General features: G+C 40.7%; 26 protein-coding genes across 87 annotated transcripts; 13 read left to right on the top strand and 13 right to left on the bottom strand.

Annotated features, from left to right (window-relative positions):
* Positions 1-88,273: 88,273 nt before the first annotated feature.
* On the bottom strand, positions 88,274-100,895 carry LOC143221955 (uncharacterized). The gene is made up of 3 exons (XM_076447687.1): positions 99,095-100,895; positions 90,209-91,537; positions 88,274-89,069 (listed from the first exon to the last, which is right to left on the bottom strand). Coding segments are annotated over exons 1-3 (1,587 nt in total). The 5' UTR covers positions 99,097-100,895; the 3' UTR covers positions 88,274-88,813.
* LOC143221951 (uncharacterized) lies at positions 92,415-99,274 on the top strand. Its single transcript, XM_076447680.1, has 8 exons — positions 92,415-92,967; positions 95,103-95,346; positions 95,929-96,216; positions 96,764-97,083; positions 97,162-97,405; positions 97,734-97,941; positions 98,024-98,315; positions 98,397-99,274. The coding sequence occupies exons 1-8, from the start codon at positions 92,800-92,802 to the stop codon at positions 98,556-98,558; spliced, it is 1,926 nt and encodes a 641-aa protein (XP_076303795.1). The 5' UTR covers positions 92,415-92,799; the 3' UTR covers positions 98,559-99,274.
* A 153-nt stretch (positions 100,896-101,048) lies between the features above and the next one.
* On the bottom strand, positions 101,049-104,737 carry LOC143221950 (jmjC domain-containing histone demethylation protein 1). 2 transcript variants are annotated; one of them, XM_076447679.1, is made up of 7 exons: positions 104,451-104,737; positions 104,062-104,341; positions 103,295-103,982; positions 102,895-103,219; positions 102,517-102,778; positions 102,141-102,436; positions 101,049-102,067 (listed from the first exon to the last, which is right to left on the bottom strand). In XM_076447679.1, the coding sequence occupies exons 1-7, from the start codon at positions 104,490-104,492 to the stop codon at positions 101,054-101,056; spliced, it is 2,907 nt and encodes a 968-aa protein (XP_076303794.1). In that variant the 5' UTR covers positions 104,493-104,737; the 3' UTR covers positions 101,049-101,053. The 2 variants fall into 2 exon arrangements, with proteins under 2 accessions (XP_076303794.1, XP_076303793.1); XM_076447678.1 differs by having other exon boundaries at positions 102,517-102,814; positions 104,451-104,736.
* A 441-nt stretch (positions 104,738-105,178) lies between these two features.
* Slh (sec1 family domain containing Slh) lies at positions 105,179-107,747 on the top strand. Its single transcript, XM_076447681.1, has one exon. The coding sequence runs from the start codon at positions 105,724-105,726 to the stop codon at positions 107,608-107,610; it is 1,887 nt and encodes a 628-aa protein (XP_076303796.1). The 5' UTR covers positions 105,179-105,723; the 3' UTR covers positions 107,611-107,747.
* On the bottom strand, positions 106,987-125,836 carry LOC143221960 (coiled-coil domain-containing protein 63). Of its 3 annotated transcripts, none has more exons than XM_076447698.1 (7): positions 112,890-114,779; positions 112,088-112,468; positions 111,464-111,798; positions 110,889-111,112; positions 110,551-110,813; positions 110,134-110,423; positions 106,987-109,953 (listed from the first exon to the last, which is right to left on the bottom strand). In XM_076447698.1, the coding sequence occupies exons 2-7, from the start codon at positions 112,436-112,438 to the stop codon at positions 109,773-109,775; spliced, it is 1,644 nt and encodes a 547-aa protein (XP_076303813.1). In that variant the 5' UTR covers positions 112,439-112,468; positions 112,890-114,779; the 3' UTR covers positions 106,987-109,772. The 3 variants fall into 3 exon arrangements, with proteins under 3 accessions (XP_076303813.1, XP_076303811.1, XP_076303812.1); XM_076447696.1 differs by lacking the exon at positions 106,987-109,953 and having other exon boundaries at positions 109,974-110,423; positions 112,890-113,200; positions 113,465-114,779; XM_076447697.1 differs by lacking the exons at positions 106,987-109,953; positions 112,890-114,779 and adding an exon at positions 124,092-125,836 and having other exon boundaries at positions 109,974-110,423.
* Positions 107,894-109,467, top strand: LOC143221964 (coiled-coil domain-containing protein 42 homolog). Its single transcript, XM_076447704.1, has 4 exons — positions 107,894-108,199; positions 108,416-108,704; positions 108,795-109,034; positions 109,123-109,467. Exons 1-4 carry the CDS (start codon positions 108,084-108,086, stop codon positions 109,465-109,467), a joined length of 990 nt encoding a protein of 329 aa, XP_076303819.1. The 5' UTR covers positions 107,894-108,083.
* Positions 116,219-158,573, top strand: LOC143221953 (bicaudal D-related protein homolog). Of its 2 annotated transcripts, none has more exons than XM_076447683.1 (5): positions 116,219-116,584; positions 148,288-148,620; positions 151,562-151,731; positions 153,582-153,888; positions 154,603-158,573. In XM_076447683.1, the coding sequence occupies exons 1-5, from the start codon at positions 116,219-116,221 to the stop codon at positions 155,221-155,223; spliced, it is 1,797 nt and encodes a 598-aa protein (XP_076303798.1). In that variant the 3' UTR covers positions 155,224-158,573. The 2 variants fall into 2 exon arrangements, with proteins under 2 accessions (XP_076303798.1, XP_076303797.1); XM_076447682.1 differs by having other exon boundaries at positions 151,541-151,731.
* Positions 156,838-423,211, bottom strand: LOC143221967 (amyloid beta precursor protein binding family B member 1). Its single transcript, XM_076447713.1, has 16 exons — positions 422,874-423,211; positions 385,343-385,400; positions 358,658-359,010; positions 264,212-264,539; positions 172,405-172,563; positions 169,501-169,730; positions 166,517-166,635; positions 166,317-166,426; positions 165,783-165,981; positions 165,418-165,545; positions 165,310-165,315; positions 164,972-165,222; positions 163,732-163,934; positions 163,474-163,647; positions 162,835-162,973; positions 156,838-161,993 (listed from the first exon to the last, which is right to left on the bottom strand). The coding sequence occupies exons 3-16, from the start codon at positions 358,947-358,949 to the stop codon at positions 161,971-161,973; spliced, it is 2,361 nt and encodes a 786-aa protein (XP_076303828.1). The 5' UTR covers positions 358,950-359,010; positions 385,343-385,400; positions 422,874-423,211; the 3' UTR covers positions 156,838-161,970.
* On the top strand, positions 386,820-388,474 carry LOC143221957 (cytochrome P450 9e2-like). The gene has a single exon (XM_076447690.1). It carries the CDS (start codon positions 386,897-386,899, stop codon positions 388,406-388,408), a length of 1,512 nt encoding a protein of 503 aa, XP_076303805.1. The 5' UTR covers positions 386,820-386,896; the 3' UTR covers positions 388,409-388,474.
* Positions 388,790-391,269, top strand: LOC143221956 (cytochrome P450 9e2-like). 2 transcript variants are annotated; one of them, XM_076447689.1, is made up of 2 exons: positions 388,790-389,925; positions 389,998-391,269. In XM_076447689.1, exons 1-2 carry the CDS (start codon positions 389,677-389,679, stop codon positions 391,186-391,188), a joined length of 1,440 nt encoding a protein of 479 aa, XP_076303804.1. In that variant the 5' UTR covers positions 388,790-389,676; the 3' UTR covers positions 391,189-391,269. The 2 variants fall into 2 exon arrangements, with proteins under 2 accessions (XP_076303804.1, XP_076303803.1); XM_076447688.1 differs by having other exon boundaries at positions 388,790-391,269.
* LOC143207240 (uncharacterized) lies at positions 391,424-397,951 on the top strand. Its single transcript, XM_076420454.1, has 2 exons — positions 391,424-394,067; positions 396,259-397,951. Exons 1-2 carry the CDS (start codon positions 392,563-392,565, stop codon positions 397,838-397,840), a joined length of 3,087 nt encoding a protein of 1,028 aa, XP_076276569.1. The 5' UTR covers positions 391,424-392,562; the 3' UTR covers positions 397,841-397,951.
* LOC143221958 (cytochrome P450 9e2-like) lies at positions 400,769-402,692 on the top strand. Its single transcript, XM_076447691.1, has one exon. It carries the CDS (start codon positions 401,116-401,118, stop codon positions 402,625-402,627), a length of 1,512 nt encoding a protein of 503 aa, XP_076303806.1. The 5' UTR covers positions 400,769-401,115; the 3' UTR covers positions 402,628-402,692.
* A 23,339-nt stretch (positions 423,212-446,550) lies between the features above and the next one.
* Positions 446,551-738,337, bottom strand: LOC143221949 (uncharacterized). Of its 35 annotated transcripts, none has more exons than XM_076447661.1 (19): positions 738,156-738,337; positions 737,386-737,458; positions 563,227-563,286; positions 482,105-482,173; positions 471,621-471,680; positions 470,411-470,479; positions 469,541-469,730; positions 467,395-467,741; positions 464,373-464,555; positions 460,428-460,862; positions 456,294-456,473; positions 455,478-455,785; positions 455,159-455,402; positions 454,963-455,084; positions 454,641-454,882; positions 454,440-454,563; positions 453,845-454,179; positions 449,630-449,886; positions 446,551-449,207 (listed from the first exon to the last, which is right to left on the bottom strand). In XM_076447661.1, exons 2-19 carry the CDS (start codon positions 737,426-737,428, stop codon positions 449,194-449,196), a joined length of 3,282 nt encoding a protein of 1,093 aa, XP_076303776.1. In that variant the 5' UTR covers positions 737,429-737,458; positions 738,156-738,337; the 3' UTR covers positions 446,551-449,193. The 35 variants fall into 35 exon arrangements, with proteins under 35 accessions (XP_076303776.1, XP_076303757.1, XP_076303775.1 ...); XM_076447642.1 differs by lacking the exons at positions 563,227-563,286; positions 737,386-737,458; positions 738,156-738,337 and adding exons at positions 526,713-526,981; positions 528,199-528,738; positions 536,804-540,595; XM_076447660.1 differs by having other exon boundaries at positions 737,386-738,337.
* Nt5a (5' nucleotidase A) lies at positions 629,368-757,830 on the bottom strand. 3 transcript variants are annotated; one of them, XM_076447695.1, is made up of 4 exons: positions 757,373-757,830; positions 757,183-757,255; positions 749,824-755,065; positions 629,368-632,452 (listed from the first exon to the last, which is right to left on the bottom strand). In XM_076447695.1, the coding sequence occupies exons 1-3, from the start codon at positions 757,510-757,512 to the stop codon at positions 754,865-754,867; spliced, it is 414 nt and encodes a 137-aa protein (XP_076303810.1). In that variant the 5' UTR covers positions 757,513-757,830; the 3' UTR covers positions 629,368-632,452; positions 749,824-754,864. The 3 variants fall into 3 exon arrangements, with proteins under 3 accessions (XP_076303810.1, XP_076303809.1, XP_076303808.1); XM_076447694.1 differs by having other exon boundaries at positions 757,183-757,300; positions 757,373-757,734; XM_076447693.1 differs by lacking the exons at positions 629,368-632,452; positions 757,183-757,255; positions 757,373-757,830 and adding an exon at positions 755,145-757,176 and having other exon boundaries at positions 754,926-755,065.
* On the top strand, positions 749,471-754,489 carry Acat2 (Acetyl-CoA acetyltransferase 2). Its single transcript, XM_076447703.1, has 9 exons — positions 749,471-749,940; positions 750,582-750,835; positions 751,319-751,440; positions 751,679-751,791; positions 751,994-752,193; positions 752,274-752,503; positions 753,182-753,370; positions 753,460-753,622; positions 754,350-754,489. Exons 2-9 carry the CDS (start codon positions 750,787-750,789, stop codon positions 754,466-754,468), a joined length of 1,185 nt encoding a protein of 394 aa, XP_076303818.1. The 5' UTR covers positions 749,471-749,940; positions 750,582-750,786; the 3' UTR covers positions 754,469-754,489.
* Positions 757,831-758,240: 410 nt separating the features above from the next.
* Positions 758,241-917,760, top strand: Sap47 (Synapse-associated protein 47kD). Of its 4 annotated transcripts, none has more exons than XM_076447699.1 (10): positions 758,258-758,545; positions 763,458-763,673; positions 766,916-767,001; positions 792,080-792,201; positions 821,700-821,729; positions 890,556-890,693; positions 893,651-893,790; positions 894,499-894,629; positions 900,848-901,018; positions 909,446-917,760. In XM_076447699.1, the coding sequence occupies exons 1-10, from the start codon at positions 758,409-758,411 to the stop codon at positions 909,625-909,627; spliced, it is 1,353 nt and encodes a 450-aa protein (XP_076303814.1). In that variant the 5' UTR covers positions 758,258-758,408; the 3' UTR covers positions 909,628-917,760. The 4 variants fall into 4 exon arrangements, with proteins under 4 accessions (XP_076303817.1, XP_076303814.1, XP_076303816.1 ...); XM_076447701.1 differs by lacking the exon at positions 909,446-917,760 and adding an exon at positions 905,030-908,622 and having other exon boundaries at positions 758,259-758,545; XM_076447702.1 differs by lacking the exon at positions 763,458-763,673 and having other exon boundaries at positions 758,241-758,545.
* Positions 917,761-924,791: 7,031 nt separating this feature from the next.
* Positions 924,792-929,882, bottom strand: LOC143221954 (protein DENND6A). Of its 3 annotated transcripts, XM_076447686.1 has the most exons (10): positions 928,775-929,882; positions 928,671-928,693; positions 928,397-928,573; positions 928,050-928,322; positions 927,792-927,977; positions 927,471-927,718; positions 926,982-927,172; positions 926,648-926,916; positions 926,372-926,584; positions 924,792-925,707 (listed from the first exon to the last, which is right to left on the bottom strand). In XM_076447686.1, exons 3-10 carry the CDS (start codon positions 928,544-928,546, stop codon positions 925,507-925,509), a joined length of 1,731 nt encoding a protein of 576 aa, XP_076303801.1. In that variant the 5' UTR covers positions 928,547-928,573; positions 928,671-928,693; positions 928,775-929,882; the 3' UTR covers positions 924,792-925,506. The 3 variants fall into 3 exon arrangements, with proteins under 3 accessions (XP_076303801.1, XP_076303800.1, XP_076303799.1); XM_076447685.1 differs by having other exon boundaries at positions 924,793-925,707; positions 928,397-928,693; positions 928,775-929,881; XM_076447684.1 differs by lacking the exon at positions 928,671-928,693 and having other exon boundaries at positions 924,794-925,707; positions 928,712-929,879.
* A 154-nt stretch (positions 929,883-930,036) lies between these two features.
* Ric (Ras-related protein interacting with calmodulin) lies at positions 930,037-935,742 on the top strand. The gene is made up of 6 exons (XM_076447712.1): positions 930,037-930,184; positions 930,694-931,205; positions 931,280-931,336; positions 931,745-931,818; positions 932,105-932,296; positions 932,358-935,742. Exons 2-6 carry the CDS (start codon positions 931,064-931,066, stop codon positions 932,604-932,606), a joined length of 714 nt encoding a protein of 237 aa, XP_076303827.1. The 5' UTR covers positions 930,037-930,184; positions 930,694-931,063; the 3' UTR covers positions 932,607-935,742.
* On the bottom strand, positions 935,044-938,647 carry LOC143221965 (uncharacterized). Of its 7 annotated transcripts, none has more exons than XM_076447709.1 (7): positions 938,630-938,647; positions 937,910-938,093; positions 937,270-937,573; positions 937,126-937,198; positions 936,571-936,741; positions 935,611-935,688; positions 935,044-935,459 (listed from the first exon to the last, which is right to left on the bottom strand). In XM_076447709.1, exons 2-7 carry the CDS (start codon positions 938,074-938,076, stop codon positions 935,359-935,361), a joined length of 894 nt encoding a protein of 297 aa, XP_076303824.1. In that variant the 5' UTR covers positions 938,077-938,093; positions 938,630-938,647; the 3' UTR covers positions 935,044-935,358. The 7 variants fall into 7 exon arrangements, with proteins under 7 accessions (XP_076303824.1, XP_076303821.1, XP_076303823.1 ...); XM_076447706.1 differs by lacking the exon at positions 938,630-938,647 and adding an exon at positions 938,397-938,623; XM_076447708.1 differs by lacking the exon at positions 938,630-938,647 and adding an exon at positions 938,589-938,606.
* A 5,422-nt stretch (positions 938,648-944,069) lies between these two features.
* On the bottom strand, positions 944,070-956,597 carry Hcf (Host cell factor). 4 transcript variants are annotated; one of them, XM_076447639.1, is made up of 8 exons: positions 956,516-956,597; positions 954,096-954,409; positions 952,530-953,234; positions 952,222-952,373; positions 949,277-952,150; positions 948,157-948,393; positions 947,704-948,088; positions 944,070-947,125 (listed from the first exon to the last, which is right to left on the bottom strand). In XM_076447639.1, exons 2-8 carry the CDS (start codon positions 954,253-954,255, stop codon positions 947,019-947,021), a joined length of 4,620 nt encoding a protein of 1,539 aa, XP_076303754.1. In that variant the 5' UTR covers positions 954,256-954,409; positions 956,516-956,597; the 3' UTR covers positions 944,070-947,018. The 4 variants fall into 4 exon arrangements, with proteins under 4 accessions (XP_076303754.1, XP_076303753.1, XP_076303752.1 ...); XM_076447638.1 differs by having other exon boundaries at positions 954,096-954,642; positions 956,516-956,534; XM_076447637.1 differs by lacking the exon at positions 956,516-956,597 and having other exon boundaries at positions 954,096-956,499.
* An 823-nt stretch (positions 956,598-957,420) lies between these two features.
* Alphacop (coatomer subunit alpha) lies at positions 957,421-962,089 on the bottom strand. The gene is made up of 5 exons (XM_076447535.1): positions 961,782-962,089; positions 960,421-961,645; positions 959,397-960,344; positions 958,159-959,313; positions 957,421-958,079 (listed from the first exon to the last, which is right to left on the bottom strand). Exons 1-5 carry the CDS (start codon positions 961,859-961,861, stop codon positions 957,843-957,845), a joined length of 3,645 nt encoding a protein of 1,214 aa, XP_076303650.1. The 5' UTR covers positions 961,862-962,089; the 3' UTR covers positions 957,421-957,842.
* Positions 961,926-964,536, top strand: Creld (Cysteine rich with EGF like domains). 2 transcript variants are annotated; one of them, XM_076447537.1, is made up of 5 exons: positions 961,926-962,057; positions 962,660-962,854; positions 963,046-963,703; positions 963,766-963,861; positions 963,968-964,536. In XM_076447537.1, exons 2-5 carry the CDS (start codon positions 962,687-962,689, stop codon positions 964,186-964,188), a joined length of 1,143 nt encoding a protein of 380 aa, XP_076303652.1. In that variant the 5' UTR covers positions 961,926-962,057; positions 962,660-962,686; the 3' UTR covers positions 964,189-964,536. The 2 variants fall into 2 exon arrangements, with proteins under 2 accessions (XP_076303652.1, XP_076303651.1); XM_076447536.1 differs by lacking the exon at positions 961,926-962,057 and having other exon boundaries at positions 962,412-962,854.
* Positions 964,537-1,014,275: 49,739 nt separating this feature from the next.
* On the top strand, positions 1,014,276-1,016,925 carry LOC143207514 (tRNA (guanine(6)-N(2))-methyltransferase THUMP3). Its single transcript, XM_076421085.1, has 7 exons — positions 1,014,276-1,014,452; positions 1,014,536-1,014,648; positions 1,015,409-1,015,871; positions 1,015,937-1,016,115; positions 1,016,199-1,016,378; positions 1,016,449-1,016,586; positions 1,016,652-1,016,925. Exons 1-7 carry the CDS (start codon positions 1,014,359-1,014,361, stop codon positions 1,016,808-1,016,810), a joined length of 1,326 nt encoding a protein of 441 aa, XP_076277200.1. The 5' UTR covers positions 1,014,276-1,014,358; the 3' UTR covers positions 1,016,811-1,016,925.
* On the bottom strand, positions 1,016,906-1,019,184 carry LOC143207515 (putative ribosome production factor 1). The gene is made up of 3 exons (XM_076421086.1): positions 1,018,185-1,019,184; positions 1,017,237-1,017,501; positions 1,016,906-1,017,158 (listed from the first exon to the last, which is right to left on the bottom strand). The coding sequence occupies exons 1-3, from the start codon at positions 1,018,648-1,018,650 to the stop codon at positions 1,016,981-1,016,983; spliced, it is 909 nt and encodes a 302-aa protein (XP_076277201.1). The 5' UTR covers positions 1,018,651-1,019,184; the 3' UTR covers positions 1,016,906-1,016,980.
* Positions 1,019,185-1,019,790: 606 nt separating this feature from the next.
* Bet1 (blocked early in transport 1) lies at positions 1,019,791-1,021,170 on the bottom strand. Of its 2 annotated transcripts, none has more exons than XM_076421088.1 (4): positions 1,021,069-1,021,098; positions 1,020,648-1,020,709; positions 1,020,403-1,020,572; positions 1,019,791-1,020,327 (listed from the first exon to the last, which is right to left on the bottom strand). In XM_076421088.1, the coding sequence occupies exons 2-4, from the start codon at positions 1,020,664-1,020,666 to the stop codon at positions 1,020,169-1,020,171; spliced, it is 348 nt and encodes a 115-aa protein (XP_076277203.1). In that variant the 5' UTR covers positions 1,020,667-1,020,709; positions 1,021,069-1,021,098; the 3' UTR covers positions 1,019,791-1,020,168. The 2 variants fall into 2 exon arrangements, with proteins under 2 accessions (XP_076277203.1, XP_076277202.1); XM_076421087.1 differs by having other exon boundaries at positions 1,019,815-1,020,327; positions 1,020,648-1,020,701; positions 1,021,067-1,021,170.
* A 7,753-nt stretch (positions 1,021,171-1,028,923) lies between these two features.
* On the bottom strand, positions 1,028,924-1,111,888 carry Kank (KN motif and ankyrin repeat domain-containing protein 2 kank). 5 transcript variants are annotated; one of them, XM_076421082.1, is made up of 10 exons: positions 1,111,636-1,111,888; positions 1,070,220-1,070,315; positions 1,067,123-1,067,322; positions 1,066,032-1,066,257; positions 1,038,713-1,038,831; positions 1,038,537-1,038,617; positions 1,034,335-1,034,565; positions 1,032,419-1,033,662; positions 1,030,937-1,031,534; positions 1,028,924-1,030,862 (listed from the first exon to the last, which is right to left on the bottom strand). In XM_076421082.1, exons 2-10 carry the CDS (start codon positions 1,070,263-1,070,265, stop codon positions 1,030,416-1,030,418), a joined length of 3,192 nt encoding a protein of 1,063 aa, XP_076277197.1. In that variant the 5' UTR covers positions 1,070,266-1,070,315; positions 1,111,636-1,111,888; the 3' UTR covers positions 1,028,924-1,030,415. The 5 variants fall into 5 exon arrangements, with proteins under 5 accessions (XP_076277197.1, XP_076277194.1, XP_076277198.1 ...); XM_076421079.1 differs by having other exon boundaries at positions 1,111,640-1,111,888; XM_076421083.1 differs by lacking the exon at positions 1,111,636-1,111,888 and adding an exon at positions 1,110,710-1,111,594.
* Between the last annotated feature and the right edge of the window lie 2,530 nt (positions 1,111,889-1,114,418).

The following is a 1,114,418-nucleotide window of genomic DNA, read 5'->3' as shown; positions in this document are numbered from 1 at the left end:
ATTATTTGTTTGAGGTAATCCAATTTCCAGTTAATCCAATTTACGATACAAATAAGTAAGTTAATTTTTTCTGGTAAATACCTACATGCTACATTTGTTACTTTACAATACAAATAAGTAAGTTAAACTTTTTTCTGGTAAATACCTAAACTTGAAATTGTGGCGTGCGGTGTTTTTCCTTTCAACGACAGATAAATCTGTGTTTTAATGGTCGGACGTTGTTGAAAGAGAAAAATCTGCGAGTTCGAAGGTCGATAATTGTCAGTGTTTCTCGAATTTGGTGGTGTATTTTCAGCGAAGCCAACACGGGCAAGGGATGACTTGTGGAAGAATGTTCTCGCCCCAGTTGGCCATCGAATTACTAAATACTTTCAACGCGATCGTCACTCGGAAGGGGGTAACTCGCGGAAGGATTTCCTCCCCCTTGACAAGAGGGTAACAAAAACGATACTACAGGGTGTACGCGGACCCGCTGGGACGGTTTGTCTCTGCAAGACTCCCGCGGGACCCCCGTGGTAGTTCCTGGGGCGCGGAGGCGGGCACGCATCTGTCGAATCTCCCGATGGATCTTCTGCAAGAGATCCGCCAGGACACGCATTACACGCTACGCTGACGCTGCTCGCCCTCCGAATCGCTGTTACAATGTACACACGGTGTACACCGGCCGCCACTCGATCTAGTTAAATTCCACGTTAAACTCCCGCGAGGACCGGCAACGATCGGGGGAGATGATGAAGAGGTTTAGAGGACGTTTTCAAGAAACACGCGCTCTCGTCCAGCCACTCGTCAACTTGCTAACGTCTGTTCGATTTTACAATATGCGCGCTCCCGTTGCGAACTTGTAGCGCGCGACGCTGCACTTTAAAATTGCAACTGCACTCCCTACAATGCGAGAGTTACGTTTCCTGTTATATTATACATATTATACGGTAAGGTTGCTCAAGTCGTACCAGTGCTTAAGTCGTACCACTTGAATTATGAACGAACTACGGCGACAACGGCAACCAAATATGTATACATGTGAGTCAACCTAGTTGCTTTACGTATTATTGTCTGCCATAAACCAGCCTCATTATAAATCCTGTCATCAACTAAAAGTGTATTTCAATTTTCTTATAATTTTCTGCATATGTTTGGTAGTTAATATTGCAAGTAAAGTATTGATAAAATTGTGTTCCCTATTAAATATACATTCAGTAGAATTTACATAATCGTTTGGTCGAAACGAAACCGTATTAATTTTATTCAATTAGGTTATGTTTACTTTTTAAATTTAACTTGTGCCGTGTCTTAAGTCGTACCCATATGAGATTCCTAGAAACGCAGTAATTGATAAAAAGGAATTGTGGCATTAAAAATTAAAAAGAAGTAAAGCTATTGGTTTTGTTTTATTTGTGGAGAAGATCGGGAGGAAAACATGATTCAATGCTTGAAATGCAGATCATGGGTGCACGATGTATGCGCTGGAGTTGACAAAAGAACAAACAAAATTTGTATGTGATGTTTGTACTAACTGAATACCTACGTTGTCATGTAAACAGATTAATGAAAAATACGTTTTAATTATTATTGTTGTTTAATTGAATTCTTAGGTACGACTTAGGCTATGGGTGGTACGACTTAAGAAACCGGTTTTCCTTAAGTCGTACCGATGTAAGTTTTTAAAGATTTAGTTTATTTTACGCGAAAGCATATAGATTTTCTAATTTCGTTATAATAAATGACAACAATATTAACACAAGTTTTGAATAACACATTTAATTTCTATTTATTTGATAAATCCCAAGTTTTATTCTTAAGGGGTACGACTTGAGCAACCTTACCCTAAGTAAACTCCAGATTCTCACTACATTAAAATTATTAGTGAAAAATATGAATTTTTATTTTGCTCCTGTATCTTGCAATTGATTCATTCACTTATCATTTGGATTTCATCCGGACTTATAGGTCCGGAGTGTACATCCGTCCCTCAGTTTACGCGAATATCCGTTCCACGTGGATTTGATTTACGCGAATAAAAATCTTGTAAATTGAATCTGTCAGTGCTCCGAGCACTACGGCCGCCGTAGTAGAGCTAGTTCTGGCCATGCCTGAATTCTTACATCCTTACATATCTGACCGGGTAAAATAAGATCGCGTAAATCAATTCCGCGTAAATTGAGGTAAATTTGCCGCGTAAAACAAATACTCGTAAATTGAGGGACAGGTGTAATTACAAGCGACTATTTTACTAGAACAATTAATGTGTAAAGATAGAAGAAGAATTAGATATTTTAACCACATTAAAATTATTAGTGGAAAATATAAATTTATGTTTAGCTCCTGTATCTTGCAATTGATGCATTCACCTTTTATTTTGCTTAAAAGGTCCGGAGTATTTTACGAGAATAATTAATGTGTAAAGATAGACGAAGAATTAGACATTTTAACCACATTAAAATTATTAGTGGAAAATATAAATTTATAATTAGCTCCTGTATCTTGCAATCGATGCATTTACTTTCTACTTTGCTTGAAGATCCGGATGCTAACTACAAGCGACTATTTTACGAGAACAATGAATGCAAAATACAATGTATGAATGAATGTCTCCTGCGTTTTCTTCACTTAAAACATTGATTTAATGGTTTTACTGAATAATTTTCAGTGTTATCACTGGGACACTGTCAATAAATATTTTTCTTGCGAACTACTGTATTGTAAAAGTACATGGCCATAAATTTTTCGTGAACGAAGGTGCGGACTACCGACAGCCGTGTTTAACGTAGTATTTCGTAAACCGAAGACTCCCGTTAGGTCGCGGAGAAACTAGAAGGGATCAATTATTCATGAGCATTAAATTTTTGGGAAGGACGAGACTCGCTCGGCGGCATGGTGTGTCGAGAAGGGCTCGCAAGACGCAGGGGCTGATATGCGTGTCACAGTCGAAAGCGTTCGGAGCGCTCACGTGTCCGAGCACGTGTCAGGGAACAAGCCCCTGTCGCGCAAAACCCTTCGTCCTTCTTCTGTCATTATGCAAGGAGCCCGTACAAATCACAGCCTGCTTACAGTACACGCTCCAACCCCGCCAATCGTCACCGGCTCGAATTAACCTGCCAAACCTTGCCAACTAATTGGAATTAATTAATTAACTGTAGCCGTTTGATCCCTTTCACTTTCACGACTTCGATTTGTCCTTTAAACCAGAGATTCAAAGAGTTATGGAACTTTTTAATACGTTCTATTCGGAACATCGACTACAGAACTTTTTTAAAAATCGCTTTCATGGCTCCAGCTCCGATGCGAACGGATAAAGAGTTCTTGAAAGCGGAAGTTTTAATTTGAATGGAAGTTGTGAAATGTAAAAATCGTATTACAGGGGGACAGATATATTTTTTATAGATAGCAACAAACTTCTCAATCGTTGCCACATATGAATACTATTCAATGAGTATGCAACGTGTTGAAATAAGTTTTGAGAAACAAAATTAATCTATTATACCACACAAGGAACGATCGATTCAATATCAGTTTATTTATGAAACCGTTGGTTGTTTGTTTCTAGTATCGTTCAATTTTCTAGCCCGAATGACACCTTCCTTGGCGTGTTACATTCAAATTGTACAGACGTGGTTTGCTTGTGCTTTTCTCGTTATTGAATAAACTCCGTTGAGTCAATTAATACAAAGTATGCGGTTTATTTAATTACATAATCTATAATACAACGTTTATACCTCCGAGTCAACATATCTATTCCATGAGAATATAATTTTAACACTATAATATCTTTATATTTTAATTATTGAAATTATAAAGAGATGTGTCCTTCCAGTAGAAATTATTCAAAAAAACTTTATTCGAGCATGTATCATTATAAAATTTGTGAGAAATCTAAATAAATTCAGTCTTGTAATTTTTATAAAAGATACATTTTGTATGGTTAGTGTTAACAAACTTTTAAGAGTGACAATGATTCTCATAAGAATCACATAGGTCCAGATATGTTCTTAAACAACACTAGCTCGAACAGAATCTTTAAAAAAAGGAATATATTCGTTTAAACTTTGCTATCAAATTGTTGACTCCAAAAGAACACACAGTAGAGAGTAACTCAAATTATTTAACAGGTAAATCTTTGATACACTGCGACAGGTGAACAGCAAAGCTGAATGGTAGCGAACAACAATTTAGGAAATCAGGACCGGCAGTCTGCAACAAACTTTTGATGACAAAGGATCGATAAAAAATCCTGCCTCACACAATGGTATTTTTCATGCATGAATTTCATGCATGAAAAGCGGCTAGAAAGATTTAAATAAGCAATCACCTGGGGTTGAGGAACGGAAAGTGAAACAGCTTTTACGAACGATTTATGTTCGAGATTCGATGTATTACTATACATGTATCTAATCCGGACCTACCTGCACATTGAAAATAACATATTTAAATTGAAATAAAAAGTCTTACTGATCAAAAGATTACGTCTTTCCGTGGTGAATTCTAAAAACGTGATGTCCGCACGGTTTCGTGAAGCGTGGCGATTCTAGGAACCGGTATGAATTCATCGAGCAAGATCGGGACACAATGGGAACGTCGAGTGGTCGTTGTCACCAATCGAGAACGGAGCCGAATGAAACGTGTCTTTTCGCTGGCTAGAGTAGACCGATTTATTTTCGTCTCGGTCCGAGTCGAACAGACAGACAGCAAGCCAGCAAGCCAGCGAGCCGATGGTATACAGACACGGGACAGAAGTGTCCAGAACGACCTCCTGGTGTTCAGGCTGGCTTAGGCTAATCCGAAATCCGGATTACTTATGCCTCAGCTGGTCCAGTCTTACCGGGCGACGCGTCGCGTCGTCGTAACACCGATAGCCGTTCTCTTTTTCTGGGCCGTTAGTCGTGGATCTCGCGGTGGTGCGGTGTCGTGCGACAATTTCGTCGAGGCGAAACCCCGTCCGCTTTTCCGAACTTATTCTCGAAACCGATCTGCATAAATATACTTATGCTAATTGCACCGGATTGTCCGCGGCGATCCCCGGATCTGCTGAATCACGCGAGCACACACGGCAACACCACCGCGCGCTACCGGGTCGCCACAATGCACGGTATAGCATGGTGACTCTTACAGTGGGTCTGTCCGAAAAGTAATGCGACCACATTTTTTCAAAAAAATTTATTGAACATATGAGTACAAACGTTTAAAATTGTTCAAAGTATGTCCCTTGGGCGTCGACACATTTTTTCCAGCGCGATTTCCATGCTTCGTATGCTTCCTGGAAGACGTTCTCTGGAACCTCTCGTAGTACCTTCGTCACAGCCTCTTTGACGCGTTCCACGCTTTCAAAATGACATCCTTTTGCAGGAAAGTCGCGTTTACTGTCCGGGGTCGGGTATGTGATCACTGTCCAGTGCCTACCCACTTTGGTATTTGTGGCCAAAATTCAATTTTTCCACTTCCAAATTACATTTTTTTCTGAAATAAGAACCCTTTGAAACCTCGAAATTCAAAATATTAGATAATTCGGATAACTTGCCGGAAAGTGGTGTGAGTCAAATAATATCTTGTTGCGAAATATTTAAAGGAAAAGGATATTAACATTAAATGAATTCCATATAATGTTGAAATAACAAGCACTAGATAATGTTTAGATAACGGTTCATTTTTGACAATACCGTACAAACTACATTGCATGAATTTAGTTTAAAATAATGTGATCTGAAATAACTGATAAACACATCTTCTTTAAATTTTGACTTTGAAGCCTTTGCGCTTGAAGTGCAAAACTATGAAATCCGAGTTACAATTAAATAGTCTAATTATTCCTTACGCAATTTATAAAATGTTGATTTTTAAATGCTTGTACAATTTTGAATAAATCTTATTAGTTTCATGGTTTCTGAAGATGGTGGACATTTAGAAAGTAATACATATACATACATTCGATAAGACGAAGAAGGACGAAGGTGGAAATGATTCTTACGGCATCGTACAAAAAGGAAAGTACATACATATACTGAAAATATTCCAATTTGAAAACATGCGGAACTATGTAGAACTCAAAATATATTCCATGTCAAAGGGAAATAACTTAGACAACTTTCAATATAGTCCATTCAGAATCACTTATTTAATAAATGACGAACTGTAATTCTAAATTTGAGGTATGCATTTTCAAGGTAAAAGAAGGGTACGCGAAAGGGGTACATGAAAGACACGACTCATTTTTAAATGCTTGCTCTAATTATAATTTTCGACATTGCTAATCATTTAGCAAGTAGTATATGGGACAAGTTATTTTTTACCATATTAATTGCTAGATTGGCCATCCGGACTATTGTAGGCCGGTGCGGCCGGCCCGGTTGCGGTTGCGGCCAGTGACGGAAGTTCTTACGGCGTTCGGCGTGGGGCGGCGCGGCGTTCGTATTAATGAGAACACACAGCGACGTATTGAAATAATCGCGTCGTACATAGATCGTTTTATTCCGCGTGTAAATTATACGCAGTTTATTTTATATACGCACCGCGTGGCTGGGGACGAGGGCCCCCGAGGCGCGTGTAAATTTTAAGCGTGCGAGGAATCTTCCTTGAGCTGATTGCCTCCCTCGAGCTCTTGCTACGCGGATCCCGCCGCTGACTTTTATTAACATAGAACGTCATCGGGTCTCTGATTTACATCGACTCGCCGTGATTCATGTCGATTTGCTCGAATTACTCAATAAAAACGTAATCAATTTGTTGGGAAGCGATTGGAGTACCACGAGACAGATGTATACACTGCAGCACTCGAAAATATGTGGACACTTGTTCAATCTCTTGTGTCTGTCTGAAGATGTAGAATCTCCGATGGATTTCGCGAAGTTTTATGCGATCTAGCTTGTACAGTGCTCGAGAATATGTAATATCCATTCAGAAGATACCTCGCCACAATAATAATAAATAGTAATCTTCTTCCCATTTACATATCCACCGTGTGATTTTATAATTGCTTTTACCAGTCGTAGCATCTTGTCTATTAATTGTTTCACTCTAAATCATTATATTCGCCCTTTGTACACCTCTTTGTCGAGTGTGTCTCTCACCTCTTTGTCGAAACGTGTTTTCATTTGTATTTGCTTCCTCCTATATTTATTTCAGTCGTATCTTTTAGTTAAAAACAAACATAAAGTTTCAGTGCTATATTTAATATAATTAGTAAACAGAATTGTTCAAAATAAGTAGCAGTCGAGGAACTGTTCTTTGAAGTAAATTTCAAATGGAACGCTTAAAATAGCAGGGAGTTGTTGGCAACAAAATTAAAAAATAATCCGGAGTGCAAAAGGTTAGTCTTGAGAATGCAGCAGACCACGCTAAACCCATGACTTATAAACCGCCTGATGATTTTAAGAACGCGATTATATTACCTGTAGATTATTCAAATTACTAGAATACATGTCTACGCAGGTTCTTGCAGTTAGAAACTTTTTATTTCGCCCGAAGATCCGCAGTCTAAGACTCTGAAACGATCGAAGCACTATCTCGAAAGTCGAAACTGGCTCCGGCAACTTGTACGAGCCCGATTCGTCGCATTGTTTCGACGCATTTCGCGGCGCAAGTTCCATCCCCCCATATTCGCGGCCGCCTTCATCGTTCCGTGCACCGTTTCGTGCGAGTGGCACGCCTCAAGAAGCATCTCCGTGGTTGTTGTAGTTCTTCGCCTTAAATTTCCCGCCCTTGTCGCGCGTGAATACATATCTACCCTCTCGACCTGCTTATCGGTGCGCTCCCCCTTCCCTGAGATAAGTATTTGCTATTTAAAATACCGGTCCCGGTCGCGCGGGCCCCAAGATAAACTGTTCATGCGTCGGTCGAGGGTCGAAGCTGTGAACAAGAAAGAAAGAGGGAGAACGCGTGCGGAAGAGAGAGAGAGAGAGGGCGAGAGAAAAGAGGGGTTGATTATAAACCGAAGGCAGAGCGCGGGGTGAAGGATGGGGGTGGAGGGTGGCGGAGTGTGCAGCAACAGCAACAGCAGCCACGGCGGTCCACCGTGAGGGTGGTTTATGGGGGGTTGTACCGGGTATTGTTGTATAAATAGGTTTGGCGAGTTAGGGGTTGCTACCCCCGAGGGAACTGCACATGTCCGCATCGATTATACCACCCCTTCCTGACCCCCCAGCGTGTTTGCGTCTCGCTTCGCCGTTCGTTTCTCTCTCTCCTTACGGGCCTCTTCTCGATTCTCCGCCACCGGTGGGTGGTTTCGACCACCCACCCCGCACCCCATCCCCCTGTCGTATAACCCGTCTCTATCTCTCTCGGTTACTATGTATGTCTCTGTCCCTTGACCACCCTCGTATGCCCATCGAAAGCTTTCTCCCTGCGGAGCCCACGGGGCACACCGCTCGGTTATTTTCAAGCCATTTGCTTTGTAAACGCACGCAATCTCGACCAGTCACCCGCTCCCCCGGCATTCTTCTTCGCCGCTAGACTTTCGGCTCCCCCTACACTCGCGCCCGAACTGCGAATATTCGGCTTGTCTAGCTGCCACCGATTTCAAATGGAGCGAGCGAACAGGTGGCAAAGGTTCCTCGCGAACCGACGCTGTGCAACCTCTTTTTCTACCGAATAAACCATCGGGGACCGCGAGGGCACCGCGAGGGCATCGCGAATAAGAACGCAATGAGAAAGGAAGATAGAAATTCTTTTGTCCCTCGCCTTTTAAGTGGTCACAAATTCAGGCTATTACTTGATAGCAGTTTTTAACGCGTTCACTGCTGAGTACGAACTCTAAGAAGTGACACAAGCTCAAAGTAATTTCATTGATCAAGTCGAAACTGAAAAGTGAAAATTGATCATAGCTATTAACCCCTTGCCTTACGATTTATTTTACGGTTTTTACACCTATTTATACATTAATAAAACCAAAATATAATTTCATCTGGGTTTAAAGGAAATGAATAAGTTGTTAATAATAACATTCATATTTATTAGACTCTGTTCTGAATCTTCATCACGAGTCTGGCACGATATTGTAGGGCAAGGGGTTAAAAATCTGAATAGAATGGTACTCTATTCAAATATATATTTTTCGGCCATTGTGACGAATATACTGTTCATAAAAAATCTATTTTCTTCGTAAAAATCCTAATGAACTGTACTAATAATATCGCAATTTTAACTTCTATAATTTCTTTCACGCCTTTGCACCAGCGTTGGGCAAAAATTTCTATTTCAATAAAATGTTTGCCCAACTCTCCTCGACACATACGTATAAAGGTTACAAAATAGAAATATAAAAGTTTTACCCTTTGCACTCGGAGCTATTTTAACTCGAAATTTAAACATTTCTTCCTCGCTAGAATATTTCCATTCCCTATAATTTAAAAATGTTATTGATATTAAATTGGTATAATACCTCATACAATACCTAAATGTTTAGTTTAGATTAGATACCGATATATTTAAGCGAGAAAAAGTACAGCAATTGTTAGTGGCGCATCAGAGTCATCATTCGAGTGCTAAGGGTTAAATATTCTTTCTCTGAAATTGTTTAGATTCGAAGATCGTCAAAATTATGAACAGTTTCGTCATCACGAACTGTCCTCGTCGTTCAAATCGCATCGCAATACATCACACAGAACGAAACTACGCCGCTGTCTTCAAGTTCGCAAGTGAGGTCGTCGATTACCGAAACTTTCCAGTAGCTTCTGTCTTGGTTCCCTAGGACCGGAGCCTGGAAACTCCGTTTGCAGCCGGAATTATTTATTCGAGGCACCCGGTTGTACACAGCCGTGTTTACATACCGGCTCGTATTAATATTACATTCGCGCGTCCCCGCTAAACCGTACATGGGGGTTGCTCCGTTCTCCTCTCTCTTTTTCTTTATCGTCTCTGCGCATTCATAAAATATCTCCGTTCATATTTCTTCTTAAGTCCACCCTGGCAGGCTGCTGGTTCCGATCCGGGTCGACGCCGGGCCACCAGTCGAATCCACGGGGCAAAGGGTCGTAAACGGGATGAGGGAGAAAAAGAGAGAGAGATAGAGTTTTAACCCTCTGCACTGCCAAAGTCTTTCGCAACCTGTGACCCCAGAGAAGGATAATCGAATTAAACATTTTGTGAAAAATGTCTACACTCAAAAATTTCTTTCGTCACAATTTATTTATTACTCTACAGCTAAATGTCTCTGGCAACTTAAAAATTATATTCAAGTGCAGGGGTTATTGTGTTACAGTTAACAAACGTAATTAAAACGTAATTAACGCATCACCCCTGCACTGCCAAAGTCTTTCGCAACCTGTGATCCCAGAGAAGGATAATCAAATTAAACATTTTGTGAAAAATGTCTACACTCAAAAATTTCTTTCGTCACAATTTATTTATCACTCTACAGTTAAATGTCTCTGGCAACTTGAAAATTATGTCCAAGTGCAGGGATTAATGTGTTACAATTATAAATAAATAAAAGATTATTAAAAAACTGTACAAAAGTCACTAAATCCGTACTTGAAAAATCATGTAAAAACAAATAAATCGTGGAGGAAACCCGTGGGAGCATTACTTATGAAAAATCATGCTGTGTAAAAAGAAAATCAGGTAGATTCCGCAACAGTGTAGTGAATTGAAACTTTTGCATTTGATCAGAATCCTATGGAAACTGTCCCATTGTTTTGTCACCATTGCAGCCGGCTTCATTAGAATCTACCGACGCACTGTGATGATCGTCTATTTGGAGCACTACGGCCATATCACGGATCACTGACTGCCAAACACATGCTTTTTAATTGATCTGTCCTTTCGATCTCAATTGCGTTTACATAGACGAATGACCTTGTACCTCCTTTAATGGGATATTCAACCGTTACTAAATCTATGCGACAAGGTCTCGCTTCAAATTGAAGAGGACAAATAATATTAAACTCTCCTACGCTCCTCGGGATCAGTTGCACAACAGATCCTGCCACAGTTTCCACCCATTTTCGTTTTATAATGTATGTTTATGTTTATGTAAATGTCGTAAATCTCTACCTATAATTTAGTGTCTCCGACGGCTGTACCTGGGTCTATTTTGACCGAGAACATCCAAATCGTTATTTAACTACTCAATTTGTGGCAATTAAACTAGATGAATAGTTGTTGCATTGAAGATATCGGAAAGACTATCGTGTTTACACGAAATATTACCGAAAGTAGGTTTTTTAAAATTATTAATTAGAGCTGTGAAAAAATCGTCCTTTATCCACCATTAATAATTCTTATACCACCATTCAAAATATTTGTTGTATCATTAAATTTACATTCAATAAATTACTAAACGTATTCAATATTTTAATAACCTATTCAAAATATTGTGTGAGGTATTATATCAGTTTTATGTTGATAAAATTAAGAGAACCAGATAAAATAGAAACATTTCAGGTCGGAAGACAAATTCGGTTTTCGAATTTGCAGGTTAAAGGATATAAAATTGACTAAAAATTATTTGCGTATAGATGGGGAGTATCTGATCTTGGTGTATCACAAGACCGCGGAAGTTTATGCAATTTGCAATTTCTCGAGACGATTTTCAGGTGGTAGTAGCCTTTGTAGATCTGAAATATATCAAAATTTGACTAAATCCTGTCGAAGGATATATTCTGGCACTTTTTGAAAATTTTCAGAAGCCATGAGGATCCGCAGCCTATGTATCACGATTTTCCTATTGACATCGCGCAGTTTACGAGGGATGAACGGGGCTCGAAAATAACCAAGTAGCACACCTCTAGCTACAAGTGGCGCAACCCCCTAACGAAAGCCCCACTTGACTCCTCGCGATCCACCGTGAACCTCGGCAACACCCGTTAGAAGTTCTAGCGTCGCGATCAGCACCGCCCTCGGCGTTCCACCCCATGGACACGAGAATCCTCCGGCACCTGGCGCATGACAGAGTACACTCCAGTGAAATCGCACTTCGCTCCCATCCGTGTGCCCCTCCTCCCCCCCTCCCAACCCCTGGACCGGGATCCTACCCTCGCCGCTGATGTTACGGCACGTTTGACCTCGTGTTTTTATTAACAACAGGTACTATTACGGTCCATCGGCGATGACGACGCGATTCCGCGCGACGAACGACGCCCCAAGGCTCCCGATAGCCGGCCCGAAAATCACCGACCTCCAATGCAGATTTTGCAACGGGACAATGATTTCCCGTTTGACGGACGGTAGCCACACTTTCCATTTTTCAAAATGTTTCGTTTCCATCTTGCAACTGATGAATTCCTTTGTGTTTCATACGGTACATGTAATTACTATGGACAGTGTTGGGCATTAATCGATTAAAATTTTAATCATGATTAATGTATACGATTAAAAAAAGAAGTCGTCGAATAATCGGCGATTGATTCAATCGATTGATGAAGTTAATCGTCAATCGTTGATTAAATGAAGAAATCGTCGAATAAACCGGCGATTGATTCAATCGATTGATGAAGTTAATCGTCAATCGTTGATTAAAAAAAGGAATCATCGAAAAAAAACATAAAAGCACGTAAACAGAATTTGTATTATGGACTAAATGACAATACACCTAAACTCAGTTTACATTTTTTTCAGTATTCATACAGTTCTGATTACGTATTTCATTTCGAAATTTCAGCAATAATCATTAATCAATTATCCGATTGACGATTAATAATCGTTAATCGCAATTAACTACTAAAGTAGAAATTTAATCGTTAACCGCGATTAACGATTAATAGTATTTAATCGTTAACCGCAATTTTTTAACGACTAAACTAGGAGATTAATTGTTAGTTGCGATTAACGATTGAAGTAGAAATTTAGTTGTCAATCGTTGATTAATTTTTTGCCCAACACTGACTATGGATACGTAGAACCTCACAGTCTAATTAATCGTAGCGACAGGTTTTATTCTATCCACAGGTCTTCTTTAATTTTTCATGAACTCGATCCAAGAACCAGTCACTTAATTCTTCAGGAGAAATTTTACCTACCGAAGCTTCAAATTAGCAGTCTCCAATTTCATTCCGGATTTTCCAAAATTTGTTATTTGTTTTTTAATTAACTTTTTGATTAACTGCCGAAATTTACTGTATGCATACTGAAAAAGTTGCAAACTGAATTTTTGTTGAGATATATTTTTGTCAATTCTCCATCTCCGCTCTCTGTCTCTCTCTCCCTGCTTATCACAATTTATGGATAGACCGTGTGGCGATTAACTTCAACAATTGATTAAATTAGTCTCCGGTTTTTCGATGATTTCTTTTTTTAATCAACGATTGACTTCATAAATCGATTGAATCAATCGTCCATTTTTCAATGACTACCTTTTTTAATCGTACACATTAATCAATCTTGGTTAAAATTTTAATTGATTAATGCCCAACTCTGCTATCAAGCTCTGCTAATTAATCATAGCGACATATCTTATTTTATCTAGAGGTCTTTTTTAAATTTCATGAACTCGTTCGAAGAACTCTTCAAATCAGCAACCTCCGCAATTTTTCAATCCAGATTTTTGAAATGATTTAGTTCCCAATGGTCCATCAGCATTTCGAAATGTTTGATTAATTTCGTCGTTTCTTTCTGTCGAAGCTTGATTGAATTCTCATCGGAGCAAAATCAAATTGTGTTCTAATTCTAGCCTTCGTGAATTATTCTAGAACTGTCTGTACGCTAATGATGAATCGCAACGAACGGAACATATTCTGATTTGTGTCTATGATTTACCATTCCTGCGCAATTTATAATTTCCCCGAGGGATTGGAGCATCAACTGTCAACTAATTTTCTAAAATTTCAACGAAAAATAACTGTTGATGAGAATTTGACGTGACCCGAACCGCGAGCGTTTCTAGAGCGTGGTGTTTCGATATCCGATGGATATCAATGAAATCAGTGAAATATCCACAGGTCTCGGGGCACTGTCTTAGAGCGTGTTTACCCGACAATCCTCTTCCTCCCCCCCCCCCCGATTCTCTCTTTCACCCGCGTTCCGTCGATTCGTAATTCCAGGATGCTTGCGCCACAGGGTGACTCCGGCTAGGATAATTGTGTTCCGTGCTGTCCTAATTGTGTTAGCGGGTCTTACAGGGGGATTAACATAGTTAGTCGGAGTTTGGTATGCAATTTTACGGTAGCTGCGGCAAAAATATTCAATCAACCGTGACCCGAGGACAACAGAAATTGAAATTCGATTCGCGCGCAGTTTTCACTCTTACGAAATCATATTTCGAGTATTGCTACGAATTCTGTGCTGTGCAGCATGTACAAATTTGTTTTACGCTTTATGGAAGCAACAGTATCTCTAACACTAACCCTACCACCACCAAATGACCAGTATTAGATTCTTTATTCTACAATTATTGAAATAACAATGGTGTTCTCATGGGAATTGATTGATTCATAATTTTCATTCCAGTTTTATTCCAGATTTTAGAATCAAATTCAATGGTTAAATTTTAAAGAATACAACTTTATTAATCCATTATATAGTGACCATTGTTTTCTATAATTAGAAAAGAACGGTGGCTGTACAATTTATTTTTGCACTCCGCCGTGCGGTACAGTTTGCGACATCTATGAAAATCGGGCACGAACTTATGCAATCATCTAATATTGTAATAAAAATCGCACAAAATATAAATAATAAAATTGATCTCATTATCTTTATAATACAATACACATCAGTCACTTTCGATTGAAAAAGTGATTCGCAGAATGCGAGGGCCACGAATTAATTCGTTCACCTAACACTTTAATTTCTATCTGTTTCTATATATTTCTATTGTAAACGAATTGTTTCAGATACGGTCGAAGCCCACATGGCGTACCGCAAAACGAGTGACGCGCATTCATCTTCTGCTCCATCGACAGATTACTGATGACCGCTGATCGTCCCTAAAAAGGATGTTAAAGCGGCAGTAACATTGGCTGGCATACGATAAACCAATTTTTACGGGCAGAACGTTGGTCGCGGCGCAATAACAGCCAATACATCAGTAGCCCCCGCCCCCTGAAATCGGCAACATTGACTCCGCGACAATTACCTACCCCGCGCTTTACGGGGCACCAGTTTATTACAATAATTTTTCCCTTAGACGGCTCCCCCTCTCGATGGGGTGTGTACCGCGGCACGCAGAATGAATCGTCGCATAAGGAAGACACCGACGGTCATAGAGGCACTTACCAGGCTCACGGGGGCGGAAAACCGTTGCACAGATATGTAGACGCGTCCATCGAGATACACGCCCCCCATCTGTCCACCCTCCGCGACCCCGGTTCATCCCTCTGTCGATTGTAACACTCCTCCCTTCCCTGCAACCCCAGGACGGGCGGAGGCACGCGTTTTCGAGGAGGGTGAACGGGGTCACGCTGTACGGGGTGTCTCTCTGCGGGGGGGCTACGGTTCTTTCAGAATTCTAACTCGTTTAATGTGACACGCCGACGGGTTTGTCGTTGCGCGTCGTTTCGTCCGGCCAAAAAATAAAGGAGAAAGAAGAAACAGGTGTCCGGTGAAAAGTGGGTGGTCCGACGCGAATGTCGAAGGGTGAATATCATATCGCCACTTTACGTCGCGTTATGGCAGCGTCGCGTCGTCACCGGGGGATGAAACGTGTCGGGGCTTGACATGGCGCCATGGTCTAATCGCGTTTCCGCGTGGCAATTAAGAGGAGGCTGGCTGCCGCTACGAAAACGTGATGGGGATCCTTTAAACTGATAGGGTTAGAGTTAGGGTTTCTTGGTTGGCGGAAGAATATTGGTAGTCGTTTGTGCGGCATTCCATCCCTGTCAATTTCTGCAATCTTCCCGAAACAGTATTTTCTATTTGGATTATACTGGATAGTTGTTCTCCTTTACACGAGACCTAGTGGAAGTTCAACTTGAACACTAATTTTAAAGCAATAGAAATTAAGTAGTTGGTCCAATAATCAATAGAGGTGTGCGGGATCCGGACGGGACGGGAACGGGAGCGATCTTCGGAATCGGGACGGGATCATGAATCTTTTGGGTATTCCCGAAGATGTTCGGGTATTCCCGAAAATGTTCGGGATTTCTTGAAATGCTGTGATCCAGAAACGTGTCTTGTTTTCTTGATTTATCTAAATAAAACATAAAGTTTTATTTAACTTGATAATTGATAACTAGACAGCGGATGTTTATGCATATGCATATTTTTATAGAAAGTAGGTAAAGTTATGGGACCTAGACAGAAATTTACGTTTTCTGTAGAGGATTTTGAAAGTATAGTTTGCAATAAATAACCATTAACATTATGTTTACTGTTTTTGCGATGGCAACTGTACGCGTGACTTCTCTTTACACGATATTTCGAAGAACGAAATTATATAATAGAAAACTCTTGTAGCATAGATAAAGACTAGAAAATAATATTAAAAGATTCCGTAAAGTATCAGAAATCCCGAGAAAATTCACGGGAAACCCGAACACACCCGGAAATCCCGAATATTCTCGGGAAAAACACGGGATTTTCGGGATCCCGTCCCGACATAATACAAGGCTTCCAACCATTTTAAGCGTTCTTATTATTGACATACTATTATCTAAACGTTTTGTACTGGACCATGAAGCTACACAGTCAGAATGAGAAATAGGCTGGCCATCGTGTAACTGATAGGGTTAGAGTTAGGGTTCCTTGGTTGGCGGGAGAATTTTGGTAGTCGTTTGTGGAGCAAATCGTCTCAAAACAGTATTTTCTATTCGTATTATACAGCATAGTTGTTCTTGTCTACACGAGGCCAAGTGGAAGTCCAATCTTCCATCCCAAACTAACATACATAGTAGCAACTTGAACACTAATTTCAAAGCAATAGAAATTAAGTATTTAGTCCAGTGATCAACCATTTTAAGCGCGTTCTTATTATTAACATACTATTGTCGAAACGTTTTGTACTGGAACATGAAGCTGCACAGTCAGAATGAGAAATAGGCTGGCCGGTTAATTTTTAACTAATTTATTTTCAGGAAGGTAATGGTCCGACATAAGACAGATTCACATTAATATGTTTTAATATAAAATCTTGGAATGAAATTGTAAGGCAAGGAAGTAATACGAATGATGCAATGTCGTTTGCGAAGTTAACAGGACAATGCAATTGGAGGGAGAGGAATGTGGAAGAAAAGCGAAGAGCCAATTTCGATTCGTAGTACCCATTAAAAGAACTTTTCACCGCAATTCGAATCAAGCGGTAGCGAAGGGTTCGCGGTGCCCATTATCAATGTCCGCCGTGGTCCTCTATCGGCGAGCGGCAGCAGAAACTCGTGAAAAGGTTATTGATATGTCTCTTTCGAAGGGATTTCACCGGAACAGACATTCCAGCGCGCCTCGTGACCGGACGAAACTTTTCAAACTGGAAACTCGTATATCCACGGAGAGCGAGAGAAGGAAGAGGAACGAGCGTGGAAGGGGGTGGAGTGGCCGGGAAAACAAAAGAAAGAGAAGAAAGAATGGGACGGAGTCTCTGAAGGGAGTATGTTATGCGATATCCCGCGTTGCAGTCGGAAAGGTGGGGTCGCGAAAGGTGTACGGAGCGAAACGAAGAAAAAGTCGACATGAAAGGGTGCAGAGAGGGGGAGGGGTGGGGTGGGGCTGGGAAACGGGGGTCCTGGATGACCCCATGGCCCGGCACGTATGGGGCCCCCAGACTGCTGGGCCCGACTCCTGACTCCCAGCTTCTACCAGAAGGCTAACCCTGAAGAAGCGAAGTCTCGGGTCCCCCTTTCTTCTCATTTCTCCTCCGTCCACCTCAACCCACTTGGCTTCTCACAGCCTATACTTATCCTCCTACTAATACCACCACCACCAGCACCACCACCTCCACCACCACCACTACCGCCAGCTCACCTCCCCTCCTACTCCTTCGTTGCTTCTCCTTCGGGTTACCTTATACTTATTGCCTCTGGTGGGCTCCGGGGCCTGCCCCTACAGGGTGTGTTATTATTATCTGACATTATCTATAATTCTGAAACGGGCAGGAAGCCCACTTAGGGATTGTGATAGCCCCCGTGATTAAACCACCCTCCCCCGACCTTTACCCCCCCAACCCCCCCACCTCTTCCGATTCGAGCGTACACCTACACGGCTAACCGTCGGTAGATGCGGTTAGAAGCCGGTACAGGGCCTTTCAAAGCGGTCGCCAATTTTTCTTCCTAGCGGCAACAATGTCGTCGAATGTAACTACGAGCTGTTGCCGGATCGTAGCCGCTCGGAGACCTGGGAACGACTTTACAGCATCAAATTACCGTCTACAACGAAGAGGTAAAATTAAATTACTATTGAATTTGATTAAAACTCATTTATCTCTTCCCGTTCTCTGGAATCATCGGTTAACAGAAAACACTAGGATTCCTAACAAGAATACCTAGAACGATGTTTCTTTTTGTTTCGATGTGTCCCCAATAAGCAATAGCAAATTTTAGGGGGCACACCTTCCCAATATTTCTCCCTGATCGTGACCGATTTATCAGGGCCGAGCTGTCGGAAGTGTGTCGCTGTTCCCGAATGAAGATAAAGAATCAGGTGGGTGTCCAGGCACGCTCGTATCTGATCATCGTTGAAGGAACCTGTATAGGAAAGCTACGCCTCTAATCGTACACCCCCGTCGGGCCTGACCGCGGGGAAAGAGGATGAGGAGTCCAACAGTAGGCACCCAGGGACCGGCCCCAGGACGCTACTTCGGTAATCGCTGGTCGATTATAAACCGAAAAAGCCGGAAACCACTTACGCCAGAACCGCGTGGCGTTTATATGGCAGTTATGTCGGTGAAACCACACCTTGCCGACGTCGGAGGAATTGTCTTGTCCGGGGGAGAGCGCCGCGAAATGTATGTGTGTCAATAATCTCCTCGATTGAATACGCGCATCGCGTTCTTTCGCAATATTCCTTTCCATTTCTTTCGGTTAAACGATCCTCGCGTTTCCCGATCAAGGAAAGGCTACAGTCGCCAGAGTTAATAATAAACATTGAGGCATGCTCCATCACGTGTACAGTTCATCTTAAACGTTTGAATTACCATTGCGTTCTCTATATTTTCGTTCGTTTGCGTTTTATCATACTGTCTTGGTTTCAAACCTTTGAAGTCGGAACTATTTTAACTTGACAATTAAAGATTTCTTCCAACCTAGAATATTATTGTATATTATATATGATGTATATTGTATGATATACATATTGTATGTATTGAAAATTGTATATATGATTTTTTTATTTTATGGATATGTGAAATTGATATAATACCTCATACAATTATGGGTAAAATTAGGATATTTATACACAGATTTGTACAATAACATTCTTTCCATTCTCTTCTATTACTTTTTATCATTTTTAGGCGACTTATCATGTTATTCAATAAACCTATGAATAAATATCTTAATTTTACCTTTGAATTTTGATTTAGAAACTCTACGAACTCTCGTTCTAACATAATTTGATTATCAGAATGCGGATCTTTATGCAAAACAAAAATTGTCTGCATCGAGTGCAAGAAATAGAAACTAAATTGATTTTCATTTCTTCCCTTTACGATTTTAATAGAGAGAGATTGACATTATCAAGTTTTAAAATTTCTCAACAATTTTGAATTTCATCTACTCAATTTTGCTACAAATGCATAAAGATGCGCAGTCTATTGATTAGACACCAACATATTCAATAATGTAAACCATATTGTGAATAATGTGTGGCACCACTCGACTGCTACGGTTTAAATTGTATCAATTCGTTTTTAGAAACGTTATCAGCGGAAAAAATGGCAGATCAAGTTTTCCGTGTCGTTTTTGAGCGAACATTCACGAAAAAAATATTTTTTCCACCGTTTTCGCTGGACAATGCGCGAGCGTGCAGAAGAAACGAAATCCCTGAGATTCCAGCAACGGACTTCCTGGATACGGGGTATCCTCTATTTTTGCCTCGTCTGTCCTTGACTCATAAAAGGTGCTAATTTAGCAGACGATGTCTGATCCATAAAGATCGCGGCCGGACTGTAGGCCCGCGGAGGGCAGAGAGGAAGAGGTAATAATCGAACATCCCCTCGGGCCGAAAGGCTCAACAGTAGGCGGCCAGGGGTCCAGCCCCAGAACGCTACCTCGGGTAATCGTTGACCGATTATAAATCGAAAAAAGCCGGAAACCACTTAAAGGCCGAGGTGGTTTGCGGCGGGGCGGCCGTTTCTGTCGGGCAGGTTGCGTCCCTGGAACCACACCTTGTCGCCACCGCGGGGACAAGTATCCCGGTGCTCGCTGGAAATTCGACTTGGTGTCGAAGGAGTGGGTGTCGATGCGTATCTTGTGTCGTGGACCCCCGCGGCGTAGGAGGCCCCTGAATGTCTCGTCGAGGACCACTTATGGTGATCCTCCGAAGCCCGAGGTGGTGCTACCGTGCACGTGTGTATCGGCCGGGAATCTACCGGGACATAATCGATCGGCCCGATACAGAAAACGTCAGGCTTGGCGTGGCCGCCGCGCCGATTGACATACTTCCCCGCGACGGATCGACGTTTCGCGAGAAACCAGCCCTTTCTCGGTAAACCGTCCGCTCGTCTACCTGGAAGGAGACGTTCCTTCGAGAACGCCGGTGATAAATCGCGTGAAATTAGTCTTCAGAATTCGACGCGAGATCGACGACCTATCTTGATTGCTGCTTGTGTGGCATCCGCAACAAAAACGAACGGTAGGCGCGAGAGAGCCTGTTCTCGGAGACTTCTATCGCGCGGGGTACGGAGAAAGGAGTGCAAGGACGCGAAGGGAATAGGGGATGGCGAAGCAGGGTGGCTCGGTGCGCGGATACATCTCCGAAATCATCGAGGTAACGTCGAAAACACGCGAGCCTCACGGGTACCCGTGTGGAAACATCATCGGCAGCTGGGATCGCGAGGGCCCTTTCAGGGTGTATTTTTGGCGCAGTTAGACGGGGGGGACGGAAGGAAAGGGAGTATAACGGCAGTCAGTCGTTCCAGGCGAGTGTGTAGGCGCCCCTAAGCCGCCCCAAAGCGCGACCACCAAAACCCTGCGGAGCTTATTTCACGAACGACCGGCCACCCTACTCGACTCTCTGTGTCTCTGCACACACTTTCTCCGCTTTCTCTCTTTCCCCCGTCTACGATCAGCCCCCTCTCGCAGCAGCGCGAGAAAAAGAGACGGAGCGGGTGGCTTATCTTGGCCCTGCCAGTGCCGAAGACCCGGTACACAAGTGAAACTCGATCATTCTATACTGGGTGCGTCTTGGCGAACCGTACCGACCGTACTCGCGAACATTCGAGGATCCGCGAGAGCTCTTGCCTATGAAGAGCGATTCAGCGAGCGAACACCGATTTCACGGTGACCGGGTCCGTCGAAATCTCGCAACAATGGCGGGTCTGATGCGACGGCGCGGCACTGCACTGGCGCGTCGTCGTCTATCGTTCTTTCCATCGAGGCTCCTATCGTTTCGATGTTTCCCGGCAGACGCGCGCGCCGGTCACCAGCCGTCGCGTCGCGCCGTATTATATGAATGGGCCTCCATATTATAGTCCGCGGCAAGAAAAGAGAAAATCGGTGACGGCGATTCACTTCGGATTTTTCCTTGTTGTTCTTTTTATCTGTGCGGAGCAGCGCGAAAGCGCGCAGCCGATTCGACGACTTCGACACCCAGTATAGGGGCGGGGGTGTAGCACGGGACGGGGAAACGTTATCTGCTGGGTCCCAGGCTGACGGGGTTCGCCCTTCGGGAATAACGCGGAGATAAGCACCCCCGTAGCCCACTCGCCACCCCCTTCCCGTAGCCTGCCTAGCCAGAGATGCAAAGAGATCTTGATACGGGCTACATCGAGGCCCTCTCTTGCTCTTCTCCTCTCTTTTCCTCTCTTGCTCGGCATTACCGTAGATAGGGTCACCCCTGGCCTACGGGAGCTACCCCGGTAACTTATGAGTCAGATTTATCTCGCCGACTGGTGACTGATCGCCCCCACGAATTTCCAAAGTTCGAGCTTCGACTAGCCCACGCGAGGGTCAGGGACGTGGATCGAGGGAACACGGTCTGCGACAGTCAACAAAAAGAAGAAGAGAACGTCTCCATCCAAGACGACGCGCCGATGGATCCTGTGTCCTGAACTGCTGCCTCCTGGCTGCTGTCGCTGCCTTTCGAATCAGACACCGCCTGCTCGCGTTCCCGTGGACGCGATCGTTCTTCGCGTTTACGAGGGCAGCGCCTGGCTGCGGCTAATGGCACAGAACGAAGTAATGGGTTCGTTTCGACAGATCCAGAGCCGGTCGCGTTCAATCATGCACCAATGACGTCTCAGTGACTCGAGCGGTTCAGCTTTCGATGGGAGGAACCCCGGCTACGAGAGACAGCAGAGTTATTTAGACACTGGAAAATGCTAACGCGAGAGTTAATCACCGGTGAGGAACGAGCGTTCACCGCACCGAACTAGGAATGCATATCGTTTCATTGAAAATGACACCTCGAACGCGACCTAAGACGTAACCGCGGAAAGAGATTTCGCACTACCCCACGTGCTCGACGATTTTCTAGCCTGTTTTTCAACGATAGCCGTAATTACCGGTCGCCCCGCCTAATTCACTCCGAAAAAATCGTACGAGGTTTCGTGCTGCGACGTGTTAGCCTGATGGATTCGATGCTTTTTGCAACCAGTTGCAGTCACTGTTCACTCTTGATCACCTGGATCTAACGCGAACTTAATTAACACTAAACCTACCATCACCGGTCAGAATGACCGGTTCCAGATTTGTTATTTTACGATTATTGATATAATAAAAATAATTTCATAAGAAATTATTGTATAGATATCTTTAGTGGAGCAGATATTACAATAGGAGCTGCACAAAGTCTACATAAAATCAATATTGTCATTTTTATAAGGGAATATGTACCAGTTACTTTTTAAGACTCGGTAGGTTTAGTGTTAAGAGCAAAAATAATTGTTGAGATTTCGTACTGCGGATCTCTATGCAAAATAAAAGCTTTTTACCGGAATTGCAACGAGCTGGGGTGAAATAAATATTGAATTTCTTGCTGAATATGTTTAATAGGTTGGAAATATAATGTAGTAGTTCATTTAAATTCTTCAAATTTTTTACTGTCAATACTTAAAGCTACCTATGCATATAATCCGCAGGGCATTGATTTTGCTTGTAAATCAAAAACACATGTTGCAAACACATGGCAAACAAGTTGTTACAAATAATGGAAATCATATCATTGAATAATAATAAACGATCGAACGAACTTACCTGTACGTGAAGTGCGATCGTAATTATATGAATAGCCTCGCTCGAAGAGATTGTGGATGTTAATTTACTTTCTTGGATATAAGCTCGCCTTTTCCAAGAACAGTACACTACATCCATAATCTCGAGAACGAGATTAGGTGAGTGAAATAGAATTAAAGATATATTTCTATAAAGTGATACAAATGTTTTCTTTAAAATACGACAGAACTTCTCCTCCAATCTAATAGTTATGAGAACTGTTCTCCCTATTCCCGTTATACATGCATTTTGTAAAGTATGTTTATGATAGTCATTATTCGACTTAATTGCTAGAACAATTATTAGAATTAATTGCAATCTATAGGAGTTAAGTAAAAATTGATTTTCCTCATTAATCATTTTTATATGTTAAAACTAGACATTTAATCTTTTCAATATTTCGAATTGGACCTAGTCATTTTTGTCATAAATGCATAAAGTTTGTACAAAATATTCGACATTTGTTAACATTGAGACCGCCTGTTATTTTAATGGATCGTATTGTACCCAGAGATTGAAATCAGAAGGCAATATTCTTCTCAAAGAGAAAACGGATAAAACGCACTCACACAAGCTTCGATCTCGATTTCACGGTTTAAAAAAAAAATCAGTAAAATCCAGTCTATTGAGTGCACAAAAACGATATCGTAAAAGAAAGTTGGGTTTCCCGATGGGAAAACATATTGGAAGAAAAACGATGTATCAATGACGTCTCCGTGACTCGGATGTTTCACTTTTCGAAGGGAGAAATCGTGGCTTGCATAGACAGGAGTGTAATTTAGACACGGGCGGGCACAGGCTAGACGCGAGGATTAACGAGGCGAATACTATAAAAGTGATTTCGACGATATAAATAATAAGTTCTGTGTTTCACAGGGGACGCGGTTTCCGCAGTCGCGGTCCCGAGGTAATTTCTCGTTGAGATGCAACACCGGTCGCGGAGTTAGTGATGCAGAGCAGTGAAACGGGCTAAGGTATGCACTGCATATAAGAGACAGTAAGGATTTCCATCGATTTCGCGAAAGAAGAATGCACTTTGTTCACGACTTTCCCGCAGGATCATTTAGGGAAACGCTGTTCGTAATAAAGCGATCTCACCACGTTTCGAATAAACAGATCGTGTTTGAAATGAGTAAAATTTAGTTGCACACAGTTAGTCGCAGTCTGTTCAATTTGTTTTGTAAATGAACGCTCCTAAATTGTATTTACGTGGCCTCGCTATTTTGATGCTCTACGGAGCGATTTTTGAAAATTTCTCGAAAGAGCTGTATGGGATACGAAAATTCGAAACTTGGCGCGCTTGTTAACCCATGTTTGAAAAGTTTACCCACATTTTTTGAAGTACATTTCAGAAGTTATTGTTTCTCGACCAATTGTCGACTAATATGTTATAAGTAGACTGCGGATCTTGATGCAAAATAAAAATATTTTGCATTGATTGTGACAAGCAGGAATAATATAAAAATTTTGTTACATTAAGAGCAACATTAGAATATTCTTGAATTTTTAAAATCTTTTACTGTTTTATACTATTTATTATACCATTTAGGTGATTGGCTTTCGAGCTTACATTAGCCGAGGAAAGAAACCGTTCTACGAAGATACATTTAAAGTTTCAAACACTGTTTCAGAGTGCATATCGAGTAATTACGATTAATCGACTATTCCAAGGCCATAAAGGATGATATATTCCGTGTAATGCATCTAAAGACGTATAACAGGAAGGCACCATGTGGTATTATGATACAATGGCCGGCCTTTACCAGCACTCCGATTTAATTAATAGGCACCAGCCATAAAACTGGTGGCAAATTCGAAAACCAGTCAGTTGTTTATTTATTAAACTTGATCTGAATTCCTCGTCACTAGCAGTTTACTACAAGACAAGGGGTTAACACGTTGCGGGCCGCCATTTAAGCGACAGTTCCCGGCGATTTCTGTGCACACAGAGCGTTAAATGACACGTAGGTGTAAAACGCGCATTCGCGTTTCCGGTCTTTCATGTTCCGCGACTCTTTACGCAAATCTGCGTCTCCTGTCGGCTAAGTGTTAATGTTCTTCAACCCTTTCACGATCGTCAACGAGATATCTCGCGACCCGGAGCTGCAGAAGAGATGTGCTGCGTATATGTTTACGTTTCGCACTGGATTACCAGTTACTTCGAGAATAATCTACGTAATAACGTGAGCGCTTTAAATGTTTTATGTAAATGCCAGAATTTCATTGCGGTACAATAACGGGATCAAAAATTGTTTCCAAAAGGTTGTGTACATGCATCTTCTGTGACGGTATTTTTAACGTTAAACCTACCACTGCCGGTCAACCGACCGGTTTTATATCTTTCATTTTACAGTCATTGAAACAATGAAGTCGCTTACATGGAAATTGATTCGATAAATATTCAAGCACATATTGTAATGAAAATTTCACGAACTATAAATAAATAGAACCCTGTCGTTTTTACAAGCTAAAGCATTTCAATCGGTTTTAGTGCTCGGTAGGTTTAGTGTTAAACGATCTTCTGTACATTCACTATATATTTATTAGGATTATTATTATTATTACTATTTATGTATTGCTTTAAACCATAGAAGGTTTATATAGCATATTGTGGCTTAGTGTCTAACTTACAATTAGTCTACATTGATTTTGTTAGATTACAAGTACCTCGTTGAAATTAGATTTTAATTGAGCATATCTTAATGAAATGAAAAATAATTTTCAGGCCTCTAACATCGGGTGTTAGGATTATTGTTAGGATTTTAAAATGTTAACAATTAAAGCTGTAAACGATCGCACGTATCGTCGATTATACAGTTACGAAATAGGTCCGCCATTCGAGGGTTGAAACGAGCTCGGAATAATTTAATGGTTGTTTGATCCATCGCGCCGGTGTACAACGATAAAACAGCTCTCCTTCGCGAACACAGATTCTGCCGGAGAGATAAGATTCTCCTTGAAGAGAACACGGCCGAAGCGTACGGATTTCAGGAAATCCGACGTCACGGTAAGACAGTGCATAATTCGTAGTACACGGGACACAGTGTTCGAAATGGGAAGCAGGTTGCCCGGTGGGAAAACAAATTGGAAGAAGAGGTTCGTGGATCCGGCGTGGTGCGACGGCTCGATTTCAACGAGAGGCGGATCATGTACGGCCGTAGGATCCCTTTTGTTTTCGTAACACCCGGTGCGTGTCGGTGGTCGGTCACCGGCAAACGAGCGTAAAACTCGTGCGGGACAATGCGGTCCGGTGCCGTGCTGTATTTTGGCGGCACCGCCTCGTCGCGCACCCGTGTATATATAAGTGCACATCATTTGTGCGCAACAGTGGTCTTGATCGTGCATCATAGGGCGTAGAAGGTAGGCCTGCGCCGCTCCGCGCCGGTGTCTGCGTCGGCCCCGTTGCACGCATGAATCGGGTTAATCAAGTGGAACTGTCTGTCGGCTATTGCGAAGGGTGCGGAAGACAGACTGGCTGCGTGACCGACGCCCGACACCACCTCCTCCGATGCCAGGCAGGTGCCATCGTACCTTGTCTTCGGTTATTTCGGCTTTCGACTGAAAACTTTAGCTGCGACCATCACCATTTTTCCGGGAGGCTATGTCCTCTCGAGAACGAGTCACAAAATTTGACGGAAGGCGGACTTCACTCCATGCGTTCTAGGGCTTACAGGGTCCTCAATGAGCCAAGAACAGGAGTGGGCAGAGCCCGAATTACAGGACAGTCGGTAGAAATACGAAAAGAGGGGCCCTGACTGATCTTAAGGTCATAAGAGGGAGAGAAAAGGGCTTGAGCAGTCTTACTGCGGTTTTTTTAGTGGGTATTGGGGACACCGAACACCTGTGTCCTCCGAGTCCCATACTACCCCCTTCTGGGCTGTACGTAGAAGTATTTCTTCCGCACGTCTTTAAAAAACAGAAAAATAATAGTTACAGAGCCCTCAAGATTCGAGACACATCTGGAATATTTCGAGCAGTCCCACAAATGAGATGTCCAATAGGTGATTCATTTTGTAAAACTTTAGCTGCGACCATCACCATTTTTCCGGAAGGCCCTGTCCTCTCGAGAACGAGTCACAAAATTTGACGGAAGGCGGACTTCACTCCATGCGTTCTAGGGCTTACAGGGTCCTCAATGAGCCAAGAACAGGAGTGGGCAGAGCCCGAATTACAGGACAGTCGGTAGAAATACGAAAAGTGGGGCCCTGACTGATCTTAAGGTCATAAGAGGGAGAGAAAAGGGCTTGAGCAGTCTTACTGCGGTTTTTTTTAGTGGGTATTGGGGACACCGAACACCTGTGTCCTCCGAGTCCCATACAACCCCCTTCTGGGCTGTACGTAGAAGTATTTCTTCCGCACGTCTTTAAGAAATAAAAAAATAATACTAACAGGGCCCTCAAGATTCGAGACACATCTGGAATATTTCGAGCAGTCCCACAAATAAGATGTCCAATAGGTGATTCATTTTTTAAAACTTTAGCTGCGATCATCACAATTTTTTCCAGGAGGCTCTACTCTTCCAAGAACAAGTCACCAAATTTGACGAGGTGAAGCAGGTAGACGGTGAACTAGCCTAACATGTGAGACTGATTTTTTTAAAAACCTCGCAACTCTCCGCTAAGAACACTTATATTGAATAACATGTTTCAAAGATGCACCCACGAGCAATTCATAGTTCATAGTAACCGTTCTGATAGTAAGAGAAAAAATTAAACTGACTTTACGAAAATTTCTGTTATGACTGATCTCCCAATTTGGATTACGGGTCCGTCGAGATACATCTGGAATTTTTCAGGCAGTCCCACAAATGAGCTGTAGGTGCAGCAAGTAGACGAAAAAGTAGCCTGAGATGAAACTAATTTTTTGAAAAAATCACAACTCTCGACTAAGAACACTTTCAGGTTCATCCTGAAAAAATTAAACAGGTTTTACGAAAACCTCTGTTATGACTGTTCTCTCGACTCGTGGCCTCCCTGTAGCCCCGTCTGCAATCCCTTTGACCATTACATATGGGGCGTAGTCGAGGCAAAGGTAAATGTAAAGCATCGCTACATCAAAGGTACACCAAAGCCCGCCATCACGGAGGTGATGACAAAAATGGACAAGGAGGTCGTGAAGCGAATTCGCGGAGTTCGTAGGTGGAGACTGCATCGAGGAATCCCAATCTTTGTACCTTTCATTACTTTTGTACAAACTGATGAAAGAATATATTGACGTTTTTCGAATTTATATGTATAGACCTTGATGACCTGTTCCAGTCACACTAGATAGATCCATTTGTTTCTATTGCGAAGTACTTGTAACGCGAATTAGAGACATCAGATAATGGGGCGTAGATACCTTCAAGTTCCTGTGTACCTTCTCCTCGTGAAACGATACATAATCCTACGCCCCTGCTCTCGAAGCGATTCTCGAATACTTGATCGCTGTAGGGGATGCTTGATCCAAATTCTCGACCCTCCGATATGAGTCGAGTGTTTACCTTCGGAATTGTACGGGTAGCTCCTCGCCACGAGGTTACACCCCCGAATTAAATGATTTGTAAACGATTGAGTCTCTCTCGACTGCTGGATAAGTTCTCTCTCTTCCGCGGCTGCAAGCCTGGGAGGGTAGAGATCGATCATGGAACCGTCACCGGTGAATGCATTATGCCATGAACTTGGGGAATGCTCGAAGTCTCGGGCCAAGTTTCGATCTTCGACGGACGACGTCATATGCTTCGCCTGCCCTTCGACGAACTTCCCGAACGAGATCTCTCTGTTAGTCTCGGAGCGCGAAGACCTTCGCCATCCGGGAAGGAGGAAAATTACCGCAGACTGTCGATACTCGCGAATGAAGACAGATGGTGGAGCGAGAGGGTGTGCCGGGAAGGGCTGTTCGGCGTGTGCCGGGTTGGAAACCGGCACGGAAGGGTCTGGTCGGCCAGAAGAAAGAAGCAGCGGCGCGTCGGCCACCAGATGACAGAGCCATGACCTAGGAAATCCCACGAAAAAGAAGGAGGAGGAGGAGGAGGCTAGAAGAGGAGAGAGGGCGTGCGTCGGACGAGGCACTGAAAAATTGATGTTCGTTCGAGAGGGGTGGAACCGGCACGGCGAAGGGAGAGGAAGAAAAAAAAGAAGGGAGGAAGCCACGAAGGGGTGGTGGAAAGCAATGGGCAGCTCTCCTCGAGAGGGAAGAGAAGTACGAAGGTGATGGTGAAACACGATGACTGGCGATCTGTTTTTTCGAGATCAGGGCGGCGAAACTTCAAGGACCATCACGAAGGCCAGAAACACTCGCTTGGCCCCCTAATTATCACTACGGGGGTTCCCCTTTCGGTCGCAGGGCCTCTTCTGGTACAAAACTGCGCAGCAGGGGTCCCGCGCGAAGCCCCCCTCTTCCCCACACCGTTCCTGTTGCCCTCCTTTAACATCCTCGCGCACCTCTTGTCCCCCCCTGCGAGCCTCGTCGATCGACCCACAAAATATCTTCTTCCCTTTCCCAACCATCCGTCTCGATCTCCGCCGGTTTACTAATATTTTCGTTGCAGCGTCGAGCAGCAAGTGTAGCCTCCGGGACATAAAAGGGGGGGAGCTGCTCCGTCTTGATAATTGAGAACGCGTCGCTCTGGCCGATACGCAAGCTGAATCGAGAGGGCGAGTCAATCGATTGCTCGGTTCACTGTGGGTCTCTGTTTCGGGATCGAGAGCCCACTTGTTGGCGCGAACTACTTCATTAAGGATCCGAGCCCCGGCAAGAGTCCCCGGGCAAGATCGTTGAAAATCGAATTCTGATTCTTCGTCGAACACGTTCCGATACCGAACGACGAACATCTTCGATTGTACCCCGGGATAGGGAACCGCTCTAATTGGTGGCACATCGAGGATACATCCACTCGATCCCGATGAAACACCTCTCGGTCGCAATCATCGCGCGCTTCCTTCCGGTGAACATCCCCGGAACGCACTCCACGTCACGATTACGGGGGTCAGGCCGAAGAGCCATCGACAAACACCGTAAGACCATTCCTGCGGCCCGGGGAGAACAACCCCAACGCAAACCGAGGAATGCGTCCTGTCCCGTACATGCATCCACCACTACCACCGAGCTACTCCCCAATCCGACACTTGGCCGGCTCGCACAAGCAGTTACACGCTTCTGGCCGTTCCTAGTGGCGAGGGGTGGCTCCGTGTTCGCTTTAGGGTGGTTAGCTTGATCGTTGATGTTTCGACCCCCGCGGAAGGCGTCGAACACGGAGGAGAACCGAAGACGAGGAAGACGCGTACAGCCCGATAGACGAATGGCCCGGAGCACGGTGATGCGAGCTGGTGGGAGCAGGACGGAAAATAGAGGAGAAGACTTTACTGGGGCGGCTGGTTCGAAGTGCGAAAGGGAAGAAAGAAAGCAAGCAAGCAGCACGGAGAGAGAGAAGGAGGAAAGAAGGGGGGACTCGGCCGCACACTTCGTGTTTCCCACGTGCTGCTCGGTGCAAACGTCGTGCATCGCGTGCTCACCTATACGTGCAACCGTCACTCTCAAAAGGGAATGGGATTAGTCAGGGGGTTGGCTACAATGGGGAGGACGAGAAGAGGGCGATAGAATCGGGGGTGGTGGATCCGTGGATGATTGCTGGGACGACCGCGTGACGGTAACTACTGGGGCTTGCCGTGACGGACAGCCCCCGACGGCACACGGCTGCACACACGACGGTCACGCGGCCGTCTCTTTCGCAAAACTTTTGCACACCCTCCCCCCCATCCACCACCTCACCCTCCGTCTTCCATCAGCGGGATAACCACCCACTGTCTCGCGCGATCGTTTTGTGACGTGACACCTTACACGCTCGATGCTATTTGTTTGCATGTCGTTAGGGCGGGCCCGCCCCGTCGTCGGCAACTCGGATTTATAGCTCGCGAGGATCGCCAAGTTCATTTTTACCATTCACGGAAACACGCCAGCTTATCTGCCACGTCGCGATTTTTCCAACACGACATCGCACGCCGAAATCTTTTGGGAATCACGATCAACGAGCGCTGCAACCATTCCGGCTCGTTCCGGGTCCCGTGGGATACGGAAATGCAAGGGATGATTTAATCGCGGTGAACTGTGTGTGCGTGTGTACCGTTCGAAAGGTAGTCATTACGTAGTTAACGCGAATTCGTAAGAACTTTCGCTTGAGTTACGAAAACTTCAAAGATTGATCCTCTCGAGGCGAAGATGATTTTCGCGAAACACTCACGCTTGTACAGGGTGTATACATACTATTACATTCTTGAGAAATGTACGATTTTTAACAGGAACGTTGAACAAACACAATTTTCGAAGAAAATAAGACTTTTTGAAAGGAACCACTTTAATCAGCGAATTATAATTTTCATGACTGTGTTAGGGTGGAAATTTAATTTTTTTGTCGTTGACGTTCATTTTTCTAAGACTGTCGCCTCCATTCATTAGTTTTTTTCTAGCTTTGATAAGTAGAAATATATTTACAATACCTCGGTAAATTTAATCTTTCGAATATGTTCATAATTATATAAAATTCCATAGAATTCTGGTTGAATTAGTTTCAGGAGTGTACAAATGTTCGATTTTTAACAGGAACGGTGAACAAACAAAATTTTCGAAAAATAGAACCACTTTAAACAGCGAATTATAATTTTCATGATTGTGTTATGGTGGAAATTAAATCTTTATTTGGTCGTTGACGTTCATTATTTCTAAGACTATTGTTTCCATTCTTCAGTTTTTCTAACTACAACGATTAATTGTATGAAATTCCATAGAACTTTGACTGAATTAGTTACAGGTCTAAATGTATCAAGAAATTTTAAAAAGCTTCTGCCGCATGCCTTTAACAAACGTTCACGCTTCGATTCAATCAACCTAACTCAGTTTCGTACATATTCTTATTGTTCTAGCTTACTTTTCAAAAGAGAACGCCCGAGGAATTTCGTCGATTACAATAGATATCCACTACACTCCTGCTATAACGCATATTATGAACCTGAGATAACTCGAGTGGAATAGACAGTTTGCATGACAATTGGTGTGCCTCAGCATTTATGCTCTGTAAAACAGGTTGTAGTTTCGTACAATGGAGCAATTTTTAAGAATTTAACCACCGTCTTATATGGAAATTACGCTTCTGGTAAAAAGCATTCAATTGAACAAATGAAGCGGCCACTGTTATGATTGTTCGTATAAGTACTTGGTGCAGAACATTTCTTCTACAACGATAAAGACAAATGTAGCCGTCGATGCTAATTTGCATTATAATCTATATGTATATCATTATAGCGATTATACATATAATAGAACTTTACTACTTTTTACCTCGTACTTTGATAATAAAATTGTGTCATAGATTCAGTCAGTTCTTAATGTTAAAACATTCACAACAGGGAGAATATTTATAAGTAGACAGCGGATCATTATGCAAAATAAAAATTTTCTAGCTGGAATTTATTTTCTTTCTTAATATGTGTGTTCAATAGGTTGATAAAACATAAGAGACTTCTCTAATTCCTCCAATGAATTTACTCTTTCAAATTACACCTAATTATTTTCTGTCTGTTTATAAGATAATATATTTTCACACAAAGCCGCGGCTATATTTTTTTGGTTCGACTCGGAAGGAAATGGTTGCGATCGGTTCAGTTATAAATCGTGCTTTTTCAAATTGACGTACGCAGACAGGTGGATAGCGAACACGAAACGAACCCGTTAACGTCCGTACACCAGGAATCGATGAATAAATCGTCAATTATTATCAATTATCGCGTCCGCATCGACGTTATACCTTGCTCTAGCCGATCCTATCGGCTCGTTTTACGAAACAGATATTTCATGGAACAATAATGATGGCCGTGGGTCGTGATGCATGATTCTCGTGCGATTTCCGAACGAACTATAGATAATAGATTTACCCCCCGCCAAGATTTCATCATCGGCGTCGCGATCATCGTCGTGATCGTCGTCTGCCGACCGGTGCGGCGGCGGCTGCGACGGGACCGATCGCTTCTAACACCTTCCACGCATTGCGATAAATTGAATTTCCCGTAATACGATAATGTTTATCGCTACTTGGATGTAAGGATGACGAATGATACCATTAATCAGGGGAATCGGGGTCCAGTCGCTTCTTCAGCGACCGCTAACGTAATTTTGTTCACGTATTAACATAAGCGTGGTGATCTTTTTCGGTGCCACACACCTGGCTGATAGTTGCGTGATTTATATGGGATGGCGCGTGAACTTTATCTTTTTATATCTCGACACACGCGAGGATGCAATTCTTCTATTCTTCCGCTCGATCTCGACGTGTTGCGATTATGCTACGTCGAAAGGAGATACTGGAGAGCAGTAATATTCTATTTCGGAGAACCAGCTGGGGAATCTGCTTTATTATACTTCTGTAATTGATCCAGAAAATAGATATTAAAATATGAGAAGTGATTGGAAAATTTGTTTAAGCTGCTCGAAGGCAGAAGGTTGATGAAAAAGATGCAATTATAAAACTATAAGAGTGGCTAAGATAAATTGTTATTTCAATATATGCTTCTGTGTTATAAATCTTAACTTTTCGGTTTTCGTTTTGTGAAATAGATCCCTCCGATCTTTTTCGTTCAATTTTTGTGATTAATGGTAATGGTACGTGTCGCCTTATAAAAATAACAAAATTGAATTTGTTTGAACTTTGTGCGGTTCATATCGTAATGTGTGCGCTGTTAAATATATGTATTTATTGAATCATTTACCCACGAAAGCATCTTTATAATTTCAATAATTGCAAGATAAAAAATCTGGAACCGGTCGTTTGACCGGTCATGGTAGGTTTGGCGTTATTAAATGTAAATAATGTCAATGCGATCCTTATGAGCAAGCAATTCTAAAATAAAAAGATGACAGATTAATACGAATTATATTAATTCTGTAATGGTAAAATTCATTTGTAATGGTACATGTTGCATTATAAGCATCATTATAATCTTAGTAAATGTAGATAATGTCAATGCGATCCTTATGAAAAAGATGACAGATTAATACGAATTATGTTCATTCACCGAGAGGTGTTCGTCCACTGAACAGGTCACCCCATTCTGAATTGTTTTTTCGGTGCAAGACGTCGGAGGACAACGATACCGATCGCAAAAGTAATAATTAGACAATTTGTTGGTTGGTTGGCGAGTTGTTAACGGTGCAGGGAACACGGCGAGTGAATATATCTGGTGTATCGCGACGCGACTGCACACGACGATGTTCGCGAGCGCGCTCGTTGCACGCGCAAAAACAGTACAAGACTTTAGACACATCCCCTTGTCGGTCAACGATTGCCTGGGCGCAATTTGTTAAAGGCGGTTAAGGATGAGCGTTCTTGTACGTCCCAGCCTCCAGCACCGTTCGCTGCTTCCCCATTAAGATTCCACGGGGATCGACGGAACTTCGGCTTCGGCCTTCTTGTATACGCACTCCCGGGTGCACACATACACATGACGAAGGTCTAGGTGCTCCTTCGAAACCGATTACACCCGAATTGAGCCTTCGATCCGGCCAAGGTCGGACATAATAATTCGAGTAAATTAGCATCGACCCGTTCGATCGGTCTCCGGGAACAGGATCAGCCACCATGTATCATGGCCGTTGACATTTTCGTTGCTGAAAACCACTTGACGTACGCGCTTCCAGTGAAAATTAAAAATAATGCCTGTTATCGATAGCCAAAACGCCACAAGCCAGAATTATTGCTTTCTCGATTCGCGGTGCTTGTTGCTCGTGATTTGTAGTGCAAAATTCGGAGCAGCCTGGCAAAACGTTTTTTAACACCGTTGATGTTAATCTAACTACACGATAATTTATTGTATGTGAAACATTACTGTGAATATAAAACCCATGGTATCATTACGTTAAATACGAATATTAGTATCCTGTAGAGTAGACGACAATGGACAAAGAAAGCGTTGAGGATTTGTCATTGTTTTGCAAAGAGGAGTATAATAATTTGTATATATACATTGAATATATATAATACATATATTGAAAATTCGTGTACAATTATTAAATAATTTTTAAACGATATTTTACATACTGCAATACACTCAGCCACATAATAACACATTACCTTTAAACCAATAATTTCAATGCATACATTTTATCGATAAAATGATAATGAGAAGAAATGATTTGCCAGCGATGTTTTATTGTCGTCGCGGATAACGTATTATCGAAGGTCACGATCGGTAGTCCGTTAGAAGGGATTGATTGAGCGCAGGAAATTCGTTAGGAAAATTAAGACCGCGGCGAAGAAGCACGCCGGGTAATTTACGACAGTATATTGCATATTGCAGCTTAAGATTGATAGGGATAAATATCAGTGTTCGACTTCCCTCTTCGTTCATCGTGCGCCGGCCACGCGAAACAAGAAAGAAGAAACCTCTACGCCTCTTCATCGGAGTTCATTCCGTCGGAATAACCCTTCTGATCAAGTCAAGGTCGTGCGTAATTCGCTTGTATATTAGTCTCGAATTCGGCGATCGATGACCGGGATCGGGTTACGAAGTGTGTTGACGTGGCATAGATTTCCCACAGCCGACGAACTCCCAATTTATGCGGACAGTTCACTATTTAAGGGATGATGCACTATTCCATAGTTCCTCGTTTAGGCTTGCCAAGCAGCTAACAACGAAGGCAATGCTATGTTCATCTTAAGCTTTTTCTACAGTCGCTTTTTTACTTTGCTAATATTTTTACAGTCATTCAGTTGTTCTTACATGTAAATGTTCAACATGAATTGTGCAGCAAACGGAAGGCAAATTGAAGCTTCTTACTTTTTAAGTAAGTAAAACAACACATACTTATCGTCATAAGATTTTTCCAAAAATGATTCCTTCTTAATTATATTGTTCGTATGAATAACTTTTCATTCTAACTAACAAAGACAACTCGTGTACAATAAAATCTAATAAGTAGACAGCGGATCTTTGTGCAAAATAAACATTTTCCACCTGATCTGCAACAAACTGGAATGAAATGGAAATTTATTTTCTTTCTTAATAACTTAATATAATAACGGTATTTTTAAATTCTTCTAATCTTGTTACTGTTTTAAATTATACCTACTCATTGTTGTTATAAATGCATAAAATCCGTTGTCTGCTAATTAAGGGCTACATTGTGACTTTGGTTACGTTTAATTCTCTTCGTTTCTGGTGCGAACTTCTGGTCGACCATTCATAACGCACAACAGACTCCCCTACGGGCAGATTTGATTTCCAATTAAAGTTGAAAAGAGGCGCAGAAGGATTAAGAAAGAGGATCCCTTGAAACCGACGCCGAGATTACGCGAAACGATAGGATCAGGCACGCCAGGATTCCCCCGAAATCGAAGGTATCGACTGGCGATTCTTGAATCAAGCCGAACCAATGGGCCACTAAAAAATTTACCAGCGGGGCGCACGTGTGCGCGCTTGTGCACACGCGTGGAAAACGCACGTGCTGGTCGTGATGCCTGCACGCACAATTCCAGTAAGTAATCAGACGTGCAGCAGGGGTGCGTTAACCTTTCGATCGCAGATTGCTAGATTGCAAACACGCGAAAACAAATCTGGCCATAGAATTGTTGGATCATCGCGGTTCTGGCCTGATACCGACGTTAGAGAGCTGAGTGGCAGGAAAAACTTCTCTAATAGAATCGGAGCACCACAAAGATACTCCGCAGAAACTTTCAACCCCTCGCCATCTTTTGTCATTGTATACGTCTGCTAAATTTATTTCTAATAAATTGACTACAGTGATTACTAGACTGCGGATTTTATGCATTTATGACAAAAACGGGTACGTACAATTTAAAGCAGTGGACATGTAAAAGGTATTTAAGCACATCAATATGTCAGTTTCGGCTTAATAGGATAATTAAACGAAGAATACAATTTCTATTTGACTCCTGTGTCCTGCAATCAATGCAAACGCATAAAGATGCGCATGATTACAACTTCTTTGTCTTTAATAATTCCCTAAAAGAAAATGTACATACTAGGTAGATGGAGGGTAGTTTTTTCAAAAACTTCATCATGAGTCTACTTCGATATCATGTGGCAATGGGATCAAAATGTGTTTTGCTTTCGATGACGTGAAACTATCATTATCCTTATATTTTGTACAAAGGTTTATAGTCGTAAATTACTTGTTCTGGAAATTAAACAGTGATAATACTAATACATGTACATTATCCTAATATTTTATACAAAGGATCAGAGAGTATAGTCGTAAATTACTTGTACTGGAAATTAAACAGTAATATTAATATTGTATATGTACTTACTAGGTAGACTTTGTTTAAAATCTTCATGAAGAGTCTGATTCGAAAAATGTGTTTCGCTTTCGATAACGTCAATTGCTTGTTCTGGAAATTAAACAGTAATATCAACAAAATGATGTTCCACGTGATCTTTGCCTGTGATCAACACAGCGATTCGTGTCGCAATAAACGCAATATAGTTTACACCAACACAAATATGTATCCGCGTAGAAATCGCAAAAGACAGAGAAAGGTGAGATCGAATGTAAATGACGAGTTAACCCGTCTGCGATTCGCGGGTCAAGCGAAATGAATGGTGTATTCGTATTTATTAAATTCCATGTCAAGCGCACGTCGCAGGTCTGTCTGGATCTTCTAAAACGAGGTGTTAAATAGCTACAAGGTATTGAATTTTTGCCGAAATAAAAGAAACGCAAAGCTAATCCGACGGCATTATAAAATTTGTCTATGGTAAATTGTCTAACAAATCCGTGTTTTCTTCTCGTGACATCAATGATTCTCTTCGAATTGATCGTACGAGCGTGCAAGCGAGCGTCGCGTCGCGTCGCGTCGCGAGAAAGTCCGCAAAATGGTGGAACACGATTGTCTTGTACTTCTTACGAGGAACATCGTGGGATTAGGTACTCGGAGGACGACCGCGGTGGTCGTAATTGCGCCGACGATTTACCGTGTACCACGGAACATCTTTTCTGGTGCCGACGTATCAGGCGGGGCATCGAACATCCTTTCGAGAGATTCTGAAACGGCGGAACCGCTTCGGAGGAGAAATGGACGAGCGAGGCAAGTCGAAAATATACAATGGAAACGAACGGAAACCGCGACAAATCGTGTGAAAAGCAACCCTGCTCGGGGATAATCGTAGCCCGAATAAGAACCGTTGCTGAATCATTTTTCAAGTACAATAGAAAAGAAGAAAAACTTTCGGAATTTGGTATACGAAGTGTATTTCAATAAAATCTCAGCTTTAACAATAATTAATCAACCAGTTTCGAACAACGAATTTATAGCATATTTAACTCTACCAAACGCGCGATAGGTAGTAATTCTATTGAACATTCGACTTACGGTGGAGTGGGGTAAGTCCGCCCTAGTTTTTGCAAAGTTAGACTTTAAACTGATATATTTTCAGTCTGGTAAAAACTTAACGTTCTTGGTATCAAACTCTTGTCACAGTTACTACTGATGAATTAGTATTATGTAGGATTCTAATTTTGCTTGAAAATTATAATTTTAATAGGATATTGTGTCAACTAAGACGCACTTGCCCCGAAAATGGGGCAAGTCCGTCTCTGAAAGTTAAAAATGCTTTCGAACCTTGTTTCAAGTGCTACGGGGCAAGAAAAGAATTATTATATTGTTTAGTTTTATAGTTACCCATACAGTACGGACTTACCCCACCGTGATAGTACGGACTTGCCTCGTGTAGTAATATTTACGGAGCAAGATCATCTTAGTGTTCTTCTCAACAAATTAAAAAAAATACAATAAAAACGGTTTATTTAATGTAAACCTACATCAATATCTGTTGTACTTACCTAAAATAATAACACAGAATATATAATATTAATAACTTATATAATTCCACGTTCAGGGTAACCTGGGGTAACCTCAAAGTTGTACGTGTACCTCGCACGTGACTGTTTGATATTATAATAAAAATAACTAATTAACGGACTTGGCCCGTATACAGACTTACCCCACTCCACCTTACGTAATTTTTGACAAATTATGGAATGCTACTAACGCTATGGATGTCGCAGAAAATTGGATGACAGAAGTAATAGTACAGTGTGCTAGACGAAGAAGCAAGAGGTTCACTTACAAACTGTCACCAACTCGGCTTCCATAAGTCTGTACCCAGAATTTCTAACCGCCGTCTAACCCGAATCGCGATCCGGGTTTCCCGAGAGAGCGAATTAACCCGGTTACGCTGCGCTATCAGCGATATAATACAAACCTACAATCACGCGATACCGAACGAGACTTCTCTAGCTGATCAAGGTGTGAGATGAGTGAAAATTTCGGGAAATTTTCGAGAACCCGTCCCGACCCGACATTTTGGGATTCTGGTACACCTTTAGATGTCTATAATTGCCTGTTCCTCGGCTTCGGCAAGGCTAATTTTACCGGGATAAACGAATTTCGGCGTATCTCTAGACTCCGGTGTCGTGGTGCGGTGGTGCGGCGTGCGCAGAAGTTCTGAAAATCTAAGTGGCCAGGGAAAAGAGTGCGAGAGGACGCCGGAGCGACTGTAATTGCATCGACGATTTAACACGTACACGGCGAGGAACATCTCGTCCGGTGTCGGCGTGATAAGTAGGATGCTGCAGTTCGGTGGTTGCAGCCGGCGCGGTGGACGCGTAGCGTTGCGCCCGGGTACGGGTACGGGTACAGATACGGGTACACACGTGTACGGGTACGGATACACGGGTACGCAAAGAGAGGAGAGCGTGTATTGCGGGTTTCCATAGGGTCGTCCGGTGGCGGGTCGGAGGCTGGCCGTCACGAGGGAACGACCGGGCCACCGAGGAGGGGGTTACTCGGCCAGAAGAGGGGGTGAGAGGGGTGGACCGTGGGGCTTTAATGAACCAATTTAAATGCATGCGATGATCAGTTGGCCTCTGAGCCCTCTTCTTCTTCTTCTGCGGGCTCTTTCGACGACGACCGGCTACCTTTACACACGATAGGCCACGCCACACGACACACGCTGCCTCCTAGGACTCACTCCCACCCACCCTCTCTACCGTCGCGCGTTTTCGCTCCTCTATTGCCTACGGATCGCTCTGTTTCACCTTTCCCTCCTTTCTCTCTCTCTCTCCTTCCTCCGCGTTGCTCTCTTTGTTTCTCCACAATCCGTTTCTCCACCTGGAAGCTCCATCTCCATTTTTTAATGAAATCGGAATTGCGGCTCGAAAGCAGCACGCCGCGGTTCCCTCGAGGAAGAAAGACGGCGGCGTCTGGCTCGCGCGGCCTCCTCTTCGTCTTCTTCTTCTTCTCCTTCTTCTTCCGATCCCTCTGCCCTGGTGGACACCCAACGTCGACGGAGAGCAAATCTCCGTGGTTCGCGGCCGCACCGCGTGGCCCGCAGCGACAAACCGAGGAATCGCGTTCGCTGATAAAGCGAGACGATCGCGCCGCGAGAACCTTTTGAGAATCGAGTCTCGGGATTTGCTCAACGACCACGGTTTCCTTCGCACTTCGACGATCAACGACTGACGAGATTTGCTTGACCTTCTGGCGCGTTCGTTTCGAGGACATATTCGGACGACAGTCCTCGACCGCTTTCCGTTCTAATTCAATTAGGCGCACGGTCGTTTTATGAGAATGATAATCGCGTTCGTTTCAGAGCATCAAGACGGACCGCGGAACCTCGCAGTCCCCGATCGCGCTCGCAAACGTCGCCGGAGAGTTTATGCGCGATATTTAAGAATGAACGGGAACGGGAGAAGTATAAAACGAAGAAGTGGATAAACGAGCGAAGATGTGGCGGGAAGGGATCCCTGTGCACCTGCCCAGGTCCCATACGAGGCAACGATTGCAACGACAAGACGTCTTGACACCCCATAAAAAGAACGATACGCGTCACCGTCTGTCGACCCCCTACGTCGCATCCGCACCCACGTTCGCGTTTGTCATCGTCACTGCCTTCGGATTGACGCGTTTTATTGGTGATTAATGTCGGCCGACCGCGTAATAATAATTTTATGGTATACCTCGGGGGGCTTTCGCTCCGGTCCAACGCGATGAAGGGGTTCGACGGCACTTCCTGTGGAAAGGATTCCGCCAACTTCTTCGTAATTCTTTTGTTTTCGGAGATTATGCGAGAATGAAGTAACAGAGGGGGAAATCCGTATCGTTGTCGAAAGTGGTATAACTTTAGTAATTAGTAAAAAATTAAGACACCGTTGTTCCTGATTTCCGCAAATCCTGTGGGAAGGACTCCGCCAACTTTTTCGTTGATTTTCTGTTTTCGGAGATTATGGGAGAATGAAGAAACAGAGGGCGGAATCTGTATCGTTGTCGAAAATGGTCTAATTAAGACACCGTTGTTCCTGATTTCCGAACAAACGTCAAGAGTGTCTAACTCACTCGTAGACATATCGAATTGAATTGCCCATGAAAAAAACCTACCCTTATTTAAATTTCTGTTCACTAATTTATGCAAATTCGAGACATCTTCGCGAGGTAGCCTCCGTCGACAACTACCTCAACCGTGCTGCCTCGAGTGTCTTCTTACAATTAGTATACGCGAGGCAAGAACACGAGAAGCCATCTGTTATTGCGAGGCAAATATCGCACTTGGATCTATTGCTTGTGCTGCTGTGTACGCAAAACATGTCCGAACGTAGCGAACAATTAACTGGGTAAAATATAAAACAGTGAAAGATTAGAAAAATCTAAGAATATGATTATACAGCCAAACCTGTTTTTCTGCGGTAGATAGGGACCGTAGAAAAAAAACCGCACCAAAAAATATTCACAAACTTAATAAATAGCTATAACAAATAATTTTTCACAACATATTAAAGAAAATTTTTTTATACGGTGGGGAGGGACCGCATAAAAAGGTCTGACTTAGAAAATATGTCGAAGCTTTACGAAACAGCGAGAAAGTGTTTTCCAAACAAAATAAATAATTAAATTACACATGGAAACATTTTTAAAAATGTTAATTTCTCATTTTAATAAATATGGAGAAATTTTCACAATGTATTATACATAATTCAATACTACTAGTCATAGTCCAAAACGCGCATATTCTTGTGATAAATTGGTTCGAAATCGCTTTTGTCACTTTAAGATATTAGAGTTGATTTATTTTTTGTTACCATGTAGTCGGTACACCGTTGAGATTGACCTAACCTCGCGGCGAACTTACATATGGCGAACAGGATCTCGATATTCATATACCGCATAAAAAAATCGCACAAAAAAACCGCACAAAATAAAAATCGCGTAAAAGAAGACCGCACAAAAACAGGTTTAACTGTATTGTTTTAAATGTAAGAGTTATGTAGATACTTAGTATACTTGGATAGTGGAAGAAAAAGAGGTGACAAACAATGGGAAGCAAAATGATGAGTAGTAGACAGCGTATTTTATGCATTTATGACAAAAATTAGAAGGTGTAATTTAAAACAGTGAAAACATTAGAAGAATTTAGAAATACCGTTATATTATTTTTTACCTATCAAACATATGAAAGAAAGAAAATAAACTTCCTCACTTCAGTTTGTTCCAATTCAGGTATAAAATTTTTATTTTGCATAAAGATCCGCTGTCTAGTGATGAGTAAACGAATCAGCGAATGGATGAATGGAAGGTTAAGATAGATTTTTATTGGTTAGGTTTATGTAAACCAAGTCCAATTTCTTAGGCGTAAGGCTGAAATGAAGTATACATTATTATTATTGTTTTCAATGTGAAAGAAACTTTTGAAACGATAAAATTAATTTCTATCAATTTTTCACTTTTATTCATTTATAATCCCTGCTTCTCACGATTGAAGGTAAAACATTTTTATGTTGCAGGAATATCCGCAGTCGAGTGATCATCGACAGAAACGAAAGGTGAAATACCTCGCAATATTCCAGATGAATCGTTTGATTTCGGTCTTGTACGAAGAAGAAACGGTGGTTACATCGATGGTAAATTTCCATGCATTTTCCAAGGGACGTAGAACGCATTGACCCGAGGGCCGACCTCAAAACACAGGCAAAGGTGACGTTTCTTTGGACAACATTTCACCGGAGATTAAAATAGCCGGTGGTACGGGCGGTCGGGCGCGCGCAACTTCATTTATCGTGAAGTCGCGCGACGCGTCGGCACCCACGGAAATACGTAAACACACGTATAGTGCCGCTCGTCATCGTCAGGGGCTGTCGAATCGACGTGTTTTGTCGATAATCAACGTCTATCGAACGCGTAATCGAGTGCAAACGCGATCGCCCACGCTCCTTCTCCACCTCCGGCCTCCGCCGCGCCACTTTCATTTCAAGCGAACGAAAACGCTTCCATGAAAATTCGTTCCCCGTCGTCGGCTGTGTCGTCGAGTCGTCGAGTCGTCGTACTCGTCGTTTCCGCGACGCTGTCCTTTCACTCTTCGGCCGTTGATTAACTTTCGTTCCTTCTCTCCTCCCTCTGCGTTTTCCTATTTTCCTTCGGCCCTCTCCCCCCGTCTAAAAATTGTGACGAGAGTATATCAACGAAAAAATGTCGATGTAAAAGATTCTTTTATCCCTCTATATTCCGAGATCCTCGCCAAATATCTTTGGCAATACCCGGAGATATCGTCGGGAATTCTTTCCATTTCTAAGGGTGGCGCAGATGCTTGCGCCTCCCTCCAGAAGTTAACCTCCTTGGTTAATCGCGTATGTAATAAAGCTTTCCCAACGTTCTATTAATAACCCCATTATAGAAGAACGGATTACTTACGTTTTCCCCGTTGGTATTAAAAGATAATAACATGCTTCCTCGGCAACTAATAAGGAGTAATGAACGTTTCTTACATTCATTCAACAGATTTATCGTAAGCGCCTGATTACTATCCGTCTCAGCCGGTTTTTCATTAATACTACGATTTCTCATTAAATAGTAAAAAACCGAGAATATTTTTCTCGGCTATTAAGTGAATATAATGACGACGTGCTAATGTCTTACTGTATTCCTATCGACAAACTAAATTATTATTTGCTGGTAAGTAGAATGCAACAATAACACACGGTAAGCCTTACAGAAATACTGTAAATCCTCGACTTATGCGGTTAATTCGTTTCAACGCTTTCCGCGTAAGTCGAATAGTGTCCGAGCGCCACCGCTGAAAGGTTACTAATACGATCTACTTTGCACATATGTACTATATATATGTACTCATTTGAAAGGAAAATTCAAATAAAGAATCTATGTTTACGGAAAATTTATCACTCATAAATTGCTGAATGCAATTGCTTATCTTCGCTTCTGTCACATGTCGCACCTCCGCAAGAAAAATGACACAACTCAAAAATGCACATTTGAGAAAACTCAACTTGAAGAATACTATAAAACTTATATTGAAATAGTTTAAGCTTCTTTTCAGGTAAGTATGATTAATTGCGAGATGGAGATGTGACGCTTTTCGTGCATGTTGGGGCACTTCATACATATTTTTCAATGACATAAACTCAAAATTGCCATTTTTTTACTTGTGTCACTTTTCTGGCAGAGGTGCGCGATATGTACCGACAAAACTCCTATTCTGGGAATTTACATTAGTTTAAAAGTGTAATGTTTAGACCTACCGTGCCTCAAAAGTAACCGGTACATGTTCCTTTATAAATATGACAAGATTGATTTTATGTAGACTTCGTGCGGCTCCTATTGTAATGCGTGCACTACTAAAGATATCTGTATATACAATCGTTTCTTATGAAATCAATTTTGTTACTTTTCTAATTGTAAAATAAAAAACCAGGAACCGGTGATTTTGACCGGTGTTGGTAGGTTTAGTGTTAAAACAACGAATTCCACAGTTCGGAATTGGTTTTCCAATTTTCTGTAGTGAGAACATTAAAAGAATTCAAAGATACATTATTGTCAACAGATCAAAGTTATTGAGAAAAGAAATAAATACGTAGCTCCTATATCTTACAACTACTACAGACAATTTTACAATCCAACCCAGACCTCCGACGCGGAAAGAAGTCGCAGAGGTAATTCAAAAGTTGTCTACGCGGAACCATAACACGGATTTCCCGTCCTATGCTCGCAACAGTTAATAAATTCCATAAAATCCTCCGCTGTCCTTAGTCGGCCTCTCATAAATGTATATCACACAGGCGTGAAAAATTCCGCGACATCTTCAGCCACTGAATGAATATCTTTCTTAGGAAGAAGTTCATGCGAACTTCCAGTTCCCGCGGCGCGGCGGTAGCAGAAGGAGGAGGAGGAGGAGGAGGAGGAAAGCGAGAGACGAAGAGAGGAGGGGAGAACGAGAGTTTAAGAGTAGAAACTAGAAAAATCGTATAAACTGGCGATGATTTATGTCATCGGGTTGCCTTTCATTTACCGGCCCGTAGACCGTAAACTATGTAATTAGTCAAAAAATGTGCAAGTCTCTCGCATAGATCGTTGGCGGAGACCCTCCGCGGTCTAGAAGGCCGCCGATAGGGGAACGAGTGGATAGGGGAAAGGGGGACAAAGGGGGGGAGGGGATTTTTCGCCCGGTGGCTCTCGCCCTGCAGCGAGCATCGCCTCCTGCAAAGTCACGGCAGTGAAATTTAGTGGCGGGGCACTAAATTTCTCAGGTATTCCAATATATTCCGCGGTGCGTATCTACCTGTTCCGCGCCTCCTCTCTCTCTTACCGTTTTCTTCTTCTTTTCTTTTACCTTGCGTCTCTCGCATCGTCCCTTCCTCGTCCCCTCCCCGCTCTGTCCCTCTTGTACGCATACAACGCACACCTACCCCTTGTGTGCTCCCAGTGCTTCCCTTTCTCTTTTTCTCTCTTTCTGGAGCTCGCAAGCAGCCGAACGAGCGAGCAGGCAAGCGAGCAAACGATCGAGCGAGCGAGGCGCGTTCACGTGAGACGAGCGTTTGTTGCACACGCTCGACTTTAAAAGAAAAGGCACGAGATGAGGATGGGCGTTCCCACCGGAGTTATTAATGGCTTTGACTTCGTTGCTATGGATATCCATAAGTCTTTGGCCAGCAAGAAAACCAGAGAGAGAGAGAGAGAGAGAGAGAACGGTTGCCGGCTGGTCGAGAGTGAGAAAAAGAGATGGATAGAGAGGAGAGAAAGACGAGACCGCCGCCACGGTCTTCTTCTTCTTCGCTTGGACCTCGGACCGCTGCCGGACCGAAGGACGTGAAACACGAGAAAAAGGCAGAAAGACGAGAAAGGACACGGACGGGGTAGGTGGTGCACGCGTATCGTGGATTCGTCAATTTCTCGGGAACCTGGGACACCGGCAACGATCAAAGATGACCGACATTTCCATCGAAATCACCCGGTTCGATCTTGATAGCTACCATTCTGTCGGGAGCAGAAGATTACTGCATTAATCCGTTTTGCTGGTTAATGAAATGCCAACGAGCGACGACTTTATTTTGGAAGTTACATCAATACACCGCACCTGTCATCTGTCGATTTCCTGATGTCCTCTGTCCCCACTGTGGACACTACAAGAAATAATTAATGCTCATGTACAGGGCGTTTCATAAATGCGTGTCAATAGCTCAGGGGGTAACTCTGCACACCAAAGCCGGTAAAAACTATCATATATCCGATGTACGTTAGTTTGCCACAACTTAAAAATCCTAGAATAGAAATTGTCGTCTTGAAAAGTCCTTTTAAACTTACAAGATCCGGTGTACTCTAAGTGCAATAAAATTATTATTTCATCAAATACTAACCATCCAACGATAATCGAAAGACCACCAATCCATAAAATTGCACACCGATATCCAAAAAGAAGATCGACGAATTAACCCGTAGCAGTCGAGAGGTGACTCAGAGTCACCACTAAAAATTGCTGTACTACACGTATGTATTGTATAAGGTATTATATCAATTTCATATAAATGAAACGAAAAAGATAATACATGATTAATTTTGAAGTCGAAATAGCTCCGCGACTGCAAACGGTTAAAATATCGACTCGAACAAGGTATTGGGGTTGATAATTGATAAAAATGAAAGTACACCCGTCCCTCAATTTACGCGGCACTTTTTTACGCGAGTATTAGTTTTACGCGGCAAATTTACCTAAATTTGCGCGGAACTTTTACATAAATTTACGTAATTTTACCTAAACTTACCTTTCACGCGGAAAGGAAGGAAAACATTAGGAGTATCCTCCGGAACCTCATCAAGTTTACAGATTAGTTTACAAATCCACGTGGAACGGATATTCGCGACGGATTTTGACGGAAATTGAGAGACGGATGTAGATATTTCCCTGTAGATATTATTTGTATCGGCACAGGGAACCGATCGCCGGACGACCGGCCACGGCTAGACCTTCCCGGTAAGTATGTAAGCATGATTTAGGAGGGGTGAAGAGCTAGAGCAGCTTGAAATCGAAGAAATCGATAAGAGTTGCGTGGACGAAGCCGCGGCGTTAGATATATATTGGATGGAAAGGATCTTTACGAACCGAGGAGAATCGAGAACCCGTTCCGAAGATGATCGAGACGAGTTTCCTGGTCGCGCGGGTCTCGGCGCGGCTCGGCGTGCGGCGCGGCGCGGTGTGTATCCGAGAAAACGGGATTGCTCGTAACGCCTCCATCGCGGCGCGGCCACGTGAACAGAGCCCAACGCGCGGAGAGAAGAATAAGTGTGAGTAAACATAATGGCAGAAATAACGTCCGCGAGAGGCGATGCCTCGGGGTACGCGGTGTGCTCTCTCCGCTCCTTTTTATTGCGGCTGTGGACGCACAGGTATTGGTGGGCTTGGACGGTGCGCGAGCGATTTCACGTGTGAGTAGTCGCGTTGATCGCGCGAAAAAAGAAAGCAAAACGTGGGCGAAACGTAATAGCAGAAACGCCGCGCTGCTGCCGAAAGACCCGGATCAACCGTTCCACCGTATCCGCCGCGATAAACGCGACCGAGACGCGCCGACGATATAAACAGCGCGGAGTTTATCGCGAATACACGCCGCGAGCTCGACAAAGGCGTATCATCGATTCAAACGTCCCACATTGTGTTTGTGAACAACATTCTTGTTGGTGCTCCTCAATTGGAACCGAAACTAACGGCTATCCGATACATCTTTCTGAAAGAGATCGGTCGCAGAAATTTGTTTGTTCTGCAACCCTTGTGTCGATACCCAACGTGTGGGTATCGCGTAAGGGAGACCGGGGCCGAAAGTAACAATTTGACTATTAAACTATGGAGCAACAATCTTTTATCGGCTCTTATCACGACGGAAAGTTGCTTGACATTGCTTCAATGTGGACACAGCTTTGCATTTATAACGGAAGTTTTTATCCTCAAATGTTGGATCGAAAAAGCTACGAAATTATCGGAGAGAAAAATAAAGTAGCGCAATTGGAAGCAATGAAAAGTCGAAAATTTATGCGTATCTTGCTGGCCAGTGTCGTATCTTCCGATTGTAAACATAATAAACACAGCCGCACGTTCAATATTCCATATTTTCGTTTCGTTCTTCCATGTTGTACCCAAAGGACAAAGGGAACACGGCTTCCAGGTTCACTCTTTGTATATGTCGAACGCAGCATTCTCTGTATTCGCAATTTTTGCAATAAAGTTGTACAAAGCATGTTATAATTAAAATGTCCGGTTACACTCGCCATATAATAAGACCACTCAAAAACCTTTGACGCTTTTCTCTAGAGAAGTACACATTCACGTTGTACAATATTGCTTGTCAAACTTGCGTAAATAGAACATTTTTGTACTAACAATAAGAAGCAATTCATAGCTGTGGCAAATTGCTTAGCCGAACAAGCAACACGGTGATTGACACGCAAATTCAGTGTCCTACGCCCCAGGCGCCATGATTGCAATTTCATCTCAAATTTATTTAAGATAAAATTATTTTGATGTAAAATGATTGTTCGAAATTAATCATACATTTAAAAAGTGACAGCAATAAGTCCTTCATAGTTTTATGTCCTTCTGTTGAGTGAATTATTACAAACGTTCGGTACCATAAACGTGGAATTTTTTCGGTACCATTATTGGAAGACATATATTATTTACTTCTTCTCTGTGTCCCATAATAATAGTAGCCAGTGGATACTTAATCGGGAATTATTGGCGAATGCATCTGTAAGTTATGTTGCAGCGCAAAATTGCGAAGCCTTCAATCAAAATCAATGTTTCATGACCTCTGTCAATTATTTTCACACATTTAGGTTAACCTAATTATTACGAATTATAACTACTTTTCTAATTTCATCCGCTGATCGAAATCAATTGTTTTATTTCAGTTGAATATCAACCCATTGTAAAAGTAAGATGAAAAGAAACAAGTTATGCTGGAAGCTCACGCATATAGGGAAAGCAAAGCTTCGCAGCCAAGGGATCCTTACCTACAAGTTCAACACTAAACCTACCGAGCCTTAAAAGTAACTGGTACATGTTCTCTTATAAAAATGACAAGATTGATTTTATTTAGACTTTGTGCAGCTCCTATTGTAATATCTGCTCTACAAAAGATATCTGTACAACCACTTCTTATGAAATTATTTTTATTGTGTCAATAATCGTAAAATAAAAAATCTGGAGCCGGTCATTTTGACCGGTGATGGTAGGTTTAGTGTTAAAACGCACTAACGAAATTTTTGAAAAATCCAGAAACTATCTGAACACTCAAAATAAAAATTAGGAGTAATAGTTTTAATTTATTGTTTAATGTAATCTAGTTTTTTGATAATAAATTTTGCTCTATATTTTGTTTTATATTTATATTTATTGTTTAATGGAATCTAGTTTTTTGATAATAAATGTTGCTCTACATTTTGTCTTATATTTATATTTATTGTTTAATGTAATCTAGTTTTTTGATAATAAATGTTGCTCTATATTTTGTTCTATATTTATTTTCATCTGCTACTATGATTATGGGACAAATCAAATTCATCAACTGCTACTATTATTATGGGACAGAGAGAGTAGAACATTTTACATTGGACGGTTTTTGGAATCGTTAGTCGTTGAGATAAAAGTGATTTACTAGTAAAGTTGGACAACTAAATTAAAATAGGGTATTCTCATGCATTCTAAAATCGGGTATATATATATATATATATATATATATATATATATATTTCATAGGCAACAATCTAATACATATAAATAAATGGGCTATTGTGACAATGATCGTATTTCAGGCGTGGCGTCTCGCCGTCTTCCGAAAAACTGACCGTAGCAAGTCGAGCAGCAGCAGTCTCGCGATTGTCGAAGGAACGATTTTTCCATCTTGGAATTCCGCGAGATTTCCGTTCTCGGCGTGAGACCGGTGGAAAGGAAACTTCCGGCGCCAGGCGAATGGTGCCGGGGTGTTATCGGCGAGACGGGACGCTATTAAGGAATCCTTTGAAAAGGTGGCGATAATAAAAAGAGCCGTTCCTTCCGGCGTATTGTAATAATGAGGATGAAGTTCGAGCGTGTCGCTCGGCGTGGTAGAAAAGAAAATTCAAGGGCGAAGCAAATGACTCGCAGCGGGATAGCAACGGCGGGGATGGAAACGGGAGAAACTGCAAGGGAAGAGCGTGCTCTTCCCGCGCTCGGGATTAACGGCATTATAGTCGACGGGACTTTTTTTAAAAAGCGGCAGAAGTTTCATAGCTTATCGGCCAGTTAGGATCTCGTTCCACGCGTCGCTACGATTCTTTTTCATCCGTGGTGCACGAGCGACGCGTTGCTGCTTTTCTTCTAGTTCGAGATTGAGCGCTCGACGAAGGGTTTTTGCGCGTTTCGCGTCGAACAAATTTATTTCCAATCGACTCGGAAGAGCACGGGGAGTATCCCCCACGGGAAAATCGAGGCGGAGGACGATCGGGCCGGGCCGGGCCGGGCCGGTGCGGCGTGGCGCGCGCTCTATCATCGACGAAACTCAATCATCTCGCGCGGGATCTGGAACGCTGCGAGAGGAATTCATTTCTAGCAACCGCGAGTCCGTCGGTTGCAATCACTATACTACATGTGGTCGGGGATTGTACCGCGTGTTTCCGCGCGCTTGAAAAAAATCCTGGGAAAATCGACGTGTCGCAACGAAGTGGGGACGGAGAGTTACGAGATCTTTAATTTCTCGAAAAGTATTAGGTGTTCCGGTCAATTTCGAGAGATTTATTGCGAGGAAGAAAGAAAGAGGGATTTTGTTTTTTCAAATGATCTTGACTAAATAAATAACACGGTCCGAAAAGAAAGGTAGGTACGTATGCATACATATAGTTAATGTCAGAATTTATCCTTCGCCGGCAGCATCTAGGACTTTTCATTGGTACTGCAAAAATTTTCCAGATGTTTCAAAAGCCCAATACAACAAGAATCTGATTGCAACATTTTCCGTAATAAAGACATTCGCGGTGACCCTATGGTTTTCGTGTACCTGAAGACAGTGCGCTATCATTTTGTCGAGGAGTGTAACTACGAGATAGAACCGAGGGATAAAAAGAGCGAGATGGAGGAGAGAGAAGCCGAAAAAAGATGGGGCGGTAGGGAAAGAAAGAGAGAAGAGTCCCGCGGTCGAGAGTTTGGCGTAATGAAAGAAAAAGAGGGAGAAAAAAGGAGCAGCAAATTGACCGGTGCCAGCGGGAAGTCGAACGCGACGGGGAGTCCTCTTTGCCCGAAAAATCCTCCGTCCTTCTCGGCCCAGGTTCCTCGCTCCGAGCGCCGTCTATCCTCATCCCTTTCGCACGGACCGCGAACCGTATACATCTTTCCTCTCCCTCTCCCTCCTCCACGGCGTGGTTCTTCTCGTCGCTCATCTCGAAGCGAGACAAATGAGCGGCATCCGTCTGCGTCACCTGTCCGTCAGCCCGTTCGTAACTTTTGACTCGAGGCAAATCGTCGAGAGGGAGAAAGGAACGAAAACCAACTTTTTATCGTAGTACGTCGCCGGTGACCCGCGGACGTAACAACGTGCCCGGCCAGAGCCAAGCCTCCTTTTGCCCCGCTCTCTGTACCTCTCTCTCTCTCCTTTTCTTTTTCTTTCTTTCTCTCTCTCTCTTTTTTTCGAACCCGTCGGCCTTTCCCGATCGCGTCTACTCCCCTTCGGGACTTGATAACGTAATAAATGAGCCGGGAGAATAATATCGTTGAAAGTCAGCCGTCGATGTATTTTGCGCGAGATAGCAGCGAGCCGTGAGCCGTTGCGAAATTTGCCGAGGCTCGCCAGTGCAGTTCCGGTACGGAAAACGCGTGTTTTCGCCAACGGGCTCGGAAAGGATTTACAGTGGCTCCGGAAAGTAGTTGGAAGTGAAATTTTCAATTTTTGAATTGAAATTGGTGGGTGACACCAAGTTTCGACCAGGTTAACCCTTTGCACTCCTTTGTCGAGTGTGGCTCGACATCAGAGTCACATATGCAGAGCATTTATATGTACCTGGTTCTTCAACAAATATAAATTACAACAAAGTTTGAGTAATATTTAATATAAGTAGTAAACAAAATTGTTTAAAATAAGTAGTAGTCAAGGAACTGTCCTTTGAAGTAAATGAAACACTTAAAATAGTAGGGAGTAGTTGGCAAGAAAATTGAAATATAATTCAGAGTGCAAAGGGTTAATATTAGAACTATGAAGCATACATTGAACACAACTGATAGACGAGAGGGTAGGAATATGTCACACATTTTATTCCTCAACATAATCCGATCGTCGTTTTCCAAGGAGACAAGGTTCGCAATCGCCGATTCAACGTAGCTGTGTCGGACGTAAGCGTCGGAGAGTGCTCGGATTATATTATTATTATACCTTTGTATAAATACGATATTGGATATCAGATGGAGACTGGGTAGGTGAAACAGTGTACATAGAACGCACGCAATAAAACCGCGAATTGGGCCGGGCCGAGTCTGGGCCGAGTCCGGGCCCGTCACTCAAACGAGTCGATTACAGGCCGGCGATCGCGATCGAGTCGATTTTTCCGTACAATGGGAAAAAGTTGCATCGGTGCGAACGAACGTGGCCCCCTTATCTGCCAGTTGTATCTTTCAATATACGCGCGAACAGCTTTGTAATATATTTTACAAGTGTTACTTCCTCGAAGCGTTCCGATAAGAAACAAAGTGGCGCGCGTTTATCAGGTTTTATCTTTACGCCGGCGGACTATAAGCGTAATGAGAAATTATTTACACGAAACGGTTGGAACGACTCGATAATCCTTTAACCGGTGGTGCGGGCTCGCCCGCGGAGCTCGGAGATCTCGGGTACGCCGAGAGAGAACACCGTGGGCATCTCTACCGGTGGAAGTTTATCTGCGCTGTCGCCGCTTAATGTTAAATTAATTAAATCGAATCCGGCGATGGCGCCAATAAAGAACGGTAATCTTATCGGGCGACGCGGGGCGGCTCGCGCAAGCCCCGCGTTCCTGAGATTGCTTCGAGCGCTACCGGCCACGGACGACCACGTTCCGTTTCACACGGATTCATTAAGATAACGAAACATTTCTCCCTTTCTGGCGAAGCCCGCGAAACGGCCGCGCGTTTTCCTGGCCGCCACGCATCAACGGTATCTATCGCGAGGCCCGACTCGTCCCGCTCGTCCCGGCTCAATGGAATGCGAAGTGACGATTCGTCGTCGTAGTCGTCGCTACGCGAAATTATACTGGGTGGCCGACGCGGACAGCCTCGCCGTTTGAAAGGATATAATTTCGGTGCCATTACCCGCCGCGGAGGAGGAATCGCTCGGCCCTGGAATGAATGGTAGCCAGAGATTCGTTCAGGAAGCGCGGATTACAGTGTCCCAGGGTGCCCCACGGCCACTCGCCACGACCACTTCCTAGTCCGATCCGATGTCCACAGGTGCACACATTTTTCACGCTGTTTCTGCACGCGATGTTTGCTCTCCTCTGACTAACCGTGGTTAAAAGCTGTGGACCTTTTTCGGGACAGTGGAACTCCGTTTGTATCAATTGATTTAGTGATTTATACATATGTACATAACTATGATTGAAAGGAGCCCCTTACAGTTACGAATGATGCATACATGTACATTGAATGCAATACTGAATATTAATATTGAATTCAGAAAATTGAAGAACAGTGCAATTCATATTTCACTTTTCGTAAGTCCATTTCGATTATTCTAATAATATACATATTTACAGTTTTTCGCTCATAGATTTTCGAAATTAAATGACAATGCAATTCATCTTTCAATTTCAATAAATCGAGAACAATAAAATAACATGTTTAGATTCTTTTAATAATATACTTACAGTTTTTCACTCATTCATTTTCGAAATTAAATGACAATGCAGTTCATCTTTCAATTTCAATAAATCGAGAACAATAAAATAACATGTTTAGATTCTTTTAATAATATACTTACAGTTTTTCACTCATTCATTTTCGAAATTAAATGACAATGCAGTTCATCTTTCAATTTTAATAAGTCGAGAATGGTAAAGTAACATGTTCAGATTCTTCTAATAATATATTTACAATTTTCCACTCGTACATTTTAGAAATTAAACGACAATGCAATACATCTTTCAATTTTAATAGAATTAAATGGCAGAGAGAATTAATCGAAATTAAATGACAGTGTATTTGTCACTTTTTATTTTGCATAAAAATCCGTAGTCTACCTGCAATCCTTTCTACGGTTCCTACAGTGTTAATACAGTTGTACCGCCCTGGGTCCCAAATATGGCAGTAATTGATAGCCATTTTAATAAGATCTTTAGGTTTATTTAATTGTGTTTATATCGATGTTTGCATACCGAGGACACGTGAATAAGCTTTAGGTTGCCTTAAATCGTCGGCGATGGCAATTTGGTAGTTGAACGGCGCGTCATAATTCATCGACACGGTGAAACCCATGCCTAAGGTAACACGCATAAATCCAGCCCACGTGATCACCGAACCAGGATAGCATTCAATGTGGCCGAATAAGACGAGTGGTTCACGATGGTTCTCTAGATTAGAATCAGAACGACTGTTAGGTGTGTCTCCTCGCTCGTTTTGAAACGCATCCGGAATTCGTAGCAGCTTCTGTCCACGTGTAGCAAAATCTGGACGAAATAGTTGTACGACAGCGAACGAGATTGTTCGGCTATCTCTTTCCACGGATATTAGTTACATAAATGTCCTTTCTTTATCGCGAACATACAAGGATGGAAAGCAACGACCACGAGAAAACACGCGAGCAACTCTGCCGCGACAGTCTCTTTCGAATTTTAAACACTAATGAACTTACTTCTTTACGATAGTAAATTTTATTCTAACAGCCGGACTGCGAAAATGTTGCATATACGAAGATAATATTAATGTAGCAACAGCTGTCGCGTAAAAAGACAAAGAATAAGGAGCAAAAGAAAAATATTTGAAGGCCGACTTCGTTTTTCTTTTGTGTTTCGATACCAGAGAAAGTTTGCTATGTGTCGCGATCGTTCTCTTAATCGCCGAGCAACAAATTCCTATGTATTTAAAAAATTTTACTGTTTTCGTTTCTCTCATTTCTAAAATCTTGTTCTTCATTATCTAATGAAATTTTATGATTTTTTAGTAACTCAATGTCTGATGCAGATACAAAGCTGTTCATTCTAGCGCGGAACATCAAAGAACTTGGATATGTACGTGGAAAGCAATATGTCGTCGGATCTGAGTGGCTCGGGAGCAGCTTTTGAAAAACGTATCAAACGGATCTCACTAAACATAAAAAAGTTGATGCGGTTAGCGAGTCACAGGAGCTGTATCAGGAATCGATACACGTGTCAAGTATACTTATCGCAATACCATAAACAGACAATAAATCACCGGGAACGTATTTCAGAGCGAGAACCTCGCGGTTGTAGCGACCTCGTAACGATCGTGGCACAGAAACTGAGAGCGACGAGCGAACGAGGGCGCGCAAAATACGCGAAGAAATATCGAGATTTATTCGCGAATGCTTGGCATTATCCAGTCCAGGCGTTCGTAACGAGCAAGGGAAGCGATCTCGAGTGCAGGATGTCCTTTTTCGGGCAGCCACGAAGTTCGCTTGGAAAAACATCTGGGGAATAGAAGAGAACGATCGTGTTTCGCCTTGCCAGGAGAAGTGGAAATGCAGTTGTATTGCAGCCGACTTTTTACTGCAATTATCTTTATTTAATCTTGTCTCTGTGTACTGCTATTCTAATGTTAACCGTGTGCAGAGGGGTAGTTGGACCCCATACATTTTTGGAGCGAAGTGAGAGAAAAAACTAGTGAAATTTTATTCAGTTTTGAAAGATAAGTATACAACTGTTAATAAATTTGTAACATATCACAGATAGCAGTCGCCGAAAATTTTTGGACATTTTCCATTCGTCAACTTTTCTCGTCAACTCAAATTCCCTCTCTTTTATTAGGAAAATAATATTAACATATTCTAGCGATCTTTTTTCTCTTTAACAATAGGCCTTACAATTATAACATTTTATCAACTGTGATTTTTAAACAACGTGGAATATAAAAAATACTGTCACAGAAAAGTTGTCAGTTCTCTGGATATCATAGTGTGCGTTATAAATAACGACGCGCTGGGAATTAATTTGTTTTTCTGTGCGTGAAATATAAAATCGTGCTCGTCACGCGTGTTTGACACTGCCAGCGAACATGTTAAACTACAAAAATTGAATAGCTCTACAAACGCGATGATTTCTTCGTTTTTAGAGTGTTCAGCAAAAACAGTTTCGTTTAAGCTCCGATAACTGTCTAAATGTACCGATAATATTTTTAGAGAAACTACCTGAAAATTGGCGTCGTCGCGCGAAGTGCCAGTATTAGCAGAAATTTAAGCAACACTCTAGAATTCGATGTTTTTCGTTTAAAAATGCCTGTGTATTTCACATGCGTGAGAGCTGATATAAAAAGTCGTAATCAAAATGATTGATAGCTAATTAAATCAGCAGAACTGAAAGCTCGCATTTCGCTATAAATAAGGATTTGACGGGGCAAACGATGCTGCCATAATTTAATAATGTCAGTCACTATGACCCAGATACACGTACCGAATTTCAAACATTTTATACAAAGCGCAAGAGCTTTCAACGTTTCATTGACATTCACTGATTTAATACTTGAAATTAGTTGGATTTTGTAGAAATAAAAACGTGTAATAATTATAATCATTATGATAACAAAGTTTACATATATGTAGCTTAATCTTCCCAGAATTCCTCCAATTTCTAATAAATTCATTTAATCTCCACGAAACATCCGAATCTTTTTTTAACCTAATTTAGTAGACATAACTTGTTGAATGTTATGAATAGACAAAAATAGGCAAAATTTATTAGGTGTAATTTAAAACAGTGAAACATTTAAAAAATTTAAAGATAATTTTATATTATTTTCAACATTAACTTCTTTTTTATTTCAAAAATTCATTAATTTTCACATTAAAAAAATTGTATTTTGCATAAAGATCCGTTGTCAAGTTATGAAGTGTTTTCAAGAAGAAATACTATTATAACCTGCAGGTTTATTAGGCTGTTTCGCTTAAAACGATTTCAGACTTTCAAAAGACGAATCTGATGGAACAATCCTTTTTTATAAATTTGTTTTATCAGGGCCACTCGTGTTTTTACGTGCATACACACATTTTTTGTTATCGTTGTATGTTATAGCAGACATTATTGTGCATTCATCCATGTTGAATAGTACGAACTTGAGATGACCTCGACTATGAAATTTGCTAATTAACACAGAAGTTACTTTCGATCGATTTCTGAAAGAGGCAGAAATTGGAAAAATTGGCGTTCACGAATCAGGGAATGATTAGGATACATCTGGAATTGGTAACCGGGTATGGAGGGGGAGGGACGGTTAATAATGCATCAGGAACGCGAGGCGTGTTCGTTGTTTGCGTTTGCGCGACGTTAGCTGGTTGCGCAGGAGGCCCGGCCGGAGGGATCGCGAACCCGGAACAATGCGTCGCAACGGGAGAAACAAAAATTTCCGTCGAGGCCGGCGGAGTCGCCGCGGGAAAGCGTTTCGTGCAGAAAACAAATTGGTCACGATCATTAACGCCCTCTCCGCGTTCCGTGCGCCGCGCCGCGCCGGACCTATGGCGGTTACAAAACGATATTTCACGTGGCACCGCGTACGCCGGGTTTTCGGACGAATTAAATAACGTTCGGTACACTTGTTGCCAGTGTCGTCGAAATCTGTTAGAGACTCCGGGAACTTTGACACTTTCGCTGCTGTGTCACACCCCCGCGCGTTTGACGACTCTCTTTGTCCTTCCCGATTTTTATTTCATTCGGAGCTCGAAATCGATTTTTATGGAAGAATGTTTTTAAATGAAACACGAAACAGCTGTAGGAATAACTATCGTAGTTAGGATTGCTACTTATGACGATGATTCTCAAAAGATATTTTACACTATCCCGAAATTCTTGAAAAGGTTGACTCGTTAGCCAAAGAAACTACAGAATTAGGAACCCTATTGAATGTTAAAATACCGTTTACCGACTTTTTTAGCGATTTCAGATATCTTATAAAGATAGACTTAAGAATGAAGCCTTCTTCATTGTTTTCCAACACTTCTTCAACGATGCAAGAATACCTTGGTTTTTGGGTCTCGAACTATCTAGAGATTTCGTTACATTCGTCAACAAAAGCCTTTCGAATCATTATTATTTAAATGCTTCCCTGGCGAGAGTATACGCTTCATTTCGATGGTTCCTGTGAATGCGGAGCAGAGGCTCAAAACCTTAATCATATTATCTGGCAATGTCCAGAATATGATTCAGAAAGAGGACATTTGTTTGAACTACTCCTTAATCGTAAACACTCTTCTCCCTACACTATTAATTTTTTTCTAATTTTTCTAATGTTTATTTTTAACTTCCTCAAAAAATGTAAGATTACGATTTAGCGTCTAACGTTTATATTAATTTCACTTTATATTATGTTACATACATACTTCATTATTTTTTGTGAAATGTTATAAGGTGAACTGGAGTAAGTGCAGAGTGGTTTTTGTAAAGTTGGATTTTAAACTAATGTATTTTCAGTCTGGTATGTAAATACTTAACGCTGTCGTTATCAAACGCTTTGCACGGTTATTACTGGTGAATTAATATTACGTAGGATTCTAATTTTTCTTGAAAATTTTAATTTTGAAAGAACATTGTACAAAATGTCAAACTTTCCCCCGAAAATGGGACTAGAGCGTAACTTAGAGTTAAAAATGCTTTCGAACCTTGTTTCATGTGCAACGGGGCAAGAGCAGAATTATTAACAAGCCTGCCATAAAATGCTTTTTATTGCATTAAATTATATTGTTTAGTTTCACAGTTATCCATTTTTAAACAAACAAGTACTTTTACAACGTGACTGTTTAGCACTGGTTGGTTTAAGCGAGAAAGACATCTTTATTCTTGGGCGACATTTATGTCGAAGAATTCATATTAACTTATAGTACATTAATAAATACAAGCTAGAGACATTTCGCTCATATTATAATAAAAATAACCAGTTAATGCACTTTCCCCGTTTTTACGAACTTACCCCACCTTACCTTATTAATATATGCTATATGTATAAGCCAAATATGGTTTACGGCATCAATAAATAAATAAATAAATATTCCGAAATTCTTCTAGACATATTTTATATTAATTCCACTGGCACATAAATCAGTTTCACGTTAATCAACAGATTTTTAATTCGAAAACAGTGATGCAACGATTAACATACTAATTAAGACCTGCAATTCGGTAGCCGTTTTATTTTTTATCCCTGTGTATGATTGCATTTACTTTGATTCGCAGAATAGCCGCGATATATCAAATATGGATTCAAATATATTCGTACGCGCCGTATCGAATCCTGTACGAACACACAAGTCAATGTTTGACGAATGGATGAATATGAACCAAAACGTTTAATTCCGCGTTAAACAGAAGTACGACATACATATATTATTGTCATGATTAAGTGCATTAATTCTTGAACACATTAATAAAAATTATTATAATTACGTTATCCACACCATCTCCATAGATAGCCCGGTTGATGTTTAGATGCGTTTACTATTTAAAACATGGCTTCGACCGGTACAGATGATTTCCCAACGCGAATAAAAATAATAGTTATTCTCTCAGATAAACGGTACGTAATTTCTTCATACAAATTCTGTTTCGAATGCTGCAGAACGCATCGAGCGATGCATCGTTCCGAGTAAACAAGGGGTTGATAACTTGCGCGATATAAGAGAAACAACACCGTTTGTATTGTTTTTTTTTCGGTGGGAATATGAATTCCCTTTACAAGTGTACCAATCAATTACGTTTCTTCCGAGTGGATATTTATCGACTAACCACGGATATTTGTGGCGAGCCGAAACGCGGCGTGCAACGGCCGTTACACAGCCGTATCTATTTCACGTACGGAACTATTGAAAACTGTAACCAGGCATTTCGGATACGGCATTAACCGTACAGGAATATTAATAACCTTTTCCCTTCCCCTGCCGCAAGCCACCCCGTCTGTGTTGCGTAACAGATTCGGAAGCTTTTGGCAGGTACAAAGCCGGCTCTCGTTTTATGCGGTTACACACGAGCACGCTTCGTATGTATTAAATATCATTTAACGCGCCCGCTGTAATATCGTTGAAATAATTAAAATGGTAAACCAGCCGCGGCCGGTTTCACCGGAAAAATACATAGGCGGGCGCGTTCAAACAAATCCCGGGATCCGGAAGTAACGCGGCCATGTGTCGCGTCCCGTCGTGCATCGCCTTCCCGTCTCATTTCGCCTCGTTTCGGTTTGTTTGACAGGGTTTCCTACGATACGCGGCCAGCGACAGCGCCCGCGAATTGATTCTAATTATTGAATAAATTAATGTAACCAAGGATCGATCGGCAGGACCGAAACGAGCCGGTTGCGTTTCATTGGACGTTACGCGGCTGATTATATTCGCCGGAGGAAAAAGTTCCTGCTGACGCCGTGGCCGTGCCGTGTCCCGATTGATCATCGATGTTGACAAGTGGCGACGGGGAGCAGCGTTGATACCACGGACATACATTATCGTCCTTTTTGATTGATCGATGAAATCTCGACGGTGTCGATGCGGTTCTACGGCTTCGTTCTGTGTCTGTTGTATATATTTCATTTCTACCTGGTTTAATGAACGCCACTCGGGCAGAAGCTCGCAATTAATGCCCGCGGTCCCTGATGTTTCAATTACGTGTAACCCTTCGAAGAAGTCGCTCACGAAGTCCTCGTCCGGAAAATCATCCTCGTAACCGGGCATATCTCGTGAAAAATCATCCGACAACCGCCACCGCCGCCGCACACCGAATACGGCACTCTCCTTTCTGTCTATCTCGCGTTTGTCTTTCCTTCCCTGCGCGGCGACGTCATTATCATAATTACGGCAACGGTGTGTCCGGAGGCGTTCCATACAGAAAACAAATTGACCACGATCATTATCGCCCCTTCTCGATCACTGAGAGAGCGGAGCCCTCGTGCCCTCTCGCTGGCTATGTGTGTACATTACTACTACACTATGTGCTCGTAGCGACTCGAAGCATATTCAGCTACGAGAATATGTAAAAGAAATACAGCAAAGTGAAGCAATTATCGTCGTGACACGTCTCCCTCGACACTTTACAACTTTCATTCGAAACATTTTTTTTTACATTTTTACTAATTTGGACATTCATCAATAGACAGCGGATTTGATGCGTTTACCTATTAAGGATGTTCTGGAGGTATACAGGGTGTCCCAAAATTCGTGAAAATCCCGAAAGGAGGTGGTTCCTGAGACCATATCAAGCGACATTTTCCTTTGCACCAAAGTCAACTGCGGCTTTGTTTAGGAGTTATTAACGAAAAACACGGACCAATCAGAGCGCGCCCTGGGCCGCAGCGCCGTCACGATGCGATGTCACGGCGTACCGCGACACTCGCTTGCCGACGCGGCTTGGCGCGCCGGACCAGGGCGCGCTCTGATTGGTCCGTGTTTTTCGTTAATAACTCCTAAACAAAGCCGCAGTTGACATTGGTGCAAAGGAAAATGTCTCTTAGAATGGTCTCAGGAACCACCCCCTTTCGGGATTTTCTCGAATTTTGGGACACCCTGTATAAAAACGCAACAAAACTTTTGAAAATTTGACAAGATATAATTCTTACTACATTAATGCAATTACCAAAGTTTGGGTTCGATTCACTGCACCGTTTAAGAATTATAGCAACTTAAAGTTTGCACATTTTAACACGTCTTCTTATGGAGAATTCATAAGATTCCACTTCAAACCCTGTTTAAACCTTGATAAAACGCAACTAGAAACTCCAGTTTTTTTTTCATACGTAGTAAAAATTATGTAATTAATTATGTTCAAAATTTATTAGGATTCACTAAACAGTTACAGAGCAAAAAAATTATAAACTGTTACAAAACGTCAAATTTATCGTGTTGTCTCTCACTAGCATGGAAACGCGACAAGCGTAGACCACTGAATATGTATAGCTACAGAGGGTACAGTATTCGCAAAAGTTTAATGCAAAATATACTCGTGAATAGCTTTCATTGCCAGTATATTGATGGATTTCGAATTTCTTGTACTTTTGTCTCCCATTGTACCTCCAGAACATCCTTAAAAAATTGAGTAGATGTAATTCGATACAGTGAAAACATTAGAAGAATTGAAAAATACTATTGTATAATTTTCGACCTATTGAACATATTAAGAATGAAAATAAATTTCTATTTCTTTCTAGTTTGTTGTGTTGATGTGTTGTGTGTTTACACGTGCTGTCCTTCTCTACAGAAAAACACCACACGATCTAAGAGACAGCGTGGACCCGAGTATTTGCCGTACTTTGACGTGCCATTACATATTTTATTAATTCTTCGTATTTTTCACACCCCTTTTCCACACAAGAATCGTTTTCGGCGCATGTCACTTCAAAATCATACAGTTTTTTAAAAGAATTAAACGCGCAATGCAACTACCAGCCTTTCAAGTTTCACTTGAACAGCCCCGACAGTTTTCTTGCAAAAAATTCAAATGTTTTGGTACAGCTAAAAATGCTGGTTTTCTCAAGTTTCGCCATGCTACCGCGATTCATGTGCCGGGAAGTTTTCTACGTGCAGCGAAGTTATGTCACCAAATTATGTTAAGCAAGTATCGTGCCTCGCGGCCGTCGATCTTTCACCTAGGAGATAGACTGTGCTACATGCAAATCAATTTCACCGATCAACGCGTTCGCGGGTAATTAGCAGTAATAAGATCACCTGTCGCGGTCGGAACTCGTTAGGAGTTCAGCTGCAAGCTCGGAGAAGTTGTTACTGTGTGATACATTTTAAATTGCCAAGCAACGGTGACCAGATACATTCGAGCCGCAGTCGTTGATTGAATTTAATTGAACGGGGATGAGTTATAATGTACAGGGACACAGTGGGATCACGGAGCTTAACACTGTGTCACCTGCAACTGGACCTGCTCTGTCATGGTCCTTTGAGAAATGGCAGCCAGTTTTCAATGTAACAAAAGTAAAACCAAAATTACAAATTAAATTCTCGCGACTATATGCATCCTAATGCGTACCTACTAATTCTTATTAGGGAATGAATTTGTTAGTATTTTCAAAGTAAACAGTTTTAATAGAAACCTTCTTCATCGGACTGCGGATTTTATGCGTGTGTAACAAAAATGGATATATGAAAGAGAAAATAAATTTTCATTTCACTTCTTTTTCTTACAACTTATTTTGCATAAAAATGAGTTTATATTTCAGTTTCATATTCCGGATTCGATACGGAAATTGAGAAATTCTGAAAATGCGTTATCGAGAAACATTTTATTTCATTTAATTTTCATTTCAAATTCGCGAACATTTTAAGCTGTTGGAGGACTGCGCATTTTTATGGACTAATATGTAAAGATTCAGGCTTACTACGATTTTGCTCTTGTAATAATAATATGAGAACTATTTCACATTTCAATAAAATTATTTACCTTATTACCTCGCGAATGCCATAACTGCGTAAAGTCCGCAGTCTAATGTTCATAAACTGCGAGGCGCTATAGTGCAAACCCAAATAGTGGGAGTCTCATTATAATCAGAATCGTGCCTTCTCCTCTGGCGCGTTGCTGATCTGCCTTCTTCCTCTTCCGAAACGATTTTCTAATTTTCCTCGATCCCGTATGCGGAAAATCCGGGAAATACATTTCACGTGTAATCTCGCGGCGAGAGTATTTCACGGTATCGTTAAAAAATCAACGATACTTGCCCCGGTCGAATGGAAAAACCAGTGACGATTTTCCCGGAGCTCCTGAAAAATCAACATCGCCCTCAGCGAAAAGAATTAATCGCGAGCGGGGCCCGGGGTTTTTATGATAATTTCGTGAAATTTTAAATTAAGCTGCTCGCGTTCCTTTCAATCAAAGGTAAGTTCGGTAAATATATTCCGAGTCCGAGTTTCTTCTTTTTTTGCCACGGACAGCTATGCTGCTCTTCATCCTCCCACCACCTCACTCTTCCTGTTGCTCCTGAACGTTCTAGCCGCGTTACAAATCGACACGGTGGTCTGACCAGGGGATAATATTTAACATTATTACCTTGCCGCGCCTTTCAGCCTCAAACAACCGTCTCGGCTTTATGCAATACCGGAAATCGACCCTCCGCGAACAGGAAGCGGCGGTTATCCGTTGCATAAATATCATGCCTTTGTAAACCTCCACTCTTCCCGAAGCAATCACTGTTCGCAGAAAACACTCCGATTATTATGTATAGAGTGGTCCGAAAAGAACTGTAGGCGAACTTTACAGCCGTAAACTGGTTTAATTAATGTATTATTATTAGACTATGGATTTTATGAATTTTTTTATGACAAAAATCGGCACGTACAATTACGAATATCTAAGGGCATCAATGTATCATCAATGTATCAGTTTCAGCTTAATAGGATCATTAAAAGAAGAATACAATTTTTATTTGGCTCAATGTATCAGTTTCAGCTTAATAGGATAATTAACCTCCGCAAGGTAATGTGGGGTCTCAGAGACCCCAGCTTCAGATTTTTGAAAAGAATTTTTATATGAATAAAATTATATCTGTTTGTTTACTTTTTATCCTGTGTTATTCTTTACCCAAATTTATTAACACTAAACCTACCGAGCCTCAGAAGTAACTGGTACAGGGTGTATAAAAAGTAATGGTCATCCGCGTAGGGGTGAATCTACACCTCTCGATAAAGTTTGTTTTGTAACCGACTTCGAGATTTTTTCTATGTATGTTCACCGATTACGCCGAGATGGATGGACCAATCGGAACGAAACCTTTTGCATCTTGTAGAGTATGTCCCCGGAGTGGTCCCGTGAAAACAAATTTTGCATTTTTTCGTTCTTTGCGGTTTTTATTGGTGTTCTACAAATTCTACTCGTTCCACTAAAAAGTGTGAAATAAAAGGATTTTATAAAAAAAAAGTTAAACCATCTTCGAAACACACTAAAAAATGGCACTAAGAAGTATGAAACTTTTTTAAAAAAATTTTTTCACGATTGATTCTAACTTTTTCTCTAACCTCTCGAAAAAGTTCAAATCGTATAGTACATTAAAAAAATAATTTGAGTCTCTGTATGTCTTATACTTTTGTCGCGGGGTGGAACAGTTTTTGCTATGTAACAGCTGCGTTCAGTGACCGCGTCCCTATCCTTCATTAAAATTTTCAGAATATCCCGGCCAGTCGATTCCAGCGAATTCGGTCGCAAAATCGAGCCGCGGCCAATTAGCAGGAGTGAAACAGTCGGCAACGCTTTCCCAGTTCCTAATTCTAATCAAATCAGCCGTGGAATCTTACGATCGCAACTCGATGCCGTCGATACCGATGATTTTTCGGCAATTAGCGAATACCGAATATAACCGTGCGGACAACACGGGATTCCATCGGGTCATTGCGGCGAGTCGCAAGGGGTTCGCGATATCTCGTGGCATCCTCCACGGGTCGCGTCGCGTCGGTTTTACCGTTTGGTGCCACGGTGGTCCGACCTGCTGCTAACGATTATCATTATCGCCTCGCCGCCTTTAACTTTCCGAACGACCGTCTTACGCAATGCTTAAAATTGGTGCCGTGGGCAACACGGGGGCTGGGCTTCGGCAGGAACAACCACAAAGACGACGCGGAGGATGCTTCGCCGCGACGAGCTTTACGATTTTCATCGGCGACCTCCGTCACCTCCGAACCCTGTCGCCATTCGAAAACGAACCTTTCGATTTCTCGAAACGATGCCGTAAACCTCGTACCATTGTTGCATCGAGGAACGTACATTTTTCTATCGGATTAACACTCGCTGCCAGGACTTTAGCTTAACCCTTCAATGCACGGATTGGGTCCGTGAGATTGTTTAAATTATCTTGGAATTCCTGAATGAATTATTGTCTTGCTGGGAGTAGTTTTATGCAAGACAAACTCTCAGTTTCTAGAAGAAATGTCCTGTAGCGATGGTCTTGAACAACTTGAACAGCACAAGTGACAAGTCGTTCTCCTTTTTAACACCTTCGTCACCACCGTCAAAAATATATCTCCTCAACAACCTCACAGTTTACTCAAAGACGTCGTTTCGAGTCTACAAATTGTTTTAATATTTCATGAAGATAGTACACGTTGCATTTAATAAAACGTTTTAACAAAATAGATAAGCTGCGAGACAAGCTGCTAATAAACGTATTAATGACCGAGTCGGAGGATTCTGACCTCGTTTGAGCAAAACGGACAATAATTTCTGTCATTCATGCCTAGACTGCGGATCCTTATGCCAAATCAATAGATTAATGTAGTCCTCCTCTCAATCATTTCAACGTGCTGAAAATAATACGAAAACATTCTCAAATTGTTTTATGCCATAAATGCATAAAGATCGGCAAACAAGCTGCTAGTAAACGTGTTAATGACCGAGCCGCAGGATTCAGATCTCGCTTGAGCAAAGCGGACAATAATTTCTGTAAAATAAATGAGTATTTTCTAGGTTAATATATCATTTCAACATGCCGAATATAAAGGGTCTTTCAACAAGAGGTGTCATTTTAAATCTAACAGAAAAAACGCAACATTTTTGTGAAAAGTGGTGATATTTTTATCTTAATCAAATGTACAAACTCCGAGATTAATAATGGAACTTAATATCTGACAAATGTCCGCTTCGGCTCTTCTTACAAATTTTTCATTCTTTTGATGAAATTTTTCATCACGTTTTCGCATAATTGCGGCTGTATTTCGCGAGTAACAGCTCTAATATTGTTTTTGAGTTCTTGAGTTGTTGCTGGAGCATTGGCGTAGACTTTATCTTTAACATAGCCCCAAAGAAAAAAGTCTAATGGTGTTAAATCACACGATCTCGGCGGCCGTTTGAAGTCTCCATTTCGAGAAATCACACGTCCAGGAAATTTTTCACGCAATAGAGCCATTGTTTCGCCAGCTGTGTGGCATGTGGCGCCATCCTGCTGAAAATAAAAATCGTCCACGTCCATAGCATCCATTTCAGGACAAAATGATCAGTGAACATCGTTCGTTAACGCAACCCATTCACTGACACGGCCGAACCAGCATCATTTTCGAAAAAATTGTCTCGATATGGACAAACCTGAGTTCTCAGCCATGTTCTCAGCTACAGCGGCGATATTTTCTTCTTGTCCGAGACACTCGAATTCATGGATGAAATTAGCGCCGTACGAACTTTACGAACTTTGTCCGCGATATTTTCACCATTTTTGTAGTGAATTTTTACTATTTGAATTTGTTGTGCGAGTGTGTACCGATCCATATCTAATAACCTCCTGGTTTTTACTCGCCAATGACATCACAATAACAGTTAAATGTTGACAATTCAAAAATGGCGTGAAATTGAGAATGACACCTCTGTTGAAGGACCCTTTAATACAAGAACATTCTTAAATCTTTTTTGCCATAAATGCATAAAGATCGGCAAACAAACTGGCAGCGAACGTGTCAATGAACGAGCCGCAGGATTTCTATTCTGTTTGGCTAGAAGCGGCAAAAATGATTCGGCGCGTGGTTCGAGGACAGGGTCGATCGCGGCGAAAGACAAATACCGCGGGGTCCCCCGTCGAACGTGAACTTTTTTAGGTCAGAGGCGATGAATTTTTCAGGAACAAATCATCGGAGGAACGAGATGCTGGTTTCTATAGAGTTCGATAAGAGCGACGTTATTTGCTTTCCTCGGCGGCAGCCGCCTCGTCATCGTGGCAACCGACGATCTCGCGTCTCGGGCCCGCGTGATCGGTACGACGAGACGAGACGCGACGTATCGGCCGGAGGATCGAGGGCGTTTTGATCGTTCGAGGCTTCGTTCCTGGTGCTCGTTTTTATTTCTCGTTCCCCCGGGTCCCGACGGTGCGGTTCGTTCCTCGCGTTCCTGCGTGTCGTACGTGCGTACGAATTCGATTTCACGCGATTTCGTTCGATCGGTTGCCACGTATAAACTATTCTCAGCCGTCGATCCCCGCCTTCCATGTTCCTTTTTTTTCGTCGGCCGCCTCCTACGTCGCGTTCACAAAACAAAACAGAGAAAAAAAAGGAACGAGCGAAGACAATTAACGTTCCCCCACCCTTCGGATTGTCCGAGTTTCAGCGCCCGGCGTACGTAAGATCGATTCGATCAGACGTCTCGTTTCCAACGGCGCTCGATCCGATCAACCGTTTAGAGGACGCCGGACTCCGTTTAGAACGAATGCTGTCGGATCCTCGGGGCACGATTCAGTTTCAATTCGTTCGTCGAATAGCCTCGAGAGGAGATCGACCCCCTAATGTTAACGAACTTGTATCTAATTCGAAACTTAAATTGTATAGTTCGAACAAGCGGGAGACACTGCTGCTCGATTAACAGCGAGGAGAAACAACCGGCGAACTTCCCGGTGGATCGCGCGATCGAAAAAATTCTAAGATCCGACGGAGAAGAGCTGGAACGAGAAGTTTGCTGGGACTTGGCTGGTTGGAGGAACTTCCTCCACGGGATTTCTTGAATAACATCGACACCCAATGAACGAGAATTGAAAATAGGAAATACGAGAAGAAGGAGCAAAGATGGAGATTCCGTGAGAAAACAGCCCTTCCTGATTGTCTTCCCTATACAATGTTGTTTCAACACTAGAATTATCGGGTAAGTCGAACGACCTGTTTCGCTTCTCTTGTTTCAACCTATGTCAACACACAGGTGCTTTACGATTCATAAATTGCATTGTTGATAAATGTACTCTTATGTTTATTTTATGTTATATCACGGTGCTTTCGGTGTTTGATGAGTTAATAGTGTCCGATTATATTCAACCCTCTGCGAACGAGGATTTTTGAAAATATTACGAACATAAAACGAACAATATTTACTGATCTTTTATTATGTACACAATATACATGTTTATAAGTTTAGTAGACTTCGTTTTGGTACACCATTTCATGCGAATTCCGGTATTTCTGTGATTGAATTTTTTAGAAGAGACACTTGATACATTATTTTCTTTCTGAATTTAACTGAGTTCCGAACTCAGAGTTTTCGGGGAAGTATAATTTACAGTGCCATTGAAACCTACCAAAGATACTGTCATTTCCACCACGGATAATAATCGTAGGACTTCGCGGCGGTAAGAGCAAAAAGTGAACTTCACGATTACTGGTTTATAAAAATAAGATAGTAGTAGCGGTAGTCTTTTAGTAGTCGCTACTTCAATTGCGATATTATTTCAACCACTAAGTACTTCGCAATTCTCGCACTAACAACGTTCGAACGTGACTTGATACTATCCCGTGACCTTTGATTCGCACTTCTTAACTTCGTTCCATCACGTTTTTACGGGCGCTTTTTATCTGGCTATTATATAAGAACCGAACTTCGCGAAAGATAATCACGAGAAAATAGAGGCTTCTCGTAATCAAAGAAACCGGAGGCGAAGCGTGCGGGTCGAACGATGATAAAGATAAAAAAGATCGCCGCGAGCAGATCGTTGGGATTTAAGTGGATGCGGAATGTCTGACAGCGAGTAAAATTCCGAGCCAGGTGCAAGTAGAATCAACCGCAGCGCGCGGCCAAAAAAGGAGGCCGTAATAAAGTTCGCGCGCGTTTGAATCGCGTTGTCCTCGATATCGTGACGGACGAGATTAGAGTATCGATAAAAACGACAGCTTGGCACCGGCCGGGCATACGAATGAAGTCGAGGAAGGGACAGGGTCGCTTGAAATCGGGAAGAAAATACACGTTCCCTCGAACGGAAAATCGTTCACCGGCTGCCATGCCGCAACCATTTCTCGCCGCCGCGCAGCGTAGTCGTGCAAAGCAACAATCCTTTATTAACCAAATCATTCGTTAAACAGATAATTATATTCTTCTTGTCTTAGATACTTAAACGATTTTCCAGTAACCTGGATTGTTTCTACACAAAATGGAGCGAGTAAGTTGCATTTTCGTTTTGAAATTTCACAATTTCAGGCAACTCTACATAGTAAGGTGGAAATATAATAAATAAAATATTACTATTACAATAACAGAATTAGTTCTCATCGCAACCATCGCTTTAGAGTCCCCGCGGAGATTTTTCATTTTTGGCCGACCTTATCGAGCACTTCGGCTGTGCAGGGTCGTCTGGCGGGATTATTCTGGGGGGTGGATCTTAGGCGTTGTTTTCTCGGCGAAGAATTCGACGGGGCGCGGAAGAGGGGGTGAATCGCAGCGAACGAGATTTTAAAGGGCGGGGTATACGAAGGAAGCGGCGAAAAAGCGACGCAAAGCCAGCTAAAAACGGGAAGGAGATGAGGCAGGAAGCCCGGGGAACGCGAATTCAATCTCGAAAGAACGGATATCCCAGTTCCACGGGTGGAATTTAAAAGCTTTGAAGCTGCGGAACTGGAGGACGGAGGCGCGAAAAAAGGAACGGGAGCGAAAGAGAAACGAAAGAGAGCGGTGAGGAAGGGGTGGGTGGTGTGGCGGCTGTGGCGCGGGCGCCGGCCGCGAAACTTCCGCGGGAGAATCTTCCCGCGAAGTGAATTGAATTTTCCGAAGCAGGGCTATTCAAATTCTGTTCGGGGAATTTGAAAGTTTCGGCTACGAACGCGGCGGAGGCAAATTGAGAGAAGAAGAGGGGTAGAAGGACGCGCAAGGGCCCGACCCGGCCGGCACGATATAAAGACGCGAAAGTCCGTCGCGAACGATGAATAAACCGCGAGAAACAGGAAGAAAAGAAGAGAGGGGTAGAGACGACGAAGAAGGAGAAGAACGAGAAGTAGATTGTTCGTGGCGAAGAAGGAAGAAGCGCGTCAGGAAGGAAGGAAGGAAGGAAGGAAGGGATCCTGGAAGGCGGATTCACTGTAGGATCGCAGGTAGTAGCAGGGTACGGTAGGACGATTTCTACGTGGCCCATCCCTCCGTTCGTTTTCTTCTCTTTCCTCGAGCGGCCGTACACACCACCTCATCCTCTCTCCACCCTTCGTTGGGTTTCGTGCCGAGCGAAAGCCGAGGTAAAGCCGGAGCCGAACGAAACGAAACACGGTTCTCTCTTATTCGCTCCACCTCCTGCTTCTCTTGCATATACACGTGCAGGCTGATACACCTACACACACACGGTCCGACACACGCTCGACTGCCACTCTTTCTCGCGGCCTCTCTCCCTCGCGCAAGAGAGAGAGATACTACTCTTACTCCGACGCTGTTTCCTCTGCGTCTCTCTCCTGCGTTCACCTTTTTCCTTCGCCGCTAACACCCTCTCTTTCCAATCCTCGAATCACCGGTGAGGCGAAGATCCCTCCGTCTCTTTCTAATTCTATCTCGTTGCTCGACCGCCTATCTCGCTCCACTCACTCTCTCTCAGTCTCTCCTGATGGGCCCGGCTCCGCTCGCCGGTCTCTCGCCCTCTGCGATCATCTCGCTCACCCCCGCGGCATCCACGCTCGCCTTTCTCCCTCTATCGCGAGCCACCCTTCGTCTCGCTCGATCCTTCACTCGTTCTTCCTCTCTCGCTCGAACAACCTATCAACTCGGTGGGTAGACGCGAGGTCCGGACGACGATTCTCTCTCTCTCATCCCATCGACCGACCGTTCTTACACCGATATAGTCCGCGGCCTGGCGAGGCTGTGTTCGTGGACGGGAACACGGGTCGGTCTATACCGGGTGGCTACCAGACAACCGCGTGCCGATCACCGATCCGTGCCATTAAGGGGGTGTTCCCGCTCGGAACCCTCGATTTTCGATGATTTAGGGGACTAACTGTTTTTCGCTTGTCGGCGATAAGACGTTTCCGAATTCTATACAGATGCGCTCGGTCTCGTTTCGAGATATTGTTGTTTATCGGTACCGTGTTTGTTCCTTTCGGATCTTGTGGGGGTTGGTTTCTGCACTTTTTATACTAGATCCACAAATCATTAAATATTGCAGACCCGTGTATAGCGTGATCAAAGAAGCCTTTAAACGATTATACATATATGTGTGCAGTCTTTTTAAACAGTTTCTTGTACATTCACTACTGCATAAAATATTGTATAGAATACAGTCTTTTCAAAATAGGTTTTTAATCGTGTTTGGTCACATTTTCGTTAGAATACATGTCTAAAGAAATAAATTTGTCGAATAGATTCCCTATGAACGTGACTCTGCAGAGTCTTAATAATCTATTTTATCATATCTATTTCGTTTTATCCAATATTATTTACTGCAATGTTACGCCAATATAAACTCCAATCTTTCCAATAATATAAACAAAGTTTATCTGGTGTTTCGAGATAATTCAATGTAATTTTTGTGTAATCAGCCTTGTTGTTCGATAAATTCTGATATGTTTGTTACAGTATATAACTTTTAATCGTGGCCACAATCAATGTTGTTTGGATGTAGTAATTTGGGATCTGGGATCAAGCAGCACAACATTTTTTAACAAAATATCAGGTGCATACAAAAAAAAGTTCATCAAATTTGACATGATTCTAGTTTGTCATAAGGAAAAATAAGAATGAAGGATCGTTTCGTTTTGCCCAATATTCGAAAGGTGGTTCACCATTTCACCTCATATACGTGTCTGAATAAATGCACTCGTTCGACAATTTCTAAAGTAAAAAGCTGAAGGGCAATTTGACGGTAGTTGTTACGGCGGAAAAAATGTGAACTCTGTCGTGTGATCCTCGGTTTCCGTGGATCCTCTGTGGCGAGGTCAGCCTAATCGATTTGCGAGCCAGCGCGACAAACGAATGGGGAAAATAGGAGTTTGGTTAATTGGTTTCTTCGATGGTAGAGTAATCGGCTAGACGATTATTTACGCGGATCTATAATGCACGAGCTGGATTTTTATTTATAGGGTGCGGGGGAAACCGCGCGTTACCCGCTCTCGAGCTCTGTTTACGGAAGCACGATGCTCCCTTTTCTATTTCAGCATGGTTTTTTCTGTACCGCGGAGAGTCTGCTCGACCAACTCGGGTAAAACGAGCGGGACAATAACGCGACGGTTAGGAGAACAATAAACTGCTTTTCGGTGTAATATCTTCAGACGGACAGCCGTCGGTCCCGTCTTCGGGCCGAGATTTCGAATTACCACGACCCTCTGTATTTCCGTTTCGGATTTAAAATACCACATTCCGCGGTCATACGCCTCTGGTTACCAGCGGTAGTTGATAACCGGACCCGTGTAATGTCGAATAGTGCGGAACCACTGATAACAGGTGTTTAGCTGGTGGCCTTCGGCGGAAACGCAAGCCGCGATCCATGGAATATTAGATTTCGCATAAATCACGTATCATAATAATGGGAGGGCAGACCCACGCGCCATGGGACGGCCATAAATTTTTAATGCATTTTCTAATTTACGCGAGCGGAATTCTGGCTGCCGGGCCCGCTAATAAATTGGAGCTCTATATAAAAATGCTAACGAGGCTACGCGCGTGTTGTAATCCTGTAAACGGGAGTCATTTTCGCCTGCGTACCTATTGTTCCGGCAATTTTTATCTCTCTTCACTCAATTATTTTATTTGTATCAATATCTTTTGTTTAGACATTCATACAAAAAATTGCGTTCTTTACTTTAATATTTCTTCTTCTCTAAGCGAGATCGCAAGTCGCTAGCTTGTAAAAGTTAATTCCGAATCAAACAAACACATTAAAAAATCATCTTGTCAAATGTATAGAATAAGAAGCCTAATGCAATATTCCTAAATCATGAGCAGAAGCAAACCTTCAACTGCATACATTTCCTAAAGTTTGGGATACGGTTATTTTCTAAATAATAACACATTAATGCATCACGGATTTTATGCATTTATAGGAAAAATGAGAGGGTGAAATTTAAAAGGATGAAGTCATTGCAAGAATTCAAGGATGTAGATACATTATTTTCAACTGTATACAATTTTTTAAGGACGAAAAGGATTAAAGTAACTAATATTAGTGCAAATTAAAAATTGTCTACCAGAATCGCAACAAGCTGGAGTAAAATAGAAAATTATATTCGTTCTTAATATGTTTAATAGATTGGAAATAATATAAGAATATGTTTAAATTCTTCTAATGCTTTTACTGTTTCAAATTACACCTAGTCATTTTTGTCATTAATGCGTAAAATCCGCTGTCTAATAGTGACATTAGAAATACAGGAAGAGAAAAGTACTAGAACACACATTCCATTAATTTGAACATTTTTAATCTGTTATACGAAGTATCGCTATATGTATTACGTGTGCAAATGAGTTCTTACCCTTTTTTTTCCAAATTCAAGATTTTATTATTATAAATATATTATTATTATTATAATATATAAAATATATATAAAATGTAATAAAATCTTGTCTGGTGTGACCCCCAATCTTTCTGCCGATTCTCGTTGAGCAGTTCCTCTAACTCACCGTCATCAAACTTTCTCGATGCACCTGAACGATCGTCGTCTTCCAAATTAAAATTATCGGCTTTAAATCTTTGGTAGCACTTTTTGCATGTTCCGTCAGATACATCGTTCTTTCCCTGTGCCGCACAAACCATTTCAGTAGCTTCAACAGCTGATTTTCTAAGCTGGAATGCAAAAAGAAGCAGTGACGCAAATGATGCTTCTCGCACGCCATATTGCTTGAAATTGTTGCGTAGGACTGGATACTTTTAGAGCGCTCATCATGACTCTTCATAAAACTAAAACAACGCTCTTTCAGATGGCACCAAAATCGGGAAGTAATTCGAATTCGGTCAGAAGTTATGATCGTAGATAAAAAAGGGAAGGGAACTTATTTGCACACCTAATGTTTCTATATATGTAATACTTTTAAAAGAAGAATGTTGTTACTCCAAGCTTCATGTACTCTTTCTCTGTATGTTCCAAAGAAGATGCAAGGTTTGTAGGTACAATAATGTTCGTACTCGATAAAAAGTGGTCAGAGTTACGTACGAAAGTGAATAATAAGGAAAGGTTCGGCAATAGAAGTTCGCGATTCGAATTGCGGCGTGTAAATGAAACGTGGTGGTTGTTTCCTTGCCTAGCGGAGGCAAGCCCGTAGTTCGTTGTTCGAGATAATTGTTTCGAATTCTGGAACGCCGAAGGGTGAAGTCAGCATCGCGGGAATAACCGAGAATGCAAAATCGAGGTGCACGCGCGGCCAGGTCGGCGATGAGTTTCTACTAATCACCGTCGAGTTCTCGGCTTGGGGAAAGAGAAAAGGATTCTCGGCGTCCTGACGTTGCGGTGGTCGGATCAGATGCGAAGGACTCGATACATCGCGTTGGATGACTCGGAATGTCGTCACCGCGATACGCACGTGTCTGACTCATGATAAAAGGAAAAGGATCCAGCGGGTATTGTGCAAGCATTTAATTGTTCGTCGATGCGGCTGCGGCTGCACAAGAAGATTCTACTGGCTAATTGAAACGGTCTTATTCTGCTAGCTGGCACCCAGAGGCACATTCTCGTTCAAACTCTGACCTTTTTCGACTATTGATTTTCACTTTGTTATACTTTTAGTGAGGTTAACAAACTTTTTCAGTGCCCTGTTTCTCCTAAAAATGGCAAATGTACTTTCCACGTCTAATTACGTTATATATTTCATTTTGTTTAGATTCTGGCATTAACCCTTGCAATCACAGAATGGTTACCATGCGTTATAAGTAGACTGCGGATATTTATGCAAAATAAAAATTGTCTCCATTAATTGCAAGATGCAGAAATTACATAGACATTAACTTCTTTGTGAAATCATTTTAATGAGTTGAAAATAGTAACACAGTATTTATAATTTCTTCGAATGTTTCAACTGTTTTTCATTTGATGTATTCATTTTTGTCATTAATGCATAAAATCAGCAGTCTAGTTATAAGCTACTGAAATCGTATCAAATTAAAGTAATCCGTAATAAAATGACAGAAGGAATTATGAGATTCCAGAGATAGGGACTGACTATTTTGCTTCTCTTTATACATCACATGTCCAGAATAATATCCAGAAGTCACCTATTGTTCGCTGGAAAATAGATTTCGCCATAGGTTACGTATGTCAGGTTTTGTGTGTGTGATTACAATTTTCCAAAATATGTTTGCACAAATCTTTGCGTACCAACCTCAAGCAGAATCTCATTTCTCATGCATACGCGATACAAATCATTTTTCAAGAATTATGACAATGGTTTGCTATCGGGCTTAAACAAATGAGGAAATGTCTTTTTAAATTCAAACAAAATATCGGGAATGAAAGGTATACCGCACGCTTTAATTAAAAATGAAAATTGCATGGAAGCATAAACTCGTAACAGCTTGAAATTGAAACTGTCAAGCAAGGAATATTTTTATAAATAGATTTTCACCTTAAAAATGATGTATTCCAAAGAAACAAGAAATCTTGAACATAATAAAGAAGAAATTTGTTGTCTCTCACCTTTCTTCTTCGCGTTCTCAAAACCGTTAAACAAAACAATAATTATCAAAGGAAAGGTAATCCCGATCGATTCGAATCACTAAAGCGATCCTGCTACGTGTAGATCGGTCGACCAGATTAATCCAACTTCGACTTCGTCTCCTCGGTTTGCTGCGAGAAAACCCTGCATGACTGGCACGTGCGTAAAGAATGGCGACAACGCCGGTTCCGCCAAAGGTTTTCTGGGGCTTCGCGCGGAATGTACGACTTCGCAAATATCGCGAACGAATTATCGACGTCCGACGCGGCCCGCAAATCGGTTCGAGGAACTTGAAACGTTCGATACATCGACTCGCGAGATCTTTCACGCCGAAAGTTCTTTGTGCTTTCACTGGCAAACTGCAGATGTTTGTGCAAACACAGGTAACTATGATTTATGACTAGATGGCGGATTTTATGCATTTATGACACAAAGGGATAGGTGTAATTTAAAACAGTAAAAACATTGGAACAATTTGAATATACTGTTATATGTATTATCTTAAGCCTGTTAAACGCATTAAGAAAGAAAATAAATTTACATTTCACTCCAGTTTGTTGGAATTCAGGGAGAACATTTTTGTTTTGCATAAAGATCCGCTGTCTATTTATGACTACTAGAGAGAAAACAGACGTTTTATTCTGTTAAAAGTTTCATCAGGCTTCGAACATAATAAAAACACTTTTTACAACTTGGTGTCATTTTATTTTCTTGTGTGGTATTAATAGTATCGATGTTGTTTAAAACACTGATGTTTATTGGTACATTGTTATATGATTAGCGAATCTATATGCAAAATGAAAATTGTCTGCATCGATTGCAGGAAACAATAGCTATGTTAAAGTTTCTTTCTTTCTTTAACGATCTTAATAAGTTCAAAATAATATGTCGCTATGCGTAGAGAGTAGATTTTTATTATAATATGTACTTGAACGAACGGGTTTTTTAAAAAATGTATGCTTTTAATAATTCCAAAAAGAAATCGGCGACAAGTTATTCCGACCAGTCCTGCAGCGTTGAATTTTCATGCGAACGTACACACGCTGCGATATTTATTTGTCTCAGCAGCACAATCCAATTTAGAGATAATTTTCATCCACCCAGTAGATGACTTTTTTGAAATGCTCCTCCTACTCCATTTTCGTCGAGTTATCGCGTCCGCGTTATCACGCGATGCGCCTCTCGGTCTGCTTCTGAATTATCGCCAATCGTACGGCGGGAAAATATGAAATTTCGTGCAACCGTAGCAATTTTTCCAGCCGCCCTCTACCCTCTCGGCCCCTCCCCTTCGCCACCGTCGCTCGATTTCGATTTGCGAACAAAATGCACTCAACAGCCGGCGGCGCGATTGAAAAAGCGCGGCGAGTGAATACGGTTAAAGCAACGATAATAGTCCGCGATACAGAAAATTTTTCATCTGTGACCGCGATGTACACCGAAACGACTTTACAACATTTTGTAACACTCTATCCCTCTCTCTTTCTCCCCACTCCCTGTTCTCCCTACCCCAATCGTGCTTTTGTATCCCCTTGAAAAATGTTTCAACGTCCATCGATAAACTATCAATTTTAACGGCTTTACAAATTCGGCCTGGAAATATTTTTCCGGCCCCTATTTGAGCTTCTAAAGCGAATTTCCAGCAGCGGATACGCTGTTTCGCAAAAAAAATTACGTTTTCACGAGCCAGTCGGACGCGAAATTTCATTCGAAATCTCGTTTGAAAGAAACGCAGCGCGGCCGCTGTCGCGCGGAACCACCCGGAGGTTTTCGGGCTGCGCTTTGAAGGCAATTTGAAATGTCACAATGTCCCACATTTAAACTGCTCCCGGTAGTCTCTCGAAATTTTGATCGTTCGAACAGTTTGGTCCCGTGGAAACGGAAGCCTAACAATATCCTGCTGAACAACCTGCAAATGCTGCCTTCGCGGCGACCAGTCCATCTCGTTCGCAGAGAAACTCCGCGAAAAAAATCAGGCCTCCTAATTTTCCAGACGTTCTTGATTTCATTTTACCAGCGAATTTAACGCGTGTCCAGCGTTCGGATCGGTTCGCCAATGGTTGCGGTTCTTCCTCGCGGTGCGATCGTGCGATCGGGATGTAAAAAAATGTGCGGGTTTCAAGATCACCCGGTATGTGCGGTGGCACATACAGCCCCGCGGTAGACGAAGCTTTGGGTCGCCGCTAGCTGCAGGCGTCCGGACCTCGCGTCTACCCTCTCATTTACCATTTGGTACCTATAGATAGGTACCTATATATACGTGCAGGTACCTAATGTACGTGCACGCAGACAGAGGTGCGAGCTGGGCGACGAAGACGAGCGTACGGAGCCACTAACATGAAACACGTAGGTATACACGTGGCGAGCGAAACGCACACGTACACGGCCGACGGCAGAGAGGACACACGGAAAATAAGTGAGGGAAAGGGAATGAGAAAAACGGAGAAACAGAAAGAAAGAAAGAGAGAGAGAGAGAGAAAAGGAGAACGGTGGTGAACGGGCCGAGAGTGCAGGACTCGCGTTCGTGTCTCGTTCTTTCGCGTTCCCTTCGCGGCCGTGTCCCTTTTTCTCTGTTTTCTCCCTCTGTTCATCGCGCTGGGTGCCTAGGTGGCTCCGTGTACTTATTTTTCTACATAACAGGCTCGCGGGAGATAGAGAAGAAGAGAGGAGAGGGAGGCAAAAGAGAAACTTGTGTACGCGTACGTGCGCGTTCTGTCCGCTGCATCCGTATTTACGGTCTAGCGTTACCGCCGCGTCGTGATGCGAGCAGAGCAAGCGAGAAAGAGGTCTACGTAGCTGCGGCACCGTCTTCGTTTCACCGAGTGACATGTGTGCATACACGCGAGCCGATACTGCTCCCCGTGTGCACAGAGGCAAGAGAGGAAGAGAAAGAGAGAGAGAGAGAGAGAGAGAGAGAGAGAGAGAGAGAGAGAAAGAGAGAGAGAGAGAGAGTAGTTGTAACAGCTCCTCGTAGTTTTGCACACGAGCATAGAATCGCTCATTCGCTCGCTAGCTAGCTCGCTTGCTTACTAGCTCGCCTGCTCGCTCGTTCTCCTCGCGTGTCTTCGACAGAAAAGGCTGAGCCGAGAGAAAAGGTTGGAGGTGGCGGCATTGACGCAGGGGATCGGGGCCGAAGCGGAGGCGGGAACGCAGCGAGCATCTCGGAACGACGGAAGCTACCAGAGAAAGAGAGAGAGTTAGTTCTGCCCGAAGGGGTATTTTTTTTTGGCAACTCGAAAAAGGAGGGACGAAGAGATAGACGCGAGATGGGAGTCGTAGCCACCAGGGAGAGAAGGAAAGAAGGGGTGGGCCAGCCAGGGGGAGGACAGTGGCGGTGATGAAGAGGGTGAAGGTGGAATAGGGAGGTTTCGGAGGGCGCATCGCTCCTCTCTCTAGGCGAAATTGATCAACGTCCTCGGGAAACCGATTAACCGAGGCAGACGTCTGCTATGAATTTTATAAATATATTTTCTTTTGAGCCACGGTGGTCGCTAGCTCACTCGCTTACTCGCTCGCTCGCTCGTTCGTTCGTTCGTTCGTTCGTTCGTTCGTTCGTTCGTTCGTTGGATCGTTCGTTCTGGCGTTCTCTCGAACGCTGCGAGCTCCTGTCGCACCCGACTTTTTCGACGATTTTCTGTTGATGAGATTGCATGCGCCGCGGTTTTCGCTACGTATTGGGGTGGAACACGTACTGGCTGACCGCACGGAGATAGTTCCGCCGCTGCTGTTTGTGTGCACTTTGCTACCTTTCACCACACTTGCGCTACCTTTCTCTTCGTACTCTATATATGCAGATGAAATATAGGTAGAAATTTTCGGAATTGATGGAACCCGCCGGAGGAAATACCGGCGTCCGAATATAGACACAGCCTGGACCTAATAATTTTAGAACTCTTCATTTGATTGCTCGCGTCCGCGGATTTACATTTTTATGGACGGGTTTGGGGGTACTGATGTTCGACGAAATTCGATTTCCTTTATTAGTGCGACCGTCGTGCAAAATGTAGAATGCATTTGGTTTAATTCGGTCAATGTTGCATTGTGTTCACTCATTGGGTTCCTGATTCCGTGAATTCGCATTGTGATACGTGTAACGCGGAGTAATTGTTGCGTGAAAACTGTTTCGCTCCTTTCAATGGTTAATATCAACCCTGAAAACACGACGAAAAACCTCAAACGCTGGTTTGCGAAATGGGTTCATCGATATTAGTTTAATCCGTTGGTTCCTTAACATTAGAATTACTGGGCACCAAATGCAACCCCACACACACACACACACACACACACACACACAAAATGTAAGGCAAAATTATAAAACCTTTATAATTATACATTTCGTATAAATTTTAACATAACACGACCTTTAATTTATGTAAATATTATGAGCCTAGTAATAATATGATAATTTATGTGACCGAATATCGAGAATATCTGGTACGAACGTGTTGAAACCGATAAAACTAATATCGATGCTCTCACGCAAAATTCTCATTACGACGTTTTTTTATAAGCTTGTGATCGAAAGGACTGAATATGGGGACGAAATAAAATGGCGGAATGCTGGATATGCTAGGTACCGTTTAGCCCAGTGTCTATTTTAATTAATCTCCGTCCACCTTCTGGGATTACATTCGAATCTACGATCGCTCGTTCCAGATACAACCACTTTCCGATTTATGTTATTACAAAATTATGTAACCGGCACGCGCGGTTTAATCGAACGCGCCTTTTGGCTGGCGAAATAACTCAGCCGGCGCGTCGCGTTGCATCGGTGACCGGCGGCCGGGCCTTTATCTGAAAATTGAAAAAGAGTTTCAAAAACACGGCTAACCGTCCTTCACCCGTAATTACACAGCGCGTCGCCGAGGAAGATGTTACCGGTGAAGTATCGTTAGATGCGACAATGAATCATTATCGACGCGGTAATTAATCATAATCCACGGCCTGCAATTAATGTCCCTTATGCTCGCAAGCTGTAATTATGATCTCCGCTCGAAAATACCGGATTTTCTTTCGTCCATTAGCCGTTATTTTTTCCGAGGACCGTGGACAGAATGGGGGAAAAAATATAAAACAAAGACAAAAATCGACGAAAAAACTGTCTTCGGGTAGGAGGGTATGAACGAGATGGCCTTCGTTTGAAATGTCATCAAATAATATTCAAAACTCGTTGGCCGTAAAATAATAACGATCTCCGCGGCGAGCAATATGGCCGGCCAACAATTTTCTAAATAATAACGAACGGACAGAAAAAAAAGAACAAGTTCCCGGCTCATTTGAGTTTAAAAGAGCGCACCGACCGTGCCCGACCACAAACTGTTTCGCGAAAATCACGTTGCGTGCATTTCCATTCCGTTCCGTTCCGTCCTCAAAGACACGCTTTAATTATCTCGGCATGAACATCGTGAGAAAATTGTTTTCAGCCTGCAAGAGAGAAAATATCGTGACTTTTTCCTTTTCTCCGTTTCTCCGCTTCTCTTTCCGCGCCTTTCTCCCCCTCTTTATCCTTGTTTTAGGTCCGCCGAACAAGAGATCGAAGCGCTAATCTGTTTTAATCGCTCGGAACCAACGGACTGTTCTTTTCCGTCGAGAAATCAACGAATTCAAACGAACTCGGCGACACGCCCAACTTTAAGTTCGTCGATATTCGTGCGATCATGGTTTTTGAAATCTAGGGGACTCGATATCTAAAATTTTCTACGACCTTCAATAACAGCGCACTTCATAGTTTTAACACCTATTTTTACGACCCAGCGTAAATAAATTTATAATTACCTCAGGAAATATATAGAAAACTCTAGCAATTTTGCTTTTTCTCAACAAGAACATGATACTATTTTATTCAGTTTAGATAGATCAGAATGAAATAAAATGAAAATTAATGAAAACAACTATAAACTAACAACTAATGTGCAGTATAAGGATATTCAAATTGAATGTGGAACTAAAATTAAATTAACACGTGTGCCGTAGCATCCTTGAAGAGATTGAGCAAAAAGTGATACGTGTCAACGTCTATTTTTATAATTGGATAAAAATCCAGTACTATTCAACATAGTAATCAATCTTGCACTGACAATTTACACAATTTTGTACTTTCATAATTGCACAAGTTGGTGAATGTGCGACCACGAATGTATTCATGACCGGTCAATAATGTATCGACACAGGACAGTGGAAATGAAGAAACGAAGGTATCGATAATGGATTTCTTCTACAATGACAAAGGTTTTGAAACAGGACGGTAAACGTTCCGAAAGATACAATAAAGATTGTACAAGGAAATGTCACTTAACAATGTTTCGTATTGACAGTAGGGAGTGTGAACCAGAAAATTAATAAGAATATATTAGGTTGGAGGGAAGTTCTTCTTTAAATAAGCAGGTAATTTTGCTTGTAAATCAAAAACATATTTTTGGAGTAATATTAAACATTTCGTTAAAATACGAAAGAGATTTCCCTCCAATCTAATATTCAATATAAAATTCACTCGGAGAGAAAAACTCATGCAAGCTTCGGTGAATAATATGTAGTAGTCACGAAAAGTTGCCAGCAACGTTACTGCCATAAACTGTGAAATTGCATAACTTATAAGATTTTTGCAATGCTTAAGTCCGCGTGAAGACTACGAAAAACTTGACGATGTTTCTGTGCTTGTTTCTGCTTACACACTATTGCGAAGGGGATGCACGATCAACGTTCAAGGCCGACGCGAAACTTCGCGATAACGAAGGGAATAAATTTTCGGCGGGCTCGGCGCACGCGAAGTTTCCCTACGAAGATTTATCGTCTTGCTTCGGTCTCGGGCAACGATTCGAGCAACTTCCGAACGAAACTGCTTGGTCGGTCACGTTGCGTGAACGAAAAAAAGCCAGAAAACGAAGGAAATCCCATATCGCGTTTCTTCCGGAATCAAGCGTCGAAATCGGTATTGCGAGGTACCCGGGGCAGCCTGCCGCGCGGTTTTCGCTTTGTTTTCTATTAATTTCGCCGGATTCGTCGGGCGCATTCAATTATCGAGCCGATAACGCGATTAAAATTTCCTGCCACTGTGACACCGTAAAATACTAATTATAATACATTATTTTATTTAACGGTTATTTAATACCGCGCGCACAATAATCACGACTCACCGCACCCGCTCGCATTTCCCCGGAGCTTCATAGAGCGTATAATGAACTCTCACTGGGCAGAAACACGAGACGCACAAGAATTTACATAATACCGATGTTTACTTCGGTTTCGACGAGAATAATTGAATCAATTTAGCCCCCCATCACCCGGCGACCGATCCTACACCGGCAATAAGAAAAAATTAAGTTGATGTATCAATGATGGTCGACGTTGTACAGGACCCGTTTCGAGTCTTGAACTCGTTACCGCGGACCAGTAAGTTGGGCTTAAAAATGATCGAAATTACTGGTATACGAAATTTCCATTTAAACATTCGCCGATCCGCTGGGCCCCGTATAATTTGCATTTTAATTCTGTTTCGTGAGTTTATGCTTGATTGCGAGCCGTGTTCGTCGTCCAGTTTCTCGGAAATGTTCGATGAGAAGTTTGAAACGACTACGATGCGACGGACGAGGATGGGTCCGAAACGAACGGTATCAGAACCCCGGAAGCGTTGAAAACGGGGGTGTGAAACGCATCGCGTTAGATTCGAACGCGGCTAATCTGCCCGGCGCGGTGCGGCGCGCGGCGACAGAGAATTTTCCCCGATGATTAAGCGCTTGTCAGACATATGCCGTCTCCATTGGCTCCCTTCGTAGGCAGCCACGTGGTTCGGCCCGCGTTTCCATGAAACACAGTCCTGCCCCTCGAACGCGACGCGCACCCGCCGTAGCCCCGGCTAATTTGTCGGCAAGTAACTTCAGCCCGGTCCTCTAAAGCATCCATTCCTCTTTTTTTTTACACCGGCTTTTTTTCCCGGGCCACGTTTTTTGTGGTAGCGTCAAGCCGGAACGCGCGTAATTTCCGCGTAAAGTGGTCTTCATAATTACCGGTGCTACACAGAAATCTCCGCGAGCACACGATCCCGCCGACGGAGAGTGAAATTTTCCGTCACGAGCTCGTCGGCACTTCTTTCTCGAATATTTAGCACGATCGACGCAGTATTTATTACGAGATTTTATAAAAACAACCCTTATGTTTGTTTTAAAGTTGCGCGTTCTCGCTGATAAACAGAAAAGATGGTATAAATGTGGTTTATTACAAAGTCGTTTTTTCCACTGATTTTATTATAGTATATCTTACCTGTCGATCCCGATTTTATTTCGAAATTTGCGAAATTTTATAAAAAGTACCCATTGCTTGAAATTTGTCGCGCGTTCTTGCTTACAAACAACGAAGTTGTTGCCAATTTTGTGGATAATTACAAATCCATTGTTTCCATTGATTATATTATAGTATACATATATTAGGTACCTATCGACGCAGTTTTTATTACAAAGTTTACGAAATTCGTCTTCATAAAAACAACCCTTACGTTTGTTTGAAATTTGTTGTACATTCTGGCTGACGAACAGTTGTTACAAATTTTGTGGATAATTAGTAATTATTAATTACAAATTCATGTTTTCCACTGACTTTATTATAGTCCATCTGACCTATCGCCGCAAATGAAATGATACTATAAACATTTTCTAAATTACTATCGTATTTCATGGCTCCGCATAAAAAGAATTGTATAGAGAATTTCCAGCAGGATTGATGAAACTCCTCGCTACCTGGAAGCCTCGAAGAACACAAAATTCCTTAGTAGTTTCGGTACAGTGGATTCCACGGAGATATAAGAGTCGGACAAACAATTTTCCAATTTCCCTTCTAAATCCCGCTAATCATTTCCTCCGATACTTTCTGGATCCGGAAAGTTTTCCAGAGGAGCGTGCGGACGGCGAAAAAGGTGACCGATGTCTATCCAGAAATCCAGAAGACAGTTCGCTCGAACTCTTACGACATTCTTCAAGCGCCGAGAAGACAAGTGAGGGGTCGAGGACAAAAAAGAATTGCGCCGGGAGAAGAAGAAATGGTGGAGGGAGGAGCACGGTGGTGGACTCGGTGAAGAGGAAGAGGAGAAAGAGAGGAGGAAGCGAGGAGGAAGAAGAAGAAGAAGAAGAAGACGGGCGTGTGGCGTGCGTTCGTCGTACGGGACGTGTTATTAGCCGGCACCCTCTTTCACGTTGCCCCATTCCTGCTCGAGCACCGCTCGTCTCGTCTCCTTTTTTCTCTGATTTCCTATGCGGGGGCTAGAAACGCGTTTAATTAACATAGCTGGCGTGGCTGCATCCCTCTTCTCCTGGGTGTCGAGCAGCCAGTCAGCTTTCACGGGCCATCGCACGCACGATACACATATTACAAACTATATTTCTCTTCCTCTTCCTCCCACGACTGCTCTCGGCCACTGTCTCCGTTCCACGGCCCGGATGTACCGAGTGGGTGTGATTTAAATGTTAACACGAAATTCCGAGATCGATGGCCCACTGAAATATACGATTCGACTCCTCCTTGTCGGATCGTTAGGGATATACCGTGGACGCCGGCATGCAGTTGCGTGTGCTACGGACTTTTGATCTACAAATCGGCCGTAGTTCGACTCCAGATGTTCTCGCATGTTTCATAACTTTATTTATGAATTTTTTTAAATTTATTTTTCACGGCACTTTTCTTGCGGAACATTCGTTCTTCCGTTGTGTCTAACGTAGCAGCCATTCGCTCAATTCGATAGCCAGGAATTGGCTAATTAAATAACGATTTTTATATTCCGGGTCAAAATAGACATTTACACTTCTTCCCTTACCAACGTCAGCAAATTACGAACAATATAATCGTACTTCTAATATTGCCTAACATTTTCACCTATACATCTTCGTCATAAATGCATAAAATCCGCATTCTACTTATGTATTTGCCAATATAAAGATTGAGAATAATAATTTCTTAATTTCCACGGGGCCAGAGCTTTCATTCGCAAAGGATTAGTTCATGTTTTTTGTTAAAAGCTGAAGAGTATATATCACGAGAAATTATCTCCAGTGTTAATTGCTCAAATAATTACAGAACTAGCCGAGCACGGTGTTGTAAAATCGGCAAAACCATGAAACTTTGTAAGTAGGTCTACAACGTTTATTTAACTGGGAAACTTTTTGTTTAATGTTTCTGCAGCAGATAAAAAAGAACTGATATTTACACTCTAGCGCTTCAAATCACGCTGTGTGCACATGCATACATGTAGTTATACGTGGAGGGTGACTGGATGACGCGACTGCGCGCGGAGTAGCATGTGGCGAATATAATGCACGTCTACTACGGAAATGCTCTTTTTGACGGATCGCCCGACTAATTTGGTCGTTGTCACCCGGTATGCCTGAGGATTAATGGCGACCACCTAGCCTACCCCTCTGCGGATTCCTTGGAAAATTCTTTCGCGACCCAACGCGCACAAACGGCGAACCCCTTAATTAACAGTTCCGAATGGGAACAATAATATACTGCCAACGTTCGCTACCCTCGATTTGTCCTCCAGACTTCTGACTACTCATGTGTGAAACAAGCAGATCTATTCTGATCTATTTCACGGATTCATGTTAACATCGCAAGCTTCGCGTTATTTGGGAAACCGATACATCTCAAGTTAACGACCAGTGATAATAAATTAACATTCAATTTATGTTACAATTAGTACGTTCATTGTTAAATGTAGCGCCTTGTACAGGCGTCTCCCATTTAAAGATTCGAGTACAACTATTTCCCTAAATAAAGTTCATTTTTAAAAAAATGTTTCTATGTGCTTTTATTTAGGTATGCGTGGATTCCATTACAAGACTCCAGTTCGTTTCATTGATTTATAATATGTTGATCTTTGAAGGTCATTCAAAGCCATTCATTGCATTGCATTGGTCCTTATACGAATTGTAATGTTTGATCAAGTAATTTTCGAAAATGTAATTTATAATCCGGTAACTTCCAATTTTTTTATTGACAGTGTTATTAGTTTGAATTAAATAGCGTCAATATTTATCGGGAAACATATACTTTGAAATACTGTCACCACGCGCCGTTAACCGCCGATCTATTGTCAACCCTGTTGCGCCATCTAGAAGACTGTAAAGAAACTGTTGCATGTTATCGGCTGGGAACAACATCTGCCGGGAATTTCGAATATATGAATTAACTACTGGGAAGCAACAGTAAAAAAGAAACCAAATCAGATTACCAAAGATCTGTACAAACAAATTTTTGGGGAGTCAATGAAAACTGCACATTAAACGTGAATAATTTATTTCCGAAATCAGTAATACAACTAAAAGTGGTCTTTTAATTAAAAAATACTCATGACGTTAATTAAATAAAGTTTGCAAACATGAAAGTGAAAGTAATAGCATTAAAACAGTACGATAGTTGATATGGAAACGACTAGAATAACGAAGTACCCAATAAATTCAGTCGAATACGAACATAGCATGCAACCAGCATGCTTGTCTCTGGCACAGAATTCCTTAATCATACGCTTAAAACATGGCAATAATCAATTGTATGAATTAATCTGGAACGGCATCTGTATCACATTCGATTAAGCAGTCTAGGTTGTAGTATCTATTTTGATTGGATTGTATTATTTGCTTCAACGTGACTTTCCGTTTATATATGCGGCTGCCACGTATCGACAAATTTGCTTGGAATACATTCAACAATAGGAACTACTGCTGGCCAAAGTGCTGTTCAAACGTTTAAATACAAAATTGCTATTTCGCTTGGCCTAGTATAAACAAGCTTCGTAAATTTTTTAATACTAGTCCATTGCTTATTTCATGGAACTTGGATAGGATTTCATTCGTGACTGGTTGATGGCCGCAGACACTTTGTGCTCTTCTTGCAGAGCCGAGTCCATCATCACGTTTTGATAGGTTCGGCTGATCCTGTCCTTGTCACGGATAGCCAGATCCTGCCATTCCTTTTCGAGATTGTTCATCATCGTCTCTCGCTGCATCCGAGCGTCCTTGATCACGGACCTATCGTCTTCGTGCACCCACTTCTTCCACATGTCCTTCGCGTCCTGACTACAAACATTATAAATAAATTATTGGAACCACTTTAATACTGAACAAACAGATTTGATTGAGATAATATAATTCGGTAATAGTTTTCTCCCTCGAACCCTGACCTGTTACACCTATCTATAAATCATGCAGATGTGGATATGACCACACGAAACTTGACGAGCTCCCAAATTTTCTAGAATCGGAGGGTCTAACTGATGATTAATCAATGAAAGTAATCGGCACGTTGTTTGCCATCGACATAAATCGTATTGAGCTGAACTTGCTCTCTATCTCTTTGCTCTTTAGGCAAACGCTATAAACGCTAAGTGTAATCGAACTTGTAAGACAAGTTATAATGAAAGATCAATTTTCGCGAATACGTCGAAGGCTGATCCAATTGCGGATCGTCATCCTACTTGAGATCAGTCAAGGAACGAATGTAGGGCGTATAGAATGACGAACGTCTTGGCAAGCATTTACGAAATGCGCGTAGCGAGTAGCATGTATCGTGAGGCGTGAATGACTCACGGTATACGGTTGCAACATCAACGGACTTCGACTAATTTGAGAATCAAGAGGTGCCATTCGTCGTCCTAGACCCTTACCATCGCTCACGGTCACGTGCCACAATTGCAACAAATCAAATCGCTGGTTCGACATCGAAAAGAACCAACATAGCTGACGACTGATATCTATCGATTTGATTGAATCATATTTAATATTATATCACGATCTAAATATTTTTGTACAGTAGATCGCGACGCTGACATGATCGAACGTGGCAGAATGTTCTCAGAACGGAAGTAAGATACTTCACTGGTGAACACTGGTAAGCGATCAGATCAATGTTACTGGCAATAGTTTAAATTATTCGGCTGCTGCACACGAAATTACTGATCCTACTGATAGACATATTTAATTCTAACGAAAACTATAGTTCAAGTTGTTCTCGAATGCTCTACCGTTTTGTATCCCTGACTGCCAAAACTGAAAAACAAATTTCGAGTGCAACAACTTAATAAAATAATATCTTGATATATGTGAATACTTTTTCAGTTGCTTACATCGTGTATGAACGTGTATGGCCCCTCAAAGGGCACACATCTCTTTCACATGCATCAAGACATTATTGTAGCAATATTAGAGTTCCAGTTTACCTGTACATCGTCGAATCGCTGCAGACACTCTCGCGCTCGGCCAGTTCCTCTTCCCTCTTCTTAATATTAAGCAATGCCATCTTCCTCACTTCTTCATCCAAGTCTAAATTATCAATATTGTAAAGCTGTTTTTCGCGAATCAATTCCAGCCTGTTTCTCATATCCCGAAGTCTCAGGGCCTCGTCCCAGCTCTGCTTGTTGCAAGCGTGCGCCTCGCGCCTCGAGAGGTCCTCGATCTTAGTCTTTAGTTCGTTGTGAGTTAAGTAGAGGAACATCTGCTTCGAAAGGTTCTTGTCGCCGGGGTCCATTCGTAGCCAAGGCATGCTTTTCTCGACCTCGAATTGTCGGGTGTCCAACCTCTTCCCATCTTCCCTGCCTAGATCCTCTTTCTTGGTATATCTTTCTGCGCTTTCTTTTTCGCGACGTGCTGAACCTTCCGAAGACGTTTCTTCCGTTTGACCCGCGTTCTCATTTGGTCTCTCAAGTTCCCGGAAATCTGGCATGTCTCTCGAGATGACTTGACCATCCTCCGTTGAATTCGGAGAACGATTTTCGGCAATTCTGCCATCTTCCCGATAGCTATTCAATTTATTTTCTTTATTGTCTATGTCTACAAGACCCTCTCCTCCTCCATCAGGAAGGCCTGCAGCCATGGAACTCCCTTGAACGTATTCCTCGGGATCGTCGTTCCTCACATTCGTGTTCTCCAAAGTCTTATGGAAATATCGAGCTGAAAATTTTGGATTAGGATATATAGGAGTGTCGTCATCTCTAAAACTTTTGTTCTCGTTCTCGCTCATTTTGTTGTTCCTGCGATAAGAATTGTCACCGATCTGAACGAAGTTCGTCGAATCTCTGCAGACGCGAGTATACCCGAGATTCGTGTCTCTCAGAGTGCTGCAACGGGAACCTGACGAATTTGTGGGGCAAACAAAGTAAGATTGGTATCTTCGACAGGTTCTAGGCAAATAGAGACTCTGTTCCGCTCGTTTCTCTTTCAATTTTTGCGCCAAAGCTTCCAACGAATGCTCATCGGGTCTCAATCGCAACCTCTTCCGTTCTTCCAGCTCTCTTTTGTACGTTTCGTCCTCCTCTTTGAACAAACGTCTCAATTTATTTCTTCTGCATAAAAGTCGTTCGGTTTTCTTCGCTTTCTCGAGTTCACCTTTCGGGTCTATAGGCCTGTAATTCCACGAGTCGTAGTGTCTGGCGATTCTACACTCTCGTTCGAAGTATCTCGCGGTCTGCTGATAATAGTTGTACTTCTGGTACGCCTCGTTGTGTTTCTGCGCGGCCAATTGGTACTGCTTCTCGCGATATCGTCCTACCCTTTAACAGAACAACCCTCGTTGGTCTCCGGAAAATGAATCATATTAAAGCTAATAATTTTATGGAGTTATAAGAATAATTGGTAGGAGAAATTGAAGACAGTAGAGAGTTAGGAGAGTTAGGAAACGAATTAGAAGATATCGATACGAAATTTTCAATCTATTCAAATTGTTGAAGAGAGATAAGAATTTCTAAGCGACTCCTATGCCTCTCAATTGATGTGGACAATTTTCAATTTTCGAAAGGACAAACTCTTTGTATTTGAATCATATTAATTTATACATTGAAAGAAAGAACATCTTGACAAGGTGTTCGAGAGTATCAAGATGTGAAGACATTCTTCGCCGCTGACGTAATATTACGTCTCCGAATGAAATAGCTGGACAGCATTGACGTACTAGTACGTCTTTTTATAATCACTAGTCGACGGCTCGTCAATCTTCTCTTCAAATTTATAGTGCCCATCATTTACAAATTGTACTTCCTCCAAATCATCGTTATATTACTGACGATAACATTCCGGTATAGATCTCCGAAAGAGAGACAAAGTACCGGCCGCGAAGGCGGTACTAGGCCGAAGAGATTCGCTGAATCGATCTTCAGTTGACGACCCTGAAGATCGATCGACCTTCGTGTCGATCGGCACCCGGTGCATCGTAAACAGACGTGGGGTACGTGGTAGGATCAAGAGAAGAGGCGTTTCAACCGAGAGAGTCACCGAAAGCATCCTAGAAGAAGAGGACTGTCTTCTATTTCGAGCTTGCGTCTTTCTGTGACGTCACGTCGACGAAAATATCGCGCGGTTAGGGAGGTGCAGTCGTGGCCCTGATGTGTGGTCCAGGTCTCAATCTTTCCCAGACTCCCAAAAATTCTCAGCCGCTGCGCTCTCCGAGATTTTCTGCTGGCGATCGGCAGACGTTCGCGAGCCACCTATCCTCCCTTTGATTCACCGGTAAATTGTTGTTTGCGTATGACGGGATCAGTGAACCGCGAGAAAGATCCGGAAGATTTCCCCGATCGCGAAACACGTCTCGAGATAAGTGGGTCGTAATTCTCCCACGTAAAACCACGATCCCCACTTTGCCGTCCCCGACGTCCAGGAGTCCGTCAGTGGCGCATCGTACACGTCCTACAGAGGATCCTCGACGTCTACCGCAGCTCTCGCGATCCTCGAGAGTTGAAACCCCGAGTGCCGTCAGGTGGACCGATCGAGAACGAAAGGCGAACGTGATCAGAAGAACCCTGTGACAGGCTAAAGAAGAATGCCCGGCGCCGGTGGCCAACCACCGCAAAGGACCACCTTCCGACCGCCCTGGGTCAAGGATGGTCCCAACCCTCTGCCCATGCCGACTGCACCATGGACCCTCAACAGGAGAGACTCGAAAGCCAAAACCGACGAACCACCGCCGTTCGCGCAAGTCACCCTCAAAGTGAGTTTCAATTTTTCTATCGTTCTCTCTATAATCTCTATCTCGTTCTAACTACAAATTAGCTACAGTTCAGATTCCCCTAAAAATGTAATAAACCTGTTTACGCCGTTCGTCAGTTTGGTATTAGACAATGCTAGACCTACATAGACATTAAAACGGTATTGTCTGACCTCGCATCCGCTTATTCTACTAGAAACATGAACGGCCGGAGGATCGCCACCGTTTTCTGCACTCTTTTTCCATTCAGATATTAGGTTTCAAAGTCACCGGACTTGGGCTATTAATAGTCCGCGTGGGAGTCAAGTGGCAAGTTTGCGTTATAAACATTTTGACGGATGAAAATTTACAAGGGTGGTGCATCGCAACCGTTTCCACCCAATCATTTAACAAAAATATTATAATGTACTGGATCGCGAAGAAACATAATCCACTGTATTATCCACTCTGTTTATAATTACGGTTCGTTTACTTGAAATACAATCGTTTCGAACATTAATCGATGAAAATTCGATTACTCTGTTTATGTGTACTATTTTTTATCATCGGATACGAATCTCAGAACGCATATTTCCGATAATTTGGCGTCGAGCCACGCGAGATCGTTGGAGGTGAACGGATCCCCGATCAATCAAGAGAAAACGCGAAAAACGTGGATACCCGTTGTTTCGTGATGACACGTGGCCAAGCCGTAGACATTAACGTCATACTATTGTTTACAACTGTCTTGGCTACTTAGATCATCGACAAGTCCGATCGGGTTTCGGCGATGATATGCAACGCTCACCGAAATCACTGTACCGTGGAGATCACGGTTGAAAGTTTTCCAACATACGCGGGATTCATGAGAAATCCAAAAATATCGATTTATTCATTTCCCACACATTTGCGGGTTCACATATCCGCAAATGCTACATGTTATTATCATAAGGCTAGTCATCGTCTTTTTCATTCGAATAGGTAAAAATGTAGATTTTTAATTACGGGATTAATTTGAACCATCGGAATGAAATGACGTAGCGAGAGTTCGATGGGGGAGATGTTTGAATGTTATGAATTAGAATTGACGGTGATTCATACGCGAATTCCGTGCATCAAAGAGTCTAATCAATTCCCTTTCACGATACGAGAGAGATCGGAGAGAAGGCTAGCCCCACGGGTTCTCGCGTATAAGCCTCTGGGTCACGATTATTTAAAGAACACGCGTTTCTATTTCAAATGTCTTGCCAGCTACGTCTTCCGCCAGTTTCTTAACGAGTTTATATCACGCTTTCGCGCAAATGTCTCGATCAGTTAAGGAAATTTCCGGAATTTTACTATGAATGGATCTTTTCTTTCATTGACCGCTGTCGATGGACTCGGCTCGCCGCAATTATCATTCAGACAATGCTGAACTGGAAGATGCGACAAACGAGAGATTTTCTCCAGGGAAAACACCACGTTCGAGATCACGATTAAATCCTCTAGCGTAGAAACGGTAGAGCAGGAAACGCGATTCGGATTATTTAAAGACGAGCGAACAAACTTCGATACTTGCCAAGAGAATTTTCGAGACTTTCTTTCTTTAGGATAGAAGAGCGGTAAATAGGGGTGGGCGCATTTTCTTCTATTTTTTTCGGCACAACTACCTCTCACGTTTTACCGGGAGTTTTCCTTTTGTTCTAAATCGTTGAGACTTGCAAGTAGTCGTGTAACGGGTTGATCGGAGATAGAAGACGGAAGCAAACGTTCAGCCGTGAACAATGGGCCGATTGTGTTCGACAAATTAAGTACGCGATGACTAACAACTGGCGTGTAAATGTTGCTGGTACAGAAGAAAAGGATATCTAGGTCCATCGGCGTCGATAGTTTCAACAAAGCAAGCAGCAACTACTAAACGAACATAATAAATAATATTTCCAATATTGCTCATACTGCTATTCAAGTTTCAGTAATTGTAAGCTAAATAAAATAAATGGATAAAGCAAACTATTGATATTGGGTGTCGTTTTTAAATTTCCAAAAAAAAGAATCTGGACACTTCACGTAAAGCGTAAACGATCAGTAAAATATGAAATATTGTAGCGGGCATCGCAAAATATTATGTTTAAGCAAAAATATGCAATGCGTGTATCAGCTTGATTGTTTTGGGTTTCCAGAGTGTGCCGAAACCGGAAGCAAAGCCTACGGCGGAACCGCAGCCCCGTAAACAGAGCAAAATCACAATAATCCCGTCACAGCCAAAAAGTGAGAAGAACACGACAAGCAAACCGGCGCCGAAGCTACGCGAGAATGGACGACAAGAGCCAAATTCGAGGCCACAGCTCGAACGACAGGTTCGAATCGAGAAGTCTCGATCTCGTGGTGACACTATACCTCTTTCCAAGAGTGAGAGCACCACAGGTAACAGCACTACATAGATTTCCCTTTCCCTCAGTCTTGTTTTCACGTGTTCTCCAGATTCACCCTAGAAAGGAGAAACAATGAGATCGTATTCAAAACCTTGGAAACACTGTGTTGATCAAATAATTACAACTAGCTCTAATTACATTACAATCAACTGCAATTTCTACATCAATTTTCGCTACTTACAATCGACATTCTAAATCGCCCACTTTGCTTCACATTTATTCCGATCGAAACACAACTTGTGCCACAAAATTTCAATAATAGAGGCTCGGACACCATTTATGAAGATCTTTCTGTCGGCCACAAAATTGTCGTGGATTTTGCGGTCTATGCGTATAAGACAGAAATCTTGGCACACATCGGGAGTACAATTCGACACAATTCGAAAGTAGAAATTCCTTTTCAACGGGTATGAAATTGTGGCTGGAGTTTGCGAGACGATCAACTGTTTCCAAATGGTTCCAGTAACTTATTGTCCCCCTACCCCTCGGGAAAGATACTATGCTATCGGACATGCGGCACGAAATGTTCACGGCACAGTTTGCCACGGTAAAAATAAGATTTCCTTATAAATAGGCGCACCGACGCTGTCGAAGAGCTCTTCGAGGGCAGCGATCCCGCCACCACCGCCGCCGCGACCACCGCCACCGCCTCCCAGCAGAATAGTCCTAAAGGACCTTGCACCGCTCAGCGAGTCGCAGCAAGAGAAACTGGAGATGTTGAAGTCGAGACCTCGGAAACGTCCTGACTGGGCGAGCATGATGAAGGAGGTGGAGAGCGGAAAGCGATTGAGACATGTCAAGTGCAACGACAGGAGCGCGCCCCTGATCGAGAGGGTGAACAAGGTCATGGCTGATCCAGCAGGTGATCGTCAATCGAACTTCGATCCTACTCAGATCCCTCTTGGTCGATTTTCCTAGGAGGAACCGATTTCACCGTGTTCGTTCATTAGTCACGTCTAGACCCCCCACCCCCTTGTGCTGTTACCCCGGCAAACACCCTTTTGAACACCACTCCACCCGCCCATGTAAGCGGCGACTCAGAGGGTTGTTATTAATTAAACTGTTAATAAAACGGTTCAATCAGCTTTTGTCCCTGGGCTACGTTTGTAATACAACCTAGCCGTTATTGTCCCCGTTCTCCTGCACGGGAGCCCTTTCGTTTTGTTGAATAATATTGTATTATTATCGTTAAATTAACTGATGTTTTCATGTTCTGTGGGTTTCACCACCTTCTCCTGTTATCCTAAATGAATCTCTGGATGCATTGCAATTATTGGGACTGTCCCGTTGTCCAGAGCGATGCTTCAAATTGATACGATCATCGCGAAGAGATTCGTTCAGACATCGTCTTCCTCTGATTTGAGTATGTTATTCGGTGTCTGTTGTACTGACTCGGTGTTTCTGATTAGGGAAGACACAATTTGTGTTCGAATCCGAAAAATCGAACATGCATAACGAATTGCTGAAGCAGATTCAGGAGGGTGTGAAGCTGAAGAGCGTGAAGACGAACGACCGATCGAGACCCATACTGGAGGGCCTGAGAAAATTCAGGAGGCAACTGACGATAGAGGAGCAAATGCAAAAGGCTGACGAACCTACGGACGACTCTGTCTCAGACGATATGGATGACATCGACGCGGTCAGAGACGACTTGCAGAGCACGAAGCAAATGCTCGCGTTCGAGCTTAGGAACAAAGAGGCTTTGGAAAGGGAGAACAAAAGATTGCAAGTAAGCTAGTCTTTGATACAGAGATGCTCGAAGACGCGTCTATGTGTCTTCTAATTTTGCCGTTCGCATCATTCCCAGGCAAGGATCTTGAATCTCGAATCTGAGGTCGACAGAGAAAAGTCTACAAAGAACGTGCAAGAACACAGGAAACAGGACGAGAAACTCACGGAATCCTTGAAACGCGAAGCTCAGCAGGCCAGAAAAGATGCCGACAGGTTTGAAAAGGAATATATCACTGTCGCTGAGGAAAGGGATAAGATGAAAAACGAGTTGGAGGAGATGAAGAGAATGTATGCTGCTTTGGAGAGGCGCATGAAAGCTGGTACTGATGATTTAAATTTGTTGGTACTGAACAATCGGTATCATTTATCCGTACCGTACCGTTAACTGTAACTCACTTATTGTAACATATATTTCAGCTAGCAGCAGCTACTAATTTATTAACAATGCAATTAATGAACACAAAAACAACTTCAAATGTAATATTACCTAATGTTTGTCCCGTTCCATTAATTCTACTGAATCGCTTTCGCTTATTCTAATATTGCTCTTTTATTTTACGCTTTTGGGATCAGAGCTAGAGCTTGATGCTGAGCCAGTAATAGATCTAGCAGACGATAGCGACGACGCAGCATGGTACAATGTTTCAGGAATGGCACTGGCCGGTTGTCCAAGTGCAAAAGATGTAGCAAAAATTGCTTCTCAGAAGAGCATAGATAAGAAAGAGCCAAGCGAGAGCGAAGAAGAGGAAGACGAGAGCTCGGAAGAAGAAGAGGAAGACGAAGATCCAAAGGCCGCAGCTGAAAAAAGATTGCAGAGAGAGATTAAGCTTCTGACAACAAAAATCAGAAATTCCAAGTGAGTATTATGGCAGTAACACTTGCAAGTATTAACGCAAGGGTATGTAAATGCGACGAAAAATGATGTTTTGTTTAAACAGAGACAAAGCTGGCAATGCAAGAAAAGAGCGACACGCATTAAAAGATCAGATCAAACAGCAGCATAAGCTGTTGAAAGAAGAGAATAAGAAATTCAAGCACCTTCAAAAAGAAGTTGACAAAATGGCAAAGTTAATGTCAGAAACAGATGACGAGAAAGATGAAGAAGAAGAAGAGGAGGAGGAGGAAACAGAGTCTGAAGAAGAATCTGAATCAGAGGAATCTGAGGAAGATGAAGAGTCCGAGTCAGAAGATGAAGATGACACGCTGGAAGGTCAAAAAGATTCGTTGCAGGTAACTGTAAAATATTATACTGTATCAATTGAAACACGCTAACAATGAGTATTAATATTTCTAACACAAATATTTTTACAGAAACAAGCTAAAAAGCACGACGGACGCTTAGCTGCATTAAAGAAGGGTAACTACTTACTCAAAGCACAAGTTGATAGACTTAAAGATGATTTAGCAAAACAACGAGAACAAAGTCTCTCCCTACAAGAAGATCTAGACTCTGTCTTGGCAGAATTAGGTTAAGTTTAATTTAAGGAACAGTGAAAACTTACTATGAACAATTGTATACATACACATATAAGTATTACATATGAAAATATAGAAAATTTTCTGTCTGAGAAAACCAGACAACGCAAACTAATACACACACTCACCAAAATGTTTTTCACAGGAAATCCTACACTCAAATCAAATGTTCTCTCGAATTTATCCGCAGATTATGAAAGCACTTTCTTTTACTATCGATTGACAAACGAAATATAATTTGTTTTCTTTAGTATCTATGGAAAATGTATTAGAAACGTAACGAATCAAAAGAGAAACATTTATGAGCACCAATCGATCAAAACAAAAGACAGGAGACGATATGCGAATTTTCTGTACTTCGCATGGCTCAATGTATTTTGCAAACAAAATACGCAGTTATCTATATTGAAATATTGAAACTACTTTTACTTTTTTTGTTATCACGTTGTAAAATATTTTATAATAAAGATAATCGTTAGTCGGCGATGAAACTATTTGATAGGTTATGACAAACAAAAATCAGCAACACTCACATGCTTATGTGTATAACTGAAATACGACGAGCAGGTTTTCTAGAATTTAAAAACTTTATTTTCGTTTAACGACAACTTCTTTTTTATTTAGAATAGATGAGGACATAAATGTGCTTATCATATACTTTACTAACTACAAAAAGGAAGCCTACAACCACACCTTAGAGAGTAGTTTCAAAAGACGCACACACCGGTACTGGTACATACACATATGACGTAAGACAAAATCCCTAGCATACTCTTCGAATGCATTGGCGTCGTAAAGTAAACATTTGATCGACTTATTTATACGTAAATATATTTACATGTTTGGTTGTTTTCATCCGGTAAATCTACAGACTCCTCTTTTTATAATCTTGTGTGATAGGACAATTCTTGACCTTCATTATTATTCTAGTAATATAATCGTTGACGATAGAAAAATAATCACAGAATAAGCGATAGTTAGTAAACGAACAGGTAGAGATGATGTCATTGTTTTTAAAATTCAAAATTATATTTGAAAATCAGAATATTGCTATAGTTCTCTGTAGGTTACATATTCCATACAATGGTGTTGTAGTTTTAGAACATTAGCCGTACCTTAAGTATTTTTAAGCATTATTTGAATTATAAAAATGTATTCGCATTTGAACAGTTTCTTGTCAACAAGTGTGATGACAACATTGCACTTGGAGCTAATCGTAAGATGAAAAAATAAGCAGAACTTTTAGTGCGAACAGTTCGTACCTTTTTTCTGGTGACACATTTTTAAGATATTTTTGACAAATGCACATAGCACTTTGATCGTAGAGATCAAATTCGTAAAGCAGCAATAGTGTCAAAATGTAAGTATTTAAATTCTTATTGCTCTGTATCATTATTATCACTCTCGAATTACGGGCTTAACATGCACAACAAAAAGTAAAACTGAAAATTAAATAAAAATTATAAAAAATTGAGTTGTATGTACATTTGATTACATAAAAACATTTAAGTTCAATACAACATCTAGGTCGAAAATTAAAATATTCTTGTAATGTACATGTTTCCTTTTCAACGTAATACTAATCGCCTATCTAATATAAAATGGTATAGATGAATATGTTTCATTGCGCGCATTCGTTTCTCTATAGTATGAGTTTTTATGGTCAGTAAGTTGTTCTAGTTTCGTGACTTTCATATCACATAGTGACCTTTGCGTTCGAAATTCATTCAAACAGACATACAAATAAATATACCTCTTTCTTTCTGTTTTTATTTATGTAAGTATCGGCGATTAGTAGCGTCGATATGATAATCTGCCGAGTATTTGTCACAAGAGTATAGGCATAAACGTTTGTTTTCGTATTAGTCACAGTCGTACTTTTTTTTTTTACATCCACATAGAATTGTAAACAAATACTGACCGCTCACCCTTTAGACAGCGACAGTCAAATATTCTATATCGATGAAAACATCTCATTTCGATTTAGTAGAATACTGAATGTTAAGCGAGTAATGATTGTAACTTTCGTTACATAATCAATGTAAATCAATGTCCATTGATTTGTTTTTAATTTGAGCAGCTAAAAAAACTAGAAATCGTCAGGTTCCAACACATTCCGGATGAAATTAATATTATTTTTTGTAACCATTATCGTTTAGTATTCGCATTACTTATTTTAATATCCTGTAGTTGTGAAGCCATTTGAGTATACGCACAAACTATTCAGGCATAAAGGAAGACAACGTCTACATGAATAAAAGTAAATCAAATAAAACATTCCTTAGTTATGTCAAATCATTTACACATGTAGCTTCTAATTAGACTGCACGATAGTGATAGAGAAACTGAACGTAATAGTAATCCTATGCTAGTCAGGTCCATCATTTTGCGTTATGAAGATAGAATACGGTGCTGATGAATGTTGATTAATAAATTATTGCCAGCCAACATTCTAGTTTTCGTTATCAATGTAGCAAAACAAATATAGTCTTTCATGTAGCTTTAACTTCTGTCTTAATTTTCTTCTCTTCCACTAACTTAACGTCTGTTACGTGCAGATTATGAATACTTTTCGCAGCAAACTTAATTACAGACTGTGTCGAAACTTGAGTCGTATGTCTGAGATCCAAACGTTTAAGCACTTTACATCTTGTTAAGTGATCTAATGTTGCTTCTGTGAGTAATCTACAGTTCGACAAGTTAAGCGACGCTAGATTTGATACTGATTGCGCTGGCGGAGTCGCTAACTGCGCTACGCCAGCGTCAGTAACTCTGCCACAAGACGACAGATCTAACGTTTCGACGTAAGGTAAGTGTTGAACAATATACCTCAAAGCTACATCAGTGATATCACACCCAGCCAAAGATAAATTTTTAAGATGTTTCAATCTCGATGTCTTATCAATTAAACCAGGTCTCGAATCTGTAGGTGGACTGAGAACTTCTCTCAAACTCGAGTCATTCAATCCAGACACATGACTCAAATTTAAGGTAACAAGCGGCGGACATGTACAAGTTCTTAAAGCACAAAGCCCAGCCCACGTACATCCTTGTACAGATAACGTTCTCAGTTGCGGTAATCTACTTAGCAACCACGCTAATTGTCTCTTAGTGACACTTGTCCAGTCAAGGGACAGATGTTCCGGTTGGCGGCGTATAATACCAGTTAAATGTAAAGCTGTTAGATGAGAATGTGACATGTCCAATTTTCTCCACAAACTAGGATCTATGCTATATCTAGCCCATGTACGGCAAACCAAGGCACAATTCGCTAGATCCTTTGTATTTAAAAATCTAAAAATCGCAAGTAATGCTGTCTTGTCATACGCTAAAGATTGTCCATTAAAATCGGGCCCTGGTCTTTGAACAGGCGGAAATGGAACAGGTCTAACAACCACATGGGGCCTCTTCATTGACTTACTACTTGAACCTGTTAATTGTACTGCTAATTGTGTACGCAAAGCTGTTCGCTGTTCACCCTCAGCCGGTTCTCTGTCATTCCATGCCTGGAATTTTTTGTATAGAAACCATGTATATTTCGTATTCTTAGACCATGTCAGATTCCATGTGGGGACTTACATCGCTGGGATCGGGTCTTGAACGTTTACTTGGTGTAGTAGCACGTTCAGAATCTGTTGTCGGTGCTGATGAAGCAGCACTAGATACCGACAGTTTTCGAGTACGAGCCTTAGGTTGGCGTGGCCTGCAGTCAAGATTTCGACCGCTTTCACAACACGACGGACATTCCCAGCTGTTTGGTAAATCTTCGCTGACAATGATACTTTGTTGATCCATTCCTATACATTCTGGATGAACAATATCAAAGCATATTGAACATTCTACTAAACTTGACGATGCTGTTGGCGTTTGTTTGCCTGTATTAAATATTGAAAATCAAAAATTACTTCAATTCATTATTTTAATCGAACAAAATCGAATAATGAAAAGTATATACCTGTTAAAGGTGCAGGTGGCTGTCCCCAACCATCTAATCTACAAACTTTACAAGCTGCCGTAACTGGGAGCATAGGCCTCAGACATTGTCTCATTAAACATGTTTGCTTAGCACGACCACTTCCACCAAACTTCACCATGTCTTGACAATACATGCACTCCCCACAATCAGTCCTCGTACACGCTTCACATTTTTTACACCTAGTACGTCTTCGTCGCGGGAAAGCTCTTTCAGACTTTTCCTGTGAGTGATGCCTCTGAATCTTTGCAAAACTTTTCTTAGTTACTCTCAAGCGCTCCTGTTACGTAATGCAACAAGATATTTGTGAATATTGAAAAAGCAATAGACACTTTTAATGTACACATTACTTTTACTTACCCTTTCTGCAATTGTTAACGGTGGTGGAGGTGGTAACACTGGATTTCCTGTTACAGCTGCCTCTGGAGTATCACTCCTGTGCTGTTCTACTAAACATCGTACATCATGAATTAAGGCAACAGGATCGCGGATCAGATCAGGCACATTCTTCTTAGTAGAAGGTAGCGAATGTAAATACATAACTATTGCTTTTAAACCATGTAATTCAAACGGTGTCAAATGAATATGTTGATGGGGTTGTGGAATTGCATGTTGACGATGCGATTCAGAAATATCCAAGTGACCTCTGCCTAACAGTACATGTACATATCGTTCCAAGACATACCTATGATAAATAAATAGAAATTAATATACATGGTGCTTTGAGAGTCTATCATGATTTAAGCAGTTTTAATCATACCATAACATCTCAGTGAAAAATGGATATCTGAATTTTTGTGGAACTTTTGTATGTTCTTCTACTTGTGCAACTTTTAATTGTTTTTCGATACCAAAACTGTGTAAAAAGTTGCCACCAAAAACTAATGAATCTTGAGGTGTATAGACAGCATGAATCCACCCAGTCGGGATAAATAATGTCATACCAGCGGTTAAACTTATTCTACCACATCTGTCCACCATATCCCCAAAGAATACATCTGATTGTTTGCCACTCAATACCCACTCTTGGTAAAGAACTAAGTTCTTTTCCGTGGGGGGAATAAGCCAAAATATTTTTCCACCTTGTAAGATATGATACCAAACACTAGTTCCACCAAAATCAACATGAAAGTCTGTATAACAACCTTTCACAGACATTAAACAATACTTTTGCACTTTTGGATACATCATGTCTTCCAACAAATTTGTCGATTCCACTTGAGCTTCTTTTAAATGCCTTGGCCAGACAACGTCTACCCAATCGACTTGTCGTACTAACGCCGGCGATTGTACATAATTCTCTAACTTAGTATGGCTAAATTCTAAAGAGATGACATTTAATAAACGTTCCTTGTTGGCATCTTCGTAATACTTTTGCCACTCTTTCATTGTCATATCTTCATTTTTCTGAGTGTTGACATCCATCACATCTAACACTCTTTTCGAACCTGATAAATGTACATAACACATTTTAATATACACAAATACTGACTATTCATTTTTTACATAATTGTACACGAAACATACCAACACATGTTCTGACATCATTGACAGAAAAATTTGAACTGGGTACTCGTAATCCCAGTCCAGATTTGTCTCTGAAGAGCAACGGTATGCTAAGACCATGTTTTTGCAGATATGCTAGAGTTAATTCTGAACCATTCATCTCACGGAACAATCCAGAAAAATTACCAAGGTTGTATCTTTCACATTCAATCTTTTCATCGAGTTGAAAGGTCCTGCGACCCTCGATTTCCTCGTCGCCAATGGCCCAGTCATCTGTATACAACTTTCTCGTCCTTTCTCGCTACAATAATATTTACGAAGAATGTCACATTTACAGAATAATTTCGATAAACATCACAAAAAATGAAGCAACACGTGTTAAACAGCAAGATTATGTTTAGTTTGTTTACCAATTGACGCCTTTTAGGCAGCGGAGTAGAGTCATCGGCCATTGCGAACACGCTGTCAGAAACGTATCACCGAAAACTCATCGGATATTCAAAGTATTGTGTTTAACAATGATCGAAGTGGTTCCTTCAATATTAAATAAACGAAATTTCGATTATTATTTACATGTCACGTACGATAGCCTGATATTAACATCGAGCTTTTCTTGAATTTTACTTTTCCAGTAAAACGAGGTCGCCATTTTGCTGCCGGTCAATGTTACCAATAAGTACCATAAAAACTTAAATTCATTCCGAGCACGTAGCGTGTCGCATAACGCATAACATATACAGTATCATTTTTAATTGAAAAAGTTCGGTGTTGCCATTATATATCAATATAAAAGCATGTACATTTTCATGGTATACGAAATATACAATTTCGAATTGTACAGATACTTGATAGTGAAAACCTAGTGATTTTACGTGACTTCATCGGCTACACAGGCTATAGTTGGTTATAGTGTACGTATTGATGTGGCCTATATTTATATTGCACACAGGCAGCGTTGAAAAAAAGTCTGTACGCTTCCCTCTCCACCATCAGATTCCCCTCTAACGCACTGATCTATACAGGGCAACCCAAAAATGTTGTACTTCATTGAAATGGGTGATTCCTGAGGTCGTTTGAAGTCACTTTTTTCTTTGCGGAAATGTTCTCTGCGGAATTATTAACGAGAACACGGACCAATCGGAGTGCGAGCTACAGCGGACGAGCGGGACCTGTTGCCGAACTGGAAACTGTCCGCTGTAACTGCGCTCTGATTGGTCCCTGTTTTTCGTAGACTCGTTTCCTCGTTTCATTTTTGGGACACCCTGTAGAGACCAGTGCTCTAACAACTCTCGGCACGAGGAGAATATGCGATAGCGGTTGGCTAGCAGAGAGTCGCTAGAGGAGAACTGAGCCATATTTAGTGGTAGTGGGGGAAGCGTTTCGCGGAGAATACACATTGATACACATACACGTCGTCTAGTAACCACTAGTAACCCTGCACATAGCGAATATGACGTTCAGTGTTTTATGCTTCGTGGGTACGTTTTTATAATTCATAAAAGTCGAATGTTGACATATTGTGGGTTATGGTGTTTTCCACGTAGTATTGCTGTTGTATGTAGCTGTATGTAGCCGTGGAATTATATATATAACATTTCTTAAAACTTTTTATATCGATAAAAATCAAAACCTTCACGACAGCAAAGAAATACATTTGACAAGGCCTAGGCAAACGAGTTAATTATGATGAGCCTACGTGACAGACAAATAACTGCCTTAAAACAAATGTTAAATTTAAATCAACCCGAACAAAAATCGGAAGAAGCTGTACCAACGTGGAAGGTTTTAATTTATGACCGTCTTGGACAGGATATTATTTCACCGTTGATCTCTGTGAAGGAACTTAGGGAGCTTGGTATCACGCTCCATATGCAGTTGCATTCCGACAGAGATTCTATTCCTGAGGTACCAGCAATTTACTTTTGCGCTCCAACAGACGAAAATCTTGATAGAATTGGCCATGATTTACAAAATGGTTTATACGACATATATCATTTAAATTTTATATCGCCAATATCTCGGCAAAAAATGGAAGATCTCGCAGCAGCGGCGTTACTCGGCGGTGTGGTATCGAATATACACAAAGTCTTTGATCAATATTTAAATTTTATATCATTGGAGGACGATCTGTTTATTCTTAGGCATCAAAACAGCGATATTATATCGTACCATGCGATTAATAGAGGAGAGGTGAAAGACACTGAAATGGAATCAGTGATGGGAATTGTAGTTGACTGTCTATTTTCTGTTTTTGTTACATTGGGAACTGTTCCAATTATACGATGTCCAAGGGGAAATGCTGCGGAAATGGTGGCCAAAATGATAGATAAAAAGTTGAGGGAGAATGTCTGGGACACAAGGAATAATTTATTTGAAAGCGAAACAACTGGTCACTATAGTTTCCAGAGACCGCTTCTTATAATCTTGGATCGTAATGTCGATATGGCTACACCGTTGCATCATACATGGACATATCAAGCATTGGCGCATGATGTATTGGAGATGGCATTAAATAGACTTGTAGTTGAAGAAAACGTGGGAAGATCTCCTGCAGGCGGGACACGTTCAAAGACTAGAGCATATGAATTAGACAATAAAGACAGATTTTGGTGTCAACACAAGGGTAGTCCATTTCCAAGAGTGGCTGAAGCTATACAGGAAGAGTTAGAACAATATCGTGGTTTTGAAGAAGATGTAAAAAAGCTTAAATCTTCTATGGGAATTGATAACGACAGTGAAGTAGCAGTATCAATGGTTTCCAATAATACAACACGTTTGACAAATGCTGTAAATTCTCTACCGCAACTCTTAGAAATGAAACGATTGATAGACATGCATACATCAATTGCAACTGGTATTTTAAATTCCATAAAATCTAGACGACTGGACACATTCTTTGAGTTGGAAGAGAAAATAATGAGCAAGCAAACATTGGATAGAAGTGTGTACGATACGATAAGCGATCCAGATTGCGGTACACCAGAGGATAAGCTACGTCTTGCTATTATATATTATATTTGTACAAATGTTTCTGATGCTGACTACAACAAGCTAGAGGCAGCATTAACTGCTGCTGGATGTGAATTAAGTCCCTTACTTTATATTAAAAGATTGAGAAGCTACACTAGAATAGCTGAGATTCAAAATACCTATGAAGGTGGCGGAACCAAGACAGTTAGTATGTTCTCCAAGCTCATGAATCAGGGATCATCTTTTGTAATGGAAGGAGTAAAGAATTTAGTTGTTAAGAAGCACAATTTGCCTGTAACAAAAATAGTCGATGAATTAATGGAATCTAGGCAGTCTTCTCAAACAGATGATTATTGTTATCTCGACCCGAAGCAGTTGAAACACACAGAACAAATGCCAAAGAATCGGCCAACATTCCAAGATGTAATCGTTTTCATTGTCGGCGGCGGTAATTATATAGAGTATCAAAATCTAGTGGATTATGTCAAACAGAAAAGTGGGGCAGGTGTTAATAAACGCATCACATATGGTTCAACGACATTTATTAATGCGAAACAGTTGCTTAAACAACTTTCACTTCTAGGACAAGAAGTACACTGATAATTCCGAAAAATTATATGCAATTGATATTGGAAAAACTGTATATTTATTTCCTTTTTTCTTATAGCGTACATTGAATTTTCCTATTGCTGTTATTGCCTTCTTGTAAAAATGTAAAATAAATAAAATATTATTAATTATTTTAGATACAATTTTTCCAGATATATTTACCTAATCCCTATCCGCAGTCAGTGATCAGATATGGGACGTGTTTTCTCTCGCGCATGCGCGGCGAATTTATCACTGCCCTTCTCCAATTGTCCTAAAACTGCCTAAAACATATAGTTACGAATTTTGAAATCTCTAGCGTTCCCATCAGATTTGGGGAATTTTCAATGGTAAGAAAGCAAGCCTGCATTTTGAATTGTTTAATCAATAGATCATTCACGCATAAACAGTGCGTTGGGTTCTACTAAAAATTAATTACACATTACTTGGAGAAGAATTCATTTTCGTAAAGTGCCGACATAAATATGCCGTTGACAGAGGAAGAGACTAAGAACTTTGTGAAACGTGCTGTTCTTACAACAGATACGCAAAAAGCTGTAACAGAGTATTTTTTGTCCAAGCAAGAGGAACGTAATATTAAGTAATGTTTAAAAAACTGGAATTAATTCTTATAATCGATATATGGCAAGCTTCAAATTTGTCTTGAGTATTCTTTTATTTTCAGCACTGTTGCAGGTAGAGGTAGAAAAAAAATTATAGAATTTTATACATTAGAAATTCATAGATTTTTTCGTTTTCGTTTATTACGTTCCCTTTATTGACACCCAAGATGCATGTTTTCAAAATTTGATGTTAGAAAGTATCCAGAATGGGATAAACCAAGGAATTTCCCAGCGTCGGAAGTGGTGAGAGCACGATGTGACTTAGCAAAAGTAAATGAGAAATTACGGGCGAAATGGGTCGAGCAAGAGAACACGCGAGAAATGATGGACAAGAAGTGGAAGGAGATGCGACAGGATGAATTAATCCTTCGCGAGTCATTCATAAAATTCAATCGATTCGTTCGAGAGAATCAGGAGAAGCGGGAACGCGCGGAAACCAAAATCAAAGAAGAACAAGAGCGTCAAGCGGTTCGGCGCGAAGAAGTAAACAATTAACAAGATATTTAATTTTTCAACGACTTTACTCAAAAAAGAAGATTAATGCCTTCGGCTAATGAAAAATATATTTTTCAGATCGAAGATTTAACTAATAAGTTAGAACGCATAAAAAACATTCGAGACAAGATGCAGAAATACGTGCAAGACTATAAGAAATATCAAAATTATTTAGAAAGAGTGATCAACGAGACTGGGGAGTTTCTTTCGATTTCTGAGGTCTTTAATCGTTACGAAACTTTGATCGAAGCGAGGTCGATGTTGTCCGTGCATCAAGACAAAAATCTTCAAACGTTGGAGGAGACGGGAACGGAAATAGTAAACGCTTTTCTATTTGATTAAAAAATTCCATGAAGTTTATTGGTCGTTTCGTTGCACGATGAGATGAATTTTTGTTTGATTGCAGTATTATATGACGGAGACAAGGACGCAGAAATTTATGGGATTGAACAATAAGTTGGCACAGCTACACGCAGGACGTGATAAGGCGGAAGCGAAAGCCCTAAAATGGGAGAATATCGTATCGAGGATAAAGGCGAGCGCCGCGGAGAAGAATTTGAAGCACATACAGGTAAAAACGAGTTGCTGGAATTTGTACCAGCGAACCTGTAAGAGAAAGGGTGTTCCCATCACCGTGAGCAAGGATGACACGGAGCAGCAGCTCGAACACATCAAACGCACTATTCTGGAATTGAAGCGAATAATCAAGGTCGCGAAGAAACGAGCAGCGAAGCTGGACGATCATTTTTGAAACATGTGAACTGTTTGTAAATAAATATATATTTCTCTCGCAAATAAAATAAATCTTAACAAATACAATCCTACAGTTTTAAGAGTAAAGTAAAAGATAGGTTGCAGACGGGTTACACTTTCGTATTCGGCAGAAAATGTAATAATATTAAAGATCTACTATTGTCTATGAGAATCCGCGATGATTATTATCGGTTTTATTGGTTGTGTCGTAGTTCGGGGGCAGTTAGAGAGGGAATGAAAACACTTTTTTTCGCAAATCGGAACGATCCTACATTCAACCGGAGGACATATTCTTTCGTTACGTCATTGGTATCTTTTTTGTATGACTTTTCTAGCTGCCGGTAAGTGACAACCAGATATGTTATGCAGCAAGTCAGAGTAGTCTTCTTCGAGTCTTTGCTTCAACTTTTTAATGGCTTCGTCGCGTGTTAATGGCTGCTCCATGCCTTCAGATACAATTTGTAATTCTTCCTTTTCAACGCATCTGTGCCATTTAATCATGGGTTATATTCAGTAGAAGATTGAGGGTTAAAGAACGTTTCAAGAAGAAGTGAAATGAAACGTGAAAAAATTTCTCGAACTATATGATGTATGAATGAAGGAAGAAGAAAGAATAGAAATATAGGAGCAAGGAATGATAATAATGATGGAATCAAGGACTTACAGGGCGCAAGGTTGAGTGGGAGCAATGTACTTAATGGTGGGGACTTTCAATCGAGGACGTTTGTCTTCATCGAGTCGGAGCTGTTGAGATTTCGTAGCTCTGTCCACCCAATAAACCTTGTGGAACATTTGTGTGATACGTTTCTCAATGATTCCCAGGTACAGCATGATGTTGCTAATCGTTATTTGTTCATTGTCGCCTAATAATTCCAAAATCGGCGAGTTGTCGCACCGTATCGCTTTGAACAGGGAATCTATTCCTTTCAATAGTTTCTCTAGTATGTCGTCGCACTGAAACAGTCAATGCGCACGCATTTGTGTAAAGAAAGATAAATGATTCCCGAGCAAACTATCCACTTAATCGTAGTGTTCGACGTTCTAGGTTTTCAATGTTCGATAGGATTACTGGGGGTATCACCTGCTTCACTCTTTCCTCAGCCTCGTCGGCGAGAGCCGTCTGCTCTTCAAGTTCCTCCTTGAGCTTCTCCAATGTCTCGGTCTGCTCTTTGCTTCGGTGTTCGTTCAAAACATTTTCCTGTTGTGTCGCCGCTGTCAGCTGAACCATCCTTGACTGTAGGCACTCCAACTCGTCGTTTAATTCGTTCACGTAGCTGAAAAGAGCAAAATTTTCTTCTTCTTGCTTGATGAAGTGCGCGGTCAGCTTATCGATCTCCTGTTGACCTAAAAGATTAGAATAATTTCACATAAAAATCGCCTACTGTTAAAGATTCGAAGTAATTGGACGAGCTTAAGCACCAGTGAATTCTTTGATCGTTTGCAGAATATGTTTGTAATGTGCAATCATTGTTTGTTTCTCTTCTGTCCTCGCCTTCTTCTCGGCTGCACGTTTCGCATTTAAATCTGTCATTTCACGGTGCTGCCCCTTTATACCGAGGAACTCCTGCAGTTTCAATTCATTGTCCAGCGTTCTCCGAAGTTCACACATCTCTGACACGTGGGTCTTCAGGTCTCTCATTCCCCTGGAAATAAACGAAACTTCGATACACATATAGTTTACCGGAAGCAACGAAAGTGTGATTGGTCAATGACTTATCTAACAAAACTATAAACTAATTGATCGAAAGCCGAGATTACTGGATGTGACTACGCGCCATTGATCCCGGATCGTTGCTCTCAGTTCCGAGTTTCTAATTCGACGGCGGATAAGTCATTGTGCGCGAAGTACGAGGAACTTTCGGTCGTTAATGCGACTCTCAGAATTATGGTTGCAATGATCCAATCTTTTCCAGCTTTCGCAAGGAATGTCGCGAAATTCGTCACGGGAACCGAACGACGATAATAAATATGGTTTATTGTTGTTTCGCGCATACCTTTCTCGAAGAGCTTGAATAGTGTTCAACTCATCGTCCCTCTGATTAAACGCGATAGTAGACTGCTCGATTAAATCGTTGATTATCTGCTTCCCTGTGTTCAATTGCCCGATCGATTTTTTCCAAAGCGCTGTGAACTGTGCCCTCTCCTTTAGCGCCGATTCGATTTCGTCCCGTATCACCATGTTTGTAGCAATTATGGAGTTGAACCTCTTCGTCGTTACATCTAAGCGGTTTTCTAGCAGCGTAATCGTCTTCTGTCGCTTCTCAGCAATGTCTCTTAGCTGGGTGTCCGTTTGGACTTTCATTTTCAAGCTTGTGACTTCTTTCGTGAGCTAAAGAAAAATGATTTCAAGTTCTTAACTCCGTTTGCAACTTTTCGGTCTTTTAATTCGATAACAATTTCCATCTTTTCAATCCTATTACGGTCTTCCAGTTGGTCTATCTGCGATTTAATTATGTTTCTATGTTCTTCGAAAATGTCTTTCGCAATAAGAAAAATATATGAAATCGTTACTAACATGTACTGTTTTTGTTCTTCAACATTATATTACACGTACAGCTGAATCGAAGACCGTAGCAGAGTTGAATCACGATTAAGACAAGCCCAAGCGATTCGCAAACCTTGTCAATCTGTACATCAAGTTCCGTTATTTCTTCTTTCTCGTTTTTTATCATGTCGTTGTATTTTGACTGCATTTCTAAGAGGCATTTCAGCTTATCCTCCATCTCCTGATCCTCGCGCAGGAACGTTTTCGAGTTCGCAGTCTTAATGTGAAGCACAAGCTCCGCCTTTTCGTACTCCAAATGTTTGATCATGTTCGTGTGACTGCGAAGCTGCAGTCTCGCGTCTTCGGCACAAGCGGCTCGGTCATTCTCCATGATTCGGTATTGCCTCTTCAGCCTTGAAAGTTCAGTTCGAGCCAAAATCTCGAGCTCCCGTTCGTCCGGCGTGTGGTGTGTTCTGTACGCCATTGTTATGCTCTAACTTCCGCTAATTATAATCTTGAAAAAAAACCGTAAGAATACATAATTAGTGAGATACTCCATTACGGTACAGAAGGATTTAACTACTTTGCAGAATGATGAAGATTTCGAACGGAGTCTACTAAATATGTATATTATTAATTTACATTGTTCTTGTCGATATATAGTCATCGGAGAATACATAGACTTGCAATAAATATCGACTTCTTGCTTTCTCTAAAAAATTATGAACGACAAAAAAGTTCTAATCACTGTAACCGTTGAATTATAGCGCGAGGGGTTAGAGATGTTTAGAATGCATTGAACAGGACACAGGTATATTTAGAAAACTGGTTTATTGAACAGTTAGTTACTATAAAATATTGTGAGTGGCATGTGCTGCTTGCTGTGTAAGGTTGTTTTTATTGATTGACTACGGCCAAAGGTTATTGCGACTCACTATTTATTTAACATTCGTAGAAAGTTAAACGCGCTGCGTCAGAGATCACTGCAGATATTCCGGTCGTGTTCCTCCGTATCCGCACCGCCTTCCACGTCGATGATCCCGAGGATCCACGGTGGAGAGGAAAACACTTTCCAGACGTGATCCTCGATGACGTTCAACGGCGACATTTGAGAAAGACATCTGCCACCCTGTATAGCTCCGCCAGCTGTACGTGCGCCACTGTTGTTCTTGTTAGTGCTTCCGGTTGCCAAGCACCCTCTCAGGAGTGTATTGTGACGGGGGTCTCGATTTCGCGAACGAATTTTCTACAGAATATAAATCGTGAAACGTGAACAAACCTATCCGAGTGACGATAGATATGCAACACATTGACTTTTGCGAATGTTGATATCAATGTACCAAGTTGAAAACAATTTTATCCCTATTCTGGTAACACTTGTTAATTCGCAGAATCACGAATTGGCGCAGATAGCTTGATGATAACTACTGTTTTTGCGCATCTACAATTACTCTGCTAAGTAGAGCGCTCAATGACCAACACCTACCACTGACATTGTATATGTACATACATTGATGATCAACGAATGGTGTCATGCTCAGCAGTCACACGAAAGATGATGTTTTCATCATGTGCTTTTTCTTCGTTTACTGCTACGTCATTTGTAAAGCACAATATGATTGGGCAAATGTTTCTCTTTCATGAGAACTCTTTGTTTTATAAATTCGTCACGGCGGAATTGCAGTGAAATTGTCCGAGTCATCTCGTGCGAACTGCATTTTCTAACACCTAGATTGACTTGGGCAGTCTGAAGAAACGTTGCGTTGGCAAAATTCTATTCAAATCGTGGCAATCTGCTCTGTTCATAAAACGGAGAATTTATTGTTCGTAAACGCGCTGTAGAAGGTGTTTTCGATGAGAACAAGACGATAATGATAAGGAGCCTGCTGATATAGAATCGCGATGCCATTGGTTCTGTGACTATTTCAAATTTACTGTTATCACACCTGTGTCAATATCGGTGACCATTTAGAGATGCAAATTTCTATTTAAATTTCCCACAGAAAATGGCCTACCTTAGTAAAATTCAATTGGAATCTTTCCAAACATTTATTTTACATTATTTTCTTCTGCATAATTTGTTCAATTATTGAAGAAATATTCGTTTTTTAAAGGACACTAAAAAGTATATTTCCTTATATCTTCATAAACTCATACATTTTTATATTAGTACTTAGTTTATCAGACTGTTATCTCTTATCGCAATCTTGTTTTATCGAACAGAAAGTGAATTCTTTTTCAAAGTATATGTACTTTTCCATTTTCTATGAGGAAAGACAGCAGGGTTAAAGAAGTAGGAGAATTCCTGTGAATAAAATTCTCGAGTCTCAGCACAGAAGTACCAAGAGAAACCTTGATCTTCCGTATTTCGAAAATGGTCTCGCATCGAATGGGAGCATCTGTGAAGTGTACAAAAGAATACCGAAAGATTTTCGACCGGTGACACAGGTAAAACGTAGGAGGATCCTGCATTAAACACGATCCATAGATTTCGTGAGATCGAGTCAGGTGGCGGTTCGACCAGGTGGGTGAAGTAGTGGGGGTAGGATTGGTGGCGGGTATGGGCGAGGGAGAGGTTAGTATGCCTCCGGAGGGGAAGGTCGACAGGTCGATTGTCTTGTGCATGGAACGTTAGCCTTCCACGCAACGTTCACCCGAGTCGCTGGTACACGTCCTTCTACGATTAATCGAGTTACTGCTAAGAGAAGAAGAAAAGTATCGGTGTTACGTGTGATCGAGGAGGACACGGTGTAACCGGAAGTTATTCGGCGGTTAAAACGAACTCGAGGAACCTGTTCGGGACGGAGCGGCGGCAGCGGGGCAGCGTGCGGCGCGGCGGCTGCTGCTCGAAAACAAAATTACGATAGCTGCATTCGATCGAATTTCGCGGCGCAAGTGAACGTTTTCGCGGCGGAACCGAGACCGAGTGGAACGAATTACTTTCAGTCGGGGCCTCGGAAAGAGGTGGGAGGATCTCTACCTGGCCGAGGAGCACCGCGCGCACAATTCCGTAATATTTATTTTCCACTGGCGGCTAGTGAGTCACTACCTGGCCGGCCACGGTACGGCGAGCTAGTCGCCTCGCGTGTCCGCGTACTTCTGCGCGTGTTTCCTCGCCAACAGTGAGTTCACAGTGACGCTGCCAGTCCTTCGAAGAGGTCACCTGTCATCCATACAAAAATCTTCATCTTCAGTGTGTTCAGAGTTTCATCGTTCGCCTTTGTCTTCGATTCAGGATGCCTCGAACGATCCTGTCAAACAGATTACATCGATATCCGTAGAAACGAGAGACACAACAACAGTGTAACGGTACAGTGTCCAACGAAGAATTTGACTGACGTTCCAACAAAGATTCGTGTGTGATTTGCATGCTTCAGTTTTATTGTGCTTCTTGGAATATACATATATAGGGAACCATGGTAGGGGTTGGTTCTCGCACACCGTGCCGTTGTGTTTTGAAACGCGGTAACATTGTTGACTTTCTATCGGGGCAGCAGAAATATAGTTGCTGTTTCGTGGCTCGCGTGTGGTAACGGGGAAACGGAGCAGAACCATAGTATTAACCCCGTAACAGTTTACTACATTTCTCGTACGCGAACCCGCCGACAAGTTTCATGGTATTCGCAGTGGAATATCGATCGAATTGTTGCGATAATATTTCGACCGATTATCTTGTGCACGATCGATCGACAGTGCGGTGTGCCAATCTATGGAAACGATCGAAAAAATGTGACATTCCTAACGGAGAATTGTGTCTCGGCGAGTATGATCACAGCTGATCGTTTCCGGTAGTGAAAGACTCGCAAGCATCGATCCGAGAACCTGTTCGGCATCCGATGTTACGTGGTGGCCCGAGGAAAAAGTGAACTTCAGCTCGCTCGTTACTATCGCTCGTGTCGCGCGATTTATTGACAACGCTCGAAGGTGAACGTCGCGTCGTGAGTCACGAGTCGATTATCGATCACTTCGTTATTCCGTAACATTGTTTTTTTTTACACGACTGTTAGAGTCACTGCTGTGTTACACGTATACCGTGCAGGTACAAGGGACACTAAGCCAGTCCAGCTATTCGATTGCCGAAAGTAATCGATTTTGCACCAGATTCAGGACTGCGCGGGAAAATACGAAGGGGGTTTCAGACATGTTTTTGTTTTTGAGTGTCAATCGATCGCGATACGAGTACCGACCGCCGCGAACTAGAACGATTGTATTGACTGGCGTCGTTTATTGTTAATTAGTCGAACGTTATAAATGTTTCTGACGTATGACCGGCCGGCCACCTGATCTCGTGTCTGCCGTTATTGCCAACGACATTAAAAGGTCACGGTTTCGCCGGGCACGCAACATTCGAGTGACAGTCGCGAGTGCGCGAGGACAATCAGCTAACGAAATGCTGCCAAAAAAGGAAGGGCAACCGGAGCCCTACGCGCTCGAGGACATGATCTCCGACATACAGGCGCGACGGAATTCCTTGGACCACGAGGATCTTGAAGATCCCGTGGAACTTTTGAAGAAACGTGACAAGGATTTAGTTCTGGCTGCAGAGCTCGGTAAAGCACTGCTCGAGAGGAACCAGGAACTGACCAAGCAGAGCGAAGCCCTCATGGAAGAGTACTCGTCCAAGTTAGAGGTGAGCAGGTTTATTCAACATTTATTCCGTCGATGCTATAGACTATAGACGCCCACAGTGGTTTTCAAACTTTGTCCACTCACGGTTAACATTGTACATTTGTTTTAGATGTTTTTATTACACGATTAACCCTCCGTAGGAGTTGAGTCCATTTAAATACACAGCCCGCTCCATCTAAATCCGAATCTTTCAGCCAACAGCTATATTAACATATTCAAGTCTTTTGCATGACCGTTAACCAATGGCAAAGTATGTAAATATGTATTTTACTTCAATAAAATATGTATTTCAAATTGTAGGCAACAATGAAAAAAAGGTTTAATCAAGCAATTATTTGGTTTGGTGTGAAAAATATTTTCTGATAATTATAAGAGATTCTTATAAGCCATTTTCTTGTACATTAATAATCATATGGAATAAAAATTGAATATGTTAATATTTCACTGTACATTTTGATACACATATAGTACACAGCATAATTTGAATTTTGAGTTTCGATTTTAAAGCCTGGAACGGTTGCGTGGGACGTAGTTTGAAGACCACTGGCCTAGATCGATGGAGGTGATTCCATACTTTGGAGTCCCAAGGGTGTAGTTTAGTGCTCTAAAAATACAAATGTTAAAACTGTACCAAATATTTGGAATCGTTCGAACATTTTTCTTATCAAGAACTCTCAGGCCGCTATTCTTCACTTATCGGCACGGACATAATATTTTATACAATTTTATGTTTGGAACAATTTCATTTTAATAATCTAGTCTTTATGCTATGGAAATTATGCGGGTACCAACCTTTCTCGCGCGAGTACTTTGAACTTCTTCTTATCAAAAGTTCAGGGCTTTTGGTTAACTTGATAATTTTAGTGTACATCTGTCGTTTACGGTGAGCAGCTCGTTGGTTTAACGTAGTATTGATCAGGAGATTTTTGCTGGAAATAACGCTTATGTCCCGCTATTTTGCATATAATGGAAGTAATTAACACTTTATCAATTTTCAGATTTAATGACTCTACTCACGGTGATTTTAATTGTATCACTTTCTAAAATGGTCTGAATGTATTCCCGGATCAATAATGCGTTAATTAGTGTCGTGAGATAATGATGTTGTGGCGCATCTGAACGGTAGGGTACCAAGGTGTACCGGAAATTCTCCTGGTTTCCTTTCTCTACTTTAACAATTTTAATACAATATTTGTTATTCTTCAGAAAAGTCAAATATTTTCACTTTTATTTTAACGTAGGACCAGTTAATTCAAATACAACGTTGCTACAATATTAATTTGGTTTTCAGACAATTTCCATTCATAAATATGCTTCAGGAGTAGCTCTTATCAGTGTCCCCCACATTTTGACTGCGCTTTTGTTTGAGAAGCGGGTAACACAGGTTATAACCTTTATTGTTTGCAAATACGGGTAATAGATAATGTAGTATTAGTTCTTTAGACAGCCGCACACCTGCATTGATTGTTAAATAATTTGGAATATCATAAAACGCGCGCGGCATTAGATTTCCGCGCGATCGAATACAATGCTGTATAGCAACGTTGATAATCTTTCAAAGACTGTAACGTCGATTGATTTCACAGAATTCATCTATAACAATGGTAATAGCAAATCACAGGGTACCTTCATAAGAATTGATCCAAGTTTTTACACAATTCCCGAAATGTTCTTGCGCACTTATCAGATACGCTCACAAGCACCACGTACACGAAGTTCTATCTTTTGTTTATCTTACACGACTTCATATAATGGAGAAAGTGGGTATTTTTGGTGTGCATAAAATTGCTCTAGAAAAACACGAATTTACATAAGCATCAGCTGTCTAATCACGAATCGTTTGAATCTTTCACTTTATAATTACGAATCAAATCTAACGTATAGGTTCCAATCCGAGCTTAATAAACATAATTATATAGTTGTTCCACGTATCACAAGCCGCAACCCTGTTTTACTGTAATCAACATTCAATCTTCGCAATATGCATGCATTCGAAAAATGCACGCAGATTATGCTTGCGGAAAAATATTCATAACAAATTAATTTCCGTGCACATAATCGCGAAAAATTTTTTAAATGCGGCATCGATAACACAATTCATTAGGGAACGTTCTACGAAGTTTCCTTCAAAGATACAACATCATTTCCCCGACTCTCATTTCCTGCAGAATATTAACGTCGTTCTTTTTCTTCATTTCGTTTCGCAAACGTAAGTCGCACAAATCGAGCGACGCACTAATTTAGATTCGTCAATCTGCGCTCGTATCGCTAGATAAGAGAAAATACCTGATAACAGAGATAAGCTGAAGGTAGTCTGTTTAGTAACGTCGGAGTGGAGGAAACACAAATACGTTGATTTATTTATTTTCTTATTCGCCGTATTCACTAATTGCAGGGATCATAATTGTTTCAGGTAGAACACGGATTTTCATGCAAAATCTAGCGAACGAGGTGGAAGGGATATTAGATTTTCTTAGATCATCTTTACTGTATCCTTCAACAGAAAAACTTAATTATAAACCAACAACTCACCCCCATAATGTAATCTAATAATGAATTCAGTAATTCTCCGAAAATTTTCTATACATTTTTTTATCGATATCCCCAACTCCAATAATGGGCAGATGCTGATTATTTCTGTAAAAATGTTTTGGATAACTGTTGCTTGTGGCTCGTGATTAATTGAAACCGGCGACGTTCGAAAGAGAAGCGCGCGAATAATCGATGCTGGACACCGACGCGACAGCGAACACCATTGCGTAAAGGAAAGGTTTTATTAGATTAATCGGGAAGGCGTGGTTTGCTTATAGAGTTCCCACGCGGAACGATATGTGCTGTTTCATTACACTGAAAGCTCGCATTAAGGCAGCTGGATCGAACGTATTAATAGATTCGAAGACTTCCGAGGGATCCATAATAGCGCCCAGCTACTTGGCTATCGGTCCCATGTAAATCCGTTGGAGAACCTCGTATTCTCCGTGTGAAAACTAAAATACGTAGACGTTCGAACCCGACCGCTTGAATTCTGTATATGTACTTACCGCGAGCTAGAGGTTCTTCGGTGGTAGGTAAATACATTATTTAGTGGTTAGTTTTACGAGGAGAGTTTCTTTCCAGAATTATATTAGATGTTGCGCGACCGAAGCGGGTGAAGGTAAACATAAATTAACGTAAAATAACGGCGTTCGTGTTATCGGACGTTCTAAGTATCGGTAAATGGAGTATTGTGAAACAGAAACAATCGATATACATTTTAGTGCGGTTTCTAAATTTTGGATTATTTTAAGTACCACTTCCGATTTTTTAAATAAAGGGTTATAGAAATATGAGGATTTTTAACGTCACGTGTACATTTTCAACTTATTGTTTTAATGTAGGATCACCTTCTTTTCGGTAGCACCACCCTGTATAATTCGTATCACTTTCAACTCCTGTTTCTCTATAACCGGAGCTGCGATTCCGCCGAGACGAAGCTATCGCGTTTAGTATCGGAGAATTGGAGCCGTAAACGCGAGGATTTTACAACCCGACACAATAACCACAACAGCTCGATCGTCGTTTCTTACTTTTAGGAAACACTTCCAAGTATCGTCCGAGCGGAACAGTCACGATTACGCTCGTGTATCCGTTCAGAAAGGCAGGCTATTCATTACCAACCCGTACGATTCGTATTGCGTGTGCGAATCTTCCTGGCCGAACGGGAATTTGTATGTTACGCATCCGGAGAGTGAATACGATTCTGAAAAATGAATGAAAGTCAGGCGAACTCTTGAACACAAAACAATTTCTCCGTGGATTTCGCCGGAATCGGGCCACGGAGCGCCGTTGTGAATTTCCAATGCACTTTTACGAGTGTTGCAACCCGAAGAATCGCGATCGCGACACCGATACACATTCTTTTTATCTACAAAACGCAATGCGGCCGCGACGACATTGAAGTATGTAGTGTGTTAAAGAACACGTTTCTTCGGCGTCATCACTGATAACGCTATTGACGTCTTGTTGTCTTTCATCATTTTTCGTTCGCGCTTGACAACTTCTGCTTGTTACCATGCGAATCTTCCTGAACATAAAGTTATCTTATCTTCCGTACAACGTGGTGCTTAGAATAACGCCCCGATGAAAGGAGTTATTCAAAATTTTTCATTTCGAAAATTAAGTTACGAATAATTTTGCTTTTTCATGGAATATGGAGATATTTATTCTTCGTATACGTTAGGATAATGCATTTCGAGCAGCCAGACGTGTGTCTCCACAACAGCCTACACGGGCGCATTACGTTGCAATACAATTGTTGAGGAGCATTACAAAAGCATGTGCATTCAATAAGAAATCTGTAGGAAGCGTTAATTAAAGGTGCAACTAAGTTACCAGTACCGATTGCTTAATCCTATCAGCACTCCTTCCGCCAAGGCAACTAATGATGGCTTTCCTTAGAAACATAGATGTTGAAGGCGCATTACCTTGCTAAGTAGAGAGATAGTTTCTTATGCAATTTCGTTCTGTTTTGCACTGTGCATTGTTTTCATATGCACAAGTGCGGTCTATTTTTTGAGAGAAAGAACCTGACATAGACCGATATGAACAATAGATGTCCATCACACTCCTGTAACCTACATATCAAGAGCATGTAGTGCGACGGACAGCTGTTATGATCATTAGTATATGTATTTCAGTTCTCTTCGTGGACTATTGTAAAAACAAAAACTACGGAAGAGTGCATCCTAAATTCTGAGTACATACTAAGGTTGGAAAAAGAAGCGTAAAGGGTCTTTCAACAAGAGATGGCATTTTCAATTTCGCGCCATTTTTGAACTGTCAACATTCAACTGTTACTGTGATGTCATTGGACAAGTAAAAAACCAGGAGGTTGTTAGAGATATGGATCGATACACACTCGCACAACGAATTCAAATAGTAAAAATTCACTACAAAAATGGTGAAAATATTGCGGACACAGTTCGTAAAGTTCGTACGGGTTTTGATCGTCGTGAAGCGCCTTCTCGCACAGCTGTAATGAATTTAATCCATAAATTCGAGCGTCTCGGACAAGATAGTAATGTAAAGACTGCAACTCGTGTTCGTCCGGTCAGGTCTACTCAAAATATCGCCGCTGTAGCTGAGAATGTGGCTGAGAACTCAGGTTTGTCCATATCGAGACAATTTTTTCGAAAATGATGCTGGATGTTTACTGATTCTTTTGGCCTGAAATTGATGCTATGGACGTGGACGATTTTTATTTTCAGCGGGATGGCGTCGCATACCACACATCTGGCGAAACAATGGCTCTACTGCGTGAAAAATTTCCTGGATGTGTGATTTCTCGAAATGGAGACTTCAAATGGACGCCGAGATCGTGTGATTTAACACCATTAGACTTTTTTCTTTGGGGCTATGTTAAAGATAAAGTCTACGCCAATGCTCCAGCAACAACTCAAGAACTCGAAAACAATATTAGATCTGTTATTCGCGAAATACAACCGCAATTATGCGTAAACGTGATGAAAAATTTCATCAAAAGAATGATCATTCGTAAGAAGAGCCGAGGCGGACATTTGGTAGATATTGTGTTTAATTATGAATCTCAGAGTTTGTACTTTGGATTAAAATAAAAATATCACCACTTTTCACGAAAATATTGCGTCTTTCTGTTGATTTGAAAAGACAGCTCTTGTTGAAAGACCCTTTACAAATTCTAACATGAAGAGGGTATACAAATGGTATTTTTTTTCACTTGACACGAATTATGCTCATTCTCTGGACGGGTCACCCTATATTGAAACATCCCTACGAAGACCCACAGTCTAGAAATGAGAATGCAAAACTTCGATACGCAAAAAAGGAATGATCAGAATCGATTCGAGGAGCTGACCAGGGCTGACCACTATTGTAATCGAAGACAAAGGGAGAGCATAAGCGCGCGTGGAGCCGGTTCCTCTCGCCGAGGTCAAAAATAAGGCGACAGGCATAACGCGGAAAGATAGGAGACGAAGAACCGGGTACGGCGGCTAGGCAGAGCGTGGTGCCGGGTATTGTCTTTGACGTTAGGTTGCCTAAGTGACTTGTTTCCACGCTTTCGTGGGTTTCTGTCCGTCGTCGAGGATTCGAGAACCCGTTGCAAACCGTCGCGTCGCGTCGCCGATGTTTACTCGGACCGTGCACGAGCTCGTCGAGAGAGAATACGAATTTCTCTGGAGCACGCGAGTCCGGAAAAATTGATGTCGTTACGCAGCCCAGACGATTTGCTTTTATGCTTTCCTACCGATCCGGTGTTGTTGCTCTCGCGTATCGATTCCATGTAGCATCCAGCTGTCGCGTGTGAGTCTCTTCTGCGGAAAGTATCTGTCGAAAGTTATCTAAACAGAGTCGAATCCTTTTAGAAAACTGCGGTTTCCGAGCGTGCCGCGCTGAAATCATAATTATGCAAATACAGGATGTTCACTTCACTTTTTTCATCAGCCGAAGAAACGTCCAGATGTAGGCTAATGCTAAGAATAAAACATTTTGTCGTTTCGCCGAAGTCGAGGACGGATATTGTGGCTCGACTGGAAGTTGGACACTTTCATTTCATTTCGAATGTATTATTGCATTCCTTCAGCCTGACTTCAGATTATTCACAGATTTTTATTACATCGGTCTGTTCTAGTGTTTTCTCTTCGTACTTGCTAATGATTTAGTAACGGATTTTTATGCAGCTACGATATTGTGTAATTTTGTAAAATACGGGGAAACGTTCGCAGCAATAAACACTGTGGTAATATAATGTTATTCGTATCGGGAACGATCTTTTTGCTTGTGAAATAAATCTTTTCCTCATTCTGGTTTCTAGAAAATAATTTATGAGAACGGAATTTGCATGAAGATACAAGTTTAGTAATAGTTTTTGTAATGTACTAGATACATACATCGTTAGTAGAAGTACAAGCTCTAGTTAGGGGAACGAACAATGTACAGTACTTGAGCCCTTGGCCTCCTGAAATTCCCAAGAAAAGAAACAATTGATGTTTTCCGTTGCTCAACGGATCTGAACTTAGATAACAAAGTTCACAATCGAATCCAGAGGCTAAATTAATAACATTAAATCCGCAGAAAGTGGCGGAGATTATTTTGGAGAATGCATTATTTGTAAATGACCACTTGATATAATAGTCATAAAAAGATGGAAACAAATTTTGTTGGATTTGGATGTACCTAATAGTTTTCTAGGAAGAAAAGGTAAAATGTTAGTTGATTTTCTTGCTTTACATGAGAATCCCTCCTTGAAGCACCGAACGTATTCAAGAATGTAAAAATTGCAGACCTGTAATGAGTGGACTTGTTTATGCAATTTTATGGAAATAGAATCTTATTTTCAGTGGCAATGGCCTTTGTAGATACAATACAAAATTAATAAAAATCGTACCAAATCCTATTGAATGTTGTATTGAATGTTGTTTGCTTAGTCACAGCAGAAGGGGATTCCGTGAAATAGTCGTTCACGCGCGAAAGGCAGAGAAGCACGTACATACCTACTAATCATCGGTAGCGTTCGGTCTCTGCAATCTTTATTTCTACGGTGCAGCATGGTTCATTCCGGAAACAACCGTGCTTTCTTCGCAGTAGGTCTTCCACTTCGTATCCGGATATAATTATCGGTTACGTGAGACAATTCCGTGAAAACGCGTCGAACGCCTCGAGCAGGCAGAAGCGTGCAAATTGAGCGATAATTGACTTGTCACCGGCCATTCTTCACACTCGATTACGCGATTTGCGGCGTCATGAACCGACGACGAGAGATGCCGTCGCTGCTGAACGATCGATTGTCTCGATAAGCGTCGATGTTCGCTGTTCCCTCCATTATGCGCACGTGCAATCTACAGCGAGGAGCACAATTGGACCCATTTTTTCAAAAATCTCAAGAAGCACACGAATTTACTTTTATTTTAGTTTGAGAGACGATTAACCCTTCAGGCATGACACCATGCCAGTGCACCATGCTGACTTTAAAACCCCTCCGCCCCTTGAGCTTTTTTTGATCCAGTTTTAATACTGTGCAGCTGGAGCTGTTTTAACTTGAAAATTAAACATTTCTTACGATCGAATAGAATAATTCCATTGTATATGATATTTTTCATTTTATGGATATGAAATTGATATAATACCTCGTACAATACTTAAATGTGTAGTAATTGATTAGATACCAACATATTTAATCATGTAAACAATATCGACTGCTAAGGGTTAATGAAAAGACTGGATTTTTATGCGAAATAAAAATTGTAATTGGCAAACGAGAACCTTCCATCACTGAACCTTTATTGTTCTTTGAATTATTGATTACATTTATAAATTGCGAATATATCGGGTCATTTCCAGACTGCGGATGTTTACGGAACACGTAAATAATCTTGCGTAACACGTAAATAATGATTTCATTGTTTCAATTCCGCTCCTATACGCAAAAGGTAATGGTTGCCGAACCGACAGAACTGCGCTCCCGGTATTCGCGATCTGTGAGAAAAACCGCTAATTTGTTTTTCACCTCTGCTCGCTTTTCTTTTTGGCTTCTGTTCCGTTTTTTTGTTCGCTCGTTTCCTGACGATTTCACTTTCACGCTGCGAATCCGCCTTCTACCGTCCCCGGTTCATACTCTGTTCGCGCGCGGATTATGCGCGGGCCTCTCGTGTGAACACGTGTAGATGGAAGGCGCGTGCACTAACTGCAAACGAGATGCAAGCGTAATGTCTACCACTTGCTGTGTGTGGCTTTGATTCGACGGACGGGCAGGGCGATGCGTTTCCGGATGTTTTAATTAGACCCTACCGTGCAGTTTTTACGGGTTGCGGATCCGGCGGTGTAATGCACGTGCCGTGTATCATTAAAAAATTGGTTACGTAAACGATGCCTGGTAGAAAGCATTTCGAGCTAGGAATCGGTCGTTTCCTCGACATCGATTCGCCCGAAATTATGGGACAGTTTTTACGATCCGGAACTGCGACGTAATGGAGCCCGGTTATGTCTAATTACCAGGTTTCGGAATTTATACGTTTAACGCTGTTACAGTGGATGATCGAACAGTTAGAGTCACTTGCATTGGTTAATGAGCAATCTGCAGATTTTTATACACAAGAAAAATTGTAATTGTCAAATCAGGATCTCCCTCCACTGAATTTTTATTGTTCTTTCATTGTTGATGGTTATAAACTGCGAATATATCAGGTGATTCCCAGACTGTAGATTTTTATGCATTTATGGCATCTACCAGTTCTTAAAATAAGAAATATGGTTCTTGTTTTGTGGTTCTGAGATATTATACAAGTAACATATAAAAATATTATGATAACTCGGACTCGTGAATATACACGCTGGTCTCAAGGATCCGAGACTTGGCTCATCTAGCCGAAAGAACCTTTTCTTCTCTCCATTTCTCCGCAGAATCGGTTCATCGTAAATTATCAGCGGATCTACCCACACTTTCAGTTTCACTAGGAACGTGTTATGCGGTTTGGGTCAGAAGATTTTCGAACAGCGTGGTTTTCTCCAGCAGCTTTTCAAACCGCAGGCTTCTGGCAAGGCCAAGCCGGCACGAATACGGCTTCACGAATGGCCCGGGTTAATGGTACCGCGAACAAATGCTCTAATCGGCGAGCCGATTATCTACGACACGTTTCTCTTTCAATGTTCGGTCGACGGCATCGATGCGTTGCGGAGTATGCATTTATTTGAATAATAACGTTCCTGAAATGCCGGGGGAATCCTTCCGTGGTAAAGCTATGAAGAATAGTGCGTTTCAGCCGTAAAAAAAGAATCTAAAGAGCTGCAGGCAGTAATCGGTGTTTATATGCGAAGATTGCTATTTTATAAGTAGTTTGTTAATAAATTAATTGATAATATATTACCAACATATTTCTGTTCACCCTTAAATATTCAGTGGTCTGTTCCTTTGCTGCATATCAATGGCAAGTAAATTAAACCTCAGATTCTATGCACAACTGCCGATTGAAATCTTCGTATAATGCTGAATGTGTTGTGGCTTTTCCTAGAGTCAAAGTTCACCGGCACGCATGAAAAGAAAAGTCACAATAGCTTTTTTAAGTCTGCCGAGTATATGCCAGAAAGTGTGGTGCATTCGAAACTCAGATTCATTACATTGTGAGAACTCTAATACGCAAGATAGTGGCTGATGTATAAAATGAGTTGTTAGAGAAGAAAGTGTATAAAGGTATTCAATATTTTCTAGGCCATTCCTAACAGAATATTAGATCTTCATTTATTTAGATACTTTCTCGATTATCTACACGCACTTCCGAGTTTCTACCATGGCAACAATAGCTAAACAGTCTTTCCGATTCACGGAGGGACTAATCCTGCGGCAAAATTCTGCAGACTCTCTCAAATATGACGATTCATTTTTTTTAATAACATTATAAACATTTAAACATAAGCAAAAGATCGTTTTGAGATTACTGTAGATTATTTGCATGTACAGTGGGTGTACAAAGTATTCATACACCTTTTAAAAACTAATAACTTTTTTATAATTGTACCAATTGACCTGATTTTTTATAATCAATTAGAAGCATTGGTTTACGAAATGACAGGCAAAAAACATTTTCCAAACATGTTGTGTATGTACAAGGTTACATGCAAAAATAAAAAAGGCATATTTTAAAACATCTCTATTTGGGTCCTTAATGAAAATTTAAAATATATGTTTTGTAGATCTATGTTAGTTATACACATGCTGAAAACTTCATTGAAATCAATTAACATACACGCGAGCTACAAGCGGTTAAAAATGGCGAAAATCGTAGTTTTACACGACTTCTGATCAGTTTCTGCTTAAAATCCACAGAATCGTACATCTTTCGATTTGTATCGTTCTTTCCTGCGTCAATCGATTTCGATGAAATTTTCAGCATGTGTATAACTAACATAGACAAAACATATGTATATTTTACATCTTCTTTAAGAACCCGAAAAGAAGTTTTAAAAAATGCCTTTTTTATTTTTGCATGTAATCTTGTACATACACAACATGTTTGGAAAATCTTTTTTGCATATCATTCCGTAAACCAATGCTTCTAATTGATTATAAAAAACCAGGTCGTTTGGTACAATTATAAAAAAGTTATTCTGTTTTGAAAGGTGTACGAATGCTTTCTACACCCACTGTATATTCGGGAATAGGAGGACAAGAATTGTCGTTCATTTTGGACAAAATAAAAATGTCGACGTTTGGTCAGCTTTTCGAGGCAAACGCCCCACTGTGCGGCGGTCACGAAAGGGGTTGAAAGAAAGAAGCGGGTCATAGTCGGCAATGAAATCGAGCCGCGCTGCGTTTGCTTCTCGTTATTGTATAATTGGCCGTCTGAAAGCGGCAGCACAATAATCGTGGTACCGTGTCGGCAATAAAAAGCGGCACTTACACGGCTAGCAAGGCGGAGATCTAGAAAGCCGAGATTCCACGGGCTCCTCGCAGCCGGCGACCTGGGAATCTCCAGCGCGCGAATTACGCGATTCGCTTGTACGCTTCTCCAGTGCGAACCTATTCAGCCCATTACAAATTAAGATCAGCCATTAACCCTGCCATAATGCGTCGTATATGCGATAATTACCGGCAAAAACCGTATAGAATCAAACCCCGCATTGCTGTACTTCTCGTGACTCTCGGTAACGCAACGGTGCCCTGGAATCGATCATCTTATGCTACGCGATAGAGTCTTCAATATTTATACCACTCTTGCTCTGTGACTCCGTTTCCTCGACCTCTTTATACTCTTCCGGTCAAACGTTGGAAATCAAATGATGAAATCAAATAAAAATGTTCATGCGGGCCAAAAGTGGAAGAAAGCGAATCTTTATGCCGAATAAAAATGTTCTGTGTCATTTGTGAGAAATAGAAACCAAATGTAAAGTTCTTTCTTCCTTAATAATTTTAATATATTGACATTCTTAAATTGTTTCTATTTTCCTGCTATTTTCAATTTTGTCATAAATGCATAAAATTCCCAGTCCAATGATTACCGAGTTATTCATGGCCAATTACATTAATCATGATCATTATTTCACATATAAAAGTGTATTGTTAACCAGATTACACTAAAGATGATTTGAACTGTATTTAGTGGTTTAATTCTGGCCCGGGCAACTGGTGCTACGAGAGTCGATGACGTAGTCGGCTACCCAAGTAAAAACAAATAGCAGAACTACACGATCTAAGAACCAGCACGGACACGAGGAATTTTATTAGATCTTCTCGCTGGGTTTCTCAGTTTTTAACGAAATATTAATTCTCATGGCTTCCAGAGCAGTATATGCTTTGTTGAGCTTCAGCGCAATTAGAGCAGGCCGTATCTCAATGAATAGCCTAATGCGTATCGTTGGTACTTGTAAATTGTCTGGTAGCAAACTTGTAAATAAATAGAGATGTATAAGAATTCTCTTAAAAAGGCTTCTCAAAGAATATATTATGCGTCTCATTTCTACCGTCTCGTTGCGACCATTTGCCCACGAACATTTACTTTCACAGTTATTATCGACGTTTGCATGGAACATTCACCCCTCCCGCCTCCGTTGTCCGTGTTCTCATTAAAAAAAAGTAATTTCTCGTATCGTAACTCAGTAGTTTTTAGTACGTAAGCCTCATTATATAAAGATCCTTTCCCCATAAGAATTCTTACGCAATAATTGGTTCCTATCATTAAATAATTAATGGGTATCTGTGGTCTTTCATCATTTTAGTGAATGACAGCCTTTCACTGATAGGTGCTAATATTCATATAATATGGTAAGGTTAGAACACAGCGATGAAGAAAGGTGTAGTAACGTAATTAATTTTTGTTCTTGTATGGTAATCAAATTATTAGAGCTATCTACATAAATCAACTATTTTATAGTGCATTTTTTATGTCTGTTTCCTTTTTATTAACCAATTTACAATATCCAGTTATACACCGATATTTTATTAACCCACAATTTACTACTGGTATAGTACAATGCCCTTATCTTCCAATCTTGTAATTAATGCAGCCAATTTTTATTTCGCATAAAAGCCCGCAGTCTCCTGATACACGTAGAATATTTATTGCTGGAAAAATCGATATCAGTATCAACATCGGCGCGAGTTTACATGCAGATTGAATTCTATAAATAGTTGCATATCATGTCGGATCTAGTTCGTTCCATTCGATGAGAGAAGTTTCATGCGGTCGCTGATGATTCTGTGAGAAAGTGCGGATTCGTGAAGTCATCGTCGGAGTCTGAGGTGCAGAGGGTTCTTTTGAGGGCCGTGGCGCGAATCTTTCGTGCTGATATTATTATGTGGCCAGAACAGAACGCTCATAGGAAAGTGCCTCGTGAGATCGCGGTTAAGCGATTATGGGAGAATCCGGTGCATTACGCCTTTCCCTTTAAATATTTATCGCATTTCCTACGAGAGCTTGACTGGCTCTCCTTTGTCGAATGCGCCCGACTCGAAACGACTCGCCTGCTTTTCACAATCGTACGCTCAGGTAGATTTACACGGCTCGCTGGCTCTCCTGTGTTTGGTCTCCCGGGGGTCTGGCTGTGTTTCTTTCCCCAAAATGGCCTGCAAGAATTTCGCTTCGACAAAGGGACCACTCGATCGCTTAAACAAACACAGGCCGCGCGACGAGCTTTTCGAGATCGAGTGGTTCTCGCCCCCCCCCTCTCTCATCACAAAACTGTCTTTTGTGTCAGAACCGGCCAGAGTAATTAAAGAGGAAAGATAAAGGGATGTGAAGACTCGAGGCCACTGTTTGCTGTTCAGGCGAATTGCACCCCTCCAAATACGTTGCGTATATTTATAGTTTATTTCACAGCACTAAACCTTTTTTTTAGTTTAAGGACGTGAGGAAAAAATACATTTGCATACCCCCCTCCCCCCCGAAGAGGGGTAAAGTAGGACTCGGGGGAAACAGGTCTTCGGTTTCCCAAATACCCCGCTAAAGAAACCACACGTCCAGGACTTATGCCCTTCCTTCCCTCAACTTCTGGCTCGCTGGAGGGCCAGAGGGGGCCCCGCTTTTCGCATTTCTCACGTCTGGTTTATTATGCGAGCTGGCTCAACACAGCACTAAACCTATCGAGCATTAAACGGGACGTATTGTCTAATAAAAATGACAATTTATGTTTCCGCGGGTTTATGTCTACAACCTAATCTAATTTGGCACATAGCAACGTAACGGCACATGCAGATTGAGGAAGAAGCGCATCCTCCTCCTTGAAACTGTTAGATTTTGAACAAAGTTTATTCACATACGCCACTTACAATTAGATGCGACCCGAGATACCAATGACGAAACAATGCGAACGGCAAGAATCCACAGTTATTTAGTTTCACGAAGGGGGTACGTTCCAAGAATAATGTCTTTTTGACAATGATCTTACGAAGTGTTTAGCTTATCAAGCCGGCCTAATGATCTGTTCAATTAATTAAACGGAAAAAAGTGAATCCCGTTGGAGATAAGAAGAAAGCTGCGCTATATCATTGGGCTATCTGAAACGGTCTGGATGTAACAGACCTGATTCCCCACGAACAGGGAAACGAGTACAATAATCGTTCCCAGTCGCAGCAGGGCTAATTGCGTTAGAAACAAGGAGATGGCAGAGATATAGCAATCTGAAGTCTAGATAGACAGCGAAACAGACCGGAAGTTCTCGAAAAAGTGAACCGTTAGCTCGGAATCTCGGAGGAGCGTTCTACCCTCTTTCCTCGGCTTGTTTGCCCGCTTCTGCATCAAAATTAACCGCTTACCGTTCGCGAATCGACAAACCTCTCAGCTGTACAATTCCATTAATTCCATCCCATTGACCTACAAATTACATCGCGCCAATGCGAATCAATCTGCAAACTTGTGCTTGCTTGAGCAGTAATCAAAACTTGCCAGTGTTTTCTGGTTTTCCACCAGAGCCGGCGTCAACAGTTGCGATTTTCAGAAGTGGAGGAAACTCGAGTCGCAAGAGTACTCTAGTTCTCGACATCGTGTTCTATGTAACAAGTCTGCGCTTCGCCTGACAGGTCTTACCCGTAGAATAGTCTGCTTGCTATTACAGAACTGTTACAGACTCGCGTGCTCCAAATGGTTTTCATTTGACGAAGTGGCAAACAAAAATAAAACTTCAGTGCATGCCTTTTACATTTTATTTCATTTGGCTACTGGAATAAAAGTATTGTGGAAATCGTACTGTAAATATCTCTTTTAACATGGTGACGCCATGTCACCCATATTTGTACACAAAACTACAGAAAGAATACTATATAAATGTATGTGACATCAAACATATAATAATACAGTGAATGTTCGATATAAGAAACGGGAACTGTACGATCTAAGAGAAACGAATATCCTTTCCACTGGTTTTTCCTAGATCTAACCTTTACTGCAAATAATAATCCTCTGTGCTCTAGAATCTTTTCTAAACTTTGATTTTCTTTGGTCTCTTTGCTTCACCTTCTACATTCCCTTTTCTTTTTCACGATTGAGAAAGCAATTAACACCACGAATCTTCTCGGTTTTCGTTCCTTTAAATAAATTGCTTTTATGGCGTTCAACGTGTTAAAGCGTTAGACACTTGATTCGATAGCGACGACAAAAAATACTTTCGTGCTTCATTGTAGACTACTTCTTCGAGCAGTTCAGCGCATTTGAAACAGCATTTGTCGTACATCTGTAACCAGCCCGGACATTTAAGTGTTCCTGTTCACGTGCTCCACCATGTATACACATTAACTTCGCGGAATCGTGACCGTTGCGAGCCACGCCACTGGTTCCGATGCTCCATCTCCATACCCGGAAGAGATTTCGTGGAAGACAAGCGGATCTCACGCGATCGGTAGCGATTAAAATTTCTCGAAGAGCTGGACACCGTTAGCGGCTAACTCTCCTCGACGCTTTTTGCCCCGTTCTTTTCGCTCGCCGGTAAATCCAGAGGATGGCGTCGAAAAGCGTTTATTCGTTTTGGATCATAAAACAGACGGCGCTGTACCTTGTTAGAGGCTCTTCGGGGCAGATATCTCGGCGGATCGGAGGTGCAGAAGAAGCGAAACCGCTTTCGAGGAGACACCCTCGAGCTGCACGGAATTAAAAGAGCGGAAAGAACAACGTCGATGGCAGAAGAAGTTCAACGCGGTTTGTCACGAAAACCGGCTAGTTACAGCAGCCTGGTACCGTTACACGGAAATGTCCTAGCGTTTGTTTTCAATCTTGTTGCACCTCGTTCGTTATCGTCGCCCATTGTTTCACCTGTTTCTTGCGTCCTCGTTTGCCCCGTTTCGCTCGTAGAGTTTTGTCCTCGGCAAAATGAATGAGCGGTCATTAGCGAGGTGTGATTGGAATCTTCATTTATTCGGCTACACTGTAAAAACTCGCGGAATTATATTTTATTATTAGACTGCGGATTTTTATGCATTTATGAAGAAATTAACTGGGCGAAATATAAAACAGTTTATTGTAATGTTAATTTTTAATGTAATCAAGTTATTAAGGGATGAAATCAATTTTTATTTCACTCCCGCTCCCACAATCAATGGAGAACATTTTGTATGCATTGATGCATTTGTAAAAAAAGTGAGTGAGGGAAATTTAAAATCAATTTTTATCTAATTCCAGTTGTCTATTATACATATATCTATTTATTGTATACTCTCATTTTAAGTTTGAATATACGGATCCGCGATAATACTGATGTTGTTGCTGTAGCCTTCACGTGTAAGCCGATGCGAGCCGATCCTGAAGAAAATTCTTGACTGCGCCCTACCTGATAAATAGTTTCGAGTTGTGCATCTCTGGCAACCGAACGAGTAATTTATCGGCGAATGCACGAGGATCCAGTGAAATTGAATCGACGATGAACGCGCTTACGGTGGTCCACAACGTACCGTGACGTTTTAACAAGGTTCTCGAGCACAGGAATTGTTGCGAAGCAACTTGGACACGCGGTGTTGAGCGTTTACGAGCTCGCGCGGCGGCCGCTTTTGATGGTTTGAGCCCGTTGATAGCTAATTGGAGTAGTTGGAGCTGTTCCGAGAGGAGATAAAACTTGACGAAGTCGTCATAATCTGTCTTCACGGTACACCATAAGGAAATTAGTTGGTAATTTCGCGGACTAATCTAGAAACTGTTATAAATTGCTAATTAAACGCTGTTCATTTCGCTCGTGTAACATTCCGAAGACAATATTTCAGTTTTCTCCATTTCCGTAAAAATTCGTATTTGTCTTATCTGCTTCGTGATTTCTTTCTATCTCGGTTCACAATCTTATTACTGCGTTAAGTGTACGAGACAGATTTATGAGCATGGTGGACAGAAGTTAAATGTGGAACAGTCTGATTCAGCGAACAAAGAAGCTAGCCTGAATGGAATGGGCCAATTCTTTTTCTCGCTACTGTGACTACTGGTGACTCGCATACATATCTTGTCCACTCGCTTTCTCGATTTTATTCTCGTCGATGTTTTGATGTCTGCACAATATGGATGATCGAGATATATTCGTAAAAGTTGGTCACTATGTGGGCGATGGACGTCATGAACGTCGATGTTAGAAAGAAAAAGTCTATCGACGACCTAGATAGTTCGGATGGTTACTGTAATCTGCGATTGGAAACGCTAGATTTATGGTTTTAATAGTGATAGACTCGAATCCGTAGTTGCGGTACGATTTCACTCGAGATTAACACCAGCTAAGTCATTCTGCTCATTTTGTTTGCTTTTTCTTCTTGAACGACCGACTTTCCGCTTCCTTCGATTGTATCTCTACAAGAAAAATGGATTTTGTCAACGATTCGATGGGCTTCAGATTATTTTGATAATATTTCAGACATTCTATCTAACATCCGGCTTCTGGAGATAACGTTGGTGAACAGCCTACGTATACAGCCCAAGTTTATCAAAAATCAGAAAAATGTTCAAATATTGTTCGGATTTACTGTGTATCTAAAGTATTATGCATAACGATCCACGGTTTCACAACGTTTGTTAAAACCGTTCGCTTTGTCTTCATAGTCAAGCTCCTCCAGTTGTAAGAAAGAAGGAATTTCTGGATGACCTGGATGACTTAATTCAGATTCTCAGTTGGTTCCCATGTAGGGTAAATGGTCGGTCCTTTATCCGGTCTCACAGAGACAAAAATTGCCTTGGAAAGGGTCCCGGAAGCGTCTCGCGTGCGAGTCACGCCTAATTATCGTGGGTCGCGTTTTCCTTCGCTGACATATTAATTCAATTGTGCCGACGGATCTTGCGCCAAGGAAAATTCCGTGGCAGCGAACGTGCGCCGGGAGTTTTTCCATCGTTCTCATAAGAGCCGTACGCACATGGTCGTGTTGTGTGAGTGCACAGAGTGCGCGTACTCTCACCCGACGGTGTCGAATGACAATCTGAAATGGGAGATCGGTACGCTTGTTTCCCCGAGACGTGGTTTACCGCTTAAGGGAGCATTGTAAAATAAGAAGAAATATTTTTTCCCTCCACGATTTGATCCCTCCCGTTTGCTCCGCGGCCATTTCCTTATTTCCCACGACTCTGCGCCGCAAGACCGTCGGGTAATAAGGTAATCTTATTTCACTAAATCATCGATCGCTCTGTGGCTTCGAAGATATCCGTGGAAAAGGAAATGGAAAAGACGGAATGTAAATTATTGTACGATTGGAAATGTTCGCGCCCGATTTTCCGACTTTCAAGACCTTCGGTGAAGAAGATTATTATCCACCAGCTTGTAAAGTATTGGCAGACAATTGTACATGACACACAGCTAAGGATTTCTTCACAAGTTTTTTTATAGCAATCAAGAAAGCGCTCTCAGTAAGATAATCGAACAATTTCCTCTGCGATTTATAATTTAAAAGACTATATTTGAGCTTCTTGTTGTTCAAAATACAGTTATTGAAAATCACAGAGTACTTATGGGAATAATATTCATTTATCTTCGCAATTGGGTCGGCAGAGGGCAGTTATGCCACTCTTCCAGAATAATGTGACACGTGGCCTACAAATGCGTGTTATTATTAGTTGTGAACTGACTCTCGTTGCGGATACGTGTATATACTCGAATCTGTTTTACGAGCAATATTCTTATTATTCATGAAGATGGAGGTATGTTTAATTGCATTCACAATCCGTTTTCCGCTTATCCTGGAGAACATACTTTTTAGTTATATTCAGGGTTTGAAAACTACTAATTTTTGTCGTAAATAAAAAATCCGCAGTAAATAATTACATACAATAATGAAGATTATAACAGTATAAAATGCTTGAAAATGGCGGCTCAAGTCTTCCCACACCCGAGATTTCATTTTCTATCTTCAATTTCTTTATGTGCCGTGACTAATGCACGGATTTGCAAGCGATTTTAATTAATTCAGTTTATTTCTCGATTGAAATCACGCACATAGTATTACGGAAAGTTTCTCATGCGAAATGGCGAGTGTACGCATTGTCATCCGGACGAACTGGTCGATTCGATAAGATAAAAGCTTCATGGAATATCCACGCAGCCGTTGCTCGTGCAGCCTTGATACATTTCGAAAGGTTTTGAAGCCGCGAACTCGTTACGCAATCCAGGTTTAATTGCCGGGCTGAGTCACATAAGTTTTGTAAACAATAATAGTCGCCGCGAAATCGCGCGGCAGCCTAGCCGCCGACCTGTCGCTGACGGTATTGCGACAGACGCCTTTAGTTTGCCGTAATCAGCCTGTAATCTTGTTAATCGTGTACTTGGCCACTTTCGCGGAGATTCTGCAGATAGCATGGCCGCCTTGTTTTCCAGCTGCAACCGCGATTTTACCGTGCCGACGCACCTTGTTGTGTACTCGAGCGAGTTCTGATTCTTCAACGAACGTTCAACTCTTTGGACAGAGCTTAGCGACTTCTCGCATTTGCATTCACTGTATTGTCATCGTGTGTTTACATCGAAGACTTGCCAAATGAGAATGAAGTCCTGATAAATGAATTTTCAGTGCAGATTTAATTTTTGTTCTGATTCTTCAACGAACGTTCAACTCTTGGACAGAGCTTAGCGACTTCTCGCATTTGCATTCACTGTATTGTCATCGTGTGTTTACATCGAAGACTTGCCAAATGAGAATGAAGTCCTGATAAATGAATTTTCAGTGCAAATTTAATTTTTGTTCTGATTCTTCAACGAACGTTCAACTCGTTGGACAGAGCTTAGCGACTTCTCGCATTTGCATTCACTGTATTGTGAATCATCGTGTGTTTACATCAAAGACTTACGAAATGAGAATCACACCGTGATAAATGAATTTATAATGAAAATTTAATTTTTGTGCAAGCACTGAAGTTTTACAACTAAACCCGAATGGTTGCTAGTGTATTCATAGTAGAATCTCGCTTTCGAGGAAGCAAGTGAAATTCTATGGTTTGATGAGTTCGTTAATAGATTCGATACTCTTTCCGACGATTAATCTAGAGTATTCTAGAGGGTATCGACAGCCGCGATTTTCGAGTGTATCCAGTCCGTTTTCTCTTTCAAGCGGTTGATTTATCGGTGCAAAACGATTGCGGTCCGATTAGGTTCACCTTTCCGGCAAGTTCCGGCTGCGCCATTTCCACGCAAACGAAATTACGCAATATACGGAGCTCGGAGAGTTGCGGGATTTTACTACGGTTCGTCACAGCAGATTGAATACCCGACCACGTAAATGGCTACGTTCGGAGGCAGGCACCTTTCCAGCCACCGTGAACCAGGCGGTGGGATCGAATTTGGCTGTACCGCTTACGTAAAACGATAACGGGATATCGGAGTTGGTAACTACATTATTCGCCATGTGCTAAAGGCAATTAAATGCCTGGCCGGGTACTTTCGAGAGTGGATCATCGAATATCTATGAGGTAATCGGGACAGCTACGTCTCAATGGTGCCGCGGTTGTGCAAACTTTCGTCTTCTCTGTTCGCATCGCCACGTGCTCCTTATGCGAACACGTTCCCTTAGCGGCTCGTAGAACCAGGGCAAAAAGATCCTTACAACTGTTCGACTTAACAGTGCCAGATGCAATCGTAGACGAGTGGAGATCCGATCCAATTAGCTGATCTTTCCCCTGATGAAGCGATATTTCGAGGCATAAGTGGTCTACAGAAATTACACAACGCTTTACGCCGATTGCTACGGGCTTCCTCTAACTCTCGTTCGCGTTAATGTTCACCGACGTATCCGGCTTTGCTATTATCCCGCTGCTATTGCAACGTAACTGCAATAAACAGCCCGACGTTCAACTTATACGAGGTACACTCCTGCGTGGTTTAATATCGATGCATTAAAAGTTACGTTTTATTGCAGCCCTTCGGACCGAGTAGCGTTCTCTCATGCGTGATAATATTCCTACTTATTTCCCTACATTATTTTTAACGTAATAAAAGTCTTTAAGGGGGGAACCTTGTGTAAAATAAAATTTTTGAGCATTCTTTTTTGCTTAAATCGATAGGAAATTTCCCGAGGAATACGATAAAAAAAAGTTAGAAAGTGATCAGAGATATTCTTGTGTTATTTTCGAAACGCATTTTTCTCGAAACGCAAAATTTCGCATGCGGTGCAACGTAGCTCAAAAACCGATTACTCGATCTTTATGAAACTTGGTATAAATATTCTATAAATAATTGGCCTCAGCATGACGAGCTCCGATTTTTTTTAAGCGTTATTAGCAATTGTTTGTAACAGAAAATCCGTTTTTCTTTCTAAACTTCGCCATTTTTGCGATTCCGCAAATTTTAATAAAAGAAGACCGTCATGCTGAGCGTTTTTGCATGAACTAACGATTCCATTTTGATTTTTTTGTTTCACATCATTTTTGTGCATTGTACGCTGCACGGCGCATTTACGGAATTACATTTTCATGCCGCCATTGCACCATTGATATTAAGAATTAAAATTTATAAAAAATATTTGTTGTTACATTATAACATTGATAAATGATTCCTCAAATTCTAAATCAGTCTACGCATTACATTTTTGAAGAACAGGCCATTTACACAAGGTTCCCCCCTTAAGAGACGGCATACATGGTTGTTCAATAATTCCAGATTGATAGCCTGGATTGTCGTGAAGTATAACTTGTAAATCAGGAGACCTGGGTTAACATTTGCATTTCAAATGTTATTAATAAATATCGGTAAAAACAGTCGTTCTTGCAGAGCAACAATCAAGTGTAACCGGTCATACGAGCATGCAAGTTGTACAGACTGTGACGGCAGACAATTTTTCTGTTCGATGAATAATTTTCGCTACCGTAAGTTGCGTTTTCTACATGCTGCACGCTACATTAACGCAGCGAAATTTTCTACGATGGAACAACAGATATTTTGCGGGATTCCCGAGACGAAAAAATAAATATTATCCTGGCGAAAAATGTTGCTCCTTTAAGAAGATATTCATCGAAGAATTTATCTGCATTCCATAACCGTGACGTTTCACATAAGAAACAAGAATGCTTCTACAAAAATATTCTTGTGATGTATAAACTCTTTTCAAACAACTTTTGTTGTATATTCATCATATGTTTTCAAAATCGTCTTCATAATTCCTACAATTAATTATAAAACACAAAATGTACATACATTTAAGAAAATTGATGTTTTGGTTTCCCGAGTTTCGCGGTGCTTAATCAACAAAATGTGGATCTCTATGTAAATGGAATTTGAAAAGATCTCGTTCCGCATTGATGGCTCAAGCCCACGATCTCTCTGTCGGTGGATACTCCGAGATCAATCAGCCTGACAAACAAAGGAATCGTTTAACGCCTTAGAACTCTGTTTGAAGCGAACTGTGCAATAAATGGATGGACCGAGTTGCGCTACTATGGCGATCGACGGGCTCGTCACGGGCCATTGCGGTCCGATTACAAGCTGCCTTCTCTTTCCTCCTTGTTCAACTCCTTCCTCAACGAAGGTTCGCCTCGCATTACCGTTTTCTTCTGAGGGAAAGTGAACAGCGCAACGCTCGCGCACCGAAAGCCGAGCAGTGCTGCGTCACCGGCGAAGTGCAATGCCAATTAAATCGCATTTCCCATAAATATTCTTTTCGCTGTTCCTGACTCGACTAATGCCGAGAGGCTTTTTCGGCAAATATGTCAAAAATGTGCCGAGTTGCGTAATTTTACAGCATTCTTGCTGTAATCCTGATCTTTATTGCGAAGCAATTGCCCGTACGAAACGAATCTTTAAGTTTCTACAAGTTTCTTTTTTTAAACGTGTTTTACATTTCTGCAGCATGCGGGGAAGAACGGATAATAGTCCGCTGTTTATTCGTGAATTAGGAAGACAGATAACTGTGGGAAAGTTAGTCCAGGAAATATCGTAATTAATGGACGCCGTTTGGAGCACATTTAACGACGAAGAAGTTGGAACCAAATACCCGGCATGGCCCGACAAAAGGATCGGAAAAACTGAATGATCGTTAACGTTTCTTATAAGGAAGTAGTAGTTAGGAAGTCGTTCGAGGAGGCGCTTGAAGTGTCGTTTAATTATTTCAACGTTCGTAAGTTTCTTTATTACCCTTTTCTCCACCGTTATAAAGAACGTTTAGTATTCTTTTCCTGTAGCCTGGCAATCTTCCTAATTGTGTCGTCATCTGTACCATTCGTTGTTGTTTGCTATATACAGGGTATCCCGCACACCGGAAATAAATATTATTAAATTAAATATAGCTATAGGATAAATACAAATTTCCTATTTCTCTTAGAAAATTGTAGAAGACAATTATAATGAAGAACTGAAAGTAAACTGGAGATTAGAAGATATATATTTAACAAATTCATGCCTAATGAAAAACGAGAGTGCTACGCGTTTCGTGAAATACATTATCTCCCATTCGCGACACAGTTTCTTCAGCTACCACTGAATTTCCCAAGCCCGAAGAAACATCGAGCAGATCTTTCATTAGAGGAAATAGATCTGCGGGAAGGTCTTATCCACCGTACCGTGTAATTACATTAGATTCGGTACGAAAACCGTTGCGCTTTGCGACCAAAGGAAACGCGATCGCGTTGCCTCGTGTCGAAACCGGGGTTACCTTCGTTCAGTCTTGCAATGGAAATCGCCGAAAGCTCTCGCAAGCCTAGTGGCAGCTGAAACGCGAATTCATAGAAAAAGAGCGAGCGTTTGAACAGTATCTCGCCAAGTTTTTTTCTGCGAGCAGGAGATTTAAACGCTGCGAGAGTAGTTAATAATGAACAAACAGCGTTACCAGGACGATTCGAATCGGAATTCGAGCTGTGTGGTCGAGTCGAGGCATGCCAAATCGAAGATCCGCGGCGATTCGTACCAGTCGCAGCTTATTCTGCTTCCTTGTTTCGGTTGTTTCTCTTTCTATCGAGCGGATGTCTGCCTCTTCGAGCAGAAAGCGACAGGAGCTCAGCCATTAAATTAGGAGTCCGATAAAGTGTGTCGGAAGATGGATTGCAGGCTCGCCGTTTAATTAGAATCATTTTTGTTCGCCGGGAACGGTTTTCCTTTCGAAACCTTATTATTTCGCGTCTTTATTGTACAGTTGTTTTTACCGTGTTTGAAGCATCTCCCGTTAGAAATGCATGAGCTCAACAAAATCTTTCGGATAATGGTGTAATGGTAGTATTTATTTATTTCGGCCTCGCGGCCAAGAAAAATTGGACTTGATTTACAATTCTTCTATGTGACCCATCCCTCCATCTATTCTATCTATTCTTTCCTTTTTTCTCGATACTCCTGAGCCAGTCTACTATTTCCTCCACTCTTTTATCTTGTACTATCTTTTGTAAAGGTATAATGGTTTCCATTGGTTATCTTTGTGAGAGGGAGAAACAAATTGATCATCTACTGTACTTCTGTTACCTGTTCCAATGCCATTTCTTTTCTGATCGTTCTGACGTCGTCGACCGCGACCTCTCCCACATCCCGGCGATCACTTTGATCGTTTAATGAGACTATTTCGTCATCCGTGTAACATTAACGGCGACATTGATACCTACGTAGAAAGATCAGCCGGAGCTGATCGAGGATCAAGCGTCGAACAGGACTCGTGACTCACCGGTAACGAGGACCTTGTCGCGCTAGCTACTTTTCAAAGTAATACTAGATAGCCGTCTGCAATTATCCCCATCGATCGGCCAGGTCAATGTATGGGTGGCTTGCAATCGAACGCTTGGATTAACCGGCAGTAACAGATGCTTGAGTTTGCTGAGAGGATGAGTGGTTGTAATAGCCGCGTACCTGTGATTCATCCCTCGCGGTATTAATAACGACAGATAACGATGCAAGCCCGAGCAGGTGTAGACAGCGTCGTTATCGAAACTCGGCATTGTTCACGACTCGGGATCGTGCGCCATTTTCCCCATTAAAGCGGATGCAGAAGGGAAATAGTTCTTCCTCGGCTTTTAGCAACGCGATGGACTTTCGTAATCCCCCGAGAGAAAGAGCTTGATAAGAATTAACGTGTTCTCGCCACGTGTATCGCTGTTGCCGAGCGGCAAACTCGATTTTCACGCTAACTGAATGCTGTATCGCTCAGAGACGATGTAATGTTAAATTTAACATTTTACTTACCGGCAGATTTCTACTGGTATTTTTAATATTGTAGATCACAACAGTTGAGAATTCTTTAATAAATTGTTTAACGGAGACGAAACGCGTCACGTGACCGGGCCGTGACGGAAGCGTGAGGGAATAGTTTCATAGAAGGGGAAGGGTAGAGTGGGAGACGTCTTGTGAATTTGACACACTTTGATTGCAACCGTACGATACGTTGCATTCCTCGAATAAATTAAACCCTGTAGCGGAAAATTATAAGTATATTTTATGTTCTTCGAATCATATGTTCAACTTTATAAATAATTAGGTTTTCAAACTGTGAGAGTTCCAACGTTATTAACGGTTGAACCAGTTCTATGTTGAACGAGTATGCGAGATCCGTGGTTTACGATAGGAAACGTGTTAATGAGGAAAAATAGATAATGAAGAAGATAGTGTTCAATGAAATTACACAAAAGTGATTTTAGAAACTCCGAGACGCGACCGAGGATCTCTTCGGTTGGGGAACCTTTATTGTGTGTGAAAAATTGAATCGCTCGGCGAGCGTCTGTATACATTTCTGTAATGAGATTCTCGAGTGCAACGTGCAATTACACTCTCCTGAAAAGTGGAACCGCGGGGTATGAATTTATACTGTGCACACCTCTGAACAGGTTTGTTTGTTACATAAAAAAGAAAAAAAGAAAAGCGACCAGCGTTGTACTTGATTGTTGCGGTCAAGAATTAAATCTTCTATTAGGCTGGTGTTCTCTGCTTTGTTCGTAGACAACTCGCTCGAGTATTTATAACACTTTCTACGTTATGAATCAACGTCACGATGAATACGTTCACAGAAATGGACTTTATAAATAATGGAAAGGCTATGCTTATCGCCTAGCACAATTGAACATCACCTCTTTAATTTATTAAGCTTTTCATTAAAAGCTCCATTAGCTTTTTAACGAGGTTTCGGTGGGTAATTTTTCTTCCCATCAAAATTCCTCGGAATCGTATGTTTTCTTAAATGAGGGAATAAATTCGAACAGAACGTCCTTAAAAACAAAATGTACTGTTCAACTGTTCATTTCGATCCCTGATCAAATGTAAAAATTGATGCACAATACAGTAAAGTCGCGATTCTTGTTAAACAGCCTGTGTTCTGCACGGACTACTATCGCATACCGACATTATTTTTATATGACCGCGTCTACCGCGCCGACCGCGCTGAGAATTCAAACGAAAGCCGAACGTAGAGAAGGACAGCATGAAATACGGATCGCGTGGCCGAAGCGTATCGGTGTGAACTACACAGTCGAATGTACAAGAACTTCTTTATTTTTCATTACTTTTTTATGGGACTTTTACCAACCTATTTCTGGCATTTCTGATTAAAACAACACGAAACACGATATAATTTCAACTGTATTTAGTGATTTTTGACATTTTTGTGAATTTAGGACATCGAACACGCGGGTCTTTGAACTGTGCCGGCGACTGTCCGCGTCTCTTTCTTTCCCATACGCTGTTCTTCCTTGAGCCCGAAACTTTCGTCGTCGATTGAACCACTAAATACAGTTGAAATTATACCGCGTTTGGTGTTATTTTAGTCAGAAAAATACCAGAAATAAGTTGGCGAGAGTCCCATAAAAAAATAATGAAAAATAAAGAAGTTTTATCCGAGATATACCCGAGCCGAGATCAATCATCGCCGCCCTGCGGCATGACCGGCAGTGGAGTGGGTAGGCACCTGACAACTATCGCGTACGCGGTCGTTGACAAATATCGCGACTTTACTGTATTACCATAACTGATATTGTGCTACACGATTACTGAACTACCGAACCCTTGGAATTCAAATTGTAAGGTAAGGGATGAAAATACACAAAAAAAATACACAAATACACACAAAAAATAAACTAGGAGTTTCCGATGGGGGCTAATGCAAACTGCAGGAATCAATAGAGCATAGCGTACGCGTCGCTCGAATGATTCTTTCCGGTCGGACCGCATAATGTCCATCTATTACCGGCAAGACACATTTGAGCAGGATGTATTATAGAATGCATCCAAACTAAGCACACCAACAGAAAAGGCAACGGTCACCGTTTCCTGGAGCAGTTTAGCGTGGGAGTATTATGTTCACAGCGTCATCGGCAGTAAAACCACTACAATCGGAGCAACAGTCGTGCCCGGAGAACGGGATGGAGACCCGTGACTCACGGATCACCGCTGGTTACCTTATGGAAAAGCGTGCACCTTGTCTCTCACATGAATTACACAAGCCGTCGCTTTTTCCTGCGCTCTGTCTACAATTCTGTGTACCTTTCTCCGTATCTTTCTCTGCACACTTCGTTTTTCCCATAGCCGCTCACGTTTCTATGTACATACAGATCCGCCTGGAAAACTTTTCCTCACTTCAGATCGCAACGTTTCTATCCATTAGACTGCGGATTTTTATGCAAAATAGGAATTGTCCACGTTAATTGCAAGACACAGGCGCTACGTAGACATTTAATTCTTTTCTTTTCCTGCCATCTAGCTCAAAGCCATAACTGTTTGAATACGCGAAATTCGCATGTCAATCATTGCGATTAAAATAATTTGCAATTAAATTAATGCTGCAGTGAAAGTAAGAATCGCATTGTGAAATGTTAACGTAGTAAGTATGTAGTAAGCAAATACACGTCTTTAGTATATTCACAAAATACTTTAACCGATGTGCTCTCCAGCATTTTTCTTGTAAGTGGGTAAAATCTGCAGTCTAATATTCAGCAATATCCGTAAGCAGGGCTTACATTTGACACATAGTGTTACCTGATCACTTGTAATGAAAAAACACTTAATTGTATCGCCAGCTGTACGACGCTGATCAAACTCGCTGATGCAACAGATGTTCTTCGAATAATTGATAAAGAGCAAGTGTTCAATGATAAAACACGATAACGATCGGCTCTTATTCAATACGCTTTAAATGCAGGTCGACCTTCGATTGTTCCACGAATTGGATTATTGTTTAGCGCCGAGGAGCGGTGAACGGTAAAACTCGTGAGTCATCTATCTGTTTTTAAAGAATCGATCGGATGAAAATCTAATTTTTTATCGATGAATTTCAATAGAATATTTTTATAAACAAAGCCTTAGTAAAGTCTGGAATTAAAAGTGGAAAGATTAATGCAGTTTCGAACAACAATTAGGTGTGTTCTTCATTTCGCTTCTGCCACGTCAGTCATATAGGGTGACGAAAAAAGATTTAGTATTCATCTATTAAAATTAAGTTTTATTTGTGGGATCTAAAAGGATATATGGAATAATCAGTCTCAGTAAATCAATTCCTTTGATTTTGTCATACTTTTTAGGATGTGGGCTTGACAGTCAATTATATATACTCAATTATATATACTATATAATAAATATTTATACTCGTATTTGTACTGTTACGTTACGATATGAAGTTTATTTATTTGTAGATATTATGGTATGAAGATTAATTTTTTATTAAAAATTTAGGCGCCTCCCCTGGCAATAGTCCGCGCCTGCCAGGTTGGAAACCGCTGTGTTAAGAAGTGACAGTAGTGTTAAATTGTGCGCCATCCCAATTTTCCTGGGAATGCTGCTCCATCCCCGTTTTTCGAATTCCCCGACTTCCAAACTAGGTCACTCTGCGCGCGACCAATTATAGTAATTCGTCGGATTTCGGACAATTCCGTAATTCATTGGCCACCAGTGAACTTTGGGGGATCAGCGAACTATAAGCCTTTAGTTTCGCCGGCAATCGGTCGATGAGTAACCATGGGAGACCAAGGCCGTATTACCTTCTAGCTCGATAAACTGAGCTGACATCAAACAACGCTATTGTTTGTTTGTGTGTGCAGACCCGCATTATAGTCGCATGTTCATTTGCGCATGCATCCAGATTGATGTTACCAAATCGTATCCATTGATTACGCAATTTATCGCGGACTTAATCACAACTTCCTGTGAAAGTAGAACCTTTCTTTGCAAGTACTTTCCGAATAAATCGTTTTTCGATTGGTCCAAGTTTTCGATTTGCCCAATTAATTTTTATTTCAAGGTATCCGTGCGGCAAACATTAGTTTATTTCATTAATTCGTTGATATTGTTTCTAAATATTCCATAACAATGAATTGTTACTACAGGTACATGAGTGATTCACGGAACTGGGAATGATGTTGCTGTTTATTGGAAACAGCTATTAAGCCCAACCTGGCCCATAAGCCGATAACTAAGAATGATATGTTGTTTCTATCTGATTAGATAATGCAATTCATCATTAATTTGTTCGTTATTTCCTATTCTTTGCCAACAAGACAGCACGAGGTTACGAAATATAATTTCAGGTGTTAGTTTATTCCCATTTTCTTCAAAGCAATATAGACTCGAAGAATTCACTCCTAAGTAGCTTTAGCATAATCACGTTACAAACTCTAAAAATCGTTGTTTGCAAGTTATCTCACAGAAACTATTCCACCAACATACTCGTAAATAATGATGAAAATGTAGTGACATATGGCAAATCTTCATATCTAATCGTTATCTAATAACGGCAGTGCATTTTTCGAAAAATGATAGATAACCAATCTACAATAAGTCACTACAATATATGGTGTTCGAACATTGTTTGAATCGCACAGACACCGTTATAACTTAGAGAATCGGCCGCCCCGTTCCTTTCTCTTCCTCAATTAATTAAAATGAAACCGTAGTACTGCGAAATCTTCTAAACAGTCGACGATAATTGAATCTCGCGTTCGAATAACTGTTACATGTATCGGGTAACATTGAGCTCTAATTAAAATTAATTACGGAAATACACCGTCTTATATCTGGATGTATTAACTCGCGCGTACAGGTGCATAGATTATTCGTCTTTCGGTAAACGAATTATGCTAAACATGAATAGTGTTGAAACGTAAAAAAGTGGAGCAAACAGGAAAGAATTCCGGTGACCTGGAACAAAACTAGGGTTCCAGCCCGAAAAAGCCAATTTCCAGTTCGTTCTCATTTCCCGCAGTCAGAGGCAAGATTTGTGTGCTTGGCCGAGGCCCAAAGCGATCCAACCTCGGCGATGATGAAAGTTGCCGAGCGAGAAGCTTTTGTTTCGATCCCTGCACATACCACCGCCGCGCCGGGTTACGAAATCGTCAAATCGTTGTCCTTTCACCGGATTCACGTGGGTCCCGGCCGTTGTCAGTTGTAAATCGTCGGCACCGACGAGACCCGTCTTCGCTCGTGACTCACCCGGATCTCTTTAAAATTCGTCGGGTCACATCCGCGGAGAAACGAGCTAGCAGTTTCGTAAAAAAAGATCCACGGAATCCTGTTTGCCTCTGTTTCGATTGATATTCCGCCCATGGACGCCCGCGTTTGACTTCCCAGCTCGGACAATGCCGCTCCAAGGCTGGAAGCAATCAAGCGATTTATTCCGGCAGTGATTTCACGAACGGCGTTCAGGTCTAACGTTGAAAATCAGCTCGCTTATCGACTAGAACTCTTTTTCACCGAATCGCTCCGCTATGTCAAGCACGGTGCTCGCTGGGTCGTGTCTTTAATTAAGTAAATGGGCAACACCGATAGGATTTCATCACCTCTTCGCAGTTGCCTGCGTATCTTTCCCGTTCCATCGATGAGATCATTTCCAAAAGATCGAGCTATACGAAAGAGCTGCTCGAGCCACATTAGCTGCACCTTGTTCTACGCGTGAAACTCCCCATGAATCATGCCGCATACATTTCGCGAGGAGTGTTGCAAACGAACGCGGAAATTCTTGGAATTATGAGAATTAGTGGAAACTGGAGAGTAAATGCGAGACACTTCTGGAATTTAGGTTCAGGTTCAGACTGGTATGTATTCGGTGTTATCCATAGATCATTTCTATTATCGAAAGTATAACGAACGATTTAATCTAGTATCGCAGTTGGAAAACTGTTCTAACATGAATTTGCCAAGTAAATACGTCGTGTCATATTTGGTGTCGTTTCAACCAGAAAAAATGCCGCCAACATGTTGGCAAAACTTCAATGAAAAAAATCATTAGTCCCATTTGTAATCCTATTTACGGTGAATCAAGTTTCGTTCCGTAGTGCGCCGCCGCTGAAAGGTTAAAGGCATCGGGTACACGCATGTTGCCGGTCAAATCGGCTTCCATTGATTTTCTAATAGTCTTAACATTCCTCTCGTTTGTTCCAACAGAGTCTAGAACAAGAGAGGCATCTGCTCCGCAGAAGGCTCGAGGAAGTCAAGGGCGAGAGCGAAGCCAGAGTGTTGGAGCTACAGGCCGATGTGGAGACGTTGAGGAGTCAGCTGGAGGAGCAGAATGAACGTGCCAGGCGAGCCGAACGAGATCAAGCGACACTCGTCACCGAGCTCACAGCTCAGAATACGAGGCTGGCCGATCAGCTGAGAGAAGCCGCCAAACAGGAAGAACAGTTACTCATCGAGGTCAAGGTGCTCAGGGAAAAGTGTACCCTCCGAAGTACCACGCTCCAGGATCACGTCAGCAGCTTGGAGGTTCTCAGAGACGAGGTAAATGAACAGTTTCCGTCTACTATGTGTTGCTCAAACTTTCCGCAAAACTCGGCCTCGTGGGGTACATCATGTTGCAAATCGTTTGGTACCTATACAGGCTGGACCACGAAGCGTGGTCAGAATAGATTATTCTGCTGTTAGTGGTTCGATCGGAAATTCTCGATCAAGATCACCTCCAGTTTTTATAGGTTAATATACAATTTTCCTGCTCCCAGCTTTTAGATGATACTGAGACGAATTGTTCTTCATCTAAACCAAAGAAACATTTAAAAAATATCATCTATTTGAAAAGCTTGCCGAATTCGTCTCAGTATCCCCTAAAAGATGGGTGTAAATGTGGTAGGTTTACCTACAAAAAACTGAAGGTGACCTTGATAACTCTGGAAAGAAAGGGTTGACAAAAAAATTGGTACTAGCGTTACTCGAATCATGTTATTTTAGCTAAGAAAATATCCGATCGGACCACTAACAGCAGAATAATCTAAGCTGATCACGCTTCGTGGTCCACCCTGTATATTCCTCCGCGATGAACGAATGCTGTTTGATTGGCAATGATTCTGAGAATTATGAATCATTCCTTTTTTCCTAATGGACGCAGTAGCATAGCTGTATCGTCAGTTAATTACTATAAAATGGTGGTCGTGTTAATTTGTCTCTTGACACAGAGTTTTATTCGAGTACTATAAAACTTCTCATATTGTAAGAGTCCTGTTTTTGAGATGAAATGAATCAGGATACTAGATACTGCATTCGTTCTGCAACTCCTCGTTAATGAATACCAATTTTCAGCAATACGTCAGATACTTTCCTGAATATTATTAGTAGACTGAGGATCTTCATACAAAATAAAAATCGTCTGCATCGATTAGAAACCGCAGTAGCCAAATAAAAAATTCTTTTTTCTGTTAATTATTTTATTCAGCTGAATGTCCTTAATTTAATATGTCCTCTGCTTTAACACGTTCGCTACCAGCATTTGTTCGGATGCTCATCTTCCTTGTTCGAAAGTTTGATTAAAGTTTTATTAAAACAGTTTAGCAGAAGAAAGTTACAGATTCTCTGAAAATGATGCATTCTACTATGACTTTAAACAACGAAGAGCATAACATTAATTTGACTGTTTTTAAGTGAACTGTCAGATTATGGATGTCACAGATTTGTGACGATGTTAGCGAACATGTTAAACCGTACGTGTCTATTTCTATCATAAATGCATAGAATCCGCAGTCTAATCATTAGTTCTCAAAAATTTGCAAACAAAGATCCTCATTTGATACGAGTCGAGTCTGAGATACCTCTAATTCCGCGAGTACTCGAAATACTCTCACGCATCTTATCATGTAATCGTCTCGACGAGTTGCAAAGAATTCGTGTTTCCAGTAGTGACCCCGTTCCTCTATGTCCGATCGTAGATTAGTCGAGAAATGATACTACGAGTCGCATGTACCGTTGCATCGCGGACATCGTTGGGAATAGTTGAATATTTATGATCTCGCGTGGGTATCGAGTGGTCCCGCGTTTAATGAAGACACGGGAGAAACCTAACCGTGAGAAGCATTCGGGTGGAGCAAACGGCATCGTGACCCCCGGCGATCGACTTAAACTCGGCGTCCTTCGGCTCCGCGCCCTTTGTTCTCTCCTTACAAGGGGCGACGCGACGCGTTCTCTAGTTTCAGGAAATGCTCTTCACGCATGAATCAAGTCTGCGAATCCACGTTACGCCGTCTGCTCGTTACGTCGATGTTATTGATTATGCCGCGGAACGATGGAAACGACAGAGGTTGCCGTGTCGTTTTTTAGAGACTGAGTCAGCGGATTCATTGCACACGAGGAAAATGTTTTAATAATGAATTGATCCACGTTACACACGTTTACACTTGATTTGCATGTTGGTAGTATTCGAGTCCTTGCGTAGGCTGTAGGTTAAAAGGATTATCGCTTACATCGTCGCTTTTACTAAAACTTTTGTTCCATTTTTGGTTATCGAAGTCTGCAATCGCGTCCCTTTTTCATCGAGTTCACGTAGATTGAGCTTGTAGAATACTTTATACAAGGTCGTTTCAGCTTATTCAATCGTACACGCATACGTTAGTTTTATTTACGCATGACTTGCTAATTATTCAGTTAATATCGTCCTTATTCTTACACTCGTCATGGGATAGTGAGCATGTTAACTGTCTTCTATATCTACGAGCAGGCTACGAGTAATTAGCGCTTTTCCTAACGGGTACAATCCGTGGATATAACGCGCAACCTCATTAGTGGACTGTAGATCATTAATGCGTCTGTAGCTCGTCAAAGCCCTTTATAGTAAAATTGAAAGTCTAATGGGATTTTTTGTACAGCTTTCATATGTCTTTTAAGCGAAATTCCACTTAAACCTTTTTCATGCAAGTAGACATTTGTTCCATCACACTCGGGGAATTAAGTGACCAAATGATAGTATTAACCAACATGCAGCTTCATTCGCTGCACAGGTGTACCTCAGAAAATATTGTGTTGGCATGAAAGTAATTTCGGTATTATAAGGGGGCAGTCTCGTTTCCAAAGATGGGGTTTTTCAGTAGTCAAAAGTGCTAGATAAAAGATCAATCTAGGCCGCAGTCGCCCTCAAAGGTCCTATTTTTACGGTTTACAAGGCGTAATTTGTATTATTCGGAAGTATAAAGCTGCAGATGTGGTTATTTTGGGTTGTGGGTTTTTTATTTCACCTTAAAATAACGAAATTACTTTCTTGCCAACCCAATACATGCGCATTTTCTCCACCAACAACCGCAATCACGCATACGTGTCGTCGAAAGGGTTACCGAACACGTGTTCACGTACGAGGCCGTATCCAATAGTGTAAACAGCGGTTCGTAAGCGGATTGTTAGAGGCCAACAAAGTCGAGTCGAATAAAACGGGAGTCTGTTAAAGTCGGGCTTGCCGGCGTTCCAGGTGCAGCTGGTGTCCGCGCAGAGAACAGAATTAGAGAGGAGGTCCTTGGAGCTACGGGAAGAGAGGGCGAGGGCGATGGCGGCCCTCGAAGAAGCCGAAGAGAGAGCAGCGGCCTTGGAGCGGCTCGGCCACGAGGCTGAACACCGGGCTCAACTCGCCGAACGAGAGAGGTGAGTTCTCGCGATTCGACGCCAGCTTCCTTAATATTCTCAGATAACGCGCACTTACTCCCTGATAATTTACCTGTCTCACATTTCATCACCTCGGATCACGAAACCGGCTCGAACGTTTACGAGCAATCGATGTAAATGCTTTCTCTTCGGGAACACTGACGAATGAAGAAATTCCAAGTTTTTTTGCAGAATTGTCGAAATATACATTCCAATTTTTACATATTTTCATTCGTAAAGAAATGAATAATATTCCCGCTAGAAAATGCTCACAATGATGAACGACTACGAAGGTAGGGAGTGAGTTGGTGAGGCCATTTTTTATTATAGGGTAATAAACAAAGGGCTAGAACCTCTCTCGATTACCGTAGCGGAAATTTTTCTGCGAACATTATCAATTTTTCGGTTTTGTCCAGCTAGCAAGCCCGTTCTGACTACTGTGCCGTCCACCAGAAATAGGAGACGGAATTATTCGTCTATATTTGTAAGTGAATTCTTGCGTTAACATGTCCGTCGGCCCTGTCAGTCCCTGGGCCCCGATGGTACCGAATTACAAAATAATGTATAATATACGTACAATTCCAATATATGTTCACATGATTACATGGGTAATTAATATACACATAATTTTTATAGTTACGTACTGCTTAAATCGATTCCCGTCCTCACTTATCAATCTTTCTAGAGATATTTTCGTACCTATCTCTACAAACTGCATCGTCGTTCTTATTAGAACCATATTATATAAATAGCTGACAAGTTACGTTAGCTATTAGAAGCTTTGAGGTTTGATGAAGCCTTTCAAAACCCAGATCAAAGTGGATATAAGAGCCGCGCTGTCTGAAGGCTAATCGTGGTCTAATGAAAAGATAGACGTCGCCACTCATTTACTAAAATTACTTCCGTTAACAAGCGTTTGATGTTCCTTGAAGGAAGGGTGAATTTTAAATGGACCAAATGTAAGATCTTTACTGTCACGGCAGTCATATATGTCTGATACAATTTATTCATCGAACTCCTGGCGTTATGAATAAATTCATAAACATCCGCATTGTACCAATTGAATGCAGACCGGAATGTTAAGGAGTTTAAATGTCTACGTGTCAGACGCCACGCGTATTTAACGCGTGGTTCAGTTTTCACGATCTCGAACAACAATCGTTAAACATTCTCTTCGTCGCAGTCGTCGATCTCAACACCTACGCATTCGTTCGGAAAGTCGATCTGGCGCAAGGCGATCAGGCCGAACAGGGAAACGGAATAGGATTCGAGTCACATGGCATTCAACCACGATCGACTTCTCCTATGGCTCAGTAATCTCTGATCAGTTGTTTACTCGAGTCCATCGAGAATTATCGCGTTCTAAATTCGGTAGCCAAGACCGTTGTTCGACCTGTTGCGCTAACAACCATTGTTTGTCTGCTGAACGATGGTAATCGTTGCCCAATATCGGTTAGGCTAACAACACCATTATTGCCGTACCTTTGCGCCAGCACGGTTTATCTTGTCTTGTACACTATTTCAACTCTCGGTGCTCCAAAATCATCAACTCTATTACAAAATACCAATATTCAATTATAAACTACATACATACACTTTCATAAATGTTTCATGTTGGAATTATCGAACAAAATTACCAATTTCAGATTTTTGACTTCATTAGAAAATTATTAAATAGATTCACGCATTCGCTTGTGGGCACACATTGCAATAAAAATTAATCTTTCTTTACTTGTAATTGCTGATGTACGATTAAAAGGGACGTGGATTTTGTGCAGCTGTTGATTCTGGCCCACAGTGAGACGATTTGATAGAACGGAGTCTCACCGCATTTATTATTCGGTTTGCAGAGACGAGTTGGCTGCAACGTTGGCGGTCATCGAGGCGGAAAGGAGAGGTCGATCGGACTCGATACAGAAGCCGCCGAGGTCTTTGCAGGCTGAAATGGAGTGCGAGGAGAGCGGAAGTTCGCTGGGGGAGCAGGAGGACCTTCGCAGCGAAGTGGCGAGGGCGGCGAAACGGTTGAAGGAGCTCTGCGTCCATCTAAGGCGAGGGGAGGACGATTCCGGTCTGCAAAGCGACTGCGACGAGTCCATGCTCGTGATCAACACCGCAGAGGAGGTGACCACCAACGGTCAAGAGACTCTATCGAACTCGGTAAGAGACTCGGCGAATCTGCCCTCTTTGTCCATCAACTTCCGGTTTCCGGTTTCGAAGCACCGGGACACTTGACCGCCCACGAAAAACTCGAGGAACGTGCTCCGCTCGTTGATCCGAGCCAGGAGATCGTAGATAGCGAATCGAGCGTGGCCGATGCCATGGACAATCGTCTGCGGCTTTGCTATTTTAGAGTGTTGATAAGATTGGTAGCACCTCGATAGATACAGACACCGCCGCAATCTACTGTTGAACGCTGTTCGATCAGATTAGATTTTATATCTAAACTCATCGTTTTCATCGATTGGAACACTGGTCGACGTGTTTATCAACGAAAGAGTTCCACGCTGTATTTGTTTGTTGTTTTAGTCCTTAAACATTCAGAAATATTTTCCTTGAGAAGCCGAGTCTGTGGTTGCAGGAAAAACGCCGCACGTCACAATCGTGACGTATTTACCAGAAAAAAAGTCATGAAAACACCCATGTCCTATGTCAAAGCATGAGTGATCAGAACTTTAAACAGCTATATTTCGATAGTGAAAGTTTTCCTGACAACCACAGGAGTCTGTAACAAAGTCTGCAGGTCTGGGAAAAAATAGAAATGTGGAGCTTTTGCTCTACTACAATAATTAAATTATGTAGATACTAATCTATGTAAATTCATTGAGTGAACGTCGTGTCCACAGTCCTCAATTTCCCTGGTCTTTCTTTCAGTCGAGCTGTCCCGGCGCTCTCTTGGACATCGTCGAGGAGGTGTACAACTTGGCACTGTCCGGAAGAGGCGCACCCGGCGAGCTGGGTCTAGCAGTGGAGCTGCACAGGGTACGAGAAGAGTTGGAGCACACGAAGGACCAGCTGAAGCAGACGCAGGATGAGCTGAAGCGACGCGGTGAGGCTCTGTTGGATACGACCAGCAAGCTGAGCGTGTCGGAAGCGGAATTGCGCGGAGTGAAGGAGGAACGTGATAGGGCTAGGGGCGACATGGAGCACTCGCAGCTGACAAAGGACGAAGTCCTAGCTCAGGCTTACAGCGTCAGGGATCAGGCGGTGGCCAGGAAGAACAGGGCGGAAGTTGAGCTGGCGAAAACGAGGATAGACGTTCTGCAGGCGAACAGTCAGCTGATGGAGGCTATTCAGCAGAAGATCGAACTGAGTCAACAGCTGGAGCAGTGGCAGATGGACGTGCAGTCTCTCCTCGACGAGCATGTCCGTAGTAAGATGATGCCTGTCGCGCATGCTCTCACTGCTGGAAATGGCGACAACGGGGAGATCGTTGCGCCGGCGAGGAAGAAGAGGAGCACGGGCTCGTCGAAAAAGATGTTCGGCTTCTTTTGACGAAAGTGAACCCTCGTGGGACATGAAAACCAGGGACGCCGGTGCACACGATGAAACGAAAAGACTGTGCTCGAAGGGAGGTTCTTTCTCGCATCGCAAGGAGTATCAGGGACCATTCGACCGCTCGTCGCTCGATTCAGGGATAGACTGGCGATTCGAATTTACGGCGGCGAATCAGCCGACAAAGAAACGCTACTTTCTACGGACAATTTCTAAAACATAGTCATCGGGAACAGTTCGTTTCTTTCACCTTTTTACACGAGCATACCTTTAAGCGACGATAAACCAAGCATGTTCTATCTTCCGCCGTAAGAGAATCGCGACTGCGACCATGGACTCTTTTCTCAGGAGTTTTCAATTCTCCTTGTCGGTTGCAACTGGATGGAGAATCTGAGACAACGACCGATGTTCCTTCCTTATGGCGAGAACTGCTCATCGGGGAAAGAAAGTGACAGTAACTCGGCCAGCGCGAGCCAGTTAGCCGATCGCTACGGTGAAGCGTGAACGCGTTTCATTTCCGTTTGTGCGGATCGTTTCGAGAGCGTGTGGTCACTTCGGCTATCGCGGCACGGTTCGTTACCGCGGCTAGAACGATCTCTAATGGCGTGTTCTCCTAAGGATCTGCTACGGTTCGCGGGTTCAATTTTATTATTATTCCGGGAGTATGAAAGAAAGAGAGAGAGAGAGAGAGAGAGACCAAAGAACTTCCTAGTTCTTCTGTCGCTGGACTAGACTTGGAGCGGCCTAAGAAAGTCGACCATCAGTTTCGTGTTTGTAGATAAGCGATTTTCAAAGAATCTTGTCCCGTGTCGGGAGCGGAATTTCTTTATCGTTGATTGTGATACATTTTATCGCTGTTACGATAAACTTCAGAATTGACCATTGAAGAATCAATCGAATTGAATTTTAGCCATCGTTATCGCGATTTTTTTATTTTCAAATTGATCTATAAAAGTGTTTTAGATAGAACTATTGACGCTCGCCGCTCACGCGCGTGCAGCTTGTAAGAAAATACGAGTTCGATCGATTCAGCCGCGACTTCATGCCGTTTTACGCAACGACATGGCAGTGCAATAACACTGAGGAACATTCGTGGCGAACCTATCCGGTCGAACGGGCACGATGTTTCTCGACATGCTATTTTCATTCGACTCCGAACGGTTAGCTTTAATTAAACGAACGGTGTTAAACAACAACGAAGCGGCTGTATGCGGATCACGAATGTGCGACTCCGTCCTTTGTAAATTAGTAGTCGGCGAGTTGCGTGTCTCGCCGCAATTGTACGATAGCTGTATGATTCCTGATCTGAGCAATTGTGACAACTTATTTATTTAATAAAAGTCTGTTTTACGGATGCGTTGTTCAGAGACACCCAGTAACGAATCCCTTCAGCTATTGATTCACGATTTTAGAGGTAATATCAACAATTTTCAGCGGATACTCAACCTAACTTCGGCATGAACAACGTTTTGAGCTAATGCAGATTTTATGCAGATTTACTTTCTAAAATTTTGCACGTTGCAGTTCCTGTTTCTCGATTTTTCTGCGTGAGTGTATCCTGATAACGGGTCTCGCTTTCGCTTGGTACTGCAGAGTAATCAATAACACACAGAGTTTGAAAAGAAACAAATAGGCATTTATTCACAAGAGGCAGGTGTAGTTACAGTAGTTTCATTCTGTCGCTTTTATATATATATTTATATATATAATATGTATATATACGTATATATATATAATAGTATCTCACGTTCGTTTATAATTATCGATCGGTCCAACTACGCAATATAAATGGGCATGAACAATGGGGGAGGGGGCGGGTGCATACAAAGTGTTTTTTTTTGTCCTTTCGTACGCTCTAAAAACGACGTCGCTACGAAAACGCGTCGCTCGGATATTAGTCTCCTCGCTGGTTAGAATTTAATCTTCTTTCTCGTCTCGCGAGAACCAAGACGCCTCTATTCTAATGAAACAAAACGAAATTGTTCGTCGTGAATCGAATCTCGTCGGCCACCACCCGGCAACCACACGACGTCGACCGAGAAAATCGATCGCACTCGTTCGTCGTTTCTCCGCAAAGTGTTTTTCTCATCATCGTCATCATCTTCTTTCGTTTCATTTTCCTTTTCTTCAGAAATTAGTCGTGGACCGCGCGCGCGACACTATCGAAGGCGATCGTCACACGCGAGCATCTCTTTTTGTTTTCCTCTCCGTCTCCTCTTATCCTCGTAAATCGGCGTGTGAGTCGATGGTAAGAATGATTTATCTCGAAATGCTTCGATCGATACGCTACATAGATTGGGCGAAAATTTACCCCGTGCATATCTTCCCGTTTGCTCGGCATCGTATTAACACGCGAACCGGCGATGATCGTGACAACAATAGAATATAACAATGATCGATGACAGCGCGATGATCCGATGACGAATCGAGTCCGAATAATTGAACGAGATGACACGGAAACGTTTTTTTTTTATACTTTTTCCTCCTCCTCCTCTTCTTCTTTTTCTTCACTCCTCTTCTAGAGGTCGTCGAAACAATCGAGTCCGAGTATCGTTTCTTAATTGCCATAAAAGGTATAGAGAGGTACGTTACTCTTTTTTTTTTGTTGCTGAAGACAGAGAGTGAGAGATAGAGAAAGAGAGAGAGAGAGAGAGACACTATAATTATCAATGAAGCATCGTGTTTGTGCAGAACAACTCTTCTATCGCAGTAGATCGCATTTTTTTTTTTCGTTAAGGATATTACATGTCACAGTAAATATAGTTAGGTTTGCTCTATTCTATGTCAGTTACAAGTGGCTTCCCTTCTCCTTTACCCTCCTCCACCTCCTTTCACCTCTTTCCGGCCACCAGTGCTCGGTAGTGTTTGCTTTTATCGATATTCTCGTGTCCCTCCCATGGCGACAAGTCAACACCTATTATTTAAGGAGACAGTTAAGCTACGCCCAATTCGTGATCGTGTGTCTGTGTGTAATATCTCTGTTTGTATGCACGTGTGTGTGTGTGTGTGTCTGTGTGTATATATGTTTGCTCTCTCTTCAGTGTCCTCCTTCTGTTGCACGTGTGTGGTATGGTGTGGTGGGTATTCATGGTGTTACGCACATTGTCGCTCCGACGACCGGTGCAACGTTGTGTCCTTTAACATCCCTCAAACTCCACGATTCACCACGTTCTAACAGTTCTCGCACTTCGTTTCTTTTCTTTTCCTCTCTACACATGTGTATATTAATATATTTACATCCACACACCACCGGCGTTTAATCTCCGCGCTCGTCGAGGCTGTCGCATGCCACCCCCGATTACTCGATCGACCTTCTAACATTAATATAAATTCAACAACTGATATACATATATATATATATCGATTTGTGTATATGTATATATATTCTGTATATCAAAGCAAGGAGAGTCGTATCAACGATATATCAATGCAGCAGGAGAAACGTCGCCCCGGTGTTTCCCTGTAAAACTGGATTCACCTGATTCCGGAACGTGGGTGCGCACGGGAGGCCTCGTACGCGCGACGTTTCCATCAATGATTACTTATTTATTGTTCGGGCTCGTCGAGTCCGCTCTCCGCGTTAAGGGTTGAGACTGACCAGATCGGAACGGAAGGAACGCAAAAAGATACAGGTGAAAGGAAATCCGAAGCGGCGGCAGGTCGAAAGGAAAAGTCCAACGGGTACCATCGCGTTGTCGGTACTCCCGAGGGATCTTCCCTTCCAAGGCAACACTCTCAGCCATGGGACGAGGCGATATCCTTCCTCTTTGTTTCTCTCTCCTAATGTCGCTACGTACTCGTTTCATTCTCGTAAAAGGCGGGTGATCCTCGCTACGTGTATTTTATGTACAAATAATGATCCATCTATCGCCGCCTCTATCTCCGTTACGCATCCTCCTCGTCTAGATACAATTGCTCTTGCAACCCTCCAACCAACCAGCCAAACCCCACGCATACAAACTTCCCTCTCGCACACACGCTCGTTCTCTCTCCGCTCAAGCTCGCCTATTCTCTCGCCACCACATTCCTATTTAAACGCTACATAGAAATATTTTTCTCTCTTCGTTCTGGGTCCCGCTCAACTTTGTATCTTTCGCAATGACGACGGATCCCGCGACGTGACCGTCCTCGGTCGGCACGGGAGGATTTGCCGCGAGCATCACAAACCGTTCACCCACGGGGAATCTTCGCTGAGTGCAAAAGCAGAGATGGGCTATGATCGTTCATTGGTAAAGCAGGGTTTAGAAGAATTCGAAACTGTTGCAAAGCTCTCTGTATCGAAATCGTCGTGTTTGTACCGTTAATCCCTTTGTCGCATCATTTTCTTCGTAGCTACAGTAATTAGAACTTCTCTGTTCTCAATCATCTCGTGGAAGAGATTTTCTAGAAATTTCAACACGAAAATCTTTAGCAGCAACGATTTAATTCGGACAAGGAAAAATTGGAAATGTTTCTGAATCGCTTCATTTCGATTCCCTTCATTGGTTTACTTTATTCAGGAACAACAGCTTAAGACTGTCTGATAACAGAAAAATGAAATCTTTTATTCTTACGCTTTCGTCTTCCAGTATCAACCCCAAAAGTTCCAACAAAGTAAGAGAGTGCATTCTAAAAATCCTAATCAAATTCGGTTTATCCGAATGTGTCACGATAAAGACAAAATTTCTGAACCTGGTCAAAAATTAGTGTTATCCATATGTGACTAATGTGGCACTCGGTTTAATTCGGATACAAGAGGCTGTAAGAATATTTTATTGCTTTCGCAGCTAAAGATTCTTTGAACTCCAGTTCAGAGAGTAACAAGTGAAAAAACTGAACTTCTAACTTAGAGGGTTCATTTCATTCAGCAGAAATGATCTAACGAACTTGCAGGTAGACCTGCAAATTATGCTACCACAAGAAGTCGTGCCCATCTCTGTGTTCGAGAACGTTTTCCCTTCGTTTTCCCGGAGTGATGAAAGTGTGGACGTTGTCTCGTCGCTGGAGCCGGAAGAGCACACGTGTTCGGTGTATCGTCGGTGTCGTCGGTACGAAAATAATCGAGGCTCGGACGAAGTGGCTTCGTTCATCTGTACATAGAGTTCTGCTAGAGTTCAGCGTGGAAAAAGTGTCTAGGGTCTAACCGGTAGAAAACCAACTGAAGGGAAAACGGCGCACGGTGTTGATTCACGGTTCTTAAGCTATTGATTGATATTAGGCGTGTCGGCACTGGTTCGTCGATTCCATTCCGAATAGTCGTGTTTCCGTTTTCGACGTGATCGAAGAGATGAGTCCGCGAACTCTCTAACTCTCTGGAACGTATTCGAAGCTGTCTGTGAATCGCGATCGCTGCTGTGCACGTGCGAGGCTTCGGGGTACGTTTACGTGCGCTATCGTGAATGAAATAAGCTCTGTGGACGAGTGCCGGCGGTGTTAGTATATCGCGGGTCTGGATAATCGTGAATAGTTGACGACGCTGCGGCTTTTCGGCGTTGACGGGTGTAGTCAGCGTTATAATGATCGTCCGACGTTTACGATAACAGCAGCTCGTTTCACCGTGAAACGACGGGTTGTTCGTATGATCGCTCGATTCTGCATTCGTGTCAGCGTTGATCGTCGGCGTTCATTGCACAGAGATTGTGCGTGTACGATAATAGCGCGCTTATGGCGTGGCAAGATCGCTCTAGGCTAGCCTCTTCCTCTCCGTGGATTCGAAGGACGGTCGCGCTTACGTCTCGTCATATCGCCTTCCTTCCGCTAGGTGCAAGCTCTTCTATATTGTTTTGCCATAAAAAATAAACTCCCTATTACCTGTCTGTTTCGCGTGTACGTGAGACGTGTGTTACGCGTGTATGTGTGCCTGTTCGCGTGTTGATTCGCGTGGGTGTCCCTATACGTGTCCATCGCAGTACGTGTCAGGTGTGTGATGTTCGTGTAGCCTGGTCGTCCTCGTCTCGCTTCTCTAATCTGTACACCCGCGAATACACGTGTTTAAGTTATACATTTAAGCTCTCTATAGCTTCCGATTTCATCTTCTTCTGTATCTTTTACCTTCTCCTTTTACTTCTTCGTACTCTTCTTCTTTCGGTAAATCAACATCGATGCGGTTACGCTAGAACGCTACTGTTCAGTCATTCCGTAACACTCGCACACCGTTCCCCGTTCACTCCTTCTGGACTTCCCCCTTGAATCCAGCAAATTTACTAAATTTAGCGCGATAGTTACCACCCCGTATATATATACAGATTACTCGGGCTCTCGACTAGCGTTGTCCCTTTTCCTCGCGGAGATAGATTCTCCGTTTGTTTGATCGGCCACGTTCCTCGTGGCGCGATCAGCGAGTTCCACGCCCGGCCACAGTGGATCTCTTTCGTTTTTATTATTATTCTTCGATTCTCAGTGACTACCAAGGGTGGAACGAGCACACGAACGCCCCCCATCAGGAGACGCTCCCGGCCCCGAAGAGAGTCCAGCATCCCAACGACCGTGGCCCAATCGATCCACGGCGCTGGTCGCCGTCATCTTGACATCATTATTTTTTAATTCTTTTCATTTTTGTCGGACACTGCGTTTAACATACATAACATCATATCGACACACGTAAGCGTAGTCCACTATAGCTGTGGTAATTAGTATATGTAGTATTAGTAGTATATGCTGTCCGGAGAGGGCGAAAGGAGTGACCTCGGTGACGCGCTCGGCGGCGATTCGCTAAAGTATTTCAAGGTCAGGGGAGACTGCAGATGTCTGTGTCTGATCACCTCTCGCTCAGCAGGCAGCGGCCACAGTTCCTGCGCAACCAGTGGATTTATCTACTAACATTTTGTTCACCCTTTGCACTACGGGAGGAGAGCATCGCGAATGAAAGACGCGAAACGAATCGTTAATTGTTGATGATCATAGCGTGCAATCAAGCAGTGATTTAGAGCTACTGAACTACCCCGTGAATTAAGGGGTTGGACTGCTGTGCAATCACCAAAATTATTAACATCTTCTTTCTCGTGTCAATAATCGATCAAAGTCTCTAGAATGGGAGAAGAAGTTAGCCTCGAAGTTATGATCACGAATATCAAATCAAAAGAAAAATAGTCTAACCCTTTAATCCTTGATTGGTACACTCAGACTACGAAGTATCATATTGGAGCCTTCCTCTGAAATTTCGTAAACATTTTCTCGTACACACTTTCAAGTGCTTAATTTCAGATTAAATAATGCAGATGTTGTGAAGTAATTCAAGAAACTTGATATTTGAAATTATCATGCAGTACAGAGATTTTGTGGGGCTGATGGCAGACCCCAGGACACCATTGTAGGGTTACTATTCTGGGCTCTTCAGGATTATGCGATCTACAAAGCGAGTCAAATCAGACGGTTCATTTACATACGTGTACTAGTTTATCATTGAGTGCTTTCAGATAGTAAAGGAAGTGAAAACTGTGTAGTTTGAAATGGAGACAGGATGCATGAATGGATTCACTTTGACCCCACAGAGTTCACTAGACGTCTTTCATTCGCAATACGTAGGACACGAGAATGTATTCAGATAGTTCTCTTCGTGCTGCCGATTTGTATACTTTGGCGGCTGAGCGTGATCATTTACCTGCAGCGAGAGAGCCTCGTCTCAGGACTCACCCTGCTTATTTCTACGTCCAGTCAGAGAGCCAACCAGGGACTGCAGGGTGGTTCCCAGTCTTCTCTCCTTCGGATTGTTCAGTTTGGTGGCGTGTTTAAAGCCCAGCGGGTGTGCGTCTAAGCATTTCTGGTACCTCAGCTGCACAGAAAATATCTTGCTTTACTATACGGTTCGAAGAACAAATATCTTTCTTCAGATCTCGACTACTTCAACCCTGGAAACACTAAGGTGCTGGTTCTTGTGCTAATCGGAAGTAGACCGCAAATTTTTCTACTTTTTTACTCAGTTGTCCGAGACAATTGTAATAATTAAATAGTAAATAATACATTAAATAATAAACAATTCAATAGTTATTGTGATAATAGCTACCATATGATTGCATAAGTTCGTGCTCGATTTGGAAGTAACATTCAATGGTTAAATTTTAAAGAATACAGCTTTAGAAAAGCGTAGAAAAGAATAGAGACTATATAATTTTTTTCACGGAAAAAACAGTACAGTTTGCAACATCTATAAAAATCGGGCACGAACTTATGCAATCATTTGATACTACTCGGAATACATTGTTGAGCCTTGGTGCTTAGTCTTCCAAGGGTTAACGAGAGCAAGACGAAGATACAAAGTGTATTATAAATTACCTTGCAAGCGGCTTCGATGGTTTTGCAGAGGGCCCCGCTGCTGGGCTCGCAATTGAAGACGTGTGCGAAGAAGAGATTTTGCGCGGTGTGCATTATGAAAGCGCACTGTTTCACGTTCCGGCCGATGCCGAGGAATGACAAGTAGCGTACTCGACACTCGGTGATACTCTCGTCCTAAGTCAGCAAAACACACAGTGGATATTAATATAGAATCTAGAATTGTTACTTTGAATTCGTGCAGTCTCTTGGTTGACTTACGTTCGGTGAAAGAATAGAAATCATGCTAGGCGCGACAGCTACTTTGACGTTTCGCCACTCGTTGAGAGGTGTCATGGTTACAGTTTGATCTATCGCGTCGTTCAGAACCTTCATGCCTGTGGCCTGAGAAACCCTTACGGATCCCAGATATTGCGCTTGCAGTACCTTCTTCGGCTCCTCCATCGGCGTCGGAAAGGATTGTGCTAGGAAATATCAATTTTCAATCAATCTTCCCATACATAAACTCGTCAAAATTTCTAATGTATTATGATCGAGTAAATTGTGTTAGCCAGAAAATCTTTCTTTTTTTTAAATTGTGTTTTGCAAATACAGGATGTCCCAAAAATGTTGTACTTCCTTGAAAGGGAAGATACAATGAATCTCTCCATACATGAACTCAATGGTTTTCTGCTTGACATACATTTCTAGTTTATTATTGTCTAGTAACTTAGGAAATATTGTGTTAGAGCCAGAAAATCTTTCTTTTTTTTTGCAATTACAGTGTCCCAAAAATGTGGACTTCCTTGAAAAGGGTGATTACCAAGGAACTTTTTCCTCTGCAAAAATACTTTCCGCGGCTTTGGTAAGGAGATATTAACGAAAAACCCGAACCAATCAGAGCGCGGCTACAGCAGGCGGATTTCCGCTTGATCAATGCCAACGCTATGCTAAGTGGGATCTGTCGCCGAACCAGGATTAGTCTGCTGTAGTCGCGCTCTGATTGGTCCGTGTTTTACGTTAGTAACTCTTTAACAAAGCCGCGGAGAACATTTTCGCAAAGGAAAAAGTTCTTTCACATGACCTTGTCACTTCTCCGTAATCGGACACCACTTTGAGACCTCCAAGAGTGAACACAATCGACACGGCGATCTTAGAAAAATAAACACTTAGTTTCTCATATCTTTCCACCAAAGAGCACCCCTACCCCGCCGATCAAAACGCACCACCCACTCACCAATTCTAAATCATTTCGTCACCCAATAGAGTTTTATAACTTACCAATAGGAAAAGATCCGAGCTGACCTAATGCGCGAAATTCTACATACGGATTTGAGGTATTCGGATGCTTTAACCCGTTTCAAGGACGTACAACATTTTTGGACTAGCCTGTAGAATCACCAAATCGTTACAAATGAATGACGCTGGCAGCAAACGTGTATGTTCGATTGCGGTCTGGTCCGTCGGGACCACCTAATCACCTAATGAGAATTCAGTAATTACGGCGTCATTGATTACTTACTGACTAGCGCTTGGCCATTTCTATGGAAACGTCGATGCTCTGTGGGTAGATTGGTGGGTCTCGTGGCCAGGCTCGTTCGTCCGTTGATGTCGACGGGCTTCGCGAGATTCTGATGTTGCGACCGCTCGATCATGATCTTCTTGCAGATATCGCGTAGCGTGTTGGCAATCGTGCGCGCCTGTATGTCGCAGCGGAACACGTGACACATGTGCTTCCGGGTCGATCGGTCTCTTGCCACGTAAGCGAAGTCCCTAAAGAGCAATTTCATTTCGACAGTTTAATACCTCGCGGTCAAAGATCGGATATCATTCTACGAAATGTTTGATGAATGTAATTACCTTTCACTGCGGTGGCCGTCCACGAAGACATGAAAAGAATTAGGGTCACATTATTAAGACTGCTCAATTCACTGCGTCAAGTATTTTCGAAATTGGAGAACCACTTACCGGCAGTGATCTCTGCCAACACCCCACACCCTCACTGTGTGAATTGGCTGAGTGTTGAGTACGGTCAGATTTTCAGGGTCTATCAGTTTCAAAGCGCCCTCGTCCAGGTCCATGAACAGATCTTTGCCCTATAATAATTTCAATATGTTTAGGCATTTACCTTGACATTTAAGCTGTTCGCAAATCAGTTAACTTTTCCAGTTTTTGGAGATTTTAGTACCAAACAACTTGATTGATTATTAACTTTGTATCACTGTGAGCTAAGAAAATTATAAGAATTTATTCTTTATTTTGTGGAGCTAATCGATTTGACAAACGAACGGCTCGTTTATGTCGATGTAACACAGGGTTTAGGTAATACTAACATCGCCCCATCGACCAACCACGTCTAGGAGATCGTTTCTACCGAGGGACAGGTCCACGATGCATTTATTGACAGCCTTGCTGCTTCTTTCGGGTGTGAGATCCTCTTCGGCGATCTCAGTCCATCCTAGAGAACGCACGGCGAATCTGATTGGCTTGTCTTTGCCCTCGGAATCTGCTCTTGCCGGGTAACTCCTTCGCCTGGAAGACAAGGAAATCATGAAAATCATTTAGAATCTTTTTCTCTATTCAGACATTTTTTCGAAGTGTCATAACTGGACTGCGGATGTCCATGCAGTTCTCAATTTTTGTGGACAAATCTTAAGAAAGTGGGATCATGTAAAATCTTATTTTCAATGGTAGTGGTCTTTGCAGTCCTGAAATAAATAAAAATCGTACTAAATTCTGTGGAATATTACATTCTACCATTTTTTCAAAATTTTCAGAAGCCATAAATGCATGAACTTCCGCCGTCTAGCGATAACGCTTTCGGTCTCTGTTGTATCTACACAAAGAGTTGCTGGAGAAATGTTTACTTGAGAAGCAATTCTTTTCTCTTAGTCTCGAGCTCTTGGCACAAACATGAACTCGTGTTGCTGCGGGTCACTGTGTTCACCATGCCGCTTGAAGTATGGAAATTGTTTATCTGTCGAAATAATCCAATAACATTTAGCTTTCTAGTATAATAGAATAAATCTATCATAAATCATACTGTTGTGATTATTATTTTACTCACGCTGTCGTTGTCCTTGATGAGATTCTTCCGGGACTCCCTCTTGGCGTTTAGTGGCACTTCTGGTGGCTCTCTTTGTATGTTGCCACTTTTGACGTGCCAATAATAAGGACCATTTTCGTCTGGAAGGACATCCGATCGTTTATTAGCCTCGCAGTGTGTCAACATTTCCTTGTTGACCACTTCTGCTATATTTACGCAAAGCTTATTGATTTTGACTGTACAAATTAAATCCCCACAATTGACGTAGCACATTTACTCCCACACACATGCTCGTTACGCGTTCATCTCCATACTGACAATGAGTGTTACATTCCACTTTACTGCTTGAATATTTGATACATCAGTTTCGATTTAAATTAGCAACAATGTGTATTATATATTATCTTCGAATGAAAAGTGAAATTGATAACAGAATTAAATGCATAAACATGTATGCATCAAGAAATGTTTGAACTTCATCAAATATGAAATTAAAAAACTTTTATTATAAAGATATGGACGATGACGAATATATCGTTGAAAAGCAGAGTTGTGCTAATTGAAATACATTGTAATTGAATTACGTAATTGTAATTGCATTACATAATTCGAACCTTTCAATTTTTTTAATTGCTAATTACGCGGATCATGGGTGTAATCGAAATATAATGTAATTGAAATAAAATACAATTGATAATATAATGCAAATTGCTCAATGTGTACATTATTCGCTTAATGTGAAAAAAATATCTTTCATTTTTATCCGTGTTTCTTCCGTTTCGCATTCACAGACTACTCAATTTTATATTTGTGTTTATGTTTACGAGGATGAGACGAACGGAATAGAAACAAGTTTAATTTTGATCACATGATACGCATGTACGAAAAATACTATGTTCATAATTGCCAATAATCTTTTTCTTTTTTCACCTGTTATTCTTCTTTTGTATAATTCATAATTACACGGTACATTGCAATTGTGTTTCAAGTTTCAATTGTAAAGTCGAATTACATCGTAATTTAATCGAATATAAGAAACCGGAATACATATTACGTCGTAATTTAATTGAATAAGAGACCAGAATTACAAATTACGTTGTAATTTAATTGAATAAGAGACCAGAATTACAATTACGTTGTAATTTAATTGAATAAGAGACCAGAATTACAAGCTACGTTGTACTTTAATGAATGGAGCTACTGAATTTCGAATTGTGAAATAATTGAATACAATGTAATTGAATTACTTTGCAATTATAATTCCTGAAGTAATTCAATTGTAAGTCAACATGACTCTGTTCTGTGAATTATATATTTTCTTCGAATGAAAAGTGAAATTGATAACAGAATAAAAAAATGTATACCTCAAGAAATGTTTTAACTTCATAAAGTATTTTTAAAATGAAATAAAAAAACTTGTATTCGCAAAGATATGGACGATGAGGAATACATCGTTTTCGAATTGTTGCATCGATGACATAATGCAAACCTACTAAATAAGAGTGTTAAAAGCACCGTTTAGACCGGATGGTTTAAATGAAGTTTAGAGTGGTATCATGTAGAATATGGCTTGATGACTATAATCGCGTTAGCATCTTCATCATGACGTGGAGTTAACTGACACCAGCAGCTAACAGAGCGATCCCTGGATTGTGTCCATTGATCTTTGTAATTGCGTTACATGTCCCGAGAGACACGACTATACAGTTGGACTGCCATCGCTCGTAACTATTACATTTATAATGCAGAATGTTTGAAACTAACGCTACGTCAATTACAAGAGCAATAAAGTACCAAGGTAAACAGAACATGTCCGATAGAATAATTAAGCTGTTTATGTTTCACTTTCTTAGTTGCGAAGGTCTTCGATTCGAATAGAAAGGATTACGCGTAATGTGAGGCCATCGTGTCGACTGACTCACCCTATGTATAATATATGTATATGTCCGATTAAATTCCTTATTATATAATTATTGAAATGAATAATCCATATTTATGCATATATTACAATGAATATGATGCAGTATCTCAATTAATGCACTTGATATTGTAATTTGTAGTAAAAAAAAAAACATTTTTTGGTCAAAGTATTAGAGCGGCTGAACTTCATCTAAGGAACTCAGCAATTTTTAACTACTTTTTGTATAATCCTATAGATTTAATCTTAGGAATCCACTGGTTCAAGAGTTATGCGCTTTTTACATTATCGATATCAGAGTGCTTGTGTCGCCACGGTCAAAAACGGTGAAAATTGCTGAGCTACGAGCACGCCTAACTTTTGAACCAGTGGATACCTAACATTAAAACTTGGATTTCCGGCATTTGCTCGTCAAAATTTACAGGATTACATAACGAAAAGTTAAAAATTTCTGGTTCCCTCGGATGAAGTTTAGCTAGAAGTGCTTTAACAGTAGAACAACCGAGTGACTAGTTCGAATCAGCTTTCAAAAATAACAAGACCACGTTGATAGATGTTGAAATATGTTTTGAGAAACAAAATTAATCTATTATTCCACGCAAGGAACGATCGATTAAATATCAGTTTATTTCAGTTTGTTTATGAAACCGTTGGTTGATTGTTCATAGTATCGTTCAATTTTCTAGCCCGAGTGACACCTCACTTGACGTGTTACATTCAAATCGTAAAGACGTGGTTCGCTTGTGCTTTTCTCGTTATTGAATAAACTCCGTTGTGTCAATTCATACAAAGTGTGCGGTTTATTTAATTACATAATCTAATAATGGAGATATTGCACTTTTCTGTTCACAAAATACATGCGAATAAGCAAGTGTATGAATAATTATAAACAGTTATTAATTTCCTTGAAGTCCAAACAAATCTTGTTGTTATCCAAAATATAGCAACATTGGAGGCATACAATAACCATCAACTTCCTTGTTTCTCTAAGAGATTATAAACGACAAAGAAGTTCTAACCGAGAAAAATCGTGAGAACTAATTTCTAGGATCCAGTGGTTAGTAACGATAATGATGTCGATACTCACCCTCGTGTTTCTGCCATCCAGGCGGCAGGTTCTCATCTTTGTCCTCGGAATCAGTGTTGTCCACCTCGGAGGGTTTCTCCTGCTCATTGTTCTGTTGAATGACGTTGTTCTTTTGATCCTTGGGCTGTCTTCGTTTCACGGGGACCGCGTACAGTTCGCTGTTCAAAGCGCCCTCGACGTGCGGAACGCCGCCCATCTCTGTCGTTTCGTTGTCGGGTTTCTCGCAATAACTGCAATACCAACGCCGCCGAATTACCATTTTGTAACCCCCGAATGGTTTTCCCTCGTTACGCCGACAATTGCTCTCATCGCACGCGCAAGCGGATTCGAAACTTCGTGCGTAATCGCGTTGCAAAAGCGGGGGGTGCAAGAGAGAGAGAGAGAGAGAGAGAGAGAGAGAGAAACATGGATGCAACAGGGATTTGCTGTAGAGACAAACAACTCGCCGGTAAATCTCCGCGCAGTCTCTAATTAAGTAGAATAGTCGTCAAGAAGGGTAACAACGGTTAGTCGCGGTCGGAACGACAGGTTCGAGATCGTGCAGGATGGATCGCGTCGTCGTTAACATTTACTTATCATCGGGCGACGACGATGCGTCCAGTATGACAAATCGGTCTCCGTGTAATTGGCCATCAGACGGCTCGTAAAGTTTTATCGATCGCGAGACGGCCAGCTTCGACAGAGACGAATCGCATTCGCTTCTGATCCTGCATCATCGATACTGCTTACTGCCGCGCCGCGGTGTTTGTGCATGCATGTTCGCCGTTTCGCTATGGAAACAGAGAATGGAACCGCAGAGTACGGTAATGGAATCAGCCCTTGTTAAACAGCACGAAGATCGAGTTAACGACAACCCCGTAACTGTTCGATGCTGAACTTGCTACCAATCTCTAGAGAAGATCATGCTGTGCGTTATGCTGAGAGAGCTGCATTGTTTCGCCGAATCTCTGTTGAAACTGTAGTGTTTAGCTATCATTTTAGCGAACGTATTGCGTATTGCATCGACCATACGAAAATGCATGAGACCTCTTCATTCGGTGATAACTGTGGGTAAAGGAGCACGGTGACAAAAACGTTTATAGTCCTACAAAGTCTTTTCTTCTCTCGAAAATTAGATTTTCAAAAATGGGTTGGGTGTATTGTAGACTGCGGATTTTTATGTATTCACGACGAAATTAACTGGGTGAAATATAAAACAGTGAGACATGTAGAAAGTCTATTGTGTGAAATGAATCTTTTGTAGAATATTTTTATTTTGCATAAAGTCTCCGCAGTCTACTTGTAACTACAGTGCAAGTATGGTGCGTAATGAGTAAAATGAAATCTTCAGTTTGTAATGTTGTGCACGAGAATGATTTTTACGAATATTCGAGTAACAATTGACAATCTAATGTTCTACATCCATTCACGTTTTCAACGTTCGAATTTCTCGTTTCTACGTTCTATCACGATCACAACGAGAGGCAAAATGCATGGTCTACGGAAATCTACGTACGGGGAAAAGTTCTACATGGAAATGGTAAAAGCGACGGGCGGAACATTTCCATCTGCGATTCTACTTTCCAGGGAGTTTGATTTCCATCGTCGTGTCTCGCGCACCGGAACAAAGTCTACTCTTCCGAGCGCGGGCCAATTCAAACGCGACTACATTTTAGCAAGGCTGCAGGATCGACGCGTGAAATGCAGGAAAAGTTACTATAAGTTTTTTACTTTCTAATGCGACCGCCACGCCGCGCAGAAGCAGTCTAGTTTACGGGAGAAATTTTTACTTTATCTCTTCCGCAGAACGAATGCATCCTCACTCTCCCGGGGGGAAACGTAATCTTCCGACTCGGAAGAAATGGGGGTCGTGTTCGTTTCCGTTAATTCATGTAGGCATGTAATTCATCTATTCAAACTTCATGAAATTTTTAGTGTACCACGTGTTCCAATAAAGAAGTTCATTAAAAAAAATTCTGATGAAAATATTGTTATAATTTCAGTACATAATTGTGAAAGAAAAAATTAATCATTTTGACTGGTTCGTTTTTGAAGTCCGTTAAAAAAATTTTGTCGATCATATGTATATAACTATACAGCGAATTTTATGTATTTATGACAAAACGGAGTAGGTGTAATCTAAAACAGTAAAAACATTAGAGGAATTTAAAAATACTGTTACATTATTTTCAACCCGACAACTGAGAAAGAGACTGAATTTTGATTTCACTCCAGTTCGTTGCAATTTAGGTAGAAAATGTTTATTTTGCATAAAGATCGGCTGTCCATATATGACACTGAAGGTGTTTAATATAAAAGAAAAACATTAGCCTCTTCCGATTATATATGAACTATTAAAGTTAGTTACAAGTCGTGGACAGGTTAAGTTTGAAGAGAACGTGGGATGAACGAAGTTATTAATTTATCGTCAACTGAAAGTTGGAAGACCCGTCAATTAGGTCGACAACAATGGGCGACGACACGCGGGTAAATTCTCGCTCATAGGGGACGCAAAGAACGTTCGCAACAGGCGCATGCAACGCGCGTCTGTATCCGCAAAATTATCAGCGCCGCAGCGTGGATGGGAGATGGGGAACAAAGATAAGCAACAACAACAACAACAAGAACTCGGAGTTCCCTACGAAGCAGGTTTCGAAGCGAGGAGGAATGATTACCTACAAAAGCTCATGATTTTAGATGGGATCGCGCACGTCGCGTTGTTTGGTGAATTAGTTCGCGACGATAACGCGACGCAGCACAGTTAGTTACGATAATACAGAGGTAGCAGCGTCGTCGACGGCGGCGGAGGCGACAACGGTAACAACAACAACAACAACAACAAAACAGTGAAGCGACAACTGTTCGATAAACGGTGTGCAGTAATCTAGGAGGAGGGAGGCAACCAAATGACTCTATCGTACGTACTTTCTCGACCCGGACAGATTCGCAGCGCCAACCGAGTCCGCGGTTCCCGACTGAAGGGGAGGCAGAATCGAAGAGGAAGACCCCGACGACGATGATCGAAGATTTCCGTTGAGGGTGTCGTCGACCAGAGCGGATTCCGCTACACCCTCGCTGCCGTACCTGAATCAGCACGTTGCCGAGTGCATTACAAAAGGGAATCGATCGACGATGAACACGGTGATTTCTGTGCGTCCCCGTCGACACGTTTTGTCCGTCTTGTCCAGTCTAGTCAAGGGACTCGTCATCAAAGGACAGTCCCCGTTTGCTTGCAAGGGACGCCACTCAGTTCGAAAAATATTCGATTCGTGTTTCATCGTAGGTTACCGTTTTCATGCTCAGGGGGTGAAAATAGCCCCCAAGATTGGGGATGGGATACTTATTTTGTAGAATACATAATGTGTCTCTGTAAAGCTTTCACAAAGAAATAACTGCAAAGAGTTGTGTCATTGCAAGGGACGCCACCCAGTTCGAAAAATATTCTATACGTGTTTCATCGTAGGTTACCGTTCTCATGCTCAGGGGGTGAAAATAGCCCCCAAGATTGGGGATGGGATACTTATTTTGTAGAATACAGTAATGTGTTTCTGTAAAGCTTTCATAAAGATATAACTGGAAAGAGTTGTGTCATTGCAAGGGACGCCACTCAGTTCGAAAAATATTCGATTCGTGTTTCATCGTAGGTTACCGTTTTCATGCTCAGGGGGTGAAAATAGCCCCCAAGATTGGGGATGGGATACTTATTTTGTAGAATACAGTAATGTGTCTCTGTAAAGCTTTCATAAAGATATAACTGGAAAGAGTTGTGTCATTGCAAGGGACGCCACCCAGTTCGAAAAATATTCTATACGTGTTTCATCGTAGGTGACCGTTTTCATGCTCAGGGGGTGAAAACAGCCCTCAAGATTGGGGATGGGATACTTATTTTGTAGAATACAGTAATGTGTCTCTGTAAAGCTTTCATAAAGATATAACTGGAAAGAGTTTTGTCATAGAATTAGGGTTTTACACTTTTCCGCAATCTTCCGAGCCCTTTGCTTTGCAACAGGTACAGCCTTCAAAAAATTAATACATAAAGTATTGAATATTCGTTAACATAGGTTTAGATGGTCTTGCTAATAATGTGTGTAGAATAACGTCGCAGAAGTCGAAAGCAGAGAATGCTTTAAAATCTTGACGCGACGAAGACGTAATTGAATAATCATACGTTAATTTTTGGAGGAGCAAAACAGGGAATCAAGTACGCAGAAATGTGTTCTTTTTGTATTCCGATGCAGTTCGGAACGCCGAAAGCGAGGAACAGATGTTGTCGATAGTATTTGTGCCGTATCGGCCCTGTCGTGCCGTTAGCTATGCCAGTATTTACATTATCATATTGATGCCTCTATTACAAAGTCATGAATCTGGGGTAATTATGATCCGAACGGATAACTGTCCACCGGCTGCGTTTTGCATAATTAAACCTCGATTTATGCTCGATCGCCGTGCGCCCGACATTTATATCTACATATCGAATTTCCTGATTATTTTTAGCGGCCTCGGAGTTTATCCACTGAATTTCTTTCATACCGTTTCAATAACAATCCTGTTGTTCACCGCGAAAATATGTTTCCATCTTCTCCGAGAGGGGAAACAATTTCGAAATGAAAATAATGCGTGCAGATGGTATAACTGTTCGATTCGATGTATTGCTCCGAGAAAGTTAAAGGAAACGAGGCCGTTCCTAGAAATTGAAAAATATTGTAACACGAGATATCGCCAGCAGAAGAATTCAATCCCCCGGAGACATTCTCGAAAATACGGTGAAAGTTTTCCCGGAAGAAATCCTGGGAATCGATGTTATTTCCCCGGAATCGGTGCTCGCTGTATTCTTCCATTCCCCCGATCCAAAAAAACTCAATCTCCGCCAAAAGCTGTCGTTCAAAGTTCTACGATTTCGAGGAATTCCGTGAAAACGACACGTCGGCGAACACGCGGGATTCGCTCGTCGACTCTGTTAATTTCAAGCTCCGGGGAGCGTCCCAGCGAAACTTCGAACTTTTTTAATTGGACGATTTTGCGGAAAGTGTCGCGGCGCGATGGCTCTAGAAATCAACGAAGATCCGCGCGGCGATCTTCGTAGATTGTAATGCGAGTCGGGAACTTCGGGGAAACTCTTTGCAGAAAACTTGGGAAATCTTTGGATCCCTAAGATCTCCCGGGAATGACTTCACGGTTCCGGGGACTTGCATTACAAAACCGTGATTGCGTCTGACGGTTCCGTTTCTGGTTGCGCAAGTTACCTGGATGTGACGTTGCTTTCAATCGGACGGCTACTTTGGTTTGCAATATCAGAACGGCGAATTAGGTATAGATTGAATAGACAGCGGATTTTATGCGTTTATGACAAAAATGAGTAGGTGTCATTTGAAACAGTAAAAATATTAGAAGAATTTAAAAATACTGTTACATCATTTTCAACCCAATAAACATATTGAGAAAGAAAATAAATTTCTATTTCACTCCAGTTTCTTGTAATTCATTCTTATTTTGCATAAAGATCCGCTGTTTAATAATGCATCTGCAAAAACTAGACTACAGATTTTAGGCATTCGCGACAGAATTGCGTGGGTTCAATGTAAAATGGTAGCAAGATGATTTAACTCTTCAGTGGGCCTTCAGAATGTACAATAAAAATAAAATAATGCAATAATAAAATGCAACAAAGTAAAATTTTATTTGAATCCACACATACTTAGCATACATTTCACTCAACAGTTAAAAATGTCAATACTTGATTTAATTTTACTTATTGAAGAAGTTTTGTTTAAATATGTACTTCAATAGAGAAGTGGATTAAAAAAATTTCTCAGGAAAACGTATTTATAATTTTAATATTTCTAAGAGAACAAATTAGGAGCAAGTCATTTTGACTCATCCCGTGGTTCTAGTGTTAAAGAAGCTTACAATAGCATGTCGTGCCTGAGGTGTTCAATTCTATGAATGATCTGTAAGGCACAAACTTACCCTATTCTACGCTATTCCGGATCAAGTTCGCCACTTTCACTGTTTCGAGAATGAAACGGAGTGATCGATGAGACGCGGCTAACAGCCCCGAAACGGGTTAACAGTGAAAACGATACCGTCATTAGAAATTTTCCGTCGACCGAGTAGAACGCTTAAAGACAAACTTAACTGACCGTCACGGGCGTTGCACGCAGCACCACAGAAATTACGCGGCTGCAAGGAAGTGCCATTTTAATTAACGATCGGGGAACGGAGCCAGGCACCGACGTGGTTAGTACAGGGTCGCTAACCATGTCGAAGTAATTAAGGGATTAGCCGAGCGGTTTGCTGACTAACGTCGGCTCGCCTCTCCTGAGCGACGCTCGGCCCAACCTTCAAACGATTCCTTCAAAGGCCGACAAACTTTCGATTGCCGATAAACTCTCCAGCTCTGTTTATAACATTACTGACAGCAAGTACTCCTCCGTGGACTCGTCGAGGCCCTCGGTTAGCCCCGTCGAACAGAATTTAAATTTCCTGTTCGGGAAAAGTAGCATCGCAAATCTGATTTCTGCTCCCGGCTCTGCGAAGACGTTCCTCTAGCTTGGCTTCGCTGGATATAGTTGAAATCTGGTATATAGTTACCGCGGGGCGGACTTGAAAGCGTCTTAAATGCACAGCACTCATTGCATAAAATTACGATGGGGAAACTCGAACTCAACGCTTTAGACTTCGAGTGTTAATCAGCTTGCATTCCGAGGCTTTTGCCGATTTACTTAGCTCCGAGCAGCGACGAAGGTGTGTCAAGCTGGATGGAGTTATGGTTTATCATAAATTGATATAAGCTGCTTTTTCTTTGAAGTTTCCCTCTACGAACTTAAATGGAGCTGCGGAAAGAGTTTATACAGTCAAGCTTCCTCTGAAATTTTTAGATCCTGATGTGCAATCTGATGAGCAATTTCTGAAGATCTGCACTAGTTTGTTCAATAATCTCTCTTCCGCCTTTTTTACCAGCCTGAGAGTTTCACAGAGATCTTCCTCAAGTTCGTTCGACACAATTCACGCTTCCAGAAATATCCCAGTATATTCAGTCAGCCAAAGCAAGGCCTCGACGGACCGTATCAATCGTTGAAGGTCCCCAATCTTTAACCACCCTCTATCCTGGCCAGCCTTTCAACTTTGATGAACTCTGGTGACCTCTATAGAGCCGTGGCCTGCCCCTACTATATAGCGGCGCCTCATCATTTCTCGTATCAAGTATGTGAGAGGAAGGAGATGGATTATTCGGAGAATTTCCGATTGCTTCTGACAGGTTGAAACGCGATCCTTTACCCAGCCAGTCGTCTCGAGCCTGGTGACATGTATCCTTCTTTTCCCTCGAGCTGAACCATATTTTAAGATGACCGGAGGACTGTCAGGCTCTTCGACGATATTAAATTTCTGAGACGGTGGGATCACGATATATCACAATGACCGTCAACCCTTCGAAATGTATCTGTGTGTACAGGGTGAAAATTGTGATACGATGTATCACGTAAATTATCCTTTCAGAATGGATGATGGTTTTCAGGTTCTCTTTGCGTTGCTCAACCAATAGTGGCGTCCATTATTGATATAAACAAATTTTAGCATGTACCATGTCATGCTTTTTGTGTACGCTTTTCCCTTCCGGACAGTTCGGGAGCACATGAAAGAAATCCGATGCTATTCCGATGCTACTAACATGCCGAAAAGGCAAACACTTCTTTTTCTCCTGAGTTTAGAGTCGCACGAGCGTCTCAGATTATTAGCGACTACTTGGCGGTGATTGAATTCTTTACAACATAGAGTTTATCCTTCAAATACGGTTACGAAGGTGTATGCTGTTAACACTTTACCGGAAGCCTATTAATAGGCCTTTCAAAAATTGTGCTGTACCAGGAAGAAGCTTAAAAATCTTCTATTACGAAATAATTTCAAACAGAATTATTAGATTACGTTGAGGGTAAATTGTGTTGGTTCACGATTGAGGGGTAACTGACTTTCAAAAATTGTGCTGTACCAGGAAGAAGCTTAAAAATCTTCTATTACGAAATAATTTCAAACAGAATTATTAGATTACGTTGAAGGTGAATTGTGTTGGTTCACGATTGAGGGGTAACTGACTTTCAAAAATTATGCATTGACAGTTTATAAACATCATGCAAAATGACAAGAATCGACTATTTCAATGCATATTCGCCATCTTACGCAACTGGTTCTAACACTTCGATCGTCAACAGCAGTAACAATTCCATCGAGACCGGTTGAAACACCTTTTGTCACTGCCGCAGTAACTACATTGCATCACCGCGAATAAGCTCCGCCGGGTGGTGTCGGCGTAATCTGGTGTTTTCATTTACTGGCAAAGGGCTTCTTTCGCTCGCGGCGACGACGGCAAAGCCACGCGAAGAAAGAGGCGGAAACGCGAGACGAATAAGTGAAGCAAGTTCTTGGTGTGACAAGGGGAAAGCGCGAGGAAGAGGGAGACGTCGAGTCGTAGAAGAAGAACGCGAGGTTTCGCGCGGTCCGGCGACCACAGTTTAATAACACCGTTTTCAGCAAGTATGTGGGTTAGCGGAGGCACGAGTAGCAGCTTGGAAATTCGCCAGTAGTCAGGGGGTGTGAGGCAGAGGGGATTGGCGTCGCGCATAAATGCGGTAGAACCGCAGCCGCGAATCGATTGGTTCGGAATACCGTCGCTGGAATTCGCCATCGATTATTCCCGATGCGACAACTTCCGGCTGGTTCGAATGTTCCTTTGTCCGATTGCACCTGGATCCACCACCCCGTTTATCCACGCTCGCGGAAATCGCTCCAAGATTCCGCGCGTTCCGGCCCCGCAATCCTCCCGCGAAGTTGGCGCAACTTGCGCGGTTTCGCGCGTTTAGATTCAGCTCCCCGAGTCTCTTATTATGTTCTCGAGCGGTGGGGCCGCGGTATGCGAGTCGTGGAAACACAGCTCGCGGGTTCAAGGGCCAACTGAGAACATTCTGCCGACCACGAGTGTCAATATTTAGTTTCTTTCCCTTTCCGGGGAATTGTTCCCGCGGCGGTTCTGTTCCGGCCGTGCTGCGCCGGTTGTTTCACAGGCGTCGGAAACTTGTACTTTGAGCCCGGTTACTCGCCGTATTCGTGGAACCGGATGCTGCTATCGTTGCCAGAACGTTATCGCCATTGGTTTCAAAGGGGAAACTTTTGATTGATCGAATGATTTTCGTCCGCGCCTCCGGCTTTCTTCTTTGTAGACGCGCTATGCTTTGCCTGCGCCGCTGTTTGCTCAGTATGGTTCATGAAAGGAACCGAAACGTATTTGCCCACGGCCGCAATTACTGTTCACCACGCCATTATTTCTCGTGTTTTCGAAACGAGGTCCATTGCTACTGAACACTTATGTATTTGGTTCTCCTGTTCCGCGAAGCAGACTGTAATTCACTTTTTCATTTTAATATTACGTGGCTCATTTACTTTGTGCTTCTGATATGTCGTTACGTTATACGCCATAGAAAGGAATGTTTGCTTCATTATAGCGACAGAAGTTTTGCGAGAAATTGTGTACTCAACTTTGTATTCGAAATATTTATCTGATTCTGGGAAACTGATTTTTATTTGACGAAGTTTCATCTTTTATCGAAAAGCAACTTCGATACAGTTTCATTTACAAAGTTCAAATGCAGCGGTTTCTTCAACAAAACGTGGGGTTTGAATAGATGCCAAGTGCACGATTATAATTACAATACTAATGACAACATGTAATGTAGATACAATAGAATACTGCGCGAAGCTGAGGTACTGTGACAGCTACAATAGCTGTCCACTCTGCTTACTATTCTCTTATTATTTGCATGTGACGAGCATGAAGTAACAAGAGTGCGGTGGACAGCTGTTATAATCATTGGTGTATTTCAAGTATCTTCGTTCGAAGATTACATTGTAAGTTGTGTGTATTTACAAATACATGTACATATACAAGATATATTAGATGATTGCACAAGTTCGTGCCCGATTTTCACAGATAACGAAACTGTACTGCACAGCGAAGTGTAAAAACGAAAATTATATAGTCCATCATTCTTTTCTAATTCTAGGAAAAAGAATCGTGACTATATAATTGATTAATAAAGCTGTATTCTGTATTCTTTAAAATTGAACCATTGAATTTTATTTTTAAATCGGGCACGAACTTATGCAATCATCTGATACATACAGGGTTTATCATCTCAAATATCTTTGTTGTTTTGATACATTAAATGTCTTGAGGACAAAGTTGAATGGTAAAATGGGGTTCTTAACCCCACGGACTTTAGCTTTAACTTTACGGACTTTTAAGAAGTCTTAAACTACTAGTCTAAACGGAGCGAAGTGTAAAAATAGATTTCGACAAAAACGAGTTTAAAGTTGAACCAATAAATATTGGGTTGGCAAGAAAGTAATTTCGGTATTTTAAGGTGAAATACAACCGAATTTCTTTATTCAAGCAATGAGAGAGAGAGAGAGAGCTTTAATCAACAAAATATATTCTTATTTATTCTTTTTGGCAAAAGATCATCGAATGGAGAATATCTTATTCATTAAAATTCATTGCTTGGATAAAACAATTGGGCTCTATTTCACCTTGAAATACCGAAATTACTTTTTTGCCAACCCAACAGCTTTATCAGAAGAATGCATGTGGAATTGGCATAAAAAGTGTAATAAAAATAATAATTGCAATTAAAATCACAATAAAAATAATATAAATTAAAATTACATTTAAAATCACAATAAAAATTGAAATTGAAATTGAAATTGAAATTGAAATTGATATTGATATTGATATTGAAATTGGAATTGAAACAAAAATACTAACTCGAACAAATAATACCAATGCTAATACTTACTGCTAGATTATGGGTATATAAAAACCACGCGATTTATGGTCTTAAAGATATCTTTTTAGGAGACTTTCAGACCTAAAATAGACGTAAAATGGACGTCTTGAAGACGTCGTGTGCTATCTGGGCATGTGTGTGCTACATTTCAAGTATTTGATACCGAAACGGACAACTACTGTGAACATTGTGGATATGTACATGTATTCAGAGCACTACTAATCCCACCGTTGCAATAGTTAGAGTCCGCAGTACTTGTTAGAGCAATTGTCCTGTTTAAACTAAACCGTCGGATCTCCTTTTAGAGATTCGCCGAACGCGTATCATTCTCTGCCTCGAAGTCCTGTTTCGATAGCCGGTGAATTTTGGAATCGAGAATGCGGGACGATCAAAGTGAGAAAACCCGATTGGCTTGCTGATCGATTAGCCGAGCTATTTGCTCTGTTTGCGTCTGGCTCGGGCGACTCGCCCCCAAACGGCACGAGGGTGTCGACGCAGAACAGAGAGACAGGTGAGAATCTGCATACGGTTCATCGCGGCCGAGTCGACTCGACGCGACGGCTACCTTCCTAGGGAACGTCTGAACCCGAACACGACGCGACGCGACGGGAATGAGAGGGAAATTATAAGCAGTAGCCGCCAGACGGTAATAAGCTCGAGATCGCGGCAACTGAAATCGGGTGTCGGCGGCTCGTAATTGTAACCCACCCGATATATGTACGGACGCACGCCGCCGCCGTAACTTTCAGTCGAGGTGTAATTAAATCCAATTAGGTCGTAAGGTGAGCAACTTCTGACGCACCTGGCAGAACCGTAAATTACACCGGCAAGTTCTCTGTCTACCGCAAACCATGATTACGGTGTACGCAATTTCGCAATTTCTGGTCGCGACCCCCTGCCCGGATATCGATGGAAATTAACGAGCAGTATCGTCAATCTTTTCCACGGAATCCCAAGCGAAAATAATCTGCCTGTGGGTGGAAGGTGACTCGGACTTTCATGAAAATGTCACGAGAGCTATATTTGCAAAGAGTTGTTTAACAAACACTGGACAAGCTGCAGCGAACGTGAATATCAGACACGTGCCGGATCAAGTGATCAAGAAAATGTTGACCATTCCATTCGTGGTGTTTGCTAGCACGTATTTTATTAATGACATTAATAGACTACGTAAGGATTAATCGAATTGATTCAAATTATTATGCAGGGAATTAAATTCCCCTATTTGATTTTTGTATCTTGTGATCGCTGCAAACTATTTTTATTTTACTCGAATATTCGCCGTTTAATTATCTGTATGTTGTATTATAATCCATTGAATAGGTACCTCGAATAAGGTGAACAATAAATTAAAGTTATTAATAGAAGATATACATTTTTTTATTCAACTTCTGCTATTTATAATTGATTTAGCATATTTTTATTTTGAACAGTATTTTTCACACTATTTTTATTTTACGCGAATATTCGCTGTTTAATTATTTGTATTGTATAATAATCCATTGAATGGGAACCTCAAATAACGGTGAACAATTAATTAAGATTATTAACAGAAGATGCACATTTTTATTTAACTTCTGCTACTTATACTTGATTTAGAATATTTTGATTTTGAGCAGTATCTCATACAGTACGAATTCTTTGAATTTTACTGGTAACAATTTGGACTATAATTTTGACTATTCGGTATTTTTGTATTTTTTCGAGGCAAGGAATAAGAAGAACTCGTAAGCTGATGCGCAAGGAGGATGCTAGGGGTCATTGATCGGCGCTGTTGCCGAGGGAAGCACGACTCGAAAGATAACGCTTTCGATACCGAGCTTGGGGAGGAATCTGCTGACAATACGATACAATCGAAATAATAGGGGAAGCTAATTGGACCGTTTGATTTGGAATTGAGGAACTTACCGTCGGACTGAATGTCCATTTACGGCTCGGGACACGGGAAGCAAAATGTACTGACAATTTGAATTGCCATTCGGAGAATTAGGTTCAAGATGCGGTAATCTGGCGGTATGTGTATCTAGTTGCTGGTTGTATTAGGCTTTGAGACGTCGATATGTACTAAACCGAGTGACGAGATACTAGAATCAATATAATCAAGTAATTAGGACGCTACGTCGAGTACGAGGATGCCCGCTGATAGAATTAGTAACAAGGGTTTGTCAAAGTCTGCTATTTTAGGTGAATATCTGTAGCATTCATTCCCGAGATATTTGCAAAAATATATTCGTTAAACACATTTCGTTATCTATACGCTTTCACTTTATAATACCCGATTTATAGTTATGAAAAATTAGATTTATTCATAATGTTCGCAAATATTCCATTCTGAAAATATTCAGAGCTATCCATTTTTTTGCTAAACCGGTTGAAAAAACTAACCGGTTATTATCACAAAATATTCTGGTAACTCGGAGGAAAGATTAGTGATGAAATCATTATTATCACAAAATATTCTGGTAACTCGGAGGAAAGATTAGTGATGAAATCATTAGTAAAAAGTTATGTACTTTGTCGCATCCATTAAAATGGCGAATATAATGGGTATTATACTGGTTTTTAATAATATTTAATAATTTATGGTATGAGTGTACCAGCTGACGGTAGTATACTATAGTTCACAGTTAAACTGTGGAAGTATAATTACTATAATCTGTTGTGTTCGAGCAATTTCACTAATGTTTCGCCACTGTTACGTCGTCTTTGAAAGTCAGTTTTCATACAATCAATCCGAACTCATAATCAAAATCGCTTTACGACACGCCTCAAACTTTTAACACCCACCCTAAACACGCCAGCGAAAGCTATCACATTTCCATATATTACATCGTAAACGTGTTAGAGCCAAACTACAAATTTGATACCCCACTTTTAATCTAATAGAGCTTCTATTCTCTCGTAAATGGTCGAGTTTAATCTACACTTTTTATGCTGGCATGCGAAATTAGATTTCTGTACAATGATCCGCGCTGTACATGTATATTGCGTTCGCGCAACAGTTTCTCTGACCATTTCGCGCTCGGAAATACTCATGATATTAAATTCATTGTGGTATCATAAAGTACAAAACCGGGAGGACATTAGAAGAATTTAATCACCAGCATACGGAACATTATTCGGGGGAAATATTCATTTTCATTTCTGTTTCTCACGAGTCATTCCGAAAAGTTTCATTCAATATACAAATCCGCAATCTACTTATTATTCGCAAGATCGAGCACTAAAAACTATTAAAATGTTTTCGCTTACAAAAGTGACAAGGCTCTATTTATTTAGATTTTGTGCAATTTTCATTATAGTACGTGCTTGGAGAAAGAAATTCATTAAATTTAGTAAAATAGTTTAGTGTTAACGTGCTGTTAAGAAATATTTCACAAATTCTTTTTTACATCTCCAAGTGTAAATGTTGATGGGCTATTGAGATATATTTTAACAGTAAACCTACCGAGCCTTAAAAGTAACTGGTACATGTTCCCTTATAAAAATGACAAAATTGATTTTATCTCTCCTATTGTTATATGTATTGCTACATCGAGTGTTTCAAAATAATAAATTCAATACAATAACAATATTGTATAAATACAATATAAATAATGTATTCTATTTCCTTACAAGCTGAAATGTTTTTGCTGTTAAATAAAAAGATTTCCTGTAGTTAATTGTGAAGCAGACCAACACCTTCATTCTTTACATCTCGCAGTTGAATAACTAAGCTCTTCGAACGATCACAAATCCAAATAAACACGTGTCGACCATTTAATCGAAATACTATATAACCTATAAAAGCATTAACAACCCCCAGTGGCTTGTGTATACAAACTCTTATTGTCACAGGCCGCAAGCAAACAAAGATTACATGAAAAATATCCCAACCAAATACACGACCGAAAAATCTACATAAACCTATGTACAGAATACCCCTTTCACAGATCCGGCCAATCCTGGAGCACTAAGCAAGCTGCAAAAACCGACACCCCATCATTCGAGGGAAACGAAAAAAGAGTAACCCAGTATTTCACGTCGTTTCTCCCTTCCCCTCCACTAGCTCACGCTGTAGAGTCACCTCTGCAGTAAGCAATGATTGTTCCCGCGACCGATCGACCCAGAATCCGTGAGATCGAGAAATCTCGGTCATCAATTCCACTCTCGAAGACGCGAAAATACGAGCGAGAGAATTACAGCCCGGTACGGCAGGGCAGGGGTGGTCGCGTGGGCGCGTAATTTGTAGCGGTTCTAGGTGACATTCGCAGGTGGAAAAGAAGCGTCGAGGTCCGTTGCGCAGATGTGTGTGTGTGTAGGTGTGCGGGGCACGCCGACAACCCGGGGGGTAGCAGGGGGCAGACAGGGGTGAGTGGAAATGGAAAAAAGCGATATAAGAAGAAAGAATCGTATACGAGCGAAACACCGCGTACGTGGGCGTTCGTACGAAGTACAGTAGAGTCGGGGGTGCTCCTCTCCCTAGCTCGATCAATACACACTGCCAGCAAACCCTCTGCGTCCCACGGCGTCCCTCGTCCATTTCACCCCTGACACTCTATCCTCCTCACCCTCCTGCACCCTCGTTCTACACCTCGCCAGCCCCGACCGTCGTTCCATTTCGAACGACCCCTACCACTCACGGTTTAGATGGTCGAGACCGCTGTCGTTTAGCCGCAGCTCCGTAGCAAGCGCGTCTTATCGCGCGGCCGTCCCCGTAGCTCTCGCGGCCTCCCAGCAAAAGGAAAAACCGATTAGCCAAGCGCGTCCACTTCCTTTCTTTTGTTCTCAGGATGCTCCGCTCTCCTTCTCTCTCTTCTTTCTATACACCCCGGCCTGTCCGTCACAAACCACGTGCTTTATTTATGTCGGTTAATTTTTGCCCGGTTGACTTTTAGATTGTTTTATCTCCTCCGATCTAGGAGCTGTAGTCCGGGTTAGGTAGGGGATGTTGGGCGAGGTCTGGAATATTTGTACATGTGGGAGGATTGTAGAAATTGTCCCCAATAAACATTTATCTGAAATAATTATCTGAAGGATTCTTTCCGTTCTTGTTCTTATTCGAATAAATTCAGATTTCATTGAATATTTATCCGATAGCGACGAATCTAACTTTGCCGAACACTGGCTCAGTGGTTGAGGGTTCGCAATAAAAGAGGGTTCCCAGACTCTCGCATAGCGCGACCAAAAAATCGTTTCAAAAAGACTGTAGATGTGTATATGTTGTACTATATACCATTTTATTAAATTGTGAAATTAAAAATTTGTGATTCGTTACTTGATAGGCGTATTAAAATATGTAGCAACAGTGAATTTGTTAAATATTTATGTTTGTCGTTTACTACAATTTTTTCCTGAATGCAGGTTCAACATTTTTTTGCATATTAAAATTTTTACGTTTCATGAATTGCATATAGGTGGCCATTAGCTGCGATGAACGTATTATAAACAATTCGATTTTGTTACAAACCTTCCGAGTCTGATAATACCGTATTCCATAGAGTTTCGTAAATAACTTTGATTTAATATCGAATTTGAATTAAGGTTCGTTAATGGATTGTAATCAATATGTTTTCTGTCGAAATCAATACAGTTTTACATTTCAATTAGAATTTGAACATAATTTCGCAAGAATTATAGTATGAACAGTAGCACGAGGGTTAAATTTCTGTTCCGAAATAAATTGTAAATTTTTAGGAAGATTGTCTGCGGTAGTTGCAAGATACACCAGCTACGTAGACAATTATTTCTTTTCATAATTGGATGGATGTCTGGAAGAGAAGGGTCAAAGTCAGGTTTTTAAAAATTTTATAGCAGCTCAATTATGAACTTATTTGACTTTATACAAATACATTTAACACTAAACCTACCACCAACGGTCTAAATGACCGGTTCCAGATTTTTTATTTTACAATTATTGAAATAATGAAAATAATTTCATAAGGAATTTTATTATTGTATTACAATAGGGAGCGCACAAAGTCTAAATAAAATCAATCTTGTCATTTTTATAAGGGAACACGTACCAGTTACTTTTAAGGCTCGGCAGGTTTAGTGTTAATAAAGTAAATTTAATAAAGCAAACCGTAAAAAAAGTCTTTCAGCTTTCAGCCTTTTTTCAATGGAAGAAGAGCCAAATGCAAAATGGCGATCCTATAAAATTCTCATTCAATTATCTTGCAGAGTTGAAAATAATATAAAAGTTTTGCCGTCGATCCACTGTTCTCTGTGAGAAATGTATAAATTCCGCGTGATAAATATCAACAAGGGAACTACACGAAACAGTCGACCAACCTGAAGCCGCCTGCTAGTGGTTGGCGGTTTATGTGCGCGCAAGGAAGACAACGCTGCGCCAAGTATTATCCTCAGCCCAGCTAGCTGGTACTAGAAGGGCGGCTAGTTAGATCTTGTCGAACCGACAGTGTTATTCCCTCCGGCCTTTACGCCCTTCGGTGAGGGTTCCAAGGCAGTACACAGTCAGCTGGGGTAATTAAGTTTAGGGCGATGGAAGGAACTCTCCAGAGTTCGGGAACACGCTCTCGGTTTCGCAGAAGATGCCGGGGCTGCTTTCAGATTAAATTCTATAAATATCGGGTTGTGGCGCAAGCTGCGCATTGAATTTAGATTCGAAAGGGGAGCCCGTTCGCAGAGAACGATTCTTCATCTTTGCACGGAATTAATTAACTTAACGGTATCCAGCTGGGATGGTCTAATCACATTTACATTTCGAGCTAATAACGATGTCTGTGACGCTGCGCCGTAATGAGAGACAACCGAGTGAGCGGCTCCACCAGTAGAAATTATATCGAATATGCGGATTGCAATTCTCTCGGATGTGACCAAACTGTCGCGAATTTTTCCTCGTTACATTCTAATTTACGTGAAAGCTGTCTTTATCGAACTGTATTTATTCGCAACTGTCCAGCGGATGAACATGGTTGATATTAAACGAAAAAATAATTATTGATCTTGTAGAAAAATACGTATATAATGTAGAGCGTACAAAAATATTTGACATCCTTTTAGCAGCGATCCATCATACTCAGAGAGTCGAAGTACCCTTCAAAGTTTCGCCCGTGTGTATTTTATTTTTGAAAAATCAATATGGACCAAATATGGCTTGCAGCCCCAATAGTAATGGTGGCTTTCACCCCCTGGAAATGAGTGATAGCCGTAAAAAACGCACCTGTAGAGTAGGTTTCCATAAAAATTATAGGAGGCCCTGGGTAATAACCTATGTTAACTTATATCTTATTTTAGGCATTGTGTTTTGAATAATGTAGCAATATAGTGGGGGCGGGGGGTATAGAAAAAAGCAATATTCCGGACGGTAAATTACGTTTTGCGGTGCAACTACCAGCATCGCTGGCATAACAACTAAAAGGCGTTCCTCTCCAGCTTCTAACGCCAAGAGCAAGGGTCTAATACATAGTACTTCGCGCATGTAAAGCGCGGTAGATATCTATGACGCTGAACTAAACGTAACATCTATATCAAAGCCAGGTCTAATAACTGTGTAGCAACCGTACTCTGCCCTTATGCATTCTATCATATATTACGAGCCGTTATTTATCATGGACTCGTTACTTTTATGCAAATGCTTTCGTACACATACTCATTTTAGAGTATGCAATATAGTCTACGCGAAAGCAATGTTCAATTTGTTACGTTCAAGTGAACTTAATATTTTTATTTGACTTTGTTGAAAAAAATTATTATAAAAATTATTATAAAAATAATTATCAAAGTATAATTATTATAGAGTTGAAGTAGGAATGATGTATGTATATAGGTATATGTATATGTATATATAGCTAAATCTGTAAAAATAGAGAATCAGAAATGACAGAAGAATTGCGACAAACACGTCGGTCGTTAATATTTGGTTATCCGTGTGCCCAAGCACGTTAACAAACCCGCTTTTTCCTTACGGCTTTTCCTTACATTATTTTATTGCTGCATCGCATTGTATTCGTCACGAAGAACAAAGTTTCAGAGAACAATGGCTCGTAACTGAACTTGTAACTCTTGAAAAATAATACAGAAGTTTCATTGTCATCTATATTATGTCATTAGTATATATTATAGGTCAGAAATCGTAGTGGATGCACAAAGACGACAAAAGAACGAAAAACAAAGTTCCTCGTGACAAGCAGAAAGTGAGACAACAGTATAAAAAATTTGACCTTGAAAATTACCTCAAGGTCAATTGTGGAAAGCTTTATAGTAAACCTCTTCGGAAGCCAGCTATCGTAACGAGAAACATTTGTTGACACCCGGTACACAGAATTCTACATTGATCGCATGATCCACGCATCGCGAAGCGCCTTGCGCAAACGATCTTCTAATCACGAAAGTTACATCTCCTTGACTGACAGTTTCACCTTCGTATGGGCGAAGTTAACGTGGGCAATTGCTCGCGAACTATCGATAAACGTAGTTTCCCAAGGCTCGCGCGGCAAAGAACAAGGTAACGAGAACGTTCATCCACGTCACTTTCGTAATCAGAAGGTTCCAATAAACGATCCCGCCTCGATAAGTCCGCGTCGGCAGGTGAGTCACATCCGTGAGAACGCCGAAGCGTGTCCTGGCACCGTCAACCTTAACAAACCGTGTAACTTTCGGCCCCGAACCCTCTCATTTTCCATCGTCAACTAATCTTATCGCGCCCCACAAATCTATAATTTGGCTCTTCATGCTGGAAACTGTTCCGCCCGCATTTACAGTGAACCCCAGTAATATTTGGACACTTTTAATAGGGCGATGACTCTTTTATTATCAGATTATACGACTTGGATTTTTTTGAGAAGTTAGGACAATTAATTCGTAAAAATAATAGTTGTTGTTTACAACATTTTTATGTGGACCTTAAATAAACTACAGGCATTGAGAGATGCAAAAATCCTTAGATTTATTTCAGTTTTTAGGTTGAAAATCGTGAAAAGAACTGCAATTTTTAACATTTTTAAACGTTTCTTATTGCAATGTTGACCGATTTTGATGAAATAGTCAGCGTATGTATAATTGACACAGATGTGAAAGTAAAGACACGCATCTGATAGAAAACGTATTTTTTAAATTTTCAGTATAGGCTCCTATAAAAAACTTGTAAACAGCAACGTCTTGTAGTAAACTAATTGCCATAATTTCTTAAGAAATATCCAAGTTGCACGATCTGAGATTAAAAACGTTATCGTCCTTTTAAAAGTGTCCTACTATTACTGTATCATGTGTGATTCACTGTATCATACACGACTATATTTTGCCACATCTGCGAAAGGCATGGTTCTTCGCGTAATTAATACTTCAATCGAGCAATTTGCAACACCTACTGTGTCCTTGGAGCTGATAGCGATGAATAAACGTTACCTCGCGTGAGGGGATAACAGATCTTGCTACGTGTTGTTCAACTGATTTCACTGTGATCATAGATTACCTCGAAAGTATGCTTATCGGCTTGCCAATAGTCTTTCAAATCCCAGAAAATAATAAGGAATAGAGTTTATATTCGAAGCTAAAACCGACGACTCATTCTCCCTCGATTTCCTTCGTGTAGTAATACTGTTACGGAAGATTTATCGATTCTGGTGTAATGCTTCGTCATACTGAAAATTTAGCTTTTATGAATAAGAACCGCGAGGGTTGTTAATAGATATTAATAGATATATAATTATACAATCCCCAAAAAACAAAATTGTCCACTGAATGAAAGTGGGTTATGTCAAAAATGAATAATCGAAATATAAAAAATATGAATTATTATTTTCAACGAACGCGAACGATTACAAAAAGGAACAAATTCCCATCTGGCTTCTGTTTCTCGCTTTCTATACGCGATTGCAACTCCTCGATTCACACAGAACGCTCTTGTAGCACGTTTAATTTCACGATGCAATAAAAATCGTCAGCATTTTATACAACTTCGTATTGAAATTGTTCGCAAAGAGAGTAACCTGCTGATTGGCAGAGTCTGCGGAAGTTGCGTTTCAAGCCACAAGGAAATTACATGAACATCTGCAGTCTTACAGAGGCCTGCTATCATTCTTTTCCGGGAGAATGAAGACTTCCGGCAAAGAAACTTCTGTACACAGTCCGAGCTGCGGATAGAACAAGTAGAACAAGTTCCATTGAAATCCGAGGGCGCGATTTAACTTCGACGGTCGTGTAAAATCGAGCGTGTCAGATCGTGAGGAGCCGAGTATGGTGGAAAGTGGGGGAAGAGGGAGAGAGATGGAGAGAGAGAGAATAAACGAAAGAATTTGTTCTTCCCGGCCGCAGACTATAAACTTTTATTACCGGTGCCGCTAAATTGCACATTTTTTTCGTCACGGAATCTACACGTAGCGGGTGGTTAATAAACTTTTGAGTCTGTGAGCCCGGGCCGGCGCGGCGTCGCTCCCGAGAGCTTTTCCCCGGTGTACCGGTTTACGAGCTTTTTTTTACGAGACTCGGAAACTCCCCTAACTCCCCTGCCGCAAACCCCATGGCTTCCTGACCCGAACACCTTCTCCTGTCTTTACGCCGCGTTGCCCTTGTGCTCCTCGCGCGAGATTTTAATCTAACTCCCGCCAAAAAGTCCTGATCAAAGGGGAATCAACCGCGCACGGCTGCCGGCAGAAGTTGGGTACGTGCTGCAGAAGGGATTTCATCGATTTCATCGTTCTCTCCATTCCCATTCCCTCTTCTCATCCTTCCTTCGCCGTTTTTTATGTCTCTGCGTAGCCTGTCGTTGCAAACCGATCGCTTTGCATCACGATGGAAATTTCAGAGGCTGCCGGGACATTCGGAGCTCTCGCTGTCTGGATCCATTTGTCCTGTACCGCTTTTTATTACCCGCAGATGCGATCGAACGTGCTCAACAATGGCTTCGAGGGAATGTAACGCGAGTGAGATGTGGACGTCCTCAATGGTGTTTGCATTCGTATCGGTGTTATAGGGTTACGGTGCTTCTCTTTTTATTCGAGGTTTAACGACACGTATCTAGGCGATTACCAACACGACCTGTTGATTAGTGGTGTTTAGATTGAATTGTTCGCCTGAGTATTACCAGACTGCGGATTTTATGCGTTTATCACAAAAATGGGCACGTATAATTTAAAGCAGCGGACATGTTCAAAATATTTAAGGACATCAATTTATTAGTTTCAGCTTAGTAGGATAATTAACCCTTCGATGGCTGTGCCTGGGTTTATTTTGACCCGGAACATCAAAATTGTCATCTAAGTACTCAATTTTTGGTAATCAAACAAAATGAATAGCTGTTGTTGCTACAGGAAATATCATCAAAAGCAAATTTTTAAAAATTCGTAATAAGAGCTGTGAACGCGGTCAATTATATAGCTATAAAAATTGTAGCCCAAGGGTTAACAGAAGAATACAATTTTGATTTGTATATGTGCGAACATTTTTTATTTTGCATATAAAGATCCGCAGTCTACTTATTACTTTCGATGCATTTTGGGAGATTGTCAACCTTGTTCGGGGGTCTTCAGAATACTTGAGAGTTTGACCTGATTTCGAGCGGCATATAAAAACAAAATAAAAATTTTTGTGGCCGGTCGTAAAAAAAACAGAAGGGGTACTCCTTCTTTTATTAATTTTAGTAAACCACAGATAAGATAGCAACGTTCGGAAATTCTATTATATATTCTTACAGAAAATTTTATGTATCGATCAAGTAATTCGGCAGTCAATCTCTTTGGCGTGTGATCAACTAAAACAGGAAGATAACAAAGCGCGAGTCACTTTGAAATCATCTCTTCCGTACACATTGGAGCCCACTAAACCCCTAGGTTTATAAAAGGCGAACCTAGCAAACCGTGCAGAAAGTGCATAAGAAATTACGTTGCACAAAGCGTCGCGTCGTTCCTGAAAGAATCGATCCTCGAACCTTTTCGTGTCACCAAAGGAGACTAGGTTAACACGTCCGCCTACGTCTGGCTCATTCTACTTACACGTTCGCGTCGCGTCGCGTCGACTCACACAACCTGGCAGCAGCATAGGGTCTGTCCTTCATCGATCCCGCGCTACAACATCCGACTACCGGTTCGTTTTACGTAATCACTGACCGAAATTCGTTTGGTACGACGGTGTTTAACCGAGTCCGGGGGCACTGCATCGTCCGCCGAAAATGGCTTGGCGGAGCGTGAATAGTCGGAGCATTGTCTCCGGAGGATTCGGCCGTGAGATAAGCTCGGTGGACAAACAGCGTGAGAACCGGAAGAACAAACGGGGACACCCAGCGTCTCGTCCGTTTTCGCGTGTCCCCTTTCCGGGTTTCAGTTTAGCCCGATAATCTCGGCCCAGCTGGGCGTCCCGTACCTTTCGAGACATTACTCTTCGTCCTCGTTTTTTATCGGCGAGGCCGCTCCACAATGAGCTTCCAAAATGTTGCCGAAATTCTAGATTTTATTAGACGGGTTTTCGGAGTCGCTGAATACGAATCCGATGCATTGTATGAATTTATGGCAGAAATAAATAGGTCAAATATCAATCTGAACATACATTATATATAGAATCTAAGGATATTTTCATATTATTTCCGGCTTTTTAAAGATGATTTAAAAAGAATATACATTTTCGATTAACACTTCAGTTTCCTACAATTAACTTGGACAATTTTTATTTTGCATAAAGCTGGAGACATTACTCTTCGTCCTCGTTTTTTTATTTTTCCAGGCCGCTCCACGATGAGCTTCCAAAACGTGGCCGAAATTCTAGATTTTATTAGACAGCTTTTCGGAGTGTCGCTGAATACGAATTCAACGAGTACCAGTGCACCATGATTAATCATTCATTCCGCGCTTACAGATTACTGATCAGTAGACTGCGGATTTTATGCATTTATGGTAAAAATAAATAGGTTAAATACAAAACTGAACACGTAGTAGAAGATATTATTATATTAATCCCGACTTTTTAAGATGATCTAAAAAGGATATACATTTTCATTTAACTTCGGTTTCATACAATTGATTTGCAGTCCACTGAAAAATCACTCAAGTGTGAACATGATTACAGATTGATTCTAGTAGCAATTGGTTGATTAATGTAAGAAAAAAATGATCAGAAGACAATCGATTACTGGCTCCGGACCCACCGTGCAGTCCAGGATCCCGGGAAGAAATAGAGCTTTCCGAAAAGCTTCGAAGCGGCGTACGACTGATCAACCTCGCTAGTCTCATCCTCAGCCTCCTTCGTTCCATCCCCGCATCGGATCACCGATTACGTCGCGGCGGCATTACCGGGAGAGAAAGGAGCACGCCCGGAAAAGAAAAAGGACCCGGCCTCGCGGAAAGGAACGCCCGTTACGACAGGGGATTCCATCTCCAGGATTTATGGCCGGCCACGACCGAGTGCATGCATGCATGCACGTCCGCGCCATGCAGCGCTGTTCTCTGAATTTCTCAACGTTCCGCGGGACGAACGAGTCGCATCCGTGCCGGTGCATCTGGATCAACGCCGCGGCCTGACCTCTCTCGCGAGCCTCGTCGATGGATATTCAGACCCCGGGAACACTGTCCGGACTAGCAAGATGGATTCACTGGGAAATTGTCGGGGATCCTGGCGTCCGATGGCACAGCCAGCCGCCTGCAATCTTTCTTCCGTTATTCTTATTTCCCCGCCAGATGGCTGGCTTTTGTTGGAATTTTTCTGGCTGCCCGAGGTAATAAGACCGATGCTCTGCCATTGTTTGCGGATTTCACCGGTGCTCTATGGTTTCTCGGATAGCTGGCTTTACGGACGTTATACACCGGATTTTGGACTACTTAAAAATGTTTGACCATTTGTGGTAATTGCATACGACTGAATGATTATTGAATTCACTGTAATGTTCACGATGTTTGTGGTTTCACGCGGATTCTCATTAATCCATCGCCGTATTTTAACGAGTCGGACTCGTTTTAAATGAAGTAAAATTGGATTCGTTTTTCATGAATATTTAAGCATTCAAATAAATGTAGCCACACATTCAGTGTTTTTGTTCATCTATTTTAATTTATCGAGCTCCACGCCATGCCCACAAAAGTCACGTTAAATCAAGACAACTTATTTCATGATACAAGAATCGAAAAGAGAAAATTTGTCATAACAATGGTTTTTGTAACAGCTCGTTGATCCTAATGAATTTTAATTCACTTAATAGATCGTAGCAAAAATTGATTTTCTGTGTCGGTCATATACGACCTTATTTCAAATTTATTAAAGTGATTCGGGAAAGAAATGATGTTGACAATTTTTAGACAATTTTTATTTTACAAATAAATTTTCCTGTCTGACAATGAAAAAATTAATTTTTCAGCTTCGTTGAAGTAAAAGATCCTCTCAAGAGTGTTCCAGATTTTTTATTTTACATTTATTGAAATAATAAAATTGATTTCATACGAAATGGTTGTATAGATATCTTTGGTAGAGCACGTATTACAAAAGGAGCCGCACAAAGTCTAAATAAAATCAATCTTGTTATTTTCAAAAGGGAACACGTATCAATTACTTTTAAGGCTCGGTAGGTTTAGTGTTGATTCAACTTTCAATGATCAGTGTGTAAAATCCTTTGGAAATATCGATCCGTGTCGATCAATTTGTGAATAGATACGTGTCGCAGGGTGTATTAGGACGAGCCGAAGGTCCACTAGGAAAATAGGTATCTCAACATCGCCGATACGATCGTGTAACCTCGGTAGATCGGTTTACGACGCGTTTCGTAGATCACGGGCAGCTTGTTCAAGGCCTGGGTCCGGCTCGTAAACGGATCGGCGACGGCGGATTTCGTTTATCGTCGACGAAAATATTTCGGACACGAACGACCGAACGGCGTGTACAACGACGGCCCCTGGGTAATATCGCGAATTTTACGAAGCTATCGCGTTGTTACATCGGCAGATTACGCGATCGTCCATCTGCTCGGCCTGGAGAAATATTTCCATCGTTAAAAACGCACGACGTATTATAGTATCCGCGAGACCAATGTTCCTCGATATCGGCGCATTAAGCGTTCCGTAGAACCGATACGATGGTAACGACAGGGCCGAGCGGCGCTCTAAAATTATTGACAGCACGGTTTCAGTTCTCCTCCTGATAATCCTCGCGAAATAAACTCTTTTCCTTCAATGAAGCGTGACGTGATTCCACTGGGAAACTGTATCCGGGTAGATTTAATAACAATTCTTGTTCACTGAACCTGCTTCCATTATTTCAGACTGCTTTATTCGTTTCGCGTATTACCTCTTGTTCCTCGAGAGAACAGGATTCGAATAAATATACGAATATCTTCTGTATATATTAAATGAATCGATCGAGAATTATCTCTGTTAAATATCTTTGTTATTGATGAAGCAGTAACAGCTCGATAACGTCAGAAAATTTAATAACCGAGGTACGGTGATCGAAAGCAGTAACTCAGATCGACGATTTTGTTGTTTATGTTCATTAGGTTCACACGAGGTAATAATTGTGTATAATAATGAATTGTATTTTAGACAGCTCCACAAAACAGATATTTTCTTTAAAAAAAAAACGGAAGACAAGTATTTATTCGGAAAACAGAGGAGTCTTAGGAAAACAATGGATGTGCATCGAGATTCGCGTCAATGACCGTGAAAATTGTCCGCTCCTTGATGATCCAGACGCTAACCTAAATATCTCTCGAAGCGGAGGCGGAGATCGTCGCGGAATTTCGCGGGGCAACGTGCTCTTAGAGATTTCTGCGCGAGGTCGAACGCCACGGAGGCCTCCAGCGAACCATTAAAAGCTCGTCTGCGGTAGACAGACGAAAATACTTGGTGCTTTAAAGTCAAGGAGCCGTCGATTACGTGTCTTAAAAGGATATATTTTTAGCGAGCCAGACGCCTTGAAACATTTTGATGGAGTAACGAACTCTGTTTTCCCACGACCTCCGCGGGGGGAAAAAAAGTGGTCTCGCCCCGAGTGAAATCTCCGAGTCTCGTCGAACGTCTGACAAAGACCGTTCTATTCCAATTACACGGAAATTAAGGTCAGCGTAGGTTTTGTCTATGGACCCGGTTCGGCAGACTTTTGTCATTTTCATTTTATCGCGCATTTAGCAAAAACTTCATTGAAGCAGAAACTGCAATGAAGTGGAATTTTTTTGAAAACGTTTACATTGTTTCTGGCAGGTGAATTCGTTTAAAACAAATTACGATTGCGCCGTTACTTCTTCGGATGAATTTATTGACTTGATTGAATCCGTTGAGTTGCAATTTTCTCTTAACCACGATTGGGAAACTTGTTGTTGGTAACTTGCGAGTGAAAAATACTCTATATCCGGTAATTGTAGTTTATATAACAATAACGTGAAAATAAGGTAATAATATTTTTATCTGTTCAGATTTAACTATTCGGTACGAGTATGATCGAATGTCTTGATCTAAGGTATAAACGGAGATTTAAATATTTGATATTTAGCATTAGGAATAAGCAATTTTGAATAAGGAAGCCGGAAACGGAACTATGTCTACCGCTATAGTCGTAAGCCGTATCTATAGACATAATGCAGCATGCTAAACGGAAGGATGAACAACTATCTCCTCTGATGATGCTAATGAAAATTTGTCTTTACCGAGATAATGAAAAGGAGATGACTTGGGCAGAATCTCCGGCCGCGCTAATCGTTTCATTACCGTCAAAGCCGACGGTGATTAATGTCTGCTAAACGATCGTGCTTCATCGAACGCGAACCCGGCCGTCCTAGTTGCTAAAAGTCAACGCGTTGCAAAAGATCATTTATCGCGTCAGAGACAATCCAAATCGTAGCGAAAAGTCATAAACGCTAATTATCGAGCATGTGTCAAAGTAATAGATGCTACATTGTTTTCGATAGCGCAATATTCTCACTTTAAGGGACAACTTTTAAATAAGACGCCATTGATGCCATATGCTGATATCTAAAATATTCTTCGAGTTACAATTTTAACTTTAACTTTAAGTTTAACCCTTGTGTAGCTTCATTCAGCAACTTGTTAATGTTCCTCTAAAAACATTACAAAATTTCTCTGAATGTCCACTGTTTCCTCGCTAATTTAAAATGAGAATTTGTTCAAATATGTTAAACACAAAAGGTTTTAAATGATCTACACATTCTGGTTGGCCACATAAGGGTTAAACGACACCTTTGTAACCGAGACATCGAGTTCTGCAACTCTAACTTCTAGTGATCTGATGTGTACAAAATGTGGCCACTTATGGCGAAACGGCCAGTGCCTCGCGATGGCACAGTCCCGCCAAGAGAATTGATTTCTTGCGCCGAGTGGGACTGTGCTCATTAGCGTTGCACAAAAACAAGATTGCTTGCGCATCGGCTCAATAATTAACTGTCCGTGAGCATCGTCGTGATTAAGCTCGGTTTAACATAACTCGGTTATTGTGCGGGTCGTGGCGGCGTCGTTGGCGAGCAGTGCGAGAACTCTCGCCCGGGGGACAGGACGATTCGGCGAATGTCCTGCGAAGAGACTCCTTAACCAAGGACAGCCACGCCTGCTGTTATCTGGCTTGGCGAGAGCCTCTATTACCATTAGGACACCCAACGCTTTCCGGATGTTAATGGAAAGCGGAGGTGTTCGAGGCGGGCCGAGTGACCTGGGCAAAATCGTCGCCAGGGCCGTTACGCAGGCTATAAAGTCGGGGACCTTAAGCGATTCTTGCCTTCCACCGTCGAACGCTGATTCTCTCAACACACGTGTTGGCAATACAGAGTCTCGGTCTAGCTGTCCTCGACAATGAACAGAACAGTCAGGGATGATGGCGGATGAACGCACTGCGTGATGAGCAGACTGCGGATTTTATGCTCGTGTAACAAAATTGAATAGTTACGGTTTCGAACAGTGAAAAGATGAAAAGAATCGTAGAGTGGGAATGCACGGAGTTAGTCGCGAAAAATAGAACACTTGAGTTTCTCTGTTGGTATGGAGGATACACGAAAGTTTCAAAAGTGAAATGAAAAGAAGAACATCATTGAATTCGTCTTGACATCAACTTCAAAACACTGTGAAGTTAAAAATATCCCAACAAAAACATCCTGTAAACAGGAGCCAAGTTCCTATGGTCGTAAAAAGTTGTGAGATCAAACAGAATACGGCCAAGTTCGTTAGCTTAGATATACCTCTTGCAATACTGACAGAAGCGTTTGTAAAAATGAGTTTAAAAGAACGCTATTTAATTTTTAAAGAGTTACATGGAGGGCTAAATTATTCAAACTTGGCCGCTACTTAACACATTTTATGGTCATTGGTTTAGAAAGTAACGGCCAAGTTTGAATAATTTAGCGCTCCATATAACTCTTTACAAATTAAATAGCGTTCTTTTAAACTAATTTTTACAAACGCTTTTTTCAGTATTGCAGGAGATATTTCTAGGCTACCGAACTTGGCCGTATTTTGTTTGATCTCACAACTTTTTACGGCCATAGGAACTTGGCTCCTGTTTACAGGATGTCTTTTTGGGATTTCATCAATTTATGTTGAAATTTTATCAATTATCAAGTAGGTATCAAAGAAAAAAAATCCTTTTCTAATCTGCAAGGCAAAATCCAAATTCAATGTATCGAAGAGTTTGCCCCCGCCGCGCCGCTATAGACGATGCTCGGTGCAAGAGCGATTGTTTTTTCATCAGTATTTGTTGCGACTTCGAAGCTAATAAAACGTATACTTATGTATGTTATGCTGCTATGTTCTATCCTACGTACCTATTTCGTAATGTTTTTTTTTCAATACAACCCCTTTAAGGTATAAAATTTAAATTTTGATAATTATTCCTTTGAGTGTTTGTTATGGTGGACCTATGTATCAAATTTCAAGCTTGTAGGTCAATGGGAAGTACCGAAAAGGTTTTGATGATCTGTCAGTCAGTCAGTGACAAATTTAACGAGTTTTGAGGTCCTATATCTCGGAACCTACTAATATTAGAAGATTAATGTTTTGTCAATATTGAGACATGATAGCATTTAACAAGTATATACGAAATTACATCTCTCCATCTGCCTCCAGTGCCTAGTTATAAGCCTCTAAAAAACGGCTAAGTTGTTTCGTGTAAAAGGAGGTAGTGCGAAAAGATATGGTACCATTTTAAAAAAAAACGCCGCTGACCTTGCAATTACGAAAAAAAAAGAACGTTAATCATAAGATCTGTTGATATCATTATATTGCCTCCTTTGAACGGTTTCATTTCGTTTTTGAAACTTTCGTTTATCTTTCATACCAACGCAACGGAGAACACCCTGTATTACTTTTCTTCTCTGTTCAAATAGTTTAAGAGAAAAAGCAATTTCGAAGTGGCTCCTATGTTCTGCAATTGATGCAGACAATTGTCATTTTGCTATCCACTTTGTACGTACATCCCGGATGATTCACCCACGAACATAATTATTAATGAATAAAGTAGGATCAGTTTCTACTCGAGTGACCTCTCTAGCTCAGAACCAAAGAAGGATGAAGTACCTCTCGTTAGATATGTACAATTAGGTATGATTCGGATCTCGGATTCGCGAAACGAGACGCGACGATCCGTCGCGTCGAACGCGTTAGACCTGCTAACGAGGCTTAGCTCCGTGCAGAAATACGGAGCTGTTCTGACGAATTCGCACCGGCGACTATGTATGTGTGCGCAGAATAATGCGTTATAATTGATTCGACGGATTAACGCGGCGGTGTTTCGGCCGGGGCTGTCCAATTAACGAAACAACTTCACCGGATTGTCTCCGTTTAACGAGGTTTCCCGCGCCGGCTGTGTATCATCCAGTTTGAGTTTCGACAGATCGATCGACCGACTCCGCTTTTGCTTTCTTTCTGTCTGCTGTAGAGGTATTACCGCTAATGGGTTTCTCAACAAACAGAGGCAGAAATTACACCGCAGAAAACATACTCGCGGCTCAAGAAAATAGAGAGTGCAGATAATCACTCAGGGGTCTGGCTGTTGCTGGAGAAGATCAAATCTGACGTCTGACCGGGAAGTCGTTGGGAAAATGATGGAACTGTTACCTCATCGGAAGGACTCAGTTTTTGTTAAAACATTCTTTTTGTTGCAATACTTAAGGATTTGACGAAGGAAGAAAAATGGACACTGGCTTTTAACCATTATTACTAGATTCTGCGGATCTGTATGCAAAATAAAAATTGTCAAGTAACATTATAATGTATTTCTTCCTGTAACGGGTTTGACAGATGAAAATAATAAAACAATATGTTCTAAAATTCATTTTCTCATTTTTGTTACCGATGTATAAGTAATGTATATTGTGGTTCCATATTTGTTTGATGTGGGTTATTATAATTTTCATTGAAATTCTGATATGGTATTAATGTAATACGTTTTGATCAGGTGCTCAATGCCTTTTTGGTTCTCAGGTCAGCAGCTTCATTACCAGGTATTCCTTGACGAGATGGAATTCATACCAATGTAATTTGTGCTCTATTGCTGTATAGTTCAGTGTATGTCCTAGTATGCCTCTAATTAGAAGGTTATTAGCAGATGATTCTCCTGTATCGCTAATGTCGCGGCTGTTGAAACTGTCCAATTGCTATTTTATACTGTTTCGCAAGTGCTGAGTAAATATATATTACATATTTCTCGAATATTGTATTTAAAAATGGTATTTGGAGTAACCATAGAAAAAAAAGCTGATGTTTCTTGCTTTTTTGAAGCGTCAACATACACAGGACATCTTTGAAGTTATAAAAAATGGTCTTTTCGACTTCTTTCTGCACGTGGAGCTACTACTCGACTGTTTATTATTTCTGAGACACCTCGTGTATACTTGGGTTTCCTGGGCACAGTCTGTATCGGGATTGTGCAAGGCAGAACACCGTATCCGACAGAGTTGTTTTTGTGTTTTTATTTTATCTGTGAAGTCTTTATTGATTTTCGGATATTTCACAGCCCAAGGACGTATCGTGCAGCATCTCTCTGCTGTAATAGTGAGAGACTACACATACATTTCTTCATAGTGTTTGGCCATTCTGTGATAGAATAGTATCGGATATTTTGGTTTCGTGGAGTATGCTGTAGTTATGTGTTATTGTCACAGGATTATTGGGTGTGGCTGCAATTGTGTGGCAGCATATCTGAGACTGAGTAGCTTCACTTGGAACTCAAGGGGTATTCCTTTGTGACATAGACGGTGCTACGTTGTGTATCGAACTGGTATGAAACCCCGATTTTATAATGTGTATTAGAATCCTATTTCTATACTATTAGAATCCTTATTCAAAATATTGCATGCTCAATTGGCATACATTACCTTATAATAATGACAAACTCGTATTTGTTTAGATTTTGTACCAGTTTTGTTTAAATATGTACTTCAATAGAGAAGTTGGCTAAACAAATTTCTCAGGAAAACATATTTATAATTTTAATATTTCTAATAGAAGAAATCAGGAGCAAGCCATTTTGATTCATCCGGTAGTTCTAGTGCTAATCAATTACGAAATGTTTAATTTTCGAGTTAAACTAGCTCCGACTGAAATGGGTTAAAGTTTCGATACTTTTGACAATTTTCGAACGACTATCGAACGTCGTGACAATAATGGTTTATTTGCAGGCGAAATCTAATTAGTTCAATTGGGAAATTATGTCAGCGCCGCCTTTGAAACCTCTATTGTTCTACATTGATAACAAGAGACAGCCGTAAATGATTGAGAAGTTATCGATTCTCGCGCGTTCGAGTCTTTCCGCTCGGGAGGAAAGTACGTTATCGTTGGCGTCTAGTTTCCTAGACAATAGTGGAAAGCAAAGCAAACCCAATTAGTTAGCGAGCAAAGCTTGAGCAGCTTCGGATTGAATCGCGTGGGATCGTTTATCGCGAAAAGTTCGGGGAACTATGTGTTTTCAATAGAGAAATTATCGAAGATTCGTATTCAATTGAAAGTTTCTTGTCGAATTATCACTTCTTCGAGAACTGGATTTCTTGGGACATGGAAATGCGATTCAAGGAAGTTTCTGAGTAATATAATCCACGAATATTTGAGGAAGAATACCGAAGAATTACAATACCATGCGTAAGAAAGAATCACTAAAAAATTACTACAGCACTCTTAAATTGTTTTGGAGCTTTTAGTGGTTTGTGCTTCACCTCATTTTTGTTGAAAATTCTTAAAACCCTTATCCTAATTATTACTTACGGGGGAGACTAAAATATTCAAGGGCGAGCTCTCTCTCTCTCTCTCTCTCTCTCTCTGGCGAGAATTTTGAGCGCATTGATATTAATGACGCTTACTTCTACCGCGAAGAAAGATTATTAAAAATGAAAAAAGATTCACTTACACGGATTAAGGTTACTCCGAGAACTCTACAGATTTAGATATTCTGCGGAGCGAAAAATGTAATTTGAGAAAGCTTTTAATACATAGCGAAATCCAAGGAGTTTTACAAAAGGGTGGTAAAGCAGTTTAATTACAAGCGTGAGGGAGTGTAGAATTGTAAAAGGCAAATGTGAACCGGTAATGAAAGAATTATTGCTTGCTTAGCGCACGTATTGGAGGCACTCCATTACTTATTAGGGGATCTAACGTTCCTAGGTGAGATTTCTAGTGGAGCCGGTGGCTGTATTAAAGTTGTTTCGCGAGGGGTTCGTTGAAATTCCAGAGATGCGACTGTGAAACAGCAGTGTTGTTCCTTCGAGGTGTTTTTTGCGTGACATTAGATCGAGTAGGGACGCTGAGTGAATGGAAATGGGGGTGGTAACGGTGAAAGGGGGAATGGAAGCAGTAGGATTAGACGAGCAAAGTGGATTCCAAGACTACCAAATAGCATTATTCCGCAGTGTCGGTAATTGCTTGCTTTCTTTGTATCAGATTAAGAGGGTGTGACTCGATCGCATTATGAATACCTTTCTTAGACTGTCTGCGCCACTGTCTACGTAACACACAAAAATGTCTGAAAACCAACATCTACAATGAAACACAGGGTGGCCCGTTTAAGTAAGGCCACCTCTAAATATCTCTTCAGGTTATTGTGATACAAAAAAATATTTGTTACGTAATGTGCATGGTGTCAACGGACCAAATATCTGGCAAGAATATTATTTTCCGAGGGTCATTTTTTTCGGCGTTATCAAGGTCATCGATGATTTTTGATACGTAACTACATATTTTTTTAATTGCGTCGTGTAACTGATCGAAAAATACATTCAGATATGTATAATAACATGACATTGACCTTGATCTGAATGTGAAACTTTAATTTTCGAAGATCAAGGTCATGTCATTATACGTATCTGAATGTATTATATTTTTCGATCAGTTACATGATGCAATTAAAAAAATATGTAGTTATGTATCAAAACACATCGATGAAAATTCGAAAAAAATATTCTTGCCAGATATTTGGTCCGTTGACACCATGCAGATTATGTAACAAATATTTTTTTGTATCACAACAACCTGAAGAGACATTTAGGTGGCCTTACTTAAACGGACCACTGTGTATAGACCAAGCCGGCGCCGATGACCAAACAGCGAATAACCCTGCCATTTTTTAATATTTTCTTTTCAACAAAACAGAGATTAAAGTTAAGAGTTCTGTTAATATAGTATCTTTGTTAAAATCTTTCCAGATATTTTCACTCCGTAATTACCCTTAGAAAAATCCTCGGAGAGAGCAGATTTTCAGGCAGTTAAGTTGGTCGCCTATCCCCTTTATTTGTGAACTAGAAGTACAAAATAAGAAATTCTCAGAAGCGTGTGCGGGTTTGCGGAAAGAGGAAACGGGGTTGTGCACACGCGTCTCGCAACAAGAATTGGAGCGGCTCCGCAGAAAATTCCCGACGGAGAATATACGGTGGCGAAAACAATTTCGCGAAGCGTCCAGCTCTTTGAAGCTCTCAGGAACGCGTTCTCCTGCACGTGAATTTTCCCCGGTCGCCAGATTCCCCGGCAAGCTTGGAGCGTGTGCGCGTGCCAACACCGGCGCATAGTGGAAAAGAGAGGACGATCAAAAGGGAGCGAGGGAGAGATGATTAGGCAGAGCGAGGGCTGCGGAAGGGAAGAAGAACGGGAAGGATCAAACGGGCGAAGTGGATTCTAATTTTAGCGGAGGCTCGATCTCTTCCTCTCCTTCATGTGTATCGAGCCTGTCTCACTCGATGATCACAGACTCTGCCTAGCTGACATGCAAGTACGTTCAAGTGCGGCCTGTCAATGAAATATGATCGCAACCTTCGTACGTCGCGCTCGCCGGAGCACTTCGTAAACATCAACAGGGAAATCTTGTTCAAGCTCGCGCGGAGATCGCTACTTTTCGAGACGATCGATTTGGAATTTTATCTCGTGGTTGCTTTGGGGATGAAAGGTTGCGAAGCTACTTGTTGACTTCCCGCACAGTCCTTCTTTCCGTTGTATCTCCGTAAGAAAAATGTCAGCTTCGATAACTTTCTGTAAAATGAAACTGTCCGACGCACGTTGTGATTCTTGCATTTTGTAGCAGAAAAAGGAATCAAACTTGGAGTTTAATGGGATCTGAAGTCTGCTTTATCGGATCCCTCTGTCAATTTAAGGCACCGCGGAATGCATTTGAAATGAATGTTTGAGAATCCTCCTATCGTTTGATAAATCTAATTCTCGTGGCTGTCCACGGTTGCGGAAAAATGCCCTGGGATTGGATGGATGAGATTCCTTTGTGGAGTTCACGGATTTTTATACACTTACACGTAAAAGAAGGATTTGTGAAACAAGAAATTTTACACGTTGTAATGTTATCCCGAACGGATTAAATCTTGAATTTTCTGAAGTTCATCGAAACTGTGAATATTGTAAGTGATGTTAATCAATGAAGTGTCCCTAAATCACAGTTACGAAGAATTACAATTGCATTACTTCATGAATTATAATTACAACGTAATCTAATTTCATCGTATTCAATCACATTATCATTTGTAATTCAGATCTCTCAGCGCAGCAAATTACAGCGGCATTTGTAATTGCAATTGCAGAGCACAATGTAATTGAATCGGAGTTGTGAATTAAGAAATATATAAATAAATTGAGAGGAGAATAAAAAGTAGTAGAATATTCCTTGAAGATTTTAAATAGAATTCGTCTAATAAATAAAAATATCTTTATTGTGTCGCTATTAATTCGAGCAATAGAGGTTTTATCGCTATCACAACAGCAAGAACAAAATCCAGAAGAGCGCGCTTGACTAGATATCGAGAAAGTATCAGTAGCCCATTCGTTACATCTTCGAGCCTCATCGACGTGTGGTATCTGAACCGATCGTTAATATTTTTCGTTCTGCAGAATTGCAGCGACCCGATTCCTCGAGTCATAAATCTCAGATCTGGAGGAGTTCGACCACCATTAAATATCCATTCGTGGTCAATAAAGGTCGGAGATTAATTAATCCAGTAGAACCATCGCGTAGTGACCGAAATGAAGGGACAGAAACGACTCGGAAACCATCGAAAATTCAGGCTCGATCGGAACGCGTTGAAAATTTAGTCGCACGCACGCGGAACGCCACGCGCCCTCTATTATTAGATCCCCTTCAAAGCGATTATACTGCATTCGCGAGGCGCGGGGGCAGGACGACGCCATAAAATCCATTTTACCAGCGGCAAGCCGCGATTAACGAGGCATTGAACGTTTTCTCCCGAAGAGGTTCATCGGGCCGGGGGTGGAGAGGAACAACGCAGGGTGGCGATCGGGTGGTTTCGATCCCAAGTGCAAGTGCAAGTACCCTGGAGGACGTTCAGGGCTTTAATTAACGATTGTCGCCAAAGCGAAATGGCAAAGTGGCACGGCTGAGTGTGCCTGGATCACGACGAGTTTCCAGCTGAAAAAACTCCGTGTCCTTCGGATCCCCGCCTACAATTTTCCCTGCCATCTACCGGCTATCCCGCGCCCTCGAAAAACGGATTAATGAAACTCTCGTTCCAACGACGGGTGACATTACTGCCTCGCGACACAATTGTTCTGCTCTCTCAAATTCTGTTCAATCGATTGCCATCGAGGGCCACCAGCCAATCGAGGGAATCTCGGTGTAATTCACAGACACCGTTTATAGAGACCTGCTTGGGGATGAAGAGCCGCTGCCGATTACGGTATGATTGCAGGCTATAGATTCAATATAATCGCTTAACTACTGGTTTTATGCGGTACGACCTTCTCAAGTTGTCTAGAAATGAAAATAGAATTTATTGTAGCGGTGTTTTTCTAAAAGATTTATCTTATTTCCCCACGAGGAATTTCTGACAATTTTTCGTGATATTAATTTTTGCTAAAATTTTGTTCATTTCAGGACGAATTTACTGATATCCGGGACTATTAACAATATGACAGCGGTAACACATGAATTAATTGTTACGTCCAACCTTCAGCTCGAAGATGTTTAGTATAAACGCAAGTCGGTGAATGTAAATCAAGAACCAAGGGAAAAGGGTGACCCACAGTCAGCCACCAAGCTAGTTGCACGTTTACCAGCGACCGGTTCCGAAGCAATTCTCATTCTACTCGAACCGGGCTAGGAATAGAGCGGTGAAGTAGTGCGGCGGAAGAAACACAAACTTATTTCGCAATTGAATCACCGGGGAGAATTTCTTAAGCCAACACGACCCGAGTGCGGCCCCGGACTGCTCCGAAGAAGGCAGCTGGTGCGGCGCTGCGAGGACTGCGCCAGAAGAAAATCAGCAACGGAGATCGCGGGCTCTGGGCAGCTCTCGGGGATCGATATTCGCATAACACCGGCGCAGCGCGAAATTTCCTCGAGCCGATCAGCCGGCAAGATTACGGACGGGGCTTAATCGTTCGATCGTCGTTATCGAGCTTTCGAGCGAGAGAGTCGCGTATGCTTTTACCTGGTTGCTTACTCGCTCGCTCATTCGCTCGCTCGCGTGCGACGCGTGCAGCGAGAAAAACGGAGTGCAGTCATCGGGCGCGCAATCCCCGCTTTATACGTAATAACGCAGCCACGCGAGGGTGGCTTTTATCGACCAACCCTTCGTCTACTCCTAGCACGCCTCCCACCTTCGTCCTTCCTATCCATCCGTGGAATCCTCCCACCAGACTCTTTTCGCCAGCCCAGGCTGCTTCCGGGGAAGACCTGCCGCAACTTTGACAACCACCCACGCGACTGGAGTTTCCGATTTTGGACGTGTAAGCAATACTTGTGACAACGTGAAAATATGAGGTGAAATATTGATTTAAAGATACAGTGGGTGTACGAAGTATTCATTAGGGGTGTGCGCGTACTCGAAATTTCGGGTTCAGGTCGGGTCGGGAAATTTGTTCGGGATCGAGTCGGGATCCCGAAAGTTTATAAAGTTCGGGTACCCGAAATGGTAATCGGGTCGAGTTGGGGTCCCGAAAGTTTGCTATATTGGAAATGGTAGAAATGCAATTGTAAACGACTACCTATATTTGCAGAAACAGCAAGACAATATCTTGACATTCCTGCCACTCAAGTATCCAGAGAATGATTGTTTTCTGACGCTGGAAATATATTGTTACAGACACGAGAATAAAACTCGTATCGGAAAAAGGAGAACAATTATGCTTCCTGCTCACGAATTTAGAATAAAATACTATTATTTCACGTGATGTATCCGAAGATTGATAAGCGATTACACTAAAAATACAAAAATCATTCTGAACCTGCCGGTGAAAAAGATTGAACTGAAAAATCATAAAACAGCATTATACTTGTATAAATACAACTTTGACTTCGAGTACCCGAATATTGCAAAGTTTCGGGACCGGAAATTTCGGGTATCAGCGCACCCCTAGTATTCATACGTTATTTGAAAACGAATAACTTTTTCAAAATTGGACCCAACAGCTTCCGTATTTTTGAGACGTTAGATGGGTCAGTTTACTAGCTAATGTGTAAATAATTTTTTTTTGTTAATTGTCATTGGTCGCAATTGCGAAGGAAAAAGTAAAGGTCACGATTTTAAACATTTTTATCTGTGCCTGTAATAAAGATTACAGCATGTATTTTATAAATTTACACAGTTTCATTGAAATCGGTTGACACATAAAAAAACTATGGGAATTGTAAGATATATAAATCTTTGAATTTAGTATTTAAGATTCATTTAAATCGCAGATTCTTACAATTTGTACTATTTTGAATAAATTATATCTCAAAACAATGTTGATCGATTTCCATGAAACATCGTACGTGTATACACATAACTAGACTGTGGATCTTTATGCAAAATAAAAATTGTCTGCATCGATTGCAAGAAGTAGAAATTAAATTGAATGTTATTCCTTCCCTTAATGATTTTAATAGAGGAAAAATTATATATTGACTTCTTCAATATTTCAAATTTTCCAACAATTTGGATTTCATCTAACTCAATTTTGCTATAAATGCATAAAGATCTGCAGTATACATATAATTTACTTAGATTTACAAAACTCATGTTTTAAATTTTCATTACAGGCACAGAAAAAATATTTAAAAATCGTGACCTTCACATTTTCAACTTCAATCCTCGAGACTCGTTCTTTAACCTAAGATCCCTCGCCCCACTTTTTCATCGATGACTGCAACCCCCGTGCCTAACTTCCTGCACCCTGATCCACTATTTATTGTTCCCAGTCGTGGAAAGGATTTCCCGAATTGTAGGCAAATCGCTTCCGAGGCTCGCTGAATTTATTGTTGTACTGTACCGCGTATTTCTACGCACACCAGCCCCAAGGAATATGTGAATGTTGGCTCGGTGTTCAATGAAATCGGACTATTTCAGTGACGAATATATGAATGGCTGTTTTAGTTGCGCATGCATTTTTCAGCCAGCCTCAGCTATGAATAGAAAAATAAATGAACGAATCTGTTTTTATTTGGTCGGGCAGCTGTGCGAATATCATTTCGTTCTACAAAAATTTCGAATATAAATTCCGTGGTGGTGGAATATATTGTGTTTCCCGATACGGCTAGGATAATGTTCATCCTATTAATCATTCTTTTAACTAAAATTTCCGATAATGCTATAAAATAGTGAAACCAATCATTAGTCCCCGAGTATAAGAATCGAGATAATTCAATTCTTAAACCTTAGTCGTAAAAAATGTATATAAACGTTTCCAAGAGTATATTTATTAACAGATTAACTTAAGTAAAATAAAATTAACCGAGTTTTTCATTTAATTAAAATTATCTATGTACCTAATAAAATTGTAGAATAATAGGATAATATTTTATATTGGTTCACTAGATTTGATATCTTATGTTATTGTATTTTCAATGTACGTTTGAAAGTAGAGAAAAGAGCAGTTCGATTGTACATGAAAAATAACTAAAGAAGTGACGAATTGGTTGAGCGAACTCCATAGCTCCCATTCCTCTAAAGGTAACGCCTCCTGGCGAGTGGCAGCCCATTCTTCCTTTAAGTACTGTTTCAAGATCCTCGGGAAGATACTTGTTTCACGACTGACCCGGTTTCTTTTCATTCATCCATTACTACACTGCTCTGTAGGAAACCGCGGAACGTGTTTTGTCCATTAACGCTTTCAGATCTGATAGTTTCGCTATCATCTAACCTAACAAGAAAATATGGATACATCTTTGATGACTCAATAGTAACTAATAGCACACGAATGTTATGGACACGTTTTATTCGTTCACGAATATAAAATGGGATACATGTATAATAAGTACATAAAATAGAAACATGATTTTTGTAGTCTTATATAGTAATGGACTCCACCATTCTTTAACCTTCTACCTACGATTCAGTCACATTTTTCCAAATATTGTATGTATTTCGCACACATTTCCTCAGATTTGCTCCCATGATTAACGTCTTATTACAAGTCCAATCGATAAAGAGTTACACCGTGTACTTAACTGCAATTGTTACATTGTGCAAACCCCCGGGCGAAAGCGTATGGCAAACAAAGGGTTCGCAATTTTTAAATTTACTCTCCTGGAAAAATGTATTAATTTCCGCGGTGTTTTTCGGTGGATATGTTTGCTTTCCCTGTGTGAACCATTGGAACAGCATCCTGCCACGAGAAAATGTTTCATCCGACAGAACGAAATTCGTACAATAAAAAAATACGGGGAAGCGCGCGAGGAGGTGGGCGTGGAGGGGCGGGAGAGAAATAAAACGTTTCAGCGTGAAAACAGTCGCAGGTCGGCGCGGGTCCGATGCCTATTTTCCGCTATCCGATCCATTTCACGTGATGCTCAGCAAAACACGCGATGCGAATTTGCGCGCGGTGCGTCGGAGAGACACGCACTCGCAGCTAGCGAAGCGTGTGCGTCCGTAGAACACGTTGTTTGCCGACGATTGCACCGTCCCGTTAACGAGCCGGCGAATCGATCGTGTTGTAAACTAACGCCGGTTCATCTGCAACGCGTCGCGTCGCGTCCGACCGATCGAATCTTCATAAACTTTCACGCGCCAGTTTGAGAACCGCTGATAATCGCGACGTTCCACGCTCTCATCCGCTAGCCGACAACCAGACGAACCGTATTTTGCCAGACATTGATCACTGCTACATGTCGAACGCTTTCAAATGGTACAGCCGACTCTTTTGATGTCTACCAGCTTCCCTTTCAAAACTAAACCCGAAATGTATCATCGGAATTGAACAGGGTCTGGAAGGATAAGTATCCTGTGCAAAACAATGCTTTTTGCTTGAAAGATAATCCCCCAAAATTTTAGGTCGATATCCCCTCATTTAAGGGTAGTATTAGGGTAAACACCCTAAAATTTATCTCTTTTCTCTCTGTTGTTAATTAAGATATTGAGATGAAAGAAATCGAAAATACTCGAACCTTGCATTTCATATACATATCATTTTTTACAATTGTGAGCAAATTGTGAAAGGCAGGAAAGAAATTTATTTTTTTAGGGGTGAGAGTTGCAAGTAGCCCTTTGAGTGACAACTACTGAAAAATTCCTACGAAAGGATTGATGGAATATAGTTAAATTATTGAAAAAACAAATGGAATTCCGCCATTATAATATTGTAATATATAGTGCAGTTATTATTTGTTCATAGATGGTTTTATAGTTATTAATATCTCTCGTGTGGACTCACTGTTTAAAATTGTTAACAGAGTTCAAAGAACAACAGGTATAAAAGAGCACCACAAAATAATGTTCTATTTTCAAAAAAAATGTGTCATCCTTATACGAGAACTATTTCCAATATTTCTCCATTGCCTTTGGCCCTCTTTCTAAAACCAGCCTCACGTACTCAGTGGCGAGCAAGTGCTCGAAGCACTAAAAAACAATTTACAACGTTTTATACATTCCCTGCAGCCTTTGATCCTTCTTCTATAACTAGTCTCGCGCACCTTGTAATTGATGAAGCCTGAAAATCAATTGTCACTTTCCACAAACGAGAATCGAGTCTATCTACTTTGTGGACTATATTGTGTATAAAATATTAACCCCTTCCACTCGGAGCTATTTTAATATCTCCATTCCCTATGATTTTTGAAATTTTATGGATATGAAATTGGTATAATACCTCATACAATACCTAAGTGTTTAGTAATTGATTGGATACCGATATATTTAATAATGTAAACAATATTTTGAATAATGGTACAGCAATTTTTACTGGTGCCACAGAGGGGGCAACCGAGTGCAAAGGGTAAAATAAAGTTAGACGTTTACTTGAATCTCTACTAATAACGAATTTCACGTCAAAAATACTAAATTCGTAATGGCGGGTTCGAAACTCTATTATTGGTAGTCTTCAATCATAATAATAATCTTCAAACGTCGGACTTAAAATAACTAAATAAACCATTACACATGGTTCAATGAACTTTCAGATACATCATAAATGTTTTAAAAGTTAGATATACGAATTAATTACAAAATTACAAATAACGTAACATTGCGAAGTATTGCGATTTCGCCCAGCCAGTGTCAGAAATGACTCGGTGGGAATTTGTGACCAATCACGTAATTGAACAGTGTAGACGTACAGTAAATATAAATTTTCTTCACCTTCTAACCAAAAACGTTAGAGATAAAGAAATTCCAATCGCTGTAACCACGAAGAAAATTCTACGACAAGGGTCAATTATTCGATCAATCATCTCACATTTCGTAAATTAACAGTCTATTTATCTAGAAAAATAATTCGAAATATGGGCGTGAAGACGGTGAGCGTGCCAAAGCAGAAGAATAGAGTTTCACGAACAACAGTTCGCTATCGAGAGCACGGTGCACTCTTCAGAGGATCTAGGAAGATCTGAAGACGGGAGGAACGAGTGTGCAGGGGTGCAGAACGATACGCAGTGAGCGTAAGCGGATCCAGTAGCATCGCAAGTGGAGCGAATCAATATTTCTTCCGAGGACTTTTAAAGTTCGATTACAGAGGCCGGCGTTCGCTCGTTTCCAGACGCTTCGGCGTCGACGACTCGCACCGTTTCGCGGATAAAAGGCTATCTGACGGACGGTGGGTGGATCATGAGGCGTCGGGGTGTCGGTGGGGTTGCGCGGAGAAGGGCTCGGCGAGAGAGGTAGTTCGGGCGATGGATGGGGAAAAAGGGAGCGGGGGTAGGAGGGGACGGACGGACGGATGGATGGATAAGGAGTGAGGTCGGTGCGGAAATCCAGGGGGGCAACGAACTTTAAAACGGCCGTAGAAACCACTTACAGTCAGCTGCCACGAAGATCAGCGTGCAACGGTAGTCGCGGCACTAGCTCGACCTCCACCGCGCTGGGATTGTTATTCATTTAGAAGCGTGCAATCAATACTCCCCGACTTCTAATTCGGCCAGAGAGACCGCCGTCGTCGTCGCCGCCGCCGTCGTCGTTGAATAAACGGTTTCCAGGTCTGGCGAAGGGCGACGCAGCTCCGTTCTAGACCGCGCGAACGATTCTGCGTCCTCTGTTTGTACCGTCGTAGTCGTCGTCGTCGTCGCACCGGATCACAAGCGGCGCGAATCAATAGGCCCGCGCCTCGCAGCTCCACGGAGCGCGGCGACGCGAATAATCGTGCCGGTGGTGATTGATAACGCGATTGGAAAAGCGGGCCGAAAACGGCGGCCCGGATATCTGTGCGCCACAAAGAGTGGGGGAGGGAGAAAAGGGCGAAAGAGCGCGCGGAGTGCGACGAACGTCACGACCACGCGACGCTCGACGACAGACTGAGCGCTGCTCAGCGCTGCTCGAGAACCAGGCGGCACATTTCGAGCAACTTCGTGTCTGCTCGCCGGCGCTCGCCGGCACTCGCCGCGGACCGTGACGTCATCCTGCCGTACCATCGCGTGCCCATACTACTGGCGCCTTGCGGTCGCCGCAGGTGGATCGCGATGTATTTTTCAGCCGGTTAGAAAATGTTACGAGACTTCTTTCTTCTTCTTATTCTGTCGCTTGTTCTTATTCGGTTTATTTCGCCCCGTCACGTCACGCCGGCTTTCTTTTTAGCCAGAATTAAGTGAGGGGAATCCGTTTTTCAGACAACGGAAGCAAGCCGAATTCGGGAGGAATTTGGAACAGGGAGTTTTGTTCCTCCTTCTCGTGTTTGTCGAGCTTCGATTACACGGAAATTGCTAGCCACTCCGGGTTATTAGCATTCTGACAAGACTGTTGGGAATGTTCTCGATGACTGTGTTGTGCTGGGAAAGGATCCCGTTGTTCTTCTGTGACTTGTCTTTTTTTTAAATTGATCTTTTCACTCTGGAAAATTTGACTTTTTCAGTACGGTGAACGACAGCTCTATAGTTTTAGAATAAGAAGAATTATATTTCTGGCCATGCATACATACTTGTGTAACATTAACATCGTTGGTAGCATCGACAATCTAATTAATTGATGCCGGAGGAAAGACTTGAAACGATCGCTAAGCTAAATGTAAAGCTAATAAGCTTCATTATTTTTAGAAAATGTTGAACTCTTGACACACTTGGAAGACTAATCGTTAAATTGAAAGTTTTTCGCGTCATTTATAGAAGTAGAACGGTTAACCTCTTTTCGCTTCTTCGGGGAACACATTTAACGCGATACCGTTTTACTTGCATAAATGATACAAGAAGATTTCATTCGTATTTAATAAAATATTTTACCTGATGATATAGTTTAAAAGACCATTAAACAATCGCTGATACGTAAAACGTATAGTCTCGAATGTACAGATGTAAATTAATCACCACTAGTGTACTTGTCAGCGAGTCAGCCAGTCGCGGCAATCGTCCTTGACGATGTTATGAGCAATTTGTCGTTCGAAGACACCAAGGCCTTTACAAGTAATCGCACAACTTTGTTTAAGGTTGCAACGCGTCGCTGTACATATCCCCAGAACTTCGTACATCTAATTGCAAATTATCCACACTAATTAAAGCCACGCTCCACAGCAAAACTGTTTATGCATGTGCTTGTATAAATTACAGTAGTCGCACAATTTTCTTGAGTTTGCAGCATAATACCAACATACTTCTCCGTACAATAGAAAATTCAATTTTATCGATGTCGGGGAGACTAAGGACTTTGAACGAAGCCATTGAAGCACTTACGAAACAGGCGTAAGTAGTGCAATGCTTGCACGAACATCTTGATCAGTTTATGCAACCAAGGATTTTACGAAGCAGTATATGTATTAAGCCTAAGACATTTTCGTTTGTTTGAAACACTCAGTTTATTGTACATGTAACTATCCTGAACATATAATAAATGATTCGAAATGTAACTGCGGCAATGAGGTTCAAGTTCTTAACTATATCATTTGGCAATGTACCTTGTTGGAATCACAAAGAGTTGATCTTATGAAAGGATTCAGCAAGCTCTATTTGTTCCCACCCTTAAATATCAGATCGTTACTTTATAAACCGAATATTGCAGGCATGTAATCTTCTTTTAAATTTTTTCAAGCAGTGTAATTTAAAAATTTCAAGTTATGTACTAAACGCGTTATATTCTGCTGTACCTACACTACTAATGTATAACTGTAAGATGTCATATAAACCAAATGTATATCAGACTTTATGTTAATCCTAATGTATAGCTTTATAACCCCCTATGGGGAGTTCTACTTAAGCTCTCAATAAAAAAAAAAATATGTGAATGAAAGTATATTATATTTAGAAGCTCAATTTGTTCAAGCTACATTTACGACGTGAAGAAAATTGGAAATGGGGAAAACGAGTAACGGGCGAGGGTTAACAACAAGCACATTCCTGAAGAAGCAGCATTTTCGGAATCCCGGTACGCAGTGGGCTGCTGCCACTTCTCTCAATCAAGCAAGTTTTGCATCAGCTCGATCTCGATAGAGCAATCTGCGGTTAGGGACCATCGAACGATGAGATCGTGCGCTATTAAGTACACGTCCGTGACACGGGAACAAGACGAAGTCCACTCATCGGGGCTATTAATCTCTGTTCCCGCCGGAACGCTATAACGATACCGAATAGCCATCGAAGAGTAGTGAAGAGGTCGTAAAGACTCGCGGAGATATAGGACGACGACAGGGTTGTTGGCTGGGATCGCCCGAGTAGAATAAAAGAAATTCCGGCGAGAAGGGGAAGGGATGATCTGAGGGTTAGGGGACGCGCGAGTGCCCCCGCTATCGCGAGAGTGGAAGCAGCGATTTCGCGGGTTCCCTTTCCGCACTGGGTTCCGCGAAACTTTTCACCCTCCTCTTAATAAACGCTGGGAGGAAGAAGCTGCTGCTGCTGCCTTCAGGGAGGGTCGGAAAAGTAAATTCGAAAGTTTCGTCTGCATGCGCGCTAACGGGGGTGGGTACGGGGGACCGAACAAAAGCGCGGAGGGATGAGGAAACGGCGGCGCTCCCGCGACGATGTCTGCCGACGAACAAGCAGTTTGTCTAATTGAGTAGATAAGGCGGAAGTTGCCGACAGTGGAAACGACTTGTTTACTCAAGAAACGAGACTGCCGACTGTTATAGCTACCCCATGATCAGCGGGGGACAGGGGACAGCAGAATGCACTCGGCTTCGGGAATGCGACGGGTTCGTTGATCGGGGAACGTGACTCGTGATCTTCCGCTAATCACAAACAATTCCGAATACCGCGTCGGTTAATCGCACGTGCCAGTTGTGGTGATGCGGCTGATACGAATTTGCGGCCTGTGGCTCACTAAGTGCAAGCTGCGTTTAAAACCTTTGGAAATTTCGTTCACCGAAATGTTCGAGTTTTACTTTCGTCGAAATAAATCTTATTCAGAAAAAACAAACACCATTGTGACTGTACTATAAATAAATATATAATTGTAAATAGAATTTAGTTCTCGTTCCGAGCCGTTTTTTTTTTGGTGAATTAAAACTAAAACAGAACAGTGGAAAATATTATTAAAACTTGTGCTTCATCGAGTTCTTGCAAGGCTCAGAAGTTTAGAACTGTCGATTGCTTAACATAATACTTTATTCTACTTCACGAAGTATTGAATAAACTTCTCCGCTTTGGGAACTTAATAAAGCCCAGAATGTGGCAAATAAATTCATGTTTCATTTTAATCTCTGAAAGTTTCGAAGATTTAACTCCAACGTAGCAGACGCACATTTATAACGCTTTCAGGGATAATATTTTACGCATTTTCCAGCTTCTAAAAGGGTGGTTCGCATTTGAATCCTGTTGAGACTAATTAGAGGCGCAGTGAAGAGGAATCTGTGATATTTCTAGCAACATACTAAATTTCATAAAAATGAATAACGGAAGACAGCTCGGCCGATTGGACACTGTTCATAGTATCGTTAACAATAAATATTAATTGGCGATGAAGGCGACAATCAACGCGAAAAGCATAATCAAAAATATTGCAGACACGTTATTTATTCATCCTGTCCTCCTGTCCAATTGGCTCACGAGAAACCAGATTAAATATTTCCCGACACAAAACAATAAAAATCATGCACGTGAAACGGGCTACCCAGCTCTCGGCCTCGACACCGCAAAATTCCATCAAATGCTGGCATTCATATGACATTATTTATACCGTTTTCTAACGAAAAATAAATAAACTCTTTTCCTCTCTGTACGAGGAATAGAGAACACGTCGTCCCAAATACCCATAAAATAATTCTGTCGTGCATATGACATCGTCCTCGCTGGATTCGAACAGAAAATAAAATAAAAATTTGTATACACTACGACGCGACGTAGAGAGCTAGAAAAGTCATATGTGGATTCGTAAGAACTCGTTAAATAATTCTACTGTTTGCACAAGTTTCTCTAGGTGGTGTTATAACGAAAAATGGAAAAGAAGTCATTTTTAATTTGGCACAAAGTTGAAAGAGGACACTTCATTACTAGACTGCGGTTTCCGTGCATTTATGAAAAACATGCAGATAATTTTAGAGAGAATCATTCTAAAGTTTGCATGATATATTATTGCGTAATTCCAACCAGAAGCGATATGAGAAATTGTTTCAATCTCAAACGTGGAGTATCAAAAACTCGTAAAACAATTCAACCGTTTCTAAAACTGCTGCAGGAAGTAATAAAGAAGACACTGTTGCTGAATGATTCTGTCGCTCGTTATTGTTTAAACCGGCAAGTAATGGGCCATAAAAAAAGAGAACGCAAAGAAATGGAAAGAACTATGCAGGGACGAATCAGATCCGTTGGGTCCTTCTCTGTTGTTCGGCTATATTCGAGTGATTTATTAAATTAACGGTGATGGAGCGGTCCTTTTGAATACGGGTACGCGTGTGTGCAGGTCGCACGGAGATTACGGAACGGAATTCAACACACAGAATGCCGCAGACCAATCAATAGAGTACAGTGGCCCCCCCAGCTTTATCGAGTGCATTCTCCCGATGCCAGATATATTCCCGCTTCTCTGAAACGAGCTGCATTCTCGTCCACGTGACCGAAGTGCCGCGTCACCGATGCTTCCGCACGGAGGGGTTGTTCCACCCGCATCCAGTCTCGTCGAATGGCTGAAAAGACAGCCCAGGATGGGAGCCGGAGGGTCGTAGCCAACGACTGAGACAAAGATGACGAACTGATAATAACGCGAGGAGGGGCACCCAGCCGCCCCATGCCAACGGGTACCTGTCGTTCCACGCCGATACTCGCCGGCAAAATTGTTATTGCGCTGCTTGTAAAATTGCATCTCACAAACCACCCTTATCAGACCAATCTTGAATATCGCCTTCGCTTATTGCTGGGCCGCAGCCGATTCGTTGCATATTGAACTAGCTTCTGCATCTGCTCATTATTTATTGTCTGAATATTCAGCTTCTAAGGTCTTTTTCTACGAACAAATTAACTCTCTACAGCACAAATGTGTGTAATGAATGTGACGCATTTAATAGATTTTCTTCAGAATTTTCGCTGTATTATTATTGCATGTCGGAACAATGGTCAACCAGATATAAGTAAGATTTTGTATTTTGAAAATCGTAAATATGTTCTTGTAAAAAGTTATTAAACTCACGTCTCATTAAACGTATTATTTTCATTTGTATGCAAGATTTTAAAGTGGCTAATTCTAAGAGGTATTCTAATTCTCGATATCCGACGCGACTTCCATCGCAATACGTGCACAAACGAATGAATTCAGTATTTTTCCTCAAAAGCATCATCACAATATTAGTACCGGTGGAACGAAAAATCTGGAATGTGTCATTCCGACCTGTCCGACAGTTCCTGTTAAATGAAACTTGACGTCTGACCAGCCCCGTGCGTTTCTACTTCAAAGCGACGATGAAACATGCAAATTCACACCGGATTCGGATTTATTTGATATACGCGAGTCCGCGCGGCTCTCCCGGAATTATCAATTCAGCTGCCATAACTTTCTCTCTTTCCATTTCGATATTCTTTCATAAGAGAACCGTTATTACACATTATTGCGCCCGTTTGCGAAACGGCCGACGATATAGCCGTTGGAGAGTCACTCTCACAACACAGCAACAACATTACCGTCGCTACAATACGTACAAAGGAAAAATATCGATGGGAACGCGCACCGCGCGGTTCGTTTTTAATAATATCCCGCCGCGTCGGGCCCGGAGTCGTTTCTTTGCCGCCGCGGTCGCAATTATTGCCCGGAATAGAGTTATTTCGTTACCCGGAGTCGATTACACGGGCAACCTCGTTCCCCGAATAAAACGGGTAACAGCCTGGGAGAAGGTTATTGCATACGAAATCGTAGTCGCTTCGAAGTACAGCGGATGTGTCCCGCAGCCAACGAGACACCGCGTTTTATCGCCGATATTTTTTCTCTACGCGTGACACTCCTGCTGAAGAAAGAAGCCAAAAGGATAACTCCAGACGATTCCAGCCCCCGAACCATCGGGCCTTGAACTACCGTAAAATAGTCGGGACGTTTCGTAAGCATAATTGCAGATTCTATCGGAGCCAGCATGGTGGTATCGTGCTCCGGGGTGGAGTTTTATGGGTTCATTCGTCACCACCCTCTCCCACTCGTGCGTAATAGCGTTTCAGCGTGATATTCACCTTAATTTCTGGCGCCTCCGTAATCGATGGCCACTCTCTTTAATTTCTACCGCTGTTTTAGTTCGTATTATACCGGGCCCCGTAAATTATCAAAGTCATCGCTGTGTGAGGTGCGTTTTTACGCGTTTCAACCGTGTCGGAATTTTTCCGGAAGTTTTACGTTCAAAGAGCGTGCTATGCGATTTCGAAATCCTTTCTTTTTTAAAAATTTACTAGTTTATATATTTGGGTTTTCTCTACTCTAATAAATAAATATAATTATAATAGATATTCGTAATTAGTAGATTTTGTTTAAAGTGTTCGTCACGAGTCCGGCTCGTTATTATACGGCTCGGAGTGAAACTTGTGATTACCACCTAAGTTTAATGATTTCAGCACTGACTTTAATCGTAGCCGATGGAATTTTTATTTTGTTACCGACGTGTTGAGAACTCTTGCGGGGAAAATTACATTTTAATTAGTTTTTGCATTTTGCAGTTTGAAAAGCTGTGCGCCCTGCATGCAAACACGTATTTCCACGTCATACTAAATTTATATAAGATGAAACTTTTTTACGTCAAAATTTCTATCCAAGCATGTATGTATTTTAATTTAGCATAGATTTTAGTGTAAAAAATAGGTTACAAAACACGGGCCAATCACAGATCGGTTTTAGCGAACGTGTTGCGGTTCGGCGACAGATCCTTCGAATGTGACACCGCGTATATCAAAAATATCGCGGCATTTCGGGAAGCAATATTTTGAAAGTGGATTCGGGGCGGTGCGGAGCCACGTGTGATCCGTTTACATGGATGGGGCATCGTTTGCACGGAAACTGGGTCGCACGCAGCTGATCGTCAAGCTCGCGAGTGGCACTCGTCATCCATTCCGACGAACGCGCCCACGGAAAGTTTCGTTCGCGGTCTGGTTGCGGATGGGATCGGTCGTCGATGCGTTTACACGGCCGACTATTGCACACAAAACCCGTCGGGGTCGACAGAGGGGTGGGAATGGGTACTCGTTTGCAAACTGTGTACCGCGCGTATTAAACGCGCGTCTCGTAATTCCCAATCGCATCGGTTAATTATTCGACGCGGTGCCAGGGAACTCGTGGTAAACTCGATAAGGATGCGCAATACCCAGGAGTCTTCTGGCACGGTCTCGCGACAGAATTTCTAATCACCCGGTGCCGAGATTATCGACGCCTTTGGAACCGGCTTACCAACCAGTGCAAGTTTCACAGTTCTAAGGGGCACTCGAGGAGGCGTTCGGAACGGACTACCGAAATTTCTCTCGCCCCTTGAGATCGCCGGCTGAAAACATTTCCGCCGGAAACACCTTCGTCCCGACAATCCACAACACTGTTCGTAGATGAACAATATGTATCGCGGATACGCTGTAATTTTATCACAGTTGTTAAATATCTATGAGTGTCACTGTTCCACAAATTTGAACTTCCTTTCGGATTTGTTACTTCGGAGATCTGATAGATCTCCGTCAGCTAAATACGAATCTGGAATTTCTTTTTAATTTTCATATTCAGGTTTCGAGAAATTCGATTTTCTAGATGTTTTTAATGTACTTCGTAATGGGCAGACTATATATTATATAGATATATATTTTAATATCACTTTATTAGAACAACAACATGTTTAAATAGTTGTTGCGGTTAAAGGGAACTGGATACTGAAAATATGTCAATTTCCGTGACTATTTTTCAATCAACTCCAAATTGTTAAAGTGATACGTTGTTTCTAACTTTTACCAATATTGTTCGTAAGTTGAACGATCGCTTTTTCACGCAGAATAATTAAATTTCCTCTGGCGCGTTCAGTTTTGAAATAAATTATGGTATTTTAAATATCCTTTAGCACATTTTAGATAATCAATTTATCGAATGTTATTTCTATTAAACCGTAATTGTTTAATATATACATATATATATATATACAGGGTGTCCCAAAATTCGTGAAAATCCCGAAAGGGGGTGGTTCCTGAGACCATTCTAAGAGACATTTTCCTTTGCACCAAAGTCAACTGCGGCTTTGTTTAGGAGTTATTAACGAAAAACACGGACCAATCAGAGCGCCCCCTGGGCCGCCGCGCCGTCACGATGCGATGTCACGGCGTACCGCGACACTCGCTTGCCGGCGCGGCTTGGCGCGCCGGGCCAGGGCGCGCTCTGATTGGTCCGTGTTTTTCGTTAATAACTCCTAAACAAAGCCGCGGATAACATTTTTGCAAAGGAAAATGTCGCTTGAAATGGTCTCAGGAACCACCCCCTTTCGGGATTTTCACGAATTTTGGGACACCCTGTATAGAATGAGTCACTTAACGTTATCACCTCAAATATCTTTGTTGTTTTCAAAGATACATTACATGTCTTGAGGACTAAGTTGAATGGTAAAATGGGGCTCAAATAATACCAAAAAACTTTTCGTTTTTATATAATTTTTTTAGAGATGTCAAGGTCACCTTAATTTTTTAAATGGAGCTACCCTTTTTTAAACGCCTACAATGATAGTTTCATTACAAATTCAGTGACTATAATTACTCAATAATGAAAGGGACTATCATTGAAGATGCTTAAAAAAGGGTGGTTCTATTTAAAAAAATGAAGATGACCTTCATATCTTCAAAAACAATTACATAAAAACAATAATTGTTTTTGTGTCGTATGAGCCCCATTTTACCATTCAACTTTGTCCTGAAGACATTTAATGTATCTTTGAAAACAACAAAGATATTTTAGGTGATAACGTTAGGTGACTCATCCTGTATGTCTGTATATGTATGTATACATATGTCTATATATACAATACAGTGTTTTACAATACGGAACAAGTATGAGAATCGATTTTTACACATTCGAGCAAGTAGCATACGTATCAGACCAATTTTTGATGTCAATTTTCTCAGTGCAGTTATCGTGTATAATAAAATTTTATTTTCTGCTTTCAACTTCGTTTTCATATAGAATCACCCCCTTCCCGATTGCATTATCCCGTATATGAAATTTTCCAAGAGCGATTTAGTTCGAACTTCGTACATTAGCAACCTTATGTGTCTGACATCGATTCCACACAATAACGGTTCTGCAGGGCTCGAAGGTCAAAAGTGGGATGGGGGTCAAAGTTCGTGTTTTATGTAATTTATCATGGCTCGTAACTTCCAGTCGAAAAACTTTATCAATTTACAAGCTGTACGAAGAAATCACGATGACAAGCTTCCCAACAGTTTATCTTCATCATTTTTTGTGTAATCGCGTCTCCATCTTCTTTAGGGAAATTAATATCTCGTTGATGTAACTGTAAACGCTAATATAGAAATTACCAATTTATCGTGCAGATATAAATAGTATTTCATGTAAGAATCCCTCTGAAAATAATTGGCAAACGATGCAAAATCTGTTCCAGGTTGAATAAATGATATGACAATAAGACTGTGTCCAATTATTGACATTTCAAGGCAGTTGTAAAAATGTGAAGCTTCAATTTCATCCGACCAAGCGACTATCCTCATCCTGTAGGTCAGGTCAATGTGTCAGAGCGTACCTAAATGTGTTAAATGTGTATTGACTAAATAAGACACCATCAGTTACAATTAAATGGCACACTGCCGTCCTCTTTTACAAGTCGCAAAAATAAAATTCGTTTCAGCAATTCATTTCAGAATTCATTTCAGGAGTGGTTTGTACCGACGAATCGGAGAAGGTTACGTTAAATTTAGACGATTGCCGACAGTCATAGATATTTATGGTCGGGTCAAGAAGGTACATCGAACTGATAACTGTTTCCGCGGAGGCGACGAATGTGGCGCTGATCCATAATGGCGAAGAGAAATTACGGGAAAAGGGCCGACGGGATCGGAATGCAGCTCCGGCGAAGATGATAAATTAAATCCGGGGCGGTAAGCTCTCGGGCAATGAAACTGCCGAACCGGAAGTAATCGGGGGCTCAAAAGCAGCGCGGACCGTCGACGATCGGGCGCCTGCAATTTCGTTATCGGAATGTCCGCGGGACGTGGACAAACCGACGGAGACAGCAGCTCGCAAAACGGGATGACGGTGAGGACGACGTGCCGAATCGTTTAACGTCGCGTTTTCGAACCGTTCGATCTTCGTGCAGGTTCGTTAAGCGCCGCGCGGGGATTAAAAATATTCGCGTCGCGAGTTGCCGACCTCGATTTCCATCGGGCTGCATCGACCGATTGATTAATATATCTTGCACTGGAAAATTCTGCTCACTCCAGTTCCAGCACGCTCGATGTGCCTCAGTTCGCCGACATAACGACGCGTAACGCGTTTCATTGATTGCGAACGATGGAACAACGAACGTACAAATCGACCAAAGGAACGCACAAAAGTTGGCAGGCTTTCATCAAACTTTTCTTGTCGACTGAATATGTTACCTGCCTCTAACTTTGAAAATTGTCTTCGACTGTTTAGCTCTGAAGGTACGTGTTCACCTGAGAGTGAGATTGTCGTGAGGTACTTTCGAGATTCAAATTCGTCAGTGTACACGGTATTGAGAGTGCTAGCGGAGAGCTGCACGAAAAACTCCGGGAAAGCGACCAGTAAGTTGAAACTCGCAAATGGACACGTTCAATTTTTTCCTCGGCGAGTCTTCTAGTTAGTTTTCTCTGCCATTACATACATGCATTTATACATACACATCAATCGAACAATGGGCGGGAAAATATGATGTGACGCAGAAGTCAAAAATATTTAAAATTAATTATTTAACCAAATTATTATTATTGCAGTAGTAGTATTGTTTGTACTACATACTCATTAGTTAGATCCGACCGCAAGCGCTATCCATGGTTTAGTCCAGCATTTTCTCTTTTTGGTATATTTCTTTTTCCTTATTGATTTATTATGTATTGGGTTGGAACGAAAGTTCCTAGCATTTTTAAATTAAAACTCAAAGATAAAATTAGGATATTTATACATAGATTTGTTCAATAACATATTTTCCATTCTCTTCTATTACTTATTGCCATTTTTTATGTGATTAACATGTTATTCAATAAACCTATGAATAAATATCTGAATTTTATCTTTCAATTTTGATTTATTAGGTGGGAAAGAAAGTTCTTACGGTTTTTGTTATTTTGATTTTATAATGAAAACCGCAAGAACTTTCTTTCCAGCCTAATAAAAACGCTACGAACTTTCATTCTATCTTAAGGATGTTCTGGAGGTACAATGGGAGACAAAAGTACAAGAAATTCGAAATCCATCAATACATGGCAATGAAAGCTATTCACGAGTATATTTTGCATTAAACTTTTGCGAATACTGTACCCTCTGTAGCTATACATATTCAGTGGTCTGAGCTTGTCGCGTTTCCATGCTAGTGAGAGACAACACGATAAATTTGCCGTTTTGTGACAGTTTATAATTTTTTTGCTCTGTAACTGTTTAGTGAATCCTAATAAATTTTGAACATAATTAATTACATAATTTTTACTACATATAAAAAAAAACTGGAGTTTCTAGTTGCGTTTTTTCAAGATTTAAATAGCGTTTGAAGTGGAATTTTATGAATTCTCCATAAGAAGACGTGTTAAATGTGCAAACTTTAAGTTGCTATAATTCTTAAACGGTGCAGTGAATCGAACCCAAACTTTGGTAATTGCATTAATTTAGCAAGAATTATATCTTGTCAAATTTTCAAAAATTTTGTTGCGTTTTTATATACCTCCAGAACATCCTTAATACATTGCAACAATTGCAGCAACCTTTGGCGCATCCATTCTGTTCACGAGTATTCTTCTAACTATCGAAATTCATCTGAGAGCTACACGCATGAAAGAACTTCTCAAGTACTCTCAAATGGACCCGCAAATTGAGCGTACTCTCGAGAGTCACTCTCGATAGAAACTCTCGCATGGACATGTACCTTAACAAAAATAAAAGAAAATTAAAGAAATAGATAAAGATCAACACGAATCCTACTTCGACATGTTCATCGCTAAGAGGAAGAAAGAGCGAGGAGCACTGAAAATTAGAGCATCACCGCAATTCAATTTGCATTCGTATACCCGCGATCCCCGGCGAAGGTAATGTGGTTTTCGGGAAGTGCTCGGCCTTCATTTCCGGTGTTTCCGTTTTATGTGCTTTATTTTGTGCACGGGTGCTTACTTGTTGAGACAGGTGTTGGATAAAAAGAGGACAACGGTCGCGTTCGAGACGAAGACGCAGGATGAAGTCGAGGATAAGACAGCGTTACGATTCTCGCGGGATACCCGGAACGACTTGCCGAGCAAGGAAAAGAAACGTTCCTTCTGTCGAGGGTCCACTCGAACGCGGTTTCCTCTCCCGAAGAAAACGAGGAAAAAGTGGACGAGCCTTGAATATTTATTCACAGTTTTCCGGCTGCGTTTCGCGTTTACTTGATTCTTTCTCTAGTCAGACGTCCAGGGATTGTCCGTGGAGACAATCTTCATTTCGAATATCGTGCTCGCGGAACGTTGAGTAATCTGCGTCTGATCGGTAGTTTGAATAATTTCTTTAGATGCACGCGGTGGATATTGGGAAAATTGGTGCACGAACGTTCTAGGTGATCGTACGCAATTTGCATATTCTACGCTCAACGGTACTCGAACTGCCCGTAGGCAACACGCCTGCGAGAGCGTTCGCATTCAATTTCGACATCAGCGAGCAACTTGGATGTCCGTGAGCCAGTCCTCGAGGACATTTTGAATTTCTACACAGAATGTTAGAACAGCTAAGTTTTTCCGTAACTTGCCGTAATAATAACAGACATATTTGTTAAATTAAAGAATTCATATTTCAAACTGTAAGGCTAGCAACAGCGGTATGTCATATTGTGGTAATAATATTTATTAATTATTTTATTTGTATAGATGAGACACAGGAGCTACCTACATAGACATTTATTTCTTTTCTGAATAATTTCATGAAGACAGTATTTTTAAGTTTCTGTTTTACATTTGATCTACTCATTTGTCTAATTATTTTATAAATATATTCTGTGGAGTCGCGGTGTTCCGACCTCGTTCCTGTGGATTGATAACGTGGAACTTTTCTGGCTAACCGAATGTTCACTCTAAAAAGCAGTTTCGGGGCTGGTGAATTGGTATCAAGTTAAACTGAAACGGCGTGCGCGAAGTGTCGCGTAACTCGCGAGGGAACGGGCTTGCCATCGAATAAATAACGCGGCTATCTTCTGTACCGTAGCATCTTAACGCCGACGGAAAAATTGGATAATCGTTCGAGACACGCGAGAAAGATAAGGTCGCGTTGTCGCGAGTACACACAGCGTGGTTGAAGGTAGATCGCGAGAGCATGCACGTAGACAGGAGAACAAACACGTTGAAAGAGAACGCCATGACTTCCGGCAGCGTTGTAATCGTCGATCGTCTGGCCGACGCGCGACGGTTTCGCCCGCGAAGGGGGTAGGAGAATAAAGTGGCGACTGAAAGTGATGGCAGAAAAGGGGGCGAAGGGCGTGACAAGGGGAAGAGGCTTCGGAACCGCAAGTAAATGCATACAGACAGAATAGGTTGATAGTAAGTGACCTGTGCGAACGCGAGGTATAGGGAGTTGATCGAGGACCAACGAACCCTTCTTACCCTTTGACCCTTTCGTACACCCCCCTAAGGGAGTCACGACGAGGAGGATCCTCTCGACCGGAAGTGCTTTGCAATGCAAGTCGCTGGGACGAGTGCGCCGAGGTCTTTGTAGCGAGGTGCACCGCGGTGCCTGCGACCAAGTGCATCGAGGAATCGATCGCCGTCGCCAGGGGCGAAAATCGAGGGCCGACTGAGCAGCTACGACAACAACAGCACGTGAAACAAGTCTCCTTCATCCGACCCGTTATATTTTCACAGTGGGACCAAACGATCTGACACGATCACCGAAAATTCATTTTTGTGTTAGGTTGGCAAGAAAGTAATTTCGGTATTTTAATGGTGAAATAAAAACCCAATCTTTTTTGTTCGATGTTCTTTTCTTCATGATTCCGCGCTCATAAAACTTCTGGTTCTTAACGGCAAAAAACTGATCCAAGTGCGATTGAGAGGGTGATGGGTCACCAATGTAGAGGTGAATGGAATATCTACCGTCTCTCCGCACGTCGGTGTACCAAGCATCAAACACAGGGTCACCAGTGTAGGAAAATTATCATGAGCTTACACACTCATGCAATACGTCTCTCTCTAAGAGGAATGACTCTGGGAGGTAAATAATGGTTCACTGAATTCACCGAACATCAAAGTTCATTGCTTGAATAAAAAAATTGGGTTTTATTTCACCTCAAAATACCGAAATTACTTTCTTGTCAGCCCAATAATATTGTAAATTAGAGAGAAATCGACGTTGCTAGGATTAATTGTATTATAATATCGTAACCGATGCTTAAACTCAGAAAATCACAAGATCGACAATTTTTCAAGAATCGAATATTAAGTGTTCCGATACTTTTGGATCCACCGCGCGTGACAGTACTGCTGTTCTCCTCGATTGTTTTAGTGATTCTTGTTTCGATTTCTATTACCACTATTATTTGCGAACCACGACAGCGAAAGTTTCATTTCGGATCATACGGGCACGAGGACGGCAGGTCGAGCAGAAGTAATTTTTCCATCAGAGGCCACTTGAATTTTCTTGGAATTTGTATTCCAGAGTATACTGTTACGATTCAATCTCCGTGCGCCCTACGATTTTCCATTTGCGCACAGACTTTTCTCGATCCTGAGTTTCGTTCAACCACCACAATGTACTCTTCGTATGCATACGGGGAACGGATTTCGAAAGAACGACGGCCGAAATTTTGTTTTCACAGCCGAAATTTCCTGCCGTAAACCGGCGATGAATCGAGCATGTACCTAGAAGCACCTCCGTTCCAAAATTGCCTAATATCCTCGTGATGCTTATGGTTCTTATTTGTCGCTCCCTCTGCAGAGAACCTCGCAAACGCTTAACCGTTCACGGTCGTGAGCTTTTTGCAACCCGCCGTTTTTTTTTCGAGTATTTCTTGCGGATCGTTCGTCCCAGTAACGATGCAGCGCGCACTTTGTTTACGTAGTTCACCGAGAATGTTTCAATAAACGCCAATAAACAACGTGGCTGTGAAATGTTGCGGAACGAAGAGACCGCATTTCATTTTGCATACGTCGGCGACACCAGTAAAACGCGGCCTGCGTCGACCGGTAGGACTTTATGACGTTGCACACGTTTGAGTGACTTTTATGACTGGAAACTGCCAAGTTTTTTCAGCACCCGTCGATTTTCTCGCGAAAAATGTTTACGGTAGTCCTGAAGCCTTTGTCGATTATATCCACGCCATAGTCTCTCCGCCTCGTGCACCACTTTTCTTACTCTTTTTCGGTCTTTGAAGTTGCCGTTCACATTATAAAGTCGTTCCAGAAAGTCAAATTGATGGCTCCTCTTGTAACAAGTTTCGAGACATTTTCTGTTTACTTGTTAATATCGATGGATATAATATTAGTTATTGCTATATGTAAACATTAGTCAAGAAACTATAAGGAAGGCCGGGCAATCGAAGTTAATAAATTAGCGACAATTTAGTGAACGTCATTATGAGCATTTGCCAAGACAAATTATTTTTATCAATTTCTCCATCGCAATTATTTTTCAATGATCTGCGCTGGCATTTTGCAAGATTCCGATTCTTATATGGAAATCACACACGATATTGTAGGCCGTCAAATAATTACAAACAGAAATTTAATAAAAAAAGAAGTTGAGCAGTATTTTGTAACGATGTTGTACTTTATTTGAGGGCTGTTCCGTAAAGAAAGCACAGTGTTTGATTTTTAAAAAATGGAGCTACCTTTTTTGGCCGAGTTCTTCGAATTCCCCATTGAGCTCGGTGCCCCCGGCAGAGTGAAGAGCGACATAACGGTGCCCCTCGAGGGATTCGTTCACCTAACACGCGTCGACACGGTGCCCGGAGGAGAACTTTTTTCGCCACCTATCTTCCCCGAGTACTTTGCGAAGATGAGGAGAACGATTCGGTGACGAAGGAGAGGAAGTGACGGGGAAGAAAACTTTACGACGTGACGCGTGTCGCACACGATAAACCGGCGTCATTCATTTCGCGTTTCTTATTCCACCGCAGCATCCTCTCGGCACTACCGGGTCTCGCATTGGCCCGTGCAATAATACGCTTGTTGACAAAAACCGTATCAACACGGTAAATATAAATGCTCTTGAAATTGGGTCGACCGTACACCGGCGCGACGGCTCTATACATACAATAATACTTGAGATTAATTTTTTTTTTGAAATGTTCATTTCGGGCTTCCGGAGTTGAAATTCTCTCTCGACTCTTGTTGCGTCATGACTAGAATGCGGATTTTTATGCATTTATGTTGAAATCAGAATTGGGCAAATATTTTATTTAAATAAAAATATCGAATAAAGTGGGTTTAAACCCCACTCGGAAAAAATCCATTTTATTCGAAATTTTTATTTGAATAAAATTTTTGCCCAACTCTAGCGGAAATTGATTGGGTGAAATATAAGACAGTAAAAGATTTTAAAAATTCAAACATGTTGTATTGCTGTTGATATAACAAAGTCGTTAAGGGATGAAATCAATTTTTATGTTATTCCTGCTTTCCACAATTAATGCAAAACATTGTTATTTTGCATAAAGATCCGCAGTCTATTTGTGACTTATTTCAATCCTTGTGAATTTTTCTAGATACGTTTCCAAACATATTTCTCGACGTATGATCGAAATTGTGACATACTAGTTTATCATAACCCAGGTTAGAATAAAATCAAATATATATTGCGTAGTTATCACGACAGAAAACGAGATATTCTAACAATTAGTTGCTAATATTACCTTTCCCAACAATTTTAAATGGGAGCGATGCATACAGTCCACGGTTTCGTGACATTAACAGGACACGTTTGTCACGGATTTGTTTTATCACCACGTTGCATCGCTTTTACATTGAAACGTTCTCTAGAACTGTCGTTTCGCAAAAATGTCGATAACGACCGTAGAATATATTGCCTCCCAGAGAACTTCTACAAAAATTCCGTACTGTCGAAGCAACGCTACATCGATCATGAAACATTAAAAACAAATTTTTTCTTCTCCTTTCGGAAGGCGTGCCAGATTCAAATCCCAACAATGAGGTTATACCTCTTTCTTCATAACAATAATTTTATGCAGGTTTAATTAAGTGCGTGCTTGACATTATGAACATTCGCAATGCGATGAATAATGCTGGAATAATTGGATGCCCCCAGCTACCGAATGAAATGGCAGTATGAAAATATTAATTAACGCATTCCATTTCTTCGTTTCATTGCTTTGACGAATTCCCTCGCGGCGCGTCACCCGTAAACACCCGAAAGAACAGATGTTTAGCTTTCAATTAGCGAGACATCCTCTAACGAACCGTGCCGAAACCGACGTTCACTCGTTATGTGGCCCTCCTAAGGATTGAAACATACGTCAGGACGAATTATCACGCTTAAGGAACAACCGAGGGAGGAGAAGGGGACGCGACGCTCGCGTCTCGCTTCTATAATGACACCCTCCCACAGCTGTGGTAGCTTAATTATCACACGACGTTAATTATACCGCGATTAAACCGGCCAATCTACCGACCACGGCCGCAGAATCCCGCGTGGGAATTCGAAATTCCCGCTCACAGCACGGGACTGGTACCGGACTTGTTCTTCTTAATCGACCGTACAACTACCCTCCGCAGGGGTCCGTTCTACTTCACCGACAGTTCCGCGTTTACGTCGACTCTATTTTCCAAATGTTATACATTTGTTTTCATCGACATTCCGTTCTCGGATCGAGAATCTTTTTGGGAAGAATATTCCCGAGAATATTCGAGAATTCGAATATACTCAGGAATTATGAATATTCTGGGAAATCCCGTATATTCTAGAGAACCCGAATATGATCGGGAATCCCGATATATTCGAGAATCTTAAATTTTTTCAGGAACTCGTCCCGACTCGACATTTTCGGATTCTCACACGCCCCTGCTAAATATTCTGGGTCCTGCGAAACACGAAAATTGAGGGGTTTCTATTCTATCGCGGGGTGTACATGCCATAATAAGGAAGCAGAAGGACAGTGGCAGCATCGCACAAGCGAGAAAAATTTGGCTGAAACAGGTCCAGACAGATCTCGCGCTGGCTAGTCGGGTGAGGGTAGACGATTGCCCAGCACCAGTTGCCCAGATCTGAATTAAACATTAACAGTCGACACTATTTTCAAAATATACATATTAATATATGTTACGGTAAATGTGATTAATCCGGTGATTATGCCTAATAACCGGTTATTATACATAATCACCAATGTATTACATTTACCGTAACATATACACATGATTTCATCGACATTCTGTTCTCGGACCGACAATTTTTTTTGGTATCGGGACGGGCCTCAAAGACACACAGGAAATGCCGATATATTCTAGAATCCTGAAAGTTTGCGGGAACCCGTTCCGACCCAACATTTTCGGACGAAACACGAAATTTGAGAGTGTTCCTATTATACTGTCGCGGGGTGTACATGTTGTAATAAGGAAGCAGAAGGTCGGCATCGTCGCGCAAGCGAGAAAAATTTGGGTAATTCGGCGGGGTCGAAAGGGTGAGAGTGTGAACGCTCGTCGCCACGAACAAAGAATTCCGCAAGATGTAACCATTCGGAGGCCGGGTGCGTCTCGAGCGGAACGTTTCAGGCTGCGCGCGTACTTGCACACACGTGCACCGTCGCCGAAACCCTCGGTCGTCCATTGGCATTCACCGGGCCACGGCGAATTTCATTTATATGCTAACTCGAAGCGAGGCGCGCGGGCGCGTCCCTGTTTCCATCTTGAGATCCCGTCGAAACGTGTCGGCCGCACCCTGACGCGCTTTCCAACGGACCGCTTACCAGTGTACACGATGTCCCGACCAAGTTCCCAGCAATAATTGATCCAAACCCTGTCCTCCCTCAGAACCCCGGCCCGACCCGTCCCATCGAGACGCTCGCCAACCAAGTGATCAACGCAAACAGTTGGACGAGACGATCAGGAATATATTTGTCTGCCGTCAACAGCTCTAATCACAATGCATTCGCTTTTCACCGATACACGCCGCGACAATGCTACAAGACACTACGGTTGTGTCCTGATGGATGTCTTAACTTCGGGAACAGAATCTACTACATTTACTGTGGATCCAAAAAATGTTCCAACACTAAATTTGTTGATACTTGAACTGTGATAATTTTGATACAAAAATAATACAATACACCTGGACTCATCATAAAGTGCTTCTACTTTTGGCCATCATACTATTGGGTTGGCAAGAAAGCAATTTCGGTGTTTTAAGGTGAAATATAGCCAAATTTTTTAATCCAAGCAATGAACTTGAATGAATAAGATATTTTCCCTTTTGTTCGATGATCTTTTGCAAAATAGAATAAATAAGAAAATATTTTATCGATTAAAGTTTATCGTTTGAATAACGGAAGTAGGTTTTATTTCACCTTAAAATACCGAAATTACTTTCTTGCCAATTTAATATAAAAATACGTTTAAAGTTAAAACAGTTGAACATTGTGCTTAATATAACAACTTGATGGATGTGGAAACTTCGGGAACAGAATCTCCTACATTTACAGTAGATGTAAAATATTCCAACACTAAATTACCTATTCTCGAGAAATTGTTGATACTTGAACTGTTCGATCATTTTGATAAAAAAGACAATACAACAATACACCTGGACCGGGAACAGAATCTCCTACATTTACAGTGGATCCAAAAAAATGTTACAATACAACACAAACAATATTACGAAACACAAAAAATAACACAATACACCTGGACTCATCTTAAGATGCTTCTACTTTTGGCCATATAATATATTTATGATACGATAAAAATACATTTAGAATTATAAAACAGTTAAATTAATTTTTATCGGGTTTTTTCTTTATTTGTGCATACCTGCCACATCTCTGCCAGTTGCACCGTGAATTTAGACAACATTATGCATTTTAGAGGCGTTAGATTTCGCACACACACATACACCGGGATCGCTTACCTCGGCGTAAATGAGCCGCGCGTGCATTAATATATTCACAGCGAGATTTGTCTTCATCCTGGCTCCTCCTTCCGTTTATATTATAAATCACAAGTTTACTCGCGTGGTGGATACTTTTGCGTAAGTTGCGCCGTATATCTTGGAAATGACGCTCGACCCACGCATCTCGAGTATCAAATTTGCATCGTAGAAACTCCGGTTAGTTCGCGGAGCAACAACAAATTGCCAGTTAGAACTCCGAAGATAAAGAATTAAATTTATCGCGAGCGGACGTTTTCACGGTTCGCCGATCGAACATTTTTCGATAAGAGCAATTCCAGAGGAATCGGGGAGCGAAAAGGAAATGATGCAGGTAATACGGAGGTCGTAGGAAATGATGGGACATCCACACGACTTGGTAGCAGGATCGCGGCCATTAATTGAAACACTCTTGCCAATCTATGTGATCGAGGCGGGGAGGAGATTCAGCCCCGGAGAATTTCCATCTCGTGTAATATATCGATATGAATCATTTATGGTGTTGTTAATTGAGTCGATACAATGCGACGGTCGATACTGGGACCGCGAGGGGCAGAGGCGCAGGCAATGGTACAATCCGACGGCGTTGGCAGAATGTCAATGAACCGACGCTTGTGTCGACGAAATAACGTGTCCGGGGAAATGCACTCGTGTTGGAAGGATCACCGCGTCGCCGTCCATTGTGCGCGGAAAACGATGCCAACGTGTGACCAAAGCCGATTGGCCCGACCCTTCTTTCTTTCGGCCCGGAATCGCAACATTTCCGATGAAATCTCACTCTGCCTCCGATCCCGTTCGCAGGTCCGAGCGACAGGCATTCACTGTCAGACCGATGATCGATACCAAGTGTCTGCGTTTGACTGCGGACCGTCCGCGCAAGAAAACAAACACGCGAAATCGAATGAAACATTCGGAAAACCTGTCGGACGCTGCTCGGAACAGATCCGAATATTTCGATCGTTGTTTGCACTGACGGACGTGGCATGTTACTTTTAATACGGAATCGAGGGGTGATTTTCCATGGAATATTAGCTTCGGTGGTACCTGAAAAATCTGCTTTTAGGTGTGACACGGTTTGGTTGGCAATTCTAATTGTTTTTACTGGACATTTTGGGTACGAAGTTTTCTGGTATAGTGGTAACTAGATTCCGGATAAATCTGTGGTTGTAAGGAGTAACGTCGCATGTCACAATGTCAAAAAATTTGAGTTTATGCATTAATTGAGCTGTAGAGTATAGGGTTTACGTGTTTACCAGAGAAAAGTCATGCAAACAAATTCGGAAGGCTCGAAAAAATAATGCAATTAAATATTAAACACATATTAAAAAGATTCGAACACATCAGCGTACTGGTGTCTGCTTAATCAGATAATTAAAAGAAGAACGAAATTTTTATTTCGCTACAGGTCTTGCAATCAATGGAAACATTTTTTATTTCGTGTCAAGATCCGCAGTCTAGTAATAATTGAACTGCGGATGCAGTCGCGCGAGATGAGTTTCTTGGATCGATTCTTCAAAGACAAGAGCTTCGGGATCGGTGTGTGGGCACGTGCAAATTACTCCGACGTCCGGGCGCCCTTGACGTTTCAATTTGACCGTGTATTGGCAACGACAAACACAGTAAGTTCGCGTCGGTGGGTAGAGGAGGATCAACAAGGTGGTGTTCGGATTAAACAATGAACCTTTCGCCAATTAAAAGTTTAGCAGGAGGGCCGTCCACGGAGTGAGCGGGAGAGAGAGAGAGGGAGGCTTGAGGAGAGGGAAACTTCTCGTGGCCGGACATTAAACGCCAGCCCGGAAAATAATTATTCGGATCGGCCGTTATCTCGCGGCGTTTACACGGTGCCAGGGGCGGCGATAAGATGCGCCGCGCATTCAGTTCCCGCAAGTTCGCCTAGCGTCGGCGTGGCCATTATCGGCATTAACGGGCAAATTCGACGATAGCCCCCGGAGCCGAGTGCAAGTGCAATTAAGGCCGCCGGAGGGAAACCGATTCGTGCCAAGTGCATCCTCCGTCCTTGCTCTCGCCCTTTACCAACCTGCAACTTTTCCCAGCGGGTCGCTCGATCATCGCCACGGAAACCGGACTGTATATTTGAACAGGAAATACGTTTTATGGGAGAACGATAGCTCATGCGCTAGAAGTCTCTAGTATAATATACTGGCTCTAAACTTCTCATCCATGGCTCTCTGCGTTCGCTTTTCCCTCAAATTCCATCCATAGTTTCAAAACATCCCAATTTTCAACCACTATCCTCTTATCTAACAAATCTCGCCTCTACTCGTTACAACATAGTTCTGCCGGATAGTAGATCTCTGGACCAGACTAGTCATTTTAAATTGTTTCCTGTAATGGATTGCAACCACAAAGTAGCTTTTACACACACACACAAACCGTGTACTATTTTTATACATATATCGCACCCCGGCAAGAACAGTGACACAACTCAAAAAATAACGATTTTGATGTTGGTGAAATTGATAGATGCGTTTAGTTGGTCTCTACATGTTAGCAAAACGTCATGTTTTTAACTCCTAATTGAACCGCAAGACGGAAATTACGTCCGCCTTTCTTTTTGAGCTAGTTCATATCTGTAGTGGCAGGAACAGTGTCTTTGTAGGGTTGATGGAGGCATCTGTAATATCATTTTATAGAGCCTAGTCGAATTTACTTCCAAAAATATTTTTCTGAAAGATTAAAGATCGTTATTGTGAGAATAGCTCTACATTTGTTCTATTATATAATATCCACTATTCTTGCCGGGGTGAGACATATTAAATAACCGTATATTAACTGACAATGAGACAATTGACAGAGTGCAGGGGCTGCCTGGAAGATGAGACTACAATAAAAGAGACTACAAAAAATTTGTGGATCTATGAAAAGGTTACGGGGCTTTTCGGAGGAAGCTGTGGAGTTCAGGAAAAAACTTGTTTAACCTGCAATACCAGGATTAAACTGAAAAATTTACACGGACAGTTTGGTGTTATGTACAAGGGTTGAAAAGGGGAGAGGATGGACGAATACGAAATGCAAGCAGCGTGTTCGACGTGGAAAAGATTGAACGGGGAATCTCTCGGCTTCTTCTTAGAGGAACGCCTTTCGATCACCGGGTCTGCATCGTTCGATTTACGACGGGTTCGGCGAGCGTTCGCGATGCGCCTGTTATCGGCCGAATTCGACGAGAGCTCTCGAGAGCGCTGCGAGTGCAATTGCAATTAAGGCGCATCGATGGAAACCGATTCGTGCCAAACGCTACGGTTGCAACTCCGTCCAAGCGGGGGTGCTCTTTTTCTATCGCGGCTCAGCGGAAAAAAGAAGAAGGGGCGGTAATTCGATGGACGAGGGCGGAATCTACCATCGCCGTCGGTCTTAAAGTTGCCTCGTTCTTGCGCGCCCGAGCTTCTAATTTTCGTTTACAGCGCGCCCAGTTTATTACAGGAAACTTCGTTCGGGGGACATGGACGGGATCTAATCCTGTGTCAGAATTCTCCTCTTGGGCTTGTGCGTTTCTTCTCGTATCTCAGTCGACGGTATAAAGCATGCGCAATAACATAAAAACTTGCAGAAAGTGCAGAGACAACCGGTTACTGCTCCTGTAAGGCGTTTCCTAGATAAAGAATCTGAGGAACACTTTCAAACTATTGGCGTGCATTTATGGCGTAATTTTCATAGTATTGTGATTTATTGAATTACATTTTTCGTTTTTTTAATCCTACATTGAATCTATTAATATGGAGGCTTATAATTTTGAAAGATATTTCGTAGCCAGAGACCTCGTTTGAAACGTCATTAATTAACAATTTTAAATCTCTGTGACGATTTGCCACATTACTGTAGAACTCATTGAAGTGGGCAGAATTAATCCACCACTAATTAATTTAGCCACGAATTACGCTAATGCCGGTTATTAATTAAATTCACGTTTAATACAAACGGATTATTTTCGTAATTATAACAAGTAGAATTTGCCAGTGATTCGACCGAGTCTAACTGGATGACGCGATTTCCACGGGATCCTGTTTATAGAACGAAGGTTTCAGCCATTGTGTCAGCATAGTCCCGTTGCTTTTACGTCGCCATGTAAAAATGCAGTTTACCCTAAAACCTACAGAATTCTCCGGCTAGTTGGTGAATTATTCAGAGCGAGGGCTAGAAAGCGTGTCGGCCGAGTCACTTACGCGTCCGATTTCTTTTTACTGCGCGGACTACGACGCGGCGTTTACTTCGGCATTCGTGATTCTCCTTTACGATCCTTCCGGCAGACTTATTGACGCGTTGATGGCGACTCGTTAAAATTTAATAAACAGGTTCGAAACTCGCCGCGCAGCAAAACAACCGGTTCTAACGGGAATTTAAACGTGGCCGAATAAGCTGCCGGTTGCAGATCGTACACCACCGCCAACCACCCCCCGGGATAATGCGATTTAACAGCGTTTTGCGCACTGCAGCGAAAATTCCCGACGAATATGAGAGATAGGAAGACGCGGCCGATCATACGCGGCCACCGGGAATATTTCAGCTTCATTTCGCCAGCCGGTTATACCAATCAGAACACCGCTTGTTTCGCTGCTTCATCCCCCTGATATAAATTTGTACTCATCCTAAACAAACTGGAATTTTAAATGTGCCGTATTTTTGACGAATTTCAGTGTTAAAATATTTAGATACTGGAGCTGAAAAGCGACGCGGCGCGCGGCCCATGTTCCCGCTGTGATTACTGTCTGATAACACGCTGAAAAATATTTCGAACCACCCTTGCATTTGACGCACAATCCCGCGACTTTTGCGGAGTACCGTCTCCCGACGTTCCAGGATATTTTGTACCACAATTTACTGCGCGATTATAAATGTATGGAATGTAAATGGAGAGACGTTCGCGGCGGTCCGTTTAAAATTCCTACTTTTCCCCCTTATTTCGGGCTGTTATGACTGCCATCCCTTCTCCCCGTGGTGCCCGGGTTCAGCCCAGGCACTCGGGATGCTTCTTTTTGGCGGAACTGCGCCACGCTATAAGCGCTTTAATAACGGGCGTCGGAAGCGCGTTTATACGGGCCTGAAGGGAGGCAGTCAGTTTCGCGCCTGTAACCAGTAATTTGCATAAAATAGGTCGGTATTTATTGCCAGCACGGCGGAACGAAACACAATCCCCCCACCCCCAGTAATTTCTTCCTTCTAATACTACAACGAAATTATGAGATTGGAATCAACCCCTGTATACAATTCTCGTCCCACCCCTCGAATCTGCTGCCGTAAGTGTAAAATATTAGGTCGTTCGGGGGGAAAGTATTTTCCGTTCCAGTACTTCCATTTGTTATTATTTAACCTTATTTTAAATTCGCAAAATCGCGGTATGTCTTGACAGCTGACATTTCGGACACCATTTCTTGCCTTCTGGTGCGTTATAACCTTTCAAGCATTTTTTTTGTCATCGCATCAAATATGCAAAATCAAAGTACGCATTTCCATCACCTTTTGCTTCTCGAAGAAAAAATTGTGTGCTGTTTACAAAGACTTTAAAAATTGGCTTTCGTTTTCCCTTGACAAAACGAAATGACTTTCCGAATACGACCTAATAGATAGATTATGAAATTATGAAAATGAACGAATTAGATTCTTATACTTTCTCAAGGTGAATCTCGGCAACATTTTCAGAGTGAAAACTCGAAAGTTTCGTTTCGGAGCCGAGTCACTTTCGCGGAGCGCGAAACATAGTCTCGTGAGCGAGTGGTCAAAAATTACAGAACAATCGTGTTCAACGAATAAGTTTGCCTATCTCTCTAGACAATTCTACACAGAGCTTAAAATTAATTTACACCGGCGCATCTCACGCAAATCCCACAAACTGATTATGCAAATCGTCGAAACCCTGCACCAAACTATTTACAATGCTCTCGCAGTTCTGTAATTCATGCCATTTCTATCTCGAACGGTAATTCCTTGCCCTCGATGCTCGGCGAAACTGGTGGGGCCGAGATCAAGCCGGTTTACAGTTTCGACTGGCGGAGAACGGGGGGGGGGGGGTGGAATCATGGGATCGTGGGGCCTGGAAATTCGCGAAAATCGGGAACAACGAAGGCGAGTCGCGTACGACCGTTTCCCTTTATCGGGGAAGCGGAAAACGGTCCGGTTAGTTTTATAAGACGGAAAAAGGAGCAACGTTCGGAGACAGAAATTTCCGTGAATGGCGAGCGTCCCCGGGTCTCGAAAAATCCGCAATATCCGGTATATCCCGGCGACCCACGGCCGGTGTAAGCATTTTAATAACAACCGACCACCCCACGTCCCTCCCCTGCCCCTCCTCCCGGCGAGCCTGGCTTCCAACCCGGTTGGCATGGTCCGTGTGTTTGTGAGGCTCTCGCAGCGATGCCCAGCGATTTGCATGAAATTGAAAGCCTCTTGGCGGCGCAGCGCGATCGGCGTCGGCGGCCTCTCGTTAGAATGGAAATCGCGGATTGAAATTTTCAGCAAGCAAGCGAGAGAGTTTTCCCTCGGCGCGGCGCGCCGTGCGTGAACATGAACACGCCAGGAGGCTACGGTGGCCCTTAACTATGGGGCTCATCCATTTTTTTTAAAGGTTTTTCTCGTCATATCTCCCTAAATTGTGACCCTGGAACGGCCAGAAACAATCTTTATTGCGTAAATACGAATAAATGATTATTAATCAGTCTTACAGAAAAAAAAAACAGACCAATACTCTACTCTATACCCCGTAGCGTTTCACCTTGGAGCGTGACGGATCAGACTGATTCACGCGGTGCGCCTAAAGAAGTTTTCACTTCAAAACTGATTGTGTTTGTGACACGAAGTCTTCGAGAGAACTTCGAAATGTGGCACAAAAAAGTTTTCTCACCAAGTGTCACAATTCAGGGGGTTGAAAAATAAAGTTGAAAAATAAAAGCCACCGTGCAGGAGGCGCGCGACGAACGAGCCAGTTCGAGACGGGATCGATATATGCGACGCGTATTCTTGGCCTGACCACGTACACCGAAGAATATCGGATTTGCAGCTGCTGTCTTGCGAAGTTTGTTGAATTTCCCCGTGAATTCTTCAGCGGCGCAAGCGCTCCCCCCGTTGGATCTCGTTACGTTTGCCCGCGCGATCTTCCGCCCGTGTGAAATTTCAAGATCCCACTTCTTCTGCTCGCGTGGCTCACTGCCACGATAGCGATTCCAGCAACGATAGGATCTTGAATGCACGATGCGTCGAATCGAGCAGTCCTCCCAGCCTGAGGACCCTCCGCTGCGAAAGATGCGCCGCGCGCCGGGTCAAAGAAATGCAGGAAGTTTCGCGAGTGGCTCGTAAAGTCGTTTTAACAGGAAAAATTAAATCGACGGGAGTTGCGCAGTTACCACGGGAACGTAATGAACTTGGAGCAGAGTAAAATTTCTGAAGTTAGCTCCCCGGAACCGGGTAATGCTGTTTCGAAGGTGGTGGAGATTGAGCCACTCTTTTAATAGCATATTCCTTTCTATATGTGTTAAGGGGTTATGTTTAGTTAGAAAGTTCATAAACTGCTAATGTTTGACATTTTCTGCGGGCTCGTCAGCCCGGGAATATTTCCCGTCAGCTCCCGGTTAATCCGGTTTAAAATCTCCGGTAACTGGATGGAACATGAAACTTCGGATCGTAACTTCAGAATCAGCGCCTTAAAAATTACTGCAAGGTGCTAGTTCAAATTTCATGGGCTTATCGTGGTAATAAAAATCAAGCCACTTCTTCAACGAACAAATGATGTTTTGACACCCAGTCTTCCATTAATGGCAATCAACGGTGACGTTATGTTTCACATTGAATCGCTATCATTTTGTCGTGAATCAATTTTTAAGACATTCTCGACAAGCTCTTATGACTAGAAAATGTTGTGGTAAAACTTTATGGTTCAAATTTTTGAATCCAATTTCGAACTGCAAATATACGAGAATATTCGTTGATGATATAAATTCTTATAAAAGAATTCTTTTCAGGGAAATAAACTCTTCATTAACATAATATGAACACGACCAACGCTGCAACACAAATCCATTAGCATTTATGCTTTCCATTATTACTAAGGGTGGATTTATAGTGGAGCAGCGAGGTGAGCTGTGCGGTGAAAAAAAAAGAAAAACAAAGACTTTATCATTAGTATGTGTCGAAATGTTGTCACGAATGTTGGTTTCTTTTTTCTCGAAGCTCCAATATAAATCCACTAAGAGTTTGGAGTACGTACATATACTGGATTATCGATTTCCCTATGATATTATTAGACAGTGGACTGTATGCATTAATGCTAAAAAGTATCAATACATTATGTTTGCCCTGCTAACAGCATTAAAAGGGGAAACATATTTTTATGTCCTACCGGTACTGTGTTATTAATGAAGAAAATTTTTATGCAGATCCGCAGACTAGATATTATACAATTTTTATTTTCTCTCAGTTTAAACAAACATATCCCGAACGTGCTACACGTCCTCTATTATTCGGTGCGAGTTTGTATTCCGAAATAACGATTTTATTCGGCAAATCGGGTAAATTCTTAACGCCACCGGATTGTAACAGCATGAGGCATTCGTTATTGATTCTTAAGTTCGTCGTACTCGGCCGTTTACTTTTTCGTTTTGCGCGCTGGCTGCACGGAACCGGAGAGATTAAATCTCGTTGGAGGGAAAAAAAAAGAAAAACGCGGCACGGAGTGCATAGACGCTGAGCTCGTTTTGAGGAGCACGTATCGGGAGTTGGAGTGTATGCACCCGGTGGACCGTGACGTCGTATTTATCTCCGTAGGTGCGGAATCAATATACATGCATTTCGACTTCGCAACACTGCGACGCGCCTAGCTATGACGTATGAATCGAACGCAACGAAAGCCGGAGGAGAAAATCTGCGGTGGCGTCGCTGCTGGCGGCGGCCACGAACCGCACTGCACCGTGGTCATAATGTTACAATGCTCCGCATAGAAAATCAGGAAAGAGCGCCAGGTTGCATTTCACAGGGGCATATCGCGATACAGTTGCACGCGGATTAAACTCGCGCTCGGCACGCTACGGAAACAAAGTTACAATATGCGAGCTATACGCTAGCTATAGGAAAACCCACACGATGCACAGCCTGTAGGCTGCATAGTGTAGACCATCTAGTTTTACATCCACACATTTAAGATAGTACGTGTAACACACATTCATGAATATGGATTGTAGAACACAAACACTGAACTGTCGAACAAGTGTTATGGTACATCTCGAAACATACTGTGCGTACATGTAATACAATTACATTACACATGGTGGGCTCGGATCCCAATCAGCACGAGTCCCCGAGTACGAACAACGAAATGAGTAAGAAATTTAAATTCATATTTGCTATATTATAGTCTCTTTTTTATTCACTCATTTAATCGTAGAAAAAGTTACGTGCACCTTTGACACTAAACCTACCGAGCCTTAAAAGTAACTGGTACATGCTCCCTTATAAAAAAATATTAATATAAAAAAACTTTGTAAAAACCACGCTTATATATTAAAATGCACTAAAAAGGACAAACTATTTTTTTTAGACATTAGTGACTATAAATAAAAGCAATGTCTAAAAAAATTATTTTCTCCTTTTTAGTGCATTTTAATATAAGCGTGGTTTTTAAAAAGTTTTTTTTATATATTTTTTTATTTTCTACTTTTTAGTCTTTTTTAAATGGAACGCAAAATATAGTAATGCTGGTATGAAACAGTAAGATATATATAGAAACGCAAGATATATATGGAAATACGCGAGATAGAATGAGGGGATGACTCCGAGAGACGACGTCTCTTGATGGAGTCCGAAATTGTCCGAAATGGAACTGAATGAACGGAACACCACAACCACACTGAGCTCCTTCGGTGCGGAGTGGGCCAGTGGAGTGAGGATGAGTCGGAGTGGGAACACGTAGTGGAGTAGGGAGCGCTGGCGCGCGGAGTGGGGATCCCTGAACGCGACGACGTATTACCGAGCGTCGCGCGGCGAGGTGTGACGGTTAATATTAAAAATTTTTTTCTCCTAGACGCACAGTTTTTTCAAAAATTTGTTTTTGAATATTGCATTGTCATACAGTTCTGAGCTATGTTTAAAGTTTCTCTAGCTCATCGGGAAGTGGTTTAAAATTCGATTAGAAGATTTGACGCATACAACAACTCGGCAAGCTAATATAAGCGTGGTAATAAAAATGACAAGAATGATTTTATTAAAAAAAATCATATTTAAAAAGAAATCATACTTATTATTTCAATAATTGTATAATAAAAAATCTGGAACCCGTCATTTTGACCGTTGTTGGTAGTGTTAGTTGGTTGTTAGTGTTAAAAAATGGTAAGTGACGTTTACAAAAGTTCAATATCAACCTCACGAAGATGCAAAGATTTAAAATAATTTTTTTCATCCAAATCGAACATATTTGTTTAGTCGAATCGAAAAATGTCTTATTCAGAATTATTTAGAACTGCCTAAAATAATTAAGAGGATCATATGAAATGTAGTTACATTCTTTCACTAGACTAAATTTCAACTAACTCCCGAAAAACGCAACGGCTAAATACACGCTTTTAAAAACTATTTCGAATGGTATGAAAAGTCACGCTTCAAGAGAATTTTAACGCCTAGGGAATGAATGGGATTCATTCGCTTCGGAGATGTAGCAAATTATGCTAGTGTCCGTACTATGGATCCCATTCATTAACATACAGTGTAGTATTCATTTCTTTACTTAGTTAACTCCTACTCTGAAACTTGATAACGTTAAAAATGGTTCATAGATATAAAATGAAGTCGATATTAAAAAGTCGAGCTAAAATTTTTTCGTTATTATGTTAAAAATGTTATGAATAGACTGCGGATCTTTGTGCAAAATCAAAATTATCTGCGCCGATTGCTAGAAATAGAAACCAAATAGAATATTTTTTCTTACCTTAATAATTTTATAGAAATTATATATTGACGTCTTCAATTTTCAAAATTTTCTTACAATTTTCAATTCATCTACTCAATAATGCCTATAAATGCATAAAGATCCGCAGTCTAGTTGTGGATTAAGCGGATTGTTAATATTTGCAAGTCACGTTTCAATCAATAATGAATCATTCTTACATCTTTTAACGACTGTCGTTGTTTGTTATTTTTTATTATAAAAATTTTCAATATAGATTCAGATAAAAAGGTTATAAAAATTCCTTTTCCACGTTATCCAGTAAACTAATATTTCGTCCAATATAGAAAAGGTTATTGTGTCAAACTTCTCAATCCATCATGCCTCATTACTACAATTCCATTCATCTGTCGATATTAATTTCCTATTAGGAATCAGTTTCATTTCCGGGTCATCGTACGATCATACTTCATGCGCGCTACATTCACGTATCGATCATACTCGTAAAAGCTGTCGATGTGCTGAGATACGCCGTATATAAATTTACCTTCGCGTTCCATAAAACTGAAACCGATACAACAGAATGGGAACGCAGTCGAGAAGAATGTCGGCCAGATTTGATATAGGAGCATTAAGGGGTACTTTATTCGAAAAAGTTGAAAAAATCGCTGTCTCTCCCCATTTTATTACCAAATAAGATATCAAAAATACGTTCCGGAATGCGAACTCACAAATCTCATAAATTAATAAAGTTATAGTTGAAATTGGAATGGCGTGCTCCACGAATATGTATAACTTTGGACAATTTTAATCGTGTTTGTTAAAAACTGGAGGATTTTCTTTCAATGTATCCGTTGCTCTAATTAAAATCACAGGTTCCTTTTTTATTAAATTTTTTCTAGAGAACTTCTGTATTGACACTGTTACTCCAAAGTAGACCGCGGCTGTTTATGCAAATTTTTAATTTCTCTAGGCAGATTTTAAGAAAGCGGAAATAAATATAATCTGATTTCCAGTGGTAGTAACCATTATAGATCTGGAATAAATAAAAATCGTTTTAAATTCGGTGAAATTTTATATTCCAGCATGTTTTGAAAAATCGTTCTCCTACAATCGTTATATAACTTCGTCATTTCAATCAATTCCAGGATAAAAGTTTGGGGAGTCATTTTTAAGGTTCTACACTTTTAAAAAATGCAATAAAGAACGTATTTTTATCCCTCCTTAAATCAGCACGTCTGCAGACGATCTCCGTGTCTGGGCGAATTAGTTCTCGCTTTTCGAGGAGGGTGTAATTGAAAAAATGATTTCGCGGCGGGGTTCAATTTGAACGGGAATAAAGCGTACGGGCATAGACGTCCTCGGCAGAGGAATCATGCAATTATAGAAATGGCAGGTAATCGATAAGCGGCGATAAAAGTTCGGTCCACGGGCGCTCGTGAAAGTTTTATCGGCGGCGAACGCGGTCGAACGCGGCGCGACTGCGGCGTAAATGCAGCCATGGTGCACGCGGTCTATCGATGTATTCGTTGCATTATTTAAGCGTTCGACATTACCGTCGCGCTGGCTCGACCCGCTCGCGGTGGTCTAGCTACCCGCGAACATACGGGAACAATGTGTCGTTTACCTTCGACTACACTTTGCCGGCTCGCGTTTACGTTGTTTCCGGTCCCCTTCCTTCACTCCCGTGTCCTTTGGTCACCCATGCTGGCCCAGGCCACTTCCGATGTTAATGTGAAACACGCGTGTTTGCGTTAACAAAGTTTCATGCGCGTTCCTCTCAATTCGTGAACTACTTCTGCGTCCGACTATTTACAGACCTCTACCACTGTCGCCGTCTTTTCGAGGGATCGTTACAGAGCATTAAATGGAAACACAGCAATCCCTTTGATGGACCGAAATGTTCTGCCGGTAAATCTTCCGTCGTCGATCACGTTAGTCTATCTTTCTCTCTTTCTCTGACTTCACCGGGATTTCGATTTCTTTCACGAAAGAGAGCAGGCCCGAGATCAAAAGGATGCTGTAATAAAACACCCGATTCCCGGCGAGATAGGTTTCACCGACCGGCTTTGATCTCTTTAGAGGATTAATATTGTTGAACTGACGCGAATGAACAGAGGCCACGGATTTCGGTAATAATTGGACCGGGGATCTTCGGGCGAATTCACGATTTCATGGGTCGTTTTGGGTCTAATAACGAGAGAAATCATTTGGTCGATTATATGATCCTTTGCAGTGAATGAAACATTGAAATACCATTTGCAGATTGTGTTTCTTTGTTCGAGTATTGAGATATTCAACAATTTTTTTACACTTAAAATTATATTTTTCATCTTAAAATTACTGAAATTATGAAGCAGCTCACATGGAAATTGATGCGATACATTTCTTTATCCAAGCACATATTGTAATAAGTTCAGTGTTAAAAAATCAATAATCTGATCAAATGATATTTAAGTAGTACTTGCTGAAAAATTGAGTTGAGTATTGTAAACCAGTAATTTTTACCTCCAAAGTGATCTTTACCCCGAATGAAATAACCGAAGACCTGTTGACAGTATCCGCGCGACAAAATTAAAAGGAAACCAGGACCGGAATGTGAATTCGTGGGGAGATTGAGCTCGAGCGATAATGCGACGAACACGACGGCAGAATTATTCGCTGGTATCAATTGTAAATCTTTGGGGGGCGTTCGAGTTTATTTTGGCCGTGTGCTCGGGCGCTCCTTTTTTATTCAGACCGGGTCGTCGTCGACGTGCGACCGTCAACGATAATGTCACAGGACGAAATTTTCAGGGGTCTATCGGCAGAGAAATAACGAAATCGTGGAGAAAGGAGGCGGGTTGCAGGTAACAGCATAAAGGGATTATAGGTACGCGAGAACGCCTGGCAGCCTATCATAAATTTCGACGCCGTATAACGTCGGGGACGACGGAACGTGACGAGCTTGAAGATACAGTGACGAACAGCCGGAATGCATACGACGTAATGCGTCGACCATCGATTGGGTTTTATTTCAAGGTCGGCATGGCGCCCCGGATGTTCGACTGCGAACAGGAGTGAAAGAGAATGGTGGAGAGAGTTTGACTGCGGGTTAATGAATTCCTATAGTCGCACCTGGTCCTTTTTCAGTTGGCTTTCTCACCTTTGAACCACTCGGTTTTACGTTTTGTTAGGCGCAACATGTATCTCGCATTGTATGCTGCCACTATTTTACATGTCGCGGCCTATCTCCATCGTTCCAATGTCTTATTAAGAGGTGGAGATCCACGCTGCACGCTTTTAAAATTTCTGGAATTTTTGTGAGACATTCTAGACCAGAGAAATGTCAAACACGCGGCCCGCGAGCCGCATGCGGCTCGTCGATAAGTACTCTGCGGCCCGACCAAAAACTTTGAAACTGTTACTGACAATTTACAATTGGGATTAGTCGAATCGCAGTGTGATTCCGTGTTGACACTAAAATATATGGATGTTGGGATTCCTAATTTCTACAATTATTTATCTGTCGATAATTTCCCAATATGTTATGTGCAATTAGGCGTATTTCAGCTGTATGCGACCCACTATTTTCAACGTTAAAAAATAATAAAACTGAGGAAAGGTGAAGATTAACAAAGCAGCGTGTGCACTCAATTTAAAAAATAATTACAGCTCAATAAATTCAACCGAATTTTTAAAATTTGGTTACTAAAAACCGTTGCCAAGTTTCTTCGAAATAAAAAAATTAAATAGTTTTATTCAAATAAAGTAAACTTGAAGAAGAACAACTTTTATACTTCATATGTATCTTTGTAATATTGTTGTGTTTGCACTATGTTATTTTGTATGTGTAACTGCGATGTTATAATAATTTAAAAAATGTGTTTCTTCTTTATTTCGCGTTTGCTTTTTTTTATTGCGGCCCTCGAATTAATTTATAATACTTAATAAGGCCCTTGGTGATAAATGAGTTTGACATGCCTGTTCTAGACCATGTATAGACTAACTAATTAATTGTTAAGCTGTAAGAATAAGCAGAAACAGTGAAGCTGTAAGAATAATAAGAATTATAAGTGTTTGTATTATATTATATAATTAGAGATAACGTCGAGATAATTTTATCTCAGCTATTATAGTGTCGATATTATATAACGTTTTGTTGATTATTATTCGACCGTGTACTAAGAGATAATCAATGCAATAGCATCTCATTATCTCCATTGAATGTTTTTGTTAACTGAAAAATAGTGCTCGTACGTTTGTACGTATTCACGTTTTTAATTACCAGTTAATCATTGAAAACCAGAATGAAATACCACCTCATTATGTCCACCGAATGTTTTTGTTTGCCGACGACTGATGCTCGTACGTTTGTGCGTAATCACATTTTTAACTAAAGGTTAATCAATGAATACCAGAATGAAATAGCATCTCATTATCCCAATGAATGTTTTTGTTAGGTGACAAATGGTGCTCGTACGTTCGCGCGAATTCGTATTTTTAGATGTTGGTCAATGAAAACCGGAATTAAATACTATCCCATTATTCCAATGAATGTTTTTGTTGGGTAACAAATAGCGCGCTCGCGTACGCTCGTGCGAATTTATATTTTTAGAGTTAATGAAAACTGCAATTAAAAAGCGTCTCATTATCTCAATGAATGTTTTTATTAGGTAACGAAGAGTCCGTTACGTTTAATTGAAACGTTCGTTTTATAGGATTTTAATTACTAAGAGTTACGGAGAAAAAATCTGCAATCTAGCAATGGCTGTTACGTATAAGGTGATGGGAAATTCATACCCATTTCTGCATCAGTTATGTATGAATTATAAATGAAAGCAAACAACAACAATAACGAAATTCATTACAAAAAAATTCAGTTTTGTACAGCTTGTATTTATTGCCTTCGCAGTGATGCTGAACGAAGGAAGCAAACAATGAAATGGCGTGCACGGAAAATAAACGATGGTGTTGTTTCGGGTGCTACAATGAATATCGATGAGTGCAGAGAACGTAATTGTAAGCATTTTTACGCGTGAAGGAGTTATATCCCTTTTTTCGACATATTTTTGAATCACTACAGTGTCGTTAGTACCGTTAAACGTATCTGGTAAATGTTGCCTTATAAAAATGGCAAGCCTAAGTGTATTGAGTTTGTCCGGAATTTTCAATATAAAAGATGTTTGGATAAAAAAATTTATTCCGTTATTTTCCACAAATGAATTTTTATAATTTCGATAATTGTAAAAATATAAAGCCGGTCATTGGTAGGACTAGTGTTAAATTAGTTAAATATTTTCCTATTAATATATAAAATACGCGGTCTGCATATTATTTTGTCAAGTACCGTATAATAACATCGTGCAGAAACCCTATACACATCTTGGCGATCATAGAGTGCACCGAATGGGCCAATTACACAATGAATATTGCAGCCCGTCTCCTGCAAAGGCTCGCCTAATGCCGCTATTAGCATGTGAAGCGTGTAGTGGAAATTCAGATAACAGCGTCGCCGACAAATATCGGTCCCCTCTTAGCGAGGATCCGCAAGCAGGAGTGCGCTGTCCCCCGATGGCAAACACTAAAACTGTTAACCCGTCGGTTTCGACGACCACGACCGTCGAGCGAGTACGTCGTTGCAGGCGGCTTGTCGCCGAGGCAGTTTTCGCGGGTCCTTTTCCATCTTGTTCCGCGAAACGAGCCTGTCGGAACCATGGGAGCGTCAGACAGTGTGGCACGGACCCTCTTCGTTGATCCTGACGGAGTTTGTGGTTTGCGAGGGGTGGAAACTGAGGAAACTGAAGGCGTATGCTGGTCCGGGTCTGAGGGAATGAGTTGCAGGGGTTAGAGAGGAGGGCTTGAAGAGCAGCAGCCTCCAAAGAAAAGCTGCCCTAACAAAGGCGCCTTATTTCACGCCCAATGTATCCCACCTCAGACACGATCGTTAAGATACCTATCCTAGCGAGGTGCGAGTTCCGCCACCCTTGTCCGACACCCTCCTCGCCCCCAACCCCTACACTTTTTCCTCCCACTCGAATCCCTCGAAAATGGTTCCCAGGCTCCTGGGGGTGTGTTCGCAGGTGACTTACCGCGGCTCACGCCGTGAATCGCTCGGGAAGGCCATTTTATCCTGCTCTCTTTATGTTTTTATTAACTAGGAAAGATACGAGGCACTTACGGAAGCACGGGCATCAAATATAATATGGATAATATCGGATCGCTCGGAGGCTCTTAATATCCCAGGGACGCATTGTCGACGCCGATGCCACAGGACAAAGGGTCAAAGAGGGGTGCTCCTGCTGCCGATGGAGGGAGAAAGAACGATAGAGGGAATTTACAAGGATCCTGTCTCTCTCTCTCTCTCTCTCTCTCTCTCTATTTTACCAGCGGCTGGGCCGATATTATACAAGATGACCCGCAATTCGCACCCAGCCCCGAATGGGGTTGCTGTCCTCGTTTCTTATGGGTTTACACTTCCTGAATGGGTCGGGGCCCCGAGTGTGAGACCTTATCGGGACACAGGGACATACCCGTTACCGGGGCGCCGCTTTTGTGAGCAACAGCGCTCGATTATGCGCGTGTTTCGACGCCACAGAGCCGCGCCGGTGCGTCTGTCGTTGAAAAGCGCTCTCGTCCTGGCCCCCGGTATCATGGCCCGTACACGCCGCTGCACAATAACGACCCGATAATAAAAATGAAAAGCCGCTCTCTCGCGACGCGGGGATATCCCCGTTCGCACGCTCTACAACTGTTATCTTGTCGAGAAGCACGACACCGGCGACGGATAAACGCGGCAAGATCTTTTGAAGCTTGATACGTCACCGGTGATCATCTCTACAGTAGCGAGAAATAAAGGGGCACGAACGCCGCATATCGCGTGTTACGTCATAAAACTCGGGTTGACAAAAAAATATAACTCTTTTCCAGTTAACATTCGTGCACGCTTGATGCTTTAGATCCTTCCGAGAGATTCTCTTCGACGACTTGCGTAATGGGAATGGAATGACCGAGTGGATGCAGTTCCTTGATGTTTCATTATGGCGATTGTATACGTTGGCAGCAGTGCTTGGTAGTACTTCGTAAAATAAATATGTCAGCTGTATTAGACGTCCGTATAACGTGATCGAAGAACTGTTTAACACTAAACCTACCATCACCGGGCAAAATGACCGGTTCCAGATTTTTTATTTTACGATTATTGGTATAATAAAATATAAGAAATTATTGTATAGATATCTTTAGTGGAGCGCATATTACAATAGGAGCTGCACCAAGTCTAAATAAAATCAATCTTGTCATTTTTATAAGGGAACATGTATCAGTTACTTTTGAGGCTCGGTAGGTTTAGTATTAAAGAGACGGAACACTTAAATATCTCTGTTATTAACGATTTTACGGAAAAAGTGCCGAGGACAAAGTTGTAATATTTTGGGGGACGCACGTACCGGTAATGGTATTTTTCAAGGTCATTTTTCAGAGATTCATGGTCATCGGTATTTTTTTTTAACGGAATGACATTTTTCTCGCATATACTTTTAGAGCATGACAAAACGATAGATCACCGACCTGATTTCGAAACTCTCGGAAATCGAAGCCGATTTCATTCGTCCACGACGCCCAGGAGTCTGAAAGTCGCGCGATTGCACAAGTTACCCTGGAAACTTTGTCACCGTGTCCGATACTGCGGAAGCTGGCGTGGTCTTCGGGTAAAAATGTGTCGGGGGTGGTGGGTGGCAGTTGCCTGCAATTTCGAGGTTCGACCACTTTGTCAGCGGCGCGAGAAGAAGGAACGCCAGATGATCCCACGTCGAGAGGAGAGAGAACACGGATAGGAGGAGATGGGTCTGAGCACGGAATGCCTTGATATTTCGTCCCTCCACCCTCTCTAGGATATTAAACGATAAGCCTGTGCGGAAGATGGGGGTAAAGGTCGGAGGGAGACCCGTCCTGAAACTAGGGGAGCAACGATCGCGTGGCTCGGAGATTGAACTCAATCTAAACTTGCGACAAACTTCGGCCGGTACTTCGCGCTATCTCTCATACTTCTGACGAATCTCTGGTCGCGATCCTTAACCTTGTTCCGCTTTGACGGGACACTGGTGTCGGATAGGCTGTTTAGGCGGCGAATTACGTAGAACCGTGCGACAGTAGACGATCGATCGATCGATCGGTGAACATCGAGGTGGATGTTTCTGTTGCTTCTCGAAATCGGCGCACGGTGGGTCAGAATCGTAAAAAGCTGGACAAAATCCATATCTCTATTGATTATATTAGATGGCTGAGTAAAATATGTATACTGTCGTTTTTACTGCAATAAAGTCATTAAGGGATGGAACCAATTTTAAATTACTGCTGGTTACTGCAATCAAGAACATTTTAAGAATATTACAAAACCATTTCAAGAATATCGTAATGTCGTTTTTACTGCAATAAAGTCATTAAGGGATGGAACCACTTTTAAATTACTGCTGCTTACTGCAATCAATGGAGAACATTTTTGTTTTGAACTTGACTATCATTTGTTTAACAGTTTAATCTGCGTGCTTTCCAGTCTATCTCAATGAAGTATTAGCTTAATTCCATCCATCTTGTAGAAACGGCTCAGTGTGCGGCGTGGCGCCTGTAAGGAATAGCTCAAAGGATCGCGATCACAAAAAAGAAGCTGATTCGACTTCCCAGAAACGTCTTCGCCGGACGAGGAACAAGGGAAAAAGAACGGTAGAGTCGCCTCGGTGGATGGTGGAGGAGGATCTGAAACGATCGGAGCACGAGATGAAAGGCGCAATGGTATCAATTAACGGTCGCTTGCCTTTGGCATCCGACGTGGGTCTTTAACGAGCCGGGCCGGTCCTGCCCGTTTTCTCTCGTTTCCTTCTGGGTGAAAAAGAACCAGCGATGTCGATAAATTCCAGCGAGTCATGGAGGACATCCGTTCACGCGGAAACCGTAGGAAATCGCATTCCGCGGCTGACGAGCCGTAGAAACGCGGAAATATCCGACCGAACGGAAGGAAGGAACGATAACACGGTACGCCGGGAACAGATCTGCTGGACTGGACCCCCGGCGCGCTCCTGGATTATATATTTTCGGGAGAAACGGGCACACGACGGATGCTCGGGGCTTAATATATCCGCATTATTCTTCGTACAGTGAAAAGCTAGGCTATGGTGCGAGCCGTCGCGTCGCGTCGCGTCGCGTTGCCGGCACGGCGCAGTGGTAGTGGTAAGGACAAGCCAGACAGAGGTAGATTAATGCAATCCGCATCAATCTCCATCGGGGTTGAAGCCTCGTCTTCCCTCCGGGAAACCATCAGCCGCCGCCGCGCCGCTTCGTATTCACTTACGGCCATTCGCCGTTATTATGCGTCATTTTGCTCTCGCTTTTGGCCAATCATCTCGTCGCACCGGCCGTCCCGCGGTGAGCGCCCGCAAATGGACCGATTACTTTCAAGTGGCCGCCGATATAAAACATTCTTGCCGCGGTAATTGAATTTTTATTACTAGCCCCCCTTCCACTATCTACAGTAGCGTGGGATGCTCCAGGTGAAAAGCTTGTTATCATGGCGTTCCTTTTACTCGGCGATTTTCATCGCCACGGTAGTCGATAACGTCGAGGAGATTGTGCTCGACTGGCCGTCGCGGTCAACCGCGGAATTATTGTCTGTCGGACGCGTCTGGTCAATTTCAAAAATCATGTTTAACACCGCCGAATGCCGCGCGAATTTTGTGCGCATCACACAACTTATATTTATTTCCTAAGTTCCAGTAATAAATTTAATTTAAATATTAAAACTTATTGGGGTAACTTTTTGCAGGCACCATCGTCGATTTTGTTCTACATGTAAGATTGGTTACTAATATTGTACTCGAGGTATAAATAGGGTTATTTAGTCGTATACAGTCTGCTGGTATTTTCTCGAGACCAACGGTATAGACGACGGACCATACTGGCGGTAGCTCATTGTGACGCCAATTTTCAAATCACGTATCCTTTTCAAGGGCTCATTTTAAAGGGGAAACTTCAAGGAATGTAACCATATTTTTTTCGAAATTAAGATCACTCCGGCCGCGCATCGAAAAAAATGTAAAAAAAGAATTTGTTTAAATTCTTCGACATTATAAAGTTGATTATCGAGGTTGAAAAAATTATTTTGTAATAGCCCAAACCTTTCCGAATAAAACAAATAAAAAGTGTAGTTCAATCGGACAAACAGATGAAGATGAAAATTCGTAAGTGGGGATTCGAAAATTGGGAATTTCAAAGGTCTGTCATTCCTAAAAAAAATCGTAACCGGCTAAATGATGACTTAAGCCTCCCCTAATTTCACATGGACTACAACATATTTCATTTAGAACAAAATCGATGATGGTACCTGCAAAAAGTGATCGATTTGGCATGGAATGATCTATAATATTTAAATTTGTGGCAATCTTGTACTATTAGCTACAGGTAAATAAAATTTTTGTGTAAATTAAATGAAGATATACGCATCTATGAATGTGCATCTACTCATTATTATAATATGTTATTTAACCTTTCCGCAGTAGTGACGAAATATCTTGTCGCGCATTGCGGTTTATGAAATGCTCTGGGTAAGATGCATGCCATGTAGCACAATGTCTTTTGTGTGCTGCTGTGTGTGAAATATCATCGTAAATGCAGTGTTTGTATTCGGTAACGTCCTTAGCTTCCTAACTACCTATTCAGTTCGAAGAGAAACTGAAACAAGCTTTAAGCTCAGAATTATTTTCGTACATGTTGCAAATAAACAACGTCTTCAGAATATCAATTTAAAATTAAACTAGAATAATCATTCAATATTGTTGTAATTCTATATATCAAATAGTATTCGATATTTCTTATAATGTTCGAGAACTTTTGTAATATTTTATTAATTTTGTCCAAATTAAAACTGTTATTTTCAAGAGTATTTCTTTATCTGTTCTCACCGGAAGTTATAATGAGAATTTTGTTAAAAAGGTTCCACGTGCAATAAATCGTAATACGGTTTATTAAAAAGTTCGAGAACTCTCCCGAGCTCTGATTTATTCTGTTTGGACCGAAGAGAAAGCACGACGTAGGAAATGCATTATACTTGTTGCGGTAAATATCTTTAGAAGTTAAAATGAAACAATTCTAACTCCATTAAGACAGACAAAAATTTCTCAATACGCTATATTTATCGCTATGTTGAACAGTATTGAACGCATTGTACGCGCAACAATGGAACAAATAACCGAGTATTGAGAACTGTTTCCATATTTACCTGTTCCCATCGCCTAATAAACTCTTAATTTCATTGCCGCTATAATCGCGTAGTAAAATATCTCAGCTGACCGCAGGATCGTTGGTGGGATCATTAACGTGTTTTAGAGTTTGTGGTTTTGTCTACAAGCTATGGTTACCCTTATTACTCAGGATTCTACACTTTAATACAGTGTAAACCGCCGATGTTATCGAGTAGAGATTATTCCGAAAATTAGAACATTACACTTCTACCAACTATTAGTTATAGAAAAATATACATATGAATTATTTATGCCCTTAAAAGCAAATATACTTTCCGTGTATTGAATGTATATTGCTTTTTAAATGTCCATTAAAAATTGTGCAAGCATCTAAAAATCAACATTTTATGAATACCATTAAGGATTACTCTTTATTTCCAAACTGCACATGGTTCTTCAGTCAGTTCCGATAATCAGACAAAAAAAGTTTTAAAGAAAAGTTAATCAATATTTAGCGGTCTAAAAATTTCAGTACAAAAAATTGGTTAAAAAATGTTTATTCTACAAGAAATCAAGGACTTCGTAATATTGTAGCTGATGTCAACACGAATCCAACGACCTAAAATACTGGTAAAATCTTAATGAACAGCTAGATCGGCCGCCCGGACCACTGTGCGAGCGGTCCTTTCATCAGCAGTTCTAACAGAGCCATTTAAATCAGCAGCAGGCCCTTGTACAGCAAACTAGCGTCGCATCCGTTCAGTTCGGGCAACGAAGTTATCGATCAATTAGCCGAGAAAAGATTTTGCAGAATTGAAACGCGCGCGCGAATCGCGGCAGCGCAGCGGGTCGCCGAATAATGAGGTACCTTATTAGATCATCGATTTTCTGGGGGTAGATGTCGGTGCCGCGGCAATCCCCCGGCAAAGCAGAGAGTTACCCGGTGCACATCAAGTGCCTAACAACGTAACGTTGTGTAATTTCAGATGCATCGTCGCAAACGAAGTTAACGTAGCGCCCACGTTGAAAGCGGTCGGCCCGGTCTGCAGGAAAATTCGCTTTTCCCGCCCTAACTCGGCCGGATTATTCGATCAGTCACGACGGATTGTCATCCCCTGATGGCTTCGTTACCTTACCATGCCAATGAACGACGACCCCGGGAAAATGGGACACTGCAACGAACAAAAACAGGGAAAACGGCACGACGCCCGTCGTAATGGACGGTCCAAACCGGACCGCGGACACTTTAAACTTCGCTCCTCGCGCAGACCGTGTGGCCAACGAATCGGAACAAACATTACTTGAGAAACGAGGTGTGCTGCGAACGACTTTCCGAGTTTTAAGTGGAACACGAGCTCAATGAATCGCGCAAGCACGGGCTTTCTCGTAAATTCTTTGCCGGCTTCGTTTCAGATGGTATATTCGAATGATATATAGAAGAGTCCGGTGTTTTCGGAGAACTGTTTGCCACTTCTTTTATTAAACGCAGTCGCTTTCGATAACACAATGTCGACTGGACTAGATTTGATGCGTTTCTGACAAAAATAAGTTTTAAAACATAAATAAGTGTCAGATTCTGATTCTTGCGGAACCACCTGCGGTGCTAAAATTTTTATTTTGCATAATTTAAAGATCCGCCATCCGAACATGTCAAAATTTCAATAAAAGCTGTCATTGGATCTTTATGTAAAATAAAAAATGAGATTGCCACAGTTGCAACAAATTCCATTCCTACTAGGATTAATAGGTTGAGAATAATATGCAATCTAGCTATTAGAAATTGAATCATGCCGGTTTCCTGTCAACGATAAATTTCAAACTGGTTTTCTCCTGCATTAACTTGCAGATCTACCGGACAAAATTGGCATCGACAGAAGGTTTTATGTATTTATTCGGTATACATTTTGTATAGCTTCTATTATTTGCTGCCGTATTTTATCGTCACGTAAGATTAAATGTGACGGGCGCTGGATGAAAGATTCATGAATTTAAACAAATGTAGTAAAGCACATTTGTAGCGTTCTTGGGCAGGCTATGTTAGCGAAAGAACAGTGTCAAAATGGTTGAAACAACTTGTGGGAAACACGAATCATGTTTAAAGCGTCCATCTGTAACCACAGTCGAGAAATCGCGTGAATACGTGTATTCAAGTCAGCGCAGAAAATTGTTGGATGTTGCTGGAGTATTTCAATGTGATGTAGCCAAGATAAGAAAACGACTTCCGTCGTCGTTATTATACTTGTCAGCAAGAAAGGTGTATTTTATGTGCACGACAACGTGTGTAGACTTGCGTTTCCGACTTCTGAAGAAACACAAGATGTCGGATAGCAGGGTTTTCCACATTTACTTCATAGTCGAGGCCCCGTTCCTTGCGACATTTACTTATTTTTATCGATGTAAAACTTTATTGAAGACAAGCGTTTTTTACAACTAAACATACTTCTAGGATTACTCTTATCTTTTCCAACAGAACAAATAAGATTATCTTGTTTGTTTTCCTCAAGGAACGTCATACTATGTACAGACAATTCCGGTAATAGAACAGTGCGAGATTTCAATAGGTGCATTATCGGCGGCGATATTGGCAGCCATTTTGAAAGTTTCAGAACTACCGAACAATGGACAGCACTAAAGCTGTTCACACATCCGTAAGTTTCATATTATTTCGACTCGATTTCACTGCTGGCACGATACTAAAGTTAGTCAAAAAGTTTACATACATATTACACATACCGAGTTACGAATATCTGGAACAAACGTTTCGAACGTGTTGCGTCTGTAAATCCCAAGTTGATCGTCGGGGAAGTTGACTTAGTGGTTCACCAAAATATGTATGTTACGAATAAATAAATAATGTAACTCTATGAACCGCATACATATTTAAATAAACATTTCACACCATGTTTTCATTCGATCATAATTATCGCTTAAGCCATTAGCCCATTCTTCCGAACATTCCGAGTTGATTTATTCGTCTGATTGAATCCGTGGTCCACCTAACAAAAGAATTCGGGGATTATTTTTGCACGAGCTCCATCGAATCGGTAGAACCTCGAACCGTGTAGCGTATCAATCGAAGTAGACGGACCGCCAGTGAATTCCTGCCGGAAACTTTGCGATTGAGAGGATCGAGCGGCGGAAATCTATTTACAGAATAGAACAATGGGAAAATAGTCTCTCGCTCGAGCTAAAGATCGCGTTTCACCGATCGTTCATTGGATCCTTTCAGCGGCAGCCATTCGCTAATTGTCGAATGTTTCAGGCTCTGCGAGTCCTGGGCATCACGGAGCGGCGCGGTGCGCGTCGCAGCGTTTCATCCATTCTATGTCTGCGGGCATTTAACCAGCCGGAACGGCGGCGGACTGAATTTGGGCAAGTCCAAAGGGAGTACCGAAGAGGCAGACGTGAAAGGAGTTAACGAAGGGTGAGAGGACGATGGGATTGAAGAACGAGGAAGTGGAAGAAGAAGCCACCTTTCAGGAGACAGGAATGCAGTACCCTGCCAGACGCCTGACGTTTCCTTAATTGCATTTTTATGCTCGCCCGGATTTCCGGTCGGAGAAAAAAGGACGAAGCCGAAAAGGCATCGCCCGAGAGAACGGTTGCCGAGGGTTGACGGGAAAACCGGCGCGGCGGAGACGAAGGGATTGCCAGGGAGGAGAACAGAAAGATAGGACGGATGAAATGGGACGGGCGAGAAGAGAGGAGTTTATTATCCCGCTGCTGGAAGAGGCTCCACCGGTGTCCATTAACGTATCTCGATTCAACGCGGACCGAGACAAATGAGACGCGCAATCGATGCTCTTTCGCCGCTGCCACCATTCTCTTCCACTTCGTTAAATTCCTGCCGTGGATAATTACATGATAAACATGAATTAATGGCCACGCTGAATGCCGTTTAAACCGAACACTACTGGACCTGGCTTAAGCAGACGCGGCTCCTTCTGCACTTCTACAGGGTTCATACAAGGTTCTTGTATTACGGTGGAAATTGAATTTCTTGGTCGTTCTCGTTCTTCATTTTGTAGTATTCTTTACTATCGACGGGAAGTGCGTTGATCCATGAATATACAGGATAGACCACGAAGCGTGATGAGCTTAAATTATTCTGCTGTTAGTGGTTCGATCGGAAATTTTGTTGGTTCAATAACATGGTTTAGGGGAAGTTTTAACCCCTTCTTCCAGAGCGATCAAGGTCACCTTCAGTGTTTTATAGGTAAACCTACAATTTTTCTACACCCAAGTTTTAGGAGATACCGAGATGAATTCGGCAAGCACCATAAAATGTATTTATTCTTCATCTAAACTAAGGAAACATTAAAAAATTATGTTAAAAAAAAAATATTTGTTATTATGCTTGCCGAATTTGTCACAGTATCCCCTAAAAGATGGATGTAATGACTCAGGAAAAAAAGGGTTGACAAAGTTCTCTTTGAACCATGTTATTTATTCGTTATTCCACTCGTATGAAAGGGATACTCGACCACCATATTGGATCGACAAGGAAATTAAGTACGTTTGAAGCGCTAAAAAGTGCGAGAGTTCTCAATAGATTTGAAGTCGGAACAATTCGAATCTGAAGTAGCCGACATCAAAGCGCTTTTATAATTGCCATTGCCGGCGAAACAATTTCGGCCATTTGCTAACACCGACTAACAAGAGGCCGGGGCAGCGGAAACTAATTACAGGAGTGTTCCGAGAATCTAATTTCGATATTAACGGAAAGTGGACTGGAGCGAGTGGCAATCGACGAAAGCGGATCGGTTCGACCTTTCGAAAATCTCGTTTGCAAGATTAACGTGCCGGGACGGGACTGTCGGCAATTCCAAACATTGCTGCTGAAAGATCCTCAGGACGAAGGAACTGGACGCGCGAACAAGAAAGAGAGTCGAGGAATTCCGGACCGTTGAACAATCGCACCGGAGCCCCTGTAACTATTCCGAGAAGCTTCGAATCGTCTATCCAAGTTGTTCCTTCTTGTTCGATTACGTTTGCCCCCTTGCTGCAAGTCTTAATTTACTAAGAACGGAATGCTCAGTCCAAGTATCGTTCCGCTTAAGAAATATAATTACTTCTTCCTACGACTCTACTCTATTCAATTGATCGATAATTTTCGGAATTCTATAATGTCTGCCTGCGATTGCAGGCAATGCAATTTCAGTCAACAACTATTACAAAATGAGGTCTGACAAAATAAAAATTTCAACAATATTAAACTCAGATTTCATCTGCTCTGCGCACAGGAATGCAGCTTTCATGAACAGTAGAGGTCAGCGAAATTCCACGTTTCCTGCAAAATGGTTTTTTAAATATGTACGCGCACTGCATACGTGGTAACCACGTGAAATCCTTTTAGCAGGGTTTTTTTAATAGTTCTAGTATGATATAACAACGTTATCATAACGCAGCAATTGTATCACCTGAAACTGTAGCTGTCATAACTAGGATTTTATGCAATCATAACAAAAATTAGTAGACTCAGTGCAAAACAGGAAAACATTTTTTTAAATGTATATATACTGTTGTAATTATTTTCAACTTGTGACAATGATCATTGCTTTCGTAGAATGCGAAACAATGTTATACGTTGTTATGAACGACCAAAATGAATTTTCTTATTAATAACTGCTGTGTTCAATTAAAACAAATTTTCGGTCACTTATAATTGTTATTTCTTTTAGCCAAAATAATTAATTTTTCAATCACATAGTTTTCGTGTTTGTTGAATGATGTTCTCAACTTAAATGAATGAGTGCATAAAAATTGTTGACTGTCCCGTTGGGTTCTTAACCCCTTGCACAACTATTTATTTTATGGCTGTAGTGATTCAACATTCTTCATCATTCAGAAATTCACAGAAAAAAGGAATTTCATATTTATTGTATGTGTATGTTTTTTCCAATGGTTATAATATCGACTATAACAAAATTGAATTTTATTTCGGTTTAAAGGAAATTAATAATATACAGATTTAGTAGACCCTGTTCACAGAATCTTCATCACGAGTCTGACTCGATATTATAGGGCAAGGGGTTAAACGTCACTATAAAAACGCTGACGTTATCAAAGCGATGTAATCGTCGTCGACAACAATTACTGCCATTTCGATCAGCCAGCTCCCGAAAGACGTGGATTCACAGAAAAATCCAGTCGATCGATCACCGTTCGAAAAAAGTAACGACTCACGACGCGACAACTATTCGACGACTTCATTCCGTCGTTCCATCATAATCGGAAGATGAATGGGTCGTGATTCTCTTTAAGGCTGCTCGATAGCTCGCCGGAGCTCGATAACAGGTTCAAAAGACAAAGGGGGTCGACGAGGGTCTAGGAACTAAAAGACGAGAATTTCGACCGGTCGGACAAATATACCAGCGGACGGTAAAACGTGAGCAGGGGCAGGGGGAGGGGGAGCGTGTAACTGCCGGAAATAAGTTCGAACTGGCTTGTAGCATCGGCCATTCGTTCCTTCTGTCCAAGCCCCTTTTCACGGGTCCGGATTTATTGAAATTTTATGCGGTATCCCAATGAGGTCCGACTCGGAAGTTTTATCAACGGCTCTAGGTGGCTGGACCTTATATTACTACGTGCAGAATCGTGGCACGGGGCGAGAGGAGGACAGAGGAGAGAGGATCGTTCGATTTCGCTTCACGAAGACGATCTCTCTCGCTTATTCCACTTCCCCGCGATTCTGAAGGGTCTCCTCGATGGAATATCTCAGTTGGTCGGGGATAAAAGAAATTCCGTAGTGGAAGGGCGCCGAAAGATCGGCTCATGTTTAAAAGCAAAAGCATAAAAATATCGACGGGAAAATGCCGGACAGTTACGGGGACGAATATAAATCGCGGATATTTTCATCTTCGTCCGGTGGATATTAGATTTGCCGTCGCAATTCGACACCGGGATATCGCTTCTTTTTATTCGAGGCTCGTTCTGGACGGTTTCGGCCGGGGCGACGATCTGTTCTACCACTTCTCTGAACGTGTCTTGCGTTACAGGGTGTTTCATGAAACGTGGTCTTCCACGTGCCGCAGGAAATTTTATTTTCGACTAAATTTTTCTATTAAATGTATCCAGAATTCGGTATTTATATTTCTTACGAATAAACAGATTTTAGTTTTTACTCCTCGTATAATAATAAAGTGGAGGGTTTCTCTTTTACGCGCTATCACATGTAATATTTAATTTGAAGATCAATATTGATTTTGAAGAAACAGAATTAAGAATATGTAAGAATCGATGCGTGAGGATTCGAGCGCATGTAGCTATGACAGATATGAACTGTATCCTGTGTTACAGGGTGTTTCATGAAACGTGGTCTTGCACGTGGCGCGGAAAGCTTTAATATTTTCTACGAAATGTTTTCTTCTACGTTAATGTCTTACAAATTAACAGATTTTATTTTTTATTCAATTGATGTATAATAATAAAGTGCGGATTATATAAAAATTTAATTTCAAGATCGATACCGATTTTGAAGAAGTAGAATTAAGAATATATACGACTTGATGACGATTCGAGTGTACGTAGCCATGGTAGATATGAAATGGTTAAAAGCATCCGCCTCGCGAATGTATAAATAAACGTTGCATTGACATTGTATGTGTTCCCGCTAGCGGAGTTGCCTCCAACTTTTTCTATAAGAATCCTACATCTCTCGATATTTAAGAAAATGTATGTCTCTTGACAGTTCTCTTGACACTTAACGCCTTACACCCTGCCAAAAGAAGTTTCACTTCAAAAATAGTTCGAAATTTCTGTTTATTGTCAAAATCCGTTCAAAGTGACCATTGCAGTCTCGCGGCACACAACAGCAACGATCTTCATCGATCGAAAATCAGTCGAGGTAGTCCCGTCCTTGGGTTGGCACGCGTCCGACGTAACAAACTGCCCCGGTGTTTCCCTGACCAGCGTCGTTTTGTGTATTAGGTTTGTCGTGGTGTTCCATCGTCGTCTGATCGACTTGTCGCAACATTAATCCGTCACGTGAAGACTATTAATTCGCGGTGCGCGTGTATCGTGTTCCCGACAATTTGTCACCGTCTCTCGTATAAGACTTCTTTCGGTGGTGTCATTAAAGCATCGATCGTGAAACGACGACGGAACCTTCCGAGAAACCTGATAACTCCATCACGGTATCAGGGACACCTGGTACATCGTTATTCCGGGCATCGCACGGACCACGTATAGCGGGCTACGGACACACAAGGTCCCAATCCCGTGAAAACACGAGCTGAACAGAGTAATCCCGCGTCTCGATCCCGGATGCACCCGGCGTTCATAAGCCGAAAGTTTCCCGGGAAGATTACCGGTGACCGTCGCCGGAAGAATCGAACGCCGCGGTCACGTCGGTCGTTCGGTTTGACGACGAACGTGATCCGTTTAATGCCCGCTCTTCGAAATGACGGCTACTCACCCTAGGTTATGGTTGTCCGAATTGTCCGGCGCGTCCTCCGTCACAGAATCTTGGGTGAGGGGACCTTGAGTGACGTCAACCCCCATGCTGCCTAGATCCAACGTGGCGTATGTTCTGCGTGCCTGCACTCTCGTGCCACCACCGCCGCCGGTCACCTCGCCGCCTCTGTCACCGCCAGTGACCTCGCCACTTCTGCCACCGTTGCCGACTAATTCCTGATAGAGCTCATCGTACAACGAGCTGCCGTTCCCGTTGCTATTCAACGCGTCGTCCAGCCGGGCCGGGTCTAAGTGGTAGTTTGGGTTCTCGAACGAGAGCAGACCGTTCTCTGAAAAATTCAAGACATGTCTCTTGCAGGTTCGCTCGTGCCTCCGAGTGTTCTGGGTAGCATTGGGTTGTTGATAGGTAGCATACGTACAGTGGCGAGCATATAAATAGGGAAATTGATCCGCAATTATTAGGTGTACAGAATGTATAGAAAGTAATGGTCACATCCATTCTAGTGGTGAATCTACACCTCTGGATCGGTGGACATTTGTAAGAGGAACTTGCCGCAAAATGTTTATAACAAAGAAAATTGTTGGTGAAGTTGCTTTTTACACCAACACCTTCCACTCATCCAGTAGAGAAAATGTTTGGAAGAAGCCATACGTCGCAAACAAATAGTTACTGAGATATAAGTTGTTACAGTTTTTGCAACATTTGATTGTATGGAGTTATACGTATAGACAAAAGCCTACTCAAAAAGCTACAGTCCACACGACCGCGTCGATGAGACATAAGTAAACGAAATTTAAAGGAACATTCGTCGCTAGGCCCGTACCAAGTGATCGTCTCCCTGACCATTCGGATTATAAATTTGAAGTTGCAAAATATGAAAGAATACCTTATATCCATTGTTATAAGAATATTAATCCTGTATTATACGAATTTAAACAATTTATACGAAATAATCGAAGATGCATGGAATACATAATATTTCAATCGATCGCTGCATTCGACTTATTGATTTTATGCCTCGTCGTTGTGCTGAAATCATCAAAATGAAAGGTGGCCCAACAAAGTATTAGTTATTATATTATATAGTATTATTAAATATATTATTTATATTGATCACATTGTGTTCAAGATGCGCGCGTCAAGTGACGTAAGACACTAGCCGCCGCGCGCATACCGTTAGCGAGCGCTGCGTCGCCTTACGTTCGACAACCAATCGTAACGCCCGAGGAAAGAGCATCCGGTTGATCGACCGAATTATTGGCTGACAGAATATCCAGATCCTTCGAGAAGGATCTAGTCGTTCGAAAAGGAAGTCGGTTTTTATGTCCTGTCAGTCAATAAATAGAGCAACCGCATGCTCGTTCTTGTCTTCTTCGCAATCGCTTCTTCAAACGCGATCGAATTCGGCTTTATTCAAACGGCCACGCGGAGATCACCTTCTATTCGCAACTCTGCTCGAATAGAACAGCCTTATTCAAACGGCAACGATAAAGAGAGAGATTCCTTCGCAACTCTGCGCGAACAGAATCGTTACTTGTAAACACTCTCGCGTTCTTAATTGTAAAGTGACGACTCTTAAAGGAGAAACAAGTAATTGTAACGTGAAAGTTCTTTATTAAAGTGAACGTACAAAACACGTGCGCGTTACGTAATCCTAATCATCTCCTAAATCCTTTACAAGTTAACGCGAACTCGTTCATCTAGCAACGAGTAATTCGAACTCGCTTTTGTTCCAATCGCGAACACATTGTAAAATAAAATACATTCAGTACATAAATTTGTATTTCCATATTTATATTCTCCCCAAAAATTTTCTTATTTTAAGTTTCGTATTTAGTTTACTAACAATTAACACGTTCGCTACCAGCATTTGTTTCGTTGCTTACCTTCCTTGTTCGAAAGTTTTATTAAATTGCAACGTTCCCAATTTTGAATTATTAAAACAGTTTAGCAGAAGAAAGTCACAGATTCTCTGAAAATTATGCATTCTACTATGACTTTAGACAACGAAGTGCATAAAATGAGTTTCACTGTTTTTAAGTGAACTGTCAGATGATGGATGTCACAGATTTGTGACGGTGGTAGCGAACATGTCAAGCTGAGTTAATTATCAAAACTTTGTGCAAGAGTTAGCTTAAGGAGTATACTCGTAATATGTGCAAAGAGAAAAAGAGACATAATAACTACAACTTCAGAAGAATGTGGTGTACATTGACGATTTCCCTATTTATATGCTCGCCACTGTATCTTATTGAGAAACAATCAACACAAAGCACATATTATTTGTCACGATATTGCGTCATATTCTTCGAAGAAGTCACGAGTGTCAAAATACTTATATGCAGCCATATACAGGGTGTCCCAAAATTCCTTTAACAGTCGAAAATGGGAGTTTCCTGAGATCATTTGAAGCATCATTTTCCTTTGCAAAAATGTCATCCGCGGCTTTGTTTAGGAGTTATTAACGAAAATCAGAGCGCGACCTAGACGTGAGTTGGCACAGTCGGCCAATCGACAGTTAGCGCGCCGGGCGGACTGTGCCAACTCACGTCTAGGTCGCGCTCTGATTGGTCCGTACTTTTCGTTAATAACTCCTAAGCAAAGCCGCGGATAAGATTTTTTCAAAAGAAAATGTTGCTTCAAATGATCGTAGGAAGCTCCCATTTCCGGCTGTTGAAGGAATTTTGGGACACCCTGTAGTTGTGATTGAATGCATGTCAGCTTGAAAGTGCAAGTGTTCGAGAAAGGTGTTCAATCGATACGATTGCAGTGGGATTTTACGTATTTATCTAAACTACTAATTATAATACGCAGAATGAAATACAAGTATGAATCTACTTTATAGTGTGTGCATAGTCTACTGTTTCATTATTACCTTAATGAAATACAAAATAGAAATACGCAGAGGGAGTATGGAATTTCATGAAAATGAAAATGTATGAAAAAGTGTACTGGATCAATCTTTTAAGTGTACTGGATAATCTTTTTCTTTTAAGTTTAGTTCTGATTCGTAACCCCCACATAGATCATACTAATTATGCAAAATCGCATCAACTATCCCCAGTCTCCCCATCCATTCCAATATGCCTCGTTGCACAATCCATCATCCCACCCATCAAAAGTAACAGAAAATATTTCTCGAGGCGTTACTACTTTGTTCCCGGGTAATATCCGCTATTCAATATCCGGGGTCCCACTGTTTTATCCTCGATAGCCATAAAAATATCATGAACCGTCGTCGGAGCATTCGTTCGAGACCTTTCCGGCCACGGAGTTTGGTGTCCGCTCTGCGACGACGACGGGCGGTTCTACTTCGGGGTTGGATCTACTCGGTGCAACATGCGGTCCCGTTGCGTTGCGTCGTGACGGTGCATCGGGTAAAACATATTCCGTAAGAAGAGAACGCGTAGGAAGTGGAGAGGGTCAAGGTTCACGACTCATAACAGGCTTGGATAGGTGTAGTCAACGTCGACGGAGGGAAAGCGTGAGACGCCGCGCCGGCACCGGGGGCTCTTTAGTCGTTTTACGAGCGGCTGTAGAGAGGCTACGTACGAAAAAGCGACAAGAACGCGGCGCGAAATAACCTGGCCGATCGATAGCCTTGCCGCCTAGTGCCGTTCGTGGAAAGGTGTGCTCGAGTTTTACGATAACGAAAAACGTCATAGCATTGGTCCTCGACGTATCAAGATAAAGCTGCTGGACGGAAATAAATGAACGGGAACGAGAATAAGGGAGGCCTGTGGGACTGTAAATACGGAGTAAGGCTGGACGAGAGAGACTGTTGGCGGATCAATCGCGCCGAGGTCTTTCGCGAAGCTGGAAGCTCGAGAAGTTCTTGGATCAAATTGTCGCATCGCGTCGCGCGTCGTCGGCCGATCGATCAGTGGAGATTGAAAGTTGCTGGAGAAAGCAGATGCAGCGCGTGACAGACAGCAACACCCAGCAGATTGTTTGTGATCTTGATTGTCTACTCACTGATGCTCCTGAATAAGACGGCTGTCGCTAGAAGCACGTTGCACAGAAACCGACAGAACGCGTCCATGCCGACGCGTCACCGGTCATATTGTTACAAGAGATCGGCTTGCCCCGATAATCGTGAAATCACGCCAACAGCACTTATCGACAAGCTATTGGCACATATACACCCGGAAAATACACGGTCAAATAGAGAAAGGGAGAAAGAGAGAGAGAAAGAGGGACAGGATCGAAGAAAGAGCGTGTATGTGCGAGTCCGGGTGCCTAAGTTGAATCTCCTTGGCCTCCTTTGTCCCTTCCTTTCTTCCTTCCTTCCTTCCTTTCGCTTATCCTTGACACTCCTATCTCTTCTCGGTCTATCTATCTCGTTCCTACTCTCTGTATTGATTCAACCGTAAGCTTTAAAGCTCTCGGATTCGAGAAGTCGCCGGCTCTCGCGGCCAAAGGGACAGGCCGCGTCCCATACAATCTCCTTCACGACAAATATTTTACTGTACGCGTATCTGCTTCTCGGTCCGACCTGCGTGGATTAGATTCGTTCGATTGAAAGCGATTGCTCTTCGCGAGATTGTCAAACGATAAGAAATTACGGTTCTTTAATATCTGCACTATACTCCCAACTCGGTTGTTATTAGTCATTATTAGATTGCGGATTTATGTGCAATGTAAAAATTGTCTGTGTGTTCATTTCAAGTTGTAGGAGCCACACAGACATTTATTCATTTTATTGATAACTTTGAGTTCAAAGTAATACAATTCAATCCAATCTTTTCGTAAATGCATAACATCCACAGTCCAATTATTAACAATATATATGACATTATATCAAAATAATGTTTATATTCGTTTCTACAAAAGTACTCCACCACAACCAACATTCAACTACCGATACAAAACAGAATAAGTAGACTGCGGATGTTTATGTAAAATAAAGAATCACAATAACAAGAGCGAAATAAAAATTTCTTTCTTCTTTTAATTATCTGATTTAGCTGAAACCAATACGTTGATGTCTTTAAATCTTTTTAATATGTCCACTGCTTTAAATTGTGCTCATCCAATTTTGTCATAAACGCATATAAAATCCGTATTCTAATGATAAGCAATATATTTTGAGAGGTAGAGTATAGCTTCTAGTATGGTATAGATAGAATCAGACGAATGATAGCATTCCTGCTTTGTCAGAGCTCATTCGGTGGACAAAGACTGGTAAGAGGATCGGGGAAATGACCAGTTGATTAAAACTCTTGTTCCCAGTCATGGATCATAATTCGATGCGATTTTTACGTGACTCCGGGAAACAAGGGACCCAGTGTCGATAGCAAGGTCCATTAGCCGATCGAATCAGCTCAATGAAACCTGTTTCCACGTTCCTTTGACGCCACTTCTTTCTCGTAATTCGGTATTTGTTGCGACCCTCGCCACGTTTACCGCCCATCGAACCCCGTGATTCGAGTCATATTTCCGTAAAGCGCAAGAGGGTAATCGGCTTTCCTCCGACTTTCTTTGACGTTGCAGCGCGATCGAGACCGATAATTCCACCATTGTTTTGGAGTTTCTACAAAGTTTTTACTCGTCGCACAGTGGGGTCGTGGACCCGAAAACTTTGCTGAAACTCGAAATATGAAAATTCAAGGATTCATGATTGTCCGTCAGTAAATTATTATTAAGAATCTACGTTCCAGTACGTCCCGCACAATTTTGTTTTTGCGAACTGTCGAGAATTTATCTAACTTTATTGCTAAAAAAGAAAAAGTAAAAACTTTTCTGCATTTTTTCAGAAATTCAATTTTTTTAACGAGCGGTACCATCGCGATGCAGCGTGTCTCCCGATGAAAATTAATATTTATATTAATATTTACTTATTAAAAAGTTTCGTGATGTTTAGTATTAAAATAATAAATTACAGTATTTCTCGAACGAAATTTGAACAGTATTTAAGCATCTACAAACTGCTATACATAAAATTTTGAGAGAAGATTTTTTTCGACAGAAAATAACAATCATTTTGATTTTTTAAATATTAAAATGCATTTTTGATTTCATTTCTCCAGCAAGTTAAACGAAAAAGAAAAGAAATTGGAAACTGAAGACGTGTCATTTTGTGATAATAAAACCGACCCTCATTTCCCGCTGACCGCGATCATCTTATTCTCCTTTAATATCGGGAGTGATATTTTATGCAACACCGGGAAGCAATCTAATATTTCGTTTCACAGAACACGGCTCCTAATTATCCCGGAAGTGGAAGAAAGTTTGCCAATTCGGGGGAAATATTCAAGGGGATGAATCACCGACAGGGGACTCCGGTGGCGACAAAATTGGCTCGTGTCGTTGTCCAGTTGCGTTATATGTGTGTCCAAGAGTCGATAAAGTTAGCTCTCCGCTCGTCGGGGACGGCTCGTCGAATGCATCTCGTTATTTCGACCGGAAGCAGCCCGAAGGGACAGCTGAAACTTGGAAGTTCGACGCCGGAGGAACGGGCTGAAACCTCGGCGAGAAGTTTACCCGCTGTCTCCGAGAACCAGAGGGAAAGTTGCGTCGGAAAGAAGAGGCTCCGAGCACCCTTTAAAACCGTGGCACGACGCTTGTCGATAATGCATTAGCCGGCTTCCGTGTCGGTCTAATGATTCCAAGAAAAGATGTCGAATGAATCCGAGGAACTGAGGAATAACGGATATCGGGAAACTCCTCCCCGATCCGGCTATGAATAACAAATGCGTTCAATGTTCCATTATGCGGTTTTTACGGCGGATATGTGTTCAGAATGATCGATAAACTCGAGGATCGATAAGAAGCTTAAACAACTAAGGATGAATTAAAGGATAAAGAGTCTACAATTTAGTTTGCCGAATCGGAGATACTGGAATAATTGAAACGACTTCTCGTTTCACGGATCAATAGTAGCCCCGAAGCTGGAAAAGTCATAGGCGACTACTCATTTTATGATTCAATAACAGACACGGGCACTTCGGAATTGAAAAATAAGGTAAAGTCTAGACTTTCGAGTGATAAATTATAGATACAGGAATAATTGAACGATGCTCTCGTTTCAAATGTCAATAACTGGTGTGGAGCTTATCGGGTTGAGGTAGAGAGTATAGAATTTGCTATAACGAATTGCAGAGAGATTGTGAAAGAGTTACTGTTCAACGTTAAGAAATTGGATAAAGTGTCCATTATTGGGTGGAACGAGCTAAAGGTTCTAAAGCCGTGGATTATGGGATTAGGATAACGTGGGAAAGTGGGGAATATCGGTCAGTCGGAGTTAAAGAATTTCTAAAGGATTCCGGAATTGTATTTCGAAATAACCCAGCGTGTATTATTTATATATTTTGACACTTTCTCGTTATTTTTATAAAGTCATGTAAAACAATTACTTTTAGTGCTGCGTAAGTGTTAAATGGAACCAATTGAAAAGTTCGGCGAATCTTTCGGTCTCTGATTCGAAAAGTAACATTGAATTAATGGTTTATCGAGGAGCACCGTAAGCTGGCGGGAAGGGTCCGAAAGATTTCGTTAATTCCGAAGGGAGGCCACCGGGATGACTCAGCGCGAGGGTGGAGCGCCTGTGTGCGACAAATTGGCTGGCGACGTCGTCTTGCCGCATGCTCGTTATAGGTATGACCGACCGGAGTGCAGTTGCAGTCGCAGTTGCAGCTGCTGCGGCCTGTTGGAATGAATCTTGTTACCTCGCCCTCGTGGGAAGGGGATGTGGGAGATCAGTAAGAAAGTGGGTGGAGGTACTTAAACGGCGGGCTTTACACTTTTAGCTTGCCTTTCGCGTTAGTTCCGCTGGATAAGGAAAAGAAAAACGAGGATATAAGGCACAGGAAAGTTATTCAAACGTGGCTGAGCTCACGGCGCGGGGCTGCTGGCTTGATCGAGATCTTCTTGACATAGTTAAACGTGCCGCTGCCTACGCGAAGTGATATAAGAATTTACCATTTTGTTAATTACCGTCGTTTCTCAATGTATACTCTTTTCATATTACGAATTCCCGACGAAAAGATTGATAAAGTTTAATCACATTTTTGCTTCGTTTGAAACGGATTTATTAGTAAATTCGCTTCAGTTTAATTTCAGACGTTGCATGACCTCTGCATATTTCACAAATAGCAATAGTCTTTAAAAATATAGTCATTTTAAAAGAAGACATTTTAGCACGGCATTCTAATATCTTTTTGTAATTCGATGCAACAATATCGATATAACATAACCCCATGCAAAACAGTTAGAAAATATGGCCGACCAATTCAAGGGTTAGTCTACATCTGGAGCACTAGAAGCAAATTGTAAGGTAAGGGGTTGAATCCAATGTCAAATTTGCCCGAAGCAGCGGTATAGCCATTATGTAAGTCAGCCTCCTAGTGCTCACATCGGAAATCCATACAGAGTCCCTTCGAAAATCCGCATTGCAGGATGCGGAACAACGAAAAAGTATCGTTAGCAGGGGCAACCCTTTTTTTCGTTGAGGGGTTGCAAAGAATCGAGTCGTGGGCCGAGTCAGCAAATTCCGCGGGTAGGAAGCGCGACGGGTCTTCTTCGCGAGTGCATTTCGTTATTTCTCCGGGAAGAGAGGTCTTCGAGGAGAACCGGAATGGAGGTTGAACAGCGGAGTTTGAAAGTTTGGACACGCTTTCGGCGTTAGAACCGGAAGCACGAGAACTGGAGGAGGTTGAGGAGAAGAAGGAGAAGGGCGTGGGATGAGTGAACAAGGAGGACAGGGTGTAAGAGAGGGAGAGAGCTCCGTCACCGCCCCTCGATGAGTCACCCTATCGATTCCTCGACCGAGTCTAGGTGACGTCTAAGGGGGTGAAGGGGTCTCCCAGCACCGGCGATCGTCTTTCTCTTTCCTTCCTCGTCTTCTACCCTCTTTCACCCCTTCTCTCTCTCTCTCTTTTTCTCCTGGTTTTTTCTCCATCGACGTCCTTACGTAAGTCCTTTCCACGGAATATTAACTTTCATGGGCGCGGAGCAACCTCTTCTGCCACGTTTCTCAGTTATTCGCAATTGCGAGGGTCACGTATCTCATAAGTACCAAACGCGATTGGCCGAGACAGTCGAGTATTCCCAGAGCCCGGAAATGGTTCGCAGTCATTTTTTAGCTGGCTGACGCAATACAAATCAATTTGCCCGGACCTGGGACCCGTAATTTAACCCCCTTTGACGCCTTCGAACTACGGAATCGCAGTCTTCTGTTACTTGCTTCTTTGACGCTCGTTTCCCTTTTATTGTCGTAATCTACTGTGTCGTGAGATCAGATTCTTAATACTTTGAGCACCACGTCGGCATATGTGATCGACACAATTTTTTTTAAAGTGCTTAAACAATTTTGCATAAGATCTATTCATCACGATGCTAACATAGAAAAATGTTTTTGGACTTTTTGTCTTTTTTACTCGGTACAATGGGTCCTACGTGCCATATAAATATTGAAAGTTTTCTTTTACTTTTGCTCGACGACAACATTGATTTGCGTACATTTCGTGTACAAATTGAAAGTAGTTTATGTTATGAATCAGATTTTATGAAGAAATATCAAACTGGGGAGGCAACGTTACTACCCTTGCCGTCATGTATATTGAGGTTCCACGGAGAGCAATGAATAGAAGGCGGTTCCCCGCGAGCTGTCATATTTCACGGTACATAATCCAAGATAATAGTAGCGGAATACTTTCGGCCCGTGGCATCGTGCTCCATTCTTTCCGTTCACGGTCCACCGCGATAAGGTTCTCCACGGGCCGGGAAATAAAGTGATTCTGGCACCCCCGCGGTCACCCTTTCGCGGAATTCAACGTTTATTCGAACCCGGTCTTGCGATTACGCTCGAGACGGCTGTCGAAGCTGGCCTCGACGTCCCCTTCATCCCCCCGTGGCTTCCCTCCACCGCCATAACAATGGAGTTACGGTCTTAAATGTCCCTCGCACGGCGTACCGTAGAGAATGGGGTGCGAAGAATCAAGCACCGTGTCTCGTTACGGGGAAAAAAGGCCGGAGCAATTTCAAAAGCGGTCGTTAAGTTTTACGACGACCCGAAAATGCGTCGACCCCTTCCGAAAAGGTCAAGATTTCTCCAGGTAATGGTGTCTGACGGCACGTCCTTTACCCTGACGCCGTCGACGTATCCTCGTCGACGTTCGTCCCGACCGAGGATCTTTGATGGCGGGTCATTGCTTCTTCGAGTAATTGGGTCGAGCAAAGTCTTGTCAGCGATTCATTTAACGTTTTACATTGTGCAATACGCGAAAATTACTCTGGAATTCTTTTGTATCGTCGATTTCTGGTTTTATCTCTGATACAGGAGGATTACTGTTCAAGCAGTGGATGGAATTGTCAATGTTTATACACAAATCATGTATTTAACAAAACATCTCACGTGTAACACAAACGAAGTTCAATTAACGACTGACAAATTTTCCAAACAAAACATTCCCTCACGCACACTCATTTCATTCTTTCGTTCAACCAAATTCACTTCATACATTTCGCCTCTCACTCATCGTTATGCTTCCTTCTCATTCTCGCCACACATATCCACACAACTACAATGTTTTCACTCAATCGAGCCTCAATTTAGTGGACTTGATGGTAAACCTATGGTCGGCACTATAAACCCACAGTCTCAAAAACAACAAGTTCACAAACATAAATATTTTATCGGTTTACTATGTTGTTTTACATTTTTATGGAAAAACAAGCGATAAGTATTAATAGAATATTGATGAAATTCTTGTAGCGAAAGTTAAGCGAGCAATGCTTATAGAGATGGTGTGGAACGATCCAATTTTAGACCTATTGTACTCTACGGTGACACACCTTTCGATTACCATTAATTTCGACAGACTATACTTCTACATAACTACCGTGACGTTATTTATTATCAGATGTGTACCTAGGCTTGCCAGGTGCACGGATACTTGCGAACGGTGCTGTACTTTGAGAATCCTAAATAAATAAATAAATGAATAAAATTCAGTTATGTCGTTGTTTGCCAGTTGACTGAACGGTGAACAACACCGTCGAACGCCGCGCAAGAATGCACAGTATCGATTATGGCGTGGAGAATTTATAGCGGCGAAAGCTAAGGAGCGTGTGAGTGTTTAAAAATGGCAAGACGTATGTGGCGTGTGTCGTGCGCGTAGTACAAGAACCTCGGCGAGCAACAAATCTCGTGCAACAGGGTTCGAGGAGCATTTCAACTCTCTGTCATTCGAGAACATACGGATATTTCGAATGGCTGACAAGGGTGCGCAAACAAAAGTTCCATTTAAATAATGAGGACAATCGTACGTCACAGGCGTACCAGTCAATCAAGAACGCACTCGATCGGCAATGATCGACGAGGGATGTCACAGATCAACGAGCAATGATAACAGGGGGAAAATCGGAGAACAAGAGCTTCCGCTTTTTTTCCCAGCCACTTCTCTTTCCGTTCGTTTTCGTCGAGCAAGCCTCGAACAGCGCCGTTCGAAGGCAATTGCCCTTTTCGTTCCTCCTCGCGAGCGAGCCCTCACTATACCGCCCTTTCCCGAGGTGTAACAGCCGGCGATTACGCGGATCCACTTCGTTGAGACCAACTGGGTAGACAATAATGGCGGAGGCCACTCCAGGCTCCATCAAACGCGGTCAAACGGCCATTTTTTCCTGTATTCTTACAACAAAGCTTCACTGTTCGCCTATATTTCTTTCATAGACTCGATTAGCGTTATTAATAAGTAAAAATGTGTTCTGCATTGATTGTGGGCAGCAGGAATGAAATAAAAATTGATTTCATCGCTTAATGATTTTTTTTACTGTAAAAACAACATTACAATATTCTCAAATGTTTGTACTGTTTTATATGTCGCCCAACCAATTTCTTCCTAAATGCATAAAAATTCACCTTGCACCATTATCTAGTTGATAAACTGATATTCAGTAGCATTCATTTTATGGCAATCGTTTCTAACACGTTGATTGCCAACTATGATCCTTAATCAATTTCACAAAAGCAAACTAACTTACTGAAACCAGAACTGGAAAATTGAAATTTCTCATATTGATTATGTTAACCTTTGTGCAACCTAAAAATCGAAATTTATTTCATTCGAATGCATCACTATAGAATTTTATTTTTATACCTTGTCAAAGAATAGTGTTACGGATATATGTCTAATGTGGTGTTTTCGCGTTTTCGTCGCCGGCAACAAATATCGTCGCTTGTTGCTTGCATCCATTCGAAGCGGTAAAGATCAAAGGAAAATAGGAAACACGCGAGAACTCACAGCAGCAGAAACAAATGCTCTTCAGTGGATACCCTTTGTCACCCGATACATGTACGCAGTATCACCGTCGACATCAACGTTGTCTACTGTACAATAAAATGCCTCGAATAGAAAAATGAGATAGTGATCTTTTTATCAAGCGAATTATAGAGAGCACACGAATGTGTAAAATGTTCATCAAGAATTCATTTAATAGGAGTCATATTCTCATTCAATATTCATTTTCAAGTATAATAGAAAAATCGTGTCATCCATGACTAACGCCCCGGCCAAAATGTTGATAGGAGGAACTGTTATCAGTGGAGTGCGGGTCTTTATGCAAAATAAAAATTTTCTGCATCAATTTTAAGAAGCAGGATCCAAGGCAAAATTTCTTTCCTTCTTTAATAATATTAGTGGGTTGAAAATAATCCGTTGCTGTTTCCAAATTCTCTTAACCTCCAAACTTTTTTAAATTGGACAAATGCATAAAATCCGCAGTCTACAAAACACACAGTACACAATAAGAAAAAATTCTTATTTCCAACATAGATCTGTGTGATTTTCTACACATACGTTTCATAGCAACACGTTACGAAGTGAAATTCCGTTCTCGGTTGCATGGGCAGGTTCCACATTTACAATAAGCAGAACAATAAAACATTTTACGATTTCACAGTAAAAAGAATTTCAAAGTTAATCCAAGATACGGCGCGTTCGTCTAGAACAACCGTTTCATTTATCAAGGAGCGTGTAGCTGTAGCGAACAAGGGCCTGCGAGATAGTGATCTCGATCGTGATCTGTGCCATAACAAAGTTCGTGGAAGGAAGCTTGTAACTATTTTTTCCTCGAGCAGCGCGGCCATCAGAATGACGCATACCTTGGAAACGCTCGTCCCGTTGGCGCTTAGACATCCTGGCGCCATTCACCTGCGGCGCCGCACGCAACCCTTAAACACTATTAGGCGCGCCACGCCACCCCCAGCCGGCGTCGACGTCGACGTCGACGTCGACATCGACCGCTTCCGCGGCATGTTATCTGGCTTCCCGATTCCGTCGAACCGATGTAGACCAACATAGCCTTTCGCCCGATTAGAAACAAGGCGTCGCGACGCACACTGAGCCTGAACCGCAAAAAAGAAGATAAAATTCATGTGTCTCAAGTAATTATAAATTATTAATTACAACTATAGAACGATGCTAAGGGGTTTTGGGGTCGGAGAATCTAATTCTGATATTACTTGTTTGCTAGAGTGAGAAACTGTCTTCATAAAACTACCCTTATAGTGGGTGTTTCAATGTTGATTTCGAATGCGATTAAAAGCAATTAATGTCTCATAACATAGCCTCGGAAGTGAATAGTTGAAAAGCTAATGTTAACGAAAGTTATGATTTTTACTGATTGCGAATCAGCACTGACATACGTTTTGTTATCAATTTAGCTTAGACATCGATATCGATCGCTTTCGCGGCGTGCTATATGGCTTCCTGCTTCCGTCGAACCGACGTGGACCAGCACAGCCCTCCGTCCGATTAGAAACGAGGCGACGCGTGCACGTTCCTCCTTATCACCCCCTTATCGAACGCGAGGTCCCGTGGAAAATTGCGCGCGGTGCATGCGTATTATTACCGGATAATTGCAACCCTGTCGCGTGACAGCGTCGTCTATCGATGATTTACGTAGAACCGACGCGTCGGTTCGCGACGCCACCGATTCTTTGGCGATTTATCATTCTTTTTTCGACTTTTTTTTCTCCGGTTGGCAAGGGAATCGGGTGTAACGTTGAAACGGGTAAGTGCAATTTGATGGAACCGACGCCTGTCAATGACGAGCCTTCGTTTGTTTTTTGAAAAATTGAAACCGGCTCGAATGATATTCGCCCGATTCTTTTGTGATGGGTTCCATTGGCAATTTTGATTCCCGGATCCTTGCGCGGGTAATTGAAACACTGCAGAACCGTGATTGGATCCTATGTTTTTTTTTTCATTTTATTCCCGGCGATTTCGACGAAGTGTCCGCGATCATCCGTTCGAAGATACGCGTTTAGCGAAGCATTCTTTCGAATTTGCTGGTGAAATATAAATTTAGTAGCAACTATGAGTGATATATTTCCGACAAATATTATACATTGTCTCCAGAAGAAACCAGCCTTAATAATTGTACAGATGCATAACTGATAAGACAACAGGTTTAAAAAGATCATTGGATATTCGCTTTGACGATCTTCCCACCCTTTGATCTCGTATTCCTTCTATGAAAGTACTGCAAAGAAGTTGAGTATACGATTCGTAAAATCTCTGAATAAATTGTCAGTAAGGATAGAATTTATTACAGAATTGCAGAAAGCGTAACAATTCGTGCCTCTTGCACGGCTATGAATTGTAGATAAATGGCGCACGGGATCTCTGACCGACTATCATGATCATTGTGAGCTGGAGTGGTATTCTTGAAACAAACTGGACTGCGAGCTATCCGATCAAAACAGTGAATGTACATTGTCAGCGACTTAACAACGGAATTTACGGAGGTGACAACGGACGATTCAGGTGACCTTGTAGCACCGCAGCCCATGAACCTTTGCAGTGGTTCCTGTCAAAACAGCTCCGCCGACAGTGAGCAGCGACAGCGTCTGACCACGCGCTGACCATTTTCCCTTAAACACACGCTCCGGGTAGAACACATACATATATAGCAACATACGGCGACAGTTACAGCCGCCGCCTTTGGTTTATGGATCGTGTAAAGCAGAAACGCTCAATGAATATGAATAAGTGGTAACGCGATCCGTGAACTCCATTCCGGATATGACCGTCAGGTATTTTTCCGTCGTTCTCTCCATCGTCCCTCTTAGTTTCTTTTTATTCGACCGGCTACTTTTCCCGATTGCTATTTGCTGATGCGTTAGCGCGCGATTTAATGAAGAGTAAAAGGCTCTCTCTGTCTTTTCCCGGGGACACTTCCGGGGAATTCGTTCCGGCACACGATTTATTCGCCTCTCGCAGTGACACGCGACTAAGAGACTAAGAGAGCTTTTAAACTGTGCCGACTGCCCCATGAAATGTGGCTGGAATCGTGAAGACAAATTAGGTATGTAAAATTCAGGAAGAAAATTCATGGAATGTTCGTTTTATTTTCGTAGAACTCTACTTCATTATCATTGCGCTGCCACGCAACAAAATAAGTTAAGTACCATTGCATTTTTGATGGGGCTGGTTGCCATTTCCCTAAACAATGCAATTGAAAATTCTATGGAGAGTTGTCTCCCTTTTACGCTATTATTCGAAATATTATTCCCTCCCATGATGCAACATTTAAAGCATCACTTTCGTGTATTAATGATTAGATGTTCCTAATTTCCATGTACAGTAGGACCTCGATTAACCGGCTTGATCGGGAGACAAACAGCCCGGATAAATTAAGGCTCGATGGATAATCGAGACCCGAGGGACATCATTAAAATGTACATTATACTCCAAAATAAATTGTTTATTTGTAAAAATTTATTTCCCTTCATAATATAATCATATTTATCGATATATTTAATCGAGGTCCTACTGTATCGTATGATAAAATTAATTATCCTGTAGGAATTAATACGAATCTGAGAAGAATACAGCACAATTCAATTGAATAATACTTTTACTTTGACATTTCTATATTAAAGTTAATAATAAAGCGAGACCTCTGCTGGACTTTGATCTTTGTGAATTACGCGTGGAAATTTCATTTTGTGTAATATCTAGAATCTCGTAATAAGGTTCATCCAGTTTGTCGCTGGAAACGCTGCGCAGCAAGAAATAAATCCGGTTTTGCAAGATTTACTTTACTGCAGACAATTTCCAACAGGGTTGTACTTATTTTATTAGGACTATTCTATGAAACAAAAAATAAAATTAAATAATTCATACGCAATGGTAGATGATGTATGCTACCATGATTCCTTTTTTATCGACAAAAATTGTTCACCGCAGCATGCCTTCGTTTATTACATCCCCAATCGCGCTGCACCCCAATCACACTACCACGAACCGGAGCACCGATCACCATACGGTAAACGAAGTTTATTTCTCGATTCAGTGAAATAAGAGGGTGGCGATCGCGTCGGGGAAGTTGCGAGGCAATCGGTCAACGGAAGAGACACCGAAAATATCTTTCTGTCCATCGGAGCAGATCGTGCGGCGTTTCGGCCGGGGCCCTCGGGGAAGGAATTTCGGATGGCGGGGAATTCAATGGAAGGGCTCTGACAAAACGGGTTTCTTCGTGAGGACGACAGGTGCTTCGTCAACCGTTCGATTCAGGGGCAGACCCGTAAAAATAGTCGCGGCCGCTCGCACACATTGCTCAAAGGACCGGACGGTCCACGAAGGGGGCGGGGGTGGTCGAGGAAAAAGGTCGTGGGCAGTGTGGTGCGCGAAAGCAGCGTTAAAAACTGCAACAAAACAACCGCGACCGTGTCTGGCACAAAGCCATCCGTAGCGGCACCGTCGGCCAGAGGGCTATCGATCTGAACGACTACCTCTCTCTCTCTCTTTCTTCCTCTCCATTCTCTACCTCTTTCTCTATCTCTCGCGGCCGTGTTTCGCGTGGGTTCCGCGTGACAGATAATTCCGATCCGCGAGCCTGAAGCTTGACAGCGAATTAAGATCGCTCGATGCAACCGCACTGGCTGACAGACAACGACCGTTCGGCTTTGCGACGGGTCAAGGAAGAGCTGGCGAGCCGTTTTTCTGACGTGTTCCCCACGCTCCGTAAAAATAGCGCGCTTCACCATTTATACTATCTCGATATGTCGGCGTGTTCGCAATGAACACGATCGACCACGTACTCGTGGAAAATGATGTTGCTGTTCACGGCGTGGGCAGGGACGACCAGTTTTCTACCCATTGTCTTCTACGACGTCTTTATGGCAGCGAAAGTGTGCTTAAAAATGGTGTACATCGCCGCCCAGAGGCCGAAGGGTGACGCTTTACTGCGTGTTAAAACCGACATCCCCAGGGCGCCAGGGAGACGCGGCTTTAAGTACCGGTTCGTAAAGGTTGCCAGTGTGTTAATAACCACTAAAGTGAGCTGATCTAGGACGTTGAAGTCATACTAAGGGTGTTGCGTTTCTTTATAATTCGATTAGAGCTTCTTTATGGACCGCGGGTTTTAGCCTGATGGCTACGCCGTTTATTCGTCCTGTACGCATTAGCTGGGGGTAGTAAACTGTATTGTGCTCGGCACTGGAACTCATTCACTCGTATATATATATATATATTGATCAAACAATATTTTTTGGTCATCCATTTCTGATCGAATTCATTATCCCCTAAGTCAGGGGAACACGCGTAAAAGGTTTCATATCCATCAGGATTATAAACCTCTCGGAATTTTATAATTCTGATGAGTATCGCGATTTTGCGTATGTTGATTTCTCTCAGAGGATCAAACATGCACACTAAAAGATATATCTACGGTGCGTCGCTTTAGCCTTGTACTATCACATCGAATCAGACTCGCGATGAAGATTTCCAACAGAATCTACTAAATATGTGTGTTATTAATTCCCTTCGAACCGACATCAAACTCCATCCTCTTGAAGCTAATATACATGCAGTAATATTTTCTGGTAACGATAAAAATAGTAATTTTCTAAGTACTACGAAATAAAAATGTTCATCGTCGATTGCAAAACAGTAACAACGTAAAAATGTCTTTGTTTCGTTAATAGTATTAGTGTGTTAAAAATAACATAGATGTGTTCACAAATTCTTTTAATTTTGCTACTGTTTGAACGAATCAAATTCGCAGTTTACTTTATGACAAATTCTTAATAACGAAGCAACTCGGCAGGCTTGCAAACAAATTATAAGGGATGACCGAAACGCAATAACAACTTGCGGAGCTCTGACAGGAACCATACAAAATTTAAAGATCCCGCGAATTATTCAATTTCGCAAACTTCCATCCAGGCGAGCAATAGCCGAATAACTCGCAATTTTTCATGGCCTGTGTGACGAGGTACATCGAAACGTTGTTAAAGCAAACTATGCAGATTAATTCGCCGCAGGGTAAATATCTTTGGGTGGAGAGGGGATGGGAGACGGCTAGAGAAAAACGAGAGGAAAGGGTATGCTTCTCATTCCGGGACGGAGATAATCCAATTTGGCCGCGTCTTCTGGCCTGCTTCGTCCGTCACCGCCATCTTGAAACCGTTCGAAGTGCCGGCGGGATGCGAATCGATATTTCAAGGACGGCCCGCCGTACGCAAAATAATTAACGACGGCCTGCTATAGTAAACGGTGACGGATCGAAGATCGCACGCCCCTCCTCGTGGCGCGCCGCGCCGCGCCGATTCGCGTTCGAGTCGCGAGGAAATGGCTCGGGAAGACACGGGACGGTAACCGGGAAAATTACACGGACGTTTCCCGTCTTGGGTTTTTCCTTGCCGTGACTTTATGGCCGTCCGTGAATAATTTACGCTGTAGCTATTTCACTCAGAGACTACGCTCCGGAGGATAACTATCCGGGGTTACCTCCGACGATAAAATGCGAGCTACAATTAGAGGTTATTCGGTAAAAGCATCCAAAAGATCGCCACCCTCTCGATTCCACGGTACAGACGACCACTCGAAAATGTTTCAAACAAAAGTTTTGACGGGGATATAATGGAGGAGTGGAAGGCATGTGAAGGTCACTGTCAGTTTTAGTAATGGAACCATGTATTTTGAATTCATATTTACCGTGAGCTAATATTAAGTAGGACCTCTTATCAAAAATATTTTCCATCAAATTTTAGGAAATCTCTAACCGGCAGGTTTCAGAAATGTCTAGTCAAATCTTGTTGTTCGTCCACTTTTTGAAAATTCCAGGTTCACCGTGTACAGGAACGATTTCGCTGAAAAAGGATCGATTCGACCGCTTATGAAAATGATATATGCTTTTTGCGACCGCTGAGCAAATAATGGCCAAGGTATCGCGCAGGTGTGATACATTGGGCACGATTTTGCATATTTGCACGCGGTGCTGTTTATACAAGAAGGACTAAATATTGAGTACGTGAAATCTCAATGTATGTTGTGTTCGACCGGTCGAGTTCGGCTCTTATCCGAATGAATTTGCTGTGGCGAATCTATCCTGATCGATCGAAAGTTTTTATTCGATATTTTCCGCGGGAGAGAAGTTATTCGGATCACCAGGTTGTTTAAAATCTTTTAGGTTATTCGTGTTTGGGTAGGTAAAATGTTTTCAGGATGTAAAGGCGAAGTTCACTTTGTTGAATTGGTTTTAACGGAAAACATGTTATTCGGAACCTCTCTCTACGATCTTTCCGTTGCATTTGTCTTTCTCAGAACCAGTAAACGAAAAATACGGAGAAAGACTTTATAGAATACCATAATAATTAAGAATGGGTAAAAATGAATTGAACTTTTTATTTAAGAAGCGAAAACATTTTAATTGTCGGAATACCAACTTCTGAATTACACGATATATTGTGCAGTCATTATTAGACAGCGTGTTTTATGACAAAAATGAGTAGGTGAAATACGAAAGAATAAATGTATTAAAAGACTTTTTCTATTTCTAGTAATTGATACATAACATTTTTATTTTGCATAATGACTCGTAGTTTGAGTATTACAAATGAATAATGTTTGAAATAAAACCCATTAAAAAGTTCTAGAACGATCCCCGGAACATACCAATATTTTTTGTACCCACCATATACTGTTTATATAACTGGTTCCAGATTCAGCCGGCGGACTATGTGAAAGTTCGGAAAATTCATCCAATTTAACGACGGTCGGCAAAGTTCGAAGGGTCACGTAATTATCAGAAATGATTATACACGTTTTAACAAGGGGCACGTCTCGCAGGAAAATAGTGCCTTGGCCCCTCTCCGTGCGAAAATTAAAATTGCGAGGACTTCAGACGGAGAACCCCGGCGTAGCAAGAAGAGGTCTCCCGTTCTCGTTAGATTCGTATTTAGATTAAACTCAGTGCCGTGGTAATAACCCAAGTTTGGTTATCATTTTTTTCCAAGCGTGCTAGCTAGCTAGTCGATCCCTCTCGGCTGGTTGGCTTCTCTTTGGTAATTCGAGGCTCGATCTCGGGCAACGAGTCTCTCGCCAACTTTTGGGAATTCGTTTAGAAACTGTGTCGAAGATTTTCTGTGGGGAATAGCGGCCGGGACGCAGAGGATCCTGGGAAATACGAGGATTTAGGAGACTCGTATTTTCGTAAACCAGCGAAATTTCGACGAGGCGAAAAACTTTTCGTCAGAACCACCTAGTTCCGCTGAGATGCTGCGGCACTGTCTTATACGGAAGTCATCAGCTTCGCGATTAGCCTCGCCGGATTTGCTTTTATAATAATTAGATATTTCAAAATTTAAAGAATGTTATGAAGACCAAGGTTTCAGATCGAATTAGTTCGTAACAGGATAGTCCACTGTGTTTCTTAAAAAATATTCAGTGTAGCTGGCGTCTTATTTAAAAATTGATCATCGTAATATAAACAAGTTAATTTGTGCAAGTATTTAACACTCTAAAAATTGACTTTGTGTACTTTTCGTTACACTTCGGTTGTCCTCAAGGGAAGTAGCTAATTGTGGTGCTGTTGCGATTTTAATTCCCGGTTTAATTTCGAACTGGAACGACGATGGAGAGAGTTCGAGGAAGTCGTGAGGTTTGCGAGTATCCTCGCCGGATTTGCGGTACTGCTTTTATAATAATTAGATATTTGAAAATTTGAAGAATGCTTTGAAGAACACGGTTTCAGAACGAATTAGTTCGTTGCAGGATAATCGACTGTGTTTTATAAAAAATATTCGATGTACCGGATATCATATTTAAAAGTTGATCGTCGCAGTGTAAACCTGTTAGTTTGTGCAAGTATTTAACACTCTAAAAATTGACTTTGTGTACTTTTCGTTACACTTCGGTTGTCCTCAAGGGAAGTAGCTAATTGTGGCGCTGTTGCGATTTTAATTCCCGGTTTAATTTCGAATTGGAACAACGATGAAGAGGGAGAAAGAGGAAGAAGGGTGGTGGGAAGGCTTCGTGCCTGCAACCCGATCTGGAGGCTTTATCGTGTTCCGTGGTCACGGCCCTCCATTTTCGAATCGTGCTCGACTCGCGGCGGATCGTGTTGGCACATGTACTTAAGCGGCATGAGACCGAGCCATTTTGTACGGACGGTAAAGCCAGCGTGGATGTTTCCGCCCGTACTTTCGATCGCCGTTTTTCACCTAAGACCCCCACGCCCCATAAATCAACTTGCCTTTAACTTTTCGTGTACTGAAATCCCATAGTACTTTGCCCGTGTCGCTCGTATTAAGCTCCGCGCTCGGTGCCTCGCTCGCTGCCTTCTCGCGTTATAATTCCCTTAAATGACAGACGTATTAACCGTGTACCGTTACCCTCCCGTCTTCCTGTACCACTTCCGTTCGTATTTTACGCACAGACAGTGTATTCCATGGATTTGGACGCTGAACACGCGTCAGAGTTTACTGCTTCCGTTTCGAAGTAGTAATGACCTGTCTGTAGTCCGACGAACTTCGCTTTGACATGACAGACAATGTTTCCCGCATTTCTAACATTGCAACTTCCCGGCACAACGGTGTGTCTCAGTGATCAACAGGATAAACACGATCCTAATTTACAAGCCTTCATTATTAAGTGGTGCTACCCGACCTGTAGCCAGACACGGTGCATTTACAACGTAAGAAAAGTAACATTACTCTTCGTAAAAGCGATACTATTAATAATTTGTAACTTTAGTCGTGTTTAGGAGCTTGAAATTTAATCCTATGAATAAAACAGAAATTTTCAATTATCTCTCGAATCAAGAAATAGTCTTATTCTCGCTATGTTACACTTCACATTCTGGTTATGTATTATACAATATTTCTCATATACAAACGTACAGAGAAATGGACCAACGGTAGAGTAGAAAAATCAACAAAGTTGTGCAACGTATTTATTGTAATAAATCGTCTCGTTCAGTGTTTGTTCGCTCCGCTGAATACTTCGTTAAAAAGTATACAATTTTACGTCTTGCAACAATCGGAATAAACGAATTCCCGTTTTTTAGCGTTATTTTCATCCCTTCAATATCTCTCATGTATATACAGCACAGTTTTTCGTATTTAATGTACACCGAAATAATTCGTACAACAATCGCGTTCGCGATTTTTATCGAATATATCCCGATGGCGGCGGCGCGGTAGTAGTCGTTAAATATTTCGGCGTTGGACAATTTTCTACGGCAGTTTCCCGCGTGATAAAAGTATACGGCTTACTCGTTCGACTCTTCAAGATTCTATCCGACGAATTTTCAGGAACGATCGGAACAACTACCGGCCTCGAAATATATTGCTATAAAATTTACCGTCGCCGATACACCTCGTCCCTGTAATCCTTTCATCACAGACCGACGTGCTTGATGAAATGAGCAGCGATATTCCCGAGGGAAACCAGGTGTTTTTGACCCCGGTCCCGTCTGGTTTCTCACGTGCCTTAACCCCTTTACGCCCATCGAGCAGCACGTACGCCCGGTACGAGGGGCTTAGAAACATCTTTCGGTTTTACCGTGGAACCGTAAAACCGATATTGCACCGGTTCCTGGTGAAATTTTTACCAGGAATCGTCGTCCACCGGCATCTCACGGTGGCCGGTCGCAATAGTATCTCTCGACTAATCCTTTTAACTACGGGATAGCAAGTTTTCCCGCGGCATTACATTTACGACATGCCGGTTTTACTGACTTTAAGTCTCGCCGGGACGACGTACGTACACGCGCGTACAGATCCCTCCCAGGAATGTTCTATGGCGAACGAAACGTGGCCAAGATCAATTCTGCGAAATAATTCGTGTCGCGACACTATGAGGCCAACTTCGACCACCTCGGAATCGGTCGTAAACCTTCCAATAATGCACTTTATGCGGTGTCCGAGAGGGGGGAAAGGGGCGTACACCGATACCGACACGAACAAACTAATCCTCGATCGTATAGATTATGTAAAGAGAGTGTAATAGACTCCGGAGCCGGTGGATTACAGGATTATAGCGAAACCGTACGGCGTCCGCGCCGCGCAGGAGTAAGAAATTACCCCCGGATTACGCCGCGGGAACGAGACGACTCTGATTATCTCGTACACGATGCTTCGACGACGCTTCGTTGCGTATTAAAAGTTCGGCCCCATGGTTACCCGAGGAAAAACCGATATCCGATCGGTTCGAGTAATTTGATCGCGGGTTTTGAAACAGTGCCTTCACGCCATAATATGTCTCGACTATACTCCTTGAAACTAGAGTTCGTCACATTTATATTTTATTCCTTAGGTTCAAGTGGGATAAAAAGAGGTGACGTTATTGATTTTATGACTGCAAGGATGGGCATTCAATCAGGATGTGTTTCACTGAACTGTACGCCCTTTAAAATAGAATAACTTTTTCATAATTGCACCAAAGGACCTGATTCTTTATAATCAATTAGAAGCATTGGTTTACGAAATGATATGCAAAAAAAGATTTTCCAAAAATTATAATTTACAAGGTACATGCAAAAATAAAAAAAAAGCATTTTTTAAAACTTTTTTATTTGGGCTCTTAAAGAAAATTTAAAATATATTTTTTGTAGATCTATGTTAGTTATACACATACTGAAAATTTCATCAATTACAGGTATATAGCGTAGTCTTACTTACGAAAAATTTAAAAAAAAACTGCAATTTTCACCACTGTTGACATCAAAGCAACATTAATTACTTTCGATGAAATTTTTCGTATTGCAGTGTCTTCAACTATTCATTAATCGTCTGCTATTAAAGTAATCCTTTTAGCATCGCAGAAACGCCAAGTCGTTTGCCCCACTTTGGAAAAGTCATTTTGATTTAAAGCACGTTTGAACGATTGCGTTATTCGATGTATGTTTTCGAAAATGTCCCGAAACGTCGCGTCGTATCTAGCTGAGTGGATTGTAACTCGTGCTGACATGAAATGTACGGTTCGCTGTCGATTTTAAGTGGTTCCCGCGGAACGCGCATTTGTTGTAAGCTGTACAGTTTATCGCGGCTCGAGTTCGCCGGCGCGGCGCATCGTGTTGCCAAACTTGGACGCTGGAAGCCTTTCCGCGAAAGAAACTTCTCGATTAAGCGAACGAGGAACCGTGTAGACGGCTAACGGCGAAAATTGAAACACTCCGCCCGGCTTATTTGACTGTTGTTTGCCGAGTTTACTTTACGGTCTACGTCGCGGTCGCAATTTAATGCAACCGAGGAACCTGATGTCTTTGGAACGCTGTGCCTTCACTCCTGAAATTCATAATTCCGTGACACCGTTCGTTAAGGCGCGCTCGATATACGCTTATTCGATGAAGATGGCTTCATAACATACTTGGGTATGTTTCAAACTTTGATGGACAAGCAACATGCAGCTGCCGGAAAATTAACTTTCGAGCAAAATAAGATTAGTGCCATTTCTAGATGCATCACGTTTTATTCTTAGCTTACAAGAATTTAAATAAATTACGTATGACTTTCTTTTAAGTATAATTCATGTTAACCCTTAGCAGTCGAAAGGTATCATCACTCACAATATTGTTTACATTATTAAGTATGTTGTTATCTAATCAATTACTACACATTTAAGAATAAAATGAAAAAAAATCATATACAATGGGATTATTCTTGGTCGGAAGAAATATTTAATTCTCGAGTGAAAATAGGTCCGACTGCAAATGGTGAATATGTTATATGATGCCGAATATAATGATTCCATTTGAAAGAAAAAATAAGTGTTAATTATCATGTACGTCTTTCACATCTGTCTTCTTATAAATCTATTATAATGTTTCTATATAAAACACGCTCTATCTCAAAAAACTGTCTGCAGACATGACATAAAGTTTCACTCGCGAGGTAATAATAAATTACCACAAAAATATTTAGTTCGCAGTTTACGCGTTCCCTCAGCACCATGAAATTCGCGGTCGAGCTTCGCAAGAAAGGTTGACGTAAATTACGTGAGAAACGGACAGAACGAGAACAGGTATCGCTTGGAATCCTTCCGGCCGGCGGAACCAGTTATAAGGAGATTTCCCGAGGCGAGCAGACTTCGTTGGTGAAACAGCTTGCGAAATATTAGCGGCAGTAACGGCATTTTCCACTGTATTAATTGACCAAGCGGAAAGCTCGGCGATAAAGCGAGACGAAGTAATGACGCAAGGTTCCGCGAGCTTGAAAACTTCGATAAGTTGATGGTAGTTAATGTTGCCGACGTCAACATCGTTTCAATTATTTCAATTTGTTGCTCAACAGATTCTTTTCGAATCACATGAACATACCAGATTACTTGCAAAGTTTTAGTGAAATCAATAGAAAAATGTTTGACCGTGTAAATATGAATTAAAAAAGGGATTTGGTTGTGAAATAGATTGTAGATTTCTATGCGAACACGATTTAAGTAAAAATCTCTTACTTGACCACCGTTGATAAATTGAAAGAAAGGTGAGATTTGTATTGCATGCTATTAAAACATTCTTTTCCCGAATATCGACCAGTAAAATCGTACAGTCACAAAGACAGTTAATGTCCACTGTCGACTGTGAATGTTCTGCACAATTCTATTATATCCGTTGTTCGCGTGTGAGAAGATTAGTCTCCCGATTATACAGCTAATTGCGAGAGGTTCTGCGCGGCGGTCTATAAAGTCCTCATATTGTACGAAAATGTTCTACCGGTATCAAAAGCAGCCCAAATTGCTGAAGAGAAATTTACTCGGTTTACGCGCGTTTCGTGCTGTTTAATTTACCAAGGTATTGTGTGTTCCCATTGTGAAACGAGAAGCACGAGTTAGAGGTGAAACGAGGTGCGAGGCGAACGGTATCGTTTGCAATCCTTTCATGGTGGTTACTCATGGGAGTTCAGGGGTTGCGCAAAGAGAGGGGGCAGCAAGCATAAGGAGATTTTCCGTTGGAACTTTTCGAGAAATATTATCCGCAATAACAGTATTTCTCGCCATATTAGCCGCCAGTTCTTCAGTTTCCAGCAGCATAGAACCGTTTCAGACGCTTTCTCACGCCGCGCCGGTCCATTTTCTCTGGCAGCTTCCTCTCATTTCTCCGCAAAATCCACTCCTCCGCGGTTTTTAATTGATCCATCGCCGTTGCCTTTTACCTTTAATAGGCGCCAAGGCTTTTCGACCAGTTCGAACGGTCCTGGAAAGCGTCGAAACGTATCGCTGGCGGATCGCCAGTCCGTTCTCAAACGCCTCGGGCTCCGACGATTCTCGCACCGGGCCAAGAACAGCTTTCTGATATTCCGCTCTGGAAGCTTTTACTAGGTCGAAACCAATAGGGACGAGGCTCCATCATTTTTATGTACTTTTCCCATTTGTTCTCTATATTGGATTATTACGCTTATTCTTCCGAGACTTTCAGGGATCGAGGAAATACAGGGCCCCTCTAAATGAAATATATAAACTGCAAAACTTTCATATGCATCGAACTAATAGCGTTAAATATGCTTTTATCATAATGTTAACACTAAACCTACCAGGCTCTAAAATCGATTCAAATGTTGTACCTTACAAAAATGAAAAAGCTGTATTCGTGAATGTGTGCTGGAATAAAGAAATTTATTGAATCATTTGCCATGGAATTAGCTGTATAGTTTTAACAGTCATAAAATAAAAATATGAAACGGGTTATTTGACCGGCAGTGATAATTATTTAGACTTCCTCATACTTTTGTGTTCGAATTCTAGTATGTAAGCGAGAAGGGATGAAAGTGCGTAATGAATGACGTGAATAATATACATCAGTATAAATTCAGTTCGTGGATCTCATAGTTCGAATCCGTGTACTGGAGGGTCATGTTGCGGAAACAAAGGGCGCAGGAGATAGTTGTTCCGAAAAATTCGCTGGGTGCAGTTAACTGTTATAAGAGAAAGGTTCGCGCGGCGTGTAAATGCGGCAGAGGCGCATAACGAGAATCGAGCATAAAGCCATCGAAGTCCGTTCAGCGCGACATCGTCGTCCCAAGGTTTCATAAAGCTGTCTACTCGCTGAAATTCCTCGAGAAAGGTCGTGTCGAAGACAATAGAGCTTCCATTGCTTTCAGAGCAGCCGAGGACTGACTTCAATAGCTATACCGAGAAGCTGCAGGCCCTTTTATATCGTTCTCGCGTTATTGCGAGCCCCCTTTCCCACCTTATAATTGACTTACGGACTTTTGTGTCTTCGGTTCGGTCCCGGGAAGAAATAGCGGAGAAGATTTGCTGGCTGTCCGCCAGCCGGCCAATAAGAGGCAACGAAAGCACAGCGTTTCCCGCGGCCAGTCACGAAACGGCTTTCCATTCCGATCGATCGACGGTTATGCGGTGTTCGAGCTCCTTGCGGGCCTGTGCCCGTCGATAAACACCCTTCCCAAAAACGTTTCACGTGTAGAACATGTTATTTTCTTTTTCTCACTCACGAAAGACAAAAATTTCTGACGGAGAACCAACGGTTCTAACGTGTAACCTAAAGTAGCCACATTATGGCTGGACAGTGCTTTCTGGCTAGTTTAGCCCTTTAGGACAACAGCTGTGCATCGTACTCACTTCGACGAGTGTTTCAAAATTTATTATATATTATCAATCATTGCTTACACCCGAGGAACTGAAATTGATTTCAATCTCCATTCGAATTAATCTAACAACGTAATTTTCATTCCTTCAAAATGAATAGCAATTAACTGTTCTTCCAAGCTGACAACTACAGAATTTAAATATAAATTTGAAGTCGATAAGTGTCACTCAAATATTGTCAAGTGCGGCACCGCTCTAAATTCAGTCGTTAACAGCTCTATAAAATTTATATATAAATTTGAAGTCATTGAGACGATAAGTGCTACTCGAACATTGTCAAGTATGGTGTTAAATGACATTACAGTTATACAAGCAATTTGAAGAGGAAATTTGATAGTTCCGCGCCACACCGTTCTAGAGCGAGGATTAAATATAGGTAAAAAAGATTGATTTCGTCGTGCACGAAACCGGCTTAATTAATCCACGGCTGAAGCGTCAGCCAGGGTTGCTGAAAAATATAAATCAAAAGGGGGAAGTGGTCGGTGTGAAACGCGTGATTTCTTTCATCAGCCTTTAAAGCGCGGAGACTCGTCGAACGACCCTGCATCGTTTCGCAAATTATCCGAGTCTCGGATTGCAGTTCTCGCGGTCGTTTCTGCCGTCGCGCGTTCATAAATTGCATCATGATACTAATCACGCCGGAATGCATAAATACCTCGCCGGTAATCAGCGTGCACGCGTATCCTATGGCCTGCAACGTGTTCCGAGTACCGGGCGCGTAAGTCTCTCTTAACGTTGCTCGCACCCCCGCCCCGAACCCGAGAAAAACGAACTTCGCACATTATGGAGAATTATGCGCGCTCCTTTAATTACGGTGTATCGTGAGAGCCGGCCGGTTGGACGGGGGTGCGAGAAAAGGAGGGAGAGGGGGCAGGAAGAACGGAGGGGTCGGTTGTTCGCGGTCATAAATAAAATATGAGCGATATGCAAATGCGATGCAGCGTACTCGTTAATTAATAGACTGACCTGGAATTTGCGACGGGATCGCGTCGCCTTGCAAGGGTTGTTTTCCTGTCCCCTTAGCACGCTATTAATCCTCGGGCGACGATACTTCGCTTTTCTCGATTTTTATTTAACCGGGCTGTCTCGTGTGAACGGATCAAAAAATCAATTTCTTGTCATTGCATTTTTTTTTTTTAAGTATAGGACCTTAAGAAAACACTTCTGCCAAATTTTCTGCTGGGATTCATTGAAATCACAAATTTATGACATTTCCAGAAGTACCAGAATTATATTTTTATATTGAATTTATCATATTTCTGTTTATTAAAAGATTACACCACTTTAAGCATTCGCCAGTTTTCGAATTTTCTAGAGAAATTATTTCTTTTAACAATGGCGACGACGGCAACCATGCTAATTCAGGATAACCACGAATTTTTTGTTTCAGACTGCGGAACCCTCTATCGTAAATCCATAAGCGTTTATTCGCACGGTACTCTTTGCGGTTGGCTCAAGTAGTTCACAATTAAATTATAGCTGCTAACTACTCCATTTGCTCAAAAATGCTTGAAATCCGCAGTCACATCTAACAATTTGGCCTCGCGTAATGCATGTTGAAATATTCGTTAAAGTCAGCATAATGTACGGACGGCGTTCCTGAAGGATGAAAAGCATTATCTAAACTTTCAGCTTCCGGATAATTTAGTCCAGTATTTATGTTGGGATGAAAAAAGAGATCGACGCACATTGAAAACATATCGTATCCGCGCTGCAGAAGCAATTTTCGAGTAATCACTGTGAAAATGTTGCACAGACACCCCTTGATCTATTATGTGCAAATCCCATTCATTTGTGTTCATAATTTAAATGATAGGGGGAAAGTTATGGCGCTGTTCTTGAATTATGTGGCACTGTACTGTATCCTACAAATGCGAATAATTCTCCGCGGACTAATTATATTTTTAAATAGTTTTTCCTTTTTTCCAAAAGATATATTTTTCCCCGTTGTGTCATCTTTGCAGCAAGGCTGAGTGAGATAGTTAGAGTTTAAATCTCTTTTTGGAGGTTTTCAGGTGTGTACTGTGCGGTCTAACACAGTCCTCTTAGCTGAAGGTATATTTGTCTTCCAGACTATGCGGCTGAGGCTTTTTAGACTTTAGGATATTCTCCGTGCCTTTATGTCGAACGCAACGTTGGAGCTGCTCGTAATTTCCAACTTTTACTCATCTCTCACTCTCTCTCATGGTCATCTGTGTGTACCTAAAACCCGAATAACTCCATGTGCTCATCCGTCAAAATTAGGAGATAGTTCTAATTAGACTCGTTCATCCTTATTAAAGACCGAGTGTTGGTACGACTATGTCATTAACATTTTTGTTAAATGAATAATGACTTGCCATCCTCTTTTAGTTCAACTACAAGTACAATCAGTCAAAAATGTCTTCATACGTCCTTTAAAAAGATACTTCCTCTGTCCCATAATAATAGTAGCAGTTGATGAATTTAATTTGTCCCATAATAATCGTAGCAAAAGAAAATAAATATAGAACGCAACATTTATTATCAAATTACTCGTCATTTTTATTTTGAGTGTTGAGATAGTTTCTGGACTTTTCAATAATTACGTTACTGTTACAATGGACTGATATTCAACTGAAATAAAACAATTGATTTCGATCGGCGGATGAAATTACAAAGATGGTTTTAATTCGTAATAATTAGGTTAACCTAAAAATTGAAAGATGTGTCAAAACAAATGACAGATGTCATGAAACATTGATTTTAATCGAAGGCTTCGCAATTTTGCGCTGCAACATAACTTACAGCCGCATTCGCCAATAATTCCCGTTTAAATATTCACTTGCTACCATTATTATGGGACAGAGGGAGTATAAATTTTCTAAAATGACTTTTCCATTAGAATCTCTATATTCATTATCTATGTAAATACGTCCATTTTTCCACCTCCAATTGCAGCTCACGTTTCGAAGAAGATAAAACCCGAGGTCACAATCAAATGGAAAACATCTTTTTGTTCATCCGCGGATCAGATAGCTGACAAAGCAGTACATCAGAGCGTATAACACCAGCGTAATCTACACCGAAGAAGTCGTTTGTTCATTCCAGACGAAAAATTTCAAACGCGTTTCGGGGTCTCGGGTTAGCGTCGAAAGGGTGAAAAATCGTGGCCGTTCAATCGGAGAAGGAACGAGCGTTACAGATACAAAAGGAGTGGCGATGGTGAAAACGAGGAAAAAAATCGTGCCGGTTAACACGATCAGTACGTGGATCACGGCGGTGTAGAAGCGTGGACCCGCTGCATACAGTTGCATACGCACCTGTTCGAGGGTGAAAAAGCACAGTGGCGATGGGAGCGCGGCGTTAACGTAACTACGAGGGTGGAATTACAAGGGGGTTAATCAACGTGCACACAGACCGGCTTTGACTTTCGAGTCCAAGGGTTGTAAATGCTTCCCCGCTAGTCCATGGACTTTATGCACCTCGAAAATAGAGAGAACTTCGGCAGAGTGACGGGAACAGTGGAAAAAGGTTAAGGGGGTGGGGAGTGAGGTTGGGGAATGGGCAGAGAAGTGGTGAGAAAGGGGTAGGAGGGCATAGATTTTACGAGGTGGACGCGCCACTTGTCTACGAGCTTGCGGCGTTCCTCGTAAATTTATCCCGAGATCTTTCTTTTTACCGCCGCCCCCCCCTCTTGGCTCCCGTTACCCCTACCCGACTCTCGTACGCTTCTATCCCCTTTTTTTCCCCATAATTTACTGCTAGCCGGTCGTGGCAGCAGGAATACTTATGTCTCATATTTCCTTATAACGCTGACGGTAACGCGGCGCCGCGCGGTGCAGGGACGGCCACGCGTAATTAAAAATGTAATCGTAGCTGAAACGCGACCTGACGAATTTACTATCACAAGAATTCCCGCCCTACTGTCGCGAACCGGAGCCGAGCACGTCGTTCCGGGCAATTAAAAACGAATTCCCGAAATTGAATGGGTCGCGAGAGAAGTCCGGGCTGGTCTCTCGCAGACTCGCCGAACGTGTCGGTTCCCTAGCCCCATAGACTCCCACCGTGCTGCGAGTCGGGCAAATAACAATCAGTTATGTTAACGTGCCGGTAATTAATTATCGAAAATTTTATACGATGGCCCGGCTACGACCCGGCCATCGGGCGAATAGTTACATCGCGGCTTGATATTACCGGTGAGGCAATTAATTACTTCCGATAAGTACAGTGGCGCGCACTAAGAGCCGGAGAGAACTGCGCCGCTGCCAGCCGGTAATTAATTAGCTCGAATTAATGTAGTTCAACGTTCTCGTGGTCCGCCCCGGTGATATTTCAATATTTCAGCCCCGACGACGGGGAAACGTTTTTCCTTCTCGATTAACCCGGTCCGCTTCGCCACTTCTATCAACGCCGAACACCGCAGCCGTCGCCGGGAACAAGAATTTAAGAGCCGGTAAATAGTTGAACAGCTCAGACGGTCGTTCAGGTGAATCTAACTAATTCGAAGGCAACGTTCGATTCTCCAGCTCGAACGAATTACAAGACCGGCGAGATTGGATACGGAATCGTGCCCCGCTCGGAAAGCCTTTCCCCTTTTTTGAATAACTTATCGCCGCCCGCGCGAGGAATCTCAGGTGTCTCGGTGTCTCGAGATTTCCCCGCGAATTTATCGAGCAATTTCCGGGCGTTAAGGAAACAGGTGGGATCGATATAAATCGTGCGATAACGGATATACTTCCGGACAGGATTCGAATCAAGGCCGAATTTATCTCGGAATGTGCGTTTCTTCTGTGTTGTCATGATCTCGAATTGGCAATGAAATTAGCACATCGAATGTGGGCCATTTAATTAAGCAATTTTTGTAGACTTTGTAGAATACAAATTTGTTTCCAGTGACGGTAGCGTTTGTAGATCCGAAATAAACAAAAATCGTACTAAATCCTGTTGAATTTTATATTCTTGCATTTTTTGTGACAATTTTCAGTCTATTCACTATAAATTATAACTACACTACGGAATGTTATGGAAAATATAAATTCTCTGCATTAATTGCAAGACGCAGGAGCTACAGAGACGTTTATTTTCTCTGCAACGGACACACCGAAATTATCATTTGACGTTTAAGAATTCCGCGGAAGCTGCAACTGCGACAGCAGCGGGTCAGAGTTCTTAAAAAATTCTGTCATGTTCGCTCGCTTTGGTGGAACAACTCTACCGGCAACTCCGAAAGTTCGTGGAAGCCCGTTAAAAAACATTTCCAAACAAATTAGAGAAAGAAGTTCTCGGGACTAATTAAGACGACGGGCGAAACACGCCCGCTGCAAGATAAGGAACAAGATCCGCGTGTTGACCCGCTTAAAAAGTAGCGACCGGCCACGATCGCGTTCAGGGGACGCGGAAGTTGGAAGCTGTGTAAGAGCGAAAGCTCTCGAGAGGCAAGAAAAATAACCGTGGCCACCACGGTGTAATAACCGGGCGAAGAAACGCGTATTGAGAATCAACACGGTCCCGCTAACGAGGTCTCCTGGACAGGGAACGGTGGCGAACGCACGGTCGACTGTCGCGGAAATTCACAAAGTTCCTAGCGACACGTACGGACAAAAGGTTAGAGCTGCGACAGGCTGCCACGCGACTGCTCGCTGATATTAAACTACGGAGGAAAGAAACGCGAAAAAATGGCAAGGGCTCGGCAGACGCGAGACTTCCGTCATATTTCAGGCGGCGCGTTTCACGGATCAGAACTTCTCAACGCGAAACGTAAATAACCTGCTCCACGGTGGTGTGGCTGCGCACCTCCTAACGTTTAGGTCGGCCATTCGTTTCCCTGTTTTACTGGCGCGTCTTGCAACCCCGCGAAGCACGAACTAGAAATTTGTGACAGTTTATTCTTGCGATAAATACGATTTTTAACACATTGATCGCCGCGGTTGCTCGTTTGCCAATTAAGGCTCGCGTAACCAACATTAAGACGAAATAAAATTTTATTCTATAACCAATATTGAAGTGAATGTAGCCATAAAAAAGTATAAATTTTTGCTTAAATCTTACGTGACATTTTTGGGGATGAAAACATTCGAATCCCTCTAGCCGGCTAGAAAACCACACGTGCCAGGTATTTTTTGAAACGCGAACTATTAGCATGTTGCAAGAGAAATTTTCGATTATTAGAATGGAAAGGCTGTATACACTTTGAGTTAATTTTACTTGTAAATAAATTGATCGGCGCGCGTAAATTGATCGAAGCGAGCGAGCAATCGCTTTCAATATGGCTGGCCTGTCTGACACGGCGCAGCGCGGCGTTCCAAGCGTTAAATCTATTTACGGAAATTGTTAAAAGATACTTGGTAGGCGGCGGGTTAGTCCCTGTTACGCGTAACAGGCGGATCGTAAGCCGGCGGATCTCGTAAGTTCCAGTTGCGAGGAGGGTTTAACGACGTCGCAGGATATCGCGAAGGGAAAAGTAACGTCTCGAAGCTGAAAGTATAAAGACGTAAAGTGATACCGGGATGATAGAGATATTCACCGGCGAGAGAATACACGGGTGAGAGCTCGTGAAACCCTTGTCCGGATGGAATTTAAGAAGCGCGCGCGCGCGAGCGTTGTTCCAACGAGTAATAACGTTGTCAAGGGAGAATCACGTCGACGACGCGTTTAACGTATATCCGACGAGAAACGAGAAAGAATTCCGTCAAACTGCAACGCGGCGAAACGGTGAAAATGTTTAAGCAAGCAGGGCGCAGCGGCCGGAACTTCTCGCGGATCGATAGTTCGGCAAACTTGTCTTCGATTCGCGCCACTTTCTCATCGAAGCCGGTCGTCGCGGCGGCGCGGCGCTCCGATACGGGAAAAATAACTTCTCAGCCACTTAGGACGGTCGGATCCAAGTGGTCAGGTCCGAGTTATTCAAGTTCAGTCGGATTATCATACCTTTAATTCCTAGCTATTCGGTCCCCGGGCTATTAGACGAAGAAGAAAGAAATAATTGCCAGGATATCGTCGTCTGCCGATGCCGAGGAAGACGACAGATAGTAAGGTGGAAGATTAAAAAAGACCGGAGAGAGTGAGAGAGAGAGAGAGAGAAGAGGGAGAGGGAAAAGAGAAAAGAAAAACAGGGAGAAGACGAGAGGCTCTCGAGGAATTCGTGACTAATTAGAACAATGGCGGAGCACTCGGCGAGTAAGCAGGATTTTAATGGGCGGGCCTTCCAATCATTAAGGGAAAGTGCTCTTTTATTTTAGCCTCCCCTGGCAAGCTGCTGTGCCCGTTTCCTCGGCGTCTTTCGATCTTCTCGAGATTCGATCGCTGTCGATCGAAGGACCGCGTCTTCGGAGATTCGACCGAGATAACCATCCTCGAGTGTCCATCAAACCCTTCCCCGGGTCCATCGACCCGCGTGTATCGCACGGCCATGCTCGTTACGTAAGTGAATGATAAGTATCGAGCGGGGGCACAGTGGACCAGGAAGTCCCAAAAAGCGGTTAAATTCAAGATGTTATTAGAAATTATTTAAGCGTAATCCAATATATTAGTAACATCCACATTTTCTCAAACAAAGTCATTTATATATATTTTTTAAGCACGAGTTTTTTATATCAAATTAATCGCAAAATTCAGAGCTTTTTAATGATATACAGTTCAAGAGGAATGGCCACTGAATGAGGTTATAATGATGCAATAAAAGAACTACGAAACAAAAGATCGCGAATTTAGTTACCAACCTAATAATTTCCTATTCTTTTCTCTGTCCGAGTGCACTACACGGTTTTACCGAATACTGGGACACTAGATATATGGAATAAAATACTTTACGTTCTTTTAAGACTTCTATTCCTCCTTACGAGTACCATACGAAGCAATGGAAAACATTTTTCACCGTGAAAATCACAGTCGAGGACATTCTCGCACGGACTCTTTTTTACAAATGTCGACTGGCTTACTAGGCGAACCGACTTGCTCTGAGCGGTCTATTTTGCAAATGGTCCAACAGTGATATTCGTCGGAGCGCGCGAACAGTCGTGCTAATGGCGGTTACACGCTCGGATAAATTTGTTAAAGATACCGGCGCATTAAACGTCGCGTTCCCGTAAAGGGGGGCGCGAGCAAAGTACTCCAGCCTCGCCGGTATCGTTCCCCGGCATGAATAATTCAATAAAACGATAACTGTGTTGCGTGCTAATTTACCGTCAAGTTTCTCCGCTAATAATTCACGAGGTTTATGATATATCGCCGACGTCTCGCGGCCAACAATTATGCGCCGAGCGGCACACGGCCGGCTGTAATTCGCGCCCAGAGAAGCACAACGTTTCTTCCGTAACGTCGCGTTGTTTGGAGAACGCGCTGTGTCAAGGAACAGTGGCAGTTATTTCTACTTCGCTCTGATTGGATCGCGTCTGGCTGCTGTGCCGCGATTGGCTGCGCCTTGTGATGTTGGGGAGCAGTGCTTCGATTGTGCCCAACATTTTTCGTACGATGGATGGCCGCTAGAGGCGCTGCGCGGAAAAACAGTAACGTATCTACTATTGGGTAGCAGAGCGGCCAGAGCCCTGAGGCAGTTATATTGCCGGGAATGTATCGAAATAATCTTACCGGACAAAAAGACTCCAGGACGTGTCCTACGAGTTACAAAATATACACAAATACACTTGTTATACATTCATTTTTCAGAATCAAATCATATAAATTTTGTTTAAAACTCTGCGGGGTGCTCAAGGAATCCCATTTCATCTACCCAATAGTAGATACGTTACTGTTTTTCCGCGCAACGCCTCTAGCGGCCATCCATCGTACGAAAAATGTTGGGCACAATCGAAGCACTGTTGGGGAGTCGTGTAGCGCCAAGGGGTCACCGAAATGGATCCAAACAGTATTTAAACACTAAATGTCGAAAAAGAGGTATAACATGTTTCCCAGCAGTTTATTGCTTTCTAAATCCGTTTAAACCACGTCAGTTTGCCTTTCCGTTCTGCAACATATTTGATAACATCCAGTTTGAATGAATCTCTAATTGGAAAGCTGTATGTATTTTCCGATATTGTTTTTCGTTGTTGTCGTTCGGTTTTGATCGCCACCGTTTCAATGCGCATTCTATAGTGTTCGTTTCCGGTCACGATACGTTATCGAAAGCAAATGACGTCTACTACGAGAGAAAATGTATATTATATTCGCGGATCTGTCGCGAGAAGCACGATTGGCATTTTTTTGCGACAAATGCGTCGCCATTTTTCAGTGCAGTCGTGGTTAGAGGAGGGATGGGAGGAGAGAAACGATCGAATTACGATAATACGTTCCGGTATATGATTCACGGACTCGCTCGAACGCGATAATCCTACCGTATCGTTTCCCGAGACTGGCAAACTGCAGGGGTCGATCGAAAAGTCAAACACACCGGAAATAATGAAACGACGAACGCCATAGCGTCGCGTCGGTTGCGAGCAAAATTTATTCGGCCACGGGAAAAGTAGGAACGGTGATATTTCTGGAAAATGAACTAGTTTGTCAGAAACGTATTCGTGCCGCGGAAAGGTAGAATTCTTTCTACAAGCTGACTCGATCATGTTTGCTTATTCTAATGCATCGTTTAACGATACTACTAGTCATAAAATGCTGATGTACCGGTTATTAACCCTTAGCAGTCGTGTTGTGACTAGACACCATATCATTAAATATGTTGGTGTCTAATCAATTACTACACATTTAAGTATCGCATGAGGTATTATATCTATTTCATACGTTGCGACATAATCTCTGTTCCTTGCAATTAACTTAGAAAATTTTCATTTTGCATAACGATCAGCAGTCTACTGATGACGTTCGAACAATGGAAAAGTACTGTGTTATTAGTATAGACAGCGGATCTTCATGCAAAATAAAAATTTTCTGCCTGAATTGCAACAAACTGGAGTGAGACAGAAATTGATTTTCTTTCTTAATGCGTTTAATGGGTTGAAAATAATATAGTAATATTTTTAAATTCTTCTAATATTTTTACTGACTTAAATTTCGCCTCTTCATTTCTGTCATAAATGCACAAAATCCGCTGTCTAGTTATTAGTTGATTTTTCTCAGAGTATTTTATGTTATTTAGAATTAAAGTGGGTGTACAAAATATTCGTACACCTTTTAAAAATTAATAACTTTTTTATACATGTACCAAACGACCTGATTTTCTATAATCAATTAGAAGCATTGGTTTACGAAATGACATGCAAAAAAGATTTTCCAAAAATTGTAATTTACAAGGTATAATACATACAAAAATAAAACGGTATTTTTTAAAACTTGTATTTCGATGAAATTTTCAACATGTGTATAAATAACATAGATCTACAAAACATATTTTATACTTTCATTAAGGGCCCAAATAAAAAAGTTGTAAAAAATGCCTTTTTTATTTTTGCATGTAACCTTGTAAATTATAATCTTAGGAAAATCGTTTTTGTATATAATTTCGTAAACCAATGCTTCTAATTAATTATAAGAAATCAGGTCGTTTCGTACAATTATAGAAAAGTTATTCTGTTTTAAAGGGCGTACGATTATTGTTTACACCCACCGTACATATCTGTTCAACTGCATCATTTAGGAGTTTATCCTTAGAAATTTATCTAAATAAACCGGTTAAGCATAAACGTTAGCGCAGGTAAATGTTTGTAAAGAAGCTCCAAAATTCGCCAAAGTGGCACCGTAATAGAGGAGACAATTAACAAAAACACATTCCCATCTACTAACCGTCTATCAAACAACATTATACACTTTCCGTTAATTTCAGCAGCGCGGACAAGGCTCCACCCACTATTACGGCAGTCGCCTGCCTAATTTCGTGTCCCCGTGTACGAAGCGGCGATCCCGCCGCATTAATTGTACGTTTCGCAGAGAGTATTATAGGCCCGCGTCGTAACACGTTTTACCGTCAATATTTGTCGGTGGTGGAGGGTTGTAGAACAGCCCCGTTACTTACCCGGTCCACCTTTACGATGTTACGTCTAAAGCCGGTATCGTAATTACGGACGGGTTATGGAGGCGTAAAGCGAAAAAGTAGGGACGAAGTAATACTTCCGATCTCGCGTATAAATCGCTGAAGGCCGCCGCCGCCGCCGCCGCTTTTCCTATTTGAACGTACAACCCGTAGTGTGACAGATCACCGATCTAACTGGGCGAAAATCAATTTGGTGACCATAGTGAAATCTTTAAACTTTTATCGCAATTTTCCAAGGTCTAGATCGATTGAACAACACATATAAGGGATTATACAATAATTGTGCTGTTGGATAAAAGAAGAGTCTACGGGAAAATCGTCAGTTTCGACAACAATGTCTATAAGCATATGTTTATAAAAAAATATAAACATTTTTTAAATTACAGACATAGTGTGACAGACCGCCAACCTAACTGGGCGAAAGTCATTTTGATGATCATAGTAAAATCTTTGAACTTTTATCGCAATTTTCCAAGGTCTAGAACCTTTGAACAACACATTTAAGTAGACTGCGGATCCTTACGCAAAATAAAAATTGTCCAAGTCAATCGTAAGAAATTAAAGTTAAATGAAAATGTATATTCTTTTTATAAATCATCTTAAACAGACGCCAATAATATCAGATGTCCATAGATTCTTCTAACGGGCGTCCAATTTTGTATTTGATCTATTCATTTTTATAATAAATGCATAAAATTCGCAGTCTAGATAATTGTGCTATAATCATATCTCAATGCTATATCAAAATGTTTATATGAGAATTTTTTTAAATTACTGAGACAGGCTTGAAACAACAACTTCATCACATATGAGAAACGTTTAATTTTCAAACGTTCACAGACGTCTTCGCGAAACCTGACATTTCTCATTTGAGGCTATCCTGGCATCCAACAGTATAATTAATCTTGTTCTCAAGCAATCGAGGGCCAATCGCTGGCAACACATGCATGTCTCCACACATCCCCAGACATCATGTGCTGCCATATTGTATAGATACAGGGGCAACGCGACGTACGCAGCAATGTTTACCAACACAGTTGAACACTGTCCAACGTGCCGTTCCGTAATCCATGGAACTGAAAACCGGGCAAATTAGCTATTCCGCTGTTAACGCTAGAATTAAAGGGTCAAAACGAGCAATTCCCGCGTTTCTTGCTTCATAATTACCGAAATCATACAGGTGCTCCCCGCCGAACGTTATTAAATAAATGAATTTATTCGGGCACGTACGGGGCAATAAACGTCACGTGAAATCTCGAAAAATGCTCTTGCATGGCTGTTACAGAGAATTCTGGTTGCTCGCCGGCTTTAGTGCCACTTAATTGCGTTCGCCATTGTCGTTCAGAGGAAATTGTGTGCCGAATAAAGTGCAATCGTACAAGAGTTTATGTTTGGTCCGACAATAAGCTCTGTCATTAAACGTAATTTTATCTTCGTAAGAAATTTTGATTTTGTGTCAAGTCTGCTTTTACTGTGGATTAAAAGATATACGTTATTAAAATTATATGGAATAGTAAATTAAGTTTGCAAATCAACTTTTAAATTCATTGTGATTCATTTAATTGTTGCGCGGAATGGTTTCCAATCTACGGATTAGAAAAATGAGAAAGAGTCGAGATGAATAGAGAGCTTAATACGATATTAAGATTATGAAGGAAGCTTATAAAAGTCATAAGTAGATTACGAATATTTTATACAAATTAGTACGGGAAATTGTATGCCGGTACTTTTCATTTCACGCCCGCTTCGGCGTTAATTAATTCCGTTCCTAGTTGTCTCACCTCCGGTCCTGGAACGAAGCAGTGCGCGAGTGTTTTATCGTCTGCTCATTGCAGATCGGTTGGAAAATATGAAAAGACTAGCTACATGTTCCCATAAGCGACCCGGGTTGTAGTAATTATCGTTTCATGGTGGACCGTGGTCGGCCACTAGCTGGTTACAACATGGAATTGCAATTCAATTTGTGGACACGTTTCCACAGGAGCTAAGTTGTTTAAGGGACGATGATTAATCATGTTGATTGATTGGGAATACGCTGTTCGTAGAATTTCGACGGCAAGAGATTTATGGGCCAGAGGATCTCCAGTTGTAACTCGAAATTGGCATGGACAGTTTGTCCAAACGTCTCGTCTGCATTTCCTTTGGCATTTTCGTGTGATCCTTCCTCGTGGAAAAAATAATACTATTTATGGAAAAATGAGACTGCACGATCGCATGACCTTTTTTACCCTCGAAATTAATTTTCTATGTTCCCGAAAGTTTCGTCCCTGATTCAGGGATCACCACGCGCGCCATAATGAAACTAAAATTGCCGTGAACTGACATTTCGAAATATTTTTCTCGAAAAGTGATCCGCTGTGGTGATATATGAATTTTTAAAAAAATATAAATCCAACGTAGAAAGTCGAGCGTAACGTTTTTCGACAGAACTCCGGCGGAAAGTTAATTCAGCTTGTCGCTTCTGCGAATCAGAAACGTTCTTATCCGCGGCTGAAGTGAACAATAAAGGAGAGAATATTTTCCGGCACCTTTGTGCCTACTTCGTGCTTGTTTATAGTAAGTGGCCGTACAGGAGGAAATTTCGTGATAGTGGAAACTTTTCTCCGGCGCGTTTCTTCGTGTACTTTTAGTTGAGCGGTTGCTGGCGATGGCTGTGGAAGGGAGGCAGCAGCGAGGGGTTTCAGCAAAATTATTCCACCGGTGGACGGAGTAACAGGGATATTAAGGAAACAAGGCCAGGCGAAGTGTGCTAACGCCTCGAATTTCCTTTGAAAGGGGGAACGTGTTTCCGGTGCGGAAAATCTTCCCGTACTTTTGAATCGGACGCTAAATATTTTTCTAGCAAGCGTTTCTAAAATTCCGACTATCCAAATTAATTCCGCCATTTTTTTACCGTACGAAAGTTTCTCTGTTCAGAATTTTATCTGCCCTTTTGTCTGTATTTCAGTGAAATTCGTGAATCTCGAGATACACGAGTCCGTTGCATACGACCAAATGCCATTATTGGAGATATTGTTTCAAATACCATGTATAGGAAAAGTTGTACAGTATTATTTTGAAAAATGAATGTGTGTGATTTTGAGTTTTCGCAGAAAAAAGTTATATTTCTACAATTTTTATATTTCCAATCTGTTGGATATCGAGAACTGAATTTGAAAAAGTGTCGGAACTACTACAGTGCCTCACACTAATATTCGGACACTCTTAAAAACAGCATAAGTTTTTTAATATTGGAATATACGACTTGAAATTTTTGGAGAATCTAAAACAATTGGTTTGCTACACAACGTGACGCATATAGGGAAAGCAAAGCTTCGCAGCCAAGGGATGCTACCTACAAGTTTAAAATGCAGTAACGAAATTATTGAAAAATCCAGAAACTATCTGAACACTCAATATAAAAATTACGAGTAATATTTTTAATTTATTGTTTAATGTACTCGAGTTTTTTGATAATAAATGTTGCGTTCTATATTTATTTTCTTTTGCTACGATAATTATGGGACAAATTAAATTCATTAACTGCTATTATTATTATGGGACAGAGGGAGTAAATATTTTCCGTTCCAAATGGAACGGAGTTGTACACATGGATCGAGGTGAAAAGATCCGACTAGTTTCGTGGTGGAGGGTGTACAGTTCTCGTAATCAAAGAATCCCCGTCGCCATTGCCCTGGCAAAATCATTAGCTTGGCTAATGAAGCAACTTTGCCCGAGTAATGAAACCGTGCGGGTTGGTTTTCTGGATTTCTGCGTGAAAGATAGTCGGGTTGGTTCGGTGAACGATTAGGTACTCGTTCGTAGACAAGCTCCTACGGATTAAGAGGGTAGCTATCGCCGGTAACAAGATTATCCCGGAGAAGAAGCACGAAAGAGAGCGCGAGGGTTGTGGGGTGTGAGGGGCATAGTCGAGCGTAGTGGACTGCCACGAACGGATGTTGCTGGTAGGGTGGAACCCGCGTGCTCTAGTTGAAGCCCTATACGTATAGGTGTCTGCTGTAGGAACGAACGCTGATCTCGTTACCGTCTAAAAAATACACAGGAAAATCCCGGAGTCTTGGAAGAGAAACAGCGGAAGGCAGATAGAAAAGGGTAGCGAGAAAAAGAAACGAGTCGGGGGAAATAAGTCAAAGCCAACTACTTCATCCGGTTGCAGAGGATCGATCCCGTGGAATTTATCCGGCGGCTCTATCCTCTTCGCAGACATCCTCAGTCTAGCCGCTTCGTAAACTGAAAAGCTCTCCTGGCCGGATTGTTAGGCGATGCGTCGCGACGCCGCAATAAACCGGTGGCTGCGGGGATCCAGTTTAGGAGGCATAAAAATGCAGTTCCAAAGGGTGTGTGAATTATTTTCGCGGGACTTATCGCCCGGATTCAACGGCCTCGAAGAAAATTACGAGCGGAAGTTTGAGTAGGAGAGGAAGTTTCCCTAGCGAGGAGTCCTCCCTCCGGTTGCATCGCGACTAGCAGAATTTATGGTATTTTTAAGCTCCGGAAATTCCGAATAAAGGCACGCGCCGCTATTATTCTCGATGTTCCCGTCGCGGTTCGTGCAACCTTCGGGCCTTGTTCTGCGCCGCCGATGCTCGCTGCACACTTTTTACTCTTTTAACTATACGACCGCCTTGTTAGCCGTTTCCAGGAACGGTCCGTGACGTTCAGAAAGCTCGAAGAACTTTCCACCGATGCGCGTACCGAAACATTCGTCCCGCTGACGAGCAACTTCCGTCGCAAATACCAACTTTCCCCCGGGGCCGTCTGAGAAAGTTCATATTAGAGGCCTCCCGCTGACCCTGAATCGTTCCCGACTAAAACTTCCAATCGAGTTCCTACCTGTCGACGAAGAATTTGAATCTATATTCTTCTGGCCGATTCTATCTACGCAGACAGACGAATGCCGATCCCCCTTTGTGATTTTACGATCCTGCAGTGAAAACGTAAAATACAACCAGTTTACGTTCTCAATTTTCATGTGAAAATATACTTAGACGCCGTATTTTTAATTAAACCCGCTATCCAACGGACGACGAGTGCGCGGATTAAAGCCGCAGAGTACGTCGAATCACGGCGCATTCAATTTTCCCCGGGCACGCATATTGAAAACTTGAACTTCCACGAACATTTCTTGTTTTTTCAACCAGCGTGCGATTCATTTCACGGATCCCCGAGCCCGACGATGATTCGCTTTCCATTATTTCTTCACGAACCCGATACCGTTATTACGACCAAATTGAACGCGAAAAGAACGAGCAAGCATAATCGATTGCGGGCGGGCCGTATCAGCGCCGTTTAATTTATTCACAAAGTAGCCGGACGGATATCCCGTGGCCGGGGAAGTTGATTTCTGGGTTATTGGAGGATCGATTGACGCCGGCGAGACAAGTAGGCTCGTTAAACCCGAGAAGCGGAATGATTATCGATAAGAATGTTATTAAAGGTCCGTTTCGTTCGGAGCTGAGCGTGTCTCTGTGCGTACATCGGGATGAGACCGTTTCCGATCCATTATCGTCGATTGGGGCGGCCGAATGGGAGCAGTCGGATGAAAGCTCCCCGGAGAAGCAACTGTAATTCGCGATTCCTGGTATTCCGCGGCGGTTTAATCGCAGGCTCGGGTCTGAAGCCTGCTAAGGGATCGGCCGTCGTCCTATTTTGATTCTTTGATTCCGCAGCTTCTTGCAAATGGAACCGAGCGTCCTGGTTTCCTTTCACTTAACAAATTGTCTTCTACCACCGTCATTCTCGACGAGAAAAGAATCGACTTCAAAGAATACTCATTTCCATACCGCCTCATCCTGCGCTGGGCTAGAAGTACCCATAAACTGGCCGAAATGCAAGATTTTAGTAGACTACTCCGAAATTTGCTAGTTACAGGTCTAAGCTAACGATAAAAATGTTCAGTAAGATGGGTATAAAATTTTCTAATAGAGACGCATGCAGTTTGCCTATAATATCTACAATGTACAACGAGGATGATTACATTTTTGGTAATTCGAGGTGCTTTATTAGAGTGAATGCTTTTTTTCAATGCAATTTTCAACTAGCGTGAACAGGAGAGACCTGTTTCACATGCTTTGCATTACTTCGAATCTCGTTACAATAGGCCTGATGGTGATGTTAAGAGGTCACGCCACACTGAGATTTTTAAAAAATCGATTTTTTAATATTCCTTTAATGTAGAGTTCAGGGAACAATTTGAGCCATGGTAGATGCAACAACTCCCAAAAATAGCGAAGTTACAGTGCTTAGAAGTTCGTGCGGCAGTCGCCATTTCCGAGCAGGTAGGTCGCGTTTCCAAGTCGCACTTTTCCTTCTTTTGCGTTTTTCTCGAAACTACATTTTTACAACTGGTATAAGTAAAATCTCGGAAACTATACGTCCGATTTACTTCAAATTTGATACACATAATTTGAATAACATTCTCTAGCGATTTTTTTGATACGATATCCCAATTGTCTATAATAGTTGTTTAAAGTTCGATTTTTGTGGTAAAAATTGAATTTTCATTTTCACTTTCCTCGCATTTCTACAAAAATGATTTTTTCTTAAAACCGCTACGCTACAAGATAGACAATTTATCAAGGAACAATAACATCATTACGTTTTTCGTTTCGGATAATCCTGAGCATCACAATCCGTTACACCGTCTGCGCGCGTCCTGACGGAGGAGTATTGCAGGACAACGGATAACTCGGCCATTTTTTAATATTTTTTTTGTAAAATTTACATCATATGTCCTTTAATGTATGCCCTAGCCATATATAATAATAAAATAACTATCACATTCATGGATTCGTAGAAAATAATTCGTAAACTTTGATGTCATTTCGGCGGCCTCAGGGTGGCGTAATCCCTTAAGTCATTACTTGTAGACAGTGGATCTTTATGCAAGATAAAAATTTTCTACCTGATTTCTAACAAACTGGAGTGCAATAGAAATTTACTTTCTTTCTTAATGTGTTCACTAGGTTAAAAATAATATAACAGTATTTTTAAATTCTTCTAATGCTTTTGCTGTTTTAAATTGCATCTTTCTCATTTTTGTCATAAATCCGTAAAGTCCGCTGTCTAGCCATTACATTAAGATTTGAATGAAATATTCAAGTGATACTGATTTCGACCCACTTTTTAGAGAAGTTGACAAGAATGCGTCAAAGACGACCAACGTATTGCGATAATGTTCCTCGGCAGAAAGTCTCAAGATTGGTGGAAGAGCAACCTTATTCGCACAATTTGGCGCTACATCGTAATCGTAAAGAGAGTCGGTCGGTCCGGCCCCATTCGAGGCTCGATATCCGCGTTTTGATCTGCTGACAAGGTCCGCAGGACTGTCCGGTTTTAATAGAGACGGCGACCCTTGAGGCAACTTGCGCCATTCCGGCTGGACAGAATGAACGTTAGCAGACGCCCCCGCCACCATCCCCGTTTCTTCCCCGACCTACGATAAAGGAAACAATGGCCCCGATCCCGGCCGTCTCGAATTAACGCTGAAACGCGACGCGATACTTTGCTGAGACCCTGGGGAGCCCGCGGGATACCTTCGCCGCCGTTAACTGGAATCTCCCGCTGCCAACCGGTTGGTCTCTTTGACAACGCAATGGTAATTACCGGACAACAAAGGGATTGGCTCGGTCCCACTGTTTTTTGAGCAGACTCAGCTGTAATTGTGATGCCTAGTTCAGATAACGCAGATTATTAAGATATCACGCTAGCCCCGGATTAACGTGTTGAGACTGTTTTAATTAGGGAACGAGCGTCTTGGTACTGTCAGATATAGGATTATGAAACAAAGTTAGCATTTCAAGTATTGTCCGAAATGATTATCACGAATCTGGCTCGATGCTACAGTGCAAGGAGTTAATCTGTTTGTTATTGTCCGCTTGTTTCATTAGCAGATTTCCCAGTTATGATGTTTCATTAACGCTTAAATGCACTGTTGGGACGCTGCTGCCCTGTGCAATTTTAATCTGATCGTTAAACGATGTGCGCTAATGGCACTGTTTGAAGATTCGCGTGGTCCCCTATAAACTCATTAATTTCTTAATGCTGCGAAGCAAAATTATATGTTCATTAACCGAAATACGATCAAGTATGATACTAACAGAAAATAGGTTTGTGTAACGGATCAGTTAGTCTGCACGGAAAGTTCCATAATTTTCTGAGCTTCCGGTTGCCCGAACTTCCGTGGTAACGACCTCGCATCGCCAGCCACTAGCCGATGTAAATATTTCTCCTCTAATTGGGCGAACTTCGAGTTCTAGTCCAAGCGCATTCAGAATGAAGATGATGCCAGCCTAAACTCCCCGGAGTCTAATCAGACATCCAAGCGAGGGATCATGGTTGACGCGGCGCAGTCGTCTTATCAGAAAGCCCAGTAATTCCCAGATTTCAGTGTTTCATCAGGTCGTCCTTCATCAAGGGTTAATCAGTTCACGTTTTCGAAGGACAGACGAGAGACGAAGGTCCACCGGGAAGCTGCGAGGCGATTGCCAGGATGTTCGAGTCGGAAGCAATGAAGAGAGAGAGAGAGAGAGAGAGAGAGAGAGGGAGAGAGAAAGTGTTAGAGAAAACGAGGAATACGAGCGAGAGACAGAGAATCAAAGAGGACCGACAGAGAGATAGCATGGAGATCGCGGCAAATCGTTCGTGAGCGTATTACGGGCACGTTCACGCGTGGCTGTTTGTACGCGACAGGCGGAGAGCAAATACGTGTTTCCATTTGATGTGTTAAGCTTTAGCCCGTTTGTGTGAGTTCGTCGTGCTCGACTCGTCGACGATCTCCGCGAATTTCTCGTGCGTATCATTTCTGTTTGCTGCATGTGCGCGTGCACGTGGTGTCGAAAAAGTCATGGTCATCCGTACCGGACGGGATTCCCCCAAAACATATCGAATACACATATGTAAAAAAATCTTCTTGCAAGCCTACAATGATACATTGAAAAAATGCGTATTTTTCCTTAGACATCCTAAATTAAAAAAATTAGTTTCTACAACCCCAAAACCCCTAAAACCGTTCTGTTTATAATTGACGATATATAATTAACATAGGCATGAATTTTATCCAAGTTTCGCGATTCTGGCCCGCTGTGCACCGTACTGATTTTTCCGATAACTGCATGCAAATCCGCGGTTCGACGATTACTTTCGAGACACCCGGTGAGCAAACTACGCGCGTCATCTCGTTCACGTGCAGGCCTGCATACCGGTACGTGCGTGACGTGCTCTCCTCGTCAGGGACGAAACGAAAGAGAGAGAGAGAGGACACCGGGCGACGAGCAACCAGGCCGATGATCTCCGAGCGGCTCGGAAAAGTGGAGCGGTAATTTCATTTGCATGGGGTTGCGTCGACTACGCGAGGGTGAAACCGACGAGGGAACGGAGACAATAGGGAGATAGGCAAAGCGAGCGAGAGGAACAGAAGCGCGGCGAACGAGTCCGCGTTGCGAGAACGGGGCCGTGGAAGAACAACGGGACTCGATGAGGGAGAATAGTAGTGAATACGTGGGCTGGGGTGAGGGGATAGCCTGACGACAGCCGAAGAAACGGGAACGTCGGCGTCGGCGTGGACGATGAAGAATCCTATCGGAATGTCATTCCCGTCACGGGGCGTTTTCCCGTTTTACCCAGACTTTATTGCATATTCCAAGTTCCCGTTTCTTTCGACGCCGTTTATCGCGTGAACGCGAGAAAAAGAGTAGAAGGAGATCGAGCGCCTCGAAGAAGATAATAAACGCCCGTGTTACGTATACATGGAAGCGCGTACAGCTCCATGCCGGTTTTCCTCGGCGAAGATGCGGAGGATCGTCGTCGCCGAGTTTCTTTCTGTTCGAGATAACTGAACACGATACCGATACCTTGGAACGCTCCACAAGTACTTTGAAACGCTACAACACCGTGACAAGAACGTTCGAAATTCCCTTTTCGGAGGAGGTCCTGCTTTCACCAGCGTCAGCCCTTTTCCGCCCTCCTTATTCCGGAGGAAATGCGAATCCGAGATTCCGGACCGCTTGCCAGATCGTTATTCCGCCGTTCCTTTTATCGTTAACTGCGTCACAGAGAACGACGTATACATAAATTTCAGGAATGGACCGGCGCGGCGGGGCGCGACGAGGGGCTTGCGACTGCTCAGGACTGGAAAAAGCTTGAGCGACTTCCAAGAGGCTCCGAGACGCTCATCACAAGAGCGTATTAATATTCTGCGGTCGGACTGCGCCCACGAAGGGTACCAGTCTCGACAGACTTGCGAGCTAGGGCTTCCATTTCCTCCCTCTAATCCACCAAATTCTAGGGGTAATATGTACACGTACGTCTACGCGTCTACACGCGACCAGGTGTACATGGTGTCTGTGCAATCCTCGCGTAGTCCGTTTGAAACGTTGCTTTGAGATGCTTTTGAAGCCTTCGTCACGAAATTTTATCGTAGTCTGTATTGCTTCCCTAAGTGTTAAGGTGTCATTATTATTATTATTTCAAGTAATTACTCCAAGGCTGATCTCTTATTTCTCAAGTTGAAGAGGATTATGCTAGATTCAGTTATGATAAAGATTTCTTTAATGCATTAAGTGTTTATTATTCCAATCAATCGATTATATTATTCACTCCAATCGAATTTATATGATTGTTACTCGATAGATCTTACAATAAAAATAAAAAGTTCGAAGGAAGAGATCAAGGGAAGAAATTTTCGCCTGGCTCTAAAAGATTCATATCGCGGGCAGAGGACTAAATGTCAAATATTTTATGAAAATTTTGGAAATTTAGTGTGCAAATACTTCTTGGAACCGTCATATATTTAAAGCGTACGTCCATCGGAGAGGTAGGTTCGCAGATGCGTGCCCGAGTATCTCGAAATACGATACTCGGACGTCTTTCCAGAGGAGGATTACCCTCTCGTCCATGACCCGACCGCATAATCGTCCTCTGGCTTGCATTCCCCACATAATCCTGTCGTCGACGAGGACAACGGGGATCGCGAGGGTTCCGGTCCCAGGCTTTCATTACACAGTTTGTAGAACGCCGTCCGAAAACACGCGTTCCGTTCACGACGTGCCACGAGGCTAATGGACCAACCCCATTCCCTTACTGCATCCATGGAACAGCCACCCCCTCGCCCAATCCGCCATCTCGCCGTTTCGCGAAACCATTTTTCATTCTTGTTAGTAGTCGTACACGGCCTCTCTCCCGGTCTCCCCGTGTTTTCTTATCCTCTTAAGTGTTATAAATCAACCTTTAATGTCGGTTTAGTCGGCCGAATAAATTCCCGCGTATCGTAGAGTGTTGCGCGAATTCTTGGAAATATTCCGAGCGTATCGTGCACCCCCACATCTAGTAACGACCCAGTCGTTTATGCTTGCGACGCACAATGGCCCAAATAATAACACTGCCGTATAAAAAATCGAATTAGTCGCGAGCAGATTTCTAGTTCAAAGAGCGATGCTTTGGCACTGCGGAAGAAGCACATATTATTATAATTTAATTAATGAACTGAATGTTAACATATTTCATTTCTTAATTCCGGAAACGAGCAATAACAAGATAAATGTATTTCTACCAGTTTTTACCAGAAAACACCACAGTGTGCGTTCTCGTGCTTTATCTCTTAAAAATATGAAAACAAAATCCCGTTACTATCCCTCCGCACTGCTCCCTCTTCTCCTTTCAAAGACGTCGCTTGGCTATCCCTTGCAATTTAAGTGAATGCCTCAATAATGATAAGAACATCACCCAAGTTATCCTATTTCTAAGAACCACAAATATTTACCTCACTCTGTAATTATGATGATAGTAACAACTGCGAACTGATTTCCCTATAATGTACTTATAACGATGTCTATGTATAAGGATTCGGCTTTGTATTCGTATGTATAAATTCTTGTGGTCGTTCACAACCTAGATGTTGATACGACCTGTATAGAGAAATAAATTTTTATAAAATCCCATTACTTATGGGATGACCTAATATTTGGCAGAGTGCGGATAGTAGGTTTCGGCGCGGGGCAAGGGGAAACAGTTTTTCCCGGGTAGGTTCCAGGCCAAACATCGCCCTCCGCCCGCACCTTAATCTCGGCCGTCACTTTCTGCTCCAATTTCTTCGAGAATCTTTGTCATCCGTGGACCTCGGAGCGTTTCAATTTTCTCCGTTCGGCGTGCCAGTCGCAGAGCTTTACATTCCGCAGTCTCTCGAGGAATCTTCCTTTTTGTCTTAATAATTGAAACGCGCGATGCTCTAGCCGACGGGCGCCGCTCACAATACCGCAGAGCGAACGCGAACGGTTCGTCGGCCGACGCGCCGCGCCGCAACGGCCCCGTCGACGATGAAGTTTCGCGTTCGTTCCGGAAATAATAAGCGGCCGCGTTGTAAACTCTAGCGGGCCGCGTTTAAAGCGCGTTTCAACGTAATTAAAAATACCGGGTTGCGGAAGACGAGTTTCGAAGCTGTTCGTTGTCCATCCCCCGACTTCCCGTCCCACTTCGCTCTCTCGCTCTTGTTCGAAGCCACACCGCCATAGAATTGCAAATGTTCACGCGCGCGACGCGACGTTTATTCCTCGAATGTTTCGCGAATTACAATTATTATTCGTCCGAAGCGGCGATATCGCGTAACAACGCGCCCTCGTTGTTCCCCATCGCCGTCGGAGAACGAAATTGCAAAATAACGCTCTCTTGGTTTTTTCGCACACTGTTCCCAGGTAAACTCCTATTTTTCCATTTTTATTACAACTACCCTTGGTCCTCACGGTCTCAAGACGCGCGGTGCTAGAGTAAAGTTGAAGCCGGATGCAGGCTCTCTTTCGTCTTTTCATCCCTTCCACCCGCCCCGCTGCCACCGAAGTTAATAGGTAGGGAACACCGGCGTAAGCCTCGTAATAAAGTGGCGAAACGTACGGTCCTTTCTACTCCCACAAGATAGAAAATATTTGTCCTCGTCGCGAACCGCCGGGTTTTTCTTCATTTCTCCACGGGTTTCTCCGTCCTCGAATGACTCTCTCGGACTGTGGGACAACGTTCGTACACAGGCTTCGCGGCCGATCATAATTCTGCGGGGCCCCTTTTTAATTGCATTCCCGGGTACCCGCTGCGTGTATCGGCCGTGGGCCATAACGAAATTTAATGGATGGAAAATAGCAAGTGTATGTCGCTTAATAAAGGAAGCCTGTCCCGGGCACAGTCTTCTTCACGGCAGGGGGTGCAAAAAAGGAGACACGAGACTCCGCGCGCGCCTTCGCAAAATCTGCTACAGCGACCACGCCTGCTTCCTTCGACCTCGTCGTTCCTCGGGTATATTTCGTGCACCAGGTGCTGCCACGCCAACGGTTAAAACAATTTGCCGTAAATTTTCTCCGGCTAGAAACCAGCCGGGCCAGGGAGGGCCGAGTCAGAGAGCGCGAACGGACCCGAAGATACGGGTGGCAAGAAATCCCGCTCGCGGTCCGCCGAGTTTGTTGTTCCTCCTTTTCGCGTTCGAAATTTTCCTGGCCATTTCTTCGACGCTACGCAGGGAACGCGACGCGGCAATTGTAGCTCCCTGTGTGCTCCACTTGTTCGGCTAGCAACTCGGTTTCTACTCCACCCCGCGTCCTCAACGAATTGTTCTCCGACCGACGCGACGCAACCGGAGGATTAGCATTTCTCTGGATCTCTCCCTTCGCGTGCACCGAGATTTCTACTCCAGCCTCAGCTTTTAAACGACGAGGACAATCCAGCAAGCCATTGAAAATAATTCTGAAGGAGGACGAGTGTTTCGGGTTAGTGGACCTAGAGTATCGTGCTCCTGGGAAGACCGGGGACGACGCGTATCTCGTTCCCTAGCTCCGGGCGCTGAAAAACTGCGGCGGGGCTCTGAGCTAGTCAAGATAGCCGGTCTGAAGGGACAAGAAGGATTCATAAAACAAGGGAGTCAGGCGGAGGGCGACATATTGCTGCGCGTGGCATGTATTATGCATGAATAGCCGAGGCCTGGTCTACATCGCCTCCGTCAGGTTCTCGGCTTTTGTTCGCCTCCTCGGCTCGAGTCTATTAAGCGGGTATTACCGTTCGACTGGCTAAAAATCTCCAATTTTTTCCTCTTCGACCTTCTTCTACCCGAAAATCTGCTTAACCCCTTGTCGTAAAATTACGTCGCGGGGACGTCATACATTTCTGATGCTGAACTTTCCTTTTTCCGACTTTCCGTCATGAATACGTAACAACAACTTAACCATTTCATATTGATTTTAAAACAAACATACTACTCCCTCTATCCCATAATAATAGTAGCAAGTGAATATTTAAACAGGAATTATTGGCGAATGCAGCTGTAAGTTATGTTGCAGCGCAACATTGCGAAGCCTTCGATCAAAATCAATGTTTCATGACATTTGTCATTTGTTTTGACACATCTTTCAATTTTTAGGTGAACCTAATTATTACGAATTATAACTATTTTTCTAATTTCATCCGCCGATCAAAATCAATTGTTTTATTTCAGTTGAATATCAACCCATTGTAAAAGTAAGATGAAAAAAAACAAGTTATGCTGGAAACAATGAAGAACGATGGCTCCAATAATCTTAAGCTCACGCTTACAGTGTTAAGCAAAGCTTCGCAGCCAAGGGATCCTACCTACAAGTTTAAAATGCAGTAACAAGATTATTGATAAATCCAGAAACTATCTGAACACTCAATATAAAAATTACGAGTAATATTTTTAATTTATTGTTTAATCCAATCTAGTTTTTCGATAACAAATGTTGCGTTCTATATTTATTTATTTTTTTTATACTATTATGGGTCAAATTAAATTCATCAACTGCTACTATTATTATGGGACAGAGGGAGTATTTCACTTTTCACTTTAATATTACATGTTCCCTTATAAAAATGACAAGATTGATTTTATTTAGACTTTGTGTGGCACCTGTTGTGATACGTGCTCTACTAACGATATCTGTACAATAATTTCTATGAAATCATTTTTATTATTTCAATAATTGCGAACGTGTTAAATCGAAAAGGATTAAAACAATCCGTGGATCTCAGGAAAAGACGAAATCATAACATTAGAAAATATAAGGAAGCGCGGAGAAATAAACAAAGAAAAAATGTCAGTTGGATATACGGATCTGTTAAAAAAATAAGGGTAAACAAATGAAAAGAGTAGGATCGCGAAGAGATTCGGTAAAGAACACGGATGACTGGTTCGTTGCGCTATCACGCTCGTCTCCTTTTAATTTGAAAACTCGCGTCTTTGTAATGATCCTGCGCTGACATCGACGACCCTTTGACGCGGAGGAGCGTTAGGTGCCTCCTCGCTCGGAAACCTTACGATTCCTTTAGCTCTTGCGAACTCAAATTCCTCGGAAACGAGCGAGCAAAGCGTCGCAAACTTTACCGTCACTCGTTACGAACAAAGCTCTTTCATTTGGCCAATTTGTCTCGTTAATTGAAGAACTTCGGTGAAACGGGGACCTCTGTGAACTACGTTTCCCCGCGGATCCGTGCAATCTGCCGAGGACTGTGTTCACATCCCTCTGTATCCGTGACACATTTGAAAATAACATCAAACCGGGACACTCGACATCGTCCGTCGAGCCTTGCCTCGTCCTTTTCGAATTCCCGACCGAGTCAAGAGTCCTGGCTGGCTGGCTGTTGCGCCGGCAACGACAGAATTATACCACTTTTATGTCAAATATTACGACGGTCTCGCGGCTTGCCGGAAAATTTTCCGGAGAGCCCGACAGGATTTACGGGGACGGCTCACCGAGAAGTCGACTGAATCACCTCTCAGACGTGTTCGGAATGTTCGTTAAAAAATACCGGAAGGCAAAAAGAACGGAAGAATTTGAAAGATGGAACCGGGGGCGGAGACTGCACCGCTCCGTGAAATAATAAGCTGCGTGGAGTGAGGTGGAGATTCCGCTGCTTTCTGATGGATCGGGCGACGGATGACTCCTGACACAAAGACGAGCACTTCAACGGAAACTCGTTGCGCGGGCTCGGTTTGAATAAAACGAGGATCAATTTGGAGAGCAGGTGCTACCTATTTTTGCAACAAATGATTCACGATATGCACCGAAGCTTCGTGGATATTGATAAAGCCAACGCTTGCCGTTGCATCACGGTTTATTTCGCGCGAATGACTAGACTGCGAATTTTTATGCGTTTCCGAATGTCGAATGCACAGAACATTTTTACAGTATTTCCTTGGTTCACCAAACACAGCGAAATACAAATTTTCATCGTTACTATAGCGATATGTATGTCAAAGTAACATGATAAAATTCTACTACTTTTGTTAAAATATTTTTTATACTGGCAAAGAATGGTCCAATTTATTGATGTTTTACCACTTAATTGTGCACTGCTAGGGCACACGAAAAATAATTGGTCGTATTGATGGAACGGTTCGTTAACGTTATGAAGCGGTGATTTTAGCGGTTGCCATCGAAGATGCTTAGGGTTGAAAGCCGCCTTTTATCGATGTATAGGCTCGCCAGCCGTGGCCCGGCACACGTGGGATGGTTGGTACAGAAGGGCTGAGCCCCGAGGAGAGGGCGAAAAGCAAAGGACCGACACATGCAGCCGGAGTAAACTAGGGTTGATGCGAAACCGATAATGTCGTCGCGCTGGCTCATACGGGGCTGCGTGTTCGACTGGTGGTTCCAGAAGCGGAGAACGAACCCCTCCTCACGTTCGCCCCGACACGACACTCTTCCTCTCCCTAGTGCCCTTCTATTTCTGTCCTTCATGGCCGTAGCCAGTTATGCGGGTCGCAGCCGCGGCGAGCAAATATGTATTAGATTTTTGTTTGCCTCGGCGGATATTGCAAATGGAAAATACCAATGCGGGTGTGCCGGCCGTTCGGCGAGGTATCGTTTCCCGTATATCACGATACGATGGTGTCGTTCCATCCTTTCTGCACCTCTCCCTCTGTATACCTCGTTCGAGGAACCATCCCCTTCTCCTTCGCGCTTCGATCTTTCCTCGGTCTCTCGACCGATCGCTGGAACTGTGTCACGTCTCTCTATTTTTACTGGCACTATGTGTACGCGATACTCTTTATCCATCTCTCTCTTTCTTTCGATCCCGCCTCCCTATGGCCCAGAAGAGAGAAGAAGAAGAAGAGCCACTTCGCGAGCGAAGCCGCTTTGAAAGATTGCGCAGCCTAAATTTAGCCCGGCGTTGATCCTCCGCATTATGTATCGGTAGGAAGAGGTCGGGTTTTGTATAGACGGGCCGGATCCAACCGTGGTTTATCTCGCGAAATGCCGGGAGTATTATTAATCCTGATTCGGGGGCGGCGAAGTAACAGGGGACGGGAGGGAAACCAGATCTCTCCCCCTCATACCGGATGCACCTCAAGAAACTCATTCGTTTCGCGTTACGCGATGCAACCTGCATACACGCGCGATCCAACCGTGCCGGTACGTGCACAATACGCCGCAGAGCCGTTCAATCATGCGTGACGGTTGCTCGCATTCGCGCCACGTAATCCCCGTGTTTTAGCCGAATTTAATGCGGATTAATCCATCCGACGTACTCGCATCAACGCAAATATCGTTAACTCCTGTAAACATGAACGACGCCGTCTCCGCCAACACGAATCCAACGATTCTGGGTAATTGGATGATCGTGGAGCACCGACGATTCGATTCGGTAAAATTAGACCTCTGGAGAATTTTATCTGAAGCTACTGCCGAATAAGATTTGCATTTTAAAATCCGACATTTCATGTGCAACTACCATTACTATTTCTTTCATAAGTTCATGTGAAAGCATATGCACATTATATCAGTTCTGCATCAACCCCTGTTTACTGCGGCTGCATATGTCGGCCGTTTGCTCTTTACCCTCTCCTCTGGGTTTATCCCTCTATACCAACCCTCCCACGCGTATATATCGATAAAGGGCGACTTTCGATCCTGAACACCTTCGATAGCAACCCCTGAAATCACCGCGTCGTTACGTTTGCAAGCTATTTTACCAAAAGAGTAGATTTTCTTCGCGTTTTACGCGTGCGGAAACGACGAACGACTCGTTTTTGTGGAAAAAGGAAAGCTCACACTTAATCGGAGCGGAAACGTTGTCGCGTTACACCTTTACGAGCTTACCCCGGTGCAACCCCCTACTTTCCGTCCGTTGATACCCGAGAGCTAGTCCGCTAAAGCCAAGGGGGCTACTTATTCAATATTGTATACTACCTGGCTCGTGTTTGCGCTCGCGAATTATATTCCGGTTTTCATTGCGCGATAAAACATGGATAGGGGAACGCGGCCGCGCACTCTCGCTCCAGAGAATTGCCACCTTGTCGGAAGGAAGGAAGACCATGCGCGCACACCCGGACAGGATGAAGAGGATGTCTTTATCCGATACCGGCGGCTTATCTCGGTCCCCCGTGATTCTGCGTGGGCGAACAAGGTGAGGGTTACACGGCTCCAACCTTCGTTGACGTCAGACGTAAATAAAGCCGACTATTATCCTTAAATTGTGCCGCGATAATGGAAGCTTATTATTAGGACTCGGAGAATCGCTGCGTTCCGAATGGAAGCACTTACTCTCGCTCTCTCTCTCTCTCTCTTTCGCGTGTTCTATCGACTACTTGACGTACACTCGCTGTCTTGGAAATACGTGCATACAGAATTTCAGAGGTTATTGCAACGGCTACTTTGGTAATGTCAGATTCTCTTGCCTGGAATATGCAATGCAATTCACGAAATGTTATGCTATTCAGATTTGCTACTTTACTATTCTGTACTATACTATTAACACATTGTGTGTAACTAACGTAGATCTCTGAAACAAATATTTTATATAAGGTGAGGTGGGGTAAGTTCGTACTCGGGGCAAGTGCATATACTGGTTATTTTTATTATAATATGAGCGAAATTCCTCTAGCTTTGTATTTATTAATGTACTATAAGTTAATATGAACTATTCGACATGCATGTCGCCCAAGAATAAAGGTGTTTTCCTCGCTTAAATCAACCAGTGCTAAACAGTCACGTGAGAAGTACATATGTATATACAACTTCGAGGTTACCCTGAATGTGCAATAGTTCATAAGTTAATTATATATTTTGTGTTGTTATTTTAGGTAAGTACAAGAGATATTGATGTAAGTTTACATTAAATAAACAGTTTTTGTTGTATCTTTTAAAATTTATTGAGAAAAACACTAGTCCGATGTTGCCCCGTAAATATTGGGTTGGCAAATAAGTTCGTTCGGTTTTTGTGATTTATTCCACTCTAAAACACCGAACGAATATATTTGTCAACCCAATATTATTACATGAGGCATATGCAGACCATCACGGTGGGGTAAATGCGTACTTGGCAGTTCATGTTCACTATTTCAATCTATATTTTTTTGTACTATAATCCTTAATGAAGGGTAAGTAGATAATTTGCTTTTTTTACTTTTATAGCCATAACATGGTTCGCAACTACGTAAGAAAAAACTAAAACTTTGTTTTATATCACTGTATCGCATTTCATATCTCAGCAGAAAGTACTTGTTTGTTTAAAAATGGATAACTATAAAACTAAACGATATAATATAATGCAATAAAAAGCATTTTATGGCACGCTCGTTAACAATTCTGCTCGTGCCCCGTTGCGCATCAAACAAGGTTTGGAAGCACATTGTTAACTTTAAGTTACGCCCTTGCTCCATTTTCGGAGGAAACTGCAAGAGTAGTTGACATTTTGTCCAATATCCTATCAAAATGAAAATTTCCAGAAGAAAAATAGGAATCCTACGTAATATTAATTCACCAGTAATAACTGTGCAAAGCGTTTGATACCGACAGCGTTAAGTAATTACATATCAGACTAAAAATACATCAGTGTAAAATCCAACTTTACAAAAATCAGTCTGCACTTCACCTTATCATTGCGGACTGAAATAAAAAGGTATTTGAAAGTGCCTGTTTTATTTTCCAATGCTTCCAATTGCTCAACACAAGTCAGGTGGGTTCGTTCCAATTTTAAAGAATTCGAATACTTCCGTGAGCAGGTGCACGCGTGAATATCCGCAACGCGTCGAGCGCGATTCGATATCAATTAAACTCGCGTAGCGTGGGATCGACCAACCATCAACTTCTCCAAGACAACCGAGGGGCGGAATCGATAACTCGTAGCGGGCCGCTCGCTCGCGGTATCGCGTCAGCTCATCGCGAATGCATCTCGAGGACCCTGTACAGCTCCCATTAAGGAATGCAGGCTGCATGCGCCCTAGCGACGCATAGAACAAACCGTCGAGGCGCTACGTCGTGCCTGATGCATGCATGCCCGTGCCCGTATTTTAGATGGCTCGGGGCTCTCCGCGTCAGACGATTTACGGGAACCGTGGAAATTTAGGGTCGACGGCTCCGAAGGTCGTACCCGAAGAAGACGTTCTTGACGAGTAGGGAATAAGGAGGAGGAGGCGAGGTGGTCGTACACGGGACAGGTAAAGGGATTGTGCTCGAGGCTATCCGGCTCTCTCATATCTGCTTCTGGCCGATGAGAAATTTCGGGTTGGTGGTCGACGCCGAGAGGTTCGCAGTTCGCGCGCGCCGCCAACCAAACCGCAAAGTCTCGGTTTCAACGATGTTGGTTCAACGGGAGATTTAGATGTCGGGTTTCCTGGGCTCGCAGGATTAATGATATTTGCGGAAAAACAATGGCGGCCCGTGTAACCGTGCGAAACGCAACGCGTCGCGCGCCTATCGAATCGTTTCGACGTGGCTCGGCGTCGGCCGCGCGTGAGGGATAAATCTTCGGCCTGGCTGCTGGAATTAACGTTCATCCCCGGAAATTGGAAAGCGGATAAACGGGCAAAGCTTGTAACGAGACTTTTCGCAGCTTCTCCCCGGGGCTCGGAGCTAATTACCGTGCCGGTCGTTGCCGTGAATATTCTTAACGACACGTTCCGAGGGTCTGAAACTTTCGCAAATATTATTAATACCCGGTGACTCGCTCACGCTTTCTCTCTCTCTCGCACTCTGTTCGTCTCTTCGCGCAGGCTCCTCGACAGCATTTTCGGTGCCCTGTCGCCTCTCCTCGTTGATAGGCGTAGTTCATGCGAGCGTACGTCACCGTGCCTCATTATTATAGTCTGTGTCGCGACTGAAAAGCCCCAGCCCAACGACGGAACGGCGACGTCACGGAGGATGGAGGGAACGTGAGGAGCTACGCGGAGCAGAAACAGGGTACCCATCCTAACTTTCAAGTAATTAAGTGCGTCGAAACTTGGATGAGACTCGTAATTGTGTTTTATAAGGAGCACCCGGGATAGCTTTTCAAGACAGTCGCTCTTTCTAGGAGCTTTTTAACAAAGAGGCCAATCGAGGCGACGTGACTCGACTCCGGCTGATCAAATTTACGACAAATAACCGGAATACATCTCGTTTCGAACGCGAACGCACTCCGTTCTTCGCCGTATAGCAGTGATTTTATTAACGCGATCTTCATTTTTCATCTGTTTGAACATTTGTACAATACATATATTTACATCTACATTATTTGCTGGATTCTGAACGGAATTGCTGTCGCTTTTTGACGATTCATTGAAAAATGCTCCTCCATCGATAATCGATTTCAAAAGAACTGTTAAAAAATCGACGGTAAATAAAGTGTTAAAATATCATAAAAAACGTACTCGAAGGTCGGATAATCAAAACTGTATTTTCACGGTAAAAAAATCTCAAGCTAATAGAATGCTAATAGAATAGTCTAAGCTAGAATACCGTCTAAAACAAGAGGCTGCACGAGAGAGGTAACCTTGTTACAATACACGAGTTGCGAAACCTTTTATCCTATAGATTGCATTATTTCGTAACGTGCGGTCTTGCCCGGGGACCAAGATAATGCAGCAGTCACGTTACACGGCTGCGTTTCGGATGGAACACAATTTGGCACGCACGCGACCGTAAATGAAATCTCTCGCGAGAACGTCTACCCAGCTTGGTAAACATTGTTCGGTTCTTTTAACGATTTCGCCGATAATGCCCGTACGTATGCGTATTGACTACTTCGGTAATTGCATTTCCGATAGCTAAGTGGTCGGACTCGATACAGAAGCGCCAATTACTCGATATCCACCGAGGCAAATTTATTTGCGCCAATTTCCGGTCACGGAGTCGCTCCTGTAAAGTCTTACGTCGGATGGAAATGATAAACGGATTGGATGTGCCGGTAATAAGTAGCTGATGAGCTCGTTATGTTCCCGGTCGAACTATTCACAGAAAAATTCCTCTTCGAATCAATTTCCTGATTTTTTTTCTGTGCGAATCGCGCACAAGCCAATAATGGAAATAAAAAGAGACAATTGTTTTGGTCGGTCAGATTCGTACTGTTCACCGCACAATACTTCCATCGCCAGTTCCGGCCGGTATACTGAATACTATCGCGATTGCACGGAACTGCAACTAACTGCAATATCGATACGTGTCGCGTCGAATTACTATGGTGAAAAATTTCGAGCGAGAGCCCGACGCCGAAAGCCGGAGGGGAGCACGATACCAAAGGGTCGGAAGTGACGAGCGAATCGACTCGATATCGACGCGACAATTAGCTAATGCGTCGCGGCGCGGCGCGGCTCCGCTCGGCTCGGCTCGTTGCAACCCTCTGCATCGCCGATTCAATGCACGCTGGTTTTGCAGGTCGAGGAAATTCGTTTTTCCATATGCTCGCAGGACCAACCCTGTCGGTGATCACGGATTTTTAACTGCGGCCTAACCTTTAACACTATCTCTGCCGCGGTTTTATGTGTACACCTGTCTCGACTTGTGTCTTTCCATGTAGAATCACCCCCTGCTCGGTTGTACCCCTAGTTACCGATGATCCTGTATATTCGAAGAAATAGATTTATTGAATAACTAGCTTTTTCCCGCGGCTTCGCTCGCACAGAAAACTGTTTAATGCCCTCGGAAATTGATATTGTTTCTCCATAAAACCTTTTAACCCCCCCAGTCAGCCCTATAGAGTTTTAATTTTATGTCATGCCGCCATCTTAGATTTCAAAACCCTTTTCACCCCCTTAGGGGTTGAATTTTTTAAAATACCGAAACAGGTGTTTGATTCATTATATCAAAGAGCAATAAGACCAAGTTTCAAGCAAATCCGACCACGAACAAAATATTCCTCATACAAACGTTGCAACCCCTTTTCACCTCTTCGGGGGTTGAATTTCGAAATATCCTTTCTTATTCCTTGTATAGATCATAAAGGAAACCTCTGTGCACAATTTCAGCTTTCTATAGGTCCAAGGGTTTACCCTGGGTGTTGATCAGTGAGTGAGTGAATGAGTCAGGACTGCATTTTTATATATAGAGATTTCCCTTCAACACATCTTAGCAGTCTCAATCAACTTTTATCTAAAATTTTTAAAGATGTCAACTGGAATATACAAGAGCTTAATACTTTCGTTCATGCTTTAATAACGTTCTTAATTTAATAATCCTTTTGAATTTTTTAATACTGTCCACTATTTAAAATTGCATCTGGTACTCATTTTTCTTAATCATAATACACGACCACCGTCACAGATCTGTGACGTCCACAATCTCACAATTTATTTAATGATGGTCAAATGAATTGTATACACTTTGCTATTTAAAGCCACACGCACATGATACAACATTGGTTGTAAAAAAGAAACTGCTCGTTCCTGAAGGATTAATATAATCGATGTAATGCATTCAAAGCCATGATTTTTACTATTACGTCCGACTAACGGGGTAGAGTAAGTCAGGCTCCATTCCGGCAATTAGGGGTTAATTTATTACCGGCGTTAGTGAACACATGCACTTCTAGCGATCTGGCTCTCAGCTCAGTAGCGGTTCACGTGTCATAAACCTTCAGACGCGACATGGTGGTCAATGGACCTGCTAAGCACCCCTTTCCATGTCGTGGGTGCAGCTCACTCTCGCACAAATGCGATGGGCGGTCGCCTTAGTGCCGCGAGTAACAGCCCTCAATTGAAAATCTACAGTGAATCGCAAAAGTTTTCGTACTTCGTGAATTGGTCGCTAAGCATTTAGTTTTTCAAGGAAAAATGTTCTAACTACTATTCACCCTTAGCAGTCGAGCGATGACTCAGAGTCAGAGTTGGGCAAAAATTTAAGACCCATTTGGAAAAAACCCACTATATCCGAAATTTTTATTTAAATAAAATTTTTTCCCAGCTCTGCTCAGAGTCGCCACTAAAAGTTGTACCATTATTCACAATATCGTTTACGTTATTAAATATGTTGGTATCTAATCATTTACTACACATTGAAGTATTAATTATTAAATTTATTAAAATAACTCCGACTGCGAAGGATTAAACTATTATTCACCCCTTGCCGTATTTTGACGAGCCAGACCCGAGCCAAGGTTTTTAACAGAGTCTGACAAATATGAATGTTACGCGTTTCATTTTAGATGAAATAAAATTTGATTCGTTTGTGATAGATATTTAAGCATTAAAAGAAATGTAGCCATACAAAAAACATAAATTTTCTTTTCTCTTCTACGACATTTTTCGGGATAAAGACGTTCTAATCGCTGTAACTGTATAAGAAAAGGTACGGCAAGGGGTTAAGGAATGCTACACGAGATTCAGAATAATGCAATATACATGCCACTATACTACTGTTTTATTATTTTCATTTTCACACCAAGACGAGATATTTTGTAGGAATTGTTGGCACGCAGGGAAATTTTTATGACATCCTCCTGGCGTTTTGTATGACGTCGAAAAATCGTGATAGAGGAAGAAAACTGCCTAATTGTGGGTCACTGGATTAACGAAATTATCTGGCTGTAGAAATTTTATTGACAAGTAACAATACAAGACGTAACTAAAGTGTTTGTATTCATGCAGCTATTTATTCTCCAATTACTCGCACAGCGTAGATTCGCTAAATATTATCGGGAATTGTTAGAATACAATAGCCTTAGTGAAGGAGCCTGTAGGAACCGCACATCGTCCGGGACAAAGATAGTCATGAAAAAGAAACGAACGGCTGTAGGATCGCGTGCTGGACAGGTTCAACGACGGCACGTAAATTCTTAGTAGAAGTTACCCGTTAATCGATCGCTGGCCGGGAAGCCTGTCGAGTATTTTTAACGTTGTCTTTGAAATCCAACGAACCGGACGCGAGTCGGAGAAGAGGAATTCCTACGATCCCGCCTGAAATATATTCTTACCACGGAGATACATAGGGTGTGCTGGTGGTTCGACTGTGCGAGTCAATGATTGTACGCGAAAAACTAACGCGAAACCGCAGAACAAGAATTTTTCGAAACATTATTCTCGAGGGCATATCGCGGCTGAATATTGGCCGAGCACATGTCCCGAATCAAAGTAAAAAACGCGGAACAAACTTTTGTTAGGGACCTGAAAAATTCGAGTATGCTTTGGCTCCAAAATGAAATTTCGAAAGCAAATTTCAGTGGGGTTTTAACGAAAAAATTTTTATTCTGCGGTTTCAGCTGACCTTTGTGGAACGACCGTGCGCGCTTTCAATAGGCATTGAAATTCGGTTTCCTCGTCAATGTGCATATCTAAAATAGCAAGATTTATTCTATTGTTTCATATATTATTAGCTTTGGTGCTAACAGTTATGGGACACCCTGTATAAACACGTCATCGATCGGAGGTTATGCCGAGCATGCATTTTTAACGGAATCCTCGAGTCACGTACGCGATACGGATCTAACAGGTCGTGATTTCGCCGTTTTCGCCATTGGTCAGTGCCGTATCTAACCGGGTGGCACGTCCCGATCTCGCATGATCAACTGTGAGCGATGAGTAATAAGGCGCGCCTCGAGTTTTCCTCGGTCGCGCGGCGAACTGTCCACGAACTCGACTGGTCAGGGTCGGCACACATGCAAATATACGTGGCAAAGACTTCAAGGACCTGGTAGAGTCCCCGAAGCGTCGCAACGATCGAATTCGTGGAAACTAGAGAGCTATTAGCGCGACGACAGGACAGAGTATATGGCAGGATAATTATCGGATCGATGAGCGTCGAAGAATTGCGAATTGCGATCGTGTTCGTGAGGGAAAAACGAAACATGTGTAGCTGGTCGAGCTGATCGTGACTAGGTGGATGGTCGCACGATGCACATACAACAGTGACAGAATTGCTTTTTAATGGGAGCTAGCTAATTGGCTGGGACTCTACACGCTACTAATCGTTCGTGAGTACATAAACGGGTCGAAGGAAGGAACAAGAAGCGTACTCGATGACTGCTAACACCACATTAGCTCTGCGTGGAGAATGTTCCGGGAGTCATGGAATAATAGTCGCACGCTTGCGAACGCGAACAGATGGTCGGGAGCAGTCACGGAGTAGGCTCGCTAGGAGGGTGATAGGAGACACATAACTTACGATTCACTCCGTGGAGAACCATCGTGGTCGTTTCTACACAACAACTAAAATTGTCTCGAATAGCTCCACTGGTTTCCGAAGCGAAACTCGGCGTATACGCGAACGATTTGTTCTCTCCACCCTCTCACGAGGTTAGCTCATTGTTCGCGCGGCGTCACGGACTCCTCGTGAGAAGAAGACGACGACGACAGGACTTGCTTCAGTTAAGTTCGGTTCGGCTCGGGACCGGGCAAATAAATGAAAAAAAAAGCGGACTCGACGGCGCTTTCTAACACATCTCCGCGAACATCCGTTCGACCGACGAGGAGGCAACAAACCGGCGTGTGGAGAACAAGCTTTAATAACTCGGCACTTTCCGTACGCGCACGCCTACAGCGATCCCGAGCGGATCATTTTTACTTCACGCGAGACGCGCTCGAAACGGAGAGGACTTTCCTCGGCTCGTGCGTCGAGATTGATAGCATCGGCGTGTACAGAGAGAATTACGACGATTGTTGAGGTCAGTAGCGGACAAATGGCACCCCGAGACGTTGGGGCGTCGCGGTCGTCGCAGTGACTGGCGAGACTCGCGGCTACCCCCACCAGTTACAACCCCCTTCCACCTATTCTCTTTCACCCCCTTTCATCCCCCACGCTTCGCCCCCACCACGCGCTACCCGTCAACCTCTATATCCATACATCTATATGTTTTCCTCTCGCTCTTTTTCTCGCGACGGATATCATCCCCCACCAGGCCACGCTTCTTCAACCCTCTCTTTTTCTTTTCAACTCTTTCTGTCTCGTTCGTTTCCTTTCTCCACCGTCTCCGTTGTTCCTGCATCGGAGAGAACCGAGAGAGTAGTCTCTCCACCTTTTTTTTCCACCTGACTCGCTTCCCTTTCGCCCCATCTCGTTCTCTCCCTTTCGTTCTCTTTCTCTCTCTTTCCTGTACTTTACATCCCACGATCTCTCCCTCATGTTTCTCCACCCTCTCTCCCTTAGTCACTCTCTCTACAACCCCCCAGACACTGGGCAAGCGAGTGGTCACGTGACCGCTAGTTCGGCCAATCATGCGCCGGATGACGTCATTCGCAGGGGTTCTCTTCGGTTCAGAACGCGGGCAGCAAGTTGCATTTACAGACTTCGGGGAACGGTTCCGTGGAAGGGATGGACGGTCATGCGGTCGGTTCGATCTCGTGAACGACGTGTGACGCAACGGCAGAACTCTCGATCCTTCGGATCCTCCGGGAAGGATTAGAATGCTCTGACCGCCGCGCCGCGCTGCCCCGCCGGATAAAAGAACCTTCCACGCTTTGAACCGAACGCCGCGCGCGCACGTTCTCTCTTTTTCTTGACTGCGCCGCGCGCAGCCCCTCGTTATATTGCAATATTTAGGAGCCATCGCACCGTGAAAAATGTCGCCGCGCAAAAACAGGGAAAATGATCCTCGAATTACAGGGCTACACCGGGCGATGCCCGCTGGATGTCTGCTGCAATGGGTGCAGTTGATTATTCTGGAAAAAATATTTTTCATGTAACGTTTCACGTAACATTACAGAAAATGAAAGTTGTCTGCGTTAGTTGCTAGACACAGCAGTCAATAACAAACTTGTTTCCTTCTTTCATTATTTCAATAGGCTGATAAAAAAAAGCAATTTTTACTGTCTTTGAACGGTTGTAGCTCATTGCAACGTTGATCGATGTCGACGAAATTTTCTGAATATGCATAATTGCTACAGATCTACAAAACGTACTATCTACATTTTCAATATTAGCCCAATTACAAAGTTGCAAACTACAACTTTTAGCATAATCTCTACAATCCCGATCAATAGCAATTTTTGAACAAAATTTTTCCACATCATGCAGTTAATTAATCGCTCTACCTTCTGAAAAAAGTTCCACCCACAGTTAAATAACAAATTTGTCCTTGAGAAAAGGGTCAAGGACGCATAGAAAAACCTCAAGTATCTTTTCGTCTCTGATTGTAACTGAAGAAAACGACGCGGCGCGGCGGATAGAAACATTCGATATACAGGGTGAGTCACCTAACGTTATCACCTCAAATAACTTTGTTGTTTTCAAAGATACATTAAATGTCTTCAGGACAAAGTTGAATGGTAAAATGGGGCTCATACTGTATCAAAAAAATTTTTGTTTTTATGTAAGTGTTTTTAGAGATATCAAGGTCTCCTCCACTTTTTTAAATGGACCCACCCTTCTTTAAACATCTACAATGATAGTTCCTTTCATTACGAATTCAGTGACTATAATTACTCAAGATCATTCAAGGTCACTGACAGAAGAAAACGTGTAAAACTAAAATATGGCAGCAGAATACGTTTATCACCAGTGATACTTGTAGTAAACATGCTAAGACCCTTCAATGCTATGGAATGTTTTCAAACATGCTCTAGCTGATTACGCTGCTATTTATTTACTAACAATATGTTTTCAAAAGCGATTCCGCTATGTCTAGCTCAATGATTGAAAGGTGTGACATGATAACGGTTTACTGTGAATGTAGACAAAATGCATTGCAGGCCCCATTGCTTTATGAAGAAAGGTACCCTGAGCGAAACACTCCTTCTAGGCTGACTTTTACTAATATCTACAAGTTATTTAGAAATACTGGAAGTGTAGATGTGTAAGAAAGCGTAAACGAAAGAATCCCATGACTACTGAAGACAATGAAATTAATATTTTAGCAGCTATAGCTGTCAATCCACATGTGAGTACGAGAGATATTGCCCGAGAAGCAAGCATGAGTCAAAGTAGCGTAATACGAGTTCTGGCCCGACATAAATTTCATCCATTTCACATATCGCTACATTAGGAATTCATCAGGTTTTTCTGTCCGTGACCTTGAATGACCTTGAGTAATTATAGTTACTGAATTCGAGATGCAAGGGACTACCATTGTAGATTTTTAAAAAAGGGTGGTTCCATTAAAAATAACGAAGGTGACATTGATGTCTCTAAAAAAAAATGACATAAAAACAAAAATTTTTTTGGTGACGTAGAGTCCAATTATACCATTCAACATTGTCCTGAAGACATTTAATGTATCTTTGAAGACAACAAAGATATTTGAGGTGATAACGTTAGGCGACTCACCCTGTATATTCCAGGAGATGCGAAGATGCGGGCGAGAAAGCGACCCTTGCTTAATTGCGAGGGGGATGCATCGCGTGCGGAGCAGCACATTTCTCCCGTGACCCGAGAAATAGGTTAGCGCCGAAAACTTTCCTGCTTGTGTTCCGCGCCGGGCGGAAGGTTTTTCCAGCGTGGCGTTACAGGCTCGTCGCCGTAGAAATGAAATTCCGCGCGCGAACGAGACGAGGCTCGAGCGGAGCGAAGCAATGCGAAGCAGAGCGTAGAACCGGAACCGAGCGGCGGCGCGGCAGATGACCGCGCGAAAGCTGGTGGTAAATCAACGCTGGGTGTTTTTCGGCGAAAAATTTCCGCGGAAAATCGCCTTAACTGCGGGACGGAGGGATCCGGCGCGGCGCGGCGCGATTCAGCCGTCACTGCGATCGGTACCGCTGCCAGATGTGGATTTACTGGGAAACTTTTATTCGCCGAAAAACTTCCCCGTAAATCTTGCGCCGCGTCGTAAAGATTTTCCATTCCTCCCCTTTATTTGCATTTTTCCGAGCAACTCGTCGGCGGAACACGCGCGTAACTCATCCCCCTATCCCCTCCCCACCCATCCTCTCCAACCTCGCACCGTGCGAAATAATGCGAGTTAATCCGCGCCGTAAACAGTTCATGAATAAACGAGCTACGCGGCCGCGAACAGCCGACGCGAGCATTTTCCCACCCGTCCCCGCTGAAAATTGTTTGCTCGCTGCGCCATGAAAACTGTCGATCGTGAAATTCGGACGGCGGCATGATTTCCTTGTCTCTCTCCCTCTCTTTCGTTCGCTCTCTCGATCCCTGAACGAGGTAATCCTTCCGGAAAGTATCGAGGCAAAGGGACGGAAAAAAAGGAACGGTCGATCAGTTATCTCGGCGCGGGGCCCTCCGACTCGAATGTGTCATCCGAGGATCGATGACTCTATTAACGGAGGATATATCGCGTGAACAGAGATCATCGGGATTATTTAAAAGGCATTAGCGGCGATAGGATCGGAAAAACTGTATAATCTGACGATATATCGCGACGTCCGCCTATACGGTCTCCGTGTTTACGAGCCCGAATAAAAACGCGCGGCTGGAACAACGGCCGGCAACAGACAGTTAAATCTTCGATCGTATTGTTCGGCCATAGACTATTTCTGTTACATACGTTCGGTTTGCGAGGCAGACGCGTCCCTGAGCCGCGGTTTGCTCGCCGTTTATACGCAGAAACGTAATTATTGGTTATTAACCGAGCACGACACGCCGCTGCATCCCCGTAATTCGCGCGTTAATGAAATTGATTCATCGAATCCATAAACCGAATTAAATTCCACTGGCTGGCCGACCGGCGCGTAATCAACGTTTGCGGAAACGTAGAGCGGACTTCGGAGATGGCCGACGTCGACACCCCAGGGACATTACGGATTTAATTTGCGAGCACTCGGTCAGCGGACGCCTTTTTCCGAAAAATCAGGGAACAGCGACCGGCCAGACCGGTCCACGGCGATGCCTTTGATTCCCCGGGCGAATGAGGTAGAAGCGAGCAGCGGCGTGGTGGCGGCACCGGGAAAGACGCGTAATTAAAGGCGTGTACCAGCACTTAATAATCGCGCGCCGCAATTCAATTTCAAATCCATTTTGCACGCCACTGTGCGCGCCCCGGCCTCTCGCCGCACACGCTCGAACGATGGAAACGTATCGGTTTTTTTTTGCCCAACCGGTCGGATCCACTCTTCACGATATTCAGAGTAGGCGGTCGCGGATCGTGAGGGCAAAAAAACAACCGTGCAGAGTTACGAGATTCATTTTTCTGTTCGATGGGCGCCGTTCATTTTCGTCCTGTCTTCAAGAGCGATCGTGACGTTCCGCCGAGCAGATGGATCCGTAAATGGTCTGTCATTTAGATTTCCGCGAGTCATGACTGCTGCGATGGTACGGGAAGCGCGCATCGCAAATCGTTGACTGAACTGCTTCTGCAGCCCGCGATTTTTACATTCAATTGCTGTATGTATTATTTCTTTTTAGGAAATGATCACAATTTAAATGCGGACTATTTTAATTACTTTTTGCGTATACTTTTTAAATCAAACACATCCCACAGGGGAAAATTTATGGTTCGATGCTCTAATGGCAGGATCAAAATCCTAAAGTTGTGCCATGATGCCTTTAATGCGATCTGCTACTCTTTTTTGACATATTAATGTCAAACTCGTAGAAAATTTTATGTTATTTAACCACTTTGAAAATATGTCATTAAGGTAAATACTATTACTGTTAAGAACGGTATTGCAAAGTGGAGAGGACTAAATCCTCTTGATTGTCCAATTTGTGATCGAGTAACCCCAACTATGGATTAGGAAACGGTAGAAAAGGCAAGAAGTCAGGTTTTGCATTGAGCTCAAAGTTAGAAATGTAGGGAAAATGTCGAAATTTTTGAAAATACCCTATTGTGAATACATTAATGGTAATAATAATTTGGAATAAGGTGGTATCGTATGAATTCTGCAGAAGGGGAAGAGAACACATCACGCTGTGATACAACAGGAAGATCAAAATAATAAGACCAGCTGTAATTAATCACTAGACTGTGGATTTTATGCATTTATGACAAAAGTGAGTAGGTGTGAACTGAAACAGCAAAAACATTAGACGAATTGAATGCTACTGTTATATTATTTTCAATCAATTAATCGCAGTAGTTCTGATTGGACAGTAGTAAGTAATCTTGAAAAGAACATTCTTTTATCCTCATCCTTAAATAGAAATATATAAAAAAAACTTTTTAAAAACCTCGCTTATATTAAAATGCACTAAAAAGGAGAAAATAATTTTTTTAGACATTAGTGGCTATAAATAAAAGGGCGGAGCGCTAAACTATATTGACGTAATGTTCGTAATATATAAATTTTAATATCAAAAAGTTTTTTTTATATATTTTTTATTTTCTATTTTTTAGTCTTTTTTAAATGGAACGCAAGGTATATTGATACTGATATAAAATAGTAAGATATAGAAACGCAAGATATGGAACTACACGTACGCGAAATAGAATCAGGGATGTCTCCGAGAGACAACGTCTCTTGATGGAGTCCGAAATTGTCCGAAATAGAACAGAATGAACGGAACATCACAACCACACTGAGCTCCTTCGGTGCGGAGTGGGGATGAGTCGTAGTGGGAACACGTAGTGGAGTAGGGAGCGTTGGCGTGCGGAGTGGGGTACGCTGAACGCAATGACGGAACGTGTGACGGTTAATATAAAAATCTTTTTTTTATCCTAGACGCACAGTTTTTTTTTAAATTTGTTTTTTAATATTGCATTGTCATCCGTTCTGTGCGCTATGTTTGAAGTTTCAAGTCTGTAGCTCACCGGGAAGTGGTTTAAAATTCGATTATAAGATTTGACGCATACAACAACAACTCGGCAAGCTAATATAAGCTGGTGGTAAAAAGAAAGATGAACGTTTCTGTATGAGAAGAGTGAAATCCTTTTTATAGAACAGTGGAATATGACGAGCCGGTGGTTTCCTACGGTCTGTTGCTCTATATTTTTATTTTGTTCGGCATCGATGCTTCTGACACGAGATATTCAACCAGAAACTAGAAATCCATTCGTGACTTATTAAAGGGGGTTGCGAGCCGGAACGGCGCGGCGCAGCGGACAGTTATAAATTCATGATCCCTGCGGAATAGTCAATAGAGTACCGCGATCAAAAAAGTAAAGGAGGAAGAAAGGAGGTATAATCGGATTTCATCGGTAATAATACGATATGTGGTAACAAAGGCGAAACGCAACGATGCTGATGGAAATGGCCCCCCTTTAAACAGTTTAGAACAGAAATATGAAGTTACGAGGGTTCGTTAAAACGAAGGAAACGGTTTTAATGGCCTCGCGACGCGTCTACTCGTTATGCACGGCGATACGTTGCACTCCCCGCTCTCTCGGTGGTTAACCCTTAATTTGTAGGATGAGGGGTGAGAGACTGCGTTGCTCTTTTAAAGCCGAGTACCTGATTGGTTATGGCAGCGGGTTTTAATACTTCGCTGCGGGCCCTTTCATCAAATGGATGGAATCTCGAGAGCTGGGTTACGAGAATAATCAACACTGTTCGCGCAAGCTTTCGTTGAATGGAATCTTTGCTGTTATTTCCCATTCTTTTCCTACGTTTTTATTGTTCACCGCGACAATGCGGTCGTTACCGCGGTTTGTAAGTTCCTGCAGAAACGTACCGAGTCTGTGTCACTGGACTGAAAATATTTCTTACGCTACAGGTAAGATATATGTTAGGGCAAATGTTTCACAAAGCGAATGTTATAAATGTATAGCGATCCTCTACCCTTTTCAAGTGGGTAACTAGTGGGTAAATCGAATCTCGATGCCTGCGCGAGCTTAATAAAAGGCGAGCAATAACAATACGATGTATCGAAAAATCAATGATAGCTGGCAACAATACAATCGCTATTGGATAAAATATTTTATAGAAAAGATTCCAGTTTCTTAAATATTTCATGAGATATTTTGGTTTCCCACATTTTTTACGCACAGTTAATTCAATCAATATTCGTAATATAAAATAATTGTAGAAGTTAATAATTATAATGTAAAATGTATGCGGAAACTCATGCCGCCAGTACATAAAATGTGTATGCTGAAGTGTTTCAAAGAATAAGGTATTCGCATTGAAGGAGAAGTCCCGGGATTATGTCAATAAAATATGGATGCACTGCATCGGTAAATCAATACAGTATCCAAGCGTTGGATATTAAACTTTATACGATCTTTGAGAGAGAATTCACCCACTTTCTGTTTCAGATACCGTAAAATTGTATTCGTCTACGCGTCAGCTATAATTTGACACATTTGTTTGAAATATGAGAGTACAAATAAAATATACTATAATATACATATATAAATACGAATGGAACATTGGCGGCGCCTTTACCTGTTGAGAACGCTTAAAATCGCTCAGCTTTACGTACGCATAACTTTTGCACCAGTGAATTCCTATCATTACAATTTGGATTTTCGACATTTACGCGTCAAAATCTACAGGATCGCATTAAAAAAACTTGGAAATTTTTGGTTTCCTGAGATGAAGCTCAGCCAAATGTAAAAATAATAAGTTATAGTACATACTCTGAAATAATTTTATGAGCTACTGGTGGCGAATATTTACGTTAAACTCTTCCAAATATGCTATACAGCCCTCAATGAATTTTCGATTTCATTAACACAATCACGAACCCCCTAATCTTGTTATACGCGTCAGATTTAAATAACCTCATTTTAAGCGAAATATTCCACTCGTTAAATATCGCTAATGACGAGGGGATGAATATTTTCATGGACGAACATATCTGGTGGTTCATAGTTGAAAATAGCAGGGAAACGAAATTATCATGCGGCAAATGAGAAGTTGCTGGCAATTTAAATTTCATAATAGGTTATTTTGATACGCGGACGAAAATAGATACCACCCATGCTTTTTAATGAAAGTCAATTCCACCTCGACTCCACCGGTTACGTAACAATCGATCGACATAGCTGCTTGTAATCAGAGTTCGCTGTACAAGCTCCCGTCTGTTGTTCATCCAGTAGCAACCAAAACAGCTGCCGGATAGTCAACACAAACCATGTTTGGAACACTATCGAGTATCTGAAGGATGTGCTCGCGTGCGTCTGCAGGTGACAGTCGCGAAAAACCGGGTGCACACAACTGTCACGAAGCAATTAAGAAAACCCGGGGGCAAACATTCGAGCATTGATCCGTTCCGGTAAATACTCCTGACAAAATGAAATAATAAAATGTTTTCAGCTCACATGGTATATCTAGTGAATATTAGTTATACATATATGGGTCAAATAATTCCTTTTTTAATGTTTCACCGGCAAATCATTTAACCCTTTGCAGTCGGAGCTATTTTAACTTGAAAATTAAACATTTCTTCGGACCTCGAATAACTTAATCTACATGATTTTTTTCATTTTATCGATATGAAAGTGATATAATACCTCACACAATATTAAAATGTTTAGTAATGGTTGGATACCAACATATCTAATAATGTAAACAGTATTTTGAATATTGGTACACCAATTTTTGGTGATACCTGTTACACTAACATCCGAAATATTAATTAAATAATAATAGAATGTAACGAAAGGAGACTGTAATATGAATTTTGTCCACGTTTTTCAGCAAATTGAGCACAGTGAAACGTTACAAACAAGACGAAAAGAACGTAAATGGGGGTAGTATCAATTAGTCTCGCAGCGGACGCCATTCTTAAGCTTGTCGTCGACGCAGATTATTCGGGATAAAGGTGTGTCTCGGAATGAAACAATCAGGGGGTATCGCAACGCACCGCGGCACCCTGGATTTTGCTCGGGACAAGCAGAGGAATCACGGGCGAGATGGCCATCATATTTTACGACACGCGCGCGGCACGTCGCGTCGTCCGCTGACTCTGGCATGCACACATACAGACTGTTTTTTATCGTCGTCCTTTTCACCGGTCTCGCAACCCCGGGCTCGCATGTAGGTTACACGGATTAATACTCTCGAGAGGAAGTATAGCGGCGATGAAGTAGTAGCAACAGGAACAGAGGAGGGGGCGGTAGTAAACTGCTGATGGGGAGAAAAAGACGAAAACTCGGCGGATGAAGAGGCGCCGGGGTTGCAAAACAGGAACGAAAACTAAGGACAGAAAAGGAACGGAGCGCGGATTCGATTGGATTTATTCCCGGTGTAAGGACTGCGGAAGAATCGTGGCGGAGGGAAATCGCGAGCGATAAAAGAGGAAATATGTGGAATAGCGAGAGGGAGAGAGAGAGAGAGAGGGTGATGGGGAAGGAGAAGAGAGAAGTACTGGATGAGAACGACGAAAGAGTGAGTGGAAGAAGAAAAAACGAAGGGTGCCTCGAGGGTCTGCATATTTTTTTTCATCCATTTAACGATCACCCACCGGTCGTACTCCCTGCAGACAGCCGTGAGAGAGCGGCAGGCTAGAGAAGGGCGGGGGGCAGGTGTGGATTGCGCGGATGTGGCACTTTTTAGCGATGAAAAAAAGTATGTCGCATTAATTAAAAACACGACGCCGACGGTGAACGCAATTACGGGTGGTGCGCGACGCTCCGGGTTCATTCGGGGGCCTCGTGTTTTCACCGAGCAACCTGTTTTTCGCTTATTTTTGTTCCGTTTTCCCGCCGTTTCCTTGCCCCCATCATCTCGTCGACCCTGCTTTCTCCTTACTCCCCCCCCCCCTACAACGCTCGTTCCTATTTGCCGGTTGGCGTGCCGCGACTTCGGCAAAATCGTGACACGATTTTCTTTGCGAGTTATTCCAACGGTCGCCGCGGCACCGCTGTAATTAATGTTCGACTTAACGGGACGTAAAATTCCTTCCGCGGCAAAGCGAGAACGAGTACGGGCTGCCCGCCCTACGGCGAAATATCGATCCGTTTCGGCGAAGGAAACGTGTCGACGAGGATTCGTTGTGAAACTGGAAGGTCGGTCGGGATGTGACGCGAATCGATCAGTTTTTAATGTGTCGAATTTCGTTCGAAGTCGGACACGAGCCTCTAATTCGCCAAATCGATTGATTCGACAGTACAGGGTTCTGCAAAAGTCCCGGAACGGTCGATTACCTCGGTAAATATGTTTTAGACAAAAGTTTTCAGTATTACAAATTTTATTAAACTAAAATGTAAAAGTCAACATGGTTTTTTTTCAAAACCTTACTTGCTCATCTGTTTTCCGCGAACATTACAATTGATTATCTTATTATCTGAGTCGACCCTGGAACGATTATCCTGTTAAGAAATTGAACACCAGAAACATGATTTTTTTTTCGCATGTCCGCCATATCGGATTTTGATCGAGACCCTCGACGTCGACCGTTGAAACTGATGGACCGTGGAGAAATGACCTGTCGATATTTTCCAATTAGGCCTTTAACCCGGCCCATCTAGCAATTGTAGTTACATACCATCATCTTGTGGAACGGTCGCAAAACTAATATTGGAACCGTCTGTGTCTGTTCCCCGCATCGCGCCGTCGCAAAGATTTCGTCGTGAACAGCGAAGATGAGACTGGACGGAAGGGTGAAGAACGCGAGGTAGTATGGTCACCCCCTAACTGCGAGGGACGTGCTGCTGTGCCCTCTGGCAATTTCCGTCCTCGAATTGAAATGTTATTACGTTAGCGACACGTTCAGGTTACTCGGTCCACCCGCCCCCACTTTATCCACCCGCTGGCATACTCTTTCCCTCTGTCCGGCTCTCTCTCTCTCTCTCTCTCTCTCTCTCTCTCTTTTTATTTTTCGTTTCCTGTTGTCCGTGCGTAAATGCGATTTCGAGTCGTTGCTTGGCGGAATGGACGAAAGAAGGGGCACTGCCGGGCGAAATCGAGAGAAGAACCAGGCTACGAAGGTCCGTCGTAGATCCAATTCGTCCGGTAAAGGGACAGAAACGAGAAAAACCAACGAAACGTCGAATCGCTAATCCCACGGCCGCGCCATGTTGCCGGCGTCGAATGGCTCCTTTTATCCGTGCCTGGTTTCGCAGCCACACTTTTCTAAAATCGAATTAAATCCGTTACCAACCAACCATCCACCCACCGTACCGTTTCCCCCGTGTCGACGTCTCGCAGTTTCTGTGTCCGAATTTGATGGTGGATCCGGAAGTTGAAAGAGCTCCGCGGGACTCCATTTCGTGTTCTCGCAAAGTGACAGACCGATACGGAGAGACACGCGGTCTCGATATTCCGGCATGCATCGGTATTTCCGGCTTCCCGAAGCCAGGCCAGATAAAACGTTCCCGGGTAGACTCGCACAGCCAGGGAATGAGGTAACCAGAATGCAAGCTCGTCGCTCGGAAATCGTTGATTCGAATGTCTCCGACGTATACTTGCGTCTACGTGAACGGCTTTAACGGCGGAACAGCACGCCGCGCCGCTTAGAAAACGAAAGAAACGATGGGAATGTACGAGCGAGTGGAACGAGCACCTCGTCTATGTATATACACAGTGTGTCTGTGTGTGTGTGTTTGCCGCTGACTGACGATGCTCATCTGGCGTCGTCGTTAACGAAACCGAATTTATTGGAAGAATCATATTTACCAATTGGAAACGTAATTAGTAAAGTTGATTCCTGATCGTGGTATCTGGATCACGGTTCCGGAATATCAAGCTTTTGTTCTCTCTCTCTCTCTCTCTTTCTGGGACAACTGATCTCTGCTTCTTAATTAGAACTCGATATACCGATTGATTACATACTATGGATTTTATGTATATGCGTTATGTATCTATATTTACACGCGATTCGAGACTATTGGCGATGTAGTCGAGATAAACGTGTCAGTCAGCTTGAAGTCAAACGTTGCGCGAATTATGCCAGAAATGCTGTGTGATAACCTCAATCAACGAAATGGATAGCTCATTAATAGAAAGATAATTTGTTCCGTATCCTGGCCGTACAACGAACTCGAATTATGTTGTTATTCGTGTCACTTTTGTCATTATCTGTGACTCCGTAAACGAACTGCAAGTCTTTTTAGCTCATTATTAAAAAAATACATAGTGTATAACCTTTAAAACATGTAGTAATTTTTAATATAGGTGTTCTTAATCTAGAATTGCGATTGTAAATTGCGATTGTTTTACAGTCTTCGAGAAATTAAAGATAGCACACACGGGCTATCATTTTGTCGAGGCGTGTACGAGCGACGCCGCCGTAAATTACGATACACTCATCCTCGGTGCCGTCGCGTTCGTTAATCATCCCTCTTGTCTGATTCTTTCTCTTTTGTCGCGTTAAATGCTCGGATTCCCAAGGCTGCGCGAAACCAAATCCGAAGACAACGACGCATTGTATCGTTCCGGGAGGCTTTTTACACCGATGCGTTAAGAAGAAAGTGCTAGAGTCAGGGGCAAGTCGAGGGGGGTCGGATAAGGGGAAGAAGAGATTCGCCGAGCTGCCAGCTCGGAGTGTCTCGAAAACAGGGACATTCCGGTGGTTTAATGCCGACGGTGTCGTCTCTAGCCCTCCCCTCTCCTCGAGAGGCTCCGGATGGGGTAGTATTTCTCGCTCTTGTTCCTTTTTTTTCTCCATTTACTCTGCCACGAGATCGAGGGGATCAGGGGAGGACAAAGAAACCGAGAAATAAGGGAGAAACCCATTTTAGACACCGAAACTTCTGTGAAGTTTGGCGAGGAGATGAAGGCGGCGGATGACAGAGACTCCCGCTTGCCAGGGTGAAAGAATGAAAAAAGAAGGAGGCTGGAGAGGACGTACAGGACAAGGAGCAAACGGGTAGAAGACGCTCCAGCTGACCAGAGATCCCGATTTTTATTGCAGTCCGGCCCTGTTAATCCCGGGCGACCATCAATTCATCCAAAAGGGAATTGCTCCTTAACCGACGCAGTCCCTTTGGGGTCTAGTAACCTGTCGAACACTTAACTGTGGTCTGTTTTTGAAGAGAGGGATCCGAAATTAACTGACACAATGGAAGGAGGGATGTTCATCTCCTCCTGCAGCCTATATATTACCAGGCTGGAATAATTGGAGTGGAATGAATAGCTACTTTGATTATTGGTGAAATTGGGTTTCTAATTTTGGAGAGCTGGTTATAGAATGTACGTGACCCATATCTGGCTAGCGAACATTTTGTGGAATGTGAATGTTCCTGAGAACGTAAGGGCTGTGTGATTGGGCACATGGCTGTGCGTTGGTTTCGATTAGGCGAGTCCATTCCTCAGTCGTAGTTCTGGATTCTAGTTCTGGGAGAAGCATTGTGGGTCGCAGTAGTATTAAAAAGAAATCAACTTTTCGTATGCATCGGGAGCACAGTGTTTGTCACAGACGAACTCGCAAAAATAATCAAATTGTAAATTATGTGAACTATGTATCGCCTGTAAGTAAAGCGTCGATAAAGAAATTGTCCTTAGAAGAACTGAAGGAAATTCTGGACCAGGATAGAGCGAGTTAGAGATGACGGGCGAGGTCACTAGAAAAGTGCCTAACTTCTGGATATAGGATTAGTGTTTTCACCGGATATCTACAGTACTGGTCCAACGTTGACCGCTTCGTCAAAGTAACTTCGGGAAATCACCACGTAAAATCACCGTGACCAGTGAAGAATGTAAACATCGACTGGTTCCGTGAATACGACAAATATTTAATTACGGTAGGAAGACGATAGTTTGCTTGGAATGAGTCGTGGATGTAGAGCGCCGAGGTACAGACCCGGAACCAGCGGCGGCTGGTAGGGAGATGAAAAAAGGATAAAGGGAAAACGGAGGCTTTCAATCTCCCATTCCTCCCATTATCCGTGCAGCCATTTCGATTCTTCAAGGCCTCTCCCCGAGCCCGGCTAACAGTTAGCACACCGCACCGGCCGAATTACAACGGAGGTAATTTCTTTTGGAGGCATTAATTAGCTTCTGTTTTCCGCCGCCATCAATTTGCGACTCCCGCCGCAATTCAAGTTCCACGCGAGATGTAGCGCCACGGAGTTACCTACGCACTCCCCCTCCGTTCCTCCTGCCGGCGATCGATAGTTCGCGAAATTGAAAGAAACTCGAGCGCCGCCAGGATTCTGCATTAAATATTTCAGGGAAATTAAAGCGATCGGGAGGGAATAACTTTCCGAAATATTTTCATCGACGGTAAAACCGATGGGGAAGTGGAGAGAGTTCGAAAACCGAGATTGTGAAAAGGTACTTGTAACTTCTACGTTGAATATTTTCCTGATACTCTGAAATTTAATGAGAATCTCCTTTCTCTTTTTTTTAACTACAACATAGAGATTGTTTATTCTTTTGTAGATAAACACAAATGGAGTTAATTAATGTGAAAGTTTCTGCTGTCGTGCGCATAAGCGTTTGTCCACTCGTCGGAAGAGAATAACTTTTTATCCAAATAGAAAAGTTTTTTGTGGAGTGATGGAACTCTCAACGAAGACTACAATTTTTATTAAACCTCGATTCAAATAACAATGCATTTGCATAAACATTCGCAGTTTATCGAATCGCGGTTTATCAACCAAAAACGTCACGAGAAATGGAAATAATGTTATCGAAACTACCTAAGAGCAACATTCAGCGGCGATAATTAATCAAATTGTATACTAGTTAAGGAGGCACAGGCAGCTTAATAAGCAGCTGTTTAAACATCAACTAGGATATTCTGGTTTCATGGGAAGAAATCAGCAAGATCTCTGCAGTAAGGTAGCGCAGCAAGCCGGGTGGTGCGGCACGGGGTACGGGGTTAATGTTTCTCGGTGCCTAACGAAGCACCGCGGGCTTTCGGACAAAAAGCGTTAATTAAGGCGGATTTTTCGGTGAGAAAAACCGATACGGAAATAAAATTAGATGGAAGTCGTTAGGGGGTGGTGCGGGTAGAGAAAGGGGGTAGGCGAAGCCGAGCGACAACAGCGAAGCAGACGAAAACCGGTGAATGGCCGCGCGGGCCCCTCTTCACACTTTGAAAATCCGGCTTCGAGGGACTGTAGCTTGGCTCTTTCCGGATCTCTCGTCACGGTCGTTTGATATTCACGTACCGTGAGTTTTGAGGGAAACCTTATACGCCACTTCGATCCCCAGACAGGACTTTTGCGACGCGTATCCAAAGCCCCGCGGCAAAACTGGCACGGAACGAGTCTCTTCGGCCTGGGTACATACGCCTATGTACGGTACATACCTATCCACGAGGTGCAATTTGCATGCCCGTCCTCGTTTTAAAGCCTACCGGTGATTTCTGGCGTCATAGTTTCTATACCCGGCTACGAAAACTCGACCCGATTCCGTTCCGTTCCAGCCGCCTTCTGCGGCCGTTTCATTGGAAATGACTTTCGTGGAATTAATAGGGTACCGACACCAGATGCGTCCCCTACGATACGCAACCCCCTCGGCATCGCATTCTATTTTTGTCGAATAAATAAAATACGAGCGGTGCAAGTAGTGATGAAAAGTTCATCGACGATTCAATAATTATTGAATGTACCGACAATGTAGAACAGAAGCGATTCGTTTGCATTTGGCTCGCGGATGTCTTCATTAATCAGCACTTCTATTTGTAGAAATGACTGTATGTATGCCATGGATGGAAACGAGACATCACTGTGGCGTTGTTGACACCCGCGCGTCCCCAACTGATCCTGAGAATAATGTACAGACACGTTCACCTATATATTAGGTTGTTCCAAAAGTTTCTTCCGGAATGTGATCCTTTAATATTGCTAAATAAATATTAGGTTGTCCGAAAAGTTGGTTTTCGATGCATGCACATAATGCAAATTCATATTAAGAAGTACTAAAATATTAACATAAAGATTACCGTATTGTTGGTATTTATTTAGCGACATTAAAGGAACACATTCCGGAAGAAACTTTTGGGACAACCTAATATTTTGGTATTCTTGGACACTTCTGTGTGCATAAGACAGCACGTCCAAAGTGAACATTTCTATGGCGATTGCACACCTGTCAGTTTCTCGTTCGCTCCGCTAAACTCGGCTCCCCCGAGTTTACTCGAATAGCGTTTCACCTCGGAGCGTGACTGATAAGACGCATTCACTACCCAACAATTATGTACCCGGTGAAGAAGTTTTCACTTCAAAAAGAACTGGTTCCACGTTGTTGACAGGCTTTTGTATGAAAAATTTATTTGTTGTCTCATATATATTACAACCAGAGTTGGGCAAAATGTAATTTCAATTACAATTACAATTACTTACCAATTACTGTAATTTGGAATTGCAGAAATACAATTACAATTACATGTAATTGTACTTGGAATGGCAATTACTTTCGCTTAATCAGTAATTGTGAAAGAAGTAATTGCAATTACTTAACACAATTACAGTAATTGTAATTGAGTCTAACAATTACTTCAGTGTAATTGTTCTTTTAAACCACTAATTTTTATGTTTTGGACCATTTCACCGTTTTCTTATTGTAATTATAGTCCACTTTTGCACATGTAATTGAAGATGTAATTAATTACTCATGTAATTAATTCCTGCCCAACTCTGATTACAACCGTACATGGTTATACAATTTAAGAGAAAAGTGAAACTGAATATTGTGAAACTCGTGAGTTCAAATTGAAAAACAAAACTGCCAAAAGAACAAATGGTTTTTTTTTATATTAAGCATTTCAGATCTCAACCGAGATCTATTTCTGCTGCACTGAGGTAAATTACATATACATATTCATACATACACAGTCTACACGAAATCAAATTAAATTCGTAGTTTACAGTTCTTTAAGAAATAACAAATATTTTTACGTATCTTTTAATGCTATGCATTTATAATAATATGTAGTATAGTAAATCGTCTTTGTCTACTAAAGGCACATTTCAAATGTTCATTATAGCCAGAGATACTAAAGTTAAAAATCACGACAATTCCAGAAACATTGTTTTACTAAAATTTAAGAGAAACTCGAGTCGTTTGGTCCAATTTCATTTTGTCCCCGACGGTAGACAACGTCCCTGTACAATACGTTGTATACATATAAACAGCATTAGTCGAGAACGCAAGAGGGCGTCGGTATTTGGGGGAATGTTTAGGAATTAGTCTGCAAAATGTGTCGATGTCAAAGTGGAGGTATGCGACGTAGAAAGACGTCGGTCTCCTTCGAGTCATTGACTATGGTGAAGGGCAGAAGGGGGAAGAATTAGCCGCGAAACGAGCAATGCCGGAAGCACGTGTACCAGAGACCTCCGCAGGAAGCGGGGGGGTCTTTCCTTTGAATGCGCTTAATTGCGAGAACAGTTTCGTTTCCAGGAGAGACCAGACGGTCTGACGAGGAGCACGGAAATGATTAACGACAAAAGCCAGCTCCTCCGTCGGATCTCGGTGCGCGGAACGAGATGAGGGAGGGCGGGGGCGAAGGAGGGGGCGAGAGAAAGAAGAAATAAATCTCGAACGTGAACAAAATGAACGGGAACTGTGCAATTACTCGGCGGCTTCGGAACTATCGGTGGATCCCCACGATCAACGGAAACATTTTAATTATTGGTCGTCGAATCGTTATTTTAATTTGCATCATTGTTACGGCGAACAATGCCCTAGCGAGATCCCGCTGTTTCGATGAAACACCGAATCGCCGTGCGCGATCCAATTAGTATATGTATAGGGAAAAGATCAGGATCGATGACGACGCGACGCGACGGTGGGACTAATTCCGCCGTGCACGTAATTCGGGCAAGTTTGCCGATCGAATTGAGTAGTTTGTGCGTCGTCTCATCTCGACGTATTAGACCCGGCCGAGGCACAAGGGGATTTATCGTTTGTTTATTTGGCAAACATCGCGACCGTTATCTGTAATCTTGGCCGGATCGATGAACCTCGGAAAAATATGATGCCTGAGAGCCCCGGTAGCTATTCGATGGTCCCAATTGAGAAACGAGGAACAAGATTCCGTTCGATATTTCCACCGATGTATGGTCAAGGGGCCGAGTATAATTAAGCGTTACGGGAAATAATCTCGGTGGAATGTCTCGCGAGAATGCGCGTCATCGATGGATGACAGTCGTACGCGGGGACAATTGGTGTCCTATTAAAGTCGGCGCTATTTCCGTTGACGGGTTTGTTGTTCTCGAGAGACGGACGAAAACTTTAGGCACGAGCAGCAAGCGAGGCAAATATTTCCTTTAATTAAGCGGACAGAATCCCGCAACAGGATCGAGGAAATTCGATAACGAAGCGGATTCTCCTTGCCCTGAGATCGGACCGAACACGCCGGGGGTAAATTAAACATCGGGCGATTTATTCGGTCGGCAAATGAAACAGTACCGACAGACGCCAGAGGAGGAACTTATTCGTTTATTTGGCAAATATCGAGCCCGTAATCTTGGTTCCTCGCCGGGAATAGCGTTGCAACGGCTGGAAGGAGCGAACGCGAGATACAGAAGGGACCGAGGGAGCCAAGAGAGAAAGAGAGAGAGCGAGAGATGGAGAGAGAGTGAAATGCGAACAGGCGGGGGTGGACGAACACCGACTAACTGAAGGGTGGGTGGTTGGTCTGACGCAGCAAACAGAAAATAATACCGCGGCCATTGTTCCCGTTTCGCTTTTCTGTCTCGCCTCATCCAGTCTCCGCCAACATCGGCCCTCTTTTCCTAGGAACCCTTCTCCATTGTCGAGTTTCACCGGGTTCCTTTGCCTCTCTCATCATTTCCCTCCGCCTTCTTCCTTTCTCTTCTGCATTCTACCGTCAGTCTCACGCTCGCCATCCCTTCTTCATCCCTTTTTTCGCTGCCCTACCATGCCGTCGACCGTGCAGCACACGTATCCCCATATTTTAGCCGGCACTGAAGAGCAACGGAGAGAGAAATCCGCGACAGATTGGAGCATTTATTCGGCTCGGGAAAAGACGAACAATACGCCCTTGTGTCTCGACACTTTCGCGTGGAATAAATCAATTTTTTCGTTCGCTCCTTGGCCGGTCGAAAGCTCTCGGGTTTTTCGTCCCGTTCTCTCTTTCTCTCGTTTCCACGTTTTCTCACCACATTCCCAAGCCCCCTGTGCAGCGTTAAATGAAATTTTCTCGCGGGCGGAACGCACCAAAAATTAATACAACTAACGTATTTATTTTTCTTTCATCTAGCGCGGCCGCGACACCCTTGGCAAAATCAGTTTTATTAACCCCCAGCTGCGTGCAAGAGGTCGCGCGTCGTCTTCTATTTTTCCGCCGCGTCAGCCCGAACGGAACGTGGCTTATTTCGTTGTCCCTTTGATCGGTCTTCTGTAGTAAAACCCGCAACCTCATTCGCGGGCTCGCTCTCAATCCCCATCGCGGACTCTGATTCCACGTTATTCTCCGATTTCACAATTCGCCGGATCGACACTTTGCCCCGCTTGCGATTCTTTAATCCTCTCAAGAGTATATTTTCTTTCTTTTTTTCTAGTTTATAGTTGCATCAATGGCGCGATTTATGTACTCAATTTGAGACCGAGATTCAGCCATTTTATAAAAGTAGACTGCGGATGTTTATGCAATTTTCAATTTGTATAGACAAATTTTAAGAAAGTGGAATTAAATAAAATCCTATTTTTCTTGCATTTAAAACAAAACATAGTAAAATGTGCCATAGATAAGGGAGATAGGTTTTCACGTATCGGTAATTGGGAATAGGAGATACATGTATGAGGAGAGAGAAAGATTTTAGTGAAAACACTGAGAAATATGTTGGTTTACATTATTTATCAACTAACTTTTTATCTATGTTTTTCTTCTGGAGTGCAACCAATATTCGAGATAGTACATAGTCGGTAATTGCTGAATCATGTACATTAATTTTCTGCTTAGTCTTGTCGTTAATATTACTTAAAAACGTTTCAAATGCAAAATTGAACAAACAATACACGAAGAGTACAAGGATACAGTTTCCGTGAATTGGCGTAGACAGTTCTTAGTTTGCGTAAAAGTCCGCAGTGTACTCATAATTGTAAGACTACAGACAACCCTGCGAAAACACTTTTTACTCGTTGCATGTTACACAAGAAGAGAAATCTTCAAGTTCCTGCGCGAGGAATAATTTTCCTCAGAAATGCTGAAAAGAACACTGCGGAAACCGTGGAATTCAAGCGCCGTGTTATTCGAAGGCTTCTATTTAATTTTGAAATTACTGTTTCCTGGCAGCGGTGCTTGCTCCCCTGTGATTCGTCGACTGTTCCATTTTCCCTCTTCTTTTTCCGTCGATGTTGTTTTCTTGTTTCAGTTTGTCGAAGTTTACATACGTATATTCGATAGTTTCCCCTCGTAGGCGAAACGGGGCGGACGGAGCACAAAGAGATAGATGGAAACGTTCATTCGATCGATACAAAGAGAACAATTTGTCCTGCGAACGGTCCCTCACCCCTCTATCGAACGAGTTAATTTACCGAGTAATTTTCAATATGTACTGAAAACATCGATTCAACCCTGTCTGTCTCGACCGGGCCGGGCCGGGCCGGCGGCAGCGGCCGCGTGTTTTTGCGTTCCCTGCCCGGCACCCGTCGTATTTACCATTTAATTTCCAGTCTCGAAGATAATCAAGAAATATGTTCTCGTGTCATCGTGAATTTTTATCGGCGAACTGTTACGACCTCTGGCCCCCTCCGATGCAGCAGACCATATTCAGGCTGCGGGAGTAGGACCAGTGACCGATAAGGCTAACAATCCCGTGGCTCCGATTCAATCTTCTCGGCAGCGTTCCGTTTCGTATTGGACCGTTTTAATTGAAAAATTCGACGCGCGCTATCCCGCCTTAATGAGATTTTCCTTGCCGTGAATTATCACTGGCACTATCAATCGCGACACCGGCTGACATCTACTAATAAACGGTCGTTACGCTGGTTTTCCCGGACTCGTTAGCCGAAATCGAGTTACCCTGATTGTGACGGCCGTAATGTATGAATGAAAGAACGAGGAAAAGGAGACCGTTTCGTCCTGAGTACCTCGCAAGATTTACCAATGAACGAAGCTGATAGACCTAGCGGTATTTTAGATTGAACAGTTTTCTCCATTTATGTTCTTTCTTACATTTCCTTATAAATAGACTGCGGATCTTTATGCATGTATGCTTTATAAAAATTTTGATGAAATGCTTGGAGTATTCAATTCAACAGAATTTCATACGATTTTTATTTATTTTGGATCTACGAATGCTATTACGACTAAAAACAGAATTTGATTTGGTATCACTTTTCTAAAATTTGTCTTGAAAAATTGAAAATTGCATAAACATTCGCAGTCTACTTATAAATTATAATTTCAACCTTTGTCGATTTAAAGGAAGTAGAGTTACTTAGTTTCTAATTAGCAGTGAAGCGAATAATTTCAGTCATAACCCATGATATTATTTAATCGTGTGCTATGGTAATCTTTTTATTTTTTAAGGGAATCATTTTTTTTATTTAGGTACATGTAGCTCATACCACGTCGTGTTCATCAACCTATAATAAGCTACTCTTGGTGTTAGCGAGTGTTTCTTGGGAGTTAGGCGCCCTTTTGCTTCCTTGTGCCACCGTTTGACAATTTTGTTCCGAGCAAACGTAATATTGCGGGAAGGACTCGGGGCGAAAATTATTTTTCGCCGGGCACCTTTTCTCGCCCGTTTGGACGACAAACCCCGTCGAAGGGAGAGACGAAGCACAATGACCGATAAAAGTAGCTCGCCCGCCACCCCAAGTTCGATTCAATTTCACGAAGTTTCAGACGACGCGAGACGTCGTCGTCTTCGTCGTCGTCGACGACGGTACGGCGACAGCGGCGGTGGTGGCAGTGGCGCGCCAAGTGCTGTCATCAAACTCGCATCCACTTTGCACTGGGAGGACGAGTGGCTCTGCAGCACGGCCCGCGAAAATCCACTTTCAGCTTTGAGCCTCTGCTATCCAGCGATGCATTATTCCGTCGAATAAGACGGATGGGAATAATATTCCAATTAGGGCCGTCCGACGCAGCGCGCACCCTTCGATCGTCCGCCATAATGGGCCACGATCTTAGCGTTCGTGAATTATGCGACGCCGCCGTGCCGCACCATCCCCGTGGCTCGCCGTGCCGTTTAGGAGCCGGGGCAAAATTTCCCTGGATATTTCCTGGAAATTAACCGGAAACTTGCATCTTACGCTCGCGCTCGATCAAACACCACGCGCGAGCACAGGATAACGTACCGTCGCGATGAATTTTTCACGCGGTGCTTCCCGAAGGAGCTTCTTTCTATCTGTTCGAGAGCTATTAGTGTATGCGATGCCAGAGAACATGTGGCATACAGTTCTGGAAGTGATCCACATACTTGTCTCAAGAGACATCTTTAACAATCTTGACCTTGACATGTATTGTCATAATCTCCTCCTAAGTGAGTGTAATCACTAGACTGTGGATTTTATGCATTTATGACAATAATGAGGAGGTGTAATTTAAAATCGCAAAAATATTAGGAAAATTTAAACATATTATTATATTATTTTCTACCTACTAAAACATGATAGGGAAGACTATAATTTTCTATTTCAATCCAGTTTGTTGGAATTCAGGTAAGAAATTTTTATTTTGCATAAAACTTTGCAGTCTAGTAATGACAAAAGTTGCTCTTATTGTATCTCGTATTCGGACTTGATACAAACACGCAAACTTTATTAATTCAGGATAGAAATAGAGTGATGAAAACATACGATACAGATAAATCTTCGATAACGAATCTGTTTGGATCCCGTTACAAATAGTTCTTTCTCGAGTGTCCTCCCGCGTAAAATTAGTTGGTCGAGTACAGGTGTTTTAACTCCGTCCGATGGTAATCTTCCTTCCCAGAAGCCCCCGGACGGAAGTAAAGTCGATTTGTGTGTGGGGCGATACGATAAAATTCTTCTTCCCTGGAAACGTTCTTTCTCTTCCAATCGCTGGAAAAATTGCCGTAATCGCCGGCCATTACACCGATGGTGCGACGATAAGAGTAAATTATCCTTGGATTAAAAGTGTCCCAGCCGACGGAGACCGGTGTCCGACAATTTCTAAGGGATCTCGAAGGATTCACGGCGATACTCCATTTTTCTCGGTGGGCCGCCACGAAATAGGATAGAGTCACGAAACGATTTATTAAGATCCTGGCAAAGTTCGAAACGGAAGTAAAACCGAAGGAACGCGGAGCAACGGTACGCCCAGCCCAGGAAAAGAATGGGATAGGGATAAGGAAAAGCAGCTGACATTCCTCGAGAAAGCTTAATGGGTTTAGAGAGTCTGGCTGGACAGGTTATCAGCCTGAAGCCTAGCTCAGTGGCATAAATCCTACTACAGAAAACGAACAGTTTGTTTACTGCTACGGACTTGTTGCTCTTAGCGAAAAACCAACTAAATCCATAACGGTCACGTATTCCTTCCTGTGTATTCAACAAATAACTAATCTAATGGCTTCTCAGTATCTTTCTAGTCTGATCAGAGTACCGGCTCCAGTGGTTTCATTCTCGTCCGTCCTTTCTATCAATTTCACCGACTCTAAATGACTTTCTTGTAGGTACGTTACATTACATAAAACATTTCGATAATACAGGTGACCAACGAAACAAAGGTAGCGCACCTGTTCAGTTAGAAAAATGGAGAGACAGTCCACCCCACCAAGATTCTAGATCTCCTATTTATTCGACGCAGAAGACATTAACCTGGTATTCTCATATTTCTTTCGCTACCGTTTTGTAATACAATGTAGCTTCTTAAAAGCCGATACCGCTTGTACTGATGTAATAAAAACATTAAAAAGAATACGGATGCGTTCGAAAGCACAGATGACTGGTCTGATATGTATTTAATACTGTCATTTTAACAGAGACATCATAAATAAATGTTACAATAAACATAAAACATTAAGTACAAATAACACTTTGCACTGAGGGTCGTTCACGTGGGCGTGGGCATTGCCGGGTTAAGTATCGATGACCTTGGAAGCGTCAAAGGAGCTTCATCAGAGGGCGACGAAAAAGGATCGGAGGAATTAAAAGTTGCGGGGTGGCGACAGTCGTAACGAAGCGGAAACAGCGGCAAGAATCACGGTCTGTCTGGGCCTGGTGAGCTTCCTTTTAATATAGGACACTCTTAAATTTCCGTCGTCGGCGTCCGGGAAATAGAGAACGCGCGAGGGCGGCGGGGTGCAGCAGGTTCGCGTAACGACCAGTTGGGGGTCTAAATCTTGATAAACAGCTGCAAAGATTGTTAACGTTCTCCCATTATTTAGTGGAGAGGCTGAGTTTCTCGCGACTCCGGAAGACCGGAGGAAAGGAAAGAATTAGAGGGGAGACAGCCGGAAAAGAAGAAAGAGGTTGGACATCGGCCAGGCGTTCGGTGCACGGCACGGGTCTGAATGCTCGATCGCCGAAAAGGGGATCGTTTAGGGCTGCGAGAGGAGAGCATTCGCGGGCCTTTTTGTCGCGAGAATGATGGAAGCGGACGCGTCTCTAGATTTGCGACTGGCCGTCCGCACCACGCCACATTGGTTTGTCGATTCGAATGGACGACGGGACCATACCGCTGTAGCGTCGTAGTCGTAGGCTGTACAGTTCACGAGCGAGCAAATTCTTTCTTCTTGGCGCGGTTTAATATGCGACTGCTCCGATCCCGGAATTTGTCAAGCGTGCGCCCGTTGTTTGCTCGTCTACGAATCGTGCCAAAACTCGGCTACGCCCACCGAGAGGAGCATTGCAGATTTCCAGCACTCGGCCAAACATATTCGCCCGTCAACGTAATCGCACGATGCCCGTGCCACTCACCACTGCCAACGCGAGCCAGCTACTTTCACGATGTCGTCACGACACCGTATTGCCCATCAACGCGAAATACGACGACTCGCGTCGCTACGGAATGCTCCGTTTCGAAATAAACCCATTAGAGGACAGCACGCCCCATAGTGCGTCGGAAAGCTCGTTTTCTCGACAAAATTCCATTATCCGAAAATTGTAAGTGATGTGCGAAAATGTTTCAGGCAAAAGTTGTACGATACAAAAGACATACATATAGAATGCCCACTTAGGGTAATTTCGGGATAGATGCACTAGTTTTTATTGTGGCACTACTGGACGATTTTAAACTGTATTTAGCGTGTCAGTTACATCGTTTTAACCTATGCAAATAACCTCGTTTCGGGTTTTAACAAAATTTTTCGTACTGGCTCTTGTTTTTGTATAGGTGCGTCTCTCCCTCAATTTAGGGATAAACGCACCAGTAATTTATGTAAGTGTACTAGGCACTCGTTTTCGTCAGGAGCATCCCTTTTTCAATTAATTACAAAGCGATAAATTAAAACTGAGATCGTAAACAGTCTCGAAGATTCTGATAATCAATTTGAAAACAAAGAATAAAAGTAGGGAGAAGAGTGTTAGAGTTAGGAGGAGTGCATCTAACCCCAGGCCCTAGGGAGAGATGCACTTTTTCGACCTTTTTTAAACTGTATATTAATATATTAATATGAAAGTTTTACTCATTTAACGGTATATTTCATTAAAGAGATCTGAATAAACTTTTAATAAACATTTTTATAAACAGAAAACAAAATGTGGTGTACATCTATCCCGAAATTGCTCTAATATGTTTTATTGAAAACAGTCGTATTCTCGTAGTATAATTTCGTTCACTGTACACGGCTCAGCTAAGGTGGTCGCCACAAAATTTCATTAACCGAAAATTGTAAGTGATCAGAGAAAATGTTCCAGACAAAAATTGTAGGTTATAGACGAGATATAGAATACCCACATAATACGATTTATTGAGAATATTCGTATTCTCGTAGTATAATTTCGTTCGCTATACACGGCTCGGCTAAGGCGGTCGCTGGTCCGAGCCAGCACCGGATCCGATATGCTATTCATACCCGGAACGAGTAGTAGTGTTCTCGTTAAAAAGTATTACAAAGAGAATCAGCGTTGCTCTCGGGATCAATACAGCGGCGCATCGTATCCCAAGTATCCGTGTTTCGATATTCAAAGTGCACGATTAAAATGCATGCTGCTAAACGGTCCCCGGTGAATGAAAGAGACGTCTCTCCTTGACCCGAAAGTGTTAATTACGCGAAGACTTGTCTTTGGTACATAAACCCCGATCTGCCAGTTGCAGAAAAGTTTATGCACTCGCAGTGCACATACTTGTTCTCGTCGACTGCAGTTTCTTGCGAAGGTACTATTCTTAGTGGATGTGCACTTGAGATTTGATTCAGCTGTGCAAGTAATGGAGAAATAAATCGTATCGTTAGGTTATCGTGTGATGTTTGCTTGATGTATCTGTTAATTGGAGAGGTAGAAAATCGAGTGTGTTTGTTAATCATGATATCAGTGTAATCGTTCTGATCGTGTGGAGTGGCGTTTAAAGGGTTGCGCAACCTATGTAAGCATGATGCGATCTGTTTGCCAATGCACGTCGTCAAACAGGATATATAACACATAACAGATATGATTGATTTAGGTACGTGTTCATCTGCGACGAGGCACGTTCTAGTTTACAATTAGTCACGGAAGTCTGTATGAACCTGCCGAATTCTGTTTTATATGTATTTACAAGTAATATTCCGCAAACAGGACAAAATATAAAAATCTGTGGACGGTCAGCATGAGTAGAATTTGTTGTAATAGTAATTGTGCACACATCGGTGCGATGTTTTTGCAAATGTCATTCATTGTTAGTGAAATGTATGACACGACGCCACACTGGTCCACGCGCTCGATCTAGCTGTTCACTTGGTAAAAAAGCAACTTGCCCAAATCGGTGTTTATTGAATGTATATTGCTTCCTAAATGTCCATGACATTCAAAAACGATGAAATTAATGAGATTTATTAAAAATTGTGATTAGAACAAGCCTTTATAATCAACATTTTATGAATCCTATTTGCCACCCAAAAAAATTACCTCTTTTCTTATTGATACCCTGGAGAATCTATTTAATATTATGTGTCCATTTTTGTTGCAAATGAATAGTATTTGTCTATATTTAGAGTATGTATATCTTTTGTACTATGATTTCATATTTATTGAGATCTAAAGAGAATCTTAAATGTTTTCAATCTTTGGTAAAGGATATCTTTCGAGTTCCACATCGTTCCCGATTGTATCAAAGTGCATTACATATTATCAGCGTACTTTTCTCTATGAAATCATGCAAGAATCACATCCCATTCGGCCCCGGTACACAAGTCATTATTGTTTAAAGAGTATGTTCCGCCTGAATTGCGGCCGAACATTCAATTCTTTTAAAATATGAGTGTCGAATGTTATAAATGGTATAACATGCCAACGAGTATGCATAAAATATTAATTCACGCAGCGGACATAATAAAATATGCTACACTACCAATCGGAATGTTTTCCGCGGAGGCCATGGAATAACAACTTTCGAAGTACATATTAGGGAATATCATACAAGAAAATTGACAAGGCGGGAAACCATAACAGATCTCTTCCACACTTTGTTATATACGTCTGACATTATAATTTCTTCGATATCTTTAAATAATATATAAGTTTTTAAGAAGCAAACGCATTTTGATGATGCAGTCGAACAATTAATATTGCAACATGTTGAAGAAGAAAGTGATGACAATAATGATTTAATGTCAATTGTTATTGTTGTTTATAAAAATTACATTTTTGTTTTTTATAATTAATATTATGTTTTTTGCACAGTTTTAAATAAAATATTTTCAATTATGTTTATAAAATCCATTACTTCAAAAATGATTGATTATTGTGTTGATTTAAAAATGAACCTGATTTATCAGACACTTCTGATAATCTGAGAAAATTTTCGACTTCATAATATTGTAGCTGATATTAAAACGAGTCCAACGACCTAAATGACTAAACCTTTAAACTTTCAAATAGTGCTAAAATATTAATGAACAGCTAGATCGAGCGCGTGGACCAGTGTGCGACGAGCTGAAATCCGCTATTTTTCCGCGATGTATACAAGCGGTATTTTTGTCTGTCCTAATTAGTTTTAGAGCGAGACTACTAAAAATTGATCTATCACTGGACACGTACAAATGTAAACACGTACGTTTTAGCTCCAGTGCTGGATAAAATAGTATTGGAAATAAAACAATATTTTCAGCGGCTATATTGCAAATATTGTGAGATGCAAATATTGCATTGCATGGGTAATACGATTGACTTGAACTAACTACATTCTCGTGGAGTTTATGTAGAACACCTTTCAATTTTATCCCAGGCTTGAGTTGATAACCGCTCTTGAATTACACCTCGCCTTTACACTCCACTCCCACTATCATTTGATTTGTTCTATTTGTGATTCTATGGTTACTGTACTCTGTTTCACAATACCACGTTTCGAAGTTTCTTTATGTCATCATACGTGTGATAAGATTATCGCTATGAATACAGTACGATAAATGTATGTTATAGCTGTAATTATTTACATTGTTGTTATATCTGCAATGACTATCTTTTATAAACAGGAGTGTGTACAGCTATGCCGAACGACTCTAAACGTTCCTCCGATATTTATCGTTTGTCACACTATTTCGGTCCTTCACAACTGCTTCAATCAGTCCCGATATATGACAGTTCGAAACAGTTATTTTCAGAACCTTTTCAGTGGCGAAAAGAGCTCATTTCTACACGAAATAAAAATAGAAATTCCATACGGCCCCTGTTAGACGTCTTGTCTCCGACAATGCGCCAGCTAACAAAGAGGATCCTTGGACAGGTGAAAAGAAGAGTGGAGAAAAAAAAACGAGGAAACGAGCACTTACCTAGGAAGACGCTCTCGTCGATGTCGTCGGCGTACAGGTCGAGGGCAAGGTCGACTGCACCGTCGGTGCCAGCCTGTTCGGTCTTCTTGGTGAGGTCCATCAGCTCGTTTCGTATCGCCGGGTGGCCCTTGGTCAGAAGCTCGGCCAACAGGGTTAGGTAAGATGAGTTGAGGGAAGTAGGGCTGGTAGCACGTAGGCAGCCTGGCAGCCAGAATCCTAAGAGACCGTAGGGAACCACCGGTACCGCTCCGGTACTGACGAAGCCACCGTTCAGAAGTTCGCCGCACAACATAGGTGCAGCGATGACCTCAGCTCCTGCCTCGTGACCTTGGCAACGCCTCGATGTCGACTACCTGCGTAAACAGATCCGGAGACGCGGGATTAATCGAAGCTGCCGGATTACTCGCTTCGACGGAATCGAATTACGAGACGAGGCGTTCAATTGTTTCAAATTGTCAAGTAGCTCGACCGACTCTTTCCATGGTGTTTGAGATCCCCTACGACATTTCTACTTTCTCAGCGTAGAACGTGAAACGGTACACCTTGATCAGTACAATACTAGCTCACCTTTAGTATTGCTGAGAGTAAAGTAATACGATAGTATGTGTAAGTCTCAGTGGACAACTAGGTGAACCCAAACATTGCTTTCAATTCCACCGATGTTATCTCTTCAGATTATGCGAGATCGCAAGATAGAACGAATGATTTGAAGTTCCAAGCACTAGATAGCCGAACGTAAACCATAGCTATGAGTCTCGAACAAGATAAGATGGTACGTTTCTGATTATAGATAGCACGGGCACAACACGGTACAGGCGTGCAACCCACTATCATATCAAATAGTTCCGCCCACGTGTAACATCAGCAGGCCATAAGTTCGCACGTGGAAGTATCCAGAGTACTTTTTATGATGTATGAGATTTTTCGTATTAATATTTCAAGTCACTGAAGTCGTAAAAATGTATACTGCAGGTCTTGGTGAAACACTTCAACAGCATACTGATGTTTTCAACGTAACTTGAAGAATTTTTACAGAAATATACACCTTCTTGCTAGGTAGAAATTCATTTTTTTTTATTTAACATATATGTATGTGTGTGTGTGTGCTCGAAACTAAATATTTTCTTATGTTCTTATGTTACTTTTAAACATTAATTCTTCTGTATTGATATAGGGTAAACTGTACTATTGCTGGCACTGCAGTAGTTATTGGCACTGTTGATTTAAGAATTCCTGGTATAGAAAATCATTTTATATTGCTTCTTATTTATATTTCAAAGCAACGTTGTAAGTTGTCATAACAGAGTTCTACATATGACTGTCAACAACGCTGGTACATCCAGTAAGACCGACGGATGACCACAGTGCAGTGTAAATAGAGTTTTATTAAAATTTTCGTTACGAGTAAGTAAATACTTCATCGCTTTATAACTTCATTTCGGACTGTACTACAGATGTAATAAGTGCGTATATGTTTAGTTATAAAACAAATAGCCTGTTTAACGTTTACTTATTATTGTGACAATGACTGTACTATTTGTCTTACGATTGTTATGCACTGAATATATTTCATAATGAAAGATTTATAACTCGTAAAACTGTTTGATTTTGCTGAAATATCGCGATTAGCTTAATAATAGCAAGTTAAGCTCGTTTAAACATTTCAAAAAAAGATTAAAAAATTTTTACTACGATTTCGGCTTAGGGCGCCAATCATTGTACAGTTTACCTTATTAATTGTTTTGATAAAACTTTATCTTTACTTTACAACCTGAAAAGGTTGTTATAGCAGACAAAAAACGCGCACGGATCAGCTCCGAACCGGCCGATTATTTACAACCACCGCGCTCCGATAATTTCAACCCCCGACAGATGGTTAACACGTGCGGCAGACGCACCGAATCAGATCGATGGGATCATATATACATACACACATCCTTTTCTATTTTATATATATAGATAATAGATAATAAATAAATACTTATACGTATACTTTAATGACATGGAAATCCAATTACAGAGCACAGGCATTTCAACGCCGGTGTTTTTTGCGCGAGCCGCTAATAGAGCGCGTGCATTATTACACCGTTCCGGATGCACAAGGTTTTCGGTGTTGTCCTGCATCAAACGGGGACAAAAAGCGCGGACGATACCCAGCATCCAAAGAGAAACATCGCGGACGTGCGCTACGTTAAATTATCCCGATCCCGGTTGTGGAACGTAAGGTTGTTACTCTTTCGTAATCCGGTCGCGCAACCGAATAATATGCCGCTACGAAAGGCGGTATGCGCCGTTGAGAACAAAACTTCGGGACCATCTGCATGACAAAAGAGTTAGCACAACGCTGGACAACGGAGAAGCCGGTGGAACAATGCGATCCACGGTTCGCATGGTTCCTGCACAATTATCGTGAAACGCTCGCAAATTAATACCGCGCACACACTGTCACGCGTGCACGAATAAACACACGACGAGGCTCACATGATTCGGAAACGGTGTGCACAGTAGATCGGATCGAAAAAACATTTTTTTCGAAATCGGAAACGCTCCATACGGAAAAAGTTGTGGTTCGACGACTCAATGAAAATGTTTGGTTCCAGCATTCGCGCACGTTGTCTCCGAGGTGCGTGAACTAGTCATACGCGTAAAATATGTGTTTAACACTAGAACTACCGAGGTTAGGACGAAGCTATAGTTCTACCAAAACCAGTCACAATGACTGGTCTTTAAAGAATATGTAATAATAGATTATTTTTATACTTATTGGTTTATTACTATTTTACAAAAGGAATATGGGGCAGAGAATATGTCTTTGAAAATATTATGTAGTGGTAATCTTCCAGCTTTAGACCCTCCTTTTATTTCTCCCAACTGGATCTTGTATACTGTATACTTTCATTTTCGTCTTCAGGACTTGAAGGCACACAAACACGTATTCTTTTACGTAAATTCAAAATAAATGTAACTATGTTACATTACATCGCAGCTAAGTTTATGCTTATGTTGCGGCGCCAAAAGAAGACGTTGCGCAAAACATCAATAAATCTATCTAAATATCTAATAAACGATTTCGGGTTCGGTAAACAAATTATTGAATACTTTTCCACTTAGAGAATTACCAGTCAAAATGACTGGTATTGGTATAAGTAGCCATTAATTAAATTAAACATAAATAAAATTCATTATATCACTTCTTTAATTATCGCTGTAAGAGTCATTACATCATTGCGGAAAAAAATGTAACATGAAGTAGTAATTATAAAATGAAATTGTAAAACCAGTCATTCTGACTGGTCTGGTAGTTTTACTGTTAATCATGTTTAATTTAATCATACTTTCTGGTTACCATTACGCCGTCTATAACAGAATATACATTGCTGTTGATATTCTTAAAAATATTTGGCTCAATACGCAACCTGCAGGCATCATCGCACATCTTTCGGATTTTGATCCTGTCATTAGAGCGTGGAACCACAACTTTTCCCGTGTGAAGCGTTTTTGATTTCGAAAAAGAACATTTTTTCGATCCGGTCTGCTGCACAGGACACGCAGAGGCGGTGTACGCGATGGATTCACTCGTAAAAATCGATTACGTCGACTAGGGGGCCCGGCATGCCGCGATCTCGCCTCGCAAAAAATTTGACGGTTCGCAACACGTGCTCCGATCGTAAAGTTTCGGGGGCGAAACGTGCGAAATTGAACCCACCCGTCATCTTTCCGTGTACACCGGCCTAGTTCGATAGTTGTACGAAGAAACTTCCCGGGAAGTGGAGAATCACTGTTCGGCGCGGAATTCGCCGATATCCTCGCGAAAACACGCCGAGCGCTGCCCGTTCCCGGAGAGTAACGCGACAACAGGCTGGAGCAAATGGACTGCGACCAGAAGAGAAAACCAGATGCTGACCCAATGGACGCTGGGACATTCCTCTGGAGCCATGGTGCACGGGTGACGTCACCGGTCGCTTGCGTGGGCGTGGACACAGCGTGTTGGATGATCTCACGTTCGTCGCGTTACATCGGGAACTCAATGCAACCCACTGCGAGCGTGATCGATTCTTCGATCGTGCATTGTTTCGAACGCAGCCTTCTCGAATGAGTTAACACGTTCTCTACTGGCAGCACAGTACATATTGCGATTCAAGGTACTGGCTGGACAAAACTCTGTTTTTATGTTTGTCCCGTGTCTTTATAAATACTATTGTTAGTAACCTAGAACATATTGTAGAATATGCAGGGCGTGGCGGTCTAAACAGGTCACCTGAATAACTCGCTTGCTTTTGAAGATACAAGAAAATGCATCAAACCAAACTTATTTGGTATCGAGGCGCTCATAATCTGATGTTATTAATTTTTTTGTAGGTAGGAACGTCAAAGAGATATAAAGGTCAACTCAAGTTTTTCTAACGGAACGGTATGGTTTTTTATTTACATTCTGGTACAGTGTGTCAAGACGAATACAATGACCTATTATAGAGGTCATTTAAAAAAACAGAGTTGACCCACATCTCCTTAACGTCTCCACCTATAACAAAGTTAGTAACATCAGATTATGAGCGCCTCGATACCGAGTAAGTTTGGTCTGATGCATTTTCTTCTATCTACAAAAGCAGGCGAGTTATTCAGATGAAAAGTTGCGGAATAAGAGAAATCAAAAATACATAAAATGGAAACGACATGTAACCCGAGAGAATCGGAATTATAATATCATCTGTGTATATATCGAACATCGTTATAATAATACTCGATCGATGGAATATTATAATAATAATGTATTGTAATAATTGGAATATGCGAAAAATGTCGATAACGTAATATCGAGAGAAGGAAATTTGATGCATTAATAACGTGTAAAGGCCGCGGAAAATGATGAAACACAAAATTTAGTAGAATTTAATATACTTTCATGTCGTTATCGATTTATTGGAACCATCGATACAGAAAGAAGCAGTTCACTTAACTTTAACTTTTTAATGATGAAAACATTGATACATATTCCCAATGCAGTAGAATCGCATACTTCGTGGAAATAAAGCAGTTTAATGTTTTGACTCATGCAATCGTGTTTAGAAGAGAAAGGATTGCAATGAATCACTGCTTATAATTCACAGACCTGCTTGATCAATGTAAATAGCGATGACAAGTGCAGTATGAATGTGATTTGTGAAGTTTAAAATTTATTATGTTATTGTCCACTATAAATTTTATGAAATCGGGTGTCTAAAAATGTTTACAAAGCATACCATCACGAAGATCTGCAATGTCTAATTACTAGTCTGCGGCTGTTTATGCAATTCGTAATTTTTGTAGGAAATTTTCAAGAAAGTGGGGACAAATGAAATCTGATTTTCAGTGGTAGTAGCCGTAGCCTTTATAGATCCGACATAAATAAAACTCGTATATTAAATTCTGTGGAATTTTATATTCTTGCAGTTTTAAAAAATTTTTTAATTCGATAAAGGCATGAAGATCCGCAGTCTAAGAATTACGCACCGTTAAGGAAATGGTGGCTACGAAAAGATTACTGAATTTTCACATCGTTACCGTGACGAACTAGCCACGGATTTTTTTCGCAGATGGCCACGGTAAACCTTGGCAGATCAGAAACGAGAAATACCATGGGAAATGATCTCCCGTTAATTCGATCGTCTATGCACGAGCTGTCTGCGACATACATATTTCATGGGTATCCCGATTACACCGCGAGAAATCGCTGTGCAGTTCAAGTTCCAGAAATTCCTGATCGGAATTTCGAGCGCGTTCAGTTATCATTGGCGTAGAGCGTCTCGGCGACGACGTAATCAAATTGATAATTTTACACAGCACCATTCCGGGGAAACGACATTCCCAATCGGCCCTTATTTCAATCTCATTTTTCTTTAGACACGTCTCCGATCGATCTTGTTTCTCAACTAACAATTTCCTTCGGACTACCCAGAAATTTTCTCGCGAAGATTTATAGAAGTACGAGGATCCCATCTGCAATACTCGCTGCCGCGAAAATTACAGGATGTGGAGCAGACGTGTAATACAGTTTGCACGGTACACGACCGGAATATATAGTCGATATTACGACTACAATAGACAACCGCAATTTCTCGGCCGTCTTTCGTTAAGTCTGCATCAGACCTGAAACGATTATTCGGCTCGTAAAATTGACGGTACGTTCGTCGTAGACGAGTCGAGTGTTAGGGATGGTCGAGTATTATCAGAGTGACTTAATTTTCGAAAAACACGCGCGCTCCTACGCCAATGTAAGACGACGAGTTCCAGCCGGGAGAACGACGTTTTACTGTGTACTATTTTCGCGAAAAAGCATACTGTGCATAGTGTACACGTGCACCGAATATCTTATCAAGACAACGTTGCAAAATCTTGGGCATTGACGTGCACCGCTCCACGCAGAACATTTTCAAAATTCTCTCCACCGAACCAAACAAACGTTATTCCGGGTGATGTATTCCGCGCAATATGATGCATTCCACGCAATCAATTCATTTAATCATTACGTTATCGAAACCGTAATGCATCTTGGCACGTCACTGAGCCATGAAATTCGTATAATGTAGAAACATTCGTCCGCGAGCGTTCCAATGAATAAAAATGATTGCTGGATGCATATATAATGTGTATTGTGGTCAACGCGATTGTTTCAAGTTATAACGTTGTTATCGGTGCGCAAAAATGTGAAAAGTGAAAAATGAATGATTCAAACAGTCATCTGTGGAACCACGCTTTTTAAAAAGTGCAACGGTGCGTGTGCAATCATGAATTGCATTGTTTTCTTGTTTTTATGCGGATAGATTCTTCTTGCCATTTCACGTGGAAAGGTGAAAAAGTTGTAAAAATGTTTTTAGAAATGTCGTTACGTTTTTATGGTTCGTGCCGAGTTTAGATCGAAACAATTGAAAAATGAGCAGACATCCATCAAAATAATAATTCGGAAAGTATCGACACCATAATTAATATCAATCGGAGTTAATAACAGCTTGCGTCAGATTATACTCGACCAAAATTTGACGAGTGATAATGAATTGAACACATACTTAAATTATTATTGAAGTCTGAAAATGGATTATGTACATAATATAATAAATACTATGTCATTATGTATACAAGCATAAATGTAAGAGATCAATAATTCATCAAGTGGAGAATTGTAATGAATCAATTATAAAATCGTTGACTGTAAGTAGTTTTTATTTAATCACAGTTATCTGCATTTACAATGAATCACAACCAAATCGTTAAAATCAGAACATATGTATATTTGCATCCGAATTTATGTTACAATCGAATATATTTAGAATCATATAGATAGAATACGCAATGAAAATTCGAAATATTACAAGTCTCCATGTATTATGGGTGCACAGCGGATTTGATACATTTATGGCAAAAATGGGTAGATGCAAGTTGAAAGAGTACAAAAAAATCTGAGAAAATGTGTGAAAAAGAACGAAAGAAATTTGCAACTGATGTAGACAATTATCATTTTGCACAAAGATCCGCAGTCTAAATATCGGTTATGGTCCCTGATCACCGAGACTGTTTGTGCATGTGTTCCTCCAGGCCTACCGTCTCAAAAGTCCTTCAGGTAGTTCTTTCCCCAGATCAAGAGTAATCCCTCAGCGAACTCTCTCTCTTTTTTGAGGCTTTAAGAGTTCATTGTAGAAGTTTTTACGTTAAGTCTCAAGGGTTGCATGCGAGATCTTTACTTAAAGTTTCAAAGGTACCCTCCTAGGTCTGTCATACTAAAGGGGCTCATAGAAAGATTCCCAACTGCATCCATAGGGGTTTCCTTGAAGAGCTTCACCTGGCCACTCCTCTTTCTGATATCTAAATATCCATTAAATTGATCTTCACCTGAAGATTCGGAAAGTCTTCCCCTAAAGTCTCAGAAGTCTCTTGCGAGAACTCGATCGGAAGCCTCAGAAGTCCCTTGGGCGATCTCCCCTTGAGTTCTTAGAGGTTCCTTCAGAAATTCTTTATGTGAGACCTCGGGAGTTCCCCTGAAGAGGTTCCTGAGTCTTTTTCTAGAGGCTTGGAAGTACTCTTAGAGTTTCCTTCCGTAGACTCAAATTCTGTGAATGTCTCTTCCTCAGTATCATAAGGGTTTCCAGTTAGAGAGTCAGGGCTTCTTCGAGGTCTCATTTTGGGATTTCAAGTATCCCGGAAAGGAATTTAGAACTTAAAAGTTCCTTGGGGTAGATTTGCTCGGAAAATGCAGAAAGGATTCGCGGGAGATTTCCACCCAGGTTTTTAAGGTCTCTCTTAGAAAACATCCCCCGAGAGATTTAAAAGTTGCCTGGATTGAGGACGTTGTTTCTGGGGCATTTTTCTCAAGGTGTATTACTTTATTTAAACTTTATTTAAGGAAGTATGACCGCAATCATCCGACAGATCCATTTGCTTAAGCAAGTAGAAAAACAAGCCGCTGCGAAACAAATAGTCCGAGTTCATAGACCGATTGAAAGTTACAAGCTTTTCAGTGCGGACTCTTTTTAAAGAGGATTGTTATATAAGAGTAATTGTTATTTCAAGAGTATCGTGTTGAGCAACCGTAGCCTCTGAACGTTTGGATCAGGTTTGCTAAAAAGTAGCAGTGCAGAGAACTCTGGGAGGCAGCGAGTGGCAGGATCGCGATCGAGGTGTGCAAAATTGATAAGCTGGCAGCGGTTTAAGTTGAATCGATATAACGGGGGTTAAAACTTACGCAGTCGAAATTACCGTATTCAGTCTCAGATTCCTTTTTCCCCTGATTGCACGCGATTCAAGTAACATTCATGATCGTCGAATTACACCATTACCGGGTCGAATGAATCATGACTGACTACGAATACTGCTATACCGGTACTGAGAAGTTTGCAGATAACACCGGGGAATTGGAGGGGTTGGAAGAAGCCATCGACCAGAAGCGGCAGACGAACGGGCGCCGTGACCACCCCACCCTGAACCCACACTACCGTCCTTTTATTCACCGGCTTATCCAAAACTGGAACAGCCCCTTGCTCAGCCAGAGAGCACGAAACGTATGAGCACGGAGCACGAGATATTCGTTCCACCTTCGCGGCCATTCATAAAACAACCTTAAACGCCGCTTTTAACCGCTAAATACAGCCTGATTTACGACGGTATCTACCCGCCCCGCCAAAAATTTCACGGTCCGTTTAATCTATGGTAAAAAGAAATCATTGCTGCGCAACATTATCCGACCCGCAGTTCTACGCAATTATTGTCGCCGTTGTACAGGCCGAGTCACTTAACCGTAACATCTGAATTTACTCGTAAACTACCCATTCTGGGAAAAAATGTTTCGGACGAGAATTGTTTGATATCCAGCGGGACATATAATGTAGTAATTTGTTTTTTCATGTCTCGTTCATTTCACTATTTTAACAAGTTCTCAGCTGCGAATGATAAAGTTTAGCAACGTGTTCGTTATCAAACAACTACTGTATGAAACATTTCTTTGTGGAACAAGTAGTTTATGAACAAGTTTCAACGATACAGTCAATTGTCTCTTTGTATTTTACTCTTGACGAAAAATCAGTGAACTCCCGTATGTGTAACAGGATACGTTTCATTACCGATGCAAAGGTAACCGAACTCCCAACAAATTTACACAGTTCGGTAGCCGGTAACGCGAAACGATGAGGGATCACGAATTTTCAAACTCGCCGAGCGTTGTTTGCGGCCACGAATTTCTCTATTCTGGCGCCGTTCGATTCCCGAGGGCCGTTGAACTCTTGGTGCATTCACAAAGTAGCTGAAGTTCGCGCGGGTCGATAGATATATAAACGAGTCGTAAGTTTCTCGGGTGCAGGACTCCGTGAGCGCTTCCGCGAGCACGTACACACGAATCATGGAGGATCGTTTCCACCCTCGTGTCTGGGTAAACATCGTCGACGCGTCGTTACCAGCTCCAATCTCGGTTGTGCCCCGCGAAAATCCGACGGGACTCGATATCACCTGCCGGAAAATCGTGACGTCGTCGAACCAACCGGCGACGGCGACGCGACGCGACGGTGCGGTGGGCTTATACACGGCAAACTCGGTCGGGGGCTCGATATCGCAATGTTGCTCGTTCCTGCAATCATGCTAGCCCTCGCCGTCTATCCACCATCGATAGAGAGCGGAGCCGGAGTCTTCGTTTGATGGCCCGTTCCAAGGTGGGCCCAGATATGTACACGGATATATCAATCGAAGTGGAGTCGGCAACATCAAAGCGTAGACGGCGAAATATATCTGCGCAAACAGACCCCGATAAAATCGATGCGTCTCCCGTCGTCGTGCAGAGCCCGAGGAGCCATGCATCGTTTAAAATTACGTGTAATATCTGGGCTCGATCTGGGCGGTAGGGTAGGCGTCGCGTCGTCGGCGGGAGTCGAAGTCGAGAACAGGAATTCCGACTGATGAGAAAGTTGAACGAATTTTTTATCTGAGCACACGCCGCGTCTAAGAGCAGCTAGCCGACTCGATAAGAGGCGAAAGTCATTTGCTCCCCCTAACTCGCCCGGCAAAACGAAATCTTCTAAATCGAAGATGAGTCTCCCCCGACAAGAATCTCGTCATTAAGATTTTTGATTTGAATGCAAATAGGCTGCTAGTTCTCGGTATCTCCTGCTTCCCTCTACCCCGCCCCCGAGGGGTATTTCGCACCGTAAATGGAAATAGACCTTATTTTCCAGAGCGGGACAGAGAAGTTCGAACGACGCGGACACGGTTCGCGAGGGTCGGCGCAGAATCCACAGAGCAACTTTTGCAATCAGTTCCCCGTGGAACAATCGTTTGGACACGACTACATTAGGAGCTCGATTATCCGAACTAAGCTGGGAAACATGGCTGTTCGAATAATGGAACAGTTACGTAGTTTGCAGGACGCACCGACGATATCTCAAGGTCCAATATAATTGTCATCATGATATCCCTCATGACACCATACAACTTTCATCTGAAACCTTCTTCTATACCTCTGACGCTCATAGGAATAGTTACTGCAGAAAATAATAATTTTGCCACACCCTTCTATATAATGTAGATACTGCTTCTTCAAAGCAGCATCGTTAATTTTGTGTATAAGAGAAATCGTTGAACATCTCTTATTTTTTTCAGCGGTTCAAAGGTAAGTAACCTCTCAAGGCAAAACGAATTATTTTCCAGGGCGCAGGTAGGTCAGGTAAGACATAATCTACCGGTTTCTGCTTGTTACACAGACCGCGTGGCTCCCTGTCGCCGCGGCTCGGCGTCGCTCGTAAAGACAACAAACTCGACGTAATTTTATCCCGTCTAGGTGCGTCTATATACACACGTGCTGGCGCGGCATCGTCCTTCGGCCAAATGAGATTTTACTTCGCAGCGGGTCGCGCGCGCGTATCCCTGCGACCCGCGTTAACAACGGCTCGCCGCGCCGATGAGAATGAAACGGTTTACGCGAGCTAACACCCTGGCCCCCTGTCGCTCCACCGTATTGCACCCTCTCCAACCCCCTTCCACCACTGTAACCGTTCTCTCGTTACCGTCTGAAACGCCGTTGCCATAATTTAACGTTACATCCTCTTACGGTGAAATTTTTGTTAACGAGAAGGAAAAGGTGGCGGAAAGTCAAAGTCGGTGCCGCACGAAGAAACACGAACCCGAATATGGCGGCGTGGCGCGACTTAGGTTGGCGTGGCTCGTTGTGCCGGCAACGGTGAAAATAATTCACAATTACGGCTCGCGTATCTCTTTTAGGTAGGTACCACGACCCGATGAATCACGCAACCCGACTCCGTTTCCCGTCACAGCGTAATGCCCGCAGAAAATAATATGCACCGACATTGATCTGAAATTAATATAAACAATAACGGCGCGAATGCGTACGCTGACCCGATATCGCGTTTCGATCGTCGACTAACAACCGGGCAGATTACACGGAAATGGGTTTTGATGCCGCGATAGCTCGACGATAGGATTTCCGAGTGACTCGGAGGTTATCCCTTTAGAAGGCGAATTTACATGAGGATTTACACAGTTTGCTGGAGACCGGGTGAATTGCGACGACGTACACGCCCGTTGCCCGTCGGATACACCCGATGCAAATTCAAATATATTTGACGCGTGATTCGGCAGCATCGTTGCACCGGACACTTAACGAAACGCTGCTGGGGCCTCCGGACGGAAAATTTGCTCCCCGGTTTCACAGGGTTTTCAACGTCTCTCCCGCCGGTTCTTCGTGGATCACAAGGATCCGGCTTTGCACCCTTGTTGTACACTCGTTATAGCTGTATAATTACGTTCGTTAAATTCCCGGTGCCTTCTGGACGAGCAAACTGCTCGCTATTTTAATTAAAAGTTTCTGTTTGGCTCCCTTCCGCGGCCGGGAATTATGCAGCGCATTTAGAGCGCGAATTCAAACTCGAGCGATGAGGTAAACCAGCAGGTAAACCCGGCCTGGTGGACAGGGCAGCGAGTTGATTGATCGCGTGTCAGGTTCCAGCCAACCTGGCGCCAGCTCAGGGTCTCTCAACCTGGCGCCACGCGGCTCGCCTATGCTGCAAACTGTCCTTGTCGAGACGCAATATGTATTTCAGGTAGCGGAAAGGCGTGTAGCCCCGGACATTTTAATATCTTTGTTCAATTTATTCTGCATTTGGTCTACATACGTATTGTTTCATACTGTACTCATTCTAGTGTTATATATATTTGCTTGTATGTATATAATAATGTTCAATACATCGAAAAACATTAAATGCGACTTTCAAAATTTTGAAAACATTTTGTTATTGTGATCCCTCATTAATTCATACAAAAATATATAGAAATATATAGCATTCAATTGAAAAAACCAACACAAAAAATTACATATGCCATTGCGTTGCTTGCAAAGAACAGCATTCTCTAATATTTATTTTCACGAAAAACGCTGGCTGGTAATAGCGCGAACACCGTGTACATGAAGAATATCATATTTTCACCAATACATTTTTATTTTTAAATCATGACTAATATGGACAATTATTACTTCATTATTATATAGGGTGGGCTATTTGAAGCAGGTCACCTGAACAACTCGCTTGTTTATGCAGATAGAAGGAAATGTATCAGACCAATTTTTTTATGTTATTAATTTTCTGTAGGTGGAGGCGTCAAAGAGACATAAAGGTCAACTCTGCTTTTTGAACGGAACGTATGGTGTTATTTATTCGCATGCTGATGGTGTGTTTCAAGGCGAATACAATGACTTGTTACAAAGGTCATTTAAGGTCACTGATGCAAGTAGAATGCACACGTGTCACCAGCAAGAACAAGACAATAAAATGGGCGCCGCTAGCGAGTTCAAGAGATCGTCCGTTTCCCTTATCCCATTCTCGCGATTCGACGACCAAGAAAATCGTTTGATAAGAAAATGCGGCGGGGTTTTCGCTGTAGTAGCCGCTGCAAATCACAGTGTCCGCACCTAACTGTTATTCGCGTTTTTGCCTGTCAGTTATTCAGTCGATCTCGTTCCCTAGAACTGGCTCTCTTTCCCTCGCTCGAGCATGCCTTTCATTTGATCGACGACTGACGTTATCGCGAGTAATATCGGAACGGGAGGCGACTCCGCCACTTCCGAGCGATCAGCTTCGCTCCATCAAACATTCATGCTGTCGGCCGCGAGCTCGCGTTGCCGCTCCGTGAAAATGTGCTCGATAAAATGCACTGGTCTGGTCCCCGTCTCCTGCCCCCTTACGGTCGTGCCCGCGGTACTCTTTTGTGGGGGATATAGCGCCGACTGCCACCGTTAATATTCTGCCACGGTTAACTTTCGCTTCCGCGGAGCTACTTTTCGAAAATTGCTCGGCTCTTTCGATTCCAATAATCGTAACTCACCGGCGAATATACGAGCCTCGGCCAATATAAGTAAGTTACCCACCGCCCTTCCCTAACTTTTGTTTTGAAAGAGATGTATCGCGCAGTTTCGTGGCTGCGTAGAAGCAATAGCAGCCTTGATGTACTCTTAAGTTTTGACGCGATCGCATCGGCCGGTCTTACATTACGGGATTGTAAACATCTCGACGTTCACAGAGCGCCGTATAAGGTACCTATACCTCGAAAAATTGTTTACATTCTCTCAAATATGTTGGTATCTAATCAATTACCATACACGTAAGTATTGTATAAAGTATTATATCAATTCCGTATCCATAACATGAAAAAAATCGAATACAACAATGGAATTACTATTCTAAGTCGGAAGAAATGTTTAATTTTCAAGTTAACCTCTTGCCGTATTATTTTCTTTACAGTTGTAGGGACTAAAACGTCTTCATCCCCAAAAATGTCGTAGAAGAGATAAGAAAATTTATATTTTTTGTGTATGGCCATTTATTTTAATGTTTGGGATTGGCTGAGCGTGTCGACAGCGTGAACGCGCTGATTTACTGCGCCGCCCCGCTATTGGCGGACCCGCACGTAACCGCGAGATCGAGAGTCGATAAGCAGCTCGCAGTAGCTTAGACCAGCACCGTCGGACTTCGATTAGGATCGATTACCGACCCCAAAAAGGGGATTCCTATTGGCTGATCGCTGTATCGATCTGCCAATCACTAGTTCGACGGTGACGGTAAACTGCCAGCTGTTCGACTCCGATCTCAACGTTCTTCAATCGTTCTCGCTCTCTCTAAACGAAAACGTCGCGCGTCACTTGACCGGTTTTCGCGAGTAAGTTCGATTCGCTCTATCTGGATTCACGGCGCTATACGTGAATATCACTATCTACCTAACGAAATTAAACTCATCTTGTTAACATCTCATCAAACTCTTTATTATACTTCTCGAGCCAAAACGAGCTGTGTTTTGGCTTGTTACATCTCTTGTGTTGTACATAGTTCGTTGACAATTCGAACGAACCCAAGTTGGGGTGAATAAAGTGTATTTCGACGTGAAGTGACTCGTTCTACCCCTCCTAATCCGTAACGTTAACTATTGATTAATAAGCTGCGGTTCTGTATTGATTGTGGGAAGCAGAAGTAAAATAAAAATGGATTTTATTCCCTACCTTAAAACTTTGCTACATTAAAAACAATATTACAATGTTCTGAAATTTTTCGAATCCTTTACTGTTTCATATATCACCCAACCAACTTTCTCATAACTTTTAATAACATAAATTATATTTCATTTAAAAAGAAAGGCGTAACATTCACATTTGGCTAGAGTTTGTGTAAAATCTTCATCACACCAGTGGGACTCGTTCAACCTGCAAAGGGTTGAACTAAAAATTCTTGTACAATTTTTGTACAAGGTGTGGTAAGTTGCTTATTAGCCGAGCCTTGCATTTCCGGTTCTGTGATTCGTGGCCAGCCGAGTCGAATCGCGTTCGATAGGGAGAATTAACGTTATCGACCTCTAAGCGAGCGGAACTTGTTGCGAGGAAGTCGCTCCGTCTTTCTCGCTCTCTCTCGAAGGAGGCCAGGCCTCGGTGCAATTTCAAATACCGTGAACGATGGACAGAGGGGTGGCGGTCGGCCGGCATGGCAGCGAAGAGGGTGGACAGGAAGAGGGACTCTGAATGTAAAGAGAGGAGAGTGAACTCTAGACCACTTCGTCACACTCGAGGGAAGACAGAGAGGGCGGCCGCGTGCGGCAGCTTGTTCTAGTTTACGGTTCTCAGAACGGGCGCGCAGAGAAAACTCCCGCACCGTGCGTCCCACGTGGTTAAGAGGCCAACCCGAAATTGTCGCGGAACTCCACCGGATTTCGCGTTGAAATAACTCCCAAAGGCTGCTGCTCCCGCGAATCGTTGCCCAACGAATTACTTTTATTTTTCGCCCGTCTGCTCCTCGGTACACTGTATCTCCTACGAGCTCATTGCGTCACAGTTTCGACATTATCTTCCATTTTTATAACGCTGTATCTACGGATCTTTAACCTCTAAGAGGACGGAATGTTGGCTTCAGGCTTAGTCTTAACCAGAGTTGGGCAAACTCTAGTCACAATTATGATTATTGACTAATAACTTCATTAGCTCTACAAAACTGACTAAGTAAATTACTTGAGCGTAATGACTAATGAATAATGACTAACTTTTTATTATGGATGAATATTGAATACTGACTATAATGGCATAACTAATGACTCAATACGCAATCACAATTTCACTATGACTAATGACTAAAAATGGTTATAAGTTAAAATGAGGCATAATAATAACAGAAAAATATCCTATTAGTTTATCAACATATAGTTTAAGCGTACATATTAATGTATGTTAATCGCACAATAGTGCCTGATGACTAAAGATTGATGACTGATCATTTAAACTAACTAATGATTAATCATAACTAATAAGCAATAACTATAACGATTACTTATAGCTGTTACTAACTAGTGCCATGTAGTTATGACTAACTAATCAAAAAGTTTTAACTAATGACTATTTTGCTACGACTAACAATCAATCAGACTATTAGTAATTTTTAATTGTTAGTTGATTTGTGCCCTACTTTGATCTTAACTACAGTCGCTCTCATAATTGAAGGTACACACTTGAAATCAGAATAGCTTCGTCATACATACAGTGAGCCACGAAAGTATTTGAACGCACTTTAAAACAATATAACTTTTTTATGGTCAGACCAAAAGACCTGACTTTTTTTGAAGAATTAAAAGAATTGATTTACTAAATGACATGCAAAAATGATTTTTAGAAAATTGCAATTGCTAAGAATTACATGAGAAAGTAAAAGATGCACCATTTATAACTTTTTTATTAGAGCCCGTAAAGGAAATTTAAAATATGCGTTTCGTAGATGTATGTTAGTTATAGACATGCTGAAAATTTCATCGAAATCGGTTGACGCAGAAAAAAACGACACGCATATTAAGCATAAACAGGACAAAAGTCGCGAAAAACTATAATTTTCATCACATTTAACCGCTTGCAGTTCTTGGGTATGTTAATCGATTTTGATGAAATATTCAGCATGTGTATAACTAACATAGATCTACAAAAGATATATTTTAAATTTTCATGGAGGGCACAAATAAAAAAGATTTAAAAACGCTTTCTTATATTTTTGATTGCGTCCTTGTAAATTGTAATTTTTGGAAAATCTTTTTTTGCAGATCATTTAGTAAACCAATGCCTCTATTGCTTATAAACATCGGGTCGTTCGGAACCATTATAAAAAAGTTATACTGTTTTAAAGTGCGTTCAAATACTTTCGTGGTTCACTGTAGATGGACCAAACGACTATGCTAGCTGGATTTGTTTAATAGATGATATGAATTCCTTTTTTATTTGGACTTGTAACGATAATGTAAACAGTGTGCTTTGTAAGTTACATACATGCTGAAAATTGCAGAGAAATTGGTTAATTGGTTTACGGGTTATAAGTAGACTGCGAATCATTATGCAAAATAAAAACTTTCTACCCGAATTGAATAGCAACAAACTGGACTGAAATGAAAATGTAATTTCTTTCTTAAAATGTTGAATAGCAGTAGCATTAAATAGTCTAATGTTTATGCTGTTTCAGATTGCACCTACTCATTTTTGTCATAAATGCATAAAATCCGCAGTCTGGTTATAAACGATTTAAAAAAGCAGAATATATAATTCCCAATCCACGGTAGAAATTATTCAGTTGATATGCTAATAAATGTCAATATCCGAAATGCAATATCCCAAAACGTCGAATACGAGAGTTATTAAAATATACATCTATTTCAGTAATCACTTTGAGTGACTCCGTCCATTAATGCAGCATAACGTTCGGGTGTTTAAAATCTCTGGCATTAGGTAATCGCACTAATGGAAGAGATACATCGATGTGTGTAGATATAACTCGTCAATTTCTGTTGGATATTCCTTATTTTATATAGAAGCAATTAATTGGAAACCGACTCGGAACGTGCCACTTTTCCTTGATGACTCGATTAATGCACATCATCGGTGCATATCTATAGGAAAACGCTCGGTCCACGAGCATTCCTCTCTAGAATGCAAATGATTTCGACGCGAGTAGTAATATGTAGATTATATTAATCCCCAGCTGGGGTCCAAAACTCTGCTAAAACTAATCTCGTTTGAAATGTACATTGGAATTTTCAGACAGACTTCCTCTGGGTTATTAAAAAATTTCACTTGATTATTATTCCCATCATTTTTACAGTGTGCGTTTGTGATACCGGATGCAAAGGAAACGTCAAGAATACTTGGTTGAATGAACACACTATTACAATTTTCATTTCAACTTTTGAAATGCTGCTGTCAAAACAGATATTATAATTTAGTGTATATCAAGAACAACTTCTTTGTGTGTCTTCTGAAAGTCTGTTATTTTGTGGCTGAATATCTGCTAGGCATTGCATTACTACAACGCCGATAATGTACGATAATAATAGTGAATAGTCAAGTCACGAAGTTACATTGCAAACAGCATTGATAAAATGCATACTATGTTGTATTGTATACTGTCAAGTCACGAAGTTACTTGATAGTGAGTAGCAAAATTCATATAGAAAAATAGTATTACATAATGTGAACTGTTGTTGCGTTATTAAAATAGATAAGCGAACTGGTAATTTCAAACATTGGTGTGAAAAATATGAAACACTACTGTTTACGTCGCTCATTGATAGATAGTACTCAGCGTTATCATCGGTAAAAGGACTCTCCATTAATATCTGTGCTATTTTTATCGCGAGTATTGCGCAGAACAATTCAGTGTATCAGAACGTTCAGATAATAACAAAAACAATCCGTTTTAATAAAACCGATATCGCGGCATTAATATTATTTTATCGGAGAGCCGAGTTGAAGAGAATAATAATATGTAACATTAATCATTCAAGATCCACTTTTTGTTGCTAACCGGATTGCAACTTCGCAGTTGTGCAGCCAAGGCTGCAGCACATAGCAACTCTTCCAACTTCGTCGTCATAAACGTGACACTGCATTATTATGACCTTCAATGTTGACTTCATTCGCGATTGACAATCATGTGTTCGGCTCTCATCCTCATTTGTATAAAGAATTGTGGGATTCAATACTTTGACCGTCACACGTCGATCATATTAATCAACATATTTTAAACTTGAAAATCAACTTTTATTGATCATTAAAATTGTTTCGATTTTGACGAGTATCTTGTGACGAATATATCATTTAGTGTGAAAATCTATCGTTAAAATGAAAAGGTTATTTGACCGACAAATAAAAATGACAAATAAATAAAATCACAATATGTAGTTTTCTTCATTCTCTGACAGAATATTTGTAATTTTTGGAACGCTGTTACTTTTTACCAGAAATATTCTCCGCGGAGTTCGCTTTATAGACGGACAGAAATGTATCAAGTAGAAGTTAACCGTCATCGCTTGTGTAGCAGCGATCGATTGCCAACTTAGCAAACATCCGTCGAAGTTATGGGTCAACCCAATACTCCCATCAATATCAATTCAAAGGTTGCTGGTACTTCGAGAATTAAGAGGTACCCATCCTAGCTTATTATTCTCCGCTGTTCAACGATCCCATCGAAGGAACATCCGCAGTTCAATCTCAATTCCCCACAAATTATCAACAATCTATCATCGCGATTTAACGAAGGGCCGCTGCTCTATCATCGTTATCCGAATCGTATACTGATGAAGGGGGGGCAACGGAAAAAGAAATACAATTAATCGCGTCCGAGTTTCGGGGCCAATTCGCCGGTGCTGGCAAATTTGCAACGTTGAAACGGTGTTTCGTCAGCTGATTTATTGCCCTAAGAATTCGTGACAAGGTTCCGGAGTTCGGGAAGCCATTATTCACCGGCGAATCGGTGCATCTGCGGTGAACACGGTGTAATTCCCCGGGAACGAGGCAGATTCCCGAAGCGGCAGGTGGTTCCCGAGCCAGGTCAGATCGATGGAAACGAGGTTTAATGACAAAAGCGTCATCGACGGCCGTTCGATATCCGTTCACAAAGGGATGGAACACACGTGGCGTCATCGTCGTTGGATCCCGGATGCTTTTTCCCCGAACCCAGCCCCGACCTGGTCGATTGGCGCATTCTTGCCACGTACGTAAAGTATTCGCGACGCGACGTGTTGCGAAAGTTCAGCCAAGTTTCGCGCGAAACTGGATTCGTTCGACGTTCACGAGTTATTGTGTGTGTCTGCTTCTTATATTTCTCGGGGACACAACGGTGTCTCGAAGTTCGCGGCTGACAGCAAACGTCGCGACGGACTAATCCGAGGCGGGAGTTCTACGAGCGCGCGTTTTCAAACGAAAGCCCACCCGCCATTTCTTAATCCGAGCGAGCCGAAAATCCTCGGGTCTCGCGAATTCCGGGCGACGACGTCGCGACGGCGATAAATATTTATGAAAAGAAATCACAATGTAAATTAAGACCCGAAAAGGGACCGAACACGCTGCGGATAGTAATTTCCCGTCTACGGGGACAAGAAAGGACATCCATCGCGGGCAAGTTGTTATCGCTAAAGTGACGTACTTTATGTATTCCTTGCACGTTTTTAAAGTGTCCCGTGTCAAAGAGTTCCCGGTTAGAGAAAGAACGAGGGAGAATCTCCTCCGACGTAGCAACAGCGGCAGCACGAGTCGTCGTCCACTCCCCAGAGAGGATTTTCCTGAATTCGTTTCAACTGGATTTCCTATCCGCCAGTCAGGTACACTTCAGCCTGAGTACATATACACACACACGCGCACACATATATATACATATACATATAGAGAAACACGCACACATAAGATAGTTCCCGTGTCACGCAGCCAACGCCAACGCGAACGAAACGTATCTTCGTGGAACAATATTTTCGCTTCCCTCCCTCCCGTGATCTCTGCCCGGACTGTTTGCCGGGATACACTTCACACAGGTAGGGTAAACGTACACCATGTATTATCACCGTCGAATCGGGTTTCATTCGGCCAGATTCGAGTCGAACTGGAAACTCGTTCCCTCGCAAATCCTCTGCCGTATGTTTCTAAGGTTTCATGGGGAGCGCTGTTGTACATACGAGTTTTTGTCAACGGGACGACGACGACGGGGGATCTCTTTCCTCTTCGGCCGCGATCGTCGCGATACACAAGACTTGTTCGGGTTACTTCTTTCGCCGTTTGTTTGCTATAACACGCTACTTTCCCATGCTGATCTCCGTTCAACGCGTGCACCTAACTCTGTTCTCGTACGAACGCCCTCTATACGATTCTGATTTATCAATCAGACAGAGAAATTTTATTCTCTTTTTACAGAATTTTGCAGTATAACATCTTATCAAACTCGCGATGAAGAATTTGAATCAGAGACCATAACTGTTATATAACCACAAAGAAAAAAGTGTTGGTTACAAATAAGGATTATAAGTAACCGAAAATCTTCTCTCTTGTTGGTAAATGTTATTGTTGAGAGAAATTCATTTCGATCACTTATAACAGCTGTCGATGAGAGAAATTTATTTCGATCGCTCATAACAGTTATTGTTGAAGGAAATTTGTAATAGTTATTATTAAATAGTACAACTTTTAGATGGTAGACAATCAATTATTTCATAAATTTTTTATTCGTAAAATTAATTGCTACAATCAAAATTTAATGTGACAAACAGATTTTGTGTTGTTCTAACGGTCTGTTGATTCGTCCTCTTGTACGAAACCTTCTCAATGAATTTCACAGGCTTGCTCCATCCGAAAAAGAGAAGACAACTCAATAATTAAATAAGCAACCAAAATGAATTTTCTCATCAATAACTATTATGGACAAGTGAAAAGAAATTCAATTTTTTGGACAGTAACAACTGCTATTTGCAACCAAAAAGTATAAAAATCGATATTTTTTAATCGTTTTATTCTTAGAATTTTTTTCTTTATATTTCGTGTACATTATCTTAAATTTCAATAATAATCAACTTTCTACTCTAATGATTTTTATCGTAGAAAATTTTAATAAATAATAAATGTTATTTTTGGTCCCTGTTTTGAATAGAATCAACCAAATGTGTGTGATTTTCAGTAGAATATTACTGTATAAGTTAGAACCGTGTTGCAACTGTGTGTGTTCGTAAAATTTTGTTATACAGTGTTCTATTGTTTAAGTCCGTGGAGGTCACAGCAGATCTGAAACACGCAAAATCTTTTTATAAATTGTAAACAAGCCAGCCTCGTATAGATATGCAGGTTGTTTACTGGACAAGTGCGGCTATCAAAGGGTCGGTAGTTTGAATGACTATATGTAAAATCAAATTTAACACTCTACTGCACGAGTTAAGCTCGTGAATCCGTGAAAATCTTTGAAAAGTAAATAAGATACATATTTCATAAATAATGACTGTAGCAATTCTTGAAATGAGAGAACTGAAACAGCCTAACGACGTTAATCATCACTAGACAGCGGATCTTTATGCCAAATAAACATTTTCCACCTGAATTGCAAGAAACTGGAGTGAAATAGAAATTTATTTTCTATCTTAATATGTTTAGTGGGTTGAAGAGAATGTGTAACAGACTTTTAAAATTCTTCTAATCTGTACACTGTTTTAAATTACACATACTCATTTTTGCTATAAATGTATAAAATCCGCTGTCCAATCATCACATTCAAGAGCTAATACTGTTACAGATATTTTATATTTCCGTGTCTCCTAAATATTTCACGAATGAGAGTGGACTTTTAGAACGGTGATCTCTACGGGGTCACTATAAAATTTTGATGACTCTAAAGATTGGTGACCCGAGACGATTCCGAAGCCGCAGAGGTTAAGTCGATGAGCCGAAAGAGATCGAGAGTTTGCGAGAGAGGGTGGAGGGTGCGAATAAGGGAGGGCTGGTGATCGATTGCGTCGGTACATGCACAATAATAGGGGGATGGAGTCATGTATCCGGGCTAAACAGCCCATTTGCCCTGTACAATGGAAGCGACGTCGCTGTGGGCTCGACTTAATTACTAGAGGCTGCCTTTGGCGGAGATCAGAGAGGCGAAGTGAGGCGAGAGGATCTCCAATCGGGAACAGTCTACACGTAAGCCTCATTTAACAGACTTCCAAGAATGCAAAATTCACGGGCAAGTCGATGCTCTCCAATGATAAATTTAATTAACGTGTTGGCGGAACTGAACTTAATTGCCGAAACAATCGTTCGAGAACACGAACAAATAGACGACGCGATTAACCCGCATCTGTCCCATATTTCTACAGCTCAATCTGTCTCTAGATGACAAACTGACATAATGCTGAACCATTCATACGGTCAAAACGGGAATACAGTAAATCCTTTATAATCGCAAAAGCCTCGGGAAGGTTCGTTTGTGAAGTTTGTAGACGGTCACTATTTTACTACGTTTTTATTAGCTTGCTTTCTTGTCTGTCTATCTGTCTGTCTGTTTGTTCGGTACAAATGTTGCAATTAATTTTAAACTAAATTCCCGAGAGAGACTTCCCGCTAGAGACTCGACATTTTAAACATAGCTCAGAACTGGATGACAATGCAATATTAAAAAAAAATTTTAAACGCCTATGCGTTTAGGAGATATAAATTATTAACAATTTAACCGTTACACAATTATCTGTTGCATGCGCCCACGTTTTTCGTTTTAAATCTTACAAGTACATATTTTCATAGCTATTCAAAATTCACAATCACAAATTTTCAGGACTATCTGTACGAGGGTAGGGATCTGTATGGGGCTAGGAAAAATTATTTTATACTTTTTAGTCCGCTTTAAAAACGTGGTATTTTTAAAAAATTTATTTTTTCAGCTTCAAAGACCGAGCCGAACGTAGATAAGGACAGCGCGTGTAAAGGGAGACCGCGCGCGGCCGACTCCCCCCGTCTCTTTCTTTCCCATACGCTGTCCTTCCTTGCGCCCGAAAAGTTCATCGTCAATTAAACCACTAAATACACTTCAAATTATATCGTGTTTGGTCTTATTTTAATCAGAAAAATGCCATAAATATATTGGTGAAAGTTTCACAAAAAAATAAGTAATAATAGAAAAATTTTTATATTCGTATTATTGCGAGGACGCACGGGCCTATGAACTGTGCCGGGGCGGCGACTGCGACTCTCCTCGTCGCATTAGTACTGGTTCACACCGATACACCCGAGCCGAGATCAGATTACAGTGGAGGGGACATGTTTTTTGCGTTTATCATGTACGGCTTTTTTGTGACTATAGAGGATGTACTGTAATTAACTTGGTAAATTTATTCTGTTACAACTATTAAAATGGTGTGCAGAGTATACTATCTCGTGCGTCCCCTCTAGAACCGTGACAAATTGAAGCGATTGACTGTTGAGCATTAATGTAAATAGAGATAATAAACGGAACGTATCATTTCACTATAGATACTGAACTCATCCCACTGTGACCGGTCTCGTGTAGGATCGCTACGTTGGAATGAATCAATTCGCATAAAAGGTGATGGTCACGTCCGCAACTATGTCGCCTATGGCCTTGTACAGTGATTGAACCAATTTAGTTTCACACGAGCGATCATGTACAATTTTTGCAACGCCTTCAATTTGCAATGTGTGTATAAACGAGATGTGCCACTTTGTCTTCGAATTGCTACATATGTATTGGGTTGGCAAGAAAGTAATTCGGGTATTTTAAGGTGAAATAGAGAGAGCCCAATTTTTTATTTAAGCAATGAACTTTAATGAATAAGATATTTTCCCTTTTGAATAAGATTTTTTGCCAAAATGAATAAATAAGAAAATACCTTACCGATTAAAGTTCGTCGCTTGAATAAAAAAAATTCGGTTTTATTTTACCTTGAAAAACCGAAATTACTTTCTTGCCAACCCAATAGAACTTAATAATTTGCCTCCACTGTGAAATTATTCTCGAAATGGAAATCCGTTATCGGGAACAACGTCGTCGAGTTTTCATTACACTTGATAATCATCATACTCGATGGCAAAAAGACACAATAACTGCATTGGTAGCATTTTCATTGTACAATTCAGCGGTATTTGTTAAACACAGAATGCCAAACACACTTGTCAAATTGCCAAACCTGTCGCTTACAGAGCCTGGAAACTATACTACCGTGCCCCGAGGTTAAACACTTCGGTCTACTGGGCTAGTATACTCGGAGGTAACAATATAGCGAGGCAGTAAACCCAGTGGGACTGTAAGTAGAAGCTCGTTTTGCGGATTCGGGCCAGCTGAGATTCCTGAGCCCAAGAGTGCCTACAGCATTTCAGAAATATCCAGAAGTTAGGGACATTTCATTTAAAAGAAATCTGCTTTACGCAACTAGCTCGGAGATCCACTAGACACTAAACGAATAACGCTCGATCCCGAAGATCCATTACACTTGTCCGGTTAGCTATCTAAATTCTTATCGATAATTCGAAGGTAAACTGCACGCGAAGTTCGAGCATTCTTACTTCCGCTCCTCCGTTACTTATATCTGATATAGCGCACGGCAGAGTGTACCTCGAGACGGAGCAGGAAGAGTTCCTCAGGAAACAAAACAGTTTTCCGATAGTTCCGCCTGGTGTGAAAACGAACAGAGTTAGTGGAGCCCAGCCATTAGTCTGGCAGCGGCAGTTCCCGGTATGTATCATTGCGGAAGGAGGATAAATTACGAACCTACTCCTGCTATTAGGTCATACCACATGAAGTTCCCGATTTCAGAACAAATCACAATACACTCCCCCACAAATGACAACTTAACTTTCCACGATCTAAATTCGTTTTTCGACAGTTTCGTTCGGTTCTCCTGTGCCTGGTTTTCTCCACTGTCGTTGAACTGTTATAAAAACAATAATAATTTTGTTAGACTGTACTATAATGCTGTGTGAATTTTGTTAATAACAATTGTCAGCTACTTGATAACGAAGCTTTTACCTTGCTTTATAATCTAGTTAATTTCAGTAGCGATCAATTAATATTCGTTGGCAGTTAGTTTATGTCAATCACTCTTAAAAAAATCAATAGCGCGACATTTAACGTATTAAAGTGTCTTTTTTTACACTGTTCAATGTATAACGAATGCTCATCCATTTGCTGCTTGCATAACTCGTACAAATGTCATAATATAAGCTTTTTTAAGAAATGCCAATCACGATGATACGTTCCGAAGCGATTGCAACGCACCAGCAACATGTTTGTAAACTCAAGGTTTTGTAGTGAAGTAAATATTAGCGTAAGTTTGTCTCAGTATACGATGGAGATCATTTTGGAAATGCACGAAAGGATCTTGGGAGATTTAAGTACCATAGGTCGATGAATTCGTTTCCGAGTGGACTATTTATCCAAATAAATGCGGACAGTTCCATATAACAAATGAAGTCATCCCTCTTCGAATCTCATAGGTCAGCGCTCGGATTTACTTACTCGCAACGGCCGAGTTTCGAAGGCTACGCCCCCTCGACTCGGCCGCGCGTCTCGCTCCCCGTAGCGGTCCTAGTCAGTCCTAGTTCGGAGCTTCTCAGGTGCGTTCCATACTCGCTATTCGTGGTGCCTAGGAGAACTAGGGCCGCGGGGAGCGAGACTCGCGGCCGGGTCGAGGGGGCCGTAGTCTTCAAAACTCGGCCGTCGCGAGTAAGTAAATCCGAGCGTAATAGACTATGTCACATAATCATCGATTTCTACAAAATTGTAGGGTTCGCTATACATCTTAAGAAATTGAGTTTTGTAAAATTTTAGCCTAATCCATACCTTTTATTTTCAACCACAACATTTTACACAGTACGGTCTGACAGAAAAAGAAACTTACCAAAGTTCTCATAAAAGTCATCGGATCGTGGTGGCCACTGTACTAAACGGGAGGATATCTGTAACAGACGGCGCAGTTTTCATTAAACGTGACATGCAAATAAGAGAACGTATCAATTCAGTATGAAATGGCGTAGCATCCCGTTATCATTGTTGTTACGAAACGCATCAACCGTGTTTCGGTCTTCATTTATTTACATGTTAATATTAGACGAAAACTCGCTATTGAACCGTGGTTTTGATAGATTCATGGAAAAAGTGAGGGTAGGTGGGGCACAAAACAGTAAACGCATTAAAAAATTGTCAAAATTACTAACCCTGGTAAAAATAACAATCAAAACGATAATGATAATCAAATGATTCACCGAATATTTTGATTATTAAATCGGATATCAAAGGTAATCAATACCTATTGCTAATACTGTATTGAATATTCCGTACTCTTGCACGCTCCGTGTCAATGGAAGCCTGTCCCGGCGCGGCATTTGTTCACTTTTTGTTTCTAAACACGCTATGGAAATGATAGAGAAAACAGGGTCTCACTCTGGGTCCAGGCTTGCCATATTCCGCGCGTGCCAGGCCCCTTACCGCTGCGCCCCTCGAATATGGCAAGCCTGCTCTGGTCATACATTGGGGGAGCTTTCAATTTTGAAAGACTATTCCTGGACCTCCGTATGCGTGGTCGGGGCCGGCCCTCTTCGCCCCTCCCCCCACCTAACCCTAACTAATTCTAATCGCACGATTTTTCATTACTAGTTCAAATTCTGTATGACGGCTATATAGGATGCAAAAATCATGCGATCAGAATTAGTTAGGAGTAGGTAGTAGGGGGGGGTGGAGAGGTCCGCCCGTCAGGACGGCCGGACCACGCATACGAAAATCCAGAAGTAGTCTTTCAAAAGTGAAAGCTCACCCTATATATGTATGACCAGAGTGAGACCCAGTATTCTCTCTCATCTCCGCAGCGTGTTTAGAAGCAAGATGTAAACAAACGCCGCGCCGGGACAGGCTTACGGTGCAGGAATACGAAAAATTCAATACAGTATTAGCGATAGTTTTTTGCGAATATTTCGAAAACTAAAATCGAGCGGCGGTAACATGTATAGGAAAAAATTGTTCAAAATAGTAGAAATCTATAACATATTTCAATTTCATCAAAATGAGGAGGCCCTTCTTCTAAATAATTACCTTTTCACAACAATAAAGTAAAGAGTCTGAATCCGTTCGTTTCGACCTGTCTCGAGGATTACGGTATAGTTAGCCTATACATGCCGAACAAACACACGGTAAACAGGAAATTTAGGGGATACCGTTTGCGAGAGGTAATGCAACACGGTTTCGTATTATGGCATTATGCAATGTGTCCGATTTATCTCGATTCGATAGTGTTTCAATTTTCAGCGTCGGCGCCCATGTCCCTTGTTTAAATGGATCACGTTTATCGTCTCTAGACTTCGTGTATGGAACATAAATACAAGAGTCCAGCTTTCATCCCCGGTTCAGTAGTCGATTGGTAACTGGCGCAATCGCTTGCATCGCGCATAGAGAATCCGCTATGGCGTCTGCGACGTTAACGTTGCTCGTTGGAGCACTGGTGTTATTCGCGCTCTACTGTGTTAAAACGTACACCCATTGGAAGAGACACAAGATTCCGACACCGGGCGGGTCCATACCTTTTCTGGGTCACATGTGGCCGGTGTACACCGTCATGAAAAGCACCACGGACCACTTTGAGTCGTTGTACAACCAGTCGAAGAACTACAGCATGTTTGGTATATACGACATGTTTACTCCAGCGTTGGTGGTACGCGAACCGCAACTAATCAAGACGATTTTGCAAAGCAACTTCAGCAATTTCCACAAAAACGGATTCGAGATATCGCCGAAGAAGGACCGGCTACTGACGTATAATCCGTTCTTCGCCCAGGGCGAAGCATGGTCGACCGGAAGGAGGCGATTGACCCTTGGGTTCTCCACTGCTAAGCTGAAGACGCTGTTTCTCGGTGTGATGGGAGTGGCTACGAAGCAAGAAGCATTCTTGGATAAACATCTGAAGTCGAAGAACAAGTACGAGTGCGAGCTGAAACACTTTTTCGGTCGGTTCACGGCCGAGACCGTGGCGAACGCTGGGTTAGGCGTCGAAGGGTATAGTTACGAAGACAATCCGCCGCCGAACGCATTCCATACGATCGGCCAGAATATGTTCAACGCAAGCTTGTTCACGGCGTTTCTAACCAACCTCGCATTTTTGAAATCCAATTTGACGATCTTCTTAGGGATCCCGTTCGTGCCAAAAGAAATGGAGATGTTCTTCAGGGGTGTGGTTCACGAGAATTTGAACATTAGGCTGAAGGATCCGACAGCGAGGAACGATTTCTTCCAACTGATGATCGAAATGGAAAAGTCGGAGGGCAAAGGTGATATAAACGAGGAAGCGATCGTGGCACACACGCTCTCGCTTTTCATCGATGGGTTCGAATCGAGCAGATTGACCCTCGCCTATGTCGCGTACCAGTTGGCGGTTCATCCTGACGTCCAGGAGAAGCTGAGGTACGAGATCAAGTCAATTATCGCTAAGAACAACGGCGAGTTAACCTTCGAGTGTCTGAAAGACCTGAAATACATGGAGCAAGTGATCAGCGAGTCGCAACGTCATCATTCTGCTTTGGTCTTCATGAAGAAAGTGTGCACAGAAGCATATGAATTGACTGGCTCGGACGGACTATCTGTAAAGATGACTCCTGGCATGCAAGTTCTCATACCTGTAACCGCTTTGCACCACGATCCCCAATACTGGAGCGATCCAAATGTATTCGATCCGGACCGGTTCAGCGATGAGAGGAAGCAAAATATCGAGAAGATGAGCTTCATCCCGTTCGGAGAGGGGCCACGCATGTGCGTCGGAATGAGAATGGCTATGCTGATGATGAAATGTTGCTTGGTTAGTTTACTGAATAATTATAAGATAGAGTTATCCCCGAAAACTACGGTACCGTTGAAGTTTTCGAAATATCATTTCATGCCCGAGCCCATCACCGGTTTTTGGGCATACATTTCGAAGCTGTAAAATATCCTTTAATTCTGTTTGTACGTGTTTACCATCAATTCTGAATAAAAAAGACATGGACTTTGTCGGAATGCATTCCATCACTGAACAAATGAAGAATTGTTTACACTCCGATCGCTGTTCTCTATTCTTCTTAATCACCTGTAAATGTATTCATCCTTTTCGAAATCCACAGCAGAGCTCTATAACTCTTTATGCTGAACAGAATAAAATTAAACTGCGAGATTCGTTAAATGTTGTTGTTCACTCTCACAGTTGCCAAGTTCCATCGAGTTACCAAGTGATAATATTCGAGCGATAAACTCGTTTTATTTTGTAGTGCGTGTTACGAAGATGACTTCATCGTAGCCTAATCAAACAGTAATATTCTTGAGTTAAATTTAAGAACCGCTTCCATGCGGCAGAAGGCTCCAATTGAGGCATGATAAGAATATAAACGAGTGTAATTGAAACCGTTATACTGTTCGCGACATTGAGAATAATGAACATTTCTGTCGAACTATTTCTGGAGCATCCCGTTATCATTGTTGTCACGAAACGCACCGACCGTGTTTCTGTTTTCATTTATTTACAGGTTAATTTTAGACGAAGACTCGCTATTAGACCGTGGTTTTGATATAATCATGGTAAAAGTGAGGGTAAGTGGGGCACAAAACAGTAATCGGATAAAGAAATTCAAGATACCATGCTCCATTTGTCAAAATGACTAACCCTGGTAAAAATAAAATAACAATCAGAAGAATCGCTCAATATTTTAATTAATAATAACAAAGCTAACGTTCCTTCGTGTATCCTACTTCTTTATGAGCTAACAATAACACATTTTCATTGGTTAACAAAACCTTGTAAAGTCCTTAATTACCCTCGCCATTTCTGTGAGCAACGGTTAAGGAAACAAAAGAAATTTCGCGATCTATTCTAACAATTTTCACAACACTGAAGTGTAGAGTTTCTCGAGGCTCTACGCTATAGTCAGCCTGTGCCGAACAAACACAAGGTAGACAGGAAATTTAGGGGATACCGGTTACGAGAGGTAATGCAACACGATTCCGTGTTGCGCGATGTGTCCGATCAATCTCGATTTCGCTAGTGTTTCAATTTTCAGCGTCGGCGCCCATGTCCCTCGTTTAAATGGATAATGCTTATCACGTTTATCGTCTCTAGACTTCGTGTATGGAACATAAATACAAGAGTCCAGCTTTCATCCCCGGTTCAGTAGTCGATTGGTAACTGGCGCGATCGCTTGCATCACGCATAGTCAATCCGCTATGGCATCTGCGACGTTAACGTTTCTCGTTGGAGCGCTGGTGTTATTCGTGCTATACTGTCTCAAAACATACACTCATTGGAAGAGACACAAGATTCCGACACCGGGCGGGTCCATACCTTTTCTGGGGCATATGTGGCCGGTGTACACCGTCACGAAAAACGCCACGGACCACTTTGAGTCGTTGTACAACCAGTCGAAGAACTACAGCATGTTCGGTATATACGACCTGTTTACTCCAGCGTTGGTGGTACGCGAACCGCAATTAATCAAGACAGTGTTGCAAAGCAACTTCAGCAATTTCCACAAAAACGGATTCCAGGTATCGCCGAAAAAGGACCGACTATTGGCGTTGAACCCGTTCTTCGCCCAGGGCGAAACATGGTCGACCGGAAGGAAGCGATTGACCCTTGCGTTCTCCAATGCCAAGCTGAAGACGCTGTTCCTCGGTGTGATGGGAGTGGCTAAGAAGCAAGAAGCGTTCTTGGTTAAGCACCTGAAGTCCAAGAACAAGTACGAGTGCGAGCTGAAACACTTTTTCGGACGGTTCACGGCCGAGTCCGTGGCGAACGCTGGGTTAGGCGTCGAAGGGTATAGTTACGAAGACAATCCGCCGCCGAACGCTTTCCATACGATCGGCCAGAATATGTTCAACCCGAGCTGGATCACCTCGTTCCTGACCACCCTCGCATTTGTGAATTCGAACTTGACGAACTTCTTAGGGATCCCGTTCCTGCCGAAAGAAATGGATAGGTTCTTCAGGGGTGTCGTGCACGAGAACTTGGCCATTCGACTGAAGGACCCGACAGCGAGGAACGATTTCTTCCAACTGATGATCGAAATGGAAACGTCGGAGGGCAAGAGTGGCATAAACGAGGAGGCGATAGCGGCACACACGCTATCGCTTTTCTTCGATGGGTTCGAGACGAGCAGGCTGACTCTCTCCTTCGTCGCGTACCAGTTGGCGGTACATCCTGAAATCCAGGAGAAGCTGAGGGACGAGATCAAGTCAATTATCGCAGAAAACAACGGCGAGATGACCTTCGAGGGTCTGAAAGACCTGAAATACATGGAGCAAGTTATCAGCGAGTCGCAGCGTCATAATTCAGCTTTGATCTACTTGAAGAAAGAGTGCACAGAAGCATACGAACTGACTGGTTCGGATGGACTAACTGTAAAGATGAGACCTGGCATGCAAGTTCTCGTACCGATAACCGCTTTGCACCATGATCCCCAGTACTGGAGCGATCCAAAAGTATTCGATCCGGACCGGTTCAGCGATGAGAGGAAGCAAAATATCGAGAAGATGAGCTTTATCCCGTTCGGAGAGGGGCCACGCATGTGCGTCGGAATGAGAATGGCCATGCTGATGATGAAATGTTGCTTGGTTAGTTTATTGAATAATTATAAGATAGAATTATCCCCGAAAACTACGGTACCTTTGAAATTTTCCAAATATCATTTCTTCTCCGAACCTATCGACGGTTTTTGGGCATACATTTCAAAGCTGTAAATTCTCTCTGTACGCGTTTACCAACAATTCTGAATAAAAATGACATGCACTTTGTTGGAATGCATTCTATCACTGAACAAATGCAGAATTGTTTACACTGCGATCGCTATTCTCTACACATTATTACCACCTGTAAATATTTTCTTCCTTTTCGTATTTCACAGCAGAGATCTATAATTCTTTATGATGAACTGAATGAAACTGAACTGCGGAAATCGTTAAATGTTGTTGTTCGCTCTCACAGCTTCCAGGTTCACTCGGGTTATCAACTGATAATATTCGCGCGATAAACTGGTTTGTGTTTGTCATGTTCAGACGATATAGTTTATTTTGTAGTGCGTATTGTGCAGGTAACTTCATCGCAGCCTTAGCAAATAGTAATAATCTTGAGTTAAATTTGGAGGATCGCTTGCATGCGGAAGAAGGCTCAAATTCAGGCATGACAAGAATATAATCGAGTGTAATTGTAACAGTAATTCTAGTCCTGACATTGAGAAAAATGATCAATTTTATCGAGCTATTTCTGTAGCATCCCGTTATCATTGTTGTCACGAAATGCACCGACCGTGTTTACATCTTCATTCATTTACATGTTAATTTTAGACTAAGACTCGCCATTAGACCGTGGACTTCATACAGTTATGGAAAAAGTGGGTAGGTGAAATACAAAACAGTAAACAGATAAAGAAATTCAAGATACTATTCTCCACTTGTAAATAAAAAGTATTAAACTTGGTAAAAATAAAATAATAATCAAATGATACACCGAAAGTTAAATTAATAAAACAGTTATTTACTTTCTTCTTGTATTCTACTTCTTTATGAGCTAAGACATTTTCACTGTTAAATAAATCGTGTTCAACTATATTCCTTAATTAGCGTCGCCATTTCCAGGAACAAACGTTAAGGAAAAGAAGAAATTCCTGTGGGACCTTTTGGTTCCAGCTAACCCAGGTAAAATTGATTTTATGAAAATTTCTCGATCCATTCTAACAGTGTTCCAGGCCAAAGTCTACAATTTCCACAACAATGAAGTAAAAAGTTCGAATGCGCTCGTTTTGACCTGTCTCGAGGGTTACGGTATAGTCAGCCTGCGCAAAACAAACACACAGTAAACAGAAAATTTACAGGTTGGGAAAGGTAATGCAACACGGTTCAGCGTTTCCAGATGTGTCCAATCAACCTTGATATCGCTAGTGTTTCAATTTGCAGCATCGGCGCCTGCGTATCTAGCCTAAATTGATAACACTTATCACGTTTAATGCCTCTGGACGCATGTATGGAGCATAAATACAAAGGTCCAGTCTCCTTCTCTAGTGCAGTAGTCGGTGACTAACTCGCGCGATCGCTTGCATCGCGCATAGAGAATCCGCCATGGCGTCTGCGACGTTAACGTTGTTCGTTGGTGCACTGGTGTTATTTGTGCTCTACTGTGTCAAAACGTACACCTATTGGAGGAGACACAAGATTCCGACCCCGGGAGGGTCCATACCTTTTCTGGGGCATATGTGGCCGGTGTACACCGTCACGAAAAACGCCACGGACCACTTTGAGTCGTTGTACAACCAATCGAAGAACTACAGCATGTTCGGTATATACGACATGTTTACTCCAGCGTTGGTGATACGCGAACCGCAATTAATCAAAACAGTGTTGCAAAGCAACTTTAGCAATTTCCACAAAAACGGAGTCGATATATCGCCGAAAAAGGATCGGCTATTGGCGTTGAACCCGTTCTTCGCCCAGGGAGAAGCATGGTCGACCGGAAGGAAGCGATTGACCTTTGCGTTCTCCAATGCCAAGCTAAAGACGTTGTTCCTCGGTGTGATGGAAGTGGCTAAGAAACAAGAAGCATTCTTGGATAAGCACCTAAAGTCCAAGAACAAGTACGAGTGCGAGCTGAAACACTTTTTCGGTCGGTTCACGGCCGAGTCCGTGGCGAACGCTGGTTTAGGCGTCGAAGGGTATAGTTACGAAGACAATCCGCCGCCGAACGCTTTCCATACGATCGGCCAGAATATGTTCACTACGAGTTTCATCAACGCGTTTGTGACCACCATCGCATTTTTGAAATCGAATTTGATAATCTTTTTAGGGATTCCGTTCTTGCCGAAAGAAATAGAGATGTTCTTCAGGGATGTCGTGCACGAGAATTTGGACATTAGGCTGAAAGACCCGACAGGGAGGAACGATTTCTTCCAACTGATGATCGAAATGGAAAAGTCGGAGGGCAAGGGTGTCATAAACGAGGAGGCGATCGTGGCGCACTCGCTTTCGCTTTTCATGGATGGGTTCGAGACGAGCAGGCTGACTCTCTCCTTCGTCGTATACCAGTTGGCGATTCATCCTGAAGTCCAGGAGAAGCTGAGGGACGAGATCAAGTCAATTATTGCTAAAAACAACGGCGAGATGACCTTCGAGGGACTGAAAGACCTGAAATACATGGAGCAAGTGATCAGCGAGTCGCAGCGTCATAATGCAGCTGTGGCCTTCTTGAAGAAAGTGTGCATGGAAGCATACGAACTGATTGGTTCGGATGGACTAACTGTAAAGATGAAACCTGGCATGCAAGTTCTCGTACCAATGACCGCTTTGCACAACGATCCTCAGTATTGGAGCGATCCAAAAGTATTCGACCCGGACCGGTTCAGCGATGAGAGGAAGCAAGATATCGAGAAGATGAGCTTCATCCCGTTCGGAGAGGGGCCACGCATGTGCGTCGGAATGAGAATGGCCATGTTGATGATGAAATGTTGCTTGGTCAGTTTACTCAATAATTATAGGATAGAGTTATCCCCGAAAACTACGGTACCGTTGAAGTTCTCGAAATATCATTTCTTGTCTCAGCCCACCGGTTTTTGGGCATACATTTCGAAGCTGTAAAATATTTTCTAATTCTCTTCGGACGCGTTTACCAACAATTCTGAATAAAAATGATATGGACTTTGTTGGAATGCATTTTATCAGTGAAAGAATGCCGAATTGTTTATACTGCGATTGCTATTCTCTACTCAGTATTACCACCTGTAAACATTTCCTTCCTTTCCGCAATTCACAGCAAAGCTGAATGTATAACTCTTTATAATGCATTGAATAAAATTGAATCGTTAAATGTTGTTGTTCCCTCTCCCTGGTCCCAGGTTCCATCGAGATACCAACATATAATATTCGCGCGATGAACTCGTTCGCGTTTGTCAATTTCTTATTTTATTTTGTACTGCGTGTTGCTCAGAGAACTTGATCGTATCGCGAAATGAAACAGTAATAATCTTGAATTAAATTTGGAGAAACGCTTGGTCTGACAATGAGTTTCTGAGATATTTGCAAAGAAACTTTACATAAATCGATATTACGAGTACAGTTCTCACTGGAGAAATGCAGAACATTGTAAGCGTCTGCGATAGGTGAAGCCGGTCCTCCCCCCTCCCACCCGACCCAACCACCAACCAAGTAATTATTACGTGTTTGTGAAGGGGCGACATCACACACTCACCCATCCAGTGTATCTGAGAAGAAGGTTCTCACATTAAACAATGTGACATTATACTATAGAATTTACTACTAACAATAAGTGTAAGTACTAAGAGACTCTGACGATTCTGACAGTCAACAATAGTAAATAATATAATATAATTTTATAGTGTTTAACACGAGAATTTTCTTCTCAGAAACACTAAGTGGGTGTGTGTGATGTCGCCGCTTCACAAGTACGCAATCTGATATAATTAGTTGCTTGGTTGATAGGCCGGGGGGGGGGGGGGGAATTGAGGGCCGGCTCGAGACTTGATGTCGAATCACTCCATAGCAACATAACGGCGCTCTTACCTGTCAAAAATACTGTATATACCACAACTTTAAACGCTCATAACTTTTAAACCATACATTGATCCTGCAGGATTGAAACTTGGAGTTCTGGAATTAACTCGTCCAAATCTACCCGTTTATTTTTGCAAATTTCTCGGATACTAAGACCGGGCGATGGGTAAGGATATATATAAGAAAAAGGGGTTCGGAATGTTGACCTTGACAACATATTTCAAGGTCAAAGTTTTGGTTTTTGGGAAGCAAGTTAATTTTGTAATAAAAAGGCAGATATCTTTTGAACGATATTTATAGGATGCTATCTCTTCCAAAGCTAGGCTTCGACTGGCTTTTATTAGTTCGGTAAGTCGTCGATAAATTTGAAACCGAAACATTTAAACGTGAGTCGTGTTAGCATGCGGACTCAAAGGTCCGCGACCACAGTGGACCAAACGAGTCATTTAGCTGGACAAAAACCCAAAAAATAGAAATCTCACAGAAAACTTCCCGCTACGGTAAATGAGAGGTAAGGTACCAGATAAAAAGAATGACTGCTGTTTTATCCCTTGTTATCACCCCATAATAGAGTATGCCCCCACAAACAACGCATTTTTTAACTTCGTATTTCTTCATCGTCGTTCGACACCTCAGTATTCGTTAGTGTTTCTCGTTGTGAACATCTAGTAGTGGAAATATTTGGGGAATATTTCAATCTGTCATGGATACCAGCATGAATCGTTAGTACAAAAACGAAATAAAACTTAAATACATTGTTTATTTGTTTAAAAATGGAAGTATACTTAAAACGTATATAACATTTATACGTTCACAGCCCCGCAAAAAAGAACTTCAAAAACCTTCACTTCGAAACGTGTTGGAACTTCTTTATAGAAATCCACAGTGTCCGAAAAAATAAATTTCATTTACTTTGGCTCGCGACGGCGAATTTGAGATAGTTTTTAGTAATCCAATTTCGATATATTCGAATCATTTCTATGATTCTCTTCTACGTAAACCACAATTGCACAATCGTAAGGCACAAACTGTGCCGTCCGAACACACGGTAAATAGAAAATTTAGGGGATATCGGTTCGGAGAGGTAATGTAACACGGTTACGTGTTGCGGAATGTGTCCGATCAATCTCGATAACGCTAGATATCAATTTTCTACGTTGTGTCAGGGCGCCTGTGTCTCTCGCTTAAATTGATAACACCAGCGACGTTATCGTCTGTAGACTACATGTACGGAGCATAAATACAAGAGTTCAGTCTACTTCTCCAGTGCATCAGTCGGTGGCTAAGCAGCGCGATCGCGTGCATCGCGCATACAGAATCCGCCATGGCGTCTGCAACGTTGACGTTGCTCGTTGGAGCACTGGTGTTATTCGTGCTCTACTGTGTCAAAACGTACACCTATTGGAAGAGACGCAAGATTCCGATTCCGGCCGGCTCCATACCTTTTCTGGGTCATATGTGGCCAGTGTACACGGTTACGAGAAACTTCACGGACTATTTTCATTCGCTGTACAACCAGTCGAAAAAGTACAGCATGTTCGGTATATACGACATGTTTACTCCGACATTAGTGATACGCGAACCGCAACTAATCAAGACGGTGTTGCAAAGCAACTTCAGCAATTTCCACAAAAACGGATTCGAGGTATCGCCGAAAAAGGACCGGCTATTGGCGTTGAACCCGTTCTTCGCCTCGGGCGAAACATGGTCGACCGGAAGGAAGCGATTGACCCTTGCGTTCTCCAATGCCAAGCTGAAGACGCTGTTCCTTGGTGTGATGGGAGTGGCTAAGAAGCAAGAAGCGTTCTTGGATAAGCACCTAAAGTCCGAGAACAAGTACGAGTGCGAGCTGAAACACTTTTTCGGACGGTTCACGGCCGAGTCAGTAGCGAACGCTGGTTTAGGTGTCGAGGGGTATAGTTACGAAGACAATCCGCCGCCGAACGCTTTCCATACGATCGGCCAGAATGTGTTCAACGCGAGCTTGATCAACGCGTTTCTGACGACCCTCGCATTTTTGAAATCGAACTTGATGAACTTCTTAGGGATCCCGATATTGTCGAAAGAAATGGAGATGTTCTTCAGGGGTGTCGTGCACGAAAATTTGGACATTAGGCTGAAAGACCCGACAGCGAGGAACGATTTCTTCCAACTGATGATCGAAATGGAACAGTCGGAGGACAAGAGTGGCATAAACGAGGAGGCGATCGTGGCACATACGCTATCGCTTTTCTTCGATGGATTCGAGACGAGTAGGCTGACCCTCGCCTTCGTAGCGTACCAGTTGGCGGTTCATCCTGACGTCCAGGACAAGCTGAGGGACGAGATCAAGTCAATTATCGCTAAAAACAATGGCGAGTTGACCTTCGAGGGTCTGAAAGACCTGAAATACATGGAGCAAGTGATCAGCGAGTCGCAACGTCATAATTCTGCTTTGGTCTTCATGAAGAAAGTATGCACAGAAGCATATGAATTGACTGGCTCGGACGGACTATCTGTGAAGATGACACCTGGCATGCAAGTTATTGTACCTATATCCGCTTTGCACCACGATCCCCAATACTTTAGCGATCCAAATGTATTCGATCCGGACCGGTTCAGCGATGAGAGGAAGCAAGATATCGAAAAGATGAGCTTCATCCCGTTCGGAGAGGGGCCACGCATGTGCGTCGGAATGAGAATGGCCATGTTGATGATGAAATGTTGCTTGGTTAGTTTACTGAATAATTATAAGATAGAGTTATCCCCGAAAACTACGGTACCGTTGAAGTTTTCGAAATATCATTTCTTGTCCGAGCCCGTCAACGGTGTTTGGGCATACCTTTCGAAGCTGTAAAATACTTTTTAATTCTCTTCGTACGTGTTTACCGACAATTTTGAATAAAAAACTCATGGACTTTGTTGGAATGCATTCCATCTCTGAACAAATGCAGAATTGTTTACACTGCGATTGCTATTCTCTACTCATTATTACTACCTGTAAATATTTCCTTCCATTTCCCAATTCACAACAGAGCTCTATAACTCTTTATGATGAACTGAATAAAATTGTACTGCAGAAATCGTTAAATGTTGTTTACTGTCACAGCGCCCAGGTTCCCTCGGGTTACCAACTGATAATATTCGCGCGATAAACTCGTTTGTGCTTGTCATGTTCTGACGAGATATACTTTATTTTGTAGTGCCTGTTACACAGATAACTTTATCGTAGCCTAATCAAACAGTAACAATCTTGAATTAAATTTGAGAACAGCTTGTCTGTGAAATAGTTGTACTAGTTGCAACATTGAGAATAATGAATATTTTTGTCGGACTATTTCTGTAGCATCCCGTTAACATTGTTGTCACGAAGTGCACCGACCGTGTTTTCATCTTCATTTATTTACATGTGAATTTTCGACTAAGCTTGCTATTAGACCGTGGATTTTATACAATTATGGGAAGAGTGGGTTCGTGGAATACAAAACAGTAAACAAATAAAAAAATTCAGGATACTATTGTCGACTTGTCAAAATGATTAAGCCTGGTAAATATAAAATAATAATCAAATGATTCACCGAATATTTTAATTAATAAATCTGATATCAAAGGTAACTTTCCTTTTTGAATCCTGCTTCTTTACGAGCTACGACATTTTCACTGGTTAACAGAACGTTGTATATTCCTTTATTACCGTCGCTATTTTCGTGAACAAGGGTTAGGGAAAGAAAGAAATTTTTCTTGGACTCTTTTGCTTGCAGCTAACGCAGATAAAATTGATTTTGCCAAAATTTCGCGGTCTATTCTAACAATTTTTCAGGAGAAAGTACAATGAAGTAAAGAGTTTGGATCCGCTCGTTTCGTTCTGTCTCGTGGCTCTACGGTAAAAATTTAATGACATTTCACGAAAAAGTCGACTTTCTCATATCGATTCCTAATTTTGTATTGCTTCCTAAATGTCCATCAACATCGAAGCTTAAAAAATTAATGTTTGTTGACACAGAAACTGTAGTTAATATAAATTCACAAAGATATAGACATTTGGGATGCAGTATTTTTCAGCCAAAAATTGCTTCTTTTCATCGAGATGTCCTGGTTACCCTATTTAATATTTCTTCTGGCTCTTTTATGTAAATGAGAAACAATCCTTTGGGGTAATAATTACCCCTGTTAGTTGAGGATGGTTGTTCGCAATGTATTAAAAATTAATATTTAATGAAATGAATAAAATCTATATACTTTCTTAGAATTTATAAGGTGTATCTTTTAATGGACCTAATTGGACCTAATCGGACAAATCAGATCGTTTTCATTAGACCCTCCTCTACATATCCCCACAAAAATCATATCCGACCCGATCCGACCGTAGAAATTATGATTGTTTAATGTTATCGGGACGTGTCACCTGACGCATAGCAACTCACATATAGTACTTAAATACCATCCAAATATGAATATTTATGCAATTGCATTAACAGTTCATACCTACCTAAAACAAGTATGTAATTTTTAACAATAATATAAGTAATCTATTAATTTCATTGTTAAAAATATAATAAACGGTAATAATATAACTAAGAGTTTCTTAGTTTTTCTTAGTGAGTATCACTGTTTTTGGGTAAGTATATCTGTCGTTGAATCATAGTTAACAATTAAGAGACTTTTCTAGCGAACTGATTAGATTATCGAGGCGCGATATGTTTATCTATGTTATCTATGCAGATAAAGTAGTATTTTAACTAGATTACATTTTATATCTGACAATATTTGTTGAATGTAATAATTTTAGTATCAGTTTTTATTCCTGCTGATATCAAGAAGCTTCAGATTTAATAATTAATTAAACTAAACAAATTGACCAAAAGTTTACCTGTTAACATCAATTTAAAAACGTTTTGGTAAGATTTATTGGCTTATCTTTTATATTTGTTATATGTTTGTTGATATTTTTATCTTTCATAAACACATTACACGTACATGAAATAATACAAAATAACAAAGGTCGTAATATATAGAATAGACATGATTTTAAAACAATTACATTGAAAATATTATTTATAATTATTATAAATTATTATAAAAAATATCATTTGACACGCTTGTGAGGCGTTAATACCTCCTCGGTACATTTTGTATGCTTTGATTATAAAAAGATTTCTCGAATTTATATTTTATGTATTCCATAAAACATTACGTGTATGAAATGTAAATATAAAATACATATTTAGTAAGTAAAAAATGGTTTGGAAGATTATACTTAAACAATTTTTCTTTAATAAAAAAAATCAATGAAAATTAATTAACAATTATTGTTTAACAAAACAGAGAAAGTTTTATTTGTTTACAGTTAAAATTGACTATGTTTTAAATGAATTTTAGTGCAAATTTCATCCCGATATCTCTTATGGTTCAAGAGCTATAACAAAATGTCATTTCTCGACCCAGCCCACTGTGTGCCGGGGCAAGGGCACCCGTCGATGACGTCGATGACTGTGGCACAGCCGACAGCTACGAACAAAGCTACTGCAAATGACTTAGAGGAGTGGGGCTAGGCCGTAGCACAGCCGTTGCTGTGCTGTCACTCGCCCACATTGCCGCTATACATATGCCGATCGTCACTCGTCAAATGCTCATTCTATGTCACGCTGTCCCAACGTAACTTGAAGTCGGTCTCTGTCTCCGTCATCAGCCAGTAACGACAATGTGTATGACCAATACATGCAGCGTTGCACGTGGAAACGTGACTTCATTACCGCCGTTCTGTGTATGCCCAAGGCAAGAAAATCGCTGTCCGTACGGGTAGATGCTGAGCAGCTAAGCTCAGCTCTACGGTATGGTCAGCCTGTGCCGAACAAACACACGGTCAACAGGAAATGTAGGGGAAACCGGTTCAAAGAGGTAATGCCACAAGGTTCCGTGATGCGCAGTATGTCCGATCAATCTCGATAACGCTAGTGTTTCATTAGTCAACATCGGCGCATCTGTCCCTTATTGAATTAATGACAACTATGACGTCTATCGTCCCTACTCAACACGTATGGAGCATAAATACAAGAGTCCAGTCTCCTTCTCCAGTGCAGTAGTCGGTGACTAACTCGCGCGATCGCGTGCATCGCGCATACAGAATCCGCCATGGCGTCTGCGACGTTGACGTTGCTCGTTGGAGCACTGGTGTTATTCGTGCTTTACTGTGTTAAAACGTACACCTATTGGAAGAGACACAAGATTCCGACTCCGGGTGGGTCCATACCTTTTCTGGGCCATATGTGGCCAGTGTACACCATCACGAGAAACTTCACGGACCACTTTGAATCGTTGTACAACCAGTCGAAGAACTACAGCATGTTCGGTATATACGACATGTTCACTCCGGCGTTAGTGATACGCGAACCGCAACTAATCAAGACGGTGTTGCAAAGCAACTTCAGCAATTTCCACAAAAACGGAGTCGATATATCGCCGAAAAAGGACCGGCTATTGACGTATAATCCGTTTTTCGCCCAGGGCGAAGCATGGTCGACCGGAAGGAAGCGAATCACCTTTGCCTTTTCCAATGCCAAGCTGAAGACGCTGTTTCTCGGTGTGATGGGAGTGGCTAAGAAGCAAGAATCATTCTTGGATAAGCATCTGAAGTCGCAGAACAAGTACGAGTGCGAGCTGAAACACTTTTTCGGACGGTTCACGGCCGAGTCCGTGGCAAACGCTGGTTTAGGCGTCGAGGGGTATAGTTACGAAGACAATCCGCCGCCGAACGCTTTCCATACGATCGGCCAGAATATGTTCAACCCGAGCTGGATCAACGCGTTTATGACCACCCTCGCATTTTTGAAATCGAACTTGATGAACTTCTTAGGGATCCCGGTACTGCCTAAAGAAATGGAGATGTTCTTCAGGAGTGTTGTGCACGAAAATTTGGACATTAGGCTGAAGGACCCGACAGCGAGGAACGATTTCTTCCAACTGATGATCGAAATGGAAAAGTTGGAGGGCAAGAATGGCATAAACGAGGAGGCGATCACGGCACACACGCTCTCGCTTTTCTTCGATGGGTTCGAGACGAGCAGACTGACTCTCTCCTTCGTCGTATATCAGTTGGCGGTTCATCCTGACGTCCAGGAGAAGCTGAGAAACGAGATCAAGTCAATTATCGCTAAAAATAACGGCCAGATGACCTTCGAAGGTCTGAAAGATCTAAAATACATGGAGCAAGTAATCAGCGAGTCGCAGCGTCATCATGCAAGTGTGGTCTACTTGAAGAAAGTGTGCATGGAAGCATACGAACTGACTGGCTCGGACGGGCTTTCTGTAAAGATGACACCTGGCATGCAAGTTTTCATACCTATGACCGCTTTGCACCACGATCCTCAATACTGGAGCGATCCAAATGTATTCGATCCGGACCGGTTCAGCGATGAGAGAAAGCAAGATATCGAAAAGATGAGCTTCATCCCGTTCGGAGAAGGGCCACGCATGTGCGTCGGAATGAGAATGGCCATGCTGATGATAAAATGTTGCTTGGTTAGTTTATTAAATAATTATAAGGTGGAGTTATCCCCGAAAACTACGGTACCGTTGAAGTTCTCGAAATATCATTTCTTGTCTCAGCCCAGCACCGGTTTTTGGGCATACATTTCGAAGCTGTAAAATACTTTTTAATACTCTTTGTACGTGTTTACCGACAATTTTGAATAAAAAACTCATGGACTTTATTGGAATGCATTCTACCACTGAACAAATGCAGAATTGTTTAAACTGCGATGGATGTGCTCTATTCTTCTTTGCGACCTGTAAACATTTCCTTCCTTTTCGTAATTCACAGCAGAGATCTATAACTCTTTATGATAAACTGATTGAAATTGGACTGCGGAAATCGTTAAATGTTGTTGTTCACTCTCACAGGTCCCAGGTTCCCTCGGGTTACCAATTGATAATACTCGCGCGATAAACTCGTTTGTGCTTGTCATGTTCAGACGATATACTTTATTTTGTAGTGCGTATTGTGCAGGTAACTTCATCACAGCCTTAGCAAATAGTAATAATCTTGAGATAAATTTGGAGGATCGCTTGCATGCGGAAGAAGGCTCCAATTGAGGCATGACAGGAATATAATCGAGTGTAATTGTAACAGTAATTCTAGTCCTGACATTGAGAATAATGAACATTTCTGTTGAACTTTTCCTGCAAATGTATACGTTGACACCTGGCAACTGGAAAATTCGTAAAAATATTTCAAACTTAAATTATAATAATATTTTATCCCTGGATAACGGTACTCATCTCATGAATATTTAGGGACCTATACATACAGGAGAAAAAGGCGCAATTTCAAATTTTTTTCTCGTCCTTCATACTGATTGAAACCAATCTAATAATCTGAAAAGCGACTATAACGGCACTACAATTTCGTACACGTCGAGTCCCAGTTCTCCATCAGGCTATTTTTGTTGTATAATGGAAGAAGATAGAGAAACAGAAAAACAAGAGATACATAAACTTTGCAATCGCGAGTCCGTGTGTCGACTGTAAGTCTGTCTCTTCCTCGTCTCAAGGCGTAGCGATTTGAACAGGTCCTCTGAGTGGTTTCTCGTGTTCTCTATCGCCATGTACACATAACTGTGTTCGGTGTATAGGTGCACGTATTCTATATTTTATACGTATATCGTCTGGTCCGTCGACGGAAGAACCGAGGTTTTCGGAACAGTTCCAACGGAAGGTAATGCTTATTTTCGCTCATACAATTTTAAATGCGGGAATAATTATCGTCGCAGACTATATCTGTCAAGGTGACTTGCGTGCTTAGCATTTGTAAGGCGTAGAATCGTTAGATAATAAACAGACACGTCGGACGATTACCATTCAACAGCACTACAATTACGGGTTCGCCGAAGGTTTAAAATTGATTGTGTGAATAACAAAGCCTCGTATGAAAAACATTTTTTCTACATTCTCGATCTATTTATATACATCAGTTACCGATTAGCCTGCATACATATACACTGTGTCCTATTTGAAATTCCGCGTGTTTATTTACTTTAGCGATTTCTCATCGAATTCAATGACCTTGAGATACTATCTCACCAGATTATGTTGTCAAGGTCGTCTAAACAATCTCTCTCTTCACCGCCGCTCAGATTTAGCTTTTCAGTTATAAACAGAGTACTTTTCATTTGAAACATTTTTTTACAAGAAACTATAGTTTGTGAAACAATCGTATTCGACGCCACTGGAGCCTGACACAATGCGTTCTCGTCCACAGCGAGTACCTCTCTCCTGTTTTTCTCTCTTTTCCTTCTCCATTCGATTCTTCTGTAGGAGCGATCGGTTCTGTAGCTCGGCCGCCGAGAAACAAGAATGCGTACAGGAGAATACAAGCTTGTGTATGTATTCTGAAAATGTGTGGAGTCTTTCTAGAGGGAAGAGGGGGGCACGAGAGGCACACGACGATTAAAGGGGGAGAGAGAAAGAGAGATAAGGGTGGCTCGGGGGATGAGGAAAAGTGCCTGCGCGTCGTAGTGCATCTTTCTTTGATTTCCCGCGGGACAAGTCACCTCGGTAGCTTTCTCCTCGGCATCGGGGCTCGAGCAGGAAGGACAGAAGAAGAAGAAGAAGCTGGTGGTTCGTGGCCACGATGCCGCGCCGCAACGTGTGTCCTCGCGTAGCATGATTTATTTTATTGCTTTTCAAGAACCTCGCATAATTTCACCCTCGTCCTACCAGCAGTTATTTACCTCTGCCCCCTCTCTCCCTCTTCCATCCTCGATTCCATATGGAGGACCAATAGAACGGATCGAGGATTCCGACAAGGATCAACAGGTACAGAGGACTGCCAGTAACCCTCGACCATGTCAGCACACCACCACTGTTTGTCGTGTGCGAAAAAAGTGACTGGTGTTACACTTGGCCCACCAGTTTCTATGGGATTTAGAATATTCCCGCTCTACATTCATTCTACGTACATATATTCTCATGTTAACCGTAATTGGAGTATAATTACACCCCATACATGCTTTCAGTGCAGGACGTAAAGAAAAACCCTCGACTGCATAAGTAGTTGTGAAATTTTATTGATTTTCATAACGGTATAGGCGTGAGAATATTAAAAAAATTAATTGAATTTGATTTGCTTGAAAATAAATATAATAGGAATAAATGAATAAAAATAATATTATACATGTCACAGATAGCATGCTTAGGAGAATTTTGGAAATTTTCCATTCGGCAACTTTTCATGTACGTTTTTATTAGTCTGGGATGTGTTTACACCCTCTCTCTTAGATACGCTACGTAGGTAAGTTCTTCTATCATCTATGTAGTAGGAATGCGCACAATTTCGCAATGGATTTATAGAATTTTTATAAAAAATATTTTCTGAAATTTTCCGATACAAATAATTTTCCGTTAGAAGCAAAAGTATGATGTGGTAGAGAGTTGCTATATTTTAAAACCGGCAATGAAATAAATACGCTGTAGAGAAAGTAAACAAGCAAGCTGCAAACAGTGAACGCGCGTTGGCTTCTCCATAAATACCCGTTTCCTGTAAGCGCCCGGCTTCAGATCTCTTAATACAGCCAGGCTATTGACTTATTACTAAATTAACAAAGATCTTGGTGGAAATATTCTCATCCGGAAAATGAATCGGTACGCCCGGAGGTTCGTTCGAACGGTATGCGCGAAACAGAAGTTGAGCTCGATTTAATTAAAGCGAACACTGGTAACGGCAGCGCAGTAAATTGAAAATTACCGAGTGAACTAATCCTCTTAAATGGAATATTGCTACCAGAGTGATACTGAAAGGACACCGCCATCAGTTCGATTGTTTTTGACTAAAGCTACCACAATAAATTGATCCTCTCTAACGAACATTTCAGGTACGTTCGAATATTATCGTGAACATCCTCCTCCTCGGCAATGGCTTTCTCATATTAGTTCAATCGGTCAGCAGTCCTCTCGAATTAACCGGCAAGCACAAACAGTGAAGTCGATCAAACGTTATTGTTTTTACTATTGTTTATTATCCATGGCTGATATCTCTATAACGCGTCATAATTATCTGTACCTCGTCGTCTTTCAAATTTTGGAACACAAAGTGAAGTGATTGAAGATTTTACTATTGGATGAAAGAATTTTTTACGTGGCCCCTCCTTAAAATTAATGCACAAAATTTGTATTTCGTTTCAACGCGCAACGATGTCTTTAAACGCTGTAAATATTCCCACTGTTTTGTATTTGATGTATCCATTTTTATCATAAACGCATGAAGTCCGCAGTCTAATTATCACTGATTAATGATCAGATACAGTTTGTTAATAAACTGCGTCAATACTGTTAGTACGAACGGAGAAAGCAAATTGGATACAGAGACCGAGAGAAATAAATGTTTAGTTTATACAGGGCGACTTTATGTCGTCCTTAATTGTAGGTATCCGCAATGCTCGGCAACGTTCACGTTGATAAGTATCGGTAACAGCGACGTTTAATTGCCACTCGACTTGCCGCCACTTTACGCTCGTTTCGCGGAAGCTGTGCATTCAAGCCGTTTAATTCGCGTTGCAATAGCGCGCAGATCAACACTGTTGCGTCAACAAACAAGAGAAAACGAAGCCTCCACGCAATAAAAGCTGCACGCGCGCTAGACGAAATATATAAATATGAAAATTCGAAACGATCATGACTCGCATTCGCGCGAGAAATCACCTGTTTTCCGGTCGCGGCACGATTCCGGAAACACCGGGAATAGCAGATAAATTCCTTGACAACCATGAAACGACACTCGCCCGTTTTCATTCCCGTTTTCCCGGTGTTGTATTTCTTTCTTGCGCCCGTGTTCGACGATATTAGCGTCCCGGTTGAAAAGGATACCGGAAGAACGTCAACCCCGGTAGCGTAATTTACTTGCTTGCCGCCTTTTCCGAATGTACGTCGCCAAGGGTGAGAGACCCATGGCAGAGAGGGTGTGCAAGGACGAGGAAGAAAGGGTAGTGGAATGGAGAAAGGGGATAGCAGCAGGGTCGTACCAGGAAATTTCACGGAGTGGCGCAATAACGTTTCTTATGCCACGTTTCCGGAGTGGCGTGCTGTTCGGGGTTGGGGAGGGGGCAGCTTGCAAATACTCACCGCGCGCGCGGCGCGAAGAATGAGAGTGCAATGGAGAAGGTGAAAATAGCAGGGAAAAGGGAGGAGATGCAGTCACTCTCTGGCATGCAATTAGGAGCCAGGCATCGCCTTGGAAAGGATCCCTCTCTCTTTCGGCGTTCTTCCTAGGATCTCACCTTCTCTTTCCATTTCGCGACTCACCCTCTACCTTTCTCTCTACCCCTCCTCGACAACCATATCGTTCTCCAGCTTTCTTTAGCCTTCTCCTTCCAACCGTCGTTCGATTATATACGTACACAGATTTCTACCCTCGGGCGGCTTCCTGTAATCCGCGTCAGCGTCTACAGACACGCACGCGGCGTATAACGACCATAGAAAATGTCGGCTCGAAAATTGAACGTCCCTACCCCGCGGAAATCGAAAACCCTGATTCCAAGCGATGAGATGTGGATAGCAAACGCGGATCACGACTGTGTCGGCATCTACTGTATAGTCGATTCCAAGGGACTTCCGATATCTTGAACCAAGCTACTCGTTCTACCAGTTTTCTTATTCATCAGTGAGCACTGTAGCGGCACCGTGTATTTTTCCACATTTATGGCCACATTTATGAACCGTATCGTTTTCTTAACACTAAACCTACCACGAGGGGTCAAATGACCCATTTTACATTTTTTATTTCATAATTATTGAAATTGTAGAGGCGTTTTCATGGGAATTTATTGAATATATATATTTTTTTTAATCTTATTATTTTGATACACTACTATATACACATTAGCATAGTTGGGCAAAAATTTTATCTAAATAAACATTTTTGCTAACTCAGTGTATGAGTTTTGAATTTACTGTAAGAAAATCTTTTAATTCACTTTCGAAGAACTCGCTCCTTCATGAAAACGGGACGAAATATGAAAAATTATTTCACGAAGTGTAAACGCGAAAAACATCGGTCGTAGTTAAAAACAAGATAACAACTCTCGGGATCCCATCCATATCTCCGGTACAAAAATGAAGGGTGAAAGCATTATTAAAGCTGAGCAGATAAACTTGCCCCGTTGCCCTTTAATCAGTTGTTTCAGATAGGGTATTATAAAGTTCACTCAACTTTTCTGATCCGCGAGGAAGTTTTCTTCTGGACATTTTTCAGCTAAATGGGTTACGAGATCCCATTAACGGGATTCGCCAGCGAACCCGGGTAACTGGCGCGATACCCATTAATACTACACTTACTCATCAATCTGAGGCCCTTGCTTGATGCTGCAAGTTACAGAAATCATAAATATTCCTTTCTAATATTATTCGTGTTCTCTTTGATTGATACAACGTCATGAAAATGAGTATCCCAATTTATTTCTTCTGTAACTTTCAACATTTGTGTGCACTATATATATCTTTTCGCATAGCGTATTCTATATGTACATAATTCGATTATTAACATGCAGATGTTAATTATGCGAATATTATACACAATTTTCTATGATTATTTATTTTGTATGAAATTCGAGTAAAGTTCAGCGATCTTCAACGGCATTTTACACAAATTTTCGCAACCCAATCACAAAGCCTAAACAATCGCTCTGTGTTCCCCGCTTCCACCATTTTCACACATTCATCAGGACTACCGTACGACTAATAAAGGATTGCATGCGGAGACAATGTCGATCTCGGGTTAATTCAACGGAAAACAATAAGAGATTTGGGTCGCCAGATCAACAAAGAGGTCGAGGGATACAACGCTGATTTTGAAAAATTTCATCTCCGCGTATAACCGGATTTATAACGGAAATGTTTGAGATTGAACTGCCACCGGTGAAACGGAGATGCGGAGAATGAAAGGGACCGGGAGAGTAGAGTGTGCAAAAATAAAAAAAGAAAAAACAAGAAAAGGTTTGAAACATTGCTGCTGCGTACGAGCGAAGGGGGTTGAAGCAGATAGTGCCATTCAGTGCTACCAACGGATGATTCCCGCGGGAACGGGAGGGTAAACACTAACGCCAATCCTGTTTCCCCTCTTTCTCTCCTCCTCTCCCACCCTTCATCTCTTGCTCTCTCTCCCTCTCTGTAGGTCCCTCCTGCCGACTATCTGTTTCTCGTTTTTTATTCGCTTTTCTGGTTCTGGCAGCCTCCCACCACGCGACGACGCGTAATAACGATAATAAATCGTGTCTGAGTGATTTAGGGGTTCATTTAGTAGGCAAAAGTTACGCGGGAACGCGGGAATCGTCGCCCGGTTAGAGAGAATAAGTCATTTCCGTTCTTGTCAATCCATGAATTAGTGACACCGACATCCGCACCGTGACGAGTTCTCGGAAATTACCGGGCTCGTTGTTCCGCGAAATTTTCCTCTCTGCTTGGGACGGTGAAAAATTGCGCCCACCCGCCATAAACAGGGCTCGACCAGAAATCGTTCTCTATATTAGACAGTTATACACGCACGGCCACGCTATGGAAAGTGAGCTGTTTCATTCGTTTTCTGTGATTCACTCCACAATATCCACGGACAAAACCGATCCCAACAAAAGACCCAACGGATGGCGTCGGTTTATAAAGTATCGACCACTCGACGTCGGCGCTATTATCTCCCGGCGAGAGTGAAACGAATTTTCCTAACAATCATCATGCAAAACACCGTACACCTATCAGCGTATCGCTTTTATTATTTGGTCGGCAAAAAATAATTGCGGTTTTGAAGCAATAACGCGGTTTAGCTTACGAAATTTTTCCATTTTTGACAGAAATGAGTAGGCGCAATTTAAAACAGTTAAAGCATTAGAACAGACATGTCAAACTCTTTTACCACCAAGGGCCTCGTTAAGTATTGTAAATTAATTCGAGGGCCGCAATAGAAAACAGCAGACTCGAAATAAAAAGGGGAACACATTTTTTTATTAACATTGCTGTTGCACATACAAAACAACATACGTACAAAAGTTTTTTTTAAAGTTTATTTGAATAAAACTATTTCATTTTTGTTTCGAAGAAACTTGGCAACGTTTTTCAGTAATCAAATTTTCAAAATTTGATTGAATTTGTTGAACTGTAATTATATTTTTGAAATTGATTGTACACGCTGGTCTGTTCATTTTGACCTTTCCGCAGTTTTATTACTTTTTAACGTTGAAAATAGTGGTTCGCAGATACATATATATGCTACCACTGCCACCGAACATAGCTGAAATACGCCTAATTGCACATAACATATTGGGAAATCGGTAGACACAGATAAATGATTGTAAATAGAAATGTGGAATCACAACATCCATATATTTTTGTTTCAATACGGAATCACACTGCATTTCGATTAATTCTAGTTTTGCAGGTTTTGCACTCCAAATTCACCCTTCTGCAAATCGACAATTAATTTACATTTGATCTGATTTTTTTACGAAACCTTACTTAAAAATTTGTAAAAAATTCAATTTGATTTGCAAAAGGGTAAAATTACTTTGCAGAAGGGTGAAATTGATTTGAAAAAGAGTGAAATTGATTTACAGAAAGGTGAGATTGACTTGCAAAAGGGTGAATTTGGAGTGTAAAACCTATAAATAGTTTTTGGTCGGGCCGTAGACTGTTTGTCGACGGGCCGCGTGTTTGACATGCCAGCATCAGGAGAATTTGAAAATACTTTTATATGTATGGTTTAAAACTAATTGAACATGAGTTTGTTGCAATTCGAGTGGAAAATGTTTGTTTTTTTTTTGTTCGCATAAAGATCCGCAGTCCACTTATCACGGCGAACAAAGAAAAGTGGGAGGTTGATATAAGACACTCGGCTCTATTGCCGGAAATTAACAAACCAGGACGGCGTATGTGGTGCGGAACAGAAGCTACTTCGAGAACGAGTTTCTATTTCTCGACCCCCCGTCTCCCCCGGCCGCCGGTTGAATCATTCGGCTCGAGCAAGCGCGAAAACAATGGCTTTAATCTCGACCAGTCACAATGCACAGGCTGCCGGTATTTCGTAGCCGATAAAACGCGACCGGGCGGCTGCTCGACGTCCAGTATTGAGAAAGACCCCGGCAATAGAATGTTCCGTGCCCGCGGAGAACCGAATTCAACGGCGGCGATTATCATCTACCCTAAATAATTCCGATTAATCGCGGCAGCTTAACGTAGCGAACTTTTAAGTTCAATTCACCGCCGCCCCGTGGAAATTGTTTCTCCCCTGGACCTGGCGCGGCGCGGACGCTCACCTGAAAACGCTGCATAAGAGTTGAAAAAAAAATTGTTTTAGAAAATGAAAATTGTGTAACTTGTTCCATACTTGTTAATACTGTAGTAGTATAGCCCGTAATGGTATTAATAATTAATAGACTGTGGATCTTTATGCAACATACAAATTTTCTAGTAGTATTTTCGAGTATTTTCTTTTTTAACATGTTTAATAGGTTGAAAATGATACAACAGAACTTTAAAATTCTTTTAATGGTTTTGCTGTTTTAGATTACACCTACTCATTTTTGTTATAGATGCATAAAATCCACAGTCTAATAATTAATAGGGTAAAGTGCCCAAATATCTTTGTCAGTAGCTAGTATTATCAGTCCACGTGGAATTCCCAATATGGCACTACCAAGGGTTCCCTAATATGGGTATAGCTATATACATATATATTGACATTCTTGGTGTGGGTGCCGAATATGGCACTAGGTGTCATATTAGGGACTCAAGGTATACCATATTAAGAACCCCTTCCGCTGTAACCTGCAAATGACACACCACAAAAAAAATATTTTTTCCAAGCTGTATTAATTTTTTAACAAACTTGACCCCCGAATCTTATAGGGAGGAAATGCATCTACAACTGGTAATTTTTTGGTCAAAAAAGAGCACTGTAAAATAATCAAAAAATGACATCAGCAAAAGTGGTTCATATTTGGGCACTTTACCCTAACCTTCGACGAGAATGGCACCTTTATCTACGAGGATAAACGGATGCATTCAATCCTCTAATTCGCGAATGAATGAAATGTTCAAATGACACTGATTTTTGCCCTACTTTTCAGAAAAATCGACCACTGTGCGCCGTGCACACAGACCGGAGTTTATCAGCACCCTCCTTATTTACCCTGTCCCCGAACTAGCTGGCCCGGGACCGGCTAATAAATGAATCGATCGATCTTCGGCGTACGTGCGAGAAGGAGTGGGTGGGGTGGAGGAAGGGGGGAGACACGCTCGTGAGGTAATTTTGTTTCGCCTGATTTTCTGTTCCGCACGATGGTTTCGCCGTTCGCGAAACTCGTGTGCGAGAGCCGTCGGGTTTCACGCTGGCCCTAGACGAGCGGGAGAGGAAAGGGACGACGTAGAAGGCGGAGGAGGCACGTCTCCTGGTATCTTTACGACCTCCCGGAGACATAAAGTGGTGTTATCCCTCTGTAGCTTGGTTCTCTAGCGAAGACGGTGTGTGCACACGCGCGCTCGACAGGGTCCAACACCTACGAGCGACAGACGGAACACGTAGTCAGAAGCACACGGACGGGACCCACGACCCCTTCTGCCAGTTAGCCTCGCCGAGATACTAGGATAGTGATAGGACATCAGCCTTTAAGCATCACCCTTGAACCGGCGCGGCGGACGGTACAAACCCCAATACATATTGTCGGAAGAAAGGCGGATAAGCCGGTTCCCCGTGACAATGGGAACCCCTCGGCGAATGGAGGTGTCGAAATTGTTGAATCTATGGAGCGCAGCTTTTAGCGGGTACAGGTCGTTTAAGACACGATGAAAATTCAACAGGATCGCGGCCGCGGAATAGAAGGCTGGTGGGGTATCGGTCGCGGAATAAATGACGGGGAATTGTTTCGCGAACAATGTTACCCGATATGCATATTCATACGCGTGTCTACGTATGCGAGAAACCGTGCATTCAACGGAGTAACAGGTGCACGCTCCTTCCCCACCGCCATCGCCAGATGCCATCCGCATTTCCACACCGGTCGAGCGAGGATATTAGAAGCTGGACTCTCGAGCACTGTCCTTCAATACGCTCACGCTAGTTGAAGTACTGTTGGATAACCGATGGGAATGGTCTTTTCTGACGAGGAACTTTGTTAACCTGAAAATTCCGATTTTGTTTAAACTTTGCGAGCTTACAGGAGACTGTAAGAGTAATATACTAAAATATACTAGAATATACCAAAACATATCAGAATATGCTTAAATATACAAGAATATACAAGAATATACTAGAATAAACCAGAAAAAACCAGAATATACTTGAATATACTTGAATAAACCAGAATATACCAGAATGTACCAAAACAGGCTAGACCTCGAGTTTGATGTTCAAATAATATGTTTGCATATACAGCTAGGAGCAGGACTGATCACACACACTTTAAATCAGAATAACTTTTTTATGAATGTACCAAACGACTTCAATTTCTCTGCAAGGTTAGAAGAATTAGTTAAAAATATGTTAGTTAAAATATGTTGAAAAAATGCATTTGAAAAATAGAAAATTTAAAAAATTTGTTTGGTCAACTCGTATAAATTATATACGCGCTCCGAAAATTTCATTGAAATTTGTTAATTGGTTTACGAGTTATAAACGATCAAAAGTGGTAAAAAGGCCAAAAATCTTGAAAAACTGCAATTTTTACCACTTTTGATCGTTTATAACTCGTAAACCAAATAACTAATTTCAATGAAATTTTCGGAGCGTATATAATTTATACGAGTTGACCAAACACATCTTTTAAATTTTCGTTATTGGCCCAGCAAAGAAAGTTGTAAAAATCAATTTTTACTATTGTCTTTCACTATTCCGACCAAACGCATTTTCTCGACATATTTTTTAGACGTCATTTACTAAACTAATTCCTGTAACCTTACAGACAAATTGAAATTCTTTCATCCATTCATAAAAAAGGTATTCAGATTTAAAGTGTGTGTTTTCACACATCAGTTTTGCTCCCAACTATATGCATGTACTTGACAAGTGCTGTTGATGTATGATATGAACATTGAACGTACGTATTATTTTTAAACTAGAAAATCTTGAGGTTTCGATCTCTTAAAGGCAAAGGAAGAGCGGTATCGGGAGATAGAAGAAGCACTAAAGAGGTACACGTACCGATACGACAAGACATTTCCTGACCTTAAAACTTTTACTGGTCCCACGCAGAATGCAACAGTCGGGGGTATTTTATACGTCTGTCGGCTGTCGGTGGCAACGTTCCTATTCTCCGACGCGTATTACCCCCGACCATAAACTTACAGTCAGAAACCGATCTCGTTTTTACCATCGCGTCGGAACCAATCGTAAAATAAAATCCAGAACGAGCCAATGTTTCGGAATTTTCGAGACGACGCGGGGCGGCCGACGCCCGCAGAATGTCACACGTGAAAGTAGAATGCTTTTGTCGTTCGCGTAATCATCCTCGCGCATTTTCACCCCTCCCCCGTATACATACGTGTGTTTCTCTTGTTCGTTTCGCGTTGTCCCCCCAACGTTTGGCATGCAAGGGGGAAGAAGGTAAAAATCGTCCGTCTGGATATTCCGCGTCTCCGGGGTGAGATAAGATCCGTGAAAAGGAGACGAACAGCCGACGAAGAGAAGGAAGGAAAAAAGGTCGCGAGACATTGCTGCGAAGCTCGCGAATGGAAATTGAATTTCCAGGTCGAAAGTTCTCGGGAGACACCCTCTGTTACTTGGCCCGCTGTAACAAAACGCGCGGAGCTAAAGCGCCGCAGACGCGGCGAAACGTGGCCCGGATAGATTGATAGACTCCGTCGAGGATCCGAGTAGCACGCTCGCAACAGATTAGTATCGTTTGCGAATGCGTAAAAAAGAGGAGAGGTCCCGTCGAATCCAAAGCAAATTACAGCACGAAAAACAAGTTTAATTTCAAGAATTTTTTTACAGAAATGTAACGTGAAGAATGGAAAATCTATTTACAGCTCTTCCTTATACAGACTCTCAAGCGTGAACAAAATTTTCCAACAATAAAATTAAAGGTCTAGGACGAAACACTCCACCTTTGTTTTCCTCCAATAAAATAGCACCTGGCATTTTACAGATTCAAATCCGAATCGGAAACGTTATTTGTTTCAAACCCGAATCATAACGTTTCATGCCTCACTCAGCTATATTTATTTAATGTAGAAATTGATCGAAACTGTGCGCCGCGAAAAATTAATTAACATTTTCAATAAAATTAAATTTGATTTTCTCGGAAGCAATTTTTCATTCAAGTTCATCGCCTTTCTAGTTACGCCACCAAAACATTAACATAATAATTGAGATAAGTAGAATAGAACAGCGTGTAGCCAGACCAGAGGAATGAAAATGATATATGGTCGAACAAGTGGAATTGCATGATCTATGGTCGGACAAGTAGAATGGATACGATCTGGTCAGACAAGTAGAATGGAGATAACCTAAGAGTAGAAAAGTAGAGTGGGGGTAGAGTAATGGTGACTTAGAATGAAACGAATGGAATAGGGACGACTTGTCCTCGGACTAGTAGAATAATGACGACATACAGAAAAGTTTTATGATCAGACAACTGAGATCTTTCTTTGAGTGCGCAAGTAGAAACACGATTCTCAACTCCATTCTACTGGTCTGACCACAAATCAAATATGTTCCACTTCTCTGACGCTAGGTTATCTTTATTCTACTTGCCAGATATTACCCTATATATCCTCATTCTACTTGTTTGATCACATAATGACCCTATTCCACTTGATTGATTATAGAGGTTGCCCCTACTCCATTTGTTTGATCATTGTTGTCCATATTCCACTTAATAATTCATAGATCATCCAATATGATTATAGGATTACAATTATTCCGACATGTTGCACTTGGTAATATCAATTTCCATGTCGCTGCCAATACAGCGTGTTACATTTCCCTAAATCATTTTAATAACCTCCAAAATCCTACATACGAGAAATTAACAAATCTGCTACAAAATTAACTGCACTATAAGCTAAATGAAAGTACATTATTGCATCAGAAAAAAGGAGAACTATCAATGCCTACCCCTCTCAAGTGTCTACCTCAAGATGTCTCTCTCAAAACAAAATAAGTCCTGTTCGAAATATTTTGTCGAGTGGCAAATGTTACATAAGACAATTGTTTGAACTGATTAAAACGAGTCCGACCACTGCGCTGAGAGGATATTACCGCCGGATAATACTACAGACAATGAAAAATAGTGTCGGTCAAAACGTTGTCGTTTTGCCTTTCAACCCTGCCTCGTCGACTTCCGCGTAACCCACCGGATTAATTCCGTCACGATTACAAGTCACCGCGGTACCGCGAGCCGGTGGGTTAATTCTTTCCCTCGTCCTTCCCATTTTTCCGGAACGACTGCGATATTTCACGTTTCTGCATTGCTCGGTCGGATCTTCTAGGTTCGGTGCTCGACGCCGTTACTTTAAACAGTCTTTTCGCTACAATTTGCTCGTGCGAGAGACTCGCAAATCTCTTCTTGTGACGTATGTGCGTACATGGGTGTATCCGCGGGCTAAATTACACAGTGCCGACCGCGCAATACGCGATTACAGCCGCGTGGAAATAAATATTTCGCTTTCCAGTCGTCTTGGCCGGCAATAATCTTGCCAGCCACGTTTATTTCCAAGTCCGCGTTCATTTCCAGGTCCGGTTCCACGGAAACGGAAAACGAGCTTTTTTCGCCGCATTTTTCCGTGTCCTATCGTCGAGCACCGGTGAATATTTAAATCGCGGCCGTCCGGCACGCGATCGACGTTGTCATGCGTCATCGGGCTTCGTAAATCATCGCCGCGTTATTGAATCCGATGGGGGCGCAGGCGAGTTCATAAATCGAGCGTCACGGGCCAGTTACTATAACGGGACGGGAGCTCTGTCCCATAGTAGCCCGGCGTAGTATCAGAATTAAGTGTAAACCCATAGGTTCGAAGGATCCCTTTCGGAATCCTTATGGGGTCGTTATCGAAGGAAACGACTGGCTGGAGGCGAGCGGGTTTCTGGTCAATAGCAGTTAGCGTAGCGGCCACGCGTGAAAGACCAGCACACGCAAATATTGATTACGGATAGTCCTTGGCGAAGGCCTCGCGAATAAGCTCGAATATGCATCACCGCGGCATTTGCCTGGGCGAACAAGCGTATAACAACGAGACTGGAAAGTGCAGCATGAATATGTAAACGGGTGAATGCGCGGTAATTTCGTTCCAAAGGAGACGTTCTCCTCTGGCGCCATTGAAAAACGTTCTCGCGAGTGTTCTCGTCAAAGCCGTGGCCCAGGCGCAAATTGGAAAATCGTAACAGGGTGTAAAACACGGAGGAGAGAGGAAAGCGTGGCGATCAAAGGAGGCAGAGCAAGGATAAACGTTCGGATTATGAAAATTGAACGAATCGAACACAGCTGCGCCCCCCCCCCACTCCCCTCCGCGATTCATTAAATATTATTTGTGTGTTAATATACGAGATGGTCGGATTCGATTAGGAAGAAAGAGCACCAACATTTCTTTCTCTTCTTCTTCTTCTTCTTCCCTCCTAACTGATCTTCTCGAGCATCCAGACACGCCCTTCATCGACCGTTCCTTTCGCGAATTAAGCTCGGGATAAGGTGGTATCCGAAGGCGAATAAGGGTGAGAGAGTCAAGGGCAAGGGCGTGGGCGTACAACCGGGTAGAAAAAAAAACGGATGTACTCGGAGGGACCGAACTGAAACACATTCGGCAGGCGCGTCAGAATAAGGAAGAAATAGGCGAGCGTATATCTTCAGTGTTCGGTGCCCTCCTATCGGCCGTTTTGTTTGGCAGTAAACATATCCCTTTTACGCGGCGGATAAACATTTTGCAAATTGTCCGGGAAACGGTCGAAACATTTTCCGAATACAATTTCGCCTCGGGATGGGATCCCGGGCCGTTCCCCCCGCGAATGTAAAGAGACTTAGCCCCGGATTAAATTTCGGATCAAGCGATATTCGAGAATGACTGACAACGCCAAGCCGTGCCGAAGAGGGTGTAAAGTAAGGTCGAACAGAGGGTGTTACCGTTTTACCTGCTGCTTCAACCCTTTTCCACGAGGGGAACGGCTTCCCCGTGCAGCGTCTCGCTAAAGAAACAAGCCCTTAAATTTTACGAATTCCGAGAAGCTGAGCCTCGTAACGGTCACCATAAATTCAGCCCGCTCTCCGGGCCCTTAACCGTGCCAGAACCCCGCGTTGCATAATCAGCTTTAAAACCTTACTTGGCTATCAGCAAATGAAAAACCGGCGGCTCCTGTGCTCGGCTCCCGATGCCCTTTTAATCGATCAAAACGAGAACAATTTAATCGTTTGTACTGTTCGGTTGAATTCCACCCCCGGCAATGGAATATGTAATATCGAGAAAGCATTTACTAATTAACACCTAAAACTCGCCATTATCCGCATCCGATGGAATGCATTCGATATGAGTCATGCGCCAAGCTAATTTTGTGGTGATTTTATGAGGCTAACAAACAATTCATTATCGTTAGTGCAGGAGCGACGTCGGGGACAGAATCGGGATAACTTCGTTCCACAGCGACGAGACCCGACCGTCGAGCGGCAAATAAACATCTTGAAAGAAAATCCCCGATGCAAATCTAGTATGAAACTTTGCTTGTCCGCGATTCGTCGCCGGTTGGCCCCGCGACCCGTGCTCGACAGAAACTTTAGCAATTACGGTGTCGAAAACCCAATTAACATTGCCGCAACGTCGCGTATTTTCAATAGAGCATACGAGAAACTTGGCACAAAGGAGTTCTATTCTTACGGTGGGCGAACTTAAACAGCACCGAGAAATTGGTCCTCCGATATTCGAGAAGTTAAAAACACTCGGCTACGAATCGAAACCGATCGGTAATTGTACTGAAAAATTTCTGTGTAACTCTGTGCAAAATACACATTTTCTCCATCGATTTTAAGGGACAGAAACTCAATGGAACATTATTTTAATAGATTGAATTAAATTATATGCGATGACATTCCTATATTCTTTTAATCTTCCTAATATTGGATCGCAATAGAAATACGCTTCAGTATGTTCAATATTCTTTTTAGTATTTTTTACAGGCTAAAAAAATTACTCTCGCAGGTTATACACTTCTTTGAAGCGGAAAAAGAATAAAAACACATAACGCACACAAATGAGTGCAGAACTGCAATTTAATAAAACAAGTAACAATATATGAGAGATGCGGTTGAACGGTTTCAGATATTGCAGATGAAATGGCAAGGAGCAATTTAACTGAAACAGGGCAAAGGAGGTCAAACAAAATGACGAACTTTTTCTGGGATCTATAACTTTTTATAGAATTCCTAAAATGGGTAATATCGGTCGAATGAACTATACACCCTGTCTCATTTAACTCTACCATTCTGAATAACTTTATTATTTACACAGATGTAGAAAAATATTTTCGGAGAAAATAGGGGGACATAAATCTGTGTGAGTGAAGATCATCTCAAGGTTATATTTTCTGAGATCTTGAGAACGGTTTTGTTTTTTCAAATGCAATTGACTACCTTTCATGAATTACGCAATATCGCTTCGTTTGACGGTGAATAATAAATTCGCAAATACTCTTCGGGAGCCGTGGTGCCATCATCAGTTATGAAGAGCCTTGTTCAACAGGGGCATAATATTTTTTCCCCGGTTGACATCTCCGAGTTACTCGGCGGAGTACAAAGAAGACAGCGCAGTAGGGGCTGATAAACTTTATAGTTTCCTCTTAATTAGAACACGGTACCAAGATCTACAGCACGAGGATCTTCTTCTCCGTGACCCGCATACACCGTTTGAAAATTTCCCCGTGGACTTGGCGGCGCGGCTCGCGGCGTGGCGTGAAACGTGAGATCACGTGTGATCGAACGACAAAGGTGACTCGAGCCGAGGGCAAAAAGGAAACGGACAGTGGATAGAATCGAATCAGCCCCCTAAGATTTCTTGTTCTGTTAACAGAATTCCCAAAAATCGAATGTCGATGCCGGGACGTCGTGGCTCGCTCCATTTTCTCTGGGCCGACGTCTTAATTGGATTATAGGCAGTCCATTTACCGAGGATGCGTGCCCCGGGACAGAGGAAACAAGAGGAATAAAGGCGAACGGGAGGGAAAAAGAGGAATTCCGGCTGTCGAACTTATAAATGATCGTCCCTCGTCCCGGATTTCATTTCACGAGCCGTCGCACATCTAGACGGTTCTACCCCTCTTCCCCCCACCCTCATAATTGTCATAACTTCCTGCATTTTCCTCTGCCCTTTATGTCACCGTCCGTTTCCGTTTCCCCTTCCGTTCTCATTTTCGTATCCACGGAAGGGAGAGAGAAGGCAATAGAGCGAACCTTCACGAATCCGCAGACAGACGAAGACATCGCGAATAAATTGGCGAGGCTCGTCGGCATCTGATAAAGTATCTCCGAAGAGGCAATATTAGCAAAGAGAACCGGGACGGTAATAACTCTCGACGGCCCCCGGTGATCGAAAATCTCGAGCTCGCGCGACGAATCGTCGCGAACCTTCTTACTTCGCAAAATATCCCGTTCCGTGACGTAAACACCGTAACCGTAACCCCCTCTCTTCCGCCCCTGGCCCGTTCGATTTCCTCTCAAAGGGCCGGTCAATGAGATTTCCGTAGAACGGCCGGGATCCGAAAGTTAAACGGAGAAATTTCCGCGGAGGGACGAAAGTAACGAATTTCAGGAAACGTTAGGCTCCCTTCGTCACGGAGGGAAAGGTCGTCCCAACATGGGGAGCTGTTGGGTTAAGGTCAGAGCGAGCGTCCGATTCAAGATCGCCCTGGCCTGTAACCGATCGGGGATCGCGAAGGATGTCGCGGAGGACCGGCCGATAGCGCGAAAGAGGCGGAGGATGTGGAAAAAGAGAGAACGAGAGAGAAAGGGAGGGAGAGAGACAGTGGGCAAAAGGTGAAAGAGTGAGAGCGAGAGAGAGAGAGAGTGGAGTATTGACGTTGTGCCGCTTTTAAATATTGCATCCAAGTCACGTTCAGGACCGTATCCTCTCCACCCCGAAGCCTGAGCCCAATGCCCCCACCGTCAACCTCGAGTCAACCCCCTTCCCCTTTTTCCGACCCTACCAGCCAAGCGGCTGGGCCGAACGTCGCATAACTACCGCAAGGTTTCCAGGGAGACAAAGGAAAAGCCTGGAGGAAAGAAGACAGGACCTAGCGTGGCAGCGTGGAACGCCAGCCGCGGCAGCAGGGAAGAAAGAAACAAGGGGAGATCGAGGGAAGAAAAAACATTCCTGGCCAGTCTCTTTCTCCCCGTGGTACAGCGTAAAGAAGGTAACGAGAAAAAACACACGTAGAGAAGGGAGAAGGAGAGAACGAAGGGAGGAAGCAAAAAGATAATGCACGTAGAGGCGGCTCGGACGGTTTGTGCGGGAGATACGTTCGACGCTTCGAGAGAATAGAAGAACGGAGAATGGAAGAGAAGAGAGAGAGATAGAAAGAGAAAAAAAGAGGTCTCTACCGAGCTTGGACGTGAAACCCGTGGTGCTTCACCCTTTGTCGTCCCGTAGCCCTTTGTCGGCACCGCGATCGTCATTAGGATTATTTTCTAAACGATTTATTTAGCGTACGCGAGTGGCCCAACGAGATAGAGGATTCACAAGCGGTGATCGATCCGAGGATGCACGCCGATCCATTCAGTAGAAGTCGCCGCAGATCGGGTTCACCAAGTTGTACTGCACTGCGTAAAAACTTCCGGACGGGAAAAGAAGGTAAGGAAATCGAACGCTCGAGTTGGCTGACCTTTATCCGGATCCCCTTCCGCGATCCTCGAACATCGCTCCTGCCTATCGATCGCGGCCTGATCGACGCGTCCAACAATTTATTTCCCCCCCCGTTTCGGAGTAGGACTCGACCCTACTCGCGAGAGAACAACTGCAGCCACTTCCGAGTATCGACCTGCCGCAACGAAAATATATAAAATTCTAGGCTCTCCTCGGCCGAGACCCGTGTTTCGACGTTCCGCGCGTCGAGCATGTCCTCGCGGTACCAGTCGACTTATCTTATCGACTATCGGGGCCAAATTAACCGTGTCAAGGACGGAAATTAAGGTATTGACCTCCGCGGAGGGTGAGGCGGAAAGTGTGTCACTGCACGGGCTGACGTCCAAAATTTTCAAACCGGATTCAAACTATTTCTCAGACTTTGTCAACGGTTATCTAAACTGTTAACCAGGACTTGTTCGTATTTAAGATATTCAGAAACCGTGAGCGGAAAATATTCAAACCGACCAGCAATGACGGTATAACAATGGGGGAACAGTCAGAGCACCTGCTTATGACCGCAGAAAATCGCACGATTAGTCTGACGATACCACCCTCCAACATCAAAGTGAAAATAAGGTTTTATTTTTGCAGTCCATAAAAATAGTGCCCGACCCCGAAGCAAGTTAATGTCGACCCGGACAGGAAACTCGTATCACCTTTCCGCTGGCGAGTCGAGCGAGAAGACAACCTGGTCGCGCGTTTCACACACACACAGTGTTTCGCGCGCAATTAGAAATTAATATCTCCGTCGGCGGCGCGTGGGACACGGCGTTGGGGAATTGAATAACTGGATCGGCACTCGTGTAAACGAGGGATACATAGATGGCTGTTTGCCCTTAAAAATTTCGCGCGAAACTATCAGTGGTCACGCTAGGCGGCCCTATAGAGCGAGCCAGTTCAAAGGAAAGGTTCGAGCGCCCCGGGAACGCGGTGCGTCGCGACGAGCAATTTGAAACGGCCGCGGTACGCGGTTGCGTTTCGTTTGATAGCGGATTTTCGTGAACGAGAGAAAAAGAAGGCGGAGGAGAGTGAGCACTTACCCTATTCCGGGAGCGTTTTCTTCGGCTGGCGATTCAAAGGGAATCGGCCGCGCGTGTCAGCTGACTTCTATCTGTCCTCTGTGTTCGAAAACACGGTTCACCGTGTCCGGGACACTAGAAACGAGGAGGAACGGGAGCGCGCGCCGGGAGAAACGGTGCGAATACGTGCGACACTAACGTAACACACGGTGCGATATCGGAGGGAGCGACACGCAGCGCCAGGACAAGGTTAGAAACGCAGAAATGCCTCGGTAACGAGCGCAGAGCGGAACGTCTAGTTCGCCTCGAGGGCGTCGCGGCGCTGCCAGGCGACGATGCGACCGCGTTCCTACGATCCCCCCACGAATCTGTCCCCAGCGCGCGCGCGTCGCGTTTCGTAGCTTTCTCCCGCGCAAACGCTATTGGCCACCCCCTACGATCCTCCCACCAACCGACGGACTCTCGAGGTACGTCGGTATTTCGACCAACCTGCTGTTCGCTAATTTCCACGATTACCCCCCTACCGTCAACCCCCTCAACCTCCACACCCACTCCTCCCCTCGTAACAACTATCGAAACGATCTCCCAAAATTTTCTACCACCGTTCGACTACCACCTCTACCCGTTAACCTATACCCAGCCGCGCCGCACCCGTTCACCTTTCGCACGACAATGACCGCTCGTTAATTACCACTGTCTTTAACGCCCGTTTAAGTAACTGCGCTCCAACTTTCGAATTGCCGCCAGTTCGAACTGCACGCCCCGTTAGCCGCGCGCGCTATCGGTCCTTCCTTTCGGTTTTATTAAACTGGAGTTAGGCCTCTAGTTTTTCTCGACCTACAGTGCCGGACAAAATGATAGATCACGTTGAGATTTACTGGTTTTCTATCTATTTTTGCATTGCAACTGAAATTTGTTTCTATGACACTAATTCAGGATATGTTTAATAACATATACGGCGTGCGGGGTGTACAAGCGGACACAGGGTGATTCTACATAGAAGAATAAATCGAAGGAAAGGAATAACATTTTTCTCGGTTTGTCGCCTCGTTTTCGAGAACATTAAGTTTAAAGGTCCGTCGGATTCGCGTGCTTGAATACATATACATACAGTGGGTGTACAAAGTATACGTACACCATTTGAAAACTAATAACTTTTTTATAATTGTACCAAACGACCTGATTTTATTACAAAAATTATAATTTACAACGTTACATGCAAAAATAAAAAAGGCATTTTTTAAAACATTTTTATTTGGGTCCTTAGTGAAAATTTGGAATATATGTTTTGTAGATCTATGTTATTTATACACATGTTGAAAGATGTACGATTCTGTGGATTTTCCAGCAGAAACTGATCAAAAGTCGTGTGAAACTACGATTTTCACCATCTTAATCGATTTCAATGAAATTTTCAGCATATGTATAACTAATATATAGATCTACAACACATATATATTAAATTTTCATTAAGGACCCAAATAAAAAAGTTTTAGAAAATGCCTTTTTATTTTTGCATGTAACCTTCTAAATTGTAATTTTTGGAAAATCTTTTTTGCATATCATTTCGTAAACCAATGCTTCGAATTGATTATAAAGAATCAGGTCATTTGGCACAATTATAAAAAAGTTATTAGTTTTTAAAAGGTGTACGAATACTTTGTACAGCCACTGTAGTATATGCGGGAAGTAGAATTGGTTGGTCACGGACGCGTCAGACCGTTCCTATCTAACAGCACGCGTATTCGTTGCATTTTCAAACTAAATTTACTAGAAAACGAAGCTACGGATGAATAAAATTTATCTCTATATTTTTTTGTTATTCTTTCGTGAGAAATCACCTCATGCGCGTTTGTCAAGTAAAATTATGTTACTCGTTCAAATACGAATTATTCTGCAATTTTCTTCTTACAAATAATAAGTACGTTATTCTGCAATTTTCTTCTTACAAATATAATAAGTGCGTTATTATGCAATTTACAAAAGTGAATTCTGCGATTAGAAATTCTCCTTACACAAAAGAAAGCAATATTGTATGGGAAACTATTAAAGTTCACATTTTCATAATTTTTGGAGGTTTATAAACACTGTAGAGCAGAAAGTTCCATAGTCTATCTACGGCATCACAGTATTCCAACCTTTTGACGTTATCGGTGAACCGTGTGCACTAATGAACCATAAGGAGGCAAATTCATCATATTATTGGGTTAAATGCAACGTTCTTGCGTTTTCTGCAGGATGGCACTATAATGGGTCTCTCACGTAATTCGCTAGTAATTTCGTTCCCGTAACTTCGTTTCGTATGAAAGTGTATAATCAGAAATTAATGGAAATTTCGTTACCGATTAAATAATTAATTACTGAATCGTAATGGAAATTTGTTCGATAATCTTCAACGTTATATTTTCATTTATTCGCGAAGTACAGAATTACAACCAATTAATTATAACATCGTTGACTATATGAAGCTTTTATTTAATTACAGTTATCTGCATTTGCAACGAGTCACAACCAAATTATTAAAATTAAAACATAATTATCGATTATACTTATCAAAAGTGATGATACTACCAATATACTGTGTAAAACTTAATATTATATAACATTATCGACTCCATTTCCATACCGCTTGTAATTGTCACATCAGTATATATCTGCCGGATTATTTTTTATAGAAGTCTCAAAGAGAAGATCGCATTTTTGGGATTTCGGAGAAGATTAATAGTCATTCAACGAAGGGTAAGCCTGCAATGAAATTTTCCAATATCAAAACTGTCTATACATTCTTGATGGACAGAAATCAACAGCACTGATTACGAAATATATCAATTTCAGTAAAACGGTGATCACCGTACCAGATGCTTTTTGCAACAGCAAATTGGGCAACTGAACGGTTGAATGCATGAAGGACCGCAACATTAAATATTTAGGACCGTTCCCGGAATCACTGTGAACGAAACATCAATCCTGTAGGCAGCGTGCGTGGACGTGGACGTCGATTGGTGAGTGCCTTGAAATAATTTCATATTAATTATTTGACCGCATTTTGCGCGCAACGGTGGTCATATAACGGATCCAGATGTCGTTGTTATGGAATTACAATTGAAACGCGCCGCCCGGCGTAACGCGGGACTGCGACAATGAGCGTGCAAGCAAAATACGATAAAATCAGCAACACTATGAAAACTGAAGAGCTTACGTGTGCAACGGCCAGGCGTACCCCCGGATAATCGGAATCCCATTAGTGATTATAATAGACAATGGGTTTAGGAAGCGAGGCACGAGCCGTATTTGTGTACTCGCCAGGAAGAGGGTTGAACCGTGCAAAAGTGAATCGCGGCCTCGTGGCCCGCGCGCTTCTCTACGACAGAACTGTGCAAAAATCAATACCAGTTGCTACCCCGTGCGCAATTTACTGTTTATCTTATGATTTTTTTCAATGTATCAATTCCACTACTGTTTTCGTTGAAACGCGTCCGCCACTTGTCGGGGTGTTGTCCGTGATAACTCGTATCGCCCGGCTCGCTAAGCAAACTCAATCACGAATGAACCGCCGCGTGGTTAAATAACGACACATTCGAATTTCATCGTAAAGCGAGATAAACGAGCGATGTGTATCGAACACTTGGAATTGACCGATTCCTTTTTATAGAGACCGATCCGCGAAATCGTTTGTGAAACGCTCCGCTTAGAAATAGTCGAAGGTCAGCGCAGAAGGGGTGGGAGGAGGGCGGATCTCTTACAAATACGCTCTTCCTGTTTATTTTAGAATATTTCCAAGGCAACGAAATTCAATATGAATCGCAATTTCGTTTGTAAACAATTTTTTAGTTCTCGGCAACAATGGCACGATTGAAAACATTGGGATTATTTTGCTTTCAGTTTTGATGTGCAACTTTTTACGGTTCACTCGAGATTAAAACAATGATCCATGTCTTTATCTGGTTCTTATTTATTTGATTAATACCAGTTGGTATTAATCGATCAAAATTTTAATCAAGATTGATTGATTAATATGTACGATTAAAAAAGTAATCATTGAAAAATGAACGATTGATTCAATCGATTAATAAAGGTAATTGACAACCGTTGATTAAATTTTTACTTATCAGACGACTTCAAGATTAGTTCCAGCCGCTTAATACAACAAATGAGGATCCGCAAGGCTTCAAGTAGCTTTGAAAATATTATAATTTATTGTTAACAGAAGAAGAGATATGTGCTACGTCCTAGCTATACAATGAAATTTGATCTCGGGAGGAAATAGAATATTTTTCATAATACGAGTAACATCCGTACAGTTGGAAAAGCATTGCATAATTTATTTCACGCCATTTCTGTATGGCGGCGCAAAAAAAGCAAAAATGGACAGGACGGAACAATTGAAACGCGTTTTTCCTTGCTTGCTGACGTTTTCGCTATTTCGAATTAAATACGACGACGTGTCCGTGGCATTTACAGATACTCCGCGATCTCGGACTTGTTAATTATTCCGGCCGGTAAGTCAGACAGAAACGATTACTCGTCGAGTCGTAAAAAAAGTACAATTTCCCAAGTAATTTTGCGTATTGCGGCCTCTGGCGGCCGTTTATTTATTAAAACAGTCAGTGGCATGAACCTCTTTAAATCACGCGTATCCCTCGAGTGCCCCTGTCTCTCTAATATTTATTAATCTCATTCGAGCTGACCGCCCTCGCCATGAGCAAGCACTCGGCAATGGACGTTCGTTCGTCTGCTATCATTCGGTACAATTTCAAACGCGCTCTTCTTCGTCGATGAAGAAACATAGAATCATGTACTTCTTGAGATTTCTGCGAAGCTGTTTTAATAAATACACGAATAATGATTTTCTGAAGAAGTGGTTTCATTTGTTAAATTTTGCTGATTACCGTGCAGCGCCAACGTGCTACGTAAAATTCCCAAGTGTGTCCCTGACCACTATAGCGGCCACCCCGACCCTCTCAAGGTTAAACTTGTAAGTGATATTTCGCTCTGGAAATTGTCTTAAATATCCAGTAACTTCTTGAATCGTTCCGGCCGCGAAATAATCGCTTCATCTTCATTCGCAATGTAATTACAATAAAAAAATAACGCAGGGGTGTACATAAGCGGCGCACGCCCCTAACACGATCCTCATCCAGCGTCACAATAGCCATGTTTGTCGCGAGCAATTTGCGTTCTTCTTCGTCGATGAATGAACATAGAATCATGTTCTTCTTCAGATTTTTGGGACGCTGCCTTAATAAATACACGAATTTTCTAAAGAAGAGTGGTTTCATTGGTTCCATTTTGGCGGTCACCGTGCAGCCAACGTGTTAAGCAGAATTCCCAGTTGTGCCCGTGGCTACTATAGTATAGTCACCCCGGCTCTCTAAAGGACAATCTTATATGAATGAATTGTAAATTGTCGCAAACATGCAGTAGTTTCTGGAATCGTTCCGGCCGCGAAAGAATCGCTTCGTCTTCGTTCGCAATGTAATTACAATAAAAAAAGAACCCAGGGGTGTACATAAGCGGCGCACGCCCCTAACACGATCCTCATCCAGCGTCACAATAGCCATGTTTGTCGCGAGCAATTTGCGTTCTTCTTCGTCGATGAATGAACATAGAATCATGTTCTTCTTCAGATTTTTGGGACGCTGCCTTAATAAATACACGAATAATGATTTTCTAAAGAAGTGGTTTCATTTGTTCAATTTTGCTGATCACCGTGCAGCCAACGTGTTACGCAAAATTCCCAGATGTGCCCGTGGCTACTATAGTATAGTCACCCCGGCTCTCTAAAGGACAAATTTATATGAATGAATTGTAAATTTTGTCGCAAACATGCAGTAGTTTCTGGAATCGTTCCGGCCGCGAAAGAATCGCTTCGTCTTCGTTCGCAATGTAATTACAATAAAAAAAGAACCCAGGGGTGTACATAAGCGGCGCACGCTCCTAACACGATCCTCATCCAGCGTCACAATAGCCTTGTTTGTCGCGGGCAATTTGCGGAGCATTAGCCCCGGCGCGGCGCGGCTATAAAACGGCTAAGAATTCCTCGCGCGTCGAAAACACGGCGTTATATAAACTCGACACGCGGGTACATTAAAGTTGCATAAAATTAATTAACGTGCCGCTGCGCTTGACAGGAAATTAACAACCATTGTGTCGTATGGTATATCAATTTATTAGGTTCAGCCGGGCACGGTTCACAGCCTGAAAGCGTGCACGGACATTAAACGATTATATTTTCGAGCCGGCCGGCTCATGCAAGCGAGCCGCGCGCTGATCGGGGTCGCCTCGACCGGTTTACACGTCAAAGTTTACCAAAGGTTCTTCAGGGCCGCTGCACCGAACCTTCCCATCGTCCGGTGAACATTACCATCCTGGACACTGTGCTCATTATCGCTAGCACGGTTATAAAGCTCCTAGCACACCCGGAATACCAAACAACCAAGCGATCCTTATCTATGTGCTCCGTAATGTGTGTGTACACCCCCGACCAGAAGTAGCCGGACACTTACCTACAACTTGTTTGCGGATATCGCATACCGCCACTCCGAAAGCTATTAACACAATAAAGCTCCTAAAAAGTTAGAACTTCGTGAACAGACGTCATAGAATATTCGTTCTGGCCTCATTTTGAAGCTTGAACCTCCTACTTTCGACATCTGTTACTCGTTTTTCTCAACAAAGTAGTGTACACTATTTAAGAGGTGAAGAAAATGAACATACTTTTTATCTCGCCCTTAAAACGACCCCTCGAGTGTCAATGTACGACTTTTCTAGTCAAGTTATTGAACATTGAAAGATTTTTCAATATTGTATAATTCTTTACGAGAAGAATCGTTCCACTATACGTTTTTCTAACGAATCCACCGCGTTCCATAGACCAGTCGAATACCTGTAGCCGCGGGTGTAGGGTAGCACGTTAACATCTCGCCGTTATAATAACACGTACTTATAGAAATAGTTGTAACGGAACGGCGCATACGTGCGCTTGCGAATACCGGCTAGTCCGGACAGAATGGGGCGAACCAAGGCGAGCGCATTAGGGGTGGGTGATTGTAATTTCACACATGACGTAACGCACACTCCCCACCCCGATTTTCTGCTGCAACCATCCCTCCGCGTCACCTCTCCTCCCGCCGCTGTATTTTCGTTTCGTACGTACAACATATGCGTATCCACACATACCGGCGAGAGGGTAATCCGCTCCTCGTACGGCGCCCTCTCTCACCCCTCTCTCACGGTTCTTCGCTTTGTCCCGGCGCGGCGTATCTTCTCTCGTCTCTCCTACTCTATCCTCTATCCAGCCGACGGATCTCGGATCCGCACGCTCTTTCCTCGTGCCGGTAGTACCACCGCGGAACCGCAACCGTGTCGGTAGCGACAGCCAAACTGATGGTTCCGTGCTGATTAGAATTTTCGGTCGAAAGCATGACACCGATAGTCGCCGGGACACACAGGACCCGCGATCTCTCTCATCTTCTAAATCGAACCGCGCGCGGGCCTACAACGCGACAGTACCGAAATTCTGTTAACCGTTAGACACGCGTCGTACCCTGACGCTCGCTCGCTTTATCAAGAGCTGTTCATTACGCGTAAGTGAATGAAGGAACACATTGGAGCATAATTGAAATATACGTCGACGCTCATCGCCATCAGAACACCCTGTCCGCTCGTCTATCTCGTGTTCGCCGTGTCTTTGATTGGAATTCATTTTTTACACACCCCCGCGATATTTGTTTTGGGTGAGGACTTGGTCGTTATTGGAGACAAAACAAAAACATTGTCGAAGAAGAACTTTCTGCAATTTGTAAAAAATTCACATTTACTCTTCCATAACGAAAGTAGAATTTTATATGGTCTAGTGACGTGTGTGCCACACTCTGTAGCTGTAACAATTTCATTGCCCACTGTCCTCTGTCCTACAAACACGTAACTTCTTTGTTTGTTGTCGGAGGGGCATGCAAAAAGGCAGAGAACATTGGTCGAACGATTATTTCGAACAGTCTGGTACTTCGTTACCCGGGAAAAATGTTATGCAAATCTTGATAGTTGTAGCAGCTCGACGGTACACGCCAAGAAGTTTGTTCATTAAAAGTACTAGTCGCCCGAGGGATTGTTGATCATGCCCTTAATTAAATGCAGTTTATCTTCGCATAGCTTTGGCAATTAATTCCTGCAGAAACTTTGCATAGCTTTGCGCCACATTCGTGCCCCGGCGCGGCTCGGCGTTCCCATTCGTTCGCCATTCGGGCAAGATCTCGGAGGACGGGTAGAGCGGGGTGAGACGTTACAGGGGGGTGGGGGCAGGTTTCTTTCTGCATAACGGCAGGAGTCGATGCACTTCGGCCTACGGGCCGTCGTTAAGAATTCATGAGGGTTGTCGGTACATCTCTGGTCTGCCAAATATCTCTTTCCCCACCCCTTGTACGCCTCTTTCAGTGATATTTAATATCTTCAAACTGGCGTTAGAGCCGGTGAGAGGGGAGACGCGAGAGACAGAGAGGCAACGATGTAACTAGAAGAAACGGAGGAAGAGCGAGAGAGAGATATATAGAAGGGAATGGAGAACGAAGGGATGAGGTTTAGATGGGAGCGCCTTATCAAAAATTAAAATTTCATTCGGCCAGACCGAGCATCTCTATCTACATCCTCGAGGCGGTTTAGAGCCACCGGAAGCGAAAGTACTGGCACAGGGTAGGCGAGCGAATCTCTAATCGTGAGAAACTAACTTTCTCTTCGCAAAAGTTTCGCGGAGCCATCGTTCGGTTCCTTCATCCACCCCGTCCCGCCGTGCCGTTTTTGTTCGAATTTATTTCCTCGCCCCTAGCTCTGGATTTGAGCGTACATTTGAATTTATGACCCGCCCAACCAATCGATGCCTCGTTACTTCACCTGAGATTCGCGGTAAGCCGGTTATCTGTGCCTCGACTCTGCCTTGCTCTCGCGATCTCCGGCTTCGATTAATCGAGTAACAACCACGCCGGTCCTTCCAACGCGGCGCGGTGCAGCGCTTTATAATCGCTCTCATTGTGTCTTCCAGCCGACCCGGGATTTAATTGCTCATCCCCTTTATCAACGATGTAAATAAGCGCGCGCGAGCGGCAGATGGAATATGAATTCAACGTCCCAGGCCGACAGACTTCTGTTTCCTATGTCGGTCACGATAAAAATGCAAAAAAATGTAATTCCAAGACGAGCACAGGCTCCGGCTCGCTTTTAATTCCGGCACCGACCACGCCGAGCAAGCTTTATCACCGCGTTACAAAGGTTATTAACATCTGCCGGAGTAGAGAGAGAGAGAGAGAGAGAGAGAGAGAGAGAGAGAGAGAGAAGGATTTAGACGCGCAATTACGCGGTCCGATCTCCAGCAAATATTCATCCCATTCGGTCGGACGAGGAAAAATGGACGCGGAGTTTCTTTTACCCCCGGAGAACCTGGTAATGCGGAATTAATTGGAACGCCTATCGCAAACAGCCAGTGTACATATTTCAATGTTGAAGCACGGGCAGTGCCTCGCGAGCCACGTTTGATTAATTCCGAGGACAATTCACTCGATCTTCGGCTGCGCTTCCATCCCCGTAGCTCCGAGAAGTGTCTGCGAGTGGTCATGGCCTGTCCCGATGAACACGCAAACAGCACCGGGCCGAAAAAAAAATATCTCTTCAGAGAGTTTCGCGAGCAAAACCCGCGAACATAACAGCCGAGCGGAGGCGGACAGAGAGGGCTGCGGGCTACGAGAAGTGAGACAAACGAGGGTTGAATGGCCGTTTGCAAAATTATTGGGTAGAAAGAGGGAAATCGGGTGCAATCCGTGCGCGGCTAACCGCAAATGCCGAACGAATATATTCGTCCCTTTCTCGTTCCCTATCGTACGTTTATTCGCGTGTCCTCCTCTTTCTGTCTCTCTCTCTCTCCTCTGGCCTTCCCCGCGACCTCCCTTGATACCGACGTTGCTTCCACCCTCTCGAATTTCCGCGTCACCACGGCTCTCTCTCTCTCTCTCTCTCGCTCTCCTATTTCTCTCTCGGGTTGCTCATCGGAAATCATTGCCACGCCGCCAATTGTCAGCTGGTGGTACGGCGGATTGGCTCAGGCGCAAACGCGTTACCTCTGTTGTTCGACCAGCAGATCGTTAGGGACGCTTTAATACGCTCGGTATGAACAATTTAACGTTGATATCGTTAGGCGATCGAATCACGCGCAAGCTATCCCACGGATGCTTAGCTTCGTCCCATGGATGCTCCGGTGTCTCACATGTTCAGGCTCGTTCGGTGTTTTTATTGTTAACTTTACTATCAGACTTTCATGTAAAGAGTGACCCAAAAAAATTTCCGCTGCTTGGTTTATCGAAACTGTTTATTTAACTCATTCGCAACAAACTGAATAATTGAGTTGGCAATTTTATTATTCTGGGTCAAAATAGACCCGGACTCCGCCGTTGGAGAATCAACTTCTGTTACCACGTACATCTTTTTTTTTATTTTACACGCTTTTATATATGATGTACCTACGTAAAGTTGCTTGAACTATAAAGTTAGTACGCACTTCTTTTTATTTCTACATGACGCAAGTAAGTACTACGTAAACGTATTTTAACTGTGTAGTTATTAATACAATTGTTATAATATTACATGATGTTGAAAGGTTAAAGTTTAGATTACCTTTGTAAAGGAGGAAGTTGGTTTCTCTAATTAGAATATTCCCAGTGGTGACGATAGGATAAAAGTTTTTTCAAATTTTATTAGTATGCATGGATTATTGTACTTTGCACACTTACACGTGACGGAAGTCTACCTACGTAGAGTTATATTTACTGTGTATCGCTTAAGTAATGGACAATGCAGGGACTTTTTAATACCTAAAAAATGTTATGAAAAATGTAATAAATGACATTCATATATTTTGTACGCCACTTTTTACTTGTTTGAAATAAAAAGCTACTATTTACCAGTATTGACTGTTTGACACTAGAATGATACACCATATGTTGCTGTATAAAAATAACGAAACTATATTTAAAATTCACAATGCTATGCAAAATTCATTCTTATAGTATTAACTGAAACCTTCCCTTGCCAGACTCGTAACAGTTCTCAACGTCAAGTATTTCAAGTAATGACTGACTAGGATATTCAGTATTCAATTAATTTTTATTTTATCACCGTATTCGTGTCATTGCAGGTGGAGGTACCGGAACTCTTGACCTTATTCGTGGAGTGCCTCATTCTTTTTCATAATAATGACACATTACCTACCCTCTGTTATTTTTTCATCCATCCTGCACTGCTACGTCTACAATCCCTTCAAAATGAATATTATCACCTCGTAGAAAAGACGAGTAATGTGTGATATCTCAATCATTTATGAAGTTATAATTAGAGCAGTCAAACTTTCATATGTGTGTGTCCACCGACAAGAAATCTTAAAAATCTTCCGCAAACAACGTGTTAATTTTTTAAATGCCACTATGTACTACTCCCTCTGTCCCATAATAATAGTAGCAAAAGGAAATAAATATTACACATTAAACGATAAATTAAAAATATTACTCCTAATTTTTATTTCGAGTGTTCAGATAGTTTCTCTCTCTCTGGATTTGTCAATAATTTCGTTACTGCATTTTAAACTTGTAGGTAGGATCCCTTGGCTGCGAAGCTCTGCTTTCCCTATATGCATGAGCTTAAATTAGAAAAACAGTTATAATTCGTAATAATTAGGTTAACCTAAAAATTGAAAGATGTGTCAAAACAAATGACAGATGTCATGAAACATTGATTTTGATTGAAGGCTTTGCAATTTTGCGCTACAACATAACCCACAGCCGCATTCGCCAATAATTCCCATTTAAATATTCACTTGCTACTATTATTCTGGGACGGAGGGAGTATAAAATAATACTAAAATAGTTTTGACCAACTTTTCGGGGCGAATACATTACATTGACATGTCGAAATTAAGAATACCGAAATCAAGGGGGATACCGTATTCCGTTTAAGTTTTATTTAGCTGGAAAGTGTCGCGTGCAAATCGTCGCGCCTCGTTTTTTTTTTATGTTTAATTCTCCACCGCACCGTTCGGTTTTACATGTTTGTCCGCGGCAGTGTACGGCCGGCTGTTTTACACGAAAACTTTTCCCGCCGGTGCGGTGTAACGCATCGTTTGCGGAAAAAAGAAACAGGATCTCCTGTTTGCGGAGGGCAAACTCCGAACGCTATTCATATTTCCCCTTTAATATCTCGGCCGTTCCGCGTCATTGTTCTCTTCCGTCCTCGACCTGCCTTCGATCGGCCACCCTTCTCTCTTGTCTGCTCATCGGAAATCATTCCCACACCGCCAATTGTCAATCGCCGGTAGCCCGGATTGGCTTCGATCCAATACAACTAAGTTCTCCGCCCTCGCCTCCCTCTCTCTCACTCTCTCTCTCTCTCCCTCTCGCTCGGCCATTCCGCCGATTCTGCGCGAGCACGATCGTGTTATCCGGATTGTCCGGAAATCCGTCAGATCGAGACAATCGATGGAACCTGTGGACCTGACTGCCGGAGACGCGAAAACGCCGAAATGGGGCGTGATTCGTGAACCGGAGGCGGCGGAGATTAATTTACCCGGAAAATTCGGGGATTAAAACATATACTCGCGGCGCCAATTGAATTTGTACGTTCGCCTGTTTTCGCACTGATTTAACGACGATCGATGGAACACCAACGGACCCCCCGCGCAAGAGAGACCCGACCCTGATAATTTTCGCATTACAAGTTACAAGATTCAGCCGGCAATCACGGCATCGCAAAACCGTTTATGCCCCGACCCATGGACGATGAAATCATTATTCGGCAGAGGAAATGTTTGATAAATTGCTATCGATCATTAACTCGCCGAGTGTCTCGCGAAATTTACTAATTTAGGCAAATTAAAATTATTGAAAGCATGCTCGAGAGAACTGGAATTATGAAATTCCATTTTTCTGGTTAATAGCTTGGAGTAAGTAAAATTTGATTGTAGAGTACCTACTTCATTATAATTTTTAATGTTTGGAAGGTTTTGGTATTCTTAGAAATTATTTTAGAAGTCACAGCGGAATTGTCACATACGGTGTTGAAACAATGTAAAAAATAGTGAAACATTTTCAACCTGTAACCATTTTAAAGCTTAACACGGTCGTTGCCAACATTGGTTTCGCTGCTTCCTCATTAAAATGTTTTAATAAATGCAACGTACCTCCATCATGAAATGTTCAAGCAATTTTCTAGGCGATAGCCTTAAACAAGAAAATGTATAAAATTTATTTGATCGGTAGTTCGTTTGTTATCTCAAGCAAAAAGTTCTATTGGTTTTTAGACAATATCTTATTCCACTACAATATACATATATCGTCTATTTTGTACATTATAACGGGATTCCATGTATTATTCTAGCGTTAATATAGAGTTTGTGTTAAATCATTTCCCCGCGAATAAATTAAATTTGATTAAACTCGAATTCAAATTAAGTTTGTTTAATAATATCTCGCTAAAGTATCTTGCTGTTCCGTATAATTGCGAAATGGTAGATTCAAATTGGGTCATTTCAAACCATCTGAAATTTATGTTATTATTGCGTTGAGATTTCTACCCTGTTTGAAGAGTTTTACTACCCCATCAATTCTTTAAAATAGGTTACTGGAAATTCGGGTTTTCGTAAAATAACATGTTTGCTTTCAAAATACGCACGGTCGCGTTTTCTCTCGGCTAGCTCGGATATTTCACTCACACTTGAATACTCGGAAATCGTTGTTTCCGCTCACTCGAAATCTCGGAAAATCTACCCACTCAGATATTGCGCATTTTTATTCTACACGTACGTTCATTCGCACGTTCTGCAGATCCGGAGGAAATGATAACAACCGTGTGTTAGTTTTAATTTATCAGAGATCACTTCTACAATTTTGAATTACAATGAATACAACATAAATATCATCACGTAGAAAATCTCTCTGATTTTCGTGCCAAGCAAAGTAAATAGATAAATATCCGGAACGAAATGATAAACAAACTTTAGTCGAAAAATGTAATAACGCCGCCTTTATTTTCACTTCGATCTTTCGCTGTAACAATGGTTCAAACAATGCTGGAATTATGTTTCGTGATAATTTATTTCGTTGCAACAAAACGGATTATTTTCATTGTGGAAAATTGTCAGATTGCTTCTCATTCCTATGTACTGAACGTGTGTTTTTCATTGTAGTTTGATATTATGTTTCAATCTCGTGTGCTTGCAGGCTATGCTAGAATAGATATGTTTTCTATTGCAAAACATGTTCGAATAATTTTTATTTGCTAAACCGAGGAATTAACGTGTTGGCCTCCGTTCTCCGCTCTACGTTTTTATCTATATGTATTTTTAGAAAATAAAAGCTCTCATTCCTATTCGTTCTCCTGAAATAAACTGTATATTCGTTCCGCCATTATAACCAAATATGGCCGAAATTATCAAGCTGTCACCATGAATTTATCTAAAATTAAATATTTTCGTCGGTAAAGGAAACTTCCTCTGAATTTTCTATCCCCCCCCCCCCCAGTACCGCGTTCTTTGTTCTACTTCCTTAGTTAAGACCATTGCTTAATTTGCAATTATTTAATATATGCACGTGTTTGAAGAATATGACGACAAAAAATGGCATTATTGTAAGAATGTTTATACCATCGTGTGGATGACTGATCGTGAGTGTGAGTGTGCATGCGATGTTTTATAACATATGTTTAACTATTATACATATATGTATGTTTTTAACGTTAACGTTTTGTTAACAAATGTGCGGTACGTTGTGGTTTTGTTATAAACACCACCGACAGTTCCTCGCGAGGGAGCAACGGATGAACAACCATCATGCCGCGCCGCACAGTGTGTCAGATGGCTATTTTAGCTGAACAAAATTCACTTGCAAATAAAGAAAAACTAACTGTGCCTATATAATCTAAAATAGCCATGTATTAAAACCCTTGAATATTAAAACTCAAAATTATTTTTTTGAATGTTTACAGAACGCGTAAACTTCACCTTAAAGACGGACGGTTAGTCTATGTATAAGATCGATATCGAACGACCTTTTCCATGCCACTACATACTACTCTCTCTAACTTTTTTGTGCAATGTGATGTCTTTCCGCGGCTTCGGTAAACGACGCCGCTTAGCTTCATGATGGAAGAATAAATAAGTAGGGTTCTTCAAACTCAGTTACATCGAACCATCGAATTATAAGGCGAAATTGATGAAATTATTTATGAGCAGCGAAATAACAGTCACGCGATGATCAACCCTTGAGGACGGTCGCGTGCGGCAAATATGCATCGACGTTTCAGATATAAATCGTTGGGGAAGGGCTAGTTGGTGAACGAAACCTTTTAGAAAATATAGGTTTCCCTGCGAATTCGCGGCAGGAAATGCCCCGGCGAAAATTCCTGGTGGTCGATGAGGAGGATAACTCGTCCCTGAAGTGCAGTAACCTCGGCAGAAGAGTCTCTAGTCCGCTCTAGCATCGCAAGAAGGTCTTATGACCCGTGCAAAATGAATGCATGCTTGCATCCTTCGCATGCTTGCATCCTTTTCATTCCCGCCCGGGCTTTCCACCGTTGAGCTATCCGCTAAATCGAGCGTGTTCGTAAAACGAAATACGGAATTTCATTTGAATCTTTCGCTCCCTCCCAGCCGTCCGGCCACCCTATCTTTCTTATTCATTCTTTATCTTTGCCAAAGCACAGGGAAACAGCTCGATAAAAATATTTACATAGAGATTGCACTCGAAAACGGGGACAACAATTTCGCCGCGTGACACCGTTCTCCTTTCTCATGGAATTATCGAATGCAACGAAATCCCTGCGAATAAAATTTCTCTCACGGCGAGGCGCAAAAAAAAAGTATTAAGTGCAACGTAGAATTGTTGCGTTTTTATACCGTTATGCTAAATACCGCTGTTCTCGACCATACCCTCCTTTACCAACTAATTTTCTGCTCGTGCTTTTTGGGAGACATCCAAATAAACGCGTGTGATAACAATATTTTGGTTTTTCATTCATTAACACGTTGAATGCGGGTCAGTTCTGGAACTGACAAACGGACCCAGCGATTTGCGTTCAAAATTTTTGAGAAGAAAATGTATTTATTTCATAAAAGTGATTTCCAGAGAGACTATTTAGACTTCACAAAAAAAATTTTGAAATTCGCTTTGGGGCGAGTTCTAGATGGTCAAGAAAGCATTGGAAGTGTTAAATCGTTGGAGAAATTAATTTGCTATAAATTGCAATAATAAAAAATTTCACGCAGCAATATATTTACAGAAAGGTCTTGTACAGGGTGTATAAAAAGTAATGGTCATCCGTCCTAGGGATGAAACTACACCTCTAGATCGGTGGATATTTGTAGGAGAAACTTGCCGTAAAATTGTTTAGAACAAAGAAAATTGTTGTTAAAATTGTTTTTCACATCAACACCTTCCACTCATCCAGAAAAGAAAAGTTTGAAAGAAGCCACATGTCGCAAACAAATAGTTATTGACGGACCTAACGATGAATGTCCCTTTTTTAATTTGTCTCGAAGCACACACATGATTATGTTCCGTCTCATCAACAAAGTTAGGTGGACTGTAGTAGTACGCTTTTCTCTATACGTATAATTCTACACAATCAAATTTTGCAAGACTTTAACAGCTTATATCTCAATAACTATTTGTTTGCGACATGTGGCTCCTTCTAAACTTTTCCTCTTCTCGATGAGTAGAACGTATTGATTTAAAAACTACCTTTGACAACAATTTGCTTTGTTATAAACAATTTTGAGGCAAGTTTCTCTCACAAATGTCCACCGATCCAGAGATGTAGATTCTCCTCTAGGACGGATGACCATTACTTTTTATACACCCTGTACAAAAGGTATAAATGAATATCAAATTTGTTTCGTGCTATCTACGAATTACACAGCAGAACAGTCTAATATCATCATCTAGAAAATGCAGAGACTTCCAACAAAATAAGACATACATAATCAAATTAAACATATTCTCTCGAGAGGTAAACGGAGGGAAATTATTTAACCCATTTAGACCTACCCTACCATACACGGCACAGTTCATTAAATAAAAAGAGAAACTGCCATATTTGAACTTATGAATATGCATGAGTCCGCTGTATCATATATGGGAAGGGTAGTTCCCAGCAACCCTTACATGAATTTATCATTTTTGTAGATCGCTGATTATTTTTAAACGCCCTTGCCACGTTGAACGTCCACTCGACGACTACAAAATTGGATAAAATCAAAGCAATTTATTTCATGAAACAAAAATCGTAGCGCCTCTTTATTCTTCCTACAAATGTTGATTATATTATTGTCAGTATATCTCTACGAACAGTATAAATATTGTTACGTCCTAAGATGGACGCTTTTAGAGATTATATCGATTGGAGATTTAGATCGAGGATCGGTTCGGGTTATTGAGGATTTTTCTATACTAATTATTCTTAACGATAGGATTTGGATCGTAGAAGTCGAAGTTGGGTATTCTCAAATGACTTATGAATTGATTTGGAGTAAATAAACAAGAATATATTTTGAGCCACAAGTGTCGGATACACAGAGTTTGGGGGTGTTTTTGTTATTAATATTATTATTATTGTAAATTGTGTGTATGTACCGTAAGGTAGATTTCGCTTAAGGGGAGGTAATCGAAAGTCGCTCCGATTGGGTTGACGAGGATAATGGCTGGGCCACCGGACGTGACAATATCTACTTTCGACTGAAAGATAGAATCAAGTTTTTACATTTCATTTTTCCGAATGTATAACTACATGAGATGAATGATTATCTGAGATTAATGATGATCTACCGTTTCAACAACTTCTCCACCATTTTGCAAACAAATGATTGTAGATTTACAGTTTCTTGCTTGATCAATATCCGAAGTTCGTCACCCAAAGTCCGGATGACCAATGAACGTGTTAAAAAAATGGAGTCGGTACGAATAGTGTTTTTCCAAGGAAGACAAACGTAGCAGTTTCAGACATGGAAAACATCCCTCTCGATGAGACGATGCGGTTACCTCGGTTTCCTCCGTCCGCCAGCCGGTCCTCCCTTCGCCCCGTCTCACGCGCCTTCCCTGAACTCTACTTGCGTATCCCGAACAGGTTACAAACGACGGGCACGGTATTACAAGCCGCAAATTACACCCCCGCCGCCCTCGCTGCCACGTGAATGTGCGAGGCCAAGACTGCTGGATTACACCCCTGGCTGCGAGAGCTTCCGCTGGAATACCTCCACGGAAACGGAACGGCCCGGGGTTTCCGAGATAAATTAGGGTGAAGAATATTAACTGTCGTTAGGCAGACAATTATTGGGACACGGTAATGCGCGAAAATGCCCGGCGCTCGGAACGAAAACGATTCCGTGCATTCGCGCGGAAACGTTCCACGTCCCCTCCCGTTCCCACCCGCTGCTTCTGCTGTTTCTGCTGCACGTCTTTCCCATTTTCACGCGTGCGTGTCTTCTACAGCTTCATTGTATTCGCGTCAAGAAACGATCCGCGGGCGAATTGCGCGTAACAACGCTCCCCTCGTAAATAACGCCGGCGAAACGGTAATATCGACAGTGGTAAAAAGCATCGCGGAACTATCGACATCCGAACAGATATTTCACGAAGATAAACGCGCCGCATAATCCCCCGTGTAAAGTGATGTTGCGGCGCCGCTTCTTCTGTTCATAAATTACAATATTCACGGGATCCCCCTCTCTCTCCCCTCTCGATCACCTGATGCGCTCCGATGCAACCTGCCCTGCCGCGGCCACACCCCCCGAAACTTCCAGGAAATTTCCTACAGAATTAACGCCTTGGATTTCCCAAACGATGAATTACTACGCGACCCCTTAGCTGCACTTTAATCGCCGGGGTAACGACGCCGCGATTCTGGTATTTCTAAGTTTACCCTCCTCTCCCCCCCCCCCCGTTAACGAGGATAAATTGAGCGGTGATCGATAACCGGTAAATCGGTTCGCCGGTAATTAAACACTTGGCTAGACGCGATCAGAGAACTCCCGGTCAGAAGAAATATCGCGAACGGTTTCATTTTACGTGGGAGAGTTTACTGGATTGCGTTAGGTCATCCCATAAGTTCGTGCCGAGTTTTGTATATGCATTTCACGCGTCGATTTATAAACTTGACGGCGATAAGGATGCACTTAAGTGAGTATAAGATCGTGAAATAGTGAACACAGAATGCGTATCCATTTCCGACATCTCATGTTATATGAATTTCGGAAAGGAAGTTCAGTAACGATCGCCACCAACAATATATCTGCTGTTTACAGAGAAAGTGCGCTTTCACTTCGTACCCGTAGGAAATGGTTTCAACGTTTTAAAGGTGGGAATTTTTGTTTAGAAGACGAGGCGTCCCGGGCCGGGCGTCCTCCTCAGACAGACGAAGATCAAATACGAGACCTTGTACAGAAACATCGCCCGCTCTAGCGGTTACGTCGCGTCGCCCCGGACAAAGAGACAAATTGCCGCCCCTTAAGAATATATATATATATATTTTTTAGATAAAGGTACATATTTTTTATTTTCAATAAAAATCAAATCATTTTATTGAAATTTTAATGGAAGCATGTATTTAGAAAGAAACATATAACATAACATAACATTTATAATCAAGCAGTGCAAAACAGTAGCAATTAATTAAGAAATATCTGTACCTAGTTACAAATTGTTAATTTGTAACTATATAATTGTTTACATTGTTAAATGCTATTAAAAATGTGTATTATTGCACAAACAAGCATAATTTAACTTTGGAATTAAGCTCAGTACATTGCTCAGGCTTTCTTTTTTGCACAAATAAAGCGCAGATACTACTGAAATTTCATCTGCTAATTCTACGTAGTGTGAAATTTTCTATTAATTGAGTATTTAATACATCAATATTTTTCTCAAACTTACAGCCAAAATGGTGCCTCTAAATTTTGGCGTCCCGGACAAATGTCCGGGTTGCCCGTCCCTAGAGCGGGCCCTAACAGAAATCACGAAGTGTTTATCAGTCGAGGAGATGTCAGATGTGTTCTGAAAATACCGAAAACAAACTTAAAGGTATATTCAGAAAATTAACATGTGCAACCGCTCGAAAAACGGCACGAACTTATGGAATGATCTAATATGTGTGCTTGCGTGTGTATGTGAATGGGCGAGTTGTATAGCGTTTAGTGGGTTAACAAAACCAAAGTTGACGGCCCAAAAATTACGTTTGCGAAGCAGGGCGAAATGTTTTCGACTTAATCTCGCGCCGCGGCTTAATTTTCCGGAATTATGTAGCCGCTGGAGAACGTGCCCGTATCTGAAGACCCTCGTTCGCCACCGCCGCGATCCTTTCCGCCTTTTCGACCGTAATAACGCGGCACAAAGAGCCTGGCGGCGAAGCGTCGTTCCGTTAATTAATTTACACGACGCCGAGCACTGGATTAGGAAACCCGCGAACGATTGCGTTCCTCGCGAGGTGAGAGATCTTAGGAAGGTGTGAAAAGAGGAACTCGTGTCAACCTTCGCGTAATTGATTGCTCGCGCCGCCACCGTGAGTTTATTTGATATCCCAAATACGGTTGGTTAAGGGGATATTTTTAATTGAATGCGTCGTTGTTCGTGCGACTTTTATTGCAAGACAATTTATTCCGCCATGGAAAGATGTCTATAGTTTCAATAATTCTAAAATGAAATGTACGAAGCAGGTCATTTGACCGGTCATGGTCGGTACCAACTCATTAAAATGTGAATGAAAAATACCAGAATATTTTACATCATTTTTAAAAATGCATATATAAAAGAATAATTGCATTTTATTTAATCTCTGCTTCCTGCGATTAACTCGGAAAATGTATATTTCACCACCTGGATCTTTTTCCAAATTCCACCAGTTTTGTGCGATCAGTTGATCTCTATCCAGCTGCAGTGTCGTAAACCTTCACCGCATTTCACCGATGATCTCGCAATGACTTTGTAGAGGTATAACGGTTCAGTTTTAATCGGTTTCGATAAGCACTCGAACGATTCCCAGGTAACTTTTAAACCGCGTTTTTCTGTGTAGCGCGCCGAGCCTGTGAAACTCGCTCGCTCGGCAGCGAAAATTTTTAATTGGAACATAAATTCTCGCAATTCAGGGTCGGAAGTTTTCGCGTCGGCCGCGAGGCGAGGCGAGGTGAGCGCCCGAAAGTGGGTTTCGAAACTAGAGCGAAACGAGGGAAGCGGGTGCGGAGCCGTTCGTTTCAACTCGGAAACGTTTTTCGCGTTTTCCGAGGGCGAGCGGAAAATAAAGGGAAACGGTGTGTGGCGGGTAACACGGCTGGTGTTGCGAAAACGAACGTGAATAATAGAGGGAGAAAGGAGTCAGTTCCGAAGGAAGACGAAATCGTTTTCCCTATAGATGGAATTCTGCAGCGCGCGCGCGCGCGCTGAGGGCATTCGACGAAAGTCTGGAGAACCCTGGGTCCACGGAAAATTTTCGCAGACGGTAGCATTACTTTTTACGAGTGTGGCACCCAAGAGACGGACCGTATCCGCGGGCCGCGTTCTCTAACTGCTCCATATTTTATACCCTGTTGCTTTCGGCGCGCGTTATACCATAGAACAGCCAGTTCTTAGCCTTTAAAATGAAAACAGATGCTACACGTGTTTCGACGGTGATGAATATCAGGATGTATAATAGCGCATCTTTTCACCCTTACTACCATAGATCGTCTATGAACTATTCACAATTTCCATGCATCTGCGATTCAATCGTAATCATTAATGCAAATAAAACTGTTCTGCAACGATTTTGGGCAACAGGAGTTAAATAATAAAAAGTAGAAAATAAAAATATATATAAAAAAACGTTTTAAAAACAACGCTCATATTAAAATGCACTAAAAATGAGAAAATAATTTTTTTAGACATTAGTGACTACAAATAAAAGCGTGATGCGCTAAACTATATTTACGTAATCTTTGTGGGCGCTCCACGCTTTTATTTATATTCACTAATGTCTAAAAAAATTATTTTCTCCTTTTTAGTGCATTGTAATATAAGCGTGGTTTTTCAAAAGTTTTTTTATATATTTCATATTTTCTACTTTTTAGTCTTTTTTAAATGGAACGCAAGATATAGTATAATACTGGTATGAAATAGTAAGATATAGAAACGCAAGATATAGTAATACTGGTATGGAATAGTAAGACATAGAAACGCAAGATATGGAAATACGAGAGATAGAATGAGGGGATGACTCCGAGAGACGACTTGATGGAGTCCGAAATTGTCCGAAATGGTACTGAATGAACGGAACACCACACTGACCGAGCTCCTTCGGTGCGAAATGAGTCAGTGGAGTGGGGATGAGTCGGAGTGGGAACACGTAGTGGAGTAGGGAGCGCTGACCCACAGAGTGGGGATCGCTGAACGCGATGACGTACTACTAAGCGTCGCTGGCGAGGTGTGACGATTAATATAAAAATTTTTTTTTCTCCTAGACGCATAGTTTTTTTTTTAAATTTGTTTTTGGATATTGCATTGTCATCTAGTTCTGAGCGATGTTTAAAGTTTCAAGTCTCTAGCTCATCAGGAAGTGGGTTAAAATTCGGTTACAACATTTGACGCATACAACAACAACAACGACAACTCGGCAAGCTAATATATATATAAGCGTCGTAATAAAAATTCATTTCATCCTATCATATACAGTTACTCGAATTAATATTCGGATGCTCTAAAAAAGACGATAACGTTTTTAATATTATTGTAGTATACGATGTGAACTTTTCTGAGAAGCTAGAGCAATTAGTTTACTACAGGATGTGAAAAATTTTTTTTTAAAATAGCAATTGATCGGAATTGTAGAAAAAATACTAAAAGTTGCATTTTGCAATATTTTGCAATATTTTGGTTTCTCGTGAATGAATAACAAATTTATGAAGGGAAGGAATCTAAGATCATTGTAAATTTATGATAGCGCGATGCGTCTGGAAAATAGAAGTTCCTCGAACTGTGACTAGCTGACATGCATTTCATGGAAATATTACAACGCAGAATAGGAAGTAAATCCAAAACAACGTCGTGTCAAGACCATGTGTATATGGACTTTAAAATAAGAAAAATGATTCATATAAACACATACTCTTGAATAAAAAGAAATATGCTGAATCAGCTCCGTTATTCCTACTCATTATCTATATGTACATGAAAATATACTATACAGGGGTTAACAAAATGTTTATATCTCATAAAAAATTGAACTTTCAACTTGCATATGTTTAATATGAGTACACTGCTGGATCGTAACTACAAACTTTCAAAGACAGTTCTGAGAAACAGAAACTGTCTTCCTAAAAACATGAATTTTCAAAGAAGACTGTCTGAATTTTCTAAAGACGGTAAAATGGTAGGATGGGAAAAATTTTATTCTGCACACGTTTTACTATATTTTCTTTATTTATTTTCTCCCCTCTGGGGCTTAGGGCAATATTTCGAAAGCAGCTTATTACATATTTCATCGTGTCAAGGCACTGAAATAGTTGAAAACGCGGGGATTATTATATTCATGATATAATATTTTGTAATACTGCTGCATTCGAAATGACATGGCATTTGCGTGATTGAATAGTTAAATGGGTATGGTGAATTCGATAAAGAATATGATGAAGTAGAAAACACTGCTTAGGAGGTTTATTAAATAGAATCTCTTTTATTTTTAATATTAAGTATTTATTACATACAAGCATTTATACAATACGAAGTATTCTTTTTTTATTTAGACATGACTGATGATATTTAGCGTTCTCAGTATTTGTATGTTTAGAAACATTCTTTCGTATGTATTGAGATTATTATTATTGTTATTATTACTATAGTTATTATTAATTACGTGTCCTTATAGAATAGGTTTTAGTTAGACCGAATAAAGTAGTTTGAATAAATAAACATCGGTACGTATAGCCGTCGCGTACACTTCCGTCACGGAGAAGAGAACGCGCGCTATACGTTTTAACGTCTTTCCTTTTCAGTTTTCTTTTTTTTTTTTTTTGAAACGGGTGAGAAAGAATGGAGTTATGTCGTCGTGATTGCGTTCAACTCAATCGAATCGCATATGTTCTCGGTACCGTAGCTACGCGTTGAAGAAGCTTCAGGCGATTAATGTGTATGTTCGTATGTATGTACGTGTATGTGTCGATAGGATCTCGTTATCGCGCCCTTACGGAGCAGTGTGCTACAATTTCGTCGGTAAAGAGAAAAATACGTCGGTTCTCGTTAAAACGTTAGGTTCTTAGGTATCGCGCGATTCGAACGATTCGCTACATCAAACACTGCGTTGTTACATGCATGTACGCTCAAAGACCTTATAGTTTAAACAATTTTGCAGAGAGGGAACCGAGTCGGAGAAAATTTCTCTTCGTAGAAACGCAAGGAAAACATCGATCACGATTTGTATGCGGTTTGTCAGTTTTCCTCAGCTAAGATCGGGGAGAGTCTTCTTCGTTTTTTTCGTATTTTTTTTCGTTTTTTGTTATTCGAGAAATCAGAACGATCGGATTACATTTGATTACCATCGATATATAGTTGCCCCACATAGTCGGCCGGTATTATGCACCACCCTCGATCAGGCGAGGTGCGGAAAACACAAAGCATGCTAAACGACATCCATTTTACAATAGTATGCCACAGTAGTTATCGAACAGCTTCTGTCATAAACACCGATTACAATCGTCTGTTGAATAACATCAGGCGTTTACATATTATCGTTCTCTATCTGTATGTACTAGTATGATACCGCTTAGTCAAGGATTAGCCACCGCTGTCGTGAACGCGGCGCGACCTTGAACAGTTGATGTCTAAGCGAAACCCGGAGAACAGATTTTTCTGGATTTTTCTGATTCGGAGAGAATCGCCGTGGTTAATTGGCTCGTGATTGTGGCCGGCGGGAACACAAAGGGGAACATCGTTTGCAAAAGATAAAGTGGACCTGTCTCGGCTATCGTCTCATTTATTCCGCGAACGCATGCAGTGGCTATCTCGCGAAGCAATAATCGCCATCCTCGTCATCATCACAGCTAGAAAATTTATATTAGATCCGCGAGAAACGTAACAGTAAAATGAGAATCTATTTAGATACCTAGGGTACCAATATTGAGGTGAGTTTTTTTTTCTTCTAAAAAGACAAACAAACAAAAAATAATAAACAGAGAAAGAGAGAAAGAGAAGAGAGAGAGTGAGGGAGAGAGAAAAAGGAAAAAAATTATATGATAAAAATAGTAAAATTGCTTGACTAGTGAGCGCACGCCCCAAAAAAATGTAGTTATGGAAGAAATGTTTTTTCCTTTTTTTTTTTACATCATATCTCTGTTGAGGATCTTACTGGATATGACTTTACACAGATTCCTTTACTATATTCAAATTCTATAAGGTAATATTATTTCTATCTCTTATGTAAGGACAATCATTGGAGCTTACCTCCTACGTCGTTTTGGCAGATACAGTTTCGCAAGTTTATCCGATCCGTCATCTTTATATATATTTATAATATGTATATATGTATATTTTTTTTTTTAAACCAATTCACAATTCTTGTGCTGTGTTTGTCAAGCCGCTTTACACATTCGTTTTCACGTATACAAATCATGAATGCATTCGATTCGCATTATCGGTCGGAAAAATCGTCGAATATCGTTTCCCGTCACAATTTTCAACTGGCAATTTCAAAGAACGAACAGAAACAAAAGCATTCCCAAAACAACGATACAAATCGCATAAACGTCGTTACAGAGTACGGTCGACAAAAACGTCTTAACTGATTCAGCGTTCTATATATCCAATAAAAGTAAAAATCTTTAGATGCGTGTACATTAAATAATAAAATCCAAAGTTTTATAAAAAAAAGAAAAAGAAACAGGCCTTTTCGTTTAGCAAGGTCCTTCAGAAACATTCGATTTATATTCTAACAGCATACTATAACGGACTGAGTGCCTATTTACTGGTTGCATAATATTATTAATTAACATTATATATTATTTTACAATTCTCGTGACAACGTTTAAAGGACATCGGTAGTCTTTCTCATTGTTTTGACGTAGTGCCCCGATTTCTCTACTTAGATCTCCGTTTCTACACATCGATAGCGCTTATTTACATTATCTCATAAATGACGTCGTTTCGAACATTATTATTATTATTATTAATATTAATATTATCAGTATTATTATTAATATTATTCTGTGTACCTGCATCGCTTGCTGGAAGCAACACGGTATTCTTTGTTTCGAATCCAAACTCTGTTTTCTTCCTCCGTTTCACCAGAATGTTTAATACACGCATTATGATAAAAGATCTGCAGATCAAGAATATCGTGTTACATTTACACATACAACCAAAATTATACATTATTTGCAGGGTGTCTTCAAAGTGGTCATACAACTCGAAATGAGCCGAATCTCAATTTAATGCCTACAGGAAAAACCCTTCAGTATGAAAAATTATATTAACATGAGATCAGAGCGTGTGAACGAGCTTTGCAAGGTAGACAATAGAATACATGATAGAAAATGAGAAACCAGGCGTCACAATGAAATTCAAGCTAACAAAAGCAAATAGAAAATGTAGTACATATAGCATTTTATTGTAATTCTCTTCTCATTCGAAACGAACTTTGGATTCAACTGATTTTGAGTCACGCCAGCAGTTCGAAGGTACCCTGTATGCATCGATATTACAATCAGACGCCATTGCCGCGATAGTGACACGTAAACATACCTGGTACTTGACTATTATCTTGCGGTTTGTTGTTTATAAAAGAATCCTGGAACGGATTTACATTGGCATTAGCAGCAGTAGGCATGTATGTGTTGGCCATTGGAGTGAAGGGTATAGCTGCTGGATTTAAGTTCGAGTTGAGGGTGTCTTCGTTGGCCAGATTGCTGGTCAGTTGAAGTATTGGGCCACTACTGCTATTACTCAGAGAGTCGAATTCCGTTAGGTCTAACAGGTTGTTGGTCACGTTGTTTTGTTTGCTATAAAATCAGCCAAAAAGGACACATACAGATACTAAATAATAGACGAGTAAACAAACTAGAGTACTACTTGTTGCTGTGAGCGCATTGTAATTTCCTGGCGAGAAGAAAATTACAATCACTAGGACCGGCTAGGCCGATCGTGGACCATTCATACCCTAGGAACACTATCTTACTAAACTGAACACCGTATATACACATAATAAATACAATCTTTCAATTGTTCGAATATAGAAGCGTGATTGATTAATAAGAGAATCTAGAAAAAGTAGTCTAAACGTTTTCACAAAACGACCAAGGATAGAAACAAATGGACAAAACTACATATGTAATACAATCGTACTCCTTATTCGCCGGTATCATCGTTTACAAAAATGTTCGATTTTCGAAAGTAAATGTTCGATTTTCGAAAGTAAATGATCGGATGGCTTATTCTGAAGTGGTACTTGGTTTCGCATCAGCAAACTAGATCGTTGACTAATGTCTCGATAGAGGCAGCTACTTTAATGCTGTAAAGCAGCTACTAAAAGCGTTTCGTAAAATGTGCTTCGGAACTGATGCGGAAATTCTATAGCGTAAAAAGGAAACGCGTACGTGGAACGCAAATCGACATAGAAAAAGAATAATTTCTCGCTCGAAAAAATCAGAGTTATATAGGCAACGTATTTACAATACTACCATACAGCAGGTTCCGAGATCTGGTTACAGCAATTATTTCTATCCGCTTTTGAGTTTCGGTGTACCGGATTTCTCTGACTGGTATACAAAATTACGTTATTAGAAAGTATACGTTCATGCCCCGTTTCAACGTGGACGCCTATAGGGGAATAGTGGACAAGTGGTGGACTGTGTGAAACACATGTTTGTACAACGAAAGAGTAATGTTAAAATGTGTGGAGGTCAAATAGTACATAGCAAAAGTAGACAGTAAGTTGACACGTACTGCTGGATGATGTACAACACAAACTCAAAGAAACAGACGTAGGGTATTACCCACAAACCCCTCTAATCTCAATCAAACCAATATATAACTTAAAACTAGACAAAATACTTGACACAAATTTTCTTTCGTAAATCTATAGAGGAGATAAAAGCAGCTCTGAAAAATTAAGTTGTAAAGTCAAATCTCAAATACAATTAACTACAGAGGAAAAGTTGTACGACTCATAAAAATATATTACAGCTCCTTGGAGTGTTATTATCATCTCCCGAGTATAAATGGCAGGAAAATTCATGTGTCGAATATTTCCTCGAGTTCGAAGAATCTGTTACATGTTAGTTTCATTAAAGTTAGCGGGGCTAGTTGAATAACACCCATTGTTAGAGAGCAAAGAAAAGTACAAGCCACACCATATATTGATACGATTGACATGCATTGTGGTGGTAAGTAAGAAACAAGTTAGCAGTAAGAAAATTAGTTAGTATGAACACTGGTTATGAGAAAGGCATACATGACGAGCTTCAATAAGAACTAATTGGAGGAAAGATAAAAGTAATAGCTCACCAAAGACGTCTTCGAACCATCCGAATGAAATTATGTACAATGGTGAAGAAACGCTCACGGCGAAAGGAAATCAGATCTTTGATGAGCTCGAATGATAAAATTACAAAAACAAAACTTTTTTTTCGATGAGTCATTAAATTTATGCTATTTATCTTTCTTTACATTATGTACACTGAATTTATTATTGATTAGTTGGTATTTTAACGCTCTAACTCTGTTAGTCGTGTTTAACATTTCCATGCTTCGTATAACATTACATGTTTCTCTTTATGCCATTAACATATTACTAAAAAGAGTCGACGTACATATCATTTTTTTTCTGTATTTTTCTTTGTTTTAATCATTTAATAATTTCTTCAGACGGCTACCTACAAATAGTATACTTTCTTTAACTAATACATGATTAGATATAAATTATAAAATATATGTAAATATAATAGACAATACAATATACATTATTCTCCATACCTCTCCGTGTTACCGTCGGATTATCATCATCGTTATCGTAGAATTTATTTTGTTAGTTATTGGAGAATAGTCGTGCGAAAAGGTGAACTCGTTTTTGTTTTCAATAGCGATAAATAATATGCCAGTAGTATAGTTGCTTTTTTTTGTTGTTGTATTTGTCAACCATTGCTCTGACTACTTTTGCAATGTACAATATACGGAAAATTGTTTTGCGTTATAATGATAGTTTGTATAAAGCGATCTCTTTCTCTCTACCGAACTAAATTATGATTTTCGTAGGCAGTTCCTTCCGATGTTATCCACGGGAAAGCGCAATAGACTTTGTTATTTAAACAACTATGTATAGTACATGTATATTTATTTATTTCCCTCAAACTTAATCTCTCTTGTTGCTTTCTTCGCGATTACCACAAAAAACATCTCAAACAACAGAATTCATTATATACAAATTAACGATCGATTTTCTCTCGGCATACACTTGTTCTCGTAATTTCAAATGAAAACAAAGGGGTGGGGGTGTGAAATAATTAATCATTACGTTTCGCATTTCACTCGTAATTCCGTTCGAAAAATCCTTTGCTTTGAAAACGAAAATGTATACTTTACTATTCTCGATTGTTCTTCGATCTTTCTTTTCTCTGATTCTGAGCATAAAAACATACATTACAATTAGTACAAGTATACAAATAATGTGGCACATGATCTAATCCTACGTTTCATTTCGTTTGGAAAACAATGCTCGTACTCTCCTAGCCATTTTCATTCGTGGTAATACCGTTCCCACTTGAACAACCGGGAACGTCTGCATAAAATAATATTTACGTAAACCGCATATCGATGCTATAGAATAAATACAGAGGATAAAGTGACACCATAAGACAATGATTTGAAAATAGACTAGTAACTGTTACAAATTTCACGATCGGTTATTTATAGTTTACGCTCAGTGTGCGTGTGGATCAAACAATCGTGAATCTATAAATAACATTCATTACATATGTAAATGACTAGAGCATTACCCTGAATCATTCAAAACACAGCGTTTTACTTTTGTATGCACTCAACTATTGTTTCGTTCATGAATACGTCCGTTTTGAATCATCAAGGATTAGTCGCAACATTCTGTATCGATCAAACACTATTCCGACACTACAATTTTACATGTCTTTCGATTCAGACTGTTTTACTTTACTCTTCTCATTCTTCGAAAAAGCCTTTTATCCTTTCTTTCTTTAATGACTGAGCATTGGGTTCTCCTTTATATGAACGCCACTAAGAATCAGTCAACATTGTTACGTACGTAATGGCTAGTATTGTGCAATTGTTTATGTTAGGTTAGTTACATCGGTTAACCATTAATCCTTCATTTGGGAAAAAAAACAAGACCTACATCTCGATAGATACAAGCCGTAGCGCGTGTGTATATATGCGTCGTGTCCACTCGGGTTCTATTTAGATAATAATATATGCATTCGATAGAAATAACGAATTTTGTTGATCACTAGGAAAACAATTTTCCAGTTGTCTAGAACGGCGTTTGTCCGTGGAAAAATAACTCTTACTTTACAGCGCCTCGTGAGATCAAAACGAATATGTTCAAACGTTCCGTGGAAACTCCAATCAGTGTCTAGGTGTAAGTAGTGTACGCATGTGTATGTGTGAGGAATTAGCGGTGTCATTTACACGCTAGTCTGGTTCTAAGCCTTGTAAAGGACGTTTGATGTAGTATTATTGTCGAGTGACCTAAAACCAAATGAACTTACAATTCTTTGAGATGCTCTTCGATGTTATCATTTCGATCTACTCTTTCTTATCATGATCTACTCTCTGTTTTTCATTGATCAATGAGAAATCCAGTTATATCATGGGCTTGCATAATTTTTCGTATGATGCTTCTCTTGGTAGATATTCAGTATGCAACTCTTACACATACGTTTAAATGTTCTCACGAATACATCGTAACTGCTTAATTTTTATTATACTTACACGGTAGCATTGTCCAGTGTAATCGATTGACTGTTGATACCGTTTCCATGATTCGTATGATGACCGTTCAGTTCTTCCTCCACGTTACCCTGATTATTATCCAATACAATTTTACTTTCATTAATGCCGTTACTATGCGTGCCGTTGTGTACGATGTCCGTTTTCGTATTGTTCTCCGCATGATGAACCCGCTGCTCCGCGCTAATGAACTGCTGAGTCGCCTCGGATATCAAACTGGCCGTCATTACATCTTCACCTTTGTTGCCCGGCGTCGGTTTGTTCTCATCGTTCGGACTGTTGTCTTCTTTCAACTTATCGCCGTCACCGCCTTCGCCCTGTATCACAAACATACCAAGAAGAACGCAATCAGCAAAAATAAAACGGAGACACCTCGACAATATCACCAAGCGGGTATTTTGCTTTTGAACTTTCAAAATCAATTTCTTTTTGCATTTTCTTTAAGTATAAGTGTTCTTGACCATGTTTTACCGCATGACTCCGTTGCTTAATTATTGATAACAGAGGAACAGGGAATAACATGTGAACCTAAGCAGTCTAATCATCACGCTAGAAAGGGATCCAAAGAAATTCGTACCTTGGTTGGCGTGTTACTCTGATTCTTTCCCCGAGTTCTAAGCATGATCGCCTCGACACGTTTGCGTCTAGCAAGTCTTTCCTCTTCCTCCTTTTTGAGACGCTCAGCCATTTCGATCCGTTGTCTGTAACGATATCATACATCCTGAGAAAGGCTGGAAATACCACACCCTCGTACCGTGTTTGAAAGAAGCATTCTGACCTTTCCGCTTCCTCTCTCGCCTTCCGTTCGGCCTCTTCCTTCTCTTGTTTCTGACGAACCTCTTCCTCCCTTCTTCTCCTGTCTTCTTCTTCGCGACGTTTCGCCTCTTCGATAGCCAATCTCAGCCTCTGTTCCTCGGCTTCTCGAGCCTCGTTGGCCAAACGGAGCGACTCCTCCTCAAGACGCCGTTGCTCTTCCTCTTCGGCGCGCACTCTTTCAGCCTCCAAGCGCGCTTCTTCTTCCTATTCAAAGAATTTTTCATATAAAGCCACACGTAGTGCCGGTAGTAAATCATTTACCCAGAATCTTCTTATCAACCCACCTGCCGTTGACGCTCGAGTTCGGCTTCCCGTTCTGCCTGTTCTCTTGCTAATCTCCTGCGCTCCGCGATGGCTGCTTTGGCCTCCTCTTCCGTGGTAATCCTGATCTTCGCTATCATCGAGGCTGAAGAAGGATCGATCATGAGACCATCTTCCTCTCAACACATCTTCCTCCTCATCCGTTAGGCAGCTACTCACCTGACATATCGACCTGTTCTTCGAAGTTGTTCTCCGATTTTGCTTCAACCTCCGCTGGAGGCTTTCTCTCCTGTTTGTCTTCCTTCTTCTTGGGCGTTTCTTGGGCCGACACGGCTGTCTGGCTCTCCTGGTTTAAGTTGCTCTCGTCCTTCGCTTGCTTGGACACCGGCGCAGGATTTGACTGTTCGATGATGGCCGACTTCTTCGTTTCCTCGGCACCGTGCTCCGCTGCACTTATCTCTTGCTACAAAAGAAAACGCAGTTAGCTTGAAACGTCTCGTGTATTATATGACTCGATACGCAGATTGAGAATAATTACCTGAGACTTTTCCGTGCCCTGGTCCTTCTTCTCTTCGTGTTTATCCTCAACTTTGATCTCCTCCTTGCCCTCGATCTTGATTATCTCGCTAGAATCCTCGCGGATAAACGGCTCATGCTCCACCCCGGGGCTTTGCAATGGCGTCGCCTTTGGAGTTATCCGCGGAGACGCTTTGGCGCTCTTCGTCAGCTTCTCCGTCGGTTTCTTGATCTCGGTCACTTTCGGCGTGGAAGGTTTCTTTGGAGTGCTGTGGACCTTTGGCAGTGGTGGCTTCGAATCCTTTGTCAGTTTCACTTCGCCGAGCAGATCTGCGGTTAGAGTTCGAGGATCACGACCGGTAACCATTTTCATCACCGTACACACAGTATTTTAATGTGCAATCTCGAATTACGTATAAGAAAATAAATATAGAAAAATGTAACATAAATTGTAGAAGATAAAGAACAAATCGAAATGAATAATTCTGTCAACATCGAAACTAAATTGGAACGAAACATATGTTGGCAAGGGAAATTAAAGGATTCTCTCCCATGCGAACAGTGGAACGGCTACAGCGGATTGTTCACAATTAACCGTTCTAGTGGCTCGCTGTTTAAGGGGTACGTCTGTCAGACGTTCTCAAATTATTTCATTCTTGAGAATCGTTTAGAGTTGATTTTTTAGTAAAAAAGGTTTTCTTCTTTGTAGATTATTTGAGAAGCGCTATGAAACTGCCCGGCGATTTTCAGCGCGATCTCACGCCGCTTGGCGATTTTCGCGAAGACCCCTGACACTAGAACGGTTAATTAAGAGAATTGAAAAAAAGGGCATGCTCACTGTGTCGTTCTGTGACCGAAACACCGGTACCGGCAATAGAAGCAGGTCGCGGCCGACGCGGGGCAGTCGTACGGGGACGCAGATTGACGTTACTGCTGCCCACGCTGCTGGCGCTTTGCTGGCTCATGGAGCTGTGCGGTCGTGATGGGCTGTTCGGTGTCACCTCCCCGCTGCGGATGCCTACGCGTACCCACCCAAGGTGAACATCTCTTCATTTACGTGGTGTTAGGCTTATATGTCCGCGCGTATGTGCAAAACAAACGAAACACCGCGCGGCATCTTCGCGTCGATGCGACACTTCGCGGTTAATTAGCTGTCAGAGGCTTGCGGCTGCAAATTCTATCCTTTTCGGGAAACTAGATCCCATGGTTCAGCTGACATTGAGATCGTAACTTTGATCGAACCTGTTCAAATTCACCTTGGACACTCTGGGCATCGATGGAGTCCGAATACGTCGATATGAAAATACAGAAATCCTTTCAGCTAAACATTCCTGTTCATCTCAGTCAAGTATTTCTTGTACAGGGCGCGGCGAAAAGATCTCCAGAATTTTATTTGGTTTTTTAATGAAAAATTCAACAATATGCTACAAATGTACCAAGATACGTAACTTGGTTCAACAGAAAGAATTCCCAAAGCGCATCCCCGAAACAATCTAAGAGATGATACTACTCTCTTCGATTACTTGATGCGTTCAATTCCTCTGTTTGTTCGTGACTTCCGAGCTTAACTCTGCGCGATGTTTGACTGGTTTAATTGAATCGTAGTCGAGGGTGGAAACGCAGACTGTCCAAGGTTGCCACTATCTTCGCCGGGCTGTCTCATCGTGAGATATATTATTTAACCTTCAACGATCAATATTTCCTGTTCACCAATCTATCAATTCGTCTTCGACGAAGTTACTTTGAACGCCAGCTGAGTATTTCGATTTTCTAAATTTCGATTTTCTAAAGATCATACCGCACTCCCGCGAGCCTCTCACAGCCATAGTCGCGAATGACCGCGATGTTTCTGTGCATATCAAGATATTCTTACAAGTTAGCCTCTTCTTTTCTTCTCGTCGCCGAAATTTATGTACAAACGAATGAGAGTAGCGAAATCAAACAGAGAACAAGCGCCACCACCAAAAATGATTATTTGTCTGTGCCGTTTGTGTATGTACATCGAGATCGAATCGAAATAATAAGAGAAAATGGAAAACAGGCTGAAATGAATACGCATAAACCAAAAATCGTAAATGATATCGCGACAGGGCGAAAGAAAAGAAGATTTGAACAACGAAAGAAAAAGTACAGCGAGTCAATGTATTGCACACTAAATACGATCATGAATGGTCGTCGTCTGTACAGTTTGAAACGTTGTGAACGGGATCAAAATGTATACAGGTGACTAAGTAAGATACGAATATAAAATCATGTGTGTGTAGCTTACCAAAACACGTTAGACCGTCACCTCTGGTAGCCGAAAAGCCGGGAGTAGCGAGTACTGTCGTTTGTTCATAGCAGGAGCGTTTTGTTAATCAATTTCGCAGCTTGTTAACGTCGCGAGGGAGCACCATGCAAACGCGCGGTACCGTGTATGCGCGTACATATGTACAACGTTGTTAAGTATCGATTGTTAAAGAAAGATGGAAGCGTGAATCGCTTTGGTAGGTCGTTTTGTTAGTCTCCGCGTTGAATACGCAAGCGTGTGCTCGCCGTCTCGCGTTATTGTCGAGAACTTATCCGAAACGATCGTGCGACGATTTTCTGGCTTATTGATTCACAATGGCTCCCGTCTACGTCTCTGTGCATGCATGTGTGCACCCAACTCGAGTCAGAACGAGTACTATACAAACCAGTGATATGTAATCCGAGTTCCGCAACTTCGAGACTCACCCCCACTACCAAATGATTCATATGCCGCGGAATACGTCATTCCGCATAAAGCAACAAGTATGATTCCGTGAAGGCTGATCCTGCGCTTTAAAATCTTTCAAGTTAAAAAAATTCAGTGCTATCTATTGCGTGTAGCGGCGCCCTACTCGGAACTAGAAATGCATCTGGAATGTGTCAACAGATTGCATGCTGAATTTTCGCACTCCCTCCCCGGCAATCAAGACGGAAGACGTCTGCTCTCTCAGCAATCGTAACAGTATAATAGGACCGGCGCTTGCAATTACGTGAATTCAACATAACGCGATTATAAGATGTAAATCCAATAGTTCCAACGTAATGGATGCATTCTCTCTCTCGCTTAATATTCGCGAAGTTATGCCCGATATTTGTTGGAACCGTATTTCTTCTTTATTTCATCTACTACATCCATTACTTCCACTCTCAATAATCGTGCGTTCAATAATCGAGCATTTTCTTCAATATTACTTCAGATTCATGGAGCACCAAACATGGCTATTTAACATCATTTTATAGAAATAAGAATAAATTTATTGAATAATTCCTCTCATAGATGCATCTTTACAATCTCAATAACCGTAAGTTAAAAAAATTTGTTTAACGGTGATTATTAATACGTTACTTTGAGCAGACCAGTGCTAATTTTTTCTCGAAGTTACACGTTTCATGAAGTGTTTTCAATTGTGAAGGTATAGTGATGTGCGCCAGATTCCAGACAAACAGAGTTTGGTGTTTGATTAAACTAACATACCCGTACCTAGCTCCGTTTTAATAATACTTTGACGTGTATTTAACGCTGCAGTGGGGGTAAAAGTCTCGAAACAGCCAAATCTACGAACAGCACTGTCACAAATCTTCCTCGTTTCTCCTCGAATTCACTGAACAACCAGAAATTTCCACGATACCATCGTCCGCAGAAACACAAAATTAGTAAGAAGCAGATTTCGCGAGTACATCGCCGGCGAGCGATGCAAGAGCATGAGTCCGTTCGCGGAGCGTGTACACTATTGTCCACGAGTATTTGGACACATATTTTCCACACTAACGTAATAACATTAACATGAGCAATGCTTTCGGTTTCCAGAAGCTTCGCAATGAAATTGTGCTGGCATTGCTAAATCTATTGCACTATTATTAAGGTACACAGGTATTTTGGTAATTATACAGAAAAGTACTGCCCACTCCGATTTTGATGAAATTTAAATATGTTATACAGCAACACATTCTGAACAGATTTTTCCTTCTCCAATATAGGGGGGTCGCTTTTAGTTTTCGAGATATTTGCAAAATACTATCGCGAATACTGTATTGAATTTTTCGTATTCCTGCACGCTGCGCTGCAACGTAAGTCTGTTTCGGTGCGACGTTTGTTTACATTTTGACGCTGTAGAGATAAGAGAGAAAACAGGGGGGGCGGAAAGGGCCAGCCTGACACCACACACACCCACCCAGTGTTTTACACGCACCCACTGTTTCTAAATTATACTCTAGATTCTTACGGATTTTCACGTGCTGATTACGAATATGATATTGAAAATTTGCGCAAATGTTAATTTCTTAAAGGAAAACCTTCTTTCTAGAAACACTGGGTGGATGTGTGTGGTGTCAGGCCGGCTCTTTCCACCCTCCCGTTTTCTACCTCGTCTCTACAGAGTCAAAATGTAAACAAACGTCGCACCGAAACAGGTTTACGTTGCAGCGGAGCGTGCAGGAATACGAAAAATTCAATACAGTATTCGCGATAGTCTTGCAAATATCTCGAATACTAAAAGCGACCCCCCTATATTGGAAAAGGAAAAAGTGGTTCAAAATGTCAATATCTATAACATATTTAAATTTTATCAAAATCGGAGTGGGCAGTACTTTTCTGTATAATTACCAAGATTTAAAATTAAATTCAAAATAGAAATCTATGCATATTAGATTCGCAGCAGCGTTTTGAAGAAACTAGTAAATTATGTTTAGGAACTATAAAGTCACGAAATCATTTGTATAATTACAGAGTGACATGGCAGGGCTCTGTTGCGGCGTATTAACATTATACTAATTGTAATAATAATATGAAACCATGTCCTATACCAAATACTTACGGACCGCAGTGTACGAAAGAGATGGCAGGCGGCCGACACTCGCCGACGAAAAGTACAGTATAATATTTACATAATGTGCGGCCACGTATACGATAGATAGCGATGGGGGGCTATAGATCTCTGAGTTGAGTGCACAGGAACGACCTTACCTTGTTGCTGTTGATTCTGGTGTTCGCGGGCCTTGCGGCGCAGCCTCTCGGCCCTCGTTGGTCTCGGCATCGGGACCGCGCCCGGCAGCGTGCCCATGCTACGTGAGTTATCTGAGCGTTTTAGGCTCTTGCCGCCGGACGCAGCTAAGTGTGACATGCTGCGACTCATGCTAGAAGCGCTCAGAGGCTGGCTTTGCTGTTCCGTCAGTGTGCTAAGTTCTGTCGGACGTTTCCTAGGCTGCGCGAGCTGGTCCAGCCTGGACATGGAGTAAGTCCTACCTGGCGAACGTGTGAAGGCCTTTGCGCTGGAGCTGCGTCCCGAAGATGGTGGGCCATCGCGCGGCGACGGTATCGTCGGCATCAGATCGGTACGCCTCCTGTTCACCCGTAGGTACACCGAGCTAGGTGTTCCCGGCGCTCCGTCGCTCTCTTCACCTGCAACCAGTTCCCAGGTATCGTGAAGCCCCTGCTAGCTGGAGAAAACGCGGCACACCTCGCGACAAACAGGACACGTGTAGATACACATACAAGCCGCGCACGCACGATCCTTCGACATCGCAACACAAACCTCTCGCGGATCGATCAACACTGTTCAACACAACAGCGGTGCGAGAACCCGAAAATCTCGGGACATACTTACACGGGACATTAGCCAAGAGTAACGTGCCGATTTTCATGAAAGTAATTTATACAGTTCTTTTAAAACCCTATTCTTGCGCTAATCTCTCGAGAACTAGAGGGTCTAGAACCACGATTCTTTTTTTATTTGTGTGCTTTCGATCAAGGAATGTAATTGTACAAATATTTCATTCAAAACAAAAAATTCCTAAATACGTATCCCCTGTTCTGGTCCATACATTACGTACACAAAGTTACATAGATATCGATAAACAATTAATAAGAAATATTGCAAAGAAATTAGTATTTTAAATATTGATTGAACAAATAATTTTCACCCCCAACTTTGAGGGTTATTTTCACCCCCTAGATATGGATCAGTGCAGATAAAAAAAATTCGTGTCAAATATTTTGCAATGAACTGTGTCTTTTAGAGATTTCAATAAAATCGGCGTGTTTTACACTTGGGTAATGAGCGCAGCCACTAGGTAGCATCACAGGCACGCGCTGATGTCGATAACGTGAATTAGCTTGTGCTGCCATCTAGCAGCTCCGCTCGTTAGACGACGCGCAACGTTCACTACATATCAACATGGAGGCGCCCTTACCTGCCAAAAGCGATGAAAATCGCGCTGAAGTTTAAACACACATAACTTTTGAACCAGTAGATTCCTAAGATTAGAACTTGGATTTTCAGCATTTTCTTGTCAAAATCTACAGGGTTATATAAAAATAGTTAAAACTTTCTGGTTACCCTTAGATGAAGGTCAACCTATTACAGAATCTCGACATTTTCCAGTTCTCGCACATGCGTATTCAACACAAACTCCAACACTACGTTAACAAATAGTTGCTTGTGAAAATGTTCTTTGAATGTTGTAATCCAATAACATTATCTTGAATAATAAACAAGTCTGTGGATTTCGTTATTCTTGTACGATTGCAGATGTGTGAGACTTTCCTTTCCCTCCGCATGTAACTGTATTGTTGGAAGTGAATATAAATTTCCAACGTTCATAATCATTTTTGTTAAAGCACACACCATCTCTAAAGTAGAAAATGTTCACTTTCCTTTTAATGTTATTCACTTCCGAGAACTGTACACGGAAGAAGAGAAGAGTTCACACGATTGTATTCAGCACAAAAAAATCTTCAAGGAATTAAAGATTTGGAGAAACTGTGGAATTTGTTGAACAGTGCGATAGTGTCTGTGTATACACACGGCATTCCCTGCTTTCGACTACTTTGACACAATTCGACGCTCTTCTCCATGCTGTTCTATGTTCGTTTGCGTGTACGTTTGTCTGTGGTTGTGTAACCGTGTTGAAGCAGAGGAAACATGCAAGCGACTGGACGTCGTCCGACGAACAGAAGCGGGATTCGTTGCGAAAGTATCTTCGGGACGCATGCCGTCGGATGTAGGGGTTGCAGGGGAACAATGCTGAGCTGAGAAAGACGTTACGATAGCGTTACGGATGAAATTGTACATGCAAACCGGTCGGTAGAGTCTCCCCACTTTGACGGCATCAAAAAATCAATTCTGGTTCTCTGCATTTCCTTACCGACTCATATTACAAATACATAAACGTAAAATATTACTTTCCGAAAATTATATACTCTGTGCAAGCTTTGAAACGTAGCGCACTTTCAACTGAAATTTATGATAAAAATGAACAGATCGAATGCAAGATAGCAGAAACATTTAAAGAATTCAATCGTACTTTTGTAGCATTTCTTCCCTCTATTGAAGTTATTTAGAAAATAAATAAACGTCTCTGTAGCTCCCGTATCTTATTTAGCACAAAAATTCACAATCTACTTATAAGAATGAAAAGTTTATTTCACAGGGCCATCTTCTTATTTCTGATTGACTCTGATTGAGAGGATAGCCGCATTCATACAGATTATTATTCCTTAGGTTTTTCTATACTAGCCAACTACACCAACTAATTGTATGCCAAACGTAAACATGTGTTTGTTGTAAAGCGCTCCGGTTGTACCACCATAACCTAGGATACTTATCATTGATTAACTTCGTTTCAAAGAATTCCGAAAGCATCGTTTTTCGATCGGCAAAGCAGGAAAACCACCAAGCAGAAAACCCTGTGCATGCAAAATGTCTTTTCGTGTGTAAGTGTAGAATCAATGGATCGACTCGCTACAAAAGTAACCGGTTTCATCGCATTCGACTCCTTCGAATCGGTCGTATAAAGTTCAGGGACGCGCGTACTCGACGCGTTCGAATGTCCGTGTGCAATTTCATTGAATTCGAGCTTGAAATGATAAAACAAATAAGCCATCAATGTGAAAAGTTTGCGAATGATATGGGTGTATGCTTGTGCTTCACAATGGTAATGCAAACGTCACGGAAACATAGAAAATTCTCCTATCATGTATCGATCGAACGAAAATCGAGGCACCTCAGCTTCTCGTCGTCTATCTGATCTTGAACGAGACTAATCGTACGGTAGAACACTAAAGACAACAACGCTACGTATTAAGAGGAGGAACAGTTAAATGTTGCACGCCTTCTAGTAGGACAACACTTATCTAATGATGGTTAGTAAGTAGCCCATTACAGTGTATACGTAAAAGTGTTAGTATTGTTAGTGTACGAATTCTCGAATAGCGTTGGATGCAAATGATCAACTAATTACGTCAGCTTGCGGCGTCGATGTTCAAAATTCCTCGATCAACCCCTTGCACTATACGGTTTCGTACACAATCCACAGTAAACGTTATTAACTTCCTTTAAACCAAAGTAAAATTCGTTTTCTCTTTCTTCTAGGACAGGCCTGGGCGACGCTGGCTCGAGGAACAGATGTGGCTGCTGCTCTCCTTCTCTTGCTCGGTAAGACAGTCCCCATCACGTCCACTCCGACAGATGAGTAGCAGCAACATCTGTTCCGGGAGTCAGCGTCGCCCAGACCTGTTCTAGGAAATCCTGAACGACAAAGAAGGTCGCAACGCTGTGACCGTAAAGTGCAAGAGGTTAAGTAAAAACAAAAAAAAAAAAAGAAAACGTAAAGGAAATGATAAAAATATTAAATGTGTAATTAAGCCGCGATAGTTGGCATCGACGTCGCACAGCTTCGTGGAACGGCCGACGAGCGCGTTCGGTCGACTTTTCTAAGAGCGTTCCGGGAGCTCGTCGGTGCGTTGAACGAACGTGACATGCTTGCAAGAGAGCAATAATCCCGCTTGTGTGCTAACGAACGAGAAAGACACAAGGATATGTATGTATGTCGACAGCTCATTCTGGGACAACAGAACAAATCTCCCCGTGTTGCAGGCTCCTCGCTTTCGCTCGAGGAGTTCAGGACTCACCACTGGCAGCCCGCTGAATCATCGGACGCCTAGTGTCGCTATCGGACTTATCATCGATGGCAAAGATGTCAGTTGTAGGAGGCAGAGAGAGGCTGGCTCTCTTATGTTTGCCGGGGGTTAAGGGAGGATCGGGGCTAGAATTCCAATTGAACACCTCGTACATGGACGAGGACATTCTCATATCTGCAAACAAACCATTGAACGCTGCAACATTAGCCACTTTCCTTCTTCCTTCTCTTTTTTTTTAATTGCGTTTGTCTTTCTCTCGGGGGAGCTCGGGATCACGTGGTTCGACAGAAAGTCATGGAGTTACGGCGGGGTAAGTATTAGCGTGAGTTAGATTAAGTGCGATTCACAGATACTGTAAAAATACAATCCGCCTGACAGAGCCACCACCGGTAAGTACGGGTAATAGCGGATGCAAAGGGATCTTAATTACCAAAAGGATATCTATCTGCGGTCGTGGTAATATTCTCTAGTTTATTACATTTACTCGGGCACATCTCGCGCTACGAATTCTCTCTATGTAGTCTGGCGCTCGGAGTTCGTATATACGTGTTCGGATTACCGGGAAGTCGGAGAGCGAAGATGAGGTGCTTCTCATGTGTACATGAGGATGGACTATGCTAGCAAATGAACGTAACCCGGCGAACGAAAAGAAATCTCTCGAATATTTTCAGTATATGATGTTTGACGCGTGTTGTCGAAAGTATTGATGAGTATCGTTGGCTGTAACAAAATCAAATGGTAAACTGAACGTGAAACAGAAAATCCGGGGATGGTGTGTACAGTACGAAATACGGCAACGTAACACGATAAATAACTAGACTGCGGACTTTTACGCAAGATCTTCCGAAGCGAATAAAAATATGCTCTTTTTATCGATAGTTCTTCTCAAAGAGAAGAGACACAGACTTTAAACTCAGCCGGTCGGAGTTACGATAAATGCGAAACTCCGCAGTCTAACGACAACGCTAGAGGATCGACTCATGCTTTATGAAGCTTCGGTCCATGAGCAATGGTAGAAGTCGTGTAAAGTATCATGGGTCGTGTGTTGGTGATCGATGTGTAGATATGTTACGAGAAAAGGGTGGAAGCGCCGCAACTTTTTTCCAAGTCCGCGAAACTCCGGCGAGCGTGTGTACACTTGCCGAAGTTTCCGAGGATCGTATAACGACGCTTGCCGGCAAAACGCTAGCGAACAAATCTGAAATTGTAACGAAAAAAATAAAAAAAAATAAATGATCGGTAACAGCGCACAGAATAAGCGAATGTTGAGTCTCGTTCGCTTGTCTGTATAGTTTTCTGGAACGATGTGCATCCATGCGTTACGCACTGCGGCATCGATTGCGTAACTATATCGAACTAGAAGCGCTGTGTGATATAAAAAGAACGCAGTGAGAAAAGAAGCGGCCTTCGCTTTGCTGCGCTTTTCAATCCGGCGCGGCGGCGGTAGTAGTTTTCTGAGACTATCCGATGCCAACGTGGAACAAGAATTGTCTCTCTCACACCAACGACACGATTCACTAACGATTCTTACACGAACTCGCAACCCTGACTCTATTCTTGCACGGTGAACACTGACGACAGACGTCAAACATCTCGGGAGGGTAACGATGCTGACGGACTGGTCCGATTATGGCATTCTCGGGAACTCTTGTGCTCGGTCAATTTATATCATTTGCCCATATATAAAACACGTATGTAGCTTATATGCACCTGTCGCATTTAAAAAATAAAAATAAAGAACAAAAGTTTTATTTCTGCAAATTGTATAAAATCAAAATGAAATAATAATTTGTATACTATATCAGAGTTGGGCAAAAATTTAATCAACGACTGACGACTAAATTTCTACTTGAATCGTTAATCGCAATTAACAATTAATCTCCTAGCTTAGTCGTTAATTGCGATTAACGATTATTAATCGTCAATCGGATAATTGATTAATGATTTATTACTGAAATTTCGAAATGAAATACGGAATCAAAACTGTATGAATACTGAAAAAAAATGTAAACTGTATTGTCATTTGGTCTATATGTATATAATAAAAACTCTGTTTACGTGCTTTTATGTTTTTTTCGATGATTTCTTTTTTTAATCGTACACATTAATCAATCATGACTAAAATTTTAATCGATTAATGCCCAACTCTGATATATATTAATGAGTGCTCGTCAAAAATGATATTTCTAATATTCGTAATATTTGCACGTATTTAATATTTCCTCTATTCATAGTGCGTATTCTATTATCTCATCCTGTATTATCTATTTCCCCCCATTGCGCAACTCCACGCAACAGAATAATATAATAAAATCGAGAGAATACTAATTGCTATGACGATATGACGAAAACAAAAGCGGCGCGAACTGAGGACAACAAAAGAGCCACAAGTGTACATTTGAAGAGGCTAGAATTGGAGCACAATGTTCCCCTAAAAAACATTTCTACATGACGAATATGTATAACCACTATTTCGCCCAGGAAGCACCGCAAAATTTTATTAAAAGCCGCGGCGGTTGGCAGGAAACCTTTTGTCTTGCTCATTCCGGTTGGAAAGCGCTTCACACTGCTGTAAGTTGTATCTCTGCCAGCATCGACTGAGCTCGTTGTAAGCCATTAACGGAACGTATGATCAGTGTCAACCCTTCGTTTTCACGTCTGTCGCAAGTGCCGATCTCGCACGATTCAACATCGATTGGCTGGTCGTCGAGTTACAATGAAATTCGTACTGGATAAGGTGGCCCGCGAGACATTCTTCAGCCATCATCCATATTAAAAGGGTAAAGACAGCCCTTAAAGTTGATTTTCACGGATTTTTCCCAACTTTAGCGATTGTGTCCACCCTTTCAAGATGTACGACGAAAAATACGATCGTCAGATTCTATTGATATCAGGTGGTCGTTAAGCGCAGCGGCAAAGAAAGAGAAATGTCTCGCGGGTCACTTTATCAGCATGCCTGCTGAAGAACATCGAGATAGACGCGTTCTGAAAGATTTTGTGTTTGGTCACTAACCTTCGCCGAGTTTCCGGTCCAGACCACCAGCGGAAGTGGCTCGCTTCTTGCTACCATCGAGCTCCCTTTCGGAGGATCTCCTCGTCAGTGGCTGAGCGGCCGAGAACATCATCACGTTAGTGGTAGAGGTTGCTCTACGAGTTCCCCAGAAAGTGGAGCCACCGGTGTCGGCAGGCTCCAGCATCCTCGGCGTAGAACTTCCGAACGCGAACACGATGTGCGACCTCTCGTTCTTCTTCTTTGCCTCTATGCGAGCCTCTCGCTCCTGGTTCTTCCGGAGGATGGCCTCCCGTCTTTCCCTTTCCGCCTCGCATATCAACCGTTTTCTTTCCTCGACTTGGTTTCGTCTGAAATTGCGAGGCAAGCAAATGTATTTAGGCGTACACACCTTTGAGCAGTTAAACAATATATCAATTATAACAGTTGAACAATACTATCTTATGTAATAATATAATAATCCTTTATTATTTTACTCCTTTAATAATAAATCATATTTTACAAAAGTCTGCACAGCTGTGAGAGAATATGATTACAACGTGATTTACTTATTTTGCTTCTCTAAACCGCGAGCCCCAAAAGAGACGCGATATTTTTTAGCGGTACTGTACGTTCGCACGGCTTTCTCCTCTTCCAAAGGACACAGAGTGATTCCGTCGTGGCTGAACTTTATGCAGGTGTCGCGGTAAATTCGCTGACTTCTCTGCGACGGTGAAACCGTTTAGCCCCGCATCATATTAACCAAGTCAACTTATTAACTCATAGAACACGTAATCTCGTAAACAGCGTTTAAGACACATCAATGTTGTTCCGAGTCGCGTTGAAAATTTTATTGTATTGTTTTGCAACCTACTTGAAAATGCTACAACATTCAAGTATTCTATCACAGAAATAAATTGTGGCCTCGTATTAGACAACTTCACCCTAACATACTGTTCAATATATATTCTCCTATAAAATATCAAAAAGATATTGTCACAGGAATAGTTACAAACTCTCTGAGTCATGCTAGGCATTACAATTTTAAATAACGATATGTACACAATTACTTTGATTTTCCTTGCGTGAAATATGAAATTGTTATTATCGACACGCATGCACGACGCCGGTAGCGAACGTATTAAATAGAGTGCAAGACCTATTAACCCTCTGATCCTTAATCATTGACTGCTATATGGAAATCGTGTTCCACTTTATTTCGCAAAATTTCACAGACTCTTTTATTATAGCTTCTCACTGTAGCCCTCATAATTATCGCGTGACACTTTATTTGTGAGCTATATATCTCCCATACACTGCTTTCTGTTCATTCGAATACTAACCCCCTGTTGTCATGTCATCGCAACACGTCGTTGCTTCGTGTACACTATAACCTTGATATTTGTACAGGAACAGTACCGAAAGTGCATGCACGCGTCGAGGTTCGTGCAATTAATAAGGCAAGCAATCTGCTATATGAAAGGTTTCACTGATAACATATCTCCAACTACTATTTACTACCTGAACTTATGTGCTTCCACTTCGTAGTCATTGTTATAAATATTCTCCTTTCCTTCTTTATTTTGTTTCTCTTTGTAGCCAAGCAATCATCCCTATTATATTAGATTGTTTCAAAAGTATTTTTCGTAATACACGCACTTGATTGATCAATTTTATTTTACGGTTACCTTTCTGTTAATGTTTAATTCACTCTTAGCCTTCAATTACTCGCACTCCACTTTCTACATAACTCTGGTTACATGGAACTTTACATCACTCCAACATAAATAAATTTTTATAGTGTGGACGACATCTTTGTTTATGCTTGAAACACTAAATTTACAGTTTTGAGATTGTAAATAAGCATTCACTTATTGACTGTCATAAAATCCTGTAAAGTATCCCTGCAAGGGTCCAACAAGTGAACAATCTCTCCTTAATTTTCAAGTAAAGAAGAAAAGGTGAAATAAAACAGAAAGTTAAAGACAACTATCAATCACGGCGAGCCGGGACGGTCGAGCACGCGAGTAAGGAAATACCGTAATTCACAGAGTACGGTTTCTTCCCACGTGTCAAGAGGTCCCGGCTAAGGTCGCCCCGTAATTTCCACTCGTGAGCTGGAAATGAAGAAAGGGGAAAGAAGGGAAAGAAAGAAAGACGAGACACAAACCTGTCGTTGTCACGCGATCTGAGTTCGTCGATGCGCCTTCGTCGTTCCTCCTCTCGCTGCTCCCGGAAGCGTTGCGCGGCGAGGGCCTGCTGTCTCAGCTCTTCCAACTTCCGCTGTCGCTCTTCGTTCTGTCTCTCGCGGACGAGCTTCGCCCTGTCCACGTCTTTCGCGCTTCCCGACGACTCCCGTCCTGGGAACAACCGTGGAAATCGATTAGTGCCTCCCGCCGCACAGTGCTCCTTCTGTTTGTTATTTCTTTTTCTAGTCTTTTTATAGATTTTTTTTTTTATTATTTTATTTCAAACACTGCACACCCGTTAATTGCTCACGCCCGGTGGTTCACTGGCTACCGCGTAACGTGCAGCCGTGTCTCTCTTGATCGATTCGATCGTAAAACGCGCGCGCCAAAATGATTCGCGATACCCGAGTCATTTATTTAATTCATTCTCATTTTCGAGCAATCAGCAAACCCCCGGATTTCAATTTACACTTGCAGCATTAATCGACTTTGAATCGTAAACACGTCGTTTCTAGATTTCTCGTTTCAGCAATTTACAGCGGATCGTGCAGACTCGAATTCTTTAATGAACTCGTCGATTGTAATTACAGAGTACGCTACGGTAAGTTATTGAAACGAATGTTGATTTCACGTTCGTATTAATGGTTTTAGATACATGTGAGAAAGAGTTCAGTAAAGAAGGTGTAGACAGCGAACCACCGAGAGAACGTTCTACGCGATACAACGGTAAACGAACTCATCGGAGCAATACAGCATTCGTATTGTTTTAACGGACACATTCCTAAACCCTGTATTCTCGAGAGAAAACGGGGGGTAAGTTAGTCGCAGCAATGCCCTTGAAAAGGTGATACCTTCGGTCTCGTTATGCGGATCGCCGTCAAGGGAGTCCTCGTCGTAGAGACTTCGGCGTCGTTTCACATCTGTCGAGAAGAAAGCGAGAACATGTGCGTACGCACGTGAGATTTCAGGTATTACCGGCGGAAAACTCGCGTAATCATCGGCACACTGCAAGCATGCGGCTGCGAACACACTCGGTGTCACCGCGGAAATGCGAAATCGTCGATCAAACATGCGCCGTGCGATCGAAAAAACAAATCGTAGAAGAATCGTGTCAAGCTTCCTTGGAAAATGCCAGGTTCGCCCATACCTTGGCACAAATTAATGTGATATTCAGTTGCTATTACCGATCCATCCAGCTAATCTCCATATTAACAAAGTACATCGTGGTGTACTTTCATCATGAAACTACTCTAGAACTTTCAAATCGATTCTATTTAAAACACGAACCGTGAAACTTTGTTTGAAAAAATGTTTTAATATTAGAAGCATCGATGGGAACAGATAAAGCAAGTATTTTCAGGAAAAAAGTTGTACATCTGCACCTTCCCCTAATCATTGACCCATAACGCCTATAATCAATTTTTCGATGCGAATTCTTTTTCTACAAATTCCCTCGCCGATTTTATTCGCAATGTACAAGACAGGCGCCTTGGAGCATCTCGATACTTCTTCCTCAGCTGTCGTAATAATGCGATTATAAAAAATGGGGCAGAAAAGGAGGCCGTTGCATTTTTCTGGAAAAGTATGGCACGCGACAGAGAGACACGAGAGGCGATTTTAATCGAAGGTTTCCACGATTCTTCCAAGAGTTTTCCAAGACTCCAATATACCGTTTAATAAGGACTTGATTAGTGGATGAAAGTGTGTCTCGCGCAGATCAAACTGTGTTAGCGCTGTTCAATCGACAAAGCTTCAAAGAAACACACGAAACAAATTTGTATGTAGCTGCGTGCAAACATTAGAATACACACTGCATAGAGGCACAAAGCACATAAACACACGCACACGCAAATGGTAGACGCAAACGCAACGCACGCACGCAAATAGAAAGAGCTGCCCGTGTGAACAGATCCACGCGACCAATCGGATGCGGTCATTTCCAATTTCGACAGGGGATTAAAGTATTAATACGCATTCGTTACGCGTGTGGCATTAAACTTCGTGCAAATATCGCGACCAGCTCGACGAAACACACTGCCTGTTTACCAGGCTGATTATTACCTGACGAGTCGGCGGCGGCCTCGTCACCTCCTATTTGGGCGAACCAGTGCATCGTTTGTTCTGCGGAAGATAAATTTGAAATTCGTTCCTGCAGGACTCTTTGTTTAAGCGACGGCCAGATACGCGTACCCAGCGTTCATTAAGCCCCGGAGAGAATTTTGGCACCGTTCCGGACTCGATTATACGAGAGCGACGTCGTTAACGCGCGATCAAAAACGCTTCAACGGCGCGACACTGTATCAATTTACAAAATCGCCGTTACTTTATCTCGCGCAATTTCACGTTCCGAAAGTTTTTTGTAATCGCATTGTACTGCTATTACTCCCGACCCGAAACGCCACGATGATTTCCTATTTAAGAGGGTATTTCCGTTTTACTCGAAACCACATTTCTTTTTTAACTATTGCCATGGTGTCGCAGGGTTCAGTTGACCAATCGACTTGAAATTTTGAGAGGATCTTCAGCGCACGTACTGTTACTTAAATCCATTATTTTTTAGAACGGGAAAAATATTTTGAAAATCTGAATTCAAAATCATGTTCGATCAAAATTTTAGACGATTGCGTAAGTTCGTGCTCGATTTGAAAATAAAATTCAATGGTTCAATTTTGAAGAATACAACTTCACTAATCATTTATACACATAGTCACCATTATTTTCTAATTGTAGAAGATTTTTTAATTGTAATTTAACCAAATCGTTAACCAATCTTTAAAATTTAACCATTGAATTTTATTTTCAAATCGGGCACGAACTTATGCAATCATCTAATATACACAACTCAAGTAATTTTGATTCCTTTCGTCTAAAAAAATAATGTATGTATGTACTTCAGATACTTATAGATGTGTCTGCGAAATTCTAATGCAAAAAATTGTTAAAACATGGCGTTCAAAGTCAGAATACCCCCTTAATGTTTTTGCGGAGTTAGTGTTGCATCTGTGTTAACAGATATTTAAAGCCGTCTCGTAGTTACTGCATGATTTTACATGTTGAGAAGATCGAAAAGTCTTTCTGCATATTTTTGAGCAACCTCCCTTTATTCATTCATTCCCAATAAAATGTACTACATTCAAGATCACTTTTAATGCTATATTTGAGCTGCCCATTTGCCAAATCGATCAACTGCTCTATATAACAAATCTTAAGAAAAATGTATGCATTTAAAAATTGTTTGTCGTTCAGCGATGGTCAGCCTAATTATTAAGGAAATTTATTCTGAATGTAAAGAGCTTCAATGAACTGCTTTAGAAGTAAAATACCAGAAAGCTCGAAAGGCAGTTAATCGATTTTTCATTTGTATTCGTTTATTGTTTGGTAAACTCGTGCAGTAGATCAGCATCCTAAACACCATATATCAAGATTCTACTAAAAAAAAACTATTCAAACTACAGATTTTACGAAAATTAAAGGAAAAGATACAATATACACTCATAAATTTTCTACTGCGGACGAAGATTACTCGAATAGCCGCATATTTCTCTAACAACTACTGCGGCAATAGGTCCAACTGCAGATTTGCATCTGCGGCAACATTTCAAGCGTGCAATCTTAATCGGTATGAATTACACGCGACTCTAGGAGCAGCCTAATCTTCTTTTTCAAAGCGGTGCTTAAATCGCGGAGAATTACTGCGGGGAAACTGTGCGGAAAAATGGAACGAAATTTAAGAACCGACCATTATGTATATTTTCGGGAGCCTTTTCGCGGTGAATAATATGTCGTTACCGCAGATAAGGAAGCTAGAGTTTCACCATGAAAAGCTATGGGAAAGCGCTGTCGATGGCCGAGTGACGCGGTTTTGCTGCTAACGATACATTCACGTCACTCGCAAGTTGTAACACGAGTGGAGTGGACAGTTATTGTGACGGTCGATATATTTCATACTGTCGTACATTATTAATGGACGTGACTCAACAAAACGGTATTCAACAGTAATCGGAGATCGTTATGCGGTCAGAATAATTCCACAATACATGAAATTCTTGAGCTAAATGAACGCCACTATTTGTACACGTAGTAAGCCATATTAATAATATGAATCCCAGTCAAATTTCATATTTTTAATGGAGACTTGCTAAAATAATTGACGTGAATTAATTCATTTCTCTCACTTCCTTGTAATCGCCCTCCCATTATTCTCTATCACTGAAGGAGAACTTGAATTTTTCCCGTTGAAGAGTACGCGATAATGGTACCGCCACACGCTTGTTGGAATCTTAATGAGAGTAGAAATCGTCTCGCCATTATATGAAGACATTTATAGAAAGATTGTAGATTATGCTGCGGTTTAAAAGTAATTTTGTGACTGTCATCATTCAATGCCTTTATATAGTAATTATATCTTTACTGCTGGTTCATATTTCAGATAGTTTCCTTTCGCTTCGGAAAACAAAAAGAGAATGCAAAGGAGATATGGAAAATCAGTTGAAATATTCTTTTCGGAGTCTGACACTTGCCTTATAAAAACGACACGACTGAATTTATACAGATTTTCTGTGATTTTCATTGTAATATGTGGTTGGATACAAAAATGTGTATAATCATTTCCAGTGAAAGCATCATTATAATTCAATAATTGTAAAATGAAACACCAGAAACCGGTCATTAGACAGGCGGTGGTAGGTTTAGTATTAATAAGAAACCTCGTGACAACTTCTGTGAAATTACCTTATACTGATTTTTCGCCGTGAGAGAAGTGGTTGAAGCCCCTGTTCTGCCGTGTTTTCGACGAAACCGGGGAAACGCGCAGTCAATGGGCGAGGGTCGCGGTTTCGTTAACGATACAGTCCCGCGAATCGCAAACGACCGGCGGTAATTGCGAGCCGGCTCGCTTATTTTCGACATTGCTCGCGTACGTGTGTGCTTCTGCTCTCTCTCTCTCTCTCGTTCCCGACGAGAGGAGGCGTGCTTTTCCCGGCGACGTCGCTTCCGGTAACTGATTGCGAATGTCGTCGCGTCGGGGAAAAACGCGCGGCTGGCTTGACGTCACGGATAATTGATAATTGGAGAACGAATGGCCACGAATGGGCGTTCAACGCGAGCGTCTGCGTGTATAATTACGGGAACTGAGGAAAGCAACGAGCGGATCTACTTTGCTAAGAACGAGATCGCGGTCCAACAGCGATCCTCTCGTACAAAACGCGAGAAACACGGAATTCCGGCGCTGGTCAATTACGCCATCCGAAGGTATTTCGAACGCATATATGATACTGTAAATTGTGCCGATTGTCGGTAACAAGTTTGATGCATTTATTTGTTCTTATAAGGTAAGCAATACTCCGCACAATTGGATATTATTAGACAGATTTTATGCGTTCATAAGAGAAATGAGTCAATATCAGTGTATCTCAAATTATTTAAATGATTAAATTAGGAAATGAATTTCTACTCTGCTCCTGTATGCTATAGTTCAGTGAGAGAGATGTGCAACCCGCGGCCCGCATTTAGCCCAGCAGCATAATTCCTGCGGCCCGCCGAGATCCGATGTGGCGCCTTTGTCCACAATTTTCGATTAGTATTCGATGGTTATCGCTGAACTGCGCCAAAAAGCACATTCTTCGTATAACGACCGACTATTTCTGTATTTTGCCATGAGCTCAGATTCTCAAAAACACAAAATTGAAGACAAACATCGGCAGTTTATTTTTAGATGTATGAATAAAAGTGCTGTTTGTTTGATATGCAGTGAAATAATATCTGTGTTAAAGGAATATTAACATTGAACATTAAAATACTAATATTAAAACGGACATTATGAAAGTGAACATTCTGTGAAATTTAATAATTCGTAATGACAGTTACGCAAGGTCACGGCGGATCAACTACAAGCGAATTTGAATCTAAAGCCACTCTGGTGGCTTTAAATACATTCGTTGGAGAGATACTAGGAGACCGTGGCATAAACACAAATTGGCAAAAACGATAAAACTTTAAATTCTACTGCGAGAAATATAAGTGTGAGGAGTTCACTCGTTTAAAAGTTATACACGAGTAAAGTTGCTCGATCTCAAGCGCGTTTGAGAGGTTAGAACGCTGCCATATTGGTTTCCAGGCTCCGCTAGGTCTGGGTTAGGTCTTGGATTCCTCGCACTAGAATTTAAAGTTTTATCACGTTTTCGTCGAGTTGTATAATAGTACATTCAGAGAAGTTGAAAATTTTTGCTCTCCTGTGTGAAAGTTTGACCGATCGTTATGATAAACATCACTGGCGAACGAACGTTTCGAATCAAAGCGAAAGAGTGGAGCATAATCGACCCGACGAAGACCCTGGTATCAATTACAGGAGCCGGGTGGACGAGAAATTGGAATTTTCGTTCGATTACTAATTACATGCTGCTTTCACGTACCCGTTAATGGAGATTCATGTGACTTACTTTCGCGACGTCGACGCTTTAAAGAAAGGTTGTGGGCGACGGAGGGAGAGAGGGGGGAGGAGGAGGTAAAAAAAAAGGAGAGTAAGAGGATAGAAAACGAGGTAGGTGCTCGTGTCAGCCGAGTCGGTCGTTTCCAGAGGACGACGGGTAAAGGGAAGGTTGACGGTGCTACCTGCCGATGTTGTTTCCGGTTGCTGATTGCAAATGTCAGAAGAGAGGGAAAAAGTGTGAGAGCAAAAGAGGAGGAACCGTTGGTTCGCCTCGTAGCGACCGTTGATGGTAATTGGACGTTTCATTAGCAATGCGGATGTGGAATCGGACGGGGAACGGTAGGACGACGCTAAGCAAGAGAACCCGACGTAGAACCGACAATGACAGAGGCAAAAATAAAGAGAGAGAGAGAGAGAGAGAGAGAGAGAGCGAGAGAGAGAAGGAGAGAAAAGGGCGATCGTGTTTGCGAGACGTGAAAACAGGGTGAAAGCGTTTCGACGTTACGGATATAAAGTTCTGTCGGACGGGCTGAAAGGAAGGAGGGTTGTCAACGAAACGAAAGAGCCGAATGGCAGAGAGCCTGCATCGGCGAATTCGATAGAGCAGGAGCGGGTGGAGGGGGAAAAAAAATACTGAAAGCGACAGGCGCGGTAAGCGCGAACGTAATTAATACAGACGCTCCAGTTTCGCGGGCAAAATAGAAACCTCGATTGCGCGTTACGCGAATCAATACGTTTTCCAACCTAAATTAAATCCTCGGCAAACAAAAAAAAAACGAGAGAGAAAATTTAAAAAAAATTCGAAGGACTCATTTTACGAATAAATGAGACCGCGCGCGCGCGCGTGCCTGCTTCAAGATGATTACACGGGGCCGAGAGAGGCGAACAAAAAATAAAAGGAGAGAAGTGGAGAGGGAGAGGGGAAAAAGAGAGAGAGAGAGAGCGAGAGGGTAGTGAAAAAGAATTTTCAGTGGAAAAATCTTTGGACGATGATTTAAATTACAGCGGTCTCGAGCCACAATGGGTCCCGCTTCCCGCGAAAACGCTCGAAAAACGGCGAGAGGCCCTCGGCGGTGGGATATACACACGTTGGCTCTGTTAATCTTCCGTCGCCTGGAAGTGAGTCGGGAAACAATGGAAATCCAGCCTTTTCATCTGGCTTCGTAGGCCGCGTCGGAATTGAAATTTTACCGTGAAGAAACCCAATTGTCGGCGGAGAGCCCTGGATCGCGATGGTTTCAGCCATTTCGCCAGGCCACTCCCTTCCTTATCCTCTAGGGCGAGCTGCAGATTTAGAGTTTCAACGAGACCGTCCAACGTTCAATGGTTACGACCGGCAATCTCCAATTGCAAACTTATTACCTGATCGAACTAGCTAGCTCTTTATCGTCCGTACCGGCGCGGCGTTTTCCGTCGGCGATAAGCCCAATCAAAAGTTCGTTTTAATCTGCCGGATCTGTGAATCTCTTCGTCCTTGGATTACTAAATTGAAATCACTTATTAAGAAGCTTTACGATCGAAAACGGGACACGGTAAAGGGCAAATTAATATTTTCCAGAGCGATTAGGCGATCTCACCGAGCGGAAACGAACGGTAATGGAATGTTCTGCGATCTGGAATGCAGTGTTTTAAACTAACTCTCAGAGATTATTAGCGAAGTATTGGACTACTGCTATGTAAAGGTTAAGCACTACTGATCCAATTTAGTTTTCCAGAAAATAGTAAAACTACACGATCTAAGAAACAGTACGAACGGTTTTTCTTAGATTGCTGTAGCTTGAAGGGGATAGTGTACGGTAATTTTGTTGATGTGATTTTACGAACTTTTCGAACAGAGTATGTAGCATGTTACAGAAACGGTCCACCGTAGGGTGCGACTATCGAATGCGCGGACCGTGATTTCGAATTCTCTCGGAAAATTTCGCCGCTGACCTATCGCCGGAAGCATACGTATTCTCCTGGCGCCTGGGACTTATTTCTTTCGCCTTCGTTCCCATTTCTCCTCGGTGAATTTTCGAGCGTCTGTTGTTGTAAGAAACAATTTCGGCGATAGTATTCTCGCCGGAGCTGCGGTCGGAGGCCGGAACAGGCGCCGCGAGAAAAATTGGAAAAGGGCTTTTGTGTGCACACGTGGATTTCCCGTCCCCCGAAGATCTAAGTCACGGGTTGTAACGTCGCGTCACGGAATGCTGCCTGCAATGCTGTGCAACGCAACCAGCCAGCCGCGTTCCTATTGGCAACAACAATAGGCTCGCGCGGCTGGCAAAACGCGCTCTTTGTCGTTTCTTTGCTGTCGCTGGGAAGTGCCTTTTTTTGCCGCTCGATTTACTATCGCACGCACTGGTTGTTCTCCTAGGAAATAGGAGTTTCAGTAATTGTGCTCTACCGAAAAGAAAGTCCAAAATATTGTTTTACCCAGTAATAACGTACGATATTGTTCTTTACATTACTATGGTTGACTTTTACGTTCACGATTGAAATGGCTATTGAAAGATCTATTAAGAAGTCCTTTAGTAGACAGCGGATATGCTGAAAGATTTGCATAAAGACGCAAAATAATTGGTGTGAAATAGAAATTAATTTTTTCTCTTAATATGTTTAATACGCTGGAAATGATATTAAATTCTTTTGATGTTTTTACTATTTTAATTATAGCTACTCATTTTTGCCATAAATGCATAAAATCCGCTGTCTAATTATGAGATATATAATCGCCGGTAGATAATGTGCTGAAAGGCCTCGTTTGGGCGGCCGGTAAATTTTCCGAAGATTTCCCGTCGGATGCGGTCCGCGGAGAACCATTTTGCACGTGACAAGGTCGCGGATTGCACCATCCTGTGGGTCGCGCGTTGAAAAATCTGTCAGTAGATAGAGGCGAGGGACACGTTGTTAATCTTCCAGCGTTAGGAAGTGGGTCGGAAAACAATAGGAATCTGTTCTTGCCATCTACCTTGCCGTACCCGTTCTTACCATTTCACTGTCCTCGCGGCGCTTCTCGAGTCGACTGCTCTCCACTTCAGCCGGCCTTCCCTATCCTTGATACTTGAGCACCGGGTCCGGCTCATTGGCACGATACTACCGAGCTCCTCAAATAATGCATAATGTCGAGTGGCTGTCAGGCTCCGAGCTCAGATCGATGATTTCTTATCGGAACCGAGTCTGCCAGCTCCACTGGTAATTTTACTGCGACACAGGTCTCGTGAAAGTTATATTTAGTTTACGCGTCTCTTCTTCCTATACCATCATTTGTAGCGTTCATTATCAGAATATTTATTTTATTTGAGGAGAGTTTCATTTCGCGTCGCCTGCAATATCGTTAAAAAAATTGTTTGCTTTAAATGCGCCATTACGATTCTAAAGAAACAGACTCAGTAAAATGTGAAAGTTATATTTGATATTGAATTTATTAATTGAATTATTTGATGGTTAGTTTAAAGGTTAAAATCAGTACAGACACAGTGTGTTCCGATTGTAATTCAGAGTTCTTTAATTTTTGGGAGTGGCGTGCTTATGTAGAGCATACATTCAAAATCGATTGCGACAACAAGGCACTCGACGGTCCGGGGAAGGAAGAAAAGGAGACCGACCAAGCGGAACGCGAAATTCTGGCGGTTGTTTAAATGCCACCGAGTGGCCTTGAACTATTATGGAGCAGCGCCTCTATTGCGAGCACATAGAGCGTGCAGCACCGACATGTTGAATTCGGTTTCACCGTTCGCGACACGTTGCCGCGATTCAACGAAACGCGTCGAGTGGCTCGTATTCCATTTTAATGGAGGCACACCGGAGTCTGTGGCTGACGATCGAAATTGTCCTGGTTTCTCATCCCAGCGACACGCCGGAGTGTTCTACTAATATTTAACGAGCGAGCCAGGGAATCGAGGGGGTGGGCAAGCCCCGTGTGCAACGATCCTACGCGAATTTGTTTCTGTTTCTGGTCTCGCAGCTTAATTGTACTGACGCTTAACGCGCCTCGCTGATGTTCGCCAAAATACGCTGCCAATTATGTTATGATCCTGCTTAAATATTTCTGTCACTAATTTAACCGGGTCTCGTATTCCACGGAACATTTCGCGCCTGTCCACCATTATCTGGGCAGCTTTTTGTATTCGGAATTCGAGATTTCACTCGAGGAATAATTAAATCTATAAATACTTAATAATTATCAAGTACCGCAAAATCTTGATACAATGGACCAACTCGGGTGAGCAGAATCCGTTAAAGCCGAAAGTTCGTTACAATGAAGTAGGTCTTCCGAGTGCGTACGTCGAAAAATCGATAAATTAATAACTTTGTCTACTTCTGCAGCTACATGTTTTGAATCGAAGTTAAGCCCAGGAAGTTTAATTCCACAGAAAAGTTATCATTTTATTATTAACTCTCGGCGGTCGGAGGCCGGGATATATTCCTGGCGCAACTGTTTTACCATCAGGGATAAAAACAAGTCTGTGCAAAACACACCGATGGAATCAGGCCGAGGTTTTACTGTACTTTAACCTTTTTACGTGTTACAATTTCATAATCACTGAACGTGTTCGCAGACGTAATTAAAATCACATTTGTAAATTCTCAACAGAGACTTTCCTCGATGGTAATCACCTTCGAAAGTAATTAGTTGACGTGTGTCAACGGATGTTGGAGTTAATGCATTTACTCATTTATTGTAGGCACTCAACCCGAGATTGAAGAAAAATGAAAACACTATTTCGTCATCCGAAAGTTTCACTGTATACTGTATATGTATTGTGTTGCAATTCTGAACTGTTAATGTGTCTACTCATTCATAAGACTCGTTCTTGTATGGGAATACAGACATAGGATTGAAGAAATTCTAAAACGATTTTCTCGAGTCACCCGGTTGAAAATAATATTTCATAGTACGTGTTAAGTTGAGAATTGTTGGAAGCAAACCCAATAGGGAATACAAAGGAAGGAGACACTTTATTTTCCGTACAAGGAAAACATCGGTTCCCATTCCGCTTTGTGAACCAACAATACAATAAAACGAGAGCGTTCAATTGAAAGCGTTTCCATCTTCACCTATCGTTGGATCAGCCTCGAAATGCGCGTGTTCAAACACGGCTGCCAGATCTATATATCGCTCTTTCTCTCTCTCTCTCTCTCTCTCTCTCGAGCTTCTTCTGGCGAAACGGATATTTTAGAGCTCACCGATCACCGATCTTTTTGTTACCCTTCCGGACAAATGCACCCGTTATTATCAATTTCACGAACGTTTCCCATGGTTGGTTAAACCGGCCGCTTTTGAAGCGCACGTGACCCGGTAAGCGAAGTGCGAGGGAAGGGATTAAAACGTTATTAAATCCATTTCTCGTTTTACGACGCATGTTGTAGCATGGAATTATATTCGCAATCTGGCGCGGGCTAGATATTCGTTGGACGAGTGCACGCTGTCGATATAAATCGATCTCAACTCGACAATTTTTCATTTCTTGATCTCTGGTCTAGGTACCAATTGAACAATCACTTTTAATTCTTTGTTGTACAATACAACAGTGTAGTAAACTATCCCCACGACTTCCAAAATACTGGCTGAATAATTGTTTCAAATACATTCACAAAAATTCGTGAATATTCAATAATTCACACCGGAGTCCCCGCGTGACGACTAAACATTTCGCGAACGGCCGTTGTGGCAAAAGGGAAACGATACTCTCGAGACGGCATGCGAAATCATTCGTTCAGCGACTAACACGATCACGGACATGCACGGTGTTCGCAATTTGTACGATAGCCTGTAATACATGTAATCGGGACGATGGAAGAAAGCGTCGTGGCATTTGCAACGTTTATGTGTGCCTGAAAGGAACGTTTAACCCTCGTCTCGAACCGATTCTGGGCCCATTACGATCCAGGAGAATGAATAATTTCGATTTTTTACAAAGAAATTGAAATCTTTCAAACAATAATAATACTGCTGTACATGAAGTACAGTATACAATATGCGTGATAGCTTAATCGGAAATCTTCTCTTAAAGTGTGAGATAACTTGAAACGTAAGTTTGGGCCTGGAAGGACCCAGAATCCGTTTTGTTTCGAGGGTTAATTACGCTTGTGCTATTTCTACACCTATACACCGATCGTTGATTGATATACTTACCCTTCGTGAGAGAGTGGCGATTGTGTGCAGAACTGGACCTTTGGTTAGTTTCTTCAGAAGCGGCTCCAGCTGGAATAAATAAACAAAACCGTTTTGTTAAATTACGTGCGAGTTTACATTTCAAAAATACGTCGTATGGTCCAATATTAAAAAACTGTGAAGCAATTGCATATTTTTACATATGCATTCGCAAGTCTTTTTCTTGCTCTACAAACCTATCTGCTTCAATTTTCCGAATTAATTAATTTTAATCAATTTTCAGGCTTTTTTTCAATGGAAGTTCCAGGAAGCAGAAAAATTCATTTTCGACATCTGTTCGACATCTCACTCAAGTTGTGTGGCGCCCAAGCTCCAAGTTTTTGAGTAAAGCCCATGGAGTGAAGATGGTTAGCGATGGTCTATCACTTACCATCGTTAACCATCTTTGAACTGTATATCATTAGAAAGCTCTTGAATTTTGCGACTAATTTGATATAAAACACTCGTGCTTAGAAATATATATATATATATATGACTTTCTTTAAGAAAATGTGGAGGTCGCGAACTTAGTTGACAACCTAATAATTTCTTTGACGTCTTCAAATTTGTTTCGACATCTTCAAATTTTCGTCGAGTGGTACATTAAGGTTGAAACGCGTCCCAGAATTACGGGGCGTGAAAGTGTCAAGATGAGGACGAACTTTTTCGAGGTATTTATTGCGAGGTGGGCGTGGATGTTACTTGGAAACGGGTGCAGAGCGTGTACCGTAAATTCCGCAGCGGCTTGCTCGCGATTTTCACCGCGACAGGTCGCGTGTCTTTAAATACTTTGGAGTAGGTACATGTGCTTACGTCGGCCACCCCCGTCTAACTATTCATCAAAGTTGCCGGTGAGAGAGCGTAGGAGAATGGATCCCTTTATGCCGGCGCCCATTGACTCGGCAGAAGGCTAACTATCGCGATACGGCTGCGAATGCCGGCCACGTCGCTAACAAGCTTATTAACGGCGTCTTCATTAGCCCACCCTTCCCCCCTCGACTGCTCCTAATAAACATCTTGCGACGCCCGAGAAATACGTCTTGCAGGTAGCACGCCGCATTCACCCCAATTATCTATCGCGAGAAGTATAATTGACTGCGTAAATAGCCCAGCTGCTCTCGGTTCGAGAACAACAACGTTTTGTTCGGCCGGCGTTGTTGTTTCGACCAATTCATCCTGAGATCACTACTTTCCGCGAGCTGCTATTCAAAGCTGGAAGATCCAGTGGAATTTAACTCGAATTGAATTATTCAAATTGCCGAGAACTTTGCGCTCGTTGAGTTTCTATGAAAAGGTCGAGCTCGCCACTACTAGAATGAATAGATTAAGAATTTATGCGTGTTCATTGTCCGTGAACGTGCGAAGTGCAACAGATTAAGAAATGGTGACTCGCACTTTCGTGATTTTGCATGTTTGCCCGAATATACTCAACGTTTCATCGACAAACTGAAATTATTCATTTCATACGAAGTCGTTATGTCGTTATACGTATGAATTCGTTTTGACGAACGCTTTCATATAATATGAAAAAATACATAGCATTCCATTTAAAAAATAATGCAGGTAAAAAAATGGAAAAAACAGACACCGTTACATTGCTTGCAAAAAAACACAATGTAACTTTCTTCTCTTTCATTCTTTTTCCAATGTTTACTATTTGCAAGAGAAACGCTGGCTAGTGTTAGCGTGAACACCCTTAATATGGCTGTAGTAAGCTGTCAAATATAGTCGTATCTTGATGTATATTTACACATAAAATAAAATAGAATGTTTAAGAATAGAGAGAGATAGAGCCCGTTAATAAAATGTCACATTTTATTCATAACGTAACGAAACTCTCCGTTCGCATGTCGGCAAACGAGCCTGTAAAAATGCAACTTGACGTGGTATCATCGCCGCGCATACGAGACACACGAACCTCGTCGCATCTGGTGGATCAGTATAAACTGCGATAAAATCTGCGAGAGAGAGAGAGCTTGAAGCATCTCAACGCAATATTATGCGCGGGAGCGCCGTTTAAAACGGGAGAGACCGCGCCCCGTAAAAATGGCCCGCGATGGCCGTTTCCGTGCGACACATTAAGGAAAATAAAAGGAACAAGGTCACACGGAAACAATAAACGTGTCCGTCTCCCTTTAAAGCCAGTATAATAACGCAATTTCGGTGGAAGCTTACACTTGCCGGGTCATTTCACCAACAATCGATTCAGGATTCCAGCGGAACCGGCTTACATCACGCCTGGAACGACGAGCTGACACGTTCAATATTTTATACGGTGCACATAGTCACGAAGCAATGGTATCGACCGCGTTGGTATTCCATATATCAGACGACAATGGGGTAGACGGTATAATTGAACGGATCATGATCGGGGCGTGAAGTAATCGTGTTAGTCTCGCCAACGATTTCGTTTGGCCGGAGATTCATTAGCGCTGCACGATCTGTTCACGTGTGCAGTAAAATTATTATTATTAACCTGCCACGTTGTTCCGCGCGCGCGCGCTGAATGTTCATTAATTTCCGTTCAGGCAACATCTGCAACTGCAACGGTCCGAATCAGACCGGCGTGGAACACTCGTTTCATACAGGATGCTGCGTTCGGCAGCGGTATCGTTAATTCAAACGCTCTATAGCCGCGATTTTGTATACGGAAAAGCTGGATCAAGATGAATCTCGTCAGATAACGCTTGGTGATATTCGAATGCGTTTGAACTTTGAGTTATCGAGTCTTCGAAGTGAGCTATCAACGTGCTCCCCTGTGCCCAGCTCCAATGCAGGGAATGGCAATTCGGGTCGCGGATGATCGAAAGCGATCTCTCATAAGTATTGGAATTTTAGCACGCGGTCGGAAATATTCTGGATTATTTCTGTGGTTGCTAGGAAAAACGCCAAGTGTCACAATTTCGAAAAATTTGAGCTTATGCATTAATTGAGCTTTAGAGTATAGGATTTACATATTTAGAAAAATAGTCATGAAAACAGATTCGAAAGGCTCAAGAAAATAATGCAAAAAAAAAAACTTTTTTAAAAAAAAATTAAACCGACTTCGACAAAACGCACTAAAAAGAATGAAATAATTTCCATTTAATATATGTGAATACACACGAACTTAAATACAATACAATTTTTTCGAAGGCGGCGCAAAATTGAAAATTTTTGACACTGGAGAAATTACGAAAATCCTTAAATTGTTCTAAATACTAATATATTTATATTTAAATAATAATATATTTGCGCCGCCTCCGAAAAGATTGTATTGTATTTAAGTTTGTGTGTATTCACATAAATTAAATGGAAATTATTTCATTCTTTTTAGTGCGTTTTTTCGAAGTCGGTTTAATTTTTTTTTTAAAAGTTTTTTTTTATTTCACACTTTTTTATCTCTGTCAGCCATCACATTCCAAATCGTAATTTATAAATATCTGAAAGCGGCAATCGATAACGGTAACGACGTCGCGTCGTTACTGTTCCTAATGTCTAACATTCAGCGGAGTTCACGACGGTATCACCACCCTACATTTTCGCAAATAAAATCGTAATTAATAAAGAAATGTAAAATTTTTTTTGCACGGGACCATCCCGGGAACATACTCTACAAGATGCAAAAGGTTTCGTTTCGATTGGTCCATCCATCGCGACGTAATCGGTGAACATACATAGAAAAAAAAAGCGAAAAAAAATAAGAAAGGCACATACAGATCGAATTGAGTAACCTCCTCCTTTTTCGAAGTCGGTTAAAAAGTGAAAGTATGTGACATTCTTCCTTACAGGCGCAGATTTATGGTACGAGGTAGCAGTTTTGTAGCAGGAAATGTAAATGTTGCAGCAATTCGGATAAATATCTTCTGCTAATGGTCCCAACGACCTTTCAGTCCACGTCACGCAGAATCTCGGAAGTCGTATCTAAAATCGGATCTTTAGCTAGGGTGGCTCTCAAAGTGGGTCTTGGTTAAGTTCAAACGTTTCCGAACGTTCTCGCTCCGGCTCTGTGGCGAGCTTTCTCCGAACAGTCTCGTTGGCTTGGTTTCGCATTTGCCAAAGCGGGTACGTCGATAACGGCCGCGTCAAGGCACGCTCATTTGCCGCGAACAAACTACATTACTCTCGAGCGGCGTCTTGGCCCAGATGTGCATGCACGAACAAACGTGGGCCGCCGGGGTAGTAACAATAGGTGGTTGAACTTCGGCATTTACGGAGGCCGCCCTTAGCCCTTCTCTTCCGCTATCATCATCCGGAGACATTCGCCGAACCAATTGCGTAGATGTCGTTCGCGTCCGCATCCGTAAATCACATTAACAACTCGTATTCGTCAGGATCGTTCAGGCATATTCAATGTGTTCGGATCACAAGAAATTCATTTCGTCCAAGGTCCACGATACACGACTTCCTTGGCATTTTTCAGAGAAAGTTTTTCCTTTATGCGTTAAGTTGCCAGACAGCGCGTTTTCGTGCAAAACAAAAAAAAAACGCCAAGTCAATTGTAAGAAATCTAACTTAAATTATTTATTTCCTCTTTAAGTCCTCTTAACCCTTATCTAGCCAACCAAAATGTGAAGATTATTTAAAACCTTTTGTATTTAGCATATTTGCACAAATTCTCATTTTAAGACTATAAATTAATATATTAGCGAGCAAAGCATGGACATTCAGAGAAATTTTGTGATATTTCTAGAGGTATATGAAAAAATTGTTGAAAGAAATGCAGTTAAAGAGTCCTCTTGAATTTTTCTCACGACTTTTTATCTTTGTATTTGATCTGTTAATATTTGTTCTAAATGTATAAAATTTGCAGTCTATTCATTACATTATTTCGGTGCAGGGAAGGACTCGGAGTTCTTCCTGCTCCAGGAGCTTACTGGAACGTGGAAATAGTAAGATCGCCAAAATGTCTTCCGGGATACCGAGACTCGATTTCTGTTGCCTGATTACCTGGCCAGAATCCCCGAATTTCTGGGTCTAATTAGTCGAACGGCTGCGCTTGTTTCTAGATTCTAGGTTAGCACGCATGCCGAAACGTTTCGGGGACCTTGCTGGGAATTCCTTTGAGGATGCCAGTTTCTGCTTGCTCGCAACAGACGTGCAGAATGTTGTTGAGTTATCGGGTGTACGCTTGAGTGAGTTATTCTATCATTTATTAAAAGCAAGGTGCGTGGCTAGCGTACTCTCGCAATGTTTCAACTTTAAAAATTTCTGAGAGAAATTGCATTTCACCAGCGAACTGCTTCAGCAGCTACAATGATTGGACCTACAAATGACCGGTTTTATATATTTTATTTCAGAGTGATTCAATAAATTTCGTTTATTCGAGCACAAATAAATTTAATCATGTCATTTTTATGAGCTAAAACATTCGGGCTAGGTAGGTCTAGTGTTAGTAATTTCCACAAGGGGTTAAAGAATTTTAAAAATTTCTTCTTCGATGTTTTATTCTCCGCTAGAACTTCGTGTGTTTGCTAGAAATGCATATAATTCACGGTCCAGGGTGAACTATTCTAGCTAGAATTCGTACGAGCTACTTTCAGTGCACCGAGTGTCAAGATTCTCATGCTGAACCTACATCCAAAAATAGCCAACTCTTGTCTCTGCTCGGGTCATCTATGAATGAAACCGCATCACACACACACCACTGCCACGCAATCCTCGTACAATCAATCTTGTTCTACGAAGTTCAGTCACACAACGTAACTATGTACACTCTTTTATGGCTTCGACTCGTCGCGTGACTCGGGATCGTCAAAGACAACAGTAAAAAATCCCTTTTTACACAATGCTAATTTAGATCAATGAATTTTAAACTTTCAGTACTAAAAACATGAGGAACATTAACAAGACGATTAGAGGGCTATCAGATCTTAAATGCAGGTTAACTCTAATGGAGTCCTAAGTTTATGCTACATTGTAAAAACGTTTTATAAGGGATCTAGATACGACTTTATAACCAATCTAGAGATCTTAAAAAACCCATTTTATACTACAGAGTAGTTTTTACACGTTCTTGCATTTTGCAGATTCCAACTAAACTACACTGAACGTATAAGTGCAAAAATGCAATTTTAACTCTGAACAAATAATTCCATCTATATTCGGAAAACGTGGCACTTAACGTGTTGATGAGAGAGCGGTAGCTTTGAGAATAGAAATTGTGGAGTGCATGAGAGCGGTAATGAAAAAGCGAGTTATTATGATAAAATGCCTCAGCACTATGGAATCCTGGTCTCATTACAGCAGGACTTCTAGCGAATAAGCCAATGGGAAGAGGAAAATCTTGATGACAGAGTTGGTCTACAGTCTACACCATGGAACGCGAGTGTCCGACGATAAAAGAGAAAGGTCGTTAGAGCTGAAATGTCAACAAAAGAAGAATCAGTCTCAAGCTATAATTACTTCCGCTACTACATATTCCGAAAGTTGATTGACAACAGTGTTCGACAATAAATAAATTTATTTAAATAAATAATTATCTGAATAAAAATTTAAATAACAAGTTATTTGTTATTTGGATATTCAAAAATAGAAAGCAAAAATAATTATTTATTATTTGAGCAAGTCTAAATGAATTATTTAAAATAATAAATTAAATCGTATTTTTTGATAGGCAGCTAGGCGGTATACATGAAAAGGTTGCTATAGCAGACAAAAAACGCGCACGTGTGTTCATTGTATATACAAAATACAAGAAATAAGAGAAGACCCAAAACAATTTATTCGATTTCCACCTCAATCCAAATAATAAATGATCTTTTATTTGCAAATAAGAAATAATAGATAGATAACTTTTGAAATTATTTAAATGACTTTTATGTAAATAAAAAGTTTAGTTATTATTTGCAATTAAAATCACACGTTTATTTATTATTTATTATTTAAAATAAAATTTTCCCAACACTGATCGACAATGATCTTTTCCCGATCTTTTCCCGCTGTGAAAATGCGACTACACAAAGTCGATTCTTGTTTGGAAAGATTAAAATGGAATTTCGAAGTATACATACGATGTATGTATAACGGCAACGGCTCATGAAACATTCATAGCTGCTATTAAACCGAAAATCCACGAAGAATGAAATAGTAAGAGGCCAGAGGAATTATCGCTCACCACTTACAAGCGTATAAATAATTCCACGCAAAGGTGCAACAGTGATACGGTAGCGACCGCGTTAAATATTAACGCACCGGGGAGCGTGAACCTTTCCGTCAAGTCCCGGTGAAATCTGTGCCGTATTGCAAACGAACTTCCGAACATCGTTTCCTACTCCCCGAGTCGCGATATTACCAACGACAAGGGTCCAAGACAGCTTCAGGGTGGAATCGTTTTATCGAAATTTTAACTCTTCGGATAAGTTCCAACGGCGGGCAGCGCGGATCCCTTATCCTTCGAGATGCTTATTTCCCGATCCACTGCTGTCTCCTTCACTAATCCGAGATCCGTGCTATTAAAACGTCGCTATCATGGATCCTCGTCCCCCGATAATGAAAATCTGAGAGCCCGTAATTCTGACGACGGACCGTAATTTCAATGGAGATAGACGATCAGAGATTGTTACTTGCCGAGTGAAACGCCATTACTTCCGTTGCTAGGGATGCACGCAAATGATTCTTCAGATACCCCTTTACTGTACACGGTGCGGCATTATCATGTTGATGCCGGTTTCATATGACAACCGTTTTATTAAACCCTTGATATTCAATGAAATTCGATGAGAATCATTTATTACTGGGAAAACAAGGGACGGATGAGGGTTAATAAAGTTTTTGGAACTGTACGATCCAAATTAATAAATAAATACGGCTTAACGCCGCAATTCACCGTTAGAACGAACAATGAAATCATTGATAGCGAGCAGTTACGGGATGATCATCGACAACGTGACACGAAACAAAGCGTTTGTCGGCGATATTAGTGGATTTTTAAACGGCCGCCGATGCCCAGTTCTCGCTCGAGCTATTCCGGTATTGATCAACGCGCGAGTCTCGTCGCGAGGACAACGGGAATGAATGCAACTAATCACGGAACAATATTGAACAACCGCTGGCAACCGTGTGAACGTGGTTTCAGAATTCCACGTTGCCGGGGAAACGATGCCGTGCGTCGCCAGTCTGGTTCCCGTCATTTTTTGTATGAATATTCATCTTTTTGATTAATCAAAAATCAATTTTAAACAATTGAAATCGAATAAAGAATTCTCTGCTGAATGTTAAATGATAATGACCACACTCTGCGGATCTTCATGCAAATTTCATACTTGATGGGTTATTTTATAACCTAGAAACTAAACTATCACTTTGGTATGGTTAAAGAACGTGACAGGCAATATTCATTTTTCGGAATATTATTCAGACTGTCGAAAATGACGTTATCATTCAACTACGGATTTCATATGTCGTTGAAAGTATCCGCGATTGTCAATATTTCAATGGAATTTTTAGTCGACTTCAAGCAGATTTCGATAAACTAGATGACAATAAATACTTGTCCAAATACTCGCACAGTAATTATCACAGTATTATTAGTCGAGGGGTGACTCAGAGCAGATTGGGCAAAAGTTTTATCAACGATTGACGAACAAATTTCTACTTCAATCGTTAATCGCAATTAACAATTAATCGCCTAGTTTAGTCGTTAATTGCGGTTAACGATTACATTCCTTTCGATTGTAATCGTCAATCGGATAATTGATTAATGATTAACTGCTGAAATTTTTAAATGAAATACGGAATCAAAACTATACGATTACTGAAAAAAATGTAAACTGAGTTTAGGTGTATTGTCATTTAGTCTATAATACAAACTCTGTTTACGTGCTTTTGTTTTTTTCGATGATAACTTCATCAATCGTTGATTTCTCAATGATTACCTTTTTCAATCGTACACATTAATCAATCAATCTTGATTAAAATTTTAATCGATTAATGTCCAACTCTGACTCAGAGTCGCCACTAAAGATTGCTGTACCATTATTCACAATATTGTTTACAGTATTGAATATGTTGGTATCCAAATGGAATTATTCTAGGTCGGAAGACATGTTGACTGCGGAGGGTTAAATGTAACACAGAGCTGTAACGTGAATTAAAGGTGAGATTTCGTGAGAAATTTTCGAGGGCTGCTCGCCTGAGCATTTCTAAGTGAGGAGTCGTTTGGTAATTTAAGAAGACACAGCTTCTGACAACTGTCCAAATTGTATTTCGAGTGGAAATGCATCGGATTCGGGGAGGTGTTGGGCAAAGTGAAATCGTTTTCACGTGTCAACGAATAAAGGGAACGCTGCCACCGGCAGAAAGGGACGGCAACGTAGGCGAAGTAGACGGAAACACCCCGAGGAATAAACATGAGTCGGGGGTGAACCACTCGTATAACGAGCGCGTTCGTTTCAACTTCCTGCCTCGTGCGAACGCCCCTGCCAAGTACTACCACGGCAAATAATCGCCTGATTCACTGTCTCCTCCAGTGCATTATGAATAATCATTCTCTCTAGTCAACACACCCTTCCTGTGTCCTTCCCCGTTCCGTATCATTTCTACCGTGGAGGTTCCATTATCGAGATAACTCCTCGAAACAAGAATTATGAAATCTAACATTGCGCTTATCTGTCTCGGAAGACCACAAAGAATATTTGAAAAGACGATAACTTTCTGGAGCATACGTGGATTTTTCGCGAAGTTATAATAATTAGTGGACTGCGGATTTTATGCCTTATTCAAGTTCGATTGTATTCGACTTCTTATTATTACTATTAAAATTATTAGGAGAGGAAGTACATTTTTAGTGGATCTTCCTCTCTCAGAAACGACGAAGACAATTCTTATTTTGCATAAAGATCCGCAGTCTGATAATTCGTGCACTGAAATAATTTCTAAACACTATTTAACAAAATCGAAAATTCTAGTGCAAAGAAACAGCAAGGACGTTTAATAAAACTAAAAGGACGTTTCCAAGAGTAGCTGGGATGATTGCCGATCCAGAACTTCAGGGCGAAAGACCGAAAAACTGTGTTACCTTCGCGAAGTTCGTGCTCTAATTAATGCAAAAAGCGAGCGGAGAGAGAGAGAGAGGGGCACATAAAGGTAATGAAGCCACAGAAAACGATCCATTCAGGCACGGACTGCTATTCGCTCTGACGTATGACGTCGGGAAAGAACGTTTCAGCGATTGGATCCTCTCCCGTGGACATCCATCAAAGCTGATCCTGATGATCCCGGTGAACCAGAAGGCTCGTAATTTTACCGCGAGGCGGAGCAGCGACGTCTCGCGCTCCATAAATTCCTGTCCCCGGACAAAAGGATCGGTTCCAGGCGATCCTAGATCCAGGGATCCATAATCGGCGAATTTACCGAGCCGCGGGAACACGGCCGAAACTATCGAATGTCGCAACGTTCCGCAGTGGTGGGCCGTTAATACGAGCGTCGCATGCACGCTATCACACCGCAAGAAATTTATTAGGGCAATGAATGCAGCGGGATCTCCCTCTCTCTCTCTCTCTTTCTCTCTCTCTCTGGTGTCCAGCGAGAACATTCACCCGGCGTTTGCGGAACAATCGCCATTATTATTGTGGGGGAACGCGTACCGGTGACATTTTCACTTAATTGTCCGTTTTCGCGTCGAAACGCGGGCCGAGAATGCTGTAGAACGGTGGATAAGTCACGCGAGCATGAATGTAATTCAGTTGAATAAATTCGGCGGAGTTTAAAATGACTACACTGATAAGACAATTTAACGGTCTCGTAACAAAACGGCGAAGTAAAAGTTGATTCTAGTCACGGACGTCACAGCTGCTTGTCAGTGTACTCCACCATGTTGCGAGTAAGCAGACTATTCATTTTTTAATCTTTCATTTTTTAGCGTAAAGCAATTCTATTAGAACGGCGAATATGATGTTTAAGCTGATTTATCAGAAAATGAAGATTTTACAATTACGCCAGCAATAATATCTGCACAAATGCATGATCTGTGAGTTCAATTTAAAGGGTAATCAGTGTTATAATTCTGTGTAAATCATCGCCAGTGATTTTCAGGTGGTTAACGAATCCACGATAGTACAATTTCACCCTATCCCCATTTCTCATTTGCTTATCACTGCTTAATTATATCGACACAGCAAACTTTTCCTCCCCTCGTACCTACAGTCCAAAAGTATGCGAGCATGTGCACGGTTGCAGATAACGCCTTCTGAACACCAGAGGTAACTTTTTCCACGTGAACAGTCACGTAGCCATGCAATCGATACCGTTTACGTGGAATTACAGTGGCATATAATCGACGATAAAACCAATAACTCGCGGACACGTCCCCGTCACCAGGATCAGTTAACTCTTCGTTGTTTCATTTCCGGGACGAAAGCGGGCAAGTTCATTTACATGTCGTTACGGAGATTCGTGATTATCTCGCAGCATCCACGATGTATGCGCGAATACGTTTCAAGGACCAGAGTGCAAATATCAACCGTTTAACTAGTTGGCAAACATCGGCTAACGCGTTTAGCAGGGTGTTAGACAAACTTGTGGCATCTGCGAACGTTCCGTTCCAGCTATCCGCCAAAATACACTCACGAAGCCCCGCAGGGGCACGCCGCAGCTCGTGATCGATGATTAATTCGGAGGCCAGTCCAGTACTGAGGGTGCACCGGTTACCCTACTCTCTAAGGGAAATCTGACCCTCTACTGACGCTAATTGCCCGTAAAAATCATTCGGTTTGTAATTACCGTTCTGGTCTGTGACATTTGGCCCCCTGTCGTTCAGATTATAAATTACTCCGTCAATGGACGTTCACCTCTTCTCGTATTATTTCCTTCACTGCAACGATGGTTGGCACTGCTTTATTTTTAACACTAAAACTACCACTGCCGGTCAAATGACCGGTCTTACATTTTAAACTTTATAATTATTGAAATTATGACGTTGCTTATGTTACGGCCCGATAAGACTAAGGGTGGATTTATAGTGGAGCAGCGAGGTGAGCTGTGCGGTGAAAAAAAAAAGAAAAACAAAGAAAATACATATGTTTCATTAGTATGTGTCGAAATGTTGTCACGAATGCTGGTTTCTTTTCACCGCGCCGCTATCATCGATGCTCGCAGCTCCAGTATAAATCCACACTAAGATGCCGACCCTCGCAACACGTCACCAAGCCCAAGTTCATCACTGACAGAGAACTTTGAATGTACCATCAAATTAGATAATCCACTACTATATAATACCCTCGAAATGTTGTATATTTCGCTGATTCAATAAAGTAACTTTGTGTTCTCGATACGTCGAAGACCTAGAGTTAATCGTGAAACTTGAAATACGACGATCCCCGCCAAAACCACCTATTTCACCGTAAAACTTACATCGAAATTGCACGAAATGTAAATAAATAGAACTTTCAGTGATCGATGGTTTCAGTGTTAACATGTTCGCTACCACAATCACAAATATGTGGCTTGTCCACAATCTGTCAGATGACTTAAAAATAGTAAAATTAAAATTGTGTATTTCGTTGTTCAAAGTACACGACATAATATTCAAAGGGACTGCGACGATAATTGTCAAAAATTATAACTAAAATAAATAGATGAAAATTAAACTAGTAAAACGCTTAAAAATACATTCATTATCCATGTGAGGTCGGCAGTGTGTCTATGTACAATGCCACGAAGAAATGCTTCCTAAAAGAATCATAAAGGTGAGCGCATACTAGATGGTCGCGGGAAGGCCGCGGGAAGGCCAAAGCCGCCGATGGACGCCCAAAGCCGCCGATGGACGTCCACGCGGGAAGAAATCTCTAGCGGGCCGACGGCTCCACAGCAGGGAGCAGGGCTCCCTGAAAGAAAGGTCCCTTTCCCTAAAAGAGGTGGGGAGCCCACGGAGACCTTTTTTTCTGCCACGCACAGCAGGTAGCCCTGCTCCCTTGCCGCATGGACGTCCATCGGCGGCTTTGGGCGTCCATCGGCGGCTTTGGCCTTCCCGCGGCCTTCCCGCGACCATCTAGTATGCGCTCACCTTAACACTTCAATGTTATCCAGCGTTGAAATGGTTTTAACAAATGAATCACCCGCTCAGGCGTATTATTGTCTTACACGTAGGCAAGCGCGCGGCGCCAAAAATGTTACGAACAACGGTTCCATCGGACAGACAAAAAGCTGGGTGGCATTCGGGTTGAAACGTTTGGCTTAGCAGTAAAACGGGATTGATTTCAATTAAACGCGTCCCATATTTCGCGGAATGAAAAAGCACTGACAACCGGTCCGCAGAGGCAGGGCAGGGCAACCCCTAACGAGCCGTAGTCAGCAAAAATTAATCGATCCGCTCTGCCCGGCCAGGTCAGAAATACATCTTTTTTTTCCCTCAGTTCGCGCGGGTTGAAAACACCGGTACAAAGCGAAGGCCGTTACGCGGCAATTTTCTTGACACGTGAGCATTCGCAATTCATCATTCGGCGGAGGGTATATCGCGTTTCGCGTGGAATTTTAATCTCGGTAAGACGGCTCCGGCTATCTTCGAGCTGTCAGGCAGCAGATAACGAGCGCCGCCATGAGCAGTGAACTAATTCGGATATTCAATCGGAAATAATCGCTTGATTGCCAGGCGCATATAATAATCCTATTATCCATGTTAGCTGACAGAGCTGACGACTGCGTTAATGCTGAACTGCCGAAAATTATTTCGAACTCCAATAACGCCAGTGATACGTAGACAAAAGCGGCCGTACGATAGCCAGACTGGAATTTTCATCGGTCGAGCCGAAAACCGAATCAATTGCAACTGTTACGAATCGCTTCCCAACCTGGTTTCGCTGAGGTCATTCAAAACTCATCGCCTACTTAACTACTTAATGTCTCCTAAAAGTTTCGGAAGTGGGTAGCTGCAACGGTTAAGGTTCCAGCGAATATATCCCTCGGGGAAACCGATTCGAGGGTTTCGCGAGTGCAGCGAGTTTCGTCAAAGACAGTTAACACGGAGTTCCCGCTGAGCAACATCTGATAGCTCCGAAACCAGCTGCAACGCGGACCTCAAAAGTCTCGACTAACTCGCCCGAGGTGTATCTCTAAACTAGATCAGTCAATTATAATTACCGGCAATATCGGCTGATGAAGGTCTGGCTTCAAATTCATGCGACCGCAGCAGCGCGCTCGCGGCGACGAATGTATTGCACTCTGCAAATGCAGTATCGGCCATCAATTTCCATAGGACTCGTGCAACAGTTAAGTGACACTGCGTGTATACTCAGACATATACCTCTTGCACAGCGTTAATTAATCCTCGGACAACGGACGATTTTTATAGCTATTTCATTGACGATGCTTAGGACCGTTCAGAGCTCTAATTAATAATTTTGAAAGTCTTTCCGATATACTCAATGCAACAGCTATTTACTCAGGTGAATTACCACAAAGTGAGTACTTAAATGACAATTTTGATGTTCCGGGTCAAAATAGAAGTTAAAGTGATAAAGCCGGATGATCGAGGAATTTCTTGACAATATTTTTCCTCGCATCTTATAAAAGAATGCGTTCGATTTAATAGAGTGTTACGACCACGAAAACAGCTATTGAAGCAAACGTTGGCAGCGAACGTGGTAAAGACTATTTATATTCGAATAATATTTATTTCAAAAGGGATTACGATCAGAGTAAAATGAACAGCGACTTTTATTCACCTGCTTCGTCGGAGGGATAACAGGCTTTATCCGGCAACGCAATATTCGTTTAATGTTACCGCTCGAAACCGGACATTTCATGTGTAACAACGTGATCCTTAATCCCATATCCTCGCGTAACGATGCCGGCAACGAATCGAACTGGACGTAAACTTAGATTGACGCTGAATACTTACATTGGTCGGTTTGTCGAGCGCGAGAACAGTTAATTAGTTCGGAGCGTCGAGGCCGTCGAATTAATTGCAGGTGCCCGCGCCCTTTCAAGCTCCTGGCGTCACGGTTAATTACCGACAACGCGGCACTCTCTCCCTCTCTCCTTCTCTCTCTCTCTCTCTCTTTCTTTTGGTGCTCCGCGAAAAGGCGCTTAAGTCAGAACCCGTAATCCCGAACGGTGCACGCGATCCAGCGATTGGAGAATCGAAATCGTTCCGAATGGAATAATCGACGGACACGGGACTCCCATCGATCTCCATACAGCGAAAGGGATTTCGGATTATGGTAATCTTTGAAAGCGGCCGGGCTATTAATCCATTAACGAGTCACGGGGCGCGTCGACGATCTCAGAAATAAATCGGCCGGTTGGCCTAAAGGTTTACCATAACGATTCAGTCATGAAATTGCAAGGGCGACTCCACTTCATCGACTTTTAGTTGAAACCGTGCGCTCGGAGGCATTTCGTTAGCCGCTGATTGCTGCACTTTGTATAATTTTTACATTTCTTTCACTCATGCATTATGAATGGTTTGATATATTGCGCTCACCTGAGAGCGACCTCTTTGAGCGGGACGATCGTTGGAGTACTTTGGATTTAAAATCCTTTCGACTTAATCTCAATACAATTTTTAAAAAATTTCCCCGCAGTGGAGGGGATATTCGTTTTTCCTAGATTGTGCAGTTCGCGTTTTCTTTTATTAAAGCGTTATTGTATAGCATTTTCGCAGAATCAAAATAGTTCAAAATAGACTGGCGTCTGATTCATCGTCCCAGCCACTAAAAAAGACCGTACTCCACAGTTTCAGAACAGCGCAGCGTAGCGATGATTTGGCATTCGCTAATGACTGAGGAACGACCGGCAATGTCCTGTTTACCGGGGCATATGCACGCAACCAACGGACAGGGAGTGTACCGGGTTGATCGATGATCCTGTTTGTCGTGTAATTAATCCTAGGACGTTCCGCGCGACTATGCTCCTGCCGGGTGACGAACCTCGCGGCCGCAATCGAGAAACGTGCCGCGAGCAACACGAGCCTTCGTAAAACGAATTTCGCGATACGCGGGCACCGAGATAAGCTTAAACCGCAAGCACAGATGAGAAAATGACCGCGAAGCCGGCTAACGCTGTTATCGCAAAAAATGAACGGGATAGAGGTCTCGTCTCTCATACGGTTGCATCGATTCAACGGCTCGTCGACGACCGATCCGAAAAAACTATGGAGCTTGTCCGCCAGTTGCCTTCGGACTGTCGCAAAGAAACTTTAATCAACGGAGAAAAAGGAGAGAGAAGGAGATTGCTTGGTATCCATACACGGACCGAGATGTCCTGGCTTGATGAAACCGTTTTTTATACTAGCGGACACGTTTAATGCACCGTGATGCACCGTTACGCCAATGTAGCGAAAGGAGCTGTTTAATTTAATTATTTAGGATTTTAATTACACATTCTACTCTTATCTTCATATAGAATTACATCCATCTCGGTTGTACCATAATCTCGTAAACACCATGTATAAATAGGATTGTTATAACCACGTTCAACCTGTATAACAATTTACCGGGTACCTAATCCAACATAGTCTAGTTGTCAAAGGACAAAATTCTCAGACTATCTCAAAGAGGACATTTAATTGTAATAGATTCAATTATTTGGAGGACAGTTACTATCGCCAATAATGCCTTCGTCCACTCAAGGGTATTGCCATACCACTTAAAACACAAAGGGAATCACCGATGCACAGCTACTACAGCGACATTGACGAGGAGCAGATTGGGAATGTTTTAATTAATTAATTCACAAACTAGCTCCTTTGATCGTCGAAACCGAACGTCCCCTAAGAGGATATTAAAACGATGTTCCACTTGGTATCAGAGATTAATTTCGACTCCCTTGATTAGAGGTCGCGTATTTAACGATCTGAATCAAGTATTAGGAACAGATTAGAGGGAGTTTAACTGCCATAGCGTTGCACGCTAGTCTCTGGACGCTTTGGAAACTGTGCCTCTAAAAACCATGAGAGGCGGTTGATCGCGAGTGTGAGAACATTTATCTGCGCCGGGAGCGTCGTATGTCAGGTGCAAACATCGGAGGTGATAAACGATTAGGCTAGTAACGTCTCGCGGGAGCCGTAAGACGTTTGTTCCCAGCTGCGAGTTTTTGAGCTCGGGTTCGCCGACATAGATGCAGGCAATTTCTCTTGTTCGCCACGTGAGATTGGAATTTCAAAGTTTTGCCTGGGCCAGCGGACAACAGAGAGACGATTAAAGTTTTAACTGGATGCAACCATGACGCCTCGTAGCTTGTCAGACATCCTTGTCAGCGCACGTTGTTCGCGGGCGAGTCTTGTTTGGACGACAACTAGGGTCTCCCTATTCTAGTTACGACCTCGGAGAAAGTGGCTGTAATATTCTCATTGAAATTTCAGTGTGCTAATTTAATTTCTTGGTGACACGTTTCAGACCAACTTTACGATACATAATTAAACATTTCGTTCGGTCGTGCAACAAATTATGTAGTGCTTTTCTCTGACACACAAAAAGTGTATAAGAATGTCCACCATTATTGGTTCCACCAATTTACGAATTTAATTTATCCAAAAATTTGACAAGCAAAACATACACTGGTTGTTGTAGAAATAATAAATGGTTTGAAGGAGTTATTTAATTTTTAGTATATTATAGAAAAGTTAGTACCTTATTTCGTTGCTAAAAGCCTTATCATTTTGGCCACCAGTGTACAATAAATTTTGAAGACAAATTGGAAGTGGATGTTATTCTATTACATTTTCCGAACTGTTGTTTAGACCGAAGGATTTGTCATGTGTACAAATTTTTACTGAAATTTTTCAACCCTAACGTGAAGGGTGGTTTTAATTCGACATGAACTTTAACCGACATATAGAAGTCAAGTAATTCTGCGAGATGGATATGATACAAAAAGTTGATTAGAATGTTATGTCTCCCGCGAGATTATTTAGCGGCCGTGTTAACTAGCAGCTGAGCGGTTGAAATGCAATTACGATTTAATTGAATGCACGTCAGTTTCGTGCTCTGATTCGGTTTAATCTTCTGGCCACCTGTGTCACGCGACTAAACGCATTGTCCTTCGAGGACCAGTCAAGTAATTTCATTTGATGTCGGTTCTTCCCTGGACATTTGATCTTGGTCTTGTTCGCGATGAAACTCTTGCGCTCGTTCGTGACAGATCGCGTTCCTTTAATTTGCATCTCATTGTTACCTACGGTTTTTCCGTGGTCTCTGTATGACCCATCACATTATCCATTTTATTTATCTGAAGCATCACCGTCCGTGGACATTAATTATGCAAATACGTAATAACATGCGAAAACTCTTCTGGCCAGAGAGAGAGAGAATATTATTCTGAATTTCATAGAACAACTTACGGAAGATAACTTGAACAGAGTTTTATGGAACATAAGTTTTGATTAACTTTAAAATCATTTCCATGATTAATTGGACCACTCGTGTATATTGTTCTTCTCCTCTACGTTAAAATATAAGGTAGGCGAAATATGAGATAGTAAAATGAACCAGAAGAATTTAAGTGGATTTCTAACTTCATGACTGAAACAAAAGATTGTTTTAAAAAAATTTAACGGGGCTTTCGATGATGCGCATTCGAAGAGAATGACGTCCCCGTCAGTTCTAGAACCCATCGACGCGTGTTAACTTGAACCTAGTTTCAATTTAAATCTCCAATTTCGCAATTCGAACTGGGTCGAACAAATTAGAAGTGCCATGCGGAAGATCTATCGGGGACACCGATATCTCCGGATCTGGCTAACTATAGTTACAGATTTCTCTAACAATCGGGAAAATAACGGTCCCATGGTCCGACGGCAATTATTTACACAACAATGCCGGGATTTGCGAAAGACCAGCGAGCCCGATAACACGAAACAGAAAAAGAGGGGGAACGAAAAAACAAAACCGGCCGGATTTAATTGGCAGGGAACAAAAGTTAAGGCGAATGAGTTTTCGCTTGGCCGATAGAATGGAAATTCCACGCGTGGCTCTGGTCTCTCTCTCTCTCTCTCCGCGCAGATTTCATTCGCATCGTCAGAAGAGTCATTCGTTACGAAATGAAACCGTACGCGAAAAAAGCAACCGACGCGGGCACGGTGGAAGTGGAACGTTGTGTATCTCGAAACAAAGGCGTGCTCGATCCCTGGCCGACGGATTTTAGATCCGCGGAGGTATTAACACGACTCTAGGATCCACCTATTTTACGGCGACGTCGAAATCGCGAACGCAAACACTCAACGGCGACGAGAGAGGTGCAGAAACAAGCGAGACAGTGACGCCATCGTGAAAAGAGGACCAGCGGCGCACTCCGTCTGTCCGCGGAACGCGCGCCAATATTCGCGGATTTTCTTTAAACCGGTTCAAAAGAGTACCGGAGGGTGCGGAAAAAAAAACAAAAACGAAAGTAGAAGAGCTATTGATGGATGGGACGCGGAAACCTCCATTGCGCAGTACCGCACAGTGAGAAGGAACAATCTGACGGCGATCCAAAATCGATTTTGGGTTAAACTTTCACCCAGGAGACCAAAACTCGATTTTGCTGTAATAGTTGTAAATTAGAAGAACATTGATGTTACTTGAGAAAGAATTAATTGTACGTGATAAACTGAATTTTCTAATATTTCGTTTTCTTGCGCCTGATAATACTTATAACTAGACTGATCAAAAGAACCAGAAAATGTCAATATAATTATCTTCACTTTACCATAATTATTAGAAAAGAGGAAATTTCTAAATAGCTCTTGATTGTTGTAACTGAAGCCGAAAATGTCTATTTCGCATAAAAATCCGCGATCTGCTTATGACTATACACTCGTGATCAAAATGATAAAGCACCTCAAGATTTTTAGCAATGAACATTCATTTGTACATATATACACGTAGAAAATGAGGTACTAGTTTTTATATGATATACTAAATATTAAATAACTCGTTCAAACCATTTATTATTTCTACAAAAATTGAGTTTTAGTGTGGGCGAAATGATAAGGCACTTTGAATCTAAAATAAGAAAAGTATTAGAATTCAACAAAATTACACAATTTTTGGCAGTTTTAGTAATGCGTGGACTGCCCTTTATGTTGTATGTACCACTTCACTCATTCTTCTTGGTAAACTTCTATATAGAATTTTTTTATATACTTTTGATGAAAATTGCTGCTTTCAATTTGGAAACTGTACTGTACTGTCATCCACCATCTTGACAGTCTTCCCCAAACGTTCTCGATAATGTTTAGGTCCGGGGACCTTGCAGGCCAATTCAAAACCATTATATTTTCCGCTACAAAATAATTTTTTACTATGCGAGCAGTATGTGCACAGCTGCATTATCTTGCCGAAATATATATTTTCTGCCAGCAAATTCTGCGAGCATATGTTCCAATTTGTTCTTTAATAAAATTTAAGTAGCCAGCTCTCCTCCCCATATTATTACTGTACCACCACCACATTGTCGGCGACTAGAAAGCCTTTGTTCCTTTCTTAAATCATGGAAATAGTACGTGTATCCATCTGGACAAACCAAATTTAGTTTCTTTTTATCCGTGAATATAATTCGTTTCCACTGAGATTTCACGTCATATATGTATTTGAAATTTTGTGTGTGTGTGTGCAACGGTGCCTGATCATTTTGTCCACAGTGTAGATAGATGCTGCTGTCGAAAAATAGCGAACGAGTTGCGAATATCGCTCCTGCGAATCACCGAGCCACGCGAGCAGCCGGATTATTACTTTCGATTTTCATCCGGAGGTCAGCTTCGCGTTTCCTCCTCAAAGAATGGCCCGGGGGAAAAAGCGGCGATTCTCGATGAGACTGCCCATTACCCGTAGTCCTGTCGCACAAAGGTAACCCACCGCCCCTCCGTTCTCATTCTGTCCCCTTTTGTTGGGAATTTCAATTGGCAAAGCGCTGCGCTAAGAGGCTCCTACAATTTTCCTTACGGCCGCGTCGTTGGAGACAACGAGCCAGGCTAACGGGAATAAGGTCAGTTGATTAAAAAAAAAAAAGAAAAAAATGAAAAAGGAGGAGCAGAAGAAGAGGAAGGCGTACACTGAGAGCGAGTAAACGAGGAGCGTGACTATTCATATGGCCAGGTATATAAAGTTCGATCGTTCGGCTTACATATGCAGATCCGTTGAGTTGCTCCGATACTATGACCCAAATCCGACGGATGAATTTGTATTTCCACGCGACGATCAAACGTGCGTGTTTCGGTTGCTTTCTGCAAGCTCGCAATTCAATGTAGTGGTTCGACCAATTCAATAACAAGCTCATTAATACCGATTTGCGCAGTATTATCGACGCCGGTTATTTAAATCCTTAAAATCTACCTCTATGATGTTACGTTTCTTGACGTGTATAATTTCATATTTGACGTGACATCAAAAAATTGACTTATTAATAAACTGAAGTATAAAAGTTTGGAAGATCATTCTGAAGGGTTACGCTTTTAAAAAATCTAACAGAGAAATAGATTCTCGAATCTTTTTTGAATGCGAGTACCGGCTAAAACGTAACGGTACGCGTCAAAGAAGTTCCAATCTCTTCTCTAGTCACGAGAGTGCACTGCCCCTGCAGACTGCGTTTGTAAGGGAGCCCTTTTATGCAGCATAATTGCTAGGCCAATTGCGGCTGTCCCTGGTGCTGTTCCTCGGAAGAAGACACGCGTTTGACCTCGCTTAACGCGAATCTGGCTTAGCGGCCCGACAATGGGCACAAAACGCGTGCAGGGACCTGAACTTCCATAATTTTGCGAGTCATACGAGAGGAATTTCTCGGCGGAGTGTGATGACCTGCTCCCGACCACAATTGTATAATAATTCCACGCGTTTGAGCCACGGGACGTTCAAGATGCATACATTCATAAGAACCCTTGAAACAAGGATACATAGATTTGAAACACAAATGAGAGTAATGTATCGTTTATTTGCTGCCGCGAGACCGCAACGTCGAGCTAGCGACCTTTGAGTTATTGTTGCAGGAAGAGTGGTCCTTGAGGGTTTATGAAGTTCTGGCATTATTTGACATTTTCATGTGACGCTCCAACAAAAATATAAATTATTCGAGATACTTAAACTCGCGCGATGTATTTCCTCTTTCAATAAATTACAAATTCCACGTACAGAAAATCCTTGATCCAAGAGGAGCCGTTGGATCCGCGTTTTTCTCTTGTCGTATGCGTCAAATCTTGTAATCGAATTTTTCGCTTGTTTCCGGTGACAATACAGGTAGAAAATAAAGTATATAAAAAAGTTTTTTAAACCACGCTAATATTAAAATGCACTAAAAAGGAGAAAATAGTCTTTTTTCTCCATAAAATACCAAATCCAGTTAAATGATTAATAATATTTTTCCCCAAAATTTTAAGCAATTAGCTCAAAATATCTTCTGTTATAAAATTAGTGTCTGAATAGATAGAAAAATTTCATATAAATATCAATAAAATCATGACATTAGTGACTATAAAAATAAAAGCGTGGAGCGCTAAACTATATTGACGTAATCTTCGTGGGCGCTCCACGCTTTTATTAATAGTCACTAATGTCATGATTTTATTGAAAATATGAAATTTTTCTATCTATTCCGACACTAATCTTATAACAGAAGAAATTTTGAACGAATTGCTTAAAATTTTGGGGAAAAATATTATATAATCATTTCACTGGATTCGGTATTTTTTGGAGGACCAGGAAACAAATTATTTTCTCCTTTTTAGTGCATTTTAATAAAAGCGTGATTTTTAAAAAGTTTTTTTATATACATATTTTGTAGATCATGTAGTTCTACTATATAAAGTGTTTACGACAGCGAAAAGACGTGCAGCGATTACTGCATAATAAAATGAATCAAAGGTACCACGAAGCTGCACTCGGATAAGTACTCCTTTGACTTATGAATCGACAGGAGCCTCCAAAGTGTCGGGTTCCTCTGAAAAATCAAGGCGCTAGATTGGGGCCTTCCTCTACCGCAGAAGCTTCGATCCATTGTGATCGAGGTCGTTTATCAAACGCCGCTTTGAACGAGATCTCCTCGACGATAGAGAACAATCGGAAAATTTGTCGGGTCATTAGCATCGGGCGACGTGGCGTCGGACGGTCTGCTGCACAGGCCAAGTCTATCTGCCATTCCACCTGCCGTCCGCGTCGGCTGATTAATGGTATCACCGGCTTGCAGCTTGCAGTCGTGTTCCCCAGCCCGAGAGACGATTGCTATACCCTCCCTATAGGGAGCGTCTTTGGAAACGGTGAAAAAATCAGCGGCGAGCTATCAATTCATCGTCAAGTTTAATGACGACGAGTGTCCGTGATTCATCTTCGCTCGAGATCGCTTCGAAGCGGTCATAGAGGAAGTTTGAATCTCGAAATAATTGTTTATTGAATCTAGGCAGATTGAACAGGAAGCTTGTAGACTTCGCTGGTTATACAACATTAATCTTCACTCTGCGTATAGCGGGGTAACCACACCCCAGACTAATAAAAACGTACGTGAAAAGTTGCCGAATGGAAAATTTCCATCTCAGGAATGCTACCTTATGACATATTTCACATATGATTAAAAAACAGATTGAATTTATTAAATTTATTTTCTTTTTATTTGTAGAGAATTTAATATATTACATGAAGTTTTTAAATCTTTTCGTACCTATACCGTTTTGAAAATCAATAAAACTCCAGAAATACTCACGCAGCCTAAGTTTTTTCATTAAATTTTGCACAGAAAGATGCAGGGGGTGTGATCGCACCCCAGCACAGGGTTAAAGATCGTTGTGATAATATGACACACGAGGGACACATTAAGGTGCGAAAACGAGGGACGGATGAGGGTTATAAAGTTGTTCTCGTTTGAAGAATGAGCGAATTTCTAGAATACATAAAAAAACACTCGGGCAAATTTCGCTGACGTCGTAACAAACCGAAGGGGTTGCAACGGGGGTGATTATCGGTGCGTTTCCATCCCCCTGGGCGATCGCAATCGAAACACGGAGGATTTTGTCGGAACCCTCGCTTGCCCGTCATTACCGTGGCGAAAGTAGCGAATTTCGTGTTGAATGGGAAAAAGGGAGGCGAGGCAAAAAGAAAGAAACGCCGCGGGAAGCGGCTTGTAAATATGCAGGACGCAGTGTCCACGGGAATTCGTCATTCGGGTGCTGTACACACAATCTACATGTAAATTACGGCCAATCACCGGGGGCACCGCGCGTCGGTTGTCCCGATAAAAATCTCTGAGAAAGCGCCCACGAACTTTTACGAGATTTCCGCCACTGGTATCGAATATCGCTCGAGGGATCGTCGATACTGGTCCCGAGCACGCCACAGGAAATGCTATCGAGATTGAAGAGTATCGGCCGAGTATCGCGGCTGATTTTACGTATGATTGGATCGCAATATCCCGCAGCACAATGCCTCCCCCGCTCGCGATTCAGCCTACGAATCGTTTACAAGAAAGGGAGTTTCGATACTAATAACCGTGGCCCGCGATCAACGATCATTTCGATTGCATCCGTCAGCCGAATTGCCGCCGAAACGAATACTGTATTCCGTCGAGACGGAAGGGATTCCGCTGCGATCCAGTACGGTCGATTTGCAGATGAAAATTGGACCCGTGGCACAGTGGTTCGATTATTCTTGGTGCTAGCTGGACAAAACAATGTTTCCCGGTTTTATTTGTTACAACTTAAGTCAGCTTTGTGTTACAGTTTCAAAAAATGACGCTACTTTCCCCTTTAAACCATTCCAATAATAGTTTTTTAACATGTTCATTACAGGGGGGCTCAGATAAAAAATGTTTTCATTATATGTGAAGATATTAATTATCCCTTTGTTCTACTTCAATATAGTATAAAATTTTAAACGCGATCACTTCTTGAACAATGCGCACAATCTGACAACGTCTCCCTCATTGTCAAAGGTCCTGAAGATCAACAAGAACCTGAATTAAGTCCTGTAACACGACACCATACAAAGCAGCACGCGTTGTAAGCGTTGTAAACGCTGCCCGTGCGTGTGTCCCCGCACATCAAGCAGAAAGAGCAAACAAAGGATGCCAAAGCTGCGGTCTGAGTTGCAATCAAATAGAATTTCATTACAAGTTTCATCTGAGTCGGCGCCGTCTGCGGGAGCAATATCAACTGGCACGAACTGCCAGGTGGTGGAGGCATTAACCGTTTTGATACTCAGAGATTTGAGGCTTTCAAGGCTTTTCATGACACAGTTTCCACTGTTGAGGCTTTCCGGTGTAAACCGTGTCCTTTTCCTAATTGACCAGCTGACTGATCAATAGCCTCTCGTTCGATTGCAAACTTTCAATTGAAGATAAAGAAAATACGATTTGCAGCTCTGTATGAAGTATGTAGGTACATTCTGAAAATGTCATCAAAGCCGATCAACGTTGCAATGAGTGACAAAAATAGTCTATACAGTTCGATTAATTACTAATCTCACAATTGAAAGAGGCAGGGCCAGCTCACAACGTTTTCACTTCTGCTCGAACCAACAAGAAATTGTCATGCTTGCAAAGACACCAACTCCTTCGGAGGAAATGAAGTTCGTCAAGCAGGTAATAACATTTTCCACGGCCGGATGAAAAAAAAACGACCGTTCCAGATTGCCACTAGGCGTCAGCGCAAGAGATCGATAAACACGATTCGAGATCGGGACAGTAAGTACTTCAGGAGTCGTATGAGATGTTTCCGATGAAGCAGACGGGAGAAGCCACTCGATCGCGAGGCGGAGCTAATAATCCGGCTTTCTGGAAATGGCATTTGAAATTCCTCGATGAATATTCTTTCTGCGAAATCGACGAACGAAAAGTTCGAGAAAACCTTTTTCCTCTGGAAAGGGTAGTTAGCGGTGAAAATTTCGTCGAAATCGGATCATTGCGTCGTTGGCGGATTTCGATGAAATTTTCAGAATGTATACAATTCACACAGATCCACAAAACATATTTTTTTTCGCAGTTTCTATCAACTACAATTTTCTTGAAATTTCTAGTGGACCAGTCATGTGGTTCACTTTTTAAATAAGTTTGAAGATTGACTGTAGACTAACAACACAAGATTTCATCATACGGCGATTCTCTCGAGATGTAGCAAATTCCAAAGCATTTATTCGAGCAATGCATAGGTCAGAAGAATCCGTAAATATCCACAAAAAAGTCAACTAACCATCATTTTCTCCAATTTCTCGAGATTATATCTTGGATCAGCGAGTTCCTCGAACTTCCCCGTATCCGTCGGTTAAAAAAAAACTGCATTACGTAGCGAACTTCGCCCCCATTTCCGAACTTCTCACGTTTCCGCTCAAGGGACCGACTTATTCGTTCTGGGAACTTGAACGAGACTTCCAGTTAGCCGGCATAACCGCGACATGGTCGCGAACAGCTGCGCAGAAAACTGCATTGTCGGGCCACTGTTTCGAGAAAGAACGACGCCTAAGCAAAAGTCTCAAAGACGTATTCAACCGGACAAGGTCTGCTCCCGAGTAATTGCGGGGGCGGTTGATAAGGCCGCGTTTTACAGAATCTTTTGTCATTGTGAATTCTTGGTAAAAATAATGGCCGGACGAAGCCAGAAAAAGGGCAGATATTAAGCAGACACAAAGTCAGGTTGGAGTCTGGTACATCCTGATTAATGACCGGCCCGTGGAGAATGTCGGGACAGGAAATTGAAGCCCGGGAAATATGACGTTCGCGGAGACCGCTTTGAAACAAGTCAAAATAAAAACGTACAGTAAGACAAAAATTTGGAACAACATATACATATGTATAATGAATAGTCTTGCAAGTTGGCAGCAATGACAATAATACGATACAGAAATCTGTGATATTCCTTTCATTGACAAATAAAAGTCAAGCAGAGTTCTGTTGCACTAACGAACACGCGATAAAGTGCACAAGAATTTCAACGAGGTACCAGTATTGTTTTATTTAAAGGTTCTTAAGGCGCAAACAGTTTTGTTTCGAAGTATCTCTGCGGCTGTGAGACGCAGGAGCATTTGCGTTAACGCGATGAATACTGCGCGGAGAGATAATGGTGGTGTGCAACGTTTGCGTTGAATAAATTACAAGATAAAAACATTTCAGAATTTCCTTTGATCAATCCTGGTACTTGCGGGTGGACGGGATCGTCGAAGCGGTTCGAAAATACCCAAGAAACTCGTTAGCGTGGGTAGAGGTGGATTTAACGAGCCGTTATTAACGAAAGGGCCAAGCGGTAAGTGGATAGAATCTCAGTTAGCCGAGGTTAAATTGCTGTCGGTGGAATTCGCCGGTTTTCTTCGCATTTCGATTACTGTATTGTTAAGTTGGACCAAATGCGTCATGTGACGCATTGTTAATGACAATGCGATGCGTTCATTAGTTTATAGCGTCGCGAGCGGTGTGATTGATAGCTTCGTGGGAGAAAACGAAGCTCGGTAATTGTTATATGGGGACGATAAATTATGTCGGCCGGAGTGACAGATAACCAGCTGAGGTAGGTCCGTGGGAATCCGCGCGCACCATTTCGCCTTAATTCGCCGTCAGAATTATTTCGTTACACTGGGGAGCGGCCTATTTGTCAAGTTTACGGCTCGGGAGCCATCCACCCCCGCCGCGGAACCCCTATTTACGGTAGCATCGCAATTTCACACAAACGGGGCGTGGGTTCAACGCTAAGGAATTAGTTAAATCTGCGGAAAAGTGCGCTAATCATCAACCAGCCAATCCGCGTCCGGCTCTCGACGTTCTATGCATTTTAATCGTTGGTTAATGTCGCTGGATATTTATTCACGGCTAAGTAGACCTTTGCAGGATCGTTGGCGACTGGGTAAGAGAAACATTCGTGTTTAAAAATAGTACCGTGAACTTCAGTTCAGCGAGACAAGGAATTCCTTTGCGATCTCTATAGAAAGACAGCGGTTTATTCGAATTCTCGGGTGTTAATAGGTCAAATTATTGAAATGTTAGAATTTTAGTCCGATTGATTGCAAATTTAGGGTAAGATCGGAAGAAATCGAATGTCGAAAAATAAGAAGCACTTTATCAGCGACACAGAGCGAGGTGAACTGCATTAAACGTGTCTGCACTTGTTCCGCAGTCTGTCGTTGGACCGACGACCGTGGACGAGTGTCTTCGCGGACGATCTTTGAAGTTTGTTCCTTGGTAGGCGACTTCGTTTCGCGGCGTGAGGCCGACGAGCACTCTCATCATCGTCAAGACCGCTTCCCTCACGAGGGAGAGACGAGAGTAGCGCGTCAGGAACGACAAGGAATGTTGGGTACGTCGCGAGTATTGGGAAACGGGGCGTGCACAGGCTGTGCCACGCGCGACTCGTATTTAATTAAAACACCAGGGAGAAACTCCGTCGAGAGCGAAGCTTCCTGGTCGGATGGTTCCTTGGATGCCCGCCGCCTAGGCAGTAGCTAGTGCGAGTAATCATTTTAAGAAATTTACCTTCCGAATAATGAAATACACATTACCATTGTACTTTGTTGGCACAAGGGTCAGCCAAACATTAACCGGATTTCACATTGGACAACAGTATAGTTGCTCTTATCTAGAGAAGACGAAGTGGAATCTTATGTGCTTATGTACTGTAAATAATCATGGATAAAAGTTACTTTGATATGCTCTAAGAGATGCTTTAAAAGTTACTCTGTATCTCGAGTACTATTAGTCATTTTTACTAGAACAATTAGGTGGTTAGATAGCGAAGGGGATGCTCGACAGCATCATTGGCAAAAAGAATTCTTATAATCGTTAAACAAACAGAGGTAATAAATTTATCAGCGTATTGTGTCCAATAAATTAATGCGAATATCTAGAGTAGTATAGGCACTTTTACTAAAAAATTAGATGGTCAGATATTCAAGGGAGTGCTCATCGACATCGTCAGAGAAAAGAATTGTTATAAACATTAAACAGTCAAAAATAATAAATTTATCAATGATTACTATAACGGCGATCGAAATGAATCGAAATTAGTTGGGGAGGGAGTTTATTATAGGAGAATTAGGGGGGGGGGGAGTTGCGCAGTGCGCAACGATCGCCGAGCGCGCGCAGTCAGTCGGGCCGAGGATTCCGACAGGAGCGGTCCCACTTCGGGACCCAGGAGTCCAAGAAAGCTAAAGAAAAATGTAATTTTCATTCCATAGTTTAGACAACATGGATGGAGATGTAGATTGAAGTACACGCATGACAATACATATAGAGATCAAGATACATTCAACGATGTATGAAGGTCAAGACGCGGCTTGAAGAGTATAACGCGCCTAATACGTGTATCAAGCACGTACGGACTTGACTTAACGTATACGTAAGTACGCGTAAGCCCCGAACGTGTGAAATTACGGCTTCTGTGTTGTATAAGTCGCGCGCGTACTAAATTCTGTAGGCTGTAGCTCAAGCTACATTAATTACGAATGGAAATGGCTATCTCGGACGTGTGCTTTATCCTAGTCAGACGACGACTCAAAGGATATCTTCAAAGGCGCAGAAACGCATCAAAGATACGAAGTTATTCGAAGAGGTAAAATATAGTTCTATTAAACTGTTATTGTCGCCGGCGGGACACACAGTTCCAGGGTTAATGTCGAAGCGAGAGGAGACCCAATTTGCGAAACCTTGCTTCCAAGCGCGGCCACCAAGTTCTGAATATTCAATAAATCCCGGTCCCGCGTGGAGCAGTCTTTGGCACAAGTCCTGAACCTATTACCTATGGCCGCGTAACGGAGTTACAATGTGGGATTCGCGAGAACTTAAAAGGGCGTCCGAGATTCTTCGAGCAAGTTGGACCTCGTACAATCCTTTTTCTGACTCTGTCCTTGACCCCACCGCGAGAACATGTATAGCACCTTGGATTTATGGAAAAAGAACGTCCTAGACTCGTCGACGACGTACATCCACGTGTACCACTCGTAACGCGGCCACGGAATTCTTCTTTATTCCATCGTTTCGGAGACAATACCTGCGCATTCCTGCGCCCTGCACTTCTAAATGCCAAGTTCGTTGTGCTTGGAAAATTCGCGGCTATGTTATTCGCAGACCTATAGCAATTCCAGCAAGAGGGAATCCTTGGAAAGCTCAATCAGCTTGGAATCTCTGATTGCAGGACAGGCCGCCGGCCAAGAGAAAATGTAATAAGAACGCGCCCCGCGCAGAGAAATCCGCTCGACCCAATGTGCACGTCACTGAGACGTTAAACTTTTCTCCATGATGCTACAGAATTTTAATATCGACGATTTCTATCGTCATATAATTTTTACAAGTGGCAATCTGAAACTGAAGAGGATCGACAGCACTGCTGAAGACAAGCCGGAAGAAGTCTCTCGCACAGTTATGAAGTGGTTAATAACACGCATTGTCGGAGATGTTGTAATTTTGCAGGAAGCGAAAAGGAAACGCGCAGCAATAAAGATGATCGGGATTCGACGGTGGTTCGAGAATGTGCAGCTGTTCCCTGGAAATCGGAAGACCAGCGCTCCCGAGATTTCTAGGTCATTCCCGATACATAAATGCCACTAACCGGAGGGAAGGAAACTATTAACGAAATGCATCCTCCATCGGCGATCGATTGGTAACTAGGCGGAGAAGAAGCTCCGCGATTCGCTGTGTATTACGTCCGTGTCTGTTCCGTGAAATCCGCTCATCCATCAGCAATTAGCAATTACCATAATTCAGCCAGGAAACTTCCTTTTCGAACTGGGAAATGGCTACAATCTCCTGCCGCAATGCACGATTATATGGGAAATGAATCGTGAGAAAAGGATCCACGCTGGGGTATTGTCGCTAGAGCGTGAGATTGCGAAAAAAAGAAATTTCTGATGAACTGAGCGAGCACGACAACGAAAATCGCGAAACATTTAAACTATTTTAATAGGCCGGGTAATTGGCGAAGGATTATACGAAAATCCGAGTACACGGCAGAGAATCGTCTCTAATACGATGCTGCCAGTTATACATGTAATCCTATCAATACGGTTGAGTGGTGTGAAATGCTTTCATACTGCTGTAACCGAGTTATATAAGATTATGCAGTGGAATTTTAATATTTAATAGGCCACCATCCTTTTCCAGAAATTATTTAGTTTAAACCTCTTCACTTCTGTCGCTAAAGAGACTTGAATCAGTGTTGTTATGATTAATTTACGAGACCTATCAATACGATTGAGTGGTGCGAAATGCTTCCATATTACTGTGACTGAGTTATACTGGTATAAGATTATAGAGTGGAATTTTAATATTTAATAAGCCACCATCCTTCTCCAGAAATAATTCGTTTCAAACCTCTTCACTTCTGTCGCTAAAGAAACTTGAATCAGTGTCGTTATCATTAATTTAAGAGACCTATCAATCAGCTCGCGCTTTAATCATGTGTTGGGCGACGACAACGTTGCGGAATGAAATTCTGCAGAGAAGCAACTCAGGATCGTTGACAAGAACTCTGCGTGACGTCTTTGGAGCTGTCGTTAAAGAGGCATCCGTAACTCGGTTCATAAGCGCAGACAGTTAATTAACATTAGCCAGAGATATAATTAGTATGGGGATCACGTGGAGAGCTCACGTTGTGTTATTCCGAGGCTGGAACAAGAAGTTCGTGTTTAATACCTCACGAGGCTCTGATTACGAATGAATTTATTTATGACTCGCAGCGTCTTAGGCGAACGTTACGCAAGAGACACGCAGTTTGAATAAACTTCCGTGAAATGCGATAGAATTGCCTTGTAATCGCTCGCTAACTTCGAACTAGAGAAAAAGGAAGCTTGAAATTTACCCAGTGATAACCAGCTAAGTTTTAATCAGAGTTTAATCCGTTGGCAAACTTCATTGCGTGTGGTTGCTATGATACTAATAAAATCTCTATTCTGCTTCGCTACAGTAGCACGTTTGCTGTCGAATGAATATGAAATGTCAACGACGAGGGACCTCGAGTGTGTCGAAATGAAATTTCGTGATTCTTTTATTATACGCTTAGAATTATCGGTGATTTATCAACAAAATATTAATTTGAAATTATAAAAACATTATTAAGATCATACTGCTGATTGCACCATTAATGTTTTCAATATTCCTTCCAGTAATAAATTCCTAAAATGTATGAATTGAATCATCAAGTCATTGTTGTACGTAGATACTTTCGGACTGATTCCATATTAGTTACTGTTTAATTGCAAGAACTCCAGAGCGAACTAAAAACGTTTTAGTCGACATTTTATTCCGAAGTAATTTCCTCGGATGGAGTAGTACTCGGCAATCAAACGGGAGATGTAAAAGGGTCAATTCCACCAAACGAACTTGCTTCAAAGTTCTTCAATCTGCAGCGAGAATTGATCGAGCTATTCTCCTCCGCGTAAGAGACTACGGTTCCGAAACTATCTATTCTTCCGGAAGATCAGAAACACATTCCGCGGTAGGTATCGTTATCGAATCGACGAATACAAAGCTCGTTTAGGGAGGAATTCGAGCGAACGTTCACGAGGCGATTATAAAGACATCACGCGATATAAGTTTAATTGGCACTCGTGGGCCTGCTTGTTCCAATTAACGGGAATCCGCGCCGCGAGTCCGATCGACAGACAATTCGCGGGCGACAACGGTTTCCGCGAACAATGGACGGCATTTCGTTAAAACGAGGCGAGAGAAGAGACGGCCAATGGCCCGGGCCGCTCTTCCGTTTTCGAAACAGTCTCAAGAACTTCCAAGATTGCCTCGGCACGAGTGCCACGAAGCCTTTTAATTTGGCACAATGGCATGGAGAGCCGGAAAACGCGGAAACTGGCCGACGAAGACGTAAGAGACGCTGCCAGTGATTAGTTGGCCAGAATCCCATATATCCGACACACTTTCTGCTATGCCGCTTCCTTCCTACCTCCCTTGCACTCGCATCTTCTCGGAATTAAATGCCTGCTCCTCAAAAACCACTCTCCGGATACTCACCTGTAACAGAAAACGAAATAAGCAAGATTAAGGATTGTTCGATCGTCCGTTGGGAAATATAATTTTTCTTAACACGTATTTGCATAACATCGAGATGCCAGTCGTTGACGTAATGTTACGGAGGATATTTATGACACGAAGCGAATCGTTTTTCATGCATGCGCCGACAGGAATATCGATGCCACGTTGATTCCGTGATTGTGTAACAATTGCTTGTGTTAGAAACGTTCCGTAAGGCTGGTTGTCAAGCTCTTCTTTATTCGGTTTTAATAGAAATTCATTTGGGTCAGGAGTAAAAACTTTCGGAATGATGTACGTCTTAAAAAATATCGTTTGTTAGAAAAGAACTTTGTTATCGACCTTTTAATACTGTTGATAGGTACATATGTTATTAAAATTCTAGAAAGAATTTTTCATTTGCATAACGATTCGTAGAGTGATAATACCACTACCACCACTAACAATACTACGTTATCAGAGTATACCAGAAAATATTGGTTTGGGTTCGTAGCGTTTGTAAATTAAAATTGAAAGCTAAAATGCAGATATTCATAGATTTATAGATTATTCATAGATTTATTCAATAACATATTTTCCATTCTGTTCTATTACTTTTTACCATTTTCCAGGTAACTTCTCGTGTTATTGAATAAACATGTATGAATAAATACCTTAAGTTGATCTTCGATTCTTAATTTGAAAACGCTACGAACTTTCTGTCCAACCCAATAACTTTCAACTTGTCGCAGTATAAAAAATAATATTTTTCAATCAACTTTTTTCTCTTTTCCCATCACTGTATTTTATTATTACCAGTGGCTAAACCGTTGCATAAGCGACATATATGTGCGGAACACTTTTCCTCCTAAATTGAGATGACTTTATTGCATATTTCGTACAGTCTAAACAGAATTTCCATCAGAACTTTCAGTATCCCGATGAAGAAATAACCCGGCTGGGTAGATAGGTGTTGGGTTATGTAGGCGTAATATACTACACTCGAAAGCGTAAATAAAAATAGGATATCCGGGAAGGATATGCTTGGGGGCGTCAAAAGAATCTCTCCCTATCTCGGGAAATAGGTGGTTGATCCACTTTTCGATAAACGTATCGAGCAGAGAGTTCCATCTCGGAAGCGGAATAGCTCCTTTCGGGAATTACACGGCAGCCACCGATCATTTTTAACTGTCGCAAGAATTTATTGCGAGACACACGAGTGGAGGTCGCTAGTTCTTCGGTACAGTCTCACGGGGTAATATACAGCTACGATAATCACCGATTCTTACGTAGTAGCTTCGGTAGAATGCAATTCCCACTGAAATACTTCACACGGATTTTTTTGTCCACCGACATTTCTGATGGAGAAGTGGATATAATCCACAAAGTTGAAAAATGAAATTGAATTGGACAAATTTTTAAAGAATTGTAGAGACAAAAGATCCGTTTTATTCAACGAAAAAATTTATTTTGCATACGTATCCGCAGTCTAGAAATAAACAAGACACGAATTACTATAAATATTTAAAAAACGTCCAAACATAATATATTGAAAGAAATTGAATAACTTATTTATTTTTAATGTACCTTTTATGCATAAAGTTATGTTTATTAAAGAATACGCAATTTTACCCTGTACAATATTTGCCTATCTCTGATACATTTCAAGATACGCGATCAAACATGCTTCCTACTCCACCTTGTGGGTTGTATCCACCCCTCGAACATGACTGGTGGTAGTTACAAAGAGGTGTCAAATATTTTTCTGGGATCTAGCTTTACCCAAGTCATTGACGGCTATCACTTCGTCACGTCCTTTTGTCAATGTGCGGGACAGGCGCCCGGTTTTCCTAAAATCGCGTGGAGCCGAAACTGCTTGAAAGGGGTAGGGAAGGGAAAGGGAGATGTACGAGAGACAAATCGTGTATGCGAAGCGAACGACGAGGAGTGGGTCTCGAGTGTTTCAAGTTGGCAAGCCGCGAGGCAGCTTCGGCGCTTTCGCGGCTCGAGTGCCACGAAACCAGTGGAAAAGGCTTCAGCTCCACGCGGTAGGGGCGCCCGTTCGCCTCGAAGAAGCCAGACCAAAGTCAGCGATTCCTATCCTCGCCGCAGAATAGCGACTTATTGCTCTCTATCGGGCGGGACCGCCCTCGAAATGACCTCTGAGCTTCAGCGCTCTCCTTCTTTTCCCCTTCAAGCCCGAGCGTTCCAACATCTGTTCCAATCGTCGTGATCCGCTCGATACACCGATAAAAACGATACCGAAAGCACCCTCGAGCTTTATTTTCAGTCGTCACGTCTCGCGGGTCGTTAACACCGATCCGTGGGTCGTGCGCGATTCTTGCTCAATCCTGCCACGGCCTTTGCCAGGGCCACCAATGTATCCAAGTGCATACAGTGGGACGGAAATATCTATAGGATATTTCGAAAATTCTTTTTGCTTTTAACCCTCATCTCAGTCCCTAGCGAAATAGGTTATACTATTATGTCATTTGTAGGTAAATTTGCCCGAAACTTCGTGACTTATTTTTTCAATGTGAAACAAATAACCGAGAAATCTAAAGTGTAAATGTTAACTCATCATTAGACTGCGGATCGTTATGCAAAATAAAAAATGTTCGCATTGATTTCAGTACGCAGGAGCCAAATATAAATTGTATTCTGCTTTGAATTATCCTCTTAAGCTGAAACTAATACATTGATGTCCTCAAATCTTTTTAACATGTCCGCTGCCTTAAATTGTACGTGCCCATTTTTATCATAGATGCATAAAATCCGCAGTCTAGTCATCACTTTTAATAAAGAAACGTCGAAAAATAACTGTTTACCTTGGTATTTTATTGATCTTCTACCACTGCGTCAATTTGACACCGAGGGACAGGTTCAACTAAGACGGAAGTTATTTTCCGCGGGTCTGTATCAGAAATTTGAAAAATACGCTTTACAGATTTGCATCAGTTATGCACATTCTGAATAGTTCATTGAGATCTCCCGGGCAAGTGATTATTCGACAGATACCTTGCATAATCCATCGGCAAGTTCAACGTAGCTCTGAAACGTACATTGTCATTCATGAATTTAAAGGACTTATCGAACTTTGAAACAAGAAATCTTCCTCGTTAAGAGGAACAAGGTAAGCCCGTTATATGCCCATGGAAAAGTTACGTTAATCGAAAACTGTGAGATCATTCAATAACGCGGACCAGTTTAGTATCCAGCATCATGCATGAACTTAACAAACACTTTGATTAATAAAACATTCCGAAAGACCACCTTATTTTTCCCAGTTGGATTGGACATTTGACCCAGTGTGCTGGGCGAACATGAGGATTTCCTTAGATTATAGAGAGACCGTCTCTTTATTTTTTTACGCCGTTTGCGCTGCGAGAATCCGACAGAGGAAATGCACCTTGCGTAAACACGCTCCAAAGGACACACAGTGCAAATACACTTCCACGAGTTCCGTCCGAAGAAAATTTCTCGAGGAAGCTTTCCACGAGTCGCGAGCAGGCAATCGATCATAATCCCACCCTCAACCAAGGACGACGGAACTTCGATAGAATTTCCAGGGAGTCTGTGAGAGCACCGACCTGATATCTGTACCCTCTCCTGTATCCAGAGGTATCCCGGATTCCATTGGCCACGATGTTCGACTCCGATAAGCTGGGAATCGAAGATGAGTCGCCGGGAACTGTTTGCGAAGGGTGCTGTTTGTCGTACACGTATGTGTGCGAACAACTTTTGTTCTCAAAAACACCAAGCTGTTATGTTAACGCTTACCTAATCTTTAACCCTTTGACTCCAGGTGCTGTCTCGGTCGAAGCCATTAGCATTTTACTACGCGAAATTTGCATGTCGATCGTCTCATCTACTAATGTTTCACATAAATCCATTAAATCCGCAGTCTAATGGAAATGCATCGAGAGAACATATTTTTTACGTTTATCGAAAACCAGAATACTTTGATGAACACGCTTCGATAAAAAGTGGTCAAACAAATTCACTTGTTTGCGCGCATGTTCCGATAGAAGTTGCATCAAATTCCACAAACGCACATTCGAATGTTGTATAAATTGAAACCGTATCTCGCTTTGACTGGCCGGTGTGCTCCTAGTATTACGCAGTACGTATATCAATGTTTAATTTGAAAGATGCATCGGAAACGTGCGGAACTTCTTGTCGACTTTTCGTCAAATGATACAGTACGATTAATTCTCGTCTGACTGCTGTTCATTTGCACAGCAAACGTACTCCGAGTAATTACGCTTCGAATGGAAATTAATATTACAAATTTAGATAGCTCTCGTTTTACCGAACATCTTGGAGAACGCGGGTTTACAAACAACGTCTAATGCACAAGTTCCGCCCAGCTCGGCACAAACAGTGATCTAAGATTATCAAGGACAGGAGAGATACCGGACTGTCATGATAATTATTCCGATACACGCCCCAATTAGCAACTCTCAGAGTAGCAATGCAACAGTCCTGCACAGCACGGTCGATCAGCAATATACATAGGATCTCTTAGCGCACAATAGCTGTCTACGTTCACACAATACTCGTGTTCCGGAAGATGTGATCCGGATAAACGTCTCCGGGCCATGGTGCAATCTTTATCCGAGTCGGTTGATACGCACGATATTAAACCTAAGAATACGATACGCCCATCTTATTCACCTTCTGTGAAAAATTCTCAAAAAAATTATTTACTGTTATTAATTATTGTACAAATGAAACATTTGTGCGAACGTTTTCTGTATATTCAATTGCTCTTGGACAGGACCCTCGTGACAGAGTCGCCGGATTAAAGCTTGTGTGCCCACTCTACCTTCCCCTTCGACGACGCTATTCCCCACGCTATCGCCCGGTCAGCGTTTCGTCTCTGTCGTGCATGTGTCCGGTGGTACTGGCAGAGAGAGGACAACTTTTCGCGATTCTGTCTCGGTATTTCTGGAATTAACCCTTTGCACTCCGAACTATTTTTCAATTTTGTTGCCAACTCCCTACTAATTGAAGTGTTTTATTTAAAATTTGCTTCAAAGGACATTTAGTAAAGAGTTATAATTAGTTAACTAATTATTAGACTGCGGATTTTATACATTTACGACAAAAATGGGGACGTACAATTTAAAACGGTGGAGGTATTAAAAAGATTTAAGGCCACCAGTGCACTAGTTCCACCTTAATAAGACAATTAAAAGAAGAATGATATTTTTATTTGGCTCAACAATTATTTATTTCGCATAAAGATCTGCTAATTATATTAAATATAGCTCTATCAAACTTTGTTGCAATTTATATTTGCGGAACTTATATTTATTTTAACTAAAAAATAAGACAAGTAAATAAGTAAAGGAATAAGCAAATACATATATGAACCCGTTTTAAGTACATTTTTCTTTCTCTGATGTCGAGTCACACTCGACAAAGGAGTGCAAAGGGTTAATTCGTGTGCGCGAAACTTTGCCGACAGCAACATTTTCTATCCTCGAAATGTGGGGTAACAGTATTGAAGAATTCAGTTGCTCTTGGACAGGACCCTCGTGGCAGCCCATGGCTCGGTACAAAGTCGCCGGACTTGTGTCCCCACTCTACCTTCCCCTTCTACAACGCATCACGTGACGCGTATCGTCTCTGTCGTGCATGTGTAATGTGTACTGACAGAGGGAGGGTGACCTTTCGCAATTCTGGCTCGGTATTCCTGGGGTTAATTCGTGTCCGCGAAACTTTGCAGAAACGGGACAGTACAAAGGCGAGCCGCTGCATCCATATTTTCCGAGGAACAAGAGCTGAAGTGCTGCGACGAGTATCAAAACCGGCGTCGAAAAATAACTCTCGAGGAGACAAAAAGGTACCGCGACGGCCGAGCCCGTCAAAATATTCGATACATATTCAGCGGATGCATTATGCGGATTTGCATTCCAAAGACAAAAGGGTCGAGGGCCGAAAGTGGTTGTTCCGTCACGAGCAAACAGACCCGCGCCGACTTGGACGAGCTTTCGGTGGCCGTTGCCAGGTGGCCGACATTAGCGTTCTAACACACTTCGTCGAATTTATGATGGATCCGCGATCGATAGGAACCCCGGAAGCGGGTTTGTTAAACGACGCAAATCGTGGGAAGCGGCCGCTATACCGCATTGCGAGACCGCATTACCGAGCCGAACAACCTGGTAACGCCCATAATTCACAGCCTTCTATAAGCATCGCACCGCTGCGCTGGCTCCCGTGCACGATATCTCCAGTTGTAACGACGTGTTGGCGAGGCGTGCCGAACAACCTATATCCTACATCCCTCTCTCGTTCAATCCGACCCTGCGCGCACCCACGCACACTGGCGCGACCTTATAGGAATGTTGGACATTCGAACGAAAGGGTATAGCCGGAGAAGATTGTCGAAAGTCCCCCCAAACTAAATTGTTTTGTAGTTTATTTGATTTCGGTCCTGTATAACAAGTTTCAAGTCGATACCCCTACCGCAAGGGTAACCATAAGGTCAACATGGTTTCAGCGAATTGTTTCTTCCGTTCCGCTCGACAAAAAACTTAAAAAAAAAATTCATAAACATTCTACCTAACAGCACACGCGCTTGTGAATTTTTTCCAAATTTTTTACTGCAACATCGATTTTTAAGAAACTCCAGAATTATATTATATTCTCCGATGACCGTGTGTATATTATTATCGCAGTTGTGTCTTATTACGATTATTAATGTGTATTTCTTCAGATTCTTCGGATTACGCAAATATTTAAAGAAAAAACATGGAAAATCTCGAAAAATCTGAGAACGTTCATCAGAGGAAGAACGAGTCAACAGCTTCCGTTAAAGTCGACAATTTTCCCGAGCAAGAGGGATCTTTTCCAGACGAGAAAATTTAGATTCGGACAATCACGGAACCATAACATTGTAATCTCGGTGCGGCATCGTACGCGATACTATTGATCGCGTATAGCACGCGTGTATCGCTCGCTTCCGCATAATCCTCGTCGAGATTACGAGCCAAAATCGATAGGGGTTGCCGGATACCGTTGAAAACATTGTATGTATGTCGTCGAGAAACTCCTCTCGTTCTCGTAAATATCCTCAGAAAACCTGTCGGGGAAAAAAGGGCGTCTGGTTTGCGAGGTCAGTCGCGGAGGAGACTCGAGTTTCGAAAGCCGACTCGAAATTCGGAGGGCAGATTCGGGAGAATGTTGCGGGGAACCGGGGAAGAAAAGAGAGGATCGCGAACTTGGTCGATTGATTCGCGACTTTCCATATATGTATATCTCCGCAAAATTGGGCCAAACAAGTATCGATGGCGCGGCAGAAAATTTCGCAGCGAAAACGTTCGGAAGCCGAGAGCTAAAAGCCGCGGCCCAATTCCGGCTCTATCTGGACTGATCGAGTTAAACGTCATATCAAAAATGATTTGTTTCGCCGGATTCGGCGCACTCCGAATGGAAAAGCATGACGCAGATTTCGAAGCCGGTTAGAAACGGGCTGGAGGCAGTAGTGGGTCACTGGAAACCACCGAAGGAATTAACTGCTCCGCGCTTTTGATCTCTCAAGACAATAGATAGAACACGCCGCAACAAAGCACCGAGTTTTTATCTGTAAAACTTCGTGAAGAGCTGTCCCTGTGCGTTCTTCATTTTTAATATCTTTTTGGATCGATCATGGACGCCCTTGGGATCTCGGCAAATAGTTCGCTGAGAGATCTAAGATGTCGGATGATACTGCAATGATTACACTCAGGATTTTATGCGTTTATGAAAAAGTAAGTGAAACGGGGAAGAGTAAAAACCTCGCCATCGCAATGACGTAGCTGAGAACTTTGCAGAGTTTCGGAGACGTTATGCATACCCACTATGTATGATCAAACTGATGAACTTCGCTAGTTCGTTGTCTACAATGCCTTGCATGACGAGTAACTTCGCTGTACACGTGTTTAAAGTGCAGTCGCTTATTTGCGCAGTTGGCAGAACATCTGAGCAAATATTGCTTGAGACTTCGATAAACTAGGATTAAAAGAACGGGGAAGGTTTTACTGAAGACATCGACTTCCTTATTATTCGCTAATGGTGTTTAAAACTGCACTTGTTTAGTTACTGCGCGGCAACCTCAGGTTGCCGATTCAAGACAGTTGCACGCTTGTTCAAGATTTTAAAATCTTGAACAATAGGGGAGCAGAAAAAAAGTTAACCCATTTTAGCGTGGCCTACTTTAACTCCTCGCCTTAGAATATCGAGCCAGACTCGCGGTGAAGTCTTCAAACTGAATTTAATGAATATGAACTTTCATTTTCTTGTTCCCAGTCGAAATGAACTTTTATCGGTTATTTATAGGACGAATATACCGCGAGAGTTTTTTATTATTCAAATGGAGAACGTTCTACAACAAGAATTCTGATTACAATAATGAAGTACCGAATGATTCTTTACTATGAAAGAATATCGACTTCGTAAATATTGAAATAATCGTGAACTCATTATTCTTCTTATCTTTAGGTAAATGCATATCGTTTGATATCAAAAAGTGACTATACTATTATTTGAAAATTTTTATTCTTCTTCTACTAGTTCAAATAGTTGAGGTTCGCCTGTGCTATCTTCCCCTTATATCGATGTTTACCCATTTGAGCAAATGTAGACTTAGCAATGACACGATAAAACTCCATTTTCCCATAGATATTATTAGCGATAAAATATCTCTGATAAGCAGAATGTCAATCGCTAAAGGTTAAAGGGTTGCAGAGATATTGGATTTTTTAATGCTACATTTTTATTACCATCTTTATTGCATGCGCATCGAAACTGTTCAAACAGAATATGCGTCAGGTACAGACATTTTTACTACCATTGGGATATAAACACATGTAGTGTAAAATTAAATAATGAGTCAGATATAATTGAAACTGCACATTCATTATCTAAATTTGTTTAAAATACAGCTCATTGCACTTGTATAAATTCATGTAAAATATGACACTGAAACGTCATATTTATTATTTAAGCCTTGTAAATCTTACGTCATTTTCTCAAGAAGTTAACGCAGCAGCTTATAGTACGCGTATAAATTTATTTAGAGTAAATCCTTGGCTAAGAAAACGGGCACTGTAAGAACTAAGAAAAACAAATACCCCCACAACTGCAGGGGTATACCGCGCGCGGGGCCAAGAACTTATTTGTGGCACTTTGAAACTCGAACGCTACATAAATTGAATTAAATTCGATAGGAGCGAAGGTATACTCGGCTTGCAGTGGCATTTTAGCAAAAGTGTTACTTTAAAGTGCTTTCGGGGCGAAAAAGGCGAAACGTTTCTGTGACAGTGAAGATTGTGGATGTTATTTAGGGTACTAATTGTCTGCGAGTCGGTCAAGTATAGTGGTGTATGGGCACAAACAGTGGATGCTGAAGGAGGCCGATAATGGATTCACTTGCGACTCTGGAAGCTTTGAGCCGACGGCCGGTCTACTCGGTCCTTTTGTCGAACGAAATTTTTCGCATTCGTTTCTGGGAATGGAGCGAATTCCCGAGGGAGCGAGAGAAAGAACCAGGGAAAGAGAGATAGAGAAAGGGCAGCCGCTCGAACGGTTCCCGTGGAAAGCTCGATAAAACGGAGAAAAGTCGTTGGAAGTCGAACAAAGAAGGCGCCGGGAGAAGGAACTTCGGGGATCGTTCGGTGTGGCGGTAAATCGCGCTGTTCTTTCGCAAACGAATCCGCCGAAGACACACCAAAGGGCGCCGCAAAGTTGATAAAAAGTTAACTGCCCATGATCTAGCCCGTTCACTTAACGCTCTGCTCGCCTGCTTCCCGATGCGATTGCTTCACCAGACAATTCGCCGAGTGGATTCACTTATAGGGATGAACAAGAAATCATTGTACCTCGGAGGACAACAGAAATTACGGGGATCTTCTGGATCAATTTTCTTCTTACTTTTTTACAGCGCAATTCTTTAAAAATACGTCCGCAAAAGTATTTGCTTAAATTAAAATGTAGTTATAACACCAGAAAAACATGAACGGAAACATAATATCTTAAAGAACTGTTTAAGCACGATAGATGCTTTGTTCAATTTTCTGTGCAAACGATAAAACTGCTATCTCTGTGCAGTAAAATGGACTTTCGTGTTGCTACGTTATTTATCGCCACAGTTACCGATCGGAGGCGGTAGTATATAGCCAAACAAACGAAGGCAGTGCGAGCTAACGCACGGGTGCAACAGATATTGTCCCAAAGAGGATCGGGAACATTTCTGATACCAAATATGACCCACCAGGGCCCGAAGGACTAACACCGTCGCACAGCTTGCATTAGCTTTCACACTGAATTTTGCACACGTATTCACTTTGTGCGGAGCACCGATGTCATATTTCGGGAAACACGGTTCTAATGCTGCCACGCAAAAGCAAGGCGCGCGTTCGAGGATGTTTCCGGCGTCCGAAAACAGTAAGACCGGGAGTCAATTTCTGGAGTTGGTTTCGCAGGTCTGGTCCGCCGAAAATTGCGTTAATGGAATAAAAGCCCGGCTGTGTTTGACCGTGCCACACTACTTCGGAGCCAAAGAAAACTACGGGAACGTAGGCAAACTCCGGGACTACGTGTTCCCGGCGAGTTACCGTTCCGGTTTTTCGAGAGCACGAGTACTCGAGTACGCGCGGAAAGCAAACAGTCTGGTCGCAGACTCTGCCAAGTTTTTGCCAGCGAGCCCGCCTAACCGCAATTGCTATCTAACTATTATTTGCCGAAAATGGAACGTTCCCTGCGGGCAGAGAATTAGCAAAAATCCGCGCGGCCTGATAACTTCAGCCTCGCTTACCATTATTTAACCCCATCGAACTATTATCAACTGCCGTTGCCGGTCGAATTCAATTTTCCTCATTAATTGCGAGGTTGAAGGCAAACACGAACGGTAACGAATTGGTTCCCAAAACCCCCTTGCGTTTTCGGGATGCAGTTAAAGGTCGCAACCACTTCCTCCGGTTGTCTGGGAAAAGTAATTTTGTTTGCAGGGAGAAATTGTGTTATCGAAGCCACTTGGGCCACTTTGCAACTCTGATCGCTATACTACATTTATTTCTAAATCGATTATACTTGCTAATTTCGTGACGTAATTAACTAACCGAAATGAGTGGAATTTTGCTGAGACGTCGTCGCAGTAGTGCCTCATTTCCGCGTAACATTTAGCTCGAACAGCCGCCCGTCTCACTTATCGTGATACAATCGCCTAATTATTGGTTGGTACCGCGCGCAGTTCCAGCGCACAATATTATGAAAATGATTTAGCGTAATTGCTCAGATGAAATTACTCCCTTAGCTGGCCACCGAAACCTATTAATTACCGGGGGATGTGAAAACAGAACAATGAATTATTCAGTGGAACACCGAACCAGTTCCCTAGTAACGCGTTCGATCAAATATTCGACATACTGTAGGTTTCTTTCAATTAGAAGTCCAGAGAAGATTGTTATTACGGAAGTTGCTGGAAAGAAGGTGCGCATTATGTGATATAGTCTTCTCGTATAGTACATAAAGTTGCACGGGAGATTTTGGGATCAACGTAATTTCCTTAAGTGAGATCTGAGCGGAATTTTTATATGTTCACTGGACTGAATAACTAACACGGAGCATTGAGAAAAAGTGAAAATTTTCAAAAATTATTCCGGTGGATTGATTTTACTGATTGCTTGATATAATCGAGTGAACAAGTTCTCGCGAAGCACGTTGCAGAAGGAAGGGTAGCTTATCTAGCATGCATGAAACTCCCACATGAATGGTGTAAAGGATCCGAGCGGGGAAGTACCTTCGTCGCCAGAAGTTGAGGAGGTGTCTTCTGGTTCGGGCGACGATCCTGGCGATCCAGGAGACTGTCTGCCGTATCTCGAGTCTGACCTGCCGTACTCGAATCCTCCGGTTGTCCCCGATCCCCGATTGTCTTCGTGAAGGCGTCCCTTTTCAGGGGATACGGACCTTGCGTCCCTGGTGTCCCCCGAATAAGAGCTTCGCTTGCCATCCCTCGCCTCGGGGCTGCCCAATCTTTTACTAAAGTCGGTGGGCATTGCTGAACGTTTCCTGAGGATTCCGTGACGGGAATACGTTTACGGCTCGGCTCGTCTCGTCTCGTTTTAGGCGGCGTTAAACAGACGATTCGATCGTTAACGGGCTCGATCGAACGGAAACTTAAATTAGAAGGAGATCGCTCGCCGATCTTGCCACGAACGATCGAATTGCCGTAAACGATGACTTCTTATCGCGCAATCTCGCGTCCGGTATGCCATTCACGGAAAACGATTCATTGTTAGCGACGTACAGTCAAAATCTCATAATTTAACCGCGCACTCTTTAAAGCGGAATAACCTTTTCATTCGATGGACCAAACGATTTCAAATTTCTGCCAAACTGGATGGATTGGTTTAGTATTTTAATTTATTTCAATTAATTTAATTTAATGATTTAGTATATATAATGAAAATTTTGGAAAAATTCGGTTTAGTTTGAATTACGAATGAATATAGTAAAAGCTGTGAGACTTTTTTATCTTGGATTGTAACGAAAATTTTAAAAAATGTCTCTTGTAGATTCATATCAGTTATACATATACATGCTGGAAATTTCAGCGAAATTGTTTAATTGCTTTATGAGAGTGACTGTACGTGTTCGACGGATGTTTGAGCTGTTCCAACTTTCGAGGAAAGAGAATCGGACTATTAAGAATGGTCTTGAAACGTCAACTGTTGACTTTGTCCAATGTCGACTCTCGATTAATCTCAGATTGATACGAGACAGATTTGATAAAACGCGCTCGGAAATGATAAGACTATGTCAAGTTTGGTATCAGGACTTTAAGAATGGTTTTGTTGATAAATTTTATATATTGATTTGGTTTGGTCGGTTGGTAATTCATCACTAACGACATTTAGCGTGTATTCTTTTTTCGATCGACATATGACAAGCGTTGAATTCTTGGTGTATTTGTGCGAGGATCACACGAAAATTGCATTTTATTTTTCGTTACCGATCAAAAATACCAAACTGCTAAAATAGTTCTGTTATTAGAGAGAATCGAGGTCGGTCTTGCCGAAGAGCGTTCACAAATATATAAAATAAAATTCGAGAGTAAAAACAGACGAACAAAAGTCTCGCGGAACGTCCGAAAAACCCGAAGAAAAATCGAAAGTGATCAAGCAGCGGCCGGCCGCGTGACTTCCGGTGAGGACGCGAGCGGGCTCAAATGATCGAAGCCGAATGCAACAGGAAGTCTTCGTACGCCGAGGGGGATCGTTTCGCACCGATCGTGAACGTACTCCCTGGAGTCGCCAGAGGCGGTGGGCGATCTCCTTCCGGTATAGTCCCTGTACTCCGTCGACGACCCTGAGGATGTTTGCTGGGGTGATCGTCTACCGGTGGTCCCTGAATCTCTGGCATCGCGGCAGGCGTCACGGACATTTGCCAAGTCAATGTTGGCAGTAGTCTTTGCTTCTTTGGCGGGAGATGGCGGCGGAGACGTTGGTGGTGAAGGTGATGGACTTCCTGCACGACCAGAACTGTAGCACACGGCTGCCTTCCGCAGAGTCTCCCTGCACAGCTCAGAGAACATGCTGCCTCCCCCATGGCCGTGGCCCTTGCGGACCACTAGCCTTTTGTTTCTTCTACGTCGTCCTCCACTTGTATCCTCCCTCGGTAACTGTTCACGGAGTTACGTCCTATTCCTGGTAATCACTGATCACTCTAAGTACCCGTCATCACGATCCGATCTTCAGGAACCCATGACACGCGGCTCCACCGACACCGAAAGCCGCACACCGAACTACATCATCGCTGGTCTACACCTAGGGTATTCGACTTTAATCGAACGGATTCGATTCTGTCCGAGGGATCCTCGAGCGACCGTACACGATCCCGAATACTCCTCTTTTTAACTCCCTGCCGGAGGACGCTACGCTCCCTGACCCCGATTCTAAAAGCGAACCGCTCGAACTTCGCCGACCAGTAGAACTTAAGAATACCTCTTGAAGAATAGGCGGCGAAACGGATCGAAGCCTGCGATGTTGACTCGCCGGTGCCAGAAAGGGTCAAGCTGGACAATGGTTAGGGGCAGCACGTGCGAGTGCCAGGATAACTAGACGAGACGTTTACTTGGGGGAAGCGAGGTCTGATTTACTTCCTCCGGGATCGGTTACAAATTTTCCCGACCACGAGCCTTGGACAAGAGGCGACCGATCGGCAAGAGCGGATGCGGCCCGTTTCCATAAAGCACACTGAACGTGGCGGAAAAGGATCGAAGCATCGGTGTTGACACGCCGAAAGGGCAGAAAGGGTCAAGATGGACAATGGCTAGGGGAAAGCGTGCGCGAGTGCCAAGACGACTGAACAAAAGGTTTAGCAAAGTCCGATTTTCTTCGTCCGGGATCGGTTACCAATTTTCCGGAGCACGAGCCTAGAATAAGCGGCAACCGATTGGCAAAAGCGGGTTCGGCCCGATTCCATAAAGCACGCCAAACGTGCAAGAATAGGTGATGAAAGGGATCGAAGCTTTGGCGTTGACTCCTAACACAGTGAGCCAGAATTCATGCCTCTGTTAATTGTTGTTTATCAATTGGAAACAGTTGGAAAAAAAAGTTATAGTTATACTTATTTCACGAATGAGATCAGTCCGTCTCAATCAAGTATTAGCTTACGAAAAGACACCTAGTTTTAACTGATTTCACGACATGAAAATTTTGAAATGAATTCCAGCTATTCTGCAGAAACGGCCCACTGTGCACCGGTGGCAGAAAAGGTCAAGATGGACAATGGTTAGGGGGGAAAGCGCGTGCGAGTGCCAAGATAACCGGACAAAAAGTTTACAGAGTGGAAGAACGGTCTGATTTACTTCCTCCGGGATGGGTTACAAATTTTGCAGAGCACGAGCCTCGGCATAAACACGTTCGCGCGAGCCTCGGATAAGCGGCAACCGATCGGGAAGAGCGGGTTCGGCCCGTTTCCATAAAGCACGGCGAACGTGCCGGGGAAGCTACTCGCGCAACACAAGCACGATAGGCGGCGTTAGTTACTGGGGGAGACCAGGAAACGTTTCGTGGGCCGTAGTAAAAACGTCTGGCCGGCTGCCAGCCGTTTGAAAATTTACTGGCCGCCCTCGACCACGACAGCACGGCCAACGTGGACTGTCGTGAGAGCCTCGGACGCCCGTGCACGGAAGTCCATCGCATGGTGTCTCGTTTGCATTACGCCGGAGTAATTTCACCGATGGCTATTAATTCGACGCCAAAATAGCCTCGCGATGCGTCTTTGCCCAGTCGACACACGAGCCACGCTGAATGAACCCTCCTCCACGGGCCAGAATACGCCTGGCGAATTGAAAATCCCGCCTATCGAACCTTTCCGAGAAAATGGAACCCTGCATCGAACAGCTTTCACTGTGGTTTTATTCCGAATTTTTGTACCGCATCACGGTACATAGACGTTTCTTTTTCGATGTCCTTGACTTTCATACCCAGCCATCGAATAGCGGAAAAATTTTCGTGAATGGCCTTATACGGTGGAAGTAATTTCTATTTAAAAAACCAGGTCAAACTTTCACTCGGGGGATACAAAATTCGACGAAAAAATGATAAAACTTCAAATTCCAGTGCGACGAAACGAATATGGCAGCGTCCTAACCTGTCAAACGTACTCGAAATCGAGCAACTTTACCCTCGTATAAATTTTAAACGAATGAACTCCGCAACTTGAGTTCCTCCCCCAAGAATTTAAAGTTTCATCACACATTTCTCAAAGTTAAAGATGCTTGGTCTCCTGAGTGAAGGTTCAGCGGAGAACTACGAATTAAGTAAAAGTTCTTTAAAACATAATAATACCAGAAAACGTTGTATATAAATAAATATTTCTTTTTAGTGTGTTCTTATAGATATTTCGCGCATCGAAGTTTCAATGATTACACCCTCGACGTAACAAGTCTCGAAGTCGGTGAAGTCTTCGGAAATGGGAAGTGAACTAAGCGGAGTTACTACAACGCTGAATTGGATTAAAAGAAGTTTCCTGTGTATAATAAGGTATTCTCTGGCAAGAAGTTTTTCAAAGACTAATGGATACGGCGTGCATGTTCACTGAACTGCGCCATTGAAAAGAATCTTTAATGCGGTCTTCGCGAAGACAGAAAAGAAGAACACTCCGTTAACAGATTTTCTCGGCATCGCCCGCAACGTATTGCAATTTTAAACAACGGAATTATATTGTCGGACTGCAATCCATACCCCCACTCGAGAATTACTAATGATAATGTGGCCCTGGAGCACAAGGGCCCGGATGAAACTGTATCCGCGAGGGAGTAAATACGTATTCCGTATCCGGAGGCTTCGCTGTGTTAGCAATCCTTTAAGGAAACCGTATTTGAATTTCATCTCGGCGGAAGACCGAACACACAAAAACGGGCCAGTGTATTCACCGTACTGGTTGAATACCGATGATAAGGTAAATATGTGGAAAACGAAGAGAGCTCGGTGATGGATTGATGTTGTCGATTGTTTGGCGATGGAACAACTGACGGACGGCTTTAAAGCCCTCGGCGCTGGAAAACGGACAGTTCCAACAGTTACGACACTAATTAGTTACATTTAGTTTCATTCGCGCGGTCCAAATGCAACGGGAAATTCGTCCGGACGCGATACAGGCGCGGGAAATGCAATAACACAGCCAAGTAAATTCGCGTGCCCTTCGCCGTAAGAACAAAGCAACTGCAGACACTTTATTTTCGCCCCTGAGCCAGTCCAATCGCGAATACACTCTAAGACAGATGCGTACAACTCGCAGCTGGAGTGGCATTAAACCCCATCTTGATCCATTAGTTTCGCTAAAAGAACGTCAACTGTTCCACTAGTTTTACGTTTACCTACTTATTTCCTTGAAAAAAAAGTAAAGAAAGTTTTTGTTACTCAAACCGATAAAGATAATTTCTCTTCGATTCAATGCGATACAAGCTAAAAGGCCGGACACCGATGGTCCAACGCATTCAAACACGCAACACTAAATCTTCGGATACGATTTCATCAAAACAGCCGAACGTAATGCGTCTATAAAACGAAAGGTTTAGGAGTGCTTTAAAAACTTAAAAAGGTTTATGTACCGTGTCTATTAGCAACCGGCGGTACAACGAGCTGACTGGTGATTCCGCATGAGAAACTGAGTGAAGAATATACGGATGAAATTTCGGAATTTTATCGAAATGAAGTTACAAAGCCGAAACAGTAGTTACTGAAAAATTACATAACGGAAAGCATAACTTTACGGAACAAAAACACAAAAGCTTCGTCGATTCAATCCAATGGAATGAAAGTTTTCTATGCTCGGTTTCGTTTTCGAGAGAAAGCAATTTGAAAGGTCATCGGGTGCACACGCACTTAATCATGTCCCAATTCCGCCGATTTCACTGTAGACTATTTCTACCTCTTTGAGTGTTTTCTGAAAAATATTGGAATTGTATTTTTCTCTGTTATTCTCTTTGGTGGTAGAACGATTATCTCATAGAGCATCGACCACTACTGACACTGCGATCACTGATTTATAAAATAACATTGGTATGTACATTACACAACGATTATATTGGAAGATTAAAATAAAAACACTCCGCACTAGAACTCGTCGTACAGATATGATGAAAACGTCGCAGTCATGTATGCAACAACGTACACATAATTTCCAGCAGTATTCGAATAAAGAAAATTCTGAAAAATAAAATTCGGTCTTAATTCGCGTCCTCGTCGCTAAATGTGTATAGACATTAAGGGAAGTTTGCGACCAGGAGAGAACACGGTCTACAGTGAATCCCATTGGAGTGAGACGCGGCGAGTGCACGCGCACTCGATGAACTTCGAAAGTCGTTTTTCTCAGAATGGTAGTGTCTCATCAAATATTTATATTCTATTGGGTTAGATGGAAAGTATTTCCATGTACGTTTCCTATGAGGGATAACTAAACTGATTGGTAATGTTTTTATTGTAACACGCAGTGCTACGCAATTGGATGTAATAGCGCTGAGAAGATGAATACAAATTTCTTTTCTAATTTTTTGCTGTATCTTCACATCGATAAAATGAGTTAAAATATTGGTCGATTTTCTTGTTTCACGCGAGAATCCCGCCTTAATTGAAGAAAGCTCGCATCATTCCGCAACAGAGTTATTTCGCGAGCTAATCGAGAGTACAGCGGGGACAAGGGAACATTAGGCGCGCAGCTGTTTCTAGCGCTGGCAATCGAGACGTTATCAGCAGATCGATAATCGCGCAATGGGAACCGGTGGTCTTCTGCGTCGGGTTGCCACTTGCCTGGAAATTCCCGAGACAATTGGTGGTCCAATCTCTTCCGTCTCACGGAATGCTACGAGTCCGTTCCGACGTTAGCCATTCGAGGAACCTAACCGACACTCTTTCGTGCGGGAACGGTTCTCGTCGATGCACGGAAATTTCGTGGCGCGCGGTCTGATTTCGCGCGACGGATCTGCAACGGAATATACATACGCGATTACACACGGGAATGTGATCGTTGGCTGCTCAAACGAATCCCTCATCCTCTGACATTCCGTGAGCAGCGTGTTCCCCGTTTCAGGCCCGTAAAAAAGTCGCGTCGACCCGATTTGGCTTTGCCTACAGGATCGTCGGCGCGTGAAACGAGCATCGGATTATCGCGTGTCCCGATGCGGGCTTGCTCGAACAGGGATAACAGATCCCTGACCGGACAGGTTTGGCACGTTCCTGCCCAGCTACGGATCCGCTGGCCCATTCTCGGACCAGTAACCTTCGCGACCTAATGGAAATCCCCGATTCCGCCGGATTGCAGCGTGTAGCTGACGTCGATGACACTAGTACCGTTGCCAACCGCTCTGCGACTGTTGGAAAGGTTATCCGAGACAATTCAACCGCAAATGTCAACGATTCGGACGAGCTGACGAGGAAATTGCCTTCGGCTCAGTCTTCCTCTTTCTCTCTCTCTCCCGAGAGAGGATGGGTCCGGATGTGAACCGGCTGAAGTGTTCCGTAGGACGTGAAGTGTTGGAAGAGCGGTTTCGGGTCAAGGATTCGACGATGTTCGCGCCAATGAAGCCCACAGTATCATTTCACCGCTAAATGAGATCAATGCGGTCTCTGAGTAGAAGGGCTCCGATAGTAACAGACTCTAGCCAGAAGATTTATGAATGAGACCCAGGGACGACAGGCCCGACAGTGATGAAGAAGGTTTGCAAAATCTACCCGGGAAGTGGCTAGCGTTGGGTTAGGTAAGAAGAAGATTAATGTGTGAGACGTTCAAAAGAACAATCCTCGACAGGGCTGAGGGAGATCCGCAGTATGAATCAGTGAAATGGTTTGACCTAGACCGTGTCTCTGTTAAAGAAGTAGACGAATAAAATTTCAATTCCTGAAATGGTTAAGATTTGTGAATGAGATTCGGAAATGACGATGAAAGATATCTGGGATAAGTAAGGGGTTAGGACAATCACAAGTGAACGAAACTCACAAATGTATAAATCTTGTGAATGTTGACTCGTGGAATCGTTGAATGAAATTGTCAGGTTGGGTTAAGTTTTCGGTTAGCCAAGAACGGTTCTACTCCGTGCGTGTCCCTGGTCATTACGGAAGCACGTAGATTACCGGTTAGATTGGAAGAAGCGTTGAACTCGAACATTGGGGGTCTGGAAAGATCAAACGAGTAGCTCGAAGGGTTCGATGCAAATCAGAGATCCAAGGAACCACTAAATGGAACAGCGCAGAGCAGCTTGATCGACTGTTACTAATGCACGCGTTGGTCTATACAGAGGTTCATCGACGACGATCCAACCAATGCCAGCTCGCGAGCTTCCGTCAGCCATAGAAATAGAGCACAATGCCACGATTCTTCTGACGTCTGACGCGGATAGCCGCATTCCTGTTCGCGGAGCACACGCGAGCCGTGTAATTCATCGATTATCGTGTAAGACGCTTTATTTTTTCCAGCTTGTGAAAGGCTTCGAGCTACCAATCGGTCTACTGAAACGACATCGGGGGCTATTGTTTGCTCAATTGGAGCGATTGAGAATCGAGCATCGATGGTGACAGTCTTTTAATCTGTTTGGATCGAATCGATGTCGACCATGCTGTCGCCGATAATTAACACGTTCGCCGTCGTTCAATGAGTATTCATGAGATCCCACGGATTCTATATTCATCGTGCATTCATAAAGCAGAACAATGCTCGTTTTCCCACACTCGGCATTAAATTTGCAATCACTGGAAATACCTCTCGAAAAAACGCAAAAATCGTCGAGATCTGTGGAATATTACAAACGCGTAAAAACGGTACAACAAGAAAAAAACAATGAAACTAAACTGTTCGGCTAGCTTTTGGTATCGAAATCATTGACAGTTTAAACTCCATGCACAATTGAACACGAGGCCCTGTTTAATTAAGAAGAGTGACAGCGTGTTGGTTGCGATAAAGCAGTCACGATAGCAGAATCTGGTATCGGAGATGCGGATCGATCTCTAGATCTCGGGAATTGCACCGTGGGCAAAGGGCGCGTTAGCAATTGGCGAGCGTGTCGATTGCCATTAACGTAACAGCGAAATCATTATCCAGCTGGAGAGAAGCGGCGCGGCGATCCGATCGATCGAAGAAACGTTATCCAGTGACAATCGGCGGAAAATACATGGACAGCAGCGGATCGCGGTTAAACCAATTTAGGGGCACGTGGAGGGTCGGCAGGGTGAAAAAGTGAAACGCTCATAGACCGAGGATCCCGCCGCAGATCCCACAAGCCCGAGCTAATTTACTGCCCCCTATTATTTGGCGAGCACCGTGAGAATCGTCGCTCCTTGCCCCGCGCTTAATGCCGGTGCTCACGCGGCCGCTACGTTATACGCGAAGAGGGTAAATCATCCTGTCTTGAGGCGGGTGAATGTGTAATTCGCTCGACCATTAATTACGTTAATCGTCGGTCTCTCTTCCGATATTAAAGGAGACTGACAACAGACCGGGGAACGATGCCGCGCCGTTAATCGTCGGTCAACACGCTGTCGACGACATTCACCGAAGGAAGCTACTATCGAACTCTCTAGATGGATCCCGACAGACTACCAGCCACCACGTGATCCGAAAGCGTGTAATTTAAGACGCGACTGTCTGCTGATCGAAGAAACGGTTCATTTATTCCGAGATATTTATATTTAGAGCACAGCTTCTGTGGGAGTAGCATAGCAAAGAGACATCGATTACCTTGGTGACTAGGTATATATCGTTCCTGGTCGTGGAAGATATCCTCGGACACATGACAGGCAATAAAGTTAGATTGCCGAACCACGTGAAGGGAAAATCACGATTAATGGGCGCAGGGAATTCGCCCCGGTAAGCTTTTCGGTGGAAATCGTCTTTGGAAGATAGCCTACATTTCTCTCAGGACTGTGACAGCTCCTTGGCCAAGTGAAACGGAAACGATCCTTCCGAGCACCACATATCCCTATCGTAGGAGAAATACTTTCACAAAGTTGAACACCGTCGAATTACACAAACACCATACGCACGTGACGTGGGGAAACGTCTCCGGGACTATCGCGTGTACCATACGATGCTTCCAGAGAACCCTTTTCAAGTTAAACCAAGTGGATTCGTACTGAGGAACCTCGAAGCATCGAGAACACTACACGGGAACCTCTGGTAAAAAGCAAAAAATATTAGGGAAGAGTAACACCAATTTGCAGTGATGTAATTCGGAGGAGTCGTGTTGAGACAGTGAACTCGCGCGAGAGAGAGAGACGTCGGTCGGTGCGCGGTCGCTCGAGAGAATAAGTGGCGGACTGCGAGGCCACGCGTGTCCTCCGGAAGGATGCACGTCGGAATACAGGGCGTGAAAAGGAGCCAGGGGTGGCGCACCTGATTGACAACGCGGCAGGAGAGAGTGCGCGTCCTCGTGGCAACGCGGCACGTCATCCTGGCCAGCGGGCGGACAAACTCGAGCATAGAGAGGGTGAGCACGCACAAGCCGGATCACCTGTACACCGCACGGTCTTCAGGCGAGAACTGAGCCCGCGAGGGAGGGAGCAAGAGAGGGTGACAGCGCGTGGGAGTAAGCGAGGCGGACGACCGTTCAGGAACAGGGGTAGGAGGAAAGAGAGAAAGAGCGACGACGCGCATCGCGTCGCTGCAACCCCTATTCTGAAAATTTGCGGAGGTGGAGAAACAGAGAGCCCGAGACCGAGAGAGATCGAGACGGATAGTCGTGAGAGGGGGTGCAGCGAGTGGAACGTCGAGGGCGAACGCGCGCCGCTCGGTTAGTACGCTTGTAGCGGCTCGAGGGAGGGAACCGGAGGGAATCAGAGGGAACCAGAGGAAACCAGAGGAAACCAGAGGGTGCAAGAGGGAACCGGAGGGATGCGGAGAAGCCAGAAGAGTAGAAGGGGGGAGCAAAGCTCTGCCGGCGGCTCTGTTGGCGAGCGTTGCGCCTGCCCCCCGTCAACGTTTGCTTCCAGCGGAACCACCGACGTCTCCTACCCTCTCCACATAGTGGCGCTGCTGTTGCATCGATCAGCCGTGCACCACCACCACCGACACTCCCGAAATGGTCAACCCTCCACCTTCGGGCACTCCTCTTCCTCTTCTGTTCTCCGGCAAGCGCGGCGTTCTGTTCGCCACCACCTCAGCTCAGAGCGCACCGGTTAATTCCGTCGTTGATCTTCTTCCTCCGCCCACACAGCTGACCCCCCATCCCCGTCCTACCCCCTTCGATCTTCTTCTCGTCAAACCTTCGGATGCTCCGTCATCATCGGCCCCGTAACTCTGATTTATTACGTCCCGCCTTCTTTCATTGCAACCACCCGATCCACTCCTTCCGTTCCGTCGCTCTTCATCCCCCACATCGCCGCATCGCGGTCACACGACGAATGTTTTCGTAGCGGTCTCTCGCTGCTGACCTTGATCCATGGAGCACCGAATCCCACCCCGTTTCGGTTCGACGAACTATAACGAGTCACGGAGACAGGGGATCCGTCGATCGAAGTCTCTTCTTTCAATGGAATCCCGAATTTCCATCGATCCTCTGCACCCCCACTCTTTCTTCTCTGTTCCGCCAGGCTACAGAAACGCTGGGAGCCGGCGTGTGACCTTGACTCAGCCCGAGGGACTCGGACCCGCGAGCGGAGCCCGGGGAAGGGTCGCGGGAACCTTTTCGCCCCGGTGAAAAGGAGAGTCGAGGAGGCGGCCCGGTGTGTTTCACGCACCGGTCCTCCTCTCTGTTCCTCCTCACCCGGGCTGCTCCTCTTTCGCCTGCTACCGTCTGCTCCGAGTTCTACAGGATCGATAACCTTGAAGACGATATGGAATTCGGAGAGTCCCGCGCCCCTGACGGATTAAGGGACGTGGAGGAGGTGTCTCGAGACCCGGGTATCACGCCCTATCAAGAATATCCGTGCCATAATCCTGTATGTTGATTGGTAACGACGGCTGCCGCGAGATTATCCTCTGCAACGAGGTTTCTACCTTGACGAGAAGCTACAGCAATAGTTCGTACCACTGCTGCAACCAATTTTTATTTCTATGGCTAATTGTAAGTTAACTTTCTGTCTGTAGAATGCACTTTTTTTTTATTAGGAGAAACGAAATTTTTGGAAGGGTATAATTTTCTTTAAATGAGTTAAAGCAGCTTGAATTTTCTAATAAAAACGACGCATTAACCGACAAAATGTTATTCGTTATTGTTTACTTAGTTTACCTGTACACTCTGTATGTAACTGGCTACAGTGGAGCAACTAATAGAAAATTGTCGGTGTGCTGTACGCTGTATGTGTATGTACAACACTCCGGCAGGCAGAAAAATGAAGCCTTTCATCGAAAAAAACTTTCACGGAAATAATCAAATGGGGCGTGGATCCAATAGGAGAGCTAAGTAACAATACGTATAAATATTCCTGTCGGAGAGAAGGAATTTTCAATCTGCTTGGCTTCGGTATTATTTGCACTTTCGATCGAGAAACGATTGGACCCTTGCACTCGACGGCTTGGCTGAATTTCGAGAGTTTTCATTACCTCTGTGCAGTCGTTAGCCCTTTAATATTCCGAAATCGATATACCCAATATTTTTTATTACAGTGCATTCGATGAACAACTAATATCGCCGGAACAATAAAACCTACGGATAGTACAAGTCCGGACAGGTAATACCGGAGCATTTAAGCGAATGCTTTCGATGAAATACAACATAGAATTCTGTCAAAACGTCTAGTATACACTGTAAAAACTGTAATTTAATGTTCTCGAGTCTGTAAAGCGGAAATAAGGGTGAAAGCATTCGGCGTTTGCGCAGAAGAGATGCATTATCTTTTCATTTTCATCTGCCCCATTCATTGTTAATACCAGTAATTGAACTGTGGATATGTTTATGCGTTGGAGAAAGTTTGTCTAACTTATGTAAGATATTTCTCTCTCAACTCCCATTCTAAAACCATAGCGGGTTAATGCACGTAATTTGATACGAAATTTATGGGATATTCGGGTTTCTCGCAGGGTCAAATTGAAAAGGGTGCAATTGATAATGAGATGGGTCGAATTTCCACGTTTGATGCGCGTCGGATCGCCGCGGAATCGCGTTAGACGCTCGTCTGTTCAACTCATCTGCATTACTCTCGTGAGTGACATGACTGGAATCCACATACGGGGCGCTGAAATTCCAGACGTATCTAGCAGGGGTGGCTGTCGACTGCGTCCACTTCGAGCGAGCCGAGTTCAACATTGGCTGACGGCTACGTTCCCGTGCCAAGAAATACTCGTTGAAGCCATTTAACCATCTCCTTTTCTTGTTTCGCCTCGAAGGAATTTCCGGGGGTGAGTTATGCCCCAAGATTTACCAGCACCGTCCCGAGAGCACGGAGGAAGGTCGCGTCGGCGAGTACCCTTACTAGGAAATAATTAGACCCATCTACTCCCGTCTAAATATTTACTCGCAAACGCTCGCCAGCGTTACTTTCCGAATTTCTATTTCCGTTTGCTCTGCCCGCCTGCGCGGAACCAAGTGGAAAGTAAACGGATTAACTCGAGATTCGACTTCGATCTGCACACACCAATTTATGAAATTATTTTTCCATTTTACCTGTCCAGTATCTTTGCTTTTTTGAGCAAGATTTATTTAGTCGGAAGTTATGTTTATTTAACATTGCCGTGCAGAATCTCACGCATTTCATATGCAACAACCCAATAACAACACGCGTATTCATAATAATCGTCACAAACCATAGTTATATGTATAGCGTCAATTGATTTCTGTTTATCTGTCGCAAGAATAACATTTGCTAATACATACCAAAGTTGTGCTAATTCAATTACACAATTGGATTACATTGTATTTCAATTATACATATAGTAATTCAACTACGTTGTAACTGAATTACATAATTCAAACCTTTCAATTAATTCAATTATTAAGTATTTTAATCAGATGTGTAATTGAAATACAATATAATTAAAATACAGCTCTCCAAATTACAGACCAGAACTTTGAAGAAGTGCGATATATTTTTATGTTTTTCTTTCATATACTTGTTGTCTATGCGGCGTAGTTTCTATTCCTCGTCCTCCTTCATAATACGTAACGCTATTTTATAATAGTAGGTACTCCAATTGCAATTACGAATTACATTGTAATTTAATTACAAAGTATTTTATAATTGTACTCCAATTGCAATTACGAATTGCATTGTAATCGAATTGAATGAAGATCTGAATTACCTAATATAATTATTATAAATTACGATATGACTGAATTGCAATGTAATTCAATTGTAAGTCTGCACAACTCTGGCTAGTACCACGTGAACTATTCGCGTCACCCACAACATTTCCTATCCTACAAATTTTATGTACGTTCGAAATCGCATGCACAGGACAGGCTCGGAACAACAAGATGTGCTCGAAGGTGTGGTTTTATCATGCCCACGAAAGAGTTCGTAGGAGCTCGCGCCGAGGAACGATAATATTGGGGTTGTTTCTTGCATGAAACGCCAAATGGTTATCGTTCTTTACTGTTATTAATTTATTACGTTGTTACCTGCTCCGACATCATAGACCGAACTTACACGTATTATCAAATGCACTGTTCGAACAAACTTCCTCCCTGGTACCCACGTTCATAAGCGACTTTTATGCAAGCAAACTCGAGAATAACGTTCTCGTCGGCTCGAGAGACCGCCAGCGTGTACTCTAAGGTAAACATCCCGGAATCTTGCATTTCTTCCGGCTGTAAGAGCTGTTTTACAAGTCGTTCCATGATCTTAACCTTCGAATGGTGGAACTTGGGTGCATTGCGATCCAGCGTTACAATCGTTTCATTTGAAATTCTAATTTTCTAGCAAACAATTTGAATTATCAGCTGTTTTAGAAGTACGTTAAAAAATGTGTAAACAAATTTTACACGTAAGGATTTAAGGATTAAAGGAGACTGCACTCTTTGGAATGGTCGAAAAGTGAATACATATCTCGGTCGGTCTTGAACAAATGTTGACCAGCACATGAATTTTTTCCAAGCACCCTTTTCAATATTACGGTCTCCACCACCCTGTGTAATCACTGTTTGTCGACCAGCCACAATGCCGTCGGCCTCGCCTAGTCACAGAGCTAATTAATCCGCGAGTAATGATCTCCCGAGGCGATTCCTGCTTCCTCTACATTTTTTTACTGACGCGCGGGCCGTTACTTACAATCATAAGGTGCGATAGTCGATGTTTAAAAGAGGTGTATTACAAAAACAGATTCTGGATCAAAGAATGCAGCGATATTTTGGCCAGCTAACGACGACAAGGACTATCGACAATCGTAGTTCCGATTCCGGTGCTCGACAAAGCAGCTTTGCTCGTCGGGTAGCGTTCACAATGCTGCTGTTGTCATCGAAGAAAAGTTGCCATCAGGGGAAACTTCAATAATCGCGAAAGTAGTCCCGTCGAGTGGAAGATACTCGAAGCGCAAAGCAGCCGGCCCGAATCCCCGGGCAGAACGCGGGGTTAATTATCGAACATTAATATCGGTTCAGTGGGAAAAACGACATCCGTTGATCGCGATTGAGAGTTGCGGTTGTGTGTGCAAAGCGGGAGCAGATTGCGGCGGTCGATGAAAAACTGACAGAGGCACAGGCACTTAACGTTGTTTTCCTTTCCATCGTCCCCTGTGTTCTCGTTCCGATCGTTTCGAGGGCTCTCCCGAAGCACGGATGTTCTCGCAAGAGACGTTCCACAGCCAAATACTCTCGCACGCGTTGCATCATCGGCGAATAATCCGATTTGCTGTCGCCACTTACGGGGGTATTCTGGTGATTGATTTTCAAAAAAAATTGATTTCAAGAATCTCGACCTACTGAAATTATTAAAGGGAGAAAGAAATTCGGACAATTTTTATTTTGCACAGTCTAGTCATGATTCAGGTTAAACAGAATGAAATATTCGCAACCCATCGTACTTCAACGTACACTTTATGCTGCACTCTATTGTTAACCCTTTGATCTCTTTCATACCGAACAAATTCCACTAATAATACTAATGAACCGACACGAATTTCGGCTACGATACCCCGGTTTCCCGGCAGAAGCTTCTGGCGCATCGATTTTCCATTTTCTCGCCGGCCACGCTCTCTAGCCGCCTAATTAAAGCACACGCGCTCGAACGAGCACCTTATCTTCCACAACTTATCGATGTTCTCTCCGTACACGCGGCCGGAAATTTACGGCTGAGTCGATTTCACGACACGCGGCCGCCTACGCGCGAGAAGAAACAAATAAATATAATAGCTGTCGCGTTCTCTTCCGATAGAAGGGAGCGGAATCGATACCACGCGCGCGCTTCGTCTCGCCTCCTCGTTAATTCCTCGAATATCGAGCTCCACGGGTACCGGAGCCTCCATATTTGTCGCGATGCTCGCACACCTCGGCGAGCCTTTCGCAGCCGAGGCTTTTTACATCGGTATCGGCTCCGATTCAATGACACCTATCGATGAACGAGTGTCTTCCGACACGAGCATCCTTCTTTTCAGGCTTTTCAGACTACATTCGTCAACGGCGGGACATGTTTCTGCCTAGGAAATCACTCTTTCCGCACCGAACTGCGAGCTTATGCTGTTCGTAGAGGCGCACATTAGTCAGATTACGGCAAAGCCTTGATGCAGCCGCCGGAAACTTCGGGACCGACATGTCACTAATATCGTGTACAGTGTACAGACTCTATTCCTTGATCTCCTGTCGATAGTATTGAACGTACATAAATAAATTATATGATAAAACTGTTTTGAAACTTTTACAGTAATATTTGTGACGCTTTCCTGATTGAAACGACACCAAACGCGATACGGTTCAGATCATATTTGCTTCTTTAATCCACGATATAATAGAACCTCGACGTCGTTTGAAATATTTTCTGACCGACTTTAAAAATCGAGCTGCACAGCTAAGAGGTTAACCTCAAAGTCCTCTTTCCGTGTACTGTTATCCTTGACTCGAAAATCCCTCTGATATTCTATGTATAGTAATTTCCCTAGACCCGTGTTTCATTTCAATGACACCTATCGGTGATCGAGTGTCTTCCGATGGAACATCCTTCTTCTCAGGCTTCTCATGCCTCATTCGTCATCATCGGGACACGCTCCCACCTTGGAAATCACTCTATCTCCGCCGAGCTGAGAGCTCACGGGTATTTTCTACGAGCATACATTAACCAGATTATTCTTAGCATAGCTCGTTTCACCTTTCGTCAGTGTAATGCTCGACGGAAACTCGCCGCTTTTCGATTTCCACGGTCCAGTCATGTTATTTTTGCTGTTAAACATTAATACTTTCTCGTGACTGCACTCGACTCGTCCGGTTGCTAGATTATCGGTCCTAATGCGGGAAAGTGGCCTAATTTGAAGTAGCAACGGCAACCCTGACATGGCAAATGTCTCTTTTTCAGGGTAAAAAGTAGGCTTTTGCAGTTCTTGTGCGGATGATGTTAAATAAGCTTTCTCGGTTTCACTCGCGCGTTTAGAATTCTTTAATCTACCTTCCAAGTTATTCAGAGCGTTTTTCTGTAATGTTTGCGATGAACTCGCCAAGTTATGACAGTTGAGCGAGTGTCAATGTACAAAACGGTTTGAATGAAAATTTCGTGTGATAAATATTACAACATCCTTACAAAAATATTGAAATCAGGTTTACCTGAGGGGCTGGGACGAATGACGAAACAAATCTTATAAATTTCATTTCTGTAAAAATGTTCACTAAAAATATATTGAATGCACCTCGTTAGAACTACAGTCACTGACAATTTAAAGTGGACACCTTTAAAAATCGCATAGCTTTTTAGAAATTGGACCAAAGGACTTGAATTTTTTTAAGATGTTAGACCGGCTAGTTCGCTAGAGAATAAGTAAACAAAAATTTAATACAATTGCATTCGGTAGGAATTATACAAAATTTTTAAAAATGATGTTTGTCAACTTTTTTATCTGGGCCCGTAACGATAATTTAAAAAATGCGTTTTATAGATTTCGTTAACTTATATGCATACTGAAAATTTCATCGAAATCGGTCAACATTGCAATGAGCTACAAACGTTTAATTTACTTATTCTCTAGCGAACTAGCCGGTCTAACATCTTAAAAAAATTCAAGTCCTTTGGTCCAATTTCTAAAAAGTTATGCGATTCTTAAGGGTGTCCACTTTAAATTGTCAGTGACTGTATCTTTGTGAAAGTTTCACTTCGACACACGTTCCATCGAGCACATCGAAACTGATCTCCTCAGTCAGTTCATGCGAGTAAGAAACAAATTACGCGGACGGTGTACACGACACCCAGATGAGAATCAAGATAAAATTAAACAAGCTATCGCGCTGATGCTTCGGCACTCTATTTCTTACGCACGGCTGATTCCCCCCCGTAGACCGCCGGCGGGCCTATTACCCTGTTTCGGGACCGATTCATCGTCCATCACGTTTTGATTAGACCGGAGAAATGCATCGCCGGCAGTGGTACCGGCGCGGCGGTCCCTGGACATCGGCCAGAATGATATTTCGAAGATGAGCTATGTTGCTCGAAGCACGTTGCTCCCGCGGAGCCGACGAGGCAACACGGAACAGTCCTCGAGAAAATTGAAACTGCCTCGCGTGTACGTGACTCTAGCAGCGGTGTTTTTGGCCGAGTACGTAAATAACAGGCGACTTGTGGCGACCCTCGCCAAAGCGCCTCGATACACAATTTTCTCCCTTGGATTCCGAATCTGGGGAAACGTCGTTCTCAGCCTTGTTGCCCACTTTTATCCGCGAGCGCGATTTTATCCTCCGACTCGCTGAGACGACGAAACCTGGCCGTCGAGACACGTTCAAGTTCAATTTTTTTCGCTGGGTAAGGCACGCTTGCTTGTCATCGCTATTCGCTTATCCTGACTAGAACCCATCAGAATCGTGCAATAAATAATTCATGAAGGTGTAAACGAACAGGGAGAGAATGATCAGATCCGTATCGCCGTAACTTCATTTATAAAAGTCCGAATTATTTCTCATGAAAGACGAGAATGTTATTTAACATCTACAGATTGCACTCTGTTAATAAATAGTACTGTTCGAAGGAGCTGCACTTCTCGAGCAACGTATTAAACAAATTGATTCAGCTCGAAACAAGTTAAAGCAGAAACTTTTTATATTCTGCTCTTAGCCTCTCACCACGCCGCCATTAAGTACATTGACGATTAACACGGACTCCATTGGAAAAGGCGACTCTTATTCCGCATAAAAATCTCCCGTAAAGACGAAGTATCATAAAACAGCCTCCTCCATGGTCGCAGCTCATAACATTTCCTTAGAAGGGGAATTCGCGAAGTGTGGGGGCGATGGGAAAAACCACGGAGGGTAGTTTCACCCTCGCACGCGCCTGTCTCGCGGCATTGTCTCTCGCGGACCATTGTACCTGTCTGGGCATTGCGTCAGGAGACATGTCTGCAAATATTGATGTTTTGCAAACGAGATTTTCATTTCTGCATTAAAGCGGAAGTTACGCGTTTCTCCGATATGATTTTCTGAAACAATTCATTTGATAAAGAATCTCTCTGTGTAACCTCCAATCCTCTCCTAGCTAGATCTTTTCTAGACAACAAGCTAAAAGGTTGACTCGGAGGAGATAGAATGGGAAAAAGAGGATATTCCACGACCGGCAGTTTATTTATCGACCCTAATCTGGTCGTGGTTAAAAAGTAAAAGGGGAAACGAATTTTCGTACGCAGGATATCAGACTGCGTCGAGTAAAACGTTCCCGAGAACGCTGTAGGAATCGCAATAGTCGCGCTGATGAAATTGGCGGCGGGCGTATCTCGGCCGCCATAGAACGCACGGGTGCACCCTACGAACCCGATAAACGAATTTCAGGTAAAAGCACAGTTCAATCGGGTATCAGACCCGTCTAGAAGTCGAAGGTCTGCCAGGCTGCCGCCATCGATCTCTAGTCCATATTCCACGATATTACTGGTCCAATCTTTCCAGCACCGGGCTACCAGGCAGTGAACAGTTCCGAGAGAGATCGTCGATTATCGATCGCGGAACCATGCCTCCGGGATCCGTTTCATTCACGCGACGACGAAAGCATAGCTACGGGGCCGACATTGCCGGCACAAACCTTCCCTGTAATTCATTCCGCTCTCCAGACTGCTGCCTTTCGACTCTGCAAGCTTTCGATGCAGACGAGTTTATCCGAAAAATTAGAGGACACGGTTCGGCTGGTTACCAAGTGCCGGATGTCTGAGAGCTGTTGTCCAAGTTTTCAACAGCGGCGCGCGATCTTGCAGAATCGGTACAGAAATGTTCGAGCTGAACTTCCGCTGCAATATCCCGGAGAGTAGACTTTAGGGATTCGGAAGAGTGGCGCGGGATGAGAGGGATTCTTAACAGTGTTTACAAGGACTGTTTCCCCAAGTGGTGTTTCTTGATTCCGATGAAGCGTACGTGTAATGCGGACCTCGAAAAAGTATTCGACACGTACAGGGGAGCAGGGTCGGAAATAACATTGTAAACAATTCATCGGAAATTTTGAATACACTATGTCGACATCCGACTACTTTATCGCAGCAGTCTTGTCAAAAAAGGTAGGAAAGTTTGAGATGTCTTGAGATGATTATAATTGATATAAATAATCATGAATACAAATATTTCTTAATTTTGCTTAATATCTTCTGTATTAATGTTATAATTAATAATGAATCATCGTATTTGCGAGCGACAAGAGATAATTTGAAATATAATACGCGAACGAGTGACGGAACAAAACATCCGTAGACCATATTCAGCACAAAAATTGTAAAAACATTGTTAGATGAAACCAAACACGGTGCACGATTTAACCATCCGACTAAAGATGCAGACGACAAGTTTGATAAGAAAACGATTACGAAGGAAAAAACAAGCCACTCCCACGAAGATCTGACTTGGAACAAAGGATAGATAAAACTATAAAAGGGACGACCCCTCATCAGGAGAAGTCAGTATATGTATATATATATATAAGTCCAGTGCAGGTACATAAGAAAGCATCGGAAGTTTAGTGAAATTCCTAGTTAAGTGAAGTTCAGTGGAGTCTGCGAATTAAAAAAAGGACGAGTTAACCCTCTGTTAACTCTCGAATCATTTATAAATACCAGACTTTGATCTCTATGATACCAACAATCCACCACCAGAAGCCAATTAAACCTCGAATAATCCTCAATTACCCTAACCGAAGCCGGTGAAAAAGAAATATTCAAAATCAAAGCCACAAATCCCTTCTCTCGATTTTAATGTCAGTTCGGTTGCAATCTGAATCAGTGCTTAACCTCAGAATCCTCTTTTCGTGTACTGGTAGCCGACTCGAAAATTCCCCCGACATTCTATAGTAATTCTCCGTGGCCGAGGATCAACGTCGTCGCTTCATCCATCCAGGTCCAAGTCGAAATTCGCCCGGAACGAAAATAAACAACTGAACCTTTTGGAAGAGGAAGCTGCGAGGTTGCTGGTACGGGATCAGTCCATTGGAAACTGTTCCGCGAAATGGCCGGAGTGCGCCTTGGAACTCTGTAACCCGGCATTAACGATCGGACGTATCGCTCGTTACCGCAGCCCCCGTTATCGGCCCCGAGATTTATGTCAAGTGTATCGAAGGACTTCGGCATTTTTATTCGATCGCGATAACGTCGACGCCGCAGCTCCTTTGTTCCCTGCATTGTGGCCGGTTCTGTGAACCAGCCCAAAGACCAATCGTCGAGGGTTATCGAGCCAGGGGAGACTTTCCTCATGGGGCTACCGAGCCAAAGAACCTCGGGTACCCCGATGTCATACCCCGATAGACCCATATCGCTCGTCCGAGACGTTCCTTCTATAATCCAAGCATTTTTCACCTGTATATCGACGGTCCTCGTGGACTTATTGATCACTGAAATTTGACGAGTCGCTCACTGCTCCTTGGAGACTTCCTGGGAGTGTGCTACTTTCGACCAAGCTCAGGCTAGTCGGATATTAATTGCAGGACAGTCAGGAGAAATACGAAGAGTGAGGCCCTGACTGATCTTTAGGGCATAAGAGGGAGAGAAAAGGGTTTGAGAAGTCCTAGACGTGCGGTGTTTTAGTGGGTATTGGGGACACCGAACACCTGTGTCACCCGAGTCCCACACAACCCCTTCTGGAGTGTACGTAAAAGTATCTTTTCCGCACGTCTTTAGAAAACAAAAGAAAGGGTACTCGGATATTGTTCATATATTTTATCCAGATATTGGGATACTATTCATATTTTTTAACATGGATACCTCAACCTCGAACTGACCGTTCCTCGTCGAAAATGTTTTCTCTTGTCTAGATCTAGAGACGATGCCTCTGGCACCGTTTTAAACGATTTTAAAAACTAAACATCTTCGCTCTCATTTTTTGGTCGAACTTCTCCAGGGTCTGGACCTGGCAGACGTGACCCAGAAAAGAGTTATGTTCGCCGGGTCATACTTGACCTTGCGTAAATGCATTATGCGGGCGCCAAGTGTTTCGGATGGAAACTCGGTTCACGATGTTACCGTCTCGACGGACGGCTGTTCCGTGTCAAATTAATCGTCCCGTCGTAAACCCGGCTTCGTCCGAATCCAGTTACACTTTCTTACAGCTGTTGGAACAGGAGCTAAATTGACTATGCCGGAGATCGAAGCAAGCAGATGCTGCGAATTGTGTGAAACTGGGACCAAATAGAAATTTCTTTCTATCTTCGACACGTTCAGCGTGACACCAATTGCCCATAAAAGTCACACAAAATGAGCACAACTTGTTTAATAATACAAGAATTCGATGACTAATACACATAACGGTTCACAATTCAACCCGCGCATAATGAATCGGCTCGGTCAGAAACGTACTACAAGATTTCCAATATTAAAATTCACGCGGCACCGATAATAATATCCTACAAGTAAAACGATAAAAGAGGAGTCTGCAAGCCAGAACCATTCAATTAGATGCTGATTACGTATTCATAAATGTTCAGTATGTCAAGAACTATCACGCCTAAGGCCCCCGCAGCATAAAATGTTTCTAAATGTAAGGAGTGGATCGAGAAACGCAAGAGGAATAGCTAATAGGCCCATCATACCTCTCGTCAGGCCTGCAACGCTTAATAGACCTACGCTTCATCGGCCAAACGTTCGAATGAATATTCGTTTGAAGCGTAACTTGGTGTACGAAGAGACAAATATGTGGAAGAGTAATTTTAACGATGAATTGCTGTTTTACCAAATGAATACTGCCGTTTTACCAGATATGCAGAAGTCACTGGCTCGCAAACATTTCCAGGACGAAGGTACTCAACAAAGAGTGAAATTCGCAGGATTGAAACGCCGACCAATATTGGCGAATGAGTTTCATACAAATTTTCATGTTACCGTCCTCGATTATAATTGATATTTGATAATAATTTGGACGATCGACATTTTAAAATGTTTATAGAATTTGTGTATGTAAATGTAAAGTATGTCTGCATCCAACACAGTTTCGCCTGACAGCGGAAAGAAACAAGCGTTTCACGCCTTATCGAAGAATTTACGAACTGTATAAACTAGATCAATTATGCCGACTAATTACTATGCCGATCAGTGCTCGGAAAGGAGTAGTACACACGGGAAGAATTTATGCAGAATATCGAAACCAGTCTTTTCTAGTTCATGATCATTGCACCGCGACGAAGGAAAACCGGCGCGGCGGTATATCGCCGGGGCGATTTCTCGAGAATTAGTTCCGGTTTGAACGGCTTAAACAAGCCGGCGACGAGCTGCGATACGTCTTGCTTAGCGGTAAACTCGCGAAAAAGGAATCGACGCTAGGAGACACCACTAAATCTAGCCCAGTTGTCCGACGACTTTTTCATGAGCCACTTGGAACCGTACCAACGGAGTCCCGCGGATATATCTGACGAATGGAAAAAGATTCGCGAAATTGTGTACCATGCTCAGGGAAGACTTTATTACCCTCTTCGGGACTTGCGAGGTGTTTTTCTACGGTATTAACAGAGCTCGCGAACACAGTTGCTAGAAAATATTCATTCTTATCAAGGCATCTTATTCTTAGTTCATTTCGCAAAACTTTACCCGAATATTCTGTCGATAAAAGTTATGAACAAAATCTTAACAGGCCTCATTGGTAACGAAGCCGCTGACAAAGCCGCAAACGAAGCGTGCAATCTTCCATCTTGGGACGAAAACTGTAAAATCAGCTTAATTGATGCAAAATCATATGTTGAAAAAGCCATCGTAAATCTTTGGAATACAAATTGGACTAACGGCAAACAAACCAAATTACATAAAATAAAATCAAATGTCTACGAAACCCTAAATGACCCGCATCCGAACAGGACACACAAGATACACCCACGAATTCCTGATAACTAAAGAAAATCAACCGGAGTGCCCAATATGCACCGTGATCAATAGTATTCAACATATTCTACTCGAATGTCCCAGATTCTCTGTAAAAAGATCCAGATTTTCCATCAAAAATGACCCCATGACAAATCTAAGCGAGGATAACGTTGTAAACGTACTCCTCTTTTTTAAATCTATAGATTTATATAAACTGTTATAAATTTTGCTGTCCAACATCAATGTACACAATAACTGTAACTATCTCCACAAGTAAAATGTAAGACATATCTGATTGTAAACCATGTGGTCGCTAATGACCTAGCTGCTAATGCGACCACATTAAAATAAACCATGAAATAAAATAAAATAAAAATAAAAATCTTAACAAATCGGCTCCTCTCATTCGGCCAGCGACCGTGAGCCGGCCTGTAGCGACAGGCTCAGAGCACCAGTTGCCCGCGGACCTGCTTCAATTGACAGAGTTTACGCGCGCTGTCTTTTTCTAAAGTATATCCCACGTGAGAGTAACCCTGCGGAAAGACCAGTTTTCGTTCGTCTTTGCGCATCTTCGCCCTAATTGGTTCAAAAAAGTGGGGAGTGGGTAGTGCAGTGAGAGATGATAGGCTAGCTGCGCCCCCACCATCTTCTAAGCTGCGTGAAACACGGTTACTCTCTCGTGGGATATACTTTACGTTCAAGTAGCACCAAGTATTTACTCTACAAACTTTATTCTGAACTGATTTTCGGGATTAAATAGCAGAGTTCTTAAACAAATTGAATATAACAATGATGACATAATATCTTCACATTGTGATATCACGACTAGAACTGATTACAAAGTGAGAATATGTTCAATGTTTATATTAACGGTTATGTTAAACTCTACCAACTGTATAACGTTGCATCGGTTTCAAATGTTCAAACCGATTTTTTTCACGCAACAGCGTTCTCCAGTCGAACGAGTAGCCGAGAAATTTCAAATGCAGAGAGTTTTAAGCGCAACGCGCGAAGATGCCGTGAAGAGAAAAATCGCGGGTCTTGTGAAAACTTCGAAACTGGTTTATCGAGGCCTTAGGCCAAACTGGAAAGTTTCGCAGGCCGCGCGATTCTTTCTCCGTAAACGGCGAGAAAGAGGAATAAAAGAGTCTCAGAATTGCAGGCTCGAGACCTACGCGGAGGCTGGAACGTTAAATATCGTTTGCTGATAGCGATTCTCCGTGTATCTCGTAGTTATAATAACATAATTTTCGGTCGAATAATTCTTTCCAAACTATTAACGCGCGAGCGTACGCTCTCACCCGTGTACTTTGGAAGTTCAATTGACAGGATGCACATAAACCTTCGATGATACGCCTGAATCATTAGCGGGGTATTACGCACCACGTGTGTAGAGCATCTAGGAATTAGGATCGGAAAGATTAAGCATTCAATTTAGGATGACTAGGATCAATATTGTGTCTGACGATTATTACTAGGACTTTATGCGCTCACGACAGAAATCAGTAATTGTGCTTCGAAACAATAACCAGATTAGTAGAATTAACCACATATTAACGTTATCATCGCGTTGTTGACTGTCGAAATATCATCCCCGAAATATCCACAACTGTATTATGAACAAAATTAATATTTAGAGACGGAGAATTGTGTCACCATGCAAAAATAAAAATGTTTCTTTCGTTAATAAATTTAACAAGTTACAATTAGTATATTGAGATTCTTGAAATCTGTTCATATCGTCACTGTTTCGTGTTCCACCTACTCGGTTTGGCATAAATGCATAATATCTGGCGATAATCAATTTGTTAGTGGAAACACGGATTACCATAGATTATTTCGAAGAGGAACGTTTCGACACGTCAGTGAATTTCTTTGTTCCCGGTAAAATTCTGTCGAGTATCGATTTCTCCATTAAAGTGGGCAGAAAAAGTTTCGCCGACCGGTTGCGATCCTGATTACTTTTCTTATGCTCTCGCGAGATCCTTTCGTTCAGGAGGTGGCGAAGTTTGGCAAACACGCGATCTCGCGAAGATGAATCGGCGGCTACGCGAAGTAGTTTTCTCAACCGATGAGTTCCTATTGGAATTCCACAGGCAGAGGGCCTAGTCTTCCATTTGACGGTGACTTTTGCGCGGTGGGAATCGGAACGGGCTGAAATTAAAAGTTCAGCCAGGTAAGGGCGCGCAAACGCTTCGAATGGATGCCCGAATCGTTGAGATTGCTTCCATTGAACGAATGTTTGACGCAGCATCAATATTTGTCATTCCCAAAATCTGTTTATATTTCATTTCGTATATTACCGTAGCAATTCCAAAATCAGAGTAACTCATTTGGTGAAATGGAAATTAATATTTGCGCATTAATAACAAAATGCAAGAGCTAATTTCCCATATGAATAATTCTTAATCATACTGTATTGATACTGCACAAGTATATATTTAAACGAAGGTATCAGCACATTTAACATGTAATTTGTTAAAGCAGATAGACGAAACTACAGTCGCAAAACTTTTTATTTTTCATTATTTTTTTATGGGGCATGCACTAATTTATTTGTGCATGTTTTTCTTAGATCAAGGATTTACTGTACTAGTCATGTCAAGATTTATAACCGCGATACTTCAACAAGTATGTCTACTTGATTATTAAATCTGAGTATATTTGTCATAAAATTTGTACTCTGTTGAGCTGTTTTAAATAACATTCGTTAAACATGTGTAAAAACCTACAGAGTAATAATCACTACAAAAGCTGGGCGTCTCCATGGCATACTACTCTTGCAATGTTTTTCGTTGGTCCTTCACTTACATACGACACAAAAGGGATTGTACTGCAGGGTAAAGGTAGCAACAAGCATAACAAATTTCATAGGACAAAACGTCTAAAGTATCGCTCCCTAAGTTGAGATTGGTCGCCGTCCAAACAAAAGACAGGGCGAAACAACACATGTTTCTACGGTGCACAGTTGCGAACAATCGAAGCGCGTTGAACCGCGACACCGTTTAAGCGGGTAGCTTTTCAATCGAAATTGCTTCTGAAATTACTACTGAGAAGCACCGCAGCAACGTTTCGTCACTGTTAGATCAATTTCCAGGAGCATAACTACGCTATAATACAATAATGATTAAGAGTGAGATTCAATCCACCATACATTTAATAAAACTGAAATAATTTTAACGAGGGAGTTTCACTTTGTGATATTCAATTTCCATGCAGTGAATTAAAGACGAGAAGCCCAATAGTAATGTCAGTAATTAACGAGGAAGTTTCGCTTTATGATATTCGATTACAACTCGCATGGAGTCGTGTTTCTTTTCATGTACAAAGTATTCAGATTATATTGGGTTGGCAAGAAAGTAATTTCGATTTTTCAAGGTAAAATAAAACCGAATTTCTTTGTTCAAGCGATGAATCTTTAATCAGTAAGGTATTTTCTTATTTATTCATTTTGGCAAAAAATCATCGAACAAAAGGGAAAATATCTTATTCATGAAAGTTCATTGCTTGAATAAAAAATTTGGCTCTCTATTTCACCTTAAAATATCGCAATTACTTTCTTGCCAACCCAATAGAAACTGATTTCGAGCTCAGAGATGAGAAGTTTCAAAATTGAAATGAATGTAATCGAATACTCTCGATATATGTATAATTTTCAACGAAAGCAGATAATACAATTGCGACATTTTTCAAAGTGTTCGCATTCGAATATATACCTAGTCTAAGTTCGAGTCTAATTACAAGTCACAGTTTTCTAGGAAATTATCTCCGGTATTTACTGTACGGACAAACCAGTACAATTCTACACTCAAACCATATTTCCATCCTTAATAGTCTCAGAGATAGTTTCGAGAGTGGTCATTTGCAGAGAGTGGTTTCACCCCTCAAACTTGAATTTCTGCTGTTAAAAAAAACATCGCTTGTTTCTGGCTTCCCTACAAACCTAGAAAGTTTCATGAAAACTTCAAGGGAATAGTTGCACAAAATTTCTTATCAGAGAATACTGCAGTTTACTTCAAAATAATCTTCTCTTCTATTTACGTTCCGAATCCACCTCTGAACGTATGCTCACTCCTCTTATAAACTACTTTACGTCCTAAATACCGTTTAAGAAGGCGTAAACGCCACTTCAACGTTGAATACACGCATTTAGAAATGCAATGATTTCTCATTTCTCCCTTCAACGACTCGCTTTCACCGACAAACTCAATTCTAAATCCCCTTACCGTCAGTGAGAAGCAGATTCGTGTGCTTAATTCGCGAATCAGGCTTGCGTCGAAGTGCCGTTTGATTGGCACCAACGAAGTCAACGATACGTCGAACGGCAAATTCCGTCGGTGACGATTACTTTGCCGGGATACGAGCGCTAGAGAAGATCGGGACTAATTGAATAATGAGGTTAGTCACACTAATTTCCTTTAATTATCATATCACAGAGTAGATACTGCTCGAAACACGTGAATGATTACTACACAGAGGATTTCACGAATTTATGACAAAAATAAGTAGGTGTACTTTAAACGAGTAAAACCATTGGAAAAATGTAAAAATACTGTCATATTATTTTCAACCTAGTAAACATATTACGAAAAAAAAAATAAAATTCTGTTTCACTCCAGTTTATTGTAATTTAGGTACAAAATTTTTATCTTGCATAAAGATAAAATGACAGAAATTCGCAAGCTACGTCAGTGAGAATAAAAATTTTTTAAAAATGAAATACAATTTTTTTCTACCAAATACTGCATTTCATCTTTAAAAAGAGAAAACAAAGTCGACGTTGCTTGTCACATTGTGAGCTTCTTTGAATGCTACAATTTTCATTTGTAACATTTTCGCGTATTTGTGTATAATGTCGTTGGAATAACGAAAATACTCCGGGTGATAAAGTAAAAGATTTTTTTAATGGAATGTGCAATTTTGTATGAAACATTTCGGACGTTGGCGTCCACGCCGGGTTGGGTATGACTCGATGTAGTTGAATGGAAACCTAGAATAACCGGGACCGATGCGATGGTTCGTTTGTGCGTCTTAATCCCGGCATTGTTGGCGGCGCTGCCGGAATTCGTGAATCGCAAACGAGAACACAATATCTCGCGAGGCCTTCCGCGATGGTTGAATCGAAATCCACGGCATAAACGGATCAGGAAGATTATCCCTGGATCGTCGTCTGACCCGGCTTGAGTCCCTTTCATCCCCCCGCCCAACGCTCTCTTACCCCACGTTTCCGGTCCCGATAGCTATCCTCTCTTTCGTCGAAGAACTGACGGATCTAATTAATTTTCCCTTTTCCTATCGGATTATTATCAGCTCTCTGCACCAGGCTCGAGCCATACAGACATTCATATACCCCGCAATTTCAAAAAAATCTAGTCTTCTTTATTCTGCACTTTCTTTATTTAAAGAATATTTATTAAGTATTTTATTAATAATAAAGTATATTTATACGAGTTGTGTAGAATATGTCGCTCATTCATAAGAAAAGTGATAAAACTCAAAATATAGTTCTAAAACAAGTATAATAATAAATATATAAAGTTTGATGTACATTTCTAAGTTGGTTGTACAAAAATTTAGGTAATTTACAAAAAAATGGCTCTCCTGTAAAATTTCCTTTTTTAAACGTATGTCACTTTTCTTCTGAATGAAAGATGTGCGCGAAAGGATTTGATTAAATTCGTGAAATTGACGTAGTTATTGATAGTTGAATCCTTAAACCCACTTTTTTTGCGACAACTGTTCTCGTGGAATTTTTATTGTGGAAAGGAATGCTAGCCTCGGGAACTTCTTCGAAAAGTATTTTTGTACGGCACAGGTATTATAGAATCTTTATAATAAAGGTGGCATGAAAACAATTTAGTTCTTATAGGAGAAACGCAAAGAGAGAGAATTTTTCAGCTCTGAATTTATTCTCTTTTCTTATTCCGGCGAATTCTCAGCGCTGACGTTATTTCCCCCAGTTACGGGACATCTTGCGTTCCGTGATATTATAACAGTGTCTTTCAATTCAATTGCATAACCCGATTTAGAAGTGGACCCGTAATGTTTAATTAAAGGGAACTGTTGTTTCCTTTGAGCTTCCAATGATTTTGCATACTAATTACTGGAACCTGTTTCAATATTCTGATGAAGGATAGGTATTCGTTGATGGCCTGTGATTCTGTTGCTGGCATACTGAATGGTAACATGAAACGTGTTCATGAAGTCCGACGTCATGTTTAGTTGAAATGGATCTGCTGGATCATGCGTGGTATGGAATCTTCATTTAATAATTAGAGTACACAACGTCAATATGTTGCTGTGTGCAGTGCTCGTTCAAGTTATTAATTCTAAACGATGTGTTTGCTAAGTCGAGGTTCATCGAAGACTTAAACGTCTTGAATTTCATTCAATGTCAGATCCGTCTAATAAAAATACTACTTTGTAAAACTTCTGCAGTCTACTTGTCACTGTTCTGACAGGCAAGCATAAAACTGTCGATGCAACTTCATGGTGACCTACAAAGCGACATTCTAACGAGGAGATAGTATAATACATATTTTCTTAGCAAAGGCTTTAGGATTCTATCAATATATGTACATACAACGTGCCTCGCGAACTTTATCTGCACGAAATATCTTCGTTATTTCAAGCAATATGCTGATAATGGATTCTTGACAAGTGTAGCTTAATATATCTTCTCTTGAAACGGAATGTCCAATTTTGGTTGCGCTTAATGGAGTAGACTCTTTTCTCCAGTATTGCAAGGGTGCAGGATTCGCGTTCTCATTCCCCAATAACACAAAAACAGGATTTATCAGTAGCCAAAAACAGTAGATAAAAGATCGATCTAGGGCGCTGTCGCCCTCAAAAGTCCTACTTTTTAGTTTACGAGCTATTTTCATAGCTACCTTCAAATGCGACTTTTAGGGGCGATAGCGCCCTGGATCGATCTTTCATCTAGCGTTTTTGACTACTGAAAACCCCCATTTTTTGTATTATCGAGAAATGAGAATGCGAATTCCGCACCGTTGCAATCCTAGAAACGAGTCTACCGCCTTAACTTCAGTAATATAGCAAAAATAATCAACTCGTACCGCCGAAGAATTGGCAAATTACCTGAAGCATGGCAAATTGAATCAAATGGGGCATATTTCAATTATAAATTGATAATTGTACACAATTGTAACAAATAAATGGGTGTCCGGAAGAAGGGCCACCGTCAGGTTTTTAAATTTTATAGGAGCTGAAAAATACATAGGCCCTTCTTGCAGACACCCATTCGAATAATTCTGTTCAAGAACGTGAGGCGGTCATAGTTACCAATTTAATGGAAAATTCGAGTTTTCCTGTAAAATGAGGTTTCACGAATACCGAAGGCCACGGATAGAAACGGTTTCGCATTCGTATTCAGCTGGTGGAGCTCGATAAGAACCGCCTGTTGGTTATCGGGACACAAAATATGCGTCGGACAGTGCTATCAGACTAGATGGACGTTCTTTGAAGGTTCGCCGTTCGAGCGGAAATTGGCGCGACTCGATCGTGCAGGCGATACGCTGGAAGGTATTGTTCGGCCGATTGACATCGGCGTAGTGGCCGATTGGCACGATGATTGACGGGTATCGGTGAGATGAGCCAAGATTCGCGCGCGCCGGGCCTGCAGCCGGTGTTTGGGGAAATAGCGCTGAGTTATCGCGTTTCGAACGCTGGCTAACTTCGTTATCAAATCCTTTCGCGATCTTATTACGCGAGCGATCGCGTGCGTAGCGCTCGGCGCAATTTTATCCTGTCAACGACAACGACGACGGCGAGGGCGGCGGCGGCGGCGGCTGGCAGATCATCGGCCCCGGGGATCTTTTACGGTCGATTTGACTGCGAAAGTAATTTTCCCGACCGGAAATTTATCTCGAATCTAAAACGTCGATGAATTATTCATCAGTCGTGTCCGCCGACGCCCGTGAGACCCATTCTTACCGGTGTCGTGGCACGATCGAGCCGCCGGATCTGTCTAGCGCCGCCGATTTCGCTCGCGTAATATCCGCCTCTGTTGTCATAAACTGTGCCAATTCCAGACGGCCGGCGTTCTTACGTCCTCATTGCCACATTCAGGTGAAACGATCTAACGACGATCAAAAATCGATTTTCGTAACAGTTTAAATCAGACAAAAATTGATGTAAAACATGTCACAAACTAATTCATTTGAAAATCGACAGACAGAGAAAAAAAATACAAATGAAAAATACTTGAGGTTATTCGGTGAAAACAGTCAATCCTTGATCTCAGGGAAACGCACGTGTCCGTGCTGTGTCTCTTAGATCGTATAGATACTACATATTTCTTTGTAATCTCGCCAATCGCGCTGGACATATGTAAAAAAGAACGGCGCGTGTAAACACGGACTGCGGTTGTAGCTCCAAGAGTGGATGACGTAGAATCTGCTACCCCCACTAACGCGCTCCTATCTTTATGTCGGCCGGGAGGGGGTAACCGATTCTACGTCATCGACTCTCGGAGTTGCCCAGGCCTGTATTAAACCACTAAATCCAGTTCAATATATATGTCGTGTTTAGTGCCATTTTAATAAAAAGAATCCCACAAATAAATTGGCGAATATACACGGAACACAAACAAATTAATTAATCAAGGATTGAATGAATACAGAGCCTGATTAAGTACTAGATTCGCAGTTAAATATCACCGTTCCATGTGCTCGCGAACGACCAGTCCGACAAGAAGTCAACAAAACCACAACGATACATGTTGACAAGCGAAAAAGAATACCGCCAACGAGCTGAGTCAGCGATAAGGTATCTTAATCTCCCGCGATATTATTTGCAACGGCGGTCTCCTCATAAATTTTACTGGATAAAATATGATACGAACATTACGTGCCCTGCGCCGCGCCGGTGACTGATGAGCCGCTGAATTACCTTTTTATCGGTCCATTCTTATCGGAGACTAAACATCGCGAAATTCGCGTTTCTCGATTGCGTGAGAAATTCGGTGATCCCCTCCGACGGGGAAAATTCACCGGCCAAGGTTCATCCACTTGATTGACGATCAATTTTCTATATCCCGCTGTACTACGGTCTATTATAACTTTTTTCTTGGCTTAAAGTATAAGAATATTTAGTCGATTTAAAAACAGCTTATACTAATAACCATTCTCTAACAGAGTGGGGCAGTAATCAATTAATATTTAAGAATGACTAATATGTCTATTTGAATGTTAGTCATAGCAAAATAATCATTGGTCAAAACTTTTTGATTAGTTAGTGATAACTAAATGGCAAATAATTAGTCACAGCTTTAAGTAATCGTTAGCTATTGCTTATTAGTGAATTAGTAGTTGATGACCAGTCATCAATCTTTAGTCATCAGTCACTATTGTGCGATTAATATACATTAATATCATTAATTAGTTATCACCAACTAATCAAAATGTTTTGACTAATGACTATTTTGCTATGACTAACATTCAACAGGATTACTAGTCATTTTTAAATATTATATAGTTGATTTTATTGCCCTACTCTGTTCTCTAATTCTCTGACATTGCGTCAGATAATCATTATTGGCGTGCGGACATTTATGCAACGTGAAAATTTTCTACATCAATTACAAGGTACTGGAATCAAATACAAATTTGTTCCTTCCTTTAATAATTCTAATAAGAATCAAAATTGTGAGAAACTGCAATTCAGATCTATCGTGAGCTCAAAGCTTCCATTAGTCATTGATCAGAACAGACAGCAATCGTCGTCGGTTATCAGCACATTAATGAAAATTTGACGGCCATAGCCGTCACATGCAGACGTGTATTAATTTGCGTCAGTGACCTACAAGCCGAGGATAGATCTTCCGCCTCATAGAGAGGAAGTTGACTTAGAACGTCTCGAGGAAAACGCGGGGTACGTTGATAATATCACGGACGCTTAATTATCAGGGTTCTGAAAACGCCCATGGCAGAGTCAAAGATTTACCGTGTGCGCCCACCGCGTTCTTCGACCCTTTTCGCCCCCGCGCGCGAGAGAGCGCGTGTAATAACGTGCTCGCGCGAAATTGCGCCGAGGCTGCAGCAGCATCCCACATTCTCGTTATATTTCATATGCACTTTGTCAAGCGCGAGGCTCGAGATGAGACGAGAGGATCTCGCGAGCGTGAAGAAGCCCTCCTCCTTGACACTTTATCCGGAGATCCATGCGGCGAAGGGGAACGGGCCGTGACGAGCAATTAATTTCGCGCTCGTCGAATATTTGACGGCGGTTCCGGCGAAACTTCGGTCTGTTGTGGTCGCATACCCAAGCGCGCGTGCCCTGATCGATAATTACGCGAGAGAAAGGTCGCGTTAATGAGCATATTCTCTGCGGTTATCATCTAGAACAGTCTCCGCATGTTCCTTCGTCTTACACTCCGAACTTTAGTACGTTGTCGTCACGGGAAGCATCCATGTGTAGCATCGAACAAGTCCTAATCATAGGATCGCCTCTGTGTTTTAGTAAATATATCACATATTTATTTATCTTCTTGCCCTCTTAATGTCATTTGAAGGTCAGATACTCCGTGGTCAAGATTATCTGCGTAGTTAAGTTAATTTATTAGTAATTCAGGCCTGTGTGTGGGCATTCGACAAGAACATGAGGGGAGCCAGCTGGTATAATAAACTAGACGGGAGAAATGCGAAAAGCGGGGCCTCGTCTGGCCTTCCGACGATCCAGAAGTTAGGGTGGAAAGGGCATAAGTCTTGGACGTGTGGTTTTTTTAATGGGAATTGGGGAAACCGAATACTACCCCCTTCTAGGGTGTACGTAATGAATTTTTTTTAAAAAAGAGAGGAGAACGAAGATCGCCACGGGAAGCGAGACGCGCTGGCGGGTCGAGGGGGCGTAGCCTTTGAAAATCGGCCGTCGCGAGTAAGTAATTCTCAGCTCTGTTCTACGTCATCTACTCACAGAACATCAGCCGCGCGGTCCGCGTTTACACGCGCTGTCCTTTTCTACGTCGGCGCGGTGTTGGCGAGGTCACAAAGAAATAGTAGAACTACATGATCTAAAAAAAAAAGCACGGACCCGAGGGTTTTTTAGATGGCCTAGTGTTACTAAGTGTAAATAGTCTTGTCCTCGTATTAATGTTACAAGAGTCCGAATGCTTGATCTCCCAAGAGCATTAAATTTCACATGACCCCACCACATAAATATATTTTCTTTCATAAGCGATGTAAATGATAATTCCGCTCAAGTTTACGTTATCATTATCTGATTCGCAAAACGGATCGAGTTTCTGCTCGGGGAAAGCCTTGTATTTCGAGACTCGACACCGCTATCGATTATTTCCGCTCGTAGAATCGACGGATACACGAGGACACATTCCTCGGCGATCCCGTGGTAACTTTTCGCAAATATCCGATTCTCCAGGCAACTTTTCTGGAGTATCCGATTTCGCGATGGTGTTCGATATTAGACGCAGCATGAATTTAATGAGTTCATTAAGCACGTCCCGATTATCCGGGTCGACCAAGTTTTGACGTACGTTCCACCTGCCAATACTGTTTCGTAGCTTGGACACAGTCTTAATTACACTGTCCAACACATACAGTAAAGCTTATTAGTATTCGATCATCCTACAAAGCAGAACAACTTTCTGAAGATTGGATGGAACGGCTTAAGTACTTTCTAGAAGTTACAACAATTTGTTTACTGGAAGATGTATGTACATAGATTTGAAACTTGAAGGAAATGTTTAAGACGTCTTATGCTTCAACAAAGATAGACACATAGTTCTAATCTGCAGAGTAATGAAGAATTATTCTGAATGAGGTGATGTCGTTTAACATTACACCATGATTACGGAAACATGCTTAAACAATGGTTAAAGTGAGAAAGGCCCCTAAAACGTGCAATGCTTGCGTATATTTGTCAACTTACGTCGACAATGAAACATATAGAAGAAAACCTAATAACTCTGACCTACGGATGACATTGCTAAAATTGTCAAAAATCACCAATTCATATTTACTTAAAGTTAAAATTCGTTGACGAGTGTTATGAGAGTCTTTCGTTTTATGCATGCTCAAAGGTACGAAGAAGCAAACATCTGACTGCTCACAGAAACCATCGAATGAGATATTCATAAAGTCATAGTTGCATGATCTGATGAACACGTTGACTGCCAAAATTTCACGCCTCAGATATTTAGGACCGCTTTGAATCTATGGGGTGGTTATCCCGATTCTGCTCCGAAAATGTTAATTATATTATTTTTGCAAGATTTTCATGGGTGCTAGGTTTCTCAGCAACGACCACGGCAGTGAACGCGTTGAAAGGTGACAAGCAATTTATCGGATTAAACAATCAACTCGATAAAGTGGTTCACACTCTCCCCGTTCTCAGATTGATGGTATGAAAGTGGTGGGTTGCTAAGCCAAAGAGACACCAAACGACAATCTTCGTGGTATCACTCTACGTACCACCACTACCTGGCTGCTGCTCGGAGTCTCGGTACTCTTGGTCTACGGCGTTGTACTCACCTGAAACAAAGAGAAACCATCAATGTAACGATGAGAGACAAGAAATACATGTTGGTAAATGAAAACACAAATGAATTTTCAGCTGATCCATCGTACAGCGGAGGTTATTTTTCATCGCTGACTCTTTATTTTATAGATTACTGGCTGGTACGCGGCGACAGTTTCTCGTTCGCTGCAAAATGCAACCTTTTATCTTTCATATTGCGAGTTATTAATCTCTATGATGAAATTTAAGAAAAGCAATTATTATTAATAATGTCCGCCTTTATTAGATTTCATACCATTTGTGCTAGAAAGTACTTTTCGAAATTCGATGTTTAGCCAGAGTAGCCCAAATTTTGGTAAGTGGCCAGCGTGTCGCACGACGCGTTCCTAAACCGTCCTGTTGCGCACTATCATCAGTTCGTAATTGTTAATTACCAGATAAATCAATCCCTGCCCCCAATTATCGGGTCGTCACACTGTTTCTAATTCACGCACTTCCGTCGGGGTAACCGTCGGGGGTTTGATTGGCCGATATTCGCCACTATGCCATCCCCAGATTGCCCTTCAATTGGTTTTGCTTTTCATCCGGAGGATGCTACGGAACGCGGGACCGACTGGAACTTTTCATTTCCGATTACCATTCTGGCTGGAATGTTGACCCGTAGGCGTGGATTCGCTTCGGTCATCCGAAACAATAGTGGGAATAAGAACGGTGTTACATAATAGAACGGAACTGGAGTACGATCTTGAGGGTTCATTGACGACGTCTCGACGATGCGACGCGACGTCTTCCAGATAACAGTTCTGAATGACGGCGAAATTAATTTTTCGATTAAATTCTGCACGGCTCATTGGCTCCGACACAAAGAGGCTGAATCCAATTGGTTGTGAAAATAATATAAAGGTTCAACAACACGGAACAGCATTCAATAGTAGGACTTTTTATTTATTACACGAGAATAAACATTATACCAAATCTTGGAATTCCATGCTTAAATACCCCGCATACTTCCTCGCTATTCTTCGATTTCCATATGGCCTGTAATGGCTTAAATTATGGATCATTACACGTCTCGAAAGGCAATATTGCCATCACCAGCAATCATTCTCATGATGCATGCGCTGGCGGGACCGCTTCATGAATAAATAATAACAATAACATCGTAAATACAGTTGTTTAATACCCGTTAATATGAAGTTACCGCTCCCAGTGTGACGTAATAACGACAGCGACAAAATTTATGAGCCAACAACCGTCGAATCTTTCTCTCGTAAGCTATCACAAAAGAAATCACCTATTGTGCGCCGTCAGTGATCCACGAAGGTCGATCTAGCACAGAAATCACCCGATCCTATCATCCTTGTCCGCCAACAAAGAGCCAAAAGCAACAGACACACCGTGTAAACGTGAAAGTCTCTTGCAGCGGGTTTCTCCCCAAACACGTGTTCCAAATATTCCACTCCAAATATCCCGAAAGAGAATCACGATAAAATCAATGATTCCATTAATGACGCACCTCGTGTCGAACTCCACTAAACTCATCCGGACACCACGAGTACTATCGCGTGAACTTTTACTTACCTCTGCTCGAGCGAGATCATTTAATTGTATCCGTACACTGAGAAAAAAATATATGTTGATTCAATAAGATGTACTATTGAATAGTGCCAATATCATATGAACTTATTTTAATATTTAATACTATTGAATTTCAATAGCAAAACTCATTTCCGCCGATCATATAAGCGAATAGCTTGACCATCAATGTTTTCAAAAAAATAAGATATGGCCTCAAACCAATTCCAGTATAAATCAATACATTTCTCAAATTTTTTTAACAACATATCTGATTGAAGGAAAAAGAGAAATATTACGAATAATAATGTACGGCATTGAATCGAATAATATTTTCAATCATTTCATGATAGACAATTCAAATACATCACGATTTGCTTCTAAATTTCATACTATTGAAAAGAATACATTGATATTCATCGAAGTAAAAAAATTACAATAACACGCGTGTTATTGAAGTATGTAACTACTTTTTTTTCTCAGTGTATGCATCCGGTCGCGAGTACGATCAAACAGCCGAGAAACATTCGGCAAATAGGGAACACGTCATTTCTACTGCGTTTGCCGTCGATATCTCACGGTACACGTCGTTCCGCGAGCTTTGAACATTAACAATCATTAGACGCGGCAGTTTAGACGATTGCGTTCATATCGTGTGCGTCGATTGCCGCTGTCGAGAAAGTTTCAGCCTCGACGGCTGGCACCGTAATTACCCAGGATATCGTAGCATTTATAACGTTCAGAACACGTGAAATGTCCGATTCTTTATAGTATTGTTAAACAAACATTTTTCCGAATAAAACTTATTGTAGTGAATGTAGTTTTATTTCTAGAGTACCTACAGTTCCCGTTTTCTTAGATCAAGTTTAATCATTTTTGTATGGAGCGTTTACCAAAACATTTTTGATATTTCTGTAAGTAAGGAACATAGTTGCTTGTTCAGTTCACGTTTCAGTAGAACCTCGATTATCCGAACCGATGCTATCTGAATTCTTCAATACTCATTGTCGATCTCCATTACAGTAAATCGCCTGTAATCGCAAAAAGGTCGTACACGATGAATGCAAAAAAACATCCCCTCCACTGTAGTAATCTGATATCGGCTCGGGTATATCGGTGTGAAGGATGAGTCGCAGTCGCCGGCACAGTTCAAAAGCCCGCGCGTCCTCACAATTGAATACCAATATACATATTTTTTATTATTACTTATTTTTTATGATACTTTCATCAATATATTCGTGGCAATTTTCTGATTGAAATAATACCAAACACGATATAATTTCTACTGTATTTAGTGGTTTAAGGGGGCCGTCTCCTAGCAGATGACGGTCGCGCGTGAACACTCACACACCGCTAGAGTACACTCACACACCGCTAGACCACGTATACGTACGCGAGAATTGCTAGGATCAGGGAAATGTGTTCTGATTTCTCGATAATGCAAAGACGGGGGTTTTTATTAGTCAAAATCGCTAGATAAAAGATCAATCTAGCGCGCTGTTTGCTTCAAAAGTCGTTCTTTTACGTTTCCGAGCAATGATTTTGCAATATTCGGCTGCATGTTGCCCGTGGGAGAGGCTAGTACGCCGGCGTGACTGCAGCGCCATCTGACGGGCAACATGCAGCCGAATATTGCAAAATCATTGCTCGGAAACGTAAAAGAACGACTTTTGAAGCAAACAGCGCGCTAGATTGATCTTTTATCTAGCGATTTTGACTAATAAACACCCCCGTCTTTGCATTATCGAGAAATCAGAACACATTTCCCTGATCCTAGCAATTCTCGCGTACGTATACGTGGTCTAGCGGTGTGTGAGTGTACTCTAGCGGTGTGTGAGTGTACTCTAGCGGTGTGTGAGTGTTCACGCGCGACCGTCATCTGCTAGGAGACGGCCCCCTTAATTGACGATGAAAGTTTCGGGCGCAAGGAAGGATAGCGTATGGGAAAGAAAGAGACGCGGAGAGTCTCAGTCGCTGCGGCCGCGCGGTCTCTCTCAGTGTGTCCAGACAGGGGTAATCGAAAAGGAATCGGGGGGAATACAAGTACCCCCTCTCTGATGACCAGAGTAATATGTGACACGTTGCGCGACGAGAATAGAGTGAGGCAGAGTGAGGCGAATGGAAGACACGTTGCGCGTGCGCGATAGGGACTGAACGGTGGAATAGGATAGTGGAAGGGGATAAGGTGGAGGGGGAAATGAGGTTGCCGGCAACCTCATCTGGCCACACTGGTCTCTCTTTACACGGTCTGTCCTTCTCTACGCTCAGCTCGGTCTTTGAAGCTCACAAAGTAGTGTCCGTCTACGAACTTTGCAAACGAACCTCCCCGAGGCTTTTGCGACTATAGAGGATTTACTGTATTCCCATTAATACACATACTGCAATGTTAATGTAGTTAGCAGTGGTTCATCCAAACCTAACTTTTCGAACTTTTCAAAGATTTCCGAAACAGTGAGACATTGTGCTGTAATTCCCGTTAAGTGCTGACGGTGTTTCCAAGTGTCCAAGTGAGCGGCACTTTTTGGTGCGTGACATCAGCAGATCTATTAGTCACGGGACTGGCGATGAAGTTCTCGGAATGCAACCGTGAGCAGTAATTAAGACAGATTTGGAAGAGGAAACGACGTCGCCGCGTAAGGGTAAACAATACCGGCCGCGTGATAACGTTACTTCCCGCGGAAATCTTTCATTACCTTTAACGAGAAAAATCCAACGAGCCGAGCCGTCCAACGCCGGCTTGATCCGTTATTGTAGGGCCGCAATCACATTCGAAACAAATAACGCGGCCAGTGGAAACAGACTATTACTCTGGGTCAGGCCGCACACTGGATGAATGTGAATTCATTCCCTCGAATCTTTGATCGCAGAAGAAAAACATTTTAATTCGAGGTTTCTCCGTTTCGTAGTCTGATTTCAGTTTGTTTTTATTCTTCAGACTGTCAAAGTACAGTCTTTCTTAACTTGCCGCGCTAGCTTCGTTAGGGACAATAGTGTGCTGCTATTATACACAGCTGAGAGCCTTCACACATTAAATGCCGCATCGTTGATGTATGAATGACACAATTATCTGTCTAAACTTAAAACGGATATCTTGTACTTCTGCATTGAGTAGCAAAATTAAACAAATTAAACCACAGCTTTCCAGCTATTGACTCGGCTTGCTTATTTAGCGAATTACTTTGACTTTGAGTTTTATGTTAATAATAACTTTATAATGTACTTTTTCGAATTTACTCAACGGCGGAAATAGGATCATCGCCTTCGTCTGACGTCCTTCGATCGCATATCTACTGTCACACACCGGAAATAAAAGTCTCTTCGTATCAAACGTTTACTATCTGTTGCTGCGAGTTGGGGTTACGCTGTTACGACATTCTGTTATCGTAAACATTATTGCAACATCTATGCTGAGAATATGATCTTCTCCGATGCATAGAAATGACGTATTATCATTCAGCTTATTTTTCTGCTCGTTATTCAGTTGTGCAAATACGAGTCGACGAATTACAGTCAAGTCCGTGATAGAGAAATCTCCATACACAGTACGTTTTATTACAAAGCATATTTCAATAATACAAATTACATGATAATAATGAATAAATTATCGACATTCAGTGTTTCAAGGTTCGATAAGAAACGCTGTACTGGACTTTAGTGTAGATTGATAACCAAGATCAATCGGAATTGATACGACAATCGAAATCTCAGAAGTATATTTTCTTTCCCAAATATATGACAAATCCAAACTTATTCGGTACACAAGTGCCAAATTCCCACAAACGTAAACAGCGAGTAAATCATTGATATGAAACCGTGATATCTGATAATTCGATAGCATGCCACTGTTCCCAATCAAGCTGTACTAACGGAGATAGACATCAAATTTGATAACGCGATTCAAACCATCGAGCTCCATTTCGCCAGTGAAATATATTCCCAGCTATCCGAGATGCAGGGGATTCTAATCGTAACGCGCATAAAGAGTTAAACTGATGTAGACACTGATTAGAAGTCTCTCCAGAAAGCAAGTACATTTCTCAAAGCGAGATCAAAGTATCGATTCCGCGGGGCCTATCAAGACGAACGGCGATCGTGGGCGTGTTCTAAGCTCAGCTTAGATGCAGCCTGTTTCCCGTGGAACGAGTTAAACCCCGGCTTAATGGCGTATATTCATCCTCTTTCCGGAGAAACTCGCTCGCTCGTCTTCAATTGGGAACATCGAGCAATCCCATGGCGCGAATTGCGCGAATATATTTCATCTTGTCAAGCGACAAACGCATTCGCGAAACTGCCGGCTTTGTTCGGGCATCGAACACACCCGGTCGGGTCAGTCGATCGTTATGGCAGTATGGAAAGTTTGATCGTCATCCTCGATTCATAAGCAGAACGACGCACGTGAGAGGAATAACGAGCGAATTCGACGGATAGAGACTATTCCTCCACGAGTTCACCGCTCTAAGAACGAATTCACACTGTGGACTGTTGGCATTCAGACGGCGGAGATCGATTTGTGTTATAATAAGTTCGGTATATATTTGAACCGGGGAGTCTCGCGCGCAATATGCCGCGAACGTCTGGAAGAATGGGAGTGTGCAAATTTAAATTCTTGCGGACTACTTCGCGAAACGAGCACTCGAGACGGTTATTGTGTCAACGAATGATTTCACCGGCTGAAGAAAAGAACTAGGTTTCCGGGAAACTCTAATAGAGTTGTTTGGTTATACACGCGGTGAGACTCGTCGTTACAGTGTAGCCATTGTCAGTAGACATCGCAAGAAAACTGTATGTAAAGCGAGTGGTCGAATTATTATACACTGAAGCAGTCAATTTTTAAATGAAAACCTTGTTGCACCGAATGCTCATTACTGTTCCAGGTACTGTTTTACAGTGTACATCGAGTAATTACAATTAATTGGCTATTCGTTGGTCGTAAACGATAATATACACTATATCTGCACACGTCTCTGCATCAGAAGGGCACTATGTGGCATTGTGATGCAATGGTCGGCCTTCACCATGAGCGCCATGCACTCCAATTTATACCTGCGTATGCCTGTCATTATTTTCAACGCTGGCAAACTTTCGAATCTAGCTATGATACTTCGAGAACGCGTGTTAAGCTGTTAAACTGCAAAGAAATGCAACACGACACGATTTTTATAACTTGTTAAACTAAAGAGATCCTTTGACAAGTTTCTCAACCATCTTTCCGTACCCTCTTTCATAAGCACGTAGTTTGCGACTTTCGCCTCCTTGCGATCCTTTTACATTTTCGATCAAAGGCATCGTTAATAGGGAAGAAAATTAATATTCTTAATAATTAAAATTAGAAAACCTGTCACCTTAAAACCAACAAACTCTTCATCAGCGTCTCCGAGTCACTGTGGACACTTGAACCTTAATATTTTTTCAATAAATACAGTTTTCAACAACGTGTACATTTGTCCGAGTACGTAACATTATCGAACACCTCTGTAATGTCTCCCAAGGCAGAACCTGTCGACCGGAACAATCCGTAGTTCTTACGAGAATGATCATCAGGCTAGAAAGTGCGCGATGAATAACGTTCAGAAAATGATCGCCACCGGATAGCGATCGAAAGACTGGAATGACTCACGGCAAACAGGGGAACGGTCATTCGGCAAGGTCTCAATCGTTCCTCTCTCAATTCCTCGAGCAGGTGTTCTAAGTGTTCCCGGGAATCGCGTAAACCGCCTTAGCAAATTGAGCGAAATGGAATCGCGTAAAAACCCCTCGACCATACATCCCATGGCTCTCGGTTTTCACTGGCTAACGTCCGCGTCGTCGCAGTCGCAAACTTTCTCCCTGTTCGAGCGAATTTTCCCGATAGTTCGATCGTTCCGCGAAAACTACCGGGTGTGCTTGCAGGCAACAATGTTAGCCGATAGGCGGGGCCCGCTTCGTTCGTTTATATTTAAATGATCGGCATCGAAACGCCCGAGCCGAAACGAACATCCGAATGTACCTTCGTGAAAGTGCACCTTCCGCAGAGGTCGATGCCTCCCGTTCTCTTGGACCGGTAGATCGTGCGGGCCCAGGTTCTCCCTCGACAACGAGCTCACCAGGATACCCCTGAGAGTCGCTAGGGTGCTGCTCGGTATCTCCCTATTCATGTCGCCGGCTCCCATGTCATCCCCAATCTCACTAACATCCCGGTCACAGCTCCCCCGACCCCTATTCAACACCTTCTCGCATAATTCCCGCGGATTATCACGCTTCCGTAGACACAGAAATGCACGGTCCGCTTCGACGACAGCGAAGCCACCTGATTTCTGACACACTGCACTATCTTCAATCTCGAATCACACTTTATCACTCTACTCCTGCCTCGATCGATCCTTCACGAAAGCTGCGATCACTTTTCCGCGGATGCAGAACTGTCAATTCTATATTTGAATTCACCCGTTTAGTGCTTCTGTAGATTTATTCGTATTGCTTTGTCGACGTCACTTTAGCTCTTCGGACGAAATTTGAACTTTGCTAGTGTGGGTATCGAAGAGGAAACATCTCTACTTTCGTAGAAACTATAGTTCGTCCACGTGGACACTGAACATGATCTAAAATAGTTTGGGACTACAACAATTTTCGTAGACGGATCGTCTACTGAACAAGAACACAGTTGGAACAACCCGAAGTCCCACCGCGCCGCTCTTTCGAGCACAATCAATATTTGGAAGCTGGATCAGGCTTTATCCCGGAGATCCATTTGTTTGAATTGGTTCTCCAGAGGAGCGTTTGTTAAACAAGAATTCTACACGTGGATTATGTAAACACCGGTCGGGGATTAGAATATACTTGGACCGCAGGATTTCTCTCTTTCACTTGATGCTGCTTGAAAAGCAATCAGTATGTAGAACCCGGATTAGACTTTATCCGAGAGATTTTCTCGTTTGAGCTGTTCCTCCGGAGAAATGCCAAGTTTTCTCGGTTGAACGTTTGCCGGCGAGCAATCTTCCGCTTGTTCGATACTAACATCGATGACAGATTACAGTATAGTAGAAAACATCATCCCTTTGCACTGCTGGAGGCTATTTAAAATGAAGATCGCACTGTATCCTCGCGATTTCAGACTCGTTTCCCAATGGTTTGTTAAACTCGGTCAACCTGAACACTAAAACAATTCAAATGGAGATGAAATCAGAGTTCTTTCTCGCACAGTGGACGCGTGAACCACAATTTTCCTGCCACAGTTTGTCCCCGGCGAGCGTGGATCGTTGATGACCCAGTTCTCCGTAGGAAAACCGCACGAAATCCATCCGGCGAGCGACAAGAACGATTCTAAACGCGTCTGAAGCGTCCGGGATAGCGCATTTATTGTGCCCGACAATCCTCGAAGAAATTTCACTTTTTCTCCGAGGGAAAACGGACGGTAGCAGGCCGTCTGGCTCGTGGCCGAAGTAGTTCGGCGAATCACCGTGACAGGAATGACGGGGCGTCAATTCGCGATGGAAACGATCTACAGCGAATCGAGATTGCCGGATCGCGGACGCCCCTTTTCACCGTGACGTGCGCTCGCAACTGGCTTCTTGGTAGTCCGTCGTCGACGGCCACGAGCGCGTGTTGCGTCACCATGTAAATTTAATCGGTTGTTTAGCAGCTGACGGCGGCTCGGTGGCCGCGTTGCAGCTAAAGGTCGCTCGAGGCCACGGGCAGGACCATGAGGAGGCCCGATGGGCTTTAGGCCGTCGTTTATCGGAAAACCGATGCCATCGTCGACGGTGCTCGAGCCTAGAAAGTTCCTTTCTCCTCGGACTGTTTAGAAATTCCGTCGGCGGCGCGGTTCTCTCCCGGGAAAACATCGAACACGCGACGCACCGCGACCGAGTCGTCTTTGTTACGCTTTTGGTAAGCGCCACCAGCGTGGTCGCGCTGCGATTTCGCGATTTCACTGGCTGCTCGCGGCTCGACACTGACAGCAACTGATCAACCAACTCGACGACTCGTCGAGCAACCGTGCACCACTTCGAGGACGGTCGACGTTAACGCGATTTCGAGCGATATCGATTCGAGCACGCGATCCTCGCCGACAACCGGACGACTCGCTGGAACATGCCCGACCGTGCGACTTGCTCGAGAAGCCACAGGTCCCTCCTCGCTGCCGGCAAGTCTTTTCTTGCTCCTTCCTTCGAGCCTCCACCTCCTACCACTCCGTCTACTTCGACGGACACTCGCCGGATACGTGTACACCTTCGACAACGTGCCGTCTCGCACTCCCGTTTGTCGTCCACAGGTGCACAGAGTGGGGACCAATGTGCTCGAAAGCCTTGTCTCGGATCGCGAGAACGTGTGCACGAGATCTGACAATAAAGTACGCGGTCTTGTTGCGGTAACAGTGCCTCGGAAATCGTTGCCGCATGTCACTTTGCTTAGCTTTAGGCTATCCGCTCCCCCCCAACCCCTTGGGAACGCTTGCACCGCTCTGTCACGGGCTAATCCGACCGGCCGACACAGTTCCGGAACGGTTTTGCGAAATGAGAGCTAGTGTCGTATCGCTCGTGGTATTACGGTGATGCATGGATCAACGGAACTCATGGTTCGAGTCTGAGAGATCCTAACTGAGAGGATCTCCCTTGAACACTATTGCTAATCCTTCGAGGACGATGCACAGTGGGACAGAGTCACAAACAGCTGGACAAAATTTATGTCTCCGTTATAATAAAATATATGGACCGTTTATTTTGAAAGTGGTGTAAGTCCATTTAAAAAAGAATGGGATATCACATAATTTGTGATTAATTTAGTGTATACTTTTTATTTATAAGTAGTTAATAGTTAATGTCTTAAAAAATGCCAATGCTTTGTTCAATTTAAAATTGGCCAACAAAAGAAATTGCGTAGCGATTGATTATGAAAGTGGTGTAAGTCCAATTTCCATAGACATGGATGGTGGTTACCACACCACTGTTGTGAATAGCATGTTATAAAACAATGTGGACAAAATAATAAATTTATTTTACATGAAATGAAACGAGAGAATTTCGTTTCACCAAAAATCTACGGATCTCAATTTAAAAACGGGTAAGAAAAAATTCGGATGAAAGAAAATGGTATAATCAAATTACATATATTGATAAATTAATAGAAACATTGCCAGACTTGACATAATTATGTTATATTTTTGAATCGACTAATATGCCAATCTTTAATTTTCTCGAAACAACAAAAAATCGACTTACACCACTTTCAAAATAAACGGACCATATTATATTGAACCGCATATTCAAGAATTGAAGCACATAACAGCCTCAGAGCGTCCAGCAATTTTATTATTGGATCTTGTGAATTTGACGTTGAGAACCGCTTGTAGATCGGTAGAATGTGCACGAATCATGAATGTTATGGCAACTCTGGCACTGTGGGGAAAGAACATCCGTGGATGTTGAACGTAACTTGAACTTAGAGCGTACACCCACGCGAGACCTGTTATTACGCAAACTGGCGTCTTCAATGGGAGCCTAAATTTGAATTGTGTCCGTAAGAATGCAAACCGAGCCGAGAACCAAGTTGCCACTGGGATTGTGTTCGTACATAAGTTAGAGTAAGCTACCACTGTTACACAAGTAGAAACTGCCAGCTATGGTCAGACACGGGAAACTAATGCTCGCACGCACGTGCGCCTGACAAATGTATTTACGTCGACTTTCCTCGCAACTTGTTTTCGATGTGTGAACTGTTAGAGTAAGTAGACCACCCAGAATAACCGCTGGAATAAATAACAAGAATATTATTAAAAACTCGTGGAATTATAAATTATTAAATAGGTTCTTTGCAAATTGTTTATCAAAGAAATTAATTGATCACTTCTATTGCTCGGTAATTCAAACTCCAGTTGAACAAAAATGTTCAGTTTATTCGAGAACTAGAGAATTCCGGAATTGAAACATGCCGGTGGTATCAAGATATTATGAAATACATATTTGCGTCTCGATTTTAGTTGCAACTCAACGTAATCTACTGGATAAGTATCAAATTTTGACGTTATGTAACCGTTCGAAGAGGAAATTTCTTTTTCCACTTGGAGTTCCTCTTTCAATAAATTATTCCATTTAAAAAACTGGATTTACATGCTGTTACACGTGTGCTATTACTAGACTGTGTAATTTATGCAAATATATATCCTCGTAGAGTCGATTGAAGGAGCTGACGTTAAATGAAATATAATTTCCTTTTCGAATATATTTCATTTAGTGAAAATTGAGATGAAGTAGGAACTTTCCGAGTTATTAAAAACGGGATAAAAATTCTAGGATAGGAGATACAATTCTGTATAACCTCTTTTTACAAATTTTAAAAATTCCGAATTTTTGCGCAATCATACGCAACCAATATGCGAACGAAGCTCGCCAATGCAACTAAAAATATTGGCTGCATATCTGCAAAATGCGCATTAACTTTTGTGCGTCATTCCTAGGTGTGGAAAGCGGGGGAAGCAATTTGTAGACGATCTTCGTAGGCCTGAAATAGATATAAACATCTCGCGTCCCCAAATCGTGTACACCTAGTAGGCAGTCCTGCTGACGAATCTATTAGCCAACCAGTAGGCTGAGTAGGCCATAGTCTATTTTGGTGCCGAGATTGAGGTTCGACGTTGAACGCCGTGAATCAATGGGTGCAGCAATCCGGCGAACGGTGTTCCGGGTTCCGGTTCAATAAACCTCATCGCCGCGCTGATATTTTTCTACCTAGATCTATCCTTCGTCGTCTTATTTCCGTCACGTTTGTTACTTCACCGGCTGTTGAGCCAATCTGGATGAAATTTTGCAGTAACATTTTTGTCCAGTTTAATATAAAATTTATTAAAAAATGTCTATCATCACAAACAGTGTTTCAAAAATTATTTCGTGAAAATGAGTGCCACGCTCTCCTAATACAAGCAATCTAGCTCAATGTTTCAACAAATACTACTCAAATACCATATCACAACCTGTTCATGTTGACTTTGTAAAGGAACATAATTTTCCATATTAAAAAAATATCTCAACTCCTCTTATTTTTCAATCGTTCAAAAGCATGTAGCCGTTTAACGCATAAGAGGAAGTAGCAATGAAATCCGGAGATTATCTTATCGCGAACATGCACACTTATCCTGGAAACACCACCGGCTCAGTCCTCTAATTACAACTTTAAGAACGCCGACTTAAACGGGTTGGAAAGGGTTTTTTCTTGGTTCTATGGAGAAAGCAGAATTTTTTCTCTACAGAGTGGTCTACATAAATAAGATAAATGCTTATCTCATCGAGCTGCGTAATGAAGCACGATGACGGCAGCGAAAAGTGTAAAACGTTTTCAATTCAATCTTTAATAGTGGAAGGATCGTCTTTCTTTGACGACTTCAATAAATCAATTTCTGTTTCGTATTTTAAAAATAGAATTCAGACATCTTGCGACCTCCAAAATGAATTGTCATGTACTTTGCAAGGAGTGTCTAAAAGTTTAAATACCTCAATCAAGCCGCATAATGAAGCACGATGATGGCAACAAAAAATGTAAAATAAATATCAATATGTTCGGAAAACTTTTTCAATTCAATCGCTAATAGCGGAGGGATTATCTTACTTTGACCACGACTTCAGAAAATCAATTTCTGCTTCGTATTTCAAAAACATCATTCCGACATCTTACGGTCTCTGAAATGTATTCTCATGTACTTTGCAAATCTCTGTAATTGCAATATAAATCACAAAGTTTGGAATCGTCGTGGCCACTAGCATCGTTCAACACTAAACCTACCCAGCACTGAAAGCGATTAAAATGTTTTAGCGTACAAAAATGACAAGGAGCTATTTATTTAGACTTTGCGCAATTTTTATTACAATATGTGCTTGGATAAAGAAATGTATAGAATAAATTTTCATGAAAGCAACTTCGTAATTTCAATAATTATAAGATGAAAAATATAAAACCGGTCATTTGACCGGTAGTGGTAGGTTTAGTGTCAAAGAAATTCCGAAATATCGAAGAGTTTGAACGGCTGAACAACGAGCAAAAACTGATTCGAACAAAGCAATTACGTGACAAAACGTGTACGATTCTAATACACCACGGATTAATCCGTATCACGCGTGCAGGAATGAATCCGAACTGTTCCAGCAACCGTTCCGCGAGTTCCAACGAGAAATCGTGGTTGACCGGTGGCGAACGTGACTCGCTGGATCGGGCCGGATAAGCAAGTGCCGCAGTTCCGGCAAAGGATTAATAATCACGACGCAGAACAATATTGGAATGCGTCGGCGCGGCCGGTATTCCGATTGTAAAAATAGAAGAATCCCGCGATGAATATTCCTCGAGCAGATCCGGCGGATCGTTGCGCGCCTCATTATCCGCGCCGGTGTGTCTTCGTAAGTGGATAAAGAGAGGTGACGCGAACGTGCCTCGCCTCGATATTCAAATTATCTCGGCGAGTCGCGTTGTTCGAGCCGTTTCGCCGTTGCCAGTCGTCCGTCATCGTTCCCGAGATAACGATAACGGCGCTCGTTTGGCCGTCAGGAAAACGCTATTCAGACGGTGTTCCGAGGAAACCTGACGAGGAAACCCGCGGAATTTCAGCGCGGAAATCAAGACCCACGAGTCGGATAATTCGCGCGAGAAGCAAGAACCGACGACGATGTTCCCTTTCTGTTCGCGGCTATCAAAGCAGACACGCGGAACGACGAAATCGACCTTAAAAGGCTACGCCGAGCGGCCCCCATTCCCTCGCGGCGAACGATGCTCGTCGAATCGTCATGCTGATCGATAATCGTGAAAACGTGGAAGCCTGAATCGTGTTAGAGTTGGTACGTTTTTGAAAACAGGTTTTTTGAATGAATTTCTTGAATTAGAAATCGGTTTTAGGTCATGAGATCGACCGGTAAAAATAAATTATTTAATTCAAAGTTTCGATGATTGGCTCGACATCGATTTGGGCATAAGCCTACTCTAATGAAACTACTGTCCTTTTACGAGAAAAGCGAAGAACATTAAAGAACCACAGTTTCTTACTTTCTGAGAATTTGCAGTGTCCTTCAGTACCAAAGCCTCATGACTCACAACCCAGGCTACCGAAGTCCACGGATCCTCGCTTTTACACATTGTTTAACAAGATAAAATGTTTGAGTAATATTCAATTTTCTTCGAAAATATAAGCTTTTGTGTCTTCGTGGTCTGCTCGTTCGAATGTATAAATGCACACAATCTAACATCGTGAGTACACAAGACAGTTGTAGATGTCAAGGATATATGAATAATATTTACGATTCTCTTAAAAAAATTCTTGAAAACTGCTAATTAGTTCTTTCGTATATTTTGTAGATAGTAAATTAAATCCAATATGGCATCTTTTTGATAATACGGTATGCCATAACAATGATTACTATATTCAGAAAATCGAACAGCTTTTTATTGCCTACTAACTAAGTACTAACGTTTCATGGGGGGAGGGGAGGATAAAAATATTATTCAACGTCGGTACACACGCGATATTGACTGAGAAACGAGAGGATCAACAATCCGGTTCCGTTTTTACGATTTCCGTGCACGGTTCGCTAAGCGGATAACTCGAAGGAAAATAACTATGTAGGTTGTCGGTTTTATCCTTTGAACTCGTTGCGTCTCCCCAGCAGGTTAAACGTTTATACGGATCGAACCCGTAAAGGAGCTTGTCGCAAGCAAAGCAACGTGGAAAAGTGTGAAGCTAGATTTATAAAAGCGGGCTACGAGGGTTGGGAGAGTTTTCCGTCATCTGGGTGGTCGGGCAATTTGTCGGGGCGCAAAATCGACGCTGACGAGGCGCTCGTTAATTAACGAGGCTCGGTCACTTACTTTTAGTAATTGCAGAATTCTCGCCGAGGCTTTGGCGTCTAAGTTGCTGTTTCAACGGCGGCTTAGTTGTTTGAATAAGTATCGTTTGGAAAATTGACGCCAGCTTTCATCCGATGAAATTCGTCTCTTTTTGTGAGATCGAATCGCAAATACGGGAACTGAACCCGAATGGCAACGATGACGACTACGAGCTGACTGGCGTGTTGTAAACATACTCGAGAATTTTTCTGTATAGTGGGTCTCCATCGAATTTTATGATTTTAGTGCCACATTAAAAATGTGGAATCTTTTTTCTTTGCAATTTTCAAAATTTTGCTTACATATTATTTAGTTAACCAATTCTTATAAAATGTCACAAGAGAATTATGCCATTTTTAAGTGTGATCGAATATTGTAATGTAATGAAAATTTACAGTGGGTGTAAAAAGTACTCGTACGCCCTTTGAAATAGAATAACTTTTTATAATCAATTAGATTTTGTATAATCAATTGGTTTAGAAAATGATATGCAAGAAAGATTTTCCAAAAATTATAATTTACAAGGTCACATGCAAAAATATAAAAGGGATTTGTTAAAACGATTTTATTTGGGCCCTCAATGAAAATTTAAAATATATGTGTTTTGTAGATCTACAATAGTAGTTAAACACATGCTGAAAATTTCATCGAAATCGATTAACATACACACGGGCTACAAGCGGTTAGAAATTGTGAAAATCGTAGTTTTACACGACTTTTGATCAGTTTCTGCTTAAAGTGGAAGGGTAGTCACGTGACAAAACTAGCACAGAACTAGATCTTGAAAGAACTTGCGGGCTGACGTTTGTTGTCCTTATACAAGCATATTTCATCACAGAGTGCTCTGGTCATCATATCAGTCAGAAAAGTCTTTTAGTGACAGAAAAATACATTGGAATATGCGGGATTTTTCTCGATTTTTTCCCTACTTTGGACACTCATATTCTTAGATATAAACATAATCTCGTTAAATCATGACCAGAGCACTCTGAATTTAACCTTCCTCTAGAATGAGCCCTCACCCAGCCCAAAATTTGCTCGTATAAGAACAAAAAACGAAACCCCGCAAACCCATGTTTCTAGTTCTTTGCTAGATTTGTCACGTGACTACCCTTCCCCCTTAAAATCCACAGAATCGTCCATCTTTCGATGCGTGTCGTTTTTTCCTGCGTCAACCGATTTCGATGAAATTTCCAGCATGTGCATAACTAACATAGATCTACAGAACATATATTTTAAACTTTCATTAAGGGCCCAAATAAAAGTTTAAAAAAATGCCTTTCTAATTTTTGCATGTAATCTTGTAAATTATAATTTTTGGAAAATCTTTATTGCATATCATTTCGTAAACCAATGCTTTTAATTGATTATAAAAAAATCAGGTCGTTTGGTACAATTATAAAAAAGTTATTCTGTTCTAAAGGCCGAACGAATACTTTTTACACCCACTGTATACATATAGAATTTACCCAACTGATGCTACGCATCAATGAATATTATAGTTTATTTTAAACTGTAAATAACGAAACGTTCGTTCAGAGAAGTTTAGACATCCTTTAAATTGCCCTAATAACTAGTAATTATGCCAGGGATTCAGATTCCATTGAAAGTAAAATCAAGTTGATCCGGCAATATTGAAACTTTTTTGCGCTAAAAGCATCAAAACGTAACGAATGCCATTAGAATTCTTCTTGCTATTTTTTCCGATCGATCCCCGCCGTTCGGGATTCTACCGATTCGAAAAGTAATCATCTGTATTGCAGTGCCCTCTTGTTAGCTTTAATTACCATTCCATTATTCAGAATGAACATCGAACTGTTCCTCCATTCAGGATCGAGATTGAAAGACGCTTTAAATATTCAGTACTGGATGCTGGTGAAATGATGATAGCTACTGATCACTGCACAAAAAGAACGACCGTGTTACACAGCTGCAAACGGGAGTCGGCGCAGCACGGATTAATGAGGTTTTGTAACATTGTCCATTAATGATTTATAGTCTCCTAAAAGATCGCTGGTACAATAATCGCCAGATAATAACCAAACAGTAACTACATGCAGAATTTCACTACGTAAATTGAAACGTATCATTAAATATATTTCATAACAATGGCAAATATAAAGTATAAGGTGACGTATTATCGTGCTTCGATACGTTCCACGAAAAAATTTTAATTCAAACGCCAGTCGCGCGTGCTATTAATGCTTAAACTTACTTAGCTAACGCGTTTGTTCATGACCTACTAAATCTACTTATCGCAACTGCCAGCGAATGTGCTTCACATAAACTTTCCGATCCATTTTCCGTAAAAATGGAGTTCCGTAAAAACAAATTTATTCCACAATTTCAACTGACAGTTGGCTATAGAAGTCTACGTATATCTGCTGCATTAAAAATAGTAGGGGCAGAAGATATTTTAAATTTTATGGACGGTCGTGATCTTTTTCAGAAAATTATACAGATACACACTAATGTGCGGATCTTGATGCAAAATAGAAATTGTCTGCGTTCATTATTAAATATTTCAAACTTCAGTGACCGATTTTCCTCATAGATGTTTACAGTTTGCATATCACTGCTTACGAGACACCCCACGTAAATTAACGAACGAAACCAGGCTAATCATTTCCAATTCGAACCGTTCGAAGGCGCTCAATGAAAAAAATGCTCCAACAATAGCTGAACAGCAATCACGAAGGGTAATTAAGCTGAATTGTGAGATCCGTATCCACCGTAGCCACCTCTCGCAGATGATCTAACGTCGTACACAAGCAGCAGCGCGATATCTCTTTGTAATCTCGGCCCACACAGAAGCGCAATCGTCCGTGAACACCGTAAATCAACCGGAAAGCGCGAATCGCCCGCAACTAACCATCGGCTAGCCTCCATCTGACCCTATAAACAAGAACGGAAATGCTCGGATTTTTCCTGAGTCGAATCGCTTCGACCATTCCCCGATTTGAGAATGCAATTTGTTAAGTTGATTGCGAGGGTTGCTGGATCGTCCTAATCGCCGGAGATCGGTTGTTCCGCGTTCGCCGACTTCCAGGTAGAATTATTACGCGCGGAATTTGCAGGTATCTCCCTAGATCGAAATTAGAATTCTCTTCATCGAATATAGAGAACCTTTCCTGTCGATCGATCGATACTCGTTCGATTCGCTCGAAAATTATGAAAGACTAGCTTTCGCCCGCGGCTTCGCTCGCACAGGAAACCGTTTAATGTCCTCGGAAATTGCTATTGTTTCTCCATAAAACCTTTTAACCCCCTATTCACCCCTATGGAGTTTTAATTTTATGCCATGTCGCCATCTTAGATTTCTAAATCCCTTTTCACCCCCTTAGTGGTTCAATTTTTTAAAATGCCGAAACAGGTGTTTGATTAATTATATCAAAGAGCATTAAGACCAAGTATGAACTAAATCCGACCACGAACAAAATATTACTCATACAAACGTTGCAACCCCTTCACCCCCTTAGGGGTTCAATTTTTTAAAATGCCGAAACAGGTGTTTGATTAATTGTATCAAAGAGCATTAAGACCAAGTATGAACTAAATCCGACCACGAACGAAATATTCCTCATACAAACGTTGCAACCCCTTTTCACCCCCTTAGAGGTCGAATTTTTCGAAATGCCGAAACAGGTGTTTGATTATTTGCATCAAAGAGCATTAAGACCAAGTATCAAGCAAATTCGACCACGAACGAAATATTCCTCATACAAACGTTGCAACCCCTTTTCACCCCCTTAGAGGTCGAATTTTTCGCAATGCCGAAACAGGTGTTTGATTATTTGTATCAAAGAGCATTAAGACCAAGTATCAAGCAAATCCGACCACGAACAATATATTCCTCATACAAACGTTTCAACCCCTTTTCACCCCCTTAGGGGTTTCGAATATTTCGAAATATCCTTTCTTATCCCTTGTATAGATCATAAAGGAAACCTCTGTACAAAATTTCAGCTTTCTAGGTCCAAGGGTTTAGCCTGGGCGTTGATAGGTGAGTGAGTCAGGACTTCGTTTTTACATATACAATATATTTAGAGGAAAGTTACAAAATCTATGAGTACAGTGAACTCTTCCCTCCCACTTATAATTTTTCTTGTAAATGCATAAAATCTGCAGTCTAGTTATTCAAGATAAAGTAGTTTCATTTGTGGCCGCGAGGAAAATCCTACCGGGTGGGGACGAACAATTTTGCCAAGAATTTAATAGAACTATGCGGTATATATTTTCTCTGATGAATATTTTTATGTGAACGAGGTGCATCGAGCCATGGGAAGCTGAAATCATCCATGAACTCGAATGAACTGGTAATAACGCTGGGAACGTGGCCGGAGGGTGGTTTCACGATGTTCCGCTGTTTAAAATCCGCGAGGGATGAACAATAGAGGAGCAACAAACGAACGGAAGATCAAGAATAATTAGACGAACGGTGGATCGTCGACGACGGGGATGGAATGCAAAAATCCGAGCTCGACGGTGCTTTTTAAAAAACCCGGCAATGCCGCCGCTTGGGAACGTCGCCGTGCACGTTGGAACGCGACGAGAGATCGGTCAGCTGCATTACCGAGCAGATTTTATGCACTCGACGAGAAACGTCGGCGCACCGATTCCCTCGACTATGCTCACTGCGACGATAATGACCATGAAACGACGCGCTGTCGCGCACAAAAACTCGTGTCGCCTCGAATGGAAGAACCGGCGGAAAACGAAGCGCATAAAGTATGAAGGATCAGATTAACGCAAATATCCTGCGACGAACGAACGTATTTACCTTTGCCGAGGGGTTTATGCATAATTAAATCGTATTCAACATATTCAGGTAAACACCGGTTACGTTTTCTTGAACTCTGCTTACACATGTTTTACTGGCATAACAATGCTCCAAGAATTATCTACACACGTATACTCCCCAACGTATGCAGAAAATATCATCCTACACGCCACCACCATAATAATATTCCTACAATAATTATTCTAGTATCAACTTAATGTAATCCGTTTTCACTAAATTAAACCGGAACGAAATTCTGTGCGTCAGAAACCGTGCCCGTAATATTTGTCATTATTCTACGCTGATCATTAAAAGGAAATATAAACACAAGATTAAAGAGATAATGAGTAATATACAATTAAAGTGACTGGAGTAACAATTATTATTATGATTATTATCTACGTAGTGTGGATTCCACCGTTACAGAAATTTTAATTATATTCTTCTAATTAGTTTAATGGGAATGAATGAAACCAAAATAAATGTTTCATGAATATGTATTCCGATTTACTTGTAATTTGCAAATACACAATTCTATAAATTTTAGTTTTCTTATAAACACGTAAATTATTATAGTTTGAGACGATTGGCGCCGCGTTATTCAGGAATTATTGATAATAAATAGCCGACGTTATTGATTTGCGAGAATTTTAAAAGCGAAGCTCAGGAAGTTCGCGACTCGAACCCTCCACTAGACGTCTCGAAGCCACTTCGCGGAGATGACCCCTTTTTTCTTCATTGAACCACGCAGAACCCGCGGCGATTTTTCTGCGACGCGCCGTGACGTCGAGATCTCCGCAAATCGGCTCTTGAGAACTGCAAGTCGTAGAAAAAAGGCCGATGCGCAAGAGAGATTTCTATGTGGGACGCGGTCGATAGGGATTAGTAAATCAAAGACTGTGGCTAATGATGTTTTTCGAAGACCTGGCGGTGCTAATGAATTCACGCTCGAGATGCGAGTCGTGTTAACGTGCTAATATTCCGCAAGGCTAATGCGAGCTGTTCGGTATACAGCAGATCTTCATTTGAAACGTAGTTTATTCGTTCCACACGTATTTAATGAGAACAGCTAAAAATTGCTGTGTCCCATAATAATAGTAGCAGTTGATGAATTTAATTTGTTCTATAATAATAGTAGCAGAAGAAATTCAATATAGACCGCAACATTTTTATTAACGATTAAAAATATTACTCCTAATTTTTACTTTGAGTGTTCAGATAGTTTCTGGATTTTTCAATAATTTCGTTCCTCCATTTTAAACTTGTAGGTAGGATCCCTTGACTGCGAAGCTTTGCTTTCCCTATGTGCGTGAGCTTATAATTATTGGAGCCATCGTTCTTCATTGCTTCCAGCATAACTTGTTTTTTTCATCTTACTTTTACAATGGGTTGATATTCAACGGAAATAAAACCATTGATTTCGATCAGCGGATGAAATTGGAACAATAGTTATAATTCGTAATATTAGATAAACCTAAAAATTGAAAGATGTGTCAAAACAAATGACAGATGTTGTGAAACATTGATTTTTATTGAAGCTTCGCAATTTTGTCCTACAACATAACTTATTATGGGACAGAGGAAGTATTAAAATTGATATGTCCGGTAGAAGACCATTCGCCGTAAGACTCCACCGTCATTAAATAGAAAGGCAATACTATACCAATTAATTTTATTATTTTAATTCTGTATCCATATTCCTGTGGATGTGAAGAACAGTAGAATTTATAAGCGAAAGGTAGCTGAATTGCGCTAATAGCAAACCAAATGGAACATTCAGGAAGATTGTCCAATCTTCCAGACACTGTCACAGCTATTCGAGATTCAATTCTAGAATCAATGTAATTAGGTCATTATCGGTATCCAACGCATCGATTCAAAGCACCCAATAGGACGCGATCAAAAAGACCGACGCGGAATAATCATGCTTATATAATGCTTGCATAAAGCAACGTTCTAAGGAAGAAATACTTGGCGGAGAGAAAGTGTACATAAATTATTGTCGAACTAAGTCGGATTCAACGGAACCGTCAACGAATGGACATTCTTTGCTTCGCGTATATACTGTTGTGTGTGTATTATGTATAATATGATACACATTTGTATTATATTTCGTATAATACACATTTGTCTTGTATTTTGTATAATGCACATTTGTCTTGTATTTTGTATAATGCACATTTGTATTATATTTTGTATAATGCACATTTGTCTTGTATTTTGTATAATGCACATTTGTCTTGTATTTTGTATAATGCACATTTGTCTTGTATTTTGTATAATGCACATTTGTCTTGTATTTTGTATAATGCACATTTGTCTCGTATTTTGTATAATGCACATTTGTCTTGTATTTTGTATAATGCACATTTGTCTTGTATTTTGTATAATGCACATTTGTATTATATTTTGTATAATGCACATTTGTTTTATATTGTGTATAAAATGCACATTTGTCTTGTATTTTGTATAATGCACATTTGTCTTGTATTTTGTATAATGCACATTTGTTTTATATTGTGTATAAAATGCACATTTGTTTTATATTGTGTATAAAATGCACATTTGTCTTGTATTTTGTATAATGCACATTTGTCTTGTATTTTGTATAATGCACATTTGTTTTATATTGTGTATAAAATGCACATTTGTTTTATATTGTGTATAAAATGCACATTTGTCTTGTATTTTGTATAATGCACATTTGTCTTGTATTTTGTATAATGCACATTTGTATTATATTTTGTATAATGCACATTTGTCTTGTATTTTGTATAATGCACAATTGTCTTGTATTTTGTATAATGCACATTTGTCTTGTATTTTGTATAATGCACATTTGTCTTGTATTTTGTATAATGCACATTTGTCTTGTATTTTGTATAATGCACATTTGTTTTATATTGTGTATAAAATGCACATTTGTATTATACTCACGTATCATGTATAAAAGGGAAATGATACACATACGTTCATGATGCAAATGGGTCACTAAATGAAATGAAGATATCGAGGATTAAATATGAGTCAGATAAAGTAGCAAAAAATGATTCGAACAGTCCGAGCAGATCGTTCACGGTAGATTTTACAGAGCGGAAGCCGGTCTCCAGGTATCACGCGATGGAGGCGACGATTTCCACCGATAGAAGTAGCAGTTATGCAACAGATTTGTCTCGAGCCGACATCGCTTCGTGTCGCGATTTATACGGGCCGAGAAGTTGCGAGGCCGGTATTCCCGACGACGATTTCTTGCGGCTAGCTGGCCTTGCAATGCCGTGCGCGATGCAAAGCGTCTCTGGCATTAGAACTGCATCCACCTGCGAATGGCCACCGCCGATGGCATGCGGCTCTTGCGGCCGGCTATCGGCACCGCCGACAAAACATCTCGTGAGCGAACATTAATTTCTCATCCTCCCTTATACGAGATCCTCCTTTACACGATCTAGTATCCTGATGCTAACCAGAAAAACTTCACAGCGGATCACAGTAATGTGAAAACTTCGGGATCGAAATTTCACTTACATTGTGCACAGATACTGTTCATCGATCTCTTGACCCTATCGTGGAACGTGGAAGCGATTAAACCAAACATTTCTGTTTCTAATGATTATTTTATGAAACTTTTACGTACGTATCCGTGACATTTTCCTGATTAGAACAACTCCAAACACGACACACTTCGCATCATGTTTATTTCCGTAATCCACGATACGGAAGAAGGTTTTATCATTGAATTGATTTTAACTCAATTTTCGTAAAGAGTACTAAATTAATTTAACTAATGCATTCCTGACCACGACGTTGAATGAAAAACGTCCACCATACAAAGATTAAACACATCATTGTATTTGCACAGTGTACTAGACAAGTGGAATTTAATTCCGAAGCAGACTCACGGTAAAATTAGACAGCACTTACGGGATGCATAGCCACATATTGCACTTTCTACACACAGTAGAGCTAGACAGTATTTATGCGCCGCGTTCAGTAGACTTTCTTTTTCTACTGCAAGCACGTTTCAGGATTAAATTCCGTGTGCGCACGTTATGCGGCTGAAATTTGCCCAAGATTTATTTATTTCACGAATTCGCGGTGCTATGAGTGTTAATGAAGTAGACAATTAAAAATATAATATAAGACTTGACGATTACGATTGTTCTGACAAATAGCTTAGTTATCCGCGTTATTGTTTAATCATAGGAAGTGAGGTTGTCAATTAAGGAAACGAAATAACCAGAAACTCAAATTACAGCGACCCTAAACTTCTCCAGGACGGTGGTCTGCACTGAGAAAAAAATCCTGTCGAAACAAAAAAAATATATATTGATTCAATAAGATGTACTATTGAATAGTGCCAATATCATATGAACTTATTTTAATATTTAATACTATTGAATTTCAATAGCAAAACTCATTTCCGCCGATCATATAAGCGAATAGCTTGACCATCAATGTTTTCAAAAAAATAAGATATGGCCTCAAATCAATTCCAGTATAAATCAATACATTTCTCAAATTATTTTAACAATATATCTGATTGAAGGAAAAAAAGAAATATTACGAATAATAATGTACGGTATCGAATCGAATAATATTTTCAATCATTTCATGATAGACAATTCAAATACATCACGATTTGCTTCTAAATTTCATACTATTGAAAAGAATACATTGATATTCATCGAAGTAAAAAAATGACAATAACACGCGTGTTATTGAAGTAACTACTTTTTTTTTCTCAGTGTGGACTTCCTCAGCTGCGGCCTAGACAGTCGAATCAATCGTGTCAGTAATTCGCGTTAGAATCTCCGATATAATCATTCATTCACGGCTGTTTGCACCCGGCGACACGAGTAACCGGCGTTCAAGCGGTATTTATCTCCTCCCAAAAATTGTTCTTGCGGAAGATGCTAATGGGCCCGGAAAAGTGGTTGGAACTGTGACAAAAAGCCATCGCGCTGTAATTACCGACGAGCTGGCGAAAAATGGGAACGCCATGGGATGCCGCGTTAAGTGTGAACTTCGCGAGATCTATCGGCAGCCTGGCAAGAGTTGGTAAAAGAGCCATTAGCAAGTTTCGCCTAGGATGCGCCGGAACTCCGCCGCGCCCGCATCTTAATCCCCGTTTTCATGGATCGTCGATACCCTGGCCGCCATTTAAAATTCTAATCCGGAACTGTTTTTTGTACAGACAGTGCTGAGTGTCCGGCGAAATGCTCTCTCAGACTACAAAGCTACAGGCAAACATTCTCGCCGGCAAAAGAACTGCTTCTTCGAATCTCCTCTCGGCTATGCATAAAGATTGCATGCATTTATGTGCATCCAGGCTCCAATACCCGTATTTAATCAATAACGTTAGCATCAACAACGTCGAGCTACGTCGAACACTATATTCGTAGTAAAATACTTAATGAAATAAGATCGTGAGTTTGTTACGCTGCCAAAGAATAGGTACTTCATTTTTGATACAATCATAACAGAATTTTCTTGGGGCTAATGGTAGGAGACGTGTTTAATATATAAGTTGTTCGTTCCGGAATGTTCTTGAAAACTGAAATGAAATATTCAGTCGTAAAACAATCGTTTATTTTTACTGCTGCCAGTGGAAGGAAAATAGTTCGCTTACGTATTCGCAACAGCATATCGTATCTCCGCGATAATAGCTAATGTTTTTGGAAAATTAAATAGATATAAAAATAGCACTGCCTGGTACAATTCAAGACTTTACTTGCAGCTAGTTCGAAGGCTGCTTACATAATATAAATAATTGCATGAATAGTTTGAACCATGAAGTAAGACTAATGTAGTTTGGATATGGTTACGAAAAATGTTCCGTATGTGGCCAGGTTCGCCAAATGGAATGGCCTGGACATTATCGTCGCCATCTTGAAAGACAAAAAAGTTAGAAATACATGGTTATAACATAATGCACAAATATGCAAAATTGGAAGAAAAATAATGTTATAAATTTTTGAAAAAAGATTTTTAAAACCTACCGTGTGTATTTTATGATATAATTAATTATATAATTGTACATAGTATATGAATTGTTTAATTATTAAATAAAGACAGGAATGGGAACGAAGATGTCAAATTGTATCAAAAAGTAAAATTACTTTGAACTATATACACGAATATTCAAGATTGCGATGATAATGTCCAGGTTATTCCATTTGGCGAACCTGGCCACATACGGAACATTTTTCGTAACCACTTTTTTCTTCACAACGCTATCGAGATACGTCTTCTTACTCTTACTTCATGGTTTGAACGTAGCATACACATCGTTTTTAAATCGATTTGTTAAAGAAACACATCTGCAATTCCTCGGAGGATTCATCCGCCACCGGAGACGCATAAAGCGTTCTCCGGAAACGGGCGTCGATTATTGCAATTCGGAGATGTCGCGTGGAAAGTTACGCGCTGCGAGTCCCGCGATTAGGCGATCACTTGTATGCGAGTCGCGAATCATGCTCATACGTTTCAACAACCTCCTCAAGCTTTTCGTTCGCGCGTGGAATGCGAAATCGAGCGGATTTCGGCGTCGCGAAAAGCGCGGGAATTTGAAACGGCGCGATCCGCCTGGCACGCAAGCGCGTGCAAGTACAGGAAGTTTCATAATTCCCGTGAAAGTTGAATCAGCCTCGATTTGTCGGTTTTAATCGGCGCCTCGCGCACGAAAGTCATTAATTATTCCGCGATGTAACTGAGTCGAGCCGAGCGGAGTAAAGTCGAGTTGAGTCGACTCGAGTCGCGCGCGTGCCAAGTACAAAGGCATAACCAGCGAGCGTTTCCAGGCGTCGGATTTCACCTTTCAAAGCAATGTTCGCTCGCATCGAAGGACGAAAATACCAGTGTCGTTTGCGTCATCCTCTTCGTTTTTTTTTTCGCGAGTCAGGTTCTTGCGCAACACCCTATTAAAGCCGAACTGCAAGCATCCGTGGCGCCGCGTCGCGATAGAACTGCACGAGAGCAAAGTATCATCCCGCGATAAATCAACGGGGAATCTGTTGAAACTTTTCGTGGTGAAATCTCCGAGGCGATTTGAATCCGTTGACTTTGCTCGCGCAAAAGGAACCTGTTCAATACACTGTCACAATGCCAAGCCGAAACGCAGTGTCTTCCACAGACGGCATTTTAAATTCAGTAAAGTTTTAATCAAATTTGTTTCACGTAAAAAGGTAAAAACGAAGCCCGTGTGTCACATTGAAAAACAATTAATTTCACATGTCGTCATGCCCTTTAATTGGTGCAAAGTTAATATATTTGAAGTATTAAAAGGTCTATTTTTATTATACAATCAGACGAGTATAATCTTATTTGCAATAGATTTGTTTCGTACTTCAAAGGACCGAGTGCGAAGGCATTGATACATTTTATTTGTACTTTGTGAACATTGTTCTGTACGTAATATATTCTACTGTAGGCCTCGAATAATCCAATACCCAACCGATAATATCGAATCCGTTAACTGGGAAATGCGAGTTAAATCGTGATACGTATAAGGTGTTGTCGTCTGGCTGTTGTTCAAAGGAAAACTGGGCAAAAAGGAAAAATTCAATCAGACTGACGCGGCTTTGATGATGGTAAATCGCGATGGTGCGAAGTAGCATCAGAGAATTCCGAGTTTCGACGAGAATCACGCGGCGGAATTGTTTCGAACCGGGACCAGCCCTATCGAAAACGAATAAAACGAACCCTGCGCTGTGCCACGCCGGAAGCACTATACGTGTCAACAGGTGAGGACAATCGAATAGTGCTTCCTGGTAATACCAATCCGATGCAAGTATTCTTTATAGTGCTAGACGGGCCGGGCTATGTAATTATGTGTTATATCGTGACCGCAAATTGTGATTCAAAATGCGAGTAGATGGGAAATGTAGCTTTTCACATTGTTATCTATCGGAAAACATAAATGTCCGAGCATCTCTGCCTTGCATAAATAAATTCCGAACAGACGTCACCCCGGCGAATACAAGCAATTTAAAAGCATGCAATACACGAACCACAAATTATATTACTTCAAAGCGCATTTCACTCTGTTTAACCTATTTTCGCCGAGGAAAGCTCGAATGCGTTTGATGCAAATTTTCCAATTTCGAGTGACCCATCAATAAAAATTTCAGATTCATGGAAATCCACTCATTTAATATGTGTCGAAAAGCTTTCCCGATAAACTCGAAGTCGTGGATACGTGACACCGGCGAAAGGTAGAGAGGGAGAGGGGAGGAGAGTGTGTGTGAGAGATTTTGTACGCGTGTGTGCGGAAACAAGGAAGAACGAGGACGTAAAATGGAGGAAGCGTTGAGGTATGGTCGTTGGTCTGCGATTATTCAATTTCAGATAACTCGAGGACATGGCAGCCGATGGATCCGTGCATGATACGCGTCATGCATCGGCAATGCAACATGCACACGCAACAGCGAACCCGGCTATTACCGTGTTTAGGCGTTGAAGCGGTGAAACGTTTTACATAACTGAAAGCCGAGGCGCCTTTTCGTCACTGTTACCCGTCGCGCCTTAACTCTTTTACGGTTGCTCGTCAACGGCCAAACGTTTTTCACCGGTTGTCCTTAATTCACCCCTGAAACGATCCACCTCGCTATAACCTGTTTCGCGGTTTCACTCTTTCGGATTCCGGTCGTCCATTTGCATGCGTTTAAGTTGATTTTCTTGTACTTGAACGGCCGAGGAATTCAAATACACGTACAGTAGTTCTCGTTTAAGAGCTTCGTCTAATCTAAAAGATAACGAATTAATCTCTGCTTGTATTGCTTCTCGATCTTCGTTCTTTGACCGAATAAAAGAAGAGGGCGACAGAAAGTTCCTCGATATCGGTTCAGTGTGTACATAGCTTAACAATTACTCTGCCTATAAGAATTCTGTTGTCTCGCTTTAAACGCGAATTTCATCATAAACGATATACGAAAATGTGAATCGGCGCGTTGACCATGGATTAATTGGTATTAAACCGGGGGGTTTCGATGACGAAAGAGTACAGACCTCGTAACCAGCCTCATCGATGCAATTTCTTTCCGCGGCTGGGTATTTATTCCGCCGATGGCAGTAAAAGTCGGGGAACCAGTTCTTGAATCACTGGAAAACATACTGACCGGAGCACGCTATACCAAATAAAGAATACCGTCGCGGTCTCATACCGTAAGAAAGTGAAAATGCGCCGGCACCTGACCGTGCGCACGGAGGAGCAGGAAAACAGAGCGTTCGGTGGCAGAGAAACGCGTTCTAAAGAATTCTGGAATGTTTTTTAGGAGCCTGGAGAAGTGCTTAAGAATTCTGACCATTCTTGAACGGCTCTCAACAATTCTGAAGAATTCCGGGAAAGTATGGAGAGTTTTGAAGCAGAGTTTCTGCAAAACTCTACGGAACTGTAGCGCACTCTGGAGTACCGAAGAATTCTGGAAAACTTTAACATTTTTAACGATCCAAAAGATTAGGTTTGATTAATTCTAGGAAAAGTAAAAGGCAACAGGTGCAAAAAGAAATATAATTGAAGCATTTTAGAAAACGATATTGCTTATCGTGCACTTGAAAAACGTTTTAAAAAAAAATTAAACCGACTTCGAAAAAACGCACTAAAAAGAATGAAATAATTTCCATTTAATTTATGTGAACACACGCAAACTCAAATACAATACAATCTTTTCGGAGGCGGCGCAAAATTGAAAATTTTCGACACTGGAAATTACGAAAATCCTTAAATTCTTCTAAATACTAATATATTTATATTTAAATAATATATTTGCGCCGCCTCCGAAAAGATTGTATTGTATTTAAGTTTGTGTGTATTCACATAAATTAAATGGAAATTATTTCATTCTTTTTAGTGCGTTTTTTCGAAGTCGGTTTAATTTTTTTTTAAAAAGTTTTTTTTTATTTCACACTTTTTTATCTCTGTCAGCCGTCACATTCCAAATCGTAATTTATAAATATCTGAAAGCGGCAATCGATAACGGTAACGACGTCGCGTCACGACGGTATCACCACCCTACATTTTCGCAAATAAAATCGTAATTAATAAAGAAATGTAAATTTTTTTTGCACGGGACCATCCCGGAAACATACTCTACAAGATGCAAAAGGTTTCGTTCCGATTGGTCCATCCATCTCGACGTAATCGGTGAACATACATAGAAAAAAAAGCGAAAAAAAAATAAGAAAGGCACATACAGATCGAATTGAGTAACCTCCTCCTTTTTCGAAGTCGGTTAATAAAAGTCACATCAGTCCAGCACCTGATGTTTCTAAATTCATTTCATTCGAATTGAAGAAGATTCAAGAATTAAGCGTGATAATATAGGACCGAATAAATCGCGATACTTTACTATTTACCAGTAGCATGGTCGCAGTATGATTGTGCAGTGACTCGTTATGACCGCGACACGTCGACGTGAGCGCAAAGCACATCGCGAGTGGAAAAAAGGATGGCGAATTCGAAGGATATCGAGTTTCTAGCTGGGTAGTGTCAAAGAGCTGTGGGTTTCTCACGACTATACCTTGGCGTCGTCGTTCAAGCAGCTCGGGTTGAAGTTCTGCACCGTTGAAAGGACACAGGTGAGGTTTGTTCGGGGATCGCACGCACTACTTGCCACCGACGTATCCCTCTGTATGCTTTTGCTTGTTAGACACATAGGTCACGGGAAAATGCAGGGCGCGGCCAAACGAACAGGCACGAGACGATTCTTTACGAAAAAGTAGGAAAAATATATAGAAAAATAATTTCTCATTCAACGCTATCGAATAAATCAAGTTTAATGGGGTGGACTCCTTTTTCCAGGATTGCAAGGGTGCGGGATTCGCGTTCCTCGATAATACAAAAATGAGGTTTTTCAGTAGTCAAAAACGCTAGATAAAAAAGATCAATTGAGGCCGCAATCATCCTCGAAAGTCCTAATTTTACGTTTACAAGACGTAATTTTCATTATTCGGCAGCGTATTCACAACTACATGCTGCCGAATAATGCAAGTTACGCCTCGTAAACGAAAAAATAGGACTTTCGAGGGCGATAACGCCCTAGATCGACCTTTTATCTAGCGTTTTTGACTACTGAGAAACACCATTTTTGTATTATCGAGAAATGAGAACGCGAATCCCGCACCCTTGCAATCCTGGATAAAGGAGTCTACCCTCTTGACATGTATTACATGTTTACGAGACTACTGAGATCAAGATAGAACACAATTTTTAACAGAAAGAATTGTATTTTATCAATTACAGAATTGCCGAAACCGAGTGCCGCACTGTCGCATCATCAAACGAATTTTATTACATATATTTTTCTTATTTTTACATAAGGAACCACTTGGTGTCCACTTGGGCATGTTATACGGCTGCGTTCTGTATAGCCATCGTACTGTATGTAGAATGACATGAAATCGGATTAAAAAGGATTAATACGAACCCCACATTTTGCGATGAAAAATGGTAGGATCGCGCCAGGTCGAGTAAATATTTATTTAATTTTCTCGTCGGATTGGGTAATACGATAATGGAGAATGCGAGTCTCATCGTTGCGGCGATTAAAGCTTTCAATTGCTGCAATTGACCCGATACTTTCGTTTCAACAAAAAATGTATTCCACTAAAATGTAGAAACACGTAATTTTATATAATACATAAAACATTCTCGCTCGACACGGTCATCTCACCTTAATTTCTTGTATACATATTTACTGGCGAGTATGGTTAAATATTCAGTTGCTATTCAAAGTGTTGGTGCGATTAGGAATCACTTAAATAGTCCACACATTAATTAAACAATACGAGAATACTTTACAGAAGTGTGTGCACGAGGGCGAAGCGGATCATACAACTTCAAAAAGCAAGGCCTCGCAGTTACGGAGAAAAGAAAAACGCAACGGATGCTGCGTGATACAACTTCCTCCTTACAAACTGCGCGAAGGATTGAAATACAATTTGGAGTTAATTCCAATACGTAAACAATCGATATTTTCCAGGGAGAATTTTGTCGATCAACGCGAAGCAATTCAAACAACGTAAAGAAAGATTGAGAGTCAAACCGCGGATAGAGGTCCATCATAGAAGCCCTTCAACTTCGAAAAGGACTTCCTCTGGTAAAGCAGGAGATTGTCCACTTGAACGATGAAACCAGAAAGTTCTCCAATCATCGCCGATTAAAAGCAGGCCGTCCATTTTCAGTTGGCGACCGATACTTGAAGGGGAGCTCGGAAGAGCCGCGAAAAGCTCCGGTCGTCGCGTTAATTTATGAGCAATTTCTCTGTATCGGAAGGTCTATTTAAAACCGGGGATCTCTCGCGACAGATCTACTCCCAAGGAGCCTGAACAGTCGAAATCGGATTAAGTCGCTGAGCAACAATCCCGGGTAATAGCTGGGAGGAAATTGAGTAGGTATGCAAATTTCACTCTGGATTCACTATCCGCAAGAATTTACTGGAACCGTGGACCGAATACTGGTCATTGTATTTGGGTCGATATCCATGAGATAAAAGTTACGCTTGTTCTGTACCGTAATATTCTTTTTGAAGTGAAAACTTCTTTAGGCGCACCGCGTACACAATTGCTGGGCAGTGAATGAGTCTGAGCCGTCACGCTCCGAGGTGAAACGCTATTCGGGCAGACTCGGGGTAGCCGAGGTGTGCAATTGCCATAAAAGTTTTCACTTCGGTGGTGCGGTCTTGTGTGCACAGTGTTGGTCTGTTTTTTTTTAAGCTAAATATTGCAACGAATGACCGTTTCAGAATGGTCAGAAAGTACTTACCCTTAAAATTGGAGCATTTTGTATGAAACCATCCCAGAAGTACTACGCGATTGGAAGAAACGATGAATCGAATTAGCAAGTTAAATTGTGTACGAAATATTTCAATCTCGTCGAAGAGAGGAACGTTGATCGATCAGCGCCGCGTGTAAAGTGTTCGTTGCCGTCGAAATCGTCGCAATTGGTCTCGAAATACACGCGTTACAGTGGCTTTTTTGACTGAGCCGTGTCGGTCTCGCAACGGGCTGACTTTTAACATGGCCCTACACAGAGAAGCAATTTAAAAGCGCACGGTGTGCAAGCTTTCGAGATTTTAACGCGACTCGTCTCGTTGCGCAGCTCGCGATTAATTTCGGATCGATGCTGTTGGGCGCCATTGCCACTCTCAACGATGCTACGTAATAATATTCCGCGCCAATCTCACGTTCGACATTTTTTGACGCACCGCCGACGAAAACGAGATTTTCGTAACAGCTGGTTAATTAGCGAATTATTTGACGCATGTCAAGAATTTACAGGCTGAACATAACCGTTCAGCGACTGACAGAGGCGATTGCTATGGTACATCGTACCATAGCACTCGGAATATACAATTAACAATGAAACTGTGCATTTTATTGTGAATCGTACACACTCTTTTTTGTACAATTGATTTAAATAATTTTTATTTCGAGTAAAGATCCACAATGTGTATTAAGAAGTACAATGTGAAATCAAGATTTTAATTATATCTTGCGCTTAGAAGTAGGAACTAAAAATATACCCATTTTCTATGTTTTATATTACTGCTTAAAATTATAAGTTTACATGAGCGTTCGTTATCTTTTTGTTCAACTATTCAATGACGCCTGCTGAATAGAATAAACTTGTCCTTTCGTAGTTACGTTGTTCTAACGGACTTTTAGCCGGTCAAGGGAATCAAAGGATAATCCCTAGGCTACACTGTTTGATTCCTTCCCAGTTTGGCTCTTCTTAAAGCCTTTTGAACACGCGCGAAACAGGTGTACATGCAAAGTACCTCGTGTAAGCTACACAAGTTCTAAGCGAATATCCAGTAGGTTGTCTCGAAAGCAGAGTCTAAGGATCCCTGCATCTGATAATAGTTTCTGTGAATCCCGAACGGGGACAATGGTTTAAATATTAAGGATATTCAAGCATAAAAATTATGTTAAAATCTGGAACAAAAATGTTCGAACATTCATGGAATGATATTTTTTAATCCGATTACTAAAATTTAATTAAAATGCCCATAAGTAGAATGTCGTCAAAGTACAACAAAGATACAGACAAGAGAATTGTATATAAACATGAAAACATTTTCAAGAAGAGCAACAAATTCTGCAATTTTCCAAAAAAAATCGGTGACTCCCAAATTCTATGCCATCCAACGTTTATTAGGAAAAGTGGGCGTAGAAAAGGCTGTAGAAAATCGCAGAAACATCAGGGAGGGATAACAAAGTTTATGCGCTCCACATTCCCGCATTATTAATGCACATTTTTCCACGCGGGTAGATATTTGCAAACAGCAGACGCGCCCCTTTTAAAAACGAAATCCCATTGTTCGCGGAATAAGCGGGAGCGCAGGGAGTCCAAAAAACGAGAGAAGCGAGTCCGCAGACAGAGCCAAATGCTAAATAAAAATGTTGAATATTAAAATGAGCCGGGCGAACGCGACCGATCGATGCGTCGGTAATTCTATTCCCGTTCCTCTTTCCTGTCTGTTTAGGTTCGTCGCCAGGAACGTAGTGACGCGGGAATACGCTTTCTCGAGCAAGCCTGCGGAAATAACGAAAATCCCGACCGATGTCTGACCGTTTTTAACTGGGGTCGTGGTTGGATGCGATATCAGGCCGAACTTTCTGCCCGAAAAACGTACCGAGCCGAGTTTTAATAGTCGGGGGCCGCCGCTCACCGCATTTCCGGAGTTCTCATTGTTCGAGGACTCCGACCAGCTCTGCTCAGCTCTGCTCGAACCAGTAATCTGTCAGTCGGTGCCCGCCACGTGGAAACCGGAATTTTCGATGTGTACCCTCTCTCATTGTCACCACCGCCGCGCTCCCAACATTTTCCCTACTTGGGTTTCGAGTTAAACAGCCTGTTGTGGTCTAATAAGGACCCCAGGAAAAATACGACAGAAGGATTAATTCTCAGATTAACCCTTTGACTACAATCCACACATATATGCGTCCAGCGAAAGCTATCCGTGTGGACTATAGACGCATACGTTATGTTGGCGACGGATTTTCCTAATATAGTTAAATCTGGATCTAGCATAACGGGAATTGCACGATATAAGAAAACTGAATATCCCCTCCACTGCGGGGCATATCCCGCGAGGGACCAAGAAACTCAAGCTGCCTCGATCGTCGAGCAGAGTAAAGTGTAAACATGCCGCGTAATTCGATAAGGCGTCGCGAAGTGGTGAGTTACACCGAAATCGTGGCCAAAATAGGAAGGAGTACTACACTTTAGTTCAAAATTGATACTATGGGGTTTTTCGGGGTTTTTCGCTGATTATGAATCTGATGTCAAAAGTAGAAAAAACAAAATGGCGGATGCGTAACCCAAAAATTTATTGGACTCTCTTGAAAATTAGTATTCCCATATTTCTCGTGCCATTGAATATGAATCTGATGTCAAAATTACAAAATACAAAATGGCGGATTCAATATGGCGGGTGTGTAACTCAAAAATTTATCGAACTCTCTTGAGAATTAGTATATTCGCATATTTTTCAACCTCGAAACAAAGCATCAAAATTTTCGAGAATCTTATAGTAGAAAGATGTGTAGGATTAAAACTATGGAGGATATCCTTAATCGATTATTAGTTTCATCAGATCTATATGTGAGTAGTATTAAGATATCATGTACAAAAAGAATGAAACAATATCCCTATGACGTCACAAATTTTTTCGAAGAACCTGATACAAATGAAGATACTTCGTTTGACGAAATATTGTGAAGTTTCTTGCATCCAGATTATTTTGTATTTTTCATAACTATGATTCTAATTGGTGTCACAAATGCAATATTTACTATTAAAATCTTACACTGTTCACTATTTGAAGCATTTTACTGTGACATGTAACAATGATGTACCTTACTAATATTTGCGAATATTAGATTTATCTACTGATTTCGGGAAAATTCGCCATATCGCAAGTAAATGAAACATACACTTGTTTAGTAGCCTTAACAGCTTCTTTTCCAAAAAGATGAACGATTGATCGCGATTGATAAACAACTTTTTTGTTAATGAAATGTACCAGATGTGTAGATTTCCCTTTTTCATCTCCCACAGCTTGAAAAAGTGAAATAAAGCAACGAAATCAGAATATTATATGAAATTAGGACATGCCCAACAATAGCAAGAATGATAAACTAGTGTGAATCTACTAATTTAATTACAAAACTTTTTCGGCCGCGCTGTCTGTGTTTATACGCGCTGTCCTTGTCTACGTTAAAATAGTACAACTACATGATCTAAGAAACAGCACGGACCCAACGGTTTTTAGATCAAGATTTCACTGTATTGTGTATCAGAAGTAAAATTTACCGTGTACAATTAATTCTCTGTCAAGTAACATCAAACTGAGTTTTACAAAGGTGTAATATTGATGATCGAAAAAATTGCGTTATTTTGACGTAATTCGATCCAGAGAACTTGAATTACGTTCGCCTATATTAAGTTTCGTATAGAATTTCGAAACGATCGCGCTATATGTACTCTTGTTTGTTACATAACGTTCGAAATTTTCGAAGGATTGAGTAATATTTTGTAAAACTCTGTATGATATCCGTGTTTATTAAATTCCATATGGAATTGTCGAAGGACTGAACGAAATTCATGTTTATTAAATTTCGTCCGAAACTTTTGAAGAATTCAATTACATTCGCCTTTATTACGTTTCGTTCGAATAGGCAGGGTAAAAGTGCTCTCGAACAGAATTATTGGAGGGAGGAGGGGGGGGGGGGCATCGATTGTCCTCTCAAAGAAATTTTTTCTGTGAAATATCAAACTCCGACTGTTATGGTGAACAATGGGAAAAATACTACATCTCGCAGCGTACGTAACTGCGAATTTTTTCAAAATTTTTGGTCTGAAAATCGTTTTTATAAAACTTGTGAAATTTACGAATGCCCATTCATTAACCTCCTAATAGGATATTAATAAACAACAAAATTGATTCGTCGATGGAAATTGGTACACTGAGCGAAATAGCAAAACAGTGGACTCGAAGAAATAAATAACGTCTCTTAATTTATTTTCTTCGCCAGAACTGAGTTCTAGCATTTCGAAATACAGAGAATTATTTTAATAATCCACCGAGTAAGCATCTTCGAATTTATTTCCATCTCACGATTCAGAACGCTGGGAGTTTCCCCGAGTGATCCGTCGAGAGAGTTTCACCGAGCGTAACAAATTTATTGTTTCCTGAAAACAGTATGATATGAAATATACGATCAGATGGAGCAGAGAAAACGTTGGAACGACGACGGCGCGGCGTATCGCGAAATGTTTCGGGACTCGCGGACGCGAAATAGATTTAACAGGCACAAAGGAAACTCACGAAAGCTTGAAGAAGCGGAAAGCACATGGCGAAAGATCTGTTTCGTGGCAAACGAGAGGCGGTCTAACTTTCGCAATCTTCATTTTTCTCCGCCAGAACAGAAAGTTTCTCCCGAAGCGGGATATCTTTCCGTTTGGTAGAGGAAACTAATCTCGTCGCGTTTCTTTTAATTTGGATATTAAGCTCATAACCGCAAAGTTATTGCGCGGAGATTCATAATGTCGCCGCATTAAGAACTCGTCCTTACGGCTTCGTTAAGACGAACTGTGAGATCGAGTAAATCTGTGAGTATGTAAAAGTTCGCACAGAAAATTATTATGGAAGGTCGGAGAAGAATCGGAAGCCGTTGCGGCGACTCGCGAGATCCGCCTAATTACGTTAGGGCTGTAACAGGCGCCATTTCTAAGCAGCTGCAAGCGGTTTAAGGTTTTCCTAACAACGCTGCGTCTTCGAGTTGTATTCATAGGCCTTTTGACCTCCACCACTCCGTTGGAAACTTTAGACATCTTAAAACACTCGCTAAGTTCGTCTCACCTAATCTTTAAAAACAAAAACGTTTGTCATCTTTGAACAGGTACTGGTCATCAATAAGACTCTTACTGCAGTCCACAATGCTATAAACCATTTACTGGGATTATAAAGAAGCACCTGCTTTATATTCTTAACATTTCTATTAATCGCTTCACAAAGATGATCCAGTCTTTCTAAGATTAATGATTAATAGACTGCGGATCTTCATGCAAAATAAAAATGTTTTGCATTGATTGTGGGAAGCAGGAATAACATAAAAATTGATTTCATCCCTTCACGACTTTGTTACATTAAAAGCAGCATTACAATATTCTTGAATTTTCAAAATCTTTTACCGTTTTATATTTCGCCCAACCAATTTCTTCATAAATGCATAAAAATCCGCAGTCTAATGATTAACAGGGCTCAACACGGTCGCCAGCAGCGGTCTCGAAACAGCTCGAACTTATGATACGTCAAAATGGCTTTCCATATAATCCATTCACAGATTGATAGAGTACATATTCAAAGTTAATGGAAGATCTGATGGTGTATTTGCTTCAACCTTCAACTGTGTGTATACAGTCTCAAGTTTACCTCATTTCCCTTCAATCTCGTAAATTAATACGGTTTGCGTTCAATTAAGTCACAACTATTGGCAACTCGCGCGAAAGTATCGATAGAACTATCTCGATAAATTCTAAACAATTAATCGTAGCCGCCTATAATTAAAAACCGGAAACTTTCTTAAGAATAGAATTTAATACTCAATAAATTTCCGACCACGTTTACGCAGAAGCCGCACGAAAATTCGTTCAATTAATGTTCCTCCGGGTATAACAAAACCGTTCGCACGAACACAATTCCGAGGTAACATAAGTTCCATTTAAATTCTCAATTTCACGTCGATTTTCAAACGCCCGACAATTCATCCACTCTACAAAAGAGCCGAACAAATATCCGGTTTCGCAATCAATCCCGCCCGACTGGGCAATACCGGTATCTAAGGTATCCCATTGAGATCGCGTTTCGATATATCAATTAGAGAAACTCCAATTAATTTTCGCGTAGGCAATTTGTTGTGTTCGAACGCAGGGTCAGAGGGTGGGTGGACGCAATATTAATATCGGAGCAAAGGAATCGAGAGCGTGTGATTCGATGTCATCGTGAAAGGCTGATTATACGCGCTGTCGAGAGAATCGATTCTCGGGAGCCTTTGCTCGCGAAACGCGTTTAGTGGCTCGTCTACGATCGCGTGCTTTTTGCGACACAGAATCCTCTACGGGGAAAAGTAGAAATGATCCGGAGTCGAGGTGACAGCCGGTGCATGACAACGGCTCGGTTCTGAGAGCAGACGGCGACATTGTTCGAGCACGTCCGACCTGTCGAATAGACAAAAACATGTACCCAAGCTGAGCCCGGTCAGGCCGGGCCGGGTTTACGGTGCTGTTCCTCCGGATACCTTGGCCCTGAAGCTCGAAGGCGCCTGCCGTGACGTTATTTACGACGACAGATCATCGATCTACGAGCCACATAAAACGCTGCCCTTCGCTCGATTTCGGAACCCGTAACGAGAGTTCCAAAACTGGGCCGGGCCGTGCCTGCATCATCGAGTTACCAATTTGCGGGAGAAAGTCCGCCGAGGATCTTAGCTCTGCAGACGCTGTTTCTTTCGTAGAAGATGAAAAACGTGACTTTTCTAACATCCCAGCTCCTATTTGGCTCTTCTACTCCTGTTAAATATTTTACCAATACATATTAGGTAACTTCACACATTTAATTTTGCTCCTCGATGAGAACACTTACACCTAAAGACAATGCGCCTTCTGATTTCTCGATAATGCAAAGACGGTGTTTTTCTGTAATCAAAAGCGCTAGAGATAAAAGATCAATATAGGCCGTAGTCGCCGCCAAATTTCCTATTTTTAAGTTTACGATGCGCAATTTGCTACAGCTGCGCATGTAGCTATTTCTATAAAGCTGCGATAGTTACACTCTGCTGAATAATGCAAATTACGCCTCGTAAACGTAAAAATAGGAAATTTGGGGGCGACTGCGGCCTAGATTGATCTTTTAAAAAACCACATCTTTGAATTATCGAGAAATGGGAAGGTGCATCCTGTACCCTTGCAATCCTAGAAACAAGTCTACCCTGTTAAGACAAGGACCCGAGGAATAACTTTATGGTACGGTCGACCATCTGGTAGGTTTTCAATCATTTCTTTTTTAGCATCGAGCCATTGCCATTTCTTTAGTAGACCGGTCTGCAGCCAATATGTGGCACACAGTAACAAGCACAATTAGAAGGTTTCTTAACTTACGCGTTCAATTTAGCCTCCTAGGTCTAAGAGATTAAAAGTCCAGGTAGCAAGTAAGCATCTGGTGAAAACACAAGCTGCCTAGTCACTCCCACTCTACACTTGGGGAGAACCCAAAAGGGCGGTTAGTTTCAAGAAGTCAGATCAGTAAGAACCTTCAACACGACACACGTGCACACGGTATATCAGACTTGTATAGCTCACAGTCCACATCAGTGGTGGTCCTTCGATTATAGACAGCACCAAGTGCAATATTCAAAGGGCTCTACTGAAACAAAGGCCTAACAGCCTTCTTCAGCCATCCAGTTACTATGTAGCTCTTAACGAAGATGCACATAAAGATAATTAAAAACTACCAATGCCAATCAAATATGAATCTGCATTTAAAAATGAAGTTTTGTTCTTCTTGAAGATACTTCAAGTACTTAGAGTCTAGAGAAATTCTGTGATTGAAAAGAATCGAATCAAATTCTAAACATGATCAATAAATGAAAATAGATACTGACCATAACCGAACTTAATTAAGTCACGTAATTACGTGACGATCTGAAATCTGATCTGAAATTGGTTACTATGGCACGTCGGATAGTTCTAGCATTACACCGGCTAAATTCTGTCCCGCTAATCTTGAAAATAGACGACGGGCCGGTTGCCGCTCGTAAATTGAACAATACGATGATGAAAGGTTTGCCATACAACAGGAGGCACAGGCATATCTCGTTTGATTTTCATCTTTTCATCTCGGTGCACAGAAACATCGAGTATCGGGGTTCCTTTGAAAGCCGCCCGGGGACTTTTCTCTCTTGTTAGTCGTCGCCTAAGAAGGCTTCCAGGTATCGAAAACGTTGGGGGACGCGGAATGTAGGTCGACGGAACGGAGCGATTAACCGCGCAAAAGGCGGAAAAGAACGAGACATCGCGACTATAATAGAAGCTCCCCGCCTCGACGTATAATCGTACCGTGGTTCTTTTTATGCGGAGGCGAAAAAATTGATTGAAAATTTGTCGTGAGCGAACGAACAGGTATTTACGCGTATCGCCGAACGAGACCACGGGAGCCGAATCGAAGGGGAAAGTATTGACACGCGTCGTTCCGCTGTGTAATTGACTTTTTAATTAACTACGCAAACCGCTGCCGATTGCTTTCTGATCGTTTACGTAGGGATCAAACGCGGCGCTGAGTGGCCGGTAAATATCCGGAAACAGTGTTCTTTCGTTTTGCGTCACCAAACAACGCATAGGAATTCGATTTTGAAAGAAATCGATGCGTGGTCGACACCGTGAGTTATTGATAAAATAGATATTACCACTGACATGTTTTACGATATGTGTTAAAAAGTTATTCTGTATTTCGAGTATGTACTATGTCATTTTTACTGAAAAATTAGATGGCAAGATGGTCAAGGGAGTGCTTGTCGACATCGTTGGCAAAAGGAATTGTTATACATATGACCCAGCGCTGGAATTAATAAATTCCTCAATAATTAAATATTACTGCAATCGAGATCTACCGACAGTGGTTGGAGTGGGGAGACCTGCGCATCACTGCGCACCTGAACCTGAGCTCGACGAGCACACTCAGTCAGTCGGGCCGGGGACTCCGGCAGGAACGGACGGGTTCTGGTATCAAGAGGACAATGAACTATCTTGAACTACCGTCGGCTATCTTGGGCTATCTTGAGCTACCTTGGGCTATGTTCGACTATCTTGGAATACCTTGTGATTGACCAGGGGTCATCATTAGCTACCCTTGCCTAGCTTGGCGTTGACCAGGACTTCTCTAGAGTTACCCTGACCTACCCCTGTCTACCTCGCCTACCTTCCCTTCCTTGGGAATGACCAAGGGTCCTTTAGAGCCTACACTTGCCTACCGTGATCTACCTTTAGCCCGCTTCGAGTAGACCAAGGGACATTCCAACCTTCCTTCGCTTACCTTGGTCTACCTTCAGCTAGCTTAGGGTAGTCCAAGGGTTATTTAAAACTTCCTTGAACTACCTCAAGCTAACTCGGGGTGGACGAAGGATTCTTCAATGCTTTCTTCGTTTACCTTATGCTTCTTCAACTGCACTTTGGTTCTGAACTCTCAAAAGTGGGAGCCAGAAGGGATATTGAATTCATTCTGACTACCATTCGGGTCTCTTGTGCAGCAACCTCCTCGTGGTGAGACTTGGGCAATCGATATTATCCATGACTTCTAAGATACTGTAACTTATAGGATGTTATCTTAGAAGTAGTGGATGTGATATTGAGCTAATAGCTGCACACTTGTTGTTCTACGACATCTTGTAATAATGTCTGTATTAATTAACTAAAAATTAAAAAAATAAAAAATTGTACCGATTTAACATTGTTCGAACCGTCGATAGGATTTTATCGATTATTCCATGTAACTCTCGTGTTTCGTTTTAACCTAACTGCCCCATTTAAATCGACCCACTCGAACATCTTTCTGATCATAGTTGAACGGTTTTCTATTTCATTGTCTTATAGAGAATCACTAATTGCATCGATCAGGACATTCAAGGGACTCGACACTGTTAAAATCTTTATGAGGTAATCTAAACATATAAACTTCCACTTTATAGCTTTTCTGCAAGTAACATCCGAACAACTATTTACGGAGAAGAAGAAAAACAATAAACAGTGTATATGTATCGTACTATGTACTTTCTTTCACTTTTCCTTTCCTCAACTTCAATGTCAGCTAAACTAGTTCGCAGCAAACGACTCCCAGCGTCCGCTAACCGCCAGCGCGTAAATTCTCAAAAAGACAAATTGCACTGTCCGTATCATAAACGGATTGCCGCGGGAAAAAATATCCGGACACGTCTCGACGGCAGCAACGTCAGCAGCTCGTTCCGAAAAAAATTTCAATTCCGTCAAGCTGTCACGTTCACACCTCGACCTCTCATTTTCCATCTCGATTACTGTGACAGAAAAATGTCTAAATAAAGGAGCGCGGGACGAATGCTCGCGTTACGCGCGTCGCACGACAGCGAAAATCAATTCTGCGGAAAATCACCGATTTTCCCGGGGTACTCGGGCACGAGAGTCGCGAAACCGGAAGAAAGAAACGGGGTCCTGGCTCGCGTAATATCATCCTTTCCGCTTGTATGCATAATCGGCCGACGTTTCTGCCTCGGCGAGAGTGCACATATGCTGGAGCGGAATATATATTTCAAGAGGAGTCGGACGCGCACCTGACAGCAGTCCACCGATGTGAGTGACGACAGCCGTTTCTCGCCTCTCCTCTCCCTAGGATTCTCTTGCGATTTTACTCCGCGACTAACAGAATTTCGTCGGGGAAAATGTGAATATGTATTCCGTTTTCAATTTTCGAAACAGCCCGACGCTCGAATAATCCCCGGGCCGTTATTCGATATTTTCAATAACAGCGATTCAGGGAATTTCGAGGCCGGGATTGATATAATTCGCAATAATCGACGACCGAGCGGCTGTGAATTACCCATACGAATTACGCGACCGGGATAACATCGATGGAATAATATCGTTTAACGTGCCTGTAATTGATAGAGCGATTAGCGCTGAAGGCAGCAGCTCGGAATCGAACAGCTATAATTAAAAAAGAAACGGTCGAGGGCATTAACGACGGCCAGAGGGAAGAAGGTCGACCGGAGCGGAATCGTTGCGGTTTTACGCGTCTTCCAGATAGCATTGGATTACGACGATCGTTCCTGCAACTCTTCGACGAGCCACTATCGCGTTACTCGCGTCTGGGAACTGTAACTGGAAGACCCGATCCCCTTTTTCTTGCCTTTTCTCTTTCAGCATTCCGTGGAAAATATTCTCTCCCGGCGGAGATGCAATCATAAATCAATAAGTCTTCAAATGGTTTCGTTTATTTCAGAGTTAAACATCGGCCGCATAAAAAGAAAGGAATAGCGTGCATACGTCACCGTACAAACTGCTAGTGATTCTAAATCGAATAATATATGGAACGAAAGAAAAATTAAGTTTGAAGAATAGGTGCGTGCGCGGTAGCTTTTGCAAGAAGAAAAATTGACAAGGTGTGAACGTCGTTAGATTTTTTATTGTATAGTATACGCGTTTGACGTGCTTTCGAATTTGATTTTTGGGAAAATAAAAGCATTATTCGAAAAGTTTCATAGTTTAAAGAGTCGATGGCCGGTTGTAACACGATTCAGGAGGCATTTTGTGTATTTTCTTTTTATCACAGTGACGTATAAACGACAAAGAGATTCCGATCCCTGCAGCTATAAAATAAATCACAGGGGAATGGGACGAAGGTGTAAATAAACATTCGAAAAAGCAAAGAAAGTGGAGGACTCTGCACGGTTCTCTTTTCCCTCCGTTCGCAGCAACCTCTTATACGGGGCCGTGTGTACCGAGGGACAATTCCACTCGACGCAAGGTGCGTTACGGTTTTCCTTTTTCTTTTTTTTTAGGCACTCGCGCGATCGTGCAGCAGTCTGGTGCAGCACGTGACGTAGAACCAGTTGATGGTGCTCGGGAAGCGAGGCTTTAGGCAAAATGTGGGTCACCCGAGGCGTAGTGCGTGCGCCTCTCAGCTGCGAATCAGAAAACCTCCCTCCAGCCCCACCTCATTTTTTCACTTCACTATATTTTTTCCCTCGTCCAACCTGGGAACACGGTTGAATACCAAGCGGCTGAGCACTTACCGCTTTAGAAAATACCGTTGCCCTCTAAGTGCGGGATTTTCGACCACGTAGGTGGTTCGTTATTCCGCACGGCACGCTTTAAAAGCAACCACATGCCGAGTGTTAATACTCCGATTGGTAATGCGGCGAAAGTCAACGCTTTCGCGAATAACCGGCGCGGACGTTTCTAAAATCCTTCGAGTCCTGCTGCGCTACGTGTAAACGCCCGCTCCTGGCAGCTATGCGTGACATCCTTATCAACTATGTAGACAATTTTACACGCTGTCATTTCATTATTCGACGTGGAGCTATACAGAGTGGACCAACATTCGAGGTACAACACTTGGCAAAAAGTATTCGAACGCATCCAAAAATAGCACCATTTTCCTAAAACTGAACCAAATGAGTTCCCTTCACATGTTAGAACACATTTTACATGTCAGAACATTTCTTATCTGTCAATAACGTATATTAATGTTTTCAGCGTACTGGTTCGATCTGATGTTACTAACTAAGGGTGGATTTATAGTGGAGCTAGGACATCGATGATAGCGGCGCGGTGAAAACAAACCAACATTCGTGACAACATTCCGACACATACTGATGAAAAAGTACATATGTATTTTCTTTGTTTTTCTTTTTTTTTTCACCGCACAGCTCACCTCGCTGCTCCACTATACATAAATCCACCCTAAGCAATTTTGCAAATTACCACAAAATCTTCAACGTTTCGGTCAATTTTTGGACCATTTTCAAGAACAATTTTTATATAATTTCTTATCTGTGCCTGTAATGAATTTTTATATCTACGTCGAGATTGGGTATATGGTGAGCATTTCATCGAGATCGGTTAGCGTTGCTAGAAACAATAAACATTTCAAGATGATCATTGTCGGCTTGTTTAGAAACAATTATAACGTAGTTACTGTTTGTAAAAGCTTCGACAGTGTCGCGCGAATGGATAAAATGGATAACAAAGAGAACTTCTGAGAGTTGAAGACCAACTTCAATCTCTTAACCATTGACGACTGACGCGCGACACCCTAAGTCGAACATCTTGAAAGCGCTGAAGAAAGACAAACGAAACTCTTTCCGTGGAAAGTCGTCGGCTGAAGCACGAGGATGGTAACAATCGTAAGCGGGAATGTACTCTCGTCATTTTAAAAAACGCCTACACCCCAGCTCGCCGTTAAAATGCGAGTCTAGACGGGTCTGGATGATCCACAGGTATTTCTTCCCTGTCTTAAGACGGGCTCCTAAGCCAACGTAACATCTGAAACCGAGCGGAAGGAAAATTACATTTACCGCGGGATTTTAATTCGATCACGTCGAGCTTACTGGCAAACATGGCCGCAGCCCGAGTATCTCGGAAATAAATCCCAGGGCGCGATCGTGGCGCGAATACCGCAACGAAATTGATACATTCTCGCGTTCCAACGGCTCGGAAAGTTTTTCCCTGGCGCGGCGTTCCCGTTCAAGGAGGGACGCGGCTCCTTGGACAATGCAGGAAAGGGGCGTGGGTGGCTTGCAAGAGGAAAAACGTAATGCCCGCCTGGCAACGATAAGAGCGTGGCCGCGAGCGAATAACGAATGGCGGTTACTCGCGGAATTTTAATACCATTAACATCCCCAACGATACCGGGGGCGGGCCGTTAACGAGATCGACGCGACTCTAACCGGCCCGGTCGCATTAATTTTCTTGAAATACCGTCGAGAGCTTGCGAGAGAGGCCGTCGCAAAGGGAGCACGCGAAGAATCGAGAAAAGGAGAGCGAGCCGGGAAACACGAGGAGAGAAGAAGGAGCAGGCGTGGGTGGAATTTTACTCAGCGCTTGGGAACAACCGCAGGAAAAATGTGGCCGCCACCCTCTCTGAAACCCGAGGTCGGGTGTCGCAACGCAGTCAGGTTTGCTAATTGCAGTTAATTAGCCCGTCAACACCGGCATCGCGGATAACATAGAAGAGACGGCGTCGCGCGTTCCTACGGAAAGAAAAATGGGGACGATATCATTCCGTTGTGCACAAAAAACTCCGTTAATATTAGTGCATAATGAACGAACAATGAGAGTTGGATGAGAATTTACTCGGTTCATTAGAGGGTGTAATTGCTCCCCTCTGCTCCGAGTATTCGGAGTATGCTGTTTGAAATATTCTCGAGTAATTATTTAAATCGTGCGGATTGCTAGATATTGCGAAATCGCGAACGAAGTTTGGTACTGTAGAGACAAATTACTCCAGCTTTCGGTAATAAAGATTTTGAATCACGGTTCCTAGAATTTAGATTGTCGGTATTCTCGAATAAGATTCTATCGTATCTACTGTTGGCATGGATATTCGACCACCTGCATTATCGACTGCAGTTCCACCGAATAAATAGCCAAAATTACCGACTGCAGATTATTCGTATGTCGATACATCGATTCTCAATGGATCATGGAACTAGCATAGAAATCTGCTTTATCGCTTTACCGACCTGTGGAAAGTGTACCGACAATATTAGAGAGACAAAGCGATTCCATATCATATAGAGTGCACAACGTCTCCAGCTCAATCAATACACTCGGTAGGAACTGAATATTCATTACGCTCCGATACAAGAAGGTAAAACTGCAAAGCTGCTTTCAGTAAGAGGATAAAGCTCAGAGTATATTGTTCTCGGGAACCGTTCTTAAAAGAGCAAAGGCACTGCTACTTCCGAGTTCCGTGCACTCTAATAAACGTTCAGCTGATCTCGATAGACTGTTCTTCGTTCCATTTATACAAATTTACTAAACAAGCTTCTACCGAAATTTTCTCGTCTGTTCAAATGTCCGTTCCACATTGTTCATTCCTCTTTGAAGAATTGTGTCATAAAGTAATTCGGTGGACACTGGCAGAAAGGGTGCGGCGTCCATAATAGCGAACGTGTTAGCGTGTTAAGCCCAACAAGTGACTCTGACCCATTTCTAATCAAACAGAATATATTAGTCTGACCTGTCAGTGGGTCAACGTCATCTTCTACATACGTATACTCTATTCATCGCTCACCACGTACTAGACTTTGAGCAAATCACCTGCCAAAATTTGAACAGTCCAACAGAACTCTATCATCGTGTCTGGTCAATATCTACTACCACTTGAAGAATCCGACAAGCTTTCTAGGAAAGACACGTTTCTAAGTATAAATAGATTTTATTCTGCGACTTCACCTGTCGTCTTGAAATATATGGTAAATGTTGGTAGTATGAAACATGTCACTTCAAATTCTTGCCTTATATTTCATTGTTCGGTATTCATTGCGGCTTTCTACGTCTCTTATATGTAGACAGCGGATCTTTGAGAAAACTGGAGTAAAATAAAAATTCATTCTCTTTCTCATTATGTTTAACAAGTTGAATATAATATGATAGTATTTTTAAACTCTTCCAATGTTTCTACTGTTTTAAACCACACCTACTCAGTTTTCCCATAAATGCAAAAAATCCGCTGTCTATTTATATGTTAGGTGAGTGACTGATATCAATACCGAAATTTTCATGGTTAGCTCTGTAAACTAAGCATTCTGAATGGTTACTAATTGTTCTAAATGCCTCAACATATGTTCCATATTGCGTACACGCATACTGCAATATGAAGTTACGATTTTTACTAAGAAGAACATGCAATTGATGCACAACATTTTTAATTCGCATAAAGTTCCGCAGTCTATTTATCACAGCATAGCTCTAACAATTTGATCACCAGCAAGGCATTACGAGCGAAGTAATCTAAAGCCGAGACTCCTGCAGGCTTCCACTTGCTAAATTGTTAACTAGCATAAGGTGACGAGTTAGATCTCTCTCGAGACCAACACAGATATCACGGACCCATTCGGCCGAGCATAAGTGCTCGCAGAATTGAATCTGTCGATTTACGCGAAGCTTTTAATCTGCGAGTCTCGACTCGGAGACGGCGATAAGGATGAGACAAGGCGATGGACCTACAGCCTAAGAAGACGAACGGCTCGTGTAACGATGTGGGCGGATTGTCTCGCCCCCGCAACCCAAACACAAGCGAACACGATCCTCGGAACCCTTTCGGTCCTCCGCCCAAGCAGCAGAAAGACCGTGTTCCCTTCCTTCTCGTTTTCTGCGAGAAGGTTCACCTGGCGGAGCAGTTCGGTCCACGAGCCCTTATTTGCAAGCAGGAGTGGGTTATCCGACGGGTCTGGTGTCTCGCTTGCCCGCGATGAACACGGAATAAATTGGGAAGAGAGCGCGGTTCCTCCAGACGAGCACGCCTCGTCATCCGGCACGTGCTGGCCCATTCGCGAAACCGGTTTCGCCGCGGCTCGACCATCGCAACGTCTACGCTGTGCTGTAACGATCGATCCCTGACGAATTATCGTCACTAACCCGAACACTTCCCGCCGAGAAAAGATCGACGATATACGGATTTCACCGCCGCACACTGCGGAAAAAAGTCGATTTCAAAATTTTACGTGCAATTTCTGTTGTCCGACATAGTTCAAGGTATGAAGAATAAGGTTTCCGTATTGTTTTTATATTTGTACACCCATGAAATACCCCGTTTCATCGAAAGTCGAGAGATTTCACAGCGCACTTTGCGTTCTTAACCACTTGACGTATTTTAACGAGTCACACTCGTTATGTAGATTTTAAACGAAGTCTAACAAATATGAATGTTACGCGTTTCTTTTCAAATGAAATAAGATTTGATTCGCTTGTAATCAATATTTAAGCATTAAAATACAGATAGCCATACAAAAAATATAAATTTTCTTTTCTCTTGTACGACATTTTTGGAGATAAAGACGTTCTAATCACTGTAACTGTGAAGAAAATGATACGGCAAGGGGTTACACAGTCTCCAAAACAGCTGATTCATTAGCGACTTTCAAGTGTTTTCAGGAAATTGTGTAAATGCTTACACTGCAGGAGTTTTTCAAATAGGTGTACAGAGCACATTCACACAGATTTCATTTTGTTATCATCTACATTAGTATAGTTATTAATACTTGAACATCACAATAATTCTGAACAAGAATCACAATAATTCTGTAAGTTTTTTACAATTACAATACTACATTGACGATTTTGTTATACTATTGATAAAGTAATCGAATTGTGATCATAGTGCAAAAGAAAGTATTCCCAGATTTGCACAGATTGAAGATTTATAATTTATGTAGTCATACAGGTTTTTCACTCCAAATTCACACTTTTGTAGATCGAATTTACCTTTTTGTAAGACAACATTCATCCTGTAGATGACTCAAAAGCGAAGTAATGTGTCAGTGTAATAATAACTGAACATCGGGTGTATTTTTGTTAAAGTAGCTGAACACTGAGCCTACCGAGCCCCAAAAGCGATTAAAATGTTTTAGCTTATAAAAATGACAAGGTTCTATTTATTTATATTAAGTACAATTTTTATTATAATATATGTTTGCAATTTCCGTGTAAGCAGCTTTATAATTTCAAGTAATTGTAAACTGAAAAATATCAACTCGGTCATTTCACCGGCAGTGATACGTTTAGCGTTGAGAAAACCAATTTTTAGAAAAACTTGAGTTCCCGAAGGGTGAATGTAGGTCTCTGACCGAAAAACCGGGTTGTTACTAGTCGGAGTTCGAAGTGTGAAGCTGTGATTGAATCGTGGCCGTTGTTCAAATAGCTCGTTTTACACGCGAGGTTAATTATCGGCGGTCTTGAAAGGGTTCCTTGTTACGGTCCAATTAACGGTCGAAGGTCGGGCAGCCGTTTTGCTCATTTTCCGACAATTTGGCAGTCCCGTGCTGTTTATTCGACACGAACGGAACGGTTCATTTGTAATCGCTCCGGAAAATACGCTATGGAAGACAGTGTTTTAAGTGTTACACGGTTGTTTCTCGAACCAGTGAACCTGGAAATATACAACCCGCTGGTTTCCAGCGAGCAGACACGCATAATTCAGCGTTTTCCGATGGTTGATTCAAGCATCGCGCACCGGTACCGAATCTTTGCACCGTGTAAACATACGTGTGGTCGGTGCATAGGATGGTTAACGAAGCTGCACACACGCCAACGGGGAAAAACCGATGCATTTTTGGTAGGCAGTCAGCATTGAAAAAGAGAACTTTTCAACGAGCCGGTGAACGAAGCACGAAAATACGCGAGTCTATGGTCGGTATCGACTTGGTGCACAAAAACATGCAGCAGTTTGAGAAATAATTCTTCTACAGAGAGTTGCTAGCGTGCTGTACATTAGGACATATTGTAATACAGAAAATATAAATATTAACAAAATAAATGATCACACACTACAATGCTCCCAGCGTCCTCCTTTTCGTAACACTAGAATTCTAAAACAAACTAGTGTGATAATGAATATCTTTACGTGAATATTAAATTTCACTGGCACTGTGAAACATAATAATTTTATTAAAACGGCATTCCGTATTCCATTAATGGGTCTGCCGAGCACCAAACGAAACAAAACGTAGATTAAAATGTATTGAAACCTTCGAATACACAGGATTTTAGAGGTTCGTTCATGGCAGAAAAGCATAAATTCCGCAGTTTAATTATTATTCAATGAATGCAGAATACCGCACCACGAAACATAACATAATTTCGATGTGGCTGTAAATATTTATTCGGCTCAATCGCTGAGAGGTAAATAAATGTTTCATTGAACGTATTAACCTGCTTTAGTTTTGAAACGATTTCCAATTGTAATTATAAATGAAATTTTCAAATATTGGGTCGACCAAAAAGGGTTCTCAAATGTTTTACTGCTGTAAAGAAATATTTCTTTTCTGACTGCTAACAACAACAAACCTTAATGAAATAAAATAGAACTCAGCCTCTTTATCTTAAATTATACATTTAATTTATCTAATTATTACATTCGTTGCAGAGTGTACTGAAAATGCTACCATTTCTTCCTTGGTGTACAGCATATTTCCATTATTATACACAAGTCCGAAGATGCCTTCTTTTCACCAATCCGAGTGAAGTCAGCTCGTAATCCGTGTTATTCGTTTCGCATGAAAAATTGTACGCGTGTTGCTCAGACATGAAAAATAATTAGCATACGCTATGTTTTTGACGGAGAGCGTACAAGCCTAAACTGACCGAACACCATAATCTGAGTCCAACCATTAGACATTTCGCTATCCGACAGCCCGCGACGGTTAATCGTATGCTTAGTTATAGTGGTCTCCACTCCAGTAACCTGAAACGGCCAGGCTTTATTCACAGAGTATTACACAAAGTGGTATCGATTCGAAACACACGCACGCAACACGACGGCAACGATATGTATGGGTGTGGGGCGTGTGTTCGCGAGCGATGTACACACGGCAGGATTCCGGCGAGCTTCGATGTATCCAATTAGAGCAATTTAGGTGAGTGGAAAAAGGATGGCTGCGAGGACCCTTGCAATGTAATTTCCGACCGCGAAACGTTGAGCCATGAGCCAAATTCGAGAACGAATCTCTCCGTGTAACCGGCCGCCACTTCTTTTCACTTCCTCGTCATTCCCGTAGCTTTTGTGAAAAATTATACCGGTCAACCCACTCGTCGGAAATATGCGAAAAAAATCCCCCAGAGGATCCGTCGCGACGCACAATGGGTCAAACGGTCAAACTAGGTGGAGAAGAACTCAAAGTTCTGATGCCCTCCTATTATTTAATTTCCTGGATGGCATGGTGAATTTTTTCATCTGCGACAGACAGTGAAATTATCCGTGAACTCTCTGTTTTGGTTTTGTAGAAAAAAGTTTTTCGAAAAGGCGTAGTTAAACTTCACCTGAGGAAACCAAGAATTTTTAATTGTTTCAATCCATTGGTTCAAAAGTTATAATTGTTTAAAGTTCAGCAATTTTTACCGTCTTTGGCGGTAAGGCCGCCGCCATCATGGTATGTAGTGAGCGTGGCACTAGAAGTACACGATTATGTCGATAACGTAGGTTTCTAACTGAGGCAAACTTGGACTGTACCTTTTTCTTTGCAATTCTGTATATTTTAATTACTGTGCAATGACAGCTTGTCGCAGAACAAAGTGACATCACCGCGTGATTGTGCTGCCGTGAAAATCGCCGAACTTTAAACACGCGTAACTTTTGAACCGGTGGATTCCTAACATTAAAACTTGGATTCTCGGCATTTACTGATAAGAGATCGACAGAATTACATTTAAGAAAGTTAAATATTTCTGGTTTTCTCAGGTGAAGTTCGGCCAAAAATATTTACTCTACCAACTAATATAAGAAGTAACCAATTATAATTGATGCGATAATAAATGAAGTTACTTAAAAAAAGAAAAATCAAAGTATAATTTGTGCCCTTGTGCCACTTATGTATTTATCATTTAAACATACTCCAGTACATTGCCAGCAAGGGTTCTAGAGGAGCAATAATAAACTTTCCGCGCTAGGAACGGAAGTCCTAGAAGGAAGATTCGGGAAACTGTGCAATGGTAGAGTTAAATGGTCGCCTCGGAAACTCTGCAAATCAACGTTTGAAATTTTGATAAAAGTTGGAACTATCTCTGCTCGCTCTAGTCGAGCTGTCGTTGACATATTTTTGAATATCGGCGAGTCAGCAACTTTTGCTTGGTTTTTCGATCGTGTCGGTACTGTTCTGCTAGAGGAAAAAAACGAATTGAAAGTGCAAAATGTTAAAGTAATGATCCGTCGATTTTGCGTTTGGACGAGTGGACTTTGTGGAAGTATTCTTACCTCTTTTACATTCTACGGGGAACTCTATCTATCCATTTTCTGTTTTTAAATACTATAAATCGTTTGATTTGTATTTAAACATGTCGAACTTTGATGTATTTGGTTGAAATAGAACATTTCGAAACACAATTTGTCGAATAAAGTGAAACCGAGTAGGTTATCACTCCAAGATCTTCGTGTAACTATTCCTGAGGAGTGTACGAGAGTTAAGTAGAGTACGCCTCTCGTGACCAGACATGGCGTGCGAAAGGAATTCTAAAGATACTAAAAGTGCACCTAAATAGTTAGTAAAGCTAGGAAGCCTGTCTACAGGTTCATAAAACATGGAAAGTTTCAAACATAACCAGCGAAAGATAAAAGGAGCAAACGAAGAACGTTTGGATAACGAAGATTTACATCGAAGCCTTAAATGTCTATAGAACATCATGTTAAAAATGTTATGAGTACTCTTTCTACGTATCAGAACATATTCAACATGTTCAGTCTTACAATCAATAACACAATTCGATTAAACAAGCAACAACTTCGATAATATTTTATTATTTTCATTCCAAGAATTCCTTCTTCAATATAAAATGATAGCTATACAATCGTCGTTAAAGTAAAATATAGGCCAAAAGAGAGAAAAGAATTTTTGGTGTATGACGCTTCATTTTCGAGAAAAATGAGTTGGCAATTTGTCAAGCTCGCGTGCATGAGCTTTTGCAATAGGAGGAAGTAATAAGTTATGCGCAGACATTTCCTATTCGGAAACACTTTCAGAAAACTGATCTTAACAAAACTGATCTATATTATTTTATCAATTAATTTATAGGTTGAATTAAGAAATGAACGTGAAGAATCAGGCAACCACGATCTTCGGAGGAAAATTTCGTTCTCCAAGTAATGGTCTCTCTGGATGCAAATAACTTTTGTTCCAGGTAGCTTGTTTGAAATAGTTTGGCTACCAAGTAAATTCAGATCGATATTCCATTGATGCAGTCACTGCTTTTCATTCGTATTAAATCGAGCTATTCACTATGCGGCACGGTTGACCAGTCGGTACGTATGAAGATGATGATTCGAACACGTAGAGATACATAGAAATGTTCATACAGAAATTGTTCGCTTCCGCGGGGACTGTTGCACGGTGAATCAAACTCATTCTCGAGTGTGAACGTGCTTCTAAAACTGAAACAACACTGCGTTTAAACAGTTGATAAACAAAACTGTGAGAAGTCCCACGCGTTTGGATTAGGCCTGGGTTATAGGTCCAATTGTACCTATGAATGCCAAGCACAGGTGTGGAAAGAAGGGTTCATGAGGCCCCTGGGAGGTGGGGTTTTAGTGATTTTAGGGGTGTTTTGTTGTACCTAGCAGTATCTAGCAGTTCATGAAGATTTTAGCACAATTTGGACGCTTAAAGGTACAACAATGTAGGTCGTTGGATTCGTTTAGACGTCAGCTTCAATATTACGAAGTCAAAAATATATATTGATGTTTAAAAATTAAAGGTGACCTCGATATTTTATAGAATAAACATGTTTGTATTGAATTATGTATTTGGAACTCAAAAGATATTCCATGTGAAGGCGAAATAACTTCGACAACTTTCATTAGACCATTAAGAATTACTTGTTCAATGAATGACGAACTGTAATTCTAAATTTGAGGTATGCATTTTCAAGGTAAAAGAATGCTCTTCACTTAAAAAAACAATTTTCTTTCGAAATATTAAATAGGTTCGGCAGGGTTCATAAAAAGAATATTAGCAATTCTTTCGATTGAAAATCATGTTCACAAAATGTTCATTTCTAAATGCTTGTTCAAATTATAAATTTTATTGAATTTCGTTAAAATCGACATTTTCGGCATTGCTAAACATTTATTTGATTTTGTACCAAATGAACTGCTAGATCGACCGTTCGGCATTCGATGGTCAAAGCTTTTGTCCAAAGCTTTGACTGATGTTTTTCCCAAGAATCCTGTATCGTCTGACAAGTGGAAAGCACAGTTCGCATAAACCGTCACGCAGAAAACACTTTCGAGGGCCAGCAAAACGGTCGGCGAAACCGTAATCCGAGGACAGTTCCGTTCGACGAGAGACACAGTACCCCAGAGAGTCTCGGTTGTCAGTCAGCCTGTTGAAACAAGTCTGAAAACCCGGATCGAACAATGTCCGCGAGAAAAACCTGAAGCGGGCGATTCGTACGAACGGAAAATTCATTAGTCTTAGCGAGACGTGTCCAGCGAGTGTTTCAAAGGGTGGAAAAACGGGTGGCTAATGACACACACCGTGGACGACGACGCGACGGCACAATGGAATCCGTTTTGCGCGAGGAATCCGGGGCCGGTAGTTCGAGAGAGACGGGTCTCTTCGGAACGCAGAAACGCAGAAACGGGTGCCGGGATCGATCGGCGAATTTCCGAGGAGCGAGAACGATCCGAGGAAACGGCGGACCATTAAAGCAGGGCGCAGGGCAACGCCGAGGGGAGCAGGAATCCGGGGAGAGGACGTATCGTCGGCTCTCCTTGTTCACGGAACAAAAGCCTGGCAAAAAGAGCGCGGCGAGAAGGAAATTCCCCTTGACGGATCTCGAGGATCGAGGCAGGAGAGCGAGATCTCCCAGGCAAACGTTCCTCTCTGTCCGCGTGCGCAACATCCCGCCAACCTGAACCACGAATTCCGTGTAAGTCGTTAGCAGGCAAGAAGAGGAATCCAAGAGCCGCTCCAGAACGAAATAAATAGGCGCAACTCGGTGAAACTCGTTTCTCGCTTGGCCTAGGCAAACAGAAGCACCAAGGAAACGGGAACTTACGGTGTTTCTTGGCTCCTACGGGTCTACCGAGCCTTGCGACACCCGGGTACAAGGGACTCCGACCTGGCACAGGTAGCCCTCGCTAGCAATCAGCGTAGGTAGCTTCGTTCGCCGGACAGGCGCAAACTGAGTTTCGGTTTAATGATGGAATTCTACAATCAAATTCCTATGGGCTAGGTCGTTCGGAAAGCAATTTCGTTTTTCGTGTTAAGATGGCATTAATTACTTAACCTTATTTTGAATCGCAAAATCGTAGTATATCTTGACAGTTGACATTTCGAACTCAAAGCACGCATTTCCATCGCCCTTTGCATTTTTTTACAGCAAGGGTAAAAATGCAGTGCACAAATGAAAAAGTTGTGTGCTGTTTCCGGAGAGAATGTACCATCGCGGATTACCATTTTCTTTTCGATCTTTCAACATTCATTATGCCGCGCAAATTTCTTTTCAAATAAAGTCGTGAAAGTCATGGAACTCAATCTTTTGCTAATGAAGAACAGAAATTCTACGAGCATGGGATCTTCAAGTTACTGATAAAACTTATTCTAAATGGTAAAAATTTGGCTTTTATTTTCTCTTGAGAAAACGAGATGAATTTCCGAACGACAATATTATGCGAAAACTTCAGGATCGATATGTCAGTTACGGTGGGTGATCAAGTTATTATACACAAATGATAAAGTTACATAAAAAAAAGTAACTCCTTATTATACGAAAATATTATAGACAGGGGTGGAATAAAAGGAGTATATACGTCTATTAAAAATTATCTCCACAAACAAAGGATTGTGCTATATATAAACTGTAAACCCTTTCCTGTACGATTCATAAACTTGGGGGTCTCGTAAATAAACATCTACGATTCGTGATCTACGTACCAATCGAAAGAATACCATAACGAAACGTATAAATTGTCTGCTGGAGTTGTTTGTTTTTGTAATTACTTTCGGAGGAGCTTGCAATTTGTTGCTAAATTATATGAGCAACCATCTCAGAAGTATTGGATTGAAATGTTAGAATTTAAGAAACGAGTTTCCGGGAAAAATCCGATATTCATGTTACAGAATCTGATATCTCAGGATAAGCTATAGCTTAAGCACTTTGGCGCCGAACTGTCTTCGAACTTAAAGTGCGTCGTGGCTGCGTGTGGGAGTGGTTTAGTCGACTGACATTCAGACGGAAAAAGAGGAGACACGACGACGCCAAGATAAAAAGACGTACCAGGAAATATGGGAGTTCCTCCGTTTTATTTTCCATTCCTCTCTCAGTTTATTTTCCTTCGGACTACATCGCAGTCATTAATTGTTAGTCTGCGGATTTCCAATATTTATCACGTCCACGATTATTTGTAATCGAGACGTTTAAAGAAATAACAAACTTGATGATTTATTGATAAAACTTGATAATTAAATAACAAATTTTTTGAAGAATTAAAAACGATAGAACAGTATCTTTTACGTTCCTCTAATGTGTTCATGTTTTAAATTACGCCTGCTCATTTCTGTCATAAATGTATAAAATCCGCTGTCCAGTTTCACCATTTTAATAAATGCAACGTAAACCTTGTACGAAATGTTAAATAATATAACACAAAGAGATCTCGTTAGCCAAACGCGTATTGTGTATATTACGAGTTACTGTTTTGAGAATCATGATACACGAAACTTGCTTGTTTCTCTTCCCAGAAAATGCAGAACGGCCACGCAATATTTCCACAGAAGAAAGACTTGCAAAGAAAAAAAATGTGTCGAGAAATTGTAAAAGATCTAGGATCCCTATACACGGCGAGAAATCGATATGCGAGGAACAGAGCATTAAAAGATCAAGGTTAGTCAAGATGTGGCTGCTTTGAGCTTACTGCGAGCACTCTCTCCGCGATGTAGGAAGATGAGGCCACCTGGCATAGTGCCTACTGGTGTGCCAATCCAAATAGGCAAATTTACTGCGTGCTTTTTGCGCTCGTTCGTGGGTGAAGGGTAACGTTCAGGAACACGGATGGGTCAGCAAATTGTTTTTTGAGTAAATATAACCCACTTTTTTTGCCATCTGCGCACTTTCCATCCTGGCTGAGGCTTTCAGGAGTTACCAAGTCAGTTTCCTGAATGTAAAAGCAACTGTTTTTAAACTTTATAAAACATGCAAATCGTGCCCCATAAAACCGGCAGTACATCTTCAGTTCGACATTCCAAACCAGTTCCCGAAGATCTCTATGAATATTGTAAAACGAGTCGACTGATTTTCGTATAAAATTTACGATCGTATAAAAGTATCGATGCAATTGTAACTTATAGAAGTAGCATGCAACGAAAATCGTTAACGAAGAATATGGTGTATTTCAGCGAAGTTTCTCGCAACTTTCCAAGTGAAACAGAATATCGGAGTTTCTCGGAGCAAAATTACCAAATAGTTACTATTTGCCACAGCGAAACGGAACTTTCCACAACAGAGTCCTCCAAACGTTCTCGGAATAGTTAAATAAGAAAATTATTACGCCTCGATTCCCTCTGATTCCGCCCGCGTCGGCTTTATTGTTTTCCGATCCGAGAGTTACCGAAAGGAGGTACGAGTATCCCAGATAAGCGGTATAGAAGATTTATCCAAGACGGCTAGCGTGTTTCCAATTTTACTGTCGAGCTTTATATCGAGCGGGAAGGAGGAGCCGGTCTGGAAAAACGATAGAAAACCGACGGGAGCCACCGGACTGCCGAGCTTTCGACCAAGACGTCGCGTCGTCGCGCGGAAAACAGAGCAAAACTTTTCTCGAGTGACTCTTTGGAGTAATCGAAGAAGCCTGAAGGAGCCGAAGGGAAGCATGCGAAAATACTAGCCGCAAGGGAGAAACTGCGAATCACGGCCGGGGGGATCCACTTCAGCCTTCTCAATCCTCGTTGCCGGTCGCATTGAGAACAAGAACAATGGGATCGTGATTATTTCCACGGCTGACTTTTCCGCGGATCTGCCAGTGGACTTCGAGAGTCCGGTGAATCGGATTAGCTTTCGTTCCCCATCGTTCTCGACGAAAAAATATCCTGGCTAGGCCCGCGAATGCGAGGAACCATGATATCCAGGAAAATTAGTGATCCCATTCGCCGGAATAACGCACAATCAGGAATGTTGAACGAATATTTTTCCATGCTAATCCTCTACGACAGTGGTGGTGAATCTATGACACGCGGGTCAGATACTGACCCACGAAGGCTTCGTAAGTGACCCACGCGTTTATTGTAATATTCACCTGCAAAAGTCAAAGTTAAGGTGGATTGGGATAAGTCCATCTCTACGGGGCAAGTCGGTTAATTGGTTATTTTTATTATAATATGAACGAAATTTCTCTGGCTTGTATTTATTAATGTAGTATAAGTTAGTATGAACTATTGTACATAGATGTCGCCCAAGAATAAAGGTGTTTTCCACGCTTAAATCAACCAATGCCAAACAGTCGCGTGCGAGGTACACGTACAACTTTGAGGTTACCCTGAACGTTCAATAGTTTACAAGTTATTAATATATTCTGTGTTGTTATTTTAGGTAAGTACAACAAATATTGATGTAGGTTTACATTAAATAAACCGTTTTTATTGTATTTTTTAAAATTTATTGAGAAAAACACCTAAGATGATCTTGCCCCGTAAATATTACTACACGGGGCAAGTCCATACTATCACGGTGGGGTAAGTATGTATGGGTAACTATAAAACTAAAAAATATATTTAATGCAATAAAAAGCATTTTGTAGCAGGCTTGATAATAATTCTTTTCTTCTCTAAAACTTCGTTTTAATATCACTGTATCCCCTTTCATATTTCAGCATAAAAGTACATGTCTGTTTAAAAATGGATAACTATAAAACTGAACAATATATTTAATGCAATAAAAAGCATTTTATAGGAAGCTTGATAATAATTCTTTTCTTGTCCCGTAGCACTTGAAACAAGGTTCGAAAGCATTTTTAACTCTCAGAGACGGACTTGCCCCATTTTCGGGGCAAGTGCGTCCTAGTTCACACTTTGTCCTATTAAAATCCCATTAAAATGATAATTTTCAAGCAAAATTAGAACCCTACATAATACTAATTCATCAGTAATAACTGTGGCAAGAGTTTGATACCAAGAACGGTAAGTTTTTACACACCAGACTGAAAATACATCAGTTTAAAGTCCAACTATGCAAAAACTAGGCCGGACATACTCCACTCCATCTTATAAATCAAAAAGGAAACTAAAACCTGTTTTTTTTAATTATTTCAAAAGTGAGAACCGAAAAGATTCAACTGTCAACTTTATCTTTTAACAAAAATTCTAATTGAAGCCACTGACTTATGACCCACGGGCTAGTATTTAAAAAGGAAATAAAAATAATTAACCCACTCTTGAAAAAGGTTCGCCATCACTGCTCTACGACAAAAGCGGTGACTACTAAATGCGCGCTGTACATGTATAAATATGGCGCAGGTAAAATTCGAAATTTCGCTGGAAAAATTCCTGGCCTCTAAAGGTTGAAGGATTATTTATTTTACAAATGAAAGGTGAGGGTTTAAAATAGCACGGTGAATCTACGTCATTTTTTCGCGTAGGAAATTCTGTTGGCTCTCGTTTCCTTTCGAGATCCTATGCTTGCACTGACTTTATTAATCAAGTATTATATTCAAACTTTTCTCAAACTTCATCAAACTTTTATCGAATCGATAAAAACAATCACAGATTGCTGAACAGTGGCAATGTAATCAAATGGGATACACGGACACATTGCCAGCGTCGTTGTCGAAGACATGTCAAAAGTCGTCGAGCATATCGGACAGGTTCACTATCTTGATTGTTTCCCGGACGAGGGGGTCAGAAAAAGGCAATTTAGAATTCGTTAGGTGGGGTAGATAAAAGCGAAAGAAACAGCCGAAGACTAAAGCGACTCTCTGTTCCCCAAAAACAGAATGACGTTGCAGTACGTGGCAAACTTTAACTTATTTCGCTGCTTCCTTTCGTGGCTGATCGAGCACCGTGGAACATGAAAGATATATTCTTACAGATGGGCAGAGTTTATCGGCTTCTCCCCGTGTCAGATTTTCTACGAGACAACACTGCGGTCGAAGATCGATGAATTTATCGGGTTACTCCGCGGAAGGTCGAAGGAAAGGCAGGAGAAGACTCGAAGTTTTCGGGCAGACATCGAGGCGAATCTTTCGACTCGAGTACCAAAAAATATTTCGATTGATTTCTAATAATCATTGGACAACACGTGAAACATGTAAATTAAAAATGTCTAACTTTAATATTTCATTAATGCACACGGTTTCCTTCAGCAATTTCAACACACTTTTATAAAAATGTTCATGAAAATAAAAAATTTTGTTCTCCGTAAATTTACTTAATTTAAAATAAATTTTGTTTCACAGAGAGAACGAGAAATTTCCAGATATTGTTACGAGAGTATAAATACTGTTAAAGCTAATACCGTTGAATTTTCCTGATCGCCCACGCGTTGAAACGTGCGCGAATGGGAAAAACATATATGTACATACAGTCACTGACAATTTAAAGTGGACACCCTTAAAAATCGCATAACTTTTTAGAAATTGGACCAAAGGACTTGAATTTTTGTAAGGTTTTAGACCGGTTAGTTCGCTACAGAATAAGTAAACAAAAATTTAATACGATTGCAATTGGTAGGAATTATACAAAATTTTTAAAAATGATGTTTTGTCAACTTTTTTATCTGGGCCTGTAACGATACTTTAAAAAATGCGTTTTATAGATTTCGGTAACTTATATGCATACTGAAAATTTCATCGAAATCGGTCTACATTGCAATGAGCTACATACGTTTAAAGATGATCACGTAAGGGCGAAATGCCCTGGCAAGGCTGAAAATCTGCGACTTTCACCCTTAAGCTCTCATCTTTAAACGTATGTAGCTCATTGCAATGTAGACCGATTTGGATGAAATCTTCAGTATGCATATAAGTTACCGAAATCTATAAAACGCATTTTTTAAATTATCGTTACAGGCCCAAATAAAAAAGTTGACAAAACATCATTTTTAAAAATTTTGTATAATTCCTACCAATTGCAATCGTATTAAATTTTTGTTTACTTATTCTCTAGCGAACTAGCCGGTCTAACATCTTTAAAAAAATTCAAGTACTTTGGTCCAATTTCTAAAAAGTTAGGCGATTTTTAAGGGTGTCCACTTTAAATTGTCAGTGACTGTATATTAGCATCAAGCGTTCCAACATTGAATTGAACTTGTTCAGAAAAGTCGGAAAACAAACGGAACCATAATTGCGTTTCTTTCGCTGCGGGCCGCGCGCTCGTCGACACAAATTAAAGCGAACTTTTGACAGACGGAAACGAACAAAAATCTTTGAAACGTTAAACGAATTGCTCCTCCGGCAGTGTAACTTCGTGAACGATAGACCGCGGTTGGACTGGTTGGCCCACTTCGTCTGTGAAAAAATAACGAGAACGAAAAATGTCAGCGATAAACCGTGCCGGGTTTATTGCGGAACGATAACAATATTCTCTTTGTCGTGGAACACGCGTGGCGAAGCAAGGGTACGGGGTGGACGGGAATTAACGAACGATTCGCGGAAGTCAACAAACCATTAAGATAAAGAACCGAGTGTCCATCAAGCTTCTATACTAGACGCGTTTGGCCGTCGGGTATTTAATCAAGACTCCTGTATCGTTCGTACGGTACCCCGTAATGGATTTTCGCTATAGCGAATCGAAACCTGATAGCCAGTCAACAACACTTTCCATAAAGGAAATAGAAAATTAGATTCAGGGAACAGCTAGAACAAAGAGAGGACAAGCTGAAATAAGCGGGACAGAACCGATTCGATCGACGGACGATTATTTTACGAAGAAATCGATATCGGTTAGTAAAGAGCTGAATTGCAGGACGCAAAAAGCGAACAACGATTGGCATTTGTCCGGCGCCAAACGAAATAAGCGGTGACCTACGTCTGTCTTAACTGCACCGCTTCTACTGTGTAATCCTCGCTCCCTTCCTGACCCGGAAGTCAACATCGATCGTTTCGAGAAGTGCTGTTTAATCTCCAGATTGCCAGGTGCAGTAGATTTCGCGTATCATACGTTTCTTCAGTCTGTATATTTTTGCATAAATTTTTGTTTTAATTTTATGCATTCCATACCAGATTTATCTGCAAATTAGAGCATGATCCATTTTCGCAAATGCAGCCGACGACGACGTATAGTTGTTTAGCACTCTAAAAGGTTTAATCAGAATCTTTGTACGACAGTTATGGAACAGTTATTTTCGGAACCATTTCCAGCCCTGGACTTGACTATTGCACTTGACCATGTACTTACACGGTAGTGTTCAATTTGCTCGGACATAATGTGCATTGTTCCTCGATTCTTAGACACTGGCTGTTTAGTAATACTGCACAGCTGTCCAAGAACCAGTTTATGACTTTCAGGACCTGCATTATAACGGACCCAATGCGCGACGGTCGTGACGATTATCGACTACCTGTGCTAGGTCGTAACAAACGTTAGTTGCAAACTGTACTCTCTAGTAGTCCTAGGGGCCCTGCAAAGCGTATCGATATTGAACGCCCGTTGAGACCAAACAGAGCCCCGGCAATCAATGAAACTGACAATGAATGAAGTAAAGCATATCGATCTAGATTCCTGGCGAAACTTTCAAGGTAAGCGAAAAACTGCCGAACTGGGTCAGGAAAATTTCTCGTTCTCAATCTAATTAAATACTATCCCAGTCAAATTAATCCTCCCCATTCCCTACTTCTATTTTAATTAAATTCTATTCAATACTAAAATGCTGTTTCAGCTAATTAATCCTCCACTCAGAATACTCTTTGTAATCTATCACCGTACTATTCATAAAGAGAGAAAATATTTTCTTTTTAACGAAATTATTATAGTTCAAATATGAGCAATTTGGCGAGAAATTCAAAAATGCTTTTCAGGTCCACTGTGCGAGTAAATACGCAATGAAAAAATGTTGCGGTCCACGGGAAACTGCGGAACAAAAGGGAGCCTCTCGGGTTAAGCTCCCAATATTTCAGAGGACTAGCTCTAGCTTGTTTATTTGGGCGAGGGGCCCTTAGAGCCGTGATTTTTAGGGTTCTCAAGAAATCCTGTGATCTTGGAGGGAACCTTTGCGAAACGGGGACGCGGAGAATGGTATTGATCTCGGGCCGGCCGTGTGCCGCCTCGCCCAATCTGATCTATAAATCACATTACGTGTCGCGCACGCACGCGGCAACGTAATTTGGCAAACACTCGGAAGCGATTTGCCATTAACCGATACCAAAATTAACTACGCGCGGGAATATCGAGGACTTCCCGAAGACCAGCGTTCCGCGGAAGCTTGAAAAAGCATCTTTAAACCGGTGACTGGCTTCGGCGACAGTCAGCAGAGAGATATGAATATTTAATCCCCCCAGACGACGACGAACGACGTCTCGGTCGTAGACAAATTTCTTCCGGGCGTCCCGAAGTTTAATCGCGTCGACGACGGCTCCGTCGTGGAAATCTCCCGCTGCGTTCTTCCCAGGCTATCGGAGAGTCTCTAAATGCTCTAAACAATGTACACAGAGGAGCCTTCATTGCTACTATCGCGAAATAAAGACTCCACGACGGTGCAGCTTTTACCTTGAACCGTTTCCCCAGATTCCATTAAATCGAGCAACGTTTACGAGGAATTATTTACCGACTTCTTCTGACCATTATACAGAATGGTTTACAGTAGACAAACTTCAAATTGTTTAAGGATGGACTGCTAGAATCGTGTTATTACCTCTAGAACTATCGAGCAATAAATTCAACTGGTGTATATTCTTCTGTAATAATTAAACTGCGGATTTGATGCATTGATGACAAAAACGGCCAAGCACAATTTAAAGCAGTGGGCACATCAAAAAGAATTAAAATTTTCATTTCGGTCCTGTGTCTTGCAGTGAATGCAAAGACAATGTATTCATGCATTCAGAAGAATTTTCATTGTAGTGTGTGCTTCAATAAAGAAGTTTGAAAATTTATAAGTTCAGTTATTCAGAAGAATGTTGAAAAATGTTTGGAAGGATGTTGAAGAAAGCGTTCGCAGAGCGCGACGAGTGCTGATTTCCGAACCGTGCTCCGGAGAAAGATCCCAGCAAATGCGAAATGCCATCGTGTCTGTTGTGAACGGGAATTCAACTGAGATTTAACTGTCCTCACAATTCCAAACTGGATTCGCGAAACCGGCGACTTAACTCCTGAAGAATCCACGCGCATGGGGGAGGACTCGTTCATCCAATAGCTGTCTCCAATGCCGTACCGAAGAAAGCCGTATATCAATAGTAAGCAATAGATATGACTGTGAGATTGATCGAAGATTTTCTGCAGCGAGACGGCATCGCAATGTTCATAGGATTCCAACGCTTTTGTTGTCAATCCTCTCTTCTAACAATGCCTTTACCAGGACACACTGCGAACACTGTATGTACTCGTAAATTCTTATTTTCGTCATGAACTCAGTCTACCGTCTATCCGCAGTCTACATAATTCTTCACATTCTATAATTCTTCTGTGACCTCGATAAATTTTGTGTATAGGTATAAGAATTTTTGTATAGATTTTATTTAAAAAAAAAATTCTTCAAAGGGGGAAGCCGCTGCGCTTGACACGACTATTGGACGATCGGTCAACGCTGTGACGTATTCGAGAATTCCATTAAATCGACAGACTAGTCAGAAGGGCCGTGAAAGGATTTGCTAAACGTAAATCTCTGATGCACGCATCCGTTTATGCGACAGTTTTAGAACTAAAATGCGCGAGCGTTTCCCGCGCTTTGTTTTTGAAATTCAATGTGACCAGTATACAACCGTCGAACCGACCCAGGCGATCGTATTGCGTGACGTGTGTGCGACGGCCGTGCATAATCGATTGCGTCAGATATTAAAACGTAGCAGAAGAAAAAAGTGTAACCGATTGATCGTCATGCTCCGACCGTAAAATATCTTTTATGACGTTCAACGTGTATTTTATTACATGTTGATCATTCGGTCATATCACTAATCGTTGGAGAGGCTAACACGAACGCAACGAGTGATTTCCTGTTAGTTAAGCGTTGAGAGTTATGGGTTTTGAAGAAAGGGTTCGAATGCTGTTTTAACGAGTGAAACATAACATGACAGTATTTTCAAATTCTTTAAGCGTATCCATTATTTCGTACTTCGCGTATTCATTTTTCTCGTAGATGCAAAATACAATTCGCAGTCTACTAATAACGATTGTAAATAGACTGCGGATTTTATGCATTTATGACAAAAACGGGCACGGACAATTTAAAGCAACGGACATGCTAAAAATATTTAAGGACGTCAATGTATTAGTTTCAGCTTAATAGGAGAAGTTAAAGAAGAATGTCCTGCAATCAGTGCGAACATTTTTTATTATGCATAAAGATCCGCAGTTTAATTAGTGGATGCAGTAGCTGTTACTTTGTCCCATTACTCAGCATTTATCTAATTGCACACATTTCTCATGCTATTTTAGGCATGCGGGTAACATATGTCCCATATTCGCTTTCATATCTACGAAGCTAGAAATAGTATTCTGGCTTCAAATACATCCCTGTCACGTTTTTATCGGTATTCTAATCAGGATGCTTTCACTTTCACACCACATATACTAATTAATTCTTTAATATACCTATTTTCACAACCTACGATTTCAACTAATATCAGTCTGGTTTTATTTATCGCGTTATCCGGATTTTTCAATGATAAAAACATCACTATTTCAGGTGGGCGACACGTGTCACCCACGCACTTAAGTACGACAGGGAAATTAGCGCCCCCGTGCGCGGGATGAAATAAATCGATAATCTCATTGACCGATCTAGAATTCCGCGTTCACCGAAGATCTGATTGCAGTGAATATCGGCGCGTCTAATATTCCGCACTCCTAATTGGCGTTTATTATTATTCGACGACACGCTAATAACATTATTCGGCTATATGATAATCATGCTAATTGAAATTCCATCGCGGCGAGTCACGGACTCTGAAATTCAGTGTCGGAGTGAAATTCCGCTCTAAATCACTAGCTTAAAAAAGTTCTAGCGTTCCCTGGAACCCGATCTGGATCCTCTAGAAAAATCATTTTCTTGCTTCTTCTTGTGGCGTCCAGCGAACCACCATAATATTCGGACACTTTTATAAAGGACGGTAACTTTTTTAATATAAGACTTTTTTTGAGAATTTGATGAAGAAGGTGAAAAAATTTTTTAAAACACTGCAATTGGTCGGAATTACAGAGAATAAAATACTAGACGTTGTTTGCAGCTTATTTATTTTGAAAATTTAAAAAATACATCTCGTAGAGATCCGTGTCAATTATACATATCCTGAAAATTTCATCAAAATCGGTCAAAATTGCAATTTTCCACGATTTTCAGCTTATAACTGAAATAAATTTAAGAATTTTTGCATCTTTCAACGCCTGTAGCTTTTTTCCACATTTAAAACGTATATTTTTAACCCTTTCCACTCGGAGCTATTCTAATTCGAAACCGAATTTTTCTTCCGCCCTGAAATATTTTCATATTATACGATTTTCTTAATTTGATGTTAAATAAAACTGATATAATACCTCGTACTTTCAGCAGTTTCTTAAAATATTCAATACGTTTAGTATTTTACTGAATACAAATTTGATAATGCAACAAATATTTTGAATAATGGTACCAGAATTATTAGCGGCGCCAATGAATCACCACTCGAGTACAAAGGGTTAAATTTTCGTACTGGTCCACATAAGAAAGTTATAAACAACAACTACTATTATTTTCTTTGTAATTCCGACCAATAGCAATTTTTCAAGAATGTCTTTTTCATGTCATGTAGTAAACTAATTGCTTTAACTTCTCAAAAAATTCAAGTCGCAGATATTAGAAAAATGATCATACTTTTAAAAGTGTCCGAATATTATCGTGGTTCACTGTATGTATGTATAGACAATTTTAGCAAACAGGAGTTGCTACAATTCATTCCGGGGTTTACTAAATAAAAATTTTCAAACTAGACTCAGAAAACAACGCTTTAGACCAGAAGACTCGTTTGATTTGGTGATTTTCAATGAACTCGATAAAATTCTGACAATCGATCATTTCAGGACTATGCTACAATGTCGAGAACAAAGATTCGTACACGTAACAAGATTGGATTACGCCGATTGCTTCTAGGTATTCGAGAAAATCGAACGAATTCATTGAACACACAGGTTAGCCCGGTCATTAGGGCACGCGCGCGTTTCCGGCATCGAAATCGACTGTCCCGATTCGATCCTATTCGATTCGGCCTTTGGCATCATTGATTTGCAACGGAGGGTGTGGCTACGCTACCTCCATTAACTTCGTTAGTCTCGGTATTCGACTCCCCCACTCTAAATCGTTCACTCTCTCTACCTCCCTCTCTCACTGCTTCACGAATGTCAATTGAACAAAAAACACATACACAGTACTGGATAATGAGAGTCATCGAATACTTTCGAGTGGCGCTTCGTTATAAGTTAATGAGAATCGAAAGTGTCTCCTGGTCAAGCCCTCTTTTCTTCCGTTTGCTAATGATCTATATGTCACGCGGAGGAATAGATCGAGTACTTACTGGGTCATTTGGAAACCCTCGAGGGCGATGATGCAGTCGCGTGTACGTGGAAAAGGTACTCACCTGAAACAAAAGAAATGAAACTTTGTTAAGTGGAGTTTTTTTTGTAACAGCAATGAGAGAATCAGTCGATGGACGAAATGAAATTGCTTTTAGTGTTAGGATTAGCCATTATATGAAACAATCGTATTTTCTATTTGTCGTTTATTAGACAGCTAGTACTCGATTGCAAGATGCAAATCATTTGACTTAGTAAGAACGGATAATAAGGATCGCGTGTCACACACATATTAAACATTTCCGCGGGACTATAATATCCGCTTGTACGCGGAAACTCGATCATCGTGGGAGGAAGTCATCCTTTATACGGGATCAAAAGTTCTAAACTCAATGTCGAACTACATACTGATCAGAATTGTTGGCTATCGATTATTGTCGCGATACGACATAGTGTCACCAGCGGATGTCTGTCGGCAACGACCAAAGCTTTCACGGTAACGATGAGAGAACTCTTGATCAACAATCGTATGGACCAATTAGTTTGTCACAGGTTGTTTAACGAAGTTATATACTGAGTAAGCAGTAACTCTACATCACTCCCTACATCACTATATTATTGTAAAATGTCATTTTCATTACTTTGTCATGCGTTTGTAGAAAGAAAAATGCAATATTTTTAAAAAATTTGTTTAATTCGTTCTCCTTTTAACAAGTAAGAAAGCATAATACTCGGCGATATTATGCTTGTCTTATCAATTGCACACATTTTACAATGAATTCATTTTGTTTTGAATCCAAAGCACAGAAAAATTATCAGTCATGCATTTGCAGAAAGAAAAATGCAATGCATAAATGTTTTTAAAAAATTTGTTTAATTCGTTCTCCTTTTAAGAAGTAAGGAAACATAATACTCTGCAATATTATGTTTGTCTTGTCAATTGCACACATTTTACAATGAATTTAAAGCATAGAAAAATTACAGTTCCGTCATTATTGAAATTTGATATCAGTTCCATCACTATATCATGGAGTTCAACTCTTTCCAGGTTACGGTCACCGGTCGGCATCAAAGAGACCATTGAAAATGCTAGGCTTAATGGCCTTTACCAGCTCTAATGTAAAGTTGATTATTATTAACAACATTATATCGAAAACATCGCCCATCGATTCAAGGTGTATTCTTCGATGAAAATTAGCTCAAATACGTCAGCGTCATAAACTGTGTAATAAGTTGTGAATAACCGCCACTCTAAAAAAACTTCGTGAGACTCAATATATTAGCTCCAGAAAACATTAATCGTAGTTTCATTTATAATGAATAAGACTTTCGCTAGCGGAAACAAATTTCTCTCCGATTTCTATTTCTGTGAGTTAGTTCGTCAAAAAATTGTATTCGTTCAATCACAGTTACTTCTTTCTCTTTGTTTAATTCACAGAAGAATTCGTGTATTAAAACGAATCGTTTAAATTAAAAGTTTGAATTAAAAGTGTATAACCGTGAATTAAACAGGGAAATATAATCCAAATGGTGTCATGTTTGGTATGATTTCGATTCGGAAAGATGTCGCAAAAATGTTGACAAAAGTTTCATTTTGAAAAACCAATTAAAATATCCAATCCTGTTCTACATTTAACACCAGGAACAAGAGATCAAAGAATATTGTCCGAAAACCTGGCAGAAACTCGAAATATGAAAATTCAAGAATCCATGATAATCTGTCAGTAAATTATAGTTAAGAATATGCTGTCGCAGAAGCAGAAGAAATAACGATGTCGAACGGCTAAGAAACAAAAATCATTCTGATTTTTGAAATATTAAAATGCATTTTTGATTTCATAATATTAAAGCTGACGTTAAGACGAATTCAACGAGCTACTATAATACAACCTTGAGCCCATAAATAACGCTAAAATAGTTTTTGCCGACTTTTCGAGCCAAATGCCCCACTGTGCGATGTGCACAAGTGACATGACGTTTCGATTCCCACGTTCTCGCAAATACCGAGATATTACTGCGGCGTGGAGATCGAACTAGTTGTCGAAAATTGATTAGTTATCGATCGGTGGGCACTCGATAATAATGCCGACACAGTAGAGCCGGCACTAGTGCCGAAAGGGTTGATTAGCACGCGGTCGATCGGATTAGCTGCTCGAATCCCATCAGTGGGTCGATCAGCCAGAATAAACGACAAAGGAGGTCCGGATACTTCCGGCTAAAGATACGAGCAGTAATCCACGCGATAGACCGAGCTTCGTTACACCAAGGCGCGAGAGCTTCCAAGGTCCGAGAGTTAAGGTCGCGTCTTTAATTAACTCGGGCTTGCCAGGCGCGGCTTAAAAATAATTAATGCGATTCTATGTAGGCTATCTTTTTCCATTAGCCGCACGCGACCAGCCAGAATGTCGCCGCAAGGGCCAAACAAAAGTCGAGGCGGCGCGGCGCGGCGGAACGACGTCGATTTTGAGGCGCGGCCAGTGATAACTCTGATAAACCGTCCTCGACGACTTCGGGGAACGGATCCAAGAAAGTTCGCGATGATTTATCCGCGCTCGAGGCGGGCGCGGCTGCTAGAATTAATGGATACAATAATAACCGGTAAATGGGACTCGGATATTCATATTTCGTCGGAGATTAACCGCCGGCGAAGTTCTGCCTAAGGGCGAACCAGGTCGAACCGTAAGCGCAAGTAGTAAAACCCCGGCTTAGTCAGACCCCCGCCATACGCTAACCCCGAGTCTGCAGTTCGGCAGGCGTTCGCGACGAAAATTTGCGAGGTCCTTCGCTTTAATTGCTCCGCGAAGGATTTGCCAGCGTTCGAGTGGCCCGCAACGTTTTAATTACGAGACTCTGATTGCGATTCAAGCACGGATAGCCCCTGGAAACGTTTTCGGACTCGCTAAGCTACCGGAAGTGTGGCTGTTAAAAATACCGGAGCACCGCTTGTTAGCCTTATGTTGTTATCGAGTCCGCCGAGTGAATACTTACTCTGTTTCAACATTGCGCAGTTTTTACAAGGAGAGCGAAGTTATACGATGCTTCTGTATTGCGTCACTGTTTCCGGCCAATTAGAACAACGGACCGTTTCATTAACATCGCAAAATCTGACTCTGACGACTTCAAAATTCTATTCTTCGATTTTCTTACAGTACTTGCTTTCGAAAATAACACAGTGTTGTAGGCTAATTCGTAAAGATTTTTGAGTTTACTTAGTGTTATTACTAAACTGCGGATCTCTGTGGAAACTAAAGATTCTCCGCATCGATTATGCAATTTATTCAAAATTGCTATGCCATTCTTAGAAATATTGTTTACATTATTAACACTAGAATTGCCAGATTGCCTTATAATTAGACTGCGGATCTTTATGCAATTATGACTTCTGAAAATTAAAAAAAAAATGCTAGGATATAAAATATGACAGAATTTGACACGATTTTAATTTATTTCAGATCTGCAAAGGCTACTATCACGGAAAATAAGATTCTATTTTATTCCACTTTTTTAAATTTATCTACAAAAGTTAAAAACTGCATAAACACCCGCAGTCTACTTATAATGCATTTATTTAGATTTCGTAGCAGTTTGGTTTAAATATGTACTTCAATAGAGAAGTTCACAAATCAGGAACAAGTCATTTCGACCATCTGTTCGTTTTTAATAAATTACTACGCACTTACGTATTGTATGGGATTATTACATATTGTACGTATATTGTATTGTATTATATATTGTACGAGTCTCGCATACAAAAAGGACAGTGCATCAGATTAATGAGACAGAATTAGTTTAGCCCTACTGTACATGAACATATTATATTGTGCAACTGCTTTAATATTTGGAACAAAGGTTGAAACGTTATGGCTGAATATTTCGGGGAAGCTTGATAAAGATTCTCTGCGTTGCGAAGCACTTCAATCAGCAGCAACTACTGGAACGTAGAAGAGTGCTCGCTTATGACAAAGTTTCAGAGAGACAACTACTATCTAATTGACTAATCTGCGCCTCGGTTTTATACTTTTCGCAAACGGGAAGTTAGCTGCTGATTAGTTAAAGACGCGTTGCACAGAGAAGCGAACGAGCGCATACTGGGGCAGGTAGTTAGGACACTGTGACCGAGTGACCGACGCATCGAGCGAGTCTATCGTAAACCGAAATAGGTTGTAGCTGAAGTGCGTGATACCCCGTGATGCGGAGTTGCACTGATTACTTTTATTGCCGGATAGTTCGACGGTGATTCTGCAATGACTCGGCGAAGTAATATACCGACGGGACGGGATTTTTAATTAAGCGCTGGCCGTCCGTTTGAAGAATGGATGATAAAAGGGATTATATCTAGAAATCGTAAAATTTTCCATTCGAAAGAGGAAATTAGGTCGTACCAGGGAAGAACGAAACAATGCGAGAATTCTGTGCCGGAACAAAACATAAAATAAAGATATACACATTCAATCTTCAAAAACAATTATCTGAACCTTTCAACTGAGCAACTTTTTGATCGTGAATATTTAGGTAACTCAAGAGAAATGAAATTAGCACACCGATAATTATGCTAAAATTAACGTAAATAATGCGATATTATAAAACAAGTTAGTTTATTTAACTTTAAGATACGTTTCGTAGAAGCAACGCTTCAAATATTTTCTTAGTTGCATTTAACTCAGTTTGAGAGCATAGTTCTGTTTAATTTGGTGCATCATTAACTACACTAAGCAGCATTGTTATAATCTACGTCCGTTTCAGTGGAGTAATTGGATTTTAATTATTCCTGATCAAACCGTACCATTAATGCTGCGCGCATAGTCTTCGACCTGCATGAAATCGATGAATTTCAATATTCATATTATAGTCCGTTCGGTTCAATCAGCTATCGATAATAGCGATTCCAAATGGCCTCTGGTCAGGTAAAATGACACGTGAAACCTTTCGAGAAGCGACAGTCACCTTGTGACCCAAAAAACGCAGAGGAATACTCGCTTAGTTATGGTGAGGATCCAATGGTCGGAATTAAGATAACTATACTCAGTTTCCCCAAGTAACCATCTGTCTTACAAAGGAGTGCAATCTCAGTGAAATTGAAACAGCGTGGTTGTCGCGTAGAACTGCACTAAAACTTAATTAAATGGAGTGCCGAGTGCTGACTCGAGACGCTGTTTCTCTTTCAGCCATTTTTAAAGTAATCTCTGATTAGGAAACGCTTCCATGATTTTCCCATCAGGATTTTCCACGGGGAAGAAGAATTAATTTTTCAATCGCATTCAGTCTCGCCTGCCTGTGACTTCTCATCTTTGTTCAGGAGTGTAAATTAGAACGTATTCGTGGTTGTTGCTGAATCATCGTTACATTCGTTTTATTGATTAATATGTATTACGTTTCCGCTTCGAAATTAGAAGCATTCTGAGCTGCAGAGATTTGAACCAGATGATTTTTCAATTGTGATCACCAGACTGCGGATTTTATGCATTTATTTGAAACGGTGGTCATATTAAACAAAATCAAAGACGTCAGTATATCAGTTTCAGTTTACTAAGATAATTAAGAGGAGACAAAATTATTTATTTGGCTCCTGTGTCTTGCAATCGATGATCGCTTACGAATTGGGATAACGAAAATAATCAGGATAGTTCAACATGGTTTATACAAATACTACGACAGTAATAACGTACTTCGTTCACTAAAGACGAAAATGAGAAGCTTCTGAAAGGCGATAGCGAACCCGACCGACGAATTAACTCTTGTCCAATTAAAATGCTGAGCTAAAACACAAGAGAGTCTACGGTGCGTTATTCGAAAACGCCCGTATGCTTTAGAAAGATAATTCTGCGCATAACGTTGTGGAGACTGTGCAGCAACTACTGAAAACAATATATATCTCTACATTAGTTAAAGGTTGCTTCGTGCCCGAGTAACTTCGTTCCGCGTAACTAAAGTAGGGAGCTAATAACGACGCTGTAATCATTATCGCTGTGCTGTGTAACGACGAGAGCGATCGATGCTGTGACATCATGCTTCAATAGCAATAATCACGACGCGATGATAATTACCCTATGTACCAGAAATAACGTTTCTCGTTCGACTAGATTCGATATTAAATACATAGGCGGTATTCGCCCACCCAGGATTACAAATTTATTATCCCTGTGCCGGGTGGCGACAATTTCCACCGCGAGACACACAGAACCATAATCTCGGCGGACAAATCTTGTCGATTATCCGACGTGTGCGGAACCGTGAAAATCCTTCGAAACCGCGGAGCCATCCAATCGTCCAGAAGACCATTAAGCCGGGCAATTAAAAGTTTAGCCATTGATCTCAGCCGTGGCACTGCTATTGTAGGGACTGTCTCATGGCTAAAAAATAGATTTTTCAATGAATTTTTTAAAACTGTAGAACATTAAAAATATTTTTAAGGGTGTTTAGTGTATGTAAACGTTTTCCTTGGAATATGCTGCCCTTTGGTTAGGTGCCCGCCTGGTCTGTATCTTTCGTTGAAAGTCGTCTCGTCATCGGCCAGGCACCGAAATTCTACCCGTAGTTTGTTTCCTGGAATGCTACGTATCTTCGACTGTTCATATATATTAACTCTGTATATTTTCCGGGGTCCACTCGTGGGTCGGTTTTCCCACAGATACCCCCACCCTGTGAAAATTCTGAGGGAGAGGGACAGGATGCCCGTTTCTGATTTTTGTACTGCGTGCGTTGGATCAGATTCTTTCCGACTGTCGGTTCTAGTAGCTTTGGTCTTCGGACAATTTTTAGTGGCAGTCGAGGATCTCACATTTAGTAGTTACAATAAAGTATTGTTTGAAATCTTGCAATCTTGTTCTTCCCATTGAGGGGAGTAGTCCTTCGAGCATTTAGTCAAGTTAGTCGGCACACCACGTGCAAGTTTACGAGAAGCTCGAACGATCTACTGATCGACCACGAGCATACTCAACAAAGGGGGTAGACTCCTTTTTCCAGGATTGTAAGGGTGCAGGATTCGCCTTTTCATTTCTCGATAATACAAACACGGGGGTTTTCATTAGTCAAAAACGCTAGATAAAAGATCGATCTAGATCTCCCTCAAAAGTCCTATTTTTTCCTTTACGAGGCGTAATTTGCATTATTTGGAAGTATACAACCGCGCATGTAACTATTTTCATAGCTACATGCTGCCGAATAATGCAAGTTACGCCTCGTAAACGAAAAAATAGAACTTTTGAGGAAGATAGCGCCCTAGATCGATCTTTTATCTAGCGTTTTTGACTACTGAAAACCCCCATTTTTGTCGAGAAATGAGAAGGCGAATCCCGCACCCTTGCAATCCCGGAAACGAGTCTACCGCCTTAAGAATCATCTGGATTTTTTGGTTTCAGTCCCTTCCGAAATTTCAAATCTTATTTTAAAAAATTGTAATCCTAAGGCGTACCATCACGTTGAAAAAAGATTTATGAAAATTGAGCAATTTACAGTGTTCGCAAGGGACAGACCTCTTAAAATTTCTATCCGTTCCCCGCGAGTCCTCGTAACATTTCACACCTGAACGAGTCAGATTCGAAATGAAACGAGACGAGAAAAAAACGTAGAAAAACACACGTTTCTATACACCTTTCTCGTGTTACGTAAGCGCGAGAATGTTGCCCCGCGGCTGCATTATCTATAATCTTATTACCGGTCCTAGTATACGCCGGCGATAAGAAGTTCGAAGCATGGTACAATTTCGAAGCAAAGAAAGTGTTCCAGTAAACGATTATTTTATAGAAGATATTATTTAGCGAGGTTAATGAATCGGAACCATCATTGTAATTATGGGGTCCGTTTAAAGGTTGCTTTCCGAGCTTATTTTGCTTACGTTATGATACGTACGATATCCTTTCTCATTTCTAAATTGCAGTGCAGTCGGTTATTTTATACTGACGTGCTTTATCTTTGCGATAACTTGTTAACAACCGCGCAAAAATCTGCCGACTTTTCGTTGAAAAATGAATGACTGGCACTATCACTCGCGTTACTTTTACATTTCAAGAACAAACGGTAGAAATATCAAAGCCTAGAGAATCTGGTTTGATAAAATAATGGAACTTTCCAATGAACCTAGTAAAAGTCACAACTACAATTAAACTGCAAATCTTTGTGCATACCGCAGCGCGGAAAAATATCGAAATAGTCGTAAAAGAAAATGATCTATAAAATTTAATGCAGTTTCATCTTACTTTTGACTAGCGACGAAAATAAAATTTTACTAGATTCTTGTTCATACTTTCATAAAAATGTAGGCTCGCATAAAAGTTCGCAATCTAGTTATAATCCCAGTACGCGAATTGTGTTACGCGAAAAATAATATGGTACAATAAAAAAGATCGGAGAACGGCGAGTGCTCCAGATTTTCAAGTAGCAACAACGTTGCGCTAATCCATAAAATTACTGTTTTTATGTTTTGATAGGTTGCAAAACTGGTTACGCTAAATTACTGCAATCTGTTCACCGATGTACGTAATACATATTGTACTCCCTCTGTCCCATAATAATAGTAGCAAATGAATATTCAAACGGGAATTATTGGCGAATGCAACTGTAAGTTATGTTGTAGCGCAAAATTGCGAAGCCTTCATTTGTTTTGACACATCTTTCAATTTTTAAGTTCACCTAATTATTACGAATTATAACTATTTTTCTAATTCCATCTGCTGATCGAAATCAATTGTTTTATTTCAATTTATTTCAGAACGATGGCTCCAATAATTTTAAGCTCACGCATACAGGGAAAGCAAAGCTTCGCAGCCAACGGATCCTACCTACAAGTTTAAAATGCAGTAACAAAATTATTGAAAAATCCAGAAACTATTTGAGCACTCAAAATAAAAATTAGGAGTACATAATATTTCTAATTTATTGTTTAATGTGATCTAGTTTCTTGATAATAAATGTTGCGTTCTATATTTATTTTCTTTTGCTACTATTATTATGGAACAGAGGGAGTAATAACTAATTACGCTTTTACAATAATTTACTACTCTATCTTGTTTGGAAGGAGAATTGCAAGGAAAAATCGAATTGTGAAAATTCTGGAAAATCTGATACATTTCAATAACTGCTAAGAACACTTTGTTTACAATGTTTGAGTGAAAAATCCTAGTTGCAGAAAATTAAATAAGAAAGTTTAGAATCTACATTTCCACAGTTTTATTCTCGACAAGATCTTCGTTGACGCAAATCCTTGTAATCTAACCTATGAGGATTGACATTTGTATAGAGATCAGTCTACTAATGACACAGATGGTGTTTACACGAGACTTAAACTAAATTCATTCGTATCTCTCCAGCGATTTCTCTATATCCATTATCATATACTTGCACTCGAGTATTTGCTCTGTCAGTAGAGAAATATTGAACTTTTACGTATTAAATTTTGCAGTTATTACAAGGGAGGCTCCTTTCTTCGAAGAAAAATATTTAGATATACAGTACAATAATATCTCGCACGAGCGAGGCACTTTCAGTCCTAAAATATAAAAATGGATCCGCATAGGTATCGCATTTATTTGCTGCAGCTAAACTGCGGTATGACTAACGAAATTCGCTGGAACGTTGGAAAGTAATTCGCGTCGGGTTTCGTAACTGCGTTTTACGCGAATTCCGATTGGTTGATGGCTGGACGGTGCGCTAGCCGTTAGGTTGTTTCGACCGACAGCCGATAAAAGGAAGAAAAATGCACGGTCGACATCGTTCCTTCATTTTGCGCGGAAAAAGCGGCGCGGAACGTAATTGAAAAAGAGTCGTAGTTCCGCGAAAGGACGCATAGAGTGACGCGGCGCAGGTTTCACGCTTGCTTTTTTGTCGATCCGCCTGTCGATACATCGGTAGATCGACGGGGAAACAGGCGATGGGTTAATTAGCAAAAATATCAGCGCAGCCGAGCTGCCGGGGTCGAGGAGGCTTCCCTCTGGCCACGCGGATTGCGAAACAAAAATCAACGCTGCCTTTCGAAACCGGGCGCACACCATATCGCAGCTCCGCCGGCTGTTTGCTAGTGATTAAAAACGTGACCAGGTTTATCCTTTCGAAACAGAACGCACAGAGAGGCCGGTAGAAATCGCCGCTGCATGTGGACTCGCCATTAAACAAGATTGCGCGTTGCTAAGCCCGGAATTATTAACCCAAGAGTTACGCCGCGATGGAACGCGTTAAAAAATACCAGCTGATTGTCCTAGTACGATAACTGACCTAACTGTACTCGGTGAAAAAAGGCTTAACCACTGATTCCATAAATCCCGAGGACAGACACGGTGTCAACGAATCAGGGGGAAAAATGCAAGCGACAGAGCCATGTTTATGGTTATGGCGTCCGCTATCTTGGATGAAGAGGTTGACGACGCTGAGAACGAATGACAGAGCAACGTAATTGGTTGACGCCAGGTTAATGATGAATGCGGTTGATAAGCATCAGGTGCGAGCAAGAGAACAGGCGAAATTGTCGTAAATCGAAATAGACTGGAAATGGAGAACGACAAGCAACAGAAAATTATTCTTCGAATCTTTTGATCAGATCATATTTTGATTTGTTCGACACATAAATATTTAGGATAATTTTATATTCAAGAAGAAAATTAAATTAGGGTCTGGAGAGCATCTAGAGAGAGTTTTTAATGCACTTCGAATTTATTCTTTGGAGAAGAATATTTTGAAATCTTCTCTAAAATGAATAAACGAATAGTTGAATCAAGCAACATCATTAAAAATTTGTTTGTACTAAATAGAGTGAACATCGTTCGTTCAAGAATTCATGGAATTTCGAGGAATCCACCTCGCCAGCGCGCGGTGGAAGGAAAAAGTCGCGATTTTTACGAGAAACTGCAATGCTGATTATGGTTGTGTTTCTTTTCTCTGCGGCAGAATATATACCTACGGGACTTTATGCAAGGTTCTCTTCAGTCTCGTATCTTCTGTCGATGTCCTATCTGACTCCGTACTTTTACCGCTTTAGTTTTAGTATGATGACTAGTTCGCAAGCATTCCTGCGGCTAGGTAAAATAACAACGTTCGGACGGACCTCGACAATTACGCGTCTTTCTTATTATTTATTGCGACTATCTAACTGGAATAGCTGTGTTCAGCCGAGTAATAAAAATGAATAATAATGATTACGTTCGATTTTTCGAAAAAAAAAGGGACTTGAAGTGCTGCCAATGGTCATGGAAACTGCCCTGCTTCTGGAACTCACGAATAGGAAACTTGGAATTGTTAGAATGGGCAACTATTACGACCATTGCTGTAGTGCGGGTCTCTTCTTTCCTCTATCATCAAAATTTCCTCTATCATAAGTGATTAAACTAGTCAGTCATAATTAAAATAATTATATCCGACTGTTCAGTAATAATATGTCATGTAATAATATTTGTAATAAATGACAAAGCCACTCAAGATCAGACACACTAAGCAGAGTGTGCTTGATAATACAGTTGATACCGATAAGGAAATGATTGAAATTAAAGTAATATTAGACATACACTCAAGATTTATCTTTCTTATCAAATTTGCAAGCTATTTCCAGGAAACTGAGTGAGACATCGTATACTTCTTAATTTTTCTTGCACATACAAAACACATACGAATTTCTGTGTAAGAGATGATTTTTCCATCAATTCCTAATGCACTAACAACTCGCACGGCTTCAAAAAAAAAACAAGACCTGCCACATTTGCAACAGTTCTGCTTTTCGTTGGCGTTACGTTATGGGAAACAATCCTCGGAGGAATTCCCGAAGGAATTAATAGGAAACATCCTAAAATTCCGAGCAACGTGCTTCGGACATCAAGTCCGTCAGAGAAATACGTTCCACAGGCATCCCATAAATTTTTCGCGGCAGACTGGATCCGCGGTAACGATCGAACAGCAGGTGCAAGAGATCGTGAAACAAGAACGGCGAAACGGTCCCGAGACGTACGACTACTTCCGTTTCCGCGGGATCAAGAGAGCATACTCGCGTCTCTATTCTGCGAACCCTGCGAACAAGTGTAACAACTGTTTTCATTCGCCGACTCCGGCTCGGCTTTCCGAGTCGACGTGTTTCCTTCGTTTAGTCAGCTCGCAGAAATGAAAAACCGCGTAGCGTTGCACGAGCGAATGCGCTTATCGCGTCGTTTTGACGGCGTGTTTCACGCTCGATTGCTGATAACAATAACGCGCGGTGCGAGCTTCCATAACGAAATTGTAACAAGCACACGTCGACGACTCCTCGGCGACGATTAACGCGATGGAGAACAATTTCACTGCAAATTGAGCCGTTCGTTTACCAGATCGGTTATCTGCGTAAAGTAAAATCCAGAGAAAATTGGTGAAACAGTGCACAACAATAAATTACACAATAAAATATGCTACGAGTGCGTCCGTTCTTTCATTAAAACTTTTTGACATTTAAATAACTAAAAGTTTACGCTGACTGAAAATTTGCTCGCTGTTGCTTATGCCACAGTCGCTTGCACACACAGATATACACATGTAATACTAGTTTCCAAGTAACTCAGTACAAATTATATGTAAACTTCTTCAGATCCAGATTAACCCACTTTTTCCATAAGCTCCATTTAGTGTTTTAATTAATGCTAGGTAGAAATGTAATTATCAAGCCTCACGGTCCACAGCTGGGAACCTCCAGTAAATTCATTAAGTTCATTAAATTCGTTACCTCTTTTACTTATATATTTTGATTTTGGTTCAGCGAAATAATTATATAATTATTAAATTATTTAGAGAAAACAATATTTTTATACAAGCACTATATCTTATAACAAATGCAGAAAATGTTTGTTTTGCGCAAAGATCCGCAGTCTACTCACAACTTGTAATCCTACTGAAACCTTTGAATTCGTTCTCTCGTTGCATCAAACGAAATTATTATCTTCAAAAATAAATTTGTTCGTGCTCCTTCAATTTACGATTCCTTTCAGAATCAAATACTCCGGAGTCACGAAGCACAAAGGCATTTCCTCCATTGTGCTCTGGAAATTCGAATTCACCGTAAATGCAAAAGCTTCGTCGATGCAATCACAAACATCTCTTTAAACAGCCAATACGGTTTTTATCACGATTTCTGTGTTAACGTAGACAAAATATTATGTAAAATACGCCCGGTGTGTAGTGCATTGATGTTCACAAAACCGAGCCCATAATTGAACGAGTATAATTCCGTGTCGCGTATGCATCAAAGGGGATTCGAGAGCCAAAACCGAATGTGACATTTGCTTTGCATATAACTCGTTACTCCAATTAAAAGTTCCTACACAGTCGCTACAATGGAACTCCCAAGAGCCAAGCGTTTGCCAGAGCACACGAATAAGACAAGTTTCGAGTTATCCGAACCCGACATCCGCGTCATTTACTTAGCTAGATTACTATCGTATCGGTATCTGATAAAAAAAACGCGATGCTCCGAGCCATTACGGAATAAACAAGCGTCGTGTAAAAAGTTGAAACGATAAAGCCAACTCGATTGAAGCCTCTCTCACAAAAAAAAGCGTCATCGCTCGATGGCTTAATTGTTCAAACCCGTGGAAATATTGAAATAGCCATTCGAATGAAAACGAATCGCAAATGTGCCAGCTATGCAAATATCGGCACGTGATAAATGTTTTCGTAATGCGCAAATATGTACGGTCCTTCAACACTTTGCGTTGTTCATCGCACGAAGCATGCTTGTGACAAAGTAGTCTTCGGGAATGTCTTGGCCGTGTGTATCTGGAAAACAGATAATAAGGACTTCGACAGAGGCAAAACTACAACGAGAATTAGTAAGAGATATTTGATTGAACAAATGAACTTTTACGTAACATTTACTCTTTTAAGATGGGTTCTAGGAATTTTCTTGATCAATGCACGATACCAGATAAAAACTTTAGGTCGAACTTAATATTTATTACGTTGTTGCATAAGAAATGTGCGATTCCGAACTGTAACGTAAAGCAAACGCAACTTTTATCTTGACAGACTTACTGATAAAAGTAAGCGCACAAATAATCCACGTATTCCGTCAATGAAATCCAAGTTTCTTGATCGTATCACGGTGAAAATTGAATTTTAGTAGTTGTTACATATAAAAGCAACCAGAGGTTGAACGAAACGGTTAAAATTATCGATTGGTTATGGAACAACTGTGATTTACGACTAGTATCTTTTCTGTTCCAAGAAAACTGCAATAAAATGCAGTGCTTTAACTGACACTATTGTTCCACATTTTACTGCAACTTATTCAAGGACCTTCTGAATGCAGACAATTTGTATTTTAAGGTCCACAGTCGACTGAAAACTGGACTCTTACAATAGAGTTTTGGTGTTAATATACAAAAGAACTTGAAACACAAAAAAAAAACGAATAGTTAAAAGCACGATAAATAACTTTCATTTATACAGGAGTCAACAGTCTCGTTCGACCCCTGCAAACAGAAAAATAACTATTACGTTATAAATCTATCTAGTTACCGAACACCGTAATGTCGGAAATCCATTTTCACGTAGCAAACAGTAAACAAGTCGTTAAGGTGACAGGAGTTAGGTGATTCACCCTGTTCATTAGCCTATCCTAACCTCCAAACGTTGCATAAACACTCGGCACAGAAACAGTAAGAAAAGCACTAACGACATGCCACTTCCTTCGAGCAAAAACCAGTTACCGGAAAACCTTTTAAACGACTCGGCGCAGCGAACGCGTTGAAAGCAGTCGTCGACTATCGAAGCCAGTATACCCTGGACACGTCTTCTAAGCCGTGAAAAAGGACTGGTAGAAGTGGTCGACAGTGACCTAGTGCAATCAATCGACTCACATAGCCAGACGTTGCCACGGGGCGCAGTGTGGAGCAGGTTCAGATGCAAGTTGAAGTCGAGACCGGCCAGGTCCTGTCTTAGGTGGGTGCTGTCCATGATTAATGCTCTTTCTGGCAGCAGGAAGAGATGGTCGCTCCCCTCCGCGGGCCCCAGGGTTCGCGGCACGCCGAGCCCAAGAGGCCCAGAACGGGCCGTCAACATCCTATCGTCGCAACTGTCAAAGAACGCGTTGTCGCCCGATGGCGCATCCTCGGACCCGATTCCCGACACGCTGACCGTCGGGGCTCACTCTTTTTATCGCCGAGATCACACTCCCTGCACTCTTCTACAACTCCCGTGCCTCGAAAACGCTCTTTCTCTAGACACTGATCACTTGCGGTCGATTGCACGTCTTCTCTTGCCGACTTCAATGGGACTAACTCCGATCGTCAGACGTTATTCTTCACACTGTCGATACTCTCTCGAGACTCTGCAATAGCTGAGCGCCTCTTGAGCTACGGAAGACTTATTCCAAGTGATTCTGAAGTACGCCAATTCTTTGAATGCACTATCTCGCTAGCAGGAACAGGTCAGATGGACCGTGACTTTATCGTGACACTGACCGCTTATTGGTCGTCCCCAAAGCTGCAGGGTACCCTCCGCAAATAGGGAGCCTGGGTCAGCTTGAAATACCCTAAATGTTTTGGTTTCTATGCTGTGGTGTATATTTTTAGTAGGTTTCTCCGGGTGGTGGGGGGATTTACAGTTTGTCAGACGTTGGCCAGACAAAGGTGGTGAATGAATGCGATTCCTCGAAGCGAGGAAGGCACGCGGAGCACTTATTCGACCGACCCTCCCACAGCGTTCTCCTCTCTCATCGCGGCTCGACGCGCAGCTACGCGTTCCAATTAATCCGCCGCTAATTACCAGCCGACAGAGTTTTGTCGATCATTAATTGCGGATCGTCTGGCGGTTTCCCGGTGTTTCGACGGTTCGCTGGACTCGCGTGTGCACGCCTTGGAGACCTCCCCAGAGACTGGGACTAGGACAAGGACAAGGACGAAGAATCCGTTCCCTTCGCGATTCAACTACTTCCCCTGCTGCAATCTCGATCGCTCTTCACTTGCTACTAGACGACACAGGCGCATCGTACGCGGGACGTATCTTCGATCGACGAGCCGGGAGGACTACGCTCGCGATCTTCTGAGTCACTCGGTCAGTCAACTCTGCGGAACGAGGGAGACAGTTGTGTACGAGCGTGACACGCGGACCGCCGCGCCGGAGGAATTGACCGAGCGCGGACGAGTGGCGTCGTTGAATTCGTTTAGAGACGGGGTGTAGCCTCGTTAAGAAGCCCTGAAGTGGCTGGGAGCCGTGCACCGGACCCGGCAGACCCCTGCCGTTCAGCGGACCTTCGAACGGAAGGTCTCCGGGATTCTCTTCGCGATGCCAAACTCGCCCGACACAGCTCCGGACCGTGTTTACACGTCCAGCTGAATCTCAGATGATATCGATCCGCGAGTAAACGGACACACTGACACTGCGGGACAAAGCTACCAAGTGGATACACGTGTCGGCTCGAAGGGCAATTTCGGAGCGCACTAGATCAATGAAACGAGAATCGACAGATACCTCGCTCGTGGCGGGATAGGTTAACTGGCTGTCAGTCGCGCGATAGAGCCGATGACAGCCGTGAGACTCGTGGCAACGCGCGGATATCGAAAGTAACGCGATCCTTCGCGCGTGGCGGTCAGCGTTCGACTGAATGACGCCGCGGTGCAGCGCGCGTCTCGAGCCGCGCCGAGGGGTGCCGGAAATCCCCGAACACGCTGGGACACGATCGGCCGCGCCGGACACACACGGCACTTCTTATTTGTTTCGACGAGATTTCGTGTTAGAAGCTGGGCCCGCCCGACGTAATTTCTACTAAAACCCGTTCCCGCCCCGACCGGCCGACTACCACCGGACGAATCTACTTGTGCCGCGGAGAATGAAGAACGAAGATCACACGCGAATATCTACCGACCGGGTAAAATACGAGATCAGGCGTTCGTCTCTGTCGCCGCGAATAACGATTCATCCTGTTCTCGGGGAACAATAAACTTCTGTCTGGATATCTCCTTTGAGATCCAGCTTTGAATGAATTCTCCGAGCTCTATCTTCTCCATCGCAGAGCTAATTGCTATTATCGGCATGATTCTTAATAATAGGTAAACAGAAAGTCGTTAAACTTTTACCATACTTTTTCATCATGTTCTATATTATTTCTCTCGGTGCTGCGATAATTGGTAGTTCTTAATCATTTGCTATTAGACAAAGATATTTATCTGCATTCTATTATTCTGCATTTATGGTAAAATGAAATACAGAGCAATGAACACAGAAGAATTTAAGAATATTGTTGGGTTACTTTCAATTTATTGGAACCATTAATAGGAATGGGATTTTTAAAATGATTAGTCGACCATATCCTCTTAATGAAGTATCGGAATATAATAATCGAGCTTTGCAATAATATTGGATCTCTCGGGAGCAGAACGAACAGAATTATCGTTTATATTGTACGTAATTAGTACTGGCATAGTGGCCTTGGAAAATAAATCCATGTGAGCATAGTGCATATTTAGCAAATCTATAATAGATCTCTCAGAGGAGGAATGAGAGAGATTACGTACGTACATATATTGAAGATTCTATTTTGGCCTGAAAGCTCGGGAGATTGCTGCTTCATCCTTTATAATTAAGATATACTGCATCGTTGCTACAGATAATCATCGGAGCTAGCAACCGAAACAATTTACGCAAGTCTAAGTATTCTCTTTATTAGTTTTATAATTGAATGTTCTGCTGCACACTTGTTCCATTTATTATCTTCAACGTATTGTTGCTTATTCATATACGGCCGACTTTTTTCTTCGGTCGATTTCGATTAGTCAAGAGGCCATTGCGCACTCCGACAGATGGCAATTATTCCTAGATAGATACAATTAGAACATAATTACCGGCAGTTTGCTGTAATCCGAAATATAAACCGAAGAAGTGGACCCGAAACTGATGACTATTAGTGTACGATAAAGCGTACACACTGCATTAAGTGAATACATATTTATGCGGTCGACGCAACCGCTATGGCTACTGATCTTCGAATGAATTCATTAATTTTAATGGAAAACTCGAGATTGCGGAGAAAATTCTTTTTCGATGCTGCTTGTTATTCTGCGCGGGCTTGTAATAAACGCCATACCGCGCTAAAACGAAAGAAAAGTTATATTACAGAAAATTAAAAATTGTAAATGAAATTATTCCTGAGCATAGACATTATAGCGTACGCTTATGCATTTATTCCGTATTTGATGCGTAGACAATAGAATTGTTTTATAAATTTTATAAATTATAGAATTTGTATAAATTTTCTCTACATTCTCAAATTTTTTTTTGAATATATTTTCAATAACCATTGCAGCACACTAAAGTTTCGAGAAGAATATTTATACAAATACCATTTGCGGTATTCACCGTTCAATCAAAATAGTTTCCAATCGTGAATTTGATATACTGCATTGTATAGTTTATAAAATCGATATCAATATTCCACAGAAAAAATTTCTCATTCTACCTCTCTGTCTCTCTCTCTCTTTTAATAAACTAAAATTCCATTCTGTATACATATAAATACGTACCAATCTATTTAGACTACACAAACATTGATGAACTAGTTTTCAGAATCTGGGATGGAGCACTAATTTTCTTCAAAGATTGTCCATTCTATCGCGTTTGATACGTTCGTTACATACGTGCAAAATTCGTAAAGTTTCTGTATGCGTCCGTAGTTGTAACTAGACTGCAGATCTGTATCCACATGCAAATAATGGTGAACCAGGTTACAGAGTCTGGGACGGAATACAAATTACCTTCACTGTAGATTCAACTCTCCTAAAGTGTAACTCTTGAAAATGTTCAAAATACATGTTCCAGTAAAATGTTAAACTGTATTCATCATAAAATTGAAGATTTTATTACATTTTACGTAGATGAAATGTAATAAAATCTTGTCTGTGGTGACCCCCAATCTTTCTGCCAATTCTTCTTGCGTCTGAATTGGATTTTCGTCGAGTAATTCCTCTAACTCACCGTCATCAAACTTTCTCGGTGCACCTGAACGATCGTCGTCCTCCAAATTAAAATTACCAGCTTTAAATCTTTGGTAGCACTTTTTGCATGTTCTGTAAGATACAACGTTCTCTCGCAGTGCCGCACAAACCATTTCAGTAGCTTCACCAGCTGATTTCCTAAGCTGGAATGCAAAGAATAAGCAGTGACTCAAATGATGCTTCTCGCACGCCATATTGTTTGAAATTGTTGCATACGACTCGAAACTTTTAGAGTGCTCCTCATGACTCTTCACAAAACTAAAAGAACGCTCTTTCAGATGGCACCAAAATCGCGGAGTAAAAAAGTGGAACGAACTTATTTGCACACCTAATATGTACAATTAGAATTAGGCTGTAAATTTTTATACAGGTGCGAACATCGATGAACTAATTTTCAGAATCTGGGGGATGGAGTACTAATTTCCCTTCAGTACGGGTTTAACTCTTTTATGTTTCGGAACGATTGTTCATTCTATCGCGTTTGATACTTTCGTTACAAACGTTCAAAGTTTGTAAAGTTTCTGGAGTTGTAACTAGACTGCAGATGTGTATCCACATGTGTGCGCGCAAATAATGGTGAAGCAGGTTACAGAGTTTGAGATGGGATGCAAATTACCTTCACTGTAGATTCAACTCTTCTGAACCGTAACTTTTGCAAATGTGCATAATCTCTAGTTCGAGTAAAACGTTAAACTGTATACATATAGAATTAGAACTAGACCGTAGATTTTTATACAAATGTAAATATTGTTGAACTAGTTTACTGGCTACAATTTTTCTTCACTCTCGATATAACTCTTTCAAACTTCAAAAAGATTATTCATTCTACCGCGGAAAATTCATAGTCCGAGTATCATACTTTCCTCCGCTATCTCGAACTTCCAGCTCAAGTGTTCGGGAGCGCAAAGATGGCTAAAGTAAACCAGAGGGGGCTAAGATATTCAATTCATTGTTTCGAAGAGGCAACCACCGGGGCGTCTCTAGCAAAATGGAAACGCAGCAATGCATTTCTCCGGGAGGTACTGCCGGAGTCGACTGACGGAATAGCCAAGGGGTTTTTCGGCCCAAAATAAACCGAACTCCCGACTTTCGATGCGTGAAAGAACGTGGGAGGTGTGATGCACTCGAGTGTGAAGCCTCGCGATGCGAGAGAGTATCCTGGTCGCGGGGAACGGCCAGCTGCGGTCAGCAATTTGCGCGAACCTCGATTTTATAGCTGGGGAATGTTTCATGAAGCTGTGCCGAAACTATCCTCCGCGAAGTAAGGATCGTTAAAGCAGTTCCTAGAACCGTCTTGCAGCCCGGCAACTATCATGAACATGAAGACAAAGAGTGCGGGAAGCCGGTGTGGGCTGGAACCCGATCATTCGCGGGTCTATAAAGAATAATCGTAATGTCTAATGGCCGATCCGTTAGTCGAGCTCCCCGGTGATTTGTCGGTTGCTTCTTCACCCAGTAACCGAGTGCTCGAATGCAGAAGAACAGTTTAAATAAATGCGTTCTTGATGCTCCGACTCGTTATCGGGGATGGTGCTCCGAGCTGCGACTTCAACATATTGCTACTTTTTATTACTGTTGCTATTGTATATCAACTTCCTTACGTGGTTCTTAGTTTGCGCGAGAGTATGTTGTCTTTAGAATAAAGCGTGGGTTGGAAGTCCTTGTTGAAAATGTTTATTATTAAAAATTAATCCTTGGCACTCCGAATGAAGTTGCCACTTATCTTACAACGGCTCCGTAGTGGAGCCAACGGAGCGCTAAAGGTTAATATTTAAAATTAAAAGGCTTTCAGTGGCGATCCTCTGATTAACAAACGTAAACTCGACGAACGGAATTCCTACCAAAATCTCGCATGCAGTTAGACTGCACCCGGCGGCATAGTGGTACAATTGAGCAAGTTAGCGTCCCCGGCGAGTCCAAGCACGCAAACCTAACCCAGACCCTCCGTAGAACCTAACGACCTCGAGCTCGTCTAACTGCGCCGTATCTCGGACAAACAACCAGACTTCCGTCTGGCGACTGTCCCCGAAATTTGGCAGAATCTCGGACAGAATCCCTCACATCAATATTCCGCGACTGTTAGGCTACCGGCGTGGCGCGGCGCGCGGTGGCCGTGCACCTTGAAAGATTCTAGCCCTCGCAGTAGATCCCACGGAAGCCGGAAGAAAAAAATGTTAGAACGAGAAGGCAAGACCGGCGTACTTCACGAGACAGAAGTTCCATCGTCGTATACTGTTACACGAGCGGCGTGGCGGGACGTTCTTGGGCGCTTCTTGCGGCTTGATCTTCCGCGTGCGTGCCTCGTGTACGAAGTCGCTGAAATGGCGATCGATGCCCCTTTACGGGGACTAATATGCCAAGACCGGTCGAGCACCGGTCCGCAACGATGTCGAAGGCTTCGCGGATGCCGGAGCGACTCCTCCTTTGCCAAGCTGCCGATCAACGATCGAAATCCAAGGGCGCACGGTGATTGACTAAGATCTTGCCTAGTTTTTGTCACCGACACTCTGTCACTATGAATCGCCGCTACGGAAATCCGCGAGCTAGCTAATGGACGCTTCAAGATGATATTCGAGTTATTTAGGATCATGTTTTTACGATTCTCGTGATATGCTTCCGGGTGTGATTAACCCTTTGCACTCGAATGTCCTCACCGAGGGGACGTTGCAAATCTAGCTGGCAAGTTGGATGTCCCTTCTGGCGGGATACGGAAAGGCTGTTCGTAATTGTAGGACACTTGCAGATACGTAGTGCAATATGTGTAATTAGCTCGTGTATACTGCACCGAAATTAACACGTTCGTTACTGGCGTCACGCGTGCGCGGTGGCCACGATCTCGTGTATCACTTAGAGAGAATCACATTAATGTTGTGCATGTCGTTGCTTAGAATTATAACTAGACTACGGATCTTTATGTATTTATAGCAAAATTGAGAAGATGGTATTGAAGATGTCGATAAATGATTTCTCCTCTATTAAAAACATTACGGGAAGAAATAACATTCAATTTAGTTTCTATTTCTTGAAAGACCGCATGAAGATCCGCAGTCTAATTATAATTAACATGTCACTGTTTTGTGAGAATATCTCCTACACATAAGCGATTGTTCAAGATGATATCACAATTAAAGTAGACTATAGTGGAAGAAGTTTGGATGTTTAGCACTTAATATAATCCTTGATGACTGTTAGTTCATTATTTAGCGAAATTTAATTAATAGACCTGCATTATGCAACAGCATTTATGAAAATGACCGTACAATTTCCAGTTTAGAGGTATTTGTAATTAAATTAGACCACTTCAAAAAGTTTCTGCAACGTATTCCACAGAATGCGCTCGCTGAAGACGCATAATTGATTTCAACGCAAATGTGCGGACAAAACTAATACCGGATTAGTTACGAAACAAAACGTCATCGCTGCGACATTCAAGAGTACCGTAGCGGAGGTAAGCTGGGGTCTTCTCATATTAGAAGATGTTTCATACGAAGCAACCTCAGCCTAGATCGCTGCAATAGAAAATCGATTTTTAAAATTTGTACAAAATTCGTATGATCTTCCTATAATACTTATTATTTATGCATATTGAATATATTTATTTTTAATAAGATACAAATTTTTGCAGTCGAGGATAAAGGATTTCGTATAAATTACAATTTGACATAACTAAATTGAGTCCCCAATAATAATGCTACTACGAAGTTAAAAAAAAGTGTATTTATATCCGGATTCCATTCTGCTTTAAAAACCTTTACAAATTATAGATGTACAAAGACCAACTAGCTACAAATAATGACAAAAGTAACGGGATATCTGATCCTGAAACAAGATGGCGTCTGACAACGTCGATACGTTTCTATCTTTTATATTGGCCGATTCTACTGCAACAATAAGCTTTGTAATCCAGAAGGAACTAGGTTCTTTACGTTCATTACGAAGGAATATGAAATCTGACAGTATGATTAATCGATGGTACAAAGTCTTCTGGAACAGAAAGTCTGGGCTAGTGGATGATTTCTGGAGCTGAACCATTAGAACACTATGTTAGTGGAACAAATTGTTGCGGACCGGCTTCGAACATTTACGCAAACTCCAAATTCCACAGTCCATTTTACAAGGCCCGTTATCTCAGGAAGTCTCTTTCCCGCATTACAGAGTTTATTACAATGTAGTAATTGCTCTCTAAACTTCTTATTTCTACGTGCAAAACGTTCCAGGTCCGAAAGTCAGAGGAATATACATTCTCGTTCCGCGGATTACAGACTAAACAAGAACTTGTTTCGAGAAACTATCGGCACACGAAACGCAGCTTCTGCGAAAAGAAAGTTCTATAATAGCGTCCTATAATAGAGTGCGCGGCTCATAGCGAATCGAATTGATAATGTTAATTCAGCGCGAGCAGACAACGTTCACGTCGGCGCAGGATACCGTTAGGTACTCATCAAAGGCCCGCGAAATTCGTCACATTTGAGAACAACAGTATAGCAGAGTAACTGTTTAGAAAATTAAAGAGCCATTATCCGGCGAATGCACCGAGAGCGTTGCCAGTCGCAAGACGGTCATTCCACGCGGAATTAAATTCTTCTGGAAGCACTATCTTGAATTTTATTTAGATTCGGATGTGATGTAATCTTTAATGACAAATGAACGTATCGCTCTCAAAGGATTTTTGAATTCTTAAAAATTGTTGGTTTTCAAGACGTCTAAAATAAAACGTCAATTTGCAGTGTAGATGCTCCTTCGTTTCTACATAGCCAGTATTCAAGCAATGGATGGAATTATAATATGTTAATAAGCGAACCAACGAACCTTGTACTTAGCGTAACATATTGTATGCAACGCAAACGATGATCAAACAAACCAAATTCAATGCATTCATGTTTCTTTCTTAATCTTACAACATATACAGTGAACCACGAAAGTATTTGAACGCACTTTAAAACAGTATAACTTTTTTATGATCCGACCAAACGACCCGACTTTTTTTTTAGCAATTAGAAGAATTGATTTACGAGATGACATGCAAAGAAGATTTTGAAAAAATTGCAATTGCTAAGAATTACATGAGAAAGTAAAAGAGTTACCATTTGTAACTTTTTTATTAGAGCTCGTAGTGAAAATTTCAAATACGCGTTTTGTAGATGTATGTTAGTGAAACACATGCTGAAAATTTCATCGAAATTGGATGCCGCAGAAGAGAACGACACGCATCGAAAGATATAAGAATATGTGGATTTTAAGCAGAAACTGAGCAATAGTCGCGAGAAACCATGGTTCACACCACATTTAACCACTTGTAGCTCTTGGGTATGTTAATCGATTTCGATGAAATTTTTAGCATGTGTATAACTAACATAAAAGTGTGTGTTTGAGGGATTATATCATCGGTGAATCCGCGTTAGCCCGTTATTCCGTCGTCGACAGATGATATTACGGCATTGTAATGCACGATACGCGATCAGCCAGAAAAGGGGCGTCGATACGTGACGGCAATCTCGGAGAGCGCACCGACCCCGAAACCAGCTCCGGGTACCGTTCTCGTATTAGTGACCATCTTTTTTTTGCCATGCTCGCACCGCAGCGCAAAAATGTCTTTGCCACCGGGCAACGTAAAAACCGGGAACTGCTTTCGCTCGGGCATGCATTGTTTGGTCGGGCGTGGCCTCGTTAAAAAACCAAACCCGAGAAAAACGGTCCCTTCCGCGTGACTACGGACCTACGAAAAACTACGTCACGTGCTTTCTCCCGAGTTGATTGTTCGACTGGCCGATTCTGCGAGGCAAACGACGACAACGGGAGCGGCGACGTCGTTTCCGGCCGGAGTGTGTCACAACCGGTGTCACAAACAGCTAGGTTCCTTTTCCGTGAACTTCTCCATCCCTGGAGACCCGGATGCATCGAAACGCGGCGACGCCAAAGGGACAAACCGCGGCGGTAGTGAATATTTTACAAAGGAACATTTTTTTAGTTTTATTGGTCGAATTGTTTCACCGGATAAATAAAATTTTGCTGAATTTTTTACTCTCCTGGCACGCGGGCTTGTAAAACCACACATTTGCATATTACTCGGCAGTCTACTAATTAATCTAATAAATCTAAACATTCCGGTTTCATTAAATAAATTGCCTCGATTGTGTGAAATTTTTATGGGTACCGGTTCGGCGGCCATGCTAATTAATTAATCCCGCTTGAAGTATTGCGGGTCGATTTCCGATATTTTCTGGGAAAGAAACGTTAGGAATTCGACGACATCGCGCGTTACAAAATGGAGGTTTGAAACTTTTCACTTGCGGTAACTTTCTCGCGCAGGTGTACGATTGTGATTCTTGCTGAAACGATAAGGTGCTAAATGGAAACGTTTAGCGGTTCCCAAACTATTTCAATCCAAAACTTAAAAACTAATTTCTTAAATCATCGGGAGACACGACCTACGCTTTGGAAACCACTGGTTTAGACCATTGAACTTCCATGATTCAGGAGCAATACGAAGTTACTCCTTTATCGATGGTAGCCCTTGGATGAAACTACCTCAAACGGACAAGAAACGGGCGTTGAAAGGCGAGTCAGTGTGCTGGTAACAAAGTATAAACGACCTCGACGTCGTGAAAGGGTCAACTACTTTGCTGCAGCGAAAAGTAATTTGGTCAATTTCGGTTTCCAGCTAGAAAGAAAGTCCTCCTATTTCTTCCTTGAAAGGGATTAGACAAAGTCAATATTATATTGCTAAACTTTAATGTAAAATCTGAATTTTGACAGAATTTAATTTACAGAAGTAATAAATAACTCGGACAATATAGCTTAAGCTGAAATCAGTCAAAATCGAACGTCCACTGAGTCACCTAGTTCCGTAAAGAGGATCGTAAACAGGTGAGAAAAGGACTGCAAATACAATAAAATCAATTTTACGAGTTTGTTACAGCTTGTCCACCGGCTATAAAACGCTTTGCAAGACCTTATAGCAAGCCGCAACCATAATGGCTAGAGTGAACCGCGATCGAGGCGTCGTCTGAAGCATAGCGCGCGTTTTCTCTGCGTCTGATTCGCGCCGCATGGTGAAAAATGTAAGCTGGAGGACTTGTATTCGCGACACGGGTCGTCTGTTTGAAAACGCGGTGCCAACCGACTCTCTAGCAGGAATAATTCAATTAAAAAGAAGCCAGACGGTCGCGATTGTTCGTGTTTCGTACTGCGAGCAGATGGCACGCGGTGAAAGCGCGCAACGCGAGTAGTTTTTCAAAGGAAACCGAGCGGCGTTGATACGCAATCTGCGCGCCGCGGCGCGTCTGCTAGACAAGTCGCGGGCCATTTTTCTTCCTCTGCGCGTGGTCCGTGATACATGAGAGTCAATTTTGCCACGCTCGCTCAAGAAAAGCCCGAGATATCCGTGGCGACCGTGCGATTCGATGCCGGTCCGTGGAGATCTGTTCCAGTAATCGTGATTTCCGTTGCAAATCGAGACTAGCGAAGCGTCTGGGTGAGGAAATCGCTTTTAGAATGACATTAAGTATAAATCGCGCTACTCAGAAGAATCATGCGGTGCCGGCCAACTGCTGTTTTCAGGTCTAAGTGATTGTTAATGTTAGTAAAAACCATTTACATGAAATATAACTTTTATTTAGATGATAAAATGACCAGTGCTGTCTTGATTTATACGGTAGACTCTAGAAAATTGTTTACAAAGGCAGTCTTTTCAAACAGTTATTTCTATACGGAAGTCTACCGTACATTCTACGCGAGCCTAACTTCTACATTTGGTGCACTGCACTCGTGTTTCGCTGAGCACTTCTTTGCCACTGATGCACTCAGTGACTTGTTCATCGAAGTAATTTTCAATGTTCAGTTAAGCTTGTATTGCAAACTGAAAAGTTCGTTCCTTCGTAACGACATAGATTTGGCATCTGAATCCTTCATGTAAGAAACTACATACCTCTACTTGACTTTCCAATTCCCGTACCTTCCAAGTAAAAGCTTTTTTTAAATCTACCCATTTGAAGTGTCGAATGCACGGTGTGTCTCCTACTAGAATCGTTTTAGATCGGTCCTGTAACCTGCTTCTTCGAATGTGAAAAGTTTCAGCAGTTTGTACTTAACTCGTTTTACAATGATACCAGAACACGCTGTTGAGGATCACAGCGTTCATTTTCTTCTTCAGTCACAGTTCACTTAGAACACTTTACAGTTTCATTGAAAATAAACAGTAAACAATAATTGAGCGAATAAAATATTAGCGAATATCTAATCCAATAACGGTAATAATCTTCAGGATAAACTAAGGAATTTCAGTAGTTAGGTAGAGATTTCATGATTAGACGTTGCAATGGCGCAGCTCGAATTGCAATCAATCGAGTATCGATCTAGGTGCGTGCGAGTGCCTAGCATCATTCCGGAAGTGATTTCCACGATCTAGTGCTCTACAACATAACTTTTCGCGTTAATCGACGACAAGGTTCGAACAAGAGTGAATAAGAGGAAAAGGAAAAGCGGTTCGAAAACCAGTCGAACGCGAACAGGAAAATCGATGGTTCGCTACGTCGACCCACTTTTATCAATATCATCCGGCCGGTTATCTTCAGATTATCGCTTGAACAGACCGAATTGGCACGATCCGATGACCCACTAACGCTCGGCGTGCTGCTGTCCATGCTGCTGCGAATCGGGATTAGAGGGAGTTAACTCAAACGCTTGTCGCGTTACTCGATCCCGTTACCACTGATCCGTTTCAGTCAACTGATTCGCGCACGCGAGAATCCCTTCTTCTTAATCGCGGTGCTCGTAAGTAATGCTCACTTAAAGGGATATAGCCGGAGCAGATACTCAAAATTTCCTCCAAATCGCCTCGAAACCAAATTGATATCTGGTCACACCATGCGATTGAACCGGCAATGAAAACCCTCTATGGCACGTTTCAACACAGTGCCCCTACCAGAAGGGTAGGTATAGGCTTATAGGGTGAACATCATTTCAGTGAATTATGCTGTATTTCTTCTGTTCTGCTCCACAAAAATTCTGCAAAAATTCACGAACCTTGTACCTAACAGCGCACAAGACTGTGAATTTTTGCAGAATTTTTGGTTGCAAAATCGATTGGTAAAAAAATCCGGAAACATAAAATTGCTTATTTTATATTAAAGTGTTCTCAATGTGATTGTTAATGTGTATCAGGATTTGGATAGGACGTGTCCAAAAATATGTGTTAAAAATTTTATAGATTTTCGTAGGATTTTAACGAATCTGGCCATGTCCGTCATCAATTCATCAAAACTGTCTTAATACTCATTTTAACATGTCGAACGATCATCACACTTGAAATCAAGGTATCAAATCGGCCAGATGGCGAGCAACGCGCGAACATCTGTATCCCGAGTTTGAAGAGTTGTGTACCGATTAACTGCACGCGAGCTGGTTTCCGTCTCGATCGGCTGGCTCCGCGAGATTATCAAAGATCATCTAAGCCCGGTCGACATTTGCGACAACGCGAAAAAGAGCCGTGCCCGACCAGGGGTAACGTGTCAGTGGACTGGTCCGACCGAGACAGAGACCAGCCCGAATCGCCAAAGCGAGACGTAGTTTACGAGTTGGGAATTGGGTCGAGCGTAGGATTCCTGGAAAGGTGCAAAAGGAACGCGAATAATTCCGTTTCGATGATCGTACCTGGCGCATGGGTTCAACCAGGCAGTAACATCGTTCCGCCGTAATAAATATCTCTCGCCTAGAGCGTCCGCGCTTAAGACGCCAGTCCATCTTTATTATTCTTTTACCTTTCATCTTCTTTCCCTCTCCGGGGCCGAGAAGCTTCCGCGAACCGATTTCTTACGTCTTTCTGCAAATTAAATGATCGACCGGCAGTCGGGGGAAAGTGGAGCAGCCCAGGACCAACGGAAAATGGCGTTCGACGTTGCGACGGCTTTAGATAGCTAGCATAGAAGGTCGTTGGGAGGAGCTAAGACGCGCGGATGTTGCTAGATACCTATATGGCACGTCTGCGAACAATCGAACGGGGGAAAAATCCCGGCCTGGAGGGTTAAACGGAATGCGGGGGCTCTCGTCTCCTTTGATTTCCACTCACGATCTCGCGAGTCTCTTCTTTCTCTTCCTCTCTTTCTCTCTCACTCTGTCTTTCCATCCTTTCTCGTCCTCCCACTGCAGTCGAAAGTTGCGAACGAACAACCTTTAGATATCTGAAACGAGCCGGAAGCGACGCTTCTACCCATCCCGGCTCGGCCGCGAACGCTGTTAGCGCGAATAAAAGCTCGGCGTTGTTCGAACCAGAAGCGTGTTTGCCCAAGGACAGAAGTAACAGCGACGCTCGCAGGTTTCGGTATTTGCAAGCTGAATACGTTCAACGATCCTTGCCAAACTCCACTGACCCAGCAGTCAGTTACGCCAGCCGATTAAGGAGGACTCCAGTTTAGAGATACATATGTATGTTACGCTAAATTCGGTACAACTTCGTCGCGAAGTTGCACAATCTTTCGTTATGCACCCGTTTCCTTTTATCAGACCTATCGAAACTGTATTTCTCAAAGTCAAACATAATTACTGTTTTATATGTATAGAAAAATATTGTCTTTCATTTCTATGGTCGAAAAGATTAGACTAATTGTGAATTGTCATGTTCCAACCGAAACAATGCGGATCACGTGTTTAATTATACTTCGCAACGAAGTTAAATAACTTGGTTAACATGAAACGAGATTCTACGAATATATCGTTGCATGTTTTCGAAATATTCGAGTCATTAGATGCACTTCGTCTTTGGTTAATCTCAATTGAAGAACCGGCGAAAAACGGCTCTCGAAATGCATCCTTAAACATCTCTATAAAAGGACCCTTTCTGCGAGCGTCCCGGATGAAACTTAAGGCCGCCGGACAATTTTATCGAGTACGGTAATCGATACCTTCCACGCTCGAGTGATTTTTAATTGCCATTTTAATCTCGATGGATTTACGCGGTAAGCCGGTCGCTGTAGCCGGTTAAGGTTCTCGTTTCAATAAAAACGTTGTCAGACGCCGGAGCATTTCCGTCTCAGAGATTCAAAGATGGCGCGACGAGGACAATCGGGCCACTGTAATACGTACCTAATATCACGGGGAAATTAATCCAACGTGTCCTGACCGATCTCTCTCATCGAAAGTCGAATCCACTGAAACCGTCTTATTGCCGCGGTGGTGAACATACAATTATTCGTGGACAGTAAAACAGTAGCAAATGATCCGTACTGATGGTCTTTAACCTGGATCTACCGACAGTGGAACTTTCTTTTCTTTGATTTCAATCAATCACTTCACAGGGATTTATCGCTGCATTCTAAACTATTCCTTAATCCTCACAGGATGGTAAGAAACAGTTGTTTAAGAAACTCTGGGCTAATAGTAGAAAAATTTTTATAGTAAAATGTAAAATTTGCAAGTTGGTGAAAGTCCCATACAAGAATAATGAAAAAGAAAGAAGTTTTGTAATTGGATTAATAGAGGTTCAAGCAGCTCAAGTTTCTTGGCTCCTGGCGGGGACGCTCCGCAGTGGAAGGGATATTCGTTTTTCTTAGATCCTACAGTTCCCGTTTCCTTAGATCGAACATTTACTGTATACAGTAAATAACGGCAGTTCTAAGCGCAGAGGTAGAGGGATGTTTATTGAACGTTCAGTTAATCTGACGTCCTTGGGAACGGAAAATCTCTATTAGGTAACGAAAAGAGATTGAATCGTTGGTATCGAGGGAATCGTCGAGAAAGTCAAGATATTTAGTAATTGCGTGGTAGCGAAGATCGGGTTGCCCGTACCTCTTATACCTAATCCGTTTTAATCTCGACAACGGCTGGATAGTCGCGCGACACTGTTAACCGCGTCATTATGAAAGAAGATCCTTTTTAATACCGGCGCTGGAGAACGGGCTCCGCCGTTACCCTTTCTTCGGGCAAGGATTAAAGGATCGAGCCAAGGTGGCGGCCTCGTTAGTTCCATCTTCTTGATTAAATTGACCCGACTCCTGCGGTCGGCCGGCTCGCCTCCGTGCCCGACTTTTATCGCCGGCAAGCCGACCTAATGCCTCGAACCATTCCGACACGCTCCAAGAACCATCGATCGCGTGCACCGTCCAAACAGATTGTTATCAAACTGTCCGCTAAACAGTCGACGGAGATCGCCGGACTCGCGACTGACAGAGAAAGAAGTCGTAATGTTACCCCCATTGTAACTTTTTCTTATTGCATTGTAGTCCTTAAAGACACAAATTCTAATTCTAATAAAGTACTGTTGGATTATCAATAAGTGACCAGAACAATGAACTTATTGTTCCTTGTCAAAAATGAATCAACGATCTCAGAATCGTATTAATAAACAGAGATTACGAAGTACCGATGAAACGATCTCAGAATCGTTTCTAAACAGGCTTCACGAAGTATCCCAAGAGCCGAACTGTGGGGCCTGACCTACAGTCTGGAGATACGAGGGGATCCTGGTCTCCTCTCGGGGTTCCAACGGTTTTTCTTTCAGTGTCAGTCGAAGCTAAGATTTCGTACAGTAAAAGTACCAGTGTGCATTTATTAATACATCGAATAAGTACAATGCGGTAACAGAAAAATATCACCGAGAATAATTTGATAAATTGAGCTGTGTTTTTCCCAATCAGCCCCCTCGGATATAATAAATTTCATTTCAAACATTTTCTGATAATCGACCTATATTTTCGATGTTTCAATGAAGCTCTGTTTATAACGCTTCCGGCGAGCTGCAATCTATACCCCAGGGAATAAAAATGATTCGATTGATTCGATAATGTTTGCCAGGACAACAAGCGTATGTTTTTCATAACGTTTAATAACACAGGATACGCCGGGAGAGATATGGTCGGCTGACGTATTCACAGGAAGGATATACCTATAACGGTATTGTCTTTCGCAAATACCGATGGAATGGTGACCCATATACCGATGTTTTTAATCCTGCCTCGCGGAACTCTTTTATTTTATTCCGAGATGATCTTCGCTCGACGTGCAGCTAGGTTCGCGTCCCGGATGCCAGTTATTCGAAATTGTAATTCGTTGAACATCGTAATCGCGAGCGGCGCGGGCAGGATGTAGGCGTGCCATGTGCTATCCTTATAGGCTTTCACTTAATTAGAAGATTTACCGCTGGTGGAAACTCTTGAATCGCAAATCTTTCTGCGGAGCAATGACGTAATTGAACGTACATACAGTACACGTACAGAGTTACACGCGGTGGAATGTTGAATTTAATGTAGCAAATTTGTAGAAGAATTTGATTTGAAAAAAGGGTGAATTGGAAGCACAAAACCTGTATCGGAGGGATTACCGTAGTTTCAGTTTTGGACAGATTTACGACTGGGATCGCAGCCGAGGTTCGTGACGGGAGTCGTTGGTGGGACGAGTTTCGCCGGGAATGAAGAAAGAGGAGCGGAGACACGTGGCGCTAATTAAGCGTGGCGATGGCGCGACGAGACGCGACGCACGAAACCCGAGGAAGAAGAAAGTGGCCACGGAATCGCGTGTCTTTCGCGCGTTGTCACGTGCTCGAATGCAAAGACCAGCCGAGAGTTTCTTTCCTCGAGACATCTCGACTCGAGATCGAGCCACCCGCGCGACCCTTTTCGAGGAACTGCGATCACGAGACCGCGTACCTCGATTTTCTGCTGCAGCACACTTGGCTTTCGCTGCGGCTTACTTCCGTGTGTCGAATAACTCCCTGCAGTTGTGTTTGCACGCCGCTTGATGTAACTGCTGCTGCTGCTGCTGCTGCGACGAAATCACTGCCGACTGGAGAACCAGTTTTATTCGTGCAAATAGGTTAACACGTTGACAAACTTTTTACGAAAATATGCGATAAGCCAAATGGAAGTTCTCGCTTCGTTCTCGTGGAGCTATCGGGCTTCTCTCAAATGGAGTGCGTGTTTCTTTAGAAAAGTATTCCAGTTAAAATACTTCACCAACAAGACGAGCGAAGATTTTGAAATATGATTTTGAGAAAAATGTTTCAGAACATGTACTAAATGACAATTTTGCCATTTCAATGAATTTGTTCAAGATTGGTAGAAGAAGAAGTTGTTGAAGATTAATATTACAGATTTTATACCTGTAAAAAGTACAATTAAAGAATCGGTTTTGCAGCCCGTCCGAATGGGAACGCTCTCTTAAGATTACAATTCGCATTTCATTCAATATATTGTATGTATCGATTTTACGAGTATCCTATGGGTGCATTGAACGAGCTAACCCACTTCAGTAAATTTACCTCGCGTCAGGAGCTAAAGAACTTAAATCAGATTTATCTATAAAATTTCTCGAGACTACGCCGGCCCATAAGCGAAGTAAATTAATAGTAGCAAAACACTGCGGAACATAGAGTAAATCACATCCTGCGAGTCCGTAGCGCTGCAGCAGGGTATCCAAGTGGATTTATGTCAAGTAATATGCCGAGGAGATAACGCTGTATCGATGATATTGGAGAACATGCCAGGTCGAAGGACCTCACTTCCGCGTTTAGGAAGAGAAACACTGTTGTCCGCTCGGCGGAGCGCATAATCTGTGTCCTTCGGCAGGAGTGACATCGATCTTCGAGGATGAGACGCGGGATAACTCAAAGTGAGACGAAGTGGACCGTCTCGCGGACGTTTTTCCCTTTTTTCTCGATTTGCCTGGCTGTCCGTAGGCGTTAAACGCGAGCCAAAAGGATGCCGTCCTCCTCCCATCGATTGGATCTCTCATCTGGGTCAGGTTTGCCTGTCCTTTCCCCCTCCCATATCCCTCTTTAACGTTCCCCCACCCTAGCGTGCACATCCCTTTTATTATCCTTCCGCTACAAGATCTCGCGCCTTCACGTTTGAAGCTGCGCTAATGAACTCGCCGGAGATACGGGCCGCGGTTAATCAACGAACTCCGAGGAATTCACTCGATCACCGCCATCCTTGTTCCCCGATTACCTCGTAATTAGCAACGATTTACATACCGTTCGAGGAAACGGGGTTTCCACTCGAGGCGCCGATTATCGGTCAGGGAAGATCTGTGTTACGCATTTTCTCTTCCTGCTCTAGGATCTCTTATTCGGAAAACGGAGAAGCTACACTCTAGTATTATGTCTTGCTAATCATGTCATAGTAATGTTTCGATATTTGGAAAAAAATTTGGAAGTGGAAGGAATATTCGTTTTCCTTAGATCGTCTCACTGTATTTACATCGATTATGGTAACGTTGTTACTATGTACCTCCATTTGATTTGTTACGCCTTCAGAAGTGTTCCTAATCTAAAGGCTTGTGTTTTTTTCCTATAAATCTGAAAAACTTAATTGAGAATGGTACAGCGGTGATCAGCTTCGGGATAACAGGATTCCCGATACGAGCTATTCAGAGAATGAATGATCGGATTTTCTAATTTACCGAAAGTATCCTTGACATTCGTGGTCCTCGAACAACGAGTTCGCCAAGTTGAAAGTGTTCCCGCTCGCAAACTTGTCTTCGCAAACCGCCTGGAGTAACTAATTTGATAAGTCCGGAGACAGTTTGCGATACTTCGTAGGCTTCAAGGCTTGAACTTTTCCTTTACGACTTGACATTCGAAGAACTTTCTACCCCAATTTTGCAAACCGCAACACTTTCAGGTCTCTAAAGCTGATATTTGCATGCACCTTCCTATAAGCGAAACCCGATTGGTTACGGGTTAGAAACTCGGCTAAAAAATGTCTGCCACGACAGTTTCAGAAACTTTTCCGAGTATTTGCAGTTCGTGATACAGCATCCCTATATAAACACGCAGGAAATTGTGCGCTGGTAAATGGATTAAGGCTGACAACCGACTACGTACGCAGCAACTTGAGCTGCATTCCAGTTCAAGACTTATACGTCGAGGGCTTCCCAGCAACCACTCCGTCGGGTCAGAGTACACCGTGCATCATTGTTAAACAAAAGGATGCGAGTTTATCGTGAAAGATTCAGATCATCGCCGGTCCACAGGCTCTTTATACGTTCGTTGCGCTAAATAATGTACAGGCATAGATAAAAGCAACTGTATACATAGTTCGATGAATATTTCACGTACACGGTCCCGCAATCGTTTACGTTCGACGGGATGCATTAAGTATACCTCTCTCGGCTTAAACTTGTATACCGTCGGCCATTATTAACTATCGCAATTAGAGTGCATCCTACTACTTCGCGAAATGACGCATAAACCGCATAGCTGCGGTTGTTTCTTCGAATTTTGCTTAGTTTCGCCTTGCGCACTGAATATAAAAGCACAAGCTTGTCGTACTGGGTGTCCCGAAAATGTTGTACTTCCTTAAAAGAGGCGATATCTCAGGTCATTCGAAGTAACTTTTTCTTTAGTGAAATGTTCTGTTCATTCCTAAACATTCTGTTAATTTTTCCTGATACAATTGTTATCAGGCTATTAGATACGTCCGAAAATCGTGTGATTTGAATTATCAACCACCCTGTATACTTTTCGACGTAAGTTTAAAGGATGGAGGTGAGCGCAGTTAGCTCCTGGAAAGCAAGAACAAGCAGCGAGATGTGTATCGCTGTTTTATTATCGAGGAAAGGGAACTACGTTCGACGAGACAACGCGCATATACTCGCAAGAAAATGTGGGATGCCCGTGGACACGAGAGGGGAGCGGGATTAAAAATTCAACGCGAGATCCTGTACACGCACGAGGGTGGTAAAGCTGAACCATGGCAATAACTGATGGGGAATTACCATAATTTTCCATGCGCGCCGCTGTCAATTTCCTGTTTCGTGCGAACGCCGATACACGTCCAACTCTATTAAAAGTAACGCGGACCGTCCTTGTTATTCTCGCACGTTATATCGCGGGGGCGGTTGCGAATTGTCGCTGTACCCGTGGCGCCGATTAATCGTATTCTAGATGCACCAAATCACGCAGGATCCATTAGGGTGCACCCTCGGAACCATGTATGAAGGGCTCGGAAGACGTACAGTGGGTGTACAAAGTATTCGTACGCCCTTTAAAATAAAATAACTTTTTTATAATTGTACCAAACGACCTGATCTTTTTATAATCAATTAGAAGCATTGGTGTACGAAATGATATGCAAGAAAGATTCTCCAAAAATTATAATCTACAAGGTTACATTGCAAAGATGAAAAATGCATTATTTTAAACTTCTTCATTTGGGCCCTCAATGAAAATTTAAAATATATGTTTTGCAGATCTATGTTAGTTATACACATGCTGAACATTTCATCGAAATCGATTAACATACACACGAGCTACAAGCGGTTAAAAATTGTGAAAATCGTACTTTTACATGACTTTTGATCAATTTCTGCTTAAAATCGTCTTTTCGTGCGTCGACCGATTTCGATGCAATTTTCAGCATGTGTATAACTAACATAGATCTACAAAACATATATTTTCAATTTTCGTTAAGGGCCCAAATAAAAGAGTTTTAAAAAAGGCTTTTTTTTTATTTTTGCATGTAATCTTGTAAATTATAATTTTTGGAAAATCTTCTTGCATATCATTTCGTAAACCAATGCTTCTAATTGATTATAAAAAATCAGGTCATCTGGCACAATTATAAAAAAGTTATTAGTTTTTAAAAGGTATACGAATACTTTTTACACCCACTGTATGTCGACAGTTCTACATTTTTGATAGTAGATAATAAGACTGCGGACTTTATGCAGTTGTGACCAAAATTAACTCTTTGCAGTCTATTTTAACTTGAAAATTTAACATTTCTTCCGACCTAGAATGATTCCATTGTATATAATTTCTTTCATTTTATGATTAGATTCTAACGTATTTAATCGTGTAAACAATATTGCGGATAATGGTACAGCCATTTTTAATGGTGACTCTGAGTCACCCCTCGACTGCGAAGTGTAAATCAGTCAAATACAAAATTGAAAAGCCATCAGAAGGATTTAAGGATACTGTTATATTATTTTCGACTTTTCAACATCATGAAAATAGAAAATACAATTTTATTTAACTTCGGTCTCTTGCAACAGACCTGGACAATTTTTATTTTGCGTAAAAATCCGCAGCACACACTTTAAATCAGAATAACTTTTTTATAATCGATTTCAGTTTTTCTGCGGAGGCAGATGAACTAGTTTGTTGTATTACTATTCAACAGCGAAAAAAATGGTTCCTTGTGTGCGTGTGTACGGTTATCGATTCTTACTAAATGACTTGCGTTCCCTTTTAATGTCACATGGATTGTAGATACAAGATATACAAAATACGTCGGTGAGTCATTCGCTTGGGGTAGCTGACTGCAACGTTTCCAAACTAGAGGGAAAAAGTCAAAGTCATGTGTAAACCAAACAGTACAACATTTCCAATACAGCAATATGTTTTTCCTGACGAAAATACGAGAGAATACGAGAAAATACGGTGAATGAAATTCTGTTATAGTTTTCAATAGCAGAGGTTTCTATTCAACAGAAACATAGTAAATCGACGCCGGTTGCTTACTCAAAATTACATATTTATATGTAGTCGAGTATCGAGAATCTAAAATACAGCAGAATCTTGCTTTCTACATTAATATTCTCAGTAGGTTAAGCATAAACTTTCGTTATATTCATCTTCAAGTATTTTCACATATTATAAATGCATGCAGATTTACAGTCTAATAATTACATTGCGAATATTTATGCGCCTGCAGCGTCTAAAACTTATGTATCTAAATTAGCATCGAATCTTACAAATTTCCATAAACACTTCGAATTGACTGAAATTAACTTACACATATTTTCAATTAGCCTTTTCCTGTCACACTTGAAGAAGACAAATGGAAACACGAAATTTCACAAGATCGTGTGAAAAGCACGTAACTCACTCTCTAAAGGGGGAGACACGACGACCTTGTGTCGCGCCTAATTAATATACGGGTCTAATATACCATGTAAATAAATGGAGTCTCCGCCGCCGATCAAATAAATAACTTGTCAGCGTGTGATCATACTTTCAGATGAACCGGCGACAGTGTCTGATGAGAAACTCGCGTGATACCGGTTCTTGATCAACGATAGTTAACAATACAGGGTGGCCGTTAATCAACGAGGCGACAATTAACCGAGCCGACCTCCCCGGAGGCCAAGGATCCATGCGAGCAGAGGATTTCACGTCCGAACGAACGATCCGGACAGGTGCGCGTCGTTTTATCGACTTCCTGCTGCACCTGTGTTCCTCCTCCCTCCGTGGCGTCGCGGTATGTTAATTCCCGTCTTTCTACTCGAGGCTGGGCATTTGCACCATCGAGACAGCCTAATCGGAAGCAATTAGGAGCATCGTACTAAATCACCTCGCCGATCGTGTCGAAGCGTGAGTACCGAAGGAAGAGGAAACGACGACCCAGTTTACCAGCATCCGCGGGCTTTGCCCGTACACGGCGAAAATTAACGTACGCACCAATTCTGTCGTTATCGATAACGAGCGCGCCATCAACGTCCAGCCTCCATGCTTAACCCTTTACACTCCGAATTATTTTTTCAATTTCGTTGCCAACAACTCCCTACTATTTTAAAATGTCGAGTGTGACTCGACAAAGAAGTACAGAGGGTTAATTTTTTACAAAAACCTGGACAAACCTCGGATCTTTATCATCAGTAGACTGCGGATCTTTATGCAAAATAAAAACTGTCTGCATCGATTGCAAGAAGTAGAAACAAAATTATATGGTAGTTCCTCAATTTTTCCACTCCGAATTATTTTTCAATTTTGTTGCCAACAACTCCCTACTATTTTAAAATATCGAGCGTGACTCGACAAAGAAGTACAGAGGTTTAATTTTCACAAAAACCTGGACAAACCTCGGATCTTTATCATCAGTAGACTGCGGATCTTTATGCAAAATACAAACTGTCTGCATCGATTGCAAGAAATAGAAACAAAATTATATGGTAGTTCCTCAATTTTTACACTCCGAATTATTTTTCAATTTTGTTGCCAACAAGTCCCTACTATTTTAAAATGTCGAGTGTGACTCGACAAAGAAGTACAGAGGTTTAATTTTCACAAAAACCTGGACAAACCTCGGATCTTTATCATCAGTAGACTGCGGATCTTTATGCAAAATAAAAACTGTCTGCATCGATTGCAAGAAATAGAAACAAAATTATATGGTAGTTCCTCAATTTTTAAAAATTTTCAAAAATTTTGTATTTCATCTTCTCAATTTTGCTATAAATGCATAAAGATCTGCAGTCTAATTATCAGTAATCATTGGAAACTTAAGTCTTAAGTGTGTCTCTGTAGGGCAGTCTAAAGGGACAAGATTTCTCACGAGTTTTATTAGAACTATGTTTACCGAGTCTTCAAAGTACCAAGCTTTTAAAATTTTCTGTAGAAATATTTAAAATTCGCTTCCTGAATGTACACGTTTAAGTATATTTACGTGATCATTTAATCATAAAAGCTCCTTTGGATTTCAGTGCTTGGGAAATAAATCACCTGGCGTGGATCATTTTGAAGTATCCGGTAACTCCCTGTGTAGATAAACCATTTTATAGGACATCTTAAAACGGAGTCTAATGATGTCAAAGATTATAAATCCTTCCGTAGAACAGTATGAAGTACACAGGATCCTTTAACATGTTCTAGAGATCTAAAGCTGTTCAAAGGTTTCGAGGATCCCCCATGAAACCACTGTGAAACAAGGATGCTCATGAAGCAGCCTTCTCAAAGAGCACAGTAGCCCTGTATATCAAATTCGACTACAATCTTCAAAGTTCGCAACGGCCAATCACCAGGCATCTCTTCCCCTACCAATTTTATTATAATTACTTTTCTCCTCCATCCGGCGGGTTCATGCTTGTCATAAATACAGCATAAAACTCGGAACCCCGGAGATTAAATAAATTGAAAATCCATCAAAGCTCCCCCTGGATCGTTCATAACGACTAATCTTCTAGGCTTCTAGAAGACGCTGAAAAAAAGAGAAGAAAATCTACGATCCAGTTGTCATCTTGTGCGTCTGCCAAAAAACGACTACTCCGAGTGCCTGCGCACTGCGATGACATTAAATAGCACGGACAGGCTAAGCTCGAGCACGTCAGGGAAATATCAGCGGGCGCGTTTATAAACAAGCTTGCGCACGGAGGCAATAAACAAGGAACTTATATGCTCCCGTCAACTTTTACCGTCCGACATAAATCGCGGCACAATATCGTGAATAATGGATCATGGCTGATACGAGTATCACAGGGAAACGCCTCGCCTGCGACCGACGCGACGATCGATGCTTTCTGCTAGCCTGCAGGTCGATGATAACCAGCCAATACAACGACACGTCCGATCATTCAAGTCTCCCAAGAACTCGGATCTTAATTGGAGAAGCCGTCTGAGATCACCGGCGCACAGTTGACCGATCTAGCTGGCCAAAACGATTTCGTCTTATCGCGTATCAAAATGAATTGGAAAATTTTCCGTTTATAATAACACAAGAATCTAGCAACGGATGTCCATTTTATAGATAAAATATTATTTTACTGGTTATGTCCATTTCAAAAGCTTCATTTCTGCGTCGGCGTAGCAGATCGCAATTCTTTCCTGATCGTTCATTATCGTCCCATTCATAATCCTTACGTGCGAAGATCTTGCGTGGAGTTACAATGAAAATATTCGCGGCTAGTAACGGTTAACACCTCGCTGCAACGGAGTTTATAATCGTCCTTCGCGCGACTGATAGGATCATTAGTCATCCGCAGGCTCGGATTACGCATTCTTTTCCTGTTACTTTGCATGGTGATTGCTCAGCACCAACGTATACTGTGTACGGACTTCTGTATCAACTGATTACCGAGATACACTATCGACATTTCTCTGCAGAATTCCCTGCAAACTGATATCCTCGAAGTAACGACCGGTAGAATCTATTCTTTCCTCTTCTTGTTCCAGATTTCGAACGAACCGATCCACGCAATTCCATTGTAGAAGGTGTCCAATTCGGATTACAGGTTCAACAGGAATTTCGACCGAGGTATGCTGTTGGACTGCCCGAAATCATGGACACGTGCAGTATCTGCATTGCACACCTGCACGTCCCATGTAACTAGGCTTCGCCGGGTCGCATGCAAAATTCAGAAACCCGACCAAGAAGTCCCCGTTTGCCTCACGTCCCTGCCTGAACCTCCACACCTCCTACATTTTCGTGGAGAAGGTCTAACCCTTCATCAATGATCCTGCTAAAGGGATATTTGCTTTATCCCCGGTCGAAAAACCAATTTCTCTTATCTCGCGCTCTGCAATCTTTATGAAAATCGTTCGTGGAAGATCTTCAATTTACTAAAATTACAAAGTGAATTGAAATGGAGTCAGAATCTGATAACCAGTCTCAAATCGTTGAACTCGCTTGCTGGAATTCATCAATTGTTAGTGAAATTATTTCTGTAATAATTTAATATTAATAAAATAATATTTAATAAAATATTTAAATAACCGGACCTATTTTCAGCACAAAAAAAGTACAAAGTGAATTTAAATGGAATCAGAATCTGATAACCAGTCTCAAACGTAGCTTCTCAAATCGTTCAACTCGCTTGCAAGAATTTATCAATTGTTAGTGAAATTATTTGTAGGGTGAAAAATTTTAATGGCATTGATTCGCGACAAAATGGTAAACATTTAAATAAAGAGTCTCGTTTCTCGTACAAGTTTTTCGTTCCAACATGTTAACTGCGAGCAAAGATTTCAGCTCTTGCGATGCCAAATGTTTCTGACTTATTGTGTGACGTATGAACTGCATCACATGATGCAACTGAATATTTTTGCTCGACGCAGAACCGGCACGTTTATTCATTCTTTAAAAAAGCTACTCGCTGAGTACATATTACGCTGTTAGTATTTATGGAAACTTTAGACGCGTGTACACGCCCATAGCACAGAAAGTTTTAATATACTGCAATAGACCCGTTCGCTTCTTTCGATTAGGAAGTTTAAAAAACATGTCCATGAACGTGCCTCTCGCGCGGCCGTTTTGTACAATAAAAATAAGAGAAGAACAACTATTTTCGTATTCTTTAAAGCTCCCATTAGAAACAGCCCCTTCTATTTTACATTACTTTATAAAAATTTTTAGCCATTTATTAAGAAACAAATTTGTGGAATAATTCTAAATCAAAAATAGTGGAATCTGACATTGTGACGGGTCCCGTAAAGCTGGTGTTACTTCCGTCTCTGATTTCGGCCAGAAAATCGGAACCATCCAGGTCACTGAAGTAGTCCAATCCCCTAATTTCACCATCAGAATATTCCGAACAGCGATGTCTCTGCGAGCGCAATTGTCTACCATATCTCTTTCCGGGATCGAAACAATCTCGTTACGGTTCCCGTTAATACGTGATCAGCCGTGCGAGCTTTCTGGGCCACTCGGAATGCCCCAAATGTGCCAGAAACGGTGTAGCTGGAGGGTTGCGAACGGGAGCACGGCCACTCGAGATCAAACCTAGCCTCGGGGGACTAACGACGATCCGGTCGTCGAAGCGACTCGTCGCGGAACTAACGACGATCTTTCCTCGTCAAAGCGGCTCACCGCGGTAAGCCCGTGGAGAGTTTGCGAACCCGAAGAAGACCTGCGGAGCCAACGCTTGTTGAAGTGGCCTGGCTTCGCTTGTGGTTGTGCGTCGCGATAAACCGGAAGTCGCGTAAGCGTGCTCGACTCGCTGATGGTCCTAGCGCTAATGAAGTGCTATCTAGACAAAAAAGACCGGAAGAGAAGAAGGTAGAAAGGAAGGAGACGAAGATCGCGGTGTGGTTGGTCGCGTGTCGACTCCGTGTCTTAGCCGGCGAGCGGATTTTCCTATGCAAAAGGAAATGGGCGAGGGTTGCCAGGGTGACGCCAACCGGCGCCCGACCAGGAAGGGTCGATACGACGACGTCGACGTCACCGATTCGTTCTCGTACGCTCGACAAGACCGTAGACGGCTCCACGAGGCGAGACTTTTGTTTACAGTTGGTACACCGGTTAAATCTACATCGGTTCAGCTGCCAGCAGTTCAATTCTCGCGAGCAAAACATCTTCTTTTTCCAAGAACTGAGTCGAGCACTGCTCGACAAAGCGAGAGGATCGAGATAACGAGGCGAAAGGGGGACGGACGTAAAAAACAGAGATCTCTATTTCACAGGTACGCAAATACACGTGTACGCGTGATAAACGAATCCGAAATTAAATCCGAGTAATTCGCAGAACAAAAAAATTTTATAAAAAAAAATTAAATCGACTTCGAAAAACGCACTAAAAAATGCACAACAAAGTATGAAATAATTTCCATTTAATTGATGTGAATACACACGAACTTAAATACAATACAATCTTTTCGGAGGCGGCGCAAAATTGAAAATTTTCCAAATGACAGATTACGAAAATCCTTAAATTTTCTTCAACATGCTTTCACATATTAATGTATCTTCCCTTCACACCTACTGATTTCCAAGTTAACATCTGTCATTTGGAAAATTTTCAATTTCGCGCCGCCTCCGAGAAGATTGTATTGTATTTAAGTTCGTGTATATTCACAAAAATTAAATGGAAATTATTTCATAATTTTTAGTGCATTTGTTTAGTGCGTTTTTTGGGAGTCGGTTAATTTTTTTTTATACACAAGTTTTTTATTTCACACTTTCTAGTGGAACCAGCAGAATTTGTAGACCACCGTTGAATGGTTTTTCGGTCATATTTATATTTGCAATAAAAACCGCAAAGAATGAAAAAATGCAAAATTTGTTTTCACGGGACCACCCCGGGGACATACTTCACAAGATGCAAAAGGTTTCGTTCCGATTGGTCCATCCATCTCGGCGTAATCGGTGAACATACATAGAAAAAAAGCGAGAAAAGAAGTGAAAAAAGAGGCACATACAGATCGAATAGAGTAACCTCCTCCTTTTTCGAAGTCGGTGAAAAACACGTTGACTTTTTGGGTAGATTTAATCTGCGTTCAATCTACAAATGTTAATGGAAATTGCAGAAAATAAAACTTTTTTCCATGTTTACTTTCGCCAGTCGCGGCATCGCATGATTCTGTATCCTTGTCTACCGAGACATTCGTCAAGCTCAAGGTGGGGAGAGTGGAGTTGACTCGTGTAAATTTAATCGTGCGGGTTTTAATTAAATTCAACTATACACACTACTGTACTGACGAAAACTACTGTACTCGGACGCTTCGCGAATTTATCTTGGTCGGACTCCCATGCTGGCCCGACAGTTTTTCGCCACCGCGTCCGACGAACGCTACAGCACGGAGACGATGCTTATTTCCGCGAGCCCTTGAGCTTGACAAGCAGGCTCCCCAAGCGGCGGCGTAGGCTTGCTTCTAAATAGCTTGAACAGTGATTCTAGTTTCGAGCACCGCTGCCTGCCAATGGTCCGTTCCTTTTGAATCGCATGACCCGGTGGAATAATTCAGGGATTTTAATTGAAAGATGAAATTACGAGTCGTGTTGTCGAATTGGTTGAAAGGGAATTGTTTCGACTTTTCTTTCGAACGAATGTCAACGTCTGTTCAGCTGTTTACGTTTTTATGCATTGTTATTTTGTTTACCGGATTGTTATTTATAACATAACAGAGGTATTTGTGCCAACTTTATTTCCGATCTTATCTTTAAGATTTTATTGTTCTAATATTTGTCTTTTGCGAACTCTATTAATCTTTGTTATTAAGAGTAGCTAAGAAGTTGTTCAGTGACCTTGACGACATATTTTAAGGTCATAAAAATCTAATGTATAAATATTTATATAAAAATGGTACTAATACCACGATTTTGCGATTTCAAATAAGGTTAAGTAATAACAAATGCCTGCACGAAAAACGAAATTACTTTCCGAACGACCTAATAATTACCAGAACGTTGACTAGGAACGAATTCCAACGGTACATCGACGACCACCTTCTTCAAAAAGAAGCGAAGCATAAAGGCACGCGTCTTTGCGATGGTTCTGGCGACAATTCCGCGTTCGACTTCCCTAAGAACGCGTTCGTGCAACTTCTTGATGCCTCCAACTGTGGCCGCAGTTTCCGCCGGGACAAAAGACTGGCGAAGGTCCGGGTGAAACGAATTTGTTGCGCAAACGAGCCGCGAAGCAAGTAATTCGAACAATTGAAGATAAAACCGCGGCTAATCGCGGCGGAAGTTCCGATCCCGAGCGGCTTTACGACCGTAATGCGTCCCACTAACCGGCGAAATATGCTCGGCAACGAGTCGACGGTATTGTTACGACTACGTGGAAGCATAAAGATAATAATATCCTATTCCATCGACCCCGCCGATCCGTATCTCCCGGTTCGGTTCGTCGTCTGTTCTCCTATTTAGAATATGCAAGGAAGAAAAAAAGAACAGTGCTCTATTGTCTGGCATTAGGAGAGGTTAAAAAAAAAAGCGGACTAATTTTAACATGCACGAAATACAAATAGAAGAAACCGGAGACTTTCACCTGCAAGCTATCGTACGATGTGGAACGTGGCCAGCTCGATCTGCCGGCCGATCAGATAAAAACTGGAAAAATGGAATCCCGGATTTAAGGTCAGATAAACGCGACTACTCGCGATACCGGTCGCATGAGCAGCGGGCCACATGGATTCTGGATGCACCTGTGACTCCGTGCTTACGCAGAAAAACAGGTTCGGGGGGACATAAGGTCGAGAACAATGCTCGCTCGTGCTTAACGATCGAACGATCGTCCGAGACCCTGATGAACGTCCACTTGTTCCTCGCGAACGGTACCCGAGGAGGTCGAGACCCGATTCGTGAAATCAGACCATAATGTCGCGACTTTTATGCCGAAGAGGTTCATCATCTACTGCGAACCATCGTGGGTCTGTGATTCGACAATTAGTTGGAGAAATGCCATTCGTTAAAGATCATGGCCTGGTTAACTCTTTCGCTGATGAAGGTGAGCTCAGCCAGCCAATCTTGAGGGCGTAGGAAATCCTACTGGCGAAGAAGTTTGTCATATAGAACATGAATTCTATCAGATTTCGATCAACAAAATCAAACCAGGTGCAATGCCAGTTTTATTATTTAATCAGTACAAATATTATAAATGACAAGATCGTAACGAAAAAGTTGGTAGATATCAAAGAAATAGGCGAATGTCCTAGAGATACAAAAATCGATATTCTATCGAGTACTATAAAATACTACTTTAAGCTGCTTGACTCTAAACAGACGTTGGCGTGAGTCAGTCCAAGGGAATGAAATTCGGAGCTGGGAAAAATAAAGACACGACAGTATTATTGCAATTTCCCGACTTGATGATTCACGAAGGCGTAGATGACTCACACGCAACTATTGCCGTTGCGATCGCACTTGACCAGTAAATTGATTTACAGATAAATAGATTGCACAATCGTGCAGGAATCAACGAAATGTATCGGTAATGGAGAAGTTTAGACGTGTCAGCTGGGCGACATTGATGCAGAGGGCGATTTTCGAAACTGGGTCGGAGTTAGGTGCTCCTGCGACGATGGAAAATCGATGGAGCAGAAAGCAGATTTATTTTTAAGAGAAAAGTGTTTCGCGTTCCTTTGAAAAAAGTCTTGCAGCAGATACCACGAGAGTGTATAGATCTTCGCGTATACATATAATTTTATGCAGAACACATTTGTCAATGTAATATATTTTTTGCCGAGATCGGAAGATGTCCGGGCAACGTGACGCGTATAGGTTATACGCTGTGTTGACTTTAAGACTAGTTTTCGACTGAAAAATGCAAAATTATGTCACGTACGCGCGACGCAGTAGACGACGAGGATCAGGACCACATGAATATGTAACAGATGGAAGTAACCTTGCTAAAAAAAGACATACGAGAAGATGCTGATCAAGCGGGAAATTAATGAAGAAAATCGTGAAGAGGAGACTAAATTTGTCAACAGAAGATACTGCAGAGAATAAAATTGGAGGAATCGAATGTACCAAAGAGAAGATAGATTAAACAAGCACTGTGAAAAAGAAACAAAAGTTTCCTAAACTTTCCGATGATCCCATTAATATTCCGAAGGGCTCTTCTCATCGAACAAAAGACGATCGTTAAAAATTCCAACACAGTAAAAGTCATCGTTAAGCCTTTCAAGCCGACTCTGGTCTAGATATGGCTGTGCATCGTCTTTCTAATGAACGGCGAAAGGATCATCCCGACTAACGCTTCAAAAAAAAAAATCATCCACCAGAGAGAAGTACATTAAAGTATCAAATGAAATGTTGGATGGAAAAAGAATTTTCTACGCAGGATATGATATCAAATTTTTGTTTTAAGGATTCCATCGGTATTCCGAGAGAGCCAATCTACCTGCATGAAAAAGGTACGAACAAAATTGGTTAGCGAAAATTCGGCTTCGACGAACCATTCAAAGCGATCCTGCGCCATTTTTTACTACATATGGTCTTTTCGGTAAAAAAACGAAAGGATTTATTATTAATACGAAATATTTAGAACAAAGAGAAGGAGCCTTTTACACGGCGAACGGAGCGGTATGAAGTTCTCAATGGCTCCATCGATATTCCAAGGATTAAGCAACTCGAACAAAAGATCGTCGATAAAAATTGCGTCAGATGGGAACACGGAAGGTCTCGTTAAGTCATCCGTGTCGATCCAGCAGCAGTTCCGCAGTCCAGATTTCCGAGCGATTTTGCACGGGACAAGAGCGGAGCGCAGTGCCCATTTTTTCAGACGTGAGATGCAACCGGATCGGAGCGAAATAAGATTTCTGTAGCAGCGCGTGCCAAATGCACACCCCCCCTGAATATCTCCTGTGCCCCCTGTGCAGTTGCCCATGCTGCACCGCGCCCCAGTTACGGTGCTCGATGAAAGTGTAACTAATTAGACGCTTTCGAAAGTTCGCCGCTATGTAACAATGTTTCATCGGTCTGAGGGACACGGACACTCGCAGTTCGTCTCTGTCCGATAGTTAAACAATGAGCGAGAGGAGCGAACGCGCGGAGCGGACCGTGAAATGTGGATCTCCTGATGCGTTCCATCGATCGCGGGAGAATCGGGAGGACCTGCTACATACGTGGTTTCAACTAATACCGGATGAAATCCCTAATTTTAATCCGCAACGGAAATACGAAACTTCAAAAATTCAGTGAGGTATTCTAGGTGTTCAGGTTTTCCTTGCAAATAATAAATATTGTTGAAAATTGATATATGCTATCGGCGCACGGTTTCGATCAGTAATACGGACAAAGCGCAATAATTAACTTCCCAACGTTTCGATCCGGGTTTGAATCATTATCAAGAGACTTGCGTCTGGAAATATATAATAAAAGAATATAATAGAAATTTAACAAGGGAAAAAAACATCTTGTCTTGTTAAATTGTCCCTTGTTGTCCCTTGTTAAATTTCTATTATATTCTTTTATTATACATATATTTCCAAACACAATTCTCTTGATAATGATTCAAACCCGGATCGAAACGTTGAGAAGTTAATTATTGCGCTTTGTCCGTATTACTGATCGAAACCGTGCGCTGAGAGCATATATCAATTTTCATCAAATATTTACGATCGAGAAACAACAAAATAATAAATATTGTATTAGCAACGAGGATTTTTGTTAATTTGTTGAACAAAACCGACGAGTTACCTTGCAACGCTTCTACTAGCATAAATTAAGCCATACGTACGTGCGTAGTAGACGGAATAGTTTTCATCAATTTATTCACAGTTAACATGTTTGCTACGAGCGTTACATATTTATGATGACTACCGTATCATATTTTGCACGACGAAAACCTAATTAGCAGTTTCTGAACATCGTTGCTTACACTCGTTGCGTGTAACGTAATATTCAGAATTGAAGGTTTTTCTTTGCTGAATTGTGGTTTATTTATTCTTCCCAGAAGATACGTTGCACGTACCAAAAGATTCCGAGCATGAAGACCATTAGCTTGCGGTTCGTTGTGATATCGTATGCACAAGGTGTTTCATCAGATTTTTCATGAAAAAATCCGTCGAAAATGTGAAGTATTTTTTTTCAGCGAGATTTTCCTTTCTAGAGAATTGATTTTGAAATTTCGCCAAGTGCGCGTGTAGTCATTTATTCCAGAAGTAGAACGGGTAGATCGTGAACAGACGTGAACAAGTCTTTACCGAAATTCCCATTCTCACAGATCATTTTGGAATTTACGTCCATGTGATAAATAAAGAGTAACACTGTTGGTAGCTTTGTTTTACGTAGACATTTTCTTAGATTTTATAAATTCCGGAGAGCCATTAAAATTTTTACCAAGATTGATTGATTAATATGTACAATCAAAAAGGTAATCATTGAAAAATGGACGATTGATTGAACCGATTGATGAAGTTAATCGTCAATCGTTGATTAAAAAAAGAAATCATCTAAAAATCGGAGACTGATTTAATCAACTGTTGAAGTTAATCGCCACACGGTCCATCCATAAATTGTAATATGTAAGGAGAGGAAGAGAGAGACAGAGAACGAAGATGGAGAATTGACAGAAATATATCTCAACAAAAACTCAATTTACATTTTTTTTTCAGTATGCATACAGTTTTGATTCCGTATTTCATTTCGAAATTTCAGCAGTTAATCAATTATCCGATTGACGATTACAATTGAAAAGATCGTAATCGTTAACCGCAATTAACAACTAAAGTAGGAGTTCAATTTGTTAATTGCGATTAACGATTGAAAAGTAGAAATTTATTCGTCAATCGTTGATTAAATTTTTGCCCAAATCTGCCGTAAATGTCTATAATGTCACAATCAAGACCGAAGGGTTTTGCACCGTGATTTCGAACACTGGCAACAGTTTGTTTAGCACGGCGTACATCTGCAAGTTTATGACGAGAGGAGTCGATAGTTAACTAGGTTTCTACGCGCGGTAGTGAGCAAGGTTAGTCAGCTCTACCTTTTCACGGTTCACGTGAACCTGTGTTCGGACCTGCGAGCCGTAACAATGGATATCAGAGGAGGTCGTGTAAATCCGCTCGAACAACGAAAACGGATTTACAAAGGGTCGTCGGGCCAACCCAGGCGAATGAAAATTTAATTGGGCCGCGATCGTGGAATGTGTATCGGAATGCAGGGACATGCGCGTGTTACACATTTCCGAGACATGTTTGATTTTTAACGAGGGTGGTCAGGTTTCATAGACTATTCCGTTGGTCACGTCCGGGATGCTTTTACAAAACCCGCTCGTTATCGATCCTGTACAGCAACAGTGTAACAGTGAAGTGTTGTATTTTTTTCCTTTGAATTGATTTATGTAAGAGTCACTTTGGATCACGATAAAAATCCTGTGACCCAGATAGTAAAATCGATACATGCGATATTCTTCCCGGCGAATTCTATTGTTGTGATTGCGCTGCGGATTGTATGCATTTTATCGAGATACAGGTTTAATCTTTCTTTGACCCCGATGGAACGCTGCAAAACTGTTTCGTTCATTCCCTATTAGGTCGAGTAAATAGACTTTTCCCTGCGGATACTCCCTCGGGCCGATTTGATTCCATCATGAAAACGTGAATATTCGATTGGTCCTAGTGTTTTTGCGTGTTCTCCCGTTCTAACAAATAAGCTGAAAACCTGAAGTGAAAATGTGGAAGAAACATATTGTCCAGCCTAGCGCCAAGAGTGATCGAGCCACTGTGCACGGTAGCGGATGTCGGTGATCATCGAATCGGTTTTGCAACGCCGAAAGAAGGCAGTTCGTCGAGGAATTTCTGTGAGAGGCGTATCGCGTGGGCGTGCTGCAACGACGAGTAAAACTGACCGTGATTTAGTCGGTCGATTTGACTCGTCCAATGGAGATTCAGCGAGACACGCGGCGCGTATGGCAACCGTGACCCATCTCGTGGCGCATGTGCAATTAGCGGATCGAACCGCGAGGACGCGTAAGAATACCACGTATTATCGATCGCGCGAGCAGCATCGACTTCAGGTTTCGTCCCTTCATCGATCGAGCCTTTATTGAGAATGCAAATAGAATGGAAACGTGACGAGCACGATCGTGTCCACAAAAGAGTGGATCACGCGTGGTTGAACGAGCTGGCATTTGCTTCTATACACATCGCTCCTCCCCCTACATTCGATTCTGTCGTGATTGCAACGGAAGAAGAGTGACCCGATTTCGCGTCACGAGACCCGTCACACGTGGCAGAGGGTTCATTACGACGGTTTACTTAGAAACTGTCGTTGCTGTCGTCGTTTCGGGGGCTGCTGCCCGTCAAAACGTGATGGCCGGATTGCTGACCGGAACATCGAGGAGATCCTTGGACGACGAAACTCGGTTCGCAATTGAGGAAACGCCGGTAACGACAAGAAAAGACGGCGAAAAAAGAACACTCGAATCTGTACGGTTCAATGTCGGTGCGCATCTCTATAGCTGGCACAATAGCTTGTTGCATAATGTACTGTGGAGAGGCATTCATTCGTCTCGCGAATGCTAGTCTTTACACTGCTACGACTAATGGGAGCAAGGTCAGATCGATCGAAAATCTTATGCAATTTTTGACAATGTCAGTATTTTCACAATTAGAGAACAATGGGATTTTTACGTTGGTTGGCCTACACCAGTGGTCGGAAAACTGCGGCTCTTTAGTTACTTGAGTGCGGCACTTCCACAAATGACCTGTTCAAGTTCAAAATAAATCTATTTTATTTTAATTTAATATACAATTTTCAATCAGTGTATTTCTACTTTCCGGGTTCTTGTACGGAAATATTGCTCTCAAAAGAAATCTACAGTGGGTGTACAAAGTATTCGTATGCCCTTTAAAATAAAATAACTTTTTTATAATTGTACCAAACGACCTGATCTTTTATAATCAATTAGAAGCAATGGTTTACGGAATGATGTGCAAAAAAGATTTTCCAAAAATTATAATTTACAAGGTTATGTGCAAAAATGAAAAATGCATTTTTTTTAAAAATTTCTTTATTTGGGCCCTTAATGAAAATTGAAAATATATGTTTTGTAGATCTATGTTAGTTATACACATACTGAAAATTATAATACATCAAAATCGGTTGACGCAGGAAAAAACGACACGCATGGAAACATGTATCATTCTGTGGATTTGTAAAACTACGATTTTCACCATTTTTAACCGCTTGTAGCTCGTGTGTGTGTGTGTTAATCGATTTCGATGACATTTTCAGCATGTATGTAACTCCTACAGATCTACAAAACATATACTTTAAATTTTCTTTATGGGCCCAAATAAAAAAGTTTTAAAAAATGCCTTTTTTATGTTAGCATGTAACCTTTTAAATTATAATTTTCGGAAAATCTTTTCCGCATATCATTTCGTAAACCAATGCTTCTAATTGATTATAAAAAATCAGGTCGTTTGGTACAAGTATTCTATTTTAAAAGGCGTACGAGTACTTTTTATACCCACTGTAATCGCTATTTGGCTCATTTGACTAATGAGTTTGCCGACCACTGAGATCTACACTAACCAATACGGGACTCTCAACAGACGTCCAATAACAAATAGCATGTGCCCCTGATAACAATAACTGTTATTCCGGCTCCTTGTTCTAAACTGAAATCGATAGGGATGAAATGGCCATGTATGATTTAGTATGTTAAACATGAAGGACACGCAGACGAGATAGCACCAACGAAAATTGGTGCTACATATTACGGTCCAGTTATGAATTGCGCGACCACGCTCGTAAACATTTTGTGATCTTTAATTGTTTAATACAAATTGGGCGATACATTCGAATCAGAATATGATCTATACGCAGATAATATCGGAACGGGTTCATTCTCGGCAAAATACATGTTTACTGCAAGTTATGTGAACTGTAAACTACTCCATTACAGGGAGCTCGAAATTGCTCGCTAATTTTCAGTTGAATTAACATCGCACGACAAATATCCTGGCTCGAAAGCTACTGTTTTTCGAAACGACCACTGGATTGTAATTGAAATATCATTTATTTAGTACGTTTGAATGATGTTGAATAAATTTGACCTGGATCTTGAGAAATTTAGAAAATTAATTAATCTAAGTGTTATGCCTTTCTTTTAGAACAAAATAAAATCCTATTCTTTTGTTATTAATACTCATTAATAAATATAAATTTTCTTTTTCTTCGGTGAAATTATTGACTAAAGAAGCTTTTATGCTTGAATGCAAGCATTTGTAGTTAGTTCAACACACGCACATGTTTGTAAGAAGTCAAAGGTTACTTCGACGAAACATTTTCTTTGCAGGTACAGTGATTTTACCGTCTTTATCCCCAAAAATGTCGTAGAAAAGAAACGGAAATTCATATATTTTATTCAAATCAAATTTTATTTCATCTAAAAGGAAAGGCATGACATTCATATCTGCTAGAGTGTGCTAAAATCTTAATCACGAGTAGACTTGTTAAAATATGGCAAGGGGTTAATCGGATAACTGAGATTCACTGTAGACACGATGGAAATTCATGGAGCTAGCCAAAAGATGTGATCGAAGCTGAGAAAGAATCAAGAAGAATGTTCGATCTTTAGAATCACGATCGCCTGTCAGCGAGCATCAGGTTCCAAAAGACTAGGCGCAGCAGAAATGAATAATGTCTCAATAAAGCGGAGCTGTTCCCCCGTGCCGAGTCGTAGAAACCCTCGATTTCCCTGTGATCAGTATCATTGAAACGGGGGAATCGTTATGTGGGTCAATTTGTTCCATCTAAAGCGTCCCGGCATCGATCGATTACGATCTCGAGCGTGATTTACGGGCGAGGATCCGCGAGGCGTGCAACCCCATAAGGAGAAACTTCGCGCGGCTGAATCTTCGGCTCGATCTTTTGTCACACTTCCTCGTGATCTTCCATACCGGTTGATATTTACAACGAAACTTTGGAACGTCGGCAATATTGCCGCTACTAGGCCTTTCGTCCCGTCTAAACAGTAGTTTGCAGTCGTCGTTGAGATCGTTCGTGCACCCCAAAATAGTTCCTAACGAGGCGACAATATAACCTTTGTTTCCAGGCGATAACTTGAGAACAATGACCAAACTCTCTGCATTATGTTATAGTAAGAGAAGTGAAACTGAATTGTATAACTTATAAATCCTCAAACAATGTTAGAACATAAGACAAAATAGAATTTAATATCGCTTTGTTTGAATTTAAAGTAAACAGAGAATTAGATTTAATTGCGCAGTTCGTTTTAATTTTAATTTTTTTAATAGAAGTGTGCATTTGCACACTTTCACTGTCCGAATATTAATTTGATATATTCTACTGTGAAAAACTGCTTAATTGCTTAAGGCAAACACAGTCTTCAAGAGATAGAGAAGCATCGCCGTAGACTAACAATTCTGCAAGTGCTAATTTATCATTTTTACCCACTAATTCTGTATTTTCTAGGTTACGTAGTTAATGATCTTCGCATTTAACTATATCTTCAGATCTTCATTAGCTTGAATTACACAATTTGCATGTCAATTACCGTGAAAACTGCATTAAATTAATTTCATGATATCAAATTATGCCTACATAGATGATACCGACAACGAGATTAATATCGAGTAAGTAGTACATCAGTGTTCACGATGTATTTATTGTTCCTTATGCAAAGCAATACGTTTCACGTCACGCAGGCCGGCTTGTATTTTTTTATTTCATATATGTGGTTTTTACACGCGCGGGCAACAGTCGGAGAATACAAATTGTTATCCGGCTAATGGCTGCTTAACGCCCAATTGATAGTTTTAAATTACGGGAAACGATCCGATCGGATTAAACGAAACTCTGTGCACATTGATTACAGCTTATTGAGAATTAGCCTCTCCACAATGAACTGAAGTATGTTAATATTTTTCCAATCTGTATACATATGATTAAAAATTTTCTTTTCATATACGATACCATCTTTCAAAAAGCAGACCATAGTTGTGTTGAATTTTTAAATACGAATATGAAAATCTATACATTTATTAAAGAGCAATTCGAAGTGTTTTTAATTTCTTCAAAAATTCGTGTAGATTATTTGTATTTTAAGGGTAGCTTCATCCCTCCAGCACTTTTTGCAAACGATGACTACATGTATATATACCTCTTTGTTTTATTTAAATTGTAAATATAATACTTGAACTATTTTACAAAATAGGCTGAATCTTCACAGACGACATTCCACGATACATTTATACGTTGTACACGGGCACTTACGTTACAGAATTGATCGCACGAAACGGGACATTACTCAAAGAAGATTGAAAAGCATCTTCAAGCAATTTTAATAGAAATACACTCAAATTACGCTCCATGTCGGGGACTATAGCCTCCCACGAAGGTAAACACGGTTTCCATCATTTTTAACGAGCAGAGAACGCTTCAGACGGATTAATGACCGACAAAATACGGGAGGAACTCGGCTGAAGGAAGACAAAATCCGTTTCAGCAAGCGAGCTGGTAGCATCGGATTCGTTTAAGCCGAAACACGAACGGTGACGCGACGAAAAATAATCGAACTCGGCTCGGTGGTGGCGGATTAGAAAAATAATTCGGTTTCTCCTGAATTCGAGAGGAACCAATGCTCTAGGGATAATGTGGGATTACATAGGTAAATTCGTATGAGTGGTCAAACGAATAAAAATTCCATATAAAATCGATCAACCAATTGAAAAGGCATTTTCCAAGCACTTAAAGCGATTTAATGTTTAACGATAAAATAAATGATCATGATCTGTTAACAATTTCATTTGGTTGTCTGCAAAGTATACCGTAACATGAATATATAAAATGAAATAATTATAAATAATCGAGTTGAGAAGGCATTTTCCAAGCACTTAAAGCGATTTAATGTTTGACGATAAAATGAATGATCATGATCTGTTAACAATTTCATTTGGTTGTCTGCAAAGTATACCGTTAACATGAATATAGAAAATGAAATTGTAAATAATCTTTTTTGTATGTTAATGTTTAACAATGAGGAAAATCGCGAAGCACGAAAGAAAATGAAAGAAAGCGGCTATAAAGTTTAGTCGAGGTTCAAGGAGAATCATCGTGTGTATCGCACAATAATTAGTTCAGAGGTATGTTTGAGCGCAATAGAACCGGGTCCGGTAACATAGTAATTAACAGGCGTAATTAAAGCTAATTGACCATCGCCAATCGTATCATCTGTTTTTGCATACCTACCGGTAACAATTAACCGTAAGAGATCCGGCGTTCCGGATTTGCAAGCGTCGAGCGCAGTATACCGACGCGTTTGTTATTAATGACACAAGAAAAAGAACGGGGATCTGTATTTTTATTCTTAATGATGGCGCGCCGCCGCCACCGCCGCCGCCGACAGGAGAAAGTCCGCTTTTTCCAGCACGCAGAAAATCCGTGAGATGTCGAAATATGTTTCGCGTTTTCTAAAACGCCGCCGCCTGTCGTGAACAGCGCGAAATAATCGAAAGAAAGCGCTCCGCACGCATCTCGCAACTATTCGGAAAGTATCCATGTAGTATATACTTTTTTTTTTTTTAAATTTAATCAATAGCATCAGACATAGAGATTATATCCCTTAAGTTTCAAGGAAAAGTTCGAAGCAGATGTACGAAATTCCAAGTACCCTAGTCGTAGGTAAATGTCTGCCGTTGGATATTTTATTTTTTAACTAAATTAGCTTCACCGCTGCCGTTACATAAACGGTAAAACACACTTTCTTATGATTCGAGAAAATATTTTACGTTCGACTCTATATCACACTTCACCAATCTGGAAATCTAATCTCGACTTTCCAATTTCCACGCAACTAGAAATATTTATTGCTTCATTTGAAAACTTTATGCTCCGACTTTTTTTTTAATATTAATACTACGGTGTTGCGTTATTTATGATATTGCGGTATTCGGAGTATCACTAATTTATAGCAATTCACTTTCCTCAACTATTTTGAAATACAGTAGCCTCAGATTTTATCAGTTATTCGTATTAAATGTTTCTCGAATTTTTGTTAAAAATGCCAAATCGCAGACAAAACATTATTCAAAAGGGTAGGCTACAGTAAATTATCGTTGGAAAAAACATTTCGAAAATTATAGCTGGGAATATTCTTGACAAACGTAAAAATCGTGGATAAAGTGGTGAAAACATCCCTCCTACTTTGTTAGAGAGCCCGACGACATAAATATACATTTGGGACTTCAAATTCTCAATCTCTAGTTCTCAACATACATGGGTCTAACTTCATCTCGGACTACCCCTTGAATCACTGAGCCCGTTAACTCCTCTAACTCACTTGGACAACTAGTACCAGCGGATCAGCACTTTCGACACATTATGTTAAATAGGTCACAGAAATTGAAAAATTTCTTCACAATTACAAAACCTCTTCATTTATAATTATTTTTTTATAGGACTTTCACCAATTTATTTGTGGCATTTTTCTGAATAAAATGACACTAAACACGATATATAATTTGAACTGTATTTAGTGGTTTAATATAGACCTGTGTGGGCAACTGGTGGCTCCGAGAGTTTGCAGTCTACGAGGTCAGAACTCTCGCTGGCCGGCTGAGAGTCGATGACGTACAGTGACTCACGAAACTATATGAACGCACTTTAAAACAGTATAACTTTTTTACAATCGGACCAAACTATCAAACTTTTTCTAAATATTAGAAGAGTTTACCAAATGATGTGCAAAAAGATTTTGAAAAAATTGCAATTGCTAAGAATTACATGAGAAGGTAAAAAACTTCTTAAAACTTTTTTATTAGAGCCCGTAAAATGAAGCCTCTGAAAATTTCATCGAAATCGGTTGATACAGAAAATAACGACACGCATCGGAAGATGTAAGAATCTGTGGATTGTAAACAGAAACTGACAAAACGGAAGGTCACAAAGAAATTGCAGCCCCACACGATCTAACAATAAGAGACAGCACGAACCCGAGGGTTTCTCTTAGGTGAAGGATTTACTGTGTTGCTGAAACGTTAGACAAAATCCTGCGTCGACAATCATTTGTACCTTACTGGAAATTCTGGTACTACTTTTTGGCCAACCTAATATCTGCTAGGAAAAATGCAATAAAACACACCAAACGACTCGAAAAGCATCTATAACAAAACTAGCGACTACGAACGCTGCCACAGACAATGACTAACAATTGCAGGGACGAACGAATTCATGTAATGCAACGTCACATCTAAATTTGCACAACTGCGTGAAGTGGAAGATGCACATTTTCCACGTACATTCAAACATCGATGAAGCAAGACCAAGACAAAGAGTCTAGAAACCGCTCACAACCATTCGCATCGAAGCCAAATCTATTTTGATTCGTTAATCACAGCAGCAATCGTTGCCAAACGCAACTAAAAGGCCAAACGATAGATAAAGGATCGCGGTGCAATCAAATAAAAGAGAATGGTCTCGCGATTGTAATGCGTTTCATAATGACTTTCGCGCGCGGATGATGCGTCCGAGGTCGACGCACACTCCGTGCGTTCCGCTAATTTATTTTCATCATGACGAATATTTATTGCGTTACGCTTATTAGGTCGAAACGCATAAATGTCAAGCGTCTCCGACCGCTATTTTCTCCGTCCCGATCCTCGCGGTCTCTAAATATCAGTCCTGGTGAAAGCGTGATCGTAAATGCCAGTCCCTTTTACTTTTTTCCGCGCGGCACTAACATCTCTCGACGAAACATCTTCATCTTTCGATAAAGATGGCCCGGCTCACGGACTTGCTGCAAACGTGGATCTAGAAATCGTGCTCGATTACCTTATTTTCGGCTGAACATTTCCGCGGTACGTCGTGTGGAGAGCATACGATCGGCTTCGATCGTCGATCGACGATCGTGCCGCGCATAAATATGTCAAAGTTATGCGAAGCCGTGACTCACCTGTAACAGAGAAAAGACACGACTCAATTCACTTGCGCAACGTTTCCTACGATTTTCTGAAAACCGTTCCACTGTTTCCAGTGTGTTTCAAGGAAAAACTTGAAAAATGAATTTCAGATCAAAGAGAATAGCATGGAATAGTCCAACCAAGATAGTTATAACAATAATAATATATACTTTATTTCAGCCTCACGGCTAAGAAATTGGACTTGGTTTACATAAACCTAACGAATACAATTCTATCTTAACCTTTCATTTATCTTGTTACCTCTTTCTACTATCTAAGTATACTAACTATCTACACAACTGCTGATTGCGCCTCTTTATTCACCAAAGTAGTTGAATTTAATTGTTCACCTTTCCATCCTACTGATTTTTTAACATTACAACAATTTCACACGAAAAGGCGAATTAAGTTCAATCAGCTTTTTCTTAAAATAAATTCTTCATTCGTCTTGCAGAGCTGATTGGGTAAAGTAGTCCATTACTTTTGTCAGGCAGGCAATGAAGTAATAGCGGAGTCAATTAATGAGATCTCAATCACAGATGCGACATCTGTATCAAGTGTAAGAGGACAGATAAAGAAAAGAGAGGATGACGTGATTCGGCCCACTCGAAGAACACGTTTATCGAATTCAATCACAATGGGCTAGACTGCACGTTTTTTCATTCTGAATCACTTGACGATTTTCACGAGCGTGCACCTTTGAACCCGAGAAGATTTATGAAATCGTTGCTTTTACTTATAAAGTATGCGGATGCTTTCTCCACATTCCTCACGCACATTTTACCCGCTATGTATTCAGTTCTGCTTATAAAAAGTATTTACCGGGCAAGTATGTATTACTTTCCGGAAATCGTAATTATCGAATGAAAACACAACAGCAATCTAATCTCGATGTCAGTTACAATAATTTAATACTCAAAAGGATAATATTGCCGCTGTTGAATTTTATATGATTTTGTGAATGTTTCATCTTTTTCTTAAACATTTACTTTTTTTAAAAATCGATATTCCTTTAATATTCATCTAATTTCACTAATATTGCCGGTGTTGAATTTTTACATGATTTTGTGAATGTGTTTCAGCTTTCTTTTAAACATTTACTTTTTCATAAACTCGATATTCCTGAACAGTTCTGCAGTAGGTTTATTTAATTCTTAAGCTCTGGTCTCTTAGCAGGAGTCACTTTCGCCTTCTCAATTCCGCGATCAGATCTTGTTGAAACAATATTCTTATATTTAAGCGAACGGTATAACATCAGGTCACTGTCGATACTTGAAGATTCCTAACTGTCAAACCATTCTATCAATGGATCACATCTGCTGCCTGTGCAACTTCAAGTTGTCAGCCATCATCTGGAGTGTATCCGTTAGAAAACATGCGGCTCGAAAAGTTATACTCGAATCCTGTTCCTGTCAGAAGTTAATCGAAAGCGAAATAACGTCGATTTATCTGTCTTCAATTTCTCCTAATTCTTGACTCGTACATAGTTGAAATGTCATTCCATGCGAATTGATATTAACATTATTAAACAACGTGACAATTGGTGAGGCTCACTTCGGTGTGGTTGTTCATACTATTTTCTCATGAATAATGCTAATGTACATTACAACTAATAAAAAGTTTAAAAACTGACGCAAATGTAAATGCCCTATGAAATTCTGAAATGATTCTTAAACAAAGACTATGAAGTAAAAGAAATAAAACAGGTACGTCTTTGCAGTGAGTACTAAAATGATTAGAACCGCGAAAAATGAATTTTTAACCACGTGTATCTTAATTTAAATGTATATTTGTCATTTTCAAGCAACAACCTCCTCCTTTTCGAAGTCTTTCTTTCTATATTTATAACTTGTACAAGTGACTCTAATAGTTTGATTACCCACTCTGGCATGGAAATGACGCACAGTTGAGTTGAAAAATGAATGCTTAAGAAACTGGAGCAAATAATGTTTCGAATAGTATTCTTGGGAACAAAACAATCTCCCCATGATATTGTTCGAGTTCGCGAATGCCATTACACGCGAACGGACGCATTAATGATCAGGTGTTTCAGGGCAAGGTTCGGCAGGTATTATCACCGTTACGATCGCCTGATAACACGGCATTAAGAAAAAGCTTTCCACTGAGCAAACACATCTCGTTGATGTTCGCCGATCATAACGGAACCAGCGAAACGTGACGAGAGAAGAGGGAGAGTGCGTCGCACATACATACATGCTGTTTGCTGATTATACGGTGGCAGACCGGCCGACTGCATCCTCCCACGGGGAAATTTAATTGAATCGTTTGTGGACACGTGTCAATCGTAAACCGTCCAGAAAAACCGCTACGTTGAAAAAGTCTCGCGGCTGACCGTCCGCGTGCGGCAATTAGCTGGAGCGCGTATCAGATGATTGCGTGCGTACCTCGGTCCCACAGGCAACGTGTCACGGTCGCGTGATCAACACGCACACCATCGGTTTCGCGTGAAATTAATAAAACATTCTATCGCTCTCGAACCGTGCAACTAATACCGCCGCTTAACGAGCATCCGAACCACTTCGAATCGAGAATACGAACGCCATTCTTCTACTTCCTTGGAACCGAACAGGCTATTCTTCGACGTGGAAGATACAGTTCCCGCGTTTTGTTTAAAAAGTTCTATTCAACTCGAAAGAGAAAATGTTTCCCCTTCACTCCGGTCAATAATCTTCGCCAGGAAACTTCGACGCTTCGAGTACCATAACGGTGTTAGTACCGCGCATTGAAATCACCATCGAGTGCCACGTCATTCGCGTATAGCTGAGGCAGTCCGTATTCGCCTGATAACTATAAAACTAATCTTATCATGTTCCTTTAATGTGACTGATTCCATTCACGAATTTTCAGAAAAATATACAAGAAAATCTAAATTTTCTATTTCATAAAAGGGGAGTTTCAAGTTTACTGTAAAAGTGAAGTGGCTTGAAAATTACAAACAATTACCACCACATATCTCTAATTAACGATTAGTCGACTGATATCGTATTTTAGCAAGTTCTTCTCCAAGAAGCACATACCTCGATTATCAAATATTTACAATCTTAATTCAGTATTTGTCACTTAGTCGTGATAAATGACAGAAGATAGTGATTACGAGTGCAAACTAGCAATTATCGGGACAGGTTTTCGCAGGAGCAGGTAGGAACTACGATGCCAAGTTGATAAGAAGGGTCGCAGCTGCGAGGAACGTTTTACCGACTGTTAATCGCACCGGGAAACGTGGTCGATACACAGGGGACCGACTATGCCGACGGTCGAGGAAACCGTTTTTCTCATCGGTTCAAGAGTTGCTGGTTCTGCGGCGTTTCCCAGCATCGAAATCGATCGCAGCGCTGCGGATACTTGTTGGGAGGAATGTTAACTTCCGAACCTATTTGAACACTGTGGCGCGCTCTCTGCACGGAGAGGAGACCGTTTTAGAACGGCCGTGTTGTCGGGCAGATTCGATTGGCCAGAGGCGAACCGGCCGTTCGTAAAATTAGAATCCACACATGCCCGGCGAGATTCGCGTTCCCCCACGTTTATCCTATTTCTGCGGGTCTACGAGTCCGCGCGTCAGAGCAGCCTCGATTCACAGTGCTTTTGTTTACCTAGCCGCCGCGGCGCGTGCACGGGCATTTATCACTTTAAACGGAGATCGTTTATCGAGACCGCCCGGGCCCTGAACTACGACCGATGCCCCGCGAAGATTAACAAGCCACGATCTTCCAAATTGGAGGCTCTCGGACAAGCACTATACGCCCGAACGTTCATTTGAACCCGGCTAATGCGACTTTATGCGATCCTCGTTTCGTTGTTTGCTTCTTCGTTTTAGGGCCGAGCAGATTTAACGTTACTTCCTTTTTTGAGAATTTATTGTTTTCTCGTGCTTGCACAGTGCACACTGTTACATAATGTGGATTTTATGCAAGTATGACGATAATGATACGAGACTGCTATACGAGTTTAAGACTGTTAATGTATTAATTTCAAATTAATGAAGCTATCATAGTTTTTATCAGTCTTCACCCATTTAATGCATTTCTTTCAACAATTTGTTCATGTTCCTCTAAAGATATTACAAAACTCCTGTGAATATTCATTCTTTGCTCGCTAATATATTAATTTATAATCTTAAAATACATAACATTGTGTCCCGTTTAAGTAAGAACAGCGGGATATCTCGGAAGGCGTTGTCGTTATAAAAAAAGTGTTCCTACAAAAGTTGTTTGGTATGACGGGTTACATTACGTAGTATTAATTGTTTTCTTGTGGGTGGAGTGGTGGAGGAGATATAAAGATCAATCTATTGTTTTTTTTAATGAAATACTATATCTGTTTCTTCAGCAAATAATAGCAGGTACTGAGGCAAATCCAAAAAGGTGCTATATGATATTATTCTGAGTTGATTAAAGGTAAATCGTCAGCTTACGTTCTGCATCGACCGACGCGCCGGTATATATAATAGTATATAGTCGCTAATGTAGTTTTAAATAATCTATACATTTAGATTGGCTACACAAGGGTTAACTTCCCGTTTTGGTAATGAAAAGTGAAGTTCAGATTTTAGTGAAAACATTTAAATAGATGCGAGATAAATATTTGTACAGTTGCAGTCGGAATTTCACCACACGCGTGGTCAGGCTATTTAAGTTTGAAAAGATGGATGGTGGAAGCTTCGGAGGATACAAGGTTCCTTTTGAATTCGGAACGAAGCTAAAGAGAGAGAGTGAGGAGAATGGAATTCCTAACACGGCGCGACGCTCCATTTACCGTTCTATGATTAAATCTGTTAACTCTGGTATTACGTCCGCAGAGTGACCCGGTTGTGGATTTAGTAGCCAACGCTTCTCTAGCAGCCAACGGAGGCAAACGAACGGAGGAGGTTCGACGAACGGCGCTAACATAATTCGGTTGCATCCGGGCAATGATATACATAACGTTGTTTCAAGCTATCCCGCGCCAAATAATCTAATATTCAGATCACTTTCTGAAATGGACCACGTATTACGGCATTGTAATCGTAAGCCCGATAACCGCCAGTCTAATCAAGGAAGCTGACGTTGGCTTACTAACTAACTGGAACAATTGAATTTCTGTTGTTTATGAATTCCATCAACCAGACGAGTGCGCGATTACAATTTTATGAATTAACGTAGGGTGACCTGTCCAGTGAACACCTAACACTCACGAAACATAATTCGTATTAAACGAAATACAGTAAAGTCGCGATCTAGCTCCCCGAGGATCTCCGCGCGCGATCACTGCCCCTTCTCCTACCCTTTCCACTGACGTGCATCCTCGCGAGGGGCCAAGAAGCTCGAGCTGCCGTGTTTACATGCTGTCCTTTTCTACGTTCAGCATCCTTTGTACTTTTACTATTGTACTTTCGGCGGTCGACGCAGTCATAAAAAAATAGTTCCCCTACACGATCTCTGTCCCTGCTCGGAACAGGCGATGGGAGCTAGAAGAGATCATCTTTTTTATAACCTTTATAATAGACATTAGTTGTATACAATACTGTGTAAAGAAAGATGAAGATGAACGAGTTAATTGCAGGAGTCTACCTTTCAGCACAGAAGAAAGAGAGTGATGAAGCCATTATTGTGCACAGGAATTCAAGAAGTCTCTGCTAACAAGTTCATAATTTCTTATAACCTTTATAATAGTGTCACTGGTTGCATAAAAAATTCTGTGTAAAGGAAGATGAAGATGAACGAGGTAATTGCAAGACACCTGTACTTCAGAAGCATCGCTCTACCTTTCAGCAGAGAGGAAAGACAGTGATGAAGCCATTATTGTGCAGAAGAATTCGAGAAGTCTCGGATAAAGAGGTCATCCTTTTTTATAAACTCGTTTAATAGTGACATTGGTTATACAAAATTCTGCGTAAAGGAAGATGAAGATGAACGAGTTAATTGCAAGACACCTGTACTTCAGAAACATCACTCTACCTTTCAGCACAGAGGAAAGACAGTGATGAAGCCATTATTGTGCAGAAGAATTCGAGAAGTTCTTCGTGTAATTGCTCAACACCGTTGATCCACGAGGAAAGAATTCTAAAGTCCCCGCAGTTTCGAGGCCCAATTACAAGCAGCGGTCTAGCAATGGTTCCGCAATGGATGCAAATGCGCGACACGCCGTGGACGGAGACAGACATCGGTAGGAGAAAGGGAGCAAGGGAAATACGAGTGCAACCGCGGTAATTAACGGTTATAAAAGGCCGGCTCTCAATAAGCAGCCACGAGAAGTCCGGCGATCAGCGACGCGATCTCGAGAGCCAAAGCACGAGCTGACCTTTTTCTAGATTCACTTTCGCGAATATTAACGCGGGGGACCGCGCGTGCCCTGTCCCGCTGGAGATTTACAGAGCCGACGAGCAAACAATCCCCATGCTGCGCTGATATTCAAGAAACAGCGAGCCGCGCAATTGCTATTTTAATTAGGGAAGACGTTAACGAGCGCCGCGCGCGATGTTGCACGATCCTAGACCTTTGAGCAGTGGGAACAATTAAAAGTGAACTTTACCACCTGTGGGACGCCCGATGATGTCACCGGCGCAATTGGCGAACAAATTATCCAGGGACGTCGACGACTGCAAAAATTCTCGGGTCGACAGGGTTATTCGTTCTGATACGTCGCTAATAGTCACCGCGTATAGTCAAGACCGGCTTCCCGATGAGAATTATTTGCAGAAACGTGACCGCGCGCAGCGGTAATAACCTCCTGTTCCGGGGGTCAGCTAATTAACCATAATCTCGATGTAACTCGCCGCGGCGATTACGCGGATCGAACAACACGCTTCGGTCGCCGGTCGCTTCGCGATCCCCGCATTTGCATAGTTTAATTGCACGGACAACCCTTTCGTCTAACGTAACTTCTTCGCTTTTACGACGCCCGTTCGCGGGCCCGAGCAGCAGTCACAAATGGAAATTCGTGAAGAATGAACAGGATATATTTTCTGCAGTATGTTATTTTCCCTGTATTATTCCTAATATAATGATTTTTATCTTTGTTTCAAATCAAATTTGGCCAAGCTCGTATAAAAGTATCGTCCGTGACGGTTTAACAAAGCGAGCCTACAATGTAAATGATAGTACTGCAGAAAACTGACGCATTCATCCTTACGTGAGATAAGAGTTCTAATGTTAGTAGAGCTTGAGATAGAATCTACGTGAGTTTGCACGAACACGTGTACAGTTTATGCTTTAGATTTTAGATGAAAGCGGTTGTACAGGATAAGCGAATAGTCCAACGATATCAGTTTGTGTGACGTAGTACGTTGGTTCGAGTTATAATATACGTTTCCAAATTTTGTACCAAGACTTCCCAGTCCGTCTACGAAATTTTTATTAGGTTGGCAACTAAGAGCTCCACATTTTCTCAAACAAAGTCATTTATATATATTTTTTAAGCACGACTATTTTGTATCAAATTAATCGCAAAATTCAGAGCTTTCCAATGATATATGTATAGTTCAAAAGGAATAGTCATTGAATGAGGTTATAGGTTATACAATAAAAAAAATTACGAAACGAAAGGTCGCGAATTTAGTTGCCAACCTATATGTTGAGGTATGGTCCGCAGTGGAGGGGATATAAGTTTTCCTTAGATCACAAAATATTTGCAGCATAATATTCGGAAATTATGTGATTGACTTCTGTTAAATTGTTCAATATTTCAAAAAAAGAGTTACATTGTATTTACTAAAACATTTTTAAAAGCAAAGAAATAAATGCTGATAACGAACGTGCTAATCAACAAATTAAATGACCGCCACTAGTTCCAATCTCAAGTTTTATGTCTCTTACTTTCCTGATGATAATGAATTGCATTCTCATGAACAAGCATGACATATCGAACTTATTTTCGCGTACGAAACGTGCAACGTAAATCAAAGATGAGTGTAGATAATTCACATAACTTTCTTCTGTCAGGTTTACACACGACGTCTTATTAATCTTGCTACATCGAACGCAATCTGTGTACAAGAAAGATTTTACCTTGTACAAATGAACGAATAAATAAATAAATTAATTGTCGCTCCTGCGTCCTGAACAATGGTGGGGCAATTTGCGGGATCATGGGAACAAGTTTGAACAGCACGTATGTAACTAATTCCCCGTGTTCCCAAGACGAGTCTTCGAGACAGACTTGCCCAGGCAGATGAAAGCTTCTATCGTACGTGTAATTGCCTGGTTAACTGGGAAGCTTCGACCGGCTGGCAATTAGAAAGCTAATGAATAAAGATGCCACCCAAGCTTTTTGATTGCCCCCATCCTCTCACGTAATATGCCGCAATCTGTCCCTGGAACTAGCCCAAATGGCCCAATACTGAACAATACTATTCGATTATCCACAGAGGTGCCTTCAACAGATTTTCACTTCCGGTATTTTAATCTTTCAATTCTTCAGCAGGAAAAATTGTAAAATTGCCCAGGGGAGGAAGTTATGTTAGACGAAATGGTTGACTATGACGCCATCCTAAGCGGTACTGTTCCAAAGTGAAACCGCGCCCGGAAAAAAGAAGATTTAAGAAGTAATGTAGATGATAAATTGTTCAAATGATGGCCATTACCGTCTACACAAATAAAACGACTTATGTTATGCGACGAAACGTACGATGTGCGATCGGCATCGATGAGGATAAGAGATTTAGCAGCGAGGATCTCGGAGGAAAGCGATCGTTGGGGAGCACGAGAGCTTGTAGAGGGTCTGCATACCGGTGACCTCGATCTTTCTCGCGTTGTCACGATATAATTGTTATTACGTGTCCGTGAACGAGCACCGGGGTATCCCGGCAGACACCGTGGCGCTCGCGTGCACGCCGATCGATTCGCCGGGCATTGCTTCGTGCTAGATAACGTCTCGTCCGCTTATGCACTGCGGCGTGCTCCATTTTCCATGACTCACCCCGTCGATCCTGATGTTCTTTCTCTTATTGTTCCTCCAATTTTTTTCCTCTCGTTTCGTTTCCCGCGAGAAGAACATACCTGACGGGACCTTTTTATCGGGAAATCAATTACGAGGACCAGTTCGATACGCTCCGGGGAGACAACTTTTTCTTGTTTTTCCTCGTCTCGGAGGCTGTTGCCCGTGAACTTGGGACCGGGAAACGGGAAACGCGCGTGACGGCTGCTTTCAAAATAATATTTATCGCGCGGCGGCGGGACAGTGGCAGTAACCAGTTACGAATGACAAAAATAACGGACCGTGGGAAAGCAAAACACTGCAGATCCGGGATACGGGGTCTACACTTAAGTCTGACACACAAATAAGCACGTTTTACGTGATGTTCTCGGTAGACGGAGCACGCCGAGCACTCCGACTGAGATTAGAACGAACGTCGGAACGGGAACGGTGGATACTGGAATTTTCGGCGACGCGCAGCACCTCGATATGAAGGACGTTATCACCAAATGGAACACTTTACGTAAAATGCGAGGACCAGATGCATATTCTAGAACCTAGGTCGTGTATCTTTCGCGTTCCACCGTTTTTCAGCTAAACGGCTGCAACTTTACAACACTCGCGGCGGCGTTGTTCCGAAAGCATTAATGAAAATGATCTAAAAACACTTCGAAGTACGAGAGTACATGAACTGAAGACGATGTATTTGTGCGGAGATAACAGACCACTTAATTCCGGGACACGTAGCGGTTACCAGCGACTGAAGTGCATCAGTAAATTGCGCCTAAGTAATTGCACGTCACACGTCGCGAGATAAATCAAAATTGTAGGATACGCATAAACGAAATAATTGACGTCCATACGAAGTATTGCGATTCGGACTTGTGAACAAAGTGTGAGAACACTTGATTTTAATATGCAAATGGTGAGCGAACTACGGATTTTATGCATTCGTGAGAAACACGATTAAGTCAAAAAAGGGTGACCCGTTTTAGGTGAAACATTCTGTATAGGAGAACTATTTATTGTTGAGCAGCGAGTGACCCAGTATCCGCTGCCAAAGGATTAATCCGTAAAAGTGACTGAAACTGCAATTCCCAAAGGCAACAGTGGCTGGGGTGCACGTGCACCGAGATGATAAGACGGTGCTTAATCACGGAACAAACAACAATTCGCATTCGTAGAGCACGAAACCTGAATTGACACTATTCACCGTCCAAATAAGTCGAATCGAACGCGCGAGAACGACGAAAAATCGTTGAGAGCGTGTTTCCACGAGAACAATCATCGACACACACGTGCACCAGGCCAATTGCAGGGAACTGAATCCCGGAACAAACGAAAACCGGCAGAAATTTATTCGGCGGTGGCCTTATTGTAGCGTGGAATCATAGAATGTAGAAATCCGTCGAATACGCAACGCGTACAATGAATAGAACGGTGCATTGTGGGCGGACACGCGTTAGAATATCTGCATAGAAACCTTGTAAAGTCTGTTCTCAAAGAGCCGTGCCTGGGAACACGTGGGCTACGAGATATCTGGTACATGATAAAGATTTCACCATAGATCAGAGCTAGCGCAACATAGAACAGTAGCTTTGGCTAGTCACGATTCGTGAATGAAATCCTCGAGGATCGCTTTGTGCCTCGATCAGCCTGGCCGGCGAATCACTGACTCTCAATTCGATCGGCCAGACGGATTATGGATACACGTGGATGTTTGCCGATGGACAACCTATCGGACAGCCGCTAAAATAAATTTAACTTTCAAATTGCTTCGGGGAGCTTCGTGCGAGAGCTTAATTATACACGCCGCAATGTTCGAATATATTCGAGAAGAGTCAGTTTGTTCCGTTGATCGATTTGGTTGCATCGTTCGCGCCACATGTTGTTAAAATAATATTTCCATTATTCAGTAGGCATGTATGTAGAAAGAGTAATTTAAAGTAACTTTAATTTATCATTTAATTAACACTGAACTTCTCAAGGCTATCTTCTTTTAACAATGACTTACAACTTTTCAAACTTCGTGACATCGCATGCTTGATCCTCTATTTAAGGACAATGAATCAGACCCTCTCAACGGAGCAATAAATTTCCCCGCGATTAATAACAATCTTCGGCGGTGGAATTTTCAAATTACGAATTCCTAGTGGTACTTTTATTCGCAATTAACTCGTACCGGCGCGGTCGACGTTCGCAGAAGCAAAAAGACAGTTACGAGTCTCATAACTTGCACACCTGTGTACAACGGCCATCGGGATTGTTGGTTGGAAATAGCCGTGGCACACCGTGAAAAACGGCAATCAGTTCTAGACGACGGACGTGACGTCACTCCTGTGCCAAATACTTGAGCTGGCTTGTACCGGAAGTCGTTATTTTTACCGCAGCTCTGTTATTTCTTTTTTTTTCCTCCTTGCGGACTGCAGCGCGAAGATTCACGCTGGCGCAACGTTTCCTCGAGCGTGCCAGCGTGAATCAATGAAAGCCTTCGCTCCTTTTCTGCCCGTTCTTCCCGTCCATCGTCGACGAGAACCGTATTGCTTTACGACCCACATACTCCATCCTCGTGACATGTCGTTTCTCCAGGATCCGACGGGAAAAAGACGAAAGAAACGGAAAAGACAAACCGATGGCAATCGACACGTTCGCGCGTCGTCTTCGAACGCGAATGCCGCATAATCATACGTTCCGCGGTCTATTTCGATCATGCGCCGGTCATTCAATCTCTACGCCGATGAATAACTGTTTCTCGAAGTACCCGCACCGAGGTAATTTAATTGAAGAGCAAATTCTGTTTAGATAAGCGCTAATCAAGGATTTCCTGTGCGCTCCCGAGCGGAACTTTTGCAAACATGCATTTACACAGGTAAACGATTTTACAAGACGACAGTTCGTGTCGTTAAGATGTTTTAGATGTTTGCTTTTAGTTCGATTTACAATATATTTCTGCTTAGAATATACGTTATTTAAATGGGCTTGAAATATTTCTAGTGGAGGTGATAGTAGAAGGTGTTTAATTTCTAATTAATGTTAAAGCTTTCTTGTAAGCATATTTCCTTATAATTCTAATTCAAACTTCCGATTAGATTTAGATTAACCATAATTTTTATTGTGAATTAATTTATATTACCGTGAATAAGATAACCGTGAATGTGTAAATAGCGTAGAAACACACACAACGTAACCGAGACGTGTTTGTACACGTAAATGGGTTAATGACCAATTGTATGAATGAAACTGTACTTCGTAAAGTATTGTTTCAAGGCGATCAAAAATTCCTTTTCAAAGGTCGAGACACCGAAATCGCGGAAAGACAGCGCTAGAAACTCGAGAACGCTTTTAACGCGAGCGTCTCGACAACTCCGAGGTACGTCTTCATCCAATTAGGCCCCATGTAATCGGCCACGTCCAATGTAATTGACCACTGGCGGATACCCAGAAGTGTGTCAATTTAATGTCTGAACGACACGCGTCACATTATTGTGTGAACGTGGAGCAGCGTGAGTCACCACGAATTTGCGCAGGTCAGATCGATAGGACGATTCTTTTGCATTCTGTCCTCGGCCGTCGTTCTGGAATTATGAAACTTTCCAATGACTGGTTTACGCAGTGTCACTCGTCATTTTCAAGTAGCTTTCGTATTTTACTACTCTTTCGGTAGAAAATGTCAATATTTCCAGTTTCCCGTGGATACACATCAGGAATAATTATTGCAAATATTATTCAGTACTATTTGAAGGATATGAAGGGGCTCCCTTCAATCATGAATATGATCAAAACAATTTACTGCGTGATTGCCCTCGTACATTAATTTTCGATCACATGTTTGTCTCCCACACATTCTGCAGAAAATTATTCATCAACTTTCCTCGGAATCACAGCCATTATCAAGCAAACTGATAACACCGTACGATTACACGGAAAGATCGGTGAGAAACGAAAGTCAACAAAAACCTCCACGAATCACGTTAATCTTGCGGAAGTATCAACTCCATCACATCATCCGATAACGACCTCTAAACGATCGAAGATTGTACGTCAACGAAGAAGAATTACGAGGGGCTGTCCACTCATCGACGCTCGTCACAGAACGATCGCGCGACAAGTCGGTCATATTTTTGCATGACTGTGTGGAAACGATCACCTCAGAGCGATCAACTCGGACGACGATTCATGATCCAAAGTCGCGTTACAACAATGCTAGGCTGTTCTTGCGTCAGTCATTGAACGCTGACTCAGAAAGTGACTGTGCAGCCGTCGTCTCGTCGGCAAGATGCACCGTTGTTTTTCTTCGCCGCGTCAGCGCCACCGAAAGTGTCCCAGATGTCCTGTAGATTTAAATCCGGTGGCTTGTTTTACGACATCCGGTGTTCAATTCCATCCCAGCCGGTTTCGTTTAGGTTCGCGGAGCGGCTCGATCGTTTCCAGGGATAAAGTAACGAGAACGCGTCGATACCGGCGTCGCAACCCGTGTCGCATGACTCGCATGCAAATCGGATGCATTCGTCATGAAAGACTTTCAACGACGCACTATTCGATTGATGTCCAATTTTAGAATGTAAACCTAACGATGCTTGTTGATCTAGAAAAATTACCGTTACAGTCCCGTTACAAATTATCATACCCGGGTGATCCACGAGAAATGGGCGAAGAAAATGTTAGAGAGAAAAGTTGTACTGTTGAAGGAGACAAATATGGTGATCCAAAAAATGTTGCCGTTTTCAAGGTTTTTTGAAGGTCGTCGATGATTTTGTAAATGGCCCCATATATGTTTAACTTCACGGTAGCTGATGTCAAGAGTATCACTATGACCTTCAAAAGACCTTTAAAAACGACAACAATCGGAAACTTTAGTATGTAGTATGTACAACTTTTCTCTCTAACATTGTCTTTTTATCTTTAAGCCATTTAAGCTATTTATAGGTGGCCTGTTTCCCTTGAATCATCCGGTACACAACTTTAAGGTACGAAGCTAACCTTTAAGGTGATGTCCACTTTTTATTTAGGTTTTTCACTTTAACTAAACGTTACTCTGATTACTGTGGAAGTTCAGCCTAAAATTTCCAATATCGGGTAAACGAAAATTGTTTCTCATTCTAAAACCAGCCGAGTGCGTCAAGCGCCTGAACCCGTAAACTCTTGCGCGAAAATAGACCGACAGATTAGCATTTCGATGGAAGATCTCCACGGATGTATAATTTCGGGTTAGGTGTGGGTTAGGTATTTTCGGGGTAACTTTTTCTTGCAACGAGAATTCATGAATGGCTAATTCCAGCCACGATAATCCTGTAGACGCGAACTATTTCGGCGTTGCACGTGGTCTAACAATAAGCCGAAGAGCAAAGACGGAAGATGGCACGAGCTCCGAGGAGAGGACGAGCAGAAAAACGTCGATGACGCGACCCACTGTGTAGTATGTATCTACACCGTAGATACATAGCGACCGCGCGCCGGTTGCATCACAAGTGGGATTAAATCGAATAAGCAATTAGGACGAGCGATGCGATTAACCGAACGTTTTCTGCCGTGACCTGTAGGGCTTCCGCGCTACCGCGATATCTGGACGAGTCCCGTGGACTTTTTCCTTCGGAAACAACCTGTTCTTGCTCGCGTATTCTCCTCCGCCTGACAACGTTTTTCATCGAGCGATCGATGGAACGTTCCTTCTACCTTCGCTTCGCACGCACCTTTGTCCTTGCCCTTTGAATAAGTACATCAAACGGAATAAGCTGCGTCGCGTCGTTTCTCCGACATGTTTTCGAAATTTTCTTTTAGCATATAACTAATCACGTCATTTGTTAGGTGTGTGCAAAAGCTTTAATCTTTTGCTATCGTTCGTGCATAATGAGTGGAAAGTCAAAAATGCTGAAGAAGATAAAAGGTCCATTTTACGGAGAGAGACGATGTAGGACCAATGTTGAACTACCACACAGAAGAAACAACAACCTTTAATCACTTTATTCACCAAACCAAACGAACGAAGAAAAGACGCCAAGTTCGCGTTGGAAACTCCAAAAGCCACAATAAAGATCTGTGACCACTACAAGCAACGAGAAGCTCGCTGTACGAAGCTGAAGAATCCCAACGAATTGTTCTGGAAATTTCCCAGACAAAGTATACAAAGCAACCAAGCTATACAGCCTTCGATCTTATCCTAGATTCGCGACTTTGACCGGATAGAATAGTAAAAGCGGTGTGGAAGCTAAAGCGTTCGTGGAAAGCTTGTCGAACAATTCGAGAACTGCTCGATGGAGGAGCAGAAAGCGGCGTGCAGTGGCGTCAGAGGTGTCCTGTCCTTAGAACAGCGATCACTCGAAGACGAAAACACGTGGAGAGACCTGGTTAACAGGATCGACGAGACGTCAACCAGAACACCACGTTGATACGAGAACAAAGTGAAGAGCTGAGTAGAAGCCGGAAAAGCGCTGGTGAAAAAGCTTTGTTCCCCGAGCTGCACGAAGCGTCCGCGACAGCGTGCAAAAAGGAAGCGTGTTACCTCGAACGATGGTGGTGACGGGCCAATCGGAGGCATCGAGCCTTTTGCAACACCACATGTCGACTACGATCGGCACGAGGAAAAATCGCGAGAATGCGATTCGGGAGAAACGTGGACGATCCGTGCGGCGCGGCTCGTGCGTGGAAACGCACACAGTCGGTTTCCACAACCCGACAGAGGGGAGCGCAGTGAACTTGGCGTCGCGACGGAGCACGGCGCCGGCAAATGGCGTCTGTGGTCGATAGGCACGTCGCCAGGCTGCTTTTCTCGCTTATACAGCAACGCCGATCGAAGTTTGTATGGGGAACCAGAAGATGGTGTTGGACGAGGGTTGCTCGCCCCTGCTGCCGCTCCGAAGACCTTGACGAGTGGCCGTCTCTTTCGTCCCTCGGCTGTCGGCTCCCCACGAGGCGACGTCACGTCTTGCGCCATCTTTGTGACGTCAATGAGATCTTCGCGGAACCGTGCGCGGGATCGATTCTTTTTGCTGGCGAGGGGGATGATTCTCAAGCGGGATTTATGAAAATTTAATCGAGACTGGTGAAATTTCGGTCGGCATTCTTCTGGAGGCTGACAGCTTCGGCACAGCTAATTCACATAATCGTGAATTAAATATAAGAGACAATAGAAAGATTCACGTGTCTACAAAAAGTACCTACAAAAACATATATTACAAAATTGGTCCAAGGGTTAACAGTGTTCAACGAACGTGTTAAAGGGATTAAAACTGGATATAAAGGGTTACAGTTATATTTGTCAGGTTTATGGAAGCGAGCGTTTGATTAACTCTTGAAGGTTCTTCTAAGCAGTTAGCGCATAAAGTGCAATGATGGCACGTGAGAACGTTGAAATCGTTCGTTTTTCCAGGCACCGATCGTGCTTCCAAGGTGCTCTATTATTTGTGCACGGTCGTTAGGAATTCAGCAGCATTCGGGTCGATCGTTTCCCAAATCCGAATCTACAACGCGAGAAACTATGGGCGCGCGTTTAAATCACCGCGATGGGGTCAATCGAGCGTGCGAAGTCGATATTAACCTCGCGGCAGACCTTGCTTTCGAAGTTAATCTGTACGAACGCGGGAGCCCTCGCAAGTACGCTCCTGAGGCCTCGAGACACGGAGCTACCGCGATCGATCGATCGATTTATGGGTTCGACCTCGCCGCTTCGGCATGGATCCACCTCCGCGAATCTCGGGGAATAAGCGAGCACGACGATGGGACTGGCTTACGCGAGTTTCGCCGAGATTCTCATCCCACGCTGATAACGCAGATACGCCGCACCGGTCCCTTGACCTCGAAAAATGCTAGCCGTTTCTCCCATGTAAGGCGACCTAACGCCTCCGAGACCGCCTATCGAAATCTAATCGGTTGCTTCCAGCTTGAGGAAGCGTCTCGATGGGACTATCGTTTAAAGAGACTCCGAGCGTGGTTAGCTCGAGGAGTACGATAACCCGAGAACGTCGTAGATCAACCATCCAGTCAAGATGTCTTTGGAAATAGAGGAACACAGAATCCTATATAAAGTATACATGCTAACTTTTCTACAATGTAGTACGAATACACTGTGATTCAAAATAGCTGGCAACTAGTTCAGAGATTCTAGCTTTTTCTTATTTAGTTTAGTATACACACTTGACGCCATCACACTTGTTCAAGATGGTAAGTTATGATACTTCGAGAGGCATCAGTTCACAAATTGCCGTTTTAGCTATCTTTCAGAAGAATCTCGTGTTCATGTAAAATCTGATGGAAAGTGGAAGAGTTCTAGGAGGATTAGTTCCGCAGATTGTTATCCTGAACGAAACGAAGCTGATTGAAGCTGTTACCAGCCCGAGAGCTCGCCTCCTCATCTACCAGCTGATGTGTTGAAAGGGACAAGGTATTGTCGGCATTGTGTTGCAATCTGGTACCAGGTGTCAACGCAACATTTCGATGTTATCGTGTGAGTGATGCCTAACTATGCCATTCACGTTTGCGAGAAGAATTGTTGGAACACCGAGAGATCGTATTTTCTTCCTGCCTTCAAGGTTCCACGTGCAATCCTCGCAGCAACGAGGCACGCGTAACAAATTGACTGTTCTACATTGTGTATCGACTTTCATCAACGGAATAGTTTCGGAACATTATTGAATGTGTTTTCTTGTTGCTAGGAGCTTGGATTTAGCGGAAGCAATCGGGCCGAACGCATACTACAAGGTACGAATACAGTAAAAATAATACGCGCCACCTTCGTAACCTGAGTAATCGATAACCGAGGGAATTGTGAGTAATGGTACACGGTAGGACAGAGTGGATCGGATATATAAAAGGACTCTGAAAGGACGCGGGTGCGTTCACCTCGTCTTATCCCTGTCTAAAGCAGTCAGTCTCGTGTCCACGGGCTTTTATGGTGTTTCGCATCTGGCTGCCCTTATGGCGCTCCTCGGCCGGTGTGTCTAGCTCCACTCGTCCCGAACTTTTTTCTGAGATCGCTGTCTCTGATAGCGACGTATGTGCAACTATATCATCGCATGGAGTTGTCCGTCTTACATTGAAGTTTACGGACTCGGACACTCTGTATTTCTTGGTACATCCGACGGTTTATTTGCTGAATCCTATTGCGACACCGTGCGGCTGTCTGTCAAGGTTCCGTACGCTTACATCGCGAGCGACTCTGTGAAAGATTCTACAGCAAAAATACTCGTTATATATTTATCGATTCATATATATCCTGTTTTAGTTTCAGTGATCCAGGTCTTTGTTGAAACAGACAGAAAAAGGAAGCAGCATACATAACTTGTGTATAAGTTCTGCATTTGTCTTATTCGTTTCTGTCATAAATGCATACGATCCGCAGTCGCAGAATGATTTAAATTGTACACCTCTCAAAAGAACAACTTTCGAAGAACGTTTAAATTTAGCTGAATATAAATTATTAGAAATAATTCTAATTGCGCAATTCGATTACCCTCCGCAGGTCTCGTATAACATGCCCCATGCCACTGAAGATAGCAATTGCCGTCAGCCGACGTGCTGGCAAATAAATTTTCAATGCGCCCCAACAATCCAGACGTCGAGACGGTGCGAGCTTCCGCTCGACAACGGATTTAAATATTCCATCAACATTACAGGGCCCAGCAGGGCTCGAGTTTCGATGTTACAGAAGCGTTTGGTCGTTTGCGCGAGGAACGAGGAGAATCTGCCGGCAAGACGGGATTAAACGGGAAAATTACGGGTTTGCAGTGGACCGGTAGGCCTCGCTCGGCAAAAATAAAGAAAGCAGAATCACCGACATCCCAGTGGATTCCACGGGTACGTAGCCCTGTGGTCAGGCTAATTTATTGCACCCGCTGGACGCGGCCGTAATGATCCTCGTGCCGAAATTCTCGAACGTGTCCCCTTCCACTTCAGCGTCGATGTGCTCGGGAGAAAAAAAGATCGAAGAACGAGAGATAAAAACATCCTTCCGAGCGAGAAGAACGTCTACACGAGAAAAACGTAAGCTGGGAAGCAGGGAATCGTGGGAGACGAGCTAGATAGGGCGATAACAACGAGGAACGGAACTCGAGTCTCTTCTTTCAAGGGAATTCAGACGCGAGAATTCTGGGTAGATGGTGGAATCCGGGGAAGAAAAACTGAGGGAAGAGGACTAATTGAACGTGGACGAGGAGGTGCCAATTATGGAGGAGCCGGTTGACGTTTTCATTTCCATCTCGGCTGAAAAAGAGAGGAAGCGCTGGGTCCACGAGGAGTGGGAATTCGCCACAGCCGTGAGAAGAAGAAGCTCGCGCAAATAGTAGGCCAAGGGAAAACAAGTAAAGCGAGTCGGTGCTATCGATCGCGCCGCTAATTGCGAATTCCTTGTTGGCCAGGTGCGCGCGAGCGAAAGAAAGAGAATCGTCGATAAGAGATCGGGAAACCGAGTCCTGACGCAACCTTATCCGGTCTCGTGTTCGCCCGTTGCGGATCCACTGCTTCGAATGCCGGCTATCTGACAAAATTCCGCGAGGATCGTTCACCGTGGCTAAATATACCGGGCGAATGTTGCATAGTTTCGAAGTGGAATTCAGCGTGCGCTGAAACACGCGGAACTCGCCGGTAAAGAGTGCACACGCGAGAGTGCTGTTCGATGCTGAGTTCTACAGGCCGTTGCGTATTCTGTGGCAAGTATCGCGGCAATGGTTTCGGGACATGTGTACGGTAAAAAGCGGAACCTGTCCACGCCTTTTAAAGGCGAGTCAGTCTTTTATATCACGCAAATATAAATGAAAACTTCACTGTATTCCAAAGAGATGATAATTAAAACCGAATGATAAATCGTGGGTGTTTTGTGTCACAAGTTTATACGAATAGCCTCCTCGTAACCCAATAAAATCTGTACACGCATTCAAAGGAGTCTATTTCGAAAGGCTGATATTGCTCTACTGGCGATCGCTGAATGGACACATGATACGACCGTTTTTGTCATTTTTATGTCGTGAAACCACTTACGCGACACTTATCGCACAATACATAGAACGGCTTGTAATATCTCGTTTGCAGGGAGAACTCTGGCTAGTTCTCGTTTCGGCACGATCGTTCGATCTCGAACAAATTGGCGTGAAATAAAAATACGCGAGCCCCTATTCGCGGCTAACGGACAATGAGTGGCAGCGTGTCGATCGCAGGAACAGTATCAGCTAGGAACGCAGACTCCACCGTGGAAGTCGTTTGACGAGGTAGTTATCGTTCGTAAATCGTCATTACTGTTACAGCCCGTTGCAAGCTGGCTACCGGCTTCGCGTTTTTCCGATCTTGCCGGCTGGTGTCGCGATAAAGTCTTGTCTGGATCGCGGACGTTTACCATAATTTATCCGGTGCCCGGGGATCTCGTCTTGTTTCGCGCCGATACGGATCTAGTTTAAACCCCTGTCCGCGGATAGAGGATGAATCGATCGGCAAACAACGACCTATGACAGCTGCTATCACTGCGAATAAATTGCGTACTCTCAGGTGTTCAGATCGACTAAGAATAGCAAAAGATATAATAAATCTTAGGTGTCAATAGGAAAGAATTAATTCTAGAGAGAATAAACTCCTCACTAGTAATGCAAGAAACATGTTTTCAGCAATTTATAGTAATGAAAAATAGCTGAGGTTTAGCTGAGGTTTGTAGTTCAATTTCTCGTAATTACCAGGCTCTTTAAAAAAAAAACTAATGAACACGTTTTTGTCTCTATTCAACATTCCAATAATTAGCAAAACTTTTTCTAGATTACAGCTACGCGGCATGATTAATTCCGCGCTCGGAGATCATCTTGTCTTTTTTCCCGTAAATAGTGGCCGAGCCATTGCTAGCGCGTACAGGATTGCGCATATGTAGATTACCATCGCGAACAAATAGCAAACTTTTAATTGGTTGAATAAAATAAGCACGGTAGATAAAATTCCGCCGGTCCCAGATGCCAAAGAAGAAGGATCGCATGGTGCGCGCGGCGCGGGTAGCAAAAAGTGTAATTTAATCGAGACAACTGACGCTCGTTCGGTAATTCAAGGTACATGCCTCCTCTAAAACAGGATCATTATATTATTAGAGTTAGCGGACGATTGCCTGGAATCGTCGGCTCGAAGAAAACAGCCGGGTTTCTTGCCAGCGCACCTTGAGAAGCGTCATGCCGCGTTTCAGGGATAACGCGCGGTTCTCCTCTCCGCGTGGAATTACGCCCGAGACACCGCTAGCCAGCCCGAAGAACGAATGTCGACGGAGCTCTGATGAAAAGCAACAAGACCGGCCCCGGCTGTTTGCTATTTTCGCACTCGGGCTTTCCAGAACCTGACCCGACGACTACATTCCTTTCAACGAGCGGTACGCACGCTTCCCCCGAAAATCGCGGCCGAGCCGCTCCTTCCCGCCGCGACAACGACTTCGTGACAGGATCATCGCGCCGAGAAAAAATATCCCAGACTGTCGCCATTTCTTTTCCCCCAGAACGAAAAGAAATGCCACATAAGAGAAGTTCGTATATCATACAATTCAATAATCTTGTTCAAATATTAAAATCAAATTATTCTGGGTATATTCTTGGTCGTTGATCTCTCATTTTCTAGATTTACTGAATCTTCCTTCTCTCTTCCTTCAATTCAATCCGAATTTTACGGAACTCCCATTATAAATATATTTGAGGACGTTTGAAAAGCACCAGAAAAATATTCATTCTCAATTTAATCTGAATTTTATGGAATTCTCATTATATGAATGTATTTGAGGACGTTTGAAAATCACATCATAAAAATTAAAGTAAAACACATAATCCCATATACAATCGTACTGTATAGTACGGCAGCTATAAACAAGTGAATACGTTTCTTAAATGGCAAGCAGTTTTAATCGACAAATGGTGAAATAAAATGTTCCATTTCAGTGCTATAAATGCATAAAACCCGGTTCTATTCTGAGAAATCTCCGAGGTCCATTAAAAGGTTTTATCCGCAGAGGCGTCGGGCCGCAAAAATAGCCCGGCTCGCAAGTAAAAGGAAGGAGAGAATCTAATTCCATTAAACTAGGTTCCACCGATGGGCCTACGCTGTGGTCAATAAAACACAGTGCTCTATTTCAAACCGCTCTCGTAACAATGAAAGAGAGGAAGCTAAACGCGTGAGGAAGCTGGCGAGCGATACAGCAGGAAGAAGCGCTCGATTTCGCTGGAATTCTTTCGACTGCTCTGGCGAATGCGTGTTCTCCCTGGGACGTGTTATGGGAACCGGAGGCTTCAAGGTTCCACGGTAAGAAGGGCAAGTTCAAGGTGAGCTACCAAAACGGAAGTGCAATGTGTCCAGCGGCGGTGGAAGGGAGGAGAAATTCCTCCGCGGCTGGTCAGTCTCCTCGAACGAAACCGCAGGGCACGATAGCCGTATTATTTAAGAATAATCGCGGGTTATGTAACGCTCGATAAGTCCGCATCATTTCACTGAACCTAACGAGCACAACGGCGGTACTCTCCGGAGTATGTACCGAGAACGATGATTCTCAGGCGAATCGTCCGCGATCGTAAACGTTTCGATTCAGGGAATCCCGTTCGTCCGAGCATGATTCCGAAGCCCCCGGCTCCGATCGTTCGAGTATCGTCCCTCGAACCGTCTATTATGAAACCAGAGCTATATTTAATCGTTACGGATACGCGCGCCGTAATTGCCAACCGGCCGATGTGTTTGTAAAGTCATTAATCGATCTCCTTCATTAGACGAATCACTTTGCGCTCTGTCTTCGGGCGCTAACGGAAAAACGCACCGATTCCCGTATCAGGTGATCATACAAATTACAGCCATGATATTGTCGTCAAGTCTTTCTCCAAGTAAATACGTCTTTTCCTCGTTTTCAACAAATAAATTGAATGGGTGTCTGGACGAATGGCCTATGTCAGGTTTTTTATATTTTATAGAAGTGCAATTAGTTAGGGCAATTTCGGAACGAAATTCGGAACGATTTTCAACTGTTTTTTGCGTGTCATTTTTTTTTTATTGCGGCCCTCGGATTAATTTATGATACTTAATGAGGCCCTTGGTGGTAAAAGAGTTTGACATGCCTGCCCTAGGGAGAGATGCACTTTTTCGACCTTTTTTAAACAGTATATTAATATATTAATATAAAAGTTTTACTGTTTAATAAAATGTTTATAAACAGAAAAAAAATGTGGTGCATCTATCCCGAAATTACCCTATGTCATTATCAGCTTTTCCGCAATTCGTGTATCAGTTCAAAATTGCGCTACTATAAGGGATATCCATTCAATTTTGAAGCTTTGAAAAGTTCGATTGTAGGTTCTGTTCTCACACCAGTATGTGTGGATTCATATAAACTATAATTGACACTAGAACTACCAAACAAGCAAAAATGAACAGATATGTTCGAGTTCGTAAAAATTTTGGAGAGAAATTCCAAATCTAAATTTTATCTCAGATGTCCTCCACCGCGGTTGCAACACGTTTCAATATCAGAAGATCGTGTGCTTTATGTCCCGTGCTTCTATTGATTTCCTGCGGTACCCTAAACAGTTAGGTGAAAGTATAAGGACGAACAATGGCGTATAAATCCTTTTGTAATCTCGAAAATAACTTGAACGTCTAACAGTAATCTAATGGATCGCGTGCGCAACCGGTTTGGATGCGAAGACATTGTTGCGCTGGAAGAATGAACATTGGAGATACACTCTATGAATGGTTGCGCTGCGTTCACGCAACTGTAACGTCATAGATTTGAAAGGTTGAAATGGTTCATTGTGTGGCTGGCGCCTGTCGATGCTTACAACTTTCATAGCAGGTTCAAACGTTTCTAGAAGCATCAATGTAAAATTGAATATAATTTCGAGTGGAAAATATCGTACAAATAGCTCCCCTGGTTACGAACATTTCAGTTCAAAACGAATGCGTTAATTACGAATGTTCTCCAATTAAATGACAGAACATTCACAGGAACAAACTATCGCTATTGCCAGGCGCGACCGTATGTTCGATTGAAATGTTCCATTGTGTGGCTGTCGCCTGTCGATGCTTGCAACTTTCATAGCAGATTCAAACGTTTGCACAAACAACGATGTAAAATTGAATATAATTTCGAGAGGCAAATATCTACGAATAGCTTCTGGTTACAAACATTTTAGTTCGAAGGGAATGCGTTAATTACGAATGCCTATTTAATTCTCCAATCAAATGACCGAACGTGCACACGAAAAAACTATCGCTATTGCCAGACGCGGTTAAATGTTCGAGTCATTACAATTGCATTTCGCAACCGGACAGCTGTGCCGGAAATAATCAGCGAAATTGTGGTGCTTAAACTTGTGTCTGTTCCAGAGCAATCTGACACGGAGCTGTACGAGTTGGACAGCGAGAACCTGAGTTATACGATCTAGTATGATGCTTTACGACATAGTGGTGAACGAGCGCGTAAATCTCACCTGCAACAGAACGAAGAAATCGTTCGTCATTGAGTTTCAGTGTGAATTGAGCTTCGCGAGTGATGGTGGAACGCTTTCTCCACCTTCGATACATCGACGTACTAGCTTTTTAGTATCACATTTCATGAATTTTTAACATTGCAAACGTAGCCGTGCTACTCGACGAAAGGAAGAGCCGGTATGCCATGTTACAGGAATAGTGCATCTAGATCGAAAAACAGATTACACAAACATCAGCTGTAACACCATCAAAGAATTAATACGGGGAGACATGTCTTTAAATTTCTTTGAAAATCAATTATTTAACTTAATACGTATACAAACGTCTTATGATACGAGTTCGATTTGAACCAGTCACTTGTTGCATCGCGTCTCGAATTGTTCGGAAACGATCTGTAAAATAGATTGGCACGCAAGTGTCAATTTATCAATGAACTCATCAAACAATGGTCATTTCGTAGCTATCGAATTGCGAGTTGCAAGCGGTTCGATTTCTCGATACTTCCAAATGTCGAACGTCCGTGATTATTGTTGTATACCAACGATAAGATTCTCTCCAGCATTAGTAATCACTCATGTAATCTAAACGTTTCAGTTCGTCTCTCTATCTTCAGTTCGACATTCCATCTACCATTACTCATCTTTGAACCTCATCCCCATGATTCATCCCTTACTGACCATTAGACCTAAAACAACCCCCACTTTACAGAACCCAAATCTCCTGCTGATTTCTTCTTCTCGCGAACATTCTTTTCTCAGTCTTCATTCGCTTCCGATCAGTCTCTTACCGAGTCTTGTCTAGACTACTAAGATCTTTTGTATTACGTCCGTAGTTTGTATTTCGTTTAGAAATTGCACTTAATAAATATAATTATATTGAGTATCCGGAATACAACATTATTGGATTTCTTTTTCCCCGATAGACCTTCGATAGTATTTATTGTGAACCGGAGAAAATGTCTGATCATGAAACGATCGGAAGAGAAACGACAAGGTGCGAAGATCCTCGCTGAGATGAGACATCCACGGCTCAGAATGAGAAATCGAAAAGAAGCCACCACGGGGTGTCCTTGCGAGATAACATTATTCCGATCACGCTGGGTTCATCCGCGAGAGCCAGCTTCGTCCAAGGGAGTTAGGTTTTCCCTTCACAAGCATTATCTCGAGCTTCCAATCGGAAAAGAGTTCTTCGTGACTGAGACTGCTATTAAAATATTCTCGACGTGAATTTTTCCCTTTACGACAGGCGATATAAAATAATTTGGTACTTATTCTCAAGCGTCTCCCATAACACCGTCGACTGGGACATAAATTCTGTCAGAAATCATCGTCCGCCCAAGGGTTGTCGTAAAGGAAATGCCACGGAAAATAATGTATCTTAAACAGTTGGCTTCTAACCTGCTGGATATAGTGATTGTGAAGGTTTGCAGAGAGTTGAGCAGAGCATTCTGTCGCTTCTTTAATATTTTCCAGTGATATAAATTAGCGATATAGCTAAACGAACCATTTTTTATGAGTGCGTAACCATCCACAATTTATCTATAAACGTCCTAGGCGTTAAATATAAATGTCCTGGAAAGAGTAGACAGAAGAGAGCTGGACAACGTAGATGTAGCCGCAAACATGTCGGGGAACAATGTTGGAAGCTGACAAGCCGAACAGACAACGGCAGGAAATCAATGTCACTCAATTCCTGTGTAATGGGATCAGCAACGAGCAGCTTGCCCCCTTAAGCCGAGTGAACGTTTAATACCGTAATTCCGCGACCATTAGAGAAAACAATTTGCGTCGAACGTGATTGTCTGGATCGCGATCAGGCTCGAACAGTTATTCAGTCTGGAATCGGAGCCCGTGTAACAGTGCTCAACGCGGAAATCACGGGGAAATCTAGTTTCGGTACGACTCGGTGGAACTTAGTTCGATTACTTGAACGTCATTCCCTTTTATCTCGCGCCGGAGAATGCATTATCGATTACAGCCCGAGACTCGAGACCTTTGTCACGAGCACTCTCCTTCGAGCCTCGTAAGAAGGAACACGACAACCGTGACGGATGCGTCAGATGATACACGAGGCGCTCTCCGATCAAGTTGCACGGGGAATCGTAACAAAGAGCTTTATCGGTCGCTCCAGCCTGGTGAATGAGGAACGAAAGATATGAAATCAATTTGGCTCGCTCGAGAGAGAATTCGGAATGCATTAAAGACTTATTAGCGGAATGCGATTGTTTATGCATCCATTTCCATCGTTTGCTATCGACAAATTCGCACAATACGGAATTCAGTTTGGTATGCTGATAGGTTGAATATTTTATAAATCAAGAGTAGATGTTGGAGACTTGTAATCATTTGTTGTTACCACAATTTGTGCAGAGTAAATTGTACTTATGTCAAGCACAGCCGAGTAATGGAATTATTTGTCCAGATTTGAAAATTAATTTTCACGCAGATACATCGAGTATACTATATTTGTTTACAATGAATGTTATATGGCCTACCGTGCGCACAAGAGAATAAACTGAAGATCGTTTCGCTGATGGAGAATCAAAGACGAAGGCGAAAAGGCGGTTCTTCGTCCATCCGGTCCGACGACCTAGACCGAGTGGCGGGACGACGGGTTACGAGAGGCCTTCACCTTGACCTTGAAGAGCACCGACCGTCCTAGCAAAGGTGAACCGGACGGACAGACGGCGAGGCCTTTACCTGCTGCGAGTCCGTTCGGCTCGCCACGTAAGTATAATGCACGATTTCCGCGGTTACGTAAGCCGACGGCGCATTTTATCGTGTTCACGTCATCGTCGTGAACCGAGTCCCATCATTGTCTCCTTCGGCTTTTGTTTGGTCCCGTTCTCCTCGGCGAACTGTCACGCTGTTTTGTTTTTGCGTAATAAATTCATGGATATAGGAATATAGGGATAGAGCATGAGCTAGCATTTTGGGCAAGGGGGTTTTTTTCTTTTCCGGAGGGGACGAGGTAGAAGCATGGATCTATGGGTACAAGTTGCATCTTTTTCATTGGCTGTGTCCGGCGCAAGCGCAGTACGTCATTATGCATGCGTTACATCATGTATATATAGGAATATAGGGATGGAGCGTGAACTAGCATTATGGGCAAGGGGGGTTATTTTTCGATAATGGCAAATAGAACGAGGGATTAAAGAAAACTAAAATTACAGAATATAGAAAGGAAATTGAAACGTGCAACACGAATTGAAGAACATACTAAAAGGTTATGTAACTGTATCAGTAACGCATGCATAATGACGTACTGCGCTTGCGCCGGACACAGCCAATGAAAAAGATGCAACTTCTACCCATAGATCCATGCTTCTACCTCGTCCCCTCCTGAAAATGACTTCCACCCCGCAACGACATCCTCCATCCCTATATTCCTATATCCATGAATAAATTATACGAATTTCATTTAGTCCCCCCAGGTTCACGACACGGACTTGACTTCGTTGCTACTTCCGAGAGAAAGTTCAACAGAAATATCATATTTGTAATTATCATGCAATGAACCAGAAAAAAGTACAATTCGAGAGTTAGTAAATTATTAAGAGGCAAACCAAGCAGATGCTCCGTCACTAATCTCCCACGAAAGTGCAAGCAGACATAACAACCTGTCTACTTAGGCGTGTTCCCGTCGCACGACACTCGGTGGCTAATCATCACGTGTCGATAACCGTCAGGACTAACTGTTCCCCGCGTTTGGCAACCGTTGCCCCATGTTCGACAACTTGTTCGATGACTCTGAACACCCGTGGGGGACCACAGCCCAGCCGAGTTTTAATTGGAATCGTCGTTTTTACGAGGCACTCCCCCATCACCGACAGCCGATGAAAGATTCCAATTAACCATAATACACTGGCGCTTCCTTTAAAAGCGATCGCCACCAATTACACAGCAACTTATAGCAATCGACTGACGTAATGTTGCCTTTAATTGAATCGTTCAAACCGGCCGATGCAGTTTTGTAATTTTGGTAGCTGGCTCCATGGACGATGTCTGATTCTACAGTTAAGTCGGGTCGTTAACTTTAACACGATCGCCGATGCTCTTGTGGGGTCGTAGACATTTTTGCGAATAATTAACGCTGTTTAAATCGGATACACCCGATGATAGTAGACTCAGTGTGCCGAGAATTGGAAGTTGAAAAATCGATGTTTAGATATCGAAATGGGACTTGGCCCACTGTGGGTCTGCCGAGCACCGGCTGCCGCGTCACACCTGCTCAGCCGGATTCCATGTTCAGGGTCATTGGGACCTTAGCTCTGTTTCAATGACTCCCCGTCCTTCGGATTTTCGACCTTACAACCATTGGCCAGCTTTCTCGATCGACCGATGTCGTTATCTCGGTTTGATGAAACCGTATGCTCCATCCCAGTTTTAGATTGAAAGTGAACAACCGTTGATAAGGTATCATGCCGCCATATGCCATCGGATACAAGCTGCTGATAGACGATATTTGTGAGGTTCCCGCAGATAATGATTCACGCTCCGAAATCGGAAATATCGGAGGCCGTTTTCAGACCGGATTAATAACGGCTGGTTACGTAAGGGACATTGCGGCTTCGCGATAACAGAAAATGCGTTTTCCGTGTCGACGATGCTCTCGATCCTGTCAGTATCAGCGGTGACTTTCGCTGAGACAACTCTCAGGTTCGTCCTTGCGAGGCGTGATGCGCTCTGATATCGAAAAACTGCGACTCGGAGACTCGAGTTACTGTCGCGTTACGATGCCAGGCTGTCCCGTGTGTATAACTCACGGAAGACCACCCATAAACTGGACGGGCAAGTCGAAAGGGAGTTTAATTTAGCCGGGCAATAGATAGCACGATACCATCACGCTCATCCTGCTCTTTTTTTCTTAGGTTTTCGCTGTGGATCACGCGAACTTGGGAGGAGCACGTCTTATTAAAGAACGAGAAAAACGAGTATACTATGGTAGGCAAAACGATTGGTAACGAGTTCATTTTATCCGAGTGATTACCCGAGAAAAATCGACGGAGATCGAAAAAATGTGAGATATCTCTTGACGCAATACTTTCTCACGGTTTACGGCCTTCAGTCTCGTGAGCAGTGTGTGGATGGAGATACTCAATCCTTGGAGATGTGGGAACATCAGTTCTCTGAATATTAAAAGAATATTTGTGGAACATTGTTTTACCTTTTTGAATAACAATCCTTTGATTAACGGGCCAAGTAAATATTCTAAATATCGCTTACAATTTTCGAAAGAATACTCTTGTAGGAAAGAACAACCTTATTGAACTAAGATCTTTCATTGACAATGTTCATAGTAAGTATATGCCACGTCCACTAGTGATCTAAGTGGCCTCAATTAGTCGCTATGAATGAAGAAGGCGATTAAAAGGTTTCGATCGCGCAAGGACAGGTCGATCGATGATCGCCGGAATAAAAAGTCACGCGTTGACGGGTAACGGTGGCAATTAGTACGACGATGATTGACACTGAAACACATAGAGTCCGAAGTATCGTGCAAATGGCGGAGGCAGTCACACCCAGCTGGCTAAAGTGACGTTAAGTAGGTCTTTGCATTTAACATCATTGGCCTCCGCGCGGTCGCGTTGGCCGACTGGATAACTTGTTCGTTCTAGCCATTCTACGGAGCTTTATGTCTGTCAGGTTTACGTAATTGGGTAATGGAACGTAGGCGAGGTCGTCCATCCTGCCTTTCTTCGCGTCTTTCAGTGAGTCCAGGAAGAATCTATAATCTGTGCGGTGTTAACCTATGGCTGATGGACGTGGACGTCGCGACGATGATCGCCGATGATGGCGGTGATAAAGTAGATGACACTTGTGCAGTCTACCTGTCACAAAACACGTAACATGTCTTCTACCAGGAACTACTAATATACCGTACACGATCCTTATAGTGTGCATTAAAAATTTAATTCGATGTAATCGCTCGAGTTTAATGAATAATAATTTTGCAAAATGTGCAATGCTGAATCTACAGATAACTCCTGCAGAAATGATTACCAGATTGCGGATCTTTATCCGTTTATGAAGAAATTGGTTGGGTGAAATGTAAAACAGTAAAAGATTAGAAAAATTTAAGAATACTGTAATGTTTTTAACGTAACGAAGTCATTAAGTGGTGAAATCAATTTTTATTTTATTCCTACTTCGCGCACAATAAACGCAGAACATTTTTATTTTGCATAAAGACTCGCAGTCTAATCGTTGCTGCTTATCTAGAGGCATTTCTAGCAGAATATGCACATATTACAATATCCAAGGAGCATTAAAATAATGCAAATCAATCTGGTTTGTATTTTGCCCGATTTCCATCGACCATTACGCGGAAGTTCAAGAAGCGAGGAGCCTCCGAGCGCTACGTGGGTGGCATCGAGCTCGAAAATCGAGGATACCTCTTCGTCTGGGACGAGTGTTTCACCGCAAATCGGTTCCCGATTATCGGCTGGACGAATCGCGGATTCGTCAGAACTTGTTTAGTCGTTTGCATGCCGTAGCAACATCCGACAATATCGATCCTCGAACCACAACGGAACAACTCCAACGTTACGCGAACTAGCATTATCGCAGAATCTGACATGCGGCACGGTGCCGAACGTCGAAAAACGTCCACGTGAAACCGAGAAAAGAACGGATAGTATGTATGTACATATGGTATACTATCCGGAACGGATAGTACGCGCCATGCGAGTTAATTTCTCGATGCGCAAAACACGCGATCGATATAATCGCCGTCCAATGGACTCGAAAGAGCGTGACAAGGCGGACCTGTCCGTCAATGATACTCGTTTCTACATATCCGAGGCTAATTAGAATTATAAGCGACTCTTTATCGGCGATCCTTATCGAACGTGGTTTATTCGAAACATAGCGTTCGAACACTTCATCGGCTATCTTCCCGACGTATTGTAAGGTAATTAATTCGATTCAATTACAGTTAGCGCTATCTATTGAACAATCGGACAGACTTCCGGAGTACACTTCGTGCAAATAAGGCTTGTTGGAAAGTGATTTCCTTTACTCTGTCAGCTGTTTCGTAATTAGGTGTGGAAAATCGTATTAAGTCTAAACCTACCGACCATATCAAAAGTGACTGAACCCTCCGGGCGGGTTGCACCCGACCACTGGCGGTGTACCTTGAAATGTTTTTATAGCAGACCAAAAACGCGCACCGATTAGCTCCGAACTGGTCGATTCTTTACAATCACCGCGCTCCGATAACTTCAACCCCAACAGATAGACAACACGTGCGACAGACTCACCGAATCAGATCGATGGGATCATAAATACAGTTACACGAATTAATATTCGGACGCTCTAAAAAAGACGATACCTTTTTTAATATTGTACTACACGATTTGAAATTTTTTTGGGAAGCTAGAGCAATTAGTTTACTGCAGGATGTAAAAAAGAAATTTTTTCAAAAATTGCAATTGATCGGAATTGTAGAAAAAATACTAAAAGTTCCATTTTACAACGTTCTTATGTGGGCCTATATTGAAAATTTAAGAAATACGTTTTGTAGGTCTGTGTCAATTAAACATATTCTGAAAATTTCGTCAAAATCGGCCGATGTTGCAATGAGCTACAAACTTTAAAGATGGTAAAAATTTCGTATTTTCTCGATTTTCGACATCTAACTGCAATAAATCTAAGAATTTTTTACATCTTTCAATGCCTGTCGTTTTTTCCCGCATCAACAAATGTTGTCAAAATGTTGTAAAATGCAACTTTTAGTTTTTTTCTACAATTCCGGTCATGCTAGTTTAAAAAAAATTTCACAACCTGTACTAATTACTTCTAGCTTCCCAAAAAAGTTCAAATCGTACAGTACAATATTTAAAAAGTTATCGTCTTTTTTAGAGCGTCTGAATATTAATTTGAGTCACTGTACATACACACATACTTTTCTATTTTATATATAGTATAAAACATAGAAGATAGATGATAGAAGATACTGGAATAAAAAAATGTATTCAATCAATTCCCATAAAAACAGCTTCGCAATTTGAATAATTGTAAAATAAAAAATCTGAGAACGATCATTTTTTGACCGGCGTTAAGAATTCAGTGTGAAGAAACCAAATAAAATTGATTTGTTACGTGATTTAATTTAAACTACCACAGCATTAAATTGCGGAATCTATGAAATGCATCATGGTTCGAAACGCAGTGGAAGAATAGAAATGAATAAAAGGAACCAATAAACTCGACTTCCCCGACGAACTAATTAGAAAAAAAGACAGTGTGATCTCCACTAATCACGAAAGAGATTAAGCTCGTTGGTAGTCCTCGCTGAATTCAATTATCCGAGGCCACTAATATCGCGTTTCAATTACAGTTAGTTGAATACTATCGTTTAAGGAAGGTAGACGAGAAAATCGGCGAAGGAAAAGCATTCGGTATTGATTAGTCGTATCCAGGCGTGGCTAAAGTTCTGATTGGATTTGTCCTTTGACCCCCGGCGATGGCGAGTGGAAAAAAGCACGAAAACGGTTCCCGCGGTTCCGCGGCAATTAAAACGAATTTAACGAGGCTGCTGTCTTATCGTTCTTGGCGCGGTTCAGAAAATTAGTCGGACACGCTCAAGGGAGCTGATCGTTTCCGCGCGCGAGCTTAATACCGCTCTACCACGAAACCAAAGAATTCCATCGTCTTTCGAAACCACTATTTTCCAACGTTCTTTCTTTTTTTCAGACTTTCGTGATCAAGGCCGATCCCAAACACGTCACGGTGAATTATGAATCGTCCCAGATGGAGATCATTAAAGCTGTCTAATTCGCGCATGCGAATGGATAAATGAAACGGCTTGCTGCTCGCTCTAATGCGACTACGTGCCCGCATAGACGCGGCGCTGAGTATTTTGCAACAAGGTCGTTTTCCGCGCGTTTGTTACATTACACGGTCCCGTGCGAAAGTTGTGTGAAAAATTTACGATCCGCGGATTTGGGAGCGAGAATGCGAGTAATTGTCACCGGTTACGTTTCCGGGAATAATATTTCATCAGGACATTCTCGTTATAGGATTGCCAATTTCATGCATTTATAGCGCGTGTGATTTTTGAAAACTTTACTGTAATTATAAGCTTGAGTTTCTCTAATGATCCCTCTTTAATTGGGTGTTCTTTTCGTGCGTTTATAGCGTATATGATTTTTAATATTGTACCATCATCATTAAGCACCTTCCACCAACGATGACATGTCTTAAAAATCGATTACTTGTGTCAAATTTACAAAGAAAACCACTTCCTTATCAATAATAAAGATACACGAGCTATCTCGCCCATGGCACGTACGATCTACATGGAGATATCTCATCGACGGTTTCGAAAGTGTAAATGTAAAATAATCTTTCAAAATCTCGCCGGTGTAGTAATAAACAAATGAAAAAGCGAGTACGAAGTAGATAAGGCCAGAGAGGGAGAGGAATTTCCGAGTTAGTTGGTCTAATTTGCGTCTAAGTTACGAGGGTGAATTGATTAGGATTACTGCAGCGCCGGTGAACATTGCCGCACGGTGATTCAGCGGTCCCATAATTCAGTCGCAATTGTGGTCGGCCCGATAGGGGATGAAACGCGAATTCGATGTGTTTTTAGCGGTGTGTAGGATCGATACGAGGCACAAACATGATACAATTAGTCGACCGTGCCGCGCCGGCCGGCCGGCCAGCCAGTCAGAATATAATCACGCGAAATTATTGGCCGAGATAACAGGTTTCGCAGTACCGTTTTCCCTGGCACGGATTCTGCACAGATCGACGATACGAACGCACCTTCGGGCTGGCTGACCCACCTATCGTGAGAAACTATCCCGGCAATTGAGCCTTCTCTTTCAACCTGTACACGCACTGTCGCGCGTATCTATGAGCCTCGTCGCCGCTGCCTTCGTGACTATACCTCGACTTCGAGAAACCGCAACGCGATGATCGCGGGACGCGTTCGTTAACCCCTGCTATCGCTTTTAATCTAACTATCTCGGAGAACTTGGGATATTAAGTTCCACAAACTGTCTCTCCGTTCTTCTTCTTTCTCTCTCGCTCTCTCTCTCTCTCTATACATTTCGTTTACGCGAGGAACGAGCCGACGCTTATCGATCGAAATGAAATCTCCATTTTCTGCCCGTGAAGGAACACGCCGTACAGTGGGCCAGAATCGTAAAAAACTTAACAATGTCTGCTAATTAAACTTTATTGCTAGACTGCGGATCCTTGCACATTTATGACAAAAATGAGCGAAAGCAATTTTTCACAGAAAATATATCTCAAGAATTTAGGAGCATCGTTGTGCTATTTTCAACTTTTGAAAATCATTGATGAAAGCAAGAACTCTTAATTGATGCGGAGAATTACTATTTTGCATAAAGATCCGCGGTCTGTTAGTTACGCGCAAAAACATTTGGAGCGAGCACGATGCAGGCTCCGTTCCAGTGACAGAGTGATCGCGAGATGACGAGGGATTAATCCCGAGCAAACCCTTCTTATCGTCGAGTTGTCGGCTGCCAGTTACATGAATCCTGATCCAAGATCATTTAGCTTTGCTCGCCGCGATAATTACAATAATTTTCTTTGCGTGGCACGCCTCCAAGTACAAACAAACTGAAAAACCACTGACTGCCATGAAGGGTAATTAGCAAGACTCAGCAACTGTATCCCCGCATCAAGGAATACAGTGTAGCCAGTAACCGATACGGATTACCGTAACTCACAAGTGAAGGATACGGACGCGGGAGTTCCTAATGCAAAACTCACCACTCTCGGGGTCACTGACATAAACTCGCTCCCACCGGTATGCGATCGACACTGCGTTTGCTTACCTAAAATTGAAAAAAAAACATTCAATTATTAGATGGAGTAATGCTATTGAAAAGTAAGAGGTAGGTTCACAATCGACGGTAGTTAGTTCATTTCTAGACTGCGGATATTTATGCATTTATAGCAAAATCGAGTAGATGAAATACGAAGTTGTTGAAAAAGTTTAAAAATCCAAAATGTCAATATATGATTTCTTCTCTATGAAAATCATTAAGGGAAGAAATAACATCCAATTTAGTTCCTATGTCTTGCAATCGATGCAGACAATTTTGATTTTGCATAAAGATCCGCTGTATATTCATTACAATTCTTTTAAACAGTGGTGTTATTATAGACTTCCGCGACAGTCGACGACTCGCCACATTCTGTTCCATATTATAGAGTACGACAGCATTGAATTACAATATAGGTATTTCAGGCTGACAATCTACTGTAAAAAATATTACTAGTAAATAAAAAAAATTTACACGCTCAGGCAGTGATCGCGTCAAAGGCGTTCACGTTCGATCGCAGATCAATTCCGCACTGAAACATATGTAGTTGTCCAAATCGTGGGAACACAAATTTTCCCAAGCTATCTATGCCCTCGACAATTAAGTGTTCGACGTCAAAGTGGCCCGACCCAAATTTTCGGTAATCAGGCAATTATCTAGGATCGCAGCATCCGATAAGAACCGATCGTTCCCGGCGTCACCTTAGAAAGCGGCGGACCGCCCAAAGAGGACGTGAGAAAACCCAATCAGAAATTAATAGCGTCCGGACAAGAAGCTTTCTACGATGTTATAAGTACGTCATAGACTTAAAACCAACCAATAACATTAGCGACGGACGCGATTTCTACGGAAGGAGTATCTCCGAAAGACCTGGCCCCCAAAATGCTAAGAAAATTGATGGGTTCGAATGGCGCCAGTTGCAATGCGGATCTTCATGATCCTCGCTTGTCCTGTATCACTCCTTAAACGGTGACCAGAGAATCGTGAAGGCGAAGGCACTCATTTCAGCACGAAACCCGACGTTTCTGATTGTGAGCTTCGCGCTACGCTGCGCAGCCACTGCGAGAGAAATAGATTCGAGCCACAGGACTCGTTCCGCGATGCATTCGGCTTCCGTGTCTGATATCCATAACATGAATACAAGATTTCCTTAATGGCAAGATCGTACCCGGTTCATGCACGGAGGAAGAAACTAAAATCGCTCGTGGATACGCTTCTTCTATGATTTCCTGTGGCTAGCGCTCGAAAGGCGGTCGTCATTACTGTATAAACTGCGCGAATAATGTCCGGCCCCATTCCAATCCATCTTTGTCACAAATATATTTTTGAACGTGCTATGGTAGGCACGTATAATGGCAACGAAATACTCTTCCTAACCTATTTCCGTATAATAACGTTAGATTGAGGTAGACTCGCGATGAACGTTTCAAATAAAGTCCATTAATTAATTAAGATCGTAGAGGATGAGCCACCCCGAGTAACTCGATCTAGTTCTTTCGGAATTATTAATTTAAAAAATGACTAAGCTCGTTTACGATACAGCGCAGTCGTTGAGAAGTCTTCTAACAGGCTTCCGGGAAGTACAGAGGTGGAGCAACTATAGGGAATACTATATTTTACACATGTAAGCAGCAGAATGTTGCAAGCCTCTAAAAGCGAGTAGCTTAAGAATGAATAAGCTGCTTTAACGAGTTAAACATCTTATTACACACGAATGTCTGAAATACACTGTGCTCGAAAGATTAATCAAGTGTATTCCAATCTGCACTTTACCTAGAAATTATTTAACATCTGTAACCGAACCACGTCCATAAAATTTGATATTTGAACAGACATCCGCAATCTAATGAATCGTCAAATCCGGAGTTGGATCCCAACGCTGTAGATCATAACAATAATCCATTTCCGGGAAAATCGCGAGTATAAATCACTATTTCATATCGCTGAGAATATTTGGAACTAGGCTGCCTGTGTATAATAATATGTATCATTTGGCATTCACGAGCAATTGCAAAAAGACGGAGACTTCTGAGTTAGTCGGATATAAATAACAAGCAACATTGGTCGACTTTTAACCCGTTTTCGCGCGCGTGTTTCGTTCACAACAATGACCGATCATTCGAAAACGCATTCCCGGTTTGTCGCGAGAATATTCGATTGTGTTTCGTGCTCGTTGCAGCTAGCCACGAATTAATGAGGCGTGCACCAAATGATGCAACGCGAAAAACACAAGTGACGGCGAATTAGCGGGCTTCTAACGAGAGAGGCGCAGCAATTTGTTGCGCGTTCCACGCAAATAGCTGTGCGAATAGGTCAACCGTGCAACACGGTCTATGTTAATGTATCTGTCAATCATAAATAAACATTTTCAATTTCTTTTTATCGAACTCGCTCCTATGGACAGTGTCATTCGAAAAGAATCCATTTCTCGCACTTTGTACTTTATCGTATCTTGTATCCGCGGCTGCCCTATTCCGTAATGGAACCCGTAAAAACCTGAACGGTTATCAAGATCTCACCGCAGTTCCATTTCAATTCTATTTCTTCAGTTTGTTCTAATTTCTGATCGTGAATTGCATCCGCTGTTTATCCGCAACCGCTTACATAATGAAATGTAACCTCGTTTTTAGATCTCTGTGCATTTCTACACAGATGTGAAAAAACTTAGGCGTAGATTTTACATGGGATGAAAACAGACATTTCATTTACAAAAGTTAATATTACGAGTTCTGTACTCTACTATTCAGACGATTGCAACGTTGATGTTTCATCTCTGTCTCCGCGAGCCAGAAAAATCGTTCTGTTGCCAATCTGTTTTACATTCCAGACCACTTCTTACGGTAGAAGACAAAGTCGATAGTCTCGAGATTATTCGCGGTGTTCCGACTTCTGAGAGATATTTATCCTGGCCAGGCAACAAACGGCGAAGGTAAAAATGATTTATTATCGAAAAGTCGTGGAAGGCCGTTCAAGATTTCCCTTCTGACTATAATATTCTTTCCCCGCGTTCTTTCTACTATGAGTTCACGTGGGTTGCGCAATCGCAATTAAAGCGTGGATCGAACGTGAACGGAATTCCGTTGCGTCGACTGGCGTTTCGATGATCGATGTTTCTGTGGAACGAGAGAAATGGGTGATCCCGCGGTTTTTAAGCTGATTCGATTCGATTGTCGATTAATCTTTGCGGGACATTCAGTCCACCGTTGCGACATGAAATGTAGCCAATATTCAACCATTATGAAACTTCGAAAATATTAATTTTCCAGAAATGTTCGTAAAATGAGAAATTTAGATAGTAGATTCGAAAGAAATGCTCTTTCTGTTCTGGGTCAAAAAATGTGGACCCAAATTGAAAATTTGGGTAAGCGTCGCTTTTGATTACCGGAAGCGTTCAATAACAAGTGGTCACCATGCTCTCGATGGGTTTCCGTACGCAAATGACCACGTGTTGCCAGGAACTGCCGGACTTGTTCAAAAGAGACAATTAGGATCGTTCTGGCAGGTCTCCATAAAATGACGCTGAAACGGCTTTTAAGCTTCCAGAAGAGTTGCGTGCACCAGAGGATTAAGTAGAGCAGAGGGTCAGCACATTAACCACGCCATTACAAAGAGTCCCAATTACGTATGTGCAATGCATTAACAAGAGGCACGTGACGCATACCGGTCCATGCAACCTACATCAAACGCCACCTAAATTGTGACTTTTTACTGTCAGTAGGACGTCTTCAGTGCCAGATACACTAACGACCAAAAGTTTCGAGTGGGTCGACGATTTTCGGTAAAAGTGTGTGGTATATAACATTTCTTCCGAACTAGAATAGTTCCATTGTATATGATTTTTACATTTTATGGATACGAAATTGATATAATACCTCATACAATACTTAAATGTGGAGTAATTGATTAGATGCCAACATATTTAATAATGGCACAGCAATTTTTGAAATACTTTTAAAAACAATACTAAAACACTTAACATATTCGCACCGGATGCGTATATGACTTTCCAGATGGTATTTTCCAAAAACTAAATGATCTGATTGAATTGATGCTGCTTTTCAAATAAAGTACAGAAATTTTACATTCTTCTATCCACTTCACTAATTAAAGATACGATAGTCTTCAAGTAGCATCGAGTACTACATTCTTCCAGCGTGCCGAAGATAAAGATAACAAAAATCGACGTGTAACATCGATAACGATTACCTACTCTAATCATATCCATGTCTAATCTTTCTCGGCAAGAATGATATCGAAGTATTCTTTGCAACAAAAGTCTCCGTTAACTAACATCTAATGTACGTCGGGAATCCGAATTTCTCCGAATCGCGGCTTCCTCTCCAGGAAAGCATTCATATTCGCTGCACAAGTACGGTATAATAACTGCATAATGCACTCGGTAGTTTTTTCTCAGTCGATCCGGCTCGTTCCGATCGTAAAAACACGTTTAATGCACTCGCACGATCCGCGATACACGCTTCTAATATTCAATTATACGCCGAGCGGCCAATGATTATGCCTCGGAATAGCATGCGCCCGTGCGATCTCACCAACTACAAGGTATCCAGGATAATAATCGAGCTGGCAGACTTACGACGAGGTTCACGTTGACGCGGATTACGTCGCCAATCATTTCTGCATTTCCATTTGTTATCGGTTATGCAAATCTGATTTACGGCTGACGCGGCCGAGTTACCGGCACAAAAGAACGATAACTAAATGAGATAGTAAATATCTTTTTGTGTGACACAAACATTTGTTGATATAGTCGAATCGTACGACAAAGCAAAGGAAAACATAGTAAGAATTTTTAAAACGAAGTGACATAACTCGAAAATTAATGCATAAACGTAGATTTTGATAATTGTTATGTAAGACGAAAGAACTGAGATTAATAAATAAATACTCTAAAGTGAGAATGCGGGTAAACAAAATTCTAAACTGAAGTTCATTGAAGCACTCTCTTTATTAAACAATTCAATTTTTACAAGCAAAACCAATGCTGAAAATAATGATTTTATATAAAAGATGCGATTTTATAGAATACTCAACATTGTTCTTAATATCTACATAAAATATTAGAGTGCATACAAATTTTTGGTGCTTCGATCGGTGCACGGACTCACTCGGAGCTAGTTAAAATTATTGCATATACAGATTTTTGTGTTGTGGTTCATTTATAATTGCAAGGCATTTTGTCGCAGTCTAAAAATAGCGTTTAATTAAAATATTACGAGGTAATAACCGAGTCACTGCTTCAATGTTTTACTCGTGCGATTGGATTGAAACTAAGTGTCCGATTTTGCCCCAGTCTGCAATTTTATAAATATTACAGATTATTGACTCTGTCATCATAAATTCGAGAGAAACCGTTTGCATATACATACTTCCATACATCTCGAATAGCATAGTTCACACTGAAAGTGATTATCTTAAATAATGTCAGTAGTTCTGAAATTTACAATTGATCTAGACTCTTGGTCGCCTGCTGGTCGAATAGAGAACACTGTGCCACAGTTATTGGTGAATAGTTAATTACCGAAGCCGAAGCTCGGTGAAGCAGAAAGCGACAATGACGTAATCGCGGTTACCAACCGATATCGAGAAAAAGACAACCGTTTAAATTGACCTTTCACCCTGGTAACCGCAGACTCGAGCATTCACTAATGCAGCCGAACAATTTTTTATGAAGAATTCACACTGAAAGGATCGACTTCGGGCGATTTCGTTTATCGGACGAAACGATGTAAAAGAACGAGTATCCCGCGGCTGCGAAACTTACAGGCATAAAGTTAGGAGGTTATCTCACACTTCCTGGAAGAGAGTATCCACTTTTTAATAGGTTTTTTGGAATGCAGAAGTTCTTTCGTTGTTTTTCCCTATTTTTCATGCAGCAAAGATATGAACTGCTCTTGGGGGTACATTTTATGTACAACTTTTACCTAATTCGAACTTTAATTCCCGTTTAAACTGAAAAACTGTAAATTCTGTACTGGAAGTTATTTGCAACTTTCTTCTTAATCATTCAATCAGAACGAACTAGAGTTACACTGTGGATTTGTATGCATAATCAAAATTTGGTACTTGCAGATAATGATTCTCCAAAGAAGAGAATTTCAGCTCAAAGAGGTATTTGAAAAATGGTGTCGAAGAGTTCCGATGGTACAATTTGCGAGTCCGCGGGATCTACGGCCGACACGACGTTACCGTATAAAAGGAAAAGGCAGCTGCACTTTTCTGGCCTGGCCTGAAAAGCGGCGAGAACAATGCCTTGTGAATTGCGCCGCGACAATGCGCGCGAAGAATGGAGGCACGTTCCCTTGTAACCGCGGCGCGTGTACTTTCGACCGTTTCCGTGGGACACTTATCAAATTTTACGAATCCTGAGATAGAGGTGAGGTATGTAACTCGAACGGTGACTGTCCGGAGTAAATATTGCCACAGACCCTTTCTCGAACAGTATGGGACACCGCGAGACCCACCAATGGGGAAAGGTCAGAGGATTTGTGAAACGCAAACAGACCATAGATATAAATTAGAAACTGCCTTGCCCAACGGCGAGATACCTTTGCGGCCTTTGTCCACAAAGGAGACGAAGATCCCAGCTGCGTTCCCGTGAAAAGCTGCTCGAAACAATACCCGGCAAACACGAGAATGCGCGCACGCGCTGCAAATGTCTTCCTACTAAAGTGTAGTCCAGTTTTCAGAAACAAACGAATCGACTTTTCTCTTCTATTTGATAAAGTTAATTGATCGACCGAAAAACATAAACTTTTATTCCGAACCCTGGAAGTTCTTCAATGTTTCACATTCTTCCAGCACAAAGTACCAAGACGTTACACTAGTAAGTAAACACTAACATCTTAGTACACGAGTAATGGTATTTTAGAGTGATTTAAATTGAAATATCTGCTGAACTACTAACTTTACAACATACATAGGTTAGTACATTTTTATTACGGATGTCCAGCTGCATCCATTGATGTATTAAAAAATACCTCATTCCATTAAAAAAAAATGAAGGTGACCTTCATATCTCTAAAAAAATTTTCAACTTTGTCCTTCAGACATTTGACGTATCTTTAAAAACAACAAAGATATTCAAGGTGGTCAAGTTAGGTGAAATACCCTGTATAATAACCGGTTATTATGCATAATCACCAGTGGTAATTATATATAATAACTGGCAAACTTAGTGGTGATTATATACATATGATAACCGGTTAGTATGCATAATCACCGGATTAGTCACATTTGCCGTAACAGTTATACTGAAAACATTTGCAGCATTGGCGCAGAGTGCAAGCAAGTCATCGATAACTATTTTTGAAAAAGGATCTACGATGACGCAACGAGTAAAGCGCGGAGGGAAAGGCTTGCGCGCGTCTTTTGATACCGGCAACGCGATTTCCGTCGTTGACCTAGGCCACGATTCCTGAGCACGTGCTGCGGCTCCGCGCGTCGCGTCGCTCGTCGATCGGTGCACGTGAGACGCCTTCGAACAATCGGCCAGGGCTGTATGACGATGAAGAGTCATTCGCGCGACACGTTGCAGAGAAGAAGAATCGAGGCACCGAGCCAAACCACGGGTGATTCACTTGTTTGCTGGGGGAGGTGGGAGCATGTCTAAACGCGAGACACGGAAAATTGGAAGTTGCTCCGAAGCGATTCAACGAGAAAATCTAGATGCGACTACTTCGTCAACTGTGCGATGACGCAGGCGGATTGCGTTCAGGCTATTTTGTCCGCAGTTGGGGCGAGGGTGGGCAATGAATGAAGGCTTTCGGTAAATCGCATTAGCAGCCCGTTTAATACAACGTCATTACTCGGGGATACAGGCAATGGTCGAACGGTATGGCTAATTGGGTCCAGACTAATCAAAATCGTATTTGAGATTCAGAGTTTGTGCTCGCAACAGACATCTGTTCTTTGATCGTTCTGTTATTGGTGTTCCGCTCTTTCCCTACTTCGATTTAACACGTTGATTGTCGTCCTAGATTTCTCTAAAATGAATTTTATTACGGAAAACGTATTAAGCAAGTGTTTAAATTGTGTCCAGAGATAAATATTATACCAATTACTAAATTGTTAGGATGTTGGTTGAAAAGCCAAATACTGAGGTTGAAAATTGAATATTTCTCCTCCGACAATTTTAGTACGAATAATGCTTATAAACGCTCGTTCCGCAGCAGCTATTTTCGTCGGTGTGCTCGCCTCATAATTTCGCGTCAAATGCAACGGTACCGCTACATTTGCAACCTGTCGTGAAAGTTGCGGAAGTGATAACACGTTCCTCCGGCAGCATCGCGGCAGAGGAAATCGCCTTCGGCTTTTGTTTTAAAAAGCATGATAATATCAAGGGGACAACCACGTACGGATAGCTAGTTGGCCTTTGTTCGACGTGAAAACCAGTTCTTAAGCTGAGATAACGAATTTCGCGGTGAAATCGATTAGCCGGTGAAACGCGTACCCCTGTACCTGGAAATGTACCCGCGATAACAACAATGTTGTTGTTGAGGAAGTCATAGCATTTAGGTATCGTTGACAATTCCACATGGAGGTATTATCGCTATCGATAAAATATCGGCGGGCTTAATATGCCTTGAAGATACGAATTGTACACTGTACTTAGACCGGCTTCAAGTGATTTATTTCAGTAACAGTTTCTGGCAAAACATTCAAACATATAACACAGAGCAAGGATTCCTTGAATGTTGCGAATTGAACAAAAGCAGATGTCTGATTCAAATAAAGTAGTATTTTATAAAAATTGTCGTGCACGTTTAATGACTTAAACGACAGCACGTATAAACATAATTTTATCAAATCAACGCAACACAAAGCTTAATAAAATTGGATACAGTATCATTTTATTTTTGAATCCTTAGAACGAACCGTTCCTCTAATTTCTTTTTGCCAGTCTGCAAATGAAATGTTACTTTGGAAACACATTGCAGACGACTTCTCGCAGAAGAATTCAAGTAAAGAGTGACGCATTTATTATACATGGCATTCTATTTCAACCACTGACGCGTTGGTAATCGATACCAAAGATTATCAATATATCGACAAGTATTAATAAGTTATTAAAGTGTTGTGGATTTTTCTGCATGCATTATATGCGCTTCATAAGATACAATAGAAAGTGCAGATCAACAAACGCTAATAATGTATAACATTTTGCTGAATGTTCGAAAATTTTTTTCTTGTCCTTTTTATAAAATAACAGCCCATTCACAGTTCGATAATAATAGCTTTGCCAACTCTTTCCGACCGATAAAAATGTCCAACGCCTTGCTACAATGCTGACGAGCCGAGGATTCGTTTTTCGCAGACTCGCGCGAGGGAATCGTCGTCGGTTCCGGATCCCGTTGCTCGTTCCATGCAATTTAACGGCATAATCTTTAGGACCGGTTCAACGTTGCGGTATTGCAAATTCGCGACGAATTTCGGCGCGTCGCGTCGTTTCTTTCAGCTCCACGCATTAGAATTGCCAATGCTATTTCCGCATAAATCAGCCTATTCCGTTTCAGCTTATTGTTAAATCGCTAAACGCTTTACCTTAGCGGTGAATTCCACGGTCGACGCACAGTACAATGCAAATACAATCACAGGTATTCTTCGTGTAACATAGTGATTTTGTAACACAGTTTCGCTCCAAGACGGTTTGAAAATTAAAGAAATTTCCTGCACGATAGATTTATAATCGAGAATTACAGATTGTATAGGAGAAGAGTGTTTCTAATTTCTAACTAATTTAATTTAATAACTAAACTGCCAATCTCTTCGTGTAAAATAAAAATCGTCCGTGTTAATTGCGAGCAATGAAAGTTGCACCTACATACGTAAAAATGTATTTCGTCTCTGAATTATATCAATATTTTTTCGTTGAGATTTCATGTGCAACGTGACAAAAAATCTTTCAGAGAAACGTCGACAATCGAGAATTACAGATTGTATAGGAGAAGAGTGTTTCTAATTTCTAACAAATTTAATTTAATAATATCAATACTGTTTCCGAAGAGATTTTATGATTGCGGTTTTACCCCTCTGGATTCGCCGCCATCGATCTCACTGTGCAACATGACAAAATTTCCCTGAAGCTATCGATCGTTTAGCCGTAGTCACGTGTGATTCAGCCTTTGCGAAGTTCGCGTTATACCCGACAATTTTCTTCGTCGGGAAAAAGAATGCATGTGTTCCGCGGAGGATAGAGGAGTTCCATAGAACAGTAAACGATCGATATTACGCTCACCAGTTCGCTGGCAATGACGTTTTCTGAGCACGAGACACGATGCTTGTGTTTGCTCTCCTAGTTACGTTAATCACACTATATTTTTGTTCTGTTAGTCAAACCCTGTTGCATCACGTTGCACATTTCTGCCGTCTCTAGCAATTCGAGTCGTGTGCAACCAGGCTAGTTTCAGTCGGAAATGCAGAATAAAATTGTTCCAGGACCTCGCTCGCGAGAAAATTACGTTTGAATATTTATAGAGTACACGTGAAACTGGTTAACTTCTGACTGGCTACAGATAACGGAAATTACCATGGATTACTCTTCATGCGGAAACAATTAACTACTGTGGAATACGAGTTTCCGTAATTTCCCGGGAACAACACAATTTTCTAATAAATTTTTACTTATTTTCGCATGTAAATTAACCTTCGTTCAGCATATGTAATTACCGTATACTGTCGAAAAATTGTTAAAATTGTTAAAATTCGATTCTCTTGAAAGTGGGGCTTAAAGACATTTGATTTTTTTTAAAAATGATGGATTTCAGATTTTGTTTACAATTCGTCAAGTTGTAGAAATATATTTTTAAGAAATTTTTTAGTACAGTTTTTTACTCAAGTAATATGCTGCCATAAAAGTCCTATAAAGTCTGAATTAATTCAATCCTGTTATTGTTTTAAAGGGATATACGTCGGCCTCGTTTAGAATTCAGTGATTCTAGTGGTAAATGAAAAAGTTGTTCGACGTTTTGCGATGCATTTTCTCATCGTCGCTCTCTGCGACGGTTGAACGATCTTCGATGCGCCCTGAATGGAGCCCGGTAGATTCTAATTAAATGATAATCACACAATCGAGAGCAAACGGTAGCCTCGGTGCGAGGAGAGAATGCTAAACTGTGTCATCACATACCTAAATCGGGCTGACCGTAGTCGGCGAGCATTGCGACGACCATTCTGAGCACTCACGATCCAGCCGCGACAAACTGTTTCACATCAAACATCGTATGAAATGAGTACGAAGTGGATCAATCCGGCCGCGAGGGAAGAGGAGACGAAAAATCCGGTGAGAAGCAACCGGTGACCGAAAAAGGTAATCGACGCGGATCGAATATGAAAGTTAGATGGTTCTAACGTGCACGGTGAATCATCCATTTGGAATAACGTGTAGGCACACACATTGTCATGGAGGCTACCGCGTTTGAAAACAATACGAGACACCAAACATTCGCTTTCTTCGTTGTCCTTAGAGTTACCATAATTTGGAACAGATGAAAGTTGTGTTTCAATGCTTGAAACAGTAATGCAAACAACTCGTCGTGAAATTCAGAAATTGTTTAACACTTTCAGTGCCAGCTCGGCAGCCTCAAACATTCCATAAAATCAAAGCAACTTGTTTAACGAAGCATAAATCTGGAGAAATAATTCCATTCCCTATTTCTGGGATGCGGCACTCAAAGCGTTAAATCCTCGGACACTGTCGAGAGTAATTCCAAAGTGTGGTAACGTTAAGAGAACGTCACGAGAGGTAACCTTGGACCCGAGGGATCGTCGACCTCGTTCGTCGGAAAAATTCGCGACAGAATTTGCCAGCGAGCCACGGCAAGAAATGTCTCTCCTCTTCCCAGAGGCGGCCAGTGTTGGTGCACTAAAAAAACCGTATCGAATACGCGCTCGCCCTACCAGACGACTTTCTCACGTTCGTTGTGTCTCGCGTGTGCCGGGAATGCGGCAGCCGGAATTCCGTCGAGCCGCGTCCTTGACTTTCGCGTGGAAGACGCGTAACTGGCTCGTCCCGCTCGTCCAGGATCGCGATGAACGAGATTCGTTCTACGACTGCGTGAAGCCGAGTGCGGCCTCCGCGATGAATCAACCCCCTTCCCCCAACGAGTCGATGCACCGCGCTCTACCCCCTCCTGCTCTACCCTTTACCTTCCCGATGCATTCTACGCCCTCGTCGCCGCACAGTGGTCCAGAATCGTAAAATAGCTGGACGAAATGCATATCTCTTTTAACTACATTTATTATAAAGAGGACAGAATCTGGTACATTATTTTTATACTAATATAAAAAACTAAAACCGACCATTTGACCGAGCTAGGTTTAGTGCCAAAGCAGTGTTTTCGCTATAAAATATTAAAAGTTAACGACTCCCAGCTTCCGCAAGCATCCCACGCGAGCAAAACTTTCTGCTTCGCTTGAAGCACAGATTTTCACCCTCAAAGCACCGAGATACGGTCTTTCACCACCCAGTACAAGTATATTTTCCCCCTACCGAGCACGTATCCGCCCGATGGCAGGCGTAATTGAACTTTTACGGCGACGGACCGTTCGATATTTTTTCCTTCTCCCATAGAACGGAGCACGCGGTTTTTACGAGACTGCGCGCGTTCAGGTCGAGCGAGTCGATCAACCGCGACGATTTTTAGGCAGCTGTATTTTTTATTCGCGAGCACGAACCGAGTGAATGACTGTCGATTTTTTGTGGACTGTTATGTGTTCATAGGCCTTCGGGGGAAAAAACGTTGATGGAGGCAATTTACGAAAGCAAGCGAACCTGGATATATATTCGTGTCCGCGCACGGGACAATGTCGGGGAGCGATAGGTATGCTAAAAGATACGAAGGTTGCGTTCCGTTGGAGGCTAGAGGAGCAACCTTTTTTTTGAGTCTGGGCCTCGGACTACTGTCTATCGTGTGACGACATTTGCCAGGCAACGTGCCAACGACTGAGTCAAGCAACGCGTCAGGAACGGGCGCAGGAAGTGCGTAAAAGTTGACGAGCCCCGGCACCTATTTCTGAAACACACCTGCACGCGGATTCCCGCCGCCCACCAGGATATTGCTCTCGGTATCGTCAAACTGAACGCATAATTGCGGCTATTTAGTTAGTTAAATTGATCGGTACAGTTCAGTGGGAAAATCGTTATTTCGGTAAAGGTCGCTCGATATTCCGGATACATAATGCGAACACATTACCAACGACTCGTGCTACCCGCTGGGCTGACTATAATTATCGCGTGCCTCGAGTTCGTGGACTAGCTCCGTTCAATTTACCACTCTTATTCAGCTTTCCCTAAATATAACTTACGTAACGCGCCTCATTTCACTGGCGAACTATGCCCGAACTTGGGAAAACAGCTTGGTAATTCGTTAGGGTATGAATTTGATCATTTTTCCGACTGGAAAATAGAATTCAGCTTAGAACCTAATAATAAAGTTTTTTTCGGATTGTGCAGCGCTACGAAGTTACATAACCAGTGCTTGAAAAGAATCCAGCGCCGACTTGTTACGTATACTCTTCGAGAAACGTAGCAATAGAGCTGTATCTGATAATTAGACTGCGGATCTTTATGCAAAATAAAAAAGGTTCGCATCAATTGCAGAACACAGGAGCCAGATAAAAATGATATGTATTCTTCTTTTAATTATCCTATTAAACTGAATACCTTGATGTCCTTAAATATTTTTAACACCTCCACTGTTTTAAATGGTACTCGTCCATTTTTGTCATAAATGCATAAAATCCGCAGTCTACTGACAATGTATGAAAAAATACCCGGTTGGTTCTTCCTTATTCTTTGTTCACCGACTATCAAAACAATTGCCCACGTAAAGGCCAATAAACTTCGTCAGCGACCGATGCCAATTAGAAATGTCGATGGCTTTTGTTTATTTCTGGCGAACAAATACTCTAATCGAAGTGCTCGAAAATATTCTTGTTCTTAAGTATACCTATCTCAGGCCAGCCGGACAACTTGTAGCAGGAATAGGTCACGGTTTCTAGTGATAAATATCACATAAATATGTCAGGTAACCAGGGAATTTGACATAGCAGACTTTTGACCAGAAGACAAAAGGACCAATGATCGACTGGCGGGGTGAAGTGAGACGCATCGGAAGAGTCACGAGTGTGACCAACTTTCACAGTGGGGCCGTTTTGTTCTTCGGAACAAAACGTTGATCAGAATGGATCGCCTTTATAGAAACCAGCAGAGTCTCGGCGACGCGTTTACGGTCTACGACGTGCGAAAACGTGGCGATTCGTTTCTCGCGATGGACAGACTTTCCTCGGATGATTTCTAGTCGAACGAGGACCTCTCGAGAGATCGCATACCGCGTGATCCACGTGCGTTACCGTGGAAGGAAAGTTCCGGTTAGTCACGTACAAGCTGTGACGCATGCGCCAATTTAAGACCTAATAAATTGCACGTATAGACAGCCGACGCCGGCTCCATTCCCGTACGGTACAGTCTAGCCATTCTTTTCAGCTTTCCATCGAATCTATGCGATCATGCTACCTTCTTCGATGGCTATCTTATCTGGCTGAGCACACTCATGTAAATAGATGAGTCGTGATTCCTTGAGAACAAACATTGAATGCGTTGTTCGGGGTTTCGGAAATTTCGCGGGAATTATGAAAGAGAATCGCGATAGACACGATTGCGTAAGCGATGCTTTGTTGCTATTGAACTCGGGAATGAATAATTTAGTGGTTGACTAGTTTGATGAATGGCGCGGATGTTCGTGCGAAGTCTTGGTTTCATAGACTATTTCTGGGAAACCAGGAACAATGAGACGCTTTTTAGAATTTAGCGGTTCATTATCCATTGAGTGATTAAAATGTCTCTTTCGTTGGACTTTACAATACTTGCGGTACTAATTATTCGTTTGATTACGTAGCGAAGAAAGTGCGGTAGTAATACAGTAAGAACTTGTGTGCGTGAACTTTATGGCTGCTATAAATATACATGACTCATCCTGGATATTCAGGTACAATCGACTCTCTTTTAATCCTCTGGTATTAATGTGTACGGTCGAGAGTTTAATTCGCTCTTACATTTACGCAATATGTACAATATTGTTACTCTAGTGTCAGTCTGCGTTGTAGCACTAATAGTGGTGTAAGAGATAATGTGGTTAATATCGATGCAACAAAAATTGCCAATAATGTACCAACGAGACAGTTGCAAAACAGTATTGTTATTTGAGTACCAAACAGCTTCTGTGTATCAGGTGCCCTGAGATCGATCTCACATGGCCGCTAACTGGAAACACACACTAGAAACGCGAGAACGTCATCTGTACCTCTCTAATTGGGATTCGGCGCCAGTATAAAAGACGTTCTTACGATCCACAAGGATATTCTGAAGTCATTTCTGTCCTCGGACACTTGTATCCCAGAAATTGAATAAATTAAAAGAGTCAACATAGAGCGGCCTTCCAAACGAAGAATTCTCACTATGACTGCGTCAGATACTAACGTGAGCAATGAGTACGTCGATGTGTCAAAAGTATTCGACTCGAAAACATGTTTCAAATAAACAAAATAATCTGTCAATCTTCGTCGAGGATACAAATTCAATGAAATCAGGTTCACAAGCTGTTTTGAATATTTTATAGATGCCGTTCGGATGATACGATGACTATTCTGTTTGCCAACAGCTGAAAACAGGTTGTCTGCAAGACAACGTAACACACGATCGGGTTTTTTTCGTGTTGACATTGAAATCGAAATATTAAATATGCCAGGTGGGGGTCTGACGACATTCCAACGAGGATTCGAGTGGAATCGTCGAGCCGAGACGGACGCAATCGTTCGAGAGGCGTCCGAAGAGAAGACTCTATCGAACAAGTCGGATGGGAGATAGAAACTCGCGAGGAAACCAAAAGAAAGGAATGGAACAAGCCGCTATTCTGCGAGTGTTGCGCCGCGGATTATTAACCCGACTTGTGAGCTGCTTGGTGGGAAATTAAATGATCGGTCAGCGTTCCCAAGCTTCATCATTTACATAGATCAATCACAATCCACTGCAATTTCTACTTTCTTCCCATTAAGTTACAAGATCATTATGCCTCTACCACGTTGAATGTCGAACATCACCTCGAAAAAAGAGCCCATAAAATCGAAGTAATTTAATTAATGAAACCGAAAATAGAAAGCTAAAATTCCTCCTGGTGGATGCTGCTGAACTCTTTTCTATTAAAAGAACAAGACTCGCGTCTGCAGGTGAAGGTCATCACGCCACAGACGCAGGTGTGTAACAAGTCGCGATGATTTACGAACAGACTCAGGTATTCACAGCGCCGTTCAGTAATTTATGAGCGAGCCTTTAATCGGTATCTTTGAATCGAGTTTCGTCGTATTCTTTTTTTCTTTCGCCACGGTAGAGGTTCCTTCCGCGAAGGTATGGCAGGAAACGGTGATGATCGAAAACGTGGCCGGCCAATGATTACGTAACGGTGTTAAAATAATTAGTACGTATTACATGGTGCAGCGTTGCGGCCATAATTAGTGGTCACCTCGCAGAAAGAAGCTAGGAACGAGGCTCTGATTCCGATCGAGGTTCCTCTTCAGAAGACCGGCTGCGAAGCTGAATTAGGATTGCTCTTGTTAAACCATTATCTGAAGACAATTAATCCCGCCATGGCTCTTGCTTCGAGCGGTCCAAATAGTATTTATGCGCGCGTAGATCTCTCATTGGTCCGTTTTTCATATGGTAAAGAAATTTCTTTTTCGAATTCCTTATGCATGCACAGCAAGAACTTCTATTTTATTACCATAGTTAGGAACAAGTTAAGAATATTAGCAAACTCTTGCCCCTCATTAATATCGTTACGATGTGCTGTATACAGTAGAGCTATTCGCATTGAAATACCAAAAATATTTTTAGAAATGGTAACTCCATAAAATATCTGAATTTGTCATTAATCATCGGTTTCATCGTAGCTAATTGCCAATTGCGTCACCGGTCCGTCTAGTAGCATTTTCAATAAAGATTAACCTTGATCTTCAAACAGATCTTCCAAAGCTCCATATTACCAAGAATAAAGTTCAATATGCATATGTACATCTTCGTCTTTAGAACCCCGTCAAATATGAACATGATCTTCAGACTGGCGTCGTCTAAAATTAAGTCATCGAATAATAATAAAGCGTTGTCTTTTATCGTCCGGGATAGTCTACGTCTACAGTCTACGGAGCTATAGTCAGGAAACTGAACTTTTTCTCTTCGGCGTAACTCGAAGATAGTATCATGAAGTGCACTGTGCAATGTATAATACATACATCGAATAATCCTTTCAAAAGAATCGGACATAGAGTATCGATTCACTTGTGCTGAACAATGCATGTGGAACTACCGTAGCAACGCCGAGGACTGCTTATCGATAGAACGAAGCCATTCGTTTAACGATGAGTTAGGGCTAGAGGTAGTGCCGATTTGCTGTCGCATAAATGCCGGCCAATTTAAAACGTCCTACATCGTTTCCTGTTTACAATCACCGACGCGAATACGGCGAACGTGAAACCGACAGAAGGGACCTATCGAGGACTCTGCAGATACTCTTCGTTCATTACAGACGTTTCCACGCAATATACTTTCTAGAACTGGGTGGAAACGTTTTGAAAGTCTCATTGATATACATTTTATTGTTCCTTATATCCTGGCTTCGATGTGTTTATTTCTGCGATTATCGCGGGCCGTTTGTTTCGCACTGATACCGTTTCCTTTGCTTATCACCAATTAGTTTCCTTAATCTATGCTATTGAGAGCTCCCCATTTTTCTCTGATTGCTCTATTTCCTATAGAATCGATCTATAAACGTTTCTTACCTACGGCACGCCATCGCCGCTGCGATAACACAGCTGTAAACTTCTTGCGAGCAGGAAGCTTCCGACCCTAAGAACTCCGTGGCTCAACTTTTAACTACCGTTATTACACAAGTAATAAGTTAGTGCGTGCAACACTCGGTCTAGACAAATTAGAGGTTCGTTAACACCAAATGAGATTGCTGCCAAGTGGCTAGCCTCTTTTATCTAGACCTACCAATAACCGGACCAATAACTTCGTTTGCCGGACGTATAAATGGAATTTTCATCTGTCTTTCGATTCTTTATAATATAATTACAGTTGCATTGGCAAAAAATTCGCCTGAATATATTGGCCGACGAGATCGTCCGTTTTCTAGACGCTCCAAAACAATAATGTGTGTACCGTTATCAGGCTGGCGGTTCGGCACCATCGGGAATAAATAAATGCAACCTACTTAAACTATACTCGTCATCTGTCGCAACCGTTCGATAAATCCTACCTCGATGCGAAGAGAAAACGCGTGAATTTTGCTGCGTCACGGGCGTATTAACGTGGTTCCACGTTTCAACGGAATCTCCCTGTCAAATATTAATAGAAAATATTGAAGGCATTCGTCACGATGTTCTTTACTATTGCCGGGCACGTACGGAGCGTATAGATGCGAGGGCAAATAGAGCAGATCGGCAAGGAATATCTATTACGGACTCGTTCACAGACGCCACTGTCCAAGTAAGTTAAGTCACGTTTACATTGTAATACACGGCCGTACGGTGTGCTCGTAACGTACACGCAATACTTAACGGATTTCAGAGATGTTAGTGCAACGCAATAATTTAAAGCTAATGATAACGATATCTAAGAGATAATCGAAATATCGCGTCCTTGATGCGTTCGATTCTCCTATTTCCTGTACCGTCTATGAACTAAAACGTTTGCTGCTTGTGATTCGAAGGTGAAAGTCGACACGATGCTTTATGGTGCTGTATGATAGACCGGAAAAGGATAATTTGCACGGTGGTTAACAACAAGCCAGTTAATAAAATTGAGAGCACCATTGACTCACAAACCCAGCGACCTTAATTTCGGACTAGGTTAACGTGGACCGTCTCTGGGCTGTGCGCAGTTTCTACGAACTGTTCGACCGACGGATTTTCGAAATGTACTTACGGCAAATCGACACACGACTGACGTTTAAAAAACCGAAGGCACGTGGACTCGTGACCGGACATAAATGGCCGACTTCCTTCCGTTAAAATTCGCCGGAGCATGTCTAATGTCGGCGGGACCTGTGATCGTGAAACGCTTACTAATCGGATACTGTCAATTACTCGGTGTGTCCAGAAAAATGTTCATTATCTTCGAATGGCTCAAATCATTAGGACTAGACTGTGGATTTTATGCGTTCACGACAGAAAACATATGAATCATTTTTTCCTTCCTTTTTCTAATTGATTTTTAGTTTTACTCCATTGAGCCAGCTAGGTAGCTAAACTTCAGCTAATAGGCAATTACAGTTACAGGCTCTTTTCATAAGAGGATTACTTAAGAGCTTTGTTAAGAACTTTCTTATATCGTAACACAGTACAAAATTGCCCGTAATACACTCTGTAAGATAACGAGGAGTGGTTTTAGGGTAAAGATGTCTTCTTCAATTTCAAAGAATAAAGCAAATGAAGATTTTCATATAAACACCATGGTCAATGTTGGTTCTGTCTATGTTCTGTGATTTCAACTGTTTCGCATGCACGTGGCAACGTTCCGTTAACGCCGAAGGGGATGATGACTCAAGTAAAGTTATTTTGGCATTTCCACTGCCTTTCCAATGACTAATGTAACAGCTGCACAGTGCCATGAACAATCCGAGTCAAGACAAACATTGTTAGATTTCGATTTATGTGCTTGCAGTTATAATTTCAATTTATCAATGCAAAAACCATTGATTAGTTTGTTAGATTACAATCCTCGTCGATAGATCAAAGAATATAGTCAAGTGCAAAGTTGTTCAGACAGTGGACCTTCACAACATATTTCAAGGTCATTGAAATCAACGAAATCGCCAAACAAGTACCAGTACACAATCAATTAAAAGTATAATGAAAGTGCAGTTAGTTTACGTAAAGCTCAGTTAAAATAATAAGTGTCATGAATCACCAGATGCGAGAATAAATGCGTCCTAGAACGAGCATCGACCTTACTATAACCCCGATTCATTCTGGAGTCATAGCGCACCTCGTACGCCTAAGTATATCGAGGAAATAAACAAACGAGTGAAAGGCCGCGGAAAGGATCTGCGATACGCAAGCTCGTGAGAGAATCGTGTATTCAGAGGCATCGTTGTCGGAGAACAACGACGTGCGAGCTTATTCATACAATGCACGAATAAAATACGAAAGCTTAGGAATATTGATCCGCGGCAGTCCGTATAAGATCGCTATCATCACGATGCTTCTAGAATATCGCTGAAACGAGGAAACTCCTTGGCGGCAGCCGAATGGATTAAGCGCGTACATCAACGGAACAACGTTCAGAAAAATTGAAGTGGCAGGCACGCGATGTCGGGGTGCGCCCTCGACTCCCGATTCACGCCGAAATGAATTGCTCGATATCCTAGGTATCATACCCTAGCGGAAACTGCTCGATCCGAACCATCAACGTAATCAGCCAATGTGCAGAAATTTGCCACGTTCTAGGATCATTGCAAGGTCAAATAAATTTCTTTAAAATTGTTCTTTTTTATTCCTTCAGTTTATCTATAGCCTCGCGAGAGGAATTACAAGGTAACAAAGAGTACCTTTTTACTGTCTTTTTATCAGCAAAGCATTCTGACAACTTTACGTCGCATGTGGATGACGCGCATACTGAGCAAACGTGTGGAGAACGTTTGTTTCACGTGAGAAGATACTTTCTGCCAAGGGTGGTAGGTCTGGTTGCGTTGCAGATTTTACTGGTACGTGGTTATTAAAATCACCGGTGCCCCCTCCGTTCACGAGAAAATCTTCTAATAAAGACGTACAGGGGAACTGGTTCGACGTGTGGTATAGTTGCAGCGCGACGCGTGTGCAGGACGAGCGGCGCATAATACTCGCGACGCATGTAACCGAGTTAATCGCATTACGGTGGCAGGGACGATCAGAAATCCCGATTGATCGGCGCGGAATGCCGATTACGTCGTGGATTATCACGAGCGGCCTACATAATTCGTCAATCAAATATGCTGCCGCCGCGAAAAAGAAACGCATTACCCATTCAACGATTAGAAGATGTGCACGCGGGTGCACGCTGTCAGCCAGTAGATGGCTTTGGTTCAACGATAATAGGCCGGATCGAGTTAACGAGTCGTCCGTTAATCTATATACGCGCAGCTCCGTTCCCAAGCGGCTTAAGGAGTTACGTACATCCGAATCAGCGAAAAGATCGATTTTCCAAAGATACGTTTATGTAAACGTACTAGCCCTAAAGCGCTTTCATTTCATTTTTGTTTCTCTCCAGACGTTCGTCAAAAATTGTTTTACCACTGTCTATCCCACAAAAAAAACAATATATCCCCTGTGTGGGACAGACTGTATCATTATTAAACTGCGGATCATTGTGCAAAATAAAAATTCTCTGGATCAATTGCAAGAAGTAGAACAGAATTCTTAGTTTATTAATCTCAGTAGGTTGAAGATTTCTTGAACTTCACCTACCCAATGTTATCAGAAATGCATAAAATCCGTAATCTAATAATTAGTTTTGATAGAACTAGTTTAGTACTTGTCACAGGGTTGCTCTGAACTTCTTTGTGAATAAAAACTAAAAAAATGTCTGTTCCAACAGTTAACAGGATGGCAAACGGTAAAAAAGTGTAAGTTCTAAATCGTACTTTTGTACTCACACAATATTTTAAAAAATGATCGATACAGATCTTTCCCGAGGGAATGTAATCGAATTTGCATGAAGAATGACCGTCTGAGAAACTAATGATGATGTACTGCTAGTGCATATAAAACTGATCTACATATATACCCTAAACCTATCACACACAGATAGTAAGACGAGACACCGCTGCGCGAGTTGTCTAGACTCTACGGACGTGACCACGTGTTATCAAACACACGTTCGTTTCCGGCCGATACCGTAACAAAACCCATGACATCGCACATGCACGCTAATATTTCGCGTATTCCTATCGAAATTCTCTCGATAGTTATTCGAGAAGTGTATCTAACAACACATCTGACCCTTATGTTAATAATCGAAAATCGCCTACCAACGTACACTAAAAACTATTTAACTTAATCGTACATCGACTGACATTTGTAAAATGAAACTACTTGGGATATGCGACAACAAACAATTTACGTTTACAAGAAAACTTAAACCATATCTATCCCTTAACACTTTATCTACCGAAAGCCTATTAATTATTTTGCTGTACCAAATGTCAGCTTAAACATCTTCGTTGAAGGCTCTCTTAAAGAATCGTCAACCATAGAGTTCCAAAAATTATGGAATAATCGCCGGTAGATAAAGTGTTAATGAATTCTCTCCTTCCACTTTTATCGGAAGTTTATAGTCCCCACTGAAGAAGCATTGTTTACGTTTCTCAAATTTCCATTGTCTGTGAAAGTAGAGAAAACGTGGACGTTTCCATTCGGTATTCAATTTTCTCCTGTACAAATCGTTGTGTCAGATGATGAATTGGTTTTAGAACGGGTTGCCTCCGATACATGTAATTCAAAGTACGGCAGAACGATCACATGGTGCAACGAGCTAGGTTCTAGAACCGATTGCTCGATTCCAGCATATCCCACAGTAGTTGGTCGAGTCGGAACGTTTGAATTTTTCGAGCACTGCAATCGATCACTGAGCCGATGCTCTGTTTAACCGGCGACGATCTATCGCGATAGAACTGGTGTATTTATCGTGTGACGAGTGCGGCAGACACGTTGCACCTCCCCCGTGCATGTTCGCCACGGGACCCGGTGGTGCTCGAACACAACGCTCGAATGCCGCCGATCGGGAATCCGTGGGCAACGCATACGCGAGCACATGCGCGCGCACGCGCCATCTCTCTCGGTGTCTCGGTCTTTCGGCACTACACGAATATCTACACGGCAGGCCGGAGGTGTAGGTGTTAGACGAATCAGCCGGCAGTAAATTCGCGGCAAGAGATAACGGTAATCTCGAGCAAGGGATTACTTGAGCGACGATGCGAATTGCAAGGCCGTCAGTGTATGACCTTAATGAGTAACGAGCATAACGCTTAGGCGGACACACAGAGAACGGGAAGAGAACGAGGACCGTGTGTACGGTTCTGTCTGCTGTTCGACTCTGTTCGCCTCTGTTCGATTCGCTCGCTAGCTTGCTCGCTCGCTCGCTCGCTCGCACGCTCTCACGTACTACACGCACGCTGCGCGAAGGGTGTCGTGCAACGGAGCGTGTTCACGTAGCCCTGTCAAATTGTGGCATGTTTGGCACTGCTCGGATGTGACGTCGCGTTGACAGGCGTGTCCCTGTCAACAGGGGCCAGGCTGAGCAGCCGCGGTCACCGTGAACGTTGCGAGAGACACGGAAAACAGGCCCGATTCGTTGGTATATTCGCGACGATTTTCGCGATCGTTCCTCTCTCGAGACACCGTGCGTGCAGATGGCGTGATTTTTATGGCAATTACGGATCAGACCGGCCGTTACTCTACACCGTCGTATTCCTTGTGCATCGTAGCTTGAGCCCGTACCGTAATCACGGCAAATAAATCGAACAACCGCAATAAATACCTCGCTTTTCGACGAGCTCCGAAATCTCCTCCTTGTTGTCGGCCATCTTAGCACCAGTCACTGGTCACAATGCACGCTGGGTAAAAACAAACGAGCACCACCACGGCGCCACGATTGGTGAGTCAGCGCCACCTGTACGTTGAATTTCAAGTCAACCCGCCGGTGACGTTGGTCAGGGACGTATCGCCGATCAAATCATCGAAGGGTGCCGATACTATTGCTGTATTTCTTTCAATAATTTATTAATGTTCCTCTAAAAAATATTACAAAATTTTTCTGTATGTCCATTCTTTACTCGCTAATATATTAATTTATAGTCTCATTATGAGAATTTCTGCAAACATGTTAAGTACAGAACGGTTTTAAATAATCTATACATTTTGGTTGACTATACAAGGGTTAATTAATAGAAAATAAAAATTGTACGCATCTGCTACGAGTAATAGATGTCACTTAGGAATTCCTTTCTTTCTTTAATCATTTTAGTATGCCGAGAATAAAGGTGTCAATATCCTTGGAGTCTTTTCTTAAACTATTGATTTTTATCGTAAATATGTAAGTTTATTGATTACCTTTGTTTTCTTCACACGAGCATATATGAATAGAATTTATTTTATCATTCAATTATTGCATTTCATTCGTGCTCCTTGAAACGGATAGAAAATTTTCGTATATATTGTATCGATGCCAGTAATGTTTCAACTAAATAAGTAGAAATAGTTTACGCTTTCTCGTGTAAAATGGTTAAAAATCCACAGATGCACCCGCAATACATCATCTATATGGAAAACTATCCACGAGAAAGAATGCGGCTACATATCGTTTGACACACTTCCATAAGCCGTTACTGGCATACGTCGTCAGCACATCGGCTGCTAACTTATTTCCGTTGTACAGGCTTCTGGCGGCAGTCTTCGCTCAGTTTTCCGTAAGTTTGGACGTAATTTCCACCACAATTTCAACATGAGTACAAGTGACGTTGTGATTGTATCTGCAGTACGAACACCTATAGGTATAAATTTGTATCTTACACCCTCAAATATACTAATACGCAAAAATAATCACGTTCGGTGTCGGGTATACTACTAACTCAGTTTAAATAACATCGTGTAAACAATTTTAAATTTTCAATTTAAAATATATTTCGTGTGTAACATAGTGGGCCTGATACGCGATAAGAAACAGTTATATTGGTATATTTTATAGTAACGAGTCGGTTATAATCTTATTTAAGAATCACAGTGCTCTTACCTTCAGATAAGTATTTATGAAATCCCAAGAAGTGGAACTATAAAATCCTGATGGAACTGTCACTTACTTAACGAATGTAATAAAATTCGAAAAATGTTTTAAATGTTTAATGTAATACGCTGCTGTTTATATCTGTTTCTATTTGTTTAGCAGTATAGATGAAATGAAATTGGTATTTATTTAACTATTAAATTAATGTAGATTATAATTTTAGTTTTTCCCACATCAAAATTATTTGTTGTAGGATCATTCTGTGGAGCTTTGTCATCATTAAAAGCACAAGATTTAGGAGCTATCGTTATTAAAGAAAGTTTAGCAAGAGCAAACGTTAATCCTAATGATGTATCCGAAGTTGTTTTTGGACAGGTAATGTAATATCTATAAATGCAACACATATTAACGTCATTGCAAATTACAATTTTTCCAATAAAATAAAATCATTTCTTATATGTATTCGATAGAATTGGAAAAAATGTGACTTTGATGTGGTAAGAAAAGTTACGTTACACGTGAAAAAAATATGCATTACAATCAGTTATGTTTATTAATGAGCATAAATGAAATTTTTTATAATTTTATGAGTTCAAAACATATTGTATTTCAGGTATTAACTGCCGGGCAAGGTCAGAACCCAGCAAGACAAGCAGCTATTAAAGCTGGCGTACCAATATCTGTACCTGCTCATTTAGTTAACATGCTATGTGGATCTGGCTTGAAGTAAATATGAAATTATGATAATGTTTTATGAATATTATTTCTTAGATTATACATATTTTAATATATACTAGCATATATACTGGAATTGCTTTACAATATGTTGATGCTATTCTTATCGTATAACTGAGATTATAAATTTAAATGTTCCTACACATTGGTATTCAAGAACCCTAATACAAATCAAATTTATTCTTTTTTCCAGAGCAGTTATGAGTGGTTTTGCATCCATAAAATCTGGTGAAAGCCAGATAGTTGTAGCTGGAGGTCAGGAAAGCATGAGCCAGGCACCACATGTGTCATATCTTAGAAATCCTGTGAAGATGGGTAACTGTAATCTTGTAGATTCTTTAATATTTGATGGTTTAACAGATGCGTTTCATAATATTCATATGGGAGTAACAGGTAAAAGATATGAATTTCATTATCAACATTAACTGCATATATGTGTACATATATTCAACCATGTATTATGCTATTTTCAGCTGAAAATATTGCGAAAGATTATCATGTGAGTAGGGAAGAACAAGACGAGTATGCTGCTAGATCTCAACAAAAAGTACAAGCCGCAATGACTGCAGGTCATTTTGTTAAAGAAATTATTCCTATCACAGTGCCTACTAGAAAAGAGCCTATTATTGTAGGCAAAGACGAATATCCGAAGTTTGAGACAACTGTTGAATCCCTCAAAAAATTGAAACCTTGTTTTGCAAAGGTATACATACACATATTTTAAATAAATTGTACCAGGTATATTTCATAATTCATGGTACAGATTAGGTCAGGTCGATTCTATGGTTGGAAATAAAACGATAATCAAGAATAACGAAATTTCTGGGAGGCTTCGTTTTCAAGACAATTAAATTTTAATTTCACTTGAGTACACGCGTTCTTGATGTGTGAGTAACCGATGTCACGGATTTCACAACAAAGTGCTGTTGCGGCCGTTTTACGATCGAAATACGATTATTCCCGACTCGTATCGAATTGGAACGTTACACTCAAGTTGATAGTTTCTCTTGAACAAGGAACATAGTGCGATACGAACACGGATATGATTTTTGCATTGGGTGCGTGCGACGGAAATGCATCCGATAGCAAACGAGCCCTCACATTGTACCATGTACAAACACAGTCGCAACAGCATCTTGTAGTAGAATATTTAAATTTAATTTTCTTGAAAACGAAGCCTCCCCACACAATTTCGTTATTCTTGATTATCGTCTTATTTCCAACCACAGAATCGACCTGACCTACTTTGTACCATGAATTATGAAACAGCCGCCGGTATAATAATTAGAAGTGTGCGAGAACTCGAAAATTTTCGACCAATCCCGAACCGATACACCTCGCACATCCCTAATGATAATTATTTAAATTTTTAACAACTTAGACTGACGGTACTGTCACTGCTGGTAATGCTTCTGGTATAAATGATGGAGCAGCAGCGGTGGTACTAATGACAGCACAAGCTGCTGCACAACGAGGACTATCCACATTAGGTACAATAGTTGCATTTGCTCAAGCAGGAGTGGAACCTAAAGTTATGGGTATAGGTCCTATTCCAGCAGTAGAACTAGTGGTTAGTAGAAATAATGACTTAATTGATGAGTGTTAACAATAAGCCATCTCATAAACATGCTATAACATAACTTTGAATAATCATTTCAGCTGAAGAAAGCAAATTGGAGAAAAGATGAGGTGGATTTATATGAATTAAATGAAGCTTTTGCAGCGCAAGCAATAACGTGTGTAAAATCTCTGAACTTAGATCCATCTAAAGTTAATATTTCTGGTGGAGCTATTGCTTTAGGCCATCCGATTGGGGCATCAGGTAAATAAAAAATAGTTAATTCTATACTTAATTCTGAAATGGCAAAAGAAGGGCCCACTTTAACCCAGAATATAAATGTCCATCTAAATTCTAGTTTTTTAATAGCTTTCGGTTCGAAAATATACAGGGTGTCCCAGGTTTTAATCTTCAAACTTTGTCAGTATATTCTATGCCACTAAGTAAGGAAAAAATGTTATGTAAACATAGGTCATATAGAGCTTTATTAAATAGTATAACAAAAATATGGAAAATATGAAATACAATTAGGAATAGTAACCGACTTGCTGTTACTGCGAGCATTGGCTTGAATAGATAAGCAATATTTACATTTAGTGGGCTTATGTAAGTTGTAATTAACTCTGGAAGTGATAACGTCAGGTAGTAGATACATTGATTTATTCGAGCCAATGCTCGCAATAACGATAAGTCGGTTACTATTCCTAATATTACTTGTATTCCGTATTTTTGTTATAACTTTTTAATATAGCTCTATGTGATATATGTATGTTTACAAAACATTTTTTTCTTATTTAGTGCCATAGAATATACTGACAAAGTTGGCACATTAAAACCTGGGACACCCTGTATATATAAAAATTGGTGCATAAGGATTTGAATGAATCTAGCAATGGTCGCTATGAAATCGTTAAGAGCGTCTATCGTCCAAGAATTAAACAAATTATGTATATTGATTTGTTGACTACATCTAAAAACGTATTTTTTCCAGGAACTAGAGTCTTAGTAACTTTATTACATGCCTTGGAAAGGACTGGAGGTACTAAAGGTGTAGCAGCTTTATGTGTTGGTGGTGGAATGGGAATTGCTATTGCTGTTCAACGGAAATAATGAACATTTAAGTCAATTAGGTCTATTTATATCGTAAGTCCGTTGGTGCTTAAACATAGGTCCTTTTTAACGCAATAGTATGTGGTGTATTAGCCACATTTGACTGTTATATTTCCGGATAAATATGGCAGAGAAATGTTTCTATTGAAAATTTGTTAAATCGTCGAACATTTTTATATTATTATAATGATAAAAAATCAATAAATCTGGTATGGATATACAATATATATATATATATATATATATATATAAGTACGGTCGTGTATCAAATGAATGTATTTATAGTTGCATTTATACAACATTTTTTGTGCAACATGTTTGTATAATAATTATTTTTCTACGTCAAAAATAGAAATGTAAATAAATATATTATGGAAGCAGGAGTCCTTTCATTATTTAATTTTCGTTAGATTCACTCTTGGTAGAATGTACTTCTGTTTCCCTTCTTTCATTCAAAATCTTCTCTACTGCTGCAAGTCCTTCCCTTTGTGTTCGTTTAGCACGGATATTTCTAAATGTAGGAGTAATATCATTTACTGTTCTCCTGTCGCCTGTTAAACGCTGTATTTGTTCCTTGATAGCTGGCACAATACGTATCTTCAAATAAAGAATATATTAAAAATGTGACAAAAATTTGTTTTTATTAGAAATGTTTGATATATTAATTAGTGCTCACATTTTGTGTGAAAAATAATTTACTATGATGTATATAATTATTACAATAGAATACTATATATTAATACAAATTTGTTAAAACAAATTTTTAAATTAGCACATTTAAAGTGCTAAAATGTTGACACACTGAGTGGTTTTGCTGGATAGTATCCATCATACTTCATTCCAGATGCAGAAAAACATAAATAAGATTTTTCTAATGGTTGTTCAGCGATTACATCTATTTCTGGTATACACAATTTTGCATGTTTTTTTATAACAGAGCCCCATAATGAATCCATGCTAGTATTTGAATCTCTCAAACAGAAATAAGAACCCCAAAATGTTGAATTCAATATTTTTTCATCTGGATGTGACAATCCTTGGTGTACCATTCCTTCTGACATTTGTTCCTCAACTACTGCTACTGTATCACATTGTGCATGTACACTGGGTGTATATATATCTTGTATAAGATTATCACCAAAATATATACAACAAGGATTACTCTTATCCGATACGCGTCCAAGGAACTGAACAAGTCCCTTCCAGTTTCCTTGACTGTATATCCCACCCTGAATTAGATCTTTACTTTCTACTATTTCACCCTCTATATTATCTATTATTTGTAAAAATGGTTCATCTTTAGTAAAGAAACCAGGCTTTCTTGCGTAACAAATAACAATATCAAACAGTGATTTCCAGTCATTTCCAAGAGCATAAGTGGCGATACTTTCGACGAAATCAATATATGACCCAGTAATAAGAAATGTAGTACGATGTTTCTTTAACTCTTTAAGCCACGATATAGTCTTCGCACTGCATTTGCGTAAGTATTTATCCTGGTCTTCTTTTATATTAGCAAAAAAGTTCCCCTTTGTTAATTTAAAGTGGTCTCTATGGTACATATTAATTAATCCATCTAACATATCGGGCCAAACATTGTATGTATTTACAGATCCTCCTTCTTCTTCGTCAATAGTATCTATCAATCTTGCAAAAATCAAAGATGTTGAAATATCAAAGTAATCAAGCAAACTTCTCATTTTCATTGATGTAGGACCTTGCCATGTAGACAATATGTCACGACAAAAGGTATCTGTAACTTCCCACCTTTGATTAGGATATATTTCTTTAATTTCTGTAGTACTTAACAAATTTGTTCCATGGCATGCTCTTTGAATTATCCCTTCGGGATTTATTCTAAGAAGATTTCCCCTTTCAAAGTCTAAAAGTAAACCTTTCTGCATGAAATCTAAGTCTTTGTCTTTTAGTGGTTTTGATAAATGTTTCGAGCTGTATCGTTTCTCCATTATTAAATAATCAGCCAAAATTTCATATACCATCTGTCCCATGTTTGTCACATTATAACGTATTAATGCGTTATCTAAGTCAAACCCAATGCAATCATAATCAAGAATCTTTAGCTTATTTGTATTAACTTGCACAGCTGAGAAGTCTGACATTGTTGTACAAAAATGTTTAACAGTTGCGACGGATGTTAAAAGACACGAAAATCTATGTGACTTCACAGCAGTTCTATTAAAATTGATGAACACTTGTTCAAAATTAAACTGTAAAGGTGCATATACCGAATGTAGAGCTCTTATCATATTTCCAAGATAAGTTTCGCAAAGGAAGTGTCTTACTTAGATAAGAATAAAGAAATGTTTAATTCATAGATTACTTGAATACAAATATGTAATACCGTTTGTTTGATTATAAATACTGCGTTAGTGTTCAAAATTTGATTGTAATCAGATGTTCAATGATCAACTGACAAGCTGAAAAATTCCTAGAGATATAGGAACTTGCTTACGTTTCTGGGTAACTTACTAGAATGCATTCATAGAAAAGTAACCTAATACGACACATAATTTGTAAATAATAATAAATTTGGGGTAAGTTAACTGAAATAGTTGGGCCATATTACAAACACGGTTCAAAATCGGATATAAAAAATCTACAGCATCTCAGTTCAGTGTTGTCGACACTAATGTATCTTAGAAATAAACAGTCTAAATTCGTTATGTAGAAATGTTGTTTTTTAAAAGACTTACTTTTGGTGGGATGTGAACGTAGCGAATGTTTCTTGCTTGAACAAAGAACATGTCATAATTGTAGGAATCTCCTCTAGGATCAGTAAAGACACAGTCCTTCATTACAATGTTCATGAAACTGTGAGTTCATGAAAATTTAAACACTGTGCCAATAATAAAAACAACAAAAACATTCAGAAAAGTCACTTACGCGTCAGTGTGTTCTACAGTTCCATAAACGGACGCTTCATTTCTAAGATCCACGGTTGTTTTTTCATTTTTAACGGCTCTCAATAAGATTGACAGAGTATTGAACAAGTTAAATTTCTCTTTTTGTGATTCTTGTGTCATGATCAAGGAAAATTGATTAAATCTGATTATATATCGATAGCCAAGACATATATCAAAACGTTCCACACCTGGAAGCCGAATTTAACAGGTCTCTCTTATAACTATAACATGATATTTGATGACTGTTTATTGTTTCGTTTATGACAAGCCGAATGTAATTATTTACATCTTTCTTGGAAAAATTGTCCCAGAAGATGGCTACATAGGCAAAGTGTATTGGTGTATATTCTAACTTGAAGACGATTTTTCGGCCAATAGCGACAATGCGTGCGAGGGTAGAGAATCGCTATTGGCTGTATATGATCTGATATGATCTAATGTTCTCGTGGATCTAGTTCAATCCAGTTCCAACATTTATCGTTCGTGAAGAAATATGTTGGTATTTCAGATCGTGAGACACGAAATCCCGTATGGTGATTGGTCTACAGCTACAGCATGAACTTCATGATCTGATCCAAGATAAAAACGAGACTATATAGGAGGCAGCACAATATACTAAAGCCTAATTCTAATAAACTTTCAAAGAAGACAGATATTTCATCAATGATCAATCTTGTTCTCGGAAAAATCTTGTGATATTTTGAAATACTTTGAAACTTTTATGAATAAAATAAAAAGACCAACTATATATGTGTAATGGGAATGACGAATCAGCTTGTAGCCCTCTGGTGGTGAATATAAAGATCGTTGATACAATTCCCAACAGAATGGCGTGTGTAGGGGGTGCATAGTCTATGGTTGCGCACTTGTCAAAACGGAGAAGTTCTCCCGTCTCTCGTCATTCCGAGCCCGCACGGGTTTCAGTAACGTTCCTGCTAGCATAGGAGATAGGAAGAGCTGAAAGAGCAGTACATCACGCACATTGTGTTGAGACAGTTAACGCAGAACAATTGAAAATGTTCACCGGATTAACTAATCAAGTATCGACGTGGATGGGAAAGAAGCCTGAAGACGGCAGCGTCGAGATTCCGACCGAGAAGAAGGTTGCGTCTCCTGTCGCCGAAGGAGAGGTCCTCGAAGAGAGGAAAGATAGGTGAGTACCACGATACCGTGCATGTACAGTTATTTAAATATCGAACGTCGCATTTCCTCCGATACGAACACCACGTCCCTTCTTCTACGCACACACTTTCGCGCGAAGTTAATCCGATTTGTGACACAGTCGTGTTCGTGATATATGCACGGTCGCGATGCAATGCAGTGTCACTTGACGCGAATGTTTTTCGCCTGTCAAACGGAAACGGTTGCTTTTAACCGGAGACGCTCGGTTCACGGCCAATTGATTGCACGATCTCCTCACGCATCGGAGCAACACCGTAACTGCACCTCGGGAACAATGTTTGGTGCATTTTTGAAATAAGATCGATAACAACCGTTCCTCCGCTTACGTAAAGTTCTATTCATGCGACAAAGTTACGACGTTCCATGATCCGAAATGAGGTTAACATGGTTTCGATATTCGCGGATTTACACTTAACCTTTCTTTCCGAGCTAGGCTATTCGTGATCGTTTATGATCCGAATTTCCTAGAGATAAAGACGTATCTCGATCTGTCGAAACGATTGCAGGCTACGTATATATGTATACACGACCGACATACATTGAAACGTAGAAAAATCGCGATTTTAAGTGATAGGTTTGCTTCTCACGTATCGGATTTCTTCGTTTATTCTTATCAGACTGCGGATTTTATGAATCTATAGCGTACTTTGTCGATGAAAAGTCAATTGTAGTGTTTTCCTATTTAAGATATATGGTAGTTTTTCCAGTTATACCATAGGGGTTTAGAGAAATATAAGCTCACTTATACATGTTTGCAGTCCAGGCTTTATTAATTTTTCATTGTCAAACAGAAAATTCTTGCTGTTCTTATAACAATTCCATTGTATATCGTATAAAATACTGATGCAACCAGAATATTAAAGTGTACCCTATATTTACTTTCTTTCTCAATTTCGTGAATTTGCAACCGCCCGTGCCCTACGAAATATTTCGTATTTTCCGCTTCGAGAACGCGAGACTTCTGCATAGGCTTTATCGGTTGGTTTCGAGCATGAAATATGACATTTATGAAGCCACACACTCTAAAAGGTGCATCAGGTTCAATGGATTTCGAAGACGGGAGATTCCGTGACCTGGAGGACACCATAGCACATGTACCATTGCCGTACACCACTTTTCAATGCACCTCGAGCTCCTCGTCGACGTCAAATTACTGTCGCCATTAAATCGTTTTACTCCACAAGAACCGAAAACGACCGCTACGTCGAATCCAAGAATATTTTTGTTATTATAATACATAAACGATTCAAAATTTCCAACCACAGTATGACATTATTTCTTTTGCGGGCATATAGTATTCTTAATTCTTACTACTTATTCGCCATTTTTATTATTAAAAAAGCCAGAAGGCATATCCTTGTAGTAAACTGGTAAACCAGTAAACTGGTTGCTAATTTTTCTAACATTTCTTGCTATGTTTTGTCAATTACAAAATAAAGTTAGAAGGATAGAATGGACTAAGAATATTGATAAAATAACAATTGTAGAACGAACCGTTTATTCTTGCATCTCTATGACCAGAATACCTGTTGGATGAAAATATAAATGAAATTCTGACTGTTTCGCAGCTGCTGAATTTAAGAAAAAACGTACCTTTAATAGGATATACCTAAACGTTTTCATTAAACATTCAAAACACTTTAAAAGGATGTTAATAGCTCTACTGGTTCCAAAATCTGGGACTAAATGTGTTTCATATTACCTAATTTTGTTCTTTGAAGACGATATAATATATTCGTAAGAATTGTGGTCGTCAAAATCGGTGATTGCCAGTTTAGTCACTATCGTCACCTTCATTTCGAATAGAATATTGTATATTCAGTATTTTTAATTGAATCACTTGTGCAATATGGCGTTATATTTGTTACAAAATATCCGCAAGGATGTTCTAATCATTGAGATAAAGAATACGTTACGAGTAAAATTAGGAAAATGGCAGGGAAAAATTCTGCACGATGTGATAATTTCTTGGTAGTTCAATTAGTTCATGGAAACGCGCTCCTTTGTACCTGTTCCCTTTCCTCCCAAGTGGTTTCAATAACTGTCATCTTCAGTTTCCTCTCCGCGTTGACACCTGTTTCGTGTCACGAGAGCCTGAATATTTTTTAAATGATTCCGCCGGTGTGCCCGTTAATTTAATTCCTTTTATTCAGCAGCATTCGAGAATATTTTGTTCTTCTTTTTGTCGGTCATGGTGTGGGTGGAAACGACGAGGCGTCACACAGGCAAAACCGTCTGGCGCCTATTTTTCGAGCCACGTATACGCTATCGAGCCACCCTTTAATTCATGCGTTTCATTTTCGTGGAAAATAAAAGAGGTGGGAGGCAGGAGCGCGAAAGGCAGGAAAAAAAGAGGGAAAAGAAGCAAAATAGGGGTAAATGTTTCGCCTTCTGTATTGCCGGGGATGGTGTACGCGAAAGCTCGTGCATAATTGAGTAATCTACTGGTCAGTCGCTTAGTTCGTTTCATCTCGAGGATTCGTGGTAACGATTCGAAATAAACGTTCCCTCCGCGCATCGAATGAATGTCCGATCCCGCTCCGGGCTATTCGTTTGAGGAAAAATGAACCTCAGGCTATGTTTTCTTTTAAGAAGGTGAAGAATATATGATCGAATGAATGTACGTGGACGGTCTCGATCGTACTCGGCTTCAACCGGCTATGAAAGAAATGCCGAAAACAGCTGGGAACCTATATTTCCACAAAAGGGGGCGGAGGGGTCGGAGACGTAATCTTTTATATAGGTCGCAATCGATACCAACGCGGCCCACTCTCCTAGCGAAACTGTTAAATCTCGTATAGGTAATGGTAATGAGAATCTCTGTTTTTTAACACGTTTTGCAACCACTTTACCACATATTATTCCTCAATTTCCGAACATTGTTAACAGTAATTATAATGTTCACATTTCCCATACAAATCTTCATTTTGTAGTAATGTGTATAACACAGCATTAGACCCTCCGTAACGAGACCAGGAATTCGTGTTTTTATAACTACCCCTTTAATTTCAATCTCTCCACTTTTCTTCAACCCCCGTTGCTTCTAGCAGCTCGGCTTTAATACACGTTCGAATTGCTATTCCCCTGAAATTTCAAGTATACTTCAAGTTGATGCTGAGATTTTTTGAACTTTCCTATACCGAATGGAGGGTAGGATAACGATTGATTAGCTAGACCACACACACATTCGCCAGGGAGTGAATTATCGAAAAACGGTATTGCGCGCGCGGGGATAATCGCATAGTGCGGCGACTAATTCGAAGTAATTGTCTTCGATTCGAATCCGATACCAGTTATTACGGGAACCAGCATTGTTACGTATCACCGCGTTCACCGCGTATCCTTTGCTTCGTTTCTCCATGAAACAGGGTGTCGGAAGTCGAGATATGGTATTTTTTACGAGTCAAGAGGGTGAGGTATGTTTAACGGGCCACGATTATAACCACGGTAAAACATTTACAATTACCCTACTTTTTAAACGAGTTACAGTGGCAACAGTGCTCCGTTCACTGTTTTTGTTCGTAGACATGTTTATGGGACACGAGCGAAAATCGAATCATTTCCCAATGGCCAGTTTCTTCGCTTTGCCGATACCTTAATGGAAAAGCGGGACCGTTGCGTTTCCGGTCCTTCGAGCGATAGGATATTTCTTTTAATTTGTTCTTGATGTATTCAAAACAGAAATCCGTGTACCAGGTCTGCAATGATGAAGCCACTAAAAGGAAATTGAAATTGTTGATAACCTAAAGCTGCTGGAACATTCAATTCAAAGATTTCAAAAAGATTTGTTTCGAGTATTTAATACAGATTGAAAGTTTAATATTTCACTTTGAAAAATTACGAATGTTACATACTACATATGTAGATCAACTCTCAGAGTGGACGGATGTACGACCAATTCGTCGATGTCGAACATGAAAATGATAAATTGCATCGAGTTTTTCCTTTGATTGAGGTAAAAAGTTTTAATCACTTGAAATAGCATATGTATATTCGATACTTGAATATACGAAGCGATATTTCCAGTTTTTAACAGTAGAACTTCCAGACGGGTCACAATGGCTCCGAACTTTTTCTCCAAGTTATTGATGCTATAAATTTTTTAATAAAATTTAGAAATCACAGTAGATCTATTCTGGTGATTATTGTAAAGAAACGTGTATACCAGTTGCGTCCGATGCTCGATGGTTCCGGTGTTACAGAATCGATGCATCGTTGATAGGTTTTGATGCACTGATTCTCGTCGTCGCTCTCACCCCCCCCCCCCCCCCAAGAAGATATTTGTGACACCTTTGATCAAAGTTCCAGATGCCAGCCAATTCTGATTCTACTCGTATAGTTGTCCATCGAATTAATAAGTTTATCCAGCGAAGATGGTGTCTCGGTATTACCGGGGTAGAAAACGAGGCGAAACCTATTAAAAGTTTATTCGAGGATAGTCAATTGGGTCATACCGATTTCCATTACCGTGAGCCTCGAACGTGTATCTTGCTTATCGAAAAATTCCAATAAGGGTTCAGTTTCCCCGCATCGAATTTATTTTTCGACGTAAATGTGCGCGTCCGGAAACGCGATACACAGTCGCGCGGCAGGAGCGGGTCGTCGAGTTTCTCGAATGGTTGGGAACGTTGCTGATGCGAACACGGCGGCGGCGAAAAACAAAAAACACTTTCCCAACGAACGTTCGTTACCCCCAGGCGATTTTTCGTTCGGGTTGAATTCCTGTTAACATGCGGAGCATTTCGTTTTCGAGATACCGCGCCGCGCCGCGCGAAGCAACGCTTTGAAACTGCCTCCTTTTTTCGTTGAAACTATCAAGCGGTGCTCTCGGCGGCACATATAAGAATCTTGTGGATTGAAAACACGTTTCCTGCGGTTTCCAGTCCGACCAAAGGTGGCAGTAGCAAGTTGGAAATGCTGGCTGGAGTGAAAACGCAGATGACGGGCTGGTTAAGCGGTGGAATACCTGGATTAAGCCGCGGTGGCGCACCAGCAAACGAAGGCGAATCCCAATCAGTAGCTGGAATGACCGAGGCTCCAGCACCACTAAATAATCAGCCCCCTACAGAAGAAATAATTAAAGAAGACGATGCCAGTAGGTAAGAAATAGGCTCCGCCAGGAGCCACTGTGTTTTGCCTCGAAGCCGTTCAATCTGGATAAACAGGATTAACCCCTCGCCTCGCCAGAACTAGTCGAACCGCTCAAGATTTCTGGGGATCTTCGAGACGATCATATGATCCATATGTAGGTCATGGTGGTTTTAAGCCCCCGGGAGGTAGACAGTTTTAATTATTTCATTTACGATCCGTAAATTCATTCGGTTGCTTGTGTTAGTGGTTTTCGTAAATATTTCCCTTCATTAATAAAACTTAACCCTTAGTAGTCGCGGAGTGGCTCAGAGTTACCACTTAAAATTGTGTACCATTATTCACAATATTGTTCACATTATAAAATATGTTGGTATGTAATCAATGCCTACACATTCCAATATTGTATGAGGTAGTATATCAATCTCATATTCATAAAGTGAAAAACATTATATACAATGGAATTATTCTAGGTCGAAAGGAATGTTTAATTTTCAAGTTAAAATAGCTGCGACTGCAAAGGGTTAACACATTGCCCAACCATCAGAGAGATCTTTCTTTTCACAAGGAGACGCTAGAGTCGAACCCGGACCCCGCCGTTCGCTTAAAAATGAGTAACATGTATGATAAATATGCATAAATAGAAACAAGGATTAGTTCTTTACTGTTCAAACAATTTTTTATTTTGTGAGATTTAAAGTCAACTACTTATGGGCGAAATTATACAAATTGTTTTTATATCAAAATGTTCGTATGGGTCTTTGTTTGACGATTTATAAATAGCTTTGACCAGATGTAATTACGATGGAACGCGTCACCTGTTTTTTTATCAACTACAGTGAGGAGCAAAAGTGAACACACACACGATATTTTTACAAACGCGTATTTTTATTTAATGTTTGCATATAAAATAGAATAAAACTAAAATACATAGCATTAAGTACAAAATTTTAGCTTTGCATCGTATTAGAACGTTTGTGGCTGAGAAACGTAAATATATTTTTTGTAAACAGTGACCGGTGTTATTCGAGTCCGGGAGTACTCTAGTAGTTGTACTTTCGTTGTTCGTGCAGTAACACGCATTAACATACTGTCATGAAGCCATTATATAAGACTTTGAAAAATGCCGACAAGTTTGCAGTTAGTCAAGCTGTAGTACATAAAATACGAAAACGGTATTGTAATGATGTTCCTACATCTTTCGGAGGACGTCCAAAAATATTGCCTTATTAGGACAAGCGACGATTAACAAAATATATAACTTGAGAAGACACGACGACGGCGTCAATGGCTGCAAAGTTGTTGGAAAGCGATGTTGGAAAGAAAATAAGCAAGTGGACGGCTCAAAGAGCATTAAAAGAAGCTAATTTTATATCAATGGAGAAGAAGAAGAAACCTGCTCTTTCAAAGAAAAATATTAAAGCTCGTTTGAATTTTGTCAAAAATATATAAATTGGAATGAAGAACAATTGAAAACCGTGATTTTCTCAGACGACTCTAAAATAAATCGAATTTTATCGGATGGACGTTCGTGGTGTTGGAAAAGGAAACATGAATCCCTTTCGCGGCATGTTAAACAGACAATTAAAGGCGGTGGTTCAGTCATGATATGGGGTTGCCTCACGGCATATGGGGCAGGTCCATTGCATCGAATTGAAAGTACGGTGAACCAGTTCACTTACAAAATTATGTTAGAACAGAATTTATTCGATGTTGTTGATAATATGCCGGTACAAGAATGTGATGTTGTTTTCCAACACGGTAACGCCACAGGGCATTCTGGAAAAAGCGTTAAAAATTGGCTAGAGTCTTAACAATTTCAAACAATGTCGTGGCCTGCTCAAAGCCCAGACTTAAATTCTATCGAGACTGTCTGGGCATATTTAAAAATGAAATTAGCGAATAACTACAATGATCCACCAACGGCAATAAATGATTTGTAGCAAAGAGTGCAGCAACAGTGATATTCTACTCCTCCAGAATACTGTGGAAATATAATTTCAAGTATGCCTAAACGCATTCAAGCCACTGCCAAGGCCAAAGGCTTCTGGACAAAGTATTAAATGCATAAAAATATGAAATGTTTATTTGAAAATGAATTGTGGTGCAAAACCGATTACACGAAAACAATTTGTATTTAGCAAAATAATAATATCATCATTGTTTAAATTTTTTTGGAAAGCTGAAATATTGTACTTAATACTGTGTATTTTTTCTTTTTTTATTCTATATGCAGACATTAAATAAAAATACATTTTTGCAAAAACATCGTTTGTGTGTTCACTTTTGCTCCTAGCTGTATATTACCCCACATTTATTAATCCCATTGCTATGGTGGAATTGGCTATGGAACTTTATCACCTGCGGAATCACGTGTCGCGGATTATGTTGTACAAGAAATTAGTACAGCGATCGGTGTTTCGATGACTTTTATGTATTTAGCTGTATTTGCGTTAGTATGAAATTACATTGACATATGCTCTGCAAACAAATGAGTCACTGCAGTGTTTTTTGGTTAAAAAAACATTATCCACAGGTTAGCTATTATAATTGAGTATTTATGTTACTTGTAAAAGTCAAATATGCTAAATAATTTTTGTTTTTGTAATGCGAAGTTGGAACTCGAGAAAGAAATGTAAAATTTATTTTCCAGCGTGTTGAAATATATTTCTTCACTCAATCTAGATGGAAAAAGAAAGGTGGAGTTTTTGTAAAATTCGTTTATCCATGACGCGAAGCAATTTCGTAGTTTCAGAAGGGTGTACACATGTAGAAGTTAAATATTGGTTTTGAATCGATGCGTTATTTGCGAGTTACGATATACGCTGCATTTGCACAAGATAACAATGACCCTTTTCTCGGAGGGAGGAGGTTAATTGATTTTTGTGTCATATTTTTTTTACCGTTAGTGGTGAATAAAATTGAATCGAAAAAACGTCTTTTCCCCGTGACTGTTGCGAGGGGCGTATGCTGCAAAACTAAACTGACAGTATTTATATTTTCGCTCGTGCACATCACGCAATTTGTGTATCAATCAATTTTAAAAAACTCTCGAGCGGCCACCATTCATTTTAGTCATCCAATTAAAATGTTACGAATGCTACAAATCTGTTGATCGTTATTGGTTCAAATTAACAATATGTGTTGAAAAGCTTTCTGAAAATTCGCTAAGAATAACCTCAAATAAATAATCACTTCAAAGTATATGAAGAGATATAAATAACTCATTTACATTTTCTTTTGTTTACAATAGCGCCACTGGAGGCGCAGACAGTGGCCCTGGAAGCTTAAAGGATACACCGACCGATGACAAAAATGGCCAACAGGCATTTGGAGCTGGTGAGTTTTTCAAGCACCTTATTTTTATCGCACACGCTTCAAAGCAGTCAAGTACAAACAATATAAGGTGAATTTCTATTTGCGTTACTATCACTTCATCGAAATATTCGAACCAGAAAAGATACGGAATTAATGGAGAATCATTCGAAAATTTAAACACTCATTGTCAGTATACCGACGAAACGATCTTGATCAGAGAAAATGAACTCTTTATCAACAGAATTATTTTAATGGCCTTTATCCTTGCACGTTTACTATATAACGCTATTTAATCATTTTAACTCGGCAAATGCTCGAAAGAAACTTTTAATTAGATCCAACCCCGTTAAGATGAAAGACTTTAGGACCCTCTTAGAGACTCGGACCTCGTTACCGCTGATATTCGTTACGAAAGTCGAGGCGATTGTTTAGAACAAAAACGACGAAATGCGAGAAAGAATTGAACCATTCTGTCCAAGCGAAAGTATGTAGTGTGTCGTTAAAGGGGAACGAAGAATCGAATCACCCCCATTAAAGTCGGTTAGAAACTTTCTGTCACACATGTTTTCACTTGAACTTAACACCATTTCTAATTTCCAGATTATTTTCTCACATGAAAACTACAGTTATTGTTATACAGGGTGGTGTACTAAAATCAAGCTCAACTGTTGTGTTATTAACCCTTAATCGTATCAATTTTCTTTTATCCCTATATTTTTTCTACACTACTTACTACATTCTCATACTATGTACCTTTCAATTGGAGCCTAATTTCGAACTCTGAAAAGAAACTTCAGAATCTCCAGACATGTGATTTTTTATATTACACGAATTTTATTTAAAATAAATTGTGTCATTATATTCCATGATAGAAATGTTCTTTTATATTTCATGTGCAAGTTTTTGATTTGTTTTATGAATAACGTCCGATTTTCATTCGTAATTCAGTGTCATTTTCCCTCCCTATTTATTTGTTATTTAAAACGGAATATTCACTGTCACGCTTCCTTCCACAGTCCTTACAAAAAGAATTTACAAGATTAATAAAATATAAACGAACATCAAAATGAAATCGTGATTTTTAAATATTACCGGTCTGTCTATCCAAGTGATACTAGACCTGCTAAATCTCGAGAAAAAGGTTCGGACGATAAATATTCTGGTGGTGTCCAAAAATTAATATTGGAAAAAGAGATTGATGAATTTGGTGGAAATGGTATCTGAGATCGACCAAATTAATTCAGAGCTAAAGATGAAAATTTTACCCTGAGGCATGCATACAGTAAAAAATATACTTGTTGTAATAATTAAATCTCTACTTTCTAAATGCAGATCCTTTCACTGGAAGATCCTTGTTTAATGCAGGATATATTCGTATAACATCGAACTTTTTGTGAACCTAACAATCATGTGATGCAGAGGATATCTACACATTTATGTAAAGCATCTCTCCTATACTTTGTTATTGCAGGAGTTTATTTCTTCATATGACAATTTTCCTAATACGTTGCATATTGGTTTGGCTATTTCGATTCCTCATTATACAAGCAGGAATAGATTATTATGTGTATAAATCATGGAAATGCGCACTGTGGATACCCCATCGATTTGATCTCCCCGTAGAATTGGTTCATTTCTCACAAGCTCCCTACATGTTTTGCGATCTTAATGAGAATCGACCGTATGTGGAAAAGTTCTCATGGATTTCGATGCCCACTGTATGGTAGGGTATTGTATATGTAGGTTAGGGTGGACCTTATTTTTCGACCATGAAATTTTGGGCACGACGCCCCCCACCCAATATTATTCCATTTCATGAAAAAATGATATATCCAAAGTTTTAGATCAATCGGACGTCGAGAAGGTGTGGCGCATTAGGGTGGACATTAGTGAAGTTAGTGAAATTTCTTTTGCGAGATTTTTTTACGACACCCCCTAAAATTGTGCCATTGGGTAAGAAAATAATTCCTGCAGAAAATGAAGTAGATCGGGTAAGGGAAAGACGTGCCACATTGACGTTGAATGTGCGAAAAACATGAAATTCTATAGGAATGGGAATATTTGTTGTTTTTCGCAACTTCAATCTCGCAAAAAATTTCATCAGGTATAGCTAAGGTCCACCCTAATGTAGGTCCTACACAATACTCTCCCAATCTACATAACTGTTCCGCACACAATAGGGATTTGATTTCCTCGAATAGTATGCATATTCACGTCGCGAAATGCAACCGTTCGGATCCGCAAAGAGAAAACAGTCTCTGAACTAACCGATCGGCATTTGAGCACGCGTTCCTGCAATATTTTTCATTCGCCACAAGGACATTTATAAAGTAATTTCAAAAATCATTTATTCAAAATAACCCACTCTTTTCTATTGTTGTAGTTTTACTTTTACTGGAAACCAATACACTGGGCTGTCATACATACTATGTAGTAGACTTGTATAAATATTAACAATTTTCTAAATTAATTGTAATTGATAGATTTTTTTATTTCATGTAGTCATTTTTGCCGTATAAATGCATAAAATCCGCAGTCTACGTATCAGTAAAAAAAGAAATAATAAATAATTCTGTGAAACTAAAATTTAAATATTTTTATTTTAAATGTCTTTAAATACTGCCCACAAATTTTTCCTTTCTCGAGGTTTTGTTTATTAATCCTCCACGTTATCGATACACGAGTTGCATTTATGTTAAAACTTCTTCGAGAACTCTTAATTAAATTTTGAGGTAGCTTTAAGACAAGTGCGCTGAACCCGCCCACGGTGAAATAGTTGAAAAGATCATCCGGGCTTCCATCCATGAAATTTCTCGATCCGATATCGCGACTACACCGATCCGACAAGCTATTAAATTAAAACTTCCGCGACAGATTTTTTTTCTCGGCAGCACCCTCGTTGTTGCTCGAGCTCGTTGGAATTCCTTCTTTTCTCGGCGAGAACCTCGCCATATTTTATTCCACGCGATGAAACTGTATCACCGCTCTCGTATATTCGGCGGAATTCATTTCGCCACCCGTGGGGATGTTGCGGTGCAATTTTTTTCTACTCCGGATATAGAGATAATGTCACGCTAGAACTTCTCCGCGCTCGCCGATCCCATCAATAACATTTTCACATTTCTCTTTTCTCTCTCTTTCACTCTCTGTCCCTCTCGTTTCGTCGAGAGATTCGTCGTATCTCGTTTATATATTTCATCGTGGGGAAACGCTAGTGCAAACTTCCTCGCAGGAGCACGCGCCCACGAAGAAAGAAGTATCGTTATGAAAGAACGGCCTGGCGATCCTAACACGCGGTTAGGCTACTGTCCTAGCACTTCTTCCGTGGAATACTGTTGGATAAAACGTTCGCACTCTCTTGTCACGCGTATCAAGTGCTGATTCGTGTAGAGTTCCGCGAAAATCAGCGAGAGACTACATTTTATTAGTTTATAGCATTCCACAGCCCATAAAACACAATGATATGATAGTTTAATATTTTGTTCGAATCAGCAAACATAAGAATCACATCTTTGAATTTTTGTACAACTTTTGCAGTTTGTTTGTGTTTTCAAATTCCCACAATCAGAAATGTGCTTTGTACTGATGCGGAGAATTATCTGAAAATAATACATATGACGATATGTCCCAATTGTAAAATACAAGTGATACGACCTTTGAATGTCGATAAAACGTTTAATTTATCACAACCCGAAATATGCTTTATTACTGTTACTATTTTTTAAAGAAATATTTTTATTGTTGTTGGTAATGAGTTAATATTTGTATCTTTTTAGACATGCATGAATCATCGGTCTGTATTGTGCAGGAGAGAGGTCACTAGAAAATTTTTAAACCTTTCTATAACGAAAATCGATTTGAGAACTTTTGATTGACAATCAACGCTACAGTGTGATCGCCGGAGAGAATCAGCGTAAAAATCATCAATGGACGGCTTAACGGATTTAGATATACGTTATATACGGGTATTTTCTGGCCTTCGCATTTAAAGTCTCTAAAAAGCTGTGCGATGGCTTATCGACGGTTTATTTTCGATATCAAATTGTTTTTGACCACCTTTATTTTTCGAGACATTCCACGTGTCACTAAACAGATTATCTTTTAAAGAGAAACGAATAATACACACGCAACAAAAACATAAATTATAAATTATATTCTTAAATTTCTCCAATTGTTTTCACTGTTTCATGTTGGGACTATTAATGTTTGTTATAAACGTATGAAATTCAAACTCCAGTTATTACATTTCCAGGCCGATCCTGGAACGAGGAATAAAATTCTGCTCCAATACGTTCACTTAAACTCAATTACTGCAGTTTCAAAGTTCCGCGAATGTTAACGGTTTATTGAGAAACGTCGATTAACGTCATTGAATCCTTTTCATTGACCGACGCGCGATGAAAACGGGAAAACATGTCGCGTCCCCTTTCAAAATTAAAACTATACGTTACGCGGATAGTTTAATGCGAGAAGGCGATTTGCAGGAAATGAAATTTCTACAAATTTGGGTGGATTTAGCCATGGCTGTCGTAAACTTCACCTCGCAAGGGTTAGCAAAGTTCGTTTTATTGTTCGTCGTAGTTGCTGGCAAAACTGCTGGCTGTAGCGCAAAGAATTTTTGATGGGCACGGCGTTTGTATCGATCGAGAACTTTTATCTCGTTCCCTAACGTATCCACGCGCAGTCCTGCACTCGTATTTCCCACTGAACATACGGAACACATTTTGAGCGTCGTCCTTCGCCTGAGCGTATCGTTTACTTCTCTTTGAGCGGAACTCGGATAAAATTCAAACACGTTCCGAGAAACGTTATTATTCGAGCGTGTGCTGAGATAAAAGCAATTTTTTTCCGTATCGAAGCAGGTGTTGCTTTCAAGAGTTTATCGGCTCGCGAACACAGGCCAGCTCTGGCTGAAAGAAAGTCAGGAGCGCGGGGTTGTGCCTCTTCTCTCATTATGCGACGCGTTTTAATGTTGTCTCTGTTGCTTTGATAATCTAGAACGACTCGTAAGACGTAGACGCTGCTTTGTTAAACCAGGAACTTGACTCGGATCAAACTTGGTACTTGACCCAGCACGTATAACCCTAATCTAGTTCCAAAGCGTGCGGTACATGATCAGTGATTGAAGCTAGTATAAGTACTATGCATATGTTTAGTGTCCTCTTGCCTTTGAGTTCCTTCCTTTGAGTCCCGCATTCACCGACTTCTCCGGAATGGTGTTCAATTAGCGATACCTTGTCGAAAGCTAATAACTTCATTAATCTCTGATTTGTCAGTCGTTGTCCAATGAATAGGTGTTCCCTCCAAAAATGCACGTACGAAACGATCGGTTTAACACACGCTAATATAATTACAGTATTGCGTGTTCCCTGCAGCTCGCTTTCGAACGTGAAAACCGCTTTGCTAGAAACTGTCTGTAGCTTCGAAACTCCCCGCGAACTAGATAAAGGCTAAGTGGGACGACATTTTCGCTGAAACGAAACACTGTTTTGCGTACGACATTCACTCACGCTAAAGGTTTTAGCCATTATGTTCTGGGGCACACTTAATCCCTCAGAATGAAAGTGGCACGCTCAAGTTGGATACATTCGATAGAATTATTCCGAATTCTTGTATTGAAGGCTACTCTCATTTAGCCGTTAGGTGCACACGTGGAATTTAATCCTGAAATGCGCTCGCAGTAGAATGGGACAACTTTTAAGGAGACTTTCCACAATGAGGTTTTATTCTACTGTGAACGTGTTTCTGGTTTAAATTGTACATTTGTGCAGTGAATGGATAAGATTTGTTCGTTTATTTAGTAACGAATGAAGATGAACAGAAGTTTATTTAGACCTGACCTAGAAGGAAGAAACTAGACACAGATGCATTTTTCCAAAGTACATTGAAGCGTGCAAAAGTTGCTGCAGAAGAGACTTAACGATCCTATTACTTGATTCCATTTTGCACCGTCAAGAACAGTTCTTCAAAGTGAAACTAATGGAGATTTCATTTAAATTCAGGAACTAGACGTTCTCTTGATTATGATGCCGTTTCCCCAAGCAGTAATATTAGCTTTTCGAGGATGCAAAACTTGCTACATAAAGATCTGACGAACCCAACGCAAGCTCCCATTTCGCACTCGAAAAAGAAGCGAAATTAATGGAAGTTTACCCCCTGTAATATAAAATTCATTCAGACTAGCGATGAAAATTTTCTGGTATTCCGGTTTTCGAAGCAATTTTTGCACTAATATTTACGAACTTTTTCGGGGAAACTAGTCAATATATGAAGTATACGTGGGATCTTTCAAAAGTAAAAATAATTAAAATTACATGAGTTTTGAAAAACATGGGTCGACGGTTGTCACGGATCCGACCTTTTTACACACAGTGTGTATTATATGTAGTTATAGTCTGAACAAAAAAAGACAAATCTTGAATATTTACAAAATGGCGGAATTTTACCGATTTTTAAATATTTTTCTTCCTTTAGCAGGAAAAAATTAAAATTTCTAAGAATTAGAAAAAGATGAAGAATTCAAAAAATTTTGATTAACGCAATAACGGGGAGTGAGTTCGGAGATTCCTCTAAAATTTCAAGTCAATTGGTCAAACAGGGCTTGAAATATCTAAAATTTCTCAAAATTTCGGTTGAGGCTGTAGTTCCAGAGTAGGAGAAAGGTTTTACACTGTTTGGTCCCTCAATCAGTACACAATTCAGCTGTCGGCGAGAGGCTGGTCTTCCCTCGTAGTGGACGAAGCCGGCCTTCTTAACGCCATTAGCCTTAAAAGGAAACTTGGTCGCGAAACAACCGTTGTATAATGCCTCCCCTCGCGATTCGTCGTAAAACGGAGCTCCAGAATTGAAGTTCCGAGGGGATCCGACCGGAAAGAAAGTAAAGCACGCCTTCGGATACAATTGCGAAGTTAGCGGCGGGCATGGAGCGAGAAGTTTCATGCGGCATAAAAGAAACTTCGGTCGGCGATGGTGTTGCATGGCCGATAACGCGGTCATATTCGATTTCTCCCCGACATTTTTCGGTTCGCCGTTTTCCCTCGAACCCGGTGTGTTAATTCAACATTGCTCGGTCTTGAGCAGGCCGATCGCGAGGATTAGGCTCGGTCGGCTGCAATAGCTTGGGACACGTTCTCAGAATCCATTAGGGTGTCATCGGACCTCACTTCAAGACCTCAGTGAGCAAACCTCATCGACAGGGCGCTCTTAGCCAATCTTTAATTTATCCCAAAACATACTTCCACGACGATCATAACGTATCACCCATCTACCAATAAGATTATATTTAGCTACTCCATAGGAGTAAATGTGTGTCGAGCACCTGACAATTGTTTCTGGAAGAAGTCCTCGGTAGAATACTATAAAATTCGGGGTCCGGTAACATGCTGACTTCAACACAGTGGATTATGTGTTCCCCGGCGATATTCAGAGACGCCTGGTGTGTTTGTGCTCGAATCGAGCGGGGATTAACGAGCTGTAGAATAAGCCCCTAAAAAAGAGGGCGACCAGGGAAAGGGGTGGTCGATCGAGACGGTGGAAGGGAGAAGGGAGAAGGTAGAGGAAGCGGTTAACAGATTTGTCCTTGGCCTGACGCCGTGGAGTACCCCAGATACCGGGCCGGTCATTGTCGATCCCTGATAAAACGGAAAAGAACGAGCTTCCTCGTCTCGTGCCAGCCGTGGCCGGTGAAATGACCTGTGCGTTCCAGCTTTCCTTATCCTCGATGGCCGCATAAATACGTAGAAATCGCCTATACCTGTCGTCTCTAACCGCGTGGGCGACAGATAGGTGGGCGGGTTCGCAACCGACGCTTACCCGAAACGTTCGCTACAATTTCCCCGAGCATAACCGGATCCAGTCAGCAAGTAGCTGTCCGCGTCGAGGGGTTGGACCCCCATCTTTCTCGATCAATACGACCAACCAAGCGACTCTTCTCTCCGAAATCAGCCAGCGCTGCATGCTCTCCGAACCCTCTGCTGTTCGTCCAGAACTCGACGTTCATTTTCTTATTTGCCCCCCCCCCCCTCTTCTACTAATTTTCCACTTCAATTGCATTACGGCTAATTTTACCATTAATGCTGAAGTCACCGAACAGATACAGTGATCTGTTTGAAAAATGCGAGAACACGTATCTTCGGTAATAATTGTTTTTTCATTTTTGTTGAGCTGAGATCCAGTTTTGCTATTACGAGAACACGTCTATACAGTGTGTCCCAATGTGTAGGGGACCCAAAAACTAAGACAAAAAGTCTTTTAGAGATTTGCTCGCTTTTGCTTCGTTTTGGAGAAAATGGCAAAAATTCAATATCTCGTTGTCAGTTGCTCTCTTGGGTTGTTGTATACACAAAAAGAAAAAATATATAAAAGTACAAAAATGAAAACTTGTTTTGTTTCTTTTTTTGCGACTTTCTCCAAAACGAAGCAAAAACGAGCAAATCTCTAAAAAAAACTTTTTGTCTTAGTTTTCCGGTACCCTACACGCTCCTGAAGTTTTGCCATTTAAATTCGGGACACCCTGTATAATAAAATACTAGGTAAATAGGTGGATATTACATCCACAGGAACAGTAGGAAGGTAGAAAACATTTAATAATACCGCGAAAGAGACGAATGTACTCCCAATATTTCTTGTATTCAATGTCTTGTAATTAATCCAAACAATTGTTATAAAAAATAACAAAACTTTCGTTGTTTAAAGCAATTTTCATATTACGAGTACAACAAGCTTCTTTTTGTTCGTGAAACGTTCTCGAACATGGTGATAAACGATATTCAAAAATATTGTACGAGTACCGTGTATATTAGTTTTTATGACCCAGTAAAGACAAACTGGGCCACGAAGTAGACAATTAAATGTGCGCTAATGATTGTGCATTTCCATATAAACGATATTCTTGATGGGTAGTAAATTTTCGGCATATTTATCGGTTGCGTTGCTCGACAAGTAATTATAGAGATTTTTAAAATTCAACTTTTCATTGCTTAAAAATTTTTCGAATTCTACTATGAAGATTTGATACTGTACACACTTTTCGGCATGGAACACATTGGAATGTCATCGGACGATTTTAATGGCAGTTTGAGAAGGGATTGGTTTTCAAAAAATATTCGACAGATATTTCTTTTTGTACGTCATCGTTTATATTAAAGGGGTGAAAACAGCCCCCGAAGTTTAGGGTGAGAACCTTGGGAGAATCTTGGGTAGTATTAAAGGTAAAGGGATGGTGCCTACATCTTTTTACAAAGCTTATACATACATCATATCATGGGTTCCCTTGTCCCCTGCAGTGCCTAGTGCGTTGACTATTTTTTTGGACATAGGCAATAAATTCCTAAGTCTCTGACGCTCGCGGCAAGTAGAAACAGTCGACGATGGTCAGACAACGCCGAATCAAGAACTGTCCTTTCATATTAATCGAGTATCAGATTTTCCACGATAGCATCATCATTTCATACAAATCACGATAATTATTCCGATTAAAAACTATTTTCAGCTTCGAGTTTTATCAACGGACAAGTATCTGTTCGTTCCTAATCGAATACGTTCCCCCGAAGCGCTATTTCGTTAGGCATTACGGGGGCGAAACTCTATTGCCCGATAACGTCAGAGAAATTTGTGTGATGATCCAGAGTTCCGGCTGTCCGCACGTCTGTTTGATATGCATTTATTCACGCAGCGAACGCGTGGCGTTGCTTTTAATTCGTAGATTTGAGGCGCTCTATCGGTGCGGCGCAGCGGCCGGGTTGGCGGAAACTCACAAACGGTCAAGGCCACTGTTCTTTTTTTGCGTGTATCGCGGTCGCAGAGATGGGTAGATATTCACGGATTTGAAATCAGAGAAATTTTACCGATGAAATTCAAATCCCGCACGTCACTCAGATGCCAGAATGGCTAGAGGCATTCCGTTTCCAAAGCGCCACGCACCTGCCGCGCGGAATTATTCCCCGAGTTACCGGTACCCGTTTCGCGGGCTCTCGCTTGTTTTCAGAAAGGCAAACGAGACCGGGTGGTAAAGAGAGAGAGAGCGAGAAAGAGAGAAAGACAGAGAGGCATCCACAAGCGATGCTTCCACAAAATTTTTCTACGCTGCATCCCGCGTGGCTGGGTCAAGGTTGCCCGCCTAGTGCATTTTAACGGGAATCTAGGTTGTCCGATGCCATTGAAATATAACGATCGCCATCGCACGCGTCGTGGCGAACTTTTTTTTCCAGCCGAGTTTCGTCCCTGTGACGGCCAGGCGAGACCGTAATCAGATTACTCATCGTTCCTCCTTTTTCGTTAGCGTGGAAAGCGGCCCGCGTGATTATTCCTTTAATCCCCGAGCGGTCCGCTGCGAACTTAGAAACACGATGACGCTGAAACGAACAAGCGTTCACTCTGATGTTCCTGTATGGATGAACACACTGGACACCTGACTTCATCGTTGTTTATTTAGATTTATTTTATCGTTGCGCCGCTTCGTTTACGTTCGTAGTCTTCGCACCGCGGGCATATTGGCTGCTTCCACCGACATTCGTGTGACGTGAAAAGCAAAAATATTTCGTTTTATTCGAACTCTTTGGGGACCACCGCAGGGGAACGTGTCAGAAAAATGAGTGGATGTGTCAATCGTCGCCGTTGTTTTCGATTTTGTGAACAAAATTGTTTCGGACAAAGTAACATTTTTTCGAGGGCATCCGACGGTAGCAGCGAATTTTTTTCCGATATTTGTTTTTTTTTAAAAGACTGAATCATCCGTATCTTTTTTAAGTGAAATATATTTTTGTGTGCCATCCAAGAAAATAGACATTGCATTTTATCTCTAAACCATCCTCCATTAAAAGCTGCTGCAAATTATAATTGCAAACATTTTTTAAAAGACTGAATTGACCGTGGGAAGTGTATTATCATAGACATTTGCATCCAAATACTCGGGTATAGCAGTGAACATGAAAATGATAATTCAAGTCTTAGAAGTTTAAGTGGAAAAGGCTGAAATATAGCTGGCTCATTGACAGAGTGCAAATTATTATGCAGTGGCACATCTCGGCGGAGTAATTTGTTATACAGGAGTCAACTGGAAATATACTTTTTCCTTCGCACCATTTATAGGGATCAGATATTGAAACATTGTTATTCATTATGAAACAACAGTATTTCTAGAAAATCATGCTGAATAATGCTATCAGATAGCCAGTCCAAAATTGTTATTTATTATTTTATCAAAAATGCGTTGCAATCAAGGGGTCGTTTTAGTTTGACGCTCCGATTATAACACGATGTTTGAGAACTTCTAAATGCTATTATAATTTCGACTTTGGTATTGACCGACAAACGAAGAGTATAATCCAATTGTTAAAGCAATAATAATTATTTTCCTCAGAGTTGCAGTGGTACAATTTTGACAACCTGTCTAGGGACCCCTTAACAATAACAATAGGTCTTTGCTGAGCTTATCGATGTTTAGATCAAGAACCATTGGTTCCCAAGGAATTTATTTTTAAGTGTACAGGAAGCGAGATTAAACTAAGCAGGGGGGGGGGTGCGAGTTTCGCGAGAAAATTTCAAGTTGTGTCATTTTATCGACATCTACTGTTGCTTAACATCGATCTTTCACCATAACCGGGGTTGACCAGCACTCCTTCAGCGACAGATCTAATCCCAACCGCGGAGAGAATTGTGTTGTCATGCTCCAAACAATCGTGAAATCGTAGCTGTTTAATGGACTCCTCACCGGTTAATTGCACGCCCTAATTATTCCTCTGGGCGCGATCAGTCACCCTCTTAATCAAATTACCTTCAGTCATAGTCTTTGATCTTACGCTACTTCACTCCTTTCCCTGGTAGACCATTTTTATTCCTCGATGGATCATTTTCCGTGTATACATTGACTTTAATCACTCTCGCAGTGCAGTTTGAACGTAATTCATCCCGGAATATTTAACCGTAGTCTCATTATCTTTCAACTAAAAAGAGATTCGAGAAACACGAACGAAGATGAATTCTGAGAAGCGCGGATACGTTTTGTGAGAAATATTTCGCCTCGAAGCGCTACTTACGAAATAATTAGCGAAATTAACGTAACCTTAGCCCAGCGCAAAAGTTTCCAGACTGTTTTGCACGTTGTACGATCGCAAGAGCGTGCGCAGCTGAATCGACAAGTGCTCTTCGGTATAACGTTATAGCGACTAGTCGTTACTATTAAATTAGACCGTAAAACTGGCGTACGAGTACATAGAATGAAAATATTGATTCTTTGTTAGCAGGTAGTAGACCGTGAATCTCTCTCTTTACACCGTCGTTCATAAGTTACATTGATTGCAACGTAAAATGGAACAGGATCGATCTTCTGAAATTTCAGTTGTGCCACAAACTTTATTTTATGCTGCAGACGATCTTAAAGATTGTTTCATTAATATCTTCGTTGTTGCAACAGAACCGAGCTCTAGTTCATTGCTGGTGTACTTTTGCAATGCCTCGACACTTTAAACGTTTCCTTTGATATTATTACTGTGAAACTTAGATTTTCAAAGTTGTCATGTTCATGAATAAGACACGACGAAAGTGCATCGATGAAATCCTTTCATCAAGTAACTTAATTTTTCAGCTTACGTCCTTCTCAGAAATTCTATTCAATGAACGAAGTAACGTTAAACAATATTGAAGTCTGCCTTCGTCTGCGAGACACGTAATAAACATTTACGTGTGTCCATGCTTTCTTCCTCGACGGAAGGAATCGCTTTGACGGTAAAAGGACTTAACGAGGGGAACAAACGGAACGCAGTGATTCAATTTACAACGTAATATGCAGATCCTCTTTGCATACTGTCTTAAGAGATTACGGCAAGTTTAGTGGCCAGATCGATGATGCTAACGAGCTACTCGACGTCCATGAACGAGGGCCATGCCTGGCGCTAGAATTAATTACGCGATCTTAAAGCTGGACCACTCTTGTTCCACACTTTTCCGCCGTTTGAACGTCTGCGGGCAGCTTCGACAGAGCTTAAAACATTCTGCCATACCTACGAAATGTCTGGGAAATGGTAACCGAGGTTGCGATCACAAAGGGAGCGAGTCCAAACTCCACGGGTGGCTGGTGGGGAATTCGACCCAAAAGGACGGTGAAAACTATTCTAGCGTTGCGTTCACCACCATAACGTCGTAGCTCGTTGGATTCACTGTTGTGTTACTTCAATATACAAAATTTCTAAACAAAATTCATTTAACAAGTGACTTGAGATCTTTCGTTAAAAATATTTTTTTTACAAATTTTCTATACATATTGAAGTTCGTAGACGTCTACATATCGCTGAACATTAATAATCGCTGCAACATTTTTTCCACAGATGATCGGAAACACCGTTCATTAAAACACCAGCAAACTTGTAAATAATGATTTTAGTTCTCAGTGATTTTAAGATTGACTTCTATACAGCCGTGTATAAAATTATAACACATTATGCTCCAAACATCTTTTTGGTTTCAAGGATGTCTAATATCTTTACCGCATTTTAAGATCAAGTACACAATAGAGCGGCGTAGGTGGAGCGTTCCGAACTCGTCGAGTTTTCCCAGACGAGAAACGAAAGAATTCGGTCCTTGTTATCCGGCTCTTTGGAGATCCATCTTTCTTCTGCCATTGCGCCGTCCTTCCGCGCGAGGTCGCGTTCTTTGATCGGCGTCTGGAAGACGGGGGTTCGATGACACTGAGGTTTACGCGACGAGGCTCTTTTCACCGGCTTTGGGAAAAATTAGAAATTTCGGAGATCCGACGGAGACGTCTGAGCGGGTAACTTTGTTTGTGGGGACCATAGGAGATCCGTGGAAACCGTTAATACTTTGATGGGGGAATTAGCTGAATAATCGGATTGCACTCTTGTCGACAAAAGTTAACCTGCTTCCGGGTTCCGGGTCTGTTGATCCAACAGCCCAATGGTACTTTGAACATCGTTATAATTCTCTGGTAAGCTCTAATTTACTTGAAATCCTGGTCTTGTTCATCTAGATTCTAGGTCGTTTGCTATTTTCAGGAGGTCGATCACCCGCTGTTCTGCGTGATGTTCTCCCTTTTGTACTTTGAGAGATAATGCGAATAATAGGGATGAATTGTTACTGTCATTATTCAATGAAATGTGTAGATGACGTAGGGGTTAGGGTAGAATTAATTATGCTGAACTGCGGCCCTCAATTAAGCTACACATTTAAAGTTATGCGTAGGTATGGAAAACATGTTAATTAGCAACAATTTTTGACATCAATGTTTAGAAAGAACGAGTACGAGTGCGTAAGCAAATATGTATCAATTACCATTGTTAAGTGCTATTATAATATCAAAACAGTCTATCAGTTGAACTTTAATGAATTTTAGTTTATGGATATTTAACACGCGAAAATTTAAACAAATTAGTAACAGCGCAAGCTACATATTAATTGAAGTATTAACACATTGAAAAAGTTCCCCGTGACCGGCGCTATTAAATTACTCAGTAATGATTGTCGTAATAAACGACTGCCACTAACAATAAGGAACAGTTTATTAACACTAAAATGAACTAGATCATAGTACGAAGTGAAAACTTGATAATCATTGATTGTGATTAATAACGCTAATCGCTTCTATGAATGAAATAGGTGAAACTCATGTGAAACACGCGTAACCCGCCTGACATTCAACATGTTAATGGTAATTTGTTTGCTTAATAATTACGCAGAGGCATAACCAGTTTTATGACCAATCGGCAAATATTCCCACCCGTGGCGCACCCAGGGGGGCAGGGGGCCAAGCCCCCCCAAGAAAAAATGTTTAGCTTCCAAAATTAAAATCGCGGAATAGCCCTTGACAGATATGTTGGCTAAAAAAAGGTCATCACGCAAAATCGAGGGCTGGGTTCAACTCTCGCCCCGCCCCCCAAGATTGCATCCTGGGTGCGCTAATGATTCCCATAATGCTGCGTTTGGACCGACCGAACGTCTATGCTCGTGAAAATATTCGCTGAACGGTCAAAATGGTTCCTCCATCTTATTAATATACACAAATGTTTAAGAAAATATTAATATAAGCAAATAAATAATGAATCTAATTATCCGTAACAGAAAAATCGAATTTTATCGTTTTCACGAGTTTGACCCGATGTTATAGCGCAAGGGGTTAACAGGCGTCGGTATTTCCGCGCATTATGGTTCAGTAATTTTTTATTGAAGCTGCAGAAGATATTCCTTTTCTCACATTGAGATCTCGTTCAACGACCGACGTCCCCGGAGTCAGGGGCAAGCTATTAAAAGAGGAAATGCATGTTTATTTAACTTCTGTATCTCGCGATTTACTTCGATAATTTCTATTTTGCATAAAGACCCGCAGTGTAGTTATAAATAGCAGAAATTATATATTTTATAAATTTTATAATTTTTTATAAATTATATATTTTACTAAATCTGTTTGAAATATTTGTCACGAGTCTCCGACTCAATTATAGCGCAAGGGGTTAATTGGTCTCGTTATTTCCATGCTTTACAGTTCAGTAATTTTTTATTAAAGTCGCAGGAGATATTCCTTTTCTCATTGAGATCTCGTTCAATGGCAGACGCCCCTGAAGGCGGGGACAAGTTCAACGACCACGCAGAGTTTATGAGCCATAGAATTCTCGATCTCGCCCCGACCGGAATGAAAACAGAAGAAAGTGCCGGGGTAATCGAAATTCGAGATTCGCCAACTTCCACGGGAATTGTATTACCACTTTCTCGTTTGAAATGTCTTCGACTTATCTCGAGAGCAGTCTCTCGGTGGCGAGAGAGAGAAAGAGAGAGAGCGCGAGAGGAAGAAGAGAGTCCTCGTTGCCGCCGTTGCAGGTTCGAGAACAACAAATACCTGCTCGTATTATGGGTTTCCATTCTCCTGTAAGGTGCTCGCTTTTCACAAGAATGCCTCGAAGATTTTCCGCCTCAACTATCATCGAAGTTCAATGCACCGGCAGTGCAGTGACTCCGCTGATAATAAATCGAATACGACAACGCAGGAAAATAGAGAGGAAGTGAATTTCTTCGGGCAGATCAAACGTTAAATCCATTGCCCAACGACTGGGCACGCAGACAGAATTATTAAATTATTTAGAGTGGAAAAGGAAGAAGCAGTGCTAACTTTATTTAGCCGAGCATCCGCAAGCATACGGATAAGATCATTCCACCTTGCATCGCTTCATCCTTTTGAGCATCCTGTTCGGATCAGGAATGTAATTCTTCATTCAAAGATATATAGAAATTCAAGATAAAGTGGCGTGTATGTAGCTCTGGTCTCGGTCTCTTTCTCTTTTTCTGACCGCCATGTCAACCTGGATGACACACTTATTTGTCCATGATCAACGTTTTATTTGATTTTATTACCAGATATAACCAGGAAGGGTTACGTTTAAAAAATATCCTAAATTTCACTTTTATTTTTGCTAAGGAATATTATTAGACGAATCTGCATTATTTTTGAGTTTTATAGACAAAGATCACAAATATTCTAAAAATCCTATTTCGTTTGACAAAAAACCAAGTACATTTATAATACGTAAATAAAACAATTATCAGAACGACAGAAACAGTGCTCGGGAATGAAATAATTTATTCATTCATAAGGAAACCCACCAAAGTTTATTAGTTGCCAGGTATAGCTTAGTAGTTACATATGCACGCATGCAGTGTTTAATCAGATCATATTAACCACTGATTTGCGTTGTAGATTCTCCCGTTTAGAGATACCACAGTTTAAATTAAACTTAATCCGTTTAGCTCTACTAGCTTCGCGAACACATATCGATGTAAATGCGTTTTAATGATATACAGATCGATCATAACGAAAAGAAACGTCGATTACATAATTACACGAGCGAATTGGATGAACCTGCTGAGCCTCTAGAGATAAAATATTTCTGCGTAATATTAAAATGCATAAAAATATGCATGTTTCGACGGTTCCATATTTTCTGGATGCTTCGAAGTCCGATCTATCCTCTGAAAAGTGAACATACGATCCCGGTGTTCGGTCGTAGGGTTCCCATGGGGAATAAGCGAGTTACTATTAAAAGGTCGCGCGTATAGGCAACAGGGGTGATTCTCAATAGAAAGATACGATTCAATCGACGCGTTTCGTATAGAATTTCTGTTGAACGCGTACACAACCCTATTCCCTTTGCCCGTTTTTCTCCGGTCGGGGGCGAAACTGGTACGAGGTTGGCGGAAGTGCAAGGTCGACGTTTGATTAATCGACCCCGAACACGTCATATAATTTGAAGATCTATTTTTCTCGCGGCGCCGGTCGAGCAGGTTTTGTTTCGAGGCAATGCTATCGTGTATGGTCTTGCTAATAAAAAGAAGAAAAAAAAGAATTGAAGCGAACGGTGAACGACTGTACAGTGCCATTCCGCCAGCAAACGTCGTAATGTTCGTTAGAACCAGTAATAAGAACCAACTATCCGGGCAGGATCGCAAGATCAACTTATTATGCACGTTTATTGCGCGCATAAACTCTAGGGAATGGATAATCCCGCGGTTATGTATTCGTTGGACAAATGCAAACGTTTACGTTCTTCCATTATTGATGAAATTATTATTAAAATTACCACACAGTTCGACATTGTCCCAGCTCGGTGAAAGTTGATTAAATTAATTAGTTTGTCAGCGCGTATGCTGCTATAAAAGTTCAGTCACATTTCTGTAAATGCACTCTCGTAATTTTTATGAAAAATTGAGAACGAGCTGCTCTCGAGAGTTCGCGATTTATTAAACCGGCGTGTGTGGTGTTACGAGAAAGATCGCGGCTTTATGCCTTTGTGATGCAGAGAACAAACGGAGAACTATGGAAACTAATTATCAAGTTACGCGCTACAATTCCATTGTGTTTTCATCCCTCAATTTCTCTTAGTTTTTATTGTTTTCTATTTTCTACAGTAAATCTTTTAATACCTTAATTATTGAAGTAGTTCTCAATATAATATTTCTTATAATTCTCGACAAAATAATGGACATTTTTATGAAATTTTAAGATACTCTTGCGCTAAAATTGATGAACCTCCAAAATGCAATGATTCGTAAAAAGTATTCGTACGCCCTTTAAAATAGAATAACTTTTTTATAATTGTACTAAACGACCGGACTTTTTCTATAATCAATTAGAAGCACAGGTTTACGAAATGATATGCATAAAAGATTTTCCAAAAATTATAATTAACAAGATTACATGCAAAAATAAAAAAGGCGTTTTTTAAAACTTTTCTATTCGGGCCCTTAATGAAAATTTAAAATATATGTTTTCTAGATCTATGTTACTTATACACATGCTGAAAATTTCATCGAAATCGATTCACATACACGCGAGCTACAAGCGGTTACAAATAGTGAAAATCGTAGTTTTACACGACTTTTGATCAATTTCTGCTTAAAATCCACAGAATCGTACATCTTTCGATGCTTTTCGTTTTTTTCCTGCGTCACCCGTTTCGATGAAATCTTTAGCATGTGTGTAACTCCTATAGATCTACAAAACATATACGTATTTTAAATTTTCATTAAGGACCCCCAAATAAAAAAGTTTTAAAAAATGCCTTTTTTATTTTTGCATGCAACCTTGTAAATCATAATTTTCTCGTAAACCAATGCTTCTAATTGATTATAAAAAATCGTTTGGTACAATTATAAAAAAGCTATTCTATTTTAAAGGACGTATGAATACTTTTTACACTCACTGTATATTTAATATTCATCTGTATCGGAATGGCAGATAGAAACGAAGTGAGTGCACATTAGCGTACACAATAGTTACACATTAAATAATTACTAGCATAAATTTAAGTGTGCCCAATAGTCCACTTAAGGGTTAATGAAATTGTTGCGATGATGTGGGACTTTTTGCGGTAGATAAACGGTAGTTACAACGTTAAGCGGAATTTTCCCGCGAGTCCAATCGACACTTTTAAAAGTTTGAGCAACAAAAGTCGCCTCTATCGAGCGCTGCATGGGGCTGTTTGCTTGGCATGCGACCGAGTTACCGTGAACCGATTACATACTGTGTCGTCGTATTGCCATCCTTCGTGGCAATTTCTCATACTCTTCTCTCCGCAAATAAGAACGCGTCCCTAGAACAGTCGAGTGCCACGTCTTGGGGTCTGTAAGTCACATTTGTCAAAGCGTTTTCACAGTTGAATAAGCTTTACCTTTCGAATCATCCTCTTGGGTTGGAATCGCTTGCTAAATTGAAAACAGGTTTTATTTACCACAAGGGATGTGCAAGTGATTTACGTTTTAACTCGCAGGTTTAATCATGTCCGCATATCTAATTTATAAAATCAATAATCGAATACAATAAGTCAAAGAGGGATTTTCCATGAAATTAACACTTGATTTACTGCAGTCGTATGAATATATTTTATCATATTCTCTATGTTATCTCTAATCTTGAATATTTATACATATACAGCACACCTTGCTATGTATATTTATTTCGGTGAAGAATTACAATTAGATTACTATTTTTATGCAAAGTAAAAATGACTCAAGCTAATTGGTGAAAACAGAAGTTATATCAAGATGAATCCCTGTTTTATTAATTTGAATAAATCTATGATAACATACCTGTCCATAATACAGCTGTGAACAGATTATAAAGTTAACAAAAGATTAATAGAAATCTCTCTTTTCTTATTTGAACGGTGTATATATTTGCAGTTACCAGAGTTTACCGATCTCTCACGACATGTTCATTTTTCTTCTGAATATGTATGCATCTGCACATACAGAATGTACATGAAATTTGATATAATGAGTGCACGGAGAGCATAATTACACGACACGAGCAAACAGTTGAGTCATTGTATCCTCTCGAGCTTTAATAGTTTAACGTTGAAAAACGTATCGGTAATCGGTATCGTCGCAATATAATCACGAGGCATCAAGCGTTTTCGATGCATTCAGTTTTTATCGAAAGCTGCTCGAATATCAACTTTATCACCAGAAAAAAATACCTCCGAGTGACATGTGTATCGCGTGTCGCCGCCGGCTCTAGTCATCGATTTATCGACGATAAAGCGTCGACGTTGTACTCATCGTGCGCATGATATTTCTTATTGTTCGCTCCGGGGAAAAAAAACATTGCCTTCGATAAATTTATCGCGGGTACAGTTTTGTTTGAGTAACAAATTACAGAGGGAAATTTAGCACGATGTAAAGCCCGCACGATATTTGGCACCTGTTTGTCGCGCTTTGGTCTGCTGCCAGCGGCCTGGAAGGTTTAACGATGACCTTTCCTGCGTTTTATCTTTTTTTCCCTTGCCGATCGCGGAGTCAATTGACCGAGTTATTTGGAAATTGTTAGACCTGCACCGTCAAATCACTTTTTATGCAACAGAACAGGCATAACACGCACTATTAGGTTGTTGCACATGGAATGTCCGATTTTAGAAGGGAAACTTATGGAGCGTTTTCATCAAGAAATTATTATACAGGGTGAGACACCTAAGACTCCCACCGAAAATATTACCGTTGTTTTTAGTACGGTAAGCATGCTTTTTCAAGAATAACTCCGTCGAAGGTCATTTGCAGGTCAACATATTATACATGGTCGAATTTGGTTTTTCATTAGCTGTAACGTTACACCAATAAAAATACGTCATTCCATTAAAAAAGAAAAAAACGACGATGGTCTTGAAATATTGGAAAATATGACCTAAAGAAAATAACTTCTCCGTCACAATAATTGCCCCTACTGAACCAAACATGTGCTTCCTGAAACATTTCTTCGTATTACTAAACACAACGGATATATTTTCGATGAGAGTCTTAGGCATCCCCTGTATACCAGTGTTCTCAACCTTTTTTGGTTGACGGCACACTAAAAATATCTGGAATTATTTTCGGCACACCTGAATATAAAAAATATAAATATAATGAACATAAAAGTTGTATGATTTAATTACAACATTTATTCAATGAGAGGGCTGAGCCTATTTCTTGAACAAATTACATCAAAACGAGGTTCTAAAGTCGCCAGAAAAGTTCGCATTTCATCGTCAACTTTTAGAAGTCTTTCCCGCTTTTTGGACTTGATTTCTGTTCCTTTTTTTCTGTTACTTTTTCTTTTCTGGATGAGTGGAAGGTGTTGATGTACCAAACGATTTTAACAACAATTTTCTTTGTCATAAACAATTTTGCGGCAAGTTTTCTTTACAAATGCCCACCGATCCAGAGGTGTTGATTAACCCCTAACGACGGATGAAGTAATTATAGCACACATTTCTATAGGCAGTTTCATACAGTCTCTTTTTACTATGTTTATTATAATTGAAGTAAAATATTGATCTTGACAATGTAGGTGATCATAATTAATTTCAGAACATTTTCGCTGTTGAGATACGTGAACAGGTATGGGCCACTGACACCGTATCCCAGGGGTTAACGACGTCTCTTCCTCGGATCTTCTCAATGTTCACGTTGGGAAACTGTAGTCTAGTGTAATTCGAGTATAGTGGGTAGCTATTACGACCATTAGTGTACTGTCAGTTCTACTTCAGGTACTGAAATGCTACTAGCGCGGTTTGCGGATAAACACCATAAAGATGTATTATGTACTAACAAACGGTCAGAAAAAAAATTATAAAATTATGATTATGAACAATTGCCAGAGAAAATGTAATCCCGTTAAATTTTGTGAACATTCAGCATGCTATACATATAAGCGTCGAGGGGTGAACAAAATTGTATCATTATTTACAATATTGTTTGCATTATTAAATATGTTGGCATCTAATCAATTACTACACATTTAAGTATTGCATGAGGTGTACAAAATATTCGTACACGAATAACTAGAAACGTATAACTTCTTTAAAATTGGATCCAACAGCTTGAGCTTTTGAGGCGTTGGAAGGGTTATTTTACTAGTGAACGTGTAAATAAGAAGGAAAAAGTAAAGATCACGATTTTTAAATTTTTTATCTGTGCCTGTAATGAAAATTTAAAACAAGCATTTTGCAAACCTAATCAAGTTATATAAAAAAGCTATGGTTTGCGTTTCTATTAAATCGCAGATTCTTATCATTTTTGCTATTTTCAATCAATTATATTTCATAACATCCTTGATCGATTCCGATGAAATTTTGTACATGTCTTTTTGTCACGGAGTGTACACAAGAATGTGACACGCTACGCAGCGTAGTTTAGAAGAAAATGATGAACGATACATAAGAAAGAGATCGAGGGACATCGGGGAAAGAGGTGGCTGTCGTAACGAGACAAACAGGGAGAGACGAAGCCGCGCGAATCGAACTGGCTCAATTTGGTTGATTGAATTGGCCTCGGATTACGTATAGAGAAGTGAGTTATCGAGTCACTTTCACAACCACAGCCGCGGCACGCTTGTGTATTAACTCTTTCGCGAGTCCCAGTTACGTTTATGCATCGGGAGCTTAAACGGTGTTTCGGTCGAGAAGTGTCCTCCGCTAACGAATCCGGCTGCTGCATAATGTCCGACGGCTGAGCAAAGAGGACCACGGAGATCCGGTCTTGCTGACGGTTTATTAAAAAAACTCTGTCCGGCACGACTCCCGCTCGGAGATTCTTCGCGTGACGTGAGATTAGAGCAATATGATCCTGCGTACGGTCAGCTACTCCGTCAGGTGGCAGATTGGGTATCCTGCGCGCACCAGCGAGCCAGGATCGCGCATTCTGGATGCTAGAAAAGGTGCCGTTTCAAGTTTTCTGCATTTTATAAATTCTCGATGAGGCCGCGTTCAAGTTTCACGCGTTCCGCCGGCTTATGTGGGTCACCTGTGATCTATGGGCTGAAGCTTGGAAAAAGATTGATATTAGGTATTGGTCCAAGTAAATTATGAAGTCGGAGATCGCGGAGTAACAGGTACGGATCAAGGGGAATTTATCGTCGTGTTATACACGTGGCTCTCTAATGTTCGACGTTTTTATCGATCGCTGTAGAATCGACCGTTTGTTACCACTAGCTATCTTGATCCCAGTGAATAATTCACGTGACACGAAAAATAAAAATCAGAAGTGAAGATCGTCCTCGTGACATTGAATATTAATTCTTCTTAACACATTACTGATCAGTAGACTGCGGATTTTATGCATTTATGACAAAAATGGTCACGTACAATTTAAAGCAGTGGACATGTTAAACATATTTAAGGACATCAACGCATTAGTTTCAGCTGAATAGGATAATTAAAAGAAGAATACAATTTTTACTTGGCTCCTGTGTTCTGCAATCAATGCAAACGTTTTTTATTTTGCATAAAGATCCGCAGTCTACTCATCAGACATGATTGGATTACATTCCTGAGGGTAGCTCGGTTCATGGCCAAAATTATTTGGTGTTAATTGATGGAGATTATTCTGTGAGCGCAATTATTACCTTGAAATTGTTTGCTGTACGTGCCTCTGTGTTTTTCTGTTCTGACCAACAGCTATTTGCAATGAATCTTTGAACAAACATTTCTGCACAAAGACGGGGTGTCGCCTTGTAGAAGCAGACAGATTGCGAAACAGATTTCAGAAGGGAACATGGTTTGTTGTTGTTAAACTCGGACTGTTTTGTGATTGCAACTTGTGAGTGGAGGCGTGGTTCGTGTTGTATTTCTATCGTAGCTCGAGTGCGTCGATTCAACCAACAGAAGAAACTTAGAAAGTTCCACGTTCTTTTCGATTCCGTAGCGTACCGATATTTTTCACCCTTTCCTGACAGAATAAGGTCGGAGTGGTAATGTTTTCAACATATTGTACGTTCGCACGGGGAAACAGAGGGCGTTGATAAAATAAGCATTTGCACGGTTCGAGTTCCATTTACTGCTGGTAAACGATAAAGGGTACGCGTTAACGCGGAAAATATTTTTGTCACGATTAATAGAATTAGTACGATTAATTTCGCAACTGAAAACTTTAATAGTTGATTTCGACACGATATTTCCCGTATCACCACGACTGCTATATTCCATTGCTGAAAATAAAGAAGGGTTCTGTAAACACGGTTCCGCATGTTTCATATTACTATCGCGCCCATTTTAATAAATTTGCTACATCGCCGTGTTCGCACATGTTTTCCTTCCATTCCCGGGGAAAACGGCAGGGTTCGGGTACGGAAATCCTAACGCCATGTATATTTTCGCCCGAATTTTAAAAATCCCATTTTAAACCAACAGAGGAACGCTCAGGGTTCAACCATCACCGGTTTCTTTACCACGGCCATTTTTTAGCTCTGACGACGGAATAACATTACACGATCGCCGTTCCCAGGCAAGAACGTAGCACAGCTCCCTCGAATGTTCTTCGTCGAGGTGCTTAGTTTTCGCTAGCCACCCTTGATAAATGGGGGAATCCCCGGAAAAGATCCCCAGCGTGAGATATCAGAGTGACGTATCTGGGTTAGAATGCCGGGTACTTTTTTCTCTCTCTCTCTCTTTCTCTCTTCAGCGTCCCTCAGGAAGAAAGACTTTTCGCGCCTTTCGCAGACGTTTCCTTTTTTCCCCTGCGAGCTGGGTTACGCCGGGGACACCATTAACACGTTTCCTGCTGAACTTTTCATTCACGACTTCATGGTAATTTCGCTAACCCTGAGATCCCGTTCAATCCGACAAGAACAGGGGAAGTCTTTTTATAAATAATGTTGGTCGAAAAGTAACACTCTGTTTTCTCGAGAGAATTTAAGTTAAAAAGATAGCATATTAATCTCTCGATGTATAAAGTGTGTTTCTTATGGCAGTACACATTGAAGTAACATATTATAGGAGGTTTATTTAAATGGATGTTTATTCTTTAACGGTTCGTTACATTCTGACGCTCGCAACCGTTAAGGGACGAAATGAATTTTTATTTAACTCCTGCTTCCCACAAATGATGCAGAACATTGTTATTTCGCATAAAGAGGACGATATTGATTTATTATTATTGCATTAGACGAGATTGATAAGTAAGATTAGTAAACGTGTAACAAATAATTGAGCAGGAGGTGTTTAAAAATGTTTCAAGTGATAGTACGTATGTAGAAATTTGTGTTCATGCATACGGACAAGACAAATTCAAATACACAGGATAATGTACGTATCACCCGTTTCTACAATCTTGTTCCACATTTCTTTTCCAGTTTCGACGAAGGCTCTGGAAGGCGCGAAGAGTTTGGGCGGGTTTCTATATAGCGCCGTAAACAAGGCTGGCAAGACAGTCGTGGAAGCTGGCGTCAAGATCAAGAAGACTGTCGAGGAGAATGTGAGTAATATATTCTTTTCATTCGCTTCTCTACTGCTTTTCAATCGTGTAATCCGCCGAGACGTGTTTGCCTCGAATCGGCATTTATTAAGGTGTCCCAGAAAATATGTGCTTGAACCTTTTGGTTTATCGAATCAATAAAAAGAGTGAGCAAGAAACTGTCCCAGAAATTATCATGCATCTCAATCTTATGGCTTTCTAAATTCTAAATCAACGAAGAGAGTAAACGAGGAACTGTGCCAGAAATTAGCATGCAGCTCAATCTTTTGGTTCACCAAATCAATAAAATGAGCAAACACGGATAGCCCAAAATATACAAAATCCAGAAAGCTCACGAGTCTGAATTTTGCAGAATTGTTAGTCATAAATAAAATATTACTCTGTTACAGTAATGGTATTTGATTTGAATTGGAAGTTGTAACTGTACAAATTTAGAAAAGCGAGCTGTAGTGAAGCATAATGTTTCCTAGGACACCATAATACCACGAGCACTGTATATGTATTTCTTTTTCTAGTCTGATAGAAAATTACGTACGTTAGTAGTTGAAAGTTCCGTGAAGTAAATAGTTACCCCAACGATTTCATTTAATTACGAGGTTCTTCGGTACAGTACGGCGTTCCTTTATAATTTCTTTCTGTCAACATCTTCTCCGTCCCTAGTTGAGAACCAACTTGAAAGTATATTGTTAACCTCTTTCTGTTTTGAACATCGCTGCATGTTATACTTTTCTGTGCACAGTTTTTAACGTAAAGAGAGCCTCGTGTATTTAAACACTACCAGAGTAATTAATATTTGTCGTAGCTATAAAGTCTTGTAGACGCTGTAAAAGTATAATTGATAGCTGTAGAAAAAGATATGTAGATAGCTATATAAGAATGCATGTTGTAAATCGACGAGTGATCCTCAACGTTCAAGTAAAAGTATTTGGGTAACAAATCAAAGACAAATGGCAACGTCCCTCGGCAATAATTGCCCGGGGAACGCGATCGTTCGAACGAAATAGGGAAATCCGTCAGCTATTCTTATCGGAGCGACTCACTCATAAAGCAAACAATCGGTGAAAATATTCAATCAAGCTGCCAGCAGTTTCACCTGAAATCCAAGAATCGCTTTCTGTCTGATTGCGCGGGGATGGATTCGAGAATCAAACCCAATTTTAATAAATTGCATACCCGTATTGATGACTCGCCGATACACGGGAATATCAGAATCTAATCGAAGGGGTTTCACGTTGAACCTCGCGACTCTAGGATTCGTCGATACTTAATTTCATAAAATCACTGCCAGCCGAAGGATTCAGACTTCTTATTAATGAATGATTAAAAAAATTTTAGGCAAATTTTGTTTTGAATTAAAATACTTCAAAAACATTCATACCGAATATATTCTGTCTGAAGTCTTCATCAAGAGTCTGACTTATTTTACGGTGAAGGGCTGATGACTTGAGCAGGTGTTGCAGGAAAGTCCTTTGCTCTTATTTCTGTTTATTTCCGCAGATGAGTGGACTGTTGTAGTCCGTAAATGAGTCCGAAAGCTACGTTCGAGGGAAAACATGCCGCCATGCTGAGTGCGGCACGCGTCGTGTGGTTTCCGAGTTTAGCAACGATTTAATTACTGGTTTTTCGAGTTGAGACGAGATTCTCCGATAATTATACTCATTCCGCGGCATTGTAGTGGTCTAGAAAACAAAAACTAAAACGAGAGGACTCTCACCGATTGACTTCTCCTTCCCTCGGACATTTCGTAGCTCTTTTAAACAAACGGCAAGTAATCTCAGCGAATCGATCCTCCTGAAAATCCCAAGATGATAAGAAATCGCTGGTACGCTATTTTCCTTTTCTCTGCGTTTTTCTTCTTTCGTGGCGATCTTTGTCAAGATCCTTCACTGAATCCTAGAGGATCCATTAGCGGTCTCCTGTGTCGTAGCACCGAGATATCCTCCCGGATGATTAATCCCAGGCTAACGAGTCAGATAAAGCGCGATAGAATCATAATGCCAGTGTTATGCGGATAGAGCCGACTACGTATCGATTCGATTATTAACGTTGTTACGCAATGGCGATGTAAATGAGATGAAAATAATGTGAACCATGCTCGTTCGTTAATTACTATGACATTTATATGAATAATATTATAACAATAATCGCGATTGTAGCTACCATCGATCGCGGCAGACTCGAAATGGTTTTATGACAGACACGTATCCGCGAACAAAGCGAAGAATTCAAGACAATGGTATTATAGGAACGGAATTTGATATTCGAAACTCCAACAATTCCTGATTGCTTGTCGAATCCGTACGCCTCGAACATGTATGTTTTAAAATAATTTTGCTAATACATGTGGGATCGAGTTTTGATAAACTGATTCCCAACAACGTATCGGTAATAATGTGGACTTCTTACTAGCTAACGATATTAAAATATATGAGAATGATTGTCAATTTCGTTTGCATTGCTAAAGAGAATACATTCTCATTGAATTGTGCAAATTTATTCAGAGCAAAATATTTCTTTTTACGTATTTTAATCTCATTGGGACAAAATATCGACAACATTAAATACAAAAATAATAATAACAGCAGCATACAAATAAAATTAAAAATACTATAAAGTGAGATACTGACGTGCTGTTTAATAGATGTATAGAGATCGTACGAGAGCGACGAAATGCAGAAAAATTAATAGGAACAAAGGAAGGTGTGCACGTTGAAATGAACACAATTAGAACGTTAGCCTCATGAATAGTGAAAAATTCCTCGCGTCGACTCGACGTATTTTGACGTGGGATTATCGATATTTAGACACGTGCGCCGACGGAAGCGAGAGACAAATATTCGAAAATTGCAGTAGCCAGGAATCCCATTATGAATAGCATAATGCACGTCGCGCGATATTTTCTATAGAACTGAGATCATCGCACCCGTTCCCTAAGCGATACGTTTCATTCGCCGATATTCGAAAGATTTTCCCGCGTGGCACGCATTGTCGGCCCTGCCATTCATCGATTATTGCACCCTGATCCTCGGCGTCGTGTCAATGTATGGTACGTTTCCTTTCTGACGGGATGTTCAACAAAAAATCTTGCCGGCGGGTGAACAGACCCGGAGGGTTATTAAACTCTGGTTCTTCCGGTATACATATTTTCACGGCGTGTTTGCGAGTCGATAAACGAAGGAACAATGCAAATAACTAGATAGCAATACAGTGTTTCCGCGATTGTTGTGAGGATGTCGGGGGTATCGAGCCTCAGGAAATGAAATGGTACTACGTTTTTTTATGCGCGCGCGCGTGTGTGCGTTGAACATAGATTTCTTGTATAACTTTTCCAAGTATAAACGACGATCCTGGGTAAACAACGGTGCTAAGCGGGAAATTGTTTTATTGTACTAATGCTATTCCATACCTGAGAATGATACATCGAGTATCATAAAACCCCAATTTAAACACCCTAATACCTTAATTTCTTTGTAACGCGATCGACCGCCCAAGGGGAAACCCCCTAGTTGTGGGGATAAGAAGTCACATTATCCACATACCCGAAAGTCACATCAATCGCGGGAACGCATTCGTTTATTTTTGCCGTGTTTCTCGGGAAAGCGCGCTCGAGAGCGGCGAGAGACGATATTTCCGGATATTCCGCAGGAATTGGAATGGAACACCATTGAGCATCGACCCCGACACCGGAGGAAATCGATTGTATATTTAACAGAGGATAATTAGTTCTACAAAAACGATTCGCGCGCGGAGTTTATTTATTTCAATATCAAATTACAACGCGGCACCGCTACTCGCCGCGCGCAACTCCATGAATTAAAACGGAGGTTAATTCCGCGCCAGACGGCTACGAGTGAAATGTCCGAAACGATTTCATTATTTCATTATTTTCGCAAACGCGCGAACGAACGTTTACGAGCGGGCTGCGAACCCCTTTGTGCAAAGTAAAAATTATTTGCATTCCACAGTTCTATTTATGAGTATCTTTATTTTGTCGGACGAAAATGTGGATGCTGTTTAGAAGATGCGTAATTCTATATTCGACGTTTCCGATATCGACGAAGGAATTAGGTAGGCGGGACCTTTGTACGTTGCGAGTTGGGGCGTCTCCGAAAATGGTAATATAAAAATTTCCCTCGCGTTGAATACAGACCGCGGGAAGCTTCTGGACAATTTATTATTTATTCATGCCATTTCCGTGAGCCGGCGATTCGCGTCGGTACATTGTTTTGCGGCAATCGCTCGCCGCGGTTCATATTTTTCTTCGGAAAACCGACTCCTTTGTTTTCGTACGTACGCACGGTGCGACTCTATTGTATCTACGGCAGGCAGTTTATTTTGAATGGTGTCAAATCTGTGAATGAAACGCGGCAAACTTGAAATCTCATACAGGCTGTCTCAGTTTTCCCGGCCAAAGTCTGTTCATATGTTCTGTAGATTAAAATATATTAAATGGGCTGTTTATTTTGAAAGTGGCCCAAGTCCATTTAAGCTTAAATTGCGATATTTAAGAGTTTGCGCGTTTCAATGAAATTAAAAATATACGTATAGGATACCAATGTATATCACACTGCTTAAGTGTATCTAAGAGAGTTAAATTTACAATTCCTATTAAGATAATACCAATTATTAAGTAAATAATATGCGTCTTCTTACCAAGAATGGACTTAAGCCACTTTCAAAATTAACAACTAGATTTGTCATAAAATTTGGAACAGTCCAAGTTGATTCGATATAATTTAAAATGCTTCAAATTGAGAAAACAATATTCAATTTATTTTATATTTCATTATAAAACTTGAAAAACACCATTTATGCAATTCAGGAAATCTTCTAACTATATAAATTACATAACAATTTACTCCTCATTTACATTTTGTGTATGCGGGAGGGATTTGAAGCAGTCATGGCGCTCCGGTTTGTCTTATATTTTTATAAAGTGGTGTCAATACAATATTTTCGAATTTTCTTGGTTTACCCCGACGTGGTAATAAATCCAGTATTTTAAACTCTACATTCTCATCCATTGATATCGTATAGAAAATTTTATATGGTTCATTTCTCAAAAAACACATCCAACATATTTTTAACCAATTTATTGTTTCTCCGTTAGAATTTTTTACCTTTTTATAAAATTGCATCCTCTAAAAATCTTGTTGATATGAAATCCTATTGTTTCATTTAATTTAAAATAAAGTTATTACCCTTCCGGCACTCCTTGATAACATTATAATAATCTTGGGGGATAAACAGTAAATTATTATTTTCTTTAACGATATTTCTACGACGCCAAAATCTGTCATTTGGTAAAAACGAATGTCCTGATACTAAGAATTTATGGTCTAATTTGTATGATTCTATTAACCAGCTAATTTCCTTTTTACAAAATCTTTGTGATTTTAAATATATCAGTTACAATTTGCTTCAAAATAAAAAGATAACGTAGAAATGTAAATATTAATTTTAAAATAAACTTTCAAGATAAACGGCACAAATATTAAACAGTTATAAACAGGTCATCTGAATGACTCGCTTGCTTTTGAAGATAGAAGAAAATGCATCAGACCAAACTTACTTGGTGTCGAGGCGCTCATAATCTGATGTTATTATTTTTTTTATGGGTTGAGACGTTCAGGGGATATGAAGGTCAACTCTGTTTTTTTTTTTTTAAATAGAACGATATGGATTTCTATTTACAGTCTGATAGTGTGTTTCAATAAGGATATACTGACCTATTGTGGAGGTCATTCGAGATCACTTAAGGTCAACTGCAATAGAAAATAAATGGTCTCAAAGCACTCTTGAAGTTGTTTTGTGTCTTCTCAGTCTTCTCGTCTTGAAAGACTTTACCAGAATGTAAATAAAAAACCATACTGTCCCATGTTTAAAAAACAGAGTTGACCTCCACATTTCATTGGCGTCTCCGCCTGTAAAAAATTAGTAAGTTTGTTAATTAAGTTAAAATTAGTAGTAAAGTTTGGTCTGATGTATTTTCTTCTATCTTCAAAAGTAAGCGAGTTATTCAGGTGACCTGTTTATAACGGCCCACCCTGTATATTAACCTGTACAAGAGCATTTTCATCGTTCGTGTACTTTGAATCGCGAAACTTCGTGTTCATTGCTTATCCAAGTTAATGGAGATCAATAATAAAATGTTTCAATAATGAGAGTGTCAACACCGCATGAATAATTACAACAGCAATGCCAGCAAATCGTGCTTCACTTTGTTTATTATTTACAGCATTATATTTGTTCTTAAATGTGTATGGAATTTGCATAAATACTTGCAGTCTATTCGCGTGCTATCAGGAACGAGAAGTGGATGAAAACAGGTATTAATGATGCCGGCGGGAATCGATTTGCAGGCATTACTGTTGATCGTCCAAAATTCGTGGCGGATCTCGACGTTCCCCGAAATCCCCGAGATTTTTCGCGTGATGCTTTTCCTCTGGAGTGGAGCAATCCTTTCGGCGTGTTCCCGAACGACGCGACGTGCGCCGTGTGTGCACGCGACGTGCAATTTCTCAAGAGAATCCACTATTTCCGCGTTTAATACGGCCACGTTACAGTCGACGGTCGGTTTATACCTTCGGGAACTTTGATTGCGAGTCACTTGTCTTACCAGCACTGCAACAGCGCTACTTTATAAGCAGACCGTTTTCTTGGTACGCCATCGCGTAGCGGCCGGAAACTCGGTTTCCGAAGGCAGTAGTTTATTGCTTTGATTTGGAGCACTCCGAAATGTAATTAGTTTTAATTTCAAGAGTGTACTATTCAACACGCAGCTCTGCGTACGGCGAAATTTAACGAGAAACTCCGCTCAGAGTGCAGGCAAATGCAGTGATTAATTGTTCGTAATCGTTTTGAATTAGATCATTACTGGACTGCGAATTTTATGCATTTATGATAAAAATGGGTCGATGCAGTTTCAAACAGGAAAAAAATCAAAATGATTACAAAATAGGGATACACTCTTTTCAACGTGTTAAAATTATTCAAGGAAGAATTAAACGTGTACCTGGCTCCTATCTTTTGCAATTTGTGCAGCAAACTTTTATTTTGCATAAAGACTTTCACTTAAATTTTTGTGACATGGTGACTTAGAATTAATATAAGAGATTTTTAGACTTGAAATTTTTTATTACCTTATAACAATAATATTACATTAATGTGACGTGCTACTTATTAATCACCGTAAGAAGTACAAGCCATTTCACGGGAAATGATCACGTTTCATCGAGTATTTGACGCCTCGAGTAAAAAGGGATTTTTAATTCCTTGATATATGTATGTAATTTCAAAGTTCCGTGGGTTGAAATGTCAGTGGAGACTTTTCGTTGAAAAATTGTAACTCGGCTGATATTACAAATGCCAATATCAGGCGAATGGTGTTTTACCGTCGCAATTGTACGTTGTAAATAAATTTGTTGATGCGTTTTATATTATTTTACATTCTCGCGTTTCCTCTCTGAAACGCGTCTTGAATTTTACCATTTGGTTAAAAGTTTCTTTCATTTCAAGTCAAGAACTATGCAGCGTCACATAGTACAGCTCGAACATTTCAAACATGTCTTTTTATTTCCATGGAACTGGGGAGTTAAAGTAGCGTTAAACACGACGAATGGTCAAAGAGAACCATTTCGATCTATAATAAAAATTGTCTTTATTGCTTTCCGCTGCTTCAGCTTCTCGATTAAACTCGCGCAAAAGAACATGTCGAAACTATTCGTTTCGACTTTAATTGAACACTGCATAGCTTTTAGCGTATCACAAAAGAAAGTTTTCATCCAATTGAAAGGTTTAAACGAATTCGAAAGAGGAAGAGTGGCACTGCAGAATGCAATAAGACACAACAGCTATAATGATCAGAACCTCTTTATCCTCAACAATTTCATAGCAGAAGAAAATTTGTATTTCATGTATGTGCTTAAATATTTGAAACAGAAAAATAAAATTAAGAGAACTCGGTATTAAAATTGGTTAAGGTTCAAGCAATTCAGTTCACAAGTTAAGACTTACGGGGGTTAATTACTTCGTCACTGTTATATTTCCTAAAAACTAGGAAAATTTAGCACACTGTCGCTGCGGAAACGAGTTTTTAACTCTCGAAGAAGTAATTCCGTCCCCCAACCATGTTTGACATGCCAATCAACGTGGTAAAACGTAAGGAACAGAGTAGCAGCCGGGCACAAAGCAAGAAACACAATTTCCTCTCAGTGTTTTGCAGAATTACGTTCGTCAAAGTCGGAATAAAACAATTTTTAAAAAGATTGTGCATGAACCCATCCAATCAGCCGTTGACCCGGGAGGCAAGGTGAAAAACCTGCACCTCCAGTTTCCGCCTCGTTAATTTTCCCGTCCACTCCAGATTAATTTTGCATGTGTGTAATAAATGCGATACGGGCGAGACGGCTCTTGAAAACTAACCGTCTCGACGTTGTTCCGCGGCGCGCATTGTTGCTGATTCATTATGGTCGTCCGTGTAGGTGTCGACGTTATGTCGATCGAAATTAGATTTTCGTCGCTTACGCGGCTAGCAAATCGCCTCCGATTCGGAATGTATTACATTTCGACGATGGGCGGCGCCGGTCGCGTCGGCGAGCTCGCATAATGAAGTTAGATCAGGCGGATAGGGGGATGGAGAAAGAGAGAGAGAGGGAGTCGAATGTAGGGGGGGGGGGTCGGCACGCGCGGAAAAATTTATCGGAAAATGGGAACTCCGTGAAACGCGCGGCCCTTGGCGAAATTAGAGCAGCGCGCGGTCGGATGACGGAATTCTCGCGTTCGCTACCCTAAAACGCAGACACGTAGCCGGTACTTGAAAATATATCAGGTTCAGGGGGTATTGTGTGTCTCTCTGTCTGCTCGCGATAGACGCCCGACACGCAACGGATAGGTTAATGCACCGTGCCAGTGTCGGGAGCCAACTCCCGGAACTCGTGTTTCGGATACACTGAGTACGCCGAATTGTTTAACGCGCTTCCGAACCGATAATCCGGAGTATACCCGAACTCCCGAATCGTTCGACAATTTTAGGCGATGCAACGCCGAGGACACCAACTTCCTCTTGACTGGAAATTGACGCTTTCAGAGCGCAGCTCCCGGAACTTTCGATAACGAATCGATGCCAACGAAACGGTGCACACTCGCCCGAAAACGCATTTCCAAAAATTGAATTTTTGAAGTTGCATGCTATGAAAGATGTTCTGTATATAACGAAAACTAGACTGCGAATTTTATGCATTTATGACGAAAATGGATAAACACAATTTAAAGCAGTGGACATATTAAAAAGATTTAAAGACATCAGCCTATTGGTTTCAGCGTCATCAGATAGAGCACGGTTTTCTTGGACAAATTTGAATTTTTGAAGTTGCGTGCTATGAAAGATGTTTTGTATATTGATAACCAGACTGCGGATTTGATGCATTTGCGACACAAATGGGCAAGCACAATTAAGCGCAATTTAAAGTTTCAGTTTAATCGGATAATTAAAAGAAGAAAAAAAGTTTTATTTCCCTCCTGTATCTTGCAATCAATGTAAACATTTTTTATTTTGCATAAAGATCCGCAATGTATCGGCAACCCTTTCGAGCTTCGAAATCCAAAATTTTGTCACTGTTTTATACTTTCGTTCGACAGTGTGTTGTATCTAGGAACAGGATTGCGATTATTCTGGGCCAGTTCCTCAAATTTTTGCTTGCTCTCGGCAGATCGCACCCAATTTCGTGGAACAGTCGAAGCAGAGGGCTGGAAGCTAATGTGGTGAAATCGACCGTGGAATATTCTTACGTAAATACGATTGGATATAGGACAGATGTAAATTATGTGAAGGAAAATTACGAAAACGTAGGAGAGAACGGGGTGCTACTTTTGAGTGACGATCTTATGGAAATGCTGGGAGGGATACAAGTTGTTAAGGGAAGTTCAGAGGTCAGATTCATAAACTTGCGCGTCAGAGAACTATCCTTCTTAATCCCACCTTTAAGTGTGCTTCAAGTATGCGTCGCTCGTGTTATCTCGAACCTGTCTCTACGTTTGCCCTACCTTCCGCGACCAGACCAACTAAGAAACTTATCGAAAAATTTCGACCTTAGGTACAGAACATAGTACACATACAATCTGATCATATTTAATAGACTGCGGATCTTTGTGCAAAATAAAAAATACTTGCATTGATTGCAAGATACAGGAACCAAATAAAAATTTCTTTCTACTTTTAATTATCTTATCAAGGTGAAACTAGTACACTGGTCACCTTAAATCTTTTTAATACGTCCACTGTTTTAAATTGCACATGCCCATTTTTGTGATAAATGCATAAAATCCGCAGTCTATTAATAAATTACTATACACCTCAGAATAGTATGAGTAAATAAGTTTCACATGTATAGTTAAAATAGCTCCGTGTGCAAAGTGTTAATATTTCAATCTTCTCGAACGGCGAATCCTTGTTTTTAGTACGTCTACACAAATGTTAATGCTATCTTATTTTCTGTGGAAATCTAACCAAACTCTAATTTAAAAACTTTTACCAGTTGTTTGGTCTGCACCCACGGGAGCAAACCTACCTCACACAGTTTCCATAGGAGAATATATGAAGCTCCGTACTTCTGCGTTTTAAGCGGAAATAGCGAGCCATACATAGGTACGTCAGCTCAATTTTAAAAAATTGGAGATTTATGTGGAAACTTTTCAAAGTTCTTTCGTTAGAATGATGATTATGGAATTACCTTCTAAAGTTACCGTAACTAAAATTGAAGGTTTTTTTATGTTCAGTTGTTAATATTTTCTATCAATATATTTTGGAAACCGTCCAGCGATTGGTAAATATTCAGGAAACGGGAGCCACCTCCTATTTCGATCACTTTTTGATATGTTGCCAAAATCACCATTCTCTCTCTCTGGGCAGTGTTGTGAAAGATTTAGCTGATGGTTGCCATTCATTAAAAGCTAAAATTTATATTGTCTACTACACACTATTTTCTTGGATGCTTACCTTGTTTAATTCTTTGTCTCAAATTTGAATTCGAGAATAAATAATTCACAAACAGTTCTGAACTCATTTGTTACTGCAGAACAAAATTTAACAGATTTCGTTGCTTTAACAATGCAATACGACAAGTTGAAATATTACGTAGAGACATTCGCAGAAATATTCCTGTATATTATGGTCGGAGAGTATCATTTGACCATTATTTGGCGGAATATTTGTTCATAATTCACTCCGAAATGGTGAAATTATTTTACATTTGGGCATTGTGTAAATAGTGCTCGGAAAGTTATGCTTGTATTATATAATCTTGTTGTTTTAATAATCTTCTTTTAGAAAAAAACGATGACCCCAATGATAAAAACTGCAACATAACATTGTTTACTGTGCTGATCTACATAATAAGCTAAAAAATTATGAAAATGGAGTCACTCCGTTTTCACGAAAAATCCAACATTCTTTTAGTTCGCAAAGGGATGAAATTATCCTCCAGAATTATTATAGCTAAAATAAAGTCTTCTTTGCTTCAAATTACGTATATTTTTATGCATTAGTGGAAAAAAGAACTGTAATGAAAATCGAGCCTGTGTATAATAAAATTTATTTATTTTCTGCTAAATTTGACTTTGTAGGGAGTGTTTAGACTGTTCTTTTTTAATTGAATCTACTATTATCCAAACTCTCGTTTCCACTGATTAGTTCGGATAGTCGAAGTTGTATCATATCGTGGATTAAAGAAGCAAATATGATCCAAATCGTGTCATGTTTGATGTCGTTTCACTCGGAAAAATGTCACAAATATATCAGTAAGAGTTTCATAAATCGAAGATTAACAACAAGAAAATTTTACCAATGAATTATACTGTACATTACCAAATTTGTCCAACATTACTGTTGGGTGGTTCGTATACAGTTTTTTGCGCCGATTCCGAATCTGCCCTTAATTTTTCTCCTAGACGCACAGTTTTTGAGAAACATGACTTGAAAAAAACATGTTTTTCAACTTTAAACAATATTTGTTTTGTAATTAGGAAACATAAAAAGAGTTGCAATTTGTTGGACAGTGTTATTATTGTCTCGCAGTAAGGGACCAAGGAATAGTATCACTTTATCTACTGGTGGCCTATTAATAGACTTATCAATAATCGTGTTGCATCAAATGGAAGTTTAAAAATCTTCTTTTACACAATAATCCCGAAGGCAATGATTGGATTTTGTTATTGAGGGTGAGTTGTTGATTTATAATCAAAATTGCTGTTGCTATTAAAGGATTCTTTTAAAAATCCTCTACCATGTACCATAGACTTTCAACAATTATGGAATGATCTGGATTATGGAACAATTATGACATAAATGACATTACATAAATGACACTACATATTTTTCCCCTCCAAATATAGTTTCGCAGAGGCGATAGCGATGCAGCAGTTAGGTGAATGCCATAATCAATAAACCAGCCTTGCCTGCTGGCTATAAAGCGTGAAAGAAAATGAGCCTGAGCCCGGTGACGCGTCCCACGTGACATTATTCTCTATTTACGAGAAAAAAGAAAGTCTCCGTCGCTTACTGGGCGCGAATTCTCGATGAAAGGCGGCGGCACGTCCGCGTTTCACGTCCGACTGGCTGACAAGTGTCGTCCCTAATAACGTATGACGCTATATGCGCATTATATTAACGCCCAACTTGTCCGTCGCCGCGCCGTAGCCGGCGTGACGTTTCTTTCATGACACACGAGCAACGACCCGGAAAAATTTATCAGACCAGCAGCTAATGGCGACCGGGTAGACAGACAATGATCCGATATTGTCGAATGACGCGTGGAACTCTCCTTCTTCTGGTCGAATACCACCACTCAACCCCCTCCGTGATTCCTGCTGGACATGCATCAGATTCCGTGAATTATTACAACGAAACTCGATAAATCCAACGGTAATCTAAACGGCCCCGGATCGACGAACATAGTTTACAATCGAGCAAACAGTCACCGTCACGTAACACGCATTAGCGCTGTAGGAGGAAACATCCAAGTTTAAAGAGCGTACATACGTCGGCGCTCCAGGCATGTGGGGATTCTCTCGTTAATTTAACGAACTTTAGTTATTATGCAGATAATTGTGTTCGTGACGATTTGTTTAACGCCGGCCCTTTGACGCAAAAAGTTCTTTATAATTGAAGTGACCGAAGTCAGGGAAAGGCTGCATGATGCCTGGGGGTAAAAACACGATTATCAGCGAGTGGGTCACTTTGAATTTTCTATACAAGTTGTTTTAATTATTCGATAATTTGATAGCATCAACTGAGTCTCGAGATAAGAAAAGTAGTGAATCAAATTTTAAGGATCAAGAGAAATATCCCCGTTCTTTGCAATATTTTGCTTATCTAATTTTGGTAAAATTAGATTTCTCACTTCCGCAATAATGAAATGGCCGTAAATCGCACCTTCGTATTTTTAAATATTGCTCGAAAAACACGTATTACGTCCGGGCAGTTTCAAAGCCAGTAATCAGACGCTCTAATTACTCATAAACGGTCTAAGTAAGAAGATTTGCACGAACGGCGAATACAATTGCGATAGCAGTAGAGTACAGCTGTGCGGATTACACTTAACCTGAAAGCCCAACAAATAAATAACCGGACTACTATTATTATCATCTCATTTGAAATTATAATTCGAGTAACTTTACTGCTGTAAAGCAAGATTCAATGTTTCGTGTGCTACATTTAAATGTGTGAAGTGTTCCCATTGTGTATACTCCGTATGCACTTTGAACTTGTGGTAATATCTTGCGATTATATCGGAGATTTGCAACTGTGCTTAATTTTATGTAAAACAGTAATATATTTCTGTGTTAAAAATAAATTCACTAAATAATTGGAAAGAACTCATTTCTAGCCTTAATATTTGTTCACTCGTTTCTTGAATTAATATTCAGATGGAAAATATCGATCGTACACATTTTAGTCCCGTACGATAAAAAAATTCCTCGTTTCCAATATTTCTAATTGCCCACGCAATGGTCCCTTACTTGTCAGTTCCCGAACTTCCCGGCAATACTAAACACCACCACAAGGATTTTCCGGTGATTACGCATCGGAAAAATCAAGGAATCGCGTGATCTCGTTAGCCACGGTCGCTCGCGACGATAAGTCGGTCCGCGCACGGAACAGCGTTTTGTAATCGCGTGTACAAATCGTGTCCGACAGCACGCGACCGATTGGTGTCGTCAAAATCGGGCGGTTTCGACGTGCCCGCGGGACGTTAATTAAAATCCATTCAACGCCCGAAATCAACGATCAGGATACAGGAGACACGTTCCGACTATAGATCGTCCAACGAGTTGAGTCAGTGAATGTAAACAAACAGTAGTCACCTGCGTATGACAGAGTTGTAGGTACATACATACATATATCGAGTGCTGTGGTTCTAAGGAAAAACGCCGCATGTCACAATTTCAGGAAATTTGAGTTTATGCATTAATTGAGCTTTAGAGTATAGGATTAACGTATTTACCCGAAAAAAGTCATGAAAACAAATTCGAGAGGCTCAAAAAAGTAATGCAATTTCACCAATGAACTATGTTCAGTTCATGCGCATTAAAACTTTAAGGGGGTAGACGCATTTCTAGAATTGCAAGGGTGCGGGATGCGCTTTCTCATTTCTCTATAGTGCAAAGATGGGATTTTTCAAAAGCGTCGAAAGGCCGCAATCGCCCTCAAAAGTCCTATTTTTACGTTCACGAAGCGTAACTTGCATTATCCGGCAGCCTGCACTGTCACAGTTTTATGAAAATAGCTACATGCGTAGCTATATGCTTCCGAATAACGCAAATTTCGCCTCGTAAACGTAAAAATAGGACTATCAGGGCGATTGCGGGCTAGATTGATCTTTTATCTAGCGCTTTTGACTACTGAAAAACCCCATCAATGGACATCCTGCACCCTTGCAATTCTGGAAACGAGAATCTACCCCTTAAATAGAAATATCTCGGAAGTGAAAGTATGCGACATGCGGCGTTCTTCATTAGAACGACGGAGTGAACCACGCTGACGTTTTGTTTATCTATAATGACTGGTATCGTTGCACAGTGGGGTATTTGGCCGAAAAACCGGAAAAAATATTGTAGCATTGTTTATGGGTTCAAGGTCATAGAAAAGTAGGTCGTTGCATTCGTCTTGACGTCAGGTATAACATTATGAAATCAAAAATGTATTTTAACATTTAAAAATTAAAATGATTTCTATTTTTCGTTAAAAAAAATTTTTTTCAAAATTTTATATGTGTATAGAAATTAGTACATGTTTAAATGCTGTTCAACTTTTATTCGAAACATTTTATCCTGCGATTATCCGAAACCCTTGAAGAATCGCGATAATCAAGTACTTCCACCGAAAAGCTGGAAAAAACTATTTTTGCATGTAAATTATGTTGAAATTATTATTTTGATATTAAATATGTAGATCACGTAACTTTTTAATAAGCAAATATATATTCTAAGAAATTTTTAAATTCTCATTATTGATTTTCTTACGCTTAAGTACGAATTTAACTAGTGATCTTAAACAATTAACAAAGTAAATAAGGTAACACGCTAAATATAAACCGAACTTTAAGTCTAAGACTATGTATAAACACTAGATAAAATTAGAATTGGAAGAAACTAAAGGAAAACTTAGATATAACATAAAATAGTGTAATAGACGCTCTCTGGTGGCACTGTTTCAACTGAATACCGACTGTAAGGAGACAATTTAGTCGAAGGCTTATCTGCAGCATCCCATGAACACTCTCAATATCGGTAACCTAAATAATTCCCTCATAAGATTTCGTGGAAGACCGGGCGAACGCGTTCGAACGTGAGAGTTCGGCGTACAGGCGTAGTACGACGTGATTTCGATGCTCATTTCTACTTAAATTAGTTATAACTCTACAATCCGGAAAAATCCGGATCCAATTCTTTTTGGACTATGATCACAAACCTTTATCGAATGCAATAGTACAAGAAAGAGTGCTCAATTTAGCTAAATAGTATAACAAAATCGTCAATAAAGTTTTGTAATCGTAAAAAACTTACAGAATGATTGGTAATGTTCAAATATTAATAACTATACTAATTTAGATGATAACACAAAATGAAATCTGTGCGAAAATGCTCTGTACACCTACCTGAAAAACTTTTGTAACAGAAGAATTTACGCAATTTTCCTTAAAACGCTTGAAAATCGCCAATGAACGGACACTGTTTTAGAGACTGTTTAAGAACGCAAAGCGCGCCTTAAAATATCTTGACTTTCGATGAAGTATACAGTAAAGTCGCGTTTACTGTCCGCGATCGGGTACGCCATCACTGTCCAGTGCATACCTACTCCACTGTCATGCTGTCCTTCTCTACGTTCGGTTTTCTTTCGAATTCTCGGCGTGGTCGACACGGTCGGCGCAGTAGACGCAGTCATAAAAAAATAATGTCGGTATGCGATCACTGTCCGTGCAAAACACAGGCTGTTGGACAGTAAACGCGAATTTACTATACTTTTTCACGGGTGTACAAACAGAAAAAAAACAATATTGAAACCTTATTCTTCAGACATTTAACTACGACGGACAACAAAAATTATATGACATAAGGAAAAATGTAGAAATCCAATTTATCCGGTTTTTCGGCCAAATACCCCACTGTGCGTTGGATCGACTATATGTAAGTCCGTCCCACATAGTCGTCAATGACGTCCCACGTTAATTAATACTGTAATACGATGATAACGAACGGTAATGTCATCCAACAAGTGGATCGTGAATGATCGAATCTGTACGCACCTCGCGCAGTAGTTTAACTCCCACATAGTCAGGCGCGATTTGCCGCAGGAACAATCAACAGTAGCTACTCGATGCTTCCTACCTCAGAGAGGAAACAAATACAGTATTGCTGCGTTGGCTGAGCGGGATTTTCCTTTGTTGGCTGACCACGGCTAATTCTCGAAACTGGCTCGCCAGCAAAATAAATAAACCTGACCGGACCCTTATGGAAACGATAGAGCGGGATTCGTGAATTTACTATTCCTCTAAACGTTGTTTTTCGAACGTTGAATTCGAAACTGACAAGAGACATATTTTTGGGAAGTACAGTATTGTCGCTTTGGTTGAGCGGGTTTCTGCTTTGTAGGTTAACCACAGCTAACCACGCTGTTCCTCGAAACTGGCGCGCCAACAAAATAAATAAACGTAACCGTACTCTTATAGCACCAATAAATCCAAATTCGTGAATTCGTTGCCTCCCGAAATTCACTTTTACAATGTAAACGCTATATGTACCTTTTAGGTTCGATTATAAGCTGAGTATATTCTTGATCAGCTGAGGATTATGATGAAACTCAAATATCCTGTAGAATTCATAATTCTAAGCAACATTTTCCTGTACGTGTTACCGCCACTCGGTCTTTCTTTTCTACATATTTATAAAAATAGTTTTCGTGCTTTTTCGTTTGGTTTGAGTTAGCTTTGTGTTAAGTTTGGATTCAGTTTCTTCGTATCATGGTACAATTCCTTTCGATGTCTCACGTTTCAGTTTGTAAACTCGGATAGACAAAAAGAAATACAACTTACAATTATCTTAACTATTCCAGACCGTATACTTCTGTAAATGACAAACCACTTTTCTGTCCATCTAGCAAGAAGCGTATTATAGTAAACAATGAAATTATATGAATTTTTAAATATATGCAATAATTACAACGAACTAATTGATTTCCTAATTGCTCGAAAAGTGATTCATGACAACAACCTAACCCAGACCTAACCGAGATCATTCTAGCAGTAACAGTTTTTTTGAGAATTTCTCAAGATATACATATATGAAAAAGTTGTTTAGAAGGATGACCTTGACAACACATTTCAAGGTCATCAAAATTCTGCAGATGACCAAAAAAGATCAAATTGTTAGAACAATAGTACTGGTCATAATGGTGGGATTTTGAAATCGTTCACGATCGTAGCGCTTTTAATGTTCGTTTTATTACATTCGCACTGCGATTACTATCCCTGGAGGTAGGTGTTTCAGCTGTTATCTCTACTCCATTCGCTCTTTCGTCAAGTGTCTTCACTACGGGATTGGGCGACATCGAGTGAAACAGAGTGAAATAAAGAGGAAGATGGCGAGAGTGACTTAGAAGTTCTAAAGAGCTCTACTAAACTTGATACACTAGTGTACAGTCAACTCTTTCCGTATTGAAAGTAACCATATCGGTAACTTAATGTTTAACGTTCGCTGTATCCCAAATGAATAGTTGTTCGACAAAATTTCACGTCCATTAACAACTCTCGTTGAGTTTACTACGAAACTACTACGAAACGTTTATTATTTGAATACGTAGTTATGCGTAATTGTTTATAAATGTAGAAGCGCATTAATTTCACATGAAATCACATGCATCGCGTCCATATAATAGCGTGTTTCAGTAAAGTTAGGATACGAGATCATATCGCGTTAAAACATTGACGATTATTTAGCAATACATCGTTTATTGTCAATAAATTTATGCAAAAGAAAAAATACCTTCCTCGAATCCAAGGGATGGGGGTCCAGTACAAATGTCTTCCTTTTTTTAAGAAGTCTGATAAAAAGTTGGGTTCATTTTGACTTTCAGTAACAAGTTAAAAACGTTAACTATCTTGAATAAGAGAATTAATAAAATAGTATAATGAAAAAGATGGATGCATCACTTCCCTATGAGCCTGTTTAAAATCATCCGCCGAGTTATTGGGAGTAGCTCTGTAGAAACTGGATTTATTTAATTTGTGGCTGTTCGAACAAGAATCCAATAATTCGTACAATTAAATAAAAAATTTGTACGATGAAACAAAAATTCTGCACGAGTAAGATAAAATCCGAGATCCGCGATACTTCTCCGTGCACGGTATAACTGGCCACAGTTACGGTCCCGTGCGGTCATCTTGCGCGACACTACTGGCGGCTGTGCACGTGCAGGCAGATATCTTCACAATCTCACGTGCACATGCAAGTTCCGGTGCGGGCGCGGGTTGTACGTGTGTCTCGCGACGAAACTACGCGGCGTGCATACACAAGCAAAGAATAGAGGCAGTTGGTATTGATCCGAGCGGCAGCCTCTTCATTCGCGACCACCCAACTACATGAACGCGGGCCAACTCGCACATCGTCGAATGTTCTCCGGTTTGTGCTTCGACTTCAGGCGAGAGAGAAAGAGAGCGAGCGAGAGAACGTGAAAGAGGTAAAAGAAATGGCAATAACACCCACACTACAGTCCAGCTCGACACATTGATGACAGAACTCTCTCTCTCTCTCTTTTCTATCCCGGTGGACCGAGTCTTCTGTTCCTCGTCCCTTTTCCATCTTCGTTTAACTATCTCCCTCCTATTTGTTTGCCACCTACAATCTCCGCTCTCTCTCACTCTGTCTGTCTGTCCGTCCGTCTCCCTCTTCCTCTCTGTCTCGCTCTCCCCGGTTCTCTCAGTCTCGCTCCCGCCTGGTAGAATCGATGCCTTGAGCCTTGAACTTTCTCCGGCCCCGGCTCGCCCGTCTACGCGTACGCTAGCACCCTGTCTCTCAAATCCCTCCCCTAATTTTGCCTAGAATCGCTCTAAATTATCCTAGTGTCCATCGCGATGCTGCGTCCTGTCCCTTTAACGGGCGCCCCTACCGCGTGTACACAGGCCCGCTCTCGCTGTTTACACAGATTCGATACTGCGTATATCGAATGTCGATACCATCCGGCTGTGAATTTCAACGGTCTGACAGCTCAAGGTTCCTGAACAGCTGATGCCCCGGGAGGTACCGTTCCGACGAATCGCGGCGTGGAATGGTCCTGGTCTATCATTATTGTCGAATTTACCAGGAAAGCGTAAGAGCTTCCTATTCGCGCGCAGCGTATTATCGATTTTCGTTGGCCCGCCACTGCCACACCGGTGCCCCTCTTCTGTGCTTTCTCTCTGTCGCCCTCCCCCTCCCTCCTTTCCAACAGCCCTCTGCCGGCTTTTTGCCGAGCGTGTCAGCTGCTACGTTCGGGATGCTAGAAGGTCAGCCTCTACCTAAATTAATTGAGATAGGCTTGACCGGCCGCGTTCACTGTCGATCAATTATTCCGGTCGAATTACGGAAACATCACGCATCTAAATGCCCCGCCACGTCGCTCTCATCGAGTGACAACTACCCCCCGCGAGCTATAATCATTTCGATACGCGCTGTTCGATCAATCGCCGCACAGTGGGCCAGAATTTCTAGATGATCGACAAAAATCATGTCTCTGTTCGTTATACAGTATTAATCACTGGACCGCGGATCTTTGTGCAAAGTAGAAGTGGTTGGTAATTATACAGAAGAGGGAACGCCTCACCGATTTTGATGACCTTGAAATCTGTTGTCAAGGTCATCATTCTAAACTACTTTTTCCTAGGATTATTTCGGGATAGATGCACCACATTTTGTTTTCTGTTTATAAAAATTTTATTAAAGAGAATTGAAAGTGTGGACAGGCATAGTTGAATTGTTTATTTGATTCTCTTTCGTAAAATATAACGTTAAATGAGTAAAACTTTTATATTAGTATAGTAACTGTTTAAAAAAGGTCGGAAAATTGCATCTCTTCCTAGGGCCTTTAGTTAGATGCACTCCTAATTGGGGATAGACACACTCCTGTATTTATAGCCTTTTCCCCCTACTTCTATTCTTTTTTTTCTCCACCACACATGTTACATAAATTAGTATACATTGTACATGTTTTATGGAGCCATTTGAGGGATTCGGAACAACAAATCTAATCTTCTTTAGATGTGGTTGAATAATAATCTTCCGAACATTCGATACAATGATTAATGTATCTCAGTTTTCATTACAGGTACAGATAAAAAATTAAAAAATCGTGACCTTTACTATTTCCTTCGCAATTGCGACCAATAACAATAAAAAAAAAGATTATTTATACATTAGCTAGTAAACTAATCCTTCTAACGTCTGAAAAGAAACTGAAGCTGTTGGGTCCAATTTTGAAAAAGTAATTCGTTTTTTAAATGTGTACGAATACTTTGTATACCGACTGTAACTAAAATCATACTCTGACCAATTTCTACAAAACTTGGTCTTGAAAACGGTTAGCCTCCGTGTCTGACCATAGCCGGATATATCTACTTGCGTTACCACGCGTATAAGCCTCGAGATAATGGTATAGTATTATTTATTCTACTATAGTATCTGCTTATAACTAGATCGAAAGTTGATACTGATATTTAAGGAAAAATGTATAAAACGTAGTGATTGTTTGTATTTGTTCGAAGTAGCCATAGTATGTTTGAGTAAATCGTATTCGATTTCGCACGAGCCTGAAACATCTACTTTCCAATTATCGTTTATTGCATGGCGGAACAGCGTCGAGTAAATTTGTATAATTTTTATACTTTTCATTAGTATCTGTGAATATTGTTCTGTGCACAACTTTATTGCGTTCATCGATCAGTCCAATAAAACGTTAATATTTCAACTTCATGAAACGCACTCGTGCAACAGCTATGCTTAAATTCCAATTTCGTACAGGATACTCCAACAGAGAATTCTACGGAATGTGAAAGATTTAAAAGCATTGCTCGTTCGCGAACGAGAGACGGCCGATTATAACGTGTATCGCAATCATAATTATTGTTCAGCGACCGGAACGGGAGATGGAAAATTGATGTGGAATCAGTCACCGATCGAATGGTGTCTGTCTTCGCATAAACGGCTCCTGTTGTCACCTATAGCGTAGACGACACATTTTTTTTCGACGCACAGTGATGCATTTTGCCCAAAAAGTTGGTTAAACTATTTTGGCATTATTTATGGCTCAAGGTCACAATATAGTAGATTGTTGAATTTTTTCTTAACGTTAGCTATAATATAATGAAATAAATAAAACATTTTAATATTTAAAAAATCAATATATGATCTTTATTCTCTGTCGACGAACAAATTTTGTTAGAAATTTTATATATAGAATTTTATAAATATTTAAATACTCTGTTCAAATTTTATTGGAAATATTTTTTCCTGATAATGGAGTGTTTTCACTGATAAGCTGGAAAAAATGATTTTTGTATTGTATTATTTTAATACTACATATTTGCAGTTGTGAAGAAAGATATGCAGGATTTAAACCTATGTTTGTACAGTGTTATAACTCACATTAAAAACAATTTTATTAAAATTTTATTAAAATTGTTTTAATAAGAACAATAATATGAAAATTAATTTTATAGAAAATTTAATAGTAATATTAAATTCTTATGAGAATTGATTGTAATATTATCGAGGGGAATTTTACAGAGAATTTAATATTATTTAAAAATATAAAGCTGTGCATTCGTTGACACTTCCTTCGCTCCATACTTGACATTCCGAGCCGCTTGAGCGGCACTTCGACCTACATAGTTTGAACTCCCAGAAAAAAATAATGCGATATAACTCATTAAATTAAGGTAAATATTTATTGGTATAAAATTGCAATTGAAAGAAAAGGAACAAAAATCCTGGATTTCGTTCATTACAACCTAATAAATATGTAGATCACGAAACTTTTTAATAAGTAAATGTTAATACAGAAGTCAATTTTTATGGGGAAACTCGCTGCAACGTGATGGTATACCGCACGTAAAAAGATAAAATTTCTCAAAAAGTGCAAAAAAGTTGCAACTTCTTTTTTAGCATTAAAGTTAGATAAATTCTCAACATTTTGCAAAAAATTGTCTGGGACGCACTGGTAACACAACTAAAACCTTGGGAAAGTATACTTTGATTATTTTTTCAAGATAACACAAAAGTTTTCGGTAACTAAATATTACAATATTTTCTAAATACCACTTACCACTAGACGAACAAGGGATATTAATTTGGTTGGTAAATATTGGCGCGTATTTATAAAAATATACTTATTAGTACATCTATTTTTCACTCGATAATTAAACTGAATAGCAATGATCAATTTTGAACTGAAATTATACCGAACTTTGCCTTTCAACATCGTTATTTCTTATTGATTCTACAAGAGCATATTCTTAACTATAATTTACCGACGGATAATCATAAATTCTTGAATTTCCATATTTCTAGTTTCGGCCAGGTTTTCGGTGCCGCGACCCCATTGTGCGGCGTTTATTTCGCGTGTCTGTAGTTGCGAGCTATTAAACAAAATGTCGAAAATACACGGTCCGAAAGGCCGGTCTCGAAAGTGAATGTCTCGCGCGACAGATTTCTCGAAAAAGTTGATCGCGCGTCCAATTCAATTTGCCAAACTGTCGGTCGAACAGCCTGTCGAAACAATGGGTTCTTTTTTAACCGGGCACACAGTATTATATTGCGACATACGTGTTACGATCTATCTGACGGGGGTCAAAGTACCCGTCGACGTTGTTCAATTTCGAACGGTTACGCGACCGGGATCCCTTTGTTGTGGTAAACTGCGGTCATCGACAGTGTGAAAATTCCGCAATCAGGAGTGGAACGGCCGCGCGCCGATACCTGGTCACACCGAAATAGAATTTTCACGCCAAGATCAAAAGGATTCTGATAGACTCCCGGCTTCGCACACTGTTTTCAAAAATGCCACTGTCAGAGATCATTGTTATCGAGCGGCGATCGATTATATTATCGGATTCCCCGATGATTCCTATGTTATTGCCGGCTTTGTACGATTTCCATAATACCTTCGTGTTGACAGCAAGCTGTTTTTGTCCCGGGCCGCTCTTCGTTGACACCAATTCAGCGCTCACTATTCGAGCGTCACCAATGAGCCTCCGATTTTCACGGTTCCATTTTGACAAACTCGCCCGGCTCGAGAACAATTAAAAACGCTACCTAAAGTGGGGAGCGTGAAACCACCCTTTAATGTTCAACCGCGAAAACGTTGATTTCGTTTTGGTTCACATGGAAAAAATATTTATATTTGTACAGGATGTGGAGCTTTTTCTACGCGCAAAAACATGACGAAAAAAATAAATAAAATTGACATTCGTTGTGCCATAAAAATATTTTTGATACGAGCTTTTACTAAAAGGTTTTACATTATTTATTTGATAGAGAGAAAGCGGTTAAGAAATCGTTGTTTTAAAAATGATTCTAGCGAAAAATATTTCTTTATCGTTTTTCTATAAAATTCGAAGGATAGTTTTAATCAATTTTCCGGAAATACTGTAAAATGAAAACTGTTTTTCAAGCGTCAGCCTTTGTATATAAAACCTATTGTGTAGAAGAATGACCTGGTTAGGCGTTTCATTGCTCCCAGTTTTAATAGAGCCAGGTTCAGTGGCCCAAAGGGCAATCTCCGCCCATAGCCACCCTGGGTATCACGTTTCATTCCCCGTGGCGATTTTAATTTTCCATTAGTCAGTTAACAAGCATAAAGAACGCTGGATATCGTTTGCGAGTATTTTCCGGTTCGAGGGCACGAATCCTCAAAGTCCTGCAAGCAGTCACTTACCCTGAAATTAAATAGCGAAGTTTATTTTAACCGCGTTTGATGTTTGTAAATAATCTACGAGAAACAGAAGGGGACGTGAACGCATTCTCTCTTAACCGTCTCGTTCAACTTGTCACCTGCCGTTTCAAGTTCCGACATTTTGAAAGTTAGTTTTACTCCACTAGGTACCGTTCCTGTTTAAAAGCTTCACTTTTTTGTCGAGTCTTCGCCCTTTCCTCTCGTTTAAAGAACGATCAGATTCTTGTTTCTGACACGTTGAAAATGTAAGTTTACAAAGTTCACGAGGTAAGATGTTACGCGTTTTAATTTCATACTTTTTTTCTACTTCGAAGCTTAAGAATGTGTAGAATTAAGTCTTACCTTGGCTTCTTCGACACAAACCTGAAAAGGGAAATTTTAGAATATAAGTTTTCTAGCATGTTTCTTGGATATTTTTCTGTACGTTGAATAGACTGAGTTCCTTAATTTTTCTTGTGAAAGAGAAGCGTATTCCATCTGAATTCGTGATACCGAATGAATCCGCTGGAAAAAAACAAGAACACAAAAAGGGGAATCAATCTATCCCCAACGGACGAACGCGAACGCACAATGGAAAGGAATCTATACGTACCACGGATAAACATCAGGCACGCGGACAATTTTAAGCGCATTCTCGTTCCGGTTGAAAAGTTTCTGTTATTGGAGTAAATATTTGCTATTGCGCGATCGACGAACTCCGCACGCAAAAGAAAAAAAAAACAAAACATTCTCTGCCTGTATAACAAGCCGGGCGTCCAACCGAGATCATGTCGCGGTCGCAAAAATCTACCTCCGTTATTTCGGCCGGTGATTTCCGGACGGGGTAATCCTTCGTGAAAGGGCCGACAACTAGACTTGTAGCGTGGGCGTCAGTACAATCACTCTATATATGTCTCCATTAAAGGAGTATTACCATTCAACCATCCTGTTCTACGCGCGATATCTAGCAATTTATTACCAGCGGCTCGATGTCACATTTTGCGATTTTTCGTATCTTTCGTTCGATCGTTTCTTTCGCATTATACAGTGACTCTCATTAATATTCAAACGCTTTAAAAAAGAAAGATTTAAACTTTTTTGAGAAGTTGGAGCAATTAGTTCATTGCATGATGTGAAAAGAAATTTTTTCAAAAATTGCAATTGGTCGGAATTGTAGGGAAAATACTAAAAGTTGCATTTTGCAACTTTTTTATGTGGGCCTTTATTGAAAATATAAAATATACGGTTTGCAGATCTGTGTCAATTATATGCATTGCGAAAGTTTCATCGAAATCGATTGATGCGGCGAAAAACGAGAGACTGCAATTTTTTTTACCATCTTGAAACGTTTGCAGCTGATTGCAACGTCGATCGATTTTGATGCAATTTGCAGAATATGTTCAATTGATACAGATCTATGAAACGCGTTCTCTAAATTTTCCATTCAAGGCCTGATAAAAAAAGTTGAGAAATTCAACTTTTTGTATTTTCTCTGCAATTCCGACAACCTGCAGTTTTTTTCAAAAATATTTTTCACGTCTGGGTTAGGTTCAGTATTAAAAAAGTTATCGTGTTTTAAAGAGTGTCCAAATATTAGTGGGAGTCACTATATTTTCATCTCGGAGAAAACTCAATTGCTCACTTCGTAAAAATCACCCTGTATAAAATGAAGCTCTTAAATTTGTTATGCTGGGCGTGTAGCTCTTGGTCGATGCAGCCATCTAAAATAAAAAAGCCGAAGCTTATTCCGAAGGTCGGAATCTTAATAGGACAGTAAAAATATAAAAATTTCCAAAATGATGGTGCTTAAAAAAGAGGTTTCAGTTTTACTGAAGAGTGCTCGTAGCACGGTAAAATAGGATTTTTAATATTGAAAAAAATTCGTCAGTTCGAATAATCATAACAACTCATCATGCATAAGAACCACAACTTCCCAGTTGTTTATCAAACCGGCATTCCAATGTAAATATTTGTGTATATACATGCTTGTGTATGTAAATTGTTGTAATAATTATAATTGTAAATATTTGTGTACTGAAATGTTTATTCTATATGCTTGACACTCGGATTACAGACTTTCCTTGTTAATAATTTTTCAAATTAGGATCTACACTATCTTGATGTGGTCTAAGCCCACCACTCTGAAGTAGGTTCTTCATAATTTATGTTAAAACGACAAGAAATGCAACCGAATACGTTGGCTATTGCAACAATGTCAGATCGAAACGATTCAGCATTCCTGAGAGAAAGTTAAACAAGTATCTCATAATTGTTCGACGAACAAGTTGAAAGATTACAACATTAACGCCACTGGACACGAATAAAGGCGTGCCCGCTGCAGAGTTAATAATCTCTGTGACTTCACCTAGGAATTTTCCAAGTTTGCGCTTCTATTAAATAAAAATTCATTCTGCGAAATGAAGGAGTGATCCAAAAAATTCGCCCGTTTTCCTGGATGTTGGCACAAAAATTAGAGCTAAATTCGAGGGATCCAGAAGGGGACGAAAAACCCTTCATATTTGAGTCACTCTTTATTTTTCGTTAACCGGTCAAGTATCTCCGCTATAGAAAAACGATACTTTAAACGAGCAAGATGTATCGGTTTGGTGAAAGGTTCAGCCACGATAAAGTACAGAGGTCACATGTAGACGCATCTATTTACCGTGGATCGTAAGGTGCACGCCGGCGATATTGAGTTTAGACTCTGACCGGCACGCGACACTCGTATACAGAGGAGAGGGCCAGTTATGGTTGGCAGTGTGGTTGCTGGGAATTGGCTCGTAAATCAATTTACAAGGTTTCCTCGGTCGTTCACGTAATACCGGTCGCGAGAATATTATGTCGCGGTGATACCTGGTCCGGATGAGAATTGGGCAGTAATCGATGATTTTGTGATTACATTTGTAATCGATCGTAAAATGTATTTATATGGTGATCGTAATCGTTGATCGATTAATCGGTACTGGAATAAATCGGTAATGTCATCGCAGAATGAATTCATCAAAATTAACACTAAATGTAATCATATATACAATATTGTTTATGTATACAATAATGTCATGAAATTAGTTAAATGTTTTAATTCATTCGTGTCATGAACGCATAAAATCCGTAGTCTAGTGATCATTAATCATGAACATGATTTTTGGTTACTAACGATGACACTGCAGATTTGATACACGTATAACAAAAATGGAGCGATGCAATTTAAAATAATGAAAAGATTTTAAGAAATTGCAAACTTATCAAAATTTTTTCATTTTGAAAAATGATCCGCAGTCGAGTTATAATCGTTAATCGTCAATCAGATTACTTTTTACTCAACTCTGGTCCGGCCTTTGGAGCTGCAGTCGAGCGTGCCTGTCCTCCGAGAGCAGACACTCGAGGGTGCAATCGATAACAAACCTTGACCTTCGTAGGGCCAGCTCCAGGCAGCGCATCGCTGAAGTCGGTCGTGTTCCGCAGAGATCGCACGGATTAATATCCTGCACTTGTTCTGAACTGGTTACCATGTTTAATATCGTTCCACCGGATTAGTGCCTAATGCTATCCCCTCCTCGACCGGAAGTTTGAATGGGATAGATTAATATCGACGCTCCTGCACTTTGTTCCCGAACGATTCGAGGATTTTACACGAGCATGATGGACTAGCGTCGATAATTCTCTCTGAAGGTCCGCGAGATTAACTACGATGCTTCCTGATCATTCGTCGAGGTAATTACTGAAACGTGTTTACGCGAAACCTCTCTTTATCATTCGTCGACTAATTGAAAGCAACGGAAAGCTCCGCTCGGTATCGACGCCAGAAGATTATGCTATTTTCCAACAATGCGATTTAATCTTCGAAGGCTGCGGCTTGTTTAGTTGTTTCAATCCCGCTCTGCTGTGTGAGCTTAATTACTGGACTGTAAACTAAATGTTTGTTCCTCCCTTTAACCATTTCGATAAGCTGACGATCATTTTTATCATAAGTACATAAAATCTGCAGGACATTAGACCTTTTTTCTTTAACCGACACACTTCATCTCCATGTCCAAATCATCATAAGGAACGCTGTCTTCACGGTTTCAAACGAAATTTTAAATTCGTGCACTACTGCCATCGAGTAAACTATTGAATAGAATTTTATAATAGGTTTCAGTGTATTCGATTCCTTGTTTCCGAAAGCAACATCAAGCTACTTATCATTGTCGTATATTTTTTAACATGCCCATTTGTTACGAATTTCTTCTTGAACATCCAATGATTCGCGCCGACAACATTTAATCATCTGATCGAAGAATCTCACGTCCAATGTATCTCTGCACGAGTTACTTCAACCGTATTTATGCGAATCTTCTGTTTCTGGTTTCTTGAATATTGATTGACATTCACCATAAATTCAGATAAGATAAGGCAGCTTTTAGGTTCTCCTCTCTGACACTAACTCAGGATTTTTATTTCATTATTAGGGTCTATTCAAGGTCTATCGAGGATACATTTTGTTATTATCTTCATCTTCCTTTTTTCTGTAAACAACTACTATACTAAGAACTGAGCACGTTTATTTCGAATCTTCTTTGTTACCGAATTGCTCCAACACGTCACTGAAGCTGACGACTCTTCAGATCATGAGGCATTTGACCAAGATCATTCCCCACGTGCTAACTGATCTTCCGGTACACGTACAGTCACTCGCAATAATATTCGGACGCTGTTCAAAAAACGACGACTTGTTTAATATTGGACCTGGATTTTTCTTCTCAGAAGTTTACTACATGACGCGAGAAAAGAATTTTCAAAAAATTGCATTTCATAAATTTTTTTAGAATTTTTTATCTCTATATCGAGGTCTTAATAATTGTTCTAACTTCTTAACAAAATGCAAGTAGTATTGTCCGATATTGAAAATACTGTCGTCTTTTTAAGAATGTCCAAATATTATTCCGCGTAACTGTATATAGCAATCATATTTCGAAATGTTTGACAGATAGCTTATCTCCGTGACACATCTCGAAATGTGTTGCGCCTCGCGGTGTCTTACTGGCTATTCTGTTTTCAGGTCTCCCGTACTTGCTGCATCAACCTGCAGGTAGCAATGCAATTTCTGATTGTGATGTACTGTTTCAGATTCGTTCGCTGTTCTATTTTGTCGTTCTATGTTCCCATTTTCCTTAGAAGCTCGAAGCGATGTTACCTGATGTTTGACGCCCACCTCCTCTCTCTTTCTTTCTCTCTCTACTCAGAGATGCTTTACTGTCGCATTACAGAACCCCCTGCCTCCATTATTCCTTCGCCATGATTCTTTACCAACCTGCTTGAACTTCTCCATAAAACTGCTTCAAATCTTCTTGAACTCTTCTTCTTCGCTCTTCTCTCTCAGCATAGAAGTGAAACAATGCCTCGAAAAATTACCCTTTATTGACAGAACATGGTTTGTTCCTCGAAGCGGATGCTCATTTTTCCACACACAGTTGCATAAAAGATCTGATCTCAGTCTGTTGATCTTCTCATTCATTCCTCGACAAAAAAACTCATTGGAAATATCGTATTTGAGCACTTTTCCAATTTAAGAAAAAATATTGTACAACGATTTTGAACTTATTTTGAAGTTTGAAATCTCTACCTCTAAAATGCATCATCGATCTTTCTGAAAAATACGTTTTACGGTATGACAGGTGGGCAACTGAAAACACGTTTTTTCTCCAAAAAAGTTACAAATTGAAATGTGCCTCTAAAAACGTTGAGAATTTTTTTCCCTAGACTATCTCGACTGTATTTTTGGAAATGGAAGCTTCTATTTTACAACGACCTCCAAAAGTTTGATGTACGAACTTTTTTTGCCGTTTTATGGAACAGAAATGGGGAACGTATTCAGTTGTGTAAAATGTACCTCAACTAGAAGTACGCCTTTCATTCGAGACTCATTGTAACGACCAAAATAGAGCGTATATCAATTTTTAATGAGTTATTCTAAAAAGGAAACTTCAATTTTTTCAAATTTATAGAAAATTCGTTCACGAAACCAATTTTTCAACGATTTTAGAGATGATTCATGGTATGATGCATTATGAAAACAGAGATTTCAACCTTCCAGATGAATTCAAAAGAAATGATATCGATTTCGCAAATTTAGTGTTTGAATACCTCTTGGAGTATGTCCTCTATCTCCAAGAACATAACAAGACATAACAATTCTCTCTCGTTTTGATTCGACTCATGAAATCTGTAATAGGAGGTGTTTGTTGCCTGTTCCATTTTCCGTAGTCTCCCGTGACTGCGACTCGGTCGCCATTGATTGATTATATTTATTGACTCTCAGCTGTCTTACTTTTTTCGGCAATCGCGTGTCCAATGTCTAGGAATGTCGCAGAAATTACACTTTTCTGACTCTCGTTTCAGATCGTCCTGGATCAGAGTTGTGCTAATTCAATTAGACTGTGATTCAATTACGCAATTGAATTACATTGTATTTCAATTACATCGCAATTCAATTACGTCGTAATTGAAATACAATATAATGAAAATACAGCTCTCCAAATTATAGCCCAGAATTTTGAAGAAGTGCGATATATTTTTATGTTTTTCTTTCATATACTTGTTTGCTGTCTGTGCGGCGTAGTTTCTATTTCTCGTCCTCGTTCATAATACGTAACGCTACTTCATGTTTATGGTTGAAATTTAAAAAAGTATAACGCAGAAGGTATTTCTGTTCAGATATTATAAATTTATAAATAATAAATTCCTTCTGTTTGAAACCTTCACGTGGATTTTTCAAACTCTTCTTACCTATTACATAATCATTCTTTAATTTTTAATTTTAATTTAATTACATCGTAATTTAATTACAATGTATTTTATAATTGCACTTCAATTGCAGTTACGAATTACATTGTAATTTAATTGAATGAAGATCTGAATTATAAATTACAATATAACTGAATTACAATGTAGTTCAATTACTTTGTAATTATAATTCCTGGAGTAATTCAATAGTAATTCTGCACAACTCTGTCCTGGATCTGATTAAAGTCACTACCTTATGTTCTTGTAATCGTCAATAGTGTCTTAAAACAGCGATGTTTCTCCTCTAATCTTGCAAAGACTTTTCATTTATCAGTTCCCTTGTTATCTGTCAATTTCGGGTACCATGTAGTGATCATGTCTTTGCGGTTCTCAAAATTTCTCTTATGCTATAGTCATACCCTTGAGTCGTTGAACTAGATTTGATATCCGGCTGCGCGATCCGCCTTTCCTTCATTTTTACTCGGAATTTACGACTACGTCGAAAAGAGGATCATACGTAGTTTCATTTCTTAGAAAAGCGACTTCTAGAGTTCCTAAGAGTCCCGCGCTATTGTATGGGTATTGGTCAACGTGTCTGCTCTCGCGGCTCTTACCGCCTCTACTTTCTGCATACGCTGATCCTCGCATGTTTGATCAACACTCAAACACGATTTTCTCAGGAACGGATGTTTTGTCTTATGTCTCAATAACTGAGTGTATACTTTCACCTTGTGGATGCTACACCCTTAACAAAATATTGGGGAACGTCCGAAGCTGCGTAGAATATAACAAGCAAAATGATGAACTCGTTTGGAATTCTTACTTACGCGATTAGCACAATCACCGACATATTCATCAATTGTTTCAAACATCTTGTGGAGCCATTGACCATGTTATTGTGTCTAATATAACAGCTATTCCTGCAATTAACCCTTAGCAGTCGAGGGGTGACTCAGGGTCATCACTAACAATTGTTGTACCATTATTCACAATATCGTTCACATTTATTAAATATGTTGGTATCGAATCAATTACTACACATTTAAGCCGTATATGAGGTATTATATCAATTTCATATCCATAAAATGAGGAAACTCATACGCAATGAAAGTTGAACATTTCTTCCGACCTGGAATAATTCCATTGTATATGATTTTCCTCATGTTATGGATATGAAATTGATATAATACCACATACACTACTTGAATGTGTAGTAATTATGTAGTAACTTGAGAATTAAACATTTCTTCCGACCTAGAACAATTCCAAATTGAAATAGCTCCCAGTGCAAAGGGTTAAATGCGAGTTCGAGGCTGTTGGACAAAATAAGGCATCGTGATCAAAGGATTAATGAACAGATGGTGTTTGTATTAGGGAATCGAAACGAAAGTTCGTTTCGTATGTCGTTCGGTCTCAGAATCATTGGAATCTGCCACGAGCGACTCGGATCGTGTCGTCCAATCTCCCAGGGCAGACGTATCCCCTGCTCCTTTTCTTTTCCTCTGGTGTTTTATTCTCTGGAGCTTTTACGGCACACGAACTTGTTTTTATGCGTTCCGCATTCATCACCACTCAGCTCTCTTATTCATTTCTCTCCTCGAGCGGAGACGCGTCCGATATACAGTCTCGTCCTTATACAGAGTCCGTGCAATAAATACGTATCGCGAGAAACTTGCAAACAATGTCGACCTGATTTTTTTGCGTATTTCACGGTCGGGATTTTTCCTTCTCCTCGGTCCCGTCCTAATGTGGTTTATTCGTTATCCTTTTCTTCACGTTCGATGCGTAAGAGCGCCGTTATTGCGCGATGAATACGGATCAAACGGCGAACTAGAACAGATCCGCTTCTGTGTTCTCTTCTTTTTCTTCCATGGCCTTCGGAGGATTCGTCTTAAGCCTTCCTTCTGTGCGGTACGCATCCCCCTTTGACGCAAATTGCAAATTAAACAAAACGTTTTCCTCCCCTGCTGTTCTCTATTCGCTTTCTGTTTCGCCTGAATTATTCCTCGCCGTTCTCCTTTCGCAATCGCTCGACGGAATCGGGATATACGGTTGCCGCGTGCACTCGCGATAAATCGAAATTGTAAAATAATCGAAATGATATCCGCGTTATCCGGGAACGACGACGGAAGCAAATCGAGTCCGTGATTTGCTTCAATGACACCCGCACGCGCGACTCTCGCCGTGGAATTGTGTGTACGCGAGAATAACGGGGCAAATACTTCCACTCGAAAGAAACAAGACACAGCAAAAGTACACCAGTCTGTTGTTTAATAAAGGAGGGATTGATATTGATCGCACGATTTTTTAATTAGAAATAATAGTAGTATTTTTCTCGGCGCTATACGGTTCGATCAGTTTCTACATTAATTATAGCTATTGGAACGAAAAGAAAGGTGGTCTGTTTCGTCCGAGTCTGTTGTTTGCCATAAGTTCCGACAGAAATAACTGAATTAATTCGTTGCATTTATAACAAATTATAATTATTTTCAGCCTATTGAAATTTAGAGAAAAAGAGACATTTCTAAATGATTCCTGTAAAAATAAGTCCAGTGATAAGACTGAACCCTAGTCGGTTTTACTCGTCTTAAACACATCTTAACGATACCGTTTAGCATCGATAATTTATCGATAATCGATAGCGACGCCTCTATCTCGAGTAGCAGATATTTACGCCGAGGAGATTACAATTTTTTATTTCGAATTGCCCTTCCTGTTTACCGTCTTATGGTTTTGATTTGTCGGATCAGACAAATCGAGATAATCTCACGGTTCTATTAATCGGTATCTCGCTTACTGTCCTATCGGTGTATAGTAAACGCGTAACACATTGTTTAGAAATTATCGCTTCCGACCACACTGACAGCATTGTTTGCCTGACAAGCGCGGTAATAATTAATTGTACGCCGGCCGTGCTTCGGATAATGGCTTTTGATTCGTATCGTATACACAGAATTTCATCTAGCAGGAAGATATTGCCTATAAAATTGAATTCATTATTTACAGACTAATTGGGATATTACATTGCCAGGGTCGAGGAACCCCTATCTGGAAATGTACTTACAGGGAACATCATTTCTGTAGTTGTGAGAAAAAACACCGCAAGTCGCAATTTCAAAAAATTTGAGTTTATGCATTAATTGGGCTTTAGAACATAGGATTTACGTATTTACCAAAAAAGAGTCATGAAAACAAATTCGAAAGGCTCAAAAAATAATGCAATTTGATCTAAACTTTAAACGACAATATGTCGAAAGTGAAAGTATGTGACATGCGGCGTTCTTCCTTACAACCACAGATTTGACTGTTACACGTCGATTTTAATGAAATTTATGTATGCCATGGTATGTTAAAACTATTTGACACGTATTTTTTCATTCGTGAATTATATTAAAATCGGCATATTGCGCTAAAGTGATGTCTCCGTTAGAGAAATGATTTACTGCGAAAGAATAGAAATGTGGGGAAAGGTTTAAATCTTGATATATCTGTTCTGGAATGCAAGGTGAATCGATAAATAGGTGTATGCACCTTATGTATGCATGTAGTGTATAATGAATGTTCCGATATGTTATATGTACACATATGTACGTGGCGTAACGAAATGAATGAGATAGTAATTTCCGAGATTTCGGAGTTTCTTATCGGCTTCTCAGCAGGTATAATTAAGCACAACTAAAACCCAACTCTTTATGCATACATACATATTAGCTGAAATTTGCATACGTGTTTTACTTCCTCCATCAACGGAGAAATTTCCATACACTTAGCGACGAAAGTTTCAGACCAGACCTGTAGGGAAAAATGATACGAAACTTTTGAACGAAGAAGTTGTAATGGATGAACGAGCTTCAGGAATTGAAAAATTAATTTCCGATTGATTTTAAACTAATCGCTGGCTTCTGTGCGAGCAGATTCTCACAGAATATTTTATGAAAATTTCCTTTATTTTCCATTAGGTTTGATATTAGAACAGACTTTAATTAATTCCAGTGAATTTTTTTTCCTTTATTTGCATACTCCATAAATACGCACATTCCGCGTACTCATCACTATTCCGCACACCGACTTGGTATTTCTTGAATTCTAATTATATCTTCGAATTGGATTGTAGTAAAAAATAAACTAAAAACGATTTGACTCATTTTTCCTAACAAGTGGCGTCATTAATATGTAGTACTGACCCGAATATTTTAATACTTTCACGCGGTGCATTTTTCGTTAATAGGGTTCAAATAACACCTATTTTCAAAATATATATTATTTCTCTTTTATTAGGATACATTATTCAGATTAATGGACATTACAATCGAGTACAGTTCTATGGAAGATTGTTTAAAAATGACTTGTTTGCATTGGGTTTTTGTATCTAGAAATATGTACTCCTCTATTTTCTCGTGTGCAGTACACCTTGTTTTACGCAGTGTTGATTCACACGAGTTTTTCTGGCATGCAAATGGAACAATGTACCACTTAAATGGAGAACGAGGCGTATGTATACATACATATTAGGTATTAGTTCACACGAACGAGTTCGTATTCACCTCTTCCCGCCTCTCTTATTCCCTACGACAAAGAAAATTACAACAATAATTTTCCAATGAACAATATAACAATGAAAATTCACACATAACAAAAATTGCGTTATTCGAAGAGGCACTGTATAAAATAATAAACACAGCATTAATCCGGGTGTCATCATATGTATATATAATGCATGTGGATCGAAGAGCCGCGTTTTTTGTTTTGTATATTCGAAAGAAACGAGTTTATAGTTGTGATATCGTGTCGGACACGTGGATCCGTAATTTGACGAGAAATCGATCCAGCGAGACCATGATCTTATTGATATGCATGAGACACGAGCGAGAAGGGGGTTCGCGCGTTGCGCTTTATGCGGATTTAAATGACGGTGAGTTGGCCGGATTTTTATGTACCGTCACGCCTAGCGCCTCCGCGAATGTCCCCGGTGTCATGAGAGCCTAGTCTATGCCATACAACCGGATTTCGAAAGCAATAGGCGATTGCGTACATATCGATTATCTGTCATCCTCGAGTGTATTCGAAATACGCTGCTCCTAAATTCGTCTCACGATTGTTGTTCTCGAACTTTGTTTCGATGATAACGCGCCGCTGACAGCGCTCGAAATCGCAATGACGGCACTACACATACATATGTGCTCGAGATCCATCGAAAATACCAGACTCGCCCAATTTACGCTCTAACAGACTTCTAAATGGCCTGCGAAAATTGATAGCGTACTGATACCATCGATCAATGAAACGCGTCCATTTTAACACAACTCAAGACAATGTTATTCGATATTTTTTCAAACGTAAACTTCTTTAAGCGCGCCGCGTACACAATTGCTGGGCAGTGAATGAGTCTGACCCGTCACGCTACGAGGTGAAACGCTATGCGGGTTAACTCGGGGGAGACGAGTTTAGCCGAGATAGCGAGAAACAGACAGATGTGCAATTGACATACATGTTGATGATAAAGACTAAAAAGTAGAAAATAAAAAATATATATAAATACTTTTTAAAAATCACGCTTATATTAAAGTGCACCAAAAAGGAGAAAATAATTTTTTTTAGACATTAGCGACAATAAATAAAAGCGTGGAGCGCCCACGAACATTGCGTCAATATATTTTAGCGCTCCACGCTTTTATTTATTGTCGCTAATGTCTAAAAAAATTATTTTCTCCTGTTTAGTGCACTTTAATACAAGCGTGGTTTTTAAAAAGTGTTTTCTATATATTTTTTATTACAATTGAAACTGCAAATTCTTGGAAAGGAAAGTATTTTAGGAACTATAGAAATCCGAGAGAAGGATAGAATACCGCAGCTGTGATAGAATTAAATACAGTGTCATGTTACTCTTCATTTAATGAAGTTGTAAAAATATTCAACAAAAACATACATTTGAACGAAATAAGAGACAATTAAGAAGGGAAATTGTATTCTCGAAGGGAATTGTGTTGTATTTAATTTAAATTTCTTCATACTTGCTGCCAATGAGTTTATATGTAGTTTGATATGCATTCGTATTAAAACAAAATGTCATAAAAATCATCACACTTTGAGCTAGTTTCATGGAACAGTTATTTCTACCATATATGTCGTCAACTATTGGGTCGTCATCTCTTGCCATGTCCATTTTCACGACGTTCATTTTCCTCGACTATTAAATGAATATCAACAGCGAGCTATCTTCTCCATCGCGGTGTTCTTCATCGAGCTAATCGCTTCTTGATTTTTATTGTTCCATGTGCAGAAAGTTCCTCGCTTAATACAGAATTTGATACCGCGTAATTGTCTTATATTTGATTATGATTGAATAAAATATTTGTTAATTAAATGACCAGTTAAATAACAAACGAAATGAAAAGTCAATTTCAGTAGAACTCCCGTTAACGAGTTTATAATCAACATCGAAGTATTATTCTGATGGGGGATAAAAAAGATTCCAATCAACATGCAATCATGATTTCAATAAAGCCATTCTCGCAGCGAATCCTCTCGCGGCCGAGCGATGCGAATGATGCGTTTTTCGCAGTACCTCGTAGGAAACGGTTCGCGGTACGTCGGCTATCTGTTACCAGTAATTAAGCGTGGCCGTTAGCATAATGGATGAAAGACACGTGTTGGGGCAGCGATGCTTCGGGCTGAATACGAAATCACCGCAGGCGAAGCGCTATCGAGATCGCGTCACAAATGAAAATCAGGCTAAACTGTTGCGCGTATTGCGAGGCTTGATCCCCTCTGGACACTCATTTCAAAATTGACAAGCGTTTTTCATTAGCATTTGGATGCTGTGTCTATCTCCGTGGCGGACGCGTACAGCTGGCCTTGCTACGACTCGCAGCGCAAATCCTGACGAAATTAATATTCGAAATTTCAGAACACATTGTTGATATATAAAGAATGGATACACTCCCAGTCGAAATGACAGCACACGTGTCCTATTTTTAATTTCTCGGAATCTTCTCAAAATATTTTTTGATTTTGTATTGAGCAACATAGTCTTCAATTTTTTCTTGACATACACATATGCTACCTTTCTCATAGGGACTGTTTGTGAAGAACTTGTAAACCAATAACAAAGCTTTTTCATTTCCAATTGTTTCTTTACAAAACTTTTGCAAACATGATTGTGGCAATTTTTTTGCTCGAAATGGCACCGAAAACGATTCATTTTCGATCATATCCACTTGTCTTATACACGACTCAAGAAAATAATTTCACCTGAAAGAAGCAATTGTTTACGCGAGCAAAAATATTGTTGTTTTTATATCTCGAACGAATGTCAATGCAGTAGCATTGAAATTGATTAAATGAACTGCAGTATTTCCGAAATAATTGTGAATTAACTGGAACGAATATGTATACATATGGAATACTATATTTTCTATAACAAAATATGGAAGAATGTCGAATTCTGAGTAAAAAAAAGTATTGACCTTCATTAGTCCTAAACCTAATAATTAACGAGTAAAATTTTCATATACTGTTTTTACTCAGTATTCGACATTCTTTTGGTATAAAAAATATAGTATTCCATTTAAAAAAACAAAGTCGAGCTTCAAATCTCCGAAACGCATCCACCTGTAAAAAAATAAATACACTACATAATGTACCCCTTCAGACCATGCAACTTCTGTATACAAAATTTTTTCGTGCAACGCATACTTTGAAAGTTATATAGGTGTGCAAGTTGCGTGAACCACCCTGTATATAAAGAATTCAATCTATTTTTCATTTCGCCGTTTGGCCAGGGTTTCAACGGTGTTCGCCAGTGTGGGTCTGATAAACCTTGAAACTGAAATGCGTCGATAAGCTGACGGAGCGTTGATAGCTGTCCCGGACATCCGCGTGCCAGCTTGTTAATTAACCTTTAATTAACCTGGTCGGATGGGAATCATCGCTGCGTGTCATTTCACGCTTTTCCGCGTCGAAGTTTCCTCGTTAGCGACTGATTCGTGGCATTTAAAAGCTGTCAAGGTCGTCGAAAGTGAGGGCAGAACCGGGCGGCTGTGAGCTCGCGCGCGCGTAAGCTTACCTTTCGCGTTCCTCGAATGAGAGCGAAACGGAGAGAAAGATTAGAGTTACTTTAGCTTCCGTCTAGTCGAGCGTTAATCGAGATCGAAAGTTTTCTCGTTATCTCGGAGACAATTTTGAAAGCCCGAGGTGCATCCTCCCACGCGCCTCGCTGACGCAATAGACTATCTCTCTAACAACACTTACTCGTTTTTCTATAATTCCGTTCGATTGCGCGCACTCCCTCCCTCTCTTTCTCTCGTTTCCGCTCGTTTATAAGCAACAGAATCGAGCCGACGAGCTGGGTAGGACGAATTAAAAATGTTTAAACGACCGGAATCCAATGCGATCGAAATGAAATTCTTGATATTATAGAGCGCCGGGAACAATTTCCTCTGGGCCGGCCCGTGCGAAATTACGCTTTTTTCCACGTAAACTCAAGCTATTATGCCACGGCGATTCATTGTCGTCCCGTTAAACGAGGAATCCCGGACTCTTCTCGGCTTCTTCATTATCCCCGTTCCCTCTCTTCAGTCGACATTCTAATTTCTTTAGGAGGCTGGACCGTGCGCAGCCCCGTGACCGACGCGAGATAAAGTAGCTTTGGTTTAACAGAGGCGACTCGTGTAACCGGTTAAAAAATCAATTTTTTGTATGAATCAACCATTTTTTAAATTTCGAACCATTACAACTACATGCTGAGAAATAGCTCACAAGCCGAGACTATTCTAAAGTAGAACTTGTGGAAATTTTGATGGGCACTATATTTCTTCAGAAAAAAAAGGTATTTTCTATTTTCGAAGTATAAGAACATACTCCGAGGGTTTAGAAGAATATGCTCTAAGAATAGGCTCATTCTTCACGTGTTACGTGAATCGCTCCCCTTAAGACGAAACCGACGAACGCGGACATGGATTGCGGAGTGTGAACTCGATTAATTCCTGAATAGAGAGGGTAATCGCGTATCCGTGCCAGTCGATCGATACACCGCAAACTGGGATTGACGGGTCTGTCGATCGAGGTACACCCCGCTGCGAAGGTCAATGTCAAAAGAAAAAACGGATAGGGATACCTTGTAGTAAGCTAAATGGGTGGTTAAGATTGATTAATCTTTTGATTTCTTGATCGTCAAGATTAATATTTAATTGGCCTAATGCCTGAGTAGAATTTAGATTGTGAGCTAAAGGATCGCGATATTCAAGTAGTATAGACCGTGTCTTCTCAGACACAGTAGTAATAGAATTGGAGCTTCCTTCCGATACTGCAGGCGTTTAAACTGGTGTGATTTTGATACCAGCCGTTTATGCCAATAAAGCTGTAGTGAAACCGATATCGGAAATTGATATCCATCATTTTTGCGGGACTTTTTGGTGACACAGTTTTTCACTTTCAATAATTTTTCAGTGTCCGTTTATTTTTTACTTTTCAATTCTATTCATACAAGCAATTTAGACAGCAATATATGAAGAAGAATACATAAACAATTACGTAACAATTATTTTACTAATTGTTTGTATATCAAGATCATAAATTGTCGGTACGCTGCCAAGTAGTATAGCTCGCGACTAGTCAGACACAGAGACGAGACCATGAATCGGATATTCCCTCTAATACTATTTTGTTATGTAGTTAATAAATAATAGATTTAAGATGGGTTATGAATCATTAGAATTATAAGAGAATTTATAGTATAATAGTGAAACAGTAGTATAAACCGTGAGTAGTCACACCAAGAGATTGCGAATACAAGTTCCTTTTCTATAGTAGTATGTAGGTTGTGGATGTTTATGCAAATCCAGTTTATTACAGAATTAATATGACGATGGTGAATTAATGTGAGATTCGAAGCTCTGGAATCGTAAGGAGAATTGGGGATTTAAGAAACAAGAACACACTAAAGTAGATGGATGGCGGGCACGGTGGGGTACAAACATACATTTAAATTCTTATTTAACACTGGTATCTAAATCGCAGATAATTGTGCGCAAATTAAAGTTGGAAAGCTGGCAAAACTGAGAGATGTCTTGCCTCTAGAGAAGTTTATTCAATTGAAATTGAAATGAAAACCTTATTAGTACTAAGTGTACCAGACGGATTAAAATGAACCACTTTCTGGATCACATTTTGTATTTATGATTACTGAAATGATACCTAGACATATTTTCCGAGAAAATTATGCAATGAATTCATTCATTCGTTCGTTCCGTATACTATAGACGCAGCCGTACTAACAAGTTTAATACCTATTATCAATTTTAATGAGACCCCGGTATAAGACTTTAAGGAACAGTTGTTTCTGTGACAAACGAGTTATTCGAAGAAATAGCGAGACAGGGAGATTTATGCGCATAATTTATCGGAGGTGAGGATTTAAAACAGCAACAAACTTGCCTCGTTCAGAAAACACAAATTCATTGCAAATAGACACGTTCTGAACTTTCGCCCTTCACCGTGTGCGTTTTAATTATTATCATGATTCTATCATAAGTATCGAATTACCTAACAAGTTAAGCACACCGTGTTGCTCATTATAACCAAGGCCAAATTTTCTATTGAGATCGCGTCTATCATCAACGGCCAACATGGCGCTTACCGTGTTTAGTAAATCGTGAACGTTGCTAAATTGTGAACGTTTAATCCCAATGTTGTTAGATCACTTGAAATGAAATAAAACTTATTTCAATGTATGACTTTATTTGATATGAGAGAATCGAAGGTTTAGTAAATATTACATTTTCACTACACTTTAACCAACGGCGAACTCGCCATTCAGTTATTGTATTCCCTTTTGCTGCCGAAAATGCTGTATTTAAATTATTTACATTTGAGGGCAATTTTAATCTTCCGAACACGTGGTAGCGCTATAATTAGAGAAATGTGTTCATCGGTTAAATGAGGTGAAGAAATGCGCGGTGAATGCATCTTTCGCAATCGTTAATAACATTTGGAATTTTTAAGCTTCCCGATCCGCTTTATCAAATCCCCATTTTAATAGAGCCTCGTATAATTTCGCCCGCAAAGAGCCCCGATACGCGTTCGTACTCCTGATAAAATAATCCGATGGTTGCGCATTTTTCATCGGACAAAAATCCGCCTCTGCTTTCTGTTTTGGCTGATGGATGTTCTGATTAAAATAAAACTTGTCTTCAGAATGCCAATTTATCATTTTCTGCTTGTTAAAATTATTAAAGTTCTCCTCAAATGCCCATTCGGCTCCAGTTTCTTGAAATTGAGACGGACAATTTTTATTTTACATAAACATTTCCAGTCTAGCCATCGTTATTGTTTTTGGATTTCTATTGGCTCGGTTTTGATGAAAGCACCGTCACAGAAGATGACACATTGGAGTTTGTAGATGAAAGGAGACTTGAATTTCAAAAGGTTTTTGGACCGTAAAATATTGACTTGTCTTATTCGTGGACTGAGAATCACTGTAAAGATAGATTGAGATCAATTTTGGACGACAGATTAATTTGAAATTGAGGAATGCAATGCGTTGAAGTAAGATTTCACGAAGTTGTCTTGATTCTGTGAGAATTTTTAGGGCTCATATTTAGCACTCGACATGTTAAAATGTTGTCATACTTCAGGAACATTCTGGAAGTTAACACTCGCGCTTTGCCGGGCAAGAGAAAAAGAAAACCGAGCAAACTGGAGACACGAATACGTCCAAGGTCATCGTTTCCCTTTCCCCCTTTTCCTTCTGGCTCACATCGGCACTAAGAGCAAACACAACCGTCTGTCCCAGTTTCCGCGACCGACAAAATTCGCGTTTACAAGCAGCAGAGCTTTTTGCGGTCTAACCGGCCAGCATTCGTCCACGTTCCCCGTTTGGTGACAGGTGTTTCACGGACTAATCAACTCGCTGGTGATAGTGTCATCTTCAATCGCATACTTCACACTTTCGTGATGAATTCGATCGATCAATTAGTGCGCCAGTGCGAGGAAAGCTGTTTTCAAAGGCCGCCAGCTAGAATTTATAACTAGATTGCGGATTTTATTCATTTATGGCAAGAATGAGTGGGTGCGACTTAAACCAGTGTTATAATGAAACGCCCATTTCGCTCCAGTCTCTTGCAATCGAGGCAGACAATTTTTCTTATGCATAAAAATCAGCAGTCTATTTATAACGTGCTTATGTTGCAAAATTTTAATAGCAGCCTTCGCAATGGAACTTCTACATTTTTCTAACAATGTAATACACTAGATTACGGTGTAACGCGATAGAAAAAAGCTTTAATACACAAATCGACTTTGGAAATCTAACATATCCTTACCATTTGCGAGGAGTAGAATCGGTAGGTCGTGGACGGACCTGATGTAGTGTTCGCCTATATTCTAGAAAATTGAGAATTATTTTTTTTATGAAGAATCCCCCCCTCAGTTATAGCACCAGTACCGATGAGCTCATGTGTATAAATATTAGGTTGGCAACTAAATTCGCGACCTTTTGTTTCGTAATTCTTTTATTGTATCATTATAACCTCATCCAGTGGCTATTCCTTTTGCACTGTATATCATTGGAAAGCTCTGAATTTTGCGATTAATTTGATATAAACTACTCGTACTTAAAAAGCATGTACAATTGACTTTGTTTGAGAGAATGTGGAGGTCGCGAACTTAGTTGCCAACCTAATAGAATTGAAATTGTGGGAGCCATATGGTGAGAGTTCGCTGCGTTTCTTGGTGGCGTTTCAATGGCAATTTTCGCGAGACCGGCGCGGAGTGGCGTGTTGCTGGTAAGACATTAAAATAAGCTCGACTTTCGCGGTCGGAGGAGGACATTTTTCCGAGCATTTCTACCGGCTAAACGGATTATCCTAGGCCATCAGCAGGATTGGTCCAGTGCACCTGGCAACAGCCTGGTATCTGATAAAGCAGGGACAGCTTTAGAGGCATCGAGCGATTACCTTGAACTTGGTACCAGCTCGTCCGCGCTATACGCAGCGGGACGCCGTGCGCCGCGCCGGGTCGCCTGGTCTCGCTTAGTCTGGTTATTGGACACAGCGATGCTCGTTATCGTAGTTCGTTTGACGTTAATTAAATCTCTCGGAACGGTGCTCGTCGCTCGAGGATGGGGATTGGAAAGAGGGGGGAGGTGTGCAGCCGTGACATGGGATTGGAATTCGAATTTAGGGAGAAAATGTACGCAGACCACGCCGCTAAACTTCCGTACTGATGCGTTTCAAGGTGAAACACGTTAATAGGGTTTCGATGAAACGTTTCCGCGAGACCTGCGTTTATTGGGGATGAACATACGCGAAACTTTCAGTTAAAATGGGAATTGGATTGAGAGCGAGAGAGAGAGAGAGAAATAGATAGGAGGCGGTGAATTGCGAAACGGGTACAAGGACAACGCTTTTTCGCTAAGTCTTGTTGAACGCTCTCTTCATTCGAAGAGAGTTTAAGCGGTGTTAGAAATATCACATACGCGCTCGTGTTTGTTTCAATTAGTTTCCTTTCCACGCAAGAATAACTCCGCCGCTCGCGTGAAGAATCGAATCTTCGTCGCTCTCTCGTCGAGCTTTTCACTGCCGCTGACGATCGATCAATTAAACGCTATTAAAATTGAAATCGTATTTAACCCTCATACGCGCCTCGGAAATAGTTACAGAAAAGATCCTCGGGCGATATTTCACCCATTTTCGCTCTACACTTCAATTAATGTTATTGTGAATCTATTATAATATGTGTCATTAAAAGTTAATTAAATTCGTGAATTTCTTTATTATATCTTGCAGTCACTACATATATAAATAGCATCTCTATGCTCGCCACATACATTTTTCTTAAAAATTTCGCAGGCCGCATCGACGTGTGTTTTACATATGATATGATATTTTAGACAAATACATCCAGTTATATAACAATTATAACACATTTAGAAAGAAATCAAACATAATACAGTATCTGGAAACAGAAAATGGGTCAATTTTCACCACAGTAGCGTATGAGGATTAAGCTTTGTAATTCATTTTCAGTGATACAGCGCGAGTTTACAGATTATTATATCCATTGAACTTTGTCGTCACTGTTGCAATTATCTGCGGACATTAGGTCTTTTATTCGGACATAGAATACAGTACATAAAGTCTTTCTTTTTTTAAATATTCAATACAATTATATTGGACATTGTTGATTCGTTCAACTTTTTTATAGTGTCTCTTTTCCCACTGTCACGTTCCAACGACTGTCTCTATAGTAATCACGTGCGGTATTACAACTTTAATTATTTCGTACGATCGATAATGAACGACTTCAAACTCCGCAAACAGTCTGGAGTATATCGTGCGCCGTCAATAATCAACTCATAGTCAATTAATATTCATAGTGTTTTCACCCGAGCATCCACGAACATTCAATTCTTCCATCGTTATTGTTGTAAACTGTTTCAAGGAGTTTAGTTTGGTGATATCGACTAATTCGAAGCAGTGCTTTACAATCTCCGTTTCTTCGTCTTTCGTCTAACAATGAGACAATCCTCATTGTGGAATCACAATGAGCTGGGAATTCGGAAGTTGTAGTGGCGAATACCGGAGGAAGAAGATTATTAGAAATTTATCTGGAAATGAACAAAAAGGATAGTATAGCTTGAAGCAAGAGATAGCTTGGTATTATGTCACGTTACAGCTAAGAAGATGAAGATATTGGAATCGCTCACTCAGTAGATTAATTACTAATAATACATAGGATCAACTACCAGTGGCAAGCGCAGCAATCCTATTAACACTATTAGTTGACCATATTGACACAACCCTATTAATTGACTGCCCAATCATCCCAGCTTGAATATAGAGATTAAGGACCATTTTAGACGCGATGCAATCTCTTAGATAGATTACAGTGTTGTTCTACGAACTTCAAAGAGGCTTTCAACTTCATTTTATTTGTAGAATTCGTCGCCTTCAATTATGTATTATTTATTAAATTTTTATTTAAAACCTTCACGCTCTGTGGGGCGTGATATGTGTATCAGACATGGGACTATTTTAACAAAATGTAAACAGCGGAGGATTTAAGGGTACAACAAATTAGTCAAAAGATTTCATAATCTGCCGTCATTCGCGGATTCAATTTCCTCTTTCATAAGAAATTACTTTTAGTGTTCTAAGAACGGTTCTCGAAGAGGAACAAGTTGGAACTCCCTGTTTTAACCTTCTCTGTGTGTACTGCTATTCTAATGTTAACGGAGGGTAATTGGACCCCATACATTTTTGCAGCAAAATGAAAGAAGAAATTTGTCTGCATAAGTATTTGTGAAATTTTATTGATTTTTAAAAGATAAGTATACAATACTCATAAAAATTACAACATATCAAGATGGCATTCCTAGAAAATTTTTGTGAATTTTCCATTCGTCAATTTATTATTTCCGTTTTTGAAAGGAGGTTAAAATATCTTCAGCGATCGGACAAATTCTGGATTATAGTCGACGGAATCGCTAATCCACGTGTTCGAATTTACGATATTATGAGCAAGCTGGCACAGTGGCAGCTGAAAAGTTCTCAGGGAAGTGTGTGCGCACGGATTCGCTATACAATATTATAATTATGCCGAAAATTCGCCGTGGAGGCGAAACGGGGGCGAACAAACAGCCGTATATCGACCAGGAGAGGGGGGAATTGCCTCGTTCGATCTACGGGAACGAAATAAAGGTGAGCTGGTTCCAAGTCGAGCCGGGCAATACGTTTTCTGACATTGCTGGGCCAGCAGAGTTAACCCGCGCTACCGGAGGACCACTTTAACCGCTATCGCCAGCTGCACAGCCTTCTCGGGTGTCTCGTACGAGAATTTACTATTTTTGATGGTTAAATACCGATGCACGCGTGACGCACTTTCTGCCGATGAGCCGCCGACGGCGAAACGAACATCTGGAAATAATAATTGCAATCTGTCCCTCCGGACAGGTGCCGACGAGAGAATTTATTAAATGTTCGGAACTTCAGTTGCAAACGCTGATGCTATTAGCGGATTTTCATACGAAATGAAAATTGCCTGTACACATTGACAGGTACAGGAGCCAAATGGAAATTGCTTCTTTAATCATTTAATTTAACTCGTTCGTGCAACTGTGTAATCGACAATGCTTAGAACTATTGACTGCTTTATTCATCAAGAAGTTAATAATCGAAAGACAATTATACGCTTTGGCGCCCTTACCTGTCAAAAACACTGCAGTTTGTTCAACTTTAAGCAAGCATAGCTCCTGATCCATTGATCCTACAGGACCAAAACTTCGATCTGCAGTCGCCCCGGGTACAAATCTACTGGATTACATACCAAATACATAATAATTTATAGGAGAAAGGCACTTTTGAGTCCGGCAAAATAAAGTTTACCCCAAAGTTTAAATAGAAAACTTTGCTGCATAATTTTTTCCTTCTTCAGTAACAATCGAATTTAAATTGAGAAACGAATGATTCTTCGGGAACTTGCACATCGCGCAGACTGTTTTCTTAATGCAATTTGCTCAACTGATAGCGGAGTTACCAGGAAATTCTGGAGACCACTTGAAATTGATCGGAAACTTGGAATTTTGGAAGTCCGACGGGGGAAGAGCAAGTTCTGCAATCAGGCAACTCCGCAAGTTAATTGAATAACAACTATCAAACTGAAAAGTCAAAACTCCCAGAAGCATGCGATCTATCGGTGATTCACGGTCCTCGGGACCGTCTATGACACGATTAATGGACGCGGCAGCGTAGAAGTGGCCTGCTATATCGATCACTCGCGCGAGACGTCGCGTCGCGTCGCGAAATCGCTGTGACTGTCGTCGAATCTGCTCCGTGCACACTATCACAGGAATGTATCAAAGCACCGTGTCTTCTGCACGGCGTTAACTACAACGCGTCAAGCGTAATTGGAACGGCAGTCTGCGAAATAGTTGAAGCAAATTGTCTTGACTTTGGGGAGATCGATTTTCCGATGGTTAATTTAGATTACATCAATTATCCGCCGTCAGAGCTGCGAGACGTTCACAACCAGCTATATTACGTTTATAGTATGGCAGCCGCAGATGCGTTTAAATGCATCGTACCTGTGCTCGTGTGATCTATGTTGAACGATGTTACGGCGGTTTCATGTACCACCTTGCTTGCTCGGCTTAGTTTGCGGACTGCCTTACATGCCCGGTCATAATTGCTCTACCTTCTGCGGTCGTGTACTCGACGATTAAAATCCACCGTTTGAAATGTACCCGCTTTATTCGAAAAGTTACGTTGCGAGATCGAGCCATTTCAATCTACATCTCGCAACCGTATTTTCAAATCTACTCGATTCTCATTCAAAAATACGATGCTTTCACGAGGCAAAAGGTCAAAAAAGAGTCGAATTATAAAATGTATTCGTCTTATTTAGCTTAAAGGGCCATTTGCAGGCACACTTAAACGGTACATTTACATGCAGCATGCATTTCACCCACTAAATAATGTAATCATTCCGTCCGATGTGAAGAGTCGTATTTAAAAGCGTACTTATCTTGCTTATGTTCCAGGGCATGTTGAAAAATAAGCTTATAACGAAAGCTCACACTGAAAGATGTACAGTGAATCACAGTAATGTTCTGATACTCTTCAAATAACGGCAACTTTTTTAATATTGGATCATCTTTGAAATTTTTAAAAAAGTGGTAAGCAACAACTTTTAGTCTTTTCTCTATAATCCCGATCAAAAACTTCGCAAAAACCAAAATCCAAGTCGTATGGTTCAATATTAGAAAAATCCACTTGACTGGTATTAAAATACGACATTAGCAAATTCACAATGTTATTGTTAATTACATATTTCTGGTTGGAAGAAAGCGCTAAGAAAAAAGCTCCTTAAGCCACTTTTCATCTAAACAAATGAGGAAGTGGTCTCAAAAGTCTCGTTTTTTCCGAGATTCCTGAAAGGATATATTCTTCCGAGACTCCGCCATAGGTGTTCTTAGGGATCAAGACGTTAAATGTTTTTCTGCTTCCATTAAGCTGGAGTGTTCTTAGTCTCCATAGGGTTTAAGGGCAGGTTTTCTTGACTTTTACAGATGTGTGCATTTCTAGGCGGTTGCGAGAGTTTAGCACCGAGCGTATAATAGGATACTTAGAAAATTTGTTTTCCTCATCTCGGGATCTATTTAAAAAGACTGGAGACCTACGATGCGCGAGACAAGCTCGGAGGTGAAAATATGTTTCGTATAAACAAGGAATTCTCGAATACCCTTCGGAACCGAGTAGATACTCTTTGCTGGGTTGTTCCTTTGACGATAATTTTCACACTCGAGATCAGTAATCTTTTTACTCGGTGCTCTTCTTTTACACTTTCCTATGCTTTGCGTGTTTTCCTGATTTTCTATTGTTTATTATTTAAGAAACACACTCTGACGTCCGAGTAGCATCGAATTTGGTACTCGGAGAAACAATCTTTCAACAATCTCTATGATCTCTTAAATTTTCTTCGAATGATACTTACACTATATCTGCTTATCAAACATTTAAAACAATCAGAATGCTTACAACAGTTTTGTTATTCTTCGTGTCAATGTTATCTTCATTCCTCGAAATACTCATTAAAAAGGTAAACACACATGTTAAGTGTTCAATGCAGCTTTCGATGTGTTCGCGCATCCAATTCTACAAAGGTCCAACCCGTAAAAATGCAAACTCCTTTTTAAATGTTCCAAATTATTTTCAAACGGTGCTCAAACTTTCTCCATTTTCTCGTAAATTATCAAAGTTCCTACTATGGGTTTGATTAGAGAAACTTGTATCGTTGAAAATACCTCGAAGGTGTCAAACACAAGAGCTAAGTATTTGATACAGCTTCCAATGTCCTTGTACTAAAACTATAGACGTTCAACCGTGAAACGATTTTCATACTCAAGTTGACAACCTGGTCTCCCGCACTCGATAATTATGCGTTGCAAAATACGGTCCATCCAAAGTTTCTTGGACCACGAATCGCAGCACATCAAAGCAGGTTATCACGAAACTTTCTGTTCGCCTGACTAAATATTTGTCAGTAACAGAGTCCTTTGCATCCGCGGCATCAAACAATGATAGTCATCGAGTGGGATTCGGTAGCGACAGCAATAAAAGTATACCCGAGGGAGTAAACATGTCATCACTGCAGGGCTGATGTCTTCGCTCTGTACTCACTGTGACGTGTACTTCAAAATTTGTCGTACAAGGTCGGATTGTTTGGGCTGATGAAACAGTTACGATAACATCTGTAACATCATACGACTCGTATCTGAAGGATTATCTGAAGAATTAAATCATTTTCAAAATCTTTTTTATTACCAAAAACCATTATCAATGAGAGAAATTTATTTGTATTGTTTACAAAAGTCACCACTGAATAAAATATTGTTTCCGCTGCATCCGATAATTTGTCCATTATGAACCACCGAAATAGAATTCAGATTTTTTGTAACAAAATGTTTTTTCAATTTGTAATTAACGTCCGCAACTGAATTAACAAACGAGTTCCCGCATTGAATTCTTGTTTACAAAAATGGATGAGATATAATTGTTACCCTTGGCCCCTGCAAAATAGCTTTACCCGACCTGCCGAACGTTATATCTCAAAAAGCAATCAACCAAATAGCTTGGAACTTGACAGATATATTCGATATACGCCCTGTTATCGTTTGAACCAGAATTAAGTCTTTATTCGCAAAATTCCAATTCTCCGACACAGAAATGTGTCAAAGGTTCCACTGAAAAATGAAATTTCCTTTCGAGTGGATAGCATTTTTTCGTTTTTCAATATCTTTTATTCATTGTGGTTCACGCTATATCTGCACTCACATGTAGATTAAAAATTGCATTTTTGTGTCAAATGACACGCTCTTTCTATTGCTGTGACTTTAAAGAAGCTCATTATCGTTATTTAAAATAATCAGCGTGTCAAGTTTGGAGCTATAATACTAAGTATCTTTCCTTTTTATGAAATTCGGAATTTTCGTTCTCAAAAAAGGAATGGATTTTTGAGACATTGCAGTTTAAAGTTTTGATCACTAATAGTTCTTCACGCCGGACATTGGTAAAGTAAAATTGCCTTATTTTCTTGAGCCTTCCAAATTTGTTGTAAGGTGGAGTGGGGTAAGTCCGCCGTAGGTTTTGCAAAGTTGGACTTTAAACTGATGTATTTTCAGTTTGGTATGTAAAAACTTAACGTTCTTGGTATCAAACTCTTGCCACAGTTATTACTGATGTATTAGTATTACATAGGATTCTAATTTTGCTTGAAAATTATAATTTTGATAGGAGATTGTGCAAAGTTTCAACTAGGACGCACTTGCCCCGAAAATGGGGCAAGTCCGTCTCTGAGAGTTCGAACCTTGTTTCAAGTGCTACGGGGCAAGAAAAGAATTATTATCAAGTCTGCTACAAAATGCTTTTTATTGCATTAAATATATTGTTTAGTTTTATAGTTACCCATACAGTACGGACTTACCCCAACGTTATAGTACGGACTTGCTCCGTGTAGTAATATTTACGGGGCAAGATCATCCTAGTGTTTTTCTCAATAAATTAAAAAAAAAATACTATAAAAACGGTTTATTTAATGTAAACCTACATCAATATTTGTTGTACTTACCTAAAATAACAACACAGAATATATTAATAACTTGTAAACTATTGCACGATCAGGGGGTAACCTCAAAGTTGTACGTGTACCTCGCACGTGACTGTTTGGCATTGGTTGATTTAAACGAGGAAAACACCTTTATTCTTGGGCGACATCTATGTCGAATAGTTCATACTAACTTATACTACATTAGTAAATACAAGCTAGAGAAAAATTTCGTTCATATTATAATAAAAATAACCAATTAACGGACTTGCCCCGCAAGTCCGGACTTACCCCACTTAACCTTAATCACTTCTTTCTAGTAAATACGAAAATCCTGTACTCTGAAGCTCAACTAATGCGTAAACTGAAATATTTTGAAATTGTGACATGCGGAGTTTTTCCTTAAAACCATAGAAATTGAGTTTGAAAAGTGGGGACGGAGGAGGGCTAAGAGGACGAGCTCGCCCAGGGATGCAAACAATGCTATTTCCTGCTCGCGCACGACAAAGCGTGCACACATGTAACCGCGCTCGCGCGTGTACCATCATCCCCTAACTTGGTCCCGAGCACGAGCGGTGGGTAGCTAACTTGGTTCCGCTGTAAAGTCGAGCAATCGGTCGATTGCGAAGGTTCGAGGAGAGCAGACGGTCGGCTGGGTCGGACCGCAAGATATTCAGCCGGCGCGGCGCCTTGACGAATCTACCGACTACCAAGAGAGGAGAAGATTTAGAGAGTTGGGCCGGTGACGTCACACGACAGTCATCTGGGTCAGGGCAGACTGTGACCTAGTTTTGGGGCAGAGAGTGAACCCCGACCGTACTCGAAAGCGTACGCAGCTTTTGCAGCCGACTTGCAGCCGATGTAACGGCCCGGTCCGGCCCGGTCCGTCCGCGGATGGTCCGAATTTCATTGTCATTCGGACGGGAAATTGAATTCTGCGGATACTCCTTTGAACCGGTCGCTTTGCGAACCGCGTGGTGATCAATTCCCAACTCACTTGCGTGCCGACCGCGTGACTTATAATCTAAACGTTTCACAGTTCGTGTCCGTTAACTAGATAATTGCTGCTGGCCTCTTTGCGCCCCGCTCAATGGAAAACTATCATAGGAATTCCATTAACCTGTACACAGTCAGCTGCGGTAGTCCACTCCCCTTTTTCCATCAACAGAATCGCTTTTACCCAGAGTCCCACAAGTCCAGAAATGCAACATATTTTCGGAACTGCGGAAGCTTTTCCATTTTTGATATGTTCCATTACAGATCAGCGTTCCTCTTCACCGTTATTTTGACTTTTTCTTCGAGTTCTTTTTATTTCTGAACAATTTCAACATTTTACCAAAATGATTCCAGAGAGTACTTGGATTGAATTCACTTGGAAAGTAAAAACATTTTATCCCTCTCAATACCTTGGCGAAAGTAAAGAACTTGTGATGTAAAATTATTCTCGTCGAGTAAAAAGTTCGCAGAAAGTTACTTATTGTCGCGTACACCATTGTGTTCGATATTCAGATATCGCCATTACTTGCTGTGTGTGAAAAAGTATTCATATGTAAACTATAAATATGTATACAGAGCACTGTGGCAAGGTTTCCGGTCAAAGAGATTTTTCATTTTCTATTTCAAAAGCAATATTCGGAAGGATATATGAAAGAAAACAGTGTTATATGCTCCTTAGATATGGTAAATCTTTTTCAAGTTTTATTATTAGTACAATTTGCCAATCATCTGCTAAAGGGATCAGGCACTTAAACGCTGAGCATGATGATTGATTCGCTTACGACGAAAAAATGTGTCTCTTATTAAATCAAAATCAATGAAATCTAGTTTTCTGTTTTATTTTTAGCGTTGCCTAGAAAACATTTCATCAACTCCTAGCACACAAAATGAGGTCACTCAGGGACCCCAATGCATATCTTTGTCTACATTCAGTAACTATTAATAATACACTGCTCGACGTTGTTGCACGTGCCTGTTATATTTTTAAAAGAAATTTATTACAACGATTTTTGAAAGAAAGCGAGGGTTTAAAACCGTCACATACGATTTCACCTTGCAAGAAACGCCATTCGACTGATGATAAAATCATGTGAAATCAGAAACCGTACTTTCAGAGTGCCGTGATATGGTTGAGTGTAGTTCTGCGAAAGTCACCTTTCAGAATATTAAAAAAAAAGGATAACGAAACGGGAAGGTACGAGCCCTTAAGGAAGTCGATCTACTTGAAAACTGATCCTCTTTCCAGCAATGATCATCATTCAGTCACGGCGCAGAGCGCAGCATTAAACATTATAGATAATCAGTCCCGGACTCGTGACATTTCCAAGTTAACAAGAGACGCTGGGCGGCGTTGGGAGAAGGTTGGCAGGCGTCTGCACATCGATTTCGTCGATCCGATGGGCGTAATCTGGTCTTGACGCGTTCGCCCGGCGGCGATCCGTGTTTTACAATGGTGCGGTCATCGATTGATCCGCGAGGGGTTCGAGGGTGCCTTCGAACACCCTTTCTCCCATCTTCTCATTGATTGGACGCTCTTCTCTTTTTCCCTCGTCCCCTTCTTTCCGAAGCTGACTCGCTTTCTCTCCCAGGGTTCCCCAGTGGCCCGCTTTTTTTCCCGGCTCGGACGATTCGACGAGCTTCTGGAGTCGTTTCCCTGGCGAAACGGGAGCAAGGGTTATCCGCGCTCAAATTCGAAACTTTTCCAAGTCGACCTCTCCCCGGGCATTCTTATTCATGATCCGTCGATGGGAACTTGGTTGCGCCCGAGGACCCAAGAACATTTGAACCTCTCGGACTCGCCAGAAATGATCCCGAACCCGGATGTTCAAAAGATTATGAAACTTTCTGGTACGTACAATAGCGTATACGTAAGTACTATCCAAATTCCATTTATGAATTCGACCCTTAAAATTCTTTTCTTAATTATGAGAAGTCTTCATTAAAAAGAGCAACTCGGTTCTTGGTGGAAAAAGATGTCCTGCGCGCAAGAATTTAACTGTCGGTTCGCGGAACCGATGTAAATTTTAACAGTGCACTGCTGCACCTCGGACCCTACCCCGAAGTGAAACAGATAACTCGGAACTCTGGTCGAAAGTGGTTGGGAGCTACCTATTGGCCGGAAGTTCGTTCGGATCGCGGTGGGCCGGGCGTTCATTAAAATGTAGCGCGCCCCGCCAATTAGCCCTCCGGGATGAAATTCTCTTAATTATGCGGCTGCTTTTCCGGCGTTCTTTTCACTCGCTCATTAAACGTCCCATTTAGAAAGGAAGCGCGACGCCTGGCCTCTGGCCGGTCTCTTGTTTGGATGAAGGTCTTCGGACCGCTGCCTCGCTCCTGCATATTCGGCGGAACGCGATTAGACCCGGACAATTAAAAAGACATCGCTTATATTAGGACTGGATATTAAAAGGAACACGGCGGGACGCAACTTTTATATCGCACTGTTGACCTCGAGATCCGGTGAGGGTATCAAGGAGCTATTAAAATCATAATTAGGGTTGGGATGTGAGCGAAATTCTGACAACGTGGCACGGCTGAAATTACTGTAGGGTAACTAGATCCCTAACTCGGTAGTCGGAGAATATGAGTTTGCTGATTATTTGCATGGATTAGAAAAGAAATAACACAAGCGTTCCTTGATCAACAAGATAATTATCTCATCTAGTGGTTAACCCTAGAAGGAAAATTAAAAGCGAAACAGTCTGCACTGCTTTACAAAAATAATATATTTTCTTGCAAAAACATCCTTGAAAGATCTGAAGCCAATACAGCAGCTCCAATCGTGAAGTGTTTGAATAATTGAATTTTATTTCCTGACGTCTCACTCTTGCTAATTTGAAGAGTGCAAAACCACCTGATCTCGAACCAGCGTTTTCATTATCGGACAGAACTGGAGCGAAAAGTGCTTTGAGTCTAATTGCTCCGCGAGTAAGAAACAGTAGTTCCCGGAACGCATTTTCCTGTAATATTTCCAGCTTTGGAGGACGAAGATTGCAAGACGAGACAAGTTAGGTGGTTAGAATCTTTCTATCAAGCCCGACGACGGGGTTGCTCCAAGAAAGACCGAGCTACTACCGTAATTCTTACTTGCGAACGAAACTTTCGTTGTACGAGCCAAGTCGGGAAGCTCGGTTTCTCCTTAACTGTCACTTGCGACCGCGTTTATAATTACAGGACCGAAACTACAGTGTCCTTGCGGCAACCGTCGACCAGAAGCGATGTGTTGGCCGGTTGGTGAAAAGCTTTAATGGCGCGTTCAATATCGTGCAGGACGATAACGCATCGTTTACCCATAAATGTTTTCCTTCAATTCTCCACTTATTGGATTGAGGATTTGACAGATATTTAGAGAAACTTTCGATTCCAATGAAATATTCCAGTATATTTACCAAACGCAGTTGTTGAGATGTATTTTATACATGAAAAACAAGATGAATCTATTATTCCACAGAAGGAACGATAGGTTCAATTTCCGTTTGTTTATGAAACCGTTGTTTACACGTTCATGGGATCACTTGACGAGCTCCTTTCAAACTGTAAAGTCAAAGTGTTTTGCTTGTGTCTTTCTCGCTTTTGAATAAACTTTGCTAGTTCACTGGTGGTTAAAATGACAAGGCACCTCACTCAAGGTTTTTAGCAATGAACATTCATTTGTACATATACGTATACACGTAGAAAGTGAATGTACAGCAAAATGAGGTACTAACTTTTATATAATATACTTAAGATTAAATCACTCGTTCAAACCATTTATTATTTCTGCAACAATTGACTGTTAGCGTGGGCAAAATGATAAGGCGCTTTCAATACAAAATAAGAAAAGTATTAGAATTCAACAAAATTGCACAATTTTTGGCAGTTTTAGTAATGCGTGGGCTGCCCTTTACGTTGTACCACTTCAATCGTTCTTCTTGGTAAACTTCTATATAGATTTTTTATATCATTTTGATGTATGCTTTCCCAAGCTTCTAAAATTGCTGATTTCAATTCGGATAAAATTATTCAAGTAAGAACTAACTGTTTATGTGGCTCCAGTCACTTGCGATTGCTGCGAGCAATTATTTTGCATAAAGATCCACAGTCTAATGATGAGTTTACTAAAACGTACATTTTCGTCCGATACGTGGAACCGCAAAGAAGCGTAGGGTGTCCTATCTTTTTTATCCGTCGATTGTATGCAACCTCTTAAGGTTGAATACAGACCGTATTGCGAGAGGATTGGTGGAAAAGGAAATTGGCGAGGTTTTGCCAAAGGAGGTTTGCCAAAGGTGCACGTTTGGCAAAGATCGCGCCGTAGAAAGGAGGGTTAACGCGAAAAACGGCACCGTCTCGGGCGTGCAATTACGGGTTCGACCTTGACACGAACGAAGGTGACGCGCTAGGAATCGAGAGGATCATTCGCTTACGAGTGCTGAATAGACGGTTCATGGACTTGCAAATAAACGTTCGATTTCAACCTACGGTTTATGCAACTCCGGAAGGAAAACGAACGACATTGTGCGGGTGCAAACGAACGTGCTTTCATGCGCTTACGGTGCGTGCGACGTAGAGAGGCTATGGGGGATGGCGAAAACGAGAGAGAGGAAGGAAGTCCAATCCGAAGAAAGTAGGTCGTCTTATTATGATCAGTCACGAAGTTTCTGAAATAGGTGAGGAGAATTTCGCCGGAGAAACCCTTTTAAACGGACTCCGACGCGCAACATACTCAAAGAGATCGTAACGATCGCTGATTCCTTCTTCTGTCGCGGAAATGATACGCAGCCTTGAGACACAGATTAGTTCTAGAACGCCCACGGATTTTAAGTCGTTTTAAGTTAACCTTTGTGGACTTTTCGCCGTACCAGTGGAAATCGGGAGCTGGCTGGGCTGAGAAGAGTTGCTCGAATCTCCTTGAACACTTTGACTGACACATCGCCTATAAATTGATGGCATAACTTTAGACACGAAGGTTAAAAAGTTTCGCGCGTGAACTGAGCGTGTCTGATACAGCCCATGGAAGCTTGACTGCGTTCCGATCAGCTACCGTGAAACATTATGATCTATCGGGAATCTTCCTTTGTACATAATTATCTGCTTCGGGAAAAGTATTTCTTCATCTATACCAATTTTACGGATATCTGTCTGGCGAAGGAACACTTCTTTCAGCAACTGCAAAATTCTTTACGCGAAACGCAATCGAGAATACAATTGATTTTGATCATGACAGATATGCTTTTGTGTTTGACTAATTCACACAGTTTCTTTTCAAACCTCGTTATTACTACAATAGAATTAGCAATGAGTGAAAAATGTATCAACTATTTCATCTTATATATTCTTTATAATTAAGTTGAAGGCTAATGTGAATTTCCTTGGATTATTTCATGAAGTATAAAATGAAGGAACACTCCTATCACCGTTTGCAAGATACTTGGGAAAGGGAATTAAGAATACAATTAATTTTGATCACATCACACAAATGCTTTTCTGTTTTACAAATTTATAAATGTTTCGCAGATTTTCTTTTCAAGCCTCGTTATTAGTACGACGCGATTATTGACGCAAATTTGACGAAACATTTCTCATATCTATTTTATTTTATTTATTCTTTATAATTAAGTTGCAGTTCAGCAACTGCAAAATTCTTCGCGGGAAACGAAATTAAGAATACAATGAGTTTTTATCAACATACAAGCGATCTTGTATTTTATAAATTTACAGTATCGGAGATACAAATTAGAATTGAAGTTTCAATCAGTGAATAAAGGAATCACAAATCAGACTCGACAAGTCAATAAGTGAACCGAGGTAGAGAATAATAAATCGTAATGTGTATCAAGGATTGCGTTGCATAGAGCGGAGAATATGTTCGGTTTCGATGCATTTACACATAAATAATTTGGAATTAATTACGCACATAAATCACGTCGTGTATTGCTTACGAGAACGATGCGCTCGCTTAAGTAGCTTTATCCGTCACACATCAGTTCCGATCGTGTACAGAACAAATAATACTAATAAATAGCGAAATATACGCGGCGTTCGTGTCGCACGATATTCATTTGGAGGAAGTTCTTCTGCGTTTCCCGTAATCGTCGATCGCCACGCGAACGTATTTTCCATGGGCCATTAAAAGCGGAACATCTTTTTCTCCACGGTCGAGTTCCAGTTCGTGGACATACAGAAAACTGATTCTCGGTACGCCGGAAACTGTCGCGAGATAGAAAATCAACGACAGGAAGACCGTGAAATCAGTTGCTAGCGAAAGTGCTGCTCATTGCTATCTGCTCGAAATTAGAAGCACCGAGTTATTGGCTGGGATTCATCCGGAAATCGACATTTGAAAAATATCCTCTGGTTTACAACATTCCCAGAAACTTAAATACACCGGTATTGTACAATAAAAGAAAGGAAAAGGTTTAATTTTTCCAATAAAAATTTTGTTTATTAAGCACACACCTCCTTTCATAAATGCAAAGTTTCCGTAAATAAACGACATGCCACTATAAGCCTTTATTGTATACAGGATGAGTCACCTAACGTTGCCACCTCAAATATTATATCTTTCTTGTTTTTAAAGCATGAAGTCTACAAATAAGAGGCTTCGAAAATTAGCGAGTGATTAACGAGTAGATTGCAAAATTTTTATATGATTTTAATATTTGTTTGGATTATTGATATTTAAAATTTTATACAATTGATTAAAAATTTTATATTAATTGAAAAATTTATTGGTTGATGCAAAATAATAATGTTCTGTGTCTGTTATATGGACGAGGAACTACATACATAGAAAGTTTATACGTGCATGGGTAATTATAGTCACTGAATTCCTAATGAAAGGGACTATCATTGTAGGTGTTTAAAAGAGGGTGGTTCCATTTAAAAAAATGAAGGTGACCTTGATATCTCTAAAAACAATCACATAAAAACAAAAATATTTTTGGTATCACGTGAGCCCCACTGAACCATTCAACTTTGTCCTTCAGACAGTTGACGTATCTTTAAAAACAACAAAGATATTTGAGGTGGCAATGTTAGGTGACTCACCCTGTATAATCAGAATAGTATAAGTATAATAATATATATACTAATTACAGTATAATAATCAGAATCCTGTCTCTTGCCGAGAAGTCGAATTAATGGATGTCGTTATTCACAGTCGCAACGCGTGTATTTTCTAAATATTTTAAACGGAAAACATTTTCTGCTTAACGCCCGACAAGCAACGTGTAAAAATAACTTGCTATTTCTCTTTCACATGAATTAAAACCGTGAAGCTATTTTTACAAGAAAGTATTAAACAAACTAATCAGCACGTGCATGAATTCTCTCGTGTAATTTACATAACAAAACCGACGTTATTCACTTTAATATGTGTGACGCTGTGTTAATAAATTGTCAGTACGAAGACAGTCGTTACAAAGGAATATATGATAACCTTGTTACACGATCAAGTGTAAAATATTTATCCCGCGGATGTGTTTCCTCGCGTAAATGTCTGCTGAATATTTTATGCGAATGGGTAGTTTTGACGATAAATTGTCGAGACTATGTCTCCCAAAACATAGATCGGGTGTATATGGCCAAAGTTAACGCACCGTCACGGTGCACTGGCGAAAGTTCCGTTGCATTAGAAGAGTAATCGAGTTTCGATGCTTGGATAATGGTTCGTTGATACACGGTCGGGAAATAACAACGAGCGACGCCATTCCTCTGGATCGTTTAAAACCGGCAAACGGCATCGTGTGTCGCTTTCGTCATGCTACTTTCGTGCTTTTGCTGCGTTATCGCCAAATACGATATTTAATCTCCAATGATTCGTCTATCAGCGTTTGAACATCCACGTGAATTCTCAGAATCCTTGGCATTAAGCTCTGAGCCTGTGAAAGGCGATATCGTTTGGCTAGCTATTGTTCGACAAATAGGCGAATGAATATTCAAAATTATGTTTTACCCCGCGTGGCTGTTGTGAACGCTAAACCATTAATTAATATTTATATTATGGTACACTTTTTGGGCGTTGGTTGTGCAATTGGATAAAACAATTAATGAACAACTATCTAAACAGAGCAACACACGCTGTTCAATATTTCCTTTAACAGCAAGATGCAAAATCAATAAATGTCAGTTCCACCTTTCAGAATCTTCTATACAATTCCCGCGACGTTGACGATGATGTATAGCATTGCTCACCGTGTAATAGTCATCTTACACCCCGGTGACAGCACGAAGCCATTATTAAAAGGCAGATAATCTGGAAAAAATTGATCCGCTGGTAATCAATTAGATCCGGCCGAGTGATTAGAAGATTTTCTTGACTCCGCCGATGACAAGGGTATTTTCTCCGTTGGGTTGCTTGGCTAAATGGATTACGAGAACCCATCAACGAGACATTACCTGCATCACCGTCTCGCGTTACGCGACGAGGGTTATCTATAAACTGTGGGACAGAAACCGTCGTAGAGAAACAGGCCCTCGTATTTCATGCGTCACTCGCTACAGCTTTTCCTCTTTTCCTTTTTCGTTACTCGCCCGTTCAAGTCGACGCGACGGTCTATATGCGCCGGAGGGCCGTCAACGACCAGGGAATTCCCACGGAGGAGCACGGGGTAGCACGGAGTAGCACCGAGTCGTTTGACTTTCGATCCAGGGTCACGGGAGGTGCGTCGCATGCTCTCGGCGTTTCCCGTTCATTGTCCGCGAGGACTACGCCTTTCTGCTCCACCCTTGGCCGACCCTCTTCTCTTGTTTTTCCTCGGCGACACCGTTCCCGTCGACAACGTCGTCGATCGTTCCAACCGGGTTAACCTCGGACGGGGTTGGAACGCGAGGGGAGTCGCGGATCTTCGACCGATCGATGAAAGCGGATTGCATTGAGCTCGGACTAATAAGGGCAATTAGTCAACACGTTCGAAAAATTCACGGATAAAGATCAGGTTCTATTCGGTCGTTCCGAAAGTATAATATTAGGTCGTTGCATATGAAATGTCCGATTTTTAACAGAAACGTCAAACAACCGCAACTGTTTCTTATTGATCAAAGAATTACACATTCCTTGATTGTATTATGGTAGAAACTGAAATTTTTGGTCGCTCACGTGCTTCATTTACAAGATTGTCATTTTGTAGTTATTTTTACTATCAACGAATAGTGCGTTGATTAGTTGACTGTGGATCTTTATGCGAAATCAAAATTGTTGGCTGCGATCACAACCAAGAGGAGCCCAAGTAGCTATTCTTTTTCTTTATTCAATGACTTTAGTAAGCTAACACTGACATATTAATATTCTTAAATATTTTTGTTGAATGTTTATGCAATTTTAAATTTTTATAGACTTCTAAGTAAGTGGCATGAAATGATATTTTTAATTAGAACAGCCTTCATAAATCCAGAACAGATAAACATCCGAAACAAAAACATAATAAATGCATAAAGATGGAAAACATTTTTGGTTTGCATAAAGATCCGCAATTCGCTAATGTGTTCTGCAATCATGCGCGCCTCTATGGTTCTCTACTTCCGCTTTAAACAGAGAATCCGCATGCCTACTGTTCGAGACTTTCAAACGCCCACAATACAGTTTCTGTCGATCGCCGTTGGGGCTGGAATCCCCCAGGCAAATTTATTCGATTAACGTTTCGTGCTTCGTTAGAAAGCTCGTTAGGGATCCGAGTCTTTAACCGTTGGAGTGCTCCGATTGTTGATGCTGCATGTGCGTTGATTATCTCGCAATGTCTATTGCTTGTTGAGCAGTAAAAGTAGGATCGAATTACTTGAAAATTTCGTTCCTCGATCGTCGAAATTATGCAAGAGCTCGTACGGGAAATTCCAAATGATTTGATTTACACTCGTATGCATATTGTAATCAAATCCGCGTTCAATCTCAATCACAATTGGAAAACTAATAATAAATATAATTATCTTGGTTTCATAAAATTTTTAGCTAACTTAATTCATTTATTCACCGTTTCTTTGACAAAGTTATCCAAAATTATAATGGAATTATAGGCCCTATTATTTGTTATTTATATGATTACACACAATCGGAAAATATAGTATGGATCGCGGAACAATTGATCATGGAACAGTAACATTTTAAAGGGTCAGATTACAAAGAATTCTATTTTTAACTGTTCACAGAATAACCTTTCTCTACACTCTACACCTATCATTTCCGTCGAAACTTTTTCCGTAGTATACACGGAAGTTTCATAGTAGATATGGATAAAATTGCAACATAAACTATGCATAAGATTTAGGTACTCAAATAATGAAGTTGTGCCACTCGATTATTCCAGAATCGGGCCTACAATCATTACTCCGTGGCAACCGCGAGTGCACGTGATCTAAGGTGCTATTGTTCAATCACGTGCTCGCGAGTTTAGAGACCTTTACCAACTCTGTCTTCAGTGATTCCCCTACTCCATCACTGTTAAATGTCACATTATACCCGTACCTCACACACAATGGCACCATTATGAACACAGCGGAATAAACATTCAACAAACTTCTGTCAGAGACATGCCGAACTCGATGAATACAGAGTTTTTTCTAGCTATCAACCCTCGGGGCATAGTTACCCTTCATCCCTTCCTCGTTCTCCTAAGTTAATTTGCCACCTTGCCGTTACATTCACATGCCACGAAAAATCAATACAATGCGAAGCGGAACAAGTGGGTTTCTTTTTTATTATTTCTATAGGATTTATAAATAAACGAATCGTTTCCTTTCAAGAAGGGAACTGTGTATTTGAAAAAGTGACCATTTCGTTATTTTTTGGCCAAAATAAAAAATTCTGCATCGCACTATAGACAATTTATGTATCAGATGCTTGCTTGATTGATTGATGATATGTATAGTCACCATTCTTTTCTAAAATTAGAACTATACACGTAGAAAAGATTGGTGACTATACATATAATTGACTAATAAAGCTGTATTCTTTAAAATTTAACCATTGGATATCATTTTCAAATCGAGCACTAACTTATGCAATCATCAATTATTACTTAAAATCCTGTTCATCTCATTTTGTGTCTTTCTGACCGGAAAATTGAAAAGAAAAATTTTCAAGCTCGTCGAGGATGATCTCGAAAACGTGGTACATGTCCAACATTTCCAACGTCAAGGTAGTCTATCTCCTTAAGGGTAGTTCAAACAGTCAGAGATATAAGGTCAATTTACGGTGTCTCCTTTATACTCGACTCGGTGCTCTAAATCGACCTATAGCGTTGGCCAAAACCTCTCTGTATTGTGCACGCGCTTTACGAGACAAACGAACATCGCGTCTTGGTTAAACGACCTATATCAGATGGAAACTATGCCGGACCACAGACGTTTCACCGCTATTGTGGACGCTACCGTCTGCCTCCCCTACTACAACCTGATCACGTCTGTCATAGTTCGCAACTAGAGTGGGCCTTGCTATATGACTCTGCTCCGCTCGTAACCACTGTCTTATACCCGCCGCGGTGGACAAGCAGCAGCAACACACTATACTTAAAAGTTCAATAAACGTAACTTGTACTTAACTGTCCCCTTGCAGCGAAATTATTGAGCTGTACCACTTGGACAGTTGCGTTCAAGCATTAAATTACCGGCAACACAGCTTTAGCTCCCCACGAATCGTTTCTCTTATGTCTGTTTGTATTTGTCTTAGAAAAAGACGGATAATTAATTTTCCACTAATTTACTCGTAATGTACGGTTAAACGATCTTGATATCTTTGAATAAAGAACGATTGCTTTTAATAAAACAAGACCGAGTCCAAATGTGTGGAGTAATTCGTTCTTTATATTCGATCCTCTTATAGAAAGTTATAGCACACTGCAAGATTAACGCCTTATTCAAAGATTACAGAGGACACTGCTAACACCTTGTTATAAACCTTCGTTCTTTAACAAGGAAAGTTGCTGGAGAAACTTTCTCTCCAACTGTTATAACTAAGCAAGTGTTTCGCGCTTAACGGGTAATCTAGAGCCTAGAATAACATACGAATCATTCAAGTATAGTTTTATTTTGTATACTTCAATTTCTGCCTTTTATTAAAGCGACTTTCTTGGTTCGCAAAGAAGTCTTTGTCGGCAAAGAAAATTTCTTCATTCGTAAGAAGTTATATGAGCCGTTTATTGTGAAAGTGGCCTAAGTCCATGTAAGTTAAAATTGAGATATTTAAGAGTTTTGCGTTAAATTTACAATTCCTATTAAAATAATAGCAATTATTAAGTAAATAATACGTGTCTTCTTATCAAGAATGGACTTAAAACTACTTTCAAAATTATCAACTAGATTCATTAAAAAATTTGAAACATCCCAAGTCCATTCGATATCATTTAAAATGCTTCCAATTGACAAAACAATATTCAATTTATTTTATACTTCATTGCAAAACTTGAAAAACACCATTTATGCAATTCAGGGAATCTTCTAACTATATAAATTACATAACAATTTACTGCTCATTTACATTTTGTGTATGCGGGAGGGATTTGAAGAAGTCATCATATCCTTATATTTCGCTGTTGTAATTTGTCTTATATTTTTATAAAGTCGTGTCAATACAATATATTCGAATTTTCTTGGTCTACCCCGACGTAGTAATAAATTCAGTATTTTAAATTCTACATTCTCATCCATTGATATCTTATACATAGAAAATTTTATATGGTTCATTTCTTAAAAAAAGGATCCAGCATATTTTAATTCCAGCATATATAAATAAAAATTTGTATCATTCTATTAACCAGCTAATTTCCTTTTTACAAAATCTTTGTGATTTTAAATATATTAGTTACAATTTGCTTCAGTATGAAAAAGATAACGTAGAAATGTAAATATTAAAGTTGCTAGCTTGATTATTCTCGAAAATGGACTTAGGCCATTTTCAAAATAAACAGCTCAAATGCGTTTTAAAAAAAGACGTGTACATATTTAAATAGGGACCTCTAGTATTTTGCAATGGCTATATTTCGACAACAACAAAATAGAATTTTATTTCGGATTAAACGAAATTAATGACGTGCATATTGAGTAGATACTGTTCGAAGTCTTCACAATGAGTCTCACTGGATGTTATAGTACAAGTTAATAATGAATTGACATTCGTACACAACTCTCTGTGGTGCTTCGATGACTGTTCATCCTTCGGGCATCGAGTCATTGATTTTTCCACCGAGACGGTCTGACCAAAGGCCGTTCGACTACTGGCACTGGCGCCGCAGTCTTCTGCCGCACCGCCTTCCGCCCACGATTAATCTAATTTCGCATAATTGCTGAGCATTGTCGGGTCCATTTTCTGGTTCCCGATCCACTTGGCTTACAGAAGTTGTAGTCCGCCCTAATTCCAACGGTTCTGAAACTCAGGCTGGCCGGTGCGTGTTCAATTCCGGTTACTTCCCACGTTGCGCCGCGCAACTTTGCTTCATGACCTCGGTCGGGCTTCCATTAATGACAAGCGATTCGCCTTGTTTCATTACGTATCTCGTTAGTCCCGGTTAATAACTAGGCACTCGTCACCCGGCAGAAACGGAAAATTGAATCGCCAAGAACTCCTCTCCTCTTGGCCTGCTCGGATCGTCTTACGAGCAGGTGTGAAATGTTTCGCGTTGGCTTCGGCTCGGTCCGAGCTAATTCATAATTCATTTTAATTAATTCGATCCCCCGAGGAGTCGCCGCCGGGCTACTACAAAGCGTCTTTTTCAGTTATTCAGAAGCCAGCTGCCTGGGTAGCGCTGCAGTTATAAAACGGCGACAGTGAAACATGGAACCGTAATTTCCGCGATGTGCCGCCATGCGCAAATCTACCTGGACAAAATTCAAAACTGGCGGTGCTGATATATTTCACACTGATCGAACGAAATTGTTAACCCTCGGACAACGGACGATTTTTATAGCTATATAATTGGCAATTTTTATATAGCTACTAGCTTTTGCCCGCGGCTTCGCACGCACAGAAAACCGTTTAATGCCCTCGATATTGTTTCTCCATATAAAACCTTTTAACCCCCCATTCACCCCTATAGAGTTTTAATTTTATGTCATGCCGCAATCTTAGATTTCAAAACCCCTTTTCACCCCCTTAGGGGATCAATTTTTTAAAATGCCGGAATAGGTGTTTGATTAATTATATCAAAGAGCATTACGACCAAGTATGAAGTAAATCCGACCACGAACAAAATATTCCTCATACAAACGTTGCAACCCCTTTTCACCCCCTTAGGGATTGAATTTTTTAAAATGCCGAAATAGGTGTTTGATTAATTATATCAAAGAGCATTAAGACCAAGTACGAAGTAAATCCGACCACGAAGAAAATATTCCTCATACAAACTTTGCAACCCCTTTTCACCCCTTTGGGGATTGAATTTCGACATATCCTTTCTTATCCCTTGTATAGATCGAAAGGGAAACCTCTGTGCAAAATTTCAGCTTTCTAAGTCCAAGGGTTTAGCCTGGGCGTTGATAGGTGAGTCAGGACTTCGCTTTTATATATATAGATAGATATAATTTTAAAAAATTTACTTTTTATGAGATCTCGTCTAGACACATTAGTCTTTCCGATATCCTCAGTGAAACATCTATTCAGTTAGTTTAATTGCCACAAATTGAGTACTTAATATTGGGTTAATATTGATGAAGCTATTCGTTCAAATTTTAACTAACTCTGGAACTTCGAAAATTTTCCAGAAGAATTGTCAATATTTTTAGCTGTGAAATTGCAAGAAATAATTTCGTTTATTCATGACAAGTGCGCATCTGGAGGCTCGCGTCAATTAGCAAATGTCTCTGGGTGGGCGCAGCTGGACATGTTATTGGGGCGGGGTAAGACGATTATGCAAATGAAAAAACCGGACTGCGGCGACACTCAAAACGAGAACATCGTCATCGAGGGAGACTCTGTGGATCGGAAATGAGGCCCCCGTGGAGGGGTTTGTGGAAGTGATAAGAAAAGATCTAGCGACGCGTTTGTCTCTCGAGGGACAAGCAGAAAGTCATAAATGCAGCTTTTACTCTATCAGCGGCAGATATTGCGTCAGGGACGAGGCACACCGCCATCTCTTTGGCACTTGATTCGCGGCGGATCAATAGGCCTCTTCTTCGGGGGTACGTCTCTCGTGAGTGATCGCTCACTACGCGAGAACACTCCTCCCATGCTACTGTCGTTTAACTGTCCTCGAGTGAAGACGTTCTTCAGGATCGTGTCTTGCTGCTCGGCAGTCTTCGATCACGAATACGCAAACCCACACCTCCAAACTATCCGGACACTTGTTCAATTCTTATATCTGTCCGAACATAATCTTCGATGCACTTAACCTATTAAAGGGGTACTCTGATTCCTTAGAATACTTTAGAAAACAAAAGAAAATTTCATGAAAATGATATAGTGCCCACTGTTCTGTGTGGTGCATCCTATTGGCTTCCGTTCAAGAATGAAAAATAATTTGAAACACAGGCATTGTCGTACCCCGCGCCATCTAAATTATTAGCCAACCTACATTCTCTCTTCGGCCTTTCTTCGACCAATTATCCACTGACAATACCGCTGCAGATTAAACTGATATAATAATTAGATTGAGGCTCTTCGTGCTTTTATAATTGCTAAGGATCGTCGATAGTTAGCACCGTAAAAACACACATTTTTATGAAATTTCATTCGACATTCATTTCTTTACATTTTTCTATTAAAAATATGGATTCCATTGAAGTCTCTTACTAGTATAATCCTCATTAGAGCTACATTATTGTAGATAATTTACAAAACACCTATGCATTCAATCTGATAATTCAACAATTACTCATGCCAGAAAAGTTATTTTTACAAGTTCAATGGGAGTGTACTAGTTTCTAAAGAAGTTCGGTAAAAAATAGCTCTTACAAAAACGTTCGGCGTATATTTTTTATCGATCATCGTGCACAGCTTTTACGCTTTGACTCAGAACAAAACACTCCATCCGTTTAATTAATGCATTCAAAACGACACGTTTCAGCAACGTGTCCAATAAAATTTTAATTCATTCGCTGTATGAAAAAAAATATACGCAGGTACAAAATACGAACAAACCGGAATTTCAATATTGGCACAATAAGAAGAGGTTGTAGCAGTCGAGCGTTTCGCTGATTTCTATTTTAAATAGTCACCGTGATATGATAAGCCGAGAAATGTCTTCAATTACAGAGCGTACACAAACCGGCGGTGTTATATTAATTCGCATATTTCCGCAACAGGTTCCAAGTTGGGTTAAATCGACCTATACGTACGCAGATCCTTTACGAAAGTGTTTCCGGTGGGGCAGTCTAGTAAAAAATTTATCCGACCTACGAAGCGATCCACCGAGACTTTTTTTCCAACCATAAAGGATCCCCCGACAATCGCGAACTTTTGTACCGCAAATCTGCATATTGTAATTCAACTCGGACAGCCCACGAACGGAACGATTCCGAAAGTTCGGCGGAGAAGCAGAAGTCGGACGCCCCGTCACGGATCAATAAGCTCCACAGCACACGAGAACCCTTCGTTTCCCCTCGGCGAAACATTTGCAGGCCGATTTGCGAGCCGATTTACCAGCCGGTTTTATCACGTGGCACGATGAGAGCATAGCTGCTCGAGTTAGGCTCGCATCACGACGCTCATGGGCCCTGAACGCTTTTGTGCTCGACTAACCATCCTCTTTCCTCCTACAACGTACAGTGGTTGCTAGAAATGAATATATGACTTCATACTAAATCAATAAATTCCTCAGGCGAGAAGTCCCTATAGATGACTTATTTCCTATCAATTTTTAGGAATTTATTGCAAAGATATAAATGCAAAAGAAATAGAGCGGCATCGTAAAAGAGGTATTTTTTGAGGAGTAAAATTTAACGTCTCCGGTAGTTACCTAAAACCAACCAGTAAAATCTTTTTCCAATTTATTTGACGATTGTAAGAATATTATCCTAAGGGGGGAGAAAGCCCTATAGGTAACTTATTCCTTATCAATTTTTAAGAATTCGTTCAAAGAAACCAATTATAATAAATGCAAAAGAAATAGAGTAGCATCGTAAAATAAGTATTTTTTCGAGGTGCAAAATGGCGCCGTTTGTAGTGTCTCTGGTTACGTAAAAGTAAAACAGGCCAGTAAAATTATTTCTCAATTTATTCGGCAATTGTAAGAATATACCCCTAAAATGCTGTTAAAAAATCGAAAATTTTCAAAATTTCGCAAATTACTTAAACATATTCCACCTAAGTGTAACACACCACCTTGCATTCTTTTGAAACGATAATTTCACCCACGCAAATCCTAGGAACAAAGTAACTTTGCGCTACGGATGAATTACTTTATTTGCCCACGAAGCTCCATAATTTTCGGAATTTCCGGGTTCTTAACTTCCCCGTAAGTAATGCGCAATGGGCCATTCAAGACAAATTGATAGGAGGAGAGTTTGAAAAGAGTTACGGCCCCTAAGATTATGCATCCTATCATGTCTTCAGATTTATCACGCACCACGTCACTATTGGAAAATTGTTCGTAACTCTTGTATATTTTGTATCGTGGATGGAGAACAGATCAGAACATGAAAGAAATGGTACACCTTTTTATTATCATTAAACTTATCATTACCGGTTGAAATGACCGGTTCCAGATTTTTTATTTTGCAAGTATTGAAATTATAAAAATGATTTCATAAGAAATAATTATAGATATCTTCAAGTCTAAATAAAATTAATTTTCTCATTTTTATAAGGGAACGTGTACCATTTACTCTTGAAGCTCGGTAGGTTTAATTTTTTTACTGCTTTGAGGCAATTTATTTTCTATTGCAGTAAACCTTGAACGACCTTGAATGTCCTTCATAATAAGTCATGGTATTCGTCTTGAAACACTGTACCAGAATGTAAATAAAGAGCCGTACAATTCAGAGAACAGAGTTGACCTTCATATCTCTTTGACGGCTCCACATAATAAAAAAAATTAGTAAGTTTGGTCTGATGCATTTTCTTCTATCTTCAAAAGCAAGCTACTTATTCAGCTGACGACCCGTTTTAACGCCCCACCCTGTATACTTCACGTTGTTATGGATTGTCAAAAGGTTAACTCTATTTTTGCGAGTTCCAAACTTTTTGGAAGCCATAAGCGCCATTCGTGAAGCATCGATTGCATAAGCCTGTACATAGCTCGATCTCGTTACACCGGCGCCGATGTAAAAACCTGGGACGTAAAATGATTGAAGGCGGGCTGGTAATGCGAGGAGTCCATTACTGTGAAGGCTTTTGCGCGTTCGATACCCGGGCTCTCTCCTGAAAGTCTTTCGCTGTTAATCGTTTTCGCGAGAATTCTGTTATTTTTTGCACCGTTTCGGTCACACGTATGCTGGCTCAGCATACGCTAACCAGAGCTCCTCGTCTCGATCGCCTGCGGATTGAAAAACGTTCGATATACCAGCATCCTCCGACGATTCCAAGGAATTGTTTCTAGAAGCTCTCGAGACGAGAGGTTCGCTAGGTAACACCGTTCGTGTTGATCTTTAATTTTTAGCGATCTCTTTTACAACCCTGGAAGAACTTATGGTTCTCTTTGCGTGGAATTGTATTACTCGTAAACCTTTACGAAGGGAACAATAAAACAGACGCCGGGCGTGTTCCTAATAATTTATAGCTTCTGCTGTAAGTCTCGTTATTCTTCTTTTATTGTTCTTTATAGAACAGGGGCGATGACTCGGTATAAATTATCTTGGTGCTGGAAGTATATTTATTAACAAAACCGATTATTCTTTATTATTTTGTAATGGAACCTAATTTATCTTTTTTTGAGGTCTCGTCAGACTCGTACTAAAGATAACTAACGTTAGGTGTTGACAAATAAACACTGCACATGCGAATATTCAATTTTTACGGTAGTTTTGATGAATATACAACTCCTTTACCTGCTAGGAAATTACGAGCAACAGAGTTAACACTTGCGAGCATGGTCTCGAAATAAATCGCAAGGCAAGAAGCTTACTTAATGGCTACCATGCATGCAACATGATCCATCGCCACCTTTCTGGTAGCTTTTTAATGTTGTCTTCATAGAATTACCAACACTTCGTTAAGGACTCTGGTAGTTCGAGTCTGACATCTAGAGACTTCAGATTCAAGAAATGGCTACGAATTAATTTGTACACTATTGAAACATTCAATGGTAATTTTGCAAAAGACCTAATATTTTGGCGTGGCTAAATTTTGTTAAAATGCAACTGGAATTAGCGAATTGGACAAAAACGCAATTCAGTTTATTCACTGGTAACGATGAAATCTCGAAGAATCCGCTCGACCAAAAATACCTGCAATTAGATTTGGTATTTAAATTTTGATTTTCCAATATTAACGATACATTAACATTGCAAACGGCTCGTTCGAGTGGAATACCACATGCTATTTTAGAACACAGAGCATACATGATCGACTCGGTGAATCTTCGTTCCGCGAACCGACTTTAAATCGGAACAATCGAGCGAAAGATGGAGGTAAATATTACTCGAGACATCCGATATTGTGCATGACAAATCGTCCAACATCCTGTACTAACGCCATCTTGGCACGAAATAAGCGACACCATAGCGGAATGTCTATTTCCAATCCGAATCGAAAGACGTCTTAATATTTCACAAAACGTGCAATTATTCCGGCTGAAGTTCCATAATTTACACCTTGCGCACCGTAACCAGAATCATTTCAAACCATTTTACAGCCATATTTAGTTTGTAACCTTTCGAGGGACTGGCTGGAATTATTTTGATCCGGGTTCTCGAAAGAGCTCCGTCTGACTCGATTTTCGGCAACTAATTTCGTTCTTAGGCCAATAACGGGAAGCTTACTTTTAAATTGCGTTCAAAATTGCTCTCGGGATCCTATTGAAAGGCTAAATCGTCGTACACACCGCCTTTTTGGATTATTTATATTAATCCAGATTTGCGGGCGAAAAACTCGAACGCACGAAACATCCTCCAATGAGATTCCACACAGTTTTTACATTATCCTTCGATTCGAAAAAGTTGTATCTTATTAAAAGTTTATTCGTAGTTTCGTCATGTTAATGTCGCGATACGGGACAGCTGATTTCAAAAACTCGTCGAAAGTAACGAAATTAAATTTTTTATGAAATCTGAGTGGGCTACTATGATTATACTTGAACCCTTCGCTTTCTGATTGAACTTTTGTAATTATTAGCTGTACAAGTAAGTTCGATACCTTTACATGTATAAAATTGTGATTGCATTTCAAATTAAAATTTTCTGCCTACGCTTTGGTGTTTTAAAGCATCAATTACTGCTGAACGGCAACAACAACAAATGATTAATTTAAGCGACGCAATTTAGCAAAAAAGGCCTTTTACCGGGAGTGGAACGGGATTATTCCATTTTTTTTTATAGATAAAGATCAAAAGTATGCTCAATGGGCACCGAACTTATTTGTACACCTAATATCTCCATACAACACTTTATTTATTTTAGAAAAAGAAATGTGTGTTCCTCACAGTAAATTACAATAAAATCCTAGAGTCTAGAGAAATGGAACACTACAATATCTATTATGGTATAATATACAGTGGTTAAATTTTAAAGAATACAACGTTATTAATCAATTATACATATAGTCAGCATTCTTTTCTAATTGTAGAAAATTTAAACATTTTTTTAATTTTAATTTAATCAATCTTTACCATTTAACCGTTGAATTTTATTTTCAAATCGGGCACAAACTTTTGCAATCATCTGATACAAGCAGGAAATTAAAATAACATCCTAAATCATTTGCTTTTGACGTGAGAACAGACAGGAATCCAATAAGTGCTTTCGACTGGTCGAAAGCGCGAATAAAATTGAAAAATTGGCGAGAAACAACCTCGAGCAGTAGAATACTCGGTGAAATGAACACCGTTTTTTTCCAATCCCGACGTTGATCGGCGAAAGTCGACTGTCTCGAAACCATTCGTTGAATCCACGTGCTTCCACTGACTTGTCCCGATGCGATGGTGTGTGCGTGTCGCTGTGTGCTCGAGACTCGACGTGCGCATTGAAGTCGCGTCGACGCATTGTCCTTTGACTACGAGAGTCTTTCTTACTCTTGTTATCTTTCCTGATGTCATCTCTTTGTGCTCTCATCTCAACTTGAACTTCTAATGCTCTCGTCCCCGGAGCGACTCTACCTTGAGCTGATTTGCAGCGAACGGCAACCGGTGTATTGAAAACGTTTCTTTGGAAAAAATTGTAGGTTTCGACGAGAAGAATGGCTCGCGAGACAAATACGGAGGTATAAGAATAAGTATGGTTTGTAGCGATCGAAATGGATAAATGCGGATTCACATGGCTACGAGTATTGTGATTCGGTAATGCTCCGATAATAGTCGCCTCGAGACCAGACCGGACAGGGGGAAGAATCAATATTAACATTAGAAGCGCATTATTCCCTCCAAACAAGGACGCGGCTATTTCAAATCCAGAAGATTTCGAAAACACCCGTATCAAAACGCTTTTCTCGCAAAACACTCGTCCTCGCTTCATCGAGATTTCATTTAAGTGGTTTTTGTTTGGATAAAGAGAAATGGTACTCGCCTCGAAAATGAGATACAGTTACTCGAATTAATATTCGGACGCTCTAAAAGAAGCGATAACTTTTTTAAATGTTCGACTATACGATTAAAACTGTTTTGGGCAGCTAGAGCAATTATTTTACTACAGGATGTGAAAAGAAATTTTTTCAAAAATTGCAATTGGTCGGAATTGTAGAAAAAATACTAAAAGTTGCATTTTACAACTTTTTTATGTGGGCCCATAATGAAAATTTAAAAAGTACGTTTTGTAGATCTCTGTAAATTATATGCACTGTGAAAGTTTCATCGAAATCGGTTGATGCGGGACAAAACGACAGGCATTGAAAGATGCAAGAATTCTTATAGGCCATAGGCCGAAAATCGTGAAAATCTGCAATTTTTACTATCTTTAGACGTTTCCAGCTCATTGCAACGTCGACCGATTCTGACGAGATTTTCAGAATATTGTTTAATTGACACAGATCTACAAAACCATATTTTTTAAATTTTCAATATAGACCCACATAAAAAAGTTGTAAAATACAACTTTTAGCATTTTTTCTACAATTCCGATAAATTGCTCCAGCTTCCCAAAAAAGTTCAAACCGTATAGTACAATATTAAAAAACTTATCGTCTGGTTTAGAGCGTCCGAATATTAATTCGAGTAACTGTAGTTATGACGTTGAAAATGACTTTCCATAGCTTTTCTATGTACGATCAAGGAATATAAAAATATATTGGTTTATACGCCAGTATTCGTATATGACCGTCGTCTATAGACAAGTGTAAGGCAGAGGTTGGGCATTAATCAATTAAAATTTTAATCAAGATTGATTGATGGATATACGATTAAAAAAGGTAATCATTGAAAAATCGACGATTCATTCAATCGATTGATGTAGTTAGTCGTCAATTGTTGATTAAAAACAGAAATCATCGAAAAATCGGAGACTAATTTAATCAATTGTTGAAATTAATCGCCACACGGTCTATCCATAAATTGTAATAAGGAGGGTGAGAGAGACGGAGAGCGGAGATGGAGAATTGACAGAAATAAATATATCTCAACAAAAACTGAGTTTACATTTCTTTCAGTATGCATAAATTCATACAGTTCTGATTCCATATTTCATTTTGTATTCAATTATCCGATTGACGATTACAATTGAAAGAATGTAATCGTTAACCGCAATTAACGACTATAGTAGAAGTTTAATTGTTAATTGCGATTAACGATTGAAGTAGAAATTTATTCGTCAATCGTTGATTAAATTTTTGCCCAACTCTGGTGTAAGGTATAAAATTTTCTAATATAATATACTTGAAACCATTTTTGAGCATGATTAGAGATTTATTAATTTTTATGAATGGAATAATGCTGATAGTAGTTCAAGCACACATACTAAAATTAAGAAGAACGATATTATTATTCTCCAGTGTGTGGTCAAATTGCCTTTTGAAATAATCGTTTTGATCGTCATCGGAACGAAACGTGATAGGAGCGAGGCGATAAAATTAAATAAATTTCCCAGCTGCGATTGATGAAGGCAGGAGTGAAATAAAAGTTTAATGCCAGTGCTTTTTCATGTTTTATGCGTCGGGCGGCATTCGAACTTATCATGCATGCATAAACGTCCAGCAATAGCACCCTCGGTTATTATGTCACACGCACACCCCACAAACGAAATAATTAGCCCGCCAATATTGATGCGTCAGCTTCAAATCACTGAAACATGATCGGATTAAGCCGGTTCCCTTTATAGACAATTCTACTGCCGTAAATTGCGCTATAAGATTAGTTCTCGTTCTTCTCTCGTAAATCGTGCTGAGGACATACAGTGAGCCACGAAAGTATTCGACGATTCTATGGATTTTAAGCAGAAACTGATCAAAAGTCGTGTAAAACTACGATTTTTACCATTTTTATTAACCGCTTGTAGCTCGTGTGTATGTCAATCGATTTCGATGAAATTTTCAGCATGTGTGTAACTACTATAGATCTACAAAACATATATTTTAAATTTTCATTAAGGGCCCAAATAAAAAAGTTTTAAAAAATCCCTTTCTTATTTTTGCATGTAACCTTGTAAATTATAATTTTTGGAAAATCTTTTTTGCATATCATTTCGTAAACCAATGCTTCTAATTGATCATAAAAAGAACAGGTCGATCGGTACAATTATAAAAAAGTTCTATGTATCAAAAGTATCAATGTATCGGGATGCAGACAAGAGAGAATATTACGTAAAACACTGGCCCAATAGATTAGCCATCCGAGATTCGAAAATAGGTCGTTACGCGTCTATAACAATGTTCAATAGGCAAAAGCTTTTGAGGTTAAGGTTAACGAGATTGTTCGACAAATCGTAATCCCCCCCGCTATATATATCGTAATATAATTCCGTGTGCTTCTATTATAAATGCCAATAATCTGCCCGCATCAATCGTCTTCCTCGTTTAATATGCCTCTATCATTATGATCCTTTGCCCATACAGTTGACCAAGTTCGTTACCAATACAACATATATATTAGGCAGAGAAACTCCGTCTGTTATCAAACGAAATTATTTTTCGATCATTCGTACTACACTTCGGAACAAAATCAAAATTATCATCTTTCTTGCTTTATTGATTTTAATCGACTGTACTTAATTCATCGATACAATCCTTAACTTCTTTCAATCGGTCTACTGCTTTAAATTGCACCTACCCATTCTTGTTATAAACACATAAAATATTCATAAATGTATTCCGTGAGTGTACATACACGATGCAAGGCAAAGTTTGTTTAGTAAAGTAAACATCAACGAAATAACTCCAATGTTATAAACGGTAAGATTACAATGTATATTACACTGTACATTTCCCAAAGTAATTGTAGGTTTGAAAGCATCAGTATCCAATGCATTTCGACCAATTAGTCTCGATACCGTTCAGTCTGCAATCGATCATTTTTGGATTAGACTATTGCATTGTATTACCTTGAGAACTTTATCAATTAAAGAACTTGGAAGCTTGGCAAACCTATTTCAATCAAATTTGTGTTCGTTCTAGAATTATTTTATTATTTAGGATTACATTTATGGAGGACTCACTGAACACCCTATAATTTAAATTCTTATGGAAACGGAGGAACAAGATCCAGCGACTTTTTACTAGCTGATGCTTGTGATCTTCAATCAGCGACAAGACTAAAAAGTGTAACGATTAGTTAGCTCCAGAAGATAATTGCCTCTTGCCTTGTGATTTGTCTCCTGCTTAGGCTCATAATGTCCCGTTTACTGCTGTTAGCTATCAGCCTCTGTACGACCATGTTCCCCAACAGTGTGGACATTTCTGTCAACTACGAGACATCAAAAGGCCTCATTAAAATGGCCGATTCTCTACAGCGTTGCCTACTCTAGACACAGAATAAAAGTTTGTTGCTCACTTTATCAGCAGGAAGAGAAATTACATTTTATGTACATACGTGTCCAGTGTAAGAGATCTTAATAATTCATGAAAATAGAACAAAGTGTTAAATATAAAAATAACTCGTCACGTTTTCTCGTTGCTATTTTCTAAATTATTGAATGTAAAACATATTCAAGTCGAATTTGACACACCGTGAATTGTATAAAAAAAATAGACGAAGGGAGCTAGCAAACACGTTGGTTTTTCGACGGAGCTATACAAGAATCGTGTGAACGCAGCTTTCGGCTGTTAGAGCCCTTTCACGCGACGATGTTTATGATTATGTTTACGTTCCTAACTCCTAGGGCAACCAATCGATGTCAACGCAGGCATGGCGGATTAGTGTCCACATTAATACCTCAGAGAGAAGCGAATTACCCAGATATCTTTTGACTGCACACACAGAATCCTATACATTATCGACGTTGCTCTGTACTATAATATCCCAGAGTTTAGAATATTACGTATTTCATTTGTTTCTATAATATGCATTACGCGATTCTACGAGCATTGCGATGTGTGGAAGTACAGAGGATTTCTGATATTATTTCAAACATCAAGCATTCCGTGGCCTAATGAAGCGGTCGTTCGAATTATGCACGATATTACGTAGATTAATTTTCACATTTCTTCGATAACCATTAACATTATTAACACATCGTATGCGTACAATTTCGAACGATTTGGTTGCATTAGAAATGGATTTTACAAAATTGTTCCGACTACTAATTGTGTAAAGTATTGTGGATTTTGATTCGATCCCTTTTGGACTGAACTTGGAACTTCAGCATTATTTTACAAAAGATCACTTTTTGGATTAAGTTAGAACCGTGAATGAAGTCCTTTTGAAAAAAGCAAATGGTGTCCGCCCAATAGATTTGTTACAAATTTTTATCATTATTCCATAAGCAAATTATAGAATTTCTTCAGCTACAACATCTGATAAAATGTTTTTAATTGTTGTATGAGTTTTAATGTTTTTAAGGCCGGTGCTTGTTTGATTGTGTTCATACTCTTTATTTTATGAAACCCCTTAGTTCTATTGGGTTCTTTGCACTTGTTACCTTTTCCTCGTGCTTCCCGCGGGTTAAATCCTTCTGTTATGCCTCAATTACTTAATAAAATGGCTGCAGACCATCTAGTTTCAATCTGCTTATTTACTTATGTATGTATTTGCTTATTTACAATATGCCTCCCGCTTGGCCGGATAATGTCTACACGTTTCTTCGCTTCTTTTCGGAGATACTTCACGTTCCACTGACACACAGGACTTAAAATTAATAATTACTACATAACTACATAAGTCATTACTACATAAGTCAAATACTTATGGACGGTAGTGTACGTACTGAATACGCGCGTGAAAGGGCTGTTACCGATTCGGCCGAATGACGTGATCGGTTAAAAAACCGCATCGTCTGAACTGGCAGTAAGTGATTGAGCGATCTAGGCGTACAAAGGAGTTCATTTTCAATAGGAGCACGGCCGAATTCGAGCGTGCCCGAATTCGCGTTACCTTGATACGGGAACCTATTCGCGAGAGATCGATCGATTGTTCGGACCCGTGTCTGCCGATTTCAACGTAGCCGTGCGAGTAGAATCGTATCTTCTCGAGTTGGAACTTGGGGCAACGTGGCGCTATAAAAGGCGAGAATGGGAGAGGATGGAGGTGGCTGTCTTTGTTTTACGACAGCCGAGCGTTTCGACGGCGCAACGCTTCTTCCCGCTTCATTTTCCCGTGGAAATTGGGTCGATGCACCGGCGACAGACGCCGACCAGGAAAACGTTGTCGTTGCTCTATCCTCGCCGCTCGTTTTTAACGACTCCCCCGCGATTCGCTCGCTAACGGCACGTGCTGCCTGCTGACAGCTGTCTTGATAGGAGAACACGGCGCTGCGTGCTCCGAGAGGAGCATCAAATCCGTACGAAAGGCTGCCGATGTTCCGGCACGTCCCCGTCACCGGGAGTCTTATCGAAATAAGAATTTCCGGTCGACGGAAGTCGTATGAATAACTGCGAAATCTTTCCTACGACGACGCCGCGACTTAATCAGCATCTGATAACCGGCTGCGACGTAGCCCTGAGCAAATCCGCTTCGATCGACAGTCGATCTTGCCCTCGATCTTCCCTCCTCCTCCCCTAACATTGCTGAAATTGAGAAAATTATTCTCACCGTAAGATTGACGTTCTAAGTGGAGGATTTATCGATGGAGTTTCGTGCTTATGGTTTTGCAATATTTAAACAGGATCGCGGCGGAAAATTACTTCATCGGAAGCGTACAGCTCGGTATAGTTACAGCATCGCCGGATGTATTTAAGTTTTACGAGAGAAACCAAGGACGGGGTCCGCGAAATTAGTCGGATCAACTATCCACTTTAGCCGGCGGATAGTTTCGCGATATTCTTACGGTATCGCGAAATGCAAAATGGCTCGTTTTAATGTGCAATAATGGTTCTACGTACAGTGGAACAGACGTGCACGTTATTCGTGAAAAATTCATCCTCGCTACATAGTTCCAACTTCGAGGAGCTCAGAATTAAATATGTTGATGGGAGACGACAAAAATCTATTGTTTTTAATTATTGTTTTTTTATGATACTTAAGCTAACATACCTGTGATAATTCTTTTTATTGGAACGAAACCAAACATGGGCAATCCGAAGCAACGTTCACCTGTTTAATTCGCGATAGAGTAGAAACTCGGTTATTTGTTAAACTATATGAATTCTCCATTGTCCGAACGTAAACGATTCAATCTGTAGCGGTTCATACACAACATTGTAGTAATCAGTAAAGATTTAATCCAGCACCGTAGCTAGGTAACCGTTCTATTATCCGAACACTCGTGTTTCATTGATCATCGAGGACGCATATGAAGTTATGTATAGTTGTAGTTCTACCGAGCAGACTTCAGATTTATGCGGCAATGCGAGGGAAATTTATGAAATAGCTCAGGCAGCTACTTGCAGGGTTTGACCTTGATTATTCTGCTGTTGCCGTTACGTGTATTTGAAGGCTCTTGAATCAATTTTCTATACCATTGAAGGTGCCATACTTGAATGCAATTGAAATTCCGTAGCCGTTTAATAGAACTATGTATATGTATAGAGTGTTCTGTAGATAATGATGCAATTAAGAAAAGGATTTTACATGCAGGGCCGTGTCGAAACCATAGGATAAACTCTTTTCGACAAGAAATAGGCTTCCGAGCGTTGCAAATATATTTGAAATTAGACTTTTATCATTGACGTGGCTATATACGTAAATTTGGATCGGATTACTTAGAGAGACTTTTCCCAAAACGCTAATTGGAAAATTTATACACCCAGGAAACGCGTCCCGAATTATTGATCAGATGCTAAGTAATAGATTCTTATTTGAGAATTCCTGTCGCGGAGAACTTGGAAATCAGCCGCGAAGCATCCGGTTGGGTCCAGTGACCCCGGGTTTGACTCCGATCGGGAATACGGGGTAAAAAATTCCATGATCCGGAGACGGTTCTCGTTGATCCAAGAACCTGGGAAGTCCCCAGATCGTTGGACAACGATGTTCTATTTCTCACCACCCTTTTCCCTCGCACAGCTTGAATCCCTGGACGGTAATTCGAGACGACTTGGCGCGAGCACGGATCCCGGCATTCGGACCACGTTCCCATCCCCCACGTGACCGTAATACTGATTCTGTTAGGGGTGTGACAGTGCGCCCTTTCTCACCGAGCTGCCGTTCTCGCGATTAAAATCATTTTTCGTTAAGAACGTCGGCTCACGCGGAAAATCTGTTAAGATGTAAAATGAAATTTCCAGGGCGAATTCCCACCCGCTGCCCCACGAGAAAACATTCCCTCCGGCGCGCGCAGAGGGTTGCGAAAATGAGGGCGGCCATCGCGATCTTTCCTGCGAAAATCCTGGCACAACTCGTTGCAAGAGATAAAAATTAACTGAACGAAAGAAATGCTATCTGCAAACAAAATCCGCAAAGAAAATTGGATTGCATCGATTCTCTATAACACAACATACGGGGTGGATCAATAAAAACATATTATCAATTACATATTCCTTTAAATTGAAATAACTTACGAGTAGACAGCAGATCTTTATGCATTTATGAAGAAATTTGTTGGGTGAAATAAAAACAGTAAAAGATCTTAAAAATTCCAGAATGTTGTAATGTTGCTTTTAATGTAACAAAATCGTTGAGGGCTGAAATCAATTTTTATGTTATTCCTGCTTTCCACGATCAATGCAAAACAGTTTTATTTTGCATAAAGATCCGCAGTCTACTTGTAAGTAATTTCGATTTTGCTACTCTATTTTGATAATCCAACGAACGTCAGCGATAGCAATCTTTCACAGTCGTTGCGGACATTAAAAGGTTACCTCTGTTTCCGAAACTGGAATGTTATTTTTTACAACTTTCTGCGCCCGGAAACTTAACCTAGTGGAGGGAAGAACGTTAAAAGCAAAATGATATAGCAAGCGAATCAGATAAAGCTGCAACGACTGTCAGGTTACAGGGGGCAAGTATTGGAATTTGTTGAAGTTACGTAAACACTGTTTTTAAAGTGTAAGAGGAAGCTGAAAATCCACGTTATAGGGGGGGGTTTACGATATTGCAAATTTTATTTACGTGAGATTGTTGGGACGAAGAAACTTTTTCCATCGCGGGATACACACGGTATGATAATGCAGACGGAGTTTGAAATGGAGGTGTAATGAATAGAAAGAACAGGGTAGTTATGCAATTGAGAGATTGCGGCGTTGATTGAGGGAATCCGGTGCACCGCGGCGCGGCACCGCGAAAAAACAGTCTAATTTCGGAAACACTGAAAACGCCGCTTCGCATTTCTCTCCGACTTTTAGTCGTATTGGCAGATCGACCGTGTGGTCGCAGTAATTTTATCTCGGGTTTCACGTCCTCTTGTTAATTCATTCCGTCGTTGATGAATCAGATATTAAGTATAGTACGTCTCGCGAACGCGACGTCGCACGTTGCTCTCGAATAATTAACACTGGATCTGCTAAATCCGTTAAAATGAAGAAGTCCATATTCCTTATTCTACGATTGAGCGAATCACTTTCCAAATTGGCTCACTCGGGAAAATAAAAAGCAGAGAAAATTGATGAAATAGTATACGTGCATTTTGAAAAGTTTTATCATTTGGTGGAATTAACAGTACGCTTTAATTAAAAGTTCGCTTTAATTTACTAAAGAGATCCATGAATGAAACATGAATTAATTGTCTCTACGCGTTTCAAAATCTCAGATACACAGAATCCTACATGATTCAGCAGTGTAAACTTTAAACTTTCAGCATAAATCTTTTCCCATTTTATTCAACGATGTAGCAGTCAGCTAATCTTGGCACTGCTGGATTGGACCAAGAATAATTTCCGTTTTCGTTTGCCTGATCTATTGTTTAATAATTAACATCCATCAAATTCTCAGTCTCAATTACGACTAGACTTCTCATTGTTATTCATGCCACGACCCAATATTTTCTGTCATTCGAGAATTCTTACGTTCGGTTTATCTGACAGTGTCTAATTTGGTGCGTGGTAGATCTACTAATTATTAGATGATTGCATAAGTTCGTGCCCGATTTTCTAAATAAAATTCAATGGTTAAATTTTAAAGAGTACAACTTTATTAATCAATTATACTGTATAGTCACCACTCCTTTCTAATTGTAGAAAATTTAACCATTTTTTAATTTTAATTTAACCAAATCTTTAAAATTTAATCATTGAATTTTATTTTCAAATCGGGCACGAACTTATGCAATCATCTAATCTAATAGAATAGACACCTCCTCGTCTACACATGACGAAATCTATTAATGGAAAAAGACTTATTTCTATTACGATCTATTATTAAGAAACGCAAGGCATCGATAAAAGTATGAATCATAAAATGGTTGTATATAAAATAGTTTAATAACGAATACACTTGGAATACACAGAAATATAATATTTGAACGCGCGTCTTACTTTCTTAATAGCATCGAAGCGACTGACAAAATCATACCGGATGACGATACCTCTTTTCCCATTCCAACTACGGAAGCTCATACATACTACCATTCCATATGTATTTAAGCGTGTAATTAAAAATCATAACACAATTATATTCATTTATCATTCCACACCGTCTCTTTATCGAAGACGAGCTCATTCTAGCTGTTCTATCATATTTCTCTAATACACACAGAATACAATTTATCATTTCTGATGTACGAGCAAGTAGCCCATTCAACAATCACACTGGCGATTTTGATCGAATATTACCTGCCACGGGTGGTAGACCGGGGTTTTGTCAAGAGAAGAACAGAGCTTCCACCGCAATAGAAAGTAGAATTTCTGTCGCAGCCGACGGTCCTCAGATTATGCCAGCACAATGGCGCCGTTCACACGCGTTATTTCGGTGTTCCATCACCGCGTGCCGCAATAAATAAGCGGCGAGCGCGTGCTGGCACACGGTACGTATCATCTTTTGTCATCCCGTGTGATCACGGACACGGAAAGGAAGTTATACATGTCGAATCCCAGTGAAAATCAGACGGCCTCTCTCCGGACGACGACGACGACGATATTAAATCCCTTCCGTATTTCGTTTCATCTTGCTGCAACGTGACATCGATTTATCGGATAGAATCCGTCATCCCGAAAGATATTTCTCCACGTGGCGACCAACGGTTTCCAGGGGTCAGAATCCTCGACACAACCGCGTGGACACCGGCAAATCAAATTCGTGGCCCTTTGGGAACCGAACCGAGGTTTGGGGCCGTTGGACACTCGAAGACGAAATGAAATCGTCGACCGGGAGATTAGTCTACGGATTCCTGCTCCTCCGGATCGAAAGTCCTCGGTCGGCAAGTGTCCTTTCATGTTCCCTGCTTATCTCCGGCTAGATACGGGCTCACGACTCTCCCGGATTTTTGTAAATGCCCGAGAAATCCGGCCGGGAATTTGTCTTCCCGGCAAAAATCATCCCTCTCTCGATTCTACATCGCCGATACCGGATAATTGGAACGAAGTGCTCGACGCGCTGCTTGGAACAATCTCCACGCTTTGAGTCTTCGAATTCCTGCGTTAGTTCCAAAGTCATTATAAATTCGTGTTAAGGGCTGTTCCGCTCTGCTTATCGACCCGGCGATTTTCTCTTCGCTCTTTGATGGGCGGAGACTATTTTTATTTCACGCTTTTCCCGAAGTGGTTGACATCGACGATTTCATCCTGAGCGAATTTGATACTTAGGAAAAAGGGTATACAGTGGCGAGCATATAAATAGGGAAATTTATCCGCAATTATATGACACGATATAGTTGCTGAATAGCATCTTCTCTGGACAAGGCAACAATGGGTGAAAGTCATTTTCACTGATGAATCCAAATTCAATTCCTTCGGATCAGATGGAAGATGTTACGTAAGACGGCGAGTACACTCCGGGACGAAAAGATAGCACACTTTGGAATTAATTTAATTTCTGTTTATTAAACATTAGAAATTCGAGCTTTTTTATACACATATTTTTAGTGTGTCTTTCTTAACATATATGAATGAAATGAAACGAAGCTTCATTACCTTATCTATTTCTATTGAATGAAGTAGAATTACAAACGAAATATGTATAAAGGTACAAAATGATAGCACACTTAACGAAAAACTTGAAATATAACAGAATTAATCGATAAAAATCAATGCTCAATATTTTGTAGGACCTCCTTTACAACTAACGATTTTAATCATTCGGTTTGGTAAATATTTATAAAAATTTTTAATACTGATTTGACTTTAAATCGTTTATATTTTGGAATTGTCTGCCATTTTGGAGCGCAGCTCTGACAAGATGTCCCCAACAATTTTCAATAATGTTGAGGTTGGAAATCTTGCTGGCCACTCCAAAACACGAATAATTTTTTAAGAGAAGTATTTCTTGTGTGTGTGTGTGTGACCGCATTCGTCGCGTGGACTGCGACATTATCTTGTTGTAAAATGTGTTTATTTGCAGCAATTCTTACAGCATAAGTGTTTAGTTATTCATTTATCATCTCAATATATCGTTCACTATTCATTCCTCCTTTTATAAATTTTGTTTCTGTTTTACCCCAATATCCAATATCGGCCCAAATTATCACACAGCCGCCTCCCATTTGGCGACTGCTTAAAAACTGCTGTTCTTCATTCAAATTGTAAGCGGAACGCTTTATGCTCCTTCTTTGACCAAGGTTTTTTCTCTTCGCGCTACGTGCTTGCATTATTGTAAAACACAACGTACATTCTTTGCGTTAGTGTTTACGCCAACATTTTCAGCGATTTGTCTCGCAGTCATCCCCGAATTTGATGCTGTTCTCAATGTTGCACGTTTTTCACGGGCAGTTAAACTTTGTGGACGCCCAGAACTCTTCTTTTTCCCGTAATTTTCAGGATTTCTTAACAAGCTCATAATAACTTTTCGACATCTATTTACAGTTTTTTGATATTTGTGTAATTCAATCTTGTTCTTCTTTTAACTTCAATATCGTTTATACTTCACATACACTTCGTTTTTCCACGTCCCATTCTAATTAACACTTTAGTATGTTGTTTTATTAAATAAGCACGAAAGAAGCTAGTACCCACTTTATCAATTACGTTTTGCAATGAATGTTTGCTTTTCAGTAGCTTCTGCACAACTGACAAATGTAAAACTGCTATTTGTGCAATCATTTTGTCCCGCTTGTGTGCCCCAATATTTACGTTTTCATCTCGAAAATTCTATTGAAGTAAATATGGAATACGTGGACTATTAAAATATTTTTTTGATGTATCAAATGAGGAAAAATAGATGATGTGCTATCTTTCTGTCCCGGAGTGTATATGCTCTCCACTGTATGCTCGTACGCATTTATCTTCTCCTATTTGATCCACTTTATCGACCCTTAGACGACCAACGCCATTTTTCTTCTACGTATTTTGCAATCCACTTTGTGGATCAACGTCAATCTTCTTCTCGGACTCAATACAAACAGTCCATCACTTTAACCGCCTGCTTAAAAATATAGTGTGGCATTAAATGCAACAATTTCTTTGTGTAAACATGTTTGGAGTAAATAACACGAGTACACACCGCAGGAGAAACAGTTTTATAATTCTTTCGTTAACTGATTGCTCTGTTCTCCTATCTGCACTATAAAAGCAGATAATAGTAAGGCACAGTTCCAAACAAATAATCTATTTGTCAAATAATCTACAAAGCATGGGGATGTAAAAGTTTTAGAAAAATTGATAAAATCTGAAATGATTGCAAAATCTCCACCAACTTCAATCTCTCTAAATCTGCCTCTAATGCATTATAACTTGATGTTTAATGTACCGAAATGATAGCAAAATTTCTTCCAACCTCAATCTCTTTAAATTTATCTCTACAGGTTGCATAAATCTCCTCGGGTTAATGGTTACACTAGAAGTAGGCGCGCAAGAAACGTTAGAAACGTGGCATGTGCGAGTTTTACAACTTTGAACTTTACACGGCCGTGATGAATCGGAGTTTTTAAAAACGCATGAATCGCTGCGAGACTTTTTAAAAACCGCGCGGCACAGAAATTTATCCGGCTTCTAGATCGCATCTGAACGCGCGTGGAAAATTATAACAGCGTCTGGAACGGGAATATTCCAGTTCACGACAACGCCTTATGTTGATAATAATTAATACTATCATCGCGTTGTTGCAATCATCTGTTCCGGTAGACAGACGAGGGAAAACTTCCAGACGTAACCGGATGCATAATCGGCTCCAGACGCAATTTCGCCCCGGGGAAAGTTCAAATTGCATCCTCGGGAGAAAAATCACTGACGGATGCAGTGCCCAACGTGCAATTTCGCGCATCGATCAGAAACGCAGGAGTAATGGGCGGGATCGTATTGTCACGTCGGTTGGGGTTTTCTTGCCCGGTAAAAAAAATACTCGTTCGTGGAAATAGTTCAGGCTGCGACCCGGTATAATGACGACGGAGTCGTAAGTTCGCGTGACCAACGGTTGTAAAAATCCGTCGGGGACGACGTGAACACAACTGTAAATGGGTGACGTGCCCCTCATCGACGTGGTGCCGGAATAAAAATAAACTGCGCGTTTCTGGGCCACTAGTGCAGAATTTTCACTAAAGAAACTTGAAAATGCACGAGCAAACCGAACCCATTCCAATTTTGGAAAATATTGAAAGACTTGAAGAGTATGAATATATCTTATTTTCACCACATTAAAATTACTAATGAAGAATATCAATTTATATTTACCATCTGCGTCTTACAATTGATGCACAAACTTTTTATTTTGCATACACAGCCGGAGTCTACTAATAAGTAAACCACGAACGTGCATTCTTGTCGCTTATGCAGCGGAATCAATCATCTGTAATTGAATGTGTGAAAGTAATTGAATTAATTGAATCGATTCCTGAAAAGTAGAGGTCGTACTAGAAATCAATAACGTTCATTTAATATATCTCCGTAAATACGTCACCCGATACTCGTTAACTCGTTATATAACGCGACGTGTTACAGCAATTCTATAGAATTTTGTTTGATGTGCAGCAACGCAATTACAGATTGATAAATTCTCAAATTGTCTGATTCCATCCATCGGATACATATTCGATAACGTTTATATTAAAGGATGCTTCGAAACGATAGTTCGGTTCGATTAATTCCGCCAGTCGAAGCGAACATTCCGCCCACATTCGTAAATCGATCCCGACGTTTCATCCCGGTCGCCGATGAAATTCATGGAAATTTATTTCCTGCTTTGTTCCGAACCGCGAGTAGGTATTAGGGTAGACCTCAGGTAGACCTGGTGAATTTTTTTTGCGAGATTTTTTTCACGACTCCCTCTAGAATTGTGCCATTGGGTAAGAAAATAATTCCTGCAAAAGATGAACTTGATCGAATAAGGGAAAGACCTGCCACATTGACGTTGAATTTGCGAAAAACATGAAATTTTATAAGAATGGGAATATTTGAAGGAAAGGCTTTTAATTATGATTAAACGTTCTTCTTTTTTAGTCATAATCAATAGTCTTTCCATCAACTATTCCCATTCTTATAAAATTTCATGTTTTTCGCAAATACAACGTCAATGTGGCACGTCTTCCCCTTATCCAATCAAGTTCATGTTTTGCAGGAATTATTTTCTTATCCAATGGCACAATTTTAGGGGGGGGGGGCATGAAAAGAATCTCGCAAAAAAGATTTCACCTGGTATACCTGAGGTCCACCCTAATGTGGCACATCTTCCCGACGTCCGATTGATCCAAAACTTTGGGCATATCATTTTTTCATGAAATTTCATGGTCGAAAAATAAGGTCCACCCTAGTGGGTATACGTAACAGATCTCGTCGCGATTTCATTCGATCCCGCTGGAAAATTGCTTTAACGACCGATGAATTACGACACACCGAGTGGACAATAACCGTGCCTCGGAAATTGTTGCAGAGCGGGGTTGAATGAGCGAAAAAATAGGGGAGAGAAACGATATCCCGATACGGGAAGCAATCTCGTCCCGGAACGAAGGTCGTCAACGCTCGACGCGTACACGTTGCCGATGGTAAACAAGGGAAGTTGCGGATACGGTTCAAACTGTAGCTCTATGTAAAGTTCGAGCCAAATACACTTTGAAACAGTTCGAACCAAACAGTTTGAAGCAATGAAACTATTTCAAGTTCCAACGTGAACTTATTGTTTCCAACTTTAAATTGTAAATAATTGATCGTGCTTGTGGTTGCACCCGCTGCCGTAGTTTTCTCGTGGCTTCCTCGTTTTTAATGACCTCTTAAATGAACTGACAGGTTTATATATTTTATTAATTTAGGCTTATTATATTATATGTATATTATTGATCACTAAAGGACAGACTTTTATTTCAAGTTAAAAAGAAGTAGTAGATCTTCATGTTTGAGATTCTCATCACTAGATTGCGGATCTTTATGCAAAATAAAAATTTTTATGAACATTTATTCCTTCTCTTATTAATTACAGTCGGCCACGAAAATATTGGGACACCAATATAATCTTGTATTATAAACTTTATATTTTGAATAAATGCACAATCGGCAACAAATCAACGTTATATTATATTACAGTACAGTATATAGATTGCATATACAAAACATGGTTTAATTTTTCCATGTAGTTGGGAAATAATAGACGATAAACTCAAAAACTGCGAAATTTTATGTCACAAAAATATTGGGACGCTTTTTAAATTGTAGTCATGAAATAAAATTTAGTCAACATTTAATATTTAGTCGGATATCCTTTCTGTTTGAGAACACGTTTTAATCGATTTGGCATATTATGAATTATTTTCTCAAGTATTATATCATAGTTAGTTCCGATTTCCTTCCATTCTTCTGCCAAACAACTTTTTAATTCGTCTACAGTACTTACCGATTAAAATATGTTCTCAAACAGAAAGGATATCCGACTAAATATTAAATGTTGACTAAATTTTATTTTGTCATGAGTGCATAAAACTCGCAATCTACTCATCCCAAGTTTGTTTCCCAACTTTTTCCATCAATTTAGATGAGAGATGGTAGTATTGAGAGACTTTTCCAGTTCCTTTTTTAATTTGTTCAACCGTTATTCGATCCGTTAAACCGCGAAACTGTCGAAAAAATTGTTGAAATCCTATAGGGCTCCTATTTCAGATGCATTTAAGTGCACGTGTACCTGTGAAAAAAATTCCGAACTCTGACTTGTCTATTTTGTAGTACACGAATATTCATGTAGTTTTGTTCATTGATGACCATATAATTCTACTACACGAGTGCGCATGTATTTAAATGTACATATGTACATATCATACATTCGTGCATGTATGTAGGTATATTGATGAAACGGTAAAAATTTAAATGTCGCGTTTTGAATAGGGATTTTCTCAGTTCGATGCCCGACGAATGCGGATCCGTTCTACTTCAAAGGATTCTTTGCAAGCTTAGATATTCGAGGAAGCGAACGAAACTTGAAATCTAGCTTTTAATCATTTGGAACAATAATACTTTGCAACAGAAACACTAGTTGTAACGTTTAAATTAAACAATCAATTTGTATGTAAATTGTAACTGAATAACCAAATTGAAAAAGTTCTCTTTCCTTTTCCCTCTATGTTGTTCCTGAATGTTACACAAACTTTTATTGCTGCATGGAGCAAAAAATTGGATTTTACATTTTCTCTTTTTACAAAATGTAGCATACGCCATTTTACCAGAAACCCATTCAATTATCATGAGTGTTCTACGAAAATCAATGTTTCATCATTCTTTTGCCACAATTTTACAATTTCAACCAGGATTTGAAACGGAATTAATATTTGGATGCAACACAACCTATTGGGTTGGCAAGAAAGTAATTTCTTTATCTCAATTTTTTTATTCAAGCAATGAACTTTAATCAATAAAATATTTTCCATCTTGTTCGATGATCTTTTGCCATCTTTCTGGTAGCTTCACAATTCCACGCTCATAAAACTTGTGGTCCTCATCGGCGAAAAATCTGATCCAAGTGCGATTTCAGGTCATCATTATTTCACCTTAAAATACTGAAATTACTTTCTTGCCAACCCAATGCATCTTCTTATGCCGAAACAGTACAGTAAAGCGGGGATTATGAAATTACCTAGCAGTTAAAAGAAACCCAATGATGTCAGGGTTAATTTAGCACCATTTTAAAATCGCATCATGCAAGCTCCACGATCAGCTGAACGTTACAGCTAATTTACCATAAATTAATTCAGGTTTGTATGGTAATACAACACCTGCCCCCTTATCTGAAAAGGTGTTTCCTATGAGGACTGCCTTCTCTTATCAAGTATCAGTCTGACGACTCCTAGAAACCAAAGAATCGATGCTCAACTACACGTGAATTCCATTAAATAATTTTGCGACCTCACTAACCATATATACGTGTACTTAACACGTTGAATGCGAGATCGATATATGTATGTCTCGAGGAGAGAGTGTTCTCACATGAAGTGTACCCATATATCAAGTCTTTAACTACTTTTCTGATAAATAGTGAACCCCTGCAAAATAAGACTAAGCAAAACAATTTCACATCACTCTGAATACGTAGTAATAATTCGTTTGTCAAAGTGTACATACTTTAGCGAGACACCCTGTATTCCCCACACGATAAAATTTGAAAAATCACTCGAACAACAGCCCTTTAACCTTTTAAGTCTACAGAGACGACGAGTTAATCATTCGGGTTCTCTATCACTTTTTCAAAACCATTCATTCACTCTGTTACTTCACCGTGTCATAGTATCCATATTGATATAAACCGCATTGCATTCGTGTCAATCGTGGTGAAACTTTTATCCTCTCGATTTTGCCCAGTCGAAAGGTCAAAGGCGACGCGAACGGTCTATAAAAAGACTATATACGGAAACGTGTTAACATTTCATTTTGAAAAACCGGAATTCGCGAAGTTAATTATTTGCTTTTCCATCATACAAATGAGGGGAACAGGAGAAACGGGCGAGGGTTAATGAAGACTCGGAACGACGAGCTCGTGCCCGAAGTAATCGTTGGAAATAATAAGTTGGAGTTTTCGAACCGTTGGAGCAGTTGAATTCTTCGAGCTGCAGTTCGAACGACGCGGCGCGGCGCGTCGTAACAGAAATATCGATTTCGCGACGAAAATTGCACGATTAACGAGGAATGTTGTCGCGACGGCGATGCGCTGGCCGTGCAAAGTCGAGAACTTCGTTGACCCAAATAACAGCGCGATAATAAGGGTGCTCACCTAGACGAACTTGAGCCTTGGCTGCCACGTGACGCTTCTAATATTAGCCAGATGTACATACGAGATTCGTCGATTATTCCGCGGCTCAACATTTTCCGTACCGGCGGCTATTTATCTGACACCGGGCTACTACCGGCCCCGCTATCAGGCTGGATCCATTAAGGCGCGACCTATCCGATGATCATGCTTTTACTTCGCGGAAACAAGGGCCGTTGTGGTAACGACTTTTAGATAGACGCAAACGAGTTCGAAAGTTTGGTAATGTAGCAGTCAGAGGGACTTAGGCGTTACGCGAATATTATAATTTATGGTTCGCGGTTTGGGTTATGCAAAGTGAATGAACTAGATGCACTATTATACTTGATTCCAGATAATTGCCTGGTGAAAATAAGAATCTTTATTTTAGAGGAGTCCGACTTGATTTTACAATAGAACTCAACATTCGCATTCTACACATTCACCCATTTCCTCCAATCCTAATTACGTTATCTAACCTAGCTACCCTAGCACGTTTTACTATTCTTTGGTTCTCCATGTACAGTGGAACCTCGGTATACGACCTTAATCCGTATCCCGATGTCGGGACTTATACCGAATAGGACGTATACCAAACCAACCTTTCCCATAAGGAGTAATGTAAAAATGATTAATCCATTCTCATGTAAAAAAAGAACTGCTATTGATATTATACCTACATTAATGGGGTTGTAAAATAATTTGAACACTGTTTAAACACATAAATAAAAAATGAGATTTTATTATAGATTTTTAAATATAAACTGCTTTTCTTTCGCGATCATACGCCGACCTCATCAGTCAGTTAATAATACATCAGCTCCGAATATAATTGATTATTAATGTAATTTTTCCTCTGAGATAATTATTTTAAAATGACGCAAAATTCACACAAAAAATGTATGTCGTATACCGAGCAAAATTTATCACGTCCAAACAGGACGTATTCCGAATTGGACGTACTCCGAACCAGACCTCGGTATACATACCGAGGTTCCATTGTATATTCTTTTTGTCCTGCTTTCTACCTCTTCCATGCTATTACCTTTATCGGTTTCTTTACAATCCCTTATTAGATGCTCGAAATTGTCGAATCTGTCTCCGCATAAATCGCAACTCCTGTTTTCTCCGAGCTCGCAATATTTGTTCCAGTACTCTAGGTTTCCGCAACGTGCCTGGGCTATTAATTTCTGTCCCCTTCCTTGTTTAAATATTTCGTTAGCCTTGGGATTCGTACGTACTTGCACCTAAACGATGTCTCAAATCGTTTCTTCTTCTTTTTTATTATTATTCGTGCTGTAACGTGCCTCGTACGTTCTTCGGATGAAAATTCGCCCATTCTCCGAATTCGGTAATGGAATATTCCGATAATTATGCTGTTATTTGATATTTTTCATCAAAATATCAGAGTACGAGTAAAATACAATTAGTCGAATTAAAGTGTAATTTGTAAGTGCATGAAAAATATAGGAATTTTCCAAGATTATTGTTTAATATTCTAATAAACCAAAATACGCTCGTTTCAGTTTCTTGACCTCCACCTAATGAAAGTGTTAGAATGTGGTTGAAACTATTGTTAGGGATACTTCTATAGTCAAGATGGCTTATTAATGAAACCGAAATTGGACAGTTGAAACGTGTCCCGACCAAACTGTGTTTTCCCGAAATATTCAGCTCGGCTTTAACGAAATAAGCCCAAGATGATCTATATTGAATCTTTTACAGTCTCTGGGTATAGTCGGGAGCATGGTTGACCCAAATACAAGAGCGATAATAGGGAAGCTCGCCTATCCGAGCCTGAGCTCCACCGCCACAGGACTCCCTGTCTTTAATCCTTTTAGATGCTTGGTATCCCCGTGATCCTCGCTATTTTTCTTCGTTCCTTGGCCAATCCTTACCATTTGTCTCGTTGTGGATCCGCGTCCTCCTGCGTTCCATGCTTATCCTTGGGTTATTCTCGTTAGCAGCTCCAGTTTCGTCTACTCGAACAATAAACTTTAACGACACGGTAATTAGAAGCCACTAGAAACTAACATTTCCTTTCCGCGAGGAATTTATTTCGCGAATTTTATTTAACGAAGATGTTGCCTTCGTCCTCGCAAAGCTGTATCGCGGAATTAAATCTGATAGTCGATAGGCTTGTAAGATTGGTACAGTGACTCTGATTAATATTCGGACGCTATAAAAAAAGAAGCAATTAGTTTGCTACAGAATGTGAAAAGAAATTTTTTGTAAAATTGCAATTGATCGGAATTGTAGAAAACATACGAAAAGTTGCATTTTCAATCTGCAATTTTTACCATCTTTAAAAGTTTGTAACTCATTGCAACGTCGCCCGATTTTGACAAAATTTTCAGAATATGTTTCATTGACACAAATCTACAAAACTTATTTCTTAAATTTTCAATATAGGCCCACATAAAAAAGTTGTAAAATGCACCTTTTAGTATTTTTCCTACAATTTCGATCAATTGCAGCTTTTCAAAAAATTTCTTTTCACATTCTGTATCAAACTAATTGCTCTAGCTTCCCAAAAAAGTTCAAATCGTACAATACAGTATTAAAAAAGTTGTCGTCTTTTTTTAGAGCGTCTGAATATTAATTCGAGTAACTGCATATCGGTCTTCTTATTTTTAACTTGCGATGAGACATTGCAGAATTCTCTTGCAGAGATGTTAGCAACGGCGTGCGATATACAGGGTGTGTGAAATGAACGACAAACGCAAAAATAAAGAAAAAGGTTCATTATTGTTACTCATGTATTATATTATTTAGTTTGGCCAAGTAGTCAGACAGTTTTTAAAACGATTTCTCTATAAATGGAGAAATCAAATTGTCTGGCTTGTACTTTGGACATATGAAAATACACGTGAAACTTTTTCAAACAAAATTTGGCATATCCATTTTCGAGTCAATTTTCTGTACTGTTCGACGATTGTGGATTATTGTTGCATATAAATAGCCTTTACTCTCCCAATAGATGAACGAAACACTCTCTGTTAGCTGAAAATCTCCTTAATTCGTTGGAAACACGACGTGACCTAGTGATTGCTGAAAAATATCCTATTTTTACCACAGACTATAGCATACTATTTAATATTTCACCCAGTGATGTTTATTTAGGTCAATCTTTTGAAAATTACACGATTCTTCTGATCCTAATGTTTCATTACGATATTTTATTAAATCCAACCCTCCGAATATGGTTGCAATCTATACCGATGGCGGTGTAACAGAAAACTCCGGATCAGTAGGTGCCGCAATATTCTGTCCACAACTAAATATCTTCCAAAAGGTCCTTAAGTAGTTTCTACATGTCATGATACACCTGACATGTCGGAAGTAACTAACTAACTCGCAATACACGTTGCGAACGCACTAAATTTCGCGGTACCTTGATATTTGTCTCGTAAGAGACACACAATAATGATAATTGTAGGCACACAGTAAAGTAAAGCACGCCAAAGAGATAGGTTAGTTACTTCCGGTTAGATAGCTAATGGTACTGAGATTCTGTGCAGATAGTTCCCGAAATGATGAAATACCAATTAGCAAACCATAGACCGCCGAGTTTGCGAAACACAAATGAATAAACTTTATGATATATTAGCCAGACTTGCTAAATATAATCCAGCTCTGAACTATAGTAAATCTGCGGTAAATCTCAAGTAAAATGAAACTAACAGAAAATGCCACTTTTTAACCGTCATCCGTCCCACGTGTCAATTTCACACAGTCTTCTCGAAATAAGTTGTATTGTTCTGTTATTTGTAGATAAATTTGTCCGAAACTTCTTGACTTTTATTTTTAACCGAAAAACCTAAAATGTTAACTCATCAGTTTGAATAAAAAAACATCGAAAAATAAATGTTTACCTTGTTATTTTATCGATCTTTTATCACTGTGTCAATTTGAGACTGAAGGACAGATTCAGTTCGTGAAACGAAAGACGAATGGGGGTTGAATACAGTAGGGTTGGCAAGAAAGTCATTTCGGTATTTTAAGGTGAAGTAAAGTCGAATTTTTTTTGTTCAAGCGATGAACTTTAATCAATAATATAATATATCTATAAAAGATCATCGAACAAAAGGGAAAATATCTTATTCATTAAAGTTCATTACTTGAATAAAAAAATTGGCTTTATTTCACCTTAAAATACCGAAATTACTTTCTTGCCAACCCAATACAAATATTTCTAATATCTTGGATTTATTGGAGGAACGAAGATTGTCGATATTATCACTATTTTTCAATCGATCGATTCAATTCTCAAGCCCACTTAACGTTTTTGCTTCCTGCGAGCCAGTCTATGGACCTCCGGGTGTTTTGCTAAAACTGCCACGGGCCGATTTGATTCCTTTACGGAAACGTAAATATTGAATCAACCGTGGCAGTTTTTGTCGGTACCAAATTGGTGGGGTTAAATCGAGAGGGTTTTAACCTGTTTTCACATCGTATGATAAATGGAATTCTGAATCGTTGCGAACTCTGTAGTGAAATCAATTTTTCCATGACATCAATGCTTCTTAATATAAGATAAATTACTAGATCTACTAGGTCCACTAGAAATTATTAACCATCGAACGCGGTGTAAGCTGCAGTTTAATCCCCCGGCTTAAAATGAAGTATCGGAGACGTCGTGCGATTTTGAAAACGAGTCGTCACGTTTTTCTCTTATCAGAGGAGCATGACTAGTTCCACGATACAGTCAGTAATTTTGGTATTCGGTCACTTTTGGAAATTTTCTTTTGGAACTCTTTCTATTATTTTTATACATAGAATAACTTCCTTTAAGCTAGTGAGGATGTATTATAAATTTTTTTAATCATTGTTTCAACTTTTATTTCTAAATTCTCAATGGGGTTGGAATCCGGTGGCTACTGTGCAGGATAAAATAATTTGGATAGGTACATGTAAATATTCCTATACAACACGAGCCTGTTAAGGGTTGTTGTTTTTGATAATATTTCAAGGCGCGAAAAAGATGCTTTGGACAAAGTGGGTTTCTTCCAAGTGGGTTTTAAACCCACTTTATTCGAAATTTTTGTCCAACTCTGCACACAGTGTATAAATGTCTGCTTACAATTGAAGGGGTGGATGGATGAAGGTGTCAAGTTTGTTTTCTGTAAAAGAGTTTTTAACGAAATATGTTGTCCTTTTTTGATGAATGAAGATAATTATTATCCTTTTTTGTATTAGAGATTAACCGTAACAATATACAATATATTTGTAATTGATTTGTGTTATCATCTTCATTCATCAAAAAAGGACAACATACCTCGCTAAAATCTCTTTTACAGAAAATAAACAATATGTTACTTGACACCTTTATCCATCCACCCCTTCAATTGTCTGCTTCTGTGTTATTCGCATGGCATTTCCCGACGAACGAAGAGTGACAGAAAGGGAGAAATTGAATGAAAATCCTTGGAATGAAATTGTAAGGGGGGTTGGTAGAAACGGAGACGGGATCGGTGAAATTCAGATGGTTGGATCGATACAATCTTAACGGTGTTGGGGCGCGGAGCCGGCGAATATCGGCAAAAATACGATGACGAACTAATTAACGTAGGGGGTGAACGTACTCGGGCGCGTCGCCCCCGAACACTTCCCAGATTCCACACAGATATTTCCGTGGACGCGGAGCCGGCGACGATCTCACCGATAATTGCGCTCTGTCCTACATCGTATGAAATACCTGAACCGTTCATCGTATACCCCTATTTAATACGGAGTTAATGATATTTCAGAGATTGGTCGCCGAACTCAACAAAGAGCAGGAGGCTATGCTGGCCAGCAAGCTCTCTATGAAAGGTGAGGCCGTTGCACCGTGGGTTGGCGCTCCCAACGAGGACGTGCTACGAGAGGAATGCTTATCTCTCTCGACGGTGAGTAATTCTATTCGTTCTCTCTATCTCTCTCTCTCTCTCTTTCACGGCTATCTCTGTTTATCTCTCTTTCGCTCTTCCTATCTCATCGTAACGCGAAAGTTTGACACTCTTTGAATTACTGTCTCTTTTCACCGCGAACGTATTGTACTTAAATTCGGATCAAGTTTTTCGCAGTCTCGATTCAACCGCTTTGAACGTCCTTCGCCGTGGATCCCGTTCATGCACGAACTCATTTTAACCTTTTAATCGGGTAATCTTCCAATTATGAACACTTTTGCGAACACGTAATGAATGGACCAGGTATCTTTATGCAAAATAAGTATTTTCAATGTCGATTCCGAGCAGAAATTTTATAGGCGTTTATTGCTTCTCTTAATAATTTTAACCCTTTACAGTCGCATCTATTTTAGCTCGGAAATTAAACATTTCTTTCCGACCTAGAATAATTTCATTCTACGATTTTTTTTTCATTTTATGGATATGAAATTGATATAATACCTCATACAATACGGAAATGTTTAGCAATTTATTAGATACCAACATATTTAATAATTAGACAATATTTTGAATGATGGTGCAGCAATTTTTAGTGGTACCTCTCACTCGGAAATGTTTATGAAAGATAAAAATTATACACATCAAATGCAAAAAATTAATATTGGATATGAGTGTTAATGAATGCACACTGGTACATTTGAAATAAAACAATTCTTCACGGAGCGTGAATGTCCAGACTGTTTAGGTTAGACCTCACAGTCCGGCTCTTGAAAAAAAAGTATCAAATGGGATATGTATTTCGAAATCTCTGTTTTGAAACGATTCTGAGATCGTTTCATCGACACTTCATAATCTCTGTTTATTTATACGATTGTGAGATCGTTGATTCATTTGGCTGAACTTCCGAAGACGTCCATGCGAACTATAAGTTCATTGTACTGGTAACTTATTGATAATCCAACGATTAAAAATAATATATCGCTACCTGTCAATTCTTTCTTCTTTTACCCATGTCTTCCATAAATGCATAAAATTCGCTGTCTATTAATAAATTACAAGTAATATTGTCTTCTTAAAATCGTCTTACATTTTCACTGTCAGTAACAAGATTGAACACAGACGGAAAGAGACCATCTTTCTAAATTCTGTCATAGATCGTCAATTTTCTAGATCGTTTAAATATCTAACGTCAAAATTCAAGTTAAAATGCAAGAAATTAAATATTTTACTAATGCAAAAATTCCGTTAAGCTCCTACCAAGATCCAGACGAGTTACAAACTCCCTTGAAACGTAGTCAACTGCTTGTCAGCAAGGAGTTCTAAATGATCTTGTGAAACAGTTAACAGTCGAACCGCGTTGTACTGTTTCCTCGTTGACTCTTCATAATTACAATATTTTCGACTTTCGTTAATTACAAGATCGAGTCCCGTGTTTCGAATCAGGAGCGTTAACGCACAGCTCGGAGACTTGCTCCGCGAATCCTCGGTGAGAAAAGAACGAAGCTGTATTGCAATTAGATTTGCTCGCACAATAGAGCGCGCGGTGTAGAAAGAACACGACAACGTGCTCGACGTACCTCAAAGGATTGGTAGCCGTGTTACAATTTACGCGACGTTTACTCTCGTCATTAACGCGCGAGAACGATGAAACGTGTGAAGACGTTCTCTCACGACGCGATGCGACGAAGGAACGTTGGCGGGGTGGATGGAACTTCGTTGCTTTTATTTCAACACAGTCTGCGTTCATCCTTTATACACTATGTTTGCTATACACGCACAAGCTGATTGTATTGTCCCGATAATCGTTCTTCTTTCACACAAAGTGTCACAAAGACCATTTGTCCCGTATTGTTGCCTTCGAACCGTTCACGGTAGAATTTATACAATAAATTCAATTGTTTCATTCATGGAGAATTTCAATAGAAAGATTTGTGTTTTATAAATTGTCGGTCATTCATTTTTTAACCTGATACGAAATGGTTGCACGAATTTCCGTCTGAAGTGAGCTTAAAGTTCAACATCTTCGAAAGGTCAAATTGAATTTTGTTGTTTACGTTACGCTGTACAGTGAGTCGCGAAAGTATTCGAACGCTCTGAAATGAAAAGTTTCACGCTTAAAAAATATAAGTCATATTACGAATTATAAAATACTATTCCTATAGTAACATATAAGTATCAGGATTATACATGTTAAATTTAAAGTGTCTTTGAGAACATAAACAATACTTATAAAACATTTCGTAGTAACATCGGCTAAATGAATGCCACAAAAGTATTCGAACGATGAAACTTGTAATACAAAACAAACCTTGAATGTGACGCAGCGCGTTCAGTGCTGCGAGTATTAATAAGATTGTAAAAGTTATATTAATAATGTACACAAAAAAATCAGAAACCAGCATCACTGATAGGAAATTGAGAATTAAGTGGCAAAAGCTATGGTGAAATAGCTCAATTATTAGGGAGAAGTAAATCTACCGTTTATTATTGATCATGAAAACGTTAAAAACCACATATCCTTCAGGATAAAGTCCGTTCTGGCATAACTCCTGAACTCATTGATCCTACAGGATCGAAACGTCGACCTGCAACCGCCCAGGGTACAAATCTACTGGATTACATACCAAATACATCATCATTTATAGGAGAAAGGCACAAATTTTGAGTCCGGTAAAGTAAAGAGCAGCCTGACTAAATTGTTCCATAACAAATTCGAACAAAATTTTGAGGAAATGTACAATGGCCATTTGCCAGAAATATTCTTGGAAATAGAAGGTAGAGTTTGGACAGGTCTGATAGATTGTACGTGGACTTTTATCAGCGGTGGTAGTTTCCTGACACCGGTCAGTTTCGTGACCGGCCAATGACTGTCGGTGAACCATGTGTCGGCGTTCAGAACTCCGCGCGACGGAAGTTGACGTAGTTGAATGCATAATTCAAGGGAGCATTGTTTCCAGGACAAAAGTAACTTCCTGAGGCCCCCGCCCGAGGGTGTGGATTTCGCGTGGGACTTCGAAGGAGTATTGGCGATGGCGCAAGCCACCCTCGCACTTGATCCGAATTTGGAATCTATGAGGTACCAGCTGGTGCCCAAGGAGTAAGTAGTATTTTTTGTCACGCTAACTACCTCTAAACACGTACAAACTTCTTGATAAAATAAACAATTCGTATGAAATTCGTTCGGGTCGATTTGAATCTTTACAGGATAGAATTCTTATTAAGACGTTTGTACCAGAACAAGAATTAGTAACAAACATACAATTGTTACTCTTGGAAAGTGCAATCGCTTCGTGAAGGAAGCTCACGCTTCCATGGAACTGTTTTGAAATGATTTTAGTTTTCATATAATTGCATAAAGAAAGAGGTTTGTAAGTTTACCTTTCGAAGCGGCTCGATAACCTCTCGCGTAGCTATTTCATTGGCGGGAAACAAAACGCGCTCCATCGGAATGCAATTCGGAATGCAAGTAGAAGCGGTGACAATTGAACGCCAGTCGGAAACTTACTTTGGCTGCGATAGCAATAAAGGGAGGGGTGGGGAGACAACGACGATTATACTGATACCTCAATGATCCGGAACCATCTGGGAGTCTATTTGTATCCAATTCTCGATCGGAGGGAGAAAACTTGGCCACCACGTACGTCTGCGAATCAATTAATTACCGGCCTAAATTAAATCGGTCTGCTTTGGTGGCTGGCGTTAATTGGCAATTTCCAAACCGGTGTCTAATTACGGTAAATCGCAAGCCGCGTATCGGGCTCTCGCCGCCATGTTTCACGCCTCAATTAATTTACCTGTCGCGCAGAATATCCGAAGAGAACTTCTGGCGGAATTACTTCTACCGAGTATCCGTTCTGCGCCAGAGCCACGAGCTGAACACGATGGCCCAAGCAGAAAACAGCGGGAACCTGGTTGGATCCGTGAACCAACCTGAAGGTAAACTTTCCTACTCGTACCAACCGCAATTTCCCACGCTTAGACGGTATTATCCGCACGATGCATTATACCGATGCATAATCCAGCCCCCTGATCGACTCTTTCGCAAATCTCGCGATCTATTTTTTGTTACACTTTTAAAACGGGCAACGTCTTGGACAAGTTCGACGGAGTCTTCCTTTTTCGTTTGCTGATGTCGCAAGAAAAGGAGAAGCTTGAATTTCATTCTTCCTTTATACAGGATGTTTCATTTTTCGAGATGTTAGAACGATAGTTTCTTAGCTGACGTAAAAAAATTGTTTAAAAAAATTGCAATTGGTCAGAATCATGGAGAAAATTTTAGAAGTTGCTTTTTACTAGGTTGTTAGAACGGAAATATATGTATAAAAATTTCACTTGTGCGAGATCGATGTTACAGACAATAATGTTAGACTCCAATTTTGTCAGTGAAGCATCAAAATGCAGCAGTTTACTGATCGTAAAAGACCATACTTTATCTAATGTAAAAAAGAAAGTAACGCAATAACGGGTGTAAAAGGTAAAAGCCGTGTGCATCGTCTGTCGTAAAATTTCGTTTTACTCGGTAAGAACAACCTTTGGTTTTTCATTTCTTTACATAATGAACGAAAAAGGTCAATCATAATTTTAATCATAATTTAGATTTTCCGCAAGAACCATTTCTTCTGTAGATTATTAAATATATATTAAATATATTTTTATAATTCTGCGATTATGAAAGTATGTGGTGCAAGTTAAAATTTCAAACAAACATGCTAAAATAAGCTTCACCAAATCTCGAAGACAAAAGACGTTACTCACTTCACTCTCGTAATCACCGGCACATTTATTTCCATTCCGCCATTGTCGCAAGCAGGATAAAACATTCTACGTCAATAGACTTGAACATTGTGTAGTTTGAATGGGTGGGTGACAGTTATCGAGAATGTTTGAGTATCGTCTGTCGTCGCGACATGGCGACATCGAGACTACATTGAAAAGAGTCGATCAGAGGGTTGCAATGTAAACACGCCCTTTTCGTTTGTTCTCCAGTAACCGCTGCCTTCTAGTTTGCATTGCAGTTCGGTGCTGCTTGACTTAAAACCCGTTGTTTCTATCGAGAACGTCGCTGATAAACGAATACAAGGACGGGGCGTTGAGAACGAAAGAGGGACGGAATTGAAACAACGTCATGTTTACGAGCGCTGTGATCCGTTTACGCCTGATCTACGATCTGTCCCAGCGACGTTCCTCGAGATGAAACCTCCTTGCATGGCACAGTTCAGAATTTTATGCGACCAGTAGATTCATCTGTCGCCGGACGAGCCGCGAACAACGTACTGGCGCATTTGTCTTGCAAAACATGCCTGTTGCGATATCTTGTCACGCGGTGTTGCGCAAAAGTAAACTGTGTTAAACCTTGGTTAACGACTGACTCTGGATGTTTATACGAGATTCGCGGTTAAACTTTCACTCAGTGGACCAAAGATTTTCATCGCCAAATTTTTAATACGATTTCAGACTACATTGAACTACCTTTCATATTTGCGAGTGCATACAGTGACTCGGATTAATATTCGGACGTTCTAAAAAAGACGATAACTTGTTTAATATTGTACTACACGATTTGAACTTTTTTGGGAAGCTGGAGCAATTAGTTTGCTCCAGGATGTGAAATGAAATTTTTTCAAACACTGCAATTGATCGGAATTGTAGAAAAAATACTAAAAGTTGCATTCTACAAGCTTTTTATGTGGACCTATATTGAAAATTTAAAAAATATGGTTTTTTCTACAATTCCGATCAATTGCAACTTTAAAAAAATTATTTTTCACATCCTGTAGCAAAGTAATTGCTCTAGCTTTCCAAAAAAGTTCAAATCGTACAGTGCAATATTAAAAAAGTTATCGTCTTTTTCAGAGCGTCCGAATATGAATCCGAGTCACTGTATGTACCTATTTGGGAAATCGAGATCGACGGAAGGATTTGAGACGGCTGGCTTAACATAAGGGGGTAGACTCGCTTCTTCTCATTTCTCGATAATCCAAAAATGGGGTTTTTAGTTGTCGAAAGCGCTGGATAGAAGATTAATCTAAGCCCCAATCGTCCTCAAAAGTCCTATTTTGACGTTTACGAGGCGTAATTTGCATTATTCGGCAGCATGTAGCTATCGCGGCTTTATTAAACTAGCTACATGCGCAGCTTCATGTTTCCGAATAATGCAAATTACGCCTCGTAAACGTAAAAATAGGGCTTTTGAGGGCGATTACGGCCTAGATTAATCTTTTATATAGCGCTTTTAACTACTAAAAAACCCCATCATTGCATTATCGAGAAATGAGAAGGCGCATCCCGCATCCTTGTAATCCTGGAAAAATGGGTCTACTCCCTTAAACCTTGGTTAACGACTGACTCTGGATGTTTATACGAGATTCGCGATTAAGCTTTCGCTGAAGGGACCAAAAATTTTCATCACTACATTTTGTTTTAACACGACTTTGGACTACATTGAACTACCTTTTATATTTGAGTGTACATACCTATTTGGGAAATCAAGACCAATTGAGTCATTTGAGACGGCTGACTTAACTTTACCTTTAATAATGAACAAGAAATGAACACCCGAACAGATCGACTAATTTGTCCCTCATACATTTTCATGGTATACGTCAAAAACTGTATAAAAAATTTCACATACAATAGAATTAGTCTTGTTTCTTACCATAATTTTGTTTTTTGTTCTTATTTTGTTAATTGTTTAGATACACAAAATGCTTTATACATCAACAGACAGTTTGGTTAAAATGAAAAACGAAAATCCTGGTACATCTGTTTTAAAATCTTTTTGGATTTCGAATTTTTGTATTGTAAAATATTATACAGCTATTGGTAAGATATTAATTGTGGCAATAAAATATTTAAACAATATGTTGGAAAGGAATATACAAATAGAACACTCACGATGATTGCAGAACGTTATAAAAACGTTCCGAATTGTATCGAGTAAAAAAGTTTTGATAAAGTGCAGCTTCATAGGCCATTTGTTTCTGAGGTTCTTACAACCGCTTTCAGCTCGAAACAGAACCTTGTAACTAATCTTCGAGCCCTCCATTGCCAGTTTCACGCGCAACGTTCCATTCACGTGGCTTCCATTACACATTTTTCTTTACGAGAAAATTAATGAAAAGAAGAAAATATTACCCCTCCGTGACATTTTCAAACAAAAACCAGACCATTTTGATGAAACCGAGCAAAACGATTTCCATCGAATTTCACCTTTTATATTACAACTACTATCCTCAATGAAAGTGAAACTTTTCCACTAAAACGTAGAGAATGATTTTCATGGGAAAAAATACCGTTCATACCGCAGCTATACATATTTCCCAAAGAGAGAAATACAGCATTCACATAGTTGAATCATAAAAATAGATTGTGTTAGGTTGTTGTATACGAAAGGTTTGATTTTTAACAGCAACGTTAAATGAACATAACTTCCTCTAAAGAAATGATGAATAGACTCCGGATTTTATGCATTTATAACAAAAATGAACAAGTGCAATTTAAAACAGTAAAGATATTAAAAAAGATTTTAAGAATATTAATATATTATTTTCATCACATTAAAATTGTTAATGAAGAATATAAATTGATATTTAGCTCGTGCATCTTGCAATTGATGCACAAACTTTTTATTTTGCATAAACATCCGGAGTCTATTGATCAATTAGCATTGTAAAATCGAGCATTTCATTCACAACAACCTAATAGGACAAAAAGATAACACGTTCAATTTCCCCAAAAATCATTTCATCCACTTGAACGTGAAAGCCATTTACAGATTAGCTAACCGATTAATCAGTTCCGCCGCGATTGGAACATTGAAATTTATTCAGCCCGTTTTCCATAAACATCCACGGTCTAATCACGTTACCAAGCACACCGTTTCATCGAATTTCCTCTCGTGAAAGTGGTCACGACGCCGCAACACTGTATTCTAGAAAGGTTAAAGGGTTACATATACTATTCGGATGAAAATGAGCATTGTGTCGTGGTCAGAATTATCGGGCCACGGCTGATTAAAGTCCTATCGGTATTCCCTCGCATGTGTCAAATTATAGATGCAACGTCAATTCGGGGTAAAACGATAATTCCCGATGAAATATTGATAACCGGTCGGTCAGAAAATTAGCGCCAGTACGTTGGGAAAAGGATGAGTCCATCTGGCTTTCTACATAAAACAATAGTTACGTTTGGAGACCGTGGAACCGGAAGGGGATGAAACGCTCTAAGAGAAGGAATGGAAACGAACATGAATAATATTCAATCTCCCGAGAAAGCCATCGAAACGCACGCTTATACTACCCCCTGGCAGAAAATATTTGATTAAAATCGCGAGTATGATTGTTGAACGACTTATTTGAGCGTATAATAACGCACTTCAAAATTCTCCCATTGTTGTATTAGATGATTGTAAAAACAATTATGTATAGTCACCAGTCTTTTTTAATTGCAAACAAGAACTATGACTATATGTATAATTGATTAATAACGCTATATTCTTTAAAATTTAACTATTGAATTTTGTTTTCAAATCGGGCACGAACTTACGCAATCATCTGCCCAGATAGCACAAAGACATCTTTAATACACCTGCAGTTGGACATTCAGCCGTCTTAAAGATGTCCCGAATGTCCCGTTAGAAAACGGTACGTTTTTAAGACGTCTGTTTGATGTCTTAAAGACGTTCAGAAGACGTTCGTAGGACATTCGGGATATCTTTAAGACGTCCGTAAGAAGTCTTAAAGGTCTATAATTATTAATGAAATTAAAAGAAGGGAAGAGTAAAAATAGATCTTGACAAAAACGAGTTTAAAGTTAAACCTAGCTTTATTAGAGGAACGCATGTGGAATTGACATAAAACATAACAATTGCAGACCTAAACTTTAAACTAGAGACGTTTTTAAGACGTCGTTTGCTGTCTGGGTGATTAATTGTAAAATATACCCATAATATTTCTTCAAATGTAATGTTATAAATGAAACAAATCCGCTGATTTAAAGCGTAAAACAAGGGTGAAATATTATCTTGGACTCTTTCGTGCAATTATTTTTAACGAGGGTGTGGAGGTTAATGGGAATATTTTCCACATTGAAAAGATAAATATAATTACAATGATTCTTGAATTGTTTGATCGAATTTGCCAGGGATAGTAGAAGTTCGGAAATATAATACTTGTGACTGCCTTCCCTAAGAGACTTTCTACCATTCCGTCAACAGTCTCCGACCAGCAAACTCATCCCTTGCATTTCCGTTCATCGGCAACTCGAACTCGACAACCCGCTGCACTTCTACAAATACTTGCTCCAAGTTGAATGAGACCGTGGACTTTGACGGCTTGATAATGTTTCGCGTTTCAAATTAAATAAGTTAGTCGCCGCGAGCGGTAATCAAATGAACGCGAGAACTACTCTTTTCGGAGAAGTTCCTGGCTGGCGCGAAGCATCTGAAAGGATCACTCTGTTATTGAATGTGGAAATTATCGAACAAAGCGTGAAACACCAGTACGTTTCGTGTACATTGAATCACCACATTCGTTCAACTGGATCTTCATGCATTTGTGCAAGATTGTGGAATAGAAGGAAATCTTCGAAAAAATTACTATTGTTTAAAAATTGCTCTTGTTTTTCATTATAATAATATTACAAAAAAAAAATCATTTCTTCCGTCTAACATCTCGTAAAAAGATTGTGAAATAGTTAGGCACAAAAAATATTTCAACAACAGAATGATCCAATGGAATCGAGTTAAACGATTCGTTTTGTGTATGCCCAGCCTCGCGCTATTATTTATAACAATAGAGGCTATTGTCTCGTCGATTGTACCGGTTTGACTGCCAGCCGAAGACTAAATATTAAAAAGGCAAATATTGAACAATAGCGGTGGAGGTAAAATGGTAATCGCTCTGTTTATTTTTATCATTCGCAAACGGAAGTGCTGCGGGTTCTTGTACATACATAACTATATACGTCAGAAACACAGACGACCGCGCGTGAACACAAAGAACGGCTAACCGCGTTGCAAAACGAGCAAAAAAAGAAATCGAAAGTACGAAACTAACAGAAAAGCGACGCTAGAAAGCCGTTAGCCGGCTTCGTGTATAGCGTTAGGAAGTTCCCAGACCCTTCTAGTTTAGCCGTGAGTGTTGTCTTGCGCACAGTTCAAGTGACCACTGGCCAGGAAACCAGCGGAACCGTGACGGACAGCAGTAACAACGCGCTGGCAGATTCGCCAGGCCACGAATTCGTGTCTGATAGCATGAGGGTCTCCGACACGGACCTCGAAGAGGTCCGAGAAGGCATGAGAAAGTTGGGGATGCAGCCGCCCAAAGGTTAGTGATCGTTGGTCGTCGTTAACCTTGCTTGCGATGGACGACTGCGCAGAACAGGGAAACGCCGGGACACTCGTGGCACCGTTCCTCAATTTTATCTGCGCGATTCCACTGTTTTAGCAAACCGCAATAGAATCGAAATTCAACGCGCGAATCCTGATAAAGTTGGACCAATATTGGACAACCTGGCCATGCGCCGCCGCGCCGACTTCTTAATGAGCTTTTGACAGATTCTGCTACCGGGCCGTAAACGTCAATACTCAGTCTAATAGTTTCGAAGGTAGTAGATACGACGTGTCAGCTTCACTATGGCGAACACTTTGACACCCACTGACCCCTACGTTCTACCAAATTATACTTAAATTTGCCTTTACACCTCAGGCGCCATTGTCAGTCAGATTCATTTTTATTGCGATTTTTAGTACGCAATAAAAATAAACTGGAACTCTTTTAACACAAAAATACTTTATCTTCTAAACAAACAGAACGAGTGAAATGTAAAATGAATTTACTATTGATTGAAGCATTTGGTGGATTATCTAACGTCATAAGACCGATGTCGCAGTTTGATCTTTTGGAAATTTTTAGGGTTAATATTCGCCACTTGACGAGTGAACTATAACTGTGTTATCAACACTAATTTTCTCATGTTAATATGAAAATTGTCCCACACGTTGACACTACTCTTGGCACATTGTTTTGTCAGACTCGTTATTTGTCATGGAAAAATTAGTGGAAATAATACCGTAGAACCGTGTCCAGGAATGTTGCGAATATAATACGCGCTTAGCTGTTAATTGTTAATATTCTCAATCCCCGATAGAGGTTATCGTCCTGAAAAAGAGGTACATTCTGGCAAAGGCTCATTATTAAGTCATAGTAATAGTTGGAGAGCTTCTCTGGTGAGTCTATAATTATACACGCTTGATGAACGAAGTGTAGGAATCTTGTGACACTGATTCCAAGACAGGAATTGTATGTAATTACTAGACTGCGGATTTTATATATTTATGATAAAAATGGGTACGTACAATTTAAAGCAGTGGACATGCAAAAAATATTTAAGTACATCAAGGTGTTAGTATCAGCTTCATAGGATAATTAAAACAAGAATACAATTTTTATTTGGCTCCTGTGTCCTGCAATCAATACGAACATTTTTTATTTTGCATAAAGATCCGCAGTCTAGTAATTAAAAAATTGTTTAAAATGAAGCAAATATAAACAGAATTCGTATGTGATCACTAGACAGCGGATTTTTATGCATTTATGACAAAAATGAGTAGGTGTCATTTGAATTGGTAAAAACATTAGAAGAATTTCAAAATACTGTCATATTATTTTCAACCTATTAAACATATTAACAACGAAAATAAATTCGTGTTTCACTCCGTTGTTGCAAATTAGGTAAAAAATGCTCCGCTGTCTAGTGATCACTTATAGTCTTGTAAACAGTTTCTAATTCCTGTTCTTGAGAACAAACAGATAAAGGAGCTCGTGACCGGCCATCTGTCACGTGAGCGCCACACTACCCCCTTCTGGGGTGTGCGTAATTGCATTTTTTTGACCACATCCATAAAAAAAAAGATAAAAGAGCTCATCAGTGTAAGTAACTCCATTTCTTAGTAAATTGCACGAAGAAAAATATGACAATACATTATCTGTAACTTTTCATAAGTAATAATCGAGACTGGTTGACATTTAATGGAGATCCAAGCGCAAATAAAATACGAGGATTTGTGCCACGAAGTTCCGGTGATCCACGGATGCGAACTGTGCAGTATTCCCGATCGATAACCCCGAAGAATAGGTGTGCACGTTTTTCGAAATTTTCTTCTTTTTTTATATTACACACCTTGATAAACCACCGATAAGCTCGGAGAGATGTTCGCGCATTGTTCCGTTACGACCACCAACGAAATTTTGTTGAGCAAGAAATACGTTCGGAGAGGAACGCGTCCTTTCTGTCTCTATTCGCTGCCAGATATAATGAATATTCAATTTTGGTAACCGGACTATGAAATTTATATTGAAATTGAAAAAATGTGGATAGCGTGTGTAGGTTGCCGCTAGAACTGAAATTTTTTGTCAACGTGCCTCCGACGTGAATTTCACTTTGAAAGGAAAAAAAAACATTTTAATGAAATCGCAGTTTGACAATCTTTTTACATCGTCAGTCAGAAATTCCATTTTCTGCATGGCAGATTGAGCGAACGAAGTAACTGAAAAATGTTTTAGAAAAGAATTGAATGGTTGCGAGGTGTTGCCATAACTTTACCTGATTAGGTCTTTTGTAAGTGGGTGCGTAAGTACGAATCGTACATTTTGTAATTTTATGATTTTAGCTTGTAATTGTGTGAAAAAGATTGTATAAAGTACTGTGGCCCGGTTTCTAACCACGTAGATTTCGTCTTTAACTATATTTACCCGTGTTATTATTACGTGAACAATTTTAGCCATTCAGATTTTCCCATTTTGCATAGTGGGAGTTAAAATATCTTCTGAACTAATGGCTTCTTTATATGAACAGGTTAATACTTCTGATACAGAATAACGAATTGCCCCCTTTAAAACAGAATAACATTTTTATAATTGTACCAAACGACCTGATTTTGTATAATCAATTAGAAGCATTGGTTTACGAAATGATATGCAGAAAGGATTTTCCAAAAATTATAATTTACTAGGTTACATGCAAAAATAAAAACGGTATTTTTTAAAACTTTTTTGTTTGGGCCCTTAATGAAAATTTATAATGTATGTTTTGTAGATCTATGTTAGTTATACGCATACTGAAAATTTGACGCAGAAAAAAACAACACGCATCGAAAGATGTACGATTCTGTGGATTTTAAGCAGAAACTGATCAAAAGTCGTGTAAAACTACGATTTTCACCATTTTTAACCACTTGTAGCTCTTGAGAATATTAATCGATTTTTATGAAATTTTCAGCATGTGTGTAACTACTATAGATCTACAAAACATATATTATCAATTTTCATTAAGGGCCCAAACAAAAAAGTTTTAAAAAATAACGTTTTTATTGTTGCATGTAACCTAGTAAATTATCATTTTTGGAAAATCCTTTTTGCATATCATTTCGTAAACCAATGCTTCTAATTGATTACAAAAAGAACAGGTCGTTTGGTACAATTATAAAAAAGTTATTCTATTTTAAAGGGCGTACGAATACTTTTTACACCCACTGTAGATCGACTAATGTGAAACAGATTTCTATTTACAAATTTGATCTTGATATGTAGACTTTTGTTTATGCCAAATAAAAAGTTTTCAACGTACATCCACTTACAAAACAGTTGGTCATATTAAATTTTGTCTACTTCGAAACCATTCCAGTTTTGTCTGAAATATTGCGGACTAAAGCCACTTTGTAGTCCTTCTAAACACATTAGGAACGTTAATGACATGGTACTAATTTGACCCAAACGAGAGTTAGCAAGTTGAGGCAGATAAATTTGTCGAATAACGCAGCAACCTAAACTACTTCGATTAAAAAATTTATTGCGTGGAGAAAACGATTTAACCCGCTAAACAGCGTAAGCGAATAGAGAAAGAAAATGGCAGTTCACAGGATCGAGTGATCCATGCGCAAGACACGGTGTCCAAGCAAACATCCCCTCGTGAGTATACACGTAAATTAACGTGACACTCGATCTCGATGTTCCATCTATTTTTTCACGCAACGTTTTAGTGTCTGTGTCACCGTAGTGTCTGTGTCTAACCCCCTGTTTCTCGAGCAGCTTCTCCAATTTCCCGTCTCAGTGTGCTTCTCTGTAGAAGACCGTCGCTCTTATGGTACCAACACCTTCCCGTTCACCATGCAACCACCCCCGACACCTTCTCTGTTTTTAATACTTGACAACGTCGCTGAACCGTTGTAGCTACCTAGTTAAATGTTTCGAACCCTTTATCTCCCCGTTGTCTAACAATCTTAATTGCCTTAATTGTGTGACTAAACGACCGCTTTTTCGTTCTATTTTTGTCAACAGCCTAAAGAAGAGGAGAGTCTCCCAGATAAAAAAAAAGCATAATCCAAAGCACACCCCTCAGAAAAAAAAAATAATACGACATGCTTCTTTCCCCGTCTCGAAAACCGACGTTGATTTCTCGGTTCTCGTCCACGATCCCCTCGAACCCTCTCCCCTCTCGATTGTCTTTTCTGTTTTTTTTCAGTTCCCGTCTTTTGTCTCATCTTTTCCGTAATGATTTTTCTCGCTTCCGTGCGCGATCGACTAACAAATCCCTTTGCTCGAATCGACCCGAACGAACGGCAACGCGCCGCTCCGTTGAGTCTTTCGATTTCGATCTCGCTCGTGTTTCGTTGTTTACTTTCGATCGGTTTTACTGTCCGTATATTTTTGTCGAAAATTACTCGTCCCTGACGTCGACGCGATCTCGCGGTAACCGACGACATCGATCCATCTATCCAGGGGTAGTGGCGATCTTTTCCACACTTTGTTCGCTAAATATCGATGTTATCGACGTGTTTGTTGTCGTTGTCAGTGTGTACATCGATCCGGTTACGCGATCGATTTTCCGTGATAAAAGTCAACAAAAAAAAAAAAAAAGCATATATATGATAATATAAAGCAAGTAACAAGAAAACAAGAAATAACTGTCATAACTTTTTCGGTGGTGTTTAAATGGGTTCCAAATACAACAACAACAAAAAAAAAACAGAAGGAGGGAGAGAGAGAGGAAGGGTTTCCGCGATAGGAAACGGCGTGTTAGGTGTACTTACGTCGGATTTGAAACGTGATAAAAGCGATAAAAAAGCGTAAACCGATAGCGCTAGGCGCAAAACGCGAGTAGTGGAGGGACGAGGTGGTGGTAGTAGGAAAGAAAGAGATAGAGAAGAAGCAGAGAGCGTGAAAGTGTGTGCGTGAGTGGGAGAGAGCGAGAGAGAAAGATAAAAAACAGAGAGCATGAGACAAAATAATTTCGAGCGAGTGCGAGACAAGAGCGCGTGCGTGACGTGTGCATGAGGAAGAAGGCAATTTTCCTTTAGTAAAACTCGAGCAACAAAGACGAGATAAAACTCGGCTAAATGTCTGGATGTCTGTCCGTTTGTCTGTCGTCTGTCTGTCTTCATTACTATTGTCTCTTGTCGATTCTCTCCGTGTTGTAAACTGTTAAGGAACACTAAGAAATTAAAAGAGAACAAAAAAAAAAAGATAAAAGAGAAAACAAATAAGTAAATATTACTTCGAACTAATATCGTGATAAAGAGAGGAAGAATCAGAAAGACAGCGTGAGAGAGAAAGCGGAAAGCCAAACAAATTTTCGAGAACAAAAGGGAAGAGAAGGTAGACAAATCATATTTGGAAGTACCTTTGACAAAGGCTCTCCACCCAGGTACATTTTTCGATGCAGAGAGAGATAACAATTGATATAGACAGAGAGAAAAAAAGAGAGAGAGAGAACGAGAAAAAGAGAGATCTACTAGGCGTTACGTAAACAAATTAAGAGAAATAGAGATAAAAAACGACAAAAAAAACTGCGAGTAAATAAATTAACAAAATTCGTTGAATGACAATACGTGTTTTAACAAAAAAGAGAACAACAACAAGAATACATGAACAAGAATTTAAACAATAAGTGGGATCGAGGTGTAATTTCGTCTCGTCTCTCGTGGGTGTAGTCCTCGTAGTGATTTCCTTCCGATTTCAAAATACACAAAATACAAGTTACTCCATGGATTAAAAACGAGGTGTTCGCCGTTTACATGCTCGTCCACCCGAACGAACGACGTAAACGATCGAAGATCCAGAGAGAGCTAGAGAGAAGGGGGAAATATCGGAATCGCACGGCTCCGGAGAGGGGAGAGGTGGAAGGGGGTAGGAGGTGTAGAACACGGGAACGTTTTAATGGCGTAAATGAGCTTGACATCTGGAATTAGTTGACGCGGAGCCGCGTTTTCCGTTTGGACGGACGCTCAAGCGGCTTACGTACGAACATGCACATGCACATTGCACATGCACCGGTGCATTCGATGCAAATTCAGAGAAAAATATAAACGAATGAAAGATAACCGGGCAAACGATGGGAAACATAATAAAACAACAGAGGGAAACGTTTTTGCGGACGAAGTGGAAAATGTTTTATGGAATTGTCTTCGGCTTGAATATTCCTGGGATAAATAAGATACAACAGATTACATAATCGAGATTTTGTTGCCCTAAAAAGCTCTGCATTGCTTTCCAAAGAATCGTCGAGTTTTATGATTCTACCCAACGTCTCGTTATTTTGTAAATAACACTTCGTTTCCAAAAACACGAGTCGAAGAGAATACTTATCTCGATGATCAAATAATTTCTTTCGAAATTGAGAGAATATCTGCATTTGCCCACGTACTGCGGAATTGCCATTGGCAACTGGCGCCGTCATAATTATTCGCCCGAGGCGCAACGTTACGGCGAAAAGTGAGCAATTGCATTTCAAAACTGACGTTAAGAGAACGTAATTGGACTGCGGGAACAGATTCCGTGAAAAACGATGATTAAATTCTGAAACTACCTTTGCGCGAGAGTTGCCAAGCAGTTCAAAAATAAGCTAGTTCTTCGACCTGTGAATAATTTTCGAGCAACTCTGTTGTGTTGCAATAAACGATGCCCGCGGGCTACAGACCACCGCGCCGCGCCCGGCTCGTTGATTTTAGCACGCGAGCAGTAACCCCCGTGTTTCCAAGTTCCATTCATCGACTCGTAATCAAAGTCTGGCATTCACTGGAATACAACAAACTAATAATGGGGTTGGAACGAGAGAGAACGAGAGAGAAGGATATATAAAGAGAGCAACACTGGAACCTTGATAGGCGTTCGCGAGGCTATCGAACGTCGACTCGACATGGAGAGCGCATGTAAAGACGAATCGATATGCGGGGGTGGCATTGGGCGAGCAAAAGAGAAAGAACGAGTGTCACTCTGCCAAGCTACTGGTAGGGAAGGAAAAAAGGAATCGCGTTTCCGCCGTGCGGGGGTGGGAGCGGAGTTGCGGGTCGACACGCGAAAATAATTCGCTCGCGCCGTCGACGACGGGAGAAACGTTCAGGTTTCGGACAGCTCAGGATTCGCGAAGCTAGATTTTTTGATCCCGGTCGATGCTCGGACATGCTTGCCTTTCACGTAATTCCTCCCCAAGACGCAATTACTTAAATCGCGTTCCCAGGCTGCACGGTTTCACCTCCTCCGACGGCTTCGATCGATCGATCCGGCTTATCTCGGCGTCGATTGTTACACTGGGAGTTGGAGATAGCAGGCCGAGACTTCGGATGAGAATCCCTCGGACAGGGTTGCTTCCGACGCTGAAGTCACGGTTCATACCTGATATCTGAGAATCTGCGAAGTTTAATTCGAAAGTTTGGAAATGGTTATAGCACCCGATGATAATACAAATATGTACATGTCATTGTGTATTTGACCATTCGCCGACGGGACTTTTTTGTCGCTTAGTATTTCCGCCTTTGCTTACACCCCGGACATAAAAAAACCAACTAAAACGAAAAATACAAAAAAAGAAAACAAATAGGCGTCGAAATGGGGGGCATAAAAAAATAAACAAAATAAAAAACAAAAAGAAAAGATGGGGATGTACAGAGGGGAATTATGTAATCGTGTGCGAAAGGCAAACGGAAAAAGGAAAACGACAGAAAAAGAGTTCCAGACGAAACCGCTACACCTGAATTACTAAGAATATTTTGCCTGTGAAACGATATTTTCTCTCCTCGATTCAGACGATTTTTCTCGTTTCGATCCCGTCTGCGAAGTGTTAAATGCACGTTCAAAATCGCTCGAGAATCAATTTCTTACCATTAAACAAAAAAAAAATCAAGCTTGTCGCGTGGTACAGTCAGTTCCAAACTTTCGGGAGCCGACGACGCGGCACGGGAATAGATTAGAGCCGGAGAGAAAAGCGTCGCGAGTTTAACCCCGGTCGAGTCTCTTTTTTCCCCACTCTGATTCCATTTCAACTTCAACCCACTTTTCTCGGTTCTCCGTCCTTGTGTGGTTTGAGTTTTTGTCCCCTGCCCTTCCTGCTTCGTCCAAGCTGACACTAACACCAAGACACGATTAAACTCTCACACACCGGGAACACGGAGAAGACGCGTGCGTCGCGAGATCGATGCGAAGAAACAGGGACACGAGGCTGAAACCTCGGCTGGTGCCAACGTGTGTACGGATCCATGATTCTCGTTCGCGCGTTCTCGCACACTTTGCTAACACGAAACACACACACTCTAGAAAGAGAAAGAGAGAAAGACACACACACACGGACACAGAACAGAGCAGAAATACAGACACACACAATAGGGACACACATCGACGCGCGCCCCCGCGAATACGAGAAAACCGACCCCGCGTGGCCCGCTTGAAAATAGCTACAACGCTGCTTGTGAATCTCCGCAGAAGAAGATTGGGAACGCGAATTGGAAGCCGAGCTGAAGGATTACGAGGTAGTAACTAGCAACGAGGATAAAAACATCGTCGCGGCGACCGCCAAGGATACGGCCGCGATGGATAAGGGCGATTGGCAGAAGCAGATCGACGAGCTCCTCCTAGCCAACGAGGACGATGAGGAGCTCAAGTGAGCCGGGGAGATCCTCTTTGTGACCGGTTAGAGACGATCTCGTCGCGTCTCAATTGAGATCCTGGAGGGGACAGCGCGAGATCAGCGCGGCCGGCTTTGTATTTTTTATTATTCATCGACTTTATTGCGAGCGGCAGGATCGTTTTCCGATCCTCTTCTTTTTCCTCTTTCCTCCTCTCTTCTTCGCATCTTCATCGAAAGAGAGAGAGAGAGTTAGACTAAGGCTACCAGAAGAGAAGCCCCGTTGCTTGTAAGATCGATCATGTTCGAGGTCGGCGCAAAACCAGAGACGCCCGAGCGAAAGACTTTTGTTTAAGGTTGTTGCATGAGTTTCTTATCGTATTGTTTACATATCTTATCCTAAGAGTTTCGAACTGTAATCTGAGCACTCTGTGGTTCAAGGTAGCTGAACAGATACCGCTTCTTATTTGAATATCTCGGTGAGAATCTTTATGATCGCTGAACGAACCTACCTCTAACATTATATCGTTTGAATACTTTAAAATTTGTAGGAAACTATACTTGCTGAGCAGATTCTTATTTGAATATCTCGGTGAGTCTTTATGATCGCTGAACGAACCTACCTCTAACATTATATCGTTTGAATACTTTAAGATTTGTAGGGAACTAGAGAAGTAGATGGAAATGTTTGAAACCTTCAGTCGCAGTAAGATGATGTCATTGTTCAAGGCCACCGAGTCCTTCTTCGGCATACGATTATATCTCGATATTTTTCGTTCGTGGAGACTTCTCCACACAAGTTTGGTCCTATCTGTGCCCACGCATAGCACTTCCACGAAACCCGTGCCCTACCCCAATGTAGGACACGGTAGGGAAAGCTTTAAAAGTTTCGGAGCTTATGTCAGACATCAGTGGAACACTCCGAACTTTCATCTTATCTCTGGACTTCCCCGGAGAAGTTTTGTCCAGAACCGAACAATTGTCTCAGATTATTGATTTTGTTAATAATTTCCTTGTGTCTTGTAATCTGAATGTTATTAGGACGCAATTATGTACACCTATTGTTTCTAAAAATATGCACCAAATTAGAAGGCTAATGGATCATTCGATAGGGCATCAAGAAAAATAATGTGTAAAATTTTAAACCTACTCGCCCGGGAGGGTAGTTATGGCGTAAAATGGAAAAGATTAGTTTTTGGCCCATTTTTCCTATATAGTCGTATGCGAAAATTCTGAAAAAAATCTAACAGATGTCAAATACCCAGAGACATATTCTGTAATTAATTCAGATTTTTAAGTAAAATATTCTGGTTGTGAAAAATACAAAACCTTGGGAAAAATGGGAGAATGGAGATTTCGTATTGGAGTTTAAGAGCGGTATCATTTATATTTTTAAAATATCAGAATATAGATTTAAGTACTGTTCATGAATTTTTTTACAGATTTCTTTTTAGGTGTACCGTGGTGAAACTACTTTTTCGACATTTTCTCCGCGAAAATCTAATGTGAAATTAAAGTTATTATATTTCATATATTCTGTTTGTATATATTAGCACCATTAAACGTTAATTTTTCGCGGGAAATGCGCCGAAAAAAGCGGTTTTTATTTGTTTGGATCAAAGATCCGAATAAAATTCATGAAGAATACCTGTACACTGGTACTGTAAACATATAAATGATGTCGCTCTGAACCTTCAATGCAAAATCTGCGTTTTACGATTTTTCTCGAGGTTCTTGATTTTTTTCGACCAGGATGGTCTACTTAAAAACCTGAATTAATTACAGTGTATGTCTCTGGGTATTTGGCATTGGTGAGATTTTTTCGGAAGTTTGCATATGACTAACAAGGAGAACCCCCGCTCTGTCCCTCACGGATTTTGTTCAGACTTTACAGAGTTATAGATCTCGTTCCCCTGATAACGAAAATACCCCATTATAGGCGCAGACGCTCAATAGTTTTCGAGATATTTGCAATTAAAGTTTCATAACCGTAAAATATATACAGTTTAGTTCAGATTTTTAGCAAGCAATGGTATGGCGTAACAGCAGCGAGCTGAACTGTTACCCCGCAGGCCCGGGTTCGAATCCATTCGTGGTAAATTATTTTTTATTGTTTTTTTTTTCATGGAAAATGCATTTTCAATGTTAAACAAATTTTAAATAAAATATTTTTATTCGCTAAAGGACTAATTGAAAATGATACTTATCATTTTATAGAAGAAACACCAGATCTATTACTACATATACAAAAGATAATAATTATAAAACAATAATAATATTAAAATAATACATAACACACAGAAACAACAAATATAAATATGAATACAAATACAAAATAGAATAAATGCAATGAATAGTAATCAGAGCGGTTAATGTGGCTTGCCATCACGCTTCCTGTAGCTTGTATAATATAAACAATATACGTTACGTAGAGTAAATATAGAAATCAAATACTTATAATTTTTGTTATGTGCAACAATGGTATTTATTTTAAAAGACAGTAATGTTAGTCGACGAAGATTTCGGTGTAGAGATCTATTGGCTACGATCTGGCAACGAGCTATGGGGCTTGCGCTCTTTAGAACTTTCGGTAAACTGTTGACGTTATCGTGAGATTTGATACTAGCTCTGCCTCTTGCATCTTTCAAATTCCAAATGCATATTTCGTTCGTCAGTCAGTTTCTTTTTATAGTCGTAGCATTTTGTGTTTTGTATTTTTCATATTTATTCCATTTTGTGTTTTGTATGTGTTGTTCTTATATTTGTTGTTTGTGTATTATGTATTATTTATTATTATTATTATTATTATTATTGTTTTATAATTATTATCTTTTGTATATGTAAATATGTAGTAATAGATCTAGTGTTTCTTCTATAAAATAATAAGTATCATTTTCAATTAGTCCTTTAGCGAATAAAAATATTTTATTTAAAACTTGTTTAACATTGAAAATGCATTTTCCATGAAAAAAAAACGATTAAAAATAATCTACCTCAAAAGGTTTCGAACCCGGGCCTGCGGCGTAACAGTTCAGCTCGCTGCTGTTACACCACACCACTGCTTGGTAAAAATCTGAACAAAACTGATATTTTACTGTTATGAAACTTTAATTGCAAATATCTCGAAAACTATTGAGCGTCTGCGCCTATAATGGGGTATTTTCGTAATCAGGAGAACGAGATCTATAACTCTGTAGAGTCTGAACAAAATCCGTGAGGGACAGAGCGGGGGTTCTCCTTGTAAGTAGAAGAAATAGGTCAAAAACTAGTCTTTCCATTTGATCCTATACCCACCCTCCCTGTCGAAGTATAGCGTTAAAATTGTACACAATATAGTTTTTCTTGATGCCTTGTCCAATGGTCCATTAGCTTTACAATTTGATCCTAGGCCATTTTTGACCACCTTATACTGTACCCTTTGTTCTAATTAATAGAATCTTTGTGAAATTAATATCAACTTACAGAATAATCAAACTATATCTAATTTATATTTGTATGAAATTTGAAATATAATTTTACTGACAACTCAGCTCCGAAATTATGGACCTCCTGTTTATATTGCATCACTTATCGTAATATCACAAGGAATACAATAACAGTTGTCCTGTACAGGAGAGAATCCAGTTCTGATTAATTTCTATTGATATTTGAAATTAGAATCTACTTACAGAACAATCAAACTGTCTCTGATTTATATTTCTATGAAATTTGAAATATAATTTTACTGAGACCTCAGCTCCGAAACTATAAGTCTCCAGTGTACCGTTATCCTGTACAGGAGAGATTTAATTTCAACCGCTTAATGATCTACAATATGTGCACGACAACGTCGAAGACAAATAGTAATTCGATTCCCGCTGAGAGGGAGGTTACCTTGAACCGCAAAACGCTCCTGCAACATCCACAAAGATCCCTAGAAACTCGGTCAATAGCCTATTAGTCGATTAATCGGACAATCAAGTACAGATACGACCATTTGAGTGAAGAACGCGTGGCTGTTGAGCGTGCGACATGGGGAATGAGGTTTGACAAAGGGGTAAGTGAAAAATCCGGCAAGTGGTTGGAGGCGAGGTTGTCTCAGACGGTTGTTGAATAGAAAGAAGATGAAAGGGAGGAGGAGACGAGATGACGAAAAAAAAGAGAAATAAAGTCTCCTCCTAACTTCGTCTTTTCTTCGGTGTCTCAACATCACGCGTTCTTACGAGGCTCGAGCACGCTGAAGATGCTGAAGAAGAGAGAAACTAATGGGAGAGAAAGACTGACAGAGGGAATGAGTGGGTCTTTGCGAGCCCGCTGGTAGAACCATCAATTTCGTCGCCGATCGATCTCGCTTCTCGAACCTCCGTCGATTCCATCCATCGATGATCTGTGGATCTAGCGAACGGTGGACGGGTGTGCACACGAAATTTGAAAACGAAAACAAACGACAAAAAAGAAGGGGGAACCGAACCTTAACGCCACACTTATGTCAATTGTTAGAACGACTCGTCTTCGGCCGCGCGAAGACGATCTAAGAATTACAAGAGAAATAATAATAACCCAAAAAAAAAAAAGAAGTGACAAATTTCAATACGTCTCTCGTTTTTAATAATACCGATCGTTAAAGATACTCTTGAAAACGACGACGCAAAAAATGTAAACGAACAAAACATACTCGAAATGCACTGTGCTACGGAATATTGTGAACACTTCGATTACGTAGAGAATGGGAAAAGAATCGAGAGAAACAAATTTCAGCGGGTCTTCATCGGGTTTTTTATGAAGGATCGAGGACTTTTCCGACATTGTTACACTGCCGTGTGCCGAAGGACACCGTTTCGAACGGATCGACGTGTATCGTCGGCTTTATTTTTACAAACGCACTCGATGGTCGGACGCTTAAAAACCGGCCCCCGAATGGTCGGGGGTGTTTTTTGTCTTCGTTATCGCGGACTTTGCCAAAGATTAAAACTCGACTCGAGCGATCGCGATCTGCCCCGCAACGTCCCGCGTGCATCCTCGGTGCACGCGGTGAAAGAAGTTTGTAAAGATCGATGGAAAATATTTATATAATTATATTGTTAATGTTGCGTCGACGGCAAAGCTCCGCATTCACCAAAGAAACACGAGAGAGCAAAGTTTACCTGAGTTTCTTAAATCAACGTCCTGCCGAAAAATGATAAGTTGAAAACATTTTAAAGTAAACATTTAATTTCTGAAATATCAACGAACGGTTCAACAGAAATATTCCTAGCTAATTTCTTTGTTCCTTCAGTGAAACATTCGTACAAGTATTATGTATTCTGTTAACGTTAAAAAAGATGTTTCACAGAAGTGAGCTACGAAGCGACGGTTTTCCCCTTTGGTGGATGCGCAGCTTTGCATCGTTCTTTTGTTAAACTCGCCAATTTGTTGTACCGCGCTGACGTTGTGTATACGATTGGAGATTGCCAGATCCACGCGAAAAAAGACCGGCATGAGCAACAGTGAGGATAGAATAACGACGATACAGGGCATGAAAGAAAAAGTCGGCGAATCGATAGCGTTAGAGCCACGTTACAGTCGTTCCAGACAGTAACAACACTTCCTCGACATGATTTTCTCTGCGCGACATGCCGTCCAATAAGTTCCGTTGTGAACATCGGAACTGGGTCAAAACAACAATTTGTGGATCGAGAGAAAACCGCGGCCATGATGAAACGTCGCCGCCTACGTATAAATGATCGTTGTTCAAAATTACTCGAATTAAAGTTTCGGCAAGTTTCTGGAAGAGTGATGCAACCCCGCTTCACCGTTACGAAGGCTGTCGGTGTTTTTCGCGTGGACAAACTGGCAATCGGATAACGGAAACGAAATCCTTAATTGTTGATGTACAGAGAAAAGGGGTGAGGAATTGTTGCGCAAACGAAAGTCGAGAGCCTTAACTTGAGGGTGGCTAAGGATAGGTCTCTTAAAACAGAAGGTATTCTGTTAACTGCTATTATTCTTAAATCAGATTGAATACATTCGCTACCAGCATTTATTTCGCTGCTTATCTTCCTTGTTAAACGCGATTTACCTCTTTCATGATATATTTAGAGACAATTTAGTAGAAGAAAGTCGTGGAATCTCTAAATATTATGGTGTATACTTCATACAACAGTGTATATAAGATTGATTTAACTATCTTTAAGTGAATTGCGAAATTATGGTGGCAGCGAACCTGTTGAATGAATGTTGAATGAATCAAATTGTTAAACCATTATTCTGACGATTCAAGTTCAATTTACTCTGTATTGGAATATTTAAATTTGAAACCACTGTGGAAAGCAAACTTGAAAACGAGATTTCTGATGAACGTAACGAGCCGGATCTATTTTTCCAGTATTTTTGAAGTTCGCTCAACCACAGAATAAAACGCATTACAGGTGTCTATGTTAACGTGCGTATGTTGATTTTCAGAGTAATGATTTAGAGCTGTGGACCAGCCTCGGCCACCTAAAAGTTAGAAAAGAAAAGCCAAAATAAAACACCATTTGCAAGCGAAATCGTTGCACATCCCGTCGAGACGTTCGTTTTGTGTGCGCCACTATGTTGAGTCCAGATCTTTCGTCGATTCTTCCCGAGTGCCGAACTGCGAGCATGTACTTATTCAGAGATGCATAATTCTCGTCCAGCGGAGAACGCTTCAAACAACAAGAAAACTGAACCGGAAGGAGGAGATCATTTTTCGAGAGATACTTAACTCTGAACTCAACGCGCTGGTTCACCGCGTGCGCGTCTTTTCACCCAAGCTCGCTGTGAAAGTGTTTTCATTCGCACTAGTCGTTAGGTGGATGTATACATGTTATATTAAATATAAATATATATATACAAATATATATTATATTAATGTTAAGGTGTCGCAAATGATTCGGGCCTAAGTTCATCGGAGTCGATGGAAGACCGAGACACGCGCGTCTGCCTACAACCGGTGAAGGATGGGCAAAATTTTACCGAAACAAATAACAACTAATACAAAACCGATACAGATCCCCGTGTTCATTCGAGTAAACATTCTGATTATTTTTCACGAATGAAATTGTACATAAAATATTGTTATTAGTAGACTACGGATTTCATTAAGAGAATTTAATTATTTCAATATTCTACGTAAAAAATTATTATTCTGTATGAAAATCCGCAGTCCAGTTATTAGAAATTCCTTAATTCTCGTAACTCACAAATTGTGTGTATTCGTTTCAAATTCTTCATTTCCATTTTTTGGTCTAATTCGAATACGAAAAGACCTTATCCTTTTTATCAGAAACTCGGAATGAATACAAATTTTTAAAAATGCGCTACGATATCGAAGAACAGACAAAAATAAAATGAAAGACCGAATAATTCGGAATAAAAATTCGCGATTCGAAGTATATGATCCGAACTGAAAATTTTGCCCATCCCTGAAGAACGAACAGACATGTGATTAAAAATAATATTCCCAAGACGATAATCGTGTATTTCTCGAAGCCACACGGAGTCTGTAAGTTCTGTCGCGACCGTTGAGTCTTTCGTTGGCGACCTATTATCTGTTCTACGATTCTGTTCACTGAAAAAGCTCGTGAAACGACGAGATAGATTTTTCTGTCCTCTTACCCCGACTGAGACGCGAGAAAGTACATTCTTCGACGAACAAACGAGACCCCCTTCATCGTCTGCAAACGATGACGGGATGTACAAAAAGTACCGATTCTGGATCTAGTAATATCGACGAACGAACGTCTTTCTCTCTGACGAAATGAAACTTAACATCAAAAATATAATGATTCGAGACGAAACGAATGATTCCATGGCCAAACGAAATCATTCTATATACATCTACATACATATAATATATGGTGTACTTCGGCAATCCCCCTATCTCGAAACGACTCTGTGAATTGTGTAATAAAGCTCCTATGGTACAGTGCATTCACTCGTAACGATTGAACATACACCCGATACGTATATATAAATGATATATATATATACATATATACATATGAAAATAAATAAAAAAAAATATATATGTTGTTGACTCCATTGAAAGTATGATAATATATTAATGAATAACTACCGAGAGTGTAAGGGCGGAAACATTAAAATTCCGGAACTATTAAAAAATTAATTAATATAATTGCGGAATGTAACAATAAAGGTCGTGTACCTTGTGAGAAATAAAATTGGAAGAAAATATGGTGGTGTTGTATATTCATACTACAGTAAATCCTCTATCGATGCGACAAGGTGCTACACCATGGACGCAAAAAAAATATCCCCTCCACTGTAGTAATCTGATCTCGGCTCGGGTATATCGTTGTGAACCGCTACTAATACGACGTGGAGAGTCGCAGTCGTCGGCACAGTTCAAAGGCCCGTGCGATTAATTGACGATTAACGTGTCGGGCGCAAGGAAGGACAGCGTATGGGAAAGAAACCGCGCTGTCCTCTACGTTCGGCTCGGCTTTTGAAGCTAAAACAAATAGTATCCCTCTACGATCGATGCAAACGAACCTCCCCGAGGCTTTTGCGTCGATAGAGGATTTACTGTACCTGTCAATCATGCCTCTTCCTTGTACGTAGAATCTGCTGCATAATCGCCACAAAGGTAAGTGGGAGAAACATGTACAATTTACAGTAAAGTAGCGATTTCTATCCCTGACGGTCTCTACGATCCAGTGCAGCCAGAACGAGGAAATCGAGGGAATACAGTTTACCCCCTCTCTGAAAACCAGACCAATCTACGGCACGGACACCGTGGTCTACGGTCTTAGTGGGAGCAGTGATGCCAGAATCGTGGTAAAGTGGTACTACACCATACCTCCACTATGACCTACTGTTGCCCCTACTTTCCTTTTCCAACGCGCTCGCGCGCTACACACTTCAGCGTACCATGTCACATAGTAGAGGTACATATGGTTTAATACGACGGTACCACGATACCACATCAGTGAGTGGGGGACGTTCGAGTGTGCTCATGGTACTGGAATGGGATAGCGGAAAGGGAAAAGGAAGAGAGTGAATGACATCCGTCTGGATGCCATCTGGCTGCACTGCTACGATCACTCTCCCTTGTTAACCCATTCCACTGAGGAACAACGCCGCAGGGGCCGCGAAGCTCGAGCTGCCTCGGTCGCCGAGCAGTGTAAACAGGTTACGCGGCATGCGTAACCTGATCTCGGGTCGGGTATATCGGTGTGAACCACTACTAATTCAATTTAAAAATTTCTTTATTTTGCATTAGTTTTTATGGGACTTTCACCAACTCATTTGTAGCATTTTTCTGATTAAAACGACACTAAACACGATATAATTTCAATTGTATCATATGTAGTGGTTTAATTGACGGTATGGAGTAACTGTAGGACATAGAAAAGGATAGCGAGTGAAAGAGAAAGAAAAACTGTATCGTTTACTGTATTGTATAAAATACCAATGCGATGTTAACATTTTTATTGACAACTTTCTTCTTATACAATCTTTATCGATACATTTGTCACATTGTTCTGGTTATGTAAAATGAGTCGTTTCAATATTTATTACGAGAGGTTTCTTTCTTTTGATGTTGTATCACCTAAAAAAATGTCGTGTTATGCTTAGAATAATACGACGTATTAATTAATAATTAACTATTTCAATTGTCTTACCTAAGATTTTTAATTTTAAGCCGTCTAAGTGACATCGTGCCGAACGTGGAATGTATTTTTTCAGACGCTCGAAATCTTTAAAAGCATTCTCAAAATCCTTTCTTACACTTGGATGTAGTTTGATCCCTTTTTCTTGATATCTTTCCTCTGCGCCCCTTTCTTGCTCTCCTTTCTTTGGGGCCCTTTCTTCATCTTCCTCTGCGGTCATTTCTTGATCTCCTTCCTCTGGGGTCATTTCTTGATCTCCTCCAGCTACGGCCCTTTCTTCAAGTGTTCTGTACAACCTCCGTTCCTCCTCACTGCATGCAGTTAAATAATTTTCTATGTCTTCGACCGTTACGCTTTGCTCCGAAATGCGTAACCAATCTTGCTGTATTTCAGATGCTATTGCATCTTCCTCTGTCTCTTCTTTAATGTTCGGAATAATGTTCTTCCAGGAACTTTTTATTTTATTGCATGTCAAATCCTCCCAAGATGCGTTAATCATAAGTACACAATCTTTGATCGTAGACTTTTTGTAAAATTCCTCTATGTCATATCCTTTTGCAATTAGGTGCTGTGTCAGTTTATTTCGGAAACATCTCTTTAGTTTTTCGATCACTCCTTGATCCATTGGTTGGATATTGGGTGGTAAATATTTCACTTCGAAATTTTCGTCGTGTTTATAGTTGCTCGGAAACTGGTGAATTGTACAATTGTCAACAAGTAATATAACTTTTCCACTCACGCTATTTTCCAATTGATATCTACGGACTTCTTTTTTAAAATAGTTTTCAAACCAATCTATAAATAAACGTTGGCTCATCCATGAATTAGCTTGAGCTTTAAAAACAACTGGTAGTTGGTCATTACACTGTCTTAGAGCCCTTGGTTTTCTAAACTTGTAAATTACAAGAGGCATCGTTTTGTGAGTCCCAGTTGCATTCGCGCATACCCCTATCGTCACTCTGTCTTTCCGCAATTTGTCGACACTCATACACTCCTCAGCTTCAGGCACTAAGACTAAGGTTTTCAATGGCAAAGCTTTCCATAACAACGTGGTTTCGTCCATATTATAAACATTTTCCAAGTTAATGTTCTCTTCTTGAATATATTTTTGGAAATCACTAACAAATGAATTCACTCCATCTTGATCGGCACTAGTTGTTTCATCATCTATGTGAACCTCTCGAATGTGGTAACGTCTTTTAAATTTTACCAGCCATTCTTCGTTGACTTTAAAATTGGAGCAGGATCCCGATTCTTTCAATTCAGCTGCCTTTTCTAGAAGTAGCGTATCCGGCACAGCAAGTCCTATGACTTCCCTTTCCGTATACCACACAAACAACCGTTGCTCCAACTCTTCATGCGTCGGCGATCTTAAATTTTTCCGATGTTTCTCCAGTATTCCTTTGTTTGCGAAGTTGTTGATCTCCGCAACATTTTCTTGTATTCGTCTAATTGTCTTGAGATGTATTCTGTACTTTTCAGCAACATTTGTAACAGAGGATGTCTCCAAATCCTTCAGAAAATCCATACGTTCTTGCATAGTCAACATAACTCTTCTGCCCTTTGCCATTTTTACCACTTAAACTAGCACTAAAAACTAATGAAAAATTAAAATAACTAATATTAGGCGATAATTAACGAAAAACTTTAACTAGGAAAATAGTGATCCAAAAGTTCTGAATATTTAAAATTGAGCGATTTTCAGTGTTTTTGATAGCTGTTGACAGGTAAGAGTGCCGCCATACGGGATTTCAAAAAGAAGGTACAGTCCAATTTGGTTGGAGATTAGATCGGGCCCGACTACGCTTGGGAATTTACGTAATCGACATCAGCGCGTGCTAGTGATGCCACTTAGCGAATAACATAGAATAACATGCAAAATAACATAGACACTAAAAATTGCTCAACTTTAAACATTCATAACTTTTGAATCACTGATCTTTTAAGATGGAAACTTGGATTTTTGGCATTTTCTGGTCCAAATCTGCTGGATTGCATAGGGAAAAGGCAAAATTTCTGGTCATGCAAGGAAAAGAGCAATCCTAGTCCCCCGTCACAACCCCTACATCTGCAAGCCATCCGCGGGGCTATCGGCGCACAGTGGGACGATTGTATCGGAATGCTGGACATCGCGTTTAGCAGTTTTTCAGTAGTATATAATACGAATCTGAAGTCAAAAAATGTTTTTCCAAATGTTCTAAATAAAGAAAAAATGAGTAATTTATTTAGAAAATTCGCTAAAAACTGGATGTACAATATTTTTAATATCCTATAGTTTTTTAGTGTCAGTTATGGCAATATTAAAAGCAGTATTGCTTATTTGGGAGTTCCCGCCACTTTTTCAAACCCAAATGCCGGCCGCAGTCGCACCCCGCCGGATGTGATCGCAACGAATTTTTTTTACAGAATACCAAAGGAAAAAGTCTACGAAGCCCATTTTTTGGCAAAGCTCGACAGTCTTTTTAAAAATGAAAAAAAATTAACAAAAAAATTTTTTGTGGGTCTTATAGACGGGAGAATAAAAAATTCGTCACAGTTTTTAATCCTTCCAGTTCACGTTTATTGTAATAATTTTTTGCGTTTTCACGTTTGTTGGAATCTTTTTTCTTCGCCTATAAACCCATAAAAAAAATTTTTTTTCAACTTGCTATCCGTAAATTACACTCGTCAAGGTGCAATAGAGCAAGTATACAGGGTGTTTTGTAAATGGTGGGCAAAACTTTAGGAATAGATTCCTACTGCTTAGAGAAGACCAAACAGTTATACAGTAAAGTCGCGATTCTTGTCAAACAGCCTGTGTTCTGCATGGGCAACTATCGCATACCGACATTATTTTTTTAAAACCGTCCTTCCTTGCGACCGAAACTTTCATCATCGATTAAACCAGTAAATACAGTTCAAATTATATCGTGTTTGGTATCATTTTGCATTAGAAAAATTCATTAAAAAATAATGAAAAATAAAGAAGATTAAATATTGGTATTACATTGTGATGACGGACGGGCCTTTAAACCGTGTCGGCGACGGCGACACGCTTCGGCCACGCGATCCTATTTCATTCTGTCCTTCTCTACATATGTTCGGCTGGTCGATTGAAGTCTCGGCGCGGTAGACGCAGTCATAAAAAAATAGCGTCTACGTAAGGTAAAAGGCCATATTATGAGACAGATGCTAGAGAAGAACATGATATTTTCAATTATTTTAAATAGTTAAAAACATAAAATGCTGCGAATTTGTGCATTATTCCATTCTTTCGTGTTTTCTGAAGTATAAATAATTTTTATAATGTAATTATAACGTTAAAAAATAATTATATGATTGAAAAATAGGACCACCGACGCGACGTCCGTGCAGAACACGGCTGTTGGACACCGATTGAAGAATTACTGTAGATATAATTATAAAAATACTATTTTTTAGGTTGTGATTAATATTTTATTCCCATAAATGCAATATATAAGTATTGTTATGTAATAATTGTATAATATTTGTAGTATGATTGTTATTTATGTCACATACACATGCTCATTGAACGAATTATTCGATATCGCTAATGAGTGAATGTAAGTGAGTAATGCTAGTGAGTAAATCTTTTAAAATCTATTCAAAACTCCCGTCGTTAAAATTCAACCAATAGCTCGATAGTTAGTCGATTGTTTAAAACTTGTTTAATCAGTCGACTGGAAATAGTAGTTTGCTACTACCGATTTAGTCGATAGTTTTCAGTCGATGGTGCCCATCACTAGCCGAGATCAATCATCACCGCCCTGCGGCGTCGGCCGGCAGTGGAGTGGGTAGGCACCTGACAACTATCGCGTACGCGGTCGCTGACAAATATGGCGTCTTTACTGTATTAACATAGGTCCGGGAATGATTAGTTTCGGAGTTATTAAAGTTTTTGTGCCACAATTCTCGTCACATCGTCTTAGAGGAGATGTTCAATATGTCCACCTCAGTATGTTTCAACGTTCTAGACACACGTACGGTAAAGTGAAATAAAGTATAAATTGTAAACAAGAATAATACACCTCGATAACGTAAACATAAGTAAGGCGATGTAATGAGAATTGTGGCATGAAAACTTTAATAACTCAGAAACTATCTTTTCCGGACCTATGTTGATATAACCTTTTTTCTTCTCTAAGCATTAGAAATCTATTCCTACAGTTTTGCGTACCATTTATGAAACACCCCGTGTATGCCATCACAAAGCCTTATAACAAACTTCAAATTTTAGTCGATATCGCGGGTTCTCGTATATTCGTCCCACTGTGCGGCGCTTGAGCACGAGGACACCGCATTTGGTTAGTGGTTAGTGTCCGTACCAGTTCCTGTCGCTGTCACTCTACCATCCTCGTTTCAGGGGCACTTGAGATGCCAGGGTTGCAAGGGAAAGTTTCTCCCTTTGTCTTTGTATCTCACATAAAATTCATAAGCTCTTGGTTCCAAGAACGGGGGTGCAACTTACCGTGGAGAAATTCCTACACGAAAAAAACTGCTATGCAGTAAGATTTTCATCAGGCCCGACGCGTAAACTGTGGTGATGGGACACTGTGCGCTTTCCACACGCATGCGCGAAAATTTTAGTATCAGTAGCGGACAAAGTTGATCTAAAATGGGATAGCTTGGTCACCCCGTCTAAATATGAATGTATAACTGTGTGTGTTATTAAAATTTAATATGTATGTACATATAATATATAAACTTCTGACTTCTGAACTCTTCCGGTACTTTCCTACAACTGCCTACAACTACAACACAACTAACAGTTCCCCATACATTCCCCTTTGATCGCGCGTGCGCACACAAACACGTAACGGTTTGCATGCCTTCCGACCAGTGTGGCCAGATTGATGGTGAAACCAACATCTTTTCCCCCTCCAGGCTCTCCACCTTATCCCCTTCCACTATCCTATTCCACCGTTCAGTACCTACCGCGCACGCGCAACGTGTCTTCCATTCGCCTCACTCTGCCTCACTCTATTCTCGTCGCGCAACGTGTCACATATTACTCTGGTCATCAGAGAGGGGGTACTTGTATTCCCCCCGATTCCTTTTCGATTACCCCTGTCTGGACACACTGCTTCCGACCTTGAGACTCAGACCCTGTATTTTGGAGCCCTTTGAGAAATCTGGAGAAATCCAAGATTTTTATGACGATCGCGAACGCTATTGGGACTGCCGACGAAGATTTCGAAAAACAACTGCATTATGCTATTTTAAATTAATCAAACGAACAGGAAACAGCTTTCTCAAGAATATAACTTCGCTGGTATGCATGTCGTATTTTTTACTAATTTTACTAATAGTCTGTAGCCGAATGCTTTTCTTTGTGCATTTAACCAGACGCTTCACTAAGTCTAATTGAATCATATAAGTAAAAAATATAATGAAGTTTCATACTTCACCAATACGCTTCGGGCACACGATCCGTGTTTACTATAAAAAATAGTGTCCCTACATGATCTCTCTCCCTGCTCGAAACCGGCGATGGGAAACAAATCGCGACTTTAATGTATATAAAAGATCCCGATAAATATTACAATGATATTATTAAAATAGATCTTTATTACATACATCATTCATATCAATATTTACAGATCTCACATCAAACGCATATGTACATACAGCAATCCATGCTCTTCTTTTCTATTACATTTCCACATGATTTATATTTATTCCTATACGCGGAATGAAAAATATCGTTTTCCGTGAATAAATCCGAAACAAATAATCGAAAATGCTCAATGAGTTACTTAGACAAATGATAGGAAGAAACATTTTGTTACGTATATGAGATTAAGTTGTAAAATATTACAAAAGGACGTACTTATTCGAGAGAGAAAACATTGTAGCAAATACATGTAACATTTTGCTAATTTATGGATACTAATGTGAGCACGTAAGTCTTTATAATGTATAATCGCACCTATAAAGTATTTCTCGCACCCGTATTGACTTTTGTATCACTCTTTCTGGTACACGTTAAAGAAGATGCACGATACTGTTCTATCCGTCTTAAGAGAGTATTTAAACAGAAAATTAAAAAAACTTAAAAAAAGTTTTCGTGGGTATACATTAACGTAGTTATGTCCATATGTATAATTTCACGACTTCTAGATATTTTAGTTATTTCATCCATTAGTTTTGCATTCTTATTATTTTGTTTACATATATCGACAAAGAGAGCAATGCTTGGACATATTTTAGTCTATAGTTTCGCCATTTACATGCTTACGATTTCGGTTTATATCTAAACGGAATCATTATTAGCGAGTTTTAATATTTATATAACAATCGTAATGTCAAGATTCGTGATTCAGAATATCTTTCAGATCATCCGGTAATGTATGCGTAATATCATTTATTCGTTCCTGGAGCTTCTCTCTTACAGACTTACCTATAGGTACTTCATCGATATAAGTCTTTTCTAGTTTTTGTCGGATCCTGAGTATCATGTCAACTAGCTCTACCTCTTGCTTCCCTTGCACCCATGTCTTTAAGTCCTATATCGATTACAGTTTGTTATAATAAATAAGATTAGAGTCAGAGATTAAGAGAGTAGATTCGTTTCCAGGATTTTTACGTTTACGAGGCGTAATTTTCATTATTCGGCAGCATAATTTGCACTATTTGGAAGCATAAAATTGCGCATTTAGCTATTTCAATAAAGCTGCAACATAAAGTTGCAGTTTACATAAATAGTAAACATAAAAATAGGACTTCTGACCCCATCTTTGCATTATCGAGAAATAAAATCCAAATAATGCAAATTATGCTGCCGAATAATGCAAATTACTATACAGCGGATTTTATGCATTTCTAGGAAAACATTAGAAGAATTTCAAAATACTGTTATATTATTTTCGACCTGTTAAGCATATCACCAAAGAAAATAACATTTTGTTTCACTTTAGTTCGTTGCAATTCAAGTCAAAAATTCTTATTTTGCATAAAGATCCGCTGTCTACAAATTATGCCTCGTAAACGTAAAAATAGGACTTTTGAAGGCGACTGCTACCTAGATTGATCTTTTATCTCTAGCGCTTTTAACTACTGAAAAACGCCATCTTTGTATTATCGAGAAATGAGAAGGCTCATCCCGCACCCTCGCAATCCTGGAAACTAGACTACCCTCTTAAGATAAATTTTAAATGATCCAAAGCATACCGCTTGCGACAGTGCCTCAAGTTGTATAAGTTGTAATTTATGTGATAACTCGGTGTACCTGGTATGAAACCAACCAGAAAAATTTGGGGAACGAAAAAATCGTCTGTATAATCCTACCCAATCCCCTTTAATGCCTGTAGTCAACTGTGGTCCGGCACTACTTAACGTAGCCAAAAAGTCATCTGGATTAAACAATTCAGGTATGGGCGTAGCCTAGAACAAACATGATCGATATATCCTTGCTTTTTCCTGAATATTATAATGCAGGATAATTACTTTAAATGGTGATATGTCCTTTTGTAACGGCATAAGACTCGCAATATATCTTTCAAGAGGTATCATAAAACTTTCTGTTAATTCTATCAAATGACGCTTCAAAAGAGCCGTTTGCACTTCGCCTGGCCTCTTTGTCTGAATTCCTCTAAACAACTTCTTTAGTATAGTTTTATCTTTCTGTAGGAATGGTTTATACTGTGTATACACTCCCGGTTTTGAATCCAATACTTTGAGATTCTCCGACTTCTTTATTTTGTACTTTTGATTTTCTAAAGACACGATAAGAAACATGAATAATGAATATTCTACTTTCCTAATGTTTCGTCAAACTTACCATTAGTAGTTCCATTACTTATTCGGATGATGTGAGGCCAATGTTGTAGTGTTTTGGCAAAAAATGGATTAGTTACACCTAATATTACAGCTGGAGGTGATGGAGCATCTGTAGTATACTCTTTAAATTCGGAGTCATGAATCGTAAAGTAGGGTCGTTGATCGGCACAATACTTCAGTGGTGCTATCATCCTAAAAATAGTTAGTTCGTGTAAATTTTATTATCTTATATCATGATTAGATACCGGATTTTATGCATTTATGACAAAAATTAGTAGGTGGCATTTGAAACAATAAAAACATTAGATTAGATCAATATAATAAATACTGTCATATTATTTCCAGCCCATGAAACACATTAAGAAAGAAAATACATCTCCATTTCACTCCGGTTTATTGCAATTCAGGTATAACATTTTTATTTTGCATAAAGATCCGCTGCCTAATCATAATAAATTATTATCTTATATTATGTATAAAAATTACTCACGCGATGAGTGCTTGTACCATTTCAGAGCAACCAGTAGGTGAACCAGCCATAACAACAATTGGTTCGCTAAGTAATACTAACTCCCATAGTAGATGTACATAACTTACAACGCTAGCTAAACTTCTAAACATGTCTCCTTCGTAGGCAGATGTCAAAATTAGTCTTCGGGATGTGTGAAAATTTGGCGCATGATCCATGGCAGCGATAGTGGGTACAGTTGATTTATAGTTTTGATTTGGAATATATGTCTAGAACGTAAATTACGAATGGTGTATCATATAATAAATTAATCGATTATCATAGAAACGTACTAATACTTACTTGAAATAAAACTCCTATAAGTGGTAAATGTATTATTTGACCAGGTACTGGAGATGGCCATTGATCAATTTCTCTCACAACAGCTTCCATAACGGCGTTACCTACTTCGAAAAACTCAGGTGCAATTAAAGCACATAGTTCCCCAAAGAGATTTACAAATGGCAGTTTTGTAATTATAACAATACTCTGAAACAAAAATGAAAGTTAAGTAAAGATGGTTTCATTGATTTCTTTATTGTACTGGTATATGCGATAAACCTTTTGGAAATATCCTCTTGGAAGAGACTTGTCTTTTACTTGACGAAAATACACGTAACCCCAGTAATAGTCTTTGTCGCATTGTAAAAACGGAGGTGATCTTCTATCGTATTCTTTTAAAGCTTTAGTATCTTGAACTATGGCTCCATTCTGTCTTATTCTGACATGATATTGAGTATCTCCCATGCAGCCAGAGTTAGAATCGGGAAAAGCAAGGTAACAGACATTAGATCTCTCTTGTTCTGATAACATGATATGACCTGGATATATAGCCTACCAAGAAAAATATATATTACAAATACATCTCTCGTCACTGTAGTTACAGAATATAGAAAACTAATACGTACCTCTATAGCTTGGCCTAATTCAAGATCAAATGTAACAATGCATATACAATGTACCCAATTATGAAAACGTTCCCACTTCTCGTATATCATTTCCTCTTTATTATTTACATTATCCATTCTTCTGCTTTTCGAAGAAGAGGCAACCGACATTTTTATAAAAATTTTCCTCTAACACAACTGCGTATAGACACAAAAAAACATGTTATTTATTTATTGTACCGAACGACTGCTTCAAACACTTCTATTCTCCTTATAAATTAATCTATTATAGTACCTCCTGTCGAGGAATTTGTGTATCTGGAAAACCAAACTTACATTAACGGATTCCTTTGTACGATATCTAAGTGTATTCCTTTTGCGAGTAATATGAAAACCTACGGTTTTGTTTAAGGTATACATTTTTCTGTACTCATCGACTCGTGAGTTGCTCTTATTAATGTCAGCAATCTCATAACTGTTCTTAACTTCTGCCTTATGTATCTTTACCCTGTTCGATGATACTTAAAAACATGTAGTGTACATTTGCACTCTAAATACTCGAGCGATGCGAAGCAACGTATGTCGGGTGAACGTTAATTCAAGAACCAAAGAACTGAAGCATCAAAAACATTAGGGATATTGCACGTATACTTATTTCATTATCGTCTACTATGTGTACACGGCCGTTAAAATGCCCACGTGTTTTCGGCCTTCTGGTAATAACAATCCGCCAAACATGTCAATTGGATTCTTGAAACAATACTGCCATAAAAAGCATGTTCGTGGATTACGTTTGCACCAATACAGTTTTTCACCAAAAACAGCTGCATATGTTGACATTCAATCGGACACACACCGTTCGTTCTTGCGTTGTTAGAGAAAGTCTTCATAATGCTCGATGCTTGAAATAATAGTAATAACCTCCGAAACAAAACATGTAATACGTGCTTCGAGAAATGCGATTTATACAAACACGTCAATCTCGTGTGTCAGTATCAGAACACGAATACACTACTTGTCCCTGTCCCTATTTCGGTCAACACAATTCTATTTTTGCAATATATTTGCAAAAAGTTTCCTATCATTCTACCACTGACACATCAGAGACCATTGCCATAGCGGTACTGAGTGTACTGAGTTACTGAGTACTGAGCTGTACTGTGAGTGGTACTGAGTACTGAGACTCTACTCGTCCGAATTCTATGTACACTTGTCTGCACGCAAATCACACCAGATGCTAATCCTTTATGTATTGTTTCCGTGATCAATTCTTTTCAAAACAGAGACTTTAATTCATCGCGAAACATTACCATTTTGCATATTACATTTTATTATCTGTATATTCTTTTATTAAACGTATTAAATACTATCGTAAAGATTGTACGTGTAAATGCGTACGTATTTGTTGCGAGAATAAATAATTACCAAATGTATCTTCATTTTTCCGATATATAATATGTATTTTGAACTTCAACAGCAGCTTTAAAATTGTCCAGAAATCGATATGGAAAATGGAAATATAGAAGTTTTTATTGTTTTGAAATATATAATATATTCCCGTGACAATTAAAGCACAATTTTTAAGAATTGTAACTATACTATTAATTATGTAGTACTATGTTTATTCATTCCAGTCTATTATTATGCAGTGTCAAACTGTTTATCGATATATGTATTTCATATTGATCGAAATGTATGATCAGCAACATGGCTGCAATTTGGGAAAGGTTCAGAAACATAGGCCCCAGTCTTTTCAGACGAACCATATAAAATCGTATAGCTATTCAACAATAGTTTCGATCTAACAAAGTAAGAATAATCTTTATTTGAATAATAATCGAATGCTTCAGTTCTATTAAATGATCCCAGTAAGAAATCTGCTCTTGATTTGGTACGAATTTGTTTCCGCATTAGGCTCGGAATTGGTCGACAGATTCGGAGCAAATGAGGACCAAAATCAACTGAAGTTGGACATCAAAATCAAAACCTCCGCGTTTTGACCGCGATTTGCTCGAGGCAGATTTTGTTGACTGGGATAGTTACCGGGAAATAAATAAATAGACTGCGAATGTCTATGTATTTTCGAATTTTTGTAGACAAAATTTTAAGAAAGTGGAATAAAACAGAATCCTATTTTTAATGGCAAACAAATAAAAATTGTACAAAATTCTATTGAATTTTATGTTTTAACCTTCTTTGAAAAATTTCATAAGCCATAAATGAATTTTAAAACTATCGGAACAAAGCATTTTTACTAAATATAATTTCTTTTCTACACCGATAAGGCTAAATAGGTACAAATTTGTTACAAATTCTAGCTGACAACAGAGCCGATGGATACGCTCCTGAAAACACGACTTCGCGCGTGCTTAATCTCCGCGGCTGTCATATTCTGTCCAGCCTGGTCGACAGCCTGTGCTCATCAGCCATGCTGTGTCCAACTTTAGAAAGTGTAAGTCGCAGGCATTAAGTGTGACACGGCGCTGTTTTGAGCCACCAAGAAAAACGGCGGCTTGCAATCGCGATCAAATATGTACCGTATCTTTCCCGGTCTAACAACCGATACGGGTGTGTCTACGCGCGTGTTCCGATACGTGACCAAGTATGTCAGTTAGTTCGTAAAAGTGCGACGTGTGCCATAACCGTGGCAGGCATTAGGTTACCGGTGAGCAGGAATATTCTCCGACAATGTCAGCTGACATCCTGCAGGATAAGAGCGTAGCTTTGAATGGCAAGAATGAGATACCGGCAGGCCCGCGACCCACTACCAGACGTGGACTTAGGGTTTACAAGATTGTCGTCTTGGGTGACGGTGGTGTTGGTAAATCAGGTATTTTAATATTACTAATTCATCACACAACGAACGTGTTTCAACGCACGTGTATTACAGATACGATTTTTCAGCTGTCACCCTGCAATTTGTCAGTCACAGTTTCATCGACTATCACGATCCAACTATAGGTAAGATTTTGTTTTGTAGAAGATAGCAGCAAGAGCCAAGGGTTGCATTTTGTAATAATCTAACTTATAAATTGATCTTTCAACTTATACATTAGTTTATAAATTAAAACAGCATTTCGCTGCATAATATTTGTATAGCAGCCATTGTGGCTGGTTAAACTAACTTACTATTGGATTGTAACTGCGGCGAAAGTAAGAACTGCATTATTAAGAAGAAGAGAACATCGACACGTTTGTCGATATTTGAAATTTACTTATATTAATTAAAATATTCAATATTTTTTGTGTACCATTCAAGATTTATTAAATGTATATACAAGTCTCTCATATATTTTAGTAGATTTACAAGGACATATACTTTTCATAATCGAAGGATTAATAAATATATATTTACTCTTTTGCCAACAGAGGATTCGTATCAACTGCAAAGGGTTATAGATGGGGAGGCTGCGCTCTTAGATATATTGGATACTGCAGGACAGGTGAGGTTTTATCATTATGATTAGACTGCGGATCTTTATGCATTTATAGAAAAATTTTGTAGGTGAAATTCAAGATTGTTGGAAAGTTTTAAAAATTGAAAATGTCAATGTACAATTTCTTCTCTATTACAATCATTAAGGGAAGAAATAATATCCAATTTGGTTTCTATTTTTTGCAATTGATGCTGGCAATTTTTATTTTGTAGAAAGAACTGCACTTTAATTATGATAATGTTAGTTTCAAAAGATAGTAAACATTAATGTGTGTACACTTTGTTATTTGTAGGTGGAATTTACAGCTATGCGAGATCAATATATGAGATGTGGGGAAGGTTTTATGATATGTTATTCTGTGACGGATAGGCATAGCTTTCACGAAGCTTTGGAATATAGAAAATTGATATCGCGTGTAAGGGCTAATGAGGATATTCCATTGGTGTTAATTGGCAATAAGTATGATTTGCAGCACAACAGAGAGGTAGAATATCTGTGTACAGATAACTTTTATTGATTTTATGTATATAATAATCACATTGTAGGTAACTACAGAAGAAGGTATGGCTCTTGCAGAACAGCTTGGTTGTCCGTTTTATGAAACATCTGCTGCTCTCAGGCAGTTTATCGATGATGCATTTCATTCGTTAGTGAGGCAAATTCGAGTTAAGGAGAGATCACGAAATTCAGTGCGTAAACACAGTCGTTGGTGGCGATTGCGATCAATTTTTGCCTTTATTTTCAGAAGAAAACAAAGACATAGCAACAATCATCACTATTCGCCGCGAATGTGATCAGTTTAATAGAAAACCTTTTGATAGCATATATATATTTTAAATGAAAGAAACACAGAAACATAGTTAGAACTTCCATAGATTACAACGAAAACGAAATCTCCAATAATTTTGATTGTATTTGATAGTAGTTTCCCTATTTAGAGACTTATTAACATCTCACTGCCTTATCTTCAACCCCATTATATTTTGATAATAACAACGGAGATGCAAAATATATAGACTGCAACTCATATTTTTTATCATAGATTCTACAAAATTACGTAAAATTAGAATTAGTTACCAATTCAGAGAAACGAAACTATTGCGCATTGTGAATGTATAATGATATGCTTGTTTTTTAGAGTCCAACTACAGTGGTATGGCAGTAATACTATTTTCATGACTCTTTGTCTTTTAACACAAATGACTCTCGTTATTATTTATCGGAAAGGCTGTTACTGTTATTTATAGTATATTTTAATAAGAAAAACAACAGAAATTCAATGCCTAATTATCATAAAATAATTTATTTATATTGGTTAAATCAATATAGTCACTTCCAGTTGGTGCTTTTTCTAGACAGAATTTACAGTTTAATTAATACAATATAACTATTAGATCATACGACCAAAGAATTTAGCATTCATTGCTGAGGTAATATAAGGCATCGAGTAAAAAATGTGTAAATGTGAAATACTTGAAAAGCTTTATATTACTTTATATCACTATTGTTATCTCGTCCTAATTAATTATATAAAGTTGAACGATTGATTTTATTTATATTAATTTAATTTTTGAAAAAAGAAGATTTATAAGAGATTTTCTATTATATTAAATGTATATGACTATAAAGTATATTCGAGATTTTATTATTTTTAAAGTTTGCAGATTTTATATATTTAAAAGTCGCACACAAAATGTAATCATTTTTAAAAAGACATTTTTCGATCAAAAACATTTTACAGAAATATGTAATTAATGCATACGATATTAGCGGTGTGCGATATTATTATCGGTTTAAAGTGTTATATTAACGGAGATGGCTTCTAATGAAATGAACATTTTTATATTAGTACTAATAATACAACATATAAAAGATTATATTTTCATGATTCTTAATATTTGTTATTTATTGATATTATTTTTTGTGCAGCTTCGAAATGTGCAATTTTGCTTCTAGAGTGTGAAGAAGTATACATATAATTATAGGTAAATCGTGACAGTGTAGAGATATAATAATAGTGTAAACTGCTTTAGATTATTGCAACGCAATAGAACAAGTTTATATTGTGAGATAGTCATAATATAAAATGCTTAAATTTAAGTTTATATACTAAAAATCTAGTCGTTACTTAATGTTTCCTAGTCAAACTTTGCATTTTGTACACATATTAATTTACAGTTTAAAAATGCAGTTTTAAATTTTGATTGAACACAGTCTATACCATGTTTGTTTGTACATTTATCATACTACATAAATGTTTATACGTGTTGGTATTATATTCTGGTAATTTACATGCAATCCATCTTATCATATCGCGACCATGATAACAGAAACTATTTTATTTTTTCCAACATACATACATATATGTATAGAACATGTATAATATATTATATATTAATATAAAGTAGTATTATCAAAATGTTGATAATAAATTATATAGTAGATAAACGATAGCTTTGTACTGATAACATAAAAAGTATTACTAAATACGAATGACCCAAGTACATGTAGTGATTCAGTGTATAAGCAGTTTGTATAATATATATATGTAATATGTAAAATATGTTTGACCTTCAAACACTTGTCACCATAAAAGAGTATTACTTTGTTTCCGTTACTACAGTGAATAAGAAAACAGAAATTGTTGTAAATATAAATTATAAGATTACTGCAGTTGAAATGGTATATAACTTATCAATATGAAAGAAAAATTTGTATAATTGTTTTGTTAGAAATATACGTGTTAATTGTTAGAAATATCTTGTAAACAATACTAGCAAATTTGAATCAATTCTGTATAGAACAAATACGGGAGGAACACATTTCACAATGACAATACGATAACATATTAAGACAGATTACGACTTCATAATGCATTGTTAAACAGAATTTTCTAATTGAACGAAAGATTTAAGAAAAAAACGCACATGATATACTTGCTCATTTTGATATTGAGCAATAAATTTCATGTAATTGAAATAAATTTAACTAGAGTTAATATCGTACATAAATTGTAAATGTGACATGGTAATTGAGAATATCAAAGTATTTCGAATACATTGTCCTAATTTAAAATTGTAATGTTTTGCAATACATATTTGAAGAGCACAAGCCATCTTTAAGTGTATTTTAGATCATTCATTTTTTAATAGTCTCTCCACTTTTTATCTTAATTATACTAAATATAGGAGTAATGATAATTTCATTAAAAATATCATTCGATGGTCATAATTACTGTAATGTTAAATTTTTTTAATGTAATCACAACAACTGTTACATCGATTGTAATTCTATTCTCCTGTATAGTACGTGTAAATAGAATAATATATATATTGGCACTTAATACAGTATATTTTCTAGTGTATAATGTACCAGTTCAGACAAAGTAACCAAAATATTCTGATGTAAATATATAAAAACATAGACCATATCTCTTAATCAAACTTTTATATTATTATTTATATAAACTTTCGCAAACAATCTCGAAAAGTTATAATTTATCACGTTTAGAAAATATAATTTAGTAATAGTACGTTGTCCTTTGCATTACTTATTAATGTCATTGGATGGTGCTTTCATTTGTGCATCCCTTTCACTTTCTACCATATTGGCATCTGTGGATTCCAGATTTCCTTGTTTACTATTTTCTAAGTGAGCAATAAAAAATAAATATAATATTGAATTTAAACCATTGTTAGAAACATGATATTTTTGTTGTTAAACGATAATAATGGATAAATTGCATACTTGAGATATATTTGATGAAGTAATATATTTAAACCACGGTAATATAATTACCTGGATACTCTGTTTCCGTTGTGTCTGGATTGGTCTGTTCCTTGATACCTTTGTTTGCTTGTTTTGGACTTGCATTAACTGAAAGGCATGTAAACTAAATTACTACTATAAAATAAAACAGTAAAGATGTTTCTGAAAGGTTTTAATTACAGTTCATTTTGTGAGTACAAATAAACCATTATTAGTAACATTTAATAGTCCTTGAAATTATAGTTTATCCCTCACCAATTAGTCAATATGTATGACAACAATTGCATAAAATGTGTAATCCATATTCAATCCAGAACATTGGTAATCGAGAATTCGCATTGAATAATTCTTAATATATTCATGTTGTAATGTTCTTAAATACGTACGCATGAAAATATATTTCTTTGCTTACGATCACAGAAAATAAGAATTTCATACAATATCACATCTAAAATTTATAATATTCTAAATCTTTTATTTCTTAGTAGGTTGATACAAATACATAGAGTAAAATCTATGACTAATATCTTAAGTTTTATGCCAGTCTATCAAATTTGTGTTAAGTGAATTTACGAGAATAAAATTATGTATAGCTAGATCAGACATGAAAAATGGTTTCGAATGTGTTATCAATACAAAAAGGTGAAAAATTAAGAAAATTAAATAACACTTAAGGACAATAATAAAAATAATAAATAAGAGATCATTGGTTTTCAGTATGAGAAATTTTAAAACGTTGGTGTTCCATGGATAAAATGTATTGTTTTATCCTCTTTGTGCTAAGGAATATGAAAAAAATAATATTCCCGTACACATTAAATAAGTAAGCAGTGCAGTGTGCTCATTACATGTGTTATCTGTTTTGTGTCAACAGAAATTTGATGAAAGAAGCCCAGAAAATATAACAACTCGATGCAATGTTACTGTAGGAATATATTTACTCTTTAGATAACTTTCTTTTCCCTTGAGACAGGAGAAAAGTATCACTACCTTTCAGCATTGTAACTGAGAGGCGAGGACTTAGGCGCACAGCGCCAGGTGGATCTCTTGGAAGAATTGGAATTCCATGATACTTCAAACCACGCTGACCAGCTACAGATACTTTTACAGCCGACTCCGGAACAGAACCCAATTGAGTTTTGTTATTGGCTGTTCTTGTAGCTAAATTGACAAACCCCCAGAATATCTTGTAATGTTAAGTACGTTAACAATATATGCAGAAAATTAAAGAAAATTGCATTAACGCTTCTACTAATACCCCAAATATGTTAGAATTTCTTAGGACACAATTGTTGAAGAAGCTGTTATAATTTGGCCGATTGAGGTAAATTTCTAACTTGAAAATATAAATGTCAAGTTAGCAATTTCAAGCTAGAAGAAATAGCATTCATTATATAATCCAATTTCTGACTGCAAGCAAAATATCTGAATATATCAAGCAAAATAAATCATTTGAATTTTGATTTATACTTTTGCAAAAATATATACGGTTCAGAGAATATAAAAATATAAAATAAAATCAAATCAAAAAGTAGTGAAACTTACGCTGCTGAATAAGTTCGAGGCCTTTCTCAGATTTATTACATGTAAGTTTAGTTTTACTGAGTTCATCCTTCAACTGCAAAAGACATTCATACAGTGAATACAGTAACGCACAATGAGATTGTGCGCATGAAAGAGACGTTATACCTGTTCTACTTCGTCTTGCAATTTTTTATTCTCATCCAGTCTTTCGTCCAATTTCGTATTGAAATTGTCTTTCTCCACTCTTAGCGTTTCTAATGTTGCCGATTTAGTATCGTCCACTTTGTGCAAATTATCCAATTCAGTCTTGCATGAATTAAGAGACTCTTCCAAATCCTCACTTTTCTTTCTTAATTCTGTTTGTTGCTGTTCCCGACGAACATGAAGTGCTTCCACTTCTTTCTCTGCATGCTTCAACCTCTTTTCTAAGTTTCCACGTAATGTCACGCATTGATCTCTTTCCTCGGCGCTGGAACAACAAACACGAAAAATCGTAATTATCAATCGTGAATGTGTAAACAGTTCAATGACATATCGCTGACCATAACATTGAAAGAAGACATTTCATATAACGTTTGATAAACAATTATGTACCATGACACCTGAAAATACTGTGCTGGTGTTTGCAAACTAAGAGATGTTAACAAGATGAAAGCAATATGCAATTGCAACATGTTTGTTGAGCGGTTTGCAAATTTCGAAAAGTGGTTAGGAGTTTTCTAAACTCACAATAACAAATTCCAATGAAGATTGTGAGAAGTGACACATAGTACGGAGGTAATATGTATATATGGCGTGAACATACCTGATTTTAAGTTGTTCGTTCAATTCGTCAATTTGCCTAACTAGTTCAATATTTTCAGAAGACAAAGTCCACCAGTTGCAAATTAACATTAAACAAGCGACGAGAAGTCCTCCGACAAGGAGGGGAGGACATCGGCCTCCTCCGACTCTCATACTGTCAATTCCCATTCCTTATTTATTGTATCCTATATTTACAAGAATACATGTGTTTCATTATTTTCCGCACGAATGAAAAATCAATTCCTCTTACATGTCACTCGCGTTTTGTTCGAATGGAGAGAAAAAAAAATAAATAGAGACGTATATGTAGGAGTAGGTATACGGTTCTTATCAACTGCCACGATGCATTACTCACGATCAATCTAAGAAAATAAAATAAACGGCACTCTTTTCGAATCCTTTCCCCCAAGGATGCGGATTCTCTTTAAACAATCTTCATGCGATTCGAACGAAATAAAACGTGTAATGTGTCGTGGGCGTATACTGACATAAACTACCGGTAGTGGCAACGATGTAAATGCATTTTATCACGGTAAATATATTAAGTCGCGTCGCGTTTCAAGGTGTCGGGATTCGTAACGCGTGTCAAACAATTACGTTTCTTTTTAGGTAGCCGCAACATTAGCATAAAAACAGTTTAAAAATCAATGCGGTGCATTCATCGGGCTGGGATAACTAACAGTGACGACTGGTGACGACTAACTGCGACTAACCGACTAACCTGACCACGGCAGTCGAAGTCGCGTTCAGAACGCGTACACGTACACACATAAGTATATACATACCTGATAGAACCGCATACACATATATATGTATTTCAAATTGACATGTAAATATACTTATCAACGAGGAATTGGCGGCAAACTATCTAACATATAGTGTGGGTGTACGAAGTATATTCGTACACCTTTTAAAAACGAATAACTTTTTCAAAATTGAACCCAAAAGCTTGAATTTTTTTGAGACGTTTGAGAAGGATTGGTAGTTTCCAAGTAGCCACGTACGTCCCTAAAACGTACGTTTCAGGTCCAGTTCACGTCCAAACGTCCTACGTCCATTCTGCGTACGTTTCAGGTCCAGTTCACGTCCAAACGTCCTACGTCCATTCTGCGTACGTTTTAGGGACGTACGTGGCTACACGTGGCTACTTGGGACGTCTCAAAAAAAGAAATTCAAATTGTTATTGGTTCCGATTTTGAAAAAGTTATTTGTTTTTAAAAGGTGTACGAATACTTTGTACACACCCACTGTATATAATACACAATGAAATACTACCTCTACAGAGACCTAACTTTCTACGTCTTTTCAATATATTAATGACTTTTTCAATGTCACTCTGCACCTAGCTGCTGGAAGATTTATTTTAGCAACGTATATAATTATTACTGCCTGTGGTAAACGGTGTATGATAATGTACGCAGTCTCATCGCGGCTTCACCGTTTGCCAACTATGAGAACATGCACCTTTGTCATAAATCAAGCTAATCGTCTGTGATAACATGTTTTACTGCATATGCTTGCCATCCGCAGAAAAAAAATCGATTTCGAGCGGGTTATAAATCACCGAGAAATGAATAGAATTTGAGCATGAATTTTTGAAATGCTTGAACGAGGTATCCTACAGAATATGCTGGAATCAAGAATAGCGGGGTACGTTTATGAGGTAATGCATTACGCGTAAAAGTCACATTTATTCTGCTCTATTTACGAGCAGATGATATACATTTATTTAACACTGTACCATCAAAGAAAATTAATAGTTGAATAGAGCGAGAAGTACCATGGATCATAATAATGGAATTAAACAACAATGTGACATACATATACTTGACCTTCAATCTACGTCGTGATACGATTCACCGAAAGGTAATATGGATTTAAAGAAAAAATGAGAAAACAACGAAAAACTCTGTTCAACTAATTCATCGTAACGGGTAACACAATATTATATAAATCGGTAGTGGCATGCGGATCGTAAACTTGTAATTCTTACCAGTAGGCAAGGTAACTTCAACGTATACACTACTCAAGTTTGTTCGCTTATGATTTACGAAAAAGAAAAACTATATATGAAGAAACAAATCAGGTTTGTACATATTATTTAACCCGCGTCAATCGTCAACAAATGTACAAGTGAAACGATGAAACATGAACATTCGCCAATATCATGGTGTCAGCGTTAAAAGCTATTATTAATTCTAAACGGTAGTATGTATTGTGTTCAAACATAAACGCAAGACTCGCATTCATCATCGGTTCTCCCTCTCACCGTTACGTGATCTCACAGTAATCGTATCCGCATTTTTAACAGCGGATCATCTCCAATCATAAACGAACGCCCCATCCTGTATACGCAAATTATCATCTACATCGTTATGGTTTCATTTTTCGCATGCAGCGACCTTGACTGCGTGCGAACTTAAATAAAATATATGAGAAATTTAATATATGTATATATATGTATATACCCCGACGGCACACCGGCTCGGTTTCAGCCTGGCCCCTGTGCACAAAAGGGCGCGTTTTCCGCCTGCCGAGGGCTCGAGCCCAGGGCCTGCCGGCCGGGCTAGGATTCAGCCGATTTGCAAGATTGCAAGGGTGCGGGATTCGCGTTCTCATTGCGTGATAATACAAACACGGGTTTTTTCAGTAGTCAAAAACGCCAGATAAAGGTCAATCTAGGCAGCAATCGCCCTCAAAGGTCTTATTTATTAACTTATTATACTTTTGTCGGTAACAAGGGAGACTGCTACGCATTTGCAAAGTACTGCCACATTGATGCGACCCGCCCTGTGTCGCGCATGCGCGAGAAAAGTTGGGCCCAATCGAAGCACTGATTGGCCACATTAGTGTGATACCATGCTGCCCTCTCAAAAACAGGCTGAATCCCAGCCCGGCCGTCAGGCTCTGGGCTCGAGCCCCCGGCAGGTGAAAATCGCGCCCTTTTGTGCACAGGGGCCAGGCTAAATCGTCCTGATTTGGTCTCAACGCTGAGCCAAGCATTGCGTTAGCCCGTAACGTGTCGGGCTGGGGCTCGGCTAGCTGGGTCCGGCGGTGGGCTCGGGCAGACTGTGCTGTCGGGGTATAATATAAGCCAGCGCTGTCCAGCGGTGAGGCTCCTCACGCGCATGTTTCCCTTTCCAATTGTTCTCCTCGCGCAGCATGCCGCCGTTGCCAGCATTTGTTGTCACTTTAGTCTGCTTTTCAAAAGAGATACGACCGCTCACGCTTTTCATTTTCCCTCTAAAATAGAATAAATCCCGAGAGATTAATAAAACCGGTTCCTGGTAAACATGATAAATGGGACGCTAGAAAAGATTAGTTGACCATGTTCTTTTTCAAAACTTGTGATAGAGGATTTTAGCGTGAGATAGATCTGTTTGTTCATTTATGGTCTTATATTGGTATAACTTTGAATTTTGCCAGTCTTCAGTGTCCACCGCACCCCAATTATTCCAGGCTGATAAATAATTATATGGAGATCGGAATGGGGAAGACAATTATCATCATACTGGCGAAAGGCAGGTCTTTAGAAAAACAGACTATAATCACAGATCGTGTGAGCTCCTTTGTCGTCGAAGATGCTATCCTCTTCAGGGTCGCGTGGTTTCTCTGATGATGCAGACGGGAGTGGGAAACCCTCGAAGGGCTCGCACCCTCGTTTGGATAGCGCTGATGTAAGCGGTAGAACTCATCGGCAACCATATATTGTATGTTTACGTTCATGTCATATTATAAAATTGGAGAAGAAGGATCGGCAATGGCACGGCTAGACTCTTGTCAGATACCGGGAATCAATAATCGATCGGCCAATTCTTTTTCTCTTACAATGTGCTCCAGACATTCGTGTCGGCATCCGGTCATTGTCATGCGAAACATATTTCCAAACAGCGACAATATACTTTTTAGATCCAGCTGCGCAGATGTTCGCTAACTGATACCAAACATTCGAGCTAGATATTAAAAAATAATCTATCGCTGCGAACGTCGTACGTCGAGTGTTATGTACACTCGTGTGTGGTCTGCACACCTAACTTTATCTTCTAAAATAGAACGATCAACGAACACGCTGTTTCGACAAATAGGCATTGATGTAGCAAATTGCAGTTAATGGAGTTCGGGCTAATTATTCCGCGGAAGTATTTGTGGGAATAGGTGGTAGCCACATTGTTGATTAAATTAGCGTTAGACGATTTTCTTTGAATAATTACTTTGATACCCGGTATCGCCAAAAGTTGTGCCCTAATTCGAGGACTAGTTACCTAGATAGAGACATAAGTCCATAAAGCAAGTAAAAATATGAGCTTAGAATAAATTATTGTTATTAACTCTGTCAAAATGAATCTCCCTTTGCTCTGATTCACTTGCGCAGCATATTCGAATACACAACATCTAATAATCTAATATTATAGGGCTAAAATAATTCTCAGACGACCCAATTAATTTCAACTTATCTCACTTTTATATATGTTATAATACAGGGCACAAATGTGGGATTTTATTTACTACTGTGTATACAAAGAAATGTGTAATTTGATTATTTGACCGGTTAGTCTTCTCGCGCAAGTTCTCCACGGTAATTTCGTATGGTAACAGCGTAATCCTCGAAACAGCGTAATCGTCGGCTAATAAGTTCGCAAAATGTTTCGAATGAGAAAATCAGGTGGAACGTTCCATATTCTAATATTGAGATACACGTAGAAACGTTGCACTTTCCGTGAAAAATATACTCGGTCAGAGGTACACAGTTTTCTTTGCGATACTATCCGTGAAAAATCGGTAACTTCTTGTCGTATCTTTCACATTCGAAGTATAATTAATATGTTCATTCTTCTTCTCTTTCTACAATATGTGGGTTTCGTAGAGGGGGAAGAAAATCTCGAAGGTACCATTTCTCTCTCACTCTCTCTCTCTCTCTACAATATAGATATACATCCATACCGACTACTATGAGTAACATTTACGTCGATTCTTGCGCACATGAATATTGTCTTCTCGAAATGTTCGGTACTTTCTCGGTCGGTGTGACGTTTATGCGGGATCACTTCTGTTTGCGGTTCGGTTTGAGAGCTTCTATATTCTTTCCCCGTATGTTAAAATCATTCGCGTTCTCGATTCTTTGTCCTTGATTTGATTTACGAAGCTGAGCCTGCTTCAAAAGCATATACAAACTTGTCTCTTTGTTTCAACGTTAACGAAATCGTATGTTTCCGTCGTAAACAACTTCTGATAAGAAAAACATACAATCTCGACGCTCGAACTAAAAACGTCCAACGCTGTCTGAAACGTAATGAGATGATATTGCACTAGTCAGTTTCGAAATTAACCTGCATCGATAAAGGGAACGGTTCGTTCTTTGCTGAACAGCGTGTCATTATGTTCCGCTTTCTTTCTTTTTTTTTTATTTCAATCGCAGACCTTGCACAAAGTTCGTTATCTTTAGAAATGATAATTATTAGCTATACAATAGGTGTGGTGTCGTTTCTTAGAAAAGTACATTGATCTATACGTGTAGCGTTTTGATTATTAGCGAGAATTGTTTTACAAGATTACAAGAACGTAAATTTATGTCGAGGTATAAAATTCGAATTAGCGAATATTGGTTTCCTTAAACGATACCTGGGTCTGCGATCAGGCACACTAATTTTGTAGCTGTGGTTTTTTTTAAACATTTAAGTATATCCGACACGTTTTAAATGGTTTATTTACAAAATTCGGTAAACTTTCAGAGGATATGTACGAGAAGACGATTGCTGCTTTTTTTCTCTTCCTTTTCGTCTTTATATAGTTATTTTTCAAAAATCGAGGCTTCGTTTCACGAAACTTTAGAGTTATCCTTCTCGTATGCACCGTCTCAATGTTACCCTATTATATTTTAGTACCTTATCGGAAAGGATCAATTACCTACGAATTCATTTTTCTTTTTATTACTAAAAAACAGTTTTAAAATTGCTCGCAGCAACGCGTACGTTGAGACCGCGAAATTTCGTCGAAAAATACAAACTGTATATAATTCAGTACCGTTGTAGGTTGAGTGCAGTGTAATTTGATCCGTCTTATGGCGCCAAACACGCTGCATTTGCAATTCGTATTGCATTCGCAAAGAAACTTTGCCATTGATGCGTCGGCAAACTTTCGCGGCAGCGTTTTTTTATTCTTTCTCGCTCTCTCTTTTTTTTTTAAATTTTTCTACTGCGTACAATTCACTTTGTATACGTTTAGTATTTCACGTACGTCATCATGCAAATTGTAAGCATACTAAGGCTTCGTCTTTTTAAGTTATAGTTACGTAGGAAAAGAGTCTATAGTAAAATCGTGGTCCGATGTTGCCGCGTTACTTTTTTTCCCTAATGCTTCATCACAGAACGCGGTTTTGAAACTTGGGGTGTACAAGTTCACGAGAAACCAATCTCATCGATCCGTTTGAACATTCTTATGTGCCAAGAGAACAAAAGTCTTAATTACGAGACTTCTTTGCCTCGCTCTCTACAAGTCAAGCAAACTAAGGACAAGATAACTGAGCGTGTTAGTGTAAACATTTGCTTTCGTTACTGCCAAGGGTCGTTCATAGTAATAAAAATGCAAGACGCGAAATTCTCACATGCAGAGAAATGAACTATGTTACAAAATTGTCATTACGATGAATACACTTCAATATGTCCCACTGATTTCGTTTTCGATTATTTAAAAAACGGTTTTTTAATTTATATTACAAATGTTATTCGTATCGTTCTCTACAGACGATTGCCCTCTTCGATACAAATATTAATGAATAATGAACAAAAACTTCCTATACTAAAATTAATAAAAACCTATAAAATGCATGAAAAGAAATTTTCTTTACCGTAATCATTTTTCATCATACACAACCGATTTCCGTTTTCTTTTTGCAAGTGTCTGGTATATGTGCAGTAGACAGATTATGACACCCTTACTTGAATGTTAGAACAAAATTTGTACCTTTCCTTTTTGTTTTCTTAATTTTAGTATAGTCGCAGTTTTTAGAGTTTCATTTATCCATTGTATACGAACATATTTTTATTTATGAATAACATTATGATGAAATAACGAATATTTCATGTAAAATGTATTTCTGTATTTATTTATAGATCCTTTCAGTATATTCGGATATTGCATGGAAAGTATACATGCTTTAAAAATTACTTTACAAAGAACAGAATATCGTATCCCATGTACGTACATTTCACAATGTGTTATCTGCACAGTATTATAATAATTATGAATGAATGTTCCAGTATGGTCTAGTGTCATCGCCTGTCAACACAATTTACAAAACAATAGAGAAGAACTAATAACTTTTATCAATTATTTGTACAAATGTTTTTGATATCCAATGGGACACACGTGTATTATTACGTTGTTAATGTTAATTTTATACCGATATTATATATTGAGCATATTTTCAGTACATTAATAAAATTAAAATGGTACACGAAATTAATTGAAAGTTATTAGTCCTTGAGATCGTTTAAACTTTTCAACACACTTCGAATATTTCAGTTCATAAAGGGTATTGTTAATGTAAATTTTTAACATAACATATTAAGCATTTTTAAAATGCTGTGTTAATGATTAAGCTAGAAGCAAACAACAAAAAGAGTGTGTATTTGTAACGTAAAAGTAAAATGTGCGCTTAAATTATTGCATTTCAATGAACTCTGAAGCGACCAAGACAATTTTTGCAATTTATTATCAGCTTGTCCGATCTGAGTTTCGTAAACTCCTAAATGATTGAATTAAAATATATTATGCTCAACACAAACAAAGACGTATGATTCGTTAATGCATCAGTGCATTAATGCGTGATTGTTTTATTTCCTCCTATATAAATTCTTTCTATGCTTCCTATATAAATTCTTAGCATCTTAAAAGATTAAACTTTATATTAGACATAATATATTATAATGATATACTATTCGAATAATTATTTCGTTGCCATCTAAAAATATTCTTAACTTTCTTCAAATTTTGTATTTTCTAAAATATCAACGCCACCGAAATCAAGTTATAATCTTTCACGAACAATATGTGCAATTCTACTAACTTATATTCCTTTTATTCACTTTTCTTTACAAAAGATCTCTGCTTTGTTATTGAAAGCAATAACAAAATTGCAAAGGTGAATTTGTATCGCACCCATGTAAAGAGAATTTTTACACTACCGTGCTACTTTCTCTTATTGATTCCGTGCTTTCTTAGCAATTGGCAGTAACAAAAGTAACCAGATTAAAGTGTAGCATCGACCGACTTCTAAACAGAAAGAAAAATGGTATAATCAAATCTTCTGCTTCATACACTTGCATCGTACTGTGAATTTTTAAAGTCATTTATTAGACAAAAATTCTAAACAAATATTTACAATAAATATTTAAATGTAGTAGGAAGTGTTCCCGACTTCCAAAATGTATTAAAAATTCTATACGTGCGTTTTCATAAGTTTAAATAAAAACTTCCAAGTATGATCAATTGAACATAATATAGAAAAACGCTAACAAGGGCTTTGCAAAAATCAAATAAAAATTCTGTTTCACCGTTCTATATCTGTCTATATCCATGTTTTATATCATTTATCCTGTAGAAAATCGAAATTGAAGATGGCCGATATGTTAAACAAAAACATACTTGGGCTTGATAAATGATGCAAGTGTAACCATCATCGATATGTTACCACATTCATAGAAAGCAGTATAAACATGAAAAAACTTGTTTAACTACAAAATAACCACCTTGCCATTTATTAACAGTACTCGTGTTATCTTTACAGAAAAATGTCGCGCGTCCGCGAAGGAATAGGAGAATAACGGTGAGTCAGAAAACGCGGTACAGAAAGACCTTGTACTCGTATAGAACACTTAAAATACTTCTTTTTTTTAACCCTTATGTTTATACCTCAATCTAGCTGTGGACACTTCTTTCGTCGCTCTTTATCGTGCATTCACTTTTTTCTTTTAATTAACTCGCATATATCACGTCGCTTACTCGAACGATGCACTGTTCCTCATTATCGTTGTTAGGCGTGTGTACCAGCGGGAATTAAATAATGAGTAAATTTTTCTCAAGGAGCAAGAAAACTGGCTCACGAGAAATTATCACTTGGCTTCTATTTTCATTTTCTTCGGTGGAGAGCTCGCCTGTGAGCGTATGTCCGTACTCGTTCTCTTCAACTGGGGATTGCTCTTCACAGCAGTAGTGGGATCTGTTGGTAAACAATTCATTCATTGTTATATATATGTAACCAATTTCTAAATTATTTCTTTCAAATGATTGGAATGATCAGAATGATCGGAAAAAGGTAGACAAATATTTGAGAGATTTTAGTGGTACAGTAAAGTCGCGATCTAGCTCCCATCGCCTGTTCCGAGCTGGGGCAGAGATCGGGATGTTCTGAGCACATTTGTCTCAATTGAGACAAAACCGTCTCCATCGTAGCATTCACTGTCCCCTTCCAGTAAGCGATATTACGGTGGAGCAACGAATGCATGAAACATCGGCGAACGCGACGAAGGTGCGCTCTGCACGGAAGAAACGTTGGTGGGGGAAGCAAGCGTTTGAGGCCAACCGTGTCCAGCCCAAGTGTAGGGAAACTAATTTTTTTATGACGGACCGCGCTCGACGACCGAGACAGCTCGAGCTTCTTGAAGGGACAGTGATAGTGGAGATCCACAGAGAGCTAGATCACGACTTTACTACATTTGTAGTGGTAAGAGTATTTAACAAGTTTTCGAACGCGATGAACAAACTTATTTAATAATGTAGTAGAAAAAATAAATATACCTTGCAACCACCTCACTTGGGTTGCCGGTCCGTATCCTTTATCGTTTCGTGCTGCTATTCTAAATATTATGGCCGGTTTCGTGGTAGTGTCAACGTGAGCGGAACTAAGGGAACTATTTGTCACCGAACAGGAGTTATTCGAGCCGCAATAAACTCTAATAAAGGCTAACTGATTTGGAGTCGACAAAATTGTTCTTGGTTCCCCGTCGTTATTCAACGCGGTACTAGCACTCCGCACAGCTAAATAGACAGAATATTCCAAAATAGGTCCAACGTTGCTGGACGGTGGTTCCCAAGAAATTTGAGCACCCTCCGTGGATTTAGAGATTTTGATAGCACTAGGTGCTCCAGGGTATCCCGGAAGACACGTTTTGAATGCGGATACCTTGAAGTAAAAATAAATTTGATATTTATTATTTGGTTTTCCAGACTATTTATAAATATTTGATTTACCTCGCTCCAAGCACTTCTTCCGCAACTATTTACAGCAGCGACTCTGAACTTGTAAGCGGTTCCAGGTTCTAAGGAAATTTTGGTTCTTCCCTTAAAAATATCCATATTTAACGACTTCGCCGAAATATCCAAATCAATTGGCTCGTCAGAAGTCAAATAATAATGTTGTACAGTAAAACTTGTCCCTTTTATTATACCCACGTCGTGCCACTCCGCCTCTTTCTTTTCCTCTTCACTCTATAAATATTTATTAAATAATTTATTTCATAATATCTTGTCACTTCCTTTTAGTAATTATGTGCAAGGTGTTTCGTTTAACTGGAAACGTTCGAATATCTCCCTAAGGATTGAAGAAGTTATCAACAAATATATATGTTCTTCTAAACGTTGTTTGACGTAGAATTACAATTTCTTTTTAAGTGGAACCTTACATTTTTTACACAATATCGAGCTTCTTAATTCTCATCTTCTGATCATTTAAACCTCGGTTTCTTTGTTATGCGACACTTTCAGTCTCCTTCAACAGCTCAACAAGTTTCTGTATTCCTAACGTTGCTGGTTTTGGTTTATTGGGATACCGTTTGTGAAATTGTTCATTATCTTCATTGTAAAAAAGTATCCATTACCATGTAGAAGAAGTTCTGCTTTTTCCTTAATAGTGAAAGAGATTTTTAAAAGTTTAATGTATTATAAAGTTTAAGATCACGATATAGTTGAACACTGATGAACATGAAATAAATTCAAAGTTTTAGGTGAATGTTACGCTTTTCAATTGCTCTTCCGATTTGTTGACTTACTTAAGACATTTCTCGAACTTACTGTTAGAAACCAAAGACAAATTTAACTTAAGAGGCATAAGTTAAGATAAGAAGCTCGATGTTTGTAGTTTAATTGGCATCATTTATTATTCCTCAAATTTAGTAATATGAAACCTTACCACATTACGAATTTAAAAAATGCTTAACTTCAACATGTTTCCCACTTACAAAAAAATTTGTACACCATCATACGTGCCAAACTGTTGCAAGTACATTATTGGATAACTTCAACTCCTCATGAGATATTCAAGGATTTCTAGTTCAATGGACCACCTTGTAAATATTATGTAAAAGTATTTTACCTGTTCAGTTTTTATTTTTACTGGTTGTTCGGCTGAACCTAAGGCAGCTGTAGCTAGCGTAGTCAATGCTGTAGAATCATCTCCACTCTCTGATCTACTATCACTTATTTTATCCTGCTTTGAAGGTTCTTTTTTAACGGGTTCTTCTTTCGCTTCGACTTTGATCTGTGTTATTGGTTTCTTAACATCCACATCCTTCTCAAGTAGCGGCGGGACGCTACTTGTAGAAGATATCAGTGGTTCTGGCATTTTTGCTTGTTCCATTGGCTCATCGGGTTGTTCTAATTTGATATCTGGTGTTACAATGGGAGTTGTTACTGGTATATTTACATCGGCGGGTGTCATAGAAGATTCCGCGGCCATGGATTCATCATTATCTTCTAACTTCTCCATTGAAGAATTTTCTTCGGGAAGATCCATTGATGGTTCTGAGTCTTCGTCTTTAGCTTTCACTGCGTCTTGACTATCTTCTAATGAAAACTGTGATGCACTATCCTCAGGTGATAAATGTTCAGAAGCTGGCGACTTTTCATAATCTTTCGTGTCATTATTTTCAGTTTGTTCGGTTTCCTCGTTCTCCAATGGATCCGCAGCGTCTGGCATAGACGTCTCTTCCAATGGAGTTTCTACGGGTTCTGGCGTAGCAACGATGTCAGCATTAACCGGTGTTTCCTTCAATGATGAATTAGTTACTGTTGGCATATCGCTTTCGGTTACCGGTTCTGTGTCATTAGTAGCTTCTACGGGTACTTCGCTTTCATCTGGTTGTGACTCAACCGAAGGCTCCGGCTCTGTAGGAAGTTCATCTGCGGCGCTGGATGAAACAGGAACTTCAGGAGTAGCCTCTGAGGTTTCAGGATGTTTTACATCACTTTCTTCTATATGAACATCGTCGGTGGTTGTAGCACCAATATCTTCTTCTAGTTCTGCAGATTCAACGGCTGGCGTCGCCTCTTCCTGTTCTTCCGTTGTAGGGTCTTCGTCCACATCCATTTTATCATTCTCTTCATCTTCCGATAAAAGAATGTCTGCTGGACCATCCATTTGAGGAATCACGAAATCACCATTGCCAACGACTTGCATAGTTTCACCAGCTCCCATTTGAGAGACCAAAGCTGCCGCCGTGGTAGCTTCGCTACCATTGCAGCTATTGTCTATTTTACCGTCTCCCGCCCCAGAATCATCCGTTGCCACCATGAAAGATAAACTGCCCGAAGGCTCCTGAACAGGATCTATTAAACCTGCTTCTGCAGCTAACGCAGCTAGTGCTGCATCAGTTGTGGCAGGACCATCGGTTGTGGATGCTAGTGAAGCTGATGGTTGCTTTTGCGATGGGACAAACAACATCTTACTAGTATCTATTGCGTCTGACGCACTAGAAGTAGTTACCACTGAACTACTTGTAGGCATCAAAGTTACTGTTTTCGCGCCTATTCCTCCAGACATTTGTAACGTCACAGGTTTACCAGACACTGTAACAGCTTCCGGTGCTTTCTGTATTTGCGGCATAGTAACGATTTGATTCTTTCCAGTGTTAAAAATGGCTTGCGGACTTCCTTTTGTAGCAATCGTTACCGTCTTTGGTACACCACCTTGACCTGGAACCGTAATTGTAATTGGCTTGCCAGCAGTTCCACCTCCCATTGCCCCGGATGAAACTACGATCATCTTCACTCCTTGCTGATTTGTTACGTGATTAGTCGCTGACAAAGGTAAAACGTTCACCGGTGTAGTGATATTACTCGTTTGTCCGTTACCAGCTTGAGATGTGGTAACAGCCTGCACGGCCCTTAAACCTGAACCGGTTGTAACTACAATTATTTGATTACGGCCGACCAGGCCACCGTTGTTTCCTGGTTTCGTAATCATTATTGTTTGTTTGCCGCTAATATTTTGACCTTTGCTCATCGCGACAATGCTAGATGTTTTCATAGTCGTTAGAATCTTAGATCCTGTCACAGCGTTCGGATTTACTAATCTTAATATTGTCGGTCCTTGATTAAGAGGTTTCGCACCTGTTGCTTGAACAGCCTTACCAGGAATGAGACTAACCTTAGGCATACCAGTTACCATTCCTTGCCCAGTTTTTAGAAGATGTACAATTTGTGGTTGACCGGCGATATTCTGGCCTGGTTTCTGAAGAATAATTTGTTTACTTTGTTGCGGGGACGCGGTTCGCAGCACTGTTGCTCCAGGCGCGGCGAAACGTATTTGTTGACCAGGTTGAGCGTTTTTCATTCTAATCGTATTGGCTGTAGTTTGTGGAAGGATTGGTACATTATTCATACTTATTTTTGGAGTTGCGGCAGCTGCTGCAGCCAAGGCAGCAATACCTGACATTGCAGCCGGTGTTTGACCCGTTGCTGTTGTATTAGATACCGGAGCCTGCTCTGTAGTTGTCGGTGCCGAAGTAACTATCGGTGAACGAATTCGAATAAGATTTCCAGCTACTCTCGGCGTCATTGGACTTGCTGGTTTTGTTGCAACTTGTGTTGGTACTGGTTTTTGTACTGGACTTTGTACAGATGATTGTATTCGTACTGGAGTCTGCGCTACGGATGGTCGAGGTGTAGTTGAAGTTGATGGGAGAGCAGCAACGGTAGCAATGGGCGGAGATGTAACAGGAACAGTTGCGGGTGTAACCACTGCTGGTGCAGTAGTAGGTGTGGTGGTAGTTTGTGTGGTGACTGTAGGAAATGTGCCGGTTGTAGCCGGTGGCATATCGTATTTCTGAATTTGCAGTATATAATACTGTGCCGATGGCGTTGCTGTCCAACTAACTTCCAATGTCTGAGTAGATGCCCTCACTAGTTGCACTCTGGATGGAGCAGGAGGTATACTAACTTCAAGGTACCATAAATCTTTGCAACAAACCTAAACAGTCGTATCAAATTATAAAATAGATAAAACTGTTCTTACACTAACAAATTATTGTAAGAACTAACAATAACCTGATTGTTCCAAGCTTTGCGATATCCGTCCCTACCAGACCATATATAGAGTCTGCTATGCACACCAACTGCACAGTGACCAGCACGAGCACGAGGAACATTGTCCTCCATAGTATCGAGTGTTAATTCCTCCCATGTCAATGTTTCTAGAATAAAATTGCATAATCATATCTTTATTCGATGTATGACTATTAAAGATGTGCGAGAACCTGAAAATGTTGGGATCGTATCCTAACCATTAGGTACCCAACATTTTAGAGTTCTCACACACCTCTAATGACAATGTACTTATACTATCTTACCTAAATTTAAGCAAGCCAGTGTGCTTGTACATTTCCACTCTTTTTCATGGGTTGCGACTTGAACATCCTCAACAAGTGGTACCCATCCTCCAAAAACGTACATTCTATGACCGATTAAAGTGGCAGTGTGGAGAGAACGTGGTAATGGAGTAGGTCCATGAACTACTGGTTTGTTCCAAGTCATTGTATCAATATCAAGAAACCACAAGTCACCCAAACGACAACCGCTCATACCACCGTAAATTACCAAACTTGTTTTTCCCGTTTTCCGATCAGTATAAGCTACCCCACTATGAGACTCTCTGGGTGGTGGTTCAGGTCCATAAGTGTTTGGTATATCCCAAGCTGTTCCTCCGTCGAGGAACAGCTCAAGGGTATACAGCTCATTTAAATATTTTGGTATGTGATTTTTAGGATCATCACTGGCATTAGATAAACCTCCAAAAACAAAGACCTTATTACCAATAAGGGTAAAACTATGTCCTAAACGGGGACGTGGAACAAGACCTTGCTTTGGCGGTTTCGGTCTTAGTCTTTTCCATTCCCATCTGCTGGCTTGAAGTTCATAAAGCTCATTCGAATATTTCCCATATTCTATCATACCACCGAACACCAAAATCCGGGTTCCGTCGACAACAAGTCCAAACGCTGCACAGCCAGGTGGAATATCACCTTTTGTCAATGGTACAAACCATTGATTTGTTGCTGCAAAAAGTATACACAGCATGTAAAACAAACAAGGTATAACTAGGAGTACTTCATTTCTTCTTTTATTATAATCTTATATAAAGTTTTTATACAAAGAATTTCTATTTGAATCAGATTAAACAGCTTATTCTGCTAAGCCATGAACATTTGTCATTACATAGTTTATTGTGAATTAAGATTAACTGATAAATTAGATAATATTCTTGAAAGAGATCAGATTAGGTACTATTATCCAAGAGATATAAAAAATATAGAATTGTTACTTATATCAACCATATTAATACTATCAACATGTAGTTCTTATACAACAGACGCTTCTGTACAAAAATATATATCAGAGAACTTTTCAAAATTAAATGTAGAGCGCGCGCCAAAATATGCATGCGCAGAGGTATTAAAATAAACCTAAAAGAATAATGTATCGGGCTAGCATAATACGAAGGGGATGTAAAAATGTAAAATGGAAGAGAGTGGGAGGAGAAATAGGAACGGAAGGAAAAAAGACAAGGAAAGGTGAAACGTGAACGTGGAACGACGGGAAACACGGCGTAACAGTGGTGGGGCGTACGAGACAGCAATGGCCGCTCCCGTAGAGTATACACATGAAAAATGACAGATCGCGCCAATTCGATGTATGAAACCACCTAAATGTTTGTCATACGAAACTGAAAAATCCTGGGCTGGGATACAATCGAAATCTATAAAACACATATTGATACAACATTTGACACGAACGGGATTCGTGTTTCTTTGGCGATCCGGCCGGTGACCGTCTTGACAACGTATGTCGCCATCTTTGATCGCGGGAATCATCAAGAATGGCGCGCATAAAAGACGCACAGCAGCGATGCTACTTACCCGTGTTATAGACATGAAGCTCGTCAACAATGCCCTCGTTTCCACCGCCGAAAACAACCATAAGGTCCTTAATAGCGACCGCCCTGTGTCCATGTCTGGGTCTTGGCTGGGGCCCGGTCGTATTTGTGATCCGCTTCCACTTTAGTATGGGTGCCGCCATGATGACCGTTGATCACATCATTTGTTCATACCGCGCGACTATGAACCACCGAGTTACCCCTGGAGCAGTAGGGCGCCCGATGGTTTCGTAGATAGTGCGCCCTTCCGTATCTTGGAACTTTTAGCACCTTCACTGTTCACGATCCGTCTGTCCCCTAACTTGAAGGAATTCGAAAGTTCACACACTCGATGAAAACCTACTACTCTCGATATTCTCAACACCGTCGATATCCGAGTTTTTCGATTATAACCTTTCTTTAGCGGTAATATCTCGCGAACTTTCTTCCCGATACTGTCCGAACGAAGGATTCATAGGAGCGTGACGTAGCGCGATAAACTTCCGATAAGAGTTTTAAATTACGAAAATTCCATACGAATCAGGAGACGTCTGTAACGCAACACGTATGTACACTGGCGATCAGAATACTTTTCCACCCCCACTCAAACTACCAAAGTTACCAGCGAAAATCCTTGCTCTTTCTTACGTTGCTATACTCAATGGCCAGTTCGCAGCGCCATGCTTCTGGGTGGCAGAGCTGACAATTTATACTCTCATGGTCTTAGACCATATAAACCTATAGATACGGCACAGATACTTTTCCTTGAGGAAAAGATAAAAGTAATTTGTGACGTCACAAATTCAGTTAATCTTTTCTTCAAGGGAAATTATCTGTGCCATGTCTATAGGTTTATATGTATGGTCTAAGGCTTATATTAGACTCTCAACTCATGATCAATTAATTCATTCTATGGATAAACTATAAATGCACAGATGCGGAACGAATAAGGATTAAAAAGTGGTTAAATTTTTAGAAACCTTCATACTGTGACTTTGAAAGTATACGATAATATTTTATTTAATAAACTATATATAGATTAATCTTAAAAAATCTCTTTTTCTTCCTCTGCTAATTTTCACGAGATGGCACTTCGGAGTCAGCCAATCAATGGAGAGTAACTAGTCTTATCTGGGATTACTCGCGTGATATAGATAGTATTTGTGCAGCAAGTAATGTTGTCACCACCATACAGGAAAAAAGAGAAAAGAACATTTTTTTCGCATTGTAGAAATAAACGTTTTTAGTGGTGTTACCGTGCACAGTTTAATTGTATAGAGTATAGAGTACTAGAGCCAATGGAAACATAGTTTATTATGGGTAAATATTTATCATATAAACTTTATTCACTGTGCAGTCGCTGCACTAGCGCCACACGAACCTTGTCAGAAACAGTAACACTTACTGTCTGTTTGACTTACGATTGAAACAAAATACAACAAGAACTTCTCATTGTCTCATTCGAGACTGAGCAAAATTGTTTCTGCTTGCAATAAGATTAAGTCCAAACACTTTACAAGTTTATTATTTTTGCAAAGAAAATAGTTCTAAATCTAATTAAACACAGAAGTAAAAATACACGGTCTAACGGCTCTTGTTTTCAGGATGTACTATAGCAAGATATGTGTAAAATATTTGTATGGTGAGTTTTCTCGCAATCTTGAGTTAAATAGTCAATGGAAAAGTATCTAAACAGAAAATTAATTAAGAAAAATACTCGGATTCGGTCTTTATCCACAAGTACTTTTATTGTTATTCCGGTAGTGTATTATCTGTCCTACTTGAGATTAGAGCAAAACACAACAAAACCACGTGACCTTACCAGGGGCGTATCATGAAGCCAGAGGGTACATTGAATAAAGGGGACCCTATAAAATTGTAATCATGACTGCTTCTACTTTGTGTTATACTTGAACAATGATAACTACATTAAAAAAATGTGTGCAGTCAGGTGTAAGATTTGAACGCATCAGTATTTCTTATGTCGTTTTCTTGTAAGAAGGAAAGTAATCGAAAGATTTTATTCAGACATACTGTACGTAGGTACGGCCCTGCCCGGCACAAAAGAGGCCAATGGGAGATTCCTCACGTGACCACCAGTGCCGCCATTGTTGTTGTGTTTTGCTCTAATCTTAAGTTGAATAGACAATATATATTTTTCACGTTGCACAATCATCGTTAGAATCAAACAGAGCCCTGATTATATACTCGACTGTAGGTTAATCTACCAACATTCTTCGTGTCTGCTTCAAAACAAACACAGCTTCATGTCTCTTTTGGAACTTCCGTCAAACTGACGAAAATCGGCGCGATTAAAGATTTCATTATGTACTGATAATCACTTTCCGAATTGCAATGAATTCTCCTGTATAGGCGGCTCGGTCTAACGTGACGAACATTCAACAAGAGGTTTTTAGTACTTGCCGAAAAAGCTGTTGCAATCAGTAGTTTGACGGCACGCACAAGAGGCCTCCGCAATCTTCGTCCACCATTGAACACAACTTGCGTCGGTAACGACCGCATATATTACCAACATATAGTGTTCTAGGGATTTTTGTAAGTTTATTCGGTAAAAGGATTGAAAACCACTGAAAAAGACGTTCTGCACAAGTCCTGTATTACGGCGTCCGAATTACGATCACACGTTTCCACTCAAAATTATTGTAAAATCTATCATCTATTCGTTGTATTATTGTATGTAGTAGAGCATATAAAAACATAACTTATGCAGAAAAACAATACAAAACTATATTTTAGTTAAATAATATTCATTTCATTAAAAAAGACAAAAAGGTGTACGCACGTGGAATAAATATTTTAATGATAAAAAATGAAAAGGCTCCATTTTAATGCAGATATAATCGATTAAATGTAATCAACGTATTTCGCTATGTCTTCCGACGATCAAATCGTAATATTGTGCATTGAAAGTGGACCAATACCTGCCCACAGCATCCAGAATATCTTGTACTTTATACGATCTTTATAACCAATGGGCGGGCTTGCCTCACTAAATATATATATATATATATATATATATATATATATATATATATATATATATATATAGCAACATTGTCATTGTTGCGTGACTGCATGAACTTAGCCATGAAAGTGCTACCAATTAATACAGTATTACCAATAGAGATAGGAGGGAAATTTGAATCTAAATCTAAAAGCTAAATTGTCACAGAATCCTCTGTGTTTATATTTAGAGAAATATGAATGATGTGTTTAGAATGTTAAGCCTCAGAATGAGCGAGAAACAATGCACTTTGTAGTGCAGAGAAATACTGTTTCATATTTTTAAGTTAATAAAAAAACATTTCAATTAATTGCGAAAAAACATTTATTAAATATGCACAAAATTAATTGTACAAATTAAAATTTTCTAAAATAAGCATACAAAATTATAATCTTAATATCTACTGAAATTCATGAATTTCCATCCTCATTTTCAAAATATACTTTATATTGTTCTTGTATGGAGTAATAACAATATAAACATAGTAAAATGCATCTTTCCCTTGATACATGATTGCAGGAAACATTTTCTTCAATATCCAGATTCACATTTTTTGTTTTATGATATTTACAATACTTTTTGGAATGACATAATACCTTTCACATCTAATACAGTTAACAAATAGAAAAATTGATACTATATTTATAGTGCTTTTTTTATATTTATTTTTAGATGATAATAACATTTCGATTGCTATATTAATTAATATAAAAACATGGCGAAAACTTATCGGAATTGTACAGGACTTATCCTTAAACCAATGCATTCTTTACCGATTAATGCAACGTCGCAGACTTTACATACTGTGTCGTTAAATTGTGGCAAATAACTTGCTCCACACAGTGGGCACTTGAGTTCTGGTTTTCCTTTATAGATTGGAACGAATGTACTAGCACACAATGAAAATGGATTATGTTCATCATACGCTAATTGGTGTTCATCCATTGGGCTCTTGTCACATGCCTAAAATGAAACAAAACATTATTGAAAAAAAATCCCAATACAATATACATTTGCATAGTACATACGAAAAAATACATACTTGTAAAAGTTTCCTAACTTGTTGTGCTAAATCTGGTTTAGGTCCTAGTTCAAGCAATCGCCTGCCGAATGACGCAGCAGTTTTGTAGTTCTTTAATTTGAAGAACATATTTACAGCTATCCGTAAAGTGAGAATCTGATGTACGGGTTGTAAACTGCAATGAGTAAAGTAAGCTGCCATTTCACAAATGCGTTTTTGTTCGGCTAGAGTGGCTTTAGGCAGATTCTTCCTTTCAGTTTCCATCTTCAGACCTAAAATGTATTCTCTGCAAATCTGAATCAACTGCTGTGCTTCTGCAATGTCTTGTCTCGTGTCCACAACCAACAGCGGTACACTAAGCAGTATTGCTTGGAATTTATCTATTGCTTCCCGGAATTTTCCACCGGTAGTCAAGTGATAACAAACTTGCAGTCTCTGGACTAAATCTGTAAGATGTAATCCCACTGCGGGCAGACCGCTTTTAAGATTCGCATCTTTCCAATTTCTTTGGGGATAGGTATATAGTGAAGGTGTACTGGGTAATGTATCAAAAGCTGCTCTAGCACGTGCAAAAGTACTCATAAAGAGATTCTCGTAAGGGGAAAATTCAACAACGCCAACTTGATCATTTAGTAATCTAAACGCCGATTCAAATGATCCAGCCAGTATATGGTCTACAACTAATTGGGAATTGTTCACCCAATGTTGCGTTGGTGCTACCCCTTTTGCAGGTGGTGTGTAGTAACCACCTTGTGCCGAAGTGGTTGCTACTTCAAGTTCTGGAGGTAGATCCACTTCTTCAACATCCCATCCAGCACTTTCTTCTCCTTCGGGTGGTTGTTCCGTTTCCCCACCTTCCTCATCATCTATTCCTAATTCCTCATCATTGCCCCATCCTTCAACAGGCACAGTACTATCATCTTCTGGAGCTAAAGCAGCAGCCACTTGACTCTTTCCTCGTGACAACATTGCACCCTCGAAGAAACCTTTAGAAACTGTTAATAACGGCCAGTTATTTTCAGCTTGTTGAATAGGTACCGGTGGTCGGAGATACACTGCTCCTTTTTCTAACGCAGAAAGTTCTTCGCTCATGGAGCTGTATTGAGCATCATCTTCTGAAGATGAAATGCCGTGAACCTTCTCTGTTACATAAGCTAAAGATGCTTGCCCGGAATTCTGAAAATAAGGAAATAAGATGAGAAAAGTTACCTCTAGTAACAATAAATTAAATCTTGACTAATAACTGTAGAAATACGTACTCTTAAAATCTTTGCACGTTCGTATATGTCTCCAAGTAGCAGGCTACCTTGATACTGACCAGAGACATCCTTTCTAATTTCTGCGATTTTTATCATTTTACGTAGTTTTTCCAAGTTGCCAGTGATGAGGTAAAGGAATGACAATTTTTCGAAATTCTTTGTTCTTTGGTAACACATCTCCACAACTTGATGATTACCCTGCAGCAAGGCTGCTTGAGCCAAACTTTCCCAACAGGTTTTCTGGTCGAGGGATTTTGCTGCCTCTAAAGCGACCTCGATATTTCCGCATTCCAGAGCAAGACCGAATCTAGTTTTCTCATCTTTAACAAAGTGCAATGCAACTTCAGGGTATCCTTTTTGTTGCAGGTACGCGATTATAGACTGACCAACAAGATTTGCATTTCGAACCATATGCAACACTTCTTCGTACTTTCTATTGATTAAAGCAAGTTTGAATTTATATTCGGTTGGATCTATTCTAAGGATTCGTGTTCGAGACTCTCTATCTAGACAATAAACTTGATTGCCTTTGACTCTGGTCACATATATTGGTAAATCTAATGTGCGGATGATGCCGTGATCACCATTGTTAATTGCATATTTAATGTGATTGCTAGTGGTATAAATAAATACTCCGGAGTCATCCCACGCTCCAGATTTAACTCTGGTATTTTCATGAACAGAGCATAGGGATTCTAATCGTCTGTTGCAGATATTCACGGTATGTTTTGCAAGTAGAGCGACGTGAGACATGTCGCTGGACCAAACAACGTATCTGCATTTAGAGATCTTCACTTCAGCTAATGTTCTCTTCTGCTGAACGTCAAAGAGCGTTACTTGGTCAGCATCACGTAAAAGAAGCATTCCTGTGCCAGCATAGAATATTTCATCGCAATTCTGAATCTGCACCTTCTTGGTAAACTCATTTTTCAAATTTTTGATGATCAACTGCAACAAAATGATACATCGATTATATTCAATCGCCTTTAAGATATTGCATGCAATTCATTTTATAAATACATACCGAATAACCCCTGTCCAACACAGCAAAACGATTTCTTGCTACCCAAATAGCAGTGACACCAGAATCTCGTTTTGTGTCTGCCTCGGTCATAGAATCACCCTCACGAGGTATCATGCACAAATCATAAGTACTATTTTCGATATTGTTGGCTGATCTTGTGCAAATTAAAACAGCATTTTCAGCTTGATTGTAAGACATACTGTAAGGACGAGTCTTTCCACCTCCACGAAGTTGCATAACAGAGGTATCTTTCGAGGTAGTGAAGTCCAATTTTCTGAGAAAACGTTCTTTCACATAATAGAGAACATTCCCATGTACAGCATATGCTGGACGTTCTCTCTCGAGTTTGAAAATGATCATTCCAGAGTCATGACCAGCAGCAAAGAGATTTAATGTAGGGTGAGCAGCAAGTACCCAGAATCTTTCATGTTCTCTTCTGAATGTGTGTAAACAACTACGTTTTGTCATGTCCCATACACGAATACTTTTATCCTCTGCATTTGAAAGAATTAAGTCTTGTCTAGGATGGAATAAGACACAAGAAACATTGTTGTAATGACCACGACACGTATCTACTTCCCATGCTTTAGCATCGTTCATTCTCCACATTTTAATTTGTCTATCATCAGCTCCAGAGACAATCAAAGGTAATGTAGGGTGAAAGGCTGCCCAATTGACACCACGGTCGTGCCCTTCTAGGACATGTTTTACCACAGCATCGGCTTGACCAAACAAATCCGTTGCACCAGGATTTTTTAGATGATCTTCCAGGCCTCCAGGACCAGGAGCTACGTTCTTTTTTCTTAAGCCAGAAATGTCCCATACTCTAACCGTTTGATCCAAAGAAGCTGAAACTATTATGTCTTCCGTAGGATGGAACTGCGCACACATGACATAGTGGTTATGCCCAGTTAAGACGCAAATGCAAGTGCGACTTTGCCAGTTCCAAATACGGATTGTTTGGTCGTCCGATGCACTTAGAATCCATGGATATTCTTGATGAAATAGAATTGTTCTGATATAGTCTAAATGTCCTAACAACGTAAAGATGCATCTGCGTTGTTTGTAATTCCAAACTTTAATTTTGTAATCATCTCCACCGGATACGAACAGCGGTTGTTGATTGTGGAAACAGATTCCACGAACAGGTCCGTCGTGTTCATCAAATTTGTCTAATAGGGTACACATACGATAGTCCCATAACTGTATAACTCCATTGTGTAAACTGTAAAAATATATTTCTGTTAATTGTTAAGCGTTATGTTTTAATAAGTATTTTGTAGAATAATAAATACGATTTATGTAAGGAAGAACGAGTCTGTATTAAAATAAAAATGATGAAAACGAAAGATTGCGCTTACCTTGCGAGAACCCAGGGACGTTTCGGATGAAAAGAAAGTCCTTTTACACGTGCAGACTTTGTTTCAAATTTCGTCAACATCTTTTATTGAACGTCAAGAAAATAATATATTTAAAATTTAAACACACATACCCTCTTCCTAACCTCTGAAAATTTGACACGACTGAAGACACGTCACTACTGCCACGAAATACTCTAGCTCAGTAGATATTCACGTGCTGTTTGGAGGATATTACTGGACACTACCATAGAAAAATAATTTCAGATTTCGCTTCGTGTGAGTAAAAGTTGCACCTAATATTTCACATACAACATATATTCAGAAACGAGGTCTATTATTTTATTTCAATTAAAAATTTCTTCGTACAATGTTTATAGCGTATCTGTGTCTTATTTGTAGTGCATAGTGGATTGATAAATAACAATATTATCTACAGAAAGAACGATGATGTAGTTGTTTTAATGTTATCGAATGGATAATTAGAGTCATTAAAATATTTGATAAAATATTAAATTCGAATTGCATTATTCAAAATTAGTACTATATGCAAGCAGTATAAATGCTGATGCATATATCTCTCATAACTGGAAGAACTATGTGCCAATCTTTGATTGGTTCAATGTTTAGACATACTGTTTATAACGCGCATGCTCATTTATAAAACACTGTTTTGTCGTCTGGTCTTTCACAGTGCTCTAGAAAAATCTGTGATTTGATCATTTATTTTGAAAGTATTCACGAAATTTTCTACGAAATATGATTGTATGTAAGATATTATGAAATAAATCAGTTGAGGTTTTGATTTCCTTTTATTTTCAAAGAAGTGATAAGGGTCTTTCACACATTATATTTTTACGTATGTACATGTTGACGTATAGTAGTGGCCGGCACATTCAAGTAGAATAATGCGAAAAACTATCGATGTTGTTTCCCTTCATTTGTTGAGTTTGTTTATTATATTTTACATTACTGTCCCTGTGGAGTGTGACAAAAAACCATTAAGCGACGAACTCAAAGCGCAACAATTTCCTCCTTGTGCAGCTTGTAAGGTCTTAATAAATAGTTTTAAAAAGGTGAGTTTATTATCTTTTATGTATTTCGAACGAAAAGAAGATTGTAATTGTAAATACAAATCGTTGACAATATACAATGCTTTGTACATGTTGAAGTACTGTATATACTTTGTTTAATAATTATATTATCATTTAAACATTTCATCAAAATGCTGCATTCGTATTTTACCAATACAATTTTTGTTTTAAAGGGCATAGAAAGAACTAAACGTGAAAAATTTGATGGAGGTGACAGTGCATGGGAAGAGGACAAATTAGGTTCATATTCGAAAAGTGAGACCAGATTAATAGAGATACAAGAACACTTGTGTAAAGAAGTAGAACGGGGCGAAACCCAATGCCACTCTTTAGCAGAAGAATTAGAAAGCAAGATAGAAGATTGGTGGTTTAATCATCAAAACAAACATCCAGATATATTTGATTATATATGCATTCAAGAAACAGAGCGCTGCTGTCCGCAAGATCATTTTGGACCTCAATGTACACCGTGTCCAGGTTTTCCAGATAAAATTTGTAATAATAATGGTAAATGTAAAGGAGCAGGCACTAGAAAAGGAAACGGTGGATGCTTCTGCGATAAAGGCTATCAAGGAGACAGTTGTTCTGAATGTACTTCTGGATTTTATGAATCTTATAAAGATGAGAACAAATTATTGTGCTCTGAATGTCATGATGCCTGCGATGGTTCTTGTAAAGGAGCAGGACCAAACAACTGTGAGGAATGTATAGAAGGATGGCAGATGATGGATGAGCAAGGATGTGTTGATATTGATGAATGCATACATAGTGATGAATATTGTCCTGGTAATCAATTTTGTATCAATAAGGATGGAGGTTACACATGCTTAAGTAAGTTGGATGAAATTACATTTCACTGAAAAGAAACAAACTAATCTTTTTATTTAATGTAGGTTGCGACAAAGCTTGCAATGGTTGCACAGGTGATGGTCCAGATATGTGTATAAAATGTGCTGAAGAATATCATAAGAAAGATAATTTATGTATAAGTAAGTTTAATAGATGATATACATATATAATAGAAGTCGCTTTATGCAGAAGTGATAACAATATACGTTATTGAGATTATTCTAATGTATATTTTTTTTATTATAGATTCTGATATTTTGGGTCGCAGAAAACAAGAAAATATTGCCAGATATGCTACATATTTTGGACTTTGTGTAGCAACATGTATTATTTTCCAAAGAAACATTTATATAGCAAGTGTAATTGGATTATTAGTTGGACTCTACATATCAGTCTCTGAATACATGATAGCTAATAGTAATGTTCAAGATACTACAGCAAATTTGGATATTCTAGGTCCAGCCTAAATTTGTATATACATGATTTACCAAATTTTTAAATATAATGGTGTGAGTGAAAAGTTTGTTCTATATTATGTCGCAATAATTCATTCAATTCATCATTCTTATTTCATTGAAAACTGCAAAAGAAATCTCAAGAAGTCAACAAACATGATCTGATCTACTGTTTATCAATTTCATATTTTTATTCAAATGAAATGAACTTGCTACTTAACCTGATATGTAATTTAATTTAATATAAAATAAACCAGTTTTTCGTATTGAAGATTTTTATGTCAATTATTTATTAACTTGTCTTTAAATGTAATTATGAGATAATTTATGAATAAAAGTAACATGAACTAACGTACAATGTAATATTTTTTATTTTAAGAATAGTACAGCTCGTAATTGTATTATTTATAAAAGTATTATTTTAATATGATGCAATCAATTTGCGAGCATTTATATATAATTGACACTACTAAAAATACTTTAGTTGTTTATTTGTAAAGTTATGTTATTATTATATTATTTTAATGTATTTAATGTAAATTGAGAGGTAAAATATTTCCTAGCTTGTGTTTAGAAGATGTGCAGAATTCACCGCCGAAGAGATTTCTCAAAATTATATAGGGCCCCTTGTAGATATTATCTATTATTTGCATTTCTTTCCGCTAGAGGGCTATACTAGACAAGTGTTTTCTCGCTTGAGAAAATGTCACAGTTTCTATATACATATGTCGTGATGAGACGGCCTAATTTGCAATATATTTAATATCATATCATATCCATATTCATTTTTTGGACGAAGCTTTTCATTATTATAGCTTTTTTTAGACAGATTTAAAGACGAAACTTTTTCAGTAATGTAATTTAACTGAATTTTTCACGTACTTTAAAAATTTAAATTCTTTTAAAGTAAAAGAATACTATAATTAATGTGACTAATTTGTTTTGGCTGGTTTACTTTAGTTTTTACTAGTAGTACTAGATCTTTAGAGCTTATTAAATAATGTAGGTCAGCTGCTAGAGTAGGTCACAATAAATGAATAAATTGAGATGAGGTGTAGAAGTCTAGAAGAGACTAGAGACACACAAGACAAAATAGCATACAGTCAATACAGTATTAGATGAGTTATAGAGTAGAATTTTTCATCGAGATTTGAAGTTAAAAGAGGGAGTGTTTATATTCGAAAATTTTTAAGCATTTCAGTAGTGCAGAAGGTAGAAAAATAAAAATTCCTCGCGTTCAACAATGGATACATAAATGTATTACGTTACGATTATTGTCTTGAGTTTCATAGCAACGAGGACAGAGTAGGAAAAGTTCCATTGCCTCGTGGGCCAAATTTGGATAATGCTGCACATGATTTTCATTAGTTACAATTTTCTCCTATAGATGGCTAATCGAAGACATATTTTCTCGCAGTTAAAACGATGCCTTTTATTGTATACATTTACAGATAGTCTGTGTCTAAAATTGCAATACTTACAATATATCCATATTAATAATTTTTAGAGCGGGTTAGTTGTTAACTCAACTGCTAGTGATGCATCTCAAATAAAAGAGTTTGTAATGGACAAACTACAAACTGTAGACGATAATGACAATCCGATATTGTGCAGACATTAGATGTTGGTTCCTCCGCTGACACAACACTTCTCTATAAACTGCACCAGTAGGTTGCATCTTCCTCTTTTTAAGCAATTCGTCCCTTTTTTGCCCTATTGAGACTGCGGCGCTTTTTCCTCTTTTGTCATCGTGTACAGTGTATCGCATACGTTTTCAAAAATTTTGCATTGTTGGGTGATGTCGATTTGTAATCTGTAATTGTAATAAGTATAATTTGAAAGTTCAGAAAAATAATGTAAGTTAATTGTATTCTTGTTAGTACTTGGTTTTATGTTTTATATAAACTATAAAGCAATAAGACGAAGCTGAGTTGGGTCTTTATTTTGAATATTTAAATATTTGAAAAGTATTTGAGCATTAGTACATCGAATGACACGCAGAGGGCGAGTAAGATTAAGTACTTTCTCGAAAGAAAAACTGTGCGCTCAACGTGTCATATAGAATAGTACAATCAAAGTAATCTATTGCAATATTTAATATAATATATCCATATTAACATTTTTTGAGGGAGGATTTATGATCTTGGAATCTTGGGATTCCAAAATCTTCTAAGTGAATATTAAACATAATTATTACATGCAAATTTTCTAATTGTTATATGACCTACTTTCAATAAAATGTTCCATTATTCAATGTTTTAGATCTTTATTTGTTATAAATAAAATTCAAGTTTATTTTAAATAATAGAATAATAATGCTTATTCCATTTAGAATTATTGTGAGTTCTAAATTCTAAAACGCCGCAGTTCAGTTAAAAATTCGTGCCAATATTGTATTTTACCCAAAAAGTAGTGCATAACATTTATATTGGTTTTATGATAAAAACATATATGAGCGGAATTTTCATGTACATAAAATTGCTATGATTCTCAAATGCAATAATAAAATTAGACAGTAATTTTTACTGTTATAAACATTATTATAAACGATTTTGCGATCTTTTACAAACGTCCAACGAGCCAAGGATGCAAACTAATCCTCTTGTAATAATAATTAAAGTTGGAAATCTGACTTCTTTTTTAACGTTTCCCATAAACTGAGGGTGATAAAGGAAGACGACTTTCGCATTCATATTTAGTGTACCGAAATGTGTAAGAATCGTCAACTGGTTATCGGAACGAAAAAAAAATTACAATTTGGATAGTGTAATTAACAAACTTATTTTCAGAATGTAGTTGAATGTATCACAAAACATCTTTTTATTCGAGAATTTGGAAAATATCTAAAAATTTGTTTTCCATTGTTATACTATATTTTTTAGACTGTTAGAAAGAAAAAAATCAGAAGAGAGTGTTCGTGTATCCCTACTCTCCACTACCAGAGATTGCTAGCACCTGGACCAAAAACTGTTCACCCTTCCAACTTTTTAGTTCCCCCTTTCCTCTGTTCAAAGGTTCTATCCCGTAACTTTACCCTCCGCGTCGCTTGAAGGGTTGTTTTAAATAATAATAACACAACCCCAACAGGCGAAGGAATACTATATGTGTCAGAGTTCAGTACGTTACTGGTATAAGAACTGTGAAGTTCTCTAAAACATCGATGCTGTGATATTTTCGGAGCACTGTTACAATTATATTTCCAAATAAATTGTGAATTTGTAATATCATTTGTAATAATCTTTCTTTTCTCTACAAATGTGTGGTTTAACGAAGTGTTAAATAATAATAATGACGAAATCGTAGTGAAGTATTGAAAATTAGTATGTGTAATTTTAAATAATGTAGGTCTACTTACGAATTGTTCAGTTGGTGAGTTGTGAATAAGTAAATCTTTTAATAATCTTCAGAATTGGAATGAAGTGTAATCAAGTGTATGTTATGTTTTTTGCATTGTACGATGAAATATTGTAAATTGAGAATTGTTAATCTTTGTATCCAGATTAGGTAAGTAATATCAATTCATTTTTACATAATTTTGTAATTAGCATCATTACCGTATCAAATTCCTGGTTTGTTAGATTTAAAAACGCTGTACTATTACTTAATTTTACTTGATCGTTAGTTTGTCACATATGATAATACAAGAAAATGCAGCATGTTAGACTAAAAAAAATAGTGGGTAACCGGTGCATGGCTTCAGAAAAGGGGATCGGTTAGATTTTTAGGGGTTACGTTTTACCCCTAACCGTTTCATTCGTTCCACTCAGCGTGTTCGGTTATAAAAAAATGTGGTGCAGCAAGTTTTCAAGAAGAAGATTGTGAAAATATTACAAAATTTTTAAATATGTATAGTTTTTGCTACAAACAGTTGCACTACTTTTAAATTGATTTTGAGAGTTTTTTGGGGGTATTGTATAAAATTCATCACACGTCTACACTTAGGAGCAAAACTGATCACACTTACTTTAAATCAGAATAGCTTTTTTATGAATGGACCAAACGACTTCAATTTCTCTGTAAGGCTAGAAGAATTAGTTTAGTAAATGACGTCTACAGAATATGTTGAAAAAATGCATCTGGTCGGAATTGTGAAAAACAATAGTAAAAATTGATTTTTACGATTTTTTTAGCTGGGCCAATAACGAAAATTTAAAAGATGTGTTTGGTCAACTCGTATAAATTATATACGTTCTGAAAATTTCATTGAAATTGGTTAATTAGTTTACGAGTTATAAACGATCAAAAGTGGTAAAAAGGCCGAAAATCTTGAAAAATTGCATTTTTACATTTTTTATTGCAATTTTTACCACTTTTGATCGTTTATAACTCGAAAACCGATTAACCAATTTCAATATAATTTTCAGAACATAATTTGTACGAGTTGATCGAACACATCATTAAATTTTCTTTATTGGCCCAGTTAAAGAAGTCGTAAAAATCAATTTTTACTATTGTTTTGATGCATTTTTTCAACATATTCTTTAGACGTCATTTACTAAACTAATTCTTCTAGCCTTACAGAGAAATTGAAGTCGTTTGGTCCATTCATAAAAAAGCTATTCTGATTTAAAGTGTATGTGATCAGTTTTGCTCCTAACTGTATTTATGTTACTCGTTAAGATTTGTGTAGATAAAGGATAATTAATCGATTTTTGGAAATAGGATTCTCCAATGTGCCTATCCTTTCCAATAAAGGTACAATATGGTGACTGTCCACTGTTGCAATACGCCATTTTCTTATTCCAATAGTCATCGAAAATCCTGACAGAAGGTCGAAAGTAGCCAGGGGTTGCTAGGACAATATACTGATCTCTGGAAACGGATTCGAGGGGGTCCACATTAGGATCGCCTTCTACCCTCCTAGTCCGACAGCCCATTGGTCAGATCAGACTCTGTTCCTGGTCAAAACTATCGATTATTTGCTGTCGATTTCTAAAGGCTATCTGCAGGATAATTTCAACAATGTGGGAAGAGGTGTGGTCTATTCGGTGACAAAGTTACACCTACAATATTACAAATACATGCAAATCGTTCGACGTATAAGTCAATGGGATCCTATCGTACGATGCTGTCCATTTTTCATTAGCAGCAGTGAAAGTGTACTTCTTATATGCTCAAAGAATACTTATACGATGAAATACGCATTATTTCTATTAACCTACCTCTTTATTTTTCAAATATTTTCAGTCTTGCATTTTTATATGAACACACCTAATTTTTGATATAGTGAAATAAACGTACCACCTTCTTGCATTTCTTTGATTTTTGTAGGTTGTTAATCTCGTATTAAAAATCTTTAAAATCAATCGATTATGTAATTTGAAACTTCCATCAAATTCCATTCAGTAAAGGGAAATTAAAGGAATAAAGAATAAAAAGAATTCTGTAAATTCTGTTAAACTTTCTTGAATTGACATCTGATAAAATTAGGCTGAAGATTTTTATTTAGTTCAAGAATACATATGAACAGAAGAATATTTATAACATCCCTCAATATTTAGTATCACATTCAATAAACGATCCCATTCTTATTAATGAAAACATATATGTTAAAAAAAGTGCGTTAATCGAAATAACGAAACAATCTTCGGGAAAAACTAATGGTCATTGTGTGTGTGGTCGCCATTTTGTTCGAGTAATTGCTCTGAGATGCCTGTGGAAATGCGGACCCGCGATACCCACGCGCGCGTGTGCTGCGTGTACGAGGAGGGTGAAAACGCGTGTGGGGGCGTGTGGTCACATGACATTGGTCAGACGATTCGGGATTGGCTGGTCGATGTCCGATGACGTAATAAACCTGACGACGCGCGGGCTGCCCGGACGAGTGGAACTGATCGACGACAGCCTGACGAACGTATCCACCCACTTACACACACATACGCATTCGACGCGTGGGCATCCACCAGACACACCGGAAATGTTTTTTTTTTAAACACCGATCCTGTATCGTCGCTTTCCTCTCGATCGACAGTATCCTGTATGATCTTAACTGATGAATGTTACCTCGAAAATCTCGATACTTTCTTTCTTATTTGAAAAGAAGAATCATATCTTCTTGTGAAGACATATTGGATGATTCATAAAATAGTGCAAATTTTGCAGACGTGTACATTATTTATTATTGCGTTATCTATTGTGTTTCATTTATACCACAATTGTGGTATAGTATAATTAATTGTACTATAATAAATTTATTTTTCTTGCATTTGTATTAAGTGGATTGTAATTATAATGTCGATATTTTAAGGTGAAATAGAGCCCAATTTTTTATTCAAGCAATGAACCTTAATGAATAAGATATTTTCCCTTTTGTTCAATGATCTTTTGCCAAAAAGAATAAATAAGAAAATATTTTATTGAATAAAGTACATCGCTTGAATAAAGAAATTCGGTTTCATTTTACCTTAGATAGAATACCGAAAATACTTTCTTGCCAACCCAATAGTTTAAAATGATTGGAAGTTGGTAGTAAATTATTTGAATACACAAGAACATTAATATTATTTATTTTATTAAATAAAAATGATGTTCCTTTACTAAAGAGAGAGAGAGAGAGAGTTTCCAATAAATTCTCATAATTTATCTACAGTAGACTTTATAGTATAATTCTTCAAGAATAATGTACACTATTTTATTTCTAATATTTGCAATTTTTAATTTCGAACCTAAAGCAAGAAGTATGTTGAAACTTCGATAATATAACAGTGCACCAATTTATACACTACAAGTGCCCAACACAGAAGAAGCATTTAAAAAGATCTTCACAATCGATACATCAAAAATCGCCAGACACCAAGGTCACGAGATAAGAAGTTTTTCGTGTTTGTATTTACAATAGAAGATTAGGAAGATTGATTCGCAAGGTTAACAAACATCTCCGCGGGACAAGTGTTAGTGTGTCAATGTACACCGCGCCCGGTATCGAACACTATTCAACGCGATAGAGCGAAGTCGTTGGTTCGATTCGTCATGCCGGAATCAAACACGGTTATCTGGTCACCTGTATCTGAAAACCACCGACCCCGTGTATCCCCGCGTGCAATCGTTAAACAAATTGACGATAGATTATCGTAAGGGTATCGTGGGATTTAAAGAAATATAAAAAAAAGAGCGTAAGGGTCTTTGTAGTGGGGGTAACGAACCGCAGGAGAAAGATCGGGCACGAGTGTTCCAGCATTCCGTCACGGGCGCTCGTGATCGACGGAAGTATTGTGCCGGCGTGAAAGAGATTTCGTTGAAAAGGATCGAAAAAAGGATCGATCGAGACGATCCCGTCCGAGCCAGAACGATCGCACCGAGTGTCCGGAGGTTGACGATCCATGTCCTCATCGAAAATTCATTATCGAGGGTCAACGGGGTTCAGCGAACAGCGTCCTAACCTCTCCCGATACATTTTGAACATGACAGGAAGCGCGGAAGTTCCGGAATATTTACTTAATCAGGTATTTTCAATGTAATAATGCCAAAGGTCAAACTATTTAGAGTACCTTGAATAAAAATGGTTGTATTTTTAACGTACACTGCCTTTTATCGGTTGCGCATGGTATTGATGTAAGTAAAAGGTATTTTAATAGATAGAACGATTTTTCTCGTGTTCATGATTAGAGTAATATTAATACCGTCTCAAAATCAACCCTCTGTAACCTGTAATTTGGTTTTCTCTAATTCTAAAGGAAATGAGAAAAGACAAATTATATGTAGAATACGGGATTGTACGGAATACAGTTCAAATATTTTCTTATTTAAAAGCAAATAGTCAAATTTAACTTTTACCACTTCATTGAGAAAAATAGAGTTTTTAAATTATTTTCTGAATTACGATAAATTATATCTAACTATAAGATTGTATTCATTAACAATAATAATTACATTTTCTTAATGCAACACATTATTATACTTTTCCAGTAATATTGATTGTATAAATGCAATATTTTAATAAATAAGAGTAATAATACAAGTTGAACGACTAACAGCATACGAAATAATACACTCGTTATGCAGAAATAACGCCTTCAAAATCGTACAGTTAATTAAAAAAAATGTATGTACATAATGCATAAAATAATAATAAATTTTCCTGGTGAAAGGGCAAGACTAACGCCCGGTAAAAGTACCACGCAAACGCCGTATGAAATTACTATTCTGCGTCATTAAATATACACTACATTTCATTCTGGATATTTAGTATGTTCCCCAGCCATCGGGAACCCCTAATTATTTTGAGCACATTAGCCCACCCATAATTTACGATTAAAAATGATTCTTTCCCCACCCTATAATCGACCTGACTTTGTGATACATTCGCAAATAATGTCGATCTTTGTAAGAGTTGTGTGGCGCTGACTAATTAAGTCTTCGAAAATGGTCGACTGAAATTCTCTTTGTATATTAATCGCCACGCATAAGACGGGTGGAGCTGTAGCGAATTTCTTCTTTTAAGAATAAAAAAAGGAGCGGCGAGAAACAGTACGAAAAAAGCTCGCAGGAAAGCGCGTTGCATAAATTGAATTTCGCACGATGCAAGACGCGTAATTATCTTTCGCGCCGTATGCGCTCTGTCAGCGTACTTCTTAATTGACGTTAACAGGTTTCCTTCCTGCATGAATATCTTTCCCTCGAGATCGGTATTATGCGATAAAGAATCTTCTTCTTTCTCTCTTTCCATCCATCTCTTCTTCTTTTTTTCTTTAATCACGATGACGTCACCGCGCCGGGTATAACGACCCCTCCATGGCTCATATATTATCATGTTATTATAATTGAACCGTGCATTCGGCCCACTAATTGCGAGCATAATTAATTAGAGGATGGACTGGCCGGTGAGATTCGGAATACCGTTTCGAATTGTTCGCGGCCACCCATTTGCGGAATCCTGTGCAGCTTTAGTAGATCGGTTTGTTTAGAATTAACCGTTGATTATACACTGTATGCAATTGCCTCTGAAACGCAGTTCCCACCTAAGCGATTGATGATCGCGGAGTTCGCGAAACAGCCACTTAGACTGTTTATTCTTTCGGGTCTATCGGCTATTAGATCGTTCGTCCCTTGCAAACTACGTTTCATTAGCAACTCGTGGCGCAACTACAAAAATTAGCAGCGAAAATGAAACTTAATCGGCTGAATCGTGTAATGTGCAAATTAGATTACACATCTATTGGTGTATGGATTAGATAGAAGAGTTCGATAACATCTCCGTATGTAAACCGAGTATTTATTACTCTGCTACACAATTTAATTAAAAAAGAAACACGAGAGATTCTTATAGCAGATCTTAAAAAAGGGTATCAAATTTTTACCAGACCGTAATTAAAAAGATTCGAAAGCTCGTCAAATAGAAAGCTACGATTTTATCTAACACGAGGCCGCCATTGCTAAAAAATTTCAACAAGATCACACGCGAAAAAAGTTTCGAATAAATGCTAAATTTCGTCACAATGTAATACACCACCGACGCGAATAATCGCTAATTGCTGCTATGAATTATATTTTATCGAACGAATCTTAAAACGAGGAGATTTATCGTGTGGCTAAGATGGCGCACGACCTTGCCTACCGATCGATGTTCTCGCTTTCGAATTGAAGAAAAATCCACGATCGGTTTCACAGCGTGGCGAGAGAGCTGTCTGTAAAAAGCAAAATCGGTTTTTACAGGACGAAACGGTTGAAGGACGGATTTCAACGGATCCCCGGTGTCGGGATCATTCGACACGCTGTTTTTTCCCTTTCTTCCCGCGATTTTTCACCGTTCCGCTCCATTGTCGTCGGCTGTTGTCCGGATCGCTTTCACGAACACATTAAAACGATCATTCTCGCGAAACAGAAATAATTGAAACGCGGTAACGGTCGCGATCCTGGCGAATAAAACGCTAGATAACGTGATTGCATTCTATTTATAAACATGCTCAAGAGGCACTTGACTCGAACGATTTATTGAAAAAATCGCGTTCCGACATGTGACCTGCCTCAACAAATTCCAACCTCTTCTCTGTAGTCACTATGATTCATACCTGTGCTTCCAAGTTTTACATTTAAAATCGTAAAACTGTTTCCAATAAAGAACTTTTTATGATTAGCAGAACTTGCTGGCTTAGTTTAAAAAAAAATTTGCATTGCTCATAGCACCGAGCCAATAAGGTATCTGTTTCAATAAAAAATAACAGCGGTGAAAACTAGAAAAGAAGAATTCTTGATAAAAAATACTCTACAAATTTGGACATTATCTAAAAAAATGAAAATTATAGAGTTTCATGAGACTAGTGTCTTGTTTAATAAAATTAAAATAGATTATGACGTAGCAGGTGTCACACATAAAATGAAATTCTTTCTTCTCGACTCACAATTGCGTGTAGAATTACCTTTCAAGAAGTTTCCGCGTAACTGAAAAATCACGAGCTGTAGAGATCCTAATTAGGAGACTGCGGATCTTTATGCATTCATGAAAAAATTGGTTGTGAGAAATATAAAACAGTAAAAGATTAAAAAAATTCAAGATAGTTGTATCGTTGCTTTTAATATAACAAAGTCATGAAGGGATGAAATCAATTTCTATGTTATTCCTGCTTCCCACAATCAATGCGAAACATTTTTATTTTGCATAATGATCCGCAGTCTACTAATTAGGCATTTTTAACTCTACTTTGCGAGGATCGAGTTCGAAGCCCGCAATCTCGAGAAGCGGTTTTGTTGGATACAATGAGTAACACGAGGAGGTAACTGCTTAATGTGCAACAATTTAGCCTTTTTTGTCAAACGTTATTAGTCACTATGCAACCGGAGAAAAGTGCAGATAGGTATCTGCAACTGAAACGTGCAAGTCGGCGCAGCGGGTACCGAGAGACGCGCGAGGATCTCTCGTTTCATCGATTCCAGGCATTAGTGTTCCGTCAAGTGTGTCGAGAAATTTTCGTTGAACTGCCCGAAAGAAAGTTACACCGTAATTGCCTTTCGTTGCATTATCCTTTCTCGATGCACGGAGCGCAAAAAAAGACGGTCAGAAAAATGTCCGGCTCGCGGGATTCGCTCCTCCGTTCGACTATGACTCATTGGTAATAATCGTGTTTACGACGGTATCTCGCGGGATCACTAATTTCGCCTGACATTTTACGGCCTCTGCTGGCCCCGTTTTTCATATCTGAATTACACGCTGACGGAACCCCGTACGACATTCTATGAATCTCGCGAATCGAACATCGTAACGCCGCGAAATCGGCCCGGCAACTGCATTCCTTGTCGGCGTTTTATTCCCGTAACGGTGAACAGGATTTGTTGCTCGGCCGAAATAAAAATGTTTAACGTACATTAAACCGGGCTGTATTCTGTGGCTTCGGGAATTCCTTTCCTTGTCCGCTTACCAGAATTATTCGAGCGGTTTTATTGTTGGCGGGGGATGAGTTGCTTAACGCGAAGGAATTTTAATATTTACAAACCATTAAAATACAATTTTTGCTGAATATTTTATATTGCATTTCTCGAAATAAAAGGATCATTTATTAGACTGTTGATCTTCATGCGAAATAAAAAGTTTCTACATCAATTGCAAAAAACAGGGACCTAGAAAATTTTTTCTTCTAATTATCTTATGCAGTTGAAACTAATACACCGATGTCCTTAAATCTTCTTATTACGTTCACTGCTTTAAATTGTACGTATCTATTTCTGTCATAAATGCATTAAATCCGCAGTCTAATCATTATGAATAAAATGATCAATATTGAAATAAGTACTTGAATTATTAAGCGCTTGTAACGGAGCCAATCTTCTTTAGCATTTCCACAATTTATTCGTTATTTTTTCAAATAGTATAAATAAATGAACGAAAAATAGTGACCAAGTGACTGAGCGAATGTCTGCGCACAAAATCGTTTTGTCGTGTATACAATTTCTTGATTTATTTGCCTTCTATAAATTGAGTATTTGGTAAAAATGCTGCGGTGAATTTTCGCTTTGACGAATACTAATTATTCGCCGACTGGAGCAAGAAGCACCGCCATCACCGTTAACGGTTTACCCCGGTAATTCATTCGGTTCGAAGTTTCCTACCTAAAAAGATAAAATTCCGTCCTAGCTCCAGTCGTTCTCGATACGATTAAGGAGGTTAAAAAGACCTTGGCTTCTTTCCTTTTTTTATCGATCACGCCGAGGCTGCTGCCTTTGCTGACTTGTAACTTCTTTATTGATCTCGAAAGATTCAGATATTTGTCGTGCCGAGGAATTACCAACAGAATTACGAATTAATAAACACTGAGGATATAACGATTAATCAAAACTGTAATAACTACATTAATCAACTGCATCACGATAAAAATGAACAAAATAAGAAACGTTCGATCGATTCTACAATTTTTACGAGATTATCAACATTGTGGCTTTCGAATATACATATGTACAGTAGGACTTTGATTATATCCGGGCCTCTGATGTTCGAATTCTTTATCGTTTGTGTACTTTCCACAAAGAACTAGTTTGCGTTAAACCAACGCATACGCTACACGATTTACTTTACACTTCAATAAGGATTAAGCTCAGCATTGAAACTATGTAATTATTGTATTATCCGAACAATCATGTTCCACTAATTAGCACGGATAATCGAAGTTCTACTGTGTTTTATTATCGTTTGGTAACTTATTGAAATGTCGCTGTGAGAGACATCATTCGCGTTGGTAGTTTTCCCCAAAAGTGTGTGGGCGTAAGTTTCGTAGCCGATTGGTAGCTATAGATTCTGGTGGGCGTGACGATTCTACTTCCCTCTTCAGGGAAAGATAGCTTTCTATTGTTTGCTTTCACGTATTGTATTAAGGCCTGTCGAAATTAGCTGCAATGAGTATCAATTACACCAAATCTGATCATACTTATGCGCTGTTCAAATATCTCGCTTCTCAGCATTGTGAACACAATGACGAGCAACTTGTTCACCTTCTAACCTTTTAAATATTTTAGCTAAAACACATTTAGTTCTTCAACTTGTATTTTACCGAATTCAAATTTTAAAATATCTTTAGGACACTTTTCCATACCACTGTGCTTATCAAGTGATTCTAGGGGTTAAAAATTTGTCATCCCTTCTGAACCTATAGAAGAAGATAATCTGTTAGATTAAAAGGATCTCTTTATTCTTAAAAATTGGATACATCAGACTCGAATGATCAATATCATGGTTTCGTGCCATCAAAAAATTTTTACCACGACCGAAACGAGTTCAATTTAGACTTTAAACGTCGAACTCTTTGTCCCCCATAGGATCGATCGATTCAACCCCGAACTTCTCAATCTATCCGAACAAAAAGGCTTCCTTCCTCCTTTTTCGATCGAAAAAAAACGGCAAAAAATAAAGGCGCTTAGCTCCTGCACAGGCTGGCCGCTATCACCACCTGGATCGCATTGTTCTCCCGACTGCATTCATCACGTAAATTGCTTTCATCGGGCCAAGTGTCGGGTTAGCCTCTCCCGATTCGCGCGGTTGTTACTTCGTTATGCTGTCCCGGGTGGAAAACGGAAGAAAACGAGTTAGCTCGGGACGATTAGCTCGACAGAAATAAAATTTTCGAGTAACGGTTCGAATCCGGGAGGCCGTGCACGTTCCTTTTTTCCCTTTTTTTCAAAGGGGGGTAAATTGTGTGCCGCAGGGGTGAAAAGCTTCGCGTCATCGGTGTTGCTCGCACTCGCAAGATGGTTTCTCGGCGGAGAGAGGAAAAAAAAGGGAGCATTACCGTTGCTTATCCCTATCCTGACCTATGGTTACCATGGTGACGCGCGGCACAGCTAAACCCACCCTTTACGTTAGGGGAGTCCTCTAAGGATCACGGGAAATTTCATTTCTCTCCGATCGGGGGTAAAAAATATATCCAACTGCATTTTTTTTGTCATCCGTATCCGGCCAATTTTCGGCTCGTTTCGTCACCGTCGATATTTCCACCCCTTTGGCAGTTTTTGCAGCTACCTTCTGCACATCCGCAGCTACAACATTCCTTTCGAACGCTTCCGATTTTACAAAATTTGTGCAATTACAGCGGCCTGAAAGTATGAACTGTAAACTGGTGATAAAGTTTACTGTGAGAAGGGTTGTTTTAAATTAAAAATTTTAGACATTGAAGTATTTATACACGTGTAACTTGATTAATCCTTCTACATAAATTCGGCCAATTTGACTCAAAATCATGACATAAATCCTTTTTTCTATATTGCATGAGTTTAATAAATCATTGAAAAGATCAAACTGATATAATAAAATAAAACTGCTGCGATATCGTATACTTTCAATCAGAAAGCCAATTTATTCATAAAAAATCTTGGTAGAACCAGAGACTGAAACGTTCTCAAGTTCCCAGGGTTTGGTCCGCATTCGGAATCCCGCAATTGCAACTTTGGGGAAGTTTTTAATTAAACCGTCAAACATTAAGGGCGATCTCGTAGGAACTTATTAGCCATCTCAGCCCTTCCGAGCCTTCCTAAACTCATCTTATAACCGCGCTTCCCATACTTTGTGTCATTTGGGCTTGGTTGCAGACCGGTTCGAGTTCACACTAATGTACGCTCGTTCGTACACACCCTTCTACAATGGCAACATTGGGTTATTGGAGTCCTGGTGAGTTTTCACTGGGAACTTGGCCTTCACACGTCACTGAAGCCACGACGAGATTCCCTGATGAAATCGTCTTTCTTCGTGGTGCTGGACCGGTATCGGGAGCTTCCGTCCTTGAATTGCTTTTTAACGGACCTTTTTGTGCCTTAGAACCCCAGATTTTCTCTTCCATTGAACTCGTGGACAATTTTCGATTTTACACGTCTAAGTACTTTAGAGATTATTCATGCAATCGTTAAAATATATCTGCACTGAATTTTATAGATATTTTCATGGTGATTTGTTAAGTAAGTTTTAGATTTTTTTAAAATATTGAGTCTTTACTGTTAAATCAGTGTCAGGTTTTGTTGTAATTCTGATTTTACATTGTGTGCTTGATGTTCAACATTTTTGTAAAATATTTGTTGAAATTGCAATTCTACCTCGCATCACGCTTTTATTGGATTCAGCAGCTGTTTTCTGAAACTCTGGATTCGCTGCAGCAAATTGCATACCAACATTGTTTAGCAAAACAAATTAAAACCGGACTATTCCCTTGCTGCGCTTTCTCCCTTTATCCCAGCAGAGCTTCGAAGTCTACATTACAAATTACATATTTTCTGCAGTATACTCGAGTCTGGACGTAATTATTTCTACTTTAAATTCTCCTGCTATGCTTCTTTGTATTTAGCAATCGTAACTGCGAAGTTCGTGTTACAAATTGTATAATATTTACTTTGGATTTCCACCTTTTCTGTCCATGGAGAATTCCTCGCGAAGTTCTGTCCGCATTGTAAAATATATATTTACCCTGCACTCAAAATAAAATTGAGACTAACTGGCTCAAACTCAATTTTAATTTCCTTGGAAAATTCTTATCGCCATTATCTTTATCTCTAGGTTTTTCAAGATATTGACCACCATCTTATCGACTTATCGCGCTGAACATTCGATCCTTAACCTTAATTACTTATATTTTTCAGCCTGTTAATCGGGAGATTTTTCAGTTCGGAGTACGCACACTGAATCACAAGATGAATCAGATGACCGTAACAAAAATTTTGATTCGATCGATATGGGTACAGTATGTTTTACACAAACATGGATGATACGACTCTACAGTGACTCGCATAAATGTAAGATCGGGTTTTGGTGGACGGACAACTTTTGAACTTGTGAACATTTCACAACCTTTTTATCTGGACCTCGAATTTCAGAATTTAGGCATTGAAATTTTTAAAAATGTGTACTGCTCGAGTTAAGAAAATTAGAAGGCACTGAAAAGTGACATTTCACACAAACGAGTTAACTGATCCCCCTCGAGTCACGCGTTAATAATTATTCCAACAAAATTATTCTTCGTGACGCACAGTCTCTAAATCATTGTTGTTGTACGTTACACAGACGCTCCTCATAATCACGCTGCTAGTTTAAAATCAGATTAAATTAAGGAAGACGGTGTCGCGAGGGTTACTAGATTATTCCCAACCCATCGTGTGTAATTGAATTTTAAACTCCCCAGTACATATGCGCCCATTCATAGCAACCACAGGGCCAACCGCTCTGTAGAACTCGCGGATTTCATACGTGAGAGAATCAATTGAACGTTTCTGCGCCGGAAGTGCTGAACCTACCCCGTCTGTTCTAATATCCGTCAGCCACAGTCCACATACTTCCCACCTCCCTTTCTATACTATTCATCACGTACAACTATAATTCATTTTGATTTGCAGAAATTTGCAAGAACCTTCAAATATTTTTTTACGATGAACATGCATCAATTATTGTATCAGAAAGATCGTTGTCAGAAAAAAGAGGGATAGCCTATTAATTATAGCCTATAACCATTTTTAAACTTTCATCATAAACGATTATACATATATGATCGCCATCTAACAATTTCACACTGATTTTAATCAACACAAATCACTTTATTTTCCATCGATGCGTATTTGGAGCGCTGAAATGCTGAACCTACCCCGTCTGTTCTAATTTCCGTCAACCACAGTCCATATACTTCCCACCCCCTTTCTATAGTATTCATCACGCACAACTATAATTCATCTTGATTCGTAGAAATTTGCAAGAACCTTCAAATATTTTTTTAAGATACACATACATCAATTACTGTATCAAATAATTTGTTGTTAGAAAAAAGAGGGATAGCCTATCAGCCTGTGAAGCACCTCTAGTACTATGAGAGACCTCAGGGTACCATTTTGAAACTTCATTTTTAAACAATTTCACACTGATGTTAATCAACACAAATCACTTGATTTTCTATCGATACGGATTTGGAGCGCCAACGTGCTGAAACTACCCCGTCTGTTCTAATATCTGTCAACCACAGTCCACATAATTCTTTTTGCTCCGCATAAATTAGCAAGAACCTTCAAATATATTTTTAAGATGGACATGCATCAATTACTTTATCAAAAAGTTCGTTGTTAAGAAAAAGAATGCTAGCCCATGAATCCGTAAAGCGCTTCTAGTATCACGGAAGACCTTGGAGTACCATTTTTAAATTTCATTTTTCAACAATTTCACACTGATGTTGATCAACACAAATCTTTTTATTTTCCATCGATACGTATTTGGAGCGTCGAACGAGATGAAATAGTATATTTTAATCGGAAATCTTAGCGTTCAATTTCAAAGGGTCAAATGCCTGCGCTGGAAGCGATAGTTTCAATCGAACGAGTCCAATTTCACATTCCTCGAACTCGCTCGAAAGTGTCAAAACCTACAAAAATCCGTGTCGAATGACATTGCGCGAGAGTTTTATCGGAGCATTCCTGTTCAAAGGTAATAGACACCTGGGCAAAAATCCTTTAAAAATCGGTATTAGCATAGCGAGGGAAAAATAGGAAGTCGCAAACTCGGTGAGCATTGCAACAGCAGTGGCTCGATTATGTAAATCTCACCCCCTCCACCTTAATCTTTTACCTGGAATGTTGGGAAACGATGGTCTGGCGAGGACACACGACACCATTTTGTCTCTAGTCCGCGGAACAAAGGGCTCCCGCTTTGCAAAATCTGTTCGGCGTCCCACGTACGGGATCTTAAAAGTTCCCTTCTCTAGATCGAGTGTCTGTACGTGAGCCGTGGCGGTTTTGCTCGTGTGCAAGCAAATAAAGCTGGATAGTATACGGGGTGAGATCGAGGGACATCGTCCTGGATTATTGTCCTGGAATATCGTCCATTCTCGGCGCTCCTTGATCACGAGTGGAAAGTACAGATACCGGAGTGTCCTATTCCAGGGAAATTTTTAATTGGCGAGTGCAGAGAGGGTAGGTTTCGTTTCAGCCGGACGATACGATCGCGAGAAGGTAATTTACCTTGCGCCGCTATGCACACGTTTGTTCTAAATAGGCTAATGCACTGGGATTGTAGAGGTTCTCAGCGGTCTCTTCACATAGATTTGTTCTACACTGCTTTTACCCTTCTGAACTGGTGCGTTTTCTTTTTGCGGAATTTATTGATATTTTCGCTTGGTACACGGGTTTTTTCGTGTCACAGATTTTGGCGCGCGATAAGTTGTGCATATTAATTGCTTCTGGTCTAAAGAAAATTTTTAATCGGCGAATGCATTGCGGGTGCTGTCGTTGCAGTACGGCGATAGGATCTTGAGTTATTAATCTTGCTTTGCCCCCTGTGCATGCGTTCATTTTAAATAGGCGAATGCGCTGGGGCGGTGGAGGTTCTCAGTAGTTTTTCATGTCCTTTGATGGGATTTAACCCGATTCGAGGGTCAACGTGAATATTCTTCTTGAAATGAAAATACAATATTCATTTTTCATTGGGATTTGAATATTTCCACTACAATACCTCAGAGAGAATATAATACAGTCCCTATACAATTTAATAAAATAGATTTTTTACGTGAACTACCCCTTTGGGCGATTTACGTCCTGGTTCAGTGCTCTTAGATTCAACGTTGAAATTAAATCACAAATTGTTTTATAATATAAACATAGACTCTCTAGATTCGCTATTTCTGTGCAAACGATTCAGAGACGCAAATATGGAGTTTGGTTCTGGAAACCAGAACCCTCCTTGAAAAAAATGGTTAAGAGGGATGCAAGTATGTAACTCGCTCAACATTACTTTTAGACAGTATTCGGAGAGCCTCTGCGGAGAATGCGCTCTGGGAGTATGACTCGTATTTACCAGACGCGGTTTTCCTCCACCATTGGAGTACACTCCGAGACAAAAAGATAACACACGTGTGCTATCGTCATGCACCGTATCATGTTTGTAGAACGCTTTCAAATTAATAGTTTGTATGTATGCGTGATTTTGTGATAATTCACTCGGTTCCTCCTTAATGCACTTTTTTGATTCATTGATACTATTAAATTGCCTGTGAATCTATAAATTGCTTGGAAAAGGTATCCTTTAACGATACACAGCTTATCAGTGGCGCACCCAAGAAGAAGGAAAAATAGAACACTGGAAAATTGGTCAAACTGTAGAACAGCTGCTTCCTCTCCGATTTCGATGATTTTTGGATATGTTATATGTAAAACTCAACATTATGTACATATGTAAGTACATATGTACGTTATGTCAATTCTTGAACCAGGCCACAAAAGTTTATCTGTTCAACTCAGCCCCCCCCCCCGAAGATTAAACCTTGAGTGCGCTGCTGCAGCTTATAAACAGGGACCATAACTGTTATAACCAAAAATAAACAAAGTCATAGAATAACAAGTATTTCATCGATTAAAATCGTATTGGTTGCAAATAAGAATTATAAGTAACAGAAAATTTTTTCTCTTGTTGGTAAATGTTATCGTTGAGAGAAATTCATTTCGATCACTTATAACAGTCATCGATGAGAGAAATTTATTTCGATCAAAATTTCTCTCATCGATAACTTATGAGCAATCGATAACAGTTATCGAGGAGAATCCAATTTTTTTAACACTGATAACTGTTACTTGTAACCAAAAAGTATAAAAACCGATATGTTTTAATCATTTTGTTCTTCGAATTTTTTTCTTTATATTTTGTGTACATTATCTTAAATTTCAATAATAATCAACTTTTTATTAATGATTTTTATCGTAGAAAATTTTAGAATAACTGTTATTTTTGGTCCCTGTTTATAAATGATAATCAAGCAGCCTTTAATGGTATTCAAATTAGGGGTTCACCTGCTGGCCACACAATCGTGTCGAATATTTTAAAAAGATTTCACGATGGTCACCAAAATAATTTTTGTACAGATTGTTGAGTTTCAACACATCGTGGCTAGGAGTGTATTGCATATAGGTCTGTTTCGGATTACCAGCAACACAATCTCGTATTTTGTGTATCCAGGCACCAAGTGATGGCTCTCGCCGCCTTATCGCCCGGGTGAGTCCAATTAATTGAGATTAAGCAACACGCACCTGAATAATTGACGCGCGGCTGCTCATCGGCCCCCGCCCGGTTGCCATACCGCATCTCGAACATATTTTCGAATTAACTGTACGAGTATCGGCCGCGTAGGAAGTGGAATTAAATTTTAATGCAGAATCTCGCGAGCGACTCGACTATCTGATTATTTCTGTTTCTCGGAATCCGTTTCTTTTTTCCAGTCCTTTTCCATCATTAATTCCCGTCTACCCAGTGATTTAAATTCAGTTTTAATAGCTCGTTAGCAGATAGTTACGGCGAAAATATATACACATATAGAACAATCAGTGCAATGATTAAAATAGTAAATTATCCTAGGACTTTTACTCCTTGAAGTTTCTCATCGAATTTGTTGAAAATGATCGAATATTATGTATATTATTATAATGCAGTATCTTTAGAATATGCAGATTCAAATTTAATTTATTAGCTAGACCCTCCCTGTGTTTGTCAAAAAATTCTAATCTTAGTAAGACTGGATTATTTTAGCAGAGGCACAACTGTCACTTAAAAGTGAAGCATAAAATGAAAACTACTGTAATTATTCAGAGAGCAGTATATTTCTGACATGATACTGCTTCTATATGTATGTATACATATAATAATTACGTTTCCTGGGAGTATTAAATTCCTTACATTGCATTATTTGATTGAGAGCTTCCAGAATACGCGACCATTTAAATTAGATTTTCTGGGTACGCACAATTTGATTTAGCCGTGCCTTAATAATGAATAAAATTAGACTCTCCCTAGCAATCAGTAGAATTTGAGTTCCCTGGGACAATTCAAGATCTATTCTTATGATCTGCATCAAAGTTTCCAAAATAATAAATCACATTAAATATTCATGGCTCAATGAGCAAATTTACAACCGAGGCTCTAAAATATAGAGCAGGATCGATCAGAATCGGTTAGTATTTGGTTCATCGTTCCTAACTAAAGATCGCTTTCTGGACCGAAGTTCCTTGACTCGATGAACAAATGTTATTTACCGCGGAGGCTGTAGAATATTGAGCAGGATTGAAGCGTCTAATTTGATTCGGGAATTGTCAGAATCGGTTAGCATGTGGTTCTCCGTTCCCAAATAAAGATCGTTGGGACAACGTTGGGTAGGGAGTCTGCCCGAAGCTTCCTTGGAATGTTTAACCCAGAACCGGGTGCACATAACCCAGTCCGTTGATCCAGGAATTAGGTAACAGAGCGTCTCCGCTTGGAAACACTCGGGACGCTCGCGGAATTCGCACCTTACTGCACTTCGGTCTTGAAACTTGTTCTCCTAGAGCGATGAACTTTGCGGTAACGCTACAGACGAGTCAGCGGTACTCCGTACCTGACTCTATTACCTCACCACGCTTCTAATTCGATACAATCGTTGTAATTGCGGTCCTGATAGCAAGCCGATAACTTAAACATCCTCGTTAGGCAACGGGACCAACCCGGGCAACGTGTGCGTTTCATTTCCATCGAATTAAAAACTGTGTTCGTCCGATGAAAAATGCCACTCCGTTTTCGTATCGGGCACGCTCGTGTATGCCGAGCGATCGAGAGATTCTGGGAGCGGAACGAATATCGGGGATGAAGGAAATAGTTCGCGTTGTGCATAGTGAATTCTTGGCGCGTGAGTAACCTGTTCGATACCATCAGCCTTGAAAGTATTACATGCGTTATGGAGAAATAAGAGATTTGAGAATGCAGTCTCGTAACTGGTTTGCCGTAAAGATGGAAAGTTCGAGTTGCAGGGAAATCGACGTAATCTCGGTGAAACATCGGGGGCGGTTAATTACTCATAAAGGAGGATACTTTAATACTTCCCTCAACCATCTACGCTAATCATTCTAAGACGTTTAATGAATGCTGTAATTAACCCCTGACGCGTTAGACTCGCGACGAAGATTTTAGAGTCTACCAAATACAATTTCATTCTTCTGTTATCAACAGACAGCGGATCTTTATGCAAAATAAAAATGTTCTACCTGATTTGCAATAAACTCGAGTGAAATAGAGATTCATTTTTTTTCTTAATATATTTCATAGGTTGAAAATGATATAACAGTATTGTTAAATTCTTCTAATGTTTCTACCGTTTTAAATTACACCTACTCATTTTTCTCGTAAGTGCATATAATCCGCTGTCTAGCTATCAATATCAAAACAGCAGATTAACTGTAAACATACAATAAGTATATTATTTCAGGAAATTATTAAAGATAAGGGAGTACCAATCAATATCTTCTTTTCTCGGAAGCCATCCATATTTCAAGGGGTGAGGTTCACCTATCGGATCGAGTCAATTAAAGTTCGAAAGCGGTTAAGTATTCAGCAAGAATCCCAGAATATTGAATATGGAATATCTTCTCTTCATAATTGGAAGAGAACCATCTTTCGCAAATGATGAATAGTTTAAGAGCTACTCAATGCGTTCTCAATAATCGATAAACTAAGGGTATCTCTATCTTTCCAGCCGGTTCCATTCTCGACTGTAAGTCTGGAAATAGTCAATATTACATACGTAATAAATTAATGTCGAGGCACTTGATCAACTTTCTGAACGTGTTAGTACATTTATAAATTTGCACATGCCATAAATACATATAGATCGGCAAGTTACCGTGTACAAAAATGGGTTTGCTATTTAGGTTCGTTGTTCCATAAAAGGTAAATACATTTTAATTAACCCAGTTTCCCATAATAACCTGTAAAGTACCGAACGACTTCCCTATTCGTTCGCAGAAGATTATCGACAGAAGTTTCTATAACAATCTCCGGCCCCGAAGACTTCATTAAACGGTGTTCCGGCCGCGAAGCGTTAATATCTGTTCGTTCGGCGTCGAATTCAAGGAATCATCGGACCCAGAAGCAAAGTAAAACGAGCGCAGTTGTTTTACGACACCGGTAGAAGAACAGCGCCCGACTCCTTTGTTACTTTCAGCGAAGAATTCCCGTAAGAACGCCAGGAAGTGCCGGTTAAGCGTTCCCGCAGTATGGAGTCTTTGCCAAGCGATGCTTGCATTACGTTTATTGCTGCTCGAGGGCCGAGTTCCCGGTATTTCATCGTTTCTAAGCGCATTTGCAACCATCTCGGTTCCTTTAGGCTGTGCTACGGGCTGCGCAATCTGCCCTAATAATTCTTGCCGCTTGCAACCCACCACCTTACGCCTTGGACGGTAAGAATCATACTCGAAATAGACCACAGGCAGGGGCTGCAATGATTCTTGCTGCAGGAACTGAAGGCGGCCTTGCCGCAAACGGCACGAATTATTCGAGCAGGATACAGATTATTCGAACGTTTCTTGCTGCTTATAATCTGGAAGTCTATGATCCGAACTATAAAAATCGGAGAGGCTGGTTAACCAATTTTTAACAGATCTATTTTGTAGAAATGCACCCATGGTATTATAACTTGCGTCTCATTTGCTTAGGCACACACGCTTAACTTTTAACATCATTTTAATTAAGCTAATATTTAGTCTTTATACTCGGAACGGTTCTGATGATTGTACAATTTTTCGAAAAATATTTTTAATATAATTCATCCGGATCCGTGCGGCCTTTTAGTGTACCCAATTACTAGACCGCGGATTTTATGCATTCATGACAAAAATGGGTATTTGTAATTTAAAGTAGTGAACATTTTAAAAATATTTAAGGGCAACAATGTATTAGTTTCAGCTTAATAGGATAATTCAAAGAGGAATACTATGTTCATTTAGCTCCTGTGTCCTGCAATCAATGCAAACATTTTTTAATTTTGCATAAAGATCCACAGTCCAGCAATTACACAATACTGAAATGAAATTAATTAGCAAGAGCTTCGTTTTCAATGAAATAATTGGTTGATTTGTACGTATTCATTCCAGTACCTAAAACCCTGTTTTTAAAATACGAGAAAACCTATGACTAATGTGTGTATCCTGTTCGAATGATTTTTCGCTGCAGAACTGCTTACACCTGGCTAGAGCCATTCGCGCAACTCGGTTTCCTCAATAAATAATTTGATTATCGCCTAGCATTTCGTGAGAAGTAGACACAAGGTAGCGTGCAATTTTTCTCTCACGAGTCTGCTCAGTGTTCATTCACTGGCAACAGTTGGTTTTCAATCGCCGAGCTTTCCTCCCGGCGCGGTAGTAGAATTATCTTTATAGTCGCTGATGACACGTGGCCGCGCGGCTGCAGCCCGTTTCCACGAAAAACCATTATTCACCGTTAGCAATCATCGCATTGTACCTGGGCAAATGACAGAAAATTACCCTCGAAAGGAAGTTTTCTTCGTTCGAGAGGTGGAATGCGACGCCAGTATAAACAACCGGCAACGGGATAACATCGTTGGATCACTGACGATCGTGAATTGTACGTCACTTTCTGCTTACGTCGACTTTTGAATCAAATGGAGCCCAGATGATTACGTTATGCCGGCGAAATTGCAATTATTTTTCATTGAGACTGAAACCACTGGCCATCTGTTCCTCGGCATTTTATTTTCGTTTTGGAGACCTGATCTTTAATCTCTTCTTCTCGTGTCTTCGGCGACTTAATGTCGCCTCTAGAATCATCAGAAGTTAATATTTATGGTACCATTTTATGTAGAGGGATTACAGAAATTTATGTGTGACTATCGATACATTGCAATTTATTAAACTTCTTAGAAAAATAAATTCCTATCTGAAAGAATTTTTATTTTGCAAATTATAAGGCATCTACTAACACAAAAATTAATTGTTAAATCATGACACAACATTTAACGTTTTAGACATGAATGGGAACGAAATCTAAGAATTGTCTTCACTTTATTTACGTTTTTATAGATTTGTAAATGTAATTTCAAATTAGCTGTACGAAACATGTTTTAACATTCTCCAGAAGCTAGAGCAGTATATTATTCACAGACTTTTTCATCTACTTCTGAAAGATGGCTGTTATGTAGGTGACCCAAAACAGGACCACGACTAATATAAGTTGATCTACAGGACCGCATTCTTTCGTGATTCCTACACGTTCGTCGGAAGAAATATCTAGAGGGACTCGATTGGTTCTCCAGGTCCTTTTATAGTGATCATTATACCGCGTCCAGAGAAGTATAGGGTTTATCGGCTATCATGACTTGCCATATTATGCTGGTCAGCCTAAGACTTTCCACCTGCGAGACCACAACTCTCCCTGCACCAATCAATGTTCCGTTCTCCGTGGATCTATAGGCCTCTACAACGAGTTTCAAAATGATCGTGCGTTTCCTTGACTTTGGATCGACTCGAGGAGGTCGTACAATTTTTCATTGAACACGTAATCAATGTGTTTGCAAATCGAAAGGAGCTTGTTAGAAATTAGTACGATGAATAGAGAACTGAATTTGATCACGGTACAGAAACAAGTTGATAAATGAATAAATAAGTAATTAAAACGCTGATAGAGGTAACGCTTGTATCTTCTAGCGTCAAAGTCGCTCGAGCGCATAGAAAAAGAAGTACGGAGTGTTTCGCTGAGGAGACTTTAAGAAGTTGCAATTATTTTTCTCGTTGATCGCTTGCATTGGCTGCGATTGGTGCAAGCAATAATTGTTTCATCACGGTTGATTAAAAAATGGAAAAAGCCAGTCAGGCGGTAATGTCTCAAAGAAACGCTGATGTCCGGGTCGATGACGGGAGAAGAGCTGTTGAACGATACTTCAACGTTGCTAGAAAAATACTTAAAACTTGTTAATCATGTTCACCGTTTCTCAGTAAGAAATCCATGCTGCAGAATTTTATCCTCGTTATTGGTACCAGGAAAAACCATCGATTCAATTGTACCATATAAATGGTCTCGATAGACTCGATATAAATCGGGTATATTTCTTGTACGCACTGATGAAAGTTCCGTTCTCAATTATTCATAGTTTTCTTCTTCTTATGCACAATCCATTATATACACTATTAATAATTTCTTGAGTTTAAGATTTCACCTTCCGAAGGATAGCTTAAGTTAGACGCCGGATTTTATGCATTTATGGCAAAAATAAATAGGTGTAATTTAAAACATCAAGACCATTAGAAAAATATAAAAATACTGTTGTATTATTTTCAACCTATTAAAAACATATTACGAAAGAAAATAAATTTCTATGTTCAGTTTGTTGCAATTCAAGCAGAAAATTTTTATCAATATTAAATTACTAATGTTTTCGGTGCAAAGAAAATTTTTATTTTGCATAAAGTCCGCTGTTTAGCTTAAGTAATCGTTGAAAAATTAAAGATTAGCAGATTAGTTAAAATTGAAATTAGATATTAACATTTCAAACAGTTATGTTGAATAAGGTAGTCAGATCGTTGCTATTTAGCATTCTTACGCGAAGAAAATGGATTTAATTAATAATTTATGGTGGCTTGTGCAAATCACAAAAAATGTTGATAGCTTTATGAATATTTCCAGTTTGCCCTGGTTTCAAATTTAATAACAATAATAAAGTATGAATGCCGGTCGATCATTCATGTTCTATCAGCCGGGCAGTATTGTTAACGCGAAAATCCATCACGCCGACCGGATGTTCCACCCCGGATCCGCATCATTCCTGCATTCTCATCCTGCTGGCAATTATTTTTGATTTGTTACGAAACAAAGGTAGGTTAAACAAGCCGGAGTCCTAGCCGCGAAACGAATCCAGGTTACACCGTGAAATCGATACCGGATCGATGGTACGCTTCCATTCAACGACACACCGAGCGCCAGCATTTTTCACAGGCTCGAATGATCCAGCGTGGATCGCAATTCCACGTTTCGTCGCGGCGAGCTCGTAACATGGATCACCGTGACGTCGTTGCAGATTTTTCCGCTTCTTTTCTTCTTGAAGAGAGGCCCTAGGGTTATCCAAGCTTGAACCGACATGTGGAAGCTTAGGGGTGTGGAGTTTCTTTATACGTTATCACTAGATTGCGAATTTTATCCGCATATCAAAGGTGTGTACAGATATAAATAATTTTTAACAATTTTACATATAAAATATATAAAAAAACTTTTTAAAAACCACGCTTATATTAGAATGCACTAACAAGGAGAAAATAATTTTTTTCCTGGTTCTCCATAAAATACTGAATCCAGTTTAACGATTAATAATATTTTTCCCCAAAATTTTAAGCAATTAGTTCAAAGTTCCTTCTGTTAGAAAATTAGTATCGGAATAGATAGAAAAATTTAATATAAATTTAAATAAAATCATGACATTAGTGACTATAAAAATAAAAGCGTGAAGCGCTAATCTATATTGACGTAATCTTCGTGGGTGCTCCACGCTTTTATTTTTATTTTCCCATCTATTCCGACACTAATTTTATAACAGAAGAAATTTTGAATTAATTGTTTAAAATTTTGGGGAAAAATATTATACATATAATCATTTAACTGGATTCGGTATTTTTTGGAGAATCAGGAAAAAAAATTATTTTCTCCTTTTTAGTGCATTTTAATATAAGCGTGGTTTTTAAAAAGTTTGTTTTATATATTTTATTTTTTCTACCTTTATTGTCATCGGAAGCAAGTGTGTATACAAAATTTCAGCAACATTGGACTATGGGAAGAGGTTTAAAATTCGATTACAAGATATGACGCATACAACAACAACGCGGCAAGTTAATATAAGCATGGTAATAAAAGAAATAACTTCAATACATTAAATGTTTCGACTCGAGAATTCGAAGACGCCCTCTTCCCAAGGATGTCTATGGTCGTCTTCGATCGTTTGTGCTGCATCACCATGCTGTGGGACGTAGGATGATGTTTTTCAGCTCCTTTCGTAATAGCATTCTAATGCTCCGGGGTCCCGACCTGGGCCCATTGGACCTCTGCTTTTTTTCGCCTCCGGGTCAGCTTATTTCATCCCTCGTTTTCCCTACCTTTGTATAATGATGCAACTTTTCTATCCGTGGAAATACGATGGGCGAGAATCGAGGGAGTTTAATTAAGTTTTAAAATTGGACTGGCTTCACCCCAGGTTTTGGGGTTGCTACTGCGTGTAGGCTTTGGGTATTGTGCCGGGAGCTGCTTTTATGTGGAATACTTATGGAGATATAAAATAAGGTTATGAAGATGTATACTTCTCCTTTGGTCGAAGTTTTGTCGGTGGAAAGTAGACTGAAAAAGAGATAATTTGTCGGTGATGAGTTTAAATGTTTCATCTGGTTCGGTGTGATATTAGGCGAACAAATTAATTCGTGACCCTCACAATTAAACAATTGTAACTCTTTCCTCTACCTTCAATTTTTTATTGTATCCATCAATTACTTGCAACTTGAGACTTGTTTGTGAATAAACAACAAATATATGGAAACAAGTACACAATTCTTTCTTTTAATATTTGTATCGTTGAATAAGCGTATTTAATGTAACAGCTGCTGATATTGTATATTAGTACGAGTCAGTAGAGTTTCTCGCTGCGTTAACAAATAATTACTGATACACGAGAGCTCCAGCCGTTCGTACAAAGGCAACATCATCCAGTAAGTCTTACCAACTGCAAATTCCAAGTGAATACACATTACAGCCCCCACCGACGTTTATTAATAGTCGGGGAAATAGTTTGTAGAGTTTGAAGCGATGAAAGGTACTTCTAAAACGTTACAGCTGCGCAAACACTGTCAGGTGAAACGGTTCAGAATCCTCGATGCTTCATTTTTCCCTTCTTGAAATCGTAATTACAAACGAACTTACATTCTAGTGGACTTTGGGAGATCAAACACTCGTATCTAAACATTTACTGAGCAACGAATGTGCTCAATTTGCTATTTATAATATTTTATATTTGGTATTTATAATATTTATAATATTTTCTTACATAGTGAACAACTATGTATACCTATCTGATCGGAAACTATTAACAATACTTGCATAAATGAGCATGTTGACAATAAATATGTTAAAAATCTGTAATATTGTAATTTATCTATCAGCACCGGTCAAATGATCGGCTTTATATATTTTAGTTTACAGTTATTGAAATTATATTTTGTGGGAAATGATTAAATAAATGTTGTTCAGTCAACGTGCTCATGACTCGGTGGTTCCAACTAAATTGTCAATGTCCATCTTTTACGCGAGGCAAATGCCAAAGAAAATCACTCGGCTTTCCTTTGCTCAGCCAACAAGACCCCGTTGTGGCGGCCATTATCGTAATTCCACATGGAAACCGTGTCGTCAAACCATCGATATTCGATTACATGTTTTATTCCCGCGATTGCATGATCAAACGGCAATTTCTCGGTATTTCCTATTCGCCGGCGATCCTTGGCTCTATGATTACCCCGCATTTGTTAACCGGTTTATCGCGTTAGCGGCCACGATATCGAAACGTTAATTAGATCCGATTAACCCCGGCACACTGATTGACTATTAACTCTAACGTCACTGGCCGGGACACGCAACCCAGCAAATTGGACCACCCTATAGACGTTGCAGGTACGCGATACACGTTCGGAGATTCTTCAGCGAACATGATTTGCTTCTCAACTCGATTGCCAAGTTCAAAGCCGTATTTCTCTTCTATCTTGCGCCTACGACTTCCTTCTTGCTCTCTCTCTCTCTTCTTGCTCGGATCGAACGCTTGGCTCACTTTTTCCACGCCTCGTCTCTCACTCTGTCATCTATGGTTCGAGTGATCCTCTTCTATCTCTTGGCGAAGACTCGTTTTTATATTCGCTTTTATTTCTGCCGAACACAACTCTTTCACTTGCTCTTCTATCTCCTCAGACTCTTCTCTCTCTCTTTCTCTTTCTCTTGAGTTGCTTGTCTTGGACTCACCCTTTTCTTTCTCCTCCGGCTAAAACTACTTTATCACTGCCTCCCAAAGCTTCTCACTCTATCATTTTCTACAGTCTTCTAAACGCAACTCTGCTCTTCTCTCTTCAATCTCTTTGACTCGAACTCGCCCTTTTCTCTTTCCGGTTTCTTGACTAAAACTACTTATCACTCTTCTATCTCCTGAAGCTCCTCTATCTATCATTTTCTGCAATCTTTCAAGCGAAGCTCTCTTTCTCTCTCGCGTTTTTTTTTTGCGATCTCTCGGCTGGAAGTTGCATTCTCTTTACCATCTCTACCGGCTGAAACTTTCCTCCTTCTCTCTCTCTCGCGCGTCTCTTGAAATCGCTCTGTCTTCTATCTCTTGTTTCGAATTTGCTCGCTCATGCCTGTTTTTCGCGAGTGTAGCGGTCGAACGACGCAGTAACACGACCGCCGGCAATTAAGGGCATTCGATAATGATGAAACTGTGGGGAACCAGGAACTCGTTCTCTAAGCAGTTTAGAGAGGAGAGCAAATCTGTCACTGTCAGTCGCCTATTCAGAGTCGTCCGCCGCGCTAACTCGACGGAGAAGGAGAAGATGGACAGCGAAACCGCGCAACGGTCAATGGCGTTTTTGAGACGCGTCGATGCGGTCAGGGCTGCTCCTACGAGCATGAGAGCGTTTAGGTGATGGAGGATCGGGAACGGAGCGAGAGAGAGAGGTGTTTTGACAGGGAATTTAGGAGCCGATCTTCCACATGCTCTTAACACGATTGCGTTTGTTTTATGGACAGAGCGGATGGTGTTTTTTGATTTGTGGTTGCGGTCCGCCTTTATGGTCAGGCTTTGTCTATAAACACGTTCTTGTGTGTACCGTGAGAATCGACGGAGTAGATAGGTCCTAGAAGCCCCTTTTTATATCCGGATACTTGTTAGACTTCTTTCGAAAAATTATTTCGAATTTTTTAGAATCATTTCCGTTGCGTGAATCTTGTTTGAGTTTCTTCTGGGGCTTTTATCGGTACCGGCGGTTAGCTTCTCCGTCGACTGCGAAGATCGTCTAAATGTTTATAACTAACTTTTTAGCAGCAGGTTTATATAACTAAGTTACCGAATTTTTCCAGGATTTTTGGAGAAACCTTTATAATTTTAAGTAGAGATTTTTTAATGAAATTCCATATCCTTTGCTCTAAGGAGAAACGTTGCTGTTCAGGATAGACTATTTATCAATAATGAACGAATATGGTGCATTCCAAGTTTCCCATGAAAATCTGATTTCTGTTAAAATGAAACTGGAGATCGCCGGCGGCGGTATGACGTCAGGAGGGTGCACGGAAAGAATTTTCGATTCTATTAGGTAGTTTGTTGGGTCGGGGCGGGTTCATTCGAAACTTGAGGTATTTGTTCAAGGATCCCAATTCTATCAGGCTTCGGAATCGTCGTCGATGCTTTCGATGGAGCCGTAGATTTGCCTGGAGCGGCTCGTGAATATTACCCGCCCCCATCTCTCTCTCTTTCGCTCTCTCTGTCTCTGTCTCTCTCTCGCTTTCACGTTAGCTCTCGGCTTTTTTTCTCATTCACAACTCGAGGACTCTCGTTTCTCGAGTAGGAGTAGCAGCACGTGCTCGTTTCTCAGCGTACGAGGCCCGGGCGGGATTTTTCGAGGGTAAAAAACCTCGTGTGCCAGCACGGGGACACGGCTAAAAGCACGACACACATCGGATTACGTGTCTCGGAAAAGAGGAGTCCGCGGGGAGAAATTGTGCCTGCTTTATTTCGCTGTTTCCTCAGACCGCGACCCGACCGATAGTCTGCTTCCTGCGGCAGTAGAATAAGACTATCAACTTGTGATCTCGATCGGCAGAATCCAGTGGGAAGTATCTTTCACCTGGAATTTGGAAATCTAGAGGAATCATGGATTCATGGGAATAAGTGTTTCAGACTGTTGTGTGGAGTGTCGGTGTCGGTTTCGGGAAGAATGAGTGGAACCTTTATTGTGGGAAAGAAGAAAGGATTCGAGTCTGAATCTTAATAGAAGCAGGTCTACGCGACCCTTCATAAATTAACGAGGGTTTCAGTATTTTTCGATACCCTTGAAAACTATAGAGAGAGATGTGCACATCTTGGTTTAGCTCGGCAAAATTAACCCCTTGCCGCATTTTAACGAGTCAGACTCGTGATGAAGATTTTGACAAAGTCTAACCGTTATGAATGTTACGCGTTTCTTTTTAGATGAAATAAAATATTTGATTCGTTTGTAATCAATATTTAAGAATTATAATAAATGTAGCCGTGCAAAAAATATAAATTTTCTTTTCTCTTCTATATTTTTCGGGATAAAGACGTTTTAATCACTGTAACTGTAAAGAAAATGTTGCGGCAAGGTATTAATTTGGAGTTCCTAATTTAATTTAGCATAATTAAATGGATACATTAACGGAAAAAAGCTGATGTGACCGGTACTTGGAGAACACTTCTATATAAAATGATATAATAAAAATCTTTATTGTGGGACGGAAGAAAGGACTCGGATCTGAATCTTGATAGAAGCAGGTCTACGTGACCCTTCATAAATTAACAAGGGTTCGAGTATTTTCCTATACCCTTGAAAACTGTATAGAGATATTCCACATCTTGTTTTAGCTCAGCAAAATTAATTTGAAGTTCTTCATTTACTTTAACAATTAAATGGACACATTATCGAAAGAAAGGTTATGTGTCCAGTTCTGGGAGAACACCTCTATACAAAATAATATAATAAAAATCGTTCATTGAGGAACATCGTGCGAGTTAAGAATGCATAGAAGGGAGAAGGAGGGGAAGGAAGAGGGGATTGGTGGAGTATCAACAACCCGAGGATTATTACAACCGTGTTGCATAACATGTCGTTGGCTACGGCTGGATTACTCATGCTCCTCGTCGCGTGACCTTGTATCGGAATCGAGACTCGAACCACGCAGTCGATCCCCTCGGCACGATCCCGGCGGAGATCGGCGGCCGTGGACCGCGGGGCAATGCACTTTCTTGCAACGTATTCCTTCGCGCTCTTCCTGGAACAATACTGTAACGACACACGGTGTCACGCGTGCTTCGAACATTTACATGCTCGAACCGAGACACCACCAGATGACCCCGTCGCCATTTTCTTCGCTGGGTACGATCACGCGATTATTTTCTATTTTTGCAACTCGCTTGACCGAGTAATTTCGAGCATGTTTTATTATTACTCGCCGGTTTTCAGTCTGTCCATGCACATATTTATTCTAAATAATTTTGGCTAAATTGGACATGAAAAATCACGTAGCGAATACATTAGAACATATTGAATAAATATGGAATAAATCGTGTTCTACGTGGATCATTTTAGAATGAACTCATTACATTAAAGTTACAATAAAAACTAATTTCTTGATTTTCTATGATCAACTGAAGTTGTTAGTTACTTCCATAGTCTATCAACGCATCCGCGAGGAATACATTAAAAATATTACTGAATAAATTGACGCATTTATCAGAAGGATACAGTCGAACTTCCGAGCAATTTCGAGCATGTTTTATTATTATTCGCCAATTTTCAGTCTGTCCATGCACATATTTATTTTAAATAATTTTTGCTAAACTAGACATGAAAAATCACGTGGCAAATACATTAGAATTGTAGTGTACCTTGATTATTCGCATAAACCAGAGGAATATGGAATAAATTGTGTTCTACGTGGAGCATTTTACACTGAACTAATTACAATAAAAACTAATTTCTTGATTTTCGACGATCAACTGAAGTAGTTAGTTACTTCCATAGTCTAACAAAGAAATCATCGCATCCGCGAGGAATACATTAAAAATATTACTGCATAAGTTGATGCATTTATCAGTAGGATAAGGATAGCATCGTTAAGATAATTATAATTTGCCCAACACATACAGTCGAACTTCCGAGAAACAGTCGAGGATACCGCGTTTCCGGAGTTTTCGAATTCCGTGATTCATTTAAGGAAGAAGCTACAGGTACCAGACCTCGGATGCGCCAGGATCAGTGTTCTCATTGGCTCCGTTGCCACAGGAAACGCGTAATCTTCTGCAATCTTCGGCGCTGCGCTTGGTTACAACCTTGGCGCGCCGGATATCATCGGTTGTCTCGTAAAAGGCAAAAGCGGATTTTACGTGACCGACATTGTTGTTATTATTAATGGAAAAGAAATAGAGTAATCAGTAGTAATACTAATACAAATTGCGTACGCATTAAGTATAATTTAATTATACTAACGCCAATCTAGATTTTTGAACCGGAATCGCTAACGAAGCCTTCGAAGTGCAACATAATTGAATGGGTAAACTTTAGTCGTCTGATTCGTTTTAATCTTTGTATTACATTCGTAGCGGATTTTACGGATTTATGGCAAGGATAGTTAAGTGCGATTTGAAAAAGTAGAAAGATATTTTTGAAGTTATTGAAGAGAAAAAGAAATTTCTACTTGGCACCAGCTCCTTAATTGATCATTTGTATTTTCTTTAAACAGGACATTTTCTTACTGTATAATACTACATTACTTTCTCGCTTTTCGAAGGAAATGTTTGCCTGTAATTCGATAGAAATGTCGCTAAATGGTTTATGAAACTCGCAAGATTCTTGAACTATTTTTGAGTGGCTTAATTGAATCAGCGAATTAGCTCGGTTCGATGGCTTAAAATTTTGATGTAGAGTTCCGCGTAATAACCTTAATCTCGTTGACGGCACCCGCTTTGAGAACTGCATAATGCAGCATGTCTGCGTTTTCAGCCATTCCAATTACAAGAATCAGTTATACGATTGCTTTTCTCTTACTCTGGTAAAAATAGCCTTTACTTGTTTCATGTTGTCAAGGAATGTTATTGTAATTTCATTGTTACACTGAAGTAGCGACGTCTTGAACAATCAATGCTATTTAACCCCTTGCCGTATTTCAACGAGTCACGCTCGTCATGAAGATTCTAAACAAAGCCTAATAAATATGAATGTTACGCCTTTCTTTTTAAATGAAATAAAATTTGATTCGTTTGTAATCAATATTTAAGCACCGAAATAAATGTAGCCATACAAAAAATATAAATTTTCTTTTCTCTTCTACGACATCTTGAACTGTAAAGAAAATGATCCGGCAAGGCGTTAACGATCTAATTGAAAATCTAATCTGAAAATTTTAGACTGATGTGTAATATTTGTAATGTAATAATCTTCTTTTTCGTTCCGGTAATATTTTTATATTTTGAAAAGCATTATTCAATTCTTGAATTTCGAGCGAGAAACTTCAGAAATAATTACAAAATTAATATTCTCATTTCTGCTGAGGAAGCCGTGAAATTGTAAAAATCATTCGTCTTTTTTATAAAGTGCTTGCTCGGTAGTTTTAGAGTCAAGTCGGTAATTGTTTATATTAACACATTCCTCGCTTCCTCAAAAGCGAAGGCCACTCGAAAAAGTTGGCTGCCGCAGGTTCCGTGATTAACGGGAGGATACGAATTCTAAAATTTGTTTTAAAATTCCATTAATTGACACGTTAATAAAATAAAAAAGAGAAGATGAATATTTCAACAGCATTTTTAAGTTCATTTACAATTTCATACTACACCGTCATTTTTCATTTCTCTAAGAGAAAGTAACATATTCATCGTTCGCGGAGAAACGTAATTTTACATCAATGGAAGTTAGCTTTAATTCCTGGAAAAGACGTCATTCTAACTTTATTCAATCGGATGCAATCATAGCTCTTGAAAAGATGTAATTTTATATCAGCGAAAAGCCCGCTTCTGTTCACAAAAATAAAGAGAATATTACGTCTATCGCGAATGAATTCAATCCCACCGGAAACCCGTTATATCGCAACAGTCAGTTCTCCGTTCAGGATGTATTAAAAAAGATACATAAATAAAGATCCGAACGGAACAAGCCGTCAGAGTCTCCGTAACCGTCAGTTGCGTTCGCCTTCTGGAAGGTTAGCGATTAAAACAGTCAAAGTTGTTGGAGGTTCGCAAACTTTTCCCTTCTAATAGTCCATAATTCGATCACCCGTCCATTCTTGATGTCCCGGCGAAATAAAACCTTCCTAAACGGGAGAGAGAAAAAAGCAGGAAGAGGATACATTTGGCAGGGGATATGAAGGCTCGGTATACGCAGGATAATAGGACCGTTCGCGAGGGCAGGAGATGGGAGGAGGGGGCAAAACAAGGATGCCGAAATTCAGTTTCGGGCTGGCAGGTATTCGCGTTGGCGACGGTGTCGTCTAATTAATAAAATAAATGATCCCAGCCGGTGCATCGACCCCTAGTATGTGTGTGTGTGTGTCGTTGCATCAACCGTTCGACTGAGTGACGGTGCTCCGCCACTGCCGTCGGCTAATTGTCAAATTACGAAGATCGAGAATATCTAATGGACGTCGCGCATGAGACGGCTCGTTGCGATTTTGAACCACCATCCCCCGCCGAACTCCTCCTTCTCTGCTCATCCCGTATCTCCCTACCATTTCCGGGATTCCCTATTGCGCAGGAGCTGCATAAACCCCCACCATCAGGACACTGATACACAACCCCTACCCTTTTTGCACCTGCAACCCTTAAGTCGGCTTCGAAGTTACGTCATTCGAGTCCGGGCCACCGGCAGTCGTGGTCCAACGCTTCCGCTTCCGGTTCCCGCAACCACGAGGCCCACGAGCTCTACAGCCTCGAACCTCTCTCGGTAACACCTCTTCTCTCTTCTCTATCCTGTACAAGTTAGCCTCTTCTTCTTCGACGTCGTGACTCGGCGCGGTCGCCGATGCTGTTTGCTTTATTTGCCGCTGGTTCGCTTGCCTGTTCTCCATGCTCTTTTATGGTACGCTCGCTTTTGTTGCTCGTTTTACGCTCCTCCGCGAGAGATTGCATGCGGATCGCTTAGATCCCTCGATCGCTGCAGTTCCTTGGGAAATACTCTCCCAGCAAGCTTCAAGTAAATTACTAGTTCTCGGCTTCGCTCGGCTTTTTCTGGGAACTATTCCTCTTTTCGTTTCACGTTCCCTTGGTTCTGTTGAGGAATGTAGACCGGTGCTGTTGCTTGTGCGTGTTTCCGAATTGGTTGGCTTTTGGCAGTTTCGTCGGAGTGATATTCTATGTTTGTGATCGATGGAAAAATACTCGTGGTATTTTAGACGGTACACAGACAATTCGCTGTTTGATCTTAAACGGTTCTTGACGTGAGTTTATAACTTGTAGCTTTCTTCTTGCTGAACCCGTCGACGCGGTACTGAGAACAATTTTGGAGTCATTGCCAGTGATCTAGGCTTCTTTTGTGCATAGAACTTGAAAGTATTCTTTCGTATATAAAATTAACAATCTACTTTTGAGACTTCTTGTCACGATTTCGCATAGTGTCAATATAGCCTCCACCTTCGCGCCTTATTTGAAGTCCCGCCGTCTGATTCAAACAAGCAACACGGTCGGTAAAGAAGAAGTCTTTCCCAGTTTCGAACATATTGCTATTGAACGGCAATTAGTTGAATACAAGGAACAGTAGAACTGTTAGAATTATTAGATATCAATTTTCTATTATATTGAATGAGGTCAACTGTAAACCAACAGCACACAACAGGTCTTGAGACTTCTTGAACACACACTTGCATTTTCCGCTCACGTACAACCCCAAAGCTTCTTTATTGCAATTGTTAATACAATTACGTTCCTTAAGGCGCTCGAGAGAAGCAAACTGTGAAGTAGAGACATAATTAATAACAATTGGAACTTTCTTTTCTTTATGAAACGCGAGGAAGTCTTTCTGATTATCATTCTCCGCAGAACTACAAGTCATGGGGTACTCAACAACATTACAATTTCAAATTAAAAGGCTCTCGGAGCATTGTAATTACTATCGTACGTTTCTCCTTATATAGAGCGTAAATAAATTCTGTGTAGTAATTATTTACAAAATTACAAGTCGAATTAAAACGCACTTAGCAGCTGGTTTGAATAGCTATTAAGATCTTCTCGTCTTCCGTGAACCTCGAGGATGTCTTTCTCTAAGCTGATCCCGCAACAAGTCCGACATTCGTGTAATAAAATTATGATCTGATAGGCCGGCCGAGCCCATTCATCTCAATCATGTTCCCAAGAAAGATTGACGAGCGCGAGGTAGTCCTGACCTCCGCATGGAATTCCCATTAAAATCGAATTGCGTTTATTACATATCTGATCCAGGAGATTTCAATGTGATTTCCAAGTTATTCGCGAATTAGAAAACCTGTCACGATTTCAATCGAGCAGTATCGCTAATCGTTGTTTTCTATTTTTCAGGAACCGAAGGGGATTCCAGTGTTTCGGGAAACTCGTCGAACACGCTCTTTATGCTTTTGATTGTTGCTCAGAAAGCCGTGATTTCGATACTGGCTTTCGGGCAATAATCATAATCACGAAAGAGTAGACCTCATCCTAGCTCGCAGCACCTGTTACTCGGAGATCCAGAAAACTTCAGTTGTTCCTCTTGTATGCTTGCATACCATAAATTAGAGTAACAATGCGTATTTATTACACTAAAATAATAAGGATAACGTACCGAGATATGTGATGATAATTCAACAAACTTGTAAATAGTTTTAGGAAGATATAATGGTGAGGTGCAACGAAATTGTTGTTATTGAACTTAGACACGCAAATCAGTTTTATACCTAGTTACTGTACTTTATACTAATAAGGTAGTCGACAATGAATTGTGACGATAATTCAACAAAATTGTAAATAGTTATAGGAAGATATAATGGTGAGGTGCAACGAAATTGTTGTTATTGAACTTGGACACACAAATCAGTTTTATACCTAGTTACGTTAGTTTATAATAATAGGGTAGTCTACAATGAAATGTAATTATTATTGTTATTTCAAGTTGTATACTTCGGTCCATGTGATTGTTAGTTAGTAAGCGTTGAATATTTTGTTTTATTGCGTGATTGTCATGTGTATCAAGTCAGCTGCTATTCTGCCAACATTACTATTAATACTATACTTTTGTACTGTCATTATATCGTACGATTATAAACTAGATTGTTGATGACTGTTATTTATTTGAATATATATTATTATAAACCCAGTAAAAGCTGTGCTAATAAAGTTATCCTTACCGTCAATCGCGTTATTTTATTACCAGTATAATTGTAAAACGGCGAATCACTATCGCTATTATACTATGATCCACCTTTGTAGAATGGCAAACGTTACATTACATTTATGGTATCAATATTGACTGTATTTTCATGATTCATGATTCTAATGCATTAAATACTTTACTAACACTACCATTTGTATAATCATTGCCTCTGATCCAATACGTTCCGTTCCTCACTTTTAGTACCATCATGATCGCAATTTCCGTCTCTCGCTATGAGGTATTCTAATAAATCTGTATCATTTATTATAAAAAAATTACCGTACCGTGCCGATTGAAGTGTGAGAAGCTGTAGGAAGAGGGATCGATCGAGTTTCCAGGCATTCAAGTCAAAAATAAATTGCTCGGGATTGGCGGTCCCGGCAGCGGAGCAGCGTTTAAATAAAATAAATCAGGAGTAGGTGGGGGTAAGAGGAAAAGAAGGAGAAGGGTTGTTCCATCTTTTACAATCCAGTGGGTTTATTGAATTCTATCTGCAATACTCGACCACTCCCTTCTGACGTCTTCAGTCGAATGGAATTTATTCCTTTGAAATTATAAACGCGCGCTCGACTTCCCTTCGTCATGCCCAAGTACTAATTGTTGCTTGAATCCGTTGCTCGGATCCTCCAATACTCACGATTTAATTGTACCATGGTGGACGGTTATCATTTATCTCGCGTACACTTCTATACTCTCAATTTGCCGTCTTGTTTATTTTAAGCTCGAAAGTTATATACACCGGATAGGAGTTATCATTCAGCTTACAGATGGCAATAGAGCATTTTTTTACTAAAAACGGCACGATGAAAAGAGTTTAGTTCTCATTGGTTTATTTTTCTGTATTTGTTCAGTAAAATGAAGTTAATTTTACTACTCAATAATCTTTCGAGAGTTATGTAATCCGGATAGGGATTATCATTCAGCTTACAGATGGTAATAGAGCATGTTTTAGTAAAAACGGCACGGTGGAAATAGTTTAGTTCTCCTTAGTCTATTTTTCTTACAGGTATTTGTTCAATAAATTTATGAAGTTAATTTTAGTACTCAATAATCTTTCGAAAGTTATATACACCGGATAGGGATTATCATTCAGCTTACAGATAGTAATAGAGCATGTTTTAGTAAAAACGGCACGGTGAAAACAGTTTATTTCTCATTAGTCTATTTTTCTGTATTAGTTATCAATAAATTTATGAAGTTAATGTTACTATTCAATGATATTTATTTTTATCATTTTTACCGAGATCAATCGAGCACTCAATGCTAATCTTCTATTTATCGTCAAGTTGTACTTCTTTATTAATCCTTAGCGCTCGCGTGATGATTCTGAGGAGCCACTGAAAATTCCTGTACCATTATTCAAAATATTGTTTATATTCTTAGTAGACGGCGGAACTTTATGCAAAATACAACTGTTTGCATCAACTGCAACAAAGAAGGACCAAGTAATGATTACTTTCATTCTGTAATGATGTTCATAAGCTGCAACTAATACATTGATCTTCTTAAATTTTTTAAATCTGTCCATATTGTTTTAAATTGCAACTACCCATATTTGTTATAAATGCATAAAATCCGCAGTCTAATTATATTAGATATGTTGGTATCCAATCAATTATTATTAAACATTTAGAGAATGGAAATATTCTGGGTCAGAAGAAATGTTTAATTTTCGAGTTAAAATAGCTCCGAGTGCAAAGGGTTAATATAAATGATTGTAATAAAATACATTGCAATGAAAACTTGCAAATTATTTTTCAACACCCGAACAGCCGGGCACCTTCACCAATTTACTGCAAAATTGGCAAGCTGTCCAGTCAATATAATTTCACTTTCCTTATTTATACAAATAAAAGATTTTACTTGTTTTCACTGTAAATCCTGCGCAAATTAGCCAGACAATGTAAATGTAACGTGCATCCACATAAAACCCAGAATCAACACTTTGAATATAGATTTTCACAAGTTTAAACGTAGTGCAAAGAAGATCCGCACTTTTTTCCAACCGGATAAGAAAAACGGCGCAACGGTTTCGCGAACGACCCAGACATTTCTACGATTGGTCGATAAGGATCGTTCGCATCACACGTCTTTCGATAAATCGTTTATCAGATTTCACGGAACCGAAACGGCCGGCGATCGACGTTGGGCGAAGTGGCGGGTAGGCGATGGCTCATAAAAGATTCAACGTTAATTACCGGAAATGGCCCGGCTGGAAATCCGGTTTTTATATCTTGTCCGAGCGCGATATATATATTTCTGAGTGGCGTCTCGGCCGGGAAACGGGCTCGGGTGAGAAGACGAAGAAGTTTCTCTTCTCCTCGTTGTTGGTCGTCGGGAGCAGGCGTCGAGCCCTGGACGTCGGACCAGCACGCCGTGCCGTGACGTCTCGGTGGGCGTCGATGGTTAACAGGTAACTGGTACCGACGGCCGGCGTTGCTCAAAAACTGCCAAAAAGTCGAGGCAACGAGGGTCGACAGGTGGAAACGCGGAACGCGGAGAGACGTGGGGAAATTCCTGGTGGCGCGAGACGGGTCAGGCAACGATGCATTATTTAAATTTTAAAAGCATTTCGGAGTGCCGGCTTAATTCGCCGTCTAGTTAGCCGGCCACCCTCCGCCGTTACCCCTTTTATCGCGCATGGACGACAAACAACCGTCGAAGTCGGATACAAAACATTCCGCTTACCACACTTCAACGCGACATTATGTGTGGACATGGACTCTTTTACTACCTACCCTGGTGGATACGGTCCTGTCGGCTCTGTTAACCTGATCGTTGAGCATTATTCTTATTCTTCTAACTCTTACTCGCGATTGTTCCTTTGCGATACTGTTGCGGTGTCATGCTCTTCGATCGAACTTTATTTCAATATTATTACTAGACTGCGGATTGTTATACATTTATAGAAAAATTGAGTAGATGAAATTAAAAATTGTTGAAAAATTTTGAAAATTGAAGATGTCCATATACGATCTCTCCTCTATTAAAATCATTCAGTGAAGAAATAACATTCAATTTGGTTTCTATTTCCTGCAATCGATGTAGACAATTTTTATCGTACATTAAGAAATAATAATATGTCTAAGTATTTTATGGAAGAATGATTGTTCTGAATACAAACAAAAATTGTGGACCTCGAAATCTAATACAACGTAAGAAAATATTAAAAAATAAAATCGATATCATTTTGTACTTCCTTTTTGTGAGCGAAAAAGAGCCATGTACTAATTACTGCGGTCACTGCGGATTAGAATTCGAAATACACGAGCGTAGGGAAACAAACTAATTTTTTTGTTAAAAAGACAGAAGTTTCATTTTATATTTTTATTGTATCGAAGTAGGTATCTGAATAATAATAAAACTTTCGCCTATGCAATCCAAAGCAATATAAATAATGTACAATCATGTGAACAATAGTCCTTTGGTGATCGAGATATAAGTAAAATAGTCTTATTTTTACCTTTCAGGAAGAATATTTTTCTCAAATCCTGAGATGATAAAAATATGAAAATGATTGACATGGTGTGCATTGCCAATGAGAATACAGTTTCATTGAATTGTATAAATTTATTCACAGCAAAATATTTATTTTTACGTATTTTAATCTCATTGGGAAAAAATACCGCAGTAAAAAGATTAATGCATTTAAAAACCCCGAGAAAGATTATGAAAAGATTTCAAACCTGTCAGATTTGTTAGGCATTTAAAAATTTGATCAAGAAAGATTTAGTCGACCTTTCGTTATTAATTTCGTTAAAAATGAGTTACAAACTTTTATATGACGAATGACCAGTTACTCACTCTCACTTAGTTACTCACTCAAAAGTTCATATCGATTTTTTGGCGACATGCGGAATAAATATTTGACGTCTTGTTTCCTGTTGACATTTGTTATACAGAAACATGACACAGCTTCATCAATTTTTGAACATTACAAGCTTCAAACCGCGCGAATCGAGTTTACTTAATTATGTCGATCAAAAACCATTGAGACTTTCTTTCGTTCTCCACGCTGTCAAATCGTATCACTTTAAATTTCTTGACAATCTCGATAATCTACCCTTCAGTGACATTCGTCGAAATGTAATCCCTCGATAATACTCCCGCTGACGCATCCTGAAACACAAAGCATCGTATCATGATAGCCTCTATCCCAACTAAAATGCCTGTGACACGTTTCACTGGATTTTGCACGAACTGATATCATATTTTCGCTCTGTTTAGAATAAAAATGCGGGAAATCTGGTGCACTATTGCAAAGTGACTGGATATAACTAATTCACGAACATGAAAATGTACGAGATTGAAATAAACCATGATTTAACATTTATACGATTGTATGAATCCATGCGATGTGATATCTCTATAAATGTGTGTGTGACTCTTTGGAAAAAGTAATTACTAAAATTATTATTATTATCTATTATCTAATTACTAGACTGTGAATTTTTATGCGAATTCTCACTTGCATGCATCATTTTATGAAAAATAGGATACAGGAAGAATCTCTGATTAGAAAATTGATTGTGGTAAAAATAAAATAATAATATTATTCGGTTTTATTAACCCAAAGATTTTAACAAAATCTAACAAATACGAATGTTACGCGTTTCCCTTTAGATGAAATAAAATTTGATTCGTTTGTGATCAATATTTAAGCATTAAAATAAATGTAGCCATACTTTTGCCATTATATTCTCTTGTACAACATTTTTGGGGATAAAGACCCCAAATCTTGTTTAATCACAGTTTAAATGTTACGGCAAGAGTTTAATACACACATTTTCCTGTGATTTAGAAATTTGTCATAAATGCATGAAGATCCACAATCTGCTAATTACGGTCAAGAAGCTCGAAAATTTACCCCAGAGCCGCCCCGAAATCTAAACAAACCACTCAGAGAAATGAAAATTTCCCAAACCCTCGTCCCAAGCAGGATTTTCTGGTATTTTCCGTGGGCTTTCAATAAATTGCGTCCCCGTCTCGTCGGCTACAGGGAGGTGTTGAAAATATTTTGTTTTTTGTTCTCCGCTAGTATAAAACTATATCGTCGGCGCGGTAGCTCCGGCGGCAGTCCATATTTATATAGTCAAAGCTGGTTGACAGATCGACGTTCGGTCGCGACTCGTTCGCCTTGTGCCGATGAATATTTCAGTCACTCCTGGCTTCAGCTGTCAGTCCGCGGGACAAGATGCGCGAGAAAGAGAGAGAAACGGCTGGATAAGGGGAGGCTGGAAGGGTGGATCGGATGGATCTATGTATAGAGACGTATGGCCTGGCGAACTTTCGACCTGCAATGACCCGGGCTGAATACAGACGTGTTCCCGAGTTTTCCACCTTTCGCAACGAATCCTCCACCTCACGCCCTCTGGAGCCTGCAACAACCTAATGATCGGTCTAATCCAAGGTACCAGACGATTGTCTATGAATAACAGGAAATTATATATTTACAAACGGCCGACCCGGATCGAACCACTCCACCGCGCAATCAGGATGGACCTCGCCCTGATACGTTTTTCGGTACTGCACAATTAAGCGGGTGCGTGAAAGTTTAAAATTAGTTGCCCTTTTGTAATTTTAAACGATAAAATAATACGAAGGTAAAATCGAGCTAAATATCCCCTGAAAATATATTTTTATTTTGTTTAACATTAGGTACTGCCTTTAGATTTTTAAATTAGGTACAATCCGGATGGACCTCGCACTGATACAATTTTCGGTAAAGCACAATTAAGCGGGCACTTACGTGCTAGTTTAAAATTAGTTGCCCTTTTGTAATTTTAAATGATAAAAGAACACGAACGTAAAGTCAAGATAAATATCCCCTGAATATATATTTTCATTTCATTTAACTATTAGGTACTACCATTAGTTTTTTAAATTACGTACAATCTGGACGGACTTCGTGCTGATACATTTTTCAAGTGCAAGTTTTAAATTAATTGCGATTTTGTAATTTTGAATGATAAAAGAATATCCGCCGAAAGTATATTTTCATTTTGTTTAACAATTAGGTACTGCCTCTGGTTTTGTAAGTTAGATACGCAATATATTTTCCTGTATATCAAATAAAGTATTAAAAAACATTTGACAGGAAGAATATTCACGAACTTGATCTGCATTCGATTGATGAATATTTTACCGGTATCTCGCAAACTATTGATTTTTAACTGCATATGGAACAATGCTTTCTACGCAGTTTTTGATACGCTTTTGATATTCGGAAAACACTGTTGCGCATTCAATTTGAAAAACTGAACGTAACTGAATGTTGTATGTATCTCGACAAAAACAGAAAAAAATACAATTATTGCATCTTGCAATTCTGTTGATTGAAATGTTGTTTGAAATGTTTTTTATGGGATCGATAATTACCGAGAAATTTAAAGTGATTCATTACAACCGATGCAATATAAGTATTAATTCATTGAATATTCATTACGTTTTTTGTCATTAAATGGAACTGCGAATGAGCTTCCAGTTCTTGTTTGGTTTTTTCTTTAAACTTCGTGAGGATATTTTACATTTACGACTTCAATAATAAATATAGAAATAAAATTGATAGGAGAAATTGCTGTTTTCATGAAATTTCACTATCGCGTTAAGGGTCACATCAAATCGGATAATCGAGATTATAGAATCGCCTGATACTACTTAATGAGGCACGATGTGTGTGCGATTTATCCGCCATGCATCTACGATATCATCAACGGGTTTATAAACATAATTAGGCTAGCTTTCAGATGATATCAATGATAATTAGCAAAACAACATGTGTCTGTTAATAACATTAAACGATGTAAAATAAGTATTAACACGAAAGATCGGCGCGATAACGAAAATTTAATAATTCTATGAATTATTGAAAGCAGAAGACCGGAAATGTTGCAAGAATATCGGTTGATCGGTAACGGAAGCAAATACTTTTTATAATCTGCTTTCTCTACTTATTTCTGATTGGCCTGAGAATTTTTTAACCTCCTTTCCACTTTAGCTATCCTATTATTATTTCAGAACATTGTAACTATCGAACTGTCGACATTGTTCAAACACATTTTATTTTAGAAACAGATCTGTTTCCATTAAGATAACTTGGAAAATAAAATAATATAGGTCAAGATAAAAAACCTTATCCATCATTCTCATTATAGGAGAAGGGATTAAAATTGTAATAACTTGTTTCCTGCGTTTTATAATTCACTGAACTACGCCTACTGACCAACTGGGGCATACAATGAATTTTATTCAGTAGAAAATCTATTAGTAATTTCTCGATTGCAAATATATTGGACTTCGAATGCAAATAAAAGCTTACAAAGTGTATGAACTTATCAATTACTTTTATTGCTGCGGTTCTTTATGCATTTATGAAGAAATTGGATGGGTGAAATATAAAACTGTAGAAGATTAAAAACGTTTTTAATCTAACAAAGTCGTTACGGGATGAAATCAATTTTTGTTATTCCTGCTTTCCACAATCAATGCAAAATATTTTTATTTTGCATAAAGATGCGCAGTCTAGTTATTATACTAGAAGGGATTAAAATTGTTATAACTTGTTTCCTGTGTTTTCTAATTCACTGAACTACTGAACTAATGAATTTTATTCAGCAGAAAATCTATTAATAATTTCTCGATTGCAAATATTGGACTTCGAATGCAAATAAAAGCTTACAAAGTGTATGAACTTATCAATTACTTTTATTGCTGCGGTTCTTTATGCATTTATGAAGAAATTGGATGGGTGAAATATAAAACTGTAGAAGATTAAAAACGTTTTTAATCTAACAAAGTCGTTACGGGATGAAATCAATTTTTGTTATTCCTGCTTTCCACAATCAATGCAAAATATTTTTATTTTGCATAAAGATGCGCAGTCTAGTTATTATACTAGAAGGGATTAAAATTGTTATAACTTGTTTCCTGTGTTTTCTAATTCACTGAACTACTGAACTAATGAATTTTATTCAGCAGAAAATCTATTAATAATTTCTCGATTGCAAATATTGGACTTCGAATGCAAATAAAAGCTTACAAAGTGTATGAACTTATCAATTACTTTTATTGCTGCGGTTCTTTATGCATTTATGAAGAAATTGGATGGGTGAAATATAAAACTGTAGAAGATTAAAAACGTTTTTAATCTAACAAAGTCGTTACGGGATGAAATCAATTTTTGTTATTCCTGCTTTCCACAATCAATGCAAAATATTTTTATTTTGCATAAAGATGCGCAGTCTAGTTATTATACTAGAAGGGATTAAAATTATTATAACTTGTTTCCTGTGTTTTCTAATTCACTGAACTACTGAACTAATGAATATTATTCAGCAGAAACTCTATTAATAATTTCTCGATTGCAAGTATTGGTCTTTGAATGAAGTTAAAAGGTTACAAAGTGTTTGAACTTCACGCGTGAAACCCGGATATTTTTTATTGACATTTTCCAAATGTCTACTGGGTAGGATAACTGCGTGCGTCAACTCGCGTCCATTAGTAAATATTCATGGACCGCGCGGGAATGTCGGGAATCGAGTTTCCGTAAGTAGTTTTCCGTAATACCCGCTGTGGTTTCCAAAGGAAACGTTTGGTTTCCTAATAGTCAGCCGTTTAATTATTCAATGTTTCGTCCCAATGTTCGGTCTATATCGTTTTCAATTGCAATTACTCACTTGCCAAAGTAAACGAAACAAGCAAAGTAGTTGAAATCTTCGTCTTGTTCGATAAGGAACTGCTCTCTGCTATCTGCGCTTCGAAATCAAATGTTCGGATAAATGTACATAGATTTTATAAAAGCGTCGAGATATCATGCAGTACGAAACTTATTATCTACGTTCCGAAATTAACTTTCTCTTTATCACTCTGCATTATATGAACAAATAAAATATAACCATTCGGTATGCTAATTCTTTATTAATTTTCTGCGATTTTATGCTGAATACGACTAAATACTTATTTTCAAGTTCATTATTTTAATTTAATAATGAATCTGCGTGAATTAATGCAGGAAACGAATATCATAAAACACGGGTAATAAGGTAGCAGTTTATGGAAATTCTTATTTTTATGTGCAGTTTCTGGTAAATTACTTCCACTCTAGTCATTTTTACAAACGCTAGTTTATTCGTTGAAAATTTATGAATATACGTGTCTCGTTAGTAATGCACAAAGACACCCCGAACGCTTTCTTAATTTACACACATTTCCGCAAATACTTAGTCAAATAAACTTTATTTGCTTCCGTTCGCGTACCTCTCTCTCTCTCTCTCTCTCTCTCTCTCTCTCTCTCTCTCTTCTAAGCAAACGATTAAAAAATTATTCTCTGCAATAGCCAAAAGAAATATTAGGTTGTTGCATATGAAATGTCCGATGTTAGAAGTTAGAATGCGACTCTTATAAAACGTTTCGATCAAGAGAAATGCTGTTAGTCTATTATGTAGGTCTAGTTGCTTTTATAGCTAGTTGTATAATATAGTTGTAACTTTATATCTGTTGCTTTTATAGCTAGGTATGTTTAGTGTTAATATCCTATGTTCAATTTTAATTTAGATGTATAATTTTACTTTTAAATAAAGTTTATTTCAACGTCAACCAACGCGATGACTGTCGTGTATTCCTTCTATACTGGAAAAATAACTTTTATGTGATTTTCGGTCAAAATGTGGCGATTAATTAACTTACTAGTCGTTGATGGTAAAAAAGAACTACAATATCAAGATAACAATCTTGTAAATGAAAAACGTGAATGACCATAATATCTTATTTTTACCGTAAACGTAAAACAATCAAGAAACTTGAAATTTGTAGATAGAATACATTGGGTACAAAATTGCGTTTTTTTAATGTCACTGCTAAAAATCTGACATTTCATATGCAACAACCTAATAGATATTGTTTATTAGCTAGTTGTACTAAATGGTCTTTTTCACATCGATGGGAATTAAACAAAAATGAATACGTGCCTCGTTACTAATGCACAAATTCCGAATGCTTTCTTAATTTACACAGATTTCTGCAAATACTATTAGTCAAATAAACTTTATTTGCTTCCACGTATCTCTCTCTCTCTCTTCTGGGCAAACAATTAAAAAATTATTCTCTGCAATAGCCGAAAGAAATAGATATTGCTAGCTAATTGTACTAAATGGTTCGATGGGAATTGAACGCAAACAACAAAATAAATCGAAACTCAAACGAGCTCTGTTATCAGAGAGCGCTCTTCCAGTTGACGGTTCGATAAAATGCGAAACGGTGACGTTATATGTATACACCGGTGCATCGCGTGTTGAAATTCGTTACATTGTTATAAACGCTGAAATATATACAAGTATGTCTACGTAGTTGTTGCAGGTGCTGCACCGCTCCACTCACCCCCAGCCCCCACGTAACTCGTTTGTTGTAACATTCCACAAAAGTTAAAAACTTTGTAAACTGTTCAACAAAATTGACATTTTGTATCAGGAGGGCATGAGCGTGTAAGAGCTGGTCTTTATTTTCCGCAAAAACATAGTTCGCGAACGCGCGATTTTTGTTGCCTTTCACTCGCGAATTCAAACGGCGGCGATCTTTTTCCGCATTCTTGGATCGTCTGACCGTTATAATATAGTTCCGCGAATTACATATTCTTTAAACCATATTTATCCTTTCGTTATTATATGGTTCCATAGAAAAATTCGATTTCTTCTGAGCAAAATGTAGTTACAGAAAAATCTTCTAAATTTATCTTTAATTACATTTTACATTTGAGCTTCGTTATATTTTCGTAAAATTCGTGAATTTTTATGTTAAAGAAAATGTAATATGTTGCACACGGTTGTAAACTGAAATTTTCCGCCGCGCCGGTTTCATATGCATCGCCATTTTGTTTCACCTACCTTTAGGAATATTTATGACGGAAAATATAAAAAGACGTTTATATAGACTACAAATGATTCTGTCAGTAATCATTTTCGCCATGGACGAATAATAAAAATTTTATAATCTTAGATTACAAATAAATATAATTCCAACAAAGACGAATGCTTTAATGTACAGTGTACAGGCTGTTTAATATTCAATACATTTTGTACAACAAATCTTTCGTCAAATAAATATATATATAGAGAGTGTATGTAAATATATAAAATTATATATTTAAAAATATTTGAAATGTATCTCAATAAAACATGAACTTGATAATTAATTGTGTATACATACAAATGTGTGATTAAATGTTTCCTTTCACGAAACGCTAGTTTGACATACAACCACGTGTATGTAAATATAATCACGTGGTAGTTCAACTGACTGACGTCGACAGCCCCTGCTGTACGTTGAAGCATCAACGTTTGAAATGGACGCGAATAATGAGTCGGATTTACAAAAACTGTTCACGGAATCACTAGCTAACGATAATGTTTTCATGATAGCAACAACCGTGGATACAGGTAAATACATATATGCCATTTAAATAATTAAAAATCTAAGCACGTGTTCCTTCAGAGTAACCTCTAATATATTCTAATTTTAGGATTCGAGTGGCAGGCAGTGGATGAATGCAAGGAAAAATTGAATAAAGATATTAAAATTCTTAAAGAGCGTGGGAAGATCTTCTTCAATATACATCGGAATCAATTTGCACAAGTATTTACTTTTTGCTACTATTTTCATGTGATTGATTTTAAACCATTATTTCAACAATGTTCGTACAAAACAAAACTTCAACTTTGCATATATTTAGTAACGAAATTTTCTGTGACATGTATATTATAAAAATTAATTGATCATTTTCATGTCTAGTACTTATTTAGATTCCAAATTTTGTCATTCAATAATGGGGTACAGGTCTTGTTAATTTAAAGGCATTCTGTAATTTATTTTGCATTATTTGTGATAAACGATTGATTATCAACCTTTTTTCTATATCGTCAAAGTTTTCTGGACGATTTTATTAAAAAGCAAAAGAAATATTAACGAAGTTTAAGTCCTATTCACCGGACACAAGAAATTTGTGATAACAAATTAATTAATTTTTTTTATGCCGTAGCACAATAAAATCATTATTTTATTAAACTCTGGTGTATCACAGATTCTTAACATTTCTATAATCGGAAACGAAAAATTGCATTGTCTCAGGGAACAAGATTTTTAACTAATGTTTTCTATATCTTAAACAAAAATTATCGTAATACTTTTGATTTATACACGGAGGGGAACCATTAATTTTTGATTTTTAAAAATAAAATAATACTGGGTATTTCATATTATTTTTATTAATTTCTAAAAAGTTTGTTTTAATTGTGTCTGATATCTGGATGGAAGAACTATTCTACATTACGTAAAATTATGTTACGGATATTAAATAAGAGTATTTATTGTATTAACACCACATTAATAATTGTAGGTCCAAGAATTGAGATCAATAGACAATATATTCATAGTTGCGTATGTAACAAAGTTCAAGTTCACTGAATCTGGTAAAGATGCTGATCTCCAGCTATTCAAAGATTCGGTGCATAATAGTATGAAATTAGAGAAAGGTTTGGATGCTTGGAAATGTGTAACTGGTTTCCATGGAAAACTATATCCAACTATCGAAGACTACAATGCGGCAGAAAAGGATCGTAAACCCTCAAATACACCTATCACAGTTGCAACGAATAAAGGTAGAAAAAGAGGTCAAGATCCATCCGAAACTAAAGAAGATGAACTTTTAAGATATAGAGTAACATGTGAGAGAACTGGCAACCACTCGTGTGAGTCAGGAGAGATTGCCAGGGTTATTGGTGGAGAATTACAAGATAAATATCGTTGGCTCGTGGATTTGACTACGTATTACTTAGAGATAGTTTGCAAATTAACTAATGGTGAGTTAATATAATCACAAAATCAGTTTGGTAATAAGATATAACATATATCATATTATTCACAGATGAACTTGTAACGCATCTACGTGTTACTCACGAATCTAAGCATCGTAGAAATATAACGTGCTTTGGACCGACTACTCTTAGAGCAACTGTATGTTACAATTTACTACAGTTAGCTCAACCTAAACCAGGAGATTTAATAATTGACCCAATGTGTGGTGGTGGCTCTATTCCAATAGAGGTTGAGCAACAAATTTAAGCAATTTACTTTTGTCTCTATCTGTTCATTGTAATATTCAAAGATGTTGATACCGAAAATTCTAGGCCACTTTAGTCTACTCTCAATCTTATGTTATTGGTGGCGATAATCACGTCAAAGCTATAACTAGAACAAAGTCTAATATTGATGCGTCAGCCTCTGGCTGTAAAATTGATTCAATATCCTGGAGTGCATCATATTTACCACTTAAAGATTCATATGTTGACATAGTTGTTTCAGATATGGTAATTATATTAACTATTTGAAAGATATTATTCTTATATAATTTGTTTAACTCATTAATGTTTGCTACAGCCATTTGGAAAACGAAGTGGTCGAATGGTGGACAACCGAATACTTTATAAACAATTTTTAATAGAACTAGGACGAATTCTGAAAAGATCGACGGGTCGATCGGTGCTACTTACTTATGATAGACGCAGCCTTAATATGGTATGTTTTTGAGATACAGAAAACAATATTTTTGCACAAAATTATGTTAACATTTTTCTATGCAGGCTTTACAAACAGCTGGAGATATGTTTTGGGTAACAAAAATGTTAGGTGTAAACATAGGCGGTCTAAATGCTGCTGTTTATGTTATGAAAAGGACTGACGTACTTTACGAGCTATATAAACCTAAAACTAGTAAACATATACAAACGCAAAACAAATGAAGACAGGAGCTCGTACATATATATAAATTACATATAAATATTTAATATTTTTGTTACAAGAGTTCATAAGAGTTTAATAAATCAAAACGTTTACATTTCTTGTAAAAACTTTATTGATTTATTCTCGACTATGAGGCACACTGGACATTACTTATGCTAAATAATAGTGCTCATAAGAAGAACTTTCTTCTACTGGTTTCCATATCGTGCCTTCTACCTTGTATAAGCCATTCATACTCTCCATACTTAGTATCGAAGGTTCCATGCTGCAAATACCTGAGTTTCAGAGTAAACCTTGGTCCCAACTCTCTCAATCTAGGTTTTCCTTTTCGTAAATCGAATTGATACCTACAACGTATACATGTATTACATTCTTAGACCTTTAATTTTATAGATTTAGATACTTTTGCAGACAAACAATTTTACCTATGGTGCCTGAAGAATATATAATCTCTCTGATTATGGAATGTAACAACCCTTCTACCTTTGAACTGGGGTTCGTAATGAAATAGTGCTCCTAACATTCTACCAATTGTGTAACCCAAGCGAGTAGTAAAGTTATTTAGAATAACTTCTGGTCTATGTTCTGTAATTTCTTTATGACTACGTCTCAATTCTGGTGTTATTTTAACATTGCTAAGTTTAAAGTATGCCGTTGGTCCATCCGGTAAATGAATGACTAACATACCATCTAAGATATTTGATAAGGAAATTAAACTTATGCAGGTAACAGTCTTAAGAGGGTAGAGACTCGTTTCCAGGTTTGCTAAGGTGCAGGATGCGCCTTCTACTTTCTCAATAATGCAAAGATGGGGTTTCCCAGTAGTCAAAAATGCTAAATAAAATATCAATTTACATCATAGATGCCCTCAAAAGTATTCTTTCTATGTTTACGAGGCGTATAATTTATAGACAGTGGATCTTTATGCAAAATAAGAATTTTTGACCTGAATTGCTACAAACTAAAGTGAAGCAAAATGTTATTTACTTTGTTAATATGCTTAACAGGTCTATAATGACGTAATAGTATTTTGAAATTCTTCAAATGTTTTCACTGTTTTAAAGTACGTCAGCTCATTTTTGCCATAAATGCATAAAATCTGCATAAAGCTGCCATATAGCTATTTTCATAAAGCTGCGAAAGCTACATACCGCAGAATAATCCAAATTAAGCCTTGTAAACGTAAAAATAGGACGTTTAAAGACAATTACGGTCTACATTGATCTTTTATCTAGCTTCGACTCCTGAAAAACCCCAACTTTGCATTATCAACAAATGAGAAGGTGCATCCCGTACCATCGCACTAAAAACAAGTCTACTCCCTTAAACAAAACGAAGACAGTAGAATAATATTAAATGTACGAAAAGGATACTTGGTTTACACTGATCTTCATTAATAACAACAATATCAGTGAAATTCTTAGCGATAGCGCTCTTTACCATTTTTTTCACTCCAGATCTGTTCCTATATAAAGAAATGGAGTTCGGTATTATTCTTGTCATCTCTCTGCCAAAAATTCTAGTTTTCCTTGTTGGGTTGTCGCAATATGTAATTAACACTTTCGGCTCGCACGACTGTTTATAATAAGCCGAAAATTCGTCATGCTCAAAATCAACTTTGAGTTCTTCGTTTTCTTCATCGTCAAGATTTCCAGTAATAGTGGTCTCATCTTTCTCTCTCAAACTTTCAATAGTGTGCGGTACTTGTTTCGGTCCTCCTTCTTGAATTCGTTTTTTCCTCGCTTCTTTCTTGGCTTTCGCTTTTTCTCTCATTAATTTCTGACATTTTTTATATCGCACTGCTTTGCATTTGATGTGGTTAAAATTGCTGTCAGACATTGTTGCTGAATGCAAGAAAAAAATGGCAGGTTATGGGTAACGTGACGCACGTGAGCTGCAGTGATCAGATATTGCACGGGTTTTTTCACGCATGCGCGGCGAATTTAGATCAGTAATGTAAAAGTTTGAGTCAAATGAGGTATCGTGGTCACTCCGCATATAATTTCACAAAATTTAGTTATGATTTGATTTGGGAAAATGAATATGTAACATGTGGGATATGAGTATGCCAATCAAATATTAATAATAATTTGTAGAGGTATGCGAAAACCCGAAAATATCGAGTCGGATCGAGACGAGAATTTTTTCGAGATTTCCGAAAATTATGAAATTCTCGATTATGTCGAGACAGAGATATTATAAGAATCTTGGAGAATCCGACCCGCGCAACTCGTTTCGATGTCTTCCTGACCCGTCCCGACCCGACCATCGAGATCCTTAAATTTTCGGGTTTTCGCGCATTCCTAATAATTTGCCAAAAATTCGTAGTCCGCCAATAATAGTACCCCACTACTTTTTCCACAATATATTTAGATACATTACTGCTGCGCTGAACGTGCATCCGTGCATGCGATAGAAAACTTGTCCAATATTTTATCATTGGGTGTAGTAGTAGAAAATAGTAGAAGGGAGAAATGACATTTCGCAATTGTTGCAACCGGTCAAACCGGTGCGAGCATTACACGTGATTACACGTGAAAAATGTGGTCAGATTGTTAGTTTACTGTATACAGTTTCACCTCTACAACGTCTCGATGTTCAGACGGCTAAGCGATACAGTAGGGAGGTGGGAAGAAGATTATCTATACTCCGATTGGCTATCGACTAATGCAACAGTACTATCCTCTATGGCTATATAGTCAATTGAGACCGCTGAATAAGCGAGAATTCATTATGACACATACATATACATTACAATGTACAAAGCAGTGGCGCACCCAGGAGGGGAGCCAGGGGGCAAGGGTCCCCCACCAAGAAAAAAATGTTCAGCTTCCAAAATTAAAATCGCGGAATAGCCCTGGGTACATACCGATGATAGATATTTTGGCTTAAAAAAAAGGTCATCACGCAAAACCTAGGGCTGGGTTCAACTCGGCCCCCCAAGATTACATCCTGGGTGCGCCACTGGTACAAAGTACTGAGTATTGCCAACTTACGAACATCAAGTAACAACAACAATGATTTGAAATTTTAGAAGATTTATGTTATTTAAAATATATTTATGTATATGTATCTGTACACGCGCGCGCGTGTGCATCTTTACACATAATATTTTTAGCTTAGTAAACTTAATAAATTTTTACAGTTACATTACTTTATGTACATTTAGCTATATCGTAAGCAGATAATAATTTATAAACAAAACCCAACACAAAAATTGTAACTGTACATCTTATAAATACGTTTAAAATACTTTTAGCCCCTTATGATGTCACAATTGATTGTTATGTGTGTGTGTATAATAATATAGGAATGATGATACCTTTTAAATATTCTCTAGTTCTTACATTAGTCTTTTCAGTTGAAAACTTTTAACACTATCCATAATACGAAAAAGACAACTACGGAAAATAGGAATAAATATAAAATATAATAGTGATGACTTCCTTTGGATAAACGTAATACACGTGCTACAGATCCTATTAAGGATCCACTTGTTCTTTCAAAATCGTCGTCCTATAATAATAAAGCAGTTGATCAAATGTATCTGTATAGATTTAATCACCAATTATTTGTAAAAAAAAAACTTACCATTCCCCGAAGCATTTTGTCCTGATATTGGACTTCATTTCCAATGTCGATTGACAATGATTTCAAGGCATGAATCTTGTCCTTTAAAGTATCTGCCATCCTCTCATTTTCATCTTCCAAGCCATTGTGGCTTGATGTTGATGTTAACGGTAATGGTTCGTAAGCATAACCTATTAGAAAGTCCAAATGTGTTTCAATTATAGCTGACTACAGTGAAAGTCATATTTCCATATTGGTTAACTTACTTGAATGAGCTCTCCTCATTTTATTCTCAATTTTGACGGTTGTTTATAACACTCCTACAACCGAAAACAATAGAAACTTAATGTTGTAATATAAATGTGAGTATTAAAAAATGTAATGTAAAGCATCAACAATGAACATATTAACTGGTCCTATTTGTATTGTTACAATATTCGTGGAGCATTATTTAATTATTAAAAATTAGCTTTACACCATATTTAAATAATTTCGTAAAATATGGATAGACTTTACGAGAAAAATCATAAACAGACATAACAATTTGAACTCGGGAATGGAATATGTGTAATATAATATTTTTTGATTCACAGATTCTTATTTTCAAATATTTTGAGAAATTAATTTTAATAGTTAAATAAATTGTTGATTTATGCATAAATTACATCGAAGTATAATTACAAACCCTGCAGAAAGAACTGTCAATGAGACGGTCAGTGTCAGTCAGATTGGTCAGATGTGCACGAGCAACAATTATATGTACGTCAACGTCAAACCAGAGAGTCTCTGGTCAAACAGTAGATATAACAAGAGGCGACACTCCGGGCCACTGATATCAGTGCTCCGGGCGGTACCATGGGGGTACCTTCGAAGTCGATCAGTGGCAAGCGGGAAATTTAAATCAACTAAATTTAATATTTCACTGACTCGTCGATGATTTCACTTATCTATTTGTAAACTGAATGTGTGCAGAATTCACCGCCGCAGCGGTTCTCCAAAACTATGGGCTATGGGGAACTCCTTCCTCCTGCATAGAGATAGAATAGAGAAGTATGTACTTAGTACTTACCTATTTACTTACGTTAGGTATGTACTTACATTGATTTCCTTTCTTTCCTCCAGAGGGCTATATGAACAAGAGCTTTCTCGCTAGAAAAAATTTGCCGCAGTTCCTATATAATAGTGTAGTTATATTGTGGATGTTGCAATACTTAATTGAACAAATCCATATTTAATTTTTGAATCAAAGCTGAGCGTTAGCTACTGCTATGCTTGTATAAATTTTGAAAATAAATCTAGTATTAAATTAATTGTTAATAATTATTTTTGCGTGATGACACTGATGACTATACAGTTGTGGCCAGAATGAAGTTGGTTTCAACCAGAGATGGGCAAAATTTTTATTTTAATAAAAATTCCGGGTACTGAATAAAAGATACAAAATTTTTATTCTTTATTCGGGGGCTTGAATAAAAAAGTAACTATTATTCAAAAATTATTAGAATAATTTTTTATTCACCGAGAATTTATTCAAGCTTAGAATAAAATTTTTATTCTTTATTCTTATTCTTTATTCTTATTCTTTTTTCTCGAAAATGAATAAATCCATGAATACTTTCGGCCAGCTCGAGGCTACAATGAACACGACCGACGCCCGAGGGTCGAGCCCTGAGGCCTGAGCCCAGAACACAATAGTAGTGCAATAAACACGGCCCGACAATCCCCCGGCGAGCCAGGTAGCTCGGCATGAAACCGCTAAGGAGCGAATGGTGAACTTATTTATTTTCCGTGCTACACTCACGAAAGTCACACGAGCCAATTCGTTGCGTTCTGCCGATTAAGAAAAGCCTAAACTCGACGGAATTAGGACCGTTTCTAGTGGTTTTATTAATTAAAGTATGCTCGAAATTTTTATTCTAATAACTTTCTGCCCATCACCGTGATTGTCACCGGGATTGTCGGGCCGTGTTTATTGCACCACTTGGCCAAGGCGTCCCAAGTCCCCGTCGCTTCGTCGCGCTAGCGCGGTGATGGCCAGAAAGTTATTAGAATAAAAATTTCGAGCATACTTTAATTAATAAAACCACTAGGAACGGTCCTAATTCCGTCGAGTTTAGGCTTTTCTTAATCGGGAGAGCGCCACGAATTGGCTCGTGTGACTTTCGTGAGGGTAGCACGGAAAATAAATAAGTTCACCATTCGCTCCTTAGCGGTTTCATGCCGAGCTACCTGGCTCGCCGGGGGATTGTCGGGCCGTGTTTATTGCACCACTTGGCCAAGGCGCCCCAAGTCCCCGTCGCTTCGTCGCGCTAGCGCGGTGATGGCCAGAGAGTTATTAGAATAAAAATTTCGAGCATACTTTAATTAATAAAACCACTAGGAACGGTCCTAATTCCGTCGAGTTTAGGCTTTTCTTAATCGGAAGAACGCCACGAATTGGCTCGTGTGACTTTCGTGAGGGTAGCACGGAAAATAAATAAGTTCACCATTCGCTCCTTAGCGGTTTCATGCCGAGCTACCTGGCTCGCCGGGGGATTGCCGGGCCGTGTTTATTGCACCACTTGGCCAAGGCGCCCCAAGTCCCCGTCGCTTCGTCGCGCTAGCGCGGTGATGGCCAGAGAGTTATTAGAATAAAAATTTCGAGCATACTTTAATTAATAAAATCACTAGGAACGGTCCTAATTCCGTCGAGTTTAGGCTTTTCTTAATCGGGAGAACGCCACGAATTGGCTCGTGTGACTTTCGTGAGGGTAGCACGGAAAATAAATAAGTTCACCATTCGCTCCTTAGCGGTTTCATGCCGAGCTACCTGGCTCGCCGGGGGATTGCCGGGCCGTGTTTATTGCACCACTTGGCCAAGGCGCCCCAAGTCCCCGTCGCTTCGTCGCGCTAGCGCGGTGATGGCCAGAGAGTTATTAGAATAAAAATTTCGAGCATACTTTAATTAATAAAACCACTAGGAACGGTCCTAATTCCGTCGAGTTTAGGCTTTTCTTAATCGGAAGAACGCCACGAATTGGCTCGTGTGACTTTCGTGAGGGTAGCACGGAAAATAAATAAGTTCACCATTCGCTCCTTAGCGGTTTCATGCCGAGCTACCTGGCTCGCCGGGGGATTGCCGGGCCGTGTTTATTGCACCACTTGGCCAAGGCGTCCCAAGTCCCCGTCGCTTCGTCGCGCTAGCGCGGTGATGGCCAGAGAGTTATTAGAATAAAAATTTCGAGCATACTTTAATTAATAAAATCACTAGGAACGGTCCTAATTCCGTCGAGTTTAGGCTTTTCTTAATCGGGAGAACGCCACGAATTGGCTCGTGTGACTTTCGTGAGGGTAGCACGGAAAATAAATAAGTTCACCATTCGCTCCTTAGCGGTTTCATGCCGAGCTACCTGGCTCGCCGGGGGATTGCCGGGCCGTGTTTATTGCACCACTTGGCCAAGGCGCCCCAAGTCCCCGTCGCTTCGTCGCGCTAGCGCGGTGATGGCCAGAGAGTTATTAGAATAAAAATTTCGAGCATACTTTAATTAATAAAACCACTAGGAACGGTCCTAATTCCGTCGAGTTTAGGCTTTTCTTAATCGGAAGAACGCCACGAATTGGCTCGTGTGACTTTCGTGAGGGTAGCACGGAAAATAAATAAGTTCACCATTCGCTCCTTAGCGGTTTCATGCCGAGCTACCTGGCTCGCCGGGGGATTGCCGGGCCGTGTTTATTGCACCACTTGGCCAAGGCGTCCCAAGTCCCCGTCGCTTCGTCGCGCTAGCGCGGTGATGGCCAGAGAGTTATTAGAATAAAAATTTCGAGCATACTTTAATTAATAAAATCACTAGGAACGGTCCTAATTCCGTCGAGTTTAGGCTTTTCTTAATCGGGAGAACGCCACGAATTGGCTCGTGTGACTTTCGTGAGGGTAGCACGGAAAATAAATAAGTTCACCATTCGCTCCTTAGCGGTTTCATGCCGAGCTACCTGGCTCGCCGGGGGATTGTCGGGCCGTGTTTATTGCACCACTTGGCCAAGGCGCCCCAAGTCCCCGTCGCTTCGTCGCGCTAGCGCGGTGATGGCCAGAGAGTTATTAGAATAAAAATTTCGAGCATACTTTAATTAATAAAACCACTAGGAACGGTCCTAATTCCGTCGAGTTTAGGCTTTTCTTAATCGGAAGAACGCCACGAATTGGCTCGTGTGACTTTCGTGAGGGTAGCACGGAAAATAAATAAGTTCACCATTCGCTCCTTAGCGGTTTCATGCCGAGCTACCTGGCTCGCCGGGGGATTGCCGGGCCGTGTTTATTGCACCACTTGGCCAAGGCGCCCCAAGTCCCCGTCGCTTCGTCGCGCTAGCGCGGTGATGGCCAGAGAGTTATTAGAATAAAAATTTCGAGCATACTTTAATTAATAAAATCACTAGGAACGGTCCTAATTCCGTCGAGTTTAGGCTTTTCTTAATCGGGAGAACGCCACGAATTGGCTCGTGTGACTTTCGTGAGGGTAGCACGGAAAATAAATAAGTTCACCATTCGCTCCTTAGCGGTTTCATGCCGAGCTACCTGGCTCGCCGGGGGATTGCCGGGCCGTGTTTATTGCACCACTTGGCCAAGGCGCCCCAAGTCCCCGTCGCTTCGTCGCGCTAGCGCGGTGATGGCCAGAGAGTTATTAGAATAAAAATTTCGAGCATACTTTAATTAATAAAACCACTAGGAACGGTCCTAATTCCGTCGAGTTTAGGCTTTTCTTAATCGGAAGAACGCCACGAATTGGCTCGTGTGACTTTCGTGAGGGTAGCACGGAAAATAAATAAGTTCACCATTCGCTCCTTAGCGGTTTCATGCCGAGCTACCTGGCTCGCCGGGGGATTGCCGGGCCGTGTTTATTGCACCACTTGGCCAAGGCGTCCCAAGTCCCCGTCGCTTCGTCGCGCTAGCGCGGTGATGGCCAGAGAGTTATTAGAATAAAAATTTCGAGCATACTTTAATTAATAAAATCACTAGGAACGGTCCTAATTCCGTCGAGTTTAGGCTTTTCTTAATCGGGAGAACGCCACGAATTGGCTCGTGTGACTTTCGTGAGGGTAGCACGGAAAATAAATAAGTTCACCATTCGCTCCTTAGCGGTTTCATGCCGAGCTACCTGGCTCGCCGGGGGATTGCCGGGCCGTGTTTATTGCACCACTTGGCCAAGGCGCCCCAAGTCCCCGTCGCTTCGTCGCGCTAGCGCGGTGATGGCCAGAGAGTTATTAGAATAAAAATTTCGAGCATACTTTAATTAATAAAACCACTAGGAACGGTCCTAATTCCGTCGAGTTTAGGCTTTTCTTAATCGGAAGAACGCCACGAATTGGCTCGTGTGACTTTCGTGAGGGTAGCACGGAAAATAAATAAGTTCACCATTCGCTCCTTAGCGGTTTCATGCCGAGCTACCTGGCTCGCCGGGGGATTGCCGGGCCGTGTTTATTGCACCACTTGGCCAAGGCGTCCCAAGTCCCCGTCGCTTCGTCGCGCTAGCGCGGTGATGGCCAGAGAGTTATTAGAATAAAAATTTCGAGCATACTTTAATTAATAAAATCACTAGGAACGGTCCTAATTCCGTCGAGTTTAGGCTTTTCTTAATCGGGAGAACGCCACGAATTGGCTCGTGTGACTTTCGTGAGGGTAGCACGGAAAATAAATAAGTTCACCATTCGCTCCTTAGCGGTTTCATGCCGAGCTACCTGGCTCGCCGGGGGATTGCCGGGCCGTGTTTATTGCACCACTTGGCCAAGGCGCCCCAAGTCCCCGTCGCTTCGTCGCGCTAGCGCGGCGATGGCCAGAGAGTTATTAGAATAAAAATTTCGAGCATACTTTAATTAATAAAACCACTAGGAACGGTCCTAATTCCGTCGAGTTTAGGCTTTTCTTAATCGGGAGAGCGCCACGAATTGGCTCGTGTGACTTTCGTGAGGGTAGCACGGAAAATAAATAAGTTCACCATTCGCTCCTTAGCGGTTTCATGCCGAGCTACCTGGCTCGCCGGGGGATTGCCGGGCCGTGTTTATTGCACCACTTGGCCAAGGCGTCCCAAGTCCCCGTCGCTTCGTCGCGCTAGCGCGGTGATGGCCAGAAAGTTATTAGAATAAAAATTTCGAGCATACTTTAATTAATAAAACCACTAGGAACGGTCCTAATTCCGTCGAGTGTAGGCTTTTCTTAATCGGGAGAACGCCACGAATTGGCTCGTGTGACTTTCGTGAGGGTAGCACGGAAAATAAATAAGTTCACCATTCGCTCCTTAGCGGTTTCATGCCGAGCTACCTGGCTCGCCGGGGGATTGCCGGGCCGTGTTTATTGCACCACTTGGCCAAGGCGTCCCAAGTCCCCGTCGCTTCGTCGCGCTAGCGCGGTGATGGCCAGAGAGTTATTAGAATAAAAATTTCGAGCATACTTTAATTAATAAAATCACTAGGAACGGTCCTAATTCCGTCGAGTTTAGGCTTTTCTTATCGGGAGAACGCCACGAATTGGCTCGTGTGACTTTCGTGAGGGTAGCACGGAAAATAAATAAGTTCACCATTCGCTCCTTAGCGGTTTCATGCCGAGCTACCTGGCTCGCCGGGGGATTGCCGGGCCGTGTTTATTGCACCACTTGGCCAAGGCGTCCCAAGTCCCCGTCGCTTCGTCGCGCTAGCGCGGTGATGGCCAGAAAGTTATTAGAATAAAAATTTCGAGCATACTTTAATTAATAAAACCACTAGGAACGGTCCTAATTCCGTCGAGTGTAGGCTTTTCTTAATCGGGAGAACGCCACGAATTGGCTCGTGTGACTTTCGTGAGGGTAGCACGGAAAATAAATAAGTTCACCATTCGCTCCTTAGCGGTTTCATGCCGAGCTACCTGGCTCGCCGGGGGATTGTCGGGCCGTGTTTATTGCACTACTATTGTGTTCTGGGCTCAGGCCTCAGGGCTCGACCCTCGGGCGTCGGTCGTGTTCATTGTAGCCTCGAGCTGGCCGATAGTATTCATGGATTTATTCATTTTCGAGAAAAAAGAATAAGAATAAAGAATAAGAATAAAGAATAAACATTTTATTCTAAGCTTGAATAAATTCTCGGTGAATAAAAAATTATTCTAATAATTTTTGAATAATAGTTACTTTTTTATTCAAGCCCTCGAATAAAGAATAATAGTTATTTATCTTTTATTCAAAAATTTATTGAATAATTTTTTATTTGAATACTGCCCATCTCTGGTTTCAACTTCATTCATTTCCCCCCTCCAGGCTCTCCACCTTATCCCCTTCCACTGTCCTATTCCACCGTTCAGTACCTACTGCGCACGCGCAACGTGTCTTCCATTCGCCTCACTCTGCCTCACTCTATTCTCGTCGCGCAACGTGTCACATAATGTCACATATTACTCTGGTCATCAGAGAGGGGGTACTTGTATTCCCCCCCCATTCCTTTTCGATTACACACCCCTGTCTGGACACATACTAATGAAAAAGTACATATGTATTTTCTTTGTTTTTCTTTACCGCACAGCTCACCTCGCTGCTCCACTATAAATCCAACCTAACATCACTGGCCACGTAAAATAGAACTACATACTACATAATTCCTGAAAAATTTATCATTGAATTTTGTAATAAAAGCTCCGAAAGTTACTCAGCTTTATTGCAAAAAATAAATATGGATATGATATGATACCTTAAGTATTGCAACATCCAAAACATAATTACGATATTATATAGGAACTGCGACAAATTTTTTCAAGCGAGAAAGCTCTCGTCCCTATAGCCCTCTGGCAGAAAGAAATGAAAGTAAGTATCAATTGAAAGTTTGAAAGCGATTGAAAGGGACAGACCACGGTGCATTGTGTTTTCACTGTAATTAGAGCGGACTTTTTTCAAAAAGAATGATAGAGAACTTGATAGAGTTTCGTCACCGATGAGATATACCATATATCTCATCTGTGGTTCAGGGGTTTACTATTTTTTATACTATTTGTGCGAATTTCAAACGCGCATCTTATTGCCGAGTATTTCAACGTTCCAACAAACAGGTATCAACTATTTAAACTATTTTTAACCGAAATCAATATGACCACATTATTTAATGTCACAGGTAATATTTATAAGCGGTAATGTATCTCAGAATAACATAAATGCAAGAATTTTTATGTATTGTGTCTTCCATATGGAGGCCTTGATTTTAAAACGCTGTGTATGGATTTTGGAATCTATAATTACAAAACACTGGTGGCTGTTATCAAGGAAGCATTTACGTTAAAAGCTATAGATATTCTATAATTTACTCTATCATTAGACTCTGAAGATAACAAGGTGTATGGATTGTTAAAGTCTAAGACTTGTTTATATTAAAAAAAGGACTGAAGATGTGGAAGATCGTTGGCCATTTCTCATAGACATTAACTTACCAAGTATGTAATATGATATCATATAATAATATGATTATTATACGTTATAAAATAATCCGAATAACATTTTTTCACGGGTTAGAGATATTATATATTTAGTGTATATACTATATACTATATACCATGGAAGTGAAGTCTGATTGGTTTGTTATATATTGTTTACATCGATTCTTCATAAATTACAATACAATTATTTCATATTGTTTTCCCTCGAGTTTATTATCAATTATAATATGTTAAATATAAAGGCACAAACAATGAAAAGTAGTTCTCTACTTTCTAGTTCCCTACAATTGTATTTTTACTTGATTCAGTGCTACCGTTGATATACATACATGTATACCTCTAATTGTATATATGTATATATAATTCGCCACTTAACATTAATATAGATTCTTAACGATAGGAATACTCATTACAACGTTAACCTAAATCTTTGATGTTGAACTTAAATACGTCCATTACGTCTAGATATTCACAACCCTATTAAGAAACGTTCAACGTTAAAACTTCTTTTTACACATACCAATTCCTAGTACGAAGGTGACACGCATAAACGAGGAATGAAAAAGAAATTACATTTTCGTGATTCTATATAAAACTCGTACCCTGAACAAATTTTAACAACTGTTAAAACTTATATGCTCTATTTTCCCTCGTATGCCCTTCGATATTTTACATCGTGATCCACGGATACTATATTTATTTATACTTTCATGTCTATAACATTTCTACTTTAACATCGAACGACGATCGATAAGTTCTAAGAATGTTTCTCGTATATAAATTCAACATGAGTCGCGTACGCCGCGCTTTGTGCACCATGTAGCCGTTACATGTATAATTATGTCTTTCTATGTATATCAGTACACAATTATTCTACCGACAGTTTGATCCCCAGGGCGTGACGGAAATTAGGCCTGAAATTTGAATGCGTTGCCATGAATGTAAGAGAACGTTTCTGTGTCCAGAAATTCGGATTGTTGATGATTTGGAATGTTTAATGCCACAGGATGATGTTGGAAGACGTTACTTGATTCTCGCACTGTGACTCTTTCTACATACGAAATTATTTTTGTACTTTCACACACAGTTTCTAGAGTTAAGAATCAAATTTTGAATGTGTCCGTTGCATTACTGAAGCTCCACGCTCTACTGACATTACCGTAACAATCTATCAACAATACAGGTTCATTACTCTGATAGCACCTAGAAAGAAGTTTCAGTTTACGTGAGTCCCCCTTCTGCCGCAAAACAACGCTTCCGTGGCAAGTCCATTAGATGGACTCGCGTTACAATAAGCGACACGTTCAAACTTCCCTCGAATAATTGTATACAAAGTTGAGCAGTTAATTGGTCATCTTAAATTAAAAACGCATGTGTCGGAGGCTAATGAACCGTTAGGCAAGAATATGATCGTTTATGCAGCGGTTAGCATCTTAAAATATTGTGATCGACGAGACAGACTAACAAAAACGTCGTTAGCAATAAATATAGGAAACACGAGACGCCGATTGCATTAATTCCATGATCGTATGATACATTTGTGAAGTTATCTGTGTATAAACTGTTGGTACGGTCAAATGTCAATGAAAGTCTTCCAACTTACAATTAGTTTTGTGAATTATTTAGCTGAATATTTTGAGGAGTTTAGTGAAATAGTCGACGAATGAAGTCTACGGGATGGTGCTGGACTAACCGGAGCCGAAGGAGAGGGTCCAGTGGGTGTTGTTGGTTTCGACCCTCTCCTACTCCGTCTCATTGATGAATAGGGACTCGTTCCTCTGTTCACGCGTTCGTGGGCGTATAGTAACACGCCGATATCTCGATTGCCTGCTTCTAACGCGATTTTTAGAGCGGAACTGCCATCTATATCGACGATTGATGGATCACAGTCTGGGTGTGCAAGTAGCAATCGCACGATGTCGGTGTGGCCATGTTCTGCTGCGCACATTAAAGCTGTACTGCCATCTTCGTCTTGAATGTTAACTGCTGCGCCTGCATCCAGGAGCAGTTGAGTCATGTCTTTGCGACCATGAGATACTGCCAGCATCAAGGCAGTTTGGCCATGCTAAAATAGATACAGCAGTGTTATCGATCGATGCTTAGTTTTACAAAGAATAAATGCTTGTACATGATTCTCACCAATTTTGCTCGAATATTCACATCGGCCAGCTGGAATAACCTGTTCGCCACAGATTCGTGAGTGGAATTTCTGACCTCTGCAAGCGCTGCTAACATCACGGCTGTGTAGCCAGCTATATTTGCTCTATTAATATCGCAGACTTTAGAATCTAAAAGGATGGATACAACATCGAAGTTTCCATGGGACACCGCGTAGTGCATTGCGGTGTTCCCACTGGAGTCAGTCATGTTAACAATGTATTCCAACAAAGTACTGGAACATTCTTCGAAACAGTCTAAATAATCTTCTACTTCTAACGGATTGGCGGTTACTGTGCTAGAGATTTTGAACCACTCTTGCTGGATGATGTTGATGGCGTTTTTCATCTGGTGGGAGATATTCTTGCTGGGCGACTTCTTAAGACTGTCGTTCAGAACCTTCATGGCAGCCAGCATCTCCTTAGAAGGTTCAACCTTCTTCCTAGGCTTCTCTTGAATCGGCTGGAACAGAGCGGACTCTGGAAGCTCGTGTTTCTCGTCGTTGTCTGCTTGTTTCTCCGCCATGTAGATTTCTTGGGACTTTTCATCTTTCCTCGTCTCCCCTTGTAATTGTTCGATACTAGAAATATAGAAATAGAAAATTCATTTATCGAGATTCTAAGTAATCTTATTTAATTTAACTAAATCGTATGCTTTAACTTCGATTGTTTTCAGGCTTTATTTTGGAAAAATTTACCCTCTTTCAACGAAACGAGCAGACGATACTTCGGTGAGCTCGGTATCGTGAACGAAACGGGTCGATTGTTGTTGTTGTTGCCGCTGTTGCAGCATCGATCTGTCGAGATCGTACACGCGGTTACTCGTTCACCATATCGTGATCGTAGCAAATTTAGGGTACACTTTCTCTGTCACTGACCTCTCGGCTGATATTTACAATCTGACCTCTGCGCACCACTACGGAAACACTTATGACGCATCCGACGCGCAACCATGGAGTCCAAAAAGCTAACAAGCCCCCGACATGCGCCTGTCATTAGGCACATGATACATTGATCGAACAGAACTTACCAAACCAACCCCAACATCCGCCCTTCGCCTTGCCAGCGACAGATGGCGTACCATGCTCTTTCCCCGTGTTTATCGACTGCTCGTACGTAATTGCTAAATCATTTTTTAACAATTGCATTTATGCATTTACAAGAAATACTAGAAGGAGCCGTCCGCTATATTTAAATTATATGTTCATGCAATCTGTGTGAACATTTTAATTGTAACCCTTGGCGGAAGAATGTCATTTCTGATGCAGTCAAAATTAATTATTTTCTGGTAATATTATACAAATTGTTTCAACTGGATTAATAATTTTTACAGTTAGCTTTGCAGTACCCGTCTGACAGGGGATTCATTGACTTAATCAAAAAGGTGCAGCAGAAACAATCATCGTCGGCAAAGGGTTAATAGGAGCACTACTTCGCCAAGGCAGAAAATAAACGAATGACTCACCGATTGCTATTGTCATACTGCTCCTTGTTATCGGAATCGTATCTGATCACGGCTGGTATCTTCGTGTACGTGTCCTGCCGCTTGAACTGTCTCTTCTGTTCCATCGAGTTGTTCAAGGATATGTGAGATGGTCTGGGTATCCTCGAGACGAGATTCGTGTTCTGATGATTCATATTGTTCTCCGCGTTATTTATGATCTGCTTCGCCAAGTTCTTAATCGTCTCTTTGCAATTGTCGCAATAGTTCGCCGCGCAGGAGATTGAGATGTGCGGTCTGACTGACTCGCCGACAGAGACGTCCGTGAACTTCTTTTTAATTGGCGAGGTACCGAACTCCCTCTTCTTGGGCGCCAGACCGGAAGTGTCGGTGCTCTTCACGGTGGTCCGTACCAGATCGTCGACCATCACGCTGACGGACTTGGTGGCTTTCCTCTTCACCTTGGTGTCACCGTAATTGAACGAATAACTTCTCGAATTCATCGAGTGGAGGGATAAAGGTTGCGTGGCCATTGGATCAGGACCAACCGCAATGGTCCTTGTTCCAGGACCAGTCCTGACCTCGATACCGACATCGGACGTTCTCGGCTTCACCGTCACCCCCACGTTCGCCCTCATTTTGTACGGTTCCGTCACCTGAGCGAATTGGTCCCGCTTCTCGACGACTTTCGGCGGTTCCGGTGTACACTGGCATCCTCTGGACACGGTGTCCTTGATCAAAGTGCTCTTGTATATCCTGAGAGCATCGTCGACAATGATCGCGACGTCCTCTTTCGTCAGCACGTCCTTCATCGTTAAAACGGTGGACGTACCGTACGATCGTTTCCTCGTTTCTTTCTTCGCTTCCGGCGCGATGTCCTCGATCACGAATTCACTGAACACAAGGTCTTTCAATTTATTCCTCGTGTTGATACCAATGTCGCGAAACTTCTTCGCGTCTCTGGCGAGCTTCGGACTGGTCGGTGGTATCGGTTCGGTTTGAAGTGGGCTCCGTCTCAAACGATCCATCATCCTCGCTTCCGGCGCGATCTCCTCGTACATTAGTTGGCTGCGGGGTAACGTCGACTTCCAGCTGTCCCGCGAGCAGTCGCTCGAGTAGAGCTTGTCCAGGCTCGACGACGACCTGTCGTGCATCAACGAGCTGTTCTGCGTTATTTCAGGTACGATTTCCTCGATCTGCAATCGACTCCTCTGCAGCGATCGTTTTATCGGGGTGCTCGTTATCATGCCGACGTCTCGGGTTCGAACCTGATCACGTAACAATAACCGCGTTACTTATTTAACTATTACTGTAATTGCTATCCGCTGAGAAAGAAATGGCCGACCTCTCTACCCGCGGAACTAGTTTACACGCCGGTTCAAAACGCGCCAGATCTTCTTCGAATCTGAGAAAGTCTTCCCATCGTTCAGTGAATTTCACGTGTGGTACACGCGAGCGTAATAATTACACGGATTTAATGAAGTTTCGTCTTCTTTTATCCGGGCAACGTTCTACAGAAATTCGAAATTTCAACTTCGCTCGCGTCACAAACGAGGAATCTCGAAGATTGTAAATGAATATGCAAAACCCATTTGTCACGCTACGAGAACAGCCGAATCAAAATGTGTGCAAAATCCTAACGCAAAAAGTTCGATAGCTCTTTTGAAAAAAATTCGAAAATCAGAATATCGGTGGCGAATCTCCGATTGTTATCATTGGCTGATGAAAAAAGACTTTCTCACCTGGCCGATGCTAATTCCCCGATCTCTTTGGTAATTAAAGTTCGTCCTCCTCTCCACGGACTATGCAAATTGTTCTCGGTTCGGTGGAACCGGCATTCTCATGCAGTTTCGCGCGTTTCACCCGCGGGTGGATGAAAACCAGATCGAAACCGGGCGATAGAAGTTATGGTACCGGAAACGGCCGCCTTCGGGCATTACCTGCTGGTGCGAGACGCCGACGTCCCGTGTCATGACGCCGCACATCGTTCCCATGTCCCTGGTCTGCGTCGGGACGGTGGCGTTCTTCAGATTTCGCTGGGATACCCACTGTTCCGAGAACGACTGGCTCCGGTGCCTGTGCAACGTGTCGTTGCGGGAATTCGTCTTGCTGAGCTCGTCCACTTGTCGCAGAAGATTTCGTTTCTCCTCTTTCAACACCGACACTTGCACCTGCGGCGACCATGTGAAAGCAGAGAAAAAGAAATGAGACGCGCGAGATCATTAGAGCGGATTGCCTTCGCCCGCGACTCGGATAAGACGATCCCGCTCGTTCAATGGCGACGATCGTTCTCAGGGTTTCATCGAATAAATACCAACTGTACCGACCGACGTGTCTGCTCTTATTTCCGAGGCAGAGTTAAACAGTTGTACAAAGACCGTGTGCCATTATTGTTTGCTTATCTGTGACGCTTTTATTAACACCGAGACTGCAGACACTGCCACGAGGAACACGTCTATGCGACACAGAAGTTGGTGCACTTGTTAGTGGGCTGCGAATGTTTAATTTGCATCTTTGCTGCTCCCTTTTGGGGAACTAGAGCAAAACAGAATTGGAGGGTGTGCCGCAATAAGGAGCAGAGACTCTACGTTTTATACAGTTTTTGTTATACATCCCCTGTTTTATTAAAAATCAGACGTGATCTTTTTTCTTGGAGAGATCGGCTTCGATATTTAAATTGTTTTTATTGGAATATGAAGTTGAATAAGAGTTGATTATTATACATAGTATATGTGTGCAATAATACCCGATCGTTAATTTCTTTTTATTGATTTGCTCAAATCGACTGCAAGTGAGACTGTTCCTTTGTTGCAATAGCCTGTTCAATTTTATTCCTTGTGTTATGATATTTGAATTTACGTATTTTATTTAAACCTTTATATATTCCGATAATTATAATTACTAAAATTCTTAATAAGGAGAACATGTACAGTTGAACGTGTAGAAATCACCACTGATCGACATTTGATTTGACAGTACCGTCCTAGAGGTCACTGACAGCTGGTGACGTCAAAATTAATTGAAGCACGTCTATTAGCTTCACCGTGGAATAAATACCGTATCAATACATCACAAGGCAAACACATAAACTACATCAATGCTATGAAAAATTATAATTAGACTGCGGAATTTTATGCATTTGTAGAAAAATTGAGTAGATAAAATTCAAAATTGCTACAAAATTTTTAAAATTGAAGATGCTAATATATAATATGATTTATCCTCTATTAAAGTCATTAAGGGATGAAATAATATTCAATTTAGTTTTTATTTTTTGCAGTCTAATTATAATAATATGTATTACACTTGGGTAATACAATATGCATAAACGCAAAGATTTTTTAGCAGATTACTAACGAATCGAAGAATCTAGCTATAAATTCAATTGAATGCAAACGAAAATTAAATTTGTCATTGTGTATCGTCGAAGTGAGGCGTGAATGGAAGCACTTACCAGCAGATCTATCGTTATATAGATAAGATAGTACACTATCAAATTGCACATCGTACAATGCCAATTTCCAGCACTGTTTATTTCCCCAAACACTCCGTGCTAGTCAATTACGTTCGCGAGTCAGAGGAGACTGATAGAATCAAACGATATGTCCGTTACGCAGCAATCGTGATTCTCTCTGTCCTATAAGCGGTGTATATGTTTTGTGTACGATCTTCAAATGTTTTTCTCACGACGGAATAATTGTGGATAAATACTGTTAGTATACATAAACGCGACAACCTATTAATCGCTTCACTCAAGAATGATTAGAAATCATTTACATGTTGTTTTATCACTGGCACCGGCAAACTAAACTCAGACTGACCTTCTATGCTATACAAGAAAAATGTACTCTATTGTTCACCATTGATCTTCCGTAGATAAGCGAATTTTTTACTAACAGGAACGCGTCACAGCAATGTTATCTCTAGTGGAAACTTGATGTAGCCAGGTTTGGCTCTATATGTATAGGTTTGTGAAGAATCACGCGTATCGTTAAGGACTCGATTTACTGATTCAATCACCTCTGAAATATTGCACTTTAGAGTGCAATACTAGTCGCGGAACTAAATGTAAACGACGCGACCACGTAAACGCTTGTGTTCTTCTCCACGGGCTACTCGATCTGAACTGTCCCATCTTTTGGGTCCTCAGTTTTTGTCACTTTCGGCGACCACCCCCTCTTTCCCATTTTCTTTTTGCACATAGGGTGGGGGTGCCCGGGCCACGTGTTTGTACCGATTCATAATTACTACCTGACCCTTCGGTACTGGGACTTTCTGATACGGGTTCTTGTACCTGAGAGGCTAAATTCAACACACCTTAAAATCTTCTACTTCTGCCTGTGCCACATGTTGGCTGCAGACCGGTCTGCTAAAGAAATGGCAATATGTAGTAGCTCGGTGCTAGGAACGGAACTGCTGAAAACTTCCAGGTGGCCGAGCTACATTAAACAACTTGTAACAATTGTTTCGCAGTAAGATCTTGAAAAATGTCAGAGTTACAGCCTCTTTCCAAGAAGTTCTTTTCACCCCTTGCCTTACAATATCGTGTCCGACTCGTGATGAAGATTCTGAACAGATTCTGATAAAAATGTATGTTAATAATTTCCTATTTCCTAATTTTCTTAGTTAATAATAGAAATAAAATTCTATTTTGGTTTTTTTAATACACGGCTATTGGAGAACATATAGGCATATAATTTATATCAATATTCTCCTTTTTTAGGAAATTACGATCTACAAAAAAAGTTCCAATCACTGAAACCGTAAGATAAATCGTAGGACAAGGGGTTAATAAACGTACTTTACAGTAAGCAAACGAAAAAGATTGAATCCTGACGGTTCTGTTAATATACAGGGTGAGGCACCTAAGACTTTTAAATGGAACAACGAATTTGATCAATGCAACATTACAGCTAATGAAAAGACAAATTCAACCATGTATAATATGTTCACCTTCGAAGGATTTATTCTTCCAAAAGCATAACTTAACGTACGAAGACCATGTTCATGCTCATCGTACTCTGCTAAGGTTCCGTTGGTGTAAACACTGGAACATTGTCGAAAGACATCTCTCGTTCACAAACTGCCGTATCGTGCAGCGCTTCGTGTCATATTATATCAGCAGTATTATTAAATACTTCTTTACGAAGTAGGTTACAAGCATGTTCAGATGCTGGCGGCCACCATTTTGAATACATTCTAAAAAATGCTAGGCAGTACGGCAGCTTGTAAACAAGAGATATCTTTCGACAGTGTTTCAGTGTTTACGGTGTAAACACATCCACGGAACCCTGGTAGAGCACGGTGAGTACGAACAAAGGTCTTCGATAAAGCATCACTCTTTCGAAGGTCATTTGAAGGTCAACATATTATACATAGTTGAATTTGTCTTTTCATTAACTATAATGTTACACTAATCAAAAAATACGTCGTTCCATCTAAAAAACGACGATGACCTTGAAATGTCGGAAAATATGACCTGGGGAAAAAAACCTCTTCGTCACAATAATTGTTCCACTGAACCAAACATTTTCCGTTTGAGACATTTTCTTCTATTACTAAAAACAACGGAGATATTTTCGGTGTAAGTCTTAAGTACCTCGCATTGTATAATTCTACTCGATGGATGAAGGAAGAAGGATGTTTGAAAAGAATTAATTGTTTATAAAATGACAAAATTAAAGCAAAAATCTCCATTTAGAAACAAGTCTTTCGTTGATCTATTGGATTGAATAATTTATTAATAGTGATGACTTAACGATGATTTAATGTAAATCGTGTTTACCGTGTAGTACACCGCCTTCTAAGGGAGAGGCTAAAAACATTTTCCAGGATTTCACAGCAGAAAAATATCGACAAATTGTGCCATCTATGTATTTTTAAATAAGGCACTCGTTGAAGGAACAATTCCTAAAAGCGGCTCTCCTTCGTTCCATTAACATGATCCGTTAATATCATAATTCTACCGAGCGTGGTCGTTAGAGAACATCAGGACGAATTAATTACGTCTGGCTCGTAATTACACGTTCCTGTCGGAAGTATCGCAACGGAATGAATATGCACGCGTGACTCATGCGATGGATCCGCGACAAGAAAACATAAAACCGATTCGCCGCGCGAAATCGTCGGGTGCAACGCTTACCTGTAGCATGGGAATCGCCTTGACCTGTTCCTCCAGCTCTTTCATCCGTTCCAACGAGGCCGCCATCTGTTCCCTGATGTTCTGGAAAATATATATCCCACCGTCTACGATTATTCTCCGCCGTTTATGATTCCGGGGTTACCTTCGATCCTGTTGTATACTTGTTGCTCGCGTACCTGTAGCGCGCCCGTGCTGAGATTCGAGTTTCCGCTGCCAACGCTCGCATTGTCAAAGTCACCTGGGTGCTCGACCTGCGCGTTGTTGTTTTGTATCGGCGTGGCCGCGTTCGTTCCATCTGAAAATGTTTTCAAACAAATTTCTTACTCCATCACTCTTCACGTTCTCCGTGCAGACCATTTTACACAGTTTTTAACCCTCTCACTGTACACAAGAAATTCTTTTTTCTATTTATGGAACCTCTATGCAGATTCATTTCTGCTTACGTATGTATCGGGTTGGAACGAAAGTTCGTAGCGTTTGTAAATTAAAATTGAAAGCTAAAATTCAGACATTTATTCATAGATTTATATGTATTCTAATATTATATTCTATTACTTTTTGCCATTTTCGAGGTAACTTATCGTGTATTGAATAAACATATGATTAAATACCTTAATTTTATTTTCGATTCTTATTTTGAAAACGCTACGATCTTTCTTCCCAACCCAATATATTTAGATGTGCATGTGAGTGGATAGATTACATTGTTTATCATAGTTCCCCAGCTTTTGTAATTCAATGTATTTATAATACGTAGATTATATTATCACTAGACAGCGGACCTTTATGCAAAATAAGAATTTTCGACCAGAATTGCAACGAACTAAAGTAAAACAAAATATTATTTTCTTTGTTAATATGCTTCATAGGTTGAAAATAATCGAACAGTATTTTTAACACTAAGCCTACCGAGCACCTAAGCGATTAAAATGTTTCAGCTTACAAAAATGGCTCTGTTTATTTAGATCTTGTGCAATTTTTATTACAATATGTGCTTGAATAAAGAAATGTATCGAATCAATTTTCATGCAAGCGATTTCATTATTTCAATAATTATAAAATGAAAAATATAGAACCGGTCATTTGACGGGCAGTGGTAGGTTTAGTGTTAAATTCTTCTAATGTTCTTACTGTTTGAAATTACACCTACTCATTTTTGTCACAAATGTATAAAACCCGTTGTCTAGTAATAACATTTGTAGATCTAAAATAAATAAAAATCGCACCAAATTCTGTCGACTTTGACGCTGCTGCATTTTTTGAAAATGTTTACAAACCATAAATGCATAAAAAGATCCGCAGTCTAATGATCACAGCGTTTTTAATATTGCAAAGCAAAATTGATTTCCACCTGCCAACTCGATACGAACGAACACAATTTAATTTTGGGATTAGGGTATATCATTTTGAGAGATCGTATGTATACAATCGACGTCGTCACCGATGACTGATATTCTGAAAAATAGTAAAAATTGCCATATGTTGGGGGAAATTACGTGGGCAAACATAATTTAATTGGTTATCAAACGAGCCGGACGTTTCGATGAAATGACATTAATGTGTAAATAACATTTGACACGAACATCAACGCACGAATATTCGATGCGAACGAATATTGAATATTTCAATATCGTTCACATCTGAGAATCAGGCATTCTATCACATAACTGATACTATTCAATAAGCTTTTAATAGCCTGACTGTTGAATCAACCAAATGTTTCCCTATAGAAAAGTATTCTAATATGGAAATCCGATAGTCTACAGGCACAAATACATGCAAATATTTGAACGACAATTTGGGAACTGTTGTTCGACGTATAAATATTTATACGCAAAGAGCTATCTTTCCGATAGATGAAAATTGAATCGGCATAGGCGTGTACATGACATGGCTTCAGTGTTCTTCATTTATTGTTTTCGTAATAGGTTACTCGATGTCTGATCGATATAATTGTAATAACGAACGTTCGTAACATTCAATTAGTTGGAAACATTTTGGCGCGTTATACATTCCACATGTACTGCACGCATGGTCGCACGTGTGTGTATATAATTATGACTAAGTGATTGAGCTTTCCACGAATCAAAATAATTTATCGAACGCTTGCAATTTATTTACGTTGCAATTACTTGCATTTGGAGCCTGCAATTAATGAAATTAAAGGAGTAAGATTTTAAGGGTAAGGAGTAAGATTTTTCCAAGTCAAACGTTCGGCAATTGTTAAAAATGCACTGTTTGGTATTATGTGCCTTACAAGTCCGTTAAATAAGAAGAGGATAAAAACTGGTTAAAATGATTTTTGTGGAAAAATTATCGAACGAATCGTTTCACCCTGTGAACTAAGGGTTAATCCTTGCCTTATTTAATCCGACATAAAATGTCATTTTGCTGTGATCGATATTGAGTATTCCAGAAAGTGTAAACATACAGTAAATATCAATATTTTTTTTCTCATAGAACGATAGGGAAGTTGTAATCACTTCAGCTGTAGAATGAATCATAAAGCAAGGAGTTAAAGTTCGATGAACCCGAAAGTTGTCAGTGCCAAGTTTAAACGTAACTTGTTTGACCAATCTCTTACTTTTCCAAAACTTTTAGCTTGCGAATTTGATAACTGACTCCCTAATCCAATAGAAAGCTGTAGAAGTTTAACGTTGAATAGAAAATGAAGGTACAGAATGGGCTGGGGACTTCTCACCCTATACAATAGATGCCTTTCTGTGCGAATCCTCTCTTTGCCCTTTACTTTATATCCATAAATTCCTTAAGTCTCACTGTTTGCAGCTTTAGAGTTCAATTCAGAAATGTTCCACCTTATTGTCAACCCTAGATTCTAAGTTATTCTTGTAATGTTAGCAAGCACAGAAATGTGCATGTTGCTAATAATCCCATAGAGGTTTTATAGCTTGATTAATAAAAAAAAAAATAAAATGGGCTGGGGATCCTATAGCTTCAAGGAGATCCAAGAAGGTGTCAAGGGGGTAGGCTCGTTTCCAGGATTGCAAGGGTGCGGGATGCGCCTTCTCATTTCTCAATAATGCAAAGAGATAGGGCTTTTCAAAAGCCAATTCTTAAAAGTCCTATTATTACGTTTACGAGGCGCAATTTACATTATTCGGCAGCATGTAGCCATCGCAGCTTTATGAAAATAGCTACATGCGCAGTTGTATGCTTCTGAATAATGTAAATTATGCTGCTGAATAATGCAAATTACGCCTCGTAAATGTAAAAATAGGACTTTTGAGGGCTAGATTGATCTTTTATCTAGCACTTTTGACCATACTGAAAAACCCCATCTTTGCATTATTGAGAAATGAGAAGGCACATCCCGCACCATTGCACTCCTGGAAAAAGGAGGTGCCATTTTGATGGCAATTCAAAGTCTAGATCGCCGCCAAGTAGCACTTCCTGAGCAACCCTCGGGAACAATGTCTCTGAACGATTCGTCGCACGGTCTCGTTACGCAAGCTGCGTTCACCTGCAGCCATTCAATTTTTTAAATTGATTCTTGCGTAAGTGGCTTTTACTGTGTTACGGCATTGGACAGGCTTATTGGGTTACGAGACAATGAAAAAACGCGAAGACGCACCGGCGCTCACGTCCATTCGACGGTATCGTGACGTAGAGAATTACCGGGCTCGGTGGATCGTCAAAGAATTTCCCTGCACGCGAAAACCGCGCGGTGGAAGTACCTGCGAGCAACTTTTAACATGTTAATTATCCGACTGTTCCATAACGAGTCTGCACACATCTCTGCCCTGTGTGTACCAAAAGGAGTAGCCCGAATAAAAACTGAAATATCTCAGCTAGGTAATTTTGCCGCCAGGAATTTCTAGAATACAATCGACTCGGAAAGTTAACATCATTGACCATCCAATCAGCAACCATACATTCCAGAGAAATGATGTAATAATTTATTTGGCGAAACTAAAACTGAATCGCGGAGATTTATCGCATCGATAATGGAACAACAAAAATATTTAATGAATCTCAACCTACCGTCACATCATTTCTATTTAAATTCTGTTTCTCTTAATTAATGCAGATCATGTTTATTCCGCATAAAAATCTGCGGTTTAGATCGCACTTTCCAAACCTAATCAAACTTGTTAGATCGTATTTATCAGTTAAACATTTTTTAATTGAGTTTATAATTCAGCCACCTCATATGTGCAGATGTTTGTAACAGTTGTAACAGATGTTTGTAAGGTCTTCAAGTATATCGTTATTTGAAAATTAATAACAAGAATTAAATATAATAATTAAATATTTTGTATGTGTAATCGTATGGATGTTATGATTATTTCTCTTGCATTCCTTCTTTAGGTTTCATGGAAATGCTAATGATAGTTTCACTTTTTGAGATAACTGTACACCCCTTTTCCCTCTTTACAGTCTTTACACATAAGTATTTAAATCGCTTGCCACGTTCTCGCTCAGAGTTTTTAGGAATATTGCCGAGCAGTTTAACTTCTTAAAATATCATTGTATGTGTTGCCTTTTTACAGTAATTTACACTTGGAAAGATACAAAAAATTTCGCTGGAGCTACACATGAGTGATTAACGCGATAGACAGAATGATTAAAAATAAAAATAAAATGTTCCTGTTAAGAAGTTTAGGTTTCCATTGCAGTTGTTCGTGCGCGTAGACAATGTAAAAGCAAAATTAAAGATGAACAAGCGTGATCTAAAAACACATAAAGGCGCGTAGCCAGGAATAAACGCGAACATGATGTAATTCGCATGGACACATTGCGTTGGGTCACGAGACCTTTCATAAAGGAGATTAATGATTTTCTAAATTTAATGCAGCACTCTGTGTACCGTTCTGTAAGAGACGTAAATGAAGGTTATTGCTTATGCAAGTGCGCACATTTATTAATTAGCTTTTAAAAATAGACATTAAATAATGACTCGTTAATTTAATTCGCAATCTTATTAAATTCTGAAGGAAACATATTTCGTTACAGTGAGATCAAGCTTTTCTCTGTGTAAACAATTTGCCTGCATAAGTATTTGTGAAATTTTATTGATGACTAAAAGATAAGCATACAACACTTAAAAGATTTTGAAACATATCTCAGATAGCATTCCTAGAACATTTTTGGAAATTTTCCATTCGTCGACTTTTTATTTCCGTTTTTATCAACTTGGGGTCAGTTTGCACCTCATACACAGAGAGAAGGTTAAGTAAACCAGACAACAAAACAACTATCCTCATTTATATTTTACGGTTTCTACTTTCAGTAATAATCGCTTTAGATCGCTTTAGATTGGCCTGTTTAGAATAAAAATTCAGATATCATTGGTTCAAATAATTATAATCGAGGTTTCACTGAATCGTGAATTATAGAAGTAAATATGATCCAAATTGTATCATGTTTGGTATCGATCTAACCAGAAAAATGTCACACGTATATTAACTCTTTGCATTCGGAGCTATTTTGACTTAATTAAACATTCCTTCCGACCTAGAATAATTCCATTTTATATGATTTTTTTCTTTTCATAGATATGAAATTTACATAATACCTCATACAGTACTTAAATGTTTAGTAATTGATTACATACCAACATATTTAATAATGTAAACACTATTTTGTCTCTGAGCTCACCACTCGAGTGCTAAGGGTTAATAAAAGCTTCATAAAATAATAATTACACCCTGCATTAGTAGGGATAAATGTTTCACAAAAATCGTGTGCGCGTCTTCCATAAATATCACAACAATACAGTAGTTTCAACAACTTTACATGTGAAACATTTCTGCTGTAGGTACATCTGCTGTAGTACAGTACAATTGTGAAACAAACATGGTCGATAAAAATGTCCGACAACGAGAGGGAATATGCTCGTCCAAGCATCGGGTGTGTGTGTACCTTTCATTTCGATTTGGATTGCGTGCATGTAAAGCAGGAGTCGCGTTCCATCGCTTTCGTGGTTCCACGAACTCGAATATCTGGGTCATAATTAAAAAATTACTCCCTCGGAGCGGACGTTTACGTTTCAACGCGACCACAAGACGCGAGAGATCCTTAAAAGGGTTGGGACTCCGCCCGCGGACCGTGGCAACGAGAACGCACGCGGGTAGATAATGGCGCGTAATCGTTACGTTGCACTTTATATGGAAAAACACGAAGGATTTCACCGGCACGCGGATTAGAAGCGTATTAGGACGAAAAAGCGAACCGATGGAGGTCGTGAAAGTCCGATCAGGAGCGAATCCTGCAGCCTCTTCCTTCTTCTCTGTTATCTCTTCGTTCCTCCGTTCCGTATTTAATCGATCGCGATCTGTATCGCGGGATTTCTTGCCAGATGTTTCTTCCCGATTACCAACGATTCTTTATAATATGTACTCGTTATCGCTCGCGCATTCCGATCCGATCCGATCTGATCCGAGCTAAATCTTCCGATTAACTGGTAATGCGAAATCTCTAATCCCCGAGAGAGACGATACGTTTTTGTAAAGGAAGTACATTTTTATTCCGTTAATTCGAAGCGAACCGAAGTCACGTGAAAATTTAGAAATTGCAAATCCTCGGCATTGCTCGAGTAATTCAAGTGTTCACAAATTCTAGATCCCCGGTTTAGATGCGTTAAGCTATCAAACCAGTACAAGCAGTTTTCCTTTGCAGATTTTACGCTCGAGAATTCTAAAACTGATGAAATTTACAGTTTAACGAGATAAACAATCCCGCGGAACTGTCGAGGATAACATCTAACATTAATAATATCAGTCGTATTTTCGAAAGTCTTTGAGGTCTTGCATATTCTGACAAAGAAAATATTAAAAATGCTACGGTGCAGTAGAAGACGCAGTTTCGAGTTGATTACGTGTCCCTATCTTAAGTGGAGCTTAATGATAGCCCCGACGACTCTGTTGATTGCTGGGCATTTACAAAATATTTCACCTTTTCGACGTGTTTTCGTCAAGATTTTCTAAAATGTTTCAAAAATGTTTGGTAATACATACGCTACTGTGCACAATAAAGAAGCACCTAGTATAATTATAAGATATAATGACAAACAATATCTTTATGTAGAAATTGTATTGTACAATGATTGATTTATTCCATTTAAAGTGTTAGAGAAAGATAATTCGCAATAACACACATATGTAATGGACCGTTTGTTTTGAAAGTGGTGCAAGTCCATTTAAAAAAAAAATGGGATACCACACAATTTGTGATTAATTTATTGTAAACTTTTTATGTATAACTAGTTACTTTAATATCTTAAAAAATGCCAATGCTTTGTTCAATTTAAAATTGGCCAATAAAAGAAATTGCGTAGCGATTGATTATGAAAGTGATGTAAGTCCATAATCTTACTTACGATGTTATAATAATGAAACGAGAGAATTTCGTTTCAACAAAAAATCTACAAAATGCAATTCAAAAACGGGTGAGAAAAAATACTAACGGAGAAAAGGTAAACTGGCTGAAAATATGTTGGATGAGGTTTTGCAAAAGTGCACCGTATACTATTTTATACATATAAAACATCGACGGATTACACAGAATTGACTAATATGCTAACATTGCTAACCATTAATTTTCTCGAAACAACAAAAAATGGATACGATACGGACAAATGAACGAATCTATTCTCAGAACTATTCAATTAAACAGCGGAATCCTTTTTCAAAACTTACTGTGTTCTTATTTGATCTTTTACGCTTTTCTATTAAATATGGCCGGGTGCTCCTTTCTTTTGCACAGTAGTGTTAGTAATTTTATTTAGAAGATCATGCTCGATCAACGCTGCTATTAAAAATAGAACATATACAACAGCCTAACGTGAAAAAGTGCCGATGTTTTCTCGACAATACGAGGCGAAATAGTCTGAATATTCGTTAGTTTTATCAGATTTGCAGCACACGTCAACCGTGCAGGCTGGCATTCATCGCCGCGAGTCCCCAGCATTTTCTACTTCCCAAGAAACAATCTCCGTCACGGAATAATCGCACGAGCCCGACTTCTTCCATATTACTCGTGAAAGTCGAGCGAGCATCAGCAACAGTCTCTTCCTTTTTTTCACCTCCTCTAAAACAGTATTAATCGACGATACTTGCGATCCTATCGGTGAAATTTTCGAGAGCGAGCCTAGCCATGTGCTTCCGACTGATTCTCCATAAACTCGTTAAAACTCCGCGCGTCCCGATACGGTCTCGATTCGATTCGAATTTCTCGATTCTCAATTACCGCGAGTTTAAGCGCCACGAAGTCGAGAACGTCCTAGTTGAAATTTCTTCCTCGATACTTTCTATTGTTTCCTCGCCGGGGCAAGGACAGAAAATGGCTCGCAGTTCCTTTGGGACACGCGGAGACACGGTCTCCCCCGTATCGCGCTTCGATAATAAATTCAACTTGTTTAGTCACCGATACAGTATCTTTTAATTATCCTCGAGGCACTGCGATCACTAAAAATGTGGACAAAAGCCATGTCTTTGTTAGTTCGGAGTTATTCATTGCAAACAGACCAGTTTGGAGTTTCTTCATCCGTAGAATCCGATTTTTTACATTTTTCTACTTTGGAAACTATCCTTACAGAATGTGTTTCATTCTCAAGTGACGAAACTTTGCCAATCGAATCAGAGTTATCATTTCTTTTCTTTACGAGTTCACAGATTTGGAAATAAAACAATAATTCAAAATCTTTTTTTGAATTAATAGTCTTAAGAGGGGTCACTAGGTTATATTAGTTGGGGCTTATGTTTTTATTTAACATAGTTTTAATATTTTTAATTTACGAATATGAAAGCACTGAAAGCGATTAGAATGTTTTAACTGATAAAATTGACAAGGCTATTTAGATTTCGCGTATTTTTATTGCAATATCGGCTTGGATAAAGAAAATCATCGAATCAATTTCCATGCAAGCAACGTAACTATTTCAATAATTATAAAATTAAAAATGTAAGACCGGTCATTTGACCGGCAGTGGTAGGTTTAGTGTTAAAATTGAGTTCACAAATTTTTAAAAATAGATAAAAAAATTTCGATAGATATATTCGTCTTATTTTTATAAAGTAATGTAAACTTTTAAAATCTGTAGTCTCCTAACTGGAATGTGCTTGAAAAAGTTGCCACTAGACTAACAAGAAATTATGCATAAATAGCTCATGTACCAGCGACGTTAATGAAATTCCATGAATTGGGAAGTTCTTTTTCCAATTTTGTGCACGTTTTTGGTAAAATCGATTACTATGCGGCGGTGCGGGTGTTTGCATCCGTGTTGATAATGAATTTCGTCGAACTTCTGGGTACAAGATCGCCGCAGCGATATGCAAACGGCTGGACGGCCGATAATTCACGGCAAAAACATGACCCCGAGGAAAACCGCGTGACGCAAGAATTTGTTATCGTTCCCTGTGTGTGTGTTGATACGCTCCTCAGAAAAATACACGTACTTCCGACTATCTACTGTCGAATGTCGTTCCCTTCCGTGACAGTAGTGCTTTTCCACGAGAGAAAAATCCACTGGTTGGTCAATTTTATTCGGGTCCACCGGTATGTGTTATTCGTTTATTAAACTGGTATTTCATTTCGCGTTTCTCGTACTCCGTTTGCATTCACAGTCGAAAATTCATTTCGGATCCTTTTATACCTCGTATAATGCATTAATTCTGTACATGCAATTTACATGTGCCCTAATTAGACTGCGGACCTTTATGCGACATAATAATTGTCTAAATTAATTTCAGAAAACTAGAGTTATATAAATATGCATTTCTGCGTTTAATAATTTTTATAAATGCAGGAGAACGCAACGATATTCTAAAATTCTATAAGGTTTAACAAGTAATATAATTATAAAGTAACACATTTTGGTAATTTAGGGTAAATATTCGCGGAATGTAAACTAATAAATCAAAGTCAGAACTACTGCGAGAGCACACAAAGCCAAACAATGGCAGAGGATACTGAAGATCAATGACGAGTACGTTTGAAACGCGGTACGCACAATGAAAAAGATACATGTTTGTTGATTTCTGTACAATATACGCTGAGGAATGTAAACAAATTAATTTAGTGGATATATAATATTGATGGTACAAAACGGAAAGAAATTAATTCACGAAGGTTCGGTAAACATCCATGTAATTGATACGTAAATCAGAATATTTTTAAACGATTCTAATTTACGCTACTGTTCCAAGGTACTTTCTCACTGTTTTCTTTCTGGCGTGTGATTATTCCGATAACCCCGCACTCTTTATCGGAAGCTCGAAGCTCCAAGAATTTCAATTAACAGTTCGAATAAATTGATTTGCAAAATGTTAAATTTTTAATTTAGTCGGTATCGCTATTCAGTTCGAGCCATTTCAATATACGATTTAATCAATTCTATCGCCGCATCAAATAGCATTTCGGAATCAATGGGGCAAACGCCTGCATTCATCGCGAAACAGGTGATTATGTATAAGTAATCATTATTAGCAGAATTATACGCATAGAACATGTGAGCGTTGCTAAATTCTATTGCCGTACTGCCTCGCATACAATAATTATTAAGGAGCTCTTCTGGTCTAGAACTTTAAAAATACGTCTGCAAAAAGAATTCCTTTGAATTCAACAAATATTGTTACACGTTTATTTTTTGTCAAATGTGAAGAAAAAACCAAATAATTGAAATTCAGAATGCCGCCATCAGACACTAGAATGATTTGTTTTATATGCCCCTCTTCAAGCAACTATAATTTCTACAATTTCAAGTATTTCGTCTTCAAACAATTGTACTGTACAGTCCAAATAATAGAAAACGTATATGCAAAACTTTAATACAAAACAGTCGTCTGTCTTCATTATAAAAATTTCCAAACAAGTCCCAAAAAATGACGCCCTAAATCAGAAGAGAATAAAAATGAGTCTATACACTTACGATATTTTCTCTTGGCTTTCATTTTGCAGAAAGGCATCCTTTTCATGATAAAATTTTTCACCCCCATCTTGCTTATTGTATCACCGAACACTTTGCCGACTGTATCACCAAAATCACAAAACCACTTCGCGGATCTCGATCGGCTGTTGATCCCTCTTCTGACAGATCCTGTCGTTCGTTCGATTATATCGATCAATTACAGAACCACCAGAGTTTGCCCGTGAACCGTTAGATCTGGTCGAGCCGTTAGACGATGTCCTCGTCTATTTCGTTCGTTCGTTGTCGCATCGATGATCGATCGGTCGATCGAGTGGGTATAAAATCGAAAAGGAGAGTAATCACATCGCATGGGAAAATGAAATTTCCGGAACGCGGCAGTGTTTCGTTTGTGTTTCGCGCGAGTCTTGTCCCGGGACCGTTCTCGATGTTAGAGACGCGGATGATGATCGATCGCGGGATCTTGATCGCGTCGGTTGTCCATCGGGGACGTGCACGTCGGTTTTTCGAGCATTCGTGGCACGGTCTGTTTTGCCGCGGCCACTGTTTGCGTTTGACTGTGACGCCGAACTCTGGGCTATAGCCAACCGGGACTCCGGCTGCCTCACGAAGAGGTGAATGGAGAGGGGAATTGTGTGCCTCTTCTCCTGTTCTTTGCCCGGTGTTCGTCGATTTCTTAATCGGTCGACGGCAGAACCGAGGGAAAAAGGAACGGAGAGATCCCGCTCGCCCCTACCCCGGCCACCGAGCTCGCTGGTCTAGCGCCGTTTTGGCAACGATGTGTCGCGAGAGCGGCGATAACGCACAGCCTTGATCGGATACGATCACTCCTTATCGCGACTCGCTACTGTCTGGATCGTGACACTTGCCGTATACAGTGAGCAGCGAAGTTCTACCGACATTTTCAAGAAGTCATTGCCCGTGTATATTATTCAGGCCCAAAATTGTCAGCAAGCATATAATAGTTTTACACGATCGATGTTCTAGCTCCGTTACATCCACGGACTCACTTTCTGAATTAGAAACGGGATCGGAACTGAAACTTGAAGTGAAAGATACTGTGATTCCGTAAATTGTTATATTCCATTGTCGTACGCGTTTGTGGTGTATGCAAGTGTTCTGTGATCTTTTAAAAGGATTGTTAACACGAGCCACACAAGTGACGATAAAAGTAAAATCCAAACAATATTAATTTTGATACGAATTGGACAAACAAGATTTATTGTAGCAATTATTTTCATCGTATATCTACGCTTTCTTTGACGTACGTGATTTTCCGTACTACAGTAATTAGCACTTCTTTGTCCTCAATAATTATAAGAAAACAGAATGCTTAAATATTAGTGTAAACGAAATGGATAATCAATTCTGTTTAAAATCCTCTTCCTCATTAATTTCACCGAATCATAGGTTCATTGAAACCAACGTAGAAGTTAAAATATCGGCGTAGCTTCTGCTCTTTCAAACAACTCGCTAAAGCCGAACACTCATTTAAATTCGGCCGTAAAACGAACCATCGAGGCCGATGCGGAAGCTCATCAACCTCGTGCAACCGCAGGTGTCGTTCCATCGATCAGAAAGCGTTTAAAGTTTCGATTTTACAGCTTGTCGGTCGGGAACGCCGCGCACCAGTTGCGCGCCGCTTAGGCTAGCAGGTGTACACGGCCATATGCGACCACCTTGCTCTGACAAGGTTGCACCAAAATGGTTTAGCGTTCCCGATGAAGTCACGCAGCCCGTCCAAATCGAGTTAAAGTTAAAACGGAGTGTTTCGCGTGGCGATGCGGGACGTCACGTTCAAAATCATCCCGGGATCGTCCGCCGGGCCGCGAGACGAACGTCGATATCGGAAGACGAGTATTTTCGGCTGGAACCGCGGCCTCCGCGAATTCGTGTCGCGAAATGACCGTGTTATTTTCGTGCGTTCCTTTTGGCAGATCGCCTTTTTCATCGGCACAGCTTCGCTTTTAACCCCGAACACGAGGGCGCGCGTATTTTCCTGCGTTTCATTTGACAGCGCGTGATTTAGCTACCCTCAATTCAGCGGTGACCTTCGTCCGTCTCTCGTGTCCATTCGACACATTCTTGTTATCGCGAAACCTATCACGAGGGGTCAAATGACCCATTTCAGATTTTTTATTTGGCAATTATCGAAATTGTAAAGGTGTTTTCATGGGAATTTATTGAATATATTTTCTGACTACAAAAAATGTGTGTAATCAGTTATGCTCCTAAGTGTATATTATAATAAAAATCGCACAAAATATAAATAAAGTTAATCTTGTTATTTTTGTAATACTACACACATCGGTCACTTTTGATGGTAGGTTTAGTGTTAAACGAACTTGCATCACCAGGAAAGAGAATTTCAATGTATTCGTTAAAACGGAAAATCCTTTTTCATCCTGACGTTTGTTAAACGTGCGTTTCTTAGACGAAATCAATTAGCTCGCTGCATACGATCTCTCTGTGCCAATTAGTTAAAAAAGCCGGCGACACGATATGTAATTACGTCGAGTTTCTTGCGAATCTGTCCAGCGTCATCGGTAAATGTTTATGCCGAAGAAAATGTAATATTCCATGCAGATTATGAACATTTAAACAACTTTTCCGATTACACAAGCGGTGTGTACCGAACGCTATTAATAAATATTTTAATCGTTCTTCGCATGGTATTGCCGTTCAAGCGATCACCTCTACATTTCTATTCGTACAGAGACCGAAAGGTTTTCATACGTACCATTTTTCTTTACATGAAACCAATAATCGATAGAAAATTAAACTTTTGTTTGCTATTCATAAAGGCTCGTCCGAATATCAATTTCATCAGGATTAATAATCGGCAATATGGCAGGCTTCGTTACTCGGAAACGTTCGCGCGTTCGCGCAGGCAACAATTTTGCTGGGATGAATTGGTAAGATGTTTCTAAAAACGTTCGTTCTCCGGATAAAAATAATGCGCGGGTCGCTTTGAGACGTTTATTCCTGCTGCCTCTACAGAGGGTCCCACGAATGTTGTATTCCCTTGAACAAAGTCGTTCCTAAGGACATTTGAAATAACTTTTTCCTTTACGAAAATGTTCTCCGCGGCTTCGTTAAAAAGTTATTAATGATAAACACGGATCTGCGTTTTTTGTTAGTAACTTGTTAACGAAACCGCGTAGTACATTTTCGCAAAGAGTGACTTCGAATGAGCTAAGGAATCGTCTCTTTCAAGGAAGCACAACATTTCTGGGACACCCTGTATGGGACGCATTTTACTCAGGTGGATGTTCCTTGTATGTAGTAGTTTCGCACGATATGCTCAGGGGATTAAATAAAGCGATAAAATACGGAATCATGATATTTCGTTGGTCTCGTTAGCGATACGATTCTCGTGACCGGAGGATGCTGTTTCATGAAAGATTCAATTACTATCCCGGCGAACAAACGATATCCTCGTCACGCAAAAGGGAAATTACGAGGATCACGATGCTCATCGTTTGTTTTTTCAACTTTCTACGCGGCCACGGACACGTCGACTCGTCGGCCAGTGGTTGTTGACACTTTAACGATCAAGGTAATGCCGTCAAATGAGAATGTTAGTCGCCATAGCTTTTCCGATAAGTGGATGTTCACCGACGAACGCGTTAAAGTTTCTAATAACGCACCGTTTACGGCGGATTACATTATTCGTATCGTGCACCCTACGATTTGATGCACTTTCGCGATTGGATAACGTCGGAGAGCTTCGATCATTCGGCTGCACCTTAGAAAGTTATATAGATGGGTCGTTATTATTTCGATGGATTCACTGTCGCTTGTTATCGCACTGCGAACCTTTGTATCGCACAAGGAGTTTGTTCAACCGTATTCACTTTTGCGATACGTTATTTTCGTACACGCTTTGTCGAAGTTTCCATTTTATTGAGAGTGTGATAGATGTTGTCCATTTATGACAAAAATTACAGGAACGGATTTTAAACAGGACAAAACGATTGATTTTGATTTCTTCTTTTACAATTAATGAAATTACGAACTTCATTCGTCAAGAGCACATTGAAACAGAAATTTATAGAGGATCTATGTATAATGTGGTTTAAGTTTAAATCTCTTAGCCGCGCAATGTTCTAAAAAGGCGTACGGTCTCCGTGCAGAGTTCCGATTTCATTAAAAGAAGACATTAACCACTTACACCGAGATTACGTGGTCGTCGAGTGTTAACTGTCGCAAGTGCTGTTGATGGCTTCACTATAAACAAGACACGAATTTCTAGTCATCTAATATTCAGCTTCTCGGTACTCTCTCTCTCTTAATTTGGTTTTATAAAGGAAACAGGTACGTTCGGTGCATGGAATAATGCAATATAAAAGGTTCTGGTCTGCGGAGGTTCAGTGATTAGTAGACAGCGGATTATATGCTAGAAGATAAGAAGAGGAGTGGAAGAGGTCCGAAGACATATATGAGCACTGGAGCAATGCGAATAGCGTGTCGCAGTGTTCATCGTTTTTGGTCCTGTTACAGATGGATCTCAATCAAAGGTCTCAATCTTGACTCCTGGACTGTTAGGTATTTTTAGTGGGTATGGGCCTGGTACATCTGAGAGTACCGTGTCGAGCCCCACATTTTCCCCTCGATCGTCATCTTCACAGGGGATGCGAGTGCGTAAATGCATTTTTTCCTAACAGTCCTTAAACTATATGAAACAAAAGACAGCGGATTTTATGCATTTATGACAAAATTGGGTAGATGCAATTTGAAATAGTAGAAAGACTGAAAGAATTTAAGGATATCAATAAATTATATTCAACTTATGCAAATTATTCAAGAAAGAAGAATATTTATATCTGACTTCTACCACTTACAATTGATGAAGAAAGTTTTCATTTTGCATAAAGATCCGCAGTCTAGTGATTAGAATAGAAACAAACAGAAGCATGGGCTGCGATGTTAGATACTGTTGATAGCTTCACTATAAACTGGGAACGGATTTCTATTCACCTCATATTCAGTTGTTCGATGCCTAATCTGGTTTTATAAAGGAAACAGGTACGTTTGGTGCATGGAATAATGCAATATAAAAGTTCTGGTCTGCGAAGGTTCAGTGATTAGGATAGGGACAAAAAAAGAATCATGGTCTGCGATGTTAAATACGGACACGGGCACGGAAGCGCGGAACAAAGAATGGAAACGGAACGCGTCGCAATTGAATCGTCGTCGACGATCGTTTTTTCGCATACCGATCCGCTGGCGTGCAGATCCGACCGTTGGGTTGTCACGAAAACCGGCGCGATGGGCATGGTAAACGAAATTGGTGGGCGTACGAGGGGTTACAGGCCCACGACACCGCTGTGGGGTTACACAGGTGCCGTTTGAAGCGCCGGTGCAACTGACAAGCACCGGAAGCAGGTGGTTCCAGCCACGCACCGACGACTTCGCGCGTTCCGCCGCGGTGTTCGAGCGGATTCGTCGAAGAAACCGGCGCGTCTAACTCGCTCGACATGGTACACAGTGAACATGTTACGTTCTTTTCAGTTCGCACGTGAATGCCAGAGGTTCACGCTCCGGACCTTCTACTTTAAAAGTATTCCGACCCTGGAACACCTGGAACTTGTGTGTGTGTGGTCGAAAGTAACAATTTCATGATTATGCAAAAACCATTACTTTTACAACGGAAATCTTGATGCCAAAATCTTACCTATTTATCTGACATTATTTAACCAAGGTATCTCCGATTTTCAACAACTAATGTTTATTAAAAACGTCGAGGAAAGCGATTTTTATATTTATTTACCACGGCGCACCTCACCAAAAAATCTGAACAATATTTATACCTATCCGCAAATTCTGCGTTTTTCACCACTTTTTTGAGGCTTTTGTTTTTTACATTCAGGATTTTTAGCTTCAACAAGTGTTTGACAGCTGTTCAATTTTTTCAGAATTTTTCGCTCGAGACACAGGGTTGAAATTTTTGTTATGAATGAATAAAATCCGCTGTGCTGAACTATTATGTACATGGATTTAAGGTTTCGAGATAAATATTTGTACAGACTCGTAAATGTTGAAGCTTTAAAACTATTTATTCGCCAACATACGTGTTCTGTGTAATCGTAATCTCTGCAAGCGAGTGGAAAGAGCCCGCAGTTTTTGTTTACAAATTCCACTGTTGTTGCTGCATATGGACCGTGTTTTACAAGTTTTGCTGTATATTGTTTAGCGACTCGGGTTTTATAAGCCCACCAATACTTGCCCATCGACCATGAATTTACTAGCCCGCTATATTTTGTTGACCAAGTGTAATCAAACTGCGGTTCGAAGCTGCGGAAACTCAGCCAACTAGGATCGACCGCAGGAATTCGCAATTTACAGGAATCCTATCGAACCATTGTTTCCAGGTTTTATTTAACGGTGTGGTACGTCATTTTATGCAATATTAGCATTAACGTTCGAGTATTAGGTTAATAATATTTCGCTTCGGCAAACATTAACGGCTGTGCATACCAATTCAGTCTGCTCATAAATTTACTCCTTAGTACGCTAGTGTGTTTAATGACGACGAGTATAATTCGCTCTAAAGTGCTGTTATAACCTACTTTAGTCCTATTAATAAATATATATCCTCCTATCTCTAATTGTGGAGCTCGTAAAGGATGAAGAGAATGATTTTACTTCCCAGTGAATGTATAAAATGTTTTTCCTTCGTACTGTGGCACTTCTTATTCCGTACAATTGTAATTAAGATTAATCTTATCACGGTCAAATTCCGGTTTGTATAACTAGCATAATTCCCGTCGGAAAATCAATGGCTGACTTATTTCTGCAGGTATGCCACTAATTTAATTTTAGCAATTTATCGTGAAGGACTTCCGAAATAGAAACATATTCGTGCACCCCTTTGTGCTAACGGCTACCTGTGTATTAAATTTCAGCTTTCTATGTCTTCTTTGTTTCGAGATTTTTTTACTGTTACCCAGGACAGAGAAATAACTAATTTTATTTTAGCAATTTATCGTGGAGGACTTCCGAACTAAAGACATATTCGTGCACCCCTTTGTGCTAACGGCTACCTGTGTATCAAATTTCAGCTTTCTATGTCTTCTTTGTTTCGAGATTTTTTTACCGTTACCCAGGTCAGCGAAATAACTAGTTGAATTTTGGCAATTTATTGTGAAGGACTTCCGAAATAAAAACATATTCGTGCACCCCTTTGGGCTAACGGCTACCTGTGTATCAAATTTCAGCTGTCTATGTCTTCTGTGTTTCGAGATTTTTTACCGTTACGGAAGACAGAGGAACTTGCATTTATGTATTACAGATAGATTACTGAAACTATAAGAAATACAAGATATTTTTCCACCTTCTGCATCAAACTCCTTTCTTAAATGGCGTGGGCGGGCGATCAGTTAAACTGCGCTCGACGGGAAACGCGTTACAGGAGAGGAGTGGATTTCTCGTTAGAGGATTTGATAAATAGGAACCTTCTCCAAGATTTATCGCTCGCGTGCAACACTCTAATAACGAATCAATCTCCAATTAAAATGTATCCTTTCACCCCGGTGAGATGCGAGCGATCTAATTAATCCGAGAGTAAAATCAAGGAAAGGACAATCTCCCTCTTGAACGCGATGCGTTCTCACTTGCAGAGGCTCCCATTGTCTGTCGGCGATAAGACCGGAAACGGGAGCAAGAACGGTCTCGTTGCGAAACGTGAGAATCTTCCTGTAAACAGAGGGCCAGCTTGTTTCAGGATAGAGTTCGCGGTCCCGTGAGAACAGTTGCTTTTCGTCAGGCGTCGTCAACCGAACCATGCAAAATCCGAGGCTTTGTTCGTCACACGGAGAGGAAGAGTGAAAACCGTGTGAATGCCGGGATCGAAGAGCTTGGCCCCGACAAACGAAACACGAAATAACTTTCGAGACTGTCGAACCTTTCCTCGAGATCACCGACATAACTTCTCAGAAGCACCAACACAGCTTTCATAATTCATTGTGCTAAATCCATTGTGAAATACAAAACGGTGAAGATATTAGAAGAATTTGTTCATGTGGACCTTTGCGTGAAAATACACCCTACTATTTTAACATACTGTATAATGATTGATCTTTCTGTTTGTGTTGTGAGATGTATTCATTTAAAAAGTGACGCCATAAATGAAATAGACAGTAAAGTTTTGATCTAAGAAAAACCCTCGGGTCTGGGCTGTTTCTTAGATCGTATAGTTCTACTATTTTTTGTGCAAACGCGGCCGAAAACTTTCTGCATACCGTCAATTAACCTTTTGCGCTCGGAGCTATTTCAACTCGAAAATGAAATATTTCTTCCGACCTAAAATATTTCCATTCTCTATGATTTTTTAAATTTGATAAATGTGTGTCGTGCGCGCGGGCGCGTAATTACTTAGATATCAATAGACTGCGGATCTTCGGCAGCTCGAGTTTCGTTGCCCCCCGCGGGGTGTGCTCCGCAGTGGAGGGGATATTTGTTTCTCGTAGATCCTACGGTTTATTTGCTTCATAAAAAACTGTAAGTGGGAATCAGTGAAGCTTGAGAGACCACGGAATCCAATTATCCGCGATTCGTTCGATTTTTCATTCGCGACGGTTTACCGTTAAGCTAATTTAATTCAGAGCTGGACATCATTTGGAATCGTTGACGTTAATTAGGAAGGAGTTCCGAATCGATTGTATTTTCAATATTTAACATAGTGCCTGAATACCTTCGACGGCATAACAAAATTAGCTCATCAAAATCGATCACTGCACGTTCAATATACTTCAATATACTTCATATACTGTGAATTTTAGAGGGGCATGAATTATAAGAGCGACAGAGAGAGAGAGAGAGAGAGAGAGAGAGAAAATTTCGATGATTCTAATAGCCGTAATTCACGAAGCCCACGGGCACGCGATTTTATTATAATTCGATTAAATATTTATGTCTATCGCTCACATGGCCGCTTCGCAAGCGAAATCATGTTCGTGCATATTTGCCGTGGTAATAACACTTTTTCCATGTTTTCATTTCTATAATTATGTATTAATGAACACGCCTTCAAAGAAGAGCAGAAAATATTCGACTGCCGGTCATTGTTAGCCTGTTTAATAATTAAACAGCGGATCTTTATTAAGATAAAAATTTTCTACCTGAATTGCAATAAACTGGAGTGAAATAAAAATTTAATTTCTATCTTCATTCATATATTTTGAATGTGTATTCAGTTTTGTTATAAATGCATAAAATCTGTCTGTTAAGAACTAATGAAATAGACCATTAGCTCTGGCCCGCTGAATGACGTACGAAACCCGGAAGCGCAGTATCTGACTGAAATATGCAACCGTAAGAGAGAAATTTTCATATTCCGGGTATAATTACGTGATGTGTTGCATTATCGTTGCAGTGGCGCGTGGTTGATTGCGAGTGGATGCTATATAAACGAAAGAGCGTCGCGCTCAATGATTCTTGAATTTTTAACGCGATACTCAAAGATAACTGTAATTGCATAATACCTCCTTACTCCCGTTATCAATCTCAACATATGGGTCATTTAATATTTAATTCGCAGTTGCCAGCTGCGTTCGCGATTCATGAAAATCTGTAATAATATCTGTGTACAGGGTGTATAAAAAGTAATGGTCATCTGTTCTAGGGGTAAGAGAAACTAGTCGCAAAATTGTTTATAACAAAGAAAATTGTTGAAAGTTGTTTCTTACGTCAACACCTTCCACTCATGCAGAAGAGAAAATGTTTGAAAGAAGCCACACGTCGCAAACAAATAGTTATTGAGACATTTTGATTGTGTGGAGTTATACGTATATGTATAGACAAAAGCCTACTACTACAGTCCACCTGACCGTGTCGATGAGATAGAACATGATCGGTGCGTGCCTCGAGCCAAACGAAATTTAAAGGGACATTTGTCGCTGGGCCCGTACGACGTCATCGTCTTCCTGCCATTCGGATCATAAATTTGAAGTTGCAAAATATGAAAGAATACCTTATATCCATTGTTATAAGAATATTAATCCTGTATTATAAAATGTTACCGTACCTCACCATTCCTCCAGCGAATTAGGCGATATACCTGTAAGGGGCGTTATAGCAAGCAAAAAACGCATGCGCATCTTCAACCCTGGCAGATGGACAACACGTGCGACGGACCCATCGAAGCGACGAGCGGACTACCCTTATAAATCTTGTTATTGACGACCGAAGGCAATACCAAAAGGAATTTCTGTGACAGTTTCCCCATTTCTCAACCTAAAGTCCTCCCGACACACCCCTGTCTAATTAACAAACGCAATATTTCCCCGCCTAAATCCACCCTTAACCCTTCATGAAAAACTGAGGTGACAACCGCAGTACGTACTATTTTGAACGTGGTCGGAGTAACTTCTGCCCGTTCGCTGTCACCATTTCGCAAAGTGTGTTTTGTAATGTCTAGTGATTGTGTAGATGTGTGGTGTTTTATGCTTCTGAAAATGGCAGTGTCCACTTGATCCGACGTAGAAACAGAAGATTCTGAAAAATTTGTAAGTACCTACACTTGACATTAGTACTTTATAATGTAGGATTAATATAATTATGTGTAACGATGGATATACATAAGTTATTCTTTCACATTTTGCAACTTTATGATTCGAATGGGCAGGGAGACGATCACTTGGTACGGGCCTAGCGACGAATGTCCCTTTAAATTTCGTTTGGCTTGAGGCACGCGCACGATCATGATCTATCTCATCGACACGGTCGTGTGGACTGTGGACTGACATAGTAGGCTTTTGTCTATCTATGTATACATGTAATTCTGTGGTTGTCAGCAAGAACGCCACATGTCACATATTTTCACTTTCGAGATATTGCCGTTACGTATTTCACATCGATGAAATTGCAGTATTTTTTCAGCCTTTCGGATTTGTTTTTATGACTTTTTTCTGGTAAATACGTAAATCCTATACTAATAAAGTTCAATTAATTGCATAAACTCAAATTTTTTGAAGTTATGACATCCGGCGTTTGCCCTGATAACCACATAATTCTACACAATAAAATTTTGCAAGAACTTTAACAGCTTGTATCTGAATAACTATTTGTCTGCGACACATGACTCCTTTCAAACTTTTTCTGTCCTCGATGAAGTAGAAGGTATTGATGTAAAAACAAATATTAACAACAATTTTCTTTGTTATAAACAATTCTGCGGCAAGTTTCTCTTACGAATGTCCATCAATCCAGAGATGACCATTACTTTTTATACACCCTGTACCTATTTCATGACAATTATGGTCGATATAATCAACAGATTGATCATTTTCTTTTTAATCAATGTGGGGATTAACTCTCAAAAATTCACTGCTGGAGCCGTTGACACATATTAAACTTTCTGCTGTTTCTTGTGTTTTGTAATAAATTACGAGTTTATCTTAATGTTCATGGATTATTTTCATTCATTTGGGTTAGAAAACACTAGGACCATTTATTACTGTAGAAGTTCGCAGACATTTCTAGATTTCTATGCTGGCTGTTACGGAAACATTCTGATTCTTACTGAAGATAATGGACCAATTAGAAGATTGCTCGCGTCCACGCGACAAAGAGAATGCGACATCCAGTTTCGGTGAAATGCCGTCTGCAAAGCGCAAGAAGCATTTCTCTTTACGGCATTATTGTGTAGCAGGTCATTGGGCCATAGAGAATTCAAAGATGGCGCGAGCGGATTCAGCGCGAGGAAATCAAATGTGCGTGAAATTATCGGATCTCTATTTTTTGTCCGTTCTTTCACCGCAGCAATGAGTCCTGCGATCGAATGGTAGCACGATTCTCTTTCCCTCGTGGACAAGTCGCCGTAATTATCTGTTGTCTCTCGGAGCAAAGAGAAAACGAGAAATTTTATGGAAGGGTGAACTGAGAGAAAAAATTTACATTGGTCACGGTACTTCAACCTCCACTGGAATCTCTGTGTTGGAACAATTATTAGCAGGTAAACACTCCAGAAACGAAGGAAACTTATTTTCAATTCACTTGGTCTTGATAATGCATCTTAACGGTTCTTGTTATTACTAGAATAATTTTCTTAGTATAGATTAGTATATTTCTTAGTATATTACTAGAATAATTCTTCGGAGAATCGTCGTCATCTATTTTGTTCGAGCAGTGGATGGAGTTGTCAATGTTTATAAACGAACCATGTATTAAAAACGATGTTCAATCAATGACTGACAAATGTTCAAACGTTCCACTTAAATTGGCTCCATACATTTTTGCGTCTAACTCATTACTAGACTGCGGATCTTTATGCAATTGTGGCTTTTGAATATTTAAGAGTAAAAAAGGACATAAAATACGACAGAATTTAGTACGATTTCAATTGTTTTCAGATCGTAAACGGCTACTACCTTTTTATTAGGTTGCCAACTAAGTTTGCGACCTCCACATTTTCTCAAACAGACTCATTTATATATATTTTTTAAGCACGAGTATTTGATATCAAATTAATCGCAAAATTCAGAGCTTTCCAATAATATACAAAAGGAATGGTCACTGAATGGGGTTATAATGATACAATAAAAGAATTACGAAAGAAAAGGTCGCGAATTTAGTTGCCAACCTAATTTAACTTGAGTTTCTTCAAATTCATCCGCAGTCTACTCATTATGTTTCTTTCTCATCCTCACCACACATATCCACACATATTTTTGGTGAAGAAAAGGTGGCATTCGTCATCAGTAGACTACATAAAGGCTAGATAAAACAGTAAAAGATTGAAAAGTTTTAAAATATTGTGATGTTGTTCCTAATGTAACAAAGTCGTCAAGGGATGAAATCAATTTTTGTTATTCCTCTTTCCCACAATCAATGCAAAACATTTTTATCTTGCCTAAAGATCCGCAGTCTAGCCATTAGTAATTGATGGTAACTTTCGTCATCGCAGTATGTAAACCTAGCTGCAGAAATTATTAAGAGTATTGTTAACGCTCCAGTAATAAGAGCCGTTTATGAGAGGCCATAATTGTGAGTGAGTGCATGCAGGTTGGCCATCCTTTAGCCCCTACTACCACCCTCCGATCTTTACAGAGACATTAAGGTAGATTCCGGCTAGCCATTAAGACGACCGGTTAGTGGGTCGTTAAAACATATTTCAATGGTGTTTTCAGGGTGACGTCCCCCACTGTGTCACCATTGCCCCCATCAACCTATCCTGGTGTACAGGCCAGTAACATGTGTACAGTCAAATATAACAAGGTGTTTCAGGTAGAAATGCCCCTTAAAAACAGACACTAGCATTTCCATAGGTCTCACCGAATTGTTGGGGTCTTGTCAATTACAAATGCGGAACAATGGCACAGGTAAGTCTTTCGACTTCTTAATGGTAGCGAGCGCAGATGTGGCACGGCTTCGACTGAACACGTGGTGACCAGATGAAATCGTAAGTTTTCGGGATTTTACCTGCTAGACATTATTGCACTTGGCTGTATCTGTGGTGGCAGAGATATAGTGCTGCCATAAAACCGTTTAGGGATGAGGGTATTCGCGTTTCGGACGCTGCGACAAAAAGACTAGCAGAAGTAAGTACGTGCTTCATACAAAAAGAACGCGTTATGGCGGTGTAACTAGAAACGATTAAAGTCTCCCACTCGTGAACGACGGCGTTTAATGGCTTTTTCGAGCCAGTTGCCAGCTATTTTATTGGAACAATAAATAACCCAAATCAAAAATATTTAAAGTCTGTTTAACCAGACCGGACAGGACAACATGCGCTTAATTTATGTTTTTAGTGTCCGGAGAATATGAAAGTGACTTTGTCTCGTTTCAGTGACATGTTCTGGACTTGGTCTTGTTGTTTTCTTAATTCTTCGGAATTGGATACAACTTCTAAAATTAAAATTGTTAGGGTACAGGGTGTACAAAAATTATATTTCACGACTACCACAGCGGAGATCTGTTTAAACGAATGGACCGAAAAATTGACCTTGACCCTTTTTTCCAGGTCAAAAATTTTTGTATTGCATCATACAGTATAAGTACACATCGCAAGTAGAAGATCTAGATGGTTTACATGTATATTATACATATGTATACTACTATATAAATAAATATGCTGCCAACGCGGAGAAAATAAAATTTTTAATACTAGCTTTTATGTGGACACAACATGACCGTATCTTAAAGCTTCTACAGCCATAAGCGCCCCAGGGTTGAACGATTTTAAATAAAAAAGTTATAGGTCACACGTAGGTGAGCATAATCAATATATGAGTCATTTATTTTGAAAGTGGCCCAAGTCCATTTAAGTTTAAATTGAGATATTTAAGAGTTTGTGTTTCAATGAAATGAAAAATATGTATGCGTGTAGGATACCAATGTATCACACTCCTTAAGTGTATCCAAGAGAGTTAAATTTACAATTCCTATTAAAATAATAGCAATTATTAAGTGAATAATACGTGTCTTCCTACCAAGAATGGACCAACTAACCAAAAAAATATTTTTTGTCAGATTATCGCAAGTACTTGAAAAATCGTGAAAAGTGTTACGTGGGACACCCTGTATACATATGTATAGTCCGTTTAAGCGCTGCTTCGCATTTTACTTTACTAATGAACCGAGAAGTTATTTTGAAACTCGTGGAATATTCAAACTCTATGGCTATTGGTGAATTTGCAAACACAATAGAACTTCGTTTATAGGAACATGTCGGTGGTCATGACAGTTCCGATCACCGTACAGTTCATATTATAGAAGCTCACTATAATTTCTCTCACCACCTGTACTTGTCAGTTTCGATAAGTTGATATATCTAGAACCGAGCGTATGATCTTGTTTAGCTAAATGACTGACAAATAAACGGAGTTCCACTAGATTGTCTCTGAAATACCTTCGTACTCTAAATCAACTGCTGCTTGAGATCTTCATCCACTAATTAAACATTTTAAACATTTTTTTATAAATTCTATTTCATTAAATAGAATTTAATCTTTCTTGTGCGTTTAATGTATGTATTTAATGTGTTTCCTTTGTTCACTGTTCAATTCGACAATCAATTTGCCTGAAAAGCAGACCTTTTCATTTAATTTGCGAATTTCCTTGTTGAAATATACATTAATTTAATTCAATCAATTTAGCATTGATTGTGCGCAAGAATGTTCCTGAATTTAATGTAAAGCGTGATTCAATTTAATTCTCAAAATATAAATGTCTCGATTTAACGTATTACTTTTTAATAATTGTATCAAACGACCTGATGTTTTGTAAGCAATTAGAAGCATTGGTTTACTCGACGTCCTGCAAATTGATTTCCCAAAAATTCCAATTTACAAGGTTGCATGCAAAGAAAAGTATTTTTTAATATTTTTTTACTTGGGCCCTTAATGAAAATTTAAAATTAGTTATACAAATGCTGAAAATTTCATCAAATTCGATTAACATACGCAAGAGCTGCAAGTGGTTAAATGTGGTTAACTTAACCACTTAAATCATAGTTTTTCGCGATTTTTGGTCAGTTTCTGCTTAAAATCCACAGATTCTTACATCTTTCGATGCGTGTTGTTTTTTTCTGCGTCAACCGATTTCGATGAAATTTTCAGCAAGTGTATAACTAACATACATCTACAAAACGTATATCTTAAATTTTCATTACGGGCTCTAATGAAAAAGTTATGAATGGTGCCTCTTTTACTTTCTCATGTAATTCTTAGCAATTGCAATTTTCTCAAAATCTTTTAAATCAATTCGTCTAATTGCTCAAAAAAAGTCAGGTCGTTTGGTTCGATCATAAAAAAGTTATACTGTTTTAAAGTGTGTTCAAATACTTTCGTGGTTCACTGTATGTAAGTACTTACTATTTTTTTCTATTTTGGCACAAGGGAGGGGTAGTTGCAATATTTAAATTGCATTTATTGGACCAATAAGAAAGATATAGACTATTTTATAACGTGTTCAAAACAGTCCACGATTTTTAATTGCTTTTTGCTAGTTTATTCAAATTGCCTGAAAGTGGGGTAGTTAACTTTACACGGTTGTTACCCGATCATCGATTTCCTTCTGCACGACCAACGTTATACGATGTGAAGAATGTAACCATAATCTCTTGATGATTTAGGTATTTTCTATAACTATCTACGAATTCTAAAAACTCTAGAACTCCTAACACTCTGACCTTGCACGATAAATTTTGCAATATTCTCCACTGTGGACCGCGGATTTTATGCATTTATCATAAAAATGAGTGGCTGCAACTTCAAGTATCAATTGACTAAAATGATTCAGAAGAAAGAAACTCCTAAATATTGGGTTGTTCGGAAAGTCTCCACCGATTTTTGGATTAAATTGAAAATAACAAAAATTGTACTAACAATCAAGTTTATTTAATAATGTATGCACCATTTTGTTTCACTACCATAAAACGTCTCTGTAAACAGCACAATAATAATAAAGGTTCATAAAAATAATTGAAGATCGGAGACTTTCCGAGCAATCCAATAGCTTCTGGTGTTTACAACGGGTGCAGAACATTTTTATTTTGCATAAAGATCCGCAGTCTACTCGTCAAAGGCAGCCCAGAGGGGTTAGGGCAAAGTTCAGGCTAGTAAACAGCTTTTTCGCAGTGAAATACAAGACACACAATTTGACCTCACCTTTCTCGGAGCGAGTCTGTCTGTCAGTGGTCCTCGACGACCTGGAACGCCTGAGGGTCGCTTCGAAGTCACCTACCACATCGTTGAGGTCGAGGACCAGTGAATTTTGCTGGCAAACCTGCCTCTCGTAGCTCGGCCTCGGTAAAGTCGCTGTTCCATTCGTCGTGGTAGGCTCTTGTGGTATTTTCGGCAGTTCGGCCTCTAATCCAATGAGGGCCGGGCTCACCTAGGATTAAAAATACAAGGGAATTTACGGGACGACCTTCGCAGATAGCTGTCGATCTTCGACAAGTGTTTTTTGTGGTCGGCGTTGGCGTTCGACGACCTTTCTGCACCCCAATTCCCTCATTTGGGATGAAGATGTAATACCATTGTTTTGGAACAATATAATGGACTCGAATAAAGTTTTATCTTGTCTGTAGAATTTTGTAAATTGAACGGAAAACCAATTAAGTTCTGACTGAATTAGTTTTAATAATATTCAATATTTTTAAAGTACAATAGATAAGTTCCTTAACTCTTGAGCACCTAAAACTAAGTCAGTCAGTTATGGAGTCTTCGTTATAAATGTTCTTAAGAATGTTCGAAAATTCGCAGAAAAATACAAATAAAATTACTATTGTACAATAAGGTCTAATTGGGTCGAAACTACTTATAACTGGATTAAGAAATTGGACTGCAACCAGTTTTGGGAAAAAATATTTAACTCTAACTGCAAAATCAGACTCGCAAGACAATATGGAACGGTTCGTTAACTTCTCCAGCACAATCTGTTCGATATTAAAAAGCAAATCGCCGTCCAAGAAATCTTTTACAAATTGTGTACAAGAGTAGATTTACGTTCCTCCGGAATAAACATGCGAGGTGATTAAACAAAGACCGTTAAAAGTTGGCGCGAGGCGTCGGAGGCGTTTTCGCGAAGATAATATTTAATTTAGCGGAGAGGCAACGAACCAGTGATTTTATAATGAGTCAGGAAATGGGACATAACTTAATTAGTGCACGGTACGAAAACGACTGTTCCTGAACCGGGGGTACACTCCAACCACTCGGCTAGAACGATTTAATTATGGAATCGTGCGATCAATTACCAGGCCCAAGAGGACTTCCATCGATTGGCATTGCCTTCGGCGTTCCCTTTTCTTCCGTCTCTCGATGCTGGACCTGTCGTCGCCACTTCCTGCTACAATCGCCTCGCAGTATCGTACGAAATCCAGGTCGATGTGGTAGCCGTATGGACAACAAAGGCATTTCGATCCGGTGGAGCCGGAAACGTAGACCTGCGTCCCCACTGTGCGCAACAAACATCGAGTTAATAACGGCGGTATCGCAAGAATTACGATTAATAACGAACGAATAGCACAGAACACGCGGGAACTACCGTTTTGTATGTTGAATGCATTAACGGGGGATAAAGACGCGGACGCTACATGAACGTGTTCTAATGAAGGCTTAATTGGGCTCCCATTTCTGCTTGAACACTTGGAAACTTCAGTGGAAGTGATTTTCTGTTTCACTGTTTATCGCGAGCAACAACGCGTTACGGATATAACGGGATTAAGTAAAGCTATTTCTCTCTTTCGTTTTACTGACATTGCACGACTGGATGCGACTTCTAAAATTCAAATTATTATTGCGTATTGATCTCAATTGGCTTCCCATTTCTGAACGCTTGGAAACTTTAACGGAAGAAGTGATTTTCTGTTTCAGTCTGTAGAACTGCACGATCTAAGAAACAGCACGGACCCGTCGGGTTCTCCGAGTAAGACCACTGTAAAACCGTTGAAGAGAGACATGAATTCCTGTTCGCACACACATGTCCTAACTTAACACTAAACCTACCATCAGCGGTTAAAATGACCGGTTCCAGATTTTTTTCATAAGAAATTATTGTATAGATATCTTGAGTGGAGCACATATTACAATAGGAGCTGCACAAAGTCTGAAGGAAATCAATCCTGTCATTTTTATAAGGGAACATGTACCAGTTACTTTTAAGGCTCGGTAGGTTTAGTGTTAAATATATTGTGAAACAAGAAATTTGCAGTCGATCATTCGACCGGCAGTGGTCTACTCTGAATCTGAATGGAGCATCGTGTCTGAAGAAGATACATTTATAACCGTATTATTTCGAGTTTGAATCGAACCAAACAATCGTAGACGACCTGCAAGGAGGCTTGTCTTTCATCGATCGACCGAAGAGAAAGGATCTATCTTTGGAGGGTTGGATCGATTGTGGTTCATCACGAGCGGTTGATTGTTCGAGGGTAACGACCGCCGTGCAGCGTAAACCGAAATATGTTGTAACCATTGGCGACCATCCAGAGGCACGGTAATAATAATCTGGCAAAGTTCGTTAGCCGGGGCAGCGTGGGGATCCCGTTTACGTGTCATATGGTACAGAGCTGTTCAAATTTGGTGGTCCCCCGTGCTTCGGACCCCTATTCATTTCTCATCGCTAACCTCTGGAGCACAGATCTTCCAACCGACCATTGTACAAATGTATAGCATAGCATTATAATCAGAGAAATTCTAGCTTGCCTACGACAATATTTTTGTTCATTTTAGGTTGTCTCAAAAGTTTCTTTCGGAATGTGTTCTTTGCGAATGGTTACCAGTCTCTCTTCAACTTCTGAGTAGACTCCTTTTTCCAGGATTGCAAGGGTGCGGGATTCGCGTTCTCATTTCTCGATAATACAAAAATGGGGTTACTCAGTAGCAAAAAAACGCTAGGTAAAAGATCAATCTAGGCCTCATTCGCTCTCAAAAGTCCTATTTTTTCGTTTCCGAGGCGTCATTTGCATTATTCAGAAGCTATTTTCATTGCTACAGTTACTCGAATTAATATTCGGACGCTCTAAAAAAAGACGATAACTTTTTTAATAAGGTACTATACGATTTGAACATTTTTGGGAAGCTAGAGCAATTAGTTTACTGCAGGATGAGAAAAGAAATTTTTTAAAAAATTGCAATTGATCGGAATTGTAGAAAAAATACTGAAATTTGCATTTTACAACTTTTTTATGTGGGCCTTATTGAAAATTTAGAAAGTACGTTTTGTAGGTCTGTGTGAATTAAACATATTCCGAAAATTTCGTTGAAATCGGTCGACGTTGCAATGAGCTGCAAACGTTCAAAGATGGCAAAAATTGCAGATTTTCACGATTTTCGGCCTACAAGAATTCTTACATCTTTCGATATCTGTCGTTTCTACTCGCATCAACCGATTTCGATGAAACTTTCACAGTGCATATAATTGGCACAGATCTACAAAGCTTATTATTTAAATTTTCAATATGGGCCCACTTAAAAAAGTTGTACAATGCAAGTTTTAGTGTTCTTTCTACAATTCCGATCAATTGCAATTTTGGAAAAAATTTCTTTACACATCCCGTAGTAAAATAATTGCTCAAGTTTCCCAAGAGAGTTCAAATCGTATAGTGCAACATTAAAAAAGTTATCGTCTTTTTTGTAGCGTCCGAATATTAATTCGAGTCACCATATTAGTAAAGCAATTATTGTAGTTTAATTATCGGCTTGAGACAAAACTTTTATACATGACCTCTACATTCTACGCTATCGCGATCTGTGTGGCAATGACATAATGAACTCTCGTCGCAAGATCATGTGACTAGTTGCTACGACAATGTTGTCGTATTATGATTAAAGATATTTTTGCTCCCGCGTTCTATTGACAATGCCTCAGGTAATTATAGTTCGAGTGAAAATTATAGTGATTCAGAATGCATCCCAGTGCGCCACAGAGATAGCTGCGAAAGCGGTTGCATGGTTTTCCGTGAAATTTTAATTTAGAACGGACTCCACTGGGATTGTATTTTTTATTTTATTGCAAATGTATAGTGGCTGTTGAGTCATTTTATTGTTTGAATAGTGTTTTAAAATTGTACGAATGTGTTTCTGTGGTTTTGCATTTGGTATAGAAATTTCCATCTTTTGTATATGCAATTTTCCGTATTGAATAGAAACAGTCATGTGTGCAAAAAGTACTTGTGCGTGAAAGGATGAATAAGATCGACGAATTCATTTTTAATTAAAGCGTTCAAAGGAACGAATTGAAGCTAAAAAAAAACACGTTGAAAAGGGAGCCATTTAAACGACTAAAATGATTGAATTATAAAGGCATAGCATGCACGGTATTTTCGATTCGCACGACAGTTATTAACTCACCGTTTCCATTGAAAACGCGGGTCGAGGGCACGACGGTCAAAGCCATTTTCCGTCACCGTGACAGTTTCAATTAGTCAAGACAGCATTTTCACTATTCTGAAACAAAAAGCGTTGCGACGTCAGTTGGCTGTCAAAATTCTGTCATATTTGTGGTTGACGAACATTCATAGCGAAAACTCCCCTACGCAGTTTCCCAAATATTTCAGTTCAATCGATTTGTTCCATAACCTTTGATCGCACGAAACAAAAAGCTCTGGGAAATAACTAAATCGCTAAATACATGTGCCCATAATTATGAAAGTGGTCTAAGTAATATATTTATTGCTTTAACATATTTAAAGGAAAAGGATACTAACACTAAATGAATTCTACATAATGTTGAAATAACAAGCACTATCTAACGGTTCATTTTTGACAGTATCGCAAAAATTACATTGAACTAAATTAGTTTAAAATAATGTTATGTGAAATAACTGATAAACTCACTTTTTTAAAATTTTGGCTTAGATCACTTTCATAATTATGGGCACATATCATCTCTGAGTCAATAACCGATACACGAAGATAGTTTACGTAGTTTGGCATAGTCTGCGGTTGCTAATTACAAAAGTGGACCAATTAAATATTAATTTTAATAAACTCAGTAAACCGTGTTATTTCACTTAAACATGATACTCGAAGTACACATTGTTTACTTATTTGCTTGCGTGTGTAGAGAATGGATTTACTTAATGAAGGGATTTATTTAAATGTTTTAATGAGTCTCTAATCGGCGAGAAATGTAACTTTAGCACTCGAGTGGTGCCTCTGAAGCGCCGCTAAAAAGTGATGTATCATTATTTAAAATATTGTTTACATTCTTAGATATGTCGTTATCTAATCAATTTCTAAACATTTAAGTATGAAGTATTGTATCGATTTCAAATCTAACAAATCTAAAAAATCGCAGAGAATGGAAATATTCTAGGTCGGAAGAAATGGTTAATTTTCCAGTTAAAACAGCTCCGAGTGCAAAGGGTTAAAAATATTTCTTTAGTTACATTTTACATTAATATAATATTAATTTTCCGAAGCTCGTTTACTATACATAGAACGATGTTATCTATTTTAAACACTTTCCCTCGCACCTGTGATAAAAGAAAATTCCATGTTTGCGAAATATTGAAATTTTATACTGAACATACGCACATTAATATTCATATGCGCTGATAAATGGTGGCGTTCAGGCCGCTAGCATTCATCAAAGCGCGTAATTCGGAAAACGTTTGGCTCTCGGTACGAGCTCCGTTAGGTAAAGTGTTGCGATCAATTATTACAGAACCGCGAATCGTTGCCGGCGTCACGGAAATTCTCGGAAGAGCGTAATTTCATTAGGCGTTCGTTAAACTCGCGACGATCCGCCTCGAATCCTGTCATGCAGCGGCTCGCGTGATTTCTCCGGTTCCCTCTGGTGTGTACATCGCTATCGTCGTCAATTACTCCCCGACGAAATCTTCCGCGGTTCTCGCTTCTAATAAAGCGCTAAAGAACTGGAGGAAGCTGCGCGCGCGCGAGCGCGCCAAACTAATTAGTTTCGAAGAATTCCGGCTCGGCCCCTTATAATTGACGAAAAGAAAGACGAGGAGAGACGAGGAGGAACGCACGACAGTGTCACGAGGGCTTTCGCGGTGCTTTTACGAAGAGGTTTAAGCACAATTTCCACGGCATCCCGTGCCGTGGCTAATTTCGTATGCCGGATTTCTGGTCTGACGGTAACACGTCCTCTTCGCCGCGTGTCGTCGCCCGCGAACTTTAATTGTTTCACGCTGACTACTCGTCGACCGAACTGCCCTCCTTAGGTGCTATGTCTATTAAACTCGAGTGATCCACAAGATATTCATTTGCCGAGGATGAAATATGGTGGAGCGTCCGAGCCACGGTGATGTCTCGTTACGATGCTATCATGGAGATATAATATTAATCCAATTTAATCATTCGTTTATGAAACTTTTATATGGACCGTTTATTTTGAAAGTGGTGTACATCCATTTTTTTAAAAATGAGATATCACATAATTTGTGATTAATTTACTAACTAGTTAATGTTTAATATTTTAAAAAATGCAAATGCTTTGTTCAATTTAAAATTGGCCAATAAAAGAAATTGCGTAGCGATTGATTATGAAAGTTGTTGTTGACAATTATAAAACAATGTAGACAAAATAATAAATTTATTTTACACGAAATGAAGCGAGAGAATTTCGTTTCAACAAAAAATCTACAAAACGCAATTCAAAAACGGGTAAGAAAAAATACTAACGGAGGAAAGGTAGACTGACTGAAAATATGTTGGATGAGGTTTTGCAAAAGTGCACCGTATACTATTTTATATAAAACATCGACGGAGGACACAGAATTTAAGACGTTAGATTTATCACCTACATGTGCAGATTACATGTAGACCTACATTTAGATTTATCAACTCCTGTGCATCATGAATATTTCAAAACACTGCCACATAAAGAGCATCAATAAATAATAGCAATATCTTATGTTAAGTTTAAGGATATATAAATATAATTAACGTTCACAATAAAAAATACTACTCGTATTTTATTTCTTGTTATTATTTATAAACAAAATTCGATTAATGCAAAACATATTTTAAGTAATATTTAATTTTTCTCAATTGAAATTAAATGATTTTTACAATTGACTAATTATGAAAATGGTGTAAGTCCATTCACAGCCCGTAAATTTTATTATTTTAGTTAAATTCGCAAAGGTATATAATCAAATTACATATTGATAAATTAGTAGAAACATTGCCAGACTTGATATAATTAATTTATATTTTTGAATCGACTAATATGCTAACCTTTAATTTTCTCGAAACAACAAAAAATGTCCTTATACTTTCAAAATAAACGGTCCATATATTTGTGACATTTTTCTGATTAATTTGACATCAAACACGATACAATTCCGATTACGTTTACTCATGCAATACACGGTACATTAGAACCTCGATTATTTGAATTGTTATTGAGAATAGAAAACTAAATGTTGAGGAAAGTTCTGCATAATTTACCTACCAACTTGCATAATGATACTTTTGCTACTTAAGATACGGATAAGCTTGTTAAAAGGCGTTGCCAATCTCGTTGCTAATAGCAAAAAGAACTTCTTTGAAGTTCGAATACATTTATCACTCTGCACACATCTCGACTGACAGAAAAGAAAGTAACAACAACAATGGAAGCTATGTTCCGGTGTAGAACTATCGCGTAAGCTCGAGTCTCGATCGAAATTATCTTCAAATCGCATCCGAGTTTCCGTAGAAAATTCCATTCTTCGATTTATGTTCAGGCTGCAATCAAATAGACCTTAATGCTACGTCTTTATAGTGAAAATGATTTTGATGATGTAATTTGCGAGATTACGGTTATTAAATCTACCGGGACCTGCGATAATGATTAAAGGCCACTAGATTGCTCGTAATCAACGAAAAAAGCCACTTTCTCTCGGCCGGACGCTCGCGGCAGAGGCCGAGGAGCCTAACTTGTTATTTCAACATCTCCGAAACCCTTTTCGATCCTTGGCCCGAAAACTGCTGGCTGTACGTGATACATTTACGAAAAGTGGCTAACGCAGTCGATTAGGATTCACATCGCAATCCCCGCGGATGGACATTTCTTCGGCTGGAGGTCGTAGGGCTGGCGTTGGACACGTAACAGAGCCGTTTCCTCCTTTCTCCTGCAGATCGTCCCTATGATTTTTAACGAGGCGCCACGCCGCGTGTGATTTGTAATAAACAAGTCTACGTACATTTGACAGCCTGTGTTTACCCCTGTCGAGGGAGAGACAGCGACGTCGACGGATTTTAAACGAGATACCGGTAATAATACACTGCACCAGGGGAAACGGCCAACATCTCGCCAAGACTCCGTTTCTCCGCGGGACCGGTATTCATCTCACGAGCGAGGATTACTTCTTCGAATCGAACCGTTCGCGAAATGGAAACTTGCGGCTCGTTGCGCACAAAGGTTGATGTAACCGGTCGCAACCTTGGATCTCTGATCAAGCAAAAGATGCTCGTGCGAAGATTAAAAACGGTTTAGCGAATTTATTCCGTTACGCGAGGCGACTCGCAACCTCCCGCTGTTGTTCTAACGTTGTAAAGCAGATTCCTAAGGACTCCATGTTGTTGCTCTGTACCCGTTGTCGTTATTCCGACATTAGGCCTGACGTCTCGTGACCTGACGACATTATTCTGCCGTTAGGTGATTTAGATCACGATGTGACGTGTAGTGGACTGGATACGAGGACAAACTTCTGGTCAATGACATGTAGACTGCGGATTTTTATGTATTTATGACTCCTGCAAATTTTTAAAAGAGGCTAGAATAAAAAATTCGACAGATTTTAGTACAATCTCTATTTATTTCACATCTGCAAAGGACTGCAGGCGATACCACTGGAAATAAGATTTTATTCTATTCCACTTTCTCTTAAAATTCGTCTGGAAAAATTGAAAATTGCATAAATTCGCAGTCTAATGATTAGACTGCGGATGTTTATGCAAAATATAAATGTTTTGCATTGATTGTGGGAAGCAGGAATAACATAAAAATTGATTTCATCCTTAACAACATTACGACATTCTTGAATTGTCTAAATCTTTTATTGTTTTATATTTCGCCCAACCAATTTCTTCATAAATGCATAAAGATCCGCAGTCTACTAATGATATTTATTCTTCGATAAATACATGTGTGCTGAAATCAAAATCACACAACTTTTTATGAACGCGGTTCTGTAATTTTTGAGTCCCAAATTGGGACTCCCAATATGTTTGTGGAATACTAGTTGCTGAGCATGATATCCTAACTCAACTGGCAAAGTTTCGTTTCACCCTTTGGGGGTAATAGGGGTAAAATAAGAGTATTATTAAATTCTATCAGGAAATTTTCTTCAGATTGCTTTGTAATGAACAACTTGTAACGCCCGAAGATATGACTTTAGTCTACATTTTCGAGGGAATTAACCTTTACCTATGGACCAACATATGTATTTTGGAGCCTGATGATATCGCTCCAATATTAAATGAGGTACCTTGCTCGGTACCTAGGTACCTAATTATTGTTTTAATATTAGATAAGTTATCTTCCAACATGACCATGTTGTTCTAGCATGTTCTTGGAATTTGATGTTGTTGTTCTAATGTAGGTCAAGATATTTTGCAACTTGATGTTATTATTGTTCTGCCGTAGGAAGAGATCTCTCGAAACATGAAATACTTTGCAGCCTGATATTGTTCTGACGTGAGAGGAAGTATATTGAAGCATGATGTTATTGTTCTGTCATTAGAGAGATATCTTGCGATCTAATGCTATTGTTCCGTACTTAGACAGACATCTGAGGTCATTGTTCTGTCATTAAACGGTATATTTCGAGATTTGATATTACAAGAGATATACTTTTTTATTATAATACGAGAGTCGGAGCTTGCGGTTGGTAAATTGCCCAACAAAACTTCATTTTATTTCAGATTTTTTGAACTCCTGTAACACATTGTATGAAAAATTTTAAAATATTCTACCCGAGCTCGTTTCAGAGAGTAAAGTTTTTAATCCTATGCCACTGAACCTATCTTTCTCAAAGAACTTTTTTTTTATCACAAAATGGAGTGGGAAACTGAAATTGCTTTAGTTCATTCGAAATTTTACGAATTATGACTACGGAATTTTAATTTTTCCGTACTCGTTTCAACGCACACAACTTTATAAAAAGATATTTTATTAAATTATTAGGAACAGCTCAAATATATCTTGGTCAATTCGTGGACTGGCATGCATATTAAATGTGAATAATTGATCGTTCTTCAATTCATTGATCATCCTGATAACGATTAATAAACGTTTGTTTTACGTGATGACTCGCACGCCATCCATTCCCGATACCCTTTGTTATGACACCGAAAAACGCGCCGGTGATAATCGTTATCATATGGCCAATGCGTCATTTACTAGCGGTCGCTGATAAAGTATGTGGTTAGTAAATATTTGACGGGATCCACGGATGTTTCTCACAGATCACGAACGGAAGTTTTCACTTTGAGCCCTTCGACCGAAAGCTCGGATTAAAATCGTGTCACGATCGCTGCGTGACCATGCAACTTTAATTTCCCCAGGACTGATTGCACTCTGATGCGTACCGTCATTATCAATGGAATACGAAATCGATCTCGATAAACCTATGAATTCAATTTCATTCACGTTCGAAACAGAAATACGGAAGAGCCGCGACAATTACGTGGAATGTAACTATTAAAAACAAGACTAAACATAATTAATTCTAAATATCTATTTCACACGGGAGCGATAAGTTTGTTTAATTCAAACAAAGACATTGATTTCTCATTTTATCAAGAGTAATCGATAAAAATCGATACCTGTAAATATTCAATAAACAAGACATTTTGTCGACAAACAAGCAATAAGGCGAGTTAATTGTTTGTACTTGTTATCAGGACGGATTTATCACTGAAAAATAATAATAAAACGTTAATAAAAACGCGCCAGGTATGTCCTCGTTTCTGAGGGCAAATAAAACTGACGTTTCGATACCTCACGAAATAAATCGTCGCTTTATGCGAAGGGGAATTCGATTCTGATTGTGCAACGAATAATACGCGATGGCTGAAAGCTTTTATACATTTTCCATATAAATTTGATTTTATAAAGCAATATAAAATAGTCACTTTTAGTACTTTCGATGATCACGGATTATTTCAATTGCATTCTTTCGGATTATTTCAAGTCACTAATATTAGTCAGTTCGTCGGGTGATTGTCTAATAAAGCGTGTCAACAAAGTTGAAACGCTCGGAATCTTTTATAACTCGCACCATCATCATTTCAGAAGCGTAAATCTTTTTGCACTACAGTTTTAATAATGAAGTAAGTAATAAAATTATTATCACTGCCACGCGTGAACTGGTGTTGGGCTGGTCTCCGTGAAAGAACTCTCTCCGCAAAGGGTTAAGGCACTTTTATTCGCGCGATGATCGCGAGATTACGAAAGGATCTGCTGGCGACTCACGTGTGTTCGAGAGGCAGTAGACAGCGCCGTTGAATGGAAAGTGAAGTCAACAGCTCGTCGTGCTCGGAAACCGTGGCCTAATTCCAGTAAAATGAATCTCTGGAGCGAGCGAAGAGCCGGGCGTGCTTGTCGCACAAAATGCTAGAACGAAATTCCGCGCGCGCGGTTTCGGCCCGCAACAATGGCGAGCGGGAGCAAGATAGGGAGTGACTGAGAGAGAGAGAGAGAGAGAAAGCGCAGCGGGCGTGAAATCAGTACATGTCTCTGCCAGCTCGAAACGGATCGATAACCGGCCACGTTAGCGCTGATAAGCCGAAGAGCTGATAGCCAGTCGCACGGCTCGACAATGCGGTTGTATAAACCGGTTGATCGCCGTTGACAACCTATACGCGTAAGTGCATGGTGTATACATGCTGTTCGATGGAAAATTTGATGATGTTGACCCGCATAGACCCGTTTATCCTCTAATCGAGCGTGAAACCCTTTGAGAACCTCAACCGGACCGGTAAATTGCCTCCAAATACCTGTTGCTCTTCTCACGCGAATCTTTTCCCGTTGGTACGCTGTGGATTAGGGTGACTCTTATTTACTCTTGTCAAAAATTATTGTCGAAATTTCGTCTACGGCACTCCCAGGGTTCTCCCAAATAATTAAAAAAAAATGTATCGAGTGCATCGAGGACCTTAAACGTTAAAATAATTTATTCAACGCTCATAAAATCGTTTCGAAGAATATATGTTGGATAAATCCTATAGATCTGGACAGACTGTGTCTTTTATGTCCTATTACTTTTTTCATGTTGCGTTTTGTGAGAGGAATTGTCGGTTTACAAGTTCCATTATTGTTACTACTGGCAAATTCTGCTGATTTATAGGATCACTTTATACAAGAGGTAACTACTACCCGCTAACACGGCTAACAGATTTGAATTTGTTTCGCACTTCATTAACAGCGATGGTGAAGCAATACATAGCCAATCCCACAGTGTAAACGTGGTTATGTAGGTGTAATATTACAGAGTTAATATTAATCATAACCCCCCCGCCCATAAAGTGTCCTTGTCATATTATGTATGGTGTTATTCGATGCAAACTAATGCTCATATTAGAACAACATGGATACGCATGCACTGCAACAATGAATATTATAATGCATTGAAAGTAAATGGAATTAATGGTTGTCGTTGGATTTCTGTTTTAAAAATGTTCTACATGTGGAAATTTCTGCACTTAGGTTGATTATGGATTCGATGAATGGTTCGTATAAGCTTTAAATGGTTTGAGGTTACTGAGGTTTTCTGTTATGCTCATCGAAACAATCGTTAAAAAAATTAATTTCATATTTGAATTTGAATATTCCAAGTATGTATGTGCTGGATTTTTATCAAAAATATTAACAAATGAATAGTAACCCATAAGAATAGTATATTTCCTCTCTGATAGAGGCTTGGTGACTACTTTCGCTGCTCATCTAGGATTAATCAAGCCAGTCAGAATTAATAAATAGTTTGTCCGGATGTTATTGAAGGATTTAATGTTATTGCACCAACTGGGAGTTCGCGGAATTATATACGGAACATTAATATACTTAACGTCGGTATTTGTGTGTGCTCTTTGATCCGCGATATTCCGAAACGGCTCGTAAACAATAGAGCGAATTCGTAACAATCAGCGCTGCGTTTCGTTGCTGTCATCGAGGCGGCGATGCGTCTGTACACGATGGTCATATGGTCTCTATTGTTTGTTGAATTTGTTCGCCGGGTTAATATATTTATGGTATTGAGCTGGTATTGAAACTCACTGTTCGAAGGGTGGAGCGGCCATTTTGAGGGTACAGGTCAGTCCATTTATGGCTTTCATTGACGTCATACTGTAATAATATTTACTTGTTCAATTAACGATTTAGTAGAACTTCGATTATCCGAACCGACTATATGTATATTAGGTTTGTCCCAAAAGTATCCTTCTGAACATGTTCCTTTAATGTTACTAAAAAAATTCAAACAATGCGAGAATCTTTTAATCGGCTGCTCTTTACTCTACGTATAGGAGAAAGGCACAAATTGTGAGTCCGGCAAAGTAAAGTTTACCCTTTTAATCTGTTAATGTTTTAGTACTTCCTAACATGAATGTGCATTATATGTATGAATTGAAAACCAACTTTTGGGACAACCGAATATTTATTTAGCAATATGAAAGGATCACATTCCAAAAGAAACTTTTGCGACAACCTAATATGTAGTATAGTATCTCTGTAACTGTTATATCAAGACCTTTGCGACAGTTACGGAGATAATACTGTATCTGAATCATGTTCCACTGATTAATTATAGTTCGTCTAATCGAGGTTCTACTGTATCATAAATTAAACGAGTAAATATCATTCAAATTGCGTCGTGATTGGTGTCCTTTCAATCAGAAAAATGTCACGAATATGGAATAAAGATTTTATTTAAAAAATGGCACGAAACGAGAGTTTTATCATTGGATTAGCATTGTTTCACCGATACGCGCCGGCATTGATATTTTGTTTTCAAGGCATGGTTGAACGGTTTTTCGGTTTGAAAGCTGCAATATTCATTCGCGCTTGAACAGATATCCCGTCCGGCGATCAAACATGGAGAAAATATAAATTAAATATTCCGTTTCATAAAATCCAAACAGTCAAACAGAATGACGCCACGGGTAGTTTGATTAACTGAAATACATGCAAGTAATTACGGGCCGTGCAATTAAACGCGGCTCGCGCGCGAAGGCATCACATGCGAAAGATAGAATAGGCGGTGTATAGGTCGCAATTAATTTCCTGTTTTCCTGCCACTTAATTCCACCTTGTTCCAGCATGCTGTTTCTTTCTTTTTCGCAACGTTTAATATCGTAGAGAAGGCCTATAGTATATCAAGATGATATACAGTCGCGAGAAAAAGTTTACCGCCTGGTGGACTGTTCACTTTATCTTTTTAAAGTGATACATATATACAATAATCTGCATCTTTTCGATAGATTAACCCTTATATTTCACGGATTGCTTATTCGCTGCGTATTTTTAGTGATTATTACGATGAAATACTGGTTCACCGAGCTATATTCAACAATCTCATAATCTACTGTTTCCAGCAACAATACTGCCGCCTGTGACCCGTTTCCATTTAGAGTTTTAAAATAAAAACGTGGTAAAAATCGAAGAAAAATAGGGATCATGCTGGAACACATAACAACAGAAACAGATGTTTCACAGTGTATACGCTCTGTTGCTCGATTTCCACAAAATTGATACAGATTCAGTTAACGAAAATTTATTAGAAACGTTTACTCAAAGTTACTATTAATCGAGTGTTAATTGAGATGAGGGTTGAGTAAAAATTGACGAGGGTCTCGCAGATCGTGTACAGTGCTTAACTATGTTTTAATAAGGGGTAGCAAGCACCGCCTAAGATCTGAATGGAAAGTTTCATTGTCGAGCGTCGCGCGAAGAGGGTGAAGAACAAAACAGTCTCGTAGATCTACAATATAAACACCCCAACACGGCGAGATAGTAAAGAAAGCGGTTCGTGACCCCGTATAAATATAGAAAGCAACGTTCCCCAGAAAAGGGGGAAGATAAAAAGTCGTGCACGGTCAAAGTGCCGGCGGAGACGACGAGAAGGACGCGTCCTGAAGGAGATTAAACACCGGCAGGATCACCAGCCGAGATCTTGGAGGAAGTACTTAAAGCTTCGAGGGTGCGTGTAAATCATACACCTAACCGCATCGTTCATTCGTCTTGCTCCACCACCGCTAACCGCCTGGCTCACTATCAGTCACTCCACGCAAAGCACAAACACACAGTCGCGGTCGTTGCGCTACCAGTCGCACAGAGGTCGCTACTGACAAATTGCTCGCCGTTTTTCTACATATACATCCCCCAGTTTCAAATATGAATCCCAACACTCTTTCAAACGGGACAACTTCTTTGAAATTCGATCAAACGATTCGAGTTCTTTTGAGAAGTTAGAAGAACCAGCTTCTTGAATGACACGTGAAACTGGATGTGTAGTATGCGAACTTGATTTGTTAACAGAGATCAAGGAAGTATACATATAATGTTTCTACGACGTAGTGAAAAAGAATTCTATTTTACCAACCAGTTGTTTGAATTATCCTCTTTAATACTCATTTCTTATGATCTGCTATTATATTACCACTAGCTTAACCCTCGCAAGGTAAGATCTAATAATACATAAATAGACGGTGGGGTCTCTTAGACGCCGACATAGGGCTGTGCGAGAATCCGAAAATGTAAAAATCTCGATGGTCGGGACGGGTCGGGTTCTCGAAAATTTCTGGATTCCCGAAAGTATCGGGATTAAAAAAAGAAGAATCAATAAATAAGTTTTATAATGTAGAGTTTTCGCGCGGAAACGCCTCAAATATCGGAAATCTGATATTACGATTGCTTTTAAAACGAGTATTATAACGGTAACAAAGTACTGAAAATCCCGAAATCAACGAGAATCTCGAACATTTTCGGGAATCTCGACATAATCGTGAATTTCAAAATTTTCGAGAACTCGTCTCGATCTCGAGAAAAATTCTATTCTCGTCTCAACCCGACTCGATAGCCTCGTTTAGAATAAATTTTGGATAAAAAGTAAACAAACAGATTTAATTTTATTCATATAAAAATTCTTTTAAAAAATCTGAAGCTGGGGTCTCCGAGACCCCGCATTACCTTGCGAAGGTTAATTGGCATGTGCCAAAGTTGTTTACAATTTTTGAACCAATTCTGTGAAAACACAAACATTCAGAGAACTATAAACAGTATTACACAGAGGTTTTACTTACACTAAAAATTCACCATTTCAGAATAGAAAGTTTTCTTGCGTACGACAAGGAACAGCTATGAAATATTTATTTAACAGTATACCGTATACGAAGTTTCATCTATATGTATACGATTATTGATGTAATAAAAATAATTTCATAAGAAATGATTGTACAGACATCTTATATGGAGCACATATTACAATAGGAGCTGTACAAAGTCTAAATAAAATCAATCTTGTCATCTTTATAATATAAGGGAACATGTACCAGTTAATTTTAAGGCTCGGTAGGTTTAGTGTTAAATGTGTTGACACTGCAGCCTTGAACTTCCGACGAAACCGATGTTGTTCCGCTGCAAATTTCCGCGCGCGTTCGTAGGACACGAAAATATCAAAATTCCCGGAGACGTTGTCTAACGGGGGCGTTGTTTAATGAGCAAACACGCGAATGTAGAAGGCTGTGATCACGGTCGTAAAGCTGGACCAGCAGCAAAGAGCGTCGAAATCTGCGAACCGTAAATTTTATTTACACGTGAAGCAGAGCGTCGCGTCGCGGCGGTCCATTCGATCCGGTTCCTAACAGAAAGAGGCTGTGGAAATCTCGGTTCCGATGCTGCGCTACAAAGATCGGGCGATCACTGTCGCTCCAGGACACGTTTGATGGGTCGCAGCCTGCACACTTAAACGCGATTCTGGATATTATACAGCGTGCCACGGTAAATATAATACCCGATGTAGCCGGAGGTCGCGCGTACTCGCCCATTAAAGCTTTTCTCAATGAACGTACGACGAAAATACCGCGGGGCAGAACCGGATGACGGCCGAAAACCATAACGTATTTTTGTCGTGTTCCTCGAGCTGCGCCTTGTCTCTCTGTCTCGCTGTTTCTTGTACAAAAACAGGAAATACTTTTTGCCCGTTGACAGACAACCGGAGCGAATAGGCAGCTCGAATCAGCCTCCGGTAATTGTTAGCTTGGAACTTGCCCATTCTTCACGTAGCCTGTTTGACACTCGAATGCGTGCCGTAAATTATAGTGCACGGTAGCCGGAATCGTGTATGTTGTTATCGTGCGGGTATTGTTATCATTTTTGCGTAGGATACCCTTTGCTACACGACTGTACTTCTTAAGAAAAACGTTATCGATTCTGTAAGATTTGCTTCGCAGATACCAAAGATAAACTGGATGGATTCTTGTAATTCGATTTTCCTTTTGTTCGCGACTCCCAATTGAATTAAAATATGATAAGATCTAAATGCAATACAGGTTCTCACGATTAAAGTATACAAGCACAGACGCGAGTACAGTACCGGACAAAATGATAGAACGTTTGTTGTATTTGTATATTTCATATAACACAGTAGGATATATGTACATATTACTCACCCTATGTATTAAATATGTCCTTCAAAGTATCCATATAGAATTGCAAGTTAGTATCTTGTACACGAAAGAAATTAGAGGAAGAAAGAAGAACAAGTGTCGACGGGTATTGGATATCAGGGAAAAATTTACATAAATTTTTTATCAGGCCGTGTAAACAGCAAGAAATATATTGAATTAATAGACGATCAATTAAATAAGCACGCGACTCGTATTGCAGGCAGTACGTTTATTTTTCAACAGGATAATGCTGCGATACATACCGCAAGATGTGTTAAAGCTTATTTTAGCTTAATTAATATTATTGAAAATATGTGGGCAGAACTTTCAAGAAGCATTTATGAGAATGGAAAACAATACAAAGATGTAAGGGAATCATTTCGTCCATGTCTATATTATTTTCTCTAATTTCTTTCGTGTACAAGAGACGAACTTGCAAATGTATATGGATACTTTGAAGGACATATCTAATATGTAGGGTGAGTAATAAGTACATTTATCCTATTCTGTTATATGAAATATACAAATACATCAAACGTTCGGCAAACATCAAATTTTGTCCGGCACTGTACGCCGAACAAGTCAAGCAGCATTTCTCTGGTATTTCATTAATATTGTCTAAGAGATATAGTTTATACGACACTGTTGCTCGACAAGCATTTTGCGTGCGGGTAACTGCGTAATGTGTTCGAATCGACATTCCTTAATTGCAATGTTTATGCACTGTTCCATTGATTCGGTTAGCGCGGCATGGCGCCTTTCGTATGATTTGTGCTCGGGAAAAGGAATTGGAATAACTGCCCGATAAATTAAAAGGCCCGGTATTTAATGATCCTTTTGATCCTGAGAGAACTCGCATTCCCCACGATCTTAATCAAGCTCGCGCACACGCGGCTCCCATTTATTCTGGCACAATGAACGGCACACGTTCAAGGATTCCTCGATACCCGATACACGCAGTGGCATGCGATTTAGTTGAGCGTGAAATTGATCTCTCTATTTCTTCCTTGGCTCGGCGATTGGATATAAATAGGAATTAGTCTCTGCTATACGGATATCGTTATTAACGGCGGATAAAATATCGATTGCTTTCTCAGAGCGATTCGAAAGAGAAACCTAGTGTAAATATTGAAAAGAAACGAATTCACTCCCCGCTTTCGGTCTTACTATCCTCTTCAATGCTGCTCGACAATCTTTAAGAAGCCGAACAATTTATATACAGACGTAATTTAATCTTTAAAAGCTCGAAATCTTCACGGGAAACGGTTATTTATCAATAAGATCGTTCTTTTCGTCAACAGATGAACTCGTTGCTACCATTTAATGTTCTCACTAAATTGTTCATAAATTCCAAGAGTATAAATAGTTGTAGACGATGCACAGTTTATTTATTGATTGTTTGCTGGTTTATTACTTTGTTTTTGTGTGTAATTATTTAAGTAACAGGTACAAATAATACACTTGATGGAATTTTGATTAAAATATATACACTTCGACAATAAAAAAATTCTGATTGCTCTAATATCAATTTTTATTTACTTATTTAAGATTCGAGGTCAATAACCTTTTTTTACTGATCCAAAATTTTCCAATAAATTCTACCATCTTCGATCGCGAGTATTGACGAACATCGATCAAGCAAATAAACGACCGTGTAAATCGGGCGCGGCGTTTTATTTTAGCATCGGAAGAAATTAGAGTGTCACTTTAGCGTATCGAGCGTGGTTAATTATAGCAGGCGGGCCGTTCGTATTTTTAAACCGAAAACATTCCCGCGACAGAAGGAAGTTCGGCAATGTAAACTTTGATCGACGCGTAACAACGTCGCGAATCGTCCTTTTCGCCGGCTATCTATAGAACGACAAGCATCCGAAGGACGAACACTTTGATCGTGCGTTTTCTCCGTTCTCCGGGGAGCAAAAGGACGTTCGAAATTACCGCCACTTGTTTGCTCGAAATTGCTAACGAACCGTGGCCGGCCTGTAGCAACGCAAACTTCGTCGAAGAAATATGGGATCCAGAAATCCGTTTCCCCTTCGATCCTTCGCTTTGCCGCACCTCTCGCGGCCTGCATTCGGGTGCATTCGATCCGTGGGGAAATTTTCGTTTCCAATTCTATTTTTTGTTTGCCATATATTCGTTCATATCTTTTTAATTGTATGTATTGGTTTATTGCTGTCCCATCGGGATTACAAGATCGATATTCGGTTTCCTTTGATCAAGGCTTTACTGTGAATTCTTTTCGATACATATTTTGTAATTCAGGAGCAAAAAAAAAATACAAAATCGATTTTTTGAAAATGTAATTGAAGATGTAAATACATAGTACTCGAAAAGAAATAGGAACATTACTAAGCCACATTATGGATTCATAATCGGAACACTGGAGCACAGAATTCATAACGTCAATGAAATGAAAGGTTGCATGATCGAAGCATTACTTGCTAATGAGTCAATTCACAATGTATTAATCTATGTGATCCTGCCCGTACGGTACACAAAGGTAAAGATGATTAAGTTTCATTACGCCATTTAGTCGTGATTCAAATCCTATCCTATTATCAATCTAATAATACGCGACTGGACGAGGCAGTGGGAAAAAAAAGAAAATCACGGCGACTGATCGTCTGCGCCGGTATTATGCACTGCCAAACAAGGCGACGCGACGCCGTCGTGAGCGTACATTTATGAAAAATTACGGGGTACAATTACGGCGCTGCGTCCGAGAATAAAACAACAGGGCGAGTACAATTGCGTCGATATTAAATGCCTCGCCGTTACCTTGTCACAAAGGAACCGTTGGTAGGCTGTAGTGAACCAGCACGGTCGACTTGAGCGCATTTTGCATAGATATTGCCGGTCAAATGACCGACTTCCGGCCAGCTGTGGTCTTCGGATGCGCGATCTCCAATCGCTTGTGCCGGGGGCACCCGTGATCTTACCAATAAAATACACCGTTACCAGAGAACATATCCATCTGGATCATCTAAATACGTCTGTTACGCAAGATCCGATAAGAAATCGCGATTTAATTGTTTACCATGCCGCACCCTGCAGATTTGACTCGCTATGACCCGCTTAAGTAACTTTACAACCGTTCAATAAAACTGTTCCTGTGCTTATATTGCCTTTAATATTTGTATTCTTGTTAGGATATGTTTATTCTTGAAAAGGAGGGATTCGGAGAGCTCCAGAACGTTTTAATTAGTTCTATTTGAAACATGAATCGTGGATCTTTTTTAAAAATTGTTCTAATATTACAGTAACTCATCAAATTATTCTGAACATTTCGAAACTACTACTTATACGATGGTTGTATCCTCGCTCGAACAAAATCTCGTACACCTCCGCCCATTGACTGACGGACAATTTCGGATTTTTTATCTTGTTAAAATACGTTTATTCTTGTAAAGGAGGGGTCGGAGGAGCTCTAGAACTCTTTAATAGGTTCTACAGTAAAGTCGCGATATTTGTCAATGACCGCGTACGCCATAGTTGTCAGGTGTCTACCCACTCCACTGCCGGCCAACGCTGCGTCGGAGGGCGGCGATGATTGATCTCGGCTCGAGTATATCTCAGGTAAAACTTCTTTATTTTTCATTATTTTTTTATGGGACTTTCACCAACTCATTTCTGGCATTTTCTGATTAAAATAACGCCAAACACGATATAATTTCAACTGTATTTAACGGCTCAATCGACGATGAAAGTTTCAGGCGCCATCAAAATCTCGCACACCTCCGCCCGTAGACTTACGGACAATTTAGGATTTTTATTCTTGTTAAAATATGTTTGTTCTTGACAAGGAGGGATCGGAAGAGCTCTCCAGAACGTTTTCATTGGTTCTATATAAAACATGAACCGCGAATCTGTTTAAATAATTGTTCTAATATTACAGAAACTGATTAAATCATTCTGAACACTTCGAAACTACTACTTATACGATGGTTGTATCCCCGCTGAAACCAAATCTCGCACGCCTCCGCCTGTTGACTGACAGACAATTATAGTGGCTCGAGCCGTCGATCTTCGCGCAGCAGAAGCAACGATCGATCTCCCAAACATTCAATTAAAAGCAAGGAACTTTCGACAGCGTTACGCAACTGAATTTCTCTCTTGGACCTCTGCCGGAGTTTCTGCGGATTAATTATGCTTGTTGCCCGAGCCCCGAAATCCTCCTTTTATTTTCTCGTTCGACGCGGCTCGTTTCACCGGGACTGGTGTGCGCGCGTGTGTGTGCTCCTTTATTGGGCCTGTAACACTGGGGCCTGATGCAACGAGCCGCGAAGGCGTCAGCAGCGTGGGCGTAAGACGTGTTCCCCGCAGTGTGGGTGAACAAATGTAAGGGGTGCTTGAAACAACCATACACCTGCGACGCGACAACCTCTCCGTCGCACACTGGGCCAGAATCGCAAAAAGCTGGACGGTACTCGTGTCTCTGTTAATTATACATTATTAACAGTAGGTTTATAAAAATAACAAGAATGTATCTATACAAAGTTTTACCTACTCTTTAAATAGTATATATTTAAAGAAATAAACTAATGGATGCATTTTCACATTCTCAATAATCGTATATTAAAAACATTAGTTCGCCATTTTGACGGGTCCTGTAGATCTAGTATTAATTACAAATACATATGACGGTTTTGGGAGTTTTTAAATAATTCTAATAAATTCGTTATAAAGTATTGAAAATTAATGTTCTGCACAGGCGTCACTCATGTTTTTCGAAATGCAAGGGGGGAGGGATTAAAAAAACTATTAATTTTTGTTTTGGTAAATAAATTGATTTTATCCAATTTTGTGGTCACTGACAATGAGTGGGCGGTTAATGTGTTAATGCATCAGTAATGAATTTGATTCCATGTTACGAGACAATAGATGGATAGTCAATGAGAACCAGTAATTGAGAAGCAACGAATATAGCATTTACATCGCAATTACGATCGTGAGTCAATTAGTCAACTTGAGTAATATAATGTAACAGTTTCTGTTGGGGTTATTAATTACAACGAAATTATTAAGCTTCGTTCCAATATAGTATAGACATTGAGAAGTCTATGAACAGGCTTCCGGGTAAACGAGAACGAAATAATACATAACATGCTAATAGGCCTCGTCTTCATTGGAAAGGCAGGAGAATATTAATTGCCATATCAAAATAATGTACATACAGTGTTTTAAAATGTTGTGTCAGAATTCAATTTGGAAATAGATAAGAGTGAATTAGTGAAATACCTGTTTCCTCATCCTCACGAAACAGATACGAGAATTTTAATTGGCATTATGATATAATGTACTTCTCATGTAATAAATTGGGAACGTGAAAGAAGGTTTTTAAGCTTCCTTTTGATACAAATTAAAAATTCTATTAATAGGCATCCGGTAGGTGAAGTGTTAATTTAATTTCGTAACAATTCGGTATGGATATGATACATATAATAATTGATGTCATACACGGTACACGGTATTACGTGTGTTTAGCAACATGTATTGGCGTTTTGTGTAAAACTATGTTCGAGAATCATCCCTTCGCCAATGCAAACACGATTGAAAGCAGATCGCTTAATCATCCGCAATGTATAAGTAAATTCGAGCTCTGTCGATGCCAGAAATGGTTTCCTATTACGTGAAACCGGATCGATAGAATTGAGTTGAACCGAAATTTCGTGAATAGTTAATCCTTGCCATCCGTTCGAATAACAAGGACGTACTATGTATAATTTTCAAAGCTGTTTTCGATACTGGTGTAACATTCACGATACATAGCAATAGTCGCTACAGATTCTTGCAATTGAGCGCAGATATAATTTTAAAATAACTATGTTTATTGTGTGTGTCCTTAGTTTTGTTATAATTCTGCAATGTAATTTTCTTAACACTAAACCTACCACTGCCGGTCAAATGACAGGTTTTATATATTTCATCTTACAATTATTGAAATTATGAAGTTGTTTACATGGAATTGATTTGATAAATTTCTTTATCCAAGCACATATTGTAATAAAAATTGCACGAAATCTAAATAAATAGAGCCTTGTCATTTTTGTATGCTAAAACATTTTCATAGTCTTTAGTGCTCGGTAGGTTTAGTGTTAATAAATTAAGGAGATTGGTTATAAAATGTCCGATTTTTCACGTGATCTGGCAAAGGAAGCGCGACAGAATTCTGTGAAGGAATTATCGAGCCACTGTGTATTTCAAGGTAAAATTGTTGTAACATTCGGTTCGTCAGACTCACCCGGTACATGAAAAGGAACATAAGAGCTCACGTGGGCTCACCTATCAGCCTTTCTCGTTCGCCCATGCACATTACGCACACGCGTGCGCGACACGAATAACGCACGACCCGGTTCTCGCGATCATACAGGCATATTCCTTTAAGAGGGCCTTAAAGACCGACAACCGGGAACATTTCGCGCTCTCCATATACGAGCCGGTGCTCGCGGCTCCATTAGACTGGCCGTGACAATTTCAAAACGCGGCGCCGACACTGTTGTCCGCGAGTCTCCGCGCACACTATGTCATACGCCGCGGGATTATCTTTCGCGATCATCGCCAATTTTTAAGCGGTTGTCTATGACAGGGACGCGCAGTTCAACGAAAAGCTCGTTTCCCGCATACAAATTCGTAATATTTATTGTTATAATAAAGTGTATAATAATTCTTGAGATCATTTCAAGCAACTTTTTCCTTTGCGAAAATGTTCTCCGAGGATTTGTTAAGGAGTTATTAACGAAAAACACGGACCAATCAGAGCGCGTCTACAGTGGACGATTCCAGTTCGGCCAATGCTAACTCCGCGCACAGTGGGAGCCGCGCTCTGATCGGCCCGCTCTTTTCGTTAATAATTCCTCAACAAAGTCGCGGAGAACATATCCGCAAAGGAAAAAGTTACTTCAAATAATCTATCTACTTTAAATTTTATTAAAGGAGACAGTATTCAAGTTTCTCTCAAATTTTCACATTGTATTGTACCACTCTGTATACTATTAGAGACTTCTGGATTGACAACGTGATTAAATAGGATGGAGGATGCGATACTAAGATTGTTTTCATTAGGACATATAGCTCGGTGATTTCGTTTATAATTTTTAATAAATACACCACGGTTATTCATTCAAATTCATACAGTTTCATTCAAGAATAGTTAAGTATTTCTGGAGCCTCGCAGTACGATAAACACTCCCACTAAAACGCCGCTTTTTCCGTTATTAATAAATACCATATTCATTGTTTCAGTGACATTTCTCTCGTTTAATAAAAAGAGGCATTAAACGCTGTTTCCCTTCCTACTGAAAATAAAAGGCTGTCACAGTATATATTAATTAAAAAATGAATTTTCTGCATGTTTATGGACATTCAGTAATTAAAATTGAACAGCTTTTGAGAACGTGACGATATATATGTTTATATTGAAAAAACTAAATAAATTGGGAACGGAATATAAAAATCAACGTCTATGAATCTCGCAACAGATATGTATCGACTTTTTAATATCGCAATAAGATAATATTTGTTTTTCCAAATGGAACCAAACGTAACTAGTGAAAAAATGTTCCAGGTGTGTTCGGAACAATCCGATAGCAGATCGTGCACCGGAAGTTAACATTAATAAAGAATCGATAACTAGCCATCCGGCAGATTGCAAAACGATGAATTCCCGCGAGTACACGAGGCGATAAAATTGCCAAGTGCAAACAGCAATGCTGACGTTTATAAACAACGTTGATACGAATCGATGCGCCCCGATTTTCGTTCGAACGAACAGAAATTCCAAACGACGCGACGCACAGTGTTCCAAAACGCCGAGAAGCTGGTCGTAGGACCATTTTTCGGAGTAAAAAATATCGTGTGTATGTACGTTGAAACATCGATGTTTCAATTTGACGTTTAAACAAATGTTCATACATAGAAAAACGTTTATACTCTTAAATAAATTATAAAAAATTAATATAATAATTAAAATGTTAATATAACATTAAAATTCGCGATCAGCGACCCCAAAAACCTTAATATTGTAAATCCTTTATAAACGCAAAAGCCTCGGGGAGATTCATGTGCATTTTTCGTAGACGGACACTATTTTTTTGAGCTTCAAAAAGCTCTCCGCGCCGCATTAGTAGTGGTTCACACCGATATACTCGAGCCGAGATCAAATTACTACAGTGGAGGGGATATTTTTTGTGTTTATGGTGTACGGCCTTTTTGCGTTTATAGAGGATTTACTGTACACGGTATTTTTGCGAACTTTTGCGAACGCTTCAAGATCGATAATGTTCGCTCGCGGATCCAAGCGGTATTTGCAGATCTAACACGATCCTCCGCGTACCCGAAAAATGGATCCGGACAATAGAACGCGCACAAAGACCAAATAAACAAGACCAACCAAGCCGTTTTCCTCGATTTTTCTTTCGCGTCGTTCCGGCGTATTGGTGCGTCTGCGAGCTTTTTTTAACCTTATTCAGTTTCCCGTCGCTCTCCCATCTCGATCATTGTACTCTTCCCGCAGTCCTTTTTACGCGGCGTTCATGGAAATCGCTTTTTACCGCGAGTGCTTTTGTCGAGGAAAATAGAGACTCTGGCGGCATTGCAAATGGATTACAGGATTGCAGCTCCAGTTTTTTATAAATCAACTCCGGCAAGCAGGAACGGGCCAGCCTCTCGTTCCATTTAGTCGTAATTAGTGCGTGCAAAATCAAAGAACAATTTCATTGAATTTTAATGGCATTCCTGCTAGACCGAACACGACGTTCTCGCAACCAATAGATGCTTTGCTTTGAAACTGGAAATTACTTGTGAAAAATTAAACACAACTCTGCTTGTTGGATTTTCTTGCTGATATGAAGGATAAAAATTATTTATGTAGCAAATTATGAAGATCCTTACCTTCAAAGTAGAAAAATGAACATTGTAACAGCCACGTAACAGCTAGTATGTGCATAAATATGAATATTGATGCGAATATGAGAATGAGTACGACATGAATTTACAATTTTACTGTCAAATGTTATTGATTTATATGTTACAAGCCAGGCGCAATCCACACAAATTGTGTAACTACAAATAAATTATTATTAGACTGCGGATTTTATGCATTTATAACAGAAATTGGTACGTACAATTTAAAGCAGTGGACATATTTAAACAATTTAGGAACATCAACGTATTAGTTTCAGTTCAATAAAATAATTAAAACAAGAAAGAAATTTTTATGTAACCTCTGTGTCCTGGAATCGATGTAGACATTTCTTATTTTGCATAAAGATCGTAGTCTAATTATTATTAACCGGTCTTACAGCATCAAGATTCTCAATCTACTGATAAGAGATGGTATGCCAGCATGAGATTAGCAAGTTACGATTTTATAATTTTTTTACTGCCTCTCATTAAGTGATGTAACTCTTGCCAGCTGCGATCAGTTTATAAGTTATGGAAGGAAGTAATTTTACTTCGCCGGCAACCAGTTACTTCTATAAGACATAATTTTATATCTTATATCAAGCTTGTAGCATGCATAGAAATCTGTGGCTTAATCGCCAGCGTCGAATAACTTATTCAAGATGCTGCACTCACTGAAATTGCATTGCGCTTTGAGAGCTTCCTTTGAGAAATAGAACATTTCAGGCCAATTAACGTGTCGATTGCATCCCCTGGATTAAGAATTGCTGAAGGCAGAAATGGTTCTACTTCAATGGAACTCTCGCACAAGACACGTTATACTGTGCTGTTAGACAAAATTGCAAGGCAGCCCAAAAATGATCAGAATAAGAAATTATAAATTATATTAAGGGCGTACACTCGCGTTTCCAGGATTGCAAGGATGCGGGATGCGCCTTCTCATTTCTCGATAATGCAAAAATGGGGGTTTTCAGTAGTGAAAAGATCTACCTAGGCCGCCATCGCCCTCAAATTTCATTTATTACATATGTAATTTGCATTATTCGCCAGAGCTTAATTTGAATTATTCGGAAGCATGTAGCTGTCGCAGCTTTATGCTTTCGAATAATACAAACTACGCTGCCGAATAATGCAAATTACGCCTCGTAAACGAAAAAATAGGACTTTTGAGGGCGATCGCGGCCTAGATCGATCTTTTATCCAGTGTTTTTGACTACTGAAAAACCCCATCTTTGTACAGTGGCCGAAATTTCTATAAAGTCACTGTGTTTTGTGCCCGTGCGAAATCAATACGGGCCGGTTTATGTACTTCTTTAAGGCCTGGTTTACGTTGTATTTTTGTCCAGAAGAATTTAAAAGTTGTTGCACACGTCTTGTTGTTACTGGGAGCTCCAATTCAGCTCGAAATTGTGCTGCATTTTTCCTTTCCTTAGCTGCAGACCTCATTAATATTGAATGTTGTCTCTTTGACTATTTTTTATTACTACCTTTAAGATGATTTTTTCCGTAAGTTTTCTTAACAATTGCGCGATTAGAGCAGCCCATATCTTTATAAGCATCGATTGATGCTTTTTCTTCACTTGTTAGTACTTTTCCTCTCGGCATTCTCATACACGTGAATCAAATTATAACAAACAGGATTTCTGTGAGTTCTAAAACTAATACTTTTAGAATATTCGCAGTTTTCCGTAGTTCTCTGCTCAGAATACAGAGAAACACTAAGTGACTTTATAGAAACTTCGCACTTGTGTTCTGCACCACACAGAAAAAATCAAAGCAAACGTAAGTAGTAAACATAGCGGTCTAGAGTACGCAGTCCCTCTATCCGAGTGTCTACAAGGCACAAGACCACAGATACGATAAATCAACAAAACTGATGATATTTTTAAAATATCTATGAAAAAGAAGATGACTTTATAGATATTTCGGCCACTGTATTATCGAGAAATGAGAACGCATCATTGCAATCCTGGAAAAACAAGTCTATCCCCTTAAACTTCATTAGCACACCAAAGTAAAGCTGTTCCTTCGACGTCTTTAATTTAATTTAACCAAAAGAATTCTAATATTTATTCTCTCTACAATGTCGCTTAAGTGACAAGAAAATTTCCGGTTGGTGAATGAGAACACCGTAAAAGAATATTTCAATTTAAATAAGTTTTTTAATTATCACGGTATCTTGAGGATTTAGCTTGCCCCATTTGTTTCCTGCAAAACAACGGTGTACAACCACTTCGAATTAAATAGCTGTGATTATTCTACGACGTTGCGATAATATTATTCCTACTCCTGGTCAGAAAAACAGAACCGTGAAACCGGGGGTCTAGAGGCTACACAAATATTTTCGCGAATAGAGCGTTGCAAACAAAACAGTTGAAGAAATATTGACATCATCGTCGGAGATAAAATGAAAATTAATCTATCGCGAAACGTCGGCATGTTCTGTATTTTATTGCATTCGGAGGAATCAGATTCATAAAATTGTTTCCAGCGATAGCTGCCTTGAGAATCGGTACGCTCTCGGAATGAATGAATTTTAAAGTTCTCGAACTTGAAATTGACATGTTTATGGATCACGTTCCTATCCGTTGAGCAATGAATCCGCTGATTTCGAATTCATCGAGTTTATTTTAGGATCAGGATAACGGAGACCGAAAACTTCGAAGGTTACTATTGTTGCTTGTAGTTAGGTTTAATTGCGGACTACAGTTTCCTGCTCTGTTTCTCTATTCACTTTATTCTCTCGTTATACATCCATTGTTAGGTGTATTCCTATTCTTCCTGCTTTCTCACGTTGGTACTATTAAGTTCAATATTCTTTTTACTACTTCCATTCCACGGAGTGATTACTTTGATTTGCTGTGTGCTATAATGACTGCTCATTATTACCTTTGCTATTACAAACTTGTTAGGTTTAATAACAGAGTGCGGCACCTACTCATTGCACACGTAATTTTCGTGTTTTGATCTGATTTTATCTCGGTTTAATTCCGTTCCTAGTTTTTAGTTGTCATTATTTGGACCGTTTATTTTGAAAGTGGTGTAAAAAGTTAGATATCACATAATTTGTGATTAATTTAGTGTAAACTTTTTACCTATAACTAGTTAATATTTAATATCTTAAAAAATGCCAATGCTTTGTTCAATTTAAAATTGGCCAATAAAAGAAATTGCGTAGCGATTGATTATGAAAGTGGTGTAAGTCCAATTTCCATAGACATAGGTGGCGGGGTCATGTGGTTACCACACCACAGGTTTACTATGATGTTATAAAACAATGTAGACAAAATAATAAATTTATTTTACACGAAATGAAACGGGAGAATTTCGTTTCAACAAACAATCTATAAAACGCAATTCAAAAACGGGTAAAAAAAATACTAACGGAGAAAAGGTAAACTGGCTGAAAATATGTTGGATGAGGTTTTGCAAAAGTGCACCGTATACTATTTTATATAAAACATCGAAAAATGGACTTGCACCACTTTCAAAATAAACGGTCCATTTCCTCTGTTGTTTGTATTTCTCTAGTTTCGCCTTATCATTTGTCGTTCTAACATATTCTATTGCGATTAACTTTAAATCCTGAGTGCTCAATTTATTGTTATTTCCACCGAGTCGATCGGCGAGGGGAACGAACGTTCGCACGAGCTAACGTTAATTCAATAGAAAGATTGCATACCAAGAGTGCATTAGCGTCCTCTCGCCGGTCCGGCGAGCATGATTATCGGTCGTTGAAATAATTATCAGGGTGCAAGTGCAACGACGGACAAAAACTCGGCCAAGAAACGCAGCTAAGCGAGGTGTAATTTATTTCGAGTCGACGGACCATGCCTGGCTGCCGCTTATTACGTATCACGTAACGCAAACAGCGGTTCAGGTTTAATTCTCGGTCAACCGATCATTTTCTCTTTCCCGCGCATTCTTTCAGTTCCAATGCTGGCTGCCCGCTGTGCCGAATGAATAAACCACACGCCGAATAAATAGGTAATTATTAGGTGTAGGAAACGGAGCAAACAAGGTCCAACCATTGCGGTTAGTTTCCTCGGAAGTTCAGAGAATCGGGGCAATGTTCTCCCTTGCTTTTCAATTCGACCTGCAATTCCATCTTGGCAATCAATTTCGCTTGTGCGTGGATTTTATATAATTTTGCGGTCTCGCTCTTCCTCTTCCGAGATCTTCGGTTTCTGAAGAATCTACTGAAAAAGCGAATTGCTTATTAATAACTAGACTTTATGCAAAATCATTGCAGGACACGGGAGCCAAATAAAAATTGTATTCTTCTTTTAATTACAAGGTTAATTATCCTATTAAGCTGAAATTAATATTGTACATCGATGTCCTTAAATATTTTTAACATGTTCACTGCAATTAAATTGTACGTGCACACTTTAGTCATAGATGCATAAAATCCGCAGTCTATTAATAACGTTCTTCATAAATTGATAGGATCTATAATCTACTTAGTCTGGAAATAGCATCGGTAGTCGACGCAATCGATTTCTACAAATCATTTTGCTATTTCGACGAACATACCAAGGTACGTGACTACATTTTACGATTGCCCACGGTATTATTTTATCAGCCAATTTTCCGAGCACACCCGTAACCTTGGCATTAATCCTTGACTTGGTTCCGTAAACTTTAATCATTGCGATCTATGCCGACGTACAGTAAAGCACCAACAGATAAGTGTCTAAATACAACAAACGTTCCCATTTATTTGTTAAAACATTCGGTAACGAGACTCGTTCAAAGTTGAATAAAACGGCGGCAAAAAATCGTACATCAAGTTTTCAAAGATCGTTATAGAGTCCTCAAAAAGATTTTTCTGCAAAATTTTCAGAATTAAAGTGTTTCTGCTTTTTGTTTGAAAAATATAGGCTTCAAATTTATTATATTTATTATAGTTTAAATATCGACAATTTTCATTTTTCGATGAAGAATTAATTTCACGCGTCAGCGTCGAATTAATACAGGAATATTTGTACCATTTTAAAATTGCGTGTTTAATACCATACTGGAAGAAAGGGTGACTATTTTATTTGTAGCAAACCCTAATATCTTGAAATCTAGTTAACGTGGAATTTTCCAGGGGGAAACGAGGTTTATAGGGTGTTGCCGCATCGTGTGCACCTGCACTCCTGCTTTATTGTAGGAAGTTTTGCGTAATAAATTCATAAAGTGTATGAATTTGTAATGGCGTAATTTCGAAGGCACAGCTAAGCGTTTTGCAATTTAACATACCTTACCGGAGGAAATGAGTGTCGTGGATCAGAACTCTCTTCCTACAATCCACGAGGACAAGATTTTTTTGTTATTTTTGTTCAGCTAGGTCGACGATTCCGACTACTGTACACTGGCATCGCGCTTCCGATTGCTATGCAAATAACACACAACGTCGTCATCAGACGAACGTAATCGCCTTGAAATACGCTCTGCGAATACGTAATCCTCGTCGGCATAGGCTGCACGCGTGTTTACAGTATCATTATACGATAAAACAGATTTTATGCTACATTGTTTGGAAATTTCGGCTGTAGTTGCAGCCATACGCCGATTGTCCGAACAATGCCATTTTAGCCGCTCACCGTTACCGGCAATTATTTAACACTTTTTAGTATGATAATTTCAATCGTGGACCGAGCAATCATCTTCTGCCACGTAATTTAATCACCTCTTTTGGGATTGTTATTTGAAAGAATATTTTTAACCACATTTTCCCAAGCACGCGAATTTTCCATTTGTTATTGTAGCCACAATAAGAGTGTTAATTAATCTAACAAAAAGGCATTTCATCTAAAAATGAAAAATGAACCTACAGAACCACTTTTAGCTCACTAAAACTATTATGTTCGAAAAACGGTCAATTAAAAATAAATGGTCACGCATAAAAATCATTTAACATTTGGCGGGCTGAAGTGGCCACTGAAGAGGCCAGAGATAAACATCGGAATTTTGCGTAACATGTTGGCTGTACAGATGTACAGTAACTCGCAATAATATTCGGGTATGGTCATAAAAAACAACTCCTCAGTATTTTCCCGGAAATTTCGACCAATTGTAAAATTTTCATGTCTTTTTCTTGTTGAATTGTTCTATCTTCTCAAATAAATCCAAGTCGCACATGGTTCAATATTAAAAAAGCGTGAGTAACCGTATACAGGATGTTCAAAAAATGGTGCACTTCCTCGAAAGAAGAGATTTCTTTGCAAATATGTTCTCCGAGACATTGTCGAGAAATCACTCGTGAAAAACACGAACCAATCAGAGCGCGGCTACCGCGGAAGAATTCCGACTCGGCCAATGTCAACGGCCCGTTCATCGGGAACCGCGCTCTGATTGGTCCGTATTTTTCGTTAATAACTCCTCAACAAAGGAAAAAGTGACTTCGAATGACCTGAGGAATCACCTCATTCAAGGAAGCAGAGTTGGGCAACAATTTAATCAACGATTGACGAATAAATTTCTACTTCAATCGTTAATCGCAATTAACAATTAAACTCCTACTTTAGTCGTTAATTGCGGTTAACGATTACATTCTTTCAATTGTAATCGTCAATCGGGTAATTGATTAATGATTAAATGCTGAATTTTCGAAATGCAATACGGAATCTGAAAAAAATGTAAACTGAGTTTTTGTCGAGTATATTTCTGTCAATTCTCCATCTCCGCTCTTTGTCTCTCCCTCCCTCCTTATTACAATTTATGGATAGACCGTGTGGCGATTAACTTCAACAATCGATTAAACAGTCTCCGACTTTTCGATGATTTCTTTTTGTAATCAACGATTGACGATTAACTTCATCATTCGATTAAATCAATTGTCGATATTCCAATGATTACCTTTTTTAAACGTACACATTAATCAATCAATCTTGGTTAAAATTTTAATTGATTAATGTCCAACTCTGCAATGAAGGACAACATTTTTGGGAGAACGCAGTATATCAATTTTCACGGCCGTCTAATGGTTAAACACTTTCTAGGGTGAAGAATCGAGCATGAAACAAGAACACGAGTGGATGGAGACCAAAACACCAGTGCGGTCGGGAGAAATGCAAATAGCGGGGTCCCGACTGCCCTACCTGGCCAGAAGAGTGAGAGGACAGGGCCTATGGTCCCATACTAGAGGTTTTTTAGTGGGTATTGGGCAGAGTTGGGCAAAAATTTTTATGAAAATAAATTTTTTGCCCAACTCTGGTGTTGGGGAAACCGAACATCCGTTTGCCCCGAGTCTCACACTCCCCCCTTCAGGGGTGAACGCAAAAGTATTTTCTCCACTCACCTTTAAATTAAAAAACAGAAAAAGGGTGAAGAATCGAGCGGGCACGAAAGCTTGAGGATTCCAGTTTTGCCGAATCGTTCCGGTGAAAGTTCGCGCGTCGATACCGGTCAGGTAATCTCACAGGTGAGAGAGTGAATCACGGTGGCATTGTTTCCGCGAAGCGTGCTGCGACCAAGAACGTAAAGGCAGATAGAGTGGCCGTTTAATGGCTCGATGAGAAATCGGTTACTTGTGTTAAATGCCAGCCAGCTGCGTCCACACGTGACATTCGTGGGAATGGCCGAGGAGAGCATGCAGCCAGGCGTTCGTTTCCTGGAATTCCTCGGGTTCAATCTCGAACCCGAAATGCCATCGACAAATGCTTCGGAAAAATCGGTTTTCCTTCGATATCGATAACACAGCCAGCTTCGGAATCGCCGGTTGCACGGTGAAGTCGAACTTTCCACGATTGGTTTAACGAGCTCCGAGCACGAAGCCAAATAAGGACTTGCATGGACGTTTCCAGTCGGCCAGGGAAAAAGTTAACGCGTCGCCGCGATACAGGGAACTCGCATTGTTTCGTGGGTGATCGAGCACGCTCGCACGTTCACGGCCGGTGACATGCTGCCACGTTTTAAACCTAGAACTGGAAACTAATGATATAATACTATGCCATCGCGATTTCATAATACTGTAAAATTGAGTGTAGAGAACTGCAACCTTGGAGGAGACAATACACTGGATTATAGTTGTTTCGGATACCTCAGGATGAGTTGTGTTCCTTGGCCTGATTAAGCTAATTGTAAGTTATAATTATGCAAAATGTGTATCATTAAATACAGTGGATTAAGCGACATAAACCATACGGACTAGAGGTGAAATAATTTTTGGAATAAATCTGAGCCAAATATTTTTAATATGTGTATGGATATATATCTTCCATGCAGAAATGGTCCATTCCCATTTTCTGTTTGCAATTCGTTAAAATTTTTAATGAATTTTTCGTAGATATGCGTAAAAATGAAAAGATCGAATGGAATTGAAAAGCTGCAAAACAAAGCGCTGTTCCAAATAACCGGTGGCATGTTGTCGCAATTTTCAGCTTTATTTCAAATAAATGAATGCTTTAATTAGCCGAGTGTTCAAATAAACGGAGTCCGCTGTATTTTATTTGCCTTCGAACGGACGATGGCATTCGTTGTCGGCGTATCGGGACGCACTCTTAATTAATTTACAATTTATACGATCACTGATCCATCCTCTTTTTATTTATTCACCAGTTTAATTATTTCAGTATGTAAAAATTCTAAAAATTCGTTTACTGAATTTTCCTGTTACGTTAGTCTAAAATATTGCTGAACGTTCCTTGCACGACCAGGTTCCCTTTTTCTACATACGACTCTACAGACGCCATTCTTTTATGACTTTAGCTCCCGTCGAGACTCGTATATCTTGCGAAGGGTTCTTGCCAGCGAAACCTCTACTTTCAATTAGGCAGGCCTAGTCGAAACTATAAAATCCAGGAACCCAGTAGTAAAAAGAAAAAATATTCAAACAGCAGGGTCCCGAAGACTCGGAGGTCCTGGAGCCAGGAACTGATGGAATACTAGATGAAAGTATACATATAAGTATAGTCATATGAATAGTCGATAACTGTAATGGTAGATGAACTTATTCGGACAAAAAAGAAGTTGATTAAAGAAAAATTTGTTAAATAAAAAGTAATTTTGTGTTTCAGTAAATTTTTATCGAAATGTAATATTTATTTTAAATCTAGATACAAAACAGCGTAACATTTTGAGGGGGGCAAACATATTCGTACATACACCAAGGATTCCTCTCTTCAGCATTTTGTAAAGAGTCTTTTACGATAAACATCCGCTTGCAATCTCTGGAACATACTTAGCTCCACTATATTCTTCATAAACTGAGATCCTTATTAATTTAAAAGTCGTTTCATAAATTCCTCGAGCTGAATATGATGTTCTAGTATACATTTTTTTCCATTTCCACCATACATGCTCAGTTGAAACAGGAACGAAGATTGACGCCAGGAAATTGAAATCCGGAGATTGGGGTGGAATTGGTAAAGTATGAGGCGCGCTATACGAACTAGCTATACATGCAAAGAATTTGTGCTGCATGTTTATAGTCGTCAAAAGAGAAAGCCATTAGCACTAGGTTTGCGGGACCTGTCAAAATGGCGGGTTCTAATATTCTTAATTTGCGATCATTAAGATTGTAAAGATGCTTCCCTGAGGAATTATTTACGAAATTTGTTTCTTTGGGTATATATTATTGGAAAAGTGGCCAAAAGTTTGGATAGACATATTCTTGTTATGTTTATAAAATAATGTGGAATAGTTATTTCTAAAGTTCCATAAACCTATATATAGTGTTAAAGTAGAGGAAAGTGAAGAAGGTTAAGAAGGGATTACTTTTCGTTATGTTGCCACGTTATTGTAAACAGGCAGACAAACTAGAGCAGTTGTAACGATTGTGAAAAGATTTGAAAGAGGAGATCTATGTATACGTATGCTCGAGATGATTTTGCGCACCACTCATTTTATTCCTGGAACGACACTACTTTTACGATCCTCCAGCTGTTCAGGTTTTGTGGGTACATACATTAGAATTCTATTGACTCGAAAACCGTCGACGCATCGTCGTAACTATTGACGTACTCCTCGACGAGCTACCTATAGGATAGTTAGCATAGAAGCGACTAGAGACTGCACGCGCTAAATACCCGGCTTTGTTGCAATTCAAACAAAATGGGTATTACAAACAGTTGCGTAACATGCTCGCACATGTGCAGCGGATACTTGTGGATGCTCGGACGACGACGGAAAACCGGAATAAGAATTTTTCTCCGACAACTGTGTCGTCGTGAACCGTGCCCCCGATTCACTGTAAAAAATTGAAACTTGTACCGGTCTAAACAGAATATTTAAAGATATCTATTATCCCTATTACGTTACTATATTATTATGCTCATTTAATATCAACATCTCAGAATCTACGCGTTACATTCTCGCCGGCAAAAACTATTTTCCCGACACGGCCGCGACTAAGCTGTGCAATTTATGCAACTACTTTTATACATAGAAACTGTGCGAAGTACGGCAAATAGAAATGTAAATACGTTTCAATGTTTATCTTGCTTCGTTAAAGCATGAACTACCGGACCGGTCAAAACAATTTTTTTTTCGATTATGGAAATTACGAACAGATTCTGTTATGAGAAATTTTTTAATAAACCTCTTTATTCAAGCACGCATTAGGATCGAAGTCGTACTGAGTCCGAATAACTCCAATCTTGTGAAGTTATGATACCAAGCTTCCTCAAACTTATTTGTTAGTCTACTTCATTGAAATCCAAATAAGCAGAGCCTCGTGTTTGCATCACCAGAATAAAATATTCGAGACCGAGCAATTTTATAATATATAATTGAAAGTAAAATGAAAAAAAAATAAAGTTATGCTGGAAGCATTGAAGACCGATGGCTCCAATCATTTTAAGCTCACGCATATAGGGAAAGCAAAGCTTCGCAGCCAAAGGATCCTACCTACAAGTTTAAAATGCAGTAACGAAATTATTGAAAAATCCAGAAACTCAATAAAAATTGGGAGTAATATTTCTAATTTATTGTTTAATGTAATCTAGTTTTTTGATAATAAATGTTGCGTTCTATATTTATTTTCTTTTGCTACTATTATTACGAGACAAATTAAATTCATCAACTGCTACTATTATTATGGGACAGAAGGAGTAAGTGTTTATGTTACTCCTGTAATATTTATTCTGCAGAAAAATCCGCAGTTTAATTATTAATAATTTCATGTCAATTGTCTGACATCTTTTGCATACGTACTATCGTGATAAAATATGTCAACTCTAAGCTAATAAGTACACGGGAAAACATGAGAAGATCGATTGGACGTTTACCTTAATCTCAAAAGCTGTGTAAAAGAGCGAACTAATATTTTCTTTTTAAACCAGCTGTCTTGTTTGAATGAAGTTGAAAAAATGTTGTATTTACTGTGGAGATGAACACAGATTCTGGCTTTTGACACACACTGTGAACATCACGTTCGCGAACCATCGAATGAAGACAGTTATTAACCTGGCAAACACGTAACACGCTCATCGTTCCGATTATACTGCTTTTGACAGCAGACGATGCGATACAGGTGAGAGCGGTTACGTGATGCGTTTCCAGGAGTTCTGACGTTCTATCGACGCTTGCCCCGCGTTTTCCTCGTAATCGTTCGACTATAGCGGGCATCGCTTTTCTTGCCGCAGTTCACTCTCGCAAATCGAAACTAGGCTTTCATTCCTGATTTGCATACAAGCCGGGATGGATAGCGCGGGAATACCTCCGAGGCGTAATTATTTCGAGCAATGTTACACCGAACGAAACCGTTCAATCTGCCGCGAAAGTTCTGTCTGTCGGCTCGCCTAACGCAACTGATCGATACTCCGATGAAATATTAACTATTTCAGCTGTACGCCCATCAACATACACAATTGGAACTAAACGTAATCATTAGACTGGGTCTTTATGCATTTACGGCTTCTGAAAATTTTCACAGAGAATGGTAGAATATAAAATTCGCCAGAATTAAGTACAATTTTTATTTATCTCCGATCTACAAACGCTACTACCATTGGAAATCAAATTTTATTTGATTTCGCATTCTTAAAATTCGTCTACAAAAATTACAAATTTATTTTCGTTAATTCATTGAATAAAATAAAAATGGAAAAGTTACAATATATGAGACTCATTATTCCGTATAATGAATATACAATGCATATACAGTGGTCGAAATTTCTATAAATTCATCTTCTTTTTCATAGATATTTTAAAAATATCACCATTTTTGTTGATTTATCGTATCTGGTCTTGTGCCTTGTAGACACTCGGATAGAGGGACTGCGTACTCTAGACCGCTATGATTACTATTTACGTTTGTTTTGATTTTTTTCTGTGTGGTGCAGAACACAAGTGCGAAGTTTCTATAAAGTCACTTAGTGTTTCTCTGTATTCTGAGCAGAGAACTACGGGAAACTGCGAATATTCTAAAAGTATTAAGTTTTAGAACTCACAGAAATTCTGTTTGTTTCAAACAGGAAATCGAAGAAAGACTGTATTTACTTGGATTGTGCACAATTTTTATTGTACATAGTATGTGCTGGAATAAAGAAATTTATTGAAATATTTCCCATGGAAGTAGTTGTATAATTTGAATAGCGGCAAACATATGCAATCGGTCATTTGACCGGCAGTGGTAGGTTCAGGCCGCCGGCCGGCGCGGCCGTGCAAGAGTGTGCGAGCACAAGCACACATCGCTAAATTCGCATATACGTATATGCAATTACAAGGTTTACGAAATTACAAAATGACGCTTCAGCATTGCAATAAGGAGTTCTCCCGGCCGCGCGTCTCGCTCCCCGTGGCGGCCGTAGTGCTGTATCCCTTGAAAATGCCTCCGATCGAGCAAAAATTTGCCCATGCGTGATATAAAACATAGAACTATGAACTACATATACGAAAGTCAAAACCGCGGAAGCGGGTGGTCGGCGTGCAGTCGCGGTGCGGTCTAGTGTGCGCTTACCTTTAGTGTTAATTGACGGTATAGTTTTCGGCCGCGTGGTCCGTGTTTAAGTTTAAACACGCTGTCCTTTCCTACGATCCATTTTCTACGATTCTAAGAAAAAGCACGGATCCGAGAGCTTTTCTAAAGCTTTTGGTACAGACTTGAACATTGCGCCGAACGACAAACAGAACAGCAAGCAAAACAGCAAACCGAACACCAGTTTGGACGGGACCACGAACGCGTTTGCAAACAGATATGCAAATCGTACCCATTCGAGTTCGTGCGCGCGCTCGATCCATCAGTTGTGGGAACAGCACAAACCCGTTCCGTTCGTGGTTCAGTTCGGTGCAACATTCAAGTCCGTCGAAGCTTTAGAATCTTTGGATCAAAGCTTTACCGTCTTCTGAGTAACAGTGTATACTGATTTTCGCTGTATTTCGAATGTGCTCATGCAAGTGGGATTTCCGACGTTCCAACAGCAGCTTAGAGTTGAGATAATCGCTCGACGATTATGTTCACGGTAACTTCAATGCGTGCAAACATTAATTACGCGGTCGCGAGATGGAAGGAATGCGTTGCGCTTCAGGGTATAACCGATCGCGGAGACAGAAAAAAAAAACTAGTAGAAATAAACTGTTGGTGTCACAAAGCTAGCGTGTACAGCCTTATATGTATCGACAGAAAAAGCCGCGGATCTTGATAAATCACGCGATGGTATCGCAGTGACTTCAGGTATATTTAAATGCGGCCTCTGTCATCGCGCCTAAAGGCAGCTGAACGTGTCAATTCGCGGAAGCGATCCCTGCTCTTAAATAATCGTGTACGCGGCAAATTTTTTTCAGGGCCTTCAGCTTTTCCATTCTCCCATTTTCCTCGCGCTGCGCCGTACGCGAACGCTACACGTTACACGAGCGCGGCGACGCGTGAAATTCGCTGCAATTGTTATTGTTGGTTTTGCGATTGCTAGGTACAAAGTACTTCGTCAGCTACGAAATGAAAAATTAGATTAACAATTTCAAGGCTTGTAGAATGTTCGGAGAATAGCTTTCCTTGTTGCAAAAATGGGGAAATTCACCGGAACTGTGCGATTACTGTTGTTTTTACAATAGTTAACAATAAATAACTTGGTGCGTTGGGAAATTTCTGTCCTTAAAGGAATCAACAAATTAGATTAACAATTTCAAGGCTTGTAGAATATTCGGAGAATAGCTTTCTTTGTTGCAGAAATGGTGTAATTCATTGTAACTGTGTGGTTACTATTGTTTTTATAAGTGTTGGCCATAAAGAATTTCGAGAGCTAGGAAATTTCTATCGTTAAAGAAACTGAAGAATAAGGATAACAGTTTGAAGAATTGTAGAACTTTCAGCGAATAGTTTTCTTGATTGCCTGAAACGATGCAATTCACTGTAATTGTGTGGTTATTGTTGTTTTTACAATTATTAGTTACATAGAAGTTCGTGAGCTCGGAGATTAACGATGCTAAAGATTTTATAATATCTGAAGAATAGTTTCTTCTTTGTTGCGGAAATGATGTACACTAATCTTGGATATGTCACGCACGCCCCGTTCGTAAAGATCGCATGCAGTCTATGTTGTATGCAGAAGGGATCAGCGAAACTTAAACATCGACTTGCGTAATCTGCCGATTAGAGGCGCGAACACGTTCGTCTATTTGTCATGGCAAACTTTTATGACGACATCTTAAACATCCTATACGTATAGGCTCTGTGCAGTTTCAAGTCACAAATTACTGCCTCGTTGCCTTCGGAAACCTGGTGCGATCAACTATACAGTGAACCGCCAAAGTATTTGAACGCACTTTAAAACAGTATAACTTTTTTATGATCGGACCAAACGAGCTGACTTTTCTAAGCAATTAGAATTACCAAGTGACACAAAAAAAAGATTTTGAAAAAATTGCGATTGCTAAGAATTACATGAGAAAGTAAACCATTTATGACTTTCTCATTGGAGCCCGTAATGAAAATTTCAAATATGCGTTTTGTAGATCTGTTTTAGTTGAACACATGCTGAAAATTTCGTCGAAATCGGTTGACGCAGAAAGAAACGACACGCATCGAAAGAAGTAAGAATCTGTGGATTTTAAGCAGAAACTGTCGCGATAAACTATGATTTTAACCACATTTAATCACTTGTAGCTCTTGGGTATGTTAATCGATTTTGATGCAATTTTCAGCATGTGTATAACAACATAATTTTTGGAAAATCGTTTTTGCAGATCATTTAGTAAACCAATGCTTCTAATTGCTTACAAAACATCAGGTCGTTTGGTACAATTATAAAAAAGTTCTACGTTAAATAGAGACATTTATACATATTTTGAGAATTGAATTGAATCACGATTTACATTAAATTCGGGAACATTCTTGCGCACAGTCAATGCTAAATTGATTGAATTAAATTAATATATATTAATTTTTAAAAAAGTCACACTGTTTTAAAGTGCGCTCAAATACTTTCGTGGTTCACTGTACATTCAAATGTGAATTTAAAACAGTAGAAAGGATAAAAACTGGAAACATGTTGATAAGAAATTTTTTAAGTGACTCGTATGCCTGACAATCGACGCAGACAATTTTTATTTTGCATACTGATCCACAATAAAATAATTAGCAACGAGAATTACTTATCGTTCCGTTTCATTTCATGTTTCACCGTTGTGTGAATGGGGGCCACATTAAGTTGGGAAAATGAGGGACGGATTGAACATCTGAAACGGAGCGTCTAATACTAGAACTTTCGGAACAATGTACAGTGTTATGAATTGTTCTTGCTCGTTATCCGCGGAGTCGTTAAGACCGTCTTTAAATGTTTTCCCGACGTATAATCGCGTCCGAGACGAGAAAATTGCGAGACCAAGGACTTGACTTTGCTCTGTTCTGCTTTGCTCGAGTCGGCGCGGCGGCGAAACGACAAAGGCGGCATGTTGTATTTCCACGTAGCCCGAGTTCACTTGTTTTCACGAGTACAGAGAGTACGAGCGCTAGTAGAGGAGTACGCGGGTAGGTGGTCGTGTGGCTGCGGAATGTAGCCGAGGATCGAATCGCTCGTAAACACGGAGAAATAGCGGAACGCGATATGCAAATCGAAACGCGTCGGCGTAGCTTGAGCAACCCGGGCGAGAACCACTCATTCACGATCAAACATTTGCCTCGGAGGCATCGTAGCGGCGCGGCTCGGCGCGGCGCGGCGTCCCGCATCAACACAGAGAGCAATTTAACCTTCTACGGAAGAATATAGCGTTCGCGTGGGACGCTATAGTAGCACGCTACCCCCACCTGCTCCGAGAACACGAATAAATGTGACACTTTTTCAACCACTTGCCTTGTGATTTATTGGATTGGTGAGAACACAATTGCGGGTTTTATTCTTGAATTTTGTTGCGGTCTGCGGTGGATTTTTCAATTCTGCAAACTGTGCCGGAATATGAGCCCCACTTATCGTTTCAACGCAATGCAGGGTCGACTTGTACAATTTCTTAGGCTTTCTCGATAATTTTACTTAAATGTTTTTTCAACGAGTTTTTCTCGCTCACGTGTGGGCATAAACGCTTAACAACATTATTACTATGTAAACGATGTAAAATTCAGAATATTCCCATGGTGCCCCCCTCCTCCCGATGCCCTAAGCACGTGCTTACACTGCTTATTGGTTAATTCAGCACTGCCTGCAAACTTTGGCGGTTGGCACGCAGTGTGCTGACTAATATGCATATTAATTTCTAATTACTAGTCGAAGGACCACCTTCGATTTTCTCATAATAGCCAATATCGGATCAAATCATTACACCGCGCCGACAGCTTCCATTTGGCGATGGCGGAAAATTTGTTGTTCCCGTCTCAAATTATGATAATAATAACTGAGACTATCAAGCTCATCTGACAAGTTGTAAATTGAATTTCTCTATGATTTATCCTACAGCTGTACGGATTAGAACTTCTTGGTCGTTTATAAATCCCTATAAGGAAAAGAAAATTGATATCTACAGTGTTTGCCAAGATTAAATCATAGAGTCGGTGAATTTTATAGCTGATAGTAGATGAAGCGTATTGCGGTAATAAATGACGGCCGCGAGCGTGTTAAGCAACAAATATTAAAGCTTTGTTTCGTTAAAAAGTTCGTCAAATCCAGCGTTGAATGGCTGATCGAATAATTCCGAGCATCTATAGTACACTCGAATAGAGACTGTATCTTGTGTAACAGGAGATTTTTCAATTTCCAATATCGGCGCGTCAAAGTCCGTTATTGACGGGCTTTTATCGCGAATTCGCTCCCGCCTATAATCCCGACGCGATCGACCAGGTTATTGACTTCGCGCGGCACGTGAATCGAGCCCCGAGTACTCTCGCCGTACATGAAATAATTATTCTCAATAACCTATATATTGTCGTAGTTTATACGTGAACGCCGCGCCGTCGAGCTAATGAACGAATTAACCGGGGACCGTGTGCTCTTTCCGACTCCAATGGCACCGAACTGTCATGATCGTTATCAACAATACCAACGCCGCGTAGCCTCGATGAAAGAAAAAACTTGGAGTCTACAAAATAGCCAGGATTGCAATTTCCATTGACCTAATTCAAAGGCGAGAAGCCGCGCCGTTACGAACCTAATCGAAATGTGTTATTGCAATGTGCAGTCATTAACGTAATCGAAAATCGATGGCTAGTAACTAGTGGACATCGAATAAGTAACGAGGCGAATCTGATAACGTCTGCCAATTAATCGGCAATGTTTCAAATGCTCTTCCTATGCGCCGTACCAAGTTGTCAATAGACTGTGATCGATTGGATGAATAATGAATATTCATGGTGTCACGTGCTGATTAACTTCGTTAAAGAAATTGGTGTTCCTTCTCTTTATTTTAACAGGTCTGTATTAGAATCTGGAAATTACCGAGTAGTTGTTGCAGAAGAATTAAATCTCTAGGTATAAATTAATTACTAGACAGCGGATTATGCATTTACAACAAAAATGAGTAGGTGTAATTTGAGACAGTAAAAACGTTCGACGAATTTAAGAACACTGGTCCAATACTGGTTTTATTTCACTTCAGTTTGTTGTAATTCAGGTACAAAATTCTTATTTTGCATAAAGATCCGCTATCTATTAATTACTAATTCAGGAATTCTCAAATCTCAAGGAGGCAATCAATCCGAGAAAACATTATCACCACAGTTAACAGTATTCGTGGTATATGTAGATTTTTCAAATACAAGAAAAAACAAACATTAATGGCATACTTTAGTCTTCGCACAAGGAATTTTCTAGTTGAAATGTGGTGGGGAAATACAGAAATTGATAGTTGAAAGATCGTATAGAAGAATTCCTGGTATAATTTCGATATCTTTTAACGCGGCGAACCTAAGCTGGATTTGAATGATATTCCTTTTAATTATTTTTGAAGCCTTCAGCGATGCTCACGAATTTCTAGCGTCAGGCGAAGTTCCAGTGGCAAAACCACCGCGTCTAAACTCGACGAGCCACGCTTTTTCACTGTTCTGTCCTTCGAAAAAGCATTTGCATCCATCCAATGACGACTGGAAGTAGAAAGTCACCCACGCGTCCACGAACGAATTTCCAATTCCACGAGCACGGCCGTGGCAGCTTCTCGGTCACAATTAACGCGGCGACGACACTGCGACTCCACAGTGGGATGATCGACGTCGTACTGACACGATTTGATCTTTCATCGGTGATTTACAATGCAAAATCCGACGCGCGTCGACGAAACAGTGCAGCGGTGATCAATCAGTTTTCCGGAACGTGATCGAACGCGATGGATTGCTAAAACTTTTAATTTTCACCTCGCATAATCAACTGTTCCTCTGCGTTAATCCGTTGCACTACGATTTGTTTTACTATTACATTTGAGATTCTTCGTCGTTGATAATTTAATAGGAGAAGAGGCTATTCTTCAACAGCTGTAATACCGGCTACGATAAAATAGAATTTCATTTGAATTCACCTCGATGGCGATGAAAAACGCCGAGTACGAGAGAAAATAAGGACACCAGACCAATAATACAATTAATTCTCTCTCATCAATTCTTTTCTAATTCACAATGTTACGAAATGCGTGTTTTAATGGCGGTCAGATCGGTTCGTTTCGCTGTGCAACGTTCCCGAAAGCGCACGTGTCTACGCTAGCATCCGTCTCATCTAGCGATCGATTATGCAACGGGAGACCCAGTTAATCAACAATTTCCATTTCCGAGGCGTACCGGTTTTCGGAGGGGGACAATGTCACGATCTGTCCCGCGAGCGGACACGGTTGGACCGGTTTTCGCGAGACCGGAGTGGTTCGATCGGCGCGCGAGAAGGTTGCTCGAAAGGAAAACTCGACTCACCGACCTGTCATTGCTCGGCCTGGTAGTCTCTCGTCCCTGTCTCCGTTCTGGATCATCTCGTCGGAGGATCGATCGTGACCGGGGGAAAAGCGGGCTTGATCGATCTCGATCGATCGATAAAAGAGGCACGCGCGCGCGCGCGTGCGCGCCCTCGATCGCCGGGAGATCACCCTGCGCGACACACCGCGAGATCCGGAGAAATCCACAAGCTGGTCCCCGCACAGACTCGAAGAGGTGACTGGGAGATTCTGAGGACCGACGGTTCTGGTTCACGACTGGTTCTTCTCCTTCTCCTTCGGTCTCCTGGCCCCTTCCATTCTGCTCTCCGCGGAACACCAAGGAAAAAGAGACGGATGTAGTTTACGAGCGGCCGGCACACCGTGCCGGACTCGAGAAATAGAAAAAGAGGAGAGAGAGAGAGAGAGAGACGCGAACAGAGATGCTGGGTGGATGCAGCGAAGCCGCCAGCGAACGAACGACAGGTTGCTCTCTACCGAACTTGAACCCGAGAACCCGTACCCGTACCCGAACCCGAACACGATGATGCTCGGTCCAAAGGGTGAACAGACCCGTGAGGGCCCCACCGGGTGAAAAGAAGTCGATCAGGTAGGGGTCAGGGACGTGTTCGCGACTTTCGGGGGCCGACAGATGGTCCATACAGGATTTGCGACGAGGGGAACACCGGTTTCGTACTGATCCTACAGGGGACCAGCTTTCAATGGTGCATTATCTATTCGGGCAAGCTCAGCCCGCTCTGCGACACTCTTTTCTTGATTGCAGAGGGGAACAGTAATCGCGCTGGGGATCTTTATAACTCGTGGTCCAGAAATATAATTGTAACGGACGAGATTCTGTTGCGGTATCTAATATGAAGAATAATAATATTTTCGATGGTGCATTATCTAGCCAAGAATTATGGCAAAAATATGGCAACAATTATGGCAAAAATGAGTGGGTTCCATTTAAAATAATGCCAATCTAATGATTTCAGCTTGTTAAGATTATTAAAATAAGAATTAAACGTCTATCCGACTCCAGTCTCTTGCAAACGATGCAGACAATTTTTATTTTGCATAAAAATCCGCAGTCTAGTGATCATTTTTATACACCTTCGTAACAAGAATTACAATTAGTTTGTGGATGCTCATACGAAATAAAACCCATGAATATCCATATATCTGCATGCAAGTCCAATCTACTAATTGTATATTAGATTGGCAACTAAGTTTCGCGACCTTCACATATTCTCAAACAAAGTCATTTATATGTACATATTTTTTAAGCAGGAATATTAAATCAAATTAATCGCAAAAGTCAGAGCTTTCCAATGATATACAGTTCAAAAGGAATGGTCACTGAATTAGGTTATAATGATACAATAAAAGAATTACGAAACAAAAGGTAGCGAATTTAGTTGCTCTCTCTAACCTAATAATATAATATACACTGTCAAACTTTGGTAAAATGTTTATTTTGGTACGCTGCGCAAATTAAGAGACGCCGCGGATACATAACAGATGTATAAAGTTCTGTAATTAAATCATGATACGGACAAAAAGTTTCATTTCAGGTCAAACAAACGAAGCATATTAACGTTAAAGTCGGAGACTAAACATTAACAAGCGTACCATATATGAAGTTACTGATATTTTCAAACTGCAATGCAAATGTTCCGCCGTAATTATACGAATATTATACTCGAAAATAGCGGGGGAAATATAAATTGGGATTTACTAATTACGGAATGATTGGATCGGAAGAGACATCATTAAATCTCTACCTCGAACACCCTTCGAGGGTGTACATAAACTCACGACCACAGGCTCATATAGTTAGTTAAGTCAATATTAACTATGTTGCCATAACACACCTCGGAGGTGTGCTATTTAACGAGGAACTACTTTTTAAGAAGAGGAAGTCTGAAGGTTGCACAATCGGTATACGATTAGCACGATCAACGTGTTTTCATCTTGCCTTATGTAACTCTCCTTATAAACGAGATATGAGATCACACCCGGCTAACTACCAATCTGCTTTCACGCCGATCGTTTTACGATGATTGCTCCACTCGTTTCGTCTGATTCGTAGATAAACACGAATCTGTGTTGGTTATTATCGCTGGATGATTTACCAAAAAAAAAGAGAAAGTCATTATCAAACACTAATAGATCATTTTGACAAACTTCGAAGACAACAACAAAAACAGTCTTCGAATACCCAATAATTTTGATTAGTTGTAAAATCTCTTCATCGTTTGAAGTCCCACCTCCTCATTGTTCTCACAAATGCATAAAATCCGTCTATTCGTAAACTAAACTGTTGTATTAAGTTATTCGGACTCTTTTGTAGCTTCCAAGAAGATTGAGAAACATGAGCAACAGTAACAACAGGTTAAAGACGGATTAAACAAGAAACGTTTCCACTTCTGTGCTTTCTTTGCAGTGCAAATCGAATGATTCGCACACCTCTACACACGGAAGAGACCGACAGTGGAGCGGAAGTGGGGCACTGGAATTTTTTAAATACAGCTGTGTCGACAGAGCAATATATTTACCTGTTTCCGTGACAAATTCGACCGACCTGATTATTCCTTTGAGCGGCCGCCGAGACAGGAAGAACGTGACGGCAGGAGAGCGAATGACGTCACGGTTCTACCTCGAAGAAATCATGCTATTCACTTGGCCAATCGTTGATCTTGGTCCTGAATGAGTCCCTTCGGGCCCCAGAATACCACTAGGCGACCCTTTCAACACGAAGATTTCTACACGAGATTTGCTCCTCCG

The sequence above is a fragment of the Lasioglossum baleicum genome, chromosome 3, assembly GCF_051020765.1.
Source record: "Lasioglossum baleicum chromosome 3, iyLasBale1, whole genome shotgun sequence".
Classification (NCBI taxonomy): Eukaryota; Metazoa; Arthropoda; class Insecta; order Hymenoptera; family Halictidae; genus Lasioglossum; species Lasioglossum baleicum.
Note: the sequence above shows the minus strand (reverse complement) of the source record. Positions and strands in the feature narration are given on the sequence as shown.

Coding starts and splice junctions, on each gene's coding strand:
- LOC143221957 (XM_076447690.1), top strand. CDS start 386,897: ATGGCGTCTGCGACGTTAACGTTGCTCGTTGGAGCACTGGTGTTATTC.
- LOC143221958 (XM_076447691.1), top strand. CDS start 401,116: ATGGCGTCTGCGACGTTGACGTTGCTCGTTGGAGCACTGGTGTTATTC.
- Ric (XM_076447712.1), top strand. CDS start 931,064: ATGTCAGCTGACATCCTGCAGGATAAGAGCGTAGCTTTGAATGGCAAG. Junction 931,206..931,279: donor CGGTGGTGTTGGTAAATCAG/GTATTTTAATAT, acceptor ACGATTTTTCAG/CTGTCACCCTGCAATTTGTC. Junction 931,819..932,104: donor TATTGGATACTGCAGGACAG/GTGAGGTTTTAT, acceptor TGTTATTTGTAG/GTGGAATTTACAGCTATGCG.
- LOC143221955 (XM_076447687.1), bottom strand. Junction 89,070..90,208: donor AGCGATTCGACGATGTACAG/GTAAACTGGAAC, acceptor TAATGTTTGTAG/TCAGGACGCGAAGGACATGT.
- Acat2 (XM_076447703.1), top strand. CDS start 750,787: ATGAGTACAAGTGACGTTGTGATTGTATCTGCAGTACGAACACCTATA. Junction 753,371..753,459: donor TTCCAGCAGTAGAACTAGTG/GTTAGTAGAAAT, acceptor TAATCATTTCAG/CTGAAGAAAGCAAATTGGAG. Junction 753,623..754,349: donor CCATCCGATTGGGGCATCAG/GTAAATAAAAAA, acceptor TATTTTTTCCAG/GAACTAGAGTCTTAGTAACT.
- Bet1 (XM_076421087.1), bottom strand. Junction 1,020,328..1,020,402: donor ACAAAATGCTTCGGGGAATG/GTAAGTTTTTTT, acceptor TTATTATTATAG/GACGACGATTTTGAAAGAAC.
- Nt5a (XM_076447693.1), bottom strand. CDS start 756,735: ATGATAAGAGCTCTACATTCGGTATATGCACCTTTACAGTTTAATTTT.
- LOC143221960 (XM_076447698.1), bottom strand. CDS start 112,438: ATGGCGTACAGAACACACCACACGCCGGACGAACGGGAGCTCGAGATT. Junction 111,799..112,087: donor TTGATGTACAGATTGACAAG/GTTTGCGAATCG, acceptor ATTTTTCTTTAG/CTCACGAAAGAAGTCACAAG. Junction 111,113..111,463: donor ATTCAAGCTCTTCGAGAAAG/GTATGCGCGAAA, acceptor GTTTATTTCCAG/GGGAATGAGAGACCTGAAGA.
- Hcf (XM_076447639.1), bottom strand. CDS start 954,255: ATGGCGGCACCCATACTAAAGTGGAAGCGGATCACAAATACGACCGGG. Junction 952,374..952,529: donor ACTGGCTTGCTTAAATTTAG/GTAAGATAGTAT, acceptor ATTTTATTCTAG/AAACATTGACATGGGAGGAA. Junction 948,089..948,156: donor GAAGAAGTGCTTGGAGCGAG/GTAAATCAAATA, acceptor TTTTACTTCAAG/GTATCCGCATTCAAAACGTG.
- Alphacop (XM_076447535.1), bottom strand. CDS start 961,861: ATGTTGACGAAATTTGAAACAAAGTCTGCACGTGTAAAAGGACTTTCT. Junction 961,646..961,781: donor CGTCCCTGGGTTCTCGCAAG/GTAAGCGCAATC, acceptor ATATTTTTACAG/TTTACACAATGGAGTTATAC. Junction 960,345..960,420: donor TGTTGGACAGGGGTTATTCG/GTATGTATTTAT, acceptor ATTTTGTTGCAG/TTGATCATCAAAAATTTGAA.
- Sap47 (XM_076447699.1), top strand. CDS start 758,409: ATGTTCACCGGATTAACTAATCAAGTATCGACGTGGATGGGAAAGAAG. Junction 792,202..821,699: donor AGAAGACTGTCGAGGAGAAT/GTGAGTAATATA, acceptor TTCTGTTTTCAG/GTCTCCCGTACTTGCTGCAT. Junction 894,630..900,847: donor ATCCGTGAACCAACCTGAAG/GTAAACTTTCCT, acceptor TCTTGCGCACAG/TTCAAGTGACCACTGGCCAG.
- Slh (XM_076447681.1), top strand. CDS start 105,724: ATGATGAGCCTACGTGACAGACAAATAACTGCCTTAAAACAAATGTTA.
- LOC143221964 (XM_076447704.1), top strand. CDS start 108,084: ATGCCGTTGACAGAGGAAGAGACTAAGAACTTTGTGAAACGTGCTGTT. Junction 108,200..108,415: donor CAAGAGGAACGTAATATTAA/GTAATGTTTAAA, acceptor ATTTGATGTTAG/AAAGTATCCAGAATGGGATA. Junction 108,705..108,794: donor AAGCGGTTCGGCGCGAAGAA/GTAAACAATTAA, acceptor TATATTTTTCAG/ATCGAAGATTTAACTAATAA.
- LOC143221953 (XM_076447682.1), top strand. CDS start 116,219: ATGACCGGCCGGCCACCTGATCTCGTGTCTGCCGTTATTGCCAACGAC. Junction 148,621..151,540: donor TGGAGGTTCTCAGAGACGAG/GTAAATGAACAG, acceptor AGTCTGTTAAAG/TCGGGCTTGCCGGCGTTCCA. Junction 151,732..153,581: donor CAACTCGCCGAACGAGAGAG/GTGAGTTCTCGC, acceptor TTCGGTTTGCAG/AGACGAGTTGGCTGCAACGT.
- LOC143207515 (XM_076421086.1), bottom strand. CDS start 1,018,650: ATGTCTGACAGCAATTTTAACCACATCAAATGCAAAGCAGTGCGATAT. Junction 1,017,502..1,018,184: donor TGAAGATCAGTGTAAACCAA/GTATCCTTTTCG, acceptor CAAATATCTTAG/ATGGTATGTTAGTCATTCAT. Junction 1,017,159..1,017,236: donor ATATTCTTCAGGCACCATAG/GTAAAATTGTTT, acceptor TATACGTTGTAG/GTATCAATTCGATTTACGAA.
- LOC143221950 (XM_076447678.1), bottom strand. CDS start 104,492: ATGGCCGATGACTCTACTCCGCTGCCTAAAAGGCGTCAATTG. Junction 104,342..104,450: donor TGCCTAAAAGGCGTCAATTG/GTAAACAAACTA, acceptor ATATTATTGTAG/CGAGAAAGGACGAGAAAGTT. Junction 103,983..104,061: donor TGATGTCAGAACATGTGTTG/GTATGTTTCGTG, acceptor TACATTTATCAG/GTTCGAAAAGAGTGTTAGAT.
- LOC143221965 (XM_076447709.1), bottom strand. CDS start 938,076: ATGGGAATTGACAGTATGAGAGTCGGAGGAGGCCGATGTCCTCCCCTC. Junction 937,574..937,909: donor AACGAACAACTTAAAATCAG/GTATGTTCACGC, acceptor TTGTTGTTCCAG/CGCCGAGGAAAGAGATCAAT. Junction 936,742..937,125: donor CCTCGAACTTATTCAGCAGC/GTAAGTTTCACT, acceptor TTGTCAATTTAG/CTACAAGAACAGCCAATAAC.
- LOC143221949 (XM_076447642.1), bottom strand. CDS start 528,506: ATGTTCTCTGAGCTGTGCAGGGAGACTCTGCGGAAGGCAGCCGTGTGC. Junction 464,556..467,394: donor GGACCGGAAACTCGGCGAAG/GTTAGTGACCAA, acceptor GTTTGTTTGCAG/ATATGAGAATGTCCTCGTCC. Junction 456,474..460,427: donor CCAGAATCAACAGCAACAAG/GTAAGGTCGTTC, acceptor GGGTACGCGTAG/GCATCCGCAGCGGGGAGGTG.
- Creld (XM_076447537.1), top strand. CDS start 962,687: ATGCGAAAAACTATCGATGTTGTTTCCCTTCATTTGTTGAGTTTGTTT. Junction 962,855..963,045: donor TAATAAATAGTTTTAAAAAG/GTGAGTTTATTA, acceptor TTTGTTTTAAAG/GGCATAGAAAGAACTAAACG. Junction 963,862..963,967: donor GAAAGATAATTTATGTATAA/GTAAGTTTAATA, acceptor TTTTTATTATAG/ATTCTGATATTTTGGGTCGC.
- LOC143207514 (XM_076421085.1), top strand. CDS start 1,014,359: ATGGACGCGAATAATGAGTCGGATTTACAAAAACTGTTCACGGAATCA. Junction 1,014,649..1,015,408: donor ATCGGAATCAATTTGCACAA/GTATTTACTTTT, acceptor TAATAATTGTAG/GTCCAAGAATTGAGATCAAT. Junction 1,016,116..1,016,198: donor GTGGCTCTATTCCAATAGAG/GTTGAGCAACAA, acceptor CGAAAATTCTAG/GCCACTTTAGTCTACTCTCA.
- Kank (XM_076421082.1), bottom strand. CDS start 1,070,265: ATGGCTTTGACCGTCGTGCCCTCGACCCGCGTTTTCAATGGAAACG. Junction 1,066,258..1,067,122: donor TGGAAGTCCTCTTGGGCCTG/GTAATTGATCGC, acceptor TTTTAATCCTAG/GTGAGCCCGGCCCTCATTGG. Junction 1,038,832..1,066,031: donor ACAGACTCGCTCCGAGAAAG/GTGAGGTCAAAT, acceptor AAACATTTTCAG/ATGGAACGAACGCGGCCACG.
- LOC143221967 (XM_076447713.1), bottom strand. CDS start 358,949: ATGTTGTGCGGCGAACTTCTGAACGGTGGCTTCGTCAGTACCGGAGCG. Junction 169,731..172,404: donor AATCTGTCCGGGTCGAGAAA/GTACGTACGATA, acceptor TTGGTATTGCAG/TTATTGCGAGAAACCCGACA. Junction 166,427..166,516: donor TCATCAAGGACAACGACAGC/GTGAGTAAAATA, acceptor TTATTTCGACAG/ATAAACAATTTCCATACTTC.
- LOC143221954 (XM_076447686.1), bottom strand. CDS start 928,546: ATGTCGGTTGCCTCTTCTTCGAAAAGCAGAAGAATGGATAATGTAAAT. Junction 927,719..927,791: donor TTATAGGAGTTTTATTTCAA/GTAAGTATTAGT, acceptor TTTACGTTCTAG/ACATATATTCCAAATCAAAA. Junction 925,708..926,371: donor TTGAGGCACTGTCGCAAGCG/GTATGCTTTGGA, acceptor TAATCGATATAG/GACTTAAAGACATGGGTGCA.
- LOC143221951 (XM_076447680.1), top strand. CDS start 92,800: ATGCCCGGCGCCGGTGGCCAACCACCGCAAAGGACCACCTTCCGACCG. Junction 97,084..97,161: donor GGGAGAACAAAAGATTGCAA/GTAAGCTAGTCT, acceptor CATCATTCCCAG/GCAAGGATCTTGAATCTCGA. Junction 98,316..98,396: donor GTCAAAAAGATTCGTTGCAG/GTAACTGTAAAA, acceptor ATATTTTTACAG/AAACAAGCTAAAAAGCACGA.
- LOC143207240 (XM_076420454.1), top strand. CDS start 392,563: ATGGCGTCTGCGACGTTAACGTTGTTCGTTGGTGCACTGGTGTTATTT. Junction 394,068..396,258: donor TGGGCATACATTTCGAAGCT/GTAAAATATTTT, acceptor ACAAGAGTTCAG/TCTACTTCTCCAGTGCATCA.
- LOC143221956 (XM_076447688.1), top strand. CDS start 389,677: ATGGCATCTGCGACGTTAACGTTTCTCGTTGGAGCGCTGGTGTTATTC.